The following is a 1,153,433-nucleotide window of genomic DNA, read 5'->3' on the forward strand; positions in this document are numbered from 1 at the left end:
TCTGTACTTTGCACATAGTGTGCTGTTATTGAAGCAGACAGATAAATCAATGAATCTGCAAATGCTCTGCAAAGGTTAAAGGGAATTGCAGAAACAAAATGCCAGTAAAATAATGGGATTTACAAATGTGGTGACAGATTAGAGCACTAAGTGAAATGCCTCCAGTGCATTTTGAATTCATTGTGATTCAAACAAAGGGTTACTGTAAATTATTCTGTTGTCATGGCATATCAACGAAGTTGATGGATAAAGGGGCATATTAATGAGAGTCTAAGTGAGAATATGAAATAAAATCCACAGTCTCTAAATGACTTCTTTTGCATGATGCTAGGAAATTATCTATTCTCGTCATTGCTGATTATTAGGATCACAAATTTTTAGGAATCACATTAACTTTTTAAATCTTGCTCTCCTGGACCATATCTTTACTGATATTGGGAATGAAACTGATAAGGGACAAATTGAGAGGAGTAAAAAGTGAGAAGAATTATGATGTTTACAGTTGTACAACCGAGTATTTTGCAGGCACATTTGTATTTTTCTAAGTACTTTCCTACCTACGCTTTCTGTAAACTTTATGAAATCCTTTGCCAATAAAAGAATGGTTGCCCTATGGTTTAGCTGGGAAAATAGAAACTAAAGCATGGAATTATTAGTAAAAGGTAAAAACTAAAATTTATATAATATAGATGCTTAGAAATAAAGCTGAGAAAGGAAATACCTTAACAGTTCACATATGGGCCTCCTAAAAAGGATATATCATCAATGTGTAGAGTATATTCATATGTAAATTAGTTTTTCATTCCTTTTTTCAGGTTTTTAATTCATTTCTCTCCTTCAGGAAGCCTCCAATCTTGTTCCTTTACTTTTCTGGAACTGGTTCTAAATTCTTTAGACATTTGCTAAATGGCATTTCCAGTACAAAGGCCTTTCTGATTACTCTTCCCCCCCCCCCAGGTGCCAAAATATTTTATTTTTTTATTTTAAAAACAAAACAAAAAGAAGTGATACAAAACTTCAAAAAAAAAAGTAGGAAATTAACTTGTTAATGTATTGCATGTTATTATCTTAGAAGTAATTGGTTAGGTTACAAGATTTAGGTGTAAAATATGATCAAAAAACCAAACAATGAAAGAACAAACTGTTCTTTCTAATGAACTTACAGTGACTAGTAGCATGTTATCTGTCTTGTATATTTTTGTATATATTTATACAAGATAGATAATGATATGTATATCCAGACCTATTTAATATATCACCACTTTGATTTCATTTGTATAGCTAAACAATCTGATTTTTCTGGGCATGGTGGCACACTCCTGTAATCCCAGCACTCAAGAGGCTGAGGCAGGAGGATTGTTGCAAGTTAGAGACCAACCTGGGATACAAAGTGAGCCCAAGACCAAGGTGAGCTTCATAGCAAGACCCTGTCTCAAACAGACAAAAATCAAACCACACCAAAACAAAACAAAACTAAAAAAAATCCACAATCTGATTTTATCTAGTGAAGTTGTTCCCACTGATCTTGTCTCACTGGAGTGGCAGCTCCTCAAGAGGAATACATCCTGTCCTTAGGTTATCTACTTTCTAACTGGATGCATCTTAGTTCAGTACTTCAACATAACAGACACATGTTATACTGCATCTGTTTTGAATAAATAAATTCAAACATTTTAATTAAATTCCACTCATGGGTCATCACCAATAAGAACATTAAAATACAACTATTACCTCAGAGACCTAATATTTGGAAACTTTAGCAAAGGGTGGCACCAATATTTCTTTTCCCCTTGTTGTATATTAATCTTTTATTATTTTTACATCTGAAGAATTGCCCAGCAATTATAGAGATTCAATACCCAGTTAGATCAGTTAATTTAATAAAAGGTAATAGAGCTTAATGATAGTGGAATGACATCAGATTGTTTGATACATTTGCAAGAGGTGTCATTTACCACCTATATGGCTTTGGGTAAACTACGTAATTTCTCTGAGCTCAGTTTCTTCACCCAAAAATGGAGATTATACGTGTATTCTGAGTATTGAATAAGTGAAAGCAAGTGTTTAAAATAGTGTTTCATCTCTATCAAGCCTAGAATAAGTGTAAACAATAATAGTTATATAAATACAAATAAAAATCCTAAAAATAAAAGTGCTGCTAAAAGTCAGATTTCATATAAATTAGATTAACAAATTCACACGCAGAAAAGCAATTATCATCATTTAGAAATGTATTGAAGGTAGTATAAAAATGCTTAGGATACATGAATGTTAAGCTACATTACTTTTCTTTGTTTTACTCCTAAATTTGTTTAGATTGCACACCATTTTTTTCTTTTTCATTTCAAAATATACATACTGCACATAGAGAAGTAAATAGCTTCTTTTTGGTGTCTCATTGTAAAGCATTAAAGGCCTTTCATACTTTGTGCTGAAAGATTTAGATATAATTCCAAGCTTACTCAGCATTCTTATGGTCACATCATCTTAGAATATTTCAGCACAGATTTCACAATCAAAGAGGAAAAATGTGAAATACACACCTCCTGAAAAGGGCATATAGGCATCCTTTCTGTTTTATCTTAGCAGTAGTAGGATTTGGTTCCAAGGATTAGACTACAATCACTCAATTCACACAGTATGAAAGCAAGGTGGAAACTCAACGTGTGAATGTAAAACATTGGAAAAGTTTAAGGAAAATGAGCATCATCAACATTAGTCAGTGCAACTCTGAAGAATCCAAGAAAAGCATAAAATAGTTCTGTATGAACATCCTCTCCTTTAAAAAAAAGAACAAAACTTTTTTATCTTCCTTTATTTCCTTAATGTATCATTCCTGTCAAGGAAAAATATGTTAGGCACTAAAGCCAAAACATCGAAGAAAAAAGATCTAAGTTATAATCTCAAAATAAAACCGAAGCATCCTAGGAAAAAGATAGTAGTTGTAATAATAATTTGGGTTATAAAATGCAATAACATTGTACCTGAAATGAATGTCTTCCTGTTAACCAGAAAGTAAGTTTTCTAACCTTAATTTTGCACTTAAAATATCTGTCTTTGTTTAAGTATTCCTCAATGCATTTTCCAGATGGTTATAGAAGTCATCAGGCTATAACTTGAGCAATCTCACTTATTTTTGTCTTTGTATGGCAGCCACTAGCTCTATCTGCTTCCTCATTGCCAGACCTCTCAGAGCTATTGCCGAGAATCAAATCCACTTTCCTGCTCTGTTGTAATTTTGTTTCTTCTTCCTTTATTAAACTGCTTGATCTTATTCTTCCTCTTGTGTAATTCATACTTGTTAATCTGCCTCGCTTAGGTGTCCTATTAACTTACGAATGATATTTCCCCCTCAAATTCATCTAGACATGAACATTTACCAATTCAAACTCGCAAACAGTGTCCTTCATCGTTAAAGTACCTTTAATTTTTTCTGCAATAATTTCATTTAAAAGTGCCAAATAGGAGATACTTTATTATTTCCTCATGTTCTTTTCTGAAAGCAAAATTTCAAATTGAATCACAAGCATAGAAAGATACCAGTGATCCAATGTTAAATGGAAGAAAAATCATCAAGGATTAAAGTATCAAAAGAATATGATTTTGTTTATATTAAAAAGGTAGAATATAGGACAAAGAAAAACAAAGACTAAAAAGTATTAATCTATTCACTGATTCATCTTTTAGACATGAGACACTATTGCATTTTTACCAAGTGTACTAGTTTCTATTATCAGTAAAAAACAACAGGAACTTGTGTTTCTGTTGACCAAGATAGAAGTCCATGTGCTTCATTGAAAGAAAGGAGATAGCTTTGACACATGTTGCAAATAGATGTCATGGTTGAAAATACATGTAAGAATAGAAAAGATATGAAAGACAGAAGTTGAAATATAAGGTGATCCACATCAATATGGACAATGTAATAAACAGTTAAAATGATATAAATTTTACTTAAAATTTATATGAGAATTTAAAATTTATGAGAGTCCTCTATAAGTAACAGGAACTTTCCTTGGCATGGAGATAACTTTTAAAATATTTAATCATGTATTTTATAGCTCTTCATCTAAAGATTAGACAAGCTGTCCAAAAATGAGCATAGTTTCCATACCTGACACTGAACAAAAAAGTATTACAGAGGAACGCACTGTGGGTGAGAAGCCAAAGGGTAACTGCACGGTGATGTTTTAGGAGATTAACCTGAGGCTTTTCTGAGTAGCTGAAATTTTAGCAGAGACATATGAAATGAGAGCATTCTGAAAATCGGATGAAAATCAAAAGGTAGTATTTGGGAAATAAAAACATTAAAAATCACACACATCATATTTAGCTTAATTGTTCAGGTTCAAGATACTAAATATTATAAAAACATTATAAAATTCTCTAGAAGGTTTTAGAAAGGTTTAGTGAAATAATAGTATGTACAGTTTGTCTTTTCTCTTGCAATTCACAATACCTACTGTACATCTTGAATCTTATAGGGGAAAGGGGAAAAGGAGGGGGAAAAAGAGGGGAAAAAGAAAAAAAATATGCACGAAACAGTTAAGATATTTATATGGCTGATTTCTCTTAGTTTATTGAAAAGAAAAGTTTGTGCTGATATTATTTGAAAAAGATTTCATGCCTACATCTTGTACTCTACTAGCCTATTCTGAAACTTTGTTTCATTTTTATTTTTTTTCTCTTTAAAATAAAAAAAAATGTACGTATATGGTAAAATAATTATCTTGACTCCATTTACAGAATGATTTTGGAGAACGAGAAGACATATGCTGATCTGATTATTGACAGCTAGGCAAACAATGGTCTCTGACTAAAATCTAGCTCACTGCTTGCTGTTACCTTCTCTGGAGCCATAAGTGGTTTTTATGTTTCAAATGGATGTGTATGAATCCACTTAATACTTTTTATATGGCTGCTTGGCTGGCAAAACTTAATGTATTCACTACTTCTCAAACCTTCAGGGAACTTTCCCAGCTTGTCTCAGGCAACAATATTAAGCTTCAAGTTCCAGCAATTCAATCATTTACTATTTCCTTATGAAAACTCTGTTCGAGAGAGGAAGGGGAAAATGGTCATTGGCAGCTGAAATGAAGGGCAGAACATAGAAAAACCAGAAGTAGCTGATTTGAAGGAAAGGTATTTTAGAGGCCAAGTTTCAGGGTTTCTATGTGGATGTGGTGCATCTGAGAAATGTGTAGTCAGAGATGACCGCAGGGTATTGTGATCAATTAGTGGGAGATGGGGACCGTCACTGAGGCGATGATGACTTGGATGGAAAACATTGGGTCAGGGTGGGGGACATCAAGAATGTATTAATTAGACTTGTTCTTTGGGAGATTCATACGGATATTGTAGTGCAGTTGCTTAATGAAGGTCCAGGTAACAGTTTAGACAATGTGCACTTTCAGAGTTCAGAAAAAGGTTTGAGTACGGGTCATGACATGCTGCATGGTAAGCTCTGCATATAAATAAGACAGGGAATCATAACAAAGGTGGTAACTAAAATAAATAATAATGACTCAGTGTAAAGCACCTCTGATCCTGGCTAACCTTCACTGCAGGGAGCATCACTGTTATGGTGCCCAACTTCTGTAATCTTCAATCCACTGCTGGTAGCACCAAAGCCACTTTGCCACAGAGACTCCTGGTGGAGGTGTCAGCACAGGGGGATACTCAGGCATCTGGAACACGGTGGCTGATTGTGGCCTCAGAATTCCCTGCTAGTCTCACTGAATTTTCTTTAACTTTCATTACAGTTTGAAGTCTTTCCACCCAATCTTTCCACGCTTTCCTCCTGCACAGTCAGACTTACTTTATGTTCTGATGTCCGTTCTCTCTCCTGTTTTTTTTTCAGATGCTTTCCTGTTATCTCTCATAGAGGTATTTCCCATAATAAAATACTTGCACAATCAGTCATCTGTATGTCCACTTTAGGTATCCAAGTTAACACAGCAGGTGAAATATATCATCACATTTAATTCCCATTGAAGCTGATGAAAATGGCTAAAATAGGTTATCACTCCCATATTACAGGTCAGAAAATTAAGGATTGAAGAAGTTAAGTGATTTTTGTACTCTTACACTGTTATTTAATAAGCTGTTTTCAATGCCTAATGTCTGCAAAAGGAGTAAATCAAGAGTTAAACGTATTGCTTTCTAATTCTAAACACATGTGTCCAATACATTATAGTCATGGTTCTCAACCTGTGTAACTTTCTCAGGAGATATTAAATGATGTGGAGAGATATTTGTTGTCACAAGAGGATGCTATTGAAAATTAGCAAGTTGAGGCTGGAGATGCTATTAAAGACCTTGCAATGCACAGAACAAAACTAACCACAAAGTATTACCAGAATCAAATATAGCAGTGCAGGGGCTGAGAAATCTTATGTTACAGCAGAATTTCATAGCTCTAGTAGAGGAGGCAGGATACAAGATTTAAATGGATAACAGGAAACAGGTATACAAGTAGAAAGCTGATTCTCAGCGTCTGAACAAGGAAGTAATCAAAACAATTTCAATACATATTTGTTAAATATGTACTTTGTTAATGGACTTAAAATTTACAAAATCAAGGACATTGGGGCCCTTGAAAAGTAATCTTTTGGAGATCATTTCATATTAATTGGTTTTGGGGAGCAAATATCATTTCAATTCTGCCTGAAAAGATATAAAACAGTATTTATGTAAAAACATATATGTGTATATACATATGTATGTATATGTATAGATATGGGTGACCTCATAAGCATGAGAATTTTAGCTCCTATGTGTGTGTGTATATATATATATATATATACATATATATGTATATATATATATATATATATGTGTGTGTGTGTGTGTGTGTGTGTGTGTGTGTGTGTGTATGTGTGTGTGTTTTTCATGTTACCATAGGAATTCATATTAAACTTCATATTTTTGAGCTCATCTAAATTTGGAAAAATTGAGCCTTAGATATAAAACATAATTGAACTACAATATAATCTACAGACAGATCCAGGAACTCTTTGCTCTGTAACTTCATTCTTAAACATTTATGGGAGGTAGAAACAGAAGTTTCTTGGTTAGTTATCAACTTCTCTACATTTTAAGAGAGGAAATGCTAACAGTGCACACATATCTAACTCATAACCATTACTTTGCTTCCTTTTCTTCCGCTGCATCATTTTCTTCCCCTTTTTTATATTCCATGCAAGGCAGTTCTTCAATACAGGCACAGAGTTTAATTAAAACAAACAATAGAAACAATAAAAGTAAGAGATCGCAAACCCAGGGCCTTTCTTTGTTTTGACATATATGTGTTTCATTATCTGTAATGCATATAAAAATAATACACTATGCTTTGAGATGTGGGGCTTAAATGTAGGGAAAGTAACATTGTGCTGATTAAATTTGTTTTGTTGTGACCCAGGGAGATTTTGAACTGCATAAAGAGAAGAGATTGATAATTATTCACATTTCTATATGCAGATATCAGTTGGTTAACAAAAAATTCACACTTAATACACTACTTTTACAGAGATTTATGTTTTATTGACTGAATCTTTGCTTTAGAATTTCATGAAAACATCATTTCCAGTAGAAAATAGTGTCCCTAGAGGGTTCTAGTACCAGCCTTTTCAGAACAACAAACAATGGCTTTGCTCTTTGTTATAGCATTTGTATAGTATTTCCATGGTAGAGGAAAATTTAGAGTCATTATTATAGAAGTTTCCGAGATAAGTCAGGATCTAGGTGATGAAAGTCAATATCAAGTAGTGAGGGAAATTTTCTGTTAATGTCTTCCTGGTTATATTTCCTTGATTACATTAGATATTTATTTCCCTTATATGACTCATATTGGATGTTGTATAATTACACATTTTTTTGAGAAATGTACAATTTAGATCCATGTAGTTTAGACATGTTTCAATTTGTTTCAGACCACTGTTCTCATTTAGAAGATCAAAAAAATGACACAGCGTACCATCTTTTGAACCAAGGGTTGACAGTCCTCTGAGGAAGATTTCTACAATAGACTTTTATTTTTTTAGATAAGGACTGAACTGATGTTGCTAATATAATCACAATGGATAAGATTTATTAAGCACTCTATACTATGCATTTTATCTATGAATTTCATCTTCAATGAATTTGGTAGTACAATTTCTATTTGATATATAAAGAAATAGATACATGTTAAGTTACAGATTCCAAATACTGACACTCCAGATCTTAAGATCTTGTCTAAAAGTAATGAAAAAATGAGCCTCCTTTGTCTACTATGTCCCCCATTGAACCTCAGGCAGTGACTTTAAATTTAAAGTCAGAAAAATTATACTTACTCTGAAAATTATGTGGAATTAAGGATTCAGCAGGTGGGTCAATAGTCTGTAAAATTATAAATTTGGAGACAATCAAACCTACTCCTTTGTGTTTCAGTGTCTCCACTTGTAAAACTGAATAGACTAGATGATCAAACTTTTTTAGTCCTTTATTGCTAGTTTAGAAATACTCGAAAGAAAAGTATCATTTTCTATGATACACAGGACTAGTTATGTTCTGGGTGCAGAAGTCTAGTAATTCTTGATGCAATGGTGCAAAATTCAAAGTCTGAAGAGCCACTTTTATAGATGGGTTTCACTCACCAGCGTCTCCTGAGATCTGCGCCATGTTGGAACTTGGGATGCTGGGAAACCAAGTAACCAGCTCACCTCCCTGGTAAGCAGCTGTGGTGTGACAGGCTGCTGCCGCCCCCACGGGGAGAACAAAGAGGGACTCCTTAGATCTGCGCCATGTTGGAACTTAGAGCACTGGGAAACCAAGCAACCAGCTTGCCTCCCTGCTAAGTGGTAGTGAGCCTACTGCACCCCCAACCCCCCTGTTAGCCAATGGGAGCCAGAGATCTGAGCATCTCTTGGAAGGTTGACCATATGCAATATAGCAAATAAGGAGGATTTCCTTCTACCATTTCTTTGAAGGCAAATATTTTTACTACTGTTTTTCTTTATTCTGATTAATGATATTGTTGTACTCAATATTCTGTTTTGATAAGTTCTATAATGTTCTGCATTTTATTTTATTTTTGTATACCTGATTGAAAGAACAACTATTGTGAAGGTAACAAGATATACTGTGGTAACTATTACTGTTATCCTAGTAACCTGCTGCGAATTTCTGTACCAATTTCACTACAGTGTCTAAATTGGCTTTATTCTGTTGTGTTCTGTTGTATTTTACTACCTTCAAAATGTTCCATTCTGTATGATAGTATCAAGTTTGAGGGTATAGGCAACTACTTTGAAGGCAATAAGATTCACTAAGATGCCCATTCTGGTTTGACTATTATCTCCTTTGGAAGTCCTGTAATGTTTACAATGTTTAAGTTTTATTGGTGTTGTTCTCTACTATTTTGTTCAACTTTATAATACCTAATGAGATAGACAATTCTTTTTAAGGAAGCAAGAGGCATTATGGTAACCATTGTTGATAACTTGTACTCTGTTTTTACATCATGTACTATGTCTATCCTTGGTTTTGACTGACAGTTTTGTTTTGCCATATTTGACTTTATTCTCTTCCAAAAAAAGTAATAAGAACTAAGGAGTAATAAAACCCAAAATGTGTAAATTTTGTTGTAAAAAAGAGAGGGAAAAAAAGTGCTCTAAAGGATACAACTGCAAGTGTGTTAAATAGTGACCATATTAATGTTTTTGGTTGGATCATTGAACACAACTGTTTGCAGTCTCTCTGTTTGCATGTTCACTTTGTATGCTTTGATACTGTGACTTGAGCAACTATCTCTAAGATGATAATGTGTAATCTATTAACTGGTGATTTCTTACTTTGCTTTTTTGTTGTTGTTTTTTTTTTTTTTTTTTTTTTTTTTGTAGTTCTGTATTACTTGTACCCTTACACCGCTTTGTTTTGTTTTGTTTTCTCTTTTTCATTTTAAATAAAATTTTTAAAAAAAGAAAAAAGATGGGTTCCACTTCTGTGTTGTCTGTTTAGAAAAGCAAGCAGAAAACTATGTATTTGCTCTGCTGTGATTTTATTATGGTTTACCTGATGTCAAAGGATAAATAAAATGTATATTAGTAGCTATGAGACCATTCCATAGACCTTATTCTAGTATAAACTATTTTCATCCTCCTCAATGAAATATGCAAAGAAATTAGTGTTATAGAAGATGAATGTGGGCAGCTAACATAGAAGATCATATTCATCTTTCAAAGGGCTTCCGTATGCTGGGCACCACCGCTGAATTGTGTTCCACACACATTTTCATAAACTGAGCCACGGGACTTGAAATAGTGAGTGATTTATGTACTGTAGATCAAAATACCCTCATTTTATGTACTATATATGAATAAAGAAAAACCTCTCACATGCTGAATAGAACCTTATCACTCAAAACCTGGTGTGTCAAGTCCTCTAGAAGAACCTGGCTTTCCCATTCATGTGTAAGTGCTGCTCTAGCTGGTAAGAAGAACTGCCTAGAGCACTGTGAAGGAAGTAAAGCCATCAGTCGATGCCACTGTTGGGGAGGCAAAAATGGATGAATACATGGAATATAGGGACATTTAAGACAGTGAGAGTCTGTATGATACTATAATGATGGATACATGCCACTATGTATTTTTCCAGATCCTATTTTACTGTGATCCTAAAACTGCAGTACAAAAATCTTAAAAAAATATGTTTCTAGTTTCTTCATGATTAACCTCAATTTATCTGATACTAACATGAACATAGCCCTTCTCCATAAAATAGAAGTCTTGTATCTCAAGAAACTTTGACCCAATATAGGTATTTTCTTATAGTAATGGCATTGTTTCTATCTAGCATTAAGAGCATAAATCTCTGTCTGTAAAAAAAAGTATATGAACTCAGATAAAATTTGTGTGTAGGTATTTACAGCCAGAACAGAATGCTCACAGTCTTTTTTGAGACTTCTGTAAGATCTTATTTAGCTTGCAAATGATTATGTTAAAAGCCAAAATCTTAAAGGTAAAAAATAGACTGTAAATTTGATTTTTTTATTCACATGGAGGATGAGCATACTGGAAATCACGTACAGTGTTCAGTGATGAAGGATTCTGAAGGAAACTTTTTACCTAGTTCAGTCTGTCAGAACCTATTGAAGGTTGTACATCTATCAAACTACAGATAATGCTATAAAACTATATCAGTCTTTAAATATAACTAATTAAAAGCAAAAAAGAGCTTTAACTTTATATTTTTCCATCTTTGATACTACTGACATAAAAAAATCACTCAGAATGCTCATAAATTGCTTTCCATGTTTCTTATAATTATTTTTTTTCAGAAATCAGATTAATCCTCCTTTCCCTGACACATTGGCAGAGATGTGAGATGGAAAGAAAAATGTTCTTATTTTTCATGCTTCCTGAAAAAAAGCAGTAGAGGCAAGATATGAGTCCAAAATTATTCATTTCAGCTTCAAATCTTTCTTGAAACATTTTCTGTGGCTGTGATGTGCAAGAAATAGCTGGAGAATTTTTATCTCCACCCCCTCAAGTAGCACAAATCATCTAATCCCCCTTTTTACAAATGTAAGAGAGGGAAACTGTCCATGATGATTTGTGCAGAGTAGGTGTATGTGAGATCTGCTATTTCCATGGCCTGTTTAGAAGCTGATGTCACGATTGCTTCCTACACAACAATACGGGAAACCACATTATCAGCAGGGATTCCATTTGGCAGAATTACTGATCGCACCTGTCAAGTAGACAGCTTATTTGGGAAAGAAATCCTCAGGACACCTAAGAGAAGTCATTCAATGTTTTCTTTAGACTTTAGACATTCTTAAATTTGGATGATGTATTTCAAAGTCTTTCAGAAGTACAAAGTAGTATAATGCTAAATTATTGTATTTTCAACATCCTTTTATATTGAACACAGCAATGTTCTTATTATAATATTTATCATTACCGTTACTTTTACATTACTGCAGCCTAAAAAGTCTTTCAACAGACAAAAATGCTTGACAGAAACTAAGGATTTGTTTGAACAGTAATTAACTTGAGTATGAAACATTAAGTTGAAGTTTTCAGATGGTTCCTAGAAGAAATGTGGATTAAGATATGATGACTTTAAGCTAGCTTGGAAAAAATCTGGAAATCTGAGCGAATCTTAGATGATAATGAACAGGTGATTCTAGCATTAGAGTAGAGAAATGGAAAAACTCACCTGTCATAGCTGGTGGCACAGCCACCTGTGTTAATTTGACTGCAGCAAGGCCTATGAACAACTCCAGGGAACCATTCACCCATGCATTTATTCCAGAAGTTGCTGTAAAATACAAGATGCTAGACAGAAGCAGTGATTTGATAGATTCTCTATGAAACAGGTCACCTGGTAACTATGCAGTGTTGAGATGACTGTTGTTTGGTCCTTCTTCTCTTAAACTCTACATAGCTGTGTTTTCTCCCTTTCTCTCCTTTGAAGAGATCACAATGGATCCACCAAGGTGCAAGCTCCCCCTACACCTGCAGACACTGTTTCATCTGAGAAAGTGGACAGGTTATTCTTACCCAGCTAGTTTATCTGTTGTAACAATAAGCTCCCACTACACTCAATACTCTGGTTATTTTTATGTGCTCCAAAACATTTTCAGTCATTCATTTAAGAAGCCTTACCTGAAGTAAAACTTGACCTGAGGCTGGGGGTTACCCATTTTCTAAATATAGTACCTTTCAAATCTTGTGTTTACTGAACATTCCTCTGTTTCACATAATCTGTACAAAGATTCCTAATTAATTCCCCCAAAACAATTGCTGATGTGCAGATCTAGAGCCTGGTCTGTTCACTGTCTGAAGCCAGATCCCCACATCATTCGACAGCACGCTTGAGGAATTTTCATTTCTTGTTTAATATTTTATCATACCCAAATGTTAAAGCACTATTTAAGTTTCAGTCTACATCACTGACTTTCACTGTATTTCCGAAAGTCTGTTATCAGTGTTGTTTTGCAATGTTTCCTTGTCCACTTTAAATAATCTATGATTTTAGTTCATGATCTAAAACTAGTACTGCATTATTGAGCTTTATCTGAAGAAGTGCATTATTTGGAGTCTTTTGCTTATAAGTACCAGAAAATACAACTCACTCTGACCAGAATGTGTTCTCTTTGCTATAACTGAATGGTTAACATTTCCCGTGAGTCCAACCATAGATGACTTCTAAATGGCTGTATATCTATACAGAATTCCACCTTTCTTTCATTCTGCCATTCATCTCAATTTACCTGATACTGGCTTTATTTATAGACATTATTCATGTGATAGCTCCTAAATCGCTAATATGCTTCTGTTTCCAAGTAATTCCCACAAAATTTTTGGAATTACGATTTTTGACCACTTTTTAAAAATATTAACAGAAAATTTAATATACTATTATACTTACACAAAAACTGAAAGAAAAATACACAAATTTTCCATATATTTCCTTTTCCACTAGATATAGTTTTCCCTGCTAGCATCTTGTGTTAATATGATTTAACATGGGATTCAGAATTAGTGTGTAGAATTGTATGGGGTTTGAGATGTATACATATGAAATACCCATATGGGCTTGAGTTATATACATGTCATATATCCATCATTACCTCTCAATAGTTTTCTGTATTCCACCTATTTATCCTTCTCTTTTTCTTGTGAAATGCTTGAGATTCAGAGGTATTTTATAACCTCCTCAGTCTTACCTTTGTAAGAACAATACACAGAATCAAATAGCGTGTACCTTTTACAGACTGGCTTCTATTACTTAACAATATGAACTTAAAGTTTCGTCTTGTTGTTTGATAGTTCACTAATTTTTGTCACAAGATACTATTTCCTTATATGGATTTACCCTAGTTCACATATATCCTATTCACCTAAGAAAATCTTGAATAATTAAAAGTTTTGGAAATTAAAAATAAAGTCACTATGAACATTCTTGTGCAGATTTTTGTGGAACTGTGTGCTCCAATCATTTGGATAAATATCAAGGATCATACATCAAGAATATGTTTAGGCTTATTAGAAACAGTAAGATTATTTTTCATATTGATTCATGAGTATGTATCACTCCGATCTATGTGAAACAACACATAAAATAAATAATCCACAAGAGATCTTTTACAATTAGTTAAGTTATTCAATGCGATTACTAGTCTGAGTATTTTAAACTTTTTCTAAATAAGAACTATGGAGACTATTTGTTCTACAAGATGGTTCATTGAACAATTATAAATAATCAGCAATGACTTGATAGTGTGTATTTAAATATGGACATATTTTGGCAATGAATATACAATGCCTATTCAATCAAAGAGTTTTTCATAAACATTGATTCAATATTCTTTGAAGTGGAATACATTGACCAAGTAATAGATTGCCACTTAAAATTCTACTAATATTTCTGAATCTTTCCATAGGGAAAAGTAAATATGGGTTGTAAGTAGTAATTATATTGGCACAAATTTTGACTTGGAGAGTGAAGAAGGAAGTTAATGTACATATTTCACAATTTCATAATGGCATTTCATCAATGATTGATTTAATCTGTAATTAATCATTAGCAAAAGTTTAACCCATATGGTAAATGACATTTACAAATACGCTTCATCAGTTAGCTTTACCCACTAAGGACAATTTAAAGATTCAACACTTTGTAAGTTTCTTGATATAATACCCAAAAAAGACATTTCATTAATAATACCACATAGAATTAGTCTATGTAGCATCTTTGTAAAATCATGAAGTAATGGTATGAAAAGAATTTAAGTTTTTATAGACTACATATATTTGATTCAATGACCTATATTTATTTCAAACAAAGTTCTGGTAGTATAGTAGTTAAAGTTTTCTGGAAATCCACTGAAAAAATACACAGAAAATTGATTTACATAGCAGGTGTAAATTTTTACATAAAAACTAAATATTTATACAATGTTCATCAATGTTTGTGTTTTTAAATTTATTGACATTTTAGGGCTTGAGTAAGAAAATGTTTAAGTGATTCGATATCCATTTCACAACAGCTGAAAGCTCAATCAGCCTCACTTTGTAACCAAATGCAGTCAAGCTGTTTTTGCCTCTTTAACAGCAGGTAAGAAACAAAAGACCAAACTGGATAGCTGACTATGAGTTGAAGAATTTAAGGTTAAACTCATTCATATTCATTCACGTAATTTGAGGTATCACTTAACTGTGATTAAAGCTATCATTTGCCTGTCAGTTTCTATAATGTAATGAGTTACAGTTCATTCCGGCCCTCATTATAACTTATTGTTACCACCTTCACCCTCAGCATTTCATTTCCACTACGTTTTACAATAGTCAAGTGTACACTGCCCAGCAGAACTTATGTGATACCCTATTTTGGTTCAAAGGTAATTTGAATTCTAAATTTGCAGAAGGAGAGATAAAAATGGAATTTGGATTGAAATGAATGATTTTTAAATTAGAACTTATTGCATATGCATTACATCATCAAAATAGTTAATTTGCACCATTGTGTTTTACTGTAGGTAAAGCACTTGGTTGGGGATAGAAATCTATTACTCATTTCCCCAAGCCCATTTACTGACTCTGGCATCTATTTCCTTACCAGCAAAACTGAAAAAAACACAGTAAAGGTTGAAGGAAGCAAATACTTAGTTTATGTAGCCACTGCTTTTAGAAATGTAATTGAACTACCTAAGTGAAATGTTAGTCCATTTCTTCATGATGTCTTTTATACTATTTCATTTTCTAAAGCAGTTGACAATTCTCTACTCAACTTTCTCCACTTTATTTCAGGATATGAAGCTCCTGGGTTTTGATTCTTTGTCTAAAATAAGATCAAAATTTCTTCTGGGTTGCCTTACTTTAGAAAATTCCAACTGTGGAAAAAGAAATATATGGAAAAGCATAGCAGATATCACCTATCTTTTAAAAGTCTTTTATCATGTTTCTAAAAAAGAGTAAATTAATCCAGTACTTGCCCAAATTTGTTGATTCACTTTGGTCCAGAAAGGAATGAGATTGCTACTTTAAGGACAACTGTAGGCCTCAATATTTCATTTATTCAGAAGGGGGCACACTTGTGCTTTTAATAGCAAATGTACTCAGATTTACTGCTATAAGAAATTTACACATAAACTTATTAGGCAATAATAGAACTATTCATCATTGTCAAAGATGGATATATATGTATGTATGTATCTATATCTATATTTATATCTATATTTATATCTATATCTATATCTTCACTTTGGATAAAGGTTTCTTTTTTCCCCCAAAACCCAAAGTCCTATTTGAAATGAAAACTTTGCCCTGGTAATTACTCATCGTCATTAGATATATTGGTAAATCTGTAAAAGGGGAAATATTTTTTGATAACTTTAGATAAATTTTCACTATGGTTCCAGTTTTAACAACCTCATAAATTTAGAAATTTTTTCTTCTTTGGTATTCATTAATAATGTACCATTATTTGTAAGCCAAAATGGCACTGACATACTCAAAAGGAACTGATACCAGAAATGGAGTTTCATTCTCCCATTGGGTTTCATAGTATTAGGTTGTGAGTATCTTTCTTTTTAAAAAAGAAAAGGTCATGTACCTTTAGATGTACACAATGATCATATTCATCATAGGGAATGTTTATCTGTACAGAATATATTCTGATTCCTCTTTATTTCCCAGTTCCTTCTCTTCCATTCAATCTTTTCCTCCTTATTTACAAAGCTTTGTTTTCTTTTATACTTTTTAATCATTTGTTTTCCTTTTCTCTTCCTTCTTTCCCCCTTTCCCATACTAGTTGATTTTTCCTTATGAACAATTCCTTCCTATTTCATAATATAGATTGTACATATTTTACTTTATTTACTCTTTCAGTTTCTCACAATAGTGTTTGTATATGTGAGTCCAATTTATTTCACTTGAGGTGTATCCATTTAACCAGAAACGTCTCAAATTTATCCTTTATGGCAGAGTAGTACTTCATTGTATAAGAAAATCTTATCATTATGCATTACTTGGTTAATGAGCATTTGGATTGTTTCCAAGATTTAGCTATTAAAATATACTGCTATAAACATGGTCATACATGTATCACTGTGGTTTGATATCTTTAATTCTTCTAGGAAGATGCCCAGAAGAGAAATAGCTGGGTCAAATGGGACATTGAATTGTAGTTTTTTGAGCAATCTTCACTTTGATTTCCACCATGGGTGCACCAGTATACACTCCCATCACCAGTGAAGAAGGTTTCCTTTTTCCCCACAATCCCTCCAGCATTTGTTATTGGCTGATTTCTTGATAATAGCAATTCTCTTTGCAATGACTTGGAATATTATCATTGCTTTAATTTGCAGCTCTCTAATGACCAGTGATGTTGACTTTATATATATATATACATATATATATATGTATAGATATCTGTATATATATACATATGTATATATATATATTTGGCTTTTCTACATCTTCATTTAAGAATATTAATCTCAAATGCCCACTTTGGATTGGACCTTCAAATTTGGGGAGTTTGATTTTTTTCAATTTTTATATGTTCTAGATATAAGTCCTTGCTAAGATGCACAGGGATATCCTCAACATGTTATTTGCCCAATATAAGGAATTTACTGTAAAACTTCTGAAAATCATATTTAAATCAAACAATTTTTACCTCAGTGTTGATACACTTTACTTAATGCAAGTATTTGCACACAAATGGTAAAACCTGAAGACAATAGTGAATAGAATATAATTAAATTTGCATTGAAGTTTTTTTGAAGATTTGTACTGATTGTAATCCATATAAACATATATCTGAATATATGTTACAGAAAGTTGATATCTTTCCTATACAAAGTATTTTTACAAATAATGGAAAACATTTAAAATAATCTATGAGAAAAAAGTGCAAAATTAAAGTATATTCATTAGGAAACTAATGATAACTGAAAATTGTTGTATTCAGTACTTTTAGAAGAATAAAATTATTTTTATAATAGTATTTAAAATGCATGCTAAACAATTATATGACTGGAAATTATAAATAGATCTATTACAAATGGGAAGGAAACCAAGAGTATTAACATGTGGTATGTACATATATTATTCCCCCAAGATGTATGTAAACACGTCCTGCAAATATATACTAATAAATTTAAAATTTAAAAACCACATAATCAATGAGATTGAATTTGGGACCTGTGTGAACATATGTGATACCTAAGCAGTCCCTCTGTCCTTTTGTTTCCAGGGGCTGATATTTGTACCTGACTCACTGAGATACACAGCGTTGATGAGGATGTGCATTGTTATAATAATTCTATATAAAATTAATATATTTTGACATTTTATTAATATACATATTATGCATGCATATTTCAACTCGTTTTATCTAAAAAGTAAAAAAAGAATTTGTATGTATGTATGTATCCATGTTTGTAACCATTAATGTATCCATGTATCTATATATACACATGTAAGATATGTACATTAACATATCTGCATATCTATTTCTCTCTCTCTCTCTCTCTCTCTCTCTATATATATATATATATATATATATATGCCCTTTTACTAACCATTCATCATCTTTTTGAAAAAATAAGAAAGTAACTGTACAAAGATATTTACTGTCATGATGCAAAAAGTAGCAACAACAGTGTCAAAGTGTAAGTTACACAAATTACAGTAAAATCTTTCAAATGATATGGTATACTTATTAATATTGTGTAAAGAATCTACATTTATTGGATTTTTTAGAACTGCAATATATTGGCAAATTGAAAAGTAACAACACATTGTAAACTACAAAGGATAATGTACAGTTATAGTGTTATAAATGCCTGAGCAATAGCCTCCAACATACTTCTCATGATACTTGTCTAAGCCTCACACTATTACACAGTCTCTATGATCTACTTTATAATAGTTAATATTTTTAAACTGTGGTCTTATATTAAAAAAACATAATAAAACTGTTTAAAAATCTGTTCTGGAAATCAAATTGATTAGTGTTTTATGGAGAATGAAATAGATGTGAATTTAATTTTTGAGTGACAGCAAAGATTAGGGAAATAGCATTTAGAGTAAGGAGGGTAAAGCAAGTAATACTAATAGGCATAGACTGTAGACGTTTTCTTGTCTAACGTATGGACCTCATTTTCCTCCAAAAATTTTAAAATGGCAAGGTTGGATTATATGATCTCTGGATTCCCTTCCACTTCTGACTTTTCATAGATATACTAGCTTTTATTACTCCCATCTGTAATGATACTCCAGCTATGACAGTAGTAGCTAAAGATTCTTTGTAAGTAACCAGTGATATTTCCCTCAGCCTTAAAGTATAAGTTATGCATCATTAAACTTTTCTTAGTAGACCTTGATAGGTTTCGTGTATTATTATCTCATTTCCTGAATGAAGTCAGTAGAAACAGCCAAAGATAAGGTTAACAAAGATTAGAAAAGTTGTCTATAGGTGGTATAATAAATAGAAGTATTCCAGGATGCTTTTTGAGGGGTTTGCCCATCAATTGCTAGATAATTGAAAATCTTAAATATTGAAGCAAGCTTCCTAAACACCTTAGATTAGTAATAATTTTTGCTATTAAAATGCTTTAAGTTTTGCAACTAAATTATGTGGTACTTGAGAAAGGAAAACTGTCACATGTATCATGTGTCTTCTATCCTAAACTTCTAGTTTTTAGCACCAAATAGACAAATTTAATGAATGTTTTGTGAACGAATAAATCAGTAAAAGATTGACTAGACAAAGGTCTGGTTCACTGGATGAATGATTAGATACATAGGTGGGTAAGAGGATACATGGATTTGTTGGTCAATTAATCGCTCTCAGTGTTACGTACTTGCCCAAGGTGTGAGTCATGCTCTCCTGATGAATATTAGCTTCGTCATGTGTCATATGAAAGGATTTTACTCCATATATTCTAAGTTTTCTTTTAGTCTTAGATGACAGATTTCTTTATGTATCAGACATTTTTTCACCTATTATCTTTTCTCTCATTCTTTGTAACCAGTTACATTTTTCTGTATATTAGATTAAACATTTTCAGTTCTCACCACTATTAGAGTCTAGAGTATCGTGACATTTTATTTGTATCTCTGAATTGCCAATTTCTCCTCATTGGTACATTTACTCCTATTGAGTTCATTCTTCACATACATAGCACATAGAGTGACATGTTTTAGAAACACAACTTAGGTAAAGGTTCAGTTACTTCTTACAGCAATTCGAATATACTCTTAATTTTCTGAGCCTGGCCTATGAAAGTCTGTATAATCTGGTGTCTATCTGTAACCATCTTCGCAGATTACTCTTCCCATTGCTTATGAAGGATCTTTCTGATCTCTGGAGAGAGCACACTCACTGCACATGGGGACTTTGTAATTTCTCTTTGCTCTTTGGAAGATACCTCTTGGACCTATGTACTCTTTTCAGCATTCACAATGATTAATAGTCATTCAGGAGGGTTTTTCAAATCATCCTAGTATCTCCAAGACAGTGCCACTCCCTTCACCCCCACTTGCTATGATTTACATTGTTTATAGTGTCCTTTTCCTTTCTGAAATATTTTATTATACGCATTTCTAATTTCTATTCTTTTTCCACTCACACTCAGGTATAAGCTTTCCAAACGCAATGCCACATCCTCTATTGCATATTGTTCTTTTTGTAGAGAACAGTGATAGACACATACTATGTAACAGACATATACTAGGTGATTCAGAAAGATTTGTTATGCATTAACATGTAGTTTTTCCCCTCTAGACATAATCAGTGTTAAATGACAGTTTTATGTGTATAGTAATTCATGCTCATTTCCATGAGTTTGTGTAATATTATAATTAAGTTTTGGAGTAACAATGCCATCCTCCTGGTATTATACATTTTAATGAGATAATGTATAATAAATAAAATGCATATGCATATTTACATATATATTACATATATGTTTGTGTGTTTACATATATATATATATATATATATATATATATATATATATACATGTATCTGCATATAAATGTATACAAAAAATCATTTCCTTTAATCCATGGATGAGGAACCTCTATAGATGAGTTACAGGAAGTATTAGCTGCTTAACTACTCAAATGTACAGAAATGACTTCTTCATTTTACTGGACATTCACTTCATAGAAAATCATGAGCTTTCATATAGTTTTATTTTTCTTTTTGAGTTTAATATGCCTCACTACAAAGATACTATAAGAATCATAAGGATATCTCCTAGAAGTGGGTGGGGAGAAAAATCTATGCTGAAAAGAAAGGTCATGGTGGTAAGTAGAAATAGCCAGTGGTAATATAGGAATGAAAATTTTAGAGCAGAATTTGGCCTACTGGCCCACACGGTAAGGGAATAAACTACTTGTGATGCTTAATGTGGAGCTATAGGAAAGTTAATGAGTTCCATTTTGAAATCTCACATGCAAAAGCACGTGAAGAACCTTGAAATTGTAAGTGATGAGGTCACTCCATCTACAGAGTAAAACTACAGAATAAAATGTTCAGGTTTTAGAACAGACAATTGTGTTTTCAGAAAAGAAAATCTTCATTATAGCTTCCTGAATTCCATTCATTCAGAGATGAATCCACAGGAACAAAAGACCTTGAGCAAGACTGCTTTACATACCTATTTAAATAAGAATTTTATTCAATTTGTGGTACTGTTGAAACAGCTTAAAATTTATAGAAGTACTTTCTAGATCCAAATACATGAAAATGATTTTTATGTAATTTATTATGGTTCACAATGAATGAGTTCTGAGAATGTTAACTTCCTATTACTTTTCTTTAAAATATTGGTTTATCTATTATTTAATCTTAAATACTTTAAAATAATATTTTGGGCTATTATCTTTATAAAATATTATATTAATAATAACCATATTACCACCCAAAAATCTAGTACCTAATTTTTCAGTCAGTTGTAGTTTAAATAACATGGAAGCTTAAAATAATATATTGTAATACATTAAGATTATGGATTATCAAACCGAAAATCATTTCCCTATTGGATAATTTGGTGGATATATTTTACCACAGTCCACATTCTAATTACATAGTTTCAACCTCCATTAAACCCATGGCCCAGTGAAAGAAAAGTTAAGGGAACTGAGACATACAGTGCAGTGTGATAGCTCTCTTGTTGGCTCATACAGCATATTATAATTGCACTTTGGAGGATTTTCTTGTTTGAACTCAGGTTGTGAGAGATATTTTCCAAGAAAAGTTACTTGGAAGATAATACCTGACAGATTAGTAGAAGTTAGCTTAAAAATTGTGAAGGGCTGTACTTACAGTGAGCCTCGTGTTGATGGTAGAGAGGTAAAGAGGATTTGTAGTTAAGAAGTAAGAGAAGTTCAGTGTGGTTAGAAGTTAGACTTCTTGGAAAGATGAAATATTGGGAGTAGTGAGACTGGGGTAGGATGCTGGAATCATATAATAAATATCCTTTTAAATCATATTTTAAAAACTGACTTATTTTCTAAGAGGATTAGATTTCTATAGGAGGGTTTTAAATGAGGAAGCATTCTGGTTAGGTTTGCAATTTAGAAAAGTGATGAAATAATTATAGATGAGAGCAGAAAACAGTGTGTTAGTGACACATTTGAAGCCTAGCACAGTACTTCCAGGTGAAAGATGTACTTGGCCTCAAGTAGAGTCCCCCTGAGGATGAGGATAAGTGGATGGATTTATAGCAATTTTAGGAGAGTAGAGTTACAGGCTTCAGAGTTGTTTGGACATGACGGAGAATGGGAATGAAAGGTTAGGAAAACTACCTACAGTTTTGCAATCAGCAAGATTGGTGTGAAGAGTTCCTCAATGTAGAAAACACAGAAGGCAGATTTGGTAAATGAATCTAATGAGATCATTTGGGCATATACGTTTATAATTCTATAGCTCCCTAAGTAAAGTGGCTAGCAAAAATGAGGACTTTTGGGTTTTGAACCTCAAAAATGAGATCTGCAATGAAGATTTTCCATTTCTTGAGTTGTCAGTACATAACTTGTAAATAAACACATAAGAGTGAATCATATTACCCAAGAAAGGCAAGTAAAAGAGTGGTTCTGAAACTTTGGAGTAGATGAATTAACCAATAAGCCTGATAAGATTCAGAATCCTGAGTACCAACCTTATGGGTTGGTCTATCAAGGTTCTCATACATCGGTATTGGTAAAAAGTAGAACTTCTTTCCATAACTTTGACAGAGATGCTCCTCAGACATTATTCTGAAACAAAAGAAGATTCTGTATTATAACCTGAGTTGTACTTGAGCGTAAGAGAAAGACAGAGAAAAAGTAATCAGAGATGGAAGGGAAACCAAAAGAATAAAACCTTATAGGTTCTGTGGGATAAAGTTAGTTCAAAAGAAGAAGTGATTAACAAAGTCAAAGTGTTGAGAGATAAAGTAAAAATGATGGCTAATGTATAACCACTGGATGTAACAGAAAGGAGGGCATAACAAAATTGCAAGAAATTTGTTGAAGAGTGTGGGCTGAAGGCAGATTGAAGCGGGCTGAGGGCTGAACATGAGATGAAGAGACAAGAAGAGACAAACATTTTTAAAGCAAGTCAGGACTAGAAGAGAAGAAGGTTGCTGCAGCATAATGTGGAGGTAAAGGTGAACATTTTAGGAAGGAAATATCTTGGAGAAAATTTTCATCATCATAATTCAGAATTAACACATCTCCATTCTCCCAAAGACATCTCTTATACCCAATTACATTTAATCCTTAGTTCCACAATCAGACACAGACACAAATGCAGTTTCTGTCGCAACATACTTACCTTGTCTAGACATTTTGTATAAGTCACATATCATGTGGCATGAGGTTCTTTCACTTGTATTCAGTTCTTTCATTTAGATTTTTTCATTTAGTATATGATCAATGTGCTTCACCCTTGCTGTAACTTGTGTAAGTAGTTTTGTTGCTGAATTATGTCCAATTTTATGAATATACCACAGTTTTTTTTACATGATTGGCATCTGGATCATTTTAAAATTGTGACTCTCATTTACAGATGATGCTTCTGTGAACATGCAGATGAAAATCTTTGCACAAATATAAGCCCCACTTTCTCTAAGATACTTATGTAGGCGTGGAATTTCTGCGTCTTAGTTAATTTGCATTGAATTTTCTAAGAAATTGCCAAACTTCATTTCAAGTTGGCGACATTTTAAATTAACATTCCTGAACCTCCAATAAGGTTATGTTGTATTGGCCTTTATATCACTATTTATCCTGAAATGACAAACAACTGTGCTCCCTTTGAGCAAAGGGGAAAAAAAAAAAAAAAACAAAGTAATTCTTTTTGTGTGTGTGCATTGCTGGGGGAAAAACAAAATATGAATGAACGTCATCCTGCCCATTAGCGTTGGTGTAGACTGCTGCAGTCAGCTTAAATCCTCAAATCTGAAGAAAGAGTGAGCCCTTTCACTCTGCCTTTCAGATAGTCTACCCCTCTCCCTCCATTATTTTTTCAGAGTCCTAACAGCAGTAGGTACCTGGCTTAAGTGTACACAAAGGAATGTCAGAGGTGACTAGAGTGGCTACTGGAACAATAATGAGGAGGTACATTACAGACATAAATACATCTACTTTACGCTAAAGCCTCACTTGGTGGTAAACTTTGGAAAACTCTAAACTCTCATTAAACTCAACTTTAAAATGAAGAGTATGATAACAGTGATTTTACAGGATAGTTTAAGATTAAATGAGAATTTATAGAGAGAGCTCCTTACACAGTTTAACCACAGAGTTAAACTGTGGTTCATGAAATGGTATTCATGAAAGAGTAGGTGTTCATATTTTAAAATGTAAAATGTGATAACTGTGATGTCCTCATATAAAACAGTGCACTTTGTGTATGAAATTATTTCATACATGAATTTGTTTCATACATTTATCTGTTCTTTTCCTCTGCTTGTATCCTAGGTTATATATTCTGTATTGAAATCTCTCTAAATTTAGAACCAGACTGTTTTTGTTTGATGATGATAAAAATCACAATAAAACAAAGATGTCCTCCATTATTTTAGAGCAACATTAGGAAACTTTCTAATATCGGTATGTAGAAGTGCAGAGACAAGTAAACTGTGTGAGATGTGGTTCCAGCCCAGTCTCTTATGGTTTTGTTGCTCTGGTACAGAGAATATATAGGACCAAAAATGACCTAAATTCCAGCTACTCAATAGGCTGAGGCAGAAAGTTCACAAATTCAAGGCAAGCCTAGCAACGTAGTAAAACCGTCAGTATAAAGGCGTGTGAAGGGTACTCTGGGGATATCCTTGAGTGTGAGATCACTTACCTAGCATGTAGGTTCGGACTCCAGTACCACACACATGCCTAAATCTGATTATTACTACATCTAACTGTTCAGTGACTTAAGATAGCATTCTTCCCAGCATTCTCCCGCACTCCCTACACACCACCTTCCTTTATTATCTTAGCTGAATTTTGCCCCAAGACAGTCAAAATTTGCTTCAAAATTTTATTCATGTATATTAAGTGCATATTTGTCTCTGTCTGTCTCTGTGTGTGTGTCTGTGTTTCTCTGTCTCTTTCTCATTTGTTTGTTTGACAGACATTCTTTACTGAGTCTTTAAGTAGTTTTTTTTAATGGGATCATCTATTTTATAATCATAAAACCAAGCTACCCCTGAATGCAAAGCATGGTTGTAATATGGAAATCAGTATTACTGGGCAAAGTTTTTTTGTTTTGTTTTGTTTAATAGTGGGGATTAAACTCACAGTCTTGCGCTCACCATACTGCTGAGCTAAATCCCTACCCTGGAAAGATTATTCTGATAAAACACTTCAGAGAGCTCATCACAGCATTCAGACAGAGAGTTTTCATAGAGAAATAAGAAATCTCATTAAGCCAAGTATGGCGTCTACCATCCAGATTTCTAAAACTCCTGCAGGAAAAATGAGTTATATTCAATATCCAATTATTTTGCCTGGGAGATATGTAAATTAAAATAGCAATAATCATGTTAACATACATGTTAAGCAGCAAAATAGTTTGTACTGATGGAGTATTTCAAGTTATATTTTGAACTGGAATCCACATTTCACAAACTCGTCTACTATTTTCTCTGATGTCTCCCATTTTAAGACCATCTAGTCCCTCTAATGTTTAAACACTGAATATATTCTTGCACCTGAAAAGAACACCTAAGTAGTTCTTCATGTCATGGGCTGGAGCTAGTTTAGTATGCTAACAAAACTAGTCTAAAGCTTGATTATAGTTTGCTACATTCACCCATAATTTAGCTCATAATTCTTAAACAAAATTCCAAGTGCAAATAAGTTTGTCTTATGTGGTTTTAAGAAAAATCTGTAAACAAGCATTTAAATGTTAGGAGATTCTGCATAAAAATCTTCATCTAGAAGTGCAACTCATTACGTTGAGCACCTGTAAGAATCTGGGTTCATCCCCTGTATCACACACACACACACACACACACACACACACACACACACACATCCCTTCCCTTCCTTTGGTCTTCTGGTTATAATTAAAATGTTTTTGAATGATTTCTTATCCCTGAGTAGGCCAACAAAGAGATAACATGCACTGACACACACTGACACTGTACTATTTGGACTGACACTGTTGGTTTTGCTTAACATTCCTGGATATTTATCACACTGAGCATTTTAAGTATTTTTAAAATTAAATTTTATAAAGGCATTGGTAACTCAACACTAGCAGTGTAATGCAAACAAAAGGATATTTGATGGCAAATTTAAAAGTATATTGGCACTGTGTCAGACATTTTTTTTTAGTTTCTTATACCTGCATAGAAATGATAGCTAATACATCTTAAACATTCTGCTCAAACTGCCATGGTTGATACAGCATATTATTTCATTATTATCATGACAGGTCAAAAAGTAGGTACTGAATGATACTATGTGTTTAATAACAACAAAAAAAGGAAAAATATCTCTAAACCTTATATAGGTGTACTACCTTACCTCACCCAATTTGCAAAGATTGAGCTGAGAAAATATTTTTCTTAAATTACACATTCTTGACTACTGATTTCCTTACTCTGACTTATGCTGGCCCAATTTTATAAACTCTTTTAAATATATATTTAATTGTTTAAATACTTTATAATACTTGGGAACATAAAGCATATAGTTATATAAATATTCACCTTTATATTTAATAAAATGTTCCACATACATTGCCTTCTAAGGTCATATAGGTTGTATAAAATCATCTTTATGTGATTGGCATATCAAAGGTGTAAGATAGGATAGCAATCTCCTTTAGTGTCTTTCTTTCCCCCCTTTTTTTTTGCTATTGCAAAAGAACTATGTATGTACCCTCAAGTAATTAGCAAAGACGTTGTTGTTCAGTTGAATTTTAAACTAATTAATCTGACCTAATTTCTGTCAAAAATAATTAGGATAAAATATGTCCTCCCTAAGCAACTCTTTAAGCCAAGATGCTAAAGCACAATATCTCCTGTGTATACACTATTCAGAAAATTTAGAGCATCATTTATTAATAGTTTTAGATGAAATGTTAAGATGCTGCCTTGTGAATTGCTGCCTAGGTATCATTTGCTTCTCAGTTTATATATTTAAATAAAGACAAGAAGCCGTGTTAACTGGATTTCTGATGTGACTGATAATTCAGCCTTTAATATGGTTCACAATTCAAATGTGAAAATCAGCCTCCTTCTTCCATAAGGCTTTTAGATGGTATGTGCTCTGGTTCTTAGTCCACTCACTATTCCAACTATAAAACTGATTAAGCCATCTTCTGACCATTGTCTGTCAAAGGAGGCTTTTTAAACATCCTTGGTGATAAAATGGATTGGGAAATGTCTTATGTCAAAATCGAGTACCAATCTATACATTTCAAGCATATACTTAAAGAATAACAAATAACCAAGCTATACTGACAGAAACACTTTGTCTGCAAGCTGTGATGATCTGGAATTGCAAGGACTGTGAAGGTGGACTAGGGGGTGCCTGCCTTCACTGGCTGCTGAAGTCTTACCCCATCACCCTGGAGTAGCCCCCTCTCTGTACCCCTTCACCTTCCTGTCACACATACAAAGGGCCCCTGGATAGGAGAGCTCTGCACAGCCCATATAGCACACCCTCAAGCATTTCAGAGTAAATAATTTCTTTATGAAACCCAAGAATACTTCGTGTTTTTTAGTTTTCCCTCCCCCATTCCCTTTTAAGTTAGTTTCTAGGCAACCAATAAGCACTGAATTACATTAAGCTCTTTATTTCAAGACTGCAGTTCAGGATGTTGCTACATATTTGTTCATTGATAGAGACTACAGCATAAAATTTATTAATTCTGTTTAATCTTCAGTACTTCACTGCTTTGGTTCTAAACCACATTACCTGTCTGTTTTTCACATTTAAATTGCCTGAGTGTAATGGTGCTGTTTTTAGATGTAGATTTTGGCAAAGGTTCTGTGAGCTGTGGTTTGCAATCACAGAAGCAGAATTTATACATTTTCATGTATTGGGAGATCTTTCCACTCTTCAGTATACTCTATTTGAAAATTTAAAATGTTAAGATCTACTTTCTTGAATTTCCATCATGTCTACAGCTTTAATAAGTGCAGAGACATATGGTTTAGGCAAGACCTGAAAATTTAGTAAGCATTTTATTTGTTTTAGTATGCTAAAGTTTTGATGTGACACAGAGGCTCTTAGAAATATTAATTTTGGGGGATTGGTTAAAGAATAAAGCACACTCAGTCAATAATGTACACTGGCTACATTAAAGGAATCGCTTGAATAGTAGAGAAGACTTTTCAGTTCTCAGACTTAAAAATGTCTTTTTCCTTGGTTCTTTACAGTCTAGCTGGTAGTTGACATATAGTATATATTGTTGTGTAATTAAATTAATTGAATAATCTCATGGCAGAGAGAGCCAACTATCTGCCACAGTTTTATGAAAGACAAACTTTCCAACAGTTCTTATCACTAGTAAGGACTTCTTCTACACCAGTTTTATGGCACTGTCCAACCTCCTTTGCCTCTATTAGATTCTTTGTTTTTGATTTGCTTCATTCAGTGTTGGCAGAAGTTATATATGCCATTTATAGATCTGACTACACATTCTTAAAGTATGATCACCCAGGTATCTCTTTTTTGTCCCTCCTCCAGTAGGATACCAGTAAAAACTTTCCAGGGAAACAACCAGATGCCTCGGAATATCCTCCTGACTTCATGGAACACAGCTTCTCTAGATTCCTGCTAGTAACCCTGTTAATCACTGCTGTGTGCTACAGCAGTGAGTATTACCTTAACTTATAAAAGCATTACAATAGGAAAACTTTAGACGGTATAATTACAACCACTCTTAAATAACTGCTATGCATCACATAGTGCAGGTTTCAATGATTCTGTGGTTAGCAACAGAAGAATGGAGTTCTTAGACTAGTGGGAAAATAGACATAACTCACATTATTGCAATAAAGTCATTCATTACATATATAAGATAGTAAAATCTAGTGAGGTCAAAATCATTTTATTTTTTAATTAGTAGTAATATTATTTACAAATGTTATATTTAATTGAAAGAACCTGGATTTCACAGGAAACTGAGTCCAGAGAGGACTAGTAGACTTAATAGTTGAATCATTTCTTATAAAAATTGCATTTCCCCTTATTTATTATTTTTATTTTAATGAGAAAAAAAAGAAAACCACAAAACATGAGACATACAAACAACAACTAGGAGAACAATAAAAGCTCAACAATAGCAATATAGGCTTTCAAAACAAGATGATAGGAATTTAACCATGGTTGTAATATGGCATATTGTTATCTTCAAAACAGTTGCTTAGGTTACCACATATAGATGTGCAAAGTTGGTCTATTCATGAGTATTAACTGCTTTTTTCCAAGAACTAATAGAGTTGATAGTATAATCATTTTAGCTATTTTATGCATATATAAACAAATTTATATCTTTTTCTTTTTCCCATCCTTCTTTTCTCATTTCCCTTATCTCAGCTATTTTTCCCCTTTGAGCAATTTCTTTCCCTTTCACAACAGCTATTGTAGATTTTGTATCTTATTTCCCCCGTAAAAACTACAAATTAAATTAGATGAGATCAGGTGCATTCAGAGTGGTAGACTATAACGGCACTTAGAAAACATTTCATTTATTATTTCCTTACATAGATAATGAAAAATATATTTTCCAAGCTAATAATTCTACTCATTTTAATATGTGAAAAATTTATTATGGGGCAGGAATTGCACTATTGTCTATTTAAAACATTTTAATGTGAACTTTAACTTTTACAAAGACAAGGCCACCATAAAGACATATAAGCTTTGATTTGTTGCACATAGAAAAAAAAAAAAAAAAAACACCTAACAGCTTTATAAGGTTATCCAGGTCAAGAAACTGAAAATTACTTGTTTCCTATCTTTTAATTCCAACCTCCTCACAACTCTTACTGCTTTTATTAATTAATTTGTGTGAACATAATATATAACTATTGCATTTGTTTATGAGAATTGATGCTATCTTGATCTAGTATCTTGATAGTATCTTGGTTCTAGCTAGTATTTTGGTCATTCTTAGACCTCCTTTCCTGCCCACTTCTCCCTTTTTTGATGATCCCCTTTCCCATCTCCAAAATTCTGCCTGCTTCTTTTCTATCTTTTCTCCTTTACTTGACTACTTAACTTATTTGTATTTTGGGTATTTAAAATAAGAGAAACCATACATATTTAATTTTATGTTTCACTTAACGTTAGAATCTCAAGACCTATCCATTGTCATACAAATGACTCAAATCCACCTTTCTTTATGATAGAATAACACTCCAGTGTGTGCGTGTATATGCACACACATTCTGTAGTTTCATTGTTTTGAATCCAGATGATATGCTCTGTTTAAGGCTAAGGAGAATCAACAAAATGTTCATATTACCAAAAGTGATACATAGATTCAGTGCAATTGTTATCAAAATAGTGACAACATTTTTCACAAAACTAGAAAAAAATAATTAAATTTATTCTTTTATTTATTTTTATTAGTACATGTTGAATACATAATGAATATATTCGTTGTTTGTAGTTGCTACATGGGCCTAAATGGATAAAGAAAGTATGGTATTTGTCCACAATTGAGTACTGCTCTGTCTCAGAAAAGGATAAATCTGAGTCATTTGTAGGAAAAGGGACATACTTTGAATCTAGAGTATTAAGTAAAACAAATTAGATGTGCAAGCTGAAATGCCATATAGATTGTCCTATAAGAAAAAACAAAAGTACAAACGATTAAAAAGCAAAATAGAAACAAAATCCTGGAAACAGGGAGACGTGTCTTTTAGAAACTGGAAGAGAATCATCAAGGAGGAGAAAATAAAAGAATTCAAATTTATATTGAAACGGGGGAGACCCAAAAGCCCAAAAATAGCCAAAGCAATCCTAAAGAGGAGGTAGAGAAAACCAAGCAGAAGGCTTTATGAGTCTGGATTTCCAGACCTACTATAAAGACATGGAACAAAACCAGCTCGTCATAGCACACAAACAGACATACAGACCAGTCACATAGAGTACACAGAAACAAACCCCTGCATCTTTGACCATCTGAACTTTGACAAAGGGTCTAAAAACATATTCTGGGGAAAGAAAACCTTTTTTGAAAAATGGTTCTGGTAAATTGGATATCCATGTACCAAAAAATGAAACTAGATCTGTGTCTCTCACCCTGTACTAAAATCAAATAAAAATGGATCAAAGACCTTGATAAAAATAGAAGTAATGAAACTGCTGTAAGACAGAAAAACTGCTGGAAGACTGTCCAAAACACAAGTATAAGCAAAAATGAAGACATAGACATAGGCAGGACTTCCTGAATAGAACTCCAAGAGCATATAAAATAATATTGTGAATTGACAAATGGAATTAGGTTAAATTAAACTCTTCTTTACAATTAAGGAAACAAGGGAAGAGAAAACCCACAGAATGGGAAAAAAATTGCCAGGTTCTCTTTTGATAGAGAACTAATATCTAGACTATATAAAAAACTAAAAATATCAGCTCTCCCCCAAAACCAAATAACACAATTTAAAAAGGAGGAAATGAACTGAAGCAATTAACATCGCTAGGATGTACATAAAAATGTTCATCTTTATCCATTAGAGAAACGCAAACCAAAGCTGCTCCATGATTCCATCTTAGTCCAGTAAGATTGGCTATCACTAGGAAAACATGCTCATGCACACACATGAAACAGTAAATGCAGGATGTTGGCTATGACATGGTAGAAAGAAATTCTTCAAAATTTTTGTGGACATGTGAACAAGTATAGTGAATATTGAAATAGGTTTGAAGATTCCTCAAAAAATTAAAAATGTAAATTCCATGAGATAAGCTCTACCTCTGCTGAGTATTTCCTCATTTATTAGTACAGTGAACTCATATAGTTTTGCTACATTTCCATGCACTCAAATTTGTTGTATTTTAGACATTTTAAATTTAAGTACACTGACTTCTGCACTGGTCACCTGATTACAGTGTCACCAACTTTTAATTTTATATATGATGATTTAAGCACACTGTACTATGGGAGCAACTCATAGAGAAAAATAGATCACCAGTGTTCTTGGAATGTCATTGTTCATTTTTCATTGTTCAATTGTCATTGTTTTAACTGATGATGACATGGGTAAGATACAGTAATTTCTTCTTGCGCTCTAGTTGTTTGTATAATTTTACTTGCATTATTCCTGCTTTTCTATCAAGACCATTTTTTTCCACATAAAGGCACGCATTGTTCCCGTTTCCCAAAACGTTCATATTTGGAAGTTTTGTAGGGTTGGTTTATTTCTTATCATGGCAATTTTAACTCAACCGAGGAGTCTATTGTGAACATCTTGCCTGCCAACTTATTCTTTGTTCATTACACCTCATGTTTACAGTTCAAATTTGTTTATGTTTCATGTTATTTGTTTATGTTTCATTCTTTCTAAATTTTTTGTGGGACCTCTCTTCCTGAATTTTGTATATTGTAAACACTAGCAGTGACATTTATTGAGAAAGCTATCTCCGGTTTCTGGAGTAATACCTGGCTCATAAAAGGTAATCAATGATTGTCTAAGGAAAAGAGAGGAAACAAAGGAAAAAAGTAAGGAGAGAGAGAGAAGGTTGGAGAGAAAAAGAGAAAGATGAAGGGGTATTCATTCAGGCCAAGGAATAAAGAAAATATGCACACAACAGAAAAAAAATTGCAATTCTACACATCATCTAGGAGAGGAGATTTGTACACTCAGATGTTACAAGGACACTGAGACACCCAAAAGGTACCACATAATTGAAGGTTAGAAACAAGCAGGAAATCCAGTGTTTCCTTGTCACTATGCAAACAGAAAGCAACCAGGGAACCCAAAGTCCAGGGAAGTGTGAGACCATCTTTCCAATTTTCTGTATATGTTTGTGCCACACTGTGTATACATGAATCCCGAACTAACTAGCTTTTATGCCTCTCAAAGAAAGAATCCATGTCAAAGTGACTCCAAGGTTAATAGCCATGGAAACGGATATGGGAGAGTGTGATCACTAGATCCTGATATTAGAGAACAATAAGGACAAAAAGTAGATGCAGGAAAAGAAGGAGCAGGAGGAAAAGGAGGATGAGGAGGAGGAGGAGGAGGAAACCTAATTAGAAATGGTTCATTGTTCTGTCACACTCCTTTCAAGAAAACTGAATTATGTCCAGAGTTCAATGTGAGCAGGACACTGTGGCATCCCTGGAAGAGGTTTTGCAGCCCTGCAAAGTGGCTTATGTTGATCTCTATTATATAACAGACAAAGAGTTTGGATATTGATGAAGGTCTATGAGGATGTATACTAATACAAGAAGAGAAGTGATCCCCAGGAAATCACAAAGCAGTAACAATCATAGTATAAGTCTCAGTTCTAGGGTTTGACAAAAGTGTTAGCAATAAAATAAATGATGTCTTAAATAAGGCAGGAAGTGGCAAACAGTCTTGTTGATAGATTTAATAACAATAGAAAATAATACTTGAAATTATGGTAAAATAAATTTTTAAATATCTGTAGTATCAAATGGACACAAGTTAACCTTTTAGTCAATAATATTTTCTACTCAAGAATGCTGTTTCTCTTCCTCAGAAGAGGACAATTTTAATTCTAACATGCTAGCTAGTGGGAAACATGACTCATTTTATAAACTATTTGGCAAGAATATAAAGTAAGAAAAGTAGGGCATGAGCTGTGTCCTGTAGATACCAAATCCCTTTTCTAAAGTCACTGCTGAGGAAATAGTAAAATAGAACAACCCAGGAAGTCTGGGAAGATTATACAGGACAGTAGTGAGTAGAACGCAAGAGGGGAGGGGATGCGAGCATTTTAGAGCACACACAGAAAAATGACATTGATGTGATGAATCTGACACCTAAATGGAGCAGCCAAAGTAGGACAGAGCGCTGCCTTTCATTTGTGCGAGCTCAAAGGTAAAGAGTTGAAGCGTAATTTTGCTTGGCACTGAACTTAATACCTGCCTCCTCTTTCCTCCATTAAAAAATGGCAAAATTATACTTGGTAGCAATATCATCTTACTGCTATCGCTGACTCAGCAACTACAACATTTATATATCAAATTCCAAAGACTGTGATATAATAAGTGAAGTTCATTTGCTACTTTACAAAAGTATTTTAGCTTCCTGCTTCTCTGCTGTTGTGACTCACATGGTGGGGAGGACGTGGATGGCTTATCTCTGTAGACCAAAGCGACCAGGAGAGTGATAATAGCACCCCAGCTCTGATCTATGTGTGCGTTAAGAGCTTCCACCCTCTGTCTGTACAACTTAAATACGTTCCATTTTCCCACTCATTTCAGGAACAAAAAGTATGACTCAAGTGGATCCTCGCAGGAATTCAGAGCATATGATCTATTTAACTAAAGTAGCACAGGAAATTCTCAAATCTAAGCAAAAAGAAAACCAGTTCCAGCCATAAAGCTCTTATTTGCTAGCCTAGCAATGAGGCACCATTGAATGAAAATTTGCAGTTGCCATGTCATTAAAGTTTATTTATGTTCAACTTCATAGATTTTCAGAACCAAAAGAGAGATTCCTGGTCATCTATGAATTGTCACCTCATCATTCAGATGAGGATATGATAGCCAAGGAGGAAGAGTGGCTTATACAGTTTGTTCCTTCATGTGTTTATGTAATAAACATCTGTTACACCTGAGCCAGTCACTTCATTAGGTTTTCTAGATCCAATAGTGACTGCATCTCGAGTCTCTCTCCTTGGAAACTTTCTATCCATTGATCACTTAAGGTGAATACACTGAGAACCCCACCACTGGGCATTTCCTGAGCACAAAAGAAAATAGTATACATAGTACTACAAGTTCAGCCTGTGCTATGAGGCTGAGTTCAAATCCAACACCACTGTCTATATGACCATGGGCGACTAAGTTCACTTTGCTGTTCTTCAATCTCCTTTCTATAAAATGTTGACAATGCTACCAGACTTCCTTTAAAGACATTAAAGCAGACATTAAAATGCTTATGAAAGTGTTAGGAATTAGTTATTGATCAGTAAATGTAGCAGTGGCAGAGTATCATTATCATTGTTTTTCTTATTGACATCCAGATCTAGAAAGTAAAAAGAAAGCTTTCCAGCATAGATACAATATTAAAAATAAATATTAAGTTTCAAACTATGTATTCACACAATTTTGTCAGTTCTTTTTCCTGGTTTCCTATGCTTGATCTCTGAGCTCATGTGGCTTTTCAAATCCCAGGCTTTTCCCTTAGGTTCTAGCTGTACTGCACACACAACTCAAAGGAATGCTTCAGGCTCTCAATAAATCTGGACCTGTACCTCATGTGTACCAGCAAATAGCACTGAAATCCATGAGGCAGGAGCAGTTCCTTGGATATCTTCAAAGGTGCTATGTGACTTCTTGGACTATCTGTACTTACCTACTAAATTAAACAGGTAAATGGTACAAAAACAGTGTATATTTTGCCATGCATAAGTATAAATTGATAACATTTTAAAAGCTTCCATTATAGAAGATTTAAAGTCTATAGATACTATAAAGCCTGAACTGCATTCAGTTATCTAACACTGAGTAACCAAATTTGAAAAAAATGTAGTCATTAAAGAACTGCAATGATTGAATCCACAACTGGAGGCTTGTGTCTGTACAACATCAGCTCAGGAGCTTGCATGGAGCTGCTGGGGATCTGCTTTAAGGTGGCTCACTGGTATAAATTGTGAGTTGGTGATGGTTATTGGTAGTGAACTCAGTCAATGTTACCACACTTCATTTCCTGCCAGAGGCTTATTTGAGCTTCTTGTACCACCACCACACATCAACACAGAGTCCTGAAATAGTGGCTTAGATCTCCTGAAAGAAAGTACCCAAGATACTGTATGCTTTTTGACCTAGTTTCAGGAGTCAAATAGCAACAGTTCAAAAATAGTCATAAGCTCACTCATATTCAGGGGAAAGGAGCATCATCTTCACAAATCTGTAGAGTACATGTGAAGTTACATTATGAGAAAAGCATGTGGGTAGAACTATCCTAAAACAATGCAATCTGCCACAAATCATTTTTGCTTTTCCTATATGTGTATAGCACATTGTCTGATACAACACTGCTACTTAATAAACATTTTCTCATTGAATGACTAAACTGTGTATGAAAAAAATAGCAAATTAATACTAAAACTTGCCTTTTCTGATGCATACTGATTTTTGGTGTCCAACTTGTCTCCTAGCTTGAAATTTTACCGGTTAATCTGGGCATTTACTTTTGAATGCCTAAAGTTAATACTGGAGTCTTAAAACTCTTTGGAGACTCAGAAGATGATTATAAAGACAGATTGGTTGTGCCTTTGTGAGTAGCAATTTGAATAAATGGGGTGGAAGTTGATTGTAAAGATTTATCAAGTCATCAAAGTATATTATGAGAGAAGAAAATAGTTCTAAACAAGGAAAATAATTGACCAGAATCATTGGGATGAAGGAAAAAGTGGGATGACAAGTGAGCCAGTAACTTCTACAGGAACAGCAGCCAACAGACGCATCTGCAGAGTGATGTTTAATTAATGAACAGCAGCAGAAGAAGGTGCTCTAGAAAGATTACAGATAGCAATTGAGGTTGCACCTCCTCGGAGATATTGGATGACTGAAGTGCTTCTGTGCATGCCGTGATTAAAATAATCAACAAGAATGTCAAACATTGAATCGTGAGTTTGAAAGATTTAGTGTCCCTATCTAAAGTGGTGGCAAACATCAAACTGTAATTTCTGACTCATCGCAGGGTATGGGGAAGACCACCAAGATAATGACTATTTGTGAAAGTCATAGAGGTGTTTTATTCCTTGTCAACTTGAACCTGTTATAAAATTATCCATTAAAATATTAGCTCTGTGCATTATTATTATAAAACATACTCATAGACAAAATTACAAGTTGAACTTGTAATTTTCTCCTTGTAATTTCTTGTAAATTTCTCCTTTATATCATTTATAATTATTTTATTTTTAAAGGAAAAGTGTTTGTCCAAACTATTTAATGGGTTGAAACTTGTCCCTCTAACTTCAGAACAGATGCAAAAAATATATTTGAACTACATCATTCTTGCCTATTTCACCAAAAACAAATAGTAGGAATCTTCCAAAATGTCTGGTATTTACCCCGCTATGATTAAAAATTTTAAAAAAGGAAGCTTGTTTTCTTTACTATTTTTTATCACTGTTTCCTAAATTATTGTTATAGAATAAAGAAGAGTCACACATACAGGTATTTGGCTGAGTGTTAAAAGTTAATGTGAGAGTAGCGTAATTCTCTTGTCATCTATCTAAACCCATTTTCGTGATTTAGTGTTGTGGATGACTAATGATTATATGAATTATGCTTTTCTTTAGTTCATTGGAGTCTGTTGAATAATTCATTTGAAAGGAAGCATACTTTTAGTATATGGTAAAACATCCTTATTTGCCATGTAATGGCATTGAATTGGGACATCATACTGTTAACAATGGTACTTCTAAAGAATCTCTACAATATTCTTGATGTAGCTTCAGAGTTTCTATGAAGAATTTAAAATTTAACATGCATTAAATTCAACAGTTCAGTAGTGAAAGGCATGGTATACTTTAAATCCTTTTCCAATTGACATTCTTTTGTTTCCTTGTTTTTTTGTGGTACCCAGAATTGAACTCATGACCTTGTGTTTGCTAGGCAAGCTCTTGTGCTGCTGAGCTAAATCTCCAGCCCCAGCACTGCTTTCTTAATACAAAGTTAATTTATATTGTATTATAAATACATTGCAGTAAAAATTTATATAAATATACATATACTTTCATTGACACTTTTCATGCTTTAGTTTGTATAGCTAACTGTTGTAGATTAAAAACTGGTGGTTAACTTAATGCCAGCAGAATTAAATCACCACGGTGCTGAGTGTAGATGCTCCACCTGAGGAAAGTTGCCAGCATAAATAGAGATGCAGAGAAGGAGAAGCTAGGCATTGTGGGTTCTCCTATGTATTGCTGTTTGAGCCACTGGTTCTCTTGGAGAAACTCTGGTCCACACATTGAGCATCACTTCCTGGCTGTGGTGCAGAAGACGTGTGCTGCTTAATCTCCAGGATGAATTTGTCATGCTGTCTTCCTGGTATCTACTTGAGTGCACTTATTGTCAGGGGAGCTGGGGCCTCTGTGTTGCTGGGGATGGCTGTGGTGCTTTTCAGGACAGCTCTTGTCTTTGCTGTGAGTATGACTTCTTAGCTCCAGTGTAGAATACTCAACCCACCAGCACAGCTTCTTCACCCTGATGGCCTAGACTTTCTAGCTTCCACCACTGACCTTTGGGCCTTCTCAGCAAGGATCCATAAAAGAGACTGGTATGAGTCCTTCTTGTGGGCTCTAGACCTCTAGTTGGACTTGTGGGAGGCATTGTCATGGGCTCTGGGTCTTCATTTGAACTCATTCAGGACATTGCTGTGGGATTCATTCAGGCGCTTGACTGAATATTCTATGTCTTTATTGTTGTGGATAGATTTCCTGTACTTTCTTGTGTTACTCTGGGTAACCATCATAAAATAATATAAATTCCATGCCCTGATTTTAATTGTTCTCCTCACTACAAAACAAACCTTTACCATAGACCAAAAGCATGACATAACAGTAAAGTGAATATTTCCTCAAAGTGACTACTGTCTTGGTAGCAATGATCCATGATTGTTTTGTTGGTTTGTGAAGTTAACTATATAAAGAGAAAAATACAATATTAAGTATAGAAAGTAGGGAAATAGATTTTTCTCAGTGGGGGAATCAAAATATGGAGGAAGGGAAGAGAAGGGATTAAAAGAGGATGAAAAAGGGAATCAAGATGTGTTATGTGTATCTGCCAAATCCCCACAAGGAATGTACACATTATGTACTGTGAACATACACAATAAAGAATATGACCTAAAGAATGTGAAAAATAAAAGTTTGGGTGCTGTGGTGACACTTGAGATGCTGCTCCAGAAATTTAAAGTATGCTTTCTTCATTTCCATTGGGCCCTCCGCACTGCCACCTTTATATAGTCCTAATTACATCTATAATTTTATTTTTTGTGTTAATAAATGTGTGTATAGGAGCTCTTTGATAGAAAGACATGAGTAACTTATTTTCTGGTGCCTCTGAATACCAGGCACCAGGTATAGGATTTTGCATACAGTAGGCAAATTGTTAATTTTTTAAAAAATGGGTTTCTCATTTGACTTTAATAAGCATAGTGTCATGGTCATTCTCCGGCTTGGAATAATGGTCCAAAATGTGTGCTCACATGCATGTCACATCACCATTGCTGTCTTCCCAGCAGATAATAATAGGCGTTATTTCAGAATTAATTTTCTTCTTTATATTTTCTTTCTACATATTCCTGTTCTCTTCATTTTGCTTGTTTAGGTATTCCTGGTTTGCATACTTTAAATCTCTCAAGAGAGTCTTCAGTCATTTGATAGAAACATTTGACAAAGAAAACATAATAAATATATAAAATCTTGCAAACCACCTCATCTTTCAGTTGGCCTGTCCTTCCGAGAGAGAGGGTAAATATTTGGCTGAAACTAGTTATCAGTCAAAAATAAGGAAAATGGGTTAATCTATTCACTTTGTTTCTCTTTTGAGACTGGCTTTTCACTCATGCAAGACTGATTGCACCATTACTTAGGTGTTACTTTCTTTTCATTCCGGTGTGTAAGTTCTGTAGTATCTGGAATGAACTTGACCCATGGACGGCCTTCAACAATGTCTGTTGAACTCATTATTCTGTTTAGGGTTTTGGAGGCAGAGGGTTGGGTAGTTCAGGGGAAAAAAAAGGAATAATAGAGTTAGAAATCTCCACTATCTCGCTTTTTGGATTCATTCACATTCACGGCGGTAGCAATTTCGAGTTATGTAATCTTAGTCAAATTGCTTGAACACTCAGTTTCTTCCTTTATGAAACAGTGTTGTGTTTGTTAATATGATAATAGTTTTATGAAATTCTTGGAAAAGAATCCACATAGGATTTGAACACGTATATGTACCCTCCCACAAAGAATGAATTAATATATACTGGTAATTATAAAGAAAAACGTAAATGTCTAAAACAATCTTTTAAACCCACACAACCTTCTGCAAAACCTAGAGTCATAGTATAGTAATCTCATAACTTTAACACAAAAACTAGGATATCAGGTCTGGTTTGAATGAATAAAACTTTACCAATGACATTAAGGGAATGAGCCAAATGAGAGCTCCTTGTTCCCCAGAATGTGGTTTTACTTATCCTAAGATGCATTTTAGAGAAAGACATTGATACATCTCTGATAAAATTCCAGATCTTTTTTAAAGAATGCTTTAAATATATATTTTTACAATATCCATAACAAGAAAGAAGGTGAGATTCTCACAAGCTTTCAGGAGAAATAGATCAGAAACTTTTTTTCTAAATAAAGAACTTATTTTCATGGTTCCTGGTCTCTCTGACCTAAATTGCAGTAATTCAGTATGTGTGAAATTACCTTTTCTAGTATGGGAAGATCATAGAAAAAAGGATAAAAATGGTGAGAGAGTGAAAGAAAGAATATACAGTATAGGCAAAAGTTCAGGCTTCCTCACAAAGAGCCTGAGACTAATGAGAAACTAAATAGTTACAACAAAGTGAACTCAGAAATGGAAACTAGGAAGGGCTAGGAATTATCTCCCCTGGAAAGCCATATTTAGGAGCAGTCCAGAGATCTTTTACAAACTAAAATACAATTACTTTGAGGACAGAGAATGGCATCTAATTGAGCTCTCCATTTCCAGGACCTATTTTATTAAAGTTTTTTATCACTTTCAAGTTCCTGGTGATGGTTTGCAGATTTATTTCTGTAATTAAATGGGTTGTTATTTACCAGCAGAAATAAGGCTGGCATAAAAAGATACATGATCAGTAACAGAGTTCAGACTTTATGAATTATTAGTAAGCTCTGATGAATGAGGTCATTACTTCTTTCCACTCAGGTTCACAAATTTTGTTTTGGGTCTACATACTGACATGAGGTCAAAAAAAGCCAGTTACTAGCAACTCGCAGCCGTTCATGGCTCTTTGTTCCTTTATTTCAGGATCCATAATAAATATGTCACAAAATGTAAACTTTTCACAGTGCTGTGGTCAGCACGATGAACAGCACTTGAACAATGTGAGTTACAGTCATAATATTATCGCTGGCAGGTTTGTATCGTGGGATGGATTTTGAAAACTGGGGTTTGATGTGTAGGAGCATCCAGCTTGGCGTTAGGGTGCCACATGTTCAGGGTGGGTGGTTTATGCATGGAGAGGACCTGCGTGAGTCAGCTTGATACAGAGTTGGCATTTTTACATGAGGAAGGAGTTTTGGAAGTTAATTATGGTAACTTTGATGCTCACAAATCTTAAAGTTAAGGATTTTAGATTTATGAGGATCTGTATTAGGGACAAACAGTACTGTAAAGGCCTGATATACTATTTCAGGTGGGAAAATTAGGTCAAAGGAGAGTTTCTGGGCCCACCATTCACAATAAATGTTTGCTGATCTTTTCCAAATATGATAGTCATTTTGAATTCCTCTGTATAAGTAATACTGCTCAAAAAATCTACCAAAGTTGCCCAAATGTATTTTGACGGTGAAATATAAAAAAATATATATATAATATTCAGTTTGGAAGATTTAATAAACCTCTAACAAATTATAGATATTTAATATAATAGAATATTTCTATTCTTTTTCATAATAGCAATAAAGTAGTAAGCATCAACCTTTAGAGGTTACACAGAGTTTGTTAACATAGTTCATATATCAGTCAGGAAGCACATGATTCTGCTGTATAAAAAAATCCCCAACTATCAATGGCTCAAAACAATAAAGGTCTTTTCTCATGACATATGTCCATTTTGGACCTATGGTTTCAGACATGCAGAATTTTGGTGCTTGATTGGTCTTAGACAATATTTCATTCATTCACTCCCTGACAGATAAAACAGATAAAATTTCATCTAAATGTAAATTACTTATGCAATCACACAACATTAACATCAAAGGCAACTACTGATTTTTAATCACCAACTTTTCTGTCATGTTACATGGTAACTTTTGCCATATTGTATCAGAAACAGAATTCTTGAAAAATTTCAACTGGAATTCCAATAACTTTTGCAATAGCAAAATATTTTCAGCTTTTGTTATTGACAATGTGTTCAATATGTTTATGTTCTAACACAAACTTTTTTGATATAAGTTCAAGGAAACGGGACATTTGATATGAAGAATTTTCTCTGGCACCATCAAGATATTCAAATAATATTTGCTAGGTTTTTGTTGATTTGTTTGATTTTTTCATATGTATTTTACTAGTTTCTGAATTTATAAGAGTTCTGTTTCACTCATTGAGATACAGTCAGCTTTTACCAAATTCCTGGGCAGTAGCAATTTAGTTAAATTTCACAATGAATGAAGAAGTTTTTAAAATATATATCATTAATTTAAGATAATTACAAGGACCACAGAGAAAAATTGAATTGCTGGAAAGGCTAAACTACAATATATCTTTCAAAGAAATCTGAACTATTTAATCTTATACAAATAAAAACAAAGCAAACAATGTCACTAGAGTTTCTTGAAATGGAATGCTTACATAAAGAAATTTCCCAGACCAGTTTGAAATGGGTAAATCTCTCATCAATTATCCAATGACCCGGTTTTTATGTTTTTAGTTTCCTTTGCTAAGTTTGGAAAACTGCCATCATTTCCACTGTAGGTGTGTTTAAACAATTAGCAACATTTAACCAGGTTTCCTTTTCTTGCAAATATGCAGGTGGACTTGAAATTATTGTAGTTATCGATATTTATCTTTGAGATATTTCACACATGCTTAAATGTATTATTTTTAAGCATTGATTACATTTAACTTTTCAGTAGCAGACTTATTTTCAAAGTGTTTCGACTGCTCCTTTTTTTTTCCTAAAAACCGAAGTCAGAAAGCTCAAGTACCGGATCAACTCATGCACAAAAGATTACAATGCAGTATAGGTGAAAACCTAAAGCAAACATCCCCTTCAGATGAGTTTCCTTCAAGCCTACCTCCCATACCCCAACACATAATTCATTTTCCATGATATTTTTTTGACATCCAGCTGATTATATTGAAACTTCTGATTGCCTTCTCTGAGCAGCGTTTTCCTGGTAGGGATGTGTTGGTTTAGTATGATCGTGTATTGTGAATTGTGTGTTTGTGGCACAGCTAGGGGAAAGAGGATTACTTAATGCTTTTTGTTTCCTAGTTAATGTGTTAAGAAGCAAAAAGGCTGATTTCAAAAGTTCAGTGAGCCTAGAGCAAACAGCATTGCTAGTGTCTTTAAACATGTGACAGACTTCTCTTTTGTCATCTTAGAAAAGCAGAGCTCAGCATTCTGACACACCCTAGAACATCTGACTTTACATTGTATTAAATGGAAGTGGGTATTTTACTGCCTAATCCATAGAGATCTATGTAAGGTAGTCTGCATTAATGGTACATGACCAAACTTTGTAAAAGCACCTAAATTTTTGTTGCATTTTGTGTATTGTACTTCACCTCTATAAAGCCATCTGCAGCCTTTCCAGTCACTCAAGCTAATTTTAGTTTTTATTACTCTCCAATTTGTCTCCTCCTTGCAGATACACACACACACACACACACACACACACACACACACATACACACACACACACACTGCTTATTCTTATCCCAGTATGTATCTTTATTTCTTCACTGAAGATTTTCATTCTTATTGTGTTCAGAAGCATAAAACATGTGTCCTTCTATGAGTCAAGTGTGACCATAGCAGTGATTGTTTTTCACTGTCATACAACTCAGTAACCTGTTCTAGGACAAACTGTGTCTCACATTTGAATTTAAAAAATCATTCATTTAGTCCACAAATATTTATTGAGTTACCATGTACTAGATATTTTCAAAATGAGCTTAATATTTACTAATAACATTCAGGTTCATTGTTTTATAAAAAGCACTCATGTTACTTGCTATGTATACAGTATTGACAACCTGGTGAAAGCCAGGAGCGTTTTTACAGATAACGGAGGACGAGGGCAAGCTGTCACTGTTGCTGATGCTAAGTAAAGGCATCCAGCTCTCCTGGGCCTTTCCGTTGATACAAAGAATAAAGGCATAGTTAAAAGAAACCCCAAAAGGCTGTTCTGTCATTGGACACTTCTTTGTAGCCTGAAAGTAAAATCTTACTGACTCAAAGGTGTGCAAATAATAAAAGAACCAAGGCATCACACTGAAGATGTTTAGTAAGAGGTTCAGGTTTGAATGGATCCAGCAGTTATAACACCCACAGATAAAGCACACACAGAGGAAAGACAATTTCCAAGTCTCAATAAGTATTTCCATGTTTGCAACATCCAACTGTGGCTTCTCTCTGTTGATGTAGGAGTTGGGGTTGGGAGTGAGGGCTTGGCGAATCCAGCCTTGTAGGGACAAGTATGGGATGTAAACATGCCATCAAAAGATTTAGCTAAAGCTTCATAGCAGAAAATTTCAATGACTTTTGTGGGAATCTGTAAAACAATAGTCATTGAACCAAAATAGGGTAATTCTGTCCCTCACTCAGTACTTAACATATAGAAAGACTTTTTTTTTTCCTAAACCCTAACCTTGGCACCATCTAACCTTGGCTCCCCTCGTTACCACTAGGTGAAAAAAAACAAAACAAAACAAACAAACAAACAAACAAACAAACAAAAAACACCATGGGCATAATCTGGGTAGCAAGCTGGTGATCACCTGCGGTAGCAATTAGCCTAACAGAAAAAGGCCAATGACAGTGGAACAGTGTTGTGAAGAAAATGCATCTGGGAATGTTTAGAAGTACAAATGTCGTTTTCCTTTAGGCCCAAATTGTGACACATTTGATTTACATGGAAAAAACTTTGAAAAACATTTCGGTTTATCTAACCAGAGCATAAAATGTACCATAACAAAAACTTTTATAGATAAGGAGATAACATAGAAACCATTGTGCATTTTCTGTTAGCTGGTTCTAACTACCCTGTAATACTGTCATTCTCTTGAATGGTTTTGCGTTGTCTTGATATGTTTCATGCTACAGTATGCGAAGTTATACTCAAATATTTCAAGGAAAGAGACACTATGGTAACTACTATTATGTCGGGATATCTTGTAGTGAAACACTATGTTGCTTAAATTGTTATGTTCTGACCTGTGCTGTTGTGTTGTTACATCCTCTTTTATCTCAATCTCTTTTTTTGATTATTTATTTATTTATTTTTATTTTTTAATTAAGGGAAAAATAAATTAAAAAAACAGGAGGATATATTATAGTAACCCACTTTGATTTCCTATTAACTTGATTTGAATCCCTGTATTGCTCTCACCATGTTGTTTTGACTGATTTTACTCTGTTCTATTTTGCTTGATAGTATCAAGTCTGAGGGTATAGGCAACTACTTTGAAGACAATAAGATTAACTATGATGCCCATTCTGGTTTGACTGTTACCTTCTTTTGAAGCCCTATAATGTCTCTAATGTTTCAGTTTTATTGGTTTTGTTCTGTACTGTTTTGTTCAATTTTATTATAACTGATGATATAGGCAATTCTTTTTAAGATAACAAGAGGCATTATGGTAACCATTGTTGATCACCTTGTATTCTGTTTTTACATCATGTACTATGTCCATCCTTTTGATTTGACTGACTCTGTTTTGTTATGTCACATTTGGTTTTATTCTCTTCAAAAAAAGTAATAGGAACCTTGGCTGTAATAAAACCAGTATGTGTAATTTTTATTGTAAAATAGAGAGGAAAACAAAGTGCTCTAAAGGATATAACTACATGCATATTTAAGTGTATAAGATAGATAACCATATTACTGAGTTTTTGCTAGATCATTGAACAGAACTGTTTGTAGTCTCACTGTTTGAATGTCTACTTTGTATGCTTTAATTTTGTAACTTGAACAACTATTTCCAGGATGACTATATGTAATCTATTAACTAGTGATTCCCTACTGTTTAATTTTTGAAATTCTGTATTACTTGTACACTTTTTCTGTTTTTTTTCTTTTTCTCCTTAAATAAAATGTTAAAAGAAGAACTTGCTGAATTAAACATAGATAAGAAAGCCTTCCCCTATGATTCTCATGATCAAACTCATCCTAAAACTAAACCCCATGAGAGTAAAAATCTACCAGCACAGTCACCATTCTTTAAAGACCAGCAAATACACAAAATAGAGAAAACTCATGAATGTGCTAAATGTGGGGAAGCTTTTCCTTTGGAAAGCTTCAGAGGTCTCATACTGAACATACAAAAATTCCTTGAGGAAAGAAACCTCATGAACGTCGCATCTTGGGGAAACCTACAAGAAGTTCAATGTCACTAAACATTTGTGCGTTCACAAGACAGAGAAGCCTCATGTATGTGACAAATGTGGGAAAACCTTAAGAAAATCTCTGCTCAGTTGGCATCAGAAGACAGCTACAGTAAATAAGCCCCATGTGTGCCCCAAATGTGGAAAAAGTTTTGCGAGGAAATTGCCACTTGTTGTATGTATGCAAATTCATACAGGAGAGAAACCTTATTTATGTGTGAATGCGGAAAAGGGTTCATTCAGAGGTGCAATCTTATTCTACATCAAGAAACTCATTTATGAGAGAAGCCTTATGGATGTACAGACAGTGGAAAGGCCCGCAGCCAGGTCTGCTTCATAGCACATAACAGATATCACACAGGAAAGATGCCCTTGGTATGTACTGAGTGTGAACAATCCTGTTCACAGATATCAGTGCTTATTAGGCTACAGAGAAGTCACACTGTGGAGAAACCCTGTAAATGCAGTGACTATGGGAAAGCCTTCATGCCAAAGGCAAAGCTGACTGCCTATTGTAGAACTAACTCATATAGGAGAGAAACCCTATGCATGTGATGAGTGTGAGAAAGCCTACTCCTGCATGTCTTGCCTTGTTAAACACAAAAGAACACACAGTAAGTAGAAACGCAGAGATATACAGTGAAGGTGGAGAATTCCACAGTGAATCACACCTGATTGGACAGTAGTAAACTCAGGCAAGAGATAAACTCTGTTAATCTAACCATGCAAATACCCATCAGTGGGCCCCTAGCAAATAGGAATGTGGGCTCTGTGAAACAGCCGGGGCCCAGATGTCTGTCCTGCGGAGAAAACAGAGAATCTGTACCAGAAATATACCTCATGAATGTAGTGAATGTGCTTTCAGTTGTAAATTACGTATTTTTATGTCAAAAATATATTTTAAAAACCCCTGTATATTGAATATGGCAAAGCCTTGCTGAACATTTACATAAATGTTATTTTTGAAAGCCCGTGAATATGGAAACAGGACTGGAAAGTGGACTTCATTGTGAATAATGAGGTTGTGGATTACAGTGGAGCTTTTGATGATGTGAGGATTTTGAGCAAGCCCTTGCACTCAATAGGAGGTGTGATATACTGGAGAGAAACTGAAAAGGCAGGAAACCACACTGGTAGGACCTAAAATGTGTCTTCTGCCTTTCCCATTAGCAGACAAAATCAAGTAGTAAAAAATAAACCACATTAACGGTGAAATACATTTAGTAAAAATATTAAAATGATTTGGAAGGAAAGACAAAGTCTCACGCCTGGTGTTTTCAATAAACTCATGCCATGAGTAAAAGTGTTAGTACTCAGGCCACATTACTAATATCAATACTCATCAGGTTTGTTATTGTATTGTTTATCCAATAGTTGGGAAAAATTGGACATTAATGTTTCACATGCAGAGAAAGACTAATAGTGCACATACATAAAATTAATCATAATTTTGATGTTTATGTGTTAAAAGCTATTTGGTTAGCATAAATAATTCATATTGAATGGTTTTGTCTGTATTTTATAGATTATTATTTTTTTGCTACTGGGGATCAAACTCAACCTCACACTTGCCAGGAAGGCATTGGTAACCCTGAACTATATCCCAAGCTCCATGTTCTGTAATTTCAAGCAGAAAATATGGTGAATTTTTAAAAATTTTAGGACATCCTGCATCCAAACCTCATTATTAACTTAGAGAGAAGCCTCTCCTCATTAGTATAGTTTAACCTTCTGGGATAAGCTTTTGGAGCTTATATTTAAAGCAGAGTTGGCAGATTGCTATGAAGTTTCATTGCTAGCTTTATGGCCACTGGCCCAGATTGCCAGAGTCCCAGAAGTCCTAGGAGACCTATAGCATGCTTGTAATAAATCATGTCCCACTTACAATTATCAGAGAAAATGTCTGTGGCATGGACTTGTGAACTCAAGGGCAATGGATTACTGCAAAGAGCATAAATACTGAAGACTAAAATTCACTTTGCTTCCCTGTATCTCAGCTTTCTAAGTATGGAAATTGGGCTAATAATAGTTACTTTGCAAGGTTATAGTCCAAATGGGGTGTTGCAATAACTTTAAAATTTGCAGTACTATTTATGACTATAGAAATAAAGCTGTACACAGTCACTAAAATCTAAAAAATACTTGGAGAAAAATGAAATCAAAGAATTACTCATTAATTCTCACAGAAAATCAAAATTACACACTGATTCAATTTTGTAAGCAATGGATTACAACGAACCTCTATATTTCTAGGAAAAAAATCTGCTTTTCAGAGTTTTAACTTTAGGACCTTATTTACTTTATTCAAAATCTCTCTCCTTCAGGACTATTCGTTAGACTGGATCCTGCTGGAAAAAAGAAATCAACACTGAGGGGTATTGACTAACATGAGCTTTGTTACCAGAAACTCCACATAAGATATTTCAATCAGTCCTTAAATGTAGCATAAGTTGGTTTAAAAAACCTTTTATGAGTAAAAGAGAAGCTGAAAGAGCTGTTCTGCTGACATGTGTGAACCTAGCAAAGCCTGACTTTAATGTTTCTGTTGTTTGCAAATTTAGACTCTTTCTCCTAGGTACATTCTTAGCCCATCTTTTCTCTATTTTTTTTTTTTTTAATTTTAAACTGGGTCTCACTAAATCATGAGTTGCACAGACAGTGTTTAAACATATTTCCCTGTATTAGTCTTCCAGAGAGCTAGAATTATGGATGTACACCGCCATCCCCAGCCCAAAGCCCGACCTTTTGATCTCAAGTCCAGAACACTTTCTGCTTTAGCACAGTTCCTTCCTCTACAGTAAAGAAATAAACATTTCCATTCCATTCTGTTTCTCTGTGAGAAGTGAAGATGGTAGCATTGTCAAATTTTTGTTAAGTTAAAAATCATTTGTGATTGTCATGGTGCCGTGATTGCATCAACATAATTTCATTCATCTCTTCAAAATGATACAGATTTATCAATTTTTCATTGTTCCAGTTTGGTATCCTACCAAATTCAGTGTAAGCTACATGGTCCTTTCACTTTAAAATAAACTTTAAAATTAAGTGGTTTTAATGTATAGTGTTTCTTTTAAGATAAACTCTTGTATTTTATTGACCCTCTTGTAGTCCCATGCAAACACCATTTTACTCCAGGCAGCCAAACACGTTAGTTTAAACCTCAATTCCTCCAATGTCCAGCTATGGAAACCTAAGAAACAACTTTGAACTTCCTGTGCCTTGGTTTCCTTCTCAATAAAAAAGGTATATTAACAAAGATGATGGGGCTGTTTGAAAAGTGAAATAGCATAATCATGTCTGTACTGATCATGTTACCTAATGTTTCTGGAATGGAAAGAATCACTTCCTTTAAAGAAACACATATATAGTGCATAGCATACAGTATTACTATTATGTATTTATAGTGTATATCTCTATTTTCTATCTATATCTATATCTATATCTATATCTATATCTATATCTATATCTATCTTACCAAAAGAATGCCTCCAACGGGTGGGGTGTTATATGGCATAGATGGTAGCCTTCCAAAATCCTCAGTAAATTTACTTTCTTGGTTCATAAACTTTCACTTCAGTTCTTGGCTCACTACTCTCTCAGAATGCAGTCCACAGTGCATCTCTACCAGAAACAATTCTGTATTTTTAATAAGCAGATTTCTAGGCCACAGCCGGGTCTACTGAAATGGAATCATAGGAGCAAGTATTAGAGATTTGCATTTTTGATAAAAAACTGCATGATTTTAAAACCCATTTATATTTAAAATCTACTGTTTATTTTTCCCTGATTCTTGCGTTGTTGATTGCCTCGGGCAAATTGTATGACCTTTCTGTGTCATATATTTGATAAAAGTAGTACTTTAGTTTTAAAGCAGAAACTTGCAATCTTGAGTGTAAATCCCATTTGCTGGTTGCTTTTCACAACAGCCCCTGGACAAATTTAACTTTATTTTTCTCACTTGTGAAATGGACATTTCAACACCCATTCAGCCTCACACACAGGAGGTATGAAGTTAAAATTAGTTAACAGAAGCAAGTAAAGTTTGTGAACTTTAAGGCCAGTAGACATGAGAATATTTTTCTCTTTTGTAAAACAAAAAGTAAATATTTCTCCTGTGTGATGTGAAGACAAGTGAAATTATGTAGAAAATGTTTTTAATGTTGTCAGATTTACACGTTTCTGTAAAGCGAATGTGACATGTAATTCTTTTAGTTTTGGACATCTTACATTTAAAAAATGATAATTATTAAGTGACTTAGATTTCTTGAGAATATTGTGAATATCCTCGTTTTCCTTATAATTTATCTATAATTAATAAATGCATAATAAATAATATGAACTGCAAATTATGCTCTAGTAATATTTTAGTTGCATTATACTTTCAATGCAGACTGAAACAAGAGACAACTTAATATTATCTATGCCAATTAAATGACGAATCTGTGTACGCATTATTTTACCCCTTTTCTGTCAAGCTTAACACCGAGCTGTGAAATTGTGGATTCATTTATCAGAATGAAATGTGGCCAGAAGCTAATTCTAATGTTTTCTAGAATAAAAAATATGTTGCCTTTCACTGTTCTGTTGATAAAACCTGGTTTAATGTTGTTTAAGCAGAAAACGGACTCACGCATGTGTTGGTGTCCCAGCTGAGAGGCAGCTCTGTGCAAGTACACTTGGGCTTGGCTCATTATGGATGATGATAAATATTAGATAAGGTTTTGAGATATTTAATTTACTTTAAGCAAACATGTTTTATGAAGATATAATAAACAGTCTAAGTAGCAGTTAATTCTCTATCACTGGGTGTAGCTACTGATACACAGAAAAATGAATTGAAAGTAGGACTGTGGGCATAGGAAATCTGGTTGGACTAACAATTTCTATGACCCCACTGAAGCTAAAAGTACTGTATATGTTATTTTAATTTTATTTAGTACACATTTGCAGTACATAATAATTACATTCACTGTAGGTGATTGGTACATGTATAAAATACATTTTTATTCCCTTCTTGTTCCTCTCCAAAAACCCACTTTTTCCCACTACCAGACGAATTTTATTTTATTTTATTTTATTTTATTTTTAAGAGTCACAGAAAAAAAGATAGAAATGGTACAGAATGTCAAAGAAAAATAGTAGGAAATTAACACTAACTAATATATTGCATACTGTTATCTTAGAAGTAGTTGTTCAGGTTACAAGATCTAGGCATAAAAAATTATTGAACCATCAAGCAGTGATAGCACAAACTGCTCTTTTGGACAAACAGAGACTAGTACTATAGTTATCTATCTCATAAATACACATACGTACATTTATATATACGTATGTATACCCACATGCATATAATCCTTGTGTTTCTTCCTTTACTCCTTTCCCCTATCCCAGTTGTTCTCTCCTTTGAGCACTCTTTCCCTTTCATTATTACAAAATCTATTGTACATTGTAGATCTTACTACTCTCAGTTTTTTTTTAATTTAGGTTGAAGACCATATAATGTGGCCAAAGTACATATAAAATATGTAAGACAATTGTATTAAGTCAAATTATACTTTTAGAGGCATTCACCATGCTGAATTACAATACAGTAAGTCTCTAGTTTACAAACATTTGTTTTATGATCTTTCTCAGATGCAAAAAGACCTCATATTACAAACATTTGTAAATGTAAACAGCCCAAGTGGCTCAGGTCATATCTGCTGCACACTGTCACAGTTGTGCTGCTGTGGGCTTACTGTGCAGTGTGATAGTGAAGAGTAGTACAGTGCTCACTTAGAGCGTATCTGGAAGCAGGACAAAAGCAATGGTGCTGTGGAGGGGACTTCCAGGAAGCACAAAGCAACAGACATTGTACATTTCTGTCGGAGGTGTATAAGGTTCACTTTGTCAGACTTGTGAGAGAATTCAATTTATGAATGTTTTCTCAGAACAGGACTCATTTGTAAGTCAGGGATTTACTGAACCTTTTTGTTTCTCTCTGCATTTTTCCTACTGTGTCTTTTATACAGACACATGTATGCCTGTGTATGCATTTGTGCACACACAGACATACACACACATATACAGCAGCGTAGTACACATTGTATATAAACACCATTTTTAACTATTCAACTTTTAAAGAACAAATAGGCTATATCCAAGATTAGCTAATATGAATTGCATCGCTCTACATCTGTATGCATATATTCCTATAGTATGATGTCTTTAACTGTTTTGAGAAAATATATAGAAGACAAATAGTTGGGTCAATTGGAATTTCTACTTTTAGTTTTATGAAGAATCTCCATACTGATCAGTTTGTACTCTTACCAACAATGGAGAAGAGTTCCCTTCTCTATACAGCCTCACCAACCTTTGTTATTTATTGATTTTTTGATGGTGACCATTCTATATGGAGTGAGATGGAATCTCAGTGTTATTTTAATTTGCATTTCTCTAATGGTCAGCAATGTCAAACATTTTTTTTTCATGTATTTTTTGGCCATTCATTTTTCTTCATCTGAGAAATACCTATTCATTTCAGATTGCCATTTTAAGTGGATACTTAAGTATGGAAGGAATCTAATGTTTTTGAGTTCTTAATATATTCTATTTATTCTAGGTATTAGTCCATTGTCTGAGAAGTAGCTGGCAGTTTTTTTTTTTTTCCATTCTGTAGATTGTCCCTTCAATATGTTACTGGTTTCATCTCCTGTGCAGAAGAGTTTTTGTTTTAAATTTGATGTAATCCCATTTGTTGATTCTTGGCATTATCTTTGTACAACCAGTGTTTATTCAGAAAGTATTTGCCTACAACTATGTTTTCAAGAGTTTTGCCTGTTTTTCCTTCCAACAGATTGTTTTTATTCTATATTTGATCCATTTTGATTTTAGTTTAGTGTATGGTGAGAGGCGTGGGCTATTCTTAAGGTTGGTCATGTGGATAGCCAGTTTTCCAGTGGTATTTGCTAAAGAGGGTTTCTTTCTTCCAGAGAAAGAATTTGGCCTCTGGCAAAAATGACGTAGGTGACTGTCTTAGAGTTGTTTCTGTATCTTCTGTTCTGTTCCATTCATCCACAGGTCAGTATTTATTGTTTGTTTTTTTCAACACCATACTGGTTTTTTTTTTATCATTTTAGTTTTGTAATATAATGTGAATTCCAGGATTATAATTCCCCTTGCCTTGCCCTTGTAGCTCAGAATTGCTTTTGCTATTCTAAATCTCTTCTGGATTTTTAGGATTGTTTTCTACAGTTCTGTAAGGAATATTACTGGTATTTTGTTTGGAATTGTGTAAATCTATATAATAATTTTTGAAGTATGGCTATTTTGACTATATTTGTTCTGTCTATGCAGGAACAGGGGAAACCTTTCCATTTTCTGGTATCCTCTTCAATTGCCTTTTTCAAAGTACTGTAGATTTTACCACACAGGTGTTTCATTTCCTTGGTTAGTTTAATTCTTAAGTATTTCATTCTTCTTAATGCTATTGTGATTGTTCTTTAAAAGGTTAAGCAAATAGGCAAACTATTAGCTAATCTTACTAATAAGAAGAAATCCATGCAACTAGAAATTATAAAAAGATTAAATCACAAAAGATTCTGCTGAAATACAAAAAAATTCTATGTAACTACTTTAAGAACATGCATTCTAATAAAGTGGAAAATTCAGAGGAAATAAATAAATTTTTAGTTATTTACAAACTATCAAAGCTGAATCAGTGAGATATAAAAAAGCTAAATAAGTTGATATTGGTCAATTAAATTGAAGAAGCAACTTAAATATTACCTAAGAAAAGGATAGGTTCCCATGGATTCATTACCTAATTGTTGAAACAAGATTTTAGTGGTTGAAATGGCACAGGCCTGAGTGACACTCAAGATAGATTTTATATAAATATACACTGCCCAAGAGATGATCAGAGTAAACTGTTAAGTGGTTAAGCACATTTTATTAGCTAGTATAAAAATATTTTGGAGAAATTCCCACGTGCTACTGAGAAGAATGTATATGCTATTATCATTGGATGGAGCACTCTATAAATACATATTAAATCTACTTTTTAAAGATTTGATTCAAGTCTGGTATCTTTTTGTTGATTTTTTGTCTAGTTGATCTGTCCATTTGTGACAGTGGGATATTGAATTCCCCTATTGTATCAATGCTGATCTGAGTTTTGGGGTCTATTAGTAATCATTTTATGAAGTTGGGTGCACTGATTTTTGAAACATATATTTGTTGTTGTTTACTCTTTCTGACAAATTATTCCTTTAACTAATATGTAGTAAGCTTCTTTGTTCCTTCTGATCAGTCTTACCTTGTAATCCACTTTTTGTAAAATTTGGATAGCAACTAATGCTTTTTTTCAGAGTGCCTGTTGCATGAAATATTGTTTTGCTTCCTTTGACATTTAATTGGTTTTTTTTAATTAAATGTATTTCTCATATGATGCTTATTGTTGGATTTTGTTTCTTGATCAGTTCTTCCAATCTTTTTATTGGGGAGCTGCGATTATTCATACTGAGACTTATTAATGAAAAATATTAATTTATTGCAATATTTTCCATAGATGATTTCATTTTCTCTCTTTTGTTTAGCTGCTCTTATCACCAGGTATATTCATTTTTTAAAAATGTATTAACATTTATGGCTTCATTGTTTCTTTTTAGGATATCCTTGAGAATATTTTGCAGTGCTGGTTTTATGGTCATAAATTTCTTGGGGTGCTTGCTGTCATAGAGATAGTTTAGTTCTCCATCAATTTTAAAATAAAGTTTTTGGGCTATATAAGTTAGGACTGGCAGTTGTCAAATGATCTTGAAGCATTTTAGTGCAAGCATTTTACTGCCCTCCTGTCCTTTAAATGTTGTGTTGGGAAGTTCACTGTTATTCTAGTAAGTTTACCTTTGTGTAAGGTAGTTTTTCTTTCCTTAACATCTTTTAAGACTGTGTCCCTGTGATGCACTTCTAGAATTTTGGGGATACTGTGGCATTGAAAATTTCTCTTTTGGTCATGGCTATTTGTTGTTTTGTATGTCTCAGTTATCTGTATGTTTATTTCTTTCCCTATATTTTGGAAATCTACTGCCACTATTTCTGTAATAAGGGTTTTTGTTTTGTTTTGTTTTGTTTTGTTTTGTTTTGTGTTACTTGGGTGTCTTTTATTTTTCTTAGTTCAGTCTTCTTTGCATCATCCAGAAGTATATGGATCAATTTTCATTTAGCTTGCTGTTTTTAAGTTGTCTGAGTAGTTAAAAGCATCATTATCTTCTAATTTTGAAATTCTTTTGTCATATCAATCTATTCTGCTGTGAACAGTGCACCCAGCAAGGTCCTGAGGAAAGCTAGGGCACCAGGCAGGATCTGACCTCTCTTATGGAAGGACAATGAGTGTAGTCTGCCACTTGATTTATGCACTGCAAAAAGGATAGGGATTGGAGAGGATATGACAGAGCCTAAAGTGTAAGACCTCAGTGTTTTTCTAAGAACATCAAAAGCAAAATATTCTCAGAACTAACTGTGCTACAGTTCACAGGGGATAACAGCACGGTTGGGCACCTGCTGGACTGGCCTTGCTCTATTCCCAGTAACTTATTTACATGGCTTGACTCTGGAGCTCCATGCTTTGGGGGCTTTTCTTGCTCTAATTCTGAATGTGTGGTCAATCTATGCCTCAGGCTTTCCCCACACCTATACTTTTAATATGAGTTTTAATCTCTTTGATTTCTAATTGAAACCTTTTCATGCAGTCTTTCTTTGTGAAGTGTTCATTCATATTTTGTATGACTTTATTTAGCTCATCTAACTTTCTATTAGTGTCTTCTGAAAGTTCTTGCATCTTTTTGGTTATTCCTTCCATTGTGTGCTTAGTTATATCTTCTCTAATTTCACCAAATGTCTCTGAGCTGTTTTCTAACCTCTTCTGTTATGCTTTTGATTAATTCAGCTGTGTGGCTTATACTCTTTTTGTACTTTTTTTCCCTCTGGATTGGCTTCAGGGAAGTCAGGGCACGGATAACTATAATCCTGTGCCACAGCTCCAAGTTTCTACCACCTTGGTTATTTTGGAAAGGAGGATACAATGTACTTAAACCAGATACCAAGTTCTCTGTAAATATACTCCATTATTTTTACTGTTGTAAAAGCAATCTGAGTATTTGCTTACAGAGATATAGTGACAATTACATGACTGAGTTAAACTACCCTAGTACTGTCAGAGAAAAATTAGATATTAGCATACCATAAGAACCAGTTATAGACCACACCCAGAGACCTTCTTTCAACCATGGGAACTGAGGATGTGCAAGGTGAGTTTCAGTGCATCATTGCCCCCAGTGGTTAAGTGCCTGCCCAGCTTTCAGATACACTGGACTAGGCTCAGCAGGTTTTGCAGGCTTGACTAGACCATGCCCAGCAACCTTCCTTCAATCCTGGAGCTGAGGGCACAGGAGGTGAGTTTCAGCACATTGGAACTAGCCCAGGCAGAGCTTTGAACCATCACCCACGTTGCTTAGAAGCTCACCCAGCTTCCCGGAATATGAGAGGTGGCAAAGGAGGTCCTGTGAGCATGACTGGGCCATGCTCAGCAACCTCCATTCAGTCCCAGGAGCCGAGGGAAAAGAAGGTGATTTCCAACGTACCCAGGGGAAGCTTTGGAACATCGCTGGAAACACTGTAACATAGGAAAATGACAAGACACAAAACCAAAATGTAATCTCAAATCTCCAGTCCATCAAAGAAAGTGTAAGAACCATGTGCATAGAAGAAAATCTAAGCCATACACCTGAAATGCCTGAAATGATAGCAACTGAAAAAAGAAGTAGTTCCAGGAAGCTATAAAGGAACTCAAATTAGAAATAATCCCCCAGGTAAAATAAGAAATGAAAGAAATGCTGAACACACCTAAAGAAGACACAATATAAAAAATAACACAGGAAATAAAAATTTTCATTGAAAGTTATCAAAACTGCCTCAATGAAAGTGAAGATAGAATTTCAGACCTTGAAGACAAGATTCCAGCTAGAAAACAGGAAAGGAAAGATCTTTAAAAATAACAAGGAATCAGGGAGTAACAATTCAACAGCTGTAAGATGATGCAAAGAAAAACAACATAAGATTGATAGGGATAAATGAAAAAAGGGGACAACACAAATGATATCAAGAGGCTATTTACAGAATTAATAGCTGAAAATTTCCCAAATATGAGAATGGAAACTGACATCAGGATGAGTGAAGCATATGAACTCCAAATAGCCATAACCAAAATAAAACTTCATCCAGACATATAATAATTACCATCCCAGAAATACAACATAAGAATAGAATATTAAAAGCAATTAGAGAGAAAAAACAGGTCATCTATAAAGAAAAAAAATATCAAAAACATAGCAGACTTCTCAACACAAACAATGAAGTCAAGAGGAGTATGGAGAAAAAAAAAAAAGAGTATGGAGTGAAGTACTTCAAATTCTAAAGGAAAATGCCTTCCAACCCAGACTGATGTAACTTGCAAAACTATCTTTCAAAATGGATGGATAAATAAGATACTTCCATGACAAAGAACAGCTGAAGAACTTCATGACCACAAAACCAACAATGCAAATAATACTGAAAGACATTCTATATACACATAGGAAAAAAAAAAACACAAAGCAAGGCAGACAATTAAACATAATGGAAAGGTAAAGATACAACAGCAGAAAGATAACACGTCAACCAATAACCAATATAACAGTAATAATAACAATAACATTGTCAACATATAAACCAATATATAACAGTTATAATCATTAATATAAATTATCTCAATTCACCAATTAAAAGAAACAAAATGGCAGAATGGATCAAGAAACAACATCCAATGCTGTCTACAAGAAACCCATCTAACCCAAAAAGAAACTCATAGACTGAAAGTCAAAATGGAAAACAACATTTCATGAAACAGAAACCCCCCCAAAATTGGGGGTAGCTATTCTGTTTGCAGACAATGTGAATTTCAAACCAAGAATGATTCAAAGAGCTAAAGGTCACAACTTACTAGTTAGAGGAAAACTTCAAGAGGAAGGGATAACAATCTTACATATATAAGCACTAAATTCCAGAGCACCCAGCTATACAAAGCAAGTATTAAAAAATAAAAAATCAAATAATCAATAACACAATTACAAAAGGACACCTTAACATGCCACTGATACCAAGGGGCAGATCAACCAGACAAAAAATCAGCAAAGAAATAACATAACTGAATCACACCTGTGAACCAATGGAGTTGATAGATGTATACAGAGTGCTCCACCCAGCAACATCAGAATATACATTCTTCTCAGCAGTACATGGAACATTATCTAAAATAGACCATATATTAGGCCACAGAACATAATTAATGCAAAAGAATTGAAATTATCCCATGCATGTTATCAAATCATAGTGCCATGAAACTAGAAATTAATGATAAAAGTAACTGCGAAACTTCCACAAATACATGGAAATTGAATAATACACTCTTGTGCAACCAGTGAGTCACAGAAGAAATTAAAGAAGAAATTAAAGAATACCTACAAGCAAATGAAAATACAAATACAACTTACTGGAATTTGTGGGATGCAGTGAAAGCAGTCCTCAGAGGAAAATTTACTGCACTGAGTGCCCACATCAGGAAAACAGAATGAACACAAATAAATAACCTAATGCTACACCTCAAACATCTAGAATAAGAAGAGCAAGTTAAGCCCAAAGCCAAAAGAAGGGAGGAAAGTATAAAAATCAAAGCAGAAACTGATGCAATAGAGACTAAGAAAACAATTCAAAGAATCAATGAATCAAAGAGTTGGTTCTTTGAAAGAATAAGTAAAATTGATAAGTAACTAGCCAACCTAATTTTAAAAAGGAAAGATAAAACTCAAAGTCATACGATAAGGAATGAAAAAGGTGAAATCACTACAGACTCTGTGGAAATACAGATCATCAACACCTATTTCAGAAACCTCTACTTTCACAGGTTCAATAACACAGGAGAAATGGACAGATTCCTAGAACATAAACTAGCAAAGCTGGGTCAAGAAGATGTAAAGCTGCTGAAGAACCCAATTTCTATTAATGAAATTTAAAATGTAATTAAGTCCTTACCAACAAAGAAGAACCCGGGCTCACATGTATTCACTGCAGAATTCTATAAGAAATACAAACAAGACTTAATGACGACACTCCTCAAACTCTTCAATGAAATTGAAAGGGAAGCAATTGTTCCTAAGTCATTCCTGGAAGCAAATATTACTCTGGTACCAAAACCTGAGAAAGACCAACAAAAAGAGAGAACTATGGGCTAATCACCTTAATGAACATAGATACAAAAATTCTCAAGAAAATATTGGCAAGCTAGATGCAGCAAATCATCAAGATTAAACACAATGACCAAGTGGGATTCATTCCAAGCATGAAGGGATGTTTCAACATACATAAATCAATAAATGTAATCCACCTTATCAATAGAGCCAAAAGTTACAAATATGTGATCATTTCTATAGATGCAGAAAAACATTTGATAAAGTCCAATAATCATTCATGATAAGAACCTTAGAGAAAATTGGAATAGATCATCTTTACTTCAATATGATAAAGGTCATCTATGACAAACCAACACCCAGCATCATATTAAATGGCCAAAAACTGAAACTTAAATCAAGCACAAGACAAGGATGTTCATTATCACTACTCCTATTAAACATAGTACTGGAAATACTATCCAGAGCAATTAGACAAGAGAGAGCAATAAAAGGAGTAAAGATAGGAAAAGATGAATTTAAATTATCATTATTTGCAGATGACATGATATTCCACATTGAAGACCCCCAAAATGATTTTGAAAAACTCCTATATATATAATAAATAAATTCAGCAATGTAGGTAGATACAAGGTCAATACTCAAAAATCAATAGCATTCCTATAAACTAACAACAAAATTACTGAGAGTGAAATAAGAGAAGCCATACAATTCACCCTAGCATCCAAAAAAAAAATAAAATAAATTGCTTAGGAATTAATCTCATGACAGAAGTAAATGATCTATACATGGAAAATTATAATAACCTGATAAAGTAATCGAAGGGGACCTCAGAAAATGGAAAGACATCCTTTGTTCATGGATAGGAAGAATAAATATTGTAAAAATGGCCGTTCTCCCAGGACTGTTATACAGATTCACTGAAATCCCAATGCAAATACCACTAACATACTTGATATATCTAGAGAAATCACTCCTAAAATTCATTTGGAACCAGAAGAAACCTAGAATAGCAAAGGCAAGGCCGGAGGCATCACAGTCCCTGACTTGAAGATATACTATGAAGCTACTGTAATAAAATCAGCATAATACTGTAACAAAAAGAGACTTGGAGATCAATGGAATAGATTAGAATATATAACCACAACTATAACACACTCAGCCACCTCATCTTTGATAAAGGGGACAAACATGTTCACTAGAAGAATGACAGTCTCTTTAATAAATGGTGTTGGAAAAACTGACTCTCCATATGCCGAAAACTAAAACTAGATACATGCCTATCACCCTGTACTAAACTAAAATCTAAATGGATCCACTAACTTGGAAAACAGCTTATTGAACTGTCCTTCAGAAAAAGGAGTTCTGTCTAAAATACATAAAGAATTTTAAAAAATCAGACCCCCGAAATTCAAAGACCCAATCCAGAAATGGGCATCTGAGATGAATAGACAGTTCTCAGATGAAGAAATACAAATGGAAAATAAATACATGAAAAAACGTTCAGCATCATTATTCATTAGAGAAATGCAAATTAAAACAACACTGAGATTCCATCTGACTCCAGAAAGAATGGCTAGGATCAAGAAAACTAACAACAACAAATGCTGGAGAGGCTGTGGGGAAAAAGGGACTCTTCTGCACTGTTGGTGGGAGTGTATACTGGTACAACCACTGTGAAGGTCAGTCTGGAAATTCCTCAAAAAGCTGGGATTGGAAATCCCATTTGACCGAGCTATTCTTCTTCTAGGCATATTCCCAGAAGAACTGAAAACATCATACCACAATTTATAGCAGCACAATTTGTAATAGACATATGTTGGAAACAAACTAAGTGTCCATCAACTGAGGAATGGATAAGGAAAGTTGTGGTATTTTTATACAATGGAGTACTACTCAGCTATAAAGAATGATCACATTGAGATATTTATAAATAAATGGATGCAACTTGGGACCATACTCATAAGCAAAATAAATCAAACACTCATTTATAAATACATATAGCCTCCCTAGTGTAAGAAGTGGTAAGAGTACATAAATTTTTATGGTAATCATGTTTTCATTTATTAGTTGGAATGGTTTCTTTCTGTTTTGTTTGATTTTATTATGTATGATGATGTGAACAGCTATTTTGAAGAAAACAAGACATTACGGTAGCCATGGATGATTTAATACCATCTTGCTTTGAAGTCCTACCATGCTCTTGTTCTTCTGTTTCCATTGATTGTATCATGTTGTATCTTATTGGATTTTAATATGTGTAATAGTATAAATAATTTTTTATGGAAAATAAGATAATATAGTAGCCATTGTTCATTTTTCTGTTATTTGGTTCTGTATACCGTGTAATAATTCCATCCTCTTGAATGGTTTTATACTATTTTGTTATGTTTCATACTATTGTATGTGAAGGTATGCTCAACTATTTCAAAGAAAGAGACATTTTGGTCTGCTTTCTTCTGTCCTCTTTTGTCTTAAATTCTGTAAAATAAAATTTAAAGAAAGAAAAAATTAAAGAAAATGACCAGTCATGTAACACCCTTTCTCCTACGCAAGAAACCATTGATTATGATGTAACCATTACAGCAACTCAGATATTACTTACAGCTATCATGTACTAAATGTAACAGATATATCTCTGATAAATATAAAAAAGAATTCAATAGTAGTTTTATACAGTAAATTATTAAAAGATTAACAAAGTTTTATGGTTATACCACTAAGGAGTTAGTGCTTGTGATGGGGAATGCAAAAAGAAAACTTTGAAACTTCAAAGTCTATGATGTGAAAAGGAGACAGAAACAGTACAAAGGATCTCATCGGCTAGTTGAAGGATGTCTATAGAGTTGGGTAATATTAGGACAAAAAAATTGGCAAAAATGTAAGATAAAAAGAAAAGGGGGGAAAAGAAATTGTGCAAAGGATAAAAATACCAGTTAAATAATTAAGGGGGAAATGTAAAGGGAAAATAGAAATGAAAGAAAGGTGATTAGAAGTAAGCTCACAGTACAAAGGAAGATTGCCCAAGCCTCAGAAAACTGGTGATGAAGAAAGAGGAAAGGAAAGAAGACAAACAACCAAAGAATAAAAACAAAACAAAAAATTAATTTTCACATTCACAAAAGAAAAGAAACAAACAAAAAGTAAACCAAATTAGAAAAAAGAGAACAACAACAAAAAAAGAAACTACTTGTGTCTTCAAACCTGTGGTTATCTTCTTGGGTATAGAATTCTGTGGAAGTGTCCAATTCAAGGTGTGATTTTGTCCTTTCAGCTAGACACAGGAGGTAGTCAGAACCCAAGTCTGTGCTGGTTGACCACTAGCAATCTGGCAGTGGGATTCCACAGAAGTACTTGTTCTGACACTTTCAAATCCACAGAAACTCAGGCTGACCCTGGTCTCTGGTTTTGGTGATAGACCTGAGTCATTTAGCTTATCACACTTTGGGTGTTTCTTGCTGGTCTGATCACAGCTCTCTGACCATGGACACCTCCTGTGGTTGTTTCTCACCAAGTCACTATGGAAGTTTAACACGAGGAGTCCAGAGATGAAGACAGCCCAAGCCTTCTCTGAGACTCAGGTTCAATTAGCCCCTCCGTAGAGTGGCCTCCAACCAAGCACTCTCTCCAGAAGAAATGGCAGATGCCTGTACTGGAGACTGTAGTTGTGTACAGCATCTCCTGCTCCGCTGCACTGGTGTATTTCTCCCTGAAGGCCTGTGGAGTCACGCACTTTGACTGTGTGTTTGTAGAGTCAGACTTTGTTTCTCCTGGGCCAGGAGCCAGGAGATGGGGAGAAAATGCTAATTGCCTCTTCCTTTTTCTGCATTGTAGTCTGTCTGTTTGGATTCTCTGTGGGCTCTAGTTTTTCTGTCAGATCCTCCCTGGCTCCCAGCGATCTGCACCCCGTCTTCTTTTCTTCTCCAGGTTGTTATTTTCCAGGATCTGGAGACTAAATCTTGAAGAAGCTGATGAGTTGCTGCTTACTTCTTTGCTATCTTCCTCAAAGATCTAATTGACAACACAATCATATATGTGCAAGGAATACAGAATAATGATTTTGTGTGTGTGTGTGTGTGTGTGTGTGTGTGTGTGTGTGTATGATCATCAAATGTGTTAGCACATCCATTACCACACATAGTGAACCAGTGTGTCTGTGTGTGGGAGAAAGTGGCGGTGAGGATATTTGGGAGCTATTCTTCTAGAAAGTTCAAGTAAAGAGATTAATATTATCAGCTATAGTAATTATTTCCTTTTCACATTTCATTCTCTCTTTTCCATGCACTGTGTCCCACTTAATGAGAGAAAAGCCCTCCAAGACATAAGCATTCCTTGTGGACACAAGCATGTGTTCTCATGAGAAACACAGCAACTTTGTCTCACTGTAAGGGGAGGAAACCCTCTCCTGAGGGAAGAATAGTTAGGTTTTTTGGGTAAAGGAAAAAAAAAAAGAAACACAAAGCTTTCTAGATGCCTTTTACTTCAAAAATATATTTGGAGGTTATGAGATTCTAACTCAGATCTACTTGAATTTATATTTTTGATCCAGTAGTGGCCTTGCCTTTGGTTCATTCCATGCAAAATCCCAATGATATTGTCCAAGTTAATTTATATTATAACAAATTTAGGATGGCTGCTCATTTCTAGTTAACAGTGAAATTTTCAAACCACCCACAGAGGATTGGCTGTTACTTTTAGCTAAATAATAGGAAGCACACTAATTTCTTAACTCACCCTACATTACATGCCAGCACCGTGAATCAGAGATCAGAATTTTGCTTGATTCTGCCACCAAATGGCACACCTTTCCTAGTATAATATAGCCATGACCCCTGGATCTCTCTTCATCCTAACTCCAGCCAAGAGATAGTTGCTTACACTCAATCTTAGGCATGCAGTACTCTTTGGCCTCTTGCTGGGAACCATGCTTCAAGAACAAGTTAACCTTTCAGTTCTTACTTAGCTTTTTTTTTTTTTTTTTTTTTTAATTCTTCCCTTGACACTGATAGTTTCTCACTCCTTAAAATATTTTGGAATCAAAATCTATGAGAAGATGTAATAGAATTCATCTTCAGAATATGTAAAAATTGTAAAACAGACAAAAACGATGCATAAGAAGGCAGGCACACCTGCTGTGCTCAGGATGCTGCCGCTCCACCTCATTTTAATTTATTGCTATCGGTGATTTAAAGATGCATTATTCCTTGTTATCTTGGATGGACTCACATTAAATAAGATTTTATAAAGGACTAATCCTATGTTAATGAATAGCTTCAGGAAAAGTTAAAGTAAAACAGAAAAAAGTATTTCTGAAAACCGAGTATCTTTTTTAATAAAACTTACAACAACCTCACTCATCTTTTACCATGCTGCCATCTGGCCTTACAAGATGATTGATAAATAGTGTATTAAGAGGTTCCTAAGCTCCAGTGATTATTTAGGCTAAATACAGTAATGAATAAAGGAATTTTCAAATCACATTATATTTTATAACTTTATAAGGATAATAATATAAAGATAATAGAGTTTTTGAAGGTTAAACTTTTATTAATTGTACGATTTTATGGTACCTGGAGTTACTGTCTTTTTTTCTTTATCTATTCTTTTTTTCTAAAAGAATGTCAAAGTTTACAAAAGCACCTATGAACCCTTAATAATCTTCCCATCAAAATATGTGTTCTTCCCAAATAAAATTCACTTAAAAATCATCTGATTATTAAGATGATTGTTTCTCATTGTTCTTTGAAATATAACTAACATATTTTGGAAAAATTGGATTTGCAAAATAAAAAAATTAATCAAGTATAAAATAGGTTCTTCTAAATTATCCTGAAGATGATAGAAGATTGAACATGACTTAATGTTCATAACAAATAAGGAAGATAAATATTAAAGCAATCATTATAACTGTAAGGGGAAGCACAACTGTTAGAACTCAGAGATGGTCCATGGCTGGTGACTATTACAGACTACAATTAGGAAGATGGCAAGGCAGACCTGGGAGGTAGGCCAGGTGTATGTACTAAAGCTGAACTATTTGTTCTCAGATTCTTTACCAGAATGTTCCTGTTCCTATTGAAGAAAATAATAATATTGACTATGAAAAACTAATCATACATATATTGAAATTTTTGTATTATCATGAACTTGATAAAGATGGCATGAGGGTCGGATAGTAAAAATTTATGTGATAAGACAAATTCTGAACTCTTAAAAGTGGCAAAGACTGTTAGTAAAGAATTATGCAAATAAGAACTAATTCATTTTCCCAATATTAGAACATTTTATATTTCAATAAAGGGCAGGTGCTAGATGTATACAATGAAAGAGAAGCCTTATTGCGCCTATTGTGTTACCTGTGTCAGGGTACCTGTGTCATCTGATATCACCTTCATGCTCACTGGTTATACTTGTCTTACTTTACTTAGTTCTCTGCTCTAATCCTTTTTTCTATATCTAGTCTCACATTTACCCCCAATAAAATCATTTATTTTGCTTCATATTTCCTGCTTATAATTTCTTCCCTATTATAATTAGTCTGTTCTTGCTTTTTGTTTCCAACATGGCTTGTCAGTTGGGGATCGGTTTACACAATGTGCATCATAGTGACTGTGTCTTGCTTAGAGATCCTTCCTTAACTTCCTCACTCAAAATTGGTTTCTTCAGCTTATTATCAGATATTTTCCTGTCCAACATCACATGTTCTCTTAAGTCCTATAAAATAATAGATTGTAAGGGCCCGGGATTTAGCTCAGGGGCTCAAGAGCTTGCCTGGTCAGCACTAGGTTTTGAGTTCTATCCCAATACAAAAAATAAAAATAATAGAAATAGATTATATTTCTGTTTATTGTGTCCTTTACCTTTCTCTCCTGTATGGGAATGTGAGCTCTATAAAACTCTGAATAATTTCCATTTGCTAATGGTTGTGTCATTAATTAAAAAGTAGAAAGTTAATGAATGTGTAATTTTTTAAAAAGAAAATTATTTGATTTAATATCTATAAAGAACACTGAGCCAATCCTGCAACCTCTGCTGTTGTACTAATGTCATAAGAGAAAATGTCTACCTCACAAAGGTAGTGTCATTGAAAAAGCAGACTTCATTACCACATGAGAACAAGGACCAAAATGTAATTGGGGGAATAAACTTCACCTAGATAATGTTGCATGTGCTACTGTCTACACAATGACAATGTAAGAGACTGAAAAAGGTGATAAAGTTTAATATAAATATTAAAATGAGGCTATGAGGAAAATACGATCATTGACAAGGCATTTTTCATATAAAAGACTACCTGTATATATTAACTTTTTTTTTAATTTCTGTGAAATTCACTACTACAGTTTTATGATGTTGTGATGAGAGATTTTTGAAAATAATAAATAGTTTAAGAAAAAAGCAGGGGCTGGGGATTTAGCTCAGCAGCATAAGCGCCTGCTTGCAAGTGTGCAGTCCTGAGTTTGATCCCTGGTACCAATAAAAATGAAAAAGACAAAAGAAAAAAAAAAAAGAAAAAAGAAAAAAAAGCAAGATGAGCTTGGAGTTGCAGGATTTTTTTTTACTCTCTATCACAAGAATTTACAAATGCTATTTCCTTTCTTTGTTCTCATGTTGGAACATTATGACCAAACAATAATGCTAAAATGAGTAATAAAGAATAAAATTAATTTGTGGAGAAAAAGTCAAATTGGTCATTTGGTACAAAGAAGATAGAGCTGCTGATTTGCTGAATAATCATATGTACAGAATCTGATTTGTTATTAGCATGTTTAACATTTCATAGATAGTAGAACTTTTCAATAAAATGTTTCCTATAATATGTCATTATTCTTATTAAATGTATTGACTTGATTCATCAGCCATTAGCTTTAAAATGTGACCAAAATTAATCTCACATATAAGTTTATTTTCTACAAGACTAAAACTGCCGTATGTGTTTAGGCTAATAATATTTACATACAGGGAAATAATTCTAAAGCATGAATTCCGATGACTAACAACACTTTTTGTAGGTTTATTAAAGAGTTTCTAATTTTCAGAACTTCCCAGGAATCAATTTATTAAGTAAAACAAAGACAAGGAGTACACATTTCCTTTTATTGCAATTTCCATAGAATCAGTGAAACACATACTATTTTCTCTGTGATGAAATCAGCATAGATTTCCTCCCAAATACACTCATTTTCTAGATTTGTGTGTATATGTATTTCAGTGTTTGTGAATGTGTAAAATGGCATGTGTACTTTTGCTCAAATGTGGGAAGAATAAAATATAGCTTCTTTATTTCTCCACAAGTGACATTCAGAAAACTTAAGGTGTTCTAAGTCAGAGTTGCCCTTCAGAGGGTGAATATTGAATCAAATCATAGTTCACATTTATTATCGAGGCTGTTAGTTTCATATGCAAGAATGTTCCATCCTTCCCTTTCCTGATGAGAGTCTACTTCAGGTACACAGAGATGATCTGCCTCTACAGATTTGTGAAAAATACTCGTGTTCTACACATTCTTCTCTTTTCTACTTCTAATAAATTTCAGATTGCCCATAACACATCTCAGCTCAACTCTGGCCCATGGTTTCCTATTTTATTTAATTTTTTGTTGAATCTTTAGGCTTACAGGCCACGAATTGACTTCTCAGAGGTCAGTGCTTCCCTTTCCCATCCACATAGCTGCAGTGATACAGCAGAAGGTCTGAATTTCACAGGGCCCATCATCCAAGCTCTGCCACAGACCATCCACTTTCAGGCATTTATTGAGTTATCCCTGTGCTTTCACATTGGTGGTTCTAGCTTCTTGGCAAGCTTGCCCCATCCTCAGATTTTCTTTGGAGGCATATTAAATCTTCGGGGTCCCCCTTCCACTCTGTGTGAGCTCGGCATTACCTCATGTGTACTGTGTTTAGACACCAATCTTCTGTCTCCTCTCAACTGTAAATGACTGTTAGCAAATTCTTCTCAGAGAGAAAACATTAGGGCATTTATCATATGAACAGCCATCAGAACATAATTTTAAAAGGTGCACCTCTTCAGGAACACCAACAAAATTTTATTGATACGTTTTATTGACAAGTATAAGATTGTTTAAAGCTTATACTTCAGTGGTTTTAAACCATTAAACGTGTTTCAAGATTCTTGATCAAGTATTGATTTTTATCTTTACTTGTACAAGATTCTTTCGGATATTGAGATTGTGATATCTCCAGAGACGTTATCATAATACGAACATTATTCTTCTCTATGGGAAAAGTCAAGACTGAAATTAGAAGCTAAACAGAGACTGTATTATTCCGAGCTGAATTTGTTTTTTTAACCAGAGATAATAAATTACATGCCCAATCTGTAATGAAGCAATTGGTAAAAAGAAATAAACTGATTTACAGGAAAGAAATGATACAAGAGAAGTATTTTAATGACTATGGTACCATAGATTTGCTTATTTTGAATGATTGATCTAACTTGTTAACAACTGAAAACATCCTTTAAAAGAGATTTTCCAATATTTTCAAGTAGAGCTACATTTCTTTTCTGTTTTGTTTTTATTTGTTTTTTTTTTTTTTTTTGGTAGTATTTAGGATGAGTTGGCTTCTTGAGTTGTCCCCTTTTTTGTAAAAACTACATTCATAATATAGTTTCTCTATTTCCAGGTTATATATTTTTAAGGGAAATGAGAACTCATATATATTTGTGAAACAAGGTAACACAAAAATCTTCATAGATTTACATTCTCTGTCCAATCTTAAATTTTTATTTTTTTACATGTAGTAGAAGATTTTTTTCAACCTGCATCTATTAATACTAAAATTATCATAGGAACTGGTCTCTTTCCACACCCATATTTCATTAAATTGCATAAATAATGAAAGAACTAATAATACATGCACTTAAAAAAAGGGAGATTTAGTAAAAAGCACAAATGATTCTTATTAAGCATAAAGTTCATTTGGTGATAGCAGAAATATAAGAATAGTATACCATAGTTAAGTAATCCTCGGGTGAGAAATATAACTTTAGGGTTTTGTGATTGAAATTGCACTTCTCAGTTAATTTAATAGTTAAGCTGAAACCAGTGAAAAGTTATTCCACTTTATCTCCATGCTTTGTTGGATTGCTAATATCAGGGATGCTTAGATTACCGATTTTACTCCCTTTTTCATTTAGCTTAGACAAATTCACAGCTTTTTAAACTCTTTTCCATATACACAGTCTCTGCTATATATCAACGATACCGTATTGAAAAAGAATTAGTGACTAAAGATATTAACATCTAAAGGGGGCCAAAAAGCACTTGTCCATATTTTATGCCTGAAATTCCATTAATTAAACCAAGAACAACCAAGAAACGTTCTGTAACGTTAAGTGTAAATTAGGCATCTATGTCATTTATTTCCATATCAGCTTCTCTACCCGTGTTTTATGTGGTATCTTATACATAACTTAGAGTAAGTATAAAAACATAAAGCCGGTTGGGTAATAGTGTATCTTCGTTATTGATTGTCAATCTGTACTGACTGTCAGCCTGCATCACTCATTGTCAAACTTTTCAATTACTTTGTAATGTTCATTCCTTTATCACTAGTGGTCAGTGTACATTAGTTATCACATTCTTTTTGTGTTCCTCACCTCATTGAAAAATAAAAGGTAAAGTTTAATTCTCTGTCAGCCTCCTGAAGCTGTTGATTCACACATGGCTCTGAAATGCTGTGCTAAATTAGTGCAGGGTGTCATCCAGTGCTTCCACAGATGGTTTTTACTCATGAACTGCTATATGCCATATGCCCAAAACATAACCTTCAAATTATCTCTCATGGTGAGCACATGCTGTTGTTTGGTTTTTCAACCTTTTAGCCAGTATAATGACAATATTACATTCTCTCAGACTTTCCGTCATCCTTTCAAAATTTATGACAAAAAAAGAATAAAAGATAATTTCCAAGAATGGTCCAAATACTTACTAAGAAAGACTACCTTCTCTAAGTCTTTGCAAGTAAGATCAATTTTATTATGTGTTTCAGAATAATTAAAAGTTTAGAAATGTGGAACTGGGGATTTAGCTCAGCGGCATAAGCACCTGCCTTGCAAGCAGGCAGTCGTGAGTTCGATCCCTGGTACCGAGAAAAATGAAAAAGACAAAAAAAAAAAAAAGTTTAGAAATGTGCATTTCTTCACAGGTTTATTAACAATAAATTTGTGATATTTTCAGGTCACTTTGCAAGTCCTTTTAACTTACATAAAATTTGGTGGAATGATTTACACCTATGTATCTATGTATACACACTCAGAGACCATAAAATTTGAAATTGTAATATAAGCTACTGTTTCATACATTGTCTTTCGCTTATCTGTACATTCTACTTACCTAAAATTTCTACCAATATCTGATACAAATTTGTCTTTCAAGAATATGTATTAAATGAATGAATATGAATTAAATAGTAAGGCTTCTTTAAGTGCTTTGTGTTTTACATTTTAAAAAATAATGGGAAATTCTTAAAATAGAAATATGAGTTTAATAGGGACCATTGCAATGATCTAGTTTACCTTCTCTAATTTTCAGATGTGAATGACAGTTGAAGAAGTTAAGTGATTGACCAATGGTAGATTAAGTTGACTACAAAATGTGATATGTAATACTAATCTATGTGGTTTATTCACTTTGATTTGGCAAATATACACTCAATATGTATGAATCATTATAATCACTATAACAAAGAATGACCATTTAAAAAAGAAATAAAGCAAAAATTTTGACCTGCAATGTGTTAATAAACTCTAGAATGTATGGAAACCATTGAAATTTTATTCTCCAGCTTAAGCTCAAGGCTGTAGTATGGCCTGGAGATATTGATTTGAGAGTCATTTGTACCCAGTCATTATGACTGAAAACATGTAGTGAATGAGATTGCACAAGACAATCCAATGGGATAATATAAATACAAAAATCTTAATGGGAACATACTTTTGGTGGAGATATATATGAAGAGGACTGAAAGACACATGAGAAAATACAGTAGGAAGCGAAGAATGATTTTATATACATTATAGAGACACACAAAGAAGAATTTAAACACACCATTGAAATTAGAAATTTAGAATTGGTGGATATTCTTGCAAAAACACTTTTGCTGCTAAAGGGGGAATGTATTAAGGGGTCAACGTGTATATTTTGAAAAGCAAAAAAAGAGAAATGCTGTGGTTTGGATTAGAGATGCCCTCTAACCGTGCATATGTTGGAAGTTCAGTCCCAGTGTAGTAGAGTTCAGAGGTGCATCCTTGGAAAGCACTGTGCCACAAGGGCTCTAACATGGTCAATGCATACATCCATGGTGGAGCTCATAGTTTAATGGGTCTTTGGGAAGTGATGGAGATTTTAGGATGTGGGCAAATTGGGAGAAGATTAGGCCATTGACGGCATACCCTGGCCTTCCAGGGTAATGGGACTTGACCTCTTCCTGTCTCTATATTTGCCTCCCAGCTGCCATGAGGTTCAGAATCAATGAGCTATATATTTTTGCCATGTGCCTTACCATAGGTCCCAAAACAAAGGATCCAAGTGGCCATGGAGTGAAACAACTTAAACTATGAGCCAAAATAGTGTCTTTCTCCTTTAAAGTTGTTTTTCTCAGACATTTTTATTATAGCATTGGAAAGTTAAAAGTGAAGAATAATCAAAAATCAACCTACCCAGAGTCATTTCTGCTAACTTTGTAAATATGGATAACTAAGGCTTGAAATATATAAAGGAGAAGATTGGAGTAGAATTTCACAGTGAACTAACTTGAAGAAATAATTTAAAATTTCAGACAATTTCTTAGACACAAGAGAATGTAAACATTCATGAGGAATCTTTCATCATCAATTCTATGAAAAAAAGAACAAATTTTAGAATTAATACATGATAGTACCCAGGAAATTTTGTTTTTGAGTAAAAATTAAGACATTTGAGTAAAAATTAAGACACTACAATATAAAGGAAAGGAAAATAAGGGCAACAATCTGATACTTCAAAGGACAAATACTGTTTGAATTCAACACAGAAGACAGGCAATTAACTTTCTAATTTTTCTTTTGCTGCCTGGAAGGGTATATGGCCACCATGCAGCCCTACCTTGGCTACTTTTAACCCTCAGAGGACCTGGGCAATTTGCTTCAGTGTCTTTCTTGGCTATCTAGTGCTTAGACTCCTGTATTTCATTCCACTCCAACACGACCGCAGCTGGAGAGCCAAGACAATCTTATGATCTGCTACTGGAGAAAGAGTCATTCTTGCACCTGTCATTTCTCAAATTCCTGAAGTTTAAAATATTTTATATATTCCAAGACACCATGTTTCCAGGAAGTACACTCTGAACACTGTCATTCGCTCATCTAAAGCTTTCCCTAAGAGGTTTCACAGTCCAGACACATATCCCACTGGACCAGTCGAGTAGTTGCGTTTGATTTCTGAAAGTGGAGTGTAGGTATGAATGGAATACTTACCAATTTATAGTTTGAGCAATAAGGCTGTCAAGAAAGCACATTCTCATAAGCACAGGAGTGGTTAGAAGAAGATATAAACTCTTCTTCTGCATCCAGAGTACAGTCAAAAATTTTCAGGAAGCTGAGCTCAAATTTACCCTTGAAAGAAGGAATGAGACACCAGTGACTATCCAGTGAATCTTCTGGTTTCCAATTTGAATGCCTCTAGTTATGATAGCATTTATGGATGTATCTCAGCAGTGTATTCAAATTCCCTGGTTTAGCTTTCAGTAATATTTTAAAATGTTCATTAATGATATGAGCATTAAGGTTTTCGTGTCAATACTGTCAAATAAGAAAAATGAAAGAATAATGTAATATTAACTTTATAGCCAGCTTTTGGAAGAAAAAGAAATAGGCAAAATTCAATCAACTTTGAGGTACATAATAAAATTTCAAATTTAACAAATGGAGTAAAAGAGTCAGGTAACCCAAAGGATATGTTGTAATTATCCCTGAAAAAATGATTTTCTCCCTCCATTAAACATATTTCAAACAGAGGACTAATTTGTCTATAAAAATGTCTTCTCTCAGTTTGTTTAGCCTATTTATTCATACATATGCAACAATAGTGGTCATTTTTATAGTTTTCTTTGTTGGAACATTTTATCAAAAAACTTTGACTCAAATTTTAAGAGCCTTTCACTAGAAAATTAAACCAGGAACTTGACATAAGACTTTTCATGCAACAATTAGAGATTTAGATAAATTCTTCTCATCTCAAAATCTGAAACATTTCCATTTGTGGTCTTGTTAGGAAATGATCTTACATATACATCTGAGAAATTTGTAAACCAGTTAATAGATCACCTTTATAAGCAACTAATTTTGAGTGCGTAAACCTCCTAAGAGTAGCTGGTCACAGAAGATTCTATGTACTTGGTTCTCAAACATGGTACACCAGTCAAGGCCTTGTTAATATAAGCAACATTTCCAATTATAGTGTGTACTTTCACAAAGAAAACAGATTTTTATTGACCTTACACAAAGTAATTATATTGCCCTAAAAATAAATATCTTACTCTTCTTGTTGCTGAGACAAAAATACCTGGCACACAAAGTTAAAGGAGGAAAAGTTTATTTTAGTTCACTCTTTGTAGAAGTTTTGGTCCACCATCAACTGGCAACATGGCAGAGGAGCAGTGATTCAGAAGACAGCAAGCAGCCACACTGAGCTTCCTTCTCCCTTTTATTCCACTCAGGATGCAAACCTATTGACTGCTGACACCCACACCCAGGGTAAGTCTTCTCATTATCCATCTGCAGAATTATGCTAAACCACTTTAGTTATCACATAAACTTAATCCATATTCACACACCATAGATCCAGCCACCTCAGAAAAGCTCCACCTACAAAGGCATGACAATTTAGGGACTATCTAGACACAACCCATAACAATACTATTATGTAGCAAAACCTTTATTCTTTTAACAGAGAAAAGCTAAATTCTGCTTTAGTATAGGTATATCATTGGTTTTAAATTCGTTTGAGAACTTTAAAATAAATTCACTTTAATCATAGCCAGATTAACTGAATGAGATAAATCTCTTTTCTGAAAACACTCTACAATTTGGCATTCAGAATCTGTCATAATCTTCATTCTGAAATAATCAATCATCCTACTGTAAGATAAAACTACTCTTTCCCCCCCTTTTAATAAAACCTATCCTTCATATCTTATTTACTTTGCTTTCTAAAAAACACATGTATGATTCTTGTGTGTATTGCATAGTGAGTTTCTTATTTATCGTTAGTAGTATTTTATTTTATACTGATTATAATTTTTAACCACTAGTAACCTTTCTTCTACAGAGGAAAGAAGGACATAAACAGTGGTGAATTGCATTCTGTAGCAGACTACCAGATTTTATGAGTATATCTTCTCATATTTCTTGCGGGCATATGCTTCTGTAAAGTATAATTTCTCACGTTTATTAGCAACTCCCTATATGGCATAAATATATTTAGCTCCCCTATATGGCATAAAAACAAGGTGATAATACTGTATAATTGTATGCTTAGTAGTTAATTTCAAAACTTAATTTCAAAACTGATACAGACTTTCAGTGACTATCTATCACTCAATTTAGTGTTATTTTTTGAGACAGGGTCTTGTTTTTGAGACAGGGTCTTTAGGCTAGTCTTGAGCTCATTGTGTAGTCTAGGCTGGCCTTGAATTCTGATCAGTGCTCCACCCTAGCATTCCAGGTACTGGAACTGTAGTTTTGGGCCACCATGCCCAAGATTGCATAATCTTAAAAATTATGATTTTACAGACAGACTTATTACACCAAGCAGTGCTACTCATAACTTCAGGTTCTTTATCTTTTAACTATTTTCACCCTTATTTTAGTAGTAAGTCCAAGTAGAATATATTTTCATAATACACTTATTCTTGATAACTCAGAACACAGCTATTTTTTGAACTAACACTGTTATCCCAATCTTATTTGTGAAAAATTATACTCATGTCACATGTACTTGTATGGCATTTAAATTAGTTTCCATACTTCTGAGATTCTTAGGAATGCTTATTTTGTATAACTGCTCTTTACCTAAAAGACAACTTGAATAGAAATTCTTTAGGAGATTTTAAGAAACTAATTTGGAATATCATCCAAAAGTTGATATATCATAACATGTTATCCATATAAACTTACATAAATATAAAGACAAATGCAGAGAACTTATAACTTATTTTCAATCTTCAGTATGATGTAGGTGTAAATATGGAAAAAAATATCATTAGTTTGCTGGAGTGGATTCTCATTTTCACCTTAATTTGATTCTGGCACATAGAACAAATCCAGGTTACATGCTCAGTTTTAATTAAAAAAAAATTTTTTTATCGGTACCGAGGATCGAACTCATGACCACCTGCTTGCAAGGCAGGTGCTTATGCCGCTGAGCTAAATCCCCAGCCCTTGTTGTTGTAATTAAAATTTTAAAAAAGAGATTTTCATTGGCCATCATGGAGGCTGTAGACTACATTTTCCATGAAAGACCTTATGCAAATATTAAACAGAAATTTATTTGTAAAATGCCTACTTTTTGTGTTTGTTATATAAAAAGTTAGACTTATCTAACAGTTTATGTTTCAAAGAAATGGTAATATTTATATTTTCAAGAGAAGAAAATTTTAGTTTTTAAAAAAAATTCAAGAACATATTTGCTTATCATCATAAACCTGGGATAACTTATTTAACCATAACTATAATATAGTCCAGTGAATATTTATACTTTTCATAAGAAGGACTGGAGTTGAAGGCATTTGATTATAGTTTCTAGAAAAACGTAAAATTTATAAACATTAAAACAGTTATTTTCTAGCTCTGAGTACCTATTTGAGTCTCTGAGTGTCTTTTAGAATTCTTTTGTACTAAATTTGATCTCCGGCTCCTACTTTTGTTAAGGGAATTTTATATTTCTACCAATCTTCCAGTTTCATACTGACACACACGGTGTCAGTGTGACACACTTCTGCCATAAAGACAGAAGACAAACTCCTGGGCCCTTACCCTTTTGCCAATTAAATGGATGATTTGTGTTCGCTTCTGAGGCTGTCAGAGATTTAAAAGTAGCCTTTGCTAAAAACAGTGACCCTTAATTTTATTCTACAGATACCTAATTAGTAAGTTAAAGTAAAGACGTGGTTGACCTTCATTTCATGTGTCTTCTTTATGACTTGAAAACTTTGGGTCAGACCCTTGCTTAGCCCTTCCTTTAGACATTGTAAACCTTAGGGAATATCTGTATAAAATTTGCAAAACAGGGTTAATCAGCCCTGAATTTATATAACCCATCTCATTCCCCTTAGATCAAGGTAAGGAAACTGTAGGACATTCAACTGTCAATGGGTGAACAGAAGGCTTCAGTTACTGCATAAAAGCTATTCTCACCTTGACTCCCATGATGTCCTCCACAGAAATAAAACTGCCTCCCTGCCTCTCTCTCTCTCTCCTATGGGCACAATGTGTCTGCCTACATTAACCATAATCCTCTCCTGCTTACGCCACATACCCAGACGTGACGATGACCCTGTTGTATTCATCCCCGTAGCCTCTTCCTGTCCTGCAACCCACCCCTGGCCTATAAAAGATGTGATCACTTCCGGAATAAATGGGGCTTGATTGGACTCTCTCAACTTGCCTCAATCTCTCTCTGCCTCCCCCATGTCTTTATTTAATCCCCGTCCCCCTCCAGGTACACCCCATGGATTGATCCACAGGCTGGATCAAACTTCCCCTAGCAGAAAGAGTTATCTTGTACAGACTTCTTCAACAGCTTTGTAAAAAACCAAAACTAAAGAGATAATGATTCACTGGGACACTGGGCAACCTCAGCTAATACATAAAAACATATCTTGTTTTTATCAGTGATTGATTAATCTGATCGTTCTCATCAGAGCTCCTCCTGCTCCTCTGGCGGAAGTTCCTTTCCTATTTTATTTTACTTTCTAACTCTGGCTTATATATTTGATGTTCCATTCCCTGACATATCTTTAAATGCGTTTTTGCAATGAGTCAATGAGTCTAATATGTGAGGTAAGTTGAGATCTCATCTTCTTTGTGGGGGACCACTGGTAAGGATACCAGCTAAGAGATTCTTCCATGTTTTGTAACTTTTCCCTCTTTTCAATAAGATCTTCCCATAGATATCAGTATGATATCTGTTTAGGCTGAAACCTCTCAAGAAATAATTTTAACTTTTAATTCTGAATCTTCAAAGATATATTAATTGTGACCATAATTCAAAATTCATAAATCTTTATTGAATTTAGCCACAAGTGTAAAAGGTATCCCTCAAAAATGAAGCAAAAGAAGTACCCATTATATTCTAGAGCCATTGCCAAAAATAATATGAAGAAAGATTTGGACAAATCTCCAAGAATTAGCTGTAGTTGGTGGAACATCAGCTGCAAATCTGGTGCAGCCCACGTTTCCAGCCATCTACATGTTGTTGGGGTTCCAGTCCAAGAAACGCTTAATGCCAGGCCTAATCCCACTTTTCTCCAGCACAGAGAATCAAAGATTGTTAGAAAAGCATAAGCTCTCAGGACATAAAATTAGGAAAACAGGATGATTGCTCTCACTTCGAGGGAACAGATCAATAACCTTGAGTATTCAAAACCACAGTTATGAGAGTCAGAATCCAAAGATCAAATTCTTTCAATCCTTTCTCTCTCTCTCTCTCTCTCTCTCTCTCTCTCTCTCTCTCTCTCTCTCTCTCTGTCTCTCTCTCTCTCTCTCTCTCTCCTTTTCCTAATCTGAGTTTGGAAAGAAAAATGTTAAACAGGCTTTAATCTCTCTCCAAATATCCAGAATATCCAGAAGCATCACTTCAATCAAAAGTTTCACCTTAGCCTGGGTGTGCCAAAGGCCCCAGATCTCAGTCGCAGCATTTAGAATGAGCATGTGCTACTAAAGGGATGCCACCCTTGTCATGTGAAACTGTAGGGAGGAAAGTGATCCTCATTCTCATATAACATCCTTCTGGATTCTGGACCAGGAACTCTGATAAATAACTAAGAAGATGAAAGCATGTGTGTGTGTGTGTGTGTGTGTGTGTGTGTGTGTGTGTGTGTGTGTATATATATATATATGACATAAGTTTTATATCACATGGATCCTTCAGAAAAAATGAAGAATAAAGGAAATGGTTAAATCTGAATGTTTTTGAAATAAGCTTTGATGAAGAGTGGAAAGTCATGGAAAAATATTTTAGGATGAGAGTACAAAGAGGATCAAAATGTAAAAGCTTATCAAGGCCTACTCATTTAGGTACCTCTGATCATCTCTTCATCTTCAGGCACAGGGGTTCTCCGTTTCTTTGGGTATAGAAATGGCACTGTTCATATTATGATCATGTGACCTGCTTTAGGGACAGACAGAAAAATGAAAGTCATTTCCTACAAGTGCTATTGCTCGGATGCCTTTGGTCTAAAATATTCAGTACTCCAAAAGACCCTATTTTGTGGTATCATTCTATGAGCTCTATTACTTTGAATGTTTCAGTATAAACAAAGCACTTCTAAAGTCAAGCATATATGCTGCCAGAACAATGCCACAGAGATTTTGTACATTTTCATTTTTCCCAGAAATACACAGAAGAAAAATGCCACAAAGGAAGTCTAACAGCCTCTTCTACCAAACAAAATCGGTAATGCTGATTGAGAGAAATATGGAGAAAAAGAAAATAGTATATTTACTTGTTATTCTTTCTCAGCTTCTGGCATCCCAAAACTTATTTTAAGATTCTACTATGAACAGTATTAAGTATTCCGCTGGTCAATATATACAATATTGTTTTGTAATTTTTATTTTGTTTCATGATTTCAGAACTTATCTTTTTTTTTCTATTTTTCAGAAATATTTTCCCTATATCAAGTGAAGGTTGTTGGATATGATCTTCTAGCACTTTTTCTTGTTTATGGAATATGTGTTATTTTATATCTTTGCAATTTAGAGCCCTTCAGAAAAGTCTTGAATAAGTCATCATCCCTCAAACCTTGATAGAAATAACATGATGTCATCACCTAAAATGTCACCTGCTTTAGATTGGCACTGTGTTTAAGCTTGCAGGTTTTAACTTCTGAAAAGCCCTATATGCGATTAACATCAAAATATTTCTATATTATATCTAAGCAATTTGGTTGTTTTGCTAGGTTAAATTATTTACAAAGCCAAATATTATAAAATGAGGGCTTAAAATGGATATATGATGCCTTATCCATTACATAGTAAAATAGAGGTCATTAAACTTGCCAATTAGTGAATTAAATTTAGAGAAACCTCCCTTGTGATACCATTCTGGAAAAAGGAGCACAATAAATCAGTAGATTTCCTGATCCTTCAATCTTCTTTCATTGTAGCATTTCTGCATTTTTCTGTTTACATTTTAGACTTCTTTATTAGATGAAAAATAAAACAGTTAGCCAAGATATTTTATATTAAATGGTTAGAAAACAAAATTCTAAACAATTAAATACCTTTTCCAAGTCACAGCTCTAGTAAAATACATAATTATAAATACAATCAGGGATGCTTGAGTTTTAAGCATTGTGCATTTTATTTCACATTTTTATTTTGTTGAAGATCTGAGAAATCATTTGAAATGCCATAACAGGGAAGGAAGCTTAAAAATAGAATGGGAAAAATAATTATGACAGTGCCTGAAAGATACTGAATTTTTCCCATTTACAATTCTTTCTGTTCTAGTATATTGTGGACACTGATGCAGTAATATATGCAGTGTAGTAGTTCTTTGATAATTCTTTGGGGTTATTAATCTAGATCAGGGTTTATCAAACTGTTCCAGGTTGAATATTTTAGCTTTTTTAAAAATTTGCTATTAGGTGCATCTACACTGTAGGATGTTTAATAAAATTGTTCTCCTCAATGCACTAGTTTTAAGAAAATTCATCTATGACAATCAAAAACATCTTCAAACAATACCAGATCTCCACTGGAGGGCAATATTGTCCGGAGTTGGGAACCACTGATCTAGATGATGTAGGACATAGAATCTGCATTGGAATCAAGAGATCAACTGAAAAGATCATGACATATGTTATCTTTTATGTACAGATACTTGTTTCTAGCCTTTAAGCTATATAATAAATATTTTAGAAATTCTAAGGAAAGTAACTGAGAATGTAAGAAGTTAGGCAGTGCAAGTTGAGTTTTAAAGCAAAAAGATGAAGTAGGCTGCATGTGAGGTAACTACATTCTTGATGGCTATGGGTGTCAATAAAGTATTTAACATTGTAATATAATATACCTTAGTTCTTTGGTTGCGTCTTTATTTAATTGTTGGACAGGAAATCAAATACATGTCTTGATATCTAAGTAAGTAGTCGATGTCTTCAACGCAGAGTGTGGTTGTGGTAATAGCAGCATTCTTTTTCTCTAGTTAATTAATGCTCACCAGTGTTTTATGTGGAAGATGAGAAATCGCATAAAAAGAAGAAAAGCTTTGAAGAATGAATTACAGTATTCCATGTACTTATTTTTTTCTATCAATTAAAACCTTTGAAATATCTAAGTCAGCTTCACATAGTTATAATGCAAGGAAGGTATTTTATGATTTATCAAATTATTATTGTTTTTAACTTTATATAGACTGATCACTATTATTTCCAAAACAGCATTACTCCTTTATCACCTTCCTAGCTTTGATGAGTCTGTTACCCACAAAGGCAATTCATTTCCTAGTGAGAAACACAACATAATTTTGTGCATTCAGATTACTTGTTTGTATTTAAACAATATATATTTGTTCTACAGACATTGACTTGGAGGTTTTTATAAATTTTGGATTTTTTTCCCTTTAAAGATGTGATAATATAGTAGCTAGCACTTTCCATGTCCATCTTGCTTGGCTGTGGTGAGAGCATGTCTATAAAAACAGAACTCAAAGACAACCAGTACTGAAACACAAAGTCAAATGCATATAAAAGAGAATCTCATGACTTTCTTAAGCACCTAATTCCTCCCTTATCGGAAACTAATTTGTTTCCCTTTGACAGCTACTAACATCAGTCAACAAAATCATCTTTTTGCTTCATCTAGTTTGTGTTGGGCTTCTGTAATTTACAGTTGAAAGAGATTTCATTATAGTGAATATTCTCAATGAACACAAGTGTTCTAAAATTGCAAATTTAAAGAGATACTAGATTGACAGTTTCAGCGATTAAAAAACACCAATATTTTTAAGGAAGAGTAGAAATCTTTTTGAACCATAAAGCAGTAATAATCAACAAATAAAGAGGAAATGTGTGAGTTATCTTGCTAGCCTGCTGCTGAAGGACAAACAAGGTATCAGAGAAAAGTGACCTCATAGCAGATTGAAATAGAGACGATAATGGAAAAGGCAAATGTCCAGAATCCAACTGAGGTCTTTGTCCTTCTGCTCACCTACTGTTTGCATATTCTCACAGAGAGCTGACTGTTCAACGCAACTGTGTAAAAACTATATAAATTATTTTTTCTGTAGTGACTGAGGAATTCTAAATTGATGAAGACAAGGTTTTTACACTTAAAGAGATTCCACACGGTCGAGGGAGGAAAGCAACTTTTCAAGATTTCATGCACAGAACGATATCTTTTAAAATGTTGGCAAGTGCATAATTCAATGAGAAATCCACCCTGTTACTCATAGTTCCTTCTGTAGTGAAAAAAAAGTGAACATTAGATACTGGAAAAAAATAAAACCTTGCTAGGAAGATGCAATCTGGCCATAAAACCTAAGAGTTTAAACCAGGCCACCAGGTCTTTTATCTTTTTCTTCACTTCCTTACTACCATTCACTAGTTTTATTTTATTAATAACAGGCATTATGACTGGCATCAAATGATATCTCACTGTAGATTTGATTGGACTTTCCCTGAACATTTAAGATGTTGAACATTTTATATATTCATTGGTCATTCGTATATTTTCTTTGGGAGTTATTCATCCAGATCATTTACCCATTTTATAAAAGTGCGGTACTTGATTTTTTGTTGTCAAATTTTTGGATTCTTCATATATTGTGTATATTAACTTTCTGTCAGGTAAGTAGTTGGAAAACATTTTCTTCTATTTGTCAAATTTTGGTTTTGTTTCATGTGTTTTAGAGCCCTCTCCAGAAAAAATCACTAGCTGTATAAATGTCTTGAAATGTTTTCCCTAAGTTTTCTTCTAGTATTTTCAGAGTTTCATATCTTCCTATAAGATTTTGCTTCATTTTGATTTGACCTTAGTCCAGGATGAGACATGATGATCAAGTTTTTGTCTTCTGTATATGAATATTCAGTTTTTTTTAGCACTACTTGTTGAAGAGGCTGTGTTTTAAAAATATTTTTATTCTTATTTTTATTTTAAAAATAAAGCCAAGCAAAACAAAACAGAATAAAGCCAATCAAAACAAATCAATGTGAGTGACAAAGGACTTCAAAACAATAGGAAATCAACAATAGTTATTATAATGATTCCTGCTGCCTTCAAAATAGCTGCTCATATCTTCAGACATAATAAATATCAAACAAAACAAGTCAACATAGAACCAATAAAATCAAAACAATTTATGTAATAAAGGACTTCAAAACAAGATAACAGCAAATCCAAAATGGCTACTACAATATCTCTCCATCTTCAAAATAGCTGCCCATGCCATCTGATACAATACAATTAAATAAAGCAAAACAAAGCAAAACCCAACCTAAAAAATAATGACCAGGGACTTCAAAAGGAGAAACAGAGAATCAACAATGACCCCTACCCTCAGAAGGAAATCCTCTATAGATGCTGCACTGTGTATTGCTGTCAACTGAATAGACCATATCACCAGTTTTAGACCTTCAAAGTTAATGAAACACTTAACATTACCAGTGTTAAATTCGACCTCAATAGCCGTTATAACAGCCTGTGTTTCTCTGGATCAACTGGTTGCTTATGTAGCAGGGGAAGTGGGGGTTGGGGTGGCTCTTCTTTATTCCCAGCCCACATATCAGAAGGGGCTGAAATCTGATTGTCCCCCCAGCAGCCCTCACATGGCACCAGTTCATAGAGAAGGCCTGCTTCTTGGTAATTTCTTTTTCTCTTTCCCTGGCCTGCAAATGGCAATAACTCACAGGAAAAGGCTAGTGTCTGGCTGTCTCCACAGCGGCCTGTACATGGTGCAGATTTACAGGGAGGGAGACTGCCTTTTTTTTTTTAATTTCTTTTTTTTTTTTTTTTTTAATTTTATTTAAGGAGAAAAGAAAAAAAAAGCAGGGAAAGGGTAGAAGTTATACAGATTTACAGAAAAAAATGAACAGTAGGAAATCACTAGTTAATGGATTACATATTGTCATCTTAGAAATAATTGTTCAAGTCACAAAATTAAAGCTTGTAAAGTGGACATTTCCATCAATGATACTGCAAACAGTTCTGTTCATTGATCCAATAAAACTCTGTGATATCATTTTCTATCTTATACACTTAAATATACCTGCAGTTATATAGTTTGGAGCACTTTCTTTTCCTCTCTTTTGTACCATGACTATTACACATTTTGGGTTTCATACAACACATATTTTTGGCTCATTTACAAGAATCACATGGTTGTAAATGCTTTAGTTTTCTCCTGGATCCTCTATTTCATTATATTATTGCATGTGAATGTTTTGTTTTGCTTTGGCCACTTGAGAGCCTTTATGCTTTATTATGAATTTTAGCTTTTTGTGTGTGTGTGTTTTTTTTTTTTTTTTTTTTGGTTTGTTTTACTTCTGTGAAGACTATCTGTGAAGACTAGCATTTTGATGAAGATTGCAATGAGTCTATTGTTTTGGTCCTACAGACCTTTTTAGCAAAATTAATTCTTCAAATCTATCAGAGATCATTTCATCTTTAGTATCTTCTTCAATTTCTTTTATTAGTGTTTTGCAATTTTTATTGTAGACATCTGTTTTTTTTTTTCCCTGACTTTATTCCTGCATGTTTTCCTTAATATTTGTGGCTATTGTGAAAGAGAATGCTTTCTTGATTTCTTTCTTAGTAACTTCATGTTTAGTGTGGAAAAGTCAGTTTTTGTTGTTGTTGATTTTATCTTGCTACTTTACTACATTCATATTTAAGTTCTAACAGGCTTTTAATAGAATCGTTAAATTTTGCTATGTTTAAGGTCATATCATCTAACAAAGGGACAATTTGACATCTTCTTTTCCTACATGTATGCTTCTTATTTCTGCCTGTTCACTGATTTCTCTGGCTAAAATTCTAGCAGTGTATTAGTAAGATCACAGAGAGTGCACACTTTTGTCATGTGCTTGGTCTTAGCTGGAATGCTTTTAATTTTTTGCCATTCCTTTGTGTACATCCCTTTCATTCAAAGTAATTTTCAGTAAACTATATTTATTTTAAAGGAAAGAGCTTATGATCTACAGGGAAATCACAGAGATAATACGGAGTTCCAGTCTGCACCACATTCAACTTTTGCTCTTTCCAATAACTTATTTGATTATTACTTTATCACATTTAATGTGAACTAATATTGATACATTACAATGATGTAAATAATATCTTTCATTTAAGATATCTCTATTTTTGTATCATGTCCTTTTTCTGGTCCAGAATACCGCATTATATTTAGTTAATCATAGCTCTTTAAGCTTCCACTGGCTACAATAATTCTTCAGGCTTTCTTTGTTTTTGATGGCACTAATATTTTCAAAGCTTCAGGTCAGATATTTTGTGAACTATCCCTCAACTGGGATTTCTCTGATAGTAAACTCATTTTTAAAACTCTGTTATCAGTGTTTAAGGGAAGACTATGAAAGAAGACTTTATCACATCATGTCAAGAGTATGTGCTGTCAACACTGCTTTTTCACTGGTGATGCTAGCCTGGATTGTGTGGTGGGCAGTAGTATTTGACCTGATTCACCACTGCATAGTTTCCCAACTAGAATAATTACTCTCCTGTTTGGATGTCAGTTTGTATGGGAAAAAATACACACATCTTAAACATATGAAGCCATTATTTTTTTGACAGATAAATTTATCTATCTAACGATTTTTCTAGTTAAGTTATTGAGTTTCATTTTCAATCCTCTAAAACTGTTTTACTTTCTTTTAACTCAATATTTTCATTTCACATGGACCCTAAAGCATCTTCACAGTTATAGCAAATCATAAGTGCCCCATCTCCTACTTTGGAAATAGATAGTTGACTCTTCACTATGCATGCTTCTGTAGGGTATCTTGTGTAGACTGCATTTGTCTCCATGTATTTTTCCTATTGGCCTGGCCAGGAAATGCAACTTTCCCATTCCATGGACTTGAAATCTTGTCCCATAAGTAGAAACACAAGAATAAACAAAAGTTTAATCTACCTTCAGAGAATAGGTTCCCAGAAAAAACATCATTGGAATTAGGAGCTTGTCTCATAACTGCTGAATGTGTGAGAAGATATGAAGCACAGTGTAAACAACACTGGCATATCTGGCATAGAAGTTTATTTTGAAGAAAATCATGCAATATTCTCTTCTGAAGAACAATGAAGAGGTATTCTATAGTCCAAATTTCTAACGTCCACTCTTCTTTAGGCCCACTGATGTAGGTACAAGACAGTATGCGCTTAACTTCCTGAGACTTTATCATTATAGAAAGAGAAGTTACTAAAGCAGGTTTTATCAATGATTTCTTCAAAGTGTCAGTTATAAAAGTAATCGCTGTTGAATTTATGGGAAAATAATATTTTAATAGCAAGAAACACAAATATAAAAGTTCATGAGACATTCTGCAGGTTTATATTTGATCAATAGTTATGAGTTATGGCATTTAATTAGACCTCAAAATATGTTAACACTCCAAGAGGAAGAAACTCATCTTAAATATGAGAAAAATGGGCAAGAAAGTTAAGAATTTTCCAAAATCACAGAGTAGTTCATTTATGTCACTTTCATTGATATATAAGTTAGACAAACACAAATTCAAACAAAAAAGCATACAGATTATGTTTTAAAATATATAAATTAAACATAAAATATTATACAATAACAACTACCAAAGTCTAGACATGTAACAACTCTATCATCCTGAAAATGTATGTGATATTTCTATTTACTTGCCTTATTATTTACACCCCAGGAATAGGCTCATTTGATATTATAAGTTGTTAGATTTTTCTGAAATTCCAAATAAAATATAAAATGTGGCAGTGCTCTTGTTTTGTGTATATTTTTATTTTGAATTACAATTTTGAGGCTTATCTGTTTTACATGTAAGTAGTATGAACATTTTCATAAATGTACATTATTTCATTACACCATTATGTGTTATACTGAGAGATATTTGGATTGTTTCTGTTAAGACTGTTGGATGAATATTGAAACAATACTATGCTGATTGTTTATTTAGACATTTTGGTAGACATATTTATACAATTCTTGTAGATACATATATATTCATGCTCTTGAATAGAACAGAATATGTTGAATTTTATAGTTAATATATGCTTAACTTTATAAAAAACTTAAAATGAATTGTTTGAATTTGTCATTCCATTTTGCATTTTAACTAGCATTGGGCAAATGTACACTTCCTCCACATTCTTGAAAACATATAGAAGGTATAATACTTTTTATTTTAACTATTCTCATAGGTAGTGGCATTTCATTACCGTTGCAATGTGATTATCTCTGTAATTAACAATAACTATCATCTTGTCATACTCCATTAGCCATCTATAAATCTTCTTTTGTGAACATACATATTATTTATTCTCAAGGTGTATGCATGTGTGTACTACAACCTGATTTATAGATGAACTATTTATCAAATTATGAGTTATAAAATGTCCTCCTTACCCATTCTCCTCCTTTATTTTTTGAATGAGTCAGTGAAAGATTGATAGTTTTTCCTTAAATATTTGATTAAATTCACTTGAGCCTGGAATTTTCCTTTGGGGAAGGATTTTTAGAAATATATTATTTCATATATTTTATTTGAAACAGCTTTATTGAGATATATTTTATCTATTAAATCTATCCATTTGAAGTTCACAATTTAATAATTTTACTAGCTCTATGAAGTTGTACAACAGTAGTAATAGACCAGTTATAGAACATTTCCATACCTTGAATAGGATGTCTCATTCCTGTTTGTAATTAATTGCCATTCCTCTGCACGCCAGAGGCAACAGTAAGAAGGTTTATAATGCAATACTGCTAAGAGATGAAAACTTTTCAGATTTTCTGCTTCCTTTTTGGTAGCTTGCGTCTCTCCGTGTTTGTCTGTGTCCTTTCATTATCTATTTTTTGGACATAAAATTATCTATACTGTGAACTAATGAGTCTATTGTCCGAAGTGATAGTCTTGCTTTTATTTTTGCATTTACTTAAAATCTTAAGGAGCAGCTTTTAGTGTCACGGTTTTCTCTAGTTTTGTTCTTTTTCTAGTCACTAAGTTTTGCCTTTATACTTCTTTCTGCTTGCAATTTATTTCTCATGGTTTTAATTTATAGTTTACTTTGATGAATTTAAATTTTTCTAACATTTACTGTAGGAATTTAAGCAGTCTCTCCATAAGACTTGCATTAGCTACGGTCTTAGTAACTTTCTTCACCACTGAGGCACAATAAATGACTCCCTAATATAAAGAGGAGAGGCTTATTTTGGCTCACGCCTTCAGAGGACTCCATCCATGCAAGGTGAACTGGCCCCGTGGAAAAGTGCATGGTAGAAGGCCCTGTCCAGGAGGAAAACTGCTCATGCCATGTTGGCCAGGAGGCCAAGAAAGAAGCACAGAACCTCGAAGGGAGATGTGATCCTCCAGCTTATCCCCCAATGGCCTCTCCCTGCTGTAACTTACTTCCTAACAGCAAGTCAGCTGCATTGCTCCTATGCTTCTGTTCCCTTCCAGAGGCCCACGTGGAGTACATGAAGAGTTGGGCCTTTCTTGGTGTAAATGCTTGACAGCTACACTCCACAAATTGCTGCTTTTGTTGTCATTTAAAATTATTCTCTTCTTTATTCACATTGTGTTTGATTCTGTGAGCTGTCTTCAAAAATGCGGAGATTTTCCAGGTATCATGTTATTATTTTTAATTGCTTATCATTGTTACCAAAGTGAGAGTCATTATTTAAAATGTATTACTGCTTGTTTTATGAAACTGTCCAGGGTCCACTTTGACTAATGACCCATGTATCTTTAATTTCACTTGTCATTTCTTTTGCACTGTACATCTGTTTTTACAGCCATGGAATTTCAGATCTTACATTGTTTTTTAGCTAGATTTCCTGTTTTGTTCTTTATTTATGATGGGATTTTTAATTAGTAGCAGAGCCAATCACTAAGCTACAATCCCCCACCTTGAATTCTTGATTTTAGTTTTGAGATAGATTCTAAGTTGTTAAATTATCCAGGCAGGGCTTTAATTTAAAATCTTCCTTCTTCAACTTCATAGAGTACAAGGATTACATGCCATGCACAGCTCATTTTGTTCCAAATAGTCTCCAATTCTGTCATTATGTTTTTCTCCAAATCTTTAACACTTTTACATTCTGTATTAGTTTTCCATTGCTTCATTACAAATTACCACACATTTTCTACTTATATCATGAATCATTTTCCTCACACTTTTGTAGTTCATAAGTATGAGAGGTCCTACTGGGTTCTCTGAGCTTGCATAGGCTGAATCAAGTTATCCACCAGACTAACCTCCTCCCGTAGGCCCTGGGGAATAATCCACTTTTAGGCTTCTCTAAGTTACTAGTGGAAGTCAGCTCCTTCCAAAAGTGGGATTAGTATTTCTGGCTTCTAGCTAGCTTTTCCAGTAGGAATCCCTTACTCCTAGGGCAAATATCAGGGCTCTCCATGTGGTCTTCTCTTCTCAGCAAAGAGGACACGCTTTTATGTGAAATGCCTTTCACATTTCAAATATGTTTTCCACTTTTTCAACCAAAGAGATTCTTTATTATAACAACTCATGGTATAAGGGTAAATGTACTGTATGATCTCTTTGCCTGTAAATCACCTGATTAGTTATATTAATTACACCTGCACAAGCTCCTTTGCTATGCAATTGCAATGGAATAAATCATGATCGTAATTTGACTATTCTCTTCCCCTTGATGATTTATTGTATTATTTCTAAAATTTGTCATTCTAACATTTGTTTTTATTGACTTTTTCTAGATTATAACTTTTTTTGGAGTCTATACAATGTAAACGTAACAGTTAAGTGTCTATATTGTAACATATTTCTTTAAATTTGTTGAGTTTTGTTTTGGCAGGCATGAGTTAAATGCAGATCTTCTTGATCATACCAGACTTTTTTCTAATATACTTTAGGGTAAATGGTTAGCATTTCCTTTGAATTGTGTCCTTCTGAGCTCTCCTGTGAATGATCCTAGTCTGGATGTGTTCTCTTCCTTCTGGAAAAGGAATCCAAGGTCTGTGTGAGCTCTATAGAAATTATCCAATTTTTTTGTCTTGTTTGGTTTGGTTTTGTTTTTGTGCTCCTCATCCTGTGATTTCACATATTACTGAATCATCAGCTCAGAATCAAAGAAACTGCTTCATGTGAGTCTATCAGGTGTGTGTATGGGGGGGGTAATTTGTGTTTATTGCTCATAGTCTTCTCTAAGAGCAGTAACTTCTTCATTGGTGGGGGAAAAAATGAAGACTTAAAACACACAGCTTTGAGAGAAAAATTTTAGTTTGGTCCATACCTGGACAGATTTGAGCTCAGAACTGGCTGACTTTCAGGCAGAAGCCTGTGAGAGGGAATATGGAGCAAAGCTGCTCACTGTGTGATGGATAAAGTGGAGCTTGGGGAGAAGTAGCCTAGAGGCCGTGGTCAGGGACCAGGCACAGGCCTCGGTCACTCCTCCATGACTCCCCCTACACACAACTAGCTATGTGCTTTAATGACTATAAAAGCAATAAAGGATTAACTGCTATTGCTTCCTTGTATTCTGATATGCTTTTTGTTTCGTTGCATTTTTGTTTGTTTGTTTTTAATTTATTTCTCATGTTCAGCTTGGGTTAAAAACTGGTCCAGTCAGAAAGTCAGGATATTCACATGGTGCCAGTCATTTACTCCTGTTCTTTATAGATCAGAGTCCTGAGCTGCTGCTTACCAAATATCTTATGAGAATTATTACCTACAGTTGTCCTTTTTTCTAATGATTGGCATCCAGTACTAGGGAAATTATTGGGCTAATTAGCCCATCATGGCTAGAAGCAAAAGTCCACAACTGAGAATGACTGGCTTAATGAATGCCCACAGCCTGTTACTATTTCCCATAAAAAAGAAGTGGGATCCCAATCCTTACTGTTTAGAGATAGATAACTTTTTTTTACATGGTTGGGGCATGAGAGTGTGATCTGAAGTATTTAAGAATCATAGTCATTGTAGGAATAGCACTTTTATGGCAAAGATATTAGCATCAACTTTATACATTAACTTCAATGAAGATAGGAAAATAAGAAATTGGATGAAAATGCAAAGAATCAAAGCCTATAAAAACATGCATGATTAATTTAAGGAATATTGCTAGAATCTTAAAAGACATTTGGATAGTAAACAGTTTGATAGGTATTTAAGATTTAAAAATTCTCTTAAAGAAAATGCTCAATACTTTGAACATTTACAAGATAGCTCTGTAACATTTTGGTTAATTGTGCTGTGTACACAGAGCTCATGTGAAAAGCCAAATCTAGGTATTGTGTAAAGAGGGCTACTATAAATCTCAAGTACTCAGTTAATATTTACTGCATCAAGTCATGACCAGGAAGGAAGATATGCCTTTTCTTCCCTTTAGGTCAGGTTTGAACTTGAGTTGACTCAGGCAAATTTTGAATGTGTCAGTTTCAAGGCTTTAGGTATGCCTGGGAACAGTATTTCAGCAAGCTACAAGAGGATAGGACACAGGAAGAAGGTCATAACAACGAAGAGAGATTATTCAGTGCCTTAAAGTATATATATATATAAATATATATAAATATATATATAATTTTATATATACATATACTTTTATATATATATTAAATGATATAGAAACTTAAAAGCCTAATAGAGAACAGACATATTTTATCTTTTGCTTATTTTAAAAATTTTTTTATATAGAGGAAAAAAAGCAAAACAGAAAAAAAGGTAGAAATAATACAGAATTGTTGTTAAAAAGTAAGAAATCACAAGTTGATAAATTACATATTGTTATCTTTGATGTTATAAAATCAAAGCATAAAAAGTAGACAATCAAACAGTGACAGTACAAGCCATTCTGTTTGATGAACTAACAAAAACTTTTAAGTACGGTTATCTATCTTGCACACTTAAACATTCATACAGTTATATCCTTTAGAGCACTTTCACTTTCATTGTCACAATATCATAATTTTGGATCTTTTAGACTGTTTAGGTAACATTTGTATAACTGGGTATCTATGGTGGACTGCATATGGCTTTTTCTTTTTTTCTTTCTTTCTTTAATTTATTTATTTATTTGCACATGTATTTAATATGATTTTCCCAGGTGGAATTATTCTAGCAATGCCTACATAAATGGATAATCTACTACTGCTACCTAGAAAAATAATGGAACATTAAAAACATGGTTGCCAACAGATATGTATGAGCTCTGCCTCTGTGCTCACTGCTTAAAGACTACAGTGATTAAATCACAGACTTCAGAGATAAAATTTCTGAGTTCAGGTGCTTCTTAGCAGTATGACTTATGCTTTTGCAAGTTTTTAAACCATTTTTGGACCAAATGTTATCAAAAAATAAGTGTAGTGGTGATAATGTCTCACTGTATAGACTCAGAACTAGTCTTTAATTTACTGTACAGATTAAATGAGTCAACACGTTAAATCATTATAAGATTGCTTAAGTCCTGTAAATGAGGATACTAATAATCATAATAGTTTTTCAGATTCAGTGAAGATACTAAATGAAGTTTAATTATCAACTACCCATTTCCATGCCAAATACACGGTAGATGTTTAATAATTAGAATTATTATTGATCAGAGTCATTGATCAGAGTCAGTCAAAAAATACAGGATATTCAACCATCAGGATCAGATGCTTCCATTATTTATAACTAAGTGGTCTGATTCTTAAAATATAACAAAATTTAAATTACTTAAAATTACTATTGACTTTAAATCAGTACAATATCTCAACCTACAGATCTATCACACATAAAAAGCTATTTCTTATCATGGAATGCATTGTTTTTAAAGACAACTTAAAATTACATCATAATTGAGTAATCTTCCATAAATTTTAATTTTACTTTTTAAAATACCAATAATTTGAACTAATTATAATTTAGACACTCATAGTATATTTTCAAGCCCTGGCATCATACCAAGTGTTTACTCTAAGATGACTGGGCTCTGTATCATCAAGTTCTAATATTTCTATAATTTCATGGAAATCTGATAATCAGTGGCTATTTTAATTTTCCTGGTGGATTTAAACATTAATCATCTGAATTAGCATTCTCAATTAGGAGAGACCCATCTCAAAGACTGGAACACACTGGAATCAAGAAGGAATATTCAAAGGCAAATGGAGCTTCAGGCATGGTTAAATCCAGTGTCCTCTGTGATCTTGTGAGGGCTCAATTTTCTCTATCTTGGATCTGCTTTCCTCTGTGGGTAGATTTTATTCTCTGACACACTGTCTTTATGGTCTAGGAAAGATAGCTTCTACAAGCTTTAGGACTTGATCTTCATAATCAACGGTAGATCTACTTTTGTTGTAAAGTATCAGTGCATCAAATTTCAAGTGCATGGCAATTATGAGCTCATTAGCTTCTCCAGGGAAACAGAGCTCAATGCAGCCAATTTTAGTTGTGAGCCCAAATCTGACTTTGGGTAAGATGGGTATTAGAACTGACAACTCCAGCTCAATTCATGGAGACCATCAGTGGTACACTCCCAAAGGAACAGCCTATAATGCGCTAATATGGGAGGCACGGTAGGAATGCTGAAAGTATTACAGGATAAGAGAAAGATGTATGAATTTTCAGACAGGGCTTGTCTAGAAACTGTAAAGCATGGTACAGGCTTTTTGTCTGTTCAGTACCTCAAGGCCAATTTGTTCTGATTCAGAGGTTAAGAAGGGCCCTTATATTTTTTAAAAGGCTGTATAAAAATATGATGGGGGATTCATTTTATCTGAAGAATAACTTTTACATAGCAGAAATTTGCCTTAAAATTGTTTTATGCTCCTACTCATATAGAAGGATAAGGATCTTCAGACAGCTATTGAAGGTGTCAGAGCAATCCAGGTCTTCCAGTTACACATGGGTCATGCCAGAGGAAAGGATCCTAGGAGATAGATCTTGTCTCTAGGCATCACTGGCTTGCATGCCTAAATTAAATGACAGAAAGACAAGAGTGGCAATTCCATTCCATCCTTCACAGACTCTGTACTCAGGAAAGAAGTGTGTAAAATCACTGTGGTCTGGGAAGAAAGAAATGGGGCATTTGGTCTCCTTTGGTCCTGAGATCAGACATTACTTTGGGTATCCAGTCTGTGCATCCAAAGTGGTCACTAAGAGCTCAGAGGGGTCCCAAGGGAGTCTCTGTGAATTAAGTATGTTTGACAAGATGATCATTAACAGAACCAGAATTAAGGTCAGAATTAAGATCATTCACAGCTCAGAATTAAGAGACAGAAGTGCCAGGGAAAAAAGATGAGGAAAGGAACCTAAAGAAGCTGGAAAAAGGCAGTACCTTTATTTTTTATTAGCACGTTTGCAGTACATAATGTTCACATTTCTTGTATAGAGTTGGTACATGTGCATAACACATCCTAATTCCTCTTGCATCTCCTTTATCTCTCTTGGTTCCCTCCTCCCTGCGTCTCTTGAGCCCAATTTCATTTCATCTTCCAACTTCCTATTACCTACTTTTTATTTTACTTATTTATTTTTAAAAATAAATTGGTCTTCTTATGTAAGAGAAATCATATGATATTTAAGCTTGTGTGTCTTATTTATTATACTAAGCATCACGGTCTCAAGGTGAATTCATCTTCCTACAAGTGATTCAAATTATCTTTCTTTATGACAAAGTAGAATTTCATTGTGTGTAAACAGCACATTTTCTTTATCCACTCATCTCTTGATAGACATGTGGGCTGCGTCTAAGACTTAGAATTATGAATTGTGCCCTATAAACATGAGTATATACCTATCAGTATTTAATATGATTTCTTTAATTCTTTGGGGAAACTATTTAGAAGGGGATTTTTATCAAACAGTGGATCTCCTGATCAATAATAATAATAATAATAATAATAATAATAATAATGTATGTCAAATGTAAATATCCAGATGATTAAATTGATATATAGTCTTTTAATGACAATTATCATATATTTGATTTCAGATAGCAAAACACTGAACTAACATTATCCAAATTTCATAACATATATGGTTCAAGATTAAAAGCTGAATACCTGCCATTGGTTTGATCAGGGTGCAAGGCACTTTCATGTGTTGGCTTCATTTTCAGGCGTCTAGTGAAGGTGTTAGAGTAATCCAGGTCTCCCAGTTATATATGGGTCACGGCAGAGGGAAGGACCCAAGGAGACAGATCTTGTCGCTAGGCATCACTGGCTTGCATCCCTAAATTAAATGACAGAAAGACAAGAGTGACAATTCCATTCCATCCTTCACAGACTCTAATATGAGTTCATCTGTGTAATGCTGGATTTCTCCACAAAATGGACCAGGAAATGGATGGATGGATGTTAGTTAAATAACAGTGTGCACTACAAATAAATATAGTAGAAAAGTATAATAAGAAAGTCTCTCCTAGGAAAAATGATCATTCAGTCATGCAATGTAAACATAAAATGATGTCTTATAAAGTTATGGCTAAATCCACACATGAGGAATGGGAGAATAGGCAGCGTGTGTTAGCACAGTGGCGTTAATTATCCTTACCTTCCAGAACTTGTGTACATGGACTAAGAGGACAGCAGCTTCTCTACCATCATTCCTGCTCTGCCCACTTTAGATCTTGGTCACTGTTAAAAAAAAGTTAATGCAGAATGACAAAGCCAGTTGGGATTCATTCAGCACAAGAGTGCTTCTTAGGTACAAAACACCATTCAAAACATTGTCATAGATGAAAAGATAAATAATGCTCAGCCTTTACCCTCAAGGATCTTACAAGTTGGCAAGGGAAAAAGACAGGCACAGAATGAATGCAGTGCAGGGCAGAAGGTGAGGTTGTGGGGTGCTGCCGAGAATGAGAGAGCACTGAGGGAACAGAACAGGCAGCATTGCACAGTCAGACCGGAATCCTGCTCCTGCAAGCGCTAGATGTGAAGCGAAACTGGAAGTGAAGTGCCTCTACCTGACGGTCGCCTCTCTGCTTAGTATTTTTGTCACCAACTTTCTAATAAATACACTGAAATTAAAAATTAAGTATGTAGTATTTGTCAAAAATGTGCTGAGTTTGTGGCCCTTTAAAACTAGAATCTCAGTGTCTCTGTCCACAAGTATGGCATTCTGTTGCTTAAATCTTCTTTCCCTTGATAATTATGTGATGCGACCTTAGTAGGATATGTATTATAGTTATTATACCTTATATATCTTGTCTTTTTAAATATTTTTTATTTAAAGGAAAAAAAAGAAAAAAAACAGTATAAGGGTACTAGTAATACAGAATTACAAAAAAAAACGGTAAGAAATCACTAGTTAATAGATTACATATTGTCATCTTAGAAATAGTTGTTCAAGTCACAGGATTAAAGTATACAAAGTGACATTCAAACAGTGAGACTGCAAACAGTTGTGTTCAATGATCCAACAAAAGTAATATGGTCATCTATCTTAACACACCTAAACACACTTGCAGTTGTATCCTTTAGAGCACTTTTTTTCCCTCTGTTTTTTACAATAAAATTTACACATTTTGGGTTTTATTACTCCCATAGTTCTTATTACTTTATATCTTGTCTTTTAAAGCAGAAGAGTTACAGGAGGGACTTTTATTGCTTCAAATAACAGAAAGAAAAAACTAAATAATTGGAAAAATCCAGGGGCAATTCTTTAAATATGCCTGGATCCAGGAGCTCAAATGTTTTATGCCATTTCCTTGACACCTTGACACTGTGTGTGCGTGTGTGTGCGTGCGTGCGTGTGTGTGCGCGCGCGCGTGTACACGTGCACGTGCACCTCTATGCATTTCTATTACTTTGGCATTCAAATATCCCTATGAAAGTCATTGGCACAGACTGTAAACAAGTCCACACATTACCTTTAGTGCTGTAGGAATGGCAGGAACAAAGCAAAGAGCATCATGCCATAAGATTATGCAAAGTGAGCATCTATGTAGTAAGACCACAGATGTAAAGGTGATTGATACATTGTAAGTGCAAATGGATTTACATATGAATTACAGCATAGTTTCCTGGAAGAAGACAGTAAAATATTTTGTTCTTACAAAATTACAGGAGTATAACAATTTTCCAAAAGAAACAACATGTATTGAGGAAGGAGCCCATTTTTATGATTCCTACGTGATATACCTCTCAGACAGTGGTGGCCCTTACTTGCACTCTGAGTGTCTCAGCACGAATGCAGGGATTATCCTGGAATGGTCCCTGTTGTTCTTCCATCATTAAACAAAGCACTATAGGAAGGATCAGACACTATGATTTGCCCGGATTTGATTATAGAAAGCAGGGTCAGTTCTCAAAACCACAGCATGATGCAAATCCAGAAAGAAATTAATTAACCATCCCCAGAATTAAGAGGCATAGATGTTAGCAAAAAAATAAACAACATATCCTCTACAACAGAAAATGTTTGTAATGATCTTTGGATTACTTTTTGCTAAATTCCTATACATAAAACAGCAGAGACTATTGCCCTAAAAAGAGCACCATGGCCAAGGGACATGGCCTATTTTAACACAAGATTTGAGAGCTGAAACATAACTTGAGGAGAGTCCAATTCAACCTCCAGATGGGGACACTTAAATCCAATCAGGGAAACAAAAAATGTCAAAAGCACACATGTAGTTGGTGGTACAGACAGTTAACTAAAAGCTTTATGCATTAAAAAAAACCCTGAGTAATTTTCCACCATCCATAAAAAAACTACTCTTGTTTCTTCTGTCTGTCTGTCTGTCTCTGTCTCTCTCTGTCTCTCTCTGTCTCTCTCTCTGTCTCTGTCTCTCTCTCTGTCTCTGTCTCTCTCTGTCTGTCTCTCTGTCTCTCTCTGTCTCTCTGTCTGTCTCTCTCTGTCTCTCTGTCTGTCTCTCTCTGTCTCTCTGTCTGTCTCCTCTCTCTATCTCTCTCTGTCTCTCTCTCTCTGTCTCTGTCTCTCGCTCTTTCTCTGTCTCTCTGTCTCTGTCTCTCTTTCTCTGTCTCTCTGTCTCTGTCTCTCTTTCTCTGTCTCTCTCAGTCTCTCTCTCTGTCTCTCTCTGTCTTTGTCTCTCTCTGTCTGTCTCTGTCTCTGTCTCTCTCTCTCTCTCTGTCTCTGTCTCTGTCTCTGTCTCTGTCTCTGTCTCTATGCTCCTGGAGCACTCCAACTGAGAATTTCAGCAAGGGTTGCTTTGACTTCACTGCTTCCCTGAGTCTGCTCTAATCCCAATGGAAAAAAAAAAAAAAAAAAAAAAAAACATTAGATTCCTTGATAACAGAGCTAGGGACACTTGTTGCTCTAATGGACCTAGTTTGGGGGTTGACAGCCAGGAGTACCTTTGGTAAAGACTTTTCTAATCTCTTTGGATTCTGACTTTGTCCCCAAATTTCCAGAAAAAAAAAAAAAGATTCCTAGTCAAGAGGTCTTCCTGTTCCTCTTCCTTCCTCCTATCTTCATTCTTTCCTGCTGTTTTTCTTCCTGCATAAGCCTGTCAGCCGCCCAGATGTGTTTCTGGATAGGTAGGAGGGGACCTTACACCTGCCAGGGATAGGAAAGAGTGTACTTCACTTCAGAGTTCTGAGCTGCTCCATCTCTGGTAACAAATAGGAGAAAAGCATTGAGTGGGAGGTTTCTGCCACAGATCTGTTAGCATAGTGACCAAGTAACCATCGAGGACCAAGGATGCAATGCCATTTTTAAGGTTTTTCCTAGCTTCTGCTTCCCTATGGTGTAGTCCAGTCGCTGGTCCTGAAAAAAATCTTTGCATAAAGGTTCTTTAAATCTCAAGCAGAAATCTCTCTGTCTCTGTCTCTGTTTCTCTGTCTCTGTCTCTCTCTGTCTCTGTCTCTCTCTCTGTCTCTCTCTCTCTGTCTCTCTCTCTCTCTCTCTCTCTCTCTCTCTCTCTCTCTCTCTCTCTCTCTCTCTCTGTCTCTGTGTGTAGTAAAAGCCAGTACAGACAGATCACATCAGGAGTAGACTGGGGTCCCCCCCCCCCCCGCCTTTCTGCCCGGTTTGGGCACCTCCTGACTCCCACGCGTTTTTTCCTGAGCTGGCACTCAAGGCTCAGGACCTAGGGAATGGGAACAGGCAGCACCACCATCTCATCCCAAGCTGAGGCTTCCAGTGCCAAGAGGCATTCACTGTGAGTTAGGGGTAAGAGCTCCGCCTTCTTGCGCGACCTAAAAAAAAAAATCCCTAGATTCCCTGGGGACCACGAAACTCCCTTTGCGTGGCAACCTCTCCCTCCCCAGCCGCCCACCCATTCCCCCCTTACCTCAGCACGCAGCCCCTCCTTGCGTGATGATGCAAACCAGTGGGGAGGGCGGCGCTGGGAAGGGTGGGGAGAACTGGCGAGCTAGGGAGCGAGGGAGGGAGTGGGAAGAGGAGGAGAGGCAGCAGAACGACCATTTAAAGCGATAGCAATTCCTGCCCTCTCCCCAGTGCTGGGCTGGTGGAGAGCGCAAGCAGCCAGCCGGGAAGCTGAGCACTGAGCGCCAGCCAGCGAACCCTAGAGCGCGAGGCGCCCCAGGCTGGCAGGCGCTGCGGGACACCCCCACCTCTCTGGTTGACCCTTCGCAGGCGCCCTCAGCCTCTGTGCGGGCAGAAATCCCGGGTCTTCCCCGAGGGTCTCACCTCGAGGGGCCCAGACTGGGCGGGAAACCCACCATCCTCCCTTCCGGCGCCGCAGCCACAGCCACAGCCCAGCCGGAGCAGCATGGTGCGGCTGGGGAAGCTGCTCCGCGCCCTGACTTTGATGAAGTTCCCCTGCTGCGTGCTGGAAGTGATCCTGTGCGCGCTGGCGGCTGCGGCGCGCGGCCAGGAGATGTACGCCCCGCACTCTATCCGGATCGAGGGGGACGTCACCCTTGGGGGGCTGTTCCCGGTGCACGCCAAGGGTCCCAGCGGAGTGCCCTGCGGCGACATCAAGAGGGAAAACGGGATCCACAGGCTAGAAGCGATGCTCTACGCCCTGGACCAGATCAACAGCGATCCCAACCTGCTGCCCAACGTGACGCTGGGCGCGCGGATCCTGGACACTTGTTCCAGGGACACTTACGCGCTGGAACAGTCGCTCACTTTCGTCCAGGCGCTCATCCAGAAGGACACCTCCGATGTGCGCTGCACCAACGGCGAACCCCCAGTTTTCGTCAAGCCAGAGAAAGTAGTTGGAGTCATTGGGGCTTCGGGGAGTTCGGTCTCCATCATGGTAGCCAACATCCTGAGGCTTTTCCAGGTAGGGGGGCTTCCTCCGGGGCGGAACATCCAGTGGCTCCCTGATTTGGTAACCTTCAGGCTGCCATGAACTTCAGGAGAGCAGTCAGGTCAGCCCTCCTGCTTTCTACCTGGAGGTTTCCCGAACCCCTCCAATCGGAGGAGGTTCCTTCCCCGGGTGGTTTATTTCCCTTCCATTTCTCCCTGTCCATGCTCCACTCCATCCTACTTGACATCTTGGATTTATGACCCCATTTACAAGAAGCAATCTGCGAAAAACAAGGCGATGATTTAAATAGGTTTGCATTAGAGTGAAATATGCTCCCAAAACAGGCTTGTAAAAGTGCCCAGCTTCCAGGAGAATAGGTTAGGCTCATGGATTATGAAAGATGAGATGACCCCTCAAAACTGGGTTTTTCTCAACTCCCCACATCGCTCCTAGGAGCCGCGGGAAACCTCAACTCCTTTGGAAAATGTCCAGAGGACCACAAGGAGGCACTTCTTAAAGTGAGGTCCGGGTTTTAACCTAGATCTGGACATTAGTTGTCCACCTATGGGTCGGATTTCTGAACGGTACAGCTAAGGCTGGAAGGGACCTGCACTCTGACCAGAAGGCTAAACGCTGTCTGCAGGCTTGACATCCCCCTCCCCGTATGTTTGCTCCAGGCAATCTTTTGCAAGGTCTAAATGGCATTTGCAGTCCGACCATGGGCAGCAACTGGACTCCAGTTTCTACTCTTCCCACTTCAGACCTCAGCCCAGAGATGAGCTCATGCTAACTGCGAAACAAAATCCCTTTCACTGCCACCTCCCTGCGCTGCCTGTTCACCCTTTATTTCCTTTGTGAAGCTGAGGCCCCCACCCCAAATTTCCATCGGAGCTCTGATAATAATTTTCAGGGCTAGGCGAGAAGACACTTGGGGCAGTGGGGTGCGCTGCACAGGGACCCCGCGGATCTTCTCTGGTTCTGGGTTGGGAGGGGCCAAGACAAAAGTGAGATAAAGGCGAACCCGAGGAAGCCAGGTGGGTTCCACTGCAGTGCTCTCCTGTCTCTCCCTGGCTCCCCTGCTGCACTGAATATGAATGGGGAGCTTTGGGGTTCAGCAATTTATAGGGTCTATGAAACAGTCGGTTCGCTTATTTAGGGTTGTTCTCCGTGTGTGTGTGTGTGTGTGTGTGTGTGTGTGTGTGTGTGTGTGTGTGTCTTTATGTCTCCTTTTTTCCTCCCTTTCATCTCCTACTGCCTTTTATTCTATCTTGATTCATCTCCTCTTGAGACCACCCTTTCCCAAGGAAAGACTCACTGAGACTCATCCCTAGGTGTTTAGGATGATGCTGACACCTTAGGCTACCACACCTTCAGAAGTGGTTTCCTGGCAAGAGCTTTCTCTCAGGGTTTAACTTTCAAGGAGGAAGCCTGGTGAGATTCCTCCAGTATTACTTCTGGGAGTGCAAAGTTTGTGTACTAGAAGGAGGGCTGCTCATTCAAGGTTGCAGCCTGGTATGGCCCCTCTAATGCTTTGCATATTGCTAACAGCCCTTTAGTGTGTTAGCATGGAGATCTCTAGATGTTTGCAATCCTAGAAGTGTTTTGATGATTGGTTTCATTCTGAGTTACTTGTTTTCTGGAAGAAACTGAGTTTTCCTAATCAAAATCTAGAGACATTTCCTTTCTTTTTGAGCTCCAAACTGAGGTGCTTGAGGGACACTGCTGCAGAAAGGATGAGGTCAGAGCCAGCACCTGAAAACCACTTGGGAGTTTGGGGAATTTGCAGCATTTCCCTCTGAACCCTGGGGGTGGAGTGGGAGATGCATTCTGTGTTTAGCAGGTTAAAATTATTTTGCTGCCTGTTCCTCTCTTCACTCAGAGCAGGAGCATTTCTGCAGATGAGCCTGTCTATCTTGAAAAAGAATGGAATGTTGAAGTCAAGAAAGCAATTGCAAATTAAGCACAGGAACCATGCTTGCTGAGAAAAGATTCCAGAGAAGCTGAGGCCTCCTCTCCTCTTTGAATCTGTAGCAACTTAGGAGGAAACAAATGGCTGGTTCTCCATTCCTGGAGCTGGGGAGGAGAGGAACCCAATGCCAGTGTGAGCAGTGTGGGTTGGGATAAAGCCATTCACAGAAACACTGTCATTTTCCTCTAATTTGCAAATTGCGGCTATTCGTGTTGGATTGAACAGCTGAGGGAAAGAAGAACCTCCAGTTCTCACCTGCATGTGTTCAGAAAAGGCTGATAGGAGGGATGCACCAACTTGTAGCTTGTGCTGCTGCTGGGAATGTAATGGTTGGCGTGCCATTCTGGTTAACTATTGCCCACATTCTTCCAGTGGCCTTGTTTTGTATGTGATTTTGGAAGATCCAGACATACAAGTCCAATCCCTAGTTCTCCAGCTTGTCAGTCTGCAAAACAGGAAAAGCACACAGGCCAGTTGTTCCCAGGCTTGATCAATGAGAGGGAGAGGAGAAGGAGGAGAACTGACTTTACTCTGGGATTTTAGCATTCCACTCAAGTAAAATTGTCCTATAGAAAATAAGCTTCTTCAAATCATTAAATTCTGAGCTTTTCAGTGATTTGACTTTCTTTTTTCCTTCTGGTCCCTGTGGATTTCTATAGTGATGATACCAAACTGAACACGTGAGATATATAAATGTATGGAGAGATAAGCCTCCAGCCTGGGGGAAGAAATACTAAAATGGTGGAGGAGGGGAGCGAGTGCTGGGGTTTGCAAGGCAATAATGAGATACTAATAGATGTAACCAATTCTGTCACTGCCAAGAAAGTCTGGGATGAAGTTCTTTCCTGCAATTGAGGACCTGGGCAAGAATGACTACTTAGTTGTAAATCGAGTCTTTAACTTAAAATTTTATTTTGCCTGCTGGTGTACAGGCTCCAGATAGGAGCTAAGCAACTCATTTTGTTCTGTTCTCTCCCCATGCTTAACAGGTTAGTAAATGACAGGAATCATACCCAGTGGGTCTTTCAAATCCAGGAATATGAGGCTAATGAAATTAGCATCTGGCCAGGGCTTGCCAACTAGAATTAAATCACTGCCACTGCTCTGCAATACATGTGCAGCCTCAAAGAAGCATCAGGGAGGAATTTCTGGAGATTTGTTTCTGAGCCTGTGTAAATGCTACTCTCCTAATGCTAAGAAAGATTAAAGAGAAATTAATATTACTATGAGTAACATATTTTTTGAAACATAATTACAGACTAAGGATGGCTTAACATGGAGAGCTTATGTAATATGGTGACTGAAGATAAATCTCTAATGGTCACTGTATTATAGATAATCAGATACAAGTTTTTAGTGGAAAGACATAGGAACGTTTTTACCAGAAGCTTCTCTGTTTCAGATAGAGATCAAATACTTTGGACAGTGCAAGTTACTTTGGCTACATCCTGATTGTAAATGAAAGACATTTCACCTGTAGGGACATGGTCTAGATTACAGACTTGGAATGAGATGGCATCTGTCCCACTTGCTTTTTCCCCAAAAGTAACTAGATTGAAAAAAAAAAAAAAATGTACCCTTTCTGGAGCATAAAGCAAAACTAAGAATGTAGACCTTGTAAAATAAGTGAAGTACATCTTAAAGTTGTCAGTATTTTCTCCCCATTCATTGAAACTTGAAAATAATTTATAACTTTGGGGACAATATTTTATACTTGATTTCTCTTTCATTTCTCCCTGCCCTGTCAACTCCCATTTCTTACATAATGAAATAGAACTCAGATCATAGGGTAATATGATATTACTAGAGTGGGGTGCTTTCTAACACAACTCTAACCTACACTTTTTAAGTTGCATAAATATAGGTATCATTGCCATTTGGAATAATCTCTGTAACAATCTCTGCCTCCACATTTACTGTGTTTCAGAAAACTTACCTAACAGATGGTGAGTGGGACATTTGTAAAGGGGTATTTTTTTCAAAGAGCAGAGAGGCAAGGAATGAAGATAGACGCGTACTATGTTTGAAGATGTCCTGTGTGTATTTCATGTATACACAGATCATCTAATTAGGATGTCTTGGGGAGCATTTTTTTCTTCAATAACAATTGAAATAATGATTGTGTTCAACTTCACAAACATTTTTAGTTTAACAAATTACAAGTGCTGTATTTTCTACATGCATACAGGTTGTACATTTGAGCTAAAAGACCTAAATGGGTTACATGTATGCTCTGATCTTACTCCTGTTACTTACAAGCTAACCTACTGTTAACAAATCACTGCATCTTTTTTTCTACATGTGATTTTCTCTTTTACTTGCTACAAGTGTCTCCCCTGCCCCCATATTTTTTTTTTTTTGTCTTTTTCCTTTCATCTGTACCAGGGATTGAACTCAGGACTTCCTGCTTGCAAGACAGGTGCTTATGCAGCTGAGCCCTTGCCCCCATTTTTGATTTATGTTGTTTAGGCTTAGAGAAAATCTGACCCTGTCAAAACTCCATGGCATTGTATCTAAGTTCCCAATTGGAATTTTCTGTGAGTTTGAGAGAAATTTTATAAGTATTTTTTTTAGTTTTTTTTTTTTAATTTTTTTGGTCACACAACAATCATGGTCATTAATAATCTGTTTAATTTCTGATATTCATATTATTATCTTACTTTTTTGTAATTTTGCTCTTTAATTGTATGTGTCAAGGTTAGTAGCAGGAAAAATGAGGCCACCCTCCTGAATGATCATAGCACCCAGGACAAGCTGGAAGAATGTGGAGCTCATATTAGCTGCGATGGCTTTTATCTATCCAGTGTCCTGTCTGGTCTCATCATGCAACATTGTTAGGCTTCTCTTTGGGGAAACTGCCAAATAATGATAGTCTGCCCACGTTCCTGTCCCCATAGATAAGTCACTTGACACAGGTCAAGGAAAGCTGTTGAATGGTTCAGTTGTGGGTATGGGACCTTGTTCAGACCAACCAGAATCCTCTGCAAAACAATTCTGCCAGCAAAGCACAGGAAAATTATCTTCCATCTGGAATTTTCTGAGCCCAGTGTCCACCCAACCCAAGGAGAGGCTCCTTCTGTCACCCAGAGTCATACAGGGCTGAATGGTGAGAGTTGGTACCCTGCTGATACGATATTCCCAGGGCCGACTAGAGCTGAATATAGATGCATCCCTGAATTGTTTTTAAAGATCATTGCACTATGTTATTTTCACCTGCAATTTAAAATAGCTGATTTCCTCCATTATTATAACATTCACTAAATGAAATTCACCAGGTGAAAAATAGCATGGTATTCTCTTTATTTTAAACACTTAAAACATAAACAAACTTGTAGTCTTGATGTAGAATATTCAAAAGTTTACTTTCTTCCTCCTTCTTGCTCACATTTACTGTAATCGCTTTAAGCATTTATTATTGCTTCTTTCCCATCTTGAAACAGTTGAGAGGGCAGGTACTTGTGATGTAAACTGTACTCTACAGACCTCCTCTCTTGAAGCGTTGCAACCATACTGGGTTCCTTTCATTAAAGCAAATCTTTTGTTGCTATCCCCAGGGCACAGAAGCATTCTCATGGCATAATAGAGTACAAAAGTATATTAAACTCCTGGGCCCTTGTACAGTAAGCAACACACTTGACTCTCCTCCTGTCTTTTTGCTTTAAATAGGCAATAAAGAACAGTAGCAAACACATTTTCCCAGCAACTAAAATGCACTATTTAGGTGGAAATTTATGCAACATATAGTTAGGCTAACTAATTAATTAATGGTTCTTTTGTGAATTGCCACCGTAAATATATATGTTGTAAAGAAATATAAATAAGACTTTTCATAAAAAAGTATATATCTGATAAGAGTAGTATTGTGTCATAATTTTTAATATTATAACCCTTGTTTGGCAACTAATCTCCTTTCAGTTATATTTACTAGTAAATATTTCTTGTGCTTGTTTTGACAGCATGTATACTAAAAGCTAGCAAATGATTCTTAAATTATTAGATTATGAGGTCAAAAATAAATATAAAGTTATAGCTACACATGACATGCATCACATTCAGTGAGAAGTTCTAAATTCTTTTCAACAGTAATATTTGTGAATATAAAAACAATTTGCCTATCCTGGATGTGCCATGGTGCCATGTACTAAAAATCCTTCATCCCTTTCATGGTCCCAGTAGTCCTGCAAATTTTCATATTGTCATTCCTCTTGAACATCATGAATATGATTCTCCTACTTCAAAGTCACCTAGTTAACGTGTGGTAAAGTTTGGGTTTAAACTTACATTTTTCTGCTAATATTCAGGTTTTCAACCACTATGCATACTGTTCAATTGTTGCATAAATACAGAGATACTTAAAATAATTAGATTTGGGTAGCCTGAAATAACAGTGGTTTAAAGAAGTTAAAGTTGCCAGATATTTAACCACAGAATATTTCATTATAAAACAAGATTAATTCTATAGGTCCATAAGAACTGGCATGCACGGATTCATACTTCCAAATGAAAGATGCCTGTTCTATTATTCAAAAGGTAGCCCAAGGCATAAATGCATAGTAGCTCTTATTCAAATGAATGAGAAATGATGTTTCTTCTTGTCCTGATTCAGCGCTCACCATTATGGATTATGATGGCTCTTTTTAAACTTTATTTCATTCACTTCATTCTTCCTACACACCTCAAAAGAAGAAATCCATCACTTAGATATATGGGAGAAGTGAGAGCACCATATTAATACAGTTGCTGAAAGTCAAGGTGATAAAGCACGGGACGTGCGTTCTAATAATGCAACACTAATGTTTGTGTGGGCTGTTAAGGGAAGGGTAGGAGAGTTTTCCATTTAATGGATTATTTTGCCTCTCACTGTAAAAGTGCTGCAGCTTAATAGTTTTATAATTGATCATTTACAGAATTCTCCCTCTCTGGGTGCTGTGTTCTCTATTTCGCAGTTGCGGCTGCTTCCTGTAGTCTTGATGGAAGATAGCAAGTAGGCCACTTAGAAGCACTCAGCCTTCTGCACTATTGCTTAGATGAAAATATTTCTACATGTTAGAGCAATGTTTAAATATTTCACCACATTACAAAGTTGCTTATATTCTGAAATATTCAGCTCAGGCAAGTACCATGGTGGATGCTTCCCACAAGAAAACACACTGTGTCAAAGGAATGGTCAGAATTTTCATGTAGGGGATAATAATCAAATTCTAGAGCTAGACTTGGATTACAGTTTATGCTCTCTATTTCATACCTGTCTGAACGTGATCAAAGAGGCACCATGACTTTCATTAGTTTCCTTATCTTTGAAATGGGAGAAATAAAAATATATCTATCTGATAATGTAATTGTAAGGATTGCATGAAATTTGTATGAAAATATGTTAGCACCAGATTGTAAATTGTATGTATTCAATAAATGTAAAAGCCATTATTTTATCTCAACATAGTGCTACCATTAAATGTCATAGCTGCCTAAATAATTATTATCGCCAAGTTTGCTAAAAGTGCTATAGTACCCACACTGTCTTTAATGGAATCTGAACAAACATGCAGTGCATAAGTAAAAAGTCACAGTAACACATTACCCTTAATTCACTTTAAAATACTCTCCAACATTTATACTTCAAACATACTTATTCATACCACTTTTGGAAGTAGCTTTAAAAGGCCTTTTTCATAGGTGTCTTTACCTGGTGTGATGAAAAATACAGCAAATGCAGGTGTCAATATCCAATATAAAGGTAGGCTTTTAAAAATAGAATGTGTCTTCTTCCACATTATTCACCAATCTGTCACTGTGTATGTCTGGTTCTTCCCAGATTCAAATGACCCATAAATACTGGCCAAGACAATGAGACAGTCATGACAGCATAACTGAAGACATCCATAAAAGGAGATTTCTAGAAGTGCTTCAGAAAGTGACAGGAACCATGGGATAAATGCACTCAAATAAGGGGGTATATTTTGAGAGTATTAATGGTGATGTATATTAACTGTAATACTTTTTTGAAAATTTTAAAATTTAATGTATTTAATCATACTTCATATATAAATATATGTATGTATATGCATGTGTATATATTCAGAGAAAGAGAAACTTTAGTGATGATATTCAGTAAAGTGAAGATTTTCATGTACTGAGTAAAACTAATCATGAATCCCAAGGATTTAAAAACCTTAGAAATGCAAGGGAAGTAGAAATCAAGAAACTCTGAGTTTAAATTTCTTCTAGTTGCAGAGCTTTAGGAAACTTAATTGTTATTAGCTTTATTCCTACTTTCCTCACCAATATTTTTTCCAGAAATATTTATTAAGCCCCTTTCATATACACTTTTCTAAATGCTTTAATTAATCAGTACAAAGCACAAGCTTTCTCTTTCTGTCTATTATTTCCCTTCTCTGCCTCTCTCTCTATCTTACTTTTCTCTCTCCTTCCCTTCTTTCCTCTCTCAGCTTACACAGGCATGTGTAGAAACAGATGGGTGTTATAAATACATCCTATGGTATGTTAGAAGTTAAGCATTATGGGACGAAGAAAAGAATGTAGAACATGCTGAAAATTATTGAGTTGGCAGTGCTTGAGGGATATAAATGTGGGTTCTAATTTTAAATAAGGTGGCCTTGATATGGTGACATTTGAGCAAATACTTGAGATGAAGAAGTTGGCAGAGTAGATTTATAAGAAACCATACCCTGGGAGCAAGAACAACCAGTGTCAAAATTTCAAGGCAAGAATTCTGAGCCTACCATAGTGGAGGAATATCAGGGAAGCTACTGAAGATGATTGTAGTCATTATGGAGGAGGAAAAAGAACAAGGTGTGAAGTTAGAAATTCAGGGGTACCAGTTTGCAGATGATATAGGCCATGACAATTATTTGCTTTTTAGGTAGCCATTAACAGAAGTGTGACCTTATCTGCCTTTCACTCTGAACTTTGCACACTGGTATTGAGGATAAAGGAAAATTTTAGAATCTGGCAGGACAGGTAGGAGGCACTTGCAGGTGTCTGAGAGACAGATGTAGGTTTGTTGGCTTGGGCCAGGAAGTTAACAGCAGAGGTTTCATACAGTGATTCATTTTGAAGGTCACGGTAGAATTTCTTGGTGTATCAAATATGAAATATGAAAGGAAGAGGAGGATGATGATGTTTCCAAGTCTTGGAACTGAAGCAGCTGGGAAAGTCAGATGATTATGATTTGAGGTATAAATTGCTTGAAGTAGAGCAAATTTAGGAGTTCAAAGATCACTTTTGAAGATAAAAGGCTCAAGATATTTCTTAACATTCAACTGCAGATATTGAACATAGAGTTGGTTATCCACATCTTCAGTTCTGAGGAAAGGTCTGGACAAGAGATGTGTTTATATAAAATGAAGGTAGTGAGAAGAGGTATTGCAAGTGGGTGTATTGCTCAGTGGTATAATGTTTTCCTGGTGTGCACAAGGTCCTGGTTCTGTCCCTGTCACTGAAAACATGAAAAAAAAAATTGAAAATACATAAAAACATTGCTTACAAGTTTAAGTGAGATAATTTAGTTAGCATTGTGGACTCTACAAACACCAATTATTGACTAGAAAAAGTGTCATAAATGAAATGTGGTTCGTTATTATAATAAAACTGAGCAAAAATGTAACTCATTGTTATACTAATATTTGTGATACAATTATTTTAGTCAGCTCCCTTACGTAGAAAAATTTAGAAAAAATACTCCAACTTTCTACCTTTCTCTTTGATAATTGAAATAAACTATAATTTAGTTGTGAATGAATCTGTCTTTAGTGAGATGTCATTCACAACCATTTAGTTAATGCACTAATATATTATTATTACTATTATTGTTGTTTTATGTCTCACCAGAAACATACCTCAAGGATGTACGTGCAGAAATATAACCAGTTACTCAGGTATTTGTGAAAAAAAAATAGCATGTTTAACTTTAAGATACCTAGGTGGATACCAGCTATAAGAACAGTTTTACTAGGCTCTCCAAATATTTCATTAGCTTTCTATATTTTTTGTATTTTGTTTATGTTTTAGTGCTGAGAATGAAATCTTCTAGGGTATTATGCATTATAGATGAGCATTGTGCTTCTAAGATACACCCCATTCTATCTTTCACTTTTTAAACTGAGAATATCATTAATGAAATTTGATCTCAATTATTGTGAGCACCCATTAGATACTTTTGAACTCTCAGCTTCCTTGGTTAATCAAAATTCTGTTCTTTATTCATTCAGCCACCAGCTATATTGGTCTAAACATGTACTTATGCTCAAAATGCATGACCATATTGTCCAACACATCTATAATTTTATTTTGAGACTATCATTATGTAAGTTATATTTTAATTGTAATTATAACACACTTTATATCAACACATATCCATTTCTAGTGTTCAGGGGAACAGCAACATGTAGTAAATTTTACTAAAATACAGCATCAAAAGAATAGAACAGAGGGTAATTGTATAAATCTGCATTCACTATAATTAAGTTTAGTAGAGTTAGCACAATAGAATTAAGATACAATAAAAAGCCCACATTGAGGCACCAGGGTTCCTTCTCATCCACTCTTTTTACATCTGACAACACAGACTGAGCATCTTTTTTATATAGAAATAAGGAACAGGCCAGTGGATGAATGAAACACTTGACGGGAATGATTTTGTAGAAATGAAATGTTGTTTTGAGATTTGGAGTTTGGGAGAGATCTGTTAGCTTGTGTGTCTACAGGAACCCACAATTTCTGAAACAGTATCACTCAGTGCCACATATACTGTCCTGCCATGCCCCTGAGGAGCAATGTTATACCCTTAACCTTGCTTCCTTTTCTCAATCTTGGATTCAGAAGTTTATCAGAAGTCTTGTAAGGCAAACAGCATTCTCTGTCTCTCTGTCTGTCTCTGTCTGTGTCTCTCTCTCCCTCTCTCTCTCTCCCTCAACTTATTTAAGAGCAGAAATGAGTTATGGGCAAAGTGAATTGTAGTTTTCATATTTTCAGGGGGCAGTTAAATACATGGTTAAGTGTGTATGTGTTGAGATAGTTCAAATACTTGTTTTTCTCCTGCCATCCATTTGCGTTGGCCAGTGTACTTGGTTGCTTTACTATTATCACCTGTAAAATTATGATAATAATCCTTTCATCTTCTTCACAGACTGCTTTTAGGCTTTAGATAAACTTATCTGTATCAAGCATTCAGCACAATGCCTATGGCATAGGAGGCTATTACTTATCAGTAGGAGTATTACAGGTGTGTTCACACCTTGCCAGATGCTATCTTTCCTATGCCTCACTTCATGGTCTCTTACCTCTCATTCCTGTCATGTCCCGTACAAGGGCAGAATTGTCAGGCAGCATTTGCTTCCCTGCTATCTGACCCCTAGTCCTCACTGGAACTGGGCAGGGTTGCTACACGTTTTGCTTCTCACTGAAATGGTCTCTTATGTGTAAGGGAAGGCAGGTGATGAAACTACATGAGTCAGTGTGGCTCTTTTTATCTTTCCCACAGAACTGAGTGCAGGATTTAGTGCTCAGTGGGAGACTCAAGTTTGGGGGAAAGTGCTTAACTATCGAGTTTAATAATTGGGAAAAACACAGTATTTGAAATTATTTTAATCACATGATGATAGTGGGAATTTAGATGCCCACTGTAATCTTTCTGAGACTGTATCTGAAGCAAAGGAATTAGGTTCTATTGCATACTGTTATAAAGAACAAGTGATCGGATTCTTTGAAAGCACTGGGTATGAGGCTTTAGCATAAAGTCTGAGTAAGTATTTGTTTCATGACTGCTTCCCCTGCTGTTAAGTACTGGAGCACATCTAAGGTCCCTCCCAATTAAGCTGCACATTCTCATTTGCACACCAGTTTACATTGACCAAAATCACTTATCCATACCAAGCATTCAGTGACTTATGTGTGAAAACTCAGGACCCTGAAGTCCTTCAGCTGTCACCCTAGTCAGAATCAGCTCCGGGAGGGTTCCATGTCATCAACATTGCCTTGACTGCTGTCATTGCTACTCTTGCCATCATTTTACTATCCATTTCAATCCCGTTCTGCGTGTCAGGTCCTGAGTCACCCCTGTGTCATTTTGTTCTCTCCCAGGGACAGGAGAAATCACAGATAAATACCCTCATTGTTGAAAAGATGGGTAATGTAAGTGAAAGTGACAGAGATGGAGCCAAGAGATTCAAACTTCAATCTCTCTGACTTCAAGTGGCCTTAGGTATTTGTAAACTAAATCTAGACAGTATTCATTGTCCCCATCTCTATTCCCAATGCCAACCTAATCTTAGTCTTAGCAGGTAGAAAAAGACAGCAATTCAAGGAAAACTATTTCCTTCAGGATTTCCTCTATCAGGTAACTGATATTTTATTTCCTTCATGAGAATTCCCACATTTTCATTTTGATACTTACCTTGACCTTTTCATATTTTTACATTCTGTACATGAGTCATCCACTATATTTAAAGTTAATTTATCTGAGGTCAAGTGTGGGGTTTTACTCATCCCAAAGTATAATTATCTCCTGTAGCATCTGACTCTATGCTTGCTTTCTTGTAGGATTTCTGCAAATATTTATTTTAGTTTTGTTGAATTGTAGTCTTCCACAGAACATTAGAGGTTGTTTGGAAAATTCTTTCTTCAAATCAGGAATGCTCCAAATCTGAAACTATTTCAGGAACTACATGATGCCACTAGCAGAAGATTCAGTCTGTCCTCATATGACAAGTTAGTGAATGTACAAGTATGTTGAAAACATTACATAAATTTCTTTTTAGGTTATGTGTATAAATTACATATGAAACAGTGATGAATTTTGTATTTACACTTGAGTCCTATCTCCACAATATTATGCTATGTATTACACAAATATTCTAAAGTCTCAGAAAAATCTATAATCCAAAATATTCTTGCCTCAAGCATTCCACTTAATAGATACTTAAAATATGTTTCGCATTAGCCAAGATTTACTGATAAAACTGAATGTCACTATCTAGTCTATGACTTTCCACCTGTTGAAAACTGAGCTTGTTCATTGGGTTTTTGAGTTCTTCGTTGACAGTGACGACCTTTGACTGTGGCAGAAGTGTAGTGGGGTAAGGAATTGTAACAGGCCTATGAATTTGTTTTATAGAAGAGTAATGGGGAAATGGTGTCCTTTCATATTTCTGCAGAATTCATCAATTTTTAAGTAGATAATTTTAATCATTTAGGAAGTATAAAATATCTTTAAAAGTTAGTTTTAGATTGTTGGCCAAAGGGAAGGAAGTCTTTGTGGCATGAATCAAGGACTTCTGAGCAGAAGTCAATGCTCTGGGTGCATTTGCTTACATGTTTGCTTGTCTGCTGTTGTATCAGCCAAGGTCTTGAGTGTTTCATAGGCACAAGACACTTGGCTTACCTCTGCAAACAGATTGTGTCAAACAGTAAAAATATGCACAAGTGTGACCCCTCACAATATACTGTGAATAAGAACTTCAGAAGGTGCTGTTTTGCTTATGGTAACCTATGGTAGAAATGGACTTGAACTTAATAATGAATCAGAGGTTTTTAATCCTTGCGTTAAAGTATGTGACCATGAAAGTGGACATTATTTTCTGTAATTTCCTCAGATATGTTTATAAATGCTTGTTTGATTGCAAGTTTATATGGAGTCGAAGGAATTTCTGGCAACTGAACAGTATTTTCCTCTAATATGGGTGAGGGATGTTTTAAGACACCAATTTATTTATCAATTCAATACATACTGAATGTTCACTTTGTGAAAAGATGTTTTAAAGAGCATCAATTATAACCAATGAACTCTTCTTACACAGATTTGCCTGCAGCACAGAGATGAGTCTTAAGCTGGCTTACCTCATGTAAAGAGGTCTTGATGGTTACACTGGTGAAATAAGGCATACTCCCAGTGGTTCCCAGACATCTTGATGCCATGGTACAGATACACGTCCAGGTCTTACTTGTTTCTTTGTAATTAATGATAGCTAGACATTGACCATGGAAAAAAAGTGCATCCATGGGCTTGATGGTTCCATGTGCACAGAGACATTCTGTATTATTGTCCACAGCTACTCACTATACCTCATCTCTGCTTTGTCTAACCAAACTTCCTTATTTTCCCAGGGACAGAGCTTGACAGTGCCATGGGAACTGAGTTTTCGTTAATAACTCATCATTTGCTAAGACAATGGTTTGTCAAATATAGTTTTTGAAAGATCTGTAAATTAGATTGATGTTGCATTGGAAGAAACAGAAAGAAAATAGTGTTCGTTATGATTCATGGAGTAAAAAGTAGGCAATTGGGTAATTTTCTCAATTCAAATAATTTGGTAGATATATGTGGGCAATTTGAAATAAGATAAAAATATTGAAATTAGGGAAACATGTATTCTGCTAGCGGTATTAAAAATATTAGCACATACACAAGTAAATAGCTAATTAGATATAATTCAATAGTTTGCTTTTTTTTTAGATTTGTGGTTATGACTTTATATACAGGGAACACATTTCTTTCACTTTCCACAACAAACTTACATTCATTTAATACTATATATAGCTTATCGCAAATGTCTTACTGAAGTTTTAATCTTAAATAGCTTCAGAAGGATGAGATTATAATCATTCTCCCAAATCACTTGAAAGTGTAATTATGTAAATTTTCCTTTAATTATTTGAATTTGTAAATTTAAAAAATGGTTAATTTTATTTATTTTTATTTGTTTCCCATTAAAGATGGAAACACTGAAAGACAAAAAGTTGAAACATTAACATGTGGATTAACAATGAACAAAACTCATTGAATGGGAAAGAAATTAAAATAAACCTCCAAATGTTGCATTCTCATAAATTTGATGTTTTTATTCTGGAAGAAATCACACATGCTCTTATGAAACTTCTGGGATACTGAGAAATTACTCTGTTTGAGACTATCATGTATGGTAGTGATTCCAGGAATCATTATAAAATAATAATTATACAACAACCTTTCTCAGGTAAGGAAAATGCACATTAGAAATGGTAAAAATCTCAAATGGTAATGTAATGAAGAATTAGAAGCATGCTTAGTTACCACATTCGTAAACAGTTCTCCAGTTGGACACGTATAAGGTCTTGGAAGCTGTATTTTTTTTTTTTTTTTTTACTGACCATCCCCATGAGATTTTCAGACAGACGCCTGCCTCTGCTGATAGTTTTCTCAAGCTTTAGCTTACATCAGATTCACTTTAAAGTTTTGTTAAAGTGGAGAGAGATCTGTGTTCCTCCCCTATTTTTGCATTTGTAATTGGTGAACAATTAGTGCTAATGTACTGTCTGCTGATCACACTTTGAGGATTACTTAGTTCTGGAAACATCTTCAGTGTGGAATTGTGTCCTGGAAAAATGGTTTCAAGAGAAGCTAAAGTGCAGAGAACCTCAATCCTAAATTTTTTAAAAGTAGAAAAACTAGCTAAAGTATATTGAAGCAAGAATATAAGAACTTTATCTACATTAACTCATTTGTTTAGATAAGGTATGTATGTATTATTTACTGTCCTTACTTCATGGGAAGTCCAGAGCAATTAATTCATTTTTCCAGTTATCCAACTTGTATATAGCAGATTAAGAATTCTAATCTAGAACGTCAAGTTTCAGAGCCCAAAGACCTTTTTTAAAATCAATATGATTTTTAATTGCTGAGTCACATTTTATTACATTTACAGAGCACTATGTGTTCTTTCAATATATGTACATAAAAAGAAATCATTACATCAAGCTAATTAACTTATCTATGTACTCAAATGCTTTTCAGGTTTTTGGGGAACTCATTGGAAATTCACTCTTTTATATATTTTTATTTACCATAAATTTAGCAATTCTGCTTTGGTTATTTTGCCCCAGCATTCTGCTTATATACAAGGGTAAAATGTCAGCCGCTGTCTCTTGACGTCACTTCTCAGAATGTACTTTAGAAGAATAAGTGGACTTTAAAAATATTGCTATTTTAAAAATTGGTGAAGAATATCAAGTTTACCAATGCAGTATTCTCCCTCTCACACCTAACGTAAACAAGTCTGATTCTGAAGAATCTAGAATAGGAATATAATTATGGTACACTAGGAAGGAGACACCAATATCTATTTGTAATGACTTCAGCTAAAATAATAGAAATGGAGTCAAAGTCACTGAACTTGTTTTTCTTACATCACAAGAAGTTTGGAGATAGTTTCCCTACTGCTAGTTCAGCCACTACAGGTATCACAAGGGACTGGATTCCTTCAGCCATGCCATCCCTTCTTGTTTTTGTCATTGCAACCCTCATTGTTGCAAGTTAACTGCTGAGTCCCCCCCCTGTGTTCTCCTTGTTTCAAGCAGAAAGAAATGAAGAAAAAAAAAAAACAGGCATTGTGTACAATCAGGGTGCAATTTATTTTCCAAAAGCTGAATTTACTACTAAATACTGGCTATATTAGCTTGGAAAATGTTGGGGTAGCTGGTGAAACTTCTAAATTCAGGAACAGGAAAAGTAGTAAAAGGCAATTTGCAGCGTCTGCAAGCCCCCCTTCAATCACCCTTCAATCACCCCAATAAATAGGAACACACTATTTTATTTCACATATTTTGCTTTGAAGAACAGTAGGGAAATATCCCTTATCTGTAAATACTCTCTTAGAAGGGTATAATAACATAATTATACAGCCCCCTACGGAGCTTCTTTGTTCTAAAAACTCTTTGAAAATTGTTCAAGGTTAAGGACATTTTGATCTTAATTTAGCAACTTGCAGTTGATTATCTTCTAAAAACATCTCTCTGCAGATGTGCTGTCAGGCTTTAGAAACTTATGTAGAAGTGACCAGAAGATTTTTTTGGTTCAGTTGTAAACAATATAAATCTTTTGGAAGTAAAATCCATTTGGGGACCACAGGCACTTGGTGTTGCTACATATGTTTTCCTCCTCCCTACTTTTTCATAAATTCTCTTTTGATATCACCTATCCATTTCTCTTGTTTTCTTCATTAGTAAAACATTTTAGCATTCCATCTGTTGCTTCTCTTTGTCATAAATGCTTTGTTAGATCTTTGCTCCTTCTCTCATGTTTGGACTCTTCTTAAAGGAACTATGACTTCTCCAGAATTGTGGAGAATTCTCTTCTGTAAAAAAGACAGAGGTATTGATTAGCTGAAAATATAAGCAATACATGGAATGTTTCTGAGTATTTAATACAATACGCTTATAATCAGTGAAGACACCAAAGGTAATTCCATCAGGCCCCTATTTTTTTTTTTTTTTTTTTTTTTTTTTTTTTTTTGTACCCAGGATCTAACTGATGATCTCATGCTTGTAGAGAGGTGCTGTGCCACTGACCTAAATCCCTGGCCCTAGACACTTAATTTTATAGGCAAGAACTAAAATCTAAAAACTTGTATTATGTAAGAAACACTAAATGAGAAAACTTAAACTTCAGTGGTGTGACATACAAGGCGTATTTTCTTTATTTCTGTAGTGCACTACTGACTTTGGTGATTTGGTGGGCTGTTTGCCTGAGAAGCAAGCCAGGAGCCTGTTATCGTTATCATGTGGCACCATGTCACATGACTCAGAAGGGAAAGTAAAGAAAAATTCCAATCTTAGTTATAAATATAAATTCTCATGCCCCTCAAAAGTAAATTCTTAATGTCATTTCTAATCATGTTCTTTGGTATAGTAAGCTGTGATGTGACTGTACTTATAAGCAAGTGGAGATGGAGAATAATATTCCTGCCTTGGTTTTAGCAATGATGTGTCTATAATTTGGAGAGTCTATAAGTGCAAAGCCAACAGCTGATTGTTTATGCCACAATGAGCTATTAGTCCAATGCAATGGGAATATATATATATATATATGTATATATACATATATATGTATATATACACATATGTATGCATTTAACACACACACATATATATATATATATATATATATATATATATATCTGTATCTGTACCTATGCCTATGTGTATATCTATAAAATGAGTTGACACTTGGAGAAATTTACTTTTCAAACAAAGTACAGATCAGTATCCTCTTGTTCTGACGTTTCCTAGCTCAATATGATTATTATTTCTCTGTCCATCTCTGAACATTCATGTTAGTGCCACTTAGTGAAATTTCAAACGACATTTATCCCAGAATCTCCAATGCTTTGAAAGGCATAGTGTACCCCAAACTTAACAATTTTAATCTGAGAAAATGTCTTCAATTTTAAACGATAAATTTTGCATAAAAGACATTTTGATTAAAGAAGAAAAAGTGTTGATTTTTGTTTTACACACATAAACTGATTCATAGTGCAAAACAGCTAGAAAATTGGTGAAGTTAAAGTGAAATTTTTGCAAGTTAAAGTATATTTAATTATAAAAGTAATGCAGACTCACTGCAGAAACTTTAAAAGTTAAAAAGATATAAATACAAACTTGAAAACAACTCAAAATACCAGTTTCAAAATGGGAAGTGTATAATTTTTCAGATTTTTTTAGTAGTGGTGAACATGAGCAGTATACACATACAGTATCTTTTCTCACTGAATTAAATTGTAAAATAAAATTTTATATTTTCTTACTAATAGTGTATTACAGACACAAGTCCATCTCAGTAAAAATCTGCAGCAGTATGCTTAATGATTGAGTGGTGTGTAATTATTTATTTAAACAGCCCCCTACTTTTCACTATTTAGGTATCTCTCTTAACATTTAGCTATTAATTAAAATTAGAAAACCATTGATTCCCATGTCTCTTTGAGAATATATTCATATATTTCCTTAGAATGACCCTTCAGAAGTAGGATGACTGCTTTTCAGTTTTGGGACATGTTGATGCATGCTATTTCAGAAAGGTTACGTTATGGTACTTTTCTATCAGCAATTTGATGTCTGTTTCCTCTTGCCAGGACCAGAATTAGCCATTTTATTTATTCCCCTTGGGTAAGTCAAACATGAGATCTAAATGATTTCAATTATATTTCCTCATATGATAATAGTGAAAATGACCATATATTCATGTATCATTGGCTATTAGTATTTATTTTTTGTGTGTTTGTGACCTTTAGCAATTTTCCATGTTCATTTAAAACAATTTTACATACCTTATGACATTCATTATCTTGTTATTTTTCAGCACAGATTGCCTGTTCTCTTCTAATCTATCAATTAAAATTTTATGTTTGTAGAACTTCTAGGCTATTGCCAGTCTATTAAAAACACTAACATATACAAATGTGTGAAAAATAATCAGTCATTTTCTCATATTTCATAATTAATTTATTTCCTTTTGGACACTATGGAAAAGTAATCTCATTCAGTATTAGAGTTGAATACAAGCCCTTCTGTCTGAAAGAGATTATAAGGTTTTGCTGTAGTAAAACAAGATTTTTGTAGAGTAAACATGATATATATAAAACACAAGTGTTGGAGGTGTAGTTTAGTAGTAGAGTAGGTTTGTAGTATGAACAAAGCCTGGGTTTGATCCCTCTCACACCATTAAAAAGTATCTTTATATTTAAAATAGTATTTTAGATTTATGCTCGCTAGTGGATAAGTACAACTAATTAATATTAAATGAAATGTTAACACTAGTAAGAACAGTCTAAAACCTAGCAATGTGAAGTGAGGAGAAACAAAGGATAGCCTGTGTCCACTCCACATTCGCCATGACTTCCATGTGATCCAGTGACCCCTCATCAGGCAGGATGAGTGGACTGGTAAATCTGAGAGGCTACTCTTGTCAACTCTAAAACTAAGTAGAAAGTGCTGTGTGGAGCAGAGGTGGTCAGGCCATGGACTGGACACTTGGCTCTACCCTATGACCCTTAAACTCAATGTCTGGCAAAATGCTTATATAACTCATATTGATGATATTAAAGACAGTATCAATGAGGTAACATTTAGTTTTTTGAATGATCTAACGTGTTCTGCAAAATGCCATCCATTGGTTAGTGACCAAAATCCTTGTGAGAAATAATGAATGAATCTGACACTCACATTTTTAGAAACTGAAATCTTATGTATTAGGCAAGCACAGTGGCTACTTTTTGCCTTGTATTCCTCCAGGTAGAGCTAGATGACACTGCATGCAGTAAGATGTTATTGCATTTGACCTTTGGAGCTGCCTCATCCTGTAGCTAGCTCTTTGTTATCAAGCATATTAAAGTAGATAGCAAAATAATGTAGGTGGAAAGGTTCCCAGAGAGGTAGAGTGTTTCATGGACTGTTAATATCTTTAAAATTATTATGGGTGTTTTGGGAAAGGATCATATAGTCAAATATAATTTAGAAATGATATAATTTATACATGTAACTCGTAATAGTTATAAAAATACCACTTATTCAATGTTTCTAATCTGTTAAGTATTTTAAAGTTATGACAATGGGCTGGGGATTTAGCTCAGCTGCATAAGCACCTGCCTGGCAAGTACAAGGCCATGAGTTTGATACTCAGTACCAATAAATAAATATATAAATACATAAATAAATATAAAATTACAACCTATTAATATGTACTCTCTTGTTTTATTTTCTTTAGGTATTTTTCCAGCTTTACTGAAGTACAATTGCTAAATACATATTGTATATATTTTGCATTATGGGTTAGTTTCTACAATCAAATTAGTGCATCCAATACCACAAGAAATGTTAATATTAGCAAGAATGGTCTTGCTAATTTTGTATGTGTGTATGTTGAGAGAGCAGCTGTGCAGTGAGGACACCTAAATCCACTTTATAAACACTTTTCAAGTAAGCAGTGCCATATGCACTGTAGGCTTCATGGTGCACATTGGATGTGAGGCCACTCAAATGCTTAGAATGTAGTTAAGAATATAGTCAAGTGGTTTAGAATATAGTTAAGACTGCAGTGTTTCTAGTGAGATAAACCTGGCATGGACTCTGATCATCATTACTACCTAACTTTTGGTTATGTGGTTATACTTTATATTCCTTATAAGTGTTCTCTTTAAAGCAGCATACTTATGGATCTGAAATCAGGATATTTATTGAATCAACAAATGCTTAGCTGAGATAATAAATATAGCACTTAAAACTGTATTAGCATTTATCATTGGCTCTTCAATTGTTGCAATCATTTAAGTAGTTAATAACAATAAGAATAAACGTTTAATAATATATCAAAAATGTGCCAGTACTTTACATGTAATACCTTGTTAGTTACCATAACATTGCTCTGTAGATGTTATCTTCCTTTCGAGAAAACTGAGTAACATTTGCAAGTTATTAATTCAAGTCTGAATCACTCTGAACCCATGCTTTTCACAGTACAATGTCTATAACTTTTCTTCCAAATTTATTTGTCATTGTTTTTAACTTCCAAGCATTTGATATGAAATTCCTTTCTTTATTTGGGAAATTTCCACTCTATACATTTTCTTACACTAAACAAATTGAAAATATTAGCATGTTATTTGTTGTCTTTGTCAGTATTCTCAAAGAAGGGAAGACAGGTTATTAGGGTCTGTGAATTAAGCCTCTTTCTTAACCTTTTAATTAGGGGTGAATGAAGTGAAGAAACAGAGAGTGGAGAATCCTTCCTGGGCTAACAGTGATAGCAATGGCACCCGGGCCAGCTTTCTTATCCTTTCTCCTGTGCCAGCAAGGCATTTAATTTCATTTGAGTCTGATTTTACGATTTCAGTAGCAACATCTCTGCTCTGGTTCTTCAGTCTGGCTCCACTTACTGCTCAATAACCTTTTAAAAAGTTCACTTTTTGTTCAAATCAGCCATAGCTAGTTCTTGTTGCTTGGAAATAGAACTTCACAGATACACTGAGTGACCTACATATTCAGGCAGGTGTAACATATTCTTGTTAAGGTGCAAAGGACAAGAACCTTTCTGAAGCATCCAAAAGCGAGGAAATAGGAGAAAGGGCTCTGCTTGTGTTGTAATTTTAAGTGTAGCTGCCTCTCTTTTCCTAACCACACACTAAGCATTATGTCCTTTACCTAACTGCTGCATGTAAGTAACCGGGTGCTGAGGAAACAGAGGTCCTCTGAGCTGTGCCGCAGGCAACCCTGGACTGTGAAGGACTTTAGTCATTGTCTTTGCTACTTGACAAACTACTACACTGTTTTCTTTGGGGAGCAACTTTTTCTATGTGTGACAAGACCTAAACGGACAGAAATGGAGATGTCAAAGTTACACATAGCTACAGAAAAAAGCATGAAGACATTTTCTCTCATGTGGCAGTTTTAGAGTCTGACTGATGCATAGTATGAATCCTTGAGGAGAAAGTGTCATGGCCCTGGAAATGAGGGAATACGGTGTTTCTATGTGCTGGTATTTCCTTATCTGTCGTCATCATGGTGCTCCTATCACTGCTGCTGCTGATAAATGATATCAGCAACTCTTATGAATGTTTCATAGATGAAAGGAAGCTCATTTTAATAACCTTTTATCCCTTCCTCAGCCCTATAAAGTAGGCACTGTTCCTATTTTAGTGTCCTAAAGTTTCAAAAAATTTAATAATTTACCCTACATTAAAATTGGGTGGTACAATAGCAAGGGCTGGATGCCAGATCTGCCTGAATCCCAATGCTTGATGCAAAGCTACTTAATTGTAACTGAGGCTATGAAACGTGTATTATTATGTCAACTATTGAATGATTTACATGAATCTGAATCTGATCTCTTACATAAGACTCACCTCTTATGTAATATTTGACTCAACAGACATTGTCTTTATTCTTTTGTACAGATACAAATTGAGCATCTAAACATGCCCTAAATGTTAAAATTTATTCCATCATTGTATAAAGACTAAGAGTGAGAAAGAAAAAGGAACACTAATGAATCCCTCTGCATATGAACCAGTCATTTTTCATAGCTTTTATATTGCTAATCCCATTTAGCATTTGCTAACACCAATTTGTATTGTTTCAAGTATGTATATTGCATTATAAAAGTTTATATACTCATGGATATTATTTATACTCCAGTATTACAATACCTATAAACTCTTGGAATACTTGATAGTGTATTTTTACTCAAAAACTGTGAATATAAGAAATAAAGAGTGGAAAACCTCAATGCATTTTTGCTGTATGTGAGATGAAGTGTTAACCTTATATTACCCACTAGATTTTTCTATTACTATTACATTATTCTTTTTTTCAGGCCTTGTGTGTGGCATTTAGATAGTCAAATGACAATCTTCAGGGAAAATGCAGAAGAGGCAAGATGTAAAACTTCTAGTTATAATACACTAAGCACACATTTGGCAAAGTTGTTGAAAATTTTGTCAGTCTAAGTTCAATATGATGCAAATCATTTTAGGTACAGATAAAACTTCCCACTAAATTTGTGGAGAGAAATGCTTATTTCATTTTTCTCTGCTTCTTTCCTTTTCCACATTAAAATTAAAGTGTGAAGTAGCATCACATATTAAGCAGTCTTGAAAACTGATGTGACATTTGATCTGAATCTCACTAAATTTTAGGTGTAATAAAATTCATGTAAGAAAAAATCCTGCAGTATTCTTATTTTATCAAGTGCACTATAATAATGAAAGCAACTCTTATTTCTAGCCAATAAAATATAATTCTATTGTGATAGAAAGCAAATTTATGAAACCTAGGCTCTCGGTACCCTAAGAAAACTAGTGAGTGAGGACAAGTGAGCTAAGAGTTGTTTTGAATTGAAGTTGTAGATTTACTATGTTTTCTGAAGCAACTGTAGCTCATTCTCTATCACTAATAAATATGCTATTACATAGATTTTAAAAAGATATCATTATATATTTTAGTTTAAAATTAATATTGTGCTTATTATGATGATTTCCAAGTAGTAGAGGAGTACATACTAAACAAATAATAATATTATTTCTTGTACCATGTTCTTATAGTTTTTATAGTGTAAAAAAGGATTACATATGCAAACTCATTAAAGTATTCACTAGATATAGACTAAGAGCCAGGAAATACTCTGGCAGTAGAGGTATTGCAATTAAGATGGAAGTGGTTTTTGCCTTATGCAGCTGATATGTGTGTATCAGTGTGTGTGTGTGTGTGTGTGTGTGTGTGTGTGTGTGTGTGTGTGTATGTGTAAAATACTAAGTTAGGGAAAGTCTACCTGTTTCTTTAATATGCAGCTTCTAAAATAATCATGGTAAATTAAGAAGGAGGCCAGTAAGTAGCATGTCCCAAATTTGTTTGACTATGAATTCTATTTTTAATGAAATTTCTCTTAGGCTTCAGGATTTAGAGAATACCTGTTGAGAATTACTAATATTCTATAATTATTGTTTCCTAGTAAGGAACTATATACCACATTTATGGCATTACTCTCCATGATTTTAGAGATTATAATGATATACAATAGCACTGTTAATAAAAGAGTTAAATGAAGAAGGGAAGATGAGTGTTGTAATTTAATGTACCACAGAAATGAATATATATGTCAAATGAAATTAATGTATTATGTATACATATGTATATACTTATATGTGTATAAATATTGTGTATATTTGTGTTATATACATTTGTATATGTGTTATATACATAGTATGCATATGTCCACATATACATATTCATATATCCATATTTATACATGTATACATGTATTCATATTTTTATATATACATATAATGTTACGTGAGTGCTCTGTATAGGTTTTGAAAAGAAGATAGGAGGGTAGCAGTATATATAGCAATTTTACTTTGTTTTAGGATAAAATCAGGCATTTCAGGTGGTCAGTTGGTCTGACTCGAGGAAATAATACACTGTTTGGTAAGTGTATTTCTTTAGGTAGAAGACACTCAACAATATGATTCTCAATCATATGAATTAAGCCTGTAATTGCAAATTTCCATACTATCGTATTATAATACCTGAATAGTGTGGAAACAACTCTTTTCTCTAGGATAGAGAAAGGAATCCCAAGTGGAGTGTCTGTATGAATAAATAGAAAATAAAGAAATATTCTTTTCTTCATACAGTACTTTTATCATACAATTAGTATCTCATGTGTTTAAAAGCATCTTTTCTGAAACACTTCTTAGTAACACATGTGGAAAAGGAAACGCTTTGTCCTGAGTTTCTGCTCTCTATTCATGAGCAAACAGATGCCAAAAGATCAGCAATTGCATTAGTACCTACAGGGAGCAACAGTAAGATTTACTCAAGTGAGAAGAAAACAGAGATCCAAAGAAGGACTCCTAAACTATGTTGTAATTTTACATACATTATTAAATATATATAAAATCGGGCTCCTTGCCAAAACTCCCAGTGTATTTTTGCCAGTGTAGGAGATAAGGGTGGAAAACTGCCTTAAAATTCTTGCTTCTTAACCACAGAACACACAAGAAGTTTTCAGTAATTTTAGCAATCACATTCATTGGAATGACCATTGGAATAATTCTTCTTTTCCGTCAAGAGGCAAAGAAAGTAACATATTTATATTTAAATCATGTATCTCAATGACTTTCTTGTTACTGAGACAAAATACCTACAACCCAAAGTTAAAGGAGAAAAGGTTTATTTGGCGTATAGTTTGTAGAGGTTTTAGTTTACAGTCAGGAGGTTCCAAGGCACGGTGGCCTGCCAGAAGGGCATCACAGAGGAGAAAGAGTTCATGCCCGGCAGAAGACAAAAAGGCAGCGAAGCAGCCAACAGTAAGTATCAACAGCAGCCCTCTTTCTGTCTCCTATAATCTATCCAGGCAACACCCCCTCAGGCCAGCTAGCACTCAAACACAGGACAGGGCCTCCATCAGCCACACATGAGCTATTCTAACCAATCAGCGGACTGAGTTAGTAATCACACAACCTTAATCCCAGCATCATATACTCTACATCTGGTCACCTCTGAAAAGCCCCAACTGTGACCACACAAGGGGGGATATCTAGACACAACCATAACACATTATTATATTTTGAAAATTAGAAATGTGAGATTCAGTGACTCAAAGTCACTTAGTCAATGTCACATAGCTGTAGTAAGAGGCAAGTCTCAACCTTATTTTTGGATCCCAGAGACCACAGTTTGAGTCCTTCAAGATATACTTGAAATCTTTGGAGTGAATTTACAAAATGTTCCTCACGGTCAGACTGAGCATGCCATTATCCTAGGCTTAGGAAATTAGTGAAATACCATAGTAGCATCTGGATATATAGTACAGGACTTTACTCTCATCTGAGTTATCTGTCTAATGATGTTTGGCCGATACAAACATCAGTTTTATGATCACAACCCCTGCATAAAGAAAGGTGTGTTTTAGTTTTTGGGATAACTTCACATATTGAATAAAGTATATATTTATTCCAAGACCAATATAGTATGAGGAACAGATTGTACTGAGGCTCTGTTTGATAATGTTCTGTGTAGTAAGTTTATCCTTTCAGCTCAGATAGTAATTTTTAACTGTTGTAGCTCATAATTTATGCAGCCATAAAGCGTATTTTAAATCAACGCAAATAAGATTTCCTTATGCTAAACCTGGAATTAAATTATAACTTGGAGCACAAGATTAATGGTCACTTTTTAAAGTGACTTTTCGTCACTTTTTAAAATTACTTAGTTTAAAAACCATGTGAAATAGAGTTATGTTAAGCAGTTAGACTGAGTGTAAGCTTTTTGATGAAAATATTTTCACCTTTGCCACCTTCACCTAGTTTCTGAAAGAAAAGAAAATTTCCTCTAGAAAAGGCTACATGTGTGTCAGCTAGATCTCATGCATGATACTGTGCAAGCAGCTAGATCTCATGAGCTAGGAATGAGCTAGTATGCATGATACTATGCAAGGAGAAATTGTATATATACTAATCAAAGCCTGTATCTTGACAGAAAATGTTTTCCCTACTATGTTATAAAATAAAGGTGAAGACTTGTGTTATTGGATGCTTGGATCATTGTCAAAAATATATTTTGAAAAAAATATATTTGTTGGAGACGAAATGTGAACTCTGTGTATTTTCCGTAATGTTGTGTATTATGGAATGAGCCATCTAAAATGCAAACTCCTTGAGGGCAGGCCTAGAGTGTAGTTTTGATCCTGAGCTCAGGGCCTACTATGCAGGAGATTCTCAATAAGTACTTGAAATAAACTATGTGTACAAAGATTTTCCTCTCATCTCTAGTGAACTCTAAATATATGTTCATTCTTGTTTTCCTTTTTTAAAATGAATATTGGATATCAGAAGGTTGTTATGTTATTCTTCAGTTCCCTCTGTGTGAATCCTGAAATGGGTTGTTCTATTCCAAAATTATCTCTCTTTGTGTTTTCCTGGAAAATGACTCCTTTTCCTTGAATACTAGTCTCATCATTTTCTCTTTGAGATTGGACTTATTTGCTTCCCATAAACATAATTTTTCCTTAATGTATTTCATTGGCAATCTATACTCCCCCTCCTCTGTCTCTGAATCTCATTTAAAAAAAAAAACAGTTGTTATATTAAAGATATCTGTTTAATTGTTAGTGTGATCTGAATGAATATAGTATATCGTTTTTTGTGATATATAATTAGAAAATTAATACCTTAATGTTGCTCGTAAATTCTAGCTAAATTGGTCCACATTATATTGAGAATTTTACATAATAATATCCCCTTGTTCTTCTGACTTTGAGGTGGGCACTCAGTTGGATACTGGTCCTAATATTTTGTCCTGCACATGACTGACCAGCTCCTTTACTGATTATGTAAAAATGCAGAGTAATTGTTCTTGAAATGCAATAATCAGACCAACAAGTTGTCATCACCTAGGAATTTGATAGACACCCCTATTCTTGGGCCATTTATATCATGTGCTCTGGAACTGGGTGATAGTGTGTTTGAAATTGGGTGGTGTTTATGCCCACCGAATTTAGGAGACCTTGATTTAGGCCTAGAGATTAAATGTTAGACATGAATCAGACTTGACTCTTACATGCCTCTCAGTTAGTCAAATGACCTGGACAAGTTCCTTTTGATATCTGCTTACCATTTGGGTGCTTTACTGAGCTGGTAATAACAGCATTCATCATCCTCTGGGGAGTGAAAGATGATTCACGTTAAACAAACATTAGCTGTTACCATTGTCATCATTCAGAGTTTATTGACTCATCCCAAAGACACATTTATAATAAATGTAATGAATAATGTACTTTATAAAATCATAAGCTTAGAAGAAACATATGCAGAAGTTCATCAGACAGTGTCTCAGCAGGAAATTAGGGAGACACAGAACAGGATAATGTGAGCAGGATGTGGGAAATCGGAGGTGATGTTACATTGTGGTGCAAGTAAAAATTTGGTTGCTTTTATCCCTCTAGGGAAGGAAGGCACAGTACAGTTTTGCTGGAGAGGGAGAGCCTCCCCATGCAAGCTCTGACCTTATGGTTAGAAACTCAGTCAGCCTCTAGCACCTTGGCTAAGGGGAGGAAACATCCCGACCTCAGGACTCTCGCACTTTCACTCTGATCTCCCACACGTGGTCTCCATTGGTGAACTTAAAGATAAACAGGTGGCAAGCACACCCTGCACAGTTTCCATCTCAGAAATCTAGAGCACGCAGTAGCACGCAGATGTGATCTGCAAGGGCAGAGAAGATGTTCTTGGCATATGTCGTAAACAGACTGTAAAATTACTTGCCATTGTACAGCAGAGGAACAAGCAGTTAGCTGTGATTTGATCCAGGAGATTGAAGACAGGTTTAGAATTTCAGTTGCACTTTAAAGGCAGATGTGGACTTGAATGTAGATAATGGAGTGGAAATTGAAAATCAAAGAAAAGAGAGCATTTCATTCTGGCTGGAGATAGAGTGATGATATGAAGACAGCAGGAGAGCCAAGTGTGGTATCACAAACCTGTAATCCCTGAACTCTGGAAGGGTAAGGCAGGAAGAGTGCAGTTAGAACCGTGTCTGCTTAACTTAGTGACTTCAGGAGAACTGTCTACAGATAAATAAAAAAATAATGACAAATGCCTGAGGATGTGTAGCTTGGTCTGAAGACCCGGGCCCAATCTCTACTGGGAAGGAAGGCAGGCAGGCAGACGGGTAAGCAATTAAGAAAGAAAGGGAGGAAAGAAAAAAGGCAGGGCGAAAAAAGACAGGAACATACAGAAAATATTCTCTATGACTGGAACAGAAATAGAACAGGCAAAACTGAAAGTGAGGAAAAGTCAATATTTTAATAAGGGTCACCTTTTTAATCTTAATTTCTACCTTCCATCCTTTTTATCCATAATTGAAAGTAAGAGTGAATGCATTCAGAACCAACTAACAGAAAATGAACAACAGTTACTATATTATCTCCTTGTCTATAAAAAATTTTGTTTATATTATCACATATAATAAAATCCAATAAGACACAACATCTGTATACCCTGTAATGCTTTCATTCTCTTGAATGGTTTTACACTGACTTGTTATGTTTGATGCTATAGCATATGAAGATATACTCAAACATTTCAAGGAAAGAGACACTATGGTAACTACTGTTATGTCAGGTTGTCTTGTGGTGAAACACTGTGTTGCTTAAATTGTTATGTCCTGAAAAAAAAAAAAAAAAAAGAAAGTAAGTGAATGTGACTTGAAGAGCAAGAGTGACAGTATAAGAATGAAAAAAAAAATTAATAATAGTTGGCACAACTGGGTAAATGAGGGGTTGGTGTTGTCACAGGAAGCCGGGTCCAATTGGTTGTGACAAACTTACATTTATTTATAGGCTATTTATGTCAGTTAAATTGTTCGAACCTATTTTCCCAATCTGTGAACTAGAGATAAAAGTGTCTCTTCTACAGGAATTGTCATGGAAATCTAAGAGGCGAAAATTAAGAGTTAAATTCAGTAATGAGGACATAGAGCTAATTATAATGATAAGACAAATAGCCACCATCTATTGAATACTTGCGTGCTTGAAGTAGGGTTAGTTCTTTTGCATAGCTTTCTTCACTTAGCTTTATCTGTGCCTATAGGCAACATACAGCTGTTGATTCATTTGAAGGGAAAACAGGAAATTAATTCTTAATGAACCATCTTTGTGACTCTTTGTAGTAGTGGGGATCAAACCTAGAATTTTTATTGTGAGTTATATCTTCAGCCTTTATTTCATTTTATTTTGTGTTCTATTCTATTCTATTCTATTCTATTCTATTCTATTCTGTTCTGTTCTGTTCTGTTCTATTCTATTCTGTTATTTGTTTTGAGAGAGGATTGTGCTGAGTCACTAAGTCACTCATACTAAGTTGGAATTGCAATCTTCCTGCCTTACCCTCTCAAAGGGCTAAAAGTATAGGCACGCATCACCATACCTGGTCAAACTCATCACTTTTTTAGCATATAGAACATATGAAAACAAAAAACAAAAAAAACAAAAACAAACAAACAAACAAAAAAAAACTGAGCACTTGGGGGAGGGGTACCTGGGATTGAACACACAACCTCAGGCTTGTCAGACAGGCACTTATGCCACTGAGCTAAATTCTAAGCCATTGACTGAATAATTTTGATGAAGGAATAACAAATGCAGGATAGGTATCTTGGTGGATATGGTCTTATTAACATTGCTGTGATGTTTGTTGACAGTTTAAAATCTTCTAGAGTTATAAAAAGAATAGTGGGAAAGAGTAAAATGTTTCTGTAACAACTAGGGGAAAACCATATCACCAAGATTAAAAAGGGACAAATATATAAGTGGTCAGCTTACATGTAGACATTTATATGGATCCATGCAAAATACTTAGCACAAATAGATTCACCAAAAATAAAAACACTGACTTCACAAATGGTTATTTTAGACAAACTAAAGGTAAAAATAAAGACAATTTATGGACTTTTGAAACTTTCATTGGCAAAACTGAGCCTGAAGAATCTGAACACCTAGGTATTCATATTTTTAATTAGCACCAAAGAGAGAGGGTCTAAAAATAATGGGGACTTTTATTTCAGGTCACACAGTTAATTAATATCTTATGCAGGGCATAAAATCATTATGCAATCCTTGGGGTGCTAGTGGTTTAGAAGTCAAATATTTGCTTGACAAAAATTAGTGTTAAATTACTTCAGAAAAATGCTTAAAATAATTTGAATAATAAATGTAACAGAAATTAGAAAATAAAGCCAAAGTAATTATTGCTTAGGGAAATATATGAATAAAAGATCTATATGGCCAGAGATGAACATTTGAAAATAGGGTAGTACCAAAAAGTAATGCAAATTACAAGAAATTTGGAGATTTCAGGAGAGTTTGTAGACTGATTAACAATTTGAGAATAAAAAAGGTCTGCTGTATGGACAACATACTAGAGAAAAATGTTGAAAAAAGAAGCACTTCAGGCTTAGCTATGTCTTTAAAAAAACTAGAAATGATACAGAATTTCAAAAAAAGGAAATTAACACCTGTTAATATATTCCATATTGTTATCTAAGAAGAAGTATGCATATAGTTATATATATATATATATATATATATATATATATATATATATATATATATATGACAGATAACTGTCATGGTTTATGTTGGTGACCCCAGACCTCATGCATTTGCATTGTGCAATGAACTGTGGCCCCACCATGTCACCCTGCCTTGAAGCCAACTGAGTATTTACTGAAATCTCCAAAAACTGTAAGAAATAAACCTTTCCTTTCCCAACTTTGGGCATCAGGTATTTTGTCTCACTGGCAAGTAAAAAGTAACTAAGACAATAACCATACTAATCTCTAAGTTTATCAAAAAGAACAGTTTGTGCTCTCATTGTTTGATCATTTTTCACACCTAAATCTTGTAACCTGAACAACTACTTTTAACTATTATTTCTAAGTATTTGAATGAATTTCAAGGCATGAAATCAGCTGCTTTGAAAACACATGAATTAGTTCAATCATCTAGTCATTACCATCTGTATTCCATTAATTTATGTATGTAGACACCACTCGAAGCTAAATCTGGACAAAATCTATAAATCCAGTACTATTGTACAAAATTGAATACTGTTCCTGAGTAAGCAGGACAAAGATGAGGGCATTATACTTCAGGAAGAACACATAAAAAGTTTTCTAACATTCACTAGCTACTGCAGTTTTGAAATATGATCATATAAGAAAAGAAAACCCTATTGATTTTTAAAAGGTAATGTGTTGGCTGAAAGAGAAAAGAACTTTGCAGAGACTTGAAGTGTTCTTTTATAGATATATTTGAATGTCATCTCAAAAAATAAGCACATTTCCCATAATGATGCAGTGAAGTTAATGGAATAATGTACATGAAATCTTTTTGGCTTGAAGGGCAAAATTTTACTGTTTAACATACCACAAACTAGACCTGTGAGTGCCAGGACAGTGGCTATTTTTACAGGATCCAGTGCAATATTCCTGGGATTAGCATTTGGCAAGAACTGTGTTTCAGCCTTTGTGATTTCTGCCCTACTCAAACTCATCAGTGTCTCAGTTACTAAACAGGAAAGTAGTTTTCTTCATTTAATGAAACTAAAGATTATTCTCCAAGTTTAAGGATTCTTAACTCTTAGAGCTCTGAAATTAGTAAATAACATGTATTAAATTTGCATTTATTTTTGTTTAAGTGTTACCTAACAATGGTCGATGTAATTAAATATGAGTTAGAGAAAAATATTCAAAAGTAAACACATTTTCTTCTAAAGTCATACAATTTTATGCAAGATCCATCTATAAAATTATTGAAAGGTATAATCCATGAATTTGAAGAAAATTTTTTCTTTTTACCCCTTTAGCAATAAGCATCTTTTAAGTGGGACAATTTGGAAAAAAAATTGGTTTTTATTTTTGAAATATATGAAATATTTTGTGAGAGTTTTGGTAATGTACAAATATCAGTGGAATTTAAACTTTGTGCTGACTAGCATTTTTACTTAGACTAGCATTTTCTTAACATGTTCTTTCTGCTTTATTTTTATGTACCCATTTGTCTTTTCTTAAAAATAATTTGTATTTCTCATAATACAATCGCAGTGAAGTCCTCTTAAATTTCTATTTATTAAACTTTCCATTAGCATGTTTATACATTTTGAACATTTCTAGTTTAATGCACATTTGATAAGAAATTTTCCGTCTTAAGAATTCTCTGTAATTGTTCTATCAAGTCAAGATTAAAGATTTCCTTGAGATTGAACTAGCTAGCAAAATAAATTTTTATATGAAAAGAGAAAGACATTGTTACAAAATGAAAAAGGAACATTATATATGTTTAAAGTAATTTTCTCACTTCAACTATACCAACTTTTCACCTTTAGATTACTGTCTACAACAAAGTATTTACTTTCAATATGTGACATTGCCTTTATGCTTTAAATTCTGTGGATATTGTTTTATCTTTTGGAAAAAGACATTAGTTTTTTGGACAGATTATTAGATCACAACTTAAAAAAAAAAAAAAAGCAGAAAGATTGTACCTAATGCAGAAGAGTTTAAAAATGCCTGAAGACTACGTGTTGTAGTCCAGGGTTATTACACAGAGAACAACTCAGGTCAGGACATGGAGTTTATAATATTTTTATAATGGTCACTGAAAGTTAACACAGGAGAATGCAGGAAATCTATCCGCATTACCAACAACATAGATTATTTAGTCAAGAGTCTAAACCCCATGGCAATGTCCCACATGAGTCCAGATAAAAGCCCAGAGCTCAGGACAACGCCTCCAGGAGTCCAACTGGAAATCCAGGGCCCACAAGGACTCACGCCAGTCTCTTTTACGGATTCATGCCGGGAAGACCCAAGGGTCAGCGGTGGAAGCCAGAAAGTCCATGCCAGCAGGATACAGGAGCTGTGCTAGTGGGATGAGGGTTCTACACTGGAGCCGAGAAGTCACACTCACAACAAAGAGCGGGGCTATCCTGAAAGGCACCACAGCTGTCCTCAGGGACACGGAGGCCCCGAGCTCCTCCGACGACAAGCACAGTCGGGAACGTGCCAGGAAGCAGCGTGAAGAGTTCACCCTGGAGACCAGGCAGCACATGTCTTCCCCTCCGGAGCCAGGAAGCAATGCTCGATGTGAAGACCAAAGCTTCTCCAGGAGAATCAACAGCTCAGACAGCAACTTGTAGGAGAACTAACAATGTCTCCTTCACACCTCAATCCCTCTCAACACCTCTCTTCTTCTCCACCTCTTTATCCTGGCAACCCTCCTCAGGTGGAGCATCTTCTCTCACTGCATGCTGATGTAATCCAGCTGGCGTTAAGTTGACCACTAGTTATCAAACCATAACACTAGGTTAAACCTGGTGACCATTTGGAGACAAAATTTAGATTCCAAAAACCCAAATTTTAGGTTTTTAGTGTTAGTTTTGCATCTATGTCTAGATGGTAAATAAAAATTTGAGATACAGGAAAAATCTGAGTTAAATTTTTCAGTTTAGAACTCAAATTTTACTACCTCAAGAACTGAAATAATCTTGTTCTGGAAATTCTTGACTTACTGTTGTGGCATTCCTTATATTTCTTGGAAAATGCTACTGTGACATTTTTGTGATGCTATTAAAACGATAAAACTATATTATATTTCAAAGAAAAACGTGATTGTCTACCCAGATTTGCACATTACCTGATAGTTTGGAAAGCCATGTTAGTGGCATCTACCTGCTTCCTACTGACTTTCACTTTGACTAATTCAAGAATCACTAGAACAAAGTAGGGTAGTCAGTTTTTTCTCAAGTGTGTTGAGCACATACACAATTTTTCATAAAAATAAAGTAAGGAACATTCCCTATCATTTAGGGGAAAACAATGTATAGTTCAACTATCAATTTAAACATGTTTATAAGTGAGGGGCTGGGGATAAGGCTTAGTGGGAGAGTGCTTATTAACATGTACATGGTCCTGAGTTCAATACCTAGTGTCAACAAAGTATAAAAAATAATAAATATTTAAAAACTCAATGTTTTAAGAGGGAAATGATTCTAAAACCTCAATGGGAATATTCGCCTGAAGGGTTAAATTGGAGAATATGAATAATCTTATCTCTAGTCCAAAAGAAATAGCTTTGGGCAATAATTCGAATGACATGGTCTCAAATCAAAGACTTGTACCTAGAAGAGAAGAAAAGAACAGAGATCTCTGGGTCCAGGTTCACATTTTTCAAATGAAGAACCTAAAAATCATGAATTATTCACTGATTTCCAATTACTTCTAGGCAATTATAAAGTGTGACTACCCCTACTTTGACTGTGATAAAGGCTGACATTGAAGAGGAGTAGGAAGTGAGTCCATTTTGGTGTTAAGGAATGCTGGAGAGTTTAAGACAATTGTTTTTATGATTTTCTGCTCTATAGAGCTTTGTAGGGACAAGTCTGTTATTAACATAATGAAATGCAGAACACAACCAGAAAACCAAGATAACCCTTGTTCATTTTACTCTCTTTAGGTTAAACAGATCTATAGGTTCATTTGTCTTACACAGAATTTTGCCTGTGGTATTCTTTTGTATCCTAAATCAGCTTAATTTTAACATATTTGATTATTTAACATATTTGATAGCTCTCTTGCTTTTACCAGTGAATTGGAAAGATTGCATACACCTTATATATACTAAAATATGCAACACCAAAACTCAAAAATATTACTCATATTTTTGAAGATGTCAATGACTATGAAAATGTTGAAGTGACAGAATGTCAGAATAGTGAAAACAATTTCTGGATCTTATATCTTTCACGGTAGATTTGTAAAATAGATTCCAACCTGGCAGCTCTCTTTTCTATTTTATTTTATTATTTATTTATTTATTTCAGAATGAGGACTTGCATACACTAGGGAAACACTCTGCCCCTGAGCCACATTCCCACATTCTGTCTGACCTTATCTCACCCAATAATCCTTTTCTAAATTAGGAAGGGTCATTGAGCGTTTATTTTGTTTCCAACAGAAATATAGATTTACATAGTTCTTTAAAAAGTCATCTTCATCATTGAAAATTAATAATAATGAAAAGAACATGATACACTTAGAATGATATCCTTTTCTTTTATTTTGGATGAGCTCCACACTTCAGCCTAGAGTTTTCATCTGTTTAATTTCCTAGTAATTCAAGATGGAGCCAAAGTGCAGATGCTCTTCCCTTCCTTTCACAGATGAGAAAATTGCAGTTCAAAGACACTGAATGATTCAGCCAACAGCAGACATTTTGGTGTTTCCAGGGCCGAGAGGGGTAGCCTGACCGTTTGCCTTTCTCATCTGATTCTCTATTAGTTCACTTTGACTGCTAAAATCTACTGTTCTCTCCTCACACAGAGTCCATGAATTTGCCTTTTATTGGGAACAAAAACTGTGACGAGGCTGAACAGACACAATGAAAGCTTGTAACAAGACTAACCATTTATGTTATTGACTCTCACAAAGTTTTGAAATCACATTATATAAGAAATACGAGACATTAGTTAAGATAATATTCGCATTAAGTTAGTTAGAAATAGATTTTTCAGAAATTAAAGTTTCGTCTTCCAACCTATCTGCTCAAATGAGCACCCTGAGAGTCAGAGATGCATCGCTACTCGGGTAGGTCGAGCATGTCCTTTACTAGCTGTTTCTCCTACATTTTTATAGACTCCAGATTTAACACTGACACCATACAGTACAATTCTAGTACTATTCATTATCCATCTTGCAATATTGCCATGTAAATATGTTGCCCGAGTCATTAAATGTTCCATGACTTGTGCCTAACAGGTAGCATACTAGGTAAATTAAATTGGCCCTGGTATAGACAACCAAAGCACGACTTACCATCCTGTCCCTTCATGAGAGGAAAATGGAAGTGAGAATTAAGGAAATATTTTGAAGGTATTTGGCTTTTGTAGGCATCTAAAAGCTACTTGTTTCTAGGCATTACACATGACCATTGATTGGCAGTTACTCAAAAAACAATAATAATAGAACTAATCAGAACTTTACAAATAATTTTCTCTCAGGTTTCTGTTTCTTAAGTGCACAATAAAGCATACCATCCATTTGGATATCTAAGAATCTTGCATCAATTATTTTATAGAGATAAATTGAGTCTTCTGTTATGAGATCTTTTTGGACAGACCTGAGACCTTTCCTTCTGGAATGTTATCTTAAACACATGCCTCCTAAATTACAGAAGGTTCGATGGTAGAGATTAATAACTGAAGTGATCTGACCAGGCTTAGAAATAATAAACCATATCTGCTTGGTTGTAATGCAGAAATGAACCTTACAACTAACTGCAGAGGGAGCCTATGAAAACATTCTTCTGTGTAACCAGGAAAGAGGAAATCAAATCCGTCTCACTGTGGAGGACACAGCTGAAGGTGGTTAGTCTGTGGCAGAGCAGAGCGTTGTTTGCAGTTGGTGATGAGTAGTGATGAGAAAGATTGATTTCTAAACCATTGAACACTGTCCCACTTACAGAACTGAACTCTGTATTCTAATAGATTGAATTATCTGCTAAAAGTCTTCAGTCAAGTTTCTGTACTACATAAAAGGAAATAAAGTATTACCACTTATACACTAATTCAACAAACATTTGTATCTGCCAAACCAATTGCTGGCAAGAACAATTGGCTCTTTACTTTCTTCCCTTCTTCCTTGGCCCTGAATCATGTCTAAGTGTTTTGTATCAGAGTACGGACAATTTTTATTAGGTATGGACAGTAGCCGCCTGATCGGTGCCTCAGCATTCAGGACTAATGGCAAAAAGAAGAGCAGATTCTTGCTCTACATATCAGAAAGTTACTCTTAAATCTGTCATTTGTTTTGCATCTTTGCATAATTATTTTTATTTTTACATTTTTTGGCCAAAACTATAATGACAGGCTCTTTCAGTTTTTCCTTTGCCCAAAGTTTACATTTGTGTTTTCTTTTATCCTGTTTCTTAAAATGTTAGTTCATTTATTTATTCCTCTTGGCAATGTCTAAGGAGATCACATATTCATATACCATAAATATTAAAAGATGAACAGCAGAAATTTCTTATAGAATCTTTATTCCCTCATCCAGTTTTTGAGCCTTTATGCCATTTTAATAATTGTTAATTTCTTATATGTCTGTTGGATTGTTTTTTCTAGATATACGGTATGTATTTCAGAGATTATATTGTGAAATTATAGAAACAAGAAACCCAAATGAGTCATATAAATAAATATTTGTACTCCCAAGACAAGTGATGATTATTGGAAAAAAATAGCATAGTAAGAAATATTTACCATTTAATTTTTTAATCAGACTCAAGGGATGCTTAAATCACTAATCAAAACTTCTGTTTTTTTAACTCTTACTAATTTTAATACTAATTTTCATAATCTTTATTTCTTAAAGATTATTAGATTTAAATATTTTTATTTTTTAAAGTAGAACTAAACTTTCAATGTTAAAAAAGTGCTATTCTTATAAAATGAATTCTGTATCATCACTTTTATTGTTTATATTTTTAAAATGGATTAAAATTTTATTTTTATACTTAGTGAAGTGGATATGAGGCTAGGAACATGTGACAAACATACATAAAATTACAGCAACTTTAAAGATTGACAGAATTAAATTATCAAATAAGATCTCAGTTTAAAACTGGGTCTTTCTCCCAAAGGCACATTGCATAGATTACTATTTTCATGGTCATTCTGATTAACTATATGTCTAATTATTCTGTGCACATTTATAAACTTGTTAAATATTTTTGAATACATCACTTATGCCTTTAAGAGACATTAACTGATATTAAGAGAAAAAATGGAAAAGTATATTTGTGCTAAAATGTATTCAAGCAATACTACATTAGACAAATATCTTTCTAGTTTAGCAGGCTTCAGGCATGTAGACAGAGCTGTGATGTGCCCCTTGAATTTCCATCTTTAATAGCTTCTTAGCTGGCTGTTCTATTCCTTGCTAGGGGAACATTGTACATATCCCTGTTTCTTGCAGTTTTGTAAAATTGTATTCTAGTCTCAGTTTTGCCCATTTCCCACTAGTATGGTGACCAAATGCCCAAGAGCCTCACATGTGCTACAAAGTAGTCTATCACTAAGTTACATCCCTAATCCTGCCGGTGAATTCATGGCAATTAGATAGAAATAAACTCATGCAATTTCTAATACAGGTATCTGTACTGTAACCATGCTGTACTCTCATTTGACTGTGAAATAATGCTTTACTAACAGATTGCTCAGTAGCTTATAAATTACCTGATTTTATAGTTGAAGTGATCTTCTATTAGAAAGTTTTAACATAAATGCCTTTTATAGTTAGGTAATTTTTTGTATTTTTATATTAAAAAGAAAACAGAATAAAGGATAGAAATGATACAGAATTTCAAAAAAAAGAATTAATATTAGTTAATATATTGCACATTGTTTTCTCAGAACTAGTTCAGGTTACAAAATCTAGACACAAAATCAAACAATGACAGTAGATCTAGATCTAGATCAAACAATGACAGTACAAACTCTTTTTTGTTAAATTAAGAGAGATTAGTAGTGTAGTTATCTATCTAGAAAACATATAGATGATTTTAACTTTTAAAGTTTGTTTGGACCCAGATATGATCTATGGAGTAATAAAAACACCAGTTAAGTACATAAATTGTATCCCCAACACTGTAACAAAATGCCTGACATCTGAAATTTAAGAAATTTATTTGCCTCACAGGTTTAGTGGGTTCAGTCCATGGCAGACTGAATATAAAGTGTAAATGCACAGAAAAGGTCTGGTGGATAAAAGCTGCCACATCATTTAGGCCTGGAAATGGATAGAGGGGAAAAAGGCAGCCAGGAACAAGAACATAGCCTTTCAACTCTTACTCAGTGACTTGCCTCTAACCAAGCCCTAAACTCCAGATGGCAAATCAGCTATGAATTTATCAGTGAATCCACTGACAAATACAGCAACCCTATCATTCGACTTGAAGTTTCTGAGGGACATTATAGATTTAAACCATGATATTCTGTCCCTCTACCCTGCAACGGCTCAGGTCCAACTCATTAAGTAAAATGAATTTTCTCTGACTCTTAAGAGTTGTCAAAATTTAACAGCTCTAGCATTGCTGAAAACTTTAATCCAAAATCTCTGTGACACTCATGAAAAACTCTTAGGTGTGAACCTCTGTAAAACTCAGAAAAGTTTAATACTTCTAATTTGAAATGATACAGTAAATATTCCATTTCCCAAAAGGCAAAATAATAGAATAGAAAAGAATTTAAGTAAAGCAAGACTGAAACCCAACAGGGAAATCCTTAAGTCCAGTAGCTCCATGTCTAGTATCTTGCGTTAGATGTTAACACCAAAGTACTTGAGTGGCTCTAACCCCTGACAGCTGTAATCTACGTGATCTCTCTCATGAACTGACACCACTTCCTGTCCTTTGCTTCCCTTGACACATATTTCACATTCCTGTTATCTTCAACTCCCTGGATTCTCCATTGTGCTTTCAGCTTCACTCTCTCCATCTCAAACAATTCTCTCTTCGGCCCACACTGTCTTCTACTCAGGCCTTCCCCTGAAATGTGAGTGGAAACCTCCATTACCATCTAACTCTTCTATCTTGCATGTATGTGACACCAGAACCATGTGGATGATGCCAAGATCTGTAACTGAAGTCAGCAGTAGCTCCAGTGACCCTGAGTGCCTGGATGGCTAATCACATGGTGAAATAAATCACAGAACTAATTATCTGGTGGTCTTCCCAAAGCGGGATCCCAAATGCTCTCTCCTTACAAGAAATGCTTATATTTTTGCAACTTTGAGCCTGTGGTGGAATAGAATCTTGCTGCTCTTAAGACATCTTTTCCTGTTGTTCTGATGGAAAATACTTGACTTTGCTTAATCTTTTCATCAAAAACACCATCCATGTTTCCAACTTACAGGTACAGTCGTACCTCAGGTCACAAACGTGATTCATTCTACATCTTCTGAAAAGATGACCACATTCATGTTCATGTGGGAAAGATGACTATAGACATGTCCATCACCCAGTGTAGAGTTTGCAAATCAAAACTCTTTGCTAAAGTCTTCTGCTTGCAAACAAAATTGTTTGCAAATAAAAGCACTTGTGAATCAATATACCACTGTACTTCCTTTCTGGAAAAGATTCACATCATTCATGCCACCTTGTTTCTCTTTGGTTATGCTAACCCTGGCTGCAACAGTCAGCAGGATCCTTGTAACAGTATGAGATTTTCTCCATTAGACTAATTAGTTCAATACTCCTATAGTCTTTCACAACATTTCAGGACCCCAGGAAAAATGTTGAGACATTTTCTACCAGAGCATAACAGACATAGCCTACAGTGTAGTTCCCATGGAGTTCTTGTTTCCAACTGAAACTTCTGTGTCTGTCAATTAAGGTCCATATTCTTCCCAACATTCTGACCTTCTGAGCTCTGATTAGCATCACAAATCAAGCTCTGCTACAATTGTTCTATGAACTTCTCTAACCTGTATTTCTAAACCTTTCTAAATTCCTGTTGTATAGCAGTTCCAAAGCTTCTGTACAATATGATCAAGTACAACTACAGTACTGGGCCCACTCCTGGTTCAAGTTCTCCCTGTAGTCAGCTTTCCCTTTGCAGGTGTCAAATACTTGACACATACAATTTAAAGGAAAGGTTCACTTTGGTTCACAGGTTCTGTTGGTTTGGTCAATGACTGGCTGCTTCCAAATCAGAAAAAGGATATTAGAAGGGCTTAGTGGAGAAGAGTTGCTCACATCATGCAGGCCCAAATTAGGTACAGAAAATGGTGGTTCCAGGGACAAAAATATATTCTTTTGGGCATACCCCAGTGAGTTGCCTCTAATCATCCCCTACCTAATGGCAAGACAGCTATAAACTCCTCAGTGGGTGAAACACCTAATGAGCATAAAACCTCCATGACCCAATCACCTTATAAATAATGCTTTTTTTGTGGGGCAATATAGATCTAAACCACAGTATAGCATACATTTTTTTTTTATTTAGTGACAACTTATGCCTAGAAAACTTCCTGCAGTTAGTGATAGCAACTAAAGATAAATTTAAAGAAATTTAAAGAAAACTTTTTAGTTAATTAAGCTGAAATTAGCTGTCATTAAATAAACCAGCAAGTTTTCTCTTATATATAATGAAATTTAGGCTTAATTATAATTGTGCATAATCACTAGAATGACAAACCAATTGCATATTTTGCGCAATAGTTATTCCACTAAAATTGACTTATAGAACAGGACCCTGCCCTTCACTATATATTAAATATTGGTACCCAAATTCAAACAGAATAATCATGAAAAAAATACTTTCAATGAGGTATCAATTTTCCTAAGGCCTTCTTTTAATCATTTAATGCACAAATACGTTTATTTTATAGACCCTATTGTGTTCCTTTATATCCTTTATATTGCCATCTATGAATCTTTGTAATAGCATCGTTTGGCAGTTGATTTGGATGCTTCATCTAGCAGGTTTCTAATATAAATTACACTGGATTCATATCTATCTGTAAAATCTAAGGTTTTATTTTCAAGTAATTTGCATATTATTTCTATTGTTTGGTTCAGTGTTTAAATCATACAGTGAACAGTAACTGACTTAGAGCAAAACTGATAGACTACTGTCTTGGAAGGATTGAATTTTGGGACACTATAATCCTTAGTCTATGGAGAACAAATATTAGGAAGTCAGGAATTCTGTCACATAGAAATATTTAGCAATGAACCTCACAAATTTTATGTACTGTGTGCTTATTTCTTTTCCAGTATCGAGTAATAGAGTACTTAATTTTCTAGGAAAGAATACTAGGATGTTGACTATTTGCAAGTTTTCTCTTTCCACATTGCAGTTTGATGAAGCCTTAGTTTCGTTCTTGATTGGGAAGTGATGTTTCTGGTCTAGCCAGCAGATTATTCCATTTGAGGTTATAGTTTTTGAAGTAAGAGTAGACATGAAAAACCCTTTGCCTCTCACAGTCTTCCAAATAGTACTCCTCTGGTCAGCTTCATCAAGTAGAAAGACAAAGAGCCAGACTGAATGGCAAATTCTATGCTTTGACTAACAAATTATGACCTGTGACCTTCATGAGTGTATCATTCAGAAACAGCCTGTTAGGTAGCTTCACAATTGCTAGGCTTCATGTTCTAGATATTTCATATTTTTATCTCCAAAACCTCATTTCCACTCTTAATTCTCTATTCTTTTCCTTTGTATACAGAGTATCTATTTACCTATACAACTTTCAAATATCTAGAGTACAAAGATGTAAAATCTTTTGTGTTCCAACGCATCCCTCTTTTCTTTACCTAGAAAGTCCCTTCAAATTAGTCAACCCTAAATTTTATTTAGCTTTTAAGGACTTCAGAAATGGTATCATTTCTGGCATTTACTGCTCAATCAATAAACAGTTAACAGTTCACTGATTACTTCAAAATTCTCCCTCCATGCATAAAACTATGAATCTTTACCATGGTTGATTGTCTTGTTCTCATCCTAATATATTTTAGCTCAAATATTTGATTAAATTTAATGGTTTGCTTTTTCTTATTTTGATAATTTTGTGACAGTGTCAACCCTTGAAGTCATGAAATACATTTTAAAATTTCTCAATATTCTAGTATCTTGCTTTGTTTCATACTTTAGTACTTATACACAACATTTGAGTTTGACATCTTAGAGAAATGAAGAAACTTCATCGCACACTATCTTTATTCAAGACCAGGAGGGACCCTGTCTTTTTCACTTGTGCACATTATTGGAGTGTAGTGGCTGGGCATAGTGTTTGACAGCAGTGTAAGGGAATACAGTGTTCTACACGCTTCAAGACTAAAGCCAATATGTGTAGCCCTGCACAGTCCTTATTCAGAATCTTGAAATATTCCTAAACTTATGAAATAGTCACACATTTATGATTTTTGGATGAATCACATAAGCCATCAATATTTATTTTTCAGAGTATAATTATTTTGCAAGTTTCATTTTACTATTCATCTGAGTACAATTATTTCTCAATTAAGAGGAAGCAAAATATAACATTTGGGATATTTTTTGTTTTGTTTCATAATGTGTCTGAGTGCTGACAGGCTGACTTTTCTTTATCTTCTATAGCAATATATGTATAATGATATTAAACCTAATGTATAAACATCAAGTTTCACAGTCACCTGCATGGCATATATGAAGAAATACCATTCTTAAGATACTTCTAGTTTTCTGGTTTTAAAATAGGAAAATTTTTCTCAATGCAGCCATCAAGTTTTTTAATTCAATAATAGTCATTGCACTCCATGCGTGCTTATGAACCAGAGCACTACATTTTCAAATTAATATTAACATGTTCCATACAAAAATTTGGAAACTGTCCTCCCATATTCATTGATATTTCACTAGTGATCAAGGTAGTGTAATTGCTTTGATGAACTTGACATGAGGCATTCATATGCAAAGAAATAGAAATAGAAATGGGATGACAAAATTAATTCAACTAAGGGTTGTGATGCTTCTATTTCATATTTATCCACATATATGAGAAATCAGTCTTAATCCAAGAATAATCTGTTCCATGTACAATTTAGTATGAAGAAGAATCATTGTTTGGTTGTTTTGGTTTTGGTTTTTTGAGACGGAGTCTCACTATACAAGCTGGCCTTGTGCTCACTTTGTGACCTAGGCTGGTCTCAAAATTGCAGCAGTCCTCCTGCTTCAGCCTCCCAAGTGCTGGGATTGCAGGCATGTATCACCATAGCAGGAAGAAGAATCATGCTTAGTTACAGCTTTTATTTCAACCTCACTGTGAACTTCAGCCTATATGCGAAATGGCAGAATCAGAACTTGACCGGTGTTGGTCTGTTCCAGTCAGTGCTATAGGAAACACACTGGAACCCATTTGAGAAGGGTTTTGGGAGTAGACTCAGAATAAATTTTTAAGATGGCACTGTTCTTGTTTATGCTACAGCCAACCATAATCATTGATGTAGCCACGCAACTCTTTGTTCTTAAAGTGCCACATTCCCTCATTGAGAACATTTCCTTATTATGTATTAGATTCTGAAAATCTAATGAAGTTGTGGCTGGATGGGGACAGGGGATGTTTCAACAGGAGACTGGCTCAAAATAATCACGTAATTAAACTTTAAGATGTTTCCTGCTTTGAGACACCAGTGTCTTCTATGTGTTGGGTGGTAGGGGGATTGCAGTGCCCTGTAGTCATTGGATTCAGATGAAACCTAGCCATAAAAGTGCCATTACTTGTGTGATCTTAGGAGAGATATCTAATCAGGACATAGTTTTATCTCAAGAGAGAGTATTAATAATGCCTACTTTATAGGATTTTAGGATTTGGGTAAGATTTGATAAGAACATAAGACTGGACCTAGCATTTAGAATCTCTGTAAATGTTAATTTTTGTACTTACATGGTATGTTCGTGTATAGTTTGCTAAATTAGAAATAAATTAAGGAAAATAAAGTCAATAAAATGGTGAATGCTGCAAATAGATTTAGTCAAAGTAAAATGCAAATGATGATAAAATTTACTTATAAAGTCAAATTGTAAATAGGGAAACTAAAAAAAGTTTAAAAGACAAAAAATGATGTTATGAACTGATTAAAAATATGCATTATGAAATGACACCTAGGAAAACTGGAAATCAATGAAGTTGTGTTAATTGCTATTTTTTGAAAGGGAAGATGAATGTTGGTAATAAACTAAAATGAAAGACTTTAAAAATGGCTCCCTGGGAACACAGAGGCACAAAGAAACGCTCATAATTTTGTGGCTTGGGCTGAAGCATTTCTCAAATGTCCTTGAAAGTTCCCAAAGACAATCTTTCCTCAGGAAAGTATTTCTCCTGTGAGTAAATAATGTTCTTGCCTAGAAATGAAATACAGTAATATATTACATTGCAGCTGAGCTGATAGCAAGACTGGCAGAAGAAACTCAGGGGCAAAAATCACTTTGCAGTTTAGCATTTGAGTCTCTGGGTCTAAATTTCCATGACTTCCCAAGGGCTGCCTCCTTCAGTCAAAATCATCCAGGAAGGATTTTGGGTACTCTTTACTCCTCCATTAGAGCAACTCATTTTAAATTATTATTGCACCAACAATGTACTTCCTTAAATTTGTGTGGTTTAGCTGCACAATGGATAAGCTTTGACCATAAAAACTCCTTTTTGGGGAGTGCTATAAATGACATTTGAAGTTGCTCACTTTTGAAGACAGTTTTGTACTTTTCAAACTGGTTTTTTTTTTTTTTTTTTTTTTTTCACATCTCTCTCAGGCAGGTAGAATTTTGGCAGATCACTCTGTTGAGCAGAGTAGATATCAAAGTGCATTAGGTACCTGATATTTCCTTAATGTTAATTAAGCACTAGTGAAGAATTTAGCTCAACATATTCTAGTCTGATTAAGGTGACTGTGCCTATGTTGGCAGTTGATCATATTCATTTGAAATTTGGATCCTAACTCCAGTACATACTATTTGGATATACTTGGAGAAAGTTACATAACCTGACAAGACTCTTCAAGTCTTGTTTGCCTTTTATTAAATGGCAAATTCAATAGTGTCTTATGTGTTTATTCATTTAGAAACTGAATAAACATTGATTAAGTACCTTCTATATGTCTAGTATTCTGGTAAAAATGACCAAATTCCCTAGGAAATCAGAAGGTGCTTTTCAAAGAATAACAAAAATCACAAAAAGTTCTAAGTATGAGTTAAACTGGCCTTAGAAGAAGATGAAAAGCTCAGAAAAAAGGGTAAAAGAGAAGTGAGCTTACACAGTGTGAAAACAGAAGCAGCTTAGGGACATTCAAAGCCACACTACATTGTACTTTTCAGCATTCCACACTTCCAGTCTGAATCTCTACATGTGAGGAACAGGAGCAATGATCGGACATCTCCTGGAGCTCTTTTTGCAAAGATTCAAAGTGAAAACGCCTATATTGTGACATTGGATAAGCTGATAAGTTACTACATCTGAGGATGTTTGTAAATAGAATTAATTTCCATCACTCTCTTCCATACTAGGTTATTCCAGCACTTTTTAGTTTTCTAGCTGAACCGTACGCAGACTCAAGATTGTTCACGTAGTTTAATCAGACAGGACTTTTTCAATGTGTAGGAAATTCTTGTCCTCATGGTCTAATGAAATTTAAATTATTTAGATATGTTGACACAAATAGGTGAAGTTTTAAAGAGAGATATTTCATATTTATAACTGAAATATAGAGCATCATTATTGTGGGTTTTTTCATCAGTATACCTTTGAATACGCTGATTGGCTACTTTCTCTACAATTTGAATAGATGAGAATGGGAAGAAAATACTGCAAAATTTACTGTCATGTGATAATCAAGGTCTCTACCTATTTGATTTAGATTTACTAATCATCAACTTTAGGGCAGATAATATGAAGATACATTTTAAAATCTTCTAAATTCTTTAAGTCTTGTCAGTATATTTAATTGTAGCAGGAATATAGGAATTGTGTTAAAATACTTTTCTTGGATTTTAGCTTGTTCATAGAGAATTTGTGCCTGTTCCACCATAAGTTTTTTAACAATTTGAGCTGCTAACTCCAGAAGTGAAGTTTAGTTTATGGTTATTAAGTATGTCCACTGGTAATTCAGCAAATGTTTACAATGCATTTTACAATGTAAAATGTTTACAATTTTATGTGGGATAAAATACAGTGGTTGAGAGTCAAGGCCCTTGGCCCTGTCAGCAAATTAACATATACAATGTAACTACTAAAAACTATAAAAATAGTTTACTTTTTATGTGGTTTTCTTTTTGTTTTACTTTAAATACATTTATCTTCTTCTTTGAGAACAATTTGGAGACTATTAAGCTGTAATTAGAGACAAAGTAAGAATACATTTTATTAACTCCAAACTAAGATAACAGATTGATTACTTTTCTTGAAACTTCATAGGCTAATATCTCTGCGCATACAAACCAGCTTTCTGTAGCTTCTCCTGCATTGTCTAATTTAATATCTAACATTCATTCACCAAAGAATACTCACAATTCACATCATTTGTGACTGGGTCTACTTTAGATATTCAGGTCTGCTTAAGTAATGTTTCATGTGCTCCTGCTCAGGAAAACCACACAGCTGAGAAGTGATTTTCAAGTGAGCTTATTCTATGGCATATATCTTTTCATTTTGCCAGTGTGGACCTTGATATATTCTCAGAATTGCGCATTCACTCAATGTCATCAACATGGCTCTAACTAATAGAGACAGGATGAGCCAAAGATACACCTTTTGATGACAGACAATTATAAAGCAGCAGATAATTTAAAAAGCATTGCACATAACTTCTAGAGCCTGAACAATAACCTTTTATGGAACAGCAAGAAAGGTAATTCCAAAAGAATCTCTTCAATGGCTTAGAGATGTCTGTTCCTTTAGCAAACCAATTAGCGCAAGTTGATTCCATACTTTGGTTTATCTCTGTTTTGTGCTTCCTGCTTTCAGGAAAAAGAGTTCTTTGAGAGGTATCTTGTTTGGCTTTAGAGACAGCCCAGTATGAAAAGGTAGTAGGCAGAACAAGAAAGAACAGCTGCAAGAGAGATGGGGGTTGATGGCAGCTAAGGATTCAGAAAGCAGTTTGCATGAGAGCTTTTTGCTTAATAAGGATGAGGTAACAATGCCTGGACTATGGTTTACTATGCACTGCTGGGCTGGCTTCAACATCCTCAGTCTTTAGTCAGTCTGTGTCTCACGGTCAACACCATCTACTTATTGAAATAACATGACTTGCGTTTTAGAATTTCAAAAAACTTTCCATCTATTAAAACACACATATCAGTTTTATCCTGAGGCTCAATATACTTAGTCTTACATAAACTGATTTAACAACAAATAATTCAGTACAAAATCAAAGCCATGTAGCTAATGTTCCTTGAGAATTCATTGCATATTAGGTTCTACAATATAGCATATTCTGCATACTTTTTGAAGTATTTACTGCATACTCTTTTAAAAAAACAGACCTCTAATGTGAGTATTGAAAATTTATAACAAGAACTCTGGATACAGTGAGCAATAGCCAGATATGCTAATGCCAAAGTACTGTTTATGAATAGTGACTTAGCCCCTGTTACATTGTGGAATTCTATACAATCTCTTCTTCTCATCCCTGTTCCTTCGCCCCTTCTCTCCACTCCCCTCCCCATTCTAACCCTAGCCCCCTTCTCTTCTGTGTCTGTGTCTGTGTCTGTGTCTGTCTCTCTGTTTCTCTCTATCTCTGTGTGTCTCTGTCTCTGTCTCTGTCTCTGTCTCTCTCTCTCTCTCTCTTTCCCCCAATCACATACAACTGGATTATAGGAGGAAAAGCCTAATCTCATATGATGTCTTACTTATCACATCACAGTTTGAGATACCAAAGCAGATAAATGACACATTTGTCACTTTCCAGTGTAGTAACTCAGCTCCCTGCTTATTATGGTCATTGATCAATAGAACTAGCAATTCTTCTAGAAGCCCGGGATGGAGGACAGTGGGGATGAATCCCCAGTTCCCTTTCATACCTGTAAAAACAGGAGCATCACCCTATCTTGTCTTATTCACTGTTTTATAGATGTGCAAATGGAAGAGAAGTCAAGTGTCATGTCCATGTAACCTAGAATATGCTCAGCATTTTGCACCTTGTATTTCCTCTCCTGCCAATTCATTTTGCATCATGAAATATAAGAAAATGATACTGTTCAGGGTGGAAATATCCATAAATAGCTTGCAATTCACTTATATTTCTATTAACTCAGAAGGCTGGTTCTGCCTTTTAAGTGAGAGCTTCTCCTTATTAGTTACTCTGAGTTATTGATGTTATTTCACTACATTAAAATAGCCAAGAATTCTGCAAGTATAGTATCCCATAGAAATATATTTCTTTAACTTTTATAGACACTTTTGATTTTAGGCTCTAAATCAAATATGTTTCTGGTTTTTCTGAAGGAAATAAATAAAGTATTTCCTTTAGTACTTCATAAAGTCTTTTTTCTTACAGTGACTATTATTGGATTGATTGTTCCATGTAGTGAACTCAGGCATTTCCTTCACAAAATTACAAATTTTAGCGACTCTGACCGGTATGTAGGACAGAGCTTTGTGCCGAGACCAGGGGAAGGCTAATGTGCTAGAAAATTTAAACCAGGATTAAAGTAGATCTTAGCAATACTTATTTGAAGCTCAGATCATGATGGACAGTTAGTTCTCTTCAAAAATGATAAAAGTACTGTTGTAGTATTTTGATTGTCAAATGAATGCTCTGATTTTAAACAGTGCATTATTTGTGGTTAAATTAATAAAGACCATTCGATAAAGTGAAAATGTAGTAAGAGACTTACATTCTAATCTTGTCTGGGCCACTGACAGGAACGATACTGACTTTTAGCCTTTTGCACCTATAAAATGTGAGAGTGACCATTGTTAGCAGTCCTTGATAATTTTTAGTACTTTGTTTCTAGAAGCCCCCAAATCTGATTTATGCATAAACTCTCGCTAAAGAAAAAATGTTCTTTCATTTCCAAAATGGGTTTCAGATTAGATTAACATAGCAAATGAAATTTTTTGAGGGTTGTTCAAAGAATCACCAATTTAGAATTCTCACCCACTGTTAGTTTTTATTGTCTGTCTAACTTTTACTGGATCTGCAATGGTTTTGTTTTTTCCACTGCACCTGGCCGGGTGGATGGGACATTCGAGAAACACATCAACACTTATTTTAGACACCTTGTTATCCGAGCCAACTCTGTGGTCTTTGCTCTCCCTATGAATTACTTATTTCATTTGATGTTTTTCTTGGGTTCATAAAATTTCCTTTTGTCATGATGTTTCATCCTGTTTCTGGGACTGTAAATACAGCTGACTAAGCCTCACTAATGGCTGAGCACATCATGTCTTTTGTGTGAAGTATTTTAGCGTTCTTTCTACCCACAGGCTTACTGCATCTTTATTCATGGACTTCTTTTTTTGTTGTTGTTGTTGATAAGCATTTGCAATACATGAAAGCCATAATATCGGTAAAATATATATCAGTACATATATATATATATATATATATATATATTATCCACCTATTCATATTTTATCCCCTTCTTACTATCTCCGCTTCCCTTCTCTAGATTCCTTTTTTTACTCCAAATGTGTGCCTTTAATTTCACTCTTTACTGAGTTTCTCATGCAAAAGAAATCATATATTTCACTTCATATATCTGACTTATTTCACTTAACATTAAAATCTCAAGATCCATCCATTCTTACACGTAGCTCGCCTTCATCCTGTGCTGGAGCAATGTCCCATGTACACTACCTTCTCTTTATGCATCCACAGATGGACAACCTGGCTGTTAGCATAGTTAAGCTGTTTTGAGTTAATCTGCTATAAACATGGCTATGTATATATCTCCACGGTATGATTTATTTAATTCCTGGGAACGTACTCAGGAGAGATACAACAGTGTCAAATAACATTTTAACATTTAGTTTCATGAGGAATCTCAATTATTTTCACAGTAGAAGTCGATAGTATAGATTTAGCACTAGAATTGGTAGCACTAGTTTACCTTCCTACCAACAATGTAAGATTCCAGTAATTCAGGATTCTGTTGCCCCGTGTGGTTTGGTTTATTGTTTGTGTGTTCTTGCTTCTCTTTCTTTGGGTTGTTTTGTTTTGATGGCAGTCATTCTCGGTGGAGTAAGACAGGATCTCAGTTCTTTCCATTTGCATTTTCCTTATGGCAAAATAGGTTGAAAATATTTTCATGTAATTATTGGACATTTGTACTTCTTTTTCAAAGTGTTTATTGAATTTATTTGCTCATTTTTAATGAGTTGTTGATTTTAGGAGACGTTAACTTTTTCTTTTTTTAGTTCTTTGTATCTTCTAGATATTAATTCTCTATTAGAAGAGAAGCTGGCAAGAGTTTTTCCTCATTCTGTGTCTTCACTTTGTGCTGGTTTCCTTTGCTATGCAGAAGCTTTTGAATTTGATGGAGTCCCATTTGTTGATTCTTAGTATTATCTCTTGTGCTACTGGTGTTCTGCTCAGGAAGTCCCTGCCTGTGCCCATAGATTTGAATATTTCCCTTCTGCTATTCTGCAGTAGTTTCAGAGTTTCTGTTTTTATATTCAAGTATTTGATCTATTTCGATCTGATTTTAGTATAAGCTAAGGGATGTGGGCCTGATTTCTTTCATCTGCATGTGGATAACCTGTTTTCCCAGAACTATTTCTTAAAGATGCTTTCTTTTCTCTGGTATGTGTTTTCGTCAAAATTCAGCTAGCAGAAGGGGCATGCAACCATTTCTATGTCCTCAATTTTATTTCATTGGTCTACATGTATATTTTTGTTCAGTAGCATGCTACTTTTGCTGCTATAGCATTGTAGCAGAACTTGAAGGGAGGAATCTTTTTTCCTAGTGTTAGTGATACAAACAAGAGAATGATACCTGAAACTTATTCAATCTGGGGTAAGAAGATGTGAGCTTTTTCCAGTTTAAAAAGTACTATTTTCTAGCTCCATGATAATGCACACTTCACTTATCTTCTCTGAATCTATATTCCTTTACTATAAATTGAGGTTGATTATGCCTACCACACAACATAGTTAATATGGTAAAATAAAAGGATTTCTACTAGGTTAGGGAAATGTAAATAAATTGACTTTCATCAACTTTGGAAATTTGCAATGGTTTGTTTCAAAATGCATTGACAACATGGGATGCTATGGAGACTTTCTGAAAGAAAACAGCTCAAAAAGACTGATAAGTATCTCCAAAATCACTAAAAGCTGTGATAAAATGAGAAACATTCTGACTTTGCAGCAGAGTGTGAATCTGTGGTGTAGGTGGTTGTTAATTTTGGCTACACATAGGAATCTCTTGGGGAATTTTTACGTCGTGATGCTCAGGCTGTAACTTGCACCAATTAAATATGATTTTCTCAGGAGCTCAACCCAGACATTGTTATATTTTAAGGCTTTCAAGTGATTTCAATATGTAATGAAGATTGAGAAGCACCTTATGTGATAAGGTACATTGGCCAAAATAATCGAAAATATGTGTACCTTGGAAAAGTAACTCAGCTTTTTACAAGGGGCTCTGAAAGGGTGGGTGCATTGCAAAAATTTTGCTTTTCAAATGATGGCCAATCATATATATTGAAAAAAAAATCAACAGTCCACAAGACATTGATTAAAAAGATTAAGTTAATTCAAACCACATCTCCAACATATTTCTCAGTGGAAGGCATGTAATTCTGTAATCTACAAGTCCACATGCCTAGACCATTAAAGGAGATCAAAGGGAGAAAAACTATTAAAATTCCTGAAGAATGCCAGAGACCCTTTCAGAGCCCACATATAGGCTGGGATTTGGAAGTCCCATTTGTTCCAGCTATTCCACTTCTAGGCATATTCCCAGAAGAACTGAAAGCATCATACCACAGTAATATATGTGCACCAATGTTTATAGCAGCACAATTGTAATCGCCCAATCCTGGAAACAACCCAAGTGTGCATCAACTGAGGAATGGATAAAAAAAAAGTTGTGGTATGTCTATACAATGGAGTATTACTCAGCTATAAAGAAGGATCACATTGAGATATTTATCAATAAGTGGGCGCAGCTTGAGACCGTACTCATAAGTGAAATAAATCAATCTCGCATGTGTGAATACTGAATAGTTTCCCTAATGTAAGTAATGATTCAAATATATAAAAGTAGGTGGTAATCATGATTCCCCATTATGTGGCCTTGAAGCCTTGTAAAATTTTCACTTATTAATTGGAAAGGCTTTACTCTGGGCTGCTTGATATTATTGCCTGTGATGAAATGAACAGCTATTTTGAAGAAAATAAGTCATCATAATAGCTAGTGCTGATTTACTATTATCTTGTTTTGAAGCCTCACCAAATTATGGCTCTTCTGTCTCCACTGGTTTTATCATGATGTATCTTGTTGGATTTTATTACATGTGATAGTATAAACTAAAATTGTTATAGGCAAAGAGATAATATAGAAACCATTGTTTATTTTCTGTTAGTTGGTTCTAAAAACCCTACAATGCTTTCATCCACTTGAATGGTTTTACACTGACTTGACATGTTTGAAGCTATAGTATATGAAGTTATATTCAAATATTTCAAGGAAAAAGACACTGTGGTAACTACTATTAAACCGGGTTATTTGGTGGTGAAGCACTAGGTTGCTGAAACTGTCATGCTTTGACCTGTACTGTTATGATGTTATGTCCTCTTTTATCTCAATCTCCTCCTTATTCATTAAAAAAATTAGTTATTTTTTATGATTTTTTTTAATTAAAGGGAAAAATAAAAAAAATTAGCAGGATATATTATAGTAATTTATTTGATTTCCTGTTAACTTGAAGTCCTGTAATACTCCCACTATACTGTTTTGACTGATTAGGCTCTGTTCCGTTCTGTATGATAATATCAATTTTGAAGGTATAGGCAACTACTTTGAAGGCAATAAGATTCACTATGATGCCCATTCTGGTTTGATTATTATCTTCTTTGGAAGTTCTGTAGTGTTTACAAGGTTTAGGTTTTATTGGTCTTGTTCTCTACTGTTTTGTTCAATTTTATAATACCTAATGAGATAGACAATTCTTTTTAAGGAAGCAAGAGGCATTATAGTAACCATTGTCTATAACGTTGTACTCTGTTTTTGTTGTTGTTGTTGTTGTTGTTGTTTGTTTGTTTTTCTTTTCTTTTTATTGGTACCAGGGATCGAACTCGCGACTGCCTGCTTGCGAGGTGGATGCTTGTGCCACTGAGCTAAATCCCCAGCCCCTTGTACTCTGTTTTTACATCATGTGCTATGTCTGTCCTTGGTTTTGACTGACAGCTTTGTTTTGCCATATTTGACTTTATTCTCTTCCAAAAAAAAAAAGTAATAAAAACTAAGGAGTAATAAAACCCAAAGTGTGTAAATTTCATTGTAAAAAAGAGAGGGGAAAAAAAGTGCTCTAAAGTATGCAACTGCGAGTGTGTTTAGGGGTGTTAAATAGATACGCATATTAATGTTTTTGGTTGGATCATTGAACACAACTGTTTGCAGTCTCACTGTTTGAATGTCCACTTTGTATGCTTTGATACTGTGACTTGAGCAACTGTCTCTAGGGTGATAATTGTAATCTATTAACTGGTGATTTCTTACTTATTTTTTTATAGTTCTGTATTAATTGTACCCTTACACTGCTTTGTTTTGTTTTGTTTTGTTTTGTTTTTTCTCTTCTTCTTTTTAAATAAAATTAAAAAAAAAAAAAAAAAAAAAAAAAAAGAGCTCACTGGTTCCTGACCCTTGATTCGTAATGTAGGCTAATGAGTTCTACGGGAAATCAATACCTGAGATTTTTCTCTGCTGTACTGTGAATGGCTCTCTGAAAAAAAACGAAAATGAAAGCATGAATAGTGTGAATGCATTGAGAAAGAAAGAAGCAAAGGAGCCTATAAACAGTGGACTGACTTTTGGGGCAAGCCCTATGCCCATGATCACCTTCGTAATTCCTCTTTCAGGATGCATTTCATGTTCTGCTCTATGTACACATTTGATGGTATGTGTCCTACGAATTCTAATTCCCATTCGGAGATTTGTTTTTGATAGTATTCAGTTCCACTGGATCCCACAGATATGGCACTGTCTCTTGGTAAGACTTTATTCAATTAATCAATATGTTAATAAATCAATGAAACCTCGAACTCAGCCCTATTCTCAATTAGAGCTTAAGGAAATCATGATCTTGATTTTAAAGGCGGGAATCATTTTTTATCACTTCATTGCATATAAGGACTTACTTTATAAAAGCGGGTAGTTTTCACTATGCCTCATTTTGCTCTTAATGACCTGAGTGCTCTATTGGGTTATTTAACTTGATGTACATATAAGTAGTCATAGTGACAATAAGATACTTCTCGTGTCTGTCTTCCTGAAGCATTTTATTATTGGTCTCACTTTGCCATGAGGGAACTACACAGACAATAGTGAATGGTCACATACACATTTGTTGACATGTATGAATTTTATATGTATGTTTTTGCTTATGCATATGTGTGCATTATTTCATTCTGTCTCAGATGAACCACAACAGGAATATTAGATAAAGTCTGTGCAACTTGTTTTGAAGAGAACCTTAGAAAATAAGATCCAGTACAAACACTGGTAAACAAGATAATGAAAGGACTAAACATAATTTAACACTCTTTACAGGAAAAAGTTGAAGAAAAGTGCTTAGTTTTTCAGCTTCTCTTGAAATGTGAAAATCTGGTGATGACGAGTCCAAGTCCATAGCCCCATGTGGATATGGTGGAGCTGAATGACAGGAGTCTTTTTACATAGGCAGGTGTACTTTTTTGCTTTGAATTAGTGTCTATTCCATCCTATTACTATTACTTATAAACAGGCCATAAGAGTTCTTTCTGAAGGTGAATTTTTATTCCCCAAATATTATTTCAACAACAGTAGAATTTTATGCAAGTTACATCAGAAATTTGTTTCATAAATTCTCTTTTGATAGACTGAAATGTTGATTCTATATTTTTCCTATTACAAATAAAGCTGCATAGAATACCCTTGTACAGTTTGTTCAACCAGATCCTTGATAATGACAGAATCATAAGCAGGATGTGAAATTTTTGGTCCAAAGTAGACATTTTAGAGCTAAATTTTAGCCTTTGATAATTGTTAGGCCTTCAAAAATAGCTTTCAGTTTTCACTTGCACTATGTTAGCAAACAATTGACCCTTATATTATAAAAATAAGTTCAAACCATAATTGTTCCAACATCAGGTTTTACACATTAAAGGTACACTATAAAAATAAATGTTGTTCAGAAAATGTATAATAAGCTAAATATTTTATTGTAGGAAAACTATAAAATACAGAAAAATAAAGAGGAAAATTATGTATACTTACATCTATGTGTTTGAGAAAATGTGTTCTATGTTTAATTTGCTTCACTTTATAGACCTAGATATTGATACTCAAATACATTTATATTAATTCATATAATATACACAGTTTAAGAATATTAAGGTATTATATAATTTATTTTTATTACATTTGCACCTAATATTATAACATGAATAACTTCTATGTGAGCTAAAATTTATGAGATAAATTCACAAGTTACCTAATGCTGCATTTTTATTTCTTATGTGTATTTTTTCCAGTTTTTACTTTTGATCAGTACATATTCCAAGTGCAAAATGAGTACATTTATGATCAATATTTAATAATTACTTTTAACATAACACCTTATTATTATAATTATTCGTCTGTTTTTCCATTTACAAATAGTATGTGGTTGATGTTACAGTAAATAGATTTGTTTGACTTGTACTCACACCCTTAAAACTAATGTCTAAGCATGCAAGCATCATTAGGTAAAACATACAACTATATGTTACAGGAGCAAAATTAGAAAATCTAGATAGACTACATTGCACTTAAGTTGTATTTCCTTTATTTTTTTATTCCTTAGTCTCATTCTAAAAGATATGTATTTTAAACTTAACATATCCCCATGTTCTCATCAGTTCTGTTTCTTTACCTTCTTACCTTTCCCATACACTTTGTGGTGTTTCAAAATTACCTGGGCATTTTGCCAAAACATCCCTCTAAATCCTCCCAAGATAGTTGCTCAATATCACTTCCATATGCATGTGCTGAATGTGCAACTGTAAGGATTTGTTAACAGATAAATACAATTAAACCCCACATTAATCCCATGGGACGTAGGTGTGGGACCAGATTTATAGGTACATCACAAGGTTTCCTGCAGAGTGAAGTAGGATCAGTGTTCCATATGTACATCATGGCATACAAGAAAGCAAAATCTGTGAACAGATTTAAAATGTGAACATAATTATGCAAATGTAAATATTATTTATTGCTAAGTATAATTAGTAGTTTTCAAGCAGATCATTTTATGCCACTCAAAGTGCCACATACCTTTTGAAGTGAACATGTAATTAATAATATTTATATTTGAAAAAAATGACTTTTTTTCAACTTTTTCATCATAACCCAGATATTGCCAGGGAAACAACTTGATAGAATCAATAGAAGCTTAGCTAAGCAGGTGATAATCTTCTCTTGCCCTCTAATTTATCTCTAAAGGGCTTTCTCATGGATTATAATCACTGAGAGATTGTAATTGTAGCCTTCTGCTATATTTACTGTTAGAAAATTTCCTTTTAAATAGAGCATGCTGTGCTAATAAGTAATGGATTTGCAAACACTTGGTTGTCATTCACAGTGATTTAGTTTCCCCATATTTGAACTGGTTCGTAAAGTGCGAGTTATAGTATTTTAAGATGATTTTTTTCCATCTGCATTTCTGGGTAGATACTGTGTGTAGTGGCTTTGTTAAAGTCTTGCAACACTAGGCCTCTGCTAGCAAGTGAAAGAATTACACATGCCACACACAATCTGCTCAGAAAGCTGAGAAAAATTTGGAAAGGGATGATGATATCTGTAGAATTATCAGTCTGTTGTATTTGGTGAGATATTCTAGTACATGCTAAGCCGATAAAAATCAGAGTCAAACCAGTAGTTCAGGGAGGTGTGAAAAATATTTTTTTTTCAGTTTTACAAAGATAGATCCCTTCTTTAAAGAGGGCTCATGGTCATCTATACTAATGCTAAGAATGTTCATTCCCATCCCTTGTCCCCATTTCTGGTCTGTTTAGATATCTGTGCCTTCCTGGCCACCTCCATCATTATACAGCTACTCATCTTAGCAATTTTTTGTAATAAATAGAGAAGGGAGCTCAGGGAGCACAGACCTGATCTCTGCAAGAATGAGTCAGTCTTATATGTGCTGCACAATATGAAAGAAAATCAGGAAAAGAATCAAGGGATATATGAACTAAAATTTAAAAATCAGGAAGATGAAACTGCAGATTACCTGCTGTATATCACCCAGAAGGTGTGATTTTTCTCTTTTTTTTCCCAAAAAGAAGAGAATGGATTTGACTTTTTATGTGCTACCAGTGCCTATTATATTGATCATAGTGGTGAAATAAAAATAAGGAAGAAGATATTCGGCATTATTTGATTATTAATAGGGAAGATATGCCATAGTAGAAGGCTTTGTTTAAAAAGAGTGACAAAATTAGCATCTATCAGAAAATTAAATTCATTAGAATCATAAATAATCTAAAGTCATATACAGAAAGCAGAAGGTGCCAAACACATACAGAGTTTGACTGCTACCAGAGAGATTCAGGGCTGGCAGAAAGTATTTGAGAACTGTCCTAGATCTTTGTAGTATCAGATAGAACTATCCTACACAAGTCACCTTCTTTCATTTTCTGTAAGGCAGATCTCTACAAATGTATTTAGAGTGATCCTCCAATTTTTAAATTAAGTTTATTTGTACATTTTAGATACACTGTATGTAATATTCACATACATCATATTTGTATGTGTATATGAAATGTCTTAAATTCTTTTTTCTATTCCTCTGCCTTTTCTTCAACTGCTCATCACCTCATTTGCAAAAACTTCATTGCCATTTCCCTTCCTATCCCATTTTAATTTTTTCCTTCCTTCCTTTGCTCCTCTGCCCTCCCTAATTCCCTTCTCATTTGAGCATTTTCTTCCCATTTCACAATATCTATTATGTATTTTCGTCCTTATTTACACTCTTAGTTTCTCACACTAGAAAAACAATATATTTTACTTCAATGCATCTTACTTAAGACTATAGCCTCAAGGTGTACCCATTTACCTAAGAATGTCTCAAGTGTATCCTTCTTTATGGCTAAGTCATACTCCATTGTATATAAAAAAGACATTTATTCATTCATCAGTTGGTGGGCTTTTTGGCTATTTTCAAGATTTAGCTATTACAAAGTATACTGCTATAAACATAGGTATGCATAAATCACTTTGGTGTGACGATTTTAATTATTTCTGGAAAATACCAAGAAGGGAAATAGCTGGGTCAAACAGAACCTCTAGTTTTACATTTTTTGAGAAGTCATCATACTGTTTTTCACAGCGATTGTATCAATCTACACCTTACCAACCATAAACAAGGATTTCTTCTTCCCTATTACCCTTGCCAGTGTTGTTGGTTGATGTCTTAGGAATAGCCATACTTTCTGGAGTGAGATGGAATTTCAGTGTTGTTTTAATTTGTAACTCTTGAAAGACCAGTGATATTAACCATTTTTTTCATGTTTAGTTGCTGTTTGTTCTGCTTTGTCTGGGATGTATCTATTCATCTCAGAAGCCTATTTTTGGATTGGGAGTTTAAATTTGGCAGGGTATGAATTTTGTGTTCTTTATGTATTCTAGATATTAGCCCTTTGTCTGAAAAACAGCTGGAAAAAAATTTTCCACACTGTGTGTTGTCTTTTCACTCTATTAGTGACTTCTTTTGTTGCTTGAAAGAGTTTAATAAGATGAAATCCCAGTCATTGCTTCTTTATAACATTTTCTGTGCAATCAGGGTTTTAGTCATAGTCTTTGCCTATACCTATGTCTTCAATAGTTCTGGCTACTGTATCTTCCAGCAGATGATTTTTTTCTGTTTTAATATTTAGGTCTTTGATACATTTTGATTTTAGTTTACCACATGCTAAAAGATATGGATCTGATTGTAGTCTTCAGCATGTGGAAAGCCAGTATTTCCAGCACCCTTTATTAAAGAGGATTTCTTCTAGTGTTTGACCTCGTTGTTGAAGATAAGGTGGTTGAGTGTTTTTGGAGTTGTTTCTGAACTTCTATTCTGTTTCATTGATGCTTGGGTCTGTTTTTGATTTTTTTGTTTTTGTTTTTTTCTTGCCAATAATAAACTATTTCTATTATAATAGCTTTGTAGTATAATTTCAAGTCAGGGTTTGTGATGCCCACTGCATTCCTTTTTTGCCTGGAATTGCTTTTGCTATTCTAGGTCTCTTCTAGTTACAAATAAATTTTAGTATTGTTTTCTCTAATTCTGTGAGGTGTGGCATTGTTGTTTTGATTTGGATTGTATTGAATCTGTTTAACAATTTGGGAGTATGCCCATTTTCACTAAGTCCATTCTTCTTACCCAAAGAGCAAGAAAGACTTTCTAATTCTGATGTCCTTTTTCATCACCTTTCCCAATGTAGTGTAATTTTCAATGTAAAAATCTTTACTTCTTTTGTTAGATTTTCTCCTAAAAGTTTCATTTTTTTTCAAAGCTATTATGATAGTTGTGATTTCCCTAATTTCTCTCTCACTGAGTTTGTTATTTGTATATAGAAATGCTATTGATGTTTGCGTGTCAACTTTGTATCCAGTTATGTGGCTGAACTTTGTTATTAAATCTAGATCTCTTTTGGTGGAGCTTTTGAGTTCTTCCATTTAGAGTACCATATTATCTGCAAATAATTTCTTATTCTAGTATATATATATATATATATATTCCTTTTATTCTTTCTTATGTAGTCGTCCTGGCTAATATTTCCAGAATTATATTGAATCGGAGTGTTGATAATGAGCATACTTATCTTATTCATAGTTTCAGAATGAAAGCTTTCAGGTTTTGACCATTTATTCTGATGTTGGCTGCTGTTTTTCCATAGATGGCTTTTATCAAATGGTTTCACTGCTGAGTTATATAAGAAATTTAGAGAATATCTTATGGCACTATCTTCAAACTCTTTAATGAGATTGAAAGGGGATCAGTACTCCCAAAGTCACTCTTGGAAGCAAGTATTACCCCAATAACAAAGTCAGAAAAGGATTAAACAAACAAGAAAAAGAACTGTTGGCCAATCTCCCTAATAAATATATGCCAAAATAAATCCTCAATAAGGTACTCACAAATAGAATGCAGCAAATTATCAAGAAGATCATGAACCATTACCAAGTAGGATTCATCCCAGAGATGCAGAAGTGTTTTAACATACACAATAAGTAAATGTAATACACTATATCAAAAGAGCCTAGGAGAAAAACAAGCATATAATCGTCTCAATAGATGCAGTAAAACCATTGAAAAATCTGACACCCATTTATGATAAAGTTCTACAGAAAATTGGAATGGATGGTCTTTATTTTGATCATATATTGTTTTCTAACCCACATACATACATAATTTGCAAGGTGAGAATTTAAATTAATGTACAAGCAAACAAAGGCCAATGAAAATGATATGAGCTCTAGAGTGAAGTACACTGGACTACAATCCCAACCCCTGCCATTGACTTAATTAGGTAAGTTGAAAAATTTCTTTAAATCCTCTAAACTACAGTTGATTTGCCTGAAAGGTAGAAATTGGAGCAATCCTTGCTGAGTTATTATCAACATTAGAAGTAATAAATGTAAAAAGCCTTTCTCAGGACTGATATGAAAATCATACTCAAAGTACCAGCTTAACTCAGGAAAAAAAAAAAAACAAACGAATACAGACCATCCTAAAGTAATATGTAATAAAAATTTATATAAGAATTTAAGTCAGGGGCTGGGGATTTAGCTCAGCGGCATTAGCACCTGCCTTGCAAGGAGGCAGTTGTGAGTTCGATCCCTGGTACCGATAAAAAGGAAAAAGACAAAAAAAAAAAAAAGAATTTAAGTCAGCAAAGTTTCAACTCATTGCATGAGTATATTCTGTGTTTACATCTTTATACATAAACGTAGATTCAAAAAGATTTTCAAGATGTAGTGCAATACATGTCATGATAAGGACTAAAGCTTTTTAATACTTTTGATTTCTTATTGTTTGATTTTTTTCAATCTCAATAATGCATTAGATTACTTATGATTACTTAGTTTAATGTTACTTAGATTACTTAGTTTAATGTTTACTAAATTACACATGCTACTATTTTATACCAAAAATGCATGATTAACCCAATGCAAATATGGAAACAATAAATATTTTGAACTCGTTGACTTTGGTTGTTTTAGCTTTTACTCACAGTTCATAGACTAAAGTGTCAAGTTAGCAGAGCTCACTTATGAAACATTTTAAAGTATGCTTGGGTTACAAAAAGATGCTAATTCGTTAGCTATGTGCACTCACAAATGATCTCCTCTTTAGTGTAAGGATACTACTTTCCATATAGTTTTGATATTACAGTAGCTGATGTGTCAAGTGAAAACTTTGAAACTATTAAAAGGTGATTAAGGCTTCCCAGTTGGTTATTTTCCTCACAATTAGAAGTAGTCTTAATTGCAAACCTCCATAAATTACTAGGATAGCACATCTGTTTCCCCCATTATTTCCTTTGCTTCTATTGCTTTTATCATGGCTTCTGAAAACTCAGCACTCACAATAAGCCAGATTTCATATTTACATTATCTCAGTATTTATTAGCTCTTGACTCCCTAAACAATTATCCATCTTTTGTTCATCAGATAAAAATTATACTTATTCCTTAAATTAGGAAGGGTAAGAGGTCCTTTATGGAGTGATTGCTGATGGCTTCCAGAAGCATTCTTTATTAATATAAGTGTTAAGAAAAATTTAAAGCTCTGTCTAGCCTTAGTGGGGAAGAATGCCATGATTAATGAGCAAGTCTGACTTGGGTGAAAGAACAAAGAATAGATGTAAGAAGAATGATATAGAAGAGTTAGAAGTCAGCAACTTTCCAACTCCTAAATGTCCTTGCTCTATGTAAACTTGGAGACTGAGATCATGACCCAAGCTTCCATCATGGTCTTATAAACTTCATTTCCAGACCACTAAGTGAACTGTCCTTTTAATTCTCTATTAGTTCTTGCCTAATTCTCTGGATGCAGAATCTTCTCTGGTACTCTTCTCTCTGCCTGGGTGCTCTGCTAAGCATTCTGTGTTCTGTAGTATCCTCCACAAAGACCTCACTTTATTTTTCCATGTTACGATATGTTGTAAAACACTCCTGTCTTATGTTACAGAAATTACATGCATTTGCATTTTTCTTTGATAGGCTTACTTGTACATTGATCATGTGTTTCACCATACTCTCAACTCTGTGAGCTGAAGAACCATATTTATTTAGTTAACCACATTGTACATGGTACACACACTGTCTCAGAAAGAACAGACTGTTGATGTTTGCTTCTGGAAAATTGACTGGCCTAAACTTGAGGATTCAAACAATGGAACAGACTTTCTGGATTCAAGGAATTCATATTCTAAAGAACGAGGAAATTGATAAAGTAAAATATTATAATACAGTGATAGCAAAGTAATATAAAGATAAGGAAACGTTGCTGACTGGATGGGGAAAAAGGGTTGGGACAGCAACTCACATGTGATAGTAAGATTAGGTGCTGGAAAATAAGTGCAAATAGACTACAGTGATGTTGTTACTTTAGAAAAACTAAGGACTGAATTAGGTGTTCTTTATTTGGATGCTGTTTTATCATTTTTATTTTTATTTAAATCAAAATTCTAGGTAAATTCATATATATTTACTGTATTTTCTAAAGGATTTAAGAAGAGATGCAGTAGCCATTTTCCCTACGATGGGTACACAAATATGCCTTTACTTCAAGGCTATTCTTAGTCTCAACCCTTTGTTCTGCTGCTAACTTCCGTGCATTAGTTGCTGCATTCACTAGGCTTGATGGAGGTACAGAGCCATTTGCCAAAGGTCAATGGGAATCATGGAAGCATAGGTCTCCTGAAATTTTAAGTAGAAAATTACCAAGGCATCTCCTACAGTTTTGGGGACTTGTAGTTGTGATGGAATAATTTAGAAGAGAGACATTATATCTCTTCTTTAGACTTAAATACATAATTTGGGAATAAAAAGATAATAACAAGTGATAATAAAATAAAAAGTGGTTTTCAGAATGCCCTATTTTCTTACAGATTCAGTGGTGAATTATTAGATTTTGTGTCCATCATAACAGAAGATAGCATGCAATGCTACAGTTGAGGATTTTTTAAAAATAGCCTGAGGCTTTTGCCTTGATTTTTTTTTGACAAGATGGAATGAAAGAAGGAAGCATAAATGAGGAAAAAATAAGGCACAAACTATTCTTGTAACCACATTTAAAATAGATGGAGTTTAATAAAATACAGGAAGGAAGGTGAGAATCAATACCTTCTATAAAGAAAAAAAATTTCTAATTATATTTGAGTTCTTGTGAGAGATGTAGTTTTATGTGTAAGACCTTAAAATGTCCCCACAGCATGGTCATTCCCTCTGACTCAATCACGTGAAAAGGATAGTATCTTTGTTGGTCAGCATACCATTATCACATTCAAGCTTTAATTGAGCTCCAGCTGATTGCAGTTCTGTGTGAATCTTCAAGTCCTGTGTAGACAAAAGTGGTAACAATATTTAAATCCAATGGATGCTGCTTACTTGAAAATGAAAGCTCTATAATGAATTTTAAAGTCACTATCCTGTTTTCTGATCCTGTTTTTCTCTGAATTCAGGAGGTTATAGATATGAAATACATGGAAGATACAAGCAAGGGTAAAGGCAATACATGGATTGCAAGAACAAACCAAACATTTAGTCTTCTTGCAAAAATGATGATCAATTGTGTGCCTAGTATTTCTTTTGTAATCAAGCAGGTAATAGTTACCAAAATGACTCAGGAAATGTTGGGAAACCAAAACACTGTCAGTAGTAATTACACTCAGGTCCAAAGTACTCACAGCTTGATATTATTATTCAGAAAATATTAAAACACATTAGTAACTACATTTTAAAAAAAATAAGTAAAATAAATAGCATGCTATAATGACTTACAAAGTAATTTTTTCTTAAAAAAGTAAGTGATTATATAGTGAAAGAGCCAATAGGATCCAAATGAAATGTTAAATATACGGCGTGTATACTATACTTGTGCTTTTGCTTTATGCTTCAGTTAAAAGTAGTTTATGCATGAATGGATATTAAAGCTACTATGAAGTTGGTAGGTTTCATTTACAGAGGAAATTTTGCATTTATTTTATATTCACATTGTAGAAATATGGCAAATCTTAAAGAATAATGTCAAATTAACCCCTAACTTCCTATCCAGAAACCCATTGTCAGCATTTGTATATACACATTCTGCCAATCTTTGTATATTGCTTCTTCGTTCTAATTTCACCCTTTTCACCTGACTGGTGGCAGCAGATCTGGGCCCTTTAGATAGAATTGCCTTTACCAGTGACACACTATCGAGCTTCAGCAGCAGTACTGGAAGAACACTGGAAAAGAACGGTTTTACTTCGTGCTTCTAGTGTGCTTGCTGCGAGGTATCTTGGTGAGCCAGTGCATCTCCTGTTGTTAGTGTATGGCCTTCTCAGTACCGAGCTCTGCAGTACGTGCAGTTTCTTCAGCATTCATGGTTCTTCCAACTGTTCTCAGGGCTTCTTGAGAACAGTTCTCAGCTTCCTATAGCTGCAATTAAAAAAAAAAAAAAAAAAAACCTCCTATAGCTGACTTCAACAATACAGGGCATCTGGCAACTTTCCTGACAACCCCATCAAGAGGTTTTGAGGTACAGTGCCTCCATCTCCCTATTAGAAGCTGGCTATGGAAGCCTAGGAGGAAATAGTCATGAAGTTCAAAGGACCTATGTTCAGAAACTTGCACCAGCGTCATATCATAGTAATGTCTCTGTCACCCGATGGGCCACAACTGTGAGCTTTCCAATCAGGTTGAGGTATTCCCAGTGAGGTCTAATTTTTATGTTCAGTCCACAATGTAATAGTTATTTCTAAATTCTGCATTTTTCTAGTTTTCTATTCACTTATTACTAGCCATTCCCATTTCATTTAATCTTCAAACATAATTGGTTTGTTAAGTTTTCTGATTAAAGTTGTGTTAATAACTGCTAACTAGAATAACTGATAAATCTTCTAACATTTAGGTGTTATTACTTCTTTAATCCTTAGAAAAAACATGATCTCCCTTTTCATGACATTCTATGAGTTCCTACATTAGTTATTTTAATTTCTACACAGGAGTTCATAGTTGTAGAAGTTCATCGTTTTTCTTCTAGTCGTTATTATTTCATTTTCATCATTAAACATATATACTGTCTTTAAATAAACAATATTCTGGTGAGCATTTTGAATATAAATCTTTGCTGATATCTGTACTGATTTCTGTATTGATAATTCTTAGACACAGACATTTTAGTCAGGGGCAACGATGAACATACCATGCATACTGCTTCATATAATACTAGAGAAATTTCAAATATTATTAAGTGGCATAATGAAATGTCAGAAAAATGCATAATGATAAAGGAAACCATGGTGCCTATTGTCTCTAGCAAGAATTTTAAGAGTCAAGAAGCACAAAAACTGGAACAAGGTTTGAGATTGAGAAGTTAAAGAGATGAAGGGTTGGGGTGGTAGGCCAAGGAAAAGGGGATGAGAAAAGAAGATGTGTTGTACACATGTACCAACTTCCCATGAGGAATGTGATCACTATGTATTACAAGCATGTAGTAATAAAAAATAAACACTGAAAAAATTGATTATAAACGACTTCTAGTTGCCTCTGTGATCAAATGCTTTCTATGCTTTAAAGCTAGGAAGCTTACCACCTCAAAAGAGTGGTAAAAAAGAATAATAGCTTGGTAGTTCTTACAAGAGAGCACTGGAGAAAGCAAGTTGTTAACATAAATGTCTTGAAAAAACTGAGTTTGTTCCCTGCTCAGAGAAAAGTTCCCCTGCTCTTTCAGCTTGGAGTCCCAATCCTTTGACTTTTCCTTGTTGCTCTCTTGACTTGGTAATGATCTTTCCAATTAGTTTTAATAAGCAAAGGAATAAACCTGAATTGCAGCCACTAAATTTTCCTTCACTTTACGTATAGGTCACTTCTAAGATTTAGTTATTATGAATTGTGCTGCTGAAAACCTGAGTATGCATGTATCACTGTAATAAGATGTCTTTAAATCCTTCGGGACAATATATATGGCCAGGACAAATGGAATTTCTAGTGGTAGCATTTTGAGAAATATCCACAGTGATTTCCATGGTGGTTGTTATAGTTTACATTCCCTCAAACAATGTAGATATCCTCCCATACAGGCATTTGTTACACACATAATGGAGTATTACTTTGCTACAGAGATAAATCTAAGTCATTTAGAGAAAAATGGATGCATTTTTTAATGAATGCATTTTGAAACCAATATGGTAAATGAAAAAAATAAGTTAGATACACAAGCTTAAATAGTACACAGTCTCTTTTTATGAGAAAACCAAGTTATAAATAAAGTACAAAATAGAGGTAGATAATAGGAAGTAGGGATATAGAGATTTCTCACAGGGGAATGGGATCAAGAGATGGAGGGAGAATGAAGGGAGGAGAGGGAAAAGAGATCAAAGAAATAATCAAGATATGTTATGCACAAATGCTAACTTGCCTCAAGGACTGTGAATACTATGTATTGCGAACATATACTAATAAAATAATAAAACAATAAAATAAAATAATTGTCTCCTGCCAGGGTGGACATGGGCAACGCAGAAAAGATATTCTTCAGACACTACCTCTGCAGGTGATTTCCTCTAAACATTTATGTTTCCCATTTGCTCATAGCACTTTGCTCTAAAGGAATTTGTGGGAATAACATTATCTAGCAAGTCGTTTGAAGGTTTTCAAGAGGTGCTATCCTAACCTCAGAAAAGATGATACAACATATTTTATATATTATCACAATATAATCATAAAAATGGGCACACAGTCATTGTCACTGTGGTTATGATTGTTACCACTTTTACAACAAAATATCATCTCAATAAATACCTCCTGTGTAGATAACATTTATCTGAAGATTGTTTTAGTTATTCACCATTAATTTCTGCAAGTGATTTAGAGAAAAGTGAAAAATTAATGATAGAGAAAAATGGAAAACAATAAATTAACAATAGCCCAAGTTTGTAGGTAAAGACATTGATAAAAATCTCAAGACTATTATTTATATGTTCAGGTGACACAGAAAATTAAACTGCTTGACACTGAAGACAGTAGCGTAGGCACCATACTGATTCACACATATATTGGAGCTAAAAGAAAGCTAATAGTGGGTTTTAAGGGAATCATTCTCCATGCTCATTCAAAACCCTTCAGCTTTTATTTCAATGGAATCTGTAAAAAAAAAAAAAAAACAATATATCCAGATTAAGTGGTTCCTTCTTCCCCTTCATTAGCTATTTGAACTGAATTGCTTGTATTTATCAGATGTCTTTTTGTGCTGTGTTCTGATATGGTTATTATCAATCTCTTTCCTTCCATCACACACTTGACAAATAACACTCATTTATATGGTACTGCATCATGTGCTTACCTAGATATAACACACAAAGTAAAAATATTCAGTTTTTTTCCCCACAATTTCTTCCAGAGTAGCTGAATTCTACTTCTGTGCCCCTCATAGGTTTTCCAGTTTGTAGCTGAGACTCTTCTTTCTAGTAAAACTGAGGGAGATGTGCCAGCTTTACAAATATTTCTTGAGCACTGATAATGTGGAAAGGACTACACCTCTGTATTAGTCTTGTAGGGATATAAAAATAATAAAACCTCAGTGAGACAGATCATTGACAAAATCACTTTCATCATAAGTCAGGGAAGAAAGGTGGGGAGTAGGGAAAGTTGCATGTCACCAAGGACCTATTCATATATATTTTTAACTTTTATTTTTATTCGTACATTTTTACAGCACATAGTGGTTTCATTTTTTATGGGTAAATGATCAATGTACGTAACACATCTTTCACAAACCTTCTTCCCACTTTCTTTCTCCTCTCCATCACTTTGACCGTCTTCCCATTTGCAAAAGATCTACTTCCCAATTTCTGATTATAATTGGAATTCTGCTCTGCAAATATGAGTGACTTCTGAAAACTCTGGAATTCTGTAAAAAGTCTGACCAAAAAAGGAGAGAGCTAGGGTCATCTGAGGCAGAATAAGGCAGGCAGCACATCTCAAAGCTACATCTCACAGACAGGAAAATATTAATCCTACATTTTCCTTAGAAAACTTGAGGAATGTATTGGTATTTCATGTAACATAGATTCTCCCTTGTGGCATTTACTATTCTTCATTAGTAGGCCACAAGGCATACAAGCCAACATATAAACTCACCTTTAATATATAAATGTATATAGTTATATACGTGTACATTCATATACATATATACACACAAACCTATGTATATGTTCATAATAACTATTGCAGGTTTTTCTATATATTTTATTTTTCTCTGTGCAAGTAATGCAAGATTACAAAGCCACAAGAAGGTTAAGCAGGGGAGGGAGAAGCAATAAATATTTACTGAAAACTCTTTCCTGGAGATGAGGAAACTCCAGCTGAGGTAAGAGAAGTAACTAGATCCATATAAATCCCCCAAACAAAAGGCATTGTAGTAAGAATTACCCACGTGTAGTATTTCCAAATTTTGTGACTCATCCATCTTACCCCCAATCAATAAATCAGATTCTTCAAATACAGAATACTTTGAGTTGGCTTCATAGAATAACACCAGAGAGAGAGAGAGAGAGAGAAGGAGAGAGAGAGAGAGAACCAAATATTTTTTTTTAAATCTTAAGTGAATGTGGGATATTTTTGCCAGTTATTCACACTGTTATTTTGAGTTCAAAACAATAGATTGGTGCTACATTTAAATGGAAAGTGTAACTATCCCATATTTATAAAAGTGTACCTATCCATATTTAGATTCTATATGCCATGAAAAATGTAAGTTTTAGAAGTATAAGATATATGAAATTAGTTTCTACTGTGTGTCCAAAAGCTCTGCAGTAGGCAATTAAAGCACAAAACATTAGGGAATGATCCCTAGGGGATACATGGTCAGATGAAATTACAGAACTTATATCCAATCGTTACCCATTGCATATATAGCAGTTGTGAAGTCTAGAGAAGATATCTTAAATAGTTAACTCAGCAGCAGCAAGGGGTGTCTTTGTAGTCTGTCTTCACCTGAGTATCTAGTTGTGAATATTAATATGTTACTCATATACGAGGCTACAATTCCTTATTGTTTAATGGTGTATGTAGAAAGTGATATTATTTATTTACCATAATAGAGTAAGCTGAAGGATATTTAAATGGAGCATGGAGAAAACAGTTTTATACTTTTTTAAATTAGGTAACTGAAATAAATATAACATATAAGTCATTTGGAAAATATTGACTAACAATTTTTCACTGGATTTTATTTATTGAATGTTGGTTAGAATTGTTCCATTTATATTCATGAGAAACAGTGGTCCACAGTTTTTTTACTTTTTAATAAATATTCTCTTTTCCAGATTTTGTTATCAGGATAATGTTGGCATAAAACATGAAGTTTAAAAGTATTGTCTCCTTAGATCTTTGGACTTTGTGTAGCACTGGTGTTATTTCAGTCTTAAGCATTAGATAGAATCTACCATCAAAACTATTTGAGCTTGGATTTGTTATAAGATTTTCCATCATAAATTTGATACCTTTAATAGATGTAAATTTACTCTAATTTTTCATTTCAGTTTTGGTAACTTGCATTTCTCATCTAAGTTCTTAATTTATAGCATAAAATACCCATCATATTCCTTTATTATACTTCAAATATCTTTGCAATATGTAATTTTTATTTAAATTTATTTTATTGGTTCACTTTAGATATACATAATGATCATGTTCAGGACAGAGATTTGTATCTGTACATAAAATATCTCCTTCTTTATGCCTCAATCCCTTCAGGCCTTTTTCATATGCTTATTTACAAAAGCTTTGTTTCTAGTTTTTCTCTTCTTTTCCTTTCCTTCCTTTTTCTGTCCCCCTCCCATTGCCCCCTTTCACATTTGAATACTTTCTTCCTATTTCCCAATGTCAATTACATATTTTGTTCCTTATTTACCACTTCAGGTTCTCATACCAGAGAAACAATGAATTATTTAAACATAAGTATTCAATTTATTGCACTTGAGAGTTTGGTCTCAAGATGCATCAACTTACCTGGAAGTATCTCAAACATACCCCTGTTTATCGCTGCATATATCACTGTGGTTTGATGCTTTTAATTCTTTCAGGATGACACTTGTGATAGCTCAGACCCCGGAATAAAATCCAAGGAAGCAAGAAATTAAAATTTAGGGAGCAAAGGCTTTATTTTAGGCCAGGCCTGGTGACACAGCTTCTGGGAGCCGATATGCAAGACTTCACACCTTACAGCTAAAGGGTTGGGTTTTTAAAGCCAAAAAAACCACAGGAATGTGGCAAACTTTGACACAGTTTGATAGCATCTAGGCTTCTTGGTATCTCCTGTAACTTCCTTATAGTTAAAAGTTTCTTAAGGAACAGCACATTTTATTACAGATAGGCTGAAGGGAGTGGGGGGATTACAAGAAACTGAAACTTAAGGCTTTTACAGGAAATGGAGACTTAACCTAAAAAGAATGGGGAGGGGAGGGGGGATTTACAAGGAGCTGAAACATAAGTCTTTACTGGAAATGGAATTTTAATCTCTATTGAAGTGACGCATAGAGAACAGGAAGGAGGCTCATTGGTTAAAGCTGGGCTACAACACACTCAGAAGGGGAATAGCTGGGTCAAATAGAACCTCTAGTTTGACTTTGTTTGAGGAAGTTGTCACACTGATTTCCACAGTGCAATCTGCACTCTCACCAACAGTGAAGAAGGGTTTCGTCTTCCCTATAGCCTCAGCAGCATTTGTTATCTCTTGATTTCTTGATGACAGCCATTGTTCCAGGAATGAGATGGAATTTCAATGTCATTTTAATTTGCATCTCCTGAATGACCAGTGATGTTTAACTTTTTTAAAATTCTATCTATTATTAAGTTGCTTTTCTAATTAGTGATACTAGAATGTGTGTCTTGTCCCTGTTTTCAATTCAGTTTGATTTTTCATAGCATCAGCTCTTTGTTTTTTCTATATTTCTTTTACCTCTACCATGATGTTTTCAGACTGATTTTTGTTACTCTCTTTTGTACCTTATTCTATTTTCATTTAGTTTTTAGAGAGAAATCTACAGTCACTATATGAGATCCATCTGCTTTATTTTAAAATATAAGCATAGGGTGCTATAGAGTTCCCTTATGTACTGTTGTAGTAGCATCCCCTAAACACTAATATGTTATATTTTTATTCTTATTTGGCAAAACAGTTTAAATTTTCCTCAGACTTTCTTCTTTGTCTCATGAGTTATGTGGAAATGTATTACTTCTTGAACAGCTATTTGTATTTTTTCAAAGATTTTTCTGTTGATTTCTTTTTATTTTTATACTTGGAAATATTAAAATGAGAACTATTTTATACTTACAGTGTTTTTTTATTATACTGGTCCCTGTTTGCAGAACGTAATTTTTAGGGCCTCCGTGGGGAGTTGATTCACATACACAACACATTTTAATTATTTTTACATCCCATTTGCCCTCTACCTTGTTCTCTTCCTACACTCCCCATACCTTTTCCAATATATCCCTTGATATTCTTCCCATTTGCAAAAGATCTTCTTAAAAAATTTATGGGAGTTTATTTTGTGATTCAGAATATTGCCAGTTTTGGTAAATGTTTCAGATGCGCTTCTAAAGAAAAATGGATTTGCTTCATTATTGCTGGGTGGATGATTCTATAAAATTCTGTTGGGTTGTTAGTCAATAGGATTATAAAAGCCTACTGATTTTTCTATTTTCTTATTCTATCAGTTATACTTCACACAATTTGTAGCTCTGATATTTCTTACATAGACATTCAATACTATTGTATACCCTAAATAAATTGATATCTTCATCATTAAGAAATCATTTTCTTTATCCTTGATAGTATTCAGGGTTCTGGCATCCATTTTGATTGGTTTTATTATAAACATTCAGCTATCTTTTTCCAGTGATTCTTACTATTGTCACATTTATTATCTTGGTGTTTTCTGTTTGTTCCGCTTGTTTCATGTCTAAGATTTCAAATATTATTGAGTTTTGTCTGCAAATTCAGTGACATAACATGGAAACAGCTCCATTCTTTCTTATCTCACTTTTAAGAGCAGTAAGGAGGGACCCCTGCTATGTTTAATCTAAAATTAATGATCTTCCACTACCGAGACAAGACCCTCTTGAGTTCTCTCTCCAGTTTCACATCAACTATGAGATATTTTGGTCCAAATCATAGAAATCAGCATTGTCCCTGGACTTCTGTGCACATGGCTCTGTTACCTCTACATATTCATTAGTGCATTTTTTCTGCTTTCTGATAGTATTTTGCCATCCATTTTCCTCCTCACTGGGAATCAAACTCATGACCTCATGCTTGCCAATCTGGTGTTCTGCACTGAGCTGTATCCCTGGTCCCTTCTTGCAGTTCTTTGGTCTTTTTTTTTTTTTTTTTTTTTTTTAATTGGTACCAGGGATGGAACTCACGACTGCCTGCTTGCAAGGCAGGCGCTTATGCCTCTGAGTTAACTCCTCAGCCCCCTGTTCTTGCATCAGTCAGTACTTTGCTAACTTCATGAGGAGACTTCCTCGTAGGCCTCAAAAACTGTGTCTGTGTGCAGCTAGCTCTTTCCTTTCTGATGTTTTGTCCTGGAAACTCAGGTAGTCTTGATCTCATCTGGCTCTCAGCCATATGTGTTCAACGTATGTGTTCAACTCACAGAGTCTGCTGGGTTCTGTCTCCCTTTCTTTCCCTGCTTTTGGTTTGAAAACTGTTTTCCCAGTAAGCTGGGGCAAATATAGGACTCCCACCTTTGTCCAGCAATTCTCAAGGGAAATCTGACCTTTGTTACATGTTTTGAATTTCACTTAATATTTTGTTCCTACCTTCTCTCTTTCTCTTTCTCATTCCTTTCTTCCTTCTTGTCTTTCTTCCTTTCTCCCTCTCTCCCTTTTGCCTTCACCTCTTCTGTGCTTTTTTCTTTTATTCTTTTTCTTTCTTTCAGCAAATCTTGCCCTTATTATTATGCATCTTAGTGAGTATAGTGAGTGGGTGTGTATGCAGAATTGAATTAATGGCACTATATTACTTTCCTTCCCGTATTAGTTTGTTACCAATATCCTCATGGCTAAAATGAAGTTTAATGTTTCCCTGTGGATTTCCCTAATGTAGTCCTGATGCAAAATCCCAAAGAGAATGGAAAATTGACTGAACATTACAATATCTGTTCTTAATGAAATAAGGAAGATTCAGATTTCTACATTATGTTAGTGAGGGTAATATGAGCTGGTGTAACAATTCCCTATATTTTAGTGACAGCATGAAAAAGGATTCATTTCTTATTCAAATAATAATCAAATGTGGCAAAAAATGCAATTAGAATAACCAATAGTTTTTAGTGATTTACTGAAGGCTTTCTTCCCTGAAATGAATCAGAGACCCTCATGTCTTCCATTTTGTGGTACTGTCATTTCCTAGGGTTTCAAGATTTTGTGTTTTTGTTTGCTTGTCTTTTAAGTGTGCCTGGAAAACGCTGAAGAGAGATAGAATTCATACACCATTTTCAATCACCTCAGGTTGGAGGAGACATTCTTTACCTCAGCTCAAAGTCCATTGGCTGGATAGTCAGGGGTTCTGGGAAGTCAACATCTAGCAACAGTTTTAAACAAAAGATGAGCAGGCACTTCTGAATTATTCACCATGTTTAAACAAGCATAAAGGACTTTTTGATCTTTTGTTCTTTTCTAAAGCATATGTGTCATATTTTCCATCCCTTCCACTCTGAGCAGGGACTGCAGCCTGAATGTTTCTTTAGTGTTTAAACGGCTCCTGCTGTTCAGGGATCCTTTCTCCTTTGAACAACAAGCAGAGCATAGAGACTTTCTTGTTATCACATGTTTCCCACATTTGGATCAAAATCATGCATAACATCTCACCAGGTGATTGCTAAACAATTTTAAACTGTGGCATCCTTTAAAAGCAAGAGATCATTATCTCCCAAGGCTCTTGTGGAGCAGAACTGCTCAGCTCCCTTTTAACCAGGTCGGATAGTACCTGTTGGAATACTTTGACATTTGTAGACTACCTCTATGATTGACGTGAAGAAATCATTAACCAAACAGGGAAACTGTGAAGTTAGAATGAGATAGCTTATCCAAGGTGCTGAGCATCCTTAAGGTACATACAGAAATATAATCAGTAATTCAAACCCTTGTAATTATTAATTAAGAGGAGGCTATTAAGCTGAAATTGAGTGCGTTTCTTGTGAAAGATGATAATACACTGAAAATGTAAAATTGAATTTCTTCCTGGAATTTTTAATAAACTTTCACTCTGATTTCTCGAAGAAATTGGTTTGCATCTCACCTTATCCCACTCATGTTACCTGAATAAAGTCCAACACTTGTAACTTAATGTGCTTTGAAGACTTCACATCTCTGTAAGTGGAGGAAAATCAGACTCATAGAGCGGTTTTATACTTAGAGTTCAAATCCTAGCTTCATTACCCGGTAATTGTGTAAGTCTAAGCAATCTATGTTTCCAGTCTGTGAAATTCAGTAATGTCCCTTTCTTCATAAATAAGGATATTATAATGAGAATGCAATGTACAGCATTTAGCAGAAAAGAAAGCAGATCCTAAAGTTTATAATTAATAATACGATTATAAAGAAGAGGCAGTATAATGTAGTAAACAAAATACCAGAGTTGTGACAGATAACTTGAATTTGTATCCGTTTTTGCCACTTTTCTCTTGGTTGATCTTTAATATCCTCATTAACATAAAGGGACTATTGATGTCCTGATTCTACTATAACGTATGTGAGAGTGTTGAAGGGACACTGCATAGAGCTTATAAAATGCTAAAGTCATGCTAAAATGATTTCTGAGTAAATATCAATGCTTTTACATAGTTCTAGCATTTTCTGCGTTCTTCATTAATTGGCTATATAGATTTATGATTTTCATTTTTGGCAGATTGGTATATGCACACAACACCCTTTGATGAATTTCAGCTCCTCATCGCCTCCTTTCTGCTTCTCCTCCTCACATTTTTGGGAGAGTTTCAGGGTGTATATCTCTATCATCCCAACTGCCTACCTTTACACCCCTCGTATTCCCTGCCTTTTATCCAGTAATATTTCCCTTCTACTTTTTTGGCATCATTTTCAATTTCACATATTAGAAAGAACATGTAAAATTCATTGTGTACATGTAAATCAAGGCAAACTTATCATTTCAAGTAAATTATGTCTTCCTTGCCTGCTATGGTTAATATTAAAACAAAATAAAATAAAATTTTAAGTTCTAAGAAGCAGTACTTTATCTCATATCACTATGTAAAAATAAAATTATATGCTTTCCCTAAAGGATTTGGTGCTTGAAATTATGGAAGAAAACCATTGCTGGGTTTGTCTGGTGATACTTTGAAAAATTTAGTAGGAGATGGACATTTGTAGTTGCAAAAAAGAAAAATAGCAGTGTCTGTGAAGATACAAGCCCTAACGTGGATAAACTGTAAAATCACTATTAGAGATAAATTCCACTTGAAAATTCAGTACATTATAACAAGATTGCTCAGTGGTACAGCATCTACTTGGCAAGCATGCAACTGTGAGTACCATCACTAGTACAAAACACAACACAACAAAACAAAACAAAACAAAACAAACAAACAAAAAAAAAACACCCCTCACTCTACAAATGTTTGACAACACATAAAAAATGAACTCAGAAATAAATTAAAAACTAGTCTATGTATGCCATTGAATATCATGTTTCATGGCAATTGAAAAAGAAATATTACCCTTTAATGAAGGGATGGAAAATAAGTTTTACCTTATGCGCCAACTCTTATGTATTAGAGTATGTTAGGAATGATTCTGAGCTCAATTTTAGATTGACATAAAAAAGGATTTTAGTCTGTCTATAATTACTGTTAATGAGAAAGGACAGGATGCTGCTTGCTTACACTCTACTGCTCTGAAATGGTTTTTCATTAAGTTTGGAGCATTGTATCCTTAAAGAGAAACCCTGCTACTCTCAAATATCTCCCTGTAAGACTTTAGATAAACTCAGGTATCATAAAATTTTTTAGAAATATTTTTGTTATTTGTTCAAGGTAGAAACTTAAGAGCTTTTTGGCATCTTATACTCTTTCTACTACATCTTACATGGATGCTTTCCCTCTCTTTACTCTCATTTCCCCAGAGTTATCTCACAACGAATCCCTTTCTGTAAATATTTACCCACTCAGTCCTGCTCTCAGGAATCCCCTTCCTCTCTGAATGTTTGTAAAATCTTCTGTCTCAGGTAAGTGTTTGCTGCAGAATATTTTCCATAGGATTTGATTCTGTTACTAAACCTTATTTAAGTAGCATGGAGATGACAATGAGATTTGAAGGGAGGGGCTAATCCTTTAAGACAACTACAGTTCATCTCAGATTTCAATATGGATTCCCATGGTAAAGACACACAGTGTAAATAAATGTAAATTCAATTAAAATTGGAATATGTGGTGATATTTTAGAGCACTTCTATGAAGAATAACATCAAACTGAATGCCTAAAAATAGGTAAATAACTATAATCTCCAAGATAGGTTGATGATAGATAGATACATAGATTAAAGACTTGCCTATTGCAATTTTATTTTTCATAGTAGATTCTCTCAGTTCCATAAGGGACACTATAAACACATGTTTAAGACTACCTTTGACCCCCAGTGTTACATTTTGGTCTGGAAACTATGCACAATACTAATATTTTTCATAAAGATACACTTGCTTTTATTTCACTGAGCTATGTCCATTTAGTTAAAGTAATTTTTATGCTGAAGCAATTTTTCTCAGGACTCAAAACTTTCCATTATCAATTAAGCTTTCTAATCTGCCAGTTTGCCAATGGCTGTGAGCTCAAAGTGTAGCTCAGAGGTAGTAGAAACTCAGTATGATGCCTGACATGACTTCACTCTAGGAAGGGTGCTCCCTAAGGGCAACATCTAACACATGCACAAAAGCCTTTTGTCTGCATTTGCATTTCCAGGGCTGATACTGAAATGTAAGTCTCGTTCTTTGGTGTTAAATGGGCACTACATCTGTCATGGTATTTTTTATTTGTAGTGTGTCTTCACATAGAGTACTTTTTCAAATCACTTTGTACTGATGATAGAACCCAAGACCTCATACAGGCTAGGCAAATACTTCACCATTCGGTTGTATCCTCCACCATTACCATATAAGTTTTTTACTGATGGTTTTGAAAATTTCTCAAAGTTGAAGCATTTTGCAGACTATATCATGCCTATTCCTGTTCCTTCATCTCTCTCATTTGTTTACTCTTTCACAGTGAGCACACAGCTTTCCTAACCTCATTCTTTGATCCACCTTGCTGCCTACTCTTAAAGGACCTGACTTCCTAAGAAAGGTTATTGATTCCCAGATATTTACTAATGCAAGTGAGACCTTCAAAACTCTTTTCATTTATTTAATATACTAAGTGTATAAAAAAAAAAGGAAAAGGAAGAACATGCTCAGAGGTCCACTCAGAGCTGACTGTCCAGAGAAGAAGCACATTAAGCAAATGGGTTCGTTACTATATTACAAAACACAGTTGATACATTTTATGGAGACAAAACCTAGGTATTATGATGTGTCATAGAATAAAGGAGAGGAGTTTATCTGAATGGGAAGTAGGTGCTATGTTTTGTGTTTGGATGTCCTCTCAAAGCCTCATGTGGTCATGTGGACAGGCTTTTTGGAGGTGGCTGAATCTAGAGTCTGATTTATGATCTAATGCTGGGATTAGAGGGTGAGTGCTACATTGGCCATAGGATGGGTAGCCTACACATAATATAAGGGACAGAAGGAGGCTTGGTCTCCCCTTCTTGCTTGTGGATTTTGGTATCCTACACTGTCATGAAAGGTTCTGCCAACCACTCTGCTTGAGAGCCAGATTATTAGGACTGAAATCTCTATAAACTATGAACTAAATAAATCTTTTCACCTTTAATCTTGAATGTCAGGTATTTTGTCTCAGCAAAGAGAAAAATAATGGAGACATTAGGTGACCCAGGAATAACAAAAGTACTCTTTGTATAACTCTATTGAACTGAAATTCTCATATGACACATTGCACATATTTAAGGTGAATTGTTTGATCATATGTACACATAAAAAACCATGTCATGATCCAAACATCAAGTATGTTGTCACTTCATGGAGGCTTTTTTTGTTTTGTTTTGTTTTTTGGTACCTGGGATTGAACTCATGACTTTGTGTTTACCAAGCAGGCACTTACACTGCTGAGGTAAACACCAGGCCATGGAGACTTCTTGTGTTTCCATGTAATAACTGCTACTTTATACATATTAATTTATGTTTTCTGAAGTTTTATAAAAATAGCATCATGCTTTTATTTTGGAGAAGTCTGGCTTTTTTCATTCTGCATAAAGATTTTGAGATCTGTCCACATCACATATATTAATATACCTTATATCAATATTCATTTTTAATGATTATTTATTTCCAGATAGTTTTCCACCGTAAAGTATTTTCACCTTTTATTTGTACACTCCCCTGTTGATGGCTTTGCTAATTTATCAATAGCAAACAAAGCCTCCCCACAAATCTCTGTGTGGCCAGGAAACATTCTTTTCCTGTGGGTAAATACCTAGGAGTGTAATTGTGGGACCATAATATTACTTAAGACCTTTTGGTTATTGAATGAGTGTCAGTGATAGTGACACTACCTTACATATCACATGTTTGGGAATTGAAATTGAATTAAACTAAATTTATTTATTTAAAAAAATTTTTTCAACTAAATTATAAAAATGTCCCCAAAAACCAATGTGAATGTCATCAATTTCATACTTAGAAACCCATGACTTTGCTCAGAAAAGACTCCCTCTGGCTCTTGTTCAAATTCTATTTTGCACTGTCTTTATACAGTTCTGGTAGGTCCGGATGCCAGGTTTTTTTTTCAGAGAACATGAGCAACGGTGAACCCAGCGGCTGAAGAGAACAAATGCATATCCTTGAAGGTCTATGCTGTGACAAAAATTAACAACATTGAAATGTACTAAACTATAAATCTCGATAGTTAAGGGCCACTGTATTTAGAGACATACGGGTCAAAGGCATTATTTAATTAAAGTCAAGAAAAAAATTGATAACATTAATTAAAGTGTTGCTCTGATGAGTGCACTGGTACTATCAATGATTTTATACAGTATGCCAGAATTGAAGGTTAAATTTCTCTATGCATTGTCTCATTTGCATATGACATGCCTGTGAAGTGGGTATTGATACATTTTACCAAAGAGGAAATAGAACCTTAGAGAAGTCATATATCTTGGTCATGATCCTATCCAGTCCCAGTCTATGTAATCAAGAAAAGTTTAAATTATATTATTTTCAACTTGTGTAAGGAAAGAATACATTTTTAAAGAAGTCTGTTAAAATCATATTATTTCTTCAAATATTTGATTGGGGAAATGGTTCAAATGGAATTTAAAGTAGAATAATTTGAATGTGGAGGTTCATACATGTACTCACACTTAGGAGGCTGAGGCAGGAAGATCACTGTGAATTTGAGGCCAGTCTCAGCTATACAGTAAGCTCAAAATCAGCCTTAACTGCATAGTGAGCCCCAGACTCAAAATAACAAAACAAATAAATGAAGTTATTCCTCTTATCGTGAATATATAAATGAAATTGCCTCTAACTGCTTTCTAATGATCACATAACCTTTATGATTATCCAAGACTATGACAAGATTACCATAAGTTATACTTTCTGGAAAGTACCAAAAGTATAATGTTTTTACTAGATAATGTACTGCCCCATCTGGGATAATTATTGTATTTAATTGCAAAGACTATATATCCATCATGTGAGTCTGTAGTCTTTTTAAAGGTGAATTTCAAGAAGTGAAATCAAATATATCATCAGTTCCATTTAAAACCAACCAATGTATGATTATTCATTCTATAGATAGATCATCAGCACATGATCACAAAGACCCAGCATCACTCATAATCCTTACATTGTTTTTAAAATGTTGTGTCACTACTGGGAGACTTTTATTTTATACTTGTGAGTAATGGACTACTGAAATTATAAATATTCTTTGCTTAAAATGATTCCAGTATTATGCTGGGCAGAAATTTTCTCCCCAAACTCATTTTAGAAATTCTTCCAATTCCAAGGTATACTCCAAGGCAGTGAGCGACTCAGGTGAGGGCCCCTAATTCCTTCCTCTGATATTCCCAAAGTCATCACCACTGGTTCCTGACTCCTTTCTTTTTGATATCTTTTATTGTCTTGTATTTGAGAAAGTTCCAAATAATTCTCTGTGGCCCTGATGGCCCCATGGTCCTTTGAAAACCTATAAGCCTTGTGTATAACAACTCTCCCTGCTAATCCAAATCAGCATCTATTAACGCCTCTGTACTTTTATTAATAATTCTTTTCCACCAAAACATGAATACAATTAATTCCATCATGGATTAATTCTCTCTTGGGGTGTAACCACCAGAAGTCCAAGCACCTGAGGCTCTTTAAATACTTGGAATGTATCATCATAACCCTTTGCACTGGTTAACCTGACATACTCTGTCAACCTTTTTCAATTCTTCATTCTTCAAAAAAATCTTTCAATGTATCTTTTGGAATATGCAGCCTGTTATTGGCAAAATTCCTAATCTTCAGTATTTTCTTTTACTATTTACTTCAATTTTAATTTATGAATTAAAAAAAATGACTTTCCTGGTGACATAGCTTCTTGTACTGTCCTTTGAAAAGAAGGAACTCTGTATTACCTATGAAGGGACCTATAGGATAGATTGTCATTGCCTATTCCCTCATTGTTATTTGTAAGGCATTCCTGGTTCAACAAAATTCAGCATGCCTTAAATACATCCAAGCAAAGTATCTTATCTTGGACGCCATAGTTGTCTGCTCAATTTCAATCATTTCTCCTCTTTTCTTGAATATTTCCCTTGAAGCCTTTGTCTTTTTCTTTAACTTTTGTCATGTTATATGAGTTTAAAATTCTATCTGGTTATGTTGGCACACACCTATAATTTCAGCACTTGGGAGACTGAGGCAGGAGAATTCCCATGAGTTAAAGGCCAGTTAGGTACACAGTCCAGGCCAGCCTGAACTACATAGCGAGACCCTGTACCCAAAAATAAATTTAAAAAGTTATATGGCGCATTTGCATCAAGTTTCGCTCTCTCACTTTCTCAAACTATACAGGTGATGATCTTGTCTTCCATCTGGCTCCTGCCAATCTTTCCTTCAAACTCATCCTAGAACGTGTCCTCTTAATGAGAAGTACATATTCCCAAATCTCAGATGATAGCGTCTCATGGTCTTCTAGCTACCTCTTGTCTTTCTATCTCATGCCACTCATTTGACTCTTACGTCTTCCCCACCCACTCCTCCTTAGGCAGGATAATTGCTACTGCTGTGTCTTCATCATCCTTACATTCTTGTTCATATCTTCAATTTCTTTCCTCGTTTTTTTCCTCCTTCACTTTCTTGGCAGACCCTATCCTAACACTCTACCTATTCAGCTATGGAACTTAAGCAAAAGAATATATGTTGAGAAAAACACATGAGTGTGCTACATCGTATCACACTAGAGTCTCCACACACCAAAAATTCTTCCCCATATCCCGTTAATTGACCTTCTTCTTGCTACTGAACCATCCAGTGTATCCATCCCCTTTTTATCCCAACTGATTCTACTATTTTCACTGAAAACTAGCATTGACAGAGGAAAACTGTCTTATCTTCCAACGGCCACATCTACTTACCCAGCAACGGCCCATCTACTTACCCATCCATCTACTTTTCCCATGGAGCATATCTCCTTGACCAAAGGAGACCAAAGGATGTCTTCTTAACCAAAGGCTAGGCCTTCGACTCTATCCTCTTTGCTTTTACCACTGCTAGTACATGTTTTGTCTCTTCTCTTTTATAATGCTCAATTTAGGTCTTTGTGGATTATCTCCACTAACATGTAATCTTGATGTGTTTTATCATCACACCTAATAAACTAAATAAAACTTGCCATAGCTTTGGTTTCCTTTTATCTTTCCCCCTTTTTAGTAAAGCTCTTAAAAATGCCTACATTAGCATAAACTCCAATGTTTCCTTAATCTACCTCATTTCTAATCTACTTTCATTTCTACATCTTCTATCTTGATTATTATTATTAAATTTGATTATTATTTCTCCTTCATCACTTTACACATAGTTTTGACATCACATTAAATCTGTCTTTGTGTATATTTTCCTATATCCTAATTATTTGTCTACAATCAATTGAACTTCTGGAATTGAACTTTGAACATAATTTTCTTTGCATTTACACAGCTTGCCTAATATTTGGTACATAGTAAAAACTGAATTCATTTATTTTGTTAAATAGATGCATGATAAAATGAGTTGTTCCATTGGCTAAGCATATCTATAAACATATATATATATATATATATATATATATATATATGTAAACACTTGATCTAAAATCAAGGAAAAGAGGCTGGGGATTTAGCTCAGCAGCATAAGCGCCTGCCTTGCAAGCAGACAGTCATGAGTTCGATCCCCGGTACTGATAAAAAGGAAAAAAGACAAATAAATAAATAAATAAATAAAATCAAGGAAAGGTGAAGAAAAATTTGTGGGAAGCAGTTTAAAGTTAAAAATGGTCAAAAGAGTAATAAAAAAAGTGATCCAAATTGTAAAAGTAGAAATAACCCTATAAATGGAGGAACATGAAGTGATATATTCCAACAGTAGTCAGTAAGGGCAAAAACAATATACAAAATACCTAGTAAGAAGATATTTCTTTTTTCTAGTGATGCAAATAATAATGGCGATAAAGGTTAAATATGCGATGGTTCAGCTAGTGCAAGTAATTCATGGGATCGCAAAGCTAAAGTGATTCAAAACCTGAACCGACTGGAAGTCTTGCTAGTCACCACTGTGCCCTGCAGGAATAGCATTGCCAAAGTAGCCAAAGAGGGGATATTCCAGGATCCATTAAGAAGTGTAGTGAATCATTAGAAAAAAAAGAAAAAAATGAAAAGAATGTTTCCCTTCAGAAAAAAGAAAAGAAAAAAATGTAAGGAATGCTGTAATCATCTACTTTTCAAGTTTAAACTGCTTACTGGTCTCCAGCTATTATCAATCACCAAATGATGTTAAGGAAGTAAACCTCAAGGTTAAATAGAAGGGGTAACCACCTTTGTCTCTGGAAAACTGCCCGAAAAGCCCACATGTAGTTCATTCCTCTGCAGTGCATAATCGCAGCTTTTATAAATAAGATTAAAAAGAGCCATGAATGTGTACGGGGCTCTTATTCTATTTAGGGCTTTTTTTCAGGTGGCTGATATTCTGCAAAGTGGGTATAACTGCTGTTTCAGCATAAACATGAAGCTTGCAATTTTCCCAGGAAAGAAGTAAATTGTTTGCCAACATATGAATGTGTAAAAAAACTCAGAAGTCAAGGTTCATAACAACTTTTATTGGCTGATATTTCTGTTTGCTGGAGCTCAGCAACTCCCTGTACCTACTGTGTAATTATAAACAATATCATATCATAGTATTGCCAGAATCCAGATGTTTCTGAAATGTCAAATCATGTACAATAATGTACAATAACATAAAAAGTATGTCCTTGTGAATAATTTAAGCCAACATAAACAGATGAAGAAATCCTGTTATTTCAATACTAAATTTTGTCCATTTCAAAAGCATGCATCCACACTTAAACTCTCTGGAACTTACTAGGGTACTTCCAGAAATGCACAGTTCTTTGAGAAGTCTCTATGTAAGTAGTGTTTTTTTTTTGTTGTTGTTTGTTTGTTTTGTTTTGTTTTTTTTATCACCTCTTTCTGCTGAACATCGCTGTCTCTTTCCTGACCATTTTTACATATTTGTTACGTAGTTCGTTAGCTGGGTGGGTGAACAATGTTTAGGTGGAAATGGAACTGTTTCTTAGGTGCCTGCTGGTCCTGCAGCCTTCCTGGTGTATGATAGCAGTGGTATTTCCATTCTCATCTCTTCTGATCAGATTCTCTGTCACTATCAATGGTCTCTTTTTTGTGTCCCTTAAATTTACCTCTATTTGTTAGATACTCTGTATACTTTCTTCCACATCTATAGTTTTTTCTGTCTTTGTTTTTCTACTTCTCCTGCCATCAGTGTGTCCCAGACCTGTGTTTCTGACCTGTTAACCATTGTTGGAGTTTTGAGTACCAGAGTGGTATCATTCTGCCCACCAGCTCTTGACTTTCCTGGGAAGCCTGCTTACTACTGGAGGACAGAGCCACAGCTCTGCTTGGCTTACAGAAGTTGCACAATAGCCATTATTTGTCTGTTAGAACTGAATTGTGCCATAAGCTGTAAAGACTAAGGATATTTGAGAAATAAATTTTGGGAGGGTGGTGTTGTTACAAAGTCTAGGGTGAGAAGAAACAGAATTAAGTTTGGTTTTAAGTGTAGACAAAAGGAGGAAAAGCATGTACAAATGATCATCAGATGTCAGTCATGAGCAAAAAAAGGACCAGAATTGAAACTATGAAAGAATTTTAATCCCTTCTGTCTTCTCACTGATAAACCACTTTATTTTTAATTTTTGTGATGCTAAATATGATTGCTTAAAATATCAATATCTTTTTTTGTGTTAAGCCCTCTTATGTTGTACTTTATGGAAATTTTGAGGCACAATTTTTAAGAAGACTTTATATTTGGAGTCACAGATCAGAAAGTTTATTCCCATTTGCTAGCCACAGGTTTTTTTTGTTTTGTTTTGTTTTGTTTTGTTTTGTTTTGTTTTGTTTTGTTTTTTAATTTTATTTAAGGAGAAAAAGAAAAAAAACAGAAAAAGTGTACAGGTAATACAGAATTTCAAAAAAAATAAACAGCAGAAAATCACTAGTTAATAGATTGTCATCTTAGAAATAGTTGTTCAAGTCACAAAATCAAAGCACATAAAGTGGACATTCGAACAGTAAGACTGCAAACAGTTCTGTTCAATGATCCAACAAAAACTCAGTAATATGGTTATCTAAGTTATATGCTTAAATATACATGCAGTTATATCATTTAGAGCACTTTTTTTTCCTCTGTTTTACAATAATTAACATTTTTTGTTTTATTACTCCTACAGCTCTTATTACTTTTTTTGAAGAGAATAAAACCAAATGTGACATAACAAAACAGAGTCAGTCATATCAAAAGAATGGACATAGTACATAATGTAAAAACAGAATACAGGGTGATCAACAATGGTTAACATAATGCCTCTTGCTGTCTTAAAAAGAACTGCCTGTATCATCAGTTATAATAAAATTGAACGTAACAGTAAAGAACAAAACCAATAAAACTAAAACACTGGAGACATTACAGGACTTCAAAAGAAGATAATAGTCAAATGAGAATGAGCATCATAGTGAATCTTATTGTCTTCAAAGTTGTTGCCCATACTCTCAAACTTGGTACTACCAAGCAAAACAGAATAGAGTAAAATCAGTCAAAACAAGATGGTGAGAGCAATACAGGGTTTCAAATCAAGTTAAATAGGAAGTCAAACTGGGTTACTATAATATATCCTCCTATTTTTAATTTATGTTTCCCTTAAAAGGATAAAAATTTAAAAATCAATAATAAAAAAAGAGATTGAGATAAAAGAGGAAATAACAACAGAACAGCACAGGTCAGAATATAACAATTTAAGCAACATAGTGTTTCATCAAAATATACCCTGACATAAAAGTAGTTATCATAGTGTTTCTTTCCTTGAAATATTTGAGTATAACTTGATATACTGTAGCATCAAACATATCAAGACATTGTAAAACCATTCAAGAGAATGACAGTATTACAGGGTGTTTAGAACCAACTAACAGAAAATGAACAATGGTTTCTGTATTATCTCCTTGTCTATAAAAGTTTTTGTTTATATTATCACATATAATAAAATCCAATAAGATACAACATGTGATCGATGGAGACAGAAGAACAAAAGCTTGATGGGACTTTGAAACAAGATGATATTAAATCAGCACTAGCTATTATGAGGTCTTGTTTTCTCCAAGCTACCCATAGTTTTTAATATGTTACCACCTGAGCCTCACTTAATTCATATTTATAATGGGAATAATAAAGCCTGCTATACCTAAATAACTTTTGTCACTCTAAATACCTTCTTAGTAAATATTGTGAAAATGTTTAATTTCTAAATTAAGATTTCCCCATCCCCCAATTCAGAGCCCTAATCCTTTGAAAACTGTGAGCCTGGAAAGTCTATTGTTCCATTATGGCACACGTCCCACAACATACATGAAAACACACAATGTGCATCTCTTTTTTAAATTTAATATTCTTTCAAATGATTGTAAATTCCTACTCTCCAAGAAAACTTCCAAACTCTCTTTACCCCTAACTTAATAAACATCTCAAATCAATTGTGAGCTTTCTGTCTTGTAAGTGGCCCTTAAAGAAGTGAACTTATAAGTTAATTCACATTAAATATCAGTGGGTAATTGCCAACATGAGTCACAAGAAATATGTGCTAATACATATTTTATTTAAATTTAGCATACTAAGTAATGTAACTGACAAATTAAAAATAATCTAAATACAAAATTATAACTTTTCTTTCGGGGGAAGCATTGTATTCAACACAGTTAATCCTGTTTCTAAAACCTTAATAAAAGACATGAGAACATTTTAATTCTTGTACAACATTCCATCATATGAATTTAATTCTATTTTGTAAAACTCACGGCCTTTAAAAAAAGAGATCAGGTAAATTAATTCCTACTCAGTCACTGTAGTGATAATATAACTTGGAAAGCTACCTGTATTATTAATTCATACAGTATTACACAGTTATGTGGAAATACATAATTAGACCCTGAGGTATGTGTTTATTCAGAAAGATATGCAAAAGCATATTAATAGATGATGACCTGATTTCTAATTATTATTTTTCTTTCTGAATTTTCAGATTTTCATATGTTAGTCTTTTCATAGGGTGTGCTTTTATTTTACTTATATTGATATGTGAAATTAGACATAGATATGAGGTACAGTGTGAAAATTTGAAACTGATGAATAATAATCAAATCAAGGTAATTAGCGTTTACATCTCCTTAAGCATTTGTCATTTCTTTGGTTTGTGATGTTTAAACTGCCCTCACTTAGTTCATCATAAAATTTATAATAATCATGAACTGTGGTCCCCTGTTGTGTCACAGAGCACTATACATTGTTCCTTCTATCTAACCATATTCTGGTACCTGCTGTCTAACTTTTCTCTTTTTTTTCTCCCTATTAGCTTCCTAATTTCTACAATCTACTCAATTAGAGTCATAACAGTTAATTTAAGTAAGCTAGGCATGCTTCTCTGAGGGGGAGGATTTTTTGAAAGTATTCATAGTGAGAGACTTTACCAATTTTACTGTGTCCCAATCATTGATGGCGTTTATTCAGGTGATGTTTTTCAGTGTGTGCTGTGGTTGGCCCTGTGTTAGCAATGGGTGGGAAATGATGGGTAAACAGACCCTATTTCTCTCTTGTAAAATCCGGTGTTTGGAGGGAAGCTGTGTGCACCCTTCTGTTTCTGTGCTTCTTAGTGTTGCTGCTGTCAAAGATGCACTCTGAATTCACTCCAGTCCTGAATTTTGTGTCATTAATGTGAATTCATTCTGAGTCCACTAATACTAGCTAGAGTGAAGACTTTTTTGGTTGTGCTGTAGAATTTATGCATGTCAATGGCATCAATTTAATCTCCTTCTCTATCAGACCATGTAATTAGAGTAGGCAAGAGGTAAAAGATTTGTGACAATATAATCATCTTTCACAATGGGTTGTTCTCTTTTGCAGATCAAGTCAGAATAACCTTAAATATGAGGAGAAAGATATGAGGATATGCAGTTGAACCCGTAACATTGAAATTTTCTAAACTAGTGTTTTTCTGGGGGCTCCAGCTAATATAGTTAAGTGACTACATATTTGTTGCTTGTATTCCTCACAATAAATGTATCTTCTTCTTAGAGAGTAGAGACAAATTTTACAATTAGTGAACTTTCCAAAAATGATTTGTCACCTTGGATTCAGATATGAAATTTTATACCTCTTTCTTGTCTTTTGATATGCCTACTTTCTGAAGACACTTAAAAATTGAAGCTTCTGTCTAAATTCAATATTGTTGATAAATTTGTGCGTGTATTGAAAAGTTTTTAATTTTATTCATTCTTATCAGTGTGTGTTTTCACTACATGTTCACATTCCTTGGGGGGACTGGTGCATGTCTATAACCCATCTCAATTCCTTTTTTAATCCACTTTGGCTTCCTTTTCTCCCCATTCCCTCTGTCTCTTGATTTTCTTTTTATTTATAAAAGACATATCTCTATACATCCTATCATCTATCTTTTAGTTTGATCTTTTTTACAATGTGAGCTTCTCATATAAGAGGCACCAACCAGTATATAAGCTCACACGTCTGATTCATTTGACTTAATGTTATGTCCTCAGGGTGTATCCATTTTCCCTCAAATGACTTCAGGTTATCCTTCTTTATGGAAAGATAGTATTACATTGTGTAAAATTACTACATTTTTCTCTATTCACCTAGAGATGTATATATAATTTGCCTTTAAGTTTTAGTTAGATATTATGAATTGTGCTACTATAAACATGAGTGTGCAGGTATCATTGTAACACGATGCCTTTAACTCTTTCAGAAAATATCTGTGAGAGGAATAGCTAGTTCCAGTGCAATTCCTTGTTTCAGTTTTTATTTATTTATTTATTTACTTATTTATTTTTATTTTTAGAAATCAAAACAAAAAAGGATAGAAATGATACAGAATGTCAAACAATAGTAGAAAGTTAACACTAACAATATATTGCATTATTGTTATTTTAGAACTAGTTGTTCAGGTTACAAAAGGTAAACCAATGATCAAACAATCAAACAAAGTGCAAACTGCTCCTTTGGATGAACTAACAGAAATTAATAGTATGGCTCTCTAGTGTGTGTGTGTGTGTGTGTGTGTGTGTGTGTGTGTGTGTGTATCCTCTCTGTTCCCTCATAACATTGTTCTTTCTTTTGAGCACGTTCTTTCTCTTTCAAAAATCACATTTGTAAGTATTGAATTATCATTGTATTATCACTGTGTAAAAAACAAACCAACCTGAAAGAGTAGTTGGATCTTCTTTCAAGTTTTTGAGGAATTTGCAGCGATTGTACTGGTTGTGTTCCCACCAAAAATGTAAAAGTGTTCCTTTCATCCCTTGCCACCTTGACAGTATTTGGAATATGGTTTGAGGTGAAAGATGACTTAAAATCATATGTTTAAGGTCAGAATTTGAAACTGTGACAACGATCAGTAATTCAGGAGAGTTTCTGTTATTGTTAATAATTTAAATAGATACAGCATATAGCATTGACAAGAGCAAGAGTTTTGGACTAAATCTGTAGGAATATAAATTTTGGCTCTGTTTTTATTTTATATGACCACTATCCACAACGTTTATCCTTCCATCTTCAGGTATTTCATCCATAAGGAGAAATAATAACAATATCTTAAAGAATTATTTATGAAGTTCCAAGTTGATTAAATGACATCAGGTATATGACTATGTGATGGTCCAATGAGGCACTTTACCGACTTGTAGCCTATGTTACTAATCACTACAGGCATTGCTTTGAGTTGCTAAATAATAATAAAACGATAAGAATTCTTTGACCTTTCTCTAATGCATTGGTTCTGTTGTTTCATACAAATGTCTTTCTTTCATTCATAGAAATTGGAAGGATGTTACGTAATACACATTTAAATCTGTATTTCTTCCAGCATTTATGAGAGGAGAGGCAATGTTTGGGTATTTTACCTATGTAATCAAAGTAGAAAAAGTTGTATAGGTATATATTGATACAGAACAACTGTTACAGCACAACTCTAGATCACATTTAAAATGTGACATGGCACTATATTATTTCAGTGCAGGGTGTGGAGGCCAGACAGATACAGGTTGGAATTCCTGTTTAAGTGACTTCATACAGAGATACTCAAACATGATTGCACATCATAACCTTTGTGAGTTTCCAGTCTAGGCCAATTAAATTAGCATTTGGGGTTAAGAAGACAATAGGACAAGGAGATCTGAGCTTTAGTTTTGTTTAAGAAAAACAGTAATGTAACAAACTTGTGACAGCCAAGTTGAAAATTTAATGGTTCTGGAAGTCTGGCATATTCCTTTTCTATTGTGTGGCAGACAGGATGAAATGGAGGATCGTCAGTAACTTAGAAAACTTGTTTCAGTAGATAGCCAGAAATAAGCAATTTTAGTGTTAGCTGTGTATAAGAATCATTTATTGTGACATTTCATTCTCATGATTATAATTTAGATTGTCCTTTTTTATTTTTCCTGTTCCTAACAATAGAAGTAGTGATGACTTTTATGCTCCCTTTGCTAAAACGAAAGTTTCATTGCGGGAGTAGTGGCTGACTCAGGAAAGCTTTTCTGTCTATCTTTTGAAGCCCATGAAACAGTTCCCAAAGAAGTAACCCTAATAATTACTATCTACTCTATGTATTTGCCAGGAGACTTTTGCAGTTATCTGGGATATGGACCCAGGATTGTCAAATTTTGTAATTCTTAAATATACTAGAAATTCATGTAAAATTATCCAAAATTAAATACTAAAAAACAAATTCATCTGTTCCTTAAATTTCCTGGACAGACATAAAAGAAATGTCTCCTTCTAAAGTCAGAGAACATTTACAGTCTAAATAATAACTTGGACAAGTAGAGCTTGGCAAATAATTGAATTTATTAATATACTTACAGAGAAGTGGATGACTTGTAGGTCTGCAGCATTACCAAAATCCCTAAATCATTAAATCTCCTTTGCTAAAATATTGTTTTTATAGTTCTCAAAAGACAAAGAGTCCTTAAGAAAATGATGTGCTCTCTGTTCCCACCCCACATTTATTAGAGATTCCACTGGTCTCTGTAAGCACTGTCAAGTCACAGTGGTGGGTGACCTTGTGACCATATGCTGCAGACTGGCATATGGCCTCTCTACCTCGTATAGGGCCCACTGCACAAACAGCGGACCAGTATAAGAGAGGGATACTGTAGCTATACCTCAAACGACTTCAATTTTAACACTGTCATATTGATACATGAAATTGACCATGGGGGAATCTTTCTACCACTGAAAACAGAACATTCTACAAATCTGTTTTTTGTTATTTTCTGGTAGGAAAACATTTCAAAACACCCCTATTTTTCTGAAATTTATAAAATAGATATAGAGAAAGAAAGAAAGAAAGAATGTATATGTGCTCTGTTTTGTTTTGTTTGAAGCACATACTAGAGATTGAACCCAGAGCCTTCTTATTGAGCTACAACCCCAGATATTTTTAATTTTTTTTTTCAATTTTAAGGCAGACTCATTAACTTGCTAAATTGCCTAAATTAGGTTCCAATTTGCGAACTTCCTACCTCATTCAAAAGTGTTGGAATTACAAATCTGCAGCACCAAATCTAGATAAAATTTATGATTTTAGAAAGTGAATGGGTGAAGAAAATGTGGTATTATACACTATGGATTACCACTGTATTATAAAATAAATTTGACTCACTTGTTGGAAAATAGAGGCATATTGAGATTACAAAATTAAATGAAATAAATTAGACATATGAGCTTAAATACTACAAGATTCTTCTTATGTAAAAAAATTCAACATATAAATAAAGAGCAATATAAAATATACGTAATAGGAAATAAGGAGGTAGATATTTTGCAAAAGCAAAAGTAATGAAGAGAGGGAAGGTATCAGAGGGCAGGGAAGGAAAGGGGATGAAAAAAAAGCCTAAGATTTGTTATATACATATATCACCTTCCCATAATGAATGTTATCATATGTACTGGAAGCATGAACTAATAAAAATAAAAATTTTTAAAGTTGACCCCACTAAATCAGTATAAGTAGCATGTCTTACTAATGTCATAAGTGTTATACTTCTGCCTGACTCAAGTAGTCATAAACGTGTTTTTTGTACTCCATCAATAAATTTTTAAGTATATTATTGGTATTAATCAAGATGCCAATGGGAGGTAGCTGCCATTATCCTGTTATATATAAATGAAGATAATAATTATGTGAAGCAGATAATTTCTAAACTTTCTGAGGTAACATATTTAGGGATGGTTAGTGAACGAGTGACGATAGACTGTGGATTTGAGCCCGAGTCTTCTCCCAGTCCACTCTTCTGGCAGCTGTGACTCCTTTCATACTTAGGTCCTATGAAAGAGCTCTGGGAGTACCAGACAGTGAGCACAGCTTCCTGACCTAGCAGAGCAGGTCATTAGTGAGTAAAGAATGAATTTGCTGTCACAAAGAAAGTCCGTCAGTCTTGAGAACTCAGTGGAACTCTGTCACTTCATCCTATGGTTCTGGATATTTCTTCTCACAGAAATAAGACTTTCACAGACAATGAGTCATGGTGGCCTGATTCAGGACCTCCATCCTCAAATAAACTGAAAACATTGTGCATTCCTGGAGCACGAGGGAGTTACTGAGAAAAGCAGTCCTGGGCATGACTGGGATTGTCACCTCTTGTTTCTTTCATAGCCATCTTCAGATGTGTAAAGAGAGATGCAGGTGGCCTTTCCTAAAATCAGAAACAAGTTTCTCCTGCTGAGGACCAAAGAAGGACAATAAACACTTTTCTCAGATGCACTCTATGGCAGCTCCTGTACTAAATGAACCAAACTAGAAAGTAAATCTTTTGTAAAACTATGTTACTGGATACTGCTTTCAAAAGGAAAATTTTCTTTGGTACACCTGTTTCCTACTCCATGATGGCTAAAGATACCTGCCAGCTCAGAAACCAGCCTCCCTACTGAAGCCTGCTCCACGCTTTCCCTTATGATTTACAGGTTGGAATAAATGTCTAAGGAGTGCAAGATAATTAGGTGCTGTTAACCCATCACACTAGAGCTCACTAGGTTTCCCTCTTAACACAGTGTTCTAATACTATTTTAGATTTGAAGCTAATTGCTGTGTTTAAAACAAACAAATATCAAAAATAATAATAAAGCACTTAACTATTTGATCCTAAGATGCATAAATGAAAGCCAGTTAGCTTAATCCCATAAATATCACCAAAAGAAAATTTAATATTTAGTGGATTTTTCTATCAATTTTATTTATTACTTTGAAACAGTTACTACCTTTCAGGGAAGTTGCAAGCACAGTTACATGCTGCTTAATGATGTGGATGAGTTCTGAAAGATGTATAGTACACCAGTTTTGTCATTGTATGAACATTTTAGAATGCACTTGTACAAACCAAAATCCTTTCTATCTCATTAGGTGTTACTAAGGAATGACTAGTGAACTTGTAATATCTTGATCAAAACATCAGTGAGAGTAGAGTACAATCAACTATTCTCCACGAACCATTGGGAATGAACTGCCTACATGTACCCATCTCCTCTCTGAATATTTTAGACCACAGTATTAGAAAAGAGAAATTCCTTGGCAAAACCTCACTATAATCAACAGATTAGAAAACAGCGGCATATAAATGTCAGGCCTAATATCACCATCACCAATTGTTCCAAAACTGTCCTTGACAATAAAACAGTCTACTTTAGGATCATTCTCGGTTGATTTTGACACATTTTAGCCACATGAATATCTGCTGTATTGTTCAGCTTCACAAGTGCGGGTATTTAGCACCAATTCTGTTTTTTGGATCTTGATGCATTTTATTTATTATGTCATGTTTCACTGACATTTTTCAGATAGAGAAGACAAGGATTAAGAAAGGCTTTAAAGCAATGAAAAGAAAAATTCACACTGGATGAATGAAAACAAAACAAAATAAAACAAAACACTGGGCTGGGGATATAGCTCAGCCACACAGTGCCTGCCTGGCAAGTGCAAATTCCTGAGTTTGTTTTACCAAACAAACAAATAAACAGAAAGACAAATAAACAACAATAACGAACTAGCAATGCTTAACTAATCTTCTACAGAGTTCATTCCAGGTGTTTTAATAAAATTTAAAAATAAATGTAATTTTTAAAAGACATTTTTGATTCCATTTCTCATGGAATTGGAATGATTAATCACGATAGCACATTGTATCAGTTAAGAAATATGCTAAACTCTTTATAATATGTTCATTCATTTAGTCCTCATGCAACCTAATACATAGACATTATTATTATTCAGAGCTTCTATTTCATAGCTGGGATATGTGAGGGTCTCTCTGCAAACATTTCTTGCTCTATATGGAAAGAAAATCTATTGTGTCTGAGGAAAATTTTGAGATGTGTAAGTTGTGTTAGGTGACATTTTCTCCCTTCATTGATGTCCGAACATATAGCGCTATTAACTTTTGGTGTTTACCTAGCATCCAAGAGTAGAATGGTATTCAGTTTATCTAGAGGATTCCTGTGAGTTTTCTCCAAATTAGATATTAAAGCACAGGTCTCTTCTCAAACTCTGCAGGCAGCACAGTGGGTTCCATATTGAGAGAATTCTGATTTTCCACATCTCTAAATCTTCTGGTAGAAAGTAAAAATTCAAGGTGAGGTAGTAAATAGATCTCTCTTGCAAAGTTAGCCAGAAATATAGTATGAACTACCTACAAAGTGGATATGTACTAGTTCCTTACGTAGTTTTATTTTTCAGCCAGTGTCATGTAGAGTTTGTCTTGGGTGTCATCTGTTGCTGGTTAATTTTCTCGAAGGTTAAAGCAGAGATTAAGATTGTCTTGCATAAAGTTTATTAGCTAGGATACAAAAGAGAAATGGGCATTCAGGATTAAGCAGGGTTGCTATAAGACTATGACTTAGATAAGATGAAGGCTCTGCCAGGTCAAAGGAGCTGTCTTGGGCTAATGTGGACTCTTAGCATCATCTCCTATAAGGCAGGAATGACTTTCCTTCCTTGATCTCTGGCCTGCAATTTAGCTTGGTTTCAGCTCAAAATCTGAGCAAGATTCTGCTAAAGCTCACAGCTGAGGCCACCAGCAAACCACATTCTTAGGAGCAGAGCAATAACTCATTTCTTGGATCTCAGTGGCATATTTGTACATCTGCCACATGGCGATGTATTTATGGAATATTTCCAGTAGAAACTGGAATGAGAATTAGAGCTACATCGTGTGAATGTCAGTTTTATTTTCTCTGTTTACTAGTTTTAACACTTAGGGTTGAATGAGTCTACTTTATTCTCTGTTAAATGAAAACAGAGTTGTATCAATATTAACCATAAAAACTTGTGAGAAGGTACAAATGAGATAATGCATATGTAGATGCTAAGCTGGAAGATATGAACTCTCTGGTATTTTATTATTGTTTGTTTTATAGTCACCATTATGATGCCAAAATAACACTCATGGATTGACTGACTAATTTATTTTAGTGAATTAAATGAACAATACTTAATTGAATAACTACTATGATCATATGGATCCTTAAAGACTATGTTAAAGACATGAGTTTTACTGATACAAAGGAGAGCCATCGCAGGCATGTGATTAGGGTAGGCTCAACCAGATAAGACGATACAGTAAAAACAGATAGTATGTGGGGAAAACCTAGCAGAGACCAGTGACACAAAGCCCCATGACAATCTAGAAGAAAACCAGGCTAAGAAACAAACTTTAAATCTGAATTGAAGAAATCAGATCCTGTACATGTATTTAATATAAAATCAATAAGAACTGAAAATGTTGCAAAATTTAATGTAAAAAAAAAGCAAAGATGACTCATTCCCTGAGGTTTCCACCCTAAACATAAGAAGCTGTTTCCAGGGATAGGAAGAGAGGCACACACACACACACACACACATACACACACACACACACACACAGATTGTCTGGGAAGCTACTGAGAGTAGAATGGGAGAAATGTCAGTGTCTGAGTGTGAGAGGAAAAGTCGACATACTGAGTTCATTATTCAAGTAGTGTTACTGAACAGACAAGGGGACGGGCTCTGGAGATGCACAGGAAGATAACCATCACCCTTAAAATGGCATTTAATGCCATTGAGATTATTAACATGGCAAGTACAGATTTGAAGCAAATCTATAAAGACTGAGCCTAGGAACTTAACATTTATCAGATGGTAAGGTGAAGGGTATTAGCGAAACTCATTGAGAAGGAGCCTCTTATAAGACAAAAAGAGATCAAGAGAAAGTAGTGTCCTAGAATCTACAAGAAGTGGCTGTTTCAAGGAAGATAAGATTTGAGAATAGATGAATGAAGTTTTTCTGTGATGGCAGCCAGAGCTGTTAGGGAGGAATGGAACATAGTGATGGGAACCTATTAGAACTATGCTTTTGAAAAAAGAGAATGAGGAATTGTGTAAAGAAATAATTTAAAAGGAAGAGGGAATAAAGTCATGGTGGAAGGTCATGTAGAATTAAAAAAATTGTGTTTTGAAGGACTGTTTTGATCCAGAGGCGGATATGATGCAGGAGAGGGACAGGGCAGCTTTAGTAGAGAAATTACTGAACAAGAAAAGGGGTGACATACAGTGCATGAAGAGGGGCTGAAATTAGGATTGGATAGAACTTCTGCCAGAATATGTAAGTTAAGGGCACAAGTGCGGTAACTAAATAGTTGGAATGGGGAAATGTATCAAAAATTTTGAAATTTTTAAATGTCTTGTTTTCATTTTTCCCAGGAAAAGTTCTTAGCTGGAATTTAGATGGTAGAAAAAAATATTAAGAAGAAAAGAAAAATGATTTGATTAAAATCTACCTTAAAATCTCAAATTCTTGCTTGAAAGATCACAAAATCTTGTTATCTTACCATAGCATAACAAATACCTGAAGCAATCTGCTGAGAAAGAGAAAATGTGGGTTTGTTGCATTTTCCCTGTTGTTCTGGACCTGTGCCAAGGCAGCACGTCATGGCAGGGCGTGCATGGCACAGAGTCCAGTCACTTCATGCTGGCTGTAAAGAAAACAGTTCCCAGTAACCTGCCAGGGATCAAACATGAGAAAAACAACTTAGAATTGAAGAGGTTTATTTATACTCACAAGTTCAGAGCTTGGCTCAGAGGGATGTGGAGAGAGCAGAAGCAAGCTGCTCCCCAAATGGTGCCCAGAGCCAATCAGAGAGGAAGGAAAGGAAGGCGGGAGGGAGGAAAGGAGAGAGACAGGGCGGGACAGAAGCAGAGAGGGAGGAAGAGAAGAAGGAAGGGAGGGAGGGAGAGAGAGAAAGAGAAAGAGAGACAAAAGCAGAGGCAGGCAGGGACAGAGAATCCTTCACAAACACATTACCAGTGACCCTCCATGCTGGGCCTGGGCCTAGGCCCATATACTAACAGCCAAGTCATCCATGATCTTATCAATTCATTAATCTATTGATGTGTTTAGGGACCCAAGGTCTAATCTCAATTTTAAATTCTAGAATCTGAGAATATGCACTTACTGAGACAAAAGGATCTGTATAAAAATCATAAAGGATCTTGTGATGATTATCTGAGTGAATTGCCTGAATTGACCCTATGTCCCAAGATGAATATAGCCATTAAAGAGAGTCAGAGATTTTATACAGACAGCAGGAGAGATACACAGAGCAAAGAAGGCCACACAAAGATCAACACAGAGAAGGAGCTATGCAGAAGCAACACAAAATCTCCCGAAGCCACCGTGCTCTGGAGGACACAAGAAGGGCTATCTCTTGGGGACCATGCAGATAATGAGGCCCCGCTAACAATTAGCTTGGACATCCAACATTCATAATGGTGAATTAATGAATTCCTGTGGTCTTAAGTCATTAAGACTTAAAATATATTACAAAATATTTTAATGGCTGCTGCATTGGAAATTAATACAGCATGAACATCGAAAATTACTGTTTCGGTATTTCCCTTGCATTTGATTCAAATATTGCTGTGGACAGTGATTGAGCATTGATCTTCATTCTTGTCCAAAATGACTTTCTATCAACAGAGAGGATAGTCAAGTGAATGTTGCGTTAAGCCAAAACCGCAAAATGCAGCTTGTTTTTGTCACTAACTCTTTACTTTGTGAGGTTAAATGGAGAAGGTGATATATTCATTATTTCCATTAGAAAAAATGGTGACATGACAGGAAATTGTGATCTCTTAGAAAATTTTTCTTTATTAAAGTATAATGGGAAATGTTTTATTAACAAGTGGAAACACTAACCAGGAGTTCAAGTTGATTATCCCCTTAAATGCTGTTCTTCCATGTTAGGAAGACAGTCTTCCAAATACTTCCAGAATGATCTTTCAACCTTGGTCGTGATTTAAAATAAGGGAAGCCCTAGAGAGAAGAGTTATGGACATGTATACAACTCTTTTTAACTCTGACCAATTTGCTAAGGGAAGAAGTTTGATGAGATTATATATTCATATTTCAGAGTAGCAAAAAAAATCAGATAATTAGAAGATAAAGAGAAACCTAGAGAATCTCAACATGCCTATTACATTCTTGAAAATCACCTCTGATTAGCACATATCTGCACCAAAATACTTCCAATTACAATAATTCAAAATTACCTGACGTTTCCCTGAAAATTTTCTAATATCACCTAAATTTCCACTTTCAGATAATAAGAAAGGAATATAAATATTGTCGGAAGCTTCATTTCTACACCAAAGTTGAAATGAGAGAAGATAAAAAGTGCGAAGCTGGAGAGTTCATAGGCACAGAATGACATGGCCCCTCCTCACCACCTAACCAGAGTTAACTGGTAATAATCCTGAAATTGCAAAATTTTAAATTAAAAAAGATACTCTTTTCCCAATATAAAGTCTTGAAGAAACTTAATTTTGTCTTTGGACTGCCTTTAAAATGAACTAAATTTTGAGAGAATAGATGTAGCACTAAAAATAACAATTCCACTAAAAATTTATAGTTCATGGAGGCTACACAATGGAGTTTACATAGTTTAACCAAAATTCTGAAAAATGTTGGGACCCAGATGACTTTGAGATTACATACACTTTTGATACTTAAATTATAAATATTTGACTCATTTATAATTCATATATGTTCTTTTAAAGGAAAATATCTTGGTTACATGAGTTCTAATTGTACTGAGTTATAATAATGTAATATAGTTATATGCATGATGTAATATTAGGTACATTATATATTTCACAATTTCCTGGCTTTCTTCATTGTGAATGTTTTTCTTCAGTAGTTTAAGGGGATCAAGAAACTTACAAAAGGACAGTGGCATTTCTCCATTCCTGCTCAAAATTATTAAAATAAGGCTCTGAAAGAACTTTCTATTTTATGAATAATTGACTGCACCTAGATGCTGGCGTTGGCTTGGGCTATCCACTGTGTGCAAAATTTGCATTGCAGGATAATCATCAGGTAACTCATTCTTTCCCTGCAGAAGAATGTCCTATTGCTCACATACAGTCCTTTGGCAGTATAATCACAATTACATTGATTGCCTTTTATTCTTAGTTCTAGTTTGTGAGATAAGATTGCTTTGTTTCAGTTGAATTTTATTTTGATGTATCAGAGTAGTGGTTGCAAGGAAGTTTGTAGGCAGAAAATAGAATATGCAATACAAAGTCAACTGAGAAGCACCTAGAACTGTTTTATCTAAATTTATTTTGTACATTGGTTTGGTTCCACATGTAGTTTTATGATGTTAATACACGTGCATATGTGGTTCAGCCTGGCCTTGGCCTCACTTTGTAGCCTAGACTGGTCTCAAACTTGCAAGGATCCTCCTACTTCAGCCTTGCAAGTGCTGGGATTACAGGAGTTCCCCACCACGCTAAAACTGGCTTTTAAACCCAGTCCGATATCTTGAAATTGATCCAACATGCTGGGGTATTAATACTTCTTTTTTTTTATTATTGCTGAATAGTATCATTTTTTTGTATTAGATTTTAGTTTGTTTTGTTTGTTATTAAGCAAGCAAAGGCATTTAGGTTGTTTTTGGGTTTTAGATGTTCTGAAAAAAACTAATAGGAATATTCATGCACAGAATTTTATGTAAACATGAATTTTAATTTTTCTAGAGTAAATATCAAGAAATGGAGTTGTTCTCCTTGACTTTTAAAAAAAATGTAGACAATGTAAACCTCAAATTATTTATGATTATCAAAACTTTTCCCTTTTACATTCAGAAATTCTATTTTTCCTGCTTTATATCTTTGTGCTCAATATGAAAACTTGAAGGATTGAAAAAACAAATGGGTTGGAAAATTTAAGTGCAACCATAACCCATGAAAAAGTCATATATATTTCTGACTGTCCAAGATTACTAGGCTGGCAACTGGCCAAGTTCAGTACTGCAAAGGGTACAAAATAAAAGGGATAGAATAAAAGTGAGTGCCAAGTATTTTTCTTAGTTACTTTTCTCTTACTGTTTAGATAAAATACCTGACACTCAAAACTAAGGAGGGAAAAGGTTATTTAGCTTATAGTTTGTAGAGGTTTCAGTCCATAATTGTCATGTGGCTCTCAGGAAGGGTGGCATGACAGACAAACATTGCAGGGGAGAAACTGCTCATAGTGGAAAGAAGGTAGTAAAGCAAACAAGAGGCCTTATTGGCTTTTTCTTTTCCTTTTATATTCCATCTAGGCTAAATCAATCCACAGACTGATGCAGTAATCACCCAGCCTTAATCCACTATCATTAATCCAAGCATTCCACCATTAGTCAATCATACACTCTAGATTGAGCCACTTCTGAAAAATCCCCTTCTATAACTGCTTGAGGCATGAGGGTACATATAGACACAAGTCATAACAATATTTATACCATGAAAAAACTAGATGTGGTATTCCCAAACTGGAGATAGGGAGGAAATGCAATAAACCCACTGAGAAAACTTCTGGAGTCTTTTTTCAGTGAGCATTTAGAGGTTTGGGAAAGGGAAGAGTTACTCTTTTTAATGGTCTTAAGAAGCTGAATTTTAAGGGTCAGAAAGGAATATCTCATTAACACTGTGAATTAGATGTTTACTGAAGATCTAATTATAGCTCATCATAATTCTTATATAAAATTGCCCCAGGGTTTCTTTAAAAATTATAAAGTTTCCTATTTTACCAGAGTACTTCAAACTTGTAAAATATTTCTATTATCCAGCTTAAATAATACAGGCATCTACAAATCAAGCATGGTAGGCAAATACTACTTTTACCAAATTTCTATTGATAAACTTAAGGATATTAAACGTTTTCTGTAATCCAATCCTCAGGTGATCTTTTCTATTTTTTTTCACAATTTTTTACTCTTCTGAATGGTAATAATTTTGATATATTTTACTAATTATTCCATGCCATAAAACAAAGAAAATAAAACAACCAGTAGTCTGTTGTAGTAATCACCCACTGTGGCACATGTCTTGTTTGCTTTCTTCTTTCATGATAAAACAAAACCGCAGATATGAGACACAGAACAAAGCAGGTGACCTTCTCCATGGAATTACCTGAAGGAAAAGTCAAAGTCTATCTACTCAAAGATATTTTATACTACCTTGATACATTCTACATTTGATGACTTTTAGGCATGTTTTCAATAAATTACCCGTAGGCAATTCCTAATAAAATATCCACAAATTTATTTGCATGTCATCATAGAGGCAGTAGGGTCTCTTGGTTAAGAAAGTGAACTATAAAGTTCAAACCTCATTGAATGTATTTTTATTAGTAATGTCCGTATTGTTTTACTAGTTACTATCTATCTCATAATGAAAAATGGAACATAAAAGTGTTGGGAGAAGAATAGTCCTTATCTGCAGTTAATGTATCTTTTATTGTTAAGTCTGCTTTTATCAGTAAATCTAATATGTATCCTCCAACTCTCCAGAAAGCTAATGTATGACAATGACAGTCCTTCCTAACAACTATAGAGAGTTTGTTCCATCAGTGTTTAATATGCTCACAGCTAGTGAGTAACTGACACATTTAATAATAAAAATTACAAAATGTGCCATTTAGAACAGAATTTTTTTTCAATAACTTTCTTTTCTGCCATGTGAATGATGTAGACTTTGTCTTAATACGACTTATATTCAGATAAGTCCATTGTAGAGCAAGAGTTCTTTTGGATATATCAACCATTCTGAAAGTTTTCTTCAGTGATTTTGGAGGGACATCGTCATACCATTCTTTAGATATATAAATACATCCCCCTAAGGTAAGGTCCAGGCTTGCAAGAAAATGGAATGCAGTATACATAAGGTATTAGACTGTGAGAGAGGCATTCCTGGGGTGAGATAAGATTTTTTCCCACTAAGAGTAAAACAATCAGCTGCCAACTTAATGTGATATTTCAGAGGCAAACCTATGTACCCATATTGATCATGTACCTATTAAATTGTCTCTTTCAATTCCTCAGCTCTTTTTCAGTGCCAGACAAAGCAGAGACATAAGCCACTGCAAAGCTCAAACATTCTGACGTCCCCATCATCCATCATCTTTTCAATGCATCATCAAACCACTTTCACAAATTCCTGTTGTTTAACTCCCTCCACCTACTTGCAGAAATGCCCTAAAAATCCAAGTTATAGATGAAGAAACTGCAACTTGGGGGGATCAAGTGACTTGTCCAATGGCAGTTGACTAATATGAAATGGACTCTGGAGGTAAATCTAAAGTCCATTTTTCTTTCCACTATTCTGTAGTTTCTGGTACTGCAAGGAGATGCCAATACTGGCTGAAGCAATTGGGCCACCAAGTAGAAAAAACGTTATAAACTCTGGAAATGAGTTTCATTATAAAGAGGCTAGACAATAAAGACTTGTTTGCACTTTAATACTTACCTAAAATAATATGTAAGAAGAGATGATCATATAGTAGCAATGATGCTACTATAAGTTACAGAAGGATGTTACTAAAATTATTCATCTGAAGGCTTTTGAAAATTTCCAGTAATCTTTTGGGCTTTTGGGTTGTTTATATTTGCTTTATTGAAAACAGCTACCTTAACAAGCATGAACATAATTGTGATTTCTATTTAAATATCTGTGATGATTACTAATTTTGCATACTTTTTATATACCTGCTGGCCATAATAGGAATAAAATATCAGTTATACAAAATAAACTAGTTCTAGAAATGTGTAAAACATAATGTCTATAGTTAATAATTTAGTATTATATCAATAAATATTTGTTAAGAGGATAAAACTCATGAATCATATAAGCTCAAGGCTTGCCTGAACAACTTAGTAAGACTCTGTCTGAAAATAAAAGAAAAATTGACTGGGGAATCTAACTCATAGAGTAGTCAAACCCTCTGGTAGAAGGAAAGCACACACATACACAAACACACATCTCAAAAAATACATGAAAACCTTTGAAGGTCGTGGATATATTTATTAACTTTAATATGGTGGTGGTATCATGATGTATGTGTATGTCCAAATTAATCAAATTTAAATATGTACAGTATTATATATAATATGCAACGTTTTTTATATGATATTCTTAGGAATTTCATTACAAATATTATTTTTTTCTCACTTCACGTGCTAAAACCAACTCCTTGTCTCAAAAGTTTTTATACCCCTCCTTTTCAGAATCCTCTCCTTATATTCTCATTTATTATTTCATGATCTTAAAATAACTGTGATGATTTTCTAAGCTCTCTCTGTGGCTTTCCCTTGGAACCTTCTTTCTGGAATGGACTCCTATTGACTTTCCCTTAGATAATTATCTGCTTGTTCTTAGGATTCTATTTTCCCAAGAAGTCTTCCCTGGTTCCCTTGCATCTGAATAGGTCTCCCGTTCTGCGGCCCTCCTTGGCATGTTTTCAGCTCAGGACTAATCAGCCTTCTGTCATTCATTTTTGTCTCTCATGAGCGAGTGAACCACTTGATTGAAGATAATATGTTCTTCCATCTGCATGCACCCAGTTATTAAAATAGCACCTTTTAACTTGCACTTAAGTGCTATATGATTGAAGGAAGGAAGAAATGAAGTAATTTCCCAAAATTTGATTCTGCCCTATTTTATTGAATAAATTCTTACTATTCAACATTTTTTGCTTACTTTAATCCTTTTCCTTTCTAGTTTCCTTTCCCTTCTACTTTCCTTCTTCCCCTTCCTTTCCTTTTTACCTTTTCCCATATTTGCCTGTTTCTCTTTTCTTTCTGGCCTTTTACCTTATTGACAACTGTTTTTCTGAGAATTTACTACATGGCAAAATCATAACAGAAGAAAAAGAAGAAGAAGAAGAAGAAGAAGAAGAAGAAGAAGAAGAAGAAGAAGAAAAAGAAGAAGAAGAAGAAGAAGAAGAAGAAGAAGAAGAAGAAGAAGAAGAAGAAGAAGAAGAAGAAGAAGAAGAAGAAGAAAAAGAATACACTGCTTTCAGGGTAGTAACAAACAATAGAAAATAAATGATTTTAAGAAATTGTTAATGCTAGAGAAATAATAAATTATTTTGGAGAGTTCCTGATACAACTTTAAACAAAGTGGTTAAGAAAGATTCTTAAGGAAGTCATTTGTGTTGAGATTTGAGTGATGAGAAGAAATAATATTACCTGGCACAGGAAAGGACAAATGCAAAGATGCTAAGTCAGGAGTGATGTCAGCTCGTGCAAGGAGCAGACATGAGAGGAGCAGAGATGCTTTGAGTTGAGATTTTAGAGCCACTTCAGGCTGGATCATGACAGTTACTTAGAGGGCACTATTTTCGAAGGGCAGTGGGAAGCCTGTGGAGATTTTGACAGCGATGTGGCATGATCAAATTACCATATTTAAAGGTCAAAATGACTGCTACATAATAAGTTGAGTTTTTGAAGCATCAAAACTTAATATTTCCAAAAGTACAGTAGGAAGATCAGAAAGGTGGCTGTAGGCATGTTCCAGGGAGAATTTGGCATTGATGCGGGCCTGTATGTTAACAATGAGATGGAAGCCTCCATTTCATACTGAAGTTGTCATTCCTAAAGAGTAGTGCATCTCTAAGGAAAAGCTGAAATTCTCAAACTGTGTGAGCTATTGCTGGGAATTAGCCTGGCACTGAAGTAGGCAAGCTATGACACCTCCAACTCTCATCACAGACCACACTGTTAGGACTTAAGAGATGGGCTTGTTCAGTATTTTAAAATTTCCAGTAGTCACACAGTGGATTCATGTTCTTCAGAAATTATGTTTTCAAGCATTGTATTTATTTCACTAGTAACTGAGTCTATGGTGACAGATCTAGTTGTCCCTATAATTAGTAATGGTGAAAACTTATAGAATTAGCACTTCTCAATTATGCTCAGATATACAGTTGAATATGCTTACGGGGTGGTGTTGCTTTCCACTCATTACAAAATTTCATAATATTTCATATCATTTTCCTCATTTTACCTTATAACAATAAAGATTGAGTTCTTAAATTTTAATTTTCATTTTCAGTTCTTCCAAATAACATAGTCTTACTTTGCTAAAATGTTTGTTTGGAAGGTAAGTTTCCAATCATTTTTCTTGTATCTTTGATTCATAAACTATCATGATGGTGACTATTTATTCTCTTCACACATACCAAAAGTAGAATTATTCATAGGGTATGCAAATAGTATTAAGATAATTTTCCTAAAAAGGCTAATTGATTCAAGATATTAATATGTATAGCAAAAAGTGCCTTTCTTGTCATTTTTAAAAGGTTAAACAAAGTCAGATTTCCTTGAGTGTGATTTAATTTTTCAAAATGAAAATAAGGCTTTTTAAGGAAGAAGGAATAGAATATATTTCTCAAGTAATTTGAGGAGGAAATGCTTTCACAAGGCATTTAGGAGTAGTGTTCTATTAAGTGACATTTTTGAGAATATGTTTGTGTTCAAAAACCTACGAAACTCATTGGTCAAAAATATCTTTTTTTTTTCATAGTCTGACATTGGCTAATATCATAAAACAAGAAGGAGCAACATAGAATAGTAGTAGGTCCATGAAGTTTGAATTTGTTTTGAAAGCTCTGATCATCATACGATTGAGAAAATTCAGTCATTAAGGCTGAACGAATTGAGTAAAGTCACACATCTGGGCAGGGAACAAGTGTTACAATTCTTATTATGAATTTTAGAGTATTATGTTCATGTCTGCCATGTATAAGTGTGATTTTTTGTGGGGGGCACTGGGTGTGGAACCCGGCCTCCTTTTATGTTTGTTTTGAGACATGGTCTCACTAAATTACTAAATAGCCTGGCTTGGTCTTGAACTTGTGATCCTCCTGCTTCAGTTTCCCAGACTATTGGGATTATAAGCCTCTGCCACCATAGTTGTCTAGAAGACCTTTTCTTATAGCAAACTTTTCTCCTTATTTCATTATTTCCCTTTATTTTTACAACGTTTTAATCTTGCCCATGCAACTAGGAACTACCACCGTGGTGACAGATACATAGACATCTGAATCTGTAGCCAAAGAGTGTTGGAAACATTTTTCAATCCTAAGAAGATGAAATAAAATTTAAGTAAGAGAAAAATATTCATTTAACCTTTAGATGCAAAAAGCTAAAAATTCATTTGATTTATGCGGTATCATTGACTAGAAAAATGTAATGTCTTCATTGACCAATTATTCCATATATATTACCAGTATACCATAACTATAAGAGGAGCTGAAATTGCTTTGGTACCCATGGATATACACACCATATTCTAGTAGAAATGAAGAAGCATCCTGTCTCTACTCTGTGTTAGTAAATCTCCAGAAATGTGGACAACAGTTACATCCCTATCTGTATAGCTCCCCTCCCTCAGGGTTCTCATTTTGTGACTTCAGATATACAGGTTGATAGCTGACTCTCCCCTTCCTTTCTGCTTAACCCAATTTCAGCATACTTGGAGGATTATCTCTAAAAAAATCTATGTATTCTCTTTATATAACCTGAGGCATCCTTCAGATTTACTAGATGATACAAGCAGACTGCCTTCTACATTTTCTCCTTGTATCTTGAGATGCAATTTAAACTAAAGGCAGATGGTGGGATTTTAGATCTAATAGCTGTTTATACAAACCTTCAAAAAGTCCTGACCTGTAGCTATACATTTAAATCCATTGCTTCCTTAACATTTACAAGTTCCATGGGGAAAATTTTGCAAATTAAGTAAGTCAGCAAATCTAATGGTACGGTTTCATGAATTCTTTCCATGAGATCAGAATACAGGTGTTAGTTCTACTTTCCAAGGTCCTTTTCAGACCATAGTTGGAGACTGTACCTAAGAATTGCATGTGAAGAAAAAATAGAGATTTTATGTTCATACTCCTGACACCCAAGGATTTAAAGCTGTAAGTATCAACCCAGTTTTAGAAATGACTAGTAGGGGATGTAGAAACATTAACAAACATCTCGGTCTCTATGCCTTTTCCATTTAAAGATAAGCAGGAGAGGTCATCAGCAACAAGAAAACACAAATGGAGACATGTATGGTAACAGAAATAAAAGGCGTGATGGTATGAATGAGTAGGGCTGCAGCCTGTGGTGGTGGGATACACTGATTCAAAATAGGGTCTTTGTCCAGGATAATTATTCCTAATTTTGAAAATCTCCCTTCCCCTGTCTATTGTGCTATCTAGTCTTTGATCGGATTTACTGCTATTAATACACTAAATTCCACAAGTATTTATTGAGTCTCTCTCCCTAAGCCAGGCTGTACTTTGATACCTCGGAGTTTTCAAAATTGAGTATTTAACCTGAACTTACTTATAGTCAAGTAGAACAGCTAAAATAGGACTCAGAGTTGAACACAATTATAAATGCAGGAAAAAGTCATCTTTGGGAGTTGATAAATCGGTCCTGTAACCCCTTTGTATGAACAAGGTTATCATCAGGAAACAGAATCGAATTCACATGATTCAAAAACCTTTAATAAAGGAACTAGGAAGGGAGGTAGAATTCAAAGGAACTGACAAAGGATGTTAAGGTAACAGTGACCAGCAACCACAGGAAGTTGTTAGCACCTTGACCCCAAGGAAGCAGGAAGAGGAAAGAGTGTTCCTAAAACCAAGTAAGAGACAGAAGTTTGGAGAAGCATGCTCAATGAGATCTGTAACTATGAAGGAAAGCAGCCATTATCTGGAAAAAAAATAGGGAGTAGGAAATAGGGACTAAGGCAAAGTTATCTCTAACTGCCTATTTCTACCTTCTGATCCTTTGTTGCAGTGTATTAGTGGCTTCGCCATACTTGACATCAGTTATGGGATGCTGAATAATGCAGTCAATGAGATGATGTGTCCTCCTGGGACACGTATTAAGGCAGATAAGAGAAGAAAAGAGATAGAAGAATGAGGGAGCAGAGACCTTATATTGAAATCAGTCTTTTTACAGGTTACAAAGTAATACAAGATTTGAACAACAACAACACAGCTAATCTCAGGATGGAAAATTCTTAGGGCTGGGGATAGATTGGAAAAAAAAAAAAAGCCAAGGACATAGAAAATGAAAGCTAATAATCCGTGGCTAAAAGATATGTCAGGTATGTCAGAAAATGATCTTAAGAAGGAATGGGGGGAAGCATTAAATGCCTTCCTGGGGGTTTTGTCCTATGGTTGAGTCAAGTACCTTTGATTTATAAGGAAAAGTATATGAGAACAGTCAATCTGCATCAGGAAGGAGAGCTCAGAAGAGATTGAGGCATTTTCCAAAGAAATCAGTCAAAAGAGTTTCACAGTAACAAAGGTAAGCATCCAAGTTGCTTTAGAAGTAGTAGAGGGAAAACAGGAAATTATGGTTCAGGAACCAACAGCATTTAGCAATTACGTATAGGTGTTTATGTGAGAGCTCCTAACTTAGGCAGCACAGGAAAAGATGTCTCCACGAAGTGCAATGAAAAATCAGGGGTGAACTCATTTCCAGTTACTTGTGCTTGAGACTAGAGGACTTGTGACCAAATCATAGCCTGGAAGTTGTATATTTTTGGGAACTCAGCTGCACAGAGGTGGTAGCTGCCTTAAAATAAATAGTTTCCAAGAATGGGAAACAGTAATGGATTTCTTAGTGGCAATTTGGCAAATCATATCTCAGTAATGAGATTACTTAAAGGAATCAATATAAGATGTAGAAAAGGGATATTTTGAGGTAGAAGGCAAAGAAAAAAATTCCAGCACATTAGAGGCCATGAAAAGAGGTATTTTCAAGGTAAATCATTTCTTAAAAGAACCAGTTTGAGAAAGACTGTTGGAGGGGACAGTTACGCAAATTGTCATTTCGAAAACTTTGTTGGTAAAGGAGCCCTGTGAGAAGAAATCCATGCAGAAAAGAATCACAGGGAGGAAGAGAGTTTTGTTTCTCTTATACAGGGGCTGAAAACATCTTAAAAAGAGGGAAAGAAATTCTCTTATTCTCCTATTTTTCTGCCTGCTTTTTGTGTAAATGACAAATTTACATAATTTTCAATAAAATTTAGTAATAGTACACTAAGAGTCTATAGGCAAGGAATGCTAATTTTAGAAATTATCTGATGAATAATTAAATTTCCATAATATAGGCATGCTTAAAGCAAAAGGCTTAAATTATTTTTTTTCTGTTGAAAGTTTAGAAGACTTTAAGTAATATTGGTGGTATATTTATCCTATACATACTGATTTTTTCCTTAATCTAAAATATTAGGCATTTTGAAAGATGACCCACTGTTAATTGCGCATCATTTTTTCCTTTGTGGATCTTAAGGTATATCGATTCTTTCTAGTAATTATATTCTCTGATCAGGTGGTAGGTGAGTAAAATTTATATATAAATACAGATATAGATGATATAGATATAGTCTCAGAAGGCTTCCATAGTGAAAATATTGTTCTATATATATTTTTACTGAAGTTTTCCACAGTTAAAATATTGATTTAGATCACTTAAATTGTATTTTATATTATTATGCTAAAAAGCAGATTTTAATTAAAAGTGTGATACTGCTTTTTAATGATATTCAACGATAAGCTGAACTTTTCTATCATTTTGCAATTAATCAGTCACATGGATAGCTTTGCATTATGGAAAATAAATGGGGGGTGCATTTTAAATATGATGTGTAATTCCTTATGCTCCATTCAGTTTCCACTGGTAAATTCCCTTGTTGGTATTATGACAGAGTGAAGACTTAGTCATCCAAATCTCTGAGAGACCTCATGGAACATAGTATTTCTCAGATAAAGTGTGCTTGCCATGAAACATGAATAATAAACAGGTTTTATCAGTATAAACAAACGTCACCAGTCTTCTTCTGTAAAGGAAATGATAGTACTAAAGGAAATGATGGGGTCTTCACAGATAACATTATCTCTGTTACAACTCCCCAACTCTACCATTTTCACTATTTTAGTTCAGAAACAGTGACATCAACAAAGAAAACAAATGGGCACAGCTGTGTTCTAATAAAACTTTATTTATGAAAGCAGACCACAGCTAGATTTAGTCTATGGGCCATAGCTTATTGTTTATAATTTAGGTTGTTTCAAAAGCATAACCCAGATTATGCTAACATAAATACTACTGTACTATCTAAAGGGGATTTGTTTGAGAAATAAATATACAATAGCAGTTTTATATTTATCACAATATTTATTAAAATAGGCTCGGGGATCTTATTAAAATAAGAGTGATGTGAGCTGAGATCTTTAATGTGAGTTGCATTAGTAATCAATGAAATAGGGTCAAAAAATCTACCAAGGGCAGTTTTTTTTTTTTTTAAGAAAAATTCAGTCACTTACAATATTTTTCTCAAAATTAAATGTAGAAAAAAATATGGAAAAATATTCTCTAAGACACCCGTAGTAATAACCAGAAAAGTAGTACCCATGGAGCAAATTTTATCTAAGGAAGAATCCATGAGATGTTTCCTGACATTTTTTCTGTAATTACACCTCAACACAAATAATAATTGTATTTAATTATAATTGTAGAGATTTGGAAAGAAGTAAAACATAAGCAACAGGGCTACTATAACTTTCTGTTTCTTGATTTTTGTTGCTGGTATACAGATGTGCTGCTTTATGGAAAAGGCCCCAGCAGTATACCTGACTGCATGTGTGCTTCATTTAAATTCTGTTTAAGTTAAAACTTTTAAGTATTTAAAGGATTATGGTGAAGTAAAGGAAATCCATCTTAAATGTTATGTAATAAATGCTCAATTTGGGTATAAGAGTGATTTGTTATGTAAGTTAATTTCAGTTTTCTATGGTAAAGTCCATGGCTTTGTGAACAATGACATACTGGGATTTTGCTCCTAAATGACCATATTTTTCCTTAAAAAAAAAGTTTCTTTTATGGTTAAATTTCACAACATGTGGATTTTTTTTTTTTTTTTTTTTTGTGAGAAAATGCCCCAATTTTCTTCCAATGAACAGCAAGGTACACGCCAGCCAAATTTATTGCATCCCTCAGACTTCCTGTCACAGAAGCAAAGGGTATCTTCCTTCCCTCCAGCCTTTATTTCTTATCTCCCTTCTGTCACTCATTGTGCTTTTTTCTTGCTCATGCAAACTGAAGCCTGAGCCAAGGATTCCTTTGGGGAGCTGAGAGGGTCTTATTCACCCGAATCAGAATCCCTGGCAAACAAATCCTTGCAGCTTTATGAAAAAGCCAAGGAACTGGCAAGCACTAAAGGTAGTCTGGCAGGAAAAGCATCCATCCAATTCCCTGACCTACAAACAGATCGAATCCAGATGAAATGCTGTGGAATGGAAAATTATAAGTTGCAATTGAGTAAAAATTTGTAATTAAAAGATGTATTAAAAGTTTTAGAACCCCTGTTTTTAATTATTATTTTTCTAATGATAGAAGAGTTATAAAATATAGTATGAATATACTTAATTCATTATTTTGAGCTATTTTGGCCTGTTATTTCATCATTTCCATTTTTCAACTTGATTTTATTAACTATATTGGACAATTGTATTTTCATTGTCAGGCACCTTTCTAAGACCGCTTCTCAAAAATAATAAATTAACTCTTTTTAGTAGAAATTTAATATTTTAGCAGAAGAATTGAATATGATTATTATATTTAAGATAAAAGGTATATTGCTCTCAAATTTTAAAATATATCTTTACTTTCAATAATAAACTGTATTAATTTTTTATGTATTACATGAACACAATATTGGAGCTAAAACAATAGTTTTGCACAATTGTTTTCTGGTATGAAAGTATTTTGTACCTACTGTTTCATCAACAAATGTAAACACAAAAGTAATGTTATAAAGTTTAAAATTTTTAAAAAGTATAGTCTGAAGTTTTGTGTACAATAAGGAAATATGAACTATAAACTGGATCCATTAGAACAAAATTTTTTTTTATCTTTATTGCCATAAAACACAATGAACTCATATCTTCGCAAAAGACACAACCAGGAGGTAGAAGAATGAAGGAAGATTTATTACCTGGGGCAGGTATGGAGCACACTAGAATTATTTCCAAAGCAGTGCTCTGCCTGAGGAAAGGAAGGGAATTTTATTCCAGAAGCCCATTCATGCTTGTATGGGAAGGCACAGTAACAGGAGACATATTTCTAAGCATGTTTAGTTTAAAATCATCACAGTCAAAGAAGGAAAGGTAGTAGACACGTTTCTGGGCATACTTAGCTCCAGGTTACAGATCTTATGTTTGAAAAGGGACGATAGTACCTGGAGATGCTTCTGAGCATGCTCAATTCATTATTACAATGAGGCACATTCTTTTGAGTTGGTTAAAACCATGAGTTACAGTGGCTTAATGATATTGGTTGCTTCTACAAATTTTTCCCAAGGCCTTTAGGTAAAACAGAAAGAAAGGACAACTCTGAAAGTACATTACTGTAGGAGTCTGCATTCATTGTAGTCAGAATTTACAGAGAAAGAGTTTAATACAAAACATATAATTTATAGGGCTATTTTATAATATTCACCCAAAAAGTCAAGTGCAGAAGAGTTCAACAGATCTCGCCACACACTAGAGACCCCAATAATCAGGTGAGGGTCTGGGTCCCATAGTACTGTCATGCACGATTCCAGATGAAGACCTAGAGCCCATGTCAATGTCCTCCACAATCCAACTGCAGAGATCTAGAGCCCATGACAATGTCTCATGCAAGTCTGTGTCAGAGATCTTTACTAGGAAGCCCAAAGGTTTGTGGTGAAAGCTATAAAATCTGCAGTGGAATGAAGGATCTGTGCCACTGAACTGTGGATTCTGTGTGGGATCCAGGAAGTGATGCTCCATAAAAGTCCCATACTCCCCCAAAGAGAATCACAGCCGTCCTCAGCAATAGCAAGGACCTGAGCTCTTCCAGTGATTAGAACAGCTGAGCTGATGTCAGAAAACAAGTGTGACAAGCTTCTCCCGGAGAATCAACAGCACACCCCTTCCAATTCTCTTTTTATGCTTTTGGCAGCAATCCTCAGAAAGGTGTTCCATACCCGGCACCGTGATGACTTAGTTCAGGTAGGTGTTACAAGTTCGCTATTAGTTAAACCACCATAGCCCTAGAGCTGTCTGTTTTACTTGGTTAATACTAGTGCTTGTTCCCTTCATAATGTGGAACTTTAATTTTTATGAGCATCCACCTTTTTGTGTATGGGAATATAAATTCCACTCACAGTTATTCTCTGGAAAAGCTAGTAAAGCAGGAAATGATAAATGGTAATTTCTCTTCTTTTGCAAAAGCATGATCTCATTTAAATTGTACAACAGTCTCATGGGAAGATTATTGTATCTGTCCCCTCCTTCAAGGAATAATCCCAATATTTTAGTATTTAGTGTTTATGTTAGTGGTTTATAACCACAAGCAGTTGCCAAGCATGTCAGCAGTTATGAACTGACACATTTCAATGTTCCTTCTCTTTTTGGAATTCAGGTTCAGACAGTAGGTGCTGTTTGGGACAGATACTACAGAGGAGTGAGGAAAAATGAGAGACCAAGTCAAACTTCTCCAATACGGCTTATTACATCTGTTCAGCCTCCACTGCCCTTAGCAAGGCACCTGATGGAGCCCAACAAAAGAGCAGGGACCTGAAGTCTGTCCAGAGGAATCTTTCAAAGGCATTTGTCACTGCAGAGGAAAAATAAAACCAACTAATGGCAAAAATGTAATATGCTTCAAGGGCATTATCAGTCAGTGGTTATGCAATGGAGTAATGATGTCTTCCTGAAAAATCTTAAGTCAAATAATAGTGATAGCTGATATCCTGACCATATAATACGGTCTAAAATGAAGAAAGAAAACACCTGGAAAATTTAAAGCCAGGCAAAAAAATTTAAAAACTGTGTCTGTGTGAATGTGAATGTAGTATTTTGCAAGGGGTGTCAAACAAGCTAATCCTCCACATGCGTGATGTAGTGATGAACATATTTGTGAATCTATTATGATCAAATGAGACATACACCTATTTGTAAGCTGATGAAAAATGTTCTTCTTACAGTTGAAAAACCAAAATCTCAGAGTATAAAATACAATGTGATTAGCTTCTAAATTAGGTTAAAAAAGAGTTAACTCACAGATTAATTGAGAGTTGTTTTACTTTAAGAAACTGAAATAAGAGTTTTGAAATTAATTTAGTTTTGAGCAGAATATGCATGGTGTAAATTTTGTTTATTAATTTATCTTTGGACTAACTTGTGAGTACAAAACAAAGCAAGTTTTAAAACTTTGTTTTTCATAATTAGAGCCCTGCATCAACTTTTCTCTATTGTATACATGAATAATAGCGCACTTGCTGGTGGAAGTCCCACTGCATACAGATCCACTCCTGCAAATGACACGTGTGTGTAGGGGCTCTCACTGTAGCAGGCATTGACTATTTAATTCAGTCACTTGGTTGAGATATTTAATTCATTTTCATCTTTATCATATATTTTTATTAATGATGAGAATACTCCAATATAGGTACAAAATCCTATCCTAATTAGTGGAGAAAATTCCAGGCAATTAGGAAGGTTTCTAATGTATACATTCTTTTACTTTAAAAATATTTAGGAGTAGAAAAAATTAAATACTTCTCTTTGAAGGTTGAATCATTAATAATTTTGAAGGGAGCCTAATACTTTTAAAATATGCAGGCTAGGAACACAGGTTTTGAAATGAACAGGTTTGTTTCATTTCTAATCTTACTCCTTTAACTGTTCAGATTTGTGTTCAGGGAAGTGTTTACAACTTTTTTATGATTTGGATTCCTCCTCTGAAAAAATAGGATAGTCATAAATTTGCTCAGATAATTAAATTAGAATTATATGCCTAGGAGTTAGTTTTGCTTATTAAGTCATAGTCATCCTATTATTCTCCATTTAATGAAATACATGATACTCAAAAATATGTATCACTCACAAATAATCACTAATATACATACACATGCGAGATGTTTAATGATATTTTGAATATATAAATGAAAGGATATTAAATTTGAAGAGCTACTTTCTCCTGAGTACTTCACTAGTCATTGGCAATATACATATATGAAAATTGCAGGTACTCCATAGCTTGGTGATAGAGATTTCAGGAGTTGTAATGCTTTTTACAGAGAAAATTTAATAGAGCACTGTAGTGTATTGAGTTAACACTTTTGATGATCAGACAATCATACTATACAAAGCTCTAAGATGTTGCTAGTCTACAAGTCAGACTTTTGCTCACACTGAGATTCTTATGTGGAAATGAGTCACTGAACTGAGATTTATGTGAAGCATGTGCTTCAGTTTTATTTTATAGTTTCAGCTAGGTGCAGGGTGATCACTACTGTAGTAGCGGTTAATGCAATATGGAACTATAATAGTAATATAATCCAGTGGAGCAGCTATGTGTTCCTATGTAAAAGTTTTCCTTAACTGGTGTAGCTTAAAGCAATGATAAACCTTTATTATTTCATAGTTTCTGTTAGTTAATGATAATTGGAACAGCTTATCTGATTGAGGGTATTTCAAGGAGTTTTTGTCAAAGTGTCAGCAAGAGCTGAAGTGACCTGAAGGCATGGCTGGAACTTGGGAATCTATTTGCTAGATCATGCTCTCCTGTGTATAGCAAGTTACATGGGTTGTTAGGGGAAAGACGCAGTTCCTTGCCATGGGTCCTACCCCGGAATGGGGCTTGGATGTCTTCACATGTTGGCAGTGGAATAGTGGAGGCCATGTAGCCCTTTGTGACCCAGTGTCACGTGTCATACTCCTTCAAGTGAGCAATTCTCATGATTTTACAGGTCCGTCATATTCAGTCTAAGAGGAAAGTACATATCAATATGAATAGTAGGAACTGAGAATAACTTAGCCCCTTTTTAGTATATGATAAGAATTATATATGCTTGATGTCCTGAGATTCATTAGAAAGATTTGAAGGTATACAAATTCTATTTATTGAAAAAAATCACCATTATCATTTTTGTGTGACGCTGTTTAAAATTACAGAATGTAAGTGCAGGTTACTAAGTAAATCTGAATTGGATAACACTTAAAAATGAACATTTTAGGCTATTGTTAATAAGAAACTTGAACTTCTAGTTGGAAAAAACTATCTTTAAGAAATTTGATTTATGTTTGAAATGGTTACAGAAAAGACTTTTTATGACTATCTCTTCAAATTCTTGGTAAACATAGTCAGTGAAAATTGCATTCATGTAAGTAGATATTAAAGTAATCAAAATCATTTTTATAATCATTTAAAATTCATATCAAATTATGTTTAAATTTGCAATAGCTCTTTCAATTTATTGTGAAATGTGAATAGATTTAGAATATCATTGATTTTTCTCTTGTCAAGTGTTTCAAAATAATAATGAAACTCTAATTTGCTGAAGGCCATAGTCTTAGTAGCTCCTCAGGGCTGGCTGCCTGCTATGAGCCCTAACCACGTGACAGACACCCACCGGGAGTGTCTTTGGTCAGCTAGGTATTGATCTGCTCCCCTGAATCATTGAGAAAGCATTGCAAATTTTCAGTAATATTTACTCATATGCACTTTAAGAATAAACTTATGTTCAGTAGTGAAATATGTCATTTTGATTGTCTGCAGATACTTTTAAGACATACTTACCGAAAATGTTTCATGCAGTTTCTCTAACTTGACTGATTAGGAAGCTCATTTGGGAAGATTTATGTGAATGATTTTAAAATATTAGTAATCAGATATTGTTAGTGGTGGTTTTTGTAGTAGCCACTTTCTGCTTTCCGACTTTAAGGGAAAAGTCCAAGATAACTACAGGAAAATACGGAGCACCAGTCATGACGTGGCTGCTCATGTTTCCTGGCGCTCTGCATTCTCTGACCCTCTCCTCATGGGCAGCCCCAGGCTTACTTTCTTGTGCAAGAAATGGGGGTATTACTCGGTGGAAGTGTCCGTGGGATCAATTATGACATGTGAGTTTTGGAATGTTAACATGCTTCTTTCCATTAAATTACAGAGTTGCTTTGTTTTTGAGTTTTCTTTTTTCCTAATTGTTTCCGTTTTACCCTGGCCACAAAGAAGCACAGAAGAAGTTATTGGTTTGCCATGTAAGTGTTAGTTTTGATGGCTGTTTTGTCCTTTTTCCCTCTTCCTTGTGACTTTTTATCCATTGTATAATTTTACAATAATAGCTTAAGCCACACTAAATAATATTGGAAAAAATGTAACAATTTTATAAAATTAATGTTAATACTACAGTAATAACTCCTATAAATATAACTATACATTGCATTTATGAATGTAATCAACAGCATATACATACACATATATATGGCATGTGAATATACATATATATGCATATATGGCAAAAGAAAAACAATTTCCTTTATAAATGTAAAGTATTTCTAATCAATTAGCATATGTAATTCTTATCATATACTAAAAAGGAGCTAAGTTATTCTCAGTTCCTACTATTCATATTGATATGTACTTTCCTCTTAGACTATGACTGACCTGTAAAATCATGAGAATTGCTTACTTGAAGGAGTATGACACATGACACTGGGTCACAAAGGGCTACATGGCCTCCACTATTCCACTGCCAACATTTACTGAGAACGTACCTTTTGTTGGCATCTGAAAAACATCTAAAGAGTAAAAAGAAGTGACCCTCCCCAGGAACTGGCAAATAACAGTGATAATTAGGAAATACTTAAGTAACTCCAAGTAATAGAACACCATGTCTTAGATAAAAGAGGGCCTGTTTATTAAGAAAACAATGTTGATGGATTACTTGAGAGAGTTAATTTGTTAATTATTTTTGATAGACTATATATACAAGCCAGACGTATTTCTGTCTCCAGTATAAACTAGATTCCTCCAGTGGTGAATGACAGTGTGGGTTGCTCTTTACTTTGACTCTGCCATGGGAGAGGTACTGTGTAGCCCTCAGCAAGTACCCTTGGCCTTTGGAACCAGGGTTTCCCCATCAATCAAATGGGGATGGAAATCACATGTCACCTTTAGGGCTATTGTAATGGGTTAAATGGTTAACTGGTTAAATGGGACATCTTCCAGTATAACCATAACGCTCCTGTAGCAGATATTAAATCCCCAAAAGAGAGATTATCTCGAATATTTTCCGAAATCACAGAAATTAGGAAAAGAGTGCGAACCTCCCAATATTTAGAATAGTTTTAAGATGCTGAGCAGAATTTTCTCATGATTCCTTTTCTTTGCTAATTACCAGCCACTAACTCTTGCCACAAGGTATTATAGTCTCAGGACCTAAAATGGAAAGCTCTGAATTAGTAACACGTGTCTGAGTTTGCACTGCCCCAGACATGTGGCAAGTATTTCCCTTCCCTTCCCTTCCCTTCCCTTCCCTTCCCTTCCCTTCCCTTCCCTTCCCTATCCCCTCCCCTCTTCCCTCGCCTTTCCTCTTCCCTCCCCTCCCCTCTCTTCCTCTTTTCTTTCCTCTCCTGTCCTTTTTCTTTTTGTTTTTTTCTCTGTTCCTTGCACTTGCATGTGCTCTTGTTTGCCCTCAGCCTTGCCCTTTCTGTAACAGAATATTGAACCTAGTGCTTTCTCGATGAATTACATCACCAGTCCTTTAATTTTGGTGCAGACAAGGGGGTTGGAAACAGGGTCTCCGTAAAGTGCTAATTTGTCTAGGCTGGGCTAGAATTTATGATCCTTTTGCCTTAGTCTCCCAGAGTGCTGAGATTATAAACATGTGCTACTGTATCCTACTTTAATTTGAACATTATTAATGAAAGAGCTTTCAATAATCTGATGACTTACAAAATGTTCAGATTGATCTGTAGGTTATTTCTTGAGGAAAAAATTCTGAGTATATAATATACAATATTGTAGTTAGCAACAGTTTCTAATCAAATCCTAATTCTGAAACCACACAAGAGTTGACAAATTTCTGTATCAGAAAATAGGCATTTGGTTCTTGGTCCATTTGACTTGGAACATTCTAGATGCTCCTATTATTAGGAGCATTAATCCTATTATGCTCCTGAAATTAAGGCAAAATATAATCTCTTTTCTATTTCAAAATATCAAATATCTAACAAGGAGATTCAGTATGGTACATGGTATGGTATTACTATCAGGTACATTTGAATGATGTATATAAATGACCGTAAAAATGCAACGTTCAAAAAAGGTAGCGAGTGCAGTGCTCATCTGTAGTCATTGTTTGGTCTTTTTAAGTAGATCACAGATAGTGGATGAATCCTCTCATTGTGACAAGGTACTGCTCTGACCAAAAGGAGTTAGAGAGCAAATTGAAATTGAGCATCTATGCAACAGTACAAGTTGTCATCCATAAAAGTTGTCTTTCCACTTGTCTAGTACTTTTGTTAAGAGTAGCCTACTTAGACTGTTGTTGAAGATTCAATTTTCATCTTTTGTCTAAGGCCCGCTCCTCAAGGAAATCATTTGATATTCAGAGCAAACACTCAAAACTGATGGAAACTGATAATAGCTCACATCATACTGGGAGGCCTTTAGGTACTTACACACTGATTTTCCAAATATGTTTACATTTAATTAAGAAAAACTAAACCAGGTGAAAGTTGTTGAGCAGGAAATGCAATTGTTTGGAAATACGCATGCCCTCCAACAGACAAGAGAAGGAAATGAAATTAAAATACCATTTTGTTAAAGGAAAATAGTTTGAAAAGAAAGAAATGGCATTGCTCACTGCAGATGTGTTTAACCTCAAATGCAAGTATATTGCTGCAATTGTTAGTGAAAATATTTGGTTATTTTTACTTCATCTTAGGGTCAAAAGTGGACCTCAGAGCCCTTAGAATGTGAGCAGTCTTACCCTCCAGTCCCCTCTATGGTCGTCTTCCCTTCCTTCTCTTCTCCACCCCTCTCAGGTTCTTTCTGGGAACAAATTTTGTTTCTTGCAATAAGTTTAAATCAGTAAATAGGCCTTAAATTCTGTTTGTGCTGCATATTCGTAGCAAATTTTTTACCAAAACATCTTATGGATCTCAAACTGTTTTTCTATCTCATAAAATGTATCAACAGTAATGAATATCCCATTAAGTTTATATGCAAAAATCAGATGAAATAATGAATGTGAAAAGAACTTTTCGTGATGCCAGTGTCTGTGTATTGTACCCACTGTGAGGAAATGATGTTTATGTCATGGGCCTGAGGAAATTTAGAGAAGCCCTTGTCTCTAAAAGAAAAAAAAAATTCTAACTTACAAAGTTCCATTTTGCTCCATTGGTTAAAATATTAAAGACGGGAAATTCTGACTTAGCAGCATTCTTCTTGGATTAAGCAGTGCAAAGAAGGAAGCCAAAAATTCACCACCTTTTTTACAAGCTAGTTCAGAGGAACAGGACTAGGGTTTGCTCATGGAGAGACCTTTGTCACCTGTAGTAAGGGAGGTGGTGGAGGGGACAGCAGTTAGCGCTTTCAGTATTCAGTCACCTTGCAGAGAACTTCCTGGGCAAGGCCATGCTGAGCTTGGGATAGGGAATGGCTAGGAAATAAACATACTGACATAAACACACAGACACAAAATCCAGTCATCTCCCCTGTAATGCTGGTCCATTGGGAAAATGATGGCAGAACTAGTCCCATGGGGTTGAAAAGGGTCATCAAGATCCCTCAGATGCCATGACCTCAAAAATAGTTTAAGGAAAATATGTCTTGATATGGGTTTGTTACCAGATGATGTGTTCTGGGGGAATTTTTTCCAGGTTCTTGGTGTCCTGAATGAAGAACTGGACAAAATGCACTAAAATGTAGCAGGGATATACATTTATTGAAGATTGGTAAAATTTACACTCTGCAAAATGAAAGCAGGCTGGAGAAACAGACACATGGCATCTGAAGATAAATGAAAGAGGTCTTTCATTTCAGGAATTCTTTGATTGGCTTGTCCTTTATGCAAATAAAGCTTTGGAATAGTTGTTCTATCGAAACTCACTTGGCCTTGTGCCACATTTGAACTGTTATTGCTTTGCATGAAATGTACATGAAGAATTGAAAACACCACTTTTTGAGTTGGTTCCACATACAGAGCTCAGGAGCTGCAGTCATCCTAAATCTTACATTCTGTGTATGTGCCCTCAGGGTTCATGATTCTGACAGATTTTACCCAGTTATTTTACCAGTTTGCACTAGCCCTAATCTATTTCAGGCTGAGAGTGTAAGGTCATCATGCTTATGCTTCTATCCTGCTGCCTGCCTGATTAACTAAAGTTTAAGAAGATTGTAATCACTGTATCAGAGTTTTAGTTGTTCTCTTCCTTGACAAAAATGTATGAAGAAAAAGGAATCATAAAAATGAATTTGTAAAATCGCTGAGTGGTATCTGATATATATCTCAGATATATGATAATGACAAATATTAATTAACTGGGGCATAATTAAAACTTCACATAGTAAAATCTCTCTATAAGTAAAATAGCCCTTATTACCTTTAATTAATTGCTAAATTTCAATTCTGATATTCTTAGTGTCAAAGTGTTTTTAAGTACTTATTAAATTGTATGCTCACATTTCACTAAATGCCTTAACTTTCAATTGAGTGATTTTGTCTTTGGTGAAATTTGACTATCAGGAGGCAATTTTTGGACATTTTAACTTTACATTCATTCTTTTAAAATTACAGTTTAATACAGAGAACAGAGCCAGGGTAATTATCTCCTAGTTTTCATTTACATAGCTATCACTCAATGCCAGTGATTTTAACAATGCAAAATCTGTTTTATCTAAAACGCAATCCATTTAACACCACCAAAAACTCCTTCCTATAATTGACTAACAATTGAAAGCAAACTAATAAAAGAAAAAGTCAGGGTTAGGTATAATGAGAGTCATGTTTGGGACCATAGGAATCTCTTTTCTTCTGTAATTCTTACTGAAGAATTAAAAAAGAAATCTTAAAATGTTAAGTAAAATTTTAATACAAGTAGTGGAAAAGGTATTCTACATTTGAGCTTCTGCAGAAGCCTCAGGAGATGGAAAATCAGCCATTTGGGTACACTTGGCTCACTTTTCTTCTGTCTTTCATCTTGTAAGTGAAGGTTCCAAGAAGTGAGCTTGCCTTTAAAATAGTAAGCTTTTAAAGGTTAAACTGCTAAATCAGATTACCTCTGTCAATGAGTTCTGTTTCTGGGGCGATATTGTCTTTTCTTGCCACCAGAGTCCTGAGTTGGATTCTTACTTAGAATTTCTTTGTGGCTTTTATAGCAACTTCCTGCATAGAGTGCTCAAGAAGACAATGTACAGGCCAGTGGAATCAAGACAATAGGAAGTAGTGAGGGCCTGCTTAGGAAAGCATATATTATTGTTTTTTCTTCTTCTGTGATACTGGAGATCGAACTCAGATATTTCCACACTGAGTTGCATCCTTAGCCCTTTTTTTAAATTTTTAAATTTGAGACATCTAGTTAAAATGTCCAAGCTGCCCCACTCCACAATGCTGGGATTATAGGGAAGCAATCTATCTGGCCAGCATTAAAGAAAGTCTCAGTTCTCACTTTAATTCCTAGACAGTTGATACTTGAACTCTTAGAGGATTTGAAAACCTGGAAAATCTTTCAATTATGTGAAATCTCCTACTTTAAAAATAGTTGATTGGGCTGGGGATTTAGCTCAGCGGCATAAGCGTCTGCCGGGCAAGCGCAAAGTCGTGTTTGATCCCTGGTGCTAAAATAAATAAATAAATAAATAAAATAAAATAAAAATAAAAATAGTTGATCATTGGAATTCCAAATGCATATAAAGGCAGAAAATTATATTTGATGAAAGCTGTATACTCTTGATATGATCCAGGTTAGAGATTATCCCAGGATATGTCATTTTAATTGAAATACTCAAAATATTGAGTATTTTAAACTTAGTGTTGGTCCATAGAGGGCTTAATAAAGAGGCCTAATTTGGCCTGGGCAAGGTCTTAATATTTCATCATATGTTGTAGTCAGGGGTTGTGAGGAGAACAATTAGAATCAGGACTGAAAATTTATAATATTATTTATGATGATCACCCAGCGTTAACACAGGAAAGTGCAGAAAATCTGTCCACGATACTACAGACATAGAATATTCATCCAAGAGCCTGAATCCCACAGCAATGTCCCACAGTGAGTCCAGATGAAGACCTAGAGCTCATGAGAATGCCTTCTACAAGTCCAACTGGAGGTCCAGAGTCCACGAGCATGACTCATGCCAGTCTCTTTTATGGATCTGCCCTGGGAAGGCCCGAAGGTCAGCGGTGGAAGCTAGGAATTCTATGCCAGTGTGGTGAAGGAGCTGTGCTGGTAGGTTGAGGGTTCTACGCTGGAGCTGAAAAGTCACTCTCACATTAAGAACCAGGGATGCTCTGAAAAGTACTACAGGCATCCTCAGCGACATGGAGGTCCAGAGCTCCTACCCTGATAAGCACAGTCAAGTACATGCCAGGAAGCCAGAATAATGAGTTTGTCCTGGGGATTAAGGGACACACATTTTCCCCTCTGGAGCCAAGAAGTGATGCTCAATGTAAGAACCAGAGCTACCTCAAAGTGAACCATAGCCACTCTCACCAACAAGGTAACAAGCACCTCGGAGGAACAATGGTTGAACTCACACCAGGGAAGCTAGTCATGAGGAGCTCCTCCAGAGGAACCAACAGCTCAAGCAGCAACATGTAGGAGAATCCACAACACCTTACTCTTCTGCAAGTCTCTATTTAATGTTGGCAACTTTCCTCAGGTGGAACGCTTAGCACCATGCTGATTTAATTCAGCTGGCATTAAGTTGACCACCGGTTTTTCATAACATCATAGAAAAGCACTTCATTATGTATCAGTGAGAGAGGTATGGCAAATTTGTAGAACAGAGTTAAAAGTAAGTAAAAGGCAGAGAAATTTCACTTGGAGGAGTGGAATGGGGCACCATGGTGCTGGAATAGAAGAAAGGGAACCTTAAGATGCTGTGGGGTGGGCTGTAGTTCCCTTGATCCTTATCTCAGCTGTGGTTTTGCAAGGTGGCTCTGAAGATGGTCTTATTGCTTGAGTGGGCCATTTAGTCTTCTTAAAATGACTGTTTCTGTTGAGGAAGTCTCAGTTTTGTGGAGATTCTCTCAAAATCCATGATGATCATAAGTTTAGGGTAATGGCAGTTGAATGTTCCTGTAAGTCTCTTATCTTGATTTCTCCAATCTTGAAGAAAAGTAGGTTATACAAGTTTGGGATTAACCAACCTTTTATTTCGAGATACTGTATTGAAATTGTATTCTTAATATACTGTACTGTAAAGTACTTCTACTGTACTTCTTAAATAATTAATGTGCAGAGTTTATATTGTACTATATGTTTACTCAAATTTGCGAAGTAATAACCAGAGAAAGATACAAATGAAAGTCAAACTTTTGTTCTGTGTAGTGACCCTTTGGGCATCTATAGGCCCAAATAAAGTCACTGTTTTTTTTTTTTTTTTTTTTTTTTTTTTAGCAAAGCCAATTTTTAAGTCTCTGACTGCCTCAGAAAAAATGTTGTTAATACTGTTAATGAATAATAGGTGAAAGGCTCGGAATTTATTTGGCTTCTGTCTCTCTGGTGGTCTCTGTCTCAGAGGGGAAACTGAGAAAATGGCAGAAGCAGAAGCGAAGTCTTTCTTTCTGACTTTCCGTTCCCTTCGTCCCTTCGTTCCCTGAAAGAAGATACTAAAGCCTGCTAAGGACTTTGACTTTCCTCTGAAGCAGACCAGAGGAAATTCTTTGAGAGTTGGCCTCCCTGTGCCAGAGGAAAGGGGCAGAACCGAGACACAGGGAAAAACCCAAATATGTAGATCCATCGTTAGAACTGCACACAGGAAAGCTTTACAGCTCTAAAATCCCACTTTTCCCCACTCACTCAACGCCCTAAGCTTTGGCCATCACTGATCCTTTCCTGCTAAGATCCTGACTCTTGGCACAGCTATAAGGGTGTATCATCAAAAAAAAATTTTTTTAAGTATCCGTGTTTCATTTATAACCATATTTTTTAGGAATATGATGTGAGCATTATGATTAGCTCCAATTTGTCTTTCTGTAGTTCATTTCCAGTTGGTGTTAGATGAGTGAGCATAATAATGATAAAATGAAAATGTAATAGCCTATTCTATATTATCCTAGTACACTTACTGATAAGAACCCTTAGCTTCCAACACATAACCACGTATGAGTCAAATGAATGAGAGGCATGAGGTTTTAGAAGATGCCAGATAGTCTACAACATTGAAGAGAGTGTACATACGTAGAAATGTGAACCACATCTCTAACTTTCTAATAACCTGGTTTTTTATAAGTCAATACAAATAAAGTTTAATATTAATAATATATTTAATCTAGCTAAATATATCCAAAATATTAATCAACATGTAGTCATATGATAAGTAATGAAGAAGCATGTATACTTTCTGCTCTGGGAATACAGCTCAGTGCTATAGTACTTGATTTGTAAGAAGAGGCCCTGAATTCATTTCCCAGCACTGAAAGAAATAAACAAGAAATACTTGAGGTAATATTTTAGTTTATGTGCTTCTGAATGGATTACTTAAGGTAGGTTTTATAACAAAGTCCTTTAGATCTGGTGTGTATGTTGTATTTGCAATTCAGGTAATTCAGATGAGTATTTCCTGCCAATACTTAGGATGTGACTGCCAAGACTCAGAAGAGAGAAAAGGAATTAGGAGTGTTGAGGTGTTATGGAGGTGTCCACCTGTGAGATTTCTGATCTTAATAGCTATGAAGGAGGACTAACAACCCGAGAATGAAAGGAGGAAGTTTACTCATCAGTTTTTGCACAGGGTGGCTCCATTTTATTAACTGCTGGCGTACCCTGCACTGGGTAATCCACACCAGAGGACAGGCAGGTTCCACTGGGGCTTCTTTCCCATGTATCAAAGGAGCCAGTAGGCAGGAAGTAAGACGACAAACTGGGAGAGAAAGCTGGGAGTTGTCAAAATACACTCCAGGAAAGTGAGTGAGAGAGAGAGAGAAGGAAATAAATGCTAAAGTAGTGACAGGAATAGGGGTGGGAGTTTCAGGAAGTGAGCAGCACAAGAGAATTCCTAGATGAAAATCAATCCCTGTACTCAGGAAGCAAACAATATTGCTTAACAAAGTAAGTTCCACGAGTTTAACATTTGTGGAAATGTGTTATTTCTTTATCATATAATTTTCAGCACTTTAAAAGTCTTTTTTTAAAAGCAATTTTATTTTCACAGCAAAATATCAATGTATTTTTATCTACACTTTTTCCAGTGTAAGTATGTAAAGCACCCACTCCCTGCCCATTTATTACAAGGTTCATTTGTTACAAGGATGAACCATCATGAGTATGTCAACCACATAATATCTGTTATGTATATTAGGGTTCACTTTCAGGGTGGTACATTCTGTAGGTATGCACATGTCTGATGTGTGTATACTGCATTAGAGCAGCACACAGACAAGTTTCACTGCCCTAAAATTGCACTGGGCCCTGCTTACTCATCCTTCTCCCCTAAGTCCTGGCATTCACTGATCCTTTTATTGTCCCCATAATTTGGTCTTCTGTAGAATGTCCTATATTTGGAACCATATATTATAGCATTTTCAGATTGACTTCTTTCACTTGGTAAATTCCATTGGGGACACAGTTTTTAATATACAACACTACAGTGAAAGGTAGTATTTTCAAGAGTGAGGGATAACATGTAGCACTAAAAGTGTATTTGTCCCAAGAATACTTGGTGAAGTTTTATTTTCTGAGGCTTGTGCATCATACATAACAATTAGGGAACAGTTACAGTGTATGTTTGCAACTTATAATGTGTTCCCTGAAGCTGCAGTATTGACATCAGAGTGAGAGTTCTAGGCCTACTACAGATTTGATGGGTGAGAATCTAAGTTTTAACATGCTATCCAGAGACTCACATGCATTTTAGTTCCAGATTACTGCATTGCAGTGTGATTTATTTCAATAATACATTCTTTTAAAATGTTCTGGTGATTAATATAAAATGGTAAATTGATTTCCAAAAATAAAATATTTTTAAAAATAATGTAAAAGATAAAATAGATACAAAAAACATGCATTTCTAGAAAGTGAATTGGAATCTGAATACTCAGTCATATGGACAACCTGCTATTTAGAACAGCATTCTTCAAATTGTTTATTAGACTTTGAATTTCGTTGTTCAAAAGCAAATTCTTGGAGCCCAGCTCTTAATTATTGACATCATAATTTCTTAAAGTCTGAATTTTAAACAAGATATCTTATAGTATACCTAATAAACTTGAGAAACATTCACAGGAATATAATTATGAAATCTATTGCATAAAGCCTTCTTTTATAGTTTGAATATAGCACTAACGTATCATCTTAGTGAGCTTCTATGTAAGTTCCTAATCTAAAAAAATATTCTTGGTTTATTTATGCATTTACATTTTTGTCTAATCTGTTTGAGTTCCTGTTATGTAGAAGACTCTGCTTAGATACTTGGCAATTCATGGTAATATATAATTCTCTTACCTGAGAATGCTCATTCTCATTGAACGTGGATAACCTCTAGTTGACATAGTTTATATAACTTGATTTTACATAATATGAACAAGTTTCTGAGAGCCAACCCTATCTATGACCATGGATAGGTTCTTTAGGAAGGGAAGAGACTGCACCTATTTTATAAGCAATATGCACAATGCAGTTAGACCAGATTGCCTTCATAAATTCTGTTAGTTATGTTTTTCCTAGACATGCTCTTAAATGATATACTAATACTTCAGTCTCCTTTTTTTAAGCAATTAAATATATTTTCTATTGCTTCTCAAATAAACCAATGGTCCTTAAATTGATTAATCCTCTATTTCTCCTGCATGTTCCACATGGCTTTTAGGTGATATGTACAGATGTGTTGGTTGTCCTATTGACTATACAATATGTTCCTTCAACCTGCATTTTTTGTGCATACTTCCACCTTAATTGGGCACACAGCATTGGCTTAAACTGATCCTCCTACTCCTGAGTGGAGACAAGTATACGTTGCTCATAATTGCTCATTTTGTAAGTCCAAAAGAAAGTCGAGTACTTGAAATTTACATTCTGTACTTTGAGTGTTGCAGGTGTCTTTCTCACCTAGGAAATGGGTGGTTGTTAAAATATGGAGAATCTAAACACCTGGAAACTGTGGGTGTGATTCTCATGCCTCATATGCATGCAGGTCTTGTTTGAGTAGGAGGAAGAACATTTCTGTTGGCTAAGTGAACATGTCCAAGAAACCTTGGGACAACTCTTGGTTTAAACATCTTTAAGACAAAGTGAGTTTCAATGATCTAGTTTTCTTATCTGTTTTCCTTCTGAACATGCCTGACAAATATTTCTCCAGTGTCTACAATATATCATGCTGTTTCATAGTACTTAGTACTCAGAACTGCTTTGTACTTTCTGTTACTATTGCCTAATGCATCACCACACTAAAGGTTTTTTTTTTTTTACACAGAAATAAATTTCCACACAATGCTAATGTGCTAAGTAATTGTGACTGTCAACTTGAGAACAAGGTAGGTGATTTTTAAAGTACCCTTCAGGGTATGTCTGGGTAGGTGATGGAGGGTGACTTTGGGGACTCTATCTGGTCCCTGATCCCTTACTCTCTCCTTCCTCATTCTGCTTCTGGTTGTCATAATCTACTTTGCTCTACCACACTTCTACCATAACGTTTCTGTCTTAGAGTCAGACAACCATGGACAGGAAACCCTGAAACTGAGGACGAAATGAACACTTCCTCCTTTATATGTTGATTATTTGGTTTCAGGAATGAAAAGTTAACTAATTCAGCTAACCATATAGACAGTCCACTACCATAAAATATCAAAGAAAACGACATTACAGACTTTCCTATGAAATATGTACCGTATGAAAATGCAGTTGACCACTGTCCCGGCTCAGTGAGACTTGATCTTCACTTCTGCAGCAGCGACACTGGCTAAGCCCCTGGGAATAGAGGACCTTGTGAAAAGCTAGCAATATTACTAGGTGTCTAAGAAAATGCTTTAAGTTATTTTAAATCAGAAGGAAGAAAACTTGAACTTTTAGACTGAAGAAAATATTTGAATATGAAATATGAATACATTTATATATGCAGTTGTAAAAGCATTGTAAATTCATCTGTAAAATATAATTTTTAACATTTATTTAGCAGTCCTTGAGATTAAATGTTTGGTTTCATGCATGATAGGGAATCACTCTACTACTGAGCCATACCTCTAGTCTAATTCTTAACATTTTTACAGGGAGGAAATGCCCCCTGAAATTAAAACTGCCTGATCAAATGCGTCTCAAAGTTGCCATGGTAGCAGAAAATAGCATCCATTTTTTTTTTTTTTTTTTTTTTTTTTTTGTACCGGGGATTGAACTCACAACCTTGTGCTTGCCAGGCAGGCATGTACACCACTGAGCTAAACACCCAGCCCCGGTGGCAGAAAATAGTTTCTTATTTTTACCTATGTTTGGGGCCTCCTTGACTTTTCTTGGCTAACACATTTCTTCCTAGGGATTCACATATTTATTTTTCTATGAATGCTGTCATAAAATATTATAAATAATGTGGCTTGGAACGAGAGGGGTCAGTATCCCCAAGTCTATTAGTCAACAGTGTTGGTTCCTTCTGAGGGAGAATCAGCTTCTGAGGATGGCTGAAGATCTTTTATGCTCTTTGGCTTGCAGCTGCATCACTGTAGTCTCTTCCTCTGTCACCATAAGGATATCTTCCAGTGTCTTTCTCCAAAGTTTCTTATATTACCATTCATACTGGAGCAGTGACTTATCCTAAGACCTCACCTCAACCTCAGTATCTTGGTAAAGGCCATGTATCTAAATTAAGTCACACTTACGTGCCTTGGGTATTAGAATGTCAACCAGTCTTTCAACTATAGTAAAGTGTTTGCATGTGGTCTTCAGAAGAACCCCAAACTCAGTGTGGTGCATGATGACATTGTTCCTGGGTGCAAGAATTCTTCCTAGGAGGTGATGGTGATGGAGACCTAGATGGTTCTTCTCACAGAGATTTCGGGACTTTCCAACAGTGAAGACTGAAGCCAGTGTAGCAGGCCTTCTCCTTTATGGGGCAACTTTTCAACCTTTTCCTCCTCAGATCTCTTCAGTTTTTGAGAAATCTTACCTTCCACCTATAAGTTTTATCAGGAGTGACTTTTCTTCAAACCCTCCTTTTGCCTTGTTTATACCAAGTCTTTTTAACTCAAATTTGGGTACTTAGCAATGGTAAAGCTAGGTTTCTCTTATGTAAGTAGCAGCAAAGGAGAAGATACCAAATGAACCAACCAAATTTAACACAATTTCTGTTTCCAAAGTTAAACAAACTGTGTCCTCTCTGGTGTCAGCTTCATGCTAAGGGGAGAGAAAAAGTATTTTATCCCAAGGTGAAAGATGATAAACAAAAATGGAGTTTGTATTTGAATGGGCCCTGAAGGACAAATAAAATATAGCTGAACTCAGAGAGATGACCTTCGGGGCGAAGCATTCTAAGCAAAGACCACAGCATAGATTGAGGTGGAGAATGTGACAACACATTACTTGTCCTGTGTGACTGGAGAACTAACATGAGCAAGAGCAAAGGAAAAACTGGGTTAGAAAAAGCTGATTTTGTATTTGAAGAAAAAAAAAACAGATAAAAAGGGTAGAAACAATACAGAATTTCAGAAAAACATTAAGAAATAAGCAGTCTTAAGTTACATACCATCATCTTAGAAATAGTTGCTCAAGTTACAAAATTAAAGCATACAAAATGATATTCAAACAGTGACATTGCAAACAGTTCTGCTCAATGATCCAACAAGAACTTAGTAATATGGTCATCGGTCCTTCACACTTGTTTATCTTAAAGAGGGTAAGATTAAACAACAAAACAGTTTATAAGGAAACAATTTAAGGGAACATAGATTTCAAAGCAAGTCCACTGGAGATCTTCACTGTCTATCTTATTTTCTCTAGTTTTATTCCAAATACTTGGGGGCAATGGCAGCGGTGGGGGGGGGAGCAGCTGGTGGGTGCAAAGTCACCCCACTTCCCCAGCCTCTGGCAGGTCCATGGCAACAGAGTCGGAGGCAGCCCTTGGAGCCAGGGGGGATGGGGATGGCCTATCTGGCCAGCGGCCCAGAGGCGCGCTGGGCTGCACGGTGGTGCAGCCAGCCGGAAGTGTCTGTTTGATTGGTTTTTCTCACCTTAGTTTCTTCTTAGGATGAGAGAATTCTTCTCCTTCTGTTCGGGGCTCCCCAGGTTGTATTATGTTGTGTTCTAATTTGACTATCTCAGGGAGCCTCTGTAGCTGGCTGTAATCTATCCGCCATCTTAGCTCTGCCCCCAATAAGCTGATTGTTAGAGGACAACTTCTTGAAATGTTTCCAAAAACTGTTCTCTAAATTTTACCTCTGGTCTAGATTTGGCTGCTTTACATTGACATTATCTCAGCAAGCAGTAACAATATGTTAACCTCTATGACTGCTGCAACAAATTACTACATCTCTGAAATAATGTAAGTGTATGATTTTATGTTCCTGGTGTCAAGAGTAGAAATGAGTGTCATGGAACTAAACAAGAAATTGACAGGGCTATGATCTTTTAGGAGGCTTTCAGGGAAATCTGTTTTCTTGCATTTTCTAAGTTTTAGAGGCTTGGCCCTTCTATTGGCTCATGACCTATCTAAAATCAAAACCAGCTGTGGCTGGCTTGGTCTTTTTCATCACTCTAAATCTCTCTTGTGCTTCTTTTTTACTTAGAGAAGTTCTTATGGTTACACCGGCTATTCATGAACCATGTAGGATACTGTCACTACCTCAGAGTAGGCTTATTAGCCAACTTGATTCCATATTCATAGTTTCCAAGAATTATAATACAGACATCACTAGAGAGAGAAGCATTATTTTGCATATAACAAAGAAATGGCAATAGAGATTTGAGGTCAGTACATCTCTTCCATGTGAACACATTAAGGGTAAGTTCATTTAAGATTCAATACACTGCATGGCTGTGTGACTATGGAAGTACCTCATTCATACAGAGCTGAAGGAAGAACTTGAGAAGTGTCTTCTAAACAAGTCATTCTGGCTTTTGGAGAACACTTCCTAATCATCTCTGCAAAGGCTGGGACAGCACCTCCCTGTGTCCAACATGTCAGTATGTGAGGATGTGCTGAGAATTATTATTAGTATCCTTTTTCTCTTGCTTGTGTCTTCACTGGTATTTTCTGTTGATAGCCTCCTGACATACACAATATTTTAGTCTTCCTATGTCTTATTCTAGCATTGATTCTCTGTTTTTTTTTTTTTTTGTTTTTTGTTTTTTTTTTTTCCAAAGCTTCATTACCTTCATACCTAGTTAGGGGAAATTATCAAGTGTTCATGACTAAGAAAATGGCATTTGCAGCTTCTTTCATTAAGAGGCAAAATTCTTTGATGTGTACTTACAAATAGCAGGAGTCTCTAGTATCAGAAGGCAATGAGCCAGTGCATTTATACCCTTTATAGCTCATGACACTTACCTTGTAAAACCTTACATGGTTAAAAGAATGCAGGTAGGCAACTACCTGTGCCTATTTATCACTCCCTATCCACCTCCTAACAATGACTAAATTGCAGCTTTTTGAGGCTGATCACCTACTTCATACCCCTAAGCATAAGAATTCGAAGGGAGGATGCATGGATTATGGCAGGGTCCTGTGAGTCATGTCAGACAGCATGCTGAGACCTGACACAATCCAGGGATTCAGGACGATGACTCATAGCTCTGTAGGCAGTCCTTGAATTGTTAACTGTCAGCTCCACCTACAAGTCGCCCACCCTCCAGTGGCCAGTAGAACTAAGAATTCAGTGTTCCACACATCTATTCCCTTTAGAGGAATATGAATTACTTTAGTCTTCATATTCAAAGAAGTATGACAGAATCCTGAATAACATGCTTCTTTTTGGTCCTTGTCATTTACTCTTGCTTACAAATGCTACTAGGAAAAAATGATTTGTGTGTTCAAGATTGAAGGGCTTTTCTAACCCTGAGAGATTTTAAAAAGGGGGTTAAATATGTCTTCAATAAAGTACTTTGCACAATTTATCAATGTGGCACTTGTATAAAAGAGGAACATCTTTCTGGCACTCAAGAAAGGGAGAAATGCACGTTTATGAAAATGCATGCCCAGAGATTACACTCATGTATAAATAATCGCTCAGTTATTTCACCAACAGATTGTCATTTGTCTTCACTTAGCTAGTGTAAACACCTGACGTGATGGTGGATAATAAAACATAGTTATTGAGCCATTGTGTCACTCTAGGAACTATGTGGTTTGATTATAATAATTTTGAGTTAAATTCCAAAGCTACCCAAAGTAACATGTTTGACCTCACTCTGCCTCTCCCATTTAATTTATTTTTGCTGTATTACCAAATGCCCAGTGCTGGCCAACCAACTCATCTGCCCCCAACATTTCTGTAACTCTCAAGCACTGCTCAGGCTTGTATTAGACTTTACTCCTCAGATGCCCTCCATATGTTCTGCCTCTGTGGAACACAGAGCCTTCGAAAGTTAACACAAATTTCACCTCTCACTTGAAAACACTTCTGGTCTCTATCTTCCTGTGAGCAGTTTTCACCTGTAGAAATAATAATACTTAACACTCTTTCTCTTTTTTTAAATCCATCTCCTGTCTTTGACCTCTTGTTTATTGCTAACTTATATGATATGTAGGACCACAAATCTTTGGCCCTCAGAATTAAGCTAGCTATAGACATTTTGAGACATTTCTTGCAGCATTTTGAAGTTAGGATTTTTTAGAAATCTGGTCATTTAAACTTTTGGAAGATTATAACAGCTAACAGCATTATGCCTAGGGTTAAAAGTGGCAATCCTTGGCCAGAACTGAGTTGAGCCACCCTGCATATATAGAGGAGTGTTTTGGTTTGCTAAAGATCATTCCCTCTCTTTGGATTATAGGCAAGCACATTGACTTAATTGTGCTATTTCATTAATATTTCTCTGCCTGTAAAGTAGCCTTTATTCTTCTGTTTGTCTTTTTTGTTTTAACTCTCTCATAGAATCTGGATTGATCTTTATAATCTTTAAAAAGAGAATGCGATCAGGCTGGAAGGACAGAAGGGGGAGGGGGGAAAAAGGGAGAGTGAGAGGGACTATGAAGGACATTACAGTCACTCCAGTGGTTCAAATCCCTCCCATCCAATCACAGAGTTTCTGTTGATTTTAGAGAAAATACAAAATTCCAGTCACCTCCCTCAGCTGAATCCTCCCTCCAAGTCACTTGTTTTAACATTGTCCTCTCTCTTTGAACATGCCAAGCTGTGCACTCGTTAGGCATTTCTTTTTCTTAGATATTTGTTTTTCTTTCAAATGCTTAGATAACTAGTTCCCTCCATCTTTTAAGTCTTACAACTCCCTAGACGGCCCCTTAAAAACAGCACCCATTCTTATTCTCAAGTCATTTCTTGCTCTGTCTTCTACAGCTTATCTAAGATCATTGTAATTATTTGAAGAGCTACTTTTCCTGTCCTTACAACAGAAAGTAAACTCCATCACAGCAGCACTATGTTGTCCCTTCACTGCTGTTTTCCCGGAGTTCAATTAAATGCAGAGCAAATGTCCACTTTATATGCTTTAATTTTGTAACTTGCACAAATATTTCTGAGATGACAATATGTAATCCATTAACTAGTGATTTCCTGCTGTTTATTTTTTTCTGAAATTCTGTATAACTTGTACCCTTTTTCTGCTTTTTTTTTCTTTTTCTCCTTAAATAAATTTTTTTTAAAAATGCAGAACAAATGTGGAAAAACCATTCTAAACTCAGGTTAATGAATGCTTGCTTCTGCATGACTCCTGGATTATAAATAATGTCCCACGACAGATATTTGTGCATTTTCTGTCCAGTGGGCTTTTAAGCATCTTGTAAACGAACACTTGGCTTTGTTCATTAAAATAAACTAACAAAGCAAAAACAAGAGCAGCAAAGCTAAAAGCAGTGAGATCTTTTTATAGAGGTTTAGCAGAGATTTGATAATAATGTTTACAGAGTGACTCAGAAGTGGATTAAAAGGCCAACCTGAGGAAAAACGTTAGCTTTATTAGTTTCAAAATTTTTAAATAGTAATAAGTGAGGCTCAAAATAGATAATATAGACTTCAATTTTTGGCAAAGATAGAGCACAGGTACCACATTTATCCTCGTGTCAGAAACCATCTTTAAAAAAGACAAAAATGAGACAGTGATTTTCAAGACACTGGATATCAGGCAACTAAGTGCACTCAGAGTTTTTAGAGAAATAGGAAATAATTGAAATTTGATCCCTGTGATTGTGTCAGTTTATTCACAAATAAATGAATGGAAAGTGCTAAATATAGGTACCACAGAAGTCTGATTAAAACCACTCCCCCCAAAAAAACCCACTGCATACTAACTTTAATCATTAAATTAAAAAAAAACCTTGTCATGCCAATTGTTTGTATTGATATAGTATAAATTCCTAGTGGAAATGTACAATAACGCCACTACTCTAGAAAAGTTTGAAAGGTTTTTTTTTTTTTTTTTTTTTTAAAGTAAGACATTCGGGAGAAATTGAGTCATTTGTGAATTGCTGGTAGAAATGTAAAATAGTGTAGTTTCTATGGAGAGCAGTGTGGCAGCTCATGTTAAACATAAAATTACCATATAAGCCAATAATTGCACTGCTAAGTGTGTACCAGATAGAGGAAAGTACAGACTCAAACATATTTACATTGCAGGGGCATTACATATAATAATCAAAGGGTAGAAACAACCAAATATCTGCTGTTGGATGAATAGATAAAATGTGTCACATACTTACAACAAGATGTTATTATTGAAAAGGAATGTTATTATGTTACATGCTATAACAAGGGTGAATCTCAAATACTTTGAACTGCTAAATAAAGCAGATGCAAAAGAATAAACAGTTTATGATGCAATTACATGCAATACCTAAGTAGGCAAATTCAAAATGGCCAGAAAATAAAATAGAAGTATGAAATTGCACTAGAAAACTTGATGTAGTAGATAAATCCATTATCTTGATTTTGGTGATTGTATTATAGATATAGACAAGACAAAACTTACCAAATTAAAGGTTTAAGTGTGTGAGATTTATTGTATATAAATTATACTTCAATAAAAGGTGTTAAAAGTAGTAAAGTTAATGTAGTACTAATCCAACAACAGCTACATGTAAACTGGATATCTGATCCAAAAGCCATTGTTATTTATGAAGGACACAAATCAAGATGTGTCTCATATTCACAGTAATTGGATCAAATAGAACCTGGAAATCATTGATTTTAGAAGATGGAATGTATTCAGTTTCCGTGCTGCTTAATGAAAATTAATGATAATGATTTTGAATTTAATGGATTTCTTGCAGTCTTATTGAAACGTAATAGAAAATGATATAGTGTAATTTGAAATCCATTTAAATTATCCAAATGAATAATTAATATGTCTGTCATAAATCTAACTACTATCTATTATTTAGAGCCAAATGATTCAGAATCAGGTTTATAAAAGCTCTGTCTTTCCAGAAGTGTCATGTTAAAGTAACCTCTTTTTTTTTTTTTTTTTTTTTGGTTATCTTTGCACAATTCTTAGAAGAAAAAAGTCTGTGTTATACTTACTGAAAAAAAATGTAAAGTCATGTCTTATTTTGTCTGACATTTATATAAGGGATATTCACACAAACATCATCATTCACAAACAACTTTCTTTGCGTAGAAAAATGTGAAATAAATATCTCTGTGCTCATCTTGCAAATGGAAAATTTTTAATCTCTGCTACTTAGTTATGGTAAAATCAGATCACGTCATCCAAAACATGCCTTTCTTTGCTTTCTTATGCTCTATTTTTGCCACTTTTAGCTTCCCTCAAAATACTAAGTTCTTTCTTACTTAATAATCCTTTTGCATGTTTTTTCTGACTTGTTTTTCTTTTGATTTACTTTAGATATTGTCATTTATGTCTCTTGAACTACCATCCTAAAATTCTATAAAACTCTGGATTCCAAATACCACTTTATAATGTTATACAATATATTTTCCTTTATTAGTATGTTATTTGCTAGTATTAGATCAGAATTCTAATGTATTAAGATGTACATAGTAACATATAAGAAACAAAGTACACACTGTTATTTAATTTCTATCTCATTCATCTTATGCTGATTCCATTTTTATTACTAATGTAGTCTAGTATATAGCACAGAATCTAGAACAAATAGAAATCTAGTAACTATATGATGAAAATAAACTAATCAATCAAATTAAGATAGGGGGCTTGGTGACTTAGCTGCATGAACTGAAATAAGATTGCTAACACAGACTTGTAATCTGTGCCCTACCCATTAACCTATCTGTCTTCTACCATTGATCAGACATGAAGAAAAACACTAATTAATGATTTTGTGTCTATGGGAAGGATTTGCAAATGAATATTACATTTGAAGTGCCTAAAATAACTCCTAAAATAGCTAAAAGATACATAGATGTCAGCAGCTATGGGAATTATTTTCATAAGACAGGTCATGAAACAATATGATCTTATACTTTAGGTGATGATTTTGCTATTTCAAATATATGTGCACCTTCTGCTGGAGAGTAATATGGAAACTATAGTTTGTCTCTAAGTGCATGACTCATTAGGAAGCTAGGGGAATAGGTAAGAAAATCTAATACTGTATTTCACTTCAGGGTCATAAGGTGTGAGCATTAAAGGACATATCAGATTAAAAGCACTTAGGAGAGTACAACCCAATAAGCTCATTAAGTGCAATAAAGTTCATTACTATTATTGATCTTTTAGGAGAAAAGAATATTTCCACTGTATCCTCTGATGTTTCGGTGGGATAAACTGACAAACATTAAGTAGGAGAAAATCACACATATTTATTTAACATGCAAGAGGAGAAATACACAGTCCAGGAGAAGTTCACAGGAATGTGATTATGTACTAGCCTGATGTCTTTTACGTACTTACATAACTTTTGGTGTAGGAGAGGAGAATACGGGCATGCAGACAACTTTTAGGGGGTATAGTAAATGATTTTTATGGAAAATAAATGAGTTTAGAGAACATACAATAGCCTGTAACAAATCTGTTGGGCTTGTAGAATGGTTTATAAACAATGATTTATAAAGGATTCTCTTTGGAATTGAAACAGAAGACAATAATGTGAGATGTCTGCCCAGGTGTGTTGACAGATTTCAATCTTCTTTCCTGCAGTGTGATTTTAGTTAATGAAAGCTACGGGACCAGAGTTAATTGCTTCTTGTCTTTCAAGTCCAGGCGTTAGGCAGGAAAGTGAATTTTATAGAAAGCCTCTCTCTGCACTGGAAGAGGAAAAAATGAGTGAAGGTCAGAAGAACCTTGATATTTAGCCTGATTTAAAGGATATTTAATTTCCTCAGATCAAACTTTTAATACTGTCAATAAATAACAAATTTGGGGCATATTCTTCTTACATCTCAATTTAGAAACTCAGGAGATTCAGTCAAATGTACTCTGGAAAGATACTCTCTCCTCCTTAACAACTGACAATTACTTTTAAAACCATGTCTTGGATCAAGTTCCCCAGGAACTTGCATTCATTTATAGAGGTTAATAGTTTGATAGCATTTAAAAGTATTTTTTTCAAAGTTATTATTACATGAGTTGCTAGTAGGAAGTGTCTAGAAAAAGCTATGACCACAATGGTAATGCAAAACTCATTTTTAGAAAGCACTCATACTTAAATCATGGAATATAGGGAGAGGAGAAATCCTTTTAAAATCGTCCAGTTCTGCTTTATCTGACTATTTTACAGATGAGACCATTAGAATGCAGTAACATACTCAAAGAAAACAAAGCAATTCAAAACAAAACTGATACTACAATTTTGTTTTGTTCTTTTATTCCAGAGATCTTTTCAATGCCTAAATTATTTTTCTAATATAATATTAGTTTTCCAAGACTGCCATAGAAAATCACCACAAACTGTGTGGAGCTGTGTTCCCCTTAACAATTCAGAAGTTTTGAAATCTGAAATTAACCAGCCAATAGAGTTGCACCTTTCTGGAGGATGTGAGGGAACCTCTGTCCTGTGGTTGGTTTTTTTTTTTTTTTTTTTTTTTAGTCCCCTAACTCCTGGGGATTGCCAAAAATCCTTGGCATTTCTTGTCTTGTGGATGATCAATATCTACATTTAATTTGCTTGATACAGATCTCCTTTTTGTAAATCTGTGTCTTTCTCTAATAAGAACACTGGGTTTAAGGTCCCTCTGAATTAGTATGATCTCTTCCTATTTATAGTATATCTTTAAAAGCCCTCCTACTGAATAAGATCATATTCCGATATTCTAGTGGGAATGAATTTGGGGATAAGATATTCAATTTATGGTATATACCAACTTCTTTTGATTTGTTAAAATACAAAATGAAGAATTTTAAATCAAGTTCCCTGTATTTTATTATTATGTAGAGCTAAATGTCAAATGCATTAATATTTAGAAGTTTATTGATTGATGGATTTATACCAGATATTATCAAGTTGTCTAGGACTCTTGGGCTCAAAGGATCCCAGCTGAGTGTGCTTAGTAGCTAGGACTATGGCATATACTATTGTGACCAATTTAAAAGCAACCACAGTCATGAAAACAACTTCAAAATATGACACATTTCTCTCATGCTAAGAACCCATATTTTCAGCTTCATTTTTTCTTGAGATCTTGCTTCTTTCATAGTTTGGTCATATTCAAAAGGTTTTTGAAAGATAAATTTTCCTCCGAAACTGCAAGTGGCTTTCTCCTGGTCACCTATACCTGTCTCTACTTTTCTAAGTCATTTAATTTTTTTCTATATCCCTGAGAAACAAACAATAAGTGGAGTAAGAAGGCCATCCATCCTAGTTGGCTCAGAATGTTTCAACTTTGGCATTCAAAACTTTCTATTGGGAAAATCCTCATGAAGAGTGGGAAAGCTGGTCACTGTTAGCTAGCAGTCTTAAGGGAAATTGACTAGTCTAACAGGAAAAAGGATGATCATACCTGTGTAACATTTTCTTGCTAATTGTCTTTGTAGGATTCCCTTATTCTGAGAATTGCCTTAATAGACCGATCATTGATTAAAATGCAGAAATGTCATAGTCTTGCTGGGGCTGGACAGAGTCACACTTGAACGTCAGTTCAACCCGAGGCCCCAAGCCTCTTGATCTGTTTTCTAAAAAATTTATAACAAATGTAAAATAAAGAAAGTTTCCTGATACTGTATATAAGATAGGAAATTTTTATGGGTAGCTCAAGATGATTCATTTTCACTCATTGTGACTCAGGCATGCCAAAATGTAGGAATACCTGACAAGGTTTTAAGTCATTAAATTGTAATGCTAACTGTGGATTTGATTACACTTACTTTGTTCTCCTTTAAGGTGAAAAGCCATGCAACAAAGTATACCAATTGGTCAGGGGAGGTTAAGGGTAACATTTTCCTTTCAGTGAGATTGTTCTAGGTTCCTTGAATGATATCATTTCATCACAGTTCCTTTGTTTCTAAATTGTCTAATTACCCAAGTCACTTGAGGAACATTTAGTGGGAAAGATATTTTAACTCAATTTCCAGAAGTTCAGCTGGTCTCAGATGGGGACTAGAAATTGTGTTCTTCAGGAAGTACCTTAGATGATTCTGAGAATCAACAAATTTTGAGAAAAACACTTTTAAACTATTGAAATATTCATTCAACAATAGAATTATCAAAAAAGAAACAAAGTGTTGAATGGACAAGTAACTACTACAATAGAAACATTGATCCTGGATTTAAAGATTCTCAAGCATAAATCAACCCTGAGTATGTATGTGAGTGTGTGTGTATGTATGTGAGTGTATGTGAGTGTATGTGTGTGTGTGTGTGTGTGTGTGTGTGTGTGAGAGAGTGTGTATATATAGTTAATACACATTAAACACCGTAGTTACAGTGTTTTTAGTATTATGATTTCTTCCAAACTTTACAAGTCACCTAATTTAAAATTTATCAAATGATAAACAAATAGGTTTTTTTCTCAGCTTTGGCAAGCATAATAAGCTCAGGCGCTAAGCACAGATGTTTATGAACTAGGGCAAGCTAAAGTCAAGAAAGCTACATGGTGTAATCCTAACCCAAAGCAACTAAAAAATCTGACTAGATAAACCCAATTAGCTAGATATGACTGGAGTATCTCAATTTCCAACCCTGCCAGACTCCCCTAGCCAAGGATGGTGTTTAAGGAAAATGTTTCAGGAACACTATTGCAATACGACTGGAGAGAGGCTGCCTCTCTAACTCTCAGAAAGGATGAGACTGGAGGAAAGCAAAAGAGCCGGAGAAAAAGTCCCGGGGGAAGTAACTCTGCCCAGAGATCATCGCTCCAAAGGGATTAACCTTTGATAGACTCTTGAGGGAGGCTTGTAGATAAGGAATGGCCTAGGTCTAGAGGAACACATGGAAATGGTATGCATCATAGCTCCAGCTTTATTTTTTAGGGGCTGTACAGATGTCCCCTCTCAGGGACAGTGGTTTACCCTACTTTGAGAATGTAAGCTTAATTGTTGACAGAAGATCAGAAATGCGCAGGACCTGAGACCTCAGGACTGCTGGCCTCCTAACTACACAAGAAGTGGAAGCAGGGCAAACAAATGAAGTTTTCTTCTTGGTGAGAAAGAAAGATATTTTAGGTACTTTTTAATTAATAGTTTTTTGAGCTAGAGTTTTACTATGTAGTCAGTGCTAGCCTTGAACTTTCTATATAGCCCAGACTGGCCTCAAACTTCTGATCCTCCTCAGGCTAATGAGTTTTGGGATTATAGGCAGGCACCAAAACCCCTGGCTCACTATAATAATTTAGATATGGTTACAAAATATAGTCATTTGAAATATATAGTCATTTGAAAATATAGTCATTTGATAATTTAGATATGGTTACAAAATATAGTCATTTGAAGCTAAGAAAGCTATGAGAAGCCCAGAGAAACACACAGAATATAAAATGCTATTTCAAGGTGTATCAAAAGAGCTGCAAAAGAGGAGCAAAAACAACCTTAATGATACATTTCTTAGTGTAACTTTAAAGATGGTGTCAGACTCTAACAATGGCCTACTCCCCATGAAGCTATAGATATGTGAAGTATAAAGCTGTCAAGGACTCTGTTATGTCAGATAGAAGACAAGTCACAGAGGCAGAGAGAGGAGGTTGAGGTAGTCTACAGATTTTTATACCAAACTAAGTCATGAGTGCAGCTTAAGCTTGAACTGGTCTTTGGTTTTTCCCTTTTTGCTAACATTTATTAAGCACATACTATTTATTGGACATTACTAAGGTTGTTTTTTTTTTTTGTTTTTTTTGTTTTTTTTTTTTTTGCTAAAACTGTGGCATGTATCATTTTATTTCTTTCAAGCAATTTTTACCTATTTTATTTTTACTATTTGATTTATAAGAATACTTATACTGAGAGGAATGAACCAATTTCACTCAGGTTAGGGACTGAAAAATGAAAGAACTTGGACTCAAATCTAGGTATATCAGATGCCTAGCCAGTTGTTCTTATAGGTTATTCTTTAGAGGTGATTTATGAATGATACAATATCGATCCCTGATAAAGGAATATAAAGAAGAAGCTGATAACAGAATCCTGACCAACAGTGGTTTGGGAAGAATAACACTGAAAAGAAGAGGAAAACGTAAGAAACATACTGGAGCATAAAGAAATTAACTTGTATTTTCTAGAGCTAATTTTATTTATAGAAGTGAACTCACATGCTTTCGAGGGTTAAGATTTTTCCTTGTGTTGCTTGGTTCTAAGGCTAGTGGTAATTTGAGAAATGGGAAGAGCTTTAGGTCATAGTCTACAGGATAGCATCTACACAAGCAAGCTCCTAGGTGATTATAGACTCTCTAAATCTAATTCATTAAGATGTCATCAGAGAAAGAAGAGGACATAGAGTTCAATTCAATTGTAATTTAACAATTAGCTAATTGAGCTAAGGAATAGCTCATTCTCTTTGAGAGACTTACAAAATCATACATACCTTCATTTCAGTGTACTAGAATAAAGGGCTCACAATATAAAACAGAAATTATATAAATCTTATTTTGTCTTCATCTTTCTAGTCCCCACCAGTTTGGCAGTGTTAAATCACTGTTCCTCTAAAGACTTAGGAAAGTCTGCATTACTTTTCATTATACTACACACAGTTAAAAACTCAGTCATAAAGTTTGAGTAAAATTCAGGCAAATCTTGAAATATGCTGTGTTTCAAATTGCTCTGTCTACAAAATGAATCTGGCCATAATGGATCCCGAAACTTATGAATTGAAGAGGGTACCATAAAATGAATGATTAGTGAATGAAACATATATCCTGAATCTCTCATTATCCAATGCAAACAACCACCTCTGTGGCCTCTGCAGTAACACTGGCACAACAATGAAAGTAATCAACAAATACATATCTTAGGGTACTTGAGATGTTTAGTACTGTTTATAATGATGCTTCAACAACTACTTAGGAATATCTGTGTCATTTGTAAATTTCTAGGATTATTTTTCAAACTAAATATGTTTTCTAGCTGACTCAATTGACTTGGAGAATTGAGTTGGTGAATTTCTAGAAATATTTTCAAAGCTATATATATTTACTGGCAGTATCAGTTGACGGTTAAAAGACGTTCCATTTCCTTTCACTTAAAAAAGTATTTAAAAAGTGTTTGGCAAGTGAGAAAAAAGCACTCTGTATTTTAAAGTAATGAAAGAATCAAAATACTAGCTAGATTGCATGGATTTGGATCCTAGCTGGTTAACCTGTGAATAATGTATTTTTAGGGAATTGCTCAGTCTCCTCAAATCAAAACAGATATACTTATTCTACATCCTGTGATTGGTTTAGGAATTAAATGAGCTAACTGACACAAAGGGCTTAGGACTTGCCTGACATTTGGCTGTGCTTGATAAGCATTAACTATTTCTTTTCTCACTTGAAATGGGGTACTTTTCTACAGAAATGTAAAATATACCTCTTAAGGACCCGAAGAGAACATTAAACATACCAAGCGTGATTTAAAGAGGAAACCAACCTGCATGCCATGGATTTGATAGTATGCTAAATGCCTGTAGGAGCAGGGAAAGTATATTTGGTACAAATATTTTTATTTCCTCAAGAATAGAACCTGTTACTGCAGCAACAGCCACACATCTGACTACAGTGTGCTCATAAAATAAAAGGAGAGTAGTCATGGAAACCACAAAGGAGAAATTGTACTCACATCAGATTTCAAAGACTCTAGTTATTAAATAATAAACTGAGGCTCCATAAAAGGAAATGTATTTTAAGCATAAAATATGCAAGCTCTACTATACTAATTTAAAGTCTAATTGCTTATAGAACAGGTAAGCACTTTTTTCTTCTATTGATGAACTATAATAATCATCATTTAATAGAAAGACATTTCATCTAAAAAAGCTTTATTTTCATGGGTGGAAATCCTTCTGTTGACTAAAGATAGGTTGATCCATAGCATGGTAGCTCCAGTCTCAACTGGAAATGAGGTTGATACCTAGTATCCATACAACACTGTGAAGGTTATTCTTTTTTAAAATCTTAAGCTTTCTCAGATCATAATTAGAAAAAATCTCTTTTGAAACAGCTTCACTATCTAGCAGCCAAGAAAAAAGGCTCTAAAGTACTCATTTACACATTAGCTTCACAGATAATATTCCTTAAGAATATGGATCTTCTTTCACACATAAAAATCTTTCTATTCTGCGAACTGCTTAGAAATTTGACCTATTCTCTTCTCTCTTTTCCTTAATACTACACTCAAACAGATTGTACCAACAGATGAGACACAGGAAAAACAAAATTCATCTACTTAGCTCTAAGAAAAATCCTATAATTCAAGCCATAGTTTAAGGGCAGGAAAGAAGAAGCTTTATATATTGAGAAACCGGAACAATACTGATTTGATTATAAACAAAAAACCCTGTGTTTGCATAAACATGGGTGTGCCTCCATCACTGTAGTACAGTGCTTTTCATTCTTTTGGGAAGATATCAAGAAGAAGAATAACTAGGTCAAATGCAATATCTAGTTTTAGTATTTTAGAGTAATCTCCACAATAATTCCCACAGTGGTGGCACCAGTCTACATTCCCACTGATAGTGGAGAAATGTTCGTTTTTCCCCACAGCCCCACCAGTATTTGATATTGATTGATTTCTTGATAATAGACATTCTTTCTTGAGGTGGAATCTCAGAGTTGTTTTAATCTTTTAAATGACTAGTGATGTTGAACACTTATTCAAGGATTCATTTTCCATTTACATTTCTTCATCTGGGAAGTGTGTATTCATTTCAGATACCCATTTTTGGATTGACCTTCAAAGTTGAGGAAGTCTGATTTCTTTGATTTCTTGAATACTCCAGAGAGTAGTCCTTCAACTGAGGAAGAGCTGGCAAAATTTTTTCCCACTCTGTATGTTGTCTTCACTCCATTTATGATGATTTTTGGGGGGGTGCAAAAGCTTTTGAATAAGATGAGTTTCCAGTTGTTGATTCTTTGTAACTTTTCCCATGGGATTAGAGTTTTGCTCAAACTTTTTGCCTGTCTTTATATCTATTCTATCTTACAGCAGATTTAGTGTTTCTGTTTTAATATTTAGAACTTTGATCCAATTTATTTTTAATTTAATTTGTATGGTGAGAAGCATGGATCTAATTTTAGTCTTCAGCATTTGAAAAGTTGGTTTTTCCAGCACTGTTTCTTAAAAAGGTTATCTTTCTTCCAGTGAAAGTGTTTGATTCCATTTTCAACGATACATTGACTGAGTGTGTTTGGTGTTGTTTCTACATCTAATCTGTTTCACTGGTCACTATCATGCATTTTTTTTTTATTTAAAGAAAAGGAAACAAAAAAATACATGGAGATAAAAAAAGGGTAGAAATAATACAAAATTACAGAAAAACAAACGGTAAGAAATTGCTGGTTGATAAGTTACACATTGTCATCTTAGAAATAGCTGTTCAGGTTATAGAATTAAAGTATTTAGAATGACATTCAAAAAGTGACACTACAAACCGTTCTGCTCTATGATCGAACAAAAGCTCAGTAATATGGTTATCAGTCCTACACATTTGTTTTACATCTCAAAGAGGGTAAGATTAAACATATCAAAACAGAACAAAACAGTTAAAAAAACAATTTAAAGAAATACAGATTTCAAAGCAAGTCCACTGGAGATCTGCACTGTCTATCTAAGTGTCTCTAGTTTCTTACAAATAGTTGTTCCCATCTTCACCCACTTTCTATACTTATTGCATATTATAGAACTAATCAAATCATTACAGGATGATGAAGGCTTTTTAGGTCCTCAAGTTCCAAATTAGGGAAGACAATAACTACCATCGCATCTCTCATTCTCTTTGTGATAGCCATCCCCATCTCTACATATGCTGAAATTGAACTCAAGAAACCAGTCCAATGTCATTCTAGTCAGCGAACAATAGTATTGCTAGAATTTATATCATAATGCTACAAAATTAGCCTCGGGTTTCTTAGCGTCTCTTCCTCAGAGTATCTGTTCATTACATCTTGCATTATATAATCTGTTCCCGTAAATAATTAAAAAAAAAAAAAACATGTGTGAATTTCTACATATATATCTATCCTCTCTCACAGTACCCCCATAGTATAATTTCAAGTCAGGAACTGTGATGTCCACATGCCTTTGCTGCTCAGAATTGTTTTTGCTATTCTGGGTTTCTTGTAGCTCCAAATGATTTTAGAATCATGTTTTTTTTCTAATTCTGCTAGTATGCTTTTGGTATTTTGATGAAGACTGCATTAAGTAGCATAATAATTTTGGGAGTCTGGCCATTTTCACTATGTTGATTCTTCCTAAGAGCAAGGAATGTCCTTCCATTTCCTGATGTCGTTTGCTTGCCTTTATCGGAGTGCTGCAGTTTTTAATGTAAAAGCTTTACTTACTTTGGGAGATCATTTCCTAAGTATTTTAGTTTTTGATCCTATTGTGAAAAATGTGCTTTCCCTAATTTTTCTCTCAGTTTGTTATTTGTGTACAGTAATGCTATTAAATTTCCCAAAAGGGCATCTACTTGGTAATTCCTTTACTACAACTAGCTTTCATAATGATACATTGGCTAGTATTTAAGGTCTATAATTTGTCATTCAATGAATTTGTAACAAGGGTTGTTCTAGTTTCATCTATAGTAAAAAGAGATTCCTATAATTATTATTGTATTTTAGTAATGAGAAAACTGAAGCTTAAATAATTTTAATAATTATGAGTTATTGACAGCTCACAAAGTAATTATTTAGACCTTATCTCAGTTCATTATGAGTTGCTATAATAAAATGTCTGAGACAGGTATTTTATAGTGAAAAACGTTTTGGTTTGTTTTACTCTGGGAAGTAGAAGATCCGAACTTGGTGGCACCATCTGTTTGTTCTCTGATGGGAAACTTATGAACATGTTGTGGTACAAAAAATCAGTAAGCTGTCTATTCACAACTGACCAAAAATTTGGAGTTATAGATTTGTAATGATCTATACTCAAATAATCAATCCAGTCCTTTCAGAACTACTCCACTCCTGAGTACCAGCACTGATCTCTGATCACTTCAGTGTCCCTGTGATGTAAATGCTTTCTATTAGGCTCTACATCTTTAAGGTTTCCCTACCTTAACACCAGACACAGGAGGCGAAGCTCTCAGCATATGCACCTTTGAGGGACAAACACATGTATACCATTGCATAGCCCGACCCTATTTTTGTTTCTGTTTCTGTTCTTAGGTTTTATAACAGTTATAAGAACATTTATGTTCTTAATCTTTATAACCACTGAATTCTCAGTCCGTCTACCAAAAGGCAGTGCCATTATCACCTCTTGTGAATTGTGAATGGAAATTCTCAGGCTCAGACTTGGTGGAGCTCAGTGGTAATGTGTTTCCTACCATGCATGTTGCCTTAAATTTGTTGCTCAGGCCAGCCCTGAAAAACAAAACAAAACAAAACAAAACATCAGGTTCCATATCCAGCTTACAGTGTTGCAAAATCTGTGAGCAGAGCCAGGCTACCGTGGGCTAGTAAATTCTCCAAATCATTTTGTACAGGCTAAAATTTGAGAAACTGAGAACTACTCTTAAAAAAATGAAAAGAAGTAAATGATACTTCTTAAAGTATCAACAAATTGGCATATGAACTCAGCTGAACGTGATCTGTTTCTTATACGCATGAAGTTGGGGTATTTGTGTATTTACTTAAAAGAAAAAAAAGTTGTGGAAAAAAAAACTTGAAGAAAATCAGACTTCAAATTTCTGCTACATGTAGCATGAAACTCACAATCTTAACAATATAAGAGGACAGATGACATGGGAAAATTGGTTTAACTTTGAGAGAAATTGTGTTTGTGTGTCTGTGTGTATGTGTGTGCACATGCATGAATGCACATGTGGTTTTGTAACAGGTACTATACAGATTACAGAATCCTATTTATGATTTTAGTTCTGTAGAAGTGCAGAGGTAAAATGTAGCCTTCCTTATCCTCAGTATTTGTGACAGTTTCTTACCTTTCAAAGGATTACAGCTATGCATATTCTAATAAACCTAAAGTGGCATCCTTTTGCTTGTGAACATGACAATAGAACAAATAAAGTTTGAATATATAATAGCAGCTATACCATGATAAGAAAAAGTAAGAGACATGTAACTCCCTCCTAAGAAATGTCAATCAATACAAAGCTGAAATTCAGTTCAGAGGAAATGTCATTCCTGTAAAAATCTGATAGAGAAACTGAGACAGAGAGTTTTTGAGAATTCCTAGGTACATTAGAATATGTTCTACTGACTAGGGATTTGATCTTTGGTTGCTGATCTGTCTCTTATTTTTGCATGATTTTTGTGAAGATATAAATTCATTATTTTCTATTTCAGTGAATGTTTTGGAATGTTTTTGAAGAGAAGTAGTTCTCTTGGCAATTTTAAAATGATGCCACTTTTTAAATGGTACTTTTCCACATTCAGAATTTTCTCTCCAATATCAAACACATAAGAATTGCTTTAAAAACATCTATTGATGGATTCTGTTTTTTATCTCATTTGTCAGGTCATTCTCTAGCTCATTGCCCTTCAGTTACTGTCAGATTGTCCTCACCAGGGTCATATTCCTCACAGAGTCACATTCCAAGATTGCCAATTTATAAACCAACTTTATCTGAAATTCAAGTTTAGCAAATTCTCCAATATTTGTCTTTCAAGGAAGCTCGGACATATTCTAGTCCCCATCTCTCTATAAATAACATAGCTGAACACAGACAATGTTTTCTTGTAAGAGAAAATTCACTCATTCCATAGTGGGCTGTCATAATTTCTGCCTCCCTAAAATCTTAGCCTAATTCTCCACTTTTGTTATATAATGTCCAATGTATGAATCCTGTCCTCTGTTACTTAGAGGATTATCCCAGGATCAGACTAGCATCATGAGATTCCCCCGGCATCATGTTAAGAATCTAGACGCTCAGATGTTACTCTAAATTTCTATCTTAGATATTAAAAAAAAAACCCAGATTACAAATCTAGAATATTCAAAATGATTTATCACATGCATAAATATATAAAACAAAACATTTTATAATTAAATGGTTTCATAGATGTGTTCACACTGATATAGTTAAGTGAGCATATCACTACTCCCAAATTTTTCCTTATGTCTCTTTATGCTGTTTATACCTCCCTCTCAGCTCCCAGAACCCAAGACAACCATCAATTTTCTGTTACTAGATTAATTTCTACTTTCTACGTTTTAAAATAAATGGAGTTTGATAGTCTATGTTTTTTTTTAACTGTATTTTGAGACAAAGTCTTACTGAATTGCTTTTGCTGGCCTTCAACTTGTGATCTTCCTGCCTCAATCTTCCCAGTAGCTGAGATTACAGGTATGTACAATTACCCAATGTGCTTGGTAATTGTTGATTGTCAAACAATGTGAATTTTATTTTTGGATGCAGAATATTTTTATTTTCACATATATTCTTGAACTTTGTTTTAGAATATGTTAAGAAGTTGAATTTTTAATATACTATTCAAGCTCTGATTATTGTTAAGCAAAGAACTGATTTTTGCTCTGCTGTGGAAGACAGTACTCTTCTGAGTGCCCTATCCATTGTTGCATGAATTGTGGGGTTTTTCTTGTTGGCTAGTAGAAAGAGGAGTTATATCCAGCACTTTGAGGTCTGTTGAAATTATCAGGTAGTTAAATTTTAGATCATATGCAGCTACCAACCCTCAAACTGAGCAGTACTAAGTTATATACAGTAGTGAAAACCCTGAGATCTTCAACCATCTATTATTTAGTTTAGATTTCTTCTATGATGCTCTGCCTTGTGAATTCCAGTTGACTCTTGTTCCCTTGTGATTCCTCCACTTTTGTCATCTTTTGGTCTCTACAGCTCTCTTTTGTGTAAACTCTTTCCATCTAGTGAACAAGAAACAATCATTCATTCTTGAGTTTTAGAGTTCACATTCCTTTATTGCCTGATGTACAAAGTCTTGAAGAATGTACTCTCATGTATTTTTCTACCTTTACTTCTTATGGATAAAAATTCAGCTAGAATGATTCAGTGTCAGTTATGGCATCTTGACCAGAAGCAGAAATCATAGATATTAAAATTTGAGAATAATTGCTCTTACATGTGACATTTCTTTTGCCCTTCATGCACATTTTTTTTCTTATGCTATGCACCATCAGATAATGTCACTGGTATCCTTTTATAGGATGTCAATTCCTTTGCACGTCCATTTTCTTAAATGCATGACAACTTAGTTCATCACCTCTTGATATTCCTGTGCTAGTCTTTCAGAAACACAGTGCAAGCCTTTCCACATATTATGTTGACTAATTATTGTTTCATTTGTTTTAGTCAGTAATTCAAAGTGGTCGATATCTCTGGGGAAAACATTCCATCATCATATATTACGCCTCACCATTCTATATTATCTGAAAATAAATCATTAATATCACTGATAAAAACATTGACCAAAGTAGTCCAGGGAACATTCTTTTGAGTTCTTCGACGCTGGCACTGATTCATAAATCAATATTTTGTATATATTCTTTTTACCAAATCATAAATCTACCTATCGAATGACCACTCAACTTGTTTTTGTTTACAGAAATGTCTTAAGTTTTTACTGAAAGCTTTGGTGATATTCAGAAATGCTATGTGTTTTTAATACAAAAAATGTGAATGAAATGAAAATGTTAATGGTACAGTCTTTGATGGTAGGTTGAAATATATATTAGTCAGGTTTTTGTTGCTACAGAAAATACTTGGACACTTCCATCACCTCCAATAATACCAAAAATGTGTTAACTCATTGATAGATTAAGCTATTGATGAAGTTCGTTTGCTCATGATCCAATAACCTTCCATAAGACACCTCTCAATATTGATGCATTGAGGACCAATCCTTTAACATATATTATTTTGGGGGACATCTGTGTTCTAAATCATAGCAATGGATTATCTTTATTTTTTAAAAAAATTTATGATATGTGACAGTCAACTATTAAATAGTGTCCTTGTGTTTTAAGTGTCTCCAATCTACCGATGGGGTAGATTTCTGAGTAATATAAAGGTGTAAGTCTCTGGTGACATTTTATTAGTTAATACTTATTAATTCTAAATTATCATATTTTCATTTTAAAAGCCTTATAACCCTTTCCAGAATATTCCCCACCTATTTTTCTCTCCTTTAGAAACGTGGAATATATTGACATCCCATCTTCCTGTTGAATATAACTTTTTAGGTTGTACTACCTAAGGCTGATCAATTCCAATTTTATGTTCTCAAAAATTCCAGAGCAAACTTAATTTGGTAAAAGTCACTGACCTCATAGTCATAGGTTGTGATTTCCTCCCATCTCTTCATAGAACTTTTGCTGATGTTAATTTATCCAGTCCAATTTTTAGGTATTTTAAATATAACTACTTCTTGACAGACATTTTGAGATGAAATCAATTGAAGAATTTCATTCCTTTTCTGTTAATATTTACTCAAAGTGATTGGCATAAAGTCCTATTTGACATTCTCCTTTTCACGTTTATTATAGATGTTCATATAAATACAGATAGGTGAATTTTCTCAAAAGGTTTCTCAAGTACAGTTGTGACCACTAATGGTGTGTGTTAATCTGGGAGAAGTCGGTGCTTTTACCTTGTAGTCTGATTTTATTTACGAATATGGAATATGACAAGGTTGAATTGTGTAAATGGATATACTAGATTTGTTAATATCAGTTGTAATAAATTACACAAAATCTCCATGGTACAATACCAAATGTATATATTCTAATCATATGTTTCATAAACAGTAATATGAATGTATTCATATGAAGTACATTCTATTTTGTGGCATAGGAATCTTATAGGACCTTTTGTACATTATTCTATATTTTCAAGGACAAAAAAGCAAAGAGAATCAAATTTATAATTCCAAGGATGGATGAGACTCTATTTCTTTCTTTGTTCCCAGGGATTGAACTTAGACTTGCATGCACTAGAGAAGTGCTTTGCCACTAAACTAAACCTTATCAGCGAAGTTTAAGAAACACAGTAAAGTATTAACTGAATTATCAGTGCTTTTCACTAAATCTGTAAAACTCATCTATTTTACAAAACTCAATATTTTAACCATTTATTATAGAAAAATTAAACAAAAATTAATGTGCAACCAGCGAGAGACTGAGTCAGCACAAAACATAAAGACATCACAACCGTGGCCAAAGCAAAACAAAAGTGAGCCAGGTCTCAGTTTGCAAATTCAATTGCAAAACCTACATACGTCTCCAGAGATAAATGACAATTTGAGATTTTAATGTAATTAACATCACCTAATCCAGTTGGCGCAGATAGGAATCAGGCTCACAGGTAGGTGACCGGAACATCTGGACCATTCCTTTTTGAAAACTGCTGTTCTTTCTGGTACCCTTGCTATATGATTCCTTTTCATGTGGTATCAATATATTAGCTTAATATCTATACTTATAACCCAGTAGTTTGTTTATAATCTGATTCTCATTGTACCCACTTCATAGTTTTCTTTATATATTAACCCTGACAAGGGCTTCAGTGACCACACATTCTAGACCCCTCCTGGAAATCCTGAATTATATTTCTTCCTGTTCAAACTCTCCAAATTTATTCTTTTGTTTTTCAGCTTCATACATCTATATTGTGAGACCATAGGCTTGGCACATTTGCCATCTAACAGATTGGGAGTTATACTTTTCCTATGCTACTTTGACCAATATCTCCCTGTCTAGTCTCAGCCTCTGATAACCACAATTCTACTCCACCACATGTCTGTCTCTCGTCATTTGTTAGGGACATTAAGATTGACTCTATTTCTTGGCTACCATGAATAAAGCTTCAATGAACAAATTTTCTCAAGATGTGGATTTTATTTCCTATTTCTATTTTTATAAATTTGAGGAACTTTAGTATTGTTTTCCACAGTGTATGCAGAAATTTCCATTCTTATTCAAAATGTGCACGAGTGTAGTTTATCCGTATCATCAGCTCTTATATTTGGCTAGTGCTATCCATCTTAACAGGTGTGAGGTAATATCGCATGGTGATTTTGACCTGTGCTTCCCAGATGATTAGTGACATTGAGCATCTTCTCACATACCTGCTTGCCATTTGCGTATTTTCTTGGACAAACATCTGTTCACTTTCTTTGCCCATTTTTAAAAACTGAATGATTTTGATTTTGATGTTTCATTTTGCTATTGCATTGCACAAGTTTCTTATGGCTTTTTTTTTTTTTTTTTTCTGGTAGTCAAACTCATAACCACCAAACAGGTTCTGTGCTTTTGAACTGTATCCTTGTTTTCCCTGTGGTTGTTTAAACTTGATTTGGAGTTGATTTTAAAAGCAGCAATGCTGAATCAATGGAAGAGTTAAGGAATTTGGCGAGCTTCAGTGACCTTTATTCTAAACCTGTTGTGAACATACCCTCGGGTGCATGACCTCTGTACCAAAACCAGCATTTCTTCAAGAGGGAAACCACACAAATATTTTAGCACATTGCTTGCAGTGGGGATTAATAGCATGGGATGATAGGCTTTTCCAGAATTTACTTTTGTTTTCTACCTTTTACAGAATTTGAGAGAAGACATTTTATTATATTTTATTGTCTGCAAGTTTTTCTCATTTCTGGGATATGTACATATAGCATTCCCCTTTAGGAGACTAGACTATTGATGAAGGTAACCTCATCATTTCTGGGAGGTTCATTATAGCATTTAATTCAAATAATTGAGTGGGAAGTAATTAAAGAGAAATAGAATGGATCCGGAGGCAAAATCTTTTCTGACTGCTAAAACTTTAGTTTGTAAGAAAGAGCATTGATTGTGATAGCCTTTTCTTTAGTCTTCGCAGTACACACTGTAATTTTTTGTCATATACATTGTTCTAAATAAAGTCAAAGCTAGAGGATTGTAGGCATAGCTCTTATTCAGAAAGAATGCAGGGAAGGATATTAAGAAAGAATGAATGAAAGAGAAAGAAACAAATTCTAAAAGTAGAGAGATTTTAAGTAAATGCAGTTATGGTGTTTGAGTAGGACTAGGATAGAATTGGGAGTGTTTCTTCTCACAAATCTATAGTCATACTTACTAAAGTAATCTCTAGGGTCAGAGAAAGTCCAGTCTGTGGGTCAAATCTGCCTGCCATCTGCTTTTCTTTCTTATTGGACAACAATTTATTTTTATATTGTCTATGGCTACTCTTTTTTTTTCTTTTATAACAGCCAAATTGAGTAATTGTGATATGGAACCTATATAGCCTGAAAAGCCAAATACTACATTATTGTCCTGTCACTCATAGTAAAAAATTGTCAGCATTTGCTATAAACAAAGCAAATAACTTAGTATTGAACATTTTTGTTATCCAAATCATTGAGAATTGTTAGTGATAAAACACCACTGGGAAATGTGTCCAAATTTAAAATTAGATCTCTGGTTCATTGGAGTCATTCATTCCTACCTCTGTCCCTTGTACCAATAGGGAATTAGAGTTGTTTTCACCTACCCAAGATCACACAGCAAATGACTGACAAAATCAGAATAAACTTAAAGGTCTCTTCATTGCAAGACAGTTCTATAGAAGTTGATAAAGAAACTTTCCCGTATGCATGAATAAGCGGTTCCTTTTGCCTAGTCCTTACCATGAATTCTTCACAGTTTGGAAACCTGCTTCAAATAGATTTATTTCGTTCACATTTTTGGATTTTATCCCAATATTTAAATCTGTAAAAATTACTGAAAGACATCAGAGTAAAGTGAACTCAGTGTTCAGTGATGATACTGCAGGGATTTTTGGATGAGCATTACAAAGTCTGAGGACCTTTTTCAATGAGAGAGTATCTTTATTGATTCCAAGGATGATTTTACTCCATCTTCATTTTGAAATTACTGTGAGATATCAGTTTTCAAATTCTGCCAACACCATTTAGACCTTGCTGCATAATTATACTTCTCCTTGTTTTTACTTTCTTTATGATAAGGATTGGCAATGTGGAGATTTTGATGTTAATTTCCTAAGGCATGAAAATGACCTTTATTCTAAGTTTAGTGTAGCAGTGAAACAGATGACAGCTGAATACATGCATGGATTTATTAGAATATTAAAGTCCTCCTCAAAAGTTTGCTTTCCTATATTTTTAATTATCTCTGATTAAATCATCAAGCATAAGAGAGCAACAAAGGAACAGATTGCATTCAAAGTTCTTTCCCATTGATCTGAGCATCACTGAGTCATTGTCATTTTAAATAATAGAGCACATAACTCACAGTTGAGTTAGCATCTGACAGTACAAAATTAGACATATAGATTTTTCATTCTCATTTGTGGTTTTTGCTTGTAATGTATACCAAAAATCAATGATCTGACATTTAAACTAATGTTTGAAATGTTCATATTACATGATAGTTAAGTAAAACACTTGTAGAATTCATACTTGCATTTTTGTTTTGCTGACCCAAAGAGATGCAGATTATGATGAGATATAATCACTGAGAAAAGAAATAGAACTTCTGAGATACAATAACTTCATTTGTAGTACATGAGAATTACAGGTTTAGAGAGACAAGTTTTACTACTCTATATTTTGAAAATTAATTTATTTTTGACAAAAAAGGTACACATTTATTATGTACAGTAAAATGTTTTGAAATATATCTGTGCATTGTGGAATGGTTTATTTGAGATAATTAACATATTTATTAGTAATTGTTGGTGGTGAGAACATTTACAATTTACTTTCGGCAGTTTTCAACATTGAAATGCATTGTTATTAACCACAATCTTCATGTTGTGTTGAAGAACTTGTGAACATTCTTCTTCTATCAACTTGAAATTTTTTATCTTTTAACCAATATTTTTCCAACTTGTAGAAAAAATTGTATTCTCTGCTTCTATTTCTCCTTTCCTCATTTTATGTGTTTTATTTTCCTTAAAGATGTTATTTCTGGGCTGGGGATTTAATTCAGCGGCATAAGCGCCTGCCTTGCAAGCAGGCAGTCATGAGTTCGATCCCCAGTACCGACAAAAAAAGAAAAAGACAAAAAAAAAAAAAAAGATGCTATTTCTAATTTACACAAAGGAATGTAAATTTCTAGAAATTAAATAAATAGATTGTTATGACATTATCATTCAGAGATCAAATAAATATTAAAATTTTGACAGGAAACAGCTAGCTTGCTTTCATTTTTTCTATTTACTTGTTCATTAAACAAGTTTTTGAGTGTTCATTATCTTTCCGGCCTCTGCTGAAAGAAATGGTGAAGCAATCCATATACTATCATTTCTTTTGTAGCATGTAGGATATGTAGTGAGACAGCAGCTATTAATGAAATAACCTTTAAAAAATAAATGTAGAATTGTATTCCAAGAGAAGTATAATGGCAGAAACAATCAGTGTTCTATAGTTCTACTTATAAAGGAAAACTATAACTGGCAACTTGTTAGATGTCAAACACGCTGAGTGAGTGGTCACCCATCATCAAATGAAGTCATAAATCAAAGAAATAAGTGAGGAGAATGTTATTGGGAATAAGAGGAAGGAGAATAGTTCTTCACTTGCCATGAAGAGTAGTTAGCATTCAAGATCCTCTGTCAGAGGTAATTTGTAAAGCAAAGTCACAGTGTGTGCACAGGACAAGTCAAACTATAATTGTCCTATAAGATTACAAGTATGGCTAAAAATGATCCAGTAGGAAAATAAGTCATGGAATAAAGGTCTATGGAAAGAACAAAAGCATTTTTTGGAAAGGATGGTTCATATTCTCTGTATGCCCACCTGGGCATCTAATTCCTATTTGGGCTTACTGGACCATTTCGTGCTAACAAAAGTGGAGTTTCAAGTTACTGTCTATCCCTTAGGGAGCCATGTAGGTCTGGGCATTGTATCATCCTGAGAACAGGTTTTCTTTAGATAGATCTCCAGTCACAATTCCAATGTCCTTATTATGTTGGGCTGATTTCCTTGAAGGCTCACTCCCTCTCTGGCTGCATATTGATTTCTATTTAACTTAGCTTCCTATAATATTACAAAAATGTATGCAAAGAAAACCTGATGTAGTCTACAGAGATCAACTCATATTTTCAGCATGCATTTGAACTGTAAATTTGCAGATTAACAGTGATGGGTTAATTAAAAGTGGTAGAGGGGAGGGTAGGAGAGTGCCCAAGCAAAATTAACTGACCACATTACAAAAGTTCAATCACAGAAGGATAGGAATCAAGAGTAATTCCAAGGTCTAGAAGATCATCAGCATGGATCAACATAAGAGGCAACAGATAATAATAGTAAAGAATACATTGTACTGATATTTAGACCTTACTAAGCAATAGACAACCAATGAAGAATTTTAATTAAAAAATACCATGGCTAGATTTGAGATTTGAAAATACCTCTTCTATATTTAGGGTGGAATTAGAGCATGGGTAATAACAGGAGGATGAAGGACAGGAGAAGAACCACCTTTTGTAATTGTAGAATTCTCTATTGGCCTCACTTGTGGGATCTTTTGTGAACGAGAAGACAACTCAGCTTAATGAAGGAGGAAGAAAATAACCAATATAAATGTCTGCTCCGAATCAAAAGCCTTAGAGACATCAAACTGTTCAAAATTGAGATCATAATATCTTGTAAAGAAGTCCCATTTTTCATGTGAAGAAATCAAGGTTTCCAAATTTGAGTGTCAAAGTCATATAACTTCCTATACAAAAACAAAATTTAAATCCACAAATTTCACTTATAGGCATATGTTTTATCACTACCATCATTGCCTAAAAATCCTGTTAATGCAAACGTTTAAATGTCTATCACTAAGCATGTTATTCAATAAAAGTCATGCTTTATTTTCAGGAGGTAACTGCTAGAAACCTCAGAGGCAAGCTGAACAATAACCAGTACAAATACAAAAGGAACCACAAAAGTTCACTACAATTGACTATTCATATAGTTTATGTTTTAATTTCATCCAGCACAACTCTATGAGATTGATTAGTTATTTTAAAATAAAATTTGTTCTGAGCTGGAGGATAGTTTGTATACAATGATGAGAAAAACAATCCTCCTCCCGTGGACAGAACAGCACTCTTAACAAACTTCCGGAGGGAATAGCTGTGGAGCAGCACCCAGTACTGATATATGAGAAACTTCACTTCTGTCTTGTCTCAGGTCTGAAGAGATTGTGGTTGAGCAACATATCTTAACAATGAGATCTTAAACAACTTTTCCTTTTTAATGGAAATTGTTGAGTAGGGATCTTTAGAACACATTGGGCTGCCAGGTGTCCCCGTGAGCAGCAGATAAACAAGAAACGTGTATCTTTTCTTCTGCCTCATGTCCCTTGGAATGTAAAAGACTGATTTTCAGTGTCCTAGATATCCAGATGAATCCAGCAATTTAAAATGTCTTTTAAAGTGCAAAAGAATTTCTTGCCTTCTGTAGTAGTTTTTATTGATTTTAGCCAACACAATATTTTTAGAAACATTCCACAAATGCAACAAAAGCAGGAAGGGAGACTAACCTGCTGATTAACACACAAGCTCTTTAATTAATGGGAGACTTTATTAAGTAGATTAGAAATAAAATAAATCTAATTTACACTTTTAGCTATAAAATATATTTATATGAATTATTTTTAAAATTTTTGTGCCAATAAAAGATACCATTCCTTTCACAGAATTACAAAATTTTAACCTAATAAAATAATGAATCATATTAGAGAAAGGTATTCTTTTTGTTTCAAACATTTTTGTATACTTTTATGCAGGGGTCTAATTTTAAAATTTCAAAGTCACAGAGAAGTAAGTTTTTAAATTTGGACCAAAAATTATGAGTGATCATTTTCATTTGAGCCCGAGGTCTTGAGTTTTAATCCAGATATTCCATTATTAGTAGGTGCCACTGTGGGTCACAATCATTTATCCATCCTGCCTGGTTCTCTGCTTCATAGTACCATTCTTAAAAGTTCCTCACAATATTTAATTCATCGAATGCTTTGACAACTGTCCAAATCGAACCATTTAAGAACAATTGATTTTAAGGAGTTGAGTTTTTCCTTCTGTTATGAATGGTTTGAGGCATAATTTACGTTTTCAAATCATTCCAAGTCCAGGAGATAGCTCAGGAACACATTGCCTGACTGGAAAGGGCAAAGTCTTGAATTTGATTCCAAGTACAAAACAAAAACAAAACAAAACAATCATTCCAAAATAAATCATCAAGATAAAGTACTTTCTATCATTCACAAATTCATTTGAATGTAATCTCCTTTTTCTGTTTCCCCTACACACACACACAGAGAGAGAGAGAGAGAGAGAGAGAGAGAGAGAGAGAGAGAGAGAGAGACAGAGAGAGACAGACAGACAGACAGACAGACAGACAGAGACAGAGACAGAGAGACACACCTTAGTAGATTTTCTATTGGTAAACATTGCCTTTTCTTTGATAAACAGAATTTAAAAAAACTAAGCAATTTCTATTTTTTTTTTCATTCAGTTTGTGCTTTTATTATCCATTCTGTAGAAACATCACTCTACTCTTTGTGTTTCTGGACCATATAACTTTGTTTGGATGCATCCCAGTTTTTACATTCCCCAGCTGATTGACATTTGGGCTGTTATAGTTTGGTTATAGTAAGAATAAAGCTTTAACAAACATTTGCGAGCAAGTCATTCAGTGGACATATGTTTTAAAGTCCTTTGAGTAAATTACCAGTAGTGTTATTACTGGATTTTATAGTGTGTGTTTAACTTTATATGAAGCTGCTAAAGTGTTTTTCAAAGTATTATAACATTTTGTATTTCAAACAGTATTATACATATTTTAGATGTCCAGATCCTCAACAAGATTAAGTATTTTTCTTTTTAATTTTAGTCTTTCTAGTTGGTGTATGCTAGTATCTCGCTGTGGTGTTAATTTGAATTTTTCTAAAATATAATTTATGATAACATTTTATGTGCTTAGTAATTATATATAAATGTTTGCTTTAATTTCTATTCAAATCCTTTACTGACAACAAATATAATTATGAAAATTATACTGACATTTGTTTTACTTATTGCACTGTATAAAATATCCAATACCACAGTGTCCAATAAAAGTGATGAGAATAGTCATTTTTTATTTTGTCTTAATCTTAAGAAGAAAAATTCAGTCTTTTAACATTAACTATGAATTATTTTGCCTTTATCACATTGATGAAATTCATTTTCATTTGTGCTATATAGATTGTTTTTACTTTTCTTACACACAGGAATTTTTCATCGAAAGCTTTGTTTGAGTATACTGAAATGATTGTTTTATTACCCAACCCTCATTTCTCCTTATTCATCTTTTAACGTGATAAATAATACTGATTCATGTTCATATGTTATTTTTGCAATAAACCTTACTTATTTATGCTGCTGAGTCTGATATTGTAGAGATTTTTGCATTCTACCTTCATGAACAATATTGGCCTTGTTTATCCTTCCTAGCAATGTTTTGCTAACTTAGTATCACTAAGTATCACTAAGATACTGGCCTCATAAAGTAAACTTGAAACATTTACCCTTTACCTGATTTCTGGAAGTGTTGGTATAAAATAAGCATTGTTTCTTCCATAACCATTAGTTGCATTTGATATTTCTTTGAGGGAAAGTATTTTGTAGGGATTTATTTTGCAGTTGTAGCATTACTCGAGTTGTTGTTCAAGTTACTTAAAATATATAAGCGGTTAACAGATACATAGAAAAATTCCACACTATGAACCATTAGGGAAAAAAGAAGTCAAAACCACATATTATCTTATTCTTGTTAGAATGATTATTAGCAAATAGATAACAGCATGCGCAAATTTAAAAAGGGAACCCTTGTGTATTGTTAATCGAATGTATATGTGTACAGTCATTATGGAAAATAGCATAAAGTCTAGGGGTATTTTGATTGAGATTGCATGGAATCTGTATAACAGTATTGGGAGAATGGCCATTTTCACAATGTTTGTTCTTATCCATGAACAAGGGATGTCTTTCCTTTTTCTGATGTCCTTTTGATTTCTTTTTCCAGAGTATTATAATTTTCCCTGAATAGATCTTTTACTACTTCTGTTAGACTGATTCCTAAGTGTGTCATTTTTTGGATGCTATTGTAAAGAGAGTGGCTTCTCTTATTTCTCTCTCAGTGGTTTTATTGTGAATGTAAAGGAATGCTATTGATTTTTGAGTGTTGACTTTCTATCCAGCTACATTACTAAATTTATCCATTATTCTTAGCAGTATTTCAGTGGAGTTTTGGAGGTCTTCTATGTAGAGTATCATGTCACCTTCAAATAATGATAATTTAACTTTTTCTTTTCCTATCCATACTCCTTTTATTTCTCTCTTGTCTAATTGCTCTGGCTAGTATTTCTAGCACTGTATTGAATAGTATTGACTTTAATGGGCATCTTGTCTTGTTCCTGATTTTAGGGTAAAGGCTTTCACTTTTTGACCATTTAATATGATGATGGCTGTTGGTTTGTCATAGATCACTTTTATTATATTGAGGTAAAGACCATTCAAATTTTCTGTAAGTTTGTTCTCATGAATAAGTGTTCAATCTTATCAAAAGCTTTTTCTGCATCTAGAGAAGTGATCATATGGTTCTTATTTTTGGTTCTACTGATATGGTGGATTACATTTATTGATTTGTATATGTTGAACCATCACTGCATGCCTGGGATGAGTCTCACTTGGTCATAGTATATAATCTTCGTGATGATTTTCTGCATTCTGTTTGCCAATATTTTATTGAGAATTTTTGCATCTTTGTTCATCAGGGAGATTGACCTATAGTTCTCTTTTTTTTGCTTGGGTCTTTCTCAGGTGTTGGCATTAAATTAATATTTGCATCCAGGAATGAGTTAGGGAGAATTGCTTCCCTTTCAATTTCATAGAAGAGTTTGAGGAATGTTGGCATTAAATCACTGAATTTCTTGTAGAATTCTGCAGTGAATACTTCTGCACCTGGGCTTTTCTTTGTTGATAGGGATTTAATTACATTTTCAATTTTGTTAACTGAAATTGGTTATTCTGCAGTTTTACATTTTCCTGACCCAGCTTTGGTAATTCATATTTCTCGAAATCTGTCCATTTCTTCTGCATTATCAAGCCTATGACAGCAGAGGTTTTCAAGATCAATATTGATGATCTTCTGTATTTCCACAGAGTCTGTAGTGATTTCACCTTTTTCATTACTTATTGCAAGAACTTGAGTTTTTTCTTTCCTTTTCAATTAAGGTTGGCTAGGGGATTATCAATTTTATTGATTCTTTCCAAGTAACTCTTTGATTCATTGATTCGTTGTATTGTTTCCTTAGTCTTGATTGCATTGATTTCTGCTCTGACCTGTATAATTTCCTCCCTTCTTTTGGCTTTTGGCTTGACTTTCTCTTCTTTTTCTAGATGTTTGAGGAGTAGCATCACATTGTTTATTTGTGTTCACTCTGTTTTCCTGATTGGGAGTTCACTGCAGTAAATTTTCCTCTGAGGACTGCTATCATTGCATCTCACAGGTTCTGGTAAGATGTAGTGTATTTTCATTTGCTTGTAGTTATTGTTTAATTGCTTCTTTAATTTCCTCTGTGACCCACTGATTGCTCAGTAGTGTATTATTCAATTTCCATGTGTTTTTCAGGCCTCTGAAGTTTATTTTGTCATTAATTTCTAGTTTTATGGTGTTATGATCTGAAAACATGCATGGGATAATTTCAATTACTTTGCATTTACTTAAGCATGATCTGTGGGGTAGTATATGGTCTATTTAGATAATGTTCCATGTGATGCTGAGAATTGAAGAGCTTTTTTTAAAATGCAAAGTAATTCTGCTACATTTCTGCTTATATATTTCATTTCTGCTAGTTAATTCTATTTCATCGTATATTCCACGGTGAGCCTAAAGCATGAGTGGCACAGCAGAAAGTTTTAAAAGTTTTACCATCAGTTTCCATCCAATGTTATACTTCTTCTACTTGAAAGACTTTTTGTAACTTCTTTTTATTATTTTTGAAGTGCAAGGTGAAATTAACCTCAAATTAAGCATGTCTGTAAAGCATTTATTTTATCAATAGTTTACCAGAATATTTTACTGAGTCAAAATTATTTTTATTCCTATGTTTCAAAGTTTTTATTTAGTGACTATCAGATTAGCCATATTTCTGGAGACAAGACTACTGTCATGTGTGTGGTATACTTTGGCAAATAATTTTTCTATGTAAAATTTTTTCTCAAGTTTTGAAATTGTATTTAGATTGAAATTAAGACTGGTGGACTAATTTATCTGTTAGAAAAAATTTCAAGACAAAGTAATATTTAGTTTATGGCATGGATAAACTTGCTACTCAGAAGTTACTGTGTAAAAAGTTGGAGCCAGAAGTTATGGCTACTAGTAATTTTAACATCATTAAAAGGAAACTGAATGTTTTATATATGAAAGAGTTTTATATATGCCTTGAAGGCACCTCAGGAATCTTCAGGACCCCACCTATTTTAGGTTTAAGAACATGAAATTGTTAACCCATGTTTTCAGAAGAGTTCATATGACCTCTGATTAAGAAGGGCCTCTTAGGGAATTTATTTCTCAGGACTTATTTTACCGTACTCAACCATCTAGACCCTCGAAGACTGTGTCAGTCATGGAATAAGAGATCTTGGCTACTACTTACACTAACTGCAGACCTTTCATTGTTTACATGATGCCAGTTTTATTGTATACACAGTGCGATGTTCCAGGGTCAAGGAGATTTTAAAGAAAGGCTTGGAAGAGAGCAATGCATAAAGATTTGGGAAAGATCCAAAGGTGCAAAGAGAACCCAGGAGTTTAGATATATCAGGAATGTAGAATATGTCCCATGGAAAAATTAGAGAGCATAAATGGAATTGGCTAAAAATTTGAGAGATCTTTCATCTATAATTGGCATAAAAAAGGGTATAGCCGCAAGTCATTTGGAATTACATTTGGACCATGTGCCCCAGGTGACAGATAAGGAACATGTAGTTAGTGTTTACTGCCAGTTTTTAGTCTTTTTTGGGGAGGGGTCATCTTATTCTTATATATTCTCAAGTTATTCCTTTATTGGATGGCAATATGTAACCTGTGCCATTGTACCTTGAATTATGTACCTTGCTTTTGATCTTTACACAGGTTACTAGCTAAGTTTGTCTTGAGTCTCAGAAGAGACTTGAAGTTGAACTTTTGAAAAATGCTGGAAATGTTGAGACTTTGGGGAACAATTATTTAATTTCCATTTTGGGGTGGATAGTAGTAGTTTTATGTTAGATAGAATTATGACTTTGCTGTTGTTTTTATTTTAAGATTAAATATGGTTTAGAGAAGTACATTTGAGTAGCAAGTTGAAAGGAATAGGATATAGCAGTTGTGAAGGACTGTTAACATGATTGCCTATTTCATATGCCCTGAGAATTCATCAAGCACGCTTCTAGGTAGGTCTAGGTGGGTCACAAAAGCATGTCATGAGTCCAGGTTTCATTGTTGCAAATTTCCTCTCTGGCAGTCTAACCTTGCTCTGTTTCTCATCCACTATGAGCTAAGCAAATTTGCTCAACTGTGCCTTTCCATAATCACATCTCTTCAGTGGAAACAGGAGAACATGGAATAAAACCCTAAAAAAGTGAAACAATCTTTTAAACTGTGGATGTTGGTTATTGTGTCTCATTGATAAGCAATCTCACTAGTAAATTAAATTTAGTTTGATTCATGTTTTAAGGTGACCCAGCCATGGTCAGATGTTTCTAAGGCAGAAATATCATGAGGTAAGATTTGATGGTGCAAAGCTGTGGTCAATCAAATTACTCTACCCTGATGACCAGACCAGGAATCAGGAACACTACAAAAGAACTGTTACAAGTATAATCAATAAATTTGTGTTATGCCTAAATATCACACATTTAATGTACTCACTCAAATTGATTTTAAATTAATTATATATAACAATATGCTTATGCCTTTTACTGCTTAGACAGTTTTTTTTTTCTTTTACTTAGGAATTAAAAAGTAGCCTCATTTACACTGTAAAATCTAAGAAATAAAATACTGCTACAGGAAACTATAAAGGCAGTGTTTTTGAAGAATATATTTATATTTAAGCCATATCATTATTCCTATCTCAAGCAATTTTCCCACATCACATGAAATGCTTTACCCCTTTTGTTTCCTGGTGCCCACTCTTGTCTTGGTGAGTGCTTATTTATGGTACATGTTGCCATTAAACCCTTAATATTTTTCTCAAGCTATTTCAAGCAATGTAAATTGATGCTTTTTTAGTTTTATTTGGCATTATCCATCATGTTCGTACAGATATTTTGTGATGTACTTTTATAAATGTATTAAGATTTACAACTGGGCAAACTCCAAAGATCATATCCATCTTGTGACGATTTGGCATATGTAAGATAAATCTCACCAAAATGTGTATGAAAATTCAGTATAGTATCAATGTGTTTCTTTTGTAGCTATTGTATTGTTCTTAGGTAATTGCAGATTAATTTTTGGTTGTAAATATAAGTGGAATACTACTACCAACAGTACTCTTAATGATATTTGGCAATTTTTAGACTTTGTCAAATAATGTCTAAATTTTAAAACTCATTTAATCTTCAGAGAAAATGTATAAGTTATCATATTAATATTGCTATCTTTATAGATGAGTGAAAGAGAGTGAGATAAGTTACATACCTACATTTTCATATGTACAAAGTTGGTTTTCAAATGTGGACTTGATCATTATTACCCATTACACTCTAGTGTCTTTCAGTTAAAACTTGGAAATTGTGACATGAAAGGAATAGATTTATATCTTGGCATTCTTTAAAATAACATAGAAGAACATGTGTGAAAGGGAATCTTAAAAAAAATCATGATAAAACATTTTATGAGTAATACACACAGTTGAGAATTTATGAGGATTTGATTAAATATTTTTCAACTATATGATGGTATAAAAGTGTATGCATTTTGTTAGAAATTATAGTGTTTATACTATAAATTTTGCAGAGATGTATATCCAAAAGACTGACCCCATGGTCCTGCATAAGTTGAGCATACACTATATTGTTAGGTTACCCATAGCCCTTATGTTTGAATATGTGTAAGATAATCTCTCATGACCCTTGGCAGAGATAATGAACCACAAATCCTGATCAGATACACTCTTACTAAGGCAAATAATTGATATTCTACCAGGACCATGTCATTAAACTATGATATTTGGTAGATTAAGGATATTAAGTAACTTTTTGTACTGTGATATTTTCAACCTCTAATGGGCTTATTAGGATGTAAAGTTATTTTATATCGAGTAACCTCACATCTGGATAGTAGAAGGCATAAACAAGCACTGACTGAAGAAAAATAGGAACTAACACACTAGGTGCTTTGTGAACGCAACCTCATTTAGCAGTCTCCAGAAATTACCCAACAAAATAGGTTGACTCAGCAAGGTTTGAAGCAAAGTTTCTGTTGTCAAGGTAAGGGTAAAATTAAGAGCTGGAATTTGACCTTTAAAGGTACAAAATATTTGACTTATCCCTCATCACCTGGACCTTGTTATTTATTTATCATGCTACAAGGACATTCCAAGAGAGGGAAAAGTATTAAAACATCTTGAAGAAATTAACATATCAGAAAGAAGTATCTTAGTTTACTCAGATTACAGAGATTTTAGAACATGAAGTGAGAAAGGCACAAGAATCACAAACCGGCAGTTAACCAAAGGAATAAAGCATTAGATAGAGGAATCAGCAGTATTCAAAGGACATGAAGGAGACACTTACTGTCTTAGAAGGTGGGGCTCACTTCTGGACTTGGTAATACCCTTTTACAGATAAAGGAATAAATGAAAAACCAATGCAAAGAAGAGTTGTATTTGAAGAAGATAGAATCGGAGAAGAAATCGATCTTAGTCACATTTGCTTTTCTGAAGCACAACACCCAATATCTGCAACTTAAAGCCAGAGAACTATATTTTTGTCTTGCTGTTTCAGAAGTTTCAGTCAATGAACTGCTGGTTTCAAAGCAGAAAGGGCATGGTGGAAAGTCCTGGGGGAGTAAAAATGGCCATCTCATGGTGGCCAGGTAGCTGAGATGGGAAAGAGCCACAGATATAGACCCTTCCAGATGCCCACAGTGTTCTGCCTCTGTTTTAGTCAGGATTTTACTAGCACAACAGAGATAGCACAAGATATGCAAATGTATAAGAAATTACAATATTGACTTCCAATGGTCAGATGAGGAAGTATGCATAGGGTGTCTTCACACTGGAGGCTGAAGGATTCAATTCAAGATCTGGAGTTCATTGCAGTGTCCCATGAAAGTCTGCACCAGGAGGCCAAAGAGACTATGCTGAAAGGCTGAAGGATCTAGGGCAGAAGCTAAAGAATCTGTGCTGGAAGACAGGCGACAAAGTCCAAGCCAAAGGTGAGGACTGGAGCCCTTCTATAGAACAGAACCTCTTCCATGCTTCCTCCTTCCCTTTTGTACCAACCAGGCATGAGCACCCTAGTGTGGGTCTTCCACACTGTAGGGTGTATAATTGCTAAGCCAATTTAGTTAAGCTTCTAAATATTTCAACTTGACACAGTCAGTCAATAACTATAGCTTCCAGCTAGACCCAGCCCGTAACAACCCATTTAAGCCTGGACAAACCTGTGTATTAACCCACAATGGATGAGTACAATGTCCCCATGATCCAATCACCATTCAAAATCCCCACTTCTCAATATATGAAGCATTCTGTGAAATTCTAGATCAAAATATAAACAATACAATAAAAATATAATAACAATACAATACAAAATATAATATCTAGTATATGTTTGGGATTTAAAGATTAAGATAAATAAAAAGAAATATACTTGGTGGGCTCTGTAATTTAATATCTGTAGTTGTATCAAACAAAATAGAGAGTTTACAATTTTGAACAAATGTAACCCACAAAATAGGTCAACCATGGGCATAATTTGATTGTGATAAAGTAGAATGGAGAATTCCAAATAAAAATTTAGTTTTTTTTATTAGCATGCTTATATAATCTCTGCCCATATTAAAATTCTCTTAAATTGCTAATGAATGAAAAAACTCAGATAACCTATATTAGATGGTTGTCATCAACACACTTAAAAAATAATTAAAAATATATTTAAACTTTAAAAAGATTATATATACTGAACTCATAAAATTAAAAGTCCTTAGAGCCAGCACAGTGGTGTGTATATAATCCCAAGCATTCTTGGAGGCTAAAACAAGAGCATCAAATATTTGAGCCCAGTCTGGGAAATTTATTGAGATTCTGTCCCAAAATATTCTGCCAGAAAGAAAAATTTGGCTGTGTGCAAAAAACAAAAATACCTAAGATCGAAATTTCATGATGTTACCCATCTTTGATATGCTTCTTTTAAGTGGTTTAGCTCTACAAGAGGAATGGCTTATCCTTGGCTTTCAGCTTAAAATAATAAAACCAGAGCTCCTAATTGAAGGAAACAGTGGTGCTTCAAGAGTCCATTTGGTTGCCACCAGTGTTTTGGGAGCCAAAGGAGACACCAGAAAGTTGTGTTGAGAAAAATTCACTTAGCAGCATTTATTTCTGACCTTTCCTTCATGATACAGTATGAACAAACGTGTTACAAATGCGATTGCCTTTTAGTTCTGAACATAGTCACTGGTTTCTGTAATAAAGGCTGTGCCTGACACATAGGTATGGATTTCCAAATGCAGCTTTTTTTCTCCAGCAAAGAGTAACTATTCTGGAACAGAGCCAATCATTAATCCAAGGGCAATCAAGACAAAATTAGGCTTGCTATACAAGGGTTTAATCAGAAATTGTCTCAATTTTAACACATTCACTCATATTTATTCATTTTCGTTTTGACTAGAATCTTAGCTCAGTAAGTGCTAGTCCATGACAGTGATTGTTGGGTCAGTAGCCACCTTGAGTAATGAGCCTGAAGAGTGACCAGATGAAGCTGGGGAACAGGCAGAGGGAAGGGTGAGCTTGCAGAAACTGCAGAAATGGGGAACTAACTGCTGCGCAGAGGCAGTGGATGTCTCAACTGCTGGCAGATCCTTTGTACAAAACTCATGTTCTTGCTCATGAATTCAATAAAAATCTATGTCCCTTAAAATAATCCCTTTTAATATACAATTATTTAGGTAGTGTTATGGTCCTTGAAACCAGAAGTATGTGCGGTAAAGCACAGTTCAACTGAAATAAAGAAACTCATAGGCTCGAAAGGTGTCAGACCAAAGATCACTCCTGTTATTCTTTCATACTGTTTTACCTGTGATGTAAGCATAAATCTATCTCTCCCGCAGTCCAGGTGTACAATTTTTAAAAAATTTAGATCTGTATAATGTGCAATGGAAGCTGGTCATATCTGTTGTCTACTAATATAATAAAAGCTGATATAATGAATAAATCTAGGAATCTCTCTAGCTTAACACAATGAAATTTTATTTCTAATCCATGTAATGTAAAAATTGAAAATACGGAAGCATGGAAACATTTGATACAGACAGTCATTCTGGGACCTAAGCTGTCGGAGAATTTGCCATTTATTATGAATGATAAGTACTGACAAACAGCCAAGAACCAGGAGAACTCAATAAGCATGATTTTAATGTGAAGACTTCTTGAGTCAAATTCGAAAAGGCCTTGTATCACTTATCTCTGAAATCTGTTGGCCAATTAACTCTTGTAAGGTAATAAGTAACTTAGTAAGGTTGGGAAATAGAGGCTAGCTATGCACTTAGAAGCGAAGAGAAACAAATTTAGAGAAGAGTTCATCAGTTTGTATCTCTCAACTTTTAATATTGGATTTCCTTTAAATGTTTGTACTGTTAAATTAAAATGTACTAATCAACATAACTATATTAGTTTTGTGTTGATTTTCCTTTAAAAATAAAAGAAAGATTCATTCAACACACTAGGGAACTATTCAAACAATTATTCAGAATGACTTCCATCCTAGAATGCGGTCATTATAAGAAATAGGAGACTATAGTATGTCATTTTTGGTGTATTAAACATTGTCCCTATGATGCTGAAACAAAAAAATTTTAAGGCGAATCATCTGAAACAGGAAGACTTCATGGAAATGAAAACCAGATACAGATGTATTCATTAAAATATGTACAGGTAATTGGTAATAAAACTCAACATGTACACCTTTCAAAATTCCTAGTAGAGTAACTGAACAAAGGAAAAATGATAGGACTACAATTTATTCTAATGCAGCATACATTTCTACAGTGTGCAATATCTTGTAAGTTACATTTAAAAAGGGTGATGATATCAGCATAGTGTAAAAGTCATCTTCATTGATATACTTTCTTCAGCCCTTTAAGGGTTTATGCCCATCAAGTAATAGTTAAACAGGAAGTACACTTCACAGCTGATTGCAGAAAATTGTTATTATATCGTCCACAACACCCATGCACTTCAGGACCTTCTATAGAAACCCAGGTTTGATCAGGAAATCTACTTTGAGTGTGTTATGTGCAGCATTACTTACTGTGACATTCATGTTGGCCTGAGATAATATTATGTAGAATTATTGTTGGTGACATATAGAACTGTAGTTGTATAGGTTTTGAATGTTCTGCCCTCAACCCTATTTTTCTTCATAAACCTTATTATTTCCATGGATGTTGCAGAATTTGAAGTTCTCAGCACTGTATGCATCGCACTACAGAAGCTACGCTTCTCTTTTCAGTTGCAACTGTCAAAACGCAACCCAGTCTACCTCAGGGAAAATGAAAATATGCTAAATCATATAATGTCTAGGGATTGTTGACTTCAGGCATAGCTGCAGCCATGATTAAGAAAAAGACACTTTATCTGAGACTGACTAGCTCTTTTTTTCTTTCATCTCTTAGCTCTGCTTTTCTCAATGGACCTGAAATTAAATGCATAGTTTCTGTACAAATCAGATGAATGGGGATCATCAGACTGATTTGTTCTCATGGTGATATCTATCTATCTATCTATCATCTATAAATATATAATATTTTATATTATATTATATATATATATATATATATATAATCGTTCTGAAATGTCTTATAGGAAAGAAATAGCACAGTCAAAAGGATGATTAGGGGGACCTCAATACTGAAAATATTGTAAGGGTTTTTTTTTTTTTTTTTTGTATCAGGTAATGTGCTAAGCAGGCACTTATGCTGCTGAGCTAAGGCCCCTGGGTATTTTAAGGTTTTAAGTAGATAAAGATCTAGATAAGAGTGATTGAGAGTTGCTCTGGACTGAGAGGGGAGGCTTCTTATACCTGCAGGGTGAAGGAATTAGTGGAAAGACACATCATGAGGATGGTGAACAAGTCCTAAAGGCATAAGATTGGATCTGGATCTGGATCTGGATCTGGATCTGGATCTGGATCTGGCCTTTCACTAAAAACAAAGGCTCTGCCAGTGTGTAGTCCAGAACTGGGAGGAGAAACACCCTAGCCTTTTTCTTCATTTTCTCTGAACTTGTGGTGCCTCTTATGAGCCAAACCTTACTGAATGCAAGAAATAGAAGGTGATGAGTGCTAGAAAAGTTAACTTTCCAAGGGCACAGAGCCTGGTAAGTGCTAGATATGCAAAGGGAATAGAGAATATGCAATATGTTCATTTATCTGTATGAGCAAGCAGATTGTTTTTCTTCCTGTGTGTTCCTGTGAGTTTTAGAGAAATTTGTGATGGACCTCACATGAGTATTTTGTACATACATAGTGCCCAAGAAAATTTGGCATACTGGTTGTATAACTCCGTCTGTTTATATCTGATAGAGTAACAGTTTCAACACTCTCACCAAGAACTCAGGGATCAGGGGAAGATTTTTCAAACAAAATATTTTTATAGATGTATGAACTGATATGGTATAAAAGTAACCTGATATATCACTATCATGTTCTGAGGCATGAAATTTTCTCTATTTGTGATTTAACCAGTAGATTCCAAATACTTTCTACTAACACTAGTCAATTAACTTTTCCTAGAGAGCAGGAAGAATACATACTATGGGGAACACAGAACATACACAGTATAGTATTTGGGGCATGAAGGTGATCTAAATCTTTATGGAAATGCGTGGAAGATGCAGAAATTGAGCATATGTCCTCCTTTCCTCAAAAATATTTATATCTTCAAAGACTAACATAAAATTTGCATCATAAGAGCTAGTCAGTACACATTTCACAAAGTATTTATTTATGAAAATAATATTTTCCTACTTTTTAATTTTAGAATTCTCTATGAAATTGAGCAAGATAGAATACAATGTGTTTCAGAGGGTATAATATCAAAATTCATATTCTAAATGCTTCGTAACTTTATCCTTACAAAATTTACATTAATTCCTAATGAAGCATAAGAAATAACTTATGTAGATATATTCATTAACAGTTCACTGCTACACAACAATGTGGTGGTACCTTACAAACTACTCGCAATGTGGGTCCATCAGAAATTATTATTTCACATAGGCTCTTCTCTTTAGCTTTGATAGAAATAGCCATATGAAATAAAACAGAATGAAGAATATTTGAAAACCCCTCTGGAGATATATGGATGTTAAGCTGATTCCTCCCCCCCCCCGTCTCTCCTTCTCCCCTGAGAATTTCTACCTTGAGTCTTGTGAAAGCACATGTTGAAATGATTTAGCCTTGTGAGAGCCCAAATTGAAATGATTGATGGAGGAAGAACTGACGATTGCAGACAGGGTGGATATAAATTTTTCACTTTTGAATAGAAGCCAGAAGCTTATTAGTTTAAAAATAAAACATATTGCTAAAGTCCTACTGAAACAGCTGGTCCATGAATGGTCAGTTGTTTCAGCTTGACTACAAAGAGCTCTTTTAATATTAATTTGGTGTTAAAATGTTATCTTAGTCATTTTAAGTGTACAGAAAGTCTTCCATTTTAGATCCACTAGTGAGACAGAATATTCATTCTCCATGAAAAGATTCTCGGTGTGTTCCTTTGAGAAGCTCAAGCCTCCTTCGGGAGTGAAGAAAACACGTCCTGTTGATCCCATTGGGGTGAGGTTTATCAGGAGATTGTAGCATTTTTCTCCTTGACTTTCAACTAATAGAGTATGTTTGTGCATTGCTTTTTTTGTTTTTGAATATTTGCAACTTTGTAACAGGATATTTAAATCATAGAAAGGGCTTGAAAAGTGTTCATAGGAATGAAATAAATGTTATGTCTCTGTCACTGTTAGAATAAATTTTGATCCTTATCAAAAGATCATCCATTATCAGTTATTCAGTCAATTTTATCTGAACAGAACTTCCAGGTTTTGTCCATACTATTGAGGAAGAGTTTCAGTTGCCACTGATCATAATCCTGATGTGGTTAATCCCCTCATATTCAATATTCTGGAAGCCTAGTCTCTTAGGCATCACTACTAAGGTTTGGTAGGACCTTTAAAATGTGGGGCCTAGTGAAAAGCAAATGGATAATGTGTATCTTCTGGGGTTGAACAAGTCTTGCAGGAATGGATTAACTCTTGGTAGAGCAGATTGTAATAATGATAGTAATAGTGAAAGATGCCTGGATCCTCCTGGCTCTGTCTTCTGTAACACTTTTTGCTTTTGTAATCACTATGAATTATCATCCACCATACAGTGGCATAGCCAGTGGCCTCACAAGGGGCCAGAAAGACAGAGCTACTCAATGCTGGACTTTCAACATCCAAAGCTGAGCTAACTAAAACCATTTTCTTTATCAAAATATCCATCTTCAACTATTTTGTTTCAGAAATGGACTAAGTCACCATTCCAGAAGTGAAAAAGTGTTTCTTCCTCTTTCTAAACATCTTTTACCCAGGTATAACTTATGTTTTCTCCTCTACTCCTGGTATGCTTTAAGGTCATACTGTCGTTGCACAAGAAGGAGCTATGTTAAGGGAATAGATTAACGACCACCATTGTCTTCCACACCAACAAAAAAAGAAGTGTCATAAAAGAAACTATAGAAAAAGGAGGAATCTTAAGTGATAGTCAATCCTTTGCAGGAATTATATAAAATATTTATTGATCCTTAGTCACATCAAATTTACCACTTGGAAAATTATTTTTCTTATCAGTGTTTAAAAAGATGCCTCTGTGATAAACTATTTGATGATGTAAGTTTTGAGAGGCTGTGGGAGTGAGCTATTAATCCTACTAAGCGTATAGGAGAATTGCCTTAATGGCAATTATCCTATATTATATTAATATATTAAATATATTAATATTTAACATTTACTCAGTATTTATTAATCTTAACTGCCTACAGGATAAAAGCTTGAGTAAAATGTTGATTTTAGTTTCACTATTAGCATGAAAACTGCAAACAAGAGAAGTCTGACATCCCTTTTCATGGATAGATTCATATTGTCTTTGTATTATTCTCCCTGGTAATCCTAGTTCACTCCAAATAGTGGTAATATACTGCGTATTACTGAGGAAAGATTTTTGACTGATAAGAGTCTGTAGCAAGTTCTGAAGGAGGCCATGGTCTAGGTCTCTAGTCCCTTCCCCTTATACCCCAGTAACTATTCAGACATAGTGGAGCTGGAAAGCACATTCATCAATGTGGGATATCCCAAACCTCTCCCTAAAATAGTTTTGTTGATAATTGTCTGTCTAAATGGTTTAATAAGATATTGTCATCAAGCTTATTGATCTACTGGGTACAACATATATGAGATTTTTATTTCAGTTTCCTAACGTGAAATGCCCCCAACTCTTTATGTCTGTGAAAGGATATTGATAGAAAGTATTTTGATGCCTGCTTTTAGGATATATCAAATGTTTTTCTTTGAGGTCCTTTGAGGTACTATTTTCCCATGTCTTACCATCATGAATAAGTTCTAACTATACTCAGAATATGATCTGGAATACTACTCAGAGTATGTGCTTTCCTTCTACTTTTAAAGATGATCTAGAAGAAAGATTTATGGATGCAAATGTGAAAATTGATAGGAGTGTTACAAAGTCATCTTTTAGGTAAACAAGCTAGTGCAAAAGATATTTTTTGCATGATAGGACTGCTAAAATATTTTCATTTTGTGTTCCATTCTCTTCCTGTAACAAGTAGTTAAGTAGTGGTAGTTTAAGTACAAGTATATAGAATGCACAATTGTGATAAGTATCTTATCAGATATGTTTGTTGAAAAAATAGTTGAATGTGCCCAAGATAAGAAAAATCTTTGCATACTTTACTTCTTATATCTTTGAATGATTATTCTTTGTGAGCTGCTTATAACAATGTCAAAATGGGTTTTGATTAGCCAGTCTCAACAGTGTTCTGATATCATGAAATCCTTGAGCTCATTAAGGTCTGAAGGCATCCTTGTTTCAAGGCAGCACTGTGCCCTCATATTACAGCCAGGCAGATTATCTTTTTATTCAATGAAAGGAATAATCATAATCCTCATAATCCTCCCTGATAGGTGGCTATCAAGTTAGGTTTCAGGAATTCTTTGTTTCTCAAATCATCATTGATGCTACAGTTACATTTGAGAAAAACAAACAAATCTATTATATTCATCAAACATAGAAACTCTGTGGTTGTGGTTGAATTCTGTGAAACTAACATGTTAGTGGATTGTAGATCTATGGTATAATTTCCAGCTCTGCCTTGTATTGACAGTTACTAAATTGTATTTCTTGAGCTCTCACTGTGTTTAGAATATACTTACTATTTCTGGTTAGGTGAAGAAGTGTTCATTTTGTTTCTTTCTTGGCTTTTTCATACTCATTTAGAATAGAGGTATCGGGATGCCCAGTAAGGTGAGAGAGAAAAAAATGAAGATTCAACAATTAATGAACATTTCTTTAATTATTGGGTTTAATGATAAAGCAAAGGCTCCCAAGATCCGGCCAATGTAGAACTTAGGCATCTTATTCACCTGCCCTCCTGGTAAGCGTCCCCTGGTGCAGGCCAGGAGGAGAACCAGTGTTCTGGAGATCCGGCCATGGTGAACTTAGGCAGCTTATTTGCCCGCCCTCTTGGTAAGCACCTCTGGTGCGACCATGAGGAGAACCAGTGGCTCCTGTGAGTCTACCTGCATGGGGGCTGAGAATCAAACACTGCCCACACCCCTGTAGCAACTGCAGACAGAGGTCTGAGCATCTCTTGGGAAGCTGACCATATGCAATATAGCAATATGGGGGATATTCTCCTATCTTCTGTTTGAAGGTAAAGGTTTTTTTTCACTGTTTTGCTTTATTTTGTTATGTTTGTTTTGCTCTATTTAATACTCTCTTTCAATTGGTTTTATAATGTTGGATTTTTGGTTTGATTTTGCTATGCCTAATTGACTGGACAACTATTGTGAAGATAACGAGATATACCATAGCACCTATTGCTACCATCCCAGTATCCTGCGGTGAAGTTCTATACCAATTTCGCTGTATTGTCTCTATTGGCTTTGTTCTGTTGTATTTTTACTACCTTCAAACTAAAATTAAATTTTAAAAATGTAAAGATAAACCATAAAGATATAAATAAGAATGCCAGCTGAAGGTTTCAAAAACAAAATCACTGGATTGTGTTCACATGCAGCATAGTGTTGAAGTATGTGAGAGACAAAGAAAGGGAGAATACATAGTTAGATAATAAAGAAACAGAAATAATAAAGGTGTTTCTATTGTAGCTATTAATAAGAGAAACAACAACAAATACTTGAGCACTTCTAAGACACTAATATGTGTGCTAAGCATTCTCATGTATTGTCTCATTCAATTCTCAAAATAATATCGTTGAGTGTGTTGAGTTTACTCTGTCCTTATATACTATATTTTTAGTCAAGAAAATGGGACCTACACAATGAAGCATTTGCCTCACTGGTGAGTGGTAGGGCTTATACTCTGATCCAGTAAATCCCATGTGATCCAGCACTGAGTTCAGTTCATTTAGCCTGAGCTTTAAGGCATGGAGCTCACTAAGGAAAATTCTTTGTGATCAGTCATGTACAAAATATTGCTCTCAAAGTCTTATGTTACACAAGGGGGCATTACTCGTAATGGGTCTATGAAATTCTTTCTCTTTTTTTTTGTTTGGTTTTTTTGTTTGTTTTGGGTTTTTGTTTGCTTTTTTTGTTTTGTTTCTTATTTGTTTGTTTGATGGGTACTGGGAATCATACTCAGGACCTTGCAATTGACAGACCGGTGCGGTGCTGCTGAGCTATATTCCCAGCCCAGGATCTGTAAATTTCTTCCAGTTGCTTTGTGTTATTGCTTTGTAGCCAAATACAAATAAAATTTAAGAATTCATGCTACCTAGTGTTCATAGCAATTTGGTGGCAATTGTATGTCTATTGAACCATATAAAAAACAAAAAAGGGTATGGTTTTTGGTATGGTTTTTATTTATTGTTTCTGAGATTGTATTTTTAATGTGTTCTGTAGTGGTAGATAGTTTGGAAAATTTAATACAAAATCAAGATTTTATGGTTTCAGTGGGTAATTTGAGAAGAACCAACGTAAACAAAGACTATCCTGATTCTATCAGTTCCTATTATATTTGCAATGGGTGTATTATCTACCTTGGTAACCTTGGATGGTTACCAAGTTAAAAGAAGAAATATGTTACCTAACATTGTGCACACTGTTTAGATTTTTCAGTCTAAAGTAACTGAGTGTTATACCCTAAGAATGAAATCCAACAGTTGTGTAATGGTACTGTAATTGCATCTCACTCCAGTGACTATCTTATTTCAAGGAACAACACTGAAACTGAATCTCCATCTCTATGGCAGCTTCCTAAATTAGCAAGTATGCTACTGTAATTCACTTCTAAGAATTAATAGGCAAATAAGTTGAAAAATTCCTGAAGTGGGGGATTTATGCATACAAGAATTTGTAGAGTATGTATGAACTGATACAAATTTCTACAGCAGTTAAAGGTAAAATCTGATGCTTTAGAGCAGTAATTTGGGTGCTTAAAGGGAAGAACAAAGCTCTGGAGCTCAATGCCTAGGGTTTACGTGTAACAGGAAACCTGGGGAGAACTCTGAGCAGCTCGGAGACAGCAGACAGCAAGCATTTCATGCTACCTTGGGGATGTAAGCTTGAGGGGCTGAACTGATGGACTGTTCTCGAAGACTTTTCCTCCTCCTCTGTTCCCTCTGTACCTTTGATGCCATTTGCTACTCCTTTTCAACTCTGTGTGGATGGGTTGCACCTGAACTCTTTTTAATATACAAAATTTCTTGCTTCGAAGATCTGGATTTCTGTATATTTTTCACATAATATTATAGACATTTTTCATAGAATGTTGTGTCCCAAATGATAATGTATTTTAGCAATCTTCCATGCCCCCTAGCTTGAATATAGAATTTTTCCCTTTCTTGTTTCTAAGTGACTTTATTTTTTGACTATACTTCTCCGTCCAAAGTTATGAAAGCTTGTTAGAAATGCAGGAATACAGCCCCTGCCTGTAGGCTATTGATTCCTGAAGCTGCACTTTAACAAGTTTCTCAGGCAATTGGCGTGTTGTAGTTGGAAAAACACAGGAATAGCTAATAGTTATGGTAGTAGGACCCAGGGTTGTTAAATTGTGTGATTAAATAAAAAGGTGTCCTTAAGGCTGACTTATTATAGTGATTATTGTAAAGTAACTACTCCGTCATTTATTTTCATACACCCCATGCTTGTATGAGAATGTCTCAGAAATCTCAGAACCAAATAGAAGGAAGTTATTATATAAAAATTGGCATGGAATGATGGATTACCTGTGGACATAGAATCATAAAGTATATGTCTTACTAGGGTCACTGCAAGTTGTTAGCTAGTAAGCCACTGCCATACCTCAATTAATAAATTAGTGAGCACATTTTATAAAATTGAGTAGAAATAGAAATATTGGATTATCTCCAATTGATGTTTTCTTTATCTTCATGGAATCTTGAACTTTTGTGTTCCATTGTTTGGTTATAGTAAGTAGAGTTAACAGATAGTATTAAAATGAAGAAAGTCATAGTTTTTGAATGAAGAAAGTATGGAAATATAATATCATGCTTTAAAAAAATTTGGTTAAAACAAATTTGAGTCAAAAAGATTATTTCCTTCCATCCTCCAGCTTTTTTTTTTTTTTCTTTTTGGTGATTTGAGACATGATTTCATTTTGTAGCTCAAACTGGCCTCAAATTCATTATGCAGCCCACATTGGCTTTGAACTCATAATCTTCTGGTCTTAGCCTCCCAAATTCTGAAATTACACATAGTCAAAAATATATTAATCACAGATGATTGCTGTGTTCTTCTAATATTTTTGCATGATGTTTAATAGAAGCGATAAGCTATATTTTCTCTGTTAACTTCACCCTCTGTTTTACATTTAAGCAGCGGCCCAGATCCTTGGGGACTGAGACTTAACTACAATTAGAATAGCTGTTTTTACCAAGAGATACACATTTCACAAAGACTGTTGCAGTTTTAAGTCACTGCTAACAAGAATATAAAGGAATATGATTTAACAGAATCACTTCAGTTTGTATAACTGTTTTGTCAGCTGCTAAATGAGAATAATGCTTGTTTTCCTACAGATCCTGTGAGGATGGATGATAAAGGTCACCACGCTCTTTGAAAGAAAGACACTACATAAATCCAATTGTCTTCTTTCAACCTCATATACAAGTAGCAATGAAAGTAAGAAGCAAAATGGAATATTGTACATCTGACTGATAACTTTATAACAGCTTATACTTTCTGTTTTCAAAACTAATACAAACTTATTCCAAAGTACTTTCCAACCACATCCACATTATTACACATCATACCTATTACGTATTTAGTCCCTGATGAGTGAAATTCCCAAGGAAAAGCTGTGAATGGCCAAGAGTTGAGTTTAACTGGTATAAAAATCTGAACTAGGATGAGTCATCTAGTAATCATAGGATATTTAAGATTGATTGAGCATGTGTTTGGAAATAAATATTGAACATAAGCCGTGGAAGAGTAATTAATAGAAAAGTAATCTTACTCCATGTATTTGGTTCTCCACATATGATCATCATTCCTAGGAGATGGAGTTTCCAAAATACAACAAATGCTATAAAGTGTTTGTCCATCTCACTGGAAAGTCTGACACCAGAATCCATTTAACATATGACATTTATGTAAAGTCAATAGATTTCCTTAATATAATCACGCCTATTCATTCTGGACATCACCACTAAACTTCTAACACTCTTGTTCAGAGCAACTCTAAAGTACTTTTATCCTGTGCTTTATGGTATCTTTCTTCCATTCCTACTCAGTTTTCAGTTCCCTCCAAACTGTATTTTATTGCTCTTAAAAACCTCCAAATACCATGACCACTAAATACATTAGTGTTTGTAAGAATGATATAATTCTTTGTTTTTGTTTTTGTTTTTTTTTCCTTGTTAATACAGAATGAATTCAGAACCTTACAGTGAACTATTTTTTAAAAATTTATACTTTGAGGACACGCCCTGCTAAATTGTCCAAGCTGGACTTGGAACATATGATCCTTCTGTCTCAGCTTCCCAGAGTTCAGGATATAAAGTCACACGTATCTGACTTACGGACATTTTATGAAGTCTCATCTTGATAAGTTGCTCACCACTTGTGACACTGTTAACTATTTTTACTTTTTATTTCAACTTATAATACCAGTGTTTCCCTTGCTCTTTATACCTGGCTTTAGAGACACCAGAGTCACCATCTTATTAACCAGGTCTTCTAGAAACCATCCAGAATGTGAACCTCCCAGTCAGATTTTCATTCTGAACTTCAGACTGCCAGAGAATGTGCCTCATTTGGCAGTTTCTAGGCAGCTTATAGGTAACGCGTCCACACTAAATTACTGAGACCAGCACAATACCCTTTATTATGTACTGTATTCTCATGAGAGTCTTATATTCCACTTTAACTTCACCTTATCTTGTAATTTTATATATGCATAAATATATGTAAATTAGTGCTTACAGAACTTGTTCTCCTGTATCAGATTATAACCACAGACTTTTTTAAAAAATCATTATTTTCCCTATATTTAAATAACTCCTTACATAAATCAACAATTAAATTATTTATCAAAGAAATTAATATGGTGTAATTAATTCATTCCTTAGTGCAATTAAAAAAAAAACCTGAAGCTACCTGGCCACAAAGGGTTTCCTTGGATTTCTAAGAAGGTGTATGCACTTATGTTATTTAAGATAAAATTTTAGCTTCTGTGAATCCACCTCATATTCATTTAGCAACATTTATAAATTAGCTGTGGTCTGTGTTCTTCATAGTGTCATACAGTTGGTCTTTAGCACAGTTCTTCATACAGAAGTATAGTAGATACTTTTGTGCTAATTTCACAGTCCTTCTTTAGGTCTATATGCTCTCATTTTATCCAATGATTGGTCTAATAATAGAGAAGCAAAAATTGATGTGAGATAGCATCCTAGATTCTGACAATCCAGCAACTAGCCAACTGTGTCAAGTTCTTGTTTTTGTAATTACTTACATTTTCATAGAGTAAGACAAACACCAAATAAGGAAACACATTTACAAAATGTGTATACCTCCTCTGCAAGTGTTGAGACTGGCCAACTGAGCAGCACCTATATGGAAAGACAATAGAGGGTCCACAAGGCATCCTTCAGGGTAGTTGGGAAAAAATGGGAAAGCTTAGCTAGGTAAAAGTGATGATGATTCTCTAAGGTTTTGTAGGTCATTGTACAACATGTATATTCTCCTTTTTAAAAGTTGAGAGCCATAGATTGGGAGATCCAAGTTGAGGAATGATACAAATGAATTTAGAATTAGAACAAGTCATTTGGCTTACTTTCCAGAGGATGAATTTCAGAGAACAAGAGCTGAGAAAGGGAAAAGCAGAGAAGTCTATGAAACAGACTGGAGAAGAAGCAATGATGACCTAGCAGGGTAGTGGTTTTCAAAGGTGCTATCTGGAACAGCAATGCCAATGTGTTCTATGTTAAACTTTCTGTACCAGAGATGAGCTGTAGTTGGGGCTCAGGAGTCTGATTTTTATCATCTTCTGAAAAATTCTGATGCTCTTTAAAACTCAACAGTCACAGTTCTAGAGCTATAATGGTTTTGACATTAATAAGTGCTCTTATCATTGAAGTATGTTGAAATCAGAGTTTTTTGGATTGTCTAATGTTTGTATATGAAGTACTTGCGAGAAAGCAGAAAGGTATTGAAAAAATGAGCTCCTGGAGTTCAGTGCACATGCTGGAAATGCAGCTGGGACAGGAATCAGCTCAGTTCGAGTGTAACATTTTCATCTGTCCACTGGGCAGCCAAATGAAGTAATTCACTAGTTGATTTGCTGCTCAGGCTTAGAGTCTCTGTTTCTTAAATAGTTTAAATTGTATACACACAGGCATATTGTGATTTTTATTTTTGTATTCAAGAAATGAAATTAGAAGAGAACCTGTTAAGATTAAATACCTAAGGCAGCATTTTTAAAATTAAATTCAAGAAGAAAAGTGTGTTCTTAAATGTTTTTCCAGCTTTCACTTCTTATATTCTGTAGATACCTTACAGAGTGACTAAGAATATTTTTATGAACCCAGAAATTAAAATCATTCTGCCATTATTTTGAAAGACAAAGATGTCATGAGAATTTTCTATCCTCAGATAGTATGCTATATCTGCTTTAATAGCTGGTTGAGTGACTCCATAGAGACAGTATTAAAAATCACAAGTCTATGAAATCTGTTTTACATCACACTTTATGAGAATTCACTTGGCCAAATTTATACCAATCAATTTAATTTTAAGACCCACAAAATGTTGATCTGTAATTTATTCCTTTATAAAATTCTGATATTTAAATTATATATCACAATGTCTATTTTCTCCTCTGTTTGGAATGTCTTTCTGTTTAAAGAATCAGGATGGCCTGGTGCTCACACCAGTAATCCCATCACCAGGGAGATTGATGCAAGAGAACCTTTACTACTAAGACCAACCTACGCTCCATAGTAAAAACCTGGCTCAAAAACAAGAACAAAAAAATAGAAACTGAAAAAATAAAGAGTCAAAACATTCTTTTATTTTTCAACTAATAATTTACTTGCATATATAAAGGGATAAGTAGTTATTATATTGTTGTAGAACTTATAATGTAAGTAATGGTGGTGTTCTCTAACTAATTGTAAGCAAGAATAATTGTTTAGCACTTCCCTAATTTGTGATTTTGGTATATTTTAATGATGTAGACCTTCCATGGTGGCCAAATTTGAATGATTAGAAATGAGAATAACTTTAGAGCTATTTACTCTATGTTTTTTAAACTTAACAAAGAAGTATTCATCTCACATTTTTGCTCTGTGTCTAAGAGGTGAATATTTGACATAGTAGGTAACAATCAATCTAAACAATATATACCTACCTGTAGGGCATTAGTAACTCCTTTCAAACTTTTACTGCAAAGATAGAAAATCAGATAAAACATCCATCTTTTCATCTAGATGTGAAATCTACTCAATACCCTGGAATGTGATTCTTACTCAGTTACTGTCATTAAGATCCATTTAAGCCCAATGGAAATTTTAGTATATACTTTAAATATAAAAATGTATGAATCATATATAAAAACAGTATGTGACATATAATTTTAAAACATGATTAGCGTAGTCTTGGTATACTCTGAGCTCTAATGAGCTGGTCTCAAATTGGTAAGAGCAGTAAAGTTATTCTCTGTGTTAAAATTTATAAAATTGTATTTTTCAGGAAGCACTCAATGACACTGATGTGTCTACTGATTGTTACTTGAACAACCAAGCCAACCAGGTTCCTGGTTATCCTCAGATAGGCTTTCCCAAGGCCCTGGAAAATTCTTACTTGTTTTCAGCTTAACTCTGAGTCACTGCAAGTTGGCATTCTTCACTTGGACATGTAGTTGTCATTCTTGTCTTATAGTTCAGAGAAGATCACATCATGCTTCTGGTCTGACTTTGTTAGATGACCCCATCTATGATGTACTGAGTCTCAGAAGCAATACTTGGGAAATGCTTTAGATGATGTCTGTGTTCTTTGTGTTCCTATAAAATGTTTGGTTTCAAATTTGGTCAGAAATATGGAGCAGGGGTCCGTATTTGGTCCATATATGGACCATATATATAGAATAATAAACTTTTATTATTCTATTAAACTTGGTCCCATAAGAAAAAACAGATTGTCAATTTAAATTGTAAGTGATTTGCTTTTGACATTGTAGTTATTTCATATTTTCCTCGATCTGTAAAATAAACACTACAATATAGCTCTTTAAAAATAGACGTGAGAGGACATAGAATATCAATGCTATTTTTTCTCCTAGATTTCTAGAATTCATCTAAATAACAACTATGTGAGTTTTTGCTAGGCAAAATAGTACAGGATACATGATTTTTAGAGAAATAAGAGGAGTTCAAGTGGAGTAATACTATGGCTAGTGTTCTATAGTTTGAATCAGTCAGTATTGTTTTTTAAACTTTCTTCAAAATATGAAATAGAAATCTCTAATCACATCTATCATTGGGGTGAGAGAATAAGTGTACATTACAGATTTAAGATCATAAGAACTATATCCTCTGTGTAAATCCTCTCTAAATACCTTCTTTAAGGCTCCAATATGTGGTTGGCAACATTTTCACATTTTATTGTCTCCTGTGAGAGAGAACTTACCTTCAAACATCAAATTTATTAAACTTTGATATAGAGCTAAATATTTTCTTAACATCAACTGATTCATCTTAGTCATGCTTTATGGAGCCAAATGGAATCAATGTCTGACATTCTTAAGTACCCTGAGTTTAGATTTTATCTAACATGCCTATCCTTAGTATCATATTATCAGAATAAGTACATATGTGTGTTTATGTGTATATATAAATGTATGTGTATGTCTTAAGTTTCCAGTAGTAAAACAAAATACTTCAATTGATTAATTTACAAAGGTAAGATGTTTATTTTGACTCATGTTTTTGGAGGTTCTAGTACCTAAATGATTGGCCCTTTGCATTGGTCCTGTGAGCAAACAGCGAATCGTGGAGAGAGCACATGGTAAAGCTGTTTACCTCATCATGAATCAGGAAGCACGAGAAAAGAAGAGACAGTATGAGGACCCCAATATTTTCTTCATAGGTCTAAGCAAAATGATCTTACAGCCTTTTATTAGGGTCCTCTCTCTTGAAGTTTCTACACCTCCTGACAGCATCATTCTGGCACCAAGCCTCCAAAACGTGGACCTTTGGAAGACATTTGAGATCTGAACTATGGCAACGTGTGCATAAATGTGTATTTCACAGTTTTTAAAAATACTCTGAGAACATATATTAGTTTTGTTTTGAACCACATTAATTTGCAAGCTTTTGAAGTTTCAGGATTTTGGTAAATTGGAGTACATAAGAATATTAGGTTTCTAGAAAGCATGAACAAAGGTTGTACAATAGCAGAAAGGAAGCTATCTAATACTGCATGATAAATGTGGTAGTATCTAGCTGACTTTTGTGCAGGTATTTACTGATATGCAGGTCTGCAGGGTGACATCTAGACTCTATTCTTTTGTAGAGTCTTGCTAATTCCCCCATGGAAAAATTCCCAGAGAAAGTAGCCAGCCTAGCACAGCACACAGCTATAAGACTTTAGCATGTGTCTGTGAAATGAAGGGTATGTACGATTGATCTACTGGTTTATTTTCCTTTCTTAATGCATTTGATTAAGAACAGGATTGAGAAAATGTAGAGGAATGGTCTGGATTCAAGAATTTAGGAGTAGGTCTACTGCCTCAGGTAGGACTCGACCTCTGACTAGTGTTTGGACAATTTGAGAAGACACTGCTCCTCTGCCTCTGGCTAGCCAAGGTTTTGGTTTGTGTAAGTGCCATTATAAATAAGGACAAACAATAGACACGTTTTCTGCGTGAGGTCATAAATGCAAAATAATGGGAAATGTTACAGAAAGCCAAAATGAAAATAAAGAAAAGAAAATAAAACTCTTTTAAGTTTGAGTCATTTAAAAATAATCTCAACATACTGTTGCAGGCAGCTGAGTTAGTTAGAAATACTGTAGTCAGTGAGACAGGCTAGGTCCTCAAAGGAGCCAGTGCAGAAGCCCAGATACCTTGCACCTGTTGGGGAGACAGACACCTCCTGATGTGGGCCAGGCCTCAAGACAAAGGATCCAACAAATGTATCCACATTCTAAGGACTGATATTCTATATAGTTCCCTATCACTTTGAGGAAGCCAGGAGTAGCCATTCCAACCCCCTAGGAAAGAGTCACAGCTCTCTAAGAATGTCACTTTCTATGTGACTTGCTTCCCCTCTTGTCCCCAATTTAATCAATTTTAGGGTGGAATTACTAATCTTATTGGCTAACTATAGTTATGTCCCACCTTGTGGCCAACTGCCTTGTGAGTTCCCAGTTTTCTACTACCTTGAACCCATCTTGCCCCATGACTTTGCTCTAGAAAATCCCTAGAAAAGACAGAGCCCTTGGCAACCCACTCAGGACCGCTTTTGTCTCTCTCAGACCAAAGCTTCCTTTCTCTCAATAAATACATTCTACTCTTAACCTCCGTTAGTCCTAAAATTCATTCTTCGATTTTATAGAACACCAACTCTTACCTAGACAGTAAGTTGGGAGTTTCATTCCCCTATAGCAATACCTGATTGAGAACCATGTTCCCTTATGATGAAATATTTAGTCAATAATTAAGATATTTGCTCTCTCAATAACTATTCTTAGATTCCTATTCTAACTATTCTTAGATAACCTATTCTTAGGTTAGATTAAATAATCATTCTGAGATATTGATCTGTGTGAGAAATACCTCTATCTTACTCCCACCCCCCAAAAAAATACTTCTTTGAATTATATTACCAAGTTTTTGAGTATAAATGATGAATATATCAAATGAATTTCAGTATACCTGCTAAGATTTTATATACCTTCTATGCTGGAATATAGCCCAATTTTTTTTTAACCCAACCAAAAGTAGCTTACAAGGATCATGACCTTTTTCTAGTTCAATAACCAGGAACATTTGTGTTTATTTATAGTAAAGAAGGAAAATTTCCAGTCCTGAGATTTTGAGAGACACAACTGGAGAAAAAGGAAAGACAGACTTTAAATGTCTTTTTTCCTTTTAAAGCTGGTCCATAGAATAAAAAAGTTTGAAAATTTTTATAAGACAATATTCTGTCTTCTTAAGGGCTGAGTATAGAAATGAAAGAGGCTGCATGTTCTAAAAAGTGTAAACTTTCTAAGAAGGTGCTTTGTAGTTGTATTATAAGGATCACAATCCTTTTAATTAGGGGTTATAAAATTAATTCTTTTATCCATAATAAACCAGTGGCATCTTGCCTACCTATTTTAAAGATGCATAAAATTAAGTAATAATATAAATATGAAGTAATTATTGGTGCTAATATGGAAACACTTCACCAGCTAGATGACAGTGTCTCACATTTATGAAAGATACTGCATAAATTTTGGAGGTGGTGACACAAATCTGTAACCTCACCTACTCAGTAATATATTTAAATAAGTAAAGAATATATTCATTGAGGTAGGAGGATCACAAATTTGAGGCCAGCCTTAACAGCTTAGTGATACTTTCTTTCAAAATAATATTTTATTTTTTATACATATGTACATTTTTACATATTTGCAGCACATAATGATTGATCCTTGTAAGGGGTTGCTACATGTACTTCACATGTGAATATTTTAAAAATCTCCTTCCCCTCCTCTAACTCCCCACCATCTCTTGATCTCCTTCCCATTTGAGAAAAAGTATTTTCCTACTTCCTATCATGTATTTTATTTTGTTATCTATTTGTTTTGAGTTTCTCATGTGAAAGAAACTATGAAAAATTTAAACTTGTGTGTCTGATTTATTTCACTTAATATTACACCCTCAAGGTGCATTCACTGTCCTACAATTGATTCAAATTTATTTTTGTTTATGGCAGAATAGTACTCTGGCATCAAACACCACATTCTCTTTATCCATTCACCCGTTGATGGACATAAAAACTGCCCCCAAGATTTAGCTGTTATGAATTGTGCTGCTTTAAACATGTGCATGCATGTGTTACTGTAATATAATGTCTTTAACTCTTTTGCAAAATAACCATAAGGGGAATAGTTGGGTTTAATTACATTTCTTGCATTAGTTTAAGAATTCTAAATGTGTTGTGTATGTAGTTTTGTGGTAGGGGAACTTCCTAGCATATAGCAGACCCGGGACTCCATCCTAAGTCCTGATAAAAACGGAACAGTGACATAAGCAAGTTAAGTTTTGCAACTAAACCTCAGTTCTCTACTTGTAATTGTGTATCCTTAGACAAAACACACAGCATTTCTTTCTTTCAATTTCAATTTTTCATTTAGTACATATTGGCAGTTCATAATGATTACATTCCTCAGGGAGAGTTAGTGCAAATGCATACTACATCTCAAATCTTTTTCATCCTCTTCCTCTCTATTCCCCCACTCCCGTCTCCTGGCTCTCTTCCCATTTTTAAAGTATATATCTACTTATTTAATCTACCTTTACTTTGGCTCTTTATTTATATGTTGGATTTATCATATAAGAGAAACAGGCAGCATTTCAGAACCTCACTTTTCATATCTATAAACTGAGAATTAAAATGCTTAATTAACCATGATACTAGGAAGGTAATATTAGCAAAAATGTATAGAAGTGTTTTGTCAGTCCTGAAGCCTCAGGACCTTTTATCCCATCCTAGGCCAAAGGGCTGGATATCTCATACAGGGAACTCAGGCTAGAAGGAAAAAAACATCCTTTCCTTTATTCATGATTTTCAGTATCAAGGCACTGATTGCCAAGAACAGTTGACTCAAATGTGCATTGAAGAGAAAAATCAAAACAGAAAATACCAAATCAAAACATTTGTAAGAAGGAGTCTAACATGTTTTAGAATATTAACAATTTGGGATTTGAATGGAATTTGACAATTACAGAAGTGATACATTGAAAATTTGAGATTTGAATGAAGTTTGAAAAGTACAGAAGTGATACACTGGCAAATGGGTGGTTACCTAGAATAAGAGTTTTCTGTCCTTCAAATGGTGACATTTGTTATGCCAGGGATGACAGTGACTAGAGACCTGAATGTGTGGCTTCAGAAAATTCTTGGCTACACTTCTCCATTTAAAAATTAAATGAGGACTGCTGAGTGAATTATTTCTATGCTTTCGATTTTCAAAAATCGTTGAAAATCACGGAGAACCCCACGGCTTTACTAATGTCAAATATGTGAAAGTAATGTCAGAGGGAACACCAAGAACTGTGGGATGAGGTGACAGCCCTCTGTCCCTCCATCCTTTGGGTACAAGGATTTAAAGATTCAAAAATGTGTTTTAGAGGGACACACAGAACTTAGCATAGGAGTTTGTGAGAAGGATTTTTTTAAGGATTTTCTAAATGGTCTACACTCACTATTTTGGCAAAGGGAACTTCTTGCATAGGTAGGTTTCACTGTGCACATGCAGTTGTCTTTAAAGCAAAGACTTTCTAGTTACAAGGTTGTACTGTTTTTGTTCAAAAAAGAAAGGGCAGCATTCTGGCAAACAAAAGCAAATGTCAATTATAAAAACTTTCTGTGCACTTTCTATTACTTTTAGTTTACCCTTTCAGTTTTCTACTGCTTTCAGTAAAAAGTATGTCTTTGGGGAAATTTCAATTTCATTTGGTAGAGTTAGTATATTTCAAAAAATATGCAAAATTCTATTGTACCGGGGATAACATAAAATCTACAGGAGAGAAAATAGGATAAATAAATATTATAAATAAAACATCAAGTCATAAAATCAATGAGAAAGATATGAAAGTACAGACTTATGATATTATACAATTTTTTGCATCAATTGCAAATTCCATATAATAGTGTTTTGTACATCTAATTTCTTTTAAGGCTGTTTGTGTTTCTCACATAATTCCCCAAAATAATGTAAAGGGATATTCTTTCTCACAGAATTATATTTGTTCAAGGAAAGTGCTGACTAGGATCTGTGAAAGAATCAGCAGAATTGTGTATATTATGTCTGCGCTTTCAGCAGAGATTTTGGGGAATTCATTCATAGGACAATTAAAATTTGAGCAAGAAGTGACTGATTACTGACAATCTATATAATTCTTGAGTGACATACTCTATTGTTATGAATTGTCATGAAAATGTTCCATAGTTTAAACCCTTAGCTGTATGTTTCACACTTTTTGTTTCAGTAATGAGGGAAAGGAAAGAAAGAGGAAGAAAAAGAAGACAACCGTAAATTGAGAGCTGGTCGCTGTGAAAGTACACTTAAGGAAATGTTAACAAGACAGGTCTAGTTACAGTAATGATGGAAGGCAAAGCCAAGCAATTAATAGTAAATTAAAATAGATTATAAGTATTAAAATTTCAAAATAATGTGATAAAAATATTGAGAAAAATGACATGAAAATGGCAGTTTGTGTGTGGAGGGCTGTTTTTTGTGCGTTTTTTTTGTTTTGTTTTTGTTTTTGGTGAACAAAGGGCAACCACTGAGACAGATTAATTATAAAAATGGGGACTGTGGAAAGGCCATTCTATAGCTACCGGTCTCTTAGGAAGCTCTCACAGTGAAGAGGACTTGAGTAAATGGCCTTGGGAAATGGATATAATAGTGGATACATAAATTAGGAAGATGTTCCTCAACACAGTGCTCATCCACAGTATGGATATTCTCAGCAGTGATGCACCGAGAACTTCCCCACTTCCTTCCAAAACTGAAAACTCACAGACTGACAACTCTGATTACTGCCTACTATCTTGGCAGTGACTCAGTTTCTATGATGTCAGGAAACAAATGTTCTCCTGAGAATGGCACAGGGAGTGGATATTCTTCTCAGACCAAGGATAAGCGATTAAGTTTCATGAAATGATACCCATAAAACCCTTATTTCTTCCATTTATAATCTTTACTTACTTTTATTTTTACTTTATTTTTGATCCAGGGTCTCGCCACGCAGTTGAGATCCGACTTAACCTCACTGTGTAGCCCAGGGTGCCCTCAAACTCAGAAATCTTCCTGCCTCAGTCTCCCCAGTGCTGGGATTACCAGTATGCACCCCCAGCTGGTGCCTTTTATAATGTCTACGGAAGCAAGACAAGGAAGAACCAATTATAATTAATAAATTAAAAAAAGAGCAGTAACTCTAAGATTTAGAAAGTATTCTATTATACATGGATTGCTATCATAAATCAGCAATGAGTCTTTTTTTTTTTTATTTTGAAGGCAGTGAAATACAACAGAACAAGACAGAACAAAGCCACTTGAGACAGTACAGTGAAATTGTTACAGAAGGTAACAACAGGTAACTGGAATAACAGTAATTGGTGCCATAGTATATTTCCTTATATTCACAATAGTTGTTCTTTCAATCAGGGATAGCAAAATCAAACCAAATACGGAACATTATAGAATTTATCAAAACAGAATATTGAATAGAGCAATATAATGAATCAGAACAAAAAAAAAACAGTGATAACAATATTTGCCTTCAAATAATTGGTAGAAGGAAATATTCCCTATTCGCTATACTGCATATGGTCAACCTTCCAAGAGATGTTCAGACCTCTGGTTCCCACTTTCTAACGGGGTTGGGGAGTGGGAGGTGGGATGCTTGATTCACAGCCTGTGAGCCAGCAGGCTCATGGCGGCACACCAGGGAGGCGGGCTAGTTGCTTGGCTTCACAGCACCCTGAGTTCCAACATGGGCAAATCTCGGGAGACCCTGGGTGGTTCTCCCCCTGAGGCAGCTGCCGCTGGCCACTGCTCAGCAATGAGTCTTTAAAGTGCTTAAAGAAAATGAATCTAACTACTTTAAATATCTCAAACTAGGGCTAGAGGCATAGTTCAGTGGTAGAGTGCTGCATAACATGTATGAAGCCTTCTGTTTAATCCCCACAACTAACAACAAAGAAGAATCTTAGACAATTAGGGGATCCTATTTCAAAGTATTTGTCATACTGATACTGGTGTTTCCTATTTTGGAGCAGCCTTTGGAATTTGTATTATATTCTGATTAATTTACATAAAAATTTTAGCTTAGGAGTAGAGGAAATCATGTAGATTCATACTTGCTGAAAGGATTTATTTGTTGACCCAGCCATAATTTATATAAAGAAAAACTCATGATATGATAGAGCACTGACAGAATTTCCTACATATTGCCAGCTGAAGATCTTCTTATGGAACATAAAACAATCTGTAGGTTTCTTTGGTGACAGAAAATAATACCACAGCAGGTAGCAGGACCGTAAGCTGTGATTTCCTCCATCTAATATAAAATGTTTATTATTTTCATCAAATGCATCACATCAAAAAAAACACCTTTGTAAGTGGCTGCAGAGCACATTCTGAGGTGCCTCCCGGAGTGTTTACGCCAGGCCATTTTGAACATTTCCCTTTGCCACAGGCATCAAGAAATGACTGTTTTGGCAGCACCTGCTCCCTTTTGGGTTTGTGCTCTCTCCCATAGTCCCATTATCTTATTAAATCATTTATGTGCGGGAAAAGAGTTGCTGTAGTGAATTGCAAAATCTCACAATTTGTTGATATGCTCCACCTTTTCAACAAATGCATTTGGAGTAAAATCAATATAAATAACTTAATTAAAGTCAGCCATTTAATGTCAGCAACGAGTGTTTTTAACAGTATGGTGCAGACTGAGTTTAAAATCTTAGAATAATTTTTGAGGTCCTGAATGACAGTAACTCTTTTTGCTAATTTGTACTTCATGTGAACTTTTTGCTTAGCATAACATACTAAAGCTCTTTTTTGACATGTATTGTGATTAGCAAACTAAGTAGTCACAAATTATCACTTGGCTGCTTACTGTAATCTGTTTTCTCATATGTAGAGTAGAAGAATGTACTGAATTTTTGTTCCTAAATATTTTTTTAAAACCATAATGTAAAAGAATTGATGGTATGTCAAATAAGCATCTAAGTCTAGGCCCTCAAATCCTCCTTGCCCATGACTACTTAGCTAAAACTAGAACAGAAATAATAAATTGTCATAGTGTCTTATTTATTCTTAAATCTGACATGTTTGCTATTCGTTTTCGATTGTTTAGATTTTGGGGCAGATTTAGTTGTACCTTTTTTGTTTAATCCTGGACCCACTATTCCCTGGTTTAATGCGCTTACACAGTTGACAATTATTCTCTACCTCAGTTTGCTCTTCTATAAATGATTTTATTGGAGGCTTTAAACAAGATAAGCAGTGATAATTATCAGCTGCTAACTAGCACTCACGGAACTTTCAGTTAGGTCTTCTAGTGTATTTGCTGATGTTGTCAGTTGTAATAATCTATTAATGTGGGCATTCAACAGGATCAGCTGTAATTTTGATCCTCTGAGATTACCAATTTCTCAAAGAAAAGCAACAGATATCTTCTTGTAACCTATAGTGCTTCGTATCTGCCACGCTCAAGTGAGAGCTATGAAAAGTGGATAGAGGTGTATTTATAAGCCCCATCAGAATACCTCTGCTGGGGCAGAAAAGTAGTTTTCTCTCACTGTCATCCAATATTAGGACTCAGATAAAACTGCCAAATCATTTAGATTTTATTTAGACGGGATTGATGGTTACTCTTACTCAGAGACTTCAGGAAATCCAAATATTTTAAATTTTTCAGTGAGGCCACTAAAGCCCACTTTGCTTCACTGCCACCAAACACACACACACACACACACACACACACACACACACACACACAGTGATGAAGAAGATATGTACTGACATTGAATGTATATATACGAATACAGTGCTCTGTACCTATTAGTGGAAAACAGGAATTTTTGAAAAGAAAAAGAAATTTCTTTTATTCTTTTAAATGTAAGATACTGGAACAGCAGATCATTTTCTGTTAAATTTTAGGAAATCTCCCTTGCATGTCTACCAGGAGGACTTGTACATATTGTGGTCTATGTAATCAAATTTCAAGTAATATATCAGGAGAGCAAAATACTAACCTAAAGGTAGGACAGGAAAGAATGTATTAAGAGGGTAAAAACATGTATGTAAATTTTTTTTGCTCTACACTATGTAGACAGCTTAGGTAATACCATTTTGTGTTGTCATTAAGTCCTTTAGCAATTATCTTTCATGCATTTATTCATTCCATATGTATTATCTAGTTTGCACTATTTCGGGAAATAGAATGAATATATATATATATATATATATATATATATATATATATATATATATATTCTTTTTTTTCTAGGGAATAGGGCACTACCTTTAGGTGTAGTAGGAAAAATATAAATATTTTTTGGCCTCAAAAAGCTTATATTCTGATAAACAATAAACAAATAAGGACCTAACTTCATAGTAGGCAGTAGAAATGACTCTGACTGTATGCAAAATGAGTGTTAAAATCAGCTTTTTTAAGGATGAAGTGGAAAAAATTTAGTCCTCTAAATTTAAACTACCTAGTTGGCTTTTAAAATGTGTTTATGCATACCACTTAATGTCAGATTATGGCACAAAATGACTTCATATTGTAGGAGAATGACCTCAAAACCAGGAGAAACTCAGGAAATTCTTCAGGCTATTCCTCTTACTTCATAGGTATAACCGTAAAAAATTTTGATCTAAACCAGAACTGTGGGAAGATATGACCCCGTCTCTAAGAGATGATAGTTACTTTCCAGCATTAGACAGATCTCCATTAGGGATATACTTTTACCTAAAGTACAATTATCACATGAAAATAGTATTAATAGGCATATATAGACAATAAAGAGTTATGATCACAAGCTACAGATCTTTTATTTTGGTTCTGCTACCTCTTAGGTACATAATTTGGGACAAAATAACTAAACACATTGAGACTCCATTTCCTAATTTACAAAATGGATATAACAAAATACATTCAAGAATTATAATTTTGGAGATGAAATAAATTAATGCCTTCTTATTACACACAACCTTATATAAAGAAAATACCAAAAAATGATCTTTATTTAATCAAGGATGCTTTATTAATACATTACAGAATTTAGTATATAGGAGAAATTTCATAATGGATGATGAATAAAATAAAAATTTAGTATCGCTCCTGGAGACCAAGAGACAATTTTTAAACATGAGGAGTGTGGTGACCTAATTCTTTTGCTTTCATTTCTTATCCATTTCCTATCAAAGGTTTTTGGTTTGTTATAATGCAGCCCATTGGTTCTAATGCTGATTTACAGGGCTGCAAAAACAGTAAATGAAAGGAGGAGAATTATTGAAGACAAGAAGAGTTTTTGCTTTCTGCGTACTTTAGAAAATTAACTAATGTCTCCTAGCCCTCTCAAATGAAGGTAAAAAGCTTTAATTATCCGACAGATGGATAAATGGAAGCAATGACTCCCTAGATTCCACTTTATTGCTCAGATTACTAAGTGGCTTGACTTTATCTCTAAACTAATTAACTTGATATTGCTTGCTTTCTTTCAAAGTCTTCCTCTTTGGAGTAACCTAGTGAGCAGTTCAATACCAAACTGATGCCTTGTTTGTAAGCGGTGCTTGGGTATATCATCTGTCATTTTGCTTTTTTTCCCATTTTTCTGAATATTTATCTTGTATAATAAGCATTCATTGACCCTGAGTGTACCCATTCTGACCGGGTTTGTAACTTTGGAAGATAGCAATGTGCTTCTCAATCAATCCTCAAAAAACATGTCAGTTTCAGACAGGGATTTCACTCAGCAGCATAAATGGCAAGCACAATATTGGGAGTTTGATCCATATTACCAAAATAACAAAACAAAACAAAACAAAAACTCAGTGTTTATCATGGATAAGCATTTTCATATTCATAATTATTACTTTGGGTATAATACTCTATATTATTTTAATGAAATGCAGATATGAGCTGAGTCTAAAATATTATAGTGAGGACTCTAATCTTGGGGATCCCTTTTGTGACTATTTAAACATGTGTTTTTAAGGTCTATAAATCCCCACTTTGCTCCTCCAACATACTCAGATTCTCAAAGAAAAAGTGGTAGGTTTGTTGAAAAACCAGTTTCTAATGAATAAAACTGTATCTACACAGAGAATACATACTTTACACATGCATGCAATCTGCATAAATCTTTCACTGTCTGCCTTCAAAAATCCCCTCTGTCAGAAAAATTTTACCATCGCTGGAGCAGCTGAGACCCTTGCCCCCTGCCTCTTCTTCCAGGCACCACCTTGCATGCTGGGAGGACATCTCACCAAACTTGAATTCCTGTGTGAGCTAGCCCCCTACCACTTTTGGGAAGAGACCTCCTCTACAAGTTAAAAGCATCTCTGCTTTGCACCAAGGCAGCAAGCTGCCCTCTTGTTTAACCTTGTCCTGAGAGGAAGATGACACCTGCATCAGCCAGAGAGAACCAAAATCCTGAAGTTCCGAACTCTGTCCTCCTAAAAGCATGAGCATTAGACTTGCCTCCAAGTCTGGTTACCAACGATGCTGCCCATTGCTGTCAGATGTCGTAAGAAGCACAGACAGGCATCCAGCTACACATCAGTTGATAGACTGTTAATAACCTTGGGCAAGATCTCTGTGCCACCAACAATGCACCTATCACCACGCATTCTGTGGTTCCCAACCCATGTACCACTTTTTGGTCTGTTACTCAATTACCACAAGGTTTGGGAACTCTCAGACTATTTTGGGGGAGACTTTGTTAACAGATTTGGCTCTGAGATAGCCTGTTTTCTTGTCCCTTCCAGCTCTGTCATGGTCCCCTGAGCAAACAGTATAGACTGTCAAACTGCTAGAATACACCTCTTCTGCCTGTAAAGCCAGCTTAAAATCTCTGCGCTGCCATGATTGTCCTGCACCTACATTGCCTCAGTCCTCTGCCACCCGCAGCCTTCTGACATACATTCTCAAACCTAAAAGATGCCCTCTTTTGCCTTTGTGTGGCTCCTGCCAGGCCTCCTCTCTTGCAGCTGACCTGGACTCAACCTCCATGAGTTTCAAACACTTGTTTCCTCTTTGCAAAAGCACTTTTGATTGATGACACTTCCAAGATACTTTCTGGGAAGGCACAAAAGTTCTGATAAAATATCGGGCAATATCTGGCATAAAGTAGTTAAAAAAAAACTCCACAAATTTCTTGGAGATGCTGACTTCTATAGAATTTGAATCCTTGAGTTCACAAAATCAATGATGCTTACTCAGACTTTCAGCCCCCTGGGAGCACCGAGTGACTTACTGGATCCATATACTTGCATCCAGTCACTATGGTCTTCCTTTCCCTTTTGCTTCTGTGCTCTAACAGCCACTGTCCTGATTAAGAGAACCGAGAAGCTCACTTTAGGCTGAGATCTAATTGAAGGGGATCATATGCTGCACTGGACATTAAAGCGCAGATTCTGAGTGCACCCAGTTCAGCCAGCGCTCAGTTAGTGGTGGAGTCTGACTAGCTGAAAAAGTTGTAGTCATCTTGGACAAAGTTACTTTGGCCAAAAACTCTCCTTCTGTGCTTTTTGTTGCTGTTTGGAAACCTGCCACCAACAATACAAACTAATTTAATGCAGAGGCCTAAAATCCCTCTGAAACATCAATCCCATCCACCAGACCTGTCCTCACCATATGTTCTGCAAGCGAGCCACTGTGCAGGCACCTTGGTCACTCCATATGGTAACCAGTCCATGTACAGCTGAAGCCTGAAAACATCATTACAGGATTGCTCCATACCTTAGTACATTATTCCCCTTGATTTTTGTGCCATTTTGGACTACCTGCCCTGGTTCTTCCTTTGACATAGCTCTATGGATGATTATCCTGAGAGAATAGAAAACAAACTTTAGGACCCTACAAATGATAAAGATTTGATGAGCATCCAAGGCACATTGGATCAGATTAACTACTTCACTCTTTGGCATGAGTAATGCTAAAGAACTGCTTCTAGATGGATTTTGTCTTAGAAGATCACATTAACATACTCAGCAAAGATTTTCCAGAGAAGTTAAAATAAGGGGGAAATATATAACAGAAAATATTCCCCCATTCCAACCAATATACTTTGGTTTGTTAGTTACCCAGATGAATAGTTCTGATTATAGTTCCTGTGATTTTTGTTTTGCAGAAATGGTTGGTCACTGTGATGCATAGCTGGTCACTATCATACATATTATAAGAATCAGTCCCCAACTGACAAGCCATTATGATTGTGTACTTTCTGCTTGCTTATCCTATATAAACCCTAGACTACCAGAGATCACAGACTGATATTTGGGGAATGAGCCTAATCAATGTCTGTTGTTGTAAAATAAATCTGCCTCCAAATCCTGGGTGTGATCTCTTTGCTGTCACACATGGATTTTGTGTGTTTAATGCTGTTCTTAATTTTGAAAATTAAAGCAGATTACCCAGATTAATTTTTAAAAACTTTACAAAATTTTTTTATTACACCAGAAAGAGCTGTTAATGTCCCCTAGTGATTCAACTTTATGTGCCGTGAATGTTGAACGTATAGGTCAAATATAATGTATAGTACATTGAAGAGCATAATAAATTAACAAGCAAGTGGATAGTTATTTTTGGGCCCCAAATATTAAAGATCTTATATTAAAACCCAGGTGTAGTAATCTACAAATATGAATTGGTATATCTTGAAAATCTAATTAAATTACTTTGAGTGATGGAACACATTTCCATTGATCAACAAGTAGTTTCTAGGCTAACATTTGATTTATAAAACAAACAAAAATGATGACATTGAAAAATATCAGTTTGTCATGTAGAATTAGATGACTTTTTCCCACTAGTATATTAATTTCACATGGTACTTTTCCCACATATGTAATTTATATTAGGGAAGGCAATATCTAAAGAAGAGCTTGAAAATAAAATCTTTGTTCTTAATTTTTACTCTTCAGGAAGACCATAATTATAGAGTTAGTAGAGAATGCTGTTAGGAAATATTTTTAGGTGCCATTTATAAAAATAAGACATCTAAGATGGGTAATAACCATATGATGGATTCTGTTTGTTTATGCTCCAAAGCGGGGTCACAATCTGTTCTGTAGAGCTTTGAGTTATACATATCTTGCACTTTCCATTTAAGGAAGAAGTAAGATTTGGTGTGCATGCATGTTAGATAAATAATGTTTTATTTCTGTCTTTCAGAAATACTATATATGCATATGTGTTTTTAAATGGCTGTCATATATGTTTCCTGATACCAGTGACCCTGCCTTTATTCCAACAATGTGAAGTCAACATTATCTTCTTTAATTACTGTTAATTAAGCTTCTTAAAGCCATGATCTGTTTTGTATTTTTGCTTAACTACATGACTAATATTATCTTATAGTAGTGATGGCCAATGATTTCAAGAATATTTTAGATCCTGCCATGCAAAATCCACTTATATATCACCAAGTACCAACACTACAATTAAACCTATATATTGAGATTTTGGTTTATAAAAAAATCATACAATATCATACTTTTTCTTAAAAGAAAAACATAAAACCTGCATGCCATAGACTTGCTATAGTTTTATAATAATAACTCAGCAACTGTTATGATTGCATGAGTGACTGAGTGCCCAAGGAGTGGAGTAAAATACAAAGGCAGAGAAATACACATTTGTAATTGTCTGTCAATTCAACTATGTGTGTGTATATATATATATATATATATATATATATATATATACACACAAACACACACACATATGCACATATATAGATGTATTTATACATATTTTTTACCCACAGATGGCCATGGACAAAAATTTGTCTCTTATTTAATGGAAATAACAAAGAGCTAGTTCAATAATGGGATCTAATTAAAGAGCCCAAACTTTCCTAACATGCTGACTTCCTGAACTATTTTATTTTATTTTGAACTTCTCAATTTTGTCAATGACTGTTGAAATAGAAGCTTTATAAAACCACATGGTGTTCAAGGGTCTAGGGGGTTGGTATTAAGGGAATATTTCTCTGGGGCCTCAGTTCAGGCACTTCCTGAAACTGCGCTAATTGGCAACCCTGTACTTCCAAAGAGCTTGCTGTGCCTTCCAAAGGGACTCATTCCTATTTTTTCTTTCTTACCTTCAGAAAGCAAATCATACAAAGGAAAGATGTTGCTATTAGAACAACAAAAATAGGATACTTCTTCATAGTCAAAATACCAACCAAAATTATTGTCTAAAAATTCTGTCTCTTTAATGTTAATGAGTGCAGTGTATAAGAATGAAAAAAGCAGAGGACCTGAAATTAAATAAACTTAAAGATTCCAGCTCACACATTATTGAGAATTGTGATTTTTTTTAACTAAAGAAAAATGTACAGAAGGTAAATTCTCAGATTTTTAGGGAAAAGCTATACACGTTTTGGCAAATGTATACCCACCAGTACACCATTACTTCCATCAGTATAGAAATTTCCATCAACACAAATCTGCTCAGATGAGCCACAGGTTTTATTTCTTTTAGAATTATTGATGTTTTTCTCACAAAAATTAGGTGCAAAAGTTAGCAAACAATTGAGTTTGTCAAAACAAGCTAGTTTGTGCCCTGGGATTTCAGTACATACATTTTAGCTCTCTCTCTTGATCGCTATGGGCTTTTGAGCTCGAATATTGCTTCGTCTCTTTGTCTAAGTTCTCCTTATCTTTTTCTGTCTCCATGACCACAGTCAAATATATACTAATATTTAACTACATGACCTCCTTACAACCTTGCTTTGCATTTTCTCCCCTTCACTCCCCTCCCCTCCTTTCCTTTCCTTTCCTTTCCTTTCCTTTCCTTTCCTTTCCTTTCCCTTCCCTTCCCTTCCCTTCCCTTCCCTTCCCTTCCCTTCCCTCCCCTCCCCTCCCCCTCCCCTCCCCTCCCCTCTCCTCTCCTCTCCTCTCCTCTCCTCTCCTCTCCTCTCCTCTCTTTTCCTCTCTTTTACATTTTTTTCCTTTCTTTTCTTTTCTCATTCTGTGATACTGGGATTTGAACCCACAGCATTTAGATTGAGCTGTATCCCCCGCACTTTTATTTTTTATTTGGAGATGGGGGTCTCATTAAATTGCCCAGGTGGGATTTAACTTTTGAATCCTGCCCCAGCCTCTCACAGTGCTGGAATTCATGGTATGCACCACACCCGGCCAGGAAGTGATTTTTCTAATAAAGTATTCCAGCTTACTACCATACATAGTATAAAATATAATAACAGGAGAAACATTGATAGGAATAAAAAAATATTCGAACCAAGGCCATATGGCAAAATATCCTTTTCTCTCAATTATTGTACTTGATGCTTATTTACAGGTACTTCATAATTATTAACCAGACAATTAGTTTTATTTTTCTGCCAAATAATAGAAATTACTAGAGTTTTTCTTCAACATTTGAAATGCATGTTTTGTATTATGCTAACACTCATCAAGTGCCCCATATTTTTTAGCTGCTATCATAGTCCTCACCTTTATTATTCAAATCATATAATAAACATTAATGCATTTAAACCTCCTAAAGACAACATGAATTAAACTGTCGTAGTATTCCTAGTTAAAGAGGATAATACTAGGCTTATAAAATGTAACTTTTATAAAATTGAATAGGTAAAAATTGGCATAAAAAGCTACGTGCAAAGTCCAGAATGTTAATCAAGATAATATAACAATGTAGTTATTTATAGGCTATTGACTATTTTGGACACTATTGTAAGGGATTAATATATTTCCACTGAGTAATTTATGTTTTAACAGTTTTTCCCTTATGCATGAAATCATATTCTTAGTCTTCCTAACCAGAAGATATATGAGATTCAAAATAAATATTTACATATTTCATTTTACTGAGGCCTAGATTTATGACATATATAGATTTCAGATTATAATGTATTGCTCATATCAGATGATATTCATCATAATATTTCAATGAAAATTTTAAAAATTAACATTTACAAACTGAAGATACTTTTCAGTCTAGAATAGTCAAAATAAGAGCTATTGACCTATAAAAATCTGGCAATTTTGTTTCCTGGGCTTTCATTATCCAAAATGAATGAAAAATTCCAGATATCCTGTTTCTGTAACTCTAACAACATACCCTGCTGCAAAATTTTGAGACCTGGTATATACTTTGCATACTCTGAGGTCTATGACTTCTTCATCCTCTCTTGCATCTTTCTACACAGTTTATTGCAATACAGACCAAATCATATATTGACCAGTTCTTTAAATTTCCCCTAGAGGTGATTTTGTTTTGGAAGTTTAGTCTCATGGGTTTCACATGTTTTCCCTATGTAGTTCAATAGACTAAATTACTTAAACAACTACAGTAGTGAGGATCAATAGAATCTCTCCTGACTCTTTCACAGATTTTTATTGTGTGAACTATTCTCTGCTTTACTTTTTTAAAGATTTTAGAGAGGGTCTTGAAATTTTTCATAATTCTTATTCTAATGTTTCTATCAGTAATCACATCTATTTAACCTTCACTTTCTCTTTGATTTTAGTTTCTTTGAGTATTTGTGAGATAGGAAGAATTATAAAATTAGGACAAAAAGTTGAATGAGGTTTGGGGTCATGGCTCAGTGGTAGAGCTCCAGCCTAGCATGTGTGAAACTCTGGGAACCATCCCTAGAACCATACACTAAATAAAATAGAATCAGATATGTGTAAGAAAGGAAAAGTTGAGTGATTCCCTATACAAATACATTATTTAAGATAACTGCAATGAAAGATTTGGATTATTAATGAATATGCACAATAATATGCGAAAACAGTCTTCTCAATATTTTTGTAAATGCTTCATTTAAAGTAAATTTATTCTTAACTGGTACATGAAATTTGCACGTATTTGGCGGGTACTATGTGATATTTTGATAAAGGTAGACGTTGTGTAATATTTAAATCAGGCTAAACATACCTATCTTTTCAAACATTTATCACTTTTGATGAAATATTCTAAATTATTTCTCTAGTTTGTTAAAATATATACTACCTTATCATTATCTGTAATGACCTGCTGTGCAGTGGCCACCTAGAACCTCCTGCTCCTATGTAGTATAATTTAATACCATCAGTATGGATCTCCCTGTTTTCATCTGTCTCCCTTTGTGTCTCATTCTTCCCCACCCTCATTCCCCTCTTTTCCCTCTATCTTTTCCTTCACATTTTCCCCACTTGCTCTGCCTCATCCCGTGGGCAATGTGCTCTCAGTTTTTATGATATCTACTCTTTTTTAGGTTTAACATACAAGTCAGACCACGTAGTACTTGTCTGTGCCTGTCTCATTTCACTTAACATAATGATGTTCAGTTACATCTATATTGCCAAAAGTGATGTTATTCTATTCTTCTATAATGGAATAATATTCAGTGGAATATATGCACCACATTTTCCTTATCAGTTTCCCTATCCATTTATCCATGTATCCATGAAGGATACTTAATTTCCTGCTATTGTGAATAAACATAAGAAGTTAGGTGACTCTTCAACAAGCTGATTTTATTTTCTCTAACTATATACTCAGCAATGGTGTTGCTGATTATATGGTAGTTCAGTTTTTAACTTTTCTGATGAATCAGTATACCATTTTCCACAAAGGCTGTACTAGTTTATATTCCTCCCAGTGGTATATAAAGACTCCTTTTTCTCTGCATTCTTTTCAGAGCTCTTTATCTTTTATCTTGTCTTAGTTACTTTCTTGTCGGTGAGTTTCAATAGCTGACAGCTGAAACACTAAAGGAAAGAGTGTTTTTGTTTGTTTCGATTTTAGCTCAATTTCTAGAGGTTTCATTCCTTAATCTGCTGATTCTAAGTGGGAAGAGAGGGTATGACAGAGTGGCATTGCAGAGGAACCAAAGCTCATACCATCAGGACAAGAAAGAGAGAGAGAGACAGAGAAAGAGAGGAGAGAGAGAGAGAGAGAGAGAGAGAGAGAGAGAGAGAGAGAGAGAGAGAGAGATATCCAGGAGGAAGGAGGGAGTTAGACCCTTCCAGACAATACCCTCAGTGATCCAAATTTTCCAACCAGGCTCTTCATCTCCCAACATTACATTTAACTATAACTCACTGATAGATTAATACACTGGTGAGTGCCACACATTTGTGATCCAATCACTTCCAAAAGTTCCACCTATTGACATGGGGGAACAAAACTCCCAACCTGCTGTATGTTTGGTAAGAGTTTGTGTTCTCTCAAATCAAAGAATTAATTGTAGGAATAACAAAGATCAAGAGCAGAAAACATTTATTGAGAGTCTTTCTATCTGAGAGTCAGAAGGAGTCCTCAGTGGGTTGCCAAAGACTTTGTCTTTTCTGGGGACTTTTACAGAGTAAAACCACAAAGTGAGGCATGTCTAAAGTGGGAAAACATGGGAACTCAGAAGGTGGGCATAGGATGGGACAGGACTGTGATCAAGCAATGTGATTAATTGCTCAGATAAAACTGGCTACATTGGGGGACACACTGGTAAGCGATTTATGTAGCATAATAGTGACTCCTGGCTTCCTCATGGTGACAAAGAACTATTTAGAATATCAATGCTTAGGATGTATTTGTTTGATCTATTGTCTTGAGACCTGACCTACTTGGGAGGTGTCTGTCTCCTCCACAGTTACAAGGTATCTGGCCTTCTGCACTGGCTCCTTCAAGGACCTTTGCTTGTCTCACGGCCTATAATGTTTTTATATCACCCAGTTGCCTGTAATATGATGAGCACATAAAGCCCTTGGACAAACAACTAGACATAAATAATAAGCTGTCTTCATGATAACAACCATTCTTACTACCGTAAGGTGATACCTCATTATAGTTTTGACTTATACAACCTGTAAAGCATGAATGAAAAAATTGAAAATGACATAAAAAGTGGAAAGATGTGTTCATAGATTGGAAGAATCAATAATTTTATAATTCTCATATTACTCAGAATGATATGCAGACTCAGTACAATCCCTATCAAGATACCATGATACTATTCATTGGCATAAAAAAAAAGTCCCTGAAGGTTTTTATGGAACAAAAAAGAGAGCCCAGAGAACTGAAGTCATCATCTGCAAAAGAAACAAAGCAGGGGGCATTATATTACCTGACTATAAAATATACTAAATGCTGTAGTAATCAAAATAGCATAGTATTGGCATAAAACCAGATACATACACTGGTAGAAGAGAGCAAAAAAATCTAGAAGAAAATCTATGTACCTCCTCATTTTTGAAAAATATGCTAAGAACACACAACAGGAGAAGGTCAACCTTTAATAAACAGTTCTGGGAAAATTATATAATCTCAAGCAAAAGAGTAAAAATAGGGCCCTCTGTCATCAGTTGCAAAGATCAGTTTAAAATGGATTAAAGACTTAAATGTAGGACCTCAAACTATGAAACAACAGAAGAAAATATGAGTATATTGCTTTAGCACACTGGAATGGGCAAAGATTTTCTGGACAAGACCTCAGAAATAGATAACGAGATTATATCAAACTAAAAATCTTCTATATGGGAAAGGAAATGACAGAGTGAAGTGGCAACATAGAGAATGGGAGAAACGAGTTTCAAACAGTTCATCTAGCTTAGGGTTAATATTCAGAGTATGTATGAAGCTCTAAATTCAAAGGCAAAAAACTGATTAAAATATAAGCAATAGACCTAAATGAACATTTCTCAGAAGATGTATGAATGGCCAACAGGTATATGAAATGTCGTCATAATTAGTGATTAGGGAAATATTGTTTCTATTTACTAAAAAATGTTGGAATAACTTAAGCTTGCTTTCAAGTGCCCTCATTTGATATTTGTATTGATATGTATTGATACTAGACCTGACAATTCAAATCATATAGTATAATAATGCCTGAAAACCCATTAAAATTTCAAAAACTCTGTTTAGAAAAGTACATATGCTTTGTTATATTTTTATTCAGCTGGACTCAAAGTTTGTATTGTAACTAGGTTCATGAGTGTTCACAAGTTAAGCAAATATTTCTAAGAAATTTAAACTTGATAAAAGAGCAATGTCTTGCAACTACTTGTAAGTAAGTAGTTCATCAAGCTCAATGTCATGTGATCACGAATTCTTCTCTTTTTCTCCCTCTCTGTCTTTCACTATTTTGACACACAAGTCCTTTGGTTTATGAATGGAATAAATTGATCTTCCATTCCAAGATTTTACTATATTTGTTACTTGATCAATCTCTTTTGTATAATTTTGTTCATTTAATTAATGTTCACAAAATATTATGGTTTTAAATTGCTAATTTTTTTGGAATTACAACATAATTTATTTTTTTATTTAAAAGGAAAAAGAGAAAAAAAGCAGAACAAAACAAAACAGTGTAAGGGTACAAATAATACAGAACTGCAAAAAAAAAAAAAAAAAAAACAGTAAGATATCACCAGTTAATAGATTACACGCTATTATCTTAGAAACAGTGTTTCAGGTCACAGGATCAAAGCATACAAAGTGAACATTCAAACAGTGAGACTGCAAATAGTTGTGTTCAGTAATCCAATCAAAAATATTAATATGGTCTAACACACCTAAACACTCTTGCTGTTGTATCCTTTAGGGCACTTTTTTTTCCCTCTCTTTATTACAACAAAATTTAGACATTTTGGATTTTATTGCTCCCTTAGACCTTATTACTTTTTTTTGTAAGAGAATAAAATCAAGCATGATAAAACAAAGCTGTCAGTCAAAACCAAGGATAGACATAGCACATGCTGTAAAAACAGAGTACAAAGTTATCAACAATGGTTACCATAATGCCTCTTGCTTCCTTAAGAAGAATTGTCCATCTCATTAGGTATTATAAAGTTGAACAAAACAGTAGAGAACAAGACCAATAAAACCTAAACATTGTAAATCTTACAGAACTTCAAAAGAGGATAATAGTCAAACCAGAATGGGCATCATAGTGAATCTTATTGTCTTCAAAGTAGTTGCCTATACTCTGATACTTGATACTTTCATACAGAGCAGAATAGAGTTTAATCAGTCAAAACAAGATAACGGGGTATTACAATTTACATCTGGAATTAAAACATTATATATATTTTTTCAAAACTGAAATTTCTGAGAAAATTAGAAGAGAAAGTGGAGGAAAATAACAACTCTAATAAAGCAATTTAAAGTATTATTTTCCTTCTGATCTTCTATGGAAGAGAATACATGCTTATATGTGTCCTTATCAGCAGCCCTACACATGTCTTAATTTTTTTATCAAATGCCTATGTTTTCAAATTTCTTGGACATTGCTATGTTAGGCAGCTACAAAAATATGTGAATGATAATGTTCAAGAAAACAAAGCTCTAAATGAATGGGATGCCTCTGTACTTCCAAGAATGAGACAGCAATCAACACATGCATAATGAGTGCAGCTGAGTTGGAAGGAACAGGGAATGGTCCAGCTGAAGCAAAGGCTGCAATTGGATTAATTTGGCACTCGGTCCATTTTAGTTTTGGCATTTGGACCACATTTCAGTTCTGTCAATGACCTGGTTCCACCTGTATTTGTCACTGCTGCTTTCAGACTCTCAACAAAGTGCTTATGAGATGAACTTGGAATGTTGATCAGGACTAAAACAACTGCATGTTTTGTTTTGTATTTACATTGTCTATGAAGAGACATCGTACATGTGTGACAGGTGAGGAAGTGCTGCCTGGTAATTCATGCCCAAAACACATCTAGGAAAGACATTCACTAAACACATGTATTCACTGTGTTGCTGCTACAGTGCATAGTGAGACATTATGGATGTAGTGATGACCAAAGTAAACAATTTTAAGGTAGTGAATAAGAGAGGAGCTACCCCTTTAAACCCATATAAGTCCTTTGTGTCTCAGACACATGGAATGAGACATAATTTAGCCTGGGTTGATGCATGTACTAAAGGAGAGGCTCAGATCACAGAGCATATATTTTCCTTTACTCAACAGACTACTACTGAACACTTATTGGAACAGAGACACTCTCTAAGATAATCAGCAATCTATTCATGTTCACTCCTAGAGAAAGCAGTCTATTTCACCAGATACCTCTGTGATTCCTAGTATGAGGTAAATACATGTTTGCTGAATGAATATATTATATATGATACAGCACACTTATTTGGCAGGCAGTTCTGTCCAATAAACACATCCTAGGGAATAAATATACCTTGAGCTTAATTTATCAAAAATAACAAACACTATGATTAAGGTACTTTTCCATGTGTAACATAACAAAACTGTGTCCCAGATAGACAACAACCCCAGCTGGGTTTGATCCTCTAAATAAATACTGTGAAACAGCACTAATCACCAGTAAATATTGTAAAACAGATGCTGGGATCAAGGTTTCAGAAGAACCATTGGTTTGAAATTTTTATTTTTATTTTTATTTTAAAAAGAATAAAACAAAATAAAATAAAACATTAGAGTAAAACAATACAAGTAACACAGGACCTCAAGCAACAGGAAATCAAAAGTGGCTGCCATAATGTCTCTTATTTTCTTTGAAATAGTTGGCCATACTTCATATACAATAAGTTAATACAAATCAAAATAATATAAAAGCAATCAAAACAAAAGAATGAGAGTGTTTTGAGTCTTCAAAATCAGACAATGGGAAATCAATAATGGCTATCATAATGTTTCTTGTTTTCTTCAAATTAGCTGTCCATACCTTCACACATATTGAAATCAAATAATTTAAAGCAGACTAAAGCCAGTAAGGACTGAGAATAAAAGCATTACTAGACTTCAGAACAAAATAATAGGATAATCAGCAATATCTACCAAGTTGTCTGTTTTCTTCAATGTAGCAGCACGTATATGAAAATCAATTATTTAGGTGTAGTTCTAGGCATACCTAAGACTATACATGTATATCTAACCTTTCTGTATTAGCAGGAAAAACAAAACCAAACACAGCAAATATAAGAAAAATAAGCAAGAGCCAAACAAATAACTATAACAAAGAGCCCAAACAATGACAACATAGGCTATCAAAACAAAGTGGTAGGGACATAACAAATTTTGTTGTTTTGCATAGTAATTGTGGAAATGATCTGGCCCATGGATCAATCTGTGGGGTATACATGGAGGGGGAATGGGGATGAATAAAACAGGGGTGAGACAAAGAGAGATTGAAGCAAGTTGAGAGAATCTGATCAAGCCTCGTTTATTCAGGAAGTGGCCACATCCTTTATAGGCCAAGGGCAGGCTGGTGGACAGGAAAAGGCTACAGGGTGGTTTCTGTTAGGTCATCATCACATCCGGGTATGGATGTAAGCAGGAGAGGATTATGGTTAATGTAGGCAGATGCATCATATGCCCACAGGAGAGAGTAGAGAGGCAGCAATAGGGTGGTCATGCCGCTCCCTACATCTCCTTCCTTTCTATATTATTTAATCAGGAGTATGGCAGGCCCTGTGAGGACAGTGCCTGTCTTAGGTCAAGGAACCTCATTACATGAACCCAACCAGGCCTTAATCCATCATGGGCTTGCAGGAGAGCAGTTGGTCCTGTGCCTGTCTTAGGCAGCCAGTGGAATAACATGCATGACCTAGTTGCCTGTGTCTGTCCATTGCCCCAGGGCGGTTAGGCCGCATCGTCATATGGGCCATTTGTGGGAATTCCTTCCCGGTAGGTTTGTTGATCTGTCATCTCCAACTGGTAATAGTGTATCTGAATGGGCTTTGCCATAAACGTGCCTATTCGGTTATTAATGAGCGTCATAATCCTCTGAAAAATACAAGGACCCACAGAAAGGAGAAGCAACAGGGCAGCTATGGGACCCAAAAGGGGCGCTAGGTAAGGGAAAAGTCCCCCCCACATCGAGGAGAAGGAGTTAGTGGCCATTTGTTGTCACTGTTGAAGCGTTCTTCTATTTCTTGGAGCTTGCCTCACACAACCCCGGACTGACTGACATAGAAGCAACATTTTTCCTGTAAGGCAAGAGAGATTCTCCCCTGCTCTGCCATGAGCAGGTTTAGCCCTCGTCTGTTTTGTAAAACAACCTCTGCCAGTGAGTCTAATGGGTTTTGGAGAGTTTTTATCATAAAGGATAAGACTTGAACATCTTTAGACAAGAACATCTTTATGGATAAACTGAAAATACAGCAAACTTTATGGATAAACTGAAAATACTGCAATAATTCTTTTGTTCTAACCCTTATTCCTCTAGACAACAGGTTGGACAGGTCAGTGTATTTATCTAAGGCAACGATGAGGCCAGCAGAACCGTGGCTACAGCGCCAGTGATGCCCATTCCCACCAAAAGCGGGATCAGTGTTACCACTCGTGTTGGGTGGCCAGCAATGTAATCAAATATGGCACCAGGACAGGTTGGTCACCTGAGACAATATCTATGTTGGGTAGGAGGGAAGCAGTTATGCATGTATCTGTCCAATTGGCTGGAATATAGGTATAGCCCCTATTATTAACGCAGACAAAAATGTGTCCTGTCGGGGGGCACAGGGGTCCTGTATGAGTGACAAATTGAACACAGGCAGAGGACAGGAGATGGCCCATATCTATAAGGGTAGAATCATTTTGGAGAGAGCCCTGTAGCCAGGTCATGGATATGTTGGGTGCTATTAATGGCTGGACTAGAAATGATTGAGAAGGTCTACATGTAAAATTATGTGGATCATGAGAGGGGTCAATTGTTGAGTTGGAGGGGATGGCTAGGGGCATAGGACTGCCTAAGGCCGTGCACAACCAGCAGTCTTGTGCTAAAGCAGGATTAGTGAGGTTAAGTACATGATGAGTGGCTGAAAGTATATCATAAGTTTGGGGGTCTAAATCCACACCCTGTGATTTGGGGAGAGCTAACAGATGGTAATTGATCTTTGGGAATAGACTGTCTTCTATTTCTTTTAGTTTTCTCAACATAAAGTTCTCTCATTTTGTCTTGAGGACCTCCCCCATCTGAGACATGGATTGGAGTCCTCTTATACCAACAGACCGGCTTGTTGATCTTGCCTTTGCAGGAGGCTTGGGTGTATATGGGGCTTCCCAATATAGAGGGGTTGAGGCCTCAATCTCCTCTGGCTGCTGCCATTTTTATTTTTGTAAGTATGGCTGTAAAATAAGTGGCATTATCTAAGCCAATACATTATTTCTTTCTTTCTTTTTTTTTTTTTCTTTGTATTTTTACCAGTACCAGGGATCGAACTCATGACTGCCTGCTTGCAAGGCAGGCGCTTATGCCACTGAGCTAAATCCCCAGCCCCTGCCAGTACATTCTTGTACAGCATCATAACAGGAGCTATGCATCTCTATCTGATATGACTTACACTCCTGTGGGCAAGGCCCTGATCAGTTTTTAGTTTGGGCATAATTTGGGGTTTAGTTTTGCATTCCCAATTTTGAGTTGTTCCCCCTGTAGGGGAGGGCCTGGCCACGAGAACTGCTAAGGGTCAGCTGCCGGATGCAGGCACCATTTTAAGAATGCCATGAGGCTTGCCGGAGGCAGACATCATCTTAGGGGCACTATAAGGCTGTGTAGCTCAGAGGGCCTTGTGTGACCATCTGCTCAATCTGAGGATCTGCATGCTGCTGGGCAAGCAGCTCAGAGATTAAATTCCAGTATGCAAAGGTGGTCAGTGTAATCTTTTCTGTACCGAAAACTCTATAATAATCTTTTAGAGAATCTCCTACTCTTTTCCACCTCTTGGTATTTATAGAGCCCTCTAGGGGGAACCAAGGGCAAACTTTATGGATAAACTGAAAATACTGCAACAATTCTTTTGTTCTAACCCTTATTCCTCTTGTCTTTAATGCCTTGCCAAGGCCTCCCACGAACAATTCATGTTCGCTCAATGCTTGACCCATGTCCAGGAAAGGGAATGGGGTTGCTGTTCACTCACTGTGACTCAGGCAGCACGTTGGGTAGTTGTCTGCACAGGCCTCAGTCCTTAATTCAGTTTGCTTTCACTTTTAGCCGGAGTTCTCCAATGGCTCCCTTGTTGACTCCCCTGTGCCAGGAGCCCCCACACTGGGCACCACTTGATCCAGCCTGCAGATCAATCCGTGGGATATACCTGTAGGGGAATGAGGATGAATAAAACAGGGGGGAAACAAAGAGAGATTGAAGCAAATCGAGAGAATCTGATCAAGCCTCGTTTATTCAGGAAGTGGTCGCATCCTTTATAGGCCAAGGGCGGGCTGGTGGGACAGGAAGAGGCTATGGGGTGGTTTCTGATAGGTCATCATCACGTCTGGGTATGTGACATAAGCAGGAGAGGATTATGGTTAATGTAGGCAAGTGCATCATATGCCCATAGGAGAGAGGCGGGGAGACAGCAATGGGGTGGTCGAGCCACTCCCTACATGGAAAGTTACTTGAGTTAACAGATATAGTCATGAAATATTGATCTAATCCTACAGATATTAAATGTTTTGTTTCATGAACTAATAGAATTAGTAGTACTACTATCTTAGTGATCTTAAGTATAAGTACACAAATTTATATCTTTTTTTCTCTCTTCCTGCTTTTCTCCTTTTCCCTGAGTTATTTTTTTCCTTTTGAGCAGTTTTTTAAAATTTCACAATATTTATTAAAGATTTTGTATCTTATTTACTATTTCAGTTTCTTACACTAGGGAGAAAATACAGTATTTACACATGTGAGTTTGATTTATTTCACTTATATGTATGATCTCAAGTCACAGTCATTTACCTTTGAAAGACCAATGTAGTCCTTCTACATAGTTGAGTAGTATTTCATTGTATAAAAATACCACGTCTTTTTATCCATTCCTAAGGTGATGGGAACTTGGGTTATTTCCAAGATTTAGCTATTACAAATTGTGCTGGGATAAACATGGTTGCACATATATCACTATGATATGATGTTTTCATTTCTTCTGGGAATATGCCCAGAAGTGGAATAGATGGATCAAATGGGGCCTCCAATCTCAGATTTTTGATGAACCTCCACAGTAGTTGCACCAGTCTATACTCACACCAACAGTGCAGAAGAGTTCTCTTTTTTCCCACAGCCTCTCTAGCATTTGTTATTGGTGGTTTTCTTGATCTTGGCTATTCTTCCTGGATGACATGGAAGCTTAGGTTTGTTTTAATTTTCATTTCTGTAATGACCAGTGATACTGAAATTTTTTTTCATGTATTTACTTGCCAATTGTATTTCTTCATCTGAGAAATGTATAGTCATCTCAGATGTACATTTTTGGATTGGATCTTTGAATTTCAGGGCCTGTATTTTTTAAATTTTTATATGTTCTAGATAGAAGTCCTTTGTCTGAGGAAGAGTTAACTAAGGTTTTTTTTTCCCAATTCATGGGTTTTCTTTTCACTCTGTTGGAGATTTCTTTTGACATACAAAGCTTTTTAATAAGACATGATCCCAGTTGTTGATTCTGGGAAATATTTCCTGTGCAGTTTGATTTTTCCTCATGAATTCTCTGCCAACACCTGTATCTTTAAGATTTCTACCTACTTTGTCTTCCAGCAGATTTAGTGTTTCTTTTTTAATATTTAGATCTTTGATCCATTTTGGATTAAAGCATGAGTCTAGTTTTAATTTTTGGCATATGGAAAGTTAGTTTTTCCAGCAATACTTTTTAAAGAGGCTGTTTTTCTCTTAATGAACATGTTTGGCCCCTTTGTTAAAGATAAAATGACAGAGTATGTTTGTAGTTGTGGTTGTATTTTTTAATCTATTCCATTGATCTTCAGGTCTATTTTTATTCCCGTTACAATGTTTATTTTATCACAGTAGCTTTGTAGTATAACTTTAAGTCAGGGGTTGTGATGCCTCCTGCCTTGTCTTTGTTGCCCAGAATTGTCTTTGTAATTCTAGGTCTCTTCTGGTTTCAGATGAATTTCAGGAATGATTTCTCTGTATCTGTGAGGTATGCTAATGATGTTTTGATAGAAATTGCATTAAATATGTATAACAATTTTGGGAGAATGGCCATTTTCACAATGTTTGTTCTTCTTATCCATGAAGAAGGATTGCCTTTCCATTTTCTGAGATCCCCTTCAATTTTTTTTTTCACAGTACTCTTTTACTTCCTTTGTTAGCTTGATTCTAAGTATTTCAACTTTGGAGGTGGTGCTATTTTAAAGAGTGTGGCTTCTTTTTTCTCTCAGTGAGTGAGTCTGTGTATAGGAATGGTACTGATTTTTGAGTGTTGACTTTGTATCCAGCTACATTACTGAATTTGATTATTACATCTAGAAGTCTCTCAATGGAGTTTTAGAGGTCTTTTAATGGAGTTTTATAGGTCTCCTATAGAGTATCATGTCATCTGCAAATAATGATAGTTCAATCTCTTCCTTTCCTATAATTATTCCTTTTATTTCTATCTCATCTAATTGCTGTGGCTAATATTCCCAGTAGTATATTGCATAGGAATGGTGATAGTGGAGAGTTTTGTCTTGTTCCTCATTTTAGAGTCAAAGCTTTCAATGTTTGACCACTTAGTATGATGCTAGCTATTGCTTGTCATAGATGGCTTTTATCAGATTGAGGTATAGACAATTATTCAAATTTTTTGTGAGGTTCTTATCATGAATGAGTGTTGGACCTTATCTAAAGCTTTTTATCCATCTATAGAAATGATCATGTGAATTCTTATTTTTGACACTATTGATAAAGTTGATTCATTTATTGATTTGAGTATGTTGAACCATCCTTACATTCCTGGGATGAATCCCCCTTGTATGTGGTATATAATCTTCTTGGTGACTTGTTGCATATCCTGTTTGACAGTATTTTATTGAGAGATTTTGCAACTATGTCCATCGGGGAGATTGGCCTGAAGATCTCTTTTTGGTTGGGTCTTTCTCTGGTTTTGGTATTAGGACAAAATTTGCTTCCAGGAATGAGTTAGGAAGAATTGTTTCCCTTCCAATTTCACTGAAGAGTTTGAGGGGTGTTGGTGCTAAGTCTTCCTTGAATTTCTTGTAGAAGCCAGCTATGAATCCATTAGGACCTCGACTTTTCTTTTTAGAAGGTAGTAATTACACTTTCAGTTTAATTACTGAAGTTGGATTATTCAACAGTTTCACATCTTGATTAAGGTTTGGAATTCATATGTTTCTAGGAGTCTGTTAATTTCTTCATTGTTATCAAACCTATGAAAGTAAAGGTAAAGGTTTTTGAAGTATGTATTAATGATCTTCTGCATTCCCACAGGATCTGTAGTGATTTCACCCTTTTCATTCCTTATTTCATGAATTTGAGTTTTTCTCTGCCTTTTTAAAATAAGGCTGGTTGGTGCTTATCAATGTTATTTATTCTTTCAAGGAGCCACGTATTTGATTCATTAATTATTTGTATTGTTTTCTTAGAGTCTATTGCATTGATTTCCACTCTTTTTGGCTTTGGGTTTCACTTGCTCTTCTTTTTTAGATGTTTGAGGTGTAACATCAAGGTTTTTTTTGTGTGTGTGTTTTTCATGATTTCCTGTTTTGGGAATTCCTCACAATAAATTTCTCTCTGAGGACTGCTTTCATTCCATCGCATAAGTTCTGGCAAGTTGCATTTGTATTTTTGTTTGTATTTGTATTTTGTAGATATTTTTAATTCCTTCTATGACCCATTGATTGTTCAGGAGTACATAACTGAATTTTGATATGTTTATGGAAATTTTTCAGTCTCTTTTGTCAATAATATCCAGTTTTATAGCGCTATGATGAGGTAATATGCATGAAATAATTTCAATTCTTTTGCATTTACTTAAGCATGTTCTGTGGGCTAGTATATGGTCTGTTTTAGAGAATGCTCCATGTGTAGCTAAGAATGTATATTCTGATATTGTTGGGTGCAACACTCTGTACTTATCTACTAGGTCCATTTATTCACAAGTTTGATTCAATTCTCTGTTATTTCTTTGCTGACTTTCAATCTAGTTGATCTGTCTCTTTATGTCAAAAGGTTGTTAAAGTTTACCATTATAATTGAATTATTGCTTTTTTGATTTGTCATTTATATTAATATTTATTTTAATATTAAATATGGGTGCTCCTATATTTGGTGCACATATATTTAAGATTGTTATCTCTTCTTCTTGAAGTTTTCCCTAAGAAGTATAGTGGCCTTCTTTATCTTTTTAAATTATTCTTGGTTTGAAGTTCTCAATGTCTGCTAATAGCTGCCACTAGTTTTTGGGAGGTTCCTGTTGCATGAAATATTGTTTTCCATCCTTTGACTTTCTATCTATGACTTTCCTTTTCAATTAGATGGGTTTCTTGTATACAACATATGGTTGGACATTATTTCTTGAGTCTGTTTCTTTGAATTGGAGAATTGAGGCCATTTACATTAATCAATGTAACTGATATATTTGCTTATTTTTAACATTATCTTTCTGTTGTTGGTTATCTTTACCCTCTGTTTAATTGTTTGTGCTGCTTGATGGTTTCTTTCTGTTGGTGTTCTTGAGGTCATAGTTATTTTTATGTCTATCTAGAATATCTTTCATATTCTCTGAAGGGTTGGTTTATTGGTCATAAAGATCTTCAGCTGTTCTTTGTCATGGAGGTATCTTATTTCTCCATCAATTTTGAAAGATAGTTTTGCAGGGTACATTAATCTGGGTTGGAAGGCATTTTCCCTTAGGGTTTGAAATATTTCACTCTATGTTCTTCTTGATTTATTGTTTGTGTTGAGAAGTTTGCTGAGATTCTGATGGGCTTTCCCTTATAGGAAAAGCTTTGTTTCTTTTCTCTAACAGCTTTTAATATTCTGTTCTTATGTTGAATTTCTGGAATGTTGATTATTATATGTCTGGGTATAGTTTTATTTTGATTGTGGCTATTTAGAGTTCTATATGCTTCACTTTTCTGTATGACACTTTCCAATCTCATGTTTGGGAAATTTCCAGCTATTACTTCTGTAAATAGCCTCTTGATATCATTTGTGTTGTCACCTTCTTTTTCATTTATAACAATTAATCTTATGTTGTTTTTCTTTGCATCATCTTGAAACTGTTGAATTGTTATTTCCAGATTCTGGAATTATTATTTTCATATAAAAGACCTTTCCTTGCCTGTTCACTAGCTGCAATCTTATCTTCAAGTGCTGAAATTCTACCATTGCATTCATTGAGGCATTTTTTGCTAAGTTTCAATGGAATTTTTGATTTCCTGGATATCTCTTTGAATCTGTTTCGTGCATTCTAGTTCTTTATTATATTGTCCATTCAAGGTTTTGATAATTTTTCTGTGTTCCTCTATTTTTTTAACAATGTCTTCTTTAGATGTATTGCACACTTCTTTCACTGTGTTTACCATTTCTCCTTTTACCTGGGAGATTATTTCTGATCTGAGGTCATTTATGGCTTCATGGAGTTGTTTTACTTCAGTTGCTATCATTTCAAAAGTTTCAGGTGAGTGTCCTGCATTTTCTTCTATGCCCATGTCTCCTAGGTTTTCTGGGAATGGACTGGAGTTTTGTGACTGAATTTTGCTCCTTTGTTTTGTCACTTTCCTGTATTCCTCTAGGACAGTTGAATGAAAAGTGTCAGTTGTTTCTAGGAATTAAGATGGATATCTGTACTGCAAGAAGTTTCCCCAGGTGAGTGGGTATTGTTAGGCAGTTCTTACTGGGTTTCCAGTAGCACTCAAAGTCTCCCCAAATGGGGAGGCATGCTGGGTAGCTCTTAAGAACCCCCCATTATAGCTCACTGAAGCCATGGCTATTTAAAGTCACTTGGCTGAGCCCTACAAGGTTCTGAGTGGTATGCTAAAGTGTTAGGTGGAGTACACTGGGTAGGCCTTCAGTTCATGCCACACAGTGCACCAAAGCTCCCCAGATTCTTGGGGTTATTATGTGGAGCACAACCAGGTTCTGAGCTAGGTCCTGGGGCTGCACAGCTGGGTAGAGATTGCTGTGAAGGTGTTTCTCACAGCAAGGTCGTGCCACTGAATACATATCAGCTCCTGGCTACCTTGGGGTTGCTGGATGGGGTCCATGAGGACTTAAGTGATGACCCAAAAAACCTGGAGTGTTTGGGGATGCTGGGTGGGGTCCTACCAGGTCTGGATCAAAGTCCCATGGCTGCACAGCTAGGTAAAGATCACTTGGAAGCATTCAGGTTATGCCACTCAACAGTAAGTTTTATGGTTTAAGAAGAAACAGAAAAATCAGTATTATGTGAATATTAGTTCATAATGCACTTCGTTGTAAGTAGTTTTGCAAGATTTTTTCAAGAGTTTAACATTTCTTTGGAGAACTTCAGAGAAGAAAGGGCAAACATTTTTACCATTCTTCATCAATGTCAGGTAGGAATAAATTTGAAGAGATAAAAATTACATTCATCAGTTAGCAGTTACTTGATATTTTACTATGCTGGTTTCAGTGATGGGATTGTTCTAAGAATAAATTTCATAGATCTGGAATAAAAGGCAAGGAAGACACAGAACAAACATTTGCATATTAATCAAATGTTGGTGAGTGAAAGTAAGAGGGGAAACAACAGTTTGGGTGTAAATTGAAAAAGAAATGAGAGCCTTTTGTGGATAGTAACTTTTCAATTATTATTCACTGTATCAAACAGTAGGGTTGTTTGACTGAGTGGTACCATTTTTAGTAGGAAATAATGTTTGTAGTACAATTGTAACTGGTTAAACTTTGTAAGTAGGTGCGTCATCATAGTGTTTCCAAGTCAGTATCCAAGTAAATAAATGGTGTTATTGTCTATCTTACTGCAAGAGGTGATATGATTGCATGGCATGATATCAATCTGGATACATGTATAAAAATGCTTTATGGTATAACAGAACTTTTCTGATTTAGTGTTCTACACAGATCAGCTACCATACCTATAAACAAAACAAAACAATGATCTTGCATTTCCACAGAAACATGTGTATATTATAGTCTATTTTCAGATTCTATGAATAGATACCTGCTAATGGATGATTTATAAAGAAAAGAGATTAATGAAACTTATGGTTTTAGAATTCCAAGAGTATAATGTTATCATCTGATGAGAGCCTAATGCTGAGCAGTGACACAGAGAAGGCATTATCAGGTAGGAAAGAACAGGCAAATCAAAAAGAGTACACTTTTGTAAGATACACACTCCTGTGATAACCCACTAATGCACTAATTAATAAATTCATGCATAGATTAAGCCATTCACGAGAGCAAAACATTCATGACCCAATTACTACTTAAATGTACAACTAGAACTCACCTCTTTTTTAATCACAAAGGCCCATTTTTATTAAAAAATCAAACATATATATTGCATATTTTTATTATACAGTTACGATGATGTATTATGTTTTAAAAAATAAAAGTGTTTCAGCAAAATACTTTAGATGGACTTCTTTATTGTTTTATTGGATTAAATAAGAAAATGAATGAGTACTCAATAAATACAATTGTCTGTCCCCTAAATTACTAACACTAAAAATATGAAGAAGTAAAAATAATCCTTTTATGTTAAAAAATCTAAACTGTGATTTTATCTCAGGATATTAGCTTTCTTCATTAGATGAAGGAGGGTGAAAGGAAGGAGGAACGAGGAGAGAGAAGAAAGAAAATGAAAGAAGGAAGAGAAGATTGGAAGCTTGAGAGGAAAAAGAATTAAGAGATGCAAAAGGAAGAAGGTAAAAGGAAGGAAGGAAAGGAGAAGGGAAGAAATAAAAGTAAAAAGAGGGAGAGGAAAGGCAGAGGGCTTGGAAACATGCAAGTACGGGGAAAAAGAGAGAGATAACTGCAGCGCAGTATTTCTACTGGGACCAAAACTCACCGCTTAGTACCTCACAATAGGAATTAAAATACAACATGAGTTTTGGGTTGACCACTCAAGCCACAAGCTAGATGTTTGCTTCTATCATTTCTGTATCTTGGACTCAAACATCCCAAGCTTGTGCTTTCATCTTTGTTCCAAGATTTGCTTCTCTGTCATTGTTCTATCATTTTGTGTGTGTGTGTGCAACTCATGTGCAGACTTCACAAGCAGAAATAGTGGGTTTCCATTACCAACCACCTCACTGAATTTTTACACTAGAGAAAATAAGAGGTTATGAGGCTTTGATAATTGTTTTGATAAGTTAGTAGCTTTTGGGTTCAATCCATGATGGCCAGAACAGTAAACAATGAGAGAGAGAGAAAGAAAGAGGGGTTGGGGGGAAAGATGCTGCTGCTGCTTACTTGGAAGAAACAGCTGTAGTTGTTTTCTGCATGAGATTGCGGTCATATGACACAGTTAGTTATAAAAAGGTAACGTTCCTCACATGTCCCAACATGATAGGATTAGACACAGCAGCTAGATTAATAAGCAGATTTGTCTCAGATTTATCACGCAAATGCAAAAGTTGAGTATACTTTTCCCCAGAGTAAAGTTAGGATTTTTGTTCTATTTTCAAGTCGCAAAAGTCTTATCAGGGAATGCATGATACATGTCTGGGTAGTCAGACCCCTCAGAGAAGTGTCTGTGTCCAAACAGTAAGGCAAGACAGAATAACAAAGAGGATATATTCTTCTTTCCTCTCCTTATTTTTCCTTTTGCTGAGGCAAAATTTTGTGCATTTTTTTAGTGATTCACAATATCTAGTTGGAAACAAATCAGCAGTAAGGTTGGGTTTGAGGAAGTAGGTGCTACAGAATTTGATTAGATAGAAAATATACAGTGGTTTTATCAAATCCATTGCCAATTTTGACAAAATTTCGTGCTCCTTCCCCTACTCTACAAAATTTGTTCATAATATAGGTTTAAATTAAATACCATCATTGTTTTTGCCTAGCTAGTTTGCTAGTTATTTTGTGCTAGGCTAACAGGGACCTCACCAATGATCTCTCAATCATGCTCCTTCACGATGTTTGGCACCTTGCAAGAGGAAGCTGGATTTTCCTTCCATTTCTTTTGCTATGAGCATTTGTATCTACTAGATATAAAATATTTTGTCAAAGTAATTAAGTCACATGCCAATAAAGGAAACATCTATCCCTATGTTTTTTTTTTTTTTTTGTTTGTTTGTTTGTTTTGTCTTTTTCCTTTTTATCGGTACCAGGGATCGAACTCACAACTGCCTGCTTGCAAGTCAGGCGCTTATGCTGCTGAGCTAAATCCCCAGCCCCTATCCCTATGTTTTAATCTTTAATTGTACACAGGTGATACCAATATAGAGAAAAGCAATATTGGGGCAAGTAAATATTGCAATTTCCTTATTCTGCACTAGTATGAAGAGCGTATCTATAACTCAATTATGAGGACAGTCTCCTCTAAGATAAGAGTTTTCTTTCTTCATTTTTATCATATACTTTTACATTGTCTGTTTAGCTTCCCTTAAATTAGATTGACAAAATTCAAATCTTTGTGCCTATAGATATACATAGGTGCTTTTCTAGCAATAAATAGCAGTTTATTTTTAAAACAATATATGACACATTAGATTTTTCTACCCCAGAGACTAAATCTCATTATTTATTTTCAAACATTGAAACTATAAAAGTTCAATCTACTGAATGTGGAAAATCATTTAGTGACCAGATAATTTATCACACCACATAAATATCCAACAGGTTTTGATTACTGTGAAAACTTTTTAAGGTGTCATTGAACAGATGTCCAACTAATTTTACTATATGGCATTTACTATATATCATTCTTTATAAGAACTTATAATATAAAATGCAACACTGATGTATAGAAATGAATATAAAGCATGTCACACATCTCACAAATAAAGTAAAATTGATTGTATTAGTTTACTAACCTCAAGTTATACACTTCAAAAAAGTTCTTGCTAGGGGAACCCTGCCATTCCAAAGAGTCTACTGGTATTAATAACTAATCAGAAAACATTATGGCATCAATCACTAAGTGCTGGATCTTAGCTTGAGAGTGCCAGCATGAATAATGCATAGAGAAATATTTGAGGGATAGTCCTGGAGAGAGAAGGATATATACATAAGTGACAATGAGATATAAGTAGATCCATGGAGGAAGTGTACTTGGCTCACTATCTTTTCTCCTATGTAAATCTCAGACATCACTTTCTGTATAAATCTTTCTAGGATGGCCTGAACACATGCTATATAGAGGGTCATTACTTGTGTTCACCTGTAGTAACTATATGTGTAATTAATATATAGGATAACTGGAGGTATTCATTATGGAATCATTGCCATTTATTTTCAGCTGTGTTTTCTTCAGAATAATTAAGAGCATTTAAAAAATCATTTAATTTTTTTAGTCCACTAGAGTGTATATGCAATAAAGTGCAGATATTATACCTATATAGTTTTTTTTTTCCATTTTGGGAAAAATTAATTAATCTGTAAACTTATGGTTTATGCACTGATTCAATTTTTTCCCAAAGTGAATGTATAAATATATCTAACTTCCAGTTAAAAAACTAGAATATATTACCAGCCCCCCCAACCCTGCTCTCCAGAAAGTCCCACTTTAGTGCCTTTTAAAGTTAAGCCTGAGATTGACTTTCCGTAAATTTTTATTCCTCACGCTATCTACTATTTTTTGTAAAAGGCAAAAATTGATGTAATTGAAATTTAAGTTGGCAGAAAAGCAAAAGGCAAGAGATGGATAGAAGCTGTTAATAGGGCTTGTGGCAAATCTCATATCAACTAAAGCAAAGGTTGTGAAGGTAGTCAGCTGATACCAGAAGGGAAACAGCTAGTCATTTTTATGGAATGTATCATCATATTTATGGAGCGCATCATCTTAATAGTTTGCCAATGGAGATTTCATCCTTCATCATTCTTTTTTTTTTTTTTTTTTCTTGATACAGGGATCAAACTTAAGAGTATGAGCTTGAAAGGCAGGCACTTATGCTGCTGAGCTAAATCCCCGGCTCCTATTTCATCATTCTTAATGTATGCTTTCTTGTTTTTAAACCTTTGACAAAGAGATGTGTATACTAAATTATAACTACCGTCAGCCTGTGGGTGGCGGCTCTCACTTGACTCCCTTTTCTTTCATTTCCTTGTTCTTGAACTTAGCAAGGATTATCAGCATTTCAGTTGTGTATACGATTGGTGGGACACTTGTTGATGCTACATGCTAAGGAATGTCATCAAAAGCAGAAGTTGTCCCATTTCTCAGAACAGAAGAAAGAAATTTCACACTCATGAGTGTCTGTTAAAACTGACTTGACAAAACTGTGGGGATTACACCACACAATAAGAATAGAGCCTCCTGTGGAATTTGAAAAGAGACTTTACTCCTTGTGGTTATGACTGCACAGAGAAAGACAGGAGATTGATTCTATTCAAGTAGGTAGAGCTCCAGCTACAATTTTTTCAAAGGAAGTTTAGATAAACTTTCTGACAAAATAATGAAGCTTAGATACATGTGGTGCTGAATGGAAGAAATGATTGAGAAGAGCTCAGTGGAAAATATGGAAGAAGTTTTAGAAATACCTTAACCACTATTTTCACACTATAAAGTTCAAATGAAGAAATATCAGATAGCTCAATTATATTCTTCTAAATAATATTCTTTATATTCTTCTAAAGAATATAAAATAGTCTTTTAGATAAATACAAAACAGGCCAACATGACACAGACGTATGTCATAGTTTAACTATAGTAGCTTCATTTTTTCTTTCTAAAAAAAATACACTTTTCTTCTTACAGCTAATTTATATTCTCAGCAAAACTAACCAGAAGTGACAGAGATTTCTCATTATCAAACATCCCCAAACAGAGGGACATACTTGTCACAATAGATGAACATTCATTCATTCATTCATTCATTCATTCATTCATTCATATCTCCTCATCATCCACAGTTCATGGTTTACAATAAGGTTTTTTTCCTGGAGTTGCATACTCTGTGAGTCTGGGAAAATTTATATTGACCTTTTAAGCAATTCTTATGTTGTGTTATTGTCCTTGTGTAATATTTGAAATATTGGTGCATTTTACAGGGGATAATTCCAGGTAAAATAAACTGAGGGGTCTCCCCCTTATTCCCAGCTGTGACCCATCACCAGAACTGTGTGCGTTCTCTCAACTGAGTATTGGTTCCTGAACATGGCTAAAGACAAAATAGCAATTGACATTTCAGTACTAAAATAAATTTATGTGTATTGTTGTTAATGCTTATATCTATATATTTTATCTTCATTTTGCTGATGTAATCACTTTCCAAAGATTAAAGTGAGTTATTTTTCAAACTCAGTTCTATATGATTCTGAATTTTTGAGTGTAACTATTATGTATATTGTCTTTCAAATAGTGTGTAGTATTTTTTCACAACTCTTGTGTCGTGGTAAATATTAGTGTTCAACTGAATGGAAGGAAAATCTTATAATGGGGGGGATTTCAAAAGTTCTGTGACTTTTATATTGTTTCAGTTACTCTAGTGAAAATGTCAACCCCAGTACACAGAAATGAAACCCACTGTATCACAGAGCAACATTTTTACAGCTTAATGAGCAACAAATTATTGCACAAATTAACCTGTTGTGAAGATGCTCCACACCTCACTTAGATGCATGCTTTGAGAAAATAAGTCATAGTCCACTGAAATCTCTTCTTCACTTCTTTAGTTCTAGGATATACATTCACATCTGGTTAACCACTGATAAACTTAGGAGCTTCATTCTATAAAACTCACAAAATTTTTACATAAATGCAGTTTACTAAAGATCTAATATGTACTGGTAGAAAATATATTCTCCTCCTAGAAGGAGATTTATCTTCTTTTTATTTTATAAGGCCACAAAAAGGAACCTCAGACAAATTTTTCTGTAGCTTGAGTATAAGCATAAAAGATTACTAGCTAAAATATATTCTCTTACTGTTTTCAGATAGAAGAACCTCAGAACTTGTGTTCCTCAGTAGTCAAAGTCAGCATTTTGGGAAGCTTTAGGTGTATCACAAATTAGCATTACTTGTGAAAAGAAGACTGTGAGTCTGGACTTGGATTAAATTTTATCACTTCTGCGTGCTGATGTCAGGGTAAATTCTTTTCATTACTAGTATCAAGCCCGACTCAACATTGTCACTGCATATTTTCCCTTTTGTTGGGGAAAGCAAGCCACCCCCTTTTGTTTTGTGTAAGTGACTTTAAGGAGATGTGATTTGGTGGTGAAGCCACCAGCAAGTGAACACTAGTTACATGCCAAGCATGGGATAATGGTGATTTATATTCACCATCTTTTTTAATCTTTGATTTCTTGGTATCTTTCTGACCCACATATATATGGATTCTTTTTTGTTTTAGATATCACAGTATTTCTCTTATGTGAGAAAATTAAATCATAATTTTTTTTAAAAAAGCAAAAGAGGAAAAAAGGAATAAATTGGATTCTAAGTCATAGAAAGGCTGTATCATGCATCAAGAATGCACAGGAAGTTCATTGACTCAAGAGGTGACTTAAATCTAACTTTCTCAGACTACAGGAGAGATATTAATCATAGTACTGCATCTTTAAAGTATGGACTTTAAGGATAAGTAAATATAAATAATAATCTATTTTAGATACTCACTGGGCATCTATGAACCATCTGACTAGCTGTTCTGTACTGATTTCCATATCTTCACTGATAACTTTATAACTAGTAAGAAGAGACTTACTGCAGTGTGTAAAGCAGACGTAAAACAACCTATCACTAGCAACCGAAACACCATCTGAAAAATTGCTGGATGTTTGGGACATGTTCATTTCTCTCCCAAATTCCTCATTGCCTCTTAGGATCTGAGAAGAAATTTTTCACTAGATCTAAGATCTTTTGGTCTCTAATGCCAGTTAAGAGCTTATAGGTGAATAGTAAGGAATATTTACTAGATCCCTGTTTCTCATGTTAAGATCTCTAAAGGTACCATGATATTTATAGATAATAATACTAGTTCTGTTTTCTAGACAAGGGAAAAGTATAGACTATTTTGTTAGTCTCTGTAAACTGCTACTGAAGTAATTCACAACTCTAACAGTATTCATCTAGATCATCTCACTAAATGATGCCTAGGCTGATGACGTATGGAGACAGCCTGTAAAATAATATAAAACATTTATGCTACTGCAGATTAATCCCTGATTTCTCTGAAATAGAGGATTTGAGAATAATCATTAATAAATAGGTGCAGTGTGTGCTAGATGACTGAAATGAATATTTCAACCTCAAAAGAGAATAACTTGTGCAAATTAAGATTCTGACTGTGGTTAATTTGGGAACAAAATGGACTAAAGACTAAGCTTGTTTAAACTTGTCTTTCAGGTGTGTCATGATGGGCACTCTGAATGCTTAGATTCTTTTAGAAGACTATTATATAAATCTCTTGGCAATAAAATGTGGAATTGGTGAGTGAAATATAAGTTGTAAAGATTATTCTTTTGGGCTGATTATGAGGGCATTCCAAGTTATACGCTGGTCTTGCTTGATGGAGGTAACCCAAAACTCTCTTAACAGAATGTGGGATGGTGGCAAAAATAACTTTTCTCTTTTATTACTGGAAGCTGTTCCTTTGGTGATTATAGGAGCAATTGTTTAATTGGCAACTTTTCTCTAGGTTTTGCCAGGTTTACTGTAAGTTGAAAATCATTAACCACAATACAATGCAGCTGACATAGATGCAAATTAAGATCCAGGAATCATTTTTAGACATGTGACTTCTATTCAATCATGTGTATTTGCAACAGCTTGTCATCCTGCTCTTATAAACATGAGGAAACTGAAGCTGAGATTTTCTGCTGTGCCTGAATCATAACACAGTCAAACATTTGAATCCAGGTCTAACTCTGGATTCCAAGTCTCCCAGCCCTGTCTTTCATAGTCTGTCTCTACTTCTGCTTCTATTTCTAAAGTGTACTCTTATTGCACTTTTTAAAGCTGTGCTATGGTTACTGTGCTATTACAAAAAGGCAGTAGATTCAGGAGCAAATAGAAAAGAAATGAACTGAAATGATGCTAAGAAATAAATGATTCTTCCAAAGTTATTGAACATTGCAGATGTTCGTCATTGGAAGCAAAATCTAAATTGTGTTTCAGATCATTCTCTATTTTATTTGTTCATTTAAAAGAAAATATCAAGGTTTATTTGGTTGTAAAATAACTTCATCAACAAAACCTATTACATACTCATATTTTTGTGCCTTTTTAAAAAGGTATCAGACACTAAATAAAATCCTTCTCAGTGTTCAAACTTTCAGTTGCTTATGATTATGAAAATAGATCTTTCATTCTGCTCAGAGGTATTTGACTCCTTACTATAGAAAACGTGAGCTTCAAGAAAATGTGAAGAACAAAACTTTGGCTCATAGGATTTAGTATTTTGTTGTAAAAGTAAAGTCATAGGAAGAAATAGGAGTGGATCTGATAACCTAGGGTTGACCACTGATTTCATTACTCTCCATGCTATATGATCTGCCTGGGGGATAGTGAGAAATAAATCCTAGCCCTCAAAAGCTTAAGCAGTTGGAAGAACTTTGTCACTAAACCCTGACAGAGGCAAGAATGAGGGTATTCAGTTTGATTCTATGGTGGCCCTTGTTTCTGTGACAGCCTGTATAGACCATGGACTAATGTCTGCAGAAGCTTCCTATAGACAACTGTTACCTTTTCAACTTAAAACAATGAAAAAAAAAAAAAAAAAACAACTGTATGAGTTTGGGATTATTTTTTAATCACAAGAGCGTGAACATTCCTTCTTTCCACATTTATACTACAGCCCACCTAGAGGGTTACAATGATATATCTTGGAAGTGCGATATTTATTATTATATCTTGGCTTCCCTCAAATAATAATTAGTCTCTTTTTATTTCTTGAAATTAACTGGAACATTCCAATATATTGGTATTAAAGCCTAGCTGAAGCTTTCCTACCGAGTTTTCAGAATTTTAATTAGGTAAATTTCACAATTTTCCCTTTTCTAATTTTTTATGCCTTATTACAAAATACTGGAGTGTGCTTGATCAATCAGATTTTCTACATTCCAAAATTTTCTTTCTTTTTGCACAATATCCTTCTGCTTTTTACTAAAAATTGTTTTCCTATAAGATTCATTTACATTCTTATGAGATGGGTTTTTGTCCATAATTTTTTTAACCTTCTTGATTCTTTCCAGACAATTCTCTCGTGCAAAAATTCCCATGCTGATCTTACTGAGGTTGCTTTACTGAGTTTATGTGCTTGCATGGTATCTGTAAACTGTTCTTGTTGAGTGATTTCAGTCCACAATGCCTTTTTGAGATTTCACAAACATGAGTAGACTGGCAATCCATTTACCCTGGAAATTCCACGAATACTTCTGGTAATGTTAGCCAAATAAGAAACAATTAAGCTCTTAAACATATATGTCACAGATTTTACCACTGGTAGATATTTGTGCTCTGAGTTCATTAAATGAGTCATTTGAATATTTTCTTATGTATATAATCTGGCACTGGGTATTTCCTTGTAGTCACTCATGTTATGCCAAATCCTGTATATTAAAGGATTAGCTTAATGTTTCTGTGAGCTTTTCCTCTGCTCTAGTTCCAACCAGGAATTAAGTGCCTGTACACAAGCAGATTTCATTATTTTATAAGTGAATTTACATTAGGTTTATTCAGCAGCACGCGGTCAGGTCAAAATCTTAGAAGATGACCAGCTCACATTTCAAAATGATGAGAGCTTTGCATTTACATAGTTCATTTTCTCCCATTGTACAATGTGTCTGCATGGCATTTGTCTTGCTTTGATGTAATATGGTTATTTCCCTGTAAGTATTTCCAAAGATGGTAAGTGTTTACTGAGGTAGAAGATGATGGTCCGTACCCCCCTCCCATACTCCTGCAAATAAATCCCAGTATATGGAGAGATAAAATAAAGAAGCACAAAAAGCGTGTGATATTTAAGAGACTGAAGGCATTTGAGGTATTTGACTTGAGGGCATTTGAGGAAAATTAGAAAAAGTAGTGACCATTAGAGATACAAAAAACAGAAATAAACTGGAACCAAAGTATTCATGCCTCAGAAAGCTGAAAAGAGAATCAGCGGGCTTTGCAACAAATATGGAAAAACTGAGACTGGAGCAGACTAAAGCTTTGCTTATGTAAAATCTCAAACTTATAAATCCACACTTGTACTTTACATATGTAGTTATGAAATGCTAGAAATTACATAATACTTTCAGGAATTGAGAGACTAATTTGGAGCTGCCCATTTTCCATTATAAATATAGTCAGTATTAATATTAGTATTTTCCAAAGATTTAACAATATACTTCTGTTATTACAGAAGTGATTAATACCTTAAGTAGTAAATATTTTCATTAAAGCATTTAATCTTTCAGGACACTTGATAAAGATTAATGGAATAATCAACTATAAAAATTATACAAGTTTACACAATAATTATAGTGTAAATTTTACACAAATTTAAAAATGTTTTTATATTTAATATGAAAGTATTATAAAAGGGCACAAAGCAAAAGAAATTTTCTGTTTCTAAAAGAAACAAAAATCTAAATGCATAAACTACTAGGATCAAAGTGTTTCATCTTTAACATTTTAAAAAAATTGGATAACATTATACATCTCTTTTGACATTTTTTAAACATTAGATAACATTGCACAGAGCTAATTTTAGCTCATAATCTTCTAGAAAATAGTGTTGATTTGCTAGAACTGTTGTAATTATAAAACTCATGTGTAAGGAAATCCTAAATTGTCCCCAGGCTCTGTCATATTTTGGATACCCTTGACCACTCTCCCTGTGGGATCTTATATCACAACATTTATTACATCTTATATTGTGACTTTTGTCTTCTCTTTATGATATTAAGTTCCTTGCCACCATAAGGCCCTTAGTCCTGGCAGGATTTCAATACATGGCATATATACATGTTGATATGGATTATTGAGTTACTATAGGTAAAGGAGTGTTAGTGTGAGTCTTTTTATGTTATTAGTAGTGACACCTCTTTGCAGTTGGATAAAGAACACAATATGTTCTCTTACAGCAGTTTATACTGAAAATAATTGACCATGAAAACACACAATTTGACTTTTGTTGTGATTATAGATTCTGTGGGTTTTTTATCCATGGGTCTATCCATTTATTCATCTGTCCATCCATTCATTCATCCATCGATTGGAAGAACTACATTTCTAATACTTTGCCTGCCAATTTGGCATTGTTAGTGGAAACAAAGTTGCACCATTGAAATCTTTGTGTGGTACCTGTGCTTTGGACAAAGCCATCTCCCATTACATTGTATTTTGTTGCCATGTTAAAGTGTGGATTCAGTTCCCCAGAGATCCTCATAAGCAAGACTCCAACATGACCTCGACCTCCTCTTACTTGGGAGTTTTCTTATCTGCCACCCAGTCTTATTGAAGAGGAACATCTTCAAGAGAGGGATTCTGTATGTATGTACTATGTTCTAAAAGAGTCCCCTTGCTTTAGTTGTAACACAGAATATGTATTGGGCAAAAAGTAGCAAACATAGAGCCATTACTGAGGAAATGTCAATCAAGGCATCCGTGAATGTCTCGCCACATACTGTTTTCTCAGTCAAGTGTGCCCACACCCACTAGTATAGCAGTGCTCACCAAACTTAGGTTTGGCTACCATCTATTGGAATTGTTTCCAGCTTTATACATAAAGTATTTCTGCTCCCTCACTGATCTTGGCACTATAGTATCTCCACAACACTGTGAGCCACGTGTTTGGTGAGCACTGCATACAGAATCCCTCTCTTGAAGATGTTCCTCTTCAATAAGACTGGGTGGCAGATAAGAAAAATCCCAAGTAAGAGGAAGTTGAGGTCATGTTGTCCAAATGTACTGACTTTACAAATAATTCAGTAATAAAGTTATTTTAAATGTTTTTTTATATTTTAATATGATTAGTGCTTCAAACAATATAAACTAATTTGGTCATGCTGCATGTTTTACCAAACATTTTGCAGAAATGGTGAAATTCCATGAAAAAAGTGGCTGCCTTACATGTAATTATCTAACTTTTCTTCTACTTTGAAAACCTTTTGTTAGCAGAAGAATTTAGTCCTAACATTTTAAATTGTTGAAAATAACAAAAGAACATTTTCTGCACCTAGCACATATTATTTAGCAAACATCTGTCACACAAGATACCCTGCCATTAGACACCAATTTCTTTTCAAAAATAATACTTACTTTTTAAATCACAAATAAATCAAATAAAGAAAGTAGCTAATAAACTCTTAAGAAGCACTGTGGGGGGGGCTATGCTTAACCTTCACTATCAGTGTAAGAATAGTTATAAAAAAAGGTTTCCTGGGAAGTTTTGAAAAGGTCTCCTTTTCCCAATTGAGACACATATGGAAATTATGCACCCTTCCTCACAGTCAAATTGGTAAATGAGAATTGCTATAATCAGAAAGCTTTCATATATAAAGATGTCAGTGGTACATACACAAAGTATAGAAATACTCATGTGATTTAGCCATCTGTTCTTTCCTCTCTTCTCTCCTCCTTATTCTACATTAAAATTTTCTTTTATATATCATTACTGTATTAGTCAGTTTTCTAGTTGCTGGAACAAATTACTTGACATCTGCAGTTTAAAGTAGAAAAGACTTGTTTGGTTCTCAGATTTAGACGTTATATCTAGTTGAATTATGTTGTGTCTCCAAAACAGGATATATCATGGCAGATGGATTAGGATGTGGTGCAACCAAGAAGGAGAGACCAGGGACCACACCTAGGCCCTGAGGCCATGCCCCTGTGATCCTGTCAGACACACGGAGAAGTGTGCTTTACTGATTTCTCAAAGCCAATCAATTTGACAGTCAGGATGAGGTGTTAACAATCTCTGTAATTTTTGCTGGGAGTATTCTGCTGTTCTTTCTGTACATTGCTTGAGTGAGGATAGCCAATAACTTGGGGAGGTTGATATGTCAGGATGGTGGTGTGCCCATGCACTGTATGATATGACTGGCTGCTGCTGTACATTCTGCTTGTGGAGGTGTAATATCTTTTGGAATGCACTGTATTGGAGATTGTCTTCCAGACAGTCTCCCAAGCTGTAGTGACACCAACATCTGTACAACCAAGCCAACAATATAATCTTTGCTTCCTCTTATGTTTAATATTTCCCTGTCTCCTGCCCGCTCTTGCTGATAGAGTAACTGATCCTTTGCTCAATCTGCTGCTTATTCCATATGAGGCTTCTCAGTGATTTTTGATGTCACCCTTGGAGGTCAGCACTGCCTGAACTTGTCTGGGCTTGTAAAACTACCATACATATACCCTTTTCTGAAGGATGCCCTCCCCACTGCCCTTGGTAATATCTTTCTTGGTCATTTAAATCTTGTTTTGTGATATTTTCATCTAGTCATCAATTGCTGCACAACAGTTTTGTGTACCGTCTTCCTGCCTTGAGTTTGCATTGTCCATTATACTCAGTTTTACTTTGAATGTAATTTGGTCTCTTCAAAATGGATTGTGTTCTGAGTCTAATTCTTATTTCTTATTGTTCTGTCCTTATCTTTCTGCACTGCATATTCTAATCTATTAATTTTGCACTATTTTTCCTCTTCCCCTCTACACTCTACACAGCTTAATGTATAAGTACATAGCTTAGAACACGGTTTAGGGCATGGCATAGTACATACTGGTGATGGAGCTTTCAAAATAATTATTTTGTGGTATCTTAAGCATGTAGTTGAAATAAAACCTAATATATTAATAAATTAGAAATTATGAAACCTGACCAATGACAATACTTCATGACTCAAGGAACATTTTAAGGAAGCAAAATTAAAGGGAAATTAAAGTGTTAAGCATAGAATGCTAGCAGCACGATTTTTAATAGTCAGATCTTGAAAACAAACTAAATGCCAATCAGCTGAGAATGTATAAAAAAGACAGTACTTTTTATACAATAGAGTACCACTCAGCTATAAAGAATGGTTACATTGAGATATTTGTAAGTAAGTAGATTCAATTTGAGACCATACTCATAAGTGAAGTAAATCAAACTTGTATGTGTAAATACTGTTTTGTCTCCCTAGTGTAAGAAATGGTAAGAGTGCATAATGACACAAAAACATCAATAAATTCAGTGAAATGATAAGAATCTGCTCAAAGGGGAAAAATAATATCTAGGGAAAAGGAGGAAAAATAAAAAGAAAGTGAAAAGCATAGAATGCTTGGATTTAAAGATGTATGGTAAATCAGATTTTTCATCACTGAAGAGAGGTATAGATAATAAAAAAATAATTTAAAAAATCAGTATTTAGGATGTGGGAGTGGCTGAAAAGTTTTTGGCAATTGGCTAATGCATAATAGTTTCGATGAAAGTTACCTGATAACTGAGAAAAAAATTATTACTTTGCCAGAGTAAAGACAAGCAAAATGTGCTCCTTTTCAATTTCTCAGATTATAACAACATACTTTTCCTTAGAAACAGGAAGGTGCTTCAGTTGTTTATTAGTAGACCCACTTTTGTCTGAGCTATTTACCTTCAAAATGAGCAAAATTTGTAAAAATAAAATGGGTCAAAGAAAGAGATTATAATCTTTTTAGATAATAATGCAATATACCCACATTATTGTCCCAAGGATTTATTTAGCTTTCATATGTAAAGTATAATATATTGGTCCAAGGTTATTATTATTTTACTTAGAAAAAATTCTTTAGTTTTAACCTCCTTTTGTCCCTTATATGTATTTCACAGAGGATTAATAGAATAAGTATTGCCTGTTGTGGAAAAATTAATCTTTTTCTAAATCCCTTTGGATAACAGATTTTTAAAGTTTCCATCCAGATGACAAATGATACGAAGGTTGTGACATACTCTTAATCCACTCTGTGTTAAGATTCCACCATCAGCTGCATAGTTGCTTATTTTCTACCTTTCACTCTCTTAAACTCGTTTGTTTGAGCATCTTGGTGGCCTGAATTTAGTATGTTGATGTTGCTGCTTTTAAAATATTTTGCATAATGGCTACTTCATATCACCCCATACCTATTTCAGAGGTTTGTTGGCCATGAAAATATTTACAGTGGAAGCATTCTCTTTTTGTGCACATTTTATTATTGCAGTTGCTGTCATCTTCATGCTTGTGTTACTTCATGGGGCAGTGAACTAACTAACTACAGCTTCTCCTAAGTATCTATTTTGAGAGCAGGAGTCTTTCCTCACGGTGTTGGTAGAAATGAGATTTATCCATAAAATTGACAACTGAATTTCACCTTCCCCTCAGGTGGTTTCCTAATGATAATTTGTTCTGGGCAGTGTAGGAAATAGAAGAATACAGAAAGAGAATCTCTTGTTCTGCTGCAAAGCAAACAGAATCAGAGAATCCAGGGAGCCAAGGAAAATCACAGTGGGAATAGCTTGAAGATGCTGGCTGACTGTGAAGATGCTATTTTGGAAGGTTATACAGGTGGCTGAATCTGTCTCCAGCCTGAAGTGAACTTGACTAATGATAAGCCCAGTGCTTTCCATGCCAAAACATGCTGTTGCTTTGGTACTTTGTTAGGATTTGAAATTATCTTTCTGAAAGTGTCATCTATTTCCATAACCCCACAACAAAACTCTCCTTTGTTAGTAGTCAGAGAAGATAATATGGGCAGCACTCAGATACAGAATAATGAAGTGAAAATAACCCCTGATATCTTGACTGCCATGCTTTGAATGCATAGTTGAAACATTCCTAATCATTTCCAAAGCTCTGAAGTTTAGCTGGCTTTGATGGTAGTACAGTCTAGTGGTTGATAAAACGAGGTGACTTGGATATGCCTAAGCATATATGAATTGCACTGTTTCCCAGGCTGCGTGAGAAAAGAGGAAAACCGAGGCAATTACAGTTAATATCAGGGGATTCTTAATTAATAACAAATCAAAACATAGCAAGATAAAATGATGTTTTCGGGAAAAGCTATTTAAATTACTCTCCTGTCTCTCTGTCTCTCTCTCATTCACTCGCTCACTCACTGTAGCTCTCCTCTCTCAGTTTTCATCTATTCAAATTTTTCTTTCTTCTGTTTTAATTTCTTTGTTTCCCTCTTAGTATATTTGTTTCTCTGTCTTTTATTCTTGTGATTTTGCCTATTTTTTTCTCATGGCTAGTGAGGTAAGTCTACTAAAATACGCATTAATGTATACACACTTTGAGATATCAGGAATGAGAGTCACACAGCTCTGTTTTACCAGGTTAAGTAAACCTCGGATATATAAATGCGCTTTAGAGAAGTTATATAAAAGGTAGACACTGGTAGCGACATGAGTTCTTGACTAATAGCTGCAAACTACTCTAAATTTGGTACAATGCCCATCTTTGAAAAGCTCATCTCTTCACCAAAAAATGATGTCATTTGAGAAATGATCCATCACTGGCATTCTATTGTGAATGGAGAAGTAGTATTTGGAGACATTCTTCCATCTGAAGCTCAAGCAAGCAGCTACGTTACTATATAATTTTGAAGTTCCATTTGGCCTTCAGCTAAATACCTTAGGAGAGATCAGATTCTTTTTGGACCCAGAAGCTTTCTTAGCCCCAGTTAAGTGCTCAGGAAACCAAGGTAAAAAGTGTTCGAGTTTCCAGCACGATGAAAGAGAAAAAAAATATAAAGTAAAAAAGTAGCCTTTATTCCAAGGACATGGAGAGGAGTCTAATGTCCACCATAGATGGTCTAGGCTCCTCTGACCAGAACGTGGGATATACATATAACCTGTGACTGGGGGTGGCACTTAGGGCGAGCATTGATGATGCGCAAGAAGCTGATTGGATTTTTTTTTTTTTTTTTTTGTGCCATTGGGAAAGGAAAAAGTAAGCGGTCATGGGGAAGGAGGAAGTGACCTCAAAGTAAACATCCATCGGTTCTGCCTCCCACTGCCTTGTTATCCTGTAACTTATCCTAGGGCAAAACTCTTTCAAAAAGGATGACTACTTCATATGGAGACATTTACAACTACTACAGCTTGCGTCTAACATCACAGCAGTGACACTTGAAGGTATACAGTCACACAGTACTCATCTTCTTCTCCATGCTACAGGTATTATTTCAGCATTGTTTCCCCCAGGTCAATGATATATAACAGATTACGATGGTTACTTTCTACTTCAGGGCTAGTTGTCTTTTGAAAATTTATTTAAAAGATTCTTTAGGCTGTACAATTGTTTTTAGGTTTATATTTCTTCCTAATATAATAACTTGAAAATTATATTCTTTAAATTATAATAGTAGGGACTTTTGTTTAGACTACCCAGACTAAATGAGAAATGTAAAAAAAAAAGAAAACAAATGTTTTGTTTCATACACCAGAGTAACTAATTTGGAATCTTCATACATTGTCCTTGTTTTTAATGCTGTTTGCCTAACCAAAATGGACACTAAAAAAATGATAAGCTTTAGGTAAATTCTCTATCAGACATGGAGTAGTCCAAGCTCCATAATATGCTTATTGATTTTAGTGTAGCACTAGATCAAGGTTAGAATGAAAATTAAATCCTTTGTTCAAGGGTATAATTGAGCCAACTTGTATAAAAAGGATTCTTTCAAGTAAAAAGTATGATTTTAGAGAAATAAAGGCAACAGAGGGCCAGGGAATGATTTAAAAAGTTCAGTTTTGAATGTTATCTTTGCAAAATGTTTCAAGACATAAATGACAAATATTAGTAAAAATTTTGAAGACTTTCTTTACTTAGCATAAAAATTCTTTGATTTATTTTTAAAGATAATAAAAATGCCAGCTCCCAGAATCCATTTTATTGTGACATTTTTGGTTTTCAGAATGTAACTACTCACTATAAGAAATGAAACATGCCTTCATGGTTTGTATTCTCATTTTAGCTGGGAAATTATCTTTAACTCTTTCTACTTTTTTCTATGCATAAATATAAACATAATTCACATCTGAGTATTAGAAACTAGACATCTAATCCTCAAAGCTCATTGTCCCATACACATGGTCTAAATATACTTTGCTGTGACAAGTTATGGATCTATATATTTTCCTGCCCTTGCTAGCAAAGCAATCAAGAATTATGAATTTCTAATTCTTAGAGCAAATTAAGGGAGCTATGCTTTAATACATGGAAAGACATGATAGAAAAAGAGCACAGGAACCTCAATAAAGTTATTGCAAAGTTGCCTTTCAGTTGACGTTAGAAGCAAATGTTATTTTTGAATGAATTTTAAACTTGTCCATATTAAAATATTTTTTAAAAAATCTTTGCTAAGAGAGAGATGAATGTTCCTAGTAAACATTTATGGTTGTTCACAGAGAAGCTATGAGGTTATAAAGGGTAGGCCAGCAGGAGCACACACATTGTGCTCCTGGACTGTTTTCATGGAAATAGGGCTCTTTGGGCTCAGTCATTCCAAAGTGATCCTAATGACCTGCTCTAGATGTCAACATATAATTAACATCCTACTGCAAAATTATTGCCTGTTGACTTTGACTTCTTTACCTTTTAGACAGTTCTTTAAAAGATTGATCTAACCACCTATTCATATCAAGTTGCAAGTTTCCAGATCTAGAACTGGACATAGTAAATGCTCACCCACCCTTATGATAGTAGACAATGATGTATACCCTCTTTTTATGTTTCATCTTCCTTACAGTATCCTTAACTTTATTTGGAGTGATAATATACATGACTACATAGTTCTTGAAAATCTTTTCTTGAAACTAGATGTGACCAAGAGAATGTTTTGTCCAATGGTATAGAGGGGGAAATTTTGCATGTGAATGGAAAACATGTCCTCTAAGGACTTTATCCAAATGGAAGATGTGCTCCTTTGCATCTGTCCATATCCTCTTGATCACAGCCTGGATCACAACCATAATTGTTAATGTCACAGCAGAAATTTCAGGTTATAAAAAGTAATGAGAATATACGTGATGTGCTAAGATCTAAACCAGAAATATAAAGACTGTGAGTTCCCGGAAGCCCATAATGCCTTTCCAGCTCGAGACTGTTTACTGGTTAGCTGACTTTGTGTAAGGCACATTGTTAAGTAACTCTTTATTTTGAGTTCTTATTTTGAGTTTTGGAACCATTCAAACTAGTTTAGAATACTTAAAATGAATCATTTAATTTTTTTTTTAAATCTAATATACTAAGGGACTAAACACTGTCAGGACAGTGTAGAAGCCAATATAGAATAAAAAAATGGTAATTTTTGCTCAGAAACTCTTTGTCAGTGTAGCCTTGGTGAATTGCTTTTCTTCTCAGGGCATCATTTCCTTACACAAAAGTAAAGATGTGGATCCATTAGCAGTGAGTCCCTTTCTTGACCTTTACAGACACTTTGTTCTGACTAATGTCTTTCATAACCTCAAGTCTGAAGAACAAGATCAGCAAGAGGACTGTTAATAAGAATCCATGCATTATGGTGGAGATTAACAGCTCTTTCTCCGAATCTTCCCTGAAGTAAACTTGTTAAAATACAGCCCCTGCAGTGCTGCCATGGATGCCATTCTCTCTCTCTGTCAGACTCCTCAGGAGGGAGTCAGCCTGAAAGCAATTACATATAAAAAAGATGCAAGTTTTATAATTGGAAGATGATATGGTGGCAGGTGAGGTGATACCTGAAGTTGAAATCACTGGATTTAGGGTAGAAGAATTGAGAATGTTAAATTCTAGAGCAAATCAATATTTCTAAAAATGTACAGTGAAGAGATCCTACCAGGCTACTCTAGACTGACAAATAGCAGGGAAATTTTACACTTGGAATTTCTCTCTCCATCTCTGTGCCTCTCTGCCACACACACACACACACACACACACCACCACCACCACCACCACCACCACCACCACCACCACACACATAATAAAATCATCTGGATTTATTTGCGAGCAATGAACTTCACTAACACTGTGAATGTGCAGGTTAGTACTTTCTGAGATGTTGCCAAGAGTTTATGAAAAAAAAAAAATTATCACATTTTTTGATGCCATACTTGCTTCAAAAAACTACATTTTTCTTTAAAAGTATTTACACCCTTACTATACTAGATTTCAAAATTTTAAGCTTTAAGATTTCTTTTTTCCTTTCCTTTTCTTATAAAACTGTACAGGAGCTAGGGAGGACAGAAAGCAAAAGCTGAAAGACAAATGCTCCTCTTTGCTGCTACCACCAATACTCATGGTCTGTAGGCAGTAAGTGTCCCTATTACCAAACTGTGCACTGATTGTTCTTCCTAACCTCAAGGACCTACTTTAGACACCAAATGGAACAATGAAAGACTTTTGTCACAGAGAGCTTGTTGAAAAGTAAGTGCCACTTCCTCTAATTGTGTCCTTATTTTGTGATGCTGGTATCTGAGTGAAAGAATCCCCAAGTTATGTGGTGCTTGAGAGCTCTAGAGATTCTATTGTGTATTTCCTATCTATTAACCTAAAGAGCGCAATAATGTGTGAAGAAAGATTTTGTGTATTTTAATAGTTAGGAAGAATAATAATTACAATCAGGAAGCGAAATCAGTTTTGATTGATATTTCTTTGTTTCATTCTCCTGCCACCTCCTGTTTTCTGGGGTGTAAATCAAGTGGAATTATAGATGGTACCCTCAAGTCAGAGAAGTTTCTCCAATTCTTCAGAGGAATTCTACTTCTTCAGTACACTTCCATGGGAAACATGCTCATTTGTGGGTTGGTTAAAGGAAAATGTCCTCCACCCTTGAAATTAGCTTCACTGCCAACCCAGCACGGCTTTCCCAGCCTTTCAGTGTCCTCTCTTCAGTGATTTGCCAGTGATTTTTAGAATTATTCCCCACAAATGTGATTTTGGAAAAGTAGTAATATGAGGTTAGGACAAATATTGAGGGAAAACAGATATTATGGTAAATATATCTTTCATAAAAGCTCCATGTTCTACCTCCAATCTGATGAATAGCAATGTCTGACCCTGTGGAATTTTCCATGTGTTCTTTCAACAGTTTCCAGGTATGCACAGGCATGTACAAAGTCAGGTAATTACTGGATTTATAATACATACAACTTATAGGTTAAACAAAAAACACAATTAGTTATTCATTACTAAGTATTTTATTATGTGAATTAAATTATACAAGTAATTACTATGCATAAATCTTATGATTTATCTTTTTGTATTACAAATAGATGCTAAATGTTCATTTGATTAGAGTGCAAGGTATGTAAAAGCTAAAATCAAGAGGTGTAATTTTCTTTCCTTCTATAAGAGACAAAGAATAAGTTTTTTTTCATAGTAAGCCTCTTTCAAGGAATCAAAGGATTAACAGAGATTTAACCTCACTCTCTTCCTGTAATATCTACATCTGAAGTGTGTGTGTGTGTGTGTGTGTGTGTGTGTGTGTGTTAGTGAGGAATCAATTCAAACCAAGCTTTACCACAATCCCATTCACTTTTATTTTGATTCTCCCTAAGTTTCCGAAGTGTGACTAGAATTTACAGTCTTCTTGGTCTAGCCTCCTCTGTTCTGGGACAGCAGGCATGTGCCAACGTGCTTGGTTAATCACTATGATCTTACACAGTAAGGATGAATTCATCCAGGGGTCTATCTGCGCCAAATAGTGGCTTGTGATTTATTAAGGAAAGATTATATCGTTTTCCCTAGAATTTTTGAGTACTTCCTTATCTACTAACTTTTTGAAAACTTGAATTCATATAGAGGATTATAAGAAGTTGACCAGAGTACTCAATTAAGCATAATACTCCATTTTCAATCACCCTGAATATCAAGACTTCTTAAAAACTAGAACATAGATGCAACTCTGGAAATGGTTCTCAGAGAGAAAGTTGATCATGTTTAATTTTATTGTCTCCTGAGAAAAAGTATCTCTTCACTTTGTGTTCCTGGCTGCATTCACAAACAGGACAAAGTATTTCAGTGAGTCTTTACTGTGCCTTATAAGAAAACAGGTGATTGAAGCTGGCTGGGACATACAAGGAGCTGACAACTGGGAAAGATTGGCAACAGGGAAATAGAGGAAAATACGGAGAATCAGTATGATGTTAAAATAGCTAGTTTGGTTTTCATTTTGAGATTGTGCCATTACATTGTGATTGTCCTTTTTTACAGACTTCTAGCCTGGTAGTCTGTATTGATCTTTTTCTGTTCTTTCATCTGCATCTCCTGCACACACACACACACACACACACACACACACACACACACACACACGTGCCCACCTGGTGCATATACCAGGACATTCACATTGTCTGGAGATAGGTTTCGTCGGTGAACATGCTGCTAACGTCTGGTAGACAAAGTCCAGGGGTGGCTCTATACGTCTTATGTAATTTGGCCCCTCTTCACTCTACAACAAAGTATTATTTGGCCTCAAATGTCAGCAGTGCTGATCATGAGAATTCTTATTGTAAAAAGCTGACATTTACATTAACAAACGACCTTCAGTGGCTGTCTTTCGGGTTTAGTAAACCAAAATTCTAGGCATAAGACTCTGGCCCTGAGGCCTGAAAGAGATCTACTGTTGTATTTAATAAATTTTTTAAAAAAATTAAAAGGAACCTTTACTCTGTTCATGTTTTTTTTTTTTTTTTCCGCATATAGGGTTATTTCTAAGGATTAATAATGAATTCCATCCAGGGGAAATTCATGAATGGCTAGGACTAGGAAGAATCTCAAGGCCATAAGTATTATGTTCCACTTTTCATCCCTTATCTTCACTACTTTAGTAAAATGCATTTCTATAATGTGTCTAGCACCAAATTGGGAAGGAAAGCCCTCCCTCCTTGTATTGGGTTGCCAAATATTGTAGGATATGGCAGAAAATATTTCTCTATTATGAGATAGCCTCAGAATGCCTGTTTTCACGATACATGTACACACAACCCCTTGTACATATATAATTAGGAAGCCTATAAACAAATAGATCCAAGCAAAGCAACCTGATACGTTAGTATGGCATGCAAATATTTAATTTTTACCCTGTGATATATCTTTGGCTTCTATGATTAGCCCCATTTTATGGATAGGGAAGAAGATATGCATAGTACATATCGCTTCATAGGAGCCAAGTGTGTTGTTACTATTTGAGATTTTATTAACAACTGACCACTTATAAATTTCAGCTTTGTTTTCCTTTTTTTTTATGTTTCACAAAAAATGGAATGAGACAAGTTCCAACATTTTTTCTCTAGCTGCATGCCTAAAGTTTGTCAACTATAAGGTAGGCAAGCTGCACAAATATATTAGCCATTTTTCTATTGCTAATACAAAATATCTGGCATACATCATTTGAAGGAAGAAAGTCTTATTTCATGATTTCAGAGGCTTTGGCCAATGGTCACTTTGCTCCAAGGCAGCAACATCATCGAGGAAAACCATGCTGAAGGACAACAGTTCACCTTATGGCAGCCAGCAAACAGAGAGTAAGAGTCCTGGAAAAATCACACTCTTCAACATTACAGCCCATAGATGTATTTCCTCCAGTGAGGCCCTGTCAAGTTATAGCCCACTCCACCATGAATGGACTAATCCATGGGTAGAGCCACTGATGCACTTATCATCATTATAATCCATTTACCTGAATAGGTGTGTCTTAGTAAAATCAAATAGGTGATCAAGTTTAAGTGTTACTCTGGAATTCTTCATCCTCCCCTAGAAAAACAAAAATCAACTTAAGTATCATATTTATTAGTAACTTTTGCTTTGTATCATTGCTTTTCTCAGAGATTGCAATAAGATAGATGATACATTTGAATTGAACCTTGATATTTCATTTCACTAATTTATACACAACTGGTTCACGCCACCTAACTCCTCTTAAATGAGTGTTCTATCTGAAAGAATTCTATTTTCTGATTGGTCAGTGAATGTTACTGAATACTGATGCCTACTGAATACAGGCATCTCTATCTAAGCTACAGGAAGCCAGGATGAATAAGAGGATTTTCTCAAGGCAAATTGGGGGGGAATGAAAAAAAGGGTGACTCTGACAATAATGTTTGTACCTGTTAGAGCTTGCTGTAAAAGATTCATGAGATTACAGAGTTGAAGTTCTTCACATTCCAATGTGAAGTCCATATACAAATTTAATAACAAAATAATACAAACAATAACAACTAACATGTTTTTAAACACACACTGTGATAAATGTGACTTGTAATCTACCAGCAAAACAATTTGGCTCTTAAGAAAACAATTACACACCACTCAAAGAATATTGAAGGCGATTGACATTATGCATTTAAAGAAATGAAAGACAATGGAAAAAGTTTTAAAGTTGATGATTCTATCATGTATGTAACCTTGTATACAAGTTTTAAATTAATTCAAAAGTTTCAGTTATTCCTCATTAATGGGGAATATAGATACTGCTTAAAATCAGAATTGCTGCCAATCATACTAGTATGAGCAGAGATGGTATCTACAGAGGATGTAATTATAAATTGAAGGGAGTGATGCTTCAGAGAATGAGCCTAAAAGGTTTATTCAACCATTTTCCCTTTTCGAGGATCCATATCAATAAAGCTTAATAAGAAGTAAGAGTAAAATTACTGCTAACTGTGAACTTAATAATGCCCTAGTGGGAGTTCATTAATCTCTCTACAGGTACACTGAAGCATTATCTTAATTGCACATGATACTTCCAAAAATTGCCTTTTACAAGTTTTGTGGAAACCATCCTCTGGAACAAGTGTTAGTACATTTTATATTACTTTTTCTTGCCATGCAAATTCTCTAGTTACAAAGAGATCTTTTTCACCTTTCCAAAAATGAGATATTGCCCAGAAGACTGACCTTGTCATAACTGTTGCCCTTATGAAGAAGAAAATTACAATATAAAAAGAAACACAATTGAGATATTTCTGTTTTTATAAATGGAACTGCTTCATTGATGTAAATATTCTATTGTATATTTTGTTGACAATTAAGTTTTGTGGAAGTAGAGTTGGCAAGAAGGATTTGTAGAACACTTATATTAATGCAATCAAGAACACATCTGGACAAGGATCTTCAGTAATTTTAGGAGATGTTGACAATAAGATGATGATTAAGTGTGTATAGTTCCAACCTTATGATTGTTCTTTGCTTAGTAGTAATGGATGATTAGTAAGCACAGAATAAAATTAAATGTAGAAGACTTCAATCTTCTCAACCATTCAAATGTAAAAATGCATCACATAATCTTACTCAATTTTCCTTGTATCAGAAATGATGTAGTTATTTCCTTTAATTCCATTTAATGTCACTTATTTTTATCTGTTTTTGTTTCTAATTTATCTTAACAGTAGCAAAGGTACTGTTTAGCTATAAACAGGACCTGGATCCCATAGATCACATTTCCGGCTTTGTCTGACAGCCTGCTTCCTGAGGGGAGAGAAGCTGAGGAAGAGGCAGGGCATCTTGTTTATAGTGAGAAATCCCAGAAGCCAGAATGGAGAGCCTGGATCCTGAAGCACTGCAGTATATGCTGTTTGCAGGTCTCAAGGCAAAGAGCTAAGAGACAGCTTGTTTCTCTTATCTTTGCGTTTCCATCCAGATGTCAGTTTTCTTTGTTCTCTCTTCTAATGAGGAGTAAGAGAATCCTAGAAGTAGTCTGAGAAGGACAAATGTGAGAAAAAGTATTTTCTGAGTACCTAGGGCTGGCTACAAGATACCTTCCCAGGCAAGGTCACTCAGAAATGAGAGGGGTCTCATTGGTCACACCAACAATATAGTTGGGAGACACACCAAAGGACTCTTATTTTAGGATTATTTCATTCATTTATTTATTAGTTTACAAACCAGTAACAAAATCTTCAACAAAGATTTATCCTGTTGCAACTATTCCCAGTAGAGTGCATTCCAATGGTGAAATGATAAAGAACTGAGGTCTTTGCCCTCTATGAGGTTAAGAACTCTGAAGGAAGAGAGAGAATAAAAAACAGATAATCATAGAAATAATTCTTTAATTAGAATTGTGCAGCTTGTAACTAGAAAAAACTGCCACCCTAGAAGAACTCATCAATTGCCCTTTTTATAAACTCAATGCAATGTGGAGAATTTAGGAGAAAACCTACAGCACCCTGTAGTGATTACTATGTGCCACCAACTGGATATAATTTAACTTTCAATTACATTTCCAGATCCTCGGAATAATTCAAATATTCCAATCTCTTGCATTGATGAAACATGAATATTGTCTCTAAAGTCTTTATAAAATGTGTACAATCTGAGTTATTTCTTGTCCATTTTGATTGTCAAGTTGATTTTCCTCTAGCTGTGTTTTGCCATCACTTAGAGAAATTCTTAAAAATGTACATTTGTGTAAATATTTTAAAGATTAAATTATAAATTTAAAAATGAACTATAATTATTTTTAAAATAAGATAAACAGTTGGGTGTGTTACATCTGATTCTTTACAAAATGATGGGAGTTTTTGCTGTTTTTATTTCCTCTTTGAATTTCATTCTTTAAAGATGGTCACAGAAATTGATTTTGACACAAATATTGAATGATACTTCTGAGATACAAAAGCAGCTCCATCTCAAAATTTGATTATCTGAATCTATGTTGACCTCTTTCCATCAATGCCACCTTCCTTGTGTGTTGGCAGATGTAACTGATGACACAGAGATTCTTTAAAAAAGAGATTTGGTGGGAGAAGCATATATTTGACTGTTTGGATAAGTGAAATTAGTCTTGTTCCTAACCGTTGTAAGAAGGGAAAGAATGGAAGACTATAGAGACACAGATGTTGGCCACCCCAAAGTAAAAGTGATTTCCAATTGGGAAAAAGGAAACTCATTATCTTTTACAACTCTGTAGAAGTAACGTAAATGCCAAATGGGGACTGGGAAGCAGTTTCTAATTCTCAGTTTCATAACTTGACCATTTGACCACAAAATGCCCTAAGGAATTCTTAAATGTCTAGAAAATCTTTAGATCTTTGGTAATATCTATCCCTGTGATAAAATTTATACCAGGATCTGGTTAGACTGGCTGTGGAAATTCCATGATGTAATTTTGCTCAGTGTAAGGCTATAAATGAACCTTAGTAAACTTCATATAGGTGAGAGAGTAGATCTACTATTTAGGGTAAGAAAGAAAAATCCACATAAAGTTTACTTCTCAATTGAATTTCATTATAAGGAATTGTGGCTGCTTCCTGTGGAAGTAACTGTATGCATTTTATCCAAAACAAATTATTGTCAAGATATTCAAATGGAAAATTAGCTACCTCAGTAATCTGAAAGTAAACCACCAGAGATGAATGAACTTTTCTTTAAAGGAAATATAAATAATTTATATAAGAATATAAGTCATCCAACAAGATATCTATGTAGTGCTTTTATTTTCACAATTCCTGTGTTTGTGATTATAATTAAATATATAAAGATAATGACATATAAATTTATGTATATCTTTGAAATATTGGCTATTTTTACCAACCATTTCTTTAAAAAGTTTCAATCTATGATATTTGAAATGGAATCCTAGAAGACATTAAACATTTAATTAAAAAATACAAATACACAAATGTATGGCCATGAAATTTAGTTGACACAATATCCAATCAACAATATAGAAGACCTTTCTCACTATTAAGCACCTAGAAAATATAAGGTAATATATATATATATATATATATATATATATATATATATAAAATTACATATAAAATAAGTTTATAGGTAAAAGGCACAATGAATAATATTAATTACATATTTTTTTCAAAATTAACTGTACTCTTACTTATTTTATAGGCATAGTGTTAGACATAGAAAGACTTTTGTACATGAATTAATGTAAGCAAAACTAAAAATTTAAAATGCTAAATATATAGCAAAATAGCATGAATTTATGGTAGTGTTCATTAACTTTGTGTAGGTCATGGGAAAAAATATCAGGAACTTTTGCAAATTTTCAAAATTGAAAACCCTAGTTCAAGTCAGGCTTTTTTTCACAATTTTTTTTACCAATAAAGTTAAGTTAATTCAGATATGGACTACTTCATTGATCAACTATAAATATATTATATATATATATATATATATATATATATATATAATCATGAACTTAGGAAAATGAAATGCAATAGAGAAAATTATGAAACTCAGTGAAAGCAATCAAAGTAAGTATGGAAAAAGAAACATTTTCTTGAGGTGTAGCTCATGTTTCTCGCACAGAGAAAGTAATTCCTGTTAGGACCTATGCCACTTAATTCTAATTATCAACTTGACTGAAGTAAGGGATTACTGGAGAGGTGATTGGACAGTGAGGATACCAAGCCCATCAGTAGATTAAGCCAGTGATGAGCTCACAGATGAATGAGCTTAGAAGGTAGAAGCTAGTTGGAAGAAATGAATCATGGGACACGGCCTCTCCTCTCAGACTCTTTCCCTGTGCTCTGCCTCCCAGTCATGATGAAGTAAGCAGCTTAGCTTCCCCACACCCTTCCAGCATGACCTTCCTGCCTTGAAGACAGCCAACTGCAGATTGGAACCTCTGAAACTGGAAACCCAAATAAATATTTTCTCCTTTAATTTGTGGATGTGAGATATTTCCCACCATAGCTGAAAACCTGATCAATATGTGACCCATAATGAAATTAATGAATTGTTACATATAGACATACTGACGTGAATTACCACTGTGACCTTCTGACCAGAATTTCCTCTTTACTACATTTCTGTTGTTTTTTCACATATTTGTCAGCCTCGTGTAGCTTAGGATGAAGTTCTAAGATATTTGAATTTTAAAACCAGTGAAGTGAAAGGGAAACAATGCTACAGAGAGTTAATTTGTTTCATATTTATGCCAGAAGTACCCAGCAACCAGCCAGACACAATTCCTGTCTGTGGCCCAGTAGCAGGTGAGCTTCAGGCAAGTAAATGAAGCTTTCTTTATATTTACAGCCATTTCCTGTCACTCACATTCTCACCTGAGCTGTGATTCTGGTCAGATCCATGGCAGCATCCAATTCTCAGGAAGCACAAACCCCACTGTGAACTGCACATGTGAGGAGTCTAGATTGCAAGACTCCTTGTGAGAGCAAAACTCCATGACCCTGATCTGTGGAAAAGTTCCTTTGCGCAAAACCAGTCCCTGGTATGAAAAAGACTGAAGGTCATTGCTGTATACAACATTAAGTACATTTGTGGCACTAGAAAGAATGAATTAGTTCTACAGAGACATGAGAAATATGACAATGTCAAGACAGAGCAGCATAACACATCTTTAAGTTGCACACTGACTGGAAGTATCTGTGTAACAATTAGAAATTTAATTAAATAAGAGCTTAAAGTTATTTGGAATTATAGATACAAAACAATCTATAATGTCCTAAAAAGTACTAGTTTTTTTGAAATCTAGAGAATAATTTGATTTCTACAAAGAAGAAGAAGCTTAGATGTAAAAAATAAAACCACAATGAGCGTGTGAAATCTTGTGTAGCTATTTACTTTGATGCTACAAAACACCATGTGATAGGTTTGCAGAGATTTAGAGAAGAAACATCTCCTTGACATCATGGCAATAATTAAAATTATTGAAATTAAGACTCAGTTTTAGAAAGCTAAAATATATTGATGGGGTGATATCAAATTGAAAAATTTTCACACAGCAAAGAAATAATAAAGTAAAGAGATAACATATAGAGTTAGAGAAAATGTTTACAAAGAACTGGATAGGTAGTTAGTATCCAAATATACAAAAATATTTTGCATAACTTGGTACTAACAGTCAAAAATCCAATTAAAAATGGGCAAAGGACCTTACCAGATATTTCTCCAAAGGAGACATACAAATCACCAACAAACATATGAGGTGATTTCAGCATCATTAATCAACAGAAAGGGCAAAGCAAAACCAAATAAGTTGTCATCTCATGCCGACTAGGATAGTTGTTATTCAAAAAGACAATTGACAGCGAATATTAATGAGGGAGTACAATGAGAACATTCTTAAATCATTGGTGACAAAATCTACATGTGCTGATCTTTCTCATGAGAGAAGATAAGAGATTGTAAGACTAAAGGTGTCTGGTATACCAGAAATAACATAAAGTGGTAAATACTTTCAGTTAAGGAGAGTAAAATACTTAATGATAACAGACATTGCAGGTGGAAGAATATAGTATGAAGGGAAGAGAAGAAACTTGTAAGATGTGCTACTTTACAACTAATGTACTATTCACTTTTAAATTTTTTATTAGTGCATGTTTCCCACACATAATGATCACATTGATCTTGTAGAATTTGAACTTGTATATAATATGTCTTTATTCTTGATCCTCATTTCTTTAGCCTCCTTTAAAACTTTCTTTCTCTTCCTGTTTACAAAAGATTTATTTCCAGTGTTTCATGTTAATCCCTTTTCCTCTGGTTTCCTTCCCCCTCTTCCCCTTGCTCCCATTCTCATCTGACCAAGCTCTTCCTACTTCCAAGTATATGTCCTTCATTTGGCTCTTTATTTGCCCTTTGGGTTTCTCACATGAGATAAAAACAATGCAGTATTAAATGTGTGTGTGTGTGTGTGTGTGTGTGTGTGTGTGAATTATTTCGCTTTAAAGTATGATCTTGAGATGCATCTATCTACCTAAGCTCACTGAGAGAAAAAATAATGAAAAATACCTTTCACGTAAGCTTCAATAAAATTAAATACTTAAGAATCAATCTAATTAAGGAAATGAAAGAGCTTTAATTTGAAAACTGCAGTACTATAACAAAGAAAATTAAAGAGGATATCAAAAAATAGGAAGAGTTCCCCTATTCTTGAATAGGGAGAACAAATACAGTGAAATTGACCATATTTCCAAAAGTGTTGTACAAATATATTGCAATTTCAATGAAAATATCAATTACATTTCTCACAGTACTAGAGAAAACCTTCTTAAAATTCATATAGAATCACAAAAGACCTAGAATAGCAAATACAAATGGGCGACAAGGGCAAGACGAGGGGCACCTCGTTCCCCAATGTGAAATTATGCTACAACTCTACAGTGATAAAATTGTGTGGCACTAGAAAAACATCAAAAACAGACTTCAGGATCAATAGAACAGAATAGAAGACGCATATTTTCTTAAAGAGGAATTCTAGCCCAGGATTTGAGAAAAACATAAAAACTTTAGAAAGGGACTTCAGGTGACTTTTTAAAAGGCAAAAGATTTATATGAGCTGAAGAGAAACCAGTGTATCAGATGACCTTTTAATCTTCTACATTGAAAGATTAGATTTCTGAACTTCCTGTTCCATAGCTTCTTTATTTTTAAAATCAGAAAAAAAATGCAGATCATATTGTTATTTTGTTGTGAAAAATAAAACAAGTATTATTCACTTTAGACAAATATATGATATCTATAACAGGAAAAAGCTAAGTGATAACCTATAGTATTACATTCATTTTGCTATAGTTCATAGAAAAGCCTCGCCTAGCTTTTCTGAAGCACTACTCTGTGTTCCCAGTAAATAAGAATGATCTACAGTGATAAAGAAAATACAGTGATAGATGACAACACAGACACTGGGCCAGTGCCATGAGTATTGTCGAAACAGTGGCAAATTTGATTCAGTCCTCCATAGAAACAGAGAGAGAGACAGACAGACAGAAGAGAGAGAGAGAGAGAGAGAGAGAGAGAGAGAGAGAGAGAGACAGAGAGAGAGAGAGAGAGACAGAGAGACAGAGAGACAGAGAGACAGAGAGACAGAGAGAGAGACAGCCAGCCAGAAAGAGACAGAGAGAAAGACAAAGAGGGACAGAGAGAGAGAGAGAGAGAGAGAGAGAGAGAGAGAGAGAGAGAGAGAATTTCCACCTTATCTTGAATACAAGTAATTATGAAGCCTTATAGCTAAATATATGTGCAACATTATATTCCCTAAACATAAATACTTTGTGTGTTGGCTCTCATTTCCTAGGATAGATATCTTTATAAAATCATGTTTTATCTTAGAAATCAAATCCGCTTGGTCTTTCATGCCTTTGTCTAGTAGAGTTATATGCATAATATAGAAATAAGTATCACTGAATTTGGATGTGTGCATGATCCTAAAGGTAAATATGGGTTTAAACTAGGAAATATTTCTTATTTACATTAGAAGGAATAGAACATAGATAGCAGTCCTTTTCAAGCTGTGTGTGATAAGCAGGAAAAAATCCATTTCAACATGATTTTTATTACTGAAGTTTGGGGCACAGTTTAGAAAATGCATTTGCATCAGAGCACTTCACAGTTCTGATATTTTACAGCAGCTACATAAATGCAAATTGAAGTCAAAGGCTGGATGTATCTTTATTAGCATTCTTTCAAGAGGTGGAAAGGGATTTTGGCAAGAAAGCATTTGTGCAGCAGCGTGAAGCTTGTACATTTCCCCAAGTTGAAATTGATGGAAATGTATTGACATGCTTGGCTTCTGTCTCTTTTATTTCTTGTGAGAAAAAAAATGTCTCTCTCCCTCCCTTGATTTTCCTGCCCAAAGCTTTTATTCAGTTGGTATGTTTTTTACTTACAACTTATAACCTCCAGACTATAAGTGTCACCTATGTAACTCATTCTGTTAAGGTACCCGTGTGAGCGTCAATCAAGCATCTGAATAAAATGTTTGAATAACAGTTTCAAAATGACCAGCAAAATAATTTTTGGTGATTATGTATTCAGCCTTCTGAAAATATAACATATTAGGCTGGACTTCATAGCTCTACCAGTTTTCTTTGTTTTAAATTTATTATTAAAATATTTTAGTAATCATTTAACAAATTATTATGATTAAGAGTTCAAATATTTACATTGGGCAGTTTCAAGTTTGAGCAAGGATCTCTGTTTTACAGCTTTATAACCTGAGGCCAGGTCATATTGTGGTTCTAATTTTCAATTTATTCTTTTCTGTACAAGTTAATGATTGTATCACACAATGTATGGAATAGAATAGTGTTAAACAGTATAGAATAGCACAGTATATGGAGTACTTGCTAGTGCTTAAACAACAGAGTGCATATAAAACTTTCTGGTGTATAACAAGGAGCAGAATAAATTGAAGATGTTATTTTTGAAGTAATAATTCTCATGATATTTAAATGACTTCCTTGTCTTAGAACAAGGAGGAGAATGTTTGAGAAAACCTTTTGCAGAGAACTTGAGAAGTTAAGTGGGGAAATGGGAAGCTAAGGGGGAAACACATGCCCATCTCTATTCTGATTGTTGTTCTTCCCATGAACTAAGCATCATTTCCTTCCACACATCATGGTAAGCAGCGCACACTCACTACCCTGTCTTTGTGAACCACCTTGCACTAATGATGAAACCAATTCATAAAGAAATCTCTTCACCAACAGAAATAGCAGTAAAGTAGAATCACCATGCTTCGATCTTGAACCCTGCTACTTGTAGTAACACCTCACTGACTTGTAATTGAGATGTCTGCATCTCGGGACAGGCTGGGGTTTCCTTACACTGCCTTCAGTTTTGAGTCAGGAACTGAGAGCCTGCCCCACAGTGATCATGGTGCAGGACTGCAACACGCATGAATGACGGCCAGGGGTGGAAGTCAGGGCAACTCAGTCACCCTCATGCTGCTACTGATGTGGACAGTGAAATGGTTCTTTCAGAAGTAATAGCCAGCTTTAAACAGTGCCAAACCAGTATACTCCCAACAATCTATTCACAAAAATACAATATGTTAATACCACATAGAATTTTTAGCACAAAGTCAAATTGAGTTTGGCTTTAGCATATTTGGGGCAAACAAGATGAAGATTGGGTACACACCTAGAAGATGTCAGAATTGGAATTTATATACGAGAGAAACCATTATGCTAACCCATGCTTCCTTACAAGGCATGTCTGTAAGCAGAATTTTGTCAGATTTGATTATTCCCAGCTACAAATTAATTATACTACCTCTAGTTTACTACTACTTGCTAGAGTTAAGAGAAATGATGGGCTGGTGAATGGAGTACACCTAAGTTCTATAGGGGTGCTGATGGGACACCACAAGCCAGAGTCATCATCCATGGCTAAAATGGGGGTTTCTTTAGTGTGCTTTTTTTGGAAGCACTGGAGTGAAACTGAAGGACAGTCTATCACTGAGCTATATATCTAGCACTTTTTAAAAATTTAGAGACACTTTCTCAAAGTTATCAAATCCCAGCCTGGATTCAAACCTTCAGTGCTTTTGCCTCAGTCATGTGATACCATGTGCTAAGTTAATAGAGACCCTAGGAAAAACATGTTTTTTGCACCTCCTATTTCTATATACCTGGCTGATTTAGTTAAAACCAGTGCTACTCACCAGTCAACTATCACATGAACCTAAGCAATAATATTATGCAAGTTCAGGACAGTAATGTATTTGTTTTCCAGCATGTGTCTATGAGATCCCATAGAAGCAAGTTCTAGAGTTTCTCCGGGAAGCTGATCAATTGCAAATAGAGTAAGATGACAGAGTTTTCCCCAAGGAATAAAATGTCAGAGGCCCTTTTTGCCCACACAGATATTGCTGCCAGTTCTCTCTTGAGAGAGAAGAGCGCTTTCTCTCTCTCTCTCTCTCTCTCTCTCTCTCTCTCTCTCTCTCTCTCTTGCTCTCTTTCACTCTCTCTCACTCTCTCTCCACCTTTACACCCAAATGGAGTGTAAAAATTTTGAGGAAAATTGTGCAAAGTTCAATAATTATGACAGTACATCCCTTGGGTCAGGAAATGCCCATATTTGGAGCTAAGGGTGTCATTAAGCTACTTTAGTAATTAAATCATGCAATTAGTAAATTATATAATACTTGAAACTAACTTAGATATTTTCCTGCAAGTAATCAGGAATCAGTGCAAAATGGCTGATCTCAATGAATAACCACAAGCTATATGAACTAAATCAACCTGTGTGTATGCTCATTGGGATATTATTATGTCTTTGTAGCATGATGTACAGTATTTGATAGAATGGTTATCAAGCATTTCTCCTAGCTAACTATGACTTTGACCTTGTAGTCTCCATTCTAGTTTTGTTTTCTTTTCTAAGAGGAGATAATACAGAGACAAGATACCAAACACAATACTTACTACTAAGAAGTGAATGTTTGTGTTTAAGTAACCTAATGTTACTTGGTAGTAATTAGGCCACACACATTCCTCTTTGCTGCTCCGGTGGCGTACCTGGAGTAACCTGTCATGAGCACAAGTGAGTCTCTCCCATCCTGTTGGTATGCTCTTACATGTGACCTTCTTGTCCTTGCAGATCCCCCAGATTAGTTATGCATCAACGGCACCCGAGCTCAGTGATGACCGGCGCTACGACTTCTTCTCCCGGGTGGTCCCTCCTGACTCCTTCCAAGCCCAGGCCATGGTGGACATTGTAAAAGCCCTCGGCTGGAATTATGTGTCTACTCTTGCATCTGAAGGAAGTTATGGAGAGAAAGGTGTGGAATCCTTCACACAAATTTCCAAAGAGGCAGGTAGGAAGAGATCTCAGTCATCAAACCGCCTCCCTTTAAACATCTGTAGATCCAAGGGTTCTCTTCAGACAGATGACTACTTGTCCCACTGTTGTATTCCCAACCTCTGAGAAGTACTTCATAAAGTTTTCATTTATACCACATTGTTTTGGGGAAAGTTCTCAAAAGTGTGAAGTCAAAGTCTCTTAAGTACTAGTAGAAGAAAGAGAGGGGAGAAAATATGTATTCATGTGTTTAGTTGCCATTTTACTTCTGCCTAATAGATAACAAGGTGGATCCCAGCCTGCACACAGAAACCTGAGAAAATGTGGGTGGATATGCTTCCTCGTAGATCTATTTTTCTCTTACCTGCTCCTCCAAATGGGGAGAATTATTTAGAGTTACATAAATCTAATCACAGTGTTACTTTAATTTGAAGAAGAGTAATTGTTATGACTCCAAAAGTCTTGATGACTTGGTCACCAAGATTATCCAGGGTGTAGACTGTAGTTAGGCATGCAATCCTTCAAACATTAAATCATTTTGGGAAAGACAGCGCTATTTATTAGCACCTAGAGAAATTGTTTTATGTTTGTTTATTCAGCTTGAATTAGAAGTAATAGATTCAGAGGTTGGGCACCTGTCTACCATTGAGCAGATTTTGCAAATGAGGCAAAATTCTCACACCTACGAATCTTGATAATAAATATTCAAGTTTCCCTATACAAAAACACGGGATATAGGAAATAGTATATAAAGCATGTCCATATATATATATATATATATATATATATATATATATAGTTGCCATTATACTTCTGCCTAATAGATAACAAGGTGGATCCCAGCCTGTGTGTGTGTGTGTGTGTGTGTGTGTGTGTGTGTGTGTATGTGTGTATGTGTGTGTGTGTATGCTTGGCTATGTAATTCTTGCTTGCTGTGTAATTCTTATTCTTAAATAAAACTCTCAGGTTTATTTGTAAGAATTTTTATTACAGTGATACATGTAGACTCATGATTCTAGCAGTATAATTCATAATAGCTAAATGTTGGAAGCAGCCTATATATCCCTCAACAAAAGAATGGATAAAGAAAATGTGGTACTTAAACACAATGGAATACCACCCTGCCACAAAGAAGGATAAACTTGAGCCATCTGTAGGAAAATGACTGTGTCTGAGACCATAATGCTGAGTGAAATCAATCAGACACATGAACTTAAATATCATTTAGTTTCTCTTATATAATAAACACAAATTACAAATAAAGAACAAAATAAAAGATAAATAATAAGAAATATCAAGATAAATTTTTAAATGGGAAGGGATCAAGATGAAGGGAGATGGAGAGAGGGAAGGAAAAGGGGATGAAGAAGGAATTAATATGTTATGCACAGGTACCAACTGCCCACAAAAAATACAAACATGATACACTGCAAACATGTACTAAGAAAAATAGATTTTATCCAACCAAATTTATTATTGACTACTACAGTTAAGTAACTATAAAAGCCAATACATAAGCAAGGTAATAGAAACAGGTATATTTCATAAGGAAAGATGTCACAAATCTTGAAGAAGAGGATTTGAATGTTTGACTATCAGATTACATGTGTATTCAGATTTGTACTCCATATTACTATGAGCAGCCTCTGTATCTGCTACTTAAAAAAGATAGCCAGCGTTTGCTCATAAATCCCATGTTTTAAATTCAGTCTATCATCGCTAATCACAATTTCAAAATTCACTGGAGACTTGGGTCATTCCTATATTCTTCTCTCTGACTGATATCCTCAAAAGTGTTAAGTGTTAAGTAAGTAGTCTTAATCATTCAGAAACGGTGCCCTAAACATCATTTCTAGGTTCACATCCTCTGGTGTGTCAACTTTGTCGTGTATGTCTATATCTTCTCCGATACCTCTTATCACATGGTTGTGTAATTTCTTGTTTGCTTCAGAATTACCTTGTTCCCAAAATTCTAGAAGACTATATCTAACTCACTCACTACTGGGCACCCAAATCGTGTATTCCCAAGTGGAAAATGTCCAGTGTAATTCAGTTACAAACTTTATGAATAGGAAAAAATCTTAACTCTGGCCTTATGGCATGATATGATTTATAGGATGCTTGAACTATAGAGTTCATGGATCTCCAGAGAAACAGCTAATCATGTTGGGTGACTGTTGTTACTTTTTTATTTTTTGAATCCTGCTTTGATGATGCTTGAGACTAACATAGAGAAATGCCTAAAATAGCAGGATAGAAGAAAATAAGATGAGGACATAATATGAGTAAAATAAAGAAAGTTCAGACAAGAAGTTCAGATACTATCTTCCATTGTATAATTGCTCTAAGGGAATCTCAAATTTAACCCTGAACTTTGTACTAAATAAAGCAGAGAAAGAACACTGTCTACTTGGTTATAAAGTCTACAGGATTCACAAGGTCAAATCATATTGATGGTTCAGTAAAGGATGCCTTTCTTTGCTTTAGGATTAAGACAAATGTTATTGTGTAAGATTAGGCACCGAAGACAAGTCAGTGGTGAGGGTAATATAATGGTTTTACGTGGTGTTTATTGGTGGTAACGTAAGACATAATATCATGCTGTGTAATGGTTCTGTAAGAAAAACAACCTGTAATATGGTCTTCCCGACCTAAGTCATATTTTTCCTAATATACTGAAATTCCTCAGCTCAAAAAAGAAGATTACATCATTGGCAGTCATTTTAAATGAAATCTTTAATGTGAGAGTGTTCCCCTGGCATGAGTAAGTGCAAAGCCAGTTGGTGCTGCAGAAGTGTGAGATGATATTGAGAATTCAGATAATATTTCAAGGATTACTCTATGTTAGATTTTTATATTAACAACAAAACAACAAAAATGAAAAATAAAAACAATGATACAGAATGTATATGTGTATATTTTCTCTTCTTTCTTTTCTCTTAATTTCTTTCTATTATCAGTATTATGATACTTGGTGAGTACTTGTAATAAAGATCATTGATACTATACCACATGTTCAATTAAGTAAATAATTAATGTGCTTAATGGATATTAAGGAAAGGAAAGAGAGATGGAGAAGTAAGGGTAGGGAAAGAAAAAATTATAATTTAAGTGGTATGAGAAGTCTGTTCAATCTCCATGTCTGTGACCTAGCAAGATGAGATTGATTCAGTATTTCACTTCTGCGGACATCTTAAAATGTGAGTATCTTGCTCCTCCAAAAGTGATAATTCAGTTACAAACTTTTTGATTAGGAAAAAAATTTTACCTCTTGCCTTACTGTATGTTATTATTTATAGGAATTATTCTGATATTTAAAGGCACATGTTCATATTCTATGATCTCTAAAAATGTTCATTTCCTTCCTCTAGTGTTCAGTAAAAGAAATATTAATATATTCCATTTCTAAAAAAAAAATAAAGAAAAGAAAAACAGACTCTACTGGAATTTCCAGGACATATACTTCACCGATCATCAATCTTATTGGCACCAGGGATTGAAATCAGGGTAGGCGTGATGTGGCTGCAGTGTGTATTTAGGCTGGATGGGTCTAAGAAGATGAACTCAGATGCCTGCCCTCCACAGTTCCCAGTAGGTCTGTCCTCCTATGAGAATCTAACACCACAGCTGATCTGAGGGACAGCAACAGGCAGAAGGAAATGCAACCAGTGGGAGCAGCTGGAATACAGACGAAGCTTCTGTCTTCTCTGCTCACCTCCCGCTCTGTGCCCCTCTTCTTATTGGCCATTACGTGACCTAGCAGGCTCCGGATCACTGATGTAGGTACCTGGTTAGGGATAGGTAGGGAATTATCTAGGCTAATTTAAATGCTCATTTTTCTCCTCACCTGCCAACTTTAGGATATATTCCTTAGCAAGGACTACTGTGGTGTGCGGGACTGGTAAGGTAGCTGACAATGGAGCAGGTACACTGCTTGTGATATCAGAAAGACCCAGATTTGAAAATGGGCTCTGTCACTTCTGCATTGAAACATTTCAAGCCTGAGGATCATCATAGAGAGAATTAAGCTCATGATGTCTGCTTCTTCAGAATGGTAAATAAGATGATGCGTGGGGAAGTATTTACACCCAGCAATGCCTGATTATTAGTGCATCACACTGATTCTCTATCAAAGACGAGATGTGTAGATTGAGTTTGAGAGTGTGAAGATAACTTGAAAGGTAGGTGTGCTCCTTTAGTTGTAACTGCAAGGTTATTTGTTTTACAAGTCAAGTTACTATTGTTATTAATACTGTCTCACCATATAAGAAGAAAAGGAAGCAAACTATTGTTGATGTCTTATGAATGCAGTGCATATGTGCCTGTATAAGAAAAAAAAAGAAATTATGAGTATAGTTCATATGAGTAAACATGTCCATTGATACTTATATGTACTAGTAGCAAGAAGGATTGACTTGTATTCTTTCTAAACAGTTTGACTCTAAGTGTAACTCCTAACATTTTAGGATGACTTCACTCTAAAATTTATTCTAGACCTAAATCACAAGTCAAAGTGCACTGATAACACAGGATGAGGGATATATCCACCGCTCATAGGTGAGTTCTCCTATATTGTGCTCTGACACAACAAATCAAGACAATCCTATCCAAGAAAAGAAATGGCCTTGTCAGGCACCACACAATTTGGAACATAGAAGCCTAGCACAGTTTCTCTGAGCCAGTGATGGCAAACCTTTTAGAACTGGCTATGATAATGCACAGCCTCTATAGCAAGCATGCCATTCATTTACCAACAGTGCTCTAAGCTATCAAAGAAAGCTTTGCTATTTCTCTCCTTTATATCCTGGAAGATTTAAATAAGCATGGATGCTGCTTCATGTTGAACTTTCAAAGAGTACTATAATATGATTTTCTTAGATGATGAGATTTTGTAAAACAGTTGTATTTGCATAAATTGCCCTATAATGGATGCACATGCAATGTCAACAAAAGCAATTTAGTGCTTTATATTGCAGGGAAGGAGAGCGAACTCACTCTCAATATGCTTTAAAATTCAGGTCAACTCAATAACCTAAGTGCCTTAACTGAGTCAAAAGCCTCTTTTTTTCTAAGTGAAGGTCATGACAGATGTTTATGATGGCATATTACACTAACAAATTCCACCCCTTTGAACCAAATTCATTTTTAAGGAATATCAAAATACAGATTACATATGATGGGAATACACAGCAAATGCTGAAATGAAAGAACACATATTACACTAAAATACACATTTCCATTAATCCCCAACCCTTGGGGATTTATTTATTCCATCATCCCTGCAACTTTATAAGACAGTTCTGGAAATTCTCTTTTGTGTTGTTAGTTGTGCTGTCATGACTGCCTTTATGTCCTGCGTTGATTAAAATGTTTCTCACTCACAGTCCTTTTGACCTAGGGAGCAGCTGGAAGTCCCCCAGGGCTGGATCTGGGGAGTGAGGTGAATGAGAGCCCACTGCAACCCTTGCACAAGCCTGCCTTGTGGTTGGATGGCACTCAGCAGCTGCATTCACCCTTTTTATTTTTTTAATCACAATTCAGAGATACTTACAGGAGAGGACTTCCTCACTCCTTCAGAAGGTGTTAAGAAGGATAAAAAACATGTGTTCAAAGTGAGTAGCAGAGTTTTGATAAAGGATTAATGCCAATGTGCTATCACAGTAAATATTTGTAAATTTAAACGTTTATACTATACTTCAGTCACTCCTTGCATATGACTTTTGTTGGCTATAGACAATTCCAGGAGAATCTCAGAGATCTTGACTCACAATGTGGCACAAACAAGAATGCTTTCTTATTTTGGGGCATTACCAGGCAAGTCACTTTTTCAAATCCCGAAAGAACATTTTAGGTGTCCCTTTGGCATTTCATGACAATCACTAACCACTATTATGTGTTAGCCTCATAATAAAATAATTATTCAGATAAACATCAGATTTTCTTTTTAATTATTACATTACCTTGACCTTTAATATTTAGTAGAATAATTAGCAGATTTAGTGACACTGTTAGCTATTGTTCAGGACTGGTTAATAGCCATACAGAGCTGGATTGGCTTGTTACTGGATTGCATAGCACTGTGACTCTTTCCTTGGTAGACTCTATGTTCTATGTTGCTGTGCACGTTGTTGTTACTGTTCTCAGGAGGACAGGGATGCAGCCTGTGTCCCTGTCACCTTATGTAATTCCTGGTACATACAGGGCATTCAGCCATTAGCTTATAAGAGAAGAAAAGAAAAAATTGTATTTTCCCCTTTAATATTTTAGTAAAATAAAATAGAGAAAGGAAATACTTACAGTATGTAATTCTTCTAGGTCAAGAAATTTATACCCTGCCTCTGTTTTTTGTGAATTATTACAGGGATTATTACAGAGACTACAACACTTATTTTCCTTACTATTTTAATACAAATCTGAGAGAAAAGTCATGCAAGAAAACTATAAATCCCAGTATTGCTAAGTTGAGTTTGAGGGTTTTCCTTTTATTTATTATCTTTCTTCTCTATCTTGGAAAATATGGAAAATTAATTTTAGTACCCAGATTGTTTCCTTTCTGAGTACTTAGTAGTCCCAACTTAAATACAGATATTGAACATATGAGAAGTTAATTTGAAGACACAAATCACAAAAATCTTATAATATTACTTATTTTTAGGGGTATTTTGAATTAAGTTGTCAGTTCTTCAAGAAAAGACTATTTTAGGCATCGATCCTCAGTGCTAACACTGACATGTTAATCTGGGTTTGGTGTGCTAGCCACCCTTAAATATCTTCCTTTCATTCAATCTCTACTATGATTATTTTAGTTATGCAACTCATCTCACTCACCTTGATTTACAGAAAAACCCTCCAATACAATATCCATTCAGTTGTGTAGAAACATTTCTGTGTCTGTTCCTGGTTTCTCATTCCACATAAAATTAAGTAAAAGACAGTGGGCTTGGGATATAAGGTCCTGAATTGAGTCAGAACATTTACCTGTCACTGTCATTTTGACCTTGCAAGAAAGCTGGAAGTTGCATGGTGCCAGATCCTGTGAGGAGATTTCTCCAAAATGTTATATTTCCAAAAAGTAAACTGGAGTTAAGTGGTTAAGGTGAGGAAGTACCAGTGTTTCACACTGCCATCCGGTGGTACTTGGCAACAGCACTGTGTTGATCACCACATCATATAAAGACTCTTGATTCGTAAGATTTTATGGTAAGCATGATTCTCCATTACATTGCTTTGAAGCCTTATAATGTTTGCATTCATTAGTTGGAATGGTTTTATACTGTTTTGTTTGATTTTATCATGTGTGATTGTATGAACAGCTATTTTGAAGAAAACAAGACATCATGGCAGTCGTGGCTGATCTAATGTCATCTTTCTTTGAAGTTCTACCATGCTTTTGTTCTTCTGTTTCCATTGGTTCTATTATGTTGTGTCTTATTGGATTTTAATATGTGTGACTGTATAAACAAACTTTCTCTGGAAAATGAGATAATATAGTAGCCATGGTTCATTTTCTGTTATTTGGTTCTGAATGCTCTGTAATACTTTCATTCTCTTGAATGGTTTCATACTATTTTGCTATGTTTAATACTATTATATGTGAAAATATGCTCAACTATTTCAAAGAAAGAGACATGGTAGCTACTGCTGATACCCGATTGTTTTGTTGTGAAGTGCTGTGTTGCTTACATTGTTCAGTTCTGAACTGCTTTGTTCTGTCCTTTTTTGTCTTAATCTCTTTAAAATAAAAAAAAAAGACACTCCTGAAAGAGAACTCGCAGAACAGCTTCAGAAAGGAATACAAATGATGGGATAAGTACATACACAAAACAATGGGAAGTATTTTCAAGGCAATTAGTAGTAGTATATTGTTTACTGTAAAAATTATTAACTTACAAATTTACAATATATTTTGATCTCACCTCATATACATTTATGTCTCTAACAAACAACATGTTCAAGGCCATCTCCATGCATATATTCATGGAAAATGACTACTAAAAGTTTTGAGAGAAAAAACCTGTATATTATGGTAGAGGTAAAAAACGCAGATATTTATGTTGCTAGCCTCCCCTGAAACCCAGCATTGGCTGATGAGACATATATACTGTAAATGAAGCAAGGTCTATTGATATCAGGAGACTGGAACACCCATTTCATTGACAGATATGGCAGTAACATACATTTTACCAAGTAGTAGTACAATCTTCAATTTCCGCTTTCCAAGAGAAAAAGAAACAGTGTCAAACCAGCTTGTTTATGTGGCATTGCTTTTGTATTCTTTTATTTCTGCTTGTTTTTTCTCTTTGATTCTGTCAGCCTAGCTTCCCTCATTTCTATTCCTTTTCTGAGTTTTTTCCCTAGCCTCCACAGTGATTCTATGAGTTATCTAATATACTTCAAATACATTGTTTTTCTACTTAATATATAAGAACTTGACTGATTTGTTTGTCTTCAAACTTCATTAGTACAAATACCAGGTGTCTCTCTTGTGAGTTCTGTAATACAGTATTATAACTCTATCATAGATTTTGTTCTATTTCATTGTAAATATTAGAATGGCTATCCTTTTTATTTTAAAAACAAAATAATGGATACAAATGATACCGAATTTCAGAAAAATAGTAGGAAATTAACACTAGTTAATACATTACATATTTTGCTACCTTAGAAATATTTTTCAGGTTATGAGATTAGGCACGAAAATGATCAATCAAACAATGATAGCACAAACTGTTCTTTTTGTTGAACTTAATAGAGATTAGTAGTATCGTTGTCTATCTTATGTGTGTATGTGTATGTGTTTGTGTGTGTGTGTGTATATATTTACATTTAATCTTTTCCCTTCTCCCTTCTCTCATTTCCCCTATACAGCTGTTCTTTCCTTTTGAGCATTTTCTTTTCTAAAAAAAAATATCTTAAAGAGAATAAAACAAAAGAGGACAGAACAAAGCAAATCAGACAAAACAATGTAGCAATATAGTATTTCACAACAAAACATCCGGATATTAACAGTAGCTACTATAATGTCTCCTTTCTTTGAATAGTGCAAAATACCTTCACACACAATAATATCAAACATAGCAAAATAGTATAAAACCATTCAAGAGAATGTAAGTATTACAGGATTTCAAAGCCAAATGACAGAAAATGAACAATGGCTACTACAAATTTTCATTTCTCATAAAAAATTTGTTTATACTATCACACATATTAAAATTCAGTAACACCCAACATGGTAGAAGCAATGGAAATAGAAGAACAAAAGTATGGTAGGACTTCAAAGCAAGATGACATTAGATCAGTCATGGCTGCCATGTTGTCTTGTTTTTTTCAAAGTAGCTGTTCATACCATCACACATAACTAAATCAAACAAACAGAATGAAGCCATTACAACAAATGAATAAAAACATTATAAGACTTCAAAGTGATATAATGGGGAACCATGATTACCATAAAATCTTATGTCCTCTTACCATTTCTTATACTATGGAGACTATATGGTATTTATATATGTGAGTTTGATTTATTTCTTTATGAGTATTGTTTAAAGTTACATACCTTTATAAATATCTCAATGTGATCCTTATTTATAGCTTAATAGTACTCCATTGTTAAAAAAAAAACAGCATTTTTTAATCCATTCCTCAGTTAATGGGCACTTAGGGTGATTCCAAATCTGGCTACTACAAATTGTGCTGCTATAAACATGGGTGCAAATATATCACTGTGGTGTGATGTTTTTCATTTCTTCTGGGAATGCCCAGAAGTAGAATAACTGGATCAAATGGAACTTCCAATCCCAACTTTTTGAGGTATCTCCAGCTGACTTCCACAGTGGTTGCACCAGGATACATCTCCACCAACAGTGCAGAAGGGTTCCTTTTACCCAGCAGTATCTCTAGCATTTCATGTTGGTAGTTTTTTGGTCCTGGCCATTCTTTCTGGAATGAGACAGAATCTCAGTGTGATTTTGATTTGCATTTCCCTAATGACTAATGATGCTGAAGTGTTTTTCAATTATTTATTTGCCATGTGTATATCTTCATCTGAGAACTGTGTATTCATCTCAGATGTGCATTTTTGAATTGGGTCTTTGAATTTCAGGGGTCTGATTTTTATAATTCTTTATATGTTTTAGACAGAAGTCCTTTGTCTGAGGGACAATTCACTAAAATATTTCCCCTATTTGTGGGTTTTCTTTTCACTTGGCTGGAGTTTTCTTTTGACATGCAGAATCTCTTTAATAAGACGTGAGCACAGTTATTGATTCTGGGAAGTACTATCCATATAGTTTGATTCTTGCTCATGAATTCTCTACTTACCCCTGTATCTTCAAGAGTTTTACCTAATTTGTCTTCCAACAGATTTAGAGCTTCTGTTTTAACATTTCGATCTTTGATTCATTTAGATTTTAGCTTAGCACATGGTGACAGGCATGGATCTAGTTTTAGATTTTGGAATATAGAAAGCCCATTTTTACAACATCATTTATTAAAGAGACTATTATTCTTCCAGTGAACGTGTTTGGCACCTTTATCAAAGATGAGGTGCTGAGTGTGTTTGTAGTTGTAATTGTATCTTCTAATCTACTCCATTGATCTTCAGGTCTGTGTAAAATCTATTATTTTTTGTTTGCCTTTGCCAGAAATTTCCCAGTGTTTCACCCCACCCCACCCCCATGGAATAAGAAGGTAAATAAGAGGAAAGCTTTAACAGCATAATAGCACAATATTCAGAAAAGTGCAATATACATTAAAACCGAAGCAAGAAAGTGGGCACTGGAACTGGTCAAATGGATAATTCTAAATTGTAAATACTGCAGTCCAATAAACAGGACATTAACAATTGATTATTTGTAAAATATCTACTTACTGACTTCAATTTCTCTGTTAAGTATTTTGTTAAGTTGAAGCATGTAAATGTAGTCTCTTGGAGATTTACACAAAAGGATTTGTTTTCTTTTAATTTGGCAAATGAAACCCTGCTGTTAAATCCTTTGCAGGCAAACTTCAGGGCAGTAGATGATCAAGATCTTAGGGCGTCACAGAAAACAGTCCACACATGTATTGTATTGTCTACTTTCAAAGACTTTGAACGTGTGTAGCTCTGAAATTTTCTACTCTCAATTATTCATATTGCTTCTTATTATTTTGGTTGATGAGTTAAGAAGCAAGCATTTAAGGCTAATAATCACTGGACAGTATTCTTCCATTACAGTAGTACTTCAAAGATGGCATTAACTGTCGAGCAGGCTCCTATTTTGATAGGTGCTTTTGAACTCTGCAGAAAATTGTTTTCCAGTGCTACCTTGAGAGACCAGTGTATGTGTTACAAAATAAACATTTATATGAAGCATTTTGTGTAATAGAAAATATTAAAGACATTAGAATGATAAAGATTTTTAGAGTAAAATTAGAATTCTATATTAGATTAACTAATAAATAATAGACTGATTATTTACAATGTTCAAGCACACAAAAAGTTTGTGTTCTCTAAAGTGCCAATGATCCTTCTGGATTTAGCTGAATTTTCAAAATCAGAGGTGGGGTCTGACTGTGTGGAGCACTTGAACTGTCATGCATGGGGCCCTGGATTTGAATTCCAGCACCTCAAAACAACAATGCACACACATAACAGTTATATTTTGTATCAAAAAAGATAAATTTTCTTTTGAAATTTGAAAGTGTCAAAATTATGACTATAGGAGACATGATGTGTAGCCACTAATTTTATAGAAGTATGTTGCTTTCAAAATCTTAATGCTTAGTGAGTATAAAAGTTATTGATGCTACTGATCTGTTTTGGCAAAAAATGTAAGTAATAATATATTGTTCCATATCCACATCCCAAATGCTATTTTCTGTAAACTTTCTTATGATAATGAATTTTGTGTATGTTCCACTCTCTGTATTTTTGGCTGAGTAAAACACGTTTAGCTGTGTCTGTTCTTGTAGGTGCTTTGCTCAACATTTACCATTGTAATTAAGACAGAAAATATATCTTGGAATGGTTTTCAGTAGTGTTACAAATTGTGTATGTCTATAGGATTTTCATCAGCATACATGTATATATATATATATATATATATATATATATATATATTAATACCAAATTATCGCCTTTCTAAAGAATTTGTCTGGATCAGCTTCATTATATTTTACTCTTCTGTACGCATGAAGCGGTCAATTAAAAAGTTACCTTCTATCCCAAATACTTGTAAATTCCTAAACATAATCTCTTGTTGAGAAGACAGAAAAATATACAAAGCGCTGGCGGGAGGTCATTAGTGGTGAAACCTAAAATATCATGAGTTCAGTGAGGGTTTCAGGATTTTGAGTAAAAATGGGATAGCTGTGGGATTAGAGTTCAGGAGAAGTGGGTCCCTAGTCATAAACTTCAAAGTTTCCCTTAGGTTACAGTCTTTTCCAATGTTCTTCCTCAGTATGACTGGACCAACTGGAGTTCTGTTTCCTCTCACCATGTGGATAAGGTGCAGATAGAGCTTATTTTCTCTATACAAATTCACTTAGCTTTAGATTACTGCATTCATATTAAAAAAGTAATGGCTTTGGTAGCAACCCTAACAGAGCATAAGATATTTCCACTAAATTCCTGATTCCCACTTTGATTACCTTTCCACAGATCATTATTATTTGCTGCCTGGCTTATGTCCACTCCCTTACATAAAGAATTCATCCAGTATCTATTATATGATAACGTAAAGACTTGTTTATGGCTGAGTGTGTGGAAAGAAATGGCTTCAACCTTGAAGTTAGCCTCCTACATAAAAAACATATGAATTAGTTCACAGTGAAATGATGAGAACACACATTTTAAAATCATGACCTTGTCTTAGGCTCAATGGCCTGAACTTGTACCATAAATCATGACAACAGAATAACTAGTTATTTTAGAAGTCGTTTTTAATTCATGTACTTCTTCATTGCTAGTGTTGTTTTTATTTTGTTTAGGTCTTCATGGGCTAACTTATTCAAAATTTCTGATGATGCCAAAAATAAATGAACTTAAGTTTGGGTATTTAAGGGGAAAAAAAAAACGTAGTTTGGAAGTGACGATAAAAGGAGCTACTCTAATGGTTCCCAGCAGAAAAGGCCAAAGAGCTGGGTCTTGGATGCTGCCAAGAGGACAATCGGCTCTAACATATTTGGCCTTCAGCTCCACATTCTAAACTCAGACACCAAGGAGAAACCACATCGCTTTCTACAACTGATCATGTGGCTCATCCCTGAACCACTCGGATAGGTAGCCTATGATTTATGATTCCACGAGATGATGAATTTTTTGAAACTGCTGAACACATCCCAAGAAAAACATTGGATTTTGATACCAAAATGGTAACTGCCAGAAGGAAAGCAATAAGTGTGCAGGCCAAAATGAGATGAAACAGATTCTCTGCTCTGTTCCTATAATGCACTTTTAGAGGAAAAGGAAGCATTGATAGTGACATAAAATGTTTTAGGTGAAACAGATCTGTTACATTGTTTTTAAGCTTTTATTTTTCTTTTTCCTTTAACCCATGTTCAGGGGAACCTATCTCAACTTAAAAGCTCATAAAGATTCCCCATGCCTCTAGCTTCCTTAAGAGATCTGACATTTTCCCCATTTTGCATTTATGACTGGGTTGAGGTGAATTTAAATCGCGAGGTGATCCACCTAGCTGTGCACTACTCCATGACTTGAAATATAAGGAATCAGTAGAGGTTCAGTTTGCCACCATTACTTAAAAGTTGGTTCTTCAGTATCTGAGTTCTCACTCTAAATGACACAGAAAGAAAAGTATTTTTACCTAAGAGTAGTTTTGGCTCCATTCTGCTGAATAGTTTGAAAAAGAAGCTATTTCATTTTTTTTAAACAATGCTAGTATGCCCCCAAGCAAACTTCTGTGGCTGTTGGTTTTTGATAATGGGGATAAACAAATTTTCTTTGAAATGTAGAAATGATAGGAGAGAGTGCTTGTTCCTGGGTACTTCCCTGCAGGGACCTGAGTTTAATAAGGTGGTTGAGCATTCTGTGGTGAAGCCCAGGAGGAAGGAAAATCACGAAGAAAAAACAAACTGCACACTGCTTGCTGCTTTAGGGTTGACAGTCTCCTGGTGGTGATTGTTTTGCAGTCTAATAAAGTAGTGTTCAAAATCTTCTGGGATACCGCTGCAGAAAGAAAGTTCTCGTGAAAGTAGTTTTATAGGAGCCTGCCATTCCTTGTTCTCCTAGGAAAGTACTAAGTGTGGAAAAGGGGAGTATTTAACAGGCGTACTCACCTTTAAGATATGGACAAGGACAAGGCTGAATAGAGCAGAAATACAATGACTTAGGTGCACATTAATATTCTGTTGTAAAGCAAAGTTTAGAGAAAGAGAATTGAGGACACTGCATTTTCTTTTCGCGCACCCCAATCTCAGCTTCATTTTGAACTTTTTTTTTTATTTTCTTCTTTTACTTTCCCTAGATAAGCAGTCTCCAAAACATCAAATATTGCATTCCTCTGGTCTTCTAGTCAAGCCTTTACCTCTGCTTGCAACATCCTCTCCCAAGATCAGTTGTCTGGGAAACTCTTTCCTTGCAGAGATTTCTCCACTAGGTTTCTTCTCCTATGCCCTCCAAGTGTTTTTGTCAGTGATGCATGTATCCATGGCAACACATTCAATCTTGTCACTGTTGTGACATGAAAGATTATGAATTTCTTCAAGGCAGCTACAGATATTAAAAATGGTAAAGATGGAAAAGAAATTACTAGGCATCTTCCACAGATCATGTACTGGCCCAAGTATATAGCATATTACCATGTAAATATTAATTACTAGATAAATACTTCCAAATGTAGTAGTATTTTAGCATTTAAAGTCTCTGGTTCTATTTGCCCATTTTAGTCAAATCTGCTGTCAGTTCTCTCCATTGAGGTTGTTAGCTCACTCACCTGATGTTCTACTAAGGAGAAAATTGCATTGTAGTTTTTTACAGAAATATATATTCCCTAGTTCCTTAGTTATTTTAGCTGTGAGTGTTTGACAGGAAAATCTAAACAATGTTAAACCTATCTAAAATCGCAATGTTATTGATTTTTCTTGTCAGTGCTGATAAAACAAGACTTAATGTAATTATATTTTAAATTGAAGCTGAAACTAATTCTGTCCATAGATTCAAGAATTTTTTTTTCTTTTTGTATTCAATACATAAAGTAGATACATACAGATTATTTTCATAGGCATGTGCAAAAGATCAGGATTAAATATAGATGATTTGAACCAGAAAATTAAGAGAAATTGATTCTATCAAGGTAGGATATCAAAAAGGAATATGATTTTCATTAATAATGAGTTTTTTTAAAAGAGAAATAATGTACTGTTTTAGATGAAATATATTTCATAAAGGAAGTACTATCATAAGCTCACATTATTTTAGATTTTCCTCATTTCTATGTATGTGCATCAGAGAGGGCACAGGTGATTTTAGTTTCTTCATTCTCAATCCCTGCATCCAAAATGAGTTGTATTTAGTCTGGAATAAAAAAAATTTTTTTTTCTGTTTGTATCAGGGATCAAACTCGGGACCTTGTGCTTGCCAAGCAGGCTCTTATGCCACTGAGATAAATCCACTCCCCACAGAAAAATAAATCTTCATTGTGGCTTTTATGGAGGAAAACAGTGATTATCACTAGGAGGTAGGCAAATATTCAGTAACATAATAATAATTATTCAATATTCTATCTCTCCCTTTCTTCCTTTTATTTTTATTTTCTCACCAAACATCTGTAGAACACCTGAATACTCTTCCAATTGTAGAGAGTATAACTGGAGCCAAAATGTACCTAAATTTAAAACCCTGCTTTAGCACTGTTGTAGTCAGAGGTTGTACAAAGAGAACAATCAGGATCAAGACATGGAGTTTATAATATTATATTTATAATGGTCACCAGGAGTTAACACAGGAAAATACAGGAAATCTATCTGTAACACCAAATACGTAGATTATTGAGTCAAGAGCCTATAAACCCCACAGCAATGTCCTATATGAGTCCAGATAAAAATCCAGAGCTCAGGACAATGCCTCCCACAAGTCCCACTGGAGGTCCAGAGCCCACAAGAAGGACTCACGCCAATCTCTTTTATGGATCCATGCCGGGAAGACCCAAGGATCAGCAGTGGAAGCCAGAAAGTCTGCGCCAGCAGGATGAAGGAGCTGTGCTAGTGTGATGAGGGTTCTACACTGGAGCTGAGAAGTGGAAAGAAAGAAAGAGTAAAGTGATTATATATTGTAGTAAGAGAACATCCTAACAAAGATAAGAGAAATGGACCTGTCACATAAGAGGATTCTAGGAGGACAATTAGAGATGTTTGGTTTTAGATCTATGTACTATTCTCTTACTCCTTTTTATTTCTTCCTACTCTTCTAATTGTTATTATTCCTTTCATCAGTGTTCTTCTTCAAAATACTTGCTTCTGTGGGCCTTATAGGTCTAATGATACAAATGTGGAGTAACCCAGGACGCTTTCTCAAACTGTTCATTAGACTATACCATGTGAGAGCCCTAACGTGTATCTTGACCAAGAAAGGTGTCACAAAATTGTCAGGAGAGGTAGCTAGACCCATTCGCAAAATGGTAGCCAGTGTGTTTGTCTAAGTAGTCTTGAGAAACACTTTCTTCTCAACCCTAATTAAAAGGAGATTTGCAAAAACTGACTTTACAAAACTACATGCTGCTATCAATACTTGTATTATTTGGCATTTGCAATTCTCTTCATTTTACTGATTTTTATTAATAATTTTAAATTAAAATTCGTGAAGTAGTTTTAAATTCTCAAGTATCTGTGAATATATATTTATTGTAATGTCAAAAACTAAAATTTGACTTTCATCAGTACAAATGCCATTTGTTATTAACCCTTATTTGTAATATTATTCTCAAATTTCATTGACTTAGATGAAGGATATCATTATTAATTTCAGAATTAGAAAACTTAAGCAATTTACATAATTTTATAATTAGTAGTCTTTCCATACTGAGCTATGTCTCAGTTTAAACACAGAAATATTTTCCTTCAATAAATTAGCTGTGTGAGTTCTTTGCCCTAATCCTATGCTTATAACACTGTCATATTTTGAGGGGCAGAAGAAGTATGTACCAAATTTAGTTAATAGCCTAAACAAGCATTTGGGATAATAGCTGTTGTATATTTCACATACATCATAGAATTAAGCTGATGAGCCAATAATTCAGTAGTTAGCAGGAGATGTTTTCTTTAGAGTGCCAAATTACCATGCACTTTCCCTTATGTCTTTTGGTCACTGCCTTCACCCAAATTGCGAGGTTATTCTAGTGTCTGTAAACTGAGTTCCATTCCAGCTCAGCCTGAAGTGTCAGTGACAAGCCTGGGATGCTAGCCAAGAAATGTGGACTCCTGCTTTACTATTCCAAACACTAGACCATGTACACCAAATTCCCGCATTTCTAAGCCAATTCCAATGCAGCTGCTTATTAACTAACAGATGTCACTTGATAGGACTGACATCCATCAGAGAAAATGATTCTGCTTCAATCAGTCCCTGAGCATTGCAAAGTTTACCACTGTAAGCATTGTCTCAGGGTTCCTGTCTATTGCTTTATTAATAATAAAAATTCATGTTGCCTTGGCACTTAACTGGGTTTTGGAAGTGAATAAAATTGGGTACTTTTGTTTAACTGAAATGTATTGTAAATCAGTACAACTTTTGCATTTTATTTTTTTTAGTTATCATGAAATAATATAAGCTTTGTCTTAGATGGCGTGGAAGCCCATTATACTTCAAATAAAGTTATAAAATATATCATCATTTTTAATAACACAACAACATGGATCCTTGTAGTTTAATATTCACTGTTTTACTGGTAATAGAATGTTAAATGATTTTTTTTCTAGTCAATCAAATATTTATTCAAAATCAGATAATTAAACAGTAAGCAAAACTGTTATATTAGATTCCTGTTCATATTATTGCTAAAATCAAAAAAGCCATCTCTAATAAATGTAAGCATTTGATTTGGGAAATTGTTAGCTCCTTTTTGCAGCCTGTGCCACACTATTCCAACCAGCATTCTGTAATGACATCTTTCCCTGTAATGAATCAGTGATCGTACGTATTTTCCTACATGCCTGCATATGCTTATGAGGAGTACAGTTTTGCAGTTAGTTATGAATCCCTATACTGCACATTACAGAAACTGATTATTAGCAGCTTATGGGAAACATATTTATTGAAAAGATTTTGGCTTATGTCACAAATTTTGTGGCAGAATAGAATAGCACACCTCTGGAAAGGAAGATTAAAACAGATCAGAGCTTTCTAGCAATAGGTCTTATTTATTTTAAAAGGAATAAATAAAACAATAAAAATGATAAAGAATTTCAAAACAAGATGAAAGATATTAACAGTAGTATTATATTGCATATTGTTGGCTTCAAAATAGTTGCTCAAATTATCAGATAATAGCATGCAATATTGTCTAGCAGTAGGTCTTTACAAAACTTTCTAATTCCTTCAGTGATTCCTACAGTTAGTTTGTCTTATGAATAAAATAAAATTTAAAAATCCAAATTTATGAAAGAATCTGGCCAAATTGCAGTCTGATACTTACTTTGACATGATAAGAAAAGCTACAATTTTGAGATGAGTTATCACTGCACTACGTAGTTTACTCGAGAGCTACTTCCTGCATTCTGTTTAATTCATTTCACCTCATTTACAAGCTTGCCTTCCATGTAAGACACTTAGCACAGTGCTTAATTTCTCATAAATGTGCAATTCATATTCCCTTATTGTGTGTTGTGTTGATTGGTATGTAATTTCCACTGTTGTGTCTATGTTTCCTATGAATTAAATTCTGTCCTCCAAATTCATGTGGAAGCTCTTGCTTCCATTGCAATCACATTTGGAGATTTGGCCTTTTGAAGGTGATTAGGTTTAGAAGACTTTATAACAGTGTGATTTATGATGGCACCTTTATAAAAAGAGATAGGATAGCTACTCTTTCTATTTTTCCATCATAGAGAAAGAAAGCAGCCATCTACAAACCAAGAAGGGAGCCCTTACCAGACATGGAATTGACTGGAGACTTGACTTTGGATTTTTCAGCCATCAAAATAATGAGAAATAAATATTTGCTAAGACACTTAATGTATGATACTTTGCTATAGCAGTCCAAGTTAACTAAGAAAAATTGATTCAAATATATTCTCTTTAAAATTATCCCAATAACTTATAAAATGCTTGTCTTTTAAGATTGGCCATGGAGAGGATTTTCTGTGACATGCAACATCCTCTAGGGTACCCCATATGACAATAACACAATCTGATGAAAAAATATCATGCCAGTTTTTTCCTGACTGTGTATACATTTTTGGTAGACTCTGTATATTAGAATGATTAAATATAACTAATTAATACCTGCATTACTTTACATTATCAATATTTTTGTAGTAAAAAATGCAGCATCCACTTTGCTTTATACTTGCAAAAAATACAATACAGTATAATTAATTATCATTATTCTGCTGTTTAGCAATCTCGTGAGATTTGCTTCTACTACCCAATTAGGTATCCTTTGACCAGCCAACATTTCTTCATCCCTTCCGTCCCTCTAACCACCCAGACTCTAGTACATACCGTTCTTCTATGAGATCATTGTGTGTAAATATCTTAAATATCAATAAAAGTTTCGGGAAGTAAATATATGTTTTCATAGTAAAAAGACTAATGTGATTAAATGTAGTGAAAATGCCATAAGTACTTAGCTATACCCAAAGACTACATTCAGATATGATGTTAGTGATAACTCCCAAGTCTAGGTCTTAGAGAAATGGACAACTTATTCATGATAGAATTTTATCTTCTCCTTATATTATATTATAATGGAAAGATTACTAGTTTAAGTGCCCCTACAGTACCCATATAAAAATAAAGGGGGAACAAAATGAGAACAGAACTGAAAAATGAATGTGCATTTTTATATCAACATGAATATGCATGCATGCATTGTTGCCTAAATGTACGTATGCACTCAGAGTCATTATAATTGTTCATAAATTCAGATTTTTATTTTGCAGCCTTTATCTTCCAATCTTACCCCAGGACACATTCTACAATACTGGGAAACAATAAATAACACCCACAAATTAAAGAAGTTTATTTTAGCATGTTTTAGTTCATAATTACCAGTGGGACTTGAGGGAAAAAATGGGCTAAACCCCTGGCATCTAGGAAGCAGAGAGAAAATGAGGAGTTGGGGACAAGAATATACCCTTCTAGGTCAGACCTCCATGACCCACTTCCAGCCAGGCCCCTTCTTACCAGCACATTCAATGGCTAAACTCATCAGAGGATAAATCACTAGTACGCGTATCTCCCCCAGTGATTCAAGTACAAGAGACTCTGGGGGCTAGTTGAGACCTAAACTATAACCCTGTATTTTCTTTGTCTTTGTGTAGATTTTGACCTAAACAATGCTCTTGTTTCTGACAGAATCCTGCCTGAAGACAGCTGGAATTTTTTCTAGAATCTTCTCTTCCTTCTGTGAGTGAACATATAGCAATGCCAAGAGTTTTTCCCTGGCTTCCCTTGTATGCCACAGGGTACCCATTTGGTAAAAAAAAAAAAAAAAAATTCTCATGTCCTTTTGTTAATAAAGATTATTATCTGCTCAACATAATGACTTCTCCCACACTCCTGCGTATCTCCTTGTGCCATGAGGAGCCCAGGTGGAATCCCTAGGAGATGAGGAGCCTCGGTGGAACCATTAGGATTGCATGAAGCATGACTTATGTGAATCTTTACTTAAGCTTCAAGATCATCCAGAAAATAAAATTAAACTGTATGAACGTGTACTAATTGGAAGCAGTATGAAATTCATATCACTAAATAAGATGTGCAGACTAATTTTATCTGGGCTTTGAAAATGGGATAAGGTGGTGGCAAATTTTGATAAAAGTAGGTGTGACCTCAACTAAAACTGTAAATTAATTTCATTTTATTTATGTATCTTGGGGAACAAAGTTACTTTTTAATTTATCCCAATTATTTATTTATGTATTTATTTTGAAGAGAGTAAAATCAAACAAAATAAAACAATAGTTCATTAAAACAAAACAGTAAACATGGTGCAGCACTTCAAAACAAGTTAAGAGGAAATCTACAATGGCTACCATAATATCTCATACTATCTTCAAAATAGCTGGCCATACCTTCTGGCACAACAAATCCAAAGAAAACAGAACAGAATAAAACCAACCAAAACAAAACAATAAAAGCAATACAGGACCTCAAAACCAAACAATAGGAAAACATCAGTGACTACCTTTATGCCTCTGTTATCTTCAAAATAGCTGCACATATCATCAGACACAATATAATCAAACAAAACAAAATAGAATAAAACCAATCAAAACAAAACAATGCAAGCAATACTGGGCTTCAAAACAAGATTTTAGGAAATCAGTAATAGTGACCATAATATATTTTGTTATCTTTGAATTAGTTTTTCATGCATCAAATATAATAAAATCAAACATAACAAAGCAGATTAAAACCAGACTAATAAAAACAATTAAAACAATACAGGTTTCAAACACAACAATATGTTAACAATGACCACTGCCTTCCCTTTTTAGATATTCCCTTCTCTTTTACTTTCAAAATATCTATTGTGCATTTCAAGTCCCAGTAATTCCTTTAGTTTTCATACTAGGGAGACAACATGATGTTCACTCTTGTGACTGAACTGTTTCTCCCATGAGTATGAGCTCAAGTTGTATCCATTTATGTACAACAGCCTTATGGTTATCTTTCTTTATAGGTGAGGAGCTTTCCATTGTATAAAACTGTTTGCATCTCACTGTTTGAAGGTCCACTTTGTATGCTTCAATTTTGTAACTTGAACAACTATTTCTAAGATGAGAATATGTAATCTATTAACTATGATTTCTTAGTTTATTTTTTAAATTTTGTATTACTTGTACCCTTTTTCTTTTTTTTTTATTTCTTTTTCTCCTTAAATAAAAAAAAAAAGAAAAATAAAAGAGAAGTAAAAATGCCATATCTTTCTTATCCACTCTGCAGCTATTGGGCAAGATAACCCCACTTTTTTCTAGTTCCCTGTCACATAGAGCATTGTTTTGACTCCTTTAACTCAGTCTATAAAACCCCTTTGGAGATAAATGTGTTTCTTCTATTCTGCCTATTGATGGATTCTGTCTCCTGATCCACTCCGCCTATTGTCTTTTTATGGGTGAGTAGAGGCCATCTACATTGATGGTTATGTCTAACATGCACTGGCTCATTTCAGCCACGCTATTTTCCTGCTGCTAGCTGCCTGCTTTTCCCCTCCATTCCATTGTCTGTCTCCATTGGTGATCCCACTTTGCCACTGGAAACGTGGTCTTTTTTCTCTCTCTCTAGAATGTCCTTCAGTATTCTTTGCAGAGTTGGTTTGGTGGTCATGGATTTTTCACCTGTTCTTTGTCATGGAAGTATCCTTTCTCCATTAATTTTGACAGGTAGTTTTGCAGGATATATCAATCCGAGTTGGAAGTTGTTTTCTTTCAGGACTTGAAACACTTCACTCCAAGCTCTTCTTGACTTAATGGTTTGTGTTGAGAAGTCTGTTCTGATTCTGATGGGTTTTCCTTTATAGGTGACCCGTTTCTTTTCTCTAACAGTTTTTAATATTCTGATCTTGTGTTGAGTTTCTGGAATCCTGATTATTATGTGTCTGGTTGTAGATTTATTTTGGTTATGGCTAGCTGGAGTGCTATATGCCTCTCTTACCTGTATATCATGTCCTTTGCCCACATTTTGGAAGTTGTCTGCTATTACCTCTGTAAATAGAATTTTAATATCATTTGCATTGACCCTTGCTTTTTAACTCGAATCTATTATTCTTCAGTTACTTGGCTTTGTGCCATCTTGTAGTCATTGAATTGTCATTTCCTGGTTCCTTGTTATTTTTAAGAGCTCTTTCCTTTCACAATGGCAAGCTGTAAACATGTTTTCAAGGTCTGCAAGTCTATCTTCAGTTTCTTTCAAGCAGTTTTACCAGTTTTCAATGGAGTTTGTAACTTCTTGGATATCTCTGAATCTGTTTCATGTATTCTGAATCTTTTTTATATTGTTCACTCAAGATTTCTCTCATTTTCCTGTGCTTCTCTATTTTTTCAATCTATGTCTTCTTTAGAGGTGCTTCACAATCCTTTTATTATGTTTTTCATTTCTTCTTTTACCTGAGATAGTATTTCTGTTCTAATTGCTTCTATACCCTCATGAAGTTGTTTCTTTACTTCAGTTGCCATCACTTCAGAAACTTCAGATGTACAACTCCCAGTCTTTTCTGTGTTTACATCTCTTGGACCAGCTCTGCTTGGGTTGAAGGACAGAGACGACCTTTTGCTTCTTTATCCTGACATATTCCTGGGTTCTTCTGGACAAGTGGGTAGTGGTCCCAGTCACTTCCCACATCACTACAATTTCTCTGAAGTGACACTGTTTGAGTCTTCTAGCCAGTGCTGCCTACAGGAAACTGATGGTTTTCATTGAGTGTGCTGGTACAGGGATGCCTGCTGGTTTTACCTGCCTGAGCTGGGTACTGGTGGTGGGAACCCCCATGATGTCTGGAGTGCATAATGTGGAGGAACTGGCCTGCTGCCTTCCAGACCTGAGCTAGTTACCATTGGGAAACCTCCAGGATGGCAGCTAGAGGGTACGTGGGTGAGGCTAGGACTCCAAACTTACTTAATATTTAAAACAATAAGGCAAAAACATAGTAAGTAAAATTCACACGGGCAATGATTATCCATTTTTAACTACAGGAATCAGAGAACACAGACATTTCTTCGCCAATAATTAAACAATTATGTCAAATGTATCAAAATTGAGTTTCCAAAGATAAATAAGACATAATATTCATCCTACAGAATTTAAAACCCATTAGAGAGACAAACATTATTAAATGTTCAAATATTAAAAATAGAGGTATATGTATGGCAAAATTTCTCTAAATTTAATATGCAGTAGATTCATCAATGTGCTTGTTAAAAGACACATCACTGAGCCTAATTCCTAGAGTGTGTGATCTGGTAGGTCTGAGAATGAGTGTGAGAAACTGTATTTTTTTAAAAAAAATGAATTAAACCTATTGGTAGATTTTAAGTATATCTAATGATCACATTAATCATAAAGAATTTGTATCTGTACATGATATATTTTGATTCTTCTTTTTTTCTCCCTTCCCATCAAATACTCGTCTCATGCTTATAGAGGTTTGATACCATTTTTTCATTCCTTTCTCCTTTTTCTTTTTTCTGCTCCCCCTTTCCCCTCCCCTCACCCAAGTTCCCCTTTCCATTTCTATGATTTTTTTCCTATTTCACAAATCTATTATACATTTTGATCTATATTTACACTTTCAATTTCTCACACCAGAGAATGTGATATTTACACATGTTTGTTCAATTTATTTCACTTAAAAGTATGGTCTCAATGTGAATCCATTTACCTAGAGATGTCTCGAGTTTATTTTTCATGTCTGAGTAGTACTGCATTGTGTAAAGAAAGCACATCTTTTTTATCCATTCTACAGCTGATGGGTATTTGGGCTGTTACAAGATTAGCTATTGCAAACTGTGCTGCTATAAACAGCGTCATGCATATGTCACTGTAGTGTGAAGTTTTTATTTTTTATTTTTTTTTTATTTTAAAGAGATTAAGACAAAAGAGGACAGAACAAAGTGGATCAGAACATAAGCAACACAGTACTTCACCACAGCACAAGATATTAGCAATAGCTACCAAAATGTCTCTTTCTTTGAAATAATTGAGCATAAGTTCACATACAATAGTATCAAACCTAACAAAACAGTATTAAATCATTCAAGAGAATGAAAGTATTACAGGGAATTCAGAACCAAATAACATAAAATGAACATGGCTACTCTGTCATCTCCTTTTACATAAAAATTTGTTTATACTATCACACATATTAAAATACAATAAGAAACAACACGATAAAATCAATGGAAACAGAAGAACAAAAGCATGGTAGGACTTCAAAGCAAGATGATATTAAATCAGTAATGGCTATCATAATGTCTTGTTTTCTTCAAAATAGCTGTTCATATAATCACACATAATAAAATCAAACAAAACAGAATAAAACCATTCCAACTAATGAACGAAAACATTATAAGGCTTCAAAGGAATATAATGGGGAACAATGATTATCATAAAATTTTATGTAGTCTTACCATTTCTTACACTAGGGAGACTATATGGTATTTATATATCTGAGTTTGATTTATTTCTCTTATGAATAAGGTCTCAGGCGCATCCATTTGTTTATAAATATCTCAGTGTGATCATTCTTTATAACTGAGTAGTACTCCGTTGTATAAAAATACCACATCTTTTTTTCTATTCCCTAGTTAATGGGCAATTAGGTTGTTTGCACTTGTTGTTTCCAAGATCTGGCTATTACAAATTGTGCTGCTATAAACATGGATGCACATACATCACTGTGATATGATGTTTTCAGTTCTTCTGGGGATATGCCTAGAAGTGGAATAGTTGAGTCAAATGGAACTTCCATTCCCAGGGTTTGAGGAATCGCCAGACTGACCTCCATAGTGGCTACACCAGTCAACAGGGAAGAAGAATTCCTTTTCCCCCCACTGCCTCGCTAGCATTTGTTGTTAGTAGTTTTCTTGGCCCTGGTCATTCTTTCTCGAGTGAGATGAAATCTCAGTGTTGTTTTAAATTGCATTTCTCTATTGACAAATTATGATGAACATTTTTCATGTATTTATTTTCCATTTGTATGTCTTCATCTGAGAACTATGCATTCATCTCAGGTGACCATTTTTGGATTGGGTCTTTGAATTTCGGGGGTCTGTTGTTTTTTTTTTTTTTAATTCTTTACATGTTTTAGATAGAAGTCCTTTGTCTGAGGGACAGTTCACTAAGATTTTTTTTCCAGTTTGTGGGGTTTTTTTTTCATTATGCTGGAGCTTTCTTTTGACACGCAGTAATTTTTAATAAGACATGATCCCAGTTATTGATTCTTGGAAGTATTTTACGTATGGATTGCTTATTGTTCATGAATTCTCTACCTACCCCTATGGCTTCAAGAGTTTTACCTAATTGTCCTCCAACAGATTTAGTCTCTGTTTCATCCATTTAGATTTTCATTTAGTATATGGTGATGAACATGGGTCTAGTTTTAGTTTTCAGCATATGGAGAGCCAATTTTTCCACACATTTATTAGAGAGACTATCATTCTTCTAGTGAATATGTTTGGCTTCTTTATCAAAGATAAGATGGTTGAGTGTTTTTGTAGTTGCAGTTGTATCTTCTAGTCTCTTCCATTGATCTTCAGATCTGTTTTTATTCCAGTACCATGTTGATTTTATTACAATAGCTTTGTAATATAACTTCAAGTCAAGGATTGTGATGCCTCCTGCCTTGCCTTTGCTGCTTAAAACTGTCTTTGCTATTCTAGGTCTCTTCTGGTTCCAGAGGAATTTTAGGAGTGATTTTTGTAGATCTATGAGGCATGTTGATGGTATTTTGATTGGGATTGGATTGAATCTGTATAACAGCTTTGGGAGAATGGCCATTTTCACAATATTTATTCTTCCTATCCATGAACAAGGGATACCTTTCCATGTTCTGAGATCCTCTTTGATTTCTTTTTTCAAAGTATTATAATTTTCCCTGTATAGATGTTTTACTTCTTTCATGAAATTAATTCCTAAGTATTTCATTTTTTGGATGCTAGTGTGAAGATTGTGGCTTTTCTTATTTCTCTCTCAGTGATTTTCTTGTTAGTGTATAGGAATGCTATTGATTTTTGAGTATTCAGCTACATTGTATCCAGCTACATTTGTATCCAGCTATATTGCTGAATTTATTTATCACATCTAGGAATTTTTCAATGGACTTTTTTGAGTCTTCTACTTAGAGTATCATGTTGTCTTCAAATAATCACAATTTAACTTCCTTTTTTTCTTATCTTTACCCCTTTTATTTCTCTCTCTTGTATAACTGCGCTGGGTAATATTCCCAGTACTATGTTCAACAGGAGTGGTGATAAGGCAACATCCTTATTGTGTGCCTGATTTTATAGTGAAGGCTTTCCGTTTTGGGCCATCTAATAGATGCTGGCTGTTGGTTGGTTGTAGATGGCCTTTATCATATTGAGGGAAAGACCATCTATTCCAATTTTCTGTAAGGTTCCTATTGTGAATGAGTGTTTGACCTTATCAAAAGCTTTTTCTGCACCTAGAGAAATGATCATGTGATTCTTACTTTTGGCTCTATTGATATGGTGGATTACATTTATTGATTTCATATGGTGAACCATCCCCGCATGCCTAGGATGAATCCCACTAGGTCACGGTGTATAATCTTCATGATGATTTGCTGCATCCTGTTTGCTAATATTTTATTAAGGATTTTTGCATCTATGTTAATTAGGAAGATTTCCCTGTAGTTCTCTTTTTTAGTTGATCTTTTCTCGGGTTTTGGTACTAGAGTAATATTTGCTTCCAGGAATGACTAAGAAGAATTGCTTCCCTTTTGATTTCATTAAAGAGTTTGAGGAGTGTAGGCATTAAATCCTCTTTGTATTTCTTGTAGAGTTCCGCAGTGAATCTATCTGGGCCTGGACATTTCTTTGTAGGTAAGGACTTAATTACATTTTCAATTTGATTAATAGAAATTAGGTTACTCAACAGTTTTACATCTTCTTTACCCAGCTTTGGTACTTCATATGTTTCTAGGAATCTGTATATTTCTTCTGTTTCATTGAACCTATGAGAGCAGAGGTTTCTGAAATAGGTGTTGATGATCTGTATTTTCACAGAGTCTGTAGTGATTTCACCTTTTTCATTCCTTATTGCATGAATTTGAGCTTTTTTTCCTTTTTAAAATAAGATTGGCTAGGGTCTTATCAATTTATTTATTTCTTTCAAAGAACCCACTCTTTGATTCATTGATTCTTTGGATTGTTTTCTTAGTCTCTATTGCATTAACTTCTGCTCTGATTTTTATAATTTCCTTCATTGTTTTGACTTTGAGCTTGACTTGTTCTTCTTTTTCTAGATGTTTGAGGTGTAGCATCATGTTGTTTATTTGTGCTCATTCTGTTTTTCCTGATGTGGGAACTCAGTGAAATAAATTTTCCTCTGAGGACTACTTTCATTGCATCCCACAGATTCCAGCAAGTTGTATTTGTATTTTTATTTGCTTGTAGGTATTGCTTAATTTCTTCTTTAATATCCCCTGTGACCCACTGCTTGCTCAAGAGTGTATTATTCAATTTCCATCTGTTTGTGGGGTTTTTGCAGTGTCTTTTATCATTAATTTCTTGTTTTATTGTGCTATGCTCTGATAACATCCATGGAAAATTTTAACTCTTTTGCATTACTTAAATATGTTCTGTGGGCTAGTATATGGTCTATTTTAGAGAATGTGCCATGTACTGCTGAGAAGAATATATATTATGATGTTGTTGAAGGGAACATTCTCTATATGTCTATCAAGTTCATTGGTTCACAGGTTTGATTCAGTTGTGTTACTTGTTTGCTGATTTTTTGTCTGTTTATCTTTCCCTTATTGTCAATGGTGTGTTAAGGTCTCCTGTTATAATTGTGTTATTGCTTATTTGATTTTTCATTTCTCTTAGTACTTGCTTTCTATAGCTGGTTGCACTGGAATTGGTGCATATATATTCAAGATTGTTATCTCTTTTTCTTGAAGTTTCTCCCTAACTAGTATGTAGTAATCTTCTTTATCTCTTCAGATTTTTCTTGCTTTGAAGTTCACATTATCTGAAAACAGAATAGCTACTCTCGCTTTTTTGGGGGTTCTTGTTGCATGAAGTATAGTTTTCCATTCTTTTCTTGAAGTTTCTCCCTAACTAGTATGTAGTAAATACAACATAAAATAGGAATTTGTATGGAGTGAGTCTCTTCTTAGTAGAATTATTTTACCTTGGTGGAATTTTAGAAAGTTCATTAAAAAATTGAGATAAGTGAAGAAAAATATATAGAAGCAAAAATGAAAGTCAAAAGATCACTCAAGCTTTGGGAAACTGGAGAAAGAATGAAGGAGAAAGAAAAAGAATATTAAAGTGAACCAAAAAGACTAGAGACAATACTCACTTATATAAAAATATCAAAAATCAGGAAAAACAATTGAAGAGAGAGACAAAGTAAAACAAAAAAAGCAATATCAGTAAAGCCTAAACAACAACAAATAAAAGACCGAAAAAAGAGAAAACAACAACAAAAAAAAGAAAACAAGCAGACAAATATCAATAAAATTCCTCTGTGCACACAGTTCTTTGGCATATCCAAATCAGAGCCCAAATCTATCCATGCCAACCCTGAAGTAGGATTCCTTCTGGGTTTGGGGCTGATCTTGGTCTCCACATGCAGGAGGAGATGGGGTCAGAGTCTTCAGCCAGCAACTTTCAGGATGTCCTTTAGTGGCTCACCCACATTTCCTTACCCTGTTTGTGTATGCATTGGTTTCCTAGTTGCCATGGCCCCATGAGACAGAGACAAACTGCTCCTAGCCCTTGCACAGCCTCCCCTCTTCCACTCTATTGTCATGTCTTTCTCCTCTCTCACACTGCTGGAAGTAGGGTGTGGGAGCACTGCCAACTCGCTGCCCCTGCCACCACTGTGGAGACAGCCAAATGATGCTCAGATCCCCCCCCCTTCCTCTCCTGTCTTGCACTAGGGTGGGGGTTGCTGACTGCCCAGTCACTGCTCCATGTTTGCCCAAAGCTACTTAAATCCTGAGTTCCTCTCTTCCCTCACACAGCTGGGAGCATGAAAAGAGAGGTTGTCTTGTTCTACTCACTACTTTCTCTGCTGTTGTGTGATCCCTAAACTTATTGTTGGAGGCTCCAGTTATCTGCTATGTTACATGACAAAAGAAATAACAGAAAAAAGAAAAAAGAAAAGAAAACTGGTGGGCTTACATACAAAATCTATCCTGTTTAGGTTGAGTTCACTAGGCTATTGTAGTCTAAATTTTATGAGACCCAGTATATGCAGGCAGAGATTCCAAGAAAGCACTGTGGGCTACTTCATTGTTTCCTAAAATTCAATCACTATGTTTTGTTTGATATACAGTCTCTTATTTTAGATTGATTTTGGCATCACAATGTATGGCCATCCCTTTCTTCCGGTTGTCTGCATCTTTAGTTGATTTTCTCTGCGTTTCTCCAACTTAGCTTCTCCTGTTTCCAGTCATGTTGAATCCCCCCTAATTTGTATTTCCTACTTATTACCTGGTGGGGATAATGCTGAGTGATCAGGTTTTGAGAGCCATTGTCGTAAGAATCTGTGAAAGGATAGAAGCCTGTTGTTCTTACCTGTGGGCAGACGAGGGAAATAAATCAGTTATTAGTTTCTTAGTTATGTAAGAGCAGATTTTAGCTATTTTAGTAGGTCCATACTACATTAATTAGATACTAGAATTACAGAGGAAATAATGGAGGCCAATTGTGCAAGAAAAGTACACCAAGCTACACCATATAAGTGACTAAGTGGCCAAGATTCAAGCAAAGACTTGCCAAGAAACTTAACTCTGCAAGACACTTAACTTTTTGTGCATATTTTTGTGAATTTTTCAACATTAATGCCACTTCTTAAAATTATTGTGTTCTTCATATGCCAGATTGTTTTCCCCCATTCTTGAATTCTGTGTTGCTTCTTCAAATTACTGAATTTTGAAGCAAACTATCATCAAATGGAATGGGATGTGAGTATCCTTGTCTTATACATTGGATGTGAAGGAAGTCACACTAACAGAGCTTGACACAACCTCATCATAGAGTAGCAATGCAAAATGAGCTGAGCATGAAGAAAATATGCCCACCACAGGGAAGATTTACAGATACTTGAACATTTCCACTCAGGAAAAATAAAAGGGGGTAGACTTGGAGATAAAATTAGATAATCTGAGAAAGAGGTTATGCTATAGAGGAAATTCTTAATAAAACATTCATGACCTCTTATGATCTTGCCTAAGCATTCCTTTGAACTCACCTTGCTTGGTCATTCAACTTCAAATAGTCTGGTCATCCATCAGAATATCATGCCCACACATGTGTTTTATATACACATATATGTGCCTTGTATCGTGAAGTTCACCATATCTGGAAAGTTTACCTTTTCTGTGTTTTCTTGGCTGATATTAAGCCATTCCTTGATCTGTCACTTTCTATAGGAGATCTTCCCTGACCTCTTTTCACTCTCATAACAACATACTACAGCTGCATTTATTAGACAATAGAAACTTTTTGTCTTACGGTCATGGAGACTGAATCTTAGGTCAGGGAATCTGTGGAGGATGTATCAGGGAAATGTGTTCCAGGTCTCTCTGTGCCTTCTCTATGGCCTGGTCTCCCTTCATGTTTACTGCTGTATGTATGTGCCTTTGTGCAATTTTTACATTTTTATAAGGATTCAAATCGTACTAGATTTTACCCAATTTAACCACCGCTTAACTTGGTTACCACTGTACAGACTCTAATTCCAAGTAACGTCACATTTTGATGCACTCAGTGTTAAGATTCCAATTGACCTGCATTTGAGGGATATATCTTAACCCAGAAAAAGAGTTTTATAGCAACATGTATTTCTTCTTCTAGAATATTACAGTTATAACTTTACGGTCATGTGGGGATGTGATTGTTTGTTAGTTCTCTAAGATCTTACCCACCAAATTGGCAAAAGTCAATGCTTTCGAGACATTAATGTATAGTGTACATATGTTAAGTAAACAAAAGTCCAAGACATAAATACCAGGCTCAGTTGTTTTGGTGTTTTTATCTGGCCATGATACACAGGGCTTGACTCAATGAGAATTCTGATTTAGAAGATGGGAACATGTCCTGCTCCCTGCACTTTAGCTCCAAGGAAAGGCCAAGTGCATCACGTTATTGCAAAAGGGTTACATGCAGCTAGACAAACTTCAAAGTTTAAAGTGCTCTGTCTGCGGCTTCCCCAAGGAAAATAATACATCAACAGTGAAATGAAAGCTCCTTTCAGTTTTCTGATGTACTTACTGCCTGGCTGCAGGAGCAGGTTTAGAAAGCAGTCTCACTGGAAATGTTTGTCTCTCAACATTTACGTGGGGAAAGGATTTCCATGCTGGTATTTGAAATTGTCAGCATATTCCATTTCCACATACATTCTTTCAGCAAAGAGCTTTCAAAATGATACAGTGTCAATAACTGTTTAGTCCTTTTACACCCAAAGGATTTGCCAAAGGAATAAGAACACCCAATGGCCTTTAAATGACAGGGCTCTAGTTTGTTATTATTTAAGTAACAGATCTGAAAACTAAAAGGGTGGGAGGGGATAGTTAGCAAAGTAGACACTTAAAATATTTTTATGTAAATTAGTTGGATTCATATTTCCCTGGCTTTTAAATGTTTGCTATATTACTAAAGATAAGAGAGTGAAGGGCGTGGTTTTCTAGCTATATACCTATGACATCGTGACCTTATTTCTAACAATAGCAATTTCTATAATCAGTTTGTCTTTAAGAACTAGGATAATCTACCTCTGCTTAATAAAAGCTTTCCAAACAATGCTCACCTCTTTTGTCACTTACAATTCCCAGAACATGTGTGAAAGTCAATAAGCAGTTTTTTATGACACATAATATACTCAGAATATAGATGTATTCTGAAAATGGCATCCTTAAGCCTTATTTCAGTGACTATAAACATAATTTCTCATATTGTATTTTGGGAAAGTATAACAAGTTCTAGATATACAGTGACAGGCGAATAAATTTTTAAATTTCTATTTTAAAATTAGTTTTTTTAAAAAAATGACTACAAGTGGTTCCTATAAAATTAACTTTCAAAAAATGATGAATGATGTATGTAGAAATTCCCAACAGATATATATTGAAGCTAACAAATGCAGATACTTTGCATTGTCAATAATGCCATTAAAACAATTAAGACAAGTTAAATCTTTTCATAGATATGAGAAGTGCAAGTAATTTATTACATAAATATGTATACATATATATTTATAAAAATAATTGCCTTGTAAGGTAGAAAACTAGATACCTGCTTACATTTCCCATCTTCTAGGTAAAGACACTAAAATTCAGAAACTTGTCCCAGATCATTGTCCCAGTCTTTGGATGCTAACACTTGGTTTTATTTCATGGTTTTTGTATTAATCAGTGTGCCCCTCCATGACATGACTGTCTTGGGAATAAAGTCAAGTACATTGAAATTAACCATGAAGTTCTCTTGTCTCTTTTCAGACATCTGAGATTGAAGTGATTTTTCTCTTTTCTCTTGCCAAGTCCTTGGTCCAGATCAGTGTGATATCTCACCTGGACCATAGTAAAATGTACAAACTATGCTTATCACCCTCTGTCCTGCTCTCCTGCATCCTCCAATTGAAGATCAAAATTATCGTACAAAGTGCTTCAGATAAACTGAGCTTTGGGTTGGATATAGTGGATTAAGATGAGCAGGAAGATAGCAAATTCAAAGCCAGGCTGGGCAAGTTTGTGTGATCCTGTTTCAAAAAATGGGATGGGGGTGAAGCTGCGCACTCCCTGAGTTCATTCCTCAATACTGAAAAAATGTATTTGTGTTTGATATGCTGTCCTTTCATAATTCCATTTCTCATGGAATGAAAACTAAAACCTTTCTCACATTTACAAAGTTCTGAATGATGTGACCCTTGATGTCTCAGTCCCGTTTTTTATACTCCTCTCCATGACACACATCAAGTTCCCACCAATATTGTGGTTTTTTTTTTTTTTTTTTGGTGCTGTAGACTTTAGATTCAATTCCATCAGATCTCTCTATTTAAAATTCTCTTGCCAGCTTTCTTTTGCCATGTTGGTTCCTACCCATGCTTCGGAGGTTGGCTTACAAAGCATTGGGACGTCTTTAACAGATTATTTTAGTGGCCACTACCACTCTGTGTGATTTTCACCTAATCACCATTATACTGTTTTGCTTCTGACTGCCTCTTACTTCTGAATTCCAAAGCAATTAGCAAAGAATATTTTAACTTTTATTTCTTGCATAAAACATGCATGGTTTAATTGCTAAATTTTCATTAAATGGTCAGCCTAAAAGAAATGTTTCTACTGGGACAGTTATGAAAGCAACATTGAGATGGTGGTATTTTCAAGGGTAGCCTATTGTTTGTTTTTTTTTTGTTTGTTTGTTTGTTTGTTTGTTTATTTGTTTTTTTGTTTTTTGTTTTTTTTTTTTTTTTTTTTGGTACCGGGGATCAAACTCATAACTTTGCACTAGGGTAGCCAAATTTTAAAAAGTATAGAAGGGTGAGGATAAAGTTTATCAAGGTAGAAGTCCTGCAAAAAAAATCTTAGGGATGGTAAAAACCAATATTTCTATCTGATGAATAGCATAGATTTAGTTGAATATATAGTAGAAGAGGGAGAGTATCAAAAATTAATTTTGAAATTAAGATCAGATGAATTTGTGTGCTAAAGGCCTAATTTGATTTTGCAAGAAAAAAGAAACCACTAAAAATATTAAGAAAGAGATTTGGCAATCATTGTTTGATAGGATTGCAGCTAAAATTGAGCATTTGGGAATCAGTCATATTTTGAATGTCAAAAGAGTTTCAATCTCAGCTCTCATTTCTGTTTGCCAATTAACCTCATGTTATACAGGGTAATGCTTTATATAGCAACAAATCCTGAGGTTTAGTGGCTCAGTACAATAAGTTTAGGTTTAGCTATCATTTACTATGAGACCTTGATCAATAGCCTTTGATCTTTATTTCTTGTACCTAGTGGACCGACAATCCCTCCAAACACTCAGGGTCTTCTGTGTTTGATTTTAGTGAAGAATACAGGAATGATGTCAAGAACATGAATGATCATTCCTTTGATGGAAGGACAGAGATTAAGCCCAAATTCTGTGGAAAGCAGTGGAAAAAGAGGAAAAATATGGAGAAACCCAAGAAAAGTATGTGTTATACTTGGTTCTAAATTAATGTTTTCTGTTTTGCATTTGGAACATGTATTTAAACTCTTGAAGACTTGAATGAAAATAATAACTTTGCTATATTCAGCTAGAGACAACTCTGCATTGCAGCCAGCAGCTGCTGCCCACAGTCGTGTTCCGTGCAAGTACCAGCGTCCTAAATCCCTCAACTAAGCATACTTGAGTTGTCCTGATTTCGTAATAGTTACACCAATGTTATGTTCTGAGATACTCATTTATTTTATAGTTGTAGTGTATAGTATAGTTGTAGTGTTTCCAAAAACAAACAAAACAAAACAAAAACCAATATTAGGCTTTGCTGGTAATGTGAGAACGTGTATTACATCACCTCTTAATTTAGTTCTTCAAACATAATAAATATAATGAATGCAAAAACAGCTTAATGATGAAACTAAATTCAATTTATAATTTTATTTTATTGATAAGCATCATCAAATGTAAAACAAAAGGTCTATAAAAGACACTACCTCAAACCTCCAAAAGTAGAAGTGATAGTGCTATTGTTGGCTAAACATTGCATGTGTCAGTGTATACATTTCATAAAGCTTTAATTATATCATTAGATACCAATTGCATGTGATTTCTTGTTTAGACATTAGGCTAAGATGATACCATGCACAAATAAATCATGGTTTACATTATATTTGTAGAATACTCAAAAATAAGTAAATAAATACTATATATGATATGTCATATTATGATTTAGTAAACTTATTCCTTCATCTCTATCTTTTTAGAGAAGAAAATAGATACAAGTGATCTACTAAGTTTTTTGTAGCAAATAACATAACATATTATGTAATTTAAAAATCATGTGGAAAAGTAAGTGTCTGAAAATGACCATCACTGGCTGGAAGCAGGAGATCCTTGCATTGTTTTTCCATATAAAATTCTTTCTTATCTTTTTTACTACTTTGTTGGCCAACATTTTAAGCTAATTTTATCATGGTTGTACCCTCTTCTCCTATCCTAAAGGTATCTTAATTTAAGTATTTATGTACTCATATAGTCATTATAATACTCAGTTAACCCAAACACTCTTCTGTTTCATACAGTTAACTTGGTAAATCAGCCTTCTTGTTATCACTTAAATTCTATGGCACATTTAGTTAAGGAAGAATAGAATTTAACCTTGTGAAGGACTAAACAACTCAGAGATACAGGGAGTCAGGACTGTACTTTGTTCTCCAAATTTTCAGCTACTGCCCTTAATAAATCCCAAATTCCAAGGCAGAGTGAGCTTATTACTCTTCTCACATGTACAGCAAATAATTTTTGGATCCTCTGTTTATTATATTATCTTATGCCCTCATTACCACATCTCTACAAGTCAAGATTCAACCATTCTTCAATCATTATGAATACAGTGATTGGAAAACTGAAATTCTAGACCTGTGACCTCAGTTCTCTGTTGTAGCACAATATCAAGCATTTTATTTAAATGTGTGAATGCTCAATCTTCTTGTTATAAAATACTCCCAAATCTGTGAACATTCGGGGTTTTGGAAGTCGAAATATGAAAGTAACATAATTTTCTTCTGTATAACTATGATAATTTTTTTCTGTTTTTCTAGAATGATAGGTAATTCTTTCTAATTCTGTAACACAATGGGAGTATTTCTACTACTTGAGCATGTGTTTTGTGTGAATATAGTAATATCACAGTCATTTTATGTCTTTTGCTTCTATCTTCAATGATGGAAAGCTCAGTGTTTAATTCATCTAGGTGACTTGATATCTTGTACTTATTAGCTAAAATAAAGGAAGGAAGTAAAGAAAGAATGAAAAGAGGGAGCAAAAAGGAAGCAAGAGATGGAGGGAAGGGATGGGGAAGAAGGAAATCCTGTTTTTATGTTTTAAATATGAAAAAATGCAAAAATAATTATTTCTTAATAAAATTAATTAACACTTTATTTTAATGTTTGCTGCTAGGATTTTAGTACTCAAGAATGAAACTACCTTAACTTTTCCCATATTTGATTCTTACATAGACCTCATACTTGATGAAATTTCATCACAAATGAAAATATCTTTAGCATAGAATTTTTATTATAGTAATAATAATTTTTGCCCTAAAGAAAATACTTTTCTTACACAAAATACTTTATTCTATGTTAGATGTTAAAGAAATTTACTTTTCGCCTGATTATTTTCTTACCTTTGATCAGTTTTATTGATAAACTGACTTCCATAACAAACACAACTTTAACCAGTTTGTTTTCATAAACATAGCTAACAACTAATGTGAAAGCAAATCTTCTTATAAAATAATTTGTCCATGAGATTTGAGCTACCTCATGTTATGCATCACAAAATCAGAACAGAATGTCTAAGAACATTTATACCTTAAAGCAAATTGCTTTGAGGACAATATCTCCAATGTATTGGGCAATGATTGAGATAAAATTCAACCTTAAAACCTTCCTTTGGTCTCCAGTGTCTTGTTTCCACCGTTTTCCTCCTAACATATAATACCCATTATTTGTTTTACACTGAATTATTACATTTTACCTTCTTGCTTACACTTCTAATTTCAAATGTCCAGCACATTTACCCTCAGTAAACATATGGCATTTGTGTAGCTCATTATCAATACTATACCATTAGCATAGTACACTGCTAATTCCTGGTATGCAACTCAGCCCTGGACTCACTTCCCCTCTTCTAAGCCCTTAAGCTTTTGAAATGATTATGATGTTTTAGATTCAAGAGTCAATCCAGAAAGCAGAAATTTCACATCATCAAAATTTCCCTTGGGGGTCCTGCGAGGGGAGCTAAAGTTGCGGAGGATACATCTGTCACTTCATCTCACTAAATTGTGTTTTCCCCTTCAGATCAACACAGATCTCTTTCATCTGCTTAGTAGCATGTTGGTGTACTAGGTTTCAGTCCAAGGATGCTATATGAAAAGTATGGTGGCTTCATACTCTACAATCAGACTCCATACTGTATAATCAGAAATACGGGCAAACTTCACAGACAGCAAAAATGCTTGCTGTCTGAAGTCTGTGAAGAGAATGTCCGGTTATGTCTCCCGGCCACACAGCACACCAACTGAGGGAAGAAAGTGGAAGCATCTCAAATTAATTTCCTACTGAATCTTTACTACTTCTTTGTTTTCAGTAACCAATCCTTAACGTATACAGCTGACTCCACTCACTCTGGGAAAGGAGTAAGTTCTAGAAAGCTTTTCAAACTCTATTCTTCTTTGAAAATTTTAAAGTATTGGCAAATCCATAGTATTATTGTCTACTGTTATTCAGTTAAGGTTGTATGAAATAAATCCAATCACTAGCATATTATTTCACTCTGAAATATGATATGACAAGTGGCATGTCACATCTCAGGGGACTTCCAAATTGGATTGACCTGGAAATTCATCCTTGTGTATTTCTTTCATATCTCTTCACACCTGATATTTGCAAAACAAAGTTTGAGAAACAATGTTCTAGAAACACTAATACCAATAATAAAAGTTTAAAAGTTAATCATCATATAAATTAGTTATAACTCAGGTAATAAGCCCCATTAATCTAGAGAGCAACAATTTCTTTTTCAAAATGCTAAAAATCATTTTATTGGTAATTTTTGGAGAATCTTAGCCAGGACTGACATTAAGTAGCTTCTGTTTCATAGTCTGCAAAAATATAGTAGAATCTATGGACACTGTGTTATTTTTATGTGCAAAAGACAGATCTCTTACATATTCTTTTTTTTTTTTTTTAATGGTCTCACACAAATAACAGCTGATGGACCCACAAAAAGCAGGCTACATGAGAGCATGTGCGACACTGGTCCACATATCACCCAATGATTGAAATCTGGTCGAGTCTCTCAAGCAGATATAATGTATTCATACTACAGCGAGGTTCCAACTCAGACTCTTTTGATCACAAGGCTTATAACATTTTCCTGATAGATCCCACGTTAAGTCAAAAATTTATCAGTCACTTGTCAGCAAAAAGAACAATTTAGCAGATGATTACTAAATTTATGTTTTCCACTTAATTTCTAAAGATTATAAACCTGTTATAAGGACTTCTACATCTGAAATGGAGTAAAGGAACATCTCTGACTAACTCTCTGCAGCTAGCACGTACCATTGTACTATTTTTATCCTTTTTTCTTGCTAAATAATTTTATCATATTTTGCAACAGTTGTGTTTTTAAACTTTAAGCCACGCCATGTTATTGTTAGTGCTCTCACCTCTTACCTCTCTTTCTAGCAAGGCATTTTTTAATTTTCTTTTCTTTTTCCACTCCCTTCTGCCCTCTTTCCCTTCTCTACTTTTTTTGATTTTTGGGAATATTGTTTTTTGTGTCGCCCAGACTGGCCTTGAACTTCAGAACCCAATCTTTAGTCTTCATGCCTGTTTCCTAAACTGGAACTAAAGGCAGTTTTAGAATTTTGAATGGGGAAAACATCCGATGTTCAGGGTTTTAAAAAAATTATTTATATTTAACTGAGTTAGCTAAGGTTATAAAATGTCTGAGGTTATTTTCCACTGTGCTACAGTCTCAATATTTACTTATCTGTTTTTGTTTTGTTTTGTTTTGCATATTGACAGAAATCATACATGCCATTTCCCATTATGCTCAGATTTCTGTTACATGCCACCGTGGAGCTCACACCTATTAAGCTTCTATTTTCGCTGTCCCTGGTAGCCTGTATGATGATGAGATATCTACCTTCTTTCATTTATTAAGCTGCATCTTCAACATTTCTTTTTCTAGGTTTATTTAAGAAGAATTCTAGTTTGTCACAAATCCATGAAGATTCATTCATTACAATCTTTCCCTTTATAGGGATCTACCATTTGGAAAATATTCCCATATGATTTGAAAATCCATATACCATTTCTTTGGCAGTAATTGCCTGATCATTTATTTTTGTTAGATATTGTATATACATATATTTTTTTCTGGTGTTTTTTAAATGTAGCAAGGAAAGCAAAACTTTGTGATTTATAATCAATTCCCTGCCATTGCTAGCTCACGACATATCATTTCTCATAATTTTTGAAACGGTAATTTCAAAATAATATTGAAATAGTACTAAGTTGTGCAAAATTTAAGGAAAAGCCTAAGATTTTACCTTGATACAAATAAGTATGTATAAATGAAATTAGCATTGAGCTTGATACAATATCAATCTGTTATTTTCGTTGCAAGTTCATATCGAAGGAATAGTACAAACCTAAAATAGTGTGATCTTATTCTGTTTGTAATGTTTTCTTTGTTTTCCCTGTTTTTCCATTGTGCTCGTACTTATATAACTTAAGCACTAAAGTTCAGTGAATTATGTAGATAATAAAAAAAGAAACCTCTCTCAAAATTCCTGAGAATGCAAAACAGAGCTATTTAAATAAAAGAGCATTCTAATATCTTTTAACCTGTAGATAGCCTCAAGCATTTCATTATAATGTGCCAGTATCCAAGCATTTCATAACATCAACTGTCCCGTAATTAGTTATTTTGAATCATCTGCTAATTCTCCTCCTTCTGGTGTCTTTTGGGAATTTTAAAAAACATTGCTTCTGTAGAAATCTTTGGTATAAAATTGCTTCTTTTTTTTTTTGTTTTATTTTTTATTCTTACTTTTGTTCCCCAATCATAGAGGAAGAATTTTCTCAGGAAAAAACAAAGAAGGTGAATTTACAACGTAGTAAATCCAGAAGCTTATGTTACTGCACTTACCTTTTGTTAAATTTAAGGTTCAAATTAGTGCCACGTCCTTTCAAATGGCTTTGTATGGTCTATTTCTTCCTCCAACTCCTTAAGTAAGAAGGTTCAAATTCTTTTTTAGAAATCCTTTCTTGATTATTGCCATTACTGAATTCCACAGGGAAAATGAGCTATGGTATATTAAGAATTTTTATATCATTTTAAGGAACACAATTTGTTGTCAACTATTGTGTGCTAGGTCTTACTTAGGTAAATGCTGAAGGGAGAGATGTTAAAAAGGAAAAAAAGTAACAGTGATCTGGAACTTGGGGATTTTTTCTGAGAAGGCTGCAAAATGAAGCTTACTATAACATGGTAAGAAAAGGAAGAATAGCAGTGTGAGAGTGAATGACATACTCAAGGCATCTAAATGAATTCTGAAATTTTCAAAAATAATATTCTTGCCCAGATTCTAAAGAATTCCAGTTCTCTGGCTCCAGGCTCTGGTTCCATATGAAGAATATACCTATAATTGAATACTAATTGTTGTTCAACCTGGTTCTATATAAAAGAACAAAATGCCTTTAAGCCTTTAAGTCTTGGTGCCTTAAATTTAATGGGAATAAAAAAAAAAACAGTAATGATGCATGGAAAGTTCTTGTCATGGGCCTAGTATAATGTAAGCACTCGATAAATATTATTTTTTACACCAGTATTTTCATTATGGGTGTTGTAAGTGCCATTTATGAAGCACAATATGTGCATGTGCACATGCCCATACACATTATTGAAATACTCAAAGAAATTTAAAAAATCAGGGTAAGGACATTAAAAAAATACAACAGGAAATAAGGTTCATGTAGAATCATAAAGTGTTAGAAGTTAAACAGAAGAATAATGCTACATTGAAGATGAAATACAAATGCTCCTGAGTGCTGCGTTTATAAATGTGGCCTTGATGATAAATGGAATGCTAAAAAAGCAGGAAATCAAAAGTGTATTTTGGATATGATTGCCCTGCTAACAATGGGGAAGACAGCTAAAGGGCAGGGAGAAAGATAAAATTGTGTGAATGAAAAGGGGAGAGAGGAGAGACATGCTTTGTATTAAGTTTATGGTGTACTATATAGTATAATTCTATGGGAGAAAATGCAGCTTATAAAAGAAGCTATCTGTTTCCTTCTCTAAAAAAAAGTAGAAAACTTATGAGTATTGTCTCCATTTATCCTTTGGTACACATCTAACTCCTACTGTGATCTCTATTTTTTAATACAGGTCCTTGTGTTTGATGTTCTAATTAAATTTATGCATCCATTTTTAAACAGAGCTAGTTTTATTTTTAAAGTAAAATTAATGTTATAATGTTTATGCATATACATAAAGCAGAACAATAAAAATGTATATATAAGAAAATAAAGCAGTTGCTTATTCTTCTGCTCAGTGATAGTTAACATTATAGCATGTAGCTCCCTTTAGTTGTTATTTTTCTCTCTTTTCTCTCCATTGTTCTGCATCTTTTCCCAATATTTTTGTAAGGTGCTTTCTGCTTTCCCTGAATGTATCTTGGCATCTTTCCATTAAAAAGAAATTAGAACTAAAATATTCTTTTAATGATCATCTAATATACTATCATGTGAACTCCAATATACTTAAGCAGTTCATTGTAATGAGTATTTAAACATTCAAATACTTTTGATTTTATAAACTCTGCTGTGCTTCATACTTTTTTACATTATTCACTTGGCTCTCTGATATTTCAGTATCTCTATTTTTGATCCATTTTTCTCTTCTTCTTGGGTTTATACATACTGTGGTTATCTGTAGACAAAATAATGAAAGAAAAAAATAATATTAGTGAGCAACTTTTATTCATCACTTAGGGTGTATCACTTATATACTGAATATTTATACACAATATGTCACTTCAGTTTCTCAAATGTCATCTGAGTTATGAGGCATAGCCAGAATTTTATAGGTAAGGAAACAGGACAGAAGAGTGAAAATGGCTCACCAAAAGTAATGTATTTACCAAGTGCTGGAACCAAGATTTAATCTGTGATCTCCATGAATGTATCGTAACCTAGATTACTATGTCATATGATATGAGAGCAAATAAAGTAGCTCATATATTTATACACTGATATTCACATCTCCTGAAATAGATTTTAGAACTGGTATAGGAAGTTGAAAATAACTGATTTCATGTCCTGTCAGTGAGAATTGAGAAATGATTGACTTTTCATGGTCTTGGTCATATTATTCATTAGTGTGTCCAGAACATCAAAGCATGCTATGACCAAATCCAAATAATTATGGATAAGTTTCCCCAACTTTCAAATCACCCCTTCTATATAATTCTACTTAGGCATTTTAGTTAGAATTTGCCACTTGGCATCTAACAAGTGGTGGCAAGTCCATTAAGATGTGATATTTCAATATGCAGTTTTGTTCCATTATTTAAGTAATTCTCAAGATATAGTTAGCAGAGCATCAACACCATCTGATATCTTGTGAGAGTTGCAAATTCTTGATCCTCTTTTCACATCTAGTAATTTGAAAGCTCAAGGAATGGCCCAGCAATGTGTTTTAACACACTTTCTAGGATACTCTGGTGTGCGCCAACACATGCAACCAATGCATTGTAGGTTACATAACCAGCTGGAAGATCTTCCTTTTCAAGGTTTCCAAATCACTCTCTGATGAACCATATGATCAGCCACATTTCAATCTGTGTGTTGGTGTTTTCATTCTGCTCTAATATGTGTTATTTAAATCAAAGAATAGTTGAATGCTAGGCATATGTGGATAGTTCTTTTCTTGCCCTTAAAATATTAACATACATGCTGTAAGTTAGAATTTGATGTCAATATAAAATCATTTGTATATGAACATTTTATTTTTCTTATACAATAATTAGACAATACAATATATTTAAAGTTTAATGCAATTACTCCAGAGTCAATCTTGATCGTTTACCAAAATCAGTAAGTCAAAGTATACTTACTTTAAGAATAAATGTATTTTGACATAAGTCAGTTATGTTAGTTAAATGCTTCTGTTTCACTTATCAAATAATAATATCTATCTATCTACCTATCTTTTAGTCTCTGTTATATGTACTTTAGAAACACATTTAATATTCCGTCATAATAACTGTCTTTAGCCCTTGCCTGGTATATCTACAATCTCTCTTTGCTCTATATTACTTTTCTATTTCTATTTTTATCTTTATTTTAATGTTCTTGATGTTAATCAATTTTATATTATTAGCAATTTTAAATTTCTCTTAGCGTTATTTTTAAATTTAAATTCTGTTTTACTTTCAGTAAATTTAAATATCTAAAACATTGCTTTCGCTATGTATGTAGGTCAGAATTAATAATGGATTTAATTTACATGCTATATCTCAATTGTGTTTCTGAAATATGACCATTACAGTGCATGAGGGGGAAACACACGTCTGTTTACAGCCATATATAACTTTCTTTGTTTAGTAACAAAATATATCTTTGAAACAAGATAAAAATTTCCTAAACAAAATATAGAAATACAAATTATCTACAGAGATATTTTTCAAAATTGCCAGTCGATTCAGAAACTATTAGTTCCAAACCATATATATATTACATTTTTCCTATACACATTTACCTATTATAAAGTTTACTTATAAATTAGGAATAATAGAAAAATAACAACTAGTAATAAAATAAAACATTATATTATAATAAAATCACCAGCTCTTGTACTTTGAAACCACTGTGATGTAAAATAAGGACTTCTTGAACACAGGGATTCTGATCTGATAATTTAAGAAAGCTACTAAATAACTAACAGGCAGTATAAACTACATAGAAATAATGAACAAAAGAGATGATTCATGCCTTTGTTGGAGCAGTGCTGAATGATGTGAGATTTCATCACACTACTCAGAACTGTATGCAATTTAAGACACATGCATTGTTAATTTCTGGAATTTTCCATTTAAAAACTTTGACTGCCATAATAAAAATTGAAGACAGTGAAATGTAAAGGGGGTACATCCTTCTCATCTGCGTTCTGGGCTCCATTGGTAGCACTTCCAACCTTGCATTGTCCTTGTCTTCTTAGCTCTTCACGCGATTCTCCAGGGCAAAGGCTGAGGCATGTGTGCTATTGTACTTCCAGTGGCTAGTACCATAACTGAGAGCTGATGCTCAAGATCTGATCAGTGATCAGAGTAGGGTGAAAGCATTTTCTTTCAGGAGCTCAGACAAAGAGTGAACCCTGAAGAATCAGAAGTTCCTGGAAAAGTTTTATAGAGGAGGAAAGAATTGGAGTGAGCACTGGCTGCCTGACCTTGATCTCAGTTTAGAACCTACACTGAGAGGGTCTGTGTCATCCTGAAGAGAGCCTAAGCTCAAGGCAGAGCTCTTACAGAGTAAATTAGGAAATGTAGGTACAAAGAGCTGTGTAAATGAGCATATTATATACTTCAATTTATAATTAAAATTTTAGTCTTACAACAATATTCTAGTTCAGTGGTTGTTGGTGAAGCACAGCCTGCAAACCAAACCAGCTCAGTCCTTTTTGTATGTTTCCTGAACTATTTTTTTTTATATTTTAGAAGTTTATTCAAAAATTAAAGTGCATCAGAGGCTTTGTGTGGCCCTTGAATGTAATTGTTTATTTATTTGTTTTCTGGCCATGAAAGAAAAAAAAATTTTTCTTATCTTTGCAGCTGAAAATGATGAGGAATAATGAGTAAATAAAGGACTTGCCCAAGGCGAGAAGGTGGAGGAGGCAATAGTGACAAACAGATTTTTTGATTTCAACTGCTTCAGCTGTTTCTCAGTCACATAAAAATCCACTGATTTTTTTCCACCTAATGACTCCTCAGGTCCCTTCCCTCGTTGCCCTGCCTTCCCATGGCAATCTCAAAATTACCACATTACAGTGGTTCACCACTTCTTGAAAGCCTTGGCTTTGAGATATTACACATCCCTGAAAATTCACTAGTTGTTGGCAATCTCATCTAAAAACAAAAGTACCTTGGAACTGTCATTCTTATCTGACTAGCTCCTCCCAGCTCTTAGTCACTTTTTCTACTAGACAGTGGTAGTTGTGGCAGTTAATCCAGCCAGTTGTTTATTTCCCATATCAAAGAGACTCAAGTCATATAGGAATATGAATATATATATATATATATATCTTGTTTGAATATATACTACAAAAGACTTTTATTTTAAACAAGTTATTCTTTTCTGGAAAGTTCTTGAACAGTAAATGAGCCCCCTCATCTCCCTTGGTTATGTCTTGTACCCTGAACTGGGAGCCATGGTCATGATGGTGATTGTACTCCATCAAGCAACATTTCCACTGATGGCATTTCAAATATTTGCTCTTTGTGATTCCATAGTGTTCATTTTTAATATGCTCAGTTTCAGTAGCATGTCGTGAAGCATAAGACAGGATTTGGCATTTATTTCCTGTTAGCCTGCTTATTCGTTAGTTTTTGTTACATGTTCTTGTTTTTAAAATCAAGGGAGATTCTAAAGTCTCTTATTTGATCTCATTTGGAAGTAAGGTAGATAGTACTGGATATCTTTCCTCATACTTCCTTCACAAATCTGTTGTAGGGGGCTGGGGATTTAGCTAAGAGGCATAAGCACCTGCCTTGCAAGCAGGCGGTCATGAGTTCAATCCCCAGTACTGATAAAAAAAAATAATAATAACAAATCTGTTTTATTGTACTAAATTTATGGACCACTCAATTCCTTTTAACAAGGTGCTTTGTTTTATCTAGGTCTGATTTGTGGCTTTGGGAAAACTGTAGGAATCATCATTTTTCAAATTTTGATTTTTTTCCTTGTCCTTGCTGCAGTAGTTTACTGCTGTTTTGTTGTTGTCGTTGTTGTCATTATCTAACATAGGCTCCCTGACCAGCTGAATCCTCAACTGACACAAGCCACTCATTTTTTAGAATGGGAGAAGAAAAGGTGCCCGTGCTGGCTTGCCCTACCCACAGGTAAGGCGAGCATCTTACAAAGCCCTACCAGAGATGAGAAGTCTATTTTTCCTCCTCCCAAACCACAGTTCACAACACAAAACTGACCTGAATGTAGCAAATCTTGTTTCCTACAGCATCAACAACACATATCCTGGCTCCCTTTCTTTGCCTCCCACCAAACATAGATTCATGTAACTCTTCCTTTATTCATTAAGCAATTATTGACTCACACTGCATACTAATATTTTGATATAATGACACAAGAAAGTATCTGTAAAAGCTTTATTTTCCTGAACTTAGGTTTGTCTCTGCTTTGGAGATTAAATTTTCTATAGTATTAGACATGGCAATTAAAAATGGAATGGATTCTGTGCTCTCCTGAGCTTCTTTTCCTGAACATATTCTTCACGCCATTGTCACCACTATGAGATAATTCTAGGTGAAACAAATCAGACTCAGCAAGTGACATACCACATAGTTTATCTCATATGAAAAACACAAAATATAAATTCACAATTCAAAGAGCAAAATTAAAGATAGTCGACAGAAAACTTGGTAAAGATGGGCAGGGGTTCTGCACGTTGCAGGAGATGGGAAAGGTGAGAAGGAACACTAAAAATGATCAAGTGTGATATATACGTACCAATTTACAGCAATGCACGTACTTGTTATATGTCACAAGCATACAGCAAAAATCAGTAATTGCCTGTCTCCATTTCTTCTATTTTACTAAGAAGTCAATTCTATATCTAATTCAATTTTACAATGCTTCTTTCATATGCAATCAAATAAAACTTAACAATCCAGACAGTGGCTGCCCAATAACTATTTGTGAATTAAGAAACCACCTTTTTAAAAAAATTAACATTTTGTTAATTATGCCAAAGAATTTAAGGCTTATTATAACAAAATTCTGCATACAATTGTTCCTTAGAGAAATACAAAACCTCTAAACAACCCAAATGCCCTTCAGTGGGAAAACATAAATAAACATAATGCTACCCACCAAAAAAAAAATGGAACAAAATATTATAAAAGCAACAATTTTAGGGACTGGTTGAGTGGGACAGGTCGGCCTCACAAGGTCATAAGCTAACTGACTCAGTTTATGTGACATGCTCAAAAGAACAAGATTATGACTTGGAAAACAGATTGGTTGTTGCCATAATGTAGCAATCAGAGAAAAAAATCACTATGAGACATAAATAAGTTTCCCTGGGTGATGAAACTGTGTTGGTTGTGGTTCCTTTACTATAACAAATACTTGAAGTACTCAATTACAAAGAGGAAACATTCATTTTAGCTCACGGGTCCAGAGGTTTCAGTGCAGAGCCAGTGGCCCCGTTGCCTCCCGGCCTGTGGTGAGATGTGCCATAGTGCACAGTGGAGCAAAGTCCCTCAACACATGGTTGGATGTGAAGAAGAAAAACAAGAAGTGGCTGGGCTCCTACTCTGTTATTCAAGGTCACACCTTTGATTGCCTGGATGTTCCATTAGATGCCACTCCTAAAATTTTCACCATTTCCCAGTATATCATGTTGAGAATCAAGCTTCTCACTCGTGGGCTTTAGGAGACCTGCAAGAGTCAAAGTGTAACAGGACTAGTCTGATCATCGTAGAATGTACTAAAATTCATAGAACTAGATATGCATTGTTATCAATTTTATTATACATTAATTAAAAATAATATACATTTATTGAGATCTTATATGCTGTTATTAAAATACTATACCAGGTTCTGTCACATGTAGACTTTTCTGATCACATTCTTAAATTTTGCTGATCATCAGAAATACCTAAAGCTCTCATTGACAGCACAGATTCCCAGAACTCTCCACTGAAGATGCTGATTCAATACATTAGGTTAAATTCTAAGAATATGTACTATAACAAGAGCCTGGGTAATGATGGGGACTGAACAAGTTTGAGACCCTACTTGAGGTCAATCATTCCCAAACATCACTGTGCACCAGAATCGAACTGGAAAACCTAGTAAGATCTGGAAGTCCAGAAATCAACGTTGCTACCTCAGACACTGAGAGCATCTAATTCAAGTTATCTGTAGAAACATTGCTTATAAATGCCTCTCTAGCTCAACACCACTTAGGTAAACATTAAATTCAGCTTTTTCTGATTTCCATAGTGATTGCATCAGTCTACACTCCCACCAACAGTAAATCAGTGTTACTTTTTCCCTGCACCCTTGCCAACATTTGTTATCAGTTGATTTCTTGATGGCAGCTATTATTTCTGGAGTGAGATGAAATCTCAGTGCTGTTTTAATTTGCATTTCTTGAATGACCAGTGATGGTGAACATTTCTTCATGTATTTATCAACCACTATGGAAATAAGTATGGAGAATTCTCAAACTAGGATTGGAAGTTCCATTCAATCCAGCTGTTCCCCTCCTGGGTATTTTCTCAGAAAAACTGAAAAGGTCATATCACAGTGATATATGTGCACCCATGTTCATAGCAGCACTATTTGTAATAGATAAATCTTGGAAACAACCAAGATACCCATCAACCACAGAGTGGATGAAAAAAGAATCGTTGCTTTATACAGTGGAATATTACTCAGCTATAAAGTATGATCTTGAGGCCTTCATAGGCAAATTCAGACAGCTTGAGGCTATCCTCATTAGTGAAACAAATAAGAATCATATTTATAAAATATCACAATGTGTCTCTAGTGTAAAAAATAATAAGAAATGTAGGAGTAATTAAAACCCAAAATGTGTAATTGCTATTGTAAAAAAGAGAGGAAAAGAAAGTGTTCTAAAGGATATAACTGCATGTATATTTAAGTGTGCAAGATAGATAACCATATTACTAAGTTTTTGTTGGATCATTGAACAGAACAGTTTACAGTCTCACTGTTTGAATGTCCACTTGATATGCTTTACTTTTGTAACGAACAACTATTTCTAAGAGGACAATATGTAATTTATCAACTAGTGATTTCTTACTCTTTATTTTTTGAAATTATGTGTTATTTATACCCATGTTCTGTTTTGCTTCTCTTTAAATAAAATAAAAAGAAATAAATTCACCTTTTTCTTGTACCCCCAGTAATTCTCACGGTGTTTGATTATCCTTCTACACTATTATTTTGTGTAAATATTTCATCCCTGTAACAGCTTCTTAAATTTTGTATGCAATCCCACCAGTAGTTAGTTGACTTTACCTCACTGTCTAGAAAAATGTCATTTCAGATGTGCTCTTCAACTTCCTGTCCTATGGTTCAAAAATATGAAATTACACTGAGTTTCAATCTCCCTTTCTAGGATCTGAGAAGGAGGTATACTTTATCTACTCAGTTTACTTGTGTTTGATTCTGAAGTCCAAAATTTAATAAGAGCTGTTAAACCTCTACTTTCTCTTTTCTGCTGTTCCAATTTCTCCCTCTATCCTGACTTCTTGCACTCAGCTGTGACATGCTCCATCACATACTGTCAACTCTTCTTTGACTGAGGCTACAGTTTTATTGCTCATCCTTTCTGTTTTTCTTCATAGAAACATGCTTTATTTTGATAGTCTTGGGTGATATGTTTATGTAGTTCTGGTCCTTTACTTAAACACTTTCAAGTGCAGCATAAACTCTGAGAGGTTTTCAGCTTGCAGCTCTGTCCATTGCATGACCCTCTGGAATCTCATCCTATTGATGCATGACTTAGATTCACTTTAAAAATGGCTATCTTTGCCATTGTGTCCCAAATGGTTCAGCTGGTTAGGAAATGGAGTAGGGTTTTACTTTGTGACAAATGTCCCAATGATACTGTTATTTCTGGCTAATAAACCAATAACTGGAAAATACTTACATTTCAGCAAATATAATATCAAAATTTGTGCCTCTGATATCAGGAAATTTGTTGCCTTTCAATACTGTTCATGTCATTTTAACACATGTAAATCCAGACTAAGTAGAGACATAAATAACGATTTTCAATGTTTGAAGTCATCTTTCATCTGCACCATGTTTTCATGTTCAACATAAACATTTTCAAAAAAATCCAAACAAAAAAACCCAATAGATAAAAAATGAAACAAAACATATAAGTACTTCCAATTCTTACAATAATGACTAATCCTTCAAAGATATTTGCGCTTCTCTGATACATTTAGTCTCTCTAAGGTTGTGATAACTAGACAAAGCAACAATTTTGTCCTCGCATGTGCCTAATGTAAAAGGGTGGCTAATTTTTCAATCTGACATATATGCATTCACACAGATTGTTAAATTATTTTTCTGAACTTCCTTGATATTACTAGTTCCCTAACAATTTAATTTTGAAATCTCAATTTTGTTTTATATTTTGAAAATTCCTGCACCTACTTGAAGTAACATTTCCAAGGGAAAACACATACTTTTGTCTTTGAGATTGTTTTTTCAATATAACCATAAACTGTATGAAGTTTCTGGTATTAAGGGATCATTTATGGACTAGTTAGTGGTATGTGTAGCTATTGTGGACTCATAACTGAAAATCTACCAACTCAAGTGAGCAAGGAGAAAAAATGTTACCACTTCCAAAAACCCAGGACTAGGATGAGGAGGACCATTTCCTTCATTCCAAGATTTCTTCAATGCTAAAAAATACACTTGAGTTTCTGCTTTGTGAGCAACATAAGATTTGAAGAAATAGCCTGCTATCATATTGTGCATATTGTGAAGGCTGAATATTTAAACTTCAATTTGAAAGTAGTAGATAGCCAAAAACTGATGATGGGTTTTAATAAGCAAATTATAGACTCAACTTTTGAAGGAAAATAATGTAGTTTCACAATAAAGAATAAAGTACAAAAAAAGAAAAAGATGGAAGATTGATACACCAGATAAGGAGAGGCAAGAAGAGTAAGGCTATATGTGTAACACAGATGAATATTTCAATTGTGATGTTGAGCAAAATAGGCAAACACAAAGGAATAATTGTCCATATTTTCATTTATATGAAACTGGTGAGCAGGAAAAACTAATGCATGATGTCAGAAAATGATAGGGTTACCTGGAGGGGGAAATAATGAAGACGATGCCTCTGGGGTGTTGATTACATGCTTCTTCTTGAACCAGCTATATAAAATCTCATATAGCTGTACAGTTGAATTAATCTATTTTATAGTGTGTCCTCACTCAAAGAATTTATACCCCAAAGTAAGGATGGAGTAAACATGATATTAATGAGATTGGAAAGCTAGAAATGCTATTTCTATGTTGCATCTAAAAAAATTCTAATGATTTGAATGAGCAAAATATAGTCATTTCTGTGACTCACATACCCTGTCTGTGTAAGGCTAGTTATGGTAAGCTGTCAGTAATACGACTGCCAGCAATCCCTGCTTTCCTGTAAGTGATTTGAATCTATTTGTCCTCTGTAAATCCAACTGCCATTAGACTTCCTTTGCTCCATAGAATGTGATGAAGTTGTCTCTGATTGTTGTAGATCTAACCATTAAGAGGCCTGAAAGTCATTGCTTTCTCCCTGAGGATCTGTAAGACATATTGTATAAAACTTGGGACGGTCTATTGAATACTGAGACATTGTATGGAAGGAGCTTGAACGACCATCTGTGGGAGAGAGGTCTTCATGGACCTTCCAGCTCAATGGGTAATGGAAGAAAACAGAGATTTTGTCATATACTGATGCCACTTGGAGTAGAATGGGTTAGCTCAACTTTTAATGAAACTCTTGCCCAAGAGAAAACTCATATGGTTGTTTTGAGTTCCCTACCTTTGAAGCAGTGTTTTCCATAGCAATCATTAGCAGCATCAATTCTCTTCCAGAGCAGTGTCTCTAAATAATAAGTAAAGGATTCTATTCTCTCTCCCAGGGAACCTCTCTAATATCTTGAGATGTGTTTAATCATGACTAAACATATTTCTATTGGCACCTTCATGGGAAAGACCAAAAAGCTTGGTAAATATCCTACACAGCACAGAACAGACCTCTCCCAAAAACTTTCCAGCCCAGAGCATTAATTGTGCCAAAGTTGAGAAAGTCTGATATCAAGCAATTATTCAGAACTTACTTGGTGCCCAGGAATTTTCAAAGTCGTGTTTCCTAGATCTTCATAACAATCTTAGTTATCTAAGATTTATAAAGTTGGATTCTCAAGATCACTCTAGCCTTCCAAAATCGGGATATCCAGATAAGGATGTTAAGTAACTGTACTTTTATTTTCAAAGAAGATTGCAAAACATTGCCCTAGCCCATAGTTTCTCCAATTTTAATGCACATAATAATAATCTGGACATCTTGTTGAAGTGTAGACTCTAATACCTTGAATTAGAGTGAAATCCAAGTTTCCATTTCCTAACGAGCTCCCAGTAGACACTGAAGCTTTGCTCCCTGGATAATACTTTGCAAGTCAAAGTTATAAAGCAGCAGTGCTCAATCTTGAACACACAAAAGAATATTCTGGAAGCTTCAGTCTATCTCCTCACCCCCAAAGTTTGATTATGCAGGTTTCAGGCAAAGCTTAAGAATTTATATTCCCGACAAGTTCCTAGATGATGTTCATGCTACTAGCCCACAGGTCATACTTTGAGAACTACTGCTCTAGATTATGATTTCCCACATCTAAATGTACATAAAAATTCATCTCAGGTGCCCACAGTAATTGCAGACTTTCAAAACTTCCTGCAACCTCTACTGTATTTCCTCCTTTAGTCTAGGTGAGAAGCCTAATAATTGGCATTTTAATAAATCGTCTCCCCTGGGGTGACTCATGTATTTGTGGTTCAGGATGGCACTTTATGAAACACTATTCTAGTGAACATGTGTAGATAGTTTGTAGATTTGTAGGATGTCTACAGTAGGGAAGAGGAGAATCTATAGTTTTGAGAAATTTATTTAACATTTATAATTTAATTTACTGCTAATAGTCATCTTGAATTCACTTTGAAATATCAAAAGTCAAGGGTTATATACTAGAATCAGAAATGCTGTTTTAAAAAGTATTGTTTTTTTCCCCCGGGTCATCTCCCAGATCTTTCTGAGAGCATGTATTACATTCTCTGTAGGAGCTACAAGTTGAATGTTGCTTCCAATTTAAAGACAAGATATTAATATTAATGACCACAGCTAAATTTTCTTGAATTTCTCTTATGTGCCAAGCATGATGTAAATATTCTGCCAGTGCCATCTCATAGAGTATGCCGGGCAGTCCTTTCAGAAGCAAGTGCTTCCTCCATATATGGGAAATTAAGTATGCTGAGGTTAAAATACTGCACTGGCCCAAGATTATACAGCTGCTTAATACCTCAAGAAGTAGAATTTTCATTCTTTCTGATCTAATGCATAGTTTATTTCTCAGAAATTGAATGTGGGCATCTGTATTAAATTATACTTTAAAAAATTTTAGTTAAAGCAATAGCTCAAAAGTAGTGCCCTTGCTATACAAGGAATAAAGGGAACATTTTGGAATAAGATTCAATATGTTGTCTTGATGGGATGTAGACATAAGCAAAAATGTGCACTCTTTATCTATTATTATATTGCCAGCTAATATTTAATCTTATGGGACTTAATACATTCCTCTCCTTTAGGATTCGGGCTATTGATGCTATATATACTTTAGTGGTGTGTTTTGGTCAACTAAGAATGTCAACAGTCATCTAGCCTCAATTCAAAGTAAATTTCGGGGTCATCTTATTCTCTATAATATGTATAGAAGAAATTTTTTTCTACCATGTTATCTTTTCTTACTAAATACTTCATTTAGGCAAACTTTCAAGCAATGTTTTGTCACTGCCATTCCTCAGCTTCCTACTCTTGAGTCAGATCTCAAAATATTTTAAAATAGCAACAGATAGATGATGTTTTTCAAGTTGCTTTTAAAAGTATTTCTTATTCTCAGATTTATCAAAGATATAAATATGTCATCAATATATTCAAGATAGTCAACATCTCTAGGGAAAGGTTTTAAGAAACTCATTTTACTTTTATGGAAATTTGAGCTTCTTTCTTAATCTCTAATTTCACAGTCTGAACTTTGATCTTCAATAGTTTAAAAAGGCCGTTTGGCATTTTTTAAAATGATATATATTGACATCTTCTTTAAGAATATATTTGGTTTTTTTTTTCACTCTAGACTTTTAAAATACGTGAACCATATGCTGAGCTTTCTTTTGCTCTGATACTTGGAAAATAATTATTCCTACGTGTTGTCTTATTTGTGCAAATTTAGGTATTAGATGCTAGATTGATTCCAGATCTAGCATAACAAAAACCTGCTGGAAAAGGTGAAATTATACTATGTTAATAGCACAGAAATACACAATTGTGAGGGGACAGGCTTTTTAATGTCTAGAGAGAGCTGAGAGATTCTATTTGCAATTGGAGAATATCTCAAGGTGCTTTGGGTTATAAATAAAAGGATAGAAAATTCAAGCTCACTTTAGCAAAATAAAAAAAAGTGTTGTTTCAATTAAAATAGAATTACACATGAATAAGGTCAGGTCTGGTTTGATCATGACTCCAGCAGCTGTATCGCCAGGTCACCATGTAGCAAGTGACTGATCCACAAACAAGAGGATAATGTTTGTGACAGGTCTGGGCTTCAAAATTCAAAGTTTTGGAAAGAACAATTATGTCTTCCAGTGGTTCTCTCTTAGGAGCGAAAGAATCTCTTTGTCAAGACCAGAGCAAGGTGTAATGTGGTCTATTAACCATCATTGTGTCCTCTGCAAAATACTTAATACCTTTAGTCAAGAAAGTTTCATGAAACCTGTTGCATAAGCCTTACATTCATGATGTCACTCTTGGCAAAGGGATAAAGAATGTATGTGGCCTAATCAGGTCCAGAAGTGAGATCAGATTTTCCTGAAGCATCCGAGCTCCCTCATGAGAGAAGGTGGACAAACAATTGCAACACAGGAGAAATAGGTAATGCATGAGTAAATAACCACCACAGAGAGAGGAAGAAGGACTTGGTGAAGCGTTAGGAATATTCTCATCTATATCAACTGTCACATGCTGGATTTCCCACCGAGAGGGCCACATAGACTGTTGCTCTTTTTTTCGTAAAAATGGAAAAATACTGGGCCTATTTCTACATTAATTGTAGAAGTTTTCCTATTTTTAAGTTTATGCAATAGTGATTATTCAGGTTAAAAATAGATTTTTAAGACAAAAGAGATGTGAAATTTATGTTCTAGGTAAATGTGTTTGAGATTTCTAAGTTGTTTTTCATTTATAAATAAATAATTTGATAAAAATTCAAATGTCTTGGTTCTATATAACTAAATAATTAATAACCATCATAATGTATGGGTGTTTTATTTAAGTGTTACTTCCAAAAATAAGTACAGAAAAAGAGTTGCAATGTAGAAGGGTAAGTTTGTGAATGTCATCCTATATTGAAGCATGGAAAGCATGAAAACTAGGGTTTTAGACTCCTACTGATGTTTCTTTCTTTCTTTTCTTCTGTAGTGTAAAAGAGTTCATCACAAACATCATATAATGTGTTTCAAAGTTACTATCAATATTTTTTATGAACTGAGTGTGTTGGTCTTGATTTTTGGAAATTTGTTAAAAATAGTAATTGCAAAGAACAATTACTTTGGCTGTTTTGAGCTATGGCTGTTCTTTGGATTTAATACCATATCTTTTGTGCATTTTTATCTTTAATGCAATAATTTGAGAAATATTGTTAAGAAAGACAATGAAATAATGTACTTCATCTGCATAGCCACAAAACGTATCCTTGTGGTGGCATCAGGGAGAAAGACCTTTGCCTTCAACACCTGGCCTTGGTATAGAAGTCATATAGTTCATCTAGAACAATACCTTAAATGTGATTATTAGGAGGTACCATTTTCACTTAATGGTTTTGTATCATGTTTCTTTCTAACATTGGTATTCATTATTAAAACTCCCTGACTTCAGTATTTCTCTGAGTTGACAAATCTTTGAAAATACACCCAACATTTCAAGATATGGCAAAGTCATTTGGTATAATTTCTAGCTAATTATGTGAGTCTGGTAACATATTGTGGTAAAGAAAGAGACAAAACCAAGATATAAATAGTAAAGAATAACAAATGTAATTTTCTATATGTGGATGATAAACTTATCATAAGGCTGATTGCAAACAGGAATATAGGTTAATAATCTGCTAATTTTAACAACATATGGGAGAAGACAAATTTGAAGAGCCAAAGTTCCTCTCTTTAGTAACCACCCTGACTGAAATAAGAACGAATAGAAACGTGCTATAAGTCTTAAGAGATCCTTAAAATTTCTCCTAGGAGCTATAATACATTAGACATGCTTTTCTTTGTTTATAGTACTATATCAATAACTACTTCTAACTCGCATGAACACTGAGTCTTCCATGGAGGGGAGAAGCCTCTGGCACAGTCATTCTTAGCATGGAGTAGGGGAGGATAGGTGGAATTTATTTTGCTCTATGATTCTTGTACTTTTTGCTCCCATTTTCTTTCTTTTTCACTGCCTCCTCTTGATCATCTTGTATATTAGATCTCTTATGAGAAAGTGGATAGAGATATCCAAAGCTAATGAAATTTAATCTGCTAATATTACAACCTGTTAGATCCTTTCACATGTGCAGTAGGAGACTGAACTACCATTATTAGTTAAAATAAAGCTCAACAATCGTCTAAACAATGTATCATTTTTCAATTCATTAGTAATTGATAATTAAATGAAATAAATTTGCTGCCCAACTGTGTCAGATATGTCTTTTCTTTGCCAAATAGTTAAAAATATTTGCTGGAACAAGAGTCAAGTTTCTTAAACTTAAGTTTCTTAAAACTTAAGTGTAAGAAGGCAAATTTCAAGACCTCACAAAGTCATCCTCCTTTATTCTCTAGAACATATGACAGTACTAAAAATGGTGACACTGAAATCATCCTGGTCCAGGAAAAAATAACCCTGTTGTTCCTAAGGTGTAAAACAAGAGTCTATTTTCATATGTGCTAAAGCTTTGCCAGAAGGACAAAAGTAAAGATGGTATCTGAGACAGTTCAGAGGTGTTAGCAGTTTTCAGGGTTTATCTTGAGATCATGCTTTAAAGAACAAGGTGATATAAAGGAAATGTGAAGTCATTTCTTTCCTCTTACATTTCACGTGCTCTAAAGGATGCTTCTTAGCAGCTCACTTTGTGCTAGGAGATGCTTAAGTAGAAGGACTGCCAGAGAAGACTCTTGGTTGAAAATAAGGACAGATATATATGTACAACAAAGTAGGAGTTTCAGCTAAAGATAATTTGCTTTGAGACTACATGGATGGAAATAAGTAACAATGATGAAAAGAAATGGAAGAAAATACAGTGGAAAAAATGTTTGGTAGGGAACAAAAAGACACCTGCCGCTGCTGTCCGGAGCCACTGTGCTCTTACCTGCTGATATTCCGTGGTGTTAGAGAGCCCAGACAGCGGTGTGGCCTCATGCTGGAAACATCTGGGGACTCTGGCCACACACTGACACCTGAATCTGCAACTCCTCCTGAGTCGGCGTTCATTTGGCTAGTGAAGAGTTTGTGCATCTAGAGTTATTTATAAGGCTCAGGAGGTCCTTGCATGTAGCTAAACTTAGCTCCGGAACAGGAAGGTTTCATATTTCTCTGAAATATGAAGGTTTCACTTAATGTCATCTTATTTCATTGTGTCTTCTTTCTTTCTTTATTCTGAAGTGTCACTTTTTATATTCACTCTTCATCCCATCTTTTTTTAGATATATTTTCAAAAATTGGAACACACTGATAGAATATTCTAATAACTAATATGAATCTTAACCTAAGGTTAACAAAGAGAGAAGAAATAAAGCTCCTGAATTGAATTCCCTATATGAATGTTTTTATAAGTCAAGCCTTCCACATCAAATGAAAGACGTTTCTCTCCATGGCTCCGGCTTTGGGCAATAGTTGTGTAAGTTGTCAGAATCTGTAAGAGGAAATGGTTGACTTATACTGAATGTTTTAAAGTTTTAAAACATTAATAATGTAAATTTCAGAATTCGTGACTGCTTTCCAAATTATACTGTATTCACTTCATCTGCACAGAGACATAAAGGAACTGGTATATGTTATCCTTTGGGCACTTTGTAATTATACCCATGAAAACAGAACGTATTTACTCAAATTCTTTCTTCTTTCAGAAGAAAAGTCTGGAACACAAAAGGGGTCAAAAGTAGGTCATTGAGCTATACTGGGCTTTCTATATTTAGTACAACCACCTTAAAATCAAATATTCAAGAGGAATTGAGAAGATACTGAAAAAAGGACAGTACTCTTGATGACAGCATATTCAATCACTATTATCCCTCACAATCCCAGAAGATAAACATTTCTTTCTTCCTTCATTCTTTATTTTGTTTCAATCTTTTTCTTTTTTCTCTCTCTTCTTTCTTTCTTTCTTTCTTTCTTTCTTTCTTTCTTTCTTTCTTTCTTTCTTTCTTTCCTTCTTTCTTTCTTGCAGCTATTCCCCTGACCTGACGTGGTTCTGAATCAGAGCAAGGAAAATCTAGCCCTGGCACTCAGTGGGCTCAGAGCCAGCCTTGGTGATAACTGGCAGTGAAAAGTTGCAAAATCGAGCAAAGTGCGCAGGGATCTTGAGGTCGGATAGTCTGGAGCTATAGCTTTCAGGCTGACATATCCTGAGTCCTTCTATGTACAAAGCACTGAGCACATGATGGGGTGGGGCAAAAGGGAACAAGGGAGGAGGAGGGATGATTCACAGGCCATCTCTTTACTTCACACCCGTGCAGTAGACATTGGTTATCATTTTATCATGCTGGGATTGTAGTAGGTACTGTAGGGCATTTAGAACATCAAGGGTGATTACTGATACACTGATATATCCAGTTATATTTCCATAAAGATAATAACTTTATTAATTGTGCTATCACTTAATAGTACACTGCGATGTCTTTTTGAAGTACAAGGGAATCTGGGTGTAGGAAACAGGTGATGGGTTCTTAACCTGATCATGAATAGAAATTTCCCAGTAAGGTACGATAGTAAAAGAACAAGTGATATAAAGATTTAGCAAGAGCATATTTGAATATTCCTTCTGCAAAACTGGTAATCTAATCTACACTACTATGTACTTCTCTATTCCCAGGAGTGAGTAATAATCGGAAAGCACTAGGAAGTCAGGACATAGATAAATAAGTAAATGAAGCCAATGAAGAAGACTCAGAATAAGACAAAAACACAGCTTAATACCCACAGACAGTGTCCAGGGAGTGAGAGGACTAATGGTCAGAGGGTGAGAGATGTGACTGAATGCTTTAAAATGATACTAGAATTCAGAATGTCATGAGCCAACTGCAGATAGCACTGCAGCGGGTATGGCTAATGTGGAGTGAAGTGGGAAAAGCTTGGAATCCAGGAGCTCATTGTTAACAAGGGAGCTCAAAGGCATACAAATGTCATGGAGAAGTTAAAGTTTAGGATTAAAGAGAAAGGCACGCACAGTGGCACATGCTTGTGGTCCCAGCTCTTTAGGAGGCTGAGGCAGGAAAATGGTGTGAACCTGCAAATTGAAAACCAGTCTAAGCTGCATAATGAGACCCTGTCACAAAGCCAACTTAATGACTTAAAACACTGAATAAGGGGAGTATGGACCAATGAAAGTTAAATAAATGTAAATCTGACCCAGAAATCTGTGAAATCTATACAGAGTAAGGAGCAGGACTGTAATGGGTAGAAGTCTAAGAAACTATGGCTTGTTTGTATGAACATCAGAGGATAATTTTTATTTCTGTTTTACACATGAGAAAAAGGAGTAATTGAATCTGGCAGGACAGATAGGAATCTCACTTTTCAAGTGTAAGAGGAGTTAAAAGAAGAAATGAGAAAGTTTAAAGTATAAAACTTATAGCAAGGTAGACTGGTGGTGTGATCTAACCCATTGCCATCTTGCAAAGATGACATTTCAGAAATATATATTTCCTTTTAACCCTTGTAGGAGTCTGGTTGTCATCATCTGTGCAAAGCCAAGTGACAGAGTATCTCTGTACACTACAGTCTATTACATCTTTAAGGTAATTGGTAGTAGACAGAATGCTACAGCAAAATAATCTTAGCTATGAAAGTTCACACAGAGCCTTTGCTGCAAAAGCCGGGAAAGTATTAGCAGCTTAAACAAATGGAGGATTTACTCAGTTCCCATCTATTAGCTGCAGTGGCTTCCTGTCCATTAGAAATGAACCCTAAGAAGCTTTTCTACCACTTTCTTATTAAATCTTACTGCTCTGTTCTGCATACAAATGAGGCTTGAGGTATCTTTGGAAGATTTTTTTATTCCTAAAGTAGAGCCTGAATATTATTTTTCACAAAAAGTGATATACTCTAGGGAATGGTGGGATATGGAAGCGTAAGACCAGGTGTTACCAAACGAATGTGTTTTTAAGAATCAAGTCAAGAACAAAAATGCTTGAAGCAACACAGATGGGATTTTAATAGAAGTTGCCTTCTAATTTAAGATTCTTCTTTCTCCAAAAATAAAAGCAGTGCTTGAGAAATGTTGAATAAAAAGGAATTTATAAGTATATCAGCATCGAAGCTGAGGACAATGCTCAGCATGAAATCCTCCTATGACCTCTCCAGGCAACTGCCAGGCCATGGGTGAGCTACGACAAAATGATACAGCAGTAAAGACAGTGATATACAACTTTATTGACTTCTTGAGGAATTACAGTGCTCTATTTTATGCTACAAGGCATAAGTCAGATATTACCTCCAAAGGCCTAAACCGACTGCACTTCGGTGGAAGACTGGCTTGGTGAATAATTTATATCAAGGTTGCTACCCACTATTAGAAATGGAAACCACTTATCAAATGAAGAAGTCTCTACCTCTGGTGGTACTCTGTCATAGAAACTAATATTATTTACCCATTTTATTTCTAAACAAAAAGGTGACTTCGTAAATAAATAATAAAACAACTAGTTATTTATTTTTGTATTTATTCCTGAGGTGTTCATAGTTTTAACAGTTTGAATTTTTAAAAGTAATGTGTAAAGAGTGTAGCCTTTCCTTCTTCTCCTTTAAATAACACACTTCACTTTTGATTAAAATATATGTATGATTTAAGCAAGTCATCCAAATGTCAAATGCAAAGAAATTAATGATATGTAAATTCCAAAATTGTTTTGTAAACTAGAGATCAGTGTGCATGCAGAATGCTAAGGCTGCTTATTAAATTCGTAGACTTTCCTTCTAAATATTCAAATCAGATTCCTTATAAGTAAGAGCCCCAAATATCTATTGATATGCATCTTCTAAGTTTCTGATTCAGTAGGCAGAAAACCAGACAAGGAAAATTTGACTATAGTATTGAGCTTATCCAGCATTCCTGAATGGGATGCTGCAGTCCTGGAACCCTAATGGTGATTCTTTGCTCTGGTCCTTACCAGCTAGAATAAAATAAACCCATTAGCTAGTGAGGATCAGCAGTTAGACTATTTTTGGAGTAGAATATTATATAAACCTATTAAAAAGGACCAAAATCTTTGCAGATTCAAAATTAGCTTTCTGTACTCTCAGCAAAGGGAAAAAAAAAAAGGCACCCTACAGGGAAATTTTTTTTCTTTGTGGATGTCAACAAGGAATGGCTATAAAAGGCAAGTAAAAGCAGAACTGTGCTTTGCACCTCTAACTTCACACTGGCTTTAATAGCACAAATTATTAACAAGCAGTGTGAGAAAGCCAGGTTTCTTTCCTGACCCTTCTGCTGCCTTTGACATCACTAATGGTTGTCATCTTAATTAAAACTTTTCCACTCTTGACTTCTCTAACTCGATATTCTTCAGTCTTCCTAGCTCCATGATAATTGTTGGCAGGCACCACTTCTTTTCCAATTAACCAATCCAATCCCCTCAGGCTTGGCACTTTTTAAAAATAAGGTCAACTATTATAGGCTGCACTCACCCTGCTAAGCCAGGCCCCTGTCCTGACTTCATGAAGAACGAGATTCCACAAAATTCCCAGCTCCAGTATCATAGGCCAAAAGTGGAATTAGTCCACTCCCAAATGAGGTGCAGTTTTCCAAATGTTTAAATTCTAACCTTCCCTTGGACTTTTGATATTTTTCTTTTTTGAGTGAGTTTGAGACCTTCTCCTTTTTAATTGCTGCTGAGAGAATTCTGCTCTCTCTCTCTCTCTCTCTCTCTCTCTCTCTCTCTCTCTCTCTCTCTCCTCCTTCTCTGTCTCTCTCTCATTCTTTATCTCACTATTCATTCACTCAATATCCATCTATCCAATAAACATATGTTAAATGCCAGATATGTGTTAAACATTGCACTACTAAACTCCCTTACAAAAACTAAAATAGAAAGAGCCCTGCGCTGCTGACTCTATAGAACCTTGAAGACAAATTAATTCAATAATTGTAAATATATATCACTGCAAACTTCATGGAGCACTTCAAAAGAAAGGTCCCAAATACTGTGAAATTCACCAGGAGAGCTGATTTTATGAGAGTTCAGGAAAGAATGCAAGAAAATACTTATGAGAAATATTTTCCCAGATGAAATATAACAATAATTTAACTGTTATGCTCAATGGAAGAAAGAGAAGGACATTATAAAATTTGTTATGGTTTTATTCATGTGCCCAGGAATCAACCAGCAACTATTTGATAATTTTGTTCCAGTGCTAGAGGACAGATATTAGGAAGCAGGAAGAACTTTTTCAAATGGGAAGAGGAACAAGAGATGGAGAAGGGGAGGTAGAGAAGGGAAAGGAGTTTTAAAGTAAAAGACAATTGAAGAAAAAATGGAAATAGAGCTTTTACAAATGTGGAGGGGAATATGGGTTGGCAAGAAAGAAGGGGAGGGGAAAAAAGAAAAGACCCATGGTAAATACCTTCATGACATACTGCAAACATGTACTAATAACAAATAGAATGTAAAAAAGAAAACAGAAAGAGGTAAACAACAACACCTCAAATATTCACCAAATATTTGTTACACTTTAATATGCTGGACTCCGAGAAGGCGGTGCCTCTGTTTGTACTCCTCAAGCCACGCTCCTCTTCTCTTACAAAGATCTTACAAAGAATTCATTGCATCTTCACGCTGTTTGGTGTACACAACTCCTATGTTTTTCTCTTTGCTTGGAGACACCACTTCCACGTGATACTGTAGCTAGATGGAAATAACAAGTGCTTTGCAGACAGATGTTTAACATCAATCCTGGTCCTGGGACACGTGACAGTGCTTCCCTTCTTCAACTTGTGTCATATAAATTTCTTACATTACTTTTTCCTGGCTAAGGACACTGTCTATTTCAATAACAGTTGCCCATAAAAAACTAAGGCTAGAATAAAACAGCTGTTAGCAGCATTATGGCAGCTACAACTGCTGCTATATGTTGCTTTAGTCTTACAAAATCAAACTTTTGGTTCAAAACGTATACATACTTGGAAGTCTTTTCAGATTTTTACCACCCTAATTATGTTACATTTTTGTATGTTTATTTACAAATGTGCTCTTTTGGCTCCAAGTAAAACACTAGCTGGTTCTGTCAATCCCTGCACAAGGCAATGAAGACTACTTTAGATAGCAGCTCAACCAGTCAGGAACAAAATTCTTAGATAATCCCCCCCATAGAAAGCAAAGAAAGATAGTATTGTTGTCATCTTAATAGGGAAATTGGATTTGAAAAATATTATCCAAATACTTCTCTCCAAGTTTAGTAGTGATTATGCTTTTCTTCGTTTGAAACATATAAGAAATTTACCATTTGTCTCTTTATAACATCACTGAGTACTGTACTCACACAAATGTTAGTGCAGCAAGGACCTAAATATTCATGTGCTTCAATCTCTTGATATTACACAGAGAATAAAAACAAAGCACAAGGACATTAAGGTTCTGCAAAGACAGTGTAGGCCTTAATGCAGGGATAGTAAAGTTGGCTTCTCTGACAGAAAGGCTCTGATAATGAAAGACTTGAACAGGTGGGTTTTGGCAAATAACTGTGGATAATTCCTGTGCCAAACTTGAGGTTATATGAGGGCAGAAGTGGGAAATAGCCTTCCATGGGTTTGCAAGGGCTCTGAAACGTCCCATAGTAAATCCTTAGTTAGACCAGCCTTCAGTTGTCCTGAGGTAAAGGACTCTTTGCTAGAAGTGGGAAGACCCTGGGACCAAGCAAAATCTTAGAGGCAGGTAATTCTAGGCTCAGCCTCACTTACGAATGCTCACCACAACGGAGGTCATGGGAACATCTGAGTCAGTGATCTGGACACCTCATTTCTCCATCCATTACCTGGTTAGAAGAGGGTTTCACCAAAAATGTCTCCCAGTAAAGAGAACGCAAAGAGATTTTTCTACAGTCCCTTACTAATACTCATGACTGCATGCTGTCTTAATTTACTCATTTTAAATTTAAAAAAAAAAAAAAAACAAAAAAACAAAAAAACAAAAAAAAAACTTCATTCAATGTTACTTTTGGATGCTCAACTGTTTATTAGAATTAATAAGCAAAAGAAGAGAAAAATGCAGTGAAGTTTCTTGGGAGTAGGCCTTATAATTTAAACAAGGACACAGCTTTCGAATGCTACCTTTGAAGCAGTATAATGCATGCAGAGGTCACAAATATCTCTCTTCAGGGAGGTGAGAAAGCAGTTAGGAAAGGAATGGTTTGATAATTGGATTCAAAACCCTTCTTGCTCAAATGCACATGTTTTTTGAGTACCTTGTTTTTGTTGCAGCATCTATTGTAGGTGTTGAGAATTCGGCAGCAAAGAATATCAACTCCTGGCCCTAAATGTCTGCTCTCTGAGAGGCCATTTTCTTGGTTTTCTCAGATCTTTCTCCCTATATTGTATATTTCTGGAAGGTGGAGTTGTTCTGTTTTTTTTTTTTTTTTTTTTTAAATGTTTCTGTTGCTTAATTACTTGAAATTTTAGAATTTGTCAGTTGAAAAGAATGACAAACTCTTTCAACAGTGGAGACAAGTATATGAGTTTCAACGATCATGCCTCTAAGTATTTAATTATTGAACAAATGTTTCATCTCCAGTCACATTTCAGAGACATCATAAATCATTCTAAAGTTTACCATAAAAGAAAAGAAATGATTCTGTGTTTGAAAAATACAGAAAGAGGATTTGATAGTCACTGGAATGACTAATACCGGTTTTGAGTTTTTATTGTTTACTTTTTTATGATTGTTCCAGCATCTACAGATTTTTCCTAAGAATGTTAGAGAATTTGTAACTCTGAGATTAATGTTCAGAAAGATGTAAAAGATTATTATGCAAATGACACATCTCTGTTTAAACCTCTTGCAAAATAAGAAAATAATATTTTTTTCCTATTTCATGAAATATATTTATTTAAAGTGACCTTTATTTAAAGTGTGAGTGATTTAACAATGTAGTAACAAACTTAGTTGTATGCAAATATTATATGAAGAATATATATATATATATATACATATGCATATGTATATACATATATATGTGTATATTTATGTGTATATACATATATGCATACATACATATATGTATATGGGCAATTTTTAGGGGAAATTATATATATATATATATAAAATTGTCCCTAAAACTCAGACTTGGAAAATTTAGGGCAAGACCCAGTAATGTAACATTCTGAACCTTTTATAACTACATAATACATGGAAACAAACAGATTTGAAATCAAAAGTTAAGTTTTCATCCTGACTCTGGCATTTGCTTTGTGACTTTGGACAAATCCTGTAGCTTATCTGTACTTTTGTTTGCTCATGTTTTTGAAGGGAAAGTAAAAATGAATTTCTTTCTACCTTTAGTGCAATGCTAATGTGTATTTAAAAAGTAAGCGTGAATAGAAATGTCTTACAAGTCCTAGGCAAATGTCCTTGTGAAATACATTTAGTTCTTAAAACTGTATTTCACAAGGACATTTGCCTATTTATCAATATATACGTATAATATGTTCTTACAATATTAGTGTCACCTGAGAGGGCAAATAAGTGACTATATCTTATTATCAACACCACGCCTGCCCTCCTAAGTGTTGATTTTCTAGTAAACTCATCCAGTAAGTGGTTCAAGAGCTTAATAAGCCTACAGTATAATAGTGGTAACAAGCAAGAAGGGCTAAGTGCAAAATAAAACAAACAAGAACACTGTAAGTAATAAAGTGTGTCAGAGAAAAACAGGAACCAGCTCAGTGTGATCTCAATAACCAAAACAGGGATAATTATATCAAGAAAGTAAAGAAAGTTGTATTGGCACTTAACCTAAAGTATAAAATTAGCATCAAATTACCTAATAAGTAATTTTAAAAAGAAAGAAATGAGAGCGTGTAGACAAACATCTTTCTACCAGAACATTCCAAATATGTATGATAGTGTGCTATAACCTTGAGGAGTTTATAGATCACACCTCTGCCCTTAAATTTAGGCTGCACAAAGAGTCCTAAATGGAAGGGAGTAAAAAAACAGCACAGTGGAGCAACCTGAGAAACACTATCTCTGCAGAGAACTGAGACTGAAATCAATAATGGCAAGCCACGCTGACAGTACACACTGGTGTGTTGTCGTGAGAAAGGCATTTACTTTTGTGGTCTTCCTCCCAGGAATAGTTCTCCAGGCTAATCCTGATAGACACGATCCCAAAAAGGAGAATTTATAACAGATATCTGACCAGTATGCCTCATAACTACCAAAATCACTAAAAACAGGAAAGTTTGAAAATCTGAAATAGTCTAAAATAGCCTAATAAGAAATGACCACTTAACTCGTTATCAAATTTTTATCTGGATTGATTCTGGAATTGGAATGGGGGAGGAGGTTAGGTTAAAAAACCCACGGAAATAATAACATGAATTTAGGTAATAATACGTCAATATTGGTCTCTTAATTGATGAGTGAGATGTTAATAATGGGAGAAACAGCTGATGAGTTTCTACAATTATCTTAGCAGTTTTGTTTTATGTAAAACCAAAACTCATCTAAAATGTATCTTAAAATGAGACACTTCTAAATATCTTTCAACTGAAATTATGTATGTTTTTGCTCCCATCAGTAGTATAAGGAGTGTTTTCTTTATCAAATATTTATTAAACATTTTGATCTCTGGGACTATGATAGCTTAAAGATAGAATCTCTGTGTAATTTTTATTTTTCTTCTTATGAGTAAAATTAAGCAGCTGCTGACATATTTTTAATATATATATATTTTTTTCCAGTCAATTCTCAATTCAGATGCTTTGCTTATTTTTCCTTTAGTTTGTTTCTTTTGATTTATTTGCAGAAGCCACAGAGCTATTTATATAGATTTGATTCTGTTGTTTCTTGATATATGGAATTATTTTTGCTTTAGCCAGTGTAGTCCATCTTTTGTATACATTATGCATTCTGTAATGAAAGGATTTCCCACTGTGAGTTAAAATTTGTTGCAAATTTTAACTAACACTTTAATAGTTTCTTTCTGCATTACTGTCTACTGGTCGTCTCCATTGATATGATTATTAATTTTTAAAAGTATTATTTTGTTTTATAAGTTATACCCTTCTCTTTCCTTTGCTTTATTTCATTTAATAAACTATTACTGGCTTTTCTTATCCGTGTTATCTTGAATGACTTAAAATGAATAAATCCTATTTGAAAATGTCCTAAAACTAATTTTATATTTCTAAAATATTTTCTCCACAGTATATTTATAAATCATCACTGTCTACCTACAGTGTACTAAATGTCTTCTCTCTTAGGCATGATATATACAATTCTGATGATGTCTACCCAAGATTCCAACTACTCATTATTTAATCAACAACAGGTCCTAATCCAGGTCACTTTATCATCAGTGGAACAAAAGCCCTAACTCCATAACTTAAAAGAGGAGAGGATTATTTTGACTCATAGCTTCAGTATATAGTCAGCTGTCTCCAAGGTAGAAATGTCATTGTGGAGAGACTTGGCATGGGAGAGCTGTTTCTAACAGGACATCTAGAAAGCAAAGAGAGAAAGGGGAGGACAGGGATCAGAATAAATCCTTCCACGCCATGCTCTCAGTTACCATGCCTTTCCAGCAAGATGGCAGCTCTGAAGACGAGACTGCTGAGGGACATTTTAGATCTAAACCATAACATTCTGCCCCTATCCTACCAAGCTCCATTTCATGTTGCAAAATAACATTTATTCCATCTCTGTAAAATGCCAAAGTCTTAGCAATTCCAAAATTGCTGAAAGATTTAAGTCTAAAGTCTCATCTAAGTCTCAAAAGTTGTGAGCCTTAGTTGTGAGCACCTACAAAAAACGAAACAGAAGGTTAAAGACTTTCAACATACAATGGACAAGGCTTAATATTCTCATTTCAAAAAGGAGGATTAGATGAATGGATACAAATCACACCAAAGAAAGACTGAAGCCCAGCAAGGGAAACATTAAATCCTGTGGAAGTACATCCAACACCAGCGTGGATGATCGTGATGAGATGCCAGCCCCCAAGCACTTGGGCAGCCCGTTCCCGAGGCCCTTATTGCTTGCAGTCCATTTGGCCTCTCTCTTGGCAAGGCTTTGCTCACTGCCTTTGACTATCATCAGCAAATGTCAGTATTCCTAGCATCTCCGTCTCCTTGAGGTCTTGACTGTGTCTTCAGCTTCACTCTCACAGCTTCATGGGAACGTGGCAAAGACTGTGACACTTCCAGACACTTTTGAGTCTGTCACACACATTCTTTTGAAATGTTGATGGAAACTTCTGTGATCATATAACTCGTGTATCCATTCAAATTCCTTTTTTGAAAAATTTGAAAAAAATTTGAAAAATTCCTTTTTTGAAAAATTTCTTCCTGCTCACAATATCGACTGTGCATTTTAGAATTTACTTCCTCTTTCAGTTTCCCACGGCAAGGAGACATTATGATGTTTACACGTGAGGGTCTGACTTATTTCACTTATGATTGTGTTCTCAAGTTGCATCCATTAACCTGTAAATGTCTCAAGTTTACCCTCCTTATGACTGAATAGTATTCTACTGTATAAAACTATCATATTTTTTATCCATTCTTCAGCTAATGGGCACCTGAGCTATTTCCACAACATAGCTATTGGAAATTGTGCTACTATAAACATGGGTGCACATATACCACTGTCATATGATATTTTTAATTTTCCTGGGAAGAGACCGAGAAAGATAATAGCTGAGTCAAATGAGACCTCTAATTCTAGTTTTTTGAGGCACCTTCACACTCATTTTCACAGTAGCTGTACCAAAATACACTATTTTTATTCCAGTTACCATGCTGATTTTATCACAGAAGCTTTGTAGTATAATTTAAGTCTGGAATTGTGATGTCACCTGCCTTGCCTTTGTTGCCCAGGATTGCCTTTGCTATTCCAGGTGTCTTCTCTTTCCAGACGGATTTTAGGAATGTTTTCTCTAGTTCTGTGAGATGTGCTAATGGTATTTTGCCCAGAATTGCATTATACCTGTATAAAAATTGTGGGCCATTTTTACTATGCTGGTTCTTTCTTTCCATTAACAAGGGATGTCTTCCCATTTTGGAAATCCTCTTAAGTCTCCTTTTTCAGATTACTGCAATTTTCAGTATATAGATTCTTTACTTTCTTTATTAGATTAGTTAGTTTTTCATTTTGGGGTGCTATTATGAAATGTGTGAAATCAAACATTCTTTTGCTAATAGTATGATTTGCATTGCTGAACTATTATTGAAAAAGAAACTACATATTCTTTTGTCTTTCAACAATCATATTTTTGTATTTGGACATTTGTTCTTGAATTGTATATATCAACTAATGTAAATATACCATTTTTTCTTTTTTAATCTATGAATCAATAGGGAAGAAATGTTCATCTGGATTCTGAAATTTTCTTATATTTAACTTGACACAGTTTGCTTTCCTGTTATTCTAACCTTTTGAGATTTGCTAATCTTAGGTTTTGTTTTATCCTGTTAGCCATGCTGCAGTTCAATAAATCTTATTTTACTGATATAAATCCTCCTAAATTCTGAGATAGTTTATAAGCTTCTATCCCAAAACACTACGGTACTGTCACATTTCTTCGTTGTTCTGGGAGTGACTTTTAGCTCTACAGCGGCATCACAAAACTCCATCTTCTAGATCATTTTTCATTTGTGCTCTGCTTTATATTTGATTTTATTACAATCAATTTTTCCTGGTATCTTTTCCAAAAATAAACTCTTGTCCTTATTGCATTTATGATTTTTTCTTCTTTTTAACAGCCCAATGTTATTGTTTAGATGTACATGGTCTGCTCTTGTCTAAAGCATTCATGAGAAAAATCTCCTATGCCCTTATCATTGTTACAAGTATACTCTTAGAACTGACTTATCATGTCTTGGTTTAGAGAGCTGCATGATGGGAATGTATATGTCCACAGAATGAATTTTCCAGGAGAAAGATTTTGAGGAGAAAGCAATGGCTCTATACTTTTGAGACAAGGAGATAGCTCTTTACAAAGTCTTTAAATAGTTAAAGCTGACCTATTTTAACTAGTTTTCCCTTCTATTTGGTCTCTGTTTCTTATAAACAATATGGATATTTATGAATTCTATCTAGTTGCTTTTACCTGTTAACTGAAATATTATGCTTAGTATCTTTTGACTGTATCTTCAATATCCGTCTCATCTTTGATATTTATGGAGAAACTATATCCAAATTATATAGGTCTAGTTCTGAAGGAATTACACAGTAGGGATCACTGGAGATCACACTGCTAACCCTGATGCTTCATGCTTTCTTAACCATTTAAGCAATATAAGAGAAACTGGGATTATAACAGAGGGGGCTATTTGGGTGAATGGTATGCCCTTGCTTTGAATCCACAAGCACCCGTAGCGAAATATCTCTATCTTTGGGGATTGTCACATCACATATTTTTACTTCAAGTAATTATGAATGACTTTTTAATCCCTTTGATATGTCTTCAATTGTTTATGCTACATGAAAAGGGTGGTAGAAGTGTATTTGATGGGCATTATGTAATGGAGTGGGGGGAATTATACAAAGAATTGTTCACAGAAGCCTAAGTCATCATCCATTTGAAAACATCTGATTAAATTCCATTATGTTTTGGTCATTCTCTTCATCTCTTTATGTTGTACTTTCTGTATTTCATGCTATATACCAGACATTATTATTTCCTTTCTTGTCTTTTAACTACTTAATGTGATAATTCAGTTAGGTCATTCTCCATAATCTGCTAAACTATCTCATCAAAGACTCACATTTTCATTGTTTGTTGCCTTTGATGTTGTGGAAACTATTGGAATGGATGTTTCAATCTTAATGATTCCTTTGACTTTTTATCCATATCTATTCCTAGCAAGAGAAGCATTACTCATTATAAGGTATGAACTTTGTCTTCATAAGTCTCCTTCATACTTTTGAAGTTGCTTTTCTAAATATTCACACATTTACAACATTTTTCAGCTATGCATGACTGTCATTTTTACCTTAAAATTAGCAGCTTCATTTGTAATTTCATTTTATTTTAAATGAAAGAATTTTGTAGAAATGAGCAGCTCCAAGTGGCCAAAGTGATTAGTTTCATAGGGTATTGTGAGTTTATTTGTATGTTAAGCGGATCTCAAATGGTTTCAAAAAATTACTATATGCTTCTCTCATTTATGATTTAGTGATATCTCATAAACTGTTACAAGGGATTATCCTGATCTTTGAAACTTAAGCCCTCATCTGCAAATAACACTCGAACTTTTAAAATCCACTTGAAATGACTATCTTGCTCTCTATAAGAATAACAAAAGTCTACTGTGAACAGTTAATGTTTCTATCAAACCCTTCCACCATCATGCCCTTTTCTAAAATATAGGATTTATTGGGGAAGTAGTATTTTGAATTCTGGTTTTAAAATATGACTTACTCTTAGTTAGTTGATCAACATTTAATATGCACCTACTATGTCAGAAGGGCTGAGGTTCATTAAAATATAGAAGAACAATAATTTTAGAGCAAAAGGTATATTTTTTTTTTATTGCTATGTACGAAATACCACACATTTAGCAGCTAAAGACAGCACATGTGTTACCTCACAATCATCGTGATCACAAGTCTAGGCAGAACCACGCGTTTGCAATCCTGATGTCAGCACCATGCTAGTCTTGCTGGAGGATGAGTTAAATTCCATGTCCAATAAGAAAGCTCACAGAATTACTTCTCGTGACTAAGAGTAGCCTCTTGCTGACTGTTGACTAGAAACACCCTCATTGGAGAAGTCTCACAGGCGTTTGTCACGTAGCCTTTTCTATTATTATTGCTTCTTCAAGGCCAGCAGAGGTGTCTCTTCCTTTTATTCTTCTCTGATAAGTTCTTATATAATACAACTTAACAGCAGAAATAATATGACATAGACTTATTTTCTAGTAGTTTGAAGTAATTTAGATGACTTAACTGCACTTCAGAGGAATCAAGTATTCTGTGGAGAGACTGACCGTATTCCCTTAAATGTGTCCACTGTAGGAGGTGATCCGAAAACCTGAATATCCTTTCTGAAGTTGTGTAAATCTAGCTTTCTTCTCTTGTCCTTGTTATGTTCAATTGCTTCCCTTGTTTATCTACTTAGTTATTGTGAAAGTTATCATGCTGTGTTGTATTTTATATTCTGCTTTTGGCAAATTTGCATGATAATAAACTACTATTCTAAGGATTTGTATTATTTCATTACAAACATTTGTTTCAGGATCAAACTGTACAAAGCCTAAATGTGGTATTGCTCTAATTTGATCCCATAAATAAACCTCACTTACATTAAGGATACCCAAAGGGCATCCACAAGGACATTTTGATATAGCTAAGACTGGTTGGAGGTTAAGGAGTAACTACAGAATAGCAGAAAATGGATTTCAGCTGAAACCACTGATTATAACCTTATTTAAATTATTTTAATAATAAAGTATCAGTAATATTCAACCTGTTTAACTAGATTTCTTAACTTAAGGTCGTATTCATTATTTTTACATATATATATATATATATATATTTTAATTTCCATTTGCAATTTCATTATCCATATGAATCCACAGGGATTTTCAAGGACTTCATGGTTAAGACATTTAGAAAGTGAACTCATTTATTCCAGAATAATTTGACCAGTCTTTACAACACTGAGATTGGGGCAACTTTTCCTCTGCAGTGTTCCTCCTGTGTCAGCACAGTATTTATTTCCAGGTTATGCACCATCTTAGACCATAGAAGACAGAGGTACTAGGAATAGAGAGACCTACTGTTTTACCCTATGCCCATTTAATTCAAAATAACTTTAAATAAAATACCCTTCTCTTCAGTTTTCTCCTGAAACATGGTAACAACAATACCTACCTTATGTAGATGTCATTCATTACAATTAAATTGAACTTTTAAAATCCTTATCAGCACCAAAAATCACATTGTAAAAACTCAATAAGGGGGAGGGGTTTTTTTTTGTTTTTGTTTTTGTTTTTGTTTTTACAGACATTCTTAAAGATCATAAGGACTGAATTATATCCAGGCTTTGGTTAGCACTAGAAGTAATTTGGGAGAGAAATTTTCACTGCTTGTTGTATTGAATAAGATTCATTCAGCTGCAAAAGATAGAAATAAATGTCATAAAAAACATAGAAATATATTGGTTTAGATGATTCAGTGATATGAGTAGCTCATAGGTTTAGGGTAGTTAATTGCTCTGAATTTGATAGAAGCTTGATCTGCTCCACTTTTTGTGTGTACTTTAATATTCATTCTAGTATGCCATTTTCTCAAAATAATCCTTTTGAGCTGTGGGTTTCCAATTCATTCCAACAATCTACCTTTGAATAATTTTAATGTAACCAATTTATGTCATTTCAATATTAGTGTAACTGTACCTAAGGAGAAAGGAAATCACTTCTAGGATTTTCCAAACATAGGACCTGTAAGTAAGACCTGTGTAAACTGAAGCATAGAGACTGACAATGAAATAAAATAGTAGGTGTTTATTACAGATATGGTAAAGGTATATATTTGTCATAGTTCATTGGTAATACATGCATATCCATTCTAAATAGCATGACCAAATATCAAATTAATGAAAAATAAAATCCAAGAAAATGAGTAGAGAAAAAGTTTCAAAAATATGAAGGAATGTTTTCAGGAATCCTAGATGCAGAAATTATTGGGCTTCATTCAAAAATCTCCTGTAAATTTTCCCTGAATATTGTATTAATCAAATGAAAAATCATTTTAATTACATGATTAGCTTAGGTAGGATTACTTATTCATCCTTTGTGTCAGTGTGAGGAGCCTGCAGTTCTACTAAGACCATGGGCAGTGGAAGAAGTGATGCATCCCAGGTTAAGCAGTGGAAAGCACCATGCACTAAAATACGTAAACTTCACTGATTTTCTTAATGTCTATTGTAATTATCTATGTAACCACTTAGAAAAGGCCATTTAATCTCCTTGACTTTAGTTATAAATTTGGGAGATAAACATGGGCTATTAATGAACTAACCTTACAGGGTTAATTAAACAGCAAAATAGAGACACAGAGTATTCTTTCACAGTAATATTTTTATCATTAGATAACTTTTTAAGCTTTACTTTGTAGCAGGGACCATGGTAAACTCTTCCAAATATTAATTCATTTAATGCTCACAATGTACCTGCAAGATGAATCTTTCATTATTTTCTTCTTATAGTTGGAGAAACTAAGCCACTGAGAGTTATATAAGTGCTCCATTACTTTATTTAGAAGTTGCAGAGCTGGAATTCAAACGGTGACACTGTGTAACTATTATATTTAACTGCCTCACATGCTGCAAAGATGCAGGTCATTGATCCATACACTGCTCGTTAAACTTAAAAGAAGTTTTTCAAATTTTGAAACATGTAGAATTCTTGCAAGAATAATTCAAGAGTAAGTATATTTTCATGGGAAATATACTCTTGGCAGGAGAAAATAGCAGTGAGAAAGAACACAAGTGATTTTCTTTTTTTTTCCATAATTCTATTTGTATCACACACATTTTTTCCTGGTAGACAGATGTTTAATGTGTCCTTCTGTTTCTAACCTTCATGAAACATCAATCTCCATCTTTCGCTCGAACTTTCACATAGGAAAGAAATTACCTACTCAAAATGATTAAATTAATTATTAAATATATATTCATAATCTTTCCAGAACAGAAAAAAATATTGTACCTAACCCTTAGGAGGAATTAAAAACTAAAGCCAAATACACATATTTGAGAATCTTGCCACTGTATAAGCATTCTAAGATCAGGCAAGGTGACATCGTACTGGGTTTTCATATCACCTGTCAAGGGTCAAGAGATTGCTATTAGGCTGAAAGCTCTTTGCATTCCTGTTGTCTGATTTAAAATGTACAAACAACTGCTCCTGACTGTTCAGCTCTGAATTGAAGTTCATATTTTAATATGAAAGAGACAGTTGGTGTAACTTTTCAAATATCTGAAACTCCTCTGAAGTCAGTGGAAACTGAGTAGATGGTAAAGAGAAACTTAGACACGCATTAGAAGATGGATATGGACCATTGGCTTGAAAAAGCCTTCAAAGAGATCGTATTTGTATAAGAATGGATTGTTTTTTTTTCTCAGCAGCATTTGTGAGTTGAAAACTATCTGGAAAGACTTAAAATCTGATGTGTTAAGACATTTTTGAAAATAGCACTAAGCATGCCTCAGGGAAGAAATAATGGAGCAAACCACAGTTGTGAATGTAGGAGTAATTCTGAGAAGCAGCTATTACATAAACACCTTTTGTATGAATCTAGTGCGTTTGGGGTGGGGAGGGAGGGATCCCTACCGATAAGACGCCATTGCCACTTCCTCCTTAACTACACCACCTGAAATGGCATTAACACCCATTTTTCATCCCTTACAAGAACAGTGAAACACCCATATGATGTGCTTACCCTTATAAATGTGTGTGTGTGTGTGTGTGTGTGTGTGTGTGTGTGTGTGTGTGTGTTAAAGGGAAGGGCTTGTGAGATAAGAAGGCAGGTATCTAGCTGTGTATGAGTCACATAGTCCGGGTCCATGGACCTTGCTGCTCAGTGTACAAACATGCCGCTATTGGTTTTTATCTATATTTTTAAGCAACCTGAAATCTACAGATGTCTATGGAAGGCCTGTAACCCCTTCTATCCTGCAGTATTTTAGCTGGCAAAATTTACAGGGATGACTTTCAGTTGTTATTTGCCTCCAAATAACCAGTGCGTGGAGAGAGACTATAGTTTTTTTTTTTAAAATATAGCATGAATCAAGACACATCTGAAGTTTAATAAAAAAATCACTAAATGTTTAATTTAAATAATTATTACAGTAAAGCAAAAGGAATTTTGAGTATTTCTCTTTCCTTTGGTCCAACAAAGATTATTTTCTGCACCAGACCAGATGAAAAAAGCATATGTGGAAGTAGGAGAAAATGGACTGAAGAATCAGAAGGTAACAGAATTGTAAAGAAAGAGAAAATATTCCATAAGGTCAGTTTGTACTACCAGAATGTAAATCATTCAATATCAGTTTAAACTTCTAGTCATTTCTGGCAGAGGGTGGAGAGGTTCTTACAGTATGTGATGAAAGATTGTTTTAGTTGGCGATACTGCTCAGGGGTACAAGCACCTACGTTGTAAGTGAAAGCTCTGAGTTACATTCCTGGTACCAAGAAAAAATGATTATTTTATTTTATTGGAGATGGTGAGACTCAAATCCATGAGTGGTAAGTGCTCCACCAAGAGCCCAGGCCGCCCTTGCATTCACAATTCTTTTGCCTTTATCACTGAAGTATGTCGGATTACAAGAGTATAGAGCCATGCCTGGATTGAGGGGCTGCTCAACATTTGGACCCTTGTTATGTATAAAACACTGTGTTTAGTGCTTTGCAAGGTTTAATTAGACCTATCCACTCAATAACTGGATTATAATATATTATAATCAGCCATTTTGGTAAAAGTTTGAAGATAGTATTTCACAGTGTTACGAATTATAAACTGGTGGTCAACTTGATGCCAGCTGGATTACATCAGCCTGTTGCTGAGCGTTGATGTCCCACCTGAGGAAATTTGTCAGCATAAATAGAGAAGTGGAGAAGGAGAAGATATTGTGTTGAGGCATTGAGGCGTTGTGGTGATCCCACAAGTTGCTGTTTGAGCCACTGGCTCTCCTGGAGAAGCTTTGGTCCTCATATTGAGCATTGCTTCCAGGCTCTGGAGGGGGAGACATGTGCCCCTTGGTCTTCAGGATGAACTCTTCATGCTAGCTTTCTGCATGTACTCCACTGTGCTTGTAGTCAGAGGAGCTCGGGGCCTCTGTGTCACTGAGGATGGCTATGGTACATTTTCAGGACAGCCCTGGTCATTGTTGTGAGAGAGATTTCTCGGCTCCAGCATAGAACTCTCATCCTGTCAGCACAGGTCCTTCACCCTGCTGGCATGGACCTTCTGGCTTCCACTGCTGACCTTTGGGCCTTCCCAGCATGGATCCATAAAAGAGACTGGCATGAGTCCTTCTTGTGGGCTCTGGACCTCCAGTTGGACTCATGGGGGGCATTGTCATGAGCTCTGGGTTTTCATCTGGACTCATGTGGGACATTGCTCTGGGATTTGACTAAATAATCTATGTTTTTGGTGTTGCATATAGATTTCCTACATTTTCTTGTGTTAACTCCTGGTGACCCTTATAAAAATAATATTATGAACTCCATGCCCTGATTCTAATTGTTCCCTGCACAACCCCTGATTACAACACATAACTTGCAAAAAGAGCTATGATTTTAACTCAGACTGCATTGATATGAACTTAGATTTACTTACGATGAACTTTAAGGCCACTTAACATAGCGTATTTGCCATCTCTTTCTGCTGATGACTTCCTTTGGGGGAATCTTCAGGTAAAAGTGAAGTACAGATTCTCATGAGTTCCCCAATTGGGAACTCATATTATTTAATAGACATCCTGTGTAAATAATATACTTTTTATTCATATCTATAATGACATTTAAAAGTTCTTTGTGTTGAATACATTTAAAGCTAAGTTCAGGTTCAATTACTATGACAAAGAATTTTTTTTAACTTCAAAACTATTGTATTTTCATGAAATAAAGAATAGAATGTATATGTCCTAGTTTAAAATTCTGGGAAACTTTATCATTGAAGTTACAGAGTTACAGCTTGAATAGAAAAGCTCAATTTATTTAATCTGCTTACTGCAGCTTTCCAAGATAAGATTTGTCAGAGGACTAAAAAGTCTTCTTGATCAGGGCAAGTTCCTCTAAAAGGGCTTTTGGATTAATTATGATTCTTCCACTGATTAAATATCAGTGATTAATCCTCTCATATAGTCGGAAGAATCCATGGATGTAAATGTTGGAAATTGCAGGGAATAGGATGAGGAGACTTATTTTGTTCATATAAAGTCATGATTACGATATTAGGTTTACCTGGTATTGTAACATGCAGGTTTCTTAAAGCTTTGTAGTTTACTTAAGATGATCAAGGAGAAGAAAAATCTTTAACAGTTATTTTGAAAGACTAACTGATCTTTTTATAATTGTATCGACCGTGAATAATACAGCAACTGGCATTTATTGAATACCCACTTTTTTTGAGAGTGTGTTGGGAAGGAGGAACATGCCTAATGGCCAAGCCTACACAGTTCGTTCACAGAGTCTGATTTTTGAAGAGGTAACTATCTTTCTTTTCCTAGATGACTGAAAAGTTCGTTGGTTATTGGATTCTATAGCCTCTTCAAACTGGAAAGGAGTCCGTTTAATCCATCCCTTCCTCAGCTGTGACTTTAATACTTTTTGATCTGCATCATTCCTTCTTTGGAACTAGGTAATCTTTGCTTAAATACCTCCCATTGAATAATTTACATACTTAAAGCCATACATCATTTACAAATAATTTGAAATATGAAAAGCTCTATCCCTAAAACTTTTACCTGTTGCTCCTAATATTGTTGACCTTCACTTTAATGATAATAATCTTTCCACATGAATTACATCTTTGTGATAACCAAGAACATACTGTTTGAGAAGTTATATTTAGATGTAAGATGACAAAATTATGTTCCATGTTTTCCAGAAAATAGTGTTTCAATAAAATACTAAACAGTCAGATAACTTTCAGAAATAAAAACAATTTGAGTTTTAACCTGAATTCTGCTGGCCATTTAAGAAAATGTATGTGCTTAGTTAGCAACATTAATTTCAGTTAGAAAAACAAGGATAGTGATTACTCCAGAGATGGGGATTCCAAATACATACTTTGGTTTCCTATTTGTTTCTTCTACTTAGTAAATACCATTTTGGTGAGTTCTTATCCCTTTTTTTCTTAACTATGAATAGTAGTACCAGCTTTATAGAATTATTGTGTGGTGGGGTAATAATGTGTGGTATTATAATAATAATGTGTAATATAAGATAATTTTTATGATATGCTTAACAAGTAGCCTAGTCTATAAGCAGTCTTCAATAATATCTTCATTCAACAAATATCCATTGATGGTACACATATCAGGTATTTTATCTAAAGAGTGATTTTGTAGAACACACTGTTGGACTGAATTGCTGCAGAAAAATTTTTAAAAAGTGTGTTTTTTCATATTTTTTCTGGCAAGACCCAAAGAATATATTTTATTTTCATGCTTTGGGAGAGCGATTATTAAGTCACAAACTCTGTTTAGTTGCAAATCACTTATTTTTCATTATTAATGTTTAAAATTATTAAGAGATAAAAGATTCACAACATATTTTCAATATCATACTCCTCATTCTAGATGAGTTTTTGCTTTACATCTTAGTATTCTTGAACAACAGCAGATCAGAGTCCTTTGTTGAACTCATTGGTTTATTCTTTGCTCATTTGTGAATAAAACCCCGCAATATGATATTTATCTCTCTTTTTGTTGCCTGTGATGAGATATAGCTCAATATAATGTTAATATATACAGCCCCTCTGTGGATTTATCTTGATAATTATTATCTAAGCACTTCCCTTATTAGAATAAAGAGTAAAGTTTCTAGTCTTGACATTAGATAGTGTTTAGAGCTTTTTGGATTAAACCTATGCTACCTTGTTGTTTATTACTAGTCCTCCAGATGATTAACTGCAAGAGTGGCCAGTATTTCCCTTTCATTGTGTTTACATGGTCTATTTGTATGTAGCCCTGAATGTATTTTGTCTAAAGATTTTTGCTCTTTTTTTATTATGCAAGTAACGTGTTGTATTAGGCACAGCACTTTCCATATGAAGGCTGATACAGAGAGTTTTTCTTTTAATCATCTCTGAAGAGATATAAGGAATCAAAGGTTTCTCGTCATGCTTACATAGTTAGGGATCTTTGTCTGCAACTGTCAATTAATGATGATTGAGTATAGTCACCCTGGAATTTTCAGTCAATTTCGCATAACACAGCAAATAGAACCTTCACAAACCATGGTAGTATATCCCTCATTATGCCTTGATACCTTGCTTCTGTGTTTCATACATCACAGAAGAGATGCAAATGCATTTAATTCACAGAGGAAATCATCTTATTTTTAGCTGCCTACATGGATGATATTCATCATTTCTAAACTAAATGCAAAGAAAATGTTTGCCTACATGCTCTTGTTTAAATTTGATAATACAGGAACTGTCTTAGTTTGTCCCTGGTGCTGTTAACAAAATACCTTAGACTGGGAAATTTATAAACAGAAATGAGTTTCTCAAAGTTATAAAGGCTGGGAAGTACAATATCAAGGGACTGGCAGACTTGCTTTACGGTCAGGGCTTCTCTGTTTCTAACATGATCCCTTCCTACTGAGTCCTCACATGGTGAAAGGGTTGAAGGGAAAAAAGAGTTGAATAGGCTTCCAGCAGCCATTTTATAAGAACAATAATCACCTTCTAAAGACTCTGCTATTTATTGCAACTGCATTAGCAATTGGGTTTCTACACACATCTTGGATGGACAACATATTTAATGAGACTAGCCACTAAGACTTGGTGAGTGCCAAACAGGATTCTAAACCTTTAAATACCTCAATCTGATTTTTTAAACACAAACCTGTCAAAGAAAGGTTATTCTTGGCTCACCAATAACCAAAGAAAAGTTATGGTATGGTTTACTTATTTATTGCAGTACCGAGTACTGAACCCAGGGTCACTTTATCAGTGAGCTAAGTCCCCAGTATTTCCTTTAATTTTTATTTTGAGACAAGTCCTTGCTAACTCTTCTAGGCTGGTCTTCAAGTTTTGATCCTCCTGTCTCAGTTTCTGAGTTTCTTTCCCTTCCCTTCCCTTCCCTTCCCTTCCCTTCCCTTCCCTTCCCTTCCCTTCCCTTCCCTTCCCTTCTCTTCCCTTCCCTTCCCTTCCCTTTTCTCTTCCCCTCTCCTCCCCTCTGCCCTCCCCTCCTCTTCTCTCTCTGTCTCTGTCTGTCTCTGTCTCTCTCTCTCTCTCTCTCTCTCTCTCTCTCTCTCTCTCTCTCTGGATTTTCCCACCTCAGTCTTCCTTGGTAGCTGGGATTACAAGCATGTGCCACTGAGCATGGCTTCCTCATACAGAAATACAAGCAATAGAAAATGCATAGCATTTCAAATGACTGAGTTTTGGGTTGGTTTGTTACACCGGAATAGCTCCTGTATGTAGGAGTCAAAGCAGCCACCCAGCACACTGAGGCTCTTAATGAAAAAGGGGAAATTTATCCAGTGTATCTTTATGCATAGTCCTTTATTACCCATTATGTTCTCAATTAACTAACACATCTTTCTTCACAGGTGAGAAAATGGAAGCCTACAAAAAATGTCTGCCCCTAAGTGGCTCAATATTAAGTGGCAGTACCGGGATTTGACACATCAGGAAGTCTATTTTCTTTCCCTTTTGATACATTTCATGTTCCTACTGTTTAGGATATTGCTGTTCAGCAGTTGTCATGAAGACCCCTCACCTTTAATCTCAGATCAATAGAACCACTCAAATGTATGATAATTCTCTCCCTTTCCTTCCTTCTAATATGTCTTTATTATTAGATTTTCTAGGATATCCCACAGGATGCTTCACAAGTATTTATTCTTTTTTAAATCCCTGGCTTTTGGACCTGTCCTAGGTAGGAGAAAGAAGGCTAAACCAAGTGCTTCTTCCTCCAAAATCAAAGCTCACAGCATTAAGGAATGTATTTCATGCACTGTAGGATTGGATCAAAATAAAATCAGCCAGAATACTCTTCACATTATGTGACCGGTGCTTCTCATTTTTATTTCTTCACCATCCTCCCTGTCATCAGCCTCTGCTTTGCATCCTGTCAGGGTTCACCATGCGGCTTTCCTGTTGCTCACTTGTTTTGTTTTAGATTTCTCCCGTGTTTATTATTCCTTCTGCATGGAATTTTCTTTTCCCAGAGCGTTATGAGGATGAGACTTCTTGTTATTCAAGCCATGGTCTAATTTACCTCCTCAAAATAGTCCTTTCAAGACACTGATCCAGGACTGCGTACTATTTGACTGTCTTCAAATGAGTTAGCACCATCTAATGTCATTAGAAACTTTCTAATAAGCTTAATTATGTTTTGTCATCTGCCACCATCACACGACTTCCGTCATGGCAGAGATCTTTTTCTACTTTTATTCTCTGCTGTATTCTCAGGCTTCATTCACAGAATAAATACAGTAAATATTTGCTAAAGGCAATGCCTACAGCATTTTAAATTATTCAACATCAAGGTTGGACTTTGTCCAGGGTTACTTACATTTGCCTTTTTCCTGATGCTCCACAGTACACGCCCTGCATTTCTCTGATGTAGAATCACAGAGTGATGCAATAAAAACATATCTGGTTCCGTCAGTCTTGTCTAGAAGAATGTGGAAATTTCTCTCCTCAACACCATAGTTTATCTTTAAAATATGCAAAAGCCTCTATATTTAATAAGAGCTTGAGACGCGGACATGATGATGACATCCACTGTTGGCTTAATTTTTGGGCTTTTGAGGATATCTCCAAGATCAGTGAAATACATTGCCTTCTCCCATATGGATGAGCACCCATGATTCTTTTAGGATCTGAATAAACAAAAGGCAGATGAAGGCAGGAATTCACTTCCTTGCTTCTTGCCTGTTGAGCTGGGTTATCTTGTTTCATCTTCTTTGATCTTGGCCTGAGATTTACACCACCATCTCCCTGAATTCTCTAGTTTTCCTGCTCAGACTGAATTACATCTCTGACTTTCCTGGATTTTCAGTTCAGATTCTCAGTCTGCATAATCATGTACCCTAGTTCCTCTAATAAATCTCACTGACATGTATTTGACATATATAATTCATTTGTCATACACACATGGTATATATGTATGTGTGTGTGTGTAACCTTTATCTTGCATATTGATGGATGTGTCTAGGGATACTTTATAGGTTCTCTTTCTCTAGAGACTCCTGATTAATATACCAGCATGTAACACAATCTCAACAAAATTAATTCTACCCCTGTCCCATTATTTTGCTGTTCAAATTCAAATTCAAAGTTCATCTAGAACAAGAGTCAGTTCCTTGAAGGACCATACAATCCTTGTCACAGCTACTCAGCTTTGTTTCTGTAAAGCAAAAACAGTGAAGTTCAATACCTAAAAGAATGACAGTTTCAATAAAACTTTATTTCCATAATATAGGCAAATGACCTGTGAAGTATAGTTTACTGAATCCCTACTATAGATTCTGTTTCGTTACTGTTGTCTATTTGCGTTTGCCTGTATATTGGCTTCTTTCTGCTATTATCTAATTGAGTTTTGAGCAGTTCCAGCTGAAGCCCAGTCTTCTTCAGTTTTAACCTCCTATTTCATTTCTGGTAGTCTCCTCTTTCCTTCAGTTGCACTTTTGGCAGACACCCTCCTAAGTGTCCCTGGCAGCACAACCGCTTCAAAACATACCTTCAGGGCTATGTTCTATGAATAGAAGGAAACAGTTTTTGCCTTGTGAAAAATTTCCTGAGGACTCTTACAAGACAATGCGTGTTTGAATGGTTTCTGAAAGTGGAGGTCTAAAAGCAGGAAGCATAGGGTTAAAGCTTTGAGCCACTGCACTTCTTTTAGCATCAGAATTTCTCTCTCACAGCTTTAATTCACACGTTAGTTCTGCCCTTTTCCTGAAATCAGAGAATCACATATTGTACCAAGTGGTCTGGCTGTAACTTTTGATCATATTTTCAATGTCTTTTGGCTGCAAGCATACCCCTGGATTTTAACAAGCATTGCAAGAATAAAGGCACACAATCATTTTATCATTTAATTCTCTGTGTCCTACCAAAGATAATGTCCAATAACAGACATCTACTCACCAAAGTAGATTCCCAAGTGAACACGCATGAGTGTGAAGCAGTAGCAATCGTTTAGCATATGTAGGTTTGTTTTGCTTTTGTTTGTTTTTTCTTATGATTTGAATATTTGGTTAGTCAGAAGAACCATAAGTCTCCCTCATCTCTCAAACCTGAATACCTAGCAGCAAGTGACATCTGTGATGTAGAACTAAAAAATCTTTTTCTTTTTTCTATTGCTTTTCAAAATTATATCAGTTATTCTCTTCATTACTTATTTCTTAACTTATTCACTCTCAGGAGAGAACTGTGGTTCTTAGCATAGTGCAGTGTACATAAATAAGCAACCAATAAACGACATTGAAATAAAGATTACAATTAGTCACATAAAATTTAACTTAGCCAAAGTTGACTTTTAGTTCACCTAATCTAAAGGCTCAATTATAATTCACTTATGGGCTTTAAACAGAAGTGTCTATATGGATTCCAATTATCTAAATAATAATGATAGATTTCATCTGCATCATGATTGTCATAATGCTTACATAAGTATCTTTCACCCTTCTGAGCATTTCATGCATATTAATTAAAAGTTCATCATTGGCATTACTTGTTACCTGAAGAGGAGCTTATTTTTTAAAAGTTTGAACAGGATTTCTGTATGTTATGAGTAAGAGTCTTACTTGAGTAAGACTATCTCATAAAAATGAAGTCAAGCTAGGAAAAATCCAAATTAAACAAAAAAGGATTTGTATTAAAGAAATCCCATAAAGATATTTTTTGTTATCCAGTATGTGCTGCATACTCTCATGAATAGCTGACTCTGCATCTGTGTGAGCCAGTAAGTCAGGAGATTAAAAGGAAAGAAAGGCTAAAACTTTTTGAGCTATTATCAATCAGTGTAAAAAAGAAGGGACTTAGAAGGTATGTTGAGATTTCCAACTAAGTCACATGTTTTTCCTAACTAGCTTTCTAGGCTACAGCTCTTGGTTTCTGTTATGCACAGATATGCTGATTAGTAGGATGTTTCAGCTTTCCAGGGTCCCAGTTCTCTCTTTACACCTCAGAAGAAAGTTTCTAGGCAAAGCTGACACAAGGGGAACATAATTACATCTACTATTCCTATATTTGCTGTTAAAATTCTACATTTTACCTATGGTTCTTTTCAATAGTTTCAATAAAATGGAGTGGAAAACAGTATCTTTCTCTCTGAGTAGGGCTGTCAGTCACTGGTACCACCAACTGAGCTATTAACTTATAACCCTTCTCTGTGCTGGATCTTTTTATCTGATTCTCTGCAGGATACATCTTAGTATCAGGGCAAGATTAAACAAAGATGTCAACTTAAAATAATGATTCTGTGACTAGTTAGAGCTAAATAGTCCAGAGAAATAGACATGCTGTTTACTTCCCAGGGAGCCAAAGGATTCGTGGCATGGAATCTTTTACAGGATGCGCACCTTAAATTAGATGACCGTGGTTAAATAGAATGTGGTAAATGAACCCACTTGGTTTATTAGAAAACTGATCATTTTAAAATGGTCTTTTATATGTGTAAAATGAGAGGGGGCAAGAGGTTGTATAAGATCTTTTCAGGTTAATTTGGCTTGCTCACATTCAAGCTGTGTCTTATGCAATAGACAGATCACAACTGCCTTTATATTTTCCAGCTTTTGACAATTGTACTACACATATAATTGCTACGATGGAGTCAGTGGTTATAGGTCAAGTGATGGGCAATGTAATGTTGATAGGCTCTGTAGGCACAAACTTTACATTTACTTTTGCATCTATGAAATCTATCATGTAGAATTTTCTTAAAATGAGATGCTACTACAAACCATGTAAATTTCAAATGAGGAGATTTGGTCCATTTTACAATTACTTCTGTGCCAACTAATCTCATGCCCCTGGGGTAATCCAGGGTTTTGTTGTTGTCTCTGTCTTTGCTAATTATCCCTTTCCATCTATTTATTTCAATGTTGGCATAATCTGCTCCCCTTATGTTTGCACAATATGTTTATATTGTTATAGGAATTCTGTATATGTGTATATGTTTTTATACATGTATATGTATATATGTATGTGTATGTGTATGATTATGTATATGTATATATATGTATATGTATATGTTGTCATAGGAATTCTGTGCTATTGATCCTCAAAGTGATACAAAGTGAAAATTCCTAAAAATTGACATATTATATAATGACATATTATAGCTTTCTTATTTTTCAAATGATAAACATGAAGATTAGGAATATCAAATAGCTTACTTACATTTCATATCATAACAAAAATTGAATGTGATAATATTTGTATGGTCCACTAGGACAACATTGATCAGCCCAAGGACTAGAGTGAGTGTTCTCCTTTCCTGACCTTCCAGAAGACTCAAAGAAGAAGATCTAGGCACATTTTAACTTATTAATGGCACAGCTATAATATACCATTTGCAAAGCTCTGGTTTAAATTCAGCTGATTGAACAACTACGTTAGTCCACCTTATATGAGCTGAGGATAAAAAGATGTACATTGCCTTATAAGTTATAGGCAACATTGAGACTTGATTCAGTAGGCCAAACCTTATCTGGAACTTCATGGATTAGTTCATACTAGCTTCTGTGTCCTATATATGTTAACTTCATTCTCAGGATTATTTCATAATGACAAAATGGTTAAAACTCCTGTGTTAAAATTATTTCCTATGATTCCTATAAATTATTCTGATATCTTATTGGTTCTTAATGGAACATGAACCCATCTCTAAAGCAATCCCTCTGCTCAGGGAAAAGTATTCAGTGATGTATTTTGATTTTGTATTTGAGCCTCAACGCAATAAGAAAAAAGCAATTCTCTGAAGGAAACTATAAACAATACCTAAAAGGTTACATAAATGGTGGCTGGTAAAAAATATTTTCTGAATTTTAAACACTACACTTCCCAATTCCTGTATCACTGTGATTATTATATGAGTTATATGTTATGCTAGTCCATATTATTATTTTTTGTATGTGTATAGTTTTCAAGAATTATTTTTGGAGTATCATGCTTTTGAGAAACCAGTCTTCATTATAACAATTATAATTGCTGATATTAATTTTAAAAAATATATGAATGCTTAATGTAATAAGGGAGAATAATTATTACAACTATAATACCAATTTTGGAAATATGCTAGCTTAAGATATGTACAGAAATTTTTAAATTGTAACTTTTTTATTACAAGTTAAAATATTTATTTGATGTGTGATATCTTTTTTACTCATAAATCCTATGTAGTCACTTCATAAATAATTAAGATGCTGTGCATATCATCTGTTTTAGTTCATTTTAGATTTCTATAATAGAAGACTATTGAAGGGGTAATTTTAGAGAAAGAAAATATAACTTTCATAGTTTTGAAGGGTGGAAAGTTCAGAGTCAAGACCCCAACATCTTTGGAAGGCTTTTGATCTTTGCCATACCACAGCAGGAGATATTACCTGCAGAGAGAACAGATGTGGAGACGGTGAGATCAGGAGGAAGACTATGGGACTGGAATGTGGGTCAGTGGCATAGCACTTGTCGAGCGTGCAGATGGCCCTGAATTTATGTACCACCACTGCAAAAAATAAGATGGAAATGTTTTTCAGAAAGAGAAAGCATACGAAACTAAACTCTTTGTAGCAATCCACCCTGGAAATAATGAAGCCATTTCCACAGTGGCAGCAGTAACCCATGCATGAGAGTGGAGCTGTCATTACCTAATCACTTGTTCAAGGTAATACCTCCACAGCCTCATAGGAGAAGAGAGAAAAAAAGAAAAAAAAAAAATAAGAAGACGTCTGTAAACTATTTTCTGACTCATGCAATGTACATATTGGGGCAATATCGTAAAGAGTTCAATAGAAAGCAACAGTTGAAAGACTGCAAAAGCTGAGCTATTCTGAAACTGTCCACTTGGGAGAACACAGTGCATGGAGTTCAGTATACATGTTGGCATTTATATCGATATGATGTCCAATTTTGTGTCTTTTTTTAAAAAAAACATGCTCCTGGGGAAAGTTGATTCATTGACTACCTCTCCTCCAGAGAAAAGCAGGCTCCTAAGATCCTGTCACTTCCTACGCTGCCATCTTTGGCTTTCACAAACTCTCTCTTAATCCATTTCTTCCTTCTTCCTTTCCTTCTCTGCTACTGTCTCTATTCTGCATGAAGTTTTAGATAACTGTAATGTTTGGTTCCATAAGCTGCTCTTAGGAACAAGATGTTCCAATAATGGAGCTTGGTGAACTGAGAGGTCTCTACTGGTGACACCTATCCTGTCACTGACTTTTGAACTGGAAGCTCCAATATTAAGTCTAAATTTTTTACAGGAATTCATGTGCGGTCTGTTAAAATGACTTCGTGGAATTATTTACATGTAGATGTGTATTTGTAGGTGTATTATTTTGGATACAGCTTCCATAACTTTCTTGAGATTATCAAATTGGTTTGGTGATCTCCCTCAAAAGATTAATTGTATCTTTATCAGAATTATTTCTCATTACAAATTTTTATTACAAAGAGATATACAGTTTTTAAAAATAAAATGTAAGAGATTCTAAAACATGAATATAAATGTAAGCGTACCATCTGTAGATCTCGTTACATTTTTTTCCCTGTGCTTTGTTTAGGTTTTATAATTTCTCCATCATTTTTTACTCCATCATTTTTCAGAGTGATGATAAGTGAGAAAAGTGAAGTGAAGATTTCTTAATAATATTTTGGAGAAAATGTTCTCAAGGGGCTGGGGTGTTAGCTCAGTGGCATAAGCGCCTGCTTTGCAAGCAGGCAGTTGTGAGTTTGATCCCTGGTACCAATAAAAAGGAAAAAGACAAAAAAAAAAAAAAAAGAAAATGTTCCCATGTATTGTTAGTCACATACCTACAGACAATTAAGAAATATGGAGAGAAGCATTTGTTTTGTTTTGTTTTGTTTGAAGAATTTGAATCCTTATCTTCAAAACTATGCTTTGGTGTGATTTAAAATATAAATATGTGTTAATGCCATAGGATCAAATAAAGAGAATGAAATTGGCCTTTGTAAAGGGAATGAGGAAACAAATCACTTCATCACAGAAATGCAAAATGTTGACAGACAAGTCACCACACTAGGATACAGTGGCTTCCTAAATTTACTACCTAAAAAAGCAAGTATGGAAATTAACAAAGAATTAAGCATTTTTGTATGTCACAATTTATAGCTGCATATGATAAACCAAAAATGGCATGATCATCCCAAGAAAAAACTGAACTCTGTCTCACTAATGTCTAAGAGGCTGATGGCATGTCATCAGAAACTGCACGGATTTTATCTTCTCTGCCATCTCAGCAGCATTGCTCTCATTGTCAGGAAACAAGATGGTGCGCTGCCCAGTCTACCTCCAATTGGAAGATCATGAGAAAGGAAGAGAATATTCTCTCCTCTTAAGGACATGGGCAAAGATTAAAAGCATTCCTGTTCTCACATCTCTCCATCAGAAGAGTCACATGAATTCACAAGGAAGGTGAAAAGGGTGTGCTTTATTTATTGATTTATTTTTACTAAATGTATTGTTAAATGTTCTGTAAAAGGAGAGAGGGTATTGGTGGAATAACATGTCTTAATATAAATATTCCTTAAAAATGAAACTTGTCATACAAGGGGGGAAATCCAAAACATGTATACATACAAATGTACAAACCAGGAAAAACTCAGCAGAATTTTGTTCTATATGCAGTTACTTGCAAAGGACTATAGCATTCTTTATAATTTGCAAATACCATTATTGGGGAATAGGGAGTATAATTTTTCTTTTCTCCTTTGGTAGGATGTACTTAGAAGTAGTTAAAAATAATATAAAGTATTTTGCAATAATATTTAGATTAAGTGTAAACATAATTTCTACTAATAAATGAGTATTCATGTAAAAACTAAACAGTTACCTACATTTACATATATGTATTTTTAAATGACCAAAGGCAATAATTTATATAGTCCTTACATATAGGCACTTGGAAAGTTGAAAATGATTCTGGGTGGCTGAGGAGTTAGCTCAGCAGTATAAGCGCCTGCCTTGCAAGCACAGTCTCGTGACTTCGATCCCCAATACCGATAAAAAAAGAAAAAAAATTCCAGTTCCTTTATGAATGTATCATATAACATTCTTGAATACAATCAAGATAAACCAGTTAGGGAAGCATCAGAAAAAATAGTAGCAAAAGGATCAGTATAATAAGTATAGAAGTACAGAGTGAAATGTGGAAGATTATACAATGGAAAAATTGACTTGGGTTATATTGTAAAATACATTTTAAAACCTTAGAAGGAATTTGATTATTTTATTCTGTAGGTAACTGGGAAACAGAAGATAAATATTAAGTGATTAGGTCCTTATTAACAGTATACTTAGAGGGATGTATCCAGGGTTGATTCAGTTCAACAAAGGATTATTCAAAATGTGAACATTCAGAGACAATTTTAATGCTTTCAATACAGACTAAAGAGTGGTGCATTTCCAGAGAAAAATGTACTGGACTAGATGTCAGGATAATTATGTCATTCAGTTAGATACTTGACATTAAATAATTTAGTTCTCTTTTGATGTCACAGTGATATTAATTGTTGGGGAGATAAAATAGCAATGCACATGAAAATATGCAGATACTAAATGCCATTCAAATTTCATATATGTAAAACATTTAAATAATTAGTATACTATTATAATAAAGTGCATAGTAGAAAATTTCATTAGTACTCTGTATTGGGCTGTTATGATCCTTGTATTTTTATTGTGAGTTTTCTTGGTGGAGAATCTTTATAGGCCATTGAGTATTTGGGTCAAACGAAGGCAGTAAAAAATTGTACAATGCACCTTCACTGAGTTCAGTTATTTATTTATTTAAAACTGAACTGATGGTTCAGTTTTAAAATATTCAGTCTATTCAGGGAAAGTTTAAACTGAGTTAACAGAGAATATTTTGGGAGAACCATTGTATTCTTAGGACCTGTCACAGGGTTAAGCATATAAATTGAATTTCTTCCTTTTGTCTTCTGATAGGAAACAATAAAAATAATAATGATTATGTTCAAGCTCTATATAGCTTGTAGCAGTTGACAAATATTGTTCTAAGATTTTTACACATTTAAAATCAATTCTTACAGCATCTTTATGAGGTAGGTATAATTCCTGCTCCCACTTAGGACAGGGAACTCTGAAGCACTGAGGCAAATAACAGGCACAAGGCACCAGTACTCACAAGGGATGGAGCTCAGTGGTGCAGACCTGTGGACTGCAGAGATAGGGGTTCACTCTCTCCTAAGTGACAGCTCATGCACATATTCCTTGCTTTTGCACACCATTTCAGATAACATCAGTGAGTACACCTCTCTGTTCCAGAGATTTGTCAAACCTTGTGTTAAAGATCTCTCAAAAACTGTTTTCAAAATGCTCACTTCAAGTTCATTATATAATAGAGAGTCACGAAAACTTCAAATTGAGTTATTTCATTACCCTTGTATGATGATTAAATCAGAACGGGACAACTGAAATTGTTCAGCATTTATGTCATCCAACAAATGATGGCTGTTAAGTATTGCTCAAAACTGATAAATGAGTTATGCTGCCATGTGTAGGGAACACAGTTGTGCATGTGGAGAGCCCCGGAGGGCTGTATCCCATAGTATCTCATTAGGACATACAGGATATGTTCCAAAAAGGCAGGGAGATTCACCACTCTCTTTACTTAACACCTGAAAGAGTGTCTTCTCTTTTGAAAGGATATAGGAAACAGTTGTTAAAGAATGTTCAAGATACAGGCTCTGGATTGACACACAGTATCTGTAAAGGGTCATTTCTTAGTGTTGCTGTAACTCTAATGAAATACTTGATGGATAATTTATGAAGAATGGAAGTTTGTGAAATGTGACATTCTGGAAGTTGGAAAGCAATTCAGAGACATCTCCCTGGCACCTGGTGAGGACCGAACTTCTGCATCGTAACATGGTGGAGGGTGGCACACTGCAAGTCAGGGAAAGCCTGCTAACTCGGGTCACTTTTTCCCAAAGCCACTAATGTCAGGTCATGAAGGTGGCTTCAACTTCATGGTCTTAATTAGCCTTGAGTGTCAAAAATTTCACCTCCAAGCTCATTAACATGTGAATGTGAGAGTTAAATTTCCAACACATGGATTCTGGAGTATACATTCAAACCACAGCAAGTCTGCCACTGTAGCTCAAAGGTATTTCTGAAAACAGAGGAAACAGTAAGTGTAGCCACATTTGAATCAAACTTTATCAATATAGACAAACAGGGCTGCATTTGGCTGACAGGCTGAAGTTTGTGGATCTCTGCTTGAGTCAGATTTCTCAGATCTACCCCTGACTTTTGTGTTTACTCTGTGACTTTGGGTGAGTTTCCTACTCTAGTAATGCACGTATTTATTTATTTATTTATTTATTCATTTATTTATTTTAAACTGAGACAAGGAGTCTTTTTCTCATAGAGTAGTTGTGAAGATTATATAAGATAATGCATAAAAGATACCTATTACAGCTCAATATATGGTCTTGAAATAACATTGCTATTATTTCTAGTCATTACCATGAACAAAATTCTGATTTTTAGGTCTTTACACAATCTTCAGATGCTAGACATACAAAACAATTTTGTCAAATCTTTGCTAGATCAGTCTTGAAGGAAATGCCAAGAATCTTTTAAATATGACCGTTTCCCATTTCCTTTGCATATATTTCATGGTAAGTAATGTTTTCAGTCTCTGTGAGAGAATCTATCTTCAGTGAAATTAATTAATGAGAAAGAAAAGATTCAGTTCATTTTCTTTAAGAGGCCTCTTGTTTTTGAGCCTCAGTTTCTCCTCTGTAAAATGAAGAAACTGCAATAGAATAATGTCCCCAACGCTTTTTTAAGTTGCAGTAGCTTCATAATAGAAGGTGGTGAGTTAGGATCTCGGAATACATTTTTCTGCTTCGTCTCTTCTAATGTCTAGCTTTGAGATGCTCAGCTATGTCTCTGAGGCTCCACTGCCTCTTGGTTCCAAGAATGGGGTGTGACCTAGTGATGGTAAAGCTTCTACAGCTGTCAATAACAAACAGCTGACTGTGTCACATATACCACAGGCTCATCACCAGAGGGCTAACCATTTCCAAGTCAAGTTTTGGACACTACAAGTATAAAATAAGCTGCAATTTGCCTTACTTTATAAAATTTTTGAGAAGAGTTTCTCATATTTGAGAAATAGCTATACTGAAAAGACAAATAGCATTTAACAGACAGAAAAGAGAATGCCATTTCACACCAAGCGTTCTGCGTAAGTAGATGCTCAGAGGTATGAATGTGTGGGTCACTATGTAATATTCTTCTGTGTTTCCTATCTCTAACGTAGATTCAGGCTACTGAATAGAGTAGTATAACCTTTGGTTTATCTAGAAATTCTCCCGTTTTAGGAACCCTAAGCCAGGAGGCTTTTTTATGTAAGATCAATTTAGATGGGAGGCTTAGAAAAATGATCCTGCTTATGGAGAATCTGCCTGCTAACAAGTATGTGTTACCAGATGGTAACTTTCTGCATGTTGGCAGTTAACATCCTTCCAGTATATGCATCAAGGAAACTGTCTTGATCACTGAAGAGCTGAAGAATCATTTTGATAAAAAGCACTTAATATTTTAAGAAACAGAGCTAATCCTTTCAAATAGCTATTGAAACCAATTTACCCTGCTTACAGTACCTTAGGAATCACAGCTTCTCAGGGATGACAGTCTTGGAATGGGAAGTTGTTTTAGCTCTCAGCTTCTGCTCATTTTGCTTTCTGCAGAAAACATAAGGGACTTAGCCGAGCCATGAGTATAAATTGTTCACATCTATCATATGAAACAATTTATTCCCATCCAGCTGACCTTGAACAGAAACCTAGCAACAACAACCAAATTTTATTCCTAAATTTCAAAAGTAAGGCGTGTTTTTTGCCAAACATTTCTGTATATATCAGACCAAGCCGGTGGCATCTCATTCTGCCACAAGTCCCAAATTTTATTTACTGAATACAGTGAAAGATTCCCATATAAATGGGTAACATTTGTAAAGTCTTGATTATTTATTTTACATTCTTGGCCTAAGCGGGTGGGAGCCTTAAGGAACTGCAAAGAAGCTAGGCATAGTGGTGCACATTTGTTATTTTAGTTACTCAGGAGGAGTAGGTAGGAGCCTCAAGAATTCAAGGCTTCCTTCAGCAACATTGTGAGATATCCATCTCCAAAACAACTAAAAACAAAGTGAAAAAGACAAAAGAACATCGCAAGGAGTAGACTCAGTTACTTTCATCCCTCCTTTTTCACACTAATGGATTCCAAGTAAAGTAATCGAGCCATCCTTGCACTGACCACTGTGACAGGGACTTGATTTAATTCTTATACACAAGGTCAGTGATGAGATAGTATTCATATCATATAATTTTTCAATTGAGTCCATCCAGAGCTAAAGAACTGTAATACTTTGTAAATCACTTTCAGTGAGTGACACAGCCTGATTCCAACGTTTATTATTTAAGCACTGCACTATGGAGTTTCTGTGGTGCTTTTCTTCTCTAAATATAAACCTTATTTTCTCTCTATTTCTCTTTTGCTTATCATTACCTTATTTCTTAGCCAACTCCCTTTCTACTTCTCTATTTGTGTCATGTCTTTGAGAATCACTGAATTGGGCAGAAGCATGCTTAAAGGTGCAGTATAGGAGACCAGGGAATGAGTGCTCAGATTGAGAAAACAGGCTTTAAGACAAGACTGGAAAGCCCATAGTCCAGGGACATAAGTTGGTAACATTATTGCAGAAAGAAGACAAGGGATAAGAGGAATGGAGGGTATTATAGTTTAGACTAAAATATCCCCCAAAAGTCTCATATATTTGGAAGATGATTGGATCAGGGGTGCTATCTTCATGAATGGATTGGTTCAGTGATTGTGATGGTAGGAAGTAGAACCTGCTTGGAGGAGGAGGTCACAGGGACATGGCCTGGAAAGGAGTATTTTCGCTCTGGCTCCTACCCTCACTCTCCTCCCTGGTTCACACTGAGTGAGCAGTTTTCCTCTTCTATGCCTTTGTACCATGCCATCTCTGCTTTGGAACCAAGTGACCATAGACCAAATCTTCTGAGAACCATGAACCAAAATAAGCTTTTCCTTTAAATTGTGTATTTCAGGGGGCTGGGGATTTAGCTCAGCGGTATAAGCACCTGCCTTGTAAGCAGGTGGTCGTGAGTTCGATCCCTGGTACTGGTAAAAATGAAAAAGACAAAAATAAATAAATAAATAAATAAATAAATAAATAAATAGAAAAAAATGTGTATTTCAAATGTTTTGGATCCATGACAGGAAAGCAACTGAGGAGAAGAGGGAACAAAACAAGAGAAACTAGAGAATACACCTCTTTGAAAGATGTCCTTCTATTGGATCCTAGACAAATAGGCCATTGATGTCAGGCTTCAAGTAAAGACAAAAATTCTGATTTTATATGAGAAATTTCCAGTGTTTAAATGATAAACACTAAATCTTTTAACACAAAGTATAAGTAAATGATTGCTGGGATTGAACCACTAGTGAACAATTGACCACTAGTTTACCATTTAACAATAGGCGTAACGATGTCTTCCAAAATTCATCATCTCTTAATTTGTTTCAAGAGAATCTCTGTTGCAAACTGCAAGTGCATTGTTACCCTAAGTATGAAGTAGTATAAGAAGAAATATGGCCAAAAAAAAAAAAAAAGTGGTTGCCCAAAGGTGAGGGTCATTGAGCACACAGGCATGCTAAAGGAACAGAAAGGAAAGGATACATAAATGTGGCAACTCAAAGTGAGTATAGGAAATACTAAGTGTTTTTTTTTTAAACTGCTTTACAAGACTAACCTAACATGTGTGTGAAAAACAATGTGTATGTGCTGCATGCAGCTCCTTTCAAATGAATGCACCTGCCTGGGCCCGCAGCTGAATGAGAAACAGATGGAGCAGTTAAAGCCCTCAGGGTAGATGATTCCTTTGTGCTCACAGTCTTTATACACACTTTCAGAGTCCTTCTTCCTCTCTCCTTCTCACTCTACCGCTCATTCTCCTTCTCCATCTCCCTTTCTTTTTTCCCCATTTTGCTAGAGCATATGGGCAGCAAATCTGCAGGGTGGGTTTATAGCCCACCCTGAATGTCTGATAATTTTTAAAATTTTTTAAATAATTACTTATAAAATGGAGACATTGCAAACTTTCAACCCACAGGAGTAACTGCAGACCTTGTGTAATAGTTAAACACAAATGGGTATCTGTTGATGGAGGTACTCAGCAGCAATGTGGCATCACCACCTCACTTGGCAGAGTTCTAATCCAACACTTTGATGGCTAAGGTCACAGAAGAGTTACCCACAAATGCAGAGGCCCTTGGTGGGCTTCCTTACCTCATTTTAAAGAGCAGATGATGACACTGAAAACAGCTCCTAGTTTTCTGTGTTCAGTGAGTGAAGGCAAAGGCTGAGATCTGGTTCTCCACACTGCAAGTCTGTGGCCAAGTGTGTGCCCTGGGTAAAAGCGTCAGAACTATCAAATCTCAGAGATGAAAATTTGAGCTCTACTAGCTACTAGTTACCTGTTCTTCAGGTTAAAATGTACTGCTCTTTGAGCCAAGCGATGCTACAAAGACTGTAATAAATGAAAAGCATTTAGTGTCAAATGTGCATCAAAATCAAACTAAGCTCTTTGCACTTAGTTTCTCCATCTGAAGAGTGAGAGTGCTCAAAAAGACAAATGCATTTAAAGCAAATTGCATCAGACCTACCTGGACCAGAGTGGGCATTTAATCACTATGGCATTATTAGTTAACTTTTAATAAGTTTACTTTCTAGTTTATTTTCACTGGATCTCAATATATCTTTCTCAGTGAAGACTGGGTTTAGTAACTGATAGGCAAATACTCAAATTTAAATTTAAAATCACTGCATATCTTTTCTTATGTATATTTTCCATGTGAGTGCTCTCAAAAATTGCAGCCACATTCAGATTTATCCTCTGTTAGCAAGATGTCAAAAGTGATACAGTCCAGCAACTTTCCTACTTGAGTCTAACAGTTAGTAATCTGTGGATCTCTTCTGAATGGAAAATGTGTCAGTGCAGACTTTCATCTTCCTTGAGTTTAAATATAGAAATATGAAGAGTATGTATTCATGCAATTTATTTTTTAAATGAATATAGTGTTTACCATACACCTGTTTCTTTTCCAAGTGCTTTAGTAATTATACCTTAGCAGTGGCATGAGTTGGAGGTTATTATTAACATCTCACCTGTGAGTAGCAGAGGTAAAAAAACATGTTAGCTACTTTCTCCCTTAGAAGAAAACAAATCAATCCTTCGACCTAGAGAGAGGATAAGGTTAAATTTCCTTATGTGAAAAAAAAAATTACTCATTTGGAGATTTGCGGTCCCTAGAAAACTGGGACAATGCTTAATTTAAAAGTTACACGCTCAGGAACGGAAATCAAAGCACAGGAGAGGGAGAACATTATATGTTGTAGATTCTACCACTGCAATGTTTTGTAAAATGCTCTTTAGGTGTGGGAGGGTGGCTAAGGTGAAGGATATCTGTCCTCTAACTTTTTGTCCTTTTAGAGCTGACCTTTGCTCTCCTGCCTCAGGATGCAGTATGCTTTGTAAGCATCCTGAACTCCTTTTCCTTTTTCTAAGATGACCCTGTTAAGGAGGCACAAGTCTTTAGATGGTGTTATCTCCTTAATCCTTCAGAATACCCTGGAAGGCCAGGGATAGTTTGAGGGAATGATATTTGGTGATCTGATGCTTCTTTGGAGCCATTAGAAAGTCAGTGGCCTATGTTAAGCTTGTGTTAGTGTTCTAATCCCAAACTCAGGTGAGTTTGTTAGCCTCTGACAGATTTGCATGGTGCTTTTCACAGTAATGAAGTAAAAAAGTGGCTTAAGACAAGAGGTAAAAACAAACAAACAAAAAGCTGATGTTTATTACCACGATGAAATGACTAAATGAAAGTATCACATTCACAATATTACAGTAGAAAAAAGTGGAATCTGTTGTTCAAGAAAAATAAATCCTAAAGGATTCAAGAAAGTACTATTAAAATTAACATATTCTGACAAGAAATTGAAGGAGTTAATGCAGAAAAGTGTTACTTTTCAAAGAAAGCATTAGGTTTGAATACACCATCCTCAACAATCAACTAAATTACTGCTTGAAATTACAAAGGCTGCTTCTAAGAAATAAAATCATGTCACAGAACATAGAGTTTCTCACTGTAGGTGAGAGGCTGCTGGAAATTGCTTTGTTGCAAGGCAGCCCAAGTGACATCAGAAAGGATTGTTTGTGTGTGACCAGGGTTGAACCCAGAAATTACATTCAACAAACAAATCTCTATGAATTAACAATGCTTTAGCACTGTTGTTACTCAATCTTGAAAAACTTATAAAGAGAAAACAAAGTGCCTACTCTTCTTTTCTGCTATTAATTTAACAATTTTTTTTTTACTTTATTTTTCAATTCAGCAAAAGCATTCAACTCAAGATTTGGGATATAAATGTAATATAACCCAGGAAAACATACTTACTTTAATGAAAATTCAAACAGAACTGGGCATCATATTATGTTTTCAGTTGCTAAATATACTTGAATTTAAATTTCTAAAATCCCAAGTTTGTTTTTTTTTTTTTTTTTTTTTTTTTAATTTCCTTTGGAAATGGAAACTTGTTATGTAATTCATGCTGGCCTTGAACTGACTAACTATATAGACCAGGCTGGCCTAGAACAAGTGGTGATCCTTTTGTCTCAGCCTGCTACATGCTGGGATTATAGGTCTGTGCCTACCCAGGACATTTGCTTTTTGAAGTAAGATACTTCATACTTTTGACAGGCTTCTAGTTTTCTCCCATGTATTTTAAAATAAGTTTCATTCTGAATTTAAATGTAACTTTAACTAATTTTATATTTGCTTCCCTGGCTCTTTCATGCCAGGGTTGACAGGAGACCCTTGTGTTTTAATGTGCCATTTATTTTAATTTGTGACAGCAGCTGGCAATTTTCCAAGCAGAGTGACTGTGTTTGTTGGTATTGTTCTCTGGTGTTTTGGTATATTATTTCAAAGAAACTCACCTTAACTGTTACTGTGCATTTGGAATCTGTAGTTAACTGTCTTCAAAAATGTTTTTCTGAATCAAAGGAAAACAAAAGTTGGAAATTGCTTTGTGGAAAATTGAAATGCACTGATTGATGCTGATTACAGGAACTCAACATCTCCAAGTTGAAAATGTTTGTGGTTTGAGCAAGATTTGTCCTCTCTGAAAATGCATGCTGGAAACTAATCCCAATTGTGAAGAATAAAAGCATAGAAGTATATTAATCTCTTTTCTGTTTTTAAGGGCAGAGCCTTGTAAGTGATTAGGATTAAGTGAAGCTCATTAGAAAACAGCCTCCAAGATAGAATGCTAGTGGCTTTGTAGTAAGAGAAAAGGAGAATGATGGAGTTCTTGCCTTGTGAGGGAGGCCCTGGATTCAAACCTTACCACAACAGAACATTTTTTAAAAAGGAAGCAGAGAGACTAGAGGACACAGCATAGATGTGTGTGCTCCTCTCTCCCTTGCAGTAGTATTCCCTGTGCCACCTGGGGACTCTGTCGGCAAGAAGGCCATCAACAGATGTGGCCCCTTGACTTTGTACTTTCAAAATGGTAAGCCCAACTAAATCTTTTCCTTGTAACATACTCAGTGTGTGGTCTTATGTTATCAGCAACAAAAGCTGGACAAGTCAAACACAGAAATGTTACATATTTTGTCAACTACTGATCAGACCTAACTGGCTATCTTTAGTTGACAAGAAAACCAGGTGGTGAAGACAGCCATACTATTTCTAAAGAGAAAAAGTAGGGAAAATGTATTACATCCACTAATGAAACCAATATGGTGTTACAGAGGACCTTCTTAAAGATGGTTGTTTTACTGATATGGGTCGGTCGGTAAGAAAAATGCATGAATTAGTATTCTGAAAAGGAGTTGGCAGGCAGGAGTTTGGGACTGTGCTTTCAGAACAGCTAGGTTTATAGACCCAGGAAAAGGATGGAGAGTAGAAGGTCCTGATTCTTTTGCATTAGCTGCGATAGAGGAAGTCTCTCCATCTCTCAAAATCCCTTGGCACTAATTTAGAATTAAGGCTTTGTTAAAATATATTTCAAAAATGATGAAGTCATGACTCCATGCAGACCTGAAGTGAATACATTGATTTTTCTAGTGTAATTATTAATGAAGAAACTGGAGAGATTTGCAACTGTTTCAAAGAAGAATCCAGATGTAATAGACTAAAAATAATCTGCAGTAGACTGGCTCTAGGAAAGAGGGCAGTAACTTATCTTCCATATAACACAGCTTATTTTCATGTCTTTAGACAAGAATTATTTTCCCTACTGTCTGTTATCTAAAGTTGCGGAATATCTCAAAAGTAATGAAATGACACAATCTCATATAATTAGAACAGATACTTCAAAAGATGTACCCTAAACATGGCAGTTTTCCTCTGAAGCACATATTTTTTCTTACTTGTTTTCATTACCATGCATTAATTTTGTAAATTAAAGGGATTCACTAGAATCATATACATTGAAAGACAGTTGCATATTGGTCCATAATCCATTCTGTTCATGAAAGTGCATATAAAATTTAACAAAGAATCTTTTCAGTGTAAACAGATTTAAATGAGGCAACCAATTTTATGTTCTTTTCCACCTTAAACATCATCAGAAATTCTACCAAGAGTCATGACATTGTTTCTTATTTTTCAAACTGAGGGATGACCAATTCAGGCAACTTTTCTATATCTGAAAATCACCAGGAGAGCTTTAAAAGATATGATGCCTGTTACACCAATTTTATGGTTTGTGTCTAGTTGGTCTCCCAAGCCTCATGCAGTCATGGAGGTGGCCAAATCCAGCATTTGTGATTGGTTCATTGTCTAGCACTGGGATTGGCGGTGAGAGTGCTGCACCTGCCCAGGGATGGAGCCAACATACAATGTAGGGTGGAAAGGAGCTGTGCTTTTCCCCTTTTCCCTTTTCAGTCTTGCTTTTTGTGGCTGCCATGAATGGTTGCCTCTCAGTCATGCTACCCTGCCCTAGAGCCAGCTGAACATGGACTGAAACCTCCAAAAACCATAGGAAATAAACCTTTCTTTCCTTCATTTTCAGTGCCAGGTATTTTGTCTCAGAAAGGAGAGAAAAGTAACCAAGACACATAGGAGATGCAGTTTTTTCTGGGTTTTGTGGGTCTGCCCCTTTGTCTCACTTGCTTAGAGGCCCAAGGTGTTTCTAAGAAGAACATGCAGCAGTGACTGAGAGGCTTGCTCTAGCACAGCACATTCCAAACGTTTCTTTAGTTTAAAAAAGGCTGCAAAGTCAAAGGAACTGCAGGCCAGATGATCTAGCTCTTAGTCATTCAAATTAGTGTCTATTGCTGGCCAAGGAAGACAGTTCTTAGGACATGTAGTCTCTGGGATGTCATTTGGCTACTTTTAATTTTGAAAACTATGGAAGATTATTTTCTTCTCTGAAATCTATCTTCAACTCTTAGGCCTTCTGCACTTTCCACATGGGGTTTCCACTTGTGCTGTTTCCTTAAGGAGGACACCTCTTCACCCTCCCTCATTCTAAACCTTGCATTTTGCATGTCAACTCCTACACTTTATCTAGATTAGTATTTCTTAAACTTTATTTGCATCACAATTGCATAAAGTCTCCCAATGAATACACTTACTGTGGGTACCCACCACCAGAGTCTCTGAGTATTGGTGCAGTAGAAGTCACATTTTTTAAAAGTTTCCATGTCATGCTGCTGACCTGAAAAATCACACCAGAAACCCCCAGTTAAATATCAGCTAACTGCTATTTCCTGCATGAATAACACCTGTTATCACCTTAAGGTTTTTACAGCACCTTTGCTCTAGTATTGGTGATAATCATGTTGCAATCTTTGTCTGTTGGTTTTGGTAACTAACCTTTCCCCCAGAGTCTAACTTAACCTCATTGATAATAAACACTTACACTTTCTTTCTTTTGCATACCACAATATTTTCGTCTGCAATATTGGTGATGGATAAATAATTACTGAAAGGTAAATAAACTTCTTATTGTTGAGGTTTTGTCTTAAAATGTAGGGTGCTTTTCAGCACCTCATTTCCTCTGAGTTATTTACTAATTTTCACTTAAGACAAGATTCACTTCCTTGTCTCTTAGCCATCCAGCAATAGTTCCTCAGCTAGGATTAAGAATGACTCTTCCAGTTACATATTCTTTGTCCTCCAAGTATCAGGATGAGCAGCTTCATGAAGCAAAATGTGGAACTGGTTAGAAACGCACTCTCACAACCTACTCTAGACTCATTGAATCAGCAACTGCATTTTAATAAATTGCCTTGCTGATTTCTCAAGTTCAGATAACACTTTTTTCGCCATCACTCTGCTCTCAGTCCTGTCTATCTTTGTGTTAAAAAAGAAAAAAATGAAAAGTAAAACAAAAACCACTTGAGATGGCTACTTGCTTTTTTTGCAGGCTTTCTCAGCTGAGTGACTGTGGGATGTTGTCAACACATCTGTGTGGTATTCTTGACAGGTGATAACTGCTGAGCTTGCCCTTCCTCAGAGATCAGTATTTATAGTTTAACAAGGTCTTCTTAGCCCCATCTGAAAGAATTAAGGGACGGGTAATCTTATATATTGTGACAGATGCATGGAGTACTATCCAGGAATTTTAAATCACAATCACATTTTATCAAAAAAACCCACTGTGGGTAGTTTAGATTCAGTCAGTTATTCTTAACCTTCCATCTTCATCTAATTTCCCTTCTTTCACTTTACTCTTTTCCCTCTTTAAACTTTCTCCTCTTGTATGCTTGGCATTTTTTCAGCATTAATATGTATTATGTATTACCTCATGTAGACTCACCTGCTGTATGATGTAGGCCAAATTATGTGCATACTTGTCTACATGAATATCTGAGGCTGGAGTAGCTCAGGCTTCTATCATCCAACCTGGTGGTCTTTCCTCTATGTATAAGGAGCCCGACCTAAGCTCCCCACAGGTCAGAACAGTTACCTCTGCTTTAGCTAAAATCTGGCCCCATTTCTACGTACTGATATGTACAGAGTTGACTAAGTTATTTTTTTTCTTCCTTCAATAGTCTCTAAACAATGTAAATATAAGATACTGATAAGTAATCTTTGAAGCCATCCAACAGTTTCCTGTTTCCTAGCCTTGTGTCTCCCTATAAATGGTTGAGCACAGCAGGATGGCAGAGTCACATAGCTCCAGGAATGTCAACTGGGTTTGAGCCACAAGATGAGAGGCTATGACTTCCAGGGCCCAAAAGTTTACATATCAGAAACTAAAGCAACAGCCTCCTAAACATTCAAATCCTACTGCAGGTATATTATACAGATTGGTCTCTTTGCATACTCTGCTTTCTACCTATTACAGAGGTGCTTTCTGGTCACCAGGCTAGCTCAGCTCACATTACTCACATAATTCCAGCAGGTCTCATCATCACTTATCCTGGAGCCTCTTCCCTCTTCACAAAGTAATAAATCCTGGTTTAGGCTCTGGAACAAGGACTTTTTTCCATGAATCCTCACCTGGATAGGACTCAGGACCTCTTGGCTGCCCATAAATATAAATATGTCTTAGTGTCTTTATTCTCACCATATTTCAGTGTGATATTTTAGAATACCACACTGGAGATGATGTTTTGGAATTAACTTACTGGGATTCCAATAGCGTTTCCTAGGTATTACAAGTATAAACTATTCAAACTGTGTGGAGGTTGAGAAAAGAAATTATTTTATTTGGATTAGGCTATATTAAAATGTTACATATCATATATGTATTATAAATGTATATTTTATATATGTGATATGTTTTATAAATCATATATCACAAATATATGTATTATAAAATATTTCTATTTTTGAAATATATACTATATGATAATAAATATTATATTTTAAACATTGTATTTATGTATAATTTTATATTGAAATAATATAAATGCTGTATATTAAAATTTTAATTTTAATATCTCATCATCTGGATTTACCACAGCTTATTTTTCCATTCATCTATTTTCTTCTAAATTTTGGCAATGGTGAATAAAGCTACTCTTAAAATCTATATACACATTTTTTACCATGGAAATAAGTTTTCAATTATTTTGCATAGATATCACGGTGTTTAATTACTGGATTGTATGCTAAAACAATGCATAGTTTTATAAGAAATAACCAAACTGTTTTTCAAAGTGGGATTTTTTTTCAATCCTATAAGCAGTAAATGAGAGTTCTTGACGTCCCAAATCCTTCCCATTTTAATAGGTTTAGAAGTAATTCATTGCTTAAATTTAATGTATGTAAAGTCTGTTGTGGATCTTCATATTCTTATTTGTTATTTGTATGTCTTTGATAAGTATCTGTTAAGATCTTTGAGATATTTTAAAGTGAATTTTTTATTGTTGAGTTTCGGGGTTCTTTGTATAGTTTGGATAATTCTTTACCAGATGATATTTTGCAAATATTTTGTCTTACTCTTCTTTTTTTTATTTTTTTTATTTCCTGGACATGTTTCTGTACCAAACCATGGTTAATGTCCAACTAATCAATTGTCTCTTTCATAGATCATGTCTTTGGTGAAATGTCTACTAAGTTATCTTCAAACTCAACGTCATTTAGATTTTGTTGTTTCATTTAAAGAGTTTTATAGTTCTACTTGTACATTTGTCCATGATCCATTTTTATTTCATGTGAAGGGGTAAGGTAAATGTCTAGGTTCACTTTGTCATAGATGAGTTGACTATTTATGCAGGTCTGTTTCTGTGCTCTCTGTTCCATTCTCTGCTCTTTTCCATTGATCTGTTTGTCTTTTGTTCAATACATTCTTGGTTATTTTTGTTCTATAGTGTTTCTTAAAATACTACAGTATTTTAAGTAAGAGTTCTCAAACTTCAGTCTTATTCTTTAGTATTGTGCTAGCTAACCTGGATCTTTTATTTGTTTATATGAAATTCAGAATACAGTTTTTAGTAAAGAACAGTAACTTGGAAACTTTACATTGATAAAGTGAAAACAACTAACATTTTGACAATATTGAATCTTCCTATCAATGAAGCAAGATACAAAAAAATCCCTGACTTATGAACATTTTGAGTCATGAAATTTCACATGTGTACTGTATAAGACTCACTTTGTTGCATTACAAAATAATCTGACTTATGAACATTCTCCCAGACCGGAAATCATTTATAACTCAGGGATTTACTGTATCTCTGCTTTTATTGAATTATTTTTTTGATTTCTTCATTAGAAATTTATAGCTTTCTACATATGTAGCTTGTTCATATATTGTTAAGAGGAGGCAATGAAAATGATATTGTATTTTTTTATTTCAAATTTCATTTGTTCATTGTTAGTATGTAGGAAGATAAATATTTTCTGTTTATAACCTATAATTTTTCTATTATCACTTCTTAATACTGGGAGATTTTTGACAAATTTAAAAATTTTCTTCATAGAAAATCATGGCTTCCACAAGTGTTTTTATCCCTTCCCCTTACTTAAATGTCCTAAATGTTTCATTTGTTTTCTTATCTCATTGTCCTTTCTAGGACTTCTGGCACAGTGTTGAAAACCAGTGGCTGGAGGGGATATCCTTGCAATTTTCCTGATTTTACTGGGAAAGTTTTGAGAATTTCTGCCCTTGTGTTGTTAGCCATAGGTGTTTTTTTAAGATATTATTTGTTCCTATTTGGCTGAGTGTTTTAAATTTCAATCATGAATGTGTGTTGATTTTTAAAAAGCTTTCTCTGTATCTGCTAATATCATGTGGTATACACTATGTAGTCTGTTAATGTGATGGATTGGTCCTCAAATGTTGAAAAGCTTTTGTACCTGAGATGATTGCCTCTAGGTCATTTTATATGTTCACCTTATGCATTGGTGGATTCGATTTGCTGATATTGTAGTATGTTGAGGAGTTCTGCATGTTCATGATGGATATTGGTCTTTGTTAACATTTCATGTAATGTCTTTCTTTGGCTTTTGCATTAGCATAATGCAATCTTCATAGAATGGGTTGGGGAATATATCTTCTGCTTCTATCTTCTGAAAGATATGTTAAGAATTCGTATAATTTCTTGGTTATTTAGTAGAATATGTTAGTAAACCCACTGAAGCTTGCTGCTTTCTGCTTTTGAAAATTTTGTTTTAATTGGTTGGTTGTTGGTTTTGATACTGATTCTCACTGCATATTCAGGCTAGTGTTTGTTTTGTACAGGCAATCAGACTTAGAACCTTGCACTTTCTAGGCAGGCATTTGTGTCACTGAGCTATATTCCTGTCTCCTGGGCTAGTCCTAAACTCCTGAGCTCAGGTGATCCTCCTGCCTGTCTCCCTCATGCTGGGATTACTGGTATGTGCCAGTGGGATTACAGGCTAGCAGGTTATAATTTAATTGTTGTTTTAATATGCTTAGTATTTACCTGTTCCAGTTGCCCATTTTTTCTGAGAGTGTTGGCAGATTGTGTCTTTTAAAGAATTTGTCCTTTTCTTCTTCATTATACAGTTTGTAAGCATAGAGTTGTTCATGGTAATCATTTATTATCATTTTAATGTCCTTAGGGTCTATGATGATGTGCCCTCCACTCTTTTGTTTCTGAGACTGTAATTGATGCCTTTTTTTCTTTCTTAGGTAGCTTGTGTTATTTTTTTAAGCCTCCCTTTGTAGTAGGAGCCACCAGTACAGTATCATGTACAGAGAAGTACTTTGTTGGCACAGTAATATAACAAGAGTTAATTTTACTACCATGGTGCTGAACAATTGATTTATTGTGAAAGTCCAATTGTTTCCCAAATTTCAGTGAAGGAGTGCTATAAAAGTTGCTTGTTTTGAACTTGAACCAATTAATGGTAATGTTTTAATTGGTAATGAATCTAGTATGAAAACATGGTATTTATTTCATGACCACTGTGTGAAGAGTTTCTGCGTGAAAAAAACTGGAGATACTCTACTTGGCAACTCCTTGGTGACATTTATTGCCCACTTTACCCCATAGTTCAGGTTTATTTTCAGGTTGTGCCTCTCTGAAAGACTTTATCCCTGATTCAGTGATTTCTAAGCTGTTGCATTCTGTGAACTAGAAAATATTCCAAGAAAACAAACAAGCAAGCTAAATAAGACCAGCAGTGCTTTATTTTGCCAACTAAAACTGTTTTAAAAATTATTTTTATCCAATATCTCCATTATCTCACAGAAGAGAAGTGTCTTGTATTGCTGGAGCTTTACCTCACTGGCCATTTTAAACCATTTGGTAGTGGGTTGGGATATAAATCTGGTTGTCTGGAGCCATACTTTTGAATTAAGAAGAAATAGTTCTTCTTTTGAAACTCTAAACTGTATTGTCTATGTACCTACAGATTGTCTAGGATAAAATAAGTTGAATATAAAATGAAAAAAATGAAACAAACAAAAATAGAGTGGGCTTGAGTGTGTACCATGGACATGAGTTGCAGTTTTCATAAGTATTAATTTTAAAAGATGATTGTGTCATCTACTTATTAGATTTTGAATCTTTTTACTCCTTAGGCCAGTAGGAGACTTAATGATTTTCTGCAATGTTAAGGATGCTAAAATCACATATTATTGCTGAAGAGAAATACTTCTTGCTTTGTATTTGCCCTTTCAATATTTGCTTTTGAATTACTATTGAATTTCTTATTCTTAAGTCTATATTAACATTTCTGTATTATGGAAAGTTTTATTTAGACTTTAAATATTGATAAAATGTAAAACCTTTCCTTAAGACACGTGCAAAACTGTAAGGACATAGTTAATAGAAGACAGTTTAAAGCAATTTCTAAGCTCACTGTTCAGCCTTAAAATATTTAGTCTTAGGCTTTGAAAATTAGTGATAAGCCTTTACTTTTGTCCCTACATTTACCATGGTTAAGCTAAATATAAAATCAAAAATAATTTGATGAAGTCTAAAAGCTATAATTTGTCAAATTTGTGCAAGTGAATGCTCAGATAAATGAATAATAACCTTAATAACTAACACAGTATGCTCATATTTAAAATGATGTTACTGGGCTGGGGATTTAGCTCGGCAGCATAAGCACCTGCCTTGCAAGCAGGCGGTCGTGAGTTTGATTCTCGGTACCAGAAAAAAAGAAAGAAAAAAATAAATAAAATGATGTTACTGTTCTATTAAATCTTCTAACAGTAAAGATTCCCTCTATTGTATTTATTTTTAGTTTGATTGATTATTTAATACACAGTTTGAGTTCATATTTATTGATATGTATTTTTTGAGTGCTGATTTAACACAAGGAATATTTTAGGTATTGACGACATGATGAATAAGATAGGATTCTTGGAACTCACTTGATGCTTAGTACACTGAATAAGATGATTGCATAGGCAAGTTAAGAAATTATGACACAAGCCAGGATGACATATATGGATAAAATCTCCAACTTCATCATTAGAAAAGACCTGAGAGCTCTGGAATCCAGGGAATTCTTGAGACTTCATGAATGTGTGAGATACAAACACTAATTTGAATAGGAGAAAAAGAATAGCACACAGTTATCACTCAGCATTTTGATAGGCCAAAGGTTGTAAATTTCAATGTCATTTAAATCTTATTACTTTGATCTCAGAAGAAAGACAATATCCAGCATAGATGATTTTGTAGTTCCTTTTCACCTATGAGAATCTATGACTCTAGTCTCCTCTTTGGTGAACATTAAAGCACAGGCTACTGTTTAGTTTTCAACATAGGTTTTGAAAATGATATTATAGATTTACACACAACTGAATTGATATAAAGGATTTTTTCTGTTGAGGTTCACCAAATATTGGAACTATTTTTCAAGTGAAAGTATAAAATTATGTTATCTGCCAGTCTTGAAATCTAAGAAATCTACCTTTATTTTAAATAGTAAGGTATTGACATACCTGGATCCCCTTCAACATGATGAGTAGAGTAATTTTGGTAGGACTACACAGCACATATATCTCACTTCAGCCCTAGTCCTTGCTAGAGGAAATAGGGGTATCAACTTGCCTCCTGTTCCTGATGAATGATTGCCTGCTTGAGGAAAGGATATCTGACCTGCCCATGCGGTGCATGTCTTAAAGATTGGGCCGCTTAGCAGTAATGTTGACTTTGAGAGTTAGCACTTCAGCTACCAGCAGACGTTAATGTTAAAGCGATGAGGGAACAGAAACCATGAATAAGCAAAGGGTATCCTCCGTGGAGAGGAGAAACAGGCAAGTTTTGGATATAGCTAGAAATAAGTGGCCAAGTAGTTCTACAATGAACTAATGGTGAAGAACTACCTGAGACCTTCATGGCTTCTTGGTTTCACTTCCAGAAGACCCAGCTTGTCTATTTCCATATTGTATAATTTTCAAAGAATCAATAATTATATAGGTATGAGAAAAGGAAAAGGTGCACTTGAGGTAGTTTGTAATCATTAGGTTTTTTAAAAATGCTCTTCTGAAATCCCAGTTCAATTGTGGTTAAGAATCTCTTGGTAGGAGCCCTCTTTACCAAGCACTTGATCTTATTTTGATGTTCTCAAGTTCTGAAAATGTTAGTTCATGTCCTTCTCTATAAGACCTCACAGTATGATCTGGATGTCCAGAAGAGGAAGTGGTGATCACAGGTAGCCTCCATCATGCATTGTTTCTTACGCTGAGGCACATTACTATTGGAACTGGGCATGTTTTTTTGGTTAAAATAAAAGCTAGGTATTTTTTAATTGGAAAGTCCCTGGAATTATAGCATTAATGTCTTTGTTAATTACAAAAAAGGGAGGGTTCTTAGCCCTTTATTCTTTTGGGTTATGTTGAATCCATCTACCTTAGAAAAACTTGGAAAGCAGTAACACCTGGAGCCAGTATATCACAACCAGTTGGAAAGTTCTTGATCTACAGACAGTACTTCCAGACTCAACTACGTCCTCTTATTTTGGTTCCTATGTAGATTTGAATACCATGTTCCTGGGGTATTAGTTTCCTCTTTTGGTTAATGAAGTTCTCTGCTTGTTGGGATTCTGATAAGAGTTTGTCATATGGTTATCAAAATGAACTCTGGAGTCGGAGTCCTAGATTCCAATCCTAACACTTATTCATATTAGCTATAGAACCAGAAACACACACACAGTATATGTGATCACTCTATGCTTCAACTTGTGCATCTGCATAACTAAAGCAACCATAGTACCTACTTTCAAGGCTGTGATAAGATGTAAGTGGTATTACATGTACAATGCACTTGACACAAAGTCCGGGAGCCTTGGCACTTACTACCACTCAGTAAAGTATACCCCAAACATTATTGTAAAGTGCTTGAAAAATTCTACAACATTGCACATTGATGATGTTTAAATAGGTTTCCTGAGGTACAAAATAATATATTTGAGTTAATCCACAAAGTGCCCACAATTAATGATTGGTAATCGTTTAATCTGTAATTTCTATATTCTTATATAAATACCAAAAAAGTACAAATGGTTGAGAAACACACTCCTCAATGAGCAGGAATAAGAAAAAGCTTTAATCATTATGGACACACTTGCTGATCAGAAAGCATGTGCATGTTTCTGGAAATTTTAGCAGAGCACCTTATGTGAGCACTAAATTTACTTTGAAAAAAAAAACAAGTATTTTCTTTTTTTGCTGGCAGAGGTAGTAGAGAGGGTTTCTCTTGGGTACTTTCAAATTTACTTAAGTTCTTTTCCATTTCTAGGCAACTGTGAAATAAAATAATTGATGAGACTTCTTGGTTCCTTACAAAGAACCAAGTTCTAAAACAAGTATGAAACACTAGAAAAAAAATCGGGTTTAAAATATTGTTTGTGGGAGAGAACAAGGCAAAAATATCCAGATTCTTTTTCTTAATTATTTAGTATGGTATTCTGTGCAAATCTAACTCTTTTTTGTTTCAATGATAAAACAGGTAATTCTTGAGAATTTGTGATCAAACTGAGAATACCTCATAACCTGCTTTTGTGTGCCCTATGTCTTCTGTCTTATTAGTCGGATAGATCAGACCTAAACTGTTAGAGAAGAAAACATTCAATGAATTGTGACTTTTTCCTAAAAAAATGTTTCTATCACAAATATTGAGAGATGGGATAATAGTTACTACTCTATTTCCATGATCATTTTTCTAATGACAACAATTTATTTTTTGTAACTTTTTAGGGTTCCTTTTACTAAACTTTCCTAACAGGGCAGGGTACTTTTTTATATTAAAGGCTTTATTTAAACTTTGCCAAAAGTGAATATCAGATTAGCAAAAGTAACATTCCTTAGCACCAGTTAGGAGGAGAAAATTTCAGGTCCTACTAGGAACTGATTGGTCAAAGTTAGCACTTTTACACGATTATCTGTAAGATCAATGAGCACACTGCAATCTTAGAAGTACTGTGGTAAAACATCAGTTTTATTTTCTTCAAACTTTCAAGATTTATCTCTTCCAATCTAGGCTAACAATTAATTTGGAATTTTTAGAATTAAATTTGACAATGTGTTATGAGAAAAGTAGTGGATTTCTATTGGCAAATTACTTTCAATTTAACAGCTTAAAATAGTCCAGAGTTATTATTATAATAATAACTCTGGACTATTAGAGGTACACAATATGTCTAAGTGTCTAAAATCAGGGTATTGGAAATTAAGTATTAGTGTTAGCAGGGCTGACTCAATTTGCTGGATTCCAGATGCTGCCACCATGACTTGGATGAGGGCCCCTTTGATTTTCAAAGACAGTGTTATAGCATCTTCAAGACTCCAACATTCAAATCTCTGTCTCTGTCTTTCTTTCCTGCCCTTTCTTTTTTCTCTACTTCTTTAACTTTCTGCACTTGTTATTACTTTAGACCCTCTCAATCATCCAGGTTAATGTCTTGAAGTGAAGGTCACCCAATGAGCAACCTTTACTCTATCCAAAATCTTAATTTCAGTTAGCTGTGTAAGGTACATACATGGATTTTCTGGGGAGTGAGGCTTGAGTATCATTGGGATGCTATTTATTCCATCTACCAAAAATGTAGTCTGTGATTTTATACATTTAAGCAAAATTGACTGTATATACTTAAGAATATCCATTTCTATAGGGTTTATCAAAATGAAAATACAAGTCATGTAATGAAACATGAAGTGTGAAATATTCTGAAAAGTAATGGATCACGTTACTCTTTCATTGACGTTTGCTTGAAGAGAAGAGCTCACGTGGAAAATGTAAACTAGAAGAATTTGATTTTTTCTGTCCACTCTGAAGTTTAGCCAACTCACAATAAATGTCTGAACCTGTAAATATAGGACTAAGATTGTCACTGGCCATAATCTTAAACTGCTAATTATATGCAGATGACCTCGCTCCTGTGGTCTATTTCTCCTCGGCTTATTTGAGAACCACCATTCACCTTGAATCATCACTTTCTTATTATTTGTGCTTGACTTTAATGTATCTAAATATTAGTTTCTCAACTCTGAGTACCGGAGAATAGTTAAGCACACTAATCCCAGGAATGAGACACACTGAGTTGGGATGTTTGAACCGGCTACTTCACAGACATATATTCCAGAGAAAAGTATTGGATTTATTGGAGGTGGATTTTTTTCCTATTAAATTTTTGTGAATTTAAATTACATAATAATGCTTATAAAAATGATGCAATGCCCGGGACAAACTAAGCACCCAAATTTTTGTGTGAAGCTTTCATTATCATTAATATTAGAAAATAACTGTAAATATCAAAGTCTTAAGCAAGCATATAATAATAAAAGAATGAACCAGTTCTCATTGGGATATTTATGTTTCTGAAACATAAATGTTTATGAATATTTATGAAAGAGTGCCTTTAAAATAGATTCTATAACTTTAAAAACATTTATGTGAAATTGAAACTAAGAAAAAGAATCTGGGTGGACATTTGGTTGGAAAAGGAACAACTGGTTTTAAAATGACTTTTTTGGGAGCATTATAAAATACAAATTCTTTTGATTAACACCATCATTTCAAATGAATAGTTACACAAATACAATCTAAGCTAACTCATGGAGCAATTCATTAAACTCTATGCATGAATTTTGCTCAGTTAAAAAGTTCACAAAGAAGAATTATTGACCCCTATGAGACATCTTAATAGTTTTTTAAAAATATCACTGGGGTTCCTGACCCAACACTGTATTTTTAAATTCTAGTACATTCAATTGCATACAAAGTGTGTTTCAAAGAATATATTAATCAACCAATTTAGAAGATTAGGTCTGTTAATTAAAAGTGCTATATGTACCTTTGTAAAGAAAAAATTTCAAATATAACTCATATATCAGTGTCAATATCTTTCCTACAGAAAGAAAACATAGTTGGGAATTTTAATTTGTCTCTATTGAGGCCTAATAACCCAATTAAATTGCGATAGAAAAAAGAGCTTTGAAGGAAATTGAGAGAAACACACTAATTTCCACAGGTTTAATAAGTGTCATGGTTTATGTCCCCAGGCCTCATGCATTTGCATTGTGCACTGTGCATTTGTGGTTGGTTCATTGTCCAGCACTTGCATTGATGGTGTCAATGCTACACCTGCCTAGGGGTGGAGCTAGCATACAATATAATGCCTGGAAGAAGGTGTGTCTCTCTTTCTCTTGCTGGTTTCCAACCTTGCTGTTTGCAGCTGATTTGCTGTTTGCAGGCAAGCGTGAACCGCGGCCCCACCATACCACCCTGCCTTGGAGCCAACTGACTATGAACTGAGATCTTCAAAAACTGTAAGAAATAAACCTTTCCTTTCCCAGCTTAGGGCATCAGGTATTTTGTCTCAGTGACAAGTAAAAAGTAACTAAGACAGAATTTGGTACTGAGGGGTGGGGTTGTTACTATGACTATATCTGAGAATGTCTTTTGAGAGGCTTTGTAAATAGCTTGTGGGCAGAGTTTGGAAAGGTTTGGACATGTTGCCCGAATGCAGAAAGGTGGAGCAGCTTAGGTTGTTCTGTAGAGGATATTTTGATCAGAGCTCAGGAGACCAGAAGGCTGATAGAAAGCCTGATGGTAAAGTCCAGGCTAGGGAGGTTTCTTTAGGGAAGAAGGACCGCATTGCTTGTTGGACTACCCACAATGTGTGTTATGGCTTGGCAGAAAGTTTGTCTGCATTTTTCTCGTGCCCAGAGACTTTGCCTGAGACTGAGATTAAGGGCAATGATTGATTAATCTGGCAAAGGAAATTTCAAGGCTGTCGAATGTTGAGGCTGTGGCATGGCAATTGTTGGGGGTTTTTAACCAGATATGTGTTGCAAATCAAGAGCAAATAGCCCAGCAGGATAATTTAAAATGTTGTGAGTTTGGCCTGAAAGAAAACTCCAATAAAGCTGTAGGTTGTAAAGATAGAGCTGAGACTTTGATTGCTGAGAAAGAACAGAGAAATAAGAAAGGTGGCCAGGGGCATGCCAGGAAGCAATGGGTCCCCATTCTTTGCAGCTTCAAAACTGCAAAAGTGAAAGAATTTGCTCAGAGGAGAAACCTTTAGAGCACCACATTCCAGAATGGCAATGGAGGCCACATGAGGTTCCAAAATGGCAGCAGACACATGAGGTTCCAGAATGGTGGCAAAATAAGCTTTTCCTCACAATTAGGTAAACAGAGCATAACAGTCCAAGCACTGGACCCCGGCAACCAAGAGATAAAAGCCTGGCTACTGCTGCAGCTAGCAGAAAATCTTGGTAGCATCCACATGGTGCTGGTTTTAGATGCAAGGAAAATGCACAAACTCTGAGGGTAAGACTGTTTCCACCTTCATTGCAAAGGGCCTGGCAAGCCAAGGAATGTGCCCCTGAGAGGGCGATTTGTAAAGATGTAAGGGTGAAGCCAAAGGTGCAGTTGAGACCCCAGAAGTGTGGAAAAGCCAAAAACATGGATCATCCAAGGAAAGCTGCAAAAAGAAGCAGAGAAGGTTTAAGAGAGAAGCTGCAGGAGTTGAAATCCCTGAAAGTGCCATGGGGGTGGAATCACCCAAGCCTTATGAAGCTTGCAACCAGGTTGTTTCAAATGCCGATCATGGAGTCTAGGACTTAATGTTCACCCTGCAGGATATTGGACTTGCTCTGTTTGTAACTTTTGGAATGGTAATGCTTATCTTGTGCCTTTGCCTTTCAGAAATGTTTAACCTTGTTCCACTTGTACAGGGGGTTACAGCTAAGAGTTTGTCATAGATACCAAAGGAGACTTGGAACTTGGACTTCTCAGCAATGCTGAAAATGTTAAGACTTTGGCAATTTTTGGAGATAGACTAGATGTCTTTATATTAATGATGTGCATGAACCTTTGGGGGCCAGGGTTTGAATGTCAGGGTTTATGTTAGTGGCCCCCTGGCGTCATGCATTTGCATTATGCATTTGTGACTGCTTTATGGTCTACAGCTTGGATTGATGGTGTCAGGGCTACAGCCACATAGGGGTGGTGCCAGCATACAACGTAATGGCTAGAAGAATATGTGTTTCTGTCTCTTGCCGGTTTCCGACCTTGCTATTTCAGGCACCACGAAATGCAGCCCCGCCATGCCACTTTGCCTTGGAGCCAACTGAGTACGGACTGAAACCTCTAAAAACTGTAAGAAATAAACCTTTTCTTTCCCAACTTTGGACATCAGGTATTTTGTCTCAGTGATGAGTAAAAAGTAACTAAGATAATTAGCAAAATAGAACCACAATACTGGTAATCACAGATACACAAAGTTACGAAATACTGATTACCATGTATCAGACTATTCAGTTTCAGAAATTAAGCATGGGTCACAGGAGGTGTGTCCCTATGTGTATGTGCATGCGCGTGTGTGTGTGTGTGTGTGTGTGTGTGTGTGTGTGCTTATGTTATATATTGTCTTAGAGCTGAACATTCATTCAGAGCACTTATGCTACTAGTTCAACTGAATCAATCAATTTAAAGTAAGTGCATAATACAATTAGCAGGATGGAATGTATGATTTGTTTTGAATAGAGAAGTCCATCTTGGAAATGTTAGACCAGATGGTTTGTGGCAACTTCTGTCTTGTTACAATTTAGTTTTAATCAATTCTCAGTAGAGCACTGACTAGGAACCTAAATCTAGTTTTTCAGTCTCTAATTCATGTTTCCTCCAATTTCATGGCTATTGTTAAATATTCACTTCCTCATAGTAAGTAGAATATTTTAATTTGATTAAACCTAGTTCTGAGGCTTAATGTATAAGTTCATCTTGGATAAATCTCTTTTCACTATCGTATGCCCATTTCTAAAAAAAATCATAAACTTGTGCATGATTTAAATTCAAAACGAATTTTGAGTAATAATAGTGGAAAGGAAACAAATTTAAGTGGTGGAAAGCCTATTTCATTTCATGTCTCCATTATATATGTGCTTATAATAGATTTAGAATAGGAAAATAGAGAATAAGTTTTTAAAATATTTTTATTGACTTGAACTTATATACAATACAGTTTTTCCTAGTACAGAAACAAATAATAATAAAATCACCATTTCTGTTTGTTATTTGATTAAAAAATCAATATACTTATGCATTGACAGCTTTGCCAATTTGACCAATCAACACATATTCAAAGTTTATCAAAGAACAAATTTTATAAATTTTGTTTCACGAAACTATTTTTACAAGAAGTAAGACAGAAAAGTCTTGATTCATGGTCCACAACAATAAGAGATTAATCAGACTGATCCTAAACCTGAGGTTCATGTAATTTCTGACTTGTAACATCTGCATACAAACCATAAGGTCAATAAACATTCCCTCCTTCACACACTTTCCTAATGAGTGCTGCTCTGATACTAACCTGCAATTGCTTATCAGAAGTAACTGATTTGCATACCCAGCTACTTTCCAAAGTATTCATTTCATTACGCATGCAACCTATCCTTCTTAAATTTTATTTGATTCAGTAAGTTTCAATAACCTTTAGCATATGCAGTGACAAAGATGAGCATAATGCTTATCTAGTCTCACTCTTTAAAAAAAATTGCAACCTGCATTATAAAACTTTAAAATCAGTTACATTAATTAAGCATTCATGTCTCCTTATGGATTTAAGGAAATACAGATATGCATCTCTTCTACTTTTTTCCAAGAGTATTGTAAATGATAAATCAAATTTATATTGAGATTCTGAAATTTTATTTCTTTTGAATATATTCTGGTTGAGAATGAAGTATTTCATTTTTATTATAAAAACACAGTAAAATGAATATGTGAAAAAAATTCCATTTTGATTTAATACTAACAGCACCATTTTAGAATGGACTTTAGTTTTATCAGATGCAATTTTGAGACAGTCACTTGGGAGTCTTTGACTGTTTGCTGATTCTTGGACACAGTGCTTGCTTCTTAGCCAAACATGATTGATCTTGTGAAAGAAATTTAATAAGACTGATTTTTTTCAAATTAATCTTATCATTAAGACCACATATACTTTACAAATCAGTACACTAACTTCATCTGCACAAATTTACTACAAAGAATTCTTTGGACTTAAGTGTGACCTGAACATATTGAATGTCCAGCTTGAGAGCATTTTCATAGCTTGACTTCTTGTGAGAATGCTTAAAAGTATATGGAAATGAGCAGGAGATTTTTGCAAGCACAGATCAGTATGTTGGGAGAATCAGTTCAGATGCCTTACATTCCTTGCACGTATAAAAGTCAATGAACTCTTAGCTTTGCAGTTTCAACAGGGCAATTGATTCTGAACTTGGGAAATATTTATGCAAAACTATCTGCTTTGTTCAGTAGGCAAAGACTTTGATGTTAATGAGAATCCTGACTTACCCATTCTGCTAAAAGAAGCATAACCTACTACAGTCTTAAATATGATATTTTTTCCTAAGGAAGGGAAAATTCTGTATTTGTCAGGGTTCTCTGGAGGAACAGAATCAATCAATCTATCTATCTATCTATCTATCTATCTATCTATCTATCTATTTACCTATATTTTAAAAAGGGGATTTATTAGATTAGCTTACAGAACTAGAGGTTGGAAAGTGCCAAAATGACCTTCTGTATACCAGAGAAACAGAGAATCCAGTAACAAGGGGAGCCAAGGATGCAGCCCCAATCTAAGGCTGAAGGTATGAAAACCCTACGCAGTCACTGGTGTGAATTCCCATCAAAGGGTGGAAGAAGCTAGAGTCTGAGGTTCACAGGTGATGGCCACAGCAGAGGATGCACACACTCAAATAGAACTCAGTTCTCAATTATTGGCCAGCTTCCTCGGTTGCTCTGGTTTGGATTTTTCCCTGTCCCATGCCCCAGCCTATTGGACAAGAATACTTATAATCAGGGCAAACCTTGTCCCCTCAGTTTGCTGACCATTGTCTCTGGAAACACCTCACAGACACACCCAGAAGTGTGCTTTAATAATTTTCCAATTGTCTCCCAATCCAGTTAAGTTGAGAATCAAAATTAACTGTCACAAATTCACTCTGGACTTTGTGAAAAATTGAGAGGATAGAACATTTCTAAACCATTAAATGTTTCCACTGTGATTTGAGACATTTGCACTGATAAAGAGCAAGATTTTTTTTAACAATGACAGATCCTCAAATTCTTTTTTATTTTAAAGTGATTAAGACAAAAGAGGACAGAACAAATTGATCAGAACAGAACAAGGCAAGCAACACTGTACTTCACCACAAGACAACCTGATATTAACAGTAGCTACCATAATGTGTCTTTCTATGAAATAGTTGAGTGTACCTTCACATACAATAGTATCAAACATAGCAAAATGGTATAAAACCATTCAATAGAATGAAAGTATTATAGGGCACTCAGAACGAAATAATAGGAAATGAACAATGCCTACTCTATCATCTCCTTTTCCATAAAAATGTGTTTATACTATCACATGGATTAAAATCCAATAAGATACAACATGATAGAACCAATGGAAACAGAAGAACAAAATGCATGGTAGGACTTCAAAGCAAGATGATATTAAATCAGCAATGGCTATCATAATGTCTTGTTTTCTTCAAAATAGCTCTTCATATCATCATACATAAAAAAATCAAACAAAATAGAATAAAACCATTCCAACTAATGAATGAAAACATTATAAGGCTTCAAAGCAATGGGGGATCATGATTACCATAAAATCTTATGTATTCTTACCATTTCTTACACTAAGGACTCTATATGGTATTTATACATGTGAGTTTGATTTATTTCGCTTAAGAGTATGGTCTCAAGTTCTGCCCATTTATTTATAAACATCTCAATGTGATCATTCTTTATAGCTGAGTAGTACTCCATTGCATAAAAATACCACAACTTTTTTATCCATTCCTCAGTTGATGGACACTTAGGTTGTTTCCAAGATCTGGCTATTACAAATTCTGCTGTTATAAACATGGGTGCACATATATCACTGTGGTATGATGTTTTCAGTTCTTCTGGGAATATACCTAGAAATGGAATAACTGGGTCAAATGGGACTTTCCATTCCCAGGTTTTGAGAAATATCCAGACTGATCTCCACAGTGGTTGCACCAGTCTACACTCCCACCAACAGTGCAGGAGTGTTCCTTTTTCCCCACAGCCTCTCCAGCATTTGTTGTTGGTAGTTTTCTGATCCTAGCCATTTTTTCTGGAGTGAGATGGAATCTCAGTGTTGTTTTAATTTGCACTTCTCTAATGACTAATGAAGATGAACATTTTTTCATGTATTTATTTGCCATTTGTATTTCTTCATATGAGAACTGTGTATTCATTTCAGATGCCCATTTTTGGATTGGGTCTTTGAATTTCAGGGATCTGATTTTTTTTTTAATTCTTTATATGTTTTACACAGAAGTCCTTTGTCTGAGGGACAGTTCACTAAGATTTTTTTCCCAGTTTATGGGTTTTCATTTCACTGGGCTGGAGATTTCTTTTGACATGCAGAAACTTGTTAATAAGACGTGATCCCAGTTATTGATTCTGGGAAGTATTTTAAAATATCTTTTATTACTTTGTATAGTCTTTGAAGTCTTAAGAAAGCTAATATTTTATTATAATACTGATATATCTTAGCAGACACTCATGGAAAAATTAAAGAGAGCCACAGGAAAAGATGTGGAATTGGGCAGAATTCTTAAAACTTAATTTATACTTTGGCATGCGCTGGTCAGTATTTCAGCAAGAACTAGTCATACTATTCAGTTTAGATGTCAAATGTGCCAAAGTGCTACCCAACTTGATAGTATAATGATAAATTAATAATTATTTATAAAAAGATTCTGTGTGCAATGTATTTAATCATTTCATTATTGACACAAAACAAGCCTGGAGATCTGACTACAAGTTTTCCCTCTTCCTATTTTCAGGAAGAAGACCACTTTGTTTTCTTGTCTAGGGCAATAAAAAGAAACACAATATTTGTTCAAAGGGTTTGAGTTAAAATATCTGGCACCTACCTGTTAATTGAAAAGACTGCCGTGTCCACTATCAGAAGAGTTTGACATCCTAGAAGACAGCGTAGGAGTCATAGGCATTCTGTTTATTCTGCTATCTTGATCCATTTGGTAGAAGTGTGATGAGCACAACAATGAAGAGTGGGGAGAGTGGGAAATCTCAACATAAAAATTCATAAGGCCTGGTAAGGAAATACCAGGTCTGGACGGAGGGTCAAGAGTTTGTCATTATTGTCCTGCCTTCAGCGATATAGCATTTGACAAATTAACTTACTTTCCAAGCCCCAGTCACCTCATCTATGAGATGGACTACTCCCCTCAGTTCTGCCAAACTCTTCAGTGTTGAATCGAGGTAAAAATGGAGGCAGGGTCGGGATTGCATCTCAGTGTTAAGACACTTTTTCAGCATGAATATGGTCTTGGACTCAGTCCTGAGTACACAAAAACAAAAACAGTAAAAAAATTAAAGTGTAAGAATTAAAGAAGACTTGGAGCTGATAAAACCAGTTATTATGGAAGGGGTTATTATTTCAGGGAAAGAAGCAACAAGGCATGACAAAGTTACTTACTAAATCATTCATGGAAAACAGTAGACATCTAGGGTTTTTTCGGGAGTATACCAGTACAAACATGTACACAGATTGCAATAAAATTCACAATGATAACACACAATCATTATATATATATATATATATATATATATATTTCTAGAGCAGTTTCACTAACCTTTAACTCTCACTAAATTCTAAGTTCTCTTGAGGGATTTCTATACAGACATGATACCATACTATTCCCTAATACTCAAGATGAAAATGAATCCAGAGATATGCTTCATTTTCCACTCACATAAGAGTCAAGTGAGAATTGACTGAAAGAAACAGTAGTTTGATAACACCAGCCACATTACACCCTCATAAATTGGCTTCTTTTTTATCGTCCGTGGGTATATAATAAGGTGTCCTTTCTGAGAATCTGCCTGGAGACAAGTGACAATTGGTTTTGGCTGCTTAGGGTACTTGAGCCACAGAGAAAACCAGTGATTGTAAAAAATATTTTAAAAATCCACCAATTTCTTGGTTCTTATTCAGGGAAATGAACAGCTTGCTTCTCAAGGCTCCCTGAGCTGGAGCACATCCTTGATTAACCCACTCACGACCTGCCAAGATACCAGCTGTTGAGAAGAACTTGCTGTTCCACACTGGGATTTTGGTTGTAAGCTAAGCTCAGAACATTTGCAGAGGTTGTCACAATCTTGAAATAGAATCTAAAAAGGAAAATTTTATTAATGTATATCCTTGTGCAAGTGAGTAGGATGCTTGTCCTTTATGTTGATGTCTCTACCCCCAGCAACTACAAGTGCCTGAAACACAGCAGTTGCTTAGTAAATTTTTAACTAAACTAATGAATATATGAACTATAAACAAAATAACTTAGAACATAGCTTCACAAACTTAAAGAATATAAAAGCAGTAATCAAAAACTCTTTTTCAGTCTCAGTTCTGATACATCTGGGTATGCTCTGTAAGATGGCCTCAGTATCTGTATACCACTGAAATGTCTTCTAAGGGTTCTTTTAGTGCTTGCTGTATAAATTCAAGTCATCTAGAATTTATACACCTTTGTCCAAGACTACTGTAAACCTCAACATGTCCCAAGTTTGGTGGAAATGATGCCACTGAAATTCTTGAACACATTTCACAGAGACTTGCTACCCTATAACTTTTAGCTGAGACAAATAATGGACTAAATCCTGATTGGCATTTGTAGATAGTGCCTAAGTTTTGCTCTGACTAATAGATGTAGTCCACCTTGCAGCACATAGCAAGACATTTCTTGTCTTGTGGTTTGTGTCATTGTCTTGTGCAAGCTAACTCTTAGTATTCATAAGACTTCTCTGTAGCCAAGCTCCTCTCTGTGTGTTCTCCACAATTCATGTATAGTCTCCCTGCTGAGCCTTTTCTTATCATATTTATCTGACTTTTATTTCCTTGCTTTTTTCTTTCCTCATTCTTCTTTTCCCATCAAGAAAGTGATATGGATGTCTCAAAAGTTATACAGAACTACCAGCTAGCAAATATCAATATCCCTAAACTAACAACTCTCAGTCTGCAACAAGGATGTTTCTATCACCAGAATATAGTTCCAACCTTCGTATGAGTACTTATATTCATTCCACTCTGTGTCACTCTGCCACCCAAAGAATTGCCCACAAATATGTGACATCAGCCATTTTCTTTCCCTCTGCTTTCCCCTTGAAAGTGATGATTCTTGTCTCTCTCTTTTGCTTTGCGATTACCTTACTTCTAAGAATTGTCTCTCTGCTGTATTCTGAAGTGAGGATTCTCTAAAAGCAAAGATCATGTAAAGCTATGCTAAGCCGCAAATAACAGAAAACTGACTGCAGGTAACTTACACTGCTGTACCAAGAAGCAGGTAGCTATTGACATTGTGACTTCTGCTCAGCCATGTGTAACATCAAGGACTCTCATTCCATCTATTTTCTGGCTAACCAGTTTTAGTAGCTATATTTCAACCTTTTATGTTTGGCTTAGTGGTACCACAAGGACAATAATTGCTTTGAATATCACAATAAATGACTCTTGGCTGTAGTCGTTGATAAGCTATTGCTTGGTACACTAGACACCTCACCATCCTCAGCAAAGCCAGTAATCTAGTAGAAAAGATTGGGGAGTGGAGTGGAGTGGACAATCCTATGTAACCTTTTCATTTTGATCTTTCTCTTCCAAGTGTCTTTCCTCAATAGATGTGAAACATCCATCTCAGAGTGAATTCCTTCTATACATCCTTTGATTCATCTGTCAAATGTTTTGTCCATATTTTACCATATACACCATAAAAACTGGTCTGCTCTCTGTTTCTGGAACAAAATACCTAACATACACAATTTAAAGGAATACAGGGTTATTATAAGTCACAGTTTCCAAGGTTTCAGTATACTGGCTGCAAGGTACTCATATCACGGCAGAGAGACATGGCGGAAGACAGCCTCTCACATCACAGCACCCAGGAAACAGAGCAAGGAAGAGCAAAGCACAGTCATGGCCTCAGGAACTCATCTTCTTTAGCGGGGCCCCACCTTCTAACACCCCACTCGGCTGTGAACTGATCCGTGGGCTGAAGGGGTTAGTGTCCTCATGATGCAATCTCCTCTCTTACATTGAGGATCAAACACTTAGTGTCTTTTGAGACATTTCTCATTTAAACCATAAAAGTACTTATCTATCTTTCACTGCCTCTTAATTTGTGATGTATATGAGGACAAGAAAGCTATTTTACCACTTAGCATGAAGAACTAGAAAATGAAAATTGTAGTGCTTCTCTCCAGTTAAATTTGTGATTTAGGGTGAATTATTTAACTTTGCTGTTTCTCATAAGGTGGAATGGCCAATGATTGTGTTACTAGCTATGGAGTTCTTACAATGATGCTGCAGATGTAGACTGAAGTCAGAGAAACCCAGCCCTTCAAAGATGAGTATTATCATTAATCTCAATTAATGGTGTAACCAGTTAGGTCTCCGTTTCCTGATTATTCTAATGCTCTTTCTGCTTACATACTTTTTCCTTTAAAAATTATCCTACAGTACCTTGCACATAATAGTCTTAACAATATTTCCTAAATGAATTGGTATAACTAAATAATAGGTCTAATCATTAAGAGAAATATGTTGTATAGAAGCAGTTTCAAGGTTGAGTTGCAAACTGTAAATTGTTTCCGCTTCATAGATGAAGAAGAATCCATAATCACTTGAGAAAGAAAAATATTTTTTTGGAAATAATCTATGCTCTGATTCTCGAGATATCTCTTCTGTTACAGATTGTTCCCTACTGAGGGCAGGCCAAAAACTGACCAGTCTCCTGCTCCAACTCAAGAAAAACGTTGATTTCTGAGACTCCATTTTTGCCCATTATCTCAGCAGCTTTACCTCCTGAAACCACTGAAAATAGACTTTCTCAATGCTCCCATAAGTGCAGTTGGCCCATAGGTGAAGATCAGGGCCTCAATTTACATTTACGATGAGACTATTCAGGTCTATGTACTTATGCTTGTAAAAGTGTCAATCAGTTGGACAGTTGCTACATTGGTTGACACAGTCATATTCCAAGTAGATTTCACAGGAAAATGAATACCCTTCAAAAGTTAGCTTCTTAGCCCTTACTGCTGAGCAATATTTTAATGTAACTTACTTATGTGAGGTGGTGCCCAAATATCACACATGTCCCAGTAGGCAAACCAACTTCCCTCTAAGGGACTTGGCTGAACATAAAACTACAGAGAGTAAATTTGCATTCAATAGGGCAGCAGTTTCAGATACAAATATGATTGCATGTCCTGAGTTATCTTCATTATTGAGAAATAAGCAAGCCACCTGATGTCTGATTGTACACATGTCCATGCACATGTGTGTCTTATGTGTGTATGGTGTGTGCCTCTCCATTCTTTGTTGGTGGCACACAAAACCCACATTATTTCCTCACAAGGACACATTTATAGCATAACATTAATACTGAGTTGGAATCATCTCCATACAGTGTATGTGAAATTTTACACATTTTCTTATGGGTTTGATACAAACAAATAACTTCTTTTCAGTGGGTAGGTATAAGTCAAGCCTTCTAGGCTTATACCAAAACGGAATATTTATCTCTTATATTTTCCAATCTTCTTTCTTTGCATTTCAGCTTGATGAACAAGCTCATTCCCATTTCCGGGTTAATAGAGCATTGTTCTCATCTGTTGAGCTGTTTGGTATTGCTTACCTGTGGGCAGTTCTCAGTAAGAAGGGTGGAACTTCTCAGTTCTGCAGTCATGAAACAGTATGCATCATTCCCTCAAGTGTGCGCTAGCTGAGCTCTCCATCCAAGAGTATAGACCACCCATGCGCTAATCACACCACCAAATGGAGTTTGCTTTGGTTTAATCACTCAGCTGTAATTGAAATGTGATGGGAAGCTGGGTTTTCATCCAGAATGATTCTCTTCTCCTGCAGAGAGGGTGGTAAAGTACCCATTTCTTCTTATCAGCAGCCCCAGGAAAATTTGCAGATGGTTTCATGCCTCCCTTATGCATAACGCCTTTCAGACTTGGAGCAATATGGCATGGAGATTCGAGTAGCCATTGCCCAGAGACATCGTTCCTGTTGTTGTTCTCTCTCTCTCTCTCTCTCTCTCTCTCTCTCTCTCTCTCTCTCTCTCTCTTTCTGCATTATTGTTTACTTTACAGTACAGCTTAATGATACATCCTCTCCCTTCCTTGTCACTGTCATCATTCTAAAAGATCCCTGAAAAAATTTGGCTAGAATTGAATGCACAAATCCTACTACTACCAAAGATCTCTTCAGCTGATCTGAAGGTACCCAAGAGAGCATTTCTCAAAATTTATCCCTCTGGCTACCTGCAGCAGTGTCACTGGGAAATTTGTAACTCTATGACTTTGAGTATTATGCTCTAATATATGCTACTGCAAGGGGAATATATATTCAAATCAAAGCACATAAATAACCACTTCTTCAAAGAAAAATAATCAAAAAATATTGACTGTATATTAAAAATACAAGATTAATTATATGTATATATACATGTATATATAAAATAACATACAAATGTGTGTACTTATATACATACACATAAATATTTATTTATTAAATATGTAGTATATACACATATGTACACCTAGGAGATACTTTTAGGTAATATAAATGTCCAGCTTCACCACATAGGTTTCTAGACAGTTTTGGTATTCATCAATGTATCCTTCAAGCAGAAATTGTTAATTTTATTATATTAATGATGTTATTCTATTTCTTTTATCTCTCCTGCCTTTACTATTGGGAACTATTGTCTCAGAAAGTTCATTCTTTCTTTCTAATGTATTTACTTCTTTGCCTCCCCTGGCAATGGAATCAACATGGATTCATGGATGTATACTCTTTGTATAACAAGTCAATATCATCACTATTGTATGCCAATAGTGATTTAGCTTTGCTCATTGAAAGCACTTTCAGATTAGCTCCTGTGTCCTTTTGACATGCACCTGGCATTTTCTTTTTCTTTTTCTCTTTTTTTGTACACTTCTTACTTCTTAACAATGAATAATGATCCAGAGTAATTTTTTTTTTTTTTTTTTTTTTGGTACCGAGGATTGAACTCATGACCTTGCACTTGGCAGGCTTGTGCTGCTGAGCTAAATCCCCAGCCAAATCCAGTTAATCTTGTGTGAGCTTTACCTTAGTCTTAGAATGAGTCATTTTTCTAGATACATGGTTTTACCGAAAGATGGTATTTCAGAGGAACAAGTGGGCACTAAGTATGCTTGTTCTTATGAGTGTTCATTACACATAAACCATCTCAATAATAGTAGATTGTGTACATGCAGACAAATACATATATACATATTTACACATAAATATATGCTAAAGTACGTGTATATATCTCTCCCTCTGTCAAAAATGTCAGTTTATATCCACTTTCCCATGATTAATATAAGGGCTGTAGGTTTTCTTATATGTACCTCATTCTCTTCCTTATACATAAACTCTTTTTCGGATGGTGAAAGAACTGGGTCCCGTTATTTAGTTTATTTGCTCCATTTATGTATGGAAAGCAGTTTCAGAAGTACTACTTTTTATTTCTGTGATAAATAAATTTACTATCAAAGTTCCATTTTATAAATAATTCTTTTTGCTTTTATCCTTTCACTTGCAGTATGTAGCCTTTCAACTTACCTTTTCACTTAGCAAAATGGACTTAATGTTGGTTCACATCTTTGTATGAACCAGCAGTTCCTGTTTGTTGTGCAGTTTTCTTTCTTATAGATATTCTATGGTTTGTTCATCTATTAAACAGTGAAAGTATGATTTTTTGTGATTATCATATTTATTTATTTTAAAGAAAGAAAATAAGATAACACAACAATGAAACCCAGTTTCAAAACAGGATACCCAGAATATTACAAGAGTTGATATACTATGTATTGACATTATAGTTGTTCAGAGTACAAGTGTTGTGGATTAAGAACTGGTGGTCAATTTAATGCCAGCTGGATTACATCAGCATGGCACTGAGCACAGATGCTCCACTTGAGGAAAGTTGCCAACATAAATAAAGAGGTGGAGAACGAGAAAGAAGGCATTAAGGCGTTTATGCACTGTTGCATTGAGGCATTGTGGGATCTCCTACGAGTTGCTGTTTGAGCCATTGGTTTTCCTGGGAAACCTTTGGTCCTCACATCGAGCATTGCTTCCTGGCTTCAGAGGAGAAGACATGTGCTGCTTGGTCACACTGGCTTCCTGCATGTATTGGACTGTGCTTATTGGAGGAGAAGCTCAGGGCCTCCATGTTTCTGAGGATGGCTGTGGTACCCTTCAGTACAGCCCTGTCTTTGTTGTGAGTGTGACTTCTCGGCTCCAGTTTAGAACCCTCATCCCACCAGTACAGCTCCTTTTCCCCGCTGGAATGGACTTTCTGGATTCCACCACTGACCTTTGGGCCTTCCCAGCATGGATCTGTAAAGAGACTGAAGTGAGTCCTTCTTGTGGGCTCTGGACCTCCAGTTGGACTTATGGGAGGCACTGTCATGAGCTCTGGGTTTTCATCTGGACTCATGTGGGATATTGCTGTGGGATTTAGGCCCTTAACTAAATATTCTATGTTTTTGGTGTTGCGGATAAATTTCCTGCATTTTCCGGTGACCATTATAAAAATAATATTATAAACTCCATGTCCTGATTCTAATTATTCTCTGCACAACCCCTGACTACAATAACAAGGTACAGACGTGGTATCTGGTCCAAACAATATTAGCACAAAACTTTGTTTTTAAGGAACTAAAAGAAACTAGCTGTATAACTATCTTAACTATAGTGTATATACATCTGTTTTCTCCTTTTCCTTTTCTTCTGTTGCCCTTTCACCATTACAGTTTGCCTTTCTTTTGAAGTTTCTTCCCAATTTACAAATTTTGTGTTCATTTTCATCCTATTATCCAGTTTTTCATACTAGTGAGACAACACGATATTTATACATATTGGTGTGACTAATTTCACTTAAGAGCATGATCTTAAATTGCATCATTTGCGTATAAAAGGCTCAAGTTTATTCTTCAGTATGGCTGAGTAGTAGTCCCTTATATTGGCACCTGGGGTATCTCCAAAATTTAGCTATTTTAAATTGTGCTGCTATGAACATGGGTACACATATATTGCTGTGGTATGATGTTTTTAACTCTTCTGGGGAGATAACTATAACTGGTTCAAATGGGACCCCTAATCCTGTTTTTTTAAAGGAATCTCCACATAGATTTCTACAATGATTGCATTAGTCTACTCTCCTACCAACAGTAGAGAAGGTTCCTTTATTCTCACAGCCATTCCAGCATTCGTTATCAGTTGATTTTTTTGATGATAGCCATTCTTTCTGGGATAAGATGAAATCTCAATGCTGATTTAATTGCATCTCTAAAATGACCACTGATACTGAAAACATTTTGGTGTATTTGTCATTTGTGTTTGTTCACCTGAGAGTGCATACTTATTTATGGGCTGTCTTTTCACCTTATTAGTGATTTCTTTTATTATGCAAAAGCTTTTTAATAAGGTGAGATCCTGGGTGTGATGACTCTTGTCCTATTTCCCTATCAGTCTGAATTTTGTTCATGTAGTCTCTATCTACACCTATGTTTGATATTTCTTTCTAATTTCCAGTAGATTTAGTATTTATGTTTTAATAGTTAGATCTTTGATCGATTTTGACATTAATTTAGTCCATGATGGTAGACATGGGTCTAGTTTTAGTCTTTGACAGCTGGAGAGTCAGTTTGACCAGCACCATTTATGAAAGAGAGTTTCTTTTTTTAATTTTCAGCAACATCATGCTATTTTTATCACAGTAGCTTTGTAGTATAATTTCAGGTCTGCGATTTTGATCCCCCCAATGTGTCTTTCTCGCTCAGAATTACTTTTGCTATTTTAGGTCTTTTCTGATTCTAAATGAATTTTAGAAATGTTTTCTTTAGATCTATGAGGTCTGTTAATCTTCTTTTGATTGGGATTGCAATAAATCTGGACGTTATCCTGAAGAGTGTAGTTTCCCTAGTTTCTCTCTCTTTGAGTTTGTGTGCAGCAATGCTATTGACTTTTGAGTGTTGACTGTATCCTGATATACTACTGAATATTAAATCTACAAGTGTTTGCTGAAATTTTTGGGGTCTTCTATGTAGAATATCATGTCATCTGCAAATAATAACAATTTAACTTCTTTCTTTCCTGTCTTTAATCCTTTTAGTTTTTTTCTCTTATCTAATTACTCTGGCTAAGTTTCCAAAACTGTATTGAATAGAAGTTATGACAATGGACATCGTTGTCTTGCTTTTCATTTCAGAGTGAAAGCTTTCAGCTTTTGAACATTTAATATATTAGCTGTTGGTTTGTCATAGATAACTTTTATAAGACTGAAATAAAGGTCATCTATTCCAACTTTCTGTATGATGTTTTCATTAATGGGTGTTGAACTTCATCAAGTGTTTTTTCTGCACTTATTTAGGATGATCCTGTGATTTTTGCTTTGATTCTGTTAATATAGTGTATTATATTTATTGCTTTGCATATGTTGAACCATCTCTGCATCCCTGGGATGAATCCTATTTGGTCATGATACATGATCTTATTTATGATTTACTGCATTCTATTTGCCAATATCTTATTAAAGATTTTTGCATTGATGCTCATTAGGGAGATTAGCCTTTAGTTTTCTTTCTTATTTGGGTTCTTTTCTGGTCTTTGAATCAGGGTTACACTTGCTTCCAGTAATGATATTAGAAGTACTGCTTCCCTTTCAATTTCTGTAAACAGTTTCAGCATTATTGCAATTGGTCCATCTCTAAATTTGCTGTAGCATTCTCCAGCAAGTCTGTCATGGCTGGGACTTTTCTTGGTTGGTAAATTCTTTGTTACATTTTGATTTCATTGATTGATATCAGTTTATTTAGAATTTTTATGTTTCTTGATTTAGCTTTGACAATTTCATTGTCTCCAGGATCCTGTCCATTTATTCTGTTTATAATAATATAGGTTCTCATAGTAGGTATTGATGATTTATTGGATTTCTTTGGAATACATTATGATTCCCCCCCTTTTCATTCCTGATTGCTTGAATTTGGATTTTTTTTCTCTTTTTGATGAGGTTGGCTAATGGCTTATCAATTTTAATTATTCTTTCAAACAACCAACTTTTTGATTCATTGATTCTTACTATTCTTTTCTTAGTCTCATTTGCATTAATTTCTGCTCTTATCTTTATGCTGTCCTCTCTCAAACAAGCTGTGGTTTGACTTGTTCTTCTTTTTCTAAAAGTTTGAGGCTGGACATTAGTTATTTGAGCTCCTTCTGTTTTCCTAATGTGTGAGTTCATGACTATAAATTTCCCTCTTAGGACTGCTGTGATTGCATCCCGTCAGTTTCATTATGTTTTATTGGCATTATTGTTTAACTGTATATACTAATTAATTTTGTCTTTAATTTCTCCTGTGATCCACACTTGTTCAGTAGAGGACTTTTAAATTTCCATATGTTAATGTAGTTTTTGTAGTATCCTTTGTCACTGATGTCCACTGTAGTATGTTCAGATAGTATGCATAGGATGATATCAATTCTTCTAAATTTACATAACTAATTATATAATTAACATAAATTGTCAACTAACATATTTTTGTGAATGTCCCATGTGCAATTGAAAAGGTTGTATATATTGATGTTTTGGAATTGAATACTATAGATTCTATTTGCTTACAGCTTTGTTTAATTCTAATATTTCTTTTTTGTTTGTTTATTTATTTTTTTTTGCTCTACTTAATGTATCCATTTGCAAGAATGATGTATTACATTTCCCCACTACAATTGTGAGAGTGCTTATTTGGTTTTTCATGTCAGTTAATATTTGTGTCATGTATTTGGGTACACCAGTGTCTGGTGTATAAATATTTATGATTGTTGTCTCTTTGTTTTGGAGTTTTACCTTGATGAGTATGTAATGACCTTCTTTGTCTCTTTTGATCAGTTTTCAATTAAAATTTGCATTGTCTGCAAATAGAAAAATTATCTTGCTTTTTTCTGGGTTCCTGTAGCATGGCGAATTGTTTTCCCTCCTTTGTCTTTTAGTCTAAGAATTTTTTGTTTTGGTTTGATTTTGGTTTTGGTTTGGTTTTGATGCTGGGGATTGAACTCATGACCTCAGAGTTATCAGGGTAGTCTAAGAATTTTTTTTTTTTAGGTTAAATGTGTTTCTTGAATGCAGCACAATGTTGGATCTTGCTTATTGATCCACTCTGCCAGTCTGTTTCTTTTGATTGGTGAATTGAAACCATTTATATAGAAGGTTATAATTGATATGTACTGGCTTTTCTTTTTCATGTTGTTTCTCTGTTTGTTCCTTGTCTTTCTGTCCAGTTTGTTTGTTGTACCTGGCAACTTCTTTCATTAGTGTTCCTATGTTTGTGGTCTTCATTGTCTCTTTCTAATATGTCTTTAGAGCATTCTGTAGATCTGCCTTGGTAGTCATAAATTTCTTCAGTTGTCCGTTGTCATGAAACTAAATTATTTCTGGATCAATTAGGACACATAGTTTCATGAATACTTTGATCTGGATTGAAGATTGTTTTACTTTAGCACTTGAAATACCTTTACTCCAAGTTGTTCCTTACTTTAGGGTTTGCGTTGAGAAGTCTGCTATGATTCTGACAGATTTGACTTTGTAAGTGATGTTTTATTTTTTTTTTTCACTAGCTAATTTTTAATATTTTGTTTTGGTGCTGAATCTGTAGCAACTTGATTATTACATGTCTTGGTGTAGATTTATTTTGCTCATGGCTATTTTAAGTTCTGTATGCTTCATTAATTTATATGCTCAATTCTTTATCCATGTTTGAGAAATTTTCTACCATTATTTCTGTAAAGAGGTTTTTAATGGTTTTTGCACTGTTTCCAACTTTCTTACTGATTCCAATCAATCTTCTGTTGTTCTTTGCTTTATCCTGTAGTTGCTCAATTGAGTTTTCATGATCTCTTGTTATTTTTAAGACACATTTGTTTTTTCATGGTCACTTGTTGCATTCCTGTCTTCTAGATCTGATATTCTAACTCTGTCTTCATTCAATCTGCGTGCATACTTTCAATGGAGTTTCTGATCTCTTGTGTTTCTATTTGGATCTGGCTCATGAATTCCTTTGTTGTCTATGTTTGGCATTAAGGGTTTCCATTGTTTTCGTGATTGCCGCAATTTGCTTATCTGCGAGTTTGCTTTGATGTCTTATTTTTTAGTTATTTCTTTTTGTACTTTAGAGATTATTTTTTCTATACCCTCTTGCATTTGCTTTTTTTCTTCTGTCGCTGTCATTTCATAGAGCACTATTTGTCTCCTTATGACTTTCTCTATCTCCTTGCGTTCTGGACTTGTTCTGGATAGGCTGGGTGTTTGGGGCAACATTTTGCTTTTTCATCTTGTCATTTTCTATTTTACTTTGTTTTCTTTGTTGACGTTTTTAGATTTCTGAGGTTATATAGCCCTACCACTAATATCCAGTCTTTCCTAGAAGGTGTTTGTACCTCAAGATGAACTCTTATTTGCTAATATCTAGGCACACAATTGACTTTTGTATAATTCCTTTACATTCCACTCTCTTGTGTTTTGTCAACTTTCTGTCACTGTTTTGAAATACCTGGGCAAAAGTAATTAAAGAATGATTTATTTTGCCTCATGTTTTCAAAGGTTCCAATCTTTGTCAGCTAGTTCCATTGCTGTGAGCCCTAAATAAGGCAGAATATCATGGAAGCAAGGTACAGTAGAACAAAGCCACTTATCTCATGGCAATGTAAAAGCTAAAAACAAAGAAAGTCTAAGAAGAAGGGACCGAGTATAGTCCCCCTGTGACAGCTTCATGACATGCTTTCTTTGATTAGGCACCAGTTAGCTGTTACTATGTTTATATTGCCTCCTAATAATGCTGTAAAGTTATTCTCATCAGTGGATGAGAAGTTAGAATCCTCATGATCCAGTTGCCTTACAGAAACCCAGAACTGAACACATAAAACCACTAAGGGACATTTGAAGTCTAAACTAGAATGCTGGCTTAAGTCAGTTATTATGTCCCCTCCCAGTGGTGATTTCTAAATAGATAACAATGTCATTTGCAAAATTAGACCATTTTTTCCCTCACTGTAATGTGTTTGCCTTTTTATTCTTTTTTCTTCATCCCAGCAAGAGCTGCCAATACAATGCTGAAGAAGGAGGGAAGACTTGGTCTGGTTATGGTCTTACTGTTAACTACAGTGCTGACTACGGCTTTCTGTGGATGACTTTTATGAAAGACATTCTCTTTTAACCCGATTTTATGATTTTTATCTTGAATATGTAATAACTTTTGTATAGTGTTTTGGACATGTATTGAGATCATGTTCTTTTTCTTTAGTCTGACTATATGAGAATTACAATTGTTGACTTTCAAATAATGTGTAAATCTTGTATTCCTTGGAATAACCCATTCATCTGTGATGTATTAAAATTTTTGAGTATTAATGAATTTGTTTCATTATGTTTTAAAAGAATTTTAGAGAACTACAGGGGTGCAATTACTATGGGTTTTTCTTTGTAAAATATGTTTATCTAGTTTTAGTGGCACATTCCTACATGAAAGCTAAGGCAGGAAGATAGCTAGTTGATACCCAGTGGGGGTGACTTTGACACTTACTTGGACCTTGTCTCTCACACACCCAAAAATGCAAGGCAGTGTAGGCATTTCAGCACGAAAGCATTGGGTGCAAGCTCCAGTGCGTCAGTTTTGTTTTGTATTTTTTTTTTTTCAAACTGCTTTGATTTTAAATGGATGGTATATTTTCAGAGTATATTAATATTGTTTTCAAAGTTTTGGAATGTGTGAAGGAGTTTTGAAATGAATTTAGGAATCTACTGAAATACAGTACAGGATCTGAAGGTTAAATTTAAAAAGAAAAAAGCAATGATTAATGGGCTAGGGATATAACTCAGCAGGGCAGCACCTGTCTGGCAAGCAAGAGGTCATGAATTTGACACTCAATCAATAAAAAAAAAAAAAATCACTGAATATCACTTTACTTTCTCTATTCTTTTGTTAAATTCAAGAAAATAATGCATTTCAAATGTTGATAAACATATTTCACTTGTAGAATAAAATGGATCCCCTTCTTTAATACTTTGAAAGTTTTCTTTGCAAATACTTTTGTCTCTTAAAACTTAAGGAAAATTACTAATTTCAGGTCTTTTGCAGTTTAGAGTAGCTGGCACACTGTAATACAATGCGTCAACTGCTTGAACCGACTCATCTCTAAGAATAAAGAAAAACTTATTAGCTCCAGATCTTCACATTTTACTGCAAGATAAATATGTCAGTTTATCTCTTTTACTTCATACAGGTACAGAAATTATGCAATAGACAAATCACTTCAACCAAAGTCTTATCTCTTCCTACCTTTTTAATGAAATTCACATATTTTACATATTAGACGATATCAGTTTATCATATTACATTAATGAGTACATATTAGAGTTTATCAGCTTATCAATATTATTAATATTATCATATTATCTGACAGTAGCATTGGCTTTTTTAAACAAACATTATCTAGAAATATCTGAGCAAATAAAATTAATGTAAAGCCAAAAAAGTTTTGATGGAAAAAAGAATGAAGTACAGCTCCTGTTCACATCCGTGTACTCCCATCCAGAGGCAGAAGGGCTGACTCTGCAGGATATCCTATCTTTCTTCTCAAAGTGGTATTATGATGTTTACTCTGCTGATCGTCTATCATGTTTAATGGTGTGTGGGAATTCAAGCTTGGTGACAGCTAAAATACCAATTGCTCAGACTAGTAATGCAAACCATCCTGCAGCCACAAATTCTGGGCCGGCTCTAATCACTGAGCCTATCTCCTGTATTTTAATATTTTTTTGGTATTATCCTTGTCTCTCTTGGTTTTTATGTAATACAGACCTCATGAAATATATTCTCTCCTGTTACCTAAAAGAAGTTATATAGATTATTTGGTAGAATTCATGAGTGAAACCATCAGAGAGCTTCAATCTTCTTTTTTTTTTTTCTGAGATTGTCTTTTTAAATTATAATTTGGTCATTTTTAAATTATATGGGACTTTTCAGGTTATTTCTCTTCACTTAGTTTTGACAATTTGTATATTTTAAAAACCTTGTGCCTTCAATTTACAAAGCTGATTTATCTAATTTACATAACTTATTAGGCAGAGTAATTCATTTAGTTGTGGTTTTTTTTGGTACTGGGGATCAAACTCAGGACTTCATGTTTGCCAAGCAGGCACTTACCCCACTGAGCTAAACCCCCGGTACTCATTTAGATTTTATTTTATTTTATTTTATTTTTTCTGTTTCTCTCTTTTCAAATTTGTTGACCTGATTTACTTTTTCCATGACTCTTTGTCTTGGAGGTATTCTTTCAGCTGTGTTTTTCTTTTTCTTTTTTTTTTTTTTCCTTCTAAAGTTGAAGCTTAGGTTGCTGATTTTAGATTTTCCTTATTTTTTAATATAAATATGTGACATGATTTTTTTCTAAATACAATTTGAGTTATAGTAAATAAATTTTTATAGTTGCATTCTGATTTTCTCTTAGTTAAATGTGTGCACTACTTTACTGAGGGGGAGTTTGGGTTAGTTGTGTCTTCTGTTCCTTATTAAACAACTGTGTCTCTTCCTTTCTTACTTGTTTCTTTGCTTCCTTCCTTTATTGCATTGTTGATTTCTTCCTGTTTTATGGTCTGAGGATGTACTCTAGGTGATTTTTTTCATTTTTCAATTTTTTTTTTGTTTTCTTTAGTGATCCAAATATGAGCTGCATTAATGAAGGACAAATTCATACTTGAAAAAGAGTATATGCTATTTTTACTCTACGGATTACTTTAGAAATATCAATTAGATTAATTTACTTGATAGTGTCAGTAGACATTTCTATTTGGACGAAGGACTACAGGTAACTTTCATGCAGGCTGAAGGGTGAAGGCCATTTAACATTTATTTTTAAAAAAGTGTAATAGAGGGTCAGTTTTGTGTTATGGTTTATTTTTCTGTGCTTGGGGAAATCTAGAAACATCTACTCAGTTGGAAGTAGTCTAGAGGTGAGCATTTTGATGTAGGTATCTACTGAACATACTTGGAGCAAGATAATTTTCTTGTCCCTACTTCTAAGATTTCTTACCTTCGAATGATCTTTACAGTTTTTCCTACAAATAGCTCTGTTCATTTTGCTTATGTGAGCCATTCTTAATGTGCATATTGCATAACACTGGATCCAAGAGCAAGAGTTTGAAAAGAAGAAAGACTACATACTTCTTAGTAAATAGTTGTATATTTCCTTACCTTGAAATTTATAATGCCAATTAATATCATAATGAATGTATAAGATATAGAATAGAAATACGCATATAACTGCCCCTTCTCCTAATATGCAGTGGATAAGATTAAGTACCTCACAAGGATTTTGAGAAGGTTAAATGAAATAATGTAGCAATTATGGCTTGAGCACCTAGTACATGGTCAAGACTGAGATTAAGGTTGGCAAATTAATGTGGGAGAGAAAGTTCAAGTTCAGGCTGTAATCAGATTTACTGCTTTTAGTCAGATTGATAATGAAAACCAAGAGTAAAATCCCATTTGAAAAGGTTTCAGTTTTGTCAGAAATAAAGATCCCACACCAGGAGTGGTGTTGTATGCTTATAACCCTAGCATTTGGGAGGGTGAGGACAGTGGATAACCACAGGTTCAAGGTCAGCCTGAGCTATCTAGTGAGTTCAAGTTCAGCCTGCATTACATAGTGAGACCCTGTCAATAAAAGCCTGCAAAGATGGAGTAGAGAAGAAATTGATGGCTGAAAAGATTCACACTAGAAATAAACTAAATACTTTGGATAAGACCAATAGGAAAAATGGCAAGAATACATTTGAAGAATCTATAAGATCCCATTCCTTACAAGATCAAGGATGAAAATCAGTAAGATTTTCCTTTGCGAATAGAGAACCAGGGCGCTCAGCTTTAGAAAGGCCACCTTGGGAATTGGTCCGCTAGGATTCATTTCACAGTGCCAAGTCATCCACATACTCGGAAGCCCGTGCAGCAGCAGTTCAAGGGGACCCCAGCTGGTGCTTAAAACAGTGGCAGAGGTAGGTGTCTGCCAGCGGGTGCTAATTTTACAGGCATGTGCAATGTGAGTGTTACAAGTTCAGGGAGGTATCCGCCCAGATTTCCAAAAAAGGCCTGGATGCATTGTGTCTCTGAAAGAGTAGTGTGCGAAGCTTTGAAAGTGAAGCCAAGTGCAGCAGAGACCCCAGAAAGCTGGAATGTGGAATTTCTAAGGAAACCACCAGTAATGAGCAAAACAGCCCAAAGAAAGGCTATGAGGGCTGCCACTACCAGCTGTGCCTTAAGGCGGTGCGACACAAACCTTTTGAAGTCTGTATCTTGCCACGTCTTGCTCTAGATACTGGACTCAAAACTACAGGCTACCTTAAAAAGAGGCATTATGGTAACCACTGTTGATAACCTTGTACTCTGTTTTTGCATCATGTGCTATGTCTATCCTTGATTTTGACTGACAGCTTTGTTTTGCCATATTTGACTTTATTCTCTTCCCCCCCAAAAAAGTAATAAGAACTAAAGTGTAATAAAACCCAAAATGTGTAAATTTTGTTGTAAAAAAGAGAGGGAAAAAAAGTGCTCATGGTAGCAAAAGACACTGCAAGTGTGTTTAGGGGTGTTAAGTAGCTGACCATATGAATGATTTTGGTTGGATCATTGAACACAACTGTTTACAGTCTCACTGTTTGAATGTCCACTTTGTAGTGATACTGTGACTTGAGCAACTATCTCTAAGATGATAATGTCTAATCTATTAACTGGTGATTTCTTATTGTGTGTTTTTTTTTTTTTTTCGTAGTTCTGTATTACTTGTACCCTTACACTGCTTTGTTTTGTTTTGTTTTTTCTCTTTTTCCTTTTAAATAAAATTTAAAAAAAAACTACAGGCTATAATGTTGACTCTCTGGGGTTCAGTCTTGCCTGGTCCCATTGGTTTCCTTCCCCTAGTCTTTTTGGAATAGCAATCCTGATCTTGTCCCATTGTAGATCACCAGGATTTGACTTCTTTCCAATTATACAGGGGCTCACAACTATGAGCTTGCCTTGAATCCCAGAAGAGACTTTGGGATTGGACTTTTTAGCAATGCTGAAAAAGTTAAGATTTTGGCAACTCTTAACAATGAAAGACACACATTTTCCATAAAGAGATGCACGTGAGCGTTTGGGGGCCATAGGTAGAAGGCTATGCTTTATATAGATGTGTCCTTCAAGGTGCTATTGGACAGTGATTTGATTATGGTGCTGAATAGCTGGCCAGTTGTTAAGGAATGGAGCCTGGACAGAAAAAATGAGTCACTTCAGATGTGACTTGGAAGAGTGTATCTCCTTTCTCAGCTTCTCTTTTTACTCTCTGATTTCTATCTGGCATGTCATGAGCATCTTTGTACTGCCTTTTCCTCTCTACAGTGCCATCATGCCCAGGAGCCAACTGACTTTGGACTGAAATGTAAAACAAAATATATTTCATTAAGTTGCGGGTGTTGGACCATAGGAAATTGACTAAGACATATGGTTTATAATAGCTGATGGTCTTGTTCTCATTTATAATTTCCATTTTATTTCAAAATTGAGGTTAGCATGAAAAGAAAAATTTTCTGAGAATTTAGATAACATAAAATTCAAACAGATAAACATGGGCTTTATCTGTGCTACTTTCATTTTAGCAAGCTATGTTATTCATATGAGAGACCTGCCCCAATCCACTCACTCTAGGAACCTAAAATTACTCAGAATTACAGCTGAACATGTGTGTTAGTTACGTTTCTCTCATCTCAGAAACAAAATACCGGATGCCCGAAATTAAGAAAGAAAAAGTTTGTTAAACTGGTTGCTTGTTGAGGTTACAGTAAATAATTAGCTCCAAAGCAAAGCAGCATGGCAGAGGGGCAAGAGTTCATGGCAGCAAAAGACAGCAAAAGCAACAACAGCAAAAGAGGGCAAGCAGGCCTCTTTTCCTCCCTTACAGTGTAAGAAGGCCCCCTGCCTTAGGATGGGTGCTCTACGTCTTAGGATGTTCAATGCTGAGTCTCTAAGTTAAATTTCTAAACTTCTCTAGTTGACACAATGTATCAACCATTACAATTTTACACAGATAAGTACTTTACAAAAATAAAGACTTTGTAATGTTCACTGAAAAGTTCACAATATTATCGTATTATCGGTAGGTCAGGACTCAGCATGGTGTGTTATATCTTCCTGAACAGCCAGATACAAGACCAGGGAAGTGTGATGTATGCAGAATTCAAAATTCTCCCCTCCTCCACCTTCCCTGGTCCTTTGACATTTCTTCGGGAATTTTATTGACCATTTTTTTTTTTTCTTAAACAGTTGGGCTTTATTCACTCTCTGCTTTCTTTTTCTTAAACAGGTGGGCTCTGCATTGCTCAGTCGGTGAGAATACCCCAAGAGCGCAAAGACAGGACCATTGACTTTGACAGAATAATCAAACAGCTCTTGGACACTCCCAACTCCAGGGCCGTCGTGATTTTTGCTAACGATGAGGATATAAAGTAAGAATCATTAGTGAAATTTGTTTGTATGCATGTTGAATATTTAGGAGACAGATCAAGAAGCTGGAAAATATAGTATAAGATGAAAGCTATAAACATATGGTGGCAATGACTGTATCCACTTTCTACTTGAACACAAGTAATTACAGTTATACCCTAAAACAGTAGCATATTGTTGTCAGATATTTTCTTTCTCTTAGAAAATAAGCATATTTAATTATTAGTTTATAAAAGCAAGAGACTATTTTTCAATGTTAGTTTATTTAGAAACATACATCCAAATATAGCAGACTTTAATCAATAATTCCTGTTACCCTAAAAAGAAAATATCTTATCATTCTGGCTTTAACATCAATGCTTTATATGCAGTATGCTCAAAATAAACTTGTCATAACTCTATATTCTGCAATCCACTTTTTCCCTTTTTCTTCCTTGCCTGGATCTTACTTGAAGTAAACACTATGTTTGTAATCTTATTTTCCCTTTTTTTCCTAGTTTCTTGTATTTGGCCAAGTGGAGCCAAAAATTTCTAGAAAAAAATGTCCTGTGCTTCCTTTGCTAATGACTTCCAATCACATACAAATATCTTTTTCTTTGTTTAGATTAAATAATTTTTACACAAATGAAAGTACAAAAGGAAAAAAAATTGAAGTTATACTTTTTAGGTAGAGTGGCTCATTAATAGTCTGTACATTATGTATTTGGAGTAATTTACTCTCTCTCTCTCTCTCTCTCTCTCTCTCTCTCTCTCCTCTCTCTCTCCCTCCCTTTCTCTCTCTCTCTCTCTCTCTCTCTCTCTCTCTCTCCTCTCTCTCTCCCTCCCTTTCTCTCCCTCTCTCTCTCTCTCTCTCTCTCTCTCTCTCTCTCTCTCTATATATATATATATATATATATATATAATATTATTTATATCTATGTATTTAGATATAGATATCATTAGATACATCTATCTAGATCTAGATAAATACTTCACCTTGTTACTTGTGGGTCTTTTTCTTTCAGTATTGGGGAAGAGACCCAGGGGAATTCTACAGCTGTGCTATATCCCCAGTGCTTTTTATTTTATTTTTCTGGACAGAAGCTCACTCAGTTGCCCTGACTGGGACTCAAACTAGCAATCTTCCTGCCACAGTCTCCTGAGTAGCTGGGATTATATATACTACTATACCTGTGCCATGCTTTTCTTTACTTATTATTTTATTAGAGTACACTGACTCTCACTACCTTTAGATAGATTGTCTTTTTTTAATAGCTGTGCAGAATTTCATTTTGCATATGTAATGTAATTTATCTAATTGTCACTTTGTTATTGACATTTAACTTAAGAGTATAGACTTTTGCAACTATAAATGAGGCTGAATAAATTTCCTATCCCACAAATCTTTATGCACAATATAAATACACAAATATATAATCTGAATGCAAAATGTATTATATAATACGCAAATATATTAATGTGACACAAATGTGTAATACACAATTGAATTATTTTATTTATTTTCATGGTATTTATAAGATATATTACTACAAAATGAAGTGCAAAGATAAAGATGTGTCATTTTTTAAAAAATATGAATACTGTCCCACAGAGTAATGGCAGTTTACACTTTACTGATACAATATAGCTGCAAATTCAATCTGTCTAGCTCATAGTTCAAAGTCATATATCTTTGATTTTAAAGATGCATACCTCTCACCAAGTAAAATTGAAGTGAACAGACCATTTTACTTCTTACCTGTATGTGTGTGTGTGTGAGACTGTCATCAGCACACCTCTGTTGTGTGTCTCCCTGTTCCTTGTATTACACATATCACCCTGAGTTCACCCATCTTCCCAGTTTAAGACTCTGATCACAGATGGGGTGGCAGGACTGATGAACAGAAAAGTATTGAACTGATCCTTGAGATTAGTTTGCTACTTTGGTTGAGCACTATCTTATCTTGAACAAATTCCTTGTAGTGACACCAACTTCTTCTGGTGTCATTCTCCCATCAGTAAAATGAAAATGCTTTTAAGGTATCTTTAGAGAGATCTGACCTCTCTCATCTTTTGAATAGTATTTCTTTCTATGTGCCATCAATTTTTCAGACCACAAGCAGAGGAGCTTTTTGTACAATATTCCCTGTCTTTCAGGTGTTCATACCTTCTCTTTCTCTAATGTGGAATGTTTTTGTACCCATTTAATCATCCCAGAGGTAGTACCAGGCTAATGAAGTAAGGAAGGAAAATCTCTAGTGTTATCTTTTCAGAGGTTTCACTGAACAGCAAAGCTTTAGAAAATTAATTGTTCATAAAAATTTAATCTCTTAATTTATATCAATGGTATATCTTTGTATTGTTGGGTAGCCAATTATTGTCAGTATTGTCCATTAGTCTGTAGGCTTCATTAGGAAGGGGATGATACCTCATTTGACTTATTTTTGAATCCTTAATATTCATCTTCATTCAAAATAACATTCAGTAAATGACAGTGAATGAAATAAAGAAGTGCCTCGCGTGGTGCTCTGTACTTAGTGACTTCAGTGCTAGCTTTTTTTCTAAACTTCATTGCGATGTAAAACTTGGTCCCATTTTAGACATGACTTGCAAGCACCCAATTCTCCACCCCAAGTTCATGACCCTATTTTTTCAGTGTGTTCCAACAGCACCTCTCTCATGTCCTGTGTGTGTAATGTCTTCTCTTTCTCTGTTGAAGTTGGGTTTGTTCTTCAAGGTCTATCTACATACATGCTTCTCTGGGATGGGTTTGTGATCACCCCTAAATACATATGTTGATTGTTTTATTTCTCTTAGGATATAGTTTTCTTCACTTTCTGTTTTGATTATTCAGCTGCATTTTCACAGTGTTGCTCTTGTCTTTGTGTTCCAGTTATTTTTGGTGCCATTAATTTCCTTCTTAGTCATCATCTCAAATTCTGCTCATACCTGTTTTACACATTTGTTAAATGTAGAATACAATATTAGAATATACCTACATGTTTATTTTTAAAGTACATATAGCATGGAAAATATATACTACAGATAATTCTGGCTACTAATTGGTTTTGATATTTTTAACTTGCATATAATGATAGTTTTAATTCTTCATGTAAAGTATATGTTGTCAATAATACACATGAGTTGAAGTGTGTGTTAAATACTATTATACTTTATGATTCATGGCAGTAGTAGCAATAAATACTTTTTAAGCAATGAAAGTTAATTGCATATATACTTCTTCCAAACATAATCTGACAAGCAAAGTGCTCTAAAGAGTAAAAATAGCCTAATGTTAAATTGTGTTTCACAAGATTTAAACTGTGGATCAAAAATTTGAGATATATTGGACTATTAACTTTAAATACTTCATCAAAAATAGCAGTGAGAAAACACCAATATCTAGACTAAAGCTAATCTAAGAGGATTTCCGGGAGAACATGGCAGATACATAACAGCATATATGCAGGTTCTCTGAGATAGCCACCTTAGAATCCAGGAATGGTGTGGTGTGAGGAGTCCTAAGCAAGGGGAGATATACCCTGCCGACCCAGGAATGAACTAAGCTGAGAGAAACGAACTGGAAATGCAATCCCAATGCTATGACTGGAACAGATAAAATGTCAGCGTCAAAGCTGGAACCCATGCCTCTGGAAACCACAATTTGAATTTCCTGCCCCACTACTGTGTCTGAATGGGCACAGCAGTGATAGAAATATGAAAGCTCTAAGAGCAAGAATCGGTGAACAGAATTGAGAGCGGAACTGGCGGGGAGCCCTGCATTGACCTGCGGTGAGTGATAGGAACGGGGACCCTTCCATAGATTAGGAGACTCCAACAGAGGACATTCTGGGACAGGGCAGACTAGCTGGAACAGAACACTGCAGTGACTTTAGTCACATATTCCCCTCTCAAGTGGGATTGGTGGGAAGTGCCTGACCTAGGTGAAGCTGCGGACTAAGACCCAGTAGGCAAGCCCAAACCAGGTCCCAGTGCCTGGCAGTGTACTCTAGCAGTGAAGCCTTCAGTAGGTTGACCTGGAGGGGCAGGCCCAGCAGAGGCTGCCCCGGTCTGTGTCTCCCTAGTATACTGCAGTGGGCAGGAACATCTAGGCAGCAGGTTTAAGCAAACTGTAACCCACAAAGAAAGAAACTAGGCCACTTATATACCACCTGTATGGAAGGAACAAAAAATATGAGAAGAGGAGACAACAAGAAAGGGTCCTCAGTCCCCAGTCCTGAGAACACTGATCCAGGAAAGGTAAATGCAAAGGAGAATGAGGACAGAAAACATGCAATATCAGACATGGCATTAATAGACATAAAGCAATATCTCTGGAGCCTCATAGATGAGTTCAAAAGTGAAGTATTTAACGAAGTAAAGCAAGATATAAGTAGAATAGAGAAACGCTAAGCACCGCCAAAGAAAAACAGATGGTGGAATGGAAGAACAGAAAAAAAAGGGGAGAGTTGTTTGATGGAGAAAATAGAGAAAAGAGAATACATGGAGCAGGTTCAAAGAGATTACCAGGACAGTAAAAACTCTATTGAAAGCTGGCATAACAGCTTGAAAGAAACTAAGGATAGATTATCTGAACTGGAGGACAGATTTGTAATGTGGGAGCATGAAATGAAAAACTTTAAAATACAAGGAAACAAACAGCAATAATACAAAAGCTACAAGATAATAAGAGGACCTATAACTTAAGAATTAAGAACATAAAGGAAGAAGTAGGGACTCAAACAAATGAACTACAAAGGCTATTCACAGAAATAATCCAGGAGAATTTCCCTAATTTAGCAGAAGTTAAAGATACTCAGATGTATGAGGCATACAGGACCCCAGCCACCTACAACCCAAACAGAGCTACACCCAGGCATATAATAATCAAAATTCCAGAAATCCACTATAAAAAAAAGAATATTAAAAGCCATCAGAGACAAGAAACAGATCACTTACAAGGGAACACCCATCAGAATTACAGCAGACTTCTGGCACAAACCATCAAATCATGAAGTGCATGGGGAGAAATAATTCAAGCTTTGAAAGATAATAACCTCCAAGCAAGACTGATATATCCTGCACAACTGTCCCTAGAAATTAATGGAGAAACAAAGTGCTTCCAGGATAAAGAGGAGCTAGGAAAATTTGCAACCACCAATTCAACTCTACAGAGAATACTGAAGAACATTCTAAAAAAGAAAAACACCAAGATTCCAGAAACAGTGGCAGAGAGGCCACAATGAATGGCGCAGAAAGCAAAATGAAGACATACTGAAAACTAATGACAGAAAAAGATCTCAACAGAAATGAGGCACAGAAGGTTGGATGGTAGGAACAGCCATTTTGGAGAAAGCGAGATATCATAATAGCTAGTGCTGATTTAATATCATCTTGTTTTGAACTCCCATCAAGCTTTTGTTATTCTGTCTCCATCGGTCTTAACATGTTGTATCTTATTGAATTTTATTATATGTGATAATATAAATAAAAACTTTTATGGACAAGGAGATTATACAGAAACCATTGTTCATTTTCTGTTAGTTGGTTCTAAACACCCTGTAACACTGTCATTCTCTTGAATGGTTTTACATTGTCTTGATATGTTTGATGCTGCAGTATATGAAGTTATACTCAAAGATTTCAAGGAAAGAGACACTATGGTAACTAATTTTGTGTCGGGATATGTTGTGGTGAAACACTATTTTGCTTATATGATTATGTTCTGACCTGTGTTGTTTTGTTGTTATGTCCTCTTTTATCTCAATCTCCTTTTTTATTATTTACTTCTTTGAATTTTTATCTTTTAAATTAAGGGAAAAATAAATAAAAAATAGCAGGATATATTACAGTAACCCACTTTGATTTCCTATTAACTTGATTTGAAACCCTGTATTGCTCTCACCATCTTGTTTTGACTGATTTTTCTCTATTCTGCTTTGCTTGATAGTACCAAGTTTGAGAGTATAAGCAACAACTGTGAAGACAATAAAATTCACTATGATGCCTATTCTGGTTAACTATTATCCTCTTTTGAAGTCCTGTAATGTCTCCAATGTTTTGGTTTTATTGGTTTTGTTCTTTACTCTTTTGTTCAATTTTATTATAACTGATGATATAGGCAATTCTTTTTAAGATAGCAAGAGGCATTATGATAACCATGGTTGATCACATTGTATTCTGTTTTTACATTATGTATTATGTCCACCCTTTTGATTTGATTGACTCTGCTTTGTTATGTCACATTTGGTTTTATTCTCTTCAAAAAAAAAAGTAATAAGAACTGTGGGAGTAATAAAACCCAAAATGTGTAACTGTCATTGTAAAACATAGAGGAAAAGAAAGTGCTCTAAAGGGTATAACTGCATGTATATTTAAGTGTATAAGATAGATAACCATATTATTGAGTTTTGTTGGATCATTGAACAGAACTGTTTGCAGTCGCACTGTTTGAATGTCCACTTTATATGCTTTAATTTTTTAACTTGAACAACTACTTCTAAGATGACAATATGTAATCTATTAACTAGTGATTTCCTACTGTTTATTTTTTCTGAAATCCTGTATAACTTGTACCCTTTTTCTGTTTTTTTTTCTTTTTATCCTTAAATAAAATTTAAAAAAAAACTAATCTAAGCGATAAATCAATTGTAAGTATTGCCAATTTGGATTTTAGACAGAGAAAATCATTTTCCTTAGGCACTATTTTCAGAACCCATAACTTATGCCCATTGCATATCCATTGGAAAATAAAGGGAAAGGTTTTTGTTGTTGTGCTTTCTTCTTGTAAAGAATATCTAAAATTTTACTTTGTTACCAATTATGTAGAAAAATTAAACTTTAGAATAATATCAATATATTTTAAATTATCTCCTGTATACCCTGCAAATACAATACTCAGAAATAATCACCACTAATAAAATATTGGTTTAATATTTATAATAATTTTTGTATGTAACATAAAGATCACATTGAATTTTCATGTAACTTTCTACAGCTCATATTATAATAACTTTTCACTCCCTATGTTAAATGGCTTTATCATATTAATTTTAATAAATAAAAACCTTGCACTTCATACACTAAATTAAGCATATGTTTTTTTTTATGCCTTTTTTTTTTCTCTTTCACTGGAACCTCCCTGTATTTTCCATGCTGTTGCAACATCATCAATACTTCTGTCTTGTGAACAACAGATTGCTGAGTATCTCTTTTTTTCTACACTGTGATGTAATCTTGTCTTTTGTCTATATATATAGAAATACAACTACTGACAATTATTGACCAGTTGTCAATACACAAGAATTTTTTAAATTACGCAAATTTTTAATTTTAATTACAAAGATTAAATTAAATATATTTTATTGCCTTCTAATTCTTCCTATGAGGATGCTGCCATTTACTCAACTATTTTCTTAATGCCTTAGAGTAAGTTCTCCAATAGTAAATAAACATTTATGTTTATTTTGATTATTTTTCTTTGAGTAAATTAGAACTGAATATCTACCTGTAAGTCAAGAACATATTTCACTGTATATAGGAAAATAACTACACATTAAAATTAAGATCAATATATTTTATGTGAAACATTAGTGTACTATACCATCCCTTCATACTCTCTCTTCAGATAATGAGAATGTCATATTTAAACTACTTAAACTTTACTCTTGGTCTTATTTGTGAATATGCAGACATTACAATATTGGAATTATTAATTTCAAATATTTTCTGTTTTTCTTTTGTTAGGTAGAATTTACATATCACAGTTCTCTACTCTCCTTCCAACATCCTACTACCAGATTTTTATTTAAAATACAGTATTTATGTTAGTATAATTATATAAGCATCACATACTACCACATCATTTTTCTTTTTTGTGTGATATATTTATTTTTTAAAATAGATTTGTTTTTTTCCTGGTTTTTACTTTTATAATTATCTTTGATATTTATTGATGATAGAAGTCTATCACTTTCTCACAGGTTCATCTATAGAATAATCTGAAATTCTTTATTTTTCTAGGATACGTCTCCTGAAATCTCCATCATACTCTTTTAATTTGAAGTACTTAGTATCATAGTAAGAGTACAAACACACACACACACACACACACACACCCTCTCACACACACACACTTCTAAGATACTAAGTGCTTTTTACTCTTGATAGATTTTCCAAATTCCTATAGCACACACTCTAATGATTTTTAAAATGGTAAATAAAATAAAATTTTTGTGTGTTCGATGGGTAAAATCTTATTGTTCTTATTCCACACTTAGTTAACATTTTAAGGGTTAAATATATTTTTAAATATAGCATTTTTAAATATATCACACCTAGCTCATAAATCATATAAGTGATATATGGCAAATAGTGATCAATAATTTGTAAGGTGTGTCAGATGCCAATGCATCATGGAAAAATCCACAAGATCAGTGGGAAAAATATGTGAATTCTCTGCATTGAGGTTTTTGTTTTGTTTTGTTTTGGTATGGGAGATCTAACTCATCACCTCCCATTCTCCAGGCAGACCCTAAGCCCCTAAGCTAAATTCGTGGTCCAAGGATTGTTTTTTTTTTGTTTGTTTGTTTTTGGTTCAGGGTCTCACGGTGTCTTTAGGCTGGCTTGAGTTCATTCTACAGCCCGTGCTGACCTCAAACTCATGATTATTCTCCTGCCTCACCCTCCCAGTTGCTGGGACACAGGAGTGCACCTCTACAGAGGACTGCACAGGGTTCTTCATGTGTTGTATTTAATAACAGAATTTTAGAGTCATTTGCCTCAGAATTTTGCAGTTACTGCATCATTGTGCTGCTATCTTTCATCTATTTATTCATTATTGCTCTTGAGAGCAATAATGCTCCTTTGTTTCATATTTCTCTGAGCTTGTCCTATTTTCACTTACAGAGCTATTACAATATCCTCATTATCTCCAAAGAGCTTATATGTTGTAACATGATTTGTTTCCACTCCCATTTTTACACTAGTTGAGCTTTTTATTTTTAGAAATTCAGAATTTCAATTGTTTGCGTATTTCGTTATTAAAGTATTATTAGAAAAATTGTTATTTCCTCTGTATATTTGTGTTGAGAATGTTAGTTGCCTTTATTATATTCAGTCTTTAGCACTCTTGTTAATTTTCTAGCTCTAAGTTGATTTGGTTTCTTTATAATTTCCTTTCTATTGCCTTAAATGTAACCATAATTTCATGGTTTTAATAAAAACTCTTTCATGTTACTTTTTCACTTATCTTATTCCAGATGACACATTAGATCATTTGCAATTAAATGTGTCTGTTACTTTGGTCTTTTTTTATATAATCTCTTCCCCACCCACATCAGTTCCCTTTTACTCATTTTTTTTTCTGTTTTCTGCTAGCAATGTTCTATAATTTTGAATAACTTTGGCAGCTCACAATTGAGTAAGGTTCTTGATCATACACAAGGTTAGCACTTATCAGCTGTGGGTCTCAGTGCACTGGTCATTTTTCAAATTGCCCATGCATTTGAAAGGTCTATGTAAATTTTTAAGATCTTTTTTCTGGGATGGTTAAGAACTTTCTAGAAATAATGTTTTCTTCTTAGGGCAGCATAACCCTGGCTTGTGGCATTCTATAAGGAGGAGATTGATAATCCTGGAGAGTATTTGGACTGTAATTTATGAACCATACAGCCTTTTAATCATTCTGATATTTAATCATTCCTTCACATGCCTATCCTCATATTTACCACATCCACGTCTCACCTGCATGTGGATGTTCACAACATCAGAACAATTATTCCTTATAATTTTCTTAGAAAATTACCATCTCATTTCCCAACTGGAAAGAGAAAGATGGGTTTTGTCATTTTCTATATAATCCTTCAATCAACTGTTTTTTGTATTTAGCTCTGTACTTCCTTAATATCTAGCAACTTCAAATCCTTAGAGATAAAGAAACCACTTCTTCAGTGATATTATTAATTAAAAGAACTTTAGTGCTAGATTTTTTGTGCTCTAAAAATGCAGTCACATTTTGTCCTTTCTTTCTTCTTCCAAAAACACTATATCAATAATTTTCCATTAATAACTAGTTTCCTTTATTCTTTCATTTGCTATCATGTTGATGTTTGCAAACTATTTTCATCAATAAATATAGATTGCACTTTCTCTAACTTTACATGGAATTCTGTTCATTTTAATAAACTCTGTAATAAACTTGATTTATACTAATGTATGTCTCTTAACAACTGTAAATGACTCTGGACATTTCACTAGCTACAAGCCAAAACTGACAAAACAAAATAAATACTTCAGCCAATATGAGCAGTGAATTTTGTATCTAGTTTTAATTTATATTTCTATCCTATCCTTTATAATGTGACTAAGTATTTTCAGTTTATTGAATTTTTTATTTCTCCTCTTTTATGTTTCATGTTTTTTTACAATTAAGATGCTTTGACTTTTTATTATGAATTTACAAATAATGCATTTTCTGCATGCATTAGGAATATAATCCTTAGGTTGGTTTTTACAGTTGATTGGTTACTTTTTGAAAAAACCTAGATTATTTACTTTTGAGAACCAACTTGCTTTCTATATGACCTCAAATATGCTTTTGCATAGCTTCTGTTCTTTATCATTAACATACCTTTCATGTTCTTTTCACAGGCAGATCCTTGCAGCAGCCAAAAGAGCTGACCAAGTGGGCCATTTCCTTTGGGTGGGATCTGACAGCTGGGGATCCAAAATAAATCCCCTCCATCAGCATGAAGATATCGCAGAGGGAGCCATCACCATCCAGCCCAAGCGAGCAACTGTGGAAGGTACTTGCTTTGTCCACAGCAGGACTGGCTAAGAGAGATGCTATGCTGGGTGGCTATATGTATTTTTTATGTATGTATTTTTTTGAGGGTTTGGTGTTTGCACATAATTTATGCAGGGTAGTTTCAAACTGTAGCCTTAATTTACAAATAAGGCTGTATATCTGTTTCAGTTGATATTCATCTTTTGAAGAAATCATGCTACTTTACTTTCATAATAATATCAGAATTAGCATGTCTTCTTTATTCAAGTCACAAGAACTTTCTGAGAGAAGATCATTACTATTAATAAGAAGTGAAATAATAACAGTGTGTGTAAGTGTGCTATATCTTGGAGACATTTTCCTTTTGTAGTTTATGCTTTACTATGTCAGCAGAAAAAGCACATGAATCATTTTACCTCTTAGTCACTTTCTCAGCTTTCTCTTGTTTCCACTCTTTCCCTGGCTCTTTCTGCCTTGTTCTTTATTTTTTTTATTATTTTTACTAGATAGTACATTTTGTTTGCTTTTACTTAGCAATGCTGAAAATTTAAGCCAAGGCCTTGTGCATGCTAAGGAAGTGCTCTGCCAATGAGCTACACCCCAAATTCATTACTGCAAAGGCTTTTTGAGAGAATCACTAGGAGAGTGTTAATGGCATCCCTGTGACCTAGCGAAACCTACAGATTACAGTTTAAGTTTTCTTTATTTTGAACAAAGCAGGTTATTTCTAAAAGAACATACTACATTAAAGAAAAATCTGTCTTGTGTTTCTTATCTGGTGGTTGAGGTCTCCAAAGATTTCATAAATCATGCTTTGCAATTAAATTGAGCCCTTGAATATTTGCATTTCTTTCTATTCTCTTTTTACTCCCATCCAATTAATTATTTTCCACAGAAGGTTGCAGGTAGTATGTAGGCTTTTTAAAATAAATAAGTTGTGGTTCCATCACTGTTCTCTTTCTATGATATTTGGAGGAGAAAATGATTCCATGAGTCACCCATGGAATTGATTTGGAAGCTTTGGATTAATTTCATTCCCTCTACATGTCCATTATGCAACAATATAGCCCTGTTACCTGGAAAATACAGCTATTCTTACAAACCTTTTAGGTAATTGTATATTTGGCAGGATGGAGGAAGGGCAGCCTGGCACAGTATATAGCTGATACAAGGGCCAAAGTTACATGGTGAAGTGCTGAGAACCACAGAGAAGTTTATACTTTCTCTGACATTCTGGGGAGCATTTGAGCATATAAATCAGATGTGCTCAGGAGTCAGATAGTTTACTCAAGTAATTCCACTGAAAGATGAAGGGTAAGAGTTCTGTAAAAATTAAGAAAAAATCCACAAATTACAGGGTCTCAAATGTGATCCTTTCCTCTCAACTATGGATATTTTAGATTCCACATGAACATGATGCATATATTTCATTGTAACTATCCCCCACCAGTGTGAAAGTTTAGGAATTAGTAATTATTGCAAACTTCCTTTAAGTGCTTGGGAGAAAATAGCATTTTCATGTTATATAGGGCTACAGAACGTTAGGCAAAAAACGGAATCATGAACAGGCTAAAAATATAGAAATGAAACAAACATAGCCTCAGACAACGAAAAGCCGAGAAGTGTTGTTGCTTTTAAAAGTAATATTTGAATGTGGTGGAAGAGCAAACATTCAGGTAAAACTTTACACTGCTGCCTGGAGAACAGTGTAATTTCTCTTCTCACTGTTCAGAAAATGCTATAATTTCAATCTAGCTCTGTTGTCGAAGTGCACTGTTACAAAGAGAGCCATCGGCCTTTCACTTCCATGGAGGATCAGGCATTCGGACTGAGGCTGTGCCTGTACAGTGTCACTCCCAGAAAAGCCCAAAAGGAAATGCGTTCAGTTATTTCGAGGCCTCTGACAAATACTAACAAAAAATATTTAAATGTGTCTAAAATAAAACTATAAATAAAGTGTGTTCTATGAAGGCAAGAGAGTTATTCAGTCCTACCCAGGATTTTTTGTCTGTTATTTATTTTTCACTTCTGATGCTTCATATTGGCCAATACTAGGTGTATAGTGAGCATTTCACAACTCTTCATGTGACACCCTAATGTCTTTGAGTTGTAAACTCAGATGTAAATAGGGGAAAACTAATTAATAAATCACATATTTACTCTTTGCTTATTTACTTATTTATTTAACTTTTTTGAGGCAGGGCCTGGCTATGTAGTTCAGGCTGATCTTGAACTTACTATAGCCCAGGCTATTAGCCCAGCCTCCCAAGTTCTGGGATTACAGTCCTGTGCCCCCATGCCAGGTGCATATACTAAATTAAAATTGTTTAAATATGAATTAATTAAAATATGAATATGTAAATAAATCTATATTTTTAACATCTAGCAAGCATCTGGAATTTTGGCTGATATCTTCTATATATACCTAAACATAAAACTATATATGTTTTTGACCGAATTACTGTCAACTATGCAGTCTCTGTGAAAGTAGCTCTTTGTCTAGTCTTATTTATCTAGTCTTTATCTACCTATATTTCTTCTCCATTTGTGGAAAACAGAAGGTTTAGTGTTGCTTAGCAAAGAGGTGTGTCTGCCTCTCTCAGTTTAATAATGATAGGAGCCCAGCTATGAAGCGGTTGGTGATGTGCCTGATGCCTGATATCCCTGGCAAACCAGGGTTGCCTCCAGAACTTGGCATTCCCCTGCAGCTCCTGAGCCAAAAGACTTTTGAAATTTTCAGTTGTTCCATTTTCTCATGTGCCAAGAAATTGCTGGCAGGATCCCCATTTGTGTGTTTCTCCATTGACTAGGATGCTTACTAATCCTTTCCACCCTTTCCAAGTCTTCAGAGTGAAACATGCCGAGTCGTCTTCAGTTCCTCATCTTCTAAAATGTTCTGCTACTCTGAGAGTGGTCTGTCCTGGGTCCCTGAAAGCCAGCAAGGGCCATGGACCAGTATCTTTTCCTTTTTACCATAATCATGAATATGAGGAAACCAGCATAATGAAGATTGAATTAACAAAGTTAACTTTCATGGCTTTCACAATAGGTGATGATTTTCAAAGTGACTAGAACAGCTTAATTCCTCAAAATTAAATAAGCAATGCATGTAGGAATAGTCCTACTACTCAAAAATACTCTGGACCCAGCATTTAAAAAGTCAGCTAATTTTGAAAGTATTTCATGATTTTTACTTCGATTGAATTCATTATTTTTCGTAACACCTGAAAACTCAAAGCTGTGATGATCTTAGCTAAAATAGAGTTCTGATTTAGATATGCCCTACTTTACCTTTCCTTGATTCCCTGGAATGTTTCACATCTGTCACAGAGTTGTTCCAAGAGAGCTAGAGAAAACACTAACAAAGAAAATAATGCTTTGACCACAGTGCTGTTTCTAAGCATTGCATTTTCCTTCTGGACCTATAGTCTTGTTCAGGTAGACAGCAGTGACAAGTTGTATGCTTGCCATCATGACAGTTTCTGCCACTGAATTTGCCTATAAATTCCCAGAAGTGTATCAGGCATGTGTACAGGTGTTGATGTTATAGCAGTGACAGTCCAGACAAGATCTAGACCAAGTCTTATGTCTAATATTGGGAGAACAGACAATAAGACAAAACAATAAAATACCATATTAGGATAATTACAGTAAGGTACTTTCCCTTAAGGACCAGCATATTAACAACTGATATGCAAAGGAAGAAGAAAAGTCAAAAGGACACGCTTAACTTGTGAATAAACATGAAGATCTGGATGATATGAATACATATCATTCACTTAGTAGATTAAGCCTCTCTAGCTGTCTTGCTTTTTCATTGCTGAGACCCAATACCAGACATCTGCAAATTAAAGGAGGGTTATAAGTTTATTTTGGCTCACAATATGTAGACATTTCAGTTCATACTCCACTGGCTCCAAGGCAGGGCAGCACAGCAGAGGAGAAATAGGTCATGGCATGGCAGCAGGAAATAGAGAGAGAGAGAGAGAGAGAGAGAGAGAGAGAGAGAGAGAGAGAGAATGAGAGAGAAAGAGAGAGAGAGAGAGCGCGCAACTCTTCCAGGCCACACCCCCTCCATCTAGGCTTCACAACCCAAATCACACTTGGAAAAAGCTCATCAGAGGACCAATCCATTGATGAGTGCTACTTCTTCATAATCTCATCACCTTCCAAAAACCCCACTTGTGAATGCATGAGGCTTTAAGGGGACAAACCATAGTATCACCCTTTTCTAGATTTGTAGTATATATTCATGTCAAATTGTTTTGCTGCCTATAGTTCAATATTGTTTTTCATTTCCATTGCTTATTGATCTGGAAAATACCTTTTCTTCAAGGCAAAGAGCAAATTATTAGTCACATTACATGGCTACCTTGCTTTCCCCATGTTAATCTATATTCCCTCCTGAACTAGATTTATAGATTCCTCAGTGCTTAATGTGGCATGTTCCCCTTTTATAATAAACTCTATTATACATATCACATTCACACTTGGCACACACAGTTAAAGACTGAACCACTTTGGGGTGATGCCAGCAGCTCTTGAATACCGTGTGATGCCCCATCTTTGTGAACTGTTAGCATTTTTTACCAGAAGGCCTGAAACAGTAAAGAAATTGTGAGGGATTACTGTGTACAAATTTGAAGTTTTCTTTGGATAGAGAAAGTACAGAAAATGTTATGTCCTTGGGGCTGGGGATTTAGCTCAGCGGCATAAGTGCCTGCCTTGCAACAGGCAGTCGTGAGTTCGATCCCTGGTACCGATAAAAACGAAAAAAAAAAAAAAAAAAAAAAAAAAAAAAAAAAAAAAAAAACATGTTATGTCCTCTTGAACATCCCTCATGACATTTAGTAGAAAAGAATGTTAGTGGTCTAACTCAGAAACTCAGAAGACACCTTATGAGTTTGCATTGTTTCTCTTTTGCAACCCTCAGGAAAGACTTCATTTCTCCATTTCATTTCAAATTTAGAGAGACTGGCTGAACAGAATCGCTGTGATGGCTCAATTAGATGGTTTGTTGAAATGTTACAAGCACACATGGAAGTGTGTGCTCAGACTCTGCAGCAGGCAGAAAACACAGAGGAGGCTCTTTATCTTTGACATCCCCGAGGGAGCTTCCTTCCGGACTGTGCTGCCTCTATTAGAGCAGACTGAGGAAGGGAGGGTAGGAAGAACATCTGTGTGGACAACAACAGCATCTTGTTTTTAATTTCATGAGGTTTAAACTAAAGATTGTTGGCCTTGAGGAAATGGCAAAAAGTATAAACAGAAATCGGCTACCTAGGTAACTAAAGGGAGCGAATTGAGCTATGCTATGTTCTGTCAAGTAATATAATCCATGCTCTAATCACTGACTTTGCTTCACTGGCCACCATTCATTTGCAAATGAGCAAATATGTAAACCAACTAGATTTTTAAGATATAGTGTTTAATGCCCTGACATAATGAATACTGACAGCTAATAGACTGGTCTCTAGTATCCCCTAACTGTGGAATTTGGTTATCTAGAATTCACTATATCTGTTTCAAAAATCCATTTATTGCCATATTATACTAACATAATTACTTAATGTAATTAAAATTATACCAATGAAGTGAGTGGAGGGAATTAAGTGAAAAGATGCTATTTCACAGAAAATGAATTTGAATGCTTTGAAAACATTTGGTAGGCTTGTTACTATTAGTTGTAGAGGAGACTGCTAAGATATTGGAAAGAAATCATAAAATTACAAAAAAGGCTTTAATTAAGTTGCTGTGCAATTACTTTTAAGTTTTCATTTCACTTTAAAAACATTAATAGATTCTATTTACTTTATATTTTTCCCAGATGAAAATAGAATAACCAGCCAGGTGATACACATTCACAGAAAGGACTTCGATCCTATAACAGAAGACAGACAAATGTTGTCTCTCTGTTGCTCTTTCTGTCTCTGTCTCTCACACTCTCTCTCTCTCTCTCTCTCTCTATATATATATATATATATATATATATATATATATACTTATTTATATACATACATATGTACACAAATATGCACATATATTTGCATATATGAGTACATTTAGATTTGAAGTACATTCAGTATATTTATGCATTTTAATGACTCACTACTAAGATAGAAAGTTTTGATTAATTCACAAATTCTGCACCCCAGTTCTATTTAATTATTAGGTGTACAACACATTAATGTACTTTCATTTGGACTTTTCTGAGACTTAATTTTCTCACCTAAAGGACAAGGAGTTTTAACTCAATGACCCATCAAGTCCCTTCAGAAAGAATATTTTGAATAAAACTTTGGTGGCATAATTAATCTACTTTTTCTGGCTACCTAGCGTTTGTTCTCTTTCTAATTATATCCCTACATCTTCACCTCTCAAACCCACACAGTACTGTTAGCCTACACTGCTCAGGGAGGGAAGATTGCTGTGCTTAGCTCTAGAAGAGGCACAAAGTTCCTATCCCTGTGGCCGCAGAGAGAGTACGCAGTTATTCCAGGACAGAAAGCTAGCTAGCTATTTCTTAGATATAAGCTATATTTTTCAAGAAAGATGACCTTCTCCTTTTCACTCACCTCTTCTGCCCTTCTCCTCTCCTCCCTTTTCCCTACCTCTTCACTCTTCTCTTTTCTCTCTCTCTCAATCCCCCCAATTGCTAAGTTAAAAGATTATAAATCAGAGCAGCTGACGCCCAGTTTCATAAAGAGGAAAGTAGGATGCCTAACCACATGAAGTAGCTAAAAGTTGGGAAACAAGATACCAAATTCCATAAAAGCGACCTTGCGTCTTAAGTCTGGATCAGAGCTTCTCAACTTTATAAACTTAGGGACTTTTATTATTCGCATTGATACTTCACAGCAAGTTTCTCTCTTTTGCCACTAAATGACTTAAAAATATAGTAGAAGGTTCTGATGGAATTCTTCTAGGCCTTTCAGTACTATTTATCATTTGTATCGCATCCTTTCCGGTGCTACATTCCCCATGCACACATTCCTCACTCCCTTTGTTTTCAACCTCTGCCATGAAATCGTATGATCTTCAAACCGCAGAACAAGTTTTGTTTTACCTCATGCTTTCAATAAACATCACTGTGAATTAAGTTATGACACAGGGCTGGATAGTAAAGGTGACTCGCTGGCCTTGCCTGCTGAAGGCTAATTGTTTCTGGTGGGCCTTATGAGTAGTTATGGAGAAGGGGCATTAGCTAAATTATCAGCTGCACACCAGGTACTAGGAGCTGTGGTAACCTCCTCAAGCAAGGAAACCACACTGGTGCAGCAGCTGCAATTAATTAAGCACTCTTTTAAACTGACAATAATTCTCTGTCATTCTCCAAGTCCTGTCCATTTTTATATGGCCCAAGTAGGATAGTTAAATGGGAATGTGGTGAAAATGTCTGATCATTTCCCTTTCCCCAATATACAGATACCCTGGTAAAAGGCCTTTGGTCCCCTTGGGAAAAGATGCAAAAAAAAAAAAAAATTGACAGTTTAGCTTTTTGGTGATGCACTAGGGTCCTTCCTTAATAGGATCTGGCCTCCCTTGGGGAAATTCAAGGATCATGGGAAAAATTGAATGAAAGACAAGCCTGAACCAGAGAATATAGATCCATTAACTTGCTCAAATCTGTGAATTGATTGAAGGGCTGTGATTCTCTTGCTACAATCTAAGGTAGGTTTCTATTCATTTGCTTAAAAATTTTCCAGTTATACAAATCGAGTAAAAATCAATTAGGCTTCCTGCCTACTTTACATTTGACAACACCATGACTAGCCAACCAATATCATAGGTTTACATGTGTCAGACTATTTTGTCATTGCGTGGTGTTTGTTGTTCATTTTGGTGAGTACATGTACCATATCTTTGGTAATTGAGCACTGCCAGTTGATTACTGGTACTCTGGCATCTGAGTAAACCCACCAACTTTCAATTTCCCAACTGAATGTATGTTTCCATTTTGTGAGATCTGACATCCAGAGAAGAGCAGTAACAGAGCTCTTAAAGGATGGTGCTTATTGGCAGTCAGCCTCAGGTGCCATTGCTTGATTCAGATAGAAATTAGCAAAGTTTGGCTCTGCTGGCAGTCCTAATGTCACCAGATGTTGTAGTCAGGGCTGTGAGGAGAACAACTAGAATCAGGACATGGAGTTTTTAATATAATTTATGATGGTCACCCAGAGTTAACACAAGAAAACGCAGGAAATCTGTCTACAACATCAAAGACATAGAATATTCAGCCAAGGGTCTGAATCCCACAACAATGTCCCATATGAGTCAAGATGAAGAACCAGAGCTCATGACAATGCCTCCCACAAGTCCAGCTGGAGACCTAGAGCTCATAAGAAGGACTCACACCAGTCTCTTTTACTGATTCATGCTGGGAAGGCCCAAAGGTCAGCGGTGGAAGCTAGGAAGTGTATGCCAGCAGGGTGAAGGAGCTGTGCTGGTAGGATGAGGGCTCTACACTGGAGCCGGGAAGTCATGCTCAAAACAAAGACCAGGACTGTCCTGAAAAGTACCACAGTCATCCTAAGTGACATGGAGGCCCCAAGCTCCCCTGACAATAAGTGCAGTGGAGTACATGCCAGGAAGCCAGCATGGTGAGTTAATCCTAGAGATTAAGTGACACATGTCTTCCCCTCCAGAGCCAGGAAGTGATGCTTGATGTAAGGACCAGAGCTTCTCCAGGAGAACCAATGGCTTAAACAGCAACATGTAGGAGAACCCACAATGCCTCAATGCCTCAACACCTCTCTTCTCTTTCTCCACATCTCTATTTATGCTGGCAACTTTTCTCAGCTGAAACATCTATGCTCAGCACCATGGTGACTTAATTCTGCTGGTGTTAAATTGACCACTAGTGTCCAATCTATAACAACAGATGACACTGGATATGCTGAATATCAACCACTTACATAGCCAGCTGCTGTCACTGGTGCAGCAAGCCGTCTAGTTCCAGTGCTCACTGGTTGACATTCCTGAGAGCTGTTCTCTGTGGCTGATCTTCCTTCACTGTTGATCTCTAGAACTTTTTGTAGCTAATATCCTCTAATGTTTATTGCTTTTGATTTTGAACCACTCTTTCCACACCAGTCAGGGTAAAATTCCTAAGAAGATTTGTAGGATTTTTGGAGCCTACTCTACCCAAGAAACAAAACATGAGCAGATTTACAAGACCACCAAAACAAGTCTTAATTTTAATAGGGCATGTACTAAATAGCACAATGTGGGTTGGTACATCCAAGTGAGTCCTGCTAGACTAACTGGAGAAGAGACTGAGAGGGATGCTGTTTATGTAGGGATTACAGACCTACAGGGCTATGATTAGTATAGGGCTCTAGATCAGCCTCAGTTACCAGGTAAAGATCCAGTAAGGGCCAGGGCTGAAAGCAGGGAGTGGTCTAGAAAATAAATTGTGGGGGATGGGAATGTTAACAATGGGCCCAGATTCCTCTGCCTCATATGAGTGTTTCCACTTGCTTCTTCCTGCCTGAAGTGATGGGAGTGAGGGTGGGAGAACATGTGCTAGTGCGGTGGAGGAGAGTGGCCACTAGATAGCCAGGGAGGACACCAGAGCAAGTTGTCCCAGCTCACTGTGGTGGGGAAGAGGAGCAAAGGGAAGCAAGGTGAGGAACCCAACAGATGTGAAACCAATTTAGGGAGCATTTGAACAAAGAGATAGTCAAGTTCTTCTACTTTGTTTCAACCTCACAAATCTATTTAAGATATTAGAGAAGGAAATAGTCTCTGTATCCTCCCAGTGTGGAAGATTAGATTTTACCTGCCAAATCTACTCCAGAATTCCCATTTCCCTGAGCTTTTGAATCTTCTCACTAGCAATAAATCAAAGAATATCACACACCTCTAGTTCATTCACAGTGGGTCACCTTTTGATTCATACCTCTGGCAACCAGACAAATAAATTATTAACATCACTTTTAACTCCATAAGTTGCAACATTAAATTCATTGAACATTAAAGTCAAAGTCTACTCAATGTGCCCGCTGAGTTAAGAAACTCAGGTTTTTATTTTGACGCCATTACCCTACCTTTCTAAAACCCATGCCTATACTTGTTTTTTAGGCCTTTATTTACAAGAATTAGAAAACTTATATTCTTTGGGTGTACACAAGCTCTCACAGGTCATGCTGTGCACTTGACATTTAGTAGAAGCCTTCTGAGATTTGAGCCCTGGATACAGGCCTAAAGGCAAAAGTGGCTGATGAGCATAGGTCCTAAGTAATGTATACACTGGTTTTTTTTTTGGTAACTCCATCAGACAACATGAAACTAATTTCCTGAGATGTAGCAGTAGAGGTCAAAAGACAGAATATTAGTTAATTTTTATATGAATTTATGTCAAGATATACTGTTAGAGCAAAAACCCAAGAAAAATTTAATGAAGTGAATATGTTGCTAAGATAGTATGACAAAGTATAATTTGGACATTTGTTTCATGTAATTGTATCTGTTTATATTTTGACATGCATAATCACAATTAACTATATGTAGATTACCATACAAACACATAATAGAATTAGTGGATATCAGTTGTTTTACTATATTGGTTGTACTGCTAATTACCTAGGGTGCTAAATAGGCACAGATATAGATTTTCCCTGATAATTTATAGAAAATGAATGAATAAGGTTAAGTGATTACTGCAAATGTTTATAGCACTAATGTTCTTTGGATATCTATTGAGAAATAAGAATTTTGTGTGTGTGCATCTGACCACTCCAGACAAAAAATACTTCGGACTTCGGTCAAGAACAAATGAGGAAATAGAGAGGACAGAATCAAAAGAATAGTGAAGTTCCTGGTATAGAAAAAAATGCACAAAAGTTTTAACATTATTTATCTTGGCTATTTATCAGAGGAGAGACAGGAGGCAGTGAGGTTATGAAAGGAAAGGTTGAAGAAGAAAACATAAAAGAGCCAGTGAGAGATGAAATCAAGAAGCTATAAGAAATAAAGAAAATATATAAATATACAGAAAGGTGGAAATCATAGCATCGTAACTCTTTGAAATGCCCTACCCTTGAAATCAGCTGTTGCCAAGACAAACAAACAAACAAAAATGTTCTGAAACTTGTCCAAAAACTGTTCTTCCTCCATTCAGTACATTAGTTATTCAGTTTCTTGCCACAAGGACAGGAAACAAGTTTTGAGCTATCTTTACCCTTGAGGAGAGTTCTGAATGAGCCCATTGTTTGGCAAAAAGTGAGTAAACAAAGACCAAGACTGAGGTTCACCTTTTGTGTAAATCAGCAGCCCATGCATGTAGCTCTCCAAACTCCTTGGGTGTTGCAATGAAAGGCATCTATTACAGTAAAAAGAGAAAATTAGCGTGGATTGAGTGTGGGCAACAAACAGAAATGTTTGAGACTGTTTAATCCAAGACTGAAGTGAAATTAAACTAAGCACGAGAATTCAAAGGGCCATTAAGTTAGCCAAGTAGTTGGTTGAAGAAAAAATATCATTTATGAAAATGGAGAGATACAAAGGGCTTAATGTTCTTTAACAAAATAAAAATTAAAAAAAAAAAAAGCAGAGGTCATTGCTAATGGTGTATAACGATTTAAAAGACACAGTAGTCCTAGTGCCATATTTAGATTGAATTAAATTTGTTCTGGTCTGTCCACTCATGTCAGATTTGAGGACACAGACCTCTAGAACCAAAAATAGCAGGTTATACCATGGTAACTATCCTTACTTTCCTATTGACTTAGGCTGAAATCCTGTATTACTTACATTGTCTTACTATGACTGATCTTAATTGTATCTGAATCATAAGACTATTGGTTGGCCTTGACTGATCCTATTTGAAATCGGTATGCGTGTTAGAATCAACCCTAAAAGTAGAGGAAACTACTCTGAGCATGACAAGATGTAAAGGATATCCATACTGGTATGAATCAGTAACAGCTCTCAAATACTACAATGCAGTCAAAGATAAGTTTTTATAAAAATAGGTGATAGTATGTTTAACTATAATAAGCCAGTGTTGTGGACAAATCTATTGAAAATAACAAGAGAAAACATAGTAGATACGGAAGATCATTTATATTATAGTTTTATAAGTCTTATCCATTGCATGTTTTTCTAGGAAATTGTTTCGCTGTCTTGTTATGATTCGGTTTTCCCTATAATACAGAGAGGATAGGAACAAATACTCTGAGGAAGAGACCTGAAAAACCCGAGGCTTATTTTGTAGCATTATAATATAAATTCTAGCAATCTATAGCTTGCTGATTAGAATGACATTGGACTGGTTTCTTCAGCTCAACTTCAGCATATGCAGAGATGGGGACGGCTATCACAAAGAGAATGAGAGATGCGATGGTAGTTGCTATTGTCTTCCCTAATTTGGAACTTGAGGACCTAAAAAGACTCCATCATCCTGTAATGATTTGATTAGTTCTATAATATGCAATAAATATATAAAGTGGGTGAAGTTAGGGACAACTATTTGTAAGAAGCTAGAGACAGTTAGATAAGGTAGATCTCCAGTTGACTTGCTTTGAAATCTGTATTTCTTTAAATTGTTTTTATTTTTTTTTAAATGTTCTGTTCTGTTTTGATATGGTTAACCTTACCCTCTTAGAGAGGTAAAACAAATAGGTGGGACTGATAATCATATTACGGAGCTTTTGTTCGACCATAGAGCAGAATGGTTTGTAGGGTCACTTTTTTGAATGTCATTCTAAATACTTTAATTCTATAACCTGAACAGCCATTTCGAAGATGACAATTTGTAACTTATCAACCGGCAATTTCTTACCTTTTGTTTGTCTGTAATTTAGTATTATTTCTACCCTTTTTTTTTTATCTCCATGTATTTTTTTTTTCGTTTCCTTTTCTTTAAATAAAAAAAAAAATTAGATGGTTATTCGTAGCTCCTCAGTAAAAAGGTAAGAAAAAAAAGTCATAGGCAAGATCTTGGTGTTTTTCTTGCAAATTATTTTCATGATATTAGATGTATGTTATAGATTAATTGGAATTTTAAAGATAAATAAAATTCCTTTAACAGTAAGTCGAAATTTTTCCTTAGTTGTAAAGGGAGTGTTCTGTGTATTGTTTCTGAAGATTATAGTATTTGTAATTTAATTTAAAAACTTACTTCCCTGAATTTTTATTCCTTTATCCTTTTTAACATTGCCAGCCCCCTTTTTTTTCATATTTGAGATGAAACCACCAATTTATCTTGTTGAATGTGAAAAGATTTGGCAAAAGACATAACAGTGGCTATAATCTGTGAGAGTTCTCTAAGTCACTTCATTCAACACATCTTCAACAAACTTTATTAGAGAATCATCTGGAAATGCCTACTGGTTCTAGAGATAAAGAAGCAAGACACATTTCCTATGCTAAAAGACCTTGTATTAGAGATGCATTGTTCTAATAAAGACAAGCCTGAGGAGGTAGAGGGCATCCTGCTTTAAGGACTAAATAACAGTGGACTCAGGAAATAAAGGGTGACAAGATCCATTCAGTGAGCAAAGAACTTACAAAAGGCCAAAAAGATAAGGCAGTGTGTTAACATGTGAGAGCAAGCCGGGGAGTGTGAGTGAGTCTGGATGAGTGATGGACTGGTAGCAAGAACCAAATCATGAAAGCCCTCCACACACCCATTTTTAGGATGCAGAGCAAAATGGAGCAGTCTGAGGCTTTGGAACACTTTTTATTTTTTAGGCTGAGATATCAACTGAGAGCTTACACTGACCTTTCCCATATATCTAAGTGACTATGGGTAGTATTTATTCTTTGAGAACCCAGATGCCTGTGGGATAGCAGAAGGTCTAGGACTTGTTTACTATTTGAATGTACTTATCTAGATCCAGCTTGCCTAAAACTACTAGTAAATTTTATACAAAAAGCAACAGTTGCCTTAACTTACGGCTAAAGAAAAAACTGATGTCATTTACATACCTATTCTTTTCCTTTGGTGGTTCATTTGCTTATTTAAAGACCACGTAGTTTTATATTCTGATGGTTTAGTTATGATCAAAATTTTTATTGCAGAATTTGCATACAGCTGGATATGCTACTCAGTGGCTTTTTCATATGTGCATACTAAAGTAAACACACAAATCAAGACAAAATATTTCCATGATAACAGGTGGGTTCCCTTGACTCTATTTCCTGTCACTGTTACCTTCTTTTTCACTTCATTTAAATAGAATTATTACTTCATCTTACAATGGATACATTTTGTTTATTTGTAAACTTTATAGAATTATCCTGTTGGATGAAATCATGAATTGATGTCTGAATGTATGAGTGTGTGTGTACATGTGTGTGTGTGTGTGTATGTGTGCATGCTTTGGGAAAGAAAGATTTTGTCCCTCATCTATTGTGAGATTCTTAGATACCTATTAATAAAGATACATTAACAAGAAATAAGCATACAAATTTGTCTAATAATGATGTATGACATGAGAGCTGTCATGGTTTATGTCTATGGCCTCCAGGCCTCATGCATTTGCATTATGCATTTGCGATGGTTCATTGTCTAGCACTTGGATTGTGGTGTCAGTGCTACAGCCAACTAGGGGTGGAGCCAGCATACAATGCCATGGCAGGAAGTGTGTCTCTCTCCCTTGGCAGTTTCAGCCTTGCTGTTTGCAGGCGCCATGAACTGCGGCCCTGCCATTCCACCCTGCCTTGGAGCCAACTGAGTATGGACTGAAACCTCCAAAAACTATAAGAAATAAATCTTTCTTTTCCCAATCTTGGCATCAGGTATTTTGTCTCAGAGACAAGTTAAAAGTATCTAAGACAAGAGCCTTCAGAAATAAGGAAATATGGAAACTGTGTTTTATATCCTCTAATCAAAGAAAAATAGTTGTGCAGAAATAAAATGGATAATTGGGGTTGATCTCATGGTACTAAACTACAGGACTTGGCAAGTCCTCAGAGTTCAGAGTTCATTTTTTCTTTGTGTCCCTGTCAGAAGTAAGGATATTTTGACCTGTTTTGTATGGAGAGGATATTTCTTAAATGAGAGTCTTATGATATAGTTGACAGGCAGAATGAGAGAAATTCAGGATAGGACTCCTGATTCTGCTATTTCCTCAAATATAAAGGTCTGGAGACCTTTATATTATAAATACATTTATAAATATATTATATAAAATATATATATACAGAATACCAATGCTCAAATATAATATTTATAATATAAATATTATATATATATATATATATATATATATATATATACAGACTACCAACACCCAGGTTATAATTATAAATATTTATAAATATAAATGTCTTGAAGAAGTCTGTCTTGAACCCCATCTGCGTGTTTCTGCAAGTACGTGCAACTATTGTCATGTGATTTATTTGAATCCACACAGTATTTTTGAAAAAGACTCTCTCTCCTACACATAGTGATAATTCTTTTGCTGTACTGTGTAAATACTCCACTGTACAAATGTCCCACAGTGTGTTTTTATATTGGAACATCATAAACATTAGCTTTGTGAATGCTCTGGTGATGTAATTCCTGATATTTTCTACTAAGGTGAAATATGATATTGAAACACAAATATCACCATTGTTTTAAGGAAGTCTCACTAGGTAAGTTCATATTGTTGCATATTTTTCAGCTGATTTGCCTTTTTGACAAAGTATCTTAGTGAGTTTCTCTGGCCTTGTATCTCACAGTCATAGAGCTCCCTTGATGAGTTTCTGATGCAGTTGAAAAGAAAGTTCCCAAAAAGAAAGTCCCCAAACGCTATCTATAGAAGACAGAGAGCAGGAAATTAGGTAATGCAGACAGTATGAAAAAGTGAATATTTATGAACTCACTTGTCCTACAAGTATTTGAGTTCATGAGGTCTTCTATTAATAATGATACTATCATATCTTCATATTAGAATTATGTTTGTAATTCTACCTATATTTGATTGCCTCCAATTTCAATATATTAAGTGGGAAATTCAAATATTTGATAAGTTTGATAAATGTAAAGGCCAACCTTTGACCAATCCCAAAAATTAATTATATGATTATTCTTCCTTAGGAAACAGATAATTTTTAAATTGCCTATGACCAGTCTACTATTTTTTCTATCTTTACAAAAAATCATAATACAATAAAGTTTCTCTTCCTAATAAAATAAATTAATAAATTGACACTTGGGTTTGTGGCAGGTTCCCCACCGCCACTTTGTTTTAAATCTAATGCCATTTGCCAAAATCCAATCACTCTGACAACTGACATTTGGAGCACTAATTTATTCTAACCCCAGGGAGTTTGCTTTTTAGGAATAAATTGAGCATTAAAATTTCTCTGATTTTTAGCTTTATGGAATTTCTTATATGTGATCCAAAGGAAGCATAGATATTCTGTGCCATGAAATTTTAAAAACTGTTCTTATTTGGAATTATTTTAGTTATCAGCATCATTTATGCAAGTGCTAGTGACTTATGCTTGGTTAAGTTATATCAGGCCTCCAAATGTCAATCTCAATATGAATGCCTTCTAGCAAATTAGTGATTCCTAGAAAAACAAGAATATTAAGAACATAGCAATACAAAAAGAACAAGATTGCTTTGAAATTAGCTATGTAAATATTTTTAAAAAGGAGTATCTAGAATTTTAATTTTTTCTTCATGGATAGAGTGATTAGATAATTATATAGAGCTATTTCCATAACAATACTACGGGTGACAACTGTGATTACATTAGTGTTGAATTTGTTAGACACTTGTAATATGCCAGGTGTTATGAAATATAATCTTGGAAGTACAAACTATTTTTATCCACAGTTTATACATAAAAAAATAGGTGTAGAGCTAGATAACTTGCCTGAAGTTGTATATCTGCTGAAACAGATTTTATTACAAAAGATATCTAATTTGTATGACTGCTTTCTTTGCTACAATTTGTTCTATTGGGGGAAGGGGGAATTTCAAGTTGGTATAAAATTTTGTCATTTTTTTTAAAAATTGAAGGTTGGAAAATGTCTTAGTTCCTTTTCTCGTCGCTGAGTCAGAATACCAACACCCAAAATTAATACTGGCTCTTTGAGTCCATAATTGGCTGGCTCCAATGCAGTGTGGCACATGCCAGAAGGAACTATTCATCATGAAAGACAGAAAAAGTCATGAGAGAGAAGACCCTTTTGGTCCTTTTGCTGTATTCAGGTCACTCTCCCTAGGGCAGGTGGAACATTCACATCCTTAATCCTAGCCAAAATTGTGCCAAACCAATCAGTGGACTGATTTACTAATCATACACAATTAATCTTATCTTTACGCCACCTCTGAAAATGTCTTCTGGCCACGTGAGGCTTTGGGGGACAGCTAGACACAAGCCATAACAGGAAATCAAATGAGTTTTGTTAGCTGGCATTGGTTTTCTAGATTGAGCTTTAAAAGCAGGGTCTACAGAGGAGCTTGCATGCAGGGTGTACTAAGGGAAAGCTCAGGTGAACAAAGGATGAGATATCCGATTGTCTTGTTGGAAGTGCTGTGTTGGCCCATTGTTCTGTTCTGGTCTGCTTTGTTCTGTCCTCTTTTGTCTTAATCTCTTTAAAATAAAAACAGAATAGGGCACAAGAAGACACTAAGTAAAGCTATGACTGCTCCTGTAGCATATCTTTGGCCTGAAAAGACGGAAATCTCCAGATCATGGATTCCTCCAGAGAACAGGGGTCACGAAAAAGTAAGAGGGAGAGATATTTGTATCCCAGTGTAAACAATTCATCATTTGCAGGATCCCTATGAGAATAAATAACTTCAGGTCACTCCTAATCAGTCAAAGCAGAAGGGATAGCTGTGAATTAGGAGCAACCTTGCACACACTGTGCTTCCTTAACTTACCTTTTACTTTGAAAGGTTAGTCTTGACAGATTATAGGTTACTGTATCTCCCAAGAAGTTCATTGACACATCAAGATCCTAAATTTTTGTAATGTGTATGTTCCCCCATCTGCTGCACATCAATTACTCTGAGTTCTTGCATCTGTAGAATTTGCAACTTATTGCTCAATGTGTGTGATAAGTATGAAGTCATCTAAATAGCAAGTTTATATTACTTTCCTCAGAATGTCCACAATATTGCCATAGATTTTGTCGAGAGCAGGAAAATTGTAATAACACTAAGGTAATACTAATGGATATTGTTTTGTTGCACACTTTTTGATTGGATCTTTTATTTCGGTGAGATTTTAAAAAATTTTAAAAATATATTCTAGATATTAGTGATTTATCTAGGAGAAGTTGCCAAACAAATTTTAATTTTTGTTTTCATTCTGTGTGTTGTCTTTTCACTTTGTGTTGTTTCCTTCATGGTGAAGATGCTTTTTAGTTTGAAATTTTTTTGTTGATATTTTGTGTCATTTTTTTTGTAGTTGTGGTTTTATTCAGAAAGTCTTTGCCTAAAAAAAAAAAAAAAAGTCTTTGCCTCTGCCTATGTCTTCAAGGGATTTTTTTCCTATTTTATATTATATAAGATCCAATGTTACTGTTTTAATATTTAGATCATTTTTCTATTTTTATTTTAGCTTAGTATATTGTGAGAATTATGGGTCTGGATTCAATCTTCTGTATGTGCATATCCAGTTTTCTTGAAGCCACACATTACAAACCTTCCTCCTATGAATATTTTTGGCCCACTTGTCAAATCAAATAGTAACGTATCACCTGTTTCTGCATCTTTAGTTCTGTTCCACTAATCTGCATGTTTCTGTGCCAGTACTATACTATTTTTATTATTGTAAGTTTGTAGTATAACTTATGAAGCCTCTTCCTTCACTCCTATTACCCAGGAATGCTTTTGCTATTCTGTGCCTCTTCTGATTCCTTATGAATTTTGAGATAGTTTTCTCCAATTGTGTCACAAATATTGCTGGTACTTTGGTTGGAATTGCATTAAATCTATTTTTACTTTTAAAAGTGTGACTATTTTGACAGTATTGGTTCTGCCTATCTAGGAACAGGGGACATCTCTGCATTTTTAAATATCTTTTTTGAACTCCTTTTACGGAGTACTATATTATGCATTACAGAGTTGTTTTTTTTTTTTTTTTTACTTTCTTCATTAGGTTAATTCCAAAGTACTTAATTTTCTTAAAACTATCCATGAATTGTGGTGTTTTTCAATTTCTTTCTACACGAGTTCATTGTTAGTTTATAGTAATTCTATTAATTATTGTGCTTATTTTGTATGGTATAACTTTACTGAATTTGTTTATTAGTGCTAAGAGTCCTTTGGTGATATTTTTTGAGTCTTCTGTGTAAAGGATCATGCTGTCTATAGATAAGGATGGTTTGACTTCTTTTTTCTAGGAATGTCTCATCCTATTACTTTATTTTATTCCTGATTAGCTAATGTTCAAGAACTATTTTGAGCAGCAGTGCTGGTAATGGACATCCTTCTCTTGATTCTGATCTTCCTCATTTAATTAGATGTTAACAATAGGTTTGTCATAAATAATTTTTATCAGATTCAGATAAGGTCTTTCTCTACTTAATTTTTAGGTTTTTAAAATCTAACAGATGTTGGATTTTGTCTGATTTTTCTGCCTCTAATGATATGATCATGTGATTTTTATCCTAGATTCTGTTTATATAACTTATTTCATTTACTATCTTATGTGTAGAATCATCCTTGCATTCTGCTATGATGTCTATCTTGTTATGATGTATAATCCTTTCAGTAATTCAGTGCATTCTATTTGCCAGTTCCTGGTGGAGGAACTTGCATCTATGTTCATTAAAGATACTGACTTATAGTTTTCTCCTCCTACTACTACTTTTCTTCCTCTTCCTCCTCCTCCTCCTCCTCTTCTTCTTCTTCCTCCTCCTCCTTTTCCTCCTCCTCCTCCTCCTCATTCTTCTATTTTTGTTTAGTGCTTTTCTAATATTGGCATTATTGTGAAGCTAACTTTTAGGAATGAGTTTGACAGTAATAATTCCCGTTCTTTATAAACTTTGGACAATATTGGCATTAGATCTTCTCTGAAGTTTTTATAGACTATGTGGATGAATCAATCATTAAATACATCATTTGGAAGAAGATTCCAATGGCTGTCTGTACAATGGAGATCTGAAGGGTCCATTCTGAAGCCTGGAACTCACTGTAGTAGTGGTGGTGTCCCATATGACTCTGTATCAGAAGGATGAAGGATATGACCTAGCAGGCTGATGAGTCCACCCTGGAAAGGCAAAGAGTCTTGCTGGAAGCCAGGGCATAGCATTTGAAGATGAAGATGATGACTGGACCTTTTCCCAAGAAAGAGAAGCAAGACTTGCTTCTTTGTTTCTCCCTTATACCATTCAGGTGACAGGCCTACCCAGAGTGAGTCTTCTGGCTTCAGTAAATCTCCTCAGCCACACCCAGACTGTGCTGATCCAATTTAATTGGGCATTTCTTACTCAAAATCTGTTAACTATCACATAAAGTGCTAAAATAACCATTCTCAGTGAATGTGATTTGCAGTTGTACCTCGATTCATGAACTCAATTTGTTCCATGATTCTGGAAATAATGGACATATTTGTACTCCTGTGGTAAAGACGTCCTCAGAAATACCTGTCGCCTGCTGCAGAGTTTGCAAACAAAAGCATTTATCCGTATGTTTCTGTTTGTGAACCAAATTGTTCCCAAAGAATAGCATTCGTAGTCTGAGGTATCACTGTTTTTCCTGACAGACTTTCTCCAAAAATCTCTACATACTGATCTTTCAAACATTTGTCACACTAATAAAATTACTTTGATACGTCTTCCAAATGAGGCATTTTATGGTTGTTTCCCCCTATGTCTTCATTCACAATGTTTATCTCTCTTGGCAATGAAGATACACTTGTCTAAATCAGATTGTGTGTAGGAAACAACAACAAAGCCATAACTGAGCATCTCAATGAATCATACCTCAAAGGACCATCTATTATCAAAATCAAACCAACTTTTCAAATAAAAATATCTAGCCCTCCTACCTCTCAAAATCATGAGCACTTGCTCATTCTTCAGAATATGAGAAGAGCTTTGAGATTAGAGTTAAGTGACAACCACAGTAATTAAAGGTACCAACATCTATTGAACAACAGCAGACTAAAAGTCAATCAATCAGATACTCACTCACATAGAGGAAAAAAAAAAAAAAAAACCTAGTCATCAGGCATTCCATGAGGGAAATCTGCTTGGAGTTCAATGATAATTATTGGATAGGAATCTCATTCCTATCAGGGTTGTGGTAATTTTGCTTTGAGAACTTACCAGATCTAACTGCAGGCAAGTTACTATTATACTTTGTTTCTAACTGCATATGTGACACATCATAGTAACTGATTATAGCATTTGCATCTATGTTTTATTAAACAAATGAATATAACACACGATATGCTTAAGAACTCACAGATCAGCTTACCATGGCCACCCCCTGAGTTGGATGAGAAAGCATGCATAGGGTATCTGCACATTGGAGACCAAATGTTTCAGTGCAAGGTCTGGAGTTCATTGCACTGTCCACGCAGGTCTGTATCAGGAGGTCAGTGGGTCTATGAGGACAGCATATGCTGCTGAGAGCCAGGAGACAACGTGCAAGCTGAAGGTGGTAACTGGGTCTACTCCAAAGAAAAAAAGCAAGTCTGTCCTTCCCCTTTCCCCTTTATGTCATCTAGGTAAAGAGATGCTCTAGGTTGAGTTGTTTATACCCAAGGGTGTGGGATTGTTCAGCCAAAGTTTTGTTAAGCTTCTAAACTTCTCAAGTTGACATAGTCAACCTTTATAACATTTTTCCTTTAAAGAATTCAAAGTTATAGATATTTCTAGGCACTATTTTTGTTATTTATGGCCACATCACTAATTAAGTTTAATTAATACTCTGTGTACCAAGAGAGAAAGAAAGAAATATTAAGGAAAAGTAAAGGGTAATTTCAGGCAGAGATCAAAGTGAGGTCCAGATTTTTTGTCAGAGGTGAATTTGAAGAGGAAGATAAATTGGGTAGAAGGCTGCGTGTGGGGTCCCAGGATCAGTTATTGAGAGAAAAGAAGAGAAAGACGATAGAGAAAAAGAAGACAAATTTTAATAAGGATGAGAGAGAGAGAGGAGTCATAGACACACATGGATAAAAGAAAGACAAGTTCTAAGGGAGATAATGAAGGGGACCTGGAACACTATGTGAGCAAATACACTTTGAAAGGATGAAGAGACTTTCCGTGTGAATTTTCATTACAAATTCAGTCACACAGAAACTTAATCAACAAGTATAGACTGCTCTTATGACAAAGAAATGATATTTGTGTTTTGTTTTTAAATGTTGAGTCCAGAATAATCCTAGTTAACACGAGACTTGGCTTAGGGGCGATGACACCATGTGATTGGCCCATCTTAAGGAGCCATTTGGCTTTGTCTTATTGCTTCGTGCAGATCTTTGGGGTTTATGCAGAGAAATGGGTTTCTCCAGGAAGAATTGTAGAAATATTACTGTGACCAATTCTATTCAAGGTAAAGAAAAGATTTGGGAAGTATTAGGTTAGCAATTTTTCTTGCCTAATAATGCATTGCATGTAACTATTTAGTTTAGTGTCAATTATTATATGCATACAATTCACGTATGAAAATTGCTTAGGACAAGCCTAGCACCTACCAAACATTTAAATTTCATTTCTGTTACCATAGGCACCATCATTACTAACATTATTGCTCTACCATTTTTTTTTCTGACACTGTCTTAGCACACACCAATATATGCTTCTGTTTTTTTTTTCCTCTAAATTCATCTCTATTTGTTCACCCACTGACACAGTAAGGGAAAAAAAAAAGAGATTTTTGCATTGCTTTCTTTTCTCAATTTGAATATAAATCAAAGTTGCAATAATTTATCTCTGCAAATAAACATTGATTCTAAATTCCAAAATTGCTTACTCATGTTTAGTAATTTATATATTTACAATTTTGACTTGTGCTATACTTAAGTGCAAATTTGTCTTACTGCTAATCCTTTGTAGAAAATGTTTCTAAACAGAAATGTCTAAGCAGATAGACATCTTGATTTTTTACATCAAGCTTTGTACTTTAATTTCTAATGAGGCTTATTAAAAATCAAATATTCTTAGGCCCTATCACCTAAAGCTCTGACTGACCAAGGAAAAAGGGATGACATAGTATTTGCATTTGTAACTATTCCCTCAGGAGACCAGTGTTTATATTCAATTGGTCTAATTTTAAAAGCAATCATTATTTATTGACATCTACTTTGAGCCAGAAAACTATTTTAAATAATGAATAAGAACATTAAAAGTATAAAATCTGAAAATTATATTACTTTATTATATAGATAAGGAAAAATGGGACTTTGAGAATGCTATTTGGCCAGGGCTTTTGCTTTCAGGCTCCAAACCCAAGATTTCAACCCTGGTTTCATGCAAGGCAGAAACCATCCCTCTTCCATCTATACTTCACAGCTACCTTCTAAACCCAAATAACTATGAATTATCTAAACTCTACAGATAACAAATGTTTGCCTATGAAAAGTGCATTGTACATAACTGATGTCCCAAGGATAATGGATTAGGAAACACTTTCTAAATCAAAGTCATGATTTCTGTGTTTGATTAACAAAAATTTGATACTCCATCTACTCTGCTAATGTGTCCTACTTCAGAAGTCTTTGGAAAAATATTTGATGTGATAGAAATATATATGCCAAAACCATCTTCAACCTTTGATTTCTAGGTCACTGCCAAGTTAGTATGTTAGTATGATTGTTACTTAGAGATGATCACTTGTCTGAGTTCTGGATGAGGAACAACATAGCCTTTTGCATCTTAATCTGCAGTGCATTGCTTTCATATAGATTTGACCAAGCCCTGGTTTAGCCGTTGTCGGGAGTCAGCCACCGGGAGACAGCAGAGTGGAAATTCAGAATGCACATAGTCTCTGTCATTGAGCCACAGCACCAGTTCTGTATGTTTTCTGCCCTATGAACACATGCAAGGAAAGGAAAAAATGCTCCCTTACTGGTTTAAGATCCCACAAGAAAATAATTCTATCAATTTTAGCTAAATTTATGCCTCTCTGATGTGACCTTCAGTAGATACAACAGCTGCAATGCAAACCTCACTGAGTTCTGGGGTATCATTTATTCCTACTATGCTTAGGAATGAGTTTTTCAGATGGCAGAAACATAAGGAAGTTTTTTGGTGATAAGCATACATAATATGTATTTTGTATTTCAGTGTATCTGCCTTTTGTTTTATAGGAAACATGTCTTTGTAAGACCTAAACTTTCTAAAAACAAATTGAAGTTCTCCGAGGGTGAACTCTGATAAAGAACAAACTAAAAGTAGACCCCAGGTCACCTTATATTGATAACTTGGAATGGGTTAAGAATGTTAGCTTCATGACATTAGTGTTACTCATAACCTACTGTCTGCCATAAAAGGGATTAGCAAAATGTTCAAACCAGGGCTTCAAAGTCTTAAGAGGAACATTCCTACAACAAATTCACTCCTGAACTTTGCTGCCTCTTCTGCTAAGATAGAGACAGGTCCCCAAGGTACTCATTTGAAGTAGGTAGGACCACTGCAGTGCAAACTCCCCCATCATTCAGCAAATGGGGTCTCTGCAACAATCACCAGAAGTGCCACCCACTAACAGGGGACCTTGGAGAAGCCGCCTAGTCTACAGTAGGAAAGACCATATTGCCAGTATAATTGAGAAATTGTAGCCTGATTTATTCTTTCTCTGGGTATGTGAACCATCTGGAACTACTCTTTTCCTGTCTGAAGAGCTGAGACTCGGGATTCCAGAACAAAGCCAGTGAATTAATTAGATTATAATTAATGAGGGTGATATTTTGTTGTTGTTGTCTTTTTGAGACAGGGTTTCAGGCTGGCCTTGAATTCACTTTGTAGGCCAGGCTGGCTTTATACTTGCAGCAATCCTCCTGTCTAAAGATTCTGAGTGCTGGGATTACAGGTGAGCACCACCATGCCTGGCCAATGTAGTGATTTTTAAACTACATATAAGTAAACATTTAACATTTTTAATTCTTATATTTTTATATATTTCTAAAATGTAAATATTTAGCTTCATGCTTTCATGAATATTCAATGCTGTTGTGTGTGTGTGTGTGTGTGTGTGTGTGTGTGTGTGTGTGTGTGTTTGTGCTTTGTTTTAATCTTTTCTAATGGGGTGGTCAGAAGACCTTCATGATGTGGCATAATTTCCACAGGCAGCATTTGAAGAGAATAGTATTTGTACTGAAAAGGAAAACAAAATCATCCAAAGATTAAATGAAAGAATCAGATAAATTGAAGGATGGTCATAAAATGCAGCAGAGACAGGGGATCCAAGTAGATGCACCACCTGTTAAGTCAATGTGTCAAAAGACAAAGTATTTCACTGTAAACAGGTAGTGCATTTTGCCCCTATAGTCGTCAAATCATTCTCTGCGAATGGCAGCAGGAGCTCTGCAGCCAAAATCCCCAGTCTCTGTAGCTGGAACTTTCAGTGTATCAACCTCATTATTCTGCATATTTCCAGAGACTTGGAGGTGGGGCCTTGTGTGACACAGCAAGGTCATCTATGTTGTGGCTCTAACTTGTGCTTTACAATTGTGTGGCGTGGCGAGATTGTTTTGTCTCACTGAGCTTCTCTCTCTCCATGTATAAATTATATAGAGACACTTTCCACCAGGTCTGAAATTCAAGATTTAGGAAAGAATCAAGGAATTAAACATCAAGAATATTTAAAAATGTTTTTGTGTAGTTCAGTCAGTGCTGACAAATGGACCAGTATGAAGCCAGTCTTAAGGAGTGTGTCTTGAAAAGATTGTTAAAAGTGAGAGACATTTGATTCCGAGTACCAAGGGAAAAAAGCTGAGAGACAGTGGTAACTCAAATTAGGGTGCTGGTACAGAGGTAACGATGAAATGTAGTCAGGTTGTAAATATATTTTGAAGATATATTCAATAGGAATTTTCCTGGATGTGGAGTAGAATTCATGTCTTTGTGACAGTAAGTAAAGTAACAGTGATGTTACATTTGAAGGTATTGTGTGATGGAAGGAAAGTTTGCCTGGTATTCCATGAGTGAATGTTTCTCTGAATTTACACAAATCATTAATGTTTATATAGCTCCTCTCCACTCATTATCTCATGTAATCCACCACGTGACTTCATGTGGGCAGAAGAGATGGGCATTATTCAGCCATCTAGTTTATAAAGAAGGAAGAGAATTAACTCCACATACCTGGTTAATAGAGTTGAACTGAAATTGTAACCTTCTAATCCTTCACAATCTCTTGGGAAAGAAGTTAACGATCTATAGTCCTAGGCAGTTCATCTTGGGACAAATCATAAAGTATCTTCACAGTTTGAAAGTAGCATAAGTAAACTTTACATCAAAGAATTTTGTAATTGTCTAAGTCCCTCTAGGTTATACGGGCCTCTATAGCAGAATCTATAACAACCAACTCTGGAAAATCTCTTCATTTGATTAAAGTCGCATTTGCTTCCATATAACTCAGATATGATAAGCAGCTGTAGATGACACCTCGAGAAGGTGAACATCATTTTTTGGCCACATAGAGTATATTTGCTCTTTGAATTTTACTCTCATGAATGCTTTGTGAAAATATTTATGTCACATAAGAACTTTAGTTCACTATAATTAAAAGTAGAAAATTCTCTCCATTTGTTTATGAAAGTGTAAAAACAGAGGCAAGCGATTATTTCCTGAACAAGTTTATAAAGTGGATAATTACTAGTATCAAAACCAAAAATTTTACTTTGATTTTGTGGTAGCAGAAGCAAATTTAGGACTATAAACTTGACATTGCATCATCAAACACTGCATTTTCTGTAATTTCTTAAATTTCCTTGCCAAGTCAGAAAAACCTCTATCTGTTTACCTAGCTCAGCACCCTACAATGTCTTTTATACGTCTGTCTCCTTGGGGAGAACATAAGAATTTGCGATAGAATGCCTTAAAAACAAAATATTCCCAAGCCATACAGAATTGCATTGCGCTATGTTCTGACATACAAATTGGATTATAAGGACCATGTTGGAAATGTGTGCTAGGCTGAGATGTGGTTACACATTTGGACTCTCTCAGATGAAAAGTCCTGAAGAAATCCTTTTCATCATTCATGAATTGCCAAAGTAGCAGTGGCAGTTGACAGTCTTCTTGGAAGCCATGTTGACTTACACCAGAAAACAATCAAAAAGGCAAAAATCAAGGCAGTTTAGTAGGTGCCAAGTTTGTTACTTCATTTGTAACTTGCTGTTCATTCCTTTCCTCAAGTAGGCTGCATCATATAGGATTGTAATCTGTTAGGAGTTTTGTAGTAATTGACACAGAGTTTAAATCTTTGATTTAAGGGGCATTCTATTTAAATTTAGTGCCTCGTGCAGATATGCTGGCCTCTGACAGAATATATAATATTTTCAGTTAAGAGAATGTTCCCTTTCCATTGGTACTGTCAGTATTTCATAGAGGTTTCTTGGGACCGCTGAACACCACCATCCTTAATCTCCTACAGCCAGATTTAAGCAGAAGGTACTGGGCAGATCATTAGAGGAGACTATTTCACAGTATATGTAATATGAAGGTTCTGTGTTTAAAGGAATTGACTCAAGAGAAATAGCACCTTCTTCATGGCAGGGAACAGATTAATTTTTATCTCACAAGAATGGCAGGTATGAATTGAAGAAATTTGCGGAATCCTCTCTAGGTATTTGGAAGAATGAGTTTAAGTAACTGGGTAGTTGGGTTTGATCAGCCACCTCAAAGAATGCTGTCTAACAAGTATGTAATGACTTCAGTGACTGTTGACTGTATCTGTTTGAATATCAACAGGAGCAAAATAACAGGAAATAATACACTCTTACCTCTAAGGATCTATCACAGAAATATTTTTATTCTTGTGAAGCTGAAAAAGAACTTTCCTAAAGATAATTTTAAATACTCAGGGTAAGATAGCGTATGCTTCTTTAACACTCAAAAATTCAAAGGAGTGTCCATGTTGAATAAATGGCCTTGTATTACAGTCACTGGAATTGGCTGTAAACATCTTTGTATAAATTAATAAGGCCCTTTGGAGCAAGAACTAGCTCATTTTTATTTTTTGAAAGCCTTGCCATACCCTGGATTCATGTACCCTTGGATGTACGATGCTTCCTATAAACATCTGTTCTTGTGCTTCTTCGAAAGTGCTTCTGATTAGGAAAACATTCCCAAAAATGAGAGGTGGAACCTTCAGCCATGCTATTATATCAGTTTCTGGTCAACTACTTAGATCATTTTATTCTGGAGAAAGAATAAATATGTATCCATGATAAGCTAGAGAATTAATAACTGAAGTCTCTGACCAAGAGCCTTAAATTAAGTCAAAATTCTGCAACAAAACCCCCCATTAATTATCTTTTCAGTGTGCTCAGACAGCTCCTGGATGGGACTATGTATTTGCATCAAGCCTAGGGCACATAGTGTAGGTGGGGTTATAGTTATTGCTTCTCCTATTTGTATCTGGCACCTGCAGAAAGCCAGGCTACATCTCCCACAGCTTTTTGTGGCTTAAAGGAGATATAATCCAACATTTCTAAAAGCTGATAATGAAGAAAAATAAAGTAAACAGATACTTTTCTATGTTCTTCAGTATGATTAATTTCTATCTAATATAATATCATCTAATATTTATTGAGTACCGTGTATTTTACATGTATTTAATTGTTACAGAAACATTTTGGATAGGATCTGATATTGAAAAAATAAAAGGAGGTTTAATAATGTGTTTGAATTTGACAGTTAAGTTAAAATAAGATCTAGGATTAGAACTCATTGTATTTGAGTCTATAACAATGTCCTAAAACATTACCCTGTGTTTTTAGCAGAAAAATAATATGTACACAAAATTAAAGTTAAAGTTATATAGATAAAAACATCACTTAGATACAGTTATGGAATTTGAAGAGATTTCAGAAGTCTCTATGTTTTTACTTCATGTAAAAACTGGTTGACATGTCTTTCTTCCTCTACCTTTTAAGCCAAGAACTGAAATATTGAGGAAATTCTATGCATTGTGTTGGGATTGGAACCTGTTGTTTGAATTGTGTTTCTCTTTTCATCCTTGTTTCATGTATTCACATTTATATACATGCTCTGGTGTGTTTTCTGGGCACCTTAGCTGATAACTGCATGCAGTACATGGGGAATTTGAGTATCAGAAGTTTGGTGTTATGACACAAAATCTAATGCTAATGGGTTGACTATTTGACCCTAAAATTAGAACTCTCAAATCAGCAAAGACTTCTTATCTCTGACTCATAAGGCTGTCACACAAAAAGATACACACATATACTTTTAGTCATTTTACACTGTAAGGAGATACTTGACATAGTTGACTCATAGTTCTGGAGACCTAAGTTTAAGACTAAGTCGCCCTCTTAGTTTGGGCTGTGATGAGAGTGGCACACCATGGAGGGGGAATTCATCTGGGTGAGCAGTCAAATCTACAGCAAGAAAGCAAAGAGAGAGGTCTGGTGAGATCCCACAGTCCTCTTCTGGGACATACATCCCAGTGATCTGGGGACCTGCCATTCAGCTCCAGCTCTGAAAGTTCTACCACCCCGCAGTACTTGCACTCTGCAGATTAAGCTTTACTTTTTAGTTTTTAAAAAATTAATTTCTTTTTTATTGGTATATCTTTGGAATACATAATTGATTCATCCTGAGGGATTTGTACATAGAGATACTTACTAAAAAAAAAAAATAGCAGTTGAGTATTAGCCAAATCATGCTTACTGAAAATAATTTTTTAAATGAGCATTTAAAAAAAGGAAACGAAGACAATTCCAGGATTTGTTGTGAAAAGAAGCTTACTAATTATTTCAAACTGTGGCATTTGAATTTTGTATTACAAATGTCCTGATCTGAATCTGAGCTAAACACAGACTACATGGAGTTGCCTATATGATGAGGATAATGATTTCCTTTTGTCACCTGTGGATTCTGTGTCAGGTCATAATGACACTTATAACTTATCAATGAGTAATGGAACATTTTTGCAGCCTACTAGACTTAGTGTTAACTGGATTTCACTCTAGAATAATCAATTTATTCAAATGTAAACATTATAGTGTACTATTAGTCACTATAACTAGTCACCATAATATTCTAATGGGTAAGTGTGGACCCTGTTATCAAACAACTACAATTTTTGATTTCTGTAATCCTTGTGTAAATCTGAATCCTGAAGACAGCTGGGATAAGATGCATTCATTCAGAGACAGCCTCAGAAAGTAAAGTGCAAACTGAAAGTTACTTTTAGAACTAAGTATGTCAGTGTATTCATGTAAGCTGCAGTTGCCATTTTTAAGTAGACTATAAAGGCATTATAGTGGCAATATTATTCAGGAAACCTAATTTTGTACTTTCATAAAATCATATTTCTTTCCCCCAGATATATCAACCACAGGGTGCAAAAGCTGTAAGTAAATAGTCACTAATCTGGCTGCTTCTATATCTAAAAGACAGGTGGCAAAGATTTCCCAGTATTTAATTTGAGTTAGGTGTTTCTAACCACAGTGTAGGGGAAAAAGCTTTTAATATTGTTTTATTCTCCATGAATATCTACCATCTATATGCCTAGGGGATTTCAATTTAATAGAAGAAGCGATGTAAAGTTTTAACATATTAATCTGCAAGTAGTTTTCATTGTATCAATTCTGTCATATTTCAGCATATGTGCATCAATTCTTATAACTTGATTTGCTTTTCTGAATGTTGGATTTTGTATATGTTTCTTCCACTTCCTTTTAAGCCAATAACTGAAGTACTGAGGAAAATCCTAACATTTTGTTGGAATTTCTTATTTGATTTCTACAGTGAATTGTTTCATTGTGAGAATAATAATATTCCATGTAGATGCAACTAAAACGATTACTCCTGGCAATATATGAATATAATTGCAGTTATGTGGGAGAAAAAAGAGAACCCTGTTTCCATTTTTTTTCCCCCTCTGGAAGTGCATAATTGTAAGGTTCATATTTTCCATACTCTTTCTGTTGCTGGATTACTATTGAGCAGTAAAAGAGCCCACTGGTAACAGTTTCGGCATTAATCTTATATTTATTTCCTCTTTAAAAATATCTTTCCCAGTTCTTTGTAATCTCATTACTAAAGTTTCATCCATTGTGTCTCTATCTAAGATGAGAATCTAGATGAACTACGTCACCAAGAGAATGCACAAGTCTAGATCATGAGGTATGAGACTTACAAGACAGCCCCTAACACCTGCGTGAAGTGACTTGAGTTCAGGTCAGCCAAGGAAGAGCATGTGTTATAACTGGACTGTATAAAAGAAACAAGTCACACAAAATGGTGCAACAGATTGTGATGGAGGGAAAACACTGTTAAAAATAACAGAACATTCACCAGGGAAAAATGCCCTTGAGGAACTTTCAGTGTTTTAAACTTCCTCACATTTTCAATCAATTCAGATCACTTAGTGAAACTTATAAAATGTCATTGCTGTATCAAAAAGCCTTCAAGTGTCTTTGGAGAGGATATCTCTGTAATTTAAATGAGTGCTGTTGCTATAGTGCTGTCATAATGTTTTGAAAATATTTCAAGGCTGCTACTTATGGGGCCTTAAACTTTAGGACTGTATGTCTCGCTCTGATAGTCCTTCCATTTTCTCTTCTAGTGGATATTTGGAGCCTAGCATTCATTCATAAATGAATCCAGTGGGTCCAGTTTGTAAAGTCTTCTGGGGTCACTCATGACATTTCTGATATGCAAGAGACTGAGTAATTTTAACTAGGTAAGCACTTTCTCTAGTGTTGCAAATTAAATTTGGAGTAAATTGAAGGTCCAGATTTTTAAACTGTGGGTTCTCTTAAATTGATATTTCAGTCATACCCTACATTTTCCTAAATGATAGAGATATGCAGTATCCAAATGTCCAACAGCATATTTTGTTCAAAATCTTGGTCAAATCTTCCTTTGACCTAATATAAACATAAAGATATTAAAAACAAAAATTTCATTGTCTTCCTCATTTCTATTGAACTACTTTTGCTCATTGAATTCTATGTGTCCCTTCTTCAACTTGTAAAGAATTGGTAAGAGTCCTTAAAGAATCTCTTTGGCATCAAGCCTTGGACTTGTTCTCTCCATTTTCCAGACCTCAATTTTGGTCTCATAACAAAGACTTAAGGGTTTGCAGCAAGGCAAAAACCAGATGCTTTCTATCCACATCAGCATCTAATCCTTTCATAACAGTGGAAGACCATTATTCATATTTTACAGAAAAGGAAACTAACTTTCAAATTGACAGAATGACTTGTTCCAGGATCACCTTGATGGTAGAATCTCCATGTGATAGTGAAAGGCTCCTATGTAAACTCTGAGCTTTGTGTCCTCAGATATTGTTTTTAAAATAATTATGGTTTTTAAAAGCACCATAAATGGATTTAATACACATACTCAAAGAAAAAGACTATGGGATCTCAAGAAAGAGAAGCATAGGGGCTGGGAATTTAGCTCAGCGGCATAAGCACCTGCCTTGCAAGCAGGAGGTCGTGAGTTTGATCCCTGGTACCGATAAAAATGAAAAAGACCAAAAAAAAAAGAAGAAAGAGAAGCATTATAGTCTGGGAAATATTTATGTCTTTGAAGGTGGATCTAGAAAGTTGTGACTAGAAAGTTTGGGTTTGCTTTATATGAAAAAATTGATGGCTCACTCACAGGTAAAAGATATTGAAAAGCAGGGGCACATTTTTTTAGTATCATATTTCTGCTCATACCTTATCAAGTAATGTGATTTATGGACTTTAAGTATCTTTAAGGGATTTTGGGTACGTTAGTCCTGGAATGAAAAGACATTTTAAATGTCTGTAGAATATATATTTCTTCCATCTTTATTTCTTCCATCCATTCTTTTTTCCCCATCAAAGACTCATCCTTTTCAAGATGGAAAAGGGCAAACATCTATTTACTTTTGGCTGTTCATACTAAGTGGGAACATTCACTCTGAGTGGTCAGGAATCAGAAGTCTCACTCCCCCTTATCTGAATAAGATGCAAGGGAATATTGGGTTCTGTTTGTTTGAAGAACCATCTGGTTTGTTTCCTTTTTTTTTTTTTTTCATAGTCTGGAAAAGAGGACAAGAACATTAGCAAGTCTTTGATGCTTAAGCTTTGTTTTATAACCACATTAAATAAACAAGGTTCAATAATTAAATGAACAGTACTGGTGAATTGTGGCTTCTAAATTTTGTATAAGTCAGACAAAGTTAAGAGACATTTGGCATAAAACCTTTATAGCTGCTGTTAACCTGTGTTTGTTCAATCTAGTTAACCCAAGTATAATAGGTAGAGTTTAAGAGCATATGAACTCCTGCCTGTTTTGTCAATAAAAAAAAATCTAAAGTTCTCCTATTTCAGTTATAACAATGGAGAACATACTAACTAAACTATCTATGTTTTTATGACCATTGAGCCACTAAAATTCATTTTTATTACAGATATCAGAACCTGGAATCTAGCCTCTACATTGTAGATGTGAAGACCTTTTTTAGTGACAGGTTTCAGTTAAATACAAACACATATAAAGTCTGGAATAAATAACAGAAAGCATATAGCACAAAGGTAGCAAAGCTTCTAGATAAAATATATGGTGTCATTTTTATTATATAGTACACTTATACAAGAAGCCATATCCATGCCTGAGGGGTCCTTGAAAGTATAATAAAATAACATAATGGAAAAGATGAAACCATATCTTTGGAAGAGCTCATAGGATTGGAGATTGTCACTTGTCATGGCTATCAACAAAATGTAAGTGCAGCTGCAGATTACCAATTTGTACTGGTGTGTTATTTGGAGCCCCTTGTTATAATCTGGCTCTTTGTATAATTTCATTACTCTTCTTTTCATTATGTTTTCTTGATGGATGTTTAAAACCAAGTAAATAAGACCTATCTTAAATAAAATTTACCTATCTGCATTTGAAAAGATCTGTTAAATCTCCTTTGGGGGGTTACTTTTGGGGCCATGCAAGGAACCTCTTAGTTCTTCTAGCTCTTCCCTTTCCCAGCTGTGTAATTTTGTAGAATGAGTTATGATATTGCTTGTAGCATTTGACTGCAGTTCTAGATGTTCCTAGGAGAGAATGATGGTGAGAAGATGGAAAAATAAAGAAGACAAATGAAACTTGAGGTCAAGTGAAGTCTTCTCTCTGGCTGGAAGGAAAGGAACTGCTCTAGCAATGTAGGAACTTTTATTTATATATTTGACAGGTTGGTGTCATGTGATACCACTTTTGCCTAGCAACTGATTGCTTAGGTTGTCTGGGGATTGGGTGTTCTCTGGACCGAAGCAATTGTCTCTGGTGCTCTTTGTTTTTAGACCTGCCTTGCCTCACCCACATATACAACTAATTTCCAGCTTTAGACATCCCTACATCTCCTCCTTTTATGTTTTGTAGTTGTAATCAGTGGGTGGTTAGATCAAGTTGGAGGAGTTGTGTTTGGAGAACTTTTGTAGGCAATTTTCTTTCTTATGGCTACATTTTTCTGCTAGATGCCCAAGACCAAGTTAAAGTGAGACCTGTATTAATTATAGTTAATCTCTTGCTATCTATGAAGATCAGTTAAGTCTCCTCAGGAATTACCTTGGTCAATAGGTTGACCACAAAAGAGCACTAAGCTATGTCCATTCCATTTTCTAGGGTGAAAATCTTTCCAAAGGACCCTTCCTAGCTTTTTTCTTTTATCTGATTTAATTCTTTATGCTGCTGTACCTCCATCTTTAGTAGAATTTAAAAGGTCAGTAGTGTATACTGCCAAGTGAAGACTATTATGAGGTATAAGTTTTGTACAGAATTCCCTCTTTTGTTTTTGTAATTGAATTTAGAGCATACAGCGAGCATGTTTAACAGTTTTGACCTGCTGAGTGGCATCCAAGGGAGTAACAGTGACAATAACTAGAAACCATCTATTGTAGCATGTCCCTCAGTAAGGGGCTCTGGCAGTTGGGAATGAGAACATAAATGGCCAATAAAACAGGGCACATGGCATGACCATATGACAATTTGGAGAGTGTGAAATAAATGGAGAAGTTCTTCCTGGATAATATGATGGTGGCAGTTTAACATGGCATATCATACTGCAGACAAAATTACTGTCTGAAAAAAGGGTTAATCAGAGTGGATGAGTGATCTTGTGAGACTCATATAGCAGATTGCAATTTTGCCTTTTGTGAAGAAGAAAAATCCATATCCTATATTTGAAAACCTGGAGTTCTTGTTTGTGGCACCCACTTCTGGCTGCTCCCACCTTGCCCCCTCAGGGCTGTGAGCAAACTCCTCTGTCTACATTGTCTAGTTGACCTGAGGAAATAACTGTTTCCCCTTGTCCTCCTTCTTTGGCAACAACACTGTGGAGGTAGCAGGAGGACACAATAGTCAGTGTCTCTGCAGCCATATCTTTTTTCTTCCAAAACTGCAGCAGCTCCTGTGGCTGAAGAAGACCAGCAGCTTCAAAACTCAGTGTGTCCCAGAATAATTTTCATCAAAGCACACAGGAGCAGTGGGAGGCAGGGCCAGACATGCTTTTGTCCCTCTGCCTGCTTATTGTCACCTGCAGCAGCATATAAACACCAACTATGTGACATACGTTCCTTAAGCTGCCAGCCTTACCAAACTGGGCCAGGCCAAGCCAGACCACCGCAGGAAGCTCTTCATACAGTAGCTGAAACAGGTAACCTTGTTTTTTTCCCTTTTCTCTAGGCTATGGATGAATAACCCAAATGATAGTTGTTGCCCAGGTAGGCCCCTGTACATATGTGGGGCCAGGTAGTATTTATTTGAATTGTTAAAGGCCCACTGTTGAACGATTAACTTAAAGGATTCTATGAAGGGTGAAAATCTCAGCCTGTGATACATTTCCCTGAAGTGAGAAGATGGAAATTGCTGCTTTTGGCTCAGTTTTGATTATTGGGGTCACTGTTACTGTGTCATCTTGTTTCCTATTCAGGACTTGATTTTAAAATAATGCTCTGAGCACAATTCTTTGTAGTTATAAGACACCACTCTAATCAAAATCCATGAAAGGAAAGTAAATACAGGAATGAAGCATACAACAAACAGACCCATATACATTTGTGATTCTTGAGAATCTGTTTGCCCCATGCTTAACCACTGGTAAAATCAATATGCTTCTTTATTTTTAGTCTCTTGCAAGCTTGTATATTTTTTTCTGGCCCTAGGGAACTCATTTTTTTGCCCCAAGTTTAACACCCAATGATGTCAATATCAATACACCTCTGTGATGAATGTTGACACATTGATTCACTCTACCACCTTTTGCATATACAAGGAGAAGTATTCCCTCACTCATCATTTGTTCTCACCGTGGTTCATGTTCAGACACCATATGTACTGCCCTACTGCAGCTTTAGATATTCCTTGAGCGAACAGTGGTGAGAGAATGGAAAAATAAAAAAGAGAGATGAAAGCTGAGGTCTGGTAGAACCCTCTTTTTGGATGGGAGGAAAAGAACTGCTCATCCACCATAGGAATGTTTATTTATACATTTGACAGATTGGCGTAGCGTGGCACAACTTTTGCCTAGCAAATGATTACCCAGATTGTTTTAGTACTGAGTGTTCTCTGGACTGAATCAACTTCCCTTAGGCACTCTGCCCTCAGACCTGTCTTGCCTCACCCCAACACATGTGACCAATGTCCAGCTTCAGCTTCTCCCTCCCCTCACTTGACCATATTGCTTTTCCTCTTTAGTGACCTTCTGTTTGGCCAAAATGTACATTGATGTATCCAACATTCCCTTCCCTCGGGAGTTTAGGTAACTCACTGGAGTTGCAGGACTCTTAGAGGGGTCTTATCAATCTCTGGATCCTAATTTATGTGAAGGGAAAGAGCCAAAATATTGACTGTCATTTCAGGCCTTTCTTCCTTAGATTTACTTTCCAAGCCTTGGTTGTTAAACACTCCAAAAGCCTGATACATCAATCTTGAAGTAAGAGCAGAAAATCTTACTCTTAACATTTTTAACCATTTCTGGGTATTAAGCACTGTGTAATATAAAGTATGATTAGAGAACAATTACCTGTTACAATTTTCTTATAACAAATGATTTTAAAAGCATGGGTTATGTCTTGTTTTAGAACTTCCTTTAATAGATTTTTCACAAAACCTGGACTTCTAGATTTCATATCTGTAAACTCGTTTTGTGTTGAGATTCAAGTCCTCAACATTTGCTAATGCAAATTCTTTTGTCTAGTTCAGTCTGTTTCTGTATTGACATGTCCCCAGTGCACCAGGATCCTCATTTCCACTCTCATGTTTAATTCACTTCCTTTCTCCCTTCTATTTTTTATTGATTATTTTTCCTTCACATTTTTCAAAGCATCTCTTCTATATTTCTCTCAAGTCTCTGTTAAATGCTCATACTGTAGTAGATCATTCTTTAATTATTTTATCTATTGTAAGGATAATTATAGCTGTTCTGGCAACTAGACCTTATAGAATATAGTCATTAGTATAGCAGAAGTTCATTTATGAATAGTAGGTGACATTTATTCCCACAGTGACATTCTTCTGGACACGTGACTTCATTATCCCTCAGAATAGTCTGCAGATCAGTCTCTCCAGCATCACTCTTGAGCTCACTGGAGTGTAGATGGTAAGACCTGTTGAATGAGAAGTACTTATTCTGATTGTCACTGAAAGCTTGAGAATTACTGTTCTATAGAACTGTCATCATCTATATCTAGCTTACGGAAATTTAAATAGTTGCTTTCAAATTTGTCCTGGAGAGGATGAATACTACTTCCATTTATACATTGGTGGTAGTGTTAATTAAATAGGAATGCCTAAATACAAGGGAAAAGAGGCTATAAAATATGGTTCCTAGGGTTCTCCTTTCAGTAATACATGTGTTATCCTCTTAGAAGCTGTCTTTCACCTTGACTTGTATATTCTTTAGAATGAACCCTGACAGGCTCTTACAATCTATTTCTGTGCTTCTGTCAGCCTAGTTCCTCACACTGAACATTTTTATTACTTTTTCCTCCCGTAGTTTGATTTTCTTCATCATTTTACCTGGTTACAGCTTGACATGAATTTCTTTTCTCTATTCATTAAGAGACTAGCCACTGCAAACTTCCAGTTTCAGGTTTCTGTAACATGTCAGCTTATTTTCTATTAGCATAAAGTGGCCCCACTGATGGGTTTGTCATGCAGAACTCAGGACAAAATGGCTAGCTGCTCTCCAAGCACAGTGTGAACATTTCTATTTGGAATCTGTCTTTTCTACATATATGCTGCATTGCTAATCATTGGTAAGGAGGTATTCAAATTATTCTTAGACAGAATGTTTTACTTTTTAACTCATAGTATTGAAGTGGTGGAGTGAAAGTACCTTCTATAACTCACTAAGTCAGTATCCTTACTATGCCTGACCCCAGACACTGAGGAGCATTTGGCAGAACACAGCAGTGACAGCAAACAGGTGGCACACATGCTGCAGTAGGCACCCAGAGCTCTCTGGTGGTCCAGGAGTAAAGCAGGCCCAGCAGCTGAACAGCAGATAACAATTGCTTTTGTCCAAGCTGAATCCTCAGTATTCATGTTTGATTACAGTGTTTGCACTTTGTGATAAATTAGTGAGTTTTCTGTTACAGGTTTGGGCACTTAGTATCTATAAGATTTGCCGTTGTTTGGGTGGGGCATGGCCAAGTCAGTATAGAACCCATAATATCTGTCCTTTAATATGAGAAAATATTCTCTTACCTTTCATAAGATTTAAACAAGTTTATATTTGGACAATTGAATATGTAATTGTTATATGTTTTCATGAAATAATCAAGTATCTGTTTAAAGCATAAATCTCTTAATTTTATCTGTATATGTTTTATTTGTGTGCTACTTTTCTATCACTATGACAAAATGCACATAAGAAAACCCTTAAGGCAGAAAAGGGTTATTTGGGCTCACTGTGTCAGTCCCTGTTCTACTGCCTCAGTTGCTTTTAGGTCTGTTGCCAGGCAAAAATTTCATGGAAGAAGGATGTGTACGAGAGAAGCTTATCAACTCTTGGCAGCCAAGAAGCAGAGAGCAGGGGATGAGCCAGGCGACAAGGATAAAATAAAAGATGCAAATGCCTGTCTCCAGTAGGCTCCACCTTCTAGAGGATGCCACAGCTGGCAACAGTCGTTTGGCACATGGCCTTTGGGGGACATTTAAGATCCAAACCATAACAACTTTGTATGCAATGATAGAGTAAAATCAGTCTTCTGTTTCTTTTTATAGAGCAATAATATTCAGATGTTTCATAAGCATCTTTAAACTCAATTGTGCTGTTACCTCTGGCACCGCATTTTAAATCATCTTGCAGTTTTGTAGAATGTTTTCTTTCCTTTCACCTACACAGCTGAAAATACTGACCTTATTCAGTCTGTGTATGAGGCTACCATCAGGATTTGTGACCCTTGTATGAACTGCCAATCATAAGATATAAGGACAATATGCTGCTATAATGTGTCATGTCTTCCTTCATTCTTTAGATTATACACATTGCTTTTTCCAATATAATCCATGTTTTATTTTGTTTCCTAAAATGTCTTAGAAAAGGTTATTCTTGAGCTTGCATGTAGTTGTAAGCTTCAGGTCTTATCGGCAAAAGAATTCATAACTATATTTCTTTGTCTTTTGTTTTCATTTTTAATAGAATATTGTTATATCCAAAAATAGGATTGATGGAGTTTCTTTTAGATTAGAATCTTCCCCAATACTACTCTCATATTTCAAACAAACTAATTCACTTATATCACTTATACCAAGAATTTTATACCACATATACCAAGAATTCCCACTTATACCAAAAATTTTATGGATTAGGTCATAAACTCCCTTTGTTACAAGGGAAAAAGTGTTAAGACAATATAAAAATGAAAGAAAGTTATTAAGGAATAATGTGAGTCTTTGAAAGATCAGATATGGGCATATAATAGAAAAATTTAGGGACCGGGAATTTAGCTCAGCGGCATAAGCGCCTCCCTGGCAAGTGTGACCTAGTGAGTTTGATCCCCAGTAAAATTTAAAGATCAGAATAATTTCTCATCATTGATGATTTGTAACCTCATTTGTTTTTGCTATGAACCTTGTGAAAAGGATATCTGTCTTCCTATATTTCATGAGGATTCTGAAAATCTGAAACTGCTGTGATTTTTGCAAAGCTCCTGTTTATAAATAAGAGAACTAAGTCCCAGTTTGGTCTCACTCTTAAATTCGTAACATCTTACAGAAGGAAAATCTTTCTTTTTTTTTTTTTTTTTAGTGGTACATGTTTTCCATACATAGTAACGATAAACAATCCGAGTGTACTCATAAAGACGTGGAACTTGGACACCACATATCACAAACCCCCTCACACATTTTAATTTTATTTCCATTTTCTTCCTCCCTGCTCCTTCTGTCTCTTGGTACCCTTCCCATATGTTCAAGACCAATCTTGCTATTTCCTATTGTCTATTTTTTACTTTGCTCTTTACTTATTTTTTTAGGTTTCTCACATAAGATGAACCATGTGATATTTAAGCTTGTACATCAGATTTATTTCACTTAACATTATGGTCTCAAGGTGCATCCAATTTTTTGCAGATGACTCAAATTTATCTTTATTGTGAGCAGGCTCCTTTCTGTCATCAGAGAAAGGAATGCTTCCTCCAGTGGCCATTGTCTACTTTGGACATAGAAACCAGAAATTTTGTTTCCCAGAAAACAAAAAACAAACTTGGGACCATTGCTGCTACCTTTCCCCAATTTTAGTCACTTTTTCTTGTACATTCACTTGGCTGCCTTATTCCTGCAGCTGACTTAGCTAATTCAATCCCTTCCACCATCACTCAGATAACATCTTCATGTTTAGTCAGTGCTATTCTTAATGTCAGATTTATTTTTAACTGATACGCTGAAGCATAATTGCACACAATAAGAGGTGTCATTGATGCTTTGACACATGTATACATTGTGTAGTGTTTAAAAACAAGTTACAGATATCTCCTCAAATATTTATCATTTACTTATGGAGAAAACATTCAAAATCATTTCTCCTAGCTTTGTAAAGTGTACAGTATATTATTGTTATTTATATCTACCATACTGAGCCACAACACATTCAGGCGTCTATCTAATTGTATTTGATAGAGTAAGTAGTTACTTTGATGTGACCTGGAAATGAGAAACTTGCAACCAAGCCTATGGAAGAAATTCTTCAAAACTTCCGCAGTCTAAATTACCTGAGCTTATGGTCTTCAAATTTCCTGGGAAGAGCACATCAATTGCTTCCCAAATTTTCTCACTTACCCAGCCTGAGAAATGACCCTACAACTGACCCTGAAGTTCAGTCTAGGAGACCCCAAATCTCACAGTGCCCTAACCTGACCCATGGGCCTTATTTAATACATTTGCAGTGTATTACATTTTGACCCCTTTCATTGATCGGGGAAAAAGCCCCTTTAGTTAGAGATCTTCATCATACTCCAAATTATAAGACCACAAAAAGATGATATCCACCTTAGTGCATGGAGAAGTTGCCACCTCTGACTCTGCCCACCTTCATCTTTCCCAAGTTTACATTACTCTTCAATAAAGTTTCTTTGCCTTTGTACTCAATAAAGTACAGTATTTGCTAAAAAAAAAAAAAATTCTTACTTTGAGTGGAACTTTTGTGGAACTTGTCATACATCCAAGGGAGAGTACAAAAGCCAAAACCATCACACAACACAGGTCATAATCTAACTCAAGACAATGCAAAATTCTGGTAATGTAATTTAATTCACATTGAAACCTTTCCTTTCCCTCCCTCCTGAAACTGTCCTCAACCTCTGAAAACTAACATTTTAATCTTCACATCTGCAAGACCAAAATTTTGAGAGGACACATAACATGAGATCATGCAGTACCTTTCATGCTATGCTTCACCTATTTTACTTAACATACTGATAATGACTTCCATCCTTTTTTATCATTGATGACAGAATTTTATTCTTTTTTGACTAAAAATATCCCATTATGCACATGGTCACATTTTATGAATTTATTCATTAAGATACTTAGGTTTCTTCCTTGCTTAGTTATAGTGAATAATTCTGCAGTGGACATAGCAATACATATATCATATGTCATCCCAAGATACTGATTTTATTTCTCTTTTGTATTTCCAGAAAGGGATTCCTGGACGATATGGTAGTTCTACTTTTAATTCTTTGAGGAACCTCACTGATTTCCATAGTGACTGTGCTAATTTGCATTTCCACTAATGGTGCACAAGGGTTCTTTTTTCTCACCCTTGCCAGGACTCATTCTCCTTAGGGTTTTGATAATAGTCATGTTTCTTGAGGTACAGTGATAGCTTAGTGTGGTTTTAATTTTTATTTTCCTGGTGGTTAATAATGTTGAGTATTTTTCATGTATCTGTTGGTCATTTCTTTGTGTTCTTTTAAGAAGTCTATTTAGTTCCATCACCTAATTTTTAATTTGTTTTCTGTTTATTTTCTTGTTTGTTTTATTTTATTTTAGGTTTTGTTTTTATTTTACTGTAAAGACCCCATTGAAGCTGTGATTCATGCAACCCAAACAAGAAAAAAATCAATAATGAGGAACTGTGTTTATTTTTTGATGTTGTTGCTATCCCTAAAACATATTCAAGGAGATGCAAATTATGAAGCTCTATAGCACTACACTTTCCCCATGCTTACCAGTTTTCCTTCACTTGAAACAGTTCAGAACTTTATGAATATGAAAATTTTTCCAAGAATGCCCTGTCCCTCCCAGTACCCACTTCCTTCTCCCCTTCAGTGTACATACAGAAGTACCAAACTTACAGTTTCTCTAGACTCTATTTTTCCCAAGTTTTTAACAAAATAATGAGATAATATTTGTAGCTAAGAATTGTTCATAAAACCTGAAACATGAGACTTTTAAAATGCTTTATTATATTGGGTCTTTTAGAATATAATAAGAATGTCTTATTGCACTGGCTGTGTCCCTGGCTGGTAGCAATAGAGTTATATAGTTTCTGGCCACAGAGAAATGGTTCTTGGGCAGGGACTGCACATCCTAGATCCTGTCAGTCTTTGGCCTGCATAGTTATCCAGATGCTCCATCAGACAAGTCACTCTCTATCATTCACACTTTTGATGTTTACTGGTATAGAACAATATTTTTCTATGTTAATGCTTTGTCAGAAGTGAGAAATGGGAAGACTAACAGGAGGTAGATAATCAGAAGCAGATGTGTGAAGAAATAATAGCATTTCTACTTAGTTTTCAGATTTGAACTTAACTCCGACCAGTTGTCTTCCTGGCTCCAGTAGGCATGTAAAATGATGACCTCAGATGCAGGTCAACACATTTTACTACCTCCATATCTACTTTCTCCTCCTCTGCAATAATCCTCCTCCAACCCATTCCAAGATTTTGCATCACAATGATTCTTCTCTGAGCTGGAATTTGAATATCAGATGAGCAATTTAGAGAAAGCTAGAAGAAGGAGACAAATCTATAAAGACCCTTGAGGTAAAATGAAAGAGTCTGAGTATGTGGGGTACTATGATTATGTAGTTCATATTCTGGTAAGCCAACAAAAACAGACTGCAAGGTACACAGTTAATCCTGGATTTACGAATGAGTTCCTTCTGGGAGTGCCAGCACAACCTGGAGAACTTCCTGATTTAAAAAGGCTGTGTTTCAAAATAAAAAGGGGTGGAAATGTCACTCAGTGCTAAAGCCCTGAGCTCAGTCCTCAGTACCATGAAACAAACAACTAAATAATTGTTGAGAACAGTACAGTTAGAGGATTTCTGGGGAGTATGCCTGCTGATTCTGGTGGCTAAGAACATCTCAATGTTTACTCATAAGGCACAGCTCAAACTTATGTTTGACGACAAGATAATTTAAGTGTTAAAGCTGAGCCTCATCTGTAGTGCCATGTGGCAATATTTTGGCTTATACGTACCTGGAAAATGAAAATTCAAAGCTAGAAATTAAGGATTATATCATTTCATTCTATTTGAAACGCCTACTTAAAAGTCATTTGAAATTACATGATTAATGTGCACGGGAATGAGGATGAATGAAAGTTAGAACTATATTATCAGCACTCCAGTTAGAGGCAAGGAACAAAGTATGATAGTTACTGTGAGCATTTGTAAATGAAGTAAAGGAGGTTCCCATCATTAAATATAATTCTAGTATTTAAATTTTTATGGTCAGGTACTAAAAAAAAAATGCATTATGACTTTTGTTGAGAACCCAAAATAAGATTAAATGATGTTTGAAAACAATTATTCCTTGGTCAGCAAAATTTTATTATTTTATTTTATTTTGTAATTTTTAGGGGGGTACTGTGAATTGAACTCATGATCTTGCACTTGCTAGGCAAGCGCTTTTGTCACTGAGCTAAATCTCTAGCCCTGTCAGCAAAATTTTAAAGCAATATTCATACAAAATATGAAAACTGAAAGAGTAATAGGATCCAAAATGTATAAGAGGTATTGGGATAATGAAAGAGAAAGAAACAAAGTGCTCTAAAGGATATAACTGCATGTATGTTTAAGTGTGAATGACAAATAATCATACTACTAAGTTTTTGTTAGTTAAGTAAACAGAATGGTTCGTGCTATCATTGCTTGATTGTCCCTTTTTTATGCTTTGATTTTGGGGCTTAAGCAAATACTTCTGATATAACAATATGTAATTCATCAGCTAGTGATTTCTTACTTTATTTTGAAATTCTGTATTATTTCTATCCTTTTTTCTGTTTTGCTTTTTTTCTCTAAATAAAAAAAATGAATTTTATGGAAGATTTGAAAAATATTTCTTTTTCTGTTTATAGTCAGTTATTCCAAATTCAGTACAATCCTTCCATGAGTTGCTTCTCATGTGCAAATTTGTTCTCTCAATCTATTTGAAAGATATTAGTGATATCCATTGGCTACTGACTTATAACAGTTATTCCAAAGTTTCCCAAGCAATTGTAAAAATACTTAATGAGTGTTTCTTTTGATGTTTCCTTGGGGGTAGTACCAGTATGAATAGTAGCCCTAGGCTTCTCCTCCCAAGATTATGTGTGGTGTAATGAAATACTTGTTACTTCAGATATCATCTATTGCTTAATAACTGAGTAACATTAGGCCACTTATTTTGAGTTTCAATTTCCTATATTTAAAATAAGGATAGTGATAAAATATAACTGCAAAATTGTGGCAGCATTTAAGTGACAGTCTGTGGAAATTACGAAAGCCATGTTCACTGTGTTGTCTTAATTCTATGACTTGTCTTGCACTGACCATTGGGGAAGTCATGACATCACAAGATGTCAGTACGAAGGCCTTGGGCTCAGTCCTAAGTATTGTTGAAAACAGTATTTATAAAACAACAGACAGGAGAGACAGAGATCAAGTCTGAACACAAGGTAGAAAAAAGCTAATATTTGCAGTTTGGACTAGCATGACAAAAAGAGGATGCTATGCAGCACAGTGAGCACTACTAGGAATCCCAGCCATCTCCACGCTTCCTCTTTGTTTAAACAGCAAGCTTTCTCTGTAACCACCCACACTTCAGCACCAGCTTCAGCCTTCAGGACACATTTTTTCTCTCCACAAGAGCAGTAGGTATGTAATGAAAATCTGCTTTTCTCCCATTCATTTCTTCTTTTTTAATAACAGCATCTATTTTTTTTTTTCAGAATCATTTCCCAGAAGTAATCACTGCTGTTACTGATCTTTGGTATACACCAGTTTATTTTTATACATGAACATTTAGCAAAAATCTCACATAGTTTTAAAACTTACATGTTATATTCAACTATACACATCACATGTTGGCAAATACTTTCATCTAGCATTATTTTTTAGGGAAACATAATTAAGTCTTCTTGATCAATTTATTTTTGTTTGTTTGTTTTAATTATTGCTTATGATTTTACCAAAATTAATTTATCTAGTTCCTTATTGGAAGGAAACTCAATATGTGGTCTACTTTTTTCTCTTATCATTTACAAAGATGATAAACATCTTTGTGCTTAAGTGTGATTCTCTGTAGTCATTCACACAAGGGGAAAGGGTGATCTTATCCACTACAATTAGTACTGTCAGTTACAAGTACTGTCAAATTAATTGACCTCCAAAGTCAGGTACACTGTCAAATGCTTTGCTCTGTTGGGAGTCAACAAAATGTCACTTTATTCTGTATCTTCAATAACACCTGGGGTTTTTATATTTTTACTATTCTGATAGTAAAACCATTAGTATGAATATGTTATTGTGTTACATTTTTACCATTCTGATGGTAAAATCATTACCATGTTATTGGATATTACTCTGGTCTGTAATACAGTTTTCATATTTACTAACCATTCTTTTTTATATACAAATTCCTTTATTAAATTAATAAATGTTTGCAATACAGAAATATTACATTCATCATGTGGAGTTGATATATATATATATATATATATATATATATATCACATTTTAATTTACCATTCTCTTACCATTCCTCTTATGCAAAGTGACTACTTTAATCTTTCTATTTGATGAATTAGCTACTCAAGAGTAAATGTAAAGTATATATTTCAAGTGCTAATAAGTTGTAAATAAATTATGGGTAAAATGTGTCACTCAATCTTTCTTTAGCATTAATAGGTAGCACACTGTAGATTTTTGAAAAAGTATGTTGCGATATTAACACCATGATTATGTTTGTTTCTATTTTAACTCTATAATTCTATCAAGTTTTGAGACAGGGAGATGAGTTTTCTTTGTTAGGTGATACAAGGAATGATAAGATCATGGTAAAATCTACTTACCACCACTCCATCCCCTGGAATGTGAGTGTAGCTGTAGGCTTATTAGTCGGAGATGCTGCTGAACTGCGATGGGGAATTCTGGGGTGGGAATAGCTCTTCAAGTCCGCCACAAAAACCAGCCTCAAAAAAAACTACATTGAAAAAAATTGGAAAGAAGCAAAGTTGAAAACGTTAAAAAAAAAAAAATTTGAGGAAACAGAGCCTGAATTTGTGATAGATTGGAACAACTTGTAGGGAGTGAGAGGGTGGAGTGTTTTCTGAAGTGGGAGGAATGTATGGGGGCTGACAATTCATGAGGACCTGAAGCAAATTTAGATTACCCCGAGTTAATTGAAGCACTTCTTAGTTCTCAAAAACCTGGTACATAAAAGATGGTACAAAAAGAAAATTTTTATGTGGCAGTGAATCTAATGATAACAAATCAAAGAAGAAAGCAGACTACTGACAAGCCAACAGGATTTGCTAGTGGTGTAGATCACAAATGAATAATTGCTGCTATAGACAGAGGTGGAGGATTGATACTTCTCATGAAATAGAAAGATTCAGATGAGGCTGATTTGCATTGGCAGAAGAGTCAAATGTGAAATGTCCTCAAATTATAATTGCTTTTTATAAAGAGAGACTAACTTGATATCATTGTCCAGATGATAAAAGTCAATAAATTACATCATATATACATATATATAGTCTCAGTTTTTGACTTGCTGGTGTGAAAGAAATACCACTGTAATTTAAAAAATTTAATATGTTGGTATTGAAAGTAGTACTTGAGGGAGTTGTTTTTATTTATTTTGCATCAATAACATTGGATTCTTTGAACACATAAAACTTTTACAGTTGCTTCCTTTACCAGAAAAGAGATTTTGGTAGATTTTTATACTTCCTCTGCTCTTCTCAATATTGGGGAAATTGTCCATAGTCAAACTCTAACAGAAGTCATTTTTAGCTCAGATGCTTAAGGTTCACTTGAGTTTTTTAATTGTATGTAAATAAAATATTTTTGTAAATGGCTTTGTTTTGTTTTGTTTTGAAACATTCACTGAAACAAAACCTATGACCAATAAGCTATCATTCTGAGCAAACTAATAAATCACTTCAGTTAAACTGAAAGTTTACCTGAAGCTATAATCTTGTAAGTTAAATAGATTATTCTGTGATTAATTAGACAGTTTAAAGTGGGAATTACAAAGAATCCATATCATAATCTGTGTTTATGTCTTTGGTCACAAAAAAGTGTAGCAGTTTACTTGCAAAATTCCTGGAAAAGAAAATGTATCATTACCAACAAATTCACCACACAAAATAAATTAACTAGTCAAAACCAAGTCTGTTTGAATTAGCTAAGGAAAACTTGCTAAGGTAACATTAAATATTCCTCATAACCTATTCCTCCACAGTAAATTGAAATCTGTCCCCTAAAGTCAGGATTTATGGGTATCTAAGATTTGGCTCATGGAAACCTACTGTTATGGCTTATGTCTAGATATCCCTCCAAAACCTCATGATGTCATGGGGGGTGGGATTTTTTCAGAGGTGACTGGATCTAAAGTGCATGATTAATTTGTAGTGCAATGTTGTGATTAAAGTTGCTAGAATTAAGAGTGGGTGGTTACTGGACCGGTCCACTGATTGAATTGGTACTGCCCTAATCTCAGTAGACTAGAGATAAGAGGCAGAAAGAGGTTTGTCTCATTCTTTCTTGTTGCTTTTGCTGTCATGTGTGGTTGCCCCTTTACCATATGCCACCCTGCCTTGTAGCCAATTGTGGACTGAAACCTCTACAAACTGTGAGCTGAACAAATCTTTCCTCCGTTAACTTTGGGTGTCAGGTATTTTGCCTCAGTAAAGATAACAGTAACGAAAATACCTACTGAGTGGCTAAAGGCGTTCACAATTTAGGACTTGCTTGAATAAATGAGTCAGCATATTTGTAATTTAAATTATGGACCTGCGTGACTTTCTTGACCCCAAATTTGTCCCTTAATTGGCTCAGTCTCTTCAGTATCAGAAATACTATTTCAGCAGAAGCCAAGAAAATCAACTTTTTTTATCCATTAGTCATTTTTATTGTTTTTAAGGTGCTCCCTATTCTCCTTAGTTCCTTGTTTGTGATTTCCCTAGGACAGGAACAAATATAATTTATAAGTAAGTTTCAGTCTAAATTTAAATTGATGTCTTCTGTGAATCAAAGAAAGATCCTATTCATTTTCTCTTTGAATATTAATGCTTAACGCTTTTCTCTAGTTAATTCATAAACTACTTACAGTTTCTCAGTGTCCTTGACTAGTGACATACTTTTGGTTTTATCCTCTGTTCATCTTTGTGCTAAATTTTGTAAAAATTTTTAGTCCTGTAGTTCAGGAATTAGAAGACTATAAACTCTATGAAACTCTCTCAAAATGTGTCACAATTCACTGACTTTGCACCTACAGCTAATCTGATATTTAATTTATAGATTCATTCACTCAGATAAATTTTATCTTTTATATTTGCCATTTTAGATAAATTATTTTAATCTATCTTTTTGGTTCTCATAGTAGACTTATTTTTAAATTCCTGTACCTATATTTTCTTTTTTCTCTTTTTTGATTTCTAAGCTCTATATTTTATAGCCTTTTAAAATAGTTTTATTATCTGATTCATGGAAGATGAATTTAGCTGTGTGCTTGCTTTCTCATTCTTACTCTCACTTATGCAGTTTAAAAGTTACTTTTGTAAATGTTTTCTGGGTAAGTACTGTTGTTTTTTGTAAGTTAGATTCATCACTCTGTGGATAGAACAGGAAAGACAAATATTTAGTTTATTTAGGAGATTAGGAGTTTCACCAGTCTGACAATAGTTTTCATGTTAAATGCTCAGTGTGAGTGTCTTCTACTATACCAGTAGAATTATTCTAGAATAGAAAAGAATATATGATGCCAACTTGAAACTTTTTTTCATGCTGATTCTCTGGACTGAGGAGCAAAATTTGTTATTATAATGGAGAGAAATACTCTTTCTTTCTGGGTTCCAGCTTTTATTAAAGGTCCTCATGCCTCCTGTTTATCCAAAGTTCTGTTTCCATCTCTGAAAGGGCTTTAACAAGTGACCTTTACCTGTTTTCTGAATCTATTCCTTCTCTGCTTTGCTACTCTGGACTCTATATCACTATAATTTGTTGTTAATTTTCTTCTTTATTTTTGACATCTAGATACTTCCACTCACAGGTATTCCTTGGCAATATTGTACATTGATTTGCAATCTATCACAATAAAGCAAATATTACAATACAAGTAACATTAATTTTATGGCTTCCGGGTACATGAAAAACTTTCAGTTCTACTGTACTGAACTCTGTTAAGTGTTCATTATCATTAGGTCTAAAAACAAAGTATATATTTGAATTTTAAAAGTTTTTCATTGCTAAAATACTAATGATCACCAGAGACACTAGGAAGGCATGGTTAATTTGCTGATGGAAGGTCTTGCCTCTATGTTGAAGGCTGCTGATTGATCAAGGTGGTGGTGGTTGCTGAAGGCCAGGTGCCTGTGGTATATTTTCTTAAGACAACAATGAAGTTTGATATATCAGTTGACTCTTTCTTTGACAAAAGATTTCACTGCATCATTTGGTGCTATGTGATAGAGTTTTACAGCAGACCTTTTTTCAAAAGTGGAATAAATTCTCTAAAACCCTGCCACTTTGTTAACATCTAAGTTTATATAATACTATCCCAAGACTTCTCTTTTCATTATAAAAAATATTCCCACAAGGGGAGGTTCCATCTCAAGAAATTACTTTTTCTTTTTTGTCCATCCACAAAAGTAATTCATTCATCATGAAATTGTAGCAATTCAGTCCCATTTTCAGACTATACTTCTAATTCTAGTTCTCTTACTGCTTCTAGCGTGTGCAATTAGTTCCTCTCCTGATATCTTGAACACCCAAGGCCACCTGTGAGGGTTGAAATTTACTTCTTCTGAACTCCTGTCCATGTTAATATTTTGATTTCCTTCCATGAAACATGAGTATTCTTAATGGTATCTATAATGATGAATACATACAGAAGGTTTTCAATTTACATTTCCCAATTCTATGGTGGTTATTGTCTTATGAAAACAATTTCTTAAATAGTCAGATTTGGTAGCTGAAATTATTCCTTGCACCACAAGTTACAGAATAGATACTGTTTTTGCAAGTGTGGAAATAATATTAATCCCCCTAAATGTCTCTGTCAGAGCACTTAGGTGGCCAGGTACAATGTCAGTGAATAGTAGTGTTTTAAAAGGAATGTTTCTGAAGATTATTCTCAAGAGTGAGCTTAACTATTTAGTAAACTAAGTTATACACAGATGCGGTGCCACCGGATTTGTTGCTTCGTTTACAGAGCATAGATAATGTCGCCTTATGTAATTGCCAAGGGTTAGACAACTTTGAGCGTCATTAGCTACACTGTATTAGTCCCTGACAAGTCAGCCTGTCTTGTGAAGCCCTAAACCAGGCACTAACTTTTCCTTTCTAGTTGTGAGGCATTAGATACCTCTCCTTCCAATATAAGACTATTGATCTACATTAAAAACTTGCTCTTTAGTGGTCACCTCCATTCCTAATCTCTGCCTCACCTCCTGAATAACTCACTGTGGTTTCTACAGCACCACTTGCTGCATCTCCTTGCAGAGGTCAGCTTCTTATAAAACTCCAGAACCGACCTATTACCTTTAAACTTTTCTTTTGCAGTTTCCTCTCCTCTTTCAGCCTCCATACAGAGAAAGTTAGCCTTGTTCTAGTTTAGATTCAGGCTGAAAGGAATGCTGTAGCTGGTTCAGTATCCCAGCTAGAACACTAAAGTTTGTGTCTATTAGCAATGAGGTTGTTCATTGCTTATCATTTCACAGTTTGACTGTTTGGTGCAAGAGGCCAAGGTTTCAGCCCATCTCTGCTTCCTATGTGTGTTATTCACTGGGCTTACTCATTTTCAGGCTTTGATTTAAAGTAAGATATGAGCAACTCTCTTTTGTACTTGAACACATACAGGCCATTGTAGGATTATTAATTAGCCTGATTTCAATACTGTGTGGTAAGGACTCCCTAGTCCTTAATCACAAGGAGAAAGAGAGATACAGGGAATAGCTGTCAAAGGTGTACTCAGGACACACACAGGGTTCATCCATTAAGTTGCTGTGTTACATGCATGAAGTTTGTGATGCATCAGTAACGATAGTGGCTCAGGGATGACTGCACCAATCATAATACTATACTCTTGAAAATGTTCAAAAATTGAAAAAAGTACTAAAAATGTGACAGAGAGGTGCACAGAGCTCATAATGTTGGGAAAATCATGCCAATGGCTTGGTTTCTTGCAGGATAGTCCAAAAACTTCAACATGTAAATAACATGTATCTGTGAAGCACAATAAAGCAAAGCACAGTGAATTCCTTCCTCCATCAGGTTCATCTGTATGTCAAAAGAGTGTTAGACTTTATGTCATCCCTACTTCCTGTGTTCCTTTTATAAACAATCATTTGAACATCTGTCTACAGTGGACCCCACTGATAAAATTAAAGCATAGTTCTTTTCTGTGTCTTCATACATTTTAAGTGAACATATTTAAGATTTGAGAAATTAATTTGGGAAATATTATTAATTTCTGATGCTGACTCTATTTGGAAATTATTAAGATGGTTCTTTATATTTTTTTATAATTGTAAATCATTTCAGAGGTCCAAACCTTCCTCTGATATGGAAGGTTTTTGTAGTGTTTTCAGTACACCATTTCAGGGACATTTCTCTGTTTAAAAAGAAGGAAGCAAAGACTGAGAAAGCTGTGTGAGAGAAAGTTATATGGGTTTCCAATAATAGCATCTAGAATTTGTTTTGCTTTTTCTGGGCCTAGACATTGAAGCCAAGGCCTTTGCACTGAGCTACTTCACCAACCATCATTTATGCATGTGTGTACATATGTTTGCATGTGTGTATGTATTTACTCACAGGATAGGCTCCAAGTATGGTCCTCCTGCCTCAGCCTCTCAGGTTACTGGGTTTCTAGGTGCTTGACACCATGTTAGGTTACAATTTCTGTGTACTGTAGTATGTGGTATTACCCTACTCTCATATCATTTGAGATTTCCTTTTAAAAGTAATACATTAGCAAAAGGCATGGCTAATTGATAAACAATAGATAAATTATAAAGCTTGATTATGTCATGCTTTTAATTAATTATTTTAATGAATCTTAATCTCAAGATTATGTTTTCTTGTTCTCACTGTGAATCACTGTCTATAATTTATAGGGATATATAATACTCCCTTTGGTTTACAGGTCATCTCTATGCTAATTAATATTTTATTTTGATTAGTCTACCATTTATATATGTCAAAAGTGTTGATACTGTCTTGCATGTGATTTCTAGATAAGGATCCTAGAACCCTACTGAAGAAGGGTCAAGAGCATAATTTATTATCCTTTTATTCCTTCATAACTACTTTGAACCTATTTATTCTGCATGTATAGTATCATTGATGTATTTCTAGTGATATTTGTTGCTTATAGCTCACCTTGAAAATGAATATTGGTATCATTGAGTTTTTGTGGTAGGATAATTTATCTATAAGAATATTAATAATCTAAAATTTGAATAAATTTAACAGGAATCAATATCCTTTATATCCTAACTGCGTTGCTAAGATTAATAGAAAGCTCTGGCAGGATATTATAAAGAATATTTTTAGGTTTCATGTAAAATGGTATTGTTTATCTTCAGTCTTTTCCCCTTGTTGTTTAGTTATACTACATTGAACTGCTGTAGGAGGACAGGGGTTCATGGGTGGGAGCCCTTCCTAATAATGGTATGTGGTGTCCCCTTGCTAAGACTTCCCTCTCTTCAACAAATGCAAGCACATTTTCACAGTATGGTGTACAATGATATGCATACAAGAGAGAGAAGGGCAGTCCTCTAGGGATCTGATGCAAGCATCCACTTCAAACTTCACATTCTGCACTCCTCCCTTTACTGTTATTATTCCTCCAACCTAACTGTTAGTGAAAAGGAACCTGAGACTTCCTGAAACACTGAGAAAAATTCCTGGAAATTATTTAAGAAAGCTTAAAGGGAATATAAAAAATAGTGTATCCCTGAGGGATAGAGAACTGTTAGAGATGTGCACACACACACACACACACACACACACACACACACACACACACACACACAAAGCAGAAGAGCATCAAAATCTGGACTAAGAAAATATCTCACTTACATGGACTTTTAGTCTTTCCAAGAGATTGGCTTATAATACTGAATGGATATTTTTGGAAGTTTTGTTACCTCAGTGGTGAAACTGTCAATTTATAACTTATAATTGTGTTACTAATTTAAAAATGAAAGTGATTTGAAAAACTAGAATGAAATATTTAGTTTCTCTTCTTTCTTTCTTTCTTTCTTTCTTTCTTCCTTCCTTCCTTCCTTCCTTCCTTCCTTTCTTTCTTTCTTTCTTTCTTTTCTTCCTTCCTTCCTTCCTTTTCTTTTTTTCCCCTGGTACTGAGGATCAAACTCACAACCTTGCACTTATCAAGCAAGCTCTTGAACCACTGAGCTAAATCCCCAGCAATACATGATTTTCACAGCACAAAATGAATTATACTTTTATATCAATAACATTCATATATAGTCTTCATTTTGATATTGATTTTTGTTTTCTTTTGCTTTTCCCCCCAGTAGTTATATTCAACAGGTAAAATAAGATCTACACAATAGTTTGGTTGGTAAGAATGGATAATTTATTTTCTATCATTCCTTTGTTTTTCCCATTCAAAATGTAACTATTGGGTTGCATTTAGTGTTGAAAGCAGAGATTATCTGTTGCTTGATAACAGACTACAATGACGTTCCTCAGTGACCTATAAGATTTTGTGGAGAGAGGATGGATTTAACAGCAGACAAACCAGATGGAGATCAAGCCATTTAAAAAGTATCTAATACTTTTTTTCTCTTTTTATTGGTACCAGGGATCAAACTCACGACCACCTGCTTAGAAGGCAGGTGCTTATGCCGCTGAGATAAATCCCTAGGTCCAGTATCTACTACTTAACTCTCTTCCTTCAATGTGTATCGTTAGAATGACAATACAGTTTGGTAGAAAAGATCAGAGGGACACTGCATGGGACAGAACTGTTTTCAAAGTGCTAATGCCTTAATTTCCAAGCCTTGATATGTCAAAGACCACATGTTTTTTCTTGGTTTCCACTTTATTACAGCCATTGAACAAAGTGCTTATCTCATCATAGTGACCTGTGTTGGACAAAAAGTAATTAATGATAGTAATCAAAGTTTTCCTTGTACTGTATGAATTCCGTTATCCAGTCTGATAATTGTGGAAAAGTTTTAACTAAAGTTCAGAAATACAAAAAAAAAAAAAAAAAAAAAAAAAAGAAATAAAAATCACTTGTATTATAATCTATCCTGAATTATTATTTTATTGTTATCCCTTCCTACTCACAATGCAATAGAAGAATCTCTTTAGAGAACGTATATAATCATGTTCCACAATGACATTAAGATAAAGTCTAAGTTACACAGCTCTGGGCTCACTTTGGCACAGCTCTTGCCTCACACTCTTAATCTGTTTCATCGAAATCTCCTGTAAGTCCTCTTATGCATAGCATTGAGTGTGCCCAGAAACTGGTGTGTGCCCTAACCCACAACCTTAATTAAGGCAATATATGCAGAGCTGTTATAACAAGTCTCCTTTCAAGGTAGTTTAAACAGAACAAACATGTATTGCCCTCTGTAAATTGGACAGAAGTGAGAAGGCCTTGGCTACAGGTAGAAGCCTAATGTGTTCAGTATCTTCTGTTCCTTATGATTTTCAAGCTCAATCCAAAGGAAGGAGGAAAGTGATCCCAGCAACAGGGGGTGCATATGTTTTTGCCCAGAAAAGTGAATCCCAATTCTCATATACTTTTGCCAGAACTTTTCCATGTAGGCACAGCCAAATAAAAATGAAGATGTGAAATATAACTTTTAGCTGGTCAGCCATATCAATAGTTAAAACTATGGAGTTTTACATTTATTTTATTATTAAAATAGAAGGAAGGGTGTTAGTCACTATTGTCACTATTAGTCACTATTGTCCTATGAATTGTTGTAATTCTCTTTTAAATCATTCTTTTCCCTGAAGAGAAGCTGTCAATTCATTTTATTCTGATTTTTTTTCCATTACAGTTTTTCAAGGTGGGAGACATGCTTTGTTTATTATTCTGTCACCAATGATACTGGGGGTCCCCTGACACAATGTAGGTACTTAGTTAACAGTGGCTAAACATGGGCACATCCCCAGAATCCATTGGGTGACTTAATGGTATGTCATAAAAGACATTTGGGAAAGGGCATAGTATAACTGTGTTCTTATTTACAAGTTCTTTTCCCTGCTTCCAAAGATCTCATAGATGAAAGAAATAGCCAAGAATATGTGAGCATCCCTCAAAGGAAATTTCTCTGAGAAAAACAGAACCAAAGCAAGTTTAGATTGCACTTTCTCAGTCTAGCACAGACTATGGGGTGACCTCATAATATGTGCAATGATTACTTTTAGAAGTCCTTACATTCTTGGTTTAAAAATAAATATTTCTGATAGCTCTTTCAAAATAACTAAAAGGCTTTTGGTGTCTGAAGCCTAGGCTTCAATAGCAGATAATATGACCAAAAATGATTTACATCTCTCTGAGCCTTTATATTTCCCCTCTCTTACGTAGAAAATCAACAGTAGGGTTAGCACTTTGATAATCTGGCATTAGGGCAGCTGGGTGTGTTGGAGCATACCTATAATCCCAGTACTCAGGAGACTGAGTCAGGAGGGTTGCTGTGAGTTCACAACACCCTGGGCTCACAGTGAGTTCAAGGTCAACCTAGATTACAGACTAAGACTTTGTCTCCGAAAACAAATAAACAAAGTAATTTGATGTTAGAAAAATTAAAAATAGTTCTTTTTGCCTGTTAATATTTCTTCATGAGTAGTATGACTGAAAGTTAGTAAAGAATGTCTAAAAATCATTTTTTAAATTTCTGAATTTCAAGACTCAATACATTATGCTTAAGTTTCTTCACAGCGTAAAGTCTGATATATCAGTATCTAAGGATGTCACTAACCTAAACAACCACAGAAGTTCTCAGTAAAGTGTTGGTTGGAGCATTTCCTCCTTCATTTATACCTTATTAAATGTTCAGTTAGCATCTACTACAATCTACTTCCTGTAATACTCATTGTAGATCAGTGCCACTGAATAAAGGACTTAAAATTAATCAATTGCAACCAAAAATAGAATTAAAGTGTTTTAGCTTTGCACATTGCTATGGAAGCTCCAAAAAACTGACTGAATTTCTGAGACCATCTTGCTGTGCACACCAGTAGCACAGTTGCCAGAAAAACCATACTTAGTGCTAATCTAACAGATTTAAAAACTAAACAAGGATTTCTCCTCTCAGATAGCTTACAAATTAGGGAGAATAGAACCATAACTAATGCAGGTAATAATGGTAATAAGTGGTTTACAACACAATTGAGACAGGCATGAGATGAAAGAAGTCAGCAAAATAGAGGCTTGTTAAACTAAAGGTTATTAGCAGTAACAGATAATGATCCTTAATTGTTTATGGTGTGCCAGTGACTATACTCTAGTGACTCACATGTATAATTTAATTCTGAGCAATGCAAAATTTTGGAGATAATGTCAATTATGCGATATTGTATATATAAGATGGAGGCGTAAGTACTTTTGTCTCTCGTCTGTCTCTGTATCTGTCTCCCTGTCCCTCTGATTTCTCTTAATGCTCTCCCTTTCACAGACACAACTGGAGGTAGGACAGCTGATAGCTGAACTCAAGCCTGTCAGTATCACACAACCCATGTGCTAACCTCTTTCTTTTAAAATGTTTTAAAGAAAAGAATCAAACTTTGGGAGGACTCTTCTGATGGGCTTAGCAAACAGGATAAGCAGAAATGTGACTCATGGATTGAGTGGGTGTGGTAGGTATATACTGGAACAGGGGAGGCTGGGGATGCAGCTTGTAAACTTAAAGAACTAAGAGGTTCTTAGGAGGGGGACAGAAAGTGGATATGGCAGGGGAGGGGGTCCCTGTGCAGAAATGTTAAAGTCTGAAGGAGGAAAGACCCAATAACATACACTAACTGAAGGTCAAAGCGCAGTAATTGCTTCAGAAGCTAAATAAATAAGGTGAGAGAAGAGAGTAGGCAGACAACAGTGTGGACACTGTGGGGAGAAAGTGCTATGAACCGAGTAAGGGGTGACTAGATAAGGAGGGGTGATTTGAGGCAAATGTGCAGTGGTTTGGGATTTGTGAAGTTTCAGATGTTAGCACTGTCATCATATAAAAATGTATGCATGGATTTCCTCATGTCTGAACGAAGTTAGACACTGAGGAGTGCCAGAAATATTCATCTTGTGTCCTCCCACTGTTACGCCACTAATAATGTTCAGCAAACACTGGGGGATTCAAGCATAGAATCAAGACAAAGTTATTTTTATGATAAACTGGTTTTAGAACCAGAATTTTAGTAAGTCGTCTACATTCTTGTTCTCCCAATTAACCTTGAAGCTATAATCTGCAGAGTACTTTGAACCCTTTAATTGTATGTCCTTAACTTTGGGTACAATTTAGACCATGCAATGTTTCAACATATAATTGCTTGTTTGGGGAAGACCCATGAAAAAGATTGCCCCAGAGGTCCCAATCTGTGCTAGAATTCTGAATCTTGATCCAAAACAGGTAAAAGGTTGACACTTGTTGTTTTTGCCAAGGCCAATGACTTCATTTTATTTAGGACCATGTTATATCTTAGCGCAATATTTTGACCTACTATGAATTTTATATGTAGCATCCATGAGACCGATGTCTAAGGGAATGGAAAGGCAGTAAATCAGCAACAACAACAAAAAATGCAAAAAACTTTTCTTTTCTGTTTTATACTTGTAGGAAACTTGTAGGAAAATTTTATGAGACATCATCTCCTTTTATTTTGCACATTGTTTTAGTGAAAAAAAAAAATAAAGACTTATGTAATTCACCACTAAGCAGCAAAAGTCAAATTACCAGGGAGCATATGTAGGATAACGTACTTGAAATCTTAATAAAATTTGCAATTACGATCCAATCATTGAAAAAATCTGAAGGGACTCATTCTATCTTTCTCTCTTTCAGGAATACTCTGCATAATTTAAAGAAACTTGCTATTCCCTGTTTAATACCTTATTTGTGATACTTATGCTTGGTTACTACTGACAGATTATTTTCTAAATTGTTTGCCTATTTATTTTTTTAGAATCATAAGTTATTTATATGATTTTTGCCCAGTAGTCATTAATTTTCATCATTAATTTTTCAGAAACATCGAATTTGTTTAGCCAGCCAAGATTTGTTGAAGGTATCATGCTAAGTAATTTCAGTCTTGACTTTGTTTATTCCTACAATGTGGGTGTGTAAAGAAATCTGAGTGTGCAAGTGCTTAGTGTTAACCTCCTTTCCATTACTACATTAATGCATATAGCACCAGAAATCAGTTCCTTATAAGAAAAGCCTAGAGCATCTTTTCTTAAGCTATACTTTATTACATACATCATATGTTCCTTTCTTTTCCAGTGAAATTCAGGGTGAAAAGTAATTGCATAAGGTTTCTGAATATTTCTGATGCCCTGGAATTGATCTGTAACAAATACTAAGGAATAAAAGCAAAGAAAATAAAATTATAACTGATCCCTGTTTTCTGTGGGCTTATGAATTAAAAACTCTGCTCTGTATTTTCTTCTTCAGTAGTTCAGGAACATGGAAGACTTCTCTGCAATTTAGAGCAGTGAAATAGCCACACTGCCCAGTAAAACTTTCTGAGCTGAGCTATGTCTGTGCTGTGAAACAGGATAACATCCACCCATGTGTGGTTGCACAAACTTTGCAATGCGTATTGTGTCTTAGAAGAATTGCATTTTCTATTTTATGATATTTTATTTAACTTCATATTTACTTACTAGAAATTGAAGTAGCCACATATGATTAGTGGCTACTATATATATATATATATATATATATATATATATGTCTGTGTGTGTGTGTGTGTGTGTGTGTGTGTGTATATATACATCTCAGTGTTGAATCCTTTGAGAGAAGCAGCGTATCATGGTGGAAATCCAATCTCTTCTATTGATATCTGAGTCCTTAACAGTTGTTATATAAGTCTCTGGACTTCAGTTTCATCTCCAGAAAATTCCATGTAACACTACATCTTTTCATGAAGTTACGCATTTATTTTGTAGTTTGTGTCTACATGTCCCCCAAAGCCTCATAAGGTCATAAAACTTTTTCAGAGGTGACTGAATCTAGAATGTATGATGCTTAGATTAAGGATGTGTGGTTAATAAATACATCCACTGATTGATTTGGCGTAGTTGTGGCTAGGATTGAGAGTGTGAGTGCTATACTCATCCTAGAGTAGGCAGCCCATGTGCATCATAAGGGACAGTCTTGTCCCTGGCTTCTTGATTTGCTACATTCCACCCACCATGAACTCTTCTCCTCTCCCAAGCCTTCCTGCCTTGGAGAGGGCCTATTGTAAACTGAAACCTCTACAAACTGTGAACTAAATAAACCTTTCTTTCTTTAAACATAGGTGTTGGATATTTTGTCTCAGGAACAAGAAAAGTAACCAAGACAAGTTATAATTTGTATGATTGATGAAACTGGCTTTCCTGAGATCTTCCACTCTGAGTATTAATTAAAATAAATATATATGCATATATGCACATAAACATGTATAGTGTTATAAAAGACTTAAAGTATATCTGAACTTCCATATTTGCAGCAGTTTTTTTTCTGTGTATTTTGCATCATGACTTGAGTTTTGGAGATTTGATTTCTATTTTCTCTGTCATACAAAGAACCACATCCAAGAACAAACCATGAACTACCCTCCTTTAAACGTCTCCTCTTTACTTAGCTATCCCACTTCAAATCGAGTCTCAGATCTCCCAAGATATTATTATGCAATTCCCCTGTTACATCTTCATGACCTGTTTTTGACTTCACTGTGCCAAAAATGTCCTTCTGTTCACCTTATCACCTCTTTCTGGAAATATATATTCCTCATATTCCTCTTCTCCCTAACTCTGTTTCTAGATGACTCCTCAACTGAAACAAGATAACAGGGAAACATCCGAGCCATGCTTTCCCCTGGAATTCCCCTTACAAAAGGCTTTATTCTTTTTTTTTTTTAATTTTATTTTGAAAGTGGTAAAATACAACAGAATAAGACAGAATAAAGCCAACTAAGATCATACAATGAAATTGGTACAGAACTTCACAGCAGGTTACCAGGATAATAGTAATAAGTATCACAGTATATTTTGTTATCTTTATAATAGTTCTTTCAATCACGTGTATCAAAATGAGATGAAATACAGAATATTATAGAACTTATCAAAACAGAATATTGAATAGAGCAGTACCATTAATCAGAATAGAGCAAAACAGTAATAAACATATTTGCCTTCAAAGAGAAGGTAGAAGGAAGCCCCCCTTATTTGCTATGGTCAATCTCCCAGGAGACGCTCAGTTTTCTGGCTCCCATTTGCTAACAGGGGGGACAGGAGAAAGCAGGTAGAGGAAGTAGGATGTTTGACTCTAGGCTGTGCATCAGTAGGTTCGCTATTGCTTAGCAGGGAAGCAGGCTGGTTGTTTGGTTTCACAGCGTCCTAAGTTCCAACATGGTGTGAATCTCAGGAGCTGCTGGTGGTTCTCCCCCTGGAAGGGCTGCAGTCAACAGGCTTTATTCTTAGCCTATTCCAGGAGCAAATCTTTCACTGAACATATGATGACATTCTGTATCTCCCCATTTGTTTTCCCTACTCAACCAAAATCTTCTTGAAAGAAACACTGTAGTCGTATGTACCTTTGTCAAGCAAATGCCTTTTAGTTAGGCCTCAGGGAGGCTTACTGACTACATGAGGTTATCCCAGAAAGCCCATGAAATAATGTGAAGGAAATCATTTTGAAATTACCAAGGGCTCTACAGGTATCAGGTGATATCATTTTAATTAGAATTTTCCTGCTGACCTGATATCTGCTTCATGCTGACCAGGTTTATGAGAAGCAAAGAGATTGTGCCCCATGGTTCTCACTGCCTGGATATTTCCCAAGAGGTGGAGGAGACTGCTTCATTTCACACAGGGCCCTTCCTCTCCCTGCAGTTTTCCTGCGAGCTGGTTTATGATCTGTGGTTGCCAGTCCTCTGCTAGTCTGCTTGGAAATACTATAGTCTTCAAGCCAGGTGGCTCTTTTCATAAGTGCTGGGCATGTATTTCCCATCCTGTGGAAAATGCCTTTGAATTTCATAAGCAGAGTTGATGGCTTCAAATTAGTTAGGGTACCCTGATCTCTAAAGAGCAGATGGTTCCCTACCTAAGAACAGACTTCCCAGGAATACTCACAGTGTAATCTTCTGACACTTTGGGGCTGAGTTTAGGAATTTTTGGAGACATTCTGGACCAAGATTGGCAATGCATGACTCTAAAGGCAAATTTGACTGCCTGTTCTGTGTATGCAAGTGAAGTTTCTTGAGCCCAGTTATGCACATTTACTTGTAGGTTGAGTATGAGTTTGTTCACCCAAAAAGGCAGAATTGGCTGGAAAACTTAGCAGAGACCATGCAGGAAGGACATGCAATATTTACTGTATGATTTTTTAAAAAGGAAACGGTGCTGGTCTTTGTTCTGAAGCAGTTTTTTTAACCTTATGTTGTATCTCCAGGATGAGCACCCCTACCCGGTTGTCCGAGCAGCACACCAGCATTGCAACTTAGCTCCAGTTATAAAGTAGAAGCACTAAGTTTAATGAAAGGAAGACACAATCTGTACGGAGGAAAAGAAAAGGGGAGAAAGGAGAAGTCAGGGCTATGATGATAAGAAATCAGGGTAGGGGCTCTGGCAAGATGGAAGACATGTGGGCCCTTGTTTGCAGCTGTTTTTTATGGGAATGCTGAGCAGCTCCTTTCCTTCCATTCAGAATTTGCAATAACTGGATTGGTTTCCGGGAATTCCTGCCTAGCATCATTTCTTCCAGTGGTCTAGTGCAGCTTTCTTTGTCCATTCTTTTGTCCTTGACTACTGTTCAGTTGATACATTGTATCAATTTAAGAAGTTCAGAAATTTAACTGACTCAGCAAGGAGCCAGGGTTCTTACTGTGTAAATATCCTCATTCTATGCAAAGGAGGGCAAGGAGATTTTGTGAATGCTAAACTCGCCCTAAAGTGGGAAGGTGGCCTGTGTACCACACAAGGCAGGAGCAGAGGCTTGCTTTGCTCCCTTTTGCTCTGGCTGCTGCCTTGAAGTGTTGCCCCTGTGTCATGCTGCCCTGCTTTGGAGCCAGACGATTGTGGACTGAAACCTCCACAACAGTGAGCTAAATAAACCTTTCCTTCCTTCATTTTGGATGTTACATATTTTGTCCTTGCAATGAGTAAAGCCTTAACTTTGGGGTAGGTGGCTAGTTGGCAAAGGACCCCCTTATTCTTGGAGCCTATAGATAGTAAAGGTGTGTGTGACTATTTACTGTATCTATAATGACCTTAGAGTGAATAATACACTGATTCTAGAGTGCAAGTGTATATATATATATATATATATATATATATATATATATATGTATTTATATATATATGTATTTATATATGTGTGTGTGTGTGTGTGTATGTGTGTATATATGTATATACAAGTGCCTAGGTGTGATTATCTACTGCCTTGAAGTTCCTTAGATTCTCCTCCTTTTACCTTGTATTTAATCAGAGCTGGAGGTGGCTTATCATTTGTGCACCTGACTTTTTCTCTGTGTCCAACCTGTCATTTTTTTTCAGAATCTTGGTGCAAGTCTCAAGCCATTTGGTGCCTTTATCTGTTATTGTTTTTTCCTATCCCTGTTTTTGGCTTGCTTTCTAGGAAATCTCTCTAGGAGTTTTTAACTTCTTCTAGTCATAATTATCTAGAAGAGAACTCTATTTTATTTTCTTGTCTATAGACTCCTGTCTTCACACTGAGAGATGCCCTACTCAGTGCAGGAGGATTACTTGATGTAAAATACTGTGATGAGCAGTGAAAATACTGAGCAGCATCTACCCAAACTCTATCCACTAGATAACACTATCGCCACCCTCCCTTATTATGACAGCCAAAACTATTTCTAGATATTGCTGTGTGTGTCCTGTCACCTGAAAACCACTGTCATGTAAGGACCACTTCTTAAGACACAGTAGCCCCAAGAATATTTTGGAAAGAAACAAGAGCAAATCAAATGTAATATTGTTCCAACTGCATTGTTTGGAGAAGGGGAAATATTGAGATTTTTATGGTCTGCTTCCTATTTTTATCTTTCAACCAGAAGTTCAGGGCAGGTAGGTTTCATGAGGTAGGAATAAGGCCTTAAGGATACTGAGGAAGGATGTCCATTGCCAACTGGCAGGGATGGAGTTACATCTGAGCCTTTGTCTACTACTTCTAAAACCTTGGAGATATATATATATATATATATATATATATATATATATATATATATTTGGTATATGTGTATGGGTGTCTTTGAACTTGAGTTTCCTGTTTTGTTAAGTAACATTAGGATGACGTGAGATCGCGTTATATGAAACAGTTGAGATGGTAGCATCTAGTGAGACCTTGTGAGGTAGCAGTGAGGCCAGTGCTGGGTGTAGCAAGAAAAAAAGACAAGCAGAAAGAGAAAGAGGATGGAGGCACGGAATTGAAGGAGACAAAAACCTCACACTCACAAAACAGCCTGTGGAGTGACAGGAAGAAGTATTAAAAGCAGCATGTGTCAGTGTTAAGAAAACTTGAAAGAGGCCTCAGAGATTGGAATCCCCACTGAGCTTATAAGATTGAAGACAGTGGTTGTGTCCCCAGAAATTTGTGAACTAGGTCTTTAGATGAAAGGCATGGTCCTATTTTCAAACTGCAAACTGAAGAGCCTGAATATAAATGGTTACATAACAAGAAATTATATAAGAAAAGTTAAAAATGCTGAATACATGTTGTACCAATAAAACATAAAAGTCTTACATCCGAAGTCTCAAAAGTCATTGAGTGTTGTGATATAGTTAATGAAATAGTGCTGGTATTTCTTTACATTTAAAATGCCTGACTTGCATCTCAGTTCTTTACAAAGAGCGCAAGCCTTCAAGAGTCAACCTTCCCACACAGTCTCCTGGTTTTTGAGCTGAGAAGGGCTAAACAGTCCACGTGCAGCCAGCCAACTGAGAACATTCTAGAAAAGGGGACCCTCTTCATTTAGGCTTAAACATAAGGGGCTGTAGAGGTTTGTCAACTTGCTATGTCAAATGAAATGTGAGTTAACAATTTCAGAGCAAAGGGCAGATGAAAAAACACAAACCAATCTTTAGATATTTTATGCCTTGATTTCACCAATCATAAAAGTCATTAGATACCCAGATAAGTGGACGTACATGAAGTAAAAGTTTTTCTGTTTGCTTCAGCAAGTCTGAGTTGGCTTTTTACTACTTGAAAAATTAAGTCCTAAGAATGACAGAAGTTTTGGTTCTTAAGTGATTCTTCCATACTCAGACATAGCAAGCAGACAGAGATGCCTCTTACTTCCTGTACACCTCTTGACAGAAAAAGCCAAGGTGAAATTCACACTGTGTTAGAACCACACATGTGAGAAGAGAGGTGTTTCCTATTTCATGGGCTTTTAAAGAGTATTTGTGACATTTAGTGATCGCATATTCACTGATGTTAACTATTAATAAAATATATAACAATAAAACATACTAATAAAGATCTAAACATTTCAGTAATTTTAATTTATTTTAATTTCTGTGGTACTAGGAATGGAACCAGGTGCTTCACACATACTAGAAAATTTATTTCCCAACTATTTTTTGTTTGTTTTTTGAGACAAAGTCTGTATTAGTCAGGGTTTTACTAGAGAAAAGACATATAACATGACATATACAAATATATGAGAAGGTAAAGATTGGCTTGCGATGGTCAGTCAAAGAGTCAGATGAGGAAGTGTGCAGAGGGGGTGTCTGCATGCTAGAGGCCAAAGGATGCAATCCTAGATCTGGAGTTCTCCCCAGTGTCTCATGCAAGTCTGCACCAGCATGCCTATGGGCCTGCAATAGAAGGCCAAAGGGTCTACATCAGAAGGCTGAAGAGTCTATGCTGGAAGGCTGAAGGATCCAAGCAGAAGTCAGAGAGTTTGTACTGGAAGCCAGATGATTTCCAAGCCGAAGTCGAAGACTGCAGCTCATCCAGAGAATGGAACTCAGCCATCCTTCCTCTTTTCCTTTTGTACCATACAGAGGTAGGTCTGCTACACACTGGGGTGTAGAATTGTTAAGCTGATTTAGTTACACTTCTAAATGTCTCTAGTTGACACAATCAGTCAACCACTACAAGGTCTATAAAATCGCCCAGATTAGGCTCCAAGTTTTGTTTCTTCTTACCTTAGGCTTTCACATAGCTAGGATCCATACAAAATCAAACATAGAGGCAGTGATAGACTCCCATATATACATTTGCTGCTATTAACAACTTGCAGAGTTTTTCACAGCTGACTTACCTTATTAATGATTTCAAAGAAAATTCCCCACTTTTACATTGATTATCATAGAAACTGCCTTCAGAGATGACTGAGGACTTGCCTAAGAACTACCGTTTGCCAACTACCATTTACCAACTCGATTTGCCAAACTAATGCTAATGATATATTTTATTTTATTTCCTTAAACCTATATTAGTAAATATTTTTTTGATTTTTAAAAATCTCAAAACAGGGCTGGGAATAACTGAGTGGTAATACTGGCCTAACATACTCAATGTCCGAGATTTGATACTGAGCACTGAAAAAGAATTTTCAGAAATTAAAATAATGAATCAATTGAGTTACTCTGTTTCTTCTATATGTTTGTACTATCTTTTCTAGTGAGAAATTGACAGAGAGTCTTACAGATTTTTCCAGAATGTTAAGATTGTTAAATTTCATGGGGAAAATATTCTCTTGATATATATATCTGAATTATTTCAAGGAGGAAAAACAATAGAAATAATGATACAAGATTTCAAAAATATAGGTAACAATAATCAGTACATTGCATATTGTTATTTTCAAAGGAGTTGTTCCTATTACAAGCTATAGGCATGAAAAATTGATCAAGCAGTATAGGCACACACCTTTCTTTTCAAAAACTGATATCAATTAGTATAACTATCCTGAATGTTTTGTGTGTATATATGAATATATATATATATATATATATATACACATATTTATATATACTTATTTTCGTTTTTCCTTCTGGTTTTCTCCTTTCCCCTAGTCCAGTTTCTGTTTCCTTTTGAACAACTTCCTTTCAGTTCACAATATCTATTGCATATCCTGAATCCTGTTTACTTATTCAGCTTCTTACATTAGGGAGACATATGTTTGCATATGCAAATCTGATTTTTTCACTCATGAGTATGGTCTCTAGTTGCATCCATGTTCCTATAAAACTCTCATATTAATCCTTCTTTGTAGCTTAGTAGTTACTCCACTGAACAAAAATATCATCATTTTCATCCACTCTGCGATTGATGGGCATTTAGTTGTTTCCAAGACTTAGTTATTACAAATTGTGCTGCTATAAACAAGAAGGCACCCATGTCACTGGGGTATGATGTTTTTAATTCCTGGATAAACATGCAGACGTGGAATAGTTGGGTCAAATGGGACCTCTAATCCTAATTTTTTGAGGAATCTTCACATTGATTTCCACAGAGACTGTACCAACTACCAAGAGTGGAGAAGGATCCTTTTCCCCCACAGCCTCTCCAGAATTTGCTATTGATTGATTTCTTGATGGTAGTCATTCTTACCGGGGTAAGAGACAATCTCACTGTTGTGTTAATTTGCATCTCTCAGATGATCAATGATGTTGCACATTTTTTCATATATATATATATATATATTTTTTTTTTTTTAACATTCATATTTCTTCATCTGAAAATTGTTACCCATTTTTCGATTGTTCCTTGAATTTGAGGGGATATGATTTTTTTCAACTCTTTTTATGTTCTGGACAGAGGTCCTTGGTCTGAGACACAGTGGCTAAACACTTTTGCTATGCTGGGGTCTTTTCACTATGTTGGTGATTTCTTTTGATGTGCAAAAGCTTTTTACGAAGATGAGTTCCTAATTGTTGATATTTTGAAATGTTTCCCATACTGTTCGGCTTTTGTTCATAAAGTCTCTTCCTGACCCTATGTCTTCAAGATTTCTACCTACTTTCTCTTCCTATATGTCCTTAATGTTTCTGTTTTAATATTCAGATCTTTGATGCACTTTGACTTTAGTTTAATGCATGGTGATCAATAGATATGTGTCTACTTTAATCTTCATCATGTAGAGAACCAGTTTACTTAACATCATTTATTAAAGATGTTATCTTTCTTCCAGTGAACATGTTTGGTCCCTTTGTTAAAAATAACATGGCTGAGTGAGTTTGTAGTTGTATCTGCATCTTCTGTCCTGTTCCACTGTTCCTTGGGTCTGTTTTTTCTAATACCATACTGATTTTATGATAGTAGTTTTGTAGTGTAACTTAAATCAGTAATTGTGATGACTCCTGTCCTGCCTTTATTGCCCAGACTTGCCTTTGCCTTTGCCTTTGCCTTTTGTATCCAGATGAATTTTAGGAGTGTTTTCTCTAGTTCTATGATGTATGTGAATTGTATTTTGATCAGGATTGGATTAAACCTGTATAACAGTTTTGGAGTATGGTCATTTCACTAAGTTTGTTCTTCTTATCCACGAGAAAGGAATATCTTTCCATTTTCTGATCACCTGTTCTATTTTCTTTTCAGAATACTGTAATTTTCAGTATATAAATCCTTTACTTCTTTTGTCAGATGGATTCCTAAGTATATCATTTGTTGGAGGCTATTGTGGTTGAGATTTTATATTTAAAGCAAATCACACTGGGGAACAAACTTTATACATGTATCTTCTGTATCAGAGATCATGATGTTGCCCTAAATCTCTGGCACTTCACAGTTGCCTGATTTTTCACTATTTCTATATTTTCAGTTGCACAGTGAGTTGTATTCCCTAGAGACTGAAGCATGTTTTCTATGTTATCTGCTTCTTAAGTGTAACTTCTAACACTTGTGCCATCTTTTCAGTGATCTCCCTGGGACTTTAGTTTTCCATACCTTCTTCCTGCCCTTTTTTATTTCTACTGACAAAAAACTTGTGCAAAAACAGGCTTCGTTTTTTTTTCTACCCTACCTATAAAATATATTGCAAAATTAATCAAAGCCATGGGAGAAACAAGCAGGAAAACTTGGCTTGCTTTAAATGTGGGAGATCTCTAAGCACTTAAAGAAAACTAAATGTTGTTCACGTGTTAGAAGAAATAAATAATTTTGACAGAATTCCTGACTGTGTTCCACACAAATGCAAGAAATAATTTGAATGAGTTAGTTTGAACACAGTCTTAAGCAGTTTTAAACTGGGAAAATCTATGTAGAAGATATAACCAAAACTACCAACACATTCATCCTCCTTATCTTTGATAAAGGGGCCAAACATGTTCACTGGAAGAACGACAGTCTCTTTAATAAATGGTGCTGGAAAAAATTGGCTCCCGATATGCCATAAACTAAAACTAGACCCATGCCTATCACCATATACTAAACTAATATCTAAATGGATCAAAGATATGAATATTGAAACAGAAACACTAAATCTGTTGGAAGACAAAGTAGATAAAAATCTTGAAGACATAGGGATAGGTAGAGAATTCATAAACAGAATCAATAGCTGGGATCATGTGTTATTAAAAAGTTTCTGCATGTCAAAAGAAATCTGCAGCATAATGAAAAGAAAACTGAGAAAAAAATCTTAGTGAACTGTCCCTCAGACAAAGGAATTCTGTCTAAAAGATATAAAGAATTTTTTAAACATCAGTCCCTCAAAATTCAAGGACCCAGTCCAAAAATGGGCATCTGAGATGAATATACAGTTCTCAGATGAAGAAATACAAATGGCAAATAAATACATGAAAAACGTTCAGGATCATTAGTCATTAGAGAAATGTAAATTAAACTAACACTGAAATTCCATCTTACTCCAGAAAGAATGGCCAGGATCAAGAAAACTACCAACAACAAATGCTGGCAAGGCTGTAAGGAAAAAGGAACTCTCCTGCACTGCTTGCACTGTTGGTGGGAGTGTAGACTGGTGCAACCACTGTGGAGGTCAGTGTGGAGATTCCTCAAAAAGCTGGGATTGGAAGTCCAATTTGACCCAGCTATTCCACTTCGGGGCATATTCCCAGAAGACTGAATACATCATACCACAGGGATATATGTGTGCCCATGTTTATAGCAGTACAATTTGTAACAGGCAGATCTTGGATACAAACCAAGTGTCCAGCAACTGATGAATGTATAAAAAAGTTGTGGTATTTTTATACACTGGAATTCTACCCAGCTATAAAGAATGATCACATTGAGATATTTATAAATAAATGGGCGCAACTTGAGACCATTCTCTTAAGTGAAATATATCAAACTCACATGTATAAATACCGTGTAATCTCCCTAGTATAAGAAATGGTAAGAGCACATAAGAGTTTATGGTAATCATGATTCCTCATTACATTGCTTTGAAGCCTTAAAATGATTGCATTCATTAGTTGAAATGGGTTTATCCTGGTTTGTTTGATTTTATTATCTGTGATGTTATGAACAGCTATTTTGAATAAAACAAGTCATTATAATAGCCAGTGCTGATTTAATATCATCTTACTCTGAAGTCCTACCATACTTTTGTTCTTCTGTTTGCATTGGTTCTATCATATTTTATCTTATTGGATTGTATTATGTGTGATAGTATAAACAAATTTTCTTTGGGAAATGAGATATAGAGTAGCCATTGTTCATTTTCTGTTATTTGGTTCTGAATGCCCTGTAATACTTTTATTCTCTTGAATGGTTTTATACTATTTTGTTATGTTTGATACTATTGTATATGAAGTTATGCTCAACTATTTCAAAGAAAGAGACAGGTAGTTACTGTTAATTATGGATTGTCTTCTGGTGAAATACTGTGTTGCTTATATTGTTCTCTTCTGATCTACTTGTTATGTCTGGTTTTATCTCAAACTCTTTTTTAAAAAAGGCTAGAAAGGTCATTTGAAATATCAGGAAGACAAAGAATTTATACCCCAAGATTGCATTTAGTTAAGAATACATTATGGTCTGCTTAGAAGATATTTTGCATCAAATACTGAATTGCTGGTGGAAATTAAATGAGTGCAGACTCAAGTTGATGCTCCACACATTTTTTTCTCAATCATTTTCCTCTTTTTTAGGAGGCAGAACACACTCACTGAATAAACAGCTGCTTTCTAAATAAATGAACTAATGGTTTGATTTTGAGATGTTTTACTAAGATGAGGAAGAATTAGGTGATTAGTGGCCCCTTTTAACCCACCCAAGTAGTAAAATGTAGTCTTCCAGGGCCTACTCAAATTTGAACATACACACTTTATTAAGGTACCAAAATTGAGCACAACTAAAAGAGTATCTTCCCTGCACTATTACACTTTATGAATATACAGCACTGAGGGGTCAGAATTTTCTGTATACCACCCAACTCAGTCAGTTGCATTTCTATACCTTCTGTATATATTATTCTTTCCAAATATAAAACTAGGGAAACTGGTGTGTTCCACTTTAACATTCAAGTCTCTGCAAAAATTTTCTATTAAGAAAGGCTATATATTTTGAAGTCAACACAAGGTGAGCACAATGGGAAATCATAGTAGGAGAGACATTCATGATGGATAAAATCAAATTTAAGAGCAGAAGTAATTCATCATTTCCTTAGAGCAGGGTTAATTTTGTTCTGCTGCACATGTATTTCTGGTCTCCATTCATCTAATTTTCTGGCTTTGGTTTTTAATGTAGTATAGTTTTTGACACTCAACTTTATGACTTATACAATATTTTTCATTATTTTAGTCTTATTGCTTTGTTTATGATGTGTGGGGCTCTGAGGTCAGGCAGATATAGACTGGAATCTGGGCTTTTCTATTCAAGAGCTTTGCAATTTTGCATTGGGTCATGACTCATTCATTCTTCCATCTATTTATGAAATTATTCTTCCAGTATTTAATGAGTGATAACCACATCCTACATTATGTCCAAATAATGAACTTATGAAACTCATTACAGTTGCTTTAGCGAGTTTATGGTTCATTGAAAAGAGTGAGTATTAAACAACTCATGACAAAGTATATAGAAATATAAACTGAAAAAATTCTCTGGAATAATTCTCTAGAAATGATAAACCAATCATTGCTTTGACAAGATACAAAAAGTCTGGCCACATTGAATTATGGGATTTCTTACTTCTAAGCCTCCATTTCTTCTTTCATTAAATAAAAATAATTATAGTGACTACAGTGATGATGTATCATGAGGATGAATGTGATATTACAGTTAAAGTACTTGGATAATACCTTAAAAATGTAATGATGTCACTGATTTGAATATTCACTACGATTGTGATTTTGTGTCTTACCAATAGTATTTCAGAACAACCCTAATGGTATAAATACAGTTATTTTAGAAGTAAGTGTAAGTTATCTATTTCAGGATAAGCAGGCTTAATAAGCTGGCAGGATGCTGCAGTGTTTTATACATGTTCATTTCTTTGTACAATAATTAGACATAGATTATTCCAAAATCTTATTTGTTTGGTCAATGCTAAAAATGAATTACAGATCACTATTAAATCATTTATAAGACATAACAAAACCAAGATAATCTTAGTAATATTTTATGAATAATGTTTTATAAATTTTTCTTTAATGATCATCCTTTTCCCTCTCTGATACATGCTGCTTCTGCATCTGTTTAAAGTGTTTTTTTTTTTTCAGTTACCATTTTTCTAGTTACCCTTTCTTTTCTACTGCTGTGATTAGGTCTTTTGGGGGAGAAAGCTTTATAGGATTTTTCTGATATGAAAGATGTTGCTTTCTATACCAAATTTTATCAACAATTTCGCCAATAGGTTTTAATTTTCAGGTTGTCATGAATTTTCTATTTGTACAGGCCTATTGGATGCAAACCAAGAGGACTAATCTTTTCCTTTTCAATCTGTATGTCTTGTCTATGTTTCCTTCTTCTGCTGTACTAGGAAAGTTCTTCATTACAGTGCAGAATAGAGCTATGATTGTTTTAGCTTTACTGTGATTTAGAATCTTATCATTGCAAGCAACAAAACCAACTTCCAACTCATTAAAGATAATAAGAATTCTACAGGGAAGAAATATTCATATTTATGTTCACTAATGCTTGAATTATCTTTTAACAATGACTAGGACATGGAAGGTAGTCAATGCAGTTTTTTTGAAAGAGAAAACTAAAAGCAAAAATAGATATTGAAACCTAAAATCTAGCATATGGGAACCTTTATATTTGTATATATTTATTACTCAGTTTGGACTTGAATAACCTAAGATAATATTTGCTGTGTAAAGGCTTCTCTAAAGAGAACTTGAAGACAGCAAAACTTTATGAGGTTTAGTAACCAACAACATGCACAATCTTATTTTGCTTAACACCATTGCAGCAGGCTATCTACATTTTACTGCACTTATATCCTACCTTGGTACACTGGATGCCTTCTTTCCTATTCATAAATTATGAGTTCAATGAAGAAACTTGTCTGAAATTTTTAACTATGTAAGTAGGAAATGATTTGCATTGATTTTTCTGTGCTACTTATGAGTAATCTTGAATATCAGTATAAACAATCCAAGGTCAACACACTCCTGTTCTCTTCAAATTTCAGAGTAAAACCTTTGATTCTAAGAGAGATATAATGCATTCTTTTCTTCTAGAAAGTAGTCGATGATATATGTTATGGCTTGGCAGAAAGTTTGTTTGCATTTTGCTTGTGTCCAAAGATTTGCCTGAGGCTTAGATTAAGGGCAATGGGCTAATTGATCTTGTAAAAGAAATTTCGAGGCAGTCAAATGTTGAGGCACTGGCATGGCTATTGTTGAAGGCATTTTTTATGTTACAAATCAAGTGCAAACAAATCAGGATGATTTGAAGTGTTGTAAGTTTGGCCAGGAAAGAAGCTCCAGTAAAGCTGTAGACTGCAAAGATAGTGATGATATCTCTATTGTTGAGAAGAAACAGGAGGATGTAAAATATGGCCTTAGAGCATCTCAAGTAGCAGCTGGTCCCACACATTGCAGCCTCAAAACTGTACAAGTGAAAGGCTTTGCTTGGAGGAGAAAGCTGAAGAATGCCATATTCCAGAATGGCTGCAGTGGCTACACAAGATTCCAAAATGGTGGTGCCTGCACCATGTTCCAGAATAAAGGAATAGAGAATTTTTTCCTCACGATCAGGTTTAGAGTGCTCATTGATGCAGGCACTCAACCCCTACAGCCAAGAGCGAGGAAAGCCTGGCTAATGCTCCAACTGGCAGTAGACTTTGGTATCATCCACATGGTGCTGGTTTTAGATGCAAACATAATGCAAGAGTTCTGTGATTAAAAAGGCTCCGACTCAATGTCAGAAAGCCTGGAAACACAGGCAGTGTGCCCCTGAGAATGTAGCACGTGAAGGTCTGAGTGTGAAGCCAAAGGTGCAGTGATGACCCCAGAAGTCTGGAAAAATCAGCTGTGGATTGTCTAATGAAAGCTGCAAGGAGGAGGCAAAGCCAAGCCAAGGGAGAAGCCCTAGGACCTGTAAACACCAGAAGTGCTGTAGTGGTGGAGTCACGCAAGCCTTTTGGAGCTTACAACCAGGTTGCTTCAGATGCTAAACTCCAGGACTTAACGTTTACCCTGCTAGAGTTTGGGCTTCCTTCAGTCCCATTCTTTTGTACCACTCTGTTTGTACCTTTTGTAATGGTAAAGTTTGTCATGTAGCATTATATGTTGGAAGTGATAACTTTGTTTGCATTTGTACCAGGGTATAGCTAAGAGTTTGCTTTAGATCTCAAAGGAGAGTTGGGACATGGACTTTTCAGCAATGGTGAAACTGTTAAGGCTTTGCCAACTCTTGGAGATGAACTAAATGTCTTTTGTATTAAAGAATGTGCATACATCTTTGGAGTTCCAGGTGTGGAATTTTATGGTTTGTGTTTAAATGTCACCTCAAAGCCTCATGCATTCATGGAGGTGGCTGAATCTAATGCTCATGATTTGTTTGTTGTCTAGCCTTGGGATTGGTGATGTGAGTGCTACACCCACCCAGGGGCTGGTAGCTGGCATACAATATAAGTGAGGAAAGAAAGGCATACTCTGTCCTTTTCTCCTTTTTGCTCTTGTCACATGTGGCCACCATGAACGGCTGCCCCTTTGTCAGGGCACCAGGCCTTGGAACCAGCTCAGTATGGATTGAAACCTCCAAAAAACTGTAAGCTAAATAAACTTTTCCTCCCTTAATTTTGTGCATTGGGTGTTTTGTCCTTCAATGAGGGAAAAGTCACCACAACAGCTATAAACATAAAAATTTCTTGAATATTATGTAACATGTGAATATATGTATACATATAAGTATATATCACATGGTAGCATGTCAATGTATATCATTTTTAAAAAACTGATGGCTCATCACACTTCACCTGTAGGCCATAATTTGCTGCCTTCTATTTTAAATTTATGCAAAATCTGTCATGGAACATTCATACACATTAAACAAAAATACCAATTTATTGAGGAGGAAATATCATTTCAAGGATCATATCTCCTTAAGTTTTTAAATACAAGACTTCAAAACAATAGATTTATATAAATTATTCATACATATACCTATCAATGGGATATGGAAAAGCAACTTAAATATTAGAAATTTTATATTTTGTCAAACACTTGTCAATGTGTACACAAATCCACCACAAGACATGCACAAAAACATTCATAAGATCTTTGTTGGAAGAATCAAAACAATCACAGGAATTTAATTATCCACTAATAATAGAATGGATAGAAACACTGTGGTATATGCATATACTGCAAACTCTGAGCAATGAAAGTGATTAACTGTAATGGAAGTCATTCATAAAATTGCTTCATGTTGAAAGAAAATATGACCAAAAAAGTAGAGCACATGGTAAAAAATCAAAAATGATCAAGCCATGTTTCATAAGTACATTAATGCCCCCAAACAAATGTAGTTATTATGCACACAAAACATATACTAACAAAATGAGGTAAATTAAAACAAAACAAATTATGTTACATACAATAGGCCAGTCACAAGGAAACAAATATCACATATTCCTACTTACATGTAAACTAAAAATGAAATTTGTAGAGGAAGAGAGTAGAATAATGGTCACCAAAGCTTGAGAAAGATGCAGGAGAAGATGGAATGGGGAAAAAATGGCTAACAGCTAAGGGGTACAGTTACACAGAGAGAATAACTTCAAATGTTCTATGCAACAATAGGAAAAATATAGTTGACAATAATAGAATAATTCGAAGTAGCTAATTGAGAATACTTTGAAAGCTTTCAATTTAAAGAAATGTCAGAGATGCTACATAAACCAATAACCTTGATGGCATGATTGCAAAAATACATGTATCAAAATGCCTCACTATAACAAATAATTATGTATAATTACTATGTTTCCATTAAAAATAAAAATACATTTTTAAGAAGAAAATTGAAAATACCTTTAAAACACAGATGCAAAGAGTATAAGAATGAATATACATTCTATTTGGGATATCCTTAATAAAATTCATATACATATTCTTTGCCTTTTTTGTGACTTTTTATATTTAATCTATAATTTTATTGAGTTTAGAATATGATAGATAAAATATTTTCCAAAATGATTAACAATATAAAGCACAAGTAAATACAGTAGGATTCCACTTACATTGTTTATAAATAAACTGTGATTTTTTGGTTGTGTGAAATATATTCAAACTATATATATTCAAAGAAAAATGTGAAATAGAATATTATGAAAGCCTAGATAATAAGTGAGACAAGTAATTTAATAGTCTGTGGAGTACCTTAAGGGGGAAATCTATTGCCTGACCTGGATGTTGGTTGTAAGGATGCTTGCTTTGTAATTGTTCATTAGCCAAGAAATTAAATTTATGTGATTTTCTTTGTATGTATTATACTTCACAATTAAAATGGTTTAGTGTGTATTCACATTTGCTTCATTAAATTTCATCTCATTTATTTCATATTGTTATGTGTCTCCTGTCACACTGCCAAATTTTGCTTTGTGTAGGAACAATATTAACTACATCAACTAAATCTTCATTCGGTGTTTATTAAAATCTTAAAAAGATCAGCAGCAGAGTTAGGTCCCTGGTGAATATTAGGAATCATTGGAGATTTCACATCAGATTGTGGTTATAATGCTAGTCATACTAGAAGTATTTAAAGTGATAATTGTGAGTTAGAGCTTATTGTAGCTGAGGAACTCTATTTTACTGTAGCATATTTTATAATCTTTATTATAGTGAAATTTTGTTATAGCAATGTATTATAATGACTTCCCAAGTCATTCTCATGGTACCTATTTAGAAATAAACCTAGGGCTGGATTTTCAAGAAATATGCTCAAGACCATGCAGTTATAAATATTTATGTTTACATTCATATGTACATATAAATCCAGAACAAGTAAGTTCTAAATTCTTTGAGGAATTTTGCATAAATTTTCACCTAATAAGGCTTTAAAAGTTCTTGTTACATAGACATATTGAGTTTATTATAAACTTTATTTACAAGCCATACTGTAATAAAACCTCAACCAAACACAAAGTGATTTTTATTTGATTATGAAAGTATTCATTTTAATTATTAACAATGGAGGAAATATGCAAAGTTAAATAAACAAATCACAAAAAGATGTATAAAGGGAAAAATAAACTCCATCTTCCAGGGAAGTTCCATCATACTGAAATTTTAGTGACTCTTATTTCAGATATGCTAATGTACATTTGGACACAATTTAAGGTACATGTGTCATGCAGTGCAGTTTTTTGCATTCATTTTTCAACATGATTTTAAAAGTTTTACAATTCAGTGAAGTAAATATTGTCGGGCGCAGGCGCTCAACACACCCCGCCCGGGACGATAAGACCACGTCAGCTTCCGCAATGCGCTAAGTCCCTCTCTAAATTAGCCAACCCGTGCGCACCTCGTGCTCACTCCGTATTCGCCCCATGCCGACTCTGTGGCAACCCCTGATTGGCCACAGCTGGATATATTAGCCAGAGCCTGCTTCCCATTCCCGCCCTGCTTCCTCGTGGCAGCCTGTGATTGGTTACGGCCGAATATATAAACCAGAGCCCGCGTAAATAAAGCGGCAGTTCCTGTTACCACCTGAAGCGTCTCCTGTCTCATTGGGGGGCTGCGCCGGTCAAACATGACCAATTACTTAAATTCGTCACTTTAGGGCAATTTTTTTGGCCCTGAGTAGACACCTAGTAGAGGTAACAGTAATACTACTGGCATCTAATGGTAGAGGGTAGGTACCCTGCTAGCCCTCCTGCAATACACAGGAACGCCATGCTGAAGACCTAGTCACAGTATGAATAGTGTTGAGGGCCCGAAACCCTGCTTAAAACAGACTCAAAATATCTGGGACACTCCTAAATTTATAACTGACCAAAGTGATACAGAGTTGCATTACCTTTTAACTTTAAGAAAAACGAGGACATTCAGATAAGTCTAAGTGCTGCCTTCTAAAATGCTGCAGACATGTAACAATGATGTTAAAGTACAGACGACTATCCATTACATTTAGAGTTCTTAAATCAGGGGCACTGAGCTGTAAATAGATTTTAGTATTTTTTATGAAACTGAGTTACCATGTAAGATATACGGTTCAGAATTACTTCAGTTTATCAGCCTTTATTGAATGTCTACCATGAGCTAACCGCAATCTTCATAGTTGGAAATGACCGTTTTGTCCATTCATAGAATAAAAAAATGTAAAATTAGATAAATCATTAATGTTACCTTTAATATGGCAGCATAGTTGTTCTTTGTTTTCTTTAAGAGTAGAACCAGGACAAACATATACAAATCACAGGGTAATTTTCACTTACATAGGAATGCTTTCCCCATATTTTGAATCTGTCTGAGGTGCAGGGAACTACCCCTAAGATACAGCAAGTTGCATTTATAGACAAATTTGCCTATGTTTGGTAAGATTTTAAGATGAATCTTAGCACTGAAAGGGGACATACAAAGATGGGCTGCTGACATCTTTCCAGAACTGGCTGTATTTTTCTTGTGGAGATGAATGGAAGAGAAAGGTATGCCTTTGTTTGAAACTGGGCTTCAAGTTGATGATGCAAGCATTAAACCTAAGCACAAGACCTTTCTGAACTTGAGACTTTGTGAGTGCTTAGGTCGCATACCCGCAAAGACAACCAACCCCGGATATTACAGTGCCTTGGAATTCTGCAACTCCTATATATTCATTCTGTCTCACTTGACTACTTTTCTGTTTCTAGTGGATCCTGGGGCTTCTCTTAGATATGGTTACCTCTGAATATTTCTCTTAGCTCATCTCACCATGCGTCACTCTTTCTTCATGCTTTTTTCTTGAAGTTTGTAGGCTTTTGCACTGCTCCACGCATCATAGGCATTTGCTTGGCTTTTGAATCTAGGACTTTACACCTCAGAGCATTTTTCTCCATGATTCAACCATCACTTCAAGATCAAAGATTTTAAATTCACATCACCTTCCTGGTAGGAAAGAAAAGGGAAAGCATGCTATCAGCCTTTTTGAATCCACTGTCTACCTTTTCCACCAAGTACAAGATCCGGACACTGTATCTCATATTTTATTGTACTTCAGGATACTTGTTTGGAGCCTGTCCCAGTAAAACGAGTTGAATTGCTTTGCATTTCTCGGTTAGCTGTTTCTGTGTCTGAGGATCTCACAGAACCACAAACACAGACTCTGGGCCCAGAAGATCGTCATGAATCTCATCTTCTCTTATCCTGAGCAAATTGTGTATCCTGTCTCTGTCTTACTATCTTCTCTGTGAGGTATATAGAAAAATACAATGAGTGTTTACATTTTTATAAAAACATATTGCAGTAAAAGGCACATTTCTCTATGTCACAGTCTTCCTATTTTCCAGAGCAGCTCTGGGACTTCTCTTTTATGTCTTTCATTGCGCTGTTATAACTCTCTCAATGTCCTAAATTGACTCAAAATGTTTTCCTTCATGGCCATGTTGATGTTACAGGAGAGCCAGAAAAGGCTTGCAAAATGCCAAATGTAGTGAATAAGCTTAATAAAGACAGTCTATAATGCCATTCTAAACCAGAATTTTCATGGATGGCATTGGGCAGCATTCACTATATTTTTGATGAAGTCTTGTGAAGTCACTCATGAAAGAGGATTTCCACAAATACTTCAGAAATTGGCAAGAAGGCTGGGATAAGTAAGTCTAAAGTGAGGGCATAGTATTTTGATATAAATTAATGCAATATACCCTCTACTTAATATTTGTAAAATTTGATATTCCTCATATATTGCGATGACCACTTATATAAAACCAAGGTATTGTAGTATTCATCTCAGGGCTAACTAGTTTAACTGCATGTAAATCACTTAAAATTTTGAAATAACAATTTAGAAAGTATAAACAATATTAACTATTATTATTTTATTCTAGCTTTGCAAGAATTCTCTGCTTCTGGTGATTTTCATATTGAACTCTTAAGAGAGTGGGCTTTGAAGGAAACAGTCTTGCTAGGGTTAAGATATTTTGTCCATCTTCTCTATCAGGTGAAACTGGAATAGGAATATTCCTTCACAGAACTCTTAATTGTAACGCATGGGAGATATTATCCAAACTCTTCATTCCAAAGAGTCTTGATAATTTGGTTCAGTGGCACCCTGACATAGGCTGTCCTCTGTATCAGCCATCCATTGTAGCCATATTGATCTATCCATCATCCAGAAAAATATGTGTTACAACATGTCTCTATGTACGCTACCATTTGTCATTTTTTCCAGTTATTCTAGTTTTTATGAATCTTACATTTTCGAAGCTGAACTCATATCGCAGCCATTTTATTATGGTTTGAATCTGTAGTGTGTTCTAAAGGTTCATGTGTGAAATGATGATTCCCCAGCCAAATGTATTGTGTCAAGGCAGTGGAATGGTTAGGAAATAGGGCTTAGTGGAAAAAAGTGAGGTCCCTGCAATGTGACCTTGAAAGAGGTACTGAGAACTTAGTTTTTCTGCCTTTCTCTGCTTGCCTGGACTCCAGAAGATGAATCATCTGTTTCTGCCGTGGCCTACCACCTCACGATGGCCCCAAAGAAGCAAGGATTAAAGCTATGAACCGAAATCTCACTTTTTAAACATTGTTTATCTCAAGTATTTTGTCTCAGCAATGGAAAACTAGCACATTGTACATCATATAAATAGGTGTCATTCCAGCCTGGAATTTTTCTCCATCTTCTTATAACTATAAACTTTATAAACCAAATGTGACATGTTGGCTCTCTTCTTTCTTCCTACTCTAGGCGTAAAAGCTCATTTCTTGGAATCAGATGGACTATGTTCAGATTATACTTGTTAACAAATTATTTACCCTATGTATGCCTTAGTTTACCCACTCACCAATTAGAGCTAATAATAATGATAATACTAGGATATTTATAAGAATTTGACACATACTCTTACCTCAGAATATTCATTTAAATAATTAAAATTTTTTCCAATAAGCAATTATTGGAAATTATCAGAATTATTGTTTATATTTTCTTTTTAGCTAAACACTGAGAATGTTGGGGCAGCAACCGTATACCACGTGCTTTCAGAATCTTCCTATCATAACTCTTCATTTCATGAATTGTGCGGTAATTAGGCTTGATCACTCTATTTTCTGCTGATGTCAAAGGCACATTTGAAATGTCCGCAACAAAGAATTAATCTATGCTGACTAAAATTGGTTCATATATTATTTGGATCATGTTCTGACCCAAGTAGAAGATTCAGAGCCCTCCAGAGTCTGTCACAAAACTGTCTCATGGAATGCATTGCCTGCTTCTTAAAGTCACATAAACAATGCTAATCATACCATTTTTAATACATCATATTTGAGAAAGACCATATTTATCATTTTCCCTAATACTTTTTTTGGGGTACTGGGCATCAAACTCACAACAATGTGCTTGCCATTCAAGTGCTTAATCCCAAGCTGCCATAAGGCTTTAATGTCAAACCTATCCCATTGCTCATACCAAAACAGCATGTGAATTCCCAAACAACAGCATTTTACATTAAGAGAAAAACAAATATTTCTGTCTGTCCTGCATGCAAGTAGACTGAATTTTCTCTCCTGTTACATGAGTCACTTAGTAAAAAAGTTGAAAAAAAAATAATAAGCTGTTAATTGTTCTAAAGATTTCCAGGCCACTGCAGGCCACTGCTCCAAAAAATCGTTCTGGCCCACCTTGTCCAGAGGTAGAAATGTTTGCTTCTTCTTATGAAAACTAACCTTTCACCTCTGTGCCTCCTGCATCTGCCTCCCTTCTGCAAGAACTCTGTCTATACCCTTCTTGTTTGCAGTTTCCTTAAAAACAGTATCCATTTCTGTCCTATTCCCACATCAGTATCAGTTACAGCCATTCTCACTGACATTCTCAGATACTCCCTGGGATTTGCAGAGCAGAAAAGGTAAGGGTATTCTAAGGGTAGAAAGAAGTCTTATGGAACTGAAGGACAAGCAATACATAAGGCTTTTAGAAACAGATCAAAGCAGGTATTCAACCCCCCCCCCCCAAAAAAAAAATAAAAGAAACATCCATTTTCCCCTCCACGTCTTTTCTTTCTGGGTCTCTAACTGATTCATTCATTCTTACCCCTGAAGCAAAATACGTTTTCTCCTTCCAGCCTACTTATCTGCTACCGACAACTGCTGGATTTGTATCTTTCTATAAAAGTTACCAGGTTACATGGACACATATTTGTGTGGCCTAGATGAGGTTAAATGTTCAATCCAGTCAGTTAGTATTCCTCAAAACATCATGAATGTGTGCATGAAATTCCAGAAAACAGGATGTTGTTGTATTTTTAAAAAAAGACAAAAGAGATCAGGAGAGTTAAACTGTCTATAATATGTAATGTTTTAATCTCAGAAATATCTTAGTATCTCAGGTAGTAAGAAAACAAAATGATGAGAATTTGTTTCTTGATCTTTACTTGAAATTATTTATTTGAGGAAACATCTTTAGGCATGACATCTTTACATCTTTCCACAGCTTATCTCTATGTTTTTACATATCTGAAAATGTATCTTTTTTGATATGCCAAGAATACTTTGAGAAATAACACATAAAAAACCATGTTTTAGGAACTGCTGGACTAGGGACTAAAATGCTAGAATATCACACAGTTATGTTTAAACCTGAAAATACTCCTCTGTGAAAATAACTTTTGTCATGAAAATTTTAAATGACATTCCAATGGATATCCATATACTGGGTTGTCACAATGGTGTTATTATTTGTTGAGATTTTGTTTCTCTTTTTCTTCAAGTTTTTCCCCTTTTAGACATATAAAAAGTCCTTTTTCCAAACTGATTTTTTTCATCCATTCAGAGTTTGGGCAATTTCTGACTCTGTCATTAAGAAGAAAATGAAATACCTCTTTGGTTAAATTCCTTCTGGATTGTTATAGATGTTTGATTATATAAGTTTACGGGTTGAGCTCTCAGAAAACTTCTGGCTTTTGAGTCAATTTTAGATCAGAGGACAAAATAAGGTGGTAACTAGGCAACGTGATTTTTGTACAGTTATTAAAAATAAAACATAAGGCTTACATAGTGCAGAATAATTCCTAACAAGTTTGTCTGGCTTTCTCTCTGTCGTTGCCTACAAGAATGGACAGGTTCTACTTGCTGAACTGGTCAATAATTTCTCTATGTAAAAGGAAAAATTATTCATTAGTTTCTAAAATTATGATTTTGGGAAATTATAAATCATTATGAATATATCCATGATGATTTAATAGGATTTCTAAAAACCTCCACAAACTTTTATGCTCAGAAAAATTTATGTATTACAAATGTTCATAACATCTATTATGAAAATATAAATTTGACCCAAGATTCATTAGAATAGCATCAAACATGAATATTTACACACTTTTCATTAGCAAAGTATTAAAAATTAAAATTTTGAGAAGCATTCATTGGATGAATAACAATTTTCTAAGAATGGCACCAAGATGTGATCAACTGTGAAAAATATTATTTGATACTTCAACTGATGTTTGAACCTGTGATGTAATCCAAGTAATGATAATATAAATCTATTTGTTTAATTGAGGGGAAGCTATCTTCTTTGTTTTCAGTGTATCTTGTCCAGCTCTGCCAAGGTTGTGTGTAAAATGAATATGAATATGTACAATCAAACTACAATACTCTATGCCACATTTTGTCAAGGCTGATGTACATCAGATTGACCTGGAAATCTAAAACTGCTAATGCATAAGCCTACTCCAAGAAGCTCAAGTTTAGTTGGTTTGTCTTGAAGTTCAGACTTGGGTAAAATTTTTCAATTTCATACATTATTCTAGTATGTAGGCAGAGATATCAACTGTTGTAGGCCTGGATTTTCTGCAGATACTTCATTTAGATCAGGGATTAATTCCTGGCAGAAGGGTTCTATTCAAGTCAACATGTGTAGGTTTTTATATTTAAAACCTAGGAAATGCATTTATAAGCATCAACTCTTGCCAAACACTTCTCTTATTATCTAAAGGGCATCTTTTATGGAAGGAAGATCTCATTTGGAAAATTCCCTGGCAGATTCTTGGGAACTGTTTTAATTATAATTGATTTTCTTCAGCTATTTACTTGAACCAACACCCTGTCTAGAAACTTACTGTCAAATTTCTTTCTGGATGTTGAACAAGTAATAGAAGCTAGTATATGGTCTTCAAGCTCAAGGGTCAGGGAATATAAACTCTGGCAGATGATCAATTTTTTAAGGTTTAGTTTTTACAAGAAGAAAGAGAATAAACTTCTATGACGATTTTGTGTGTTAAAGTAAGTGTTCAGTTCTCATTGGCACCACGAGTACAGTCAAATACCAGATGCACACTCTATGGGATTTAGCATGAGGGAAATCAAGGGTGTGTTCCAGATGTGCTGGTTTTCAAAACTTGTTCTACTATCTCACCAGAAATCTTTGTAGTTCAGTAGGAAACCAGGGAGAATTTGGACTCTACTAAGGACCAAGAGGAAAAAATGTTAATAACATAAACAATATTCAGTTAAAGACAGACTAGTCAATAAAATGTATCTGCAATATATTCTACTATTCTTTGTTTTCTACAGTCTTCATCACCTATCACATTTTTTCATGACGATGTTAAATAGATAATATTAAGCCAGAAAACTCTTTCTCACCTTCGTATCTCCCAAGAGATGTCTTGTATTTAGTTGTATGACAGCAAAAACAGTATGTTTATGTCCAGAATATAAAAATCCACAGGAAGCCTTTAGACCCAATTTCTGGATATAGTACTCATCCACTAAGTATTATAGTATTGGTAATTTATTTAAATATTCATATCTAAGTATTGCATTTGTTACAGAGCAAATTGCTAAGGATAACTCTTGAAGACATATATTTATATCAGTTACAGTATATTAGTTGTATCTGAAAGTCTGCACCAGCTCCCTAAAACTCTAAACTATAGAGAAACTGGAGACAAGTATCGAGACTGATTTTCTCCACTGACTACTAGTGTTTGCTATGGTAATAGATTTAGGGAGCTGTTCCATGAGTATGTTTGCCATAACTACTGTAGATAATAAGTTCATAAATCTATCACTATAGATTTATAAATTATATTTGTGAAAATTAGGTGCATAGAAGCAGTAATTATCTTGGATAATTTATTCTTCGACGAAGTTATACTGCTTGTAAGAGCCCAAAGTTATATGAAATGGGCAGGTAGTTTGGAAAAACAAAAAACATAACAAAAACAACCACACGTATCTACTTACCTATATATTCTTTTTAAATCAAAGGTGTAACTATGACAAAAATAATCAGTATCTGAAGGTTTAAAAATTTATTTCACTGAAAGGCACACTGCCATCAATATCCCTCAGAATACTTCCTCTCACTCCAAACACATGTATCTCATGTCTCTTAACACTTTTGGAATCAGCTATGGAGTCCTAGTTCATGAGTGTCTTTCGTTATGCTATGGTGGCTGCATTAATGTCCTAAATCAATTCAGAATTTCTCCAAAGAGAGCCAGAATTTGCATGATGCCAGGTGGCAGATCTGGTAGATAAAGTAGACGAGGACATACCATAACGGTGTTATGAAGCTGCCTTTCCATTCAGTGGCATTTGGCAGTAGTATTCACTATACTTTTGACCACTCCTCGAGTAGACAATTTTCCAAATTTAAACATGTACACAAAAACACACACACAATACCTGACTAAGCTAAGAATAGAGTGAAATTCTGTTATATGTAGCAATGTGCAATGCAGTAGAGATCATTATATAGTGTGAAATAGACCAGACATAGAAAGACAAGTACTGCATGATCTTACTCGTAAGCAGAATAGAAAAAGTTGATTTCACTGAAGTTGAGAGTAGTATGTTAGTTGATAGCTACCGGAGGCTAAGGAGGAGAGGGATGGGAAAAAGTTGAATAGTTACTTGGTTAAGGTTAGGAGTCAAAGTTTTCATGTGCTGTATTGCAGTAGTATAATCATAAATTTCAAAGAACTAGAAGAAATGATTTTAAATGTTTTGCATAAAGAAATGATAAATATTTTAAGATGTAGATAGCTTGACCTTGTTTAAATATAACAAAAGGTATTTGAATATTAAAAACATAACATGGTATTCCATGCTCATGTACATTTTTTATGTTTTTATATATCAGTTAAAATTTAAAAATAAAAATGATTCAATTAATAAAAACTCAATCAGTGATAAATTGATATTTGATGATTTGATAAATATTCTACATATTTATCATAAAATATTGATATTTGATGTCATATTATAAAATTTAAGTTTTTAAATTTTTTATTTTTTTTTTATTTTGAACAGAATTATACCAAATGAGACAAAATGAAATAGTCAATCAAAACAAAAAGAATAACATAGTACATGACTTAAAATATAAGATCAATAATGGCTACCATAATGCCTCTTGTTATCTTCAAAAGAATTCCCCATATCATCAGGTATTACAAAATTGAACAAAGCAGTACAGAACAAAAATCAATAAAAACAAAACATTGAAAACATTATAGGACTTCAAAAGAAGATAATAATCCAACCAGAATGGGTATCGTAGTGTATCTTATTGTCTTCAAAGTAGTTGCTTATACCACCAGACTTGATACTATCAAAGAAAACAGAATACAATAAAATCATTCAAAACAAAATAGTGAAAGCAATACAGGGCTTCATTTCAATCCAATAGGAGATCAAAAATGTTTACCGTAGTGTATCTGGATATCTTTGGAATAGCTGTCCATGCCAACAAATATAATGCAAGTAGACAAACTGAAACAGAATAAAATCAAACTAACCAGAACAATGAAAACAATATGTCTTTCAAATTATGATAATAGATTAACAATGGCCACTGCCTTCCCTTTTCATACAATTCCTCCTCTTTCACTTTTATGGGATTGTTCTTTTTGAATCCCACTAGCTCCTTTAGTTTTTATGTTAGGGAGGCAACCCAGTATTTACCTAAGTCGTTCTGAACCTTTTAACCCTGAACATGATCTCAAGCAGTGTCCATTTGTCTACAAGAACCTCAAAATTTTCTTTCTTTATAGCTGAGTAGTTTTCTATTGTATAAATGTGTCATGGCTTTCTAACCTATCTGCAGCTGATGGGCGAGGCACCCTACTTTTTTCTGGTTCCCTGTCACATTGTTTTCTCATCTTTGACTTTTAGTCTATTGTAAACCATATATATATAAAATACATACATAATTATAATACTTATGTATGTATAAGAAATACATTTTTGTTAAATGCTTATATAAAGCAATATGCTTATATAAAGCATATTGATGGACCCTGTCTCCTGATCTACTCTACCTGTGTTTCTTTTTATTGGTGAATCGAGGCATCTGTATTAGTGATTATGGCCAACCTTCTCTGCCTCATGTCTGCTATGCTATTTTTCTGCCATTGGTTGTCTACTTTTCCCCTTTATTCCACTGTCTGCTCCATTCAGTGAGCTAGCTTCCTCTGTTGCTGTTCCTGAAACCGTGCTCTTTTTTCTCTTTCTCTCTGGAATGTTCTTTAGTATTTTTTGCCGGGTTGGTTTGGTGGTTATGAACTTCCCAAGTTCCTCTTTGACATGGAAGGCATCTTGTTTCTTCATTAATTTTGAGAGATAGTTTTGCAAAGTACACCTATCTGGGTTGGAGATTATTTCCTTTCAGGACTTTGAATACTTCGCTCCAAGCTCTTTTTGATTTGATGGTTTGGGTTGAGAAGTCTGTTGTGATTCTGATGGTTTTTCCTTTATAGGCGGTCTGTTTCTTTTCTCTGATAGCTTTTAACATTCTGTTCTTGTGTTGAATTTCTGGGATCTTGGTTATTATATATCTGAGTGTAGATCTATTTTGGTTATAGCTGGCTGGAGTTCTGTGTGCCTCATATATCTGAATATAATTTCCTTTTCCTATGCTTGGGAAGTTTTCTTTAATTATTTCTGTAAATAGTCTTTGTATTATATTTGTGTTTACTACTGCTTCTCCTCTCACATTTTTATTCTTAAGTTATAATTCCTCTTGTCATCTTCTAGCCTTTGTATTGTTATTTCCTGGTTCCTTGTTATTTTTAAGAGATCTTTCCTCTCATGATCACAAGTTGCAAACTTGTCTTCAAGGTTTGATAATCTACCTTTACTTTCTTTCAAGCAGTTTTGCCAGCTTTCAGTGGAATTTTAAATTTCCTGGTAATCTCTTTGAATCTGCTTCATGTATTCTAATTTTTTTTAATATTCTTCATCTAAAGTTTCCCTCCTTTTTCTATGCTCCTCTGTTTTCCATCTGTGTCTTCTAAGAATTGCTTAGCAATTCTTTTATTATGGTTCTCGTTTCTTCTTTTACCTGTGATAGTACTTCTATATTAAGTTCTTTTATAAATTCATGAAGTTGTAATTTGAGTTCCTAATTTCTGGGTTATGCTCTTATAATTATATTCTCTTCTCTCCTAAGTTTTAATGGCTACCTACTACTTCAGCACACAGATATTTTAAATATTTTGGGTGTATTTATAATTGTTGCAAATTTTATTATTCAAGCAATGCTCAAAAGAGTACCTTTATAATTACTTTTTAAATGTATTAATAAAAAATATCAAACATATAAAACATACTCATATAATGAACTTTAGTAAACTAAAACCCAAATTCAAATATCAATATTTTGCTAATTGTAAAATTTTTCAGACATTCAGTGATTATTAGCAAATGCCAATATATATGGCAGAAATTTTGTGTGACAATTTTGAATTCAGCATTACTGGTGTGGAAGAAAGATATGGAAATATGAGATGCCTTGAAATTGACATGTAGATGGGTAGAAGATGAGTAAGAAGGCAAGTAAAGTACAAAAAAATTACAGTGACATTAATATCAAACAAAGTACCTATCTGAGCAAAGTACATTAACAGGGACAAAAAAGGTCATATCTGACCGGGATGCTACCAGTTGGAATGAACCCACCCACCATCTCAGAGAAGTATAGTTTTCATTTTACTTAGATCATGAGCAGCTCCCAGAAGACGTCAGCAGATCACAGAGGACACATCAGCAAACCACAAGCCTGCTATAAGCCACGCATTAAAAGCCCATCAAAAATTGCCATTAAAAAAACAAAACAAACAAAAACCCTCTTAGCTTGTAAGAGATACCTTCTCTGTTCTGATCACATAGAGAGCTGTCTCTCAGGTCTAGTAATAAATTTGCTTAGACCATGCATGCACAGGGTGGGGGTGGATTATAGCAACAACAATAAAAACCAAACCTAAAATTAGTGCTACAACTCATGTGGGTGATCCATGCCCTTGCATAAGGACTTATATCCAGTACTGTGGAGAGTAGGAATCATCTACCAGACCATGATGTGCACCCTGTCTACATCCTGCAGAAGCAGCTCAAGACCTCCTGATAGCTGCTTCTTGAAATCTCACCTACTAAAGCATCCATTAGTGTCAGTTAGCTTACTTTTCATCTCACCTGACCTTGTGCATTTTGAGCTGCCCTCAAAGTATTCAGGCTTCTAATCTAACATGTCATAGGAAAGTGGAGAGGGAACTTCATGTGTGACAAGTCTCTGTAGTGTCAGGACCTGGTACTAAAATGGTTGACATTAACAAGACAAAAGGAACTCACATTTCCTGAACAACTTTAAAATGCTTTAACCTTAACATTTGAAATTAGAAATTTTTTTTCTCTAAAGTTGATATTATTATCCTCGTTTTCCAATAAGGAAATACAGTATATCTCTTTATGTCTTTCTTGAAATACATGAGGTAATGAATAAAGAAAAAATAAGTTACCAAAAATTTACACAATTAACAAAAGAAAAGCAAAAGTAACAATGTGACTGATTTAGCATAAGATAAATGAAACAAAATAGTCAATATTGTCACAGCCAAGATTCCCACTGCTTCATGCGACTGTAATGCAAGGATCCTGTTACCTGACTGTTTTGTGCATAGTCTCTGGAGTTAAAACCTAAAATGTCCTAAAATTTTTCTTCTTATTCTCCAATCCCATTTCCTTCTGTCTTATTAACTTACATGTATAGCTGTTAATTTTCTTTTAAGTTAGGTAACATTGACATTCTTATATCAGGCATTATATCAGCATATTGAATGGCTTCAAGAGCCCTATAAAGTAGGTATTATTATCATCATCCCTACTGGATAAAATTGGGAAATTTAGACCAGTGAGGAAATTTAGACAAGGAACTGGACTGTTGAGTTCTAATTTCATTGTATACTTGCAACAATTAAACTATCAGTTTAATATGTTTTATTTACATCCATAGCTATTCACATATAAGTACATTCATATTATATAAATGCTTTTCTGTTGCCTAGGCAGTTTAAAAGAATGAAAAATGGAAAGCATTTTGCATTATATAATGTGCAACAGCTCTTAAGAGGCATTTATGGAATAATAGTGCAGACATTATTCCCTCTACCTCATCCACAAACTCTTCCCATGGGAAACTTTGTTCTTTGTGGTATAATTTCCATTGCAATAATTTTTATTTGTTTTCTCAAAAATAATGGCTGCTTTCCACACTTTCATCAGTAGACAAAGCCAGAGAATTTGTGGTGCCTCTGAGAGCCCAGATTGTCCCACTAGACCAGCAGTGATCTTCCTGCCAACCTGTTTTACATGTTTTTAACTTTCAATTTTCTCAATAAATATTTACACGATGCAGATATGAGTAGGACACCATCTCAGACCACCTAGACTTGAGCTTTCACAAGAGAGGCCAATAAGAAACAAGCCCTAAACACACACACCCCTGTGCGAGTGCAGGCTGCACCCCAATAGAGATGCTTCACAGTAATGCACCTAAATCAAGAGTGCAGAACCACACAGTTCCTACAGCTGTTTAAAATTCTCCCTGTCAAGAGATGGGAAGCCTCAAAATGACTTAATGTGGTTATATGCACACAAGATACTGTTGCTTGAGTCCAGAAGTTACAAACCATGTTCTTAGCAAGATTTCAGTGATATTCTTTGAAGGCTCAAGAGAGGAATCTTTCCCTCTTACAGCTTCTGGTCACTTTAGGAAGTACAGTAGCTTGTGATGGCCTCATTTCGTTTTCTGCTGCAAATTTCACAAGGCCATCTTCATTCTTCTATGAGTTTCTTATAAGGACACTTAAATTTGGTTTAGAGAACAATGAAAGAAGATATTCTCCTCTCAAGATCTTTATATTTTATTGATAAGTAATATCCAAATATTTTCAAGGAAAATCACATTTGCAAATTTGGGGTATTAGGACATAGAAATAACCTTTTTGAGAGTGGCAGTTCACACTACCAGGAATTATGTCATAAAAACAGGAAATGCCATAAAAATAGATGCAGTTTTAAAATATTATATAAAGCAAAACATCAGCAGAAAGACCAATGTCCCAACACTCTGTTCTCCTGTACTTTTTTTTTTTTTTTTTTTAATCGGTACCAGGAATCGAACTCACAACTGCGCGCTTGCAAGCCAGGAGCTTATGCCACTCAGCTAAATCTCCAGCCCCTCTCTTGCACTTTAATGTCTGCCTTCTTTCTTGTCCACCAGAAGTAGTGTAGTTTCTGGAATACCCAATTTCCACTGCCGTATTCCATTGTTTTTCTTTAGAGTTGTACCATCTCTGTTTACCTCATTCAATGATCTGGCTTAGTTCTATCTAACTTGAAATTTTGGCATAACATGAATATTATGGAAATTTAATTCTTTGTTTGCTTGTTGGTTAGTGTGAGATTCACACATGATTCTGTGAGTACCCTTGCTTGGCTGCGTAGCATGCCACAGTGTATTCACTGCCTAATTCATGTCTGTTTGGAAGTGTTCCGATTTTAACGTTTAAACACTGCCTCCACAATCATTGTTGAATGTATATCCTAGAGCACAAGTGCAAAACTTTCCTTAGTGAACTGTAGACAGAACAGAACAGCCGCATCCTTAAAGCGTGCATATCAGCAGTATCTGCACATAGCACTGATCTCTTTTCCCAAATGATTTACTAATTCATCATCCCAAAAGTAGAGATTGTGAGTTTATTTGCTTCTCCTGTGAATGTTTCCCTTGTCTCTAGCTTCATTTTTAATATTTTCACCTGTCTTTTTCTTTTTTGCTTTTATAAGTTGCTGCATTCATTTATCCTACTGCTATCACATGCCTCTGCTGAGCAGTGTCCATCAATGGTTAGCACAGCCTTCCTAAATTAGAAATAGGCAGGGAAATGCTAAGATTCTTCCCCTAGAGGAACTAGGAAAATACCATGTTTCTTACCTGGTTGGCTTCTGGGGAAATTCTAATCTGCAGTGAGTGGCTCGTGTAGATAAAGCAGCCATCAGGATTACTGGTAGCTCTCTGATATTGCATAAAGCCCCATTAGTATCTGTCAGCTTCTGCCTGCCCTGCCAGTGTAGGCAATCAGGTCCTCTGACATTTCATATAGCTTTGCTTTCATATCACACACTGGTGAGAGCTTTTCTTCTCCTCTCACCCTGAAGGTCACCTGCCAAACATATCACCTGGGATGAATTATGTCTCCATTGATTTGCACTCTCTTGTCTCAACAACAAATTTCAAGGGGTGTTTGATGGTGGAACCCACTTGTAAGAGAAAAGAACCAGTTAAATGACAGCTAAACCCTTCTTCATTTCCCCTGAATTGTTGTAGGTTCACGTCCAAGATGATGGCAATGTTGTTCACTGTGTACCTAACGGAACTTTGATTTCAGAATAGCCTGGAGATTAATTTCTGGAATGAAATTCGCCTGTTCCACAAAAGGAATAATTTCATACTAAGGATTCCATCTGTTCCACATAAGGGATGGCCTTTCTTCTTTATCACAACTCTGATTCTGTTTCCTTTGAACTAAAACCATAGTCTTGCTGCCCTGGGTTACAGTTTGAAATTCTGGTGACTTTATAAATAATGAGACATATGCTTAGATTATTTTTCTTCTATGATGTAATACAATCAAGCGAGTCTCAGTTTGCAGTGGAGCACACACATATACACACAACTAGATTGTATTATTATTCTAATTTTTGCCTTTGTCCCTGACTCTGTTTCACCTTAGTGATCACATATCTTATACTGAATATCTTACTCCAAACAGAAGATCTGTACACTCTTTGAGCTGTAGAAACTGTCATGGCAGACCGAGAGTGAAGGAGCAGTGTTTCAGGACAGAGCTTCAGCTAGCCCATTTATGTAAATATAGAAGCTCTTTACTAATAATAACGACTTGCCAAATATAGCCCAAGGCATTGTTCCTGCATGGTTACATTATGATGCATCTTAAAAACTAGAAAATCTCATGGACAACTTCATTCTTTATAAATTAAAAAAAAAGTGGAGGGAACTGGTAAGAATCAGTTTATTTTGATCACAATTCCAGTAAAGAGAAATAGAGTTTTGGGGGGCTGGGGATTTAGCTCAGCAGCATAAGCACCTGCCTTGCAAGCAGGCGGTAGTGAGTTCGATCCCTGGTACCGACAAAAAAAAAAAAAAAAAGAAAGAAAGAAAGAAAAAGAGAAATAGAGTTTTAGATCCCCAAAGTATTGTGACTCAGCTAAATAAAGGTTAAATCATCAAGAAGTAACTGAATGAAGCAATATCCTTTGAGCGCTGTCTGCATCACCCTTTTTGAATGCCTCAGAAGAATTTTTTTTTTTTTTTTTCTGAAACTGATCTTTGCCTTAACACTGTCAGATTGTCAACTCGGTTGTACCATTTGGAATGATTTTCCCACTCAGATTCCTGCCTGTGTAAGAGTTTTTTCTCGTGGTTTTTTTTTTTTTTTTTTTTTTTTTTGTCTTTTTTGTTTTTATCGGTACCAGGGATTGAACTCATGACTGCCTGCTTACAAGGCAGGCACTTATGCCACTGAGCTAAATCCCCAGCCCCAAGAGTTTTTTCTCTATGCCTCTTGAACCACAAGGTTTATCCATAGCTAATGCAGTAGTTTTGGTTACGTAGCATCTAGTATGGAAAGATAGATTGTGGTATGGTAAGTCAACCCTGGCAGAACTCTACAGCAGTTGTATGAAGTTTTAGAGAGCAAAGGCATCTCTAGGGAAGTTGAGTGGAAAAAAAATCCACCAAGTCTTACCTCAGTGAGTCTGGTCTCCATATTATTTTTCAGTTATTAAAGTGACTATGTTATATACTGAAATTTAAGGCTGCTTTATAGCATCAAGTCAGAAGATAAGTATGGAATATGGTCAAAATTGAACCAAATGTCTCTGAGTTTTCATTTCTGTGTCTGAATTATCAATATGAGTAATATCTACATCCTAGGGTTGATATAACATATAATGAGAAAATAGGTATAAAATACTTAGGATTTTTCCTAAAGCATTTAGTTTGGGGGCTTCTCTCACTTTATCATAAAATAAACTCAAAACATGTCAAAGACATAGATATAAAAACAGAAATGTTGAAATTACTGGACAGTAACTTACAGAAAACAATTGAAGCCACAGGCATAGGAAAAGACTGTCTGAATGGAATTTGAGTATAATACAATATAATATCAATAAATCAACAAATAGGACTACATCAAAATTAAAGCTTCTTCAAAGCAAGAGAAACAACAGAGATAAGATACAAACTGTAGAATGGATTTTTTTCTGGCTTCTATTCCTCTGATAGAGGTTTAGTAGCCATAACATTTAAAGAACTCAACTCCTTTCCAAAAAAGTGACCCTGTGAAAAATGGACAAATGAAAAGAATAGATGCTTCTTAGAGAAATACAAATAGGCAATGAATACATGAAAAAATACTCATCACCTCGCTATTAGGAAAGGGCAAATTAGAACAGCTCAGGGGCTGGGGATTTAGCTCAGCGGCATAAGCACCTGCCTTGCAAGCAGGCGGTCGTGAGTTCGATCCCTGGTACCAATAAAAATGAAAAAAGACCAAAAAAAAAAAAAAAAAAATTAGAACAGCTCCATTTTCCCATCACAGTGGCTGTGACCAATAACACAAAATGCAACCAATCCTGGTAAATATGTGGGGGAAAAGGAGTTCTTCAAACTTTTTTGGGGAGAACGTAAACTAATATAGCCATCATGGAACTCTATTTGGAGATTCCTCAAAAAATTACTACAAATTCCATTTATACCAATTTTACTACTTCTTGGTATTCTCCAAAGAGCTGAGGATATCATACTATAGCAAAGAATGATACCCATGTTTGTAGTGATACAACTGGCAATAGCTAAGCTCACAAACGTCCTTGGTACCTATTAATAGATAAATGGGTCAGGAAAACATGGTATCTATGCACCTACTATCCAGTTGAATACTATTCACTCATAAACAATAAAATTATGTCATTTACAGAGAAGTAAATGGAACTTGCGATCATTACATTAAGTTAATGAGTCACACTCAGAAAGTTAAATATTACGTGATTTCTTTTATGTGAGACACCTAAAATACATTTAAAAAAAGAGTTAAAAGTGAAATGTAGGGAAAAAGGTAGACATTTTAGAAATGAAGATGATTAGGAGGGAAATTGGTAGGGAGCTAACAGGACGGGAAAATGTCTAAGATATACCATATCCATGTGCTAATTCCCCCAAGTGAATGTAACTATGATGTATTGCCAGCCAATAAAACCAATAAAAACTTTTAAAATTATCTCTATAATATTTAACTTCTGATGTGTATATTTTATGAACTTAAAGGAAAACTAAGTAATTTAGGTGTGCCACATGTCTTTTTCATGGTTCTTAGCCTTCAGCTCTCTAAGTTTCTAAAGTCTTCCCATTGCCCCAGACAACACAGTGAGTAAGGAGATAGTGTCATCTTCCTTTTCAATGAGAGGTAAAGGGAAGATCAGAAAGGTTAAGTGAGTACTTGCTGATGTTTCTGTAAGGGACTGAAATTAGTGGTGCTAAGATTTGAGCCTAGTACTTGTAACAAAGAATCCAGTCTTTTTTTTTTTTTTTTTTTTTTTTGCATTCTAATTCTCATAATCTCTTACAACCCTGAAGAAATATTTAAAGTTATGTAGTTTAAATAGATAGCTACACAGTTCCTACAACATAGTGTATTGAGGCTCTGTTTACCAGGTCACATTTTATGAAGAGCTGGAATTTATGGGGGGGTTATATAACTATGTCCTGGGTAAGAAGATGGTTTTTATCCTCATTTGAACTAACAAGTCAATTACATGATGGAACAATAGTACAGAGCTCTTAAGGTAATATTCATAGGTCAATAGAGTGTGGACTATGGTATAACGGTTCACATTTAACATGCTATTTTCTCTAATCTTCTGATTTCTCATCTCAAAAATGGGAATAATGGTAGTAACTACTGTGTAGCTCTTTTAAGATAAAAGAAAATATCTATATGAAACAAAGACACTGGTATGTTGTAAGGATTAAAAATATCATTTATTATCTTGATGATGGAGAAAGGGACAATTTTTCCCTGATTTAGTTTATAAGAAATGCAAAATGTGTTGTTATGATTCATTTCTAAACTTTCTATTGCAAATTTTATTGGGAAAACATACACCAAACATCTGTCTGAAAAACTGTATTTGAATTTAACACAAAGATTAGACTTAGGATATATATATATATATATATATATATATATATATATATAATTTTGTTGTTGTTGAAATTTTCTTCTCTTTTGATTGATAGAAAAGATCATCCAGCCTACTGAAAGAAAAATTGCCACTGGTCTTTTTTATTTCTATAGACCTGCTAACGGTGCTCTGTAAAGACTTACCTTTTCATTTAACTCTGTTTAGGGTTTGATGCTTACTTTACATCACGTACACTTGAAAACAACAGAAGAAATGTGTGGTTTGCTGAATACTGGGAGGAAAATTTCAACTGCAAGCTGACAATTAGTGGGTCAAAAAAAGAAGACACGGATCGCAAATGCACAGGTAATCTCATTCTTGTTGTGCTTTGCCTGTTACTTCATGGGGCTAACACTGAAATGTCTGCAGAGCTGACAGAAGGAAGCTTGGCTTGAGATGAAACGTAAGAGGCAAACTGAATTTCACTACATGGTTCAGAAAATAGAACAAGAGCATAAGACCTGTAGGATAGGAAAAGTACAGACAAGATTGTATTTTCTCTGCATGTCCATCTAGCAGTAATTGACATTTTTAGTGATTCTTTGAATTAAGAAAGGGTTGTGTTTCTTTGAATACTCTCACTGATAAATATTAGTTCATGTACAAAAGTATGAAGTCATTTTTACAAAGACAAAAATTTCTGAAAAATACTATACCAGCACCAGATTTAACTGTTATCAGGGACAGTATATTTGATTGAAAAAAGAAAGTGCTTGAGTTTATAAGAAAGGAAATCTCAAGAGATTTCTAAGTTGTCTAAGTGAATTAGTCATCTTCTATTTAAAATGTTTTAAAATACTTTTATCATAAATGATATTGCATGATTATTCTAAATAAAAGAGTATGTGAATAGAAGGAAAATAACATATTCATTCATTTATTCACAAATATTTATTAAGCAATTTTGTTTCTGGTACCAATGTTCTAGACCAATGATGAGGACTTTTAGATACTGAGTGGCCAATCACTCAAAACCCATTTATTTCTTGCAAAGTGCCAACACTGGAATAAAATCTGAATAATGAGGTTTTAGTTTAGAAAAAAAAATAAAACTCATGTATTAACATCTTTTTTCTTGAATGAAGAAAAAAGAACAGAGCTTTCAGTGAAACAAAGAGCTTTTTACTGAAAGGCAAAAGTTTGCATTTGGTACACGTTTGCACAATTAATATGATCTTTGTTGTTATGTGCATGCTGATGATTTGTCAAACTTTGCCTCTTACTTCATTCAAAAGTAACATAAGCAATATATTAGTCTACTTCTCATATCAGATATGATATAGTTGAAACAACTACTCACAAGCATAAGGTGACTCAAACAAAGTGAAGTAAAACAATCCGAAGTGTTTTCACTGATTTAAATTTATTTGATAGAGACTCACTACCTAAGGATTTCATTTTTTGAATTGGTAACTGTGCTGTACTTGGTTATCCCTTCGTAGTCTATCTTCACTATCTTTTCAAATGTTATGCACAGATCAAACAGCTTTTTTGAAACTCCAGAAGCTCTATTTTCAGGTTTGTAAAATGTAACCAGTATAAGCAATATCAGGTTCTTCAAATGTAGTTTTATCTGCAGAATAAAGAAAACACAAGGTTGTCTCCTGTAAAAATCTGTTACTAAAATTCTCCTTTTCACTGCTACATTGCTAAAAAATCCCTTGTATAATTCATGATGACATATAGGAGTGTCTGTAAATATTTTAGAATTTTCTAAGTAAAATTGTAAAATATTTCAGCTGCCCACTTTCAAGGTATCTTTCAAAAACCTGCAAAAATGTTGGTATCACAAAACGTCTTTCCTACTCTTTTTGTTCATCTTGTAGTTTTTTGTTCAGTACATTGACACGTATTGTAAAATCAGTAAAAGGCATTAGGGTGTTAGGACAGGTCATATTCCTGCCATTTTTCATTCATAAATGGTCTAATTTCTCCCAAGTGAGCCACAGATCTCTTTAGGACTTGTCCTTTGCTCAGCCAATGGAGATTATTTTACATTATGTAAATCATTCTAATGCACCTAAACCTCAAGAAGTACTTGAAACTTAAAAATTAAGAGCATGAGACATGGTATAATTCTCCACGTTTGTGACTTCTTTGAGGATCTCACCTAATTTTTTGCTGATTTCCCTGTCACAATGACCTTGATGTATAATTAATGAAACTGAATGAATAGTTGTTTCACTTTTTTAACAAAGAACTGTATGAAGCCAGATGTTTTCCATACCATGCAAGGTGGCATATCACTAGTAATGGCAACCATGTTTTTCCTTGTCTTGTAGAAAAAAAGACTCCATCACAACACTGTAAATATCTATTCCTTGTTATTTTCCAGGCAAAGAAACCAACTCTTCTGTCATAATGTCCCCAACAGTAAAAGGCAAAATACAATAAAAAGCTAGGCTATTACAAGCCTACCTTGCACCTAAGCATGTGAAGTAACAGGCTGCCTTTCATAAGTCAGCAGTGAGCTGCTAACGAACATCACTTGCCATGTACAGGACTAAGTCTTTAGCAGTATTTCTGCGAAGCGACATTTCAGAGATGTGTTGAATAATTTTATTTTTGTTTGGGATACCATGAAAAAGGGAATTTTTCCCAGACAATAGAACCATTTTGATAAAATCCCTATGAGAGAGGGTTTTGCTATGCACTGCTAAATTTGAAAGCTGGAAGCTGTCAAGTGATTTGTGTTAGAAAGATGGTTGCAAAATTGAAGATACTGGAAATGATATTTCCTCAGTTTCCTTTCAGTTTCACTAAATTCAGGAATACTTTTGTAGTTGGTATCAAAATGCCATTGACACTCGATGTGTGACTCGCAGCACTTTTACTAGACAGAAACACGGGGACTTCTCATTGCGTTCAGTCACTCCAAATGACTGTGCAAGCCTGTTATAAGAATCTGCTACTATCTGTTTTCAGTTTGCTTGTTTGTTTGTCATCGCTGTTGTTCTGTTTCTGGAGTCATCTTTTAGTTGTTCAGGACTTGGAGTCCACAAAAACATAAAATTTTTAAAAAATGAAGCATCCATTACAAATCTATCTCTATGCTAAAAATAGCTAACACTAAAGAGTTGAGTGCTTCCTGAATCAGCACCCTATGGTAGTGACCCTGTGCTGGTGCTCCTCTGGAACTTGCTGCTACCAGCACAAAGGTACAACATCACAGTGACTACCATCTTTTGGCCTACTCCAAAAAGGCACTTAAATACATTTCCTACCATGCAGGAGCTTCTTTTAAAATCACAGCCACTCCAAGAAAATATATATATAGCCTTGCTGTTGCTTTCATAAATTCTTCACAAATGACTAAATATAATGCTGCAGATTTAAACATGCCAGGGTAACAGCACAAGATTGAAATAATCTCAGGCTCTTAATTAGAAAAACAGTTTGCTAAATCTCAAATATTAAATTTCAATTTTATGAGAAGACAGAGCTAAAATCCTGTTTTTAAAAAAATGAATATATTAAAACTCACAGTCATTCCAAGCAAAACTAAAATGCATTAAAAATCATTTCCAATGCAAAAAGGATATCATATAATATGCCATCTTATTTCATACACCTCCGTTAAATAGTACTTCCCAGATCTTTATTTCAATAGAGTTTAGCTTTTGTAGTGGTGACCTTAAATTGTCCCTAAATCCTAAAATGTGTTCAGTATGATCAAGAAAAGGACATTTTATATTGGACACAGTTCTGTGTTTAGTTTATCTTTGCAGTATGACCCTTTTAATTTTGGTCATCTAGAGTTTATATATCAAGCCACTGAACAAGCAAGTACAGTTGTACCTCAGTTCATAAACTTTAATCATCCCATGATTCTGAGGAAGATGGCTGTATTCTTGTTTTTGTAGGGAAGATGGTCACTGTTGTGGCCATCACCTGATGCAGACTACATAAATGGAAGCATAAACTTTGCTGAACTGCACTGTACACAAATAGAAGCATTTGTGAACCAAGGTGTTATTGTACAATCAGGTAGAATTAATGTGAACCGTAAAACTAAGGAAGCACTAAAGGATAACAGGAAGGTTAAGCAAAGGCTTTTTGCCTTACGGTGTTTTCTGTGGAAAACAGGGTATAAAATAGGAACTGAGACAGAAGTAAAAACAATGATACAAATTAATATGAGGTGAACATTGGATGCAAAGCAGTTAAGTAGAATATCTAATTAACTACAAGCGTACTCCAGACCATGTTGTATAATAACATGTTTCAGAACTATGACCCTTATAATATTAGGGGGCTAAAATTAATTCAGTGTTGACTAGACCTGGGTAACACAATGCTTTTAAGTGGAAACTGAAAAACTTAGTTTGACATCTGGATAATTTGCCTGTAAGACAGGGAACATTCAAGTGTACTATAAGTACATAGATGATTGATGACAGTTTTCTGAGTTCGTTCTGATACTTGATGCTTAGTAGAGTGTCTAGAGATAGAATAGATTATCTACAATTAGAATTATTCCTGTCTAAGGTCAATACCCTATCTTTTTATATACTCTAACACAGGCTGTTTTATGTATAGCCTCATTTTAATGATGATCAGTAAGCCTTTGGAAAAATAAGGTCAGTATCCAAGCCAGTGCCTTACAAAAATAAAATAGAAGAGCTTGTGTCTTCCTGTAATGCTCCCTCCATGTGAATAATCTGTGATTACATGTATTGAATTATTGTCCCAAACTATGCATGTATTTCCTCCTCCTCTTGCCTTTATACCCATTTCCTCTGTGTTAAAATGTGTCGTATTGAATTAATTATGCAGATACTTTTGGTATCACTGTGTCTCTAACTCTTCCAGTGACTGGCTATGAATATATAGGAGGTCACATGTTACATGTTTGTTTTTCTTCTTTGCCTTTCATTTTTCCAACTCCTACTAAGCTTACCATGCTGCTCCAGTAGTGTTTTCAAAATACTGTTTGAAAAATCTTCACCTCAGTTTGAATTGGAAAGACATGAGCAAAGTCATCTTGCATAGGGGCAAAAGAATACAAGGGAAATGTGACAGGTGCCATTGTATTAATGAATCACTGAAACTATAGTGGAAAATTGAATCTTTCTCAAGGAAGGATGGACAGGAGAGGATAGATGGGAGAAGGGAACACTGGTGGGATTAGGATTGTGGGAGATGTAAGTGAAAGCTTCCATGGGAACCAGAGTTTAAAGCAATAAATGAATGAATACATGAGGGAGAAGCAGCCAGATGAAGACTGAGTGTTTCTGAACTGCGGATCAATGGCATAGATACAGTGGGTTTTTTGTTCTGGAGACTGAAGAAAACATTAATTTTCATATCTTTTTGTGCTCGAGTTCTACTACAGAATAAGAGAATCTTGTAATGTTTATGCCCTCGATGTAAACATAAGTTAATATGCAAGTATTTTTTTCTTCTAGAATGTATAATCTCTTTAGCCATAAGAAGCTATTTATTGCATATTATCTCCAAGTAGATCAGGATTAAATCAGCCTTCGGACGACAAGTTTCGAAAATGAAGAATGAGAGTCATACTCTTGGGAGAGTGCAAATTTGGGGGTCATTGTATAATGGTAAATTCTAAAATCCCATGAAAGTAAGAGGTCATAAGAAGAAGAATTGTTGAAAGGCTATTTATTAAGAACTATGGAATAAGTGTGCATATTGCACATTTTACTTGGGGCTAGATGTGCAACCTTCTTATGGGAAGTAACCTGCAGATATATGTAATTTTCATTCCTATAAATTATCCATATTCATTTAACATCTCCTTAAAGCAAGGAATGCTTCCACATTCTCTAATATTTTAAGACTATTGCACCTGTCCTTGTTAGCAGACTCTAGTTCTCTTAACTCTAAAACTGGTAATTCTCCACTCCTTCCCTTAACAGCAGCCTAGTTTGCACTGATATAGAGGAAGCAAATATTTCTACCCATGTCATATTTTGGCTGCCAAACCTCAGGAACACATGCAGTTGAGCAAATGTCTGGTGCTCCCAGCTCTAACAGAAAATACAAACTTCATAAGACAAGTATTCATGCTATTCAGGATACCTGATACCTCACAGTAGAGTCACATTTTGTCATGGAGAGAGGGCTGGCTATACACACTGTGAAGTCATCCCTTGTATACAGTTTATGAAAGACTCTTGGCATTTTAGAGACAGAAAGATCTGACACTTTGTTTTCAGTTGTATTTGTATTATCACCTCATAGCTTATTAGCTGACTGTGTTCACATTTGAAACTTGTGTTAACACCGAGGCAGGCCTCACTAAGAATAAAGCCTGGGTGGAGACATTATGGGCAAGGAAAAAATAAAAGCCACACCAAAGAAAACAATGTCTCTGGGAAAGAGACCAAGGCTATCCTGGAGTCAGGAAAACCACTATGTTATAAAGTGGTTAAAAATGAAGTTATAAAATCAAAGCAACCAGTATCTGCATTCTAGAGGTACCTATGATCATGGTTCTGAAAGTATGAACATTATTGATGCTCTTAAAACATTCTTTGTTTTTGAAATGAGCACAGAAAACCTTGACTTCCAAAGTGGTTGTGGGAATTAGATAATTAAAGTCTAGCTTCTGGGATGATACTGGCACAAAGCAATAGTCAGTAATAGTAACAATTACCTGCTGTAATAGGCTGAATTCAGTTATCTGTGAGAAATTCATAAAGCACCTATTTTCTATGTCAGACTGTGTCCCACACTTCAAAAGACAATAAAGCCAAATATTTGACTAGTTAACAATAAACGTTTCAGGTGGTTACACATTACATGATGAGGTATGGACATGCCATAAATTCTGCAGAAAGGTGCAGCTCAAGGCCTAAGAAATTTCAGCACGGCAAGGCAGAGGGCATATCCAAGTATCATTGGCAGCCGACTTCACATCACAAATACATTGCACTCTGGTTTGCTCATTCCTTGCATAGGTAGTAGCAGCCTCAAGGTTTTAACACCAAAATAGATTCAAGTCAACAAGAGACTTGAGAGTCAACAAGAGAAAGGGGTTTCTGAGACTCAGAAACCTGCCTGTGGCAGCCATAAAAATTATCACTCTTCCATATCTTATGGTCTATGCAGAACATTTGTCTAGCTAATATTTCTGTTCTGCCAAAAGATGCTTTGTGAATACTGATTCGTTAAAATTACCACTTTCTTAAAAAGAATGAACTCAGCATTTAGGAATTCAGCATTCTATGAAGACAATTTGACTTTTTGAGATTTATTTTTCTTTTGTGATCACAGAGGATAAATAAACTAGTAACATTCCCTTTTAAACAACTCCTTAGATTTCATTGCTTGTATTTTCAGAGTAACAGTTAAGCAAATTCAGTTTTGATTTGTGTCCCTGAAAGCCAATGCTCACTGTGGAAAGGTATCAAAGACTAAAGAGCATATGCCAGTAAATGTCTACAGTTTGGAAGACGAATTCTTAAGTTGTTGTTTTGTTTTTTTGTGTGTTTTTTTAACAGATAACTACTTAAAGCTAATGTTTCAAGTAAACATCTCTTTATTGGTAGAGCAAACTTAAAACCTGCAATGTAATTAGTGAATAAACTGTGTGTTTTTCAATTATTTTTTCTCACAGTAATCCAAACCCATCATAAGCATATATAATTTATTAACAAGACTATTAAGACAAAGGAATTATACTTAAGAAAGGTAAATGCTTTGAGATTACATATACAGGGAGAATGTATGACATACTAATTACTTTTCCCTGTCATTTTACTATTCTACTTGGCATTGACCTTTAATTGTTATATAGGTGTTGTACTACAGCATTTAATTCAGGTAGCATGATTGAAGGATCTACATCAAAATGTTAACAGATGAATAATGTCTAACCCTTTGGTGTTTGGAGATGCTGTGAAGCTATTTTAATAAACAGCAATATGAAATGTGTTTTTATACCTTTGTGCTTTCTTAAATAGCAATTCAATTTAGAATAATTGCGATTTAATCTCTGAGCCTGTATTAGGAGAGTGTGTACACTAACATGGTGCTTTGTTCTGTAGACAACCAACTCATCACGAAATGTCAGTCTTGGTCAACATTTTCTTGCTTTTGTCACTCTTAAGTCTTTTCCCACTGACATACTACGTGACTACATTCTAATTTGTGGAAACTAGAAATATAGCATACTATTAAGGCATTTATTCATTACTTCATTTATTTAAGATAAACTTTAAGTATTAAATGTCTCCCAACCTTCTAAGAAAGGCTAGAGTACATCAGTTTGAACCTTTGGTAAGACATTTTATAGCAACTGTTTGGTAAGTCTGCTAATAGAGTTCAGACAGCTGAAATGGCCGCATAGGAATCCCTAAATTACATTTATCTGAAAGTCACATCAGAAATCCGTATTGATCTTGGAAAACCTCTTTAAATCCCTTTTGAAACATTAAGTGTTGAGAAAATATCTTATGCCCATAAAAGATGATTAGCTCTTTATTCATAATAAATAGTTTAAAGTAGATTTTGGTGCCATATTAAATCATATTACATTTCAGACCAATTCTATGGGTTCATTTTAAATTCACTGAAATACAAAAATTAATTTTCATGTATTACATAAATAACATTCTGAAAGAAGTAATTTAAGAGAAGAGGTAAATCTCTTTCTCAGTGACAGTATATTAGCAGCTGTGTCTATTGTTAAATCTACTGGATGAATTTAAGGGAAGCAAAATGATTAGGCAATCTGTGATTCCGACACCAATAATTAATACGGGCTTTCCTATGATTTCATGTGGTACTGGGCATAAATCACAGTCATCACACTCAGCAGCATAAAAAAGTAAAACTTTTGGGTATTTTTATTATTTCATTTGATTTTATCTCCATTCAGGTGTTTAACAGAAAATGCATTAGCCTTTTTGTATAACCCCTGTATGAAGGAACTAAACTTAAGTTACAAAGTGGTTCTTCAAGACTAGGACATTGAAATTATTCCTGGGAAACCTTTATTCTGGCTGCTGATAACTATCCATAAATCATCACTATGTACAAATGCGTCTGTACGTAGTCAGTCTTTGGTGTGACCTTGAAGGTCACTACTACATGGATTCTTGGTGCTGGTTTCATCATCCCTCCAGATTCAGCTGTAGTTTCAGTGACTTCTAGGACATTTGTGATTTTGGTTAAGAAGTTTGCAGGGCCCAGGACCTTTCCAGGGCTGAAGTCTGCCTTTATCTTTCTCATATCTCCTCAGGCACTCTATTCTCATTTTCTGTATCTGCCTTTATTGAGGTTGGACAAGAGGAATAACCTGTATCCCGTTGGACCCTTCCAAGTCCTGTGTTTGTAGTATGTGATTTATTACCTCCATCTTTCCAGAGGTCCAGTGTTTGAAACTCAGAGCCTATTACTGACCATATAATGCTGACTTGCAAAACTCAAAAGTGAATATTTATTTATTCTTTTTTCTGCTGTTTGCATATTCCATTGTAACCTTCCTTTGAAAAGGTTAAAAAAAAAAGTTCAGAACATATCATAGAAAAAATATATTGAGAGGACACATCCAAATCACATTCATTGTTGTACTAAAATATTAGGTATGACACCATCCAAAATATAACCAATGTAGAAAAGTTAAGGTAGTCAAATCCTTTGTCTTTAAAAGATAATAGAGTTATACCACTAAAATTTTTAAAAAGTTTACTTTTCCAAGTCTTTATCACAGCCCAAGGTAGGCTCTGCTTTTCAGCCTTATGAAGTAGATGTTGATATATGAACCCTCCAGCAAATGCTTCTTTCTGCTCCATCCCTACACAGCATGAAAAGGGCTTATTTACTGGGCCCTATTTTAATGCAGGTCACATTCCTCAAATTCTTTTTTCCACACATCACTTCAAGGTATCCACAGGAACTATACTTAATTCTATGTTGAATCAAGCCAGGCAGAGAAAGATCAAGTTGAAAACCCAGGAGAATCCAGGCAAAACTGTTTTCAGAAATGCAATAAGCCATAATTATTTGAGCTGTGTGTCATTTCTTTCTCATTAACTTCAACACATGATGCCTTTTAAAAAGGGAGTTACAGTTTTTCTGTATTTGGAAAATGTGTCAGGGTAGGGCTTTAATGAGAAACAATTCTTGAACTAGGAGAATTAATGCATATGCATCTTCTTAGCAATAATCTTAGCAAACAAAATGCCTTTATAAACAACATAAGTGTTATAAATTGGATGCTTAGTGTTCTTTTACTATGTATAAGAGAGGGCTGTTGAATGAATTAACTATCATCAGGCAAGCTACAGTGGGATACATATCGCTTAGAAAGAGCGTCTAGTAATACAGGACTTCACCCCCTTTCTGACCCACAAACAAAAGATGAATTCTAAAAACACTTTGGAGTTTTATGCTATATACAGTGTCACAATCATTTTTCTAGAGAGTAAAAATATGCTCATAAAATAGATATTAGTCATATAAAAATCCTATAAAAACCTAGTGCTACTTCTAGCTGTTTCCCTATCTATCCAAACAAGGGTTTCACATACATGGGCAAAACATGAAGAGACTTCTACTCCTTATCCTTATCCTCAGATAACATTTATTCTTTACCATCTTGAGCAGAAGCTGTGCTTCAAGGACAGCCTGCGTCGTATAAAAACCCAATATTCAAGTCATAGATCAAACCTCACTCAGTTACTCATGAAGGAACTAAGACTGCAAGAGTCAAATTGCCGAGGGTTAGTTCCAGCTTTTTCTATTTCTCTTATTTCAAGCCACTCAGGCAGTCTGAACTGGTGTCATTTGCTTGTCTGTGATTTCAAGAATCACGAAGAACAATGTTGGAAGATCTTTAGTGCTTGGGGACTTAAGTGCCATTTTGGTGGCTGTTGGTGGTGGTAACTGATACAACCTGGGCTTTTATTATCCCAAATAAATAAATAAAATAAAAACGTCCTCCGGGACTTATTTTACCATGGTGCAAGTCTTCAAGTCCAGCCGTATCTTTCCTTTGCCTTAGAGATCCTTGGCCTTACAAATCATGCTCTGCATTTGACAGTTCCTTTTATGCATTAATGTTATTCTATTTGAGCCTCATATTAGCCTTGTAAGCTAGACGTGGCAGGTATCTTCCTCCTTTATAGTGAAAACAGAATAAATTTGACCTGCAGGAAATTTTGTGACTTACATGACATTTAATGAGAAAAATATTAAAATCCCAACATCTGATGATGTATGTTCATTTTCTCCTTCATTCTCTCTCTTGTTCATTCTCTCTTTTGTTCAGTCACTTGACAAGTGTGTAGGGAGCAGCAGCACTGTGCACAGGAATGCCTCGGGCAGGAGATTTACAGCAAGGTCTTTTCATTCAGTTTACACGGTAGTAAGAGAGGCAGAAAGATTAGAACTTATATTTAATGTTAGAAAAAATGAAATACAAGACAGAGCTAGGAATCAAGAGTAAACAATTGTTCCAGGAATACAGTTGGCAAAAATCACTGAAGTACTTCAATCCATCTATAAGAAATCAATCTCATTTTACAGATGTTGAAATGATGAATCAGATAACATCAACCAATCAGTAAATGCAGCTATTTCTCTAAATATGTTTTCTCTGATGCTTGATTGCCTCTCAATATCTTTAGGAAAGTGAACATGAATAGGTACTCTCTCATTATGGATAACATCATGGTTTGTTTATATAGCAATCCCTTCACTTTGTGGCAACTCAGGCCCATATGGGTTCTTACTGGCCCTTTTTTGATAATAACAATGCATTGACTCTTTTTAGTCCTTGCTAATAAACAGCTAAGTAGTGGGTTAACTGACCCCATCTCTTTTTTAGACTCAAAATAGGGTAATGTTTTTCAGTTTATTTTCAAAATTTATTGATTGCTGAAACTAGTAAGCAGTTTGCACAACATAAAAACACACAGGATTCAAAGTCCTTGCCTATGTTTCATAGGCAGCATAATTTTATAACAGAAAATTGTGGCCATGAAAATAAAATTATCTATGAGTACTTCCCCATCTCTTGGGTCCCCTGTTTTCTGTGGGTGCAGCAAACACAGACCTACACTTTGTTGAGGTAAAGGTAGCTACTGAAGTAATAAGAAACGAAGACAGTACAAAGTAATACTGCTAAGGCAACCCATATCTTACCAATGCAATATATATCACTGAGTTCCAGAGTGGTCGGAGGGTCTGGCAGAAGTGGGCAATTCACCATGGAAAGAAAATTGTTGAATTATAAGACACAATTTGTTATTCATTTGAGAAAAAATGAAGTATTTATGTACAAGTTTCAGACAAATTTATATCAAATGGCTTACATTTTTAGGATTAAACTGTTAAATAGTACCTCACTGTTTCTCTGGTGTGAGACACTGAACGTGTAGAAAAGGACCAAATTGTGTAAGAGATATTGTGAAATGGGAAGAAAATGTTCAAATGTGGAGGGGAACAGGTGAAGGGAGAAGGGAAAAGGAAAGAGGGCAAAAGCTTAAAAAAAGAAAAGATGGAAATGAAGCTTTTATCAATGGGGAAGGGAGAAGCGTTTACAGGAGGGGACAGAAAGGGAAAATGAATTAAATTATATCATGAACAGGTTCAAATTCTCTATGATAAATGTGATTGTTATGTATATCTAAAAGGTACCAATGAAATTTGACTGAGAAGATACAAAAATAAAAGAAAATGAAAATAATGCCAATAGCCAAATTGGATAAATTCCCGTCTGCGGATAGATGTTTGAAAAACTCACCACAATGTGTGGTTACTGGATATCTAGTATCTGGCAGCCTATTAATATATCTACATAAATCACACCCCAGCAGAGACTATCAATATATTCTTTCCTTCCATAGACAAACTTTGAGATTACAGAAGTGTTTTTTTTTTAATTTGAAGTATTCAAAATCTGAATCAGTGGTACTTTTAGCCTTCAAAACTCAATCTTGTTGCTCTAAGTATTTGTGACATTTAAATGGTCAAATATTTATAGGAAAAAGATTAAAACCCTCAGCATGACTTCTAAGCTGCCGAGGGTGAACTCTATCTCTTAGTCCGTGACCTATATTCTTTCAGTTCTGTGAAGTTATCTGGATTCTTCCCATGAAAAGGCCTTTATTCCTACTGTTCCCTGTGCCTGGAATTCTGTTTCCTCACTTCAGACTTGGTTGGTTTGCACTCACCTGCATATCACATATAGAGTGTCATATTTTTACAGAAGCCTCCACTAATATCTCTAGCATGATATAGGATATACCCTCTATTCTCCCACCTTTGCCTGTCTTTTCTTTGTCTTTCTGAAAGGTACTTGTCCCTGTTTATTTATGGTACACTTAGCAATGCGTGTGGTTATTATTTCTCTCCTGTAATATACTTCAAGCTTAGTGAACCTGTTCGCTCATTTTTTTTGTTTCCGTCCAATTTTATTTTCATTTCAACTTGTAGCTCACTGTTGACACTAGTGTAAAGTTTAATGAGTAATTGTTATGAAATGAATTATTCAAGTTTATATAATCAGTTAGCTATCACACTTGCCATGCTTAAAATCCTGCTTTGCTTGAAGTAGTTGAATGCAGTTGATCAAAGTGCAGGGTGAGAGCCAGTCACTTTCCCTGAAAGTGCCCAGCTAGCTGCACCCACAAGCACTGAAGTGACTTCACTCATTTAGAAATGATCATAGGCAAATGGATTGCATCATGGAATTTGCATCGTGGAATTTACTGGCCCATACACGTTAAATGTTTCATAAATGCGTTGTTTTTTTTCCGACAAGACACACACACACACACACACACACACACACACACACACACACACACACATAGAACAAGCTCTCCATTTTGTGTTCACAAGGCACAAAAAGAAACTAGTAAACTCTCTATTCATTTGACTTGATAGATATTCTGCTTGAAGGAAAAATGTGAGAATCCTTTAGTTCAATAAAGTGTAATATGTTAGGCATTCAGTTCTTTTTTTAAAAAAAATTGTAAAAAGAGAGGACTCAGGAATGTATCAGTTTTCCAGCTTCAACCACATGCTTCTTTCTATGTTGTTATTCTCGTACCTGAAAATTTGCTGCATTTTATGTGAGATAAGAAAGAACTAATATCCAGGGTTAATACTATAATAGTAAAAATAACAAAATAGTTCATAAAAGATTTTTTCCTAAGTAGCATTTTCTTCTTTCAACAAAACCTCACAGCTGAATGAAACTCTAAATTAGCAAATATTTTACATTTTTGCAAATTTTAGTCTTCAAGTTTTAACTGTGGTTATCATTTATATAAAAAATGAGCAGTATTTATTGAGTTCTTGCAATCTCCCAATCATTAGCCTAAGCACTTTGTATACATGATAAATATTTTCAAAAGGACTATTATATTTTCTGTTCAGTTTTTAGTTGGGGAATATGAAATTCAATTCAAACTCATTTGCTCCTCACAGAAACCCTCTGAGATAGTATTATTTTCCCTTTTTCATAAATGAAGAAACTGAACTGCAGGAAAGCACAGTAATTTGCCTAAGGTTGTAGCACACAATTTGCTCTTAGAGCTTAATTACACCACATGTTCACAGCCCCTACGTTTAAAAATGAAAGAACCAGAGCCTAAACCTAAGTTGAGATGTCACTAAATTCTTATGTCTCTCCTTGGTTTTGTTTATTTTTTTTTTCTCTTCTAACCTGTCTTTCTGTGTTGAGACACCCCAGAGTAAAAAAAGTGTGGAATATGATGTCTAACTCATTTAGACTCAGAACAGAGCTATGGAATCATATTTTACAAAATAAAAGGAGGGAACAGTGTGACCACAGGAGGCATGGCTAAATTTAATTGTCAATTTGGCTGGATTAAGAGTTTCCTGGAGAGATGATTGGATCAGGGAGTCCCACACTTGGCAATAGGTTAATCCACTGATGTTCATGTTTGACTGTGCTGTTGGGAGATGAGGCTCAGTTGGAGGTGAGTCCCTTGAGGTGTGCCGTAGTAGGGGTTGTCCCTTGCTGGTGCTCTTGCTGTGCACTGTTTCCTGGCTACTGTGGAGTATGCAAATTTGCACTCCCATGACCTTCTACTGTGAATTTTTTGCCTTGGAGTTACCAGACCCTGGACAAAAATCTCTGAAACTATGAGCTGAAGTAAATTTCCTTCCCTTAATTTTACATGTGTTTTATATTTTTTCCTAAAGATGAAAAAGCTGACTAATACAGAGAAATGGGGCTAGTGCTAGAACTATATCTGACAATCTTGAGTAGCCCTTTGCTAGAACTACATCTGACCATCTTGACTGGCTTAGACTCAGTATTTAGAAAAGTTTGGAGATGCAGGTTAGAGATGCTCTAGCATGTTCAAAGTGAAGGGTCTTTTTAGGTTTTGTTTGTTTGTTTGTGTTTTTGTTTTTGTTTTGTTTTGTTTTTGTACCAGGGATTGAACTCATGACCTTGCACTTGCCGGGAAGGTACTTATACCATTGAGCTAAGTGCTCAGCCTCAAAGTGAAGCTTTATGGGTGATTCCTGTAGAAGCTTAAAAGGCCAGAATGTTAATAAGAATACAGATAGTAAAGGCTCGGATGATGAGGTTTAAGCGGGGAATAGGGATTTTACTGGGAATGGAGAAGTTCTACTGCTTCTTGTGATGCCCAAAGGCCATCCATCTTTTATATTCTTCATTTCTGTCTCCAAAATCAAGATCTCCTCTGCTCTATCTTTGCAGCCCATGACTTTACTGGAGTCACTGTTTTGGCAAAATTCAAAATGTTTTAATCATTCATTTGAGCTCTTTGCTCTTGATTCTCACCACAAATATAGCTAGAAACCCCCAACAGTAGCCATGCCACCACCTAAACATTAGATTGCCTTGAAATTTCTTCTGCAAGATTAATTAGTTCACCACCCTTAATCGCAGTCTCAGGCAGTCTCTGGACATAAGCTAACTGCAGATGAACTTTCTTCCAAGGTATAACCCACATTGTCTAGAGCCAAACCCTCACTGTGGTTCTTCTCACCAGAAACTTCATGAATCTGATCTTCACCACAGATGATGTCTTTGTCACCTGATGCAGAACTCACAAGCAAAAACAAAAGTTTGCCAAATGCTTGTTTGTGAAACAAATTGTCTACAAAATCATTCATGAAATGAGGTACCACTATACTTACTAGTTTTTCTACCAAAGAAACATGTATATTCTACTCAGAGACAAAGTTTTTTTCTTATTCAAAGATAGGGAAGTGACTTAAGAAACACTTACTAGAGCTGTGACTTAAGAAAAATGTGAACTTAAAGAGAGATTTCAGATGGTGAACGGAGAAAGATAACATGTGTGCTCTGCTCCTAGAGTGTTCCCTGCAACTAACTTTAACAGGGTCAGCCTGTTAGCCTCTTGACATCTTTCTAACATTTTTCTGATCTTGATACTACATTGTGTGCTCTTTTGCTAGAATTATTTGTTATATGTCCTTTAACTGTACTCTTTACTAACCATAATGGAAACTAAGACTTTTTCATGCCATCACTAAGGTTTGTGATCCTGGTTTGTCTTTCATGGGCAGGAGAGGTTTGCACACTACCCTATAAAAACTACAGAGTAGAAAAATCACAGTAATGGCATGGGAAGAACCACAAATTTTGACAAACCTATGAGCTTACCATGGTGATAAGCAATCTAGATACTTATTACAAATACTGCATTATTTGTTTCATTATTTTGTGTTTTATATTATAGCTTACCAACTTGATATACCATTATTTGCTTTATATTTAATTTCCTTGCTTCTAATGTTTGTGACTTTATGGAATGCATATTAAGAAATATTTTTGACCTCTTTTGCCTTTTTTTAAGTGCTGGGGAATGAACCCATGCCTTTGCACTATGCTGTGTCCTCAGCCACTATATATATATATATATATATATATATATATATATATATATTATTTTGAGGTAAGGAGTGACCTTGTTGCCCAGGCTAAGCACAAACTTGCGGTCCTTCTGCCCATCTTCCCTGAGTTCTTACTTTACAGGTGTGTGCCACCATACCCAGCTGCTTCATTCGCCTTCGGCTTGCTTACTCAGCATAAATTTCTAACCATTATGGAATAGTAAGGAATGAGAACTTTAAAATCTAGTTACCTTATATCAAGTTATGCTAGCTATTAAGCCTAAAAAAGGTGACTTTACATCTCTATGCCTATTTCCTAACTTATAAAAGCTACCTGGTAATGTTTTGTTTTTTTGTTTTTGTTTTTTTTTTTTAAGAAAAATAGTGCATGTGTTGGTATATCTAAAGTGCTTACTTAGTTCAATGCCTGTCATCTAAGAAGCCTTTGATAAGTGATAGCAAAATGCAAGTTACCTATTTTTTTTAAATTAACAATACAAAGACTATAAACATTTTTGGACAATTGAAATATACTGCTATGTTGCTTTCTGAAAGCACTGTATTTATTCAGCTGCTGACAAAGCTACTAAAACGCTATCTCTGTTTTGATTTGTATTCCTTGGAAAAGCTGCAACATTGGATATTTTTTTCCATATGTTTGGATACTGATTTATCTACTTTATGAGTTTCACTTCAGAGTCTTTAAATTGTTTTAATATTCCTCATGTCATTTGATCATCTGTACAATTCAGCAGAGTTAGCAGAGCTAATAATGTTATCAGTCTACTGAACAGAAAGATAAAAGTAAAGTTAATAGAGCTTTCTTAATTGGCTCTCTCAAAGTTACTAGCATCTGACACTGTTGAAACTTGAATCAATGCATTTTGCTGTTCTTTTTTCAACAGTGATTCAGGAGAAATGCCCTATCCCCATTACAAAAGTATTAATAAAATATTTTTAGAAACAAAACATAAGCAAATATCTAACTTCACCTTGTAAAACTTTAAACCTTTAGGAGAATAAAAATTAATAATTTTATAAGCAGATCCCTTTAGCACATTTGGAAATTATGGAAGAATCCTTATTGTCTAATTAGCTCCTCAAAGGACATAGTAAATAACAAAGAAATATGCAGTGTAAGACTCAGAGCTAGTCCTGATCTTTTAAAATATAATCCAATAATTATAATAAGATAATAATTTGAAAATAAAGAATACAATGTATTTGACCATACTTTAGTAATTAACCTGTCATCTCTTGGACTGTTCTTTCTAGTAGAAAATTTGTATGACCTGGGATGTTTACTTCTGCGGTATTGAGGAGGGGTCAATTACATCTAATATTGTTGCCCAACAGACATGTTGAAAAATGCTTATCATCATTCACTAGTGAAATATAAAATGAACTACTACTGCACATGGATAAATAAAAAATATTGATACCATCAAACATCAATGCATATATAAACATTTTGGACATTTCTTGAAAAGTAAAACACATTTGAGATTAACATCTAATACTGTACTCCTGGTCATCTCTCCAGGATAATTGAAAACGAGCCCCCAGAACCCTCATGTAGAAACATTCACTACAGCTTTGTGTTAGTCCTGCTAAGGGAACAATCTTCTATTGATCTTGTTTCTGTTTATCTTGCAAGCAAAGGCACTGAATATCTTTTCAAGATGTTTCATAGCAAATAGTGCTGGAAGATGCAGGCAGTACGTGCCTTTGGAGCCCAGGGAAGATTGTTTTACTGGCCACCAAAATAAAGATAATATGTCCCTGTGGAGCAAAGGCCAGTTTGCTTAATGCCCTATGTAAAAGGATTAGTTTTCTGAGCCTCAGAGTTAGATAGCTATAACATATGCAGAAGCTGTGTGGTTCCCCATCATGAGACTTGAAGGGACCTGGTTCTGTCCCTAGCTGTGCTGCTTATGCATCCCGGCTTTATCTAATCCAGAAGATCTGTATCTGCAAACATCATTCATGGAGCTGTGCAAAACTGCTACATGCAGTGTACATCTCGGTCCTCTCATGGTGCTTTACAAGCCAAAATATCAAATATTTCAGATGTCCATCATAAGGAAAATGAACAATCAAGTTATAATATACACTGTCTATAGACTAATTCTTACCCATGAAAAATAATGAGTTGTTGGCACATACAAAATTTCATAAATTTCCACAATACTATGCAAAGTGATAGCAGTTAAACTCAGGATTGATCCTGTTGGCTTGAAATTCTTGCTTAGACAAAACTAATTAATGGTCCTATATTTCAGATTAATGGTTGTTTCTTAGTAAGAGAATGATTGACTCTTAAAAGATACCAAAAAAAGGGAAGTGACAACAGTGTTCTGTTTATTGATATCTACATGTGAAAATTAAACAACTCACTCATGCTTAGTATTTCAACTCTAAGAAGAATATGCCTCCATTAAAAATACTTACACAGAAGAAAGAAAATTGTAGAACACTCACCAGTAACAAACTTCAACCTCTGTGAAGTCCAAACTCCTGGAAATAATTTGTCAGAAAGAGAGAGAGAGAGAAAGACAGACAGACAGACAGACAGAAAGAGAGAGAGAGATTGCAGGGAATTTGGAAGGAAATAACAGGAAAAATTAAAATTTACAGAGAAGCTGGAGAGATGATCCACACAACAGGAAGAAACATACACAAGCGTGTGTGTACACACACACACACACACACACACACACACACACACACACACACTTTGAACTCTATTTCCAGTTCTTGAAGCTCAGGAAGGAGGAAACAGAGCTCCCTGGAAGCCAGTAAGTATATAAGCTGGGAGACCAAGGGGGAAACAACTAACAAAGCCAGGAACTTTGTCAACTGCAAAACAGCCCACAGTTTTGCCCCAAGGGCATTCCTTCAACAGAGCAGGAAATGGCTGAAAAAGGATTCAAGTGTGAGTGCTTGCTATGTTGTAGAGAGTGCTTGATCATGAACCATTTTGAGGAGGGATTGATTACTTAAATTTGGGACTCAGAATAACTAAAAGTCTGTTTTACTTTGGAGCTCCGAGTGTTCCCCTCTCATGGTAGCTGGATGAGAGAGAGCTGCGGAAAGCGAGCTGGCTGGGAAGAGCCTATGTTCACCATCGGGCTATAATTCATAAATCATTGCTGGGTGGCTCTGATTTAAACATATTATGTTCATGCTGGCGTGAACCACTGGTGATGCATGCATGACTGTCCCATCTGGTGACACAGGGTAGGCCAGCCTCGTGGTTTCCACCAACAATGTGAGGAAGGGCGTATGGCAGTACCACCGTCTGTGGTAAGTAGAAGGGGTTTCTGGATAGAGTGTATAGCTCAAAAGCACATAAGGCTAGATAGAAGAAAAGCCTGTCTTACTGGACTTGAAAATTGTGAATTCTAGAAGGCAATGACTTACTCAAAATATAAGGAAAAATATTTTTACTCTTTTTTGACTTATTTTCTTTTTCATTCTTTTTTTTCTATTTTTTATTCTCCACATTGTCACTTTTTCTTTTATCTTCTATTTCTCATTTTTCTGTTATCTTTATCTAGTTCTATGAATATCTTTATAATCCTTAGTACAGTTCTTTATCTCACTTTTCTCTCCCCTTCATATCTCCCAACTTCAAATTTTTCAAATTTTTCTATTTGTATTATCTCATTGTCAGTTCCTTATATCCCTGCACTCCTAGGCTTTATCAATCTTTAGTTAATTCTATGTTACTACTGTTGTATTTGTTTCATCATTAGTGTGGTTAGGATTATTGAGCATTGTAGATATTTTCTGTATGTCGATATTTGGTTTATCTGGAAGTTTATACTATAATTGTAGACATCTTTTCTAAGGTTAAGAATGGGATACTATTGGTTCTTATGTTATATCAATATCCAGTATGTCTTAGATAATATTACTTTAATGTTGCCTGGATTAAATAATTGTTACTATTTACTAGGTTTTCTTTGATTACAAACAGTTAGGTTATCTTTCTAACTGTACTAATATTGAAGTCCATTCCAAGGTAACTAGGTGCTGGACCAATTATATTGTATCCACTCCTTCTGTATTAACAGAGGTGATCAAGCCTTGAAATGGAGGCAAAGGACTATAATTAGCCATGGCTCACACACATCATTGAAAAGCAGACTTAAGAAGTCACCATACTAGCAAAAAGTTTTTCCCATGCTAGAAACCACATACCCAAGTACAAAACAAAACCAAATAAGCAGAAAAATAGGACTAGAGAAACATGAGAAGACAAAGTGACAAAGTGACTCTCAAAACTTTTGGTTTCCGGGGCTGGGGATTTAGCTCAGCGGCATAAGTGCCTGCCTTGCAAGCAGGCAGTTGTGAGTTCGATCCCCAGTACCTATAAAAAGGAAAAAGAAAAAAAAATTACTCAAAAGAAAAAATAGAAGAGATTTAAAAGTAGAAATCAACAAACAAAATTGTTAACAAATGTTGGTGAGGCTGCGGGAGAAAAAGGTACACTCCTTTACAGTTGGTGGGGATATAGACTGGTGCAACCAATATGGAAATTAGTATGGAGAATTCTCAGAAGACTAGGATTGGAAGTTCCATTCAATCCAACTATTCCCTTCCTGGGTATTTTCCCAGAAAAACTTAAAAGGTCATATCACAGTGATATATGTACACCCATATTCATAGCAGCACAATTTGTTATAGTTAAATCTTGGAAACAACCAAGATGCCCATCAACCGCAAAGTGGATGAAAAAGATGTGGTATTTTTATACAGTGGAATGTTACTCAGCTATAAAAAGATGATCTTGAGGCCTTCATAGGCCTAATGATTTTACAGATATAAATTTAGATTTTCTGGTTTGTTAGCTATCATATTTAACCCTTAAGTGTTAGCCTTTAATTTGCTTATACTCCATATATGGTGAACTTGAAGAGAAGAATGAAGCCTGAAGTGTTTGTAAAATAGTAATATATTTCATTATTGAAAACAGTTCAATTTTCAAAGCATTCTTTTCACAATAATGTGCTTATTAAAGTAGATTAGAAACTACACTTCTATATTACCACAGGTCTTTTATAATACATATTTATAATATATACTTATAAGGCCTGAAATACTGACTTTTCTGACTACTACTTAAATGTGAGAGAAATTTCGACAGTATCGTGTTGCAAAACTAATATAAAAATTAATAATCTTATAAAATAAGTTATAATGTTAGAATAGTAATTGCCATATTATTGAAAAAACAGTAATGTTAGGATCTACTTGGTGGGGTCATTAAAAACTTCATTCAGCCTTGCTTATGTATATTTATTTTTATAATAAAAAGATGGGATATAACAAAAATGGCACAATAAAACAAAAGATAGCTTTTGCAGACACGAACAAAACCAGAGAGAGGATGTGTAGAAAAAGAAAATAACATATCTAATATCAAAAGTAAATAAAATACTGTGGCTGAACCTTCTAAGAAACACTTGAAACTTATGAGAAAAAGATTTAAAACACTGTTGAAGGAAGCAAATTAGAGTTGAGCAAAATAAAAAATACATGTAGAAAGAATCAACTTCATTAAAAGTTCTGTTCTAGGTGAACTTATTTATAAACATAAATATTGAATAAATGTATCAAGTTTCTTGGGTTTTTGGTGGATGTAGATAATTATAAAAAGGTTCATTTTAAGAAATGAAAATAATTAGAATGATCTTAAAACAATGCACATTTATGGTGGGAGAAGACTTATCTGTACTAGTTATTTAAATATGTATTGAAGCCTTTCTGATTTTAAAATGTTGGTGTTATTTCATGAGTGTTCAAAGAAACAGATTTTAATAATCCAGAAACAGACAAAATTACACATGAAAATTTAATATGTAATAATGACTGCACCTCAGATCAGAGAAGATGACTGATACATATTACAAATAAACTATCTGACAGTTATGTTTAAGATGGAAGAAAATAGAACTTTGACTCATTGTTCATATGACATACAAAAATAAAATTCAAGTTGATTAAATACCTTTAGAAAATAAAAATACGCAAGTATTAAGAGAAGCCATGAGTAGAATCTGATATTCTCAGAGTAGAGAAGCTTCTTCCTACTGGTGGTTCAGAATTGATAAAGGAAGAAGAATCAGTAAATTTTTAGAAAAAATTTAATAAAATGTTTTTGAAAAAATAAAAAGAAAGTAAAAATGACAAACTGAGTTATTTTGCAAGCAAACTTAAGATACATTAACACTGTTTTTAGAAATATAAAAGGAAATTAACAGTATTTAATAAAAAGTTTACATTTTGATCCCTTTGCCAAAAAGAAAGTTTTTAGCTCTCAATATGTAAAGGTATTCAGCCTCCCACATTAAAAAAAAATACACATAAAAATGCACTGCAGTAGCATTTCCCACAATTCTGTACAAATTCAAGTTTAACAAAATAGCATCATTGGGAAGGTTACAGGGAAGCCCACACAATATTCTCTGTTGCACGTAAGACAGCAAAATGGCAAAACCCCTCAGACAAGGTTCAATTTACAGTAAAAGTACCGATTAATTTACCTTTTAACAGTATAATCCTACTTCTTAGATTATATTTCAAAAATATACAAAAGTTGAAAAAATACATATGCACAGCTACTAATTACATTATGGTTTTATCTTATTAGATATACTTGTTATTCTAAGAATGTTATTTGCATATTATGAGATAAAGCAAATGGATAATCATAGCACTGTCATTTAGAATGAGCATTTTACTTTAAAGAGAAAGTGCAAAAGGGTCAAGAGTGAATAAGCGACTTGCAGTCTTGAGTTAGATTTCAAAGTGGTCCTATAAGTGTGATGAATATTATCTCACAGAAGAAAATCCTCTATATATACTGTTAAGCCCTTACACTGATGACCTGCAGTGAGTTTAAGACTGATTGGCCTTTGAATAAGAGTCAAATAGAATGCAAAATGGCTATAATATGCAATATTAATATATACCATTAAAAGGATTCCTAAAAATACTATTAATGTGAGTACCTTAAGAAAAGTGCTGGATTAAACCATTGCAATAATAAATAATAATAACTTTAGTAAATTCTGCATTTTTTCCATGGAAATCATACTTTATAATGTAACATCAAAGGTTCTAAAAATGTGTGTCAATAAAGAAGACAAAAGATTATTTTGATACAGTGAAGGTCAAGAGCCATTTATGTGTGTTACAAGGGAAAGGTGTAGTGTTGTGGAATTCTCACTGTTTTCTTGTGACACAAATGTGCCATAGAAAACAATTTTGAAAATATCACTGTAAAAGTGCAATGCAATCTCTGGATAATTATTCTTTATAAAGAGAAGAGAGGTCTAACAATAACTATTGGTATCATGTGCTTATTGAATACATAATTTAACTCAAGTGTTGCTCTGTATCTACTAGAGGCTGAATGCTAAACATTATATTGCATACTGGGGATTATAATGGGAAAATCAAAACTAAAAATGTCTGAAAGAACTACTTACAGAACATTGAAATAAACTGCTATTTTTAATACTAGAAGTTTAGTGTTTTTTATGTGAATTTTTAATTGAGATGGAGGTTTTTTGATTTTCTCTTAGAGGAGAACTAAGCCATATGGGTGGAAGCAAAGCACATTCCTAGCAAAGCAGAAACAGGGAACAAAGACAGATTAAACAAACAATAGTCATCTAAGTTCAGAAGAAAAAACACACAGAAAGAGCCCAGTAGTGTCAATGTAATTAGAAGAATGTGGGCTTTGGGGTGTATGAAGCCTGAGCTGTCATCAGTGCTATGAAACTGAGCTGTCATCAGTTGTCATATTGGGAAGATCAGTTAATTTCTATAAAGCTTCCCCATGACTAGAAAGAGAATAAATACACTATAATACAAAAATTATTCTTTTTTTAAAAAGGATATGTCATTTCCAATACAGCATAGACACTTAATGAAGCAGATGATCAGAAGTATAGTTTCCAAACATGAACATGAAGGAATGAATAACTGAAGGGAGACACAGCTAGGATTGCATCCAGATGAAAGGTAAAATTGATGAACCAGGTCACCGGTAAGCTGTCCAAAACTATGCAGTGTTTCCGAGCTAGAGCTGACAGGACTGCCATATATGTGACAGTGGGGAGTAGAAAGAAAGAGCAAATAATGACAGAAGAGTTTCTAGCTGGGGTACCTCTGTGTCTAATTCAGACAGGGAATGCGGCAGGTGCAGTAGGTTTGTAAAAGGTAATGAGCGAAGAGGAGGAATGTAGTGTTTTCTACTATTTCTTCATTAGCTTTTTCAGAGCAAGCAAGCTTTGAAGATTTGAATGTGACAACTCAGCTTCTGATCCAAAAATTCTTTGATTCCTTAGGACCACTATATTTTTGAATAGTGTATTAGCTTATTTCAAAAGCTGTCATTTTGAGCCTTTTAGGTTTTACTTCTAAAATTTATCTAATAAATTAGAATGATTAGTATAATGTACTCCAAAGTAAAATATCACCAGCTATTGAAAAATTTCTGACATGGTTGTCAATTGTAGATCTGTGGCTTGCAGTCTTATGCACCTTAAACTTAATTTCTTTGTATGTAATTGAAAGTAAATGTACTTTTAAGATCTACTAATAACCAGTCCTTTTTTGTGTTTCTTGTTTTAATGTGCAGGACAGGAGAGAATTGGGAAAGATTCCAACTATGAGCAGGAGGGTAAAGTTCAGTTCGTGATTGATGCAGTCTATGCCATGGCTCACGCTCTCCATCATATGAACAAAGATCTCTGTGCCGATTACCGGGGTGTTTGCCCAGAGATGGAGCAAGCTGGAGGCAAGAAGTTACTGAAATATATCCGCAGTGTTAACTTCAATGGTGAGTCTCCCCTATTCGTGTTTCTTTATATCCTAAGTGACTGACATTTTGTGTTTCTTTAAATTCTATAGGTATAGTGTTATTTACTCCTGTGAGTAACTTGGTTTATCATGTAATTTCAAATGATTGGTTAACACATGAATGAGTAAAGGAGTGAAAGTGAATGAACGAATGAATGAATGAATGAAGACATTTAGGACCACAGATTGCACTCCTGTTTTTTTTTTTTTTTTTAATATGTTTTTGTGCAAAGCCAAATTATTTCTTGGCAAAAGGAGGTGAGTGAAGAAACAGAGAAATTGAAAGGAAAGGAAAACAATATAGGTGCAGGGCAATTTGAAGTAATGGTTGTAATTGACCATGACAACTGTATTATTACTTGTCAAAGTTTAAAATACCGCTATAATTAATAGATTTCCTAAAAAAGGGAAATATAAATGGATAGGAAAAATATCCAAATAATGTAGAATGCATGAGGGGAACCACTGTTTTCTGATAATACCCTCTACATATGGTCTTTTCTTTTAATGCTTCACTATCAAAAACTGAGTAAATATTTTTTTAAAAAACTTGAATATACAACAAAAATTAAGGAGAATTGGTAACAAATAATTCTAACTCTATTACAAGTGAATGACAAAGTCATATTGAAAAATATGAAAAAATGAAAGAAGTTTTAGATAATATTTCATATAAGGCTAGAGACAAAAAGAACTATATGCAGATATCACATTGTAGTTAGTAAAATGTAGGATTTTAAAAATAATCCTACAACTATCATACAGATACTGTAATAGATACTGTGCGACAATAATCAAACATATTGTGGATAATGAAAATCAGATTTCTCATTGTCAAAGAAAAATTACTGACAAAATTACTGTCAAATGAGTCCTGTTATATTGGACCAGACTTACATACAGCAGCATGAATTCACATGCATGCCAATGTGTGGATATAGATGTGAACATGCACATGGATGTGTGTCTGAGTGTATACCTGTACCACATAGGTCTGTCTACTGGGTGCACCTGGGAGTAATGGTACCCTGAAGAAAAAAGTACATATAGCACTCATAACTCATTTAAAAATAGCACTCTTCAATAAAAAGCACTCTTCAATAAAAAGATTCAGAGCTGCCAGAGAGAGAATTGAGTCCAGGCCCAGAGCAGAGAAAGCAAAAGATGAGCTTGAGTTTTACCATGTTGGAAGTGAGAGACCAGGTTGGTTGTATAGTGTTAGCATAGCTCCCTGCAGGATGTAACACAGTGCTCCACAGCTAATGGGGCCATGATAAAGGGCACAGGAACCAACTTGGAAGAAATTCCATTGCACAATTCTGGGACCACAAAGGATTTTAACTCCTAAAGTAACATAAATATTCATGAGTCCATATTGATATAAATAATTGAATTGAATAAACAAACGCATGAGAGTAGATAGTGTGATAGAATGCCAAAAAGATTGAAATACAAAATTAGCATTTTGTAAAGTCCTCAGGAATCATTCAGGCAGTGATCATTGATGGATACTAAAATAATTGAGTTAAAGTATAATGAGAACCAGATATTTTCATAGTTTCAAAGAATCTTCAATATATATATATATATATTATCAGTGGGTGAATCAAATGTTATATGGGAATGACTGATCCTAAACCTGACTATGGGCAATAACGAAGCAATAGAAGAATTTTAATAAAAATTTGCATTTTAGTTTTGATAGCACAGTATTGACTTCCTGGTTTAGATAGTTGTTTCTCCAGTTGTAAGAACAATCCATTTAGACCCAGAGTGCTGTACTGATCTTGCAGGAGTTAGTATCAGGATGAAGTTATCGAACTGGGTGATCTCAGTTTTCTGATGACCATATTTAAAATCAATGCCTAACTTTAAAAACTCCCAACTGCTCAAGGAGACTTAGTGAGAGTACGTTTCAAAATTTAAGAGTATTAAAAGGCTGAAAATGTAGCTCAGTCCTTTCTGTGTTCAATCACCTCAAAAAATTGATAATTCTAAATATTTGAAACAGTGAACATGGGTTATCTTTCCATTTGTTCATACCTTAAATTTCTTTCTTCAATATTTTTCTGTATAAGGGCTGGGGATTTAGCTCAGCGGTGTAAGCGCCTGCCTTGCAAGTGCAGTCATCAGTTCGATCCCCCGGTACTGAAAAAAAAATATATATATATAGTTTTCTGGTTTTCTGTATATAAGTCTTTCATTACATTCTTCCTAGGTATTTTTTTATGCCAGTGGGAATGTTTTTACATTTATTTTTTGGGATAACTTGCATTAGTGTGTTACTGTTTTTTGTATATTGACTTTGTATCCTAAATCTGTCCCAAATTTATTAGTTCTAAGCATTTAAGGACATCATTGGGCATTTCTGTGTATAAAATCTAATAATTTCCAAAAAAAATATGGAGACAGAAATGAGAATTCATAAAGCCAGAATATAACTCAACTACAAGTTTTCTGTTTGTAGTTTTTGTTTGTTTGTTTGTTTTTCAGGTCTTACAGAATCTCTTGATTACAAACTGTACCTATACCAAACAAAAATCAATTTCATTATTTGTAACATACCAAATTACATATGCTGAGGTTAGTTTCTGGATTTTGTGTTCCAGCCCACAAATATTTGTGATCATTTTTACACTAGTAACAACAGAAAAATTGTGAGAATTTATTTGATAATTTTCACCTGAACCTTCTTCTGTTCCATGATGATAGACTCCTTTTGTGCAGACCGTCATGACTGCTAGTGTCAGGCCTTCTGCACTAGATCTGAGGCTTATGTATATAAGAAAAGGTCCTAAGGACTTGGTATATGTTATTTTATTCGGTCTCCAAAGCATCATAATACTTTAGATACTATTATTTTCTTCTTTTTCTTAGAAAACCTACAGAGAAATTAAAAAACCTAGGAGCAAAGAGCATTTAAGTCCACAGTCTGCTTTGGAGACTATTATGCCTGTATTGCCTGAGAGGAAGGACTTCCTGCTTCACTCCTGCTAGCCTGCTAGGCTAAGCCTCTGGGGGAGTTCAGGGCAAGTCAGTTTTTCCTCTCGTCATTCTCTTGCTCTGTGATTCACATAATCGTTCTCTGAGGTCATCTTTTCTCCACATGGGCAGCCAGGAGACATTTGGCTCCACATCACTGCAGCATTCAATGATGACACAGCTCAAAGTTTTGTGAAATAGAAAAGCCATGCTGTGTTTAACCAGTGGCTCCCCTTTCACTTCAAATGAACAACTGTTAGAGGAAGAAACCTTGAAATGTCTTACTCATTTAGTTTCCTGAGTTTAAGATACAGAAATTGAATTGTAGAGAGGAGAAAATGTTTGTCTATGGCGTCACAGCTAGCAAATGACAGAGACAAATTTAAAACTTAAGTCTCTATCCAGTCCATTTTAACTTTTGTTTGCATTTTGTAGGCAAATTTTGATATTTCATCATCTCAGTAAGCTTGATGCTACTGCTCTAGTACTTTAGTAAGGAATTGTACTCACCTTTAGGAGTTTTGCTCAAGAGCTGCAGAATACAATTTAATGACTCTGAGCTTCACATTTACCAAAGCATCAATTTAGGAAATGACAATAGAGTGTCCTAGAAATTTTCCCAAACCTTTACCAAATACTGAATCTCCTCTAATGAATGCAGGAAAAGAAGAGGCTACTTTAATCTCCTCCATTCTTCACTACCTTTCTCTGCATCCCAAATCCATGTACATTCGAAATGTCAAATTGTTTTCATTCTCTACGTTAGCCCAGGCACCCAAAACTTCCAAATATAGTTTTGGTGTATTGGACGTAACAGCTTAAAAGAATTGCTATGTAACGTATTTAATCTTAAATGTGTCCACACTTAGATTTCCAGAAGGGAAAGGAAGGGTCTACTTTGTAGAAATGTTACATTTCACAGGCACTTCTTTCAAAATGTGAGCATCCCAAGTAAGAGCTATATTTCATTCTTCTGAATCTCGGTAAACCTGTGACTAATTTGGATGTGACCTTAGGTGATTTCTAAACCATAAAAGATAGTGGTAGGACTTTGTATGGTTCACTTGTAATATTTGTAGAGCAAATGAAGCAGGTGCACCACCCACTGGCACCTGTATGTGTTGTGGCCAAATTCCCAGCTAGAGTTCCAGCACTCAGCTCTCACACAAATAAGCTTTAAGCTGCACTCATTGGTGTGAATGCACCAGCGAGAGACAGTCTCCACCCACCCCTAACTAACTTGCAAGATTTGTGTTATTGTTTTGAGCACTAAGATTTAGGGTGGTTTGTTAAGCAAAACCAGTCATGAGGATGCACATCAATACAGCCTTTCTGGACTCTGCAATGGTGTGGTGAGCAGGAACAGAAAATGTCTTAGGTGTTTAACCTAAACTGTTTTGTCATCTGAGCAGTCTGAATCTGTCTTTTCTCTGTTCGAGGAAGAAAGGAACTTCATCCAGAGAGGCCACATTTCAGAGCTGTGTATTCTCCGTCATCCATGTTTTCCTCTCTGCTTTTCTTCTTGTCAAGAATGGCAGTTCCTTTTGACATTGTGTACGTGCTTTCTAGCCTTAAGACTTTTTTGGAATCTTTAGGGGATTATCTCCTCTTTGATACTTTCTTTCTGTTTTCTGGAATTCTTCTTTAAATATAGAATTCACGGAATGCAATCCATCTTTTATCTTTGAAGAAGTTTGAGAGTGTTTTTTAAAAATATGTACAGAAAAAACTGGAAATAATGAGCCAATTGCGTAATAGAACCATCCAGAAAATCAAAACTACACTACATGTTATTTCAAGTCATCATTTAATGTAATTCAATTCTGTTACCTATTATTTTTCCTGGAACCAGGGATTGAACTCACGACTTTGTGCTTGCCAGGCAGGTGCTTACACCGCTGAGCTAAATCCCTGGTGTTTGCCTAATTTTTAACATGAACTTTAATGAAAATGGAAAGGGCAAGAAAAGAATCATTTCTTTTAACAAAGATTGTAGTAAGTGATAAAGATGAGATGATATAACCATGTCCGATGAATATTTAGCTGGTATGTTTGAGATCTTTTGGAGATTCAGACCTAAAATACTGTCTCTTTTCTCAAACACTATGAAAAGCTTGAGCCCTATTATTTAATGAATAGAAGCTGTAGAATTTATATCAATGCACAACAGAAATATTATTAACCAGTGAGCAAAGTAAGATTATCTGAATTTTAATATCTTCCTGAAAAATAACAGCATTTTTATTTCTTGCTAATATGAAAAATTCAGATTTCTTATTTTGTACTTGGAAGACCTATTAAAAACTGACAGTTAATAGAATTTTTTTTTTCCTTTTCATGTTATTTCATTGCTTTCTCCTTGTGTTGGGAAGGTTTGTGTGTGTGTGTTTTTTTTTTTTTTTTTTGGTATTTTTTTTTTATTTAAGGAGAAAAAGAAAAAAAACAGAAAAGGGGTACAAGTTATACAGAATTTCAGAAAAAATAAACAATAGGAAATCACTACTTAATAGATTACATATTGTTATCTTAGAAATAGTTGTTCAAGTTACAAAATTAAAGCATATAAAGTGGACTTTCAAACAGTGAGACTGGAAAGTTTTGTTCAATGATCCAACAAAACTCAGTAATATGGTTATCTATCTTATACACTTAAATGTATATGTAGTTATATTCTTTAGAGCACTTCCTTTTCCTTTCTTTTGTACAATGACTATTACACATTTTGGGTTTTACTCCCACAGTTCTTATTACTTTTTTTTTGAAGAGAGTAAAACCAAATGTGACATAACAGAACAGAGTCAGTCAAATCAAAGGATAAACATAATAGATAATGTAAAAACAAAATACGAGGTAATCAACAATGGTTACCATACTGCCTCTTGCTATCTTAAAAAGAATTGCCTATATCATCATTTATGATAAAATTGAATAAAACAATAAAGAATAACACCAAAATATTGGAGACATTACAGGACTTTAAAAGAAGATAATAGTCAACTGGAATGCGCATCATAATGAATCTTACTGTCTTTACAGTTTTGCCTATACTTTTGAACTTGTTACTATCAAGCAAAGCAGAATAGGGGAAAATCAGTCAAAGCAAGATGGTGAGGGCTATACAGGGTTTCAAATCAAGTTAGTAGGAAATCAAAGTGGGTTACTATAATGTATCCTGCTATTTTTTTTTATTTTTCCCTTAATTAAAAAGATAAAAATAAAAAAGTAAATAATTTTAAAAAGGAGACTGAGATAAAAGAGTGCATAACAACAAAACAGCACAAGTCAAAGCATAACCATTTAAGAAAAATAGTGTTTCACCACAAGATATCCTGACATAAAAGTAGTTACCATAGTGTCTCTTTCCTTGAAATCTTTGAGTATAACTTCGTGTACTGTAGCACCAAACATATCAAGACAATGAAAAACCATTCAAGAGAATGACAGTATTACAGGGTATTTAGAACCGCCTATCAGAAAATGAACAATGGTTTCTGTATAATCTCCTTGTCTATAAAAGTTTTTGTTTATGTTATCTCATATAATAAAACCCAATAAGATACAACCTGTTAAGACTGATGGAGACAGAAAACAGATGAGACTTAAAAGCAAGATGATACTAAATCAGCACTAGCTATTATGATGTCTTGTTTTCTCCAAAATAACTGTTCCTATCATCCAATCTTCTCTGCCGCATTTTTGTTGAGCTCTTTTTCTGTTGTTTTTGTCAGTTTGTCTTCTTCATTTTGCTTTCTGCTCCATTCATTGTGCCCTCTCTGCCACTGTTTCTGAAGTCTTGGTATTTTCCTTTTTTAGAATATCCTGCAGTATTCTCTGTAGAGTTGAATTGGTGGTTACAAATTCCCCTAGTTCCTCTTTAACCTGGAAGCATCTTGTTTTTCGATCAATTTCTAGGGACAGTTGTGCAGGATATATCAATCTTGGCTAGAGGGTGTTATCTTTCAAAGCTTGAATTATTTCCCCCATGTACTTCATGATTTGATGGTTTGTGCCAAGAAGTCTGCTGCAATTCTGATGGGTGTTCCCTTGTAAGTGATCTGTTTCTTGTCTCTGATGGCTTTTAGTATTCTGTTCTTATACTGGATTTCTGGAATTTTGATTATTACATGCCTGGGTGTAGCTCTGTTTGGGTTGTAGGTGGCTGGGGTCCTGTATGCCTCATACATCTGAATATCTTTACCTTTTGCTAAATTAGGGAAATTCTCTTGAATTATTTCTGTGAATAGCTTTTGTAGTCCATTTGTTTATGTCCCTACTTCTTCTTTTATGTTCTTACTTCTTAAGTTATAGATCCTCTTATTATCTTCTAGTCTTTGTATTATTGCTGTTTGGGTTTTTTTTTTTGTTATTTTTAAGAAGTTTTTCATTTCATGCTCCCATATTACATATCTGCCTTCCAATTCAGATAATCTACCCTTAGTTTTCTTTCAAGTGTTATGCCAGCTTTTGATAGAGTTTTTAGTTTCCTGGTAATCTCTTTGAACCTGCTTCACGTACTGTTTGTTTTCTCTATTTTCTCCATCAAACAATTCTTCCCTTTTTTTCTGTTCTTCCATTCCACTATCTGTTTTTTCTTGGACAGTGCTTAGCATTTCTCTAACTATTCTACTTGTATCTTGCTTTATTTCGTTAAATACTTCATTTTTAAACTCGTCTATGAGCCTCTGGAGATATCACTTTATGTCTGTTGGTGCTGTGTTTGATACTGAATGTTTTCTGTCTTCCTTTGCGTTTCCTTTTCCTGGATCAGTGTTCTCAGGATTGGGGACTCAGGACCTTTTCTTGTGCTTCCTCTTCCCATACTTTTTGTTCCTTCCATACAAGCGAATGTAGGAGGCCCAGTTTTTTTCTCTTTTTCTGTTATTGTTTGTTTGAATTGCACCAGCTAGGTGTTCCTGCCTACTGCAGGGTACTAGGGAGACACAGACCTCGGCAGCCTCTGCTGGGCCCGCCCCTCCAAGTCAACCTACCAAAGGCTTCACCACTAGGGTGCACCTCCAGGCACTGGGACCTGGTTTGGGCGAGCCTACTGGGTCTTAGTCAGCAGCTTCACACAGGCCAGGCACTCCCCACCAATCCTGCTTGAAAGGGGAATATGCCACTAATGTCACTGCAGCGCCCTGTTCCGGCAAGTCTGCCCAGTCCCAATATGTCCTTTGCTGGAGCCTCCTACTCTATGAAAGGGTCCCCATTCCCCTCACTCACCACAAGTCTGTGTAGGACTCCCTGCTAGTCCCGCTCTCAACTCCATTTGCAGATTTCTGCTCTCAGAGCTTTTGCGCGTCTCTCTCCCTGCCCTGAAGATTTGGACGCAGCAGCAGGTAATTCAAATCGCAGCTTCCAGTGGTGTGGGTTCTAGCTTCTGCGCTGAGATTTTATCTGTTCCTGTTATAGCACCAGGATTGGATTTCCAGTTGGTTTCTCTTAGCTTAGTTCATTCCTGGGTCGGCAGGCTGTATCTCCTCTTCGTTAGGACTCCTCATACCACACCATTCCTGGATTTTAAGTGGGGTATCTTAGAGAGCCTCTGCTATCTATCTGCCATGTTCTTCAATCTGCCAGAAGTCCAGTTTGTGTTTATTCTTAGACACTGAGGGCTTGAGAGATTTCTATCATGATAAAGTGGGTGTATCACTGGGGATAGTGTCTAGGAAAAACAGAGATACATATTGAAATAGCACCTTTGGCTTCTCATATATTTGGCCATTGACTCAAATTATTCATAGGAGATTAGTGACCACTACCAAAATGGGCTCCATCCTGCTGTTTGTTTAAAAAAATCGTTTGTATAGGAAGATAAATTTTAATTAGCTACCAAGTAGAAGAGGTAACACATGAATCTGTATGGCTCTAACATATCAGCAGATAAAACAACAATGAAAATAAAAACAAGAAGAATTATTACAAAGCCAGGGTCAGTAGTATGTGACTCTAAAACCAGTAATTAGGGAGGCTGAGGCATAAAGACCTTGAGTTCAATGCCAGCTTGTTGAATTTGAGTATCTTTCTCCAAATCAGAAAACATAATAATCATTACCATGTACTAAGCATTTGTTATGTAAAAGACCCAGAATGAAATACAGATAAAGCACTGTTTGGATTTATAACCCACCACTCAGACTTAAAACCCACATCTGGACTTTGAAATACAGGAACATGAGCAGCAGTGAAGCCTTACTGTCACCTCTTCTACAGAACAGCAATGTGGTTTTTGCTCATTGTACTATACAGTACTATAGTTTTATATTCTGTTATATATTACAGTACTGCATGTGACAGTTATGCAAATAAAAGCAAAGCTACCAAGTTGAAGCTTCCTCAGTATTGTGAGGTATGTATTATATGCAATTCCTCATTTAGTTACCAGTTCATTTAACAGCTTAGTTGCAGAAATGGAACTCAGTTGTCAAACAACTGTGTCTGTCTGTACAATGTATATATATATATATATATTCTTAGAGTTAACCCTCCCCCAACCCTATGTGAAATGTATTATAAGTGATGATCCATGGGATGAAATTGAATACTCTGTGCTTAAGGACAACGGCACACATAAACCTGGATTTTACATACATTTTAAAAGACTCCAAAGACAGAAATGGAAAAAGAAAAAATACGTATTTATGCACAAGATAGTTAAGATAGTTATACAGTTAGTTTCTCAGCTGTTGAAAAAAGGTTTGTGCTAATATTATTTGGACAAGTTATCACGCCTGTATCCTGTACTCTGAATAACTACCATAAAGACAGCAATGCACAATGCCTTAATTATTGTAACTAAACCAACCTTTTTATTGCTACTTTTATTTTTTTTTTTCTTTTTAAAAAAAGTTTTAAAACTCCAAAGTAAATTACTTACCATTATTCTGGTTTAATCAGCTGAGTGACTGGGACCAGCATCTCTTCCTAAGCACCTAAGTCTGCTTTCTCACCTGTACAGTTAGCAAGTGTTATATTCTGTACCCTGCTGCTCTATATTGATTTCCTCCTACTAAAAAGAAGTTACAGGGAATCAACTGGGTTATATAGCACCAATGTATCCACTCAAGTCCTGTAGTCTGGAGTCCAGGACAGGTTCCAAGGGCCATAGATGAAAGCAGGGCTGATTCCTTCTGGAGATGTTGGACAAAATACACTTTCTTGTCTTTTCTAGTTTTTGGAGGTTATCTCAGTTCATGACCCATGCCTTGAACCATACCAGTGCTACATGTCCTATGGGTCTGGGTTTTCGGAGTCCTCAGACTCATCCTTAACTCTCTGTCTGATTAGAAAGAGAAAGAGGACTTAGAGAAGATTAGTGCAAAGTGAAAGTACTTTATTACAAGTGTTGGGGGAGGAAACCATTCTGCAGGAATGGAAGTGTCCAGAGCTGGGTCACAGCTGAATATGGGGCAACTGCTGTTTTATGGGGTAGGGTTCACATCTCTACCATAGTGAAGGTCAACACTTGATTTATTGGACATTGGGCTTGTTGCTAGGGGTTTGGTCTAGTGGACCACCAGGAGAATTTGGATTTACGTGGCAGCTTGCCCCAGGAGGATGGTGGTGTCTGCACAGAGACAGGTATCAAAACCACAACTTCAGCTTCAAGTCACAAAACTGCTGTGCTCATAGCCACACAGAGGCTCCTTTTTCTGTCTTCACCAAAGAGCCCAGGCCTTTATTGCAATCCTACCAGAGATGCCTTCTGCTCAATACCAGCTTCTAGCTTTTATGATCCCATCTCTTTCTTCCACCTTGAGTCCTCCTTCCTCTCTCTTGCTCATATTACACTGGGCCCACTCAGACTACAGAGGATGATCTCCCATGTCATGATTTTTTATTACACCTGCAAAAACCCCTTTGCTATAAAATGTAGCATTCACAGTCTCAAGGGTTAGAATTTGGAGATAATTAGATAGTCATTCAACTTGCCCTGAGCTCCAAATCTTTTGTTGCATTTTAATATTCAGTGGTGTCCTAAAATTCTGCCACCAGTAACTATAGAATGCTGTGTAGCTCCCTACCTAGTCCTCCAGTTCATCTCTAATACTGAATGCTTTACTTCCTGTACGGTCACTTTCAGCTCCAAGGTGCAGCTTCGTATGCCTATATAACTGAGCCCATTGGCCCTTCTTCTGAACCTTTAATTCCTTAGTTTAATTTCTTTCTTATACTGAGTGATCACTGATGTCAGACCATCATCAATATCATGCACTCTTTAAATTCTTTTTGCAAAACCTGTTTTAAGCTACTTACTCCTGTTTAGTTAATATACTGCTATAACTTTCATTCAGTGAGTGGTGTCCATCTTGTTGTCCTATCTGGTCTTGTTGGCCTTGACTTACATACTTTAAGGCAGTCTCCATCCAGGTCCTATATCTGTGTTCTAGAGAGTTAAGGAGTCTTGTGCTCTAAACCACTGGGCCATTTCTTTGTCCTTCTGCTACATGCGTGGTAAGGCCAGCAATACACTGCACAGTTTCCATGCTTAGCTTTGTACTCTCTAAATCCAGCCATGTCACAGGAAACCTGCCTGGTCACACCCTGCATACCAGCACCATCTCTGGCCTCCAGGACTCCTCGCTGTCTCTCTTGCTTCCTGTCTTCTGCCTGAGCACTTACGTTCTCAGGGTTCCCCTTCACTCCCTTCCCCTTAGTCCTGTTGTGAGTATGCTCCGCAACTTGTGTGCAACAAAATACACCTTTTCACATTTCCAATCTGAATCTCTCTCTCTAGAACCTAACTCAATACCTCACTTAACCAACCATGACACATTTATATTTTCTTCTATCCACCAAACACTCATGGTGGTCCAAATTCTGCAGAGGCTATAAACAAGGCTAACCTTCTGAGAGCTCTGCCACCTTATTGCCTAAGTTTATAATGAGCAATTATCAAAATTCTTCATACTCATTTCCTAACATTTTACTGCATTTCTCTCTGTCACAAAAAAATAGCAGAATGTAATTCTGTTATCCACAGTTCTATTCTAACTTGTGTATAACCTATAAATTTACTTGTACATGACAAGAAATAGAGTGTTGTTTTCTAGTAAGAATATTAACCAAATATTAATTTGTAAATATGTACTAGGAGCCCAGTGGTATTTTTTCCTGTTTCTATGGAACCATATAAGAAATAGCACTCAGTTACTAATGTTTTATGATTGTAATCATTACTAAAAATAATCAGAATTTAAGACTGCATTCTATGTATGTTTTCTCAGATATTTAATGTTAAAGATCTCTCACTCATCCAGCCTTATACACACACACTGTGTGCATATGTATATATATATATATATATATATATGCATATATATAATATGTACTTATGTACACACACATATATACCCAATATATGTATGTACATGCAATATATATATATATATATATATGTATGTATGTATATATAGTATATGTGTGTATGTATACATATATATGTTTATGTTATGTACATAGCTTGTAACAGCAACAATCTAAATTATTTCTTATTGGCAATAATTTAGTGTTGTATAAAAACTAAAATAATAATGACCATCAGATAAAGTAGTCATTAGCAGTAGCAGGTAGGACTTAATGGCAAAAAAATAGTATGTATAGCTTTTTCTACAGTAGGAAAAGTAGTTTTAACACATGTTGAGACATAGAACTATTCAAAAGAGGCAGGCATGTGGTCTTTGGACCTTATATAAGTAGTACTCAGGCTCTGGTTATAACCGACCTCTGTAAAGTGTAGGACCCTTTAGATTAACTTTTTAAGCAATTCAAATATTACTGATCTTGTTCTCTGCAGTTTTCCAGACTCACTGAAAGTACGAGACGTGGAAGGAATCGTGTTTTACTATAAAATCTATCTTCCTCGTGTCTTCTCCAGGTAGCGCTGGCACTCCAGTGATGTTTAACAAAAATGGCGATGCCCCTGGGCGCTACGACATCTTCCAGTACCAGACCACAAACACGAGCAACCCAGGCTATCGTCTAATTGGGCAGTGGACAGATGAGCTTCAGCTCAATGTGAGTTCCATTTGTTCTTCTTCCCTTGTTCAATGAAAAGTGTGAATTTTAATTTCCTCAGTAAGACAAATGTGTTTGCACATATATAAGTGAATGCACAATGTTATGGAACTTTTACAAGATTTTTATAACACGTTTTCAAGTTTTTCTCTGAGTCAGAATTTTGATTCTCTTTTCCTTTCTCCCTTCGTTCTTTTTTATTGATGGTGCTGTGACTTTTTTCTTATAATGCTTTTAGTGAGTAATTTGGTTTATAGTGAGATTTAATAATGTCAGCATTACCTTTTTCCACTTGTTTGTCCTATTTGAGCCTTGAGGGGAATAGAGACTCATACATCAAGATGGGCCCTTTCCTGTGCTCCATCTATACTGATTCACATGATAATCACATCAGAAACTTCCCTACAGCTAGAATAACACCATTTGGCCCAGTCAGGACACAAAATTAACCATCACAGTCACTATACTAGAAAAGCCTTTCTCTGTCTCCTCCAAAGCCAGCGATTTGTCATTAGCCTTTATCAGTCTATATGTTAGAAGGTGCTGTAGGCATTCAAGACAAGTCTTGTTGGCCATGGAAGACAGACTCAGTGTCCGGAAGGTGGAGATGTTTCCTGATTTAAAACAGGAAGTCATAAACCTACCACAAGCCAGTTACCATCATTTGCATATCACCCTAGCATGGGTTTTGCTTACACCTGTAAACTTCTCTCTCTCACGCGTCCTTCAGCCAAATGAACAATCATTAAGGTTGAATCTAAGAGGCGGGAATCTGGATTTAAAGAGTGGGTGAAACAAGGGCCAGTGCCATCCACGGCTGGGAAAAGCCATGAAAAGCCAAAGCTTGAGATCAGCTACAGCTACTGTGAAACTAAGGCTCACTAAACTTGTAAATGAAAAGCAAATATAGAATCAAAACAAACAAGACGCCAAAAAGCAAATTTAAGGTGAAGTGCTCAAAAGCAAAATCATAGGAGTATAGTCTAGCCAGCATACCCAAAGTATTTATTTTTTGGTGTTGTTTGTGTGATACAAAAATGGGAGTTCCAAGACTAAATATACAAAGTCAACGTCTCTGTAGTACTAGGAGTGCACAAAAATTATTACAAACCAAGTAGGTTACATAGGCTACTTAATTCATCTTTTTTAGTGTAAAATGCAACCCCAAAATTAAATCTCTGACATGTATAATTTGTCCATATACAAGAGTATTTCCCACTGGCATTTATCAACCTCAGATATGATCTGGCATCCTTAATCACTTTAATTTTTTCCAACCCTTTAATTTGTGATTCAAAGTACATGTAAGTTTAACTGCATATTACATATATTCTGGGTTATATATATGCAACATAATCGTTTTTACAACATTCCTTATAGACATTTGTTCCATTTATACAATACAGAAAGACATCAATGAGAATTGATACACCTACAAGAAAAAAGGGAACAATTATTAGGAAGTAAGTCATTATAAATCTACAGTCCTTAATTTTACCATAAAGACTTTAGCTGAATTCACTGAAAGCCATACAGGTATTTGACAAATTAATTAGAAGATACACAAACCCAAAGAATCTCAGTTTATTCCACAGGCTAGCCAAAACATCCCTTTCTTTGCCAGTTTAAAACTTGTCAATCATGTTTAAATGCTAATAAATCTTAATCCTATCAGATAGTTGTTAAAGCTAATAAAAAACCTAAAGCTTATTAAATGGTCTCAGTATAGTCACTTCTCTATGGTGACCCAAAAACTAACAATTACTAAAAATGACTATTTCATTGTATTACTTAAAACTGACAATATCCCTGAAAAGTATCCTTTTAATCATTCAGATACAGTAATTTTAAGAATCAGTATCAGCGTTGATTTTATTTTCCTTCATTTGGCTTCTAGTTTATCTCTCATGAGAATCGTATTTCATTGACCATTCAACAAATTTTGTTTACTGTTGTTGTTAAAATACCTATGATATAAAAGCACTGTAGATGGTGATACCCAATGGAGAATGAAACAAATAAAATTTGTTTTCATGCCATTGATTATCTAGCATGGAATCAACAGGTACACAAGTAAACAGACACATATGTAATTTTTCCGAAGTGTAACAAAAGAGACAGTAGAAGAGAGAATACTGGCAGTGGAGATCAAAGGATCCACTGAAGGAGAAGCTACCACTGTAAAAGGCAGGAGTGACTAAGGAATCCAAGAGCTGGAAAGGCTACAGAGCAATCAGCGAGAAAGAGAGGTGGTAGTCAGAGCCAACATAAGAGCTGTATTAATGCAGTGCCTTGTACACTGTGGTAAACCTTGCTGCTTTTATTTTGAAGTGAATTTAAAATCTACTAAAAGAGATAATGAATAAAGAAGTGACTGCATCATTTAGGAATAAAACTTACTTTGCTGGGAAGATAATGAATCAGAAGGGGAAAGAGGGACTGGGAAGGGAACCAAGAGTCTACCTCAGTTGCTGGGCTAAAATGGTGAATTTCAAGGTGTGGTAGTGCACACTTGTATCTCAGCACTCTGGGTGGTGGAGGCAAGAGGATCTCAATTTTTAACCAGCCTGGGAAAATTAGCAACTAAGTGAGACCACATGTCAAAACAAAAACTGAAAATAGGGCTAGAGATACAGTTCATTCTAAAGTCATATGTTTGTATGCATGATTTTGAATGATACATATAAATTTATATATAATTCTGAAGCTCCAGCATATATCAATCACCTGGAATCTGGCAAAAACATCAATCTTACGGTCATCCGGGACTGTGAGACTTGTTACACATACAGACACCAAAAATGAAGTAGATACAAGCCTGTAACACAGACAAGAGTTTGCAATTATAGTTATTTTTAAAATGTGAATTGTTAACCATAAATATCCTTTAAATTCATTAGGAAGAGATAAGAGAGCATAGCAGAGGACCCCAGACCCTGAAAACCTCACAAAAGATGACCAGTTCCTTTGGAATTGCTCCAAATAGCATGCAATTTGAAATTCTACATCTGGTTTTCCTAAAGAGTTGGGCCAACCATATACAGTAGATTTTTGAGTTTGTAGAAGATAGACTAGAGGTGTATATCTCTAGTCATTAAGTAGGGACATTTTCATTTTACTTTGCATGCTGAGAACAGTATGTTAGATGAGCAGACAGGTCCAATCGAGACCTCAGACATATGTTATAGTTTATGTCTGGTGTTGCATGTAAATTAGAGAAATGAAAGACTGAGCCATTATTAACAGGGCCATTTTTCAGAAAGATGAGAGAGTGAGGTATTTCAATTTTGTTGTTGTTGTATTTTGTTTGCCACAGACTCTCGTGAAGTTGCCTAAAGTGTATTTCAACTGCTGATACTCAAGCCTGAGCCTCCCCGGGTTGTAGGCCTGGGCCCCACAACCAGCTACATAACTGGCCTTGATAGGAAATCAGCTGTAGACATTGTTATTTTGATTCTGGGTCATGTGAAGTGGAAAAATAAGTATATTACTAGAAGGGCAACTCACCCCTCACCTGGAGATTCAGATTCCATGACCCGGGGACCTTAAGCACTGATGAGTATCTGTCCAACACTATTCCACCCATGTTGTTCTTACTTACTTTAATTATTGTGATTCTGTTGAAATACCTGTGAGAGTGAAATTTGGGCAGACATTGCCTTTGCAGTTTACTTTCTTCTCATTAATAGAACAAAACAAAGCATTTCAAGTAAGGAACATACTTCTCATTTACAGAGACTCAGGGGTACTCTTCCAATCCCCAGTTACATCTCCTCTTGCAAATGAAATTTTCCAAAGAGCTTTCTCTGAGCTCAATAATTGCAAATGTGCCCTGAGCCAAGAAAGTTTTAGGTTCTCAGAATCCCAGTGTTGAACACCAAACACAATGCTCAGGAATTGAGGTGCCCAGCGGTGCAGTCATTTTGAAACATCTTCTGCACCCTTTCTGCCAGCAGAGTAGCTCGGATCCCTGAGTCCTCCTTGACTACAGCATATTCTGTATAACATAAATAAGAAATATGAAGATTAGAACTAGTAAAAGCTATTTACTCTCCTAATTGCTTCTCTTAAAGAAATAACTCTGGGGACTGGGGATTTAGCTCAGCGGCATAAGTACCTGCTTGCAAGAAGGCGGTCGTGAGTTTGATCCCCAGTACCGATGAAAAAGACAAAAAAAAAGAAAAAGAAAAAGAAAAAACTCTGATTTAATTTCTACTTTAAGTTTCTACTTTCAAGAGATTTCACAGAGTACTCTTCCTGTAGGAAGACAAAAGGAGCCAAAAAGATATGGATATTCATTGATCATCAGCAGTATCAGACAGGATCAAAGTCTATGAGGACACTGAAATGAACGACAGGTCCTTACCAAGTCTGCAGGCTACAATAAAGGACCTATAAGAGATATGTTGCATTATAGGACCGCAGATAAGCATTGGTCTAGGAAAAACTACTAAGATATATTCGAAATGGATAAGTAGTTTCCTAGAATAAGACAAGAAAAAACTCCTTAGAATGAATAATGCAATGCTATTTTAAATTTTCAACATGGAGATATGTCAGAGAAAAAGGAAGCAAATTGGTTATGGATGGTTCAAAAATTTCTACATGTACATTGTAAATTTTAATATTATGTACAATAGAGATGAAGGTGATTTTTGGGACATCATATTAAATTATCTGAATTGCAAAATTCATATATGCCCCAAATTCTAATAATCCAAACAAACAAAATTATTTAAAGTACCAAAATGTAAATTGAACTTCTTTTTTAAAAGAAGGTATTCTTAATGGTGAGCTTCCTACAGTTGGATGGCATGTTTCTTAACTAGAAAAGTGAATGTTAACCTTTTCTGGAACACTCAGATTCTCCATTACCTCAGCTTTCTGTCATTCTTTGGAACCAAACATCGCTGATGCTCTCAGGTTTGCAGGACTTATTAAGTTTTCCTTTGATCTTTTCTGCTCTACTGAATTTACACTTCACTTCTAGAGGCTATAAACCCACAGAATCCATGTTTTAATCACCGTGTTGTGTATACCTTCTAACATAGTATGTATTTGTTGGATTTTGAAATATTGACAGATAGAAGTGTGTGTAATGAACATGCTTCCATAATGCTTTTCAATGATAGGCATTACTTGCAGTCATCAACCGCTCTTCCTTGCCCCGGGAACAGAGTACCCGAGTTTCCTTTGTTAGTTTCATGTGTTCAGGCTGGTTCCCAAGATAGCAAGCAGTTATGTCTAAATCAATGATGGTGGCCATAGTGATGAGATTGCCACTCAGACTAAACCTGTCTGAAGATAGCTACAGCCCTGAGTTTTACAAGGAGCCATTTTGAGGCCACAGATGCAGAAGAGTGTCTGGCACATAGTAAATGTTCAACAATTATTAGACACAAGTGCAATGATAATAATAATTGACATCTTTAGTTTAGCACATGATCTGTAAATGCTTGAAATGTCAATCTCTAATGCTAGTAGAGTTGTTTTTCTTTTTACCCTAGTGCTTAGCATAATGCTTAGCTTATAGAAATAGCTTGTTCAGTATCAAACAGATGGATAAATGAGCAGAAACACAGACAATTGAATTATATATGTTAATTAAGAACTGCCATTTTTTATTTAGCATTGCCAGTGTCTGCTGGATGAATAGATTGATCCCAGTCAGCAATTATGTGTGCCTCAATAGAACTACATAAAAACTTGGTTTACCAAGTTTTTATAATATAGCTTTTATAATATAGTTTTTATAATATACTTTTATAATACAGCTTTGTTAAAATTTCAAAAATAGATTATTTTGACCTTTGAATGATAAGGCAGAAGAAAATGAGGAAAAGGGATAAAATAAGTGGTTTTAGTTTTTTCCCATTTATTTTTATTTTTAGAATCCTTTCAGTAGCTATTTGAAAATTTGAAGTAGAATCACTGCTCTTAAAGATCAAGTAGAGGAGTCCTTGGCTCCTTTTTCTGTGCTAAAGTGAACTAATAATGGAATCATTGAAGTTAGTTATGTCGTCCACCTCCTTCTCTGCCCTTTTAAAGCTGCCTTAGAGAAAAGAGTCAAAGCAGGAAGCATACAGATGGATCTCTCCTCTAGTCATGGCTCTACCTGGTTTCCAGATCTTTGAACTTGAACAGGGAAGAGCTTTGAAATGATGGCATTTTGCCTAGTGACAAGAGTTATTTCTATTTGTCAGCATCTCTACCACTGTGAACTTCTTTTTAATGTGTGTTTTTTATGCTTTTTTATTTTAAGGAGATTAAAAGAAAACAAAACAGTGAAAATAATACAGGATTTCAAAACAAGTTGATAGAGAATTAACAATGATTACTACATTGCATACTGTTTCTTCAAAATATTTGCTCAGATTATAAGACACAGGCATTCAAAATAGATCAAACAATATAAGCACTCACATTTTCTTTCCATGAACTAATAACTAATAGGAATAGTAGTACAATATCGTAGATATCTTGTGCATGTTTGTATGTGTATATACTCCCCACCCCCTTCCTTCTTATATTTTTCTCCATCCAGTTTTTTCTCTTTGAGCACTTTCTTTCCCTTTCACAATATTTATTGTAGAACTTTAAACTTTTGCAAAGGATATTTACAAACCTAAAACAGTGTATATTATATTCTTTTTCCATTTGTCAGGTGGCCTGAGATAAAAGATCTCAAACTATAAATTGCAAGTGTGTTTACATACCTACTTGTCAATGTCTTAGAAATCAGGAAATTTCATAAGAATAAGTATATATTTCAATTTTCTCTGAATGACCAAGCCTGGTAATATCATGACCTTATTTGTATATTATGAGGTCTGAATGAGTCCAAGTAGCCACTTGCTCCCTGCTTACCGCAGACTCTGCCATTCCCCATTGCCTGATACACAGCTAGCATTTAAATATAGTCCTCCTGACACCCACATGCATTCTTTATGTCCGCCCAAACTAGACTTAAAGTAGACTCTAACTTGTTTCACCTAATCTGGTCTGAGCATATACCTGACTGTTTTATTTTAATCTCAGGAAGTATGTCTCTAAAAACAACCAAGTAATATATCAATAGAATTAATGACCCAAAACACTCATAAGTATGCAATTATAGTTTCCGTAAAGGCCTGCTGCCTACAGGCAAGGACTGCTTTGAATAAAACACTTTTTATTTATACACAAGGGTTTGGATATATTCTGTACCATATTAGAAATGAAAGAAACAAATTTCCCTTTGTTGTGTCAGCACCACTTCTAGTAATCAATGGTGTATAGCTTCGTTCTTTTTATGAATGTCTGGAAGATTAATAGTATTTATAATTACCAATATGGTTCCACAAACGTGTACATTAGAGAAACCTAACCCCTCATAAATTCTTATTTGTTTTGCAGGCATTCAAGTAAATCACTTTGTATTTATTAATATATTCCATGTTCTGTGAGTGAATTTCATTACTATTTGTACTTTAAACTCAGACAAAATATATATGAAAAATAAATAAGATGGATTAGTTTAGAGAACACACTATTCTAATAGAGAATCTAAGCATTTATTGCCAACCCACAGCTATGAAAGTAAAAATAGCTTTAGAACCACTGTTTAACTTTTTTGCTTTGAGAAACCAAAACTTCTAGCATGATCTGATTATGACTGAAATATGTGCATTACATTTTAAATATTTCAAATAATGGGGAGATGGTTGTATTAAAAGGTCACCACTAGAGCCCTGCCTTTGCCACTAGTTACATTTAGTGTCTCTTTAGATTTCCATTACTGTAACAAAATGATTGAAATAGTTGACTTCAAAATAGAAATGTTTGTCTGGCTCATAGTTTGGGAAGTTTCAGTCTGTGATCAGCTAACTCAATGTCTTTTGGGCTTGTGAAGTAGACTATTAAAGCAAAGGAGTACAGTAGTACCAGCTTTTCATCTCATGATGGCCAGGAAACAAAGGCAAAGAAAAAGAGAGCCTGGGACCCAGAATCACTTTCCTGTGGGTTTCCCCAGGGACCTGCCTCGCACTAAGCCTCACTGTTTAACCGCTCCCCTGCCTGGCAATGTGCCACAGGACTGTGTCTTAACATGTGAGCATCTGGAAGCATTTAAGGTCCAAACTGTAATAATCCCTGAACACATGTCCTGTGTACTTAATATAAAGTTAAATAAAATAAACTTAAATCTAATATAGGTGTGATGGTTAAACTTGATAGAATCAATTTTATATCTGTGCAGGGGATTCGTGGAGGGCACTTCCAGGTATGTCTGTGTAGGTCATAGTGTGAGCTCGGGTACTTTATCTAGTCCCTGACCCCTTTCTCTCGGACTCTTCTGCTTCCCTGGTGCCATGAACTGGGTATATTCTCTCCGCCATAATTTTTCTGCCTTTAGAGCCAGCCAACCACAGACCAAATCCCTTGAAACCAGGAGACAAATGAAACCTCTCCTTTAAGGATCTTGTGCGTCTGCAATGGGAAAGATGACTAATTCAATAGAAGATTTGCAACACTTTTTTATATTAGTTTCCTTCAGATGCTATAAAAAAACTGGCTACTACAAAATTAGTAACATAATTAATAACACAGTTAAGCAACACATATTTATTATCTCACAGTCATGTAGGTCAGAAGTTCAACATAGGTCTCACTGGGCTAAAATCAAGGTTTCACCAGAGCTTTTTGTTTCTGGAGGCTGTCAGGAGAATCTCTGTCTTGCTCATTCAGTTTGTAGGAAGGATTCAGTTCCTTGTGGTCATAAGAATGAGGTCCCCATTTCACTTCCCACAGCTATGGGCAGAGCTGTATATCTAGACTCTGCCTTGACTCTCTGTCCTGTGATCCTAGTCCTGTCTCTCCAAACCTCACGACGGTGGGCCAAGTTACCTAGCAGACACTGAGACACTGAGACCACAGTGTCTGCTAAGTTCTTTTTCTGACCCTGTGCTTTGAAAGGCCCATATGATTTCATTCAACTCTTCTGATTAATACAGGATTATCTCTATTTTAAGGTCTATAATCTCATTCCTTCCGTGAAGTCCTTTTAACCAGTGTTTTTCAGTCCCTCCTTCCCCAGCCAACATCTTTCATTCTGTTTTAACCTAGAAAACTCCTGAATAACCTGCTTTCGTTGCATGATATCTCTTCAAATGAGAAAGCAGATGGAGACAGAAAATATATAGACAGTTCCTCAAAATGCTAAACATCAAGTACCTATCAACTAGCAACTCCATATATACTAAGTATTTAGTAAAGTGAGCTTTAGCGTTCTGCATTTGTGAAATACAATGAAGCAATAGAACACAGCAGTTAATAACTTGGGATGTGGAATGCTAAAAACAGCTCCCTGAAAAAGCTGCCTAAGTAGCCTTTTGAGAAAACACATTTACATTTGTTGCTTACTACAGAAGATAGAATATTGCCTTGACAGAGTCTTATTAGTGTCTTAGGTGAGGCAAGCTAAGGGTAGTTATTTTTAAGTTTGGGCCTTTAGATTAAGGCCTTTCTTTTAATGAAGAAAGATTAGTAATAACTGGACAAAGTATGTGGTATTTCAGTTTTGTATTATTGGGCATAAAAAGGAGAGTTTCAAAGCAAGTCTTTTGAGTAAACAATAATTTTATTAGAGAATTTTACCCATGTACCAGTTATTCTAAAAAGAAGCTATTTACCCTTATAGCAACTTACTTTATTAAGAACGGAGTGATATTTTTTCCACATATTTAGGCATTCAGGAAGTTCCTGAAAAGCATAAATATATTCGTCATCTTTTCTTCTTTGGCAAAAAATTTTGGGGGTAGTAAAATCATATTATTTCTTTTACAGAACCTGTTAAGCTGCAGAGTTCTAAGGAGGTGGACTGAGCTGAATCTTTTAGTCTATTATATACCAGCTGCATATAGTCACCCTCAGTAGAGATTTGTGCCACCTAGTGAGGGACTGTTTGGTGACCTTATTTCTGCCTATACTGAGGGGAAAGTTTTGCCTATTATCATAGTCCACGAGGAAGATTAAGCTTATTTTCCAAGTGTGATGGCATATGCCTGTAGTCCCTGCATTCAAGAGGCTGAGGCAGAAAGATGGCTGCAAATTCAAGGTCAGCCTGGGCTACATATTGAGTTCAAGGCCACCCTGAACTACATAGTGAGACTGCTTCAAAAAGAAAAAGAAAAAAATTAAACTTATATGACTTTTTCTCTGTCTTTTTATTTTTTGAGTCAAAGGGCACAAGCTCTGAGTCATATGTTATTCCAGTCCTATCACTAAGTAAACCAGTCCTATAACTGGTGCTGCCAAAGCCTTCCTCTGCTCAAATTACAACGCTCACGTCCTAAGTGTGGGCTGTAGTCACACACACACACACACACACACACACACACACACACACCCCTGTTCTCTCAGAGAGACACAATTATTTCTAGGAAAATTTTGGTCAGATCACCTTTCATTTTAGCATACTATGTACCCCCATATCTACAAATGGCTTCTCTCAAAACACCTACAATTCAGAGAAATACTGCCCTCCCATCCCAGTTGTACCCATTTATGAACGTGCTTTCCATTCCTGAAAATAAGGTCTGGCTCCTCTTTTCAAGCTAACGTGCCATTATTAAGAATGAAAGTACTTTCAGTGAGTTTTTAATACTAAATCTTCCTTGAGCCTAATTCTGAAGCCCAATGAGAATCTCTGTTCTGCTAGGTAAATAGGGTAAGAGAAGCCTTAGGCTGGGGTGGGGGTCATTGAGCCACCTCAGTTTTTCTTGCGTCTTGAAGGTAACTTCACACCCAAACACAGCCATCTGACCAGTAGATGTAAATCATGACTTTCTCAATGAACACTGAACTATGTGTATGGAAGGGGCGATTTTCAATTGCTCTACCTAGCAAAGGTGACAGGGAGAAAGAAGTAACAAGCTCAGAACACGGGAGACTGAAAGAATGCTGTGGGGAAATGCAAAGAGGTTTACATCTCTCATAAATAACAAATGTGGTCTTGATTTATTGTGTGGCGATACTGTAAGAAGCCTTCACAATGACTGAATAGGACACGAAGGCCTTTATCTTAGCAGGGAACATGATGCCTGCTGTTTGAAATCATGCTCTGAAAGCGAGCTTTACCACGGTGATGGATGAGAATTGGAGAGGTAAGTGGCTTTTTGAAATTGCCCTGAAATCATTTATGCTTCAATGAAAAGCTAGCATCAAAGTTGGTAAACAGCGAGTTACAAGATTTGTGTGTATGTTTCGGCTAGTTATTTTTTTCCACTGACAATATAGATCACCTTGGCTGTAGAGGCCAGGCCACAGGGCTCAATCAACAGAGGCAGGAGTGTGATAAGAAGGGTTAAAACCAATAGTTCCGTTTTACCTGACACTGTTATTGTCACATAATTGAGCATCATTGCCACTTGAAGTGACTGTCTGTAGTAAAGAATTTTGAGCAGACTGACTGATGCACTTTATAGTCATTGCCTGAAAACACTACACTAAACCCCTGAGTTGCCTCCTAGATTTCATTCCCAAGCACTTTATTACATTTATCTAGTAATGTAATATTAAGATTTAGGAACTTCTGTGGAATGCCTCCCTTTATGGGCTTTATATTTTTTAAACGTGTTTTTGAAAACTTCCAGAGCTACATTGGCTAATAGGATCATTTAAAAACAGACAGTACCACTGATTCTTCCATATGACCATTCCCAAGTTGAATCTGTTTCCTCTACCTAATTTTTCTGTCTTAAAAATAAAGAGGCATTATTACACCAATACTAGAATGCATTGGCTGAAAACCAACCCTAAACAGAGCAAGGTTTAAAGCTTGGACCATGGAAGCAAGTTGCCCTTATACAAATCCTGCCATCTGCCTCCTGCTGACACTACCACTTGGCCAGTTCACTTCCCAGGGCTTCATTGTCTTCATCTGTAAAATAGGCTAGTAATAATATAGGCCCACACAGTATTGCTGTAAAAAGTAATTATGTGAAAAGTGCTTGAATAATAGTATAATAAATATTTTCTAGAACTATTTTTATTGCTCCTTTTTTTTGAAACACAAATGGACAATATTACTCCCATCATAAAAACTTCCCATGGGTGAGAATGAATACTCTTCACAGCTCCTCCTCTCTTCTTCTGCCTCAGTACCTTTGATCTTTTGCTCAGATTTATGCTTCTATTTCTTTTTTTTAAAAATTGTTTTACTTTTTGGTACCCGGAATCAAACTCAGGACCTTACTCTTGGCAGTCAGACACTTTTTGCTGCTGAGCTACATTCCCAGCCCTATACTTCTATTTCATAAACCTTTCTCTGTTGAATCTATCGCATGCTCTCTGTATCTTGTACGTATCACCCAAAATGTCAGATTTCATTGTTGAAATTCATCCTGGTGGCCAAATACACTCGGTCTGATCTGTGAAGACTCACACAAAGCGTTTCCTATTCCTTGGTCTCCCTAGTGTAATGCCACCTCATGTGGTTTCACCATTGTTTCTTAAACCACATTCATGAAGGTATTTGTAGCAAATCTTTGGGCCTAGCAGAGTATTAGGCACCAAACTGGTGCTTGAGAATGAAATTGCTTAGTGGTAAAAACTTGCATCTGCTTTCTGGGACCAGTTGTTGCTTCTCAGGACTTTGTCACTGAGGAAAAAGTGTCTTTAGTGGAGTTGGCAAAAGCATCTCTGACTTGTGCTTAAAACAATGCACACCGTTTAAGCACCAGGATTCTCCAGAGTCTTCTGGCTCAGTCTTATCCCAAGAGTGGAATAAGAGAAGAGAGGAAGTTTTCTTTAAAGAGAAACTAAGGAATTATTAACCACAGTCTGCCACCTTTGGCAGCTCTGGTATATCTTACCTGTATCTTACTTCTGGAGGCCAATTGGTTTCCAGAATGACTATAGAGAGATTAATTATGATCCAAAATCATTGTTTTCAGAAATGATACTTACACGTCCTATAGAGCCAAAGGTTTAGCTACCTTAGGTGACTTCTTCAAAAGCAAACCTTCCACCATATATATGGCTTTGGGGCTGTTACTCATCTACCTCTCATTTTGATTAGTTCTTGCTGAAATGTGTGTATTTAGTTATCTTTCTTCTCCCTGCTGTGATGCATACAAGGAGAAATTGTTATAACTACCTCTTACTGATATGCCCTTTCTGGCCTGCTTTGAATGTTTGTATATGACATCTTCCAGCCATTTCTCATGGAATTGTTACTATTCTTCTCTCCCCCAAAGCCTGAATCTTCAAGTGAAAGTATGGTCACACACAGAAATATTCAGAAGACCTTGGTACACACCACCTTCTAATATAGAACATGGTAGATTACCGAAGGGGCCTTGGTGACCAGTCATCATGCACTTTTCTCACCAACGTGTCAGCAAAGAGGATTCATCAGTGTGAAAAAATCACCTTCTACCTTGAAGTGTGTGCTTGGCACCAGGTGCTACCTGTTGTGGTTTTGGCCTCCTTTGCAATTAGTTTTCTTTGCTCAGCTCACCGAACCTCACATGGATCACTCTTCTCAGTGACCATGAATTTGCAGGCCCCCTGAAATTCCAGTTGAATTTCCATGCCAGCTGGGGAGAAATGCAGAGAACTACTGACCTATTGAAAGACCATAAGTTCTGTCCATCTTAGGCTGAAGTCTTTTCTGCTAAGCAGTGGGCTGTTTCATCAGTTCTCTTGCTATGGGGAAAGCACTGACTGGGTAATTGTTTATGGCATTAAAAATTTATGTTGGCCAATGTATCAAGAAGACATTTGTTTTTCAGCTGAGAGATTAATGGGGCATTTTGAAAAGGAAAGTGTAAGAGAGAAGCATGGGATTTCATCAGTAAATATCTTTGCTAGTGTTCTTCCTTTTGCCAAGAAGAGTACATTCCAAATATTTACTACTCCGGAAGCTCCGGGGAATGATTAATGAATAGACTCATCAGCTCTTGCAGGAGAAGGGTTCTGAAAGTCCCTGACTGAATTAACCTGTAAGTTTCTGGACCATGAGCAGGCCCTGGGCTCCTTAAGTGGAAGGGTGGAAGGGATTAGAGCCCTGGGATACAGGAAGAAAAGGGAGCCTTCATAACCACAGGCTAGTGTAAGACATGTTTGCACTGTAACAGCCCAGTGTCATTCTTGAACATGTGGCTACTTGTAAGTCCTCTGCTGCCTGTCTTCCCTTAGGGGAAGTTCCTTCACTCTGTAAACTTCTGCTTAATTCCTGAAGGACCCTTCCTTAATATCCACAGAGCACTGCACATGTGATGCTATGGTACTCAGAAGCATATGGTAAGAGTCAAAAGACAGCTCCAGCACAGGGGAAGATTGCAAAGTTTCTGGAGTCCAACAAACCTCTGTGAACCTCAGGATGCCAAGTTGAAAGTGAAGATATTCACACTTCCCTACTCTATATTTCCCAAAAGCAGATTATGAGGCAAGGGTTTGGGAGATGGGCACAGAAAACATGTAAGTAGGCCAATGAGTTGAGAAAGGGAAAGAAGCCAGTAGGGATGTGATGCTGAGAAGACTGTCACTTTGGGTGCCAGGAACTGAGTCCTGCAGGGGCTCAGAACACTCAGCACAGGAGCAAGGAAGCTGGGAAATGGACAGCTGTTCTGCCTACTTCTCAAGCATTATTCCTGGGCATTATCTCCTCAGCCCTGACACCTGACATGGCCAGAGAATACCTGCAGCAAAGTTAGGATGTCAAGTCTGCATGTACACAAAATGCCTCCAAGGAGCAGCTGAAGTGGGCTTAGGACAACACCTGCTACAGGCACATCCCTTCCAGAGTCTGTGATAATGTATGTAAAACAGGATTCTCAGTGTCTCACTCGTGAGGTCCTCTAAAGAGATATTAACTAGTAATAGGTATTCATATTTAATTTAACATCTGTAATTGCCGACTATGTCAGTCACTCTGCTGTGTGCTATTTCATTTAACCCTCACAGCCACTTATTAACTGCTTTTCTCCTTCATATGATAGAAATTTTACAGATTATAAGTGTGTGTGGGAGAGGGTAAATTAGCCCAGATAATCTGACTCCAGAGTCCACATTTGTAACCATTCTATGTGTCTTCTTTCTATAAACACAAGGAATACTGGCTAAATGAATGGTTAGATTCACACGAAAGTTAGCTCAATCCAACCCTTGCTTTTGGACACTTGGACACTAAGACAACTTCTGTGGCCCTAGAAAGAAACATCAAAAAAAACTACTTGATATTTTTCTTCATTTAGACCTGATGCATTCATCTGCAGCACACAGTGGATTGCAGGCCTGTCAGAAACGCATGCAGTCATTAGTAAAGTATAGTGACTGAAGCACTTCTGCATGCAGACCTTTGTTCTTAGAGCTGTTAGGAGTCACAGGGAAAATAAAGAAGACAGTTCCATCATGGTGTCTAACCAGGCAGCACAGATATTCCAACTTATCTACCTAAATAGCCCAAATGAAAACTAAACCCACAGCAGTTAGGCAGTCCCTCAAAGTAGCAAAATCTGCTTCTCACTCCTCTTTTACCATTCATTTTCCAAGTTCTAGCTTGGGAAAATATAGATGTAGGACAAGAAAAGGAAGTCACTGGGGGAATGGTGTATAGGAAAGGGAAGGCACCAGCCTTTTCACTGATGCAAAGGAAAATGGGATGTACATATAAACAAGCCTCAAAACAATTGGAACTGAGACTTTTTGAATTTAGAGCTGTGTTAATAAGTGGTCTTAACTACTCTGAGATTTACCTTCAACATCTGAAATTATGTAACATCCACCTAACAAGTTAATTGGGAGTTTTAAAAAGAAACAACAAAAAAAGTTATCCACATGTGATATTTCTCTCTTCTTGGTTATACTTTGTGAGCAATAATTCATTGTATTGCAGAATTATTCATTGCATTAAATGTAAATGTTTGGAATGAGGATACAGTTGACTGATAGAATGTTTGCCTAGTGTGCACATGACCCTGAGTTTCATTTCCAGGAACACATTCTCTCTCTCTCTCTCTCTCTCTCTCTCTCTCTCTCTCTCACACACACACACACACACACACACACACACAGAGAGAGAGAGAGAGAGAGAGAGAGAGAGTAGAGTTTAGAACTGCAAGTTTCAAAGTTTGTTGTACATTCACAGAAGTAGAATGCATGGTTACTAAAGCCAACAACCCTTGCTTCCAAAAGTGTAATTCAGATGAAATAGTGTTTTAGAACCAGAAGTACTTCTGACGTAGATTAGTTGTAGACCAGACTTTGAGAATGAATGAACCACAGTCATATTTAACAAAAGATCCAGAATTGGTTACACAAAGCTAATATTTCAAATAAATTGTATTCCTGGAAATACAACATTCATAAAAAATGAAACATTTAAAAATGAGAGTATCTTAGAGTTCAGTGTGGCTGTGAAGAGTAATGCAGAGGTAAATATGGGAGAAAACATGGGCTGGCCTTTGGGCTTTAGGATTAAATTGTAAAGAAGAAATCTTTATGCATCAGTCTTCAAACTTTTCAAAACAAGTTCAAATATATATTTTAATTTGAAACAAATGGTTTTCAGTAAATAAATTAGATGCACACAATTTCCAGACTGTTAAATTTCCAGATTTGTTAAATAATAAGAACCAGGCTTCATACAGATTGTGTAAGTTTCCTCAATTGAGAAAGTTAATACCCAGCTATCGGGGCTTGTTTTAAACTTTAATGATAATCCTTATCACTGTGTATAGCTGAGTCCCTCGTATAGAGTATTTTCTAATGGCTTGGTGGAGAGAACCTGTCTCAGGAAGGGAAAAGGACTCTATTAATGTGGATGTTTAGTGAAGATATTTATGTAGTCCTCTTAGGATATTCTCAGTGTAGCTGGGTATCTATGCACACTTCCTGACTGTGAGCTACAGAAAACACTGAAGATATGAATATATTTCAGCAGTCCAGGCATTTTTGCTCAGTAGAAATTAGCATTTAGCAGTGTGCAAGTAAGTTCAGGCCCTTTAAACTCTGTAAACTGATTACATTCATCACATTCCTTCCCATATATACTTTAACCCTGCTCTAAACAAACAAACAAACAAAAAAAAAAAAAAGACAAAAGACATCCGCCACTGTACTGCTTCCAAGTCAACTCTTGTGACATGATAAAAGTAACCACCTTAGTTTAACTGCAAATGGAAAGAAAAATTGATATGTAGGTAACTGGTTCCCATTAAGGTAGAATAATTTAACTGTGCCTGATGGAAGTAAGAAAGGCAAATGACAAGTCTGTGTGTTAATTTAGTCCTGAAAAAAGACTGCTGAAAGAGACTAATGTGTCTATAGCAAGGGAATCACCCCTGATTTTAGAGGCTGAGAATCCAAATGTCATAATATTGTATGTAGTGTATATTATGTGACTTGGGGATCCAACTGTAAAAGACTCAGATGTGACTAGATTCCTTTCTGGAAGAAAGTTTATCTAGGGACAAGGGTTTCCCTAGAGAAATATGAAGTGAGGAAAATTGGAGAGTGAGCAGTTTTTACTGGTAAGAGGATATTCAAGGAGTTCTCAGAAGTGTTCTGGGGAGCAGTAAAGGAAGTGCTTTCTCAGATTCTGAAGATTTATATGCTCTGTTGTGTCACTCGCTGAATTTTTAAGTAATTGGCATTAAATGTGTATTCCTTACAGAGAGAGGAAAGAACTAACATTTATACTTATTATGTCTATGTTTCTATTTCAAAGTTGTTTATATTATTCTACTCAATATTCTTAACAACTTTTCAGAGTAGGTTGAATTCCTCTTAGCAAATTTAAAAATGAGCAAAAAATATGAACACTATGATTCTCATTCCAGCATATTCACTGATTTATGCATTCATCCAACAGATATTTACTGAATACATGTTGTGTTCAAGCAGTATCTTAATACTGTGAATACTAGCTCATCCACGAGGGAAGAGATTTCAGCGTGTATGGAGGAGAGCATGTGAATACAGTAAATTGGTAAATGAACACAGTCACAGGCACTATGAGGCAAATAAAACAGAGTGATGTGATAGAGAGAACACTTTAGTTTGCAAAGCATGAATTTATGTTTGTAACAGTGCAGTTGCCAAAGGAGTGACAAGAATCTGGGCAAACTGATCTGAGTGCAGAATGGAATTGGTGAGAAAAAAAAGCAACAGAAGAAAGCACCATTTCTGAGGGGAGACCCTAGTGTGTCCTGAGAACTGAAGGGAGCCACAGTGGCAATAGTAGGTGAATAGAGTTGTTCCTATAGAATAGGTAAAGAGGTGACCAAGTCAGAGGCAAGCAATGACCAGCGTATCTTGGGCCACAGGAGAAGTTTGGAGTTTCTTCAAAGTATAATGGGAAGTCATGCAAAGATTTTAAGCAGACCTGTAATATGATCTGAATTCTATCTGTGGTTTGGACACTGTGGTTGTGTGGAGGAGGCAAGAGCAACACCAAAGTCATTCAAGTGAGAGCTATGGTGGACCACTCATTTGGAAACCCCAAAGAGTAGAAATACCTTTCGTAATTCCTAATTCATTTTTCTGGATGTATTATGGGATCCAGATGTATTATAGTGGGTAACTGTTGGTCAGATTAATCACCAGCTGAACTGAATCAGCATGGTGCTGAGTGTGGATGGCCCACCTGAGGACTGTTAGCAGCCTAAAAAGGAGACCTGGAGAGAAAGAGTAGTGTTGTGGGTTCTCCTGAGTGTTGCTGTTTTAGCTGTTGTTTCTTCTGGAGGAGTTTGTCATGCTGGTATCTCTCAGCTAGTGTCATTGAAGGAGCTCAGGACATTATTACTGAGAATGACTGCATTTCACTTCAGGGGAGCTTTGGTACTGACTTTGAGCATTGCTTCCTGGCTCTGGAGGGGAAGATGCAAGCTATTTTGTCTCCAGAATTTTTTCATGTTAGTTTCCTGATATGTACTCAACTATTGTCATCATCAGAGGAGCTCATGACCTTGGTGTTGGCTAAGGATGGTTGTGGTACTTTTTGAGAGAGCCCTGGTCCTAATTTTGAGCATCAGTTCTGGGCTCCAATGTAGAATCCTCAGCCTGCTGGTGCAGATCTTTCACCCACTGGCATAGACTTTCTGGCTTCCACCACTGACCTTTGGACCTTCCCAGCACAGATCTGTGAAACAGACTTGCATGAGCCACTGCTGTCAGTGGTTTTCAACTGAACTCATACAGGTTATTGCCATGGGATCCAGACCTTCAGTTGAATTTTCTAGGTCTTTAGTGTTGTGGACAGATTTCCTGCACTTTCCTTATTTTTGGCTCCTTGGGTGACCATTAAAAATAATACTATAAATTATGTATCCTGTGTGTGATGTTTTCCTTGCAATCCCTAACTACAACAGAAGTGAATATAGATATGTAGTTATCAGCAAATAGACACACTATAGGCAATGTTTCATCACTATGACAAAACATTTGAGATGATCAACTTTAAAAAGGGAGAAGTTTTCTTCAGCTTGTGGTTTCAAAGGTTTCAGTATATGGTCACATGGCCCTGTGGCAGTACAGTACATTATGGTGGGAGCACATGGCAGAGGAAGCCTTCTTACCTTATGGAAACTGGAAAGTAAATAGAGAGGGGAAGGACCAGGATCACAATATCACTTTAAAGGCAAGCCACTGAAGTGACCTAACTTCTTCTCAGGAGCCAAAAATTCCTAAAATCTCTACAGCCTCACAATAGCACCACCCAGGGGACCCAACACTTCAACATATGGGTCTTTGGAGGACATTTAATATCTAAATTATTGCAACATGTATGTATTATCCATCTACTTGTATACATAAACCAACATAGACTACTATATTTTATTACTCAATATTATAAATGCAAACATTAAAAAGAATCAACTGAAAATGAATGTAATGTATGAACCACTGAACAGTTTACCCTGAGAGTCTCTCAGGCAGCATGCGTGTCTGCATACTGACTCTCCCACGCATCACTCAGGAAGGTCTCATTTCAACTGGCTGATTTTGTTTTGAATAAGTTTGATAAAATTGTCATTTTAAATTTCTTATCATATTATCTTATAAAATTTAATGCAAAATTTGAAATTTTGGTCATCCTGTATTTAAATAGTTACTATGTGGTTAACTATTGTGATCAAAGAAAAAGTAGGCTTTCACTGAAACACGATTGAAAGTGCTGTTAGTGTTACAGTGATAGTAACATAGCCAAGTAACTTATTTACTTTTTAGAAAAATATTTGGTTGAAAAACTGATACAAAGATACAGAGATGTGACTGAAAAATAGTTTATTTCCAGAATTTCAACAATTTTTGCAATTGAAAAAACACTTCATAAAGAGCAGAGTGTAAATATAAAATATTTATAGTATTCTATGTATTTAATAGATGAGTGGGACAATTTTATTTCCAGTTGTTTTCTTGATATATTTAATTTCTTAGTGAATTTTTTCAGATCTGTGTGGATCAGAATTTTTTATACTAGTTAAGGGAACCAGAGAAGGAGTCAGTGACGTGGTAATGATGCCATTTTTGGATTTTTCCTGCACATCAGTACTGGTAGTAATTTCTTCAATTCTAAGCTCCATTGTAGGTATCATTTAAAATCATTATTTTGTATTATTGAGTATTAATTTATACTGAGTATCAATACAATATAAGTAGGATATGTGATGTCCCCCCTAGGAGAGAAGACATGTCTCCTCCACTGCTCAGAATTAGAACCACAGTGTGGATTATATATTCCATATCACTGGTGGTGATACCAATAAAAAGAAATTCAGATGGGCTTCTTGGCTTGGTCTGTCCTGTTGTTCCTGCTTTCTGTTAGGTGGTACAATGATCACTTCTGTTTGCTCTCATTTTTATTTTTTTTTATTTTATTTAAGGAGAAAAAGAAAAAAAACAGAAAAAGGGTACAAGTTATACAGAATTTTAGAAAAAATAAGCAGTAGGAAATCACTAGTTCATATTGCTCTCATTTTTAGATTTTTTAAAAGTTAACTTTATTGGCTGTCACAGTTTATGTCGATGGCCCCCAGGCCTCATGCCTTTGCATTATGCATTTGTGATTGGTTTATTGTTTAAAGCTTGGATTGATGGTGTCAGTGCCATACCCCCATAAGGGTGGAGCCAGAATACAATGTAATGGCAGGAAAAAGGTGTGTCTCGCTCTCTTGCAGGTTTTTGTCTTGCTGTTTGCAGCCACCATGAATTGTGGCCCTGCCATGCCACCTTGCCTGGGAGCAAATTGAGTGTGGACTGAAACCTCCAAAAACTGTAAGAAATAAACCTTTCCTTTCCCAACTTTAGGCATGAGGTATTTTGTCTCAGCGGCGAGTAAAAAGTAACTAAGACAGAATTTGGTACCAAGGAGTGGGGTTATTTGCTGTGACTACACCTGACCTTGTTTTTTGAGAGTGTTTGGAAATGGCTCGTGGGCAGAGTTTGGAAAGTTTTGGACATGTCGCCTGGATGCATAAAGTGGGAGCATCTTAGGCTGTTCTGTAGAGTCAGAGCTCAGGAGACCAAAATGCTGATAGAAAGTCTCATGGTAAAGACCAGTCTTGGGAGGTTTCTGCTGGGAAGAAATGCATTGGTTGTTGGACTTCCCATGATGTGTGTTATGGCTTGGCAGAAAGTTTGTCTGCATTTGGTTCCTGCCCAGAGACTTTGCCTGAGACTGAGACAAAGAGCAATGTACTGATTAATCTGGAAAAAGGATATTTCAAGGCAGTCCAATGTTGAGGCTGTGACATGGCTATTGTTGGGGGCTTTTAGCCAGGTTTATGTTGCAAACCAAGAGCAAAGAGCCCAGCAGGATAATTTAAAATACTGTGATTTTGGCCAGAAGGAAAACTCCAGTGAAGCTGTGGATTGTAAAGTTCAAACTGAGACTTTGATTGCTGAGAAGAAACAGAGAGATGAAAAAGATGGCCCCAGGACATCCCATAAAGCAGTGGGTCTCCTCCCTTTGCAGCCTCAAAACTTTAAAAGTGAAAGAATTTGCTCAGAGGAACAGGCTGCAGAGCACCATGCTCCAGAATGGTGATAGAGGCCACATGTGGTTCCAAAATGGCAACAACATAGAGAAGCTTTTCTTCACAATCAGGTTCACAGAGCCCAACAGTATAGGCAATTGACCCCTACAGCCAGGAGAAAAAAACTCTGGTTACTGCTCTAGCTGATAGCAAACCTTGGCAGCATCCAGATGGTGCTGATTTTAGGTGCAAGGAAAATACACAAATTCTGAGAGTAAGACAGCTTCCACCTCAATTACAAAGAGCCTGGGAGACCAAGTAGTGTGCTCCTGAGAGGTCAATTTGTAAAGATGTAAGGGTAAAGCCAAAGGTACAGTAGAGACCCCAAAAGTTTGAAAAAGCCAAAAATGTGGGTGATCCATGAAAAGCAGCAAAAAGCTTGCAGAGCGGATTCAAGAGAAAATCTATGAGCTGATATCCCTAAAAATGCCATTGGGGTGGAATCACCCAAGCCTTTTAGAGCTTGCAACCAGATTGCTTCAGATGCTGAGCATAAAACTCTAAGACTTAATGTTCATCCTGCTGTATGTTGGACTTGCTTTGTTTCCAGTGTTTTATATCCCCTTGTTTGTAACTTTTAGAATGGCAACGCTTATTTTGTGCCTTTACATTTCAAAAATGTTTACCCTTGTTTCCTTTGTACAGGGGGTTACAGTTAAGAGTTTGGCATTGATCTTAGAGAAGACTTGAGATTTAGACTTTTCAGCAATGCTAAAACTGTTAAGACTTTGACAACTCTTGGAGATGGACTAAATAACTTTTATATAAAAGATGTACATGAGTCCTGGGAGTCAGGGGTGGAATATCGTGGTTTATATGGGTGACCCTCAGGCCTCATGCACTTGCAATGTGCATTTGTGATTGGTTCATTGTCTAGAGCTTGGATTGATGGTGTCAGTGCTACACCCACCTAGGGGTGGAGCCACATACAATGTAATGGCAGGAAGAAGATGTGTCTCGCTCTCTTGCTGATTTCTGCCTTGCTGTTTGTGGCTGCCATGAACTGTGGCTCCGCCATGCCACCCTGCCTTGGAGCCAACTGAGCATGGACTGAAACCTCCCCAAACTGTAAGAAATAAACCTTTCTTTTCCCAACTTTGGTCATCAGGTATTTTGTCTCAGCGACAAATTAAAAATAACTAAGACATTGGCACACTGTGGATATACATAATGACCATATTCATCATAAGGAATTTCTACCTGTGTATGATACAGCCTGAGTCTGCTTTTTTTTCCTGTTCTCTTCCCATCTTTTCAACCCTTCTCACCCTCTTTATTACAAAATGTTTGTTTCTGTTCTTACCTTTTATTCTCCTTTCCCCTTCCTTCCCACTCACTTTCTGCCCCCCTTATTACTCTTCACATTTGAACATTTTCTTCCTGCTTCCTGTATATATCATTTCTTTTTCTCCATATGTGTGTATGTTTTCTCACACAAGAGAAACAGCACAGTATTGAAACATATATGTCAGATTTATTTCACTGAAAAATATGGTCTCAAGGTGCATTCATTTACCTGAAAATTGTCTCAAGTTTGTCCTTGTTTATGGCAAAGTAGTATTCCCTGGTATATAAAATTAACTTTTTTAATCCACTCATCTATTGAATGACATCTAGGCTGCTTCTGAGATTTAGCTGTTACAAATTGTGCTGATATAAACATGGGAGCATATATTGCTGTGGTATCATCCTTTTAACTCTTCTAAGAAAGTATCAACCAAGAAAGTAGCTAGATCAAATGGGACTTTGGTCCTTGTTTTGTTGTTGTTGTTGTTGTTTTTGTTGTTGTTGTTGTTGAGAAATCTCTACACTGATTTTCACAGTGGTTGGACCAATCTACAGTCTTACCACGAAAGGGTTCCTTTTTCCATCTACCCCCTCCAGCATTTGTTATTGGTTGGTTTCTTAATGATAGCCACTCTTTCTGAAGTGAGAATATTTTAATCTGCATTTCTCAAATGTATAGTGATGTTGAACACTTTGCATATATTTATTTACTATTTGTATTTCTTCATTTAAGAAATATTTATTCATTTCAGATATCCAATGTTGAAGGATATGATAATATTTGTTTTTTATATATTCTAGATATTAGTGCCCTTGTTTCAGGAATAGCTACTGAAAAATAATTTCCCAACTGTGTTGGTGGTTTCACTCTGTTGGTGGTTTCTTTTACTGTGCAAAAGCTTTTTAATATGATGTGATCCTACTCATTGATTCTTTGTAATATTTTATGTGCAGTGGGGTTTTGTTTAAAAAGTCTTTGTCCATACCTATGTGTTCAACAATTTTACCTGTTCTTTTCTTCCAGAAGATTAAATGCTTTCTGTTTTAATATTCAGATTTTTTTATCCATTTGGATTTTAGTTGTTGAACAGTGAGAGATAGCAGTCTTTCACATATCAAAAGTCAGTTTTTCCAGCATCATTTATTAAACAGAAAGTATTTTTCCAGTAAAGTTATCTGGCCCCTTTGTCAAACATAAGGTGACTTGGTTTATTCAAAGCTGATACCACATCTTCCATTCTGTTCCATTGGTCTCAAGTCTGTGTTTTTGCTTGTTTTTTTTTTTGTTTGTTTGTTTGTTTTTGTTTTGTTTTACTTTATTGTCAGAACTATGCTGTTTTTATCATGGTAGCTTTGTAGTGTAATTTCAAGTCAGGGATTGTGATAGCCACTGCCCTTGCCTTTGTTTCCCAGAAGTGTTTTGAATATTCTCAGTCTCTTCCAGGTTCAAATAAATTTTAGGATGGTTTTCTCTAGTTTTGTGAAATATGGTATTAGTGTTTTGATCAAGAATGCATTAAATCTATGGAAAAATTTTGTAAATAAAGCCAATTTCCCTATATTGGTTCAGCCTATCCAGGAAAAAAGGGATAGCTTTCAATTTTATGATATTCTTTTTGATCTTCTTTTTCAGAGTAAAATCTTTTACTTTCTTAGATTGGTCCCTAAGTATTTCACTTTTCTTGATGTTATTGGGAAAGGTATAATTTCCCTAATTTCCTTGTTAGTGCATTTGTTTTTTGTATACAAAATACTATTGATTTTTGAGTGTTAACTTTGTAGTGTTCTCTGCTGCCAAGTTTGGGTATATTTTGTTACAGCTTTTAGGTTTCCTATGTAGAGAGTCATCAGCAAATAATGATAATTTAACTTCTTCCATTCATGTGTTTATTCTTTTTTTTCTTTCTCCAATGTAATTTCTGCAACTAATGTTTCCAGAACTATGTTTAATTGGAGTGTTGATAGAGGAAAGCCTTGTCTTGTTCCTGATTTTGGAGTGAAAGATTTCAATTTTTGAACCTTTAATGTGATGTTGATCATTGGCTTGTCACATATAGCTTTTGTCAGATTGAAATAAAGACCATCTACTCTAACTGTCTGTAACATTTTTATCATGACTTAGTGTTAGAATTCATCAAATGTATTTATGCAATTATTGAGTTGATCATATGGTTTTTGTCTTGGTGCTGTTACTATGGTGCATTACAATAATTTCTTTGCATATGTTAAATCACCCCTGCATTCTTGAGATGAATTATTCGTAATCATCATGTATAATCTTCTTGGAGATTTGATGCATTGTTTGCCAATATCTTATTGAGGATTTTTGCATATATATATATATACACTTATATAATTGGCCTATACTTATCTTTGTTGTTTGGATCCTTTTCTGTTTGTTGTATCAGGGTAGTACTTGCTTCCAGGAATTAGTTTAAGACTATTACTTCCCTTTCAATTTCATTAAAGAGTTTAAGGAGTAGTAGTTTTAGATTTTTTTCTAAATTTTTGCAGAATTCAGCAGTGAATCCATCAGTATCTGAGCTTTTCTTTGATGGTAGGTTTTTAATTACCTCTTTCAGTTTCATTGACTGGTATTGAGTTATTTAGAATTTTTATATCTTCTTGATTAAGTTTTGATAACTCATATGTATGTAGGAATCTGTCCAATTCGTCTCCATCTTACATCTTACATCTGTAGAGAAACTTTTACAGTTTCTCAAAGTATAAATTGATATTCTTTTGAGTCACTGTGAGAGGCATTGAGATTTCAAATTTTTCATTCCTTATTTTGCATGATTTGGGGTCTTTCTTTTCATAAAGTGTTAAGGGTTTGGCTAATTTATTTAATCTTTCAAAGAACTAACTGCGTGATTTGTTGATTTTTTAATTTTTTATTTTAAAAATAATAAAACAAAAAAACAAAACAGAACAGAGCAATGCAAGCAACACAGGCCTTCAAAACAAGACAGCAGGAAATCAACAGTGCCTACTATAATGTCTCTTGTTTTCTTCGAAAAAGTTGTCCATACCTTTACACATAATGAAATCAAAAATAGAAAACAGACTAAAACCAATCAAAACAAAATAATGAAAGCATTACAGGACTTCAAAACAAGATAACATGGAAATGAACAATGGTTACTATAATGTCTCATTTTCTTTAGAACAGTTGTCCATACATCTCACATGATAAAGTCAAATAAAACACAACAGAATAAAACCAATCAAAACAAAAGAATAAAAACATTATAGGACTTTAAAACAAGATGACAGGAAATCATATCTATGAACCAGTATGTGGCTACATAATGTGGCATTTCATTTAGAATATCTGTTCATATCCTCATACATAATAAAATCAAACAAAACAAAGCAGAATAAAACCAATTAAAGGAATGAAAGCATCATAGGACTTCAAAATAAGAGAATAGGAAACCAACCCTGATTACAATAATACATCCTGGTATGTTCAAAATAGTTGCCCATGCCATCAGACATAGTAATATCTAACAAAACAAGACAGAGCAAAACCAAACCTAACAAAATTGTGAAAATGATACAACAGTTCAAAACAAGACAATAAAAAATTAACAGTGGTTACCACCTTCTTCTCCCAGGTGTTTCCTCCTCTATGAATTTCATAATATCTGGTGTGCTTTTTGGATCCCACTAACTCATTGTTTTTATGCTAGGGTTCACCTATACACATACAAACCATTTTGCTCATGAATATAATCTCCAGCTGCGTCCATCTACCTACAAGAGCCTTGAGATTATCCTACTTTATAGCTGGGTGGCTTTCCATTGTATGAAAATACTGTATCTTTCTTATCTATTCTGTGGTTGATGGGCAAGTTACCCTTGCTTTTTTCTGGTCTCCTGTCATGTGGAACAATTGTTTTCTCTCCTTAATTTTCAGTCTATGAATTTCCTTTTGAGTTAAATATGTTTCTTGTATACAGTGTATTGATAGATCATGTTTCTTGATCCATTATCCCTCTGTTTCTTTTTATTGCTGACCTGAGGCCATCGACATTAATGGTTACAACGAGCATACATTGGTTTGTCTCTGCCCTGCTATCCTCCTGAGGTTGGCCTTCCACTTTTCCCTTCATTCAACTGCCTGTCTTGTTTGGTGATCCTCTTCTGCTGCTGTTCTTGGAACCATGATCATCTTTATCTCTCTCTAGAATATCTTATAGCACTCTCTGTAGGGTTGGTTTGGTGGTCATGAATTCCAAGTTTCTCTTTATCATGGAAGTATCTTATTTTTCCATCAATTTTGAAAGCTAGTTTTTCAGGATACATCAGTCTGCCTTAGAAGTTGTTTTCTTTCAGGATTTGAAACACTTCACTCCAAACCCTTCTTGACTTGATGTTGACAAGTCTACCATGGTTCTGATTGGTTTTCCTCTATAGATGATCTGTTTCTTTTCTTGACCAGCTTTTAGTATTCTGTTATTGTGCTGAATTTCAGGGATCTTGATTATTATATTTCTGAGTGTAGATTTACTTTGGTTATAGCTAGTTGGATTTCGGTATGACTCACTTATCTGTGTAACAGAACCTTTTCCAATTCTTGGAGGCTTTCTACCATTACTTCTATAATCAGCCTTTTTGTGTCATTTGTGTTGACCCCTGCTTTTTCACTGATCCCTATCACTCTTAAATTATTTTTCATTGTGTCATCTTGCAGCCACTGAATTATTATTTCCTAGTTCCTTGTTATTTTTAAGAGGTCTTTCTTTGCACAACTGCTAGCTGGATTCCTGTCTTCAAGGTCTGAAAGCTATCTTCAGTCTCTTTGAAACACTTTGCCAGCTTTTGATCAACTTTTTAATTTCCTGGATTTCTCTTTGAATTTGTTTTATGCATTGTAAGTCCTTTCTCTTTTGATCATTCAAGATTTCCATCATTTTCGTATGCTCTTCTTTTTTCATCTATATCTTCTTTAGCTATGCTCAGCAATTCTTTCATTATGTTTCTGATTTCTTGTTTTACCTGAGACATTATTTCTGATTTGATTACTTTTACAGTCTCATGAAGTTGTTTCTTTACTTTAGTGTGACCTCCATTATCTTCCATGACTGTATCTCCCAGACTTATTTTGTGTAGGCTGGAGGTCTGAGATTGCCTGTTGCTGCTTGGTCTTGATATTTTACTGCATTCTTCTCAACATCTGGTTGTTGGGCCCCAGACACTTCTCATTTTGGCTGCCTCTGCATGATGTAGGGGAATGGGACAGGCACCTGGGTTTCTCTGACCCCAGGTTTAGAGGGAGATAGCAGGGTATGGTATGGGCTTCTCTAGACCCCAGTTTTAGAGGGAGATAGCAGGGTATGGTACGGGCTTCTCTAGACCCATGCAGCTACACTGGGGCTTCTCCAATAGCCAGGAGTGCCTGGTGATGGGGCTGCTTCTTCTCTCAACCTGCATGTCTACTCAGGGACGCCTACAATGATGGCAGGCATTGTCTGATTCTCCCAGTGGGTGCTGGCCTGAGGAAAGCAAAGGTCTCCAATGGTGGCCTGCAGGTACACAGAGCTTACCTAGCTGTGTGTATCCCTAATTTGTTCTCTGAACTTTACAGTTTCCTCCTTTTTACATGGTTTTGGTTTAACTTACTCATCTTTTTCTAGAAGCATAAGGCTCAACATTAGAAACTTGGGCTTGTTCTGTTTTTCTTATATGGGAATTAGCTACTATAAATTTTCCTCACAGGATTGCTTTCATTGCATCCCATAAGTTCTTACATGTCATGCTGGCACTGTCATTTAATTTCAGAAACTTTTAAAATTCTTTTTCTTTTAATGTCATCCATTTCCCATTGGTTTTCCACTTAATTTCCATGTGTTTATGCAATTTGAGTGGTTTCTTTTCCCATTGATTTCCAATTTTATTGCACTATGATCTGATAATATGCCTGGAATAATTTCAATTCTTTTGTATCTATGTAAGCATATTTTATGAGCTAGTATGTGGCCTATTTTGGAGACAGTCCCATTTGTCTGAGAATATATACTCTGTTGTTGTAAAGTAGAACAATATAGCTATCTACTAAATCCATGTGTTCAAAGGATTGGTTCAGCTCTGATATTTCTTTGTTACTTTCTTTCTGGGTCATGTATTTCTGACAGTAGGGTATTAAGATACTCCATTACTGTTGTTTTAGTGTTTATCTGAGTTTTCATATCCATTGATGTTTTATGGAGTTGAGTACACTGGAAATTTGTGCATATACATTTATGATTATTGTCTCTTACTATTGGATTGTTCCCTTAACAAGTAGATATGACCTTCTTTGACTCTTCTATTAAGTCTTGGTTTGGATTCCAGTTTGTCTGCAAATTGAGCAGCTACATCTGCTTTTTCCAGATTCCTCTTGTGTGGAGTGATTTTGTCTTTCTCTGACTTACTAAGGCTGAATTTAGGATTACCTACCCTCCTAATCTACAATAATCTGACCTCTAAAAGGCACAGATTGCTTCTTATCTATGGGACCCATGCTCAGATGTACTCCTTTCCCTTTGTGTCAGTGTTAATGGCTTATTTTTCAGAAATCTTACAGAAAAAGGTGATAGAAAATTTATTTCTGAGATTAGCTACAAAAGCATCGTGGCATCAGTCCAAGAAGCTCTCTCCCTCATATTTCCTTACTTACTCTGTGAGACATTATGTCCTAGGTTACAAGTTTCCCTGGGAAAAGAGCCAGTTGTCAGCAACTAAGACCCTGGTACATATCCAGTAAAGAACTTAGACATTTATCGCAACAACCATAAGAAAATAAATATAGCTGACAACTATGTGGTGAGCCTAGAAGTGGGTCTTTTTCCATTAGCTCCTCATAAGGGATTCATTACCAGCTGAAATTTTGAATGTATCTATGTTGGAGGCTCTAAATCAGAAGACTCACCTAAAAACAGATGTCCAGATTTCTAATCCATAGAAACTATGAGTAAATAAATGGTTGTTGTTTAGAATCATTAAGTGTTTGGGGTTATTTGTTACAGAAGCAGAACTAACTAATACACTGTAGTTTTCTTGGGCTTAAGAGTTTATAAAATATATACATGCTCAAGAGAATTGTAACTTCTCAGTGAAATGTTCTTTAATGAGCTTCTTAGTTTATGTACTGAAGTGCTTGGAAACCTCAGTTCAATATCTCCACTTGGACAATCATGCATTAGAAGACAAGAGACCTCAGTCCTTAAACTGTCACCTCCAAAATTTCTAAAAGATAGATCTGTTAATGACAACTTCATTATTTCCTCTAGTTTGTACACACCTTTTTCTATGTGAAGAAAATATAATTTGAAAGAAAATAATAATTTGAAGACATTTAAACACAGAAAATTTAAATTCAAACTCAAAGATAAAATGTTATTGTTTGTATCTAGTTGTTCCCCAAAGCCTCTTGTGCTTATAGGTGGAGCTTTTTAGAGGTAGCTAGATATAATAGATGTGACTATGGGTTAAGGGTATGTAAATCAGGGAACTAAATCAGAACACTGATCAGTTTAACATAGCTCAGGGTACGGATAATGGCATGGCCCCTTGGGTGTGGGTGGGACCACCCGACAGGCTGGTCATCTAGTAGGATAAAAGAGAAAGGAAGTTTCAATGCTGCTTTCATTGCTGTCCCAAAGTATTCTGTATGCTTTCAGTTTTTTTAACCTGTGTGAAGCTTGTTAATACTTGAGAATATGTTCTATCTCAGCAAATGTTCCATGGGTACTTGAAATGCAGCGTACATACAGTACATGTTTCCCTAATAGGGTGGAGTGTTCTGCATATTCCAGTTAGAGTCAATTGATTAACAATGTTATTTATATCTTCCACCTCACTAATTTTCTATCTGTCTGTTTAACTAGTTCCTGGGAAGAGAAAAAAGTCCTTCACTTTAATAATTGTGAACTTCTCTAATATTCCTTATAGACCTCTCTATGTTTGTTTCATATATTTAAGACTCTGTATGTTAGAAAATATACATTAATATAATTATATGCTTCTTGGGGATTGATCTTTGTCTCTAATAACACTTTTTGCTTTAAAATTACTTTATCAGATATTAGTATAGACAATTTTCCTTTTTTGTAGAAAATCTTGCTTGCATGGTTTAACTTGTCCCATCCTTTTTACTTTCAATATAGTTGAATTTGAAGTGAGTTTCTTTTAAAAAAGCATGTAGTTGAACTTTTGTTTTGTTTTGTTTTTATTTCTTACTGAGTTTTTGAGAGAGTCGTGTCACATAATTCAGGCTGGTTTTGAACCCACTGTGTAGCCCAGGCAGGCCTCAAACTCATGACAATCCTCCTGCCTCAGCTTCCCAAGTGCTGGGATTACAGGTGTGTATACTATACCTGGCAGATTACATGATTTTTAAGCCATTATATTAATATCTCTGTCTTTTGGTTGGCATGTTTAGAACATTTGCATTTGTGGTATGTGAATATTACTCATTTGTTTATCCATTTTTATATATGTTTTTTCTCATACACTTTTCTGCTTCTCTATGTTTTCACTTGGGTTACTTGAACATTTTTAGGATTCCATCTCAATTTATTTATGCATTTTTAGGGTATTTCTGTATGGCTTTTCTCAGTACTATACTATATGTGTATGATGCAATAATCTACCAGAATCAACATTATACCATTTGGGTGAAGCTTGGAAACCTCATCCCATTTAGATCTCTTATTTTTTTATCACTTTTAAATGTCATTATTTGGGGTATTAAACATTGTTATAATATTTGTGTCCATTGTAAAGTATAACTTATTAAACATACAAGAAAAATAATTGATCACCCACTGTTACTCCTTCATTGTTAAAGGGTGGTTTCACTGGATATAAAACTCAGCGCACCAAGGTACCTTCCTTTAGCCCTTGAAAGCATATTGCCTCTCTAGCTTTCACAGTTATAACAAGAAATCTCTTGTCATATGAATTGATATTCTCCTATATGTAATTCATCATTTCTGTCTGGCCGTTTAAAGATTATTTTTTTGTTTTTAATATTCTCAGAAGTTTAACCATACTGTGTATTTCTTAAGTTAATCCTTTTTGTGGTTAACTTGGATTTCTTGTGACTTTTGTCAAATTTGGGAAGCAGCTGGGCATGGCAGTACAGACGCCTAATGGCAGCACTTGGGAAGCTGAGGAAGGAGGATCACTGTGAGTTCAAGGGCATCCTGGGCTACAGCTCTAAACACAATCAGCCACCTTATCTCTGACAGATGGACTAACCGCATACTCTGAAAGAAAGATAGCTGCTTTAATAAATGGTGCTGGAAAAACTGGCTTCCCACATGCCATCTATGCATTTAATTTAATTGTCTTTGCCGGGCTATTTTCACTAGCTTTATTTTTTAGTTGCTGGGGATTCCTGTGGCCCCTGATGCGGCTGTGTAGGGAGTTCCGCACTGCTGATGTCTTAGTAGAGGAGGGCTGTAATGAGATCCTCCAGTTGTTGCCACACTCTGACTTTCTCTACCTGGCAAAGCAAACAAATAGGAAAATGTGAATCTTCAGAGACACAGAAGCAACTTGAGGCAGGCTCTTTGCTGTTACTGGGGCCCTCATTTATTCTAATGAGGTCTCCTGGGCCAAACCCTTGGTACAGCTGGGTTTTCTTTTTAGGCTTGGCTTTCTTTGCTTATGTCAGTATCAATGGAAAAGGGGACCCAATCAGGAAGTGCCTCTCCTGAAAGCTTATTTCTACTTCCAGTAGATCTCCGTTGGCTGATATCAGGCTCATCTGATGTTGTTAGGAGCTTCTCTTCTACTTCAGAGAGGGATAAACCTATTGGGAATGTTTTCCATTGCTAGGTTATGAGTAAAGGAAAACCAGGTTTTGTCACCTTCTTTTGGAAGGGGGGACATCAGATCCTGTGTTACTCCTTTAGTGTTTGGTCCTGATGCCAAATCATCTTCTCCTCATTGCATTTCAGAATTCTTGGTTGTACTTAGTGGGAAGAGCTAGGAAAAGTAGATCTATATCAGCCTATCCAAAGAGAAAGTATAAAATTCAGTTTTTATTGCCTCCTTTTTCCAGTATCAATCATTGCCCATAAATTTTCATTTATAAAGTTCACATACTCTTCCTATCAATAGGAGAATGTAAAAGAGTCTGGGAAGAAACTTGTAGATAGGTCAAGCAGTGTTTAATCATATTGTCACAGTCAGTGCTCCTACATTGTCTCTCAACACACCACTGACAGAATGCAACAGAAAATACTATCTATTCATTGGAGAATCCCAAGGACATCTTGATTCATGAGCATTAGTTACAACGTGAGAGGCAACTAGATTTCATAAGTGTCTGTGCATGATATACAAAGAATATCTAGATATAATTCTGGACATAGATGCTTAAGTGTAATTTCATGACAAACAAACAGTGGGGAAAAAGTCAAATAAGAAAGAAAAAAGCTCATTTTCTTAAAAAGTAGCAGTGTCTTGAAAACATAAAATCAGGATGTTTTTCAGAGTAGAAGAAACTAGAGCTGTATGCCATTTAAAAGCAAAACATGTTCCCAGATTGGTTGTCACAATGGGAAAAAAGTGCTAAGCAGGATATTGCTACATTATTGGTACAAGTAGTATATTTCAAACATGGAAAGTAGATTAATATAGAATATCAGTGCTCATGTTCCTGATTTGACTAATTTTACTGTGGATATGAAAGAATAATCTTATTTCGGTAAATACACAGAAAGATAAAGAAAGGTGTCTGTGCTCATTAGGATCTATTATAATCCATGAATGTGTCCTTTTACCAGTTGATTTTGATCCTCTGTTTTAATTTCTTTCCATAGGCCTCGGTTTATTTAATACATCTTCTTATTTTTGGTTTGAATTGATCAAATCTGTGATATTGTTATGGTTTATATCTGATAGCCCCCCGAGTCTCATGCAATTATGGACAAGGCTGAATCTATCATTCATCACTGGTTGTCTAGCACTGAGATTGGTGGTATGAGTGCTCTACCTGCCCAGGGATGGAGCCAGTGTACAGACTAATGGTGGGGAAAACGTGTGTCTTTTTCTCTTATGTTATTTGCACTTGCTGTTTGCAGCTGCTATGAATTGCTGCCCCTCAGCCATGTCATTTTTCCTTGGACCCAACTGAGTATAGACGGAATCCTCCACATGTAAGAAATAAACCTTCCCTTCCCTAAATTTGGGTGTCAGGTATTTTGTCTCAATAACAAGAAAGAGAGCTAACCAAGACACCTCTGACCCTCGGTGTAAATTCCTGCCCATTTCCTTGCTCATAAAGTAGATATACCAATGCATATGGCATGTGATTTACTCTGTGGGCTATAGCTGCTCTTATCACTACAAGTACCACAAAAATTGTTTAAGAAGCAGGGCAGGGGAAAACTATGTAGATGAAGTGATCATTTCCCAAGGGGTGCAGAAATCTATCATAGATCTTTCTTTTTTCTTTATTTTTGTTTACCAAATCATAAATTCTAGATATTTCTAAACTTTGTTAACAAAAGAATTCCTGAAAAAAGTCTAAATAAAATTCAACCATTGTTTTCATGTATCCCATGTCTCTCATCAAGTTCTCAGTACCATGGGAAAAAATACAGGGTATGGCTCTTCCTTAGATGACAATAACCACTGCACCGATAGCATAAAATCTAACACTTTCCCAAGTTGTGCCTGAGACCTCCCTGAATATCAAGTCAAGTGCAAAATATTTCAGTTCTTTTGACTTCTGGAATTACTGTAGATAAATCACATTACCAACCATTTGGCACATCTCTGGTGATTATTCCTGTTTAATAAAGACTCTGTTGTACTGAAAGCATTATCTTTTAATCATCTACTCCAGAATGGATCCCCCACTTGGTAGTGCATTGCACACACCCTCTGTATATGATGCTAAAACGTTGTGTTAAAGATGATTATTTTTCTGAGTTAAAAGAGATTGGAAATGTCAGCATGTTTGTCATTGTTTACTAAAGCCTCTGAAGTCAATTGCAAATTATAAGAGCTTGTAACTTTAGGGACTTAGCTGATGAATTCAATTGAACTGTCAGCTCTTTCAGGTCAGCTTGAAAATAAAAAAGAGTATCCAACTTAATTGCTTTAATTAATGAATACAGAGATAAGACAACTCAGAAAGAAATGCTGCAGCATCTGTCCCATGTTATCGTTACACATGGTACAAGGCACAATGAATCTCTTCTCTAAGAATGGATACTTGGAATATCAGCTGATGCATTAAGGGATATATATCAGGTACCTGATGTGTGGGAATATAAACAAAGAATCCCATATGTTTCTGCATCTAAGAAGGTTTAACATTTTCTTAGAGCTGGATGTGATGGCTTTAGCCTATAATCCCAGTACTCCGGGAAGCTGAAGCAGGAAGATCATAAATTCCAGCCCAGCCAATGCAATTTAGTGATTTAGCAAGACTATGTGTCAGATTAAGTAACAAAAATCCCGTGGGTCTAGTTCAGTGCAAAGGCCCTGGGTTCAATCTCTAGTTTCCCCTCCCACACAAGCTACCTTTCATTAGGCACCCTTCTCTATTTTTATAATCTTGCCTTCTAGGTTGTGAACTTCTTTGACCTGATATTTTACATTCTTCCAAAAGTGAATCAAAACACCTGGCCATTTATAAAACATTAGTTGAACAAATTATTTGTCAGGTAGAGATGCTTTATTGGAAGTAGCAGAAATTGACTCTAGTTAATTTCAACAGAGGAATGGAATTTTCTCTTATTAAGCTTGAGAACCAGAAAAGAAACAGCCCAGCATAGAGGACTTGGAAGCCAGAATCCCAATAACAGACTAAAAGTAGAGAACATCTGGTCAAAACAGGGCTGATAGGACAGGTGAATATCAGCCCACCAACTATATTTTTTGTCTTTCACCGTTTGTAAGATGGTCTATGTAGAGAAGTATGAGCAAATAGGAATCAAACCTGGTTTTAGAAAAGCAAGTTGTGACAGCATTCTGTATCTGTCTTGAGGGAAAGCTGCTTCTGGAAAAACACTTGCTCTCCTTCAGACAGTTGTCAGAGTAAAAAGAATCCTGTAGTTTGATAAGGGATACGGAGTAACTGAAGTCAATTAACCTTTGAAGAGATAAAAGTGGAAGCCACATTCTCTCTTAATCCGTAGTCCTATTGAAGAACTGGTATAACTACTAACTGGTGTAGCTACTAACATACTTCAGGCAGAGAACATAGATGGGATCTTATTATTAATCAGTAATTATTGAGAAAATACTAGCTTATTGATGGTGTTTTGATGTTTTAAATATTGCTTATGTGCATAATGTAATATGTCCTGTTCTTTTTTTAAGTTTTTAAAGAACTTGTATTATATATAAGGAATCAATTAGATTCCAAATAAATAGAAATTCTACTATATTTATTTTATAATCTATGTTGAAAAGATGTAAAATTCCTAACTAGTCTTTGCTTAGCATTTAGATAACCACACTTTGTTTCTCTCATCTAGGAATTAAGAAAAAGGAAGCATTTTGAAAGTTTAAGTACTAAAAACTCTAGGCCAGTGGTTTTCCTTTTCAGGCACTTAATATAAAATTATCTTTGGGTTATTCAGTAAACAAAGGTGATGAGGCCTATCTATAGCTATATAAACCTGACAATAGTATCAGTGTTAGCCATTGAGTGATAAAGTAGAATTAAGACGTGAAATCAGATTCATAATCAATCCTGTGTACAAGTAAAAACTAAAAGTAAGTAACAGATTTTGGAAACTAGGCATCAACTTATGCCTTGAAGTAAAATTTCTTTAAATACTATTTCAATAGATACTTTATATTTACATGTGGACCCAAAGAATGTATGATCAACAAACATTTGCAGCTAAAGAATGTTAATATATAATTATATACATGTAAACATCCACATATACAGGTAACAATGATAAAAAGTTCAATTGGTTATGTGGTTGTATAAATACTCATAATCGTTTTCTTATAACTCTTCACTGATTTCATAGCAGATTGAACAGGTTTTTCGGGGAAAGAATGGTTCTTATAGCACTTCCTGCAGGAGAAAAACAAAACAAAATAAGAGTTTCAGAATTTAGTGAAATATCTGGAAAAGTATCAGTAGTGTCACATTGGAGTCACTCACTCAGAATATTTTCACTTATTTGCCATAAGTTCTTGAAATGCGTTTAGTCCCATGTCCACCTAATGGGCCATGTGTGCATCGGCACATGGATGCCAGCACTAAGAGAGGCAGGATTTTGGGTCTGTTTCATAGCTCCAATAAGCCCTCTCTCAATAGATTTGGACCATAATTCCTCTAGGAAGAGGTGCAATAGTTCAAGTTAATTAAGCCAGAAAATGACAGTCTCAAAGTCAGTGCAATAGTAATCTTTCTCTAGTAGCACTTCACAAGGGCTTGATGGATAAGGCAGCCGCAGTTCATTTCCTGTAAGTGCATGACAAGTGGGGCCAGGCTTATTTTCTCAGCTGGAGAGATTTCCTTTAATATAAGGGAAGATCTCCTAAACCTAGCTACCAGGGACAAAAAAGAACAAAGGAGAAGAAGGATATGGAATCGCTAATGAGGACTGAAAAGCTACAGTTCTCATTTTGCTTGTGTAATTGCATATCATCTTGAAACCTTTTATTATATGTGATGCGTTTTATTGTATGGGATTCCATCCACACCTGGAAAGCTGTGCAAGGGAACTGGCACCATCTGTAATATATAGTTTTTGATTTTAACCTCTAACAAAAAAAATGCCTTGAATGAAACAATTTTTTGTTGGCCTTTGAGATTTGATAGTTTATTATTTTGTATCTCAAAACTAGAGATTTTAAATTTCCTTTTGATAGCCTTTGTCTTGTATTCCCCTACTCTCTAGAAGTTTCAGCTAATTTCAGAGGTAAATTACCACGGTCCTCACTCACTTGTTTCTGGTCAGCCTGTTATATTGTATTGGATTTTCTCACCTTTTTTCTTTTGAAGAGCATACCTTTTGAATATCCAAATTCCCCAGAGAACATCCCATGCAGCCATAAATGATTCTTTAAATACCCTCACTTATTTTTCATCTGTGTAGCTTGTGCTTGTTACGTGAAAAGCTCTCTCAAGAAGACAAGAACTTGTTGGCCTAAATTATAGCTGGTTTCTCGAGGCTTGTTATAGTCTCTAGAGCATAAAAGGTGCTCCACACAAATTGAATGCGTGAATGACCAAGAAAATAATTGAAGGGTGTGGAGAACCTTGTAGCCAATTTCCTTTAGAATCAGATGAATTCATTTTATATTATAGTCTGTTGTCTTTGGTAGCAGGCAACAGAAACTGACTCCCGTAAGATAAAATACAGTTATTGGTAGGAAATGAGTTAATTCATGATACTGCTCTGAGCTCAGGTCAAATCTATCTTGCTGCCTATTTTTTTACAGCCCATAGACTAATAATAATTTATATATTTACAAATTATTGGAAAAATTAGAATAACATGGCATTATGTGCAAAAATATATATGAAATTCATATTTCAGGGTCCGTAAGTAAAATTTTATTGGACAATAGCCATGCTTAGTTGAGTACATATTTTCTGTGGCCATGTTTGTAGTTCAACATCAGAGTGAGGTAATTTTAACTGAGACAATAGGGCCAGAAAAATTTCAAGGATTTGCCACTTGGTCCTTCATACAAAAGTTATCCAATTGTTGCATTAGATAATGGATCCAAACAGCAAATAGACCTGAAAAAGCAGAATAACGTGAAGAATCTAGTTAGCAAAAAAGGCAGATGGTGTCATTTAGTGTGTCACCATCAGAGACAGTGTGCTCACTCCCTTTCTTACTGTAACTGGCTCAGTTTTTACATTCCTGGAAACAGCTCTGAGTGGCTGCGTTAGGCAAATTCCTGTAGGCTGACTGTGGAGACTGGGGTGAAAGAAGAATGTTGATTAATGTCCCCACCATATAGAAACTTAGCAAAAGGAACAGATGTCCACTGTAGAACCCAGTGGTGATGCCAAGATAAAATTATGGCTGAGCTGACTCCTTTCTCCTTCCAAAGATCAACAGAAGCTGTTTGCCACCTGATCAATTTCAGAGGCTGCTGAACAGTGAGGGGTATGTACCTGACACTGTGACCTCATGTCACTGAGATTGAGTGGAGTCCTCATTACAGGCTGTGCTCTCATTCATCAGAAATGTCACATCTTGTCTGCCCAGCTACATCACATCCAGTACAATCATACCCATACCTGTGCTGTCTCATGCCATGGTGACGGGCACCAGGGGAAACCCAGGTAAGTTTTTGGATGTTTAGTGTGACTTTCTGAATCTAGGTTCAGAACTGTTATAAATTTTATGTTAATAGATCTAAGCCCGGGGTTTCTAAATGAAGCCGCAAAGGCATTCTTGTTTGTCTAAAGAGGTGGAATAAGGTGGATTGGGCAAAAAGGAGCTTCTCTCATTACATCTGATGGCGATATACAATCTTTACCCTCAAGACATGCTGCATAAAATTAAAAACAATGTTCAGTGACTGTGAAAAGGCCTAAGAGCAGCAGTTTTCATTGCCTACTGGGCTTGAATTTCATTCTTCTGGGAGGGTTTTGCTAAACAGATGAAGAAGATATAGATCTCTTACAAGCCTGAAGAAAGTGAAATTGACTTATTACTTTTTAAGATGAATGATAGAAGAGTACAGTAAATTACTCCCGGGCTAAGGATGAAGTTTCTCTGCAATACTTACAATGTTTACAGAGCCTGTGTACACTGGACACTGTGTGTGTGTGTGTGTGTGTGTGTGTGTTATGGCAGTAAAATATGTTTTCATTATTTCACCCTTCAAGGGAAAATTCCTCAAGAATCTGTTGGATAGAGTAAGAGTATTGGGGATTTCATTTATCTTCCTGTTTGTGATTTGGTTTGGGATTCTGAGCTGAAGAGAAACTTATGGGAATTTGAGGTATTCATGTAGGAATGTTGGTGAGCATTGCTCTTCGAGTTAGGCGTACCATACGAAGTCAGCTATATTTGAAATGCACTGTCCACATGCAGAGGAATACATGTTTACCCAGTCTGGGGTATAATGGGGAAGGAACCCAAAAGCTGCTACTTTAAGAAAGATAAAGATGGTTGCTCTCCAGAGAAGAGAATCGTAAAGGATTGGGAGGCATGTTATGTGGCCGGTCTGAATTCTGATGTCTTTCTCCTTCACAGACTTGCAGTGCTGAGGTTAAAGACATTCATCAATGTGGTAAAGGCAAGAATACTAATTAAGTGTTTTTAGCATAATAGAAAATCAATTTTAATTGTCCCAAATGGAACTATTGTTTACAGTTACAGATGGCTGGCAGCAGTACCTGGAGAAAATAAATGAGTCCAGGGAGAAGGGAATTGCTCTCAATTCCTAGGAGTATTTCAAGGAAGGCATTGGAGAATTCGGCCTAAGGAGATTGTTGAACAGAAAACAGATGCTCTACAAAAGCTACAAAATGGCATTTTCCTCTAGAACCATCCTGTTAGTAGTGGCATCCATATCTACTTTCTTACCCTCAGTCCTGCTGTAGTCTCTCCCTCCAATGGGATCTCAAGAAAATTGTTACTGTGCAGTTTGTGTTACCTTGTTTTGTAATACTAGGAGTTGAACCCAGGGCCTTGTACCTCCTAGGCAAGCACTTTACCCCTGAGCTACACTGAATTTCCCAGGATGACCTAAATCTTACAAGTCTCTTGCCTCAGCCTCCTGCTTCTATGCTGGAATTACAGGCATATGCCACTACATCCTGTCTAAATTTTATTTTGAGATGGGATCTTTTGAAGCTAACTATGCGAATCTTGAACGTGAAATACTCTTGCTTTAGGCTCCCAAGTAGCTGAGGTTAGAAGTGTGTACCAGCACTCCAAGCTATTGCATAATTTGATTACACCAAAACCATTTGTTGCCTGAAACCCTCTCTGGATATTCTCTTTTGTCTTTCTGAATTCTTGGTAATTTTTCTGCTTACTTCAGTCCTTCTTATGTATAACTTATATTTCAACTAAAAATTTCTAAAGAGCAATATTTTAGGTGAGTTAAGCCCAGCTGTCTCAACTGTGTGTTTTGAGCAACTATTTCACTTGCTGTAAGATTGGGATAATAACAGCATCCAGTATAAGGTTTATGTTGAGTGTCAGTGAATTCATGAAAATGAAGCTTCAAGCAAATTGTCTTTTTGAAGTTTGAATTTGAAAATGTTAGCTACTACTAGTAATTTTTAAAATATCCTTTTGACTTTTTTCTGTTAAGAAATAATTGATATATATATATATATATATATATATATATATATACAAAAATACATAATTCTACTGAAAAATCCCAGGGGTGGACAAAGATAAGAGGTTAGAGACACAGGCCTATTCTAAATAACTCTCAGTAGAGACTATCTTAAGATAGTTATTATCAAGATCCCTCTGCGACAGAACGACAACACCTAAAAGTGCTTCTTAGAACTGTAGATTCCTGTTGAGTCAGAAATTCCTGGGATAGGACCTCAGGTGTCTGTATCTTTAATATTCTCCCCAGGTAATTTGAAGCCAGCTAAATTTGAGATATTTGGTAAAAGAAAAATAGCCCAGAGTTTGTTAACAAGATATAGGCTCTGATATATCTGGTGTTTTATTCATTTTGTCATCAAAGCAGGACTTGGCTGGAGTGGCTGCTACCAGCTGAAATCCTACTCCTGTTTCTGCCCACTACAGGGAGGAAAATTGCTTTTCTACAGTCCTTTAGAGCTTGGGTACTTCTACCTGCCTTCCCCTCTAAGAACTATGGGACCATCTCATTTTGCAGAGGTGAATAATTAACATCAAACAAGCACACTGCAATAATAATCCAGGCTGAGCCCGACTTTAGTCTAAGTATGTACAAGATTAGTGGTCCCTCTCTTTCACACACTGTAGCATTCAGGGAAATACACTGCATAAGACACATGCACTTGGTTTTATTCTTCAGGGTCCTTTTCAATGAAACTTGGCTTATATTTTCATACTTGTACAATTTAATAGTATTTGGGACTTAGTTAAATTTTTATTTGTCTTTTGAATTTAAGTTAAGGAGTCAAGGAGGACATCAGGTACTTCAAACAGATGTGGATTTGAATTTCAGTTTTGTGACAAAGTCATTCAACCCTTCTTAACCTAAATTCTCCATGCATAAAATGGAAATGCTGATCAATATTTCAATGTTGTTAGAAAAATACAAATTCAAAATCACCTGTTACATATACAAGTACTCCAGACATACTAGTTTTCTAGCCCTTTCAAACTAAGTACAGCATTAAACAAAAAAGGAAAAAGAAAAAAGAAAAATACTACATATTTTTTCTTACCTCAGAATTTTTCAACTGTAAGGCTACTGATGTTGTCATTTAGAAGCTTCTTTGTGTATGACTTTAGGCAGAGGGTTGGGTTGCCCTGTGCACTGCAACAGATTTAATTTGGCAAAATCCTTAGTCTTTAACCACTAGATACCAGTGGCAGCTTCTGTGGTGACAATCACAAATGTTACTAGATATTCTTAGTTGTCTCTGCAGGGATGAACATCTCCCACGAATACCAACTACTATCTTAATTCTTTGCTTGTGATTTTAAAGCATTAAGCCAGGGATTCCCCCAAAGTCCTGTGGTCACAGAAGTATGGGTGCATGACTTGTGAAGGTCCATGATCCGTTAGGACCTGGGTTACACAGCAGTTGGTGAGTGGTGGGCAGTTAAACAAAATTTCATGCATATTTTCAGCTTCTCCTCATGGTACACATTACTGCCGGAACTGTGTCTGCAGGCAGAGAAGGAGTAATTAGATTTTCCTAGGAGCATGAACCCTACTGTGAACTGTACATGCAAAGAATCTAGGTTGCACACTCCTTATGAGAAACTAATCCTAAAACCATGTCTCTCTGTTCTGTCCAACCCTCATTCCATGGTAAACTTGTCTTTCATGAAATTTGTCTCTGAAGCCAATTTGTCTCTAAAGGTTGAGAACCACTGCATTAAATGATAAGATAAAGCTAATATATTAGTGAGTTTTCTACACCTGAAAAACTACTTGAGATAATCAGTTTAAAACAAGGAAAGTATTATTTTGGCTCAAGGTTTCAGTGATTTCAGTCTGTGATCTTAGTGCTTTGGGCCTGTGTTAGCACAGTATGGCATGGCAGGGAGCATGACGTAGAAGAGGGCCATGCACTTCATGCAGCTTGGAACAAAGAAAAGGACAGGAAGGCACTGGAGCCTTAATGTGCTCTTCAAGGTCCACTGCTAATGGGGCCCTGCTTCTCAGCCCACCTCCTGAAGGCTCCACCCCCTCCCCATCCAGTATTGCCAGAAGTTGGCAGCTAAGACCTCAGCAGATAGATCTTTGGGGAACATTCCAGATCCAAACTACAGCAACTAAGAAATCAAAACTTGCCACCATTTTACCAAACCAACGTGAGAAAGGATACTAAAGCATTACGTCACTAGAGCTATGAGGGCTTCTTTCTGAAAGTTCTCAAGCCTTACCAAAGAGGAAGTCTTATGGTGCCATCAAGATATGTCAGAGGCAGGCCTACCTGTCACTTTGAAGATTCCCAATTATTCCATGATTAAGCCAGAACAAAGGGCTATATCTTCAGTCTTTAATGCCCATCGTTCATGCTTGAGATCTTCTGAACTGAGACTAGATAGGTCTTGGCTCATAAATCCTTAAAAATAAATATACTGTCAGGAGTATTTTCTTTCAAGTTGGTGTGAATAGTACTTTTGATTTCTAAAACAATTACAAGGGAACCGAGATTACCACAAATACTCAGAGAGCATGCAGTAAGAACCAGAAGTGTGAATCAGAATATTAGGTAGTTTCAAGCTATGAGAGTCGAACACATGCACTCCATGATCGAAAGGTGTGCCACCTAAGCACACTATCCAGTCCTTCGCAGGGGACCGCCCACATCTGTCACTGCAGCGTGATTCTCTCTGGACTTCCGTTGACAACCAAGCATACTCCTTACTTACACAACATTTTAACATTTTTGCACTGAAGCTTTATCAGGGCCTTAGCTATTTAGAGCCTTAGCTATTTACATTGAATTAACTTTGCAAACTACTATGGAATCTAACTGGTGCCATTAGAGAAAAATCTTAATTCTGGTTTCCTGAGAGTCACCTCTTTGCAGTCCTTTCCAACAGTGTCAGACTTGCTGTTGTTGCCAGCTTCCCCCAAGCATACTTAATCCTCTCAACTAATCATTTGACAAAGCAGACACACCAGCATCTTTCACACTCTGTAACACTCCTAGTACCTTGAGCTCCAGGTAACAAGCAGAGGAGAGTGGACCAGCCAGGACAGCATAAATAACACTGAGACCTCAACTATCCTACGTGCTTCCTATCAGTGCAGTCAAAGAAAAAAGCAAACAAAGGTTTTGAATCATTTTGTTTGAATTTCACAGAACTTGCCTCATCCATGCTTTAGACATAGTTGGTATTTTATAAACGTTTGCTGAGCAGAAAATAGGTGTTATTATACAAATAATCAAACTCTTGGTATTATTGTAGTAGTAATAGTACTTATCTTTTGATGCAAACTACTAGTTATTTTTCTGGGGAGGTATTGGCCAAGCAGTAACACTTTACAGGGATTATTGTAGTTCAGTTGTATAGCATTTTAACAAGGTTTGCCAATCTTTTATTCCCAGGTTTTAATTTCGGGAGTTGTCTCAAGCTGATTGAACTGATATGTGGCAGAAGTGGGACCTGAACAAATTGCAAATTGCATGCATATGGTAGTTCATGAGCCCTCATGTTACACCCCAATTGAGTATGGCAACAGTGTGATCCATTCATCTCCAAGAGGCTTCAGTATCTTCCACCGGGAGGGTAGGCTTTGGTAGACTTCCAGAGAGCCAGGGGATTCTAACCATGTCAGTAGAAGTTCTGTAACATGGAGCTCGAGGTGGAGAAGATACCAAGTTCACCCCATCTGGTGGCTCTGCACAATACAAGGCCTCCCAGGGAAAGCTTTTGCACTCTGTGGCTTGGGTAAAGTGCTGATGGTACCTTATTCAGAAACAACTCATTTAATTAAATCTTCACAAGGCCTGTACTAATGAAAAAACTACTTTCTCTTTCTGGGGAAAGGTTCTGTTTATAAGGTTTATTTTCTTGATTTTAGCTTACTTCTGTCACTCAGCCATTAATTCACTGATATTAAACTGCTAAGAAAAATAACTTCTGAACTGGATGGGTTTTTAAAATGTCAAAATTATAATGGCACAGCTGCCAGCTCTAGTTTTTTATAAATTATGTTTTGGCTAAAAACCAATCAAACTTGGAGAGGCCAGGTGAATTTCAAATTATGGCTGCCCAAATAGAAATTAGGAAGATGGTTATCAGTAAATGGAAAATGAGTTTCATGAAATAGCTCTCCACATAGGTTAACTAAATAAGTACTTAATTTTGTCTCATGAAAACTAGACCTCTGATTAATGTTCAGGTTTGGCTGATTATTTTAACATTAGTCCTTTTTGAAAAATTCATTTTACTCTCATTCATAATTCTCATTCATGTAATAGTTTTGAGCACTTCTCTGACCATTAACCCATTTAATTGAATCTTCACAGTGACTGTACTAAGGTGGCATTATTAACCCAATTTTGCATTCAAGGAAAATGAAATCTGAAGATGTTCAGTGACTTGCCCAGCTAGAAAATGGCAGTGTGGAAATTGTAACCCTGGTTTTTTTGTTTTTTTTTTTTTTTTTTTTTTCCTTCTTTCCTGCTTTCACTATAAATGTACAGCTCTTTTTTACTCAACCACATCACTTCTCAGTGGACCTTGAAAGCTTTAGCATCCAATGTACCACCGCTGTTTATCCATTAGTTTTCCCGTCCTTCTAAAAGCTGCATCTTCATCTGCTGGGTCTAGGACCTTTGTTACCACAAGGGACTTCTCAGTTTAAATATTCATTTCAGATAATGGATTCCTTTGTTTGTACTTAACTAGGGGAGATCAAACAAGTTACAAAGAAGTCATATGGTCATACATAAGTCCATGTTACAATAAAGTAAAATTAGAGTCATTTCTTGATTATCCAGTGTCCCATTTTACACCTAAGATCTACTCATCTGTGACAGTAATGTTTAATAGTATGGGGGAAAAACCTTACCCCAAAAGTTGGTGGTTCAAAATAAGACAAATTTATTTTGCTCCTAAATTGACCAGTTGGACAGAATTTGGTGAGAATAGCTCCTGTCTGCCCAACATGACACCCGGTAGAGAGGCACAAAGATTGAACATAAGAATCATTTGAAGACTCAATTACATACAGTTCTTCTTGGAGGCTGATTCTGACTCTTGGTTAAGGGCCTGTGTGAGTAACCCAGGTCTGTAGGCAAGTTATACTTCCTTAAAGCATGGCTGCTGGTTATTATGGGCAGGTATCTTAAGAGGGGTTATGAGACAGTCAGGGAAAGCTGTAGCCCGAGGATTTGGTCCTAGAAAACCACATGGCCTCTTTTCCATTATAGTCTATTAGCTGGAATAATCTCAACCCTTCCAGCCTGATCCAGAAGTAGAGATCATGGATCTCATTTCTTGAAGAAAAGAGGTGTCAGTCATTAAAGAATTTACGGGATGGACCATTTTTTAGTCACATCATCCCAGAAGAGTTTGGTAATCCAACTATTCCTGCTGCCTGAAGAAGCAAGAAATAAATATGGAGCAGGCAACATTCTGTTGAACTCATGTATCTGAGAGCTGTTTTTGGGTCAACCAGGTATGCGTCTGGCTAGTCATATGAAAGCACATTTTATCTTTATTTAATCCTCCTCTCTTCTGGACTTCCTCACATTATATATTTCTCCTATGCTTTGTCTCTTTTATGGCCCAAATATAAGTGCAAAGAAGCATTGCCACACTTCAGGAACAAATACATCCGAAGTTCAAAATCAACTGAGATCACAGTATTACCTGTTCGCAATCTACGAGGCCTTTCCGTTTTATTTCCTAAAGATTGGTGTAGAGAAGACATAGTTCCTGAGTCCAAATTCTTATCCTACCCTTGCCTAAGGTTTATAGAATTGTTACATAGACAACTGAGCAATAATTATAGCATTCAGATTTCTATTTAAAATAGATACCATTTTCCTGGGGGAAGTTATCTATGTGATCTGCTTTCCTGAGTGGGGCATGGAAAGCACTCCTGTCAGCTCAAAGTATTATACATAATTGTGAAGACAACTCTAGTTTTCACGTATTCACTGAACACTCCTATTTTAAAAATGGAGTTTCCCTTCTTACCATGTCCTGGTTTCTTTATTTTCCTCTGGCACCTACACTTTTCCAAATTCTCAGTTGAAAGTGGAGGCCATAACCAAGTGAAGTAGAGAATGTGGGAGTCAATTTGATCACAAGATGACTGTCCAGCTGTAGAGGGTAAATATCAGGCCAAAAATCAGATTGGCTAAGAATTATTCAACTCATGTGAATAATTCAACTCCTATTTGGAGCCCCCCACCAAACTAAGTGGTAGAACTTTATGTAAGATGAAGAAAAGATTCCTTGCTTCCAATTGTTTCCTAGGTTCCCACTAGATTAGATGGTCTTATAAAGATACAGGCTTTGATCCTGTTATAATCTGGATGGTATGATATCTGTGTCCCCTAACTCCCAAGAACAGTGTTGGACAGCTTTCTCCAGCATGCACACTATAGGTTGGCCATGACTACTCTAGTATAAGGAGGTAAAAATTTGGGTAGAAGATTAGGTCATGGTGATATATCCCTCCTGAAGGGAACAGTGCCCTTTGGAAAGGGGGCTAAAGGAGTTTACTCCTGTTGCCCTGTGGAGAAGCAGATGGCACCATTTCTGGACCAAAAAGAAGGATTCTCACCCTATAATCAAATCAGAAAGCATCTTAATCTTAGATTTTCCTGTCTTCAGAATTGTGAGAAATTTCCAAAAACCATGGCAAATGTTTAAATAAGGCTAAAAAATATATTACAGTAAAAGTTATTTTGCCGTTAATCCCCTTCAAAATATCCTCCCTTTCTTAAAAGTATGGTTATTCTATTGATCTTGCTGCTTTCTGAAATGGTTTCATTAGTGAGTCTGTACCCACAGCCTGCAGGATCTTCATCAAGTATGATAAAAAAAAAAAAAAAAAAATGGAGAAAAGGTGGAATTGACCTGGCTATTTCTGATCATTTTAATATGACTAGACTTTGGCTTCTGAAGCTGAAGATGCTTGCCTTCTGTATCATGCTTTATCTGTCTAACTACAATCAACTAGGGAAAAACACTAGGGTTTCAAAATACTAGAAGGCTAATCCATAGATTTTACAGGTGTCTGCTCTTCTTTGTCCATTTAGCCAATCCTCTCAGAATCCCAGGGCACTGCTGCCCTTGTGTCCTCATGGGTAACATTTTAGCTACCTCTGTCTCCATCACTGCTTCCAGGTAGTGCTACAAATCCTGCCTCTGTTGCCACCTGTGAAGGTCAGGGTTACTGCCCTCCCCTTCCACCTCCCGCCCCACCCTCACTATTTTGGTGGCCAAGAATTTGACCCCTACGTCATGCTGTATTATCAGGAAATCTCACTCCAAATACTTGTGAACTCCAGTTATATCTGTAGCTACTTCCCAACAGTTGCAGAAGCTCTTCTCTTATTCTCCGTTTTCTTCCTCTGGATTTATAGAAAAACACAGAGTTTAACAAGTCAAAGTCACAAACTGGTGAGTGAACAGCTTCTGAAATCCTTTGATATGTTATCCTGAAATCTGTGTGTTTGTTGAAGTCTTAATCCTCAGTAATTAGAGCTAAGGACATTCAGAGGCAACTAGGGATGAAGAAGTCATAAGGGCAGTGCCACTGTTACGGAATTAAAGCCCTCAGACCCTTAAAAGAAGAACCATCAGGTAACAGCTTGCTGGGGCTCCTGTTCTCCTGTTCTCTCTTTCCCTTACTCTCCCATCTTCAAGTCAGAAAGAAGGACATTACCAGAAACTGAATTGACCAGAGCTTTGATTTTGCACTTCTCAGTTTTTAGAACTAGGAGACATAATTTTTTCTTGTTAAAGTTGCCCAAGCTATGATATTTTGTTATGGTGGCCTGAGCTAGCTAAAACGTACACATTCCTTTTTCATTTTTTTCTCTACCTTATCTTTTATTTTCTTCCTTGATTTCATGATAAGGTATTTAATTACTACTTTAACCCTGTTGTATTTTCAAAGTAGATGAGCAAGCAGAATGAGTGGTTGACAGAATAAATGTTTTTTCCCAACATGAACTCACCCAACTCTCTCTTCCCGCTGTATCCCTAATTAAATCTTGAAAACACTCTTCCCAGTTGCCTGTGACAGATGCACCCTCTGAGAATATGGAAGTGTGTTGCTGGTACAGAGCACTCATTCCATTTTCCTAGGCTGCACTTTTCGGCGTGGCTTGGTGAGCACAGCATCTCTGGACAGTGGCACTGTGGCCTCCTGCTCTATTCCATCATGTAGATGAAAGGCCAGACACTAATAGCATTTGAATAATGAATGTGCCATTTCACCATGCTCATTCAAGGGAAATGAGCAAATCTGGGAAAACTGTAAGAGGAATGCTTTCCTGACAATCATACCATTAGAAGAGAAAAAAAACAAAAACCCAGCAACAAACCTGACCTAAGAGGGAGGAAATCTTCAGGATCTCAGTAACTGTTATGTTAGAAAGGCTTATCATTGAATTTTGCATTTGTGGCTGGTATGATTTTGTCACATTAGCAAGTGAGTGACTGAAAGATATTTGAAATCAAGGATTTACTGAAAATACAATGATAGGGGAAAAAATGATTCCAGGAAATAAGATTGAGACAACTAGAAGATTTATAAAATTCTAGGACTTTATAAAAAAAATAATGGTTAATTTGTATCGACATAGTTTTCTGGGTTTGACATTGATATAATAAGCCCCAATATGTCTCTTAAAAAGCTCCTCTTCTTCCTGTGTGCTCCCACAAAAGTCATAGAGGACTATGAGGAGACAGGAAGGAGCCAAAAATGTGGGCCAAAAGGGAGTTGATGCTCCGAATCATTGTTAAATGTTTCTCCCAGGGAGTCTATACGCTACAGAATCCTCTACTATATAAAATATAGTGGTTGTGTGCCAGCCAACCAAACTAAATCATTATCTTTGGGAATAGGGCCTGTGAAACTAAATTTTTAAGGTGACTGTTGAAAAATTCTTAGACACTAAAGTTTGAGAGACTTGTATTCTCAGTATTACTATGTCTAGTACAGTATCTGGCCCTTAAAAGTCAGAAAACAATTATTGCAGTCAATAAATAGTTCTCCAGGTTGTAACTTAGTTCCTGGCAGAAGCTGGTTTTAGGGCCAGGGATTTAGCTCAGTGGCATAAGTGCCTGCCTTGCAAGCATCTGGTCATGAGTTCAATCCCCAGTACCGATTTAAAAAAAAAAAAAAAAAAAAAAAACTGGTTTTAGTTAACATTCATTGGAAGTATGTTTCGGATGGATTGTGATTCATAAGAGGCACTTCCAAGTAAAAGAAAGAATCTCTCAAGCCCACCACCAGCCAGCCAAAAGTCTATTCATACAACCTAACAGCTGTTGGGATTTGCCACAGCAGGGAGACACTGGAGCAGAAGCCAGGAACACTGCTAGGAAGTGGAGTATATGGATTCAGCCACGTGAACAGGAGCATAAGACAGGATGGGGGCAGAGAGATGAAGTGGAAATTAAATCCTCACTAGAATCCTGCATGTCTGTTGCATGAAGAGCCACGACAGTCGCTGAAACTGCAAAATGTATGCTCATAAATTTTACTTGGCATTTCATGAGTGTGTTGGAATAGGTAATGCTATTCAGCTGACACAGACTCTTAGTTTGCAGTGATACCAACGTGAGCCTTATGGGACAGAAAGGATAGTCAATAAAGTACTGCAAAGGCAGTGGATGCAGTAGAATAAGCAGTGGGAGGACATCCTGAAACTCTGTGAAAGCTGGCCAGATCCCTCTGCTTACTTACCTCTCCAGCAGTCTCTCCATAGGCTTCCACATAACATGCATTGCTGGCACACATCCAAGTGTCTAGGAAAAGCGAGTGAGATAGTGACAGTGAGGTCAAGAACACCACTTCTATTACTGCATGCTGTCTGAACTCATTCCCCTCAAAATGATTTAGAGGTGGAATAAAATGGAAGGCCTGTTATGATCCCAAGAGTAAAACTTAGAGGAGTTTATTTTGGAGTATACAGTTGAAAAGCATCACCCTGCAATGTATTTTCCCCCATCATGATTATAAACCATGCTTGTTCTGAGAAATTTAAGTAACAAGGAAGCTGTTACAGTAACTCAGTTTCAAAGGACATCTTGGCGTTTGCCCATTTGCTCTCTGCGTACATCCTGTACGGTTATTGTCATTCTGTGTGTTGTCAGTTAATCTTAACTTTACCTTATAATTTGCATTTATGGGTTTTTGATAAATTGTAAAAAGAAGTTAAGAGACAGGACTATGAATATCATAATGGCACATAGCCTGCCACTAATGGCTGATATGACCTTGGTCTCTTTTTTCTTAACTTTCTCTAACCTCAGTTTCATTTTCTGTAAAATTAAATGTAACAGCCCTTACCTTGAGCAATTGTAAAATTTAAATGATATTGTATAGATACAGCCTGTTGGTGTCTGGCATATGATATGCTATTTTAAATGCGCACAACAAAGAATTTGAAGGGATGCATTATTTCCAAGCTATATGCCCCGAACCCACCCCTCAATAAGCCTTTGCAGCAGAGTACATTTTTGTGCTTAAAACTTCCTTATGTATTAAATGTATCCTTTGGCATTTAGTGTATTCTTATGCTTTTAATGTTTGATTACTAACAATGAAGAAAACTTCACTCAAACACCTTAAGCAAACATGGCCCAAGTTATTAGCCCATGTAGTGAAACTACGATATAATAATATAGAGATGGATGCCTTTGAAATTACTTGAACCTATGACTCTATCATCTGGAAGACCATGTTCTCTTTCCACATCTCATTCTTTCTTTTCTCATTTTCTAAACTAATATTCCTGAGTCTGGAGACTTGGAGCAGTTCCTCATTGACATTCTGACAACCTGATGTAAAGGGAGGAAAACACCTTTCTTCATGTAGGTCCAGACTGGAAAAAAATAGAGGAAGATAGCAGTCTTGGTGTGAGTCATGTGACCACTTTGCCATTTCCTAGGAAAAGAAGTGCATTACCATGACTTGCTTGGCAGATTGCAATAGAACAGCACCTGATGGGGTAGAGAGAGGCTGTGACTGACATCTCCTTCAGCCATGATGATGATTTGACACTCATACAGTCTAACTTTACAGATATTTCCTTAGTACAGAGTCTCAAGATTCAATTAGCAGATTGAAGTTCTTCGCATTATAAACATTCTCTTTCTCTCTCTCTCTCCATATATATATGCATACATACACACATGGACACATTTGTATTTCCAAATTTTCTTGTTCCATGGCAATGCTAGTGACCTTTCTATTACTTTAATAAATACCTGAGAAAATTAACTGATAAGTAGTTTCTTTTGGTTCAGTTTTAGAAGTTTCATTCCATGGTTGATTGGTTCTGTTGGCTTTGTGCCTCCACAAGGCAGCATGTCATGCTGGCCACATGCAGCACAACTCGTCACCTTTTGAGCAACAAGCAGAAGAGGGGAATACTGCAGCCTGGGGCTCTCCCCTGCGTTGAGAGGGCAGTTCAGTGACCCTACCTTAGAGTTCACTTCATAAAGCGACCTGGTGTCCAGCACCTGCCAATAGTGCTACGCCGAGGACTGTGACTTTATGGCATGGGTCTTTGGGGGCATGTTTGAGGTCAAGGCTACAGCTGGGGCTTTTTCTCAGACTCATTTTAGATTTCCATAACTGGGTTTATATCCCACTGCCTATGTAATATCCTTGCCTTTAGAAAAATTTGCATGATACTTAAGACTGACACATTTATCTTATCACACTATTGCCTACCATCCGTTTTCAGTATCTTAGCAAACTCTTCCTCCTGGTCCTACTAATTAGCTCTGGCCTAAAGATATTAAATCCTGGCATGCCAAGAAAAATTATACCTCATCTCAAAAGTCATCATAATGAACAATTAGGGTACTTTTTTTTTTAATTGGGAGGCCCCTGGCCTTTGGATCCTTGAGTATTACTAGGATGGCTGATTCATGTCTGGGCTCTTGACCCCAAAGAGCAAACCAGGATGTCCAACAAGATAGGGACCCCCATAAATGTGCTTCAGTGATCTGGAGGAAGTCTTAATTCTGATGGAAGAACAACCTTTCTTGGTATTTACCTAGTGTCTGCTTAGTGATTGACTGTCATCTTCCACTCTGCTTTGTGGAAATCAATAGGAAACTTAATGAAGTGAAAATGAAATCAATATTTAATTCCCGAGGTAAGAGAAACTTGCATGGTCTATGTTCAACTACCAGCTTCCCCTACTTTCAGAGGGTAATAAGAGCTGTGCTATCTTCTCTCACGGTCAAGACTTAGACTTGTAATTGTTTTTCTAAGTGATTTACAGTATTCCTACTATGTGCCAGGCATTATGTTGTAAATTTTATTTCTATCCACCCAGTAACTCCTCCTGTGATTTCCTAAAGACTGAATGTTGTGAAAAAGTCATTTAATATTCTATCTTATTTTAGCTTTACAATTATATTATGAAACATTATATATATATATATATATATATATATATATATATATATATATATATATATAAAGTTGCTTGACTTTACAAATGAGACAACTGAGGCACACAAAGAAGAAACTTGCTCTTTTAGGCTACTGCAGAGTCAGAATTTAAACCTAAGTGCGGCTAATTCCACATACTGAGGTTCTAAGCAACTTTGTGGTCTCCAGTTTCAAATTTGAGGAAACTGAGTCTCAGGAATGACTTTCCAAAGGCCATATACAGATACTAATGGATCTGAGAGTTTCATTTCACCTTCACAAGTTCTTTAGAAGTAGGAGTTAGATTTCAATCCAATCACCTGTTCCCATTTATTAAAGAGCTGTAGGGAACATGGCACGGTACTTGACCCCATAGAAAATAGATAATTGAAAACATAGTCCTGTTGTTATAGAGTTTATGTCCTAATTTGATGGTGATATAACAAATAGAACCAAAATACAACATGTAGAAATCCAGATGGTGAATCCACTAAAACACATTTCACAGTGACCAACAGGAAATGATACCTCAGAATGACTCATAACAAAAAGAAATGCATTTCCTATTATCTTGTGAAGACCTTAAGACAGTTTTGGGGCTGGTTTTGGTTTGCCTTCTCAGCATTGTCAGGATGCACATTCAAACCCTTGCCCTTTCTTGCTCTTCCCTTGTTACAGGATCTTTGGGTAAATATCAGGTGTTATATCCAGAAAAGACTGCACTTTAAAGGGCCAAATACTATTTCTTCTTACATGTCTTTTTTTGTTTTTTAAGTCAGAGAATCTTTCCCAGATTTTTTCTGCAGAAAATATTTTAGAGATCTTTGATCAGAATCAAATAATATCAATCCCCAAACTATTACTGTCTCAGGAAGAAAGACAACCATGATTGATTTGGAAGACCCGTGGGCAGGGCTGAAACATTTAAAGGATGATGAATATCTGAAAAGCAAGGGTTTCATTTTATAAAAGACAAGAGAAGTGCAAAGAACGTTAGGAAGATAACAAAGAGTATTGCTTCAACAATAAATCTGAGATAGTTACAAGGTCATTTCAGGAGCTCAGTAGGATAACAGCTGTTGAGTGTGAAGATGACATGGGACTCAAGGGAAGCTTAAGGAAAGTATTGCCCCACAAAAACATTTTACTTATCAAGCCACAGAAATCAAGGGATGGCCCATTGGCACATGGTGGAGGTGACTTGTAAAAATCTGCACAAAGAACAACATAAATTACCTGGAGTCCTGCACCTCAAGATTCTCAAGTTGAGAAACTAGCACTTCTCTTCCTTCTGAAACATCTTGGGAAACAGTGTACAAAATGGGAGGCACGAGTTTCTAATTCTTATGTGTAGCTCAGCCCTCGTACACAGGAGCTCAGAATGTTACAGGTACCTGAGTCAGTTAGAAATACTACAGTCAGACATGGCTAGGCCCTCAAGGGAGCTCACACAGAGGCCCAAATGTCTTGTGACCTTAGAGGAGATAGGCATGTATTACTGTGGGCCAGATCTCAAGAGAAAGGATTAAGCATATGCATCCACCTCCAAAGGACTGATAGTTTAAATAGTTCCCCATCACCTGGGGGAAGTCAGGAGTCACCACTTCAACCTCTACAGGAAGAGTCACTACTGCTAAGCATACTCACTTACTACATGACGTGCTGACCCATTTATTCCTGATTTAATCAGTTTTGCCTAAACAATTAATCTTATTGGTTGACCACAGTCCTGTCCCACCCTATGCCCTCCTGGAGACTTCCCATTTTTATTTACCTTAGACCAATCTCACCTCATGTTTTTACTCTATAAAAGTCCCTAGAAAAGACAGAGTCCTCGGCAACCCACTTGGCACCCCGTCTCTCCCAGACAGAAGCTTTCTTTCTGTCAATAAATATATTCTGCTCTTAACTTCCATTGTTCCTAAAATTCATGCTTCGATTTCAGAGAACAGGAACTCCTACTGGACATGTAGTAGGTTGAGAGTTTCACTCCCCAATATCAAGAACATAGGCTTTCTTGTTTCCCAAAGTCTGATTCTTTTTAGTTACCTCAGTTTGGGATTCAGAGACAAAAAACTTGATATGAAATAGATTTTGGATAGACAACCTCAGAAAGCATGGGAAGGTTGTGAGGAACATACAAAAATCCCAATAGTATGTACTACTTTGGGAGCTAGGGCTTCATTCCACCACAGTGTAGCAGAAGAGCTTTACGTGGTACAACTTGGAATATTGTAAACAAACAGCAAAAACTGGGATATTTAATCTAATGACTTGTATTTCCTGTTTGGTGAGAATTAACAGTAAGGAACTGTAGTAGCCAGCCAGCAAGACAACCCTCAGTAATCCCTGCCTCTTTGTATCTGATATATATATACCCTTATGTAATTTATCATTATCCAAAATTTAACTGAATTTAAGCCTACCATCTTCTTACTTGTGCTGATCCCATGACTAAAATAAAACTTTCTGCTTATGTCACTCAGATATTTTGATATATGGGATGTTTTCTGGGATCTGCTTTGACTGTCATTGCACCTGGGCTATGAACAGTCATATCACCAGGCTGCGAAAATTATCAGCAAATATTTTTCCCTTTCAAGACGTTGGAAATTTACACCAAAGTTTAATTTAATCAGCACTTATGGTGGGTAAAAGCCTATAAGCATGTTGTCAGTTTTAAAGTATTGGGAAAATTGTGTTCCAATCTGCAAACATTCCAGAGTGCGTGCCTGTTATCAGATTCATGGCTGTGAAGACCCTCCTGCAGATACAGCTACCCAAAAGATTGTGATTCAAAATACATATGCAATTAAATGCAGCTTCATCAGTTTTTGATGATTCAGAAGTCACATTGCTATTTCAAAAGCATCCCTTATTGTAGTTCTTTTTTTGTTTTTGATCTTAACCAAATGAAGGGAGTAAATGACACATAAACCTGTGTTACTAAGCAGCTTATCAGAACAAAGACTTGGCAGATAGAATGTGATTTTATGCTTGACTACAACTAGTAGAAGAAAACAGACTGCATTTTTACTGTACTGTGCATTTCTGCTTCTGAAAAGAACTCTCAGCAGCCTACACCCTCAAATTAACTGTCCTTTGCCAAATGATGCAAACTTTGGTTCCTCTTCACAGACCTCTAAAATTAGCTTTTAGATGGTTGATTTTTATAGATGAGCTCTGGGACTCAAAACACTGGCGGCCATAGTCCAAGTCTGTGAAGGTGATTTATTGTGCATAGGTCAACAGAGAACTGTGAAACACAATAACTGGCTAAATCATACCACTTTCCATCAAGCCTTCATCCTAATATTTATTCCCCAGCCACTATTAGTGCTTTCTGCAAGTTTCTGGAGAAAAAAAAAAATCCCTAAATCAGATTGTGTGCCTAATTCTGTGAAAAATAATTGTATTTTGCTTTAAAATCAGGAAATTCTCACCCTCTTGCTGAAATTCTTCCCCCTTTCTCTATAAAGTTGGTCCTAGAGTAATCCCCTGGAACACAGAACAAAGAGTTAAAAGCTTTAAACACTGGAGTTCTTTCAATTTTAAAAGTTCATTAGAATTGTAAATGAAATTCCACTGAACTGAATTTCAAAGGTAGTTTGTCTTACTGAGACCTTAAAATTTCTAGTGCATTTGGGTGACACCTTAAAGAAATACTCTGTTCTTTCCTTGCTTTTATCAGCATAACAAGGATAGCTAGCAATTTAGAAGCAATTTTATTTCTATCATCATTTTTGCTCCTCTTAATAACTTTACAAAGTAAAGTTATTTTCCTTTCATAACTCCAATTGCAAAACGAAGATGTATCTATAATCAAGACAGACAAAGGAGAGTTGACAAAAATGCAGACAAATTGGAGCTCGTGTGTGCGTCGTCAGTGGGAATGTCAAAAGAAATAGCTGCTTCTCAAAACAGTTTGGCATCTTCTCAGAAGGTTGGTTTGACCTAGCCAGATAGCCCGGCCACTTAGAAGATAGCACTCTCACCCTCCCCCACAGCTGGGTTTGATTCCCAGCCAGGGAGCCAAAGGTTTTATCAGGGCGGGCTGTATGCTCTTCTGTTCTGCTGAAACACACAGCTGCTGGGACTGTAAACTCTTGGCCCCAGTTAAGTAATTAAAGAGGCAGAGTTTAAAATAAAGGAAGATGATGTATTTGGATAAGCGCAGAAAGGGAGACAACAGAAAGTATTCTAGAAGAGGCATGGCACATCAGAGAAGCAAATACCCTCTGGTCCTTGTCCCTGGCTCGTTTTATTTAAGCCTAGTGATTTTCCATTCTCCAAGTTGTTTCAGTCTGACCGGCTCTCTTGCTGACTTTGACCCTAACATGGGCACCTCTGTCTATATTCTTTCAAGCCATTTGATTTTTTCTTGTCCCATTGTGATCAATAATGCTGGCAGGGAAGCCTCATAGAGAGGTAGAATTAATGATTAAGTAAAGGAGGCATGTATGTATCTGGTGTAACAATATAGTGAAGCTAACGTGAGACCATACATATATGCCATGTGTATTATGCGTTTTACATATTTAACAAGAGTCCTTAGGTGTCTTTCCCTTGTCTCCATTTTATCAAAGGTGGATGAACAGAGCTGATTTCTCTGACCTTTTATTTCTATATTCCTCTGAGCTTTGCTACCTCTTTATAATAAATTCTTAAAAGAATTGTGAATTGTGTTATGGAGCTCCTCTCTGTCTCTGTCTCTCTCTCTCTCTCTCTCTCTCTCTCTCTCTCTTTTGTCTTTCTAATTGCTTTAAGTGTAGAATCTAACTGCAGAAGCAAATGCTGCTTTTTGTAAGATTCCCTATTAATTTTAAATAAAGCCTGCTTTTTCCCTGCCTAGCAGTCACTTTTCCCTACAAGTCTCTTTCTAGGTTATCTGCCCAAGGGAATAGAAAGCATATGTCCCTGCATGTCTTGTACATGAATGTTCATAGCAGTGCTATTCATATTTGCTAAAAGATAGAAATTACCCAACTGTTCATCACCCGATTAGTGAATAGATTAATAAGTTGTAGTATTTGACAATAGCAGAGGGATGAAGTAATGATGCAGTTCTAATAGGAATGAAACTTGAAAACATATTAAATTAAGTGATAGAATCTTTGGCATTGCTAAAAGTATAAGAAGTATGAAATAAAAGTGGCCTTTATTTTAAGAATGTGGAGAGAGACTTCATGACCTCCGGGGTCTGGCATTCTCTCTGCCAGAAACGTGCTTTGGGGGCATACATATAAGTTAGGTTTAAGGTGGAGCCTAAGGGGCATTACTGATGCACAGGTAGCCCATTGGAATTCATTTCACACCACAGGTAAATTGCTTAGGGGTGGAAGGTGACCTCAAGACAGAGGCTTTGATTCCCCCTCAGCCTCCCACCATTGCAGCTTCCCATCAAGGGCAAAATCCTTTCAGTAGGGAAACATAAATATCATATGATTTCATTCACAAGAGATGTTCAGAGTAGACAAATCTAAACAGATATAAAGTAAATTAATGATTGCCTGAACTAAAGCAAAAAGAGAATAAAAGTGACCGTAACTGGGTATGTTTTCTATTGAACAATACAGTGTTCTAGCATTAGACAGTAAGAATGGTGCAAACGTCACTGAACTATAAACTTTAGCTGATATTTGTTCTTATTTACCAGAAAAAAATAAGTTTGTTAGTATCTTAAATATATATGTATTACCCAAAAAGTAAAAGGCAATAAGCAAATAGGTTTAATTGATTCAGGAAGTGATAGCCCTCAGCAAAACAATGAATTATCAAAAATTCAGAACTATAGCTAAATAGAAGGATATAATGAAGTTTAGAAATAATTCTCAGGTGAAAAATCATTCAAAGAAGTATATATATATATCGCTTCTTTAATATTTCTATAGAACTTGAAAACATGAACAGATACAATTGTAGGTAAAATATAAAAAAACAAATATATATATATATATATATATATATATATTTTTTTTTTTTTTAATGGCTGAGGATTTAGCTCAGTGGCACAAGTGCCTGCCTGGCAAGTGTGAGGTCCTGAGTTCAATCCTTGTACCAAAAAAATTTTTTTTAAAAACCATAGGTTTGTGATTATAGAGATACACAGGAAAGGCAGGAGTGAGACAATATTCTGGATTTTAAATTAAGTGGCAGGTGTGATAGAGTTCAAGATTTGTTAGGCTGCTTCTTACAGCTTTTCCTTTGTGTGCAAATAATGTATAATGCTAGGATAAGCCATATAACATTGTCAATTTTTTTCTTGGTCAAAAATAGTAAACCTCCAGAAATTTCATATTATTCAAACTTCTTTTTCTTAAAGTAAAGCAAGTAGGAAAAAAAAAAGGTTTGGACCCAAATTTACCGACACTAAATTCAAGTCAGGCTATGTTTTCTGTGGGCTTATATTTTAGGTTCTAATGAGTCAGAGGGGTGTATAAGAGTTATAATTCTGCAGGATCAACAATTACAGCCTGTTTTTAAGGGATGTTTCTCTGGCTCAGGCACTGTGTACATCTCCTATGTTCTATGATTCATATTTTACAGAAAAAGTGTGAGGTTTAGTTTTTAGAATTCAATAAGTGTGGGCACATGTGATCAGTTCCTAAAAAAAGTTTTCTTCCCTCACCTGTAGAAAAACTGACCAATATAAAAGCCAGCCATCCCACCCCCATTCTGTGTGTGTTCTCTCATCTACACCAGCATCCCTTGCTGTCTTGGCTACTCCGTCTACAGTGTCCTTCTGGCTGACCCAGTGACCTATCTTCAGTCATTCAGAATTAAGTCTGGGTCCTGCTGACATCTATCAGGCTGCACTAGCTTCCTGGGGCTCTCATGGCAGATACCACAAACTGAGGCCTTAAAACAATAGAACTAACCTCCCTGTTCTGGAGGCTAAAGTGCCAAATAAAGTCATCAGGACAGTCATGTGACCTCTGAGACTCAGGGCGGACCTCTTCCTTGACTGGTCCGGATCTCCGGTGGTGAAGGCCTTCCTCACGTATACCCTGACTTACAGTGGCCACCACTGCAGTCCCTGTCTCTGTCATCATGAGCCTTCTCCCATATGTGTCTGTGTCTCTGTTTCCTTTTCCTTTTCTAAGGAGAACACCAGGCATACTGGATAATCAAGAGTGATCTCACTCGAACTCAGGTACTTCTTTCTCCTATTTTCAGATAAAGTCACATTCTGAAGTACTGTGTGTTAGCCATTTAGTATTTCTTTTTGCAGGACACTGTTCACCCGGTTTCCAACATCTTTAAAGACCTTCCTACCTTTCCTCCTGTGCTTGTTGTCTCCCCTCAGTGTTACTAACTTCCTTTGGTTGATGGAGCACACAGGTTAGTACTGCCGTGGACCTTTGTGCGTGGTTTTTCGGCCTGCACCACATTCCTTCAGCCTTCCTGCAACCTGCTTCTCCTCCATCTTTACATCTCAATTTTAAATAACACCTCCTCTAGTTTATAACCCTTATGCATCTTTCTAGTAAGCAAGTCTTTATTCCACTTCCTCAGGCCCTTTCTCTCTGTTCTCCAAGCTTTCTTCATAGCAATTATAAAAGTATATCTAAGTTACAAATAAAAATAACTCATTCATATTTACTCACTTACTTGCCTGTTCACCCTCCATCGTCACACCTACATGTGCATACACTGTGAACATGACTGTGAAGGGCCACAGTCTTGACTTTGGTTCTCAGTTGCAGCAAAGGCTTGTCACATGGTAAGCATCCCATTTTTGTTTGAATAGTTAAATAAATGAACAGCATAAGCAAGAAGCCTGCCTGGTGGTTATGCTAGGAGACATATCTCTGTCAGGGAATCAGTTTTTATATAATTGTTCAGGGAACCAAGGTTAACATGAGACAGACTTTTCAATTCCACTGCTTTCTGTGTGGCATTTGACAAGGTATTTGATGTGTTTGAGCCTCTATTTTGCCATCTATGGAAAAGGATTGATCATGGTTCCCATTTGGCTCCATATGTGAGGAGAAGGGGAAACAGCAATGGCATGAGTGGTAACAAGAGTGGAAGGATAGTTCAGCAGCTTATCAAAAGACAAAGATGTGAGCTGGAGCTGGAAGTTGGAGAGAAGGAAGCCATCTCACTCAGCTCTTGAACTTGGAAACCTGGAAGAAAGAAAGCATTACCGGTATTATACTGTGGCCGCATTGTGGCTTTTCAGCCTGCCCCATCCACTCAGCCAGTATTTACCTAGTTGCTTTAGCAGCGAGTGTGCCACCAGGATGCAGGCCTGGGAAGCTGCCCATTACTGAGGATAACTCGTTTAATTCCTTGAAGAAAGAAGACAGCAATCCAGGAATTTGGAAAGATTCACACGTCTGATCTTATAGTGGAAATTATAGCAAGAGACTATGGAGGAAGAAGTAGCCAGAATTTAACAGAAGATAAGAGAGTTCTATGGTTTTATTTTTAGGAAGCAAAAAATCAACATAAAAACCTGTATCCATGGTGGACACTTGCCACAAGGGACAGAAGACAAATACAGGTCTGGGGACAGTGCTGCACTTGAGTTAGCTTTAAATGAGAGGCATAGATTATCCCCAGGCTTTAGTGACCCAGTAAAATCAGACTAGAGTCTGTTTGAGTGAAGGAAGTTCCATGTTTCTTAAACCAGTGCCTTGCACCATTAAAAGCCAACTGTATGAATCACATAATTGTATCCAGAACTGTAGAAGGGGAAGCTCTGGGCTCATTTACAGTTCTGGAGCTTGCAGTTCACTGTTCAGTGTTCAGAGAAGAGAAACAGGATAGAATCCCAGCGGTGCTGGTAGTGAGAACAGGGAGCATGTTCAGACATGGGCTAAAATCATGGGGAAAATGTTTGCATCTGAAGTCCTGTCTGCCTCTAGATTACATGATGAGAGATACTGGACTGTTACCAGTCTGACCCAGCCTCGCGTCACATCTGTAAGTCAAAGATTCTAGGCTTTAAAAATCCCTTCAGGGCTGGGGATTTAGCTCAGCGGCATAAGCACCTGCCTTGCAAGCAGGCAGTCATGAATTTGCTCCCTGGTACTGATAAAAATTTAAAAAAAAAAAAAACAGTCCCATCAGATGGCAACCCAGGATTATATCTAAGTCCATGTACAATTACCTCTTCTCATTGGTCCCTGTATCAATCCTACTGTAATATTCATCAGTTATTATCCTTCCCTCATAGGTCATTGTTTCTCTACGTTTTTTCATTGTCTCCTTAGGAGTATTTTTGACATTTTTTCCCTAATTATCTATCCTCTTCTCGTCCCATGATTTAAATACCACAGATATTTTATTTTGATTTTACAGTATGATTATTTGGTGAATCATAAAATATTGTAGAAGCTAAGAATTGTTCCCTCTCAACAACCAGTTTTTGCCCTCTTTGGGGGTAATATCACCCCCTGTTGAAAGTATGTGTTATATAGGCAAGATATATAAGTAAGAAATAAGGTTTCATTTAGTGTACTATGGTCAGCACACAGAACATAAGAATTGCACAGTACTGTAATATTTAATGGATGGGTTAGTAGGTTAACTGATGGAAGAAGATTGAGTCATATGAAAATAAGCTTTTAGTCTTGTGCTATGGTAAGCAAGGAGGAAACAATACTTTCTCTTCTGAAACCCTGTCTAAAATTTCCATTAGCATCAATCAGCATTATTTCAGATATTTATTTTATTGTTTCATCTGTAATCTGACAGTTGACACATTAAAGGCTCACATGAGTCTTCTGCTCCTCTCTTTCTATGCCTATTATAACCTATTCAATGAAAGGAAGAATTAAAATGTGGAGTTTAAAGCATCCTTGCCTGAACAATTTTAGGAATGTAACAATCTCTCCACAAAGAGAGAGGCACGAAACCTCTGTTCACAAAGCACCCTTTCTGTCTCCTTAAAATGATTACTTTTGTTACTTGGAAGCCCTCCACAGGCAGAGAGGAGTCTTGCCTGATACAATAATAGCTTATTCAACTTGTTTTTTAAACACAAAGTTTTTGGGCTAAGAATGCTATTACTTTACAAAAAGGAAGTCTTCTTACAACAATATTAAAGCCAAGCAAACAGCATCAGTGTTGTTGGAAGCAACAAAAGGAGATGTTTTCCAAACAGAGTTGGGATTTGGAGGAAGTAAAAGGGCAGCCAGGGTTATAAAAATGTTGATTCTACACTTAGGTGCTGATTTTGTGTGTTCATTTCATAGTAATTCACAAGCCTTGTCCTTACCTTGTAATTTGCACGTTTCTGGATGATATATTATATTTGAATTAATAGGAAAGACAGTGAGGCCAAGGAGTAATGTCTGTACTGCCTGGGGATTGGGATCTTAGGCAAACTGACTTTCTTCTCGGAGCCTCAGTTTCTCCTTTTACAAAATAGAGATAACAGTAGCATCTACCCCATAGTTTTGTTGTGAAGACTGAGATGAGGTAATAACACCTTGCTGGGAAGCACTGTGCTCATATAATCCCAGCACTCAGGAGACGAAAAGGTTGCCAAGAATTTGAGGTGAAGCTGAACTATGTATGTGAGATGAAGTGAGACCCTGTTTCAAAGAAAATTGCTGAGTAAATTGATATTATGGTTAATTACTTTTTATTCACTATCATTAGTAATTTAGCCCCAATTTATTGAAACTACATTAAGGTGTCAATCACTGTTCTTTCAAAAATAGCATAAAATGAAGGCTTTCTCTGCCCCAAACATATTATAAAACATGTTCCTACACGCCGAGCAGCTGAAAGAACAGTGCAGGGGGCTGTCAGTGATTCCACACCTGCCATCTCCCCTTCGTGCTTTGCTGGGTTTGCTTCAGCGGGTACCCACTGCTAAGACCACAGTTAGATCTTTTGACACAGAGACTTGACTGTCACCCTCGGATGAAACAGCTAAGAAAACTTAGTAAGGAACACAATACTGGCATTATCAAGTTTTACCAGTTGAAATTTGCTAAATAGAGCGGCTTTCTGTTGAACAGCTCAGGTCTTCACTTTCATAATTCTCAGCAGTCCAGAAGCAGAAGGCCTTGCTGTATGAAATGGAGGTAATATAGGTTCAAGGCCCACTGTGTCCTGTGCGAAAACAGGTGAAATTCAAGGACCTTAGCTTGTCCAAAAGTATATGCTGTAGATGCAAATTCTTCTCCAGAGTGTTTTCATAGTACATGAATTAGCAGGGCCCTTGAATTAGTCATATCTTACCTTGAACAGCCTAGGGTTATTTTTTTAATAGTCATGCTGAGTTTCTGCAGCCTAATTTTCTATATTGACTGTGCATTATTTGTACAATAAAACTATTTGTTTTGGTTCCTGCTTATTAAGTTGTGGTTCTACTTTAATGAACAAAACCAAATAATTTGTAATTGGTCCATTAAATTTTGCATGTAAATGCCTCTGTTGGTGTAACTTAGTAAGCCATTGAAGCGCAGTCTCGTTTGCCACCTGAGTTATGCTCTATTGAGTCACCAACTCTTTCTCAGGGAGAGGAACAGTGAATAGGGAGTGTTTTATTTTGTTCCCAAATAAGATAGCCCTCCCTGAAAAATTAAATCGGCCTGCTGTCTAAATCATGTAGAACAATATGCCCTAAGATAGGAGGGGAAGAATTACTCAGAATTCAGGTCATTAGAGCATTCATTCATGAACTTAACCTATGCTATGATGCTAGGGAAACACTCCCCAGTAAGTGTGCTTATAGGGTGAATTTGTGAACATTAACAATGTTTTCTAAACTTACCTGCACTTAAGCATCCCTGCGGGTATTTCCAAAAAGTCTTCCACGTGGTCTGTTTTCCGTATCTTATCAATCAAATCAGGAAGAGCAGGGTGGGCAACAGGCAATGGGATTTCATGACAGGTCCCTGCATGATTGCAGCATGGAGCAAAGTTTGCCAAATGCTGAAAGCCTGGGCCAATGCAATTATTTTCCTATCAATTACACTCTTTCTCAAACATAAAACAAAAATAACCAAGCACAATAATGAAAACAGAAGCACAAATTTTCTGCTAAGCCAACCACGTATCATTGCAAGAAATCCTTTGGCTTTTTAAAACATGCAGTTTTTAAATTAACGATATATACAAATTGTACATATTTCTTTGGCACCGTACGACATTTCAAAACAGATATTCAGAGTCCAAACAATAATATATACATCAGGAAAAGAAAAGCTTGTGTAAATATTTTAATACTAAATTTATTGAAACATCATGAGGTTAATACAAGTTATATTTGGCCTCTACAGTTCCAAAAAGTGCTCATAGTAATGGTCATTAGCTTTTAGACATTTGTTAGCACAGTGAACTACCAAAGTACATATACATTTTTTGGAGGTCTCTCTCTCTTGAGAACAGAAGACCTTACTGTGTGAAATTGAGAGAGAGAGAGAGAGAGAGAGAGAGAGAGAGAGAGAGAGAGACTCCAATTTGAACTGTTTCTCTGGTGTATCCATCTTCTTTGGTTTTGGTGAAAACATTCAAAATTACTTCTTTTAAAAATAGTGCATTATCATCTATAGTCACTATGCTGTGTAATAGCACATGAGAACTTCTTGCTTTGAACTATGTCTTAGTATTCATTAATGAACGCTTTTGCTATTTTAATCTCCCCTTCTTGCCTGGGCCTCTAGAAACTGCATTTTTACTCTTATCTCCTCTGATATTACACCTTTTAGAGGCCACATGTGAATACAGTCATACAGAGCTTGTCTTTCTTTTTTGGCTTATTTTACTTCACAAAGTGAAAGAACAATACAGGAAGCATTATACTACTTGACTTGAAAATATACTACAATGCTATAGTAATTATAACAGCATAGTATTTGCATGAAAACAGACACACTAATCAGTGGAACAAAATTGAAAGCCTTAGACTTTTTGTAAAATCAGGGGAATCTCACCTCTCTCTGAAAATAAGACCTAACCAGAAAGTTAGTGTTGATCATTACCATGGTGATGGCCAATGTCACACTGACTATTCTATAGCTCAGTGGCTATGTGATAGGGGGCAGTTAGGAGAAGGTGATTGGGGCTGGGTTTTTTGATTTCTAGTTTTCAAGTCTGATTCTTTTCTGGCTAGGTCTTATTTTGGGGAAAACTTGGTCACTAGTTAAACGGATTTTTCCTGCAGACCTAGCTTGAAAAGAACAATTTACATATTCTGAGAAGCCCAAAGAAGGCAGAAAGGTAGACATGAGAGATGCAGAGATGAGCAACACTTACGGATCTTAAAGCAACACAGGAGCACTGGAAGCCCTTGAAGCATGACCCAGAGGAATATTTCTCAGAGAAATTCCAGAGAAAATGTAATGAAAATCCAAGCCAGTCAATGTCTTCCAGACATAGGAAAAACGTACTTTCTGGGGAGCGTTAGAAGACCCATCTTTCACACTCTCCAAGGTTCTTTTTCTTCTCTATTTTTAACAACTTGGAATCACTTTTCACTTACCCAATGCAATGCAAATTACATTGTGAAACCATTTCAAAACATTGGAGTATAAAAGTTCAAAAGTAGAAGTGGGCCTGACTTGGATTTTAGCTTTCAGGTACCCCTTTCCAGATCCCTGAGCCTTACTCTTCATTTTGTAATGAGAACCCATAGTTGAAGCTTTGTAAATTACATGTGAAGATTAAATGGAGTCTGACTGAAAGTGCTTCTCACAGTGTCTGAAACACTGCAGGGCTTGATACATAATGGTGATTATTATTATCCACTCACCTGACCTGGGTCATCTTATTCTGTTTTACCACAAGCAGCTTAGTCAGCAGAGTGGGGAGAGAGAATTCATCTTTGAGGAGACAGCTCTGGACCTAAATCACACAGTAATAGCTCATGAGAACTGACTGTTAGAGTTTTAGAAACTTTCCAAACTATGTTTTAAACATAGTTGTTATCCAAATTAAATGGCATTAACATAATTAAATACATTCAACTAAAAGCAAAAGCAGTAAATGCTCAAAACACAGCCCTTCTTAATTATTTTGCTACATTTTACTGTTATCTCTGCTCTTAAGATTATGTATACCTGTCAAATCTATATGGTGGAAATACTATTTAATTGTATGCTAGGCTATCTCTTGTTGTCTTGACAACTTGAAATCAATTAGGGAGAGTATTTAGGGCTTAGAAATTAGCAAATGTTATAAGTCAAGACTGCTTTTCCCTCAGAGATTTTGTTAGAAACATTCACCAAGACACTTTGAAGCGGAGTAAATGCGTGGAGAGAGAAAACAAGAGCTTCAGTTTTGGATGGGTCCCCCATATATACATTAGTGGGTTAAACCCCAAATTCACGTTAATAGTACTTGGAGAGAGGGGCCCTTGGGAGGTAATTAGCATTAGAGAAGGTCCCTGAATGGCATCAGTGGCTGTATAAGAAAGGTAAGAGACTAGAGACCAGAACTGGCAGGCTTTCTCCATCTTACCCTGTGATGCCCTCCACCATGGTATGAGGCTCACCACATGCTAGTGTCATGATCTTAAGGTTTCCCGGACTGTAGAGTTATGAAGTAAACCATTATTCTCTATAAATCACCCAGTCTCCAGTACTTTGTTAGCGAAACAGGAAACAGATGTGGACGAATGAAATGAGATACAACTAAAACACCAAATGTTTTATATGTATGACTTGCAGGAAGATTTTCCCTACAGTTTCTTCCAAAACCAAATGGAAAGTAAAAGTTTCATTCAGTATCTTGCCCAAGACAAGCAAGATACTGAGAAAGGGAATCCAGCAACTAACCAGAATCCATGTTCTACATTCTAATGGAAAATTCATTCTGTTTTCACTGTCATCCAAGTGACAGTGAGGTCAGGAAATTTTGAAATCACCTAGTAAAATAGAGTCCCAGAGGGCAAACTTTCCCTGTTCTGAAAACCAAAAGGAGAAAAAAGTCTTCAATCATGAATTTTTGGTGTTTATATTTTTTAAATTTCATTTTTATAGGGAATGTATTCAGATGATTCACATAATCAAAAGGTATGAAATGATCATATCAGCCACATTTCTAATACATAATTCTGAGCTTGATGACACTTGCCTATAACCCCAGCATAGACATGACAGTACAAGATTGTCAGTGTCTTACTGTTCTTTGAAAATATTAATCCAACTACTTTTGACTTTTCCAAGTAAATAGAAACAAGGAGTTTAGTGCCATTGCCTCTCTCTTCATATATAAACTGTGATGTAATACACCTTGTTGCGTACCCCTCACATTCTGATAGTAGACTTTGATTATCTTTCCATCTGTCTAAAGAGGTTTTTAGTTTTTGATACTGGGAATTCAACTCAAGCCATCTCACTGAGCTATGTCTTCAGGCTCTTTTTTGAATCATTTTTTGTGAGGTATGGAGGCAGGAGGAATAGTATCACTGAACTACTAAGTTTCCCAGGGCTGGCTACACCTTGTGATCTTTTGCCTCAGTTTCCCATAATGCTGGGGTTATAGGTAAGTGTCACCAAGCTCAGAGCTATGTATTGCACAAAGCTATTCAACAATATATTTAGTCTCTAATTTATGTAATTGCTAAATTGCTGGAACCCTGGTTGTATTCCATTGTTTGCTATTATATAATGCTGAGATGAATTGCTTTTTATTTCCAATGTAACAGCATAAGGAGTGCCTGCTCGAGAATCCCTGCATGAGTAGCCAAAGTTCTGAATTTTGCCAACTTGACAGGTGAACAGTGGTCTGCAGGGACCGTAATGTACATTTTTTCTATTCTGAATCGTGCTTAGCTTTATTCATGTGATCAACAGCTGTCCTAGTTCTTTATGTTTTGTTTTGTTTTTCTTAAAATGAGTTGTCTGATCATATCATTTACTCATTTTCTCAAATAAATGTTGTTCCTTTTATTCAGCACCCTGCAAACATCATCACAGGAGCTTCCAATGTGGTATTTCTTTTCCTGCCACAGGTGAGACCTAGCTTTTGCTACCATTCCATCACGCTAATCTTTCAAGGTGTTGGAGTCATCTGTGTTACGGTATAAGCAGGAGACCTCATCTAGAGAGGGGCCTGGGCCCACTCATTTCTGAAAAATCTGTTCATTAGCCACAGTTCCTCTCGCTTGTTCCTGAAGCAGGTGACTTCTCAGAGCTCTGAGGTGAAACCCAGCCTCCACACTGAGCACTTTCCACTCCCTCTGTGGTCGCTCTCTCTGTTCCTGTGTGTGCACTTCACTCACTGTGAGGCCTCACCTGGGAGAGCTGCATGTGCTGTGCTTCCACATCTCTCCCTGTTTTCTCCCGCACCTCTCTGCTGTGTCCAGCCAGCACCATCTTGCAGATTCAGAGACATTTTGTTCAGTAGTGTGGAGTAATGACAAGAACACCCGATCTGCACTTGGCTGATTCAGATTGACATTCTGCACTCCAGTTCCATTTGATGGAAAATTAGAATACAGTCATAATTATTTGAATTCTATGATAACTGGTCCAATATTTTCATTAGCCAACACTTATACTGAAGATACTTATCACTGAGCCCCAAGTCCTTACTCCTCACCATGGAAAAATCAGCAGCACCCATATCATTGCTCTCTGCTCATCTTCTCTCCTGTGTGGGGTGGCCCCGGTTACACCCCTGCTGTCTGAGCAGCTGTCTCACTCTGCAGCTACAAGCTACTGCATCTGCTCAAATCATATCCTGTATTTGTAAAATTTACTTCTAACTGAAATGCTAAAAGAGGAGCCAGTGTCTTGAGACTTGAATGTCTTTCATAGTTCATTTGGGCTGCTGTAACAAAATACCATAAATCAGCTGGCTTAAAAACAAGAAAAAAATTTTTTTTTACAATCCTGGAGATTGTGGAAGCTTAGGTTAAGAAGCTGGAAGATTTCATGTCTGCTTTCTCTCCTCACATGGTAGTAAAGAGAGACAGTTTTCTTGGGTCTTTTAATTTTTTAACCCCATTCATCACATTTAATCACTCCAAAGACCCTATGGTATTATAGCATCACACTGCTGATTAGACTCCAATTTGGGAGAATCTAAACATTCAGATTACAGAAATCTCTATGCATTAATTATCTCCCGCTCTATAAAGTGACTTCTCTGAGTCTTTCTACCTGCCACAGAGAAGTACCCAAGAAAGTGTGTGGCAGATGCCAATCTAATGCTCTTTTAAGTGTACTATGAAACTACATTTGTGACAATGAATGATACCATGAGAGCCCATTACTAGGAAATTTCGCATAAATTAGTGATTAGAAATGGTGCCCTTCAGAAGTAACTTGAGGAATGAGAGTAGAGAGCAGAAGCACCAGCCTGGGCAAGAGAGGAAGAACACAACACCAGAGAAAGAATACATTCAGGAGAAAAGTGATTATAGCGCATAAGAATAAGGTGGACACACACACACACACACACACACACACACACACACACACACGCAGGTCTTAACTACACTACACTAAGAATTATAGCTTTTAATTTAAGAATATAATCTACTTAAAGATTATAAACAGAAAAGAATAGGGTTACTGTGACTAGATCAGTATTTTAGTCAGCTTCCCATCGCTGTGATAAAGTAACCAGAGATAACCACTGGAAAAGAGGGCATGTATTTTTAGCTTACAGTTTCAGAGGTTTTATTACATGATTTTTCCAGATACATTGCTTTTTGGTCTGTGGGAGCACAGTTCATCATGGTATGAACATGTAGTAGAGGAAAACTGCTAACTCTCTGGCAGCTAAGAAGCAGAGAAACTGAAAGGGACTGGGGTCCCTATATTCCCTTCAAAGACATGGTGTCAGTGACCTCTAATGAGGTTCCACATCCTACAACTTCCATCACCTTCTGAGAGTACCAATGCCTGACAACCAAGCCTTACTGTATGGACTTTATGGACCATTGTAGATCCAAACAATAACAATCATATTTGCCTTTTTAAAAAAGTAGTGGGTGTGTGGATTATGGAACTCAGCAGATATGTGCAGACCAGAGTGGAAAGTCTTCTAAGTTATAAGACAAATGAAAGGTTTCTGTCTCTAGAGGATAAAGGAAGAGAATGAGATACACAGGTAGCTATGATGGGCACTTAAAAATGGAAGATGAAAGGGGCACTGTTGAGTCTCACTAATGATCTGATTTTCTAAACTGTCTTCATGTCATTCATAGAGATAATGTCAGGCTTTACGGAAGGAATATCATAAAATAGCTTTGTAGACTGACTACTTAAAATTAATATAAACTTAAAAATATAATTGAAACAGTAATATGTACCAAATTTATATACCTATCTATACACATACATAAATAAATGCATACATATATAGAAAGAAATATGGAGAAGGAGGGAGAGAAAAAAAAGGAAATGAAACTGTCATCACCTACTAAGTTTTGAGTATTTCATTTGTTGTTTTATTATTCCAATAAAATTCTTGGATGCATTATAAATTATGAATTCATTGGCCAAGCATTATTAATCAAATAAAGATTCTGAAAGACTGTGTGTCTAACAAAAGAATACACAAATAATGATAAGGAAAAGCGATCTTTCACGATAGGTTTGTGTTATGTGCAGTGTCTACACAAAGCCTCATCTGCTCAGAGGTGAGGCTCTTGGAAGGTGATTGCCTCATAGAGTAATATAGCTATATTGTTGTTAGAGGTTGTGGTCTGGTCAGAAGAGGTGGGTCACTGTGGTGTGACCTAAAAGGGTATATCTCTCTTCCCAGCTCCTCCCTTTTCTCTGCTTTCTGGAAAGGATGAGCAACATTCCTCTGCCCAGACCCTTCTACCGTGCCCCTGGAACCAGCTAACAGGGATTGTATCTGTGAGCCCAGATAAGCCTCTCTTCCTTTAAGTTGTGGGTGTCAGATACTTTGTCCCAGGGAGAAGGAAAATGACTAAGATAGTTTGCATGAACCCAAAACCTACTGCCAGCTTTCTACCACAAAATATTTCCTTGGTGCCCACTTTATGTTGACAGAGTACCGAACGGGGTAGAATTCTTGTCCTCAGGAAATTGGTATGAGCACACTTGTCTGAAGATGCTGATTATAATTCTGTAACAGAGGTTCAAATAAGAGACCTTGTGTCTGTGGAGGATGAAGCTTGGGATTGCTCAGACTCCAAAGGGATCAGAAAATTGCTCCGCTTTGACCAAGGTTAAGGATTTGCAAAGGGGCAATGGAGCCTGAGTTCTCATAGGACAAAAAGAAGGGGAAGAAAACTGCTCAGTGAAGGCATGCCAGACGTGGACTGTTTTGTTGTTTTTAGAAACCTAAGTGTCTCCATGAAAACAACCACCAAAACTCAAATATATTTGCAAATAGTAAAAACCTTGAACTCCTTAACTATCTTCATATAATTTATAATTAGTATTGTAAGAAACAATGTTGAACAGTGACACAAATATGAAAATCTTGTTTTTGTTCCCTTATTCTAGCCATTCACAAATGAACTCAGTTTTTTGTATCTGAGGATAACCCCAAGGACCATAGTACTGAGTGAGATGGAGAGATTCTTAGTAATAAGCAGGGTCAGTATTTAATGACTGATGTTGTAAGCCTCTTAGAATTACTTGTTTTTTTCTTCTTCTTTTTTTGGCAACTGAGGCAGTGGCATTAAAATTAATATAAATGATGCAATTAGCAATTATATTTTTCTAAATCCATTAAAACATGCAGGGGAATCTGGGAACAGTATTTACTTCCATACAAGTTGTTTGCAAGGATAAAAGTTTGTCTAACTTTTCAGGGCATCAATTATACACCTCATGGAATTTCACATTTGTCAATACATACATTTCTTAAAGTTTTTTGATTATTTAGTTTTCAGACTGACATGTATCTACATGTAAATAGATTATAGTTCCGAACACCTAATACCTGAAGTTGAGCCTAAATTCTCATTCAGAGCTCGGGGAATAATTATTTCCCTTCATAGTTTAAGATAATATACATTTACTACTCGGCATAGAGTGAATGTTCAGTAATAATTGTTTTATTGGAAGGTAAAAATGTTTTTCTTTTTGAATAGCCATGTGAAATAAAACTTTCTGGTTTGGTTTTGGTGTAAAGAATTTTGCAATTAAAAGTACTGACCTTGTATTCAAAACTTAAGCTCATTAACTATGCTAAAACAGTATGCAATTAACATTATTAAAAATAATTGCAAAGAGAAGCATGGAGGAAAAGCTTCTGGCCTTGATGTAGTGCTTTTAGGGCATAGGAAAATTCTGCAAGCTCAGGAGATTTATCCTGGTTAAGAGTGAAGGGATCAAAATAGCAGTGATAATTGTGATGATTAAGAAAATTATTAAAATAATGCCTCTTATTGGCCCAGAAAGTTATTCATCTGAAACAGGTCCACACCAATTTCATCTTTGTCTCATATGTTTCATAATAGAAATAGAAGACTGTACAGTTCAGCAAATTGTATTCCTTAAATGTTATTGACATAGTCTAGGCATTAAACCATTATCATTTTTAAGCTCTGGATTAAGAAACTAATTACAAGACTTTCACAGTTAAGTCTTGGCTGCCGAGACTTATGAATATTGTAATGCTGTCTATAAGGCTGAATAATTTTTGAACTGTTGACATGGTAACTGTTTTGTAAAAGTAATCTTTAAGGATATAGTCAATCTTTAAAGCAGTCCTTAAGAGTTGTATTTGTATGGCCATTGGAATTGGGGAAGATTGTTATTAAAAAGCATGACCAGCAAAGTAGTTAATTTCCCTGTGAGAAGATGTCAATTAACCTTAATAGAATTATTTTGGTACTGATTTTGTTTAATCAAACTGAAAAATAATTGAGGCTTGAGCAAATTTCTTATTATAGAAATGTACAGGTTGGCAAGAAAGACTGGAGAGTGGATTTCAGGAATGCATATATATTAAGTTACTTTTTTATTCCAATGGATAATTACTAGTGTTTCTGATGCTAAAGTCACCACTAAGATGTATGCCCCTTTAGAACTGCTTGGCTTCTCAACTAAGATAAAGGCAGGTGTTTTAAAGTGTGCATATTTTGAGAATTGAAGAGAAGGAAAACTTTACTTCTTACCTATCATCTCTCAGGTCTGAGAAAAAAGAGAAACAATATCTATTCTCTGTGTTTATTTTAAAACACATTGTCTACTATAGCTTCTTCCAGAGTCTGCGGAAGCGTCTTTCTCAGCTCTGGTTGCACAGAAGCATTGATATTACTAAGTGTGTAGCTGCTTTGATGAAAACGAGACATTATGGTAGACACTGATGATTTTCTATCATCTTGTTTTAAAGTCTCATAATGCGTTTATTCTTTTTTTGCTTGGTTTTAGTCTGTTTTCTATTATTTTATTTCAATATGTGTGAAGGTATAGACTTCTATTTTGAAGAGAACAAGAGACATGGTAGCCATGGTTGATTTTTCCTATTGTCTGGTTTTGAAGGCCCATAATGCTTTCATTCATTTGTTTTGACTGGTTTTATACTGCTTTGTTTTGTATGAATTCATTGTGTGTGAAAATATGAACAACTGTTTTCAAGAAAACAAAGGACACTATGGTAACCACTGTTGATTTCCTGTTGTCTTGTTTTGAAATATTATGTTGCTTATAGTGTTTTGTTTTCTTCTGCTTGGTTCTGTTTTATATTCTCTCTCTCTCTCTCTCTCTCTCTCTCTCTCTCTCTCTCTCTCTCCCCACTCCTTGTACCAGGGATTGAACTCAGGACCTCACACTTTCCAGGCAGAGCTAAACTCCCAGCCCTTGTTTTATTCTCTTTAAAATAAAAAACATGTTATGAGAAGTTCTAAAAAAATTACTGTGCAAAGGCTCCATCTTTGACCATTTAAATCAGGGCTCCTCTAGGAACAGCTGGCAATAGATCCATTTCAAATCTTGCATCATGTTTCTCCTACATGTGTTGGGTGGGAGGCTACTGCTTTAAACCATCAGTCCCTCCACAGGATTCTTTCTGTACTCATATGCAATTGGGAGTGAACACGAGAATTAGATAGTTAAATTTGATTTGCAGGATTCGATCATCTTATCCAGAAGGTTGGTGTACAGGGGTGGGTGGCCATATCAGGGCCCAACATACAGGGTGACAAATTCATGAGTGCACAAAGATGAGGCAGAAGATTCTCTAAGCCAAAAATGCATATTTACTTATTTTTGTATTCAGGAGTTAAGACAACTTCAGAAAGTGAGACAAATGAAGTGTTTATTTGATTCAGATTATCATTCCAGGACTGCTGGAGGATGAAAGGGATACAAACAAAAATTACTTCTTCTTCAAGAAAACTGCCTACAGGGCCATGGGAACTGTGATGCCCTGGAAGGATGTTTCATGTGCAAACTTTAAAGTAGACACAAGTGCTCTTCACACCATCTTCTAAGATCCTCTTGTGTTTCTCCTGTCTCAGAATTCATAGGCCATTCACTGAGCAGTTCTTTGTTCCCTGCACTATGTTAAACAATGAAAATACACACGGGAGAAATGCCTAATTCATTTCTCTCAATAGGAGCTTGTGTCATAGTACATATTTGCATGCAAGCTTCACTAAATTCACTGTAATTCAAGATATAATTATAGTCCAATTGGGGCTGTAAGTCTCCTTGTCTAGAACAGAGACTCAGAGGGCAAATATGTGTTTGCTGGGACAAGATGGGGTCCAGTAGCCTGAGCAAGCATACAAAGGAATGAGAACTTGAGAGCCAGGCAGAGCAGTGAGGGTGCAGGTCAGTAATTAATTTTAACTGAGCTGAAATACAGAGCAGGTGTAAGCCAAGAGGCAGGAAGGCACTGCAGGCACAGGCAGGTGACAGCATGGAGAACAATTTGTTCATTATTCGTTCAGCGACGATTTGCCACTCGTGCAGAGTGTGCCATGTGACACTGGTTAAGACTCACTTGCTGAACCAGTTGATATGACACTTCTAGAGGTTTAAAGAGGGAAGCAGCTGAATTAAAGCCAAAACAGTAACCCCTCTAATACAGGGCATGTGTTCCAAGATGCCCCATGCATGCCTGGAACTGTGGATAGTACTGAGCCCAGTGAACATGGTGTTTTCTCCTTTCTACATCACCTGTGATGGTTTGATTTATAAATCAGGCACAGTGCTAGATTAACAATACCTCAACATACAACCATTGTGACAGTGTGCTGAAATACAAGTCAGGTAAATGTGTTCTTTCTCTTGGAAGAATCAAGATAAATACTAATATTTTCTGGCCAATGTTGACCTGAAGGGACAGGAAATGAAATGGGCTAGCTAGATAAAGGATACTACCCAGCATAATAAATTGATAAAGTAAGGGGTTGTAACAAGTGCTAAACAGGAAGTAATACGCTGATAGAATAACATGAGGGCAGCTACTTTAGATTGAATAGGAGAAAAGAAAAAGATGATTTTTAAGCTGTGACCTGAAAGGTGAAATAATGACAGGAATTAACAGGGTAAGTGTAAAAGCCTTGAGTCAAGGAATTATGCTTCTCAAGTAGGAATGTGCACATGCCCTGCAAGTCTTGTTAGGGCTCACACTTGGACTCAGTCGGACTGGGGTAGGCCTGATCTTCTGCACTGTTGAGAAGATCCGGGTGCTGCTGCTGAGATAGGGATCAAATTAAAATAGCCAATGATTAGGGAAGCAAAATCTAGAAAATATGTCTAGAGCTTAAAGATGGGGATAACACACTGTAAATGAACATGGAGAGGAACAAAGAGGTCACGGGACTGTCCCAGGGGCCCCTGCGAAGAGTATGGTGATTTCAGATGCTGCAATCCATACTCCTCTTTTATGTGGAAGCATCATCCAGAAAGAAAAGAAAGTGCTTGGTATGTTTCTGGCATGCACACATATGCATTATTTATGACCTGATTTGTTATGGAAGGTAAAAGTGTGACGTGAAGGCAAGAAAGGTCCTGACACTTCATAAGTCTCCTCCCTTTGCCTGTGTCTCACAATCCTTTGTAATCCAGAATTCAGGGTAAAGGCAGAAAGCAGGGGTTCTGAACTGAACTGTCTCCTCCCAAAAGTCCTGTGCTGAAGCAGTTCCGTTCCATGCGACTCTAGTTGGAGACAGAGTCTTTAGGGTGACGTGTAATGTTAAATGAGATTGTCATGGCAGAGTCAAAGACCTTTAAAGCTAAGGAAGACACCAGGTCACATATGCATAGAGGAAAGGCCAGGGGAGGGCCCAGCAAGGAAAGGCCTCATGGAAAGGTAGAAAAGAGCCCTCTCCGTGAGTCAGCTTGTCGCACCTTGATCCTGGACATGTAATCCTCAGATCTCTGAAAAATACATTTCTGTTGTTCTCTTATGCCTACATTACACTGTTGGGGAAATTAACATCATAGAAGTCAATCAGCTTGCCGCAGGTGATCCAGCTAGTATTGAGAGATGAGAGCCGAATTCATGTCCTCTGACGCTTTCCATGGCCTCTCAGGTTATCATAGTCCAAGAAAGAGAGAAAAATGTGGAAAATGATGCCATAATCCAAAGAAAGTGTTAGGAGCGCAGCGTCACTGTCTTGCACACTGCCACTGAAGGGATAGATATTCTGCAGGGTGCCAAGTGAAGGGTTTATTCTGTCTTCAGGAGAATTAGAAAGGCCTATATTTGATCAAGGAAACATAGTCTTTCCTTAATAACTAACAACTCGTTTTTTTTTTAATAAACTGTTTATCCAGGAATCCTTTAGATATCTGTACTGGGTAGGGTGGCTTTTTCTTTCCTCAAAAGATTCTGCTACAGAGCCTGTTATTCATCACAATGACATATGAGATAAGAACTTCAAATAATCTGTGCAAAACCTTCTGAATTAAAAAAAAAAGCTGAGTATTCAGAGGCTTAGGAACACAAAAAAGAGTGAGAAAATAACAGAAAAAGAAACTCAAAGCCCTTTTTTACTTTTAACTTTTATTGTTTATTGGTGTTTTGCACATACACACACACATACATATTATATTCATCATAGGGAATTTGTACCTGTACATGATATGTCCTGATTCCTCCTTTTTTCCCAACTCCCACCCCTTCCCTCCTTATTTACCAAGTTTTATTTCCATTCTATCCTTCTTTAAAGTCCTTCATGTCTCAGACAGAACTGACTGCTCAGCATTCTTTCCCACCTACCTGACTGAAAGCGTGACTCACCCAGGTGAGTGGATGAAAGCAATTTGCAAGTTGTCTTGCGTGTGAGAAGCTAAGATAAATGGCTGAGCTGGTTAGAAAAGAAGATTTAGTGTCAGTGATAGGAGAATGTCCATTGTTTTCTCTTGTATAGTTTGTCATATTTAAAGCAAGTCAGAGTCAGAAGATTCAAATGCAAAGGAAGAATGTTCAAGGGCATAACAGAAGACATTTCCCCTTAAGGATTTATTCCTTTATGTTCTAATCCGGCAAGTGCTTTCCTTTGGTAGAATCCACTCCAAGTTCCATACTGCATTTTAGCTCTGTGAGGGATTTTAGAAAGAAAGAAAGAAAGATATGGTGGGTCCAGTTTTTAAGGTCTAGGTAGAGGAAGGAGGAGATTAAAATGCTAAGAGGTTTCCAGCAAGGGAAAAGCCATTTCTAGCTAGCCACTGGAGAATCAGGAGAAATAATACAGCCAAGAGAGTGAGAAAATAATTTAGGTGGGACTTGTCCTTCCATCACGGGAAACCCAGTGATGCTCTTCACCGGAAGGCCACAGCAGGATGGCTGTCACGCAGGGCGAAGGGTTTGCACTGAAGTGACTTGGATACTCAGCTGAAAGAGCTGCATTGTCATGCTGAAAACTTCTTCAGGGTTCAGCCCAGCACGCAGAATAATTTACACAGCACTTTCAAGTGCTGTTCCTCATCACAGTGCAGACAATTTAAATGGACTCCATCGTCATGGTCTTACAGTCAAAGACAGCGAGATCCGCAAGTAAGTAAAGACTCAGATACTGAATTTCAGATAGTCATTGCTATGTAGAGAAATGAAATGGGATAAATAATAAGAAACAACTAGATGGGGTGGCCAGTGTCTATCATCGCAGCTCTATGTGAGGCTGAGGCAGGAGGATCACAAATTTGATCTCAGCTTGGACAACTTAATGAGACTCTATCTCAAAATGTAAAATTACAAAAGGGGCTCAGGGGTGAAGGCTTTGTGTTCAATCCCCACTACTAAAAAAATGAATATCAGATACAGTAATTAAGAGTATATGATAATGATGATTTTGTAGCTCATCAATATTGGGGTCATAGGAAAGGGGTTTATGAGAGAAAAGTGAAACACAATTTCTTTTTTTAAAATTTTCATTTTGTTTATTTATATTAGTGTATGTTTGCTATACATAATAATTACATTACATCATGGGGAGTTGGTACATACACATAACAAATCTTTTTGCTCCCTGACCCTCTCTACCCTCCCTGTTCTTTCCAACTCCTGGTCCCCTCTGCCTTTGCAGAAGCTCTATTTCCATATTTTCCCTTTACTTCTTTCTTCCAGCCCCTTTTCCTCCATTTCCTCCCTGTTCCATCTTGTTGGCCTTCCTCTGTGAAAAAGATCTCCTACATCTTATGATCCATCTTTTATTTTGCTCTTTATTCACAATTTAGGTTTCCCATAGAAGAGAAACCCTGCAGCATTTAAGCTTGTGTCTAATTTATTTCATTTCATGTTGTGATCTGAAGACACATTCATTTACCTAGTTATACCCCAAGTTTATCATTGTTTATGGCAGAATTGCAGTCTTTTGTATATAAATAGCACATTTTCTTTATCCATTCATCTGCTATAGGCATAGAGGCTGTTTCCAAAATTTATCAATTATAAATCATGCTTTTATAAACATGGACATATATGTATCATTGTAATATGATGCCTTTAATGCTTTATGGAAGGAAGATGCCAACAAGGAGAATGGCTGGGTCAAATGGAATTTCTACTTCTAGTGTTCTAAGGAATCTCCATACTATTTTCCGTAGTGGTTGTACTAGTTTACATTCCCAAAAATATTGTCTTGCTTACTTTTCTCCCATTGCTGAGAAAAAATATCTGACACCCAAAGTTAAAAGGATAAAGGTTTATTTAGCTCACAGTTTATAGGGGTTTCAGGCCATAGACACTTGGTTCCAATGCAGGGTGGCTTGGCGGAGGGGCATCACAGAGTGCAACCTGCTCATGGCAAGCAGAAGAGAGCAAAAGCATCAAGGAAGCGGGGGAAGATAACCCTCTTTCTGTCCCATAGATTATGTCCAGGCTGCCAAGATTAGGGTGGTGTTGAAGCAATCAGTGTGTACTGATTTAGTAATTACACACTCTTAATCCTAACTAGATTCAGCAACCTCTGGAGAAATCCCCACCTCATGCAGTTGCATGAGGCTTTGGGGAGACATTTAGACACAAGCCACAACAAATGTAGAAGGGTTACTTTTCCCCCACAGCCTTGCCAGCATTTGTTATTACTTGATTTCTTAAAGACAGTGATTCTAAGTAAATTGGCATCTAGATACTCGGTGTTGTTTTACTTTGCATTTCTTTAATGTCTCTACCATGAAATTTAATGGCAGTGATATTTTGGTGGAAGAATTGGAGCTGAAGAGAGTGAGAACTGGGAATGTCCATTCTAGAGTTAAAAGTATGGGTTAACTTGACCATTGGATCCATAAGATATTCTAATAAAAGCTAACAATTATGCAGGTAGCTACTTTGTCTCCAGTACCATGCCAGTTCTTTATATATGCCATATTATTTTGTCTTCTGACAACTAATTTCAGAAGGCTGAGCCTGTATAACTAGCCTTTGGTCACACTGTTTTGGGGTGATGGAGTCAATCAGACATGACTTTTCACCTCATGCCTTTTCTATTTTGAGCTGTAGCTAACTTTACCAGGGTTTTGTTGAAATCAAATTCCATCCTTGGCTGCAGATTTCATGACTTGTTTTTTCTCCTGTGGCACAGTTTGCTAATTGTGTTCATTTTTCCCTCTACCTAGCAATTGAATGTTCTGTGTTTAATTTCCTTTCCTCAAGAAAATGTCAAGGATATTTTGAGTACAAACATTTACTCTATAGATAGATGTGCATTAAATGACCAGGAAAACAGATCAGATTCACATAAGCAATTATGAATCCCTCATGATTTTCTTAAAATTAACTTTAACTGATACATAAAACTTGAAAACCTTACATATTAATTGGGTAATGGATTTTGATAACTGTAGACATTGTAAAAATCTGAATGTTTTCTCATGGTTTATCATTTTTATGGTAAACACTGTCATAGTCCTTCTAGGGTTTCGAAATGTGTATAGTAGATTATTGTTATCCATTCTCACAGGACTTTGCAGGAGTACCTAGAACTTCTTGCACCTTAGTAATTACTTAGTAACCACTGGTCAACGTTCCCCATCCCTCCACACTCCCTAACTCTCCCAGCCTCTGGTAGATAGCACTCGACTCTCCTTCAATTGTTGGCTCACCTTAAAATACTTCTAAAGGAGGGGCAATGTGCTCTTCCCTTCACACAGTTTCATTTAGCCATTTGATTCAACAGTGCTATTGATCCCCTTGAGAAGTGATGAGTTTTTAGCAGCAGAAAATGTAAATGAAGGCTGTGATCCCCTGAATGATACCTTATTCCAGGAGACAGATTTCAATCAAGTCACACATGTGAAAAATGACAAATGATGTAAAGTGTTACGAAGAGGGACCTTTGGCAGTTTATAAAAGTGAGACTGCAGTGAGCACAGACCTCCTGAGCCCAGTCTAGTGCTCTGGTTTTGCGGAACAGCTTATCTCAGCACGACAACCAGTATGGGGCAGGAAGCCTTATACAACCCAGATAAAGTTGGAAGGGTAAAGCCTGATTATGCATGGCCCCTAGGAGAACAAAAAACAATGAAAAGAAACTGATATGAAAAGGTCGCTATGATTAGACCTGCACATTAAAAGGATAATTCTGGTTCTTGTGCAAATAATGGGCATAGGAGGTTACCAGCAGGAATGAGAGGCAAGAAAGCGCCTCAGAAAGCTTTTACTAAGAATGTTGTAAAAGCAGAGATGAAAAAAGGAGAATTCAGCTCTCGAAGGCACTAGCTTGTTTACTTTGTCCCCAGCAACTTCAACGGAGTTTAGAACCTAGTATTAAACAAGGTATTTTTTTGTTTTTTGATAAAATAATTAATTTCAGTAATTGCAAAAGAAAAACCTGACAAACTGTTTGTCATTTAGGTATATGGGGTGAATAATAGAAAGCGGGATGTCAAAGATGCTACCTCACATCTGGTTGATGGATAGGTAAGGCTACATGCAATTTGTATGTGCATTTCCACTGGATCCGAGTCAGCTTTCTGTAAAGGCTCTGAAAGCTCTTTCCACTTTGAATTACTAAGTACTCAGTTCTACCAATCTTAGCAGAGAAGAGTCCTAGGCTGTTTGGAGATTTTCCAGTGAAACTTTAATTGTGGAATCATGAGTTGGAGTTGACCCGTGGGGTGTAGTGTGTTCCCTGCAGATGTAGATCGTGGACCCAGTCTTGAACAAGTTCAAGTGGAGGCGTTTTGGAAGCATCTGTGTAAATTACATTAACTTCATATCTTATCCTTAAATCCGGGCCTTAAGACACTATTTCTAAATATATTGAATAATTAAAACAAGACTCAGTATCTATCTTTGATGGGTAATTATCTTTTAGGAACTGCCCTCAAAAGAAGAAGAAATAAGACATCATTTGTAGTTAGCATATAAATTTTCATAAAGAAATGACTCCTTTATTTTCAAAGAAACTAATGACAGCAAATATGCAATATTAGGACTGTCTGAGTATATGATATTTTTAAGTCATTTGTTTAGTTTATTTTTCTATTGCTAATAACACAGTAGCACAGGCTAAGTAAATTATGAGGAATGGAGGTTTTTATTTATTTATTTCGTTTTTTCGTCTTTTACAATTCTGCCATAGTTACTTTTGAGGAACGTCTTTTTACACGTTCTTCTTAGAGTACATTGAAGAGTAAAGCCTGTTTGCTGTATGAGCAAAAATATATTTTTAAAGGCATTTGTTTAGTTTATTTTTCTATTGCTAATAACACAGTAGCACAGACTGAGTAAATTATGAAGAATAGAGGTTGTTATTTATTTATTTATTTCGTCTTTTTGAGCCATCTCACTATGCAATTTTGGCTGGGTTTGAGCTCACTTTGTAGCGCAGATATGACTTGAACTTGCAAAAATCCTCCTGCCTCAGCCTTCTGAGTGATGGAATTACAAATGTGCACCACTGTACCTGGCAAGAGGTTTATTTTAGCTCACAGTTCTAGTTCAAAGCCAAGGGCTTGTATCTGGTCCTGGTCTTGCTGGGAGAATCCTAAAGTAATGCAGGGCATTGTCACCTGGCAACAGACAAAGAGTATATGCAAGACCTAACCAAACTGGCTTTCATAATTGAGCTACTCTTCATGCTACCCATGAGCTCTTTAATAACCCTTCTGTCTATTCATTGTACAAATAAATTAACCCATTCATGAAGGATGAGCCCAAATACATCCAAACTTCTCTCACTTCTTAATATCTTATATTGAAGATTAAATTTCAACATGAATTTCAGAGAGGACAAGCCATACTCAAACTATAGCCACATAAATGCTGAAAGAAGTATAGAAATTCTATATAAGACCACCCTCATTCTTTTGAGAAGGAAAAAAAGACATTGGAAACCAAAAGGATTGGCCTCTTTTTGTTACTGAAAATCTACATGAAGAAACATTTAACTAGATTGACTTTGGGAGCCAGCTATTCAGTTTAGTCTGCGAGCTTTGAATTACACAAATTTAAAAATCAAAATTCCCCTCATTTCTTCTTGTACTTGAGGAAAATGCAAACAATGAAACATAAAATGGAGATTATTTAAGTAGGACTAAAATAAAATCTCTTTTTGATGTATAATTTAACAGACTTACGTTTCCTTGGACTTGGTTGTTTTAGGAGGAAGAAATATTTCTTACTCCTACCAGTTTCCTTTGTTTACTTCTTGTGCCCAGTTTCTGAAGGCATTTTAAATTGTTTGATCAAGTACAATATAAACATAAATCCAGAAATTTTCCAAACTCTGTAGATTTGTAATTCTATGACTTACAATAAAGCATAATCGCATTTTAGGCAAACTGTTCCAACTTTCAATGAGAGATGATACATCATAAGGTCAAGAATAGATGATCAGAGATGTTCTTTTTCTTTTTTCAGAGATGTATTCTTGCAGTCATTTAGTTCACTAAGCAACATGAGAATTTATTTCAGTACCCCAGAGTTTGGGAGAGCTTAGTTAAGTGGTTCCCAAATTTGCCTACATATGGAAATAGCCTGAGAACCTTTAAAAAACACTCATGCCTGCCTGACATCCATCACAGATTGTTATTTAATTGGCCTGGGCCACAGAAAAAACTTTGCAATTTTTAGAACATTTTCAACTGATTCAAAGATACAGGCAAGGACTGAGCCACTGTTGTATTTCAGAGTGGAGCTTCAGGAGCATTAGACTGTCTTACACAGGTAGGATGCACAGGAGATTTTTACGAGGTAAAAGAAAGCCAGAGAGAAGGTAAGAAGCATGGGACAAAAATATATCCATACAGGTCACATCTTGTGTGAACCACCTCCTCCAACTAGATTCCACCTCATGAGAGCATTCAGAGATGTGCTCGTCAGTGGATTAACCCACTGGTAATTATAGGATCCAATTATCTTCCAGAAGTCTCACCTGGAACACAGGAACCTTTGGGGGATATTTTGTTTTTTCATTGTTTTGTGCTATGGGTAATTGAACCCCATGCCTTTGCACTGAACTACATCCCCAGGTCTCTCCTAACTCAGTCACATCTGTTTTTTAAAACATTTTAGACACATTTCCCCTAAAGTACTAATTTGCCTGGTTTGGACTTGAGCTTGGGATCCTGTGGCTTTAGTCTCGGAGAGTGCTGGGATTACAGGTGTGTATCACAGGGCCTGACTTGAGAGACATTTTAGATCAGAATGTAAGGGTTGCTATGGTTACAAATTTCAAAAATACAGAATGTGAATTAATGAATGTTATGCTATAAAATTCCCAAAAGTCTATTTGCAACCTAGCCATGCTGTCTTATATAAAATAGATGATGAAGTTTAGGGGTGTAACTTGCTGGTGGAGTTCTTACCTAGCATGTGCAACAGCCCGAGTGCAAACTCCAGCACCATAAATGAATAAAGGCAGGAGCAGAGTTTAGAAAGAGAATGGAGTGCTGAGGAGTCTTTGACAAGCTCTGACATCCCGTCCATCCTACTCATTTCTCATCAGAACTGAAATTGACTCCTTCCCCACATTCAAAATCCTACATTTCTCTGCATATTTTTTTCTACAAAGCTTTTTCTCCCCATAAAATAGGACAAATATATTTAAATGAACAAATGTCATTTTAGTAAGAATGCTTTTTATAAATTAGTTCATTCTATTAAATGTCTAATAAGTAAAAAATATTGCAGAAAATTATGCAATTAAAGCTCCAAGCAGCTTTGTTCTACAGAGTAAGCTTTGAAAATATGCAAATGAAATTTCCCCAAGAAAAATATTCTTGGAGCAATAAAATTTTCTTTTAGATAGAAAGTGTCGTGTGGGAAAAGGAACAGATCTCTCCTAGATAAAAATGGATGCACCAAAGAATGTTTATAAAAGTGCTCCTTCTCCCTCTGTCTCTGTCTCTCTGTCTCTGTCTCTCTTTCTCTCTCTCTCTCTCTCTCTCTCTCTCTCTGTCTCTCTCTCTCTCTCTCTTTGATTTTTGTTCTTGGCAGTATGACAGCAACTAATTTGATTTTTTATTTTAAAATTCTGGTGATTATAAAGTCTGTAAATTCCCTGTGTGGTACCTGTTTCTCTGTTAGAGCTGGGCCTCAGTTTTTCCTCCAAATACATGTGCTAGGGAATTTTTAACTGAAGCTTACTGGTGTTTTTCACCATTTCTGTCTGATCCAGGAGCAAACGGCATCAAATCTGATTTTCTTTCTTTTTTTTTTTCCTGCCCTCCCTCCCTTCTTTCCTTTCTTTCAAGATGAAGTCGCTTATGTTGCCCTGGCTGGACTCAAACTTCCGTGATCAAGGGATCCTCCCCTCTAAGTCTCCAAGTAGCTAGAACTTGACATCTGATTTTAAAAGCCCTCCCCTCCCCGACTTTGGTGGTACTGGGAATAGAACACAGAGCCTATGCAACATTGGACAAATGCTCTCCCAGTGAGATATACCCCAGCTGAAACTCAATTTTCTGAACCAAGTATCATACTAACTTTTTTTTTTTTTTCCTGATGCTCAGGAGTCAAATATAAATATTTCTGACTGTGTGCTCGGCTTCACTTTTCTCTGGAGTTAGTTGTTATCTATGCAAGAGTTCAAATTATCAGGTGTTTGTCTAATAGTTTTGGAAGACCTCAACATACCAGTTGCAGCAGTCAAGAAGAATGTATTAGTTAGAATGTTTGCATGCAATTTAAAAATATCCTGGAAAGCTGGTCAGATATTAAAGAATATTTATCAATTTGTATCTAAAATTCCAGAGCAGAGTGAAATACGCAGCAATGTCAGACAATTTTGACATAATTATGCCAACATAGACACACTTTAAATCTCTCTTTTTCTTAAACACTTCATAGAATGTCCTCAGGATGTGAATTTTATCCCTTAACCTATCTTTTCCTGGTTTGCAAATGGCTGCTGCTGTTCCAAGCACCATTTTTATACAGAGTTAAAAAGCTGAAGATAATATATACCGTCTTTGTATCTAACTTTTAAAAAATGAAGAACTCATTCCTATGACTCTACAGTAGGGTCATTTTTGCTTTAATTGACCAGAGTTGAATAATTTGCCTTTTCCTGAGCAATTGAGTTACCCATCCACGCAATCTGTGCACTGTGTATGGTGCTAATTGATTGTATTAGATGTAAAGTTCTGTTCTTTTGCTAAGAACACAAGAATCTCAGCAAGCGCATCCCAGTGACCCAGTTACTTAACAAATCAGGTATCAAATAACTACATATAACCTGTGGTTATTCAAGAAGAAAAATACATCCTAGCCAGGGAATTTAAGGCTGTATCTTTTAATGAAGATGGTAAATATCACTGGGTTTTCCTACGCCTTTTGCACCTTAAGTAGTTTGCCAGCTAGCTAACATACAGTTCTGTTGCAAAGCTGAAATATGCCATTTGTGCCAGCCTTCTGGTAAAGTAAATTGACCTTATCTTTGATTTTCCATGGCTCCAAATGATTATCCTCTTTTGAACAGACACCCATCAGCACTTCCAGTTCATTGTTTCTTCTTATGAAACAAATCACTGTATCTGTGTGGATGAGTAGATACATACAAATCGTATGTATTGTTGTAAGCAAATTTACTGAAACTTTTAAGGGTTAGATGTTTACCTTCAAGGGACACAGATTGCATTTGCAGTAATCTTTTTTATTGTTTTGTTTGTTTGTTTGTTTTTGTCAAGGTAAGTAAATCAGATTTTCATTCATTTTGGTACAAAGGCAACTTCATTGGTTTAATACAGGCAGTTAAGTTGGATTGAAATCTCTTTTAAATGAAATTTGAAAACAAATGAATTAATTGGTCCATGTCATGGTTTTAGTCACAAGTATTGAGTGTATTTGGGTAAGCTGAGTATAAAAAACTGTTTAACATTTCCAGGCACATTATTTCATCCTAAGAAGGGAAAAAATGTGAGCGGGAAATGTTAGAAATTGGCTGTAAAATATTACATATAATGATAATTTGGAGGGGGTTTTTAATTTATATGAGCCCTATATTTTTTCCCATTGATCAAATTTCACATGTGATACATCAGTATTTGGGAGTACTCAGATCAGGCAGTCTTATATAATGTAATGAAACTTATTTATTGGTTTTATTTGATGATATTTCCTAAATTATAAGTAGGACCTTTTAATTTGACATTTGAAAACATTTGTATTAATAATAGCAATGTAAAAAATCTTCCTACTTCTTAAAATTTGACATTTATAAAGTTAATGCACATCTTTTTCTATATTATTACAAGTTATTTCCTTAATTTTATGGGTCTGGGATGGCTGCCAGTGACTTACTGCCTTAAAAATGATGATGTTGAAAAAGAAATGATTATATTTTATATTTAGTTAGATTTATTAGTGCTGACTTGGGTTTTGTGCTGTAGCAAACGAGTTCACATCAGACACTTCTGAGGAGTCTTAAGTCTCTGGTTTTAAGTTTAAATTTAACCTAACACTAGAAGGTTATTATATGTTTTGAACTTTCACCCTTGAGATACAAACACGGATACACATACACTGCTATGACTCGGATTTCAAATGTAACTCACATTCAAAATGATGGAAATATTATTCCTTGATGTACTATGAATCTTCTGTTAATACAAGGATGAAATTCCAGTGAATAATAAATTATCATTCTTTTCCCTTCTCTCTTAAAATTATGACCTTCAAAAAGTATCTAGACATATCTTTCTAATATATTGTTGGTTCAATTGTGTTAAAAATTCAGTTTACTTGGGGCTGGGGATTTAGCTCAGTGGCATAAGGGCCTGCCTTGCAAGCAGACAGTCGTGAGTTCGATCCCCGGTACCAATAAGAAAGAAAAATACAAACAAAAAAATTCAGTTTACTAGCTGCAGGGAAATCAGCCGTATTTGTTAACTGAAATTTATTCTGTGAAATAATTTGCTTACATCAGATCTTTTATAACATGGATACTGAAATTATTTAGTACATATATTTCTTAGCATTGTTGGTAGTAACCAACAGAAATAAAATTTATAGTGTTTCATTTACTGGTTTGCAAAGTGGAATAGTAGGGAGAAACACCTGCTTCAGGTATGTCTATATCAGGAATTGAAACAGGTTTGCTAGGAATCTTTCTCTCTCTGTATGCCTCTGAGATTAATTTTTGAAGTTTTTTTTTTAAAGTTTTTCCTATTCATTCTTTCCTTTCTGTAACCATGAGTATTATCTACTCTATATCTGGGCAATTGCAATCCTAACAAAGATAAAGATTTTTATCCTGCATAATCTCAGTAAAAGTCACAAGATTAGATTCTAGACTGTATCAGTGATTGACTAAGCATGTTCTATGCCCAAGCCCCATGGTTTCTTCGAGATCTTGTTAACAATGCCCATAGTCAGGACCTACTCTACCTTGTGAATCGCAAAATCTGGCCAGGCCTGGATCATGTGTGTGCGGCAAGACCTGCAGCACAGTGTCATCCTGCAGAAAGCCCACTGGGACGAAAACTGAGGAACGGAGAGCCCAAAGAGGAAGGGCAGATGGCGCCCTGGAAAGAGGAGAGCTGCCCAAATGAATGTAACTTCAACTCAGAAATAAGGCTTTCCCTTCTGTCCAAGGCCACCGTTTTTCAAAACACTGCTAATAATGAGTTCTCCAGCAAATGATATTCTAATTGTGCAAATATACTTTTAAATATAGTTTAAAATTTATATCTGCATATATGGATGGCCAATTTGAAAGATTTCCAGACTATATTATATCATTATCAAATGCTTCTTGAACTCTAAGAGATAGTCTAGTATAGTTATAGCATTCAATAATGAATTTTATTTCTCCTCTATGATGAGTAATAGAAGAGATTCACTCTGCTTCAAAAGTCTCAATAAAAATATCAATGATACATGTAGAATTTGGGGAAAAGTAATCAACACTGCAAAATTATCAAAAATAATTTTAAAGCAATTTCTATGAAAGCACCTAATAAGAGATGAATATTTTTCCACATGGCTTGTGATGCTTTTATTGTATTTTTTCCCCACTGTATCTGGAATATTTGTACTCTACAGAGGGAAGCAATGGAGTGTGTGTCACTGTTTTTAACTTCTCTGTTATCAAGAATCCTGCTCTATTTGTTAAGAATCCATATCCCAGTGTTTCTGTTGAGATATTCTTATTTTGGAGGTTAGGGATGGGAACAGAGAACTTTGAGATGTAATCGTTATTTCAGAGAATTCTGATGAGACTTGTTTAGAGCCGACTCCACCGGTGCAGAGCGAGGATGCTGGAGTCCAGGGGCGTGGACCAAACCCTAGTGGTAGCTCTTGGTAGCAACATCAACAAGGTTCCAATGTCAGCCGCCATCATTACTCTTTGTTCTTAGAGTTCTTTTCATCTTCTTTCCAATCATCTGCCTGTTTTGTCCTCTCGATTCTTTCGCTACAGATCGAAGACATGCAGTGGGGCAAAGGAGTCCGGGAGATCCCCGCTTCCGTGTGCACACTGCCATGCAAGCCTGGGCAGAGGAAGAAGACGCAGAAGGGTGCGCCTTGCTGCTGGACCTGCGAGCCCTGCGACGGGTACCAGTATCAGTTTGACGAGATGACGTGCCAGCATTGCCCCTACGACCAGCGGCCCAATGAAAATCGGACTGGCTGTCAGAACATTCCCATCATTAAACTGGAGTGGCATTCCCCCTGGGCTGTCATCCCCGTCTTCCTGGCAATGCTGGGGATCATCGCCACTATTTTTGTCATGGCCACTTTTATCCGCTACAATGACACACCCATTGTGCGGGCCTCTGGGCGGGAGCTTAGCTATGTGCTGTTGACAGGCATCTTTCTCTGCTACATCATCACCTTCCTGATGATAGCCAAGCCCGACGTGGCCGTGTGTTCCTTCCGGCGTGTTTTCTTAGGCTTGGGTATGTGCATCAGTTATGCGGCCCTTTTAACAAAGACAAATCGGATTTATCGCATATTTGAGCAGGGCAAGAAATCAGTGACAGCTCCCAGACTCATAAGCCCAACGTCACAGCTGGCAATCACTTCCAGTTTAATATCAGTTCAGCTTCTAGGAGTTTTCATTTGGTTTGGTGTCGATCCACCTAACATCATTGTAGACTATGATGAGCATAAAACGATGAACCCTGAGCAGGCCAGGGGAATTCTCAAATGTGACATTACGGATCTCCAAATTATTTGCTCCTTGGGATATAGCATTCTTCTCATGGTCACATGTACTGTGTATGCCATCAAGACTCGGGGTGTACCAGAGAATTTTAATGAAGCCAAGCCCATTGGATTCACTATGTACACGACATGTATAGTATGGCTTGCTTTCATTCCGATTTTTTTTGGCACTGCACAGTCAGCAGAAAAGGTAAGTGAGAAAGTACATTACACTGTAGTCTTTCAAAACTGTGTTTGGTGTGGGAGTATTGAAATCAAATTGGTTGCATGAAGTAAGAGGTTTTATATATACAGAATTTATTGTCAAGAGTAAACTCAAGATGAATACGTACATCTAAAATTTAAAGTGAACTGTACTACATTTAGCCCACCAAAAATTAACCAGAAGTATGTTTTTGAGTTAGTTACATTTACTTTAGCATTACTCAGTGTGATATTGTCCAGGATAAAATGTCTAATTAATTTAAATTAAATCTTTCTATTCATTGATTCGCCAATACCTCTGATTATACACTTCTTTAGAATAGAAGGGGACTCCAGTATCTACTTTCCAGGTGGGCATGTATGATGGTCATAACATCACTATGGGTGATCTTTTTTTCTTCTTAGTCGATGTAGAGGGAATCACTGAAGATTAAATCTAGTATGTAATCTACACAGCATATTAGAGTTGCCTAACTATGCATGCATAAAATATGCAAGATGGATGAATAAAGCTTTGGTTATCATCCCACACTAGTCTCCTCATAGCTAGATACACATTGATCACAGCCAGTGATATATAGTGAGATTAGGAAGAAAGGGGGTAATCAAAACGTGGAAGTCTGAAGTTTCCAAAGTTCATGGATCCCAGTATGTTAATCTATGATATAGTTAATCCACATGCTCCCTCACGGTTTTTTTTTAAATTTGTGAGTCTATAAATTAGGAACGGGGCTAATTATAATGCAATTAATGTATATTTAGCTGTAGGTTTGACATACATATTTACAAGGCAACCTTGTAGAATTGATTTTAGATATATTTCATATGCGTCTGACTTACGTGCTCACCCATCTGGCTACAGTTTTGTGTATAAGCAAATCAGACAAGCCTAAAATATGATATAATTGATGCCAAAATTGAGGGCTAGAATCTTGCTTGACACTATGTAGAAGACAATCTTGTTACAGGTAGGTTAGATGTTGGGACATTAAGGATTTATTTTATTCCATGTGACTTTGGGCAAGTCTCTTAAATGTGTAGACTTAGAGTCTCAAATGGGAAAAATAAGAATTGAAGTTAGAATATCTAAAATATATGAAAGTATGCTTCTAGGAATTGAGTCTGATTTTTTTTATTGTTACCTCTTCTTGCATAAAGGATTTAAAGAAATTTAGGTGGTTTTACAACTAAAAAGATGTTTTATAAACTAAATTGTATATTGTAAAAGCCATAAGTTTGAATGATGCTTTTAAGTGAATATTTTATGAAACTATGAAGCATTTTAAAAGCAAGGAGGGCTAATGATCCCAAATTATGATTTTAGTCATAAAATGTCTTAGAGGAAGTTCATCTAAACTAAATACACAAAATAAGCATAATATGTCTCTAACAATATGTTTCAAATTCATAATCCATGCTTATTGACTATGAAACCAACTTGAATTTTACGTAATTTCTCCAATTTATCCCTGCCCAAATGAATAATGAAATATGAGTTAGGATTGTGAAATGCAATAGAGGAAAGAAAAAATATCCTCAAATATACACTGATAGGTTGATAACCACTGAAATTTTGAAAGATTTGGGGGATATCATTAGAATCTAAGGAATCAATTATGTTGTTATTAAAACAAACTTTACCCCATGCAATAAATTGAGGAAATTAATTGCATCTTGTACACTTATTCCTGAGAAATATAAAAAAGAAAAATAATCACAGTGATTTTATAGGTAAGTCTTCTTGTAGCGGACATTGGGTAATATATGTGTCTCTCATTGCATTTCCATTTCTCATTTTTTCTAGTCAGAACAATGGGTTTCTTCAACAAGGCTACAGGTATAATTCATTCATTCAAAAACTTGAGAATGACAAATGTTTTAGGAATTGCATTCACTGATTCCAATTGCTGAGGATAAGACACACTGATAGATTTGGACAGTGGACAGCAGTGGACAGCAGTGATTTTTTATCCCAGAGTTTTAGAAAGTACATGTTTCTTTGTATTCTTTTGATGGGTTATGTGGTTTAACAAGATTGACTGGCACTTGTAAAACTATGAACTTCTGCATAGAAACAGTATATATATATATCCTTATATGAAAATGTACACACCAATGATAGGCATATGGATAAAGATATGTGCTCAATTAAAAATATCACTTTGTGTACATGACCATGACATTTAAATTGTGGAAAGAGGTACATTGCCAAATGAATAAAGAAATAATAGCAAAAGAAATCCTTGCCAAGACAGCAATCTACAACATCATAGATTTTCTATTTCTGTTTAAATCTTAACAGTTTAAGATTTTGAATATATAGATTCTATTGTAAAAATATTCAAAAATTGGGTGAGTTAGCAGTAACTACTGTTTTGGAAAATCAATTTTGCTTATGTAAGAGTATCTTTGAGATTTCTGATTGGTGGAGTCCATTAGCATTGCACAAAAATACTCAAGTTTTTTTTTTTTCTTCAAAGCTTAAACCCTATGAGGTTTATTTTTGCTTTTGTAAAAGAGTATGCAAGAGATCACTGTCATGTCTTTTTAAAATTGCTAGCCTGTTTACTTCTGTGTGAAGATCTTACAACATGACAGGGGAGGGGAGTGATAAAATTTATCCTTAAGAAAGTGAGTCTAGGTTTCAAGAATTAATATGGATGACTTTTATAATGCTGTGAAACAGTGCACCTTATGACATGATATAACCTTAGGATCAAGCTGATCTGGTACAGTGTGATGATATTCCATTGTTACTTCTTGACTCTTACCTGTTGAAGGGCTAGATTTTTTTCTAAGTCTTTAAAAAAAGGCCCTTGTGCATGAAAAGAACCACGCTTGAGGCATGAAGAGTACGTGCTACTCTGTCCAAATCTGAGTAATGATAGATGACCCCTTCATCCAGAATTTTTAGCAGTTGCTGTACAGAGAATTTTCCAGGTAAGGCAATACTAGCACACATTGCATAATACTTCATTCCACTATGGACTGTTATATAAATGACCATGATTCATAAAATCGTATCATATAGTTACATCATAGCAATATTAGTTCACGTAAACACTTTGTTACTTGTACAATAATGAAACTGCTTAATAGCCTAGATTTTATCTCTCTAATTAAGTGACTGGATGATTGTACATCATGTCTTACATATGTGCAGGGAGACAAGCTTCACAGTAACTGGTCTGAAGGGAAAGTGGCACTTGAAATGAAACGAGTGGGGTCTGGCGTTTTCATAACCTCCTTTATGCATCATTTGTTTGTTTGGGCAGGAAGATGGTGAATAAATAAAAAAGAAAATAGTTGAAGCAATTAAGAAAAAGAACCTGCAAAAGCGTACTGACTTCAGTGAAAGGGTATCTTTTCAAACCTGATTACTTATGAGCCATTTTTCTACATATAAGACAGAATCATTGTGCTTATAGAACTTAAGTAATGATTCTTTGATACTTCTTCACGTCCAGTTGTTTGTTATTAAATGTAAGGAAACCAGTAAATGGTTTTCATTAAAATTAATCCACTTAAACATAAAGACTAGGGGAAAGAGGTATACTTAGTATTTAGTTTGTCTGGTTTATATCCTTCTTTGTTTAAATTGTCAAATGCTAGACAGAAATTACCAATTCCCTTTTAGAGTGTTTTTTCTCATGATCTTTTAGAAATTAAATGAAAAATGGCAAAATATCTACTATATTGATCAGTTAGGGCTTGTGGTTCAGGTGTGAGGAAGACACTGTCCTTGTGTGTTAGGAAATTACAAGCTAGTGATCAACGCAGGCCTTCAAGGAAGCATCAAATCGTATGAGACATACTACAGTGTACTGCAAGGAATAAAGAAAAAATACAGGAGATAGCTCCCTCTTAGAGTCACAGAAAATATAAAAAGTGAACTGAACTTAAGTAGCAGAGAAAGTGATGCAAAGACCTACAAAGAAGTAATGTAAAAAGGTGGTGGTGGGCAGCGTTTCCAACACAGCATGTAGACAAAGGAGACAGTTGTGCGCTTAAATTATTTTGATTCTTGCAACTGTCAGGGTGTAGCAGTGAAGACTAATGCCACTTCATTTTAGGAGCAAACTGTGAAATGAGGTAAATCCCAGCGTTTCACTCCCAAGTGAAACTTTTGGCAAGAATTATATCTTTTCAATATCATGGGCCAAATTAATTTTAAATATTACAGCTTCTAAGCTGAAACACCTGTTATGCTTTCTTAAGGTACAAGATTCCCTTACGCACATGTTGAATTATGCGCTGTCATCCCTCTGGCGCAGTTCCAACTCCTCTGGTTTGTGGAGCTGGACTTTATACAGAGGTTGAGATCAAGAAAATGTAATGGAGCCATATTTGGACCCTGGATATTTTCCTTGTAGCTCTGGGGTGTTAACAGAAGTTGATAAATGGACAGAAATGTAAGCATAGTATATTTAGAAATGGCAAGTATTTAAGGAAACTATTTAAGGACAATATTTAAGGATGAAGGACAGTGTTTAAGGATGAAGTAGCTAGAGGTAAGGAAACTTCAGTACATATTGTAATAGATTGGCTAAGGATGGCTCTGGTTGGAAGACAGCCTGAGAGACTAGAAAACATGGAGTAGTCTGAAAGCTATTTTGACCTTTTTGAACATTAAAAGACAATGTGAGCGCACTATGCTTTATCTTTCATCTTGCATTATGTTGTTTTGTTATTTAAATAGGTATATACTTGTAAGGATTGTTTTGTGGATTTTGCAACTAATGTTGCCTGCTTTTTAATCTTTATTCAAACATCTATGTGGATAAAAAGAAAGAATTCCCATTATCTCATTCTCTAGAGGCAATCATTTTCAAAAGGATGATACCACATCCAACTCTATTTATACATGAATATTCATACATAAACATAAATATTTCAAAACACAGATCCTTATTTTCTCTTCTAGCATACTCAGTAAGAACCTTTACTTTGCTTCTAAACACAGTGGAGACAAATGTCACAAGTGGAGCTTTCACTGAGGTCACTTGTACACCCATGCTGTGACAGGCACACATACTGGTTGCTGAGGTCTTGCTTCTGCTGTTTGATTTTGTCTGTTCATATTCATATCAGAAGCCTGTGAAGTCACCTTCTTTCTGTTCCCTGCTGTGACCCTGGTGATAACTAAGCCTCTCTCTAAACTGCCCTGGAAAAACAGCCATTTGCGAGCTGTTTGTGAGCAAATAGCTGAGCTGGTGTCCTCTTCTTTCCTCCTGCCAGGATGCACCAGCTAATTTCCAGGGCAGTCACTTCAGATAATTGGAGTCCTCCTTGTTAGTCTCTTGTTTAGCTAAATAGCTAGTTCAGCAGGCAGAAGCCAAGAGCCTGTGCAAAACTGAACCGAACTAGCACTAACAAGGAAACAGCTTACTACCTTAAAACAAAAACTCCAACCATCGAAGTTTGAACAAAGGAAGAATCCAGAATGAAAACACCTGCTAAAAAGGAGGACTCAACAAGATGCTTTGGGTCTGTGCACTCCCTGCTCCACGGAGCACCCTTTTAAGGTCACCGTTCACCTTGAGAACTAAACCACGGAAAGAACCAGCCATGAGGACCTAGATTTGCCTTATAATCAGAAACATGATGTAATCAGATATGGCTCTGTGCTTTGGCTTCTCAGAGAATCAAAAACACCTCAATTTTTCAGAAAGAATTTGTATTAAATCACATGAAATTCTACCAGTAGCATAGTTGTCTGGCAGGCATTCTGGGAGCTGTCAAGTCCAGACTTGAGGTCTCAAGATTCCTATACTGTAGATCACAATATTGGCCCAACTATGATTTCATAGAGGCTCCTGTCTTCCTTTGCTCCTAGAAGCTGAGTTGCTGGCCATTACCTCCCCTGATCATCCTAAGGTGCTCTGAACCTATTCACTGTATACTTCAAGTGTGTTGTTTAAACTTGTTGGTGCTAAATTCTTTCATGTGCACAAGTGGTCTAATTATTCCACCATTTGGATTTAAGAGAAAATAAGATGTTCTAACTGCTTACGACAAAAACTTACAAAGACGTTGATACCAGCAGGTAGTCAGAATGAGGAGCAAATGGAACTCTCCTGCACTGCTGGGGGGAATATGAAAAGAGGTAGAGTCACTTTGGAAAACAGTTTGATGAATTCTTCAAATGTTAAACATGCCCCTACCACAATGCCTTAGCCGTTCCCCTCTCTCTTATTTTCCAGTTTTTACATTTTGTTCCTACATGGTCGGATTACACAATGATTATATTTCTTGTGGGGAGTTGGCAGATGCATGTAACACATCTGAATTCATTTCTCATCCCCTCTCACTCTCTTCCTTTCCCTCACCTGCATCTTGTGATCCCCTTCTCATTTGAAAAGCAGCTGTCTTCCTCCTTCCTATTACCCATCTTTCATTTTGTTCTTTATATTTTTGGTTTCTCATGTAAATCATATGATATTTAAGCTTGTGTGTCTGATTCATTTGACTTAGCATTATAGTGTTGAGTTCATTCATATTCCAACAAATCAGCCAGTTTATCATCCTTTATGGCAGAATAGTACTACATTGTGTATAAATATCACACTTTCTTTATTCATTAATTTATTGATGGAAATATAGGATACTTGCATGATTTAACTATTATGAATTGTGCTGCTATAAACATGAGTATGCATGTATCACTGTAATACGATGTTTTTAACATTTAGAAAATACTTAGAAGGAAATAGTTGGCCAACGTGGAATTTCTAGTTTCAGTTTTTTTGAGACATCTGTATAATGATCTCTATAGTGACTGAACTAATTTTATGTCCTCACCAACATTGAGTATTCACCAAAGAGAAAGAAAACAATCTGACTATTCAAATATTTGTACGTAAATTCTTGTGTGTGTGAATTTACTTCAAATACCTCTCAAATGAAAATATCCCGAATTACCAAAAAAAGATACAAAACATCCCAATTGCTCATCAATTATTGAAAGAATAAATAAATTGGAGTACAGTCGTAAAATGTAATACTATTCCTTATTGAAGAGCTGACGCTTTGGTTTTTACATAAGAGGAGAGATACTTCAGTTTGCAGTTTGGCTGGCTTATGCCATATGAAGGTTACTCATTGCTGAAAGTACAAATTGCATTGAAAGTTAGGGTTAGAGGAAACTGACTGTGGGCTTTCCCTGTGGTCCAGGTTTTAGACGCTGTAAGTGTACAACCAAAGAAGGAGGGAGAATGGGAAAAGTCTTCTGAAGGAAAGGTTGGGACTTCTGCCACCTGCAGATCCCTATCTTCCTTTCCAGTCTGCCTGCAGATCTTACAGAAAAGACTGGTAGACAGGGTCTGGCACTACACTTCTCAGTCCTTCCCTGCTGTGTAGGATGATTCCTGATGTGGACACCTACCTGCACACTGCTGCTAGTATGTATCCTCCCTCCCCAGTGAAGTAGGCAGCTTTGGGATTGGACTGCCGTCCATTAGTTGCAATGTATTATGGATAATAATATGAGGGCTTCCCCGTCCTGGGGACTAAGCTATCTCGCTAGCCATTGGTTTGTGTGTTTTGCAGTTTAGAGGGTAGAATCCAGGGCCTTCACTGTGAGCTAGATAACTCTCCTTTCTTTATTTTTATTTTTTTACTTTGAAACAAAGTCTCACTAAGATTCCAGTTTGTTGAGTCTGGACTCAAATTTGTGATCTTCTGGTCTCTGCCTCCCAGAGTATTAGCGTGAGGGATTTTTAAAAGAAATCCATATAGTGGAAACGCCATCTGTATACCTTCTTCCTTGTCTCAGTATGTTGTCATGACACCAGTTTCTCCTAAGTATAAAGGGTCTCTGCTTTCAAATAGTAAGAAGTTCCTGACCAATACATCTGTCCACATGTGACTGGCAGTTACGTCTTACGTGTTAATTACACAGGAGCTAGGGAAAAGGTTCAGCGGCACAGTTCCTGCCTGGCAAGTACAAGGTCATGATTTGATTCCCAGTACCAAAACCAAAACAAAACACAAATACTAAGTGTTCATGGCACATGCTGCATCTCTAGCTTGAGGGCCTTCAGAGGGCCCAACTTGTTACACTGTATTTTTGTAGCTCCCTAAATCAGCATTGTACCATGTCTTTCTCTCCAGGTTGGGCTTTGTTTGGCCAAAACACTCTGACTCTAAAGAATCAGGAAGTGAATGGCCTCAAATAAATATTCGTTCAAAGCTACTGTGTATGAGGTATCAAGAAATGGAAGGGAATTTACACATACTCAGAGAAATTGTGGGCAAGGGTGAGAGTGTAAATGGTGGTAAAATAGTAGAGTACAAGAAAATGCCACTCAGTGATTAGCACATCCTTGAGGTTCTCTGATATCTCTACCCTAGAAGGAGGAGTCTTACATCTTGGAGGTCATCAGTAGAAATCTTTTGCTAGACAATTGAATGACCAAAGCAGGTCTCTTTCTTACACTGCAGGCTCTTGAACCTTGAACCTTCATGTTGAATGTTGATGTGAGTCCAGTTTGGAGACTTAGCACTTGCAAGGAATAATATTGTCCCCAAAGAGGCCCAATTTGTATGAGTCATTTCACACCCAGGAGCTTCTGCCAGTAGACTCAAAGCTTTAGATCACTTTGTAATGATTGGCTTTTAGCCTCCGAGACTACATACCTACCTCCAATTCTAGCAATTCCATTCTGTTTCTCCTGTCATCTTTTTAGAGTTCTGTCAAAGTGGTTAGGTTGGGACCTGGGGATTTAGCTCAGCGGCATAAGCACCTGCCTTGCAAGCAGGCAGTTGTGAGTTTGATCCCCGGTACCGATAAAAAGGAAAAAGACAGGAAAAAAAAAAAAAAAAAAAAAAGTGGTTAGGTTGGGTTTTCATGGCCAAATTGCATTATTGATTAGGCTATGGCTGTGGCCGGGTGCTGGAACAAGTGCCACTTTGTTTAATGTCCCAGGTCTTAATATGCAGAGATACTTTGCATATAGTGAGAGGCAAGGAGCCATCTTGATGCTTCTAATTTGTATAGTGACATTTATTATTTAATATATTCTCTCTACATTCTTTTGGTACACAGGAATAAGGATAACTCTTTTATAAGCTTTTGTTACCTTTGTATTAGCTTCTAAATTGAAACATGATCTAGTTACCATGTTGTAAGGAATGGGAAAGACTCTTCAGATGTTATAATGTTGGAAAAAAATGTGGTACCAGATGCTATTGAACAGCAAACAGGCAGAGAAATATTATTATTGGACTGAAAACTCTAAACATGTCCTAGGAAGAGAAACTAAGAACTGTGTGGATCATTGGTAGGCAAGCACACTGAATTCAGGTCTTAATAATAAAGAGCTTTGGGAAACGGCAGGGGCACGCATTTTATTTTGTTTTTGAAATCTGATTTCCCACTAAAGCTGTTAGGAAAAGAAAATGTAAGAAAATGAGCCCTTAATGGTTATACTGATAATCTGTCTGCTGGATTCAAAAGTGCTGGTGTCTGTAACAGGTCCTTGGCTGTCTAAAATTGAAAATTATCTCCGTAACATGTCTGTGTGCTCCCATTTAGTTTTACGTTCCAGGCGATTGCTTGGTTGATAACCGACAGTGAGTTTTTTGATCCAAGGCTTTCCAATGCACAGGACTAAAAAAAGCTCAGTTAGTAGATGTCCTGAAACAACAAATATGAAAGATTTTTGTTCCCTGTAATGACACTGTCTTTTTCCTGCAAGGCCTACCACTTTGGAGCTAGATGTTCTATAAGGGAGTTTTAAAACAATTTTCTTCTCTTTCAAAATGGCCTGTTATTTAAGAATCTATTTTTAAGTGTCTGTCAAATACCTGGAGACCCTAATAATAGCATCATATCGGTCGTTTTTAAAAAATGTCCAGCGACTTCCTGTTGATGCTATTATCATTGCTTCTATCCCACCTTCGCAGTTAAAATGTCATTGAAACTTCCACAGAGCCCACGAGGCTTGGCTCAAATATAGCCTGCAGCCAATAGGTCCAATGGGCTGCTCAATTTTGTAGTTTGTGTTTCCTGGAACATTTAATATGAATTCGTTTACATACCTGTGCAGTGCAATGCTTTTTCTTGTGGCTTCTTTCATTCATGTCTTAGTCACTTTTTTGTTGCCAGCACAAAGTACCCAACACCCACAAGTTAAAGTTATTTAGCTGACAGTGGCAGGGTGGTGTGGTAGAGGAGAAACAGTCCAGGGCAAGGCAGGAGGCAGCAGACACAACTTGGCTTTTTCTCTCATTCCCTTGTATTCCAGCCAGGCCACAAGCCTGTGGGGTGATGCCTCCACACCTAGGGTGGGTCTTCAGTTTCCAGGACATCAGCTCATCCACACCCAGGACTACACGAAGCTGATCAGTGGACTAGTCCAGTATCACAGCCATGACGCAGCCACCTCCCCAAAGCCCCACCTGTCAGCCTATGAGGCTTTGGTGACATCTAGATATAAACCGTAACATGCCACAGGAACACAGGAACAGACATAGTAAGGCTTAAAAAGCCAGAAATATCTATAAAGTGAACCTTTATCAAAAATGCGTGCTGGGCTAGCCCTACGGGGTCAGGTTGGCTGCCTTTCTACCCTTCTAGCCCTAGTTTACTCACTCTAAGTTTGCTGTAGTCTTTCTGATATTCTTTCTGTCCCTGAATGTTCAAGGGCCGTTTCCTTCCTGCGACCTTTCCACAGGCTGTGCCTTTTCTCGGGGTGCTGTCACCCTAACTGTCTCCTGCTGCAGCCTGCCATCATTCAGATCCCAGACTACGGAAGCAGATGCCTGTTAGGCTGAGCTCTGAGTTTTTCTTCACTCTAAGATGAAGCAGTTTCTGCTCTAGTTGCTTTTCTTTCTCCTTATTGTTATCAGTAATCAATGCCAGTTTTTGCTCTGTTCATTTGGTTTTTACCTGCATCTCCTCATGGTCACACCATAGCAGGAGAAATCTTTAAGGAAAACAATTTACACTGAACCTAGAGTCTTTAGAATATAAATAACTTCTGAGAGCCAGGAACTCATTTTCTTTCTTTCTTTTTTTTTTTTTTTTTTTTTTCTTTTTTCAACTCAGAGTTTTTAAAAATTTAATTTATTTGTTTAATTATTTTTAAACTTTAATTGTTTTACACTTGTTCTGGCCCTGGTCAGAGAGCTTAGGTCCTAGTAATTAACCCCACCCCGCCCCATTCCACTCATTCCTCATGCATTGTGTTTCTGAGCAGAGGAGGATGGTACTGCAGAGACCTTCCTCTTTGGCTTCTTTCTTTTTTGATCCTCTTTCTTCATGCATTTCAAGAAGCTGTCTCAGCTCTTAGAGCGCTTAACATGCTCAGTATGGCATTAATTCTCTTGAACAGAATTTTGCCTTTAAATTGTTTGTGTACATCAATGCTGGGAGCATGTTGAGCACATTATAGGTTTCAGTTTTGCCATGTACCTCTTTTCAGTACCATTTGTGGAAGCATTTCTTTTCAAACAGCACCCACCCCATTCATGTCTACAATACCACCTTTCTTTTGAGTGTACATGCATGTGGCCAAAGAGCAACTCTACGCTTTCTAGAAGTTCCAGTGAACACATATTTTTTGCCTCTAATCCTTTCCTTGGGTTACTGTTTTGACAAATCATTGGAAGATAGAGATTTCAGGCAAAAAGGAAATTTTTCCATTTCTAGGAATTTCTGATAAGAAAGAAATTGAATATATTTCAAAGATAGAGGTGCCATATGTTCATCATTTCCCAAAGGTCTAACCAGTAGGAAATAGTTAGATGCTTTGTAGAATTTCTGTACAATATACACTCTAGAATTGCTTAGAATTGTGACAGATTGTACAGTTTGCAACATCAATCTCCAGACACTCATCATACACTTCCAAACTATTTCATTGAAATTCCATAACAGACTCAACAGAGATTAACATGATCGCCATCTACATAAGAGAACACAGAAACCTAGAAAGTGCAAGTGACAGTTCCTATACTCCAGAGTCAGGAAAAAAGAGAGAGTGACTTATAGAAACCTGCCTCTCACAATCACCAGACTCTTGAGATGTGGACACGGATGATAGGGATGAGGCCATGAGGTAAGAGGTTAAGGCACTTGTTGAGGCCAAACAACAAACCAGCTGCAGAGACAGATCTAACCCAGATGGTTGGCTTCTGGAACACAGGTGGATAGCCGCAGTAGAGAGTTAAAGGGACTCTGAAGAGGTCACAGATAAAGCACAAGAGTGACACTGCTGCACTCTTGAGTGACAAGAGAGAATAGAAAGGAAATGATTAGTCACAGGAGCGAGTCAATACCCTCCCTAGGTTAAGGAAGCAGGGTATAAGGAAGGCCTGAAGAGTCCTCCATGAAAGTAAATTCCCCCATAATGCAATGTGACTCTGTGGAATAACTGGCTGATTTGTCTGTGGAGAAACAATCTCCACTGTATCTGTGTTTCTTTCCTATAATAAACTGTTACTTTTCTCCTAAAAGTGGCTCATTTATGCTTTAAATCCATGTGAGGCTAAAAGATAAGTGATAATCAGTATCAGAGCATAGCAGTACATGCCTCTAATCCCAGCTCCCAGGAGGCTGAGATAGGGGCGATTGTCATGGGTTCCAGGCCAGCCTGGACTGCATAGTGAACCCAAGTTCAACTCCTTCCTGAACTACATAGCGAGACCCTGTCTCCAAAAATAAATAAATAAATAAATAAATGATAGAAAGGTCATTTGCAAAACAAATTATCATTTCTTTTACCCTGGACGAGTTGTTCCTTCTGTGCCTCATTTTCCTCACTTGTGAAATGAGAATCACAGTAGTATTTTCCATGATTATCATACGGCTTGAATCAGTTAATTCATTTCACTTGGGCATGTGTACTCACAGATACCAAGGCAGGAGGCACAAGCAAAACAGATTTAAATTTGCCAGTCTATATCCCAATGCCCTAATGGAGGAGGGCTTTAAATAAATAAATGAACACTATTAAGAATGTCAGAGTATAGCTAATACTATGGGACAAGTAAAGAGATGACTTGCCAAGATAGTGGGAGTAATTTTGCAACTGTGAATTGGTGCTCAGAGAAGACTCACTGAGTCTGTGACCAAGGCACAAGCACCAAACTATCAGGAGCTGTGAAATAAAAGCAGGGACCAGCAAGTGCAAATGTCCTGAGGCAGAAGCACATTAGGAGTATTTGGGAAGTGACAAGTAGGCTAATGTGAGCAAGAAGGAACAGAGCAGAGGATGAAGAGGGACAGGAACCAGTTCTTGTGAAATTAGCATGGATGAGATGGGAACCATTTAGAGAGTTTTGCAAGAAGGCACAAATAACTTTAAATTTGAGAGACTTAATCAGATATAAAGTATTTCCCTGGAAAGTGCACCAAACAGAACCTGGTAGATAGTAAGTAGTCAACAAAGCTTAGATATTTGTATTTTCAGTATTAACATGTTTATTTTTTAATGTGAATACATTTTCTAAAATTTCTCCAGGGACAACGTATCTTTAAAAGAAAAATTTCCTATACTACTGTGCACACTTGGTTTCTCCACTACCTAAGAGAAACCCATTTGTGCTGGAAAATACAGAGCTAGACTATAGCAAGAACTGTGCCCTGACACCAGGCTAGACAGTGTTCCAGCCCTAGGCAGGCTGAGCAGGCTAATAACCTTAATTCTGGGGGCAGTGGTGGGGGCTTCCACATTTCATAGTGCAATAAAGTGAACACAACACGGCACAAAGAACATGAGAGTGCTTCCTGCACACACTTAACTTTTTTAAACAATGCACACCCCTCTGCAGTGATAAAACAACACTTGCACATTTAAAACACTATTTTGATGAAATTATTTCTTCTGGCGACTGCCCTACAAGATTTTGCCTTTGGTATTTTTAAAGTACAAATTAGTTGAGTAACATTCAGGGAAGGAATGACCTCATACTCACAGGCTTATTTTCAGTGATTTTTGTGGATCTAGTTTGCTATTTTTGACAGCTTCTAATATCAAGAATTCATTCTTTCATGCATCCTTTGAATATTTATTAAAAGTTGCTTATGTGTCAGGTGTACCGCCCTAAGTGCTAGGGGTAGAACAAGGAGAGAAATAAATCCTTTGTCTTTATTGCAGTTAGCGTCGTGTAGAAAATGGAAGCATGTACCTGTAAAAAATCAGAAAATGAAAGTCAGAGGAGTAAAGGAGGCTCGGATAGATTTTACGGAGACTAATGATTGAGATGGGGATAGCCAAGGAGGGCTTCTTGGAGGAGGTGGCCTCCAAACAGACACAGACATGAGATGGGGGAGCAGAGGGAACAGCAAGGGTACAGGCCTGGGAGAAAACCAGTGTGAAAAATAGAAGTTGTGGTGCAGAGGTGGACAGATGGGAAGCCTGGACTGTCCGAGTGGTGCTCGGGAGCCCATTCTGACAGGACAGGAGAGAACACCAGGCTCAGGCACCTGGACTGTGTTGCAGAATGATCACTTGGGCTATCATTAAGGAGAAAACCAAAGTGGGGCTAGCGTGGATCAGTTGAGCCCGATCGAAATTTCCTAAGCACCTGCACACTTGAGAGTTTCTCAAGTTGCGTCCTTGACACAATCATAAACAAGCAAACAAGGCACAAAATAAGGCATCACACTACCATTGGGGAATTCATATTTAATAAAATTAATGATGTAGGCCAGGGTTTATACCTTCCCAAAAGAAGATAAATCTTACGAACAGTGTCTCAGGGCTCCTGGCCACAAATATTGCCTTCTTTCTCCAGAAACTCTGTGGTTATTTTAAGTCCCATCATCTGCCTAGCAGCCAGCTGAGACGGTTTCCAGGTAGCAAATGAGGCTCCTTGCCGTCCTTTCCCTGCTCATTCTTCAGACCTTAGAGAGCTCCTTGATGTATCCAGGCGCTGTGAATCTGGGCCACAGGGCAGTGTCTCCAGGCTTGTGAACTGCACAGTGCTGGCAGCCATTAGTCACAGACATGCCATGCAGTCGCGCAGTGTCTCCTGCACAGCTGTAGGCAGAAGCTACCCCTGTGCTGGGTACCAAGAAGAGAGATGGCTAAGACATGGTTATTCAGTGCATTCTGTAGCCAGATTATGGTGATTACCCTTGTCTTGTCTTTCTCGTGACCTTATTTATTTATCCACATCCTTTATGTAAATACGAAAGTAGCTGGACTGACAGCATGGTGCATTTCAGAAAAACAAAAAAAATGCATAACTTCAAAATTTGTCTCCTAAACAAGGCTCCATGAGTGTTTATTCCGGAAATCCATCAGAAATTGAGATCAAAGCAGGTAATAGAGGTGAGCTGTAGCCCGGGCTGATTTGCAATTCCACACGCATCCCCACACACCATCTGGGCTTCTGCTGAAGCATCTGCTGGCTCTACCCCATGCTCAAGCCTGCACACCAGGAGCAAGATGAGGTAGATGGTCTAGGCGAAACTGGCAGGTGGTACATTGTCTGCCATCTCGCAGGGTTAAAAGTGTCAACTCAGCCGCACTGTGGGGGAAGGGGAGATCGCCTTCTGTTTGGACCTCCTTTTCTGCTTGTATCTGTAATGTGTCCACGTTTTCACAAGCTCCGCGCCTGCTGGTACCGTCTGTTGAGAAGAAACCACCTTCCCTGTCAGTTGACAGATTCATTCATGCCCTCAGTATGCATATGTGAGTATTCACTTGTGTGCAGCTCTGACTTGCCTTTGGGGACAGTCAACACAGTGATAGGTAAACAAGTTCATGAAACTTACACACTAATAAGAAAAAACAATCCACAGGTCAATTGGACCGTGACATGTGCTCTAAGAACACTACAGCGGGTGGCTGGGGCAAGACGGGTTGGAAGGAGCAACGTGGCTTCAGACTTGCTATTCAAAGAAGGCTTCAGGGAGGAGGTGACAGTGAAGCCGAAGTGATGCGATAAACTCATTCACACTGACGCACTGGCTGCTTCCTCCATCTGTTTCTCTCTCTTTCTTCTTTTCTTCTGTCTTTGTTTCATTTTGTTGGAATATTGCTGAACATCTGTTGAGATTCTATTGACATTCAAAAGTTGAAGAATCAAGTTTCCTGTCCTCACAGCACTTCCATTCTAGTGCATGAGACAGATATTAAGTCAACAGTGACTGAACATACAACAGTATCTATTGCTTAACTTCTGTGCCAGGATGGGAGTGGATGTGGTGGCATGTGGCCTGTGAGCAGGGACACGGAGGGGAAGGAGCTGTGATAATAACTGAGGCAGGGAAGATACCAGGAAAGGGGAGAGTGTGCCGAGGCAGAGGCCGGATCTGGAAGGAAACCATAGGTACCGTGGCGTCTGCAGTGGGACAGTGGGAAGGTGTCTCAGAGGGAGCAGGGCTAACTCATGGGTGCCAGGCAGGCCACAGGAGGAAGCTCAATTTTATTCTCCATTTTCCAGAAGTCATTGGAAGGTTTTGAGGGAAGCAATGACATGGTCTCATTTACATTTTACTAAGAGCCCAGGAAAGACTTGCAGCAAGAGTGACTGTGAAACCCCAGGACAGCTCCTATGACCCAGGTGGTTGGCAGAGCAGTTTACAAACTCCAGGAAGGATGTCTGATGTTTCTATGGCAAAGAGAGGAAACTTAAAAGTTTGGAAGGGGAAAGAATTCATTATCACTGTGATGTACTTGTCACTCAATTGTTTCTTAGTTTTTTGCTGCCTCTTTAAAATATATATTCTACCCCTTGCTTGTAGGTCTACAAACAGAGTGTGCTGGGCCTCTTTGGCCCACAGGCTACAGTTGGCTGCTCTTCATTGGCTGTTTCAGGTACCTTCCTGGGCTAGAACTACACCTCATGATCTTAGCACATTTGTGGCTTGGCTGAAATGAATCTGAAGAGTGTGTTACCTCTATCTGTTAGGTGGTATGCTCTGAGTTGGAGCCCCTTTGTTTCTTGGTGTGGGTCATTTTGTTTGTTTTTATAATGATGATATTCTAAACTGTTTTCTGGAATTATGACTGGCATTACAAATTAGAATGAAAATGTTCAGCCAAGGTCCTGCAGGGCTGACAGAGATGAGAACGGAAGAAGGTTATGGTAGGAAGCAAAGTGGTCATCAACTCTGACAAGAGCATGTGATTAATGAGTACAGGGTATGTGGGGGATGGACCAGGTACCTTAATTATGCCAGGAGTAGTGTCTTCCTTCCTACCATCTCCTCTTTCCCTGGTCAGATAGTGGAGTTTCTCTTCACTCTTAGGAAGGCTGAAGGGACACATTTCCTCGCACAATGGGATGCAAGTGAAATCAGAGGGCAAAACAGTACTTTTCATGTCTCTGGAGATCCTGTTCTTCAGTCTTTAATAGCTAATGTATTTCAGATAGAGGACATGGAGCTGGGGAACCCTTGAAGGTTGATCAGTGATCACAATATGCCTGGATAAATGTTGACGTCAGGACTTGAATGAGTGAGACAATACAGACTAGCGTATGGTGCAGTACAAGATATATCTCCACTTTGCTTTGAATGATGACAGAGTAGTTTGGTGAAGGCTGGGAAGCCTTCTTCCACTATTTGTGCTATCTGAAAGGTGAAGTAGAGGGGGAGGGGAGAGAGAGCCCCCGGAGACACAGGAGACCAGGTGCCTGGTGAGCAGTCTTGTCACCAATGGCTCTTCTTTTGATGACACAGGCAGGCTCAATGTATCATAACCAGTTAGCAGGTAAGGGTTTTCCTGTTCATGAGCTTTGATTATAAGTGTCTTAAAGTTGTTCTTAGTGAGACATTAAATAAAGTTGGATGTTTTAATATTCAAAATAAGTGTAAAATTAATTTTACAAAACATCGCAACTGTTTTCCTAAGCATCTGAAAAATCTCACTCTTGGTTCTACATTTAATGAAGTATATTTTAAGGTGAGCTAGAGGAAGACATTTCTCAATAGAGCAGAAGACTTCTCCATGATGAAAAAAGAAGTATTGGCATCAATAGTATAACAATCAATGATTGATTTGGGAAATTAAAAGTGATGACTTGAGAAGAAGAGTGTGCCTTTCCAGAAGGACTGCAAACCTGGGTATAGTGAAGATATCTAAAGATAATGCCAGCAAAGGGCAAAGATGCAGGATAGAAATCTTCTTTTACAGTGTCTCAGTTTTTCTCAGAACATTTCTACTCACAGGGGTTTTAACTGGAAGAAGCCATATGTACAATCTGATTCAGCTTTTTTATTCTACATGTCTGAGAACAGAGATCCATACTTAATGGGCTTCCTAGAAACCTACCACTACTGGTACCCTTGGATGTAATTTCATGGGACATGTGTAGACTACATTTTCCATAATACGCTATGAGCACCGTAGGATATGCACACATGGGCTTTTCCATTATTTTTAAAAGTCCTTCTTGTATTCTTTTTATTATAAAATTAATATTTGTCATTCAAAATTTAACATTGAATTTTACATAGCCTTTAGTTAGCCCATTTCTTTTCATAAAACTAAAATTAATTTACTTCACTCTGCTTATAGAATGTCACTAATGACATTCTAAATAAGATTTATTACAGATATATATATTTATTTATATTATATATATATATATAATATATATATATATATATTTTTTTTTTAAACCTTAGTCCCTGTATGCTTGGATAAGAAATGAAAATCCTGGCAGTCTGTACATCAGAATTGAGTTTTTGCACTAGCATCTGGTATGTAAGTTTCCAAGGTGCAAGCTTATCTCTGCATTCATTCACTCATTCATTTTCTCTCCCTGCATTTCTGTCCAGAGATAAAGTTGTTAACTCTGTGGCTAGCAATGCAACACATAAAGAAGTGATTTTATGATTGTTAAGGTATTTCACAGCCTGATTATATCAAAAGGACATCTGAAGTTATCCTAGGTGGGCTAGTGACAACATTAACCCATCGAGCCCTGACTAAAACTGTTACCTAGTATTGTTTTAGGAGCACAAAATTGAGTGCAGCATCCTCAAACCCCTTTGTCTGTAGTTCTGTGGAGCTTTATAAGGACATATATGTTGCTGAGACCTTACCAAAGCTTTTTTTTTCCTTTTAGGAATACAGTCATATGTTTTGTTAAGTGTCTTATTGCTTTAGCAAAAACTCAAACAAACTGGTAATTTAACATCATGAATACAAATATGTGCATCATACATACATGCATCCATTTCCCTTCCAGTTGAAATATCCTGAGTGGGAATTCTTCCAGAAAGCATGCACAAAGATGTACATACAAAATATCTGGGAGATTGAAGTTTTCACTGAAGCTACTGAACTACTCAGAAATGTTACCATCAGAGAAAACGAATTGCTGTCTCCAGGATAAGAATCCATTTTCATAGCTAAATTGTTCAAAAGACACACAATGGCACCATGATTTTTATGCTTCTTATTGTTTTTTTCCAGTGGATACTTAAAAATCAATTTATTTTTATTCTAGTGTATACCAAGGGTATAGTGTTTGTTAGGATGAAAAAGCAATTTTAATTTAGTGGGAAATGGATTTCCTTTATCACAGAGAAATGTAGAATAAATGAGAGACATATCCAATAAAATTTTCTCTCTTGATCCCAGGGGCGTAGGTGGGGAGATGGGTTGCCAGAAGGACAAATATAGATTTTGATAATTCTGTTTGAATTTCTCCTTGGAGCTCTTAGTTGTCAATAAAAGCCCTGGTGTGCAAGACAAATGATCTGATTATGCCTGCCCCGCTGAACTGGGTATTTCTCAACAGAGCACATAGGGAACCTGAGTGAAAGGACCAGGGTACTGGCAGGTTTGCTACTCTCTGCTTTAGCGCTCTCAGTAATCTCTCTGAGTATCAGCTTCCCCACCCACAAAATAGCTCTTCACACTGCTTGTAGTCTGTGATTTAAGAATTTAAGTTCCCTGGGAAACTGTCTTGTCATTTGTCTGTACCATCTTAAATAAGATTTTTTAAAGCTATATTTGAATGTACGGTAACCCTGAAAAAAATCCATGCTTTACTGAAGCTGTAAATAGACTCAGCCATTTCAGAAGCCACATGTGCTATTTCTTTGTCAGTCATGGCACCGCCATTTTGTGTGATTTCCTTACTACAGGTATTGATGGGGAAGTGGTCATGTCTAACAACACACTGTCACTTGTCTCATTTTGCCCATAATCTCTGATCGAGCCACACTGGCCCTAATCTCTAGTATTTGCCAATTTTTTTTCCTTCCACAGGGTTTATGTGTGTGTTAAAAATCACAGATATAATCATTCACATTATATGTGATGCAACTCTCTCAAAGTATAGATGATGTTCATCATTGCCTTAAAATTATCCTGATTGTTAAACCTATTGACTCAGGTATTTAAGTCATTAGAAGAGAACTATGAATATGTATCATAATTTTTATAACTATATTTTACTTTGCCTGACTTTCTTTATAATATTATAGCGCTATGTACTTTATCTTACACATCTAAAGACCATAATCTGAGAATTCCCACAGGGCTCAACAAGCTTCCAAAGAGGATTTGACACTAAATACCTTAAGAACTGCTCCATTACATTGTAAGAGAGTTTGATCTGACTGGCCTCACCAAAATTCTTCAAAGACTTAAGGAATGAACTTAATACTTGTTGAATGAAAAAATGCAAAAATAGAAGGTTGGAAAAGACAGACTTTCATTCAGAGATCTAGTTAATTGATGCGACTCACTGAGTGTTAGTGGTTGGATGAAAAGCATTGTATCCACCCTAACATGGATCCTGGAGAACAGAAACTGAGCTCAATGTTGCAGGAACAGCAAGGAGCTCTGTGTCCACATGAATACACAATCCAAAGGTGGCCACTTTGGCTGTCAGTGTGGGGTGGTTGGTGTCTATATGAGCATCAGGTACCAAGTATCTTTCTGTACATGTCTATCACCACCCACCAGGTCCAGTTTACAAATGATGCAACTGGGGCCGTGGTATTTTTTTTTTGTACAGTAGGAAAGAAAGAGCGCCTCACCCCCTGACCATAGGAAATGCATTGTTCCTCTGGTTCCTTGAGCCCAATTAGAATACAATAAACAGCACTTCTGGTCTAGTGGAACTTGCTAGAGATTGCAGCTGAAGAAGGGAAGATTAAGAAATAATTAATAATCTATTCTAGAGAGAAAGAAAACATATTTGCTTAGCAACCACCAGAAGGATGATACACTTCACTTTAGGAAAGTTCAGCAGAGGACATATTTTATCAGGATGATAAAAAAAGTATTCTGTTTGGCAACCACTAACCTTTGGAAAGGAAGTTAAGGGAAGAACATATAGATGAGGGGATAATGTTTATAAGCACCCTGCTTTTAATATCTTTAAAAGGAAATTTTACACACATGAGTAGAAGAAGTAGAAGCTTCCTGTTCCTCTGAATAAACTCTTCTCCCATCCCAACCCAGGTAGTACTTTTTGGATAAGGTTTTACACACTGGGAAATAGAGGACACAGAAAGAGCACCCGATTTTAACACAGTTCTCTTTTGTCATAGTTCATTTTTATTAATTTATTCATTATTTTTATTAATTTCATTCATTTCTCTATTTATCATCCAGAGAGTAGACGAAAATGATCTGAAAGTCAGACTGTTTTTGTGGGTAATTACTTGCAGTTCCTTATGCCGTGAGGAAGAGGGGAGATGTTATCTCACAGAGGGGACACGCGTGTCTTTCTCAGGCTGTCCCCTGAGTCAGTGCTGTCAGCATCGGGGACCTCTCATGCACACTTAGCCTTCCATTGATTCTCTGAAACTTTAGCTCTCAGAAGAGAAATCTTTATGAAGATGGGATTGTAGATCATTTGCTTGCTACTGTTCATAATAAAGAAAGTTATTTCAGAAGAAATTATTTTCTTAAAAGTCAGAACCCTCTAAAGTAGGCTAGTAGTCTATGTAGAATTCTTTGAAGCATCCAAATTTTGTGCTTTGATGTTTTGTGCATAAAATTGGGATGTTCTACCTCGCTGCCACACAGTGGTAATTATTCTGACTGTCTGTACCATTTCCAGAGCCATCAGACATCTCAAGGATGAGCTAGTGAGTTAAGCTTTACAAAGTCATGAATTATCCGGCAAGCAAAACACTTCTTATCAAGAGGGGCTGTTTCTGACCTCAGTGTATTTGGAGAAATGGAATACAACATTATAGCTATATGATTTCCCATAAATATATGTTGAAAACTGTAACTGAGAAACAACTTCTATCTGGTTACAACCACCAATGAATTTTGTGTTAAATATCAGATATTATATAAGGTATGATCAAAATATATGGTGAATGTTAATTTTTTAAATTATCACAATAAAACACATATTGCTATTAAATTCCCCTGAATACATTGATCCATCATCCTTGCCACTTTTAAAAGAAATTTTGAAAGGCTTTATTGTGAGTATCTTTAGTTGTGCTGTATGGCTTCCTCAATGTCTGAATTGATTTCAGTATTTATCTATCATAGTGATTTTGACTTTGGTTGAGGGTCACAAGTTGCATGGTACTATTGTAGTTAGTAAGGTGCATGAAGATACACCGTAATATTTTTATTTGACAGAAATTGCCACAAGTGCTTGTTAAATGAAGGGTGATAACAAAATATGGTGATTTTTTAAATAAAAAGATTTATCACAGTAAATGACACACTGCCAGTAGCACCTTCAAAACACTCTAAAATACTCCCTCACCTTGCTTCAAACATACTTATTTCATCATTCTTGGCTATTCTGCCTTTTACTTTAGTAATTTATTTAAGTGTTCACTGTATGACTCCATCATCTCTTATGTACCTTTCAATCAAATCTATTTTCAATTGTTATGAAAGAACTTAGTTTTCTTTCCCAAAAAATAGGCATACGTGGTAAATACTTGCTTAGTAAATGAAAAGTCAGTCTTTCTGTCAAATCTATAGACTTGAGATTCCTTTTTTTTTTTTTTTATTTTAAAGAGGGTAAAACTAAACAGAACAAAGCAGATCAGAAGAAACAATGCAAGTGACACAGATTTCAAAGCAAGACAACAGGAGATCTACAGTGTCTACCGTAATGTCTCTCGTTTTCTTCTAAATAGTTGTCTGTATCTTTATACACAATGAATTCATACAAAAAAATAGTATGAAACTGATCGGAACAGAGTAATGAAGGCTGAGATTCCTTTTGTAGCCTTGTAGAAGGTATGTTATCACTGGGTGATAAGGCGTGTGACTGTTTCACTTTTGTCATTGCTGAGACTAACTTTGAGGAAAGTTTTATTTCAGCTCTCAGTTTATAAAAATTTCAATCCTCAGCTGGCTGGCTGTAAGGCAGAGTGGCATGGCAGAGGGGCATCACCAAAGAGAAACGGTTCATGGAGAGGCAGGCAGAAGGCAGGAGCAGCAGCAGAGCCGTAACACCAAAAGAGCCTTTCCTTTTTATCCCACTCCGGCTACAAACTGTTTGAGTGGTGCCACCCACCCTAGGGTAGACCTTCCCATTATCAGCACCCAAACTAGGATAAACCAATTAGTGGCTCAATACAGTGCCATATAACCTTAGTCCCAGTATCACACACCCAAGATCCAGTCACCCCCAAAAAGCCACACCTGTGAACGCATGAGGCTTTGGCAATTTATCTAGATACAAGCTGTGACTTATTGGAAGCTGGTATTGTTGCTGTTTCCAAGTGTCCCTAACATCCAAATTTCTACTATTTTATGATCCCTATAGAGAGTTAAAGACCTCTGGTGGGCCATAAATACCATTGAGAAATGCAAGTAGTATTATTCCTGGTTTTCATATCTTCCAGAGAAACACCATATGTTCAGATAAATTTCCAGCATAGCAGCTCTTCTGGATGGCATCTTGTACTTATCTTCACAGTGCTCCACTCTGTCATGCACTTTATGACATTTGCTTATTTCATTAATTATCCCTCTCCCTCCTTTAGCATATAAAGCCTAAAGTAACAGAACTTTGTTTCTTGTACTTTTCACAGTTTTCCATCAAGAAGGGAGAGAAGATTTAGGTTAGCTTGATATTATTGGGAAATATCCAACTTTGCAATTAAAACAAAGTTAATAAATGTTTGAGATTTGATTATGTAATTTATTAGTCAAGGAAAAAACCTAAAATGTGTTACAACTATTGTAAAGGACAAATCAAAGAAAAATAAACTCATATGGAATAAGGAAAAGTTAAAAATGAAAGTGTACACACACTTTTCCATGGAGCAAATATAGAAAAGTCAACTGATCTTTCTGGATATACTTGAACAAATTTATCTGGCTGTATACAGCCAAGAATTATTTTTGCACTATTGTGAGCTACATATTATAGAGCTATAAAATAGTTCAATGACAGTGAAAGACCCAGTTGAATAACTTAGAAGGAATTATTCTAAATAATGAATAGTTTTCCACTGAATATTCTAGTAATTATTTTGCATCTTGACAGTCTTTCCTCTTTTGGACCAAAAATAATCCCCAAAAAAGTTTATTTGTAATTGTAAAATAAGACAGATCTCTTTAGGCTCAGGCTGAATATTTACATATGTGCAGCAAGTGTTAATATATAGGCTTGCATAAGTTTTCCATGCTTGAATTTTTTTTAAGGAAGCTTGTATTAGATTTTCAAAGGCTATATTACTTTCTAGCCTGAGCCTAAAAGGCCAATCTCAAGAAATGCAGTCAGATTCCCTGCAGTACTTATAAATTTAAAGAAGTTTTTCCTTTCCCAAGTTTCCAAATTACTCTAACATTCCTGAGCTAATATAGTCACAGACCTCACTTGTAATGCTGAGAATTTATAAAAACAAGCAACAAGCCAGTTTCTTGCAAGGTCTCCATAAAGTCATCCTTTCTTAAATGTAGCTTGCTGTACCTGACTAAATGAACAGGATCAAAAGACTGTACTTCAAAAACAAGACAGGAGGATCACTCCCACAGCTGACACAATGCACACTGCCATCCCCCAAGTAGATGCTCATACCACCAGCCCCAGTTTTATCCTATGAGCAGCTATGTTAAGGAAAACAATGTGCAGCATTGTTCTGTTTTGTTTTGTTCCAATTTATTGTTTTGTTTTATTCAGTGTTACATTTTTATTGGCTTTGTTTAGTTCGATTTGATTTGGTTTTACTATGTCTGATGGTATGGACAACTATTGTGAAGATAGCAGGATATATTGTGGTGGTCATTGTTGATTTCCTAGTGTCCTGTTTTAGAGTTCTGTGCCACTTTCACTCTTTTGCTTTGGTTGGCAAAGGAGTGAAAGTGTTTTGTTGGGTTCTGTTTGTTTTGTTGTGTTCTGTTTTGTTTTGTTGTGTTCTGTTTTGTTTTGTTGGGCTCTGTTTTGTTTAAAATGACAACAAAAAATGAACGGTATCCTCAAATATGATATACCAGGCAAGGTCGGATGGGGTGTAACCAGTATTTTCTATTACATTCCGGAAAGAATAGAAGGTATACAGATAATTATAAAATAAAAGGAGCCATTAAAAGTTTCTTAATAAGGGATAGAAGAGCTAATAAACAAGCAAAATGTCAGATATCATTAGCTTACAAATCAGGGCCCACCAAATTGTTATACATTGTCAAGAGCTCCAGAAGAAAAAAGGATGTCTACATCTATTTAAAAACAAGATATGAGACTGACATTAACAATATTACAAATTAACACAAATTATTTTTCTTCATTAATTCATGCAGTGCTAGGTAATTAATACTTGTTTTATTGGATTTTCTGATCAAAGCTCATGAAGTTACCTCCCTTGGGTTTTTGTGGGATTTTTTTCCTTTATGAGTTTTTTTCCTTTATGAATCCTGATAGGCTGTATGAGATTTGCCCAAATATTCTAAACTTATTTAGGCCTTTACCCTGGTGCTTGAGATGGATTTGCAGCTAATGGCAACACCTTTGGAAATGAATACAAGTGACACAGCAGTATCTATAGATGATGGGGACAAAAGTGCTGTGGTTAATTTATTACTGGCAATTTACAAATATGAAAAATCTGATTAGAGTTCATATAAAATGCAATTCAACCAACAAGTAAATTGGGTTGTATCTTTGGCATTTGAAATAAGATAATAAAGCTAATCAAAATGTTTTAAATATACTATGTCTAAGGATAATGATTAAGATTAGTTTCATATAAAAGTAGCAATGTTACAGATAATTTATAAAAATAAATGAACACAATTTTCACAAAGAAAAAATTTTGATGTATAACAGAATAACCCTACGTCAAAATATACAAATGCTACCAAGAATATTGCAAGACTCTCAAATGAGAAAATAAGTGGGCTGGGTCCTACATAACCCAGTATTGTAGTCAGGGGTTGCACAAAGAACAATAAGAATCAGGACATGGAGTTTATAATTTATTTATGATGGTCACCGAGAGTTAACACAAGAAAATGCAGGAAATCTATCTGCAACACCAAAGACAGAATATTTAACCAAGGGCTTTCATCCCAAAGCAATGTCCCACATGAGTCCATACGAAGACCCTGAACTCATGACAATGCCTTCGACGAGTCCAACTGGAGGTCTGGTACCCACAAGAAGGATTCACGCAAGTATCTTTTATGGATCCGTATTGGGCAGGCCCAAAGGTCAACAGTGGAAGCCTGAAAGTCTATGCCAGCCACAGGAGCTGTGCTGGTAGGTTGAGGATTCTACGCTGGAGCCGAGAAGTCACACTCACAAGACCAAGGCTATTCTGAAAAGCACCACAACCATCTTCAACGACATAGAGGCCTGAGCTCCTCCAATGACAAGCACAGTGGAGTATATGCCAGGAAGCCAGCTTGACAAGTTCATCCTGGAGACCAAGCGGCACATATCTTCCTATCCGGAGACAGGAAGCAATGCTCGATGTGAGGGCCAGAGCTTCTCCAAGAGAACCAAAGCTCAAACAGCAACATGTAGGAGAACCCACAATGCCTCAACACATCAATGCAACAGCTTCTCCTTTGCCACGTCGCTATTTATGCTGGCAACTTTCTTCAGGTGGAACATCTATGCTCAGCACCATACTATATAATCCAGTTGGTGTTAAGTTGATCACAAATTCTTAATCCATAACACCCAGTTTTATGAAATTCCATTGGTAACACCGATATGTATTCTTAATTGAAAACCTTAGGGCCATAAAAGTTTAGATTAAAAAAAAATTCAGATAGTCGATTATTTAAACTAACTAATATTATGACTAGTAAAACTATACTAGAAATCAGCAAACATTTTCTATAACAAATTAATTAAATAAATCTATTAGAGGATATAATGTCTCAATCACAGTTAATCACTTCTGTTATTGTAGTGCAAAAGCAGCCACAGATAATATAAAAGCAAATGTGTTTGCTTCTATTCTAATAGTACTTTATCACTACAGGCAGTGTTCCACTGGGCCACTGTTTACCTGCATCAACAATAGACTGTTGTTATCCAACATCATCAGTTAAACATAGCCAGGACTCTGGCACATATAAACTGTAAGGACATTCGTAAATCTGTAAGCAGTTTCTGTAGAGCACACAGTTTTTGAATATTTAGATTAATAACATTTCCTATACAAATTTAATCCAGCAATTACCCAGGAACTCTTCCACTTTGATTTTTCCTATGTAACATATATGGAATCATAGGAAATAAGTCTAATTACTTCTATATCTTCTCTTTTCTTCTAAGATGAGGAAACAAATCTTCATGATTTTCCAAGCTCAATCTATGAAATCCCAAAGATGGTTTTATAAGACATGAAGGTGTTTGAACTCCTCAGATATGACAATAAAATACATAATAAACATAGAAGACAATATGATTATAAAAACAAAATCTCTAAGTAAAGAACTTTTCCTAATAATCAAGCTCATAATAAAGTATATCAGTCACTCTGATGAGAACAGAATGTTCCCTAGATGTAATTCACAAAGAGAGAGAGAGAGAGAGAGAGAGAGAGAGAGAGAGAGAGAGAGAGAGCAGCCTTTCATACTGTAGTGAAGGTGCCAATTAGTAAACAAAGAAATTAAACCCATCAAAACTGAAGAAACTTTTCCAGTATAGGAGCACATTTGATAGATTTTCAGATTTGGTTAGAATAAAAACTAAACAGTTGTAAGTTGCCAAGTTGTATTCATCATAATGGTTTTTATATTCTGAAACAAATTGACATTTTATTTTAGGAACTATCTCAATGAATCCCTAAGGTGAGAACACTTTACACTATCACTGAGATATTAGTAACACGTGGTGTTTTCATCTTTGCTATCTTTGCATGAATCACAATCTGAACACTGTAAGAGCAAGCTTAGCACTAATTTCCAATGTGATATTTATAATTACAACTTAGACATAAAACATTTCTGGAGCCTACACTAAATTTTAACACTGGAAAAAATGTAAGGTATCTAAACAGTATAAAACAGTTACCAGGGCTGTAAAGAAGATGAAAGCCAATACTAATTACCATAGAACAGAACTACTTTTTCCTTAAAACAACAAATCATGGAAGTGTATATATAGTCATCTCTCAGTAGCCATGTGGGATCAGTTTTAGGAAGCCCCTCAGACACCAATATCCACGTTCTCAGTTCCTTTGTGAAGCAGTATTTACATTTAACCTAGGCACATTATTCAAGTCCTTTAAATATCTAGATTATGGCACATCACAAAATGTAAATGCTATGTACATGGTTGCTAGATTGTTTAGCATCTAATGACAAAGAAAAAGCCTATACTTGTCAGAACAGATGCAGTTTATCTCTTGAATATCTTGAATTTTTTGACTCAAGTTGGTTAAATTACCTACATGCAGAACTTGTAAACATGGAGGCCAACTGTATTGTTTTATTTGAATGAAATAGTCCTAGTTATAATTTCAATTCCTATGTTAATAACTTTTAATCAGAGTAAAGCGGCACTGCTTCACAGAGAAAATTGGGGGTATATAAATTTTCTTGTCATATATCAGCATTTCTACAGATTCAAGGAGCTCATAAATATGTAGTTTTCCACCACTCAAAATAACTTGTATAACTTCTCAAATTCAAAAGAGTCAACACTTTCATTTACTAAGTTTGAAGACAGCTTTTGAATTAGAAATAACAGTGATAAAGCCATAGCTTATTGCTGTATCTTTGAAAAGATCTGGATATCTGAAACCATAAAGAAACATGAAAATGACATTTCAAAGGGGAAGGGTAGTTGGTTCAATAGATGAAACTGAATGCAGGAAGAAATGATAACATGCTTGTATTCAGACGAAGATGGTCTAGAAAATTACTAATGATGCGAGGTGGAGGTGGGGACATATATTTCTGTATTGAGTACAGGAGGAATGGGGGCCGTAGCTCAAAAGTGGAGCAGTTGGGATGGTTCCTTGGTCAACCAAGAGAGAAGGCAGAGTGCATGACCCTGAGGGAGTTCATAAAATGATACCTGAAGTGAAGTTCTCAGAAGCAATTTCTCTCTTAATTCTGTGTGTTCCTATGTTTCATACCTTAGGGTCTCTCATCTGTGTGAGTTCTCTTGTGTACAGTGAGGGATAGTTTCTTATTGAATGTGTTTTGTATTTTCTATATTCATAGGATTTCTTACCTGTTTGAATTCTCTCGTGTATGCTGAGAAGCTTTGTCCACATTTATAACACAAAAATTAGAATTCTTTTTCTCCATTGTGGACGATAGAGCAGGCCTCCTTTTCCCCAAAGCCAGCCATAAAGCCTAAGAAGAATCCTCAAAATTTCCCCATCTTTCGTGCCAGACTGACCCACAAAGACATTCTTGGCCCTACATTGTTTATGTCATAAGATGCCCCTCCCAGAAAGGATGTCTATCTTTTTAGCCCTAGGAAAGCCAATAAGAATCAAGACAGACAGGTCTTGCTGTCCCTCTCCACTATTAGCATTAAATCGTATCTCTTTTTTTTTTTTTTTTATTCTAATGGGGTTTCTATATAGGTACCTTGTGTTTCATTGAGACTAAGTATAAAAATAGTCTATCCTTGGTTTGTGGGTTGTCTATATGAGGACTCTTGTACATATAACAGTATGATCAAATAAATTTTGGGGGACTTTTCTCCCATTACTCTGTCTCTTGCCAGTTCATTTCAGTAGATTGAAGTATTAAATCTTTAGTTGAAATGTTTGGAACTTCCCTGTAGCACAGTTGTGATGAGTACATGGGCAAATAGGGGTTTTTGGAACTGGCAGAATTTTTTTCTGATAACTTCTATTCTGTAAAATATTAATCACAACTATCAAATTCATCTAAAGACCAGGCAAAGCAGGGACTTGATTTTGAAAGATATGTATAAAATTGTCACCTAGGAAATAACATGAGCTAGGAATCCAGTGTGATCCTCAGATACCATGAAGAGCCCAGTTCCCTCTAGTAATGGTGAAATTAAAGTAAAACCAGCCAACCTGGAAACTCATTTTGAACATCACTCTGTTAAATGCAGTAAGTGCTGGTAGTAAGTAATTTCGTTCTAGATATAACTATCTCATTTATGTCTGAGTATTTATGCCAAAGAGATTCCTAGTCTTTACCCTTGATTCTTGGATCACTTGCTTTCACTTAGACATATTTAACTGTTTCTTCCTATGATTAATATTAATGTTTTTAACTTCTCTTTTCCTTTTGGGAAAACATAGGGTCATTCAGCAACCATGATTGACCACCTGTTTTATGGAAGGCACAGTACTTCCCACTTGCAAAAAAGTCTTGGCAAACTACATTGAGCTAAGGATTGCATAGATTTTAAATTTAAAAGAGTGTAGAATATTTGACCCCCCAGCACTAGCAGTTACGGGATCATTTCTTTTAAAATGTGCAAAGTCATCCATGAATAAATTGGTCATACCAGAGATGATTTTCAGAGTCATTTGTACCGCCTAACATCAGCTCACATGAAAGGCCTTTGCCAATCATTTTCCAACCGGCCTATTCATGATGGTTTCAAGTTGGTTCAACAAAGCAATTGCCTTGCAGATGAACTAACCAGACTTTTAATCTCTATATTGTTATAAGGCATTTTCACATGTATTCTCATTGCTGTTAAAATATATGAATGTGGTCATGAAACGGCTACTTAGAACCAAATGAGTTAATGTGTATTTGGAGGGGAATTTTTAGTCTTTAGTGAATAACTGGCCTTATATTTAAAAAGAAAGTCACACTAGAAGAGAAGTCAGTAACTGCAAAGGTAGCAAATTGGACTGCAATATATTCAAAACAAGTATCTTGGGATTTCATTTTTTATTTTCATGATTCAAGTAATGATATCTGTCCTATTCCATTGTCTCTATAGAAATCTACATTTTAGGTTTCCACAGCCTCAGATGATCCCCAAGGCTACATATGTTCTAAGTTAGTGAAGAGTTTTTAGTTCACCTTTAATTATCACACTATCCAGTAGAGTGAAAGTTTATAATCAGCAAGAAAAGATTAGCTGAAATATTGCTGGCATGACTAAACAGGAATCAAAAGCAACTATTTAATGAATAGCAGTAATTTGTGATCCCTTAGACATAGTGAAATCAATGGAAGAATGCAGGATACTCGTGAAAATTTAGGTTGTAGTTGTATGCAAAGCAGTCTACAGAAAAAAAAGCTTACACAGGGATAATGAGTCGTGACTCATGTATTTCCCACCTGCATGTGAGCCTCTCAAGCCTTGTGCTTACTGCTTAAGTTTGCTGAGCTTCCTATTCTATACCTTCAATCTTTATCTTCTTGGATAATTTTGAGGAACTCGATGAAATAATCTACCTTGTCCTTGGAACAGTGCCTGGGGGATACTAAGCACTAATATTCATTGTAGAAAATGACGGCCTTGTATCAAGGAGCCTCTATGGTGATTTCCTAGTTGAGAACAAGAATGAGGGCAATGAGCTATGCAACAACCAAGTGTGCTGAGGTAAGGCCAAAACACTTAGGGAAGAAACTGGGGAGTTCTAGGAATTCTTAAGGAAAAAGAAGTTTCCTTTGATCAAGTCCTTCAACGTAACTGTTTAATCCCTTTGTTTTTCCTGTTTCCACTGCCACACCCAGGCCACACCTCCATCATGTTCACCACCTTGACCACCTTTTAGACTGGGTTATCCATTTCCATCACTGCGTTCATCCTGTCTTCACCACAACAGGGCAAGGATGCTTTATACCAATTAAAACTAGAGAGAGTCTGAAGACTTTATATGGACCAGTAGATATGAGACAAAGGCACCAGAAAGGAGGGTAAAATATATTTCACACAAAAAGTCACTCTTTTTTCTGGGCAAGAGAAGATGGGAGCAATGATAGAACTTTTATACAAAACAGGATTGGACCAAGAGATGGAGGTTTAATTACCATCTATGATAGGCCAACTCACGTCATCCAAACTCAAGAGGCTTATGCAAATTAACTAGAGGGTTAATTTGCAGTGCTACACAGAACGAAGGCACAGGGCCTGAAACAGTATATTTCATGTCACTGATACAGTCTGTTCTTATTATTGTAGTCTAGCAAATAATAATGAGGAGTGAGCTGGATGAATGGTTAAGGTGAGCTAAAGTAAACTCTGTCTTTTCTAAATTGGGATGCTTTTATGGATAGTAGACATATTGGTACCTGGGGTCTAAATGGTGCTTTATTATCTAAGTTTTTCTGGAACACCATGCTAGACTGTGATTTCCACATCTTTCCATGGATCTGTTTTCCTTTTTTTATATGAGCCTTAGTCTTTTGTGCTTAAACACTCTATTTTAAGGAGGTTTTTCATATTCTGATTCAGCAAACAAAGAAGAAATATTTTATTCTAGGATAAAGTTGTAAAAAAAGGAGTGTGTTTCTTCATGTAACTATAATATGTATGATAGATTTTATGAAATCACTATTAAGCTCTAGGAATTTTCAAGATGGGGGGAGCTGGAATTAAACCAGTAAATTTCTTGATGGTGGTAATGGAGAAGAAGGGATAGAAACTCAAGTGTGCTGAGTATCTATGCTGGACTAATGGGTATACACTATTTTCAGGCATCCTTTTCAACCACCATGAGTACTAAAGTGCTTGCTGTATTGGCATTTTACAAGCAGGAGTTAGAAAGTGGCTCTCAGGATTGGGAGATAGTAGTTTGGAAGGCCTTTCCTAACCTTAAACTTCTGTTTTGGATCATACCTAACCTCTTGGAAAGTCACCTTAGAAGGTAAAGAAATTATAAGAGAAAGGCCAGTAAACAAGGAAAATTGTCATAGACTTACTGGAAGTGGCCTTTGAGATTATCAAGGCCAAGTTTCTCATTAATTAGAAACAGAAACAACCTGAATGAAGAGCTGCAATAGCTGGTTTTTACTGATTAAAAGTGATTCAGGGACCAAAAGAATTGGCATTATCTAAGAGCTTTGTAGAAGCCCAGAATCTCAGACCCTATCCAGATCTATTAAGTCAAAAACTACATATGAACAAGATTCCCATTTCTATCTTACAAAAGGAAGAGAAGTCTAAAGCTGTAAAGCACTAAAGTTAATTCACAGTATAATACTACAAAAATTATAAAAACTATGAGAGAATTTTTAGACATTCACCATGCCCATAGCTAATGTTGTGGGAAGACCTTTGAATTAAAAGCTAATACCCTAGAATCTTAACCTTAACATTAATTACCTTGAAGTTCTCTGACTTTTCAGATCTTACTTCTTTGTCTTGTCTGCAATAGTTAATCTATAGTTGGGGTATAAATAATATAGCTTTGTAGGAGGGTTGGAGATTACTTTAGCAATTAGAAACAGGAGAGCCAGAGCTATCTTTCAGAGGTCCCTACACTAACAAGAACTGCTGGATTATAAGCCCTTAGCTGTGAGTCTTTAACTCTTTGTTTCCTAGTTTTCCCATCTGTAATAGGAGTGTGACAATCGTAGTTACATCCTCGAATTTCCCTTTAGAATTGAGATACCATAAGGGTAATGATTGAAACTATTGGCAATATGTATTTCACATGCCACATTTTGGGCTAAGATGTTCAGAAGACAAAGATGAGTCCCTGATTTCAAGGCAGAAACTCTACACACCCTGAGAACTATTGGACCCAGCATAGGTCTGGATTCAGCATGAGCAGTCAAGTTTAAGAGGATATGAAAACATTGAGCTCTAACTCAGAGAGAAATGGAATATATTTAATTTGGAGAAGATAAGAGAGCTGGAGGGATATAATAGCTGTCTTAAAATATACAATAGGCTGTCATGGTATAGAATTCTCCAAGTGGCATCAAAGGGGAAAATTAGGATAAAAGGTAAAAGGGATTTTTGACGGGTAACTAGTAAAGATTTGGAAATGGCCACTCACCTTTATTAATATCTTGGAAGACTTAAGTTTAAAAGAGAGAAAGTAATTTATTTGGGCACCAAGGAAAAAACTGTTAAAGACAACTTCAGTAAAACTGCATTTGAATTAGTTTGAGGACCAATTAGATTCTGTGAAAAACCCATTGCTTATCTTCAAGAAAGCAGGATTGAATTTCTTTCAAATATGCAAAGTAGGTTAAACCAATTACTTTTTCAAAGTAAATTAATGAGGTTCTTTAATGAACAGATAGTATGAACATAAAATTATCAGCAGCATGAATATATAGTGCTTCTATGTATTTATATATCTATTAAAAACATATTTATGTGATTTAAAGACCTTAAAAACAGTTTCCCAATGTATTTACCCTTTGTATTTGCCTAGGAAATATGTTGTAAAAGCCAAGGTAAATTCTGTACATTTTACTTAGTTTAAATGAACATGAGTTTGGAATTGGTGGCTACCAGATTAATTAGGGTTTGCTTAAAATGTAAAGGCACAGATAATAGAAATGTTCAGCTTATTTTTATCAGTAAAATATTTGCCTCCCCTCCTGTCTTTAAACTGTTGGATAGGATTTAGTCTATGCACTCAAAATTGCAAACATATGTACATATGTCATGCCTATTTCAACAAGATTCAATTACAATTGACAGCATTTTAGCCCAGGCGGTGACTGGGCTTTTGATGAACAATTGAAATATGTGGCATTATTTATCCCTGACACAGAAAATAAACATAAGGCACCACTTCTCCCAAGGCAGGAAGGTAGAAGAAAATGGTCACATCTTCCCATTGTACAAAACAGTGTTATTTCCTCCTCAGAGTTACAGAATGGTTATATTTTGATTTAACAACAAGGTCAAATGTTTTTCAGGATTCTTCCAAATACATATGACCCCTAACTAGCAAAGGCTGGTCATGTCTCAGTTTTCTTTCTCAGGCCTCTTCTAGATGACTTGCAGCGTTTCAAACTATTCCAGAAGATGATGACATTAAGTCTCAATATCTGACACTAAGGTCTCATATTTTTCTTATTTGAACTGATTTTCACATGGTGTCATCAAGTCTTGGTACAGAGAATTCCAGGGGAATTTATTTTTCTATTTGAAGCTTTGAAAAAAAAATCTTAATTTAAAATTCACTGATTGATTAACTAAAATGCCTTGTATCATAGGAGCATTCAGTGAATTTTTTAAAAAATAAAGAATCCTGCCATAAATAATAACTTGAAGAAGAAAAACCTAAAGGATATTGTAATGAATTTAGGGATATGCATTCTGTATAAGGAGGTTATCAGTTGCAACATCAAATACTGATTCAATGTAATTCTGATAAGAATTGTAATGGAATTAGATAAATTGATTCTAAAGTTAATCTGGAAGAAAAAAATAATAAAGATGTTTAGAAAAAGCTACTTATCAAATCATATGGAAAGATAAATCAAAGTCAGCACAAATAAAATGTTATAACAGTGTTATAAGGCTGGATAAATAATAGAAATAGATACAGGATATAAAAACAAACATTTGTATAGGGAAATTTTGGGTTATAGTAAAAGCATCATTGCAAATCATGTCATTAAGATGTTCTGCTCCACATATAATGCAGGGTGAACTGGCTATTTATTACAAAAGTGAAAATAATTTCAACTCATATTTCACATTTTTAACAAAAAGGAAACTGTAAAGTGATTTAAAAACACACGACATTAAAGTGACATTAAAGTGAAAAAAGGTAAATATAAATTTGAAAAACATTGACATAGGAATAACAATTATCTGGATAGTATCAATTACCCAGAAACCATAAAGCACAAGCTTGTCAGACTGGACAAAGGCATTGTTTCCAAACAAAAGAAACAGTGTTATAAATAATTCCTGCAAGTCTGGAAAACAAAATACACTGAAGGGAGGAGTAAATGACATGAATAGAACTCCAAGACAGAGTGAGCAGGATGGAGAAAGCTTTGTGGAGAAAATGATAATGAAAATGACAAAATACTTAATATCTTTTAGAAGATATAGACAAGTTTAGAGGAGATTGGAAAAAAATTTCTGTGAAAAATATTGACTTTTTTTGAAGACTACAGTTTTTGAAAAGTTAAAACTGTTTCAATTCAGCAATAAGGAAGTCAGTGTAGTGTTGGGGGTGGGGGAACTCCTGATGTAACAGTTTAAAGCTCTTGTCCTGGGCAATGTGTCCAGGTGCAAATTTAGACTCTGAGAAAATCTTTAAACTTCTCTACTCCTTTAGTGCAAATGTCGGGGCCCTGGGTGTTAGAAATACCTCTACTACGGAATTGCTGAAGAAAGTGAATTATGCTTATTTAGCCCAGTGACAAGGAAACCACAAGTGCTTAATAACCGTTGGCTAGTTCCATCACCACTTGTATTCTTCCTCTCATCTTTAGAGCCCAAACTCAAACCCTGTCTCTACCTGAAGAAACCATAGATAATTTTGAGTAAACTGCTTCTTTCAGGTGTCAGTTTCTTTACTTGTAAAATGCAGAAGTAATGGATGGTAGTGTTGACATGATCACTCAATGAGGTAACATTTAGCATTTTAACCCTTGGAATTTGGGTGGCATGTAGTAAGTGCCATTTAAGTGTTTGCTGAAAGGAAAGTACTAGGTCTAGCGGGCCAAGCACATTTCTGGCAACCAAGATTGTGAGACTTAATGCCAAAGACGTGTTTAGGAAATGTGGTCACTTGCCAAGTGATGAGTACAAAGGAACAGTGAAGCTTGCTGCTTTAAAAAGTCAAAATAGTTTATTTTCTGTTGCAACTGTGACTTTTAAACATCCCAGTGAAATATTACAAATAGAATAAGAGCAGATTGAACTGAGTTAGATAAACATCCTTTTAACATCTAATTTGAATCTATCCTAAATCCTTTTCATGACTAGCCAACACAAAGCCGCATTTCTTTACTAGGAGCTGTCATAGAAACACTCATTCTGCTCACTCCGTTAGGAAACCACATCTTGAAAGGTACAGTTTACATTGGGTAGAACTTGTCGGCAGGTGGTTCCAGATAACAGGGCAGAAATGCTGTGGGAATGTCCACACTTCTTGATCTTAGGTGCTGTTCCGCCAAGCAGAAACTGGCCACTCTTAACCCCACAGGAGAGTGCAAATTTGTCAGGAATGCTGCTTTATTAAAACCTCTATCACCAGAGATTTTAAAAAGGATTTATTTTCAGAAAATGCTCATTGTCTTCCGCTGGAGAATGTGTGGGTGTCCTTTCCTTGACCACAGTACTGAAGAGGACAGTGACACACACAGAAAGGACAGAAGGGGCAGGAAGCCTGGCATGTTCAGGAAATGAGAGGCACGGAGCTTGTTTCAGTCCGCCCTCCTCTTGACTATGTGTCATGGAATGCTGTAGTGCTTAATGAAGGCAATTAAATGTAATTTGAACACGAATTTCTCCTCTTGCAGTGACACAGCTTCTGCTAACAATTTAGCTTATCAACATAATGTGAAGACTAAATTGGCTCTAACTGATAAAATGGAGGAAATGGGATATTACTCAAATGTCAGATGTCAATAAAAGTCTAAATTGGACAATGTAGTGGCTCTGAGTCAGCATATGTGCACTTAGAAGATGCAAGAAATAGAAAGAATTTAGAAAATGATTGGTCTTTGCATGGCAAGTTCTGTTCTCAGGAGATCTAGTCAAGACTAAGACCAAGACGTCCCAAAATACAGTAAACATGGAGTTATCTAGAGATTCATTTTCAAGAAAGGAACTCCTACTTGTTATAAATTTACCTACTGATAATGGTTGCTGTGAGTGAGAAGGCCTTACCAAGGTAGATTTACAAAATTTAACTTTAAAAATATTTGTATTTAAGACTGAACCCAGGATCTTTACATGACTCTACATTGTCACTCTACTGGGCTTGAATTTAAGGTCCTCCAAACTCAGGCTTCTAGACGGTTGGGTCTACAGTGTGTGCCACCACCCTAAGTTTAAAGAACTCAAATTTTATCAGACATTCAGCTGAGGAAGGAAATGGGCTTTAAGCACTAATGAACTCATGCCTATCCTATCTTCCACTTTTATAAATAGTCGCACTACCCTTTGACTATGCACTCAGAATCATTGGATGTGGCTTTGTTTTGTAATGAATAAGAGAGCTATGGAGACCTGGTTCAGCAGTCCAATGCCATTTTTCTTAAACTCTTGCATTTTCCTCCTTCTATTAGTAGCCAATAGTGAAATGGTTATAGCCACTGGATGTGTCACTCCTCACTGTCCTGTGTGTCATGTCTCTCTAACCTCCCTTTCCTTGCCTGGCCTGTAGGGAGAACTGAGAATTCACCACAAACATGGAGTAACAAAGTGAGAGACCCGTTACATCTACTAACAGTATTTTAGGACTGAAACAAAAATTATCTGTATAAGATTTTGCTTTCTAGCATTGCCAGATTTAGCAAATAAAAATGCAGTACATTCAATTAAGTTTTAATTGTAAATAAAGTATTAATAATTTTAATATATCACTAGGGCATAACACTAAAAGTACATCAAATGTTTATCTGGCATTTAAATTCAGTAGTATAGCATCCACTATTTTTTCTGGCCAATAAAATAAAATATATATTTGCTGACTTAAAGAGAAATCATTTTTGGGGAGGTGAATTGTGTTTTAGGATTTTTGATGATTAAATATTAAATGGTAATGTTGGAGGTAAAGCTCATAGTAGATTTGCTTGCCTAGCAAGCAGAAGTCTCAGAGTTCAATCCCTATCACCACAAAAAAACGCAACTCAGTGTAATTTTTATGACTTAGGACCACAGTTTACTTTCAGAAACAGAGCTACCAGTAATGAGTGGGATGGACAGCACCCTCAACTTATAGACACAGCACACTGGACAGTCCTTGGGCCCAGGACCAATGCATGGTACAGAAGATGATACATATGTGGCTTTATTTCCAAAATTACTTTTATGTGCTAGTAAAGAAATGATGCATGTTACTTTTCATTTTTATATCCACTTACAGAGTACAGAAATTGCTTTACAATGACTCAAATTGTAAACCACGTGTTAGCACCTCTTTAGGAGCACTAGACTCCATCTTCTTCCTCGTTATGTTACAGCAGTGTGGTCCAGAATTTTAATACTGTACCTCTGGTTTCTTTCCAGGGGTGAAGCAGACCCTGCCAATAAAATTACTGAAACTATATTCTTGCCACAGGAGGGTGGGGAGAAAAGACCAGCTTTGTGGTGAATGTAGATAATGAATTTCAAGGTTGTCACAATTTTAACCTAACAGATTTTTATATCTCCTTTTTGGTACTGTAGATAAAAAGATGCATTTTTCCATTCCCATGGTGAATTCACATCTATTTTTATGGACTGCAATATCTCCCTAATTGAACATAAATATGAGGGATATGGGAATGAGTGGAACTTGGCAAACATCATTGAAATGGCAGACACCTCGTAACGACATTCATTTGAAATGAGAAACTGCACATTAGATTCCAAAGTGACGGAATCCCAATTTAGTAATAACTGTAAACGTATGCTGTGGAGAGTCAAGAATTTGATGGCTCAAAAGTAAACCATCCTTGTTTTAGGAATTATGACAATGGAGCCAGTGGTTTCCATGGTGACCGTTTGCTCTAATTGTGATACATTAGTAGCAACAAGCATTGGATGGCTCAAGTCATTTAGTTAATTAAACACAAACTTGGACTCTGCCAAAAGAATTATAGATGAAATTAGCATCCATGGAATGCACCTGTAACATGAGTTGCATTAGTCCTGTCAGCTGGGAGGCTAGGGGTTGATGTACTTACAGATTCCAATCAGATTTTTCTTACCTATATCCTATTCTAAGATGATTTTATAATTCATTTTCAAAATGCATTCTCAGATAATAGCATCGATCAATGAAATATTCACCCCATTTTTGTTCTACTATTCAAACCAGGGAAATATGTGAAACTTCACCCTGGGGAGGTGGTAAATCACAGCGATTACATAAAATAATGAAAACACAGTCTCCACTTACACAAGGAGAGCCTAAAAATAGAGGTTTACAATGGAAAAAGATTGCTCCAGCATAGCTACAGCCATCCAGCTATGTTTTGGCTTCACCAAAATCCTAATTTTTTTTCACCAAGAGGAGTGAACATAAAGGAAACTGGATTGAGATCAACTAGGACAGCACTGGTAAATTTTGCTTACAAATCTGGAAAAATGCTAAAATCTCTTCATCAGAGTTTGTAAGCATATGCTTTCAGTTTATTTGTTCTCTCAGAGTGTTTGTTGTCCTGGGCAGATAAAGTTGTAGTCTCCATCTTTCAGATGAGGGAACTGAGGCAAGGAGAGGTTTTTACATGGGATTTATTTCAGATCACCTACCAAAGGTCATTCCTATCCCAGTGACTAGAAAGCAGAGCTTTACAAACATCCAGGGATGAATATGTGCATTTTGTTCAGTCACTTAACAAATAAACATTTAACACCTGCTGCATGGCAGACACATGCCATAAAGGGGTGAGCACAGTTCTAGCCATGAGTTTTCCTTTCATATTGCCCAATGTATGCCAAGTTACCTTTTTTTGTTTGTTTGTTTGTTTCCTTTTTTCCGGTACCAAGGATCGAAGTCACGACCACCTGCTTGCAAGGCAGGTACTTATGCCGCTGAGCTAAATCCCCAGCCCCCTACCTTTTGTTTTAAAATGCATAGACTTGCTGTTTTGGCTGTGAACAAATCTGCTCAGTGCCTAAACTCTCCACAAGCATCAACTGGATACTTACCAGCAATGAGGGAAAAATGAGTGAAATGCACATCTGCTATACAACCACATTTTTTAGAGGGAATGGAACATTATTAAGGATTTAATTCAAGGCCTTTATAATGAGCTACATCCCCAGACATTTTTTAGGATTTATGTTTTGAGACAGTCTCTCAATAATAAGTCATTAAGTTGTACATTCTGGTTTTGAACTTGGAATCCTCCTACCTCAGTCTCTGGGATTCTACAGGTTACCAATACAGGTATCAGGAACCTTCTTCTCAAAGAGCTGTTATTGCACCAGGAAGGTGGCTTCTTTTTATATAGTGGTAAATTGCAGCAATCATGTGTACCACAGAGAAAGAACATGGTGGTATGGGGCACAGAAAAAGGTGCAGTTGACTTGCTTTGAAGCAGAGATAGATCAGAAATCGGACTTGGCTAGTGTACACTACAGTAAAGCTAGGAAGTAACAGGAGTTGTTTCAGTAGCACCTATAAGGCTGATGTCTTTGCCTACTTAGTTGAACCAGTGAAAGGAAGCCTAGGGAATGGAGCTCACCCTAGCCAAGCTGACACTTTCTGCAGTCACTATTGAGAATATCGGTACATGGCTCAAGCATGGTGGTTTGCACGTGGCCACTGAGACTGAAGGGGACAAGCATGCAGGCCTACAGAGTGACAGGATTGTTCTCAGAGATGATTTCTCCTACCAATATAGGGTCTCTTTACTGATGATTTTGGAGAGTGAATCTACTTTATGTACCTTACTTTCTGCTGCTATACACAGAACCCTGAAGTTGTAGAATTTTCAAAAACGTGGACTAGGTTTAAGTTGAATCAAAATTCGTTTAAACTGAATGGTAAAAAATTCACATTTTCTTAATGTATACTACACTCTTTGAAGGAATGTAGTTTAACTCTGGCACCAGTTAGTCTGGCCCATGAGGTAAGCCTTCTCACTTGGCCAACTCCAGCTCAAGCCATCACTGGTCTATACACAACTCCTGGTTCCAGCACATAGCAGGGAGGAGACATCATGCGTGGCATGAGAGCTGCCCTCAAGCCAGCAGTCACTGTCTCCTCAGCATGATCTGACATGCACAATTGAAATGATTACACACTGAGAGTAAGGTGCGTGTGATAGAATACAGCCCACAGTCCTTATATCCAAGGAAAGACTGGAGTTCTTCATAATGGGTGGGATTGATTCTACAGTAAAAAGAAGGAACAATCAAATTACCTGGAAAAGCAACATAAAAATATTTTAGGATGTGCAGCTGCAGGTAACAGTCTGGAATGGCCAATGTTCTGGAGAGCAGAGCAGATTAATTTTGTCAGTCTTATAGAGTATAGCCATGTAAGGGTGTTGGTTACCCTAGTTTATCAGATTGGGGTGAGAATTTTGGCACAAGTCACCAAAACCCTTCAAATAGACACAGTAATTTCTATTTGATGAAGTTATTTTGATAATTATATATAAAATGAACTAAACAAAGTCAATAGCCTTAGAGATTTCATTCAAACAAAGATATCTAAGGTAACAAGATCATGATTGCTAAGAAAACTACAGGAGCATAGGAGACCATGGTGGTATGAATGCTATTGGGATTTGAAAAGATTCTCAGAAAACCTGCCCTAGCATGGAAGACACCAGTGGGTGACAGGGATGAGGGAATGAAGTGAAACCATGGCCACACCTCGGACATACTTTAGTGGCTGTCTTACTGTGACGCGGTCAGTTATGAGATGGTACATTTGAAATTTTGAGTCAAATGCATGTAAGAATTTTTTCAAAGAAGTCAACAAGATTTACTAAAGTAGTAGCAGTAAGGACATCCAAAGGTCAATCTAGAGAGCAAGAAGAAATGATAGAATTCTCGTAAAAAAATGAAGTTAATATAGATTTTTTAAATATTACTGAATTTTGTAGCTGAACAAACCCCTTGTAAAGCATTTGATTACTTCGTACATGGAAAAATTAAAACCCAGAAGTAGTTTGCTCTGGTTCATCCAAACCTTTAGCGTCAAGAATTAGGGATAGAAAAAGGTCCCTTGTCTGCTTCTGCTGTGATTTCTGCACAGGCACTGTAATAATGGGCAGGCATTGTAGGGTTAAGTAAAAGCAATAATGGGAAGCCATTAGCAGGTCACATGCTAGCTGGCACTCCCAAAGAGGTGTGCATGACAGAGAACAATCTGCACTGAGACATTTTGCTGAAGTTACATCAAAGGAACTTAGCAAAGAAAATAAGATGCCTCATGGACATATATCAAGTACACACAATGAATGCGATCATTATGTCACAAGCATGAATTAAAAATAACAATAATGAAATGGTAACAGGAGATTCACAGATGAAGGGAGGGAAGTGAATAGTAAGGGGAAGGGAAATAAAAAGATTCAAGACAGGCTACATTTATATATCTACTCCCTAAGATGAATGTAAACCTTACATAATGCAAACGTACTAATAAAATAAAACTAAGCAGAGAAAGGGGTAAGAAAGGACACATGGGTAAGAGAAAATAAGGCTGAGAAAGAGGAAAGTCTCCAAGCTGTACGTCCTCCTTAGCTGAGGAGGAGCTGGAGGTATCACTCAGCCTATTCCAGGCCTCAGGGAAGTGGGGAAAGAGCGTAGTAGTCGTAGTAGATGTAGAGGCCAGAGCACACGAGGTAACGCACCCCCTGTGTGGAGTGATTTCTTGGACATCACCTCCTAATTTCAAGCTCTGCAGCCCAGGCCCTGGACCATCCTCCCAGTGTGTCACTGTGATTCTCCAATTAGTAGTCGGAGGAAGCTGGCCATCCTACTTAGTAGGAGACAGGAGTTCTGTGGAGTTACTAGATCAATAGGTAAGTTGGTCTCTCTAGTATAAAATGTCCAAAAGGCAGTCCTCCATCAGTCCTCAGCCAAGAGAGTTCTCTGTTGGCTCTAAAATCACACAGGCAGTCCTTGTCAAGCAGGGCTGCATTAGGTTGGTAGGGGATCCTTAGCAAAGTGCCACATGTTGAGTGGCATAAACAATAAAAATGTATTATCTCACGTTTCTAGAGGCCTAAAGACTGAAATCAAGGTGTGAGCAAAGTTGGCTCCTTCTGACAGCCGTAAGGAAGAAGCTTTTCTGTGTCTCTCACCCCACTTCCGCAGCAGCTGTTAGCATTCCTGACTGAGGCAGTACTCAAGCAGCCTTTATTTTCCTCTAGTGTTCTCTTCTATCTTCTGTGTCTATGCCCATGTTTTTAACTTTAATAAAGAAAATAGGCATATTCTATTATCAGCCCACACTATTGACTTCATCTTAGCTAATAACATCTACAAGGAGGTCACACTCTCTAGAAATGACACAATTCAATCCGTGAGAAATACCAAGTACTTTGTTGTATCATGACCAAACCTATTTTCTAGAGATAATAATAATGCTGCCTTCCCTTGGCCAACTTAAAGTGACTGAGAGTTGTATAGGAAAGAAAGTCCCTGTACTGCAGACTACCTCATCTTGATAGATTAATGAGTTTGCAGTAAGCCTTGGAGCCTCAGTTCCCTATCTATAGTTTGGAAATTTATCCTTGTAAGTCATAGTGTTTTAATGCAAATCTGATAAAATGCAAAAAGAAATTATAAGAGCTTATTTTTTAATCAGAGTTTATGAAAAACTAAAACAGAAAGAAGTGGTCATTTTTCATTTTCCTCTTATTGATCAACACCTGTGGGAGATCAAGCACATGCCTCAGGTGGCAGTTTGTTTCAAAGTAGTTACCTGGATACAAATGAACACTCCAGCTTTTTTGGGAGGTAGAACAGAGATCATGTCTCCTGGTTTCAGTGTTCTTGTCAGCTTATTAGTTAGGTGTCTTAGGGAAATGCTGATTATCTATTGGGGGAATATCATTTCATACTTATAAAAGCAATGAAAGATGTTCCTTCGTGGGGTCAGCATCACAGACATCCACAAGTATGAAAACTCTAAACCATAAACTAGACAGAGGTGAAAACTTACTGCTGCAACAAGCTGGAAAATACTTGAATCTGAATCCATCCACCTCTGAAAATCACCACCTATAAATGCATGAAGCACTGGGGGAATATCTACAAGCAAGCCATGACACAGAGGCAGCTCGAGATAAAGTGTCATCTCCTATTTGGTTTGGTAGGAGTGCTTTAAAATACTACCAGAGACTGAGTATTTTAAGCAACATAAATTGATTTTCTCACAGCTCTGGAGGCTGGAGATGGAGGTGTTGGCAGCACTAGTGTCCTCATCAGTGCTTGGCCTCCAGCTAGCTGGCATCTCCAGTCCCTTCGTATGGTCTTCCTACTACATGCACCTTTGTCCATATCTCTTCCTATAGGACTGGCAGTCAAATGAATGAGGGCAGACCCTAATGACCATATTTTAAATAAGTCATCTTTCTGAAGACCTGTTTACATACATAGTCACATTCTGATGACACTTTATCATCCGCTGACTCTGTGGCATGACTTGTTTGTAGATGTTCCCCCAGTGCTTCACGTATTCATAGGTGGCGATTTTCAGAGGTGCTTGTATCTAAAGTGTGTGAAACTGGGATTAAGGGTATGTGACTACGCAATTGCTCCACTGCTTGGTTTGGCATAGCTCTGGATATGGATAATGGAAAGGCCCTCCGTGGGCGTGAGTGGCACTGCTCTGAGCCTGTGCAGCCTGGATAAAATCTGAAGGACAGAGTGACGGCAGCTGCCATTGCTTGCTGCCACCTGCCTTTCATGCCATGAGTGATTATTTTCTCCTCTGAGATACCCCTCTGCCATGGCACCCTGCCTTCGAGCCAACCAACTAGGGACTGAAACTTATACAAACTGTGAACCAAATAAACCTTTCCTCTTTAACTTCAGGTGTTGGATATTTTGTCACAGCATCAAGAAAAGTAACTAAAACACTGCAAGTTCATGTCCTTCTTCATTTTGAATGTAAACTGTATTTATCATTTTATTTTCCAAACCCAAAGGACAAGTCTCAAGAGTTGTATAGAAGTCGAGGCAGTTTTTCCTGGAAAAAAAAAAAACCAAGACATTAAAAAAAAAAAAAAAAAAAAAAAAAAAAAAAAAACAAGACATTTAGAATCATCTTTGTTTCTCTCAAAATAAGAGACGTGCATATGCTAGTGATATTGCAGATGTTACCTAATGGATTCCACACACTGTGCTAGAGGACCTCTTTGTGTCCGTCCGGTGTGGGGGCCACAGGAGCACTGTCCTCAGTAGCGCTTCCTCTAGTCTCCAGTGCGTTTCACCACTTCTCCAGGCAATGACTTCAGCAGGAAAAAGATTTATTTCTTCTTTATCTCTGTATCTCCTTTATCTCTGTTACTGTACTGATTACGAACTGCTTTTTCCTTCAGTTATTTACTGAAAACTCTTTTGTGCCACACATGATGGCACATTCCCAAAATCCCAGCAATGAGGAAAGCTGAGGAAGGAAGACTGCAATTTAGAGCCCTGCACGGGCAATTTAGCAAGAATTGATCTCAAAATAAGAAGGTCTGAGGATATAGCCTGGTAGTAGACTGTACCTGGATTCAGTCTCCAAAACTGCAAAATAAGAACAACAAAACCACCTCAGTTGAATGTAAATATTTCAATGTGTGATGATTGTACTAGAAATCCTGGCCCTGTACCACATTGTCAACAGCCTCTTAGTTTCTCCAACTGTAAAATAACGTTATATGGAGCAGAAATCTCTGAGTACTTCCAATTCAATATCTCTGTGCCAAATGAGGTTTATGGAACTAGAGAAGTCATTTGAGAGTCCATGTTGATAGTGAGGGGAGGAGCTTTGGGCCACTGGAAAGACTCGAGATGCTGGCAATCCTAGTGTGCTCCCAGAACGTGGCCTGAGTCCCAGCTGCTTGTGATATTTGACAGTCAGTTCAGCCCCAGGAGCAGGCAGAGCCCATTTCATACTGTACACTGACTGCTTACGTAGGTCTCCCCACTAATCCCTTGGATGTTCTTTGTTTGTCCAACCTCTACTACCATCCTGTTTAAAGAACAGACAAGTACAACTCCACAACTCCACCTACCTTTTCCCTGTACCCTATAATTATCTAGAAATAACAGGATGCTTCTGGTAGGCTAACAGAAATACTATTTATAAAGGCTTTGTTAAGAAAGGAGATAACTGGGCTGCTAGGGCTGAAATTGAATGGAGTTTGAAACAGTTGTGCATGCATCATGCCATGTAGGGTTTGACAGATAGCAAAAACAGCAAGAAACTAGTGTTCATAAGTGAAATTATACTGTAATCCACAGTACTATATGACTGAAGCAAAAATTAGGTAGACACATGTCTTAGTCAGATCAGGCTGCTATATATTAATGCCAGAGACTGGGTGGTTTAAACAATAGAGTTTTATTTCCTCCTGGTTTTCAAAGTTAAGAGTTCAAGAGAAAGGCACTGCTAGGAGCTGTTTTCTTGTTAAGTCTTGTTAAGTCTGTTTGCCGAACTTGTGGACAGCAAATTTCCTGCTGTGTCCTCATCCCAGTCTTCCTGCAATGTGTGGGGAAAGAGAGAGTCTCAGGTATCTCCCCCTCTACTTTATGGGCACCAGCTCTATTAGATCAGGACCTACCCAAGTGATCCCTTATGATCTGCATGACTTAAAAAGCTCTCTCTTCAAATACATTTGCATTGGGGATTAGAGGTTCAGTAAATGTATTTGGGGGAGTACAGCTCATCTTGTTCCATAACAAGTTGATATAGAATTGTATGCACTGCGTTATGCTAAGTATCCTTTGAACCAGGTAATCACAGCTTGCCCTTGAAACTTGTAAACAGTATCTTAAATGTCAGCACTGCTCTGACAATTCTGAAAATATTACTGAGTTTCTTAATTCTGTCTCAGAGAAGACAAAGTTATATATTCCAATTCTCTCTCTCTCTCTCTCTCTCTCTCTCTCTCTCTTTCTAATGCCTTTTAAAACAGATTTGAAACCTAGGAAATTAGCACCTTTAAGTTATTCCCAGAAGAGATAGCTAATAAGTAGGGAAAATTAAAAATTTTCATCCAGCTCACTTTCATGTTTTGTAATACATATTACTTTGGTTTTAGAGCAGTTTAATTTGAATTAATCATTAGACACTCTTCACAGTTAGAAATGAGATGGTATTTGGAACAAGTTACATTGTTAGTATAATCTGACACCTAACATTTAGCCTGAGGCACACAGCTATACATTCATAAGACTAACACTACTTTTCTTTTTAACCAGAAACTCAGGTGATAATGATGATTTCCAATTTCAATTTTAAATAATGGTGGGAAGACACTTAAGAAAGTAACGCTGTTTAGGAATACAAATTACAGGATGGGTGAATAAGATTTTTCACCTCTTCTTATCAAACTTCCCTATAATGTTTGGTCAAACACAAGGAAGGATGACAAGAGAATCACCCCAGCTACCTAATACTTTCCACTCCTGGAAAAGATTGTGCAGATTTTCAAATGACTCTGATAGTTCAATCAGTATCAGTGCTGACCCGAGTCTCTGCTTAGCTCACTGCCAGGAGTAATTTCCCCTTTGACACATGAGAGGAAATGAGGAAAAGGGTCCATTGCTTTCCCCAAATGTCCTTCCCCAAAATTTCCCCAAATTCCTCAGGAATACCTTCCCTGAAGTCTTCTGGAAAGACTTACAAGGATAGCTCCCAGGATGGCTTCACCCTACCTCATTTTCCAGTGAGAGCACTCCACATGTTAAGTCGTGCCAAGCATTCTGTTTCTAGGAGGAAAGCACGCCACTTTCTCAACAACTGTTAACCAAATGACACCTTTCCGCAAATTACAGAGAAATGGGCAACTAAGAGAAAACTATTGCTTCTTGGGTAACAACATATTGAACACTACTCAGATTTCGGAAGCATCCGTATGTTGCATAGGTATTAACATCTCTTTGACCATCTTTGTTATTGCCAAATGTCCAATCCAGATGGTAGGAAAGGAATTCCTTCTTTAATTGACTTAGCTTTTCCAGAAATGCCAAATATAATAATTGCTCTAACCCTTGGATATGTTGAAAGTGGATTACCATGCAGCCAGGATTTCAGTCCTTTTTCCATCTGCGTTCTATTTTGTGACAGGCTGCTCACAAAACATTCTGGCCACTGGATCTGAAGTCATTTGTCTTTTCAACTCCAGGAGCCAGAAAAATGAGTGAGTGAATTGCAATTTGCCTCTCCAGTGACGGACTGTGTCTTCACACCATCAAAGCAGAGTCAGCCAATTGTGCTCTCCATGCTTTCTCTCTGTACCCTGTGGTCTTTAGTTGGGAGAAGTTTTTTTTTCCTTATGAAAATGTTTGGCTTTGCACAAGACAGTTATGCTAGTAGGATGTTTGCAGACTCAGGTAAAAGGATCTTGGTAGTATGGAACATGACGACAACCCAGCTAATAATGCTTCTTTCAGCAAAGACTGTCATGGTGGACTACTAACCATGGTGGAAGTTGAGGCCTCTAAAATCCTTTAGATGCTAAGGACTTTATCCACTTTTAAAATTTTTCCTTTACATAGTTCATTCCCTCATTTAATAGTCTTTTCTATGCAGTGGGTCCATGTTGTTGAAGAAGCCGGGGAAAGAACAGTGTTTATGAAGTCTTCCATATGATGTAGGAATCAAAGCAGAGTTTCTCAGGCTGGGCACTGTTGTCACCTCGCACCAGATCCTGAATTGTTGGTTGGAGAGGAATGGAGGACAAACATTATGCTGTGCATTGTATGATATTTAGCATTATCTCTGACTCTACCCATCAGAAGCAACTGGCAATCCCCTTTTCTTCCAAGCAATCAAAAATATTTCCAGATTTTGTCAAATGTTCCTGGGGATGGAGCTAGGAGAAAAGTTGTCCTTGATTGAGCTAGGCTAACTAACATACTGGGAAGTTAACAATTACAAAATGTGTCTGTTTATCTTTAAGTTACCATAATGACCACAAAAGGAAACAAATGTGGCACTGCTTAAGAGCAAGTCAGAGGATTGTCTTGATTATGTTTGGGGGTCAGGAATGCTCCCTTTAAATTTTATTTAAAGTGAGAATATAACTGAAAGCAGGAGTGTTTCAAACAGAGTAAAGCACAGTGCTCAGACTTTATAGGAAGCAGTGCTTTCTACTAAAGGAAGTAAATCAGGTCTCTATGAGTAGACAGGAGGGCAAGGGGCAGCCAAAGGTCATTTAATTCAGAGATTTTTGAGATGAATATGGATTTTCAGTATGGCAGGAAGAATTTCAAGCTAGGCAAGGATTTTGTATATGACTTGACTTACGTTTTAAGAACCACTGTTGTCCTCCAAAATGCAGTGTGTATGTTGGCAGGGATAGAATGCAATAAGGATGAGTAGTCATAATTATTCTCATGAAAGGCACTTTGCATATTTGACTGATGTTAGGTAATTTTAGAGGGTATGAAGTAAAGAAATAGGGAGTGTTTCAGGTGCCTTAAAGAAGGGGTAAATAAATGACAGCAAAACCCTGTTATATATACTATATCAGTTTGTTTTCTGCTGCTACAATCAAATGCATGAGGCTGGGTGCTACAGTTTGGCCTCCAGTCACTACCCTCTTACCTGTGTTGCACCACAATGGATAACATCACTGCAGGAATGTATGAGAGAGGGACACACTACAAAATGAAACAGGAGGCAAGAGAGGCTTGTGGGCCAGACTCGTTTTTAATACAGTTTTCCCACATGAAAACTAACAAAGATTCTGTGAGAACTACCTCTGTCCCTTCTAAGAGCAGTGCATCCAGTAACCTAAACACTTCCCACCAGAGGCTGTTTCTAAAAGGCTGTGCTGCCTCTCAACCTTGCCACTGTGGGGACTAAGTTAGCAGCACACAAGGCTGAGGAACACGTTCAGTCCGTATCAAAACTGCAGCAAAGCCCATTGTTAAAAAAAAAATGCTGACAGCATCAAATCAAAATTGCTAAACGATAAGGCTGATATAACTTGCTTTGGGGCTGTTTCCCAGTCTATAAAATGGAGAAAAAAATAATGCATTAATGAAGATTGAGATGATTAAGGATAGTGGTAAGTTAGTTCATGAACCTTACTCTTTTCATGATTCTGTTCAGGATTGATATTATGGGGAAATGTGATTGGGTTCTTATCCAGTTTTGATTGGGACCAGAATGACAGGCGAAGTTTCTCTCAAAAGATATTTACGGGTGTGAATTTTAAATCACTGTCATCAAGAACAATAACATGAACTTCTTACATATAAATACCATCTTTTCCTAAATATTTCTCAAATCCATCTGCTCCTATGACTACCATCACCCTACTTTTTCAGCTTACATTAGCTAGTGTTAATTTTCTACTGTTCTTTTTGAAATTCTGTATCATTTCTATCCTTTTTTTTTGTTTTACTTCAAAAAATATTATATATAATATTTGTGGACAACTACCTTTGAGTTTTACAGAATTATCCTAAATATCAGAAAACAGAAAACAATTGTTTGATAGAAATAAATAAAATAGAAAATAGAACTTCTCTCCAATTAATAGGCCAGGAAAGGTAGAAATGAGCAGTAATTTATCCACATATATGAATTGATGCCTCATATGAGGGAAGTAAAAACTATCTGCTAAATGTATAATTGGTGACTAAAATCGAGAAATAGTCCCAGTCAGTGCAAGAGTAGAGAAAGCATGCATTCATGTAGTTAGACTATGACTAAAATGGGATTTTAATGGTCAAGTACTACAAAGATTTACTGAAGACAGGGCATTTCACTAATGATGGCATTTACTCAAAAGGCCTTCATTATATGCTAGAAACTGCTTATGGTGTGATCGTTCATTTAATACTCATAACAACCAGATGATGCAGGTTTTGTTACCTTAATTGTTCAACTTGACACACAGCTAGCAAGTTTGTTGTAGATTCTGTGGTTAACCGTTAAACTATACTACTTTAAATTAAGAGAACAGGAAAAAGAAGAGAAAAGACCATGTGGTTACTGTACAGAGCAAGAGTATGTAAACACAAAGCGGTATTTAGGAACATGAAGAGATGGAACCAAAAGGATCACTCTCCTAAATACTAATGCCCTTCAGCTTCTCTACTAAAAACCTGACTAAACTAGTTTCATTTTGTTTGCTATGCACAAGAGATAACAAAATTTTCCAAAATGAACTTTGATGTTACTTAACCACAAGGCATTCCCATTACTTTCTGTATGTGTGACCCATGATTTAACAGCAAGATCCTTTTAAGCTGACCTTTTGTTCATCGTTATTTTTTGTTCCTTTTGTTACAATTCATTCTCATCAATCTTATTACATTCCAATAAAAAGGTCTCTTTCTTAATTAGCTGTGTCCTAGTCGTTGACCTTGAGGTATACATGTAAGAATAGATATTGCTAGCAGCTTAAGAAAAAATATCTCAATTTGTCTGATGTAGTATGCTTTCCTTTTGTTTGCAAAGATGCTACTATTAATTTAGTATTCAAAAAGGTAATATAGGCCTCATTTCATTTGGAATAAAATCACATATGTGGAAACATTTGTGCTTAATTAGCACCTAGTATTTTATCTAAATATCTATTTCTGTCGTGATCTGGCCTGCAGATCAATCCATGGGGTGTACTTGGAGGGGAAATGGGGATTAAATAAACACATGGGGGAGACAGAGAGAGACTGAAACAAGTTGAGAGTCCAATCAAGCCCTGTTTATTCCAGAAGTGATTACATCTTTTATAGGCCAAGGGTGGGCTGGTGGGACAGGAAGAGGCTATGGGTATGACTACAACAGGGTCATCGTCACATCCGGGTATGTGATGTAAGCAGGAGAGGATTATGGTTAATGTAGGCAGGTGCGTTGTGCCCATAGGAGAGAGAGAGAGAGGCAGGGAGGCAGCGATGGGGCTGCCTAGTCACGTGGCTCCCTACATCACCTCCCTTTCTATATTATGTAATCAGGAGTATGGCAGGCCCTGTGAGGACAGCATCTGTCTTAGGTCAAGGACCTCATTACACGAACCCAACCAGGCCTTACCCGTCATGGGCTTGCAGGACAGCAGTTGGTCCTGTGCCTGTCTTAGGTGGCCGATGGAGTTAACATGCATGTCCTAGTTGCCCGTCTCTGACTTCCTGTCCATTGCTCCAGGGCAGTTAGGCCACATCATCATATGGGCCACTCGTGGGAATTCCTTCCCGGTAGGTTTGTTGATCTGCCATCTCCAGCTGATGAGAGTGTACCTGAATGGGCTTTGCCATAAACGCGTCTATCAGGTTATTAATGAGCATTATAATCCTCTGAAAAATACAAGGACTCACAGAAAGAAGAAGCAATAGGGCAGCTAGGGGACCCAAAAGGGGCGCCAGGTAAGGGAAAAGCTCCCCCCACACACATCGAGGAGAAGGGGTTGGCAGCCATTTGTTGTTGTCACTGTTGAAGTCGTTCTTCTAATTTCTTGGAGGTTGCCTCGCATAACACCAGACACAGTCTATTTGGCTGGTTTATGTTCCTCCAGATCGAGAAGAGACTCCTCTGAAGTCACAGGGGGTTCTGTGCATGGCTGTCAGCAGTTGTAGTCTGTTTGGCCGGGGTCTAAATCCACCATGGGTGTGGTATGGTCCAAGGAGAAGGCTGAGTAGGCAGCATAAGGCTCCGAGAAGTTGTGTCATCTGTAAGAGAGCACAGTGGGTTGTGCCTCAGGAAATGACATTATTCCTGAGCATTGCATGGAGTCTTTGAAGAACTGTCTATTTGTTTTACAAGGTGCTCAGGTAGCCATCTAGCTTCTCTGTCTTGTTGAGAGTAAACACATACTGAACTGAGCCTCCATATGAGAATGGGGTCAGGGCCATGCCATGAATTAGTCAGGGGGTCTCTCTATAGTACAGAAGCAAATTGCTTTTGTGTTTCAGAATGCCAAAAATGCATGGCTGCTAACTGTCCAGAAGCATCCAAATTTAAAAATTAAGGATGAATAAGGCATGAGGTATAATATTTTTAGGTGTCCTCCTTGTAGAGTACCACTCCCCCTTTTTTTTATTTTATCAACAGTGAGTTTTAGGGAAAGATGTGCCCTTTTAACTCTGCTTTGACCTTGAGGGTTGTAAGGTATGTCTTTTATATGATCAATATTAAGATGTTGACAGAAACGAGCAAAGGCAGAACTAGCATAGTCTGGACCATTATCAGTCTTTAATTGTTGTGGGCATCTCAGAACTGATAAGGTAGTTAAAATATGGCTAATAACACACTTGGTAGCTTTGCCAGTCTGGGGAGAGGTATAAATGAAACCACTAAAGATATCTATAGTTAAATGAACATATTTAAGATTGCCAAACTCAGGAATGTTGGTGACATCCATTTGCCATAATGCATTGGGGATAAGTCCTCTAGGATTAACCCCAAAGTGTGGAACTGGGAGGTGCATGGCACAAGAAAGGCAATTTTTTACTATCTGTCTGGCTTGTTTTCTAGTGATCTTAATACAGAATTACAGAAAAATAAATGGTAAGAAATCACCAGTTGATAAGTTACATATTGTCATCTTAGAAATAGTTGTCCAGGTCACAAAATCAAAGCATGTAAAGTGACATTCAAACAGTGACACTGCCAACAGCTCTGCCCAATGATCCAACAAAAACCCAGTAACATGTTTATCAGTCCCACACACTTGCCTTCCATCTCAAAGAGGGCAAGACCAAACATATCAAAACAGAATAAAACAGTTTTTAAAAAGATTTAAAGAAATACAGATTTCAAAGCAAGTCCACTGGAGATCTTCACTGTTTATCTAATTGTCTCTAATTTCCTCCAAACAGTTGTCCCCATCTTCACACACATTAAATACACACTGCATATTATAGAACTAATCAAATCATTACAGGATGATGAAGGCTCCTTAGGTCTTTAAGATCTGACATTGGGGAAAACAATAATAACTACCATAGTGTCTCTCATTCTCCTTTTAGCAGCTGTCCCCTCCTTACATATGCTGAAATTAAACTTAACAGACTAGACCAATATCACTCCGATCAGTTAAATGAGTCAAAGTAATTGACATTGGAATCTCTATCTCTGGAGCCTTTTTGTAAAATGACCAGTCTCTCTACAGGTAAAACAGTTTTGTTTATGCTTTTGAGATAAGAACTGTTTAGCTGTAAACCTTGCAAGGCAGCAGCCATAGCAAGGCCTTGCTGACAAGCAGTTTCAATGCAGTGGTACCAGGGATTGAACTCACAGGCTTTTATTTGTCAGGCAGGCAACTGTGCCACTGAGTTAAATCTCCAGCCCTGGGGACTGAACTCACAACTTTGTGCTTCGCTTATGTCACTGAGATAAATCTCTAGCCCCTGGTTAATGCTCCTGAGGAACTCATATTGCCCTTAAATTGCTTTGGGCCTCTCTTTTGGCATAGGCATCCTCCACTATTAACATATTAAGGTCTCACCCATTGCCAGCTTGTGTATTGTGCCTGGAGGTCTCTTTGCAATTTTTTGTATGTTCTGATTTTTTACAAAAGATTATCCCCACCCGATAAAGTCACTCAGGGCCAACTTTTGCCAATCTATAGGTGTGAGCCAGCCGTCAGCCAGAGAATTTAAAACAGCAAGAATGAAAGCAGCTGTAAGTCCATATTGGGCAGCTGCTATCTTTAATTCTTTTAAAACTGCCACTGTGAATGGCGTATGGGTCCTAATGACTTGTGGAGCTAGCAGCATGGTGCCCGCACCATCTTGCGGCTGTGTGGTGCCATCTTGGGGATGTACGTTTGTTTCCGTCACCAGAAACGCAATTTTGGGGAGGGACCCACGCTGACGTGGCGGAAGTGAGGCAAGCACCATTTTAAAAGTGCCACGAGGCTTGCCGGAGGCAGGCGCCATCTTAGGGGCACTATAAGGCTGTGTAGCTTGGAAGGCCTTGTGCGACTCAATCTGAGGATCTGCATGCTGCTGGGCAAGCAGCTCAGAGATTAAATTCCAATATGCAAAGGTGGTCACCCGAACCTTTTCCAGACCAAAAACCCTATAATAATCTTTTAAAGCATCTCTTACTCTTTTACACCTCCTGGTATCTATAGAGCCCTCTACGGGGAACCAAGGCAAACCTTATGAATAAATTGAAAATATTGCAATAATTCTTTTATTCTAACCCTTACCCCTCTTGTCTTTCATGCCTTTATAAGGCCTCCCACAAACAATTCGTGTTCACTCAGTGCTTGATTCATGTCCAGGAAAGGGAATGGGGTCGCCATTCACTCACCATGACTCGGGCGGGATGCCGGGTAGTTGTCCGCGTGGGCCTCATTCCTTGATTTAATATGCTTTTGCTTTTAGCTGCGATTCTTGATTTAGTTTGCTCACTTCTCGCTGCGGTCTTTGGTTCAATTTGCTTTCACTTTCAGCCGGCTTTCTCGAATGGCTCCCTCATTGACTCCCCTGTGCCAGGAGCCCCCACGCTGGGCACCACTTGATCCGGCCTGCGGATCAATCCGTGGGGTTTTCCATGGAGGGGGAACGGGGATTAAATAAAAACATGGGGGAGACAGAGAGAGACTGAGGCAAGTTGAGAGAGTCCAATCAAGCCCCATTTATTCCGGAAGTGATCACATCTTTTATAGGCCAAGGGCGGGCTGCAGGACAGGAAGAGGCTATGGGGATGAATACAACAGGGTCATCGTCACGTCCGGGTATGTGACATAAGCAGCAGAGGATTATGGTTAATGTAGGCAGACGCATTGTGCCCATAGGAGAGAGAGAGGCAGGGAGGCAGCAATGGGGCTGTTGCACGGCTCCCTACACTGTCTTCCCTTTTCCTGCATGTGTAGAGTTACATCTGGATGAATTGGATGATAAAAGATAGTTATGCAAAAGAAGTGCTACAGTTTAGCTTAGAGCTCTGTAACTAATCCCGACCAATACCATAAAGTTCACCAATGCTCCTCATCTGTCTACAGTCAACAACGACTCATGAATCAATAAAATTGTCAAATAATCTCTTTGTTTTCTAGGTCAATGAGGATATTATTTCTTAAATAGCAAAAAAACAAATTGGCAATTATTTTTCCTATTTCAGAATGAAAGAATATAACATTAAATACATTATTAATTTTTAGTCAGGATGGGAATGTTTTAGATTCACTTCAGTAATTTTTTTTCCAAAAACAAATTCTACAGATCTTTCAAGATTAGTCACGCTTTGGCCAAATTTCCAATTTTATAGCTATAAACACTATCAAAGAACATAATTTAATGATACTGAAATAAACCCTATTCTTACAGTATGAGTAGGAACTATTAATCACAGGTATGCATGTATCAGCACTGCCCAATAATGACAGCCGTGATGTAAATGGATATTGAGCTCTTGAAGTGACACTGGTGAGATTAAGGAATGAGATTTTTCATTTCAATCAATTTAAATGCACATGTGATTAGTAACTGCCATCTCAAACTGCAAAGCTATAGATAGTTTCCTAGAATAAAAGAGACAGCAGCAGAAACTGGTAATGCTCAAACAAGTAACGGCAGTGAGTAGATGGAGTTTCTAAAAAGCCAACTGGGGGATGAGTAAGACTGTGATGAAAGAAGGCTTGGGCTAAAGTCAGGCCAAACTGGAGAGGGATTAATGCCCATTTTATCAAGAACTTGGAGGTATGGGGCTGTCATACTAGCCTAACTCTTAAAAACTGGCATCTTTACCTAACTTTTTAAAATGACATTGTGAGTGCTGCTTGAAACAAAACTCATTGTTTCCCCACTAAAACCTAGGGCGCCCTGCTGCTTGTGCAAATAGCAACTTCAGGAATTACTTCCATCTTAGTCGGGAGTTGCTCCCACTGGTCTCTGACCCAAACCCTCTATCTTACCCAATCTCAATCCGAAGCAAATCTTCTACAAATCTTTACAAGATAACTCATGCTGCCAAAAAAGTGCATCTAACTTATTGACCACCTTGAAAGTATGCTACATTATCAAAAAGGCAAATTTCAGAACAAGAATGTCTTAGTTACTTTTTGCTCATCGCTGAGACAAAATACCTGATGCCCAAGTTGGGAAAGGAAAGGTTTATTTCTTACAGTATTTGGAGGTTTCAGTCCACACTCAGTTGGCTCCAAGACAGGCAGGCATGGCCGGGCTGCAGTTCATGGCGGCCACCCACAGCAAACTCAAACCAGCAAAGAGAAAAACACACCTTCTTCCTGCCATTACATCACATCCTGGCTCCACCCCTATGTGGGTGGAGCACTGACACAATCAACCCAAGCACTAGACAATGAACGAATAACAAATGCACAATTCAAACTCATGAGGGCTGGGGGACACAGACATAAATCATGACATTCCGCCCCTGGCCCCCAGGACTCATGTACATCCAGACGTTTAGTCCACTTCCAAGAGTTGCCAAAGTCCTAACAGCTTCAGCATTGCTGAAGAGTCCAAATCCAAAGTCTCCTCCAAGATCTATGGCAAACTCTTAACTATAACCCCTGTACACATGAAACAAGGTTAAGCATTTCTGAAATGCAAAGGCACAAGATAAACACCACCATTCCAAAAGTTGCAAACAGGGGAATATAAAGTATTGGAAACAAAGCAAGTCCAAGATCCAGCAGGGCAAACATTAAGTCCTAGAGTTCCACACTCAGCATCTGAAGCAATCTTGTTGCAAGCTCCAAAAAGGCTTGGGTGATTCCACCCTCAGGGCACCTCTGCCGATTTCAGCTCCCACAGCTTTTCTCTTAAATCTTCTCTGCTCGCTTTTTGCAGCTTCCCTTGGATTATCCACATTCCTGGCTTTTCCAAACTTCTGGGGTCTCCACTGCACCTTTGGCTTCACACTCATATCTTCACAAATTGCCCTCTCAGGGGCACACTGCTTGGCCAGCCAGGCCCTTTGCAATCGAGGTGGAAGCCGTCTTACCCTCAGAATTTGTGCATTTTCCTTGCACCTAAAATCAGCACCTTGTGGATGCCGCCAAGGTTTGCTGCTAGCTGAAGAAGTAGCCAGGCTTTTCTCTCTCTTGGCTGTAGGGGTCAGTTGCCTGGATCGCAGGGCTCTGTTTACCTGATTGTTATCAAAAGCTTCTCTATGTTGCCACCTTTCTGGAAACTCAAGTGGCCTCTGTCGCCATTCTGGAACCTCACGTGGCCTCTGTCGCCATTCTGGAGCATGGCACTCTGTAGATTTTTCCTCTGAGCAAAATTTTTCATCTTTGTTGTGAGGCTGCAAAGGGTGGGGACTTGCTTCCTGGGATGCCCCTGGGCCATCTTTCTTATCTCTCTGTTTCTCCTCAGGAATCAAAATCTCAACTCTGTCTTTACAATCCACACCCTTCCTGGAATCTTCCTTTGGGCCAAACTCACAGCATTGTACATTATCCTGCTGGGCTCTTTGCTCCTGATTTGAAACATAAAGCTGGCTAAAAGCTCCCAACAATAGCCATGCCACAGCCTCAATGTTCGATTGCTTTTTAATTTCTTTTTCAAGATTAATCAGTCCATTGCCCTTTGTCTCAGTCTCAGGCAAAGTCTCTGGGCAGGAGCAAAATGCAGACAAACTTTCTGCCAAGCCATAACACACATCATGTGGAGTCCAACAACCAATGCAGTCCTTTCCAGCAGAAACCTCCCAAGCCTGGTCTTTACCAAGAGGCTTTCTATCATCAGCCTTCTGGTCTCCTGAGCTCTGACCAGAATCTCCTCTACAGAACAGCCTAAGCTGCTCCAGCTCTATGCATCCAGGCAACATGTCCAAACCTTTCCAAACTCTGCCCACAAGCCATTTCCAAAGCCTCTTGAAAAACATGGCCAGGTATAGTCACAGCAAAGGACCCCACTTCTCGGTACCAAATTTCTGTCTTAGTTACTTTTTGCTCATCGCTGAGACAAAATACCTGATGCCCAAGTTGGGAAGGGAAAGGTTTATTTCTTACAGTATTTGGAGGTTTCAGTCCACACTCAGTTGGCTCCAAGACAGGCAGGCATGGCCGGGCTGCAGTTCATGGCGGCCACCCACAGCAAACTCAAACCAGCAAAGAGAAAAACACACCTTCTTCCTGCCATTACATCACATCCTGGCTCCACCCCTATGTGGGTGGAGCACTGACACAATCAACCCAAGCACTAGACAATGAACGAATAACAAATGCACAATTCAAACTCATGAGGGCTGGGGGACACAGACATAAATCATGACAAAGAACTTCTTTAAAGTAGGTTTATGACAAATTCTATAGGCTAATCATTTTGAAACATGCTTAATGTTTGTCTGAATAACTTCCTTTTTCCTATTAGTATCATTTTTATCCCACTTTCTCAGCCTTTCCTTTTGTGGAAAGTTAATGGAGTTGCAGAGGTTACTGCTTTGGTCTTTCTTCCTCACTGGACTTTATCTAAATAAAGACAAGAACTCTTCCATTCATCTTTGTTTCCCTGCACATCTAGTAATGCCTGGACACACACTGAATGTTTAAAGAATTAATACATGTTTCTTCTAAAAATTATAAGAACAACTCTTTGAAAATATGATAGCTAAATTCTACAGGTTAGGTAATAAGTGGAATTCTGGCTGTCTACAATAGGATAGCAACTATAATAATAAAATATAAAGGTAATTACAAATATTTAGGAGTTTTATGCCTAATAAAATGTGCTGTAGATCCTTAAACTAAAGACAAATGTCCACATGCCTTAAAGACTCCTCTAATCACAGATATCCTTCTAGTATAAAATTTGTCCATAAGTAAGTATGTGTAGAGGTGGAGAGAACCCTGGATTATTTCTGACCAGTGCAGGGCAATCAGCTTAGCTCATGCACTAACTGGGCATGCCCAAACTCTCAGTCCCTGAGGTTGAACACCACACAGTGAGTAGCAAAATGACAAGCTCCATTTAATGTTGCAGACTTGCCCAGATCACTAGCAAGTCAGGAAAGCATTAAGCATTCTAACTACTATAACAAATGATGTTAATAAGAATCAATAATTTTTTGAAAATAATACATTTCATAATGCTTCCCGCTGGTTATGGAAATATCCTTTGACATAGTGGTCAAGGCATGACAATCTGAGGTGCCTATGTTCAGAAGAAATGGATGAATGGGGGGCTGTGGCAGTTAGGAAAAAGAATATTTGCAGACATACCATCTCTAAGCAAAAAGATCCAGACTCCTAAAAGAGTTGTGCTAGAAGACGGCTTGATTAGAATGCCTCCATGCAAAATAATTGATCTCATTAAGTCAGCTTTTTAATCATGAACACAAGGTTTTCCTTTGTTGAGTAACCTTCCCTCAGAACAGCAATTCTAAGGTGCCAGCCACCACCCTCAGTTAAGAAATCAGTCAAACATGAAGGTTCTGTAATGTTCCAAGAGAAACTAATGGAAAAATACAACTTAGTTTATAGAAATTCACTGCAGTAGGGATTTTCAGGAGCCTATCAGATATTGGGCTAAAAGGCGGCATGACTGAATCATGCCTTGAAGGTATTTGACACAGACACTCCTAACTGTGGACAATCCTCCTGGGAAGCCACTAGCTGTTGTGACAGGTCTGGCCAACCTGAACAGTAGGCTACCCTGTCATTGCAGCATGTGAACCTGATGCAGAAGTGACAGCAACAGTGAAGGCAACATTGCCAGTGCAGCTTAAAGGCACAGACTGCCAGTCTCTGTTTCTGAGAAGCTCTCTCTTGGAAGCACCCCTCTTGCCACACAGCCTTTACTGATCATAGGTGGCAGTCACAGAACCTGATCTGACAATCCCAACATGAACTTCATCAGACTCAAAAGATGTTCTGGGCCACCGCAAAGACCCCAGTGTGCACACATATGGAGCATCCCATTGAGCAAAGCTTGATAACTTCTCTGGCACGTCTAAGGGAACCGAGTGCCTGGGAAGATTAAGGAGAAAGAAAACCCCACTAAAAAATAGTCTGTGATGTACTCCACAATTTTTCTCATTTATGTCCACACTTTCTTACTATAACTGATCCACACTGTTTTGGGGGAGGTGGAGGAATCACAAATTAATCTTTGCAAAGATTAATTCGCTTTTGAAATGTCTTAGGAGCACACTTGAGGAAAGAGGTGGAGGCTCCATAGAATACAGGGACTGCTCTACTCTGAAATGGTGCTCAGTGCTGCTCATTGGTTTGCAGTTCATAATACATTTTGACACCAATTAATTTGGCTGATATTCAAAAGATGTCTCTGAGGTAGACATCATTATCTTTTTGTTTAGAAGAGGAAGCTAAAGTGCATACTGAAAAAAAAAAAATTGCCCAAGTTCCAGCTTGAAAGTAACAGAAGTGGGATGTCCACTCAGTTCTTCTGATTCCTGCTGGAACACACAAGCCACCCAAATGCAGTGCTGTCCCTACCTAAATTACCACCCCCCCAACACACACACACACACACACACACACACACACACACACACACACACACACGTTTAGGCAAAAACTAGACCTGACAGTAGATGCCTTGGCTTTTCAAGCTGTTATGCCATTACCTCTGAGTCTTCACAGTTTTTGTGACCAGTATGGAAGACCATTTCAGCGTGTGCTCTTTGGGATTTGTGTTGCCTGGAAAAGTTTGAAAACAGAGTCATCCTAATATCAAGAGAGAACATAGTAAAAATGATACAATGTGGAAACAAAGCCATGACTATCATTTGTTTCCTGAGTTTTTATCTGACAGACAGTCAAAGATTGGAAGTCAAAAGGAATCAAGCAGGAGAGCGAGTGCAGGGTTTGGCAAAATCGGTCCAAAGCTTCTGGTCTATGTCTCTCAGCTTTGCCAGCTGTAGAAGGTGTGTCCAAAATGTGCTTAGTATCCTTCCCTTGGTTTTGTCTAGTTTAGAATATCTAACTCTCTCTCTCTCTCTCTCTCTCTCTCTCTCTCTCTCAAGTCTATTTTTTCCTCCATATTTCTAGCTTGCTGATCTGTCTTGTCCACCATCCTTAAAACTTTTGACCTTTCTGTCTCCCTTACATCCCTCATCCAGACAACTGAAACCCAGTCCCTGTGTTTATTAAATATGTTCCCTCTCCCTATTCAGTAGCCCTCTTCCACCAGGTGTGCACCAATTTCATTTATTTAGAAACTCTAGCAGCTTCTTAGCATGCTTCTGTCAATCTCTTCTCCCCATGTGCCCACCTGTAGGATAAAAGTAAGCAAATGGTCACCTCTGTTCTCTGGTCAGATTCATGGTCTCCAAGCGTACCTGTACTTACCTACCTCTCTTGCCCATCGACATGTAAAGGCTCCGTCATTTTCCTAATTTCAGATTCCAAGTTTCCCTTCAGTCTCTTTCATTGCTGTTCTGAAAGCACAACTGCCCTCAAAGTGTAAGTCTCGCTGAATCACTGACTCTGCAACAAATATCCTCTGCAGTTCCTCTTCCCCCTGGAAGTGCTTTTTACAGGGTGCTCTGAACTCCTCAGCTATTTCAATAGCACCATTTATTTCACTCGTACAAGTTTAGTCAGCATCCTCCTTCCATTAAAGCACTGTAATCCTTTGGTGATGATGAAACAGCTATCATCACACAAAGTGAGTCCATTGTCTCACCAAGTGACAGAATAAAACTAAGAACAGAAAAGCAGTTAAAGAGGAACCGTTTATTGGAAAAGGCTCCCAGTAGCAAGAAGAGGTCCCTGGAAATAGGATACCATGTGGCCCCTTGGTCCAGAATGTATAGGTTTTATAGGTAAGTAGAGGTTTTACAGATAAGTAGAGTAGGAGATTTGCTCAGTTGTTTAGTGATTACTTATCACAGGTGGCTCTGTGACTTTAAAATGATTGTTTGGAACTCAGCCTCTCTGAATCTGTTAATCAGCAGTTAGAGTTTAAAAGACTGAGATTTTAAAGAAAATATGTTTATCCTGTATTTTTAAGTTCCTCCAAACTGGGACCTGATGGTAGGGAGAGGCTGTAATTTATCCCTGAGTGTAGGGAGGTATTGCATTTCATTTTGCTTACAAGCTCTGTTCTTGTGTAAAGTTCTAGTTTTGCTGTCTATTTTTTTTTTAAAATTCCTTTCAGTGTGACTGACCATCCTGCTGATTCCACTTTGGTTTCTGTCCCTTGCTGGCTATTACTCCTAAGCTAAATTGCTGAACCACCTCTTACAATGAGAATATATATAAAGATATAAGATATGTACATCATCATCATGAAGTAATGAAAAGCACAATTCTTAAGTGTATGTGGGATATATTTTTAACAACTATATATACATATTTTAATGTCATCCACATCAAGACAGGTTTCCATCCCTCAGAAAGTTTCTTTTATTCCTTTCTCATGAGTACCCATCCCCAGATAGTGATTATTTTAATTTGAGCATCATAGATTACCTCTGCCTCATCGAATGTTACCCATGCAGTTCATATGAATGAATCACAGAAGATACACTCTTTTGTGTCGAGGTTCTTTTATTCTATTCTTAAAAAATAGTTTAATCATGTCATTAGGCATCTATAGTTTTGAAATTCTGAAGGGCTTTGTTTCTCTGTCTTATAAGATAGTGTCACTTTCCTTCATCTTATTTTGCTCCCATCCCTTCTAACAAATATCCTCCCGTGGGCAGAGTTTGCCATCAGTTTATCTTCCTGGATCCCACAGTGCCTATGCAAGGCTGTGTGTATATTTAATGTCTAATACATATTTGTTGGCTGAAAATGAGAAGGCGCTCATTTCAGTTCTTGGCTTACCAGAGGATGTTAGCTGCAGCAATCAGATGGAAGCAGTATAGCATGTTAGTGTGAAACTGCAAGCCATTGGGACCAGTGTTTGGTAGACCTGAGGGTTTTTGGGAAGTGTTATATGGAGGGAGGCAGGGCAGTATCTACAGTAACATATCACATTCTGTGAGGATTCATAGCAAAGGCTCAGGGCCTTGGGCAGGGAAATTTTGCACTTTGACAAGACCATATGCTTCACATAGCTTGCCATGCTCTGAGTTATAGGGATTTTATGATCACAAATTCCAAACTAAAATGTAAAAAATCATACTTATTCTTGAAAAATAATGGACTATGATGAAAGTTGAAAAATTCAAAGTCTGAATGCTAGTCAGGTATATATTTGGAAGGAAAATATATTCCATTTTCCTGTTCAGTTTATGTATAAAGTAAACATAAATAGAGTCTAATAGATTATGTATCGCAACTCCTAGAGCTTGGTATTTTTAACTTACAAAGTCTTAGTGACAATCTGGTTGAAAACCAGGGAAATTAGAAAATGCCACAGAGCTGTTATGTACTCATGTCATCTCTTTTATAGAGAAATGACATAGTGCTTTTTCTCTGAGCACAAGTCAGGACTTTATAATGCACTGTCAGGACCTCTCAGTTTCAGCTACACCATGACAATGACTCCCTGGAGATGCATCTGCTTGTGAGAGCAGCTTTGTCTACTTATGAGCCACTTAGTAAAGAAGCCATAATTATTGAGCAATATTTAAGTGGAGGGTTTTAGAGTTTCTAGAATAACAAGGAAGGAAGAGTCCATTGAACCTCTCTGGTGATTATTGTCAACATTATTGGTGAGTGGGCCTAAAGTGAATAAATTACTCAATCATTAACCAATTTAGTTAGTAAAGGTTGACTTTCTAACAGTGACTGTAAATGAGATAGTAAACTCAATTACATCCTGCTTTTTTGATAAAATTCTTGGAGGCTTGAACTTTCTGGAATTTGTGAATTTTATAGTGCTACTTTCTGACACCTTATCATTATAGGAATAAGTCTTCTGGAATTTGACTATGAAAGCAATTATCCATTGGAACCAAAAGGAAGAGATGGAAAGAAAAGATGGAAAAATAATATGGAAAGAAAAAATGTTGCAAATATTATTTGAAATTTCAAAATGTATTCTGGGTTAAGCTCAAATTTATGTTATATAAAAACTAATGAGAGAAACAGGTTTTAAAAAGCACAGAATGATTAGAAGCACTTATGGCAGCATACTAGCTGATACTAGTTCAAGGAAGGATTTTTTTATTTTTTATTCTATTTTATTTTATTATTTTTGGTCTTTTTCCTTTTTTTTTTAATCGGTACCGGGGATCAAACTCACGACTGCCTGCTTGCAAGGCAGGTGCTTATGCCGCTCAGCTAAATCTCCAGCCCCAAGGAAGGATTTTTTAGGGCAGTGTTTTTGAGTACTGGCTGCACAACAGAACCACCTTGGGAAAGTGAAAATCTTGATTCCCATGTAGGACACCATGGATATCTGTGGGAGCAGTGGAAGAGGAGAAACAAAGCATGAATGATTTTGAAAGTATTCTATGTATTTTCTCCATGCAAACAATATTGTGAATCATTCAATCACTGTTCATAACAGGAAGCAAAGAAAAAAGTAATAAAATAATGCCCAATGATTTGATAAAATATGAGCAGGACAAAACCAGAAAATCTCAGTGATACCTATAAAATACAAGGTGCTAATGTCCTTCTATAAATCTACAAAAAAGTACTTTCTATATTTTCCTTTCTTTTTTAAACTGTATTTCCTATGTGCTGACATTCTCCAATCATGTCACTTTGAAATCAGTATGAGAAAAGAAATCACCAATATTCATCAACATTTTCTGAAATATTCAATGTGGTAATACTTACAGCATTTGTTTTCTACTTTCTAGTTTTCCTACATCTTAAGATACATATAACATAAACCCACAAAGCAAAACAACTGTATCTAGAAAGCTATTAACAAGGAACCTAATTCAAGCCTTTCTTTGCAGACTAGAAGGGAATATTGGAGGGATCTTACTGAGTGTAGTTTTTAGCCTAAGAATCTACATCCCACGAATACTCTAGAAAGTTCTAATTCAACAGATCCTGGGACCAAATTTTGAGGAACAAATAGTCACCTTTTCAAAAATTTCGAAAGTATGAGAGTTGTTTGCCTGGGTTTTCCTAAAGCAGAGAGAGATATAAGCTTTAATTAAGTATAAGCATCTGTGAATACTTTTAATCAAGGACACATATTTCAGCTATTCTCAAGCTCCAACAAAAAATGATGTATCCAGGGATAAAATTTGATGCCTGAGTAGTTCCCTACTTTTGTAAAATGTTTAGAAAATGAACCTTTGGGCTGCATTTAGAAAATAATCTACTGTCAAGTAAATAAGATATTATGTCAAATCTGAAATAACTTATTAAATAAAGTAAATCTGAGTAGTCGGTGGCTACTGTCTATGAAATGGGGCCAAAGGGCTGTGTTTATATGAGTTCCATGCAACCCCTGAATGAGACAATGCTTGAAATACAGTAGGATAAGTCCGGCCCACAGGTCCATCTCAGGGGTTCCTTGTTGGAGAACTTGACTGGGTAACCACTTCTTAACTGTCATGTGAATTCTCACATCCAAACATACCACATACTACAAAGATATCAACATCTGATTGTTCCTCAAAAATCTTTTAAAAAAAGCATTTGAAGGTGCCTCAAAAACCTCACAATTCTTAAGTGATATAAAGAAAGTAAACATTCTACCCCACAACATTAAAATACACATTCTTCTCAGCTGCACATGAGAGATTCTCAAAATTAGACCATATACTGGCTCATAGAACATGCGTAAGTAAATGTAAAGGAATTGAAATTATCCCAAGAATACTATGAGACTGCAGTGCAAGGAAATTCAAGCCAAAAGAACCCACAAGAATTTCATAAACACATGGAAATTGAATACCGCCCTGCTGGACAATCAATGAGTCACAGGTGAAATTAAAGAAGAAATTAGACAGTTTTACAGTTGAATGATAATGATATAAAACATACTGAAACTTGTGGAGCACAATGAAAGCAGTATTAAGAGGGAAATTTATGGCAGTAAATACTTATATCAGAAAAACAGAGCAGACTCATATAAACAGTTTAATGTTGAACCACAAACTTCTAGAAAAAAGAAGAGCAGGATAAGCCAAAATATTCTGTAAGGGAGGAAATTATTAAGATCAGAGCAGGAATTAACATACTGGAGTCTAAAAAAATACAGAGTCAATGAATCAAAGAGTTGGATCTTTGAAATATTAAATAATATTGACAAACTCTTAGCTAACTTTATCAAAAAGGAAACAAAAGACTCAAATCCAAGCAATTAGGAATGAAAAAGTTGAAATCACAACAGACCCTGCAAAAATTCTGAAAATCATCTATACTTACTTAGCAAACTTGTAATCTAATGAGATGAAAAATACAGAAGAAATGGACAGATTCATAGATACATATGAATTACCAAAGTTGAATCAAGAAGATATATAAATCCTAAATAAACTGATATCAACAAAGAAAAGCCAAATCCCTGATGGATTCACTGCTGAATTCTATAAGAAACTTAGAGAAGACCTAACACCATTACTTCTCAAACTCTTTAATGAAATTGAACAGGAAGCAAAACTTCCAAATTCATCCCTGGATTCAAGCATTACCCTGATACCAAAACCAGAGAAAGACACAACTAAGAAAGAGAATTACAGGGCAATCTTTCCAATGAACATTGCTGCAAAGATTCTCGATAATATACTGGCAAATAGGGTACAGCCAGTCATCAAGAAAATTGTACAACATGATCAAGTGGGATTCATCCCAGAGATGCAAGGATGGTTCAACATACATAAATTCATAAATGTAAAATGCACCATATTAACAGAGCTAAGGTTAAAAATCATATGATCATCTCAATAAACACAGAAAAACCATTTGGCAAAGTTCAGCACCCATTTATGATAAAAACACAGCAGAAATGGTGAATTCATGATTTTTATCTCAGTCTGATAAAAGCCATGTATTACAAACTAACAGTAATATAATACTAAATGGAAAGCTTTCACTCTAAAATCAGGAACAAGACAAGGATATACACTGTCTCCACTCTTATTTGACATAGCTCTGGAAACTTTAGCCAGAGAAATCACACAAGAGAAAGAAATAAAAGGAATAAAGATAGGAAAGGAAGAAGTTAAACTATTGTTATTTGCAGGTGATGTAATCTACTTGGAAGGCTCTAAAACTCCACCTGAAGCTTATAGATTTAATAAGCAAATTCAGTAATGTAGCTGGTTACAAAGTCATTATTCAAATATCAATAGCCTTCCTGTACACAAATAACAAACTCATTCAGAGAGAAATCAGGGAAACAATATCTTTTACAATGGCATCCCCCAAAAAACGAACTACCTAGGAATCAGTCTAACAAATGAGATAAAAGACTTCTACTTGAAAACTACACAATCCCAATCAAAATTCCAATCACATATCTCACAGAATTTGAGAAAACAATCCTAAAATTCATCTGGAACTAGAAGAGACCTCAAATAGCAAAGGCAATTCTGGGCAACAAAGATAAGACAGGGGGCAACAGAATCCCTGACTTCAAAATTAAACTATTAAGTTATTTTGATAAAAAAGCAATGTGGTATTGAAAAAAAAATAAAACAAACAGACCTGAAGATAAATGAAATAGAATAAAAGATGCAGAAAGAACTGTAGACATACTAAGCCACCTTATGTTTGACAAAGGTGCCAAACTCATTCATTGGAGAAAAATAGCCTCTTTAATAAGTGAGTGGTGCTGGAAAACTAGCTCTACACTACAGGTTAAAAGTGGACACATGTCATTCAACATGTACAAAGCTATAATCATAGTGGATTAAACATCTTTAATATTTAAACAGAAACATTAAATTTATTGGAAGACACAATAGGTAAAACTCTTGAAGACACTGATTTATACAAAATCTTTATGAATAAAAACTCTGATTGCACATGAGGTATTACAAAGAATCAACAACTGGAGTTTCACCTTATTGAAAAGATTTTGCACAACAAGGGAAACCACGAACAGAATGAAGAGACAAATCACAACATGGGAGAAGATGTTTTCCAGCTGTTCCTCAGACAAAGGATTACTGTAGAGAACATATAAAAAAAAAAAAAAAACCAAAAAATTCATTCCTCTCAGGTTTAAAGACACAATATAAAGATGAGCATCTGAGATGAATAAACTCTTCTCAGATGAAATATGAACACAAATAAATATGTGAAAAATGTTCAACATTTCTTATCATTTGAGAGATGCAAATTAAAACAACATTGAGGTTCCACCTCACCCCATAAAGAATGGTTACTACCAAGAAATCAATCAATAACAAATGCTGGAGGGACTGTGGGGGAAAAGGAACTGGTGAGAATGCAGACTGGTGCAACCACTGTGGCAAACAGTATGGAGACTTCTCAAAAAACTAGGAGTAGAGGTCATCTTTAACCTAGCTTTTCTCCTTATATGTATCTTCCCAAAAGAATTAAAAACATTATACCACAGTGATTATTTGTACCCAGATTTATAACAACATAATTTGTAACAACCAGATCTTGGAAACAGCCTAAATGCCCATCAGCTGAGGAATGGGCAACTGAGGAAATTTTATACAATGAAGTACTACTCGGCCATAAAAAAAGGATAAACTAGAGACTTTTAAGGTTAAATGGATGAAACTTGAGACCATACACATTAGTGAAATTAATAAGATACACCTGTATAAACATCCTATTGTCTCATTAGTATGAGAAGGTAAAAATACAGCATATGCATGTGTGTGTGTGTGTGCGTGTCTTGGTTACTTTTTACCCCTTACTGAAACAAGATATCTGACACCCAAAATGAAGGAAGGAAATGTTTGTTTAAGCTTACAGTTTTTGGAGATTTTAGCCCTTAATCAGCTGGCTCCAAGGCTGGGTGGCATGGCACTGGGGCAACTCTTCAAGGCAGCAGTCAAAGCAAAAGGGAAACAGCTAAACCTCTTTTTGAACCTTACATTGTACCTGGCCACCACCCTCCCTCAGGGCAAGTATAGCACTGGCAAAACTCTCCTTGCCCTCCTTTGCACAGGATGACGATGTTTACACAGTAAGAACCCTGGCTCCCTGCCGAGTCTCTCAGTTAAACTTCTAAACTTCTCAAGTTGACATAATGCATCAACCATAACAATATGTATATGTATATAAGTACATGTACATAAAAGACAGTTAAGATAATTATACTACTGATTTCTCTGAGTTCACTGAAGAGAAAGATTTTTCTGGTGTTGTTTGGACAGTTGAGTGCAGATGTCCTATACTCTGGGTGAATGATTTGGTGAAGACAATGCACAATGTATGTACCATTGTTGCCCTGATGACATGTTTTGAAATTTTTAGTTTTTTTTTTTTCTTTTTCTCCTTAAAATAAAATCAATTTGGAATAAAAAATAAAATGAGTGTCTGGGCTTTGAGATTTTAAAGAGAATTTAGAAATTAGTGTTTTATATGAAAATGTGGGACTTTTAAGTAGTTAGTAATTCACGCACAGCTTTTCAGACACGTCAGAAACCATCCAGTCACTGCCAGGTTATAAACTCTATCTTAAAGTCTGGCAGGTTTTACCCTTTCCTTTTAAACTGTCAAATGAGGCTAATCACATGCAGGATTTTTATGGCAAGGGTCAGAAATAATGTAAGTGAAAAGCACTTTATAAATCAGAGTAAGAGGTTATTAATATTATTATCATCATAATCATTTTTGCTGCAGTGCCCAAGTATTTTCCATGTTGAAGAAGAGAGAAAACAGGATAATTCCTTTTAAAGGCCTATCTGATCATAGATAATAGAGGTAATATGTGCATCTCTTTATCATCTGAATGGATAGCCAGCTAAGGGTCCAGGCTCCTCCATGGTCCTGCATTTGTACATCTGAGGTTGAGAGTGAATTTCCAGATTATGCATGCATCAGTGATATCTGTTGTCCAAATTCTAAGGAAAAGTGTGTGTGAAGGTCAGAATACCAATACAATGCAAAGAAGAATGCAGATGAATCTAGAAATATACATGAACTTTATTCCACCACCACAGACCTTCTGATAATACAATTTGCAGAAACAGTTTTAATTGCACAGAACCAATCCTTCAGATACCAAGTGACTGCCATTTGATAAATTTTATGTCAGAGAGTAACATGCTTTTTCTTTATTCCTTCTGTCAAGTTACCTAAATAATTCAATTCCTTCCCAGACAAGTTCCCACCATATTAAAAAAAATACAGAAACTGAGGAACAATTCTTTAGTCCTGAATCTTTTTTTTTTTTTTTTTTTTTTTTTTTTCTCCTCACTAAGTACCGTAAAGTTGTATCTCATGCTGTCATTTGAAAGGGTAGTCAGGCGTGGGAATGCCAGCAGGAGGGGATAAGAGTGGGGACTATTATCGTGATACTTTTCCATAGAAAGCCTTGGGGTTTCAGTTATCTGGATTTATACGGTTAGGCTTTTTGGTCCCCGTTCTCTGGAAAACTGCTCCCAAGACTTGGCTCACCATCAGTATGAATAATTCGGCTCACAAGGGGAATTGTTTCATTTCCTAAAATGAATTTATAAGAACTAAGATCTATGTATTTAATCCCATTCTCCCTGGCTTTCCCCGTCTTCCCCAAATGAAGCTTGCAGAGCTATTGCTACGCTGGAGGAATAACTCAGACCCTGCCTCAAAAACCAAAAATTCCACTGAGTACTTCCCTGTACTTCATATTTCTCCATAAAATGAGAAGGGTGTATCAAAGACCATGGAAACCAAATTCCAAAGAAGATAAATATCCCATGGCCAACTTTTAGGGAAAACATGAAATGAGAATTAAAATCCTGCATTCTCTATCTTCCTAGATGCATGAAATCCAGTTGACAAGCCAATGTCTACAAATGCACATAATCGTAAGACTTGAAATCCTAACTGGGATCCCAGAGTGCAGTGCGGAGGGAAGCAGCGTGGCTCTGCATGCTGCAGGGAAGGAGGATTGGAAATGAGTCCTTGGGGACCTGTTTATGACTGAGCCATCAGCCTTTCCAGTTAGCCTCTGCAGGTGGTAATCTTCTTCAATCTGACCCCAATTTTCCTTTTGGTGTGCAAAGCCTCCTGCTGTTCAGCAAGATACTGAAACACAATTTAACACACTCAGGCCCTTCTATAAGCTATTTTACTTTGTCATTATTTGGGCAGCAATTGGTTGATTGTCTGAAATGTGATCTTTTTTGCTAAGCCCTCATAAACATGTGCAAAGATCTATTAGCACATTATTTTGTTTCTTTCTTTTTACCTTAAATATAACAAATAGCTCCCCAACTTAAGGCAAAGAGAAAACTCCTATCTCAGAGCCATGTCCTATACACTAATGCTGTCACCCTGGTCATTTTTAACTTTCTTCAGAAGTGTTTAATGGGTAAACTGTGACTGATTTTCAGCCATCATGGTGCAATTCATTCTGTCAGATCTAACATTCAACTTCTCAGAAGGACCTGTTTGCCTCATATGGTACATATGAGCTGAAAGACATGTGTGTAGTTTTTGTTAACAGTCTTTGCCAGGCCACCCATGCCCAACAAAGGCAGCAGCATTTCACTCTGTGCTTCCCTTTTGTGGTGAGGAAGAGTGTGTATATCTATGCACAGTGATCAGAATGGGAGGGAAGGATTAGCATCTTTGATTACAGTGAGGGACTCTGGGTTCCAAAACCTTTTCTGATCATAAGAGGCCATTTCTTAGTTTAAGAAGCAATTCTCAGCTGGCATGTTCATTGAAGAAGGCAAGGATTACCTCTGGGAGTCATAGGAATCTGTTTCTGGGGGTCATTTTCAAGCATTGAGGCAAGAAAAGGGTCAGTGTCTCAAGCCAGTACGTGCTCATAAAGAACCAAACTGCTCTGCATTGCATTCTTCTTCCACACGAATGATCCTCTTAACATTTCATCCTGCACACCAATAGCTGTACCTCCTGGACAGATAGTTGTTGATCACATAGAAAGAAGTAAGGAAGGATCCCAAGTGGATATACCGACATAAATGTGGACATCCATTCTGTAAGAATCAGCCTGAAAAGTTCTGAACTTTTCCTCCCATTTCTGTTCCAAAGGATTAGAGCCTGACCACAGTTGACATGGTCAACTTGAAAGTAGTCCCTCTCTGCTCACAAAAGGCACAGTGAGTATGCTTCTCCCGTCCTTTTATCTTTCTTTGTCATTATTAAAAGCAGCCTCTTACTTTAGTTAACCTTACTAATTTATAGAGCACATACTCCTGAGTTTTCTCCTCCAACTAACTCAGCCAGAATGAGACTAAAGGGTTGGAGAAATGCACAAGGGTTAAGTACCAGAATCGAGAAGTGAAAGAGGAAAGGGCACCTGAGGAGTCTGTGGTCTGAGTGTGCAAAAATAGTTTGGAATATATTGAGGAGTTTGGAATTTAGTGCAAATACATGGAAGCAAAAGGATGGTCTTAAGTATGGAAGAGATATAGATATAATCATTTAAATATAGATATAAAAATTTGATTTAAACCTCTCTGTCACTCTCTCTGAATTTTAGAAGGAGAAAGAAAAAATAAAGCAGACCACTTAAAAGTGTTCTAGGAGACACAGGATGGTAGCATTTTCTGTAAAGTTAAGTAAACATACTTAAGACTTGTAGATCTGGAGTAAAGAAAAATACATTTCCCACAGAATGGAAGTGGGGAAAGGCAAATGGAAAGATAATCAGCCTTGAGCAGATGACCTTGCTATAAAAAGAGACGGAATAGGCAAAGGAGAAATGAACTTAAAGTTAACAAGAAGGGGACAAACCAAAATTGCCTAAGTATATTGAGATCATGCCCATTTCCATGACTCATATCATATGAATTGGTTTTTGTTTATTCTATAAACAAAGCCTTTCAGATCACGGTGAGCCATGTGGCCACTGAAGCTCAGTAAGACTATTGACACCACAACTTTCAGTTGCCATATTAGGAAGAGAACAGGATAAATTTATTTGCATGGAGATCTCTACAGCTGTGTCACTTGTTTCTCTCCTTTATGATTTTGTGGGCTCCTAAAGGGAAAAAAGGGGGAATTCTTCTCTTGATTTAGTTATGAATTTAAGTCATTAAACTGTAGTTATATATAGTTTTCTTTCTAATGTTTACAATAGAAAAATAGTTATTTTGATGGAGGTAGGGAAATAAAGGGAAGGAAGCTTGATATAGAGCAAAGAAAATCTTAGATATCTGGGTCACAAAGTGTATCAACAAGAGGCCAATTTCTCCTAGGGCAGAGAAGTTTAATTTGTAAACAGATCAAAATGTGTTCTGATTCTGCTAAGCTAAGGTTTGTATAAAGCCTGCTGACTTCTAAGAAGATAGCCTTAGAAAGACTTCAAAAATAGGTTTCCATATCCTTGGCAGAAGCTAGCATTTGCAACATTCTCTGGAACAAGAGGATTCAGTCAAGGAACGCTTACTATTCTTCCATAATTCAGTCGGGGAACCTTGAGACTTCGACTAATGTGATAAATCAAAGGGAGTACTTTTCCCCTACCCTATAGCATCCTGTTTATTCCCCAAGGAAAGTAAGAACCCAGAAAGAAATAAAGATTCCTTCAAATAATTATGTTTTTAATCACATGAGGGTGGCAAAATAAGCTTTTTGGAAAAGTTTTCATAAAAATAGTAATTTTCTGGCCTTTTTAGGAGTAGGTGTATGTTTATTCTCTCGCAGTGGCATAAGAATGAAGTGGGCATGTAGACATTGCGTCCCCTGATTTGCTTCAGTGAGTTGATGATTTTTATACTGTTACTTTTGTTTCTCATAGTCAGTTTGTTTCTGGTGATATTACTGATATTTAAGTTAAAGAAGAAAAGTTCTCTGAAAGCTGTGCAATTTTCTACACAAATGTATTTCTACTACTGGTACAAATAGGGTGTGGGAGGTAGAAAAGGGGTGTTCCTCTAACAAGGAGAAATTTCCAAGCTAATATAAATTCCATAATAATTAATTTCACAGCGATGATAATAGATTGTTATTTTTAAATAATTACAGCACATCATTATCTAGTCTTCAAATGGAAAATCGGAGGACTTAATTATAGGGTGAGTTATTTGTTTTTATGCTCTTTACTACATTATTTGGAGTTGAATGCTTATGTCTGAATATCCAGCTTATTCAGGAAAATGATGAAGCCTTCTCCTATCTTACATGAAGGTAATTAAGAACATGACAATGACATATGGAGACCCAGGATACTAAGTGATATTAGTGTTTCTTGACATCTTGTTGGTTTGAGCACAAGAGCCCTGAACCAAAGGCATCCCATTGTGTGAATTCTGGCTTTGCCAATTCTCAAACTTATGACCTGGAGTAAGAATATGACTTCTCTGAGCCTCCCCTTCATGGCAGAACCTGGTGGTGACAACAGCCCCTGTCTGTTACGTGGTGCAGCAGCAAAGTGCGATGCTGTGCGTAAGGCTCAGGCCCTGCGACTGCTCCTGGTCACTGTACCAAAGAGGTAGAAGCCATGTCTGGCCAAATGGAAATTTCTGAGTAACCTTCTTCTATAAAGAATGTATCTGTTTTCACCTTGAAGAAGGAAACTTTTGCTTCTTGTGGAGGCTCTGGTGCTAATTTAGTTTCAGAGCTGTAAAATTATTAATTACAAGCACAGTGTCTGTGAAGTGTAGCTTTCATTTCTGTCTACAGAGGGCAAGCAGAGGGCATATTCTAGGAATGCACTGAGTAAATTCAAAGTCCATAATGATAATAGCCTCAAAAAAATTCAACAATGTCAAAGGGTCCTTAAAATTTTACAGCAAGGGTATGCATAAATTCATGAAAACTATCTATTGATCCCACTCCCAATTATCTGTAATGCCTATTGTTTGAAAGAAAATCAGGTGTGGGGAATCAACTTCTTTTTCATTCAAAACATGAAGCTAAGATAGCACAGTGTATTTGGGTAGCCCATCACTACTGATGAATGAAAGATTTGCAGTTCCAGGACTTAAGAGGTTTCTTTCTATTTTCTTGAATATAGTTCCAGCATTTAAAAAAGAAACCTAGCCTCTACACCTGTTAAAGAATTAAAGCCATAGTTGTAAACAGGTGGGATTGAAACAAAGGTTGTTCTAAAAAAAAAAGTGCTGTTTGTACTTCCAAATCCATCATGCAAGCTTCACGCTTCAGTATTCATTTGGGTTGTCTATGTGCTGTCAGTTTATTTCTCTTGAGAACCAGCCTCTCTGCTATTGCAGAGATATGCGAATAAGATGATTATTTATAGACTTAATGCCTGTTTTACTAGACCAGAGAGTGAATTTCTAGAACTCAGCAAACTGGCAAACTGTCACTCTGTAATTGAGGAGACTGGTGAACAAGACAGGGAGAGTATTTACATACGTCTCATTTGATGATCTCAGAAAAGACTGGCTCTTTAAGATTTGCAGGTTGATTCCAAGCAGGAAATCTAAAATTCATGTCTCATATATGGTCCAAAGAACAGCTTACCTTCACCTTACTGACATCACAAATATTTGGGACCATCACATTTTGAGATAACAGAATTCTATCCCTCTTTGGGGAAGAAATGGCGAATCAGAAACAGGAGGATTGAATTGGATGTGATTCTGTGGTTCACAGCAGAAGAAAAGCTCCAGCCAGTTGGAGTAAGGCAGAGATGGGGAATGAATCCCCAGGCCAAGTACATCTGCAGTACACGCTGTTTACCCTCTAACCCCCTGCCAGTGTCTTAAATCTTCTCCCTGCCTTCTCCTGCTAGGATCCTTCTGGAACTAGACAGGTTCTTTACAGTCATTTTGACCAACATCCTATGGGAAAGGGGAGAGCATGAAAAATTGAAGAGCAGTAAGTACATTTGCTTAATTGAAAGGAGGTTTAGGCCAAAGCCCCGGGTCAGGGAATTGCAGCTGTTTTGTGAATATCAAGGAAGTGCTTAATTTAAAATGATCTTGCAGTTCATTCTACATACTGCAAACACATTTGAGAGAGAAAAGGAAAACCCATTATATAGAAGCCATAACAGGTATAAACAGGACTGTCCGTGGCAAAACCAGGACATGCGTCTAACCTAGTAATGTCCTTGTGGATCTCATGCCAGTGATCAAGGCAGAAGAGGAGGGGTAGGAGAAGCATGTAGGTACTGGGAAGGAAGGAGATAGTGACTCTGTGGAGCTTTACAATGACGCTTGGTGTAGTATTGGTTTCAGTTTATACGGTATGTTTCAAATGTACAGTGAAGGTCAAAATTCAAGAAAACAATTACAGTAAAAGACATATTGCCTTTAATCTCCCTCCTTTTGGAAATATTTCTCCCATCATGTGTGGCAACTTTCCGAAGCAGTTCTAAAAGTCCCCTTTCAAAATGTCTTTAGTTGCACTGTCATGGCTGCCTTAATATGGTAGAAAAATAAAACGGTGAACTTTTATGGTCATCTAAGTTCGGTGAAGAACAAGCAGCCACATGGTGCCAGCTCAGGTGAATGTGGATGTACCATAAAGTTTTTATTTGACAGAAGTTGCTGCAAACATTTTGAATCAGTTCAGGATATTGAGGGAGCCACAAAAAGACAATTATGAAAGAAGACTTCCAGGATGCTTCAGAAAGTGCCAAGAATGATAAGGAGTATTTTTGCTTTCTTTTTTTCTTTTTAAAAAGCAAAACAGAAAAAAATGTAGAAATAATCCAGAATTTCAAAAATTAACAGAAATCAACACTAGCTAATATATTATACATTGGATCTTAGTTGCTCAGGTGACAAAATCAAGGTATAAAAAATGAACAGACAAACAATGACAGCACAAACTATTCATCTGATGAAGTAACAGGAAAATAGTATTATGTTTATCTATCTTGCACACTGCAACAAACATACACTTACGTGTATGTACCTACAAGTTGTTCTTTCCTTTTGAGCAGTTTATTTCCCTTTCGTTACTATAACACCTATTGTACATTTTGGATCTCGTTATTCTTTCACATTTTTATCATTATTTTTATACTAGAGATACAATACCGTATTTACAAATATGAGTCTAATTTATTTCACTTATGAGGATAGTCTCAAGTACTGTCCATTCGCCTCTAAAAGCCTCAAGATCATCTTTTTATAGCTGAGTAATACTCCATTGTATAAAATACCACATCCTTTTCATTCATGTTGCAGTTGTTGGGCATTTTAGTTATTTCCAAGATTTAGCTATTACAAATTGTGCTCCAATAAATATGGGTGCACATATATTGCTGTGATATGACATTTTCATTTATGCTGGGAAAATACTCAGGAGGGAAATAGCTGGATTGAATGGGACTTCCAATCCTAGTTTTTTAGGAATCTCCACACTGATTTACATTGTGGTTGCACCAGTGTACACTCCCACCAACAGTGGAGCAGTGTTCCCCCCCCCCCCCCCGCCTCCGCCCCGCAGTCTCGCCAACATTTGTTTTCAGTTAATTTCTTGATTGCAGTCATTCTTTCTGGAGTGAGATGAAATCTCAATGCTGTTTTAATTTGCATTTCTTGAATGATCAGTGATGTTGAACATTTCTTCATGTATTTATTTGCCATTTATATATCTCTAGCTGAGAAATAGGGATATTCATCTCAGATGCCCATTTCTGGAGTGGGTCTTTGAATTGGGAGTCTTGGTGTTTTTCAGTTCTTAGTATGTTCTGGATAAAGTCCTTTGTCTAAGGGATTTCTGGGTAAAGTTCTTTCCCATTCAGTCAGTTTTCTTTTCACTTTGTTGGTGATTTCATTTGAAGTGCAAAAACTTTTTAATAAAATGAGATTCCAGTTGTTGATTCTTTGAAGTACGTCTATTCATTTTGCATTTTGTCCATGAACTCTTTGCCTATCCCTGTGTCTCCAAGATTTCTACCAAACTTATCTTTCAGTAGATTTAGTATTTCTGTTTTAATATTTTGATCTTTGATCCATTTGACTTTAGTTTAGTGCATGGTGATTGACATGGGTCTAGTTTCAGTCTTCAGCATGTAGAAAGCCAATTTTTTCAACACCATTTATTAAATAGGTATTATTGTCTTCCCCAATGTCAGATCTTGAAAACCTAAAAAGCCTTCATCATCCTATAATGAGCTGATTAGTTCTATAATATGCAGTACGTATTTAATGTGTGTGAAGATGGGGACAACTATTTGGAAGAAATAGAGACAATTAGATAAACAATGAAGATCTCCAGTGGACTTGCTTTGAAATATGTATTTATTTAAATTGTTTCTTTTTGAACTGTTTTGTTCTGTTTTGATATGTTTAATCTTACCCTCTGTAAGATAAAAAACAAGTATGTATGACTGATAACCATATTATTAAGTTTTTGTTAGATCATTGAGCAGAACTGTTGGCAGTGTCACTACTTGAATGTCACTTTACATACTTGACTTTTTTAACCTGAACAACTATTTCTAAGATGACAATATGTAATTTATCAAGTGGTGATTTCTTATCATTTATTTTTTCTGTAATTCTGTATTATGTCTACCCTTTTTTTTTTATCTCCAGGTATCTTTTTTCTGTTTCTTTCTCCTTAAATAATAAATAAAATAAAATAAAATAAAGAGGCCATCCTTCCAGTGAACATGTTTAGCCCTTTGTTTAGCTGAACATGTTTAGCCCAAATATCAGGTGGCTGAGTGTCTTTGTAATTGTGTTTGCATCTTCTAATAGGTTCCATTGTTCCTCTGATCTATTTCTTTGCCAGTACCATGTTGATTTTATCACTGTAGATTTGTAGTATAATTTCAAGCCAGGAATTACAATGCTTCTTGCCTTGCCTTTGTTTCCCAGAATTGCCTTTGCTATTCTACATTTCTTCTGTTTCCAAAAGAATTTTAGGATTGTTTCCTACAGATCTGTAAAGTATGTCAATAATATTTTGATTGGGATTCAATTAAACTGCATAACAGATTTGGGAGTATGGCCATTTTCACAATGTTGGTTCTTCCTAACCAAGAGCAAGAGATAGCTTTCCATTTTATAAAACCCTCTACAATCTTCTTTTTTAGAGGAGTTTGATATTCAGCATACAAGTTTTTTTATATTCATTGTTAGGTTGATTCCTAAGTGTATCATTTTTTTGCTATTGTGAAATGTGTTATTTGCATAATTTCTCTCTCAGTGACTTTGTATACAGGAATTCTATTGATTTTTGAGTGCTGACTTTGTATCCAGCTACATTGCTGAATTTGTTTATTAACTCTAATAGTCTTTGATGGAGGTTTTGGGGTCTCCTATATAGAGTGTCCTGTCATCTTCAAATAATGATAATTTAACTTCTTCCTTTCCTACTCTTATTCCTTTTATTTCTCTCTCTTGTCTGATTGTTCTGGCTAGTGTTTCCAAAACTGTGTTGAATAGGAGTGGCGATAGTGGATATCCTTGTCTTGTTCCTGATTTTAGAGTGAAAGCTTTCAGTTTTTGTCCATTTAGTTTAATATTGGCTGTTGGTTTGTCATAAATGGTCTTTATCAGATTGAGGTAGATATCATCTATTCCTAGTTTCTGTAGGGTTTTTATCATGAACAAGTGTTAGACTTTATTAAAAGCTTTTTCTGTGTCTATTGAGATGATCATGTTTGTTTTTGGCTCTGTTGATGTGGTGTATTATATTTATTGATTTTCTTAAGTTGAACCATCCCTGCATTTTGGAATAAATCCCACTTGGTCATAATCTTATTGATGATTTACTGCATTTTATTTGCAAGTATTTTATTGAGAATCTTTGCATCAGTGTTCATTAGTAAGACTGGCCTATAGTTTTCCTTTTTGGTTGGGTCTGTATCTGGTTTTGGTATTAGAATAATACTTGCCTATTGGAATAAGTTAGGGAAGATTGCTTCCTTTTCAATTTCATTGAAGAGTTTGAGGACTATTGGTATTAAATGTTCTCTAAATTTCTTGTAGAATTCAACTGTGAATCCATAGGACCTGTGCTTTTCTTTGTTGGTAAGTTTTAATAATGTTTTTAATTTTAGTAGTTGATATTGGGTTTTTCAAAATTGTTATATCTTCTTGAGTCAAATTTGGTAGTTCATACTTTTCTAGACATCTGTCTATTTCCTCTGTGTTTGCCACCCTATAGTAAAGATTTTCCAAGTAGAAATTTGTGATCTTTTGAATTTCCATGGGATCAATAATTATTTCTCTCTTTTCAGTCCTTATTGCATGAATTTGAGTCTTTCTTGATAAGGTTGACTAGAAGTTTTGCTTATTCTCTCAAAAACCCAGTTCTTTGATTCATTAATTTTTATATTTTTTTTAGTTTTAATTGCAGTAATTTCTGCTCTGATCTTTACAATTTCCTCTCTTCTATGAGCTTTGGGCTTGACTTGCTTTTTCTTTTCTATAAGCTTGAGATGTTAGCATTAGGTTATTTATTTGTGCTGTTCAAAATAGTGTCCAGTGTCAGATCCTTCTGAAATACTTATAAAATAACAGCCTGAGGACATGCTGAATCCTCCGATGAAGCTCTGAGCATCATGCCAAATCTCACCTCAGGCTTTAGGTTACCTCTAAGTCTTGTTTATAGAACCATTTTAATTCTAAACACTACCCATAAAGTCCTTCTATAGACAAGGGGTGGGAAGAGTTTATATGCACATTTTACATGGTTGATTAATCCCCTCAAACCAAAGGTTTTGAATCCATAATCTGAAATTGCTGAATTAGTATAAAGTATGTGTATAGGACACTAAGTTAATGGTGCATGCTTCCAAGGAAAGATGTTCAAATTCAAAGAATGCATTTCTAGTCTGACAGACTGAGGCAGAAGAATTGCAAATTCAAGTCCAGCCCAAACTTCTCAGTGATTTATCATGGCAACTAAAAAGCATTAATAAATAAAATGATAGGAATATAGCTCAAAACAAAGGCCCTTGAATCCATTCTAGCATTGGAGAAAAAAATTATATATATATATATATATATATATATATATATATATGCCAAAACAAATATACTTAAGAGCAGGGCTTTCATAAACATCAACTCCACTGAGTATCATCTTGATTCTGTGGTTTTGGAAAAATAGCTCTACTTATTACACAAATGTAGAAGTAGAAAAAATAACTCAAAAGTTGAGGTCAAGACAAGCCAAAGGCTCTAAGTTCAATGCTGCTTCCAAATCCTGCTGGTTCCAACACTGCTTCCTGCCCCCTGCCTTACATCACCTTGATGGACAGTTCTCTCATATTCTGCCAGGAAGGTTAGAATCCAGACTTGATGCTTATAACTTACAGTCCTTCTACATTAGGGTCCTCTTCAAACCTACTTCTGTATCATTGTTATCCAGTCTCTTTCTCTAAGTTTCTCTAGTTTTATGATAAGCCCCTTAAGAGCATTCTCGAAAAACAACTTAGTGCAAGTAGAGAGGACACATAAGTTGCAAGGAAATCAATATTATGGAAATGCCACATAACCTGGACTTCAGTTTATACCTTCTAACCAACTTGCCTACTCAGCATGATAAAGACAAAGCATGGTGCAGACAATCTCATCTGTCACTCCCACATCTGTTGGATGACATCCTTAACCCCTCTGCTAAGTGTATAATGAAAGCCTCGCTGACTCCAATCATAGTTTCTACCTCTCTGTCATGTGTTTATGAATGAATGACCCTAGAAACTCAGTTTTCTTTTTGAATTAATAAGGTATGAAGTAGATGAAACAGAAGCTGTCTTTCCTGGATTAGTTACTACTGCTACGCTGTTTTTAAATAACACTTTTACTATTTTTGGCCTTATTTCTCCTCCAGTGAGGAGGTGGAAACATGGGCTTAAGAGCTAGAAATGCTGGTTTTGGGTCTCAGCTCCTTTACCAAACAGCTATGTGAATTCAGGTCCACCTAAATCAGTGGCTGTTAGCTGAGGAAATGGAAGTCACCTGAGACACAAGTAGCCCTGTTCCAATATACAAAATGCATTATGGAGTAGTCCCCTTTAACTGTGGTTTCACTTTCCATTGTTTCCATGGTCCAGAGTCAAGCATGGTTCAAAAATACTGAATATAAAAGTCCAGAAATAAATCATTCATTTTAAGTTGTATGCATTCTAAACAGTATGATGAAATGTTATTCCATCTCACTTTGTCCCATTTGGGACATACATCATCTCTCTGCGCAGGGTATCTGTGTTACATATACACCAGTCAGTCAGTCCCTGTGTCAGTTAGAAGATATGTTGGCATGCAAGAAGAATGATCCTGGCAATTTTATTAGTAGTTATTAATTAATCTTTTCCTGTGTCTTAAGTTATAAATTAAATTTTATCATCAAAATGCATGTATAGAGAAAAATATAATACACTGTTGTAGTCAGGGGTTGTACACAGAGAACAATTAAGTTCAAGACATGGAGTTTATAATATTTTAATAATGGTCACCAGGAGTTAACACAGGAAAATGCAGGAAATCTATCCACAACACCAAAGACATAGATTATTTAGTCAAGAGCCTAAACCCCATGGTAATGTCCCACATGAGTCCAAATAAAAACCCAGAGCTCATGAAAATGTTTCCTACGAGTCCAACTGGAGGTCCAGAGCCCACAAGAAGGACTCACACCAGTCTCTTTTATGGATCTGTGTTGGGAAGGCCCAAAAGTCAGTGGTGGAAGCCAGAAAGTCCATGCCAGCAGGGTGAAGGAGCTGTGCGTGGTGGGATGAGGGTTCTATGCTGGAGCCAAGAAGTCACACTCACAACAAAGACCAGGGCTATCCTGAAAGGCACCACAGCCGTCCTCAGCGACACGGAGGCCCCGAGCTCCTCCGATGACAAGCAGTCAGGTACATGCCAGGAAACAGCGTGAGGAGTTCATCCTGGAGACCAAGCAGCAGCTTCCAGAGCCAGGAAGCAGTGCTCGATGTGAGGACCAAAGCTTCTCCACGAGAACCAACAGCTCAGATAGCAACTCGTAGGAAAACCCACAATGCCTCCTTGACGCCTCAACCCTCCACACCTCCTTTCTTCTCTACCTGTTTAGCCTGGCAACTTTTCTCAGGTGGAGCATCTTTGCTTAATGCCATGCTGATGTAATCCAGCTGCCGTTAAGTTGACCACCAGTTCTTAACCCATAACATGCACCTATATTTTGAGTCAGTTCTTTCAGCCACCCACTGGGGGATTTGGAATGTATCACCTGTGGAAAAGTGACAGGTGCCGTCCACAGCACAGTATCTGACTCACAATAAACCCATGTGGAATAGTCAATTTGAAGTAACATTTCTTTGAAATACTGTCCATAACTTCACTCTTAATTTTGTTTAGAAAATAAACCCCAGATTTGACCATATTTATGTTTTAGTTGTACCTAAAATGATAGGAAGTTACCTCCTTCTCTCACCTTTCATGATCTTATTTCCTGCTACAGCATGACAAGGAGTCAGTAAACTTATATGAGGACCCATTAACCATGGCATCTGTCATCCCTAGTTACAGTGCTATGACCTAACCTGACCTATTTGAACAAAAGAGTTTGGCTAAAGAAAAGCCCAGTTTATGCTTGACTGTAGAACTTCAATCACAAAGTTTCCCATGGCAGTTTATTTCAAAGAAAATAGGTAAAGTGATACTAAAATTTCACCAGAAGAATAAATTTTCTTTGCTGTATTGGCAAAGACCTAAATGAAGCCTATACTTAAATTTGAGGCAGAACAACGGGAAAATGTTTGCAAAATTCCCCAAACAAGGAAGGCCTATACTGTTCATTCAGTTTCTACAATAAATCCCTCTTATATTTGCTCAAACTTCTGAAAGCTTCCACCACAGAGTTTTAAATCTCTCACATCCAGGTATGCAGCATCCTCAGTTAAGCCTTGGCCATGGTCAGGCTTCATGCCCTTCTCAAGTATCACAGGCTGTGCTCCCTGCAGACTAAGTTGGCTCACCTCTTTCCTGACTGTAATCCTAGGCAGCAGTGTGAAAGCAATGTGTTACAGCTAAGGAGAGACAGTGGTTGTCAGTCCCCCAAAACAATAATCATATTAAGAACAAAAACAGTTACTCACTGATCATTTTCTAAATGTTACACAGTATATTTAACCCTTAACCTGTATATTTCAATTATCTCACAATCAATCATCCTATAAGTGCTATGTTTAAACTCATTTTACAGTGAGGAAACTGAGGCTTAAAGAAATTAACTAGCTTATGCATGGTACAGCCACCAAAGAGTCTAAAGAAGGGAGGGCAAAATCAGATCACACTTAATGAAAAGCAGGAACTTAACTGACATGAAATTGCCAGAAACTGCTTTTATTTTTGAATATTTTAGGAATGATTTCCTGAAAGACCTCTCTTAACTCAAGGGAAGTGACCATCAATGATTTCTTCTGGTCTGTGTTTGTTGACTACCTTCTAAACCTACCATTTACTAGGTTCTTTAGCAATATGCAGAAAGACTTAAGTAACATGTCAAAGTCCCTCAGATTTCTTCACAGAGTATCAAATTTAGAAGAAATCCCAGAGCTACAGTCCAGGCCAGCTAATGAGATTCAAAACTCACTGATCAAGAAATTGTGGGGATTATTAAAAATGCAAAATTCCATCCTCATTACAAAACAAAGGATATAGAACTGGTTATAAGTGAATTTCTATTCTGTTTTGTCTTAGTTACTTTTACTCATCACTGAGACAAAATACCTGATGCCCAAAGCTGGGAAAGAAAAGGTTTATTTCTTGCAGTTTTTTGGAGGTTTCAGTCCATACTTAGTTGGCTTTAAGGCAAGGTGGCATAGCAGGGTCTCAATTCATGACAGCTGCAAACAGCAAGGAGGAATCCACCACGAGACAGAGACACACCTTCTTCCTGCCATTATATTGTATGCTGGCTCCACCCCGATGTGGATGTAGCACTGACACCATCAATCCAAGTGCTAGACAATGAACCAATCACAAATACATAATGCAAAGGCATGAGGCCTGGGGGCCACTCACATAAACATGCCATGTTTTAATGCCAGAAAGTCTTTTATGGATGCCAGACTCAAGAACCTTACTGTGGCCAAACTCTTTCTTGTTGCAGAGGACTGAAACCTACAAGGAAAAGATATGGCATTCAGCATCCTCTATCAATGCCAATCGGAAAGTTTCTTTCCAACAGGACTGATCCAATGTGATCAGATTGGTCCTAGAATGACAGTGTGGGCAAATGTTAATAATAGGCAAACTCACATCATTCACAGTGGTGGTGCAGCCCTGTTGTTACTCTGGATCACAGCATGCCTTGTATTGGCCGTTGGAATAATCTTGTCCAGATAAAGGTTTAAACTGCCTTTTTTTTTTTTTAGCATAAAGCAATGGCCAAGTTTATTCAAGAAAGTAAAATAGAGTAACAGAGAAACTGGTTCTGCAGAGTGAGCTTGGGTTGAGGAAAAAGTCAAAAAGCAATCCATAAAAGGACACCGTGGAGAAAGCAGAACAGGCTACCATGAAGGCCACAAGAGCCTGCCTGAACTCTTCAGGGAAGAGGAAGCACATGGCTCTATTCTTGGGGAAGGAAGGAAAATCTGTTCAGGATTAGATGTATGAAGTCACCTTCAGAAATCTCAGTTAAAACCAAAACACTTAATTACATGAGCAAAGATCCTTTTTTCAACACTGTAACTTTCAAAGATTCATGATAAATATCTTTTAAATTGCACACAATTTCATACACTAAACTTGCCAACCTCCAAGTAGCTCCTTGGTTTGAGAAAGCACTTTTATGCCCTAAGATTCCACTGAAAACAGACAGTGCCCATTAGGTGGAACTAAGAGTGAGATTTCTCCCTTATTATCACCTCATGTCAGTTTTTCAATTGTCAAGGCTGTTAGAGAATAAGAATTGTATTACAAGAAAGAAATCACAAATGAACTTGTGTCTTTCCCAAAGCACCCATGTCTTCTAACTGAAGAGAAAATGTCTCATCCAGCATAGAAAGAAATCTGCTTGCTTTTGCCCTCTTTAGAAATTATGGACATGTGTAAAAAGTAAAAAAAAAAAAAAATTGATGCATTCACTTTCATCATGCTTTACAAGGGAACCATGTATAAGTCAGATCTGGGTCCTGCCACCTACAAGCCATGTGACTATTCACAGCATATAAAGAACCTCTGCTTACCAACCAATAATATGAGAATGATAATGTTATGTTAGATGATTAGAAGTTAAAATAAAGGAAAATCACCTAAAATTCTGCTGAGTATATGACAGCAACCTAAAGAGGTATTGTTTGGTGGTTCTCTAGGATCTTTATTGTTTTTATTTTATCCATAAATTAATATTTTTTATATGTATGAGTGTACGTGTCTTGAATGTATATGTGCCTATATTATTAAATGTGTATTTTTTAGAACATGTAAAATGGAACATATAAAGTATGTGGTGGCAGACAGAGAAAAAGCAATATAAAGCATTTTATGTACTCACAGCAGGGAGGTTAAACTCCATCGCTCTGAACAGTGACATTCATTTATATCTGAGTCAACATTCTTGATGCCTCCACATAAAAGTGTAAATTACCACCTACTTTAGGAATATCATTTGAAAAGTGAAACATTTTAAAAAAAAAGGTCAAGAAGAGGTCAAAGAAAAACAAATGAAATAATTGGATCTTTATGCTTTAGAATATTAGGATATCCCTTTCAGTTGAAGTGTTAGAGCACCCAGATGCAAATAATTTCCCAGAAATTGAGCAGGGAAGTGAATTTACACTGCCTGTTGCTATGTTAACATTTATGCCACTGAAAACTTGAGTATTAACTTTGAGTGAAATGTATAGTATAAAAATTTTGAAAACTTGAGTATTAACTTTAAGTGAAGTGTATGCTATAGACATTTTGAAATCAAAAGAGGAAAATCTACAATGTTTTCATACAATCTAATTTGGATAACCAAATAATGAATACTAAAGGAAGGGCAGTTTTGTGATTAAGAAAATAAAGTCTATTTTCTCTTCCTACATGCTTCAGTAACAATGATGCCCAGAGTAGAGTAATCTTTAAAATTCCCTTATTAGAGTGGTAGTCTTGGTAGTCATCTTCTGGAGTTTGCCCCTTCTGATACACTATGGTTCCACATGGAGAATTTTTTTTTTTTGTCTTTTTTCGTATTTATTGGTACCAGGGATTGAACTCATGATGGCACACTTGCAAGGAAGGCGCTTATGACACTGAACTAAATCCCCAGCCCCAACATGGATAATTTTTTTTAAAAGTACATAAAACAGTCAAAATTGAACCCAGAGAAAAACATTTGGATAGGGTTCATTTGTGATGTTTATATGTTGTGCTTTTACTCAGTCTAGTCCATAGCAAAGTATTACCGTGTTTAGAACATGATTTTGGAAGAAGAGAATGGGTTTCATGTGGCCTTAATAAGCATTAATAAAGAACAGAGTTGAGAAATGAGGCAAAAAGAGAAAGATAAGATTCCACCTCTCTGTCTCAAACACATAAACATTTAACATTTACTAGTCATAACATACGGAATCTAGTTTTCTGAATGAGTGATATATACTTCACACATTTAGCTGAGCCAGTGTAGTAGTAGCTGGAAGGGAAGACAGATAACTCTTAAATCTCAGTAATAATAAAGAGAAAACCCTTCTTATGCCCCAAAAAGTAAGCAAACTTGATATCTAGTCCTTGAAAAACAGCCTTAGTCAATGAGAGTAGAAGTCTTGATCGCAGTCTAGGAACTGAATTGGGCACAGGAAACAATGTGTGTGATGCCTCCAACGAAGGCAGGCTTGGAGAAACTACTCTGCTTCAGGTATGCATCTCCACCTGCTCCACTACCCACAGAATGATTCTGAGCCAAGACTAACAGCAATGTGAATACTATTTGTGATATGTTTCTCTGTAATTCCAATTTATACATCAAAAGGCACTCTTGTGATGCTTGAAGATGGAATGCGTTATGTGTGCACACATCCATTGCAACACATGGTAAACTCTAGATGAATGTTTGAAGCATCCAGTCTTGCTTGATCCAATAGTGAATCTTATAAACCAAGTTCAGTGAATTTCTAATACTTTTAGAGAATGCAGCATTAAGACCTCAAATAAATCTCACAATATATCTTTTGAGTAGAGAATAGTCTAAAAGGCTGAGAGAGGATAACATTTCAGTGTATGAAACTGGAACCGCATGGTTTTGATAAAACGAAGGTTTGTTCCTTTATCAACGTTTGGTAGCCTTTTGTCTAGATAGAACTTGGCATAATTGCAGCTTGCTTCATCTTATCTTACCAATTCATTCAATCTGTGACATTTAATGAAAGCTCGCTGCAGAAAGAATTTCCAGCAGCAGTGTGTATGAAATCCAGTGAAATCGATCCACAATCATTTCTAGAGACATAGCTGATATATAGCAAATAAATGATGTTCTCTGTAAAAAAAAAATACTGCCTACACACATCAGAGGGAATTTCGAGGGGTAAAGGGTTTCTGTAAATGTCAATAATATATCTTAGGTAATTCCCTATTATTGGTTATAGTGTAGAATACAAAATAAACCGAATTAAACAAAACCATCAAATAATTACTATAAAATATTTTATCTATTCTGTTTGAATCTTCAAACTCTTTCAAGACTTTCCCTTATATTTTAGGTTACATGCCTTTCAGATTTTAACTTTCGATTTTTTAATGTGTGAAAAGCTACCAGGTGAGAGTTCTTGGAAGTTTAACACACTGATGCTTTCCATTAAGAAAATGTTGAGTTTGGGTACCAGAGATTGCTTTGCATGTTTAGCAAATATTTTAAGATTTCTACAAACCAAATATTTTTTAATGGTAAAAACAATTCTTATTTCTCTACTCAGGAATTGAATACTCTTTTCTTTGAATTGCTCATATTTCTATCTTCCTATCATCCTTCAAGACATGCTCTGATGTAAGTCATGTGGGATAAACATTAACTGCAATTTGCTCAACTTTGGAAATATTTTCTATGAGCAAAAATGAATATTGCTGTTCCTTGTTTCCAGTACACGTTTTTGCTCAGGCCTTCATGGATATAATGGAATGAGGAAGCAATACATAATATCATACCCTGGATAGCTGCGAGGTGGAAGACATTATTTTGTAGAAATAAACTTTACCACAATGGGAGATGAGGTATTGAAGGGAAGTAGCACCCACTGGATTAAAGCAGAAGGATCAGTATCCATTTAAAAGCATATTTTATGATTTCAATAACAGGCAGATGATTTTAAAGCAATCACATATGTAACATCTCATAGCACCAAATCTGACACGCAGTAAAATCTCAGAAGATATGAATTTTCCTCACAGGGTACAAAATAATCCTGTTTGGAAAGAAAGTGATCACCTATTGGAAGTCCCATCTGTTTCCAGGTAGTACATTCTATTATGTAAGAGAAACACCTTTTTTTATTTAATGTTGATTGAAGGTCTATAAAACAGATTGCTTCATAGCTTAGAAGTCTATAAAATTGATCAAAACCTTCCTGCTTCCATGGTGATAAGAGTTCCCTGAGATAGGAACAAAACTTATATTGTCCACACTGTAAAAAGTGTTTCCAAAAGAGTGAAGAGTTTGTTTCTACCATCTTAATAAGCTGGGAGCTCTTCCTAGGTTTCCCACAGGCTACTTTCACCATGAATACTTCTGGTCTTTGGGTGTCAGGTGCAGGACTAGGCAGACACTTCTTTCCTCCGTTATTCCAATGGAGCAAGGAGGAGGGAAGTGGCAGTATCTGTGTTCTAAGCTAGAGTAAACATTGGACTCTGCTTACCAAGAAAGAATACTGATTTTAAAAAACATATTTTATCTTTTCAAAATGCTGTTTTCCATTTTGATTGCCTCTAGGTCCTTTCCAATTCACAATATAAACTAGAGCTTTATAATCGTGAGATCCAGCAGCTACAACCTTAGCTACCTGGTCAAACTGAGCTTCCCCAGCAGCAGCCTGACATCCTGGGACTCCTCGACTTGTACAAGCAGGTGCCTATAGGAGCATACGAGAGTATTCTTAACATGCATCTCATTGAATTTAGTTAAAAATGACAAGTCCAGAATGTGAGGTATTTGGAGAGCTATTGGTATGGTTTTGGGATCTTCAAAGAAGAATCAGATGCTTTGAGAAACAACATAATATTGCTCAAAGACGTTAAAACAGTTCAGAGGAAAAGTAAGTTTCAATGTTCTACAGCAGAGTAGAATCACTATAGTTTATACAGTTTATTGTATGTTTTATAAAATCTAAAGGCTCTCAAAGTTTCCAACCCTAAAAAGTAAGTGTTTTAGGAGATGGAAAACTAATTATTCTGATTTGATTATTATATATACTGAATCATTATAGTTTCTCATAAATATGTTCACACTAAACTACTCATAAATATTCATCATGTTATTAATCACTCAAACAGGAAACAAAGCCAATGTGCATCAACAAATGAATGATCAAACTCTAATACATCCATGCAGAGTCACAGGTATGAAGAAATAAGTGTTAGGGAGAGAATGTGTCTTGTTTGAGATATGTTGACTTTTTCTGCTATAAATAAATATTACAGAGTTCTCAATTGATCCTTGAAATAAGAGCAGGAGGGGGAGTTATGAAATAAAATATAGTTAGAGAATTCAAGATTTTATCTGGAACATAAATGTGCATGAGTGTTCTAAATAGTACTGCATTTGGTTGGGCTTCCGGGAAGTACAAATGCAGGAAAGTGACTGAGGAGTGATTTTGGTGTCCACTCAGGCAGGAAGAAGGGGTTTGGGTGGATGGAGAAGTTGGGGTGTGATAGTGACTTAGCAGGGCTCAGCGAATGCCCCTCAGTTTTGCAGGTCACCTACAGTTATCCCATCTGGCCAGGGGGCTAAGTCTTTCTACTTCAACAGTTCCCAGGGTTTATCCAGAGACACCCAGAGAAGAGGGCTTAGCCTTAAGCAAAAAGAGTTCCTTCAACCCACACAGTTCTTAAAGAAGGCCTAAGCTCTGGACCTCACCACAGTGTGTGGAACCAGTTCTGAGTGTAGAAGCCTCTGGAAGCTGTAGTTCCACACCCAAAACACATCACTCTCAGTGGGGCTTCCTTTGTATACTTTTAATACATTTAACAATCATACATGCATAACTGTTTTAAAGCATAGTACATTATTTCATAATCCTGAATTTCCTCAAAACATGAGTTGACTTTCCACAATCTGTGCTATAATACGGAGACATTGGATTCTATCAAAAAGAAAACAAATGTTGGTAGCTTGTCAAAGAAACGATTTGTTTCTGAGAGTTTCTGAGAGTAAGAGAAGTCACTGGCATGTAAGAATTTAAAGACAACCATTCCCATGGATATCAAGTGAAAAAGCAGACACTTTAACTCAGGTTTTGTAATTCCGGGATTGCATGCTTCATGTGTACACTATGAACGTATCTGTTAACCCTAAGACTTAATGCAATCATGGGTATCATTGTTCTTACCACAAAGTCAAGGGGAGCCTGTCCCCTAAATATCTCTAATGCATACAAAAGCCTGCACTATATAGCGCTTAATAGAAACACCAACACTCTATAATTAGAGCTGTTTGTTTGTTTGTTGTCTGTTTGTTTGTTTGTTTGTTTGACATAGGGTTTACTATGTAGTTCAGGCTGGCCTCAAACTAACAGAAATCCTTCTGCCTCAGCCTCCTAAATGCTGGGATTATGAGTATGTACCATACTGTGCAATTATACCATAATTATACAACCAATCTTCCCTGAATTGAGAAACACATGTGAAATGGCTGGTTCTTTAAGAATACAATCAGTGTTGAGCTCAGGCCGAATCTGCCCTTTCTGAGAGAGGCTGGTGTTCATTTCTTGCTGGACTCACCCCTTCTACTCCTTCACAGATATGTCTTGTTTAATTCGAGGACACCCCAAGACTGCCTCTCGTTACCACTGGGGGAGTAAATCCCCTTCGAACCCCTCTCCAGTCCCCTTGGCCACCACATTGGCCACCCCTTGGCCTCTCACATTCCCTTGGCCACCAGCTCTCTGTCACCTTCCTATACAAAAGGTATTCCATGATCTTGATCCATTCTGTTCAACTGGAAAGATACTAAGCCTTCACCGCTGCAGGGCTGGGGCTGCCTTTAGCATTACTGTTGTATGCATTACAGTGATTGCAGTCTCTTCTTTAGAAATGCCAACTTCTTTTTTTATTCCTTTTCATCTATAATATAACGAGGTATAAAATAGATGGAAAGGAAAAAGGTCTTACTCCACTACATAAAGAAAATACTGAAAATGCTAGGACACCATGCTGACCTGAAACTCAAAGAATTTCCAGTTACATTCCTGATGAAATTTAGATTTCTTTCTCCCCCTCTGTGTCTGCTTTCCTCCGTCTATCCTAGACCTTTTCAACTTAATCCTGTTCCATGTCATCACCCCATGTGAGTAAAACCTTAAGACATTGCAACTTGCTCATGCTCTGGATAATATTTACATTCCATTTGTTACCTTATGTTCTGCCTGTTTGAATCTTTTTATCATTTGGAGCATGTTCCTGGGTGTGTGTACACAGATGGGTGGAAATACAGCAAAGCTGTATCACCTTGACAGGGAGACAGATTTGCCGAGGAAATCAGACACAGTTTCAACTTCATTAAAGGGCTGTGTGCTCAGGTTTCGTACTAGGGTATATGGGCTTCAATATAAAATGCACACAAAAATGTAATCAATGATAAAGACTCAGAATTTCCTGTCAACTCCTTTGAGAAATACTTAGAGCTATTTGGTTTTTTTTTTTCTAATCACTAGAATTAAGGCTTCAGAGAATCAAGAATTAAATAGGTCTGTAATCTACTCTTCTATTAAGTAGTCTTTTTAGTTGAAAGCAAATATCTGCATAGTAGAACAAACTTTAGAGACAAAAGGCCTCAGCTGTCCTCTTGGCTTTTCCCTTGATGACTGTTCTTGCATAGATCACGTAACATTTCTGGAAACAGGATTTTGAGTTAATATACTCCTGAATGTATTCACTTTAAGAATCAAAATCTACCCAACATTTATATTTTAGAGAGTTAATTTTACTCATTAGGATGTGTCTCAGTGACTTTTTACTCATTGCTGAGACAAAATACCTGAAGCCCAAGTTGGGAAAGGAAAGGTTTATTTCTTACAGTTTTTGGAGGTTTCAGTCCACACTCAGTTGGCTCCAAGGCAGGCGGGCATGGCTGGGCCGCAGTTCATGGCAGACATCGACAACAACCTCGAACCAGCAAAGAGCAAGACACACCTTCTTCCTGCCATTACATCACATCCTGGCTCCACCCCTATGTGGGTGGAGCACTGACACCATCAATCCAAGCACTATACAATGAACCATCACAAATGAACAATGCAAACTCATGAGGCCTGGGGGCCACAGACATAAACCATGACAGGATGTTAACATAGTACCTTTCTTTGCAATTGAAATTCTTTTTAAAAATGTCTATCCTTTATTTGTTTAAAATATTATTTAAATATTTCTTATTGACAAGTAAAATTCTGAAATCATAAAGCTATTTTTTCTAGGAGGGTAGAAGTTGAGATAATGGAATTCATAACTACAATGATAATTGCTGACTGTAATACATCCTGTGAATAGAATAGGCTCTTATAAGAGAACATCACAGGAGGGCAAAATTCAAGTTGGTGAACTATTACGAGGTTAGTCATTAAAAGTCTGTAAAAGAAAATGGAGATTAAACGTGAAAGCTGAGTTACAAGTTACTCAAGTTTGTGCTCAGGAAAAAAAATACTAAGCAGAGAATAGTATGTATTAAGAAAAAAATACTAAGCAGAGAATAGTATGTGCTAGAAATGAGCTTGAAGCCCCCAAGAAAGCCCGAGATAAATTATATTCAGAGGAAACTGGCAGGAAGTCGAAATGCAGGCCAAGCAGATGTTGCAGGGCAAAAGGAAGTCATTGCAAGGTATGATCCATGAGACCCCACGGCATGATTCACAGGATTTATGAAGATTACTCTGGTGACTCTGTGCAGAACTTCTTCAAGGGAAGCCACACAGAAGTTAGCGAAGCCAGCTGGAAAACTACTGTAGAACCCTGAGCATAAAGTAAGGAGCCCAGGGAGGAGAAGGGGTAGTGGAGCAGGCATGTTAACACTTGGGGACTTGTAAATGGTACCCACTGTTCTCTATAAGTCAGGGATTTTAATTGGTTGACAATATTTAAGACTAGGTTGGAGTCAGTGAAGAGAGAAGGAAATAGATTCTAGAAATATGTTACAACTAATATTCACCAACTGGATAACAAGCTAGACATAAAGTATAAAAATAAAATGGGACTGCCTTTATTAAAGAATATTTTTTGTTACTGCTCAATATTTGGTCATGGAGTAACACTTTATGGTTCCAAATTGTGCAACCAGGTTTTTCTTAATTATAACCACTTATACTTGTGGATTGTGGACAGACTATAATTTACTCATATGTTTGTCAGTTAATCATTTTATGATCTCTTTCAAACTTTATAAAGAAGGTAGGGTTTATTATTGATTCTAAAATACTTAAAGAGGGATCACAATTGCTAAGGAAAAAATACATGTAATGTCTTCCATAAGTTAAAGTCAGTAGCTTTATATTTTAAAAAAGCCTGAAGTCACTGAGTTGTCATGGCAACTGTTCCATTTTTCTAGTTCCAGGAGAAAATTAGGTGCTAACCTGGGTGTTAGCCCAAGCCTTTTCAAAGAAAAGCTCCCATCCTCCCAAAGGCAGCATTTCTGGGTTTTCATTGTTGCTGCAGGGGTTTATGGAAGTCATTATTGATGACTGTGGTTTATTGTTTAGTGAATATGTAGAAGGGATTGAAAAAGTAGGTGGTCATCCCAGGGCAGAGTCCACTCCTTCTGCCTTGGCTAGGGAGCCTCTGGCTCTTTACTCTGCTCATCAGTGAATTTCTGCTTTTCTATCTGAGATAGGGCGAGGGATGAAGCTAATAGCTTAAAAGGGATGCTTTCCTTCTGTGCACAAGACTTCCTTCTTTGACTACCAATTAGGTTATTTTGTTTGCCACTCATAGTAGTAGACACAGGAGTACAATGCTGAGAGAAGCAGATATGATTCCCAGTGAGGAAATATATACAAATCCTCTGTAACCCTTCCCCTGCTCCTTTTCTCCCCCAGATGCACGCACGTACACACACACACACACACACACACACACACACACACACACATACACTCAAGAGATAAATGGTGATATTTACTTTGAGAATGTGCACTAGAACAGTATTACTTCATTTTGGTTAGAAAAAATGCTAGTTTAAAAGATTAAACAAGTGGAAATCTGAGGGATGATAGAAGATAAGGTAGGAGAGTGATGGTGGAGTGGTGGTGAATCTTTTAGAGTGTTCAATGACACAAAAAGCCCCTGGCAGCACACATAAGGTAGGTTCTCCACCACTGCTCCAGGGAAAGAGGAAAACATAGGCAAAGGTCCTACAGCAGAAGAGAGCAGAGTATACTAAGATTTGACAGAGGTGATGTGCAGGACAAAAGGAATGAATGGCTTTGACTCTGGCATAAACTTAGAAATTAACAAGGGCCTTCTTGTTGACTACAGTCCTTGACTTTGATTTGTTCACTTACCCATTTTCTCACCCTTATTGGCTCTCACCAAACTTTTTTTTTTTTTTTTTTTTTTTTTGATACCAGGGATCAAACTCAGGATCTCATGCTTGTCGGACAGGCGCTTATACTGCTGAGCCAAACCCCTGGCCCTCACCAAACATTCTGGTTCTGTCTGTGTTATACATTCTTTCTTGTCTCATTTTGTAAGCTCTGGATCTCAGGCTCAGGAAAGTAAACAAAGTGCTTGAAGAGCCACAGTGAGCCCACATGCGCCTCCATCTCTGCCGCTCCAGTTCTAGCCGGCATATTATCTTTTACTGCTCTGGGCTGCACTGTGTGTGTTCCCCACATTATGTTCATTCATTTGTTCAACTACAACGAATTAAGCACTTATTGTGCACCAGGAGATATACACTGAGACAGAATATAGAGCTTCTGCTTCTTGAATTCAGGGTCTTATGAGGAGACACTCATCAAGGAAATATATACAGAGTATACAATCACGAAATGTGATCCATAAAATGCAGGCAATAGCATCTTCTATCATGAGGCCAGACAAGACGGGCATAGTATAGACTTGATGTTCAGAGCAGATGCACCCAGGAGAGTAAGACAAAAAGACAGGTGAGAGGAAACTGGGGAAAGATGGTCAGGAACAGCATGCAAGACAGAGGGAACATCATATACATCGGCCCTGAGGATGGAAACGGTGTGGCTTATTTGAGGAATGTGGAGACTATGAGAAAAGGCAAAGGGTGACCCACAGAGTTCTTGAAGCCAGGGGAGGGATTTTATCTTCATCTCCAATGTGGTAAGAAGTGAGTAAGCAGGAAAGCCAGAGTTCTCATGCTCCTGCCATCAACATGGAGTGTTTTGTTTTCTTTTTAGATGTATGAGACCTGGCAACAAACTGCCTCTCATATCCTGTGAGGAATCTAAGAGTGTTTGGAGGCAGACTCGGAGTGAGCGATGTGACAACAGCGATCATACCCCAGGGCCTCAAGAGTAAGATGAGGGAGTGGTACCGAACAGTTAGGTTTCCAGTCCAACACTTTGAAAACAAAAGCAAAGGGAAACAGATCTTTTGAAGACAGGAGAAAACCATGAGCCATCCTGCCCCTTCCTCTGCAGGACTCACTCCTTCTCACTGTGTCTGTTTTACTAAGAGGAAGGCATTTCTGTGCTCAACTGCAGGATTCTCAGTGTTCAACTTAGAGGCACAAACTTAAAAGAAGTACTTGTCTAGTGTTTCCTGGGAAGTCGCATGTGAAATATTTGCCCTTGTTTAGACTTAAACTGTTGCACAGTGAAGGACTTTGATGAAGGGTGTCCAGCACAGTCAGCCCTGGAGAGGCAATGCAGTGAGGCAAGGTTACAGACACAGAAGTGATCAAGCCAGGGCACGTTAGCTAAAGTGTCCCACACATACCGGGTAGACAGGTCAGAAGTAGGAGTCCTACCTCCATCCACAAAGAGGCAGAAATGGAAATGCAGGGAGGTAAAGTTGTACACAAAGAAAAGAGTGTATTAGTGCAGGGGAAAGGAAGTTGAAGAGCAAGAAGGGAGCGAAGAAAAGGGTGGGAGAGACAGAGGACGATTAGCTAAAATTAGTGGCCAGAGCAAATAAAAGGTAGGAGAAAGCTGGGGTGATTGTGATAATCAACTGTCAATGTTCATCAGGAAACCAATGTCAATGACTTTCTAAACTGAGATAAGAACATGCTATTTTCTTGAAAGTCTGATAACTGTCTTCTTTTTAATGACCTCTAGGGTCTCATCTTGTTTTGATGAAAACTTTACAAGTTCAATTTAAAATATACTGAATATTCCTAACAAATGCTTAAGGTGTTTCATGTTTAAATCCTTAATGTGACACCAATATTTTTATTTGAATATTTTTGTTTTTATATTTATTAGAACTGTAATGGGGACTTTAATAGTTGATAAGCTTTGACAGGATTTCAAAAGGATTTATAAAAGTGGGACATTTAACTGGATCTTTAAAAACTAAATTCTTTCAGTTTATATTGTATTACTTTATTTACCCATAAGGTGATTTGCAGAGTAATACAAAACATCATCATACCACACTCAAGATATGTCCTAGTGAGGTACAAGCCAGCATTTTCACATTAGAAGGCAGTATCAAATATAGCTTCCTATGAAAAGGCTTTGTTAGATTCAATATGGATGAAAATCGGTTGGAGAGTTAAAGGGAACTTGCATAATCTGTCTCTCCAGGCCATCTATGAGGAGAATGCCTTGACTGTGTATGCTAAATCACTTTGAACTCTCAAGCCTGCAAGAGTGGTAAATAAACCATTTAGGTAACACAAATTGTGAGAGTATAAATGAGTAATAATCAAACCTTACAAGTGCAAGAGAAAAAAGTTGTGAAATCAAAACTGAGGGATCACAAGGGTGATGAGAGAGAGGGTGTGTGTGTATGTATGTCGGTGTGTGTGTTTGGACTGTGCTAATACACATCCAGTAAAATCAGCAGTGGCTTTTCTGGAAGACTTCACCATCAAGATTGCCCGTAACTTGGTAGAGTGGCATGGGAGGGCAAAAGTAAACTTTCGAAGATGTAGTCAAGGGGAATAACAGCATCTCTCTAATTATAATATATAGGAATAGTCACAGCATCAAGTTTCAGATCAGAAGAACAAAGTACTGAGATGTAAGTGATTTCAAGCATGAACAGGCTCACTTATCTCATGCTCCAAAAACTGATTTGTATTCACCTGTAGTGCTTATGTTAAAGTTGTCCAAATAGGCAACTCAGTTGTGTATACACTTAATAATAGATCCATCTGAGGATATTAAATAAGAAAAGCAACACATGTAAATCTAGGTCTTGTATAATAACCATCTAATTTTCTACATTAATTTTAAAATGACAACCAGATGCCTATGCTAGACTCCTTGGTGGGTATCTTTTTAACCACACCACCTGTTTATGTATAATCTACTTGGAGACAACAGGTCAAGATAGAATGGTATGAAAATTATTGCAGAAGTTGAACCTGTGTAATAATGTCAGCATTCCTTGACCAATACTCCATGCCAGGCTCTGTGCCAACTACTTTTCAAACATGATTTTCTTTCACCTTCTAACCAAAAGAAAGCCTCTATGAAACTCTGGTAGGATTTTATATTATACTGTCTGGTAACAAAGCTCTTGGGTGTGAATCTAGACTCTAACTAACCAGAATATGCCCAAATCACCCACCAGTCATCCAAGGCTGAAATCTGAAATCAGTTCAATAAAAACATTTTCCTTTAAATTATCCTAGTAGAACATGCAATAGGAAAAAAAAAGCTATTTCCCAGATTATATACTGGATCCTTCTATGGTAGTGATGGTGAACTTTTAAGAGACAAGTGCAATCCCAAACACACTTGTTTATTGCAAAGTACAAGCACTGCGATTAAACCTGAATACTGAGGTTTTAGGTTAGAAAAAGCAATTCATATATTAACATCTTCTGTCTTAAAAACAAATAATGTGCAAGCCATAGGTTTGCCACCATTATTCAATCATTACATACTACTTCATACCCGAGAAAAAGTCTTCAGTATCTTGATCTTCTGATGCCTGAGGGAATCCTAACTGCAAATACTCTGTTCCATTCTGAGCCCAGTGGCATTATTAATTTCTCAAAAATATGGTCTTTTTTAATTAGTAAGCAAAGAGCATAGGATATAAAGACAAAAACACTGGACTTTGCTGCCAGAAACTTTTCATTTCAATTCAGTCATATGAATATTTCAAACATCTGTCAGGTAAGAATATACCCTTCTTCTTTACTGTGACAACACAGACACATTTTTCATTTTTATTACACAGACTTGGGAATGTTATGAGAATTACAAAACTTCTTCCATCCCACCTAAAGACTCCATTAAAGCATTCTTGTCCCAATTTTCAATTGTCACCTGAGAACAACCAAAATTGGTTATTTCTCATGAAACAGTCATTGACAGATGAAATAGGGGTTTGAGTATACTTTCAAACAAAGTAGAAGTCTTAATAAGATTTTTCCCTCTGAACAGGTTGCTACTCCGTGATTCTACAAGAAAGACAATCACTTGAAGTATTAAGATTATGTAAAAAATAATACAGTAGAAAACAAGTCATTTTATGTTATAGTCAATAAATAAATCAATGATGTTAAATCTTTGATTGGTTGCTACATGTTGAATATATACATATATATAGTTATAGTTATAGTTATAGTTATAGTTATAGTTATAGTTATAGTTACAGTTATAGTTATACATTACTGGGACTCAAATTCACAACCTCACACTGGCCAGGCATTTGCTATCCTATATCTTTTATTGTGATCATTTCATTTGGTCCCAGTGACTATCTTCTAACATAGGTAATGCTATTTTTGCTTTAGTAGTGAGGAAACACAAGCCAGTAGAAAAAAATTCTACTACCAAATTCTTTTTTTTGAAACATTGCTGATATTTATCATATGTACTCCTTGCTTCTAGTAAAGAACTTTTTTCACTAACCAAAATTTAATCACATCATGTTATATCATGATATGATATATATGTCATTAAAGAATTGCCATGCTGTGCAAAATTGTGCAATAATAAATGCAAGATTTATGGGGAAATTTGTGTTACTGATACAACACTCAAAATATCATTTTTGATACAAATAAAAGTGGCAAGATACAAAACACATTGTATGGCTAAGTAGTATGCAGTACTATAGTCAATATATTATTTTACCTTTTAACAATCACTTGAGCTTTGTCCATGGAAGAAAATGCCAGGGGACCACAGTTTGTAATTTATTGTGAATGGTAGGAGATAAGTGGCAGGTATTTGAAGCATGCGTATCGGAGTATCTTTTGCGTATTTCTGCACAGCTTGGTTCATTTGAGTGCAGCTTATTATGATTGTCTAGTGTGTCCGGTGGAAGAAATCACACATTTGCAAACATGAACTTTATGTTACAACAAATTGCTTTTTAATGTATTGATCCCCTTGAAATATATTTGCATTTTCAAAGCAAGTATTATGACACTGACTATTCTTCTAAGAATACCAAGGTGAGTGCTGTTGGAGCTATAACTTGGGAGTGGGAAGTGTCCTGACCAGGAAGATGGGGAAAGATTTATGTAGAAGTGTCAATTCATTCAGCATCAAATATGAGCAAGGTATCAAGTGAGAGAAAGGCATTCCAGGAGAAAGGGTAAGTAGGAGCCAAATATATATTGTGAAGAAAGGATGTAATCAGCAATTCATGTATTGTGCATCGTATAGTGATTAAATATTGCATTTATTTGTATAATTTGTTTAATTGAATAATCTAAACTATATGTTTGTGGTATACAAAGTGATATTTTGATATATAGGTATATTGTAGAATGTCTGAATATAGCTAATTAATACAATATTACTTGACATACTTTTTTGTGCTAAGGAAATTTAAAAACTACCCTGGGAAATTTTCCACTGAGAAACACATTGTTAACTATAGCCACCATGTTATACAATAGATCTCTTTATTGTTTTTCCCTGTCCCCAAAGTGTTGTTTCCTGCTGGCAAGGAACATGACTGTGATGCTCCTCATGCAGTGTCCAGAACCTGAGTCAGTGCAGGCACTTGAGAGTATCTCAATGAAATAGTGACCCCCATAGACGGTAGAGGAAAAGGTAACTAACTCCCCTACTGTGTAGCTGAAAGACAACTAACAGGGATTTCCACCATGTGGTCATCAGTTAATTATCTCCTGTATCAACAGTTCCAGTTCCGCACCACCAAATTTCTCCCAGAATTACTTTCTAATTGATTAATTGAATATTTATATAGGTTAAAGTAATTAGTATATATTGTAATTCCTTTTATCATGTATAATTGAAGGCAGTGTTCATAATGAAGTAGTTTAATGAACACAACAAATATGTGAAATTGGATTTTCCCCCACAGTTCTAGTGTTCCGTCTCTTTGCAGCCTCTTTATTGCAGCTAGTAATGCTTGCCTTGAAATCTCTCAGAATGGTTTTCAGTTAAATTGATTTTGAAACTTTCACAGAAGACTTGTTAACTTTCAGAGTTGCTCTCAAGATCATCAAGTATTATGTATCTGGCAAATAGCTTATCAATTAAAGGCAAGTCCTTCTACTCCTGAAGAGGCAAGAAGCTTTGTTTAAAACTGTTTCCATGTGAATAGCTCACTGCAGTTAAAGTCAGACTGAATACCAGAAGTTTTAAAGTTTCTTAGCTACTTAGTGTTAAACTATGAAAAGTCGCCTAAGTGGTGTACCCGTTTATAAAGCAATAAATGTGTCTCCTGAAAGGCATTCGCATGTTATTCAACAATGAACTTTGAAACCAAGATGAGAAAATGCATGCAGTGGATTTAGGTGAGTTTTGCCTAGCACTTAACTGTCTCCATGTCTATGTTTCTAACAGTACACTTTCTGGTACATCTCTGTTTCCACTGACAGGAATAAAATCAGCTTCTTTTTTTTTTAACACTACGACCTAGTTAAGCAACACATATGCAGCAAGTTTAAAATAAAAGAAGCTGTTTATGAAGAAATCTTTATTCTGAGATCTATGCCCCAACAACTTAACTTTGCTATATATAAATGCTACCAGTCAGTACTTCACAGGCACATGTTGGTAGACACTTCCTAGACACTCAGTTAAGTACTGTTTATGTAATGATTACTTTGATTTTCATAACTATCATATTGGGCAAGAACTATTATCTTCATTTTATGAGTGATAAATCTGAAAGAGAATAGTTATAGCCATGGTTTTTTTTAATGAAACCAAGAAAACTGAAACAGAATGTTGTATACAGCCTTTTAATGTTTTGGTCTATATTTCTTATCCATATGCAAGTACTAAAAAGGTGTATATGACTAAGAAGTGGAAGCTAAGTTCTGGAAATTCATTTAAGTCAATGACGGCAAATCTTCTAGAGACCAGATGCCAAAGTGCAACCTGAAGCTCACTCATTTATTGCAAAACGTCAACACTGCAATTAAAGCTGAATACTGTGGTTCTAGATTAGAAAAAAAGAAAATACACATTATATATTAGCATTTTTTGTTTTAAAAGAAAAACACAGTAATGTGGACTATAGCTTCACCATCACTGATTTAAATTAATGATAAAATTAAAGCTTAATTATTAAAACAGAAATTCCCAGGCAGTCTGTTTTCTTCTGACGGGCTTGAGCCAAGGTAGAAAATGCTTTCTCCCCTGAAAATGAAAGTTATATAGCCAGGATTTGTTGGATGGATTTGAAGGTGAATGCCAGGGAAAGGCTTGATCTCAGTAAAACATATGTGTTCTTGGATTCCTAAACATTGACGACAAGGACATAATGATCACCCTCTCCTTTACTATTTCAATTAAATTATAAAGAGAATGAAATGTTGTAAAGCACTCCAAATTAAACATGGTAGCGATTTACACACAAAAAATTAGATAAAATAAGAACCCCATGACCCCAAATACAAATGTATTATAATTTGCTGTAAGAATGTACTAAAGATGATTCAAAGGATGAAAGCTCAGGGCTTACAGAAGATCGACAGGGTATGTATGAGTCATTTTTCTCACCACTGGGGCACAGTATCTAACACTCATGTCTTAGAAGAGACTTTTAATTTGGTTCACTGTTTCAAGGGATTCAGTCCATGGTTAATAGTTCCAAGGGAAAAATACCATGGTGAGAGAACATGGCAAAACAAAGCTACTTCATTCATAGTGGCCAACAAGCAGAGCAGGAGAACAGTGGCAGAATGGAAGGGAAAAGAGACCATATTTACTAACAAAGATCTCGTCTCCATGTCTGTCTCAGAGCCAGCCAGAGGAGTACTGTATTAATCCCATGAATATTTATTAACCCAATCAGGTTGACATATCATGATTATTGATCACAGTCAGTGACTTAGTCCTCTACCTAGTGTTTAGATATCTGTGGTCCAGTATCTCTATGGTCTCATATTTTATTTATTAGAAATACTCTGATAGCACTTAGTATGTGCTAAGTCCTATCTAAGCATTTTACAATGACTTATTTAATCATTTAGTTAACATGAGATAGGTGCTTTTGTTATCCCCATTTTGCACATGTAAAAGCTGAGAATCATTGGATCAGTGTCACAAAGCTAGTAATTGGCAATTGAACTTGAAATGACTACCTCAAGACTATTCATTCTTAATCACCATGCTGTGTAAAAATGATCTGTTGGGATGGACAAGGGTAAGAATGTAGTCACTAACATTTATATCGGTTGTCATGTATTTGTGAAGTGTTACCAGAATGCTAATAAAATACGAGTTTTAATATTTGCATATGAAAATATGTAAACATTTATAAAATGAAAGTTATAGACTTGGAGTCTAATTACTAAGCAGTTCTTTTAATTTTAAAAACTATGTATAGAAATTGTTATGGGTTGTGTCTAAATGTCCCCCTAAATGTAGTCATAAGTCATGGATTCATAGAAACTTTTCTGAAGTGGCTGGATCTAGAATATGTGAGGGTGGAATTGATTCATGGTACAGTGCTACGTTTAAAGGTGTGAATGTTGCTGGGGATATAGCTCAGCGGCATAAGTGCCTGCCTGGCAAGCACGAGGTTCTGAGTTTGATTCCCTATCCAAACCAAAAAAAAATTGAATATTACCTGTTAAGGTAGGTAATCTGTCCCTAAAATATTAGGGACAGAAAGAGATCCATCACTTGTCACTTACTTGCTGCTTGCTGTCTTCTGCCTGCCCTGCTTTGCCATGGACTATTTTCTCCTCTATGAATCCCCTCTGCTTATGCCACCTCACTTTGGAGCCAGCCAATTATGGTCTTAAACTTCTATAAACTGTGAGCCAAAATAAGCCTTTCCTCCCTTAACTTTGGGTATTGGGTATATTGTCTTGGCAATGAGGAAAGTAACTAAGACTGAAATATACACACATACAAATGTTTGTAACGACATACACATATAATTGAGAGTTATATATAAATAATAAAACAAATTTCAACTCTGATTTCTTCAATCACAAAATTTACTCATGAGCAGAAACCTGAAAACAAATTAAGTTCCTGTGTATTGGCTTATATACCTTACACTACTGACCTGACTAGCCCTTAGTTTGGAAGGCCCTCATGAGTAAGATGATAGTTGTGACCATGAAAAAGAAATACTATGTCCAGATATTCCTGTGACCATGAGAAGTTCTCTTGAACTGCATAGGCTTGTGAAACAAAATGATATTGAATCAAAGATATTCTAGTAAGAAAAGATGAGCTTCTGAGATATGATCTAATTAAAAACCAAAAGGATCATTAATTTAACATTTTTTTCTATTTTTCATTCATTATGTATTATAGAGTGAGCAGCTGGTAGCTCCTATTAACCATTCAGAGGCATACAAATTGAAATTAATCTTGGCTAGAAAACTGTACTTCTTCCAGATGAAATGTCAAAGGTACTTTTGATTCTACAGGGCCTTCAGTGAATGAATTAAGATCAGAAACACCTAGGCAGTCAATAGATCTAATAGAATTTCTTGCATATATAGAGAAGGGATTTTTGACCACTGAGACATAAATAAGGAAAATGTGTCAGCCATCTGATCCAATCTGCCACATACATAGCAAGTATCTACCATTTTCCTGTAATGCAGACATAATAATACCCTTGAGAGAGAGATTTTGACTTCATGGAATTTAAGGGGAAATGGAAAAATAGTAGGCATATATTACAAATACTAATGAGGTAAAGAAAACAACACTTTGAGGGTATATAAGTAAAGAAGCTGGTCTAGATTTGACAGTAGTTTGATATGGATATTCAGAGAAGTGGAGAAAGAATTCATACAAAGAAAATAACAATTTTTAAAACTAGTATGTATGCAAGTTCTATAGTTGAAGGAGCACAGTATATTTAGTACTCAAAAGATCTGTCATTCTGATTTAATCCTAGGGTAGTAGGATGGGAAATCAGGGAGGTAAGAAATGGTAGAGAATTGGTCAAGCAAAACCACATAGGACCTTGTAAACTCCATTAAGCATGAGAACTTTTATCCTCAAATCAAGGAGTGGGACAGCAGAGTCAAATATATTGCCAAGTAACTGTACTTTTCACAAGCATAAAATTGATGTTGGCTTGTTCAGTTTAATCTAGCCTTTTGAAGTTATGCAAAGCGTCCTCTTCATAGGAGAGGCTTCAGATCAAAGTAAGGCAAATCATAAACAATTAGGTCAAGGCAAGTTACCTGTGTTTTCCCCTTTCTGCTTACACAACTCCTCATCGCCTTCAAGCATCAGTGTTTCAAATTCACAGTCAAGTCAATGACTTACACTGGACAGGAAGTGAACAGTTGATCTAATTTTTTTGAGGAAACAAAAGGAGACAAGGACAGCTATAGAAGCACCATCCAAACTACAAATAGCACAAAGCCAGAATGAGCCTTTGTTCTTTCTTTCAGTAATTTGCCAATGGAGAGATGGTGGATAGGCCCTACTGCTGGGTCTTGGCTTCTTGCCCTTTGTGTTTTTTGAAATAGACTTACACAAGAGGGTCTTACTTTTTGAGGAAACTTAATACAATGTTTTGTAGCTATGGTAAGGTATACTGCTTTTGAAAAACAATATGAAAATATATTTATTAATATAGATATTTTTTTCAAATAAGGTTCCATAATATTGGCAAAATAATTCATAAGCTACATTTTAGTAGTTTTATATATATATATATATGATAAAAAATTATGTCTTTCTCAACATTACAAATTCCTATGATCTTCATGTCTTCAAATTTAGCTGTCATGCTGATTAAAAGTATTTCAATTTAATTTAAGGTCTACCCTGAACTTCAGTGTAGCAGGATTTCTCAAAGCAAGCATGCATGGGGAATTACCCCCATGACATTCCATCAGTTAATACATGCATAAATTTTCCAACAAACAGACCACAGTCTCTTTTCCACTTTTATTGAAAGGCCCTTAAAATTTCTATGTTTTCCCTCCTAGCCACAGTCATTGCTGACACCACTGTAAGTGTTCGGGACCCCTTCTGCAGTCATTTTATTTGTAATAGTGCCTTGTGTGTTGTGTCTCCTAGCTCTACATACAAACTACCACGCTTACAATCTCCATGAACCTAAGTGCATCAGTGGCTCTGGGAATGCTATACATGCCGAAAGTGTACATCATCATTTTCCACCCTGAACTCAATGTCCAGAAACGAAAGCGAAGCTTCAAGGCAGTAGTCACAGCAGCCACCATGTCATCTCGGCTGTCACACAAACCCAGTGACAGACCCAACGGGGAGGCAAAGACAGAACTCTGTGAAAACGTAGATCCAAACAGTAAGTAACTCTCCTCTCTTTTCATTTTACCATCCTTCATCAGGAAACTCTAGGAAATGTGATGCGATGCCTCTTCTGGATAATTACTGTGATCCTTCTTGTCTAATTCACTGAGTTACCCTAGTGGATGCTAACTTTTGCTCTTCCAAGTTTGACTTATTCCTGCCAACATTTTTGTTTTGCTCCATGTTGGTTTTTTTTAACAAAGCTTTTAGAAGTTCTACTTGAGATGTGTGAACTTTCCCTTGCCTTGCACTTTGCTACCAAACTTGACAGTTGATATAAACATTCCTTTCAGATTGTCCTTCTTATTTGCATCTTTTCTGCTAAGGACCAACTTCCTGTTAAGAAAACAACTTTTCTTAAGAAAAACAACTTCTTGCTAGGGAAACTTCTCTATCTACTGAACTATAACAGTAGAAATGCAAGTAGAATGTTTAAGAATTTATAAAGCATAATTTTCCACTGGTATATGAACGTAGAGCAAGTTGTTTTTTGATGTTGTAACCTTCAAGAAACAAAAATACCCAATATGCTGGATAAAATTGTCTAGCGCATAGACTTTAGTGACATCACCATATGGGGGATAATGTCACTTGCCGTTGCAAAAGAGATTCATTCTATAAAAGATAGACTCAGTGGTGGGATTAAGGAAGAGATGCTAGAGTTGAGAGGCTATATAGCATATCTGCAAACCATCATAGCCTTCACTCATACCTGCAAATGACCCCAAATAAAATGGGCATAGATATATCACTTTATAAACAACCCAGTCCCAAGCTCAGAGACAAAATGTATGTATTTCTCAATCGCTAATGGTACTAACAATACAACGGTGAGAGTGCATTTCAGATCATAAACATGTAGTTCTAGGATTTGCTTTGTCAGTTCCATATAGACTAAGAGGCTTCAATGTTCATTATTATTCCTGTTTTTAAGATAGAGGAGGCTTTGGTTTATTCATGAAGTTATTAACAATGTACTATTTTTCAGTTATGAACTAAAACTTATTGTAGCAAAAGGCTCACTGCAGTACAGAAGAGAGGCTACCTTGATTTAGTCATAACCAGTACTACACAAAGACTTATGGTCACTGTTCATCTCCACGAGTAAGTGGTTACTTGAACAATGACATGACATACTTTCAAAATAAGTAGACAAAGTGGATTAACTGTCACAGTGGGCTTCACTTTGAATTTTCAATAGAAGAGATTTTATTGAATGAAAAGGCAAAAGGAAGAAAAGTCATCTTCTGAGACAGGGGAGAAGCAGAATGAATGTGTAGGTTCTGCTGTCCCCAGAACAACCAGACAATCAGAAGGAAGAGAAGGGGATGGTGAAAAGCCATGGCATTCACTGTGGCACAAGAAGAGATTTTGAGTGGAGACAGCTTGAGTTCAAGCCCAAACCATTGCATTTATCAACTGTATGGCTTTAAGAGTACTGAATTTTTATAAGTCTCAGCATTTTAATGTATAAAATGGAAGTAATAATACATGTCATAAGTGTGTCATAAAATAGTATATCAATGAAATACTAACTTCTTCTAGAAGAAGCAAAAAGCTTTAATGTAAAGTACATTGCAGTGTGACTGCTTAAGTAAATATGACAGTGCAGTTAAAGACAGATGGGACACCATGAGGGACATTAAACTGAATCCATAAAAATTTTTCATTATCATATGTATGCAAATATTTATGCAAATTTCCATAATGATAAATATTCTGATATATTTATACTTCTGTAGTTTGTTTTTTACTATAGGATCTCATATCAAAGTTGCGTTTTATGTAACTTTTATCTCATAGCTATTCCAACAAGTATTTTTTTTTTAATTTGGTACATTCACATAGACTCACACACATGCATACACGCACACTTAACTACACATTGCTCCAAATAATTAATAGTCAATATAGTTGCTAAAAATGTATGCATTAAATGTATGTATTAAAAGACCAAACTATAAATTTTGAATTGAACATTTAGTTTAATGCTATACTATTTAGAATCACTAACTTTCAAACTAGTCTTACTTTTGGTAACTTTTAATGATTAGGTTCAATCATTGTTGAGGTATTTCAGGTTATGACAGTGGTTGTTAAAATAGTAACATTAATACTAATGCTGTCATTATTGTCCTTTAGAATATATAGGCATGAATAATACTTCATGCTTTGTTTATAATGGCTACTTACTCTCCACAATGAATCTATAGACTAGGAATTATTGGATATTATTTTGTTTTACTGACTAAACTTAGGTTTAGAGAGCTTATGGGACATTGTCAAAGTCTACATCTTGCTAGCAGTCCAGGCTGCACTAATCCAGTTCTGCCTCCTAAACTCACACTTATTCTGCTTTGCTCCTCTGTTTCTTCAAAGATGAGTGAAATGTCAAAATCCTAATGCAGAAATTACCTGCTTGGCTCCCTTGTTTGTTAATACAGCTTGTGTGTACAGAAAGTAATGGAGATAATGTCTGTTGAGAGATCCTTCAGATAAACATAGTAGAATGTATTGTTGCTTATTGTATTGTTTATGCACAGGAGTAACCAGCACTCAAAAGAAGGCTGCCCAGGTAGAGACTTCATCTTACTAACTGAAAATTTCAAATATTAAATAATCTGTTTCAATCACAATAATGATTCCATTGGGAATTCATTGGTATCTTTCCTTAAGAGGATTTTCTTCTTTGGTGGTGGGAGTGGGGGTTGCTGTTTTTGTGTTTACACAGAGCCAAGATAAACCTTACAGGAAAAAACAATGAAAAGGAAAAAATAGACCCTTTGCATTATAACCAGTCTGAAAAATGTTTAAAAAATTCTTTCAGCACTTTTGGCACTGTGTGGACATTTCTGCAAAACACTCCAAAGGCTCTGACTAGATATTGGCTGAACCATAGAAAGAGATTCATGTACCTCCAAACACTGGGGTTTCTGATGAACCAGGCCTTTGAGATCCCAGAGCAGAATGTATGCATCTTATTCTCAGCCAAGTTATCCAACAGCACTTTCTGCAATGGAAGTCATGTTTCAGACCTGTGCCATCCAGTAGAGTCAGCACTGGCATGGGTGGCTCTCATGTATTTGAAATGTGATTACTCAGCTGAACAAAACATTTTATTGTATTTTGCTTTAACTAATTTAAATAGCTACCAATGCACATGGCTACTGCATTAGACAGCATCATTCTAAAAGTTACTACAACTTAATAAATAAGGATTGCATTCTTAGCCCCCATTGGCTATGATTCCCACAATTTTAGCACTCATGCTGATTTGAGACAAACTCGGTTTAAAAATATGTAAAAAAATGAGATAAGAAATGATGCAAAATTCCTTTAAAATGATCCTAAAGGTGGGATCACACACGTGTGAATTAGATATTATAGAGAGCATTTATATTTGCCAACTCAGTCCTCGGTAATGCAAAATCGATAGGAAAAGAATGGTGAAAAATTGAATTAATGAAAACAGAAGACTATTCTCATGCTAGGAAGAAATGTAACATTCTCAATATGGCTCAAATTAACTCCAATATCTGGACTTTGGCAATGGGGACAAAGGGACAAATCAAATTCAAGCTGCCTGGTTAAAAACAGACAAAAACACAGACCATGCACTTAAAAAAAATAATCTCTCTTCAATGGAGTATTCCGTGCACTATAATCTGAGGGAGGGTATCTGAGAAGAAAGTCAAGTTTATAGTATGAACTACAAAGTAAATAATGGAACAGGAATGTCTTCTTATCATTGTTGGTCACAATGTATTGCAATCTTCAGTGTTTTCATTTTTAACAGCTCTGTTCCATCACTGCAGTTGCCACCTGGTGCATGCATGCTTGTACTCATCCAACTCCACACTACAGCTCCTTGTCTACATAAAGTTAAACTTGCTTGTTGGCTTAATGGTTGGATATTAAAACATCACTGGTACTGCTTTATTTTCCTCAAGGAGTTGAATTTTCCTTTTGGGTTTCTTCTTCGGTTATATTCCACTGTTTGACAGAAAAAAAAAAAAAAAACTGCTTCCATATGGGACTAACAGTCAACCTTTTCAAAATTTTAATATTATCTGTGTGATACTGACATATTCAGGTGTTGGCCAGTGTTTACTGGTCTCTGCCTTCAGATTGAAAGGCAGCAAGCTCAGAAAGCAGAATACATAGCTCAGTCAAAATTTCTGAATTTGCATCTATACAAATGAGATTTCCGTCACTGAGAGTTCAGAAATACCTGATGTCATTTGGAGAGTGTTAGATGATTCCTGCTCAATAATTCTTTCTAATAAGCAAGACATGTCAAAACTTTGTTTCTCTCACCTGGCTCCTGAATTTGGCATCTTTCCATCCACCATCTACTGCTGATCAGTGTGCATATATTCATGGTGAACTCAAAGATGCCAGTTAAATAGGAAGGCATGCTTGTGCTTGGGCCGTGGCTATTGCTGGCCATTACACTACTTTCCAAGACAGATGGATACTCTTAAGCAAGAGGCAACATGGCTGTACTGGAATAGGTGAATAACATCATTTGCCTTTCTTACCTGGATTGGTCACATCCAGATAGAGCTCTATGAATCACCCTCTGGTTTCATGCTTTCCTTGGTAAAAGACTGAAGTGCATAATAATAAGAGGCCTAAGCTACTTTTGCGTTAATATGCCATCCATTTTCTAAACTACTGTTTTTGGACAGTGACCAAAACACAACTAATGAGCTAGATACAGTTTTCTGTGGAAAGTTACCAGCACCTAGATAAGGTAGGCAGGTGAACAGCTAGGGACGCTCCCCCTTCTTAGAGGTGGGAACATATGACTGATTAGCAACCCTGGGACAAAGACTGAACATACATCACATGAAAGATGGGATTAAGTTGATGAACACATTTTACAGAGGAACAGATATTAGATAACAAAAATGTGTGCCTCCAATATAAAATATTTAAACATGTTTATTCTGATGCTGCTTTTTGTTTTGCTACCAGATTTACATTTACTAGAAGGAAACTATATAAGTAAAACTTGTGTTGTTCTCAAAGAAAGCAATTATATAAAGTAGAATTGTCAGTATAAGGAAGTATTTGATTAATCAAACAAAACCTCACACTGTTAGAAAATGGATGTGGAAACCAACTTTACATAAGTAACGATGCCTAGAAAATTCTGGAACACACTCCTGTGCTGTGCTAATGTGTGATATTGTTTTGTTTTGCTTCGCTTCTTCATTTGTTTGGACCCCTAACATTCTCAACATTCTGCTACTTGTTTCATGCTTCTGGACTCAACACACAGGTTGATCACCATGACAGTGACTAGGCTGAGTCAAAATGAACGGCAGCAGGAAGCAACACCTCGACCAGCTAGATAAATTATTCGAGGGCTGGTTCCCTCAGCTGTTCCAACTCAAGGAAGTGAAAACTCAACATCCTTAACCCAAGAGGCACCAGTAATCCCATGTTCAGAGGTACCTGAATTGCGGTGAACTGGTCTATGGAACAGTATTGAATCCCCTGGAACAGTGGGCATAATATCTGTGGTCTCTATCGCAGCCTCTTCCCCAAAAAGAAAAATGGTAACAATAATAATAATGATGAAAGCTATATTGTGTGCAGATTTATTTTATACATACCTATATATTTACTTTTCCTGTAGACTGTATACCACCAGTAAGAAAGAGTGTACAAAAATCTGTTACTTGGTACACTATCCCACCAACAGTATAGCTTTTGACTGCTGTCCAAAAGGTAAGAAAATGATCTAATTTTTATTTATTTATGTGTTATTGTCTACACTGAGAATGAAAAATATTTCCGTGAAAATTGTGCATGATTCCCCGTAAGTCTAAGAAATGTTTTTTGCAAGAAGCTCTGTTTGATAAGTTTAGTGCCAGGGGTGCCAGTGGCTGCTGCTAGTGATGAGCCTGCTTTATGTTCCAGAGAACATGCTTACAAGTGTGTGTAGTTTTCTTTTGCCTAAACAGCTAGCCAGTAATTAGAGGATGGGTGCTAGTCACTCTGATACATGCTTTACTTAAAAAACTATCAGTGCTGAGAAATTATTTTTAAATGCATGTTTTCATACCCTGGCAATGTGGATTGCTTGCAAAGAAATAAGGGGGATGTTTCACAAATATAATACATATGTTCTGGTTTATTTTTATTAAATAGACTCAAAGAAATGTATTTTTTCTGGAAATGTATCTATTCAAAAAAACATGAATGGCTGCCCCTACTATCCTTAAATTTTCTTGTTTCATTTTTATCAAAGAATTACTAAATAATACCAAGAGTAACAAACTGATAGCTCAGAGAAGATGCTGAGTTTATGACAGGTGAACTGGGTATGTGAAGAAGATGGCCTAGGATATTAACTGATAAATCATTTATGCTTGCATATTTGGGGGGGTCTTATTAATGAAAGCATACTCCAAAACAATATTACTAACAATATTGTTATCATCTGCCCATTTCAACCTAACCAATATTGTAATACTGTAGAAACAACTCTTGCTTTGGTGAGCATCTTTGTCCAGTTGGAGTTAGGGCATTCCAAACCGTGGGAAATAAACAGTGAAGGACACAGAGTTAAGTTATTATACAAGGCGGCAACTTTGAATCAAATCTCTTCTAATTCCCTCTTTACTTCTCATTGTGTTTATAAATAGCAAGATCTAGCTCCAGTGAGATTCTCAGAATGTAAACTGTAAGATCATTATCATGAGAGGGAAAAAATATTGCCTCATAATGTGAACTTGTCTTTCTCTTCCCTACACCAATGTCATACAACTTTTATCAGATCATTGTTCTATTCCATCCCATCTTTGTTTTCATAATGGTATTCTGAATACAAATAATATCTTTCTCTTTTAATAAAATCCATTTAACACTATAAGACAGGACAAAAGTACTTTCAAAGAGTAATTACATTTCCTGTTGATTTTAGATGGATGCTAACAACTCAGTCTTTAATTTCAGATATATTGTTCACATAGTTACTTCTTTTCCGTATCAGCATGATATGTCCTAGTTTTTAAATAGGGCATTCTTTTCTACAGTGAATATATAACTGTATTCCAGTGAGATTGCAACTTGGTGCCATACAAGTGCTTGTCAAAACACCACAGCTCATCATTTTAACAGTGCTTTTACATGAAACTTCCTGAGAATAAATGAGAAGGAATTTTCCCTGGGTTAAAAAAAAAAAAAAAAGGACAGATCTAATCTCTGTCCATTAAAAATTCTCTTTAGGTCCATTCTAAGCTAATGCTTTTTGGTGTAAAGAAGTATAATAAAAGTATTTTAAGTCTATCTTTCAGTTAAAAGCTAGTATTAGGAGGTAATATTTAGAAATAAATTCAACTTATTACTAGGATTGTCTTGCTATAAAAATTTTGATTAGAGCAAATCTGAGAGATAATTGGAAGGTCTATGAGATGGGTAAATATGACTTAATCATATGGAGTATGAATTTTCTGCCCTATATGACTACATGGGACTTCTATCAGATCACTATTCCATTTTTCCCTATCTTTGTTTCTGTTTGTAGTGGTACTCTGGTCTCATTTCTGATCAATTTCAAAATGCCTTTAAAATTATTAATAAATATCCTATGTAATTACTATTAAAGTAATTGATAATAGAATATGGTTTGTTACATTTATTCAAACAATAGGTGATTTACCTGTTCAGATTAATAATGAGACTGGTCAACTTGGAAGACAAATGAAAAAGTCATTGAAATTTATTTCTATGTGATATTTTCCACAGAGATAAAAATAAACTGTAGATATGAGTGAATTTTGTACAAATGTGCTAGTAAAATCTCAATTTCAACTGCTATGTTCTAGTAAAGGCACTCTATATAATAAGGTTATAAGATACTGAAGGAAACACTATCAAATTCAAACATAGCAAAACCAAATATGAAGGGAAAAATACAATCATGTATATCTTCTGATGAAGAGTACCCTCCTGTGACAGACACTATAATCCTGAACTCAGCATAAGCAATAATGCCTCCATATTATTCAAATATTTACAAAATTTTAACTCTAGAAAGTATTATAAATCTAATTGCATTGATGTTTAAATTCAATGAAGAGAAAAATAATTACATTGGGCATTTTTCACAGGTCAAGAACAGGCTGATGATCACAAGATGATCTTGTAACTAAAAACTTTTAAGAATTTAGTAATTCAGCCCTCTAAATATGGACAAAATAACCCTGAGTTATGTTTTGACAAAGTTTTGTTCTTCTGAACGAGTATATAGATGATAATATTGTTGACATCTTAGTAATTGTTAAGTGGTATTATAAAAAATCTCATGTTTGTAATTCATATAATGGCTTTTTTAGTACTTATAAGCTTTTTGGACCTCTGCAGTGGAAATTTTGTATCATGTTGAGACTCACTTTAACATTCAGTGCAATCTTTGCTTTAAATGGAGACCAGTTCAATTTAAAACTCACTTTGAAACTGACTTTTGCCATTGAATCACCTAGGAAATAAATGAAGCTATAAATATTCCCAGTGTATTTCTTGAGGCCCAAGAGATAACATCATTTCTCTCATTGGGTTGCTATATCAATATGTTTTCCAAAAGCAGTTATCTATCATCCCTGTCCTGTGACAAGAGTTTCATTTAAAGAATAGGAAAAGGTAAAAATGGTCAGTATTTACATGAATTCTTAGCATAGTGGAAATGTACACAGCATGCCCTAAGGTCATAGAAACTATGGCCCACTTTACACATGAGAATTGCCATGTACTATCTAACCAAGATTTGTGAACTTTTAAGACTATTGTTAATTCAAAGAATTGGTTGCTGAGCACCTTTGCTTTGAGCCAGCCCTGACTTGAGCAGAAATGGGGTTCAAAGTGTTCAATAGTCATAGGGAATTGAGATGTGATGGGAAACTTAAAGGTAAGCAATTATAATTCTGAATGGCAGACAGGGCCGTTGGTGGAGATACGCACGTTGTCTGGTTACCAGTGGTGAGCCTCATCCGTGATGTTTTCTGTGAGCTGGGCTTATAGAATGATGGACTCTTAAGCAGCCATTCAAGAAAGACACTTCAGACAGGAAAAGGAAAGTACAGCAAATATGGTATTTTCTGGGACTAGAAATCAGTTTTGTAAGGCTGATATATTAGGGTTGAGACAAATACAGTTTCAAAGGACGACATACAGGAAGCAGCCTGAGAGAGCTGGATTAGTTTTCTTTTGTCTTGTCACTTTAATATAAGGGTCTTTAAAAAATATCCGAAAGTCTGGCAAATCCCAGGCTCTGCGCCAACCCTAGAACCTAATAGACACAAAAGAAGTATTTATGAGTGAATAAATACTTATTAATGAGAAAATAATCTATATCCTGAGCAGGTAAAATTGACTTGTTCCAGATAAAGTATGAAAGGTCAAAAAGACTACTTTGAAAAGGTAATTATTTTACCCTGGTCTCACATTTCAAAAATGTGCTGTAGTTTTTCTGTACAACTACTAAAACTGGTGTCAATGCTAACTCTGCATTTATGTAATGGATATCTTTTTTGATGTATTAAACCATGTATAAAATCAATGAAGTTTTATGCTTATTTCTCTTCTTTCATGTACTATGGATATCTATATACCATTTTCTTTCAAAGGGCACCTGAACTTGAAAGAGTATAGGGGAAAATGGATCCTTTGCTTTAAATGGTTGAAGATTGTAATTTGATAAAACATACAACAATCTAATTAATGGTTTTCTGATTGAGTGCATTTTCTTAGGGGTAGCCACTTAGGACAGATTTTGTCTTTTAGGGTCCAAGTAGTATTTGCATTTTAAAGGAAAAAAATGTCCTCAACCAAATTCAGCTTATCTCTGAAATCTTTCTTCCCTCCAATTATCGTGAATAAGCATCTTCCCAGTACTCAAGTGATGATGACTCTTGTTTCTGCCTATTAAAGATGTATCTCAACTTCGCAGATTTTTTTCCCTGTACAATGGAGCTTCGATACATTTAAAATTAACTTTCTCTAGGATTCAAAGGTAACCATTATTTTTCTTTATGATCTCCATGAATATTCTCATTATTTTTCTTTTCAAGTTGGAGATTAGTTTTGCATTCCCATTATATGTCTGTCCTCTTTCAGGTCTCTTCTGAGGATCTCAGTTTGCTAAAAGAGGGCAGCGGAAATGTCTCTGGAACTTGTTTTTGCTGAACTCAGTGAGACTCTCAGCGTGACTCTCTCGCTGACTCAGCACTTAGAAGTACGACATGATTGAGCAGCCCCACTTTGGTAAGTGATGGTCTATGTGTTGGTTATGACCTTGCATGTGCTATTTTTTTTTTTCTGACCAAGAATGAGGAAACTTGGACTGAGATTCTAAGTCTGGCTGTGATACTTGGGGTAACATACTTTGTTTGCCTCATGAATCAGTGAAATTCTATGAACTCCTCAGATTCCTCTTGTATGTGACAGAAACAAGTTTTCTTTGATGGGAAGTCACATAGATAGGAAAAAACCTCTGTATCAAAGCCTTCGTGTAAAGGCAGTATATATGAAAGGGTATATAAGTAGCACCATTAATCTCTGGTCATCTCTCTCTATTTTTTTTTTTTTTTTTCACTTGAACTGACTTACCTTTCTCATTTGTTTTTATTCTTCTGGTGTTTGCTGCTACATATTTTGTTTCCACAACCCACTGGAGTTGTATGGTATGATATCTAAATTGCCAGTGAATTAGGCAACCTTTGGGCTAGGTTCAAAAGCTCTGTTTTTGGATTTATCACTGTCACCTTCTGACAGGTCATTAATAGTCTTTTAGCTTAATAAAATTGAAAAAGAGAAAGATACCAGTCACTTTAGCAACTATGAAACAATGATCATATCACCTGATACATGAACCATTCCATGGGCTTAACCTTGAGCAATACTGGGCTAGCTGACAAAGTGAAAAGCATTTAATTACAAATAAATTTGGGGTATAAGCTGAGCAATAAAATAATGACTGAGTGGCACAATCTTTAAATCTTGGCTCTGATAACTAATATGTATGATGTACTTTTAAGGGCAGCATACAACAAAATCAGTTAATGGAACCTGTATGAAATTTTTACTTTCATGATCAAACTTACATAAATATGAACCTGACTCGAAGGGCTAGGTTCACTCATCCCAATCTTGCAAGACTTAGCATTATGCTTTGAAGCAGTTAAGTAATAATATTATTAATTATGATTATGACAATGCCACCATCTAAAACATATTGCTCCAGAACTTACAAAGAATCTTATCATCCTTCAAGACATATGAAGGAACTGAGGCTTAGACAATGTGGGAACTTCTCTGCAGTGCACACCAGTGAGTGGTGGAGAAGATGCCTGTACTCAGGTCACCATGTCATACTGAGTTCAGTTAAAATCACCAGTGTTCACATGTCATTGGTTATAAGCTAATAGCTCTTCTACTTAAAATGTCCAGGTTTAATGTGAAAACACAATCAAAGGCAATTAAACTCAGAGAGGATTTTCTAGCATTAAAAAATGCTACTTCCTTGGATAAAAACTTGGATAAAAAAAATTTAATTTTTACCATAGTTTCATCACCTTCTTCTTCTCCCCCTACTTTTGCAACAGCAAAACCCAAAAAAGAAAGTGACCACCAAGGTCACGATCATCATGTAGCTGAAAATTTGATTAAATTGGCATCTGAGAATTAGCATGAAAAATGCTAGATTTTAATTCTAGGAACTTAATTCCTCTTTCTCTAGTTTTGGTCATGTTTGCAAATGTCATTTGCAGTTTAATTTGCTGTGCTTTGCTAAAGTCCAGATTGAGACTTGAGCTGTTATTTCTTCTTAAGTAAAAAGTACAACTGCAACTGACCATCTTCCCTGGTATACAGTCCAGCAGTTCAAGGCAAGTATCCTTCTTTGTCTCTCTAAGTATCCTAAGGAAACTTTGCAACCCAGCCCACCAGTGAATGTAAGAATGAAAGAGAAGTGGTCTAACTAGTATGATCCCTGAAATGCAACCATCATCTCAGTGTTTCAAAATAATTGGAAAAAGTACATGAGAGAAGTATTGCTGCCACAGCCCACTGGAATCTTGTCTAGGAGTCGAGGAACTTTGCTTAGGGAAACATTGATGCCACAAAATGGGGGAGAGATCCCTATGGAGAGCTTTTGTTATCCACGGTGACATAACACTGACGAAGCCAGTCTTCCTGGGTACTGGATTCTCAGTGCTACTGGGATAGGTCAGCAGGGACAATCACTTCAATGGAAACTCCTACTCCATTCTCATTTATAAGACAAGAAAGCAAGTAGAAGAAGGGTTCAGCATATGAGACTTATTTACACCATCTAGGAAAATAAATCATCACCACAGGCTTCAGTTTCCTCATCTGAACATAGTAATTCGAGGGCTAAATAAAGGTAAAGCACTTAGAACTGTTTGGCACAATACATATGCAAATGTTATCTGTCAGTGCTATTATTTGTCACCTGAAATTAATGAATTTTCTGTTTCTTTTTCCTCTAGGAAAGAATTTTGGAGATTCTGCTCTATTTTATCTCTTACATATGTATATACTCTTTCTGTACCACACACAATAAACTTTGAGAGTGTCAAACAATCCATCTGCATGTGATTTTTTGTCTGGAAAAACCTGCAGGATTTTCAGATTGAAATATCAGTATATCTCTGCTCTTGTCAACCTTTTTAGTATTGATCCTTTCTGAAACTATGGCGCCTTAAAGCCAAAGTTTCACTGCACTATCAAATGAGCTATCTGGGAAATCACATTAAAACATGCTTAGTTTTCATTTAATTTCATAACACTGCACATATTTCCTGGCTTTAGGCATAAACATGTTCAATATGATCTTTATTGTGTTGATCTTTGTATCAAATTAGTATGGTACAACCTGTTTGTAACTCAGATATAAGGAAAAATATCAAAGTCTGATTTAAAACATCCTATATGTGGTGGAAAATTTCCTAAGAAGAAATCATCAGAAAAGTATTTAAATTCCTATTCAATCTAATTTAGGTCATTCATTCCTCTAACCTGGTGCTCATGCGGAGGTCAACTATATTTAACAAACTTCTCTGGTGATTCTCATGCATATCTAGAGTAGAGAAACTTCCTTAATTTTGCCTGATAATTAACACATGCAATATGACAGTCACATGATGGTGATCACTTACACAGACAAATGTTAAATGGTACTAAATTGAATTGGTTTTGGAAAAGCCCTTGAGATACTGTACAAAGAATATGTACTGAAACTACAGGAAGTGATCTCTATCTGTCCACAAGTACGTGGGCAGCTATTTCAGGGTCTTCTCTCAGAAGGCTCTGCAAGCTGCTGCTGCAAACTAAGGATGGGTCTAGTTGCAAAACTCTCAGTTTGTAGAGCAGAAAAGCATAGTACTATTGTTTGAAACTCAATTTCCATAACAGCACCCAATAAGAAGCTAGGTCAATATTCCTTTTTCCTTGCACTCTGTTGGTAATAGTAACTTTTTTGAGCAAAATGAGTTCATGGATCCTTACACAATCATTTCAAGTGACTCAATACAGTAGTTCTCCATTTGTCTAGCCCTGAAATCTTCAAGAGGTTGCTATTTTTAAATCTTCATTTGTGCTTTTCATGCTCTGCCTAAACTTCAGTCATCAGTGCATTTAATAAATGAGTTGTGACCTTACAGAAAGACAGAAAAGTGCTCAAGATTAGAGAGAGGATGGTGGCGCTGTGCTCTGGATGTTAACATCAGTTTTGCCATACTCTTGGATTGTGACTCAGGCATAGTGCTCCCTCTCTGGGCATCCCTTTCATTGTCTCTAAACTGAGTATAACTCCAATAACTGTTTTATAGGGTGAATAATCAGATTAACACGTTCATAACAAGGCCTTAATTCATAGTCGTGCTGTTGGACAGCTTGAACCACCAATAATACATGCATGACTGTCTCATCAGGTGACTTGTTTTGTTTTCAGTATGAGAATCAAACTCAGGACCTTGTGCTTGTGAGACAGGCACTGTGCCACTGAGCTAAATCTTGGCAGTTGGCTTTTAATTTTATTAATGGGAAGACTAATAAAAGTAATTAGATCCATTTGTACCACCAGGGGTACAAGCTACCCAATAGGACAGTGATGTGTGAACCACTGGTAGTTCTAGCTGGCAGGAATGCATTAACTGAGTTAAAACATATATATATATATATATATATATATATACATATATATTTATATGTATATATATAAATGAATGAATGACACTGAACCCAGCACTTGTCATATGAGACTGAATAATTTCCCATTAACTCCTCTTAGTGACTATAACCAGCTGAGTTAGTTACACTTACATAATAGTTAGTAGCTACAACTATTTGCATTTAGTCAGAATAAGAAATTAAATGCTTTGATTCTCATTTATACTGGTTACATATCAAGTGATCAATAAGCATCACAGCTAGCAGTTGCCAAATTGAAGAGCAAAGATGTAGAACATTCACATTATCACAGAAACTGCTGTTGAGAACAATGAGCTATAGATTAGAGAAAAAAGAATTAAGAAATTGCTTTAAATAAAAGATAATTTTTAGTGTTCACCTTCTCTGTTGCTTATGTGAAAAGTCTGGTTCTGACAGTAGAAGTCCTACATTTTCCAGAGTCTTAATAGATTTTTGTTTCGGTTTGTTTTGCAGATTTTGTACTTTTTATCAGTACATATATTTTTAGTACATAACTGTTACATTCCTTATAGGGAGTTAATACATATAAATAGCATATCTTTTCTTTTCATCCCCATCTACACCCTTCCTGTCTTCTGCCCTTGATCTGTTGATTCCTTTCCCATTATATGTCTTTCATTTTACTCTTTATTTATATTTGAGTTTTTCACACAAGAGAAATCATGTGATATTTAAGCTTGTATCTTGATTCATTTCACTTTCTATTGTCAGATACAGCCATTTTCCTACAAATTACTTGTTTATCCTTCCATATGCCACAGTAGTACTCCATTTGTATATAAATATATTTTCTTTATCCATTCATTTGTTGATGGACATACAGATTGTTTCAAAATCTAGCTATTATGAATTGTGCTGTTAAACATGGGCGTGCATGTATCATAATATTGTATCTTTAACTCTTTTGGGAAGATATGAAAGAGGGGATAATCTTGGTCAAATAGAACATCTAGTTTTAAAAAATGGTTTATATTGTGGAGTAAAATAATACATCCTGTGAGGTAACAATTAACTTTTGGGTAGAAATGGTTCTTAGTTGGGAAGGCAGTTCCTTTTGTAAGCTACTTACAGTGTTCTATACTTATTTATTGTATAGGTAAGCATAACTCTTATAGAAGAAACATTTTTTTTATAATTAATATCCCAATGGAAGCAATGCAAATATTACTTCCCATGCCACTGTCTGTCAGCAACAGAAAAGTCAATTTAAACATTCAAGGATGTGAACACGGAATTTTATATAATGGTAAAGTGTTTCTAGGCATTTTTTCACATTTGATTGGCCCATTTTGTAATCTAGTGTTAGCTCAGAATGCTTGGTTCTTTTTTTAAAGAGCTAAATTGACATGGTTTACTTATATGCATGGCTTGTCCCAGTCATCACTGTTTGGTAGGTATTTTGTTATTGTTTGAGAGTGACATAAAATATATAGAAAAAAAGGCAGAAGATGGCTATCATTTCCGGTAAGCATAAGATTTATCATAAACATCAACAGTTATTGATGCTGTACCTTAGCCAAAAGAATCCCTGCCATTAATTATTATTATTATATAATGGGAGACTTGGAAAACTAGAAATAAGAACAAGACCAAGATACCTAATCCTAGAACACCTCTATTAAACTTGCTGAATGTATTATTGCCAATGAAAAATCTCCCCCAGTATCTTAGATGTGTCCCCCCTCAGAATTCAAGTTGGAAGAGGGGCAAATAACTGAGAGAGAGGAACTCATTTTCTTGTGAGCTTGCATATAACTTCTGCATGTTTATTAAGCAAAAAATTGATTATATTGATCACTAAAACTTGTCAATAAAACAAAACCAATGGGTTTATAAAATTTGTATCACCAGCAGCTGTTACAGTTGACTTGCCTTTATATGTCATTTCATAGTTTTTATTATTATACACACAGAATCTCATTTCATCTTCAGGGCATTTTCCTGAGGTAGGGAGCATTATCCTCATTTATGACCAAGGCTCAGGAAGGTTAAGAAAATCATCCAAGGACACACCGACAGAAGTAGTTTAGAATGCACTCTGACCCCATTACACCACAATGTCTCTTCATTAAAGAGCTGCAATATCTCTGCACTGACAAGTTAATTTTAAGCCAAGGAGAAAACAACAACAACAAATCCTTCATCACAGAAGATTCAGATTTACAGTGGAATTAGACACAGTATTTTGCTTTCCTCTACCTATAAATGATCATTAGCAATAAGTACCCTCGTCACCATATCTAGGGAAAGGAAATAGCCAAAGTTATAAGGAGAATGAAGATAAATGGCTATTAAAGGAGAAAGAAATTATTAGCTCTGTAGAGGGATTTATGCTTTGTATCTCTGGCAAGGCTGACAAGGCTATGAGACATAATGCCACGTGATGCCATGTGGTTGGAGGAAACAAGTTTACTTTGTATCTCCATCCAGATTTTGTCTTTCAGTGTGAGTTGACAAATTCTATCATTACTGCAAGAACTAAGAGAGACCTAAAAATGCCTGATGCAAACCAGACTTCCTATTTTCAAACAAATAGCCTGTGAGGCTCACTAAGGAAGTGTTCTCTAGGCTGTAAAGAATGTGAAAATGTTCTTTTGACTATTATTCTTTCTGGCTACTAGTCTTATGGAGAGCATGGAACCTGACCCTAAATCAACCAGCACAAGCTGTGGTGTGCTCAAGATTCTGTATATAAAGCTGACCCAGAAAAAGTTGTGACTCCCAAAGGAGTTTCCAGCCCCAAGAACAAGGAGGAGGAACAAACAATTCCATTTAGATACCTTTATGTTGATACATACAGAGGCATGTGAAACTGATGGGAAGTAAAAAATGAAAGACATTGTAACCATGGCCTACCGAAAGAGGCAACACAAGAAAAGGTGTTCCAGATGAGGAAGATTTTAAGATAAGTAAGGTCAAAATGCCCAGGAGATTAGTGATGATAAAGGCAGTAATAGCCATGTTTAACCTTTGCATCAGCCACTATTCTAAGCATTTCATGTATATTAGCTCATTTAAATGTAACTTTATGAAACAAGCATAATGAGGCTTATTTTACAGATAAGAGAAGTGAGGCATAGAGATGTTTAAGTAACTTTCCCAATGTCACACAGCAGATATGAAGAGGATTTTGAAGACAAGCCCAGGCTACCTTGATTCAAAGGCCATACTTCTCACCAACATACTGTCATGCATTGGAGTTAGAATGTTTAATTAAGGTAGACCCTATTTTTCTGCATAGTCTGAGAAAATCTGTCAAGCTTGGTGTTACTGACATTATAGGCTGGACATTATAGGTCTGTCCCATGCATTGTATGTTTAGCAGCATCCTTGGCCTCTAGGCATTAGTGCCACTAGCACCATACTTTACAGTCTTGACAATTGAAAATAAAGTTCTTCCAGAAATTGCCAAATGTTTTTCAGGAGTATATTGTTTTGGGCTAATTACAATTAGGTTAGTATATGATGCTAAAGTCAGAGTTAAGTTTCCACTTTTGCAAAATGATGTGTGCTCAGACTTTATGATCTTTAATACTGTATATGATATAGCATAATCTAGAAGAGAAATTTGGTTCCTAGGAAGAAGTCAGTCTCTGACCCAAAACCATAAAACTCAGAGTATATACTCAGGTAAGAAGTAAGGAAACCTGGATATAGGGAAAAATACATTATCCAGTTTTCAGAAGCTCCAGTGGCAGGTTGTGTGTCACTGTGTAAGCACAAACACAGCTACATAAATGATAAAGAGGATATTACTGTAAAAGTGCTTGGTAACAATGGAAAACGTGGAAATATTCTTCCCCAAAATCTATATGAACAAAAATTTTAAGCCAATGGTGTAAGTTTTCAAAGCAATTCTCTTATAACCAGGGAACAATAAATCTATTCAATTTCCAAATATTCTACAATAAACACGTTCCTTCTATAAAACAAAATGTAGTTTACATTTTGATTTAAATTTTTATGATTAAAATTGATATCATTCAGAGTTATCCCTTGGGCAGAGAACTGACCACACCAAGTTAATCATGCCACTCAATGCATACTTTAAAAATCAGTTTTCTTCTTTTTTTACTGCCTTATTTTAGCTACCACTGAATGTTTTCTGATATCATTGAAATGATTAGAAAGATTTTTAGTCTTCTTTTCAATACTACTTTGGGCAATTTTGTGAGAAGATATATCATTCACATATCATAAAATATATCATTAATGTATGGATTGTTTAATAAACTATTATAATTTGGCCAAACATCACTGTATTCCAGTTTGAAAATATTTCTACTACACTGAAAAATTCTCTTTGCAGTAGATCCCTAGTTCCATCCCTGGCCAACCAAAAACCAGAAAAATATTATTGCTTTTTGTCTTTGTTGATATTTTTTACAAAGAGAATTACAAGTTACAAATAAAATTGCAACAATAAAAAAGAAGGAACTTAACTACCGCTGTGTGGTACATGCATGGATGAATCTCAAAGGTCTTGACGCTATGTGTGAAAGAAGCCAGTTGAAAAACACTATATACTTTTATTCTTGTTCTGTTGACTGAACCCAGTACCTTCACATTAAGCTACATTCCCAGACCATTTTTGTTTTTGGAGACAGAATCTTGATAAGCCAAATTTTGAATGCAGTAAAGCATCAAGGTTCCAACTAACTTTATTGTTTCAAACATGAGTTTCTCTTAAAAAGAATAACTTCATTGCTTAAGGAAAGTTATCTGAACTCAGAGGACCAAGAAATGCATCTCTGACTAAAAAACCAACCAAGAGTTAGATTTACATTTTGTAGTCAAACATGGACAATATGCTGGGATAAACAGCTTCCTACTTAGCTGCCTCCTCTGTCAACACAGGGGTTTTGAATAACCTTTGTCAGTGGATTACTTCAAGTTGAAGGTCACAGGATATGGTCTGATGCATGACGACCAGTCAGTAATCATTATTCCCTCCAAACTAGCCTGTAAGAGAATCATTGAAGACTTTGAGGATGGGAAATATGCCTTGGAACCTTTTATAGAGCCTCTCTTCTATTCAGATATAGAATTAATCTACCTTCAATAAAGACACATCCCAGTCACTTGTATATACTGTTCAACTCAAGGCAAGACCCTTCCCTCACAACCTACCTCAGCGTGGTCTCAGTGACAGCCAGGAGCACTGTGAATTGAAGGCGAGACCCAACTTCTCAACAGCAGCTGCAGCACATAACAGATTAAATTGCCTTCAATAGATTTGTTAAAAAGAAGAAGAAGAAAAAAAAGGTACATCATACGGAGCTTCAGTCGAGATCAGCCATGAGGCTAAGATTGAAATTTTAAACAGCTGGAATATTTCAAGCTTTACAGTTTGTTTTTGATGAAGAATACTAAGCTTTTAGATGCTTCATAAATAGTAAATAGATTTAGTTGCAAATATCCTGTAATATGTGCTTTGTTCTTTTTATTCAAAGCCAAGTTGTAATTTCTGATTAAACAAGATAAATCATTATACAAAATCCATTGTATGAGAATAACAGCTACCAAGAAGTAGAGTTTCTGCACTGATGAAAGGCATTTAAAGGCCTTAAATCTCACACATCTGCCACACATTGTTGGGAAAAGAGGACACTGAGAAATTTCTGCTGGCATTTTAAGGACAGCAAACAGCTGGCATGGATGTAAATAGATTTAATATGTAAGGAAGAAATTTACATCATAGGATTTAGTGATAAATCACTTTATTGGTGATTCTTTCGTTCCTTTATGACATAAAAAGTTTCTTCTTCAAGATAAATCTCAACAAAATGCAAGCAGTAAAAAAGTGTAATCAGTGAACTCCCAGAAGGGCAGAAAAAGCAAATAATTATTTAGAAATTGTGGGATAGCTGGTATGAAGTGTGTGATGTGGTTGGAAGTAACATTGTCCTGACACATGCATGGGATGGGGTAAATGTTAAGAGTCTTTCGTTGAACTGGTGGCAGTGGGAGGAGGTGTTGGCTGTCATGCTGTCTTGCCTTTCCCAGAAGATTCATTGATTTTCCTTGTCCATTGCAAACCTGCCTATGGAAGCTAACAGAGAAAATGCAATTGGTTTCCTTTATTTCTTGCCATCTCTTTGGTCCTCAGTAAGAGTTGGAAGAATGAAATGAAACTGTTCCTTAGGAGCTTCACTCATAAAACTCAGTTAATAGAGTTGGATGGCCAGCTAACATGGATTCCTAATGGAAGATGTTCTATATCAGGATTATTTGGAACACAAACACTAAGCTGAGCACAGTGCAGTATTATTCATGCATGGCAAGTCTCCAGTCACTCATCGGCTTCACCAAGACATCTGCTGACACCAAGCTTCATGAGAGTGGAAACCATTTGTTTCCCTCTTGACCTTTATATCTTCACTACCTAGCATTGTCCTTGATACTTGGTAGATGGGTCACCCTTATTTTTTACTAGCATATGAAACATAGGGGAACTGCAATGCATGCATGTTCATCTAATATCAGTTGAACCCCATGAATTCTACAAAAGAAAAAGGTTGAAGGAGGACAGGAAAGAAAAAATAAATTATTCTTCCTCTTTCCCTGTCAACTTAGAGCCAGACCTCCTCCCCAAAGTGAGGGATAAGCCTCAGCAAAAATGCAATATAAATTCAATTAAATAATTCAAGTTTTTCAGCTACTGTCCTTAGCAATGAATGATTTAAGACAATGCTTCTCAAATTGTAATGTGCACACCATTAACTCAAAGATCTTGTTAGAATGTAGGCATAGATTGAGCAGGTTACTGGAATACTGTAATTGAATCCTGGGCAGTGCCCATGTTGCTATCTTCAGGCCACTTTGGAGCATGTGGTTTTAAGGGATTTTGAAGAAAATTTTTTTACTCGATCAAACTTTTGCCATTAATGCTGACTTTGAAATCTAACCCCATGGAAGATATGAGTCCATTAGTCATAAGCATTTTAATCTAATTGCTGAGAGTCATTGTATAATTAAATAGTGAATGTGAAATTTTGGTGTATTCCAACTGGTTATCACCTATCCGAAGTTGTTTCTATTACTTTTAGCAGAAAACATACCAATATGGCAAATTATAATTTCACTATAAGGTGTTTTGGATATTCTTGTCAGTACAATGGCTTAAAACATCTAAAGGAATAAAGATGTAAATGATAAAATATTCAAACCCCATTTGCACTGTCATATACACTGATCTTAATTACAGACTACAGATTTTTCATCTAATTGCTAACAGCAAGTTGGCTCTTGAATAATTAGGAGGAGGGAAGGAGGAGGAGGGAATGCAACTTACCATCACTGGAATAGTCTAAACACTTTTGTGTTTCAAATGTCACAATGACATTTTCAAAAATATGAGATAGAAAGGTAGTAATAAAAAAACTAATGTAAAAATTAACCCAACATTGGATTCTAATGGCAAGGCAAGATGATCACCAGCTGAAACACAGATGTTCTGCCTCAGTGGTTCTCATCACTCACTGCTCCTTCGAAGCCTTTTTTTTTTTTTTTTTTTTTTTTGCTAGTCCTAGGGAGTGAACCCAGGGTGTTTCTGTAGAATTTGATGTCCAGCTCTTTTTCATTTTCTTATTGAGACATGGGCTCAATAAGTTACCTAGACAAGGCTCGAACTTGTTATCTTTCTGCCTTAGCCTCTCAAAGTGCTGGAATTTATAGGCATGTGCCATTGCATCTGGCTTCCATCTCTCTAATGCATGCTGGTGCAACTTTTTTCCTCATAAAGATACAAGTACTGTCACCAGAAAGAGTCCAAGGTGGTTCCCATCAAGATAAGAACACACATTCACCCAACCCAGAGAATCAAGTTATTAAGTTACTGGTTCACTGGCACTCATCATGGAAAAAGAATTTCCAGAACGTGTCAGTAATAGGCATGAAGGGATTTATTAGGCAGAAATTTAAAAGTACACACTCAAAGGAATAGAGTATGGATGAGAGAGTGAGAGTGGCATTCTGATCTGGAGATGCTTAGGGAACTCTGGGATATCTTTAAGGTGGGTAACCCAGGATGTGTGCGCCTAATTGTCTTTCAAGTTCCCCATATGTTGGCCTGTGTATGAAGTTGAAATATACTGCTCATTAATAATGCTGCTTCCTTGAAGATGGAAGCCCAATTTATAGGTCAAAACCAATTAATAGGTTTATTGCATCTTTAAGACCTTGAGGACAATTTGTTTTAATTGAATTTCCTGGGAGAGAGGTGGGGGAAGCTTAAGTAACTTTTGTGTCCTGAAGCTGAAATTTTCCTTAAAAGTACACTTTTAAAATTTCAATTTCCTTTGTCTTATTTTATCCTAACTTTATTTCTTCTAACCCATGTCAGATCCTAGTCAGGTTCTGTATCCAATAATTGTTCTGGAAGTCCATTGAAAGGTTGCACATTTTGTTGGACGTCCTCCAACATGAACAGTGGTACTAATTCTACAGATGGCTCTGATACTTCCAGTCTGAGAGTCTCAGCAATGAAAAAGTTCATAAAGTCATTTAATTAAGGATTTAATTACAGCTAGGTCATACCCCAAAAATGTGATCTTTAACAAAATGCTTGAATACCTTGGATAGGAAACTTACTACTACATGGCCCCATCTTTTCCGTCTTCAGATGATTATCCTTCACATGTTATATCCTAAGTGTTGCACAAAGCTGATACATTTATGTTTGCCAATGGCCCTTGAAATGGATGCAATATTTTACATTTGACCCTTGTAGAAACTGAGGAATAGGAGATTATGCAATTTGCAAGGATCACATGATTTCTTATAAAATTTATACCAATTTCTTAAGGCTACATAGGTAATTCATTTTTAGAAATGATGACATTGAAGGTGTCTATGGAAGGTTTGTTGAAAAATGGCATATTATTTGTAACTATGATTTCCAATTTCAAAAGTTTTAGAAGAGAGATTGAATATTCAGTTTGTAACAAGTTTCAGAATCTAATGTTCTCAAAAATTTTAAATAAAATTTGGGCCTGCTTCCATGAACAGTAATTTTTTACCAGATTATATGGATGAAATGGCTACAATTTTGGGTTGGTGATGATCTCTTAAAATTCTTCATAGAAAACGTACATGAAAATAGTAACTCAGTTTCAGCATGTTGTAAAAAATTTGGAGATATTTTTATACAAATACCATGAATGTGTAACAGCTGAATTTGAATTTAAAGAATACAATAGCTTCTCCTTTATTGAAAAGTGTAATATTGAAGTGTAAATGTCTTGTCATGATGTGAATGGATTTTGAATCCAACCCAAGCTTTTTTCCTCTGTAATGTCTTCAATAATACAATGTTTTAATTTGATGAGGATGAGTGCACGGGTAGAGCCAATACCTGTCAGTTAAACTGAAGCATCAAAAGGATGGCATCAGCATATAGTACAGATGAGAACACATGCGTGTGACATCAGTAGGTGGACATGGACCTGCCAGAGGGCGCATCCATTTGCACTGCCATCTGTGTCTGCAGCGAGCTCTCCAGGCACATCATTAGTGAACGCCTCCTGGAGCCTCACTGTTACCAGTCACTTAAGTTTATGCTCTCAGCTTTGTTTGATCACACCTGACTAAGTCAAAGGAAGCCATATATTTTGCTAAAAAGGAAAAAGGATTTATTCAAAGCTAGTTCTGAGGGGATGGTGGGGCCCATTTGGCTCAAATTACTATCTCACTGTGCACAGGTGAATGCAGAATTTTTATAGTAAGAGTGGCAGGGTCACAGGGAGATCATGTGGATTTCCCCAGTTGCTTTAACACTTCTAGCCATGTTCAGCTTATCCTTCTCTTTTAAATGAAGTGTTCCAATCTCTTGGTTCCAGCACCTGCATCTTCTGTCATTTCTTTTGGGCTGAGGATAGGAGAGATGTTAGCTATAGCAGTAAGACATATAAACAAGTTGCTTATCTCTAAAATTAAAAGGTCTAATTTTTAAAGTTCCATTTTATGGTGCCTGTTATATAACATAGGCCTGTTTTCCATCATGGTAGTCTACCGTACTGCAGTGAAGCTCATGTCCAGGTGATGGAGCACTTCTTTTGTGAGCCTCCATGATTGAATGGCAAAAGCTGGATTTCAGTGATTTTATCCTTCACCTATAGTAAGCTTGACTCAAATCACAGGTTCTCTCTCTGATCAAGAAGACTTCAAAGGAGGCTCAGACACCAGATAAGGCTCCTAGTAGCCAGATAGCATTAATCGAAACAAAGACAGAAGAGATCAGTATCTCACAACACTGCGTTAACTATAGACCAAGATGGCACCATCTTGGCCAACTGTCCTATACACTGGGTAGTGCTAGGGTCTCTTTTCTGGAAGGAGTTATTCAGAACAAAATCACAGAGGGAAAAACATCTCAAAGTACCTCCTAGATATAAATGACGATCCTGAGTAACTATGCTCATTTTAGTCAGTCTTTCAGATTGATGATTGCAAAACATCCTGCCCCACAACCTTTACCTAAAGTCCAGTCTGCAGCCTGTTCACATCATAATGACTCAGGGCTCCTAAAAAAAGTGCACAACCATGGAGCCACTCAAATCCAAAAGGTTTGTTCTGATAACTAACAAAGAGGAGAGATTGTGTCTATGAAAGACCTCTCTGTGAATAAAAAACAAAAGAATTATGAAACATATGTGGAGATCAAGTCATTTCCTCCTTAAGGTTTGTTCACAGATGCATAGTTATGAGCAGAAAAAAGGTTGGAAAACCATCTAAGTAAAGATAAGAATATGCACAAAGACCCTATTGTAGACTTTTAAACATAGGTTAACTATAAAGAACACTACTATCTGATTTACATTTTTAAAAGCAATCACTATAATAGCTGCATGGAGGAATTAGTAAATATGAATGTCCAGAATGCAAGATACTTGAGAAGTTGTGCCAATTGTGTTGACCTTGACCAAAGTGGTCATGGAAAAGATGAAGAAAAGTAAAACAAGACAGACAATAGTTCAGAGGAAACATTAACAAGACTTAGTGAGAGAGTCCTCGTCTCTACCCATAACAAATCTCAGTGACTGCAGAATTTATCTATATATTCAGATTGAACTCTAAGAGATCCAGATTAAAATAACTAAATATATTATTACTATAAGAGTAGTATTATCCAATTAATATTATTAATGAATAGCAGTATTAATTAATGGCAGTACTATTAATATTACAAGGGCAGTATAATCTAAATGCAGTGGATCTTTTTGTTTATCTGTATCATTTAGTAGAGAAAATTTTTTCCAATCCACAAGACCAATTATTTTGAGATCTTTACAAAGTTCTCTCCATACATTACAGATATGATCTTATGCCAAAAATAGTTAATGAGTGTGTGTGAACAGTTTAGGTGAGCCACAAAGTTTAGAAGTAATATTCCCTGAAGTCATTCTCAGTTATGATACCAACTGCAAAATTTGTGAGTTCTCCAAACCTCCATCACATTTTATAATTGACTGAGAAGAGCTTGCAAAATTCACTAAAAACTGTTACTTTCACAATATAGATTATTACTGGGAAACAATACAAGTGAAAACTGGACAATTAAAAAAAATAGAACAGAGTTCAGAAACACCCAACATGGATTTCTTTGCCCACAAGGTTATGGACATTTCTCTCCAGTACCTGTGTGGCAATACACATAGGGAAGATTGCTGAGGTTTAGTGTGACACAGTGTTTACTGATACCCTATTATGTCTGCATAATTGATTGACAGGTTAGCTATGAGACCTAGCTCAATCTTCAGATTGACTAATAATGCAGGATTCAAAACTCCCATCCTAACTGATGTGGTCTTATTTTGAATCAACAATCCTCAATATCAGTCACATGATTATTTATTTGCAATAGACCCTAGGTACATTAAAACAATCTCCCAAGAGTGAGAAATCTTTTGGCCCAATGCTAAATTATTTATTGATAAAATGCCAATGATATAAAATATTGGTATATAACTAAATGAAATGGAAACAAAGTCAAAGTAATACTGCATTACAATGGGAGTATGAACTTGTAGAAATGGGCTACTTTTCTTATAAGTATCTTGACACCTGCCCTAAATTAGTTTCATACCTGTCAGCTAGAAAACTTGTAAGAATTTCTCTACTAGTTCTCCATCATTAACTTCAAAAACACTACTTCGCATGATAAACTTAGGGAAAAATATACTTTTTGAGGATAGTGTCAAAAAGGAATTTTGGGGCTATATTTTAGCACTATGATCTTTCTCAAAATTCTGAGTTTCTTTTTTGGTGGGAAAAGAGTTGTCATTTCTTTCATCCTGAGCCAATTGATGGGGCACTTCACTTCCTGGATCTGAGAAAAAGTCAAAAGGGAACAGAGAGGCAGGGTGATCTCTTGTCTAGCATGACTACTACATATTCCTGGCACTAAGAAAATTTCCATGGAGAATAATATTTAACCTAATGTTTTAGTTATGGTACAGTAATCAAGAGCACCATGATAAGTAGGCCTCATCACTGATACATCTTCATTTTTTGGCAAATTAAAACATCCACTTTAAAGACAAATAAAAATATTTAAAAACACTAGCAGATGATGGGGCATTTTAGGCTGCCAGAAATTTCCAAAATCAGTTAAGTCAGATGACTCCAAAGAATTCCTAGGAACTAGGATAATATTCTCTATCCATACCAAAGAAGTTCTGAGCTCTCTGTGTCTTTGTACACCTATAGGATCTCTAAACCAGATAAAGGAGCCACTGAGAATGCTAACTTACTATGAACTTGTGTTGATGAGCATAGTTTACCCCATTTAGTATTTCACTTCATTCTTCGCTGACTTAGACTCTATTGCACCACAAAAGAATATACTGTTGTAAAACTTTTAATTTTCCCATATTCTATGAAGCAAAGTTTTTACTGACTTCAAATTCAGACATCTTTTTTTAATTTTAAAGAGAATAAAACCAAATGAAATAAAATAGAGTCAATCAAAACAAAACAATGAGTATGATACAGGACTTCGAAACAAGATAAAAGTTAATTAACAAGGGCTACCATAATGCCTCTTGTTATCTTCAAAAAATTGTCCATACCATCAGACATAAGAAAGCCAAGCAAAACACAAAAGAATAAGGCCAATCTAGACAAAACAATGAAAGCAATACAAGACTTTGAGAAAAGATAATAGAAAATCAACAATGGCTATCATAATGACTCTTGTGATCTTCAGAGTATCTGCCTATACCATCAGACATAATAAAATCAAACAAAACAAAATAGAATAAAATCAATCAAAACAAAACAATGAAAGCAATACAGTACTTTGAAAAAAGATAATAGGAAATAAATAATATTTTGTTACATTTGAAATAGCTGCTTATGCCATCAAATATAATAAAATCAAATAATCAAGACACAATAAAACCAAACAGGATAGAACAATGAAAATAATACAGAGCTTCAAAGCAAGATAATAGATTAACAATGGCTACTGCCTTCCCTATTTAGACATTTCTTCCCCTTTCACTTCCACAATATATGTTTGTGCATTTTGGATCCCACTAACTCCTTTAGATTTTTATATTAGGGAGACAACACAGTGTTCACCCTGTGATTCTGAACCATTTCAACCATAAGCATGATCTCAAGGTGTATCCATTTACCAGAGTTTTGAAGTTACTTTCTTTATAGCCAGTTAGCTTTCCATTATATAAAAATGCCATATTTTTCTGCAGTTGATGGTCAAGCTACTTTTTTTCTGGTTCCCTGTCATATAGAGCATTGTCTTCTCTTTCACTTTTAGTCTATGAATTTCCTTTCAAGTTAAATGTGTTTCTTGCATAAAGCATACTGATCGATCCTCTCTCCTGATTCACTTTGCCTGTATTTATTTCTTTTATTGCTGAACTGAGGCTATCTGCATTAATGGTTATGGCCAACATGCACTGGCTCATCTCTGTCTTGCTATTTTCCTGCCTACTTTTTCCCCTCATTCAAATGTTTGCCTTGTTTGGCAATCCCCCTTTGCCACTGTTCCTGGAACCACAGTCATTTTTAACTCTCTCTAGAATATTCTTCTGTATTCTTTGTAGGGTTGGTTTGATGGTTATGCATTCCTTCAATTGTTTTTTTTTTTTTCATGGAAGTATCTTATTTTTCCATTAATTTTGCAAGACAGTTTTTCAGAGTATATCAATCTGTGATGGAAGTTGTTTCATTCAGTATTTGAAATACTTCAACATTTTCTTGACTTGATGGTTTGTGTTGAGAAGTCTGTAGTGATTCTGATGGGTTTTCCTTTATAAGTAAAATGTTTCCTGTCTCCATCAGCTTTTAATATTCTGTTCTTGTGCTGAATTTCTGAGATCTTCATTATTATTTGTCTACATGTAGATTTATTTTGGTTATGGATAGCTGTATTTCTATATCCCTCATTTATCCATATGTCAAGCCTTTTTCCCAAGCTTCGAAAGTTTTACACTTTTACTTCTATGAAATTATTTTTTAATTAAATGTGCTTCTTGTATGTAGCATATTGTTGAGTCTTGTTTCTTGATTCATCTTGCCATCTTTTGATTGCTCAATTGAGACAATTAACATTGATGCTTATAACTAATATGTATCTACTTTTCCTGTTATTTTCCTATTGTTGGTTCCTCCATTTTCCCCCTCCCTCTGATTGTTTTCCTTCCTTTATGGATTGGGGTTCATGGATCTGTAGTGCTTACTATCTCTTTCTAGAATGTCCTCAGAATGTTTTGGAGTGCTGGCTTGGTGGCCATAAATTTCCCCAGTGTTCTTTGTCATGAAAGTATCTTATTGCTCCATCAATTTTGAAAGATAGTTTTGTAGGGTACATCAATCTGGCTTCAAAGCTGTTTTCTAGTACTTCACTCCAAGCTCTCCTTGACTTGAGAGTTTGTGATGAGAAGTCAGCTTTAAATCTGATGGGCTTTCCTTTATAAGTGATTTGTTTCTTTTCTCTAAAAGCTTTGAAGATTCTATTCTTCTGTTGAATTTCTGGAGTCTTGACTATGATATGCCCGGCTGTAGATTTTTTTTTTTAAATTGCTAATTGGACTTCTATATTCCTCATTTATCTGTATGTCAAATTCTTTTTCTCTGCTCAGAAAGCTTTCTGTCTTGTGTCTGAAAATAATTTTTTAAAATGTCTTTTGTGATATCTCCTGCTTGTTCATTGATTCTAATTAACTTTAAGTTATTCTTCTTTGTCTCATCTAGCAGGTTCTGGATTGATCTCTCATGGTCCCTTGCTATTTTTGAGAAATCTTTATTTTCCTGGTCACTACCTGCAAGCTTGTCTTCAATATCTGAGATCCTGTCCTCACATTGGCCTAATGTGCTTCGAATACTTTCAGTGGAAATTTCATTCTCCTAGGTATCTTCTTGAATATGCGTCATGCATTCTATTTCTTTCCTATGCTGGGTTTCCATAATGTTTTTCAGTTCACCTGTTTTCTTGTCTGTGTCTTTGCTAATGTTGCAAAGCATGGTGTGTGTTTTGGTAATCTCTGGAGTTATCTGAGAGATTACTTCTGATTTCAGTTTTTCCAGAGCCTCATTCAATTATTTTGTTGTTACCACTTCAGAAAGGCCAGGTAGAGAGCTTTTGATTACCTCCTGAATTTTCCTTTGATGAACTCAATGTCTAGGGTCGCATTTTGTTTAAGAGTATTCTCATTTTATTTTCTCTCTTTTTTTTAGTTTAATTCATGGGGTGATGCTTGTAAACCACCTATGCTGGGGTGCTTTATTAGGAGTGTTTACGACCCTTAGGTGATGACTACTTCTCTGAGGTATCTCCTAGGTATAGCTGGTTTTGGGATTTTGAGTCTGTTGAAAGATCTTACTATCTCTTCAGTTTGTTGGTGATGAGAAGTTGTTGCTTGTTTGGCCTAGTCTCTGGTGTTTTGGCACTGTGCCACAGCATTTCTATAACTCTTAGTCTGTCTCAGTTATGAATACCAGGACCAACAGCTGTTTAGAACAATTATGTCAATTTTGGCTGTAGTGATACAAATAGCATCAAACATAGTCTATAAAATGATAAACTGAGCTAATGCTTAATTGGCAACTTTTTAGATTTGTGATTATATAACAAAATGTAAAACAGACCAGATAATTATATGCAGTGCATAAGTGCTTAATGTGTCAATTTTACCCTCAGGGGTTAAACTTTAAATGGATTAGAGAGAAAATAGAGAAGTGGAAGAAGAGAAAGAGATTAGAAGTAAGCTGGAGGACAAAGAGGGAAACATGCCCACTTGAGGAAACTGGTGCAGAAGACTGAAACAAAAGAGAGACAGAAGAGATAAAAGGAAGAACAGAATAGAATCACACCACAAAGAGGTTAGGAATCACTGTCACATTTATATAAAAATAATGAAGGAGAAAGAAAAGAAAAAAAGTGAAAAAGAAAAATGTAACAAAAAACAGTCTACTTCCAGGATTCTCTCAGTCCTACTAGTAGTTAACCTGTGGAGACAGAGTCCTCAATCATGCCAGTCTGTCATGGAAAGTCAGCAGTACCTTTTGACATGGTGGTAGATAATTTCAGCAGTCCTGCCTGGAGACTAGACTCATTGGGCTTGCCACAGTCCATGCGATTTCCTTGGGTCTTAGCCCAGCTGGGACATGCTAGATGAGGTCTGGGGACTTAGCTCAGCAGCACAAGCACCTTACTGGCAAGCCAGCAGCAGTTCAGGGTTCTGAGCTTACCTGGCCCAGCTCCAAATTGGCTCCCAGCTAATCATTCTCTCCATGCAGAGGACTGAGTCTCTGCACTCACCACTAGCAAATGCGGCCCTCCACGTCTGATGCTCCCCTCCACTTCCATGTCTCTCTGTAGAGGCCTCTGAGGTTGCCAGCTGTCACCATCACTGTGACCCTGTATCCCCAGATTCAAACAGCTCCTCTTGTGCCATGATTCCACCTCAGGGCAAAGGCACTGCTGGGTACCACCTTCTTCTTTGACATCTTTCTTTTCACTCTCTCTGTGGGTATCAACTGACACTTCAGATTCTACCTGGGGAATCCCCCGGGACCCACTTTCCTCCTCATAGGAGGAAAGTGGGTTTGATGCTATTTGTATCACTACAGTCTTCCCTATGATGTTATATTCTAGCACCTGGTTGGTAACTCTCACAAGGGTTGTTTTCCCTGCTGCTTACCACTGTGCCATCTTCCTGGAAGTCTTCCTCCACTATTACTTTTTTGTAAATGGACTTTTTCTGTCATTTGTGCTGCCCCCTGCTTTTTCACTGATAACTATCGCTCTTAAGTTATTTTTCTTTGCATTGTCTTGCAACCATTGAATTGTCATTTCCTAGTTTCTTATTATTTTTAAGAGATCGTGTCTTTAGCTATCACTAGCTGCAAATCTGGCTTCAGGATTTGAAAATTTACCTTTAGATTTTTTTCAAGCATTTTTGCCAGATTTCAATGGAGATTTTTACTTCTTGGACATTTCTTTGAATCTGTTTAATGCATTCTAAATCTTTATATTGTTCATTCAAGGTTTCTCTCCTTTTCGTATGCTCCTCTATTTTTTTAATTCTATGTCTTCTTTAGAGATGCTCAGCAATTCTTTAATTTTTTCATTTATTCTTGTGCCTGAGATAGTATTTCTGTTCTAATTTCCTTTTTGGCCTCATCAAATTGTTTCTTTACTTTAGTTGCCATCACTTCAGAAACTTCAGGAATGCAGCTCCCAGTCTCCCCTCAACTTGCTATGCATGGGTTGGAGGCCAGAGACTGCATTTTTCTTCTTCATCTTGGCATTTTCTTGTGTTATTCTGGACAAGTGGGTAGCGGGGTCCCAGGCACTTCCTGCATTGGCTACAATTTCTCCAAAGCATGACTGGCTTGTTCTACTTATGAGTGCTGCCTATGAGTATCCAATCGTGGCCATTGAATGCCCTCATGCAAGTCTGGCTGCTGCTTTTCCCTGCCCATGCTGGTACCATAGGAACTGATGTACACACAGGGGCAGGGCTGACCACTGTCTCCCAGACTTAACTGGTTGTTATAGGAAGCATCCCCAGTGATAGCTCAGATGACCAAATCTTGAGGTCCTTATATATATATGAGCATCTTATAGGGAAGTTCTCTTGGTTATTTTTACCTAATTATGGGATTTACAGAAGATAGAATATTTGCTGTAATTTCATTGACATCATCAAACTTCTAGTTTTTTGTTGAATTTTCAATATTAATGCATATCGAGTTTTTTGTTTTGTAACTTTTTTTTTGTTTTTAAAATTTATTTTTCACTGCATGTTTTCATGTAGTAACAACAAGGAACCACATATAGGTTGTGGACACAGAAATCTGAGGTTTGAATCTACACAACATAGAAGAGTCACATCATGATTTTAAAAAGATGAAGTTAAGTTTATTATAAAAGCATAGCAGATATGACCATAGTCAAATAATGTATTGCACACAACAAGACAGGGGACAGAATCAAAGATGAAGGATCTTATATGAGATTAAGGCCTTGGCAAGCAAGACAGAAAACATCACACATTTAGTTTCTCAGCTTTTTAAGTACTGTGTTCAGACAAAAGTGTCTTGCTGGCAACAGGCCTCAGTGGTTGGAAGGACCATTTGCTGCTTTGGATAGACTCAAGGGTCCACACACTGATTTGCACTCAAAGCTATCTGTAAATAACATATCTCTTCCAAGGAGGAAGGTATCCGGTCCCTCCTTGTAAGAAATGTCACACAGCCGAAGTCACTCAGCAAACATGAATTTCACTGACTCTCATTATTTTAACGTCTTTGTTGATATATGTACATAAAGAGTAAGTTGGTTTAATGTTAATACATAAAAACAGTGAAAATAATGTGCAAATATGGAAAAAATTTAAATGTGGTAGAAATTTTGGTTGTGTGTAAAGTACAGAGTTTTATAGGAGCACAGAAGAGTATGAATCTAGTTCTGACCAGAGAAGTTCAAGAAGTCTTCTTAGAGAGGTAAAGGGAGATCAGTGCCTGAGTGACTAGGAATTAATAAGACAAAGGAAAAAGACTAGAAAAGGTGCATTTAATATTATAAACTTTTCAGTAAGAGGCTAAGTGAAAGTGGAGGGCTGGCTTTTTTCTTCATTCATAAGGGAAAATGAATATGCCCAGAAGAAAGAATTTTAGTAGTCAATCTGAAGGCCACAATGGAAGTATAAATCACTCATTGTAATAATATGGCATACCACATACTGTAGTTGGTAATATTCTGCAACTCAACTGATAGCCTAGCAGAGATTCAAGAAAGGACCTAGAAGATAGGGCTTGGGCACATTTGAATGATACAAATGATCATTAAGACTGACATCAAAATGTTGACATATTCTCATGAACCTCCTTGGTTATTTAGTTATCGTGTAGCTCAACACTCCAGAAAGAGCAGGAGATAAACTGACTGGTTTTGTGCCTTTTGTTTAATTAGTAAATTGCTATCATTTGGATCTTAAGAGTTTCCCCAAAGCCCTATGTACGTGTTCAAGGTTTAGTCCTCAGGTGGTACTGTTTGGAGGTGGTGGAATCTCTAGGAGCTGGGGCTTGGTGGTGGTCCTCACATCATTGAGAGAACATCTTTGAGTGGAACTTGAGACCACTCCCTGACACCACCCTTTCTTCCTCTTCCACTTCAGGCCATGAGGTGATCAACTTTGTTCTTGCTATGATGTACTGTTTCATCACAGGTCAAAAAAGCAATTGGGTCAACCAAACATGCTCTGAAACCTAACTGCCTCTGCAAAAGCCTTTCTTTAAAAGTTGATCTCAGGAATTTTTAACATAGCAAGGAGCCTATTTACCTGCATATTAAAAATCTTTGAGTTGACAAATGCCTGTAAGAGCACCACATGTGTAACAGACAGACAAGAGAGTGATCAAGAGAATGGAAAGAACCCAGAAAAGGACCCACCCAATGTGTTTGCTGAGAACCCTCTGTTCCAGGCATTGTACTTTTGATAAATACTGTGATGGGAAGTCAGAGGCAGTTTTGATATCACATTCTTCCTATACAGTTCATGTAGCTTCCTGAATGTTAGAACTGAGACTGGACTCCACAACAGCTCTGCACTATCACGTGGGTCTGACTTCTACTGGGAGCTCTGGCCTGGCTCCCTTCTGCTCTCCAGTTCACTCTTTGTACTAGCTTTCTTCGGGTGCTGTATGCCAAATTTTCATCTGCTTTAAGGTCTTTGCACTTGCTGTATGTGTGCAGTACATTTACTAACCTGAATATTTTCATGGATATTTTTGCATGGCTTATATCATCTCCTTCAGTCTCATCTCCTCAGTGACATTTTACCTAAAAATAGCAGCCTGTAGCTAGCTATACTCTAACTCCATATAGTATACTTCTTATCTTTTGAAAATATATTCGTTATTTGCCTTTTCTTTCACAAAAACATAAGTTCCGCATGGGAGAGAATTTATTGTGCTTACAATTATGCTTAACACTTAGGAAATGCACACCAAAGATGGGTGGAATAAATGAAGCTGAACCATATCCGTCCAGTTGGAATAGTTTCCTCTCAGCATCTGGTTAAGTGTGGGAGTGGCAGGAACTGGGTTGTGAGCATGCACAGAAGGGACCCTTAAGTTTTAGGCCATTGACAAAAATGTCCTGAAAATGTAACTCTCATTGGAGTGTTGAGACAGGTGTCCAGTGTAGGTTCTTGGCAGACAGTGGTCTATTTAATGAGTTACAAACTATCTACCATGAAGGGGATACAGATTATAGCACTTGGTGGTGACAGGAAAGGAGGTTGGGGTAAGATCTTTCTGGAATTTGATTCCCCATGCTGATGAATATGGGCACATATATATTCCACACAGTGGAACAGAATCTTAAGCCAAGTAAATCGATTTCTGGTAGCTAACTTGGGCCAAGAACCAGGACCATGACCAAGGCCCTATTTTTCTTCCAGTGTCATTACCTTGACAGAAGCTGTCTGCTCTGAATTGTTCAGTTAAGCCTTGAATTTATCCTCTGATTCTGATCCTCTGGTGGCTTTCTGATTTACTCTTTGTGGCACTGTCTGGCAAAGTATCAGAAATATGAATGACAGGACAAAATGAGGAACCTTGAAATTATCTGTAATGAAAATGACTAGTAATCTCCACAGATTACTGGCTTTATGCGTGACAAGGTTGCATGTTGTGCAGAAGTTTTTGCTACAACAAAAATGGGTCATATAGGGTTTTCAAGAGTATTTGAAGAAATAAAAATCACTTTAGAATTGTATACTCTTTTGTCCTGATAATGAGGCTGATTGTAGATATTCAATGTATTTTTTGTAAAGATATGCTGAAAATCTTAAAAAATGTAAATCTATATTAGAATGAAAGCAATAGTACAATTTTTATACTTTAAGAGTAGTATACTTTTTAAAACAATAGTACTATACATATATAAATATAGACATATGTAATACAAACACACACATATCAAAATTTATACTAATATTTCCAAGCACTAGGTCAGCGTTTAGATTCCAGTGAATCCATCTCGTGGCCTGTCTGTATTTTTTAGATCACTTACAGGTCACAGGCAAAGAGAGAGCCTGGGTCAGGTAAGATCAAATGTGCATCTCAATGTTACAATATGGGAAGGATGCATGGCAGGCTGGTTTAACGATAGACTTATTTTCCTATTAAGAGGAAATTGGTCTAGAAATCACTAGGGAATTCCACCCATGTTTCTGCCATGTAAGTAGTATTTCAGATAATACACAGCACAAAAATGTTAAGTTTTATTTCTATTCCTTTTATAGACAACTGAGACCTAGAAATACTAACTCCACTCAAAGCTTTCCAGATAATAAAAAAGGAGCCAAGAGAAAGCCTGCTGTCTGACCCTCTTGTCACCATCCTGGGTGCGGTGAGCAGGCTCAGTTGAGAAAACTATACTTTTTCATCGCTCCCCATCCTCTGGACAGACTAACAAAACCTCAGTTTTCTCAGTACTACGTAGGAAGTATTAGACTCAACACCATTTATGATATATATGACCAACCTGGGCTGGTATAGTACTATGCTAGAAGCTTCTATGCTTAGGTGAACAGAAAGACCCCACTGCATGGGGACTGCAGGCACTCACCTCTTCCTTCTCCTCTCTCACCTCCCGTTTCGCCTCTCTCATCTCTTCTTCCTGTACCCCTCTCTTCAGTCATCATCTGCCTCTCTCTCTCTCTCCCACCCTGCCTCTCTCTTTGTGGCTCCTCCTCTCATTCTACTTTTCCTCCCTCCCCTTACTCCATTGTTTGTATGACTGTAGGATTAAACACCCTTTTATTTAGTAACTGGCTGCAGCAGTCCCTCATGTTTTTAGATGACACCCTAGGTTCCTAATCACTTTTGTTTCTTTTTTAATATAATTGTTTCCTAATGCTTAGTGTAAGCACTTGTCTTACATTTTTAAATTTTAAAATCTATTACAATTTTGTTAAAATAAAAATTTTATTAAAAAGTGTCCTGAGATTGAGTGGTCTCTCTCTAGATATATACACACATACATAAATACACACAGACAGGTAGATACACATATATGTACATAACATAAAAACTATGTGAATAGGGTACCATATAATGTTTTGCTACATGTGTATGTTGTGTAATTTTAATTAAGATTAGGCACATTAATGTCTTCATTGCATGTTTTCATGAATTCTCTGTGAAAAATGCAATACCTTATTATTATCAATTATGTGCAGTAACTCAGCAGACTTTCTGTTCTTATTTGTCTTTTATGACAACATGGATGGTATCAGAGGTCACTATTTTAAGTGAAATAATACAGGCAAAGAAAGATAACTAACACATGACCTTGCTCACATGTGGAAACTAAAAATGTAGATCTCATAAAAGTTGAGAGTAGATGGTGGATATCACTTGCTATGAAGAATAAAGAAAGGGGAAAGCTTAACTTCCTGCTGTTTTAAGTGTACAATCCTAGCCTACATTACTTCTTTAGAACCGTGGTACCCTCAAAAAGTACCATAAACTAGACCAGGTTCTGGAAGTCAAGATTCTGACATCAAGGTGTCAGGAGGACCATCTAAAATTGCTGGTCGTCACTCCTTCCAGCACGCAATCACCCTTGAATGATTCCTGGCTTATAGCTGCATCCTTCTAACCCATGGATCTGTCTGCACGTGCACTATCTCCCTCTGTGTCTCTCTGTGTCTAATTTTTCCTTTTACACGGACAACAGTCACTAGATTAGATGGCTATATCTGGACCTACTTATGCAAATACCATAGTTTTAAATAAGATCATATTTACAAACACTGGAAGTTAGGACTGCATCATATCATTTGGGTAGACATTAATCAACCCATCATGCATTCCCCAAAATTCTCAAGAAGTACTGAGTTCAGAGCTCTGAGGTAGATTCAATGTGATATCCTGTTCCCTTCTGCATTTCACTGTACCTGTGAATGAGTTCCCCCGATTTGAACTGTAGTTTTCCCATCTGTAAAGCAGAGCGTAACACAGAGTATTTTAGACATTAGTGTGAAAGAAATGTCATAGGATAATGCATTTTAGGGACATATGACTTACTAAAGCTGTTAAATAAAGGCATCAAAATGGAATGTGCCTGAGCTGCTATCAGCAGGAGGAAGGGCTGCAGGCTCCCTAGCGATGGAGTGAGTTCACCACTGCCCTCCTACTGCCTGGCTCCAGGGAGGCAGAGCGGGCATGTTGTACAGAAGCCAATCTGGATGTGGGAAGGACATTTCAGAAGCGCCGGCCATGCCTTTTCTTTCCTGGAAGGGAGTAAGGTGAGCTTCTGCTGTCAGTTTTGCAGTTCTCAATTGAAAGCAAAACCATTCTCAAAAATAGCATTTGTTTTCATTTGTCTAAATCCTATTTCAATGAGTATACATTGCCAGTGTTATTCAGTGAATAAAGCAAAGATGGAAAGGGAAACACTTTTCAGATCTATGGCATCCAGGTAGCCTGGAATTATCCATAATACTTTATTAAACAAATTAGACTCAGAGAAAGCACAGGATTTCATTACACATACGTAACAAGGAACAGGAAAAAAATGAAGCACCCTTTTAGTGTCTCAAATCAGAGTAGAACCTACCCAGGATTCTATTTCTTGTAGCTCTAATTTATCTGACTTAAAAAATTTTGTGAGAGTCCTGATTCTTCTCTGAATTATTCTGACAAAAGACTAAGAATGATAAATAAAACTTGACAGTGATGTAAATTTCTAAAAATTCTCTTTACATGTTCTATTCAGTGTTTTCTTGGTGGAGCAGCAGCACCAGAGTCATCAGGGGTCAGTTAGAGATGCTCAAGTTCAAACTCTATCCTAATTAAACTACAGTCTAGAAGATTCCCAGGTGATTACAGATGCACATGATATCAAAAGTGCTCTTTGGCAATCACCTTCTAAACCAATCTGCCTCATGGTGACTCTTGTGTGCATGTAAATACTCAGATCCCTGGGTATACCAGCCAAGAACATGTGAACACGTAACCCTCTGTAGAGCATTCCTCTCTCTAAGAACTGTTTGGGTTCTCAGTAAGTGTTATTAAATCCATTCCCTTCTGACTCCAACAAGACTGCTCCTCTGGTGGCATTGATAGTGAGACATTCTGAGTTGGGTTAGCATGTTCTTGTCTGTGAGGGCTTGCAGATGGGAAGTGCTAAATCAATCTTGTGTCCAGGTCAGTGATAGTGAATAGTCACCCAGCTGGTGGCTTCTCTTTCAGCCTAAGTAATGGCTAAGCCTACCATTCTTCTTGCCAAAAACAAGGCTTTTTGAGGCCCTCTCAGGACCACAAATTTTGGAGAGAATTGCCCTATTTCTTCTATCTTCTGTTTTGAGTTTTGTTTTGTTACAAACTCACTACCTCATCGGCAGGCAGTTATGCCACTGAGCTAAATCCCAGGCCCCCTTCTAACTTCTGTTTCTGTAGGATTTACAGGAATTCAAACTTAAGGGCTTTATCTGAAAGGCTATAATGTCAGCTACCCATATCTGAGCCAAGTTGGAGCTGCTTATCCCTTTGAACATTTTCAAGGGTCAAAGTTCCTTGCATCTAATTTATGGTTACTGGATACTTTTTCCATTGATCAAGTTAGTAATCTCACTTTCTGGTACAGATTTTTAAACAAACACTATGCAGATTACCTGAAATGTAAAGGTCATTTAATCTCCAAAATAATGGACTTCTTGTTCTGTTTTATTAAGCAAATAAATTCATCACAACATGTCTAAAGGGAATGAATACATGCTATATATTTTCCTCTCAAACCATATTATTCTGACTTTAAGTACTGTATTAGTAAATCATATAAATCCATTATTTAAGTCCTTATATAGCTGAGGCATTTCTTTCTCAATGAAAATAAGCTCTTTAACTCAGTAAATACTGCCTCTTTTCACACTGAACGTGCCATTTTTTGGTCCTTTTCTTGTCAAACACATAATTTACTTTATGCAGTTTCTAGTGGCTTATATAATTTTATGGAGAAAATTTATCAATTTTGAAACATGTTTATAAGAAGATTATTCCTTGACATAAAGTTCCTTGGAGTTAACAAAAAAGTAGATTTTGGAGAGGAGAGGATGTATTTACATAGGGAAATAGCAAAATATTATACACCATTTTTTGAAATCTTTTGAGGAATATCTAATCAATTCTGAATATAAATAAATTATTTCAGTTGTGTTACTTATAACCCAACTACGCTGTATAAAAGTAAATGTTTCTTATGCATAAGTCTCGTGAACCATATCATATAATTTACTAAAGGAGTTGAGTGATTATATCTGCTGACAGATTGAAGCACATTATATGTAGTGAACATTCATTTTCAAGGAAGCATCCTAGGGTTTGATATGGTATTATGTACCATTTAACTTAAGGATTCTAACAAGAAAATACTCTTTTCTCTATAGAGATAATAACTTAGTTCACCACAATTGTGTTAGAATGATTAAAGTTCATAGCCATATCCTAAAATCTTTCAGAGTAAGAAGATATTTTCTTTATTTCTGAGTTAAAGCTATATGATGGGTAATGAGAAGGATGAATCAGCTAAGGTCTTATTATATCCCGAAGGAAAATATATTACCAAACAGCAAATGGACATGATTAGCTATTTGTAAATGCATCTTTATTATCAACTGATACATAAAAACTGAGGTTGATACACATGGAAGATTCATTTTGCCAAAATTAGAGGTAAAGAAGCTTGGAAGAAGGAGGTGTTTCCTTTAAGACATATTGAAGAACTGACTCAGTTGTGCCTCTGAAACTTTTCTATCCAGAACAGTAGTCTCTGGCCCAATTTCTCTGTACCATATGAAAAAAGAGCAAAAAGATACTGAGATAAACAAAAGAGAGTGAACACTCTATCTTTCTAGGTCTCTATGAGCAGAAAATTCTGAATTTCCATATTTCAGAGCACCTAATCTTTCCAATAACCCCTAGGTCAGTGGTGGTGGACCTATGACACATGTATTATTATTAAGACAAAAGATGTTAAGGTATGAGTTGTTTTTTTCTAAACTAAAACCACAGAATTCACTTTTAATTGAAGTATTAGTACTTTACAATAAAGAAGTGCGTTAGAGTTGCAGTTTGGACTCTCATCTCTAAAACATTCACCATCACTACCTTAGATGCTCCACGTCCTACAAGTATGCAATGCTCCCAAAGTTAAGCAATCTTCTTTGGGAGGAGGGGAGATTGAGGGATGAAGAACCTTGGGAATCTCTCAGAGGTCAAGTCCAACAGCCAGACACTCAGTACTGTTGTTGTGTCTGAATAAACATCCAAGAAGCTCTAACAAAACACAACCTGTGTGCACCTGTTTCTATAGAGAGGGTACTCAAGATGATATTCCTCAGCAGTCCAGGACCTGAATCAGGTGTGGTTACTTTAGCTGGTGAAGTAAATTGCAACACATGCCAAAGGCTGGAGAAGAGACAATAAACAGTCCAGACCTAAAACATATCATTCCTTAGTAGGTTAGCTTTTTCTCTGAAATTCCCTTTTTCCCTCAAAACAAGCTTATTTTAGAAGGATTTGATGATGTAATTCCTAATGAGAGGCTCTCTCTTGCAACTAAAATAATTTATTTCTATGTCACATCTTCTATTATATGTCAGGCAAGAAACAAGTCAATGGAATATAGAGAAAGTAACACATGAATATTTACCTAAATAATAACAGTACCAAGTGCTTATTGAATACTTAATAAGTTCATGTTTTTATTAGGTACTTACTTTATATAAGCTTCAAAACTACCATGGCCACCAGAAATGAGATCCTTCTCTGCTCTACTGTAGAGCACAATTAGGAGGAGGATATTCAAAACGGAGAATTCTATCCATTCTGCTTACTATGGACAGAACTCTACTCTCTGCTTTTCCAAACCATTACTATGTATGCTAAGGTATGCCAGTCCCAATGATCCTACATGTCATCAGCTCCCATTTCTTTTCTGTACTCCCCAGGAGATGAAAAGGGCAAGTACCATTGCCTGTTCAAAAAAGAAAAGGCTTACCATGGTTTAGACTTGGGCTTTAGTCTCAGACAGGCCCGAGTGGGACTTGTGAGGTTATTGGAATTATATTTAGCCTTCCTGTGCCTGTTATCATCCACAAAATGAGAGAAGACTTGTCTACAGCCTAAAGACCAAGAAACCAGTCTGGACCTCCTCGATGGGAGATGACTGACAAGCTTGTATTTACACCTGCTCCAGGAAACAATGCCATGAGCACAAGATTGACTTATCATGTGTCACTAACTGTAGAGCAGCATGGTCCAGGCAATGATCTTGATAAAGTCATCATGGCATAACAGGTATAAGTTTTCTACGAAATTTGAGGGTCTTTATATTTGCATTACAAATATCTCTCCAAAGGCTTGTAGGTTTCACATGCTGCCCTTTGGGGAGGTGATTAAATCGTGTATTCAGTGGCATTTTTGGGAAGCAGTAACAACAGGAGGTAGGGCCTGGTTGGAGGGATTGGATCCCAGCTATGTGACCTGGGAACATTTTTCCTTTTCTCCTCCAACCAGGCCCTACCTCCTGTTGCTACTGCTTCCCAATAACAGAGCATTTGCCCAGCCTGCATGAAGTTGCAGGTTACATCCCTAGCACAGACAGCCAGGCAGCCAGATAGAGAGACAGATGGACAGAAATGCAGAGATAGAAATACAGAGAGAGACATGATAATATGAATATAAATATGAATACTGACTTTAGCAACACTAAAACACAGATTTTCTAGGACAGTCATTATATTAATAATTTTGTGTTGCTCTCATTAAAAATAATAAAAATCTCTCCTTTAATATAGCATTATTTCTACCAAATGTCATGTAAAGATAGATGAATACTCTTACTCACTGAATTGATATGAAAATCTACTGTACAGAGTCAGTGCAAAAAGTATGAAAGTTTCAACTTTCCTTTGCTAAAATATAGTCTGCTTACATACTACAGTCTTGGAAAGTTCTTTCCTAAAAGCCTAAAGGATTTCACTGAAACACAAGTTCAGAGTTTTGATCACTCTAATACAAAACAGAAAAAGTGACAATTTTAAGTCTCTTAGCAATTTCATGTTGGAATGATATCCTCTAAAATAGTTCATCCTCTGAAACAGAGGCTACCAGCTGAGTTCTGATATACTTTGAAACTCTGAATTTCATTGTCTTATATAGATGATGTGCCTTTAATAATGATAATTATAAAGACTCGGTCACAAAGGAAATGGATAACAGTGTCATTAAGTGCTTAGCACTGTGCTAAAGTTTAGGCATACTTTTGGCACTAATTTTGTGGATATTTTAAATGCAAGGAAACAGAAATTTAGAAATCTCTCAAAAGGGTCACAGTTTGTAGGACAAAATTGGAATTTCCATCCAGGATTTGGATAAGCTTCACCTTAATCACAATTCCACATTGCCTTTCCTGGCAGTGATATACTGTTTTTGGGGGAATGTAAACACTGAAGGTTAGATATCTTCAGCCACCCCCTCATCACCACACTGGGTCATACACTTTTCTATAAATTCAAAGTGCAGCCTATGATGATATTATTTGTTTCATATTTCTCCTCCAAATCCAAAGTCTGCATTTCTTTTTCAAGGGATCATTCTTGCCTTGGTTTTCTTGTGGGCAAAGAAGTGATCTTCAACAGTGAACAAAAGTTACCAAGCTTTATGGTCAAAGGTGCATCTGTTTCCTGAAACCTAAATATCCATACTGCCAATTCAACCCACTGGTACTTCTTGAGGATTCAAATGATTCACTGCTTCTGAACATTCATGGAGTTGGGGAGGTGGAATTTCAGGAAAGGAATCAAGGGAAGATCACTGACAATTCTTTAAAAAATAAAGATAAATGATGCAGAGATGTTTATGACCTCTTAGGACTTACTTCCCAACCCAGCTTGAAAAATGGCTCTTGGAGAAGAATCACCTTTGGCCCATGATGTCAGTCCCTCCTCTCTTAGCCCTTTCTTACCTCTCAAAACCATAGTTTGGATGAGATGAGAATATCTGAAATGACACGGGATATGTTCCATAAACTCTCTCAAACTCAGGTATGTTTACATAAAATAGCAATGAGATTGGTGCCTAACTCACCTAGCACTTTGGAAAGATGAACAGAGTTGGTGACAATAAAGGGCTTCATATGGCTTCTAGCATTTTAAATGCTTAACAAGTATTTGTACTGTTTGATGCATTGGCTAAGATCCATGATTAGCTTTTAACAAGATCAATACTTAACTTTTTAACCTCTAGAAAACAAGAACTATCAAGAGAACATTTTCTGGGACACAACATTGATTATTTACATAACAGTTTACACTATACAGTTGTTGTTTCGTTTTGTTTTTAACAAACTGTAAGTTAAGGCTCACTTTGGGGATGTAACAGGTTTTGGGAGGTTGTTGAGTTATATGTAAAGTTTCCTAGGAAACATAATTCTGAATGATCACTGCTATCATCTGTGCCATAATGAAACTGTGTTGTATAGATCCTGGTGTAGATGTAGTTGGATGCCTGACTCAGGCATGGATAGTCTAGTCTCAGTTGCAGTTTTTTCTTTAATCCAATAAGTTTCATAAGTTTCCAGGCTTCCCTGTCCTTTAGGAATGCAAATGTGGATTAATTATTTACTGCAAAGTTGAGTAGCAGATAAGTAGGGGTAACTTACTTCAACTAATCTAAGTAAAATTATAATTTATTATGCCAAAATAGAAAAAAGCAATATATAAATAAATACACATCTAAATCTCTAATTGATTGTGGAAGAAAAATAATAGCACTACAACTAAGTTTCCTGGAATCAGTAGTTACCAGTTCCAACACTGCACAAAAGTGATAGAGATTATACGTTAAGAGTAGCAATGACCATTGATTTTGTGTATGACACTACCCTGTGCAATGAGAAACTATCATTTTTGCCCTAGAAACATCAAAAAAAAAATCCATCAAGTGCATGTTTCATCCTTTGCATCCAGTTGACTGGTACAACCTCTCAGGATACACTATTTCAGTATTACACTGTTGCAGACATGGGACCCAAGCTAAGGACAGCAGCTTAGGACGACAGGAGAGGAAAAGCACTGACAATGACTTAGCAGATTTTTCTTGATGAACAGAGAGAATGTGTGAAGGTGTTCTGACGTCTCCTTAACCTCTCTAGGGATGGTTTTCTGGCACCCTAATAAAGTATCCCAAGACCAAGCCACTAATTTAGTTTTGTTTATAGGGAGTCTGACAGCTTCAGAAAGACCCTTTCATGTCATGGGAAAAGAACGTGTAAACACAGTGTGTAAGTGTTTTGAATGTGTGAGATTTTTGAAATTTATCCAAGGAGAAGAATAATTGTAGCTAAAATAGATTGAGGGTAAATTTTATTAAATGCTGCTCAGAGTTCTCTACCGATATTAATTCCTTTTATCTTCCTAACAACTGTAGAGGCTGGCACTGGAAACTGAGGCATGACACCTAAGGTCACACAACTGAGTAATGTCCCTCTTTGAGCATCCTTCAGCCTTTTTTCACCTCTGCTCTGCCTTTTACTCTGGAGGCTGTTTTGATATTTATTTCTGAATTAGGATCATCAGGTTTTTCCATTATACTACAAAGAAAATTGTAGCTAATTTCCATCTCTTTTCTGAGATACACAGGGAAGACTGGCTTGAAATTATAACTTCTTGGTGGCCACTATTATGGTGGGACAAGCTCCCAGAAAAATTGTAAGACATACATTTTACTTTAGAGATGAGGATCTCAAATATTTCTTTATGGAAAACTATTAATGCACTTGAAGAGTTTATACAATAGTAGTATATAATCCACCATCAGGTTTCAACAATTGTCAATATTTTGCCATATTCCTTTCATTTGAATTTATGTATTTTTGTTTGGAATGATTTTAAGGTTAACCATAAATACCATGGTTTTTTACTCCAAAGGATTTCATATTATCACAGAATACAGACATTTTCCAACATAGCCATAATACTACTATAATATTAAAGCAACAGTAGAAATCTAGTATCACTGAACATCTAGTCTGTGGTATCTCATTATAAGGGTCTCTTTATTCCTCCTAAAGGAAGGTAGATCCTCTGCCTCCTCAGCTCTTGTCTCCAGACCCAATGGCTATAACGCAGCTAAGTGCTCATTTCTGCAAGGTCTCTGCTCGATCCTAAGTTTCTCGTGGAGTCTCTCAAATTATATCACACACACACACACACACACACACACACACACACACAGAATTATATCACAAATGGCCTGACCCTGAGTTCAAAGAAGAATGAACAATGAGTGCAGGTCCTAAGCCTTATGACAAATGCAGTGCGTTTAAGGAAAGACTGCAAATCAATTCATTTAAAATTGGAATTTGACAAATATCCTTCAAAATCTTTAGATAGTCTTAAATTTCTTCAATAATCTACCAGTCACAAGATTAATGTTGACCCATAATATCATACCTAGATGTTAGACTTGTATCAAAACAACAGTCTGACCTTGAAGATAAAAAACATGGAAGAATTTTGAACTTAATATTGGGCACAGGCTGTGTCGCTCTCATTAGCCATTGGTGTCTCACATAGTAGAATCTAGCCTGCTCATGTTAATCATGTTGCGAGTTTCCCTATCAGTGAGAAAAGCAATGAAAGAAAGAATGCATTTAAGTTACTGAAGCCAAAGCCATGATGTCCTGTTTCTTCCTCCAACTCATCTTCCTTGAAACATCCTCAGCCATAATCTATTTCAAGTGTACTGTTCTACTCTGGAGAAGGTACTCACCTAAACCCAGGGATGGAATGGCTATGGGTCTTTCCATGAACAGTTTATCAGTCACTTTTTACATCCCTTTGATAATAGCTGCAGTTACATTTGATTACTCCTTGTGAAAAGTAACCCCACCCCCAGCTGCCTGACTAGAAGAGCTGCACAATAGCTGGAGAGATCAGAGGCTGTTCACACTCAACCAAGTGGACTAGGGCTGCACCATCCTTCCTATTTGAATGTATTCCAGAGAGGAGGAGGAAATATCAGGCTAAAACAAAATATTAAAGGCAAAGTCTTAAGGAACAAAACACAGAAATATTGTCTTACACTCATACTATTCCTAAGTCAGGTACCTACCTTCTGCTGTCTATGAACCAGCCACCTTTCACTCTTTCCATTATGTATGCTTTGAGTATTAGGTAGCATCAAAAGTCCTGAAGATACTATGATTGCCAAGAAAAGACATGAGAGAAAGGAAAAACAAGAAGATAACATAAAATATAGCTAAATCAGAATACTTCTGAGAATGCTAGTGGAAAATAAAGACTATACTAATGGGCTACAGAATAATTGTGAATCAAGGAGTGCTATTTTCTAAAGGTTGTCAAGGAAGACCTCTCCAAGAAGATGCTATTCAAACTGAAACCTAGGGGTGGGATATGTAACTCAGTAGTAGAGCAATTGGCTAGCATGTGTGAGACCATGAATTGCACCAGGATGTGTGTGTGTGTGTGTGTGTGTGTGTGTGTGTGTGTGTGTGTGTGTAGAATCTACCTTCAGAAATATCTGGGGGAAGAATATTGCAGTAACTTATAGGAAGAGTGTATCTCTGCCCCCACAACCCCATTTCCTCTGCTATGTTTTCTTCTGGCATGGGTTTTAAGGACAAATAACTCTTTCTGTATGATCTGTGGAAATGCTATAGAATTCTTTCCTTTTTTCTTCCTTATACATCTATGTTTGTCAGTCTTTAATATGGTTTCTTTGAATAAATCAACTCCAAGGCCATTATACACACATTAGCATGAACACACAGGAAAGACATTAAGACTCAGCTTAGAAGAGACAGATGAGGCAGCAGGCTCTGATGATCTTGCTGAGCCTGGGTGTGGTGTTTACATCGTCACTTCTGCCACTCCCCACCTTCCAGTGATACTTCTCTATTTAAAGATAGCAAAACCTCTGTCAAGAATACATCCAGTATGCCAACCATGGACTAGGCGTGCTGCTCAGCCAACGAGATTCAGCATACGAAGAGAAGCACGATTTAGACCACATTAGCCACTTATCTGGCAGGCATTGTCCATTTCCTGTTTTCACTAGTTGTCCCCAATACACCCAGCACTCCTCCACGGGAAGCCTGAGATGATGGTCGCATAGTGTAAAAGCCAAATTTATAGAACAAATGAATAGGAATTGAATGTCTAAAGATATTTCTACCCTTAATGGTCAGTGAGAAACTATTCTTGAAGGAATCATTGGGACTGGAGCCTTTCCTGTCCTGTGGCCATGGGTGGCATGGGCAGCATGGGCAGCATGGGCGGCATGGGCACTATGGCGGCATGGGCACCACGGGTGGGGAGCTTTGTTCCACCACGTGCCCCTCACCATGATGTTCTGCTTGTCTCAGGCCCAAAGACAACTCAGCCAACTGACTGAAACCATGAGTTAAAATAAACCTCTCCTCCTTTAGATTGTTTTCTCAGGTACTTTGTTACAGTAACAGAAAGCTGACTAACATATGCACAAACACAGTTTTCCCACAAACTGTTCATAAGCAGCTTTCAGGTGGTATAACAGTAATACAGCTAAATACTTCCACACACATCTTCTAATGACTCTGCTTACAAAAACCTCAATACTATTTCACATCCAGAGTGCCACATCCATTCATATTTAAGTAATAGTATTAAATAGAAAGTCAAAAGTTGATTTTAAAATTATAAATACATTCTGAATACATATTTTCCTAAAAGTATCTTATTTTCCTAGTACTAAATTACAGACTTAAAAATTTAACTTAAAAATATTTATCTTAAAACATAAGTTCACTATTATTTTAATTTTAAGTTGATTATAAAGAGTTGCTATTGATAATTAAACAAGTTAATATTCACATAGAAAAAGTAAAAGGAAATTTTTATTGCTAAAAAGTTTGAATGTTATTGAATGACATACTAGATCTAAGCCTTAAGAGTGAGCTGGCCATTTTCACACATGGTATATGATATGTCTTACATTCTCCAGGTTTACATTCATGCCCAGCTAGCCACAGAGGAATCTTAGCCCATTAGACTTCAAGCTCCTCAAAAACAGAAATATGTCTTTGTACTTCTGTATCCCCAGGTTTAGAACTTGGTAGACATTTGCTATGTTAATTAAGCCTTGTCTAACTTTTCTTAGATTCCAATCTTTCTATAGTCCACAACCAGGATCTCAAAGTACGTTTTTTATCCTGAAAGGAACTGCAGCTCGAAGGCGCTCTCTTTGTCCTGCCAGGGTAACCTGAGTTGGATACCAGGAAAGGAAGGGAAACTAAGGCTCCCTTCATCTCTTCCCTTTTGCTAAGTCAGAAGTATTCTCAGTTTTCCTCTTTTTTGAGTCTCTCTTAGTCTTCTGAGATCTGCAATCAAAACAAGAGACCAATGAGCCAGGTATGGTGGTCCACACCTGTAGTCCCAGCACCTGGAAAGCTGAGGCAAGAGGATGCCCAGAGTCCAGGAGTTCGGGGCCAGCCTATACAAAGAATTGGATTCTGTCTCAAGAAATGAAAAGGGACAACTGAACTTAAGAGAATGACTGTCATTGCATACAAATCTATTTTCCAGATTTAAAACAAACTAATGAAAAACTAGCTCTTGCCATAAATGGCCTCTGTATGAAAATGGCAAAATGGCTCTTTTGTCTATGCTCTTAGTCCTAAGGGAACATAGCGTGAGTAAAAGCAGCAGCAGCTCCGGGAAATCCTTGTTCTTCTAGAACTGCACTGTGGTTTTGACTTGAAATTCCATGTAGCACAGAGTGCTAATGTTGCATCAACTTCTAGTTGGTCCTCTTCCCTGTAACTATCCATCTCTGGTATACACCTATTCCCGATCAATCCTCCAGGCTGTTAGAAATTTCAACTACTGCAGAACTTGTAGTTCATGCTAATATCTAAACCTCTGAATGTGGTTTAACATGCCAATCCCAGGAGACCTAAACAGTAGGATCACAAGTTCAAATTTATTCTGGGTTTCAAAAAACACGCCTTTACATTGCAGTGTTTCCACCTGGAACATACTTCACTGCCAAGTTTCCTCTGATGTGTAAGCCTACCTGAAATCTACACTGCTCAGGAGACAGTTCAATGTCCCCGCACCCCTCTTTGAGATGTTTTGCATTCCTCAGACAATTTTCTCTCCACTTACTGCAGGCACAGATTTAGCCCTTACCGGGCTCAAATTCTCTGTGAATATGACCCACTTCTGGTCAGTCAGCCAACTTTGTGCCTGTGGCTTGCTCTATGAACTAAGGATGCACATGGTTTTTCTCACTGCCTTCAAATCTCTGCCCAAATATCTCTCCGAAAATTATCTACCTTTTACCTCACTAAACCTCTAGCTGGGATCTCCACATCTGTTACTACATGCAGATCCAGAAGCTCAGCCCTTGAAAAAGCCAGTATCAGAGAGGCGAGCATTGTGGGGGGCCTGGGGAAGGGGAGAAAGTCTTTGCTCAGTGGCCATAGAAAGTCATCATGAGTTTAACAAATCTCCATCAAAAAACAGCAGGCACAAGAACTACCATCAAAACTGGTACCAGGAATTCTGGGGGCAGTTTACCACAGTGACTTTACCTAATGATATTTTCTGAACCCATTTTCAGGTCATTTTTCTCCAATCTCAAGGGATGTCAGGGTCAGAGAGTATTATTAAAAAAATTTCATTTTTTCTTTGTCTTTGGTCTTATAGCTCTAAGTTAATCAATCTGCTAAGATGCACCCCATAGGAAATAAGACTGCTAGATCTCAAGGAATAGAAACAAAACAACAAACTGAAAGAAACCATAAACCAAACAAAATGCTCTTCCAAACAAATTTCCTCAAAGAAAAAATGGAAATACACTCTTTCTTTGAGCATGTCTCATATCCACGGCAAAACAAATAATCCACAGTGGGTCCAAATGGCCAAGAAGCCCAAAATCAGAGACTTGAGATTCTGGGGTGCACACCCGTAAAACCCATCCAGCATCAGGTCAGTCATTGTCTGCAAAATACCAAGTTTTCTCCAATTAAAGTAGTGATAGTGCTCAAAGAGAAGGGGAAGGGCATGTTCTTGGGGCAGCTATTGTGAAAGTCTCTATGAATCCAGAAATGAGAGGATGAGCAGCGCTAGGTCACGGACCACACTGGCACAGTGTGCATAGACAGGCCTGAGCACCAACCATCCTTGAAAGTCAGAGGGGATGACGCTGACCCAGGGTATCACGCCTTCAACCTAACACCCTCGGGCTGTTCTCACTGTGGAGTTTGCAATTGCACTGCCAGAAGATTCTGTATGTGCAAATTCACCTGCCCTTTAAAGCTGATTTTTAACTCTGAAGTCAGCATCTGCAGTGCATTCAAGGTCATCCACAGCATGTGCAGAGCACTGACATACCCAAGTAACGCTGGGCACGTGTTTCCAGCTAACACAAGCAAGGTGCTGTTGCCCTTAGTTTCAGCTTTCATGTGAAAATGAGCATCCTTTTCTCAGTTTAACGCCTACTGTTATTCTGGAGATTTTGCTTGTGATTTTTGTCTTTTCAAAGTGCTCCAAGGTGTATTGCTAAAGTGCTACCTAGCTTTCCTAAGTGCAGTAAAGCCGTCATGTACCTAAATGAGGAAAATCACTACCTATGGGAGAACAGCTTTTTCAGTCATAAATTCTGAGTTCAATGCTAATTAATTGACAATGTGTATTAAAATGTTTTTAAACATACGTGTAAAACAAAGTTGTCAGGATTAGAGGCTTGTAGTACCTAACTCTATTTACTAACTCAGTGACTGTAGAAACTTGACAGAATATAATTCTGCATCTTTTTTAAAATGATTTGTCTTCATAAATAGAATTTAAGGTCCATATAAACAAGAAATGGACTTGTTTTATAACATATCGTTCCATTGCCTACAACCACATCTGACACATAGTAGGTGGTCAATAAATATGTGTTGAACTGCAATGAAACAGAAATTGGTCCAGAATAGACAGTAATTTTCTCTGCCTTAAACTACTAGTTTGCAGCCATGCTACTAACATACTGTGAGCTCTTAGAAAAGATCAGAAAATGTTTAAAATGATGAATAAGCAGACTGTGAATCTCCTGTCCCCAAATACCAAGGCTTAGAATTCAACAGGAACTTGTCATTCAGCAGCACTAAGTACTATTCCTGCTGCTCTTTATCACTAGTGCCTTATATGTTAACATTGCCTCTAAGATAGACTTTGGCACAGCCTGAATCTTTGATGCATTATTGTACTGCATCCATAATATGCTTTAAAATGCTCGCATATATAATATACTGAAATTGCAAAATGCAGAAAAGCTTTTCAAAGCCCAAGCAAAGAGCACAATAAAAAGTCTTTTCTTTGACAGTAATTTAGTGCATCTTGTTTTCCCAATGCAACACATACACAGCTTCAGTTAAATTACCCAGATTTTAGCTTAGTCAAGCTGAAAGATATTTCAAGGGATTCTGTCTATTTGCTTCAAATGCATCTTCTAAGAACAGTAGAAATCTCTGCTTGATGCTTTACAACTTAAAGTACAAATTAGCTTTTTTAAAGAAACACTACCAGTGTTCATTTACTCTTTATGGTAGAATTGAAAATTTATTTCTCAGTTTTTAGTCAGGTTGTTTTGGCCCTGCTTGGATGCTAAAAACAGAACAAAGATGCTGTAGTTTAAAAGTTACAAATGTAATCTGAGGAGTTATACTCACTGTTCATGTTGGACACAGAAGCACCAAAAATGATTCTGAGAAAGAAGAGGAGACCAAACCCCACGAGAGTCCCTAAGGTCCTCCTGGAGCTGACAGTGACATCAGAGAGCAAAGCCTCATGTTCAATAAATATTATGCAGAGACAAGTACTAGTCCCTTCTTATGCATTCAAAAAATTGTCTCTACCATTATAAAATTTGCACTTCTACTGTTGGAGACAGTCATGAGAAATTAGGGTTTCACTCTGGTTCAGTATAAGGATGGCATAGGAGGGAGATGAAGAGAACGGGGCTGAGAAATCTGACCCACCTGGGGAACAGGAAAGGTACTTGCAGCAGGTGAACTTGAAACTCAACCTGGAGCAATGAGTAGGTGACCAATGAGCAGGTGACTAAAAAGTAAAGAAGAAAATTCTAGGGAAGAAATGGAAAGACTTTTTCAAAACTGTAAATGATTTTCCTATGGACTTTGAATCCAATTCTCAAATTTAGCATTGAAGACCTTTTAGAAAAACGTTCTTTAGAAGCTAAATAACCAGAGGAATTTTGGTTAGTCTATGCTTTTTATTTCTAGTTCCCTGAATTAGTATGGCAACATGCACACATATTGAGGTCATTTATCTGGCCCTACCTTATCTCCCAGCCTTGAGCTCCACGACTCTCTGCCTCCTCCCCGCACTCCTCACTAGACGCCCAGCAAGCTTTCATACTGTCCTGTAACCTCCTTACACTGCCTCATTGCCAAGATAAATATCTCTTCCACTAAGATGCCCTCCCGAAGCCTAGTGTACTATATCCCTTTTAAGACATTCACGAACCCTTGCAACATTATCTCTAAGCACTTTTCACAGGTATAGAATCATTTTCTATACTTGCACCCAAGTTCTATTATGTGGCCCTTAAAAGCAGAGAAAGCATCCGATACCTTTTTTCTTAGGTTTTGTAAGTTACTGCTTCTTTACTCTATTGTTGCCTGCGTTTGCTTTGGGGTTTCGTCTCCACATAAAGCTGGTCTGTGATTCATTTCTTATTCCTACCATAGAAGTCGGGGGAAAGAGATATATCAATGGCTTGCTGATGACATATGTCATCCCTATATGGTAAAGTGTTAAATGAGTTAAACTATACTCTTGTTTTGAAGTCCCATCAAGCTTTTGTTCTTCTGTCTCCATCAGTTTTAACGTGTTGTATCTTATTGAATTTTATTATATGTGATAATATAAACAAAAACTTTTATAGACAAGGAGATTATACAGAAACCATTGTTCTTTTTCTGTTAGTTGATTCTAAATACCCTGTAATACTGTCATTCCCTTGAACGGTTGTACATTGTCTTGATATGTTTGATGCTACAGTATACGAAGTTATACCCAAAGATTTTAAGGAAAGAGACACTATGGTAACTACTATTATGTCGAGATTATCTTGTGGTGAAACACTATTTTGCTTAAATGGCTATGTTTTGACCTGCACTGTTACGTTGTTATGCCCTCTTTTTTATCTCAATCTCCTTTTTATTATCTACTTTTTCATTTTTATCCTTTTAATTAAGGGACAAATAAATAAAAAATAGCAGGATATATTATAGTAACCCACTTTGATTTCCTATTAACTTGATCTGAAACTCTGTATTGCTCTCACCATCTTGTTTTGACTGATTTTCCTCTATTCTGTTATGCTAGATAGTACCAAGTTTGAAAGTCTAGGCAACAACTATGAAGACAATAAGATCCATTGTGACGCCCATTCTGATTGACTATTATCTTCTTTTGAAGTCCTCTAATGTCTCCAATGTTTTGGTTTTATTCTTTACTGTTTTGTTCAATTTTATTATAACTGATGATATAGGCAATTCTTTTTAAGATAACAAGAGGCATTATGGTAACCACTGTTGATCATCTTGTATATTTTTTTACATTATCTATTATGTCCATCCTTTTGATTTGACTGACTCTGTCCTGGTATGTCACATTTGGTTTTACTTTCTTCAAAAAAAAAAAAGTGATAAGAACTGTGGGAGTAATAAAACCCAAAATGTGTAATTGTCATTGTACAAAAGAAAGGAAAAGAAAGTTCTCTAAAAGATATAACTGCATATATATTTAAACGTATAAGATAGATAACCATATTACTGAGTTTTGTTGGATTACTGAACAAAACTGTTTGCAGTCTCACTGTTTGAAAGTCCCCTCTATATGCTTTAATTTTGTAGCTTCAACAACTATTTCTAAGATGACAATATGTAATTAACTAGTGATTTCCTGTTTATTTTTTCTGAAATTCTGTATAACTTGTACCCTTTTTCTGTTTTTTTCTTTTTTCTCCTTAAATAAAATTTTTTTAAAAATTAAAAAAAATAAACTACAATGAACAAAGAGTGAACCCACAGCTTGTAGATTAGGGCTAGCCTCTATTAGAGTAACTGTCGTAAACCAAATAATACTTTTTTACATGAATGGTTGAATAGATGGACAGATATCCAGATTTTGAAGACTTTGCAACTAGATTATAATTAATGTTGCTTTAGAATATTGAGCTATTCTACTTACTGATTATATTTTCACTCCTGCCAGGTCCCTTATATTGACAAGTCCAGTTAGCAAACATGAAGACAAATAGTCTAGAATTCTCCAGGGAGAGTGTTGCTGGGAACCTGACTGACCCTGCAGAGCAAAGGGAGGCCGTTAAGAGTTGAACTGGCCAAGCTGAATGCCCTCGTTCTTGATAATCATGTTCTTTCTTGTTCATTTTGCATACTGTTGGCAAAGTAATGTGCTACTCTTATCAGTTTTCAGAAAAGGAATTTGGGAAATCATTACCAAATAAATTACCTTTTCTGAACAAAGTACTGTCAGTTTTCTAGCTTTTTGAAATCTTAAGCGAGAACAGTTGAAGATAACGTCTCTTTTCCTGTGAAGTGCCAGGCTAAAGGCAGCTGACAAGTGAAACGAAGGGATGGGAGACAGAAGCTATTACTACTAAGTATGTCTTTCTCTTTTAGTAACTGCACATCGTAATATGAAGAATTACTCTTGGCTGAGTATTTACGAACAAACAGCAACTAAAAATCATAGTTGAAAGGGAAATAGTAAAGTAGGAGGAGTACATACAGTGCTTAAAATAAGTTCATAGGAAAGTTATCTTGGACACAGTTTCATCCCACATTAAATCAACATTCCAAAGTTTGTTGAGCTTCACAACACCCAGCAGACTAAAGAGGCATAATCAAGATTTAATAACTATCACATGTATTTCCAAAAGTGTGCTCTTGTGTGTTGTAAAGGAATTCGATAAAAAGGGAAGAGAGAAAGGGTCCAGAATAATCAAATGAACATGGGAAACACTGCAGATCAAAGAGTTGTGAACGTATAGCCTAGAGACTCCATCTGACCTCTATTTTGTTTCTGAGTTTTGTTTTTTTTTTTTTTTTTTTTTTTTTTGTTTGCTACTTGCTAAATGTCTAATAGGATTTAAAACTACCTACTGAAAACTGAATATTCCCAATATCTAAAATAAAGGCCGACAAATAGTAGTATTCATTAAATATACATTGGATGACAAAATGAAAAATGAATTTCAACCTAAAATCACAGAGGTCTGGCTATCTGCCTGTTGAAGTAACATCCCACAGTCATTCTGCCTCTTAGATAAGGCAGGAAGGTATCATCTGATTCATTCATACTGTTCCTTAATAACTTATATTTGACCCACTTTCTTCTCCTATTATATGCAAAACAAATTATTACATTAAAGGTCTGAAAAGTCCCATACATGTCGACATATACATATGGAAAGGTATCAGGTATAGAAGTGAAATGGCTAAAGCAATGATTTACTTATTTTCTTTCACATTTCTAGTTATTTCCAAATTTATATTTCCTGTCACTGTGGGCCTAAAATTCCTGCTTCTCTATACCCTTACAAAAACTTAGTACCAATTCACTGTTTCTTTGTAATGGTATGAGTATAAATGCTATCTTATTGTTTTAATTTGTATTTCTCTAGTTGCTAATATTGCTAATTTTTATTTATATTTCCTTATCTAAAAATTATATTGTTATATCTTTACTACATTTTCAAAAAATTAGATTCCCCATTCATTTATTTAAGTGAAACAATTTTTGGTATCCTTTGTCAACTAATATATGGCAAATATTTCCTCCTGAATTATTCTTTGTCGTTTAATTGTGTTCACGCTGTTTTTTTCAGATATCATCTATTATAGCACCATTTACTATTTTAAAAATTGGGAAGTAAACTATTAAAAGAAAAAGATTTATAGAAATTATGCTATGCTAGTATGAGAAAGTTATATAGTCACAATGATTACCAAATCACCAAAAAATGTATTTTAAAATGTTATATGAAAAGTAGGTTGCAAATGATTATGTGCAGAATAATATCTTTTGCATGTTTTAAAATACATAAATTAGTATTATCTGTGGTTAATGAGGTACCAGCAAAACATGTACCCATTTTAGCACAGTAACTGTGGTGGGGGTAAAGGGTGGTAGGGAAGAACTGGGTTGGGGGTGAGGAGTGGGGATGGCTTCAACTGTATGTATTTCTGGTATGTGTTTGGCAGATCATAAAAGGTGGTGAGACATTTACATGTGTTATATTCAGGAATATGATGCACTTTTTGGTTTATCCTTTGTGGATGTTTGAGTCACTTCATACATATACTTCCATACCTGTCCATCTACATGCACACAATGTTGGTTTTTTGAGACAGGGTCTCACTTTGTAGTTCAAGCTGGCCTTGTACTCACCTCATAGTCCAGGATGGCCTTGAACTCATAGTAATCCTCCTGCCTCAGCCTCCCCAGTGCTGGGATTACAGGTGTGTGCCACCATGCCTGTCTACACATTTAAATTAAAAAAACAAACTCTTAAGGATACATACTAAGATATATAGCTAATGCACTATAAAATTTCTTATTTATAAAATAAAGAAATTAAAAATGGGATGGGAGAGAGTCCTATTTGTTCAGTGTTTCTTCAAAATAATATTTATGAGAATGTTTGTTTCCTTTTCCACTTTTATTCTTTTCTATACTTTCTCCAATGTGGGCCACAAATGCTCCATAAAATACACTTTGAGAAAAAAATTGACAAAGTTGAGCAGGAAATAACTATAACTTCATGTTAATGTGAACTTGAGTGTTCATTTTGACAGCGTACCAAGAGTGAGCTGGGAGTTCTAAGCTTTCTTAAGCAAATGTGGATTAGTGACGCATTGCACAAACCGGGGTCCCTCACAGTTCTTCACTATAAACCTCAACTCTTCAAGATGCCTGCTTCAATAGGAGCAGTGTCATCTGTCAGAGTGCTTCTTTAAAAGTCACAATATTATAACTAAAAAAGCCCCAAACACAAACTAAAAATGCAGCTAGCTATTATAAAGTAAACATGTATTTGTTTAACAAGTATTTCACTAGATAATTATTGTGAACAAAACAATTTTCTTTCCTGAATCATGATCTACATTCATACCCCAATGAATTGAAATATCAGGAACCATATGCACTCATATAATCATAAGATTAAAATCCTTCAGAAATAAGTATAATGCATTATACATTGCTGTGGAAAGTATATAAATTGCTATTCTAGGAACTGCATGGACTTCAATATAATTTTGCTCTATACATGCAAAAAAAGCACATATAGAGGCTTATCATTTGCACACAAATTTGTAACTTAAAAATACACTTATGTATTATATTCCCCACCAAAAAACTGAGATAATTCAAATATTTGTGCTATCAGTCCAAAGGGGAAAAATTAATCTCATCTAACAAGGGCTCCAAGAAAATCAGCATCGTGGCACCGGGCTAATCACACCAAGGACCTGCATCTTGAACAAAACTCCAGCTACATCCTGCCTTTCCTATAAAGGAAAACATAGACTCAAGTATGACATAGCCAAGTATGACATACCCAGCTTTTAAACTGTGGGCCTCTCCCTTGTACGATAGAGATCATAACTGGTATTAGTCATTAGGCTCTCTGAGAACGTAAGAAGGTAAATTATGCAAAGCGTCAATAAATTCTATCATGTTCTGCAACACACAATTTTTAATTTTTTAAAATATGACTTGATTTTGGTTTTTGTTTAACCCAATGCAGTGCTCTGTTCTACAACACAGGGTTGTTATTTTCTAACTTATTATATTTCATTAAAGACTCTTCCTTAGTAATGGGTTACTACAATGTACTAATTGTAATGTCAATTACCTCTTCTTTACCAGACAGTTACGCTTCTATGGGACCCCATCTTTATTAATACCACAACAGAGGCAGTCTTAGATGTTCACATTAGTACAAGCTTCTGTGTTCTTTGTTGCCTTTATTTCCACTTTGATCCCAAGGATAATTGGTGGGTTCACATAAGTCATGCTGTGATTAGGATTTGCAAGTATCAGCAGAGATTGTCTCACTATGACATATAAATAAAGAAGTATCTTTAGAAAGTTTTCCGCTTGTATCCAAATCAACCATATTTGCTGAAGACAAAATATTGTAACAACAGATAAAGACTTCTTAAAAGACTTGGGCATTACTGAACTGAGGCCATGCACTTATCAAGCAAAGACCCATCAAGACTGGAATCTCATGACCAGATCTTTCAGGAGACTCTCAATTTTACACAACTCTATTTGTCTTTCATTTTAAGTTAATACAATGAAATATAATTTAACAGAGAAATGAGCCTTCCAGTTGGAATTCCCTAAAAGGAAAAGTTCTAATTTTCCATCCAGAAAAGATCAGTCTTCTAATGCAGTGCATGGTATTTTGAAAAATGTACATATGCATATATATATATATATATATATATATATATATCATACTGGGAGCATCACTCAAAGGCAAGATAAAACTCTGTCTTAGTTTGTTAATGCAGCTTCTCAGTAATTCTAAATTCACATAAACCCTATCTCAGGCCGTATGTGGGAGGCCATTACCACATATCTCTACCAAACAGAAAAGTAATTTGTTCTACATATAAAAAAGAATGCAGACTGTGCATGTTCAGATACCTGAAAAATGTAAATGAGCATCAAACCTTAATAAAAAAGTTTTGCAAATTACCATTTTAAAATGTATTGGCATTATAAAATTAAATCTATAGTCCTTTGGTTGTGTGACTGAGAACTAGAGAAGGGTTTCTGGTTGACTTAATCCATAGTCAACCTAAAATAATCTCAATGATCAAAGACTAACCTTTCCAAAGCATAAGGCATTTGTTATGAAAAGATCTTGGAGAAATACAGTGCAGTATGGATGGACTCTTTAAGCTTAGTGTTGTCTAATTAGAAAGTCTGATAACCACTGATAAATTTACTAACCTTACCAATCAAAAAGAGGGAGGCTAGACATATCTCAGAAAAAAAGAACTAAGATGGTTTAAGTATCACTGGTAACTGCAGATTTCAGTGGACAGAATCTTAGAAATAATAAGAGGAATTCAAAATTGTATGTGCTCCTCCCAGATGTCTCACCCACCTTGACTTAATACCACAAGTAATTACAGTTTTAGTTCTACTCTACCTGTACCAAAAATGGTCATTGCCGTGACTGAATCTTTCAATTTTTCTTTTTCAGGCCCTGCGGCAAAAAAGAAGTATGTCAGTTATAATAACCTGGTTATCTAACACGTTCCATTCCATGGAACCAGGAAGGACGAAGACCCTCAGTTATTCCGTCACCCAACCTGGCATAGGACTCTTTTGGTCCTGCCCACTTCCAATCACTGGAGGAGCTTCCCCGGCTGGGAGACCAATGTTAGAGGATCGAAGTGTCCTAAACAGCTGCTTTATGAAATATCTTTACTTTATCTTGGCTTAATAAGTCACTGGCATCAGCACTGCCAATGAGGCTGCAATTCTGGACTTTCCCTCCCACAGGGAGAGTTGAGACTCAAGTCCCACCAGGCTCTTTATGATGAACCGTGGAGAGCCACAGGACCACTGTGGGGCTGACCTGTCTTTCTACGTATGTCCTTCAAGGATGCAAGGTTTTGAAATTTTCTGTACAGTTTGTGAGGACTTTTGCACTTTGCCATCTGACGTTGTACCTCGGTTCACTGTTTGTTTTCGAATGCCCTGTTTTCATAGCACCCTATTCTCTCAGATGGTGGAATATTTGGGAAAATTTTAAAATACTTAAAATTTTAAAAAGATCTCGGCAGACAAAAACAGACATGCATACATCTGTACATGACTGTATAATTATGATTACAGTGCCACTGCAAATCATGCTATTTTTTTTAAACAAAAAAGATATTTAAAGACCAAAAACTGTGCTGAGAAAGTATGCCCCACCTATCTTTGGTTTATGATAGTTACACAAAAGAAAAGCATTGGTTATATGGAATAGAGGTCTTGATCTTTGGAATGCATGCTAGTAATGTATTTTACAGTACATGTTAATAATTTATGTTCAATATTTGTATTTGTGTTCCTTTTTGTTATTTTAACTAGAGTATATGGATATTTTGCAATAATTTTAATAATTGTTAAGCTATTTGAAGGAAAGAATATGGATTTTTCATGTCTTGAGGTTTTGTTCATGCCCCCACTGACTGACCAGTGTGATAAGGACTTTAAAAAAACAGCATGTATGTTTTTTACTGTTTGTAATAAGTACTTTCGTTAATCTTGCTGCTTATGTGCCAATTTAGTGGAAAAAGAAAATCCTTGCTGAAAACCCCCTCTTTCCATTCTCTTTCAATTCTGTGGTATTGTCCAAGAATGTATCAATAAAATACTTTGGTTAACTTTTTTATTTTCTGCAATAAATATTTTAGTTGTTTTCCCCTCTAGTTATAGTTTATTTCAAATCCTGAGCTAGAGATCAACATGAACAACCAAACTTGTGAAAGTAATACACTGTACCCCACAACAATCATATCTCAAATACAAATTAAAATCCAGTTGTTCCACTTTGTTTCATAGAATAATCACAAAACCCAGGTGCTTCTTTATAACTGAAATTTAGACCTGGCAGCTTTTAGAAATGAACTGAAAAAATTACCCATCAAAAGTGGCAGAGGAAAGAAGAAAATATAGAAATATTAAACAAAAAGCAGGCTGGGGGTAATTTTTTTTGAAAAGATACACATTTCTGCTAAATTTAGCCAAAGACATAAATAACTAATGTATAATACACTTGTTTGCACTGTCAGACAAATATGATGTCTAGGTTTGTGAGTCAAGATTAAGACTTGAGATTCTCAAAACTCAATAGTAGCAAACATCATTATAGATCAACTGACAGCAACTTAGGTGTCAGTAAAACATAGACATAAATAGACATAAGATTCTCTATTTGCAGAGGATAACCTTGGTTCTTTGCACTCTAGGTGGGCCTTAAGATCTGACATGTATTTATCTGATCCAATACTCTACTAGCATTCTACCATGACTAATTAAACCTGCATCTGTTTCCTACCATTGACATCTGCTAAACTCTTTCTTCTTTTCCTCAGTCCTTGGCCCAAACACTGTGTTTACAGAGATTAGAAAATTAATTTTAATATCAGACTCAAAAAACAAAATGATTTTCCAATTTTCTCCTGTCCTTTAAATACCCTTTAAACATTATGCCAAAAGAATTCTGTGTGTGTGTGTGTGTGCGCGCGCGCACGTGCACATGTGTGTGTGTGTATGTGTGTGTGTAGTTCTGAAATTAAAAGTGTGTATGAAAAATATAAATCAAAGAAGAAATAAATTTTGAATTGTCCATATTGCTCAAACCATGTAGGTAAAAAACTGGCCCTCTTTCCTAATAACTATCCTTAAAGAAGTTACATAAATATTCTTAATTTTCCATTTCACTAGCCAGCAAATAATTTAATGTACTACCTACCTCATAATGTTAGGAGACTTATGAAAGAAAATGCATGCCAGAGACTTAGGATAGTGCTTGACCAGTGGTTACCTCCTAACACATGTTAGCTATTTTAACCAATGCTATCACTACCACAGGATCAACAATGTCATTATTGTTATACATCTTTTACACTAAATATAAGTGTGAGGTGCCCTCATACTTCAGTACATAGAAACAGAATCTATAAAATAGTATACCGCCAAGCCAGCCTATGTTCTAGCCATGTGATAGAAGTAATTTATTTCAGTAAGAGGTTATCCAAGAAAATTTCCCAATTATTCCAGCATACAACCAAGAATATAAAAATAGCAAAATTCTGTCTACAAATGGAAAAAGCTAGGTCCGAAGACCCTTAATCTACCCATTAGTTTTCAAGAGTAGTACTGAGATAATAATGATCATGACAATGACAATAGATATTTCTAAAGCCCTGTGCATTAGGAACTGTTATTTATATAGAGTGTATAATTTCTATGATCTGTCGATATTATATACATTAAAATGCATACTTTATTTTTATTTCTGTACACAGTCTCCAAAATGCATTTCTAAACACTTTCCACCAAGTAACTAGAAACATTATCAATACAAGTGCTACAGTTTAGATCCCAGACATCCTCCAAAGGCCCATGTGTTAAAGACTTGAACCTCAGCATGACACTTCTGGGAGGTGATGGAAAATTTAAGAACTGGTGCAGGTTGGAGGTTTTTAGATTATTGGGTCGGGATCTTAAAGGTGACTGTGCAATGAGGATCTTTCCCTTTTATTCTTTGCTCCATGGCCCTCAAATGGAAAGATTTGTTCCTAGAGGCCCAAAATAGTAAGGTAACCAATCACAGCCTATAAAACTATGAGCACAAATAAGTGTTTCTTTATAACTGATTATTTTAGTTATTGTGTCAAAGGAGTGGAAAGTCAACTATCACAGTCAGGAAGCATAATGAGTGCCCATTCCCTTGCAATTACACAGATCTCTTGTTCCTTTTCAATCGCAACAAGCCTATCCCACCTCCGAGTTGTATCAGTCTCTTACCTAGCACTCCCTATCAAATATTTACATGACTCAATGGTGCTGGGGATCAAACCCATGACTTTGCACTTGCCAAGCAGGTACTTGTGCCACTGAGCTAAATCTCGGGCCCCATGTAATATATTTTAAAAATTACCATGTCTGAAGTCTTCCCTGATCATATTTTTAAAAGTATTTCACCCACCATCCCAGTGAATCCATTAACCTGCTTTATTTTTCTTAAGAATACTTATGATCATCTAATTTTACAGATTTGCTCTTTTAAATTTTGTGGTTCCTTTCAGCAGTACAATTTAGATCATGTATTTTATTTTATTTTGCTCACTATAATATCCTAATGCTTCAAATAGTGCTTGACAGTAGGAACTCCATAAATATTTGTGAATGAGTCGCTAAAACAAAGAATAAACGACCAAAGTGAATGAATTAGACAAACCACGAGAGAGCTAGAAGGGACTGTGCCGACTGGTTGCAGCGAGTTCCACCAGAGCAGACACTTTAGTGTTTAGTGACAAAAACGACATAAGTCGTTAGATAGGCCTAGCAAATATACCTGTAATCCCAGGATGTGGGGAGAACAGGGCAAGAGGATCCTAAGTGTGAGTTCCACTGACTTAGCAACTTGGCCAAGAACTAGTCTCAAAATAAAAAGTAAAATTTGGGATCAGAGGTTGTGGGACGTTGCTCAGTAAAAAAGGGTTTAATCTCAATATTGGAAAAAATAGAGACATGTCATCAAAATAAAGAGGAAAGATATAGACGTGTCACCCTCAGCCTTGGAAGTAGAGGAAGAGCCACTCCTGTGAGATGGATCTTCTTTCACCAGAAGATGAAAAGAGGAAGTGAAGTAGGAATTTATTTGATGTGGAGAGCTGGAGATTCTAAATCAGAACCAGAAATGTTTGTATCTGAAGAAGGAAAGGAGAAGATAGGGAGATTTAATCCCAAGAAGGCATAGGACTCCAATGTCAGAGTCAGAGGCTTGAGCTATATATACCACATGTTGGTGTCAGAGATAACATTATTAAAGTGTGTGCGTGTGTGTGTGTGTCACTTGGAATTGTACACTGAGGATCTTCACACTGAGCTGCATCCCTAGTTTCCATTTTGTTTTGTCTTGTTTTGTTTTTGAGATGGGGCTCGCTGATTGGCTAAGTAGCCCAGTCTAGGCTTGAATTTGTGCTCCTCCTACATCAGCCTCCTAGAATACTTGGATTATAGGCATGTGCCACCACACCCAGCTAAATTTAAAGATCTTAATTGGTTTTATTTTTAGTTCTAGAATTGAGTAACATGCCATGCCATAGCATACAGTACGCATTTCAAGGTGCCAAGCAGAGGTTTTATAGACAGAAAATCATTGAGGAAAATAGAAACAGTACAAAAAAATAGAATCAAAGTTACTTTCTTCGTATGACAAGGACAGGGAAAAAGAATAACAAAATATCAATTGGCTATTTTTTATGCGAAATAAAGCAGAGAGAACTTTACCATCATGTCAATTAAAACCTGTCCTTTCAGGAAATCTGACGCTGCTCCTGATTTCCCTGAAAAGTCACATACACAAATAGCTTAGTTTCAGGGAAGTGACAGCACAATGACTCCATTTACAACCAATGACTCCATTTTGATTGTTTTGTCTGGGGCACTGGGGCCCAGTGCAAGAACCTGATCAAGAGCAATAGGGGTAGGGTGGTGGTGCACAGCTGGAATCATAGCACACAGGAAGCTGAGGCAGGATGACTTGAGTCTGAGGCCAGCCTGGGCTACAGACTGAGCTCCAGGTCAGCCTCAACTACATAGCAAAACTTTCTCAAAAGAAAGAAAAAGGAAGAAGAAAGAACAAAAAATAGGAGGAAACATAAAGGAAAAATAAAACAAAGAAAAGGAAGAAAAGAAAACAGCAATGGACTTCTCTAATTTTTGTTTAACATTAGCTGTGTAGTCACAGTTAAACCATGTGTCCCTGGGGTCCTCTACTTTCTCATCTTTGCAATGGACATAGGGCATAGATGAAGCTCTCATTGATCAGCTGACATTATGTGAACTTGTTCCAAGATGTTAGGTTTAAGCTCAGAATATACTAACCAAGACAGAAGATGATCACTTAAAACAGCGTTAAAGGGGACGAAGATCCAACATAGGAATAAATTACTCTATGGATGTCACCACAGCTGATGCAGCCTAAGGTAACCAGCGGTGCTTTTGGCAGTCACTTCACACAAACAAAAGCAATTAGCATCTCACATGGTCTAACATCCCACAGCTCCTCTGCCAATTGCTGCTACTATATTATTTCCCACTTGACATTTCCTCTATAATTATCCTCCTATAAAATGTGTTTCATCATGCTGTCTTCAGAGTCTGCTTTGATCCTGATACTCAAATCTATTCTCAACTCTTCCAGGCTCTGTTCTCATAGCAAACCTGTTTTGCCAAACTTTAGCCAAGATATCGACCCCATTCTAAAAGATGACCGAATCAGAGTAGGGCCCTGGAGCTCCCTATCAGAGTCTTGTGATTTGATACATACATCAGCAGAAGATGGACATAGTGAGATCATTTTGTCACTGAGAATTCCCCAAAAACCTAGAGTAACAAATAGCCTGTAGTATTTTCTCTTGTGAAGAATAGGAATAATAATAATAATAATAATAATAATAATGATAATAACCTGAAAACAAGGGAATTTTGTGAAATCAAGACACTTGCCTCTGGCATTTCACTGACCATCTCTCAAAAAGGGAAAAAGTGACATCAGTAATTGTATCATTTAATGAACTCTGAATTATCTTCCAGAGCTTGCTTTTTATCTCCCCACACATGGTTAAAACATCTGTCTGACTATCTTCACTGGAATCCTGCCAAAGAATCAAATCAAGTTCACACTTTACTTCCCAAGTCTCTCATCTTTGAAATTCTGGGTGTTCTGTACCCACCTCCAAATCCTGAGCTCAGCTCCCATTTTTCAAATCTAAAGAGCATGCAGGCCAGACATACCTTTCCACATACAAATTCATCACCAGAGCCTTAGCTCTCAAGTTGGCTGCTGACTCCAAATTTGACCTAGGAGATTTTGCTCAGTCATTCTCCTGGTCCATCCAGTAATATGAGTAATGGTCACAGGGGTGCAGGCAATTTCAGCACTTACATGGTCAAAGCACCCAATTCTCTCATACACACAGCCTGTCTGGTATTTGCCTCTTCATGACCTTGAGTATTCACTGCCTCATATTTTGCACACTACTGTGCTCCTCCTGATTTTCTCTGGCTCCCATTTTTCTTCTTTGACAGAGACCAGAAATTCAGCCAATGAATAGAAAGTGGCAGCCAAGTGCAAATTCTGCAAATTTAGTCCTATCATAAGTAGCTTATACAGATGCGTCTCAAGCTGTAATATACATATAAATCACCTTTAGATCTTGTTAAAAATGCAGATTCTGATGCCCCAGGGAGTACTTTGCATGCTGCATTTCAGTAAGGCCCTCTAGGAAAGATGCTTCTGTTGGATTCTGAGTTAGAATTTGGTTCTCCGGTATCCTGACTGCATATTAGAGTCCCTTCAAAACTTCAAAATAAACCCATTGGCAGATCTCACTCTAAACAGTCTGATTTACTTGGGCTTCTCAAGTAATTTTAATGAATATATTTAAGATTAGTGTGATATTCTAATCTAGGGAGTCTCCAAATTCTCTGAGCATCAGAATTTCCTAGATGATTCATAGAAGCATACGATGCTGGCTTTTATCCTTAGAATTAAATTGAAAGGATATGGAGTGATGTTGAACATTTGCATTTCTGACTATTTCTTAGAGGATGGTGATACTACTGCACCTAGTCCATGAACCATACCTCAGATAAATCTAAGCAACCTAACTTCTCTTTCCACATAAGAGAAAATGAAAATAGGGAGCAAAATATACTTCTATGGACTCTAGCACATTTTGCATACCTCCACTCACTCCAGACTTCAAATTTCCAGACACTGCCTTGTGGGTCTCTGTCACTGTTGTCCTGTTTCACTGGGTCCTCCTTGTTGGTTCAAATGTGTTCAGAAAAGCAAAATTTTTCATTCTTGGCCCTGACATGGTACAGCAGAACACTGTACAATGCTTAATCGAGATATGTTGTCAGCACCTGTAATACACCAAGTACATTTTTGGAGACACAGCAGTTAAGTAAGAAGCCAAATTCCCTGCCCTTAAGGAGCTAGCAGGTTAGACACTGTGTCCAGAAATGACCCCTTCAAGGTACTCAAGAGAATCACTGCAGATCCTCAGCTCAGAACTGTACTTCCCTTATCATATTTCTTCTGTTCCTTTGAGGCACTTTCTTTTCTAGTTGGAAAGCTTGGGCATGCCAGTACTTTTATGATTGTTTGCCACTTCAGGATGTGGAAATCCAAGTAGGCACCTCCCCAGCTGTCCACACACCTGGCTCGGAATTGAGAAACTGCTTTGCCTCCCAACTGTAGGAAACTATTTACTATGAGAAAAGGAAATAGTGTTTTCCCAGAGAGCAATTATTCTAACTTTGTGCCATCTGGCCAGCTACCTAGCAGTATTCCTTGTTAGAATAATTGATGTATCTTTTTTTTTTCCTTTTTGTCCTAACAAACCATGCTCTCTCAAGAAAGTGCCACCCTTAGCTACTGAAAAGAACAATGACAGCTTAGTAACTGCATTTTGCCAGCAGATATTTACTAGTAAGAAAAACTGAATCATGAAAATCAAGGGTCATTGAGCCAAGTGGACAGAACTGCATTTGCTACTCCTCAGATCTCTGGTGCCTGGAGATAGCACAGAGGTTAATTTGCTATGTACAGAATTGCTTGAAGCAGTTCATACAAACCATCCCACTTAATCCTGAAGCTCTATGGAGTGGGAGGGAAGACTAATAATATTCATTATGAACAGTGAAAGAGAAAGGAGAGAATAGATAAATAATTGCCCCAATGTCATGATGTTGGAAAAAGGCAGAGCTGGGATTTGAACTCTTATCTTACTGACTCTGGACTCTGTGCTATTAATCACCAAATTGTAATGTACAGAACATGATTCGCTTTCTTTTCATGGTGCTGGAAGTTGAACCCAGGGCCACCCACATGCTATGCATGCAGATTACTTCCAATCTATATCCCCATCCCAAGAATACAATTTCTTATTTCTACAAGATTATTAATAGCAATCACTATATGTCAAATAAATGCCTAACCAGAATGAAATAAGTTTTAAAGAGAAGCATATATATGGAAAATATATACTAATTATGAGATAGATTATTAAACAGCATTGAAAGTGATACAGAAGAATAAATGTTATACACCAATGTTTGCAGGGTGTGGTGGTGCACGCCTGTAATTCCAGCTCTTGGGAGCCTGAGGAAGGAGGATTGCCGCAAGTTTGAGACCAGCCTGACTACATAGCAGTTTCAAACTATATAGGAAGGCAAAAAAACCCAAAAGGTCACCATTATCTTCAAAATTCAACTATATAAATACCCATTAGCATGCCTAGAAAACTCTTGAAAGAAATGCGTTTTACAATTATGAGTTATTATTTAGTCATTTTTTCTTTACTTTCCATACCCTTTGGCAATGAGGAAATTTATATTTATACTCAGGGGAAAGTTAGTTTTAGTGTCATCTTATGGATATTTGCTAAGATGACTAACTATGACAGAAATATTTGATACTTTTTATGATCTTGAAACTAAGAATACTATTCATCAAAATGTCCATTAAAGAATGGGAATAAAATCACAACCTGTGAGAAGGCATCTATGATACATGCATAAACCAAAAAAGGAATGACACTAAGAATACACATTGGGAATAAATATGAATATGCACATAGAAAGAATACAGAAAAACACACATGTAAGGATATACTGAATGTCTGTTTTCCCTCTAAAATTCATGCTAAAACTACTCTCTGATGTGTTGATATGATGTTATTAGGAGGAGCCTATGGGAAGTGATTAGGAGCAGAAGTGATCACAAGGATGGAGTCTTTGTAAATGAGTTTTGTATCTTTATAAGAGATTCCAGAGAGCTTACTTGCTGTGTCCTACTCTCCACCATGGGAAGTGTACAATAAGAAAATCCCACAATGCAACCGAAGATAACCTCACCAGAACCCAAATATGCTGGCATCTCAGACTTCCTACCTCTAGAATTGAGACATAAATTTATTTTGTTTATAAGTCACCCACTGTAAGATATATTATAGCAGCTTGGCCTATAATATATGCATCTAAGTGTGCACATATGTAAATATGGAAGACATATATACATATAGAAGCAAAAAATAAGGAATATATATATATATATATATATATATATATATCCCCAAATTACTATAAACTGAGAAGGTAAGCACAAAGAAGTTAACAGAAGAACAGGGATTTCATAGAAGAGGAAATCATATGACTAATAAATGTATGAAGAGGTGCTAAGCTTTATCAATCAGGGAAAAGTAACACCTCAGAGAGAGGGCATTTTATATGCTACCTCATTCCTCAGGCAGGATTGAAAAGAAATGTAAGTAAAAGGAATCTCATATGTTGCTGAATCAAGAGTTAATCAGTTCCACCACTGGGCAAACATTTCCATTTCATAAAGTTGAACATTCACATTCCCTAAAGCACAGCAGCTTTATTGCTCAGTGCTGACTCAGGAAACACTGATTTCTTAAGAGGCCCAGGAGACCTGCATGTGGATGTTCGTAGCAGCCTGCTCAGGTCAACAATAACCTGCAACCGCCTAATGTTCACTGATAGGCAAATGGACAAATTAAATCTCAGTCACTCATGCAATGGAATATTTATGTAGCAGAAAAAGCAGTGAAGACCCTTGAGTACGTTTTAGTAATATCAAGTGAAAAAGTGGTCCAAAAGAACTATCAATATATTAATTTGTGTTAATTTCTTATTACATTTTTTGAGATTATGTATCATTTTTAGTCTTTTTTGTTTTGTTTTTAAAATAAAAAAGGACTATCTTTAACATTATATTAAAGACCTGGTTACCACTTCAGGAAAATGACAGGTTTTATAAGAGAGAATTATGTAGATAGATAAAAATTATTAGTACTTTTGTAGTTCTTAATTTAGGTGTACATTAGTAAGTGCTCACAGAAGTGTTTAAACAATGATGGTGCTTTTCAAACTGAAGATGAGGATAATCTCAAATGTCTCTGAGGCTACACATAAAATATGGTCATAGGCATCAAAACTAAGATTCAGATTATAGCACTCCCACTACACATCTGTAAGTGATATTATTACTGTATTTCTCAGATTATTTGATGAAGTAACCCTAACTCACTACAGAGAAACAATGTGCATAGGAAAAATCAATTTTAACTTAGGTGGACTCCTCACTTGATCCTGACAATGATGACCAACATCCCAGCTTTGCCTCGAATTCCCCTGGCTTTAGCATTGAAAGTGTAGCTTCTTAGGAAATTGCCCAATCCTCAGCACACAGAGATGCTAGGTCCCTTAACCTTGACTACCTCAACCACCCCATTCTGATGCTGTAGGCTGTCTTCTCTCATAAATAAAAGAATATACAATAAGTCAAATTAAAACATAGGAGATTTATATGTAAGCAAGTTCATGTCTGCTTTCCAGGAAGAAACCGCAAATCCTTCAAAATCATCTGTGTATCCTCCTTATAAAGTGTTTCATCCCATATTAACAGTGACATATATTATGAATCACAGAGATGCATAGATAAAATGATATACTTATTTTGCAAAAAAGCTTCAGTCCAAATATTGTAACATTTAAAAAAATCAGACTATTAACTGTTGTAAAATCCTAAAATTACATAATTCTTTCCCTTTCATTTTTAAAAGAGGTTCAAAAGTAGACACACACACACACACACACACACACACACACACACTTACTACTACTACTACTACTACCACAAAAAACTCTACGATCGTAAGTACTGCCTATAAATTGTCATACCAGCAGAGGAAGTGCATGCTTGTCCCCAGTCATCACCAACTTTGGTGGAATGATTTAATTTCCTAAACCTGTTGTTCTGTGTTTTATCTAGAACAGCCAGGCCACTGCATTAGTAAAGGTAAGAACATCTGGAGAGACTGGGAGCCAGGGTACAGCTGGTCCACAACACACAGAGATGAGGAAACCACTGATACCAACACAGTTGCAATTTCTTTAACAGTATGGTATCAAAATGTTATAAATGTGTTTCCATGGGGGAAAACTGTGTATGGGATATTACAAAGAATATGAATCATAAGAAAGAATATATACTATATGCCATCAACTTCTGCTCTCTAATACTTACCTATTGATTTCTCTACAACACTAGTTCTCAGACTTCATGGAACATCAGCATTCACTTGTAAACTGCTGTAATCTGAATGCTTGTGTGCCCCTTTCTCGAAGAGAATCATGTTCAAATTCTCATTGACAAGTTGATAAATACTAGATTTTTTTGAGAGAGATGATGACATCTTAATGGCTGGCACTGGGGTCTTTACAAAAGGCACATGCAGAACTGTGCTATATTTCTCTTGATGATATGGAAGAAGGGAGATTTCTATGTATTAGGAAACAGAATCTACCAAACACCAAACCTATTGACAACTTAGTATTGGACTTCCTGAAGGGTCAGCCTGTCCCCAGAGCCTATTTATTTTGGGATGGTAAGAAAAGAAACTTCTACAGGACCTTCAGGGGCGCTCAAGGCTGGATCCCTTGAGCCCGCCCCTTCCATGGCCCTGCTGTCTCACCGTGCACTGTGGAACACAGTACCATCAGCGGTGTGCAAGGCAAGGCCTCCAGAGCCCTCTCCATCCACATCCCTGCCATCCCACCATCCATTGTGAGACACAGGGTCTTCAATGGCACGCAGGGCCAGGACAAGCCAGACTCTTCTGCACTCCCATCCCACTGCTGCCCTCTGGGACTCCCCATCTCCTAGACCTAGTATTGCTGTTGATCTTTGATGCCCACTCCTTCACCCAGAACCTTGGACTGCAGTGGATTAACTGTTCTGTGTCGATAAGAGACTCAGTAACCTTTCATCCAAACAGAAGACCTCAGCAGGCTTCTATCAATGTGTCCAACAAAAGCAACTAAAGGAGACATTGAAATAGAGGTCTTTAAAATTTCAGAAATCTTGGAAAAGATAGCAAGTGAAATAAAGAGACAAATCCATGAGACTATAGAGGAAATCAAATTAGAAGTAATCTCCTATGTAAAGACAGAAATAACAACCTTCATAAAGGAGTTGCTAAGCACAGCTAGAGAAGAAATAGATTTTTTAAAAAGTACAAAAGCATGGGAAACTGATTGAAACCTTGAATGAACAATATAGAAAATAAGCAGAATCCATGAAACAAACTCAAACAGATATGCAAGAAAAAAATTCTATTGAAAGCTGGCAAAACCATTTAAATTAAGCTGAGGATAGAATTCTGGACCTTGAGAACAGAATCACAATCAGTGATTATGAAAGGATAGAACTTTTAAAAATAACAAAGCAGCACAAAATGACAATCCAACAGCTTCTAGATTATTCCAGGAGAAAAAAATATAAGAGTAATAGGCATCACTGAAGATGCAGGAGTCAATGCAAATGACATAGGTAAACTACTCACAGAAGTAATAGCAGAAAATTTCCCAAACATGGGGAAAAAAACATGATATGCAGATAAGTGAGACATATAGAATGCCAAATGGTTACAACCAACACAAATCTACACCCAGACATATAATAATTAAGATCTCAGACATACAGCATAAAAACAGAAGACTAAAAGCTGTTAGAGAAAAGACACAACCCATCTATCAAGGAAAACCCATTAGAATCACAGCAGACTTTTCAGCACAAACCCTCAAATCAAGATGAGCTTGGAGTGAACTATTGCATGCCCTAAAAGAAAACAACTTTCAAAAGAGATTGATGTACCCAGAAAAACTGTCATTCAAATTTAATGGAGAAACAAGATACTTCCATGACAAAGAACAATGAAGAAATTTTTGGCCACAAAATGATCCCTAGAAAGAGTATTGAAAGACATACTAGACAGAGATAAAAATGACTATAATCTCCAGAACAACAACAGAAAGAAAGCACCAGGCAGGACAAACAATTAAAAAAAGAGGGGAAAGCAGAAAATAAATAAACAACTGGAACATACCATGGAAAAGTGGAGCCAGTACATATCAATTATATCCATAAATGTAAGTGGCCTCAATTCACCTATCAAAAGAAATAGGTTGACAGAATGGTTCAAGAAACAGGATCCCACAATATGCTGTATACAAGAAACACATCTGACCCAAAAGGAAACTCATAGATTAAAAGTCAAAGGATGGAAAACAGTATTCTATGAATCAGGAACCCAGAAAAAAATCAGGGGTAACTATTCTGTTTGCAGACAATGTGAATTTCAAACATAAGATAATTAAAAAAGATACTTGTTAGTGGATATATTAAAGAGAAATAATTAACAGTTATAAATACATATGCACCAAACACAGGAGCACTCAACTCTACAATACAAATACTAATGGACATGAAAAACCAAATACACAAGAACACAATCATAATAGAGGACCTTAATACTACATTGTCACAAAGAGATAGATCAAGTAGACAAAAAGTAAGCAAAGAAATAATAGAACTGAATCATACATGTGAGCAAATGGATTGAGTAGATGCTTACAGTGTGTTCCATCTAACTGCATCAAAATACACATTCCTTTCAGCTGTGCACAGGACATTCCCCAAAATACACCATATAATAACCTATAAAATATTCCTAACTAAATGAAAAGAGATTCAAATTATCATGTAAACATCATCTGACCATAGTGCACTGAAACTAGAAATTAATGGCAAAAGAAATCACAAAACCTGCATAAATACATGAAAATTAAGTAACAACCTTCTAAATAACCAGTAGATTACAGATGAAATTACAGAAGAAATAAAACAATATTTACAACTCAATGAAAATATGGACAGAAGATTCCATAATCTGTGGGATACAATTAAATTGGTCTGAAGAGAGAAGTATATAGGAATAAACTATTATATCAAGAAAACAGAATTTACACAAATAAACAATTTAATACTACATCTCAAGCTTCTGGAAAAAGAAGATCAGGTTAAATGCAAAGCTCATAGAAGAGAGGAAATTGTAAAGATAAGAGCAGAAATTAATGCAGTTGAAGCAAAAAATACACAATTAATGAATCAAAAGCTGGCTTTTTGAGAGAATAAACAAAACTGATAAACCTCTGGCTAACCTTATCCAAAACACAAAGAAAAAACCGAAATTCACATAATAAGGATTAAAAAGAAGGAAATTAACACAGATCCCATGGAAATTCAAAAGATCATAAATACCTATTTTGAAAAGCTCTATTCACATAGGATGGAAAACACAGAGGAAATGGACAGATTTCTAGAAACATATGAACTACGAAAGCTCAATCAAGAAGCTACAACAATTTGAACAACCCAATGTCAGCTACTGAAATTGAAAATGTAATTAAAAACTTACCAACAAAGAAAAGCCCAGGTCTTAATGGATTCATGTCTGAATTCTATGAGAAATTTAGAAAACATTTGATGCTAATACTCCTTAAACTCTTCAATGAAATTGAAAGGGATGCAATCCTCCCCACCTCAATCCTGGAGGCAAGTATTACTTTTACATCAAAACCAGAGAAGGACCCAACCAAAAAAGAGAACTATAGGCCAATCTCACTAATGAACACTGATGCAAAGTTTCTCAATAAAATTCTGGCAAATAGAATGCAACAAATCATCAAAATTATATATCATGACAAAGTGAGATTCATTCCAGGAATGAATGGATGGCTTAACATACGCAAATCAATAAATGTAATATAGCACATCAACAGAGCCATAAATAAAAATCACATGATTATCTCAATACATGCAGAAAAAGCTTTTGATTAAGTCCAATGCTTGTTAATGATAAAACCCTACAGAAACTCAGAATAGATGGTATGTACCTCAATGTTATAAAGACCATTAATACAAACCCAACAGCCAACATTATACTAAATAGACAAATGCTGAAAGCCTTCACTCTAAAATCAGGAACAAGACAAGGATGTCCACTATCACCATTCCTTTTCAATATACTACTGGAAACATTACCCGGAGCAATCATACAAGAGAGAGAAATAAAAGGAATAAAAAAAAAGGAAAGGAAGAAGTTAGATTATCCCTATTTGCAGATAACATGATATTCTAGAAGAATACCCCAAAAACTCAATTAAAAGACTACTAGAGGTAATAAACAAATTCAGCAGTGTAGCTGGATATAAAGTCAGTGCTCAAAAACCAATAGCATTCCTGTACAAAAACAAAAACCTCACTTAGACATTATGGAAATATCACCTTTCACAATAGCATTAAAACAAATGAAATATGCAGGAATCAACCTAACTAAAAATGTAAAAGACCTATATGCTGAAAATTATACTATTCTAAAAAAGGAGATTGAAGAGGATATTAATGGCAGGATATTCCTTGCTCTGGGTCAGGAAGAACCAACATTGTGAAAATGGTCATACTCTCAAAACTGTTATACAGATTTAATGCAATCCCAATGAAAATACCATTAACATACCTTACATATCTAGAGGAAACACTCCTAAAATTCATTTAGAAACGAAATCTAGAATAGCCAAGGCGATTCTGGGCAACAAAGGCAAGAGAGGAGGCATCTCAATTCCTTACTTGCAACTATACTACAAAGCTACTGTGATAAAATCAGCATGGTACTGGCAGAGAAACAGACCTGAGGATCAATGGAACAGATTAGCAGATGCAAATGCAACTACAAAGACACTCAGCCACCTTATATTTGACAAAGGAGCTAAACATGTTCACTGGAAGAAGGATAGCCTCTTTAAAAATGTGTTGGAAAAATTGACATTCCACATGCTGAAGACAGAAACTAGACTCATACCTATCACCATGAAATAAGCTAAAATCAAAATGGATCAAAAGTCTAAATATTAGAACAGAAACACTAAATCTACTGGAAGACAAGTTTGGTCAAAATCTTGGAGATGAGGGGTAAGCAGAGAATTCATGAACAAAACTGAAACTGGACAGGAAGTACTTTAAAGAATCAATAACTGGGATTACATCTTATTAAAATGTTGTTTTCACTTCAAAAGAAATCACTAACAGAGTGACAAGAAACCTGACAGGATGGGAAAATAATTTAACCAGTAACCCCTCAGACAAAGGACTTATATCCAAAACATTTAAAGAATTAAAAAAACATCAGGCCCCCCACCAAATTCAAAGACCCTCCCCAGAATGGGAATCTGAGATGAACACACATTTCTCAGATGAATACATACAAATGGCAAATAAAAACATGAAGAAATGTTCACCATGAGTGGTCATTTGAGAAATACAAATTAAAACAGCATTGAGGTTTCATTTCACTCCAGAAAGAATGGCTGCCATCAAGAAAACAACTGATAACAAATGTTGGCAAGGCTGCGGGGAAAAGGGAACACTTATCCACTGTTGTTGGGATGGAAACTGGTACAGCCACTGTAGAAATTAGTATGGAGATTCCTCAGAAAACTAGGGTTGGAAGTTTCATTCAATCCAGCTATTTCCCTCCTGGGTATTTTCCCAGAAAAACTGAAAAGGTCATGTCACAGTGATATATGTACACCCATGTTTATAGCAGCACAATTTTTAATAGCTAAATCTTGGAAACAATGCAAATGCCAATCAACTGCAGAGTGATTGAAAAAGATGTATTTTTATGCAATGGAATATTACTCAGCTATAAAAAGGATGATCTGGAGGTCTTTATAGGTAAATGGAGGCAACTGGAGACTACTATAAGTGAAATAAATAAGAATCGTATTTATAAATATCACATTGTCTCTCTGATGTACAAAGTAGTAAAAACTGTAGGAGTAATAAGATCTGAAATGTTTAATAGCTATTGTAAAAAAGAAAGGGAAGGAAAGTGCTCTAGAGAATATAACTGCATGTATGTTCAAGTGTGGAAGAGAGAAGACCATATTACTTAAGTTTTTGTTGGCTCATTGAACAGAACAGTTTGCACTCTCATTTTTTGATTGTCCATTTCTATGCTTTAATTTCATGACTTGAACAACTATTTCTAAGATGACAATATGGAATTTATCAACTAGTAATTTCTTATTATTAATTTTTTGAAATTCTATATTATTTCTACCCTTTCTTCTGTTTTGCTTTTTTTTTTCTTTAAAGAAAAAAAAAGGAACTTCCCAAGTGGCCAACCTGTTCACACTTGGGCTTACAGAAAGAAAGAAAGAAAGAAAGAAAGAAAGAAAGAAAGAAAGAAAGAAAGAAAAAGAAAAAGAGTGAAATAAAGAGAGAGAGAAAGAGAAAGAGAAAGAAAGAAAGAAAGAAAGAAAGAAAGAAAGAAAGAAAGAAAGAAAGAAAGAAAGAAGAGAGAGAGAGAAAGGAAGAAGAGAGAGAAAGAGAGAGAGAGAGAGAGAGAACCTCAAAAACTTCCCAGAACTGTTCCAACCCTAAAAGTCAATTTCACCAAAATGTACCCTGTGACGGATTCTATCACAATCTGGTCACACTGGCTCACCCGCAGAGCCACCCCGCCTTCCAGAACAACCGTTAAAACCCTTTCCCCAAGCCAAATGGTGGCTGTCTTGGTCCGCAAGGCCCAATAAAGCTTCTCTCGTGGCAGTGTCTGGTCTGGTTGTGTGTGCGTTCCAGTCCATCACTTCCAACCTCCAGAAGAAAATCAGTTTTTGTTGTTGTGACTGTTAGTAAGGCATCCTATCTACAGTATTTTGTTATAGTAGCCCAGTGAACCAAGAAGACCTCTTAAAGCCAGGGTGGTGGGTCCACTCCGGCATCTAGTTTTTGTTCCACTAGAGAAGAACATGATAATCTGCATTTTCAACAAATTTTCATTGCTGACTGTATTCAGAAAAGATCACATTTTGAGAACAGTATTTGAAAAGGGTAGGAAAGTAATTTCCTTCCCTGAACTCAGGGTTCTCATATCAGACAAATCTAGGTTTATGTTTTCAGAAGGAATTTAAAGAGCTACCAATATATCACTGTTAAAGATTCTTACTCATAGAAAATATTCTGCCTCTCTATGGTAAGAGGTACCCAGAAGCTGACAAAATGAGAGTCATGTGGAAACACAAACATAATCTACTTAGCTTATAGTCAAAAGTGCAGCCATTTACCTAAAAATGTCTCAAATGTATCCTACTTTATGGCAGAATAGTACTCCACTATAAAAAACTCCACATCTTCTTTATCCATTCATTGGTTGATGAGCCTTCAGGCTATTTCTAATGTTTGGTTATTACACACTGTTCCACTATAAACATGAGTGCACATATATTCCTATGGCATGTTTTTAATTCTATTGAGAAGAAAACAAGAAGGGCAATAGATGAATTAAATGGAGCCTCTAGCCCTGCTTTGTTGAGGAATCTCCACCCTGATTACCGTGCTGGCTGCACCAGTCTGTACTCCCACGAACGGAGGAGAAGGCTTCCGTTTTCCTCACATACCCACAGCACTTGTTATTGGTTGGTCTCATGATAACAGCCATACTTTCTGGTATGAGGTGATTGTTTATAATTCACATCTCTCAAATGACCTGTGATGTTGAACATTTTTTTAAATCAAAACAGAAAAAATAGAAATATTTTTCATGTACTTATTTGTCATTTGTACTTCTTTATCTGAGAAGTACACCTTGAGAGCATACTCTTAAGTGAAATAAATCACACACACACACGTTCAAATAGCTCATGATTGCTCTGCTATGAGCAAGAACTGTAAATAAGGCCCAAAATGTATAATGAAATGTATATGAAATAGGAAAAAAGTCTTCAAATGGAAAGAGGAACCTATGGAGAGAGAGGGGTGGAAAGAAAAAAAGAGGAAAGAATGAAAATAAAGCTTTTGTAAAAAGGAGGGAACGGGGCTCAAGCAAGAGGAGGGACATGGGAAAAGAAAAATCATTTACATGTAAGTACCTCTTCCCTATGATAAATGGGATCACTATGAATATCTGAAGTATATCAATCAAATTAACTTAAAAGGAACAAAACACAGTCCGAGGTAGCTGTTGGCTTGAGCTGATGGTATGTGGTTGCTCAGATTATAATTTTTCCAATTCTCTATGCTTCAATGTTTCTTATTAAAATTTTGGGGAGATACTCAATTTCCAGTTTGATATTTTTAGTCATGTTTGTCTTGGCACATAATCTTCCTCACTTTCAACAAACTATACTTTTCCTCCAGGATTTCTGAAAGGAGTGTGTAGATGAAACAATAAGGCATATGCTACATGAGGACATTTCTCTCAGTAACGAGCCACGTGTTCAACTGCAATCCTGCAGGACGTAATGGAAGGAAGCTCAGCTCACCGCTACACTGCCAACACATGAACATGAACCAACTTCTCGTGAGGAATATAAGTATTATGTACCACATACATGTACAAATTAGATAAAAGAACTTATAAAACAGAAAAAATACCATGGAAATAAAAAAATTTCTGTTGCCATCTGAACATGGTGGCACACTCCAGTAATCTGAAAACCTAGAGAGACTGAGATATGAGGATTACTGTTTAAGTCCAGCCTAGGCAATTTAATGCCTTAGCAAAACTTTGTATGGAAATTTAAAATTTTAAAAGGGCTGGGGAGCTAGTTCAATGGGAAAGCCCTAAGTTCAATCCCTCTGCCCCCTGTAAAGCTCCTATTGCCTAGTGAAGTGATTGTTGTACCAGTGTATGTTGTAGCATAACATATTATTCACATTTATAGATGCTAGTGTAAGCAAGCAAACAGTGCACTTCCAGTTAGAAGTATATAACACATGCAGTTATCACAGTATACAACACTTCATGATGAAAATAATGACTAGGTTGCTGGTTTATGTTTCATTGTATTAAACTTTTTATAGTTATCTTAGAGCATATCGCTTGTATTTGTAAAACAAATTTTAATGTAAAAATACATGGTATTAGCCTGGCTGCAGCCTCTTACATCTTTTTTCCTTGCCCCTGGCCTGCTTTGCAAGGCCATGTCAAGTGACTGACCAGGTTCCTGGAATTACACTCCATCATGGTTTCACAATGGTGAAATCCTTTAACTGCAGGAGAGAGGAACAATCTAAAAAAAATTAAATTCAAAATGTGCAAACAATTGCATCAAATAGGATGGCACTTGCTACAAGCAAAAGAAAATTGAACTAACATGCAAGAAATTATTTTTCTTTGGAAACAATGCAGTCTATAAGCCAAGAGATGAGGTCAAGAATGATGTTAAGAATCGGGGCATTTTTCTTCTCTGGCCTTTTTCCCTGACGTGTGTTTCATTCTCTTATTTATGCAATGATGTTGTACTACCCAGCATCACATTCATGTGCCAAGCAACAAAAATTTTAAAAGCTACATACTTTTCTGAGGTTATTTAGAAAGAGAGTTTTTTCTCTCCAGGATCTTACAGCTATTACTCCAGCTATGGGTCCTTGCCGCTCTGAAAGGCGATCATTGGTTACTGCAGCTGCATCTTGGCTGAAAATCCTCTCTACTAAACTAATGTCCCAGGAGATGTCATATATCTTGTCTTCTAGAAACTTCTGTCATCTACAAGGTGACAGCTATGCAAGTCCCACAATCACCAGTGCCAATATGACAAAACAAAAACTCCAATAACTCTTCCAGTTCCAGAAAGCCAATCTCTGGTATTCCACCTGAGAGGGAGAAAAATCACTTCTGCTCATTGAGAACTCCACAGGGCACAGGCCTGGCAGGCTCTTTCCTCAGTGCTATCTTTGGAAGCCTACTTAAATGGAAGCCATCCCCAGAGCTGCTTAACTAAAACTCACTGCAGAAAAACACCCGAGCTGGCCAGAACCGCTCCGAACCATTGTGCACAGATCGTTAGGCAGTTTCAAAAGCCTGTTTGCTCTCTGGGTAGCAGCAACTGTCCCCGCATTCGCTCTTCCTCTGAATTGTGCTTTGCAGCAAACTGTGCGGCCTGTTGCCAGCACACGAGGAATCTCGACAAGACATTTGGTTTCAGGCAGCTGCTCCTATGCCAAACAGTCTTGGAACATAACAGAGCGCCAGTCTCATTCTGCTCCTCCCCGCTTCACTCCACTCTCATCTTCTTTATGATAAAATTAGAATTATGTGTAATTCTAAATGGTGGTGTAGTTTTTGCCCAAATGGAAAATATGTTTCCATCTTCATCCAGATGCCTGTACCTTATCAATCAGCCTTTGAACAGAGCATATTCATTCTGATTCATGATTTCAATTTCTTTTACTGAAGTGTTTTCTCTATTCTCATTTGCTAATCATCTTATGAGACTTTCTAATAATACTTCAAAATTTGAAACAGAAAATATGTGATTATTTATTCAGTTAAGACCACTCTACAAACTATTAAAAGTACTACACTATAAAGGTATCAGGAAGCTGAGCACAATAACGCACATTCACAATCCCAGCTATATATTTGGGAGGCTGAAGCAGGAGGATTCTAAGTTTAAGGTCAGCCTAGACAAATAGTGATATTTCCACCACAAAAATACATAAATGATAAAGGCATCAATGATGCTCGTCTGTATTTAATGCACAGTTCAGTGTCTGTACTTATATCGTCCCTTCCAGCCCCCACACTGCTTGTTCCTTTCTGGTAAGTCAGTGAACACACAGTGTGGCTCACGCTGTTTTATGCTGACAGGAGAAGGAAGAACATCACAGAGCATTTGCTGCCAACAGCTGCTCTCTTCCATCCTCCTTCTAAGTGGAAGAGACAAAAGCTAAATAATTGATTTTCCCCTGATGCTTTTAAATTGTTTTCAGAATTTCAAAGCATGCATGTGCAGCCTAGACAGAAAAATGAGGTAGATAATACAAATATTTTGGCTGGGGTTATAGCTCATGGTACATCACATGCATGAGGCCCGGGATTGCTCACCAGCACTACAAAATTTTAAAAGTTCACTAACTGAATTAATTTAATAAATTATTCATCTGGTGGAAGGTGAAAAAGAAAGGAAATATATTATATGGTAGGACAAATAAACAACAGTTAATAAGATAGTTGGCTTAATTATGCCAACACATTTGGTAAATACAAGTGAATTATTAGTCAACTAAATGAAAAAAAAAAACCTGCCAAATGATAAAAAGTTGCTTACAAGTGACATTCACGGGAGCTTCTTTAATCTCCTTCCTTGGGAGCTATAGCCAAAACCCCTTCTTTCCCTATTTTTTGTTACTTTCTAACTATGTGTTTTAAGTCTGCCTGTGACTCACAGTGGGCTTGCTGGAGAAGGACTCTCTTTAAAAACAGGGCACAGACTGGCTGTAAATTAAAGGGCTATGTAGTCAGCTGAACAATGGTCCCAAAATATCAATTCGCAATCCTGGAATCTGAAAATGTGACCTCATTTGGAAAACAGCCCATTGCAAGTGTAAATAAGGACCTGGGAACCTGACTCTAGATTATCCAGGTGACCCCTTACTGCAACTACAGATGTGGAAAAGAGACGGCTAAGGGATATCTGCTGCACACCAGCTGCAGGGGAGGAAGCACCACAAAGAAATGGATGGAGAGAGGGCAGCTACAGGTCCTTCAACACCAGAGCTGACGGGGCAAGGAAAGAGTTCTCCCCTCACCCACGTCCTGGGAGGAAGGCCAACATGTCACTGAATTTTCTGACCAGTGACTTGATGTTGAGACTTTGGAACTCTTAAGAATAAATGTGGTATTAAGTTACCAAGTTTGTGGTAATTGATTAGGTGCTTTTAGAAATTAATAGAAATGGAAAATGATAACACTTTCAAGCCAGTCAAGTGGTAATAGATATATGAAATATACTCAAATAGAAGATGAAAATGTTTAACCTGAAAGAATTATTTGAACAAGATCTCCCTACTTTTTGTTATCTGTCTTTTGTTTTGTTCTTTATTTATATATTAGATTTCTCATTCATGAAAAACCATGTAGTTGTGAAAGGGAACAAAAGATGGCAGAGGGGAGGAAGTAGAAGGAAAGAGAGTGGAAAACCCAGGAATATAATTTTTGAAAATGGAAATGGAACCAAGGGTTGGAAGGAACAGGAAGGGCCAGGAAGGGGAGGGGACAAGAAAAGATTAAGATGTTTTATGTTCATGTACCAACATAATAAATGTAATCATTATGCACTGTAAACACAGACTAATACAGTAGAAAAGGCAATGTTACACAAATTTCACAAATTATAGTAAAAGACACATTGCCATTAATTAAAATCCTTCCCCTTGATATGGACACACTTATCCCATTATTCTTACCCCCTTTTTGTCCCCTTTTCTTACCCCTTTCCATGACTTTGACGAGGAGTGCTGGAAACACAGTGAGTGCTGCTGCTGAGTGCTGTCCGAAGGAAAGGCAGGCACAGGGAAGCGTGATGGTGAGGCCCCATCCTCTTTCTTCAGTGGCTCTGACACTTCTGACATTTCCCCAAAGTCAGAATGACCATAAAGGTAATTGAATGAATGACTCAGAACAGAGAGGCAATGACACAACGCACCTAACGACACTAATGAAAGAGGACTCCAGAACTGCTTCAGAGAGTGGCAAACAATGGGATGCCTGCGTTTGGAGCAAGGGGTCGTTTGAGGCAGATCAATGGTTGTGTGTCCTTTATTAAAATAATTTTTTAAATCTTATGTATTGACCATATTTTTTATCACATCTCATAACCACACTTATGTCTTCAAGATTGCTTCTTGCCTAAGATGTGTGTTTCACGGTGATTAAAGGAAGATAAAGTACAGCTATGTTTGGTTCTCTGTCTTTTCTCCTAGAAAATGTCATGAAGTTTTCTTTAAGTAGTATTTCAGTTACCATTTTTTCCTTTTAGTGCCAAGGGCCAGTCTGAATAATGTCAGAGTGAGGTCAGAGGATAGAGAAGCAAGAGTCAGATTAGAGCAAAGAGCCGACATAATCCAACTGAATAAACTAAGTAAACTGAACAAACTGAGTCCAGGACCTAGATGAGCTGAAGATAAACCTCAGGAAACAAAGCACAAAGCACAAAGGACAAGTCCCTGAATAAACAATGAGAAGCCTGGAAAAACTACAACACAAAGGATGATGGACCAATAAAATCATCTGAGGACAAGAAACCTGGTAATCTGCATTCACACATCCTCTGCTGTTTTCTTTGCCTAAAGGTGTTATGTAAGTTTCCAGATTCAGGCACTTCCTTAGTTCCTCTTTGCCCCCTTCATCTAGTGAGGGTTTTACTTTGTTCTAATAAACCACATGTTGAAGTGGGCCTTGGTGCCACCACACCACACACTCAGGAGGAAGTCATGACGTGGAGGAAGCTGCCAAGCTCTGACCAGCTCAGGCCGGTGGGTGTACCTGAGCACCTCACTGCCCCGGCAGCTGCTCCCCCACTCCAAGCATGGAGCAAAAACACTGAGCTCCGCTGCAGCTCAGGAAGCTGAGCCGGACTTGTCCGCATCAGTGCCCTCCTCCTGCCACCATACAGAGGGTGGCCGTCGTGCTCCTTCCTGGCTCAGGCCACTGAGCTGTGGCTGTGACCTAGCACCCTCCTCCAGCGTGCTGCCCCATAGGACCACCACACGCACCCTGGCTTGACCCGTTGCTCTCAGTTTTTTGGGGTCTTCTATGTAGAGTATCATATCATTTGCAAATAATGACAATTTAACTTCTTCTTTTCCTATTTTTATTCCTTTTATTTCTCCTTGTCTGATTGCTCTGACTAATATTTGTAGAACTATATTGAATAGGAGTGGTGATAGTGGACATCCTTGTCTTGTTTGATTTTGGGGTGAAGGCTTTCAGGATTTGTCCATTTAGTATAATGTTGGCTGTTGGATTTGCATAAATGGCCTTTGTAAGATTGAGGTATATACTATCTACTCTGAGTTTCTATTTATACTTTGATTTTGTGACTTTGGCAACTATTTTTAAATGACAATGAGTAATGTATCAACTAGGGATTCTATGTTGATAATTTCTTAAAATTCAATATTGTTCTATCCCTCTTTTCTATTTTCTTTAATTTTCTTTTCTTTCTTTGAAAAAAGGAGAACAATATGTAATATAGCAACCATTGTTAAATTTCTTTCATTCTGTTTTGAAGATCTGTATTGTTAATGTTTTGAGTCTGCTGTTGTTTATACCTTTTGCTTTTTGATTTTCTTTTCTGACTTTTTCTTCTTTAAGTAAAAAAAAAATAATAATAATAATAATAAGCCACATGTTGTACCATTCCCCACAGGTGTCCTGTTGGCCTCATTCTTCCTTCATGGTCAGGACAAACCCCAACAAGAGAAAACTGATTGCAGGAGGACACCGCCCACTCTAGTAGCTTCATACCTATATTCTAGTGGTTACAGGGGAATGATCTTAAGCTGTGTCTCCAGTGGTGGCTCCAGAGATCACAGCAAGAAGACTGGCTCTTCATTGTCCTGACAGTTGAAGCCAATTCATGTTTTGTAGACAGATGCTTACTTGTATAATTCAGAGGGCTCTTGAAGTAAAGGAATGTGAATTTTCAACGTCAAATCTTTAGGGTTCTTCTAAGAATTTAGGAAGGCCTCACATGGAAGGAAGGGCTGTTTCTCTCCAGTCCACCAGTACATACTGAGGGAGCCATTCCTGGGCCCAGTCTAGAACCAGGCGTCTGCTCCAGCCAGTGAGATGGCAAGCACCTCAACTTTTGCAATGAATATTTTCCTGCTACAATAATTTGGGATATTTTTGCACTGAAGCCTGATTGATACACCCTAGAAAATCCACTTCCTCTCTTAGTCCACAACCTTTCTTTTTTGTTTTATTCAAAGAACATTGCCATTTTTATATTCCAGGAACCTAAACATAAATTATAGGTGCTCCTGAACTGACCATGAGGCTATATCACAATATATTGATTGTTAAATTGAAAATATCTTAATCCAAAAAAGCTGATAGTACACCTCACCTTCTTAACATCCTAGCTAAGCAGCACAGTGTACTGTAGAGTACTGCTTGTTTCCTTTTGTTATCTCAGGGCTCATGGCCCCTACCTACCACAAGAGGAGTTTCCCATATATGAAATGCTTATCCAGGAAAAGATCGAAAATAAAAAAAATAATAAAAACAATAAACATTTGAAGCGTGATTTCCACCAAATGTTGGTTTGGCACCATTGCAAATTTTAAAAATTATTTATCAAATCATCCTAAACTAGAGACCATTCATATTTGGTTGTACTTTGCTAAATTGAAACAAAGGTGCTATTTTCCATTTGTTTGTCACTTTATCTCATTTTATGCCTTTATTCCAAAGCACTGCAATGCCTTCTCTTGAGAATTGTGTTCTACAGAAGTTGCATATGCTGTGTGTTTAAAAGGGGAAGAAGGACTTTCTCCTAAGGGAATCCTATCATTTTCTACTCCATTAATATGTTCACAATTCCTGCACCCAGGAGCTTCCTGAGAAAATACTGTCAACTCTATCAATCTGTGGGCCACATGAAGTGTATCATGGATAATGATACAAATAAAAAGTCTCATCACTAAGCTGCCACACTACAAACAGGATACCAGACAGCGAGACATACTAGTCACTATGGATTTAATCTCATGTTCCACCAGAAGAAAAAGGGAGTCAAGACATATATCCACACCAAATAAATAAATAAATAATACTGGATAGTTTAGAGAGGCAGCATCCCCTGAAAGTCTCACACATATTGGAAGGTGGCTGGCTAATGAGGGCACCATGCTTATTAGTGGGTAAGTCCATTTATGAGTTGATGACTGACTTGCTATGAGCAAGAAGGGACTGGTTGGTGTCACATCATTATGGGTATGACTGGAATTTTTTTTCCATGTCTCCTCCTTTTTCTCTCTACTTCCTGAACTTTATGATATGAGCATCTTTTAATTAACCATGTTTCACCACCATGCCGTTTCTGCCTTGGAGCCTACTGATCATAGACTGAACTATGAGCCCAAATAGACTGTGGCTGTTGGGTATTGTATCTCAACAATAAGAAAGTGACTGAAACAAATGTTTAAAGTCACATGAACCTGTCTCCTTCCACGTGTAAGTGCAGGTGTCATTAAGTTTATTGCCCACAAACTATCTACCATAAGAGACTCATATGAACACTTTCCCTGCAATATACGGTTATGTCACTTTCACAAAGATAGTGTACCAACTTGCATTACTAATGAGCACGTGATAAAGTTCAACATATACTGATGAACAAAGGATACTAATCAATGTGTGTTTACCATGTTCCCAAGAGCTTTATGTTCCATACAATGTATCTTGGTTACTTTTCTCTTGTTGCTGGGATAAAATATCTGACACTAAAAATTAAGAAAGGAAATGTTTATTTAGTTTACAGTTTATAAAGGTTTCAGTCTATACTTAACTGGCTCCAAGGCAAGGTGGCATGGGTAAGGGGCAGCCGTTCATGGCAGCCACAAGCCACAAGAGCAAAAGGGAGGAAAGCGAGCCAGTTCCCTCCCTTACACTGTACGCCACCTCTGAGTGGGTGCAACACTTATACTGCCAATCCCAGCACCAGACAAAAAAATAGTCACAAATCATAGATTCAGCTGCTATTGAAAGGCTCACCTCCCTCCCTCATGACTGCATGAGGCTTTGGGGGGACATTTAAACACAAACCATAACACCAAGTAATAACCAACTGGAACATCACAAATTAGAAAATGATAATATTTTAGAATGAAATTTCATTCAGGGATCACTCAGTATCTATTCTGCAATGGAGGCTTGAAATTCACCTCCCAGAACTCAGGTAACTAGTCACTAAGAAAATTGGCTAATATGTCATCTCTTACTTTGAGTGAGTAAGTACTTTCTAAGCATTCATTTCCATAGATTCAAGATGTAAATACAGTGGAGGGAAACAATACATTTGTTTCATGGCAGCACTAGAATTTCTGGGAGCAAGATAACAGGTTGTTTATACAAATGCTGGTAAGTCCCTTACCTGAAGGCAATGAGACCTCATGGACAAGTGCTGCTGGAGATAAGAGGAGGAAGGGAAAAGGAAGAAAAAGAAAAACATGACAAGTGAAGGAAAAAGTGGAAACAAGATTTTTATAATTAAAGAAGGGAAAAGGCATTAAAGGGAGGGTAGAGAAATGGGAAAAAAAAGAATCAAGATATACCATGTACAGTAAAAATTCTCTATGATGAATGTGATCATTATATATGCTCAAAATATACCAAAATTAATTAATTAAAAAAGATAAAGCCATATATCACTATAAGGAAGCTAGAAAGGACAGAGAAAAGGGGAAAAAGAGAAGCATATTGAGAAACTAAGTTGGGTACTACATCCTAAATTGTGGGTATGACCATTGAATAATTAGAAATATAAAATATAGTGGTTCACTTTAAATATTTTAATATAAAAGATTAAATCTCTCTTTTCAAGTCATTAGAATTTTAAGAACATAAATATTCTGTAAGTCAACTTTTTGGGACCATTCAAAATGGATCCTACCATTAAGATGTGTTAACTACATATTCTAAAGCCACACAAGGAATGTAAATATTACATCCTGAAAACATGCACAAATAAAAATAAAGTGATTCTACACAGTCTAGGAAGAACATTAGATTTCCACATGCAGAGGAATGGACTAGTGACAAAAGAATTGGCAGCAAAGTCTTTGCTGATAATTGGACATTTAAATTTATCTTCCAAATTAAACCTATGTTTTAATGTCATCTGCTATTGATCTTAGTTCTTTCCTCCCAGCCCTAACAGTGATGACAAGAGTGAACAAAGTACCAGAACCTCCCCAATGTGACCACAGAACCTTCCTTAGAGAAATTGCAAGTCACCAAACTCTACTCCAGTAGACTAGCACAATCACTATGGAAATCTTTGTGGAGATTCCTCAAAAAACTAGAATTAGAGGTTCCATTTGACACAGCTATGTCTCTTCTACATATTTTCCCAAAAGAATTGAAAACATTAGAGTGATATAGCTGCACAGTTTGTAATAACCAGATTTTGGAAACAATCCAAATGTCCATCTACTAAGTAATAGATTAAAAAATGCGGTGTTTTTTATACAGTGGAGTACTACTCAGCCATAAGCAAGGAAAACTCGAGGCTTTTATAGGTAATTGGATGCAATTAGAAGCCATACTAAAGTGAAATAAATTTGCACATGTAAACATAGTAATGTTTCACTAATGTAAGAAACTGAAAGAATAAAAAATCTAAAAGTTAATATTTGCTAAAAATTTTAAAGATTTTCTGAGAAGATGGATGCAAAAAAATCTTATGCATGAGAGTAAAATAAACAGATTTATGAAGTTAGATCAGAAGATGCACTAAACATTTATATTTTTAATTATTACAGAAAAAAATTGATATTAATCTTCTTCAAAATACTCCCTCTTACTTCAAGCAATATCCCATCATTCTTGCACTGCTGAAGCACTTCTGGAAGACATATTTTACATCTTTCGATGGGTACTAATGGCTCCTTCCACACTATGAATGGCCATTTTAACTTTGGGGAAGAGCCAGAAGTTGCACAGTGCCGTATTCAGGAAATGAGGTGGAGGAGAACACATCACAACGTTTCCATTAGCCTGTTTCCGGTGGAAGGCACTCGGCAGCAGAGCTCACCAGGTCTTTTTACCACACTTCATAAAGACAGAACTGCTTCAAAAAATGCCAAGGATAGGGAATGAGTAAGTCTGAAGTGGGAAGTAGTATTTTGAGTAGAATATTGGCAAAGTCTTCTAATATAATGGCTTTAAATTTAAACTCACATCACATATTTTGACCACGCCTCTATTACAGTACACAGATTGACAGTGGGGGGAAGCCTCTATGAGGCAGCTGGAGAATGAGAAGTGCTAAGATGCTGCTTTTATTCTGGCAGCCTCAACTGTTACTGTCCTTTGTACTGTTTGCTCTCCTGTCCAAGTCCATGCCAAACTCCCCATTTCCTTCAAGAGAGCATGGGTTATCTTTTTAAAGTGACCATGTTTCATGAAAGCACTTGATTGTGCTCCAGCCTGCTAATTCCCTGGGAAAGGTGGTGTGTGGACTTCATTTCTGTCTGCAGCAGTGCCGCAGGCAGAATGAGCAAAGACTCACGGGCTCAGGAAAGCCAGCTGCAATCTCCACATGTGTGCTTGCATTGGCTTTAGACACGAAGTGTCCTTAGTCCTAACCCAGGAGCACTGAGGACACTGAAGCAATGGTACAAGTTGAACATGATGATCAACTTCTAGGAATATTATCACACCAACTCTGAAGGTATGTATTTATTCTGAAGCAAGGATAGATGGAGGGGAGGAGAAAATAAAAGCCAAGGAAATATTACGTTTATGATATAAGTAAGACCCCACTTCACACATGTTTCATATAATGAAAGTGAGACTCACGCAAAATATAATTCTGGTTCTTTCACTAACAAGTTGCGTGTCTCTAATGCAGGCCCCACACAACTTAACAGTGTCAAACTAAAGCTAAGAATCAGCCTCTTGCTTATCTTTATTCCCATTCTCCCACAGTGAAGACCTGCACATAAAAATGGGCACATACAAAGCCGGCATATGGTGCATGTTGGTAATCCCAGCACGTGGGAGGTTGAGAAAGGCCGACTGTCATTGCTGAAGGCTGGTCTGGACTATTCAATGAGTTTAAAGCCTAACTATACAGTGAGACACTGTCTCAAAAAGAGAAAGTAATTCAAAAATTGCATCAGTAAGTGTCATGTTTGTGAACTCCTGGTCCCTGCTCCCCTAATCCCAGTCTAGGCTATAGGGTTTTGGGTTTACTTGCAGAAAGTTTTACTGTCATGGATGCTGTGTTCATTTAGTATACTCTTTGAAAAGTGATGCCTGAAGATTTTGAAAAGTAGAACTGTTTAACATCTCCCTTTTAAGCTGTAAATGCTAGCTAATGTAATTTCCAGAGCAATTTTTGCATGTTACATCCTATATTCCATTATATGGAGAGTCCAGTGGGCTTTGAGAGACTAGTTAATACCACGTGAAGCAGCACACTCCCAAATCGGGTGAAAATAGGCTGACTCACAGATCATAAAGCTCCATTAAAATATAGTAAGTTAACAGATGATAACTAAATTTGCATCTAAGTTCAAGGACAGTGTAACCCAATTTTAAAATGACAGCTTTTTAGAAACCTTATTTCATTACATATTAAGCCAAGAAATAAAAAGAAAACATCCTTCTCTAAGTTGGCTATTACAGAGAAGGTTTAGAATTTAAACGAGAATAAATCTTTTATGACAGACCCAAAGGATAGTCCCGCTGTCAGGCTCCACGAGGAACTTGCTGACTTATATCTTAAGGCAAAATTTGTTCCCTTGTCTGCTTTTGTTCTTTTCTTTATTACCCTCTCTTGGACACTTCTTTTTTGTGCACAAAATGCTCTGGGGCCATATGCAGGGCTTCTTTAAGGAAACTCTGCAGGCCTCTACTTGGATTGTATATATACCTTCATCCTGCTGACCCTAATGTCTATGATTCTTTATGCATCTCACAAAGCTCAGTCGGAGGCACTGATGTATGGAGTACATGATGAGCTGGACATGTCCGCAAGTCTCCACTGGGATGGAGTGGACAGAGCCTGAGCCAGTGCATCCAGGAGTCATGAGGCCCAGTATGTGTAAGAGACAGGAGGCATCTCTGGCTTCATACTTTCCTGGTACACTGACAGCAATGATGGGAGGTTCTTCAGTGGAGCCTATTTTCTGGTAAAGTGAATAATGAGAAAATAATACAAACTGAGGGGAATGCGGACAGAGGAGAGGATCACAGATCAAGAAATCGAGCATCTAGATTCAGAGCACCAACTTTGCTGTTACATCTCGTGATGTCATTTCAAAGGGTTGAAAGGATTGGTAAAATATTACCAATGAAAAGTCTCACACAGCTCACTCAACAGTGGTTTTTGAATCCTGATTCTCTCTCTGCCACTTGACACTTAAAAGCACTGGGGACTGTATGAAACACTCCTGAAAAATGTTTCAGATGAAAATTCAGTGCTCAGGTCCATTTATCTGTGAGTACCAGCAGTTATTTTCATACAGTATTTGGGGTAGTGGACATAGAAAAGAGAGAAAAATTGGGCGACGCAGAGGTAAGAGGTCACTGAAGAGATTCATTCGATGTGGGTTTTAGGTACACATTCAGTGAGATGAACTGTGCATCCACTTGTGCATATTGGATTCATACAGAAAAAAGAGAAAATAAAGACAGACAGGTGATCATCTCTGTCCTCAAAATATCTAGTTTGGTGGTACAGACAAATGTACCCATGATAATCACACAATGTGACAAAACTAAAAGTATGATTAACAGCTTGAAGACACAGGTAGGGAACAAATGGTTTTCCCAGGGTGTGGGGACTGTGATGATGACGAACCTGATCTTTCCTCAGTGATCTTTCTTCCTGCTAGAACCTGGTATCCTTCTGTGGTGTTCTCCAGGCAACACTCACACAATTCTATCTTCTCTGCCTAAAGTTCCATGAAGAACTAACTTCAAACTTGCCCTGCATGCTCTAAAGAAAACAGCAAATAGAACACAGCAGGGACTGAAGAGAAAATGGGAAATCATGAATAATTTTCTGTAACAGCCCTTTCACCAACACAGATAGTAGGAAAAATGACCACAAGAAACTGACAGTTGATGGCACGTATGTGTGTACAAAGAACATTACGTTACCTCCATAGGCAAACTTCATGTTTGCTTCTTTTTGTCTACTCAAATATTAGAAATCGGAAGACTGTAATGAAGCTATGACATTCTGAGAATTCAGAAACTTTTGATTCTACTTTCATTCATGCATATATCTTTTGATGCAATACTTAGGTAACTGACATGTGATTGGAACTGTCATTTCTTGGGAGCTAGGCAGCAGCAATAAGTTCTATGCCTTTGAATAGAGATTCTTTTTAAAGTCACAAAATAAAAACCAACTTATTCAGTGAGCTATAAACTTACTCTTTAGCAAAAATAGGCTACTACTTACCTTACTAATTAGATAATTTGGCTACTTCTACTGATCGATTCTTTGTATAAGATAGAATTGTCAACTGGTTAAGAATGACTAGAGATTTAATAGCAAAGGCATTTGTGTAATTGGTACCCAAATATCTAATAGAGATACACCACCAACCATATTTTAGCAGACTGCCAAACTTTAATGCCATTTTTTCAGATTCTTGTATCAGTTAATATACGCTACTGAATTCTTTCATAGATATTGAGTATGGGCAAGTCTGTTTGGAGGAATGACAGAAATGATTTATGAGAAGGTTATCCATATAGGATTTATAAGCTGCTCACCTAAATAAGAGCTAAAGTATTATTGGACATGCTTTTTGGAAAACAGATTAAAGGGTAATTAAAGGAGATATAGATAAAAGATGAATCCACATTGAATTTTTGCTTTTCAGGATATAGTCTTGCAATAAAATGATATTTCAGTAACAACAGACTATATATATGACAGGGGCCTCACACAATTTTAACAGAATTGAACAATTTATATTGCTTAGTAATATGATAGTCAGTCTTCTTAATGTCATTAACATAGCACATTGCTCACACTTGTCTTGTTGCTAATATAAACAAACTTGCTGTAATGCAGCTCCTATAAAAATATAGCACATATAAATACCATCATCACATATTATGAACTATATATATTAATAGCTGTTATTGTTTTGAGTATTTATTACACCATACTTTTCACCATTATATTAGAATGCACTCATTAAAATTTACTGTAAAAAATGTACTATAGACTATGTCGTATTATTCCTAGAGAGGTTTCATGCATCTTGTGTTTATCATATTTCTTCATTGCATCCCAGAGTCATGTGGAATGATTGACCTGCATTTAATTTGGGGTAAGTATACTGTATGAAACATAAGAATGGTGTATTTTTCAGAACGTATCCCTTTCATAAAGCATTGAATATCTGTAGTAGAATCAGGAGGAATAAACTGAATCCTTAGCAGAGTAGAAGAAAGAATTACTGATGAGGATAATAGAAGGATGGAAAGGATTGCTCTAAAAGAGAGCCAATTTTCAGTATTAACTGTCTTCAAGTTTGTCAGAAGGATGCTTAATTAATTCAAAGAGATACTTAGAAAAAAATTTACTAATTGTCTACCGTGTCCTAGTACATCAGAGAGGCATGAAAATATGAGACTAACATTGGTTTGAAGATCTTCAAATTCCCTCCTAAAATTTCATATCCATGTTTGTTGGTATGACTAGACCCCCAACCTTCCAAACGAGTGTACAGCAAAGGCTCAAAGGAATGAGACATACTGCCTGGTCTTTAGGGCTGCAGGAGGGGTGAAATCCTCCTAGGCAGAGCTCCTAACTCTGCTAGCTGGCCGGCTGACTGACCCCAGGTAGCCTGTATTTAATCAGAACAAGCAAGGAGTTGAATGAACAATGGAGGAACTCTAAACAGGATCTTAGGAAGGGTTCAAGGACCCCTCAGAGAACAGATGATGCTAATTAAGAAAAACTATCCAGACAGTCTCCAGGTGGCCTCAGCTGTGGCCTATCTTGCCCCCTGAGGTGTCTCTTCATTCTTAGTTCAGTCATGCCTGGGCCACACCATAGCCCTGCATGTGTATTCAGTTTCCACGGCTCCAACAAATATTAGTAAGTTCAAATGCCAAAATATAAGTTAAGGATCTTTAGCTTTCTATAACATAAGGCTTATAGCCTCTTTACAAAATGTGATTCCCATCTACCATCTTATGTATGTAGGTAACAAAAAGGAAAGATTAAAGGAAGTTAAACTGTGAGGCAAGCTCTGCTGTTTTTGGAAACCCTCACATGTTAGAAACTTGTTCTCCAATGCAGTAATTTTGAAAGGTGGAACCCCTGAGTCATTAGAGCTCTGCCCTCATGTATGGACTAGTCCATTTGTGGATAATATCTCTCACAGAAGCCATGCTCAAAATGATATGTCAGTAACAACAGACTGCAAACATGACAGCCCTCACAAGATTTTTGGCAGAACTGAAAAATCCCTATCATGTAGTGATATTGTAGCTATTTTAATATTACGGCACAGCACATGGATCACAGGTTTGTAGTGTTACTGGTATAAACAAACATACTGCATCATAGTAGTGGCTCATTAAAAAAGAAAATTCTCTCTGATTTATTTGTTGTCTTGTTATGCCATACCTTCTGCCATCTTATGTCTCCAGAAGGCCCTTACCAGATTCCAGTGCCATGCTCTTACAATTCCCACCCTGCAGAATCACGAGCTAAATAATCCCCACTCTTTATAAACTATGCTTCCTAGTGCTGTCACCCATCCAGTTGCTGTTGCAACTGAAAATGTAGCAGGCAGCTGGAAAGGCAACACACTGCCCCACCCCTTCCAACTACAGGGGACAAGAAAGATGTGAGAGATTTTATAGCCCAAGACCCAGATCCTGAAAAAGAGGCCATCCGCAGAGTTCCACTGGAAGGGCTCCACAAGTTTCTCTCCTTCTCCCATTTGGTTATATTTTGAGTACATCGGGACCATCAGTCCATCTCTTGGATTTCCATTCAGCATTAATACCCTAGTTATTTCATAGGATTTCTCCACTCTGTTCCTTTAGATTCGGGGCTCTTCCAAAACACATAGATTCCTGGATACAACTTTTCACTTAGCATGTCTTACTCTGGTTTTCTTCAGAAGACAGTGAAAATAATATGAAGGCTAGGAGTTTATTTTGGAAACAATGTGACAAAACACTAATTTTGGATGGCGAAGCAAGATAAAGAAGAAAAGGCAGAAACAGAAGGCATGTCATCAAGAAAATTAGCTCTGGGTGTTACTAGAGCATAACTTCAGGCAACTGTGAGAACCAAGAGAGCTGTACCTCAAAATCACCAGACTAGAGAACCAAAGGGGACCCCATTGTTCACAAGTTGTATCTCTGTTCAAGACACATTCATTTGGGGATCCATTTATTGGTTGTGCATATCAGAAGAGGCTTAGCCTTTAGAAAGAGTCTTCATGTGGAGAACAAAGGCACCTTGGGTCAGCTAAAATGCACTATAATAGCAGAGCACAGGAAATGTAAGCACAACATAAATACCTCTTGCTACATTTAGAACTGGCATTCCTTCCTGTGATCTCCCGTGGCAGCTGCAGAGTCAAATGTGTACTGAAACTATATAGATCCCACTACTATAAATGTCTTCCTGCTTCACAACACATACATTCAAAAACACATAGTGAGGAACTATTGTGTCAGCATCAGAGAATCTGAAGGCAGTATAAGAGTCATGGCTTGTAAAAAGCAAAATAAAGACGAAAATGGGAGACAGGGCTGCAAAGATTCATATTCTTTCTCTAAATCCATGCCTATTACACCTGCCCTTCCCAGCACCAGCTCAGCTATAAAGTCTTAAAATTGCCATTTTATTCATCTCTACACAGGCCATTTGGATTCTGAGTTTTGTGCAGTTTGTTTACCAGATCAGGGATTTTCAGAGACTCATTTCTTTGGATTTATAGAAATAAATGGTGGAGCATTACAACAAAGATACATGTAGACACCAACAGTATTGCCAATGAACAGTCCCCAGGTACTTACTGAGTTGCTTAGCAACAAGCTGTCTGATTTAGCAGCTCCCCCTCCATGATCTAGGGGAGACACAGTCTTGCTCAGTTTACCTGAAAATTAAGGCACTTTTGAATCATCTTGCTTTAACCCCCAATTACAGGCTAGTTAGCCCAGGTCTCCCAGTGCTTTGCAATTTGTGTTCCTTAGAATAGCTTAAACATACACTGCCTAAGCACAAGCTTTTTAGAATTCAAGTAATTTATTGACTCTAGCTACATAAGGAAAGGGAAAGAAGCAGGGATCAGGTTTTCACGTGACATATCCAGGTGCAGCTTACCAACCACTGCCCTTAAGGGTGCTGTGGGGCCAGAAAGCCACCACTCACTATCAGACCGCTGCCCACAGAGCCAATTTGTACCCAGGACGTCTTGCTGTTGTTCTCTCTGAGTCATTTTGCTTGACAGTGGAAAGTAAAATGTCTATATACAACCTCATCTGAGTTCACAATGAATTACATTAAGAAAAAACATATAACACTCCAATATCAACGAGCAGCAAAGGGAAAAGAATCTTAGAGAAGCTGCATCTTAATCTGCTGTTTCAGTGTCACCATATAGATGGAAGTGACAAGGAAGCATAAATCATAATGAAGATTCTTGGACTGGACACCTGTAAGCAAAGTGTGCTCATTATGTTCTCCCTTCCTTTGTTGAAACAAATTGAGTGATTTTGAGGAGTAAATGTGACTGGGCCCAGATTTGTCCTTGGCCCTCTGCCAAGGAAAAACCTAACTCAGCAAAAATGGCCTTGTGTGCAGTTGTCACCAACAGGAATCGACCAATGACTACATCTGTTACAGTGTTTTGTTTTTTTCCCCCCTATCATAATGTCTTAAAACTTAAGGGAGCATTTTTACAATTATGCTTTTTTCCAGTGAAATATTTTTCTATGTAAGAGGCTAGCTCTCTGTTCCTGGCAGGATAAGTAGGAAGGCTAGAAAGACCAATGCATTTAATACCTACCTACAAAGCACCTGGTCTTTATCAGCCACTGTGGATAGGACAATAGCAAAAGCGTTTTCCTGTCCTGAATAGCTCAGGCTGTGACAGAGAAAGCAGGGAAGAGGAAACTGCCATCCTTCCATAGTCAAAAAGTAAAAGTATTAAAAAATTATAGACGGTCTTTCCTTAGCAGTACCAGGTCCTTAATATACTACATCTTGTCTAAGTCTCACAAGTCTGCAGGTGGACAACAGGAGTCCCATTTCACAGATGAAAAAAAAATAGGCACATAGAAAAGTGAAACTTACATCTAGAATATGAATTTTTAGCAAATGTAGTACGCAGTATAACAGGTGTCATGGAGGTATTTGTGTCTGGACAGATACTTTCGCTAGGAAAGTCAACCTGAAAAACTGAACAAAGAGAAGATCTCAAGGTACCATGACAGATGACATGTATCAGGAGAAAAATCAGCAGGTTGAGGAAACAGCATGCACACAGACATATGTTGGGGGTTGCTCGAGCCGCTCCCCTAAGATGGCGCCCGTTTCCTGCTTCTGGGTCCCTGTTGCCGCGCAAACAACCCTGCCAAAATGAGTGTCTACCTAGCTACCGGTGACTGTGGCCTATCAGCATGCGACTTCTGCTTCGTATTGATTGGTTACTCAGATCCTATAGAAGTGTGTGTTTCTTCCCCCAACAGGCAGAAGAGGAAGAAACTTGAGGGTGGCGGATCTTGTCAGATCCAGCTTTGCTGTACACAATAAATATTGAGAGCTGATCCAAACACAGTTATGTCTTTCGTTGCCCGCAGTGCCGTATAACTGGTGGCCCGTACGGGGACTAATTTATTCGACCGCTGCGCTCTCTCCGGCCAAGGGACGCGGCGGGCGTGACCTCCATCGCGATCTGCGAGTAACGGAAGATCTGGTCTAATAACAGCGGAGGACCGGGAGCGCCTCTTCTCAACACCCTGGGTCAGCTACGCACGATACAGCGGATAAATACCTAGGTCAGGTGAGTACTGGGTCACCTGGGTCGGGTAGACGCGCCCGATAAGCTCTGAGGCGTCTCACACATAGACGCCACTGTTATATTCTCTAGCTTGCTTGCCTTCCTTACTTTCGCTTTCAACGCCATGGGCAACGCTGCCCATAAACCCCTCGCTGCTTCATTGAGAGTTCTGTTAAAATCCCGAGGCATCCAGATTAGCCAGGATACCGTGTCTCGCTTCCTGGATCACCTCAATGACTTGGCACCTTGGTTCTGGCCTACTGGTTCCCTGACTCTTCCTTCCTGGAAAAAATTGGGCAAGGATTTGTTACGTGCAAAGGAAGGGGGTAATTTGGACCCAATGGTCATGCCCCTATGGGAGCTAGTTAGGACCTGCTTGGCGGATGAGGATGCCCCTGGGCTACACTCAGCCAGACAGACTTTTGCCAGGGCCCGTTCCGAATGTTCTGAGGAGCTAGATCCACCGCTTAAACCTGCCCCAGAGCTCTCTGATAGCTCTGAGGACTCGGGGTCGGATTCGGATGACCCAGATGATGTCGCGGCCCTTGACACTAAGGACATTGTTAAAGATACTAAACATGGGCCGAGAAAATCGATGCCTTCCTGTCCCGGGTACACTGACTTACTACAGGAGTTGAGGTTCCTTCAGCCCTATGAGGCCGTACAGCCTGCGATTGCCCCCTTGGGGGCACCGTGGCCCACTGCACCCCCGTTGCAGGGGGAGGAGTTACTTCCCGGACTGCCACCCCCACCTGTGACCAGTGGGGGGCGCTCTTTTCATCAGAGAGTCTGGTCACGCCTACCCTTTGACTGTTCTGGTCTTCATGCCTTCCCTGTTCAAATAGGGGGCAGAGGAGGAGGGGGATATTACGAACCTTTAGAGATAAAGCAATTAAAGACTATCAAGGATGCAACCTCAGCTTATGGACCTAATGCCCCCTTTACCATGGCCCTCCTGGAAGCCCTGGCTGGCTTGTTGCTGACACCCGGGGATTGGACACAACTTGCACGTGCTTGTCTCTCCCCTGGTCAGTACCTAGATTGGAAATCATGGAATGAGGAATTCTGCACAGAACAGGCAGAAACTATTAGGGATAATGGGCATAGAGAATGGAATAGAGATATGTTACTAGGACGGGGAGCCTTTGAGGAAGATCAGACACAGTTTCCTCGCCCTGTATATGAACAGATTAGCCGTTGTGGTGTTCAGGCCTGGAGGCGATTGGCGGGAAAGGATGAACACACGGGTCACCTTACTAAGATTGTCCAAGGTCAGGGAGAACCATTTTCAGACTTGTGGCTCGCATGCTTGAGGCAGCAAATAGGAATTTTCCAGACACGGAGGCTGCTCACCCTCTTATAAAGCAGTTAATTTTTGAACAATGCACCAAGGAGTGCCGTGATGTTTTAAGATCCAATAAAAACAAGACCTTGGAGGATTGGACACGATTATGTCGGGAGCTCGGTGGACCAGTAACTAACCACGGGCTTGCCACCACCATGATAGCCGCGCTCCAGAATGGTAATTATGGGGGTAAACAACTTGGAAAAGGGAATAAAGGTAAAAATCAGGGTGCATGCTTCAATTGCGGCCAATCAGGACACATAAAGAGGAACTGCCCTAATAAGCAGTCGAGGGGGGATAACAACCTTAGTTCAGGGTTGTGCCCAAGATGCCGCAAGGGCGATCACTCCGCAGCAGAATGTCGCTCGATTTTTGATAAAGACGGAAGGAGACTCTCTGGACATCCTGAAGGCCAGTCAAAAAATGGCCAGAGGGGACCTCACCAGCAGGCGGGGTCCCCACAAACTCAAACTTTTCTCCAGTTTCAGCCACAACAACAGCAGGCCCCCCAAACCCTTTCAGGCGGGCAACTCCAGGCTCCGCAGGGTTGGACCTCAGTGCCACCTCCGAACTCCTATTGACCCCGGAGATGGGAGTTCAGTTGATTGAGACTTCCTTCCCAGGCCCCCTTCCACCAGACACAGTTGGGCTCTTGTTGGGAAGGTCCTCAGTTGCCCTTCGGGGTCTCACAGTTATTCCAGGGGTCATTGATTCGGACTATACGGGCACAATAAAAATTATGGTTCAAGCTCTGCAGGGCACTATTCTGATCAACAAAGGGGATAAGATAGCTCAGTTGCTAATTTTGCCAAGCCTTCACAAGCACTTCCCCGCGGAAAGACAGACTCCCGGAGATAGGGGTTTCAGCTCCTCTGGCGATGTCTTCGAAGGCCTACACATGACCTTACAGGAACGGCCTATGTTGACTCTAAATGTCAACGAGAAACCTATTAAGGGCCTATTAGATACTGGAGCTGATCGCTCCATTATTTCTCAAAAGGATTGGCCTGGCTCCTGGCCCACAAATGTGGTGGAGCAAAGCCTGCAAGGGCTGGGGTTTGTTCACACCCCGAAAGTCAGCACCTCACTATTGAATTGGCGAGATGAGGAAGGTCATACTGGCCAATTCCAACCCTTCGTACTCCAATTGCCTGTGTCCCTCTGGGGAAGAGATGTCTTGACAGACATGGGCATTACATTAACCACTTCATATTCCCCAAAGGCCCAGTCCATGCTATTGAAGCAAGGCTACATCCCAGGAAAAGGCTTGGGCATCAATCTACAAGGCAGAGCAACACCGCTTCGAGGTGCTCCCAAACAAGATAGAAAGGGCCTGGGGTTTTCCTAGGGGCCACTGAAAGCCTTCTCACACCTGCTCCCATAAAGATTACCTGGAAAACAGACAGCCCTGTATGGGTGCAACAGTGGCCCCTACCAAGGGAGAAGGCAGAAGCAGCTTCAGAATTGATACAGGCGCAACTCCAAGCAGGGCATATTAAACCTTCTACTTCCCCATGGAACACTCCTGTTTTTGTCATTAAGAAAAAATCAGGGAAATGGCGACTTCTTCATGATCTGCGAGCAGTAATGCTCAGATGCAACCCTTGGGCGCGGTCCAGAGAGGTATGCCCGCTCTCTCAGCATTGCCACAAAATTGGCCGGTCTATGTGATAGACCTTAGGGATTGCTTTTTCTCCATTCTCCTACACCCAGAGGACTCCCCATGCTTTGCATTTATCCAAATCAGGTGTGGGCGCCTATGTGGTGATGGGCCAGTCACTGGTGGCTGTCCAGTTTACGCCGGAACAGCCTCAGGTGGTGGAGCTTCAAATTATACATGTAGTCCTACAATGTATCGGTTGATACCTGTTCACAGATCATGTTTGCCTCAGCGGAGACTGGAGAAAAGGTAACTCAAGTTATTAGTCATTGTCTCGCAGCTTGGGCTGCTTGGGGCAAACCAGCTATATTAAAGACAGATAATGGCCCTGCTTACACTAGTAAAACATTTCAAACATTTTGTCAGCAGATGGAAGTCCTTCTTAAACATGGCATACCTTATAATCCTCAGGGACAAGGTATAATCGAGAGATCTCATAGAACACTCAAAGACGTTCTACAAAAACAAAAGGAGGGAATAGGCCATGGCCTACCACCCAGAGGGAGGTTATCCCTTGCACTATTTACCATAAATTTTTTGAACCTCAATAATGATAGTCATTCTCCTGCCGCGGAGCATTGCAATCCATCTCCTTCTGATAAAGGCCTAGTGAGATGGAAGGATGTCCTCACAGGACAATGGATGGGCCCGGATCCAGTAGTCAGCTGGACCCGAGGTGCGGTATGTGTCTTCCCACAGGAACCAGGCCGCGAAACCCTGTGGATCCCCGAGCGGTTGGTACGAACGGTTAGCCCTCAGCCAGCATACCAGGAAATCCAAGATGACTCATCAAAAGATGGAGGAAAAGCATCGCTGGGAGGACAAACACCCAGGGATCCGGATAAGTAATCTTGTCCTCTGTCTGTTGTATGTGCTCCATCCTGCCGTGGCGCACCCAGAGCCGACCACATATCTGTGGGGACTCTGGAGGCATCCCCCTACTCTAGCCCCTTTTTCTGCACTGTCTCCTAGTGCTCCCACGGTATTTGTGCCTAATGACTCTTCTATATCGCTCCCCTATAAGCGAACTTCCCCAAGCCTTTTCCCCTTTAATGCTTCCTTTCCGCTGGAAGAAGATACCCTTGTTTTCTCCTATGCTAACTTCACCTGCAACGAGTCCTATGCATTATATAATGATTCTCGCCCGTTCATTAACTTCCTCAATTGGACACACAGAGAATGTCTTGATTCTGTAAGCCAGCAAGGTAATGTAACACGCTGCCTCAAGATGGAGGTAAGATGGCCCTCTATAGATCTTAAAGATTGCAATCGGTCCCCTCATCTGTTGGAACATCCATGGATGGACCCTTGTGTTCCCTCTCATCATCCTGCCTTATTGAGAGGTGATATGCAAAATCTTTTCTGACGCCATTGCTTGCCCACAGCCACACCATAATTCCTTCATGAAATATACTGGACATTGTGATATAGAGCATTTCAAGGGCCACAGGTATTTACAGGACATCAGATATGCAACCCGTTAAAGGCTTGTTTCGACCTGAGGCCATTTCTCACCCTTAATGGAACGCTCCATAGTACATCCACGAGCAATAGTGAAAGCAATAGCACTACCCCCCTTCATAATTATGTTTGTGTGGACCCACCCTTCCTATTTCTCCTTGCCACCACACATAACTTCCAACTTTGTAATGAAACCGACTCTCTCTGCAGTTTATCTAACTGCTGGAATGGACACCTGTCCTTCACTGTCTTGGTATATCGCCCAAGCTTTCTTTGGGTACCAGTAGAGACAAATTCTTGGGTGGGTCCGGTAGTCCAACAGATTTCAGCTTCTCAGTTACCCTCCAGACAGACTAGAAGTGTTAAAGATTGGCTTATTAATGCTCTCGGAGTTGCTGCTTCTGTTTTTGTCCCAGCCATAAGCCAAATGGTGTTGCAAGCGTGGACCATGAATCAGATAGCCTTGACCATGGAAGCAGTCAACAATCTTGCCAATGAGACCGCCTACGCCTTGAGGAGACAAGAGCTCCTCATTGAACTTAACAGCCAGACCATCTTAGAGATCCAAAAGGAGATTGACGAAATCGGACAAGAGATTGACAACCTTTGGAATGTAGCCACGCAGCTATGCGATCAAAGATGGCTGTTTGCCCGCCTCCGCGTGACCCCCGCTCGCACTAATTTAACTGGCACTACCAAATAGGTGACTCACTGGCTCCAAAACACCTACCTTCCTACTTTTAAAAACATCTCCGCAGAGGTGTTCGGTGCCATTGATTGCATGGACAATATCCGCCTAAAGCCAGTAACCTATGACCTTGATAGTCTGGGGACAGTCCTGAAATCCTTGTGGGATCGTGTAACGTCATGGTTCTCATGGCCTAACCTCATCACTTGGGTCCTCATAGCTGTAGCCATACTAGTAGGCTTAGTGGTCATTAAGTGTTTGCTTGATCGATTAATGCAGACTCAACAACAAGTTGGGCTTACGGCGCTGGCCGCTATGCAACTTACAGAACAGGGCCCGACAGGGGGACTGGCTGCAGCCTATTTGTTGCGCCTGGCAGAACATCAGATTTAAATTGGCTGTTTGCACCCATGGGTCCTCCTCCTCCTCTTCCTCCTCGGATGTGTTGGGGAGTACGAATAACAGGGGCAATGAGATGCGAGACCAAGGGTACTGCAGTATCATCCACCCTGGTTGAGCTGAACAGGGGGTGATAGGAATGCATGTCTATATGCATCCAGGTTCTGCTCAATAATGCCTGGCCCTGCGAAAAATGAGCACCCCATCTCAAGCATGGTCTTAGCGCAAAGATATGCATAGAATGAGATGGTGCACAGCGGGGTATAGACCTCTGCACTCTCTCTTGTCCCGGCCTGTCTTGGGCCTTCCCCTTTTCTTTTGGCACTGGCCACACTATACGGGCGGAGGGGAAAAGACCCATGTGATTTGTGTATCAAATTTAAATAAAAAAGGGGGAGATGTTGAGGGTTGCTCGAGCCGCTCCCCTAAGATGGCGCCCGTTTCCTGCTTCCGGGTCCCTGTTGCCGCGCAAACAACCCTGCCAAAATGAGTGTTTACCTAGCTACCGGTGACTGTGGCCTATCAGCATGCGACTTTTGCTTCGTATTGATTGGTTACTCAGATCCTATAGAAGTGTGTGTTTCTGCCCCCAACGGGCAGAAGAGGAAGAAACTTGAGGGTGGCGGATCTTCTCAGATCCAGCTTCGCTGTACACAATAAATATTGAGAGCTGATCCAAACACAGTTACGTCTTTCGTTGCCCACGGTGCCGTATAGACATAGACTTGTGAAAAAATAGTGTTCCCCAAAATTTAAAAATCAGTGACATTATGTTTACACTGTGGAAGGGAATACATGCACAGCAGAGGAAATGAGAGGTTCTACATACAGTGGGGAAGTTAAGTGCTTGCAATGAGGAGTGTGACCAGTTAAAGTAGGCTAGCAGGGTACTCTGTGGCTTGTACAGGACTTCTATGACACCATCAGCCAAAACAGGGAGAAATTATCAACCACCTATGAGTAAGTGAATGATGCCCTCTTAAATTTGAAATTAGCACCCACATGATACTATTATTGAGCATCTGTGATGTACTGGGCTCTAATGTTTATGCAGAAATCTTTTTCTCTCAATGTTATGATATTATGAACTCCAAAGAGATTTTTCTACAACTAGAGAGTAGAGATTTAGATTTTTAAAATCTTTCAGTCCCAGGAATAGAAGTTATGCTTGGAGATAGGAGACGTTAAACTGATCAGGGGTTTGGGTTTTCTAGAGGTTTGTGTTGCTGTCTTATTTTTGTACATGACTCACATCTGGTTGACATAGTTCCCTACATATGATGGTATATGAGTAAGTAGCTATTACTTGGTTAAGCTACACTCATTCAGATTATTTATGAATACAATGGATGTATAAATTAATTATACATTAATTAAAAAGAACAACAAATTGTGAAGACCATGTTACGTTCTCAAAATCAGATTTTTCTCAAAGTAAATACCATGAGACTCGAGTACCTACAAAGTGACAAAGAATGAGTAGCATGAGCATAAAGATTATTTGAATCATCTATTGCTTTACAAAAAATTGCCCCAAACCTATTAGCATTCAGTAGCAAGTACATGGTGAGTAGCTCTTATCTGAAATGTTAAGGACCAGAAGTGATTTAGAATTTTGGATATTCTTCAGATTTTGAAATATTTGCATGAACATAATGAAACATCCTGGGATTGGAACTTGAGACCCATGCATTTATTTCACATATTCTTTATTCACATAAGCTGAACCTAATTTTATATAATACTTTCAATAACTGCATATATAAAATAATCTTACAGCATAGAAATTTCTATTTGTGGCATCATATCAGTGATTTAAGAAGTGTTAGGGTTTGGAGCATTGCACATTTTACATTTTCTAGTTAGGCATGCTCATTTCCTAGCTTGTGTTTGTGAATATCTGCTCCAGTAAGACTTAATGGGTGACCTCTTCTGTACCTGGGCTGGTCTGTAGGGCATAGGCTGCTCTTACTAACATAACTGGTTCTTGGATGGAGGTGGTTGGAAGACTCAGCTGGACCACTCTTCCTCTCCAAGTACATGTAATAGTGATCCTTGAGATCTTTCCAGCAAGATAGTTGGTATTTTTTTACATAGTGACTCAGAATTAAGAGAACACAAGGTGTCAACTATGATTTCTTAATGACTAAGTTTCTACCAAGTGTAGCATCATTCTAACAATGCACTGCCAGCTAAAGAACTTACATGCTAGCCTAGACACAAGGAACAGAAGGAAACAAATATAACTGAGGTAGAGTTTGAGGACTGGGATGAACTCATCCCATTCATGTGGTAGGTTATAATGTGGGTTCATTGACATTTGTCACACAAAAAAGAATTTTCAAGATATATCCTTCATAAGGAGGTTTATTAAGTGGAAAGAAGTAAATACTTCAAAGGAGAATGTTAAGTCTCAAGAAAGAAGTACATTACAGTTGGAACGTGAGTATATTCACATGTCCAGGGGGGGGGGTGCTCTCAAAATGGTTGATCTAGACTGTATATTCCTAACATCAGCTTTCTCATTTGGTGACTATTTTAGAATGCAACAATTTATTATTTTTGAAGTGGAGCTAATCTTCTATTAATAGTGCTGCTTTCCATGAAGATGGAGATCTGGGGGAGGAAGAGCAATTTACAGGTCAAAAGCAGGTGCCCAGAGCCCAGTTTACAGGCTTACTGTCTTTAAAATTCTTTGAAATTTTTAAGTGAGTGTCCTGGAAGGGAGAAGCCATTATAATTTGAATAACTTTTCCATCTTTTTTGTTTTGTTTTGTTTTGTTTTGTTTCTTTTAATTTTTTGTTTTGTTTTGTTTTGTTTTGTTGTCTTTTTCCTTTTTATCAGTCCCAAGGATCGAACTCACAACTGCCTGCTTCCAAGGCAGGTGCTTATGCTGCTGAGCTAAACCTCCAGCCCCCAACTTTTCCATCTTTAAATTTAATTTTAAATAATGATTTTGATACTTGTCTACCTATGTTTAACTTATATTCTATTCCAACACCACATTTTGGTGAGAGACATGTATGAATGTGTAAGAGGGAAAGGAAAAGATAGCACCACAGGGTCAAGCTTCCCCCCTGGGCAACAACTGCAGTGATGGTGGGGCTGCTTCAGGACAGGGCTTAATTTGCCGCGCTTTATCAAGAAAAATGCCACATAGACAACATTATAGCCTTTGGTGACCACATCCCTTCTGTTGAAATTTTTCATGCTTAAAAAAAGTTTATGATTACATAGTAATGTAAAATTATTTTGTTTAGCACTAATACAGAATCAGACTCCAGGCTGGATCTGGGCAATGAGCTGAGCTGTGGTTTCCTATTCTGCAGGAGGTGGGAGGGGGGTGTTCATGTTTAAATAAACTTCTAAAGCTGGGCACTTAATTTCTTTTGAGAGCTTCACAGCACATACTAACACAATAGTGAATGAAAATTCCTAAGAAGTCTTTTTAATACATCTTAGAAAATAATATTAACTATTTCCATTTAAAACCAATTTAAACGTCTTTTAGACAACATGATTCTATAGCTCATAAAGGTAGTCTGAGACCAAGAGACTTAGAACCTAAAGATTTTAAATAACATATTTTATGCTGATTTCTCTAAAATATTATTTAGACCTGGGCTATGAATTCTTTCAAGTATCTAAAACTATTTTGTCCTTCCTAGAAGTTTCGACTCCCCTCTAGATTGATGTTTTAAGGATTTGTGCATTTTAAGGAAGCCTACTGACCCTAATAAAAAACCCTCTTCCAGAAAATGCTCTGAATCCCACAGATTGAAAGAGAAATTCGAACAAAAAGCCAGTGGAAATACATTAGAATATCTTTGAGGAAACTAAGGGGCCTGAAGATTACATCACATGAGAGCTGGAAATTTAAAATACATAATTGAGTTTTTCTTAGTTTCCATGTGCACTAGAGAGGTAAGGTTACTTATCTTTAAAGGTTATAAGGAACTAAGGGAATAAAATTTCATACTTCTAGAAACATTTCACAAAATGCAAAGCTCTTCGGAAAAGTAAGTTGCCAGTATTCTACAGAAACGGCACCATCAGTAAAAGTAGTCTCACAAGTTAAGTAACTCCTATCTTATTACGGTTTTCCCCTTTATGGGTAGTCATTAGAAGAACTGGGCAGTCTTCTTGGCTACACTAGATTGCCAGGGTTTGAATACTGACTCATTGTCCTTGTGAACGTGGGCAAGTTTATTTTACTCACTCATCTGAGCCTCAGTTGCTTCATATATGATACTTTTGCCTGGTTTTAACAAGAATTTAAAAAGTAGGAATATGAAGTGTTTTAACAGCCAGTCTCTTGGACAATCATATATAATTATCAGCATATTGAAATTAATTACCACTTACTCTACTATAGGATTATGACCTTAGATTCAAAGATTGATTTTCCACTTTTGTCCAAAATTGTTCTTCAAGAATACAATTGATAGTGATCATTAATAAAAAATGATATGACCACTTACTATTACATAGTATTTACTGTATTCCTGTCTCTAGTTCAGGATATTTACATATATTAGATCATTTATTCTACAGTGTCCCTGAAACATTGCTACTATCATTATCCTGCTAGAGCACAGAAACGCTAAGTCATTGGCCTGAAGTAATACAGTGGTCAGCAGAGGAGTTCCTATGTGAACTCTGAATGTCAGATTCCAGAGTACTGGAATCCTCAAGGCCGCTTTACTGTAAGACTTCTGGAAGAAAAAAGATCAAGAAGAAAAGACAAGTCAGATCACAAAAGAGAAACACACTGCCAGGTGTCCTTAGCCAGCAGAAAATAGGTGAATTTGTCCCAGGTGTTCAGCACTGCTGTCTGGGATGAGCAATGGCAAGGCTCCCTTTCCAGGGCACAGGAAGCAAATGGCTTTATTCCAGACAGAGTGTCACTGGCAACAGGTTTCTCAGATTACACAAAGCCCTTTTTAGGTTGATGTAATGGCTTTAAACATTTCTACACCCTTCTAAGAGTTAACAGAAACCAATGCAGCAAAAAGAACTCGGGAATAAGGCAACGTGCTGGGAACCCCTTGGAGGAAGTTGCAGTTTTTGCGCCACACTTTGTACACAGGAGGCAGTCCATTTAATCTCCCAAACTGACATCACCGAGCAACGCACTAAACATACTAATTTGTTTTAAAAGTGTAGATCCTATGAGAATAAATTTAATATAAGCCTTAGTAAAATAGAATTAGGAAGTTAAGTCTGCAAGGGATTCTTATATGAAATGTATTCATTGATTCAATAAATATTTACTAAGCATCTGCTGTCAGCCAGACCCTGCTGTAGGCACTGGAGATTCAGCAGCAAACAAGACAGAGACTCTATCTACAGTGCATTCACATTCGTACTGAGGAAGTCAAGTAAAAACAAACAACTTCTGATAATGTGACAGAAATATACTGTACATAGAATGGTGATGTGATGAGGTATGCCTGTCATGAAGACAGTTATATTTAAAAAAAAAAAAAAAAAAAAACACTCCATTGCAGTAGCCTAAAATAACAACTGTTATTTTTGCTTGAACTGGGAAGCAAACCTTGCAGTTATGCTAATCTGGGCCAGGAATGCGTGATCTTAGTTGGGCTCACTGATGAATTTACAATCAGGTAAGAGACATGCTGATGGCTTGCTGGTGTTATAGGGTAGTCTCAGTTCATGTGTCTGGGGGGTGGCTGTGTGCTGGTCAGATGAGATGGCTGGATAAAGCACTCTCACATCTAACAGGCCAGCCTGTGCTTGTTTACATGGGGAATACATGGTTCTAAAGGACCAAGAGCAAAAGAACAACAACAAAAATAATTAGTGAGGACCAGGGGTTTAGCTCAGCTGCATAAGCGCCTGCCTGACAAGCACAATGTTGTGAGTTCGATCCCAGTACCAAAAAATAAAACTAAATAAATAAATAAAAGACCAAGAGAGACATTCATGGATTGTGAAGGTGTATAGACAGTACATTGGTAATTTAGTTGCTTATGATTGGTCAAAATAAGTTTTATGGCTAGATTTCAGGGAAAGGAAAGAGACTACACTTCTTGATGAAAAAAGCTGAAAATTATGTTCCAAAAAATAAAGACACAAAGATGAGTGACAGCTAGGAACAGGTCTGCAATAAACCTTTAAGGGAGTGACATTTGGTCTAAGGCCTGAATAGTGAGAATAGTCAGACATGCAATCAGTTTGTGGTAGGCAGTGGGAGGTTTGACCATACAAAATGTATTTGTGTGCATATGAATAGAACATCCCATGTGATAAGCAGCCCTGACTGTATGCTTATTTTGGCAGCCCTCTCTCTTTAACACAGGTACATTTATACAGTGGCATAGAACAATCACACCTGTGGCTTGATGACCATTCTTAACAACTAATGTGTCTAAGAACAGTATTTTAAAATGTGGATGCCTGTACCCCCATCTTAGAAATTTTCATCTAGTAGATGTAAGGTAAAGCCTAGGAATCTACAATTTATCATTTATCAGAGGGTCTTAATAATTAGAAGCTAGCTGTTCTGAACCTAACAAATTAAGAAATATTGTTCAAATGTTTTGGTGTTTGGATAATTCACACCTTCTCCCTCCCCAAACAACTGGTGCTGTGACTAATTAACACTGCTATTCTATATTATCTTGTACCATTTACCTAAAAATATTCAAGTATTGTGGGTCAACTGGTAAGGAAAAATAAAAATGAATGAACAGAATGGGGAATAAAAACATCAGGTAATATGTGCAATTCCCTGGTTGCCATTTAAGAAATTTTTAACTTTACCTTCGGTCAAGGGGATCATAATCTAGGGATTCACAACTGCAAATATCAAGTCGTGGCTATATGCATTCTTTACAGAGCTTCTCAATACAGGCTACACATTGAAATGATTTTTTCCCAAAGAGCATATGATTGTGATGAACCATGAAGACTGAGATACACTAAGTTAAATATTTGGACTAGAAATTTTAAAAGTAACACAAAAGTCCAGCTTAAGTAACGTATTTGGAAAACTTAGGTCCAAGTGCAAGCGTACAGCTACTGAGGAGACTCCAAACTTCGAGGCCCAGATTCTCATGTGGCAGTCAAGTCTTTTGTGCTCTGCCACCAGTTAAGGTTCATGCGCCTTGCAAAATCCTGGAGTAATAAATTACATTTAGTTGATAATATCATAATTTCATTAACTTAACAATTGTAAATATACCACTGTGATGTGGTAATCCTGTAGGGAAGGGTTTTTATTATTCTATTTTAAAATCCTTTTTATTTTGCTTAAGAAAGGAGAAAAGTATAATATTAATATAATATACCACATTATTACAGTAAGATGTGATCCATACGATCGGCCACATTCCTAAAGAATATTATAAGGAATATAAGGAATATACATACTAGAGGCTGACAGACTTCCATTTGAATCCTATATCCACACTGTGAGTGACTTGGGGAAACATGTCTCTCTGAGTCTGTTTTGTTATTAATAAAATGTCACAGCAATATTGATGGCAGGAATGACTCAGAGCAGGCATCAGAGACCTTATTTATAAAGGACCAGATACAAAAAATTCCTAGGATTTGTGGGTAAGACAGTTTACGTGACAATCACTCAAACCTTCTGCCATGAAACCATGAATAATCTATAAATAATTCTCAAACACATAATATGACATGACCCAATTTAGCTTTATGTGCCAAAGCAGGCCACAGTTTGCTGTCCCCCTACTTAGAAAATGTATGTTAGGCACTCAGTGTAATCTGGATACCATATCAAGTCAGTACATGGTAACCACCCCTCCTGCAGGGGTCATGATGATAAGGATTATGATAACACTGTTACCATTGTTACCACCATTCCTGTCAGAGCTTGGAATTGGTACACATAGATTCCTATTCTTCTGAGCCTAACTTACTGTGATTTTTGGTTAATTTAATTCCCCTCTCTAGATATGATGCTAAAAGTACTCAGGAACACGTGACTAGGTTACATTCAATGTTTCTTCTGGAGCTATGAGCATCTGCTATCAATCAAACAACCTAAAGGAAACTCACTAAAATGTATAGTAATTCAAATGTCATTACTTGAGTCCCTTCTTCCTATGAGCAGATGCAGGATTCTGTATAATTCCAGAAATATGGTAGAGTGGTGAGACGTAGAGAAAGAGCATCCCTGAGATTTAGAGTTGAGACAAGGCAATAAAGCAATGTGAGGAAGAGAAGGAGGGATTATGTTCCCTGGATCCAAGAAGGATCAGAAGTGAGAAGTGAAGCCCATTGGAAGAGCTAAGAGAGAAGCTTCATTGAAGAAGGAAGTGGCAGATGGTGACTTCTCCTTAAGCTTGGACCCACCAAGGGAGGATGGGATAGGCAGCCTGAACCTGCAAATGTATGGTGACTGCTGGCCACCCCATAGGCCTCCATGGATAGACAGACCATTGGAATGGACAGTGAACAAGGAGGATTGCAATGGCTGGTGAGTGATGTGCACCTGAATGTCCTGTAGGAGAGGGTGATTGACTAAGAGCCTCCTTGGAGAGGGGCCACCTGAGCTTGGAACTCAGAAGAGTTGCTGCCTCCATCTATTGGCCCACTGCTGAGTTCAAACCCAGGGAAGGGACAGCAACTGCTGCAGGTGGAATGGGTATGGTTCCAGCCTCATAGTCAGAAGCCAGCCTGAACATCAGAGGAAACAAAGGTACAGGTTCACTGGGATTATTACCTACCTTGCCATGGCTGGCTTACTGGGATTGATCAACATGGATCTGGACTCCACCCACACTGTTCACCAGTGACAACAGAGATACACCTTGAAGTGAACCTTTTGTTTTTCTTCTTTCTCAATTTTTAAATATATTCAATTCTGCTTTATTCTATTTTTCTTCATTGTTTGCTCTTGTATTTTTATGTGTGAACATGTGTCTGGTTTGTATGGAGGGGTACGGTTGTTGCTCTGTTCTGTTTTTCTTATTTCTTCCCTCTCTCTTTCCCTCTCTTAAAGTTTGTGTGATCTTTCTTTGTCCTCCAACCTTGTTTCTAATCTCTCTTCTTCTGCTAGTACTTCTTTTTCTATTTCTCTAATTTCCCCCTTATGCTATTCAAATTTTCTCCCATGAGAGTAAAATTCTCATGTTGAAGGCATAAAATATTTTCTGATTTATTTTAGACCTTTTATATAACTACAAATCTAGTTCATATTTTAAACATAGCAAATTAAGTGTTACTTCAGTGTCATTTCCTAGGATGTATCTGATGCTATTGTTATTGCTGATTGTACTACCTTAACCATAATTGTTCTAACCAGTTGTTCTTTCTGGTATACCAAGACTGAGAATGCCTAAAGGTCATAAAATATACTAGAGGCCAGTCCCAAAGAACCATAGGCTGGGCCAAGCAGGTAGCAGCTTCCCATCCCCAGTAATTAGAAGTGGGATCTTACAACAAGCTCAAAACTCAAAACTCAGCAACACTTGGGAGATACCTCTGAGGAGTAGTCATTTCCTAAGGTTCTAACTACTAACAATAAAGCTACTCATTAGAGACAAATTATAAGCATCAACACAGAATTTTTTTAAAAACAGAACACTAGAAGGCATTTGAACAAGATCCAACTCCATCCAACTCATTAAAGGCAAATTCAGGGGGCAGTGAGGTGGAACACCCTAAAAGACATCCACCTAGCCTCTCTGAAGCAGTAACAGTGGAACTAATAAGGCAAATGAACAAGGATGTAGGAAAATAAAATTAGTAATAATTTCTCAGATAACTAGAATGATGAACACAATGAAATACATGCTTAATGACTTTAGAGAAGATACAGATACAAATGTAGAAGAGCATAGAAAAATGATGGAAATCACAAATGTCCAATGGAGAAAAGAAATGGAATCCATAAAACAGATCAAACCAAGAGATGAAAAATTCCATTGAAATTCCACACCGCAGGATGAGCCAATGTGAGGACAGAATCTTGAGATATAAAAGACAGGATTACAGTTAGTGATCATGAAAAAGAAAGATTTCTCAGAAATAACAAGAAACCATGAGAATCAATCCAGCAATTGCTAGATGAGGCAAAGAAGAATAATAGAAAATTGATCAGAATCAATGAAAAAGCAGGAGAGCACAAATAACACAAAAATCTGTTCACAGACAACATGGAAGAAAACTTCTCTGGTGGGGAAAAAGAATTTGACATGCAAATAAGTAAGACATACAGAAATCCAATTAGGCATGATTTTAAAAAACCTACACCAAGGCATATAATGATTGAGATTCCAGAAATTCAACACAAATATAAAATATTAAATGCTGTTAGAGAAAAGAAGCAAATCATCTATAAAGGAACCCAACAGAATCACAGCCAACTTTTCAACACAAACCTTCAAGTCCAGGACAACTTGTAGTGAAATTTTTCAAGTCCTAAGAGAAAGCAACCTCCAAACACAGATAGATTTACCCCACAAAACTCTTTTTTTTTTTTTTTTAAATCGGTACCAGGGATCAAATTCACGACCACCTGCTTGCAAAGCAGGTGCTTATACTGCTGAGCTAAATCCCCAGCCCCAAAGCTGTCTTTCAAAGTTAAAGGAAAAATAAGATACTTCCAGACAAAGAACACCTGAGGAAATCCATAAACACCAAGCCAACACTCCTAAGTGCTCTGAAGAACATTCCATAAAGAGAATACAAGGACTACAACTCATGACCTGCAACAGAAGAAATCTACAAGGCAAGAAAAACAAGTAAACAGAGGAGAAAAAAAATCAGAGGACACAAATAAGAAAAAGAACTACAGGCCAGTCACCCTACAGGCCTGAACACAGACACAAAAATCCTCAATATGATACTGGCAAGCAGAATGCAGTGAAATCATCAAGATTACACACCATCATAAAGTAAGATTCATCCCAGGGATGCAGGGGTGGTTCAGCATACAGGAATCAATAAATTTAATATACTATAGTAACAGAACCAAGTACAAAACCATATGATCATCTCAATAGATTCAGAAAAAGCCTAACGAATTATGATTTAAAAAATCTTACAAAAAATTGGAATACATGATCTTCATCTCAATCTAATAAAAAGCTATGACAAACCAACAGCCAACATCATACTAAATGGACAAACACTCAGCACTTTCACTCTAAAATCAGGCATCCAAAAATATTGAAATACCTAGGATTCGATCTAATGAAGGATGTAAAATATCTCTACATTGAAAACTACAGTATTCTGAAAAGAGAGACTGAAGGGGACATCAGAAAATGGAAAGACATCCCTTGCTGTTGGGTAGGAAAAACCAATATAGTGAAAAAGGCCATACTTCCAAAGGTTTTATACAGATTTAGTGCAATTCAAAACTTTAACAGCATGTCTCAAAGAATTAGAGAAAACAATCCTAAAATTCAATTGAAACCATAAGAGACCTAGAATAGGAAAGACAATTCTGGCAACAAATGCAAGGTAGGGGCATCACAACTCCTGACTTAAAATTATACTACAAAGATACTGTAATTTTAAAAAAAGCATTATACTGCAAAAAAAAGGACTTGTGTCTCAATGGAACAGGTTAGAGTATGCAGACATAACTATAAACATACTCAGCCACCTTATCTTTGACAAAAGTGCCAAACACATTCACTGGAAGACAATTTCTTCAATAAATGCCACTGGGGAAAACTGGCTTTACATATGCCAAAGATTAAAATTAGACCCATATCCTCTATCATGCATTAAACTAAGATCAAAATGGATCAAAGCTCTAAATATTAAAACAGAAATACTACATATGCTAGAAGATAGAATAGGTAGAACTATGGAAGATATTGGTGTAGGCAAAGACTTTATGAACAAAACTCAAATTGGGCAGGAGCTATCACAAAAAATCAAAACTGGGATCTCATTAAAAAGCTATTGCACAGCAAGAGAAACCAGCAAGAGTGATGAGACAATCCACAGTGTAGGAAAAAAATTTTTTTCCAGCTGCTCCTCAGACAAAGGATTACTACCTAGAATAAAGAATTTAAAAAATTAGACCCAACCCAAACCAAAAATGGGCATCTGAAATGAGTAAACATTTCTCAAATGAAGAAATAGAAATGGCAAGTAAACACTTGAAAAAAATGTTTAACATCACTGGTCATTTGAGAAATAAAAATTAAAACAATTCTGTAATTCCATCCCATTCCAGAAAGAATGGCTCTTATTAAGAAGTCAACAAATGGCAAATGATGGAAAGGCAGTGGAGAAAAAGGAACTCTTCTTCACAATTAGTAGGAGGGCAGACTGGTGCAACAACTGTGGAAATCAGTGTGCAAAAAAACAAACAAACAAACAAACAAACAAACAAAAAAACAACTAGAACTAGAAGTTCCAGTTGACCCAGGTGTTCCCCTTCTTGGCGTCTTGCTGAAAGAATTAAAAGCATTATACCACAGTGATATACAGCAGCACAGTTTGTAATACTCAAATCTTGCAAACAGCCCAAATGCCCATCAAGTGGTGAGTAGATAAAGCAGATGTGCATTTTAATACAATAGAGTACTATTCTGCCATAAAGAGGGATAAGCTTGGTATATTTCTTGGTAAATGGCTACATCTTGAGGCCATAATCCTGAGTGAAATAAGTTGGACACACATGTAAATACCAACTGTATCTCTAGTATGAGAAATCAAAAGTGTAAATAAGGTCTAAAATGTATAATAGACATTGTGAAGTAGGAAAAATGTGTTTAAATAGGAAGGGGAATAGGAGGAAAAATGGGAACAAGGAAAAACTAAAAAGTGAGAAAAGAAGGAAAACTGGAAACAAAGCTTTGTATATATGGAGGGAAAGTGGGGCTGAAGGTAGAGCAGGGTAATGGGAAAACAGAATCACGTTATGTCATGTAAGGTACGAATTCCCTATGATGGTTATGATCATTACTTATATCTAACATGCACTAATGGAAATCTTTCCTATTTTTGAAAAAGGAAACTCTGCTTATTTCAGGAGATATATGTGATTCATAAGACACAAGACTGTGCTTCCTTCTTAGAAAGTAAGTCCCTGCCAAAATATTTTCAGCAACAAATTCCTCCAGTTCGCTCAAGTTATTTGGAGTTTGACTACAACCGCCAAGATGGATGGACTCCAACATTTTGCACCACTTGGTTTCATCATAGATTTTAGCAGAACAATAAATGTGGGTGGGAACAGAGGCATCTTCTGAATATTAGGTGAGTTATACTTTGAAACCATTTAAAAGTCAACTTACCCAGAAGCACTCACAAGGTAAAAATGGTTAATGGCTATTTAATTATAGCAAAAATAAGGTGATTAATTCTTTTTACCATACAAGTGTTGCTACATCATTAGTAGCAAAATGTTTTTTAATACAGCCAAAACACCATTAATATGAGAGTGTGAATTTCAAAGTCTGTGCCCTGGGACAGCAGCATCATTTTAGAAATTTTCTAGCAATACAAAATCTCCCCCAAGCTTTTTCAGAACCAAGAAGAGAAGCCCAGTGATCTGCATAGTAATAAACTCTTTAGGCAATTGTAATGCATAATAAAGTTATTAATTGTTAATTTAAGTGACCAAAAAAGTTCCTGAATGTGACTCAGACAATTCAAGCAGAGATTTCTAAGAGGCAACAGTTGATTTCTTGGGCATCATCCTACTTCCCTTCTCTGAGTTGTCATAACCTTGATTTTCCTTGAGATAACCCTTCCTTCACTGCACATGATCCCAGAAAATCTATATTTCAAGGTCCCCCTTCATATGGAAGTCAAGATGGTCCACTGTCTCTCTTCCCTTATAAACTTTGAATATATGAAGAGCCAAAGGATGTGGGGTGGCTTCATTTCAGCACCTAGAACCCAGAGACTGCACCCATTAATTTCTGTTCATAAGTACTTGAAATCTGCCAGGATTCAAGCTCAGTGTTTCTTTTTCATCATATAAGCTAGCTGGTATCTTCCCATAAAAAATCTTTAACTGCCCCCCCAATTAACAAGGTTAATTAATGCTCCTTACAACTGCAAGACAACTAACAAAGATGTTTTAATCACATGAAAGTACCTGACCAGTGAAAGGTATGGCTAGGTTGCTCATAAAGATGACCACCCTGCAAGAAGAAGAGGCAAATGCTGACCAAAATAAACTACAGCATTTGTGATGCGAGAGGGATGTGGGCCAGCAGTGAAACTGGTCAGGATTAAGGGATGAAAGCCAAAACAGATGGTGTGAGCTGAGCCCAGGAAAGGCACTATAGAGATGGTTCAGGTGGAGAACAACAAGCTGCCACAAGCTTCCCTGCTAGGCACTGGCTGGATGATGTGGCTCCTCCAATCTCACCATTCAGGGAAACTGAGGAACAGTTATGTGAGGACCAGTCCTTTCGGCTTAACATGTTGCTTATAACTAAACACCTAGTACAAACTGGCTGAAACAATGAAGGAAGCTATTTGATAATGTCCTCCAGCTGAGCAGGATTGCAGCTGACAGGTTCCTGGTGGTTTAGGAATCATGGATCACTCTCTTCACATTCTGTCGATACTTCTTTCTTCCATTGTCAGGCTGGGGTCTCAGGATAACAGCACAACAGCTAACATGAGGTCAATCCTTCAAAATGCATATACAAGAAAAGAAGACAACTATCTCTCTCTTTAAACTTTGAGCTTTATGAGGGACCAAGAGTTGGCTCTAAATTAGTAACCATGGAAATGGAATGAGTTTGTCCCGCCCCACTAAAGAAAAGATGTGTTAATGCTACCTGCTCCGTGAGTATGGGTTAGAGGGCTTCAGCATCACAACTATTAAATAAGATTGTTTATGGCAGGGGTGGTAAATCTATGGTGCATGTATTAGTTTTCTTTTAAGACAAAGGATGTTAGTGTATGAGTGTTTTTTCTAAACTAAAACCTCAGTATTCAGGTTTAATTGCAATGTTGGCACAATAAATTAGTGGGTTTGGTTTGCAGTTGGGATACTCATTTCTAAAAGGTTTACTATCTCTGATATATAGCAAGGACTGTATGAGTAAGAATGAACAGAAAGTTATTTATAGAGGAGGTGGTTAGGCATGATTTGGGAGACTCAAAAGGCCACATACTGGAGTAGAAACTAATGAACTACAGCAGAGGCCAGCATATATTTTCTTTCTTTTTTTTTTTTTTTCTTCCTTTCTTTGTGGCGTTGGGGGATCAAACCGAGGGACACTATACCACTGACTTATGTTCTCTGTCCATTCATTCATTCACTCTATTTTGAAACAGTGTCTCGCTAAGTTGTCCAGCCAGTTTCAAACTTGTGACCCTCCTGCCTCATCCTATTTAAATGCTAGGATTTTAAGCATGTGTTATTGCATGGGGCCATCACACATTTTCTGAAAAAGGCCAAATAGTAAATATTTTAGGTTTTGTAGCCCACATGGTCACTGTTCCACCTATTCCCTTGCTCTATTGTGACATGAAGGAAGTCATATATAGTATGTTTAAAAAAAAAAAAAAAAAAAACAACCTCTGCAGCTGATACAATAACGTTTCACTTACTAACACAGGGGTTGTGCTGACCTGACATACTGTGCAGCTTGCCAATCCACCCCCTACCCTGGAAGCCCAAACTTTGTGTTTTGCTCGAATAACTGATGACATGTAAGCAGAAGGCTTGGAATCCAGCCATAGACCCCTCCTTTCCACCTCTAGTCAGCACCGAGTTGTTTGGCAATTGCCCTGGTGTTACTTTGTTGGAAACTCACATTACACATGACAGCCCATTTTTCTGTTTCATCTGCCTGATGGTGTGCTGTGCTGTTAACCCAAAGGATGCCCTATGGGTTAGGTGTATCAAGCATATTTTATATTTACAGATTTTTTTTTTACTTATTCTGAGTTTATCAGAAGTAACCATCACAAAAAGAGTGATTGTGTTGAGAGAGATCTCGAGAACTCTGAGTACGAAAACTCAGGGTCACATGACAGGGAAATCAATAGGAAGACAGCACAACCAGTGAAAGTGCTCTATTCTTCAGGCTTATTAAGAGGTGGGGTTCCCAGGGGAGTGGAGGGAGAAAGGGGAAAAGGAATACTGAAAGCAAAGAGCACTGTGAGGAGGCTCATTCTCATAGCCAGCTCTGCAGTCAGTAAGGCTGGAAGTGGAGTGAGAGTGCTGAGCCTGAAAAGAAAGAGCTCATTACTAGAAGAGTTAGAAGGGAAAACGCAGCAAGACCAGATGACTAGGTGCAAGTGGAGGGTCTTGGAGAAGGCAGCCACTTGCCAAAAGGACTTGGAACAATGGTGGGGTACAGCAAAGAGGAAAGTAGGTTATGGAACAAGCAAAACAATGGAAGAGTTTGTCTGAGGATGTGTTTGGTTGGAGTGGTGGGAGGGGAGACAAGTCTAAATGCCCATGCAGGATGGCAGCTAGAGAGTAAAACATGGGATGGTGGCAAAAGGATGTCTTACAGGCCACAGTCAAGGATCCCAGAGTGCACATCACACTCCATGATTCCTCATTCTGTTCAGAGTTGATCTAGTACTTCAGTGGGTAGACTCACCAAGATAGACAAGGATGACATTCTTTTTGCTAGACTTCTGGATGTTTTTCGCATGCCCAAAAGCTTAATATTAGTCCAATTTTCCAGTGTTATGGTTAGTATCCTCAGTTTCAAATGCCTATCAGATAAGAAACAGTAATAAATAGCCACATTCCCTAGTACAGTCTCCCACATTGTGTCCTAATCTATTTTATGGGTTTTGTAAGCACTCTTCAATTATACCTAAAAACTTTTCTGGCCTGAGGAGTTTACATCATCTTTTTATAGTTTTTAAAGAATATCTCACATGCTTTCCCCCTTCACTCTCACATTTTATATACATTATATATATGACTATGTATGTATATATGTGTGTGTGTTTATGTGAGAAAACAATATGCTGAAATTATGGAGCACAATGTTCTATATCACTTTCCTTTTCAATAATTTATTACTCTAGCTAGTAAAACCTCCTTTCCATAGTTCACCTTCCTTCACAACATAAATAATTTCCCTATTCTAACCATAATTACATTCCTTCCCCTCCCTTTGTGGTAGAAATAGCAAAAAGATAGGAAGACTCATGCAAGGCTTGAGCTGGGCTGATGTAATAGGTCTTTTGAGATGCAAGTGGCAGAGGTGGGACCTGAACAAATTGAAGTGCCACCACTTCAGCACAGCTTTCCCTGAGTTGGACTCCAAATGGGTTTAAGGGAAAGATCTATCTCCTGCACCTCTATATCTCCAAAATCTTATGGCTGCGTTTAATACCAATGTTATAGTTACTGTATAATTGGTTCTCTTTCTTTGTTCCCTCTACTACTATCGGCAGAATGGGAAAAAGAAGGACATGATGAAATTATAAGTGATAAAATCCTGTTATTTTTAAACTTGACTAGGCAACACTATCATGTGGGAGTCTAAGTGAAATGCAGAATCTCAGTCCTGCTCCCAGATTGCATGATTAAGCAGCTCTATGTTAGGTTCTGGGAATCTGCATTTTTACCAAGTGCATAGATGAGGTGGGGATGACCTCAGCACACAGTGAGGATCCTTGATCTAATCTAATGAAGAAGTCAACTGGTCTCTCTCAAATTTCGCTGGGATCTATCTGTGTACTATTCAATAAAAGTTTGAGGTAACTTTGAATTAGGAAATGTCCTATTTTAACTCAAAAGTTTTTTTTTTAATTTTATTTTTAAGAGAATAAAACCAAATGTGACAAAAACAATAGAGTTGTCAGACAAAAGGATGGACATAGTACATGGTGTAAAAACAAAATGCAAGGTGATCAACGTAGTTATCATAATGCCTCTTGCTCCCTTCAAAAGAATTGCCCATATAATCAGATATAAGAAAATTGAACAAAACAGTATAGAACAAAATCAATAAAACCAAAACATTTGAGACATTACAAGACTTCAAAAGAAGATAACAGTCAAACCAGAATGGGTATCATAGTGAATCTTATTGTCTTCATAGTAGTTGCCTATACCCTCAGACTTGATACTACCAAACAAAACAGAATAGAATAAAATCAGTGACGAGACAATGAAAGCAATACAGGGCTTCAAATCAAGTTAATAGGAAGTCAAAAATGGTTAACATAATATATCCTGCTGTCTTTGGAATAGCTGTCCATTCCATCAAATCTAATGTAAGTAGACAAAGTTTAACAGAATAAAACCAAACTAAACCAAATGATGAAAACAATACGGTTTTCAAATCATGATAAAAGATTAACAATGGTAGTGCCTTTCCTTTTTAGATAATTTCTCCCCTTCTCTTTCACAGGGTACATTATACATTTTGCATCCTACTAACTCCTTTAGTTTTCAGGTTAGGGAGGAAGCCTACTATTCACCTAAGTGATTCTGAACTTTTTTACCCCTGAACATGATCTCAAGTTGTATCCATTTACCTACAAGAGCCTCAAGGTTTTCTTTCTTTACAGCTGAGGAGTTTTCCATTGTATAAAAATGTTATGGCTTTCTAGCGAATCTGCAGCTGATGGGAAAGCTACCCTACTTTTATCTGGTTCCCTGTCACACAGAACATTGTTTTCTCATCTTTGACTTTCAGTCCATAAGCCCTCTTTCACATTAATTGTATTTCTTATATAGAGCATGGTGATAGACCCTGTCTCCTGATCCACTTTGCCTGTGTTTCTTTTTACTGGTGAATAGAGGCCACCAATATTAGTGATTATAGCCAACCTTCTCTGCCTCATCTCTACCACATCATTTTTCTGCCATTGGTTGTCTACTTTACCCTTTCATTCCATTGTCTGCTCCAATCAGTGATCCCCCTCTGAAACTGCTCCTGAAATTATGGTCTTTCTCTCTCTCTCTCTCTCTCCCTCTCTCTCTCTCTCTCTCTCTCGAATGTCCTTCAGTATTTTTTGTAGGGTTGGTTTGGTGGTCATGAACTCCCTCAGTTCCTCTTTGTCATGCAAATGTCTTGTTTCTCCATTAATTTTGAGAGATAATTTTGCAGGATATATCATCTGGGTTGGAAGTTATTTTCCTTCAGGACTTGGAATACTTCACTCTTAAGCTCTTCTTGATTTAATGGTTTGTGCTGAGAAGTATGCTGAGATTCTGATGGGTTTTTGTTTATAGGTGATCTGTTTCTTTTCTCTGACAGCTTTTAATATTCTGTTTTTGTGTTGAATTTCTGGTATCTTGATTGCTATATGTCTGGGAGTAGAGCTATTTTGGTTATATCTGGCTGGAGTTCTGTATGCCTCACTTATCTGAATATCATTTCCTTTTCCTATGCTTGGAAAGTTCTCTTTAATTATTTCTGTAAATAGACTTTGTATTTCATTTTTATTTACCTCTACTTCACTAACATTTTTTATTCTTAAGTTACAGATCCTCTTGTCATCTTCTAGCCTTTGTATTGTTACTTCCTAGTTCCTTGTTATTTTTAAGAGATCTTTCCTTTCACAATCATAAACTACAAACTTGTCTTCAAGGTTTGATAGTCTAGTCTTTAGTCTCTTTCAAGCAGTTTTGCTGTTTTCAATGGAGTTTTTAATTTTATGGTAATCTCTGAATCTGTTTCATGTGTTCTAAATTTTTTTAATATTCTTCATTGAAGATTTTCCTCCTTTTTCTATGCTTCTCTATTCTTTCATGTGTCTTTAAAGGTGCTTAGCAATTCTTTTATTATGTTTCTCACATCTTCTTTTACCTGTAATAGTATTTCTGTTCTAAGTTCTTTTATAGCTTCATGGAGTTGTTTCTTTATTTCAGTTGCTGTTGCTTCAAAAACTGCAAGTGTGCATCTCCCAATCTCTTCTATGTTTACATCTCCTGGACCAGTACTGCTTGGATTGGAGGCAAGACACTGCCTTTTGCTTTTTCCTCTTGTCATGTTCCTGGTTTCTTTGGCACAAGTTGGTAGTGAGGTCCCTGGTACTTCCTGTATTGGTTGTAATTACTCTGAAGTGTGTTGGCTAGGTATTTCTGCTGTTTGCTGCTTTCCCCAGTCTGCTGGTGGGTAGTGAAGTATAAGCAGGGATGGGCCAGGCCATTCCCTCCCTTCTGAGCTGGGTAACCACAGGGAGTCTTCACCACATTAGTGTGTGCCAGGCAGGTGGGGTTGGTTAGGGATAGCTTTAGGAAATCCTCAGCAGTGGCTATTGGACCACGCACAGGGGCAGAACTAAATCCAAGCAATTTCCACCAGTTTGTTCCAAAATAGGAGTGGCTGAATGAGGCCAGCTGCAGTTCTGTCTCCAGGCTTATTCCGCCCAACTCCAAAATGACACCCGGCCAATCTCCTGCTCCTAGGGGAAAACGGAGTCCCACATACTCACTGCCAGCCAGTGCAGTTCTCTGGTCTGTTGCTCCCGTCTGCCACCATGTCTCCCCACGAAGGCCTTCAGGCTTGCCAGCCACCAGCTTCACTGTGCCCATGTGTCTCTGGGTTCTAACAGCTCTTCTGGGATGGTGGTTCTGACTATGGTAAAAGTGCCATCAGCTACCGCCTTCTTCTGTTTAAGTTTTTCTACTTTTTTAAAAATTCTCTCAATGGGCTTCAGTTCTCACTTTAGTTTCTTCCTTGGTTGAGGGGACTCACTTCTTTCATTCTTGTCTCCTCCATAATGCTATATTCCAGCATCTGGACTGTTTCTCTCAGAGAGGTTATTTACTGTGCTGGTTACTGTTCTGCCATCTTTCCAGACTCCTATTTTAACTCAAATTTATAACTCCTATTTTGGAAAAATAAAATGAAACTAACAACACCAGGTTTTGCATGCCTTGTGATACCGACAGCACGAAGGCAACCAATATGCCTTTCAGGGCCATGCTTTAGAATCTTAGCTTCACCTTTAAATGACCGGGGAAGCTTTTAAACACTGCAGTGTCCTAGGTGCATCTCATCTCAGTCACCTGAGAATCCTTGGAAGTGGTATCCTCATCTTCTCTAAAATAGCAAATGGAATATACTGCCTTCAATATCCCTGGAAAAAAAATAGTTTAGTCAGTTATTGGTAAGATAACTAGCTAAGGAAAGGGCCTGAGATAGAGCTGGGTGATAAGTGCACGTATAAGAATTAAAATAAGAATGTACAGTGAGCTAGGATTTTGGACCAAGAGAGAAATTCTTCAGACAGTGTGGAATGCAGTCCTCACCTACTAAAAGAAGTTGAAGGCCTCACGATACTGAGCTCCTGAGTCAAGGAACTAAAAATGCAAAATAACCAATTTTTCTTTAAGATATTAGTTTCCTTTAAACTTACAAGCTGAGTACTGCAATTGGGTTAGACACCCAAAGTTCCAACTGACCGTTTTAAATTCACAGAGTTAATAGGTAGCCACTAAACAATTGAGCAATTCCTTTGCTCCACTTATCCATGAAAAGTTCTGGGCACGTGGAAATTCCACTTTTCCAATTTCCCTCCTACACGAACCAGGAGCCTTTTATTCCTTCTCCTTATTTCCAATAAAACTCTCTTAACTTTCTCCTTTATTTTGGAACTTCATTTTTCAACAGAGTGAAACCATAAGCTCAGTTTGTACAGAATTAACTATTTTATCACTTTGAGGAATAAGAGAAATAACCAGAGCAATAGACATAAGCTCCATTATTCATTTAGTGCCTTCTCTGTGTTAAACACAGTATAAGTGACTTTCCAACATTAGAATATTTGATGCTTACTGGAAAAATAATTGGCATTGATGAAAGAATTTATCGAATAAATTTATTACATAGAATAAAGGGAATGCAAGTTTCTCAGTATAAGAAAGTAAGTTAAATTCTTTAAAATCTGGCTTTTTTTCTGGATAGCTCTTTCTAAAAGTGGTTCACCAATTAAATGTTACCTGTTTTGTGGGATATGTGTCTCTCTTTCTGTAGCTTGTTTCTACGTGCTCCTCATCTCAAACAACAGATTGGACAAAATGAGTGAGAAGTGGTAACAAAGTTTATTTGAAAAAATAAAAGTGATGAGTGAGAGAAAAATCAACTCTGCAGAGTAAGCTTGGGCTGAATAAAAAGAGGAAAAAACAACATAAAAGGACCTCATGGAAGTGCAGGTTGGCAATCACAGGGAAAGTCATGACAGCAGACTCCCTGGGCATCTGTGAGCTTTTATGTTGCCCAAATCTCAAGGAACCCTGAAAGGACTTCTACATATGGGTCCTGAGAGGTGGTGCTGGGATCCCACACCTCAGGTTGACATCAGGTCTAGGCTGTCCTGTTGGAAACCTGCTCAAATTCTTATGAGAAGTCCGTGTGCAGGGCTTTGGGAACTTTTCCGCGTGTATTCTCTAACCTTGTAATTAGCAGGTCACACCTTCCGCAGCCAGTTGTGCCATGCTGTCTGAGCTCTGCACTAGCTACGTCATCATGGACCAAGTCATGGACAATTCCCTTGCAGTCACTTTCCTCAGTAGCAAAGGGGATATTGTCATTTTCTACTTCCTCAAGTCCCATTACTATCCAACTGACCATATATGGGCTTCCACTCTCAGTTCCAACATGAAATGAGCCTAAAAATTATTGCTCCATTCTTATAAAAAAAAAAGAAAGCTAGATGAATTACAAATTAGGTATTTTTTCAGGCATATATGAGACCCAAATCTGCAGTACCAACCTCCACCCTGAGGTCTGGAAAGTTAGTAGCATAAAGGCCATCATGGCCAAGCCTTATTTATCTAAAGCAGAAGCCCTAAGAGACACAAATGAGTGGAAATCCTCTAACACTAAAATCTTGTCTCCTGCCTCCATCATAGTTCTGGATATGTATGGGTGATAGACTCACTAAGAGGAAAGACCCACTCTGAATGAAGATTAGCATATCATCATAATTCTACATATTACAAAGGATTGGGAGATTTGTTTTTCTTTTTTTACTCAGAAAGTTATTGTGGGATTGGTATCAGTTCATCCTTGGATGATTGATAAAATTCAAAGGGAAGCTGTTTGAATTTAGACATTTATGTATTAGCGTTTTGTTATTTTTATGTTCCTTTTTGGGGGGATATATTCTCATGACAAGGGTGTCGCTAAGATCAAATAGAAGAGATAAAAGAATAAAGGAGACAAGGGAAAATCACATTTTTAAAAATGGAAACACAGTTTCAGGACACAAGCCCAGTTTATTTTTTCTTATCTCCCAGAACACAGTAAACGTGAGTAGTTCCCTTTCACCTATAAATAGGTTCCCCCATTCCCTTTACTTGTTGACCTATAAATTAGGATTTACCTGCCCACTTGTTAACAGGTATCAAATTGAATAAGAAATGTGTAGTTGGTTGGTTTGGCATAGTTCTGGGTATAGATGATGGGCTCGCCAAAAAGGGAAGATCCGCTGTGTATATTAGTGGCACCAACCAATAGGCTTGCAGCCTGGCTAGAATAAAAAATGAAAGAAGTCTCACTTGTGATTTATCAGAAGAGCTCTAGTCCTCACACCAGCTTGGGGCATGTGCCTCCAGGCTTCTCGTGCAGACTCTTCAGCATTCCAGCACAGGCCTTTTGGTTTTCTGATATGGACTCACATAGGACTTGCAGTCAGCTCCAAGCATTTAACTTTTAACTGGATCATTTGTCTCTTGAGCATGAAAATGACCCTTTTGAATCCTTCCATCACTGATGCTGCAGGCAGTCATTTTTAGTCTACCTTATAAACCCTTTAATATATAAAATCATAAAATAATATCCAATAATCTAATTAGATATATAGCTAATTAATATATATATAAGCTATACCTATTTATCCATGTTTGCAGGTATATCTCTTAGGGTTCACTAGAGGAACAGATTTAATACTATACACCCCAAATGACACTTCTTGTGGATAGTCCATCCTTCCAACCCACTATACTGAGACTAAGACTGGATCAGTGATGGTGAACATTTAGAGCCTCCAATAGTTCAGCCTGCTGTGGCATGTATACCACTGGCTTGTCATCACTGCTATAGATTATCACCATAGACTTAACCACAAAACACATAAATACATACAGTTCCAAACTATATGCCTCTTATTGCTCTGACTGCCTAAACGCCACTCTTCAGTGCATCTTAAAATCTCTACCTAATAAACCCTTCCTGTGACCCTTACTGATGCATCTTAATTTTTTTTTCTGAGATGGGAATCAGTCCCCTACAGACTTATTCTAAAAAAGAACAGGTTACATTATTCATTCAAGCATTGGGAACCTCTCAGATGCAGACTGGCGACATTTTCTGGATTTATTTCCACAATGTTCTAAAGGTGAACATCCAAGAAGTGTCTCTCTAGTTTCTAACAGAAGGAGGGAAAAAATAATCATTATAAACTCAGTAACAAAGGTCTCCATAGCAGAAAGTGTTACAGGCAGCTGAGTGGGGGGAGCAGATGGTGGGGGTTCTTTGATCTTTAGTTAGAAATATTATAGGAGGGCAGGCAGGGCTGGATCCTCAAAGGAGGCAGTAGAGAAGTTCAAATACCTTACTACCTTGGAGGAGACAAACACCTCAGGCTGTGAGCCAGATCTGAAGACAAAAGGCAAAGTAAATATACCCACATCCTAAGGATTGATAGTCCAAATAGTTCTCTAGCACCCAGAGGAAGTCAGGAGTCAGCAGCCCAGCCCCCTATAGGAAGAGTTACTGCCCTGTAAGAATGCTTGCTACGTGACTTGCATCCCCTTTGTCCCTGATTTGGTCAATTTTACCTGAACAATTAATCTCATCGGTTGACCACTATATGCTTGCCTTGCGAGTTCCCATGTTTTTCTCACCTTGGACCCATCTCGCCTCGTGGTTTTACTCTATAAAAGTCCCTAGAAAAAGCAGAATCTTTGGCAACCCTCTGGGGACCCAGTCTGTCTCTCAGACAGAGGCTTTCTTTCTCTCGATAAATGCATTCTGCTCTTAACCTCTGAAAGGATTTTGCCCTAAATGGGATGCTGCAGCAGTGGGAGGCTGGGAGGCTGAACCAAGGGGCTCTATCCTGAGGTCACCTTCCCCGCCCCTAGGCAATTTACCTGTGGTGTGAAATGAATTCCAATGGTCTACCTGTGCATCAGTAATGCCCCTTAGGCACCACCCCAAAACTAAGCTATATGTATGCTCCCACAACACCTGCCTGGAAGAGAGAAGGCCAGATCTCAGTAGGGGGAGGGGGCTTCTCTCTCCACATTCTTAAAATAAAGGCCACTTTTATTTCATATTCCTGTCTTTTTAGCCGCACCGAAAATTCTATCAACCTCCACTGTTCCTAAAATTCATTCTTCAATTTTAGATAACATGAACTCATACCAGACATCTAGTAGGCTGGGAGTTTCATTCCCTATACCAAAAACACTTGGGATCCTTAACTTGTAGAAGGGTCTGTCCCTTGCCCAATAATTCTGTAGATATCCTGTCTTAACTAAAGTCAACATGAGTCAGAAGCATCTGCCTAGTAAGTACAGTCCTGAATTTGATTACTGGTACCATATATATATATATATATATATATATATATATATATGAGTCAACATGGGTCAGAACTTGAAGGGTATATATGACACTACAACAAGAGAAAATGTACGAAGTGGAAAGTGAAGTCATGGTGTTATAAACAGGGTCTGAGGAAGTCTCCAAAGCAGAGATGAGGAAACTATTCACTCACACCACTCATGAGACACATTACAGGTTGTTGACTTCCATCAATGAAAAGGGATTTTCAAGACATGTCAATAAATAGCATAAAAAGTTATTGGGCAGAATTTTAAAAGAATACACTGAAAGGAAATAAGATTGCATCTCCTCAAAGACAGAGAGAGTGTCTGTAGTCTCATGATGTACCCATCATGTACTTAAGGGGACTTTGAGACAGAAACCCGTGGGACTTACAACTCTATGGAAAGAGGAGATGAAAGGTGATGGTCTCTGTGTAGGGCAGTGGTAGAAAATAATTGTTGTAGTCAGTTGTTTGTATCATTGAAATCTCTGAAAGATTTGCCACCATGCTGTAGAGGAAAGGTTATAGCCCATTTACAGGTGATAACCATTTCATCCATAAGGAGAAAAGCCCATTTTATAAGTGAAAGAGAATGGCCAAAGCCAATTTTCACATCAAAAGGAATTGCCCAGACTTACTATGTCTTGGGAGGGGGAAAAATGTGTTAGTCATGGTTTGTGTCCTGAAGTTACAGTTTTTCTTTTTCAAAATTATGATTTTCCATGTCTCTTTTCTACATATCTTTATTTTTTACCTCAATACCACTGGGCAAACATCTGTGAAGTTTACCATCTAGAGACGCAGGCCCACAGAGCTCACTAAAAGACTTAGATTTGATCAGAAGATCAAAGAACCCCCACCATCTGCTACCCCCACTCCATATGCTTCACCAACAAACCAACAAACTCTAGGTTACGAAGGCTGTATTAGTGCTGAATGAACTACAAGACATAACTCTCTCTAAGGGTGTGACTTCAAGAGTCACAAGTGGAAAGTAAGGCAAAAATAATCTCGACACCTCAAGCTGTATTAACATATACAAGTTCACAATAAAGACCCGTTTACTTTCTCACTAGCACTCATGAAAATGTATCTGACTTGTAACAAAAAAATTACAAAGCATGCTAAAATACAAGAAGATAATCTCTCAAACCAGATGTCTAATGAGAAAAAGTCAGTATGACAATCAGACTCAGATGGACACAGAAGTTAGAAAAATTGTGAGATTTTTCCTTTTTTATGAATCAGTGTTGGATATGTCAAGAGTTTTCTACAGGAACTGATATGGTCCTATATCTCGTCCTTTGTTCTATCAATATGGTATATTGTATTAACCAGCTTCTGAAAATTAAACCAACACTGAATTTCAAAGATAAACTCATTTGGTCATGCTAAATAATCTATTTTTATATATGGCTGAACTTCATTTGTAAATTTGTTAAGAATTTTTGTGTCTATGTTCCCAGAGATATTATCATTTTTTCCCAGTGTTGGGAGATGAACTGAGGGCCACACACACGCTACATGAGTGCTCAACCACGGGCCTATATTACCAACCTCTTCTTTCCTTTAATGTCATCAGTTTGGCATCACAGTAGTATGGTAAGAAGTATTTCTTTATTCTATTTTGTGAAGATACTTTTGTACTTCTTCTTTAAATATTTAAGAGAAATCATCAAAGAAATCATCTATATCTAGTCTTGTATTTGTGGTAAGTTTTATTTCTTCACTTCTATTTTCTTTACTAGATAATGAGCAAAATTTCTGTTTTCCCTTCATATATTTCTAGTAATTTGTTTCTTTCTAGGAATCTGTCTGTTTTGTTTGAAACAAACAATCTAATTTTTGTCATCAAATTTTCATATTTGTTCACCCAATAATTTCTATGGGGTTGAAAATGATGTCCCAGATTTCAGTTATGATTTTGCAATTTATGCCATTTCTTCTTTCTTGTTGTAAGGAAGTGACTGTCAAAAAGTTTCAATCAGCCAGGTAAGAAAAAATAAAATCAGGCAATGGAAAAGAAATGAAAGTAGACATGTGACTATGAGACAGATTTATAGGCAGCAATACTCATCATCTAATATAGAACCAGGTAAGTGGGGAAAAGAGGAATGAGGCAAAGGCCTTTTCCAACTTTACTGGGTTGACTGATTATCAGGACAGATGATCATGCTACTTCACAAATCTCTAGCCACATCAAAAGGCAGGCTATTTAGAACAAAGAGAACTTGTAAATCCATGTGTGATACATTCAAGAGGTAGATTCTAGATCCTTGCTTAAGGTGAGCAAAGAATTGCAAGTGTGCATTCAATGGTAAAAGAAAAAGCAGCTGTATTTATTGAAAATGACGGGAAGGAATGCTTGGGTTCATGCTAGCAGAAGCAAAAAGTGGCACAAAGTGGTGCCAGGATGGGAAGGGAATAGGGGCAATGAAGATATATCAAGCTTTCAGATTTTAAAAGACAGGCAGCTAACCAAGGATGCCTCTCATTGAATCTCTATGGATACATTTGGCAGAAATAAATGACAGGTGCTGAGTCATGAGCACTTTGGCACATGTGTCTCTCCTAGAATTCACCCTTTTAATATCCTTTATTTAATATCCTTTATTTAATCTCCTTTCAATATCAGCAACTCCTCAGGCTGACATCAGGTTGAGGCTATCCTATTCAAAACCTGTTCAAGTTCAGTGAGAAGTCCATGTCCAAGGTTTTTGTAACTATTGTTTGTGTGTGCCCTCAGATTTTGTAATTAAGAGTCATCCTACATAACCAGACAGTTTGCCATACCCTAATCTGCTTTAGAAGGACTAACCCTGTTGTTTTATCTAAATTCAGGTGGATGGAGAGGCCATGGTCTCTCAGCCCCAATTGTGCTGTCTGTACTAATAGGTTTCATATCAAAAATGCAAAAATCTTACAAGGGAGATGTAATACAAAATTACAGATAAAACTAATAAGTTTCCTTTAGGAGCAAAAGATGTTGCACCTCATGACAGTTAAGCCAGGAAGATTTCATAGAGAAGGAACAGACCCACAGATTGCAGGTACCAGTAGTACAGTTCAAAGCAAAGGAGTTGAGTCACTGCCTTTCCTTCATATAACTGTAAATGCCACACCACCCTAATGCTTAACCAGGTGTAGGCTTAGGAGGTTGTGCAGATTGCTTATATGAGAGAAAAAAACAACAGGATCAGTGGTACCTGATCCTGTAAATATAGGAAGCCCGAATTACCAAGGTCCCCCTTTACCCCTTCCACACTCAAGTCCCATCTTCATTCAGTCTCCTTCCTTTTAGCCTTCTCCTTGTTCCTGCCGCAGTCCCATGATCTTGTACAGAGCTCCTTACTACATACGACAAGGTGTGATTAGAAATTTTTTCCTTGTCGTACACAAGAACCTGGACTATTTTTGGCCTGTGCTTATGCCATCTCACCCCTAGCATTTCCCCTATTTCCAGTACTGACATCCAGTTTCTAGTGTTTCACACAGATCTTTCAACAATTTATTGTATCCTTCACAGAAAGGTACAAAACAGTACACAAAAAGCTGAGATCAAATCAGACTTAAGGGAATATCACTGAGGGAAACATCATTGTGTACACCAAATCTTTATTTTCTATGCTTTGATGTAGGGAGATGTGCTGAACCAGGAGGAACTGCTGCTCCCAGGGCTCACCAGTTCCTAGAGATAGCAGAGGTCTCACTCCTAAGCATACTGGCCAGATGTGAAGCCCAGTATGGACCTCACACTCCATCACCTCCTTTTATCAAGCTGCTATTTCCCTTCTCATCTCACCCCAGGTAAGGTACTGAGATAGGAGAGAAGAAAAGAAACTATGGAGAAAAGAGATAAGGAAATCAAGATTTTAAAAATTGTACTTTTAGGAAAAAAAAACAGCTTTAAAATTCAAAATATTTTTTTTCTTCCCATTTTTCTCTCAAAAGATAGAAAACTTGGCCAACTCCCTTTTGCCCACAAAGGGGTTTGCTCATTCCCTTTTTTACTTTCAAAGGTTCCTCTTTTACCCATGAATGGATCACCCTTTTGGATTCTTCAGATGAATGGACCATTATCTCACTCTTGGTGGTCCATACTCTCCCACCATTAGACAACACTAAGACTGTAGATTATCATTATAGATTCCACAAACACCCACTACCCAAAACACATAAAAGTTCATAACTGCATCTTGTCTTATTTCTCTGAGCAATCATACTTCAATCTTGAGTGCATCTTATATCCATCTCTAATAACCCTTCTCATGTCTCTTTTACAGATGTGTCCTGAAAATTCTTTTTCTGTAATAAGAGTCAGTGAACCTGCAAACTTACTTTTTAAAAAGTAGGGTAAATTCCTTCTTTCAGTCTCAGAGACCCTCGGACCCAAGCCAGTGATAGTACCAGGTTATCTAGAAACAGTACAGACTGTACTATCTGGAACCCAACACTACTTCCCCATTCTTAGTGTGGAAACTACAATAAAGGTTTCTGCCCAATCTTCCTGTTGTCTGCCTTCTGCCCAGCTCTGATGCTTCCCCACATGGCCACTTATGGCATGATGTGGTCTTTCTCTTCATATTATAAGACACTAAGTTAGATAGAAATTAATACAAAGTCAGAGAGGGATTGGGTTCTCAAGGAAGTCAGTGAAAAATAAAGATATAAGAATTGTGGCTGCAGTGTATCTTAAAAGACAAAGTCTTAAGATCCAATTACAGTGGTGAGACTTGCACACTTCTCCAGGGGATAAGCAGCACTTGAGACTACAGTATATTATAATTAGTAGCAGCCAGTTCATTAATTTCAGATAAGCATCAGGTTGCCAGGTTTGTGACCAGAACACTTGGACCCATCCTTTCTAAAAATATTTCTGTTTTAGAAGTCATAGATGAGCCAAGGGTAATGATGTTAGGCCACATACCCTTGCTACATGTCACACTTTCCTATTTGATCAATATTAGCTAAGTGACTACACTTGTGATCTTACTGGTTGATGATAGTTTGATCTACATCATACCCACATTGTGACTTTTCTGTATAAGTTAACCCTGACAAAGGACCTCATTGATAACTAACACACAAACCCTCTTGTCTCTCAGGAATTCTCTCTCAATGAACCTTTCCTGCTTTTAACTTTTGTTGTCCTTTGGAATTCATTCTTTGATTTCGGGGGATATGAACTCAGGCGCATCTGACATCCAGTTGACTGGCAGTTATGTTTCTCCCATTATCATTAGGATCTACGAGTGACAAATTGGCTTTGAAAAACTCTCAATTTGTTGGCCTGGCCATGGTTAAATAAATATAATACATACTTTAAAGCATTCAATAAGCAAGCTCTTCCATACTCTGCAGAGACCTGAGATAGAGAGGGATGTGCCTCTATAGACGTACAATTCTTTCCTCTCACTAACTCACCACTAGTATGATTACTGATACTTTAAACAAAATAACTTCCCAACAGAAGACTGAAAATGACCCTTTGGGAGGTGTTTAGGACTTAATTATTTCTAGTCCTAGAATCTTCTAGCAGATTGATTATGTTTGGTAGACTTGCTCTCATCCATCTATTTGGGGGTAAAGAGAGTGACAGGAACAACAATCCAGGTATTCCTCTGCCAGTGTCACTGTGCTGGTCACTTGCCGTATACAATTACAGTTTAACAGGTTCAATGAGACCCTATCACAAAGCGTACCAAGTGCAAGTGTGTTCTGGAGTGTGGTGGAGAACAGGGAAAGGTGCTTTAAGTGAAACAGTGACTGTTGATCACCCAGTCAACAACAAAAATACTATATCCCTAAGAGTGTCCGTCTGCCATATCATTGTGGATTACAAGTCCTGCATGCCTTTGCATAGGCAGGTTAGGAATAATGTGAAATGTGTTTAAAAGTTTTACATATTTGTCATGTGTAGGGTCCAATATCTGTTGATCAAGCAAAAGATAGTACATTGTTTAATGCTTCAGCTAAAAAAGTAGTGGCTAAGATTTAGAGGTTGCACATTAGTTACAAGGCAATTTTGCTTGAATTCAAAGGTAATTTTGGTTATCTTAGATACAGAGTTTCCACAGACTACAGAACTTAAATTTCAAGCAAAATCAGATTTTGTTATACTTGGCATTCACCCTCAGTAGCAGATTAATTTAGGGGATATAGAACACAATGGAACATTCAGGCTCTGTCTTATTAGCTTATTTACTCACTCAAGTAGGACACAGGAATGAGTAAAGCAGAAATAGTCGAACCTCACACTCAATTTCAAATGACAGGAGTTTAAAATGAAAGAAATCTTAGAATCTTGAAGAGCAGATTGAGTTTCTTTAAGACATTAGAAGAATAAAAGTAAGAAAGAAATGTTGATCTCACAAGTCTCTCTCTCCATCTACTCTATGTAAGCATGAGACCAACATACTGCTAAAGAGATTTAAGGACAACCATAAACACTGCATGTAAGCATAGTATGTCTCTATAATACTCCTGGGCACAGTAGAGAAACTCTTGCACATACGCGTGAAAAATTACATTTTCTTTCTCTGATGTTATGCCAAAATGTGTAAACAGTTGAAATAGCCTCAGTAAATCAGTGAATAAAGAAAAAACATAGTGTATAACGGTTCTAGATATCACAAAACACTATTGAGTGAATAAAGCTAATATGGAACAATGCACATAGTACAATATTTTTTGTTTGAATCAAAATAAGCACAGGTCAATATCATATACTGTTACATCTAAAAATTCACTGCAACAATTTACAACAAAACCAAAATAATAGTCACTTTGGGGAAGGTGAGAGAAAATCAGGATTAATCTGATCAATTAAACAAAACTTCAGGATTATCTTTAATCCTTTTTCTTTTTGAGTATATATCTCCTATATAATTTTTGCAATTAAAGTTATAGACACAGAACTTTTACATGGCTAGTGTACTTTTTACAACCTGGAAGCAATATGACAACCATCAAAGATTAATTTCAAATAGAACTATGAATATCGTCTTCTGCTGTGTACCCTTCTGATTTCTTCTCAATCAATCAAACTTCTATCCTTTTCTGACCAAACAATGTAATTAAATTTTAAAAACACAAGCTTAGCTGGAAGGCTGGACAATTTGACTGAGATGTTCCTAGAAAATGGGGTCGTGAAGATAAATGAATGTTTAGCTACAAAAGCCTTTAAACTCAAGGTTAGGAAATTTGGACTACCACAGTCTACCCCCTGGGAAATGTTACTTGTTTTGAGCTGGAAAACACCATAGTTCAAAAAGGTAAATCAATATCCATTCTTCACCCCTGCCTCTCAAAGGGTATCTTTTTACTATTATCTTTGGGTTGATGGAACGCTGAGAGGTTTTAGATGCCAGGCAGGAATTTAAAAGACACATTCACTTCTCTCCTGGAGAGTTACTATTTAAGGGAGGATTTAGACTTTTAAGACTGTACAAAACACATTAAGGACTACCCCCTTTATCTTTCCACTCAACTTCCCTTCATGGCATGAATCCTCCAGAGATGCACTTGAAGATGATGATGCTTTTCAACTGCAAGTAACAAGCACGTTCATCCATCAGCAGGGAAAATTGCTGTCATATTTCTTTCAACTTTATGGCCTCCCAGGTTGAGCTATTCAAAGCAGAAGTGAATAATAAGTCTTACGGTGAAAGGAACAAAACAATTATGAATAGGATGACTTAAAAATAATCTGTTAATGTCTTCCCTAAAAAGCCAGGGTGTTGCTGAGTTAAGGGATACTTAACAGTGGAAATCTATGAGGCAGACTCAGTTAGGATTCCAGGATTCAGCATATCTGTCTGATTTAATTTCAAAGTATAGTTCTAACATAAATTCATAGATGTCTTTAGAGAAGGATTGACACTGGAATATTATCAGTCATAAGGGTCTGCATCCAAGGGAAAAAACAGGCCAGAGAAAAATAAGGTTAAGGCCATGCCCAGCCACCTCCGAACAGCAGGCAGGGCCCGGAATCCAGGCTGTGAGCTGAATTTCAGCACACCAAGAAAACTTGGAACTTTGCTCCTAGGCAGTAAGACCAAGCTCTGGGTCTGAAATCATCCTGAAACCCATGGAAGGCATCCTCCAGCCTAACTGGGCCATGTCTAGTGAACTCCAAGCAGCAAGCAGGGCCTGGAATTCAGTAGGCTTTGACCACACACAGGTTTAATTCCAGTGCTGAGGGAAACCTTAGAACTTTGCCTTCAGGCAGTAAGACCATGCCCTGTGTCTGAAATCACCAAAGAACACATACATGGAGTCCCTGCAGGCCCAACAGGCCCACTCTCAGAGAGCTCCAAGTGGCAAGCAGTTGCCAACAGCCTGCCCCAGTAGCCAAAAATGGGCCAGGTGATTCCCAGTGTACCTAGGAAGCTTTGAAACATTGTTCAAAACCTGGAAATAGGCATGAATCCAGCTGGCACTGAGGAACATCACACAGCCCTGGGACCTTGGACCAGGCTGCTGTGAGATTCCTGCGTGACACCAGCCCCCTCTGGGGAACACGTGCCGCCCTCGGACCTTAGCTCCTGCAGCCTCTCACTTCTAGTACAACTCGAGTCAGCACTGAGGAACATCATGCTGCCCTGGGATCTTGGCCTGCTACACCCAGTGGACACCCAGACCTAGGACACCTGCTGGCCCCTGGGGACACTCCCTATCTCCTGGACCTAATATTGCTGTTGATCTTCAGTTCCCATCCTTTCTCCCAGAACCTTGGACTAAAGTGGATTAACTATGCTAGCTTGAAGGAAGATTCAGTCTCACCCAAACAGAAAAAATCTTAGCAGGCTCCAGTCAGTGTGGCGAGTATGCCCCTAAAATAGCGATGTACAGTGGGTAAATAGGGCCAGTAGTAAAACACCCTCCAACTAACTGTAAAACCTTGGTGAGTCTGGCAAGAGTGTAGGTGGGGCACACAGAAAACATCAGGCAGGGTGCGGGGTGTGCCAGTAAGTACTCCCTTTTGTAGAAAATCAAAAGGGCTTATGAGACACAGACGCACACAATAGGGACACAGTAGGTTCTCAGCAGACATAAACACTATAGACAGGGAGATTTGGTGACCTGGAATAACCTGAAGATAAAGTAATAGCAGGAACTAAAAGTTGACCTACATCAAAACAACTAGGCTTCTCAGCCCAGGAACTCACCTAACAGGCCCTGCAGTGGGAAGTCAGGCAACTGGCCCATCTCTTCATTGTGGGACCCAGCAATTAGACGAATATCAACCTTACATTAGGACTCCAAGAAACACACTACCAGCAGTTGACACTAGTGGGACTGAAGGACTAAATATTAACTCGAAAGGGGAAAATGGCAAAATGAAAAAGCAAAATGCAATCTCAAACATCTAGTCCACCAGGAGCAAGTACAGGAGACATTGAAATAGAGGATTTTAAAAATAACACACCAGAAATCTCTAAAAAGATAATGAGTGAAATAAAAAAACAACTCAATGAGACTATAGAGAAATAAAGTTAGAAGTACTCTCCTATGTAAAGATAGAAATAACCTTAAGGAGTTGCTGAGCATAGCTAATGAAGAAATAGAGAAAAGAATAGAGGAGCATGGGAAACTGATTGAAACCTTGAGTAAACAATATAGAAAACAAGCAGAATTCATGAAACAAACTCAAAGAGACATCCCAGGAATAACAAATTCTATTCCCAGATGACAGAACCAATTAAATGAAGCTGAGGATAGATTTTGGACCTTGACAACAGGATCACAATTAGTGATCATGAAAGGATAGAACTTTTAAAAATAACAAAGCAACATGAAATGACAATCCAACAGCTTCAAGATGATACCAAGAGCAATAACATAAGATTACTAGGCATCAGCAAAGATGCAAGAGTCCATGTGAATGACATAACTAAAATATTTACAGAAGTAATAACAAAAAATTTCCCAAACATGGGGGAAAAATCTGATACGCAGATAAGTAAGGCATTTAGAATGCCAAATGGTCACAACCAACATAAATCTACACCCAGACATATAATAATTAAGATCTCAGACATACAGCATAAAAACAGAATACTAAAAGCTGCTAAAGAAAAGACACAACCCCCTATCAAGGAAAACCTATTAGAATCACAGCAGATTTTTCAGCACAAAACCTGAAGTCAAAATGAGCTTGGAGTAAGGTATTTTAAGCCCTGGAAGAGAGTCACTTTCACTCCAGACTGATGTACAAAGAAAAATTGTATTTCAAATTTAATGGAGAAATGAGATACTTTCATGACAGAGAGCAATTGAAGAAATTCATGCCCACTAAACCAACCATAGAAAGAGTATTGAAAGACATACTAGATAGAGATTAAAAATGATCATAGTCTCCGGAACAACAGAAAGAAACCACCACATAGGAGAAGTAACTAAACAATGGGGAAAAACAGAAAACAAACAACTGGAACATAATATGGCAAAGTCAATCCAGTACATATCAATTATATTCATAAATGTAAATGGCCTCAATTTACCTATCAAAAGAAATAGGCTGACAAAATCGATCAAGAAACATAGTCCCACAATATGCTGTATGCAAGAAACACATCTGACCCAAAGGAAACACATAGATTAAAAGTCAAAGGAATGAAAACAGTATTTCATGCAACAGGAACCCAGAAAAAAGCAGGGGTAACTATTCTATTTGCATACAACATGCACTTCAAACCTAAAATGATTAAAGGAGATAAAGAAGTTCACTACATATTCATTAGTGGAAAGATTCAAGAGGAAGAACTAACAATTATCAATATATGCACCAAATACAGGAGCTATATAGACAGATGCTAATGGATATGAAAGACCAAATACACAAGAACACAATTATAACAGGGGACCTTATCAGCCCATTGTCTCAAAAAGATAGGTCAACTAGACAAAAAGTCCCCAAAGAAATAATAAAACTGAATCATACCTACAATAATTGGACTTAATAGATGTGTACAGAGTGTTCTACCCAACCACATCAGAATATACATTCTTCTCAGCTGCACATGAGACATTCTCCAAAATAGACCATATATTATCCCATAAAACATTCTTAAGTAACTCTAAAGGTATTAAAATTTTCCTATGCATAATATCTGACTATAGTACATTAAAATTGGAAATTAATGGCAAAAGAAATTGCAAAACATACATAAACACATGGAAATTAAATAACCTTATGAACAACCAGTGGGCTATGGATGAAATTAAAGAAGAAATAAAGCAATAGCTACAATTCAATGAAAATGCAGAAACAACATACTATAATCTGTGGATGCAATGAAAGCAATCTTAAGAGAGAAATAAGTAGCAATAAATTGTCATATCTTGAAAACAGAACAAGCACAAATAAACAACCTAATGCTTCATCTCAAGCTTCTAGAAAAAGAAGAGCAAGTTAAACCCAAAGCTCATAGAAGAGAGGAAATTGAAAGGATTAAAGCAGAAATCAATGCAATTGAAAATAAAAAGCAGCACAAAGAATCAATGAATCAAAAAGCTGGTTTTTTGAGAGAATAAACAAAATTGACAAACCTCTAGGTAGCCATATAAAGAAAAAGAAAGGAAAAAAAAACAAATTCATGCAATAAGGACTGAAAAGCGGGAAATTATGACAGATGCCATGGAAATACAAAACATCACAAACACCTTTTAAAATCTCTACTCACATAGAGTGGAAAACAAAGAGGAAACGGACAGACTCCTAGAAACATATGAACTACCAGAGCTCAAACAACAAAAATATAGCAATTTTGAATAACCCAATATCAGTTATTGAAATTGACAGCATAATTTAAAACTTACCAACAAAGAAAACCTCAGATTCTAATGGATTCATGGCTAAATTCTACAAGAAATTTAGAGAAGATTTGATGTCAGTACTCTGTAAACTCTTCATTGAAATTGAAAAGGAAGCAATCCTCCCTAAATCATTCCTGGAGGCAAGTATTACTCTGATATCAAAACCAGAGAAAGATCCAACCAAAAAGGAGAACTATAGGCCAATCTCACTAATGTACATTGATGCAAATATTCTCAATAAAATGCTGGCAAATAGAATGCAACAAATCATCAAGAAGATGTTACATCATGACCAAGTGGGGATTCGTCTCAGGAATTCAGGGATGGTTTAACATACACAAATCAATAAATATATTACATCACATCAACAGAGCCAAAAACAAAAACCACCTCAATAGATGCAGAAAAAGCTTTTGATAAAGTCCAACACATGTTCATAATAAAAACCCTTCAGAAATTCAGAATACATGGTGTCTACTCAATCTTATAAAGGCCATCTATGACAAACCAATAGCCAATATTATACTGAATGGACAAAAACTGAAAGCTTTCACTCTAAAATTAGGAACAAGACAAAAATGTCCACTATCACCATTCCTATTCAACATAGTTCTGGAAACACTAGCCAGAGCAATCAGATAAGAGAGAGAAAAAGAAAAAAAGGGAATAAAGATAGGAAAGAAAGAAGTTAAATTATCACTATTTGCAGATGACACGATACTTTATATGGAAGATCAAGAACTCCATTAAAAGACTACTAGAAGTAATAAACAAATTCAGCAGTGTAGCTAGATACAGTCAGTGCTCAAAAATCAATAGCATTCCTGCATACAAATCAAAAACTCACCAAGAGAGAAATTATGGAAATATCGCCCTTCACAATAGCGTATAAAAAATGAAATAATTAGGAATCAGCCTAAGAATGTAAAAGACCTATATGCTGAAAATTATGCTATGCTAAAAAAGGAGATTGAAGAGGATATTAGAAAGTGGCAGAATATTCCTTGCTCTTCCTTTCAACATTGTGAAAAAGGCCATACTCCCAAAACTAACATACAGGTTTAACACAATTCCAATCAAAATATCACGAACATACCTCACAGATCTGGAGAAAGCATTCTTAAAATTCATTTGGAAACAGAAGAAACCTACAATATCAAAGGCAATTCTGGGCAACAAAGACAAAGACAATATCAGTTCCTGACTTGAAACTATACTACAAAGCCACAGTGATAAAATGAGCATAGTACTGGCAAGGAAGTAGATGTGGGGGTCAATGGAACAGATTAGAAGATTCAAGCACAACTACAAAGACAGCCACTTGATATTTGACAAAGGGGCTAAATATGTTCACTGGAAGAAGGATAGCCTCTCTAATAAATGGTGTTGGAAAAATTGGCTCGCCACATGATGAAGACTGAAACTAGATCCATGCCTTTCAACGCGCACTAAACTAAAGTCTAAATGGATCAAAGACCTAAGTTTACAACCGAAACACTAAATTTACTGGAACACAGGTAGGTAGAAGTCTTGCAGACATAGGGATAGGCAGAGAATTTGGGAACAAAACACAAACTGCACGAGAAACACTTCAAAGAATCAACAACTGGGATCTCATATTATTGAATAGTTTCTGCACTTCAAAAGAAATCACCAACAGAGTGAAAAGAAAACCCACATAATGGGAAAGAATTTTAGCCAGTAACCCCTCAGATAAAGGACTTATATCCAAAACATAAAGAATTTAAAAAAACAGGGGCTAGGGATTTAGCTCAGTGGCATAAGCACCTGCCTTGGAAGCAGGTGGTCGTGAGTTTGATTTCCAGTACCGATAAAAAGTTAAAGTTAAAAAAAAAAAAGACAAAGAATTAAAAAACATCAAGCACCCCAATTTCAAATACCCTCTCCAAAAATGGGCATCTGTGATGAACACACAGTAATCAGATGAAGATATACAAATGGCAAATAAATACATGAAGAAATGTTCATCATCAGTAGTCATTCAGGAAATGCAAATTAAAACAGCATTGAGATTTCATCTCACTCTGGAAAGAATTGCTGCCATCAAGAAATAAACTGATAAAAAATGTTGGCCAGACTGTGGGGAAAAGGAACACTTTTCCACTTTTGGTGAGAGTGTATACTTGTGCACCCACTATGGAAATCAGTATGAAGAATTCTCAGAAGACTAGGATTGTAAGTTCCATTCAACCCAGCTATTCCCCTCCTGGGTATCTTCCCAGAAAAACTGAAAATGTCGTATCACAGTGATATATGCGCACCCATGTTCATGGCAGCACAATTTGTAAATATCTAAATCTTGGAAACAATATTTACAACTGCAGAGTAAATGAAAAACTTGTGGTATTTTTATACAATGGAATATTACTCAGCTATAAAAAAGATGATCTTGAGGCGTTCATAGGCAAATGGAGACAACTTGAGGCTATCTTAATTAGTGAAATAAATAAGAATCATACTTATAAATATCACATTGTGTCTCTAGTATAAAAAGTAATAAGAGATGTAGGAGTAATAAAACCCAAAATATGTAATTGCTATTGTAAAAAAGAGAGGAAAAGAAAGTGCTCTAAAGGGTATAACTGAATGTATCTTTAAGTATATAGGATTGATAACCATATTACTAAGTTCTTGTTGGATAGTTGAACAGAACTGTTTGCAGTCTCACTGTTTGAATGCCTACTTTGCATCATTTACTTTTGTAACTTAAACACCTATTTGTAAGGGAACAATAGGTAATTATCAACTAGTGATTTCTTACTGTTTATTTTTTGAAATTATGTATTATTTCCACTCTTTTTCTGTTTTTTTTTTCTTTAACTTAAAAAAAAGAAAAAGAAGGTTAACAAGTAGAAAGTAAAAAGCAAATATTAATAGCCTGAGAAAGGACATAGCCATGTAGGTAAGAGCCCCACACTGCCTGATGACACACTGGAATTTTCATACTGATAGTTTTCAATCTTCACACTCACCATTGTTCATTCATTCTTTCATTATGTGAATCCTGTGCTTGCTATGAGCACAAAACTGAGCAATGGCAAAGCAAAATCCTTGCACCCAAGAAGCTGGTGTGCCTGTGGGGTAACAGAAGCAAGCATGGCATCCTGATAAACTCATTTGGAAATGAGAGACCATAATTTGAGTGTTCTACAACTTTTCTGAAGTGACACAGTTAAAATGTTGCAGAGGTGGACTCTGGATGAGAACATTGGATTCCATAGCCTAGCCTATCTATATTTTCCACACTGTGACACTATCACCTAGCAGTGTGGGAAAGACCACGCCAGTCCACCCTAAAGACACTTCCCAGGCATCACTGTAGACTTATTTGCCCAGGATAGACCACTGTCCAACAATGAGAAAAGGGTATTTCTGTAGGAGTTAACATGCAGCTTATTTTCTGAATCTAGTGAAATGAAAAATATTTTCACTAGAGAACAAGTTGACATCCACATTTTATTTTAAATAAAAGATAATACTACCTTCTTGGCAACAGAAAGCTTCTGCAGGGCTGTATTTATGCAATGATTTTCATTTTGATTAAAATCACATTCAGGATTGTGACTGGGAGGTGCATCCTAACACATCTGCTACAACTGTTATACACAAAGTTTAGGTGGCAAATTATAGCACGTAGCCTCATTTCAACAAAGCCATAGTTGCACTCACTCCTCACTCCATATTTTCATAAGGACTACTGTGCATTAGGCTCCATTGAAATTCAATATATGTCATTCTCCTCTTGCCTGCCTAAATTCTTCAAATGCACACTGTTCTTTCTAGATTCAGCATACCCTCCACTTCCTGTCCTTTTCCAACTGCCCTCTTCTGCAGAATCTTGTTCTCTCTCACAGCCATGGGCACTGTGGGAAGATGTTAATCACAGTACCATCAAGTCCGTGATAGTAACTCCAAGTTATCTAGTACTTATGGGTTGCTGACACTTCCCTGTTGACTGTTGTAATTGTCACCACCATTCTGCAGTGGGGAATTACTACGTCTCCCCTTGAAACAGACAGAACCCTAGAGCAGCGAGGAGGCTGAAATGTGATCGTAGATCAACTAGAATGGTCACTAGTTAGCAGATGTGTCCACTAGTCTATATGCTCTCTGGGGGCAGGGATCACCATTCCTAGGGTACTTTGAAAAGGGAATGTGATCCATAAATTACATTCACAGGAATAGACACACAACAGCAGCTGAACTATATATCTTGTGGAAGGATGAAATGACATGACATGGGAGAAGTACCTGGTGCCATGACAGTCACAGAACTCATACTCAATAAATGTTTGTTTCCATTATACTAGCATACTGTAAGTCTTATGTTAGACTTTAGCCCAAACTACTTTACCCACCTACTAGATCATATTAGCTCCCTATTGCTCAAATGTGCCAACTTGGTCCCTAACTTAGGGCCTTTGCATTTGTGTTTCTCTGGCTTAGTGGTTTGGAGCCCTGCTTTCTAGTTCCCCTGGAATATTATTTCTCATCCTTTCAGTCTGATTTCTCTTAAGAGAAACCTCACCAGCTACCCTTAAATATTACCACCATCCTTCCTGCCCTATATCAGCCCCTCAATTTCCTCTTGCATCTTCCTAAGTATAGATTGCTATTTTTACATCTATCTACTTGTGTTTTCTCTGTCTCCTTTCACTAGAAGGCTACACTTTTGACTAAGTGCTTTGCACATAGTAGACATTCACCAAATGCTTTTGATTTAGAAGGACAGATCGGTAGATGAAAGAATAAATAATGAGAACCAGAACCTAAAATCTGATAACTGGAGCCTGGACAAAGAATCGGTGAAGAAGATGTTGGAAGACATACACAGGCTTTGGAATCAAACCACACTGGATTTGAGCCTAATTCTGATGTCAAAAGACATCTTCTGTTCCTGTATGCACAGAATAACATGCTCTTCCTGAAAAAAGAAAACACATCTGTGTAATGTTTTAAGTACTCTGACTGAATAAACTATAGAGCTTTATGAGCCATATAAATGACAGGCTTTCCTTTTACCATAATGGTGAGTTTAAACCACGTGACCAGGTGTGGTGGCAAAATCCATCCTACTGTCTTTGCTATGCAAAACTGACTTCGCTTCTCCATCTCTGGGACCCTCTCAGATAAGGTTGTTCTCACAGTCTCTGTGATACAAATCTTCCATGGTTCCCTGCCCAGAGAAACAGAAAGAGCTCTAGATTAACCATAACTGGCTTAATTAGCACTAACCCCTACTTTTAATCATAGCTCTAGTTGCATTACCTGAAATCAAGCCTGTGATGTGAGGTATGTTGGTTCAGCTATTAGATCAGTTTCCCCATGAGAGAGGTCAGCAAATCTGAGAGTCACCTGAAGTCATGCCAGAACAGAAACCCCTGTTCTGCTCAGTTAACCTCTGTGGTCCTTGAATTAGAATTCTCCAAGGAAATAGAACCAATTAGGTATACGTGTATGTGCCTATGTGTATGTGGATAGAAGGAAGAAGTGAGGGAGGGAGACAAAGAGAGATTCAAAGAGAGAGAGACAGAAAGAGACAGAAAAACGAGAGACAAACAGACGGATAGAAAAACTGGCTGTTTTAGTTAATTTTCACTCATTGCTGGTACAAAATACGTAACACTGCAAATTAAGGAAGAAAGGTTTTATTTAGCTCACAGTTTGTGGAGGTTTCAGACCATAATCAGCTGGCTCCAAGGCATGGTGGTGTGGCACAGGGGCAACCCTTCATGGCAGTAGAAAACAGCAAAAAGCAACAAGATCAAAAAGGGAGGAGTGCATGAGTGAAAACTTTTTCTATCCCTTGTATTATATGTAGGCCACACCCACTTGGGAGTAGCACTCAACCCATAATTCCAGCATTGGACTATAAATAAGTCACAAATTCTAGAAGCCTGCCATCATGACCACATGAGGCTTTGAAGGGACATCCAGACACAAACCATAACACTGACACTATTGCAGAGACCAAAGCCTTGAGGATGGGCAGAGTATATGCCTGTGTAAATGCTGGAGCCCAAAAGGCTAAAAACCAAGAGTGCCAAAGACCAAGGGTAGAAAATGTATCTGTAGCTCAAGAAGCCAGGGAACTGACCTTATTCTGCCTTTTTGCCTTCTTTAGGTCCTCAGTGATTTGGCTGATGCTTATCTACATTGGTGGGAATCAAATTTTTGTTCTCTGACTACTTAGTTAAATGTTGATATTTTCCAGAAATGTTCTGATATGCAGACATAAAAATAATGTTTTACCAAATACTTGGGCATTCTTTGCCCCAGGAAAGGTGATACAGAAAATTAACTATCACAGATTCTTCTTTGTGAATGGACATAACAATATTTACTTCGCAGAACTAATGTGAACATCAGGCAAGTGAAAAAAGTAAATCTTTACTATAATCCATAACCAAGATTCCCTGAGAAGAGCATCTTCAATCTCTGCAAGTCTACCAAAATGTTAGTCTGAGAACCCAGAAATATTGGTTTTCACAGTCCATGTAAGCAATCACAAAAAGTTGAAGCCTGGGCCCCATATAGCTGCAAGCCACTACACAAATGCTCCTTAGGCATGGAGATGCATAGAGTCAGAAGATAACGCAAGTGCCACTCTTAACCCTCATATTTCAATATGAAACCTGCACTCTACATGGAACTTTAAAATGGAAAAAAGGAACAAACCTGTCAGCTTGAAAATATATGTGAATCTTCACATCACTGGCAGAAGATACCTATTGGACCTACAGTAGGACAGTGGGTGCCACATTGGCAACTGACCCTAGTACACTAAGCAATGGTGACAAATTATAGTTTTACTGGGCAAGCCACTGTTTCTGGAACTTTGTATAAATTAACTTCTTACAATAATTATATGAGATTTGTATTATACTTACCCTGCTGCATAGAAAGGAAAAGGAAAAATCTACAATCTAGAATTCTTACACTTGGCCATATCCACACTGCCTCACTAACAGCCAAACTATGAATTTGTGAGCACCTATCCTGTGCCAGGCACCATGCTAGGGGCTTTCGTAGCTCACCTACCAGATAGGTAAACTTTGAAGAGATACTACCATCTCACACAGTTAAGGTGAAGTTCACACATATATTTCAAAGTACTTCATAAGCCACCAAGTTTCAGGAAAGGTATCAGTGTGAACTCGTGTGGAAATTTCAAAATCAATTAGTGGGTGTCTCTAGGGGAATACTGTTGCCAGGCAGCTTGGTGTCCAAAGATTTCAGGCTCCTTCTGTCCTACCCAAAGAACTGGCTGGAACAACAGAGGAACAGTTATATGCAACATTTTATTTTATTTCATGTAAAAAAAAAACAAGAAAGTGAGAGAGATGTAGAGAAAAGGGAAAAGATGAAGAAAAGAGAAAAGAAGAGTGAAGGAAAGAGCAGAAAAAGAGGAGATATGCTCACAGCACGTTGGTCATTACAGAAACAGGAGTATGGCAGAAAAGATCACAGCAGCAGTGCAGTCAAAGGCTGCTACCTTCAATATCCTTCCAAATCTGGTCCCTCAAAGTTGCTCTCCCCATGCATCCTAGATGTGACAGGTCACATCTCTTTAGAATAGATTTCATAGATGCTGTACATCCTGTTCCCAGTCTCTGGCCCAGATCTTTGTAATTAACAAGTCACAGCCTATTTTCCTGTCCATCCTACCATGGCCCTAATCTTCTAGCTCAATACTATGCAGTATTCACAGAATGAACTTCTCAACCATCTCCTTTTAGTCTTCACTGTCTTTCAACTATGCTACAACTGTAATTATGTTTAACTAATCCTAATGCAAAATAAATCTTAATGTGTAGACTTACAAATAAATTCTGTGCAGTGGACCTTCCTTAGCTTCACCTCTGTCCATTGAAAAATACAACTGAGCATTGATTTGCAGGTCCTAACTCTTTATTCCACATAAATTTACCTTTCTTCGACTTCTTCTATGAGTTTGCTTTAATATTTATTTTCCTCATTAATAACGAGTTAAGCTGCCTTCCTATATGTCTATAGGACAATCATGATTTCCTTTCTTTGTGTGTGGGAATTATTATTTAACATTATTGCTTATTACTGTAGAAAAATGACAAATTTTACTTTTTTGCTTATTCAGTCTCCTCATGAGGTATCAATGGCTCTGACTTTCCTTTGCACCAAATTCAGCTAACTTCATTGTAGTGGATGTTAACCAATACAATTATGACTTGATCCACTTTCCTGTGCAGGTGAAAGGCATTATACAATATTATGTAGTTGCTGCACCCCGGTTTAAAAAAGTGGGTCAGCTGCTGAGACTTGGAAATTTCTGTGAGACTATAAAAATGTATTAAGTCTAAACAGGCTTGTAAATCCAAACAAAAAGAAAGAGTATTTATGTCAGTATGGATGCTGAAGAAAGAGCATTCAGAGTGGACATTTCAGCTAATTTGTAATGACTGGCTGGGGAAAAAAGAAGGTAAGAGAACAAATACCACACTATACCTAGGATGGTCAGGTGAGGTTTTGGAAACAAATCCTCTAATAAAACACAGCTTGAAATAGAAGAAGATAAATGAAATGGTTGAGCCTATGCTATCAAAAGATGACTAATAAAATCCAGAGAGAGAAGGACAAATTTCTCAAGAGATGATACACAAAAAATTCACCTTGGAAATGAAAACTGCATTTGAAAGACATAGTGGTAATACTCTAGTTGAGCAATGCAGAACAAATACAGGCTAGAGGAATGCATTTGACCTAAAAGAAAGAGAAAACAACCCAGAGAGATGGTTGTAATATGATTTATCTTACTTGCAAGGAATATTCAAACACAAAGCTATTTGGGGGCGGAATTTAAAAAAATACACGATTTACTCTTTTCATTTCTTTTAAGTGTGAGGTCCCACAAAGGTATAAAAAAAGTAGATACATAATGAAGCAAATATATACTCTGAGATCTTCTATAAGCTACTTAGCATGATAAAAATCAATAAAATTAAAAGAGTAGGAAGCCAGTTCAAGGTCAACATAAAGTAAAGCAGGGATCTCCATTATTAACTGTAAAGAAGAAACACTGCAGGAAAGAAACCTTGAAATAATGAGTCCTAAGATTTACCCCACAGATGCTAAATTAACTGGCTGGTATGCACCTGATAGTGGGCCACGTTGAACCATCTGTAGGTCATTCTATTCTGCAGCCAAGCTGAAGTGTCAAGCCTACATTAAAGGATGGTTCTCAAGCTTTGACAGCATCAGTATCACCCAATGACTATTTAACCACAGATGCTTGTGAGCAACCTCAGAACGTTCAATTCAGCAGCACTGAGTGGAGTCTGAGAACCTATAATTCTAGCATGTTCCCAGTTGTTGCAGTGGTGGTCCACTAGCACATTTTGAGAACAATGGACTAAGGAGACACCAAAACCACATCGTATTGTGGGCTTTGTAATTTTTACAGCTTTGATAAAAATATTTGATCATGGAGTAGTATGTCCTTACTCTTAAGAACTGAATGCTGGCTGTATGTAGTGATGCATGCCTATAATTGTGGCACTTGGGATGTTGAAATAGGATCATTGCTGCATCTGTACCTCACTGTGTGTTTCAAAAGTGTTTGGAACTGGTTTGGGAAAGAAATTTAGAGAAGCTTGGAGATGTACGCTAAAGTACTGTATGCTCAGCTTGATGAGAAATACTGATTAGGACTCAGAACAGAATGCTGATAGCATGCAGATAGCAGTGGCTAGGCTTTTAGGAATTTAGATGGAAATAAGAATTCTGTTGGAAGCTAGACTAGAGGCCTTGAGGTTGTTATTCTAGCAAAAAAATTCTACTCTTTACATGAGGCTGAATTCCATGTGCCAAACTAATTAATTTGGCAGAGGAAATTCCAAGGCAATTTAATATTCACACTGTGACATGGGTACTGCTGGCTACTTTTAGCTAGAGTTATAGTGAAAATAAAAACTATAAAGCAAATCCACAAATTGTGAAGATTTTGGAGTTGACCTAGACAGGAAGTTCTTATAAAAATTGGGATCAAAGGAACCATGGTTGCTGAAAAAAAAATAGATCTGTTAAAAATCAGCTAAATACTTTTCACAGGAAAAGTAGGTATGATGTCTTAAGGATACTCAGGAATTGGCCAGCCACAACCATTACAGGCTAAAGGTTGTAAAGGATAAATTCCTTTGAAGACTGCTTCGAGTGTCCTGAACATTCAGGGCTGCCCCCAGGAAATGTATCCCCTAGTTCAGCCATACAAACATCCATAGGCCACTGCAAGAAAAGCCAAAGGGGGCAGGATATTGATTCTGTTGGCAAAAGACTTCAGTATCATCTACACGTGATGGTTTTTCATGCATGCAGAATGCAAAAGCAGTCATAAAAGTGTCTGCCCAAATTTTAAAGGAAGTGCTAGGAGGTAGACAAGATGATGAGGTTATAGTCTGTGGCAGACCAGAGGGCATGGAGCTGAGAGTGGAACCAAAGCTTTAGTAGAGACCTCAGGAAGTTGGAGGTGTCAGAAACATGAAATTACTGCCTTGAAAAGCTGTAAATAATAAGCAGAGCTAGTCCAAGAAAGGGGTGATGTGGGATGTAACCAGTAAGGCCTTAGGGACTACCACTACCACATGGTGAGGATTTAATGTTTTTCCTGCAGGCTTTCAGTTTTATTCTTTTCTGATTTCTTTCTATCCTCCGAATCATATCCCTTGGAATGAGAATTTTTATTGTGCCATTTATATTTTAGAAGTATTTAACTTTCCTTTTGATTTATACAGCAGCTCACTAAGTGTTTCCTTTAAGTCTCTAGGAAGACTTTGAACTTGGACATTTTAGCAATGCTGGAATTATTAAGAGTTTGGTTGCTCTTAGAGATGAGCTAAATTCATTTTGCATAATGAGATAGATGTGAGTCTTATGGGATCAGGGGATCAGGGGTGCAATGTTATATTTTATATTTCAAATTTTCCTCCAGTGGGACTCCCAGAAGGTAATTAGATCTTAAGGCCACTACACTTATCATTGGATTAATCCAGTGATAAGGTCATAGTTGAATGTAATATTGGGAAGTCGTCCTGTGTGGGAAAGGTAGATTCCTGGGGCATGATGTGAGAGAATGTATCCACATCCCTACCTCTTCCCATCTCTCCCCATCTTTCTCTCTGGTTCCAATTCACCATTGGTAAAGCAAATTCTCTCTGCCATGTCCTGCCTCCATGCCATCTCTGCTCACCTTCTATGAATCAAAGTGTCTGAAATTGTGAACTATATAATCCTTTCTTCTTTTTGTTTGCAGGTGTTTTGTATTTTATCTCAATGATGGGAAAGTGACTAATACAAATAATTAAGATAAGAGGTTCTTTCTTTTCTTGAAACTCAAAGGCTCATATAAAAATTTTCCATTTTGCATCATTAATAGAAGCATAAAAATGTCCAGGCATTCATAAATCCTGACGGATGTCAGTAACAGAAGCTGTCATATCCCAGGAGCAATAGACCAAAAATGAATCCTCTTAAATGTGCCCAGAAAAAGCCATGCTTTATTTTATTACTCGAGGCCCCTCAAATCATCCAAGATTGATGTCAACTCTGCATATTTTCTCTATTCCTGTCAAGTCCTATCAACTCTCCTTTCATTTCCTATTTCTTATCCCTCCACCCTAGCCTAATGAATTTTAGCTTTCACTAAAGTTCTTTCCTTGTAAACCTCGCCACCTGTTTCCAATCCCAAACCCCCAACATAGTTTCAATCCATCTACACTCCACTGCCAGAATGAAGATTCTAAACCAAGAATTGGCAAACAAATGGCCTGTAGGCCAAAACCAGCCTTCTGCCTGATTTACTATTTTTTACATTATGTTGAAACAGAGTTGAGTCCACTTGTTTACATACTGTCTGCCATTGCTTAAATACTATAACGGCAGAGTGGAGTAGAAGCATTAGAGGCCACAACCCTCTACAACTCCCCAAATATTTACTATTTCATCCTTAGGGTTCTGAAGATTCATATTCTAAGATCTTGCTAATCAAAATGTGATTCAGGTACCAGAAATACCAGCACCACCTGAAAGTGTGTTAGAATTACAACATCTCAGATTCCAACCCAGGACCAATGAATCAGATTATATATCTTAATAAAATTCCTAGGATTGATAGTGACATTCAGATAGCACAAGATTGTTCTCAAATACATTCCTCTCATTAAATGTACTTCTAACTATTCTTTACAGACATCAGTGCAATGTGATCTGTATATGTGTGTCACTGTTCCAGACCCTACAGACAGACCTTCAACCTCTGGATGGCCCTACCCAGAAAGTCACATTCCAGGGGTAGTCATGGAAAATGTTTCAATTTTTTTAAAATCTAAATTAGCAACAATGACTTTGATGAATCGCATAAAGGGAAAACAGCATGAACATTCTTGGTATAATGACTAGGGCTTTAAAGATCAGAAAATTAGAACATTTACCAGGACTTCTGCATTCAGTGAGGACACTGAAGGATTTGACAAGCCCAGTATCTTGATGCTTTGGGGGAGTATTTGGGTAAGGAGGGCCTAATTAGTCTCAATTTGTATTCCTTTACTGAGAATTCTGTGGCCTCATCCAAGAAGAATGCCTTCTGAGGCAGCCATGAGGTACTGAACATCTGCTTTAATGCGAACTTCATCTCAAGATGCTTGACCAAGTGAGCACTTCACTGAGTTTCAAGCCTCTTTTCTATATCATATTTCTCTACAGCTAGCTACTCTCCATCCATGCTCATGTTTACCTATTTTGGGGTTCTTTGTTTTTCTGTGAATGCTTCCATGTTGCTTAAAACTTATATTAAGTCAATTTCATGCTGTTCCTCTGTTAGTCTTTCTCTTGTTAAAGGGGACTTAGCTGTGAGTGTAGAAGGGAATAGATGTACACCTTCCTCATCTCCCACAGACTGCAGAGGGAGTGTCAAACATACTCATGAAGATACATGCAAGACCCCTCAGATCTGAGCATGTAGCTTATGTAATTGCCACCATCATGCTTGAGAATAGAAGGACTAAGACCAGCTAACCTTGAGGAAGGAAGATGCTGTGGCCTGGGAAGGAGGGAAAGAAGGAACACAGCAGTCCCAGATAGGACTCAACAGAGAAATCCACACTGTAGTGGGTGCAAATGGTAGAGACAGTGTGCTTTAGCTGACGGAAGTGTGGAAACAAGAACTCTGTGAAGATGGAGAAAAATATGGGTGCTAGCCTGTGCTAAGGTCAGGTTTCCTGAGAAAGACTATCAAGTGATGTTGTAGCACAGACCCAGAACACCATCAAGATAATGCACATTCTTTGTAGAAGACTCAAAGTAGCAAGAAGAAGGCAAGTGCCTCTCCAGCCCCTTCAACAAAGGCGTTTTCTTACTGATGGTGTTAGTAGAGGACGAGGCAGGAATGAGACCTGAGAATTGTTGCTAGAGCTAAGGCTCAAGGGGGAATTTATGTTCATAGAAAATAGTCAATGCTTAGTATATTGGTCAGCCTTCTGTTGCTGGGACAAAATGCTTGACACACACAACCTGAAGGAGAAAATGGCTTATTTGCATCCCAGTTTCAAATGTTTCTGTCCATCGTTGGCTGGTTCCACTGCTGTGGGTGTGAGGTGTGAGAGAATGTCACACTACAGGCCTGTGGTGAAGCAAAGCTTCCCACTTCATGACAGCTAAAAGCAAAGCACAGGGGAAGAAAGGGAAGGGGCCCTGAGGTGGATTCCAGGGCTTACCCAGACGCACCCAGCAGTGCCCTGTCCTAATTTCTTAGGTGTCTCTTTTTCTGTAATTTTTGTTTTTCATTAGTGCTGTACATATTTGCATTACATCATGATCACATACCTTGTTGGGGATTGATACATGTTTGTAATAGTATCTTAACTCTCTTCTCATTCCCTTTCTCCTCTGGCTGCTCTCTTGCTAAGGAACTTTCCATCTCCTTCCGATGTGCAAAGGATCTATCTCTCTATTATCTATTATCTATCTTTATTTTGATCTTTATTTATATTTTGGATTTTACATATAAGAGAGAGAAACCATGTAATGATTAAGCTTGTGTGTCTGATTTATTCATTTAATATTATGATCTCAAAGTGCAACAATTTGCCTACAAATGACTTAAGTTTATTCTTTTTTATGACACAGTAGTACTTTATTGTTTGTAGTTATCACATTTTCTTTATCTATTCATCTGTCGGTAAACATATAGGCTGCTTCCAAAATTTAGCTACTTACAAATTGTGCTACCATAAATATCAATAGGCATGTATCATTGTAATATGACATTTTAACTCTTTTGAGACGATATCCAAAAGAGTAATACCTGGATCAAATAGTTTCAATTTTTTGTATTTTTAAAGGATTTCATTATTGACTCTATAATGGTTGATTTATTGATCATTTTAATTTCTTCCTCCAAGAAGTTTCTATTCTTTTCAGATATTCACTTTTTAATTAACTGTCATAGTTATTATCTTTGCCAGATCAGAATGAATACACAGTCTTCACTTCATGTCCTGCAGTTATGGTAAGTAATAATTTAAAGTATGTAAAGGATATGTAAATATATCATTTTCTGTAAGGAGTATACACATTGGGATGGTACTATCACAAAAGGCACAGTGTGGTTGGGCAATGTGTCCTGAAACTAATCCCTGATGGACGGTGAGAGACCAATATGTAGAGTAATTGAACGGGTACATCTTAAATCCTCCTCTGGCTATTGACTGCATTGGCCAGTGGGGACAAGAGACTGACAGGTGAAGATGTTGGGCAGACTGGGAGAATAAATGGTTCCTAGTTGCTTTTCTTCCACAAACATCTCACAGTGTGATTTGATAATTTATTAGAGTGCTGGTCTGTTTTCTCTCCCAGAATCATTCTTGTGCTGAGAGAACACTTGTACTACTGTTAATATTAACAGAAATTGTATTACTAAAGAAATAGCACATGTCACATGCAAGTGTTTTCCATTGAGGACTTTAGTTTTCCTGCAGACAATTCTTGAAAAATGGATGCATGGCCATGGGAGCTACTGTCAGGTTAGAAGGGGAGATGCTGCTCTAGAGAGTAGAATACAGGGGTCTGTATAGTCTGTGAGCAGTGGAGATCCATCACCTGCTCATAAACATTGCTCTTGTGAGATGAGTAAGTCTCCAATATGGGGAAAATTTGAAACAAGCAAAAAAAGAGCTGCGAATGGGTCCAACAAAACACTAGGTATATCATTTTCCAGGTGACTCTAACCTTTCATTTACTCACAGCTTTGTTGCAAATTCCAGGTAACTAATTTGTAAGTAAATAATAGCAATGCAAAATAATTCTCCTATATGTAGATACTAATAAATTCTACCCAGGGGATGGTCAACTGACTCCTTTTCCTTTCCTGGATTTCCTTTTAAACTCATTTCAGCATTCCTTGACTTCATATAAATGGGTACTTGCTCTTTGACTCTTCCTTTGAACTTGTAATATTTTATGAATCTCTGTATTAATGGATTAAATAAAATATAATGGATTAAATAAAATCTTTAACATGTCTTCATTTTATATCTGTTTAAAAAGGTGAATCATAATTCTACCTTTTGTGAAATTTATCATGTTACAAGGATGGTGACATGATATATAGCTCAGTAATGGCAAACCTTTCTGAGTTTTCAGTGATTCAAATGACTGGCTGAGACACACATGGCCACAGGTTCATATCAATGTATGCCACAGGCCTGCCACCACTAACACTTCCAGAAAATAGTCCACAGGGAGCATTTGGCAAGCTGACATAGCCATTTGGTTATCATTTCTCTTGTAAATATATAGTTGTCCCTAATAATTAGATACATGGAGTTGCTTGTCTCTTCCCCAATAACTTTACTACTACCAGACAGCATTATATTGTGATGGTGAGTCCCTATGAAAGCACTCTGTTTGTATAAATAATGTTGGTAAATAATAATAAGGAAAAAACAGTTTTCTGAAAATTGTTCATCAAACAAGATCCCTAAGTGAAAATGAAGTGACTGAAGAAAACTAAAGGAGACAGCTGGTGTTTATGGGTGGCAGCTTTGTACCTCGTGCAATGGACATTTATATGCATGCCCTACTTTCCTCTCACTGCGCCCCTCTCAGGCAGGTGTCTGCTACAGTTAAGATCTGAAATGCTCCCTGTGCCTGTGTTAAAGGCTTGCCTCTATATAGGTGCCACTATACGGAGGCAGAACCTTTAAGAAGTGAGATGAGACATAGTGAGTGGTCTGAGATCACTGAGGGAAGGCTTTCAGCAGGGATCTGAAAATGTGGGTTTTCTTTTCTCTCTTCCTCTTCTGGCTGTGCTGAACTGAGCAGTTTGCTTTATTATGCAGTCCTCACCATGACATACAGTCTTAAATATGACCAACTCACCGTAGACTAAAACCTCTGCACCCATTAGTGAAAATAAACCTCATAATGTATACAAGCTACTTGTTACAGAAACAGAAAACTGTCTAAGACACTGACATTTTCAGATAGGGATTATTCTCCCCATTTTCCAGATGAGGAAATCAATGTCAGGAGCTTAGACAAAACATTTCAAATCACATTGATAACAGGTACAAGAGCAAGGCTTGAAATTTATGAATATGGGAAGACTCAGCTCACTTATCATTTCTAATTTTTTTCATAATAACTTTGACCCAGATATGGAAGCAAAAGAAAGCTATTCCCCAACCACACACCTGTGGCTCACTGCATAGCCTATCCTCCCTCCATTCCAAATCCCTTCTAATTTTCTGTAGCTGACCTTCACTTTCATAGAGATCATCGAGGCTTCTGAATCTATACAAGGCCACACATTCAATATCATGCCTGGTTTAATCTTATTTAAACTGAAAACCTGGGGATTTTTCCTCCTCACTGCTTCTGCTCACAGAGGCAACATTTTAACTATTCCAACTAATAATTTGGGGGAAAAGAATATAACATCCATTTCTTGACAGACCAATGTTGCTTTTGAGAACAGTAAGTTCATAAAAAATTAATATTTTGGAGTTTTCTTAAAATATTCATAACCAGTGCTGGTTTTCTCCTGAATGTGTGCAATGAATATAACTGTCAATAATTAATTATAAGAGGAAAACGGTTCAAATACCATTTTCAGTCATTTTATAGACTTGACTTCCTTCCATTAACATGGTACCTGCATTAGAAGTAGTAGTGAAAGATTTATATACTTATTCCCCATTATTATAATTAATTTTGTGTAACAGTATGCCATTTCTGTAAAGCATTAGCAGCCTATTGGCTAGAAAAGCTGAATCCCTGGTCAGACTTTAAGTAGTGTGTTTATCATAATCATCCCATCAACATTTTTTAAATTAAGCACTCAATGTTAAGTACTATTCTAAGCAATAAGAACTCATTCATCCAACTATTTAAAGATTAAAGAATGCTTCCTGTCTGTCAAGTAAAACTATGGGCACAGGGCATAGAGATGTTCCTATGTAACAAAGAATCTGAATAGTTTTTTGTGTTTGTTTGTTTTTGGCAAGGGAGCATTACCAGGAATCAAACTCATGACCTTGCATTTGATAGGCAGGCACTTATGCCACTGAGCTACACCCTGGCCCCTCTGACTAGTCTTTATCCCTAATTCATGAGCAATTTTTAAGCCCTTACAATTTCACAAGTGATAGAAGTATCTTTAATCTACCACATGCATGGTGAGTTCCCTTAGAGCATGCCTGACTCTGTGTTGATCAGATGACCTGTGGTGGACTCCCAGAGAGTTTAAACTTATTATGACTCAGGACAGATAACTATAGGATTGGAGCTTGGAGCCATGTAATAGCCAATTTTTGTAGAGAAAAGAGCTAAAGACTGAGGTTGACATCACAGGTTTTAATCGATCATGCTCCAAATAAAAACTTTATATGAAAATGTGGGAGCCCACAAGAATGTCACAAGCAGAGGCAGGGATGCGTGTCTCTGAAGACATGAAGCTTTGCATTTGGATCTTGTTAAGATACTGCTCTTTCAGATAGTTCTAATTCCTGACATTTTGCTTTAATAAAACTACAACAGCTCAGTGGCATAAACACCTGCCTAGCAAGCGTGAGGTTGTGAGTTCTATCCCCAGTACCAAAAAAAAAATTGTAAAACTACAACAGTAAGTATGTTGCTTTTCTGAATTATGCAAATCATTTCAGCAAAGTGTTAAACCTTAGAGAGTGGAAAGAAGCCTCAGATTTATAGCCAGCTGAACATAAGCAAGGGAGGCCTGTAGACTCTGAACCTCAAAGGACCTCAAGTATCTGCCCTGAAAGAAGTTTATGTGGACTACGTCCTTAACCTATGGACCAAATCTAGATGCATCAGAAGTCACTGCAGAGATGGACCAGAGAATCCTTAACCCACATCAAACTTTTCTTCTAGTCAACCAAGAAGATGGAAAACAAGCACTTCAGAAATAAGAATTCCAGCAAGGGAGAATCTCTGTGAAGTGAGGTTAGTCAGCTCACAGGGACTCTAGAGGGACAAGGAAAGTGGCCAGAGAGGAGGCCTTTCTGACTGCAGAGCTCAGACTCTAAGATGGAGCAGGAAACATGGAGAATACAGGAGACCCATGACCTTACTTTTTTGGGTTATCATTAAAGAGGACAATCCCAAAAAAGGAAGCCAAAAACAGCAAAAGAAAATGTCTGCTTCGGACTACTATTTGTAAAAGCTGACCATAAGGTGAGTTGTCTTCTACTTGAGTCAAATTTTTTCTATTATAAAACTATGCATAGGGCTTTATGGAAGATCTGTGTGGATAGGAAGCAGCAGTAGAATGGCACTGCAGATGAAGAAAGGCTTCACATTCAGTGGTACAGGGCTCTCCTCTCAGTTTACTGGAGCCCTACTGTACTCTGCCCCAGTGATTTGCAAACTTTCATGAGCAAATGAACCAACAGGGGTTTCTGTTAAAATGGAGATTCTGATTCAGTTGGTCTAGGAGAAGGCCTGAAGTTTTGCATTTCTAATAACTTCTGAGTGGACACAGAGGCCACTGGTGTAGGGCCTCATCTTTAAAGATGAAGTGCTAGCCAAGCACTGACCAACAGAAAGAAAACAATGGCCAAAAATGCAAACTAAACAAGTAATTTTAAATTTTCTGGAAGTCACATTTTTAAAAAAATTAAAAACAGACTGGCCTCTCTGCGTGTCTGGAGGACTCTGGATATCTGTGCCCAGACTGCTGGAGTTCCCTCAGGCTTCCAGGTGCAGTGAAGGAGAGAGGTGGGTTTGAGGCTTCCACATCAGCCTCCCCATTCCCGGCTTCACTTGGAGACCTGCTGAGCTCCCCATAGGTGGGCTGGCCCACACTACCAGCCTAGCCCAGCCTGTTTAGCTGCCGCGCCTGGCCATAGGGCTGCAGAGGAGGAGCTGGGCAGATCTGGGGTGCCCTCACCGGCCTCTTTGCGTGTCTGGAGGACTCTGGATATCTGCACCCAGACTGCTGGAGTTCCCTCAGGCTTCCAGGTGCAGTGAAGGGGAGAGGTGGGTTTGAGGCTTCCACATCAGCCTCCCCATTCCCGGCTTCATTTGGAGACCTGCTGAGCTCCCGATAGGTGGGCTGGCCCACACTACCAGCCTAGCCCAGCCTGTTTAGCTGCCGCGCCTGGCCATTGGTCTGCAGAGGAGGAGCTGGGCAGATTTGGGGTGCCTGCATTGGCCTCTCTATGTGTCTGGAGGACTGTGGATATCTCTGCAACCAGGGTGGGTCCACAGGTTCCTGAAGCACTGCGGCCTGTGGTGAGTACCCTAACCCGGCTGCGATTGAAGAACTGTGGAGCTTCCAAGGGGCAGGTGGGCGCACAGTGTCCCTGAGGCCCAGCTTGTCTGGAACTGCGGAGTTCTGAGCAGGCAGAGGAGGGCCACTGGTTCTGTAGGCCTAATGGCTTGGGGTAGCACGGCGCCAGAGTCTCAGTAGCTCCAAACATAGAAGGGGATTTTCAACAGATCCTGAGGAAGCTTTCAAATAACACTTGAAACACAGAAATATAGGAAAATGACAAAACAAAAGACCAAATTACAACCTCAAACCTCCAGCCCATCTCAAGAAACCCTAGGAGCGATGTATATAGAAGAAAATATATCCCATCCACCTCATATATCGGACACAATAGCCACTGAAATTGACAAGCAACTCCAGGAAGCTTTAAAGAAATTCAAACTCGAAATAATCTCCCAGATAAAAGAAGAAATGATAAAAGAAATGAAAGAGATTCTAAATATATCTAAAGAAAACACAGATAAAAAATTGGAGGAACTAAACAAAAAGATAGAATCCCTAGACGAGCAATATAAGAAACAAACAGAATACATAATGCAGATGCACAGATATATACAGGAAATAAAAAACTCCACTGAAAGTTGTAAAAACCACCTTAATGAAAGTGAAGATAGAATTTCAGACCTTGAAGACAGGATTGCAGATAGTGAACAGGAAAGGAAAGATCTTTTGAAAATAACAAGGAACCAGGAAACAACAATTCAACAACTGCAAGACGATGCAAAGAAGAATAACATAAGAATGATAGGGATTAATGAAAGAGAGGGAAACAACATGAAGGATGTCAGGAGGATATTTAGAGAAGTAATAGCTGAAAATTTCCCAAGCATGAGATCAGAAACTGACATCAGGATCAATGAAGCATATAGAACCCCAAACAGTCATAACCAAAATAAAACTACACCCAGACATATAATAATCACCATCCCAGAAATCCAACACAAGAATAGATTATTAAAAGCTGTCAGAGAGAAAAGACAAATCACTTATAAAGGAAAACCTATCAGAATCACAGCAGACTTCTCAGCACAAACGATAAAGTCAAGAAGAGCATGGAGTGAAGTATTCCAGATCCTAAAGCAAAATGATTTCCAACCAAGACTGATATATCCTGCAAAACTATCATTCAAAATAGATGGTGCAATATGATACTTCCATGACAAAGAACTTCATGAACACCAAACCAAACCTGCAAAAAATATTGAAAGACAGTTTAGATACACAAAGGAAAAAAGCACTAAGCAAAGCAAATAATTAAACAGAACAGAAAGATAAAGATGCAACAGCAGAGAGATAACATTCCTACAATTAACCAGCATTTAACAGTAATAACCATTAATGTAAATGGTCTCAATGCACCAATCAAAAGAAACAGACTAGCAGAATGGATCAAGAAACAAAATCCAACCATATGCTGTTTACAGGAAACCCATCTAACCCAGAAAGATACTCACAGACTGAAAGTCAAAGGATGGAAAACAATTCTTCGTGCAGCAGGAATCCAAAAAAAGGCAGGAGTAGCCATTCTGTTTGCAGACAACGTGAACTTTAAACCAACAATGACCATAAAGGACAAAGAAGGTCACTACATACTCGTAAGGGGAAAACTCCAAGAGGAAGAGATAACTATCTTAAATATATACGCACCAAACTCCAGAGCACCCAGTTATATAAAACAATTATTAACAGAAATGAAAACTCAAATTATCAGTAACACAATTGTAACAGGAGACCTTAATACACCACTGACACCAAGGGACAGATCAACCAGACAGAAAATGAGCAAAGAAATAACAGAACTGAATCACACCTGTGAACAAATGGGTTTGATAGACATATACAGAATGTTCCACCCAACAACATCAGAATACACATTCTTCTCAGCAGTACATGGATCATTTTCTAAAATAGACCATATATTAGCTCACAGAACATATTTAAGCAAATGCAAAAGAGTTGAAATCATCCCTTGCATATTATTGGATCATAGCGCTCTGAAATTAGAAATTAATGACAAAGGATACTGCAAAAATTCCGCAAACACATGGAAACTAAATAACACACTCTTGAGTAATCAGTGGGTCACAGAAGAAATTAAAGAAGAAATTAAACAATACCTAAAAGAAAATGAAAATGCAGATACAACTTACCGGAATCTGTGGGATGCAATGAAAGCCATCCTGAGAGGAAAATTTATTGCACTGAGTTCCCACATCAGGAAAACAGAACGAATACAAATAAATAACTTGATGCTACACCTCAAACAGCTAGAAAAAGAAGAGCAAGTCAAGCCCAAAGCCAAAAGAAGAGAGGAAATTATAAAAATCAGAGCAGAAATCAATGCAATAGAGACTAAGAAAACAATCCAAAGAATCAATGAATCAAAGAGTTGGTTCTTTGAAAGAATAAATAAAATCGATAAGCCCCTAGCCAACCTTATTAAAAAAAGGAAAGAAAAAGCTCAAATTCATGCAATAAGAAATGAAAAAGGAGAAATCACTACAGACCCAATAGAAATACAGAGGATCATCAACACCTATTTCGAAAACCTCTACTCTCAAAAGCTTGATAACACAGAAGAAATAGACAGATTCTTAGAAGCATATGAAGTACCAAAGCTAGATCAAGAGGATATAAAACTGTTGAATAACCCAATCTCTGCTAATGAAATTGAGAATGTAATTGGGTCCTTGCCCACCAAGAAGAGCCCAGGCCCAGATGGATTCACTGCAGAATTCTACAAGAAATATAAAGAAGACCTAATGCCGACACTCCTCAAACTATTCAATGAAATTGAAAGGGAAGCAATCCTTCCTAAGTCATTCCTGGAAGCAAATATTACTCTAGTACCAAAACCTGAGAAAGACCCAACTATAAAAGAGAACTATAGACCGATCTCCCTAATGAACACAGATGCAAAAATCCTCAATAAAATATTGGCAAATAGGATCCAGCAAATCATCAAGAAGATTATACACCATGACCAAGTGGGATTCATCCCAGGAATGCAAGGATGGTTCAACATACGCAAATCAATAAATGTAATCCACCATATCAATAAAGCCAAAAATAAGAATCACATGATCATCTCTATAGATGCAGAAAAAGCCTTCGATAAGGTCCAACACTTATTCATGATAAGAACTTTACAGAAAATTGGAATAAATGGTCTTTACCTCAATATAATAAAGGCCATTTATGACAAACCAACAGCCAGCATCATACTAAATGGCCAAAAATTGAAAGCCTTTACTTTAAAATCGGGTACAAGACAAGGATGTCCTTTATCACCACTCCTATTTAATATAGTACTGGAAGTACTAGCCAGAGCAATTAGGCAAGAAAGAGAAATAAAAGGGGTAAAGATAGGAAAAGAAGAAGTTAAATTATCATTGTTTGCAGATGACATGATACTCTACATAGAAGACCCCCTAAACTCCATTGAAATACTCTTAGATACAATAAATAAATTCAGTACTGTGGCTGGATACAAAATCAATACTCAGAAATCAATAGCATTCCTATACACGAACAACAAAATTACAGAGAGGGAAATAAGAGAAACTGGACTATTCACATTAGCAAGCAAAAAAATGAAATATTTAGGAATTACTCTTACGAAAGAAGTGAAAGACTTATACAGTGAAAATTATAATACACTGAAAAAGGAAATTGAAGATGATCTCAGAAAATGGAAAGACATCCCTTGCTCATGGATAGGAAGAACAAACATTGTGAAAATGGCCATTCTCCCAAAACTGTTATACAGATTCAATGCAATCCCAATAGAAATACCATCAACATACCTTATAGATCTAGAGAAATCACTCCTAAATTTCATCTGGAACCAGAAGAGACCTAGAATCGCAAAGGCAATTCTAAGCAGCAAAGACAAAGCAGGAGGCATCACAATCCCTGACTTGAAGTTATACTACAAAGCAACAGAAGTAAAATCAACATGGTATTGGAATCAAAACAGAGCTGAAGATCAGTGGAATAGATTAGAAGATACAACCACAACTACGAACACACTCAACCACCTTATTTTTGATAAAGGAGCCAAGCAGGTTCACTGGAAGAACGACAGTCTCTTTAATAAATGGTGCTGGAAAAATTGGCTCTCCATTTGCCGAAAACTAAAGCTAGACCCATGTCTATCACCATGTACTAAATTAAAATCTAAATGGGTCAAAGATCTGTATATTAAAACAGAAACACTAAATCTATTGGAAGACAAAATAGGTAGAAACCTTGGAGACATAGGAGTAGGTAAAGAATTCATGAACAGGACTCAAACCGCACGGGAAATACTTCCCAGAATCAATAACTGGGACCACTTCTTATTAAAAAGTTTCTGCATGTCAAAAGAAATCTCCAGCATAGTGAAAAGAAAACCCACAAACTGGGAAAAGATTTTAGTGAACTCTCTCTCAGACAAGGGCCTCTTGTCTAAAACATATAAAGAATTAAAGAAACTCAGACCTCCGAAATTCAAAGATCCAATCCAAAAATGGGCATCTGAGATGAATATGCAATTCTCAGATGAAGAAATGCAAATGGCAAATAAATACATGAAAAAATGCTCATCATCATTGGTCATTAGAGAAATGCAAATTAAAACCACACTGAGATACCATCTCACTCCTGAAAGAATGGCCAGGATCAAGAAAACCGACAACAAATGCTGGAGAGGCTGTGGGGAAAAAGGAACTCTCCTGCACTGCTGGTGGGAGTGTAGACTGGTACAGCCTTTGTGGAGATATGTCTGGAGATTTCTCAAAAAGTTGAGACTGGAAATCCCATTTATTCCAGCTATTCCACTTCTAGGCATATTCCCAGAAGAACTGAAAGCATCATACCACAGTGATATATGTGCACCTATGTTTATAGCAGCACAATTTGTAATCGCCAGATCTTGGAAACAACCCAAGTGCCCATCAACTGAGGAATGGATAAAAAAGTTGTGGTATTTCTATACAATGGAGTATTATTCAGCTATAAAGAACGATCACATTGAGATATTTATCAATAAATGGGCGCAGCTTGAGACCATACTCATTAGTGAAATAAATCAGTCTCACATGTGTGAATACCGAATAGTTTCCCTAATGTAAATAATGATTCAAATATATAAAAATATGTGGTAATCATGATTCCCCATTAGGTGGCCTTGAAGCCTTATAAAGTTTTCACTCATTAATTAGAAAGGCTTTATTCTGGGCTTCTTGATATGAAAATATTTGAAGCTAGAGTATATGAAGTTTTATCCAAATATTTCAAGGAAAAAGACACTATGGTAACTACTATTAAGTCAGGTTATAAGGTGGTGAAGTACTAAGTTGTTGAAACAGTCATGCTGTTACCTTTATTGTTATATTGTTATGTCCTGTTTTATCTCAATCTCCCCCTTATTGTTTCAAAAAAAATTATTTAGTCATTTCTTATGTTTGTCTTAATTAAAGAAAAAATTCAAAAAAATTAGGATATATAAATAGTAACTCTTTTCGATTTCCTATTAACTTGTTTTGAAGTCCTGTAGTACTCCCACGATCTTGTTTTGACTGATTAGACTCTGTTCCATTCTATGTGATAGTATCAAGTTTGAAGAAATAGGCAACTACTTTGAAGACAATAAGATTCACTAAGATACCCATTCTGGTTTGACTATTGTCTTCTTTGGAAGTCCTGTAATGTTTACAATGCCTAAGTTTTATTGGTCTTGTTCTCTACTGTTTTGTGCAACTTTAGAATATCTAATAAGATAGACAATTCTTTTTAAGGAAACAAGGGACAACGTTGATAACCATTGTTGATAAACTTGTACTCTGTTCTACACCATGTGCTATGTCTATCCTTGGTATTGACTGACAGCTTTGTTTTGCCATATTTGACTGTATTCTCCCCCCCCCAAAGAAAGTAATAAGCACTAAGGAGTAATAAAATCCAAGATGTGTAAATTCTGTTGTAAAAAAGAGAGGGAAAAAAAAAAGAAAAAGGGCTCTAACGGATATAACAGCAAGTGTGTTTGGGGGTGTTAAATAGCTGACTTTATCAATGTTTTTGGAACATTGAACACAGCTGTTTGCAGTCTCCCTGTTTGAATGTCCACCTTGTGTTCTTTGATACTGTGATTTGAGGAACTATTTTCAAGAAGATAGTGTGTAATCTACTAGCAGGTGATTTCTTACTGTTATGTTTTTTTGTTTTGTTTTGTTTTGTTTTGTTTTGTAGTTCTGTATTGCGTGTACCCTTACGCCGCTTTGGTTTATTTTGTGTTTTTCTCTTTTTCCTCTTAAATAAAAAAAATTAAAAACAATATTTTGATATGTAAAAATTTTACTTAATCTAATATGTTCAAAATAGTATCATTTCAATAGCAACATGAGAAACATCAATGCAGTCATTTGTTATTTTATTTTTGCATTAGGTCTAAAAAGTGCAGGGTATGTTTTTATGCCCATCATATGGCCCAATTTAATATCACATTCCAAGAGCTCAGTAGTTATAGAAGCTACAAGCCTGATCAGCTGCTAGGCGGACAGCTCCAGGTACCCAGTACCCTAAGAACTAAGATACTGCACTTACAAAATCCAAGCTTTGGGCTGATCTTGTTGAGGTAATTTTATTTCCTATAAGCAGCCTCTAGGACTATAATGATGCTGTTTATTCATTATCAGTTGTAAATAGATGACTACCCTGGTTTTCATCTATCCATATCAGAATAGTAGCTGTTATTCAAAGGACTGCTGGTATAAAGTAGGAATTTTCACAGAGGTTTCCTCTAAGCAGGGTAGGCTGGATACAGGAAATGGATTCTTTCCTGCAAGTGAATTCTCCAGGTTGTTGGCCTACATTAACAAAAGTCAGTAGATGATGGTGCAAATGCCCTGGCCTCCCTGATAATGCTATTAGCATCTTTTATCCAAGTCCCACAAGCACATTAGGAGGAAGCTAACGCTCTGAAATACCCTGTGACTCACAGTCACAATTTACAAACAAACTGATAAGGCAGCCATTGGCTGAATGATTTGTTTCCAATCCCAAGGCTCTAGCATGTCGGTAATCAGAAGCCCTTGCTTTGGGCACCATTCAGCATTACTATGTCTTTCTAAAGATATGTTTTCTCCCTGGAATTGACTTTTCTAAGTCACCCAAAGCAATAGTTTGGTTAAGAGTGATGTCATCATAAAGAAAGAAAGTGAATTGTTATGATCATTAAACTAATGATTTTTTAAATGAAGTCATAGCTGGAAGTTAGTGTCTTGTACACTAGAAATTGATTGTGCCAATGAAGAAAATAGGGTTATAATCCATAATAATTAGGCCCAGACAAAATAATAAGGTGTTTTTATAAGTGGGAAGGGGAAAGGAAAGGGAAAACTGAGTTTTAAAACTGAGCAACCAAGGGTAATTGTAACAAGTTGGGAGACAATCTCCCACAATTCAAACTGATGTCATTTGTCCAGGAAGCATATAAGGGCTGATGTTTTCTGCCTGCTATTTTACTGATTATGGTTTTAGTCAGGTTTAGGAATACAATAGTTCTATTGTTAGCTATTAACTCTTTCTGAGCACTAACTTGTAAGTCATTGCAGTAAGGAAATCCTTACTTTAGAAAGAGTCTTTCATGGGAGTTGGGGATTTAGCTCAGTGGCATAAGCACCTGCCTTGCAAGCAGGTGGTTGTGAGTTTGATCCCTAGTACCGGAAAAAAGAGAAAAAAAAAGATGAAGAAAGAAAGAGTTTTTCCCTATATTTGGGACGAAGGAATGCCACACAGAGTGACCAAGAAGAAACTGAACAGATGGATCTTGATCAGTTTCTCATCTCAGTGTGTTAGCATCAACTCACATTCTTTGTTTAATCACATTCCCACAAAGGCTGTCCATGTTTTATTGACCTTAAGCACAGAAATTGACAGTTTCCTCTAGGATTTTGAACTATCAGTGTCAAGGTGCCTGTGTCATACAGAACTCTGATTAAATAAATCTGTCTAGTGTTTCCCTTCTTAATCTGTCTTTTGTTGTAGGAATGCCAGGAGTGGTCTTCATAAAGGCCCTTCTTATCCCTATAATGTCTGTATGGAATAGGGATGACCCAGTCTCTGGCCAACTTAATGGCAGCCCATGATAGTGTAAACAAGCCCAAAGAAAACAAGGATAACTACCCACCAAGAGAGAGCCAAAATCACCAAGCTGCCAAACCAGGAACTCAATTAAGTAAGCATAATTTTAAAATGATTAAGGTTTAGGTGCTTGTGTTACAATTTGAAAATCCAAACCAATACACATGTCTGCAGTGAACATAAAATATTCTCAAAGTAACCTGTGCAGTATTAAAAAGGATATTTATCACATTTAGAGATCTAAATATTTTATTGTAACTGGTATTACTTTTGTACAAAGTGGAAATAAGTCTCATGGACTGGGAAGAATTACTTGGCCTGTAAAAGATACACAAATATTTATGGTCCACAAACAAAAAATGGCAGAGGGGAATGTAAAACCAAGATGTGTTATCTATATGTACTGACACTCCACGATGAATGTGATCATTATGTAGAGCAAACATCTACTAATAAACAATAAAAATTTTTAAACTAAAAGCAGAATAAAAAAATTTATGCTCCAGAGCATGATTTCAAATCATTCCAACTGATGAACATTCCTGTACATAGCAGATTTAACAGAAACAGGCAACGCACTAGTATTTATTGACATAAAAATATCACCCATATTCTCACTCTGTCTTGTCCTCTTGGTCTATTGCATAAGTCAGGAATTTCCTCACAACAAAAGAAGAAGCATCCAAGACCTTATAATCAACTATAACCCTCCCTTGGTTCTCATTAATAGATGCTGAGTTTTGACATTTATCACCATTGGAAATTCTCCGGGAAGTCTTTAAGATTTGTGCTCCAAATCTTCTGAAGGTTGTTCTGAATCTTTTTTGCATGCAATATTCCCTCCATTGGTTTCCCACAGTATAAAATCTAAAAAGAGGAATGACAATGAACACAGTTATTATAATCAATCACTGGAAAATGGCATATTTTGGTGGCACTATGGATACAGAGGAAATGAATACTCAAATGTATCTTCTGAGTCGAAGTATTTCATGCTGTTGTCACTCTTCCAGTGTTAAGATGACGTAGTGGCAGTACTTTGCAGGAAAAGGGATATCAATCAGAAATGGGAGTCAGACATGGTAGTGCATGCCTGTAATCTCAGCACACTAGGAGGTTGAAGAAGGAGGATCCCAAGATGGTGCTCAACCTGAACATTTGAGGGAATGAGCAAGCTGCCTCTCAAAAGAAAAATGAAAGAACATTTAAAAAGCTGTAACTCAGTGTGAAAGCCCCAGGGTTCAATCTCCAGTCCCACTAAAAGAAAGAAAGAAAGAAAGAGAAAGAAAGAAAGAAAGAAAGAAAGAAAGAAAGAAAGAAAGAAAGAAAGAAAAGAAAGAAAGAAAACAACTGAAAGTGAACCAACCAAAGTTCTTGTTTAACATACAACATCTTACACTAATAATTTGCTACTAAACATAGGTAAATATTAATATGTACAAAATTAACACTGTGTATATATACCAACCTCCTCCATGAATATAATAATTTTGTACTGCAAACAGGTACTAATAAAAATTGAAAAATAAATCATCATTTGCTGTAGCCACCCAGCTATATCTGGGAAAGCCATGAAGATTCTAATTAATATGCAGTCCAGATTGAACACATGTTAGTTGTTTGTGCTTAGACAAGTGCATTGGCACTCCTATGCCCAAGTTTCTATACTTTAATACATGGGATAAAGGTACTGTACTTTTGTAAGGTTTAATACAAGGATTAAATGAGTTAGTAAATTTCTTTTGACTCTAAGGAACTAGAGGCATAACTATTTGTATACCAACAATTATTTTAGAAAGGACATTTAATCCCATAGTGATTTGGAAGGTTAAACATGAGGGAAAGAGCGCATGTTTGAACTGACATGGTGAATACAATTTACTTTCCAAGCTCTTCAGGTGGGATGTCCAAAGCAATCAAGGAAAAAAAGCACAAAGATTGTGACTTCCCTGCTAGTGCAACTCTCAGGACACAGCAAGTTTATGGCTGTAGTATCAGAGAGGACAGGGTTCAAATGCTCGCTCCAATATTTGCTATCAACATATTGGTCAATTGTTCAACCTTTTGGCCTTGTGATTTCTTACCTATAAATCATCAGATTGTGATATATGTTAAACATAACAAAGCATATGAGATACTCATCACAATATATCAATATGAATATTTCAAAAAATGAATACTCAATAATTAGTAGGATGTGGTAGTAGTGGAATTTAAGACCTCTCTCCCATTCTATGATAGCACTTGTGCTGTGAGAATGTTTTTTCCTCTTTTATTTTCTAGAAAAATAATTTGAGCAAATATTCTAATCTAGTAAAATTTCTAGCCTGGCACCTGGCATATAGCAGCTGCTCAATAAATTTTGGTTGTTTTACACATGGCAATAATGTACTCTGATGATCAAGCTTATCATCAAAATACCCATACATTCTTCCTCCTACTATTCTCTGAAGAATAAACTATGTCGATTAATTTTATGATAATTACTACATTTGCAGATTAAACACAACATCCTCAGTTCTACCCAAGACCCTTGTCACATTTGTTCTTTTAATTAGCATTATAGATACTGAACTTGGAAGTTGATAAGATTCTGAAAGCAATAGTAATTCAATGGAGTGTGGATCAGAGGCAGGGGTGGCCAAGATAAACATCTCTAACCAAATAACAAACATTATCCTGAGCATTTTCCAGCTATCTCATTTTGCAGTGCCTCACAAAATGGAGCCGAGACCATGCTTTTCTCATTTACAGATAAGGAAATTGAGAATTTGAGAAGCTAGCTGATACATGATGACATGTAAAAGGTGAGGTGTGAATCAAGACTGAGTCAAAGACTTCTGCAGCAAACTATATGGTATGCAGGACGCACTGTTACAGCATAAAGTCCTTATATAAATGTTCTCATTGTAGTAGTGGGAACTTTAGTGTCTTTTCTAACATTATAGGAGTGGGAAAGAATTGAGCAAGAATTGGTTAGTTAAATGTTTCTATGAGGCTATGAAAACTATGGCATGAATAATCATCAAATTGTATAGGTTACATATCTAGAAACCTATAAAAAATTAAGAGAAAAACTTTACCTAAGTCATAATCAAGAAAGTATGGGTATTGTCCTCATAAAACAAGTTGAAAAGATAAAGTCTTTCATAACTGAGGTCTGTACAGTTATGAACCACTAGAATTTTCTATTCCTCTCATACTTAGAGCAGAGAGCCCAGACCTACCTAGTAGGGGTGGGAGGAGGATTTTAGAGAATGAAAAGACAACTTACACCATGGAAAATGCAATGATTGTGTCAATTTGAGAACCTCAGAAGCTTAAATATGCTGGCTCAGCAATTTTACACCTTGGATATAAAGGACTCACACTAGGGCAGCTGGGTCACTTGTACAGTGTAAAGGAGAAGTGGGGAAGGATTCGTTTCTGTTTGGAGGAGCTCCTGTCTCTGCTGTCAGTTTGGTTGTCATCTCCAGACTCTTCTGCCTCCCTTGAAGATTCTCAGCATTCTATTGCCAACCCTCTGGCCTCCTGATACAGACTTTCACAGGACACCTCAGGGAGCTCCAGGCCTTGGACTAAATCCTTCAGCCTCCAGGTGCAGATGCCCTCTGTACACTTCTTCCTCTGACTCTGTGGGTGACCATCCTAAGCTGATCTTATAATTTCTTATAGATTTATATATCTTGTGTTACATCACTGTCTCTAGTAAAACACTGAGAGTAAAATGTGAGGTTATCTCAAGAAAGGGACTAATTCCTTATGTACTAAAGGCCCACTGTGCACCAGGTTATAGCAGGTTGTTTGTGTGGTGTATATTGTAAGTTCCCATAACTTATAAGAAGGACTTCATGCTCATTTTATAGATCAGAAAACTGAGATTCATAAATGACAAATATCATGCCTAAAATCAGTAAATAGAAAATATGAGTTTAAACTTGTGTTTCTAATGTTTAATTCTGTGTTGATTCCATCTAAAGAGCATTGGTTTAGATTATCAACCTCTACTATGTTCCTATCAGTAGAGGTTAAATATTTTAGATATCTGTGGAGGTTGAGAGATCTAATCTTTACTGATAGGAACACAGTAGAGGTTAGATTTTTTTATGTTTGAAAAATGGTAGGTCAAGTAAAATTAGTTTTCTCAGTGGAGGACTTATCCGTAGCTTTGATAAATTTCAAAAGAACAACGTAACCTTTATCATTTTTGGGGGCAGAATATGTTTATTGAGGGCAATTTCTTTAGACTAGTGTCATGAATTACAAGTGAAGGAGAGCACTAACTATACACTGTATTTTCCTGGAAAAATTAAACTGCCACAGAAAATGAAGGCCAGCAATGCCTTGCCACTGGCCCAACAGCAAGAGATGAAGTACTTTCTCAAGCAGAAGAGGAGAGTGCTTGGGGTAGGAATAGCTTTTTCCTCAGTTCTTCATGAAGAAACTATGATTTCATTTCTTTCAGTCCTTATGCTTCAAACTAGCACTCTACTTGATAGTCACAGGGACAAATATCTTAAAAGTTATTTTTTTAACTCTCAGACAATGCTGTGTTGGTGAGTATAGGGGGAAATGAGAAATAACTTTTAGTAATGTGGGCATAAATTTACATGACATTTTAAAGAGCAAGCTGTCAGTTTCCAACTGATTTCCTACGTAAGTTCTTGCTAACAAACATAAGGAAATTTATACTACAAATGTGTAAGTATCCTCATTACACAATATTTGAAACAGTGAAAACATCTGAAAGACTAACACATACTTAGCAAAAGGCAAAAACTACAGATTCATTCATATATTGGATCTGATATGTCAATAAAATAACAAAGCATCTCTATTTAAATCAATCTCTAAATTCCAAAAGATCAAGTTTAAATATTATTGTATCTTTTATATAATTTTAAATTATGCAAGATATTACATATTATATAGACACCTGACTATAGGAAAAGTATAAAAATATACTTCTTAATAAAATGTATAAATTGTATATTTACATAATTTTGCATGAAACTGATGGTCACTATATCAAACAGGTTCTAATTAGGAAAGGAAAACAATGAAAAAAGAAAATAATAAACTTTAATTGTATGAGTTTCATTGCTTAAAGCCAAGTATACCTAAAGAAAAAAATTATGAAATAATTATGTAACAGTCTGTAGGTGATATATGCCTCTATGACATGCTTTTTTGTGTGTGTGTGTGTGTTAGTCAATAGTCTTAATAGCAAGGTTTTTTGAACTTAAAAAAGATCCTTCCAAGATAACTCAATGGTGCCTGAATAAAATTACAATGTTAAAAATGAGCAACTAAAAACTTCTTTCTTATTCTTTTTTATTAGTATATATTTTCAGTACTCTCCTTCTTATTATGTATTGATATTTTACTCCATAAATATGATAAGATATATTTCACATTTACTTTCTAAAGAATTACAAAAGAGACATTGTTCTAGTTCATTTGGGCAGCTACAATAAAATCCCACAGGCTGTGCAAGCTTATAAAGAACAGAATTTTATTTCTTTTCTAGAGGCTGAGATGCACAAAACCAAAGTGCAGCAGAGCTGGTGCCCTGTTTGTGTAGAGCCTCACATAAAGGAATCAGGGAAGCTCTATGGGCTCCCTTCTAAAAAGGGACTAATTTCTGCCTTCATCATCCGATCACCCCCCAAAGTAATCCTGCCTTCTACCAGCATCACACTGATGATGAGGTTTAAAGCTAAGAATTCAGACCATAGCAAACACACACTATACACTAGATTGAGTAATGGAAAAAATTTTAATATACCTTACAATAGATGAGATATGTTTGATATTATAAAATACTTTAAGTTGCTACTAGATTGAGGAACTATTCAGAAATTGTCCCAAGATTGTATTTTTGATCACTGCAGTATATAGCTTCACATTTTATTGGATACTTTTTCATTTTATCACCGTTTTGTAAAGTTTATTGTAAGTACTTTGCCTGACAAGATTACCTCAATAATTTATTTATTCTACTGGTAATGGGCTTTTCTTTCGTAGTTTTACAAAGCTGATCACATTTTCTAAACTATTGGCTCTGTATCCTATTCTCAACCCAGCAATTTCTTATTTATTGGGTTTGAATTGAAGTTATAGCCCTAGATACATCATTGCTAGCTTTAAAAACAAAAGATCGATAAAAGCTCAGCTGTCAGCACCATTGTGAAATCTGTCCCTTATCTATCAGGCTGCGGTACATACCAGCACAGTATGTAATTACAATTTTTCATAGCTTTACAAACTTTCTCTGACATCAACATGATTATTTTCTGGGAAGCTATAACTTTAAACAATTCCCTGAACTTCAAACTACATGAATCAGCACCTTGGATTCAAGATGTGAAATGTCAGCAAATCATCTTTTAAAAATGAGTGTTTCCTGGAACACTTGATTTTTTAAAAAAAAGTCATGGTGTTCTCCAAAATTTTCACAAACCTGTTTAGGTTTGTTTATTTATTTAAATCACAGTCTCCTATTAAGGAGATTTCTAAAATCTCATAGTACTAAGAGTAGCCAGAAAAAATAACACATACCTACTTAAGAAAATGTAAAGCTCAAGTTGCAAAACAATAAAAAAATATTCAATTATAAAATCAGGGTTTTTTTCTAAAGGGCTAACTCACCTGTTTTAATGAAAAACATTTCATTTTTTTGAGACAATTTCTCACTATGTAGTTCAAGCTAGCCTTGAACTTATGTGAGGCCCAGTTTAGCCTCAAACTTGAAGTAATCTGCCTGTCTCGGCCTCTCAGGTGCTGGGATTACAGGCATGCACCAAGATGTCCAGCTGAAAAATCTTTCTAATGAATTAAAAACCAGTGTAACTTTCAATACAAGTTTCAAATTGATCTGGCTTTCTCTTCTATGCCAAATCTAAACATAATCTTTTGACATTCTGATAAAATCACAGTAGTCAATGGTTTTTAAATTCTTCAGAAGAATGTGATACACTGTTCTGCTTTTTGCTGTATTACACGTGTTTGGAATAGACCAACTCTCCCATTGGCAAATAAGGAAAAAAGAAGTAGAAATACTAAAACATTTAAAAGTATATATGCTTAGGCACTGAAAACCAGTATAGGGCATAACTGCAACTGGATTCCAAAAAAATTGAAGGAAGTGATCCTGATGTTGAAGGGGTGCTTTTATCTGGCAGCATTTGTCAGTTTAGCCTGGCAGCCTATAAGTCAATAATTGAAGCAGAAGGTTCCACCAAGGAGCCTACAACCATAGGAAAGGTACCAAACACCAAAACTGTACCACAAATATTGGCTAGCAACAAACATGAGATAAGTTCAAGGGGCTAGGAGACAAAAGTTAGAATTAAGAGGCTGCCATAACAAAATGCTCAGGTAAACAGCTCAGGCTTCCAAGTAACATGTCTACAGGGTACAGTAAAGAAGATAGGGTGAGGGTCAGGAAAGGCTCCTTAGCAAAGTACCAGTTCAGCATGCTAAGGACCTTGGTTTCTATCCCCAGAACATCATTTGCCCCCCACTCTTCATAAACCAACAGGCAAAACCAAAAAAGCCCTTAGGTTAAGCAGAAATACATTAACATTCCTAAAGAGTAAAAGGCAGTTCAGACTAGCTTTTCCTTTTAAAGATGGCATGTCACTGGGCAGACTGGGTGCTAAGAACAATCATCATGGGGTCCAGCACTCAAGAAAGATGAGGCAGGAAAACTGCAAGTTTAAACCCAGTCTGGACAACTCAGCAACTTACAGCTCTCAAGTTTAAGTCCTTTATCATTTTTTCTTACTTATAATTAAAGATTATTTTTCCTATAAGCTCCTAATTCCATTTTATCTTCCATTTCTACTAAAGCAAAGACCCATGACTGAGCAGGTACTTTTTAGAAATGGAAAAATCTGACCAGGACTGCTTTTGAGATAGGAGATTAGGGCACACCAAAATCCATCACCTGTTAACTAGGAGATCCCATACACATGCACGGGACAGTTCCCACAACCCTGTACATGGACTTCTCTTGAGAACTAGAGCAGGTTTTCATTAGGATAGCCTAGGTTTGGTGTTCACCTGAGGCATGGGATCCAAGCACTGCCTCTCAGGACCCAGATGTAGAAGTTCTCCTGGGTTTCCTAGAGATTTAGACAATATAAATAAAAGGCAGCTGTGAGGAGGCAGAGCTAAGGCAGCTTTCCACAACAGCACATCCTCTATTTCACATATGCAGTGTGTACTTTTATCCTTGCTCTTACCTTCTTTTGCTGTTTACTCTGCCCAAGCTGGTTTTGCAGATCCAGTTTCTCTCCCAATCTTCACTTCCATTTTCTCAAATAAACTTTGGATTGCTTTTTGCTTATTTGATTTACTTCTTTGTTTGAGACAAAAACCTGCAATCCAACTCCAGAAGGAGAGGCAAGCAATCTTGAACTTCATAACATTTGGTTGATGTCCTGGTCACTTTTCTCTCATTGTTAAGATGTAAATACCTGGTGCCCAAAATTAAGGGAGGAAAGGTTCATTTAGCTCACAGTTTGTAAAAGTTTCAATTCAAAATCTATTGGCTCCAAGGCACAGTGGCATGTCAGAGGGACAAAGCAACAAGAGAAAAAGAGAAGAGCAACCTCTTTTCTTCCTTTATACCACAGGCAGGGCTACCTGCCCCAGGGTGGTTGTAACCCTCACATCTCCATCCCAGCACTAGATAATGAACCAATCATAAACTGTAGATACACCCACTTCCAAAAAGGCCACCACTCCATGGTTGTATGAGTCTTGAGGGGATATCCAGACACAAACCATAATAGTTGGGAAGCCACTTTTTAGAAGAAAGCTATCTGGGAGGAGCAAAGATGGTGGATAGATAACAACTGGCTACAAAGGCTCCCTGAGATAGTCAATTTAGAATTCAACATAATACAGAGTGGGAAGCTCCAAACAGAGGGAGATGAATTATCTTGTTCCAAGAAGAAATTAAGGTGAGAAGAACCAACCAAACATACAGCCCTATTAGTGCTATTATTGGAATAGCTAAAGGTTCAGTGTTTCCGCTGCAGCAGGTGACTTGCTGACCATCTGAGGTCCTGCCACAACTTGCTGAGATCCTGCCGTGACTTGCTGAGCCATTTGAGGTCCCGCCACTTCGACTCACTGGAAGCACAGTTACATTGATTGAGTTTGAGGGTCAGCGAGTGGAAATGGAGAGCTGAGTTGGCAGGGAGCCTACATCAACCTGTGGTGAATGACAGGAGTGGAGCCATTCCATAGAAAGAGGGCCTCCAGCAGATGATATTCTGGGGCTGGACAGGACTGGCAAGTACAAGGGGCAGCAGTGACTTCAGCAGTCAATTGCTCCCTTCTCAAAAGAGATTGGTGGAGTAAGCTAGGCCTGGGTCACACACCTGGCTGAGACCCAATAGGTTATCCAAAATCAAGTCCCTACAGTGGTGGTGCACACTAACCACACTAACCCAGTAAAGCCTCAGAAGTTTGACTGACCTGGAGGGGAGGTGGTGCAAAGTAATACAGTGCAGGCCACAGCAACTTGACTGACCTGGAGGGAAGGGACCATCACAAGCTGCCTCTGTCTGCAACTCACTAGCACATGGCAGTGGGAATGGTCATCTAGCCAGCATGCATCAGAAGAATTGTAACCAACAAAATAAGAAACTGGGGCCTCCTGGAAGAAGCAAAAAAGATGGGAAGAGGAAGCAACAACAAAAAGTCCCCAGGTTCCAACCCTGAGAATATTGACCCAGGACAGGTAAATACAAAGGAAAATGAGAACAGCAAACATTCAATATCAGACACAGTGCCAGTGGACATAAAGAGATATATTTGGGACCTCATACACAAGTTCAAAAGTGAAATATTTAGCCAAGTAATGCAAGATATAAGAAGATTAATAAAAGATATATTAAGCACCCCTCAAGCAGACATAGATGGAATAAGGGAGGAGCCCAAACAAAGGAGAGAGAGAACCATTTGATGAAAAAATATAAAAAATATTGAATACATGAAGCAGATTCAAAGAGATCACCAGGAAATGAAAAACTCTATGGAAAGATGGCAAATCAGCTTGAAAGAAATGAAGGATAGATTATCCAAATGGGAGGACAATTTTGCAATGTGGAAGTATGAAAGGAAAAACTTTTTAAAAATAACAAGGAAACAAGCAGTAACAATACAAAGGCTAGAAGATGAGAAGAGGGTCTATAACTTGAGAATAAAGAATGTGAATGAAGAAGCTGGGGTACAAAAAAAGGAACTACAAAGGTTATTCACAGAAATAACTAAGGAAAACTTCCAAACATAGGAAAAGGAAATGGTATTTAGATATATGAGGCATACAGAACTCCAGCCACCTACAACCAAAACAGTGCTTCTCCCAGGCATATAATAATCAAGATCCCAGAGACTCAATATAAGAACAGAATATTAAAAGCTGTTAGATACAAGAAACAGATAAGTATAAGTATAAAGGAAGGCCCATCAGAATAACTGCAGACTTCTCCACACAAGCCATCAAGTCAAGAAGAGCCTGGAGCAAAATATTCTAAGCTCTGAAAGAAAATAACCTCCAGCCCAGATTTATACACCCTGCTAAGCTGTATCTAGAAATTACTAGAGAAACTAGATGCTTCTAAGACAAAGGAACTTGGGAAATTCACAACCACCAATCCTACTCTACAGAGAATACTGTGGGGCATTCTAGAGAGAGAGAAAAGTACTAGGACTCCAGGAACAGTGGCAGAGAGGCCTAAATGAATGGAGCAGAAAACAGAATGAAGTAGATAAGCAGACAACTGATGGCAAAAAAAGAGCATTACAGAAATGAGGTAGAGAAGATTTTATTCAAAGCTAGTATGATTGATGGTATCAAGTCTGAGAGTATAGGCAACTACACTGAGATGACAAGACTCTACGATACACATTCTGGTTTGATAACTGCTGGTTATTGAAGTTCTATACTATATACTAAGTTGTGTTTTTATTAATACTGTCATGTATTGATATATTCAATTATACTATGTCTGATGATTTAACCACTTCTATTGGAGATAACAAGAGACAACACAGGAACCATGGTAGAACTCTTTGTACAATGGCTTTATATGTTTTTTTTTTCATTTCATGTGTTTATACAAATGTTTTGTTTTGTCATGCTTTGTTTTGTTTCTCCCACTAATATAGAAAGGATAGAAATACATGTTAAGACTCACGCATGTGTAGAATCTATAAACAGTTTATGAGGACTGATCTTATGACACATGATGAAATGAACAGATACTTTGAAGAAAAAGGGACACTAAAATACCCAGTGCTGATCCTGGAGTGTCATAATGTGAAATCTAGCAACAAATTCTTTGATCTGAGTGATATTAGCTTGCTTGGGTTTATTGAATCTCAACATAATTGAAGATAGGGATAACTGCATGTATGTTTAAGTGTATAGGATTGATAATCATATTCCTAAGTTTTTGTTGGATAGTTGAACAGAACTGGTTGCAATCTCACTGTTTGAATTCCCACTTTATATGCTCCAATTTAATATCTTGAACAACTATTTGTGAGAAGACAGTCTGGAATCATTAACTAGTGATTTTTTATTGTTTATTTTTTTTCTTTGAAATTATGTATTATTTATACCCATTTTCTGTTTTGTTTAGTTTTTCTTTAAATTAAATTTTAAAAAAAGACATTACAGTACCCAGTGCTCATCATGGAGTGTCATGATGTGAAATCCAGCAATACTATTATCCTTTGTTCAGAATGATTTTAACCTACTTTAGTTTGTTTATTCTAAACATAAATGAAGATATGGATAACTGTATGTATGGTTAAGTGTATAGGATTGACAACCATGTTACTAAGTTTTTGTTGGATAGTTGAACAGAACTCTTTGTAGTCTCGCTGTTTGAATTCCTACTTTACATGTTCCTTTTTTGTATCCTGAACAACTCTTTGTAAAACGACAATATGTAAACATCAACTAGTGATTTCTGTTTATTTTTTTCTCTGAACGTATGAATTATTTCTCCCTATTTTCTGTTTTGTTTAGCCTTTCTTTAAATAAAATTTTTTAAAAAAGAAGCAAGCTACCTGATAACAGTTGGGCTTTGTGTTTCCTCAGGGGAAAACATTTGATATTCCTAAATTGTTTTATTGTATATGTTTTCACACCAAACTAGAGGCCTTGTGCAATAAGGCAAAGGCTAAAATGTATAAGGTTTAGACTGGCCATGTCTGCATTTTGATATAATAAAAAATGCTCCCAAACAAAAAGCAAGTTCTTTCAAAAATAACTAAAATCATTGATAAATTTAAGGCAGGAAAGAAAGGTTTCATAAAGCAGGAGCACAGATTGGTTGGGCACAACACTCTACACCATTAAGATGTAAATTTCTTGCCTTTTCTCTTAAATCTTATAAAACACAATAATAGGTTTAGGAATTGCTTAGGGTCATGAAAAGGGAAATCAGATCAACATTCTAACTCTCTGGTAATCTAAATAAAAGAAACACAATCTTATTTTAATGTTTGTGTACAAGTGTGTATTGTCTGTTGTGTCTGGATATTTATGTTTGTATAATGTTTAAAAGTAACAAATTAATTTAGAATACAAACTCAAATATCCTTTTAGTTCACATGATCAAAGTAAATACTTGACAAATAAGTTAAATATATTGGTAAGATAAAACAAGAGTATTTTCAGGACCATCAACCAACATTTGTCATGTTGCTAGCCAATCAGGATTATATTTTTAGTGCTCGAAATGTAATATGTAAGGTTGTCTATGTCTGTATCTAAAGTGTAACAATTTTGGATTCAAAAAAAATTCTTTGACAAAAGAAATAAAAAATTTACTGTTTTAGTCTGATGTCTTGGATTTTGTAACTAACCTAGATTTAAATGTTAGAAATAAACTGGTTGGGTATAAATGAGATTGGTGGTTATAAATATATGTGTTATAAGAATATCTAACTTGCTTACAATTAACATAAGTACTTGAAAATCATTTGTGAAGCTTAATTTGAGTATTTTTGGCTTCTTAAAATCACTAAAAGATTATGTATTTGAGCTTATTAGATGTATTGATATGAAACAATTTGTGATATAGTATCAAAACGATCCTTCAATAAATTTGAGAATAACTATTCTAAGTATCAAGAAATGAAGATTTTCACCTAGTAACTTCATCTATTATAGTTTGCTAAGATACAGAATACAAGCTTTGAAATTAAATCTTAAAAATAGCCTCTTTAATCAATAACATGGGAAAAACTGGCTATGCAAATGCAGGAAACTGAGGCTGGACCCATATCTCTCACCACGTACTAAATTAAAAATGAATCAAAGTCTAAGTATTAAAATATAAACAACCACCTGGAAAATAAAGTAGGTAAAACTCTTGAAGTCATGGATGTAGGCAAGTACTTTCTGATGAGAATCTCAGTTGCATAAAAAATAATACCAAGATCAACAAATGCAATTATATAAATCCTGCACAGCAAAGGAATTAACACAGTGAAAAGACCACTTACAAAACAGGAAAAAATCTTCCAGCTATTCCTCAGACAAAGGATTAATATCTTAACACACAAAGACATCTAAAAAATTAGATCATCAAAAAAAAAAACAATCAAAAATTGAGTGAGTGAAATGAACACATAGTTTTAAAAAGAAGTACAAAAGACCAGTAAATAAAGAACAAAATGTTTGACACCCCTGGCTATTAGATAAATACCAAAAATCCCTAAGTTTTCATCTTATTCCAGAAAAATGGCAATCATCAAGAAATCAAAAATAACACATGTTGATCTAGATGTGCCAGAAAGGGAATCCTTTTATGTTGTTGGTGGGAATATAAACTAGTACAACCATTATGGAAATCAGTATGGACATTTCTGAAAAATTAAATTCCTTTTCACCCAGCTATTCCCCTTCTAAATATCTTCCCCTAAAAGCTAAATACATCATATTATGGAGCTATATGCATACAAATGTTTACAGAGGCACAATTCACAATAGCTAAATCCTGGAAGCAGCCTGCAAGTCTCCCAATAGATAAATGAATAAAGAAAATGTGTCTGTAGGGACAGGAGCATATAGGTAGGGAAAAGTTAGGATGGAATCTTCATAGACCTTTGTTAAAAGTTAATAGAGATATATATTAAGGGCAGCTAGAGAAGGTATACTAGGATACCTTCTGCCTCTTTATATTAGACTAAAGGAGTTAGAAAGACAAAGGCATCTAAACATGAGCAATCAGAAAGACAAAGACAAGAAAACTAAACTCAGGAAGGTCCCAGATAGCATGATTAATATAAACTCCTTTACTTAATCCTTAAACCTAAACTACCAGTCCTTAAAAATTCCACTCATAATCCTAGCCTTCACCAAACAACAGGAAAAGTTCTAGGGCCTGAAGAAACCCAAGGGGAAGACCAAGAACACTTAGGGAGCCAGATTATACAGGGAGAAGAAACCTAATAAAAGGAGCTGCAGACAAGAGCCCACGTAATATTTCCCTCTTGAATGCTGCTTACTATTTCAGAATAACGGTCTGTGTCTGCCTGTTTTCTCTTCCTCCTTTCTCCACCTTCAAATAAACAAACTGCTTTTATTTTAAACTCTGATTCTTTAGTTCTTTTAACTAATCCTGATGCTGGGTTCAGGATTGTTGTGAGCTGCACAGTCCAGCAGAGCAGTGGCACAGTGTGGCATAGTGTATGTCCCCACTAGACATACAGTGTCTAAGCATAATGGGATACTACTCACCTATAAAGAAACATAAATTTGAGACATTGTAGGAAAATGTATACAGCTGGAAAACATAAAGTGAAATAAATCAGATGTACAAACTTAAAAACTATATCATTTCTTTCATTTGAGTAATGCAAAGTACAAATAAAGAACAAAATAAAATTTTGATTAGATCTTTGTTAAATATGAAGGGACCAACTGAGGGTGAGTGAAAGGAGGGAGGGAAGGGGACATAAAATATTTACATGTTATGTACATGTTCCAAATAACCACGACTGTAATCATGTCACAAAAAAGATCTGAAAAGAGCAACAAAGATAACAAAACTGGGGAAAGGGGATCTAGAGCTAGAGGGAAGGAAGTAGGTGGGGAAAGAAACAATAATAAAAAGAATCGCAATATATTAAGTACATGTATTCCCTAAGTGAATGTAAGGTTCAAGTACTGAAAACATGTACAGATAAAATAAATAAACTTACGGGTTCAATAAAGCAACCCTAACATGAAGAAGAAGAAAATAAGGGAGCTCCCTTCTAGCAGGTGTGGTAACATAACCTTGCAATCCCACCTCTCTGGATGTCTGAGGCAGGAAGATCTGGCTTCAAACTCAGGCTATGCAAATTAGCTAGCTTCTATCTGAATGTAATAAATAAAAAGGGGTCAGGAACATGGCTTGGGGTAAAGGCCCTGGCTCAATTTTCAGCACTCTACAGAGAGACACAGAACGACAACAGACAGATGGACAGACAAAGAGGAGAGAAATGTTACCTTCCATTTTTAATTCAGTAGGTGTTTTTGTTATTTTTTATCTCAAATTGAGATTTATGGACTGCTTTTCATCTTTTGAGATAGTTATGACTTTTCTCCATTGATTTGTTAATTCATAAAATTCTTTAACAGGTATTTTAACGGTAAACTTGCTTTGCATTCTTTCTTTATTTCCTCCAGTACTAGGGCTTGAAACCTAACACTAAGCTACATCCCCAGCATGTTTTGGTTTTTGTTGAGACAGAGTGTCAATGTCAGGCTCAGTTTGGGCATGGCTGTCCCAGGACTCAGCCTATCTGTCAGCAGCAGCATTGTACCCAGAGAAAACTCAGCTCAACAATGGTGCTATTGTCCTTAGCAAAAACAGGATATGGTACAAAGAGACTATTACCTTCTTTTGAAGTCCTGTAATGTCTCCAGTGTTTCAGTTTTATTGGTTTTGTTCTGTACTGTTTTGTTCAATTTTATTATAACTGATGATATAGGCAATTCTTTTTAAGATAACAAGAGGCATTAGGGTAACCATTGTTGATCACCTTGCCTTCTGTTTTTACATCATGTACTATGTCCATCCTTTTGATTTGACTGACTCTGTTTTGTTATGTCACATTTGGTTTTATTCTCTTCAAAAAAAAGTAGTAAGAACTGTGAAAGTAATAAAATCCAAAATGTGTACTTCTCACTGTAAAAAAGAGAGGAAAAGAAAGTGCTCTAAAGGATATAACCACATGTATATTTAAGTGTGTAAGACAGATAACCATATTACTGAGTTTTTGTTGGATCATTGAACAGAACAGATTGCAGTCTCACTGTTTGAATGTCCACTTTGTATGCTTTAATTTTGTAGCTTTAACGACTATTTCTAAGATGACAATATGTACTCTATTAACTGGTGATTTCTTACTGTTCATTTTTTTGAAATTCTGTATTACTTGTGCCCTTTTTCTGTTTTTTTTTCTTTTTCTCTTTAAATAAAATTTAAAAAAAAGATTGAACATGGAACCTTCTAAGCATGGAATCTTCCAGAACATGTGAAAACATTCAAATATTTATACTGGATGTGCCAAGAAATATGACCACTGAGGCACCTGAAACTAGAGAACTTTGACCACTGATGGTTACTAAGATCTTCCCACTTACTGTCCCTCGCCTTCTTTGAAGCCCTGTATAGAGGCCTGCTTCTCTTCGTTCACAACAGATGTTTTTTCACCCTCTCTCTGCCTGCACCAGTGTATTAAATCATATGCTTCATTGCCTTCACAAAAGCCTGTTGAATGATTTCTGCCTCACGTCAATCATTTACACTTACAATCTGTGATCCTTTGTCTTAGCCTCCTAGAATGAGTGGAATACAGATATGGGCTATTGCCTGGTTTAGCTTTATATTTCTTTGCTAAGACTCAGCGATCATGATACATTTTTTGTATTGTATTTTGACTGCATTTTTGCCAAAATGTATTTTTCCTTAAACTCATGAATTATCATGTTTGACCTATAATTTTCCTTCATCTTATTATACATGACTGATTTTTAATCAAGATCTTTTTAGTCCTTGAAAAAGTACACATAAGATTGGAGTTACTGATCCAATGACTCTGAATGGAACATGCCAATGAAATCATCTGGAGCTTCTGTGTGTGTGTGTGTGTGTGTGTGTGTGTGTGTGTGTGTGCATATGTTAGTGAGACAATATTTAATTATTTTCTCAATTTTAGTAACAAGCTGACAAGATTTTTCTTAGTGATGTAGTTCTGCTGAATAGATTTTTCTAGAAATGCATCTACTGTGTTTGTTTCAAATTAGTTTGCATGAAATTATTTATGACAGTTGTATCTCAAAATTACTACTCCATCTTTTATAATGTCTCTTTGGTGGAACCCAACAAGATTCCTTTTATTAACTGAAGTTAGTTAGTCAGTTTAATGTTGATTTCTTTGTTACTTCCCATCTGTCTTAGTTACTTTTCTCTCATTTTTGGGACAAAATATCCAATGTCCAAAATGAAGGAAGCGAAAGTTTAGTTACCTTACAGTTATTTGGAGGTTTCAATCCATACTCAGCTGGTTCCAAGGCAGGGTGGTGTGGCTGAGGAGCATCCATTCGTGGCAGCCACACGCTACAAGAGCAAAAAGGTCAAAAAAGGGGAGGACACATTTCCTCCCCTACCTTATATCATATGCTGGCTACCTGCCACTGGGCAGGCGCAATACTCACCCTGCCAATCCCAGTGCTAGTCAATGAACCAATCACAAAAGCTAGATTCAGCTGCCTTCATGACTGCATGAGGCATTGGGGTGACATTTAAACACAAACCATAATACCACCTTATTTAACTGTGCAAGGAAAATCTCATTTACTTGTGTTAAGTCTTCCTCTTTTCTTTGTTCTGTTTTTAGTCAATAGTACCTATGTAATTTTAAATGATGTAAATTACTTTATATTTTTTTCAGTGGTGCTGTCTCAAAGTTTTGTTAGTGTGGGAATTAACCCTTCATAATGATGTCCCTCAAAATGATGCTTACAATTTATTTTACAAGTCAACCAGCAATATGTTACGTTCTCTTACCCTGTGTTTCTTTTTAAAGACTTTCAGACATAGGGCATCACAATTAAAGTTTCCATTTATTTAAAAGGATCCTGCTTTCAGCAACTCACTAGTCATGGCTTAACACCAGAGTTTCATCTCAGTAGTCTCTGTTTCCTCCTTTCTAACGTGCAAGTGCAGCTCATCTCACAAAGCTGTTGAGAAACTAAAATTAGGTGATGATTGATAGTGTGATCTTCATAGAGTAGGTGTTTTGGAAATGCTGTTTTTCTGCTCTAGATCTTACCATCTCTGCTACTGGAACATGTTGACTTTTTGTTGAATTACGATAAAAAATGTACATGCTTTCAGGTACTTTCTAATCTAGCCTAGTAAGTAATATAGATAATCTAACTTATTAGGATTAAATGAGGAGAGTACTATTCTCTCCCTGTGTATGTATATTTTATGAGGTAGAAGAAAAATAAATTGAGAGTGACATTGTGAGAAATCTAACTTGTTCTATTTCTCTATATTTTGTTATCTTTTTCCCGTAAGATAGTGGTTTATAATTCCTTTTGCATTCCATACGCCTTTGAGAAGCAAGTGAAAATCATTGATACTGTCTTCCCCAAAATGAAAATTTGCATATTCTTTTTAGACAGCATTCTGCATTTGATATTTTGAGGTTAGAGGCCCTTTGAAAAATATTCATAAATTGAGGATGAAGAATTCATGTTTTCAAAAGTTATGCTTTTCTTAGTATTATTCAGATGACATGTTTTCAACCCATCCTGTGCAGACTCATATATCCCAAGTTAGAAGATGAGTTTGCAATGGACAGATAGATTTTTTTTTACATTCTTAAACCTTGTAGTGTTAATACTCATGATTTTGAAAAAGGAACTGGAAACAGCTTACAAGCTGAAGCAAACTGCTAAAACATTTTCAGTTTCTATGATGTTATGATGAATATGTCCCTTGTCACATCTTAATCTTATATTGAAAGTATTTAATATTTTGAGTATTTAATGTGTTCTTCTCTATCTTCCTTTTACTCTGCATTCCAATTTATCCTGAATGATTTTCCATAAAAGTAGTGTAAGGCAAGAATGTGCATAATATGTTAAAGAAAAGAGCAGAATATCCTTTATTTTTGTTTCAGAATCAAATAGGTTATTATTAGATGTTACTTGAGATAGACAGATATTAAAAGACAGAGTGACAGAGAATGACAGAAAGACAGAAAGAGCTAGAAAAATGTAAGAGGGGCAAAGACAGGGATACAGAAAGAGATAGGCAGAGAAAATCAGTAGTTTTTCTTTTGAACTAATACTCAGAAGTTAAAAATCATCTAAAATATTCTTAAATAGCTAAAAATAGTGAGCTCTATACAATAAAGAAAAATTCAGAAGAAATAATTTGCAAAAGCAAATTTTAAAAAAGGACTAAATTTTTCCCCATTCTGGGTTATGTTTTCACTGTACTGGTAATTTCTTTTTCTGTGAAAAAGTTTTTTAATAGGATGTCATCCAAGTTGTTGATTCTTTGTATTATTTCCCATGTGATTAGAGTTTTGGTCCTGAAGTGTTTGCCTACATCTATATCTTCAAGAGTTATACCTATTTTCTCTTCCAGCAGATTTAGTGCTTCTGTTGTAACATTTAGGTCTTTGATCCATTTCAATTTTATTTTAATGCATAGTGAAAGACATGGGTCTAGTTTTAGTCTTCAGCATATAGAAAGCCAGTTTTTCTAGCACCATTTATATTATAGAGACTATCTTTCTTCCAGTGAATGTATTTGGTTCCTTTGTTAAAGATAAAGAGGCTGAGTGTGTTTGGAGTTGTTTCTGCATCTTCTAATCAGTTCCAATGATCCTCAGTACTATTTTTTGGCTAGTAGCATACTGTTTTTATCAAGTAGCTCTGTAATATAATCTCAAGTCAGGAACTGGGATGTTCCCTGCTTTGCTTTTGTCTCCTAACATTGATTTTGTTATTTGAGATCTTTTCTGTTTCCAAATAAATGTTATGAATGTTGTCTCTAGTTCTGTGAAGTATGCTAATGTTATGTTGATTGGATCTGAATTAAATCTGTATGCCAATTTGAGAGTATGACCATTTTTATTATGTTGGTTATTCCTATCCATGAGAAAGAGATATCTTCCTGTTTTCTTTTATCCTCTTCAATCTCCTTTTTCAGAGTACTGTAATTCTCCATATACAGATCTTTTACCAACTTTGTTAGATTGACTCCTAAGTATTTAATATCTAGAATATACAAAGAGTTGAAATAAATTAGAACCCCTAAATTTAAAGATGCAATTCAAAAATGGGCATCTAAAATGAATACATACTTCTCAGAGGAAGGAATGCAAATGACCAACAACATGAAAAAATGTTCAATGTGCTTTGTCATTAGAAAGATGCAAATTACAACAATGCTGAGATTCCGTCTCACTTCAGAAAGAATAGCTATTATCAGTAAATCCACCAACAACAAATACTGGAGTGGTGGTGGGGAAAAGAAATACTTCTCCACTGTTGGTGGAAATGTAGTGGACTGGTGCAACCACCATGGAAATCAGTATGCAGATTCCTCAAAAAATTAGGTCTAGAAGTCTCATTCGACCCAGCTATTCCCCCCTTCTGGGTATCTTCTTTAAGAATTAAAAAACTTAATGCCATAGTAATGTATACTTATCCATGTTTATAGCAGTACAGTTTTGTAATAGCTAAATCTTGGAAACAATTCAAATGTCCACTAACAGAGAAACAGATTTTAAAAATGTGGCTTTTTTGTACAAAAGGGTACTACTCAGCCACAAAGTATAAACTTGGGACATTTTTAAGTAAATGGATGTACCTTGAGACCACAGTTAAGTGAAATAAATCAGTCACATGTATGAATACCACACTGTTTCTCTGGGGTAAGAAACTGAAAAGTTGAACAAGGGCCATAGTGTATAATAGGTGTTGCCAAATAGGAAGAAATGGTTCAAAAGAAGGGGAACAGGAGAGGGTAAAAGGAAGAAATGGGGAAAAGGATAAAAGGATAAAATGGAAATGTAACCTTATAAGTAGGAAGGGGAAGAGTCGTTGAAGACAGCAGAGCGGGTTGGGAAAAAAGAGAACTCAAGTTATATCAGATATGAGTGCAAGTTCTCTATCATGAACATAATCACTAAATTATATCTAAATTACATCAATAAACCTAGTAAGAAATGTTTAAAGTAGCGATGTAAATCGTAACATTCTGTTTATCATAATCATTTAGCACTTGTTGGATGGAAGAGGCTGCTGTACCCGAGGACCACATGTTGCTTGAGTAAGTGGCATTTTAGAAACCCCTTTAGCATTTCCTGTAAGAAAAAGATTATTTGAATGATATTTAGTTAATTGTTTCTACAAAGATTTATCATGTGCAAGTTTTTGTGTTATAAAGTAGGTATACAAAAATAAAGAACACAAGATCCCTCTCTTCAGAAAGCAAACAGTTCAGCTATAAAGATTATTAAAAACAATTATAATGCAGTGAAATACTGGACACAAGAGATCAAAATAAGGAACTCAAAATGCTAACTCAAAATACTTTGGTTCTAATTCATGGTCAAAATACATTGTTCTTTGAAAAAATAAGTTGTTCTTTTTCACAAATGGGAAAGAGACCAAGAAATGAAGGAAGTATATAAAGAAGAAGGAGATATAAGAATTCAGATTGTTATTTATATGTATCATCTCTCCATGATGAATGTAATCATTATGTACTATAAACGTGAATTAGTAAAATGAATTTTTTAAAAAACAAAAGAAGAGATTGACTTTAAAGAATATATTTAGGAAAATTTTTGGATCAACCATCTTTATGTACCACAAACAGGTACTTATACAATTTTAGAAATTAAAAAATGATAAGTATACTTACATCTATAAGGTGGTATGAGTTTTAACTGAGGTGATACATACAAATATCCTTAGCTCAGTACCTGATACAGAGAGTAACCAAGATTGTTATTAGTTTCTGTATTTGTTGTCTACAACTAGGTATAAATCTCTGGATTCTAGATTCTTTTGATACTTTGGCAAAGTAAATAAATTGTGGAAATAATTTTCCTGAGGGAAAGGTTAATTATCTCAAGTGAACTATTTATTTCCTAGGGTTTCATAGAATCATTATAAAAATTATTTGGTAGCCAGAATCAATCACATGCCTGCAAATTTTTTAATATGAGGACAAACTACATGTTTGTTTAGTTGTTAATTATTACTGGAGATAGTTTCAAAGCTTAGAGAGGGATTTAGAAGCAAAAATAATGCTTAATGATACAAGTTTCAGCATAAAAAGATTAGCTGGCGTGCATGACAGTGGTAGACAAGGATATACTTGACAGAAATGATTGTTAATATATATACACATACATACATACATATATCCTTCCAGTTTCCAGGATACTTATTAGAAAAATCTCATTCATAAAGGACACATAAAAAGTGGGCAAATGGCCACACAGTCTGCCAAATCTGTTTCCAATCACCAGATTATTCTGTTGCACTATTTCATATACCATAGCTCTGATAGACATTGGTACCAAAAGACTTGTATTTAGAGAATCTTAAAATGTTCAAATACATTCTTGAGGACAAGAGGACCAATTTGACTTCTGAATTAAATCTAATCCTTGAAATTTCATTTAGACAAATTTAGGCCAATGTCTTAATGTTTACAAATGTATTATATATGGCATCTACAAATGAAGATCCTAAGAACCTTTACCTTAAAAAGTGACTGTGACCATTAAATAAGAATCCATGTTTCTGCACTTTAGCACAGAATGTGGTGAGTACCTAGAAAGCACTCTATACCAGCTACAGTACAGCTTTAGCCAGGTAAAACCATTGTTGATATTGTTACTGATAATTTTGACTCTAAGGACTCTTTAAACTGCAAAGTAGTCAGAATAAAAGCAAATGGAAGGGTAAAATATTAAGGCAGTGTGTTTAGTGATACATAAACAAGTAAGAAAACATTGCATAAATGATTGCCATATGCAGGAAAAATTTAAATACTCAAGTTAATGGAATAAGAGAATTCATGATTGTTTCTTGAAGTTAGTGGGTGAAAAAAGCAAGAGAGTCTCATCTTCTTAGAAATGAACTCCAAATACTCTTTTAGGAAGGTTGTCACTATGGACAAACCAAAGCATTTTACCACCTATTAGATTTTATTGAAACTACTTGAAATAGTTATTCTATACAATACGGCTGGCTATGACGGATGACATTTTAGTGCTTTAATGAATATGTGTGCAATAATGTTTTTCCAAAAATCACTTCTCTGTCATTTTAAGGGATAAGCCTAGGAAGATATATCAGAATACATAAATGATGCACTAACTCCCAAAGGATAGTTCAGATAAATATTTATATTGATCATTTGCCATCCACTTAGTACTCAGTGGGTTATTACATCGATACTATCATGAGATTAAATGTTTTTAGTATTTTCATTTGAATGATTCTTCTTAGCAGCTCTGAGTATAAGGGAAGTAAAACCAATACTCAACTAATATAAGACATTTCTTATCTTAATACCATATTTCTTAAGCAACTATCCTCTAGGTTTTAAAAAGTCAAGGTTTTTTTTTTTCAAATTTATCTATACACAATAAACTTCCATACTGCTTCATGGTTACTATGCCTGCCAGATCCATAATCCAACAGAAAATAACTTGGCCTTAGTGTAATAGTGCTTTAGAAAAATGAGAAATAAAATAGGAACAATAGATGACACCATTGGAGTGATAAGTCACCTTTACTTTCTGTATATGATGTGTCCTAAATCAATTGTCAGTTGAAACAAGCAGCATTCAGTGCTCATGGGCACTACTACACGCTGCAATAAAGTGTATAGTGAAACATTATGTTTGTCTTTTAGTGGATCATAGTTTAGTGGTAATGACAAACTTTTAAACAAACCTTTAGATCACTAAAGTATGTGCAGTGACAGAGACATAGGCATCTAATTTGTCTTGAAGGGGCCAGGGGAAGTTTCACAATTGAGGGGATCCTCAGAAATATTACTATATTGCTAGGTCTATCTGCTGTTTATGGAAATACTCATCTATAATGGAACATCTCTTTCTATGCCAAAGGATTTTCAAGGAATTTGAATATGATGCATTGAATTATCTGAATTTTTTCATCAAGAATCATGACTAGGCTTTAGCCAAGTAAAACCATGGTGAATTAGAAGAAAATACCCAGGTAAAAAAAAAAGGGGTAAGCAAAGACTTTAGCATGGAGGAACCCAAGTGACTACAGAAAACCATAAACAAGAAATTCCTAACAGAGCTTGTAGTATTAGGAGCAAAAGATGAGGCTGCTGCTGCAACTATGGCATCATGATAGAGTTCCTTGCAAGCCACTGCTTCTAGTAGCTGTCTCTTCCCCAGTATGCCCCATAGGGATAAGAGTCTTCCGTATGCATTGTTGAGGACAGGAGAATGTGAGCAAAAAGTGAACTATGCCAAGCATGAGTTGAAATGTGGAGCCATTCCATGATTCCGTCACAGCTCTTTCACATGTGTACCACATCAGAAAGCAACTCACAATCAAAATATATGTAAGTGAGAAATAAATGTTGGATGTTAAGAGCCACTGAAATTTGTGTGGTATTAATACACCTTGATATAAGCAAACTCTCACTGTCATGTCAGGTGGTAGCTGGTTGGCAATGTAGAGGCAATGTGCATACATTATTCTTTTGTTAAGTTATATCACAAGCAGAAATGGGCAGAATTTTGCACACATAGACTGAGGAATTATAATAAATACATATTTATGTGAGGTCCACTCTGATAATGAAAGGGAACATTATTAGTGGCCTCACTATTCTGGCTTCATCCTTTCACTTTGAGGGTAGACTTTATCCACATTGCTGATAGCTTAGTCTAAGTTTTTCATAAATAGAAATCCTACATTTTATGCTGTGTTTGAAAATTGCAACTACTACTGTTATGAATATCCTCATACGTGATTTTTGGTGAACTTATACATATCAATTGTGTATATATCAATGAGTATTATAGAGTACACCTATGTTCAGTGTTAGTAGATGGTACAAAATGCTTTACTAAAGTCATGGTACAAATTTCTTTTCCTTTCAGTAATTTGTTTCAATTGCACTTATTCAATATTTTCCAGTGGCCCATTATTTTCAGATAATCTGGTTGGTGTGCAGTGGTACCTCTTGTTTTCATTTTCCTGATGATCAGTAAGCTTGATTTTTGTTTTGTCAATATTTGTGTGTCTACTTATATGAACTATTGTCCATAATCTTTCTGGATTTGGCACCACATAATTTGGTTGGCTCTTGATTGCTGAATTGGTCTGTAGATTCTATTAGAGGCAGCTAGAGCAAAAACAGAAGAAACATGCTTGAGCCTATAAAAGTACCATTAAAGATTGTGGAACTAACACAAAGCCAATGTTAGGAAATATCTAATAACTCTATCTATGTAAGTACTTTTCTTTTTAGGCAATCATGTATAATAATCCTTTTAGCTTAACCCCTGAAATCCTGCTTATTTTTTCTTTGGGTTGATACTGATGACTTATTTTTGATCAGGACAAATTCAATGCCTTTTTTTGAATGTAAGGTATTGCTAATTTACCAACTGTGGTTGGGGCCCTCAGAGCCATTTGAGTCCCCAGGTGACAGCACACCAAGCCCAGTGGTTCCTCAGGCCAGGTTTTATTTTGGAAGAAAGGTAACAGACTATTGGAGGCAGTGTTAAGGCCCTTTTTAGCCAAAGTCAAGCAACAACAGAGGTTTAGAAAGTATGGTCCTCACTTTATATATTTATTTTGAGCTGATTAAGTGTAATTTCTCCATTTTGTAATCCAGAATGGATACCTTATTAAAACATTAGAAGGCTGATCAGCACTAGTTACAAAGTTTATGAGAAAATGTAAAAATATAGCAAAGCAAATTCAGTTTGTACTCCTATTAGATCTGAATTAAGAAACAAAATAACAAGAATAATCAAGTAACATGAAATTTTTTTCACTTCTGAAACAAACCTAATTTTATCAAAACAGTAAATTTAAGAAGACTTAGAATAGTTTGTTGATGTGAAAACTAACATAAATCACAGTTTGAGTAGAAGGCATGTCACGTAAACATGCCAGATGCCAAGTATCACAGTTTGATAATTAAGACATATTATTATTATTATTGGGTGTGTGTGTTTGAGTGACATCACACACAAGAACCTTAAAAAAAAGAAATCACTAATCCAATTTTTTAATAAACATTGGTACAAAAATTCTCAACTAGTTACTGGCAAATAGAATGCAACCAGTCATCAAAAAGAACGTTTGTCATAACTGAGTAGGCTTCATCCCATAGATGAAAAGATAGTTCAAGATATGCAAATTATACATGTAATGCACCACATAAACAGAAATAAAGTGAATACAGAAAATAACTTTTGACAAAACATAACATCCATTCTTGATAAAAATACTGAAAAATATAGATATAAAAGAATGCAATCTCAATCTTATAAGTACTATTATAAGAAACCTACACCAACATTATATTAAATGGGGAAAAGCTGAAAATTTTTGCCCTGAAAACAGGAACAAAACAAAGATGCCCATTATCAACACTCTTATTCTATACAGTACTCAAACATTAGCCAGAGCAATTGGGCAAGAGAGATAAAAGGGATGTGTATAGAAAAGGAAAACTGTTATTATTTGCAGATAACATGATCCCTTTTATGGAAAACTCAAAAACATCCACCAAAAGGCTTCTAGGAGTATAATCAAATTCAGCAATATAACAGCAATATACAACACACACACACACACAAAGACAAAATAGTCTTCCTATATATCAATAAAGAACCTACCAAGAAACAAATCAGATGAATCTTTCACAATAGCATCAAGAAAAGTTAAATATACTTAGGAATTTACTTAGCCATGGAAATGAAAGACATCTACAACAAAACTATAGTACTCTAATGAAGAACAAAAATATCAGAAAATGGAATGTCATCCCCTGTTCTTGGATAGGTGGAACCAGATAAGAAAGCAGTACAATAAAAATGGCCATGCTTCCAAAACTAATGTATAGATTTAGTGAAATACAAGTCAAAATACAGACAGCATTCCTCAAAAAACTAGAGAAAACAATCCTAAAATTCATATAGACCCAGAAGAGACCCAAAACAGCAAAATAAATCCTGATTAAAAAGAGAAAACTGGGAAGCATCACAATTCTAAACCTGAAATTATATTACAAAACTATAGTGTTTAAAAAGAAACATCTAAGTACTAGGACGATAACAGACATATGGATCAGTGAAATAGAGAATGTAGAAATAGCCTTACCCACACTGAGCCACCTGATACCAAACCATAGACTGCAGGAACAATAGGCTCTTTGATGAATGGAGGTGGACAAATTAGTTAGCCAAATGCAGAAGATCAAAGTTAGACCCAAATCTCTGACCATGATCTACACAAAAAATGAAAATGGGTTAAAGATTTAAATATCAAATACAAACTTTTAACCCATTACTTCATAAAATAGGCAAATCTCATGGGTTGGTGATATAGTTCAGTGGCTCAGTGTCTGCCTAGCATGTGCAACGTCCTGAGGCCAATTTCAAGTACAAAATAAAATTGGTAAAATTCTTGAATTCATAGATGTAGGCAAGGACTTTCTGAGCAGAACTCCAGTTCCACAAGAAATTACATCAGCAATGTAATTATATCAGATTAAAAAGCTTCTGCTCAGGAAATGAAGCAACAGAGAGAAGAGATAAACTATACACAGAAGAAGCATTTTTGCCACTTATACCTTGAACAGAGGATTATTATCTAGAACAGTGATGGTAAAACTATGGCATGCATGCCATAGTGGGCTGCTGGTGTTATTAAAAGTTCTAAAAGGTACAAAATCATTGATCTATAATATAAAAAGAACACAAAAAATTAGACCCCTCCAAATGAAAGACCCAATAAAAATGGACAATTGAAATGAATAGATACTATTCTGAAGAACAAGTAAAAATGGCCCATAACATTTTTGGTCAATAAAGAAATGCAAATTAAAACATACAATTCCATCTTACTGTATAAAAATGGTTATGATCAAGAAATCAAATTCTGCCAAAGTTGCTATAAAAATGGAACTCTTCTTCAATGTTGATGGAATGTAAACCAATACAAACAATACAGAAATCAATAAGGGCAACTCCCAAAAGCCTAAAAGCAGAAATTCCATTCAACCCAGCTAGTCCCCTTCTAAGTATTTTCCAAAATGCTTTAAAGTATATAAGAGATAATATACAGTATATAAGAGATAAACCTTGGAAGCTATGTATCTGTCAATAGATGAATTGATAATGAAAATTTGCTTACATACAATACAGTGCTACTCTGGTATGAATGATAAATTTGAGTTATTTATAGAAAAATGGATGCAACTTGAGGTGAAAATATTAAGTAAAATAAGTTAGACACACAAACTTAAATATCACATGGTTCCTCCTATATGAGGAAATTAAAGTATAAGTAAATTAAAAGTAGTATAAAAGATAGGTAATAGGAAACAGATGTTTTGCAAATGGAAAAGGTAGAGGGAAGAAGAAATAGAAGGAGAGAAAGGTAAGTAAAAAGAATTAAAGTGTCATGTGCATGTACCAACTTTCTTTGATGAATGTATTAATTATGTATTGCAAGCATATGAATAAAAGAAAAACATTTGAATATCAGAAGAAAAGAAATATGCAAGGATTGATAAAAAATCATTATTTGCCAAAAAATCATTGTTTGTAAACTATGACTATACAAAAACAAAATATTGATGAAAAAATTACTTTTTAATGATGAGTTTAGTTCAATATAAAGTTGATATACCAGAATCAACTACATACTTGTAAAACAGCCATTAAACTATATTTTCTAACACTTTTACAATACACCCATACAATTCATTAGACTAATAGAATTATATGTGACCCAGAAACAAACATTTTTGGAAAAATTTTATAAAACTTTAAAAATTGAATCAACTAGTAAAATAATCTATTTCAGAGATTAGGAACATTAGTGAACACATCAAACGTCCCTCATATGATGAGACAATTAAATTCTAGTACAAATCATATAAGGTTTTGTGTGTGTGAACTTTATATGCTAGTTTTATAGTTCACACAGAAAAGCGAGGAAAAATGAGTCAGCATGTTACTGCTGAAAAGAAAGGCAGTTGGCAGAAGCAAGCTGCTTTTAAAAAATAATACTCACTTTAACGCATACTAAGTGAGTCAGTGTAGTTGAATAGAGAGATAACTGGATTAGCAGAACATAATTGGCGAACTCAGAAATAAATTCATGAATATACGCAAGTAGAAAATGAACAAAATTAAGAACAAGCATTTGGAGTGATTTATAGCAGTTTGGTGCTGTATACCATTCAAACACAAGATTTCACAAATATAGTCCTCTAGTAGATTAGCAAATAAAACAAAACAAAAACCTAATCTTTCATTATTAAGTATTTGCAGAGATTTAAAAGTAATTTTAAGACACAAAATGGTGATTTCTCAATATGCCAACATTTACTGAATGTTACAAAACAAAATGACCTAAAACGAATTCAGATCAGACCAACTTTGAATAACTATGTCAGCAGGAAGAAAGATTCAAAGGTCAGAGTAAACTACAAGTGAGCCTAACCTGACAAAGTTGATGAGGACTGGATTTCTGCATGCTCTGCTTTCATCACTTTGTGAAACAAGGAGTCATTGGCCTCCCAGACCCATTGTGGAAAGCCAGAAACACACTGTCCTAATTCCCTAGACATGCATCACATGTTCACAGCTCCAGGGAAATCAGTGCATAGTCATGGGTTCAGAGAGCATCAAAGCTGGAGAGAACCCTTCCAGGCACGAAGTCTTGCTCTGTTGTTTTTACAGCAGAGAGAAAAACACTGTGAGGTTGAACTACTAGGCCCAAGATCACACACTTGGCCCGTACACTGAAGGGCCCAGGACTTTGCATTCCTGAGACATAAAAGGATTGTTCTTTCAACTTAAAGTAGAAACTATATGATCTCCCTACAATAAATGTAATTTTTATGCACTTCAAACACATACTATTGAAATTAAATTTAAAAATTAAAATAAAAAGGAAAAATTTTGGAAATAGAAGCATGAAAATATTATATAGAGGACTCTTGGGAAAATGGCAGAGCAGTGAGCAGCAGACAAAGAACGAGGAAGAGAAGGAGGAGAGAAGTGGGTCCCACGGGCACAGGCAGGATGTAAGCTGAGACTTGAAGTCCACGCAGAGAGATAATTCAGGGATTCAGCAAAAATAGAAAAAGCAGGGGCAGTGGACCTGCCAGACAGAGAAAAACAGTAAAGATGCAGTGTGGCCCCTACCTGCCCCGTGGACTAATGAGGTCCTGCCCACAAGAAGAGGGGAAGAAGGAATGCGGTCCACACCTTTGTGCTTTGACCAAGGCCCTGCCTGCCACACCGGAGAAGCAGCAAGAAAGCAATGCGGCCTTACCCATACCCTGTGCCAGGGTGGGGGCCCTGGCGGCCAGGGAGAAGCAGCAAGCAAGTCAGGCAGCTGCCCTGCAAACCAGTAGCAGCCTGCTGGCTGGAGAGAAATAGAAAGCAAGCCGCGCTGACTCTCTGTGTGCTGGTGCAGGCCTGTTAGCCAGGGCGACCAGCAAGAAAGCTGTGCAGCCTCGCTGTGTACCAGTGCAGGCCGGCTGGCCTGGCAGAAGCCACAAGGAAGCCAAGCAGAAGCTGGAAGAGGCCCTGCCGGCAGAGGAGAAAGTGCCAGCAAGCCACTTCCACCTTCCGCCCACAACCTGTAAGCAACCAGAAGTGACAGAGAATGAGATGATGATGACTGAAGGGACTGAAATAGGGAAGTAACCTGGCATTTATGTTGTCTGATTGGCTTTGCAGGCCTGGGGTCAGTGGCCTGGATAATTATTAGAGGATAACAATCTCTAGTATAGTAATAACTCTGGATTTCCTACTGTCCTATTGTTGTTTATTTTGTTTCATTTTACTGTTCTGTTTTATTCCTTTTAAAAGAAGAAAAAAGATTTTACAGAAAGACTTTATATATATCTACACAAAAACATATAAAAAGAAATCATCCTCCAGACAAGCAGTTCCATATATCTGGTATGAAAAAACCTGCCAAAAATCATAAAGGACAGAAAACCACAATTTCCATAACCACCAAGCCTAAACGGATGGTCCCATCAACTGAAGAAAATACCACCAATTTCAGTTCATCCACCAACCACAATGTCCTCCCAGTTTCAAGGTAAATGCGTGTGCTGAGGTCAAAATATATTTGAGGTGATAAACCAGGACACAACAAATCTATTTAGGTCCATCAATACCAAATCAGATTGTCTTATAAGATTCAACAACAATAATTATGAAGCTGTGTTCTCACGTCCTCAGCCCATCCCCTTAATCAGTTATAAGTCCTTTCTTTTTCTTCCCTATATGACAGTTAGAATATTAAAAAGGCAGAATTCCTGGCTTAGACAAATCAAGAAAACTATGATGTCAATCTCAGAAAAAGAAAATCCTCTGAAAAGATATTCTGTACAACTGAAATAACTAGAATGAATAATAAATATAAAGTACTTGACAGGGTGCAAAATGTTTCAAATCTATTTGGTCTTCACGTAAATGCTTTTAAGTGAGGATTATCATTTCTGCTTTATAGATGAGAAATGAATGCCTGTAACTAACAAGTACTATAACTAGGATTTGAATTTTAAAATTGTATCTCAAATTGAGAGTAATTGCTATTATATTACACAAAGTCTTAAGAAATTTCAGAAGCAATCATAGGAATAAAAAATGGAGACCACCATGCTTTAATATTTGTGATTGGGTACTAGTAAGAAAGGTAAAAGCTTAAATTTCAAAATGTGCTCAAAACTTATGTGGACTGCTGAACCTCTGGAGGGTACCTATTGCTTACATATTTGGTTGTATCAAAAATATTGCAAGATATAACATGTGCCAATTCTTACTATAATTTACTGCAGTCTCCACTATAATAAATAACATTCAAAATGCAGTATTACAATGAGCACTAAAAATTAAATGAGAACAAGAGAAATGTTTTTGGAAAAGCAGAAATTTTGTTATTGCATCATAATTTTTACACATCTTTTATCATGTGAATTGAAGTTTTTCCCCCACAGACCATATGCATTCTCCTTACTCATGAAATTGAAATTAGCTATGAAACTTCCTTAAACTGTTTGGCTATTAGGTAGACTTTGTTTAAGCTTGAACCATAGAACTTGACCAAAGAACTTGAGTACATCATTCCACAGATAGTAAATGAGATATACTTAAACACTATGTGAAATATATCCCAGAAAGAACACATGAAAGAAATCACAGCCCAAACCAGAATATGGAGCCCACCCATCAAAATCTGTGGCACAGAGCCCATCTACTTAGTGAGTTGGACAGTTCACACTCAACATAGAGACCAATGAAAGTAAATGCTTACTGCTGCCTGCATTGAGTTTAGGGACAGCTTGTTATATAGCTGTAGCATATCAGTCTGCACTGGTCTCAGACACCACCATGGGGAACCAGCCCACTCTAGTCTTTCCCCACCTAAGGTGCCATTTGTAGGGACCTAGTTTGTTACCCTGACCTCAGAGCCCATGAGGATGAAAGACAAACAGACACAGAATCAGTTTAACATGCAGGCACCTGTGGGCTCCTACCTCTAGTAGGCAACTCCCGAGAATCTGGCTCATTCTGCGTCAATTCACTCAAACACAGGTCCAAACAAGATCCATCTGTATTCCATTATCCACTAGAACGTGTCGGCTAAACAACCTGACCTTAGCTGTATTAACTTTTCCCTGGAATCAGCAATACCATCATCCCTGCATGTTGCTTTTCTCCTTTGTGTCCACAGAGGAAGCGAATGAGGACTCAGTTCTTCTTTGGTCTCCCACATGCAGCAATGTCCTGGAAAGAAATAACTGAGACAAAGGATAAGAATTATATTTGATAGCATTCTGGGAGAGAAAACAAGTAATGATAATCTCAAATTAACTTAAGCAAAAATTAAAAAGTGTGTGGGCTAATATGTTGCTGGTAGAAATAATGTAGTACAATCACTTTTGAAAATAGTTGGGCAATTACTTTTAAAAACTAAAGAAGTAATTACAATACAATCCAGAAATTAAATTGTTGGGCATTTATCCAGAAAAAAAATGAAAGCATATTGACCACAAATCCTGTTTATGTGTGTTGGTACATTAACTTTATCCCTAATAGCCAAAAACTGAAAACAGCATAGCTTTAGCTTTACCTTACTGGTCAATGCTTCAACAAACTACATGTATCTATATACAGTACTGTAATACTACTGAACCATAAAAAAAATAAGCCAAATGTAATTTTAGAAATTTTTCAGAAATTATAGTTTTGTAAGATACTGTATTACTATTGAAAGGAAATATAAAAATAAATTTTATATAGATCCATCTGAATTATTTCTTATAACTGAATTCAATACAGAATCATTTACAAATATAAACTTTAACATTTAAAAAAAGTTTGTGGGTATGTTAATGTCTGGCCCATTATAGGATCTAGATACTCAAGAAGTATATTTTATATTTCATGTAAAAATAACACAACATTTCATAATAAAATAAGAGAATAACAATAGTTAATATATATCATTGTCTTCAGAGTAGTTACTCAGAGTAAAAGGCATAAATCATTTAAAAAAAACCAGCAAGATAATAGCACAAAACTCCTTTTTCAATGAACTAAGATAACATAAGCTACTAGTATAGATGAGAGAAAATGGATATTTCTGAGATACAATCTCATTTCTGCCTTTACATTCACTCCAAGGCCAAATACTCACTGACTGCTTCTGACTGAGGACCTAATAGTTTGAAAATCCTCATGTTCCTGTGAGGACTAAATTTCAGGCAGGCAACAGATCAAGATGCTGTTAAAGGAGTGTCAAGGAACATCTGCGCCTACAGGAAGCAATGCACAGGAGTAGAATTAAGGAAAAAATTTAAATGATACTGTTTTATTTAATGGCTACAGAGTATAACATTCAAGGGAAAATGAAACATAATACAAAAAAGAAAGGAAGCAAACCTGTATTTTGAATCTGCCTTCAGCCCTGATTGTTTCCCTTCGTATGATCCTTATCCAAATGCATGCACATCGCTAGCGCATCAACACTGCCATGAACAGATTTTTCAGATCTGCTTTTCATTTTACATATGAAATTGTATAAATGTTTTATTGCAATCTTCATATCCATCAACTCTAATTTCTGCCAAATATTCATGTGTGTCTCATCCTTGATGATTCCCCAACTGATGTATTCTTAGGTTGTTTCCAAAGCACTGATGCTATTTCAAGTTTTGAGAAATCTATTGTATTTATGCCCACTACTTCTTTCCACTATGAAGTGTGTGGTTCTGGCCAGGACTTCCAAGTACAGTACCAGACATAGTGACTCAGTGTGGGCCATGAGAATACATTTTTCCTCTGAAGGACAGAAGTCCAGAAAAATGGCCACATGTTGTAAAAGGCTAATCACAACAATTCTCCAGGATTTTTGTTTTGGACCGAAGCTGGAGAATGTGGACTAGTATTTGTTTCCAGCCTTATTCCTCACCACTTTAAAAAAAACACATCTCCATGAGAAGAGAGAAAAGCAAGCAACCCATATCAGCAAAGCTAGAAATGGACATGGAACTGAGAATTAGAAGAACTGCCTAAGAACCACTGAACTACTGGATCCAGCCTTACCTGAAGCTACATATCATCTGCCTACTTAGTAACGAAAGGTAATAAATTCTTATATACTTAACTTAGTTTTAACTAGGATTCCATAGCTCCTGTAAGCCATATCAGTAATGGATAACCTTTTAGAGTTTTCACTGATACAAACAGCCCTCTGGGCAAATGTGCCAAAGTTTTGCTATCACTGGCCTATATACTTTGGATAAATACAATGATATTGTACTAGGAAAATTATTCACAGTAAGTTTCATACCATGTTTCATTAATCTGGTTATTTCAGGCATGTGTTCCAGTTGTTTACAGGTACATTTTAGTCTTGACAACCATGAAATGAATATGTTGCAGGGATTCATTTCAGAAAAAAATGCTAAAGTTACTTATCAATACCAACTAAGAAAAAATCAAAGTTTTCAAAGACAACTTGTATCAAAACGATTTGTATACGTTATTACAATAATTGAGGCTGGTGTCCACTCCAGGCCTCCTGAAATAGAATTTTTGGGAGTAATCTGAGGAACTCCCATGTAGAAGTCATTCCTTGTTGGCATGCACACAATGACGTTTGAGAACTACTGAACTAAAAGGTTGCCTAGCTTCTTCATTCAGTTTAGAACACTACTGAGTTATGAAAATACTTAATAAAAGTGTTATAAAGAACTTTAACACAATACAAATCATCTACACATCTTGTTAAAATGCAGATTCTGATTCAGAAGGCCTCAGGTGGGACTAATGTTCTGAATCTTTAAAACAACATTCAGGTAATGCTGATTCTGATGCTTCTAAAGACCATATTTGAGTATAAAAGGGATTTATTACACTTAGCAAGTAAAAATAAATTGAACCTAAAATAAATTTAAACATTAATTAAATGCTCTACAGCCTAAACAGTGAGCTACATGATGAAAGAAATGTCAAGGACAGAAATGCCACATCAGAAACAGGTACCCAGTTCAAATCTCTACCTCTACTAACAATCTCTGCCAGATCATACTTCATTCATTTCTAGGCCTTTGTGTTCCTGTCTATCAATGTAGAAAGTCACCATTACTGCCATGTGGAGTTTAACAATTCTCATCCAGGAAGTTCAAGATTTTGGTTCAATTTGATGAGTAGAGTAAAAAGTATTCAAAACCCAGGAGACACAACCTTAATATAAGCCAAAAGCAGATTAAGTGAACCTCTGGAGGTAAATATACAACTTGATGACCTATCTCACTCTAGTTCTATATGTATCTTGTCTTTTTAAAATGACAGTCTTTATTTTATGACTGTGGTTTCCATTATTAAAAAGACAATGTCATTTCCTGGTCTGTCCACAGACATCAGTGACTGCTCATTTGTGTTGAACTTGACCCAACTGTCTGTGGAGCACCGTGTCTAGTATTAATAGACTTGGAGCTCCAGTCCACAGTCCACATGGACCTCAACATTCTGAGTACTTCTGTGTCTGTATTATCTAAGTGCAGTCCAGCAGTCCTGCCTGGGGAGTAGGAAGCGAGACAGGAATGCGTGGTTCAGCTGCTGTGCACCCCAGGCCCATGACTTCTGGATGCTGAGCAGATAGGACAGTCAGGATAAAGAAAAGCCTCCAGTTCCTGTCATCAGCAGATGTACACATATAAACACATGCACACTCACATGTGTGATACAGATACAAAACAATAGTATAAAGGTTTGGGAGGGGTTGGGGATTTAGCTCATTTGGGTAAGTGCCCACCTCCTAAGTATAAGGTTGTGAGCTCAATCAACAGTGCAAAAAAAAAACAAAAAAAAAACAAAAACAAAAACAAAAAAACAAGCAATAACTGAGAATGCTGTGCTCATATATGATATGTGCTTTGAGAGGATAAAAAAGAAGGTCTTTTAGATTTATAATAAATTTAACATGACTCACTGAATGGTCCCTACATTTCCTAGACCAGTTTATTAAGCTTTATTTACTTGCAAATCATGCCTGATGTTTTTAACCACATCTATGAGTTTCTTATATTATTGGCCCCATTTTTCTTTCATTTGCCTGACTATGTGACTTTTCAAAAGGAAACATTATAACTCAGCACCAATGGCTTCAAATAGGTAACCATGAAAACAAAATAAATGTAAGTGTATGTGTGCAAGATAGATAACTATATTACTAATTCTCTATTAGTTCATCAAAAAGAACAGCTTGTGCTGTCATTGTTTGATTGTTTGATCATTCCTCATGCCTCGATCTTGTAACCTGAACTATTTCAAAGATAACAATATACAATATGTTAAATAGTGTTGATTTCTCAGTTTTTTGAAATTGTTTTATTTCTATACTTTTTTCTGTTTTGCTTTTTTAACATAAAAATGATATTAGCCATAAAAAATAAAAATGAGCCAACTTGATTGATTTATAGTTAAATATTTCCTGCTGCAGTAGTAGGGCTTGAGGCCTGATCTTTGGCTAAGAAGATTCACCAGTATTAATTTGTTAAAGATCAGCATTCAATCAGAGTCTTATCCTGACGCAATTAAAAATACTGAAAAGAATGATACCACAGTGACAGTGTGACTCAGTGTTATATATAGCCACTTACAAAGGTATCCTTAGTGTTATATTACCTAACTCATGAAAATGTTTAACAAGAATTAAGGGCCATGCATTTTAATTGTTTTTATCACATCCATGAGTACAAATCACACTTCATGCTTAACATTATACTTTATAAAAGTTGAAAGATAAAACCAGCCCTTATATGCAACATCTTTTCTTTGAGGTCTATTAAATCTTCCTTAAACATATTCAAGATTCATCTTTTTAAAAAAAAAGAGAAAGTTAAATATTAACAGATTCCCTTAGCAGAATATGTCAACCTCCAGTGTTCTGAAAAAGAAAAAGAAATTTTCAGTTCTAAATATCTTCTGATACATAAGTTCTCAGACACAACCCACAGTCTCCCCACAATGCCCCATTCCTGCTCACAGATGGCACTGGGTCAGACACCTGTGGAGACACCTAAACAGAGCTTTAGTCTCTACTGTGGTCAGTTTCCTGGCCCTTGCAGGCATATATTTCCCAGCTTGTCTTATTGCTATTACACTTAAGTGATTTGTTAAATAAATACTTATTTGTTGCAACAATAAAAAAAATTTTTACAGATAATGTGGAAAATATCAATAAAGACAAAATCAGTTGCCTGTAATTTCTGACCATAAAGAAAAACATTGATAGCACTTTACTATATTTCCTCCTAGTCTTTAAAGACATAGATAAAAACATAATTATTCTTTCTTTTATTTTTTTATTATATTTATTTTGTACTTTTTAAAAAAAAATTCTTTTACATTGTGTACATTAGATAATGATTTTTTTTTTCCCTTACCAGGGCACCACATGTTTTTTTTTTTTTTAATAACCTCTGGGCTAGGAAGTAATTAATGGATCTTACACTTCTTCAAGGGAGGTAGAGAGATTTATCAGACAGATTTATCCCCCTGTTCAATATCAGAAAACTCTCCTGGATCCCGTGGGTACAAGCATACTCTTTTGCTATTGGAGGCAGGTTATTTTGTCAGGTAGATTTGGCACACTGCAGTGAACCACACAACTTAGCTATACTCTTGACATGCTCACTGTCCTAATAGTCAAAGCTCCTATGTCAGGGTTCAGAGGAAATCTGTAGGTGTAAATTTTTAAGTAGGAGTGAGCTAGGGAAATATACTGGTCCATTGCTGGAACAAAATAGTAGGCATACACAACTAAAAGAAGAAAATATTTATTTTGGCTCACAATTCCAGAGGTTTCAGTCCATGGTAACCTGGCTCTAAGGTAGCAATATCATAGTGGAAGGGCATGAAAGAGAAAAGCTGCTCATTTGATGAAAACCAGGAGGCAGAGAACAGAGGAAGACACAGAGAGAAAAGGGCCATGGACCAGAAAGAGTCCCCAATACGCCACTTAGACATACGCATAACTGTATTTTACTAACTTCTGAGGTGCCAGTGTTTCTAATGCAAATCAACTGGCAATCAAGATTAATCGTCATAGACATATTGCCCCTCCTGGGAACATCAAGCTGCCAACAGATGTGTTCTGTGATCATTCAGGTACCATATACTCTTATCACAAATCCAGCCGTGGCAGTTCTCAGAACAAAGTAGTGCCACAAATTCTTAACAGGACAAAGTTCCCACTCCTCCCGGACAGGTGGGCCCTGTCTACCTATTCTGCCTATGGCCTATTCTTCCATAACTTCTCCTGCCATGGAATTAGAAAACGGGTTACTTCTTGAGGCTGCTCTGCTTATTTATCAGCAGTGTTTCTTTCAGATGTTTTCAGTAACACAAACTTAAGGCCTTCAAACATCTTTTCAGCAGCTCTTGAGTATGAACACACAAGGTGAGCTCTGAACTGATAGTGACTAACTTGCTGCTCTCCAATGCTCCTGACTAGAAATGATTCATATTAGACTACAAAGGAGAATTTTATCTTGCAGGTAAAGTCCTAGGAAGCCTGTTCCTGCAGAGGAGAGTCTACTCGAAGCCTCATGATCACCACAGAGGTAAACATGAGGTTGGAACTCTGCCAGTATGGTAGAGGATGGGATAAGAGATAGCAAGAAAACTTTTATAAATACTCCACACTCACACACAAGGCACTGTGCTTAAACGTGTATGTCACCTTTAGCCCTCTTCTTCTTAAACAGTATGGAAGGAAATGACAGAAAATAATACTTTATGGTTTGAGCTTTGATGTCACTCAGAGAAATACTGTTGTTCAAACTCTTGTCTACCTGCATGGTCTCAGGCAAGGACCTAAACAATCTAAGCCTCAGTTTCTTCATCTATAAAAAGAGTGTACTACAAATTCCTGCCTCTGATGGAGATTTTGTGAAGATTACTGGAATAAACTAAGCACAGTGCTTAGTAGCACAGTGCTTACTATGCATGTGAAATAATTACAAATTTTATTTCTAATGACTACCTCAAGTTCAGAGAGAAAGGCCTCCATCATAGAGAGATGAACTAACTTACCTGGACAGACATTAGAACTTTGATCAATCTTATATCCTCACAAAAGTAGCTTTGTGTTCAAGCTGTATCATCCCCTGACCTTGTAGCTATTTCTCCCAAGTCTTAGTTGTTGATGCTATTTTGTAGGTGAAGCCTTCCTCTCTTGCTCATATTTGTTTTACACCATTATAGAAAGGTGGACATTGAAAGCTTTGATTCTGAGGGCAAATATACCTGCTGAGTATAGCCTATTGTTCCAAGCTGACATAATCCTTTGTCTCCAGCTTTTATCATTTGACATTAATCATACCTTCCAGCCTCACATGCTCTCTGATGTTGATTAGTATACTGTCCACAGTTTTCTAATTAACAAAAATGTTGTGCAGATGGAGCTCCACAGGGCATCTCTAGAGAGCAACTTTCCTCTCATGCCATACTAAGTCTCACCACCTTATTTTACAAATGAGTAAACAGGTCCATCTGCAAACAGGTTAGATGTCTATATAATATCACATGATTAATGAGCACACTTGTATCTAGTTTCTTCATTAAAAATGTTTTAAGTGAAGGTATGAATAAGCAATCGTCTGCTGGGAGTAAAACCTAATGTGTGTAAAAGTTGTTATTCAGACTTTGAATAGACATTATGCTAAATTCTGTGACAGATACAAAGATGTAAAAGTGACCAACTCTTTGACCTCAAAGAGGTTATGAGCCAGTTTGAGACAGCAGACATTCCTTTTTTGTTAGTCCTTATCTTTTGCTCTCCTTGGAATGTGAAACACCATTGGTGAAATTAGCCCTAGATAGACCACTAGGTGGCTGAACACTGCATGAAGACAGGTCTTCTTATAGTCAGGTTATGTCAGATGAGCTATGAAATAGAATATCATGACTTGGTATCTCAAACTCCACTTCTGGCTCAGGATAACTAACTATATATTTTGCTTCTGTTTTTAAATTCATGTTTCCTTCCCTATTTATCCCCCTTCCTTTTATTTCTCTTTTCTTTTTGGCCAGCAGCAGAATCATTTGTTTATTTTTTAAGTCTTCATCAAGCTAATTATTATGGCTCAGGATGTATACCCCTAAGATGATACCACTGACATGGTTTATAATTCCTGTGAGCATACTAATTTTGAAATTTCATTTAAAAAATAAGTTTAGAAATTTGCCTCATTTCAAATTTGAGGCACTGACAGTCTTGTTAAATTTTCTGTGTTTCATTAGTTTCAAATGCCTGTCATTTATATCTGCATGCAATGAGGATTTTGATGGAAAATGATACCAGCCATCTGAGTGGCTTGAGTGAGCTGCAGGAAAACATGAAATGCTAATGCTCAGCAGTACTGCCCTCAGTAGGTATCGCCACCTCCTTCTCAGTCCAACCCATACAACCTGAAGATCTCAGCTGCCCCCCGACCCTGCTTTAGGGTCCTAAAAGATATATCCCTCTGTTGAATGCATACCTTTCTGTATTAATTCCCATGCTCTCTGAATTTTGGATTGGTCTGATCTGTCTTCTAATCATTTTCTATTTCTCATGACTCTATATCTGTCATGACTTTTTTTTCTTTTCTGAATATATCTCATCATTGAAAACTCTGGACCTATATGCTACATTTGTCTAAAATAAACCACCCTGGTTCACATCAGTGTTACTCAGCTCCAACCACAAGGTACTATGGCAGTGTGAACCTGGTCAAGATTCAGGCTTTCTGGAATATTGAAGCCTTAAGTAAATTCATAAATACCCCATAATACATCTAGTATTGTGCAGTACCATTAATACAGGATATCTAGAGTTGGCTGTCACATTGACAGATGTACTGTGTGCCTGGCATGTCACATGGGCAGCTTGAGGCCAGCTATGCTGGAAATATTTATACTAAAGAAATTTTTAAGTATTAAAAATCTCCCTGAAAATGCTGTAGGTTGATATGTATGTACCAATTGGTCTTTTTTGTAGATAATAAGGTCAAAGTCTTTGTTTGAAACTTGAAAGCCTGTTTGAACCTCATTTAACCGCCTACTATGTGACCACATACATGTTAATAAATCTCTGTAAGCTTCATGGTCCTTTTTTGCCAAGTGGAGGTATTAAAAAATACAGAAATACAGGGTAGAAGTGAAAAAAATTAAAACTTCACATAGTGCACTTGGTAGGGTGCCTGCAAAATATAAATATATCACTCAATATATGTGCGCAGTTGTTATTATTGTTGTCATCTATATTACTTCTTAGGCAAAGTAATGGACCTGGATACTTAAAACTACAATCACTGATAACCAAAATACTTGTCAGTTTTGAAAATAAAATTCAGCAAATATAAATCCAATATACCAATTCAATTGAACCCAAAGATAATTTTCAAGAGTGGTGGGTAGCTGCTTGTACCTCAGGAAGACAGAAAATAAAACTTAGATGTCAACAGCATGCCATAATTATTAGCTGTGTGACATTTAACAAGTCTCTAACATGAAGTTTTCTCCTCTATAAGGTGAGAATTGAAATACTCAAAGCGTTATTGAAGGACTATGTCCATTATATAGAAGCTGTGGCTGGCAAAGTGCCTCGCTCACTGTGAGGACCCCAAAATTAACCCTTTCTTCTCTTTCTTAGGGAAATAAAAAATATGCATCAGTGAAGCTTTGCAAACTTTTCATAAAGCATTGCACTCCATTATTTTTTCTTAGGCCTTGATTTAAACTAATTTTGTTTTTTTTTTAGGACCAGGAGGTTAAAAACCTGAAGCAAATATGATCACTTTTAATCAATGATTAAGATCTCAAAGTGGAAGACTGATGTTACCAATAAGAGAAAATTGGAAAGTCTCCAGGGCAACTTGGTTTGGGGAAAATGAAGATAAACTTGGTTTCAGACATATCAAATTTGAACAGAGAGACCTCTGATCCAGATAACAATAAATGCCGAGAGAAAATTCAGAAGAAGAGTTGAAAATATCAACATACAAGAGATCTCAGGGAAAGCAGTTTAAGGGAAAACCAACAGCAGACTTGCACAATTAAGAGAACCACTGCAGTGAGGGTCACAGCTTTGTGGTAGAGCACTTGTTTGGCAACTGCAAGGTCCTGGACTCCATCCCGAGTACAGCAAGCAAGCAAGCAGAAATAAAGAAAAGAGAGAGAGAGGCACTATGAGAGACAAGTGAGTTCAGTTCCAATCTACATGTACACAGACATCTATAGGTCTTCTAATTTAAAGTGTGTTTATCAATGGAGTTTCAGTGCCTGGAATTTTAAACAAGAGTGACAGATTTTTGTTGCAAAAAAGCCAAATATTGTGTAAATATTTCAGGGTTACAGGCTCTGTGATTTCTGTCACAATTTAACTCTGCTATGGTAGTATAAAAGCAGTGATTAAAAAACACATAAACAAATGACTTTGGCTAAGGTGCAGTAAAATATAACTACAAAAACTGGAAGCCAGCTAGATTTGACCAAGAGGGTCTAGTTTGTTGATCTCTGTTTTAAAGCAACACAAAAGCTCTGAAATAGACTCTAGTAAGTCAGAACCACATTGTTCACAGCGACCCTTAGTCCACCATCTTCAATATTCCCACGTCAGTCAAACCAGTTTAGAAAATGGCTTTTTCTCATTACATACATTCAGTTTCATTGTGATTAAAATCTTTATCAAAACACAAAAGATTACACGTGCAAGGTCTAATGAAGTTTCTAGTGATCCTACAAAAACATGAAGAAGCCAACTGTCTAGTTCAAGATACTTTATGAAATGCTGGAGCCCAGAGTACGTTAAAACACCAGAGACGCCACCACTATCTGCAAGATCCAAGTCCTAAAGTCACAGATTTCTCTGATTTAGAAATATTTTTCCCACCATTCATTATGCCTTAGAAGGCACATTTCTTCCACAAGTAGGCAGAGAAGTTATAAAGATACTAGTCACTTAGCAAGAACCAAACTGTTTAAAGAGTAATTGACATACACAATTATGTGGTTATAACAACAACAACAAAAAGGTACAAACCAGACTTTGGCTTCTAAAGAAAATGTGCTATTTTGACAGTGGAAGATGACCTTGGTCGGTGATGGGTCCTGCTCTTTTCATTTCCAAATCAGAAAGGAGGTGCTTTTGGTAACTGGACATAAGATGAACCTGGGAGTTTTGCTTTATTGGTCCTTATATCAGACACCTGATTTTTTCAGTCTTTGTTCAGATTCTGGCTGTTGAAAAAGATCTCTATTTACCACTGTATTTAAGCACCTGACAAAAAGTTTTGAGTATGTGGGTAATTTTCATGCCCTCAGATTCAGGTTTATTGCTGCCAGATCTCAGATTGAAAGCATTTCCAGAGTCAGTGTGCACACCCTTCCCCGGGGTTTCCTTGCTGGAAGCTCTTTCCACTGGATCTCAGAATTTGCCTGTCTATTACCTTTGCACACAGTTCCAGTTCACTTGGACTGGGCAAACTGTCCTGCCATTGTGCCTTGTAGCTGACAAGCTCAGATAAACAACGCTAGATGTTTTAAATGTGAGCACTGAGTCTGTGGCTTCCTTTCACTTCCCCACTGAGCTCAGCTGGCTAGAAGACAGGCTGGGCTTTGCAGCCAGGCCAGGTTAGATCCAAATCACCTGTGAACCTCATGGCTGGGCACTTGTAAGGTGCGCTGAACACCACTGAGACCAGAGCCAGGATGGAAGCTCCTGTCCTGCAGACCCCACCAACCCACTCTAAGTTCTACCAGCAATGCTGCTTTAGGAAAAGTTCATTACCAACCCAAACAGAAACAAAAACAACACATTTTAGCAATCTCAGGAAACAAATGTCCCAAAGTATCAAACTCCTCAAAATAGAAGTTCTAAAAAAATCACCAAGATGAGGCCAACTGCCTGTAACTTCTTTTACCTTAAATTCTTTTCTTTATCCTCACAATAAATAAGTCATCTCAGGAGACTGTTTAAAACTCACATTGTAGTTTGCTGAATGAAAGAAGTCCTTGCATAAATGGATGGATACCCGGCCAGAGAAGGCAGAAGAAAGGAGAAAAGTGAAGAAGCAGCAGCCCATTCTATCTGTCCTAAAGATTTTTCTTACATAACAAAAATACCCATGTACACATCTCAGAGCATTATCCTAATTGAACTGGCCATGAGCAATGCTTGACATATGCACTTTAACACATTCCCAATGTTTTGGAAAGCACTCAGTCCTCTTTTCTTTGAGAGTCATCTTTGATAGTATGGATCCTATAGATTCTACTATAAAGCCTTCTAACAATTAGGTTTTTTGTTTGTTTGTTTGTTTGTTTGTTTTTGGACCGGGGATTGAACTCATGGCCTTGCGCTTTCCAGGCAAGTACTTATGCCACGCTGAGCTATAGCCTCAGCTAACTAAATTAAATTTAACCCAGTGTCTCTCAAATCCATTTTCCTTACAAACTGTCCTTTACATTTACTTTTCTTAATCCTTTGGAACTAGCATCCATAGGATGAATTTTAGTATTGCACATTTTCAGATATTTTACACATTCTTGTCATTCTTTAGTGTTTTGCTAAAACAGAGATGGTATGTGATTAAAAAGAAAGCACAGATGTCGTATTTCCTAAGGAAATATGGATAGTGCATTATCTACATGTTCTATGGTGAGAAGAGTTAGTCACTGGGCCCTAATAGTGGACTCTGGTCTGGAGTTTGTATTGAAATCACGTCTTGATTTAGATATTTTTCCTTCAGAATTCCATGGTCAAGTTATTTGCTTTAGGTGCTTGTTAGTTCTATTAATGCTTCTATTTGGCTTTGACATTGTGCATTTATTTATTCATGCAAAGTAAATACTAATTGGTTTTTCAAATGTTAATCAATGAACAACTTTATTTTTCCCAACAATCCACACCAAATACAGTGTGAAAATTATAGATAAATTGCATCTGTGTGACTAGGGAGAAATCAATCTCAGGTTCTTATCAAAACAGGCTGGAATTTATATTCCTGGATTATTACTAGTGTCTTCTTTTCTGAAAATCAACATTTATTTCTGTTTAACAATTTTCCAGTCCCATCTAGTTGTGGACTAAATTCTTACCATTCTCGAAGTAGTTTGGATTTGCCCACGGAATATTTATGACCCTGCTACAAACCATGTTAATGCAAAAGCAAAGCCAAAGCAATTCACCTGTGAGCCATGAATTTATAAACCACCTGGAAGCCAGGAATTAGATCCAAGTGTCCATAGTACAAAACAGAAATTCCCAGGCAGGTATCTGTGGAACACAAGAATCCACTGAAAAGGCCAGTATTTCAAGGGGTAATAATCAGTGACCTCTATTAGTAATGTGCTGTCTGACATACAGAAGTCAAGAGCAGTGAGTAAATATGTAAACGTGTGTGTTTCAGTTTGACATGATAGCTCCAAGGAGAGATGACTGTCATTCTCAAATATGTGAAGTACTATCATATGGAATAAGGTGCTTGGGATAGATCACTTTACTTCTCAGAAGCCTATGATAAGCAGCTTATAAGAAAAAGGACGTAGATACTTTCCTATTCTGCTATTGACTGCTTTAAGTCAGTTTTAGCAATTAATCATCTGCCCTTATTATCATTTTCCTCTATGGTCCTAAATAAAACATGCTTAGTTACTCCACTCTACAAGAATGAATAGACTTGTTTTTCTACCACATTCATGTCAACTTTTGTTTTATTTTCCTGTTAGTCTCATTTAAGCATAAATTAATTTTGTAGCAGTATTTCCAGGAACATCAACTATAAAAAAATTGCCTTAGCAATGTCAAACTAACACAGAACTCTGCCTTCCAATAAAACATATATTTGAAGTATAAAATTACAAATAGTTATTTTATGGAAATATGTCCAACTTGATGTTTATACTATTCTTTGAGAATAAAATGTAGTTATTACTGAAACTATCAAACTAATATGCTAATTCCTACCTAATTGACACCAAAAATATGCCCTGAATATTACCATCTTCAGAATATCAGTATATTAAAAATATTATTATCAGTAATTATTTTAAAACAAGGAACTTGTAACAATTCACCCAGATCAAGACTTTCCAAACATGCTACTAACAAATAAACTCAGTCCTAATACCCACAGCTCTTCTTTACAATTTATTTGACATTATAAGCATTTTGTAACCCACTTGTTTCTGGTAAGACTTCACTAAACATAGTCTCATCAGCTTCCAGCTCAGTCTTATGTAAACCAATGAGAACAAGGACTTGTTTGTCTCCTGCCTCAACTCTCATACTAAAGTAATGAAGATACTTTAAAGATATAACAAATAATTGTGCACTGAATGACTATCTATAAGCATCATAACAGATATTCAATAAATATAAGAAAATGTGTATGTGTGTGTGTGTGTGTGTGTGTGTGTGTGTGTGTGCATGTGTGTATGCATTCATGTAATGGTGAAAATGAAAGGGAAAGAAAGCGCTCAAAGGAAAAAAAAATCAGCTGGGATAGGGGAAAAGAAAAAAGAAAGAAGGGAAAAGATTATATATATATATACACACACAAAATAGATATACAAGCTAGATAACTGAAAGGTCCTCCTGGCCCGGGGTTTAGCTACATACTCCCAACTTGGTACCAGACCCAGAGAAACAACTTATCTCTCCAAGAGTAACTTCTACCTTCTCCTTTTCATTTCAGAGATAACCCTCCCACTCCTTTTTTGCGTGTGCTCTGAGCTCTTTCCAATCCCAAGACTCCACAAGCACCCAAGCCTCCACCTGCAGCCCCCAGTAAATCTTTCTGACTCCTGCTTTACACAGGCAGATGCTCCTTCCATCAGTGGTTAACATGTCATTTTGCCCACCTCCCAAACTCCTCCCCCAGCCAGAACTGATAAAAGTACTCCCACTTCTTCGTTCTCCCTGGAGGTTCTCTGTACCCCCTGCCCTGTGAAGTTCTCCCATGCCCGCATTAAAGGTCTCATCTTTGTCTCCTTTTTATCTCTCTCATTTTCTCTGTGTCACTTCAGACTGAGCACCAAAAATACTTAATAACTATACTACTAATCTCTTTTAATCAAAAAGAACAGTTAGTGCTTTCATTGTTTATTTTTTATACCTAAATTTTGTAATCTGAACAACTACTTTGAAGATAAAAAGTATTAATTTCCTATTATTTTGTTTTGAAATTCTGTATCATCATTTTTATTCTTTTTTTTTTAAGAGAATGTGCACCCACACTGCAGAGTGGTCAACTCCAGGTGGTGACACTAGCAGGATATTACATATGGGCTTGTTCTGGGCATGCCACATTTACAGCAAATCACAGTCACCAGAAAAGATAATATTTTTACATGTTTCCTGGTGCTCTAGCTTTTCCCATTATTGAAGAAACACATTTTTAGCTTAGATCTCACCCCAACTGATTCTTTCTACCATAATAAATGAACATATAACAGCTATTTTGGCATGAAGGTCTTATATAACTTGGCAGGGCGCTAAGGAAATGGAAGTCATACAGTAAACAATTGTACTTATATAATATAAAGAAGTGTAGAATATACAGTTGATGAGTAAAGTAAACGATATACCAAGAATGTATACCACACATACCAAGGTAACTACATGAAATGATGCATATATTAATTTACTTGGCTCACTTCATTATGTGTATAGCTGTCAAGACATAATGTTCTAATATTTTACATATACACAATAAATAGAATTTTCAAAAATAAAACTATTTAGAACAGAAACACTAAATCTGCTGGGAAAGAGAATAGGCGGAACTCTTGAAGACATTGGTGTAGGCAGAGATTTTCTGAACAAAACCCAGATCACACAGAACTGTCACAAGGAATCGACAACAGGTACCTCACCTTATTAAGAGGTTTTTGCACAAGATAACCCAACACAGTGAAAAGACAATATACAGAGTTGGAAAATATTTTGACAGCTGTTTCTCAGACCCTATTATTTAGAACATATAAAAACTCAAAAAGTCAGGCCAAAACCAAAAATGAGCATCCAAAATGAATAGATACTTCTCAGATGAAAAAGCACAAAAGGAAAAAAAAATACATATATATATATAAATGTTCAACATCGCTGGTCCCTGGAGAGATACAATTAAAACAGTGCTTGGATTCTATCTCACTCTAGAAAGAAAGAATAGGTGTTATCAAGAAATCAACCTGTACCAAATGATGGAGGGGCTGTGGAGAAAAAGGAATCTTCTCCTTTGTTAGTGGGAGTGTAGACTAGTACAACCACTCTGGAAATGAGTGGTGAATATTCCTCAGAAAACTAAAACTAGAGGTTCCACTTGACTCAACTGTTACCCTTCTTAGTATCTTCCCAAAAAGAATTAAGCCACATAATTAAAAAGAATACAGCCACAGGTAAATGGCTGTATCTTGAGACCTTATTCTTAAGTAAAATAAATCAGACTTATGTGTGTAAATACCTGATTGATTCTCTGGTGTGAGAAACCTAAAGTGTAAACAAAGACCCAAATGTTTGAGGTGTTGTAAAGGAGGTGTGTTGAGGGAGGCAGAAGGGGAAAAGGAAGAAAAGGAAAAGAAAAAAATCTAGAAAAGAAAGAAAAAATGGAAGAAAACTTTTGTGAGTAAGAACGGAAAGAGAGGCTGAAGGGAGGGGAGGGGAATGGGAAAAAAGAATCAGCATATATCATGTACAGGTGCAAATTCCCTGTTATGAATGTGATTGTAATGCATACCTAAAGTACACCAATAAAATTATTTTTAAAAGAAAAATATTTAAAATAAAAACTTCAAAGAGAAGCCAGTTCCACAGAATCTGTGCCTAGCAGCAGTTACTTTCTAAAATACAACTGGCAAAATGCAGACCTTTCATTTACTTAAAATATGAAGATATGTGCTTAAAATGAGTTTTGAGCAAATACACTCATGTAGATTAAAAAAGGGTTTGCATTTAAAGAAAGTGACACATGAAGACATACAAGAGGGCAAATAACGGTGACAGAAGGGTAAAGAAAATAGACTATGAACAATGAAAGGCAAAGAAATCTGAATCTTTCCAGGCCTTTGACTGGATTCAGCCCAAGGTTTCCACTGCCTTTTTAAAAATCTTTTTAAGAGAGGGTTTCATTATGCAGTTGAGGCTTGTCTTGAGCTCACTTCATAGGTCAGGTTGGGATTGCAGCAACCCTGCTGCCTCATTCTCCTGAAGGCTGGGATTACAGGTGTGCACCACCAACCTGACATTCCACTTCCTCTCACTAAGGAGAAACATGTAACTATATAATTTGTTGAATGAATAATCATCATAGTTGCATAATAAATGATACATAATTGACTCCATAGTAAGAATTTAACCATTTGCAAATATGCTTTCAAAAAGTCCTCTGGTTAAAAGTACTTTTAGGCACTTCTACATGAAAGATTTTGCAGACTTATCATTTGATTATTGGAAACAAGATATGGGTGTCTACGTAGGGCAAGTGAATTGTAGCCCTCATCAAAATATTCCATATAGGTTCACTAAGGAGAAAGTGAGGTTCTCATTTAAGAATATACTGTTCTATGGAGAAAAATGGCCAGATGGCAAAAATAATTCTTTTAAATATACAGAATAAAGGCTGCTCACTAAAGAGCAAGTATTTGATTCATTTCACAGCTTGTTAAGAGTTTTCAAACTGCAAAAGCTCACTATATATTAGAACAAACATATACATTTTATATTTCATTCACCAGGGATGAATAAGACTGAGCAGCTGCAGCAAGGATGATGCTCACTAATATCACCAAACAGCAGCTGGAACAAATAAAACCAACCATTGTGAAAAAATTAAAATGCCCTTTTGATTTTCAAGGATTTTATTTTAAAATGTAGGTTCAAGGATATTAGAAAATTGAGCATGTCTTTCCCTCCTCTGATGGAATACGCCATTTAAAAATAGCATAATGTCTCTCTACTACTGAAGTCCCAACTTTGTGATACCTGAGAGTGCAGGTAGAAAGATACAAACCCATCAGCCTGAAGAAAATGTATCTCAGCCCTCTGGTGTTTAGCATCATGTGAATTCTAAAACTACATGGCTCACAGGATTAATAGGGTTTAGGTAAAGTCCAAATAACATAAGGTAGATTACAGTGACCAACTGGGGTTTTGAGGTACTCAATCTTTTTCCTTCTATGAAAAATAAAGTTTATTTTCTCTAAATTCATTGCTACTTTTATAAGTTAGCTAGGCTGCCATGATAAAATACTTCAGACCAGAGGCCTTAAACCAAAGACATTATTTCCTCACAGTTTTAGAAGCTGGAAAGTTCAAGATCAACATTTGTGCAGGGATGGCTTCTGGGGAGGTCTCCTCCTGGATTACAGATGGTCAGCTTCTCTGTGTATCCTTGCATGGTGTTTTCTTCTATGTTCACATTGTCTCTTCACCTCACATGGAGTCCAGCCTTATTGGACTAGGATCCAACTCTTGCAACCTTGTCTAAGTCTAATTCCCTCTTTAAAGGCACTATTGAAAGAGCTGCAGCATATGTGTATATTTTTCAGGGGGATTCAACATAACACTAATCAGTGCAAAATTAATAACATCAAGAGACCTTGCAAAGGCAAGTCTCCCACCATGCAACTATTATTAGCTTTATAAAAATTCCAGATACAACATTTAATACACCTAATGAACAATGAACATTTAATACACCTTGTTCATTAGGTGTATTAAACAGGCAGGCACTGAGGCAGGGTTTTAGGAATTCCAATAAAGCAAAACCATAGGAAAAGGCAGGAGCAGTGGGAGGGGCCAAGGTATTATGGTAACAATATAGAAACATTCCAGTCCACTAAATATCAGTGTACTTCCTCAAGTGCAGAGGAATTTACTAAACTCTGAATATTGCAACAGAGCACAATACTTTGTTATTACTATCTATATTAAAAAATATTCTTTTATTTTCACTGGCAAAATAATTTCACTTATAATGTAGCCAAATTATGATTTTGAAGAATGGAAGGCTGTCTGTCTTGCCTCATCTCTTTGATTTTATACATAAAAAGTTTATATATATATATATATATATATATATATACACTTTATGTAATAAATATATATTTTATACTTTATATAACATTATATATACACTCATAGATATGTATATATACATGTATATATAAATGTATATATAAATGAGTAATTTCTGTATACTTACTTCCATTTATCACTTTCCTGTCATAATTAGAATGGAATAAAAAGCAGAAAACAAATTGCCTTGAAATATTAAAACAAAGCACTACAAAAAGCCTGATTTCACATAATAAATATTCACCCTGCGTTAGTTGTCTCTAGAAATTGTCTTTAATTTTGTGAATTCATCTGTGTTTTGATCCACTGAGTGTTTAAGGTGAGACAAACCTCCTTCACAACTCTTCAGTGCATTATACTGTTATGAATAATTTTTAAGACCCCTATTGCCCAAGTTAAATGGTTTATAACTCACAGAGCATTTGTACTTCATTGCCGAGACGATTAAACCCTAGTATGGTTTTTACCTAGTTCTACACAACGTCACAACTGCGGATCTAATATTCTCATTTCTTTCCTGCGAATTTCTCCTACAGTCCCATGCACTTGAACCTCACTCTGCCATTTGACAAGGCTGTGACTAGAGCACAATGACTGGAGCACACGATTCTAACCCCTAAGATCACTGACAAGCAGGTTCTTGCTTTCATGGTATTGAAATTCTAGTGGAATTTCTTTAGTTGTAATGCTAAGCTTTGATTTTTTTTCAGTTGTAAAATGAGGTGAAGATTTAAGAATTTTCTGATCAAGGTTATATAGACTTTCTCTAATACTACCTGTACTTTTTCATGTAGATATTAGAAATAGATGTTTTTGTTTAGATATTAATGTTGTCCATTTTTCCCAGGCCTATGTTAAGGGTATGAGAAATGAATTAAGACTGGGTTTAGTGAATGAGGTTGTACCAATCCAGGCAGATCTAGAATTTGGATTGCATAGTGATGAGCTTACAGATGGTCAACAAAATGTATACGCTCCCTTTTCCTCTCATAAATTTGTAATTATGTTAATTAGAATTCTGGTATGAAAATGAAACTCACACTAGGTAACTAAACAGAAAGTATTGAATATAGGTAAATAAGCTACAATGGTGTTTAGCTGAGCTAAAAGAGGGGTGAACATCAGTCTGTAGAGAAAGCTACTACCACTTTTATAAAGAGAAGATACTGTTAATTAAGCCAAGAAGTGGTGCCTCCAGTGAGAACATAAATTATACTTGAGCTTTTCAGAGCCATCAAACCCTAGACAAAGCATCTGTCTGCAGATGACTTGGATATTGATAGCATCTGTTACTGGAAGCACTGCCCCAATGTGCCAGAGAAAGAGAAGATGGCCTGGCTTCTACTTTTCTCCTTTCATCTAGCAATCTGCTAACCTTTTCCTTAATTGGGTCAAGGATAAAGGAACTAGCAGCAAGATTGTAAATGTAATTTAAATTACATCGGTCCCTTATAATGAAGAGGGGAATAAGCAAGGAAATGAAGAAAAACAATGATAGCAGGAATCAAATGAGAGTTAAGACAAAGGACATGAGAGATGAAGACCAGAATATCAAATGTATGTCTGAAAAAATATATGAAGAATATGATTTTAATCTGTAGGTAAATTCATTCTCAATTATTGCTCTGAATTAAATAGATTTACCTAACTTGTATTGGGCAGAGCTGGATAGTTAAAGCCCACCTCTTAGCAGTGGACAGATAAATTTGTTTATGAAGTACATATTAGCCAGAAGGATGTAGTTCATACAATTATTATCTAATTCATGGAAATTAATTATCTCTCTTTGCCAATATTATAAGAATTACTTTTGAGGAATTGCAAGCATCAGATGACTAGACACTCAATCACAGGTTATGATGTCTGTCACATCAAGGCAAAAGCTTGTCTTTTGAAATAAGTGTGAAATTTTTTTTATTTAAAGAGAAAAAAGAAAGGACATAAAAAAAGCAGTAAAAGGGTACAAGTAATACAGAATATCAAGAAAACATATACAATAAGAAATCACTAGTTAATAGGTTACATATTGTCTTCTTAGAAACAGTTGTCCAAATTATAAAATTAAAGCTTATAAACTGGACATTCATACAGTGATATTGGAGACAGCTCCATTCAGTTGATCCAGCAAAAGCTCAGTAATATGGTTTTCTATCCTACACAATCAAACATACCTTCAATTGTATCCCTTAGTCCACCTTCCTTTCCTCTCTTTTTTACAATAACAATTACATTTTGGGGGTTTTATTACTCCCACAGTTTTTATTACTTTTTTTGAAGAGGATAAAACCAAATGTGACTAAGCAAAACAGAGACAGTTAGAACAGAAGGGTAGGCATACATGATGCAAAAATAGAATATCAGGTGATCAAAAGTGGTTACCATTGTGCCTCTTGCTATTTTTAAACTGAGTTGCCTGTATCATCAGGTATAATAGAATTGATCAAAATAGTACATAACAAGACCAATAAAACCTACACTGGAGGCCTTTCAGTATTTCAAAAAAAGACAATAGTCAAACCATAATGAGCATCATAGTATATCTTATTGCCTTCAAAGTGGTTGCCTATACCCTCAAACTTGATAATCTCAAACAAAATAGAATATAGTATAATCAGACAGAACAAGATGGGAAGGACAATACTGGGGTTCAAATCAGGTTAATAGAAAAACAAAAAAGTTACTATAATATATCCCGCTATTTTTTTAATTTAGTTTTCCCTTAATTAAAAAAAATTAGAAAAATAGATTAATTTTAAAAAGGGAGATTAAAGAGGATTGAGATAAAAGAGGACATTGTAACAGAACAATGCAGACCAGAACTCAACAATTTAAGCATCATTGTGTTTCATCACCAGATAATCTAACATAATAGTAGTCACCATAGTGCCCCTTTCCTTGAATTATTTGAGTATAACTTCGTATGTTATAGCATCAAGCATATGAAGACAGTGTGAAGCCATTCAAGAGAATGAAAGAATTACAGGGTATTTAGAACCAGCTAATAGAAAACGAACAACGGTTTCTATATTATCTCTTTGCCCATAAAAAATTTTGATTATACTATCACATATAGTAAAATATAGTCAGATAAAACATGTTAAAACCAGTGGAAACAGATGAACAACACCTTGATGGGACTTCGAAACAAGATGATACAAAGGATGGAAAACAATTCTTCATGCAGCAGGAATCCAAAAAAAGGCAGGAGTAGCCATTCTGTTTGCAAACAATGTGAACTTTAAACCAACAATGACCATAAAGGACAAAGAAGGTCACTACATACTCGTAAGGGGAAAACTCCAAGAGGAAGAGATAACTATCTTAAATATATACGCACCAAAATCCAGAGCACCCAGTTATATAAAACAATTATTAACAGAAATGAAAACTCAAATTATCAGTAACACAATTGTAACAGGAGACCTTAATACACCACTGACACCAAGGGACAGATCAACCAGACAGAAAATGAGCAAAGAAATAACAGAACTGAATCACACCTGTGAACAAATGGGTTTGATAGACATATACAGAATGTTCCACCCAACAACATAAGAATACACATTCTTCTCAGCAGTACATAGATCATTCTCTAAAATAGACCATATATTAGCTCACAGAACATATTTAAACAAATGTAAAAGAGTTGAAATCATCCCTTGCATGTTATCGGATCATAGTGCTCTGAAACTAGAAATTAATGATAAAAGATACTGCAAAAATCCCGCAAACACATGGAAACTGAATAACACACTCTTGAGTAATCAGTGGGTCACAGAAGAAATTAAAGAAGAAATTAAACAATACCTAAAAGAAAATGAAAATGCAGATACAACTTACTGGAATCTGTGGGATGCAATGAAAGCCATCCTGAGAGGAAAATTTATTGCACTGAGTTCCCACATCAGGAAAACAGAACGAATACAAATAAATAACTTGATGCTACACATCAAACAGCTAGAAAAAGAACAGCAAGTCAAGCCCAAAGCCAAAAGAAGAGAGGAAATTATAAAAATCAGAGCAGAAATCAATGCAATAGAGACTAAGAAAACAATCCAAAGAATCAACGAATCAAAGAGTTGGTTCTTTGAAAGAATAAATAAAATCGATAAGCCCCTAGCCAACCTTATTTTAAAAAGGGAAGAAAAAGCTCAAATTCATGCAATAAGAAATGAAAAAGGTGAAATCACTACAGACTCTACAGAAATACAGAAGATCATCAACACCTATTCCGAAAACCTCTACTCTCAAAAGTTTGATAACACAGAAGAAATAGACAGATTCTTAGAAACATATGAAGTACCAAAGCTAGATCAAGAGGACATAAAACTGTTGAATAACCCAATCTCTGTTAATGAAATTGAAAATGTAATTAAGTTCTTACCAACCAAGAAGAGCCCAGGCCCAGATGGATTCACTGCAGAATTTTACAAGAAATACAAAGAAGACCTAATGCCGACACTCCTCAAACTATTCAATGAAATTGAAAGGGAAGCAATCCTTCCTAAGTCATTCCTGGAAGCAAATATTACTCTAGTACCAAAACCTGAGAAAGACCCAACTAAAAAAGAGAACTATAGACCAATCTCCCTAATGTACATGGATGCAAAAATCCTCAATAAAATATTGGCAAATAGGATCCAGCAAATCATCAAGAAGATTATACACCATGACCAAGTGGGATTCATCCCAGGCATGCAAGGATGGTTCAACATACGCAAATCAATAAATGTAATCCACCATATCAATAAAGCCAAAAATAAGAATCACATGATCATTTCAATAGATGCAGAAAAAGCCTTCAATAAGGTCCTACATTTATTCATGATAAGAACTTTACAGAAAATTGGAATAGATGGTCTTAACCTCAATATAATAAAGGCCATTTATGACAAACCAACAGCCAGCATCATACTAAATGGCCAAAAATTGAAAGCCTTTACTTTAAAATCAGGCACAAGACAAGGATGTCCTTTATCACCACTCCTATTTAATATAGTACTGGAAGTACTAGCCAGAGCAATTAGGCAAGAAAGAGAAATAAAAGGGGTAAAGATAGGAAAAGAAGAAATTAAATTATCATTGTTTGCAGATGACATGATACTCTACATAGAAGACCCCCTAAACTCCATTAAAAGACTCTTAGATACAATAAATAAATTCAGTAATGTGGCTGGATACAAAATCAATACTCAGAAATCAATAGCATTCCTATACACGAACAACAAAATCACAGAGAGGGAAATAAGAGAAACTGGATTATTCACATTAGCAAGCAAAAAAAATTAAATATTTAGGAATTACTCTTACGAAAGAAGTGAAAGACTTATACAGTGAAAATTATAATACACTGAAAAAGGAAATTGAGGATAATCTCAGAAAATGGAAAGACATCCCTTGCTCATGAATAGGAAGAACAAACATTGTGAAGATGGCCATTCTCCCAAAACTGTTATACAGATTCAATGCAATCCCAATAGAAATACCATCAACATACATTATAGATCTAGAGAAATCACTCCTAAATTTATCTGGAACCAGCAGAGACCTAGAATCACAAAGGCAATTCTAAGCAGCAAAGACAAAGCAGGAGGCATCACAATCCCTGACTTGAAGTTATACTACAAAACAACAGTAGTAAAATCAACATGGTATTGGAATCAAAACAGAGATGAAGATCAATGGAATAGATTAGAAGATACAACCACAACTACAAACACACTCAACCACCTTATCTTTGATAAAGGAGCCAAGCAGGTTCATTGGAAGAACAACAGTCTCTTTAATAAATGGTGCTGGAAAAACTGGCTCTCCATTTGCCGAAAACTAAAGCTAGACCCATGTCTATCACCATGTACTAAATTAAAATTTAAATGGGTCAAAGACCTGAATATTAAAACAGAAACACTAAATCTATTGGAAGACAAATTGGGTAGAAACTTGGAGACATAGGAGTAGGTAGAGAATTCATGAACAGGACTCAAACCGCACAGGAAATACTTCCCAGAATCAATAACTGGGACCACTTCTTATTAAAAAGTTTCTGCATGTCAAAAGAAATCTCCAGCATAGTAAAAAGAAAACCCACAAACTGGGAAAAGATTTTAGTGAACTCTCTCTCAGACAAGGGACTCTTGTCTAAAACATATAAAGAATTTAAAAAACTCAGACCTCCAAAATTTAAAGATCCAATCCAAAAATGGGCATCTGAGATGAATACACAATTCTCAGATGAAGAAATGCAAATGGCAAATAAATATATGAAAAAATGTTCATCATCATTGGTCGTTAGAGAAATGCAAATTAAAACCACACTGAGATACCATCTCACTCCTGAAAGAATGGCCAAGATCAAGAAAACCAACAACAACAAATACTGGAGAGGCTGTGGGGAAAAAGGAACTGTCCTGCACTGTTGGTGGGAGTGTAGACTGGTACAGCCTTTGTGGAGGTCTGTCTGGAGATTTCTCAAAAAGTTGGGATTGGAAATCCCATTTATTCCAGCTATTCCACTTCTAGGCATATTCCCAGAAGAACTGAAAGCATCATACCACAGTGATATATGTGCACCTATGTTTATAGCAGCACAATTTGTAATCACCAGATCTTGGAAACAACCCAAGTGTCCATCAACTGAGGAATGGATATAAAATTTGTGGTATTTCTATACAATGGAGTATTATTCAGCTATAAAAAAGATCACATTGAGATATTTATCAATAAATGGGCGCAGCTTGAGACCATACTCATAAGTGAAATAAATCAATCTCACATGTGTGAATACCGAATAGTTTCCCTAAAGTAAGTAATGATTCAAATATATAAAAATATGTGATAATCATGATTCCCCATTATGTGGCCTTGAAGCGTTATAGAGTTTTCACTTATTAATTGGAAAGGCTTTATTCTGGGCTTCTTGATATGGAAATATTTGAAGCTATAGTATATGAAGTTTTATCCAAATATTTCAAGGAAAAAGACAGACACTATGGTAACTACTATTAAGTTGGGTTATTTGGTGGTGAAGCACTAGGTTGCTGAAACAGTCATGCTTTGACCTGTATTGTTATATTGTTATGTCCTGTTTTATCTCAATCTCTCCCTTATTCTTTAAAAAAATTATTTAGTTATTTCTTATGTTTGTTTTAATTAAGGGGAAAAATTAAAAAATTAGCAGGAGATATAATAGTAACTCTTTTTGATTTCCTATTAACTTGTTTTGAAGTCCTGTAATACTCCTACGATCTTGTTTTGACTGATTAGATTCTGTTCCATTCTGTATGATAGTATCAAGTTTGAGGGTATAGGCAACTACTTTGAAGGCAATAAGATTCACTAAGATGCCCATGCTGGTTTGACTATTGTCTCCTTTGGAAGTCCTGTAATGTTTACAATGCCTAAGTTTTATTGGTCTTGTTCTCTACTGTTTTGTTCAACTTTATAATATCTAATGAGATAGACAATTCTTTTTAAGGAAACAAGAGACATCGTTGATAACCATTGTTGATAACCTTGTACTCTGTTTTACATCATGTGCTATGTCTATCCTTGGTTTTGACTGACAGCTTTGTTTTGCCAAATTTGACTTTATTCTCTCTTCCCAAAAAAGTAATAAGAACTAAGGAGTAATAAAATCCAAAATGTGTAAATTTTGTTGTAAAAAAGAGAGGGGAAAAAAAGAGCTCTAACAGATATAACAGCAAGTGTGTTTAGGGGTGTTAAATAGCTGACTGTATTAATGTTTTTGGATCATTGAACACAGATGTTTGCAGTCTCTCTGTTTGAATGTCCACTTTGTATTCTTCGATACTGTGATTTGAGCAACTATTTCTAAGATGATAATATGTAATCTATTAACAGGTGTTTTCTTACTTTTTTTTTCGTAGTTCTGTATTACGTGTACCCTTACACCGCTTTGTTTTGTGTTTTTCTCTTTTTCCTTTTAAATAAAATTTTTAAAAAACATGGAAAAAAACCAAGATGATATTAAAACAGCACTAGCTTTTATGACATGTTGTTTTCTTCAAAATAGCTATTCATACTATCACAGATACTAAAAATCACACAACCCAGGTTAAATCCACTGCAATTAATGAGTGAAAACATTATGTGGCTTCAAACCAATATGATTGGGAATCATGATTACCACATACTTTTATGTATTCTTATCATTTCTTACACTAGGGAAGCTATTCGGTTTTTATACATGTGAGTTTGATTTATTTCTCTTATGAATATGGTCTCAAGCTACATCCTTTTATTGATAAATGTCTCAATGTGATCATTTTTTATAGCTGAGTAGTACTCCATTGTATAAAAGTACCACAACTCTTTTATTCATTCCTCAGTTGATGGACACTTAGGTTGTTTCCAAGATCTGGCTATTACAAATTGAGCTGCTATAAACATGGGTGCACATATATCATTGTGGTATGATGCTTTCAGTTCTTCTGGGACTATGCCTAGAAGTGGTATAGCTGGGTCAAATGGGGCTTCCAGTCCCAGCTTTCTGAAAAATCTCCAGACTGAACTCCACAGTGGTTGCATTAGTCTACACTCCCACAAACAGTGCAGGAGAGTTCCTTTTTCTCCACAGACTCTCCAGCATTTGTTGGTGGTGGTTTTCTTGATCTTGGCCATTCTTTCAGGAGTGAGATGAAATCTCAGGGTGGTTTTAATTTGCATTTCTCTAATGACTAATGATGATGAACATTTTTTCATATATTTATTTGCCATTTATATTTCTTCATCTAAAATTGTTTATTCATCTCAGATGCCCACTTTAGTATTGGGTGTTTGAATTTTGGGGGTCTGATTTTTTTTTAATTCTTTATATGTGTTAGACAGAAGTCCTTTGTCTGAGGGGCAGTTCACTAAGATATTTTTCCCAGTTTGTGGGTCTTCTTTTCACTATGCTGGAGATTTCTTTTGACGTACAGAAACTTTTTAATAAGAGGTGGTCCCAGTTATTGACTCTGGGAAGTATTTCCCATGTGGTTTGAGTCTTATTCATGAATTCTCTACCTACTCCTATGTCTTCAAGGTTTTTACCCAATTTGTCTTCCAATAGATTTAGTGTTTATGCTTTAATGTTTAGATGTATGATCCATTTAGATTTTATTTTAGTACATGGTAATAGACATGGGTCTAGTTTTAGTTTTCGGCATATGGAGAACCAGTTTTTACAACACCATTTATTAAAGAGATTGTCGTTCTTCCGGTGAACATGTTTGGACCCTTTATCGAATATAAGGTGGTTGAGTGTGTTTGTAGTTGTGGTTGTATCTTCTAATCTATTCCACTGACCTTCGGCTCTGTTTTGGTTCCAGTACCGAGTTGATTTTACTACGTTTGCTTTGTAGTATAACTTCAAGTCAGGGATTGTCATACATCCTGCCTTGCCTTTGCTGCTTAGAACTGTCTTTGCTATTCTAGGTCTCTTCTTGCTCCAGATGACTTTTAGGAGTGATTTCTTGAGTTCTATGAGGTATGTTGATGGTATTTTTATCGGGATTGCATTAAATCCGTATAGAAGTTTTCGGATAATGGCCATTTTCACAATATTTATTCTTCCTATCCATGAGCAAGGGATATTTTTCCATTTTCTGAGATCATCTTCAATTTCATTTTTCAGTGTATTATAATTTTTCCTGTATAGGTCTTTCACTTCTTTTGTGAGAGTAATTGCTAAATATTTCTTTCTTTTTTTTTTTTTTTTGGTTGCTAGTGTGAAGAGTGTGGCTTCTCTTATTTTCTCTCTGTGACTTTGTTGTTAGTGTATAGGAATGCTATTGATTTTTGTGTATTGATTGTAGGAGCTGGCACTCAGACTCCATTCTGGGAAATGCCAAAAGCCATTACTATCCCTAGCTATGAAGGACTTGCTTGTATGGTTAGAGATACCAAATTATCAGTTACTACAGATTATAAATTTCTAGGTTACGCTTATACTGTTATTGTTAATTGCACTACTTAAGCAAGATTCCATACTTGTAAACAGCTGTTCACCCTTCTATGATAACACTGATAATCTGAGGTCAAAATCATACCAGTAGTCTTGCACTAAAGAACTGAGTGCTAAGTCAAATAGATAGTAATACGTCATCCCTAATAAAGTAGAAAGATAAGATATTGGGACAAAGATCAATATCCACCTATGTCTAGAAGACATAGCAGAGGAAAATATATTTCTTAGAGAAATTTTGCTACAAGTGGTAAAGCTATCTAAGATAAGAAAAATACAAACAACAACACAAAAATAAAATAAAAGAATAGAAAATGACAAGATATATAAGCAAATACAAACACAGATTTCCAGCCATCAAGGACAAATTCAAGGGAAATGAGACAGAGGAAGTCAGAAGCATCCACCTGAATGTACTGGAATGAGAGTAGAAGATATATATATATATATATATATATATATATATATATATATGAAGCTACAGAGTATATCAGAACAGAAATAATCTCACAGATAAAAGAGATGATCATAAAAAAGAGTTTACTCAGCAAATCTAAAATAGACATAGATTTAAAAATAAAATAAAGGTACATAGAACAATAATGGAACCTCGAATGCCCAACATAGGAAAGAAATGGAATCCATGAAACAGATTCAATTAGATATCTTGGTAATTAAAAATTTCACTGAAAGTTTGCAAAATCGTGTGAAAGAGAACAAAGACATACCTAGACAGGATTGTAGTTACCAATCATGAAAAAAGATCCTTTAAAAATAGCAAGTGATCATGAAAAAAACAATCCAACAACTACAAGTCAATACAGTGAAAGACAACATAAGATTGACTGTAGTCAATGAAAATGAGTCGTCAGCACAACATAAAAAGGCTGTTGAGAGGCACGATCATAGAAAATTTCCCAAGCATGGAAAAAGTAATTGATATAAAATAAAGAATTAGTCATGACCAAAATAAATCTACACCAAGGCACATAATAATCAAGATTCCAGAACTTAAGAATAAGAACAGTGTTAAGAACTGTTGGGGAAACAAACTACAGAGAAAAGTTTATTAGAATCACAGCAGCCTTTTCAACACAAACGCTTAAGCCAAGGAGGGCTTGAAGAGAAGTATTTCCTGAAGCCCTAAAAGAAAACAACCTCCAACCCAGACTGATGCATCCTGTAAATTATATTTCAGAATTATTGAAGAATCAAAATACCTCCATTAAAATACTGCAAAACTCATGATAACCAAATTGGCTCTACAAAAGTTCTGAAAGACATTCTAGAAAGAGAAAATAAATAGCACAATTCCAAGAATACCAATAGAAAAAACCCAACAGGAAGGTAAGTAATTATTCAGAGGGGAAAAAACAGGGAACCATCAATAAGAAAATCATATGGGAAAGATAAGCCAATGCATATCAGTTATAACCATCAAAATAAACAGTTTCAATTCACCAATCATAAAAAATAAACAGAATGGATCAAGAAGCAAGATCCACCAATAAGCTGCATTCAAGAAACACATTTAACTCGAAAAAAGAAATTCCTAGACTGAAAGTCAAATGATGAAGAATAATCCTTTATACAGCAGGAACCCAGGAAAAAGAAGAGATACCTATTCTATTTACAGAGTGTGAACTTCAAGCCAAAACTGATCAAAAAAGATAAATAATGTCATGATGTGCTTGTTAAGGGAAAACTAAAAGAAGTGATAGAAATCATAAATACATATGCATCACATATAGATGTATTCACTTATATAATACAAATATTAACACACATAAAAAATCAAATAAGAACTAATATCATTGTAATCAATGAACTGAATACCCCATTGTCACAAACAGATAGATCAAACAGACAAAAAATTAAAGAAATATCAGAACTGAACCAAAACCATGAATAGTAGACCTAGTAGATACAGAGTATTCCACCCACTACAACAGAATATACATTCTTCTCATCAGTGCATGGGATGTTCTCCAAAATAGACCATATAAAGCCCATAGAACATGCTTAAGTAAATGTAAAAGAATTGAAATTATCATATGCATCTTATCAGACCATAGAGTAATGAAATTGGAAATAAATGGCAAAAGAAACCACAAAACTTTATAAACACAGAAAATTAAATAACACTCTCTTAAACAACCAGTGGATCACAAATGAAATTAAAGAAGAAATTAAACAGCATCTACCATTAAATGATATGCTGATACAATGTATGTAATAAAAGCAGCCCTAAGAGGGAAATCAATAGCCGTGAATTTTCACATTAGAAAAACAGAACAAGTTCAAATAAACAATCTAATATTGAACCGCAAACTTCTAGAAGAAGAAGAACAAATCGAGCCCAAAGTTCATACAAGGGAGGAGATTATAAAAATAGAATCAGAAATTAATGCAATTGAGCCAAAAAAATGAATTGAAGAGTTGCTTCTTTGAACAATTAAAGTTGATGGAATTTAGCCAAATGTATCCAAATAAAGGGGAAAAACCCTCAAATTAATACAATTAGGAACAGAAGGATGAAACCACAACAGTACCTGCAGAAATCCAGATTTACTTTGGGAACCTTTATTCTAATAGGACAGAAAACACAGGACAGATTTCTAGACGCAGATGAATAACCAGTTGAATCAAAAAGATATAATTTAGAATTAAAAATTCTAAATATCTCCATTTCAGTCAATGAAATTGAAAATAGAATTAAAAACTTACAACAAAGAAAAGTCCAGGTCCTGCTGGATTTGCTGCTGAATTCTACAAGAAATTTAGAGAACTAATGCTATTTCTTGTCAAAATCTTTAATAAAATTAAAAGGGAAACAATACTCCCAAAGTCATTCTTGGAAGCAAGCATTGCTGTGATTCCAAAGCCAGAGGCGGACCCAAACATAAAAGAGAACTGCAGTCCAATCTCCCTAATGAACATAGTTGTAAAAATCCTCAGCAAGATACTGGCAAACAGAATGCAGCACATCACTGAGAAAATAATATACCATGACCAGGAAGGATATATCCCAGGGATTCAGGGATTGTTCAACATATACAAATCAATAAATGCAATACACCATATCATTAGAATCAAGGGCAAAAACGATATGATCATCTCAATAGATGTAGAAAAAAGGTTTAATAAATTCAACACCCATTTATGATAAAAACTCTACAGAAGATTGGAAGAGATGATCTTTTTCTCAACCTGATAAAAGTCATTTATTACAAACCAAGAATATCACCATATTAAATGATAAAAATGAAAGCTTTCTGTCTAAAATCAGGAACAAGACAAGGATGTTCACTATCACGATTCCTATTCAATATAGTTCTGGAAACATTAGCCAGAATAATTAGAGAAGAGAAAGAAAGAAAAAGAATAGTAGTAGGAAAGTAATTAATTAAATTATTATTGTTTGTAGATGACATATTAGTCTGTAGATGACCCCAAAAATGCCACCAAAAGACTTCTAGATTTAATAACCATATTCAATCACATAGTTGGATACAAAGTCAGCAGTTAAAATCAGTAACATTTCTGTACACAAAGTCACTGAAAAAGAAATTAGAGAAACCACTGCTTTCACAACAGCATTGCAAAAATGAATTACATAAGAATCAGTCTAACAAAGGAAGTAAAAGATCTTTACATTTAAAATTATGGTATTCTGAAAAAGAAAATAAAGAAAGTATCAGAAAATGGAACCATATCCCTTGCTCATAGGTAGGAAGAGCCAATGTAGTTTAAACTGGCAAACTCCCAAAATTTTATGCAAATTTAATGTAATTCCAATCAAAATGTCATTAGCATACCTCATAGAACTAGAGAAAACATTCCTAAAATTAATTTGGAACTAAAAGAGACCTAGAATCACAAAAACAAATCTGGGAAACAAAGGCAAGGTGGGCAGCATCACAACCCCTTCTTTGAAATTATACTACACAGTTGCTGTGATAAAAACAGAATGGTCTTCAAAAAAAACAAACAAGACCAAATAAACAGATTTGAGGATTCCTAGAACAGATTAAAAATTGCAAAAACAATTCCAAACATACTCAGCCATCTTATCTTTGATAAGATGCATATATCACTGGAAGGGGACACATATATTCACTGGAAGAAAGACAGCAACTTTAATAAATGGTGCTGGACAATCTAGCTATCTACAGGCCAAAAACTAAAACAGGAACAATGCATATCAAAATGCACTAAACTAAAATCAAAATGGATCAAAACACTAACTTTTAAAACAAAAATACTAAATCTGCTGGAAGAGAGAATAGTAAAATTCTTGAAGACATAGTTGCAGGCAAAGACTTCATGAACAGAATCTCAACTACAAGGGAAACATTACAAATCATCAACAAAATCTCATCTTATTAATATCTTTTGCACAGCAAAAGAAATCACTGACAGAGTGAAAAGACAACCCACAGAGTGGAAAACAATCTTAGCCAAAAGACTAATTCTTCAAAAGACTGTTATCTAGAACATATAAAGGAGTGAAAAAATCAGACTCCTCAAATTTAAAGATCCAATCCAAAAATACCCATCTGAAATGAATAGATGGTTCTCAGAAGAACAAATGAAAATAAATAATGAAAAAATGTTCAACATCACTTATTGTTTTAGAGATGCAAATTAAAACAATGCTCACACTCCATCTGTCCCACAAAAGAAGTGCTATTATCAAGAAATCAACCAAAAACAAAAGTTGGAGGGGAAAAAAAAAAGAACTCTTCACTGTTGATGGGAATGGAGACTGGTACGACAACTGTGGGAATGAGTGTGGAGATTCCTCAAAAATCTACGGATAAAAGTTCCTTTGAATACAGTCATTCCCCTTCTTGGTATCTTCCCCAAAGGATTAAAAGGATCATACCACAGTGATATACATGCTAACGTGTACATAGATAAATCTTGTAAACAGCCCAAATGTCCATCAACCAACTAATGGATGAAAAAGATGTGGTTTTTTTCAATACAATGGAATAGTGCTGAGTCAAAAGAAGAATAAACTTGAAACATTTATAGCTGAATGAATGGACTTCGAGACCATACTTATAAATGAAGTAAGTTAGACTTACATGTAAACATTGTGCTGTCTCTCTAGTGTGAGAAACTGAACGTTTAAACAAGAACCAAAATGTATAATAGATATTGTGAAATAGGAAGTTATTTTTCAAAGGGAAAGGGGAATTGCCTTTTACGGAAGGTAAAAGAAAAAAAGGATAAAATGAACTAAATCTTTGTAAATAAGGAGGGGTAGAGGGGTTTAAGAGAGGGGAGGGGAACGGGATGAAAAGAGGAATGGAGAAATATCATGTAGAAATTCCTTATGATGAATGTTATCATTGTGTATTTCTAAAGTGAACCAATAAACAATATAAAAAATGACTGTCCTCATTATTAGTGCTGTCAGACATGGGACCTAAATACGTACATGTAAGTTTGTGTCTCCTTTTCCTTCATCTATTTATTATATTCTCTCAAGTCCAAGTTCCAATTTTACATCCCCCTGTTTGATCCACAGCAGTATCATGGTGGATCTGCTTATGTGCCTGCACCTTGGAGCAGCGAGGTGTCCCTGAGAATGTGATTTCTTGACTTGTCTCCTTATCCGCTGCTGATTCATACATCTTCAGAGTTTGATAAACTGTTAACTAGTAACAGCTTCTTTAAGGTTGGTGGTTAATCCCAGCACAAGAGCTAGGGGCTGCAGGCACTTTCTGCGTAACAGTGTGGTTTGTGAAAAGCAAGGACAGAAATCATGATGAGGATGATATTTTCTACTGCTGTAAGAGAACCTTCAGAAATTTTGAGAAAATTATGTAAGGTGGCATATGAAAAACGCTCACTCATTTCAGTAATGGCGGATATATGGATTTAATTAGGAATTGTACCTGATGCTGCCACCAGTGCAGGGTTAACTTAAAAGTCTACTCTTATTAAATATAGATGAGCTGCTCTGTATATCTTGAGGGCTGAGCAAATGTTCTGAAAACTTTAAGGAGGACAGGCAGATGTTCAAACTAGAGATGCTATTTGCTACAGTCATCCTTCATCACGAAATCATTTGATGAGGGATATACTAAGAGAAGGTAAGCCTTTCTGTTGTAGAAATGCAAACAACATTCTCATACAATTCCTTGTGCCTGTAATCCAATGAGCATGCCCATGTTTTAAAATAAGACAAACTGGGGCTGGGGATTTAGCTCAGCGGCATAAGTACCTGCCTTGCAAGCAGGCAGTCATGAGTTCGATCCCTGGTACCGATAAAAAGGAAAAAGACAAAAAAAAATTTCCTAAAATAAGACATACCATCACATATAAACATTTTTAGTCTTCTTTCCTGGTTCACTTGCTTATTTTTGCTTAAAATTTGTCCTGTAATATAGATGGGAGTTAATTTATTGTCGATATTAAAGTAGCATAGCTCTAACTGGAATTTTTCTAATCAGCAAAGAAATTAAGCTATAGATGATGAAAATTTTAATATGTCATTTTCTCTTTTTCCCCAAACTGCACACACACACACACACACACACACACACACACACACACACACACATGCAACCATAAAATTTGGTGATCAATTATTTCTGAAGCCTGCTGAAAAGGAATGTAATATAACTGCATTTCTAAACTTTAGATATAAGTAAACTAAAGTTTACTATTCTCATGTCATTTCAGCTTGTTATTTAGCATTTTTCTTTGAATCCATTTGTTTTATTTAAAATTTGAGATTAAAAAATACTATATCATTTCCAAATTTTACAAAAGTAGAGTTACTGCTTTAAGATAGATTCAGTGGAAACAAAGCTATATTATTAAATTTACCAGAAATGGATGAGCCTCATTAATTCATTCTTACAGGAAGATTAGTATTTACAGAATTGTAAAACATGATGCTAAATTAAGACTATTATCTTACTAGCATAATTGAAAGAAAATGGAAAACTGTCTCTTTTAACAGTGAACAATCCATCTCAAGAAGCACCAGCATTAGAAACCTCACACTACAAGCAATGTTAGAGTGGAAGAAAGAAGAAGGAAAGAAGCAGGGTGCTTAGGCCAGCTCTACTATTAAAAGTCATAATTCTACCACACACACACACACACACACACACACACACAGGTATTTCCTCTCTCTGGACCTCAGTTTCCTGTGGGTAAAATAAAGTATTTGAAGTTATTAGGCTGGAATTTTCTATAAAGCACAAGTAAATATCCATCTTATTTACTATGTTTCCATTCTTCAAGATACATAAAATTACTTAAAATATAGCATGAACCAAGGAAAAATTTAGAACTCATAAGGATTGAACATTAGTGTTAAGTAAGGGCAAAAAATACACTGCAATCTTGTATTTCAATTAATGCTTTCCAAACCTTTTTTTAGAGCAGTTATAGACCTACCTCTTAAAAAATTAACCTCCAATCCAGATATAAGAGGGCACTGAGGACTGTGTCACCCAATCATCTCTGACCTTTCTAGGAAAAGACATATTTTATAGATATGGAGATAATTATATGGGAAAATCTCAATTTATACTTTATCAACAACAATTTAGGTTTAAAAACGCAAAGGAAGCTCTCAAGTAAATGTGTTCATTAGATTCTAGACTCAAACCATACACAATAATAGATGATGTTCATTTCATTCTATGTCACAAGGGCCCCGATTTTAATTAAAAGTGATATTTTTAATAAGTTTAGTGTACAATTTCTCTCTGACCACAAATGTCAGCACAAACTACTGGCCTCAAACCCAAAAGATTTGTCTAAGACACAGATGTTAAAGTAAGTGTTTATCATAGATGCAGGGTGGTCATACAATTGCTAATAACACATCTCCCCATCCACTCACTCACCCAAGATGGGCTAAGATGCCTGGCTTTCAATAAGGCCAGATTGATAACAGAGTACAAAGTGTGGTAATCTCTGTGCAGCTGAAGGGAGAAATCCGTGACTATTTAAGGTTTCAGCAAAACTCCTTGAAAGTAAGATATGAAAATGATGAGTCCCGTTTACATAAGAAGATCAATTAGGCACTTAATATTTCATCTAAATCTAAATTTGAAGCACAGAGTGGGTTTGGAAAGAAGCAAGAAATAAACTTTTGGCCTCTTAGGTCAATCTCAAACAAGATATTCTTATTGGTTATATTCTCCAAAACATTTTTCAATGATACCATAAACTTTGCATGAACAAGGACAAATCAGTAACTCTGAGAAGATAAGGAAGTTTCTGAACTTTTAAAGATAAGGAAGTATTCCATTTTGGTGCATACAGGTTGTTTTAGCAGTTAATGTTTCCTTTCCTTTTAGGAAACATAGTACCCTCTCCTCATTGAACAAAGTTCTGATAGCCAACAGAGTATACTTTCCACATTCCACCCACAATCAGTAAACTTTGCCCCATTGGTCATTGTACATGTGGCCTCCTGAGCTGACTGAACATATTTCTGCTCTCCTCCAATGATAGCAATTGGATTAAGTTCTGGTCAGTGAAGCAAACAGAATTCTTCCATAACTTTAATACACAAATTTGTGGAAAAAATTGCTATTGTAAACAAAGACTATGTTATGTTCATCTATATATGTCTAAAATGGTGCCTGGAAAAAGAAGTATTTTTTGAATAACTGAACATCAAATGCCTCTTGGTAGAAAATGATATGTGGACCTGGCTAGCTCTAAGAAATATGTACAATGTCCTATTAATGCATTTAGAAATGTCTCCAAAATATAACAAATGCTACAAAGCTTAACATCACTAAGTCTTCCTTTTTCTCAAACACTTTTTGAATTTTGGATAGAAGTACTGAAGACGGAACAAAGTCAGAAAATGAAGCATCACACGTAATTTGCTTACTTTGTCAGGTGAAATCCTATAGTCCTGCTGTGACATGTGTTCTTATGTAAAGTGGACACTACACTTCCAAGATACCATGGATGTGAGATATACAGGTGATCTGGTGGCAGACAGATAGACGTATATCTCCAACAGACTTGGAAGCTAGTTATGACTGTAATAATAGGGGGACTGCAAGCAGGCAGCAAGCATGGAGTTTCAGTGAGCATGATGGAGAAAGTGTACAGCACTGCAGGTAGTTCAAGACAGAGTCCCAGCGTCCCCAGTACCAAATGACAAGAAGCACAGGAGTGAGGTTTCATTCTATCCACACATGGAGGTGGCAACTCTTCCTCTGCTCTCATATCACAACAATCAACAAGATTTCTGTGACCTCAAATGGCATGAATATTTCTCCTCAGCAGCAGACATTAGCTAGGTACTTTTGAGTCCAGTTCAGTTCTGACACTATCTACTTAGAGATAACATCTGACCTCCCAGGTGAAAATTCAATTCCCAAGACTATCTCTTTTCTCTTTGCTATCAAAAGGTTTGGTTGATGTCATACAAAGTCAGAGAATGAAATCATGACGGTAGAGAGGGAGTTCAAATAGAGAAGCTGCTCACTGGGCGGGTTCTGAATGTGAGGTAGAGAAGTTTCCTTGTCGAGGGGTTCATACGAACAAGCAGGATGCAGGAATTTTTGGTTGCTGTGGGCACCTATCAGTTTACTGGAATTTCATAGGCTTAAAGTAACCAATTAGGACTCTAACTTACTGATGCAGAATTCAAAAGTCCGGTTGCTCAGGATGCTAAATTCCTGGAAAACCAGGCAGATGCAGAGGGGTTTGTTTACTTGGTGCACTCTATCCCTTCTGCTTAAGAAATTTATGCTTGGGATTGCAGTACTTACTGTGTGCCCATATCCTAATTCTCATCACCTTTAGATACCAAGTGCAAGCCCCAGGTGATGTTTAACCTGTGCTTCTGATTAACAAATAATCAAGGCTGCCTCAGTGCCTTCCTGGACTTGATTAACTTTCTCTAGAAGCTCACAGAACTCAAGGAAATGCTTCTATTCATGGGTCTGTTAAAATGGGTACAGATAAAGACACACACAGCGTAAGTCATCTGACAAGGTGCTTGGACTTCTAGAACTTCAAACTTCTGGGACCCATCAAATCTTCAAATATAGGAATTCTATCAAACCATGTCATATTCTGTTTTTATGGGAGCTTCATTACATGGTTATGATTGATTAAGTCATTGGTCACCAACTTAAACTTCACTCTCACTTTCCTCATTGACTGTTGCAGGGTAGAACTCCCATGTACCCTTTAATCCTGCCTTGAACTTTCTGATGAAAATTTTACCCATCAGTCAACTCATTTGGCATACAAAAAGACAATTATCACCTTGAAGGTTCCAAAGATTTTGGGAGTGGCTTGCCAGAAACCAGAAAAACAGAATAAGCCCATATTTTACAATATTAAATATGCACAACATACCATGCTTATGTTGAACATTTCTCTTGATCATGTGCTGGGTTATAAAGATTTCAGTGTGGTTTGTAGGCCTCTTGAAATTTTCTCTGCTAACTGTTTATGGCCAGTTGGCATTAGAAGACTTTATTGCATGTGACGATCCTGATATTCCAAATCACTCTTCAAGAATCAGCCTTAGAATTACTCTCAAGAGTTTAGCTGTGAAGTATCAGAATCTACCCTGAAATGATAGTGATTTCAGAAACAGAAAAATCAGGTTTTGGTAGTTGCATCAACCTGTGATAATCCACATTGATTAAAGAAGAACTATGGTGGAGGGAGTTAAAGTTAATATTTTTTTATTTAAAGAGAAAAAAAACAGCATACAAAGTAGTACAGAATTTCAAGAAAAAATATACAGTAAGAAATCACTAATTAATAGATTACATATTGTCATCTTAGAAACAGTTGTCCAAATTACAAAATTAAAGCATACAAAGTGGACATTCATATAGTGAGATTGCATATAGTTCTGTTCAATGATCCAACAAAAACTCAGTAATATGATTTTCTATCCTACACACATAAATATACATGCAGTTATATCCTTTAGACCACTTTCTTTTCCTCTCTTTTTTACATTAACAATTACACTTTTTGGGTTTTATTACTCCCACAGTTCTTATTACTTTTTTTTGAAGAGAATAAGACCAAATGTGACATAACAAACAGAGTCAGTTGGAACAGAAGGAAGGACATAGTATATAATTCAAAAATAGAATATCAGGTGATCAAAAATGATTACCATTATGCCTCTTGCTATCTTCAAAAGAGTTGCCTGTATAATCAGGTATAATAGAATTCATCAAAACAGTACAGAACAAGACGAATAAAACCTATACTGGAGAACTTACAGGACTTCAAAAGAAGATAATAATCAAGCCATAATGGACATCATAGTAAATCTTACTGCCTTCAAAGTGGTTGCCTATACCCTCAAATTTGATACAATCAAACAAAACATAATACAGTAAAACCAGACAGAACAAGATGGGAAGAGCAATACTGGGGTTCAAATCAGGATAATAGGAAAATAAAAAGTTACTGTAATATATTCCACTATTTTTTAATTTAGTTTTACCTTAATTAAAAAATAAAAAATAAATTAATTTTTAAAAAGTGGGAGATTGAAATAAAAGATGACATAGTAACAGAACAACACAGGTCAGAACCGAACAATTTAAGCATCATTGTGTTTTACCACCAGATAACCTGACATAATAGTAGTCACCATAGTGCCTCTTTCCTTGAATTATTTGAGTATAACTTCGTATACTATAGTATCGAACATATCGAGACAGAATTACAGGGTATTTAGGACCAGCTAACAGAAAATGAACAATGGTTTCTATATTATCTCTTTGCCTATAAATATTTTGTTTATACTATCACATATACTAAATATAATAAGATACAACATGTTAAAACCCATGGAAACTGACAAGCAACAGCTTGATGGAACTTAAAGACAAGATAATATTAAAACAGCACTAACTATTATGATGTCTTGTTTTCTTCAAAATTGCTATTCGTACTATCACAGACAATAAAATCGAACAACCCAGATTAAAATCATTACAATTAATGAGTGAAAACATTATATGGCTTCAAACCAATATGATTGGGAATCATGATTACCACATACTTTTATGTATTCTTATCATTTCTTACACTAGGGAAACTATTCAGTATTTATACATGTGAGTTTGATTTATTTCACTTATGAGTATGGTCTCAAGCTGCATCCATTTATTTATAAATATCTCAATGTGATCATTCTTTATAGATGAGTAGTATTCCATTGTATAAAAATACCACAACTTTTTTATCCATTCCTCAGTTGATAGACATTTAGGTTGTTTCCAAGATCTGGCTATTACAAATTGTGCTGCTGTAAACATGGGTGCACATATATCACTGCGGTTTGATGGTTTCAGTTCTTCTGGGAATATGCCTAGGAGTGGAATAGCTAGGTCAAATGGGGCTTCCAATCCTAGCTTTCTGAGAAATCTCCAGACTGACCTCCACAGTGGTTGCACTGTCTACATTCCCACCAACAGTGCAGGAGAGTTCCTTTTTCCCCACAGCCTCTCCAGCATTTGTTGTTGGTGGTTTTCTTGATCTTGGCCATTCTTTCAGGAATGAGATGATATCTCAGGGTGGTTTTAATTTGCATTTCTCTAATGACTAATGATGATGAACATTTTTTCATGTATTCACTTGCTGTTTGTATTTTTTTTCCATCTGAGAATTGTATATTCATCTCAGGTGCCCATTTTTGGATTGGGTCTTTGAATTTTGGGGGTCTGATTTTTTTAATTCTTTATATGTGTTAAACAGAAGTCCTTTGTTTGAGGGACAGTTCACTAAGATTTTTTCCCAGTTTGTGGGTTTTCTTTTCACTGTGCTGGAGATTTCTTTGAACGTGTGGAAACTTTTAATAAGAGGTGATCCCAATTATTGACTCTGGGAAGTATTTCCCATGTGGTTTGAGTCTTGTTCATGAATTCTCTACCTACTCCTATGTCTTCAAGATTTTTACCCAATTTGTCTTCCAATAGATTTAGTGCTGCTTTAATATTTAGCTCTTTGATCCATTTAGATTTTATTTTAGTACATGGTGATTAGCATGGATCTAGTTTTAGTTTTCGGCATATGGAGAACCAGTTTTCCCAACACCATTTATTAAAGAGACTGTAGTTCTTCCAGTGAACATGTTTGGCACCTTTATCAAAGATAAGGTGGTTGAGTGTGTTTGTAGTTGTGGTTGTATCTTCTAATCTATTCCACTGACCTTCGGCTCTGTTTTGGTTCCAATACCATGTTGATTTTACTACGGTTGCTTTGTAGTATAACTTCAAGTCAGGGATTGTGATGCATCCTGCCTTGTTTTTGCTGCTTAGAACTGTCCTTGCTATTCTAGGTCTCCTCTTGCTCCAGATGAATTTTAGGAGTGATTTCTCGAGATCTATGAGATATGTTGATGGTATTTTTATTGGGATTGCATTGAATCTGTATAACAGTTTTGGGAGAATCGCCATTTTCACAATATTTATTCTTCCTATCCATGAGCAATGGATGTCTTTCCATTTTCTGAGATCATCTTCAATTTCATTTTTTAGTGTATTATAATTTTCCATGTATAGGTCTTTCACTTCTTTCATGAGAGTAATTGCTAAATATTTCACTTTTTTGGTTGCTAGTGTGAAGGATGTGGCTTCTCTTATTTCTCTCTCTGTTATTTTGTTGTTAGTGTATAGGAATGCTATTGATTTTTAAATAATGATTTTGTATCCAGCCACATTGCTGAATTTATTTATTTTATCTAGGAGTCTTTCAATGGAGTTTTGGGGGTCTTCTATGTAGAGTATCATGTGATCTGCAAATAATGATAATTTAACTTCTTCTTTTCATATCTTTATGCCTTTTATTTCTCTCTCTTGCCTAATTGATCTGGCTAGTATTTCCAGTACTATGTTAAATAGGAGCAGTGATAAGGGACATCCTTGTCTTGTGCCTGATATTAAAGTAAAGGCCTTCAACTTTTGGCCATTTAGTTTGATATTGGCTGTTGGTTTGTCATAGACGGCCTTTATTATATTGAGGTAAAGACCATCTATTCCAATTTTCTGCAAGGTCCTTATCATAAATGAATGTTGGACCTTATCAAAAGCTTTTTCGGCATCTATAGAAATGATCATGTGATTCTTACTTTTGGCTCTATTGATATGGTGGATTACATTTATTGATTTACGTTATTGAACCATCCCTGCATGCCTGGGATGAATCCCACTTGGTCATGGTGTATGAACTTATTGATGATTTGCTGCATCCTATTTGCTAATATTTTATTGAGGATTTTTGCATCTGTGTCCATTAGGGAGATTGGTCTGTAGTTCTCTTTTTCAGTTGAGCTTTTCTCGGGTTTTGGTACTAGAGTAATATTTGCTTCTAGGAATGATTTAGGAAGGATTGCTTCCCTTTAAATTTCACGGAAGAGTTTGAGGAGTGTTGGCATTAAGTCTTCTTTGTATTTGTAGAATTCTGCAGTGAATCTGTCTGGGCCTGGGCTCTTCTTTGTAGGTAAGGACATAATTACGTTTTCAATTTCATTAATAGAAATTGGGTTATTCAGCAGTTTTACATCCTCTCGACCTAGCTTTGGTACTTCATATGTTTCTAGGAATCTGTATATTTCTTCTATCTTATCAAAACTGTGTGAGTAGAGGTTTTTGAAAGAGGTGTTGATGATCTTCTGTATTTCTATCAGGTCTGTAGTGATTTCACCTTTTTCATTCCTTAGTGCATGAATTTGAGCTTTTTCTTCCCTTTTTTAAAATAAGGTTGGCTAGGGGCTTGTCAATTTTATTTATTTTATTCTTTCAAAGAGCCAACTCTTTGATTCATTGATTTTTTTGGATTTTTTTTTTTTTTTAGTCTCTATTGCATTGATTTCTGCTCTGATTTTTATAATTTCCTCTCTTCTTTTTGCTTTGGGCTTACTTGCTCTTCTTTTTCTAGATGTTTGAGGTGTAACATCAGGTTATTTATTTGTATTCATTCTGTTTTCCTGGTGTGGATACGCAGTGCAATAAATTTTCCTCTGAGGACAGCTTTCACTGCATTCCACAGATTCTGGTAAGTTGTATTTGTGTTTTCATTTTTTGTAGGTATTGTTTAATTTCTTCTTTAATTTCCTCTGTGACCTACTGATTACTCAAGAGTGTGTTATTCATTTTCCATGTGTTTGTGGGAGTTTTGCAGTATCTTTTATCATTAATTTCTAATTTCATAGCACAATGATCTGGTAGTATGCAAGGGATAATTTCAACCCTTTTGCATTTATTTAAACATGTTTTGTGAGTTAATATATGTTCTATTTCAGAGAATGACCCATGTACTGCTGAGAAGAATGTGTATTCTGTTGTTGGGCAGAATACTCTGTATATGTCTATCAATTCCATTTGTTCACTTGTGTGATTCAGTTCTTTTGTGTCTTTGCGGATTTTCTGTCTGGTTTATCTTTTCTTTGGTGTCAATGGTGTGTTAAAATCTCCTCTTAGAATTGTGTTACTGCTAATTTTGTTTTTCATTTCTGTTGATACTTGTTTTATATAACTGTTTGCTCTGGAATTTGATGCATCTATATTTAAGATAGTTATCTCTTCCTCTTGAAGTTTTCCCCTAACCAGTATGTAGTTACCTTCTTTATCCCTTCTGATCATTAGTGAAGTGAAGTACACATTGTCTTCAAACAGAATAGCTACTCCCACTTTTTTTGAGATTTCTGTTGCATGAAGTATTGTTTTCCATACTTTGACTTTTAGTCTGTGACTATCCTTTTGGGTTAGATGGGTTTCTTGTAGACAGCATATGGTTGGATTTTGTTTCTTGATCCATTCTGCTAGTCTGTTTCTTTTGATTGGTGCATTGAGACCATTTACATTAATGGTTATAACTGTTTTATATTGGTTTATTGTTGACATGTTATCTTTCTGCTGTTGCATCTTTATCTTCTGTTCTGTTTAATTGTCTGCTTTGTTTCGTGGTTTTTTCCTAAATGTATCTAGCCTGTCTTTCAGTATTCTTTGCAGGGTTGGCTTAGTGATCATGAAGTTCTTCAGCTGTTCTTTGTCATGGAATTATCTTATTTCTCCATCAGTTTTGAAGGACAGTTTTGCAGGGTACATCAGCCTAGGTTGGAAATCATTTTCCTTTAGGATCTGAAATACTTCACTCCATGCTCTTCTTGATTTTATTGTTTGTGCTGAGAAGTCTGCTTTGATTGTGATAGGTTTTCCTTTATAGGTGATCTATCTTTTCTCTATGACAGCTTTTAATGTTCTATTCTTTTGTTTGATTTCTGGGATGTTGATTATTATATGTCTGGGTGTAGTTTTATTTTGGTTATGGCTATTTGGAGTTCTATATGCTTCATTCGTCTTGATATCAGTTTCCAATCTCATGTTTGGGAAATTTTCAGCTATTATTTCTCTAAATATCCTCTTGACATCCTTTATGTTGTCCCCTTCTTTTTCATTTATCCCTATCAACTTTATGTCGTTTCTCTTTGCATCATCTTGCAGGTGTTGAATTGTTGTTTCCTGATTTCTTGTTATTTTTAAAAGATCTTTCCTTTCCTGTTCACGGGTTGCAATCTTGTCTTCGAGGTCTGAAATTCTATCTTCCCATTCATTGACGTGGTTTTTAGAACTTTCAATGGAATTTTTGATTTGTATATCTCTTTGCATCTGCTTTATATATTCTGTTTGTTTCTTATATTGTTCATCCAGGGATTCTGTCTTTTTGTTTAGTTACTCCAGTTTTTTAACTGTCTTCTTTAGATATGTTCAGCATATCCTTCATTTCTTTTGTCATTTCTTCTTTTACCTGAGAGATTATTTCTAGTTTCAATTCCGTTAAGGTTTCCCAGAGTTTCTTCTTTATTTTGGTTACTATTATTTCAGATATTTCAGGTATGTGGCATGTATTTTCTTCTATTTATACACTTCCTAGGCTTTCTTGGGATGTGCTGGATGTTTGAGATTGCATTTTGGCCTTTCATTTTGTCATTTTCCTATATTTTTGAGCTTCAAGTGTTGTTCCAAGCTTCTTTTGGGCATGTTTGAAGTTGTCTCTTATGTCCTCGATTCCTGGGACTTCTCTGGTAGTGTAGCTCCCTCCTTGGGCAGCAAAGCTCCCAGAGTAAGAGAAGGTTGCCAGGCTCCTCTCAGTTAGACCTAAAGCCTCCTCAAGCTATACAGCTTCCCCTGTGGCAGCAAAGCTTCCCTCCTCAGCAGCACTGCCCCTTCCTCCAGGCAGTCACAGTAGTGCTGGAGCTCTCCAGCCTGAAAGAATTTAGCAGGTAAGGTCAGAGCAGTTTCCCACAGCTTGGCTGTTCCTTCCTTCAGGTGGGGCAGCTGCCATGTGCCCTCCATATGAGAGAGCGTGGTTCGCAAGGCTGGAACAGGGTCCTGTGGCTAGGCCCGCCTCACTGTTCCTGGCAGGAAGCTGCGGTGCATCCCCCAGACAAGAGAGAGTGAGGTCCGTCAGCTAAAGTTAATATTTTTAAAGACAAGTATTATCAAGAAATAGGTTTGTTACTAGGTTGTGGGGTTCTGGGGTGAAGACTAACTTCAGGTCTTTGGTGTCCTAAATAAAGAACTGGACAAGACACATGGAAAAGTTAGAATAATTTTATGTTTATTAAAGGTAGGAAAATAAGTATAGTCTGCAGAGTGAAAAATAGGGAAATAAGTATTCTCTGCAGCATTCAAGCAAAGGGCAGAGAGAGAACTCACACTGGTGAAGAAGTTGATGGAGGAGATTTTTGTATTCCTCCTTTTTCAGGCCAATGTCAGATATAGGTTAGTCTACCAAAAATCTGCCTGCCAGAAAAAGTGAGGACAGCACTTTTTTAAAAGCTTTTTTTTTATTTTAAAGAGATTAAGACAAAAGAGTATATAACAAAGGAGATCAGATCAAAACGATGCAAGTAACACAGCATTTTACCACAAGACATCCCATACTTAACAGTAACTACCATAGTGTCTCTTTCTTCAAAATATTTGAGCATAGCTTCATATACAAAAGTATCAAGCATAACAAAACAGTATAAAACCATTCAAGAGAATGAAAGCATTACAGGGCTTTCAGAAACAAATAGCAGAGAATGAACAATGGCTACTATATTATCTCATTTTCCATAGAAAATTTGTTTATACTCTTACACATAATAATATCCAATAAGATGCAACAGGATAGAAACAAAGGCAACAGAAAAACAAAAGCATGGTAGCATTTCAGAGTAAGATGATACTAAATCAACTCTGGCTATTCTAATGTCTTCTTTTCTTTAAAATAGCTGTTTATACTAGAGGATAGCACTTTCTTACTGGCCTTAAGTGTGGGGCTTGAAAGTTTCCTGTATCTCCCTAATGGAGGTCATGTCCACTCACTCGACCAGTTGACTGTACCCAAACCTCCCACCTCACAATTAAAGTTTGTACCAACAGAATGAGTAAAGAAAATGTGGTGTATATAAACAATGGAATATTACTCAGCCATAAAAATGAAATCCTGTCATTTGTGGCAACACAGATGGTACTAGAGGACAACTATGTTAAGGGAATTAAGCTAGGTAAAGAAAGTTTACTACCACATGCTCTCATTCATATGTGTGATGTATAAAGTTGATTTCCCAGACGTAGAGAGTAGAAAACAAGTTATCAGAGGTTGGATAAGAGAAATATGAGGAGATTGGTTAACAGGTTATTAGGTAAGAGGAATAAGTTGTGTTTGTCCACACAGTACAATGATTTCACCTAACAATAATTTATTGCATATTTTAAAATGACTAGAAGGATTTCAAATGGTTCTTAACAAAAAAATTATAAATATTTGAAGTGATGACTTGCTAATGGCATAATTTGTTACTATTGTATACATGATGTAAATATTCTTTTTATTTTTTTTTTTATTTTAAAGAGAACAAAAGAAAACAATGAAACAAAGCAAATCAGAATAGGAAAATATAAGCAACACAGCACTTCACAACAAAACAACTGGAAACATGATGTATTTTAATTGTACTCCATAAATATCTATAATTTTGTCAATTAATGAAGAATATATTTAAAATGCATACCTAGACCTACAAAATGGTAGTGATTTTATCTTAAAAAGAAACGAAAGATAATACATTGTTTCTACTATATTTTCCTCACAGAAATATTTTACTTGCCTAAATTATTATAGAGAATTCTTTCTGGTATATTTATTTTCTCAAGGAATAATTTTGAAGTCAACGTTAGTAAGTAAACAGATGGAGAGATTGATACTGTGAGGGCAAAGTATTAAATTACATCTGAGTTATCTGAGTTACTGTGAATGGATAGGGAATGTCAACATTCTGATTCAGAGCTTGGGGGCTTCATCTCACTTCTCTGAGAAGGCAGGCAAATGCATATTTATGTGCACTCTCAGCATTCTAAATTATTTAAATTTGCCTAATTTGAGGCTTCCTTTTACCTCTAAACATATGCTATTTATTTCAAGACCCTAACAGCAGCCCTTTGTTTAAGAATTAATGTCTGAATAGTGGTCTTTATGTAGGTTCAAATAAAAAATAGGCAATTCACTACTTAATTTAGTTTTATGCTTCAGTGAATTTCAAACACATCCTCTCTTATTTCTAATTACACCATGGCAGTAGAATTTTTTTTTAAGAAAAAGCTTAATTTTCTGGCATTGGAATCTCCATCAGTGCTCATCTGACTAAGGAGGACATGAGAGGAGGGACTGATGAAGGAAGTAAGATAGCTGTCTAGTTCTTAAAGTAAATATTTAAATTTAGGGCAGATAATGATCAGGTAGGGTTTCTAGTCCCTCTTGTTTTTATGTACACCATAAACACATTCTATGTTTTGATTTCACAGTGTCACAGGAGGAATAATAAGAGGTGAAACACCTAAGAAATTTATCTGGATTGGCCTTTTTTTAAATAAATTAACACCTTAAATAACTGAAGAGGAGGGGGCAGTCATTACACTAAAGTTACAGCCCACGCACACTGCTGGTTATTGCCTCTGTGTACTGAACCACAAGAAGAGACACTCACTTTCCTCATCTCTCTATTCCAGAAATCCACATTTCCTTTTCTTTCCAGGATCGCTAGCACTACTACCTCTGCTTTTTGTATCTCTGCCTCTAAAATTTTGCAAAGATGAATAGACACCTTCTAATCTAACTTATTATGGCACAGGTTATTATTTTAAATGTTTTGACCTCGTTTGTCCCATAAGAACAGATATTTTCATCTGTTTTATTTTCTGTTATATTCCCAGTACCTAGGAAAGTTCTTGTTACTTAATGATTACTGAACTAACTGGAACTGGGTTAATCAATTGGTAAATGAATAAATGAAAAAATGGAGCCCTATCCCTCAGTGTCACTATGTTTGGAAATGGGGTTTTATGGAAGTGACTGATGTTAAATGAGATCATAAGGCTGAGAGCTTAATCCAAAGAATCTGTTCTTAGTAAAAGAATGCCATTGTACTCACAAACAGAAGGAAGGTCCTTGTGAGGTTGTAAATAAGACACCAGCCACCTGCCAACAAGGAAGAGAAGCCTCAGCAGCAACCAACCGTACCAATACTTAGATCTTATATTTCTGGCCTCAAAAACTATGAGAAAATAAATTATGCTATTTAAACCACCAATAAGCAATATTCAGTTGTGGCAGAGTAGACAAATACAGTCTTTCACATTTCTAAGCCAACTTGCAAACTCCAAGCGTGGCCAGAAAGACCCTACATAGTTGACTTCACCTCTGTATGCTACATGCATTCGTCACACAAGTCCTTCACTATCTGGCCTCCTGAAAGGCTGATCCTCTTCTAGTCCTCTGTCCCTGAGTTTGCTGACTGGGCCAAATCTCCCATTACAGGTATACAGTACTATATACCTGTTCTTCCCATTAAACAGGAAGCTAATGGCAATAACTAACATCTGTTTCCAATGAATGAATGAATGAATGAGTGTAGGCCATGTGTAGATTAAGGAAGAGTGTATTTTGTGCTGATTATTAAGATTAAACCAGCTCTATGCAACTGAAGATGAATTTTAAGGCAAAATATTCTCTCACATAGATCTGTGGTCTCACAGAATTCTCTGACAGACTGCCTTGCTATAATGAAGAAGCCTTTGTGTATTTTAAATTGGTTCTCTGCCCATATAGTCATTTGAAAAGGAATACCCATTTTAAAAATAAAAATGCAAATCTGGAAACACTTCTCTAAGTGAGAATAAGTGAATGTTTTAAAGGACATGCAATAGTACCATGATATCTGAGACATGGAAGTCATACACTACATAAAAAGTTTCCCTCATGAAATTATTTGCTTCTCCAACACCAGAGCAATACCAGACTCCAAAGAAATAAGTTACAAATGGTATCAACACAGAAACCAATAACAAGAACACAAGAAGATGCTTTTTGAGGTGCTTCCACCGCAATCACAGCATGGAAGTAAAAAGAAACAGAAAGTATCAAAGATGTGCTCTACTGAAACCCATAGTAGTGCAGTGCTTCTGGATACTGACATATAAATGCCACAAGCCTCCAAGCCACATTTCTTCATTTTCCTGTCAAAAATTACCAAGGCCAACACATAAGGAAATTGTGCATGATAAGAAAAATGCTGCCCCAAAAGTTTACAAGACTGATTCTTAGAAGGAAAATTGGGCAAATAAAATACAAAAGGGCATCAGAATAGCCAGAATTCTCACTGTTGAAGAAGTTACAAATATGAAAAGGAAAACACTGGAATGATCAGTGAAAATTTAGATTGAAATTTGGTTAACAGTAATTTATTGTTCTTGAAAGACAAATAGAGACATAAATAACAAATGTAAATGTAGGTATTCATATACATGTGCTGTTATGGTTTGTGTTTAGATACCTGCCCAAAGCTTCGTGTGATCATAGGTGGAGCTTTGTCACAAGTGGCTGAATCAAGAACATTTGATTGATTCATAGTGCAATGCTATTACTAACAGTGCTAGGATTAAGGCTGGGTCATTACTAATTTGGTCCTCTGAATGGTTTGACACCATCCTAATCCCAGTAGCCTACATAGAATATAAAAGGAGCAAAAAAAAGTTGCTAAGGTCCCTTGTTTTCCTTACCACCTGCTGTCTGCCACAAATATTTTCTCCTCTGCAATGCCCATCTGCAATACCACCCTGTACTGGTGTCAGCCAACCATGAATTGAAACCTGTACAAACTGTTAACTACATAAACCTTTTCTCACTCAACTTTTAGTGTTTGGTATTTTCTCTCAGCAATGAGACAAGTAACTAAGACATATTCTTTAGCTCTTCCTTAACAAAGGATGACTCAAAAGCTATCATGTGCCTTAAATAGAAACAAACATACCTTACAACTGAAGCCTAATTTCTAAATGCTGTGGCTCACTAAAAAGAGCCAGCATTCCCAACAGAATTCATTGATTCTAGAACTTAGGCAGGAAAAGAATACAAAGCAACTAAAAAATATTATGGAAAAAATGTAAAGAATTGTTCAAATAATGATGGAGATGTACCTGTCAGAAGGCCCACAGGCTAAGTAAAATGGTGGCAAGTGACCAAATCTGCTTTTTATAAACAGAATATCAGAATTCATGAAAGCAACAATTTATAACTAATGAAATAAAATTGGAATCCATGAGTCCATAGTGGTATAAAGATATAAACACTCATTGAATATTGAAGAGAAAAAAATTCTCTACTACAGAAGAGAATATCAATTAAGGTACTTAGTGAAACTTTAATGACAGGGAATTCACACATTTCAATGTATTTCCACACAAAATGCTTATGCAGTACTCAAAATCAAAAATAACTTTACAGTAAGGAAACCTGTAAAATAGCATCTTAAGTCATCAGAGTGAACATCGCTTGCACGAGTCACACCAAAATCAGATACCACCTGATAAGATGCAAATGAATGTAGCATCATTTGTGATGCTTCTGCCAATTAACTTCATGCATGAAGTTAATTATGAAAAAATCAGACAAACTTAAAAAAACTTTTGCCATCTAACCATTTCATATGCTTAAAACATTTCAGAGAAACCTACAGCAGTATTCAAAATTAAAGAATGTGACAACTGCATGGCCCCTGCTATATATTGGTTGCCCCTAAATGAAGCTATTAGAATATTTGGCAAAACTTGAATGAGATATATAGACTATCTGTTGGTAGTGCAGCATATTGATTTCCTGATTTTGTGATTATTCTGCCATTATTCTATCAGTGGAAAGAATGTTCAAGGAGAATTTGGACTGAAGGTCTTAGCACCCTAGGTTATGGCAAAGGTAGCTTCACCTCCAAGGGTTTCGAGAAAATTATCTATAGTTTTTATTTTGCTGTAAGATTGAAATAACTTCAAATAATAAAAAAGTAAGTGATTTCACTCTTTTAGAAATGAATTATATGGAGTTTTAGGGTAAATTCAAATAAATAACAAAAGTATGACATGTGAATATTTAAGAATGAGGTGATTATAATGAAGATACATAGAGGGAAAAAGCAACAAAGAAATAAATTGATGGAAAAGTCTATTCACAAAATAGCAACTAAAAATAGTAGAGAGCCTGGTTAGAGTGAGGAAATTTTCACAGGACCCACAGTCTTCCATTCTGTTTTCAAGTGATAGAACAATCAGTCCTTGGATTGCCCTGAATTTGTTTATATAAACCAAAGAAGGTGTCAAAGCAATCTGGAGGTACCAGAGGTAAAGACTACTTACATATGACTCATTGGCAGGTCTTAGAATCACAAATATTTTAGGCTAATCTTCAAAAAGAGCAAGATAATTTATCAGTTAATTGGGAAGAGTACAACAGGAAACTTGGAAAAATAATGATAAATAGCCAATTGGCATCATTTACCTAGCTAGCTGTTTTCTCTTCATGGAGTTTACTTAAAGGAAATCAATCCACTAATAATGTTGAGAGCTGATATTTCTACCTATCACAACCTTCTTTTAAAAAAGTAACATTTGTGAAGGAGAAGATGAGGTTCCACTTCTCCATGAACAATGAGAACATTCTAAAGATATTTGTCCCTGATTAATTATGCTAAAGGGTAAACATAATTCACACATATTAAAAGCTTACTCTGAGCCAGAAATGTTCTGTAAACTATCTTAGTTTATACTTTCAATAATATAAAGTAGGTGTCCTCCTTGTTAATGAAGGAATGAAGACTCATAGGGCGTAAGTAACTTATCCAGAGTTAGAATAAAAACAAGAATAGACATTTGCTGTCAGTTTCTCTCATAATATTATCATCTGCATGTAAACCTGAAGCTTAGGTATTATCATCTCCTATTACAGACAAGAACACCACCATGGTTTAGCTAAGAATCTCTAACTGTCTAAATGGTAAGGGCTTGTCCCTTAGCTTGGTAATGTTAGGAGTTTGTGGAAACTTTAAGAGGTGGGACTTAGTGCCCTCATAGGTCATTCAGGTGTATCCTAGAGGACAATGATGAGTATCCGCATCCTTCCTGTTTTCGTGAACAGGTTGCCATGAGATAAGCAGCTTTCTTGGCCCTGTGTTCCCGCCACGGTGTGCTGCCACACCACAGACAGAAACAACAAACTAGGGGGCCAACTCAATGTGGACAGAAACCTCCAAAGTTAATAGCCAAAGAAAGCATTTCTTCTTTTTAATTTTATTGCTTTAATTAATTTTATTACTTCGAGTATTTTTTCTCAGTTACAGTTTTCTCAGTTACAGAACTAACACAAAGAATAGTTTAAATTCTTGTATTGTCTAAAACTCTTGAGTTCTTTTCACCTATTCAAACTTTCTCCTTTAATCATATCTAAAATGTCTCAATACCACCCCATCAGATAACTAATAGCCACCATATGAGTATTCAAAAGGCAAATTGTAGTTTACAAATGCTTGTAAGTACACTTCATTTCCATCTTTTCAAAAGCCAAGATTTTTTTTCTTCCAGTTTTACATAGGTAGACCCTCAAGTTCAGAGTAGTTAGGGGAATAGCTCAAATTTCCTGGTAATAATCAAGACTGGAAGCTGAAATAGAAGTAGGTGATGATGCTTATAGAAGAAAATATTAATAGTTTCATTTAGTATTAAAATTCTATAATGTAGGCTTACCAACCCACACTCAAGGGAGTAAAAGGAACCAAAGCTATTTGGTAGTGCTGGAAAAGACGGACATTAAGAACAACTGACCAGTGATTTTGGATCTAAATGCTTCATTAGATCCATGCTGAATGGGACTTACAAATCACAGGTATAGGTACAGCCAGAAGATCAGCTGCCAGTGAAGAGGCCTAACAGGTTCCTCTGGATCTGGGAGGGGGTTTTAGGATTCAGCACATTCCTTAATTCTGTCTCCTGAACCTGCCAGTCATGAAGTTTGTTTGCAGAAGATCATAAATGAAAGTATACCACTTCTGGTCCTCCCTTCATGCACTCCTCCTCCTTTCCCATCCTCAGTTAAAGAGTACTGAAAAACAATCTATATTGATAGCGTGATGCTTGGACAAAAGCAGTGCCACTTGCAAACACACCAGGCAAATGCTTTGTGGCTGGCACATGAAGCTTTGTACCATCTGCTCAGATGGCTTCCAGCCTGCTGAGAAAAACAGTGAGCTGCTTTCCTCAAGGCAAAAGAGCCAAAAATGAGCTTGCAGTCTTTGTCAAGCTAAAGCTAATAACTTGTCTCCCTATCCTACTAAACAAAGATTAATGCATTGTTCTTTGCTACATTGGTCTTCAGAACTTCAAAATTCTCTGCACTCCACAGAGATAGGCATAACTTTGTCTTGTATTAAGAATGCTTGACTTCTGATTGTGAGTGAGAAGCAGGAAGGGTCACCATCTTCCCATCTTTCCCTTTAACCAGATGCCTAGAGCAGCAAATGGGACCTACTTTGTATGCATGTAATAATATAATATGGTCCTATATTCAGCAGATCAAGTCTGAATGTTCAATTCTTAGCCTGTTCCAAACTAAATAACTTCAAAGGAGAAAGGGTGAAAACTGGTACAAATGTGAAGATTTCTTTTAATTCACCTCTTTTTAACTTCAGGGAACTCACTGTATCTACTGTGGTTGGGATGGAAAGAACTACTGGTCATCTAAATTATGAAAGGTGTCCATTGATATTTTGAAAATTATGCATTATTAGGACTATTTGCGATGTATGCCATGCAGTAACCAGAAGAAAAATGGGTACAGGAGGAATACCAGGTAGAAATGAAGAGGGAGAGACAATAAATGTTGACAATTTCAGCTCTTTAAGAAATGGGAAGATAGAGTACTAGATGAAGAGGGAATAATGATGGAGGACAGATGGAAGAGACTCATCCTTATTTTCATAATTAAGCTACTTTGACATATTAATACTTAAGCCAAATACAACCATTATTCAAAGATAGAATACAAGCTACTATATATTCAAACACCATTTGAAGACCAAGGAAAATAAGCTTTTGTCCTGGGATGGGGAAATGAAACACACCCTGATTTGTGGACCTATGGTTTTTAAATTCAGGTATATTCATTTTTTCCCTTTTTTGTTTTTCTCATCATTGACAATGATGAGGGGTAGTTAGGGAGGACTAGTCTGCAAGGGCACGACCTAGGCGGCTAGTGTAATAGAGATAACCACATGCTCACCCATGACATGATGTGCAGGGAAAGCTGCCCTTTTTTGTAGGGCTTTGCATACTTTTTGCTGCATGCCCATGGCTCCTGTGAACCTTGGCTCACCCAAAAATAAAGGCTAAGATCCTGATTGAACCAATAAAAAAATAGTTATTTATAAGATCACTTAACTCTATGAATACGGACCAGGCGGCAAAGACATCAGGCTGAGAACATCACCCTTCACCTTGAGCTTTTCCCTGCCATACCACTTGTTTGCTATGTGGCACTCCCACCCTGCCTTTTGCAACATTTTCACCAAATCTTCTGTTTTACTACACTTTGTCTTTTTTTTTTTTTTTTTTTTTTTTTCTTTCTGAGCCAGGGTCTTGCCATGCATTTCAGGCTGGCCTTGGCCTGACTTTATAGCCCACGCTGGTCTTGAACTCACAATGACCCTCCTTCCTCAGCCTCCAGAGAGCTGGGATTACAGCAGTGCACCACTACTCCTAGCCAGTTCTACTTCACTTTAAGTATCCGAGTTTCTCATTCTATGCCTAAGGCTTTAATTTCTGAGTCAGCCTCACTCCACCACTGCATTCCTGCTGCCCTGGAGGGAGGAACCAGGGAAGCTGAAGATCTCTTCACAGGAGGACTCTGGGCCCCACTCCTCCAACCAATGCAACAGCAGGATACCAAGGCATTTGATAATAAATGTTATGTTTTGACTTTTTAGAACAAAATTTGATCTAACTATTAATTTTCTTTATAATTCCCATAATTTAAAATGCAGTTTAAGAATTTCTGTGTGTACATTCAATATTTTGAAAACACATGCTATATATTACAATTTGATGAATTACAGTTCCTGGGGACAACTTGGTGCCTAACAATAGAGGCTTTAAATTTTATTTTTAACCAACTGAATGCACTAGTGGAAGGATGTGATTTTAGCTTAGTGACAGTGTTTCCTTTACAAGTAAGAATCTTTTGGTTCCATCTTAATGGTAAGGAAGGAAGGAAGGAGACAGATAGAAAAGAAAAAGAGAAAGAAGAAGAAAAGAAAAAAAGAAAAGGGGGAGGAAGAAAGGAAGGAAAGGGAATTAAGGGACAGAAGATGAGAGGGGAAAGAGATTGAAACAAATTCAGCCCCAACTTATTTCAAATCAGTTATTTGTAACAAATAAAACAAAAAATAACTTAGCATTTTACCATCTGGGTGTTAACCTAAACATTTATCAACTTGTGGCAAAAGATCAACAAAAGTAGGTTAATCAATCACTTGTTCTCTGGAAATAGCAGTAAGTGACATGCAATTGCATTTGACAAGTAAATTTAATTTAACTTCAGAAGGTAAAAATCTGCAAAGGCTCCTGTACCAGGGAACATGATGCTAGATAAGATGGCCTAGTGTGGGAATAACAAATTTCTTCTGAGAGTAGTACAGTTTGAAAAACTGGATCTGAGCATCAAGTCATTTCATTCCCTCCATTTAATTCAAAGCCACAGCCTATTATTCCTGTTTTCACTGTCCTAAGAGAGTGAGAATAAAATAACAAAACCTTAGGAGTTTGCCAGTGCCCTGGGTGAGAGCACATACAGTTTGTATTACCTAGCCTGACTTTCTGGTCACCTTTACCCTATTCCCACTTCATTACAGGTTTATAAATACACAGATCAGAATGAATTTTGAGGTGCATATGTGTGCTGATGGTCCCCAAGATGACTCAGCACCTTGTCAATCATTCCTGTCAATCACACAGAGATTCAGTGGGAGGCACCTAAAATGGAGGTCCCTGGCCCTTAAATTCTAAATCTTGATTTATTCACCCTATTTTTCTGCTGTTACTATTATGTGCTTTTTATTTGTTTGCAGTGCTTTTTTTTTTTTTTTTAAGACAGGGTCTCACTATGCGTTTCAGGCCAGCTGGCCTCTTGCCTCAGGTTCCTTATTGTGGGATTACTGGCCTGCAACACCACACCTGGCCATGTTCAGTGGTTTGTTGTCACCCCAGCCCCTTTCTTAGTTTGGGCTATACCTTTCATTAGCAGGCACTTGCTATGAGCATAACTTCTCATGATCTTTGATAATTGTAGCTGCTTACTAGTTACTACTGGGTGCACAGTTGGCAATACTCTCCTCACTGTACACAAGGACCTGAGCTATTATTAGCTTTTATGCTATAAAAAGGTCACTGTATGGGCAAGGTCAGATTATGTGGCCCTTAAAATTTTCCTTCTATAAAGTCTCTGAGCAAGACATACTCTAACTCAACCAATTTGTGTGGATAGTGCTTTAAGCAGTGCAAAAGCACATTTTGCTTAATGACACTGTGTAAAATCTATTGCAAAAATAATAACAAATAAACTTTTAAAATAGATTGTGTTAAACAATAAAGCAAGCACAATGAAAAGATAATTGTAGAGTCCAGGCACAGAGTATACAGGTGTGCAATGTAAAATAGTGATACATGTGACAATATTTCAAAATGAAATGCTGCAAAAATAACAAGTTTAAATATGACTGCTAAAATACAGAGGTAAGCACTAACAAAAAATAATATGTCTAAAACCATCAATTCAAAGAGAACAAAAAGAGCTAAGTAATACAAGAATGCAAATAAAAAGAAAACAAAAAATAAAAAAATGTAAAAAGCATAAAATATTGTGGAAGACAGTGATCAACATAGTATTAAGTAGTCGTGTAATTGTATCATTTTATTAACACAAAATAGATAAGAATAAGGCACCTATAATGAATGCAACTAACATGAAATGTAAAGGAAATTTAAAACAAAAGAAGAAAGAAATTAAAACAAATGCTTTAAAGGATCCTAGAAAAATAGGGAGCACTTAGATATATGGCCTACTTTTTAACCCAACCAAGAGGATGCTTCCATTTGTGTTTCAGATGTTCCATCATCATTGCTTGTTTTGCTTTTTTAAGTAAAAAATCAATTAAGATACTAAACAGTAATTTAAAAGGCAGAGATTGAAAGTACTGATTCACACTAGAGTGAATTTTAGGAGATTCAGTGCTTTCTTTTTGGATTTAGGTTTCTTTTTCTGCATTCTACACTGTGTTATAAATCTCAAAGATGATGTGTTTGACTTTCTTTTCTTCAAGGATTTTCACTCTGGATTTAGGAAGTTATTAGCTTGAATATGTACAGCACAGTGACCTACCAAATAGCTGTTCCAAAGAATTCTGAAGACTGATATTCCAAATAATCTAACACTCTATTCCCCAAAAAAGCAAATAGCAGGAGAACGACCCAACCAAATGGTTCTCCTGTCAACATATTAAACTACTGCCAAAGGGCTCCTTGGTGTAACAGGATTCACCCTCACCACCAATCCCACAAAAACAAGGTTTCTGCTTGCCACTCTCTTCACCATGCTACTCTAACAGTAGGAGCAGCCACAATGTGGGATCAGATTAGTTCACACCAACAATCATGCCAAGATAAAACAACGGCATATTGGCAGTGGGTACCTAAAAATGGTTACACCTGGTGGGAGCTGTTAAGTGCTAACATATAGTTCAAACATGAAGACAAATGTAATAGACATCTGCTTATAAGCCTTCATGCACAATTGGGAAGAAGGACTAACAGATATTTCCTATTGCTTTACAAAAAGAAAAACAATAGCCAAAACCTCTATTTAGATAGGACAAAGATGGTGGATTGGTAAGCAGTAGCATACAGAGGATCCCTGAGAGACAACTCAGATATCAGAATAAAATACCTTGGAGAGGTCCAGACAAAGGGAGATGGATCCTTTCAACCCAGGAAGAAACTAAAGGGAAAAGAGTTGGTCAAACACACAGTTCCATTGGAGCTACCATTGGAGCAGCTAAGATTAATGGCCATGACGCTCTTGCTGGAGCCACCCCACCATGACTTGCCAGAGCTCCCTGAACTTGCACTGCTGCGACCTACCAGATTCGTGGTCATACTTAAGTTGGAGCTCGGTGAGCCCAACAGAGAACAGAGCCCATGTAGAGACCTGCATTAACCCATGGTGAGTGTAAGAAATAAGACCCTCTCATGGGAAAGAGGCAAGCAACTGGACAACATGTTGGAATCAGGCAGAATGGGCAGGAACAAGGAATGGCACTGACTTCAGTCAGTTGCCCCCTTCCTGGAGCAAATTGGTGAGATCTGTTTGGCCTGGTTCATGCCCCTGGCCAGGACCCAGGAAGTCATCCCAGACCAATTCCATACGCTGGGCACACACTAATGCAGCGAAGGCCCCATAGGTTTACTGACCAGGAGGGAAGGGGCTAGCATACACAGTCCCTGATTGCACCTCAATGACCAACAGTAAACTGGAGAGAGCAGAAATCCCTAGCCAGGGCACTTCAGAAGAACCATAACCAACGAGAAAAGGGCCTGGGGCCTCCATTATACACCTGAATGGAAGAAACCAAAACAAGGTGACAAGATAAAGAGATAAGAAAAATCTCCCTGCCCCCAACCTGAGAATATTGATTTAGGAGAGGTAAATACAAAAAAGACTGAGGGCAGCAAACATGCAATATCAGACATGGCGTCAGTGGACATAAAGAGATAACTTTAGGACCTCACAGAAAAGCTCAAAAGTGAAATATTTAATCAAGTAAAGTAAGATATAAGTAGATTAATAAAAGAAATGCTAAGCACCTCTCAAGAAGATACAGATGGAAGTAGAGAGGAACATAAACAAATGAGAGAAACATTTGATGAAGAATATAAAGAAAACCTATAATACATGAAACAGATTCAAGGAGATTACCAAGAAATTAAAAACTCCACTGAAAGCTAGCAAAACTGCTTGAAAGAAACTAAGGATAGACTATCAAAACCTGAAGACAGATTTGCAATGTGTGATCATGAAAGGAAAGATCTCTTAAAAATAGCAAGGAAACAGGCAGTAATAATATGAAGGCTAGAAGACAACAAGACCATAAAAAATGTGAATGAAGAAGCAGGAGTAAAAACAAAGGAAATACAAAGACTATTGCCAGAAATAATTAACAAAAATTTCCCAAGCATAGAAAAAAGAAATAATATTTAGATGTATGAGGCATACAGAACTCCAGCCACCTACAACCAAAACAGAGCTACCGCCAGACATATAATAATCAAGAGTCCAGAAATTCAATATAAGAACAGAATATTAGAAGCCATCACAGAAAAGAAACAGATCACCTATAAAGGAAAACTCATCAAAAGCACAGCAGACTTCTCAACACAGACCATCAATTCAAGAAGCAAAGTATTCCAAGCCCTGAAATAAAATAACCTCCAACCCAAATTGATGTACCCTGAAAAACTGTCTTTAGAAATTAATGTAGAAAAAGATTCTTCCATGACAAAGAGGAACTGGAAGAATTCACAACCACCAATCCAACCCTATGGAGAATACTGAAGGACATTCTAAAGAAAGAGAGAGAAAAAAAGTACCAGAATATCAGGAACAGTGACAGAGAAGCATCAATGAATGGAGCAGACAGTGGAATGAAGGAGAAAAGCACACAACCAATGACAGAAAAAAAGAAGGCAGAAAAATGTGGCTATAATCTCTAACCTAGGTGGCCTTGATACACTAAAAAGAAGAAAAGAAAAAAGAAACACAAGCAGAGTAGATCAGGAGGTAGGGTCCACCAAGATGCTCTGTATAGGAAATGTAATTAACCTGAAAAAGTGTTTATGGAGCAAGAATCAAACAAGAGAGAACAATGCTTTATGTAACAGGGAACCAGGGAGAAATAGGTACAACTTATCCAGCAGCTGCAGATAGATTGGAAAGACAGGATACGTATGTGTAGTAGAGAACTACTCAGCTATAATGAAGGAAAACCTTAAGGCTTTTGTAGGTAAAGGAATACAACTTGAGATTAAGTTCAGGAGTGAGAAGATTCAGAAGCACTTAGGCAAATAACAGGTTGCCCCCCAATCTGTGGGAGTTGGTGGGACCCCAAATGCACAGCACCTTGTGGGAGTGAAAGGGGAGGAATAGTCTAAAAAAAAAAAAGGCAGAGGATATTGTATTGTATCAGGACTTAAAACCCACATTACTCACACTGCTCTGTTTAGGTGGATTATATTCTGTTCCAGTTTGTCTACTGTATTAGATTTGAGGGCACAGACAGCTATCCTGAAAATAGCAGGATATAGTACATAATCATCTTTAATTTACTATTAACTTAATCTGAAGCTATGTACAACTTACACTGTTTTATCATGACTGATCTTAGTTGAATCTGGTTTGTTAGATTGCTGTTTTGTATTGACAGATTTTATTCAAATCTGTTATGATTGATAATATCAAGTCTGAAAGTATAGGCAACTATATACTGAAGATCACAAGATTCACTAGGATACCCATTCTGGCTTGATTATTACCTACCTTTGAAGTTTTACACTGTCTACAATGTTTTGTTTTTATTAATATTATTATGTACTGCTATATTCAATTATACTATGCCTGAGGATATAGACAATTCTATTGAAGATAACGAGACAACACAGTAACCATTGTAGTTCACATTGTACTGTGGTTTTATATGACTTTTTCATTTTTTATAGGAATTTGTTTTGTTTTGTCTTGCTTTGTCTTGTTTTTCTCTCTAATACAGAAAGGATTAATATACATGTAGAGACTCATGCATGCATAGAACCTATAAACAATTTATGAGAACTGATCATATAACACATGATGAAACGAACAACTACTCTAAAGAAAAAGAGACACTACATACCCAGTGCTGATTCTGTAATGTCATAAGGTGAAATCCAGCAATACTATTATTCTTTGTTCTGAGTGAGTTTGGCCCATTTGGTTTTATTAAATTTCAACATATGTGAAGGTATGGACAGCTATTTTGAAGAGAATGAGAGACACTATGACAACCACTGTTGACTTCCTTGTTGTCTGATCTTGAAGAACTAAAATGCCTTCCTCATCTTGTTCAGATCAGTTCTGTACTATGTTGTTTCATGTTAATTATCTGTATGTGAAGATATGGACAACTATTCAGAAGAAAACAAGAGACAATATGATAGATAGTAAAGATATCTAATTGTCTTGATTTGAAATTTATGTCTCTTGCATTGCTGTCTTGTGATCTGTTTTGTAGTTTTGTTGTGTATAATTTTACCCTCTTCAATATATATAAATAAATAAGCAAGAAAAAACCTCTATAAGACAAGACTTTTGTAGAACTGTCAGAAGTGAAGAAATATTGAGGACCTAGTAATTATTTCCTGAGAAAAAAGCAAACAAATAAAAAACACAAAAATATTTATGGTGAATTTATTTTTTACTAGTAAGTGACTTAGGACACTTACTTCATTTAGGTTTTATGAACTTCTTCATAAGTCCTATTATTTTCCCATTTTACAAAGAAAGAAAAAGGCTCAGAACCTCTTAATAATCTTCCATCTTTGTGGGTGTAGCAAGAATTAGAACAAGGGTTTGGGCTAGGTTCCACTGTGAAGAATTTCCCCACCCAGCTGTATGGACTCAGTATGAATGCTGAATTGGGTTACTGAAATCACATAAAATGATGAGAACAAGTAAAGGAGTTTGGCAAATATTAAACTCTCTCCTAAGTCCTAAGAATTAAGTCACTTCTGAAGAAATTGTATTGGTCGGCTTTTCAATGTGGGGACAAAATATCTAATGCCAACAGTTTAAAAGAAGAGAAGTTCACTTGGCTGTTTCACACTGTCCTCTGATGGTTCCATGGCAAGAACGTCATGGTGGATACATGTGGAGAGCAAGGCTTCTCAGTTCAGGGTGACCATCATATAGAGATAAGGGTGAGGGCACCTGCAACAGAGTGACAGCAAACATTTTAGAGACTGAGTCCCCAAACTGCAACCCAAAAGCACTTATTTATCATTAAGTCCAAATACTGCAATGAACCTGAATATTGAGATTTTAGTTTAGAAAAAGCAACTACCATCCAGTGCTCAGCTTCTGGGATGACTTAGTTCGTGTGATAACAGATAGGGCTCTGCAGTGCCTGTTGCAGCACTTATTCCATAGGTTCATCACTGCTCAACTAGCACTCTCAAAAACAGACTGCAGTGATCCAGCTCTGCCAATTGGGCCCCACCTCCTACTGCATATTCAGCTCTGGACATCAGTGCATTAATTCACTGAGGACTATCACGCCTCCACAATCCAGTTGCTTCTCCAGGAATGACTTAATCCCGTCAAATTGACAAGATTAACTGGCACAGAAATATTTGTAAAACAGTATACTTCCCAAATCCATAAATCTTAATTTAAAACTGAAGGTATAGCAGGGCCAACATCTACTCCCTAGTAGGCAGGCAAGTAGGTAGGTAGGTAGATACCCTTTTCTTTCATATAATTATTATGTATTATGTGTGTAATTACCATAGAAACTATTGTTAAATAAGTGGCTGTAATTTTATTACTTGTTAAATCTCCCTCCTACTTGATGCTGCCCCAAACATTTCTATTTTCCTAGACTACCTGAAGATGGACAGAAGACAGATAATACATTAGCAAACAGTGTATAATCAGGACTGTTTCCCCTTCATTTTAAATTATTTCTGAACTTCCTGATAATTTAAGATAATTCAAGAAGCTTGGCTCTTATTTAATGGTTACATCAGAGTTGATCACTTTAAAATGGCAAATCAATTATATTATGCAAGAATACACTTCAGACTCCAAAAAGTAAACTATGCCTAACTGAAAATTAATGTTCATGGTCATAATTATGTAGATCAATACCCTATGTATAAGAAAATTCTGAAAAGTTAGTCCAAATGCATTATTTATTCTATTATGTGGCAAATCCACTCTATTCTGGAAAAAGGCAGAAATGAAGACATTTGAAACCAAAAGAGGGTTCCACAGTCACAATGCCTACAGGGGCCAGGCAGATGCTGCAACTGAATCAAGGTGGCTAAAAGACAGTGGGAATTGTAAGTAGCAAAGATGTGGCATCTATGGCTGGCAGCAGCTATGCACTCTGAGGAGAGCCTCTTCACTAATTTTTAAATTTTAGTTTTGTAGACCATAATGTTTACCTTCCTTGTGGGAAGTTGGTACATCCCATTTTCTTTTTCTCCATCTCCTTTCCCACATCTCTCTCCCCTCCCTCCCTAAGTCCTCCTGGTCTCCATGCACTTCTGCTATGAGAAAGATCCATCTCCCTACTTCCCATTACCCATCTCCTATTTTGCTCTTTGTTTTTATGGGATTTTTTAAGTAAAAGAAATCATGCAACACTTAAGCTCATGTGACTGATCTATTTCACTCAACTCCAGAGGTTCACAATGCCTCTATTTTCTAACAAATGCCTCAAGTTCATCCTTATTTCCTGCAAAGTGGTGCTCCACTGTACTTAGTGCCACATTTTATCCATTCATCTGGTGAGGTTTTACTGGGTAGAAACATGAGATCAAGGGCACATGCTCTTCCAAGTTTCAAACAGAAACAGGGCTTCCAAATGTCTCAGGCAATGTTACCTCACATTTGAGAGACTATATAGTACAAAAGGGTAAAAAATATCTAACATATAAAAACATGGCCCGGAGAACCAGTTGAACATGCCAAAGTGATTTCCTCACCTACAGTTGGAAATCTGGGAATACAAGTGACTTCCTCAAAATCAAATATTTAGAATGAGACAAAACTGAATCCAAGGTCTTGTCTCAACCTGCTTCTCATACTTATGCACAGCCTGAACAATAACTGGTTGAGTTTTCATGGTGACTATTCTTGCAGCACAGGGGTGCAGCAAAATGCAAAATGGTGGCATGAGCACAGAAACAGACTGTTTGCATCATTTAAATTTCTAAAAGGTTTACCATCACTGCTCTAGCACATCATGGCAAGCCCAGAGGTGGGCATCCTTGGAAATCGAGAAAGTAAGTAGTAGAGCCGATGACACTCTGAGTGAGCTTCCCTATGCTTCTGTCAGTCTTGGCAGCATTAGCTCCCCATCTACCATGGCAATGTTTATTTAAGAACAGGCTTTTAGTAACAGTCAAGTGGATTCTCCTTCAGTGTTCTACCATTATTTGAAACATGTTTGGGTAAAGAATCACTGTTTAATTTATTGAAACATAACTCAAGGAAAAATACTAAGTTTATTAAGTCATATGGATGGCATTTTTCTCAGAGTGCTACTCATAATTGCTTTAAAATACCAGTATTCACATCTGTCATCTCATGCTGAGTCCATGACTCCCTAACACTGTGTATTTCATGATCCCTAAGCACTTAGCCATAAATTAAGAATGTAAGATCTCCCACTGTAAATTCTCCTCAGGAAAGTTTTCTCTTAAAGGCCAAGATTTGGCTTCATCCCAAATAAATGCATAGATTCACAGAACAGATATGATATTTATAATTTTCCATGCAAATAAATTTTTGTCATTGAGGAAAGCAAGTCTATTTTCCTGCTATACTATCATGCCCTGAAAAAGTCTGACTCACAAAGCTTTCATAAATTCTAAATGATGCTACCATATCTGATACTTGTTGTCACCTTTATTGTCCTACTAAAGAATCAACAATAAAAGGAAAAGAGATGCTCTTTACTGGATTAGTGGAAAAATTGAAAGTAATAGCAAAAAACATATTGTCAGACATTCATTTCATGACCTTATTAAGTAACCATTTTATCCATCATATATGTGAGGCAACTGAGGCACACTGAAGCTAAATAAGTGTACCATGATTACTGAGTCATTCAGCAGCAGCTGTAACTTGTCTCCAGGGAGTTTGGGTACTCACTGAAAAACATTGCCTCACTGCCACCCATCAGTCTTCCTTGACAACAGGGCTTAATTTTGCTATCTGTCATGTAAAAAGCACTCCAAAAGACATTAAAGCCTAGAAAACCACATTAGTTGCCCTATACCTGAGATTGTCCTCAGCTCACAACAACCTTAAAGATTAAGATTCAGAGCTGTTTGTACTCCGGGTCTCTGAGATTCTAAGGCCACTGTAAGTCTTGTGGGGAGGAGTCTATGGTAGAAATAAAACCTGATTTTCAACTGTACTACTTATATTTTACTCGTCGCTGAGACAAAATACCTGATGCCCAAAATTGGGAAAGGAAAGGTTTATTTCTTAGTTTTTTGGAGGTTTCAGTCCATACTCAGTTGACTCCAAGGCAGTGTGGCATGGCTGGGCCACAATTCATGGTGGCTGCAAACAGCAAGAAGGAAACCACCAAGAGAGAGACAGACATGCCTTCTTACTGCCATTACATTGAATGCTGGCTCCACCCCTAGGTGGGTGTGGCACTGACCCCATCAATCTAAGAGCTAGGCCATGAACCAATCACAAATACCCAGTGCAAAAGCATGAAGCCTGGGGGCCACTGACCATGACATCAACTAAAGGGAAAAAGATTTTGAACCTCAAAAATACTCTTTTCCTTCTTAAGTGAGACCTTGCCAAAGTAGTTAGAGAGAGGTAGGAAAATAAATAAACAAATAGAAACAAATGCCAGACACATTTCTGTCCTGTAGACAGAGTGAGAACTACCCTATGTTGCCCCTACTATGCCTAACAGGAGAAAGTGTAAGGATAGTGAGGGAACAGTCTTAGGAGTCAAGCCAGATTTGTATCATCAGCATTTAGTGAGACTTTTCATTCTACCTTCCTGCTAACTAAGTGAGGTAGGTGTTGTTCTCATTTGATGCAAAGAAATTGATAATTAGAATATTTAAGTCAGTTAACCAAGATCAACTCTGATTATTGAGAGCCAGAAAGCAAAAACTTAGACTACATGCATAAGTCCAATGTTCTACAAGAATGCAAGGGAGAAACAGACACCAAATATTGTAGATTTCAACCATGGGAAAAGAGGGATTTGACACTAAGCCTGAAGGTTTTCAAGACATTTTTCCAGGACTCTGTTTATTTTGGAATCTACATTTTTTACATTGATATAAGGCTTGTTCATATTCAAAGAGAAATAGAAAAATAAAGGGTTCTGGTAAAGATGGTGGATAGAAAACAGCAGGCTAGAGAGACTCCCTGAGATAGTAAACTTAGATTCCAAAAACAATATAGAATGGGGAGTCCTGAACAGAGGGAAATGGATCCTCCTGACCCAGGAAAAACTAAGCTGAGAGAACCAACATACAGTGTCGGTGCTACTATTGGAACAGCTAAAGGCTCGGTGCTCCCACTGCAGTCTTGAACTCACATAGCCAAGACTTACCGAGCTACCCAAAAACCTGCTGATTCAACTCAATGGAGGCACATTCACACTCACACTCACACTGAGGTCGGGGGTCAGTGAGACGAATGGAGAGCTGAGTTGGTTGGGAACCTGCAATGACCTGTGGTGAGTGACAGGAATAAAACCAATCCACAGAAAAAGGGGCTCCAACAGACATCATTCTGGGGCCAGGCAGACTGGCGAGAACAAGGAGCAGCGGTGACTTCAGTCAGTTGCTCCCTTCTCAAATGGGATTGGTGAGGTGTGCTTGGCCTGGGTCACACCCTGTGCTGAGACTATAGATTAGCCCAAACCAAGACCCTAAACATAGCAGTGCACACTAATGCAGTGAAGCCCTCAGCAAGTTGACTGACCTTGAGGGGAGGGCCCAGCATACTAGGTCCCTGTTTGTATCTCCATAGTACACTGCAGTGGGCAGGAGCAACTAGTCAGCATGCTTCAGATGAACTGTAACCAACAAAGAAAGAAACTGGGGCCTCTTATATATACCTGTGTGGAAGGAACAAAAATATGAGAAGAGGAAGCAACAAGAAAGGGTTCCCAGCCCCCAACCCTGGGAACATTGATCCAGGAAAGGTAAATGCAAAGGAGATTAAGGACAGCCAACATGCAATATCAGACACAGCAACAGTGGACATAAAAAGCAATATTTTTGGGACCTCATAGACGAGTTCAAAAGTGAAATATTTAATCAAGTAAAACAAGATATAGATTAATAAAAGAAACGCTATGCACCTCTCAAGCAGACACAGATGGAAGAATGGAAGAAAACAAAAAAAGGGGAGAATTGTTTGATGAAGAATATAAAGAAAACATAGAATACATGAAGCAGATTCGAAGTGATTACCAGGAAATTAAAAACTCCATTGAAAGCTGGCAAAACTGCTTGAAAGAAACTAAGGATAGATTATCCAAAATGGAGGACAGGGTTGCAATGTGGGATCATGAAAGGAAAAATTTCTTGAAAATAACAAGGAAGTGAGCAGTAACAATACAAAGGCTTGAAGATGAAGGCTTCAATCTATAACTTAATAATAAAGAATGTGAATGAAGAAGCACAAACAAAGGAACTACAAAGGCTATTCACAGAAATAATTAAGGAAAACTTTCAAACATAGGAAAAGGAAATTATATTCAGATGTATGAGGCATAAAGAACTCCAGCCACCTACAACCAAAACAGAACTACACCCAGGCATATAATAATCAAGATCTCAGAAATCCAATATAAGAGCAGAATATTAAAAGCTATTAGAGACAAGAAACAGATTACTTGTAAAGGAAAGCCCATCAGAATTACAGCAGAATTCTTGGCACAAAACATCAAATTGAAAAGAGTGTGGAAAGTATTACAAGCCTTGAAAGAAAATAACCTCCAGCCCAGATTGATGTACCCTGTAAAACTGTCTCTAGAAACTAATGGAGAAACAACATGCTTCCAAGATAAAGAGGAACTGGGGGAATTTGCAACCACCAATCCACCTCTACAGAGAATATTGAAGAACATTCTAAAGAGAGAGAAAAGTACCAGTATTTCAAAAATAGGGACAGAGAAGCCTTAATGAATGGGGCAGAAGGCAAAATGAAGACAATCAGACAACTAATGACAGAAAAAGAGCACAACAGAATTGAGGCAGAGAAGGTTAGATATAATTTCTAATATAAATGGCCTAGATACACTAACTTGAGGGAAAAAAAGATAATCACAGGCAGAGTGTATCAAGATGTAGGGCCCACTAAGGTGCTCTATATAGGAAATATAATTAACCTAAAGAATGGTATATGGACCAAAAATTAAATATGAGAAAACAGTGATAGGGAACCAGAGAGTAACAGGGGCAGCTGGACCAGTATTCATGGATAGATTGAAAAGACAGGGTTTAATAGGTAAAGAAATACAATTAGAGATCAAGTCCAGGAGTGAGAAGGTTCAGAAACACTTAGGTAAATAGCAGCTTGCCCACACAATATAAAACCGAGGGTGGTGTGGAGACCCAAAAATGCACAGTACAACCTGGGGGAGTGAAAGGGGAGGAATAGTCTTAAAAAAGACAGCAGAAGATATTGCTAATAGTGTATCAGGTATTAAAACCCATATTACTCACACGACTCTGCTTCAATAGAACTTATTCCATCCCAGTTTGTATACAAGCACTAGATCTGAGGGCACAGACAGCTATCCCAGAAATGTCAGGATATAGCACAGTAATCATTTAATTTCCTATTAACTCAATCTGGATCCCTCTATAACTTATATTGTTATATCATGACTGAACTTAGTTAAATCTGATTTGTTTGATTGCTGTTTGTTATTGATTTTATTCAAAACTGTTAAAGTTGATAGTATCAAGTCAGAGAGTATAGACACCTATACTGAAAATGACAATGATTCACTATGATACCGATTCTGATTTGATTTCTACCTGTTTTTGTAGTTCTACACTATCTACAAAGTTCTATTTCTATTAATAATGTTATGTACTGATATATACAATTATACTATATCTGATGATACAGCAATTCTATTGATGATAACAAGAGACAACACAGTAACCATGGTAGTACTACTTGTACAGCAGTTGTATATATCTTTTTAGTTTTAGGTGTCTATAGGAATATGTTTTGTTCTGTCCTGCTTTTTCTGTTTCTCCCTCTAATATAGAAATGATAAAAATACAGGTTAAGACTCATGTTTGTGTAAAACCTGTAAACAGTTTATGAAAACTGATCTTATGACACCTGAGGAAATGAACAAATACTTTGAGTGAAAGAAAGGCACTATAGTACTCAGTGCTGATTCTGGAGTGTCATGATGTGAAATCCAGCAATACTATTATTCTTTGTTCAGAGTGATTTTAGTCTGCGTTGGTTCGTTTAATTTCAACATAAATGAAGATATCGATAAATGCATATATGTTTTAGTGTACAGGGTTGATAACCATATTACTAAGTTTTTATTAGATAGTTAAACAGAACTATTTGCAGTATCATTGTTTGAATTCCCATTTACATGTTCCACTTTTGTATCTTGAACAATTATTTGTAAGAGGCCAATATGTAAACATCAACTAGTGATTTATTATTGTTTTTTTTCTTTGAAAGAATGTATTATTTCTACCCGTTTTCTGTTTTGTTTTTTATCTTTCTTTAAATAAAATTTTAAAAAAAGGAAATAGAAAAAAATATATTGGCATTAAGTATGTTGGGACTAGGAATTATGGTATTAAATGAGATAGCAAATGTGAACCTTACCCTCCAAATTCCCATACTTAAAACCATCACTTCCTTCAAAATCCAAACAGAACCCAAAGAATTTAGGAATCAGATCATCAATGGCAAAGCTCAAAATGCCAGTGAATATCAACCTCAATTTGTTCTTGCCTAACAAGGTGAGAGGAAAAATTGGAAGATTAATTAACTGAATTGCTGAAGGAATTTTGCGCTACAAGGACTACAATGCACTTTGGTTATTAGTTCAGATTTCCCTTGTCTATTTTTACATTATAGTTTAGGCAGTATTAGTGCACAGCTTTGGGGTGAGTTCTAAGCCAGAGAGGAAGCTATGATGCTGATTTGAGACCTTAAACAAGTTATTTACCTTTTTCTATACCTCAGTTTCCTCACTAGCAAAATGGGTATAGTATAATATCTACCTAGCAGAGTTATGCTGCATATAAACTTTGAGCACTGAGTCTGACCCAAGGATGTGTTCTACAAGTGTTAACAGTTTCCTGTTATGCTCAGGGAAGTGTATTATAAACTGTGAAGTGTCATTTGGATGTTATTTATTGCTACAACCTAATATCCCTAACCTGGTAATGTACCATCCTATACAAATCTACTCTGCCTTATACATCATAATAGCATTTGGACAGTTACAAAATAATCTATAAAAGCCATCTTATTTCTCTTTTTTAATATACAAAATTCAAACTGCACACATAATCACTTATAATATTCCCACATATGACAGTCCAGATTCAGACAGTAAATGTCTCCTTGCACAAAGCTGAAGATTAGTCAAGAAGACAAATGGTCTTCTGTGACAACAATATTTATTCAAAACAAAACTCAAAGATGTAGTGTAATAAAAAGATATTTAGTCTTTGTCCTGGAGTTTCTGGCATAGAACTCAGAAAACTCCTGGAGTTTACTGAGTGGTAAGAGAATCTTTTATTATTTATGAGAAGTCCCTGTAGACCCTGAGTTTATACTAATGAGCGGCTGATGACAAAGCCCCTAGATAGCTTATAAGGGCCAAGATTAGAGCTAGCCACCAAAAAATGTGAAATCACTGGCTATATATGAACTGGATGTGTAATGAAAACTCACCATAATCACAGGAACATTGAGGTGTGGAGTGCTTCCCACATGTGAACACATAAGTGTGCTGGGAGATTGGAATGCCTGAAGAGATGGACATGGGAACTCTGCCTCTTCTTTATTCTACATCTGTCCTTTGAATCTCTTGCATTTGGCTTTTTTGAGTTACAGCTTCTATAACAAAACTGTAATTATAGTCATAGCTCTTTTCTGAGTTCTGGGAGTCATTCTAGCAAATTATCAAACCTGAAGAAGTGGGTGTAAGGTAACTCCCCACTGTGTAGTTAGCTGAGCAGAAGCACAAGTAACCTGGGAACCCCCAGGATTGGAGGTTGAAATCAGAATTAGAAGTGATCTTGTGAGGCTGCCTTGTGACATGTTGGGTCTGTGCTACTCAAGACAAGGTCAACACTGAATTGAGTTGCAGAACCCTTGCAATGTCAGAGAATTGCTATGGAAAGACACAAAGATGAGTTACTTTGGCTTTGAGCCTTCCTTCATAGGTTGAAAATGACCGGACAGGATTGTTGTTCTGTATCTTGTCCTTTTTAGAGACCCTTAATTAGAGAAAAAAGAAAGCCTGTCTTCCCCTTCTAATTCTCAGCCTTGGTCCAAAGTTTGGGAATTCAATGCAGCCACTGGATATAATTCAGGTAGAACTTTGAAAGCAACCATGGAGATTTACTAGGCATTTTATTTTTCTCAAGCCTTTCTAGGATGAAATATGATTGAAAAAAATAGTTAATGTTTAAATTTTAAAAATCATTACAATGAAACACATATTGCCATTAATCCTCAACCCAATACTTCTTGTTTTAAACACACTTATTCTTTCCACTTTCTGAAGTGGCTCTGGAAGTTCCCTTTCACGAGTGTCCAGTTGTGCCCTTGACTATCTCAGTGTTGTGAGCTGTTACAAAATGTTTACCTTTTATGGTCATTTTCATTTGAGAGGAGAGCCAGAAATCTCATGTCACATCTTATGAATAAGTTAGATGAGTACGTACCATGATGTCACTTAGTAACAGTGCTCACCATGTTTTTATTAGTCCTGGTAAAGACACAAAGAAGGACTTCCAGGCCTTTTCCAGAAAGTGGCAAGACCAATGGAATAAGTATGTTTCAAGGGAAGGGAATTTCTTGATGAGGTTAATAGCAATAGGACTTTCACTGTTAAACTTTTTTTTATTTAAACAATATTTTTCAATTAGCTATTTTATAAACTAAGAAAGAAACATCTGTCTCCTAGGTGCTTTAAAGGACATAGTTCAGATGGAGAACCAGGTACCCTGAACAAAGTATAGGAATGAGACAGTATTCTTGAGCCCTGAGCATTTTTCTGCCTTTTAGAGTTCAAATGCACTCACCAAATTTATACAATGGAGACTTATTTCCTTCTGCACAGGAAGTTGTATGGTTTCTGAAACTCTGTTCTAAGATCTACCTTTGGGAGACTCACCTGGCATGCTCAAAAGTCATTTTAGATTGTCCCAGGTCTGATGACCCAAAATATTGAAGTTTGGGATCCTGGAGCCTACATTGCCCATAGACATCCCAGACAACTTTGGTACTCATGAAAATTGATGCCACAGGAGTTGACTATTTTTATTCTTTAAACCATTTTACATATAAAATCAATTTTCTCACTTCACATATCTAAGTGTAAAATAGGCTATCAGTTGGCAAAGCTAAGTATCATATAATCCAATATTAGGAAGTCTTGTTAAGCAAGGCTTGTTAGAAAAAATAATCAACACTTTCACAATTTGTCAGTTTATAAAAGTTTCTCTTATGATCCTCACAAACCTCAATATGCCTTCCTCTTTGTTACTTTTGTGCAAGTTTTTCAGATAATGACATTATCTTTCCATTTAATTGATCTACATAATTCTAGTTTCACAAGTATATATCTCTTACAATCAATCACATATCAAGGCAGGTAAGAACCTTCTCCACTGATGAAAGAAGTTCATGCAATAAACGAATACCCTTTATGGAGTCAAGGCTAAGGTGCATTATTGTAACCATCCTGGAAGTATTCCTTAGAGTAACAAATGATCTAAAGTATTTCTGATGTAGTTCAAAAGTCAAATGCTTCTAAACTCAGAGTTTAGTAGTAGTCTAAACTCAGAGATCAGTAGGCTATGACTATAATTACAGTTTTGTTATAGAAGCTGTAACTCAAAAAAGCCAAATGCAAGAGATTCAAAGGACAGATGTAGAATAAAGAAGAGGCAGGTTCCCATGTCCATCAGTAGTTCCTCAAGTCCATCATTTTGAAAAGACATCAGCTCTTAAAGACCTTCAGGTTTTCATTTCTCTTTTTCTCTTACCTCTGGTACTTTCTCCTTTCCTTTCATGTAGTATTTCAGTGATTTTTCTGAAGCACTTTGATGAGGTTGTTGGCTTCTTTTTTTTCATAAACTGTCTCCTACATATGTATCTTACAATTTAAAAATCTTTTGCAAATTGGCATGTTTTGAAAACAGAATTATTTATATCATCTTTTGGATCTATATTCCAACTTCTCTCATTTAAGTGGCTACTAAGCTGATGCTTTAATGCTTAGACCTAAGTTACTTGTCATGTGCAAGATAATTTAATGTCATATGGTTAGGAATTAAATTGACAAGAAGAAACAGGAATGATGCTATGGCTTATATCAAGAATGTGTCTCAAAGCCTCACATGCTCAGAGGTACACAAAGGGTTGCACCATGGGGATGCTGTACTCATTAGCTGATTCATCTACCAGTGTGTTCAGCAGCTAAGTGTACTCTTAGGATTCAGGGTCTGGCTGGAAGTGAGTAACGTGGAGCACAACCTGAAAGGTTATATCCGTCTCACCAGCTCTTCCTTTTGCTCTTTCTGCCTCTTGACTGCCATTATGTGAGCAGCTTTCCTCCACCCAGGCCCTTACCTGATGCTGTTATTATTTGGAGCTGTCCAATCATGGATGGAAACTTCTAAAACTGTGCTCCAAAATATACCTGTTGTGCTGTAATTTATAAGTAGCAAGCACTGTGCCTCAGTGAAAAGGGTGGTAACTAAGACAAATGGATAGTTCGAAATCAAGGCTGTCTGGTAAAGAAGTCCTCTAATTTTCATTCTTACAGATGATTTCAAGAGAACTCAAGTGTCCTTTACCTTGGATTCATTTTTATGAGCAATAACTATACATGCTGATTACAGAGAGCAGACTGACTGTGAGTTTTAGCCCTCAAAAGGCCTATGAGACTGAGAAAAAGATAAGAGCTATAGAAACTATTCCTCTTCCACTGTAAAAATAGAAGTACGAGGCTGGAAACTTCCTTCATCAAGATACTCTCAATCATATCTGTTCTCTCTCTGGATTATTACCCTGTTGGTTTATAAAATTCTTGCTAGTAGAATACAACAATATAAATACTGAAAATGAGAACAAATATTTGGAGGCTTCATAGAGATTTGAAAGAATAATTTTATGCCTGTAGAATCTAATAAAAAAAGAACATGTACTTTGTATATATTTTTAGATTTTATTTTTCTTTTATTTTTTATATTTTAAAAGTGTTAGCCTATTTTGAGTCAAAATTTTTAAAACAAATTGACCCTTTATGACAAATACCTCAAGATACATGACTTTGTGTTATAGCTGGTATTTACCTCTTATGATGTCTTAAAGATCACAGAACCTCCAAAATATGATGCATTGACCTATGCAAATGACTGCATCCCTGAGGTTTTTCAGATGCAGAACAGGGAGACGGGAAATAATCTTGTACCACTTATGCCAAAATATGATTAGAGCTAGATATCAGACTCTCCAGCACAGAAGAGGTCCTCAATCAGCAGGAAACCCTGAGAAGAGGTGAATTACACTCTTAAGGAGTCAGATTTGTGCTTCAGTTCTTGAGCTTAGCAAGCCCCAGGATTCATACTGGGTTAGTGACTCACACCAGTTTGGGATACTCTAGGCCCTTTTATTAAATGACCTACAAGACAACTCAAACGTTACAATCAATGCGGGGCAAGAATACAAAAAAACAAGGTACCTCAGTGTGAACTTCAACATCTGCACAAAAGCATAATTCTCTAGAGAGAAACTCCTCAATGTGTAGAGAGAGATGCTCAATGAAACATAAAACCCAGCATCCAGGCCAGGAAGCTCATGAATTTTTGAAGCTCTGAGACTACAGGGATCTCCCTAACTTCCCTGATTAAGGCAATAGTTTTCTTGGGCTGGGATTATAAAGATTAACCAGAAAGGGGATAGTTTATTGCCCTCTAGCTGGCTGGGTACTGATATGCTACAAGGGAATGGTTTACTCATTAAAGACTCCTGGAGCCTTTGCAAATTAGATGAAACAGAACTGTATTAATGACAGAAAAATGTTGCATCCTTTATGTTTCTTATTAAAAACATTAGGTTCAGGAAAATAGTTGATTCTGCTCCTCTGGGGATAATGCACAAAGACACCAACAATTCACGCACTGGGAAAACAGAAGAGCAGATTTCTATATCATCCTAATTTCTCCATCTAGTACTCCCCAGTCCCCCTACACACACCTTACACACATGGGTGTTTGTACCCTTTCCATCACTGACTCCCTCTGTGACCCAGGGAAAGTGGCCTACATACTTCATCCAGGGCCACATAGCTACCTATAAAACCCCACAGCTGTTAGCCATGGTTTCCCAAACTCAAGCACTATATCCTTTCTATTTCTGATATATTTTTAAAAGTAAACAAATTCTGCATTTACTGACTCCAACTGAAGTCACAAATGTCAATTCTTTACACTAGCAAATGTTTTACATGTTTTAGATCCTGTGAAAAACTCAATAAAATGTCATCTTCAAAAATGTTTTCCTTTAAAAGTAGTACAGTGTTTGAAGTTTGTGCGTACAAAGCAGGCCAAATGCTTAATAATAATCATAAATCCATGAACAAAAAACACAGAAAGTGGTGAAAGGAAAACTATTCATCCAACTGAGCTACTCACTGAAAGTAAGGAGTTTTCAATGTTGTGTCAAACCCAGGGTTAACTCAAGAAGGTAGGTGGCTGACAGAAATGTCTATTACTTTGAATCAAGAAAGCCATACCTTTCCCATTCGTGTACTGGGAACTGAGCCCAGGGCCTTCACATTGAGCTACATTCCAGTCCTCCTCTCCATTCCTTCTTATTTCCCTTCCTCCCTCCCTCTCTCCTTCCCTTCCTTCCTTTCCATTCACCCTCCCTCCTATCAACTATCACCTTTAACACTCATTTGACCTTTCACCCTTATGATTTCTGGGCTGATCCACAATAGGAATTATGAAAGCCTAATCATCTTATGAAATCCTTAGAAACAGTAGGAAAAGAAAGCACTTTTGAGTTGGAAGAAGGAAGGGGCAGGATGCTATGAGAAGGAGTGTGATAGGTATGAACGCAGCAGTATGAGAAGGCATGGAAAGAAACAGGACATGGGTGAATGTGGAGGGGATCCCAAGATGTACTACATATGTAAAACCCCAAAGGGTAACGATGACATTCTGTTGTGATTATGACCCAAAGCTTGGAAATAAAGTAAGGAGCATAAAATGATGGCAGATTTAGTCAGTGACATACTGAGTGAGGCCTTGCCTAAAAAGTACATCCACAGATTACTGTCATGCACTGCTTAATGACTGAGACACATTCTAAGAAATTCATCATTGAGCAACTTTGTCATAAATATGAAAGACAGTATTTATACAAATTAAGGTGGCTACAACCCTGCCTGGCAAGCATGAGATCATGAATTCGATCCCTATTACCCCTCCCCAAATGGCTACACTGTCACTAAATGATATGCCTTTGTGGGACCACTATTATATACTGTATATGGTATACTGTTAGCCAGAAGTTTGTTATAAGCACATAATCTGTACCTACATTTGACACTGTTTGCTAGGTGACTGGAGTCCAGTCACTGTGAAGTTATATGATGATTTGTAAATTTATGCTCAGTAGAGAATATATTCTCAAACATTAGAGTATTAAAGTTTCACTGCTCTGTGGAACATTAGCCAGTTCTGTATCTAACCCAATAAGCTTAAATTAACATATTTAAATTTAACATTGTAATTTCCCAATTCCTCAAATGCTCTTGCAAACATTTTTCTATCTCTCTGCCATCAAATATCTTACCATCTCATGGTAATTTCCTTGTTAATATCAATGAATTAATTAAAATTGATACTTGTTTATATTATAGTTATACTGGGAGCATGATTTTAAGCCTTTAAAAATTAGATTTTGATAAAATTATCACATCCACCATTATCACTTAATTTGCTTTTGTGTTAAATCCTGCATCTTATTTCCATTTTTTTTTCAGTTGCTAAACTATATATTTGAACAACACACTGTGCAGATTTTGACTTAAAATAAGAAAGGTGAGTATATTCTACAGCTTTCATATTTTCTCTCCATGTGGCAGTCGCATTCTGGATTGTCCAAAGGCCAGGGATCAGAAAACTGACCTATGGTTCCTGCTTTGCCCCACATTCTAAGCTACTGTGAATTGAATTTACATGTTAACTTGTAAACTGTCCTTTCTTTTTCTCTTTTTCTTCATCTGTATCATAAGAGGTATGGCTTTCAGGATATTTTTCTCACTTCTAATAACCATAGTGTCACAATTTAGATCAAGCATGAGACGCATAACTCTCATGTTTACAGAGGCAAGGTATGTTAGTTACTTTTCTCTTGCTGCTGAAACAAAATAGCTGACACCCAAAATTAAAGAGCAGTTTATGTACCTCATAGTTTGTGGAAGTTTTACTCCATAATCAGCTGGCTCCAAGGCAGAGTGGTGTGGCACAGGGTCTACTGTTCATGTAGACTGAAGACAGCAAAAGCAAGGACAGCAAAAGGGGGAAGCAAGTCTTTTTTTGCCCCATTTGTCTTATCCAGACTTCTGGGACTAGGGAGATGCCAATCCAATCAGTGGAGTGACCCAGCAATCAACCAACCTGAATCTCAGCATTGCACTATGAGTTAGTCACAAACTCTAGACTCAGCTATCTCTGAAAAATGAGGCTTTGGGGGGACATGTAGACCCAAAACATAACACAAGGTTTTGGAAGGTGCTTGGACCATGGATGTGTCATAGTTGAACACGCTGTTAGAAAGCGGACATGGTAAGAAAAGTCAGAAGACAGGGTCACCAGAGGTATGACCTCAAAGAGTATTTGTTTCACTCTCCCTGGATCCTTCCCTACTCTCTGCTTCCTGGCTTCCATGACATGAGTAGCTTTCCTTTGAGGCAGATTCTTCCATCATGCCATTACTGCCTACAACCATGGCTATCAGTACTGAAACTTTGAGCTAAAAGAATCTTCTCCTCCTTATTTGGTATGTGTCAGGTATTGTGTTCCAGTGACAGAGAATGTCTGAGACTAATGAAGCCTGTATTTCTGGATGTTCTTTATAATGATGACTCTTCTGTGGCTCTCTTATCTAGGTAGCAAAAATGTCCTAAAAGCTCCTCAATCTTCTTCTCTTGTTCTAAAAGTGGAGAATAAAAGTCACTACAGCAGGCTGAGCAGAGCTGTCCCAGATCAACCAGTCGAAGGGGAACCATGCCCTTAGTAGTGAAGAAATTTACCAGCTGGGAAAAGCAAAATTTCCCCAAGACTCTCTCAACTCTGCCTGTAAGTAAATCTCTTAGTAGTGTACAAATAATTTCATACTCCTATTTGGGAAGGGAGAAAAAACTTTATAACACTATTACTACTAAATATCAGAGTTAAGCCCCAATACCAGTATAAATACACGTGGATCTATACTCATTTTCTAGTCATTTGAAGTGTTTATATCTGTTGAATATGTATTATTAAATTAATGCTGATTGAATTTAGGAGGCAATTTAGACTGAAATGCATTTCATTGTGCTGCAGGTAAAGCTGAATATAAGAAACAAATTATCTAGCAAATTGAACTTGCTTCTTTCCAAACACCATGCCTGGTGAATATTTGACTTTCTGATTAGCTACCTGTTTTCCCTTCCCAGAACTGACAAACTTCATCCAGAGCTGCTTTGGAGAGGGGAGGAGAGGAGCCAGTGTGAGGGATGGGAGGGGACATGGGGAATGCAGGATTTCTGGATAGCACACCAGCACTCTCTGGGTCTTTCAACAAATAAATCATGGATGGAAAGATGTGTCATCCCCTATGGATTCCCTCTGAGCTTCTGTAAAGCCAGAGTTGCTTGTTTAATTAAACGATGTCAAAGGTATGAGAAGTGCATTCAATTAGGAAGGAGCATGGGTTCCAATCAGCTTGGTGGGGAGAAAGAAAGGACTGAGTCCCTTGAGTGGTATCAGAACTCAAACAAAAACTTTCCTTGTAGAGTTTTTAAAAGTTGTAAAGTGATAAATTCTTCCCTACAGGAAAGGATTCTGCAAACTCTTGAAATTTCTCAAGACAAAGGGCTCCAAAATGTTCCCATGCTCTTCCTTGTCTGAATCTTCTCACATCACAGGAAGAAATGCCAACCTGACAATGCATCACTGTGTTGTTTTGTCTCCACTCCTGCCAATACTTGTGAGCATCTTGGAAGGTAGCAAGCATGGCAGCATACAGAATATGGGAGACATGAAGATTCTTTGTGGGAGCTGGAGTCAAGGAGGACCAGCTCCTCGGTTGAGCTTCACAGTGCAAAGAGTTCTCCGCACTGAAGTTATCTTGTCCATCAATGCAGATATAGGGGCATCATATTTGAAAGCCAGTCCACATAGTGGCCACTTCCTACCTTCCCAACAGTGGCAACTCATAATTTGGTAACTATTTTTGATGGAATCAGTGACATTTTCCGTGACTGATCATCAGTCTGGTAGTTGCAAAGAATTAGTTACACAAAAATGAGAAATTCAGGAAGAATGCTTACTTCAACAAAGTCCCATCATTATGCAGATGTTTGTGGCAAATTAAAATAGAGGCAGTAGGGATGAAATATGTTCTTGGATTTCTCAAGGAGAATTTTCTGAGCAAAAACCTTCAGCTCTGGAAACTTCATTTGGCTTTATTGCCTGACCATATCATATGGCAAAAAATAAAATGATTCTCATTTCTAGGAAGATCAGATCTAGCTTCATTAATGAAGTAGAAATAATTAGTATACAAATGTAAATAGCTAAAGCTTTCTGGAACTAGCTCAGTTTGCACCGTGGCAGCATTTTTCTAGACATCGTATAGAAATTGCCCCATTTTATCCTTACAGATCTTTAAAGTATTCTGTATTATTCTTTTCAGCATCACAATTGAAATGAATGAGGCACACAGAAGCATGACTTGATCATAATTAGACAGCCAGTGTATATCAGTAAATAAACTGCTACATAAGACAACACTAGAGTCTTAGTAACTTAACATACTAAATGTACCTTTTTCCTCCCACTAAAATTCAGTTCAAATGTTTCATATCAAGTTGGGTGTGGTGGTGTAGACCAGTAACCCCAGTACTCAGGAGACTGAGTGGGAGAATCACCAGGAGTTCGAAGCCAACCAGAAATATACAGTGAATTCAAAGTTGGGCTGAACTACATGGTGAGACCTGCTTCAAAATTCCAGATCAAGTACCCCTCATCTCTGTATTGGGCAGCTCTTTTACAAGCAATGGAGCGGGGACACATCTTTAGGACATTTGAAATCTGAAAGCATGTTGTGTAAGAACATGACAAATATGCAGAGTGTGGACAAAACAAACTCAGTGACCTGTATCACTGCCTCTCATTTTATTGCTAACACCCAATACATGGTCCCCACCTACATGCAAAGGACCTGAAAAATGAGATGCCTGTCTGGGCAGTGACCTCCCAAGCAACAACATTCTGGGTAGAAGCCATCAGCTCTGGTGACTAAACAGCCACCTCTCCTCTGCCAAAGCCAGTGTGTGTGCTGGACCTGAGAGTGGAAATTAGCTTCTAAAACCTCTGCTGGATTGACATTTTTCCTAGCATTAGAATATTGGGTACCAGTTTGTGATTTTTCTTCAAGATAACAGATTAGTATTTCAAAAATAAACTTCTAAGACAAAAAAATTGTGCATTAAAGAATTCAGATAATTCATATAAATAACTAAAGATGGCGTGATGAAAGAAACAGTGATCCTCGTGGTTGTTAGTGACAACTGTAATTTGGGTTCAAGGCCAGGAAGAGAATGTATGTTGGAGATAATGAAATTCTAGATGACATTCATTTAATGGGAAATATCTACCTCATGTGGGCATTAACTTTTGAGTAAGGTGTGGGAATTTAAAAATAAAAACCAGAAGTGTGAGACTTTATAATAAACCTCAAGATTTTAGAATGTTATCAAATGAAACTAAATCTCAGGCTAATTCTGGCAGATATCTCATATCCAGAAGAATAAGCATTTTTAAAATTTTCATAGGAATAGGCCTAAGGGATTGTAACTGGTGTCCTAGAGAAACCAGCAAGAGGCCTATCTTTCTAAAAGCAGCAGGCCACCCCAAGTCACCGACAATGCTAAAGCAGTCGTTTTGTGGAACTTTCTTTACCTCTGTCTGGTGTCTATCCCAAACTTCTTTAGATACTCCTCTTAAATTTCCCCTCATCTCCACCAATCCCAATATTTAATCAGGTTTTCTTCTTGTTCTTCTCTTTCTTTTCTTCTATTTGCTTTTTTCTGCCACTGAAGATTTCACATCTTTATTTTCTTCTTTCTACTGCTTATATTAGTGCTTCTTAAACTATTGCAGAGGTAGAAATATTTTTTGAATAATCCTTCTATCTTGGAATAATGCTTTTGGAAGGCAATTTTCCATGAAAATAACCACATTTTTGCTTCATTTAAGCCCTCTGAGAACTGGAAATGTAAGATTTAACAGTGAATATGCCTTGGAAGCTGGAGGTAGTATATTATTCTGAAAGACTGAGAGAAGTATCTCTCATGGAATCAATGACTTAGTGTGAACTAGAGAAGGCAGAGACCCCACCTCCTTGCCTCCCTGAGGGTACCCATTTATACTCCAGAGTAAAGATTTTCCTCTTTATTTGGAGGGGAAGATGGATCAATCATTCCCTTATGCTACATAAGCTCCAAGGCCCGTATTTTTAGGGTTTCTCTCTTTATCTCATTGTATTTCTAAAAAGACTGGGGCTTGGGAAATTGATGTAAAGATATGCTGTGAGTAATACAATTTCTGTTCTTTAATCAAGAGACCATATGTCTTCTATCAAAAAAATGCACATAAATGTAACAGGTACATATAAGAAATGTCATAAAAATGATTATACGAAACATAAAATATGAAAAAAATCACAAGACATAGAAGCCAAAATTTTCTTATCAACTTCAACACAGTCACTCTATAATTTAGCTATTATAAAATTTCTAATAGTTCAGTTTCCATGCTACTTATGTCACAGATAGGTGGCAACAGGTTATGGGCCTCTTCCTTTGAATGTCACTGGCATATCACCAGCTGATTCAGGTTAACACTTCAACATTAACCTATTTGTAATATCTTAATGGAGGATAATACGGGTTGAACTTGGAATGATTCCCAGTATATAAGGGCTCAATGACTGCTAACCATTATTGCTATCCTTCACTCTTTCTTCATAATGAAATCACAAGTCTCATTAAACTCACCACTTAATTTGTTTTCTATATTTGTCCCTCCCTCTCTATTCCCATAGTGATGACTTTAGCTCATTTTAGACAGACCCTTGTTATCACACAACCAGGATGTTCTAACAGAATTCTAACTAGAAGCAAAGATAGCTCTACAATACAGAACTGCAGTCCCTGGTTGGATGGTAAAGGATTCCATTGGCAAAACTACATGACTCGCTCAGCTAGTCTACTCAGAAGTAAAAAGAATGGCTTATTAAGGAGCTACTGCTATGAGGTTAGAGGCTCCATACCCCATGGCACCACATCCCACAAAAGCCAAGATGTCATGTGCCCCAAACCTGCACACTCTAATTCTTTCATTCATAAGGGACAATACAGAGAAAGAAATAAAAGAGTATTATATTATTTCATGACAATTTCTTTCATACCTACTTAGCTTGTGATTATAAATAGTATAGAGAGATAAGGTAGAGAGAAAGAACAAAAGAATATATCCTATTAAGTGTAGAACAGGTAAGACTGACCCCATACCTCATAGCAATTCCAAGGATATATTGACTGTAGGTACCTATGATGCTATAATAAATACATGATTTCATCTGACACACAGGGCAACTCCCAGTATCATTTTGAATTATTTTCACAGAAATCAGTCTAGAGAAGACTGTTGTACTAGAAGCTCAGTTCTTGTGCTTCCTAGGCCAAGGTGGTCTTAGGATTTAGAAATTAAGTCACATAACACTCATGGTGTAAAATGGGGAATTAAAATCTGTGTAATGGAACTGTTTTCTTGGGTGACTGGGTCCTCCAGAGGGCTGCAATTCCAAGTTTCTAATAGGTACCAGAACACTGAGATATAGGTGGCTATTGTCTACAGCTAGAAATGCAACCCAGTGGAGAATTCTTACTTGGAGATAAGAAGGATCAATATGGCACACACACAGAAGTAGTATGTTATAAGATTAGATGGGGAAATACATTTATTAAAAAATACCATCAGAGACAGGTCTGAATGGAATACTTGAATTTTAGCATTGAACATGAGCTTAAAAAGGGAAATTTAGAGAATAAGAAGAAAACCAAGAGAATTAAATGAATAAAATCAAGAAAGTATAAAGAAGCTGTTGGCTGGAAGCTATCGGCAGAAACTATTTTGAGAAAGAAAAGATAATGTCAATGTCACATCTAGGACAAATAAAAAATAATGAGAACTGAGTGGTGGAATGCCAACAAATTTCATTCTTAGGAGAACATTAGAAACCTTTCAATAAAGCAGGTCAAAGAAATAGAAAATTTTAAGGGACAAGTGGAAAGTAAGCCTGAAAATTCAAACACAAGAGAGGACAATTTCAATATCACAAGTATAAGGTAAAAATCCAATAACTCACTAATGCAAAGCTACATTGTAGATGACCTAGTTTTACCTTAAATAGTTATCTCAGTTATTCCTCATCTATATATACAACTCATCTTCTATCAGTTAAAAATCAATTGCTAATACTTGGCTAATACAAAGGAAAGCCTTTAGTGACTTGAATTATCCATGATATCCTCTCAGTCTTTTACTTTGTCCTATGAAAGGATGTAACTGAGAGGAGAGAGAGAGAGAGAGAGAGAGAGAGAGAGAGAGAGAATGACAGTTACTTTTTTCTCTTAGTTCTTTTAGTTATTTAGTATTTTTTTTTCTCACTGCTAGGAAAAAATGCCTGACACATGGAGTTAAAGAGGGAAATGTTTATTTAGCTCACAGTTTGTGGAGGTTTTGGCCTATAATTACTGACTCCAAAGAAGGGTAGCAAGGCAGAGGGACAATAGTTGGTGGTGGTAGAAGACAGAAAAAGCAAAAAAGAGCAAAAGCAGGGAGCAAGTCTCTTTTCCTTCCTTATTGTATACGCAGGCTACCCACCCTAGGGGAGGTACAGCACTCACAGCCTCAATCCCAGCACTGGACAATGAACCAATTACAAACTCCAGATTCAGCCTCCTCTGAAAAGCCTGCCCTCCAATGACTGCATGAGCCTTGAGGGGACATATAGACACAAATCACAAGAGTAGTGCATAGGGGAAATTAGGGATTTAGTATACAGGTCCTAAATAGTTAAACCCAAAGTAAACTGAAAGCTGGGCTTAAGTTGAGTTAATACACTAGAGGGCCCAAATAATCAAGCCAAGAGATTATCAAGGCCTCATAGAATACAAAGTACAGAGAAGAAGTTCCTAACCAAATGGGAAACCTTGGAGGAGGTGAAATGCAGGCAAAGAATCTTGCATTCCAGATACCAGAAAATCCTTACAAGGAGCATCCCTGTGTTTCATCACATTCACCCCTACCAAAAACTATACAAAAGGCTTCTGGTTATAAATATCTACAGTTTCTGACTTAAACAACAGCCTTCCCTAACTAGCAGGGGGATTTTACTTTATGCTTTCTAATAAACATGCATGTAGTCATTCCTATCTCTTGCTATTTGCTGTTTTGTTGGCTTCAATCTTTTTTGCCTCCAAAGACCCCAGAGCTGGAGGGAGCTGGTTACTAGCATCACCCCCTTTACTTGATACAATAGTTGGGGTAAGAACTTTTATTCAAAAGAGGTGAAACCTCTGAAGATTGCTCTATTACTAACCTCAAATACAAATGAAAACTAAATTTCAAAGGTGGAAAGAAGGTAGAAAAACAATGTATTACACCATCCTATGAGTCTCTTATTATGTTACTGCTTGAGAAAAGGAAATGGGCTACTAAGCATGGACTCTCAACAATCAAGTTCAAAGCCAAGTTAGCCTCCCTCCCTGCTGTTACATCATTAAATTACTTCCCATTGTAGAGTAGAACTGGGAACCAAAACAGCTAATCAAATCTTGTCTATTTCTTGGAGAAGAATTTTTACAGATTAAGCTAAATGTAAAGGAAAGTCTGAAATTCTGTGTAGAAAAGATCCCAATTTCTTCACAAGTAAAAAGAATGATTACCATTTGAAATGACTGAATGTTACACCTGTCCACTCTTCTCTGCCTGGCGCTGATTTCTCTATGTGGACAGTCAGAACATTCAATTTATCCCACTCCACCTTTTCCTCTCACCTCCTTTACATGATATACTCCTCTTCAGTGTTAACATATATGTCTACTTGTCGTTGCCTTAACAATATCTCACATATGGAAAGAAGATACACAGGGATGTCCAGGAAGAAGATATAGTTGTTAGAAGCAAATAATCAGCCTCTCCAAAATTCAGAATTAGATACTGGAAAATAACAACTTGGGGAAGAAAAGAAGGAGGAAGATGGATCCTCAGGGACCCAGAAATGATTTGAATAGAATACTGAAAGGACCTGAAGACAACAATTGCAAGAAAATAGAATGCATTCACTGGGCAAGGTAAGTAATTAAAGAGAAGGCAAAGAAAGGGAACAACAGAAAAATAATATAATGGCACAAATATGTCAGTACCTATTAGTTATAACCATCATTACAAATGGTATTGATTCACCAATCAAAAAGACAGATTGGCAGATTGTATCAAGAGACAAGATCCAACAATCTGCTGAATACAAAAATATATTTAACTCAAAAAGAAATTCATAAACTGAAAGTCAAAGGATTAAAAATAATACTCCATGCAACAGGAACCTGGAAAAAATTAGGTTAGTTACTCAATTTGCAGACAAAATGTATTGAAAGTCTATTTCTCTGCCACTACTATGCTGATTTTATCTTTGTAGCTTTATAGTATAGTTTCAGTTCGGGAATTGAGATACCTCTTGCCTTGTATTTGTTGCCCATAATTGCCTTTGCTATTCTAGGTTTCTTCTGTTTCCAAATGAATTTAAGAATGTTTTCTATATATCTGCAAAGAATGTTAATGTTATTTTGGCTAGATTGCATTAAATCTGTATAACAGTTTTGGTAGTATTGCCATTTTTATAATGTTGATTCTTCCTAATCAAGAGCAAGGGATATTCTTCCATTTTCTAATATCCTCTTTTTTAGAGTAGTATAATTTTCAGTGTATAGGTCTTGGTTATACTTTCATTGTATACTTTCTTGGTTAGATTGATTCCTAAGTATTTCATTTTTGTAGATGCTATTGTGAAAGATGATATTTCCATAATTTATCTATCAGTGAGTTTTTTGTTTGTATACAGAAATGCTATTAATTTTTGAGTGTTAACTTTGGATCCAGGAACACGGATGAATTTATTACTTCCAGTAGCCTTTTAATGGAGTTTTGGGGGTCTTCCATGTAGAATATCATGTCATCTGCAAATTGTGATAATTTAACTTCTTTCTTTCCTAGCTTTAGTCCTTTTATTTCTCTCTCTCTCTTGTCTGATTGCTCTGGATAATATTTCCAGAACTATATTGAGTATAAATAGTGATAGTGGATATCTATGTCTTGTTCCTGATTTTAGAGTGAAACTTTCAGTTTTTGTCCAATTAGTATAATTTTGGTTGTTGGTTTGTTATAGATGGCCTTTATCAGATTGAGATAGACAGCATCTATTACAAGTTTCCAGAAGTTTTTCATCATGAACAAGACTGGCCTATATCAAAAGCTTTTTCTGCATCTATTGAGATGATCATGTGATTTTTGTTTCTGATTCTGTTGATGTGGTGTATTACATTTATTGATTTGCATGTGTTAAAACATCCCTTCATTCTTGGATAAATCCCACTTGGTCTTGATGTATAATCTTGATTGTCAAATTTTATTTGCCAGTATTTTATTGGGAATCTTTTCATCAGTGTTCATTAGCAAGATTGGCATATAGTTCTTCTTTTTGTTTGGGTCTCTCTATTGTTTTGGTATTAGAGTAATACTTGCCCCCAGGAATGAGTTAAGGAAGATTGCTTCTCTTTCAATTTCATTAAAGAATTTGAGGAGTATTGGAATTAAATCTTCTCTAAATTGCTTATATAATTCAGTCATGAATCCGTGAGGACCTGGGCTTTTCTTTGTTAACAAGTTTTTAATCACTTGTTTGATTTCAATTGCTAACATTGAGCTATTCAAAGGAGTTGTATCTTCTTGATTGATCCTTGGTAATTCATGTTTCTAGAAATCTGCTCATTTCCTCTGCTTTTTCCACCCTTTGTGAGTGAAGATTTTCTTTTTTTTATTTTATTTAAAAAGAAAAAGAGAAAAAACAAAACAAAACAAAGCGGTGTAAGGGTACAAGTAATACAGAACTACAAAAAAAAAAAAAACAGTAAGAAATCACCAGTTAATAAATTACATATTATTAACTTAGAGATAGTTGCTCAAGTCACAATATCAAAGCATACAAATTGGACATTCAAACAGTGAGACTGCAAACAGTTGTGTTCAATGATCCAACCAAAAACATTAATATGGTCAGCTATTTCAACAGAGGTATTCATGGTCTTTTGAATTTCCATGGAATCTATATTAATTTCTCGTTTTTTAGTCTTTGTTGCATGAATTTGAGTTTTTTCTTTCTTTTTCTTGGTAAGGTTGGCTAGGGGCATATCAATTTTGTTTATTCTCTCACAAAACCAGCTCTTTGATTCATTAATTCTTTGTACTGTTTGCTTAGTTTCAACTTTTTTAATTTCTGCTCTGATCTTTGTCATTTCCTCTCTTGTATGAGCTATGGGCTTTACCTGCTCTTCTTTTCTTAAAAGCTTAAGATGTAGCATTAGGTTGGTTATTTGGGTTCATTCTGTTTTTCTGATGTGATAATGTATTACTATATATTTCCCTCTTAGAACCACTTTCATTGCATCCCATAGGTTCAGTATATTGTATCTGCATTTTCACTGAACCTTAGGTATTGTTTAATTTCTTATTTAATTTCAGCTTTAACTCTGATTGTTCAGTAAGTTATTATTTAATTTACATGAATTTATGCATCTTTTACAATTTCTTTTGCAATTAATTTCCAATTTCAGTGCACTCTGGTCAAATAATATGCATGGGATAATTTCAATCCCTTTGTATTTACTTAAGAAAGTTTTATGGGTTAACATATGGTCTATTTTGGAGAATGTCCTATGTGCAGCTAAGAAGAATGTATATTCTGATGTGGTTGGGTGGAACATTCTGCAAAAATCTACTAAGTCCATTTGCTCATAGGTTTGATTCAGTTCTGTTACTCCTTTGCTGATTTTTTGTCTAGTTGATCTATCTCTTTGTGACTATGGGGCATTGAGTTTTCCTGTTACAATTGTGTTGTTGCTTATTTGGTGTTTCACATATCTTAGTATTTGTCTTATATAGTTGGGTGCTCCTGTATTTGGTGAATATATATTTATGATTGTTAGTTCTTCTTAAATTATTCCCTTGACAAGTATGTGATGGGCTTCTTTATCTCCTTTGATCATTTTTGGTTTGAAGCTCATATTGTCTGCAAAAGAATAACTACTGCTGCTTTTTTCTGGGTTCTTGTAACATGTAATATTGTTTTCCATCCTTTGACTTTTAATCTATGAGTTTCTTTTTCAGTCAGATGTGTTTCTTGTATACAGCATATTGTGAGATCCTGTTTCTTGATCCACTCTGTCAATCTATTTCTTTTAATAGGTGAATTGAGGCTATTTACATTGATAGGTACAACTGATATATACTGGCTCAACTTTGTCATGTTATTTTCCTGAGGTTGATTTTCTGCTTTTCCCCCTTGTTTAATTGCTTACCCTGTCTGGTGGTTTCTTTCTGTTGTTGTTCTGGAAATTGTAGACATTTTTATCTCATATGTCTTTCAGTGCTCTTTCTTAGGGTTGTTTTGCTGGACATGAATTTCTTCAGTTGTTTTTTGTCATGGAAGTATCTTATTTCTCCATTAAATTTCAAAGAAAGTTTTGCAGGGTACAACAATCTGGTTTGAAAGTTATTTTAGTTCAAGGATTGAAATACTTTATTCTCATCTTAACTGGATGGTTTCTGCTAAAAATTCTGCCATGATTCTAATGGGCTTTCCTTTATAGGTGAGTTGTGTCTTCTCTAACAGTTGTGTCTTCTCTTTCAGTATTCAATTTTATGCTGTATGTTTGGAATCTTAATTATTATATATCTGGGTGTAGATATGTTGGTTATGACTGTTTGGTATTCTATATGCCTCATTTATCTGCACATCATGTTCTTTCCTCATGTTTGAGAAATTTTCTCCTATTACTTCTGTGAATAGTTTGCCAATGTCATTTGTGTTGACTCCTGCATCTTCACTGATGCCAATTAGTATTATATTGTTTCTCTTTGCATCATTTTGAAGGTGCTGAATTTTCATTTCATGCTGCCTTGTTATTTTTAAAATGTCTTTCCTTATATGATTGCTAGCAGCAATCCTGTTCTCAAAGTCCAAAATTCTATCCTCAGATTTATTTAAATGATTTCACCAACTTTCAATAGAATTTTTATTTCTTGGATATCACTTTGAATTTGTTTCATGTAATCTACTTGTTCTCTATATTGTTCATTCAAGATTTTAATCAGGTTCCGATGATCCTGTACTTTTTTTTAATCTATGTCTTCTCTAGCTATGCTGAGCAACTTCTTTATTAAGATTATCATTTCTGAGCTTTGGGGCATAGTTCCCAACAGTTAGGACCCCTGGAGCACTGGAGGAGGCACAGGAGGTCTTAGGGGCCTGACTGGGCCACACCTAACCACCTCCATTCAGTCCCAGAAACTGAGGGCATACAAGGTGACTTCCAGTGCTCTTGCACTCTGAGAGAACTTTGGACCATTGCTCCCAGAAGTTAGGAACCTGTTCAGCATCCTATAACACCAGAGGACACACAGGATGTCCCCACAGGCCTAATTGGGTTATGCCCAGTGACTTCCATTCATTCCTGGGAGCTGAGGGTGTGTGAGGTCATTTTTCATGCTCTTGCACTATGGGAGAACTTTGAACAATCACTCCCAACAGTTAGGACCCAGCCCAGCATCCTAGAACACAGGAAGAGGCATGGAAGATCCCCAAGCAAGGCCAGGAGCCATGTACATAGAAGAAAACATACACTGAAACACCTGAAATGATATCAGCTCAAATTAAGAAACAATTCTGAGAAGCTATAAAAGAACTCAAATCAAAAATATTCTCCTAGGTAAAAGAAGAAATGATAAATGTAATGAAAGAAATGCTAACACATCCGCAGAAGACATAGTTAAAAAATTAGAGGAACAATGAAAAGAGACGGAAACCTTGAGTGAACAATATAAGAAACAAAGAGAATGCATGAAGCAGATTCAATGAGATATACAGGAAATCAAAAATTCCATCAAAAGTTGGCAAAAGTGCCTCAATGAAATGAAGATACAGTTTCAGACCTTGAAGACAAGATTGCAGCCAGTGAACAGGAAAGGAAAGATCTTTTAAAAATAAAAAAGAATCAGTAAATAACAATTCAACAGCTGCAAGACGATGCAAAGAAAACAACATAAGATTGATAGGGATAAGTGAAAAAGAAGGGGACAACAAAAGTGATATCAATGGGCCATTTACAGAACCAATAGCTGAAAATTTCTCAAACATGAGAATGGAAATGGACATATGGATCAGTTAAGCATATAAAATTCCAAAGAGCCATAACTAAAATAAAACTGCACTCATACATATGATAATCACCATCCCAGAAATCCAACAGAACAGAATATTAGAAGCTGTTAGAGAGAAAAGACAGATCAAATATAAATGAAAACCTATCCAAATCACAACAGACTTCTCAACACAAGCAATGAAGTCAAGAAGAGCACGGAGTGAGGTATTTCAGATCCTAAAGGGAAATAATTTCCAACTCAGACTGATGTACCCTGCAAAAGTACACTTTAAAATGGGTGAAAAAATAAGATACTTCCATGACAAAGAACAGCTGAAGAACATCATGATCACCAAATCAACCCTGCAAAGAATACTGAAAGACATTCTAGATAGACATAGGAAAAACCACTAAGTAAGACAGGCAAACATAGTGGAAAAGTAAAAAAAAAAAAAAAAAAAAAAAAAAAACAGAAAGACAATGTCAAAAATAAACCAGTATATAACAGCTATAACCATTAATGTAAATGGCCTCAATTCACCAATTTAAAAAAAAACTTGCAGAATGGATTAAGAAAAAACATCCAACCATATCCTGCCTACAAGAAAGCAATCTAACCTAAAAGGAAACTCAAGGATTAAAAGTCAAAAAATGGGAAATAAAACTTCAGGCAACAGGAACCCAAAAAATGTAGGGGTAGCTACTCTGTTTGCACACAATGTGAACTTCAAACCAAGAATAATCCAAAGAGATAAAGAAGCTCACTACATACTATTTAAGGGAAAACTTCAAGAGGAAGAGATAACAATCTTAAATATATATGCACCAAATTTGGGAGCATTCAGCTATACAAAACAACTATTAACCGAAATGGAAAATTAAACAAGCAATGACACAATTATAACAGGAGACCTTAACATGCCACTGACACCAAGGAAAAGACCAACCAGACAAAAATCAGTAAGAAAATAACAGAACTGAATCATACCAGTGAACAAGTGGACTTGATAGATGTATACAGAGTGTTCCACCCAGCAACGTCAAAATATACATTCTTCTCAGCAATACATGGGACATTCTGTAAAATAGATCATATAGTATCCCACAGAACATACTTAAGTAAATGCAAAAGAACTGAAATTATCCCATGCATGTTATTGGATAATAGCACCAAAAAACTAGAAATTAATGATAAAAAGAAACTGCAAAAACTCCATAAACACTTGGAAATTGAATAATACACTCCTGAGCAAACAGTGGGTCACAGAGGAAATTAAAGAAGAAATTAAATAATATCTACAAGCAAATAAAAGTACAAATACAACTTACTGGAATATGTGGGATATAATGAAAGCATTCCTCAGAGGAAAATTTACTGCAGTGAATTCCCACATCAGGAAAACAGAACACACACCAATAAATAACCCTATGCTATACCTCAAACATCTAGAAAAAGAAAAACAAGTTAAGCCCAGAGCCAAAAGAAGGGGGAATTACAAAGATCAGAGCAGAAATCAATACAATAGAGACTAAGAAATCAATACAAAGAACCAATGAATCAAAGAGTTGGTTCTTTGAAAGAATAAATAAAATTGATAATCCCCTAGCTAACCTTATTTTAAAAGGAAAGAAAAACTCAAATTCATGCAATAAGGAATGAAAAAGGTGAAATCACTACACACTCTGTGGAAATACAGAAGATCATCAATACCTATTTCAAAAACCTCTCTTCTCATAGATTCAATAACAGAAGACATGGACATATTCCTAGAAACATATGAAATACCAAAGCTGGGTCAAGAAGCTGCTGAATAACCCAATTTCTATTAATGAAATTGAAAATATAATTAAATAGTTACCAAGAAGAGTCCAGGCCCAACGGGTTCCTTGAGGAATTCTTCAAAAAATTCAAAGAAGACAATGCTGACATTCCTCAAACTCTTCAATGAAATTGAAAGGGAATCAATTCTTCCTAAGTCATTTCTAGAAGCAAATATTACTCTAGTACCATAACTTGAGAAAAGCCCAACTCAAAAAGAGAACTACAGGCCAAGCTCCCTAATGAACATAGATGCAAAAATTTTCAATAAAATATTGGCAAACAGAATGCAGCAAATCATCAAGAAGATTATACACCACAACCAAGTGGGATTCATCCCAGAAATTCAGAGATGCTTCAACATATGTAAATCAATAAATGTGATCCAAAATATCAATTCAGCCAAAAATAAGAATCATTATCATTTCTATTGATGCAGAAGGCTTTTGATAAGGTCCCACACTTATTCATGATAAGAACCTTTCAGATAATTGGAATAGGTGGTCTTTACCTCAATATGATAAAAGCCATCTATGACAAACCAACTGTCAGCATCATATTAAATGGCCAAAAACTGAAAGCCTTTACCCTACAATCAGGCACAAGACAAGGATGCCAGTTATCACCACTCCTTTTCAACGTAGTGCTGAAAGTACTAGCCAGAACAATTAGACAAGAAAGAGAAATAAAAGCAGTAAGGACAGGAAAAGAGGAATTTAAAATATCATTATTTGCAGATGACATGACACTCTACATAAAAGACCCTCAAAACTCCATTGAAAAACTCCTAAGTATAATAACTAAATTCAGTAATATAGCTGGATACAAAGTTAACACACAAAAATCAATAGCATTTCTATACACTAACAACAAAATCACTGAAGAAATAAGAAAAGCCACACTTTTCACAATAGCATGCAAAAAAATGAAATACTTAGGAATCAATCTAATGAAAGAAGTAAAAGATCTATTCAGGGAAAATTATAATACCCTGAAAAAAGAAATCAAAGAGGACCTCAGGAGATGAAAAGACATCCCTTGTTCATGTATAGGAAGAATAAATATTGTGAAAATGGCCATTCGCCCAAAATTGTTATACAGATTTAATGAAATTCCAATGAAAATACCACTAGCATACCTCAAAGATCTAGAGAAATCACTCCTAAAATTCATCTGGAACCAGAAGAGACCTAGAATAGCAAAAGCAATTCTAAGCAACAAAGGCAAGGCAGGCAAGGCAGGAGGCATCACAATCTCTGATTTGAAATTATACTACAAAACTACTATAATAAAAGCAACATGGTACTTGAATAAAACAGACCTGAGGATCAATGGAATAGATTAGAAGATATGACTACAACTACAAACACATTCAGCCACCTTATCCATGATGAAGGGGCCTAACACGTTCACTGGAAGAAAGATAGTCTCTTTAATAAATGGTGCTGGAAAAATTGGCTCTCTATATGCCGAAAACTAAAACTATACCCATGCCTATCACCATGTACTAAACTGAAGTCTAAGTGAATCAAAGATCTAAAGATTAAAACAGAAACACTAAATCTATTAGAAGACAAAGTAGAAATCTTGTAGACATAGAGTTAGGTAGAGAATTCATGAACAAGAATCAAACTGCAAGGGTAATACTTCCCAGAATCAATAACCAGGATCACATCTTAATGAGTTTCTGCATGTGGAAAGAAATCTCCAGAATAGTGAAAATAAAACCCACAAATTAGGAAAGAATCGTAGTGAACTTTCCCTCAGACAAAGGACTTCGGTTGAGAACATACAAAGAATTATAAAAAATCAGATCTCTAAAATTCAAAGACCCAGTCCAAAAATGGGCATCTGAGATGAATACATAGTTCTCAGATGACAAATACAAATAGCAAATAAATACATGAAAAAATGTTCAGCATCATTAGTCATTAGAGAAATGAAAATTAAAACCAACTGAGATTCCATTTCACTCCAGAAAGAATGGCCAGGATAAAGAAAACTATCAACAACAAATGCTGGAGAGTCTGTGGGGGTAAAGGAACTCTTCTGCACTATTGGTGGGAGTGTAGACTGGTGCAATCACTGTGGAGGTTAGCCTGAAGTTTTCTCAAAAAGCTAGAATTGGAAGTCTCATTTGACTCCTCTATTCCACTTCTGGGCATATATCTCATTTATGATATATGTGCACCCATATTTATGGCAGCACAATTAGTAATAACTAGATCTTGGAAACAACCTGAGTGCCCATCAACCGAGGAATGAATAAAAAAGATGTGGTATTTTTATACAGTAGAGTACTAGTCAGCTATAAAGAATGATCACATTGAAATATTTATAAATAAATGGATGCAACTTGAGACAATACTCATAAGTGAAATAAATAAAACTCGCATGTATAAATATCATATAATCTCTCTAGTGTAAGACATGATAAGAGCACATAAGATTTTAAGGTAATCATGGTTTCCCATTATATTGCTTTGAAGTCTTACAATGTTTTCATTCATTGGTTGGAATGGTTTTATTCTGTTTCATTTGATTTTATTATGTGTGATGGTATAAACAGCTACTTTGAAGAAAACAAGACATTATGGCAGCCATTACTGATTCAATATCTTTTTGCGTTGAAGTTCTACCATGCTTTTATTCTTCTGTTTCCATTGATTCTACTCTGTTGTTTCTCATTGGATTTTAATGTGTGATAGTATAACAAATTTTTCAAGGAAAATGAGATATTATAGTAGCCATTGTTCATTTTCTGTTATTTGGTTTTGAATGTCCTGTAATACTTTCATTCTCTTGAATGGTTTTATACTATTTTGTTATGTTTGATATTATTTTGTGTGAAGGTATGCTCAACTATTTCAAAGAAAAGAGACATTATCGTAGCTACTGTTGATATCTGGCTGTTTTGTGAAGTGCTGTGTTGCTTGAATTGTTCTGTTCTGATTTGCTTTGTTTTGTTCTCTTTTGTTTTATTTTCTTTAAAATAAAATTTTTAAAAAGATTATTGTTTCTGTCTTTATATAAGAAACTATTTATAATTTGATTTCCTCTATAGCCTCATGGATTTGTTTATTTTGCTTGTTATCTTTTCAAAGATTTCAGGTGTATGATTTTTAATGTCTTCTGTTTCAAAGTCTGCTATACTTGCTCCTGATGAACTAGATGCTTGAGATTTCAGTTTGTTTGGTTTTTTTTTTTGTTTTGTTTTGCCATTTTCACCTTTTATGCTAACATTTGGTCTTTCAGTCCCACTATATCAAATGTTGGTGGTGCATATCTTAGTCTCCTACTGTGTGGTTGATGTTTGTCCAACTGCTGGGTACCACAGTGAAGAGGAGAGCCAGTAACTTAAACTTCTCCTTCGGGGCCTGTTGGGTGAGTTTATATTCTTCCTAGACTGATTAGCCTAGAAGTACTGACATAAGTCAACCCTTAGTATCTGCTGTTACTATGTCTTCAGTTTGTTTCAGGCCACCACATTTCCCTGTCTATAGTGTTTGTTTCAACGGGGACCCTACTGTGTCACTGGGTGTCTCATAAGCCCTTTTAATTATCTTCAGTTGTGGGAGGCCTTATTAGCACACTTCTCAACCCACCTGATGTTCTCTGTATGAAATGAAGGACTCACCCACACTCTTGCCAGGCTTGTCAAAGTCCTACAGCTGGGTTGGGGGGACTTCACTACTGCTCCTGTTTATCCACTGAAGATCTCTATTTTAGTGGTAAACTCACCACACTGACAGAAGCCTGCTGAGGTACTCTGTTCAGTTGAGGGTTTACTGAGTCTCCCATCAACCCATCAATGTTAGTCTGCTGAAGTCCAAGGTTCTGGGAGGAGGAAGGGCAGCCAAATATCTACAGCAAAACTACATACACAAGATGGGGGGTTAAGGTAAGAGAAGGAACTTGAGTAGCTACCCTCTGAGGCAGAGGTCTGGTGTCCAAGGTTGGGATGGCAGGCACTAGACCCTCCAAGGACTCAGAACTTTCTTCAGTGCTAGTTTGATGTTCTTTATCATGGAGGTATATTATTTATCCTTCAATTTTGAAGCATAAATTTGCAGGATAAATCAAGGTTGAAGGTTCTTTTCTTTTTGGACTTGAACATTTTACTCCAGGTTCTCCTTCATTTAAGGTTTGCAAAATCTTCCATGGTTCTTATGCGTTTTGTTTTATAGGTGATTTGTTTCTTTTTTCTATCTGCTTATAACATTCTGTTCTTGTGTTGAGTTTCTGTAATCTTGAGTATTCTATGTCTTGATATGGTTTTTGCTCTTGTTGTTATTGTTTTGTTTTGTTTTTGTATTTTCTTGATTATGCATGTTTGGAATTATACATGCCTCACCTATCTATATATCAAATTTCTTTAACAGCTTGGAAAATTTTCCATTAATTCTGTGACCATTATTTTTATGTCCTTTGTACTACCTTCTACTTTTTCATTGATTCCAATAATCTTACGTTAGTCTTCTTTGCATCATCTAACACAGGCTGGGTTGATTTTTTTTCATGGCCCCATGCTATTTTAAGAAGTCATTAATTTAATAATTGCAATTCACAATGCTGTCTTCTAAAGGTGATATTTTATCTTAACATTAGTTGACTCAGGTGTGCATACTTGTAACAGAATTTTTTAATCTCCTAGATAACTGTTTGAATCTGGTATTTGAATGCAGTTTTTTGCTGTGTTTGGAATTCATGGTTTCCATGTCTTTCCTAACCTCCTTTACTGTTTTATTTTTAATTTGTTTCTACTCTAGCTTCACTAATCATTTCCTTCATTATGGTCACCATCTCTTTAGCCACATGATCATCTCAATAGATGAAGAAAATTCATTTGGCAAAGCCCAGTACAAATTCATTACAGAAACCCTAAATAAAATTGGAATAGAAACTCTTTATTCCAACCATTAGAAGCCATCTATGACACACCAACAGCCAAAATTATAGTAAATGATCAAAAACTGTACTCTAAAATCAGGAACAAAACAAGAATGTCCACTATCACAGCTCCTATTTACTGCGGTTGTGGAATCATTACCCAGAGCAATTAGACAAGTGAAAGCAATAGAACAAGGAAGGATAGAAAAGGGAGAAGTTAAAATATCATTTTGTGCCAACGATAAGGTATTCGACATAGAAGACCCCAGAAACTTCACCAAAAGACTCCTGAGTTAATAACCAAATTTAGTATCATAGCAGTATACAAATTTAACACTCAAAATATCAATAGCAGTCCTGTACAGGAAAAAAAGTCAGTGAGAGAGAAATTAGGGAAATATATCTAATAATAGCATCAGGAAAAATGAAATACTTGGGAAAATCTAATGAAAGAGATGGAAGATCTTTACGCTGAAAAAGGAAAATAAAGAAAATGTATTTCCATTTTCTGGAAATACAACCTCCATTCTTAGAAAGATAGAACATAGTTAAAAACAGCCATACTTCTAAAATTGTTATACAGGTTAATGTAATTCCACTCAAAATACCAATAGCATGTTTCACAGAACTAGAGAAAGTATTCCTAAAATTCACATGGAACCAGAAGGGATCTAAAATAGTGAAAGTAGTTCTGGGCAACAAGCACAGGTAGGGGGCATCAAAGTCCCTGATTTGAAGCTATACTGCAAGGCTACCATAATGTAAACAGCATGGTACTAGCAAAGGAAAAAGGTAAGAATCAATGGAACAGATTTGAAGATGCAGAAACAAGCCCAAACACATGCAGGCAACTTATCCTTGACAAAGAAGCCAAATCCTTTCACTGCAAGAAAGACAGCCTCTTTAATAAGTGGTTCTGGGAACATTGGCTTTGCACAAGCCAGAGATTAAAGCTAGACCCATATCTCTCACCATGCACTATACTAAAATTGAAATGGATCAAAGATCTAAATATAAAAACAAAAACAATCTTCTGTAAAACAGAATAGGCAAAACTCCTGAAGACACAAATGTAGGCAAAGATTTCATAGCTAAAATCCCAGTTACACAGCAATTACTACAAAGAACCAACAGCCAGAATTACATCTTATTAAAAATCTTTTGCTCAGAAACAAACCACAAACAGAGTGAAGAGAAAATCCACAGAATGGGGGAAAATTTTACCAACTACTCCTCACATAAAGGGGTAACATTTAGAATATATAAAGAAATTATTTAAAATCACACACCTCCCCCCCAAAAAAAATTTAAAGACTTAATCCAAAAATACACATCTGAAATGAATAAACAAGTCTCAGTTGAAGAAGTACAAACAGCAAATAAATATGTAAAAAAATGTACATTACTGGTCATTTGAGAAATGTAAATTAATACAACACTGAGATGCTAGCTCACTCTGGAAAGAAAAGCTATTATCAAGAAACCAACTAATAGCAAATTATGGCAAGGTTATAAGGGGAAAAAATCCCTCTTTATTGCTTGTGGTAGTTTATAAAGGCAGAACCAAAATGGAAATCAGTATAAAGAGAGACAAAACTAGAGGTCCAATTTAACCTAGCTGTGCCCTCCTAGGTATCTTCCCACTAATAGAGTTAAACCACAATAGAGAGAGAGAGAAGAGAGAGAGAGAGAGAGAGAGAGAGAGAGAGAGAGATGTAGATAGATATATAGATATATAGATATATAGATATATAGATATATAGATATCTCAGCACAATTTATGATAGCTAAGTCTTGGAAACAGCCCATATGCACATCAATGGATGAACAAAGATGTACAGTACAGTGCTACTCTCCATAAAGATGGATAAATGAATAATTTGTAGGCAGATGGATGCACCTTGAGACCATAATTTTAAGTGAAATAAACCAGACATTAGAATGTTTGTGCTTGCATTGTTTGATTGTTTGATGATTATTTCCATGCCTAAATTTTGTAACCTGAACAAGTTTTAAGATAAAAATATGAAATATATTAGTGTTAATGTCCTACTGCTTTTGAAATTCTGTGTGATTCATATCCTTTTTTCTGTTTTGTTTTTTTTAAATAAAAAGACAAAACAAAGATATAAGACAAACAGTTTTAAATATCACATTATTCCTCTTGTGTGAGAAACTCAGAGTACATAAAGAGGAAAAATAGAGGAAAGATTTGGGAAGCAGGAAGAACGTGGTAAAATAGAAACGGATACGAGACAAAGGGGAGATGAAAGGAAGAAAGGGGAAAACGATTTTTCAAAATCAGAATGGAAAAAATGAAAGCAATGCTTTTGTAAATTCAGAAATTAAAAAGGGTTGTAGAGAAGGGGGAGGAATGGGAAAAAAGGATTAAGACAAATTACAGACAAGTTCAAATTCCCTATAATAAATGTGATCATTATATATGGCAAATATGTACTAATCAAAGTTAATTTGAAAAGGAGAAAAGAAAGAAAAAGAGACACAACTGTTTTCTCTAATCCCCATTTATTTCAACATCAAAGCACTTGTGTAAACTGATTGTTGTTTATTATCCGAATTTCCCTACTCACATAGTGGTAGGTTTACAAACGAGCAAGCCTTAGCTAGCTTTCTTTTTTCACTATTGCCTATTTTAAGAAATGCTGGTAGAGAGAAGATAAGAATGAGGGGAAGATGGAGCAGGTTATAGAGTAAGAAGAGTGCAGGATATAGATCAGTGATAGAGGGGAAAAATTTGTGTTATTTTCCTACTTCTGCTGTATAAATAACTACAAATTTGCAGGATTAAAACAACATAGATTTGTTATCACATAATGCTGCTGCACTGAAGTAAAAAGGAAATGGCCATCCATGACTGTAGTGGATTAAAAACTGGTGGTCAACTTTAACACTAGCTGAACTGAATCAGCATGGTGCTGAGTGTAGATGGCCTACTTGAGAACTGGTGCCAGGATAAACAGGAGACCTGAAGAGGAAGAGTAACATTGTTGCTTGTCTGTATTGTTGTTGTTGTTGTTGTTGTTTGCTGCTATTGGTTTTCCTGTTGTCATGCATTCTCCTGGAGGAGCTTGTCAAGCTTCTCTCCTGCTATGTCAGGCTGGCTTCCTGATATGAACTCAGATGCTCTCATCATGGGAGGCGCTCAGGACCTCATTGTCACTGAGGATGGCTGTGGTACTTTTCAGAGAAGCTCTGATTATTACTTTGAGTGTTGTTCCCTACATACAGTGCAGAACTCTCATCCTACTGGCAAGAGTAGTTCATTCCTCTGGCAAAGACTTTCTAGCTTCCACTACTGAAACTGGACTTTTCCAGTTCAGATCTATGAAACAGACTTACATGAGTCATTGTCATGGGCTCCAGGCCACCAGTTGGATGGGAGGCATTGTTATCGGTTCTAGGTCTTCAGCTGGACTCATGCAGGACATTGCCATAGGATCCAGGCCTTCAGCTGAATTCTCTAGGTCATTGGTGCATGGACAGATTTCCCAAACTTCTTGTATTTGACTCCCAGAGTGACTTATTATAAATAATACTAAAAATTCTGTGTACTGTATGTAATTGTTTTCCTTGCAACCTCTGACTAAAACAATGACTATAACAAAAATTCCAGAAGGGTTATATTCCTCTAGGGAAAGGAAGTGGGAGAAAGAGAAGGAGGGAGAGAGAGACAAGAGAAGGAGAGGAAAAACAGTCCATTCGTTGCTTTTTGTCAGCTTCTTTAAGCTACCTCCATGTGGTTGGCTTGATCACTTACAACACTAATTTCCATCCTCCCATCTCTTCTAATTCAAGCTCTCTTGCCTTCCTATTTTTGCATGTATTTTTTATAGTTAAAGTATGATACCCACAGAATAAAATTGTCTTCACTCCCTATTTTTAAGAACCTTGTGATACCATTAAGCTTACATGAGTAATTCAGGATACTCTCTGCATTTCAAGATCTTTCACTTACTTGTACCTATAAAGTCATATTTACAGGCAAGGTACAATATTTTATAGGTCCAAGAAATAGAATTTGAAAAATCTCTGATGGGCTATTATTTTCTCTAGAATGGAAGGAAATAGAGAAAGAAAAAATTAAAGGAAGAATGAATCTCCCTTCTTAATTCTTTACTTCTTTCATTCCAGGCCATTCTTGAGTCTGCCTCAATTGAAAAAAACAAAACCTTTCAACTGCAAGACTATCTGCTCCTATTTTTCCTGGTCACTACTGCCTTCAACTAAATTTGTATGAGTTCAAAATGAAATTAATAAATAACATGACCTGGGTCAATTTTTCCTTTATTAAATATACTATGTCCAATTTTAAAGACTTAAAAATCTATTCAGTGGCTATATTCCATACCAAAATGAGTATTTTTCTATTCAAAGCCAAGATAAAAGTCATAATGTTAGGAGTCATTGAGGAATGACAAAAACATTAATAACTGGAAAATGTTCCATATTTTTAACAATAGGTGGCATCTACTTGTTTTAATGCAGTCAGCTAGCTAATTCTTTTAGACCAGAGATTGTGAAGATTTTACAACTTTCCATAATAACAAATAGCCTGCTGCAGTACAACACATGTACCATAGGTTTGACACCACTGCTTTGGACTGTTGTTCAACAAAGTTAATTAATAATTGTTCAACCTAATCAAAATAGCAAGTCCAGAAACTATTTAACAAGTTCTCACTAAGACTCTAAGAAACACCAAATAAACATTGTTAATGCCTCTTGTCTTTGACCTATGGACGTTTCTAGCTGTCTCCACCTTACATAAAAAGCAATGAAAAGCAACA

At 35.9% G+C, this 1,153,433-nt stretch overlaps 1 protein-coding gene and 4 long non-coding RNA genes across 16 annotated transcripts; 1 reads left to right on the forward strand and 4 right to left on the reverse strand.

The window, feature by feature from the left end:
- Positions 1-73,190: 73,190 nt before the first annotated feature.
- Positions 73,191-100,246, reverse strand: LOC106028463 (uncharacterized). The gene is made up of 5 exons (XR_001202085.3): positions 99,908-100,246; positions 96,202-96,284; positions 95,712-95,880; positions 79,553-79,642; positions 73,191-73,866 (listed from the first exon to the last, which is right to left on the reverse strand). It is a non-coding gene; the product is annotated as an uncharacterized LOC106028463 (long non-coding RNA).
- Grm7 (glutamate metabotropic receptor 7) lies at positions 99,983-908,085 on the forward strand. 10 transcript variants are annotated; one of them, XR_010051296.1, is made up of 13 exons: positions 99,985-100,867; positions 357,539-357,755; positions 498,824-498,965; positions 509,593-509,747; positions 607,220-607,360; positions 632,547-632,747; positions 645,627-645,766; positions 736,970-737,905; positions 846,505-846,751; positions 852,404-852,495; positions 856,718-856,780; positions 856,885-857,031; positions 906,874-907,054. XR_010051296.1 is itself a non-coding variant. In XM_003473460.4 (11 exons), the coding sequence occupies exons 1-10, from the start codon at positions 100,349-100,351 to the stop codon at positions 852,472-852,474; spliced, it is 2,769 nt and encodes a 922-aa protein (XP_003473508.1). In that variant the 5' UTR covers positions 99,985-100,348; the 3' UTR covers positions 852,475-852,495; positions 906,874-907,012. The 10 variants fall into 10 exon arrangements, 7 of the variants coding, with proteins under 7 accessions (XP_063116383.1, XP_063116382.1, XP_063116385.1 ...); XR_010051297.1 differs by lacking the exon at positions 906,874-907,054 and adding an exon at positions 859,278-859,371; XR_010051298.1 differs by lacking the exons at positions 852,404-852,495; positions 906,874-907,054 and adding an exon at positions 859,278-859,371.
- LOC111757882 (uncharacterized) lies at positions 165,681-315,614 on the reverse strand. Of its 2 annotated transcripts, XR_002792139.2 has the most exons (3): positions 315,375-315,614; positions 166,793-167,028; positions 165,681-165,945 (listed from the first exon to the last, which is right to left on the reverse strand). It is a non-coding gene; the product is annotated as an uncharacterized LOC111757882 (long non-coding RNA). The 2 variants fall into 2 exon arrangements; XR_010051295.1 differs by having other exon boundaries at positions 165,681-167,028.
- Positions 697,099-713,177, reverse strand: LOC134478428 (uncharacterized). Its single transcript, XR_010051045.1, has 3 exons — positions 713,029-713,177; positions 711,545-711,668; positions 697,099-697,163 (listed from the first exon to the last, which is right to left on the reverse strand). It is a non-coding gene; the product is annotated as an uncharacterized LOC134478428 (long non-coding RNA).
- A 108,890-nt stretch (positions 908,086-1,016,975) lies between the features above and the next one.
- LOC134478429 (uncharacterized) lies at positions 1,016,976-1,060,754 on the reverse strand. Of its 2 annotated transcripts, XR_010051046.1 has the most exons (5): positions 1,060,651-1,060,733; positions 1,050,754-1,050,871; positions 1,049,591-1,049,854; positions 1,024,973-1,025,206; positions 1,016,976-1,017,590 (listed from the first exon to the last, which is right to left on the reverse strand). It is a non-coding gene; the product is annotated as an uncharacterized LOC134478429 (long non-coding RNA). The 2 variants fall into 2 exon arrangements; XR_010051047.1 differs by lacking the exon at positions 1,050,754-1,050,871 and having other exon boundaries at positions 1,060,651-1,060,754.
- Positions 1,060,755-1,153,433: the final 92,679 nt, after the last annotated feature.

The sequence above is a fragment of the Cavia porcellus genome, unplaced genomic scaffold (assembly GCF_034190915.1).
Source record: "Cavia porcellus strain 051 isolate PalLab524CR breed Dunkin Hartley unplaced genomic scaffold, mCavPor4.1 scaffold_13, whole genome shotgun sequence".
NCBI classification, from domain to species: Eukaryota; Metazoa; Chordata; class Mammalia; order Rodentia; family Caviidae; genus Cavia; species Cavia porcellus.

What these genes read in the sequence shown, in the direction of transcription:
- Grm7 (XM_003473460.4), top strand. Translation starts at nt 100,349, where the DNA reads ATGGTGCGGCTGGGGAAGCTGCTCCGCGCCCTGACTTTGATGAAGTTC. An exon ending in CAGATGAGCTTCAGCTCAAT is followed by an intron (nt 645,767 to 736,969) that starts GTGAGTTCCATT and finishes CTTTCGCTACAG; the next exon opens with ATCGAAGACATGCAGTGGGG. An exon ending in CTGCACAGTCAGCAGAAAAG is followed by an intron (nt 737,906 to 846,504) that starts GTAAGTGAGAAA and finishes TGTGTCTCCTAG; the next exon opens with CTCTACATACAAACTACCAC.